The 1,153,433-nt window shown below is 38.1% G+C and overlaps 2 protein-coding genes and 1 pseudogene across 4 annotated transcripts; 2 read left to right on the top strand and 1 right to left on the bottom strand.

Moving 5' to 3' along the window:
- Positions 1 to 519,953: 519,953 nt before the first annotated feature.
- On the bottom strand, positions 519,954 to 520,543 carry LOC139005130 (thymosin beta-4). The gene has a single exon (XM_070407501.1). The coding sequence runs from the start codon at positions 520,478 to 520,480 to the stop codon at positions 520,346 to 520,348; it is 135 nt and encodes a 44-aa protein (XP_070263602.1). The 5' UTR covers positions 520,481 to 520,543; the 3' UTR covers positions 519,954 to 520,345.
- Positions 520,544 to 572,724: 52,181 nt separating this feature from the next.
- DCLK1 (doublecortin like kinase 1) lies at positions 572,725 to 1,112,147 on the top strand. 3 transcript variants are annotated; one of them, XM_070409185.1, is made up of 18 exons: positions 572,725 to 572,943; positions 578,250 to 578,644; positions 594,870 to 595,216; positions 857,180 to 857,279; positions 977,935 to 978,051; positions 997,149 to 997,243; positions 1,015,602 to 1,015,689; positions 1,019,371 to 1,019,479; positions 1,026,980 to 1,027,037; positions 1,027,549 to 1,027,668; positions 1,040,082 to 1,040,228; positions 1,065,211 to 1,065,344; positions 1,073,125 to 1,073,202; positions 1,073,549 to 1,073,645; positions 1,076,282 to 1,076,362; positions 1,091,412 to 1,091,525; positions 1,096,716 to 1,096,789; positions 1,108,875 to 1,109,027. In XM_070409185.1, the coding sequence occupies exons 2-18, from the start codon at positions 578,269 to 578,271 to the stop codon at positions 1,108,930 to 1,108,932; spliced, it is 2,193 nt and encodes a 730-aa protein (XP_070265286.1). In that variant the 5' UTR covers positions 572,725 to 572,943; positions 578,250 to 578,268; the 3' UTR covers positions 1,108,933 to 1,109,027. The 3 variants fall into 3 exon arrangements, with proteins under 3 accessions (XP_070265286.1, XP_070265285.1, XP_070265287.1); XM_070409184.1 differs by lacking the exon at positions 1,096,716 to 1,096,789 and having other exon boundaries at positions 1,108,875 to 1,112,147; XM_070409186.1 differs by lacking the exons at positions 572,725 to 572,943; positions 578,250 to 578,644; positions 594,870 to 595,216; ... (1 more) ...; positions 977,935 to 978,051; positions 1,096,716 to 1,096,789 and adding an exon at positions 996,114 to 996,335 and having other exon boundaries at positions 1,108,875 to 1,112,147.
- Positions 1,035,387 to 1,036,821, top strand: LOC139005112 (large ribosomal subunit protein eL42-like; annotated as a pseudogene).
- Positions 1,112,148 to 1,153,433: the final 41,286 nt, after the last annotated feature.

Here is a 1,153,433-nt window from a genome sequence, read left to right as displayed (position 1 = left end):
ATTAATCTGAATTCTAAGAATTCTAAGCTCCTTCACATAGTGTTCTGAGCTGTGAAAGTTTGAATTATTTGAGAAAATAGCTACTTTTATTTAGAAAAGCCATCTAATTGAACTCGAATTAAAAATGTAAACAGTATATTCATTTCACAGCTGTTTGATCCTGTTTTCAATGTATTTATGCTGCCCGTTTTATATTAAGGTTCTATTTTCTTGTAATTCAACTGTTCCATAACTGATCCCGGGCAATTCCAGTATCTATTACTCTGAATTCTATGAGTATTATCCACATTCACATAGTGTTCTGAGCTGTATAAGTTTGAAATCTTAAGGATTATAGCAACTGTAGTTTAGAAAAGCCATCTTATGGAACTGGAAATACAACTGTAAACAGTATACTGGTTATTTCACAGCAGTATTAACCTATTTTCAGTTATTTAAGCTGGCCGTTTTATATGAAGGTTCTGTTTACTTGTAATTCAATTGTTCCATAACCGAACCCGGGCAATTCCAGTATCTATTACTGTGAATTCTAAGAGTACTCACCACATTCACATAGTGTTCAGAGCTGTATAAGTTTGAATTCTTAAGGATCACAACTACTGTAGTTTAGAAAAGCCATCTTATTGAACTCGATTAAAAAATGTAAACAGTATACTGGTCATTTCACATCTGTGTGAACCTCTTTTCAGTGTATTTACGCTGCCCGTTTTTTATGAAGTTTCCATTTTCTTCTAATTCAACCGTTCCATAACCGATCTCGGGCAATTCCAGTATCTACTACTGCGAATTCTAAAGTTCTAACCTCATTCACATAGTGTTCTCAGCTCTATCAGTTTGAATTCTGACAGAATATAGCTACCTTCATTTAGAAAAGCCATCTTATTGAATCGGAATTTAAAATATAAAGAGTATACTCGTCATTTCACAGCTGTGTGACCCTCCTTTCAGTGTATTTAAGCTACCCGTTTTATATTAAGGCTCTATTTACTTGTAATTCATCTGTTCCTTAACCGTTCCCCGGGATTTCCAGTATCGATTACTGTGAATTCTAAGACGATTAACCACATTCACATAGTGTTCTGAGCTGTAAAAGTGTGAATTCTTAAGGATTATAACTAGAGTAGTTTAGAAAAGCCATCTTATTGAACCTGAATTAAAAATGTAAAGAGTATAGTCGTCATTTCACAGCTGTGTGAACCTCTTTTCAGTGTATTTACGATGTCAGTTTTATATTAAGGTTCAATTTACTTGTAATTCAACTGTTCCATAACCATTTCCGGGTAATTCCAGTGTCTAATACTGTGAATTTTAAGAGTACAAACCACATTCACATAGTGTTCTAAGCTGTATAAGGTTGGATTCCCAGGGAATATAGGTACATTCTTTTAGAAAAGCCGTCTTATTGAACCGGAATTAAGAATGGAAACAGTGTAGGCGTCTTTTCACAGCTGTGTGAACCTCTTTTCAGTGTGTTTAAGCTGCCTGTTTGATATTAAGCTTCTACTTACTTGTAATTCAACTGTATGATAACCTTTTCCGGGCAATTCCAGTGTGAATTATTTACAAGTCCTGGAGTTTTACCAAAATTCACATAGGGTTCTGAACTCCATAAGTTTGCATTTTAAAGGATTATAACTATGTTCCTTTAGAAAAGCCATCTAATTCATTGGAATTAAAAACATAAACAGTATACTCGTCATTTCACAGCTGTGTGAACCTCTTTTGAGTGAATTTACTCTGCCCGTTTTATATTAAGTTTCTATTTTCTTGTAATTCAACAGTTCCATAACGTCTCTCGGGCAATTCCAGTATCTATTACTGTGAATTCTAAGAGTACTAACCACATTCACATAGTGTTCAGAGCTGTGAAAGTTTGAAATCTTAAGGATTATAACTAGAGTAGTTTAGAAAAGCCATCTTATTGAACTGCAATTACAAATGGAAACAGTATATTGGTCATTTCGCAGCATTGTGAACCTCTTTTCAGTGTATCTAAGCTACCCGTATATTATTAAGGTTCTACTTTCTTGTAATTCAGCGGTTCCCTAACTGATCCCGGGCAATTCCAGTATCTATTAATCTGAATTCTAAGAATTCTAAGCTCCTTCACATAGTGTTCTGAGCTGTGAAAGTTTGAATTATTTGAGAAAATAGCTACTTTTATTTAGAAAAGCCATCTAATTGAACTCGAATTAAAAATGTAAACAGTATATTCATTTCACAGCTGTTTGATCCTGTTTTCAATGTATTTATGCTGCCCGTTTTATATTAAGGTTCTATTTTCTTGTAATTCAACTGTTCCATAACTGATCCCGGGCAATTCCAGTATCTATTACTCTGAATTCTATGAGTATTATCCACATTCACATAGTGTTCTGAGCTGTATAAGTTTGAAATCTTAAGGATTATAGCAACTGTAGTTTAGAAAAGCCATCTTATGGAACTGGAAATACAACTGTAAACAGTATACTGGTTATTTCACAGCAGTATTAACCTATTTTCAGTTATTTAAGCTGGCCGTTTTATATGAAGGTTCTGTTTACTTGTAATTCAATTGTTCCATAACCGAACCCGGGCAATTCCAGTATCTATTACTGTGAATTCTAAGAGTACTCACCACATTCACATAGTGTTCAGAGCTGTATAAGTTTGAATTCTTAAGGATCACAACTACTGTAGTTTAGAAAAGCCATCTTATTGAACTCGATTAAAAAATGTAAACAGTATACTGGTCATTTCACATCTGTGTGAACCTCTTTTCAGTGTATTTACGCTGCCCGTTTTTTATGAAGTTTCCATTTTCTTCTAATTCAACCGTTCCATAACCGATCTCGGGCAATTCCAGTATCTACTACTGCGAATTCTAAAATTCTAACCTCATTCACATAGTGTTCTCAGCTCTATCAGTTTGAATTCTGACAGAATATAGCTACCTTCATTTAGAAAAGCCATCTTATTGAATCGGAATTTAAAATATAAAGAGTATACTCGTCATTTCACAGCTGTGTGACCCTCCTTTCAGTGTATTTAAGCTACCCGTTTTATATTAAGGCTCTATTTACTTGTAATTCATCTGTTCCTTAACCGTTCCCCGGGATTTCCAGTATCGATTACTGTGAATTCTAAGACGATTAACCACATTCACATAGTGTTCTGAGCTGTAAAAGTGTGAATTCTTAAGGATTATAACTAGAGTAGTTTAGAAAAGCCATCTTATTGAACCTGAATTAAAAATGTAAAGAGTATAGTCGTCATTTCACAGCTGTGTGAACCTCTTTTCAGTGTATTTACGATGTCAGTTTTATATTAAGGTTCAATTTACTTGTAATTCAACTGTTCCATAACCATTTCCGGGTAATTCCAGTGTCTAATACTGTGAATTTTAAGAGTACAAACCACATTCACATAGTGTTCTAAGCTGTATAAGGTTGGATTCCCAGGGAATATAGGTACATTCGTTTAGAAAAGCCATCTTATTGAACCGGAATTAAGAATGGAAACAGTGTAGGCGTCTTTTCACAGCTGTGTGAACCTCTTTTCAGTGTGTTTAAGCTGCCTGTTTGATATTAAGCTTCTACTTACTTGTAATTCAACTGTATGATAACCTTTTCCGGGCAATTCCAGTGTGAATTATTTACAAGTCCTGGAGTTTTACCAAAATTCACATAGGGTTCTGAACTCCATAAGTTTGCATTTTAAAGGATTATAACTATGTTCCTTTAGAAAAGCCATCTAATTCATTGGAATTAAAAACATAAACAGTATACTCGTCATTTCACAGCTGTGTGAACCTCTTTTGAGTGAATTTACTCTGCCCGTTTTATATTAAGTTTCTATTTTCTTGTAATTCAACAGTTCCATAACGTCTCTCGGGCAATTCCAGTATCTATTACTGTGAATTCTAAGAGTACTAACCACATTCACATAGTGTTCAGAGCTGTGAAAGTTTGAAATCTTAAGGATTATAACTAGAGTAGTTTAGAAAAGCCATCTTATTGAACTGCAATTACAAATGGAAACAGTATATTGGTCATTTCGCAGCATTGTGAACCTCTTTTCAGTGTATCTAAGCTACCCGTATATTATTAAGGTTCTACTTTCTTGTAATTCAGCGGTTCCCTAACTGATCCCGGGCAATTCCAGTATCTATTAATCTGAATTCTAAGAATTCTAAGCTCCTTCACATAGTGTTCTGAGCTGTGAAAGTTTGAATTATTTGAGAAAATAGCTACTTTTATTTAGAAAAGCCATCTAATTGAACTCGAATTAAAAATGTAAACAGTATATTCATTTCACAGCTGTTTGATCCTGTTTTCAATGTATTTATGCTGCCCGTTTTATATTAAGGTTCTATTTTCTTGTAATTCAACTGTTCCATAACTGATCCCGGGCAATTCCAGTATCTATTACTCTGAATTCTATGAGTATTATCCACATTCACATAGTGTTCTGAGCTGTATAAGTTTGAAATCTTAAGGATTATAGCAACTGTAGTTTAGAAAAGCCATCTTATGGAACTGGAAATACAACTGTAAACAGTATACTGGTTATTTCACAGCAGTATTAACCTATTTTCAGTTATTTAAGCTGGCCATTTTATATGAAGGTTCTGTTTACTTGTAATTCAATTGTTCCATGACCGAATCCGGGCAATTCCAGTATCTATTACTGTGAATTCTAAGAGTACTCACCACATTCACATAGTGTTCAGAGCTGTATAAGTTTGAATTCTTAAGGATCATAACTACTGTAGTTTAGAAAAGCCATCTTATTGAACTCGATTAAAAAATGTAAACAGTTTACTGGTCATTTCACATCTGTGTGAACCTCTTTTCAGTGTATTTACGCTGCCCGTTTTATATGAAGTTTCTATTTTCTTCTAATTCAACCGTTCCATAACCGATCTCGGGCAATTCCAGTATCTACTACTGCGAATTCTAAAGTGTTCACATAGTGTTCTCATTCACATAGTGTTCTCAGCTCTATCAGTTTGAATTCTGACAGAATATAGCTACCTTCATTTAGAAAAGCCATCTTATTGAATCGGAATTTAAAATATAAAGAGTATACTCGTCATTTCACAGCTGTGTGACCCTCCTTTCAGTGTATTTAAGCTACCCGTTTTATATTAAGGCTCTATTTACTTGTAATTCATCTATTCCTTAACCGTTCCCCGGGATTTCCAGTATCGATTACTGTGAATTCTAAGACGATTAACCACATTCACATAGTGTTCTGAGCTGTAAAAGTGTGAATTCTTAAGGATTATAACTAGAGTAGTTTAGAAAAGCCATCTTATTGAACCTGAATTAAAAATGTAAAGAGTATAGTCGTCATTTCACAGCTGTGTGAACCTCTTTTCAGTGTATTTACGATGTCAGTTTTATATTAAGGTTCAATTTACTTGTAATTCAACTGTTCCATAACCATTTCCGGGTAATTCCAGTGTCTACTACTGTGAATTTTAAGAGTACAAAGCACATTCACATAGTGTTCTAAGCTGTATAAGGTTGGATTCCCAGGGAATATAGGTACATTCGTTTAGAAAAGCCGTCTTATTGAACCGGAATTAAGAATGGAAACAGTGTAGGCGTCTTTTCACAGCTGTGTGAACCTCTTTTCAGTGTGTTTAAGCTGCCTGTTTGATATTAAGCTTCTACTTACTTGTAATTCAACTGTATGATAACCTTTTCCGGGCAATTCCAGTGTGAATTATTTACAAGTCCTGGAGTTTTACCAAAATTCACATAGGGTTCTGAACTCCATAAGTTTGCATTTTAAAGGATTATAACTATGTTCCTTTAGAAAAGCCATCTAATTCATTGGAATTAAAAACATAAACAGTATACTCGTCATTTCACAGCTGTGTGAACCTCTTTTGAGTGAATTTACTCTGCCCGTTTTATATTAAGTTTCTATTTTCTTGTAATTCAACAGTTCCATAACGTCTCTCGGGCAATTCCAGTATCTATTACTGTGAATTCTAAGAGTACTAACCACATTCACATAGTGTTCAGAGCTGTGAAAGTTTGAAATCTTAAGGATTATAACTAGAGTAGTTTAGAAAAGCCATCTTATTGAACTGCAATTACAAATGGAAACAGTATATTGGTCATTTCGCAGCATTGTGAACCTCTTTTCAGTGTATCTAAGCTACCCGTATATTATTAAGGTTCTATTTTCTTGTAATTCAGCGGTTCCCTAACCGATCCCGGGCAATTCCAGTATCTATTAATCTGAATTCTAAGAATTCTAAGCTCCTTCACATAGTGTTCTGAGCTGTGAAAGTTTGAATTATTTGAGAAAATAGCTACTTTTATTTAGAAAAGCCATCTAATTGAACTCGAATTAAAAATGTAAACAGTATATTCATTTCACAGCTGTTTGATCCTGTTTTCAATGTATTTATGCTGCCCGTTTTATATTAAGGTTCTATTTTCTTGTAATTCAACTGTTCCATAACTGATCCCGGGCAATTCCAGTATCTATTACTCTGAATTCTATGAGTATTATCCACATTCACATAGTGTTCTGAGCTGTATAAGTTTGAAATCTTAAGGATTATAGCAACTGTAGTTTAGAAAAGCCATCTTATGGAACTGGAAATACAACTGTAAACAGTATACTGGTTATTTCACAGCAGTATTAACCTATTTTCAGTTATTTAAGCTGGCCGTTTTATATGAAGGTTCTGTTTACTTGTAATTCAATTGTTCCATAACCGAACCCGGGCAATTCCAGTATCTATTACTGTGAATTCTAAGAGTACTCACCACATTCACATAGTGTTCAGAGCTGTATAAGTTTGAATTCTTAAGGATCACAACTACTGTAGTTTAGAAAAGCCATCTTATTGAACTCGATTAAAAAATGTAAACAGTATACTGGTCATTTCACATCTGTGTGAACCTCTTTTCAGTGTATTTACGCTGCCCGTTTTTTATGAAGTTTCCATTTTCTTCTAATTCAACCGTTCCATAACCGATCTCGGGCAATTCCAGTATCTACTACTGCGAATTCTAAAGTTCTAACCTCATTCACATAGTGTTCTCAGCTCTATCAGTTTGAATTCTGACAGAATATAGCTACCTTCATTTAGAAAAGCCATCTTATTGAATCGGAATTTAAAATATAAAGAGTATACTCGTCATTTCACAGCTGTGTGACCCTCCTTTCAGTGTATTTAAGCTACCCGTTTTATATTAAGGCTCTATTTACTTGTAATTCATCTGTTCCTTAACCGTTCCCCGGGATTTCCAGTATCGATTACTGTGAATTCTAAGACGATTAACCACATTCACATAGTGTTCTGAGCTGTAAAAGTGTGAATTCTTAAGGATTATAACTAGAGTAGTTTAGAAAAGCCATCTTATTGAACCTGAATTAAAAATGTAAAGAGTATAGTCGTCATTTCACAGCTGTGTGAACCTCTTTTCAGTGTATTTATGATGTCAGTTTTATATTAAGGTTCAATTTACTTGTAATTCAACTGTTCCATAACCATTTCCGGGTAATTCCAGTGTCTAATACTGTGAATTTTAAGAGTACAAACCACATTCACATAGTGTTCTAAGCTGTATAAGGTTGGATTCCCAGGGAATATAGGTACATTCTTTTAGAAAAGCCGTCTTATTGAACCGGAATTAAGAATGGAAACAGTGTAGGCGTCTTTTCACAGCTGTGTGAACCTCTTTTCAGTGTTTTTAAGCTGCCTGTTTGATATTAAGCTTCTACTTACTTGTAATTCAACTGTATGATAACCTTTTCCGGGCAATTCCAGTGTGAATTATTTACAAGTCCTGGAGTTTTACCAAAATTCACATAGGGTTCTGAACTCCATAAGTTTGCATTTTAAAGGATTATAACTATGTTCCTTTAGAAAAGCCATCTAATTCATTGGAATTAAAAACATAAACAGTATACTCGTCATTTCACAGCTGTGTGAACCTCTTTTGAGTGAATTTACTCTGCCCGTTTTATATTAAGTTTCTATTTTCTTGTAATTCAACAGTTCCATAACGTCTCTCGGGCAATTCCAGTATCTATTACTGTGAATTCTAAGAGTACTAACCACATTCACATAGTGTTCAGAGCTGTGAAAGTTTGAAATCTTAAGGATTATAACTAGAGTAGTTTAGAAAAGCCATCTTATTGAACTGCAATTACAAATGGAAACAGTATATTGGTCATTTCGCAGCATTGTGAACCTCTTTTCAGTGTATCTAAGCTACCCGTATATTATTAAGGTTCTATTTTCTTGTAATTCAGCGGTTCCCTAACCGATCCCGGGCAATTCCAGTATCTATTAATCTGAATTCTAAGAATTCTAAGCTCCTTCACATAGTGTTCTGAGCTGTGAAAGTTTGAATTATTTGAGAAAATAGCTACTTTTATTTAGAAAAGCCATCTAATTGAACTCGAATTAAAAATGTAAACAGTATATTCATTTCACAGCTGTTTGATCCTGTTTTCAATGTATTTATGCTGCCCGTTTTATATTAAGGTTCTATTTTCTTGTAATTCAACTGTTCCATAACTGATCCCGGGCAATTCCAGTATCTATTACTCTGAATTCTATGAGTATTATCCACATTCACATAGTGTTCTGAGCTGTATAAGTTTGAAATCTTAAGGATTATAGCAACTGTAGTTTAGAAAAGCCATCTTATGGAACTGGAAATACAACTGTAAACAGTATACTGGTTATTTCACAGCAGTATTAACCTATTTTCAGTTATTTAAGCTGGCCGTTTTATATGAAGGTTCTGTTTACTTGTAATTCAATTGTTCCATAACCGAACCCGGGCAATTCCAGTATCTATTACTGTGAATTCTAAGAGTACTCACCACATTCACATAGTGTTCAGAGCTGTATAAGTTTGAATTCTTAAGGATCACAACTACTGTAGTTTAGAAAAGCCATCTTATTGAACTCGATTAAAAAATGTAAACAGTATACTGGTCATTTCACATCTGTGTGAACCTCTTTTCAGTGTATTTACGCTGCCCGTTTTTTATGAAGTTTCCATTTTCTTCTAATTCAACCGTTCCATAACCGATCTCGGGCAATTCCAGTATCTACTACTGCGAATTCTAAAGTTCTAACCTCATTCACATAGTGTTCTCAGCTCTATCAGTTTGAATTCTGACAGAATATAGCTACCTTCATTTAGAAAAGCCATCTTATTGAATCGGAATTTAAAATATAAAGAGTATACTCGTCATTTCACAGCTGTGTGACCCTCCTTTCAGTGTATTTAAGCTACCCGTTTTATATTAAGGCTCTATTTACTTGTAATTCATCTGTTCCTTAACCGTTCCCCGGGATTTCCAGTATCGATTACTGTGAATTCTAAGACGATTAACCACATTCACATAGTGTTCTGAGCTGTAAAAGTGTGAATTCTTAAGGATTATAACTAGAGTAGTTTAGAAAAGCCATCTTATTGAACCTGAATTAAAAATGTAAAGAGTATAGTCGTCATTTCACAGCTGTGTGAACCTCTTTTCAGTGTATTTACGATGTCAGTTTTATATTAAGGTTCAATTTACTTGTAATTCAACTGTTCCATAACCATTTCCGGGTAATTCCAGTGTCTAATACTGTGAATTTTAAGAGTACAAACCACATTCACATAGTGTTCTAAGCTGTATAAGGTTGGATTCCCAGGGAATATAGGTACATTCTTTTAGAAAAGCCGTCTTATTGAACCGGAATTAAGAATGGAAACAGTGTAGGCGTCTTTTCACAGCTGTGTGAACCTCTTTTCAGTGTGTTTAAGCTGCCTGTTTGATATTAAGCTTCTACTTACTTGTAATTCAACTGTATGATAACCTTTTCCGGGCAATTCCAGTGTGAATTATTTACAAGTCCTGGAGTTTTACCAAAATTCACATAGGGTTCTGAACTCCATAAGTTTGCATTTTAAAGGATTATAACTATGTTCCTTTAGAAAAGCCATCTAATTCATTGGAATTAAAAACATAAACAGTATACTCGTCATTTCACAGCTGTGTGAACCTCTTTTGAGTGAATTTACTCTGCCCGTTTTATATTAAGTTTCTATTTTCTTGTAATTCAACAGTTCCATAACGTCTCTCGGGCAATTCCAGTATCTATTACTGTGAATTCTAAGAGTACTAACCACATTCACATAGTGTTCAGAGCTGTGAAAGTTTGAAATCTTAAGGATTATAACTAGAGTAGTTTAGAAAAGCCATCTTATTGAACTGCAATTACAAATGGAAACAGTATATTGGTCATTTCGCAGCATTGTGAACCTCTTTTCAGTGTATCTAAGCTACCCGTATATTATTAAGGTTCTACTTTCTTGTAATTCAGCGGTTCCCTAACTGATCCCGGGCAATTCCAGTATCTATTAATCTGAATTCTAAGAATTCTAAGCTCCTTCACATAGTGTTCTGAGCTGTGAAAGTTTGAATTATTTGAGAAAATAGCTACTTTTATTTAGAAAAGCCTTCTAATTGAACTCGAATTAAAAATGTAAACAGTATATTCATTTCACAGCTGTTTGATCCTGTTTTCAATGTATTTATGCTGCCCGTTTTATATTAAGGTTCTATTTTCTTGTAATTCAACTGTTCCATAACTGATCCCGGGCAATTCCAGTATCTATTACTCTGAATTCTATGAGTATTATCCACATTCACATAGTGTTCTGAGCTGTATAAGTTTGAAATCTTAAGGATTATAGCAACTGTAGTTTAGAAAAGCCATCTTATGGAACTGGAAATACAACTGTAAACAGTATACTGGTTATTTCACAGCAGTATTAACCTATTTTCAGTTATTTAAGCTGGCCGTTTTATATGAAGGTTCTGTTTACTTGTAATTCAATTGTTCCATAACCGAACCCGGGCAATTCCAGTATCTATTACTGTGAATTCTAAGAGTACTCACCACATTCACATAGTGTTCAGAGCTGTATAAGTTTGAATTCTTAAGGATCACAACTACTGTAGTTTAGAAAAGCCATCTTATTGAACTCGATTAAAAAATGTAAACAGTATACTGGTCATTTCACATCTGTGTGAACCTCTTTTCAGTGTATTTACGCTGCCCGTTTTTTATGAAGTTTCCATTTTCTTCTAATTCAACCGTTCCATAACCGATCTCGGGCAATTCCAGTATCTACTACTGCGAATTCTAAAGTTCTAACCTCATTCACATAGTGTTCTCAGCTCTATCAGTTTGAATTCTGACAGAATATAGCTACCTTCATTTAGAAAAGCCATCTTATTGAATCGGAATTTAAAATATAAAGAGTATACTCGTCATTTCACAGCTGTGTGACCCTCCTTTCAGTGTATTTAAGCTACCCGTTTTATATTAAGGCTCTATTTACTTGTAATTCATCTGTTCCTTAACCGTTCCCCGGGATTTCCAGTATCGATTACTGTGAATTCTAAGACGATTAACCACATTCACATAGTGTTCTGAGCTGTAAAAGTGTGAATTCTTAAGGATTATAACTAGAGTAGTTTAGAAAAGCCATCTTATTGAACCTGAATTAAAAATGTAAAGAGTATAGTCGTCATTTCACAGCTGTGTGAACCTCTTTTCAGTGTATTTACGATGTCAGTTTTATATTAAGGTTCAATTTACTTGTAATTCAACTGTTCCATAACCATTTCAGGGTAATTCCAGTGTCTAATACTGTGAATTTTAAGAGTACAAACCACATTCACATAGTGTTCTAAGCTGTATAAGGTTGGATTCCCAGGGAATATAGGTACATTCGTTTAGAAAAGCCGTCTTATTGAACCGGAATTAAGAATGGAAACAGTGTAGGCGTCTTTTCACAGCTGTGTGAACCTCTTTTCAGTGTGTTTAAGCTGCCTCTTTGATATTAAGCTTCTACTTACTTGTAATTCAACTGTATGATAACCTTTTCCGGGCAATTCCAGTGTGAATTATTTACAAGTCCTGGAGTTTTACCAAAATTCACATAGGGTTCTGAACTCCATAAGTTTGCATTTTAAAGGATTATAACTATGTTCCTTTAGAAAAGCCATCTAATTCATTGGAATTAAAAACATAAACAGTATACTCGTCATTTCACAGCTGTGTGAACCTCTTTTGAGTGAATTTACTCTGCCCGTTTTATATTAAGTTTCTATTTTCTTGTAATTCAACAGTTCCATAACGTCTCTCGGGCAATTCCAGTATCTATTACTGTGAATTCTAAGAGTACTAACCACATTCACATAGTGTTCAGAGCTGTGAAAGTTTGAAATCTTAAGGATTATAACTAGAGTAGTTTAGAAAAGCCATCTTATTGAACTGCAATTACAAATGGAAACAGTATATTGGTCATTTCGCAGCATTGTGAACCTCTTTTCAGTGTATCTAAGCTACCCGTATATTATTAAGGTTCTACTTTCTTGTAATTCAGCGGTTCCCTAACTGATCCCGGGCAATTCCAGTATCTATTAATCTGAATTCTAAGAATTCTAAGCTCCTTCACATAGTGTTCTGAGCTGTGAAAGTTTGAATTATTTGAGAAAATAGCTACTTTTATTTAGAAAAGCCATCTAATTGAACTCGAATTAAAAATGTAAACAGTATATTCATTTCACAGCTGTTTGATCCTGTTTTCAATGTATTTATGCTGCCCGTTTTATATTAAGGTTCTATTTTCTTGTAATTCAACTGTTCCATAACTGATCCCGGGCAATTCCAGTATCTATTACTCTGAATTCTATGAGTATTATCCACATTCACATAGTGTTCTGAGCTGTATAAGTTTGAAATCTTAAGGATTATAGCAACTGTAGTTTAGAAAAGCCATCTTATGGAACTGGAAATACAACTGTAAACAGTATACTGGTTATTTCACAGCAGTATTAACCTATTTTCAGTTATTTAAGCTGGCCGTTTTATATGAAGGTTCTGTTTACTTGTAATTCAATTGTTCCATAACCGAACCCGGGCAATTCCAGTATCTATTACTGTGAATTCTAAGAGTACTCACCACATTCACATAGTGTTCAGAGCTGTATAAGTTTGAATTCTTAAGGATCACAACTACTGTAGTTTAGAAAAGCCATCTTATTGAACTCGATTAAAAAATGTAAACAGTATACTGGTCATTTCACATCTGTGTGAACCTCTTTTCAGTGTATTTACGCTGCCCGTTTTTTATGAAGTTTCCATTTTCTTCTAATTCAACCGTTCCATAACCGATCTCGGGCAATTCCAGTATCTACTACTGCGAATTCTAAAATTCTAACCTCATTCACATAGTGTTCTCAGCTCTATCAGTTTGAATTCTGACAGAATATAGCTACCTTCATTTAGAAAAGCCATCTTATTGAATCGGAATTTAAAATATAAAGAGTATACTCGTCATTTCACAGCTGTGTGACCCTCCTTTCAGTGTATTTAAGCTACCCGTTTTATATTAAGGCTCTATTTACTTGTAATTCATCTGTTCCTTAACCGTTCCCCGGGATTTCCAGTATCGATTACTGTGAATTCTAAGACGATTAACCACATTCACATAGTGTTCTGAGCTGTAAAAGTGTGAATTCTTAAGGATTATAACTAGAGTAGTTTAGAAAAGCCATCTTATTGAACCTGAATTAAAAATGTAAAGAGTATAGTCGTCATTTCACAGCTGTGTGAACCTCTTTTCAGTGTATTTACGATGTCAGTTTTATATTAAGGTTCAATTTACTTGTAATTCAACTGTTCCATAACCATTTCCGGGTAATTCCAGTGTCTAATACTGTGAATTTTAAGAGTACAAACCACATTCACATAGTGTTCTAAGCTGTATAAGGTTGGATTCCCAGGGAATATAGGTACATTCGTTTAGAAAAGCCATCTTATTGAACCGGAATTAAGAATGGAAACAGTGTAGGCGTCTTTTCACAGCTGTGTGAACCTCTTTTCAGTGTGTTTAAGCTGCCTGTTTGATATTAAGCTTCTACTTACTTGTAATTCAACTGTATGATAACCTTTTCCGGGCAATTCCAGTGTGAATTATTTACAAGTCCTGGAGTTTTACCAAAATTCACATAGGGTTCTGAACTCCATAAGTTTGCATTTTAAAGGATTATAACTATGTTCCTTTAGAAAAGCCATCTAATTCATTGGAATTAAAAACATAAACAGTATACTCGTCATTTCACAGCTGTGTGAACCTCTTTTGAGTGAATTTACTCTGCCCGTTTTATATTAAGTTTCTATTTTCTTGTAATTCAACAGTTCCATAACGTCTCTCGGGCAATTCCAGTATCTATTACTGTGAATTCTAAGAGTACTAACCACATTCACATAGTGTTCAGAGCTGTGAAAGTTTGAAATCTTAAGGATTATAACTAGAGTAGTTTAGAAAAGCCATCTTATTGAACTGCAATTACAAATGGAAACAGTATATTGGTCATTTCGCAGCATTGTGAACCTCTTTTCAGTGTATCTAAGCTACCCGTATATTATTAAGGTTCTACTTTCTTGTAATTCAGCGGTTCCCTAACTGATCCCGGGCAATTCCAGTATCTATTAATCTGAATTCTAAGAATTCTAAGCTCCTTCACATAGTGTTCTGAGCTGTGAAAGTTTGAATTATTTGAGAAAATAGCTACTTTTATTTAGAAAAGCCATCTAATTGAACTCGAATTAAAAATGTAAACAGTATATTCATTTCACAGCTGTTTGATCCTGTTTTCAATGTATTTATGCTGCCCGTTTTATATTAAGGTTCTATTTTCTTGTAATTCAACTGTTCCATAACTGATCCCGGGCAATTCCAGTATCTATTACTCTGAATTCTATGAGTATTATCCACATTCACATAGTGTTCTGAGCTGTATAAGTTTGAAATCTTAAGGATTATAGCAACTGTAGTTTAGAAAAGCCATCTTATGGAACTGGAAATACAACTGTAAACAGTATACTGGTTATTTCACAGCAGTATTAACCTATTTTCAGTTATTTAAGCTGGCCATTTTATATGAAGGTTCTGTTTACTTGTAATTCAATTGTTCCATGACCGAATCCGGGCAATTCCAGTATCTATTACTGTGAATTCTAAGAGTACTCACCACATTCACATAGTGTTCAGAGCTGTATAAGTTTGAATTCTTAAGGATCATAACTACTGTAGTTTAGAAAAGCCATCTTATTGAACTCGATTAAAAAATGTAAACAGTTTACTGGTCATTTCACATCTGTGTGAACCTCTTTTCAGTGTATTTACGCTGCCCGTTTTATATGAAGTTTCTATTTTCTTCTAATTCAACCGTTCCATAACCGATCTCGGGCAATTCCAGTATCTACTACTGCGAATTCTAAAGTGTTCACATAGTGTTCTCATTCACATAGTGTTCTCAGCTCTATCAGTTTGAATTCTGACAGAATATAGCTACCTTCATTTAGAAAAGCCATCTTATTGAATCGGAATTTAAAATATAAAGAGTATACTCGTCATTTCACAGCTGTGTGACCCTCCTTTCAGTGTATTTAAGCTACCCGTTTTATATTAAGGCTCTATTTACTTGTAATTCATCTATTCCTTAACCGTTCCCCGGGATTTCCAGTATCGATTACTGTGAATTCTAAGACGATTAACCACATTCACATAGTGTTCTGAGCTGTAAAAGTGTGAATTCTTAAGGATTATAACTAGAGTAGTTTAGAAAAGCCATCTTATTGAACCTGAATTAAAAATGTAAAGAGTATAGTCGTCATTTCACAGCTGTGTGAACCTCTTTTCAGTGTATTTACGATGTCAGTTTTATATTAAGGTTCAATTTACTTGTAATTCAACTGTTCCATAACCATTTCCGGGTAATTCCAGTGTCTACTACTGTGAATTTTAAGAGTACAAAGCACATTCACATAGTGTTCTAAGCTGTATAAGGTTGGATTCCCAGGGAATATAGGTACATTCGTTTAGAAAAGCCGTCTTATTGAACCGGAATTAAGAATGGAAACAGTGTAGGCGTCTTTTCACAGCTGTGTGAACCTCTTTTCCGTGTGTTTAAGCTGCCTGTTTGATATTAAGCTTCTACTTACTTGTAATTCAACTGTATGATAACCTTTTCCGGGCAATTCCAGTGTGAATTATTTACAAGTCCTGGAGTTTTACCAAAATTCACATAGGGTTCTGAACTCCATAAGTTTGCATTTTAAAGGATTATAACTATGTTCCTTTAGAAAAGCCATCTAATTCATTGGAATTAAAAACATAAACAGTATACTCGTCATTTCACAGCTGTGTGAACCTCTTTTGAGTGAATTTACTCTGCCCGTTTTATATTAAGTTTCTATTTTCTTGTAATTCAACAGTTCCATAACGTCTCTCGGGCAATTCCAGTATCTATTACTGTGAATTCTAAGAGTACTAACCACATTCACATAGTGTTCAGAGCTGTGAAAGTTTGAAATCTTAAGGATTATAACTAGAGTAGTTTAGAAAAGCCATCTTATTGAACTGCAATTACAAATGGAAACAGTATATTGGTCATTTCGCAGCATTGTGAACCTCTTTTCAGTGTATCTAAGCTACCCGTATATTATTAAGGTTCTATTTTCTTGTAATTCAGCGGTTCCCTAACCGATCCCGGGCAATTCCAGTATCTATTAATCTGAATTCTAAGAATTCTAAGCTCCTTCACATAGTGTTCTGAGCTGTGAAAGTTTGAATTATTTGAGAAAATAGCTACTTTTATTTAGAAAAGCCATCTAATTGAACTCGAATTAAAAATGTAAACAGTATATTCATTTCACAGCTGTTTGATCCTGTTTTCAATGTATTTATGCTGCCCGTTTTATATTAAGGTTCTATTTTCTTGTAATTCAACTGTTCCATAACTGATCCCGGGCAATTCCAGTATCTATTACTCTGAATTCTATGAGTATTATCCACATTCACATAGTGTTCTGAGCTGTATAAGTTTGAAATCTTAAGGATTATAGCAACTGTAGTTTAGAAAAGCCATCTTATGGAACTGGAAATACAACTGTAAACAGTATACTGGTTATTTCACAGCAGTATTAACCTATTTTCAGTTATTTAAGCTGGCCGTTTTATATGAAGGTTCTGTTTACTTGTAATTCAATTGTTCCATAACCGAACCCGGGCAATTCCAGTATCTATTACTGTGAATTCTAAGAGTACTCACCACATTCACATAGTGTTCAGAGCTGTATAAGTTTGAATTCTTAAGGATCACAACTACTGTAGTTTAGAAAAGCCATCTTATTGAACTCGATTAAAAAATGTAAACAGTATACTGGTCATTTCACATCTGTGTGAACCTCTTTTCAGTGTATTTACGCTGCCCGTTTTTTATGAAGTTTCCATTTTCTTCTAATTCAACCGTTCCATAACCGATCTCGGGCAATTCCAGTATCTACTACTGCGAATTCTAAAGTTCTAACCTCATTCACATAGTGTTCTCAGCTCTATCAGTTTGAATTCTGACAGAATATAGCTACCTTCATTTAGAAAAGCCATCTTATTGAATCGGAATTTAAAATATAAAGAGTATACTCGTCATTTCACAGCTGTGTGACCCTCCTTTCAGTGTATTTAAGCTACCCGTTTTATATTAAGGCTCTATTTACTTGTAATTCATCTGTTCCTTAACCGTTCCCCGGGATTTCCAGTATCGATTACTGTGAATTCTAAGACGATTAACCACATTCACATAGTGTTCTGAGCTGTAAAAGTGTGAATTCTTAAGGATTATAACTAGAGTAGTTTAGAAAAGCCATCTTATTGAACCTGAATTAAAAATGTAAAGAGTATAGTCGTCATTTCACAGCTGTGTGAACCTCTTTTCAGTGTATTTACGATGTCAGTTTTATATTAAGGTTCAATTTACTTGTAATTCAACTGTTCCATAACCATTTCCGGGTAATTCCAGTGTCTAATACTGTGAATTTTAAGAGTACAAACCACATTCACATAGTGTTCTAAGCTGTATAAGGTTGGATTCCCAGGGAATATAGGTACATTCTTTTAGAAAAGCCGTCTTATTGAACCGGAATTAAGAATGGAAACAGTGTAGGCGTCTTTTCACAGCTGTGTGAACCTCTTTTCAGTGTTTTTAAGCTGCCTGTTTGATATTAAGCTTCTACTTACTTGTAATTCAACTGTATGATAACCTTTTCCGGGCAATTCCAGTGTGAATTATTTACAAGTCCTGGAGTTTTACCAAAATTCACATAGGGTTCTGAACTCCATAAGTTTGCATTTTAAAGGATTATAACTATGTTCCTTTAGAAAAGCCATCTAATTCATTGGAATTAAAAACATAAACAGTATACTCGTCATTTCACAGCTGTGTGAACCTCTTTTGAGTGAATTTACTCTGCCCGTTTTATATTAAGTTTCTATTTTCTTGTAATTCAACAGTTCCATAACGTCTCTCGGGCAATTCCAGTATCTATTACTGTGAATTCTAAGAGTACTAACCACATTCACATAGTGTTCAGAGCTGTGAAAGTTTGAAATCTTAAGGATTATAACTAGAGTAGTTTAGAAAAGCCATCTTATTGAACTGCAATTACAAATGGAAACAGTATATTGGTCATTTCGCAGCATTGTGAACCTCTTTTCAGTGTATCTAAGCTACCCGTATATTATTAAGGTTCTATTTTCTTGTAATTCAGCGGTTCCCTAACCGATCCCGGGCAATTCCAGTATCTATTAATCTGAATTCTAAGAATTCTAAGCTCCTTCACATAGTGTTCTGAGCTGTGAAAGTTTGAATTATTTGAGAAAATAGCTACTTTTATTTAGAAAAGCCATCTAATTGAACTCGAATTAAAAATGTAAACAGTATATTCATTTCACAGCTGTTTGATCCTGTTTTCAATGTATTTATGCTGCCCGTTTTATATTAAGGTTCTATTTTCTTGTAATTCAACTGTTCCATAACTGATCCCGGGCAATTCCAGTATCTATTACTCTGAATTCTATGAGTATTATCCACATTCACATAGTGTTCTGAGCTGTATAAGTTTGAAATCTTAAGGATTATAGCAACTGTAGTTTAGAAAAGCCATCTTATGGAACTGGAAATACAACTGTAAACAGTATACTGGTTATTTCACAGCAGTATTAACCTATTTTCAGTTATTTAAGCTGGCCGTTTTATATGAAGGTTCTGTTTACTTGTAATTCAATTGTTCCATAACCGAACCCGGGCAATTCCAGTATCTATTACTGTGAATTCTAAGAGTACTCACCACATTCACATAGTGTTCAGAGCTGTATAAGTTTGAATTCTTAAGGATCACAACTACTGTAGTTTAGAAAAGCCATCTTATTGAACTCGATTAAAAAATGTAAACAGTATACTGGTCATTTCACATCTGTGTGAACCTCTTTTCAGTGTATTTACGCTGCCCGTTTTTTATGAAGTTTCCATTTTCTTCTAATTCAACCGTTCCATAACCGATCTCGGGCAATTCCAGTATCTACTACTGCGAATTCTAAAGTTCTAACCTCATTCACATAGTGTTCTCAGCTCTATCAGTTTGAATTCTGACAGAATATAGCTACCTTCATTTAGAAAAGCCATCTTATTGAATCGGAATTTAAAATATAAAGAGTATACTCGTCATTTCACAGCTGTGTGACCCTCCTTTCAGTGTATTTAAGCTACCCGTTTTATATTAAGGCTCTATTTACTTGTAATTCATCTGTTCCTTAACCGTTCCCCGGGATTTCCAGTATCGATTACTGTGAATTCTAAGACGATTAACCACATTCACATAGTGTTCTGAGCTGTAAAAGTGTGAATTCTTAAGGATTATAACTAGAGTAGTTTAGAAAAGCCATCTTATTGAACCTGAATTAAAAATGTAAAGAGTATAGTCGTCATTTCACAGCTGTGTGAACCTCTTTTCAGTGTATTTACGATGTCAGTTTTATATTAAGGTTCAATTTACTTGTAATTCAACTGTTCCATAACCATTTCCGGGTAATTCCAGTGTCTAATACTGTGAATTTTAAGAGTACAAACCACATTCACATAGTGTTCTAAGCTGTATAAGGTTGGATTCCCAGGGAATATAGGTACATTCTTTTAGAAAAGCCGTCTTATTGAACCGGAATTAAGAATGGAAACAGTGTAGGCGTCTTTTCACAGCTGTGTGAACCTCTTTTCAGTGTTTTTAAGCTGCCTGTTTGATATTAAGCTTCTACTTACTTGTAATTCAACTGTATGATAACCTTTTCCGGGCAATTCCAGTGTGAATTATTTACAAGTCCTGGAGTTTTACCAAAATTCACATAGGGTTCTGAACTCCATAAGTTTGCATTTTAAAGGATTATAACTATGTTCCTTTAGAAAAGCCATCTAATTCATTGGAATTAAAAACATAAACAGTATACTCGTCATTTCACAGCTGTGTGAACCTCTTTTGAGTGAATTTACTCTGCCCGTTTTATATTAAGTTTCTATTTTCTTGTAATTCAACAGTTCCATAACGTCTCTCGGGCAATTCCAGTATCTATTACTGTGAATTCTAAGAGTACTAACCACATTCACATAGTGTTCAGAGCTGTGAAAGTTTGAAATCTTAAGGATTATAACTAGAGTAGTTTAGAAAAGCCATCTTATTGAACTGCAATTACAAATGGAAACAGTATATTGGTCATTTCGCAGCATTGTGAACCTCTTTTCAGTGTATCTAAGCTACCCGTATATTATTAAGGTTCTATTTTCTTGTAATTCAGCGGTTCCCTAACCGATCCCGGGCAATTCCAGTATCTATTAATCTGAATTCTAAGAATTCTAAGCTCCTTCACATAGTGTTCTGAGCTGTGAAAGTTTGAATTATTTGAGAAAATAGCTACTTTTATTTAGAAAAGCCATCTAATTGAACTCGAATTAAAAATGTAAACAGTATATTCATTTCACAGCTGTTTGATCCTGTTTTCAATGTATTTATGCTGCCCGTTTTATATTAAGGTTCTATTTTCTTGTAATTCAACTGTTCCATAACTGATCCCGGGCAATTCCAGTATCTATTACTCTGAATTCTATGAGTATTATCCACATTCACATAGTGTTCTGAGCTGTATAAGTTTGAAATCTTAAGGATTATAGCAACTGTAGTTTAGAAAAGCCATCTTATGGAACTGGAAATACAACTGTAAACAGTATACTGGTTATTTCACAGCAGTATTAACCTATTTTCAGTTATTTAAGCTGGCCGTTTTATATGAAGGTTCTGTTTACTTGTAATTCAATTGTTCCATAACCGAACCCGGGCAATTCCAGTATCTATTACTGTGAATTCTAAGAGTACTCACCACATTCACATAGTGTTCAGAGCTGTATAAGTTTGAATTCTTAAGGATCACAACTACTGTAGTTTAGAAAAGCCATCTTATTGAACTCGATTAAAAAATGTAAACAGTATACTGGTCATTTCACATCTGTGTGAACCTCTTTTCAGTGTATTTACGCTGCCCGTTTTTTATGAAGTTTCCATTTTCTTCTAATTCAACCGTTCCATAACCGATCTCGGGCAATTCCAGTATCTACTACTGCGAATTCTAAAGTTCTAACCTCATTCACATAGTGTTCTCAGCTCTATCAGTTTGAATTCTGACAGAATATAGCTACCTTCATTTAGAAAAGCCATCTTATTGAATCGGAATTTAAAATATAAAGAGTATACTCGTCATTTCACAGCTGTGTGACCCTCCTTTCAGTGTATTTAAGCTACCCGTTTTATATTAAGGCTCTATTTACTTGTAATTCATCTGTTCCTTAACCGTTCCCCGGGATTTCCAGTATCGATTACTGTGAATTCTAAGACGATTAACCACATTCACATAGTGTTCTGAGCTGTAAAAGTGTGAATTCTTAAGGATTATAACTAGAGTAGTTTAGAAAAGCCATCTTATTGAACCTGAATTAAAAATGTAAAGAGTATAGTCGTCATTTCACAGCTGTGTGAACCTCTTTTCAGTGTATTTACGATGTCAGTTTTATATTAAGGTTCAATTTACTTGTAATTCAACTGTTCCATAACCATTTCCGGGTAATTCCAGTGTCTACTACTGTGAATTTTAAGAGTACAAACCACATTCACATAGTGTTCTAAGCTGTATAAGGTTGGATTCCCAGGGAATATAGGTACATTCTTTTAGAAAAGCCGTCTTATTGAACCGGAATTAAGAATGGAAACAGTGTAGGCGTCTTTTCACAGCTGTGTGAACCTCTTTTCAGTGTGTTTAAGCTGCCTGTTTGATATTAAGCTTCTACTTACTTGTAATTCAACTGTATGATAACCTTTTCCGGGCAATTCCAGTGTGAATTATTTACAAGTCCTGGAGTTTTACCAAAATTCACATAGGGTTCTGAACTCCATAAGTTTGCATTTTAAAGGATTATAACTATGTTCCTTTAGAAAAGCCATCTAATTCATTGGAATTAAAAACATAAACAGTATACTCGTCATTTCACAGCTGTGTGAACCTCTTTTGAGTGAATTTACTCTGCCCGTTTTATATTAAGTTTCTATTTTCTTGTAATTCAACAGTTCCATAACGTCTCTCGGGCAATTCCAGTATCTATTACTGTGAATTCTAAGAGTACTAACCACATTCACATAGTGTTCAGAGCTGTGAAAGTTTGAAATCTTAAGGATTATAACTAGAGTAGTTTAGAAAAGCCATCTTATTGAACTGCAATTACAAATGGAAACAGTATATTGGTCATTTCGCAGCATTGTGAACCTCTTTTCAGTGTATCTAAGCTACCCGTATATTATTAAGGTTCTATTTTCTTGTAATTCAGCGGTTCCCTAACTGATCCCGGGCAATTCCAGTATCTATTACTCTGAATTCTATGAGTATTATCCACATTCACATAGTGTTCTGAGCTGTATAAGTTTGAAATCTTAAGGATTATAGCAACTGTAGTTTAGAAAAGCCATCTTATGGAACTGGAAATACAACTGTAACCAGTATACTGGTTATTTCACAGCAGTATTAACCTATTTTCAGTTATTTAAGCTGGCCGTTTTATATGAAGGTTCTGTTTACTTGTAATTCAATTGTTCCATAACCGAACCCGGGCAATTCCAGTATCTATTACTGTGAATTCTAAGAGTACTCACCACATTCACATAGTGTTCAGAGCTGTATAAGTTTGAATTCTTAAGGATCATAACTACTGTAGTTTAGAAAAGCCATCTTATTGAACTCGATTAAAAAATGTAAACAGTATACTGGTCATTTCACATCTGTGTGAACCTCTTTTCAGTGTATTTACGCTGCCCGTTTTATATGAAGTTTCCATTTTCTTCTAATTCAACCGTTCCATAACCGATCTCGGGCAATTCCAGTATCTACTACTGCGAATTCTAAAGTTCTAACCTCATTCACATAGTGTTCTCAGCTCTATCAGTTTGAATTCTGACAGAATATTGCTACCTTCATTTAGAAAAGCCATCTTATTGAATCGGAATTTAAAATATAAAGAGTATACTCGTCATTTCACAGCTGTGTGACCCTCCTTTCAGTGTATTTAAGCTACCCGTTTTATATTAAGGCTCTATTTACTTGTAATTCATCTGTTCCTTAACCGTTCCCCGGGATTTCCAGTATCGATTACTGTGAATTCTAAGATGAATAACCACATTCACATAGTGTTCTGAGCTGTAAAAGTGTGAATTCTTAAGGATTATAACTAGAGTAGTTTAGAAAAGCCATCTTATTGAACCTGAATTAAAAATGTAAAGAGTATAGTCGTCATTTCACAGCTGTGTGAACCTCTTTTCAGTGTATTTACGATGTCAGTTTTATATTAAGGTTCAATTTACTTGTAATTCAACTGTTCCATAACCATTTCCGGGTAATTCCAGTGTCTACTACTGTGAATTTTAAGAGTACAAACCACATTCACATAGTGTTCTAAGCTGTATAAGGTTGGATTCCCAGGGAATATAGGTACATTCGTTTAGAAAAGCCGTCTTATTGAACCGGAATTAAGAATGGAAACAGTGTAGGCGTCTTTTCACACCTGTGTGAACCTCTTTTCAGTGTGTTTAAGCTGCCTGTTTGATATTAAGCTTCTACTTACTTGTAATTCAACTGTATGATAACCTTTTCCGGGCAATTCCAGTGTGAATTATTTACAAGTCCTGGAGTTTTACCAAAATTCACATAGGGTTCTGAACTCCATAAGTTTGCATTTTAAAGGATTATAACTATGTTCCTTTAGAAAAGCCATCTAATTCATTGGAATTAAAAACATAAACAGTATACTCGTCATTTCACAGCTGTGTGAACCTCTTTTGAGTGAATTTACTCTGCCCGTTTTATATTAAGTTTCTATTTTCTTGTAATTCAACAGTTCCATAACGTCTCTCGGGCAATTCCAGTATCTATTACTGTGAATTCTAAGAGTACTAACCACATTCACATAGTGTTCAGAGCTGTGAAAGTTTGAAATCTTAAGGATTATAACTAGAGTAGTTTAGAAAAGCCATCTTATTGAACTGCAATTACAAATGGAAACAGTATATTGGTCATTTCGCAGCATTGTGAACCTCTTTTCAGTGTATCTAAGCTACCCGTATATTATTAAGGTTCTACTTTCTTGTAATTCAGCGGTTCCCTAACTGATCCCGGGCAATTCCAGTATCTATTAATCTGAATTCTAAGAATTCTAAGCTCCTTCACATAGTGTTCTGAGCTGTGAAAGTTTGAATTATTTGAGAAAATAGCTACTTTTATTTAGAAAAGCCATCTAATTGAACTCGAATTAAAAATGTAAACAGTATATTCATTTCACAGCTGTTTGATCCTGTTTTCAATGTATTTATGCTGCCCGTTTTATATTAAGGTTCTATTTTCTTGTAATTCAACTGTTCCATAACTGATCCCGGGCAATTCCAGTATCTATTACTCTGAATTCTATGAGTATTATCCACATTCACATAGTGTTCTGAGCTGTATAAGTTTGAAATCTTAAGGATTATAGCAACTGTAGTTTAGAAAAGCCATCTTATGGAACTGGAAATACAACTGTAAACAGTATACTGGTTATTTCACAGCAGTATTAACCTATTTTCAGTTATTTAAGCTGGCCGTTTTATATGAAGGTTCTGTTTACTTGTAATTCAATTGTTCCATAACCGAACCCGGGCAATTCCAGTATCTATTACTGTGAATTCTAAGAGTACTCACCACATTCACATAGTGTTCAGAGCTGTATAAGTTTGAATTCTTAAGGATCACAACTACTGTAGTTTAGAAAAGCCATCTTATTGAACTCGATTAAAAAATGTAAACAGTATACTGGTCATTTCACATCTGTGTGAACCTCTTTTCAGTGTATTTACGCTGCCCGTTTTTTATGAAGTTTCCATTTTCTTCTAATTCAACCGTTCCATAACCGATCTCTGGCAATTCCAGTATCTACTACTGCGAATTCTAAAGTTCTAACCTCATTCACATAGTGTTCTCAGCTCTATCAGTTTGAATTCTGACAGAATATAGCTACCTTCATTTAGAAAAGCCATCTTATTGAATCGGAATTTAAAATATAAAGAGTATACTCGTCATTTCACAGCTGTGTGACCCTCCTTTCAGTGTATTTAAGCTACCCGTTTTATATTAAGGCTCTATTTACTTGTAATTCATCTGTTCCTTAACCGTTCCCCGGGATTTCCAGTATCGATTACTGTGAATTCTAAGACGATTAACCACATTCACATAGTGTTCTGAGCTGTAAAAGTGTGAATTCTTAAGGATTATAACTAGAGTAGTTTAGAAAAGCCATCTTATTGAACCTGAATTAAAAATGTAAAGAGTATAGTCGTCATTTCACAGCTGTGTGAACCTCTTTTCAGTGTATTTACGATGTCAGTTTTATATTAAGGTTCAATTTACTTGTAATTCAACTGTTCCATAACCATTTCCGGGTAATTCCAGTGTCTACTACTGTGAATTTTAAGAGTACAAACCACATTCACATAGTGTTCTAAGCTGTATAAGGTTGGATTCCCAGGGAATATAGGTACATTCGTTTAGAAAAGCCGTCTTATTGAACCGGAATTAAGAATGGAAACAGTGTAGGCGTCTTTTCACAGCTGTGTGAACCTCTTTTCAGTGTGTTTAAGCTGCCTGTTTGATATTAAGCTTCTACTTACTTGTAATTCAACTGTATGATAACCTTTTCCGGGCAATTCCAGTGTGAATTATTTACAAGTCCTGGAGTTTTACCAAAATTCACATAGGGTTCTGAACTCCATAAGTTTGCATTTTAAAGGATTATAACTATGTTCCTTTAGAAAAGCCATCTAATTCATTGGAATTAAAAACATAAACAGTATACTCGTCATTTCACAGCTGTGTGAACCTCTTTTGAGTGAATTTACTCTGCCCGTTTTATATTAAGTTTCTATTTTCTTGTAATTCAACAGTTCCATAACGTCTCTCGGGCAATTCCAGTATCTATTACTGTGAATTCTAAGAGTACTAACCACATTCACATAGTGTTCAGAGCTGTGAAAGTTTGAAATCTTAAGGATTATAACTAGAGTAGTTTAGAAAAGCCATCTTATTGAACTGCAATTACAAATGGAAACAGTATATTGGTCATTTCGCAGCATTGTGAACCTCTTTTCAGTGTATCTAAGCTACCCGTATATTATGAAGGTTCTACTTTCTTGTAATTCAGCGGTTCCCTAACTGATCCCGGGCAATTCCAGTATCTATTAATCTGAATTCTAAGAATTCTAAGCTCCTTCACATAGTGTTCTGAGCTGTGAAAGTTTGAATTATTTGAGAAAATAGCTACTTTTATTTAGAAAAGCCATCTAATTGAACTCGAATTAAAAATGTAAACAGTATATTCATTTCACAGCTGTTTGATCCTGTTTTCAATGTATTTATGCTGCCCGTTTTATATTAAGGTTCTATTTTCTTGTAATTCAACTGTTCCATAACTGATCCCGGGCAATTCCAGTATCTATTACTCTGAATTCTATGAGTATTATCCACATTCACATAGTGTTCTGAGCTGTATAAGTTTGAAATCTTAAGGATTATAGCAACTGTAGTTTAGAAAAGCCATCTTATGGAACTGGAAATACAACTGTAAACAGTATACTGGTTATTTCACAGCAGTATTAACCTATTTTCAGTTATTTAAGCTGGCCGTTTTATATGAAGGTTCTGTTTACTTGTAATTCAATTGTTCCATAACCGAACCCGGGCAATTCCAGTATCTATTACTGTGAATTCTAAGAGTACTCACCACATTCACATAGTGTTCAGAGCTGTATAAGTTTGAATTCTTAAGGATCACAACTACTGTAGTTTAGAAAAGCCATCTTATTGAACTCGATTAAAAAATGTAAACAGTATACTGGTCATTTCACATCTGTGTGAACCTCTTTTCAGTGTATTTACGCTGCCCGTTTTTTATGAAGTTTCCATTTTCTTCTAATTCAACCGTTCCATAACCGATCTCGGGCAATTCCAGTATCTACTACTGCGAATTCTAAAGTTCTAACCTCATTCACATAGTGTTCTCAGCTCTATCAGTTTGAATTCTGACAGAATATAGCTACCTTCATTTAGAAAAGCCATCTTATTGAATCGGAATTTAAAATATAAAGAGTATACTCGTCATTTCACAGCTGTGTGACCCTCCTTTCAGTGTATTTAAGCTACCCGTTTTATATTAAGGCTCTATTTACTTGTAATTCATCTGTTCCTTAACCGTTCCCCGGGATTTCCAGTATCGATTACTGTGAATTCTAAGACGATTAACCACATTCACATAGTGTTCTGAGCTGTAAAAGTGTGAATTCTTAAGGATTATAACTAGAGTAGTTTAGAAAAGCCATCTTATTGAACCTGAATTAAAAATGTAAAGAGTATAGTCGTCATTTCACAGCTGTGTGAACCTCTTTTCAGTGTATTTACGATGTCAGTTTTATATTAAGGTTCAATTTACTTGTAATTCAACTGTTCCATAACCATTTCAGGGTAATTCCAGTGTCTAATACTGTGAATTTAAAGAGTACAAACCACATTCACATAGTGTTCTAAGCTGTATAAGGTTGGATTCCCAGGGAATATAGGTACATTCGTTTAGAAAAGCCGTCTTATTGAACCGGAATTAAGAATGGAAACAGTGTAGGCGTCTTTTCACAGCTGTGTGAACCTCTTTTCAGTGTGTTTAAGCTGCCTCTTTGATATTAAGCTTCTACTTACTTGTAATTCAACTGTATGATAACCTTTTCCGGGCAATTCCAGTGTGAATTATTTACAAGTCCTGGAGTTTTACCAAAATTCACATAGGGTTCTGAACTCCATAAGTTTGCATTTTAAAGGATTATAACTATGTTCCTTTAGAAAAGCCATCTAATTCATTGGAATTAAAAACATAAACAGTATACTCGTCATTTCACAGCTGTGTGAACCTCTTTTGAGTGAATTTACTCTGCCCGTTTTATATTAAGTTTCTATTTTCTTGTAATTCAACAGTTCCATAACGTCTCTCGGGCAATTCCAGTATCTATTACTGTGAATTCTAAGAGTACTAACCACATTCACATAGTGTTCAGAGCTGTGAAAGTTTGAAATCTTAAGGATTATAACTAGAGTAGTTTAGAAAAGCCATCTTATTGAACTGCAATTACAAATGGAAACAGTATATTGGTCATTTCGCAGCATTGTGAACCTCTTTTCAGTGTATCTAAGCTACCCGTATATTATTAAGGTTCTACTTTCTTGTAATTCAGCGGTTCCCTAACTGATCCCGGGCAATTCCAGTATCTATTAATCTGAATTCTAAGAATTCTAAGCTCCTTCACATAGTGTTCTGAGCTGTGAAAGTTTGAATTATTTGAGAAAATAGCTACTTTTATTTAGAAAAGCCATCTAATTGAACTCGAATTAAAAATGTAAACAGTATATTCATTTCACAGCTGTTTGATCCTGTTTTCAATGTATTTATGCTGCCCGTTTTATATTAAGGTTCTATTTTCTTGTAATTCAACTGTTCCATAACTGATCCCGGGCAATTCCAGTATCTATTACTCTGAATTCTATGAGTATTATCCACATTCACATAGTGTTCTGAGCTGTATAAGTTTGAAATCTTAAGGATTATAGCAACTGTAGTTTAGAAAAGCCATCTTATGGAACTGGAAATACAACTGTAAACAGTATACTGGTTATTTCACAGCAGTATTAACCTATTTTCAGTTATTTAAGCTGGCCGTTTTATATGAAGGTTCTGTTTACTTGTAATTCAATTGTTCCATAACCGAACCCGGGCAATTCCAGTATCTATTACTGTGAATTCTAAGAGTACTCACCACATTCACATAGTGTTCAGAGCTGTATAAGTTTGAATTCTTAAGGATCACAACTACTGTAGTTTAGAAAAGCCATCTTATTGAACTCGATTAAAAAATGTAAACAGTATACTGGTCATTTCACATCTGTGTGAACCTCTTTTCAGTGTATTTACGCTGCCCGTTTTTTATGAAGTTTCCATTTTCTTCTAATTCAACCGTTCCATAACCGATCTCGGGCAATTCCAGTATCTACTACTGCGAATTCTAAAGTTCTAACCTCATTCACATAGTGTTCTCAGCTCTATCAGTTTGAATTCTGACAGAATATAGCTACCTTCATTTAGAAAAGCCATCTTATTGAATCGGAATTTAAAATATAAAGAGTATACTCGTCATTTCACAGCTGTGTGACCCTCCTTTCAGTGTATTTAAGCTACCCGTTTTATATTAAGGCTCTATTTACTTGTAATTCATCTGTTCCTTAACCGTTCCCCGGGATTTCCAGTATCGATTACTGTGAATTCTAAGACGATTAACCACATTCACATAGTGTTCTGAGCTGTAAAAGTGTGAATTCTTAAGGATTATAACTAGAGTAGTTTAGAAAAGCCATCTTATTGAACCTGAATTAAAAATGTAAAGAGTATAGTCGTCATTTCACAGCTGTGTGAACCTCTTTTCAGTGTATTTACGATGTCAGTTTTATATTAAGGTTCAATTTACTTGTAATTCAACTGTTCCATAACCATTTCCGGGTAATTCCAGTGTCTAATACTGTGAATTTTAAGAGTACAAACCACATTCACATAGTGTTCTAAGCTGTATAAGGTTGGATTCCCAGGGAATATAGGTACATTCTTTTAGAAAAGCCGTCTTATTGAACCGGAATTAAGAATGGAAACAGTGTAGGCGTCTTTTCACAGCTGTGTGAACCTCTTTTCAGTGTTTTTAAGCTGCCTGTTTGATATTAAGCTTCTACTTACTTGTAATTCAACTGTATGATAACCTTTTCCGGGCAATTCCAGTGTGAATTATTTACAAGTCCTGGAGTTTTACCAAAATTCACATAGGGTTCTGAACTCCATAAGTTTGCATTTTAAAGGATTATAACTATGTTCCTTTAGAAAAGCCATCTAATTCATTGGAATTAAAAACATAAACAGTATACTCGTCATTTCACAGCTGTGTGAACCTCTTTTGAGTGAATTTACTCTGCCCGTTTTATATTAAGTTTCTATTTTCTTGTAATTCAACAGTTCCATAACGTCTCTCGGGCAATTCCAGTATCTATTACTGTGAATTCTAAGAGTACTAACCACATTCACATAGTGTTCAGAGCTGTGAAAGTTTGAAATCTTAAGGATTATAACTAGAGTAGTTTAGAAAAGCCATCTTATTGAACTGCAATTACAAATGGAAACAGTATATTGGTCATTTCGCAGCATTGTGAACCTCTTTTCAGTGTATCTAAGCTACCCGTATATTATTAAGGTTCTACTTTCTTGTAATTCAGCGGTTCCCTAACTGATCCCGGGCAATTCCAGTATCTATTAATCTGAATTCTAAGAATTCTAAGCTCCTTCACATAGTGTTCTGAGCTGTGAAAGTTTGAATTATTTGAGAAAATAGCTACTTTTATTTAGAAAAGCCATCTAATTGAACTCGAATTAAAAATGTAAACAGTATATTCATTTCACAGCTGTTTGATCCTGTTTTCAATGTATTTATGCTGCCCGTTTTATATTAAGGTTCTATTTTCTTGTAATTCAACTGTTCCATAACTGATCCCGGGCAATTCCAGTATCTATTACTCTGAATTCTATGAGTATTATCCACATTCACATAGTGTTCTGAGCTGTATAAGTTTGAAATCTTAAGGATTATAGCAACTGTAGTTTAGAAAAGCCATCTTATGGAACTGGAAATACAACTGTAAACAGTATACTGGTTATTTCACAGCAGTATTAACCTATTTTCAGTTATTTAAGCTGGCCGTTTTATATGAAGGTTCTGTTTACTTGTAATTCAATTGTTCCATAACCGAACCCGGGCAATTCCAGTATCTATTACTGTGAATTCTAAGAGTACTCACCACATTCACATAGTGTTCAGAGCTGTATAAGTTTGAATTCTTAAGGATCACAACTACTGTAGTTTAGAAAAGCCATCTTATTGAACTCGATTAAAAAATGTAAACAGTATACTGGTCATTTCACATCTGTGTGAACCTCTTTTCAGTGTATTTACGCTGCCCGTTTTATATGAAGTTTCCATTTTCTTCTAATTCAACCGTTCCATAACCGATCTCGGGCAATTCCAGTATCTACTACTGCGAATTCTAAAGTTCTAACCTCATTCACATAGTGTTCTCAGCTCTATCAGTTTGAATTCTGACAGAATATAGCTACCTTCATTTAGAAAAGCCATCTTATTGAATCGGAATTTAAAATATAAAGAGTATACTCGTCATTTCACAGCTGTGTGACCCTCCTTTCAGTGTATTTAAGCTACCCGTTTTATATTAAGGCTCTATTTACTTGTAATTCATCTGTTCCTTAACCGTTCCCCGGGATTTCCAGTATCGATTACTGTGAATTCTAAGACGATTAACCACATTCACATAGTGTTCTGAGCTGTAAAAGTGTGAATTCTTAAGGATTATAACTAGAGTAGTTTAGAAAAGCCATCTTATTGAACCTGAATTAAAAATGTAAAGAGTATAGTCGTCATTTCACAGCTGTGTGAACCTCTTTTCAGTGTATTTACGATGTCAGTTTTATATTAAGGTTCAATTTACTTGTAATTCAACTGTTCCATAACCATTTCCGGGTAATTCCAGTGTCTAATACTGTGAATTTTAAGAGTACAAACCACATTCACATAGTGTTCTAAGCTGTATAAGGTTGGATTCCCAGGGAATATAGGTACATTCTTTTAGAAAAGCCGTCTTATTGAACCGGAATTAAGAATGGAAACAGTGTAGGCGTCTTTTCACAGCTGTGTGAACCTCTTTTCAGTGTTTTTAAGCTGCCTGTTTGATATTAAGCTTCTACTTACTTGTAATTCAACTGTATGATAACCTTTTCCGGGCAATTCCAGTGTGAATTATTTACAAGTCCTGGAGTTTTACCAAAATTCACATAGGGTTCTGAACTCCATAAGTTTGCATTTTAAAGGATTATAACTATGTTCCTTTAGAAAAGCCATCTAATTCATTGGAATTAAAAACATAAACAGTATACTCGTCATTTCACAGCTGTGTGAACCTCTTTTGAGTGAATTTACTCTGCCCGTTTTATATTAAGTTTCTATTTTCTTGTAATTCAACAGTTCCATAACGTCTCTCGGGCAATTCCAGTATCTATTACTGTGAATTCTAAGAGTACTAACCACATTCACATAGTGTTCAGAGCTGTGAAAGTTTGAAATCTTAAGGATTATAACTAGAGTAGTTTAGAAAAGCCATCTTATTGAACTGCAATTACAAATGGAAACAGTATATTGGTCATTTCGCAGCATTGTGAACCTCTTTTCAGTGTATCTAAGCTACCCGTATATTATTAAGGTTCTATTTTCTTGTAATTCAGCGGTTCCCTAACTGATCCCGGGCAATTCCAGTATCTATTACTCTGAATTCTATGAGTATTATCCACATTCACATAGTGTTCTGAGCTGTATAAGTTTGAAATCTTAAGGATTATAGCAACTGTAGTTTAGAAAAGCCATCTTATGGAACTGGAAATACAACTGTAACCAGTATACTGGTTATTTCACAGCAGTATTAACCTATTTTCAGTTATTTAAGCTGGCCGTTTTATATGAAGGTTCTGTTTACTTGTAATTCAATTGTTCCATAACCGAACCCGGGCAATTCCAGTATCTATTACTGTGAATTCTAAGAGTACTCACCACATTCACATAGTGTTCAGAGCTGTATAAGTTTGAATTCTTAAGGATCATAACTACTGTAGTTTAGAAAAGCCATCTTATTGAACTCGATTAAAAAATGTAAACAGTATACTGGTCATTTCACATCTGTGTGAACCTCTTTTCAGTGTATTTACGCTGCCCGTTTTTTATGAAGTTTCCATTTTCTTCTAATTCAACCGTTCCATAACCGATCTCAGGCAATTCCAGTATCTACTACTGCGAATTCTAAAGTTCTAACCTCATTCACATAGTGTTCTCAGCTCTATCAGTTTGAATTCTGACAGAATATTGCTACCTTCATTTAGAAAAGCCATCTTATTGAATCGGAATTTAAAATATAAAGAGTATACTCGTCATTTCACAGCTGTGTGACCCTCCTTTCAGTGTATTTAAGCTACCCGTTTTATATTAAGGCTCTATTTACTTGTAATTCATCTGTTCCTTAACCGTTCCCCGGGATTTCCAGTATCGATTACTGTGAATTCTAAGACGATTAACCACATTCACATAGTGTTCTGAGCTGTAAAAGTGTGAATTCTTAAGGATTATAACTAGAGTAGTTTAGAAAAGCCATCTTATTGAACCTGAATTAAAAATGTAAAGAGTATAGTCGTCATTTCACAGCTGTGTGAACCTCTTTTCAGTGTATTTACGATGTCAGTTTTATATTAAGGTTCAATTTACTTGTAATTCAACTGTTCCATAACCATTTCCGGGTAATTCCAGTGTCTACTACTGTGAATTTTAAGAGTACAAACCACATTCACATAGTGTTCTAAGCTGTATAAGGTTGGATTCCCAGGGAATATAGGTACATTCGTTTAGAAAAGCCGTCTTATTGAACCGGAATTAAGAATGGAAACAGTGTAGGCGTCTTTTCACAGCTGTGTGAACCTCTTTTCAGTGTGTTTAAGCTGCCTGTTTGATATTAAGCTTCTACTTACTTGTAATTCAACTGTATGATAACCTTTTCCGGGCAATTCCAGTGTGAATTATTTACAAGTCCTGGAGTTTTACCAAAATTCACATAGGGTTCTGAACTCCATAAGTTTGCATTTTAAAGGATTATAACTATGTTCCTTTAGAAAAGCCATCTAATTCATTGGAATTAAAAACATAAACAGTATACTCGTCATTTCACAGCTGTGTGAACCTCTTTTGAGTGAATTTACTCTGCCCGTTTTATATTAAGTTTCTATTTTCTTGTAATTCAACAGTTCCATAACGTCTCTCGGGCAATTCCAGTATCTATTACTGTGAATTCTAAGAGTACTAACCACATTCACATAGTGTTCAGAGCTGTGAAAGTTTGAAATCTTAAGGATTATAACTAGAGTAGTTTAGAAAAGCCATCTTATTGAACTGCAATTACAAATGGAAACAGTATATTGGTCATTTCGCAGCATTGTGAACCTCTTTTCAGTGTATCTAAGCTACCCGTATATTATTAAGGTTCTACTTTCTTGTAATTCAGCGGTTCCCTAACCGATCCCGGGCAATTCCAGTATCTATTAATCTGAATTCTAAGAATTCTAAGCTCCTTCACATAGTGTTCTGAGCTGTGAAAGTTTGAATTATTTGAGAAAATAGCTACTTTTATTTAGAAAAGCCATCTAATTGAACTCGAATTAAAAATGTAAACAGTATATTCATTTCACAGCTGTTTGATCCTGTTTTCAATGTATTTATGCTGCCCGTTTTATATTAAGGTTCTATTTTCTTGTAATTCAACTGTTCCATAACTGATCCCGGGCAATTCCAGTATCTATTACTCTGAATTCTATGAGTATTATCCACATTCACATAGTGTTCTGAGCTGTATAAGTTTGAAATCTTAAGGATTATAGCAACTGTAGTTTAGAAAAGCCATCTTATGGAACTGGAAATACAACTGTAAACAGTATACTGGTTATTTCACAGCAGTATTAACCTATTTTCAGTTATTTAAGCTGGCCGTTTTATATGAAGGTTCTGTTTACTTGTAATTCAATTGTTCCATAACCGAACCCGGGCAATTCCAGTATCTATTACTGTGAATTCTAAGAGTACTCACCACATTCACATAGTGTTCAGAGCTGTATAAGTTTGAATTCTTAAGGATCACAACTACTGTAGTTTAGAAAAGCCATCTTATTGAACTCGATTAAAAAATGTAAACAGTATACTGGTCATTTCACATCTGTGTGAACCTCTTTTCAGTGTATTTACGCTGCCCGTTTTTTATGAAGTTTCCATTTTCTTCTAATTCAACCGTTCCATAACCGATCTCGGGCAATTCCAGTATCTACTACTGCGAATTCTAAAGTTCTAACCTCATTCACATAGTGTTCTCAGCTCTATCAGTTTGAATTCTGACAGAATATTGCTACCTTCATTTAGAAAAGCCATCTTATTGAATCGGAATTTAAAATATAAAGAGTATACTCGTCATTTCACAGCTGTGTGACCCTCCTTTCAGTGTATTTAAGCTACCCGTTTTATATTAAGGCTCTATTTACTTGTAATTCATCTGTTCCTTAACCGTTCCCCGGGATTTCCAGTATCGATTACTGTGAATTCTAAGACGATTAACCACATTCACATAGTGTTCTGAGCTGTAAAAGTGTGAATTCTTAAGGATTATAACTAGAGTAGTTTAGAAAAGCCATCTTATTGAACCTGAATTAAAAATGTAAAGAGTATAGTCGTCATTTCACAGCTGTGTGAACCTCTTTTCAGTGTATTTACGATGTCAGTTTTATATTAAGGTTCAATTTACTTGTAATTCAACTGTTCCATAACCATTTCCGGGTAATTCCAGTGTCTACTACTGTGAATTTTAAGAGTACAAACCACATTCACATAGTGTTCTAAGCTGTATAAGGTTGGATTCCCAGGGAATATAGGTACATTCGTTTAGAAAAGCCGTCTTATTGAACCGGAATTAAGAATGGAAACAGTGTAGGCGTCTTTTCACAGCTGTGTGAACCTCTTTTCAGTGTGTTTAAGCTGCCTCTTTGATATTAAGCTTCTACTTACTTGTAATTCAACTGTATGATAACCTTTTCCGGGCAATTCCAGTGTGAATTATTTACAAGTCCTGGAGTTTTACCAAAATTCACATAGGGTTCTGAACTCCATAAGTTTGCATTTTAAAGGATTATAACTATGTTCCTTTAGAAAAGCCATCTAATTCATTGGAATTAAAAACATAAACAGTATACTCGTCATTTCACAGCTGTGTGAACCTCTTTTGAGTGAATTTACTCTGCCCGTTTTATATTAAGTTTCTATTTTCTTGTAATTCAACAGTTCCATAACGTCTCTCGGGCAATTCCAGTATCTATTACTGTGAATTCTAAGAGTACTAACCACATTCACATAGTGTTCAGAGCTGTGAAAGTTTGAAATCTTAAGGATTATAACTAGAGTAGTTTAGAAAAGCCATCTTATTGAACTGCAATTACAAATGGAAACAGTATATTGGTCATTTCGCAGCATTGTGAACCTCTTTTCAGTGTATCTAAGCTACCCGTATATTATTAAGGTTCTACTTCCTTGTAATTCAGCGGTTCCCTAACCGATCCCGGGCAATTCCAGTATCTATTAATCTGAATTCTAAGAATTCTAAGCTCCTTCACATAGTGTTCTGAGCTGTGAAAGTTTGAATTATTTGAGAAAATAGCTACTTTTATTTAGAAAAGCCATCTAATTGAACTCGAATTAAAAATGTAAACAGTATATTCATTTCACAGCTGTTTGATCCTGTTTTCAATGTATTTATGCTGCCCGTTTTATATTAAGGTTCTATTTTCTTGTAATTCAACTGTTCCATAACTGATCCCGGGCAATTCCAGTATCTATTACTCTGAATTCTATGAGTATTATCCACATTCACATAGTGTTCTGAGCTGTATAAGTTTGAAATCTTAAGGATTATAGCAACTGTAGTTTAGAAAAGCCATCTTATGGAACTGGAAATACAACTGTAAACAGTATACTGGTTATTTCACAGCAGTATTAACCTATTTTCAGTTATTTAAGCTGGCCGTTTTATATGAAGGTTCTGTTTACTTGTAATTCAATTGTTCCATAACCGAACCCGGGCAATTCCAGTATCTATTACTGTGAATTCTAAGAGTACTCACCACATTCACATAGTGTTCAGAGCTGTATAAGTTTGAATTCTTAAGGATCACAACTACTGTAGTTTAGAAAAGCCATCTTATTGAACTCGATTAAAAAATGTAAACAGTATACTGGTCATTTCACATCTGTGTGAACCTCTTTTCAGTGTATTTACGCTGCCCGTTTTTTATGAAGTTTCCATTTTCTTCTAATTCAACCGTTCCATAACCGATCTCGGGCAATTCCAGTATCTACTACTGCGAATTCTAAAGTTCTAACCTCATTCACATAGTGTTCTCAGCTCTATCAGTTTGAATTCTGACAGAATATAGCTACCTTCATTTAGAAAAGCCATCTTATTGAATCGGAATTTAAAATATAAAGAGTATACTCGTCATTTCACAGCTGTGTGACCCTCCTTTCAGTGTATTTAAGCTACCCGTTTTATATTAAGGCTCTATTTACTTGTAATTCATCTGTTCCTTAACCGTTCCCCGGGATTTCCAGTATCGATTACTGTGAATTCTAAGACGATTAACCACATTCACATAGTGTTCTGAGCTGTAAAAGTGTGAATTCTTAAGGATTATAACTAGAGTAGTTTAGAAAAGCCATCTTATTGAACCTGAATTAAAAATGTAAAGAGTATAGTCGTCATTTCACAGCTGTGTGAACCTCTTTTCAGTGTATTTACGATGTCAGTTTTATATTAAGGTTCAATTTACTTGTAATTCAACTGTTCCATAACCATTTCCGGGTAATTCCAGTGTCTACTACTGTGAATTTTAAGAGTACAAACCACATTCACATAGTGTTCTAAGCTGTATAAGGTTGGATTCCCAGGGAATATAGGTACATTCGTTTAGAAAAGCCGTCTTATTGAACCGGAATTAAGAATGGAAACAGTGTAGGCGTCTTTTCACAGCTGTGTGAACCTCTTTTCAGTGTGTTTAAGCTGCCTGTTTGATATTAAGCTTCTACTTACTTGTAATTCAACTGTATGATAACCTTTTCCGGGCAATTCCAGTGTGAATTATTTACAAGTCCTGGAGTTTTACCAAAATTCACATAGGGTTCTGAACTCCATAAGTTTGCATTTTAAAGGATTATAACTATGTTCCTTTAGAAAAGCCATCTAATTCATTGGAATTAAAAACATAAACAGTATACTCGTCATTTCACAGCTGTGTGAACCTCTTTTGAGTGAATTTACTCTGCCCGTTTTATATTAAGTTTCTATTTTCTTGTAATTCAACAGTTCCATAACGTCTCTCGGGCAATTCCAGTATCTATTACTGTGAATTCTAAGAGTACTAACCACATTCACATAGTGTTCAGAGCTGTGAAAGTTTGAAATCTTAAGGATTATAACTAGAGTAGTTTAGAAAAGCCATCTTATTGAACTGCAATTACAAATGGAAACAGTATATTGGTCATTTCGCAGCATTGTGAACCTCTTTTCAGTGTATCTAAGCTACCCGTATATTATTAAGGTTCTACTTTCTTGTAATTCAGCGGTTCCCTAACTGATCCCGGGCAATTCCAGTATCTATTAATCTGAATTCTAAGAATTCTAAGCTCCTTCACATAGTGTTCTGAGCTGTGAAAGTTTGAATTATTTGAGAAAATAGCTACTTTTATTTAGAAAAGCCATCTAATTGAACTCGAATTAAAAATGTAAACAGTATATTCATTTCACAGCTGTTTGATCCTGTTTTCAATGTATTTATGCTGCCCGTTTTATATTAAGGTTCTATTTTCTTGTAATTCAACTGTTCCATAACTGATCCCGGGCAATTCCAGTATCTATTACTCTGAATTCTATGAGTATTATCCACATTCACATAGTGTTCTGAGCTGTATAAGTTTGAAATCTTAAGGATTATAGCAACTGTAGTTTAGAAAAGCCATCTTATGGAACTGGAAATACAACTGTAAACAGTATACTGGTTATTTCACAGCAGTATTAACCTATTTTCAGTTATTTAAGCTGGCCGTTTTATATGAAGGTTCTGTTTACTTGTAATTCAATTGTTCCATAACCGAACCCGGGCAATTCCAGTATCTATTACTGTGAATTCTAAGAGTACTCACCACATTCACATAGTGTTCAGAGCTGTATAAGTTTGAATTCTTAAGGATCACAACTACTGTAGTTTAGAAAAGCCATCTTATTGAACTCGATTAAAAAATGTAAACAGTATACTGGTCATTTCACATCTGTGTGAACCTCTTTTCAGTGTATTTACGCTGCCCGTTTTATATGAAGTTTCCATTTTCTTCTAATTCAACCGTTCCATAACCGATCTCGGGCAATTCCAGTATCTACTACTGCGAATTCTAAAGTTCTAACCTCATTCACATAGTGTTCTCAGCTCTATCAGTTTGAATTCTGACAGAATATAGCTACCTTCATTTAGAAAAGCCATCTTATTGAATCGGAATTTAAAATATAAAGAGTATACTCGTCATTTCACAGCTGTGTGACCCTCCTTTCAGTGTATTTAAGCTACCCGTTTTATATTAAGGCTCTATTTACTTGTAATTCATCTGTTCCTTAACCGTTCCCCGGGATTTCCAGTATCGATTACTGTGAATTCTAAGACGATTAACCACATTCACATAGTGTTCTGAGCTGTAAAAGTGTGAATTCTTAAGGATTATAACTAGAGTAGTTTAGAAAAGCCATCTTATTGAACCTGAATTAAAAATGTAAAGAGTATAGTCGTCATTTCACAGCTGTGTGAACCTCTTTTCAGTGTATTTACGATGTCAGTTTTATATTAAGGTTCAATTTACTTGTAATTCAACTGTTCCATAACCATTTCCGGGTAATTCCAGTGTCTAATACTGTGAATTTTAAGAGTACAAACCACATTCACATAGTGTTCTAAGCTGTATAAGGTTGGATTCCCAGGGAATATAGGTACATTCTTTTAGAAAAGCCGTCTTATTGAACCGGAATTAAGAATGGAAACAGTGTAGGCGTCTTTTCACAGCTGTGTGAACCTCTTTTCAGTGTTTTTAAGCTGCCTGTTTGATATTAAGCTTCTACTTACTTGTAATTCAACTGTATGATAACCTTTTCCGGGCAATTCCAGTGTGAATTATTTACAAGTCCTGGAGTTTTACCAAAATTCACATAGGGTTCTGAACTCCATAAGTTTGCATTTTAAAGGATTATAACTATGTTCCTTTAGAAAAGCCATCTAATTCATTGGAATTAAAAACATAAACAGTATACTCGTCATTTCACAGCTGTGTGAACCTCTTTTGAGTGAATTTACTCTGCCCGTTTTATATTAAGTTTCTATTTTCTTGTAATTCAACAGTTCCATAACGTCTCTCGGGCAATTCCAGTATCTATTACTGTGAATTCTAAGAGTACTAACCACATTCACATAGTGTTCAGAGCTGTGAAAGTTTGAAATCTTAAGGATTATAACTAGAGTAGTTTAGAAAAGCCATCTTATTGAACTGCAATTACAAATGGAAACAGTATATTGGTCATTTCGCAGCATTGTGAACCTCTTTTCAGTGTATCTAAGCTACCCGTATATTATTAAGGTTCTACTTTCTTGTAATTCAGCGGTTCCCTAACTGATCCCGGGCAATTCCAGTATCTATTAATCTGAATTCTAAGAATTCTAAGCTCCTTCACATAGTGTTCTGAGCTGTGAAAGTTTGAATTATTTGAGAAAATAGCTACTTTTATTTAGAAAAGCCATCTAATTGAACTCGAATTAAAAATGTAAACAGTATATTCATTTCACAGCTGTTTGATCCTGTTTTCAATGTATTTATGCTGCCCGTTTTATATTAAGGTTCTATTTTCTTGTAATTCAACTGTTCCATAACTGATCCCGGGCAATTCCAGTATCTATTACTCTGAATTCTATGAGTATTATCCACATTCACATAGTGTTCTGAGCTGTATAAGTTTGAAATCTTAAGGATTATAGCAACTGTAGTTTAGAAAAGCCATCTTATGGAACTGGAAATACAACTGTAAACAGTATACTGGTTATTTCACAGCAGTATTAACCTATTTTCAGTTATTTAAGCTGGCCGTTTTATATGAAGGTTCTGTTTACTTGTAATTCAATTGTTCCATAACCGAACCCGGGCAATTCCAGTATCTATTACTGTGAATTCTAAGAGTACTCACCACATTCACATAGTGTTCAGAGCTGTATAAGTTTGAATTCTTAAGGATCACAACTACTGTAGTTTAGAAAAGCCATCTTATTGAACTCGATTAAAAAATGTAAACAGTATACTGGTCATTTCACATCTGTGTGAACCTCTTTTCAGTGTATTTACGCTGCCCGTTTTTTATGAAGTTTCCATTTTCTTCTAATTCAACCGTTCCATAACCGATCTCGGGCAATTCCAGTATCTACTACTGCGAATTCTAAAGTTCTAACCTCATTCACATAGTGTTCTCAGCTCTATCAGTTTGAATTCTGACAGAATATAGCTACCTTCATTTAGAAAAGCCATCTTATTGAATCGGAATTTAAAATATAAAGAGTATACTCGTCATTTCACAGCTGTGTGACCCTCCTTTCAGTGTATTTAAGCTACCCGTTTTATATTAAGGCTCTATTTACTTGTAATTCATCTGTTCCTTAACCGTTCCCCGGGATTTCCAGTATCGATTACTGTGAATTCTAAGACGATTAACCACATTCACATAGTGTTCTGAGCTGTAAAAGTGTGAATTCTTAAGGATTATAACTAGAGTAGTTTAGAAAAGCCATCTTATTGAACCTGAATTAAAAATGTAAAGAGTATAGTCGTCATTTCACAGCTGTGTGAACCTCTTTTCAGTGTATTTACGATGTCAGTTTTATATTAAGGTTCAATTTACTTGTAATTCAACTGTTCCATAACCATTTCCGGGTAATTCCAGTGTCTACTACTGTGAATTTTAAGAGTACAAACCACATTCACATAGTGTTCTAAGCTGTATAAGGTTGGATTCCCAGGGAATATAGGTACATTCGTTTAGAAAAGCCGTCTTATTGAACCGGAATTAAGAATGGAAACAGTGTAGGCGTCTTTTCACAGCTGTGTGAACCTCTTTTCAGTGTGTTTAAGCTGCCTGTTTGATATTAAGCTTCTACTTACTTGTAATTCAACTGTATGATAACCTTTTCCGGGCAATTCCAGTGTGAATTATTTACAAGTCCTGGAGTTTTACCAAAATTCACATAGGGTTCTGAACTCCATAAGTTTGCATTTTAAAGGATTATAACTATGTTCCTTTAGAAAAGCCATCTAATTCATTGGAATTAAAAACATAAACAGTATACTCGTCATTTCACAGCTGTGTGAACCTCTTTTGAGTGAATTTACTCTGCCCGTTTTATATTAAGTTTCTATTTTCTTGTAATTCAACAGTTCCATAACGTCTCTCGGGCAATTCCAGTATCTATTACTGTGAATTCTAAGAGTACTAACCACATTCACATAGTGTTCAGAGCTGTGAAAGTTTGAAATCTTAAGGATTATAACTAGAGTAGTTTAGAAAAGCCATCTTATTGAACTGCAATTACAAATGGAAACAGTATATTGGTCATTTCGCAGCATTGTGAACCTCTTTTCAGTGTATCTAAGCTACCCGTATATTATTAAGGTTCTACTTTCTTGTAATTCAGCGGTTCCCTAACTGATCCCGGGCAATTCCAGTATCTATTAATCTGAATTCTAAGAATTCTAAGCTCCTTCACATAGTGTTCTGAGCTGTGAAAGTTTGAATTATTTGAGAAAATAGCTACTTTTATTTAGAAAAGCCATCTAATTGAACTCGAATTAAAAATGTAAACAGTATATTCATTTCACAGCTGTTTGATCCTGTTTTCAATGTATTTATGCTGCCCGTTTTATATTAAGGTTCTATTTTCTTGTAATTCAACTGTTCCATAACTGATCCCGGGCAATTCCAGTATCTATTACTCTGAATTCTATGAGTATTATCCACATTCACATAGTGTTCTGAGCTGTATAAGTTTGAAATCTTAAGGATTATAGCAACTGTAGTTTAGAAAAGCCATCTTATGGAACTGGAAATACAACTCTAAACAGTATACTGGTTATTTCACAGCAGTATTAACCTATTTTCAGTTATTTAAGCTGGCCGTTTTATATGAAGGTTCTGTTTACTTGTAATTCAATTGTTCCATAACCGAACCCGGGCAATTCCAGTATCTATTACTGTGAATTCTAAGAGTACTCACCACATTCACATAGTGTTCAGAGCTGTATAAGTTTGAATTCTTAAGGATCACAACTACTGTAGTTTAGAAAAGCCATCTTATTGAACTCGATTAAAAAATGTAAACAGTATACTGGTCATTTCACATCTGTGTGAACCTCTTTTCAGTGTATTTACGCTGCCCGTTTTATATGAAGTTTCCATTTTCTTCTAATTCAACCGTTCCATAACCGATCTCGGGCAATTCCAGTATCTACTACTGCGAATTCTAAAGTTCTAAACTCATTCACATAGTGTTCTCAGCTCTATCAGTTTGAATTCTGACAGAATATAGCTACCTTCATTTAGAAAAGCCATCTTATTGAATCGGAATTTAAAATATAAAGAGTATACTCGTCATTTCACAGCTGTGTAACCCTCCTTTCAGTGTATTTAAGCTACCCGTTTTATATTAAGGCTCTATTTACTTGTAATTCATCTGTTCCTTAACCGTTCCCCGGGATTTCCAGTATCGATTACTGTGAATTCTAAGACGATTAACCACATTCACATAGTGTTCTGAGCTGTAAAAGTGTGAATTCTTAAGGATTATAACTAGAGTAGTTTAGAAAAGCCATCTTATTGAACCTGAATTAAAAATGTAAAGAGTATAGTCGTCATTGGACAGCTGTGTGAACCTCTTTTCAGTGTATTTACGATGTCAGTTTTATATTAAGGTTCAATTTACTTGTAATTCAACTGTTCCATAACCATATCCGGGTAATTCCAGTGTCTACTACTGTGAATTTAAAGAGTACAAACCACATTCACATAGTGTTCTAAGCTGTATAAGGTTGGATTCCCAGGGAATATAGGTACATTCTTTTAGAAAAGCCGTCTTATTGAACCGGAATTAAGAATGGAAACAGTGTAGGCGTCTTTTCACAGCTGTGTGAACCTCTTTTCAGTGTTTTTAAGCTGCCTGTTTGATATTAAGCTTCTACTTACTTGTAATTCAACTGTATGATAACCTTTTCCGGGCAATTCCAGTGTGAATTATTTACAAGTCCTGGAGTTTTACCAAATTTCACATAGGGTTCTGAACTCCATAAGTTTGCATTTTAAAGGATTATAACTATGTTCCTATAGAAAAGCCATCTAATTCATTGGAATTAAAAACATAAACAGTATACTCGTCATTTCACAGCTGTGTGAACCTCTTTTGGGTGAATTTACTCTGCCCGTTTTATATTAAGTTTCTATTTTCTTGTAATTCAACAGTTCCATAACGTCTCTCGGGCAATTCCAGTATCTATTACTGTGAATTCTAAGAGTACTAACCACATTCACATAGTGTTCAGAGCTGTGAAAGTTTGAAATCTTAAGGATTATAACTAGAGTAGTTTAGAAAAGCCATCTTATTGAACTGCAATTACAAATGGAAACAGTATATTGGTCATTTCGCAGCATTGTGAACCTCTTTTCAGTGTATCTAAGCTACCCGTATATTATTAAGGTTCTACTTTCTTGTAATTCAGCGGTTCCCTAACTGATCCCGGGCAATTCCAGTATCTATTAATCTGAATTCTAAGAATTCTAAGCTCCTTCACATAGTGTTCTGAGCTGTGAAAGTTTGAATTATTTGAGAAAATAGCTACTTTTATTTAGAAAAGCCATCTAATTGAACTCGAATTAAAAATGTAAACAGTATATTCATTTCACAGCTGTTTGATCCTGTTTTCAATGTATTTATGCTGCCCGTTTTATATTAAGGTTCTATTTTCTTGTAATTCAACTGTTCCATAACTGATCCCGGGCAATTCCAGTATCTATTACTCTGAATTCTATGAGTATTATCCACATTCACATAGTGTTCTGAGCTGTATAAGTTTGAAATCTTAAGGATTATAGCAACTGTAGTTTAGAAAAGCCATCTTATGGAACTGGAAATACAACTGTAAACAGTATACTGGTTATTTCACAGCAGTATTAACCTATTTTCAGTTATTTAAGCTGGCCGTTTTATATGAAGGTTCTGTTTACTTGTAATTCAATTGTTCCATAACCGAACCCGGGCAATTCCAGTATCTATTACTGTGAATTCTAAGAGTACTCACCACATTCACATAGTGTTCAGAGCTGTATAAGTTTGAATTCTTAAGGATCACAACTACTGTAGTTTAGAAAAGCCATCTTATTGAACTCGATTAAAAAATGTAAACAGTATACTGGTCATTTCACATCTGTGTGAACCTCTTTTCAGTGTATTTACGCTGCCCGTTTTATATGAAGTTTCCATTTTCTTCTAATTCAACCGTTCCATAACCGATCTCGGGCAATTCCAGTATCTACTACTGCGAATTCTAAAGTTCTAACCTCATTCACATAGTGTTCTCAGCTCTATCAGTTTGAATTCTGACAGAATATAGCTACCTTCATTTAGAAAAGCCATCTTATTGAATCGGAATTTAAAATATAAAGAGTATACTCGTCATTTCACAGCTGTGTGACCCTCCTTTCAGTGTATTTAAGCTACCCGTTTTATATTAAGGCTCTATTTACTTGTAATTCATCTGTTCCTTAACCGTTCCCCGGGATTTCCAGTATCGATTACTGTGAATTCTAAGACGATTAACCACATTCACATAGTGTTCTGAGCTGTAAAAGTGTGAATTCTTAAGGATTATAACTAGAGTAGTTTAGAAAAGCCATCTTATTGAACCTGAATTAAAAATGTAAAGAGTATAGTCGTCATTTCACAGCTGTGTGAACCTCTTTTCAGTGTATTTACGATGTCAGTTTTATATTAAGGTTCAATTTACTTGTAATTCAACTGTTCCATAACCATTTCCGGGTAATTCCAGTGTCTAATACTGTGAATTTTAAGAGTACAAACCACATTCACATAGTGTTCTAAGCTGTATAAGGTTGGATTCCCAGGGAATATAGGTACATTCGTTTAGAAAAGCCGTCTTATTGAACCGGAATTAAGAATGGAAACAGTGTAGGCGTCTTTTCACAGCTGTGTGAACCTCTTTTCAGTGTGTTTAAGCTGCCTCTTTGATATTAAGCTTCTACTTACTTGTAATTCAACTGTATGATAACCTTTTCCGGGCAATTCCAGTGTGAATTATTTACAAGTCCTGGAGTTTTACCAAAATTCACATAGGGTTCTGAACTCCATAAGTTTGCATTTTAAAGGATTATAACTATGTTCCTTTAGAAAAGCCATCTAATTCATTGGAATTAAAAACATAAACAGTATACTCGTCATTTCACAGCTGTGTGAACCTCTTTTGAGTGAATTTACTCTGCCCGTTTTATATTAAGTTTCTATTTTCTTGTAATTCAACAGTTCCATAACGTCTCTCGGGCAATTCCAGTATCTATTACTGTGAATTCTAAGAGTACTAACCACATTCACATAGTGTTCAGAGCTGTGAAAGTTTGAAATCTTAAGGATTATAACTAGAGTAGTTTAGAAAAGCCATCTTATTGAACTGCAATTACAAATGGAAACAGTATATTGGTCATTTCGCAGCATTGTGAACCTCTTTTCAGTGTATCTAAGCTACCCGTATATTATTAAGGTTTTATTTTCTTGTAATTCAGCGGTTCCCTAACTGATCCCGGGCAATTCCAGTATCTATTAATCTGAATTCTAAGAATTCTAAGCTCCTTCACATAGTGTTCTGAGCTGTGAAAGTTTGAATTATTTGAGAAAATAGCTACTTTTATTTAGAAAAGCCATCTAATTGAACTCGAATTAAAAATGTAAACAGTATATTCATTTCACAGCTGTTTGATCCTGTTTTCAATGTATTTATGCTGCCCGTTTTATATTAAGGTTCTATTTTCTTGTAATTCAACTGTTCCATAACTGATCCCGGGCAATTCCAGTATCTATTACTCTGAATTCTATGAGTATTATCCACATTCACATAGTGTTCTGAGCTGTATAAGTTTGAAATCTTAAGGATTATAGCAACTGTAGTTTAGAAAAGCCATCTTATGGAACTGGAAATACAACTGTAAACAGTATACTGGTTATTTCACAGCAGTATTAACCTATTTTCAGTTATTTAAGCTGGCCGTTTTATATGAAGGTTCTGTTTACTTGTAATTCAATTGTTCCATAACCGAACCCGGGCAATTCCAGTATCTATTACTGTGAATTCTAAGAGTACTCACCACATTCACATAGTGTTCAGAGCTGTATAAGTTTGAATTCTTAAGGATCACAACTACTGTAGTTTAGAAAAGCCATCTTATTGAACTCGATTAAAAAATGTAAACAGTATACTGGTCATTTCACATCTGTGTGAACCTCTTTTCAGTGTATTTACGCTGCCCGTTTTATATGAAGTTTCCATTTTCTTCTAATTCAACCGTTCCATAACCGATCTCGGGCAATTCCAGTATCTACTACTGCAAATTCTAAAGTTCTAACCTCATTCACATAGTGTTCTCAGCTCTATCAGTTTGAATTCTGACAGAATATAGCTACCTTCATTTAGAAAAGCCATCTTATTGAATCGGAATTTAAAATATAAAGAGTATACTCGTCATTTCACAGCTGTGTGACCCTCCTTTCAGTGTATTTAAGCTACCCGTTTTATATTAAGGCTCTATTTACTTGTAATTCATCTGTTCCTTAACCGTTCCCCGGGATTTCCAGTATCGATTACTGTGAATTCTAAGACGATTAACCACATTCACATAGTGTTCTGAGCTGTAAAAGTGTGAATTCTTAAGGATTATAACTAGAGTAGTTTAGAAAAGCCATCTTATTGAACCTGAATTAAAAATGTAAAGAGTATAGTCGTCATTTCACAGCTGTGTGAACCTCTTTTCAGTGTATTTACGATGTCAGTTTTATATTAAGGTTCAATTTACTTGTAATTCAACTGTTCCATAACCATTTCCGGGTAATTCCAGTGTCTAATACTGTGAATTTTAAGAGTACAAACCACATTCACATAGTGTTCTAAGCTGTATAAGGTTGGATTCCCAGGGAATATAGGTACATTCTTTTAGAAAAGCCGTCTTATTGAACCGGAATTAAGAATGGAAACAGTGTAGGCGTCTTTTCACAGCTGTGTGAACCTCTTTTCAGTGTGTTTAAGCTGCCTGTTTGATATTAAGCTTCTACTTACTTGTAATTCAACTGTATGATAACCTTTTCCGGGCAATTCCAGTGTGAATTATTTACAAGTCCTGGAGTTTTACCAAAATTCACATAGGGTTCTGAACTCCATAAGTTTGCATTTTAAAGGATTATAACTATGTTCCTTTAGAAAAGCCATCTAATTCATTGGAATTAAAAACATAAACAGTATACTCGTCATTTCACAGCTGTGTGAACCTCTTTTGAGTGAATTTACTCTGCCCGTTTTATATTAAGTTTCTATTTTCTTGTAATTCAACAGTTCCATAACGTCTCTCGGGCAATTCCAGTATCTATTACTGTGAATTCTAAGAGTACTAACCACATTCACATAGTGTTCAGAGCTGTGAAAGTTTGAAATCTTAAGGATTATAACTAGAGTAGTTTAGAAAAGCCATCTTATTGAACTGCAATTACAAATGGAAACAGTATATTGGTCATTTCGCAGCATTGTGAACCTCTTTTCAGTGTATCTAAGCTACCCGTATATTATTAAGGTTCTACTTTCTTGTAATTCAGCGGTTCCCTAACTGATCCCGGGCAATTCCAGTATCTATTAATCTGAATTCTAAGAATTCTAAGCTCCTTCACATAGTGTTCTGAGCTGTGAAAGTTTGAATTATTTGAGAAAATAGCTACTTTTATTTAGAAAAGCCATCTAATTGAACTCGAATTAAAAATGTAAACAGTATATTCATTTCACAGCTGTTTGATCCTGTTTTCAATGTATTTATGCTGCCCGTTTTATATTAAGGTTCTATTTTCTTGTAATTCAACTGTTCCATAACTGATCCCGGGCAATTCCAGTATCTATTACTCTGAATTCTATGAGTATTATCCACATTCACATAGTGTTCTGAGCTGTATAAGTTTGAAATCTTAAGGATTATAGCAACTGTAGTTTAGAAAAGCCATCTTATGGAACTGGAAATACAACTGTAAACAGTATACTGGTTATTTCACAGCAGTATTAACCTATTTTCAGTTATTTAAGCTGGCCGTTTTATATGAAGGTTCTGTTTACTTGTAATTCAATTGTTCCATAACCGAACCCGGGCAATTCCAGTATCTATTACTGTGAATTCTAAGAGTACTCACCACATTCACATAGTGTTCAGAGCTGTATAAGTTTGAATTCTTAAGGATCACAACTACTGTAGTTTAGAAAAGCCATCTTATTGAACTCGATTAAAAAATGTAAACAGTATACTGGTCATTTCACATCTGTGTGAACCTCTTTTCAGTGTATTTACGCTGCCCGTTTTATATGAAGTTTCCATTTTCTTCTAATTCAACCGTTCCATAACCGATCTCGGGCAATTCCAGTATCTACTACTGCGAATTCTAAAGTTCTAACCTCATTCACATAGTGTTCTCAGCTCTATCAGTTTGAATTCTGACAGAATATAGCTACCTTCATTTAGAAAAGCCATCTTATTGAATCGGAATTTAAAATATAAAGAGTATACTCGTCATTTCACAGCTGTGTGACCCTCCTTTCAGTGTATTTAAGCTACCCGTTTTATATTAAGGCTCTATTTACTTGTAATTCATCTGTTCCTTAACCGTTCCCCGGGATTTCCAGTATCGATTACTGTGAATTCTAAGACGATTAACCACATTCACATAGTGTTCTGAGCTGTAAAAGTGTGAATTCTTAAGGATTATAACTAGAGTAGTTTAGAAAAGCCATCTTATTGAACCTGAATTAAAAATGTAAAGAGTATAGTCGTCATTTCACAGCTGTGTGAACCTCTTTTCAGTGTATTTACGATGTCAGTTTTATATTAAGGTTCAATTTACTTGTAATTCAACTGTTCCATAACCATTTCCGGGTAATTCCAGTGTCTAATACTGTGAATTTTAAGAGTACAAACCACATTCACATAGTGTTCTAAGCTGTATAAGGTTGGATTCCCAGGGAATATAGGTACATTCGTTTAGAAAAGCCGTCTTATTGAACCGGAATTAAGAATGGAAACAGTGTAGGCGTCTTTTCACAGCTGTGTGAACCTCTTTTCAGTGTGTTTAAGCTGCCTCTTTGATATTAAGCTTCTACTTACTTGTAATTCAACTGTATGATAACCTTTTCCGGGCAATTCCAGTGTGAATTATTTACAAGTCCTGGAGTTTTACCAAAATTCACATAGGGTTCTGAACTCCATAAGTTTGCATTTTAAAGGATTATAACTATGTTCCTTTAGAAAAGCCATCTAATTCATTGGAATTAAAAACATAAACAGTATACTCGTCATTTCACAGCTGTGTGAACCTCTTTTGAGTGAATTTACTCTGCCCGTTTTATATTAAGTTTCTATTTTCTTGTAATTCAACAGTTCCATAACGTCTCTCGGGCAATTCCAGTATCTATTACTGTGAATTCTAAGAGTACTAACCACATTCACATAGTGTTCAGAGCTGTGAAAGTTTGAAATCTTAAGGATTATAACTAGAGTAGTTTAGAAAAGCCATCTTATTGAACTGCAATTACAAATGGAAACAGTATATTGGTCATTTCGCAGCATTGTGAACCTCTTTTCAGTGTATCTAAGCTACCCGTATATTATTAAGGTTTTATTTTCTTGTAATTCAGCGGTTCCCTAACTGATCCCGGGCAATTCCAGTATCTATTAATCTGAATTCTAAGAATTCTAAGCTCCTTCACATAGTGTTCTGAGCTGTGAAAGTTTGAATTATTTGAGAAAATAGCTACTTTTATTTAGAAAAGCCATCTAATTGAACTCGAATTAAAAATGTAAACAGTATATTCATTTCACAGCTGTTTGATCCTGTTTTCAATGTATTTATGCTGCCCGTTTTATATTAAGGTTCTATTTTCTTGTAATTCAACTGTTCCATAACTGATCCCGGGCAATTCCAGTATCTATTACTCTGAATTCTATGAGTATTATCCACATTCACATAGTGTTCTGAGCTGTATAAGTTTGAAATCTTAAGGATTATAGCAACTGTAGTTTAGAAAAGCCATCTTATGGAACTGGAAATACAACTGTAAACAGTATACTGGTTATTTCACAGCAGTATTAACCTATTTTCAGTTATTTAAGCTGGCCGTTTTATATGAAGGTTCTGTTTACTTGTAATTCAATTGTTCCATAACCGAACCCGGGCAATTCCAGTATCTATTACTGTGAATTCTAAGAGTACTCACCACATTCACATAGTGTTCAGAGCTGTATAAGTTTGAATTCTTAAGGATCACAACTACTGTAGTTTAGAAAAGCCATCTTATTGAACTCGATTAAAAAATGTAAACAGTATACTGGTCATTTCACATCTGTGTGAACCTCTTTTCAGTGTATTTACGCTGCCCGTTTTATATGAAGTTTCCATTTTCTTCTAATTCAACCGTTCCATAACCGATCTCGGGCAATTCCAGTATCTACTACTGCAAATTCTAAAGTTCTAACCTCATTCACATAGTGTTCTCAGCTCTATCAGTTTGAATTCTGACAGAATATAGCTACCTTCATTTAGAAAAGCCATCTTATTGAATCGGAATTTAAAATATAAAGAGTATACTCGTCATTTCACAGCTGTGTGACCCTCCTTTCAGTGTATTTAAGCTACCCGTTTTATATTAAGGCTCTATTTACTTGTAATTCATCTGTTCCTTAACCGTTCCCCGGGATTTCCAGTATCGATTACTGTGAATTCTAAGACGATTAACCACATTCACATAGTGTTCTGAGCTGTAAAAGTGTGAATTCTTAAGGATTATAACTAGAGTAGTTTAGAAAAGCCATCTTATTGAACCTGAATTAAAAATGTAAAGAGTATAGTCGTCATTTCACAGCTGTGTGAACCTCTTTTCAGTGTATTTACGATGTCAGTTTTATATTAAGGTTCAATTTACTTGTAATTCAACTGTTCCATAACCATTTCCGGGTAATTCCAGTGTCTAATACTGTGAATTTTAAGAGTACAAACCACATTCACATAGTGTTCTAAGCTGTATAAGGTTGGATTCCCAGGGAATATAGGTACATTCTTTTAGAAAAGCCGTCTTATTGAACCGGAATTAAGAATGGAAACAGTGTAGGCGTCTTTTCACAGCTGTGTGAACCTCTTTTCAGTGTGTTTAAGCTGCCTGTTTGATATTAAGCTTCTACTTACTTGTAATTCAACTGTATGATAACCTTTTCCGGGCAATTCCAGTGTGAATTATTTACAAGTCCTGGAGTTTTACCAAAATTCACATAGGGTTCTGAACTCCATAAGTTTGCATTTTAAAGGATTATAACTATGTTCCTTTAGAAAAGCCATCTAATTCATTGGAATTAAAAACATAAACAGTATACTCGTCATTTCACAGCTGTGTGAACCTCTTTTGAGTGAATTTACTCTGCCCGTTTTATATTAAGTTTCTATTTTCTTGTAATTCAACAGTTCCATAACGTCTCTCGGGCAATTCCAGTATCTATTACTGTGAATTCTAAGAGTACTAACCACATTCACATAGTGTTCAGAGCTGTGAAAGTTTGAAATCTTAAGGATTATAACTAGAGTAGTTTAGAAAAGCCATCTTATTGAACTGCAATTACAAATGGAAACAGTATATTGGTCATTTCGCAGCATTGTGAACCTCTTTTCAGTGTATCTAAGCTACCCGTATATTATTAAGGTTCTACTTTCTTGTAATTCAGCGGTTCCCTAACTGATCCCGGGCAATTCCAGTATCTATTAATCTGAATTCTAAGAATTCTAAGCTCCTTCACATAGTGTTCTGAGCTGTGAAAGTTTGAATTATTTGAGAAAATAGCTACTTTTATTTAGAAAAGCCATCTAATTGAACTCGAATTAAAAATGTAAACAGTATATTCATTTCACAGCTGTTTGATCCTGTTTTCAATGTATTTATGCTGCCCGTTTTATATTAAGGTTCTATTTTCTTGTAATTCAACTGTTCCATAACTGATCCCGGGCAATTCCAGTATCTATTACTCTGAATTCTATGAGTATTATCCACATTCACATAGTGTTCTGAGCTGTATAAGTTTGAAATCTTAAGGATTATAGCAACTGTAGTTTAGAAAAGCCATCTTATGGAACTGGAAATACAACTGTAAACAGTATACTGGTTATTTCACAGCAGTATTAACCTATTTTCAGTTATTTAAGCTGGCCGTTTTATATGAAGGTTCTGTTTACTTGTAATTCAATTGTTCCATAACCGAACCCGGGCAATTCCAGTATCTATTACTGTGAATTCTAAGAGTACTCACCACATTCACATAGTGTTCAGAGCTGTATAAGTTTGAATTCTTAAGGATCACAACTACTGTAGTTTAGAAAAGCCATCTTATTGAACTCGATTAAAAAATGTAAACAGTATACTGGTCATTTCACATCTGTGTGAACCTCTTTTCAGTGTATTTACGCTGCCCGTTTTATATGAAGTTTCCATTTTCTTCTAATTCAACCGTTCCATAACCGATCTCGGGCAATTCCAGTATCTACTACTGCGAATTCTAAAGTTCTAACCTCATTCACATAGTGTTCTCAGCTCTATCAGTTTGAATTCTGACAGAATATAGCTACCTTCATTTAGAAAAGCCATCTTATTGAATCGGAATTTAAAATATAAAGAGTATACTCGTCATTTCACAGCTGTGTGACCCTCCTTTCAGTGTATTTAAGCTACCCGTTTTATATTAAGGCTCTATTTACTTGTAATTCATCTGTTCCTTAACCGTTCCCCGGGATTTCCAGTATCGATTACTGTGAATTCTAAGACGATTAACCACATTCACATAGTGTTCTGAGCTGTAAAAGTGTGAATTCTTAAGGATTATAACTAGAGTAGTTTAGAAAAGCCATCTTATTGAACCTGAATTAAAAATGTAAAGAGTATAGTCGTCATTTCACAGCTGTGTGAACCTCTTTTCAGTGTATTTACGATGTCAGTTTTATATTAAGGTTCAATTTACTTGTAATTCAACTGTTCCATAACCATTTCCGGGTAATTCCAGTGTCTAATACTGTGAATTTTAAGAGTACAAACCACATTCACATAGTGTTCTAAGCTGTATAAGGTTGGATTCCCAGGGAATATAGGTACATTCGTTTAGAAAAGCCGTCTTATTGAACCGGAATTAAGAATGGAAACAGTGTAGGCGTCTTTTCACAGCTGTGTGAACCTCTTTTCAGTGTGTTTAAGCTGCCTCTTTGATATTAAGCTTCTACTTACTTGTAATTCAACTGTATGATAACCTTTTCCGGGCAATTCCAGTGTGAATTATTTACAAGTCCTGGAGTTTTACCAAAATTCACATAGGGTTCTGAACTCCATAAGTTTGCATTTTAAAGGATTATAACTATGTTCCTTTAGAAAAGCCATCTAATTCATTGGAATTAAAAACATAAACAGTATACTCGTCATTTCACAGCTGTGTGAACCTCTTTTGAGTGAATTTACTCTGCCCGTTTTATATTAAGTTTCTATTTTCTTGTAATTCAACAGTTCCATAACGTCTCTCGGGCAATTCCAGTATCTATTACTGTGAATTCTAAGAGTACTAACCACATTCACATAGTGTTCAGAGCTGTGAAAGTTTGAAATCTTAAGGATTATAACTAGAGTAGTTTAGAAAAGCCATCTTATTGAACTGCAATTACAAATGGAAACAGTATATTGGTCATTTCGCAGCATTGTGAACCTCTTTTCAGTGTATCTAAGCTACCCGTATATTATTAAGGTTCTACTTTCTTGTAATTCAGCGGTTCCCTAACTGATCCCGGGCAATTCCAGTATCTATTAATCTGAATTCTAAGAATTCTAAGCTCCTTCACATAGTGTTCTGAGCTGTGAAAGTTTGAATTATTTGAGAAAATAGCTACTTTTATTTAGAAAAGCCATCTAATTGAACTCGAATTAAAAATGTAAACAGTATATTCATTTCACAGCTGTTTGATCCTGTTTTCAATGTATTTATGCTGCCCGTTTTATATTAAGGTTCTATTTTCTTGTAATTCAACTGTTCCATAACTGATCCCGGGCAATTCCAGTATCTATTACTCTGAATTCTATGAGTATTATCCACATTCACATAGTGTTCTGAGCTGTATAAGTTTGAAATCTTAAGGATTATAGCAACTGTAGTTTAGAAAAGCCATCTTATGGAACTGGAAATACAACTGTAAACAGTATACTGGTTATTTCACAGCAGTATTAACCTATTTTCAGTTATTTAAGCTGGCCGTTTTATATGAAGGTTCTGTTTACTTGTAATTCAATTGTTCCATAACCGAACCCGGGCAATTCCAGTATCTATTACTGTGAATTCTAAGAGTACTCACCACATTCACATAGTGTTCAGAGCTGTATAAGTTTGAATTCTTAAGGATCACAACTACTGTAGTTTAGAAAAGCCATCTTATTGAACTCGATTAAAAAATGTAAACAGTATACTGGTCATTTCACATCTGTGTGAACCTCTTTTCAGTGTATTTACGCTGCCCGTTTTATATGAAGTTTCCATTTTCTTCTAATTCAACCGTTCCATAACCGATCTCGGGCAATTCCAGTATCTACTACTGCGAATTCTAAAGTTCTAACCTCATTCACATAGTGTTCTCAGCTCTATCAGTTTGAATTCTGACAGAATATAGCTACCTTCATTTAGAAAAGCCATCTTATTGAATCGGAATTTAAAATATAAAGAGTATACTCGTCATTTCACAGCTGTGTGACCCTCCTTTCAGTGTATTTAAGCTACCCGTTTTATATTAAGGCTCTATTTACTTGTAATTCATCTGTTCCTTAACCGTTCCCCGGGATTTCCAGTATCGATTACTGTGAATTCTAAGACGATTAACCACATTCACATAGTGTTCTGAGCTGTAAAAGTGTGAATTCTTAAGGATTATAACTAGAGTAGTTTAGAAAAGCCATCTTATTGAACCTGAATTAAAAATGTAAAGAGTATAGTCGTCATTTCACAGCTGTGTGAACCTCTTTTCAGTGTATTTACGATGTCAGTTTTATATTAAGGTTCAATTTACTTGTAATTCAACTGTTCCATAACCATTTCCGGGTAATTCCAGTGTCTACTACTGTGAATTTTAAGAGTACAAACCACATTCACATAGTGTTCTAAGCTGTATAAGGTTGGATTCCCAGGGAATATAGGTACATTCGTTTAGAAAAGCCGTCTTATTGAACCGGAATTAAGAATGGAAACAGTGTAGGCGTCTTTTCACAGCTGTGTGAACCTCTTTTCAGTGTGTTTAAGCTGCCTGTTTGATATTAAGCTTCTACTTACTTGTAATTCAACTGTATGATAACCTTTTCCGGGCAATTCCAGTGTGAATTATTTACAAGTCCTGGAGTTTTACCAAAATTCACATAGGGTTCTGAACTCCATAAGTTTGCATTTTAAAGGATTATAACTATGTTCCTTTAGAAAAGCCATCTAATTCATTGGAATTAAAAACATAAACAGTATACTCGTCATTTCACAGCTGTGTGAACCTCTTTTGAGTGAATTTACTCTGCCCGTTTTATATTAAGTTTCTATTTTCTTGTAATTCAACAGTTCCATAACGTCTCTCGGGCAATTCCAGTATCTATTACTGTGAATTCTAAGAGTACTAACCACATTCACATAGTGTTCAGAGCTGTGAAAGTTTGAAATCTTAAGGATTATAACTAGAGTAGTTTAGAAAAGCCATCTTATTGAACTGCAATTACAAATGGAAACAGTATATTGGTCATTTCGCAGCATTGTGAACCTCTTTTCAGTGTATCTAAGCTACCCGTATATTATTAAGGTTCTACTTTCTTGTAATTCAGCGGTTCCCTAACTGATCCCGGGCAATTCCAGTATCTATTAATCTGAATTCTAAGAATTCTAAGCTCCTTCACATAGTGTTCTGAGCTGTGAAAGTTTGAATTATTTGAGAAAATAGCTACTTTTATTTAGAAAAGCCATCTAATTGAACTCGAATTAAAAATGTAAACAGTATATTCATTTCACAGCTGTTTGATCCTGTTTTCAATGTATTTATGCTGCCCGTTTTATATTAAGGTTCTATTTTCTTGTAATTCAACTGTTCCATAACTGATCCCGGGCAATTCCAGTATCTATTACTCTGAATTCTATGAGTATTATCCACATTCACATAGTGTTCTGAGCTGTATAAGTTTGAAATCTTAAGGATTATAGCAACTGTAGTTTAGAAAAGCCATCTTATGGAACTGGAAATACAACTCTAAACAGTATACTGGTTATTTCACAGCAGTATTAACCTATTTTCAGTTATTTAAGCTGGCCGTTTTATATGAAGGTTCTGTTTACTTGTAATTCAATTGTTCCATAACCGAACCCGGGCAATTCCAGTATCTATTACTGTGAATTCTAAGAGTACTCACCACATTCACATAGTGTTCAGAGCTGTATAAGTTTGAATTCTTAAGGATCACAACTACTGTAGTTTAGAAAAGCCATCTTATTGAACTCGATTAAAAAATGTAAACAGTATACTGGTCATTTCACATCTGTGTGAACCTCTTTTCAGTGTATTTACGCTGCCCGTTTTATATGAAGTTTCCATTTTCTTCTAATTCAACCGTTCCATAACCGATCTCGGGCAATTCCAGTATCTACTACTGCGAATTCTAAAGTTCTAACCTCATTCACATAGTGTTCTCAGCTCTATCAGTTTGAATTCTGACAGAATATAGCTACCTTCATTTAGAAAAGCCATCTTATTGAATCGGAATTTAAAATATAAAGAGTATACTCGTCATTTCACAGCTGTGTGACCCTCCTTTCAGTGTATTTAAGCTACCCGTTTTATATTAAGGCTCTATTTACTTGTAATTCATCTGTTCCTTAACCGTTCCCCGGGATTTCCAGTATCGATTACTGTGAATTCTAAGACGATTAACCACATTCACATAGTGTTCTGAGCTGTAAAAGTGTGAATTCTTAAGGATTATAACTAGAGTAGTTTAGAAAAGCCATCTTATTGAACCTGAATTAAAAATGTAAAGAGTATAGTCGTCATTTCACAGCTGTGTGAACCTCTTTTCAGTGTATTTACGATGTCAGTTTTATATTAAGGTTCAATTTACTTGTAATTCAACTGTTCCATAACCATTTCCGGGTAATTCCAGTGTCTAATACTGTGAATTTTAAGAGTACAAACCACATTCACATAGTGTTCTAAGCTGTATAAGGTTGGATTCCCAGGGAATATAGGTACATTCGTTTAGAAAAGCCGTCTTATTGAACCGGAATTAAGAATGGAAACAGTGTAGGCGTCTTTTCACAGCTGTGTGAACCTCTTTTCAGTGTGTTTAAGCTGCCTCTTTGATATTAAGCTTCTACTTACTTGTAATTCAACTGTATGATAACCTTTTCCGGGCAATTCCAGTGTGAATTATTTACAAGTCCTGGAGTTTTACCAAAATTCACATAGGGTTCTGAACTCCATAAGTTTGCATTTTAAAGGATTATAACTATGTTCCTTTAGAAAAGCCATCTAATTCATTGGAATTAAAAACATAAACAGTATACTCGTCATTTCACAGCTGTGTGAACCTCTTTTGAGTGAATTTACTCTGCCCGTTTTATATTAAGTTTCTATTTTCTTGTAATTCAACAGTTCCATAACGTCTCTCGGGCAATTCCAGTATCTATTACTGTGAATTCTAAGAGTACTAACCACATTCACATAGTGTTCAGAGCTGTGAAAGTTTGAAATCTTAAGGATTATAACTAGAGTAGTTTAGAAAAGCCATCTTATTGAACTGCAATTACAAATGGAAACAGTATATTGGTCATTTCGCAGCATTGTGAACCTCTTTTCAGTGTATCTAAGCTACCCGTATATTATTAAGGTTTTATTTTCTTGTAATTCAGCGGTTCCCTAACTGATCCCGGGCAATTCCAGTATCTATTAATCTGAATTCTAAGAATTCTAAGCTCCTTCACATAGTGTTCTGAGCTGTGAAAGTTTGAATTATTTGAGAAAATAGCTACTTTTATTTAGAAAAGCCATCTAATTGAACTCGAATTAAAAATGTAAACAGTATATTCATTTCACAGCTGTTTGATCCTGTTTTCAATGTATTTATGCTGCCCGTTTTATATTAAGGTTCTATTTTCTTGTAATTCAACTGTTCCATAACTGATCCCGGGCAATTCCAGTATCTATTACTCTGAATTCTATGAGTATTATCCACATTCACATAGTGTTCTGAGCTGTATAAGTTTGAAATCTTAAGGATTATAGCAACTGTAGTTTAGAAAAGCCATCTTATGGAACTGGAAATACAACTGTAAACAGTATACTGGTTATTTCACAGCAGTATTAACCTATTTTCAGTTATTTAAGCTGGCCGTTTTATATGAAGGTTCTGTTTACTTGTAATTCAATTGTTCCATAACCGAACCCGGGCAATTCCAGTATCTATTACTGTGAATTCTAAGAGTACTCACCACATTCACATAGTGTTCAGAGCTGTATAAGTTTGAATTCTTAAGGATCACAACTACTGTAGTTTAGAAAAGCCATCTTATTGAACTCGATTAAAAAATGTAAACAGTATACTGGTCATTTCACATCTGTGTGAACCTCTTTTCAGTGTATTTACGCTGCCCGTTTTATATGAAGTTTCCATTTTCTTCTAATTCAACCGTTCCATAACCGATCTCGGGCAATTCCAGTATCTACTACTGCGAATTCTAAAGTTCTAACCTCATTCACATAGTGTTCTCAGCTCTATCAGTTTGAATTCTGACAGAATATAGCTACCTTCATTTAGAAAAGCCATCTTATTGAATCGGAATTTAAAATATAAAGAGTATACTCGTCATTTCACAGCTGTGTGACCCTCCTTTCAGTGTATTTAAGCTACCCGTTTTATATTAAGGCTCTATTTACTTGTAATTCATCTGTTCCTTAACCGTTCCCCGGGATTTCCAGTATCGATTACTGTGAATTCTAAGACGATTAACCACATTCACATAGTGTTCTGAGCTGTAAAAGTGTGAATTCTTAAGGATTATAACTAGAGTAGTTTAGAAAAGCCATCTTATTGAACCTGAATTAAAAATGTAAAGAGTATAGTCGTCATTTCACAGCTGTGTGAACCTCTTTTCAGTGTATTTACGATGTCAGTTTTATATTAAGGTTCAATTTACTTGTAATTCAACTGTTCCATAACCATTTCCGGGTAATTCCAGTGTCTACTACTGTGAATTTTAAGAGTACAAACCACATTCACATAGTGTTCTAAGCTGTATAAGGTTGGATTCCCAGGGAATATAGGTACATTCGTTTAGAAAAGCCGTCTTATTGAACCGGAATTAAGAATGGAAACAGTGTAGGCGTCTTTTCACAGCTGTGTGAACCTCTTTTCAGTGTGTTTAAGCTGCCTGTTTGATATTAAGCTTCTACTTACTTGTAATTCAACTGTATGATAACCTTTTCCGGGCAATTCCAGTGTGAATTATTTACAAGTCCTGGAGTTTTACCAAAATTCACATAGGGTTCTGAACTCCATAAGTTTGCATTTTAAAGGATTATAACTATGTTCCTTTAGAAAAGCCATCTAATTCATTGGAATTAAAAACATAAACAGTATACTCGTCATTTCACAGCTGTGTGAACCTCTTTTGAGTGAATTTACTCTGCCCGTTTTATATTAAGTTTCTATTTTCTTGTAATTCAACAGTTCCATAACGTCTCTCGGGCAATTCCAGTATCTATTACTGTGAATTCTAAGAGTACTAACCACATTCACATAGTGTTCAGAGCTGTGAAAGTTTGAAATCTTAAGGATTATAACTAGAGTAGTTTAGAAAAGCCATCTTATTGAACTGCAATTACAAATGGAAACAGTATATTGGTCATTTCGCAGCATTGTGAACCTCTTTTCAGTGTATCTAAGCTACCCGTATATTATTAAGGTTCTACTTTCTTGTAATTCAGCGGTTCCCTAACTGATCCCGGGCAATTCCAGTATCTATTAATCTGAATTCTAAGAATTCTAAGCTCCTTCACATAGTGTTCTGAGCTGTGAAAGTTTGAATTATTTGAGAAAATAGCTACTTTTATTTAGAAAAGCCATCTAATTGAACTCGAATTAAAAATGTAAACAGTATATTCATTTCACAGCTGTTTGATCCTGTTTTCAATGTATTTATGCTGCCCGTTTTATATTAAGGTTCTATTTTCTTGTAATTCAACTGTTCCATAACTGATCCCGGGCAATTCCAGTATCTATTACTCTGAATTCTATGAGTATTATCCACATTCACATAGTGTTCTGAGCTGTATAAGTTTGAAATCTTAAGGATTATAGCAACTGTAGTTTAGAAAAGCCATCTTATGGAACTGGAAATACAACTCTAAACAGTATACTGGTTATTTCACAGCAGTATTAACCTATTTTCAGTTATTTAAGCTGGCCGTTTTATATGAAGGTTCTGTTTACTTGTAATTCAATTGTTCCATAACCGAACCCGGGCAATTCCAGTATCTATTACTGTGAATTCTAAGAGTACTCACCACATTCACATAGTGTTCAGAGCTGTATAAGTTTGAATTCTTAAGGATCACAACTACTGTAGTTTAGAAAAGCCATCTTATTGAACTCGATTAAAAAATGTAAACAGTATACTGGTCATTTCACATCTGTGTGAACCTCTTTTCAGTGTATTTACGCTGCCCGTTTTATATGAAGTTTCCATTTTCTTCTAATTCAACCGTTCCATAACCGATCTCGGGCAATTCCAGTATCTACTACTGCGAATTCTAAAGTTCTAACCTCATTCACATAGTGTTCTCAGCTCTATCAGTTTGAATTCTGACAGAATATAGCTACCTTCATTTAGAAAAGCCATCTTATTGAATCGGAATTTAAAATATAAAGAGTATACTCGTCATTTCACAGCTGTGTGACCCTCCTTTCAGTGTATTTAAGCTACCCGTTTTATATTAAGGCTCTATTTACTTGTAATTCATCTGTTCCTTAACCGTTCCCCGGGATTTCCAGTATCGATTACTGTGAATTCTAAGACGATTAACCACATTCACATAGTGTTCTGAGCTGTAAAAGTGTGAATTCTTAAGGATTATAACTAGAGTAGTTTAGAAAAGCCATCTTATTGAACCTGAATTAAAAATGTAAAGAGTATAGTCGTCATTTCACAGCTGTGTGAACCTCTTTTCAGTGTATTTACGATGTCAGTTTTATATTAAGGTTCAATTTACTTGTAATTCAACTGTTCCATAACCATTTCCGGGTAATTCCAGTGTCTAATACTGTGAATTTTAAGAGTACAAACCACATTCACATAGTGTTCTAAGCTGTATAAGGTTGGATTCCCAGGGAATATAGGTACATTCGTTTAGAAAAGCCGTCTTATTGAACCGGAATTAAGAATGGAAACAGTGTAGGCGTCTTTTCACAGCTGTGTGAACCTCTTTTCAGTGTGTTTAAGCTGCCTCTTTGATATTAAGCTTCTACTTACTTGTAATTCAACTGTATGATAACCTTTTCCGGGCAATTCCAGTGTGAATTATTTACAAGTCCTGGAGTTTTACCAAAATTCACATAGGGTTCTGAACTCCATAAGTTTGCATTTTAAAGGATTATAACTATGTTCCTTTAGAAAAGCCATCTAATTCATTGGAATTAAAAACATAAACAGTATACTCGTCATTTCACAGCTGTGTGAACATCTTTTGAGTGAATTTACTCTGCCCGTTTTATATTAAGTTTCTATTTTCTTGTAATTCAACAGTTCCATAACGTCTCTCGGGCAATTCCAGTATCTATTACTGTGAATTCTAAGAGTACTAACCACATTCACATAGTGTTCAGAGCTGTGAAAGTTTGAAATCTTAAGGATTATAACTAGAGTAGTTTAGAAAAGCCATCTTATTGAACTGCAATTACAAATGGAAACAGTATATTGGTCATTTCGCAGCATTGTGAACCTCTTTTCAGTGTATCTAAGCTACCCGTATATTATTAAGGTTTTATTTTCTTGTAATTCAGCGGTTCCCTAACTGATCCCGGGCAATTCCAGTATCTATTAATCTGAATTCTAAGAATTCTAAGCTCCTTCACATAGTGTTCTGAGCTGTGAAAGTTTGAATTATTTGAGAAAATAGCTACTTTTATTTAGAAAAGCCATCTAATTGAACTCGAATTAAAAATGTAAACAGTATATTCATTTCACAGCTGTTTGATCCTGTTTTCAATGTATTTATGCTGCCCGTTTTATATTAAGGTTCTATTTTCTTGTAATTCAACTGTTCCATAACTGATCCCGGGCAATTCCAGTATCTATTACTCTGAATTCTATGAGTATTATCCACATTCACATAGTGTTCTGAGCTGTATAAGTTTGAAATCTTAAGGATTATAGCAACTGTAGTTTAGAAAAGCCATCTTATGGAACTGGAAATACAACTGTAAACAGTATACTGGTTATTTCACAGCAGTATTAACCTATTTTCAGTTATTTAAGCTGGCCGTTTTATATGAAGGTTCTGTTTACTTGTAATTCAATTGTTCCATAACCGAACCCGGGCAATTCCAGTATCTATTACTGTGAATTCTAAGAGTACTCACCACATTCACATAGTGTTCAGAGCTGTATAAGTTTGAATTCTTAAGGATCACAACTACTGTAGTTTAGAAAAGCCATCTTATTGAACTCGATTAAAAAATGTAAACAGTATACTGGTCATTTCACATCTGTGTGAACCTCTTTTCAGTGTATTTACGCTGCCCGTTTTATATGAAGTTTCCATTTTCTTCTAATTCAACCGTTCCATAACCGATCTCGGGCAATTCCAGTATCTACTACTGCGAATTCTAAAGTTCTAACCTCATTCACATAGTGTTCTCAGCTCTATCAGTTTGAATTCTGACAGAATATAGCTACCTTCATTTAGAAAAGCCATCTTATTGAATCGGAATTTAAAATATAAAGAGTATACTCGTCATTTCACAGCTGTGTGACCCTCCTTTCAGTGTATTTAAGCTACCCGTTTTATATTAAGGCTCTATTTACTTGTAATTCATCTGTTCCTTAACCGTTCCCCGGGATTTCCAGTATCGATTACTGTGAATTCTAAGACGATTAACCACATTCACATAGTGTTCTGAGCTGTAAAAGTGTGAATTCTTAAGGATTATAACTAGAGTAGTTTAGAAAAGCCATCTTATTGAACCTGAATTAAAAATGTAAAGAGTATAGTCGTCATTTCACAGCTGTGTGAACCTCTTTTCAGTGTATTTACGATGTCAGTTTTATATTAAGGTTCAATTTACTTGTAATTCAACTGTTCCATAACCATTTCCGGGTAATTCCAGTGTCTACTACTGTGAATTTTAAGAGTACAAACCACATTCACATAGTGTTCTAAGCTGTATAAGGTTGGATTCCCAGGGAATATAGGTACATTCGTTTAGAAAAGCCGTCTTATTGAACCGGAATTAAGAATGGAAACAGTGTAGGCGTCTTTTCACAGCTGTGTGAACCTCTTTTCAGTGTGTTTAAGCTGCCTGTTTGATATTAAGCTTCTACTTACTTGTAATTCAACTGTATGATAACCTTTTCCGGGCAATTCCAGTGTGAATTATTTACAAGTCCTGGAGTTTTACCAAAATTCACATAGGGTTCTGAACTCCATAAGTTTGCATTTTAAAGGATTATAACTATGTTCCTTTAGAAAAGCCATCTAATTCATTGGAATTAAAAACATAAACAGTATACTCGTCATTTCACAGCTGTGTGAACCTCTTTTGAGTGAATTTACTCTGCCCGTTTTATATTAAGTTTCTATTTTCTTGTAATTCAACAGTTCCATAACGTCTCTCGGGCAATTCCAGTATCTATTACTGTGAATTCTAAGAGTACTAACCACATTCACATAGTGTTCAGAGCTGTGAAAGTTTGAAATCTTAAGGATTATAACTAGAGTAGTTTAGAAAAGCCATCTTATTGAACTGCAATTACAAATGGAAACAGTATATTGGTCATTTCGCAGCATTGTGAACCTCTTTTCAGTGTATCTAAGCTACCCGTATATTATTAAGGTTTTATTTTCTTGTAATTCAGCGGTTCCCTAACTGATCCCGGGCAATTCCAGTATCTATTAATCTGAATTCTAAGAATTCTAAGCTCCTTCACATAGTGTTCTGAGCTGTGAAAGTTTGAATTATTTGAGAAAATAGCTACTTTTATTTAGAAAAGCCATCTAATTGAACTCGAATTAAAAATGTAAACAGTATATTCATTTCACAGCTGTTTGATCCTGTTTTCAATGTATTTATGCTGCCCGTTTTATATTAAGGTTCTATTTTCTTGTAATTCAACTGTTCCATAACTGATCCCGGGCAATTCCAGTATCTATTACTCTGAATTCTATGAGTATTATCCACATTCACATAGTGTTCTGAGCTGTATAAGTTTGAAATCTTAAGGATTATAGCAACTGTAGTTTAGAAAAGCCATCTTATGGAACTGGAAATACAACTCTAAACAGTATACTGGTTATTTCACAGCAGTATTAACCTATTTTCAGTTATTTAAGCTGGCCGTTTTATATGAAGGTTCTGTTTACTTGTAATTCAATTGTTCCATAACCGAACCCGGGCAATTCCAGTATCTATTACTGTGAATTCTAAGAGTACTCACCACATTCACATAGTGTTCAGAGCTGTATAAGTTTGAATTCTTAAGGATCACAACTACTGTAGTTTAGAAAAGCCATCTTATTGAACTCGATTAAAAAATGTAAACAGTATACTGGTCATTTCACATCTGTGTGAACCTCTTTTCAGTGTATTTACGCTGCCCGTTTTATATGAAGTTTCCATTTTCTTCTAATTCAACCGTTCCATAACCGATCTCGGGCAATTCCAGTATCTACTACTGCGAATTCTAAAGTTCTAACCTCATTCACATAGTGTTCTCAGCTCTATCAGTTTGAATTCTGACAGAATATAGCTACCTTCATTTAGAAAAGCCATCTTATTGAATCGGAATTTAAAATATAAAGAGTATACTCGTCATTTCACAGCTGTGTGACCCTCCTTTCAGTGTATTTAAGCTACCCGTTTTATATTAAGGCTCTATTTACTTGTAATTCATCTGTTCCTTAACCGTTCCCCGGGATTTCCAGTATCGATTACTGTGAATTCTAAGACGATTAACCACATTCACATAGTGTTCTGAGCTGTAAAAGTGTGAATTCTTAAGGATTATAACTAGAGTAGTTTAGAAAAGCCATCTTATTGAACCTGAATTAAAAATGTAAAGAGTATAGTCGTCATTTCACAGCTGTGTGAACCTCTTTTCAGTGTATTTACGATGTCAGTTTTATATTAAGGTTCAATTTACTTGTAATTCAACTGTTCCATAACCATTTCCGGGTAATTCCAGTGTCTAATACTGTGAATTTTAAGAGTACAAACCACATTCACATAGTGTTCTAAGCTGTATAAGGTTGGATTCCCAGGGAATATAGGTACATTCGTTTAGAAAAGCCGTCTTATTGAACCGGAATTAAGAATGGAAACAGTGTAGGCGTCTTTTCACAGCTGTGTGAACCTCTTTTCAGTGTGTTTAAGCTGCCTCTTTGATATTAAGCTTCTACTTACTTGTAATTCAACTGTATGATAACCTTTTCCGGGCAATTCCAGTGTGAATTATTTACAAGTCCTGGAGTTTTACCAAAATTCACATAGGGTTCTGAACTCCATAAGTTTGCATTTTAAAGGATTATAACTATGTTCCTTTAGAAAAGCCATCTAATTCATTGGAATTAAAAACATAAACAGTATACTCGTCATTTCACAGCTGTGTGAACCTCTTTTGAGTGAATTTACTCTGCCCGTTTTATATTAAGTTTCTATTTTCTTGTAATTCAACAGTTCCATAACGTCTCTCGGGCAATTCCAGTATCTATTACTGTGAATTCTAAGAGTACTAACCACATTCACATAGTGTTCAGAGCTGTGAAAGTTTGAAATCTTAAGGATTATAACTAGAGTAGTTTAGAAAAGCCATCTTATTGAACTGCAATTACAAATGGAAACAGTATATTGGTCATTTCGCAGCATTGTGAACCTCTTTTCAGTGTATCTAAGCTACCCGTATATTATTAAGGTTTTATTTTCTTGTAATTCAGCGGTTCCCTAACTGATCCCGGGCAATTCCAGTATCTATTAATCTGAATTCTAAGAATTCTAAGCTCCTTCACATAGTGTTCTGAGCTGTGAAAGTTTGAATTATTTGAGAAAATAGCTACTTTTATTTAGAAAAGCCATCTAATTGAACTCGAATTAAAAATGTAAACAGTATATTCATTTCACAGCTGTTTGATCCTGTTTTCAATGTATTTATGCTGCCCGTTTTATATTAAGGTTCTATTTTCTTGTAATTCAACTGTTCCATAACTGATCCCGGGCAATTCCAGTATCTATTACTCTGAATTCTATGAGTATTATCCACATTCACATAGTGTTCTGAGCTGTATAAGTTTGAAATCTTAAGGATTATAGCAACTGTAGTTTAGAAAAGCCATCTTATGGAACTGGAAATACAACTCTAAACAGTATACTGGTTATTTCACAGCAGTATTAACCTATTTTCAGTTATTTAAGCTGGCCGTTTTATATGAAGGTTCTGTTTACTTGTAATTCAATTGTTCCATAACCGAACCCGGGCAATTCCAGTATCTATTACTGTGAATTCTAAGAGTACTCACCACATTCACATAGTGTTCAGAGCTGTATAAGTTTGAATTCTTAAGGATCACAACTACTGTAGTTTAGAAAAGCCATCTTATTGAACTCGATTAAAAAATGTAAACAGTATACTGGTCATTTCACATCTGTGTGAACCTCTTTTCAGTGTATTTACGCTGCCCGTTTTTTATGAAGTTTCCATTTTCTTCTAATTCAACCGTTCCATAACCGATCTCGGGCAATTCCAGTATCTACTACTGCGAATTCTAAAGTTCTAACCTCATTCACATAGTGTTCTCAGCTCTATCAGTTTGAATTCTGACAGAATATAGCTACCTTCATTTAGAAAAGCCATCTTATTGAATCGGAATTTAAAATATAAAGAGTATACTCGTCATTTCACAGCTGTGTGACCCTCCTTTCAGTGTATTTAAGCTACCCGTTTTATATTAAGGCTCTATTTACTTGTAATTCATCTGTTCCTTAACCGTTCCCCGGGATTTCCAGTATCGATTACTGTGAATTCTAAGACGATTAACCACATTCACATAGTGTTCTGAGCTGTAAAAGTGTGAATTCTTAAGGATTATAACTAGAGTAGTTTAGAAAAGCCATCTTATTGAACCTGAATTAAAAATGTAAAGAGTATAGTCGTCATTTCACAGCTGTGTGAACCTCTTTTCAGTGTATTTACGATGTCAGTTTTATATTAAGGTTCAATTTACTTGTAATTCAACTGTTCCATAACCATTTCCGGGTAATTCCAGTGTCTACTACTGTGAATTTTAAGAGTACAAACCACATTCACATAGTGTTCTAAGCTGTATAAGGTTGGATTCCCAGGGAATATAGGTACATTCTTTTAGAAAAGCCGTCTTATTGAACCGGAATTAAGAATGGAAACAGTGTAGGCGTCTTTTCACAGCTGTGTGAACCTCTTTTCAGTGTTTTTAAGCTGCCTGTTTGATATTAAGCTTCTACTTACTTGTAATTCAACTGTATGATAACCTTTTCCGGGCAATTCCAGTGTGAATTATTTACAAGTCCTGGAGTTTTACCAAAATTCACATAGGGTTCTGAACTCCATAAGTTTGCATTTTAAAGGATTATAACTATGTTCCTTTAGAAAAGCCATCTAATTCATTGGAATTAAAAACATAAACAGTATACTCGTCATTTCACAGCTGTGTGAACCTCTTTTGAGTGAATTTACTCTGCCCGTTTTATATTAAGTTTCTATTTTCTTGTAATTCAACAGTTCCATAACGTCTCTCGGGCAATTCCAGTATCTATTACTGTGAATTCTAAGAGTACTAACCACATTCACATAGTGTTCAGAGCTGTGAAAGTTTGAAATCTTAAGGATTATAACTAGAGTAGTTTAGAAAAGCCATCTTATTGAACTGCAATTACAAATGGAAACAGTATATTGGTCATTTCGCAGCATTGTGAACCTCTTTTCAGTGTATCTAAGCTACCCGTATATTATTAAGGTTTTATTTTCTTGTAATTCAGCGGTTCCCTAACTGATCCCGGGCAATTCCAGTATCTATTAATCTGAATTCTAAGAATTCTAAGCTCCTTCACATAGTGTTCTGAGCTGTGAAAGTTTGAATTATTTGAGAAAATAGCTACTTTTATTTAGAAAAGCCATCTAATTGAACTCGAATTAAAAATGTAAACAGTATATTCATTTCACAGCTGTTTGATCCTGTTTTCAATGTATTTATGCTGCCCGTTTTATATTAAGGTTCTATTTTCTTGTAATTCAACTGTTCCATAACTGATCCCGGGCAATTCCAGTATCTATTACTCTGAATTCTATGAGTATTATCCACATTCACATAGTGTTCTGAGCTGTATAAGTTTGAAATCTTAAGGATTATAGCAACTGTAGTTTAGAAAAGCCATCTTATGGAACTGGAAATACAACTGTAAACAGTATACTGGTTATTTCACAGCAGTATTAACCTATTTTCAGTTATTTAAGCTGGCCGTTTTATATGAAGGTTCTGTTTACTTGTAATTCAATTGTTCCATAACCGAACCCGGGCAATTCCAGTATCTATTACTGTGAATTCTAAGAGTACTCACCACATTCACATAGTGTTCAGAGCTGTATAAGTTTGAATTCTTAAGGATCACAACTACTGTAGTTTAGAAAAGCCATCTTATTGAACTCGATTAAAAAATGTAAACAGTATACTGGTCATTTCACATCTGTGTGAACCTCTTTTCAGTGTATTTACGCTGCCCGTTTTTTATGAAGTTTCCATTTTCTTCTAATTCAACCGTTCCATAACCGATCTCGGGCAATTCCAGTATCTACTACTGCGAATTCTAAAGTTCTAACCTCATTCACATAGTGTTCTCAGCTCTATCAGTTTGAATTCTGACAGAATATAGCTACCTTCATTTAGAAAAGCCATCTTATTGAATCGGAATTTAAAATATAAAGAGTATACTCGTCATTTCACAGCTGTGTGACCCTCCTTTCAGTGTATTTAAGCTACCCGTTTTATATTAAGGCTCTATTTACTTGTAATTCATCTGTTCCTTAACCGTTCCCCGGGATTTCCAGTATCGATTACTGTGAATTCTAAGACGATTAACCACATTCACATAGTGTTCTGAGCTGTAAAAGTGTGAATTCTTAAGGATTATAACTAGAGTAGTTTAGAAAAGCCATCTTATTGAACCTGAATTAAAAATGTAAAGAGTATAGTCGTCATTTCACAGCTGTGTGAACCTCTTTTCAGTGTATTTACGATGTCAGTTTTATATTAAGGTTCAATTTACTTGTAATTCAACTGTTCCATAACCATTTCCGGGTAATTCCAGTGTCTACTACTGTGAATTTTAAGAGTACAAACCACATTCACATAGTGTTCTAAGCTGTATAAGGTTGGATTCCCAGGGAATATAGGTACATTCTTTTAGAAAAGCCGTCTTATTGAACCGGAATTAAGAATGGAAACAGTGTAGGCGTCTTTTCACAGCTGTGTGAACCTCTTTTCAGTGTTTTTAAGCTGCCTGTTTGATATTAAGCTTCTACTTACTTGTAATTCAACTGTATGATAACCTTTTCCGGGCAATTCCAGTGTGAATTATTTACAAGTCCTGGAGTTTTACCAAAATTCACATAGGGTTCTGAACTCCATAAGTTTGCATTTTAAAGGATTATAACTATGTTCCTTTAGAAAAGCCATCTAATTCATTGGAATTAAAAACATAAACAGTATACTCGTCATTTCACAGCTGTGTGAACCTCTTTTGAGTGAATTTACTCTGCCCGTTTTATATTAAGTTTCTATTTTCTTGTAATTCAACAGTTCCATAACGTCTCTCGGGCAATTCCAGTATCTATTACTGTGAATTCTAAGAGTACTAACCACATTCACATAGTGTTCAGAGCTGTGAAAGTTTGAAATCTTAAGGATTATAACTAGAGTAGTTTAGAAAAGCCATCTTATTGAACTGCAATTACAAATGGAAACAGTATATTGGTCATTTCGCAGCATTGTGAACCTCTTTTCAGTGTATCTAAGCTACCCGTATATTATTAAGGTTCTACTTTCTTGTAATTCAGCGGTTCCCTAACTGATCCCGGGCAATTCCAGTATCTATTAATCTGAATTCTAAGAATTCTAAGCTCCTTCACATAGTGTTCTGAGCTGTGAAAGTTTGAATTATTTGAGAAAATAGCTACTTTTATTTAGAAAAGCCATCTAATTGAACTCGAATTAAAAATGTAAACAGTATATTCATTTCACAGCTGTTTGATCCTGTTTTCAATGTATTTATGCTGCCCGTTTTATATTAAGGTTCTATTTTCTTGTAATTCAACTGTTCCATAACTGATCCCGGGCAATTCCAGTATCTATTACTCTGAATTCTATGAGTATTATCCACATTCACATAGTGTTCTGAGCTGTATAAGTTTGAAATCTTAAGGATTATAGCAACTGTAGTTTAGAAAAGCCATCTTATGGAACTGGAAATACAACTGTAAACAGTATACTGGTTATTTCACAGCAGTATTAACCTATTTTCAGTTATTTAAGCTGGCCGTTTTATATGAAGGTTCTGTTTACTTGTAATTCAATTGTTCCATAACCGAACCCGGGCAATTCCAGTATCTATTACTGTGAATTCTAAGAGTACTCACCACATTCACATAGTGTTCAGAGCTGTATAAGTTTGAATTCTTAAGGATCACAACTACTGTAGTTTAGAAAAGCCATCTTATTGAACTCGATTAAAAAATGTAAACAGTATACTGGTCATTTCACATCTGTGTGAACCTCTTTTCAGTGTATTTACGCTGCCCGTTTTTTATGAAGTTTCCATTTTCTTCTAATTCAACCGTTCCATAACCGATCTCGGGCAATTCCAGTATCTACTACTGCGAATTCTAAAGTTCTAACCTCATTCACATAGTGTTCTCAGCTCTATCAGTTTGAATTCTGACAGAATATAGCTACCTTCATTTAGAAAAGCCATCTTATTGAATCGGAATTTAAAATATAAAGAGTATACTCGTCATTTCACAGCTGTGTGACCCTCCTTTCAGTGTATTTAAGCTACCCGTTTTATATTAAGGCTCTATTTACTTGTAATTCATCTGTTCCTTAACCGTTCCCCGGGATTTCCAGTATCGATTACTGTGAATTCTAAGACGATTAACCACATTCACATAGTGTTCTGAGCTGTAAAAGTGTGAATTCTTAAGGATTATAACTAGAGTAGTTTAGAAAAGCCATCTTATTGAACCTGAATTAAAAATGTAAAGAGTATAGTCGTCATTTCACAGCTGTGTGAACCTCTTTTCAGTGTATTTACGATGTCAGTTTTATATTAAGGTTCAATTTACTTGTAATTCAACTGTTCCATAACCATTTCCGGGTAATTCCAGTGTCTACTACTGTGAATTTTAAGAGTACAAACCACATTCACATAGTGTTCTAAGCTGTATAAGGTTGGATTCCCAGGGAATATAGGTACATTCTTTTAGAAAAGCCGTCTTATTGAACCGGAATTAAGAATGGAAACAGTGTAGGCGTCTTTTCACAGCTGTGTGAACCTCTTTTCAGTGTTTTTAAGCTGCCTGTTTGATATTAAGCTTCTACTTACTTGTAATTCAACTGTATGATAACCTTTTCCGGGCAATTCCAGTGTGAATTATTTACAAGTCCTGGAGTTTTACCAAAATTCACATAGGGTTCTGAACTCCATAAGTTTGCATTTTAAAGGATTATAACTATGTTCCTTTAGAAAAGCCATCTAATTCATTGGAATTAAAAACATAAACAGTATACTCGTCATTTCACAGCTGTGTGAACCTCTTTTGAGTGAATTTACTCTGCCCGTTTTATATTAAGTTTCTATTTTCTTGTAATTCAACAGTTCCATAACGTCTCTCGGGCAATTCCAGTATCTATTACTGTGAATTCTAAGAGTACTAACCACATTCACATAGTGTTCAGAGCTGTGAAAGTTTGAAATCTTAAGGATTATAACTAGAGTAGTTTAGAAAAGCCATCTTATTGAACTGCAATTACAAATGGAAACAGTATATTGGTCATTTCGCAGCATTGTGAACCTCTTTTCAGTGTATCTAAGCTACCCGTATATTATTAAGGTTCTATTTTCTTGTAATTCAGCGGTTCCCTAACTGATCCCGGGCAATTCCAGTATCTATTAATCTGAATTCTAAGAATTCTAAGCTCCTTCACATAGTGTTCTGAGCTGTGAAAGTTTGAATTATTTGAGAAAATAGCTACTTTTATTTAGAAAAGCCATCTAATTGAACTCGAATTAAAAATGTAAACAGTATATTCATTTCACAGCTGTTTGATCCTGTTTTCAATGTATTTATGCTGCCCGTTTTATATTAAGGTTCTATTTTCTTGTAATTCAACTGTTCCATAACTGATCCCGGGCAATTCCAGTATCTATTACTCTGAATTCTATGAGTATTATCCACATTCACATAGTGTTCTGAGCTGTATAAGTTTGAAATCTTAAGGATTATAGCAACTGTAGTTTAGAAAAGCCATCTTATGGAACTGGAAATACAACTGTAAACAGTATACTGGTTATTTCACAGCAGTATTAACCTATTTTCAGTTATTTAAGCTGGCCGTTTTATATGAAGGTTCTGTTTACTTGTAATTCAATTGTTCCATAACCGAACCCGGGCAATTCCAGTATCTATTACTGTGAATTCTAAGAGTACTCACCACATTCACATAGTGTTCAGAGCTGTATAAGTTTGAATTCTTAAGGATCACAACTACTGTAGTTTAGAAAAGCCATCTTATTGAACTCGATTAAAAAATGTAAACAGTTTACTGGTCATTTCACATCTGTGTGAACCTCTTTTCAGTGTATTTACGCTGCCCGTTTTATATGAAGTTTCCATTTTCTTCTAATTCAACCGTTCCATAACCGATCTCGGGCAATTCCAGTATCTACTACTGCGAATTCTAAAGTTCTAACCTCATTCACATAGCGTTCTCAGCTCTATCAGTTTGAATTCTGACAGAATATAGCTACCTTCATTTAGAAAAGCCATCTTATTGAATTGGAATTTAAAATATAAAGAGTATACTCGGCATTTCACAGCTGTGTGACCCTCCTTTCAGTGTATTTAAGCTACCCGTTTTATATTAAGGCTCTATTTACTTGTAATTCATCTGTTCCTTAACCGTTCCCCGGGATTTCCAGTATCGATTACTGTGAATTCTAAGACGATTAACCACATTCACATAGTGTTCTGAGCTGTAAAAGTGTGAATTCTTAAGGATTATAACTAGGGTAGTTTAGAAAAGCCATCTTATTGAACCTGAATTAAAAATGTAAAGAGTATAGTCGTCATTTCACAGCTGTGTGAACCTCCTTTCAGTGTATTTACGATGTCAGTTTTATATTAAGGTTCAATTTACTTGTAATTCAACTGTTCCATAACCATTTCCGGGTAATTCCAGTGTCTAATACTGTGAATTTTAAGAGTACAAACCACATTCACATAGTGTTCTAAGCTGTATAAGGTTGGATTCCCAGGGAATATAGGTACATTCGTTTAGAAAAGCCGTCTTATTGAACCGGAATTAAGAATGGAAACAGTGTAGGCGTCTTTTCACAGCTGTGTGAACCTCTTTTCAGTGTTTTTAAGATGCCTGTTTGATATTAAGCTTCTACTTACTTGTAATTCAACTGTATGTTAACCTTTTCCGGGCAATTCCAGTGTGTATTATTTACAAGTCCTGGAGTTTTTCCAAAATTCACATAGGGTTCTGAACTCCATAAGTTTGCATTTTAAAGGATTATAACTATGTTCCTTTAGAAAAGCCATCTAATTCATTGGAATTAAAAACATAAACAGTATACTCGTCATTTCACAGCTGTGTGAACCTCTTTTGAGTGAATTTACTCTGCCCGTTTTATATTAAGTTTCTATTTTCTTGTAATTCAACAGTTCCATAACGTCTCTCGGGCAATTCCAGTATCTATTACTGTGAATTCTAAGAGTACTAACCACATTCACATAGTGTTCAGAGCTGTGAAAGTTTGAAATCTTAAGGATTATAACTAGAGTAGTTTAGAAAAGCCATCTTATTGAACTGCAATTACAAATGGAAACAGTATATTGGTCATTTCGCAGCATTGTGAACCTCTTTTCAGTGTATCTAAGCTACCCGTATATTATTAAGGTTCTATTTTCTTGTAATTCAGCGGTTCCCTAACTGATCCCGGGCAATTCCAGTATCTATTAATCTGAATTCTAAGAATTCTAAGCTCCTTCACATAGTGTTCTGAGCTGTGAAAGTTTGAATTATTTGAGAAAATAGCTACTTTTATTTAGAAAAGCCATCTAATTGAACTCGAATTAAAAATGTAAACAGTATATTCATTTCACAGCTGTTTGATCCTGTTTTCAATGTATTTATGCTGCCCGTTTTATATTAAGGTTCTATTTTCTTGTAATTCAACTGTTCCATAACTGATCCCGGGCAATTCCAGTATCTATTACTCTGAATTCTATGAGTATTATCCACATTCACATAGTGTTCTGAGCTGTATAAGTTTGAAATCTTAAGGATTATAGCAACTGTAGTTTAGAAAAGCCATCTTATGGAACTGGAAATACAACTGTAAACAGTATACTGGTTATTTCACAGCAGTATTAACCTATTTTCAGTTATTTAAGCTGGCCGTTTTATATGAAGGTTCTGTTTACTTGTAATTCAATTGTTCCATAACCGAACCCGGGCAATTCCAGTATCTATTACTGTGAATTCTAAGAGTACTCACCACATTCACATAGTGTTCAGAGCTGTATAAGTTTGAATTCTTAAGGATCACAACTACTGTAGTTTAGAAAAGCCATCTTATTGAACTCGATTAAAAAATGTAAACAGTATACTGGTCATTTCACATCTGTGTGAACCTCTTTTCAGTGTATTTACGCTGCCCGTTTTATATGAAGTTTCCATTTTCTTCTAATTCAACCGTTCCATAACCGATCTCGGGCAATTCCAGTATCTACTACTGCGAATTCTAAAGTTCTAACCTCATTCACATAGTGTTCTCAGCTCTATCAGTTTGAATTCTGACAGAATATAGCTACCTTCATTTAGAAAAGCCATCTTATTGAATCGGAATTTAAAATATAAAGAGTATACTCGTCATTTCACAGCTGTGTGACCCTCCTTTCAGTGTATTTAAGCTACCCGTTTTATATTAAGGCTCTATTTACTTGTAATTCATCTGTTCCTTAACCGTTCCCCGGGATTTCCAGTATCGATTACTGTGAATTCTAAGACGATTAACCACATTCACATAGTGTTCTGAGCTGTAAAAGTGTGAATTCTTAAGGATTATAACTAGAGTAGTTTAGAAAAGCCATCTTATTGAACCTGAATTAAAAATGTAAAGAGTATAGTCGTCATTTCACAGCTGTGTGAACCTCTTTTCAGTGTATTTACGATGTCAGTTTTATATTAAGGTTCAATTTACTTGTAATTCAACTGTTCCATAACCATTTCCGGGTAATTCCAGTGTCTAATACTGTGAATTTTAAGAGTACAAACCACATTCACATAGTGTTCTAAGCTGTATAAGGTTGGATTCCCAGGGAATATAGGTACATTCGTTTAGAAAAGCCGTCTTATTGAACCGGAATTAAGAATGGAAACAGTGTAGGCGTCTTTTCACAGCTGTGTGAACCTCTTTTCAGTGTGTTTAAGCTGCCTCTTTGATATTAAGCTTCTACTTACTTGTAATTCAACTGTATGATAACCTTTTCCGGGCAATTCCAGTGTGAATTATTTACAAGTCCTGGAGTTTTACCAAAATTCACATAGGGTTCTGAACTCCATAAGTTTGCATTTTAAAGGATTATAACTATGTTCCTTTAGAAAAGCCATCTAATTCATTGGAATTAAAAACATAAACAGTATACTCGTCATTTCACAGCTGTGTGAACCTCTTTTGAGTGAATTTACTCTGCCCGTTTTATATTAAGTTTCTATTTTCTTGTAATTCAACAGTTCCATAACGTCTCTCGGGCAATTCCAGTATCTATTACTGTGAATTCTAAGAGTACTAACCACATTCACATAGTGTTCAGAGCTGTGAAAGTTTGAAATCTTAAGGATTATAACTAGAGTAGTTTAGAAAAGCCATCTTATTGAACTGCAATTACAAATGGAAACAGTATATTGGTCATTTCGCAGCATTGTGAACCTCTTTTCAGTGTATCTAAGCTACCCGTATATTATTAAGGTTCTATTTTCTTGTAATTCAGCGGTTCCCTAACTGATCCCGGGCAATTCCAGTATCTATTAATCTGAATTCTAAGAATTCTAAGCTCCTTCACATAGTGTTCTGAGCTGTGAAAGTTTGAATTATTTGAGGAAATAGCTACTTTTATTTAGAAAAGCCATCTAATTGAACTCGAATTAAAAATGTAAACAGTATATTCATTTCACAGCTGTTTGATCCTGTTTTCAATGTATTTATGCTGCCCGTTTTATATTAAGGTTCTATTTTCTTGTAATTCAACTGTTCCATAACTGATCCCGGGCAATTCCAGTATCTATTACTCTGAATTCTATGAGTATTATCCACATTCACATAGTGTTCTGAGCTGTATAAGTTTGAAATCTTAAGGATTATAGCAACTGTAGTTTAGAAAAGCCATCTTATGGAACTGGAAATACAACTGTAAACAGTATACTGGTTATTTCACAGCAGTATTAACCTATTTTCAGTTATTTAAGCTGGCCGTTTTATATGAAGGTTCTGTTTACTTGTAATTCAATTGTTCCATAACCGAACCCGGGCAATTCCAGTATCTATTACTGTGAATTCTAAGAGTACTCACCACATTCACATAGTGTTCAGAGCTGTATAAGTTTGAATTCTTAAGGATCACAACTACTGTAGTTTAGAAAAGCCATCTTATTGAACTCGATTAAAAAATGTAAACAGTATACTGGTCATTTCACATCTGTGTGAACCTCTTTTCAGTGTATTTACGCTGCCCGTTTTATATGAAGTTTCCATTTTCTTCTAATTCAACCGTTCCATAACCGATCTCGGGCAATTCCAGTATCTACTACTGCGAATTCTAAAGTTCTAACCTCATTCACATAGTGTTCTCAGCTCTATCAGTTTGAATTCTGACAGAATATAGCTACCTTCATTTAGAAAAGCCATCTTATTGAATCGGAATTTAAAATATAAAGAGTATACTCGTCATTTCACAGCTGTGTGACCCTCCTTTCAGTGTATTTAAGCTACCCGTTTTATATTAAGGCTCTATTTACTTGTAATTCATCTGTTCCTTAACCGTTCCCCGGGATTTCCAGTATCGATTACTGTGAATTCTAAGACGATTAACCACATTCACATAGTGTTCTGAGCTGTAAAAGTGTGAATTCTTAAGGATTATAACTAGAGTAGTTTAGAAAAGCCATCTTATTGAACCTGAATTAAAAATGTAAAGAGTATAGTCGTCATTTCACAGCTGTGTGAACCTCTTTTCAGTGTATTTACGATGTCAGTTTTATATTAAGGTTCAATTTACTTGTAATTCAACTGTTCCATAACCATTTCCGGGTAATTCCAGTGTCTAATACTGTGAATTTTAAGAGTACAAACCACATTCACATAGTGTTCTAAGCTGTATAAGGTTGGATTCCCAGGGAATATAGGTACATTCGTTTAGAAAAGCCGTCTTATTGAACCGGAATTAAGAATGGAAACAGTGTAGGCGTCTTTTCACAGCTGTGTGAACCTCTTTTCAGTGTGTTTAAGCTGCCTGTTTGATATTAAGCTTCTACTTACTTGTAATTCAACTGTATGATAACCTTTTCCGGGCAATTCCAGTGTGAATTATTTACAAGTCCTGGAGTTTTACCAAAATTCACATAGGGTTCTGAACTCCATAAGTTTGCATTTTAAAGTATTATAACTATGTTCCTTTAGAAAAGCCATCTAATTCATTGGAATTAAAAACATAAACAGTATACTCGTCATTTCACAGCTGTGTGAACCTCTTTTGAGTGAATTTACTCTGCCCGTTTTATATTAAGTTTCTATTTTCTTGTAATTCAACAGTTCCATAACGTCTCTCGGGCAATTCCAGTATCTATTACTGTGAATTCTAAGAGTACTAACCACATTCACATAGTGTTCAGAGCTGTGAAAGTTTGAAATCTTAAGGATTATAACTAGAGTAGTTTAGAAAAGCCATCTTATTGAACTGCAATTACAAATGGAAACAGTATATTGGTCATTTCGCAGCATTGTGAACCTCTTTTCAGTGTATCTAAGCTACCCGTATATTATTAAGGTTCTATTTTCTTGTAATTCAGCGGTTCCCTAACTGATCCCGGGCAATTCCAGTATCTATTAATCTGAATTCTAAGAATTCTAAGCTCCTTCACATAGTGTTCTGAGCTGTGAAAGTTTGAATTATTTGAGGAAATAGCTACTTTTATTTAGAAAAGCCATCTAATTGAACTCGAATTAAAAATGTAAACAGTATATTCATTTCACAGCTGTTTGATCCTGTTTTCAATGTATTTATGCTGCCCGTTTTATATTAAGGTTCTATTTTCTTGTAATTCAACTGTTCCATAACTGATCCCGGGCAATTCCAGTATCTATTACTCTGAATTCTATGAGTATTATCCACATTCACATAGTGTTCTGAGCTGTATAAGTTTGAAATCTTAAGGATTATAGCAACTGTAGTTTAGAAAAGCCATCTTATGGAACTGGAAATACAACTGTAAACAGTATACTGGTTATTTCACAGCAGTATTAACCTATTTTCAGTTATTTAAGCTGGCCGTTTTATATGAAGGTTCTGTTTACTTGTAATTCAATTGTTCCATAACCGAACCCGGGCAATTCCAGTATCTATTACTGTGAATTCTAAGAGTACTCACCACATTCACATAGTGTTCAGAGCTGTATAAGTTTGAATTCTTAAGGATCACAACTACTGTAGTTTAGAAAAGCCATCTTATTGAACTCGATTAAAAAATGTAAACAGTTTACTGGTCATTTCACATCTGTGTGAACCTCTTTTCAGTGTATTTACGCTGCCCGTTTTATATGAAGTTTCCATTTTCTTCTAATTCAACCGTTCCATAACCGATCTCGGGCAATTCCAGTATCTACTACTGCGAATTCTAAAGTTCTAACCTCATTCACATAGCGTTCTCAGCTCTATCAGTTTGAATTCTGACAGAATATAGCTACCTTCATTTAGAAAAGCCATCTTATTGAATCGGAATTTAAAATATAAAGAGTATACTCGGCATTTCACAGCTGTGTGACCCTCCTTTCAGTGTATTTAAGCTACCCGTTTTATATTAAGGCTCTATTTACTTGTAATTCATCTGTTCCTTAACCGTTCCCCGGGATTTCCAGTATCGATTACTGTGAATTCTAAGACGATTAACCACATTCACATAGTGTTCTGAGCTGTAAAAGTGTGAATTCTTAAGGATTATAACTAGGGTAGTTTAGAAAAGCCATCTTATTGAACCTGAATTAAAAATGTAAAGAGTATAGTCGTCATTTCACAGCTGTGTGAACCTCCTTTCAGTGTATTTACGATGTCAGTTTTATATTAAGGTTCAATTTACTTGTAATTCAACTGTTCCATAACCATTTCCGGGTAATTCCAGTGTCTAATACTGTGAATTTTAAGAGTACAAACCACATTCACATAGTGTTCTAAGCTGTATAAGGTTGGATTCCCAGGGAATATAGGTACATTCGTTTAGAAAAGCCGTCTTATTGAACCGGAATTAAGAATGGAAACAGTGTAGGCGTCTTTTCACAGCTGTGTGAACCTCTTTTCAGTGTTTTTAAGATGCCTGTTTGATATTAAGCTTCTACTTACTTGTAATTCAACTGTATGTTAACCTTTTCCGGGCAATTCCAGTGTGAATTATTTACAAGTCCTGGAGTTTTTCCAAAATTCACATAGGGTTCTGAACTCCATAAGTTTGCATTTTAAAGGATTATAACTATGTTCCTTTAGAAAAGCCATCTAATTCATTGGAATTAAAAACATAAACAGTATACTCGTCATTTCACAGCTGTGTGAACCTCTTTTGAGTGAATTTACTCTGCCCGTTTTATATTAAGTTTCTATTTTCTTGTAATTCAACAGTTCCATAACGTCTCTCGGGCAATTCCAGTATCTATTACTGTGAATTCTAAGAGTACTAACCACATTCACATAGTGTTCAGAGCTGTGAAAGTTTGAAATCTTAAGGATTATAACTAGAGTAGTTTAGAAAAGCCATCTTATTGAACTGCAATTACAAATGGAAACAGTATATTGGTCATTTCGCAGCATTGTGAACCTCTTTTCAGTGTATCTAAGCTACCCGTATATTATTAAGGTTCTATTTTCTTGTAATTCAGCGGTTCCCTAACTGATCCCGGGCAATTCCAGTATCTATTAATCTGAATTCTAAGAATTCTAAGCTCCTTCACATAGTGTTCTGAGCTGTGAAAGTTTGAATTATTTGAGAAAATAGCTACTTTTATTTAGAAAAGCCATCTAATTGAACTCGAATTAAAAATGTAAACAGTATATTCATTTCACAGCTGTTTGATCCTGTTTTCAATGTATTTATGCTGCCCGTTTTATATTAAGGTTCTATTTTCTTGTAATTCAACTGTTCCATAACTGATCCCGGGCAATTCCAGTATCTATTACTCTGAATTCTATGAGTATTATCCACATTCACATAGTGTTCTGAGCTGTATAAGTTTGAAATCTTAAGGATTATAGCAACTGTAGTTTAGAAAAGCCATCTTATGGAACTGGAAATACAACTGTAAACAGTATACTGGTTATTTCACAGCAGTATTAACCTATTTTCAGTTATTTAAGCTGGCCGTTTTATATGAAGGTTCTGTTTACTTGTAATTCAATTGTTCCATAACCGAACCCGGGCAATTCCAGTATCTATTACTGTGAATTCTAAGAGTACTCACCACATTCACATAGTGTTCAGAGCTGTATAAGTTTGAATTCTTAAGGATCACAACTACTGTAGTTTAGAAAAGCCATCTTATTGAACTCGATTAAAAAATGTAAACAGTATACTGGTCATTTCACATCTGTGTGAACCTCTTTTCAGTGTATTTACGCTGCCCGTTTTATATGAAGTTTCCATTTTCTTCTAATTCAACCGTTCCATAACCGATCTCGGGCAATTCCAGTATCTACTACTGCGAATTCTAAAGTTCTAACCTCATTCACATAGTGTTCTCAGCTCTATCAGTTTGAATTCTGACAGAATATAGCTACCTTCATTTAGAAAAGCCATCTTATTGAATCGGAATTTAAAATATAAAGAGTATACTCGTCATTTCACAGCTGTGTGACCCTCCTTTCAGTGTATTTAAGCTACCCGTTTTATATTAAGGCTCTATTTACTTGTAATTCATCTGTTCCTTAACCGTTCCCCGGGATTTCCAGTATCGATTACTGTGAATTCTAAGACGATTAACCACATTCACATAGTGTTCTGAGCTGTAAAAGTGTGAATTCTTAAGGATTATAACTAGAGTAGTTTAGAAAAGCCATCTTATTGAACCTGAATTAAAAATGTAAAGAGTATAGTCGTCATTTCACAGCTGTGTGAACCTCTTTTCAGTGTATTTACGATGTCAGTTTTATATTAAGGTTCAATTTACTTGTAATTCAACTGTTCCATAACCATTTCCGGGTAATTCCAGTGTCTAATACTGTGAATTTTAAGAGTACAAACCACATTCACATAGTGTTCTAAGCTGTATAAGGTTGGATTCCCAGGGAATATAGGTACATTCGTTTAGAAAAGCCGTCTTATTGAACCGGAATTAAGAATGGAAACAGTGTAGGCGTCTTTTCACAGCTGTGTGAACCTCTTTTCAGTGTGTTTAAGCTGCCTGTTTGATATTAAGCTTCTACTTACTTGTAATTCAACTGTATGATAACCTTTTCCGGGCAATTCCAGTGTGAATTATTTACAAGTCCTGGAGTTTTACCAAAATTCACATAGGGTTCTGAACTCCATAAGTTTGCATTTTAAAGGATTATAACTATGTTCCTTTAGAAAAGCCATCTAATTCATTGGAATTAAAAACATAAACAGTATACTCGTCATTTCACAGCTGTGTGAACCTCTTTTGAGTGAATTTACTCTGCCCGTTTTATATTAAGTTTCTATTTTCTTGTAATTCAACAGTTCCATAACGTCTCTCGGGCAATTCCAGTATCTATTACTGTGAATTCTAAGAGTACTAACCACATTCACATAGTGTTCAGAGCTGTGAAAGTTTGAAATCTTAAGGATTATAACTAGAGTAGTTTAGAAAAGCCATCTTATTGAACTGCAATTACAAATGGAAACAGTATATTGGTCATTTCGCAGCATTGTGAACCTCTTTTCAGTGTATCTAAGCTACCCGTATATTATTAAGGTTCTATTTTCTTGTAATTCAGCGGTTCCCTAACTGATCCCGGGCAATTCCAGTATCTATTAATCTGAATTCTAAGAATTCTAAGCTCCTTCACATAGTGTTCTGAGCTGTGAAAGTTTGAATTATTTGAGGAAATAGCTACTTTTATTTAGAAAAGCCATCTAATTGAACTCGAATTAAAAATGTAAACAGTATATTCATTTCACAGCTGTTTGATCCTGTTTTCAATGTATTTATGCTGCCCGTTTTATATTAAGGTTCTATTTTCTTGTAATTCAACTGTTCCATAACTGATCCCGGGCAATTCCAGTATCTATTACTCTGAATTCTATGAGTATTATCCACATTCACATAGTGTTCTGAGCTGTATAAGTTTGAAATCTTAAGGATTATAGCAACTGTAGTTTAGAAAAGCCATCTTAGGGAACTGGAAATACAACTGTAAACAGTATACTGGTTATTTCACAGCAGTATTAACCTATTTTCAGTTATTTAAGCTGGCCGTTTTATATGAAGGTTCTGTTTACTTGTAATTCAATTGTTCCATAACCGAACCCGGGCAATTCCAGTATCTATTACTGTGAATTCTAAGAGTACTCACCACATTCACATAGTGTTCAGAGCTGTATAAGTTTGAATTCTTAAGGATCATAACTACTGTAGTTTAGAAAAGCCATCTTATTGAACTCGATTAAAAAATGTAAACAGTTTACTGGTCATTTCACATCTGTGTGAACCTCTTTTCAGTGTATTTACGCTGCCCGTTTTATATGAAGTTTCCATTTTCTTCTAATTCAACCGTTCCATAACCGATCTCGGGCAATTCCAGTATCTACTACTGCGAATTCTAAAGTTCTAACCTCATTCACATAGCGTTCTCAGCTCTATCAGTTTGAATTCTGACAGAATATAGCTACCTTCATTTAGAAAAGCCATCTTATTGAATCGGAATTTAAAATATAAAGAGTATACTCGTCATTTCACAGCTGTGTGACCCTCCTTTCAGTGTATTTAAGCTACCCGTTTTATATTAAGGTTCTATTTACTTGTAATTCATCTGTTCCTTAACCGTTCCCCGGGATTTCCAGTATCGATTACTGTGAATTCTAAGACGATTAACCACATTCACATAGTGTTCTGAGCTGTAAAAGTGTGAATTCTTAAGGATTATAACTAGAGTAGTTTAGAAAAGCCATCTTATTGAACCTGAATTAAAAATGTAAAGAGTATAGTCGTCATTTCACAGCTGTGTGAACCTCTTTTCAGTGTATTTACGATGTCAGTTTTATATTAAGGTTCAATTTACTTGTAATTCAACTGTTCCATAACCATTTCCGGGTAATTCCAGTGTCTAATACTGTGAATTTTAAGAGTACAAACCACATTCACATAGTGTTCTAAGCTGTATAAGGTTGGATTCCCAGGGAATATAGGTACATTCGTTTAGAAAAGCCGTCTTATTGAACCGGAATTAAGAATGGAAACAGTGTAGGCGTCTTTTCACAGCTGTGTGAACCTCTTTTCAGTGTGTTTAAGCTGCCTCTTTGATATTAAGCTTCTACTTACTTGTAATTCAACTGTATGATAACCTTTTCCGGGCAATTCCAGTGTGAATTATTTACAAGTCCTGGAGTTTTACCAAAATTCACATAGGGTTCTGAACTCCATAAGTTTGCATTTTAAAGGATTATAACTATGTTCCTTTAGAAAAGCCATCTAATTCATTGGAATTAAAAACATAAACAGTATACTCGTCATTTCACAGCTGTGTGAACCTCTTTTGAGTGAATTTACTCTGCCCGTTTTATATTAAGTTTCTATTTTCTTGTAATTCAACAGTTCCATAACGTCTCTCGGGCAATTCCAGTATCGATTACTGTGAATTCTAAGAGTACTAACCACATTCACATAGTGTTCAGAGCTGTGAAAGTTTGAAATCTTAAGGATTATAACTAGAGTAGTTTAGAAAAGCCATCTTATTGAACTGCAATTACAAATGGAAACAGTATATTGGTCATTTCGCAGCATTGTGAACCTCTTTTCAGTGTATCTAAGCTACCCGTATATTATTAAGGTCCTATTTTCTTGTAATTCAACGGTTCCCTAACTGATCCCGGGCAATTCCAGTATCTATTAATCTGAATTCTAAGAATTCTAAGCTCCTTCACATAGTGTTCTGAGCTGTGAAAGTTTGAATTATTTGAGGAAATAGCTACTTTTATTTAGAAAAGCCATCTAATTGCACTCGAATTAAAAATGTAAACAGTATATTCATTTCACAGCTGTTTGATCCTGTTTTCAATGTATTTATGCTGCCCGTTTTATATTAAGGTTCTATTTTCTTGTAATTCAACTGTTCCATAACTGATCCCGGGCAATTCCAGTATCTATTACTCTGAATTCTATGAGTATTATCCACATTCACATAGTGTTCTGAGCTGTATAAGTTTGAAATCTTAAGGATTATAGCAACTGTAGTTTAGAAAAGCCATCTTATGGAACTGGAAATACAACTGTAAACAGTATACTGGTTATTTCACAGCAGTATTAACCTATTTTCAGTTATTTAAGCTGGCCGTTTTATATGAAGGTTCTGTTTACTTGTAATTCAATTGTTCCATAACCGAACCCGGGCAATTCCAGTATCTATTACTGTGAATTCTAAGAGTACTCACCACATTCACATAGTGTTCAGAGCTGTATAAGTTTGAATTCTTAAGGATCATAACTACTGTAGTTTAGAAAAGCCATCTTATTGAACTCGATTAAAAAATGTAAACAGTTTACTGGTCATTTCACATCTGTGTGAACCTCTTTTCAGTGTATTTACGCTGCCCGTTTTATATGAAGTTTCCATTTTCTTCTAATTCAACCGTTCCATAACCGATCTCGGGCAATTCCAGTATCTACTACTGCGAATTCTAAAGTTCTAACCTCATTCACATAGCGTTCTCAGCTCTATCAGTTTGAATTCTGACAGAATATAGCTACCTTCATTTAGAAAAGCCATCTTATTGAATCGGAATTTAAAATATAAAGAGTATACTCGTCATTTCACAGCTGTGTGACCCTCCTTTCAGTGTATTTAAGCTACCCGTTTTATATTAAGGCTCTATTTACTTGTAATTCATCTGTTCCTTAACCGTTCCCCGGGATTTCCAGTATCGATTACTGTGAATTCTAAGACGATTAACCACATTCACATAGTGTTCTGAGCTGTAAATGTGTGAATTCTTAAGGATTATAACTAGGGTAGTTTAGAAAAGCCATCTTATTGAACCTGAATTAAAAATGTAAAGAGTATAGTCGTCATTTCACAGCTGTGTGAACCTCTTTTCAGTGTATTTATGATGTCAGTTTTATATTAAGGTTCAATTTACTTGTAATTCAACTGTTCCATAACCATTTCCGGGTAATTCCAGGGTCTAATACTGTGAATTTTAAGAGTACAAACCACATTCACATAGTGTTCTAAGCTGTATAAGGTTGGATTCCCAGGGAATATAGGTACATTCGTTTAGAAAAGCCGTCTTATTGAACCGGAATTAAGAATGGAAACAGTGTAGGCGTCTTTTCACAGCTGTGTGAACCTCTTTTCAGTGTTTTTAAGATGCCTGTTTGATATTAAGCTTCTACTTACTTGTAATTCAACTGTATGTTAACCTTTTCCGGGCAATTCCAGTGTGAATTATTTACAAGTCCTGGAGTTTTTCCAAAATTCACATAGGGTTCTGAACTCCATAAGTTTGCATTTTAAAGGATTATAACTATGTTCCTTTAGAAAAGCCATCTAATTCATTGGAATTAAAAACATAAACAGTATACTCGTCATTTCACAGCTGTGTGAACCTCTTTTGAGTGAATTTACTCTGCCCGTTTTATATTAAGTTTCTATTTTCTTGTAATTCAACAGTTCCATAACGTCTCTCGGGCAATTCCAGTATCTATTACTGTGAATTCTAAGAGTACTAACCACATTCACATAGTGTTCAGAGCTGTGAAAGTTTGAAATCTTAAGGATTATAACTAGAGTAGTTTAGAAAAGCCATTTTATTGAACTGCAATTACAAATGGAAACAGTATATTGGTCATTTCGCAGCATTGTGAACCTCTTTTCAGTGTATCTAAGCTACCCGTATATTATTAAGGTTCTATTTTCTTGTAATTCAGCGGTTCCCTAACTGATCCCGGGCAATTCCAGTATCTATTAATCTGAATTCTAAGAATTCTAAGCTCCTTCACATAGTGTTCTGAGCTGTGAAAGTTTGAATTATTTGAGAAAATAGCTACTTTTATTTAGAAAAGCCATCTAATTGAACTTGAATTAAAAATGTAAACAGTATATTCATTTCACAGCTGTTTGATCCTGTTTTCAATGTATTTATGCTGCCCGTTTTATATTAAGGTTCTATTTTCTTGTAATTCAACTGTTCCATAACTGATCCCGGGCAATTCCAGTATCTATTACTCTGAATTCTATGAGTATTATCCACATTCACATAGTGTTCTGAGCTGTATAAGTTTGAAATCTTAAGGATTATAGCAACTGTAGTTTAGAAAAGCCATCTTAGGGAACTGGAAATACAACTGTAAACAGTATACTGGTTATTTCACAGCAGTATTAACCTATTTTCAGTTATTTAAGCTGGCCGTTTTATATGAAGGTTCTGTTTACTTGTAATTCAATTGTTCCATAACCGAACCCGGGCAATTCCAGTATCTATTACTGTGAATTCTAAGAGTACTCACCACATTCACATAGTGTTCAGAGCTGTATAAGTTTGAATTCTTAAGGATCATAACTACTGTAGTTTAGAAAAGCCATCTTATTGAACTCGATTAAAAAATGTAAACAGTTTACTGGTCATTTCACATCTGTGTGAACCTCTTTTCAGTGTATTTACGCTGCCCGTTTTATATGAAGTTTCCATTTTCTTCTAATTCAACCGTTCCATAACCGATCTCGGGCAATTCCAGTATCTACTACTGCGAATTCTAAAGTTCTAACCTCATTCACATAGCGTTCTCAGCTCTATCAGTTTGAATTCTGACAGAATATAGCTACCTTCATTTAGAAAAGCCATCTTATTGAATCGGAATTTAAAATATAAAGAGTATACTCGTCATTTCACAGCTGTGTGACCCTCCTTTCAGTGTATTTAAGCTACCCGTTTTATATTAAGTTTCTATTTACTTGTAATTCATCTGTTCCTTAACCGTTCCCCGGGATTTCCAGTATCGATTACTGTGAATTCTAAGACGATTAACCACATTCACATAGTGTTCTGAGCTGTAAAAGTTTGAATTCTTAAGGATTATAACTAGAGTAGTTTAGAAAAGCCATCTTATTGAACCTGAATTAAAAATGTAAAGAGTATAGTCGTCATTTCACAGCTGTGTGAACCTCTTTTCAGTGTATTTACGATGTCAGTTTTATATTAAGGTTCAATTTACTTGTAATTCAACTGTTCCATAACCATTTCCGGGTAATTCCAGTGTCTAATACTGTGAATTTTAAGAGTACAAACCACATTCACATAGTGTTCTAAGCTGTATAAGGTTGGATTCCCAGGGAATATAGGTACATTCGTTTAGAAAAGCCGTCTTATTGAACCGGAATTAAGAATGGAAACAGTGTAGGCGTCTTTTCACAGCTGTGTGAACCTCTTTTCAGTGTTTTTAAGCTGCCTGTTTGATATTAAGCTTCTACTTACTTGTAATTCAACTGTATGATAACCTTTTCCGGGCAATTCCAGTGTGAATTATTTACAAGTCCTGGAGTTTTACCAAAATTCACATAGGGTTCTGAACTCCATAAGTTTGCATTTTAAAGGATTATAACTATGTTCCTTTAGAAAAGCCATCTAATTCATTGGAATTAAAAACATAAACAGTATACTCGTCATTTCACAGCTGTGTGAACCTCTTTTGAGTGAATTTACTCTGCCCGTTTTATATTAAGTTTCTATTTTCTTGTAATTCAACAGTTCCATAACGTCTCTCGGGCAATTCCAGTATCTATTACTGTGAATTCTAAGAGTACTAACCACATTCACATAGTGTTCAGAGCTGTGAAAGTTTGAAATCTTAAGGATTATAACTAGAGTAGTTAGGAAAGCCATCTTATTGAACTGCAATTACAAATGGAAACAGTATATTGGTCATTTCGCAGCATTGTGAACCTCTTTTCAGTGTATCTAAGCTACCCGTATATTATTAAGGTTCTATTTTCTTGTAATTCAGCGGTTCCCTAACTGATCCCGGGCAATTCCAGTATCTATTAATCTGAATTCTAAGAATTCTAAGCTCCTTCACATAGTGTTCTGAGCTGTGAAAGTTTGAATTATTTGAGAAAATAGCTACTTTTATTTAGAAAAGCCATCTAATTGAACTCGAATTAAAAATGTAAACAGTATATTCATTTCACAGCTGTTTGATCCTGTTTTCAATGTATTTTGCTGCCCGTTTTATATTAAGGTTCTATTTTCTTGTAATTCAACTGTTCCATAACTGATCCCGGGCAATTCCAGTATCTATTACTCTGAATTCTATGAGTATTATCCACATTCACATAGTGTTCTGAGCTGTATAAGTTTGAAATCTTAAGGATTATAGCAACTGTAGTTTAGAAAAGCCATCTTATGGAACTGGAAATACAACTGTAAACAGTATACTGGTTATTTCACAGCAGTATTAACCTATTTTCAGTTATTTAAGCTGGCCGTTTTATATGAAGGTTCTGTTTACTTGTAATTCAATTGTTCCATAACCGAACCCGGGCAATTCCAGTATCTATTACTGTGAATTCTAAGAGTACTCACCACATTCACATAGTGTTCAGAGCTGTATAAGTTTGAATTCTTAAGGATCATAACTACTGTAGTTTAGAAAAGCCATCTTATTGAACTCGATTAAAAAATGTAAACAGTTTACTGGTCATTTCACATCTGTGTGAACCTCTTTTCAGTGTATTTACGCTGCCCGTTTTATATGAAGTTTCCATTTTCTTCTAATTCAACCGTTCCATAACCGATCTCGGGCAATTCCAGTATCTACTACTGCGAATTCTAAAGTTCTAACCTCATTCACATATGGTTCTCAGCTCTATCAGTTTGAATTCTGACAGAATATAGCTACCTTCATTTAGAAAAGCCATCTTATTGAATCGGAATTTAAAATATAAAGAGTATACTCGTCATTTCACAGCTGTGTGACCCTCCTTTCAGTGTATTTAAGCTACCCGTTTTATATTAAGGCTCTATTTACTTGTAATTCATCTGTTCCTTAACCGTTCCCCGGGATTTCCAGTATCGATTACTGTGAATTCTAAGACGATTAACCACATTCACATAGTGTTCTGAGCTGTAAAAGTGTGAATTCTTAAGGATTATAACTAGAGTAGTTTAGAAAAGCCATCTTATTGAACCTGAATTAAAAATGTAAAGAGTATAGTCGTCATTTCACAGCTGTGTGAACCTCTTTTCAGTGTATTTACGATGTCAGTTTTATATTAAGGTTCAATTTACTTGTAATTCAACTGTTCCATAACCATTTCCGGGTAATTCCAGTGTCTAATACTGTGAATTTTAAGAGTACAAACCACATTCACATAGTGTTCTAAGCTGTATAAGGTTGGATTCCCAGGGAATATAGGTACATTCGTTTAGAAAAGCCGTCTTATTGAACCGGAATTAAGAATGGAAACAGTGTAGGCGTCTTTTCACAGCTGTGTGAACCTCTTTTCAGTGTGTTTAAGCTGCCTGTTTGATATTAAGCTTCTACTTACTTGTAATTCAACTGTATGATAACCTTTTCCGGGCAATTCCAGTGTGAATTATTTACAAGTCCTGGAGTTTTACCAAAATTCACATAGGGTTCTGAACTCCATAAGTTTGCATTTTAAAGGATTATAACTATGTTCCTTTAGAAAAGCCATCTAATTCATTGGAATTAAAAACATAAACAGTATACTCGTCATTTCACAGCTGTGTGAACCTCTTTTGAGTGAATTTACTCTGCCCGTTTTATATTAAGTTTCTATTTTCTTGTAATTCAACAGTTCCATAACGTCTCTCGGGCAATTCCAGAATCTATTACTGTGAATTCTAAGAGTACTAACCACATTCACATAGTGTTCAGAGCTGTGAAAGTTTGAAATCTTAAGGATTATAACTAGAGTAGTTTAGAAAAGCCATCTTATTGAACTCGATTAAAAAATGTAAACAGTATACTGGTCATTTCACATCTGTGTGAACCTCTTTTCAGTGTATTTACGCTGCCCGTTTTATATGAAGTTTCTATTTTCTTCTAATTCAACCGTTCCATAACCGATCTCGGGCAATTCCAGTATCTACTACTGCGAATTCTAAAGTTCTAACCTCATTCACATAGTGTTCTCAGCTCTATCAGTTTGAATTCTGACAGAATATAGCTACCTTCATTTAGAAAAGCCATCTTATTGAATCGGAATTTAAAATATAAAGAGTATACTCGTCATTTCACAGCTGTGTGACCCTCCTTTCAGTGTATTTAAGCTACCCGTTTTATATTAAGGCTCTATTTACTTGTAATTCATCTGTTCCTTAACCGTTCCCCGGGATTTCCAGTATCGATTACTGTGAATTCTAAGACGATTAACCACATTCACATAGTGTTCTGAGCTGTAAAAGTGTGAATTCTTAAGGATTATAACTAGAGTAGTTTAGAAAAGCCATCTTATTGAACCTGAATTAAAAATGTAAAGAGTATAGTCGTCATTTCACAGCTGTGTGAACCTCTTTTCAGTGTATTTACGATGTCAGTTTTATATTAAGGTTCAATTTACTTGTAATTCAACTGTTCCATAACCATTTCCGGGTAATTCCAGTGTCTAATACTGTGAATTTTAAGAGTACAAACCACATTCACATTGTGTTCTAAGCTGTATAAGGTTGGATTCCCAGGGAATATAGGTACATTCGTTTAGAAAAGCCGTCTTATTGAACCGGAATTAAGAATGGAAACAGTGTAGGCGTCTTTTCACAGCTGTGTGAACCTCTTTTCAGTGTGTTTAAGCTGCCTGTTTGATATTAAGCTTCTACTTACTTGTAATTCAACTGTATGATAACCTTTTCCGGGCAATTCCAGTGTGAATTATTTACAAGTCCTGGAGTTTTACCAAAATTCACATAGGGTTCTGAACTCCATAAATTTGCATTTTAAAGGATTATAACTATGTTCCTTTAGAAAAGCCATCTAATTCATTGGAATTAAAAACATAAACAGTATACTCGTCATTTCACAGCTGTGTGAACCTCTTTTGAGTGAATTTACTCTGCCCGTTTTATATTAAGTTTCTATTTTCTTGTAATTCAACAGTTCCATAACGTCTCTCGGGCAATTCCAGTATCTATTACTGTGAATTCTAAGAGTACTAACCACATTCACATAGTGTTCAGAGCTGTGAAAGTTTGAAATCTTAAGGATTATAACTAGAGTAGTTTAGAAAAGCCATCTTATTGAACTGCAATTACAAATGGAAACAGTATATTGGTCATTTCGCAGCATTGTGAACCTCTTTTCAGTGTATCTAAGCTACCCGTATATTATTAAGGTTCTATTTTCTTGTAATTCAGCGGTTCCCTAACTGATCCCGGGCAATTCCAGTATCTATTAATCTGAATTCTAAGAATTCTAAGCTCCTTCACATAGTGTTCTGAGCTGTGAAAGTTTGAATTATTTGAGAAAATAGCTACTTTTATTTAGAAAAGCCATCTAATTGAACTCGAATTAAAAATGTAAACAGTATATTCATTTCACAGCTGTTTGATCCTGTTTTCAATGTATTTATGCTGCCCGTTTTATATTAAGGTTCTATTTTCTTGTAATTCAACTGTTCCATAACTGATCCCGGGCAATTCCAGTATCTATTACTCTGAATTCTATGAGTATTATCCACATTCACATAGTGTTCTGAGCTGTATAAGTTTGAAATCTTAAGGATTATAGCAACTGTAGTTTAGAAAAGCCATCTTATGGAACTGGAAATACAACTGTAAACAGTATACTGGTTACTTCACAGCAGTATTAACCTATTTTCAGTTATTTAAGCTGGCCGTTTTATATGAAGGTTCTGTTTACTTGTAATTCAATTGTTCCATAACCGAACCCGGGCAATTCCAGTATCTATTACTGTGAATTCTAAGAGTACTCACCACATTCACATAGTGTTCAGAGCTGTATAAGTTTGAATTCTTAAGGATCATAACTACTGTAGTTTAGAAAAGCCATCTTATTGAACTCGATTAAAAAATGTAAACAGTTTACTGGTCATTTCACATCTGTGTGAACCTCTTTTCAGTGTATTTACGCTGCCCGTTTTATATGAAGTTTCCATTTTCTTCTAATTCAACCGTTCCATAACCGATCTCGGGCAATTCCAGTATCTACTACTGCGAATTCTAAAGTTCTAACCTCATTCACATAGCGTTCTCAGCTCTATCAGTTTGAATTCTGACAGAATATAGCTACCTTCATTTAGAAAAGCCATCTTATTGAATCGGAATTTAAAATATAAAGAGTATACTCGTCATTTCACAGCTGTGTGACCCTCCTTTCAGTGTATTTAAGCTACCCGTTTTATATTAAGGCTCTATTTACTTGTAATTCATCTGTTCCTTAACCGTTCCCCGGGATTTCCAGTATCGATTACTGTGAATTCTAAGACGATTAACCACATTCACATAGTGTTCTGAGCTGTAAAAGTGTGAATTCTTAAGGATTATAACTAGAGTAGTTTAGAAAAGCCATCTTATTGAACCTGAATTAAAAATGTAAAGAGTATAGTCGTCATTTCACAGCTGTGTGAACCTCTTTTCAGTGTATTTACGATGTCAGTTTTATATTAAGGTTCAATTTACTTGTAATTCAACTGTTCCATAACCATTTCCGGGTAATTCCAGGGTCTAATACTGTGAATTTTAAGAGTACAAACCACATTCACATAGTGTTCTAAGCTGTATAAGGTTGGATTCCCAGGGAATATAGGTACATTCGTTTAGAAAAGCCGTCTTATTGAACCGGAATTAAGAATGGAAACAGTGTAGGCGTCTTTTCACAGCTGTGTGAACCTCTTTTCAGTGTGTTTAAGCTGCCTGTTTGATATTAAGCTTCTACTTACTTGTAATTCAACTGTATGATAACCTTTTCCGGGCAATTCCAGTGTGAATTATTTACAAGTCCTGGAGTTTTACCAAAATTCACATAGGGTTCTGAACTCCATAAGTTTGCATTTTAAAGGATTATAACTATGTTCCTTTAGAAAAGCCATCTAATTCATTGGAATTAAAAACATAAACAGTATACTCGTCATTTCACAGCTGTGTGAACCTCTTTTGAGTGAATTTACTCTGCCCGTTTTATATTAAGTTTCTATTTTCTTGTAATTCAACAGTTCCATAACGTCTCTCGGGCAATTCCAGTATGTATTACTGTGAATTCTAAGAGTACTAACCACATTCACATAGTGTTCAGAGCTGTGAAAGTTTGAAATCTTAAGGATTATAACTAGAGTAGTTTAGAAAAGCCATCTTATTGAACTGCAATTACAAATGGAAACAGTATATTGGTCATTTCGCAGCATTGTGAACCTCTTTTCAGTGTATCTAAGCTACCCGTATATTATTAAGGTTCTATTTTCTTGTAATTCAACGGTTCCCTAACTGATCCCGGGCAATTCCAGTATCTATTAATCTGAATTCTAAGAATTCTAAGCTCCTTCACATAGTGTTCTGAGCTGTGAACGTTTGAATTATTTGAGGAAATAGCTACTTTTATTTAGAAAAGCCATCTAATTGAACTCGAATTAAAAATGTAAACAGTATATTCATTTCACAGCTGTTTGATCCTGTTTCCAATGTATTTATGCTGCCCGTTTTATATTAAGGTTCTATTTTCTTGTAATTCAACTGTTCCATAACTGATCCCGGGCAATTCCAGTATCTATTACTCTGAATTCTATGAGTATTATCCACATTCACATAGTGTTCTGAGCTGTATAAGTTTGAAATCTTAAGGATTATAGCAACTGTAGTTTAGAAAAGCCATCTTATGGAACTGGAAATACAACTGTAAACAGTATACTGGTCATTTCACAGCAGTATTAACCTATTTTCAGTTATTTAAGCTGGCCGTTTTATATGAAGGTTCTGTTTACTTGTAATTCAATTGTTCCATAACCGAACCCGGGCAATTCCAGTATCTATTACTGTGAATTCTAAGAGTACTAACCACATTCACATAGTGTTCAGAGCTGTGAAAGTTTGAAATCTTAAGGATTATAACTAGAGTAGTTTAGAAAAGCCATCTTATTGAACTGCAATTACAAATGGAAACAGTATATTGGTCATTTCGCAGCATTGTGAACCTCTTTTCAGTGTATCTAAGCTACCCGTATATTATTAAGGTTCTATTTTCTTGTAATTCAACGGTTCCCTAACTGATCCCGGGCAATTCCAGTATCTATTAATCTGAATTCTAAGAATTCTAAGCTCCTTCACATAGTGTTCTGAGCTGTGAAAGTTTGAATTATTTGAGAAAATAGCTACTTTTATTTAGAAAAGCCATCTAATTGCACTCGAATTAAAAATGTAAACAGTATATTCATTTCACAGCTGTTTGATCCTGTTTTCAATGTATTTATGCTGCCCGTTTTATGTTAAGGTTCTATTTTCTTGTAATTCAACTGTTCCATAACTGATCCCGGGCAATTCCAGTATCTATTACTCTGAATTCTATGAGTATTATCCACATTCACATAGTGTTCTGAGCTGTATAAGTTTGAAATCTTAAGGATTATAGCAACTGTAGTTTAGAAAAGCCATCTTATGGAACTGGAAATACAACTGTAAACAGTATACTGGTTATTTCACAGCAGTATTAACCTATTTTCAGTTATTTAAGCTGGCCGTTTTATATGAAGGTTCTGTTTACTTGTAATTCAATTGTTCCATAACCGAACCCGGGCAATTCCAGTATCTATTACTGTGAATTCTAAGAGTACTAACCACATTCACATAGTGTTCAGAGCTGTATAAGTTTGAATTCTTAAGGATCATAACTACTGTAGTTTAGAAAAGCCATCTTATTGAACTCGATTAAAAAATGTAAACAGTTTACTGGTCATTTCACATCTGTGTGAACCTCTTTTCAGTGTATTTACGCTGCCCGTTTTATATGAAGTTTCCATTTTCTTCTAATTCAACCGTTCCATAACCGATCTCGGGCAATTCCAGTATCTACTACTGCGAATTCTAAAGTTCTAACCTCATTCACATAGCGTTCTCAGCTCTATCAGTTTGAATTCTGACAGAATATAGCTACCTTCATTTAGAAAAGCCATCTTATTGAATCGGAATTTAAAATATAAAGAGTATACTCGTCATTTCACAGCTGTGTGACCCTCCTTTCAGTGTATTTAAGCTACCCGTTTTATATTAAGGCTCTATTTACTTGTAATTCATCTGTTCCTTAACCGTTCCCCGGGATTTCCAGTATCGATTACTGTGAATTCTAAGACGATTAACCACATTCACATAGTGTTCTGAGCTGTAAAAGTGTGAATTCTTAAGGATTATAACTAGAGTAGTTTAGAAAAGCCATCTTATTGAACCTGAATTAAAAATGTAAAGAGTATAGTCGTCATTTCACAGCTGTGTGAACCTCTTTTCAGTGTATTTACGATGTCAGTTTTATATTAAGGTTCAATTTACTTGTAATTCAACTGTTCCATAACCATTTCCGGGTAATTCCAGGGTCTAATACTGTGAATTTTAAGAGTACAAACCACATTCACATAGTGTTCTAAGCTGTATAAGGTTGGATTCCCAGGGAATATAGGTACATTCGTTTAGAAAAGCCGTCTTATTGAACCGGAATTAAGAATGGAAACAGTGTAGGCGTCTTTTCACAGCTGTGTGAACCTCTTTTCAGTGTGTTTAAGCTGCCTGTTTGATATTAAGCTTCTACTTACTTGTAATTCAACTGTATGATAACCTTTTCCGGGCAATTCCAGTGTGAATTATTTACAAGTCCTGGAGTTTTACCAAAATTCACATAGGGTTCTGAACTCCATAAGTTTGCATTTTAAAGGATTATAACTATGTTCCTTTAGAAAAGCCATCTAATTCATTGGAATTAAAAACATAAACAGTATACTCGTCATTTCACAGCTGTGTGAACCTCTTTTGAGTGAATTTACTCTGCCCGTTTTATATTAAGTTTCTATTTTCTTGTAATTCAACAGTTCCATAACGTCTCTCGGGCAATTCCAGTATGTATTACTGTGAATTCTAAGAGTACTAACCACATTCACATAGTGTTCAGAGCTGTGAAAGTTTGAAATCTTAAGGATTATAACTAGAGTAGTTTAGAAAAGCCATCTTATTGAACTGCAATTACAAATGGAAACAGTATATTGGTCATTTCGCAGCATTGTGAACCTCTTTTCAGTGTATCTAAGCTACCCGTATATTATTAAGGTTCTATTTTCTTGTAATTCAACGGTTCCCTAACTGATCCCGGGCAATTCCAGTATCTATTAATCTGAATTCTAAGAATTCTAAGCTCCTTCACATAGTGTTCTGAGCTTTGAACGTTTGAATTATTTGAGGAAATAGCTACTTTTATTTAGAAAAGCCATCTAATTGAACTCGAATTAAAAATGTAAACAGTATATTCATTTCACAGCTGTTTGATCCTGTTTCCAATGTATTTATGCTGCCCGTTTTATATTAAGGTTCTATTTTCTTGTAATTCAACTGTTCCATAACTGATCCCGGGCAATTCCAGTATCTATTACTCTGAATTCTATGAGTATTATCCACATTCACATAGTGTTCTGAGCTGTATAAGTTTGAAATCTTAAGGATTATAGCAACTGTAGTTTAGAAAAGCCATCTTAGGGAACTGGAAATACAACTGTAAACAGTATACTGGTTATTTCACAGCAGTATTAACCTATTTTCAGTTATTTAAGCTGGCCGTTTTATATGAAGGTTCTGTTTACTTGTAATTCAATTGTTCCATAACCGAACCCGGGCAATTCCAGTATCTATTACTGTGAATTCTAAGAGTACTAACCACATTCACATAGTGTTCAGAGCTGTGAAAGTTTGAAATCTTAAGGATTATAACTAGAGTAGTTTAGAAAAGCCATCTTATTGAACTGCAATTACAAATGGAAACAGTATATTGGTCATTTCGCAGCATTGTGAACCTCTTTTCAGTGTATCTAAGCTACCCGTATATTATTAAGGTTCTATTTTCTTGTAATTCAACGGTTCCCTAACTGATCCCGGGCAATTCCAGTATCTATTAATCTGAATTCTAAGAATTCTAAGCTCCTTCACATAGTGTTCTGAGCTGTGAAAGTTTGAATTATTTGAGAAAATAGCTACTTTTATTTAGAAAAGCCATCTAATTGCACTCGAATTAAAAATGTAAACAGTATATTCATTTCACAGCTGTTTGATCCTGTTTTCAATGTATTTATGCTGCCCGTTTTATGTTAAGGTTCTATTTTCTTGTAATTCAACTGTTCCATAACTGATCCCGGGCAATTCCAGTATCTATTACTCTGAATTCTATGAGTATTATCCACATTCACATAGTGTTCTGAGCTGTATAAGTTTGAAATCTTAAGGATTATAGCAACTGTAGTTTAGAAAAGCCATCTTATGGAACTGGAAATACAACTGTAAACAGTATACTGGTTATTTCACAGCAGTATTAACCTATTTTCAGTTATTTAAGCTGGCCGTTTTATATGAAGGTTCTGTTTACTTGTAATTCAATTGTTCCATAACCGAACCCGGGCAATTCCAGTATCTATTACTGTGAATTCTAAGAGTACTAACCACATTCACATAGTGTTCAGAGCTGTATAAGTTTGAATTCTTAAGGATCATAACTACTGTAGTTTAGAAAAGCCATCTTATTGAACTCGATTAAAAAATGTAAACAGTATACTGGTAATTTCACATCTGTGTGAACCTCTTTTCAGTGTATTTACGCTGCCCGTTTTATATGAATTTTCTATTTTCTTCTAATTCAACCGTTCCATAACCGATCTCGGGCAATTCCAGTATCTACTACTGCGAATTCTAAAGTTCTAACCTCATTCACATAGTGTTCTCAGCTCTATCAGTTTGAATTCTGACAGAATATAGCTACCTTCATTTAGAAAAGCCATCTTATTGAATCGGAATTTAAAATATAAAGAGTATACTCGTCATTTCACAGCTGTGTGACCCTCCTTTCAGTGTATTTAAGCTACCCGTTTTATATTAAGGTTCTATTTACTTGTAATTCATCTGTTCCTTAACCGTTCCCCGGGATTTCCAGTATCGATTACTGTGAATTCTAAGACGATTAACCACATTCACATAGTGTTCTGAGCTGTAAAAGTGTGAATTCTTAAGGATTATAACTAGGGTAGTTTAGAAAAGCCATCTTATTGAACCTGAATTAAAAATGTAAAGAGTATAGTCGTCATTTCACAGCTGTGTGAACCTCTTTTCAGTGTATTTACGATGTCAGTTTTATATTAAGGTTCAATTTACTTGTAATTCAACTGTTCCATAACCATTTCCGGGTAATTCCAGGGTCTAATACTGTGAATTTTAAGAGTACAAACCACATTCACATAGTGTTCTAAGCTGTATAAGGTTGGATTCCCAGGGAATATAGGTACATTCGTTTAGAAAAGCCGTCTTATTGAACCGGAATTAAGAATGGAAACAGTGTAGGCGTCTTTTCACAGCTGTGTGAACCTCTTTTCAGTGTGTTTAAGCTGCCTGTTTGATATTAAGCTTCTACTTACTTGTAATTCAACTGTATGATAACCTTTTCCGGGCAATTCCAGTGTGAATTATTTACAAGTCCTGGAGTTTTACCAAAATTCACATAGGGTTCTGAACTCCATAAGTTTGCATTTTAAAGGATTATAACTATGTTCCTTTAGAAAAGCCATCTAATTCATTGGAATTAAAAACATAAACAGTATACTCGTCATTTCACAGCTGTGTGAACCTCTTTTGAGTGAATTTACTCTGCCCGTTTTATATTAAGTTTCTATTTTCTTGTAATTCAACAGTTCCATAACGTCTCTCGGGCAATTCCAGTATCTATTACTGTGAATTCTAAGAGTACTAACCACATTCACATAGTGTTCAGAGCTGTGAAAGTTTGAAATCTTAAGGATTATAACTAGAGTAGTTTAGAAAAGCCATCTTATTGAACTGCAATTACAAATGGAAACAGTATATTGGTCATTTCGCAGCATTGTGAACCTCTTTTCAGTGTATCTAAGCTACCCGTATATTATTAAGGTTCTATTTTCTTGTAATTCAACGGTTCCCTAACTGATCCCGGGCAATTCCAGTATCTATTAATCTGAATTCTAAGAATTCTAAGCTCCTTCACATAGTGTTCTGAGCTGTGAACGTTTGAATTATTTGAGGAAATAGCTACTTTTATTTAGAAAAGCCATCTAATTGAACTCGAATTAAAAATGTAAACAGTATATTCATTTCACAGCAGTTTGATCCTGTTTCCAATGTATTTATGCTGCCCGTTTTATAGTAAGGTTCTATTTTCTTGTAATTCAACTGTTCCATAACTGATCCCGGGCAATTCCAGTATCTATTACTCTGAATTCTATGAGTATTATCCACATTCACATAGTGTTCTGAGCTGTATAAGTTTGAAATCTTAAGGATTATAGCAACTGTAGTTTAGAAAAGCCATCTTATGGAACTGGAAATACAACTGTAAACAGTATACTGGTTATTTCACAGCAGTATTAACCTATTTTCAGTTATTTAAGCTAGCCGTTTTATATTAAGGTTCTGTTTACTTGTAATTCAATTGTTCCATAACCGAACCCGGGCAATTCCAGTATCTATTACTGTGAATTCTAAGAGTACTCACCACATTCACATAGTGTTCAGAGCTGTATAAGTTTGAATTCTTAAGGATCATAACTACTGTAGTTTAGAAAAGCCATCTTATTGAACTCGATTAAAAAATGTAAACAGTATACTGGTCATTTCACATCTGTGTGAACCTCTTTTCAGTGTATTTACGCTGCCCGTTTTATATGAAGTTTCTATTTTCTTCTAATTCAACCGTTCCATAACCGATCTCGGGCAATTCTAGTATCTACTACTGCGAATTCTAAAGTTCTAACCTCATTCACATAGTGTTCTCAGCTCTATCAGTTTGAATTCTGACAGAATATAGCTACCTTCATTTAGAAAAGCCATCTTATTGAATCGGAATTTAAAATATAAAGAGTATACTCGTCATTTCACAGCTGTGTGACCCTCCTTTCAGTGTATTTAAGCTACCCGTTTTATATTAAGGTTCTATTTACTTGTAATTCATCTGTTCCTTAACCGTTCACCGGGATTTCCAGTATCGTTTACTGTGAATTCTAAGACGATTAACCACATTCACATAGTGTTCTGAGCTGTAAAAGTTTGAATTCTTAAGGATTATAACTAGAGTAGTTTAGAAAAGCCATCTTATTGAACCTGAATTAAAAATGTAAAGAGTATAGTCGTCATTTCACAGCTGTGTGAACCTCTTTTCAGTGTATTTACGATGTCAGTTTTATATTAAGGTTCAATTTACTTGTAATTCAACTGTTCCATAACCATTTCCGGGTAATTCCAGTGTCTAATACTGTGAATTTTAAGAGTACAAACCACATTCACATAGTGTTCTAAGCTGTATAAGGTTGGATTCCAGGGAATATAGGTACATTCGTTTAGAAAAGCCGTCTTATTGAACCGGAATTAAGAATGGAAACAGTGTAGGCGTCTTTTCACAGCTGTGTGAACCTCTTTTCAGTGTGTTTAAGCTGCCTCTTTGATATTAAGCTTCTACTTACTTGTAATTCAACTGTATGATAACCTTTTCCGGGCAATTCCAGTGTGAATTATTTACAAGTCCTGGAGTTTTACCAAAATTCACATAGGGTTCTGAACTCCATAAGTTTGCATTTTAAAGGATTATAACTATGTTCCTTTAGAAAAGCCATCTAATTCATTGGAATTAAAAACATAAACAGTATACTCGTCATTTCACAGCTGTGTGAACCTCTTTTGAGTGAATTTACTCTGCCCGTTTTATATTAAGTTTCTATTTTCTTGTAATTCAACAGTTCCATAACGTCTCTCGGGCAATTCCTGTATCTATTACTGTGAATTCTAAGAGTACTAACCACATTCACATAGTGTTCAGAGCTGTGAAAGTTTGAAATCTTAAGGATTATAACTAGAGTAGTTTAGAAAAGCCATCTTATTGAACTGCAATTACAAATGGAAACAGTATATTGGTCATTTCGCAGCATTGTGAACCTCTTTTCAGTGTATCTAAGCTACCCGTATATTATTAAGGTTCTATTTTCTTGTAATTCAACGGTTCCCTAACTGATCCCGGGCAATTCCAGTATCTATTAATCTGAATTCTAAGAATTCTAAGCTCCTTCACATAGTGTTCTGAGCTGTGAACGTTTGAATTATTTGAGGAAATAGCTACTTTTATTTAGAAAAGCCATCTAATTGAACTCGAATTAAAAATGTAAACAGTATATTCATTTCACAGCAGTTTGATCCTGTTTCCAATGTATTTATGCTGCCCGTTTTATAGTAAGGTTCTATTTTCTTGTAATTCAACTGTTCCATAACTGATCCCGGGCAATTCCAGTATCTATTACTCTGAATTCTATGAGTATTATCCACATTCACATAGTGTTCTGAGCTGTATAAGTTTGAAATCTTAAGGATTATAGCAACTGTAGTTTAGAAAAGCCATCTTATGGAACTGGAAATACAACTGTAAACAGTATACTGGTTATTTCACAGCAGTATTAACCTATTTTCAGTTATTTAAGCTGGCCGTTTTATATGAAGGTTCTGTTTACTTGTAATTCAATTGCTCCATAACCGAACCCGGGCAATTCCAGTATCTATTACTGTGAATTCTAAGAGTACTCACCACATTCACATAGTGTTCAGAGCTGTATAAGTTTGAATTCTTAAGGATCATAACTACTGTAGTTTAGAAAAGCCATCTTATTGAACTCGATTAAAAAATGTAAACAGTATACTGGTCATTTCACATCTGTGTGAACCTCTTTTCAGTGTATTTACGCTGCCCGTTTTATATGAAGTTTCTATTTTCTTCTAATTCAACCGTTCCATAACCGATCTCGGGCAATTCCAGTATCTACTACTGCGAATTCTAAAGTTCTAACCTCATTCACATAGTGTTCTCAGCTCTATCAGTTTGAATTCTGACAGAATATAGCTACCTTCATTTAGAAAAGCCATCTTATTGAATCGGAATTTAAAATATAAAGAGTATACTCCTCATTTCACAGCTGTGTGACCCTCCTTTCAGTGTATTTAAGCTACCCGTTTTATATTAAGGTTCTATTTACTTGTAATTCATCTGTTCCTTAACCGTTCCCCGGGATTTCCAGTATCGTTTACTGTGAATTCTAAGACGATTAACCACATTCACATAGTGTTCTGAGCTGTAAAAGTTTGAATTCTTAAGGATTATAACTAGAGTAGTTTAGAAAAGCCATCTTATTGAACCTGAATTAAAAATGTAAAGAGTATAGTCGTCATTTCACAGCTGTGTGAACCTCTTTTCAGTGTATTTACGATGTCAGTTTTATATTAAGGTTCAATTTACTTGTAATTCAACTGTTCCATAACCATTTCCGGGTAATTCCAGTGTCTAATACTGTGAATTTTAAGAGTACAAACCACATTCACATAGTGTTCTAAGCTGTATAAGGTTGGATTCCAGGGAATATAGGTACATTCGTTTAGAAAAGCCGTCTTATTGAACCGGAATTAAGAATGGAAACAGTGTAGGCGTCTTTTCACAGCTGTGTGAACCTCTTTTCAGTGTGTTTAAGCTGCCTCTTTGATATTAAGCTTCTACTTACTTGTAATTCAACTGTATGATAACCTTTTCCGGGCAATTCCAGTGTGAATTATTTACAAGTCCTGGAGTTTTACCAAAATTCACATAGGGTTCTGAACTCCATAAGTTTGCATTTTAAAGGATTATAACTATGTTCCTTTAGAAAAGCCATCTAATTCATTGGAATTAAAAACATAAACAGTATACTCGTCATTTCACAGCTGTGTGAACCTCTTTTGAGTGAATTTACTCTGCCCGTTTTATATTAAGTTTCTATTTTCTTGTAATTCAACAGTTCCATAACGTCTCTCGGGCAATTCCTGTATCTATTACTGTGAATTCTAAGAGTACTAACCACATTCACATAGTGTTCAGAGCTGTGAAAGTTTGAAATCTTAAGGATTATAACTAGAGTAGTTTAGAAAAGCCATCTTATTGAACTGCAATTACAAATGGAAACAGTATATTGGTCATTTCGCAGCATTGTGAACCTCTTTTCAGTGTATCTAAGCTACCCGTATATTATTAAGGTTCTATTTTCTTGTAATTCAACGGTTCCCTAACTGATCCCGGGCAATTCCAGTATCTATTAATCTGAATTCTAAGAATTCTAAGCTCCTTCACATAGTGTTCTGAGCTGTGAACGTTTGAATTATTTGAGGAAATAGCTACTTTTATTTAGAAAAGCCATCTAATTGAACTCGAATTAAAAATGTAAACAGTATATTCATTTCACAGCAGTTTGATCCTGTTTCCAATGTATTTATGCTGCCCGTTTTATAGTAAGGTTCTATTTTCTTGTAATTCAACTGTTCCATAACTGATCCCGGGCAATTCCAGTATCTATTACTCTGAATTCTATGAGTATTATCCACATTCACATAGTGTTCTGAGCTGTATAAGTTTGAAATCTTAAGGATTATAGCAACTGTAGTTTAGAAAAGCCATCTTATGGAACTGGAAATACAACTGTAAACAGTATACTGGTTATTTCACAGCAGTATTAACCTATTTTCAGTTATTTAAGCTGGCCGTTTTATATGAAGGTTCTGTTTACTTGTAATTCAATTGCTCCATAACCGAACCCGGGCAATTCCAGTATCTATTACTGTGAATTCTAAGAGTACTCACCACATTCACATAGTGTTCAGAGCTGTATAAGTTTGAATTCTTAAGGATCATAACTACTGTAGTTTAGAAAAGCCATCTTATTGAACTCGATTAAAAAATGTAAACAGTATACTGGTCATTTCACATCTGTGTGAACCTCTTTTCAGTGTATTTACGCTGCCCGTTTTATATGAAGTTTCTATTTTCTTCTAATTCAACCGTTCCATAACCGATCTCGGGCAATTCCAGTATCTACTACTGCGAATTCTAAAGTTCTAACCTCATTCACATAGTGTTCTCAGCTCTATCAGTTTGAATTCTGACAGAATATAGCTACCTTCATTTAGAAAAGCCATCTTATTGAATCGGAATTTAAAATATAAAGAGTATACTCGTCATTTCACAGCTGTGTGACCCTCCTTTCAGTGTATTTAAGCTACCCGTTTTATATTAAGGTTCTATTTACTTGTAATTCATCTGTTCCTTAACCGTTCCCCGGGATTTCCAGTATCGATTACTGTGAATTCTAAGACGATTAACCACATTCACATAGTGTTCTGAGCTGTAAAAGTTTGAATTCTTAAGGATTATAACTAGAGTAGTTTAGAAAAGCCATGTTATTGAAACTGAATTAAAAATGTAAAGAGTATAGTCGTCATTTCACAGCTGTGTGAACCTCTTTTCAGTGTATTTACGATGTCAGTTTTATATTAAGGTTCAATTTACTTGTAATTCAACTGTTCCATAACCATTTCCGGGTAATTCCAGTGTCTAATACTGTGAATTTTAAGAGTACAAACCACATTCACATAGTGTTCTAAGCTGTATAAGGTTGGATTCCCAGGGAATATAGGTACATTCGTTTAGAAAAGCCGTCTTATTGAACCGGAATTAAGAATGGAAACAGTGTAGGCGTCTTTTCACAGCTGTGTGAACCTCTTTTCAGTGTGTTTAAGCTGCCTCTTTGATATTAAGCTTCTACTTACTTGTAATTCAACTGTATGATAACCTTTTCCGGGCAATTCCAGTGTAATTATTTACAAGTCCTGGAGTTTTACCAAATTTCACATAGGGTTCTGAACTCCATAAGTTTGCATTTTAAAGGATTATAACTATGTTCCTTTAGAAAAGCCATCTAATTCATTGGAATTAAAAACATAAACAGTATACTCGTCATTTCACAGCTGTGTGAACCTCTTTTGAGTGAATTTACTCTGCCCGTTTTATATTAAGTTTCTATTTTCTTGTAATTCAACAGTTCCATAACGTCTCTCGGGCAATTCCTGTATCTATTACTGTGAATTCTAAGAGTACTAACCACATTCACATAGTGTTCAGAGCTGTGAAAGTTTGAAATCTTAAGGATTATAACTAGAGTAGTTTAGAAAAGCCATCTTATTGAACTGCAATTACAAATGGAAACAGTATATTGGTCATTTCGCAGCATTGTGAACCTCTTTTCAGTGTATCTAAGCTACCCGTATATTATTAAGGTTCTATTTTCTTGTAATTCAACGGTTCCCTAACTGATCCCGGGCAATTCCAGTATCTATTAATCTGAATTCTAAGAATTCTATCTCCTTCACATAGTGTTCTGAGCTGTGAACGTTTGAATTATTTGAGGAAATAGCTACTTTTATTTAGAAAAGCCATCTAATTGAACTCGAATTAAAAATGTAAACAGTATATTCATTTCACAGCAGTTTGATCCTGTTTCCAATGTATTTATGCTGCCCGTTTTATAGTAAGGTTCTATTTTCTTGTAATTCAACTGTTCCATAACTGATCCCGGGCAATTCCAGTATCTATTACTCTGAATTCTATGAGTATTATCCACATTCACATAGTGTTCTGAGCTGTATAAGTTTGAAATCTTAAGGATTATAGCAACTGTAGTTTAGAAAAGCCATCTTATGGAACTGGAAATACAACTGTAAACAGTATACTGGTTATTTCACAGCAGTATTAACCTATTTTCAGTTATTTAAGCTAGCCGTTTTATATTAAGGTTCGGTTTACTTGTAATTCAATTGTTCCATAACCGAACCCGGGCAATTCCAGTATCTATTACTGTGAATTCTAAGAGTACTAACCCCATTCACATAGTGTTCAGAGCTGTATAAGTTTGAATTCTTAAGGATCATAACTACTGTAGTTTAGAAAAGCCATCTTATTGAACTCGATTAAAAAATGTAAACAGTATACTGGTCATTTCACATCTGTGTGAACCTCTTTTCAGTGTATTTACGCTGCCCGTTTTATATGAAGTTTCTATTTTCTTCTAATTGAACCGTTCCATAACCGATCTCGGGCAATTCTAGTATCTACTACTGCGAATTCTAAAGTTCTAACCTCATTCACATAGTGTTCTCAGCTCTATCAGTTTGAATTCTGACAGAATATAGCTACCTTCATTTAGAAAAGCCATCTTATTTAATCGGAATTTAAAATATAAAGAGTATACTCGTCATTTCACAGCTGTGTGACCCTCCTTTCAGTGTAAGCTACCCGTTTTATATTAAGGTTCTATTTACTTGTAATTCATCTGTTCCTTAACCGTTCCCCGGGATTTCCAGTATCGATTACTGTGAATTCTAAGACGATTAACCACATTCACATAGTGTTCTGAGCTGTAAAAGTGTGAATTCTTAAGGATTATAACTAGAATAGTTTAGAAAAGCCATGTTATTGAACCTGAATTAAAAATGTAAAGAGTATAGTCGTCATTTCACAGCTGTGTGAACCTCTTTTCAGTGTATTTACGATGTCAGTTTTATATTAAGGTTCAATTTACTTGTAATTCAACTGTTCCATAACCATTTCCGGGTAATTCCAGTGTCTAATACTGTGAATTTTAAGAGTACAAACCACATTCACATAGTGTTCTAAGCTGTATAAGGTTGGATTCCCAGGGAATATAGTTACATTCGTTTAGAAAAGCCGTCTTTTTGTACCGGAATTAAGAATGGAAACAGTGTAGGCTTCTTTTCACAGCTGTGTGAACCTCTTTTCAGTGTGTTTAAGCTGCCTGTTTCATATTAAGCTTCTACTACTTGTAATTCAACTGTATGATAACCTTTTCCGGGCAATTCCAGTGTGAATTATTTACAAGTCCTGGAGTTTTACCAAATTTCACATAGGGTTCTGAACTCCATAAGTTTGCATTTTAAAGGATTATAACTATGTTCCTTTAGAAAAGCCATCTAATTCATTGGAATTAAAAACATAAACAGTATACTCGTCATTTCACAGCTGTGTGAACCTCTTTTGAGTGAATTTACTCTGCCCGTTTTATATTAAGTTTCTATTTTCTTGTAATTCAACAGTTCCATAACGTCTCTCGGGCAATTCCTGTATCTATTACTGTGAATTCTAAGAGTACTAACCACATTCACATAGTGTTCAGAGCTGTGAAAGTTTGAAATCTTAAGGATTATAACTAGAGTAGTTTAGAAAAGCCATCTTATTGAACTGCAATTACAAATGGAAACAGTATATTGGTCATTTCGCAGCATTGTGAACCTCTTTTCAGTGTATCTAAGCTACCCGTATATTATTAAGGTTCTATTTTCTTGTAATTCAACGGTTCCCTAACTGATCCTGGGTAATTCCAGTATCTATTAATCTGAATTCTAAGAATTCTAAGCTCCTTCACATAGTGTTCTGAGCTGTGAAAGTTTGAATTATTTGAGAAAATAGCTACTTTTATTTAGAAAAGCCATCTAATTGAACTCGAATTAAAAATGTAAACAGTATATTCATTTCACAGCTGTTTGATCCTGTTTTCAATGTATTTATGCTGCCCGTTTTATATTAAGGTTCTATTTTCTTGTAATTCAACTGTTTCATAACTGATCCCGGGCAATTCCAGTATCTATTACTCTGAATTCTATGAGTATTATCCACATTCACATAGTGTTCTGAGCTGTATAAGTTTGAAATCTTAAGGATTATAGCAACTGTAGTTTAGAAAAGCGATCTTATGGAACTGGAAATACAACTGTAAACAGTATACTGGTTATTTCACAGCAGTATTAACGTATTTTCAGTTATTTAAGCTGGCCGTTTTATATGAAGGTTCTGTTTACTTGTAATTCAATTGTTCCATAACCGAACACGGGCAATTCCAGTATCTATTACTGTGAATTCTAAGAGTACTAACCACATTCACATAGTGTTCAGAGCTGTGAAAGTTTGAAATCTTAAGGATTATAACTAGAGTAGTTTAGAAAAGCCATCTTATTGAACTGCAATTACAAATGGAAACAGTATATTGGTCATTTCGCAGCATTGTGAACCTCTTTTCAGTGTATCTAAGCTACCCGTATATTATTAAGGTTCTATTTTCTTGTAATTCAACGGTTCCCTAACTGATCCCGGGCAATTCCAGTATCTATTAATCTGAATTCTAAGAATTCTAAGCTCCTTCACATAGTGTTCTGAGCTGTGAACGTTTGAATTATTTGAGGAAATAGCTACTTTTATTTAGAAAAGCCATCTAATTGAACTCGAATTAAAAATGTAAACAGTATATTCATTTCACAGCTGTTTGATCCTGTTTCCAATGTATTTATGCTGCCCGTTTTATATTAAGGTTCTATTTTCTTGTAATTCAACTGTTCCATAACTGATCCCGGGCAATTCCAGTATCTATTACTCTGAATTCTATGAGTATTATCCACATTCACATAGTGTTCTGAGCTGTATAAGTTTGAAATCTTAAGGATTATAGCAACTGTAGTTTAGAAAAGCCATCTTATGGAACTGGAAATACAACTGTAAACAGTATACTGGTTATTTCACAGCAGTATTAACCTATTTTCAGTTATTTAAGCTGGCCGTTTTATATGAAGGTTCTGTTTACTTGTAATTCAATTGTTCAATAACCGAACCCGGGCAATTCCAGTATCTATTACTGTGAATTCTAAGAGTACTAACCACATTCACATAGTGTTCAGAGCTGTATAAGTTTGAATTCTTAAGGATCATAACTACTGTAGTTTAGAAAAGCCATCTTATTGAACTCGATTAAAAAATGTAAACAGTATACTGGTCATTTCACATCTGTGTGAACCTCTTTTCAGTGTATTTACGCTGCCCGTTTTATATGAAGTTTCTATTTTCTTCTAATTCAACCGTTCCATAACCGATCTCGGGCAATTCCAGTATCTACTACTGCGAATTCTAAAGTTCTAACCTCATTCACATAGTGTTCTCAGCTCTATCCGTTTGAATTCTGACAGAATATAGCTACCTCCATTTAGAAAAGCCATCTTATTGAATCGGAATTTAAAATATAAAGAGTATACTCGTCATTTCACAGCTGTGTGACCCTCCTTTCAGTGTATTTAAGCTACCCGTTTTATATTAAGGTTCTATTTACTTGTAATTCATCTGTTCCTTAACCGTTCCCCGGGATTTCCAGTATCGATTACTGTGAATTCTAAGACGATTAACCACATTCACATAGTGTTCTGAGCTGTAAAAGTTTGAATTCTTAAGGATTATAACTAGAGTAGTTTAGAAAAGCCATCTTATTGAACCTGAATTAAAAATGTAAAGAGTATAGTCGTCATTTCACAGCTGTGTGAACCTCTTTTCAGTGTATTTACGATGTCAGTTTTATATTAAGGTTCAATTTACTTGTAATTCAACTGTTCCATAACCATTTCCGGGTAATTCCAGTGTCTAATACTGTGAATTTTAAGAGTACAAACCACATTCACATAGTGTTCTAAGCTGTATAAGGTTGGATTCCCAGGGAATATAGGTACATTCGTTTAGAAAAGCCGTCTTATTGAACCGGAATTAAGAATGGAAACAGTGTAGGCGTTTTTTCACAGCTGTGTGAACCTCTTTTCAGTGTGTTTAAGCTGCCTGTTTGATATTAAGCTTCTACTTACTTGTAATTCAACTGTATGATAACCTTTTCCGGGCAATTCCAGTGTGAATTATTTACAAGTCCTGGAGTTTTACCAAATTTCACATAGGGTTCTGAACTCCATAAGTTTGCATTTTAAAGGATTATAACTATGTTCCTTTAGAAAAGCCATCTAATTCATTGGAATTAAAAACATAAACAGTATACTCGTCATTTCACAGCTGTGTGAACCTCTTTTGAGTGAATTTACTCTGCCCGTTTTATATTAAGTTTCTATTTTCTTGTAATTCAACAGTTCCATAACGTCTCTCGGGCAATTCCAGTATCTATTACTGTGAATTCTAAGAGTACTAACCACATTCACATAGTGTTCAGAGCTGTGAAAGTTTGAAATCTTAAGGATTATAACTAGAGTAGTTTAGAAAAGCCATCTTATTGAACTGCAATTACAAATGGAAACAGTATATTGGTCATTTCGCAGCATTGTGAACCTCTTTTCAGTGTATCTAAGCTACCCGTATATTATTAAGGTTCTATTTTCTTGTAATTCAACGGTTCCCTAACTGATCCCGGGCAATTCCAGTATCTATTAATCTGAATTCTAAGAATTCTAAGCTCCTTCACATAGTGTTCTGAGCTGTGAACGTTTGAATTATTTGAGGAAATAGCTACTTTTATTTAGAAAAGCCATCTAATTGAACTCGAATTAAAAATGTAAACAGTATATTCATTTCACAGCTGTTTGATCCTGTTTCCAATGTATTTATGCTGCCCGTTTTATATTAAGGTTCTATTTTCTTGTAATTCAACTGTTCCATAACTGATCCCGGGCAATTCCAGTATCTATTACTCTGAATTCTATGAGTATTATCCACATTCACATAGTGTTCTGAGCTGTATAAGTTTGAAATCTTAAGGATTATAGCAACTGTAGTTTAGAAAAGCCATCTTATGGAACTGGAAATACAACTGTAAACAGTATACTGGTTATTTCACAGCAGTATTAACCTATTTTCAGTTATTTAAGCTGGCCGTTTTATATGAAGGTTCTGTTTACTTGTAATTCAATTGTTCCATAACCGAACCCGGGCAATTCCAGTATCTATTACTGTGAATTCTAAGAGTACTCACCACATTCACATAGTGTTCAGAGCTGTATAAGTTTGAATTCTTAAGGATCATAACTACTGTAGTTTAGAAAAGCCATCTTATTGAACTCGATTAAAAAATGTAAACAGTATACTGGTCATTTCACATCTGTGTGAACCTCTTTTCAGTGTATTTACGCTGCCCGTTTTATATGAAGTTTCTATTTTCTTCTAATTCAACCGTTCCATAACCGATCTCGGGCAATTCCAGTATCCACTACTGCGAATTCTAAAGTTCTAACCTCATTCACATAGTGTTCTCAGCTCTATCAGTTTGAATTCTGACAGAATATAGCTACCTTCATTTAGAAAAGCCATCTTATTGAATCGGAATTTAAAATATAAAGAGTATACTCGTCATTTCACAGCTGTGTGACCCTCCTTTCAGTGTATTTAAGCTACCCGTTTTATATTAAGGTTCTATTTACTTGTAATTCATCTGTTCCTTAACCGTTCCCCGGGATTTCCAGTATCGATTACTGTGAATTCTAAGACGATTAACCACATTCACATAGTGTTCTGAGCTGTAAAAGTGTGAATTCTTAAGGATTATAACTAGAGTAGTTTAGAAAAGCCATCTTATTGAACCTGAATTAAAAATGTAAAGAGTATAGTCGTCATTTCACAGCTGTGTGAACCTCTTTTCAGTGTATTTACGATGTCAGTTTTATATTAAGGTTCAATTTACTTGTAATTCAACTGTTCCATAACCATTTCCGGGTAATTCCAGTGTCTAATACTGTGAATTTTAAGAGTACAAACCACATTCACATAGTGTTCTAAGCTGTATAAGGTTGGATTCCCAGGGAATATAGGTACATTCATTTAGAAAAGCCGTCTTATTGAACCGGAATTAAGAATGGAAACAGTGTAGGCGTCTTTTCACAGCTGTGTGAACCTCTTTTCAGTGTTTTTAAGCTGCCTGTTTGATATTAAGCTTCTACTTACTTGTAATTCAACTGTATGATAACCTTTTCCGGGCAATTCCAGTGTGAATTATTTACAAGTCCTGGAGTTTTACCAAATTTCACATAAGGTTCTGAACTCCATAAGTTTGCATTTTAAAGGATTATAACTATGTTCCTTTAGAAAAGCCATCTAATTCATTGGAATTAAAAACATAAACAGTATACTCGTCATTTCACAGCTGTGTGAACCTCTTTTGAGTGAATTTACTCTGCCCGTTTTATATTAAGATTCTATTTTCTGGTAATTCAACAGTTCCATAACGTCTCTCGGGCAATTCCAGTATCTATTACTGTGAATTCTAAGAGTACTAACCACATTCACATAGTGTTCAGAGCTGTGAAAGTTTGAAATCTTAAGGATTATAACTAGAGTAGTTTAGAAAAGCCATCTTATTGAACTGCAATTACAAATGGAAACAGTATATTGGTCATTTCGCAGCATTGTGAACCTATTTTCAGTGTATCTAAGCTACCCATATATTATTAAGGTTCTATTTTCTTGTAATTCAACGGTTCCCTAACTGATCCTGGGCAATTCCAGTATCTATTAATCTGAATTCTAAGAATTCTAAGCTCCTTCACATAGTGTTCTGAGCTGTGAAAGTTTGAATTATTTGAGAAAATAGCTACTTTTATTTAGAAAAGCCATCTAATTGAACTCGAATTTAAAATGTAAACAGTATATTCATTTCACAGCTGTTTGATCCTGTTTTCAATGTATTTATGCTGCCCGTTTTATATTAAGGTTCTATTTTCTTGTAATTCAACTGTTCCATAACTGATCCCGGGCAATTCCAGTATCTATTACTCTGAATTCTATGAGTATTATCCACATTCACATAGTGTTCTGAGCTGTATAAGTTTGAAATCTTAAGGATTATAGCAACTGTAGTTTAGAAAAGCCATCTTATGGAACTGGAAATACAACTGTAAACAGTATACTGGTTATTTCACAGCAGTATTAACCTATTTTCAGTTATTTAAGCTGGCCGTTTTATATGAAGGTTCTGTTTACTTGTAATTCAATTGTTCCATAACCGAACCCGGGCAATTCCAGTATCTATTACTGTGAATTCTAAGAGTACTCACCACATTCACATAGTGTTCAGAGCTGTATAGGTTTGAATTCTTAAGGATCATAACTACTGTAGTTTAGAAAAGCCATCTTATTGAACTCGATTAAAAAATGTAAACAGTATACTGGTCATTTCACATCTGTGTGAACCTCTTTTCAGTGTATTTACGCTGCCCGTTTTATATGAAGTTTCTATTTTCTTCTAATTCAACCGTTCCATAACCGATCTCGGGCAATTCCAGTATCTACTACTGCGAATTCTAAAGTTCTAACCTCATTCACATAGTGTTCTCAGCGCTATCAGTTTGAATTCTGACAGAATATAGCTACCTTCATTTAGAAAAGCCATCTTATTGAATCGGAATTTAAAATATAAAGAGTATACTCGTCATTTCACAGCTGTGTGACCCTCCTTTCAGTGTATTTAAGCTACCCGTTTTATATTAAGGTTCTATTTACTTGTAATTCATCTGTTCCTTAACCGTTCCCCGGGATTTCCAGTATCGATTACTGTGAATTCTAAGACGATTAACCACATTCACATAGTGTTCTGAGCTGTAAAAGTGTGAATTCTTAAGGATTATAACTAGAGTAGTTTAGAAAAGCCATCTTATTGAACCTGAATTAAAAATGTAAAGAGTATAGTCGTCATTTCACAGCTGTGTGAACCTCTTTTCAGTGTATTTACGATGTCAGTTTTATATTAAGGTTCAATTTACTTGTAATTCAACTGTTCCATAACCATTTCCGGGTAATTCCAGTGTCTAATACTGTGAATTTTAAGAGTACAAACCACATTCACATAGTGTTCTAAGCTGTATAAGGTTGGATTCCCAGGGAATATAGGTACATTCGTTTAGAAAAGCCGTCTTATTGAACCGGAATTAAGAATGGAAACAGTGTAGGCGTCTTTTCACAGCTGTGTGAACCTCTTTTCAGTGTTTTTAAGCTGCCTGTTTGATATTAAGCTTCTACTTACTTTTAATTCAACTGTATGATAACCTTTTCCGGGCAATTCCAGTGTGAATTATTTACAAGTCCTGGAGTTTTACCAAATTTCACATAGGGTTCTGAACTCCATAAGTTTGCATTTTAAAGGATTATAACTATGTTCCTTTAGAAAAGCCATCTAATTCATTGGAATTAAAAACATAAACAGTAGCCCTGACCGGTTTGGCTCAGTGGATGGAGCGTCGGCCTGCGGACTGAAGGGTCGCATGTTCGATTCCGGCCAAGGGCATGTACCGTGGTTGCGGGCACATCCCCAGTGGGAGGTGTGCGAGAGGCGGCTGATCGATGTTTCTCTCTCATCGATGTTTCTAACTCTCTATCCCTCTCTCTTCCTCTCTGTGAAAAATCAATAAAATATATTTAAAAAAAAAAAAAAAAAAAAAAAACATAAACAGTATACTCGTCATTTCACAGCTGTGTGAACCTCTTTTGAGTGAATTTACTCTGCCCGTTTTATATTAAGTTTCTATTTTCTTGTAATTCAACAGTTCCATAACGTCTCTCGGGCAATTCCAGTATCTATTACTGTGAATTCTAAGAGTACTAACCACATTCACATAGTGTTCAGAGCTGTGAAAGTTTGAAATCTTAAGGATTATAACTAGAGTAGTTTAGAAAAGCCATCTTATTGAACTGCAATTACAAATGGAAACAGTATATTGGTCATTTCGCAGCATTGTGAACCTCTTTTCAGTGTATCTAAGCTACCCGTATATTATTAAGGTTCTATTTTCTTGTAATTCAACGGTTCCCTAACTGATCCCGGGCAATTCCAGTATCTATTAATCTGAATTCTAAGAATTCTAAGCTCCTTCACATAGTGTTCTGAGCTGTGAACGTTTGAATTATTTGAGGAAATAGCTACTTTTATTTAGAAAAGCCATCTAATTGAACTCGAATTAAAAATGTAAACAGTATATTCATTTCACAGCTGTTTGATCCTGTTTCCAATGTATTTATGCTGCCCGTTTTATATTAAGGTTCTATTTTCTTGTAATTCAACTGTTCCATAACTGATCCCGGGCAATTCCAGTATCTATTACTCTGAATTCTATGAGTATTATCCACATTCACATAGTGTTCTGAGCTGTATAAGTTTGAAATCTTAAGGATTATAGCAACTGTAGTTTAGAAAAGCCATCTTATGGAACTGGAAATACAACTGTAAACAGTATACTGGTTATTTCACAGCAGTATTAACCTATTTTCAGTTATTTAAGCTGGCCGTTTTATATGAAGGTTCTGTTTACTTGTAATTCAATTGTTCCATAACCGAACCCGGGCAATTCCAGTATCTATTACTGTGAATTCTAAGAGTACTCACCACATTCACATAGTGTTCAGAGCTGTATAAGTTTGAATTCTTAAGGATCATAACTACTGTAGTTTAGAAAAGCCATCTTATTGAACTCGATTAAAAAATGTAAACAGTATACTGGTCATTTCACATCTGTGTGAACCTCTTTTCAGTGTATTTACGCTGCCCGTTTTATATGAAGTTTCTATTTTCTTCTAATTCAACCGTTCCATAACCGATCTCGGGCAATTCCAGTATCCACTACTGCGAATTCTAAAGTTCTAACCTCATTCACATAGTGTTCTCAGCTCTATCAGTTTGAATTCTGACAGAATATAGCTACCTTCATTTAGAAAAGCCATCTTATTGAATCGGAATTTAAAATATAAAGAGTATACTCGTCATTTCACAGCTGTGTGACCCTCCTTTCAGTGTAGGCTACCCGTTTTATATTAAGGTTCTATTTACTTGTAATTCATCTGTTCCTTAACCGTTCCCCGGGATTTCCAGTATCGATTACTGTGAATTCTAAGACGATTAACCACATTCACATAGTGTTCTGAGCTGTAAAAGTGTGAATTCTTAAGGATTATAACTAGAGTAGTTTAGAAAAGCCATCTTATTGAACCTGAATTAAAAATGTAAAGAGTATAGTCGTCATTTCACAGCTGTGTGAACCTCTTTTCAGTGTATTTACGATGTCAGTTTTATATTAAGGTTCAATTTACTTGTAATTCAACTGTTCCATAACCATTTCCGGGTAATTCCAGTGTCTAATACTGTGAATTTTAAGAGTACAAACCACATTCACATAGTGTTCTAAGCTGTATAAGGTTGGATTCCCAGGGAATATAGTTACATTCGTTTAGAAAAGCCGTCTTTTTGTACCGGAATTAAGAATGGAAACAGTGTAGGCTTCTTTTCACAGCTGTGTGAACCTCTTTTCAGTGTGTTTAAGCTGCCTGTTTCATATTAAGCTTCTACTACTTGTAATTCAACTGTATGATAACCTTTTCCGGGCAATTCCAGTGTGAATTATTTACAAGTCCTGGAGTTTTACCAAATTTCACATAGGGTTCTGAACTCCATAAGTTTGCATTTTAAAGGATTATAACTATGTTCCTTTAGAAAAGCCATCTAATTCATTGGAATTAAAAACATAAACAGTATACTCGTCATTTCACAGCTGTGTGAACCTCTTTTGAGTGAATTTACTCTGCCCGTTTTATATTAAGTTTCTATTTTCTTGTAATTCAACAGTTCCATAACGTCTCTCGGGCAATTCCTGTATCTATTACTGTGAATTCTAAGAGTACTAACCACATTCACATAGTGTTCAGAGCTGTGAAAGTTTGAAATCTTAAGGATTATAACTAGAGTAGTTTAGAAAAGCCATCTTATTGAACTGCAATTACAAATGGAAACAGTATATTGGTCATTTCGCAGCATTGTGAACCTCTTTTCAGTGTATCTAAGCTACCCGTATATTATTAAGGTTCTATTTTCTTGTAATTCAACGGTTCCCTAACTGATCCTGGGTAATTCCAGTATCTATTAATCTGAATTCTAAGAATTCTAAGCTCCTTCACATAGTGTTCTGAGCTGTGAAAGTTTGAATTATTTGAGAAAATAGCTACTTTTATTTAGAAAAGCCATCTAATTGAACTCGAATTAAAAATGTAAACAGTATATTCATTTCACAGCTGTTTGATCCTGTTTTCAATGTATTTATGCTGCCCGTTTTATATTAAGGTTCTATTTTCTTGTAATTCAACTGTTTCATAACTGATCCCGGGCAATTCCAGTATCTATTACTCTGAATTCTATGAGTATTATCCACATTCACATAGTGTTCTGAGCTGTATAAGTTTGAAATCTTAAGGATTATAGCAACTGTAGTTTAGAAAAGCGATCTTATGGAACTGGAAATACAACTGTAAACAGTATACTGGTTATTTCACAGCAGTATTAACGTATTTTCAGTTATTTAAGCTGGCCGTTTTATATGAAGGTTCTGTTTACTTGTAATTCAATTGTTCCATAACCGAACACGGGCAATTCCAGTATCTATTACTGTGAATTCTAAGAGTACTAACCACATTCACATAGTGTTCAGAGCTGTGAAAGTTTGAAATCTTAAGGATTATAACTAGAGTAGTTTAGAAAAGCCATCTTATTGAACTGCAATTACAAATGGAAACAGTATATTGGTCATTTCGCAGCATTGTGAACCTCTTTTCAGTGTATCTAAGCTACCCGTATATTATTAAGGTTCTATTTTCTTGTAATTCAACGGTTCCCTAACTGATCCCGGGCAATTCCAGTATCTATTAATCTGAATTCTAAGAATTCTAAGCTCCTTCACATAGTGTTCTGAGCTGTGAACGTTTGAATTATTTGAGGAAATAGCTACTTTTATTTAGAAAAGCCATCTAATTGAACTCGAATTAAAAATGTAAACAGTATATTCATTTCACAGCTGTTTGATCCTGTTTCCAATGTATTTATGCTGCCCGTTTTATATTAAGGTTCTATTTTCTTGTAATTCAACTGTTCCATAACTGATCCCGGGCAATTCCAGTATCTATTACTCTGAATTCTATGAGTATTATCCACATTCACATAGTGTTCTGAGCTGTATAAGTTTGAAATCTTAAGGATTATAGCAACTGTAGTTTAGAAAAGCCATCTTATGGAACTGGAAATACAACTGTAAACAGTATACTGGTTATTTCACAGCAGTATTAACCTATTTTCAGTTATTTAAGCTGGCCGTTTTATATGAAGGTTCTGTTTACTTGTAATTCAATTGTTCAATAACCGAACCCGGGCAATTCCAGTATCTATTACTGTGAATTCTAAGAGTACTAACCACATTCACATAGTGTTCAGAGCTGTATAAGTTTGAATTCTTAAGGATCATAACTACTGTAGTTTAGAAAAGCCATCTTATTGAACTCGATTAAAAAATGTAAACAGTATACTGGTCATTTCACATCTGTGTGAACCTCTTTTCAGTGTATTTACGCTGCCCGTTTTATATGAAGTTTCTATTTTCTTCTAATTCAACCGTTCCATAACCGATCTCGGGCAATTCCAGTATCTACTACTGCGAATTCTAAAGTTCTAACCTCATTCACATAGTGTTCTCAGCTCTATCCGTTTGAATTCTGACAGAATATAGCTACCTCCATTTAGAAAAGCCATCTTATTGAATCGGAATTTAAAATATAAAGAGTATACTCGTCATTTCACAGCTGTGTGACCCTCCTTTCAGTGTATTTAAGCTACCCGTTTTATATTAAGGTTCTATTTACTTGTAATTCATCTGTTCCTTAACCGTTCCCCGGGATTTCCAGTATCGATTACTGTGAATTCTAAGACGATTAACCACATTCACATAGTGTTCTGAGCTGTAAAAGTTTGAATTCTTAAGGATTATAACTAGAGTAGTTTAGAAAAGCCATCTTATTGAACCTGAATTAAAAATGTAAAGAGTATAGTCGTCATTTCACAGCTGTGTGAACCTCTTTTCAGTGTATTTACGATGTCAGTTTTATATTAAGGTTCAATTTACTTGTAATTCAACTGTTCCATAACCATTTCCGGGTAATTCCAGTGTCTAATACTGTGAATTTTAAGAGTACAAACCACATTCACATAGTGTTCTAAGCTGTATAAGGTTGGATTCCCAGGGAATATAGGTACATTCGTTTAGAAAAGCCGTCTTATTGAACCGGAATTAAGAATGGAAACAGTGTAGGCGTTTTTTCACAGCTGTGTGAACCTCTTTTCAGTGTGTTTAAGCTGCCTGTTTGATATTAAGCTTCTACTTACTTGTAATTCAACTGTATGATAACCTTTTCCGGGCAATTCCAGTGTGAATTATTTACAAGTCCTGGAGTTTTACCAAATTTCACATAGGGTTCTGAACTCCATAAGTTTGCATTTTAAAGGATTATAACTATGTTCCTTTAGAAAAGCCATCTAATTCATTGGAATTAAAAACATAAACAGTATACTCGTCATTTCACAGCTGTGTGAACCTCTTTTGAGTGAATTTACTCTGCCCGTTTTATATTAAGTTTCTATTTTCTTGTAATTCAACAGTTCCATAACGTCTCTCGGGCAATTCCAGTATCTATTACTGTGAATTCTAAGAGTACTAACCACATTCACATAGTGTTCAGAGCTGTGAAAGTTTGAAATCTTAAGGATTATAACTAGAGTAGTTTAGAAAAGCCATCTTATTGAACTGCAATTACAAATGGAAACAGTATATTGGTCATTTCGCAGCATTGTGAACCTCTTTTCAGTGTATCTAAGCTACCCGTATATTATTAAGGTTCTATTTTCTTGTAATTCAACGGTTCCCTAACTGATCCCGGGCAATTCCAGTATCTATTAATCTGAATTCTAAGAATTCTAAGCTCCTTCACATAGTGTTCTGAGCTGTGAACGTTTGAATTATTTGAGGAAATAGCTACTTTTATTTAGAAAAGCCATCTAATTGAACTCGAATTAAAAATGTAAACAGTATATTCATTTCACAGCTGTTTGATCCTGTTTCCAATGTATTTATGCTGCCCGTTTTATATTAAGGTTCTATTTTCTTGTAATTCAACTGTTCCATAACTGATCCCGGGCAATTCCAGTATCTATTACTCTGAATTCTATGAGTATTATCCACATTCACATAGTGTTCTGAGCTGTATAAGTTTGAAATCTTAAGGATTATAGCAACTGTAGTTTAGAAAAGCCATCTTATGGAACTGGAAATACAACTGTAAACAGTATACTGGTTATTTCACAGCAGTATTAACCTATTTTCAGTTATTTAAGCTGGCCGTTTTATATGAAGGTTCTGTTTACTTGTAATTCAATTGTTCCATAACCGAACCCGGGCAATTCCAGTATCTATTACTGTGAATTCTAAGAGTACTCACCACATTCACATAGTGTTCAGAGCTGTATAAGTTTGAATTCTTAAGGATCATAACTACTGTAGTTTAGAAAAGCCATCTTATTGAACTCGATTAAAAAATGTAAACAGTATACTGGTCATTTCACATCTGTGTGAACCTCTTTTCAGTGTATTTACGCTGCCCGTTTTATATGAAGTTTCTATTTTCTTCTAATTCAACCGTTCCATAACCGATCTCGGGCAATTCCAGTATCCACTACTGCGAATTCTAAAGTTCTAACCTCATTCACATAGTGTTCTCAGCTCTATCAGTTTGAATTCTGACAGAATATAGCTACCTTCATTTAGAAAAGCCATCTTATTGAATCGGAATTTAAAATATAAAGAGTATACTCGTCATTTCACAGCTGTGTGACCCTCCTTTCAGTGTATTTAAGCTACCCGTTTTATATTAAGGTTCTATTTACTTGTAATTCATCTGTTCCTTAACCGTTCCCCGGGATTTCCAGTATCGATTACTGTGAATTCTAAGACGATTAACCACATTCACATAGTGTTCTGAGCTGTAAAAGTGTGAATTCTTAAGGATTATAACTAGAGTAGTTTAGAAAAGCCATCTTATTGAACCTGAATTAAAAATGTAAAGAGTATAGTCGTCATTTCACAGCTGTGTGAACCTCTTTTCAGTGTATTTACGATGTCAGTTTTATATTAAGGTTCAATTTACTTGTAATTCAACTGTTCCATAACCATTTCCGGGTAATTCCAGTGTCTAATACTGTGAATTTTAAGAGTACAAACCACATTCACATAGTGTTCTAAGCTGTATAAGGTTGGATTCCCAGGGAATATAGGTACATTCATTTAGAAAAGCCGTCTTATTGAACCGGAATTAAGAATGGAAACAGTGTAGGCGTCTTTTCACAGCTGTGTGAACCTCTTTTCAGTGTTTTTAAGCTGCCTGTTTGATATTAAGCTTCTACTTACTTGTAATTCAACTGTATGATAACCTTTTCCGGGCAATTCCAGTGTGAATTATTTACAAGTCCTGGAGTTTTACCAAATTTCACATAAGGTTCTGAACTCCATAAGTTTGCATTTTAAAGGATTATAACTATGTTCCTTTAGAAAAGCCATCTAATTCATTGGAATTAAAAACATAAACAGTATACTCGTCATTTCACAGCTGTGTGAACCTCTTTTGAGTGAATTTACTCTGCCCGTTTTATATTAAGATTCTATTTTCTGGTAATTCAACAGTTCCATAACGTCTCTCGGGCAATTCCAGTATCTATTACTGTGAATTCTAAGAGTACTAACCACATTCACATAGTGTTCAGAGCTGTGAAAGTTTGAAATCTTAAGGATTATAACTAGAGTAGTTTAGAAAAGCCATCTTATTGAACTGCAATTACAAATGGAAACAGTATATTGGTCATTTCGCAGCATTGTGAACCTATTTTCAGTGTATCTAAGCTACCCATATATTATTAAGGTTCTATTTTCTTGTAATTCAACGGTTCCCTAACTGATCCTGGGCAATTCCAGTATCTATTAATCTGAATTCTAAGAATTCTAAGCTCCTTCACATAGTGTTCTGAGCTGTGAAAGTTTGAATTATTTGAGAAAATAGCTACTTTTATTTAGAAAAGCCATCTAATTGAACTCGAATTTAAAATGTAAACAGTATATTCATTTCACAGCTGTTTGATCCTGTTTTCAATGTATTTATGCTGCCCGTTTTATATTAAGGTTCTATTTTCTTGTAATTCAACTGTTCCATAACTGATCCCGGGCAATTCCAGTATCTATTACTCTGAATTCTATGAGTATTATCCACATTCACATAGTGTTCTGAGCTGTATAAGTTTGAAATCTTAAGGATTATAGCAACTGTAGTTTAGAAAAGCCATCTTATGGAACTGGAAATACAACTGTAAACAGTATACTGGTTATTTCACAGCAGTATTAACCTATTTTCAGTTATTTAAGCTGGCCGTTTTATATGAAGGTTCTGTTTACTTGTAATTCAATTGTTCCATAACCGAACCCGGGCAATTCCAGTATCTATTACTGTGAATTCTAAGAGTACTCACCACATTCACATAGTGTTCAGAGCTGTATAGGTTTGAATTCTTAAGGATCATAACTACTGTAGTTTAGAAAAGCCATCTTATTGAACTCGATTAAAAAATGTAAACAGTATACTGGTCATTTCACATCTGTGTGAACCTCTTTTCAGTGTATTTACGCTGCCCGTTTTATATGAAGTTTCTATTTTCTTCTAATTCAACCGTTCCATAACCGATCTCGGGCAATTCCAGTATCTACTACTGCGAATTCTAAAGTTCTAACCTCATTCACATAGTGTTCTCAGCGCTATCAGTTTGAATTCTGACAGAATATAGCTACCTTCATTTAGAAAAGCCATCTTATTGAATCGGAATTTAAAATATAAAGAGTATACTCGTCATTTCACAGCTGTGTGACCCTCCTTTCAGTGTATTTAAGCTACCCGTTTTATATTAAGGTTCTATTTACTTGTAATTCATCTGTTCCTTAACCGTTCCCCGGGATTTCCAGTATCGATTACTGTGAATTCTAAGACGATTAACCACATTCACATAGTGTTCTGAGCTGTAAAAGTGTGAATTCTTAAGGATTATAACTAGAGTAGTTTAGAAAAGCCATCTTATTGAACCTGAATTAAAAATGTAAAGAGTATAGTCGTCATTTCACAGCTGTGTGAACCTCTTTTCAGTGTATTTACGATGTCAGTTTTATATTAAGGTTCAATTTACTTGTAATTCAACTGTTCCATAACCATTTCCGGGTAATTCCAGTGTCTAATACTGTGAATTTTAAGAGTACAAACCACATTCACATAGTGTTCTAAGCTGTATAAGGTTGGATTCCCAGGGAATATAGGTACATTCGTTTAGAAAAGCCGTCTTATTGAACCGGAATTAAGAATGGAAACAGTGTAGGCGTCTTTTCACAGCTGTGTGAACCTCTTTTCAGTGTTTTTAAGCTGCCTGTTTGATATTAAGCTTCTACTTACTTTTAATTCAACTGTATGATAACCTTTTCCGGGCAATTCCAGTGTGAATTATTTACAAGTCCTGGAGTTTTACCAAATTTCACATAGGGTTCTGAACTCCATAAGTTTGCATTTTAAAGGATTATAACTATGTTCCTTTAGAAAAGCCATCTAATTCATTGGAATTAAAAACATAAACAGTAGCCCTGACCGGTTTGGCTCAGTGGATGGAGCGTCGGCCTGCGGACTGAAGGGTCGCATGTTCGATTCCGGCCAAGGGCATGTACCGTGGTTGCGGGCACATCCCCAGTGGGAGGTGTGCGAGAGGCGGCTGATCGATGTTTCTCTCTCATCGATGTTTCTAACTCTCTATCCCTCTCTCTTCCTCTCTGTGAAAAATCAATAAAATATATTTAAAAAAAAAAAAAAAAAAAAAAAAAAAAACATAAACAGTATACTCGTCATTTCACAGCTGTGTGAACCTCTTTTGAGTGAATTTACTCTGCCCGTTTTATATTAAGTTTCTATTTTCTTGTAATTCAACAGTTCCATAACGTCTCTCGGGCAATTCCAGTATCTATTACTGTGAATTCTAAGAGTACTAACCACATTCACATAGTGTTCAGAGCTGTGAAAGTTTGAAATCTTAAGGATTATAACTAGAGTAGTTTAGAAAAGCCATCTTATTGAACTGCAATTACAAATGGAAACAGTATATTGGTCATTTCGCAGCATTGTGAACCTCTTTTCAGTGTATCTAAGCTACCCGTATATTATTAAGGTTCTATTTTCTTGTAATTCAACGGTTCCCTAACTGATCCCGGGCAATTCCAGTATCTATTAATCTGAATTCTAAGAATTCTAAGCTCCTTCACATAGTGTTCTGAGCTGTGAACGTTTGAATTATTTGAGGAAATAGCTACTTTTATTTAGAAAAGCCATCTAATTGAACTCGAATTAAAAATGTAAACAGTATATTCATTTCACAGCTGTTTGATCCTGTTTCCAATGTATTTATGCTGCCCGTTTTATATTAAGGTTCTATTTTCTTGTAATTCAACTGTTCCATAACTGATCCCGGGCAATTCCAGTATCTATTACTCTGAATTCTATGAGTATTATCCACATTCACATAGTGTTCTGAGCTGTATAAGTTTGAAATCTTAAGGATTATAGCAACTGTAGTTTAGAAAAGCCATCTTATGGAACTGGAAATACAACTGTAAACAGTATACTGGTTATTTCACAGCAGTATTAACCTATTTTCAGTTATTTAAGCTGGCCGTTTTATATGAAGGTTCTGTTTACTTGTAATTCAATTGTTCCATAACCGAACCCGGGCAATTCCAGTATCTATTACTGTGAATTCTAAGAGTACTCACCACATTCACATAGTGTTCAGAGCTGTATAAGTTTGAATTCTTAAGGATCATAACTACTGTAGTTTAGAAAAGCCATCTTATTGAACTCGATTAAAAAATGTAAACAGTATACTGGTCATTTCACATCTGTGTGAACCTCTTTTCAGTGTATTTACGCTGCCCGTTTTATATGAAGTTTCTATTTTCTTCTAATTCAACCGTTCCATAACCGATCTCGGGCAATTCCAGTATCCACTACTGCGAATTCTAAAGTTCTAACCTCATTCACATAGTGTTCTCAGCTCTATCAGTTTGAATTCTGACAGAATATAGCTACCTTCATTTAGAAAAGCCATCTTATTGAATCGGAATTTAAAATATAAAGAGTATACTCGTCATTTCACAGCTGTGTGACCCTCCTTTCAGTGTAGGCTACCCGTTTTATATTAAGGTTCTATTTACTTGTAATTCATCTGTTCCTTAACCGTTCCCCGGGATTTCCAGTATCGATTACTGTGAATTCTAAGACGATTAACCACATTCACATAGTGTTCTGAGCTGTAAAAGTGTGAATTCTTAAGGATTATAACTAGAGTAGTTTAGAAAAGCCATCTTATTGAACCTGAATTAAAAATGTAAAGAGTATAGTCGTCATTTCACAGCTGTGTGAACCTCTTTTCAGTGTATTTACGATGTCAGTTTTATATTAAGGTTCAATTTACTTGTAATTCAACTGTTCCATAACCATTTCCGGGTAATTCCAGTGTCTAATACTGTGAATTTTAAGAGTACAAACCACATTCACATAGTGTTCTAAGCTGTATAAGGTTGGATTCCCAGGGAATATAGGTACATTCGTTTAGAAAAGCCGTCTTATTGTACCGGAATTAAGAATGGAAACAGTGTAGGCTTCTTTTCACAGCTGTGTGAACCTCTTTTCAGTGTGTTTAAGCTGCCTGTTTCATATTAAGCTTCTACTACATGTAATTCAACTGTATGATAACCTTTTCCGGGCAATTCCAGTGTGAATTATTTACAAGTCCTGGAGTTTTACCAAATTTCACATAGGGTTCTGAACTCCATAAGTTTGCATTTTAAAGGATTATAACTATGTTCCTTTAGAAAAGCCATCTAATTCATTGGAATTAAAAACATAAACAGTATACTCGTCATTTCACAGCTGTGTGAACCTCTTTTGAGTGAATTTACTCTGCCCGTTTTATATTAAGTTTCTATTTTCTTGTAATTCAACAGTTCCATAACGTCTCTCGGGCAATTCCTGTATCTATTACTGTGAATTCTAAGAGTACTAACCACATTCACATAGTGTTCAGAGCTGTGAAAGTTTGAAATCTTAAGGATTATAACTAGAGTAGTTTAGAAAAGCCATCTTATTGAACTGCAATTACAAATGGAAACAGTATATTGGTCATTTCGCAGCATTGTGAACCTCTTTTCAGTGTATCTAAGCTACCCGTATATTATTAAGGTTCTATTTTCTTGTAATTCAACGGTTCCCTAACTGATCCTGGGTAATTCCAGTATCTATTAATCTGAATTCTAAGAATTCTAAGCTCCTTCACATAGTGTTCTGAGCTGTGAAAGTTTGAATTATTTGAGAAAATAGCTACTTTTATTTAGAAAAGCCATCTAATTGAACTCGAATTAAAAATGTAAACAGTATATTCATTTCACAGCTGTTTGATCCTGTTTTCAATGTATTTATGCTGCCCGTTTTATATTAAGGTTCTATTTTCTTGTAATTCAACTGTTTCATAACTGATCCCGGGCAATTCCAGTATCTATTACTCTGAATTCTATGAGTATTATCCACATTCACATAGTGTTCTGAGCTGTATAAGTTTGAAATCTTAAGGATTATAGCAACTGTAGTTTAGAAAAGCCATCTTATGGAACTGGAAATACAACTGTAAACAGTATACTGGTTATTTCACAGCAGTATTAACCTATTTTCAGTTATTTAAGCTGGCCGTTTTATATGAAGGTTCTGTTTACTTGTAATTCAATTGTTCCATAACCGAACACGGGCAATTCCAGTATCTATTACTGTGAATTCTAAGAGTACTAACCACATTCACATAGTGTTCAGAGCTGTGAAAGTTTGAAATCTTAAGGATTATAACTAGAGTAGTTTAGAAAAGCCATCTTATTGAACTGCAATTACAAATGGAAACAGTATATTGGTCATTTCGCAGCATTGTGAACCTCTTTTCAGTGTATCTAAGCTACCCGTATATTATTAAGGTTCTATTTTCTTGTAATTCAACGGTTCCCTAACTGATCCCGGGCAATTCCAGTATCTATTAATCTGAATTCTAAGAATTCTAAGCTCCTTCACATAGTGTTCTGAGCTGTGAACGTTTGAATTATTTGAGGAAATAGCTACTTTTATTTAGAAAAGCCATCTAATTGAACTCGAATTAAAAATGTAAACAGTATATTCATTTCACAGCTGTTTGATCCTGTTTCCAATGTATTTATGCTGCCCGTTTTATATTAAGGTTCTATTTTCTTGTAATTCAACTGTTCCATAACTGATCCCGGGCAATTCCAGTATCTATTACTCTGAATTCTATGAGTATTATCCACATTCACATAGTGTTCTGAGCTGTATAAGTTTGAAATCTTAAGGATTATAGCAACTGTAGTTTAGAAAAGCCATCTTATGGAACTGGAAATACAACTGTAAACAGTATACTGGTTATTTCACAGCAGTATTAACCTATTTTCAGTTATTTAAGCTGGCCGTTTTATATGAAGGTTCTGTTTACTTGTAATTCAATTGTTCAATAACCGAACCCGGGCAATTCCAGTATCTATTACTGTGAATTCTAAGAGTACTAACCACATTCACATAGTGTTCAGAGCTGTATAAGTTTGAATTCTTAAGGATCATAACTACTGTAGTTTAGAAAAGCCATCTTATTGAACTCGATTAAAAAATGTAAACAGTATACTGGTCATTTCACATCTGTGTGAACCTCTTTTCAGTGTATTTACGCTGCCCGTTTTATATGAAGTTTCTATTTTCTTCTAATTCAACCGTTCCATAACCGATCTCGGGCAATTCCAGTATCTACTACTGCGAATTCTAAAGTTCTAACCTCATTCACATAGTGTTCTCAGCTCTATCCGTTTGAATTCTGACAGAATATAGCTACCTTCATTTAGAAAAGCCATCTTATTGAATCGGAATTTAAAATATAAAGAGTATACTCGTCATTTCACAGCTGTGTGACCCTCCTTTCAGTGTATTTAAGCTACCCGTTTTATATTAAGGTTCTATTTACTTGTAATTCATCTGTTCCTTAACCGTTCCCCGGGATTTCCAGTATCGATTACTGTGAATTCTAAGACGATTAACCACATTCACATAGTGTTCTGAGCTGTAAAAGTTTGAATTCTTAAGGATTATAACTAGAGTAGTTTAGAAAAGCCATCTTATTGAACCTGAATTAAAAATGTAAAGAGTATAGTCGTCATTTCACAGCTGTGTGAACCTCTTTTCAGTGTATTTACGATGTCAGTTTTATATTAAGGTTCAATTTACTTGTAATTCAACTGTTCCATAACCATTTCCGGGTAATTCCAGTGTCTAATACTGTGAATTTTAAGAGTACAAACCACATTCACATAGTGTTCTAAGCTGTATAAGGTTGGATTCCCAGGGAATATAGGTACATTCGTTTAGAAAAGCCGTCTTATTGAACCGGAATTAAGAATGGAAACAGTGTAGGCGTTTTTTCACAGCTGTGTGAACCTCTTTTCAGTGTGTTTAAGCTGCCTGTTTGATATTAAGCTTCTACTTACTTGTAATTCAACTGTATGATAACCTTTTCCGGGCAATTCCAGTGTGAATTATTTACAAGTCCTGGAGTTTTACCAAATTTCACATAGGGTTCTGAACTCCATAAGTTTGCATTTTAAAGGATTATAACTATGTTCCTTTAGAAAAGCCATCTAATTCATTGGAATTAAAAACATAAACAGTATACTCGTCATTTCACAGCTGTGTGAACCTCTTTTGAGTGAATTTACTCTGCCCGTTTTATATTAAGTTTCTATTTTCTTGTAATTCAACAGTTCCATAACGTCTCTCGGGCAATTCCAGTATCTATTACTGTGAATTCTAAGAGTACTAACCACATTCACATAGTGTTCAGAGCTGTGAAAGTTTGAAATCTTAAGGATTATAACTAGAGTAGTTTAGAAAAGCCATCTTATTGAACTGCAATTACAAATGGAAACAGTATATTGGTCATTTCGCAGCATTGTGAACCTCTTTTCAGTGTATCTAAGCTACCCGTATATTATTAAGGTTCTATTTTCTTGTAATTCAACGGTTCCCTAACTGATCCCGGGCAATTCCAGTATCTATTAATCTGAATTCTAAGAATTCTAAGCTCCTTCACATAGTGTTCTGAGCTGTGAACGTTTGAATTATTTGAGGAAATAGCTACTTTTATTTAGAAAAGCCATCTAATTGAACTCGAATTAAAAATGTAAACAGTATATTCATTTCACAGCTGTTTGATCCTGTTTCCAATGTATTTATGCTGCCCGTTTTATATTAAGGTTCTATTTTCTTGTAATTCAACTGTTCCATAACTGATCCCGGGCAATTCCAGTATCTATTACTCTGAATTCTATGAGTATTATCCACATTCACATAGTGTTCTGAGCTGTATAAGTTTGAAATCTTAAGGATTATAGCAACTGTAGTTTAGAAAAGCCATCTTATGGAACTGGAAATACAACTGTAAACAGTATACTGGTTATTTCACAGCAGTATTAACCTATTTTCAGTTATTTAAGCTGGCCGTTTTATATGAAGGTTCTGTTTACTTGTAATTCAATTGTTCCATAACCGAACCCGGGCAATTCCAGTATCTATTACTGTGAATTCTAAGAGTACTAACCACATTCACATAGTGTTCAGAGCTGTATACGTTTGAATTCTTAAGGATCATAACTACTGTAGTTTAGAAAAGCCATCTTATTGAACTCGATTAAAAAATGTAAACAGTATACTGGTCATTTCACATCTGTGTGAACCTCTTTTCAGTGTATTTACGCTGCCCGTTTTATATGAAGTTTCTATTTTCTTCTAATTCAACCGTTCCATAACCGATCTCGGGCAATTCTAGTATCTACTACTGCGAATTCTAAAGTTCTAACCTCATTCACATAGTGTTCTCAGCTCTATCAGTTTGAATTCTGACAGAATATAGCTACCTTCATTTAGAAAAGCCATCTTATTGAATCGGAATTTAAAATATAAAGAGTATACTCGTCATTTCACAGCTGTGTGACCCTCCTTTCAGTGTATTTAAGCTACCCGTTTTATATTAAGGTTCTATTTACTTGTAATTCATCTGTTCCTTAACCGTTCCCCGGGATTTCCAGTATCGATTACTGTGAATTCTAAGACGATTAACCACATTCACATAGTGTTCTGAGCTGTAAAAGTTTGAATTCTTAAGGATTATAACTAGAGTAGTTTAGAAAAGCCATGTTATTGAACCTGAATTAAAAATGTAAAGAGTATAGTCGTCATTTCACAGCTGTGTGAACCTCTTTTCAGTGTATTTACGATGTCAGTTTTATATTAAGGTTCAATTTACTTGTAATTCAACTGTTCCATAACCATTTCCGGGTAATTCCAGTGTCTAATACTGTGAATATTAAGAGTACAAACCACATTCACATAGTGTTCTAAGCTGTATAAGGTTGGATTCCCAAGGAATATAGGTACATTCGTTTAGAAAAGCCGTCTTATTGAACCGGAATTAAGAATGGAAACAGTGTAGGCGTCTTTTCACAGCTGTGTGAACCTCTTTTCAGTGTGTTTAAGCTGCCTGTTTGATATTAAGCTTCTACTTACTTGTAATTCAACTGTATGATAACCTTTTCCGGGCAATTCCAGTGTGAATTATTTACAAGTCCTGGAGTTTTACCAAATTTCACATAGGGTTCTGAACTCCATAAGTTTGAATTTTAAAGGATTATAACTATGTTCCTTTAGAAAAGCCATCTAATTCATTGGAATTAAAAACATAAACAGTATACTCGTCATTTCACAGCTGTGTGAACCTCTTTTGAGTGAATTTACTCTGCCCGTTTTATATTAAGTTTCTATTTTCTTGTAATTCAACAGTTCCATAACGTCTCTCGGGCAATTCCAGTATCTATTACTGTGAATTCTAAGAGTACTAACCACATTCACATAGTGTTCAGAGCTGTGAAAGTTTGAAATCTTAAGGATTATAACTAGAGTAGTTTAGAAAAGCCATCTTATTGAACTGCAATTACAAATGGAAACAGTATATTGGTCATTTCGCAGCATTGTGAACCTCTTTTCAGTGTATCTAAGCTACCCGTATATTATTAAGGTTCTATTTTCTTGTAATTCAACGGTTCCCTAACTGATCCCGGGCAATTCCAGTATCTATTAATCTGAATTCTAAGAATTCTAAGCTCCTTCACATAGTGTTCTGAGCTGTGAACGTTTGAATTATTTGAGGAAATAGCTACTTTTATTTAGAAAAGCCATCTAATTGAACTCGAATTAAAAATGTAAACAGTATATTCATTTCACAGCTGTTTGATCCTGTTTCCAATGTATTTATGCTGCCCGTTTTATATTAAGGTTCTATTTTCTTGTAATTCAACTGTTCCATAACTGATCCCGGGCAATTCCAGTATCTATTACTCTGAATTCTATGAGTATTATCCACATTCACATAGTGTTCTGAGCTGTATAAGTTTGAAATCTTAAGGATTATAGCAACTGTAGTTTAGAAAAGCCATCTTATGGAACTGGAAATACAACTGTAAACAGTATACTGGTTATTTCACAGCAGTATTAACCTATTTTCAGTTATTTAAGCTGGCCGTTTTATATGAAGGTTCTGTTTACTTGTAATTCAATTGTTCCATAACCGAACCCGGGCAATTCCAGTATCTATTACTGTGAATTCTAAGAGTACTCACCACATTCACATAGTGTTCAGAGCTGTATAAGTTTGAATTCTTAAGGATCATAACTACTGTAGTTTAGAAAAGCCATCTTATTGAACTCGATTAAAAAATGTAAACAGTATACTGGTCATTTCACATCTGTGTGAACCTCTTTTCAGTGTATTTACGCTGCCCGTTTTATATGAAGTTTCTATTTTCTTCTAATTCAACCATTCCATAACCGATCTCGGGCAATTCCAGTATCTACTACTGCGAATTCTAAAGTTCTAACCTCATTCACATAGTGTTCTCAGCTCTATCAGTTTGAATTCTGACAGAATATAGCTACCTTCATTTAGAAAAGCCATCTTATTGAATCGGAATTTAAAATATAAAGAGTATACTCGTCATTTCACAGCTGTGTGACCCTCCTTTCAGTGTATTTAAGCTACCCGTTTTATATTAAGGCTCTATTTACTTGTAATTCATCTGTTCCTTAACCGTTCCCCGGGATTTCCAGTATCGATTACTGTGAATTCTAAGACGATTAACCACATTCACATAGTGTTCTGAGCTGTAAAAGTGTGAATTCTTAAGGATTATAACTAGAGTAGTTTAGAAAAGCCATCTTATTGAACCTGAATTAAAAATGTAAAGAGTATAGTCGTCATTTCACAGCTGTGTGAACCTCTTTTCAGTGTATTTACGATGTCAGTTTTATATTAAGGTTCAATTTACTTGTAATTCAACTGTTCCATAACCATTTCCGGGTAATTCCAGTGTCTAATACTGTGAATTTTAAGAGTACAAACCACATTCACATAGTGTTCTAAGCTGTATAAGGTTGGATTCCCAGGGAATATAGGTACATTCATTTAGAAAAGCCGTCTTATTGAACCGGAATTAAGAATGGAAACAGTGTAGGCGTCTTTTCACAGCTGTGTGAACCTCTTTTCAGTGTTTTTAAGCTGCCTGTTTGATATTAAGCTTCTACTTACTTGTAATTCAACTGTATGATAACCTATTCCGGGCAATTCCAGTGTGAATTATTTACAAGTCCTGGAGTTTTACCAAATTTCACATAAGGTTCTGAACTCCATAAGTTTGCATTTTAAAGGATTATAACTATGTTCCTTTAGAAAAGCCATCTAATTCATTGGAATTAAAAACATAAACAGTATACTCGTCATTTCACAGCTGTGTGAACCTCTTTTGAGTGAATTTACTCTGCCCGTTTTATATTAAGATTCTATTTTCTGGTAATTCAACAGTTCCATAACGTCTCTCGGGCAATTCCAGTATCTATTACTGTGAATTCTAAGAGTACTAACCACATTCACATAGTGTTCAGAGCTGTGAAAGTTTGAAATCTTAAGGATTATAACTAGAGTAGTTTAGAAAAGCCATCTTATTGAACTGCAATTACAAATGGAAACAGTATATTGGTCATTTCGCAGCATTGTGAACCTATTTTCAGTGTATCTAAGCTACCCATATATTATTAAGGTTCTATTTTCTTGTAATTCAACGGTTCCCTAACTGATCCTGGGCAATTCCAGTATCTATTAATCTGAATTCTAAGAATTCTAAGCTCCTTCACATAGTGTTCTGAGCTGTGAAAGTTTGAATTATTTGAGAAAATAGCTACTTTTATTTAGAAAAGCCATCTAATTGAACTCGAATTTAAAATGTAAACAGTATATTCATTTCACAGCTGTTTGATCCTGTTTTCAATGTATTTATGCTGCCCGTTTTATATTAAGGTTCTATTTTCTTGTAATTCAACTGTTCCATAACTGATCCCGGGCAATTCCAGTATCTATTACTCTGAATTCTATGAGTATTATCCACATTCACATAGTGTTCTGAGCTGTATAAGTTTGAAATCTTAAGGATTATAGCAACTGTAGTTTAGAAAAGCCATCTTATGGAACTGGAAATACAACTGTAAACAGTATACTGGTTATTTCACAGCAGTATTAACCTATTTTCAGTTATTTAAGCTGGCCGTTTTATATTAAGGTTCTGTTTACTTGTAATTCAATTGTTCCATAACCGAACCCGGGCAATTCCAGTATCTATTACTGTGAATTCTAAGAGTACTAACCACATTCACATAGTGTTCAGAGCTGTGAAAGTTTGAAATCTTAAGGATTATAACTAGAGTAGTTTAGAAAAGCCATCTTATTGAACTGCAATTACAAATGGAAACAGTATATTGGTCATTTCGCAGCATTGTGAACCTCTTTTCAGTGTATCTAAGCTACCCGTATATTATTAAGGTTCTATTTTCTTGTAATTCAACGGTTCCCTAACTGATCCCGGGCAATTCCAGTATCTATTAATCTGAACTCTAAGAATTCTAAGCTCCTTCACATAGTGTTCTGAGCTGTGAAAGTTTGAATTATTTGAGAAAATAGCTACTTTTATTTAGAAAAGCCATCTAATTGCACTCGAATTAAAAATGTAAACAGTATATTCATTTCACAGCTGTTTGATCCTGTTTTCAATGTATTTATGCTGCCCGTTTTATATTAAGGTTCTATTTTCTTGTAATTCAACTGTTCCATAACTGATCCCGGGCAATTCCATTATCTATTACTCTGAATTCTATGAGTATTATCCACATTCACATAGTGTTCTGAGCTGTATAAGTTTGAAATCTTAAGGATTATAGCAACTGTAGTTTAGAAAAGCCATCTTATGGAACTGGAAATACAACTGTAAACAGTATACTGGTTATTTCACAGCAGTATTAACCTATTTTCAGTTATTTAAGCTGGCCGTTTTATATGAAGGTTCTGTTTACTTGTAATTCAATTGTTCCATAACCGAACCCGGGCAATTCCAGTATCTATTACTGTGAATTCTAAGAGTACTCACCACATTCACATAGTGTTCAGAGCTGTATAAGTTTGAATTCTTAAGGATCATAACTACTGTAGTTTAGAAAAGCCATCTTATTGAACTCGATTAAAAAATGTAAACAGTATACTGGTCATTTCACATCTGTGTGAACCTCTTTTCAGTGTATTTACGCTGCCCGTTTTATATGAAGTTTCTATTTTCTTCTAATTCAACCGTTCCATAACCGATCTCGGGCAATTCCAGTATCTACTACTGCGAATTCTAAAGTTCTAACCTCATTCACATAGTGTTCTCAGCTCTATCAGTTTGAATTCTGACAGAATATAGCTACCTTCATTTAGAAAAGCCATCTTATTGAATCGGAATTTAAAATATAAAGAGTATACTCGTCATTTCACAGCTGTGTGACCCTCCTTTCAGTGTATTTAAGCTACCCGTTTTATATTAAGGTTCTATTTACTTGTAATTCATCTGTTCCTTAACCGTTCCCCGGGATTTCCAGTATCGATTACTGTGAATTCTAAGACGATTAACCACATTCACATAGTGTTCTGAGCTGTAAAAGTGTGAATTCTTAAGGATTATAACTAGAGTAGTTTAGAAAAGCCATCTTATTGAACCTGAATTAAAAATGTAAAGAGTATAGTCGTCATTTCACAGCTGTGTGAACCTCTTTTCAGTGTATTTACGATGTCAGTTTTATATTAAGGTTCAATTTACTTGTAATTCAACTGTTCCATAACCATTTCCGGGTAATTCCAGTGTCTAATACTGTGAATTTTAAGAGTACAAACCACATTCACATAGTGTTCTAAGCTGTATAAGGTTGGATTCCCAGGGAATATAGGTACATTCGTTTAGAAAAGCCGTCTTATTGAACCGGAATTAAGAATGGAAACAGTGTAGGCGTCTTTTCACAGCTGTGTGAACCTCTTTTCAGTGTTTTTAAGCTGCCTGTTTGATATTAAGCTTCTACTTACTTTTAATTCAACTGTATGATAACCTTTTCCGGGCAATTCCAGTGTGAATTATTTACAAGTCCTGGAGTTTTACCAAATTTCACATAGGGTTCTGAACTCCATAAGTTTGCATTTTAAAGGATTATAACTATGTTCCTTTAGAAAAGCCATCTAATTCATTGGAATTAAAAACATAAACAGTATACTCGTCATTTCACAGCTGTGTGAACCTCTTTTGAGTGAATTTACTCTGCCCGTTTTATATTAAGTTTCTATTTTCTTGTAATTCAACAGTTCCATAACGTCTCTCGGGCAATTCCAGTATCTATTACTGTGAATTCTAAGAGTACTAACCACATTCACATAGTGTTCAGAGCTGTGAAAGTTTGAAATCTTAAGGATTATAACTAGAGTAGTTTAGAAAAGCCATCTTATTGAACTGCAATTACAAATGGAAACAGTATATTGGTCATTTCGCAGCATTGTGAACCTCTTTTCAGTGTATCTAAGCTACCCGTATATTATTAAGGTTCTACTTTCTTGTAATTCAGCGGTTCCCTAACTGATCCCGGGCAATTCCAGTATCTATTAATCTGAATTCTAAGAATTCTAAGCTCCTTCACATAGTGTTCTGAGCTGTGAAAGTTTGAATTATTTGAGAAAATAGCTACTTTTATTTAGAAAAGCCATCTAATTGAACTCGAATTAAAAATGTAAACAGTATATTCATTTCACAGCTGTTTGATCCTGTTTTCAATGTATTTATGCTGCCCGTTTTATATTAAGGTTCTATTTTCTTGTAATTCAACTGTTCCATAACTGATCCCGGGCAATTCCAGTATCTATTACTCTGAATTCTATGAGTATTATCCACATTCACATAGTGTTCTGAGCTGTATAAGTTTGAAATCTTAAGGATTATAGCAACTGTAGTTTAGAAAAGCCATCTTATGGAACTGGAAATACAACTGTAAACAGTATACTGGTTATTTCACAGCAGTATTAACCTATTTTCAGTTATTTAAGCTGGCCGTTTTATATGAAGGTTCTGTTTACTTGTAATTCAATTGTTCCATAACCGAACCCGGGCAATTCCAGTATCTATTACTGTGAATTCTAAGAGTACTAACCACATTCACATAGTGTTCAGAGCTGTGAAAGTTTGAAATCTTAAGGATTATAACTAGAGTAGTTTAGAAAAGCCATCTATTGAACTGCAATTACAAATGGAAACAGTATATTGGTCATTTCGCAGCATTGTGAACCTCTTTTCAGTGTATCTAAGCTACCCGTATATTATTAAGGTTCTATTTTCTTGTAATTCAACGGTTCCCTAACTGATCCCGGGCAATTCCAGTATCTATTAATCTGAACTCTAAGAATTCTAAGCTCCTTCACATAGTGTTCTGAGCTGTGAAAGTTTGAATTATTTGAGAAAATAGCTACTTTTATTTAGAAAAGCCATCTAATTGCACTCGAATTAAAAATGTAAACAGTATATTCATTTCACAGCTGTTTGATCCTGTTTTCAATGTATTTATGCTGCCCGTTTTATATTAAGGTTCTATTTTCTTGTAATTCAACTGTTCCATAACTGATCCCGGGCAATTCCAGTATCTATTACTCTGAATTCTATGAGTATTATCCACATTCACATAGTGTTCTGAGCTGTATAAGTTTGAAATCTTAAGGATTATAGCAACTGTAGTTTAGAAAAGCCATCTTATGGAACTGGAAATACAACTGTAAACAGTATACTGGTTATTTCACAGCAGTATTAACCTATTTTCAGTTATTTAAGCTGGCCGTTTTATATGAAGGTTCTGTTTACTTGTAATTCAATTGTTCCATAACCGAACCCGGGCAATTCCAGTATCTATTACTGTGAATTCTAAGAGTACTCACCACATTCACATAGTGTTCAGAGCTGTATAAGTTTGAATTCTTAAGGATCATAACTACTGTAGTTTAGAAAAGCCATCTTATTGAACTCGATTAAAAAATGTAAACAGTATACTGGTCATTTCACATCTGTGTGAACCTCTTTTCAGTGTATTTACGCTGCCCGTTTTATATGAAGTTTCTATTTTCTTCTAATTCAACCGTTCCATAACCGATCTCGGGCAATTCCAGTATCTACTACTGCGAATTCTAAAGTTCTAACCTCATTCACATAGTGTTCTCAGCTCTATCAGTTTGAATTCTGGCAGAATATAGCTACCTTCATTTAGAAAAGCCATCTTATTGAATCGGAATTTAAAATATAAAGAGTATACTCGTCATTTCACAGCTGTGTGACCCTCCTTTCAGTGTATTTAAGCTACCCGTTTTATATTAAGGTTCTATTTACTTGTAATTCATCTGTTCCTTAACCGTTCCCCGGGATTTCCAGTATCGATTACTGTGAATTCTAAGACGATTAACCACATTCACATAGTGTTCTGAGCTGTAAAAGTGTGAATTCTTAAGGATTATAACTAGAGTAGTTTAGAAAAGCCATCTTATTGAACCTGAATGAAAAATGTAAAGAGTATAGTCGTCATTTCACAGCTGTGTGAACCTCTTTTCAGTGTATTTACGATGTCAGTTTTATATTAAGGTTCAGTTTACTTGTAATTCAACTGTTCCATAACCATTTCCGGGTAATTCCAGTGTCTAATACTGTGAATTTTAAGAGTACAAACCACATTCACATAGTGTTCTAAGCTGTATAAGGTTGGATTCCCAGGGAATATAGGTACATTCGTTTAGAAAAGCCGTCTTATTGAACCGGAATTAAGAATGGAAACAGTGTAGGCGTCTTTTCACAGCTGTGTGAACCTCTTTTCAGTGTTTTTAAGCTGCCTGTTTGATATTAAGCTTCTACTTACTTTTAATTCAACTGTATGATAACCTTTTCCGGGCAATTCCAGTGTGAATTATTTACAAGTCCTGGAGTTTTACCAAATTTCACATAGGGTTCTGAACTCCATAAGTTTGCATTTTAAAGGATTATAACTATGTTCCTTTAGAAAAGCCATCTAATTCATTGGAATTAAAAACATAAACAGTATACTCGTCATTTCACAGCTGTGTGAACCTCTTTTGAGTGAATTTACTCTGCCCGTTTTATATTAAGTTTCTATTTTCTTGTAATTCAACAGTTCCATAACGTCTCTCGGGCAATTCCAGTATCTATTACTGTGAATTCTAAGAGTACTAACCACATTCACATAGTGTTCAGAGCTGTGAAAGTTTGAAATCTTAAGGATTATAACTAGAGTAGTTTAGAAAAGCCATCTTATTGAACTGCAATTACAAATGGAAACAGTATATTGGTCATTTCGCAGCATTGTGAACCTCTTTTCAGTGTATCTAAGCTACCCGTATATTATTAAGGTTCTACTTTCTTGTAATTCAGCGGTTCCCTAACTGATCCCGGGCAATTCCGGTATCTATTAATCTGAATTCTAAGAATTCTAAGCTCCTTCACATAGTGTTCTGAGCTGTGAAAGTTTGAATTATTTGAGAAAATAGCTACTTTTATTTAGAAAAGCCATCTAATTGAACTCGAATTAAAAATGTAAACAGTATATTCATTTCACAGCTGTTTGATCCTGTTTTCAATGTATTTATGCTGCCCGTTTTATATTAAGGTTCTATTTTCTTGTAATTCAACTGTTCCATAACTGATCCCGGGCAATTCCAGTATCTATTACTCTGAATTCTATGAGTATTATCCACATTCACATAGTGTTCTGAGCTGTATAAGTTTGAAATCTTAAGGATTATAGCAACTGTAGTTTAGAAAAGCCATCTTATGGAACTGGAAATACAACTGTAAACAGTATACTGGTTATTTCACAGCAGTATTAACCTATTTTCAGTTATTTAAGCTGGCCGTTTTATATTAAGGTTCTGTTTACTTGTAATTCAATTGTTCCATAACCGAACCCGGGCAATTCCAGTATCTATTACTGTGAATTCTAAGAGTACTCACCACATTCACATAGTGTTCAGAGCTGTATAAGTTTGAATTCTTAAGGATCATAACTACTGTAGTTAAGAAAAGCCATCTTATTGAACTCGATTAAAAAATGTAAACAGTATACTGGTCATTTCACATCTGTGTGAACCTCTTTTCAGTGTATTTACGCTGCCCGTTTTATATGAAGTTTCTATTTTCTTCTAATTCAACCGTTCCATAACCGATCTCGGGCAATTCCAGTATCTACTACTGCGAATTCTAAAGTTCTAACCTCATTCACATAGTGTTCTCAGCTCTATCAGTTTGAATTCTGACAGAATATAGCTACCTTCATTTAGAAAAGCCATCTTATTGAATCGGAATTTAAAATATAAAGAGTATACTCGTCATTTCACAGCTGTGTGACCCTCCTTTCAGTGTATTTAAGCTACCCGTTTTATATTAAGGTTCTATTTACTTGTAATTCATCTGTTCCTTAACCGTTCCCCGGGATTTCCAGTATCGATTACTGTGAATTCTAAGACGATTAACCACATTCACATAGTGTTCTGAGCTGTAAAAGTGTGAATTCTTAAGGATTATAACTAGAGTAGTTTAGAAAAGCCATCTTATTGAACCTGAATTAAAAATGTAAAGAGTATAGTCGTCATTTCACAGCTGTGTGAACCTCTTTTCAGTGTATTTACGATGTCAGTTTTATATTAAGGTTCAATTTACTTGTAATTCAACTGTTCCATAACCATTTCCGGGTAATTCCAGTGTCTAATACTGTGAATTTTAAGAGTACAAACCACATTCACATAGTGTTCTAAGCTGTATAAGGTTGGATTCCCAGGGAATATAGGTACATTCGTTTAGAAAAGCCGTCTTATTGAACCGGAATTAAGAATGGAAACAGTGTAGGCGTCTTTTCACAGCTGTGTGAACCTCTTTTCAGTGTGTTTAAGCTGCCTCTTTGATATTAAGCTTCTACTTACTTGTAATTCAACTGTATGATAACCTTTTCCCGGCAATTCCAGTGTGAATTATTTACAAGTCCTGGAGTTTTACCAAATTTCACATAGGGTTCTGAACTCCATAAGTTTGCATTTTAAAGGATTATAACTATGTTCCTTTAGAAAAGCCATCTAATTCATTGGAATTAAAAACATAAACAGTATACTCGTCATTTCACAGCTGTGTGAACCTCTTTTGAGTGAATTTACTCTGCCCGTTTTATATTAAGTTTCTATTTTCTTGTAATTCAACAGTTCCATTACGTCTCTCGGGCAATTCCAGTATCTATTACTGTGAATTCTAAGAGTACTAACCACATTCACATAGTGTTCAGAGCTGTGAAAGTTTGAAATCTTAAGGATTATAACTAGAGTAGTTTAGAAAAGCCATCTTATTGAACTGCAATTACAAATGGAAACAGTATATTGGTCATTTCGCAGCATTGTGAACCTCTTTTCAGTGTATCTAAGCTACCCGTATATTATTAAGGTTCTATTTTCTTGTAATTCAACGGTTCCCTAACTGATCCCGGGCAATTCCAGTATCTATTAATCTGAATTCTAAGAATTCTAAGCTCCTTCACATAGTGTTCTGAGCTGTGAACGTTTGAATTATTTGAGGAAATAGCTACTTTTATTTAGAAAAGCCATCTAATTGAACTCGAATTAAAAATGTAAACAGTATATTCATTTCACAGCTGTTTGATCCTGTTTCCAATGTATTTATGCTGCCCGTTTTATATTAAGGTTCTATTTTCTTGTAATTCAACTGTTCCATAACTGATCCCGGGCAATTCCAGTATCTATTACTCTGAATTCTATGAGTATTATCCACATTCACATAGTGTTCTGAGCTGTATAAGTTTGAAATCTTAAGGATTATAGCAACTGTAGTTTAGAAAAGCCATCTTAGGGAACTGGAAATACAACTCTAAACAGTATACTGGTTATTTCACAGCAGTATTAACCTATTTTCAGTGATTTAAGCTGGCCGTTTTATATTAAGGTTCTGTTTACTTGTAATTCAATTGTTCCGTAACCGAACCTGGGCAATTCCAGTATCTATTACTGTGAATTCTAAGAGTACTAACCACATTCACATAGTGTTCAGAGCTGTATAAGTTTGAATTCTTAAGGATCATAACTACTGTAGTTTAGAAAAGCCATCTTATTGAACTCGATTAAAAAATGTAAACAGTATACTGGTCATTTCACATCTGTGTGAACCTCTTTTCAGTGTATTTACGCTGCCCGTTTTATATGAAGTTTCTATTTTCTTCTAATTCAACCGTTCCATAACCGATCTCGGGCAATTCCAGTATCTACTACTGCGAATTCTAAAGTTCTAACCTCATTCACATAGTGTTCTCAGCTCTATCAGTTTGAATTCTGACAGAATATAGCTACCTTCATTTAGAAAAGCCATCTTATTGAATCGGAATTTAAAATATAAAGAGTATACTCGTCATTTCACAGCTGTGTGACCCTCCTTTCAGTGTATTTAAGCTACCCGTTTTATATTAAGGTTCTATTTACTTGTAATTCATCTGTTCCTTAACCGTTCCCCGGGATTTCCAGTATCGATTACTGTGAATTCTAAGACGATTAACCACATTCACATAGGGTTCTGAGCTGTAAAAGTTTGAATTCTTAAGGATTATGACTAGAGTAGTTTAGAAAAGCCATGTTATTGAACCTGAATTAAAAATGTAAAGAGTATAGTCGTCATTTCACAGCTGTGTGAACCTCTTTTCAGTGTATTTACGATGTCAGTTTTATATTAAGGTTCAATTTACTTGTAATTCAACTGTTCCATAACCATTTCCGGGTAATTCCAGTGTCTAATACTGTGAATTTTAAGAGTACAAACCACATTCACATAGTGTTCTAAGCTGTATAAGGTTGGATTCCCAGGGAATATAGGTACATTCGTTTAGAAAAGCCGTCTTATTGAACCGGAATTAAGAATGGAAACAGTGTAGGCGTCTTTTCACAGCTGTGTGAACCTCTTTTCAGTGTGTTTAAGCTGCCTCTTTGATATTAAGCTTCTACTTACTTGTAATTCAACTGTATGATAACCTTTTCCGGGCAATTCCAGTGTGAATTATTTACAAGTCCTGGAGTTTTACCAAATTTCACATAGGGTTCTGAACTCCATAAGTTTGCATTTTAAAGGATTATAACTATGTTCCTTTGGAATTAAAAACATAAACAGTTAACTCGTCATTTCACAGCTGTGTGAACCTCTTTTGAGTGAATTTACTCTGCCCCGTTTTATATTAAGTTTCTATTTTCTTGTAATCAACAGTTCCATAACGTCTCTCGGGCAATTCCAGTATCTATTACTGTGAATTCTAAGAGTACTAACCACATTCACATAGTGTTCAGAGCTGTGAAAGTTTGAAATCTTAAGGATTATAACTAGAGTAGTTTAGAAAAGCCATCTTATTGAACTGCAATTACAAATGGAAACAGTATATTGGTCATTTCGCAGCATTGTGAACCTCTTTTCAGTGTATCTAAAGCTACCCGTATTATTATTAAGGTTCTATTTTCTTGTAATTCAACGGTTCCCTAACTGATCCCGGGCAATTCCAGTATCTATTAATCTGAATTCTAAGAATTCTAAGCTCCTTCACATAGTGTTCTGAGCTGTGAACGTTTGAATTATTTGAGGAAAATAGCTACTTTTATTTAGAAAAGCCATCTAATTGAACTCGAATTAAAAATGTAAACAGTATATTCATTTCACAGCTGTTTGATCCTGTTTCCAATGTATTTATGCTGCCCGTTTTATATTAAGGTTCTATTTTCTTGTAATTCAACTGTTCCATAACTGATCCCCGGGCAATTCCAGTATCTATTACTCTGAATTCTATGAGTATTATCCACATTCACATAGTGTTCTGAGCTGTATAAGTTTGAAATCTTAAGGATTATAGCAACTGTAGTTTAGAAAAGCCATCTTAGGGAACTGGAAATACAACTGTAAACAGTATACTGGTTATTTCACAGCAGTATTAACCTATTTTCAGTGATTTAAGCTGGCCGTTTTATATTAAGGTTCTGGTTTACTTGTAATTCAATTTTCCGTAACCGAACCTGGGCAATTCCAGTATCTATTACTGTGAATTCTAAGAGTACTAACCACATTCACATAGTGTTCAGAGCTGTATAAGTTTGAATTCTTAAGGATCATAACTACTGTAGTTTAGAAAAGCCATCTTATTGAACTCGATTAAAAAATGTAAACAGTATACTGGTCATTTCACATCTGTGTGAACCTCTTTTCAGTGTATTTACGGCTGCCCGTTTTATATGAAGTTTCTATTTTCTTCTTCTAATTCAACCGTTCCATAACCGATCTCGGGCAATTCCAGTATCTACTACTGCGAATTCTAAAGTTCTAACCTCAGTCACATAGTGTTCTCAGCTCTATCAGTTTGAATTCTGACAGAATATAGGTACCTTCATTTAGAAAAGCCATCTTATTGAATCGGAATTTAAAATATAAAGAGTATACTCGTCATTTCACAGCTGTGTGACCCTCCTTTCAGTGTATTTAAGCTACCCGTTTTATATTAAGGTTCTATTTACTTGTAATTCATCTGTTCCTTAACCGTTCCCCCGGGATTTCCAGTATCGATTACTGTGAATTCTAAGACGATTAACCACATTCACATAGTGTTCTGAGCTGTAAAAGTTTGAATTCTTAAGGATTATAACTAAGGGTAGTTTAGAAAAAGCCTCTTATTGAACCTGAATTAAAAATGTAAAGAGTATAGTCGTCATTTCACAGCTGTGTGAACCTCTTTTCAGTGTATTTACGATGTCAGTTTTATATTAAGGTTCAATTTACTTGTAATTCAACTGTTCCATAACCATTTCCGGGTAATTCCAGTGTCCTAATACTGTGAATTTTAAGAGTACAAACCACATTCACATAGTGTTCTAAGCTGTATAAGGTTGGATTCCCAGGGAATATAGGTACATTCGTTTAGAAAAGCCGTCTTATTGAACCGGAATTAAGAATGGAAACAGTGTAGGCGTCTTTCACAGCTGTGTGAACCTCTTTTCAGTGTTTTTAAGCTGCCTGTTTCATATTAAGCTTCTACTTACCTGTAATTCAACTGTATGATAACCTTTTCCGGGCAATTCCAGTGTGAATTATTTACAAGTCCTGGAGTTTTTACCAAAATTCACATAGGGTTCTGAACTCCATAAGTTTGCATTTTAAAGGATTATAACTATGTTCCTTTAGAAAAGCCATCTAATTCATTGGAATTAAAAACATAAACAGTATACTCGTCATTTCACAGCTGTGTGAACCTCTTTTGAGTGAATTTACTCTGCCCATTTTATATAAAGTTTCTATTTTCTTGTAATTCAACAGTTCCATAACGTCTCTCGGGCAATTCCAGTAACTATTACTGTGAACTCTAAGAGTACTAACCACATTCACATAGTGTTCAGAGCTGTGGAAAGTTTGAAATCTTAAGGATTATAACTAGAGTAGTTTAGAAAAGCCATCTTATTGAACTGCAATTACAAACGGAAACAGTATATTGGTCATTTCGCAGCATTGTGAAACCTCTTTTCAGTGTATCTAAGCTACCCGTCTATTATTAAGGTTCTATTTTCTTGTAATTCAACGGTTCCCTAACTGATCCCGGGCAATTCCAGTATCTATTAATCTGAATTCTAAGAATTCTAAGCTCCTTCACATAGTGTTCTGAGCTGTGAAGTTTGAATTATTTGAGAAAATAGCTACTTTTATTTAGAAAAGCCATCTAATTGAACTCGAATTAAAAATGTAAACAGTATATTCATTTCACAGCGTTTGATCCTCTTTTCAATGTATTTATGCTGCCCGTTTTATATTAAGGTTCTATTTTCTTGTAATTCAACTGTTCCATAACTGATCCCGGGCAATTCCAGTATCTATTACTCTGAATTCTATGAGTATTATCCACATTCACTTAGTGTTCTGAGCTGTATAAGTTTGAAATCTTAAGGATTATAGCAACTGTAGTTTAGAAATGCCATCTTATGGAACTGGAAATACAACTGTAAACAGGATACTGGTTATTTCACAGCAGTATTAACCTATTTTCAGTTATTTAAGCTGGCCGTTTTATATGAAGGTTCTGTTTATCTTGTAATTCAATTGTTCCATAACCGAACCCGGGCAATTCCAGTATCTAGTACTGTGAATTCTAAGAGTACTCACCACATTCACATAGTGTTCAGAGCTGTATAAGTTTGAATTCTTAAGGATCATAACTACTGTAGTTTAGAAAAGCCATCTTATTGAACTCGATTAAAAAATGTAAACAGTATACTGGTCATTTCACATCTGTGTGAACCTCTTTTCAGTGTATTTACGCTGCCGCGTTTTATATGAAGTTTCTATTTTCTTCTAATTCAACCGTTCCATAACCGATCTCGGGCAATTCCAGTACTACTACCTACTACTGCGAATTCTAAAGTTCTACCCTCATTCACATAGTGTTCTCAGCTCTATCAGTTTGAATTCTGACAGAATATAGCTAACCTTCATTTAGAAAAGCCATCTTATTGAATCGGAATTTAAAATATAAAGAGTATACTCGTCATTTCACAGCTGTGTGACCCTCCTTTCAGTGTATTTAAGCTACCCGTTTTATATTAAGGTTCTATTTACTTGTAATTCATCTGTTCCTTAACCGTTCCCCGGGATTTCCAGTATCGATTACTGTGAATTCTAAGACCATTAACCACATTCACGTAGTGTTCTGAGCTGTAAAAGTTTGAATTCTTAAGGATTATAACTAGGGTAGTTTAGAAAAGCCATCTTATTGAACCTGAATTAAAAATGTAAAGAGTATATTCGTCATTTCACAGCTGTGTGAACCTCTTTTCAGTGTATTTACGATGTCAGTTTTATATTAAGGTTCAATTTACTTGTAATTCAACTGTTCCATAACCATTTCCGGGTAATTCCAGTGTCTAATACTGTGAATTTTAAGAGTACAAACCACATTCACATAGTGTTCTAAGCTGTATAAGGTTGGATTCCCAGGGAATATAGGTACATTCGTTTAGAAAAGCCGTCTTATTGAACCGGAATTAAGAATGGAAACAGTGTAGGCGTCTTTTCACAGCTGTGTGAACCTCTTTTCAGTGTGTTTAAGCTGCCTGTTTGATATTAAGCTTCTACTTACCTGTAATTCAACTGTATGATAACCTTTTCCGGGCAATTCCAGTGTGAATTATTTACAAGTCCTGGAGTTTTACCAAAATTCACATAGGGTTCTGAACTCCATAAGTTTGCATTTTAAAGGATTATAACTATGTTCCTTTAGAAAAGCCATCTAATTCATTGGAATTAAAAACATAAACAGTATACTCGTCATTTCACAGCTGTGTGAACCTCTTTTGAGTGAATTTACTCTGCCCGTTTTATATTAAGTTTCTATTTTCTTGTAATTCAACAGTTCCATAACGTCTCTCGGGCAATTCCAGTATCTATTACTGTGAACTCTAAGAGTACTAACCACATTCACATAGTGTTCAGAGCTGTGAAAGTTTGAAATCTTAAGGATTATAACTAGAGTAGTTTAGAAAAGCCATCTTATTGAACTGCAATTACAAACGGAAACAGTATATTGGTCATTTCGCAGCATTGTGAACCTCTTTTCAGTGTATCTAAGCTACCCGTATATTATTAAGGTTCTATTTTCTTGTAATTCAACGGTTCCCTAACTGATCCCGGGCAATTCCAGTATCTATTAATCTGAATTCTAAGAATTCTAAGCTCCTTCACATAGTGTTCTGAGCTGTGAAAGTTTGAATTATTGGAGAAAATAGCTACTTTTATTTAGAAAAGCCATCTAATTGAACTCGAATTAAAAATGTAAACAGTATATTCATTTCACAGCTGTTTGATCCTGTTTTCAATGTATTTATGCTGCCCGTTTTATATTAAGGTTCTATTTTCTTGTAATTCAACTGTTCCATAACTGATCCCGGGCAATTCCAGTATCTATTACTCTGAATTCTATGAGTATTATCCACATTCACATAGTGTTCTGAGCTGTATAAGTTTGAAATCTTAAGGATTATAGCAACTGTAGTTTAGAAAAGCCATCTTATGGAACTGGAAATACAACTGTAAACAGTATACTGGTTATTTCACAGCAGTATTAACCTATTTTCAGTTATTTAAGCTGGCCGTTTTATATGAAGGTTCTGTTTACTTGTAATTCAATTGTTCCATAACCGAACCCGGGCAATTCCAGTATCTATTACTGTGAATTCTAAGAGTACTCACCACATTCACATAGTGTTCAGAGCTGTATAAGTTTGAATTCTTAAGGATCATAACTACTGTAGTTTAGAAAAGCCATCTTATTGAACTCGATTAAAAAATGTAAACAGTATACTGGTCATTTCACATCTGTGTGAACCTCTTTTCAGTGTATTTACGCTGCCCGTTTTATATGAAGTTTCTATTTTCTTCTAATTCAACCGTTCCATAACCGATCTCGGGCAATTCCAGTATCTACTACTGCGAATTCTAAAGTTCTAACCTCATTCACATAGTGTTCTCAGCTCTATCAGTTTGAATTCTGACAGAATATAGCTACCTTCATTTAGAAAAGCCATCTTATTGAATCGGAATTTAAAATATAAAGAGTATACTCGTCATTTCACAGCTGTGTGACCCTCCTTTCAGTGTATTTAAGCTACCCGTTTTATATTAAGGTTCTATTTACTTGTAATTCATCTGTTCCTTAACCGTTCCCCGGGATTTCCAGTATCGATTACTGTGAATTCTAAGACGATTAACCACATTCACATAGTGTTCTGAGCTGTAAAAGTTTGAATTCTTAAGGATTATAACTAGGGTAGTTTAGAAAAGCCATCTTATTGAACCTGAATTAAAAATGTAAAGAGTATAGTCGTCATTTCACAGCTGTGTGAACCTCTTTTCAGTGTATTTACGATGTCAGTTTTATATTAAGGTTCAATTTACTTGTAATTCAACTGTTCCATAACCATTTCCGGGTAATTCCAGTGTCTAATACTGTGAATTTTAAGAGTACAAACCACATTCACATAGTGTTCTAAGCTGTATAAGGTTGGATTCCCAGGGAATATAGGTACATTCGTTTAGAAAAGCCGTCTTATTGAACCGGAATTAAGAATGGAAACAGTGTAGGCGTCTTTCACAGCTGTGTGAACCTCTTTTCAGTGTTTTTAAGCTGCCTGTTTCATATTAAGCTTCTACTTACCTGTAATTCAACTGTATGATAACCTTTTCCGGGCAATTCCAGTGTGAATTATTTACAAGTCCTGGAGTTTTACCAAAATTCACATAGGGTTCTGAACTCCATAAGTTTGCATTTTAAAGGATTATAACTATGTTCCTTTAGAAAAGCCATCTAATTCATTGGAATTAAAAACATAAACAGTATACTCGTCATTTCACAGCTGTGTGAACCTCTTTTGAGTGAATTTACTCTGCCCGTTTTATATTAAGTTTCTATTTTCTTGTAATTCAACAGTTCCATAACGTCTCTCGGGCAATTCCAGTATCTATTACTGTGAACTCTAAGAGTACTAACCACATTCACATAGTGTTCAGAGCTGTGAAAGTTTGAAATCTTAAGGATTATAACTAGAGTAGTTTAGAAAAGCCATCTTATTGAACTGCAATTACAAACGGAAACAGTATATTGGTCATTTCGCAGCATTGTGAACCTCTTTTCAGTGTATCTAAGCTACCCGTATATTATTAAGGTTCTATTTTCTTGTAATTCAACGGTTCCCTAACTGATCCCGGGCAATTCCAGTATCTATTAATCTGAATTCTAAGAATTCTAAGCTCCTTCACATAGTGTTCTGAGCTGTGAAAGTTTGAATTATTGGAGAAAATAGCTACTTTTATTTAGAAAAGCCATCTAATTGAACTCGAATTAAAAATGTAAACAGTATATTCATTTCACAGCTGTTTGATCCTGTTTTCAATGTATTTATGCTGCCCGTTTTATATTAAGGTTCTATTTTCTTGTAATTCAACTGTTCCATAACTGATCCCGGGCAATTCCAGTATCTATTACTCTGAATTCTATGAGTATTATCCACATTCACATAGTGTTCTGAGCTGTATAAGTTTGAAATCTTAAGGATTATAGCAACTGTAGTTTAGAAAAGCCATCTTATGGAACTGGAAATACAACTGTAAACAGTATACTGGTTATTTCACAGCAGTATTAACCTATTTTCAGTTATTTAAGCTGGCCGTTTTATATGAAGGTTCTGTTTACTTGTAATTCAATTGTTCCATAACCGAACCCGGGCAATTCCAGTATCTATTACTGTGAATTCTAAGAGTACTCACCACATTCACATAGTGTTCAGAGCTGTATAAGTTTGAATTCTTAAGGATCATAACTACTGTAGTTTAGAAAAGCCATCTTATTGAACTCGATTAAAAAATGTAAACAGTATACTGGTCATTTCACATCTGTGTGAACCTCTTTTCAGTGTATTTACGCTGCCCGTTTTATATGAAGTTTCTATTTTCTTCTAATTCAACCGTTCCATAACCGATCTCGGGCAATTCCAGTATCTACTACTGCGAATTCTAAAGTTCTAACCTCATTCACATAGTGTTCTCAGCTCTATCAGTTTGAATTCTGACAGAATATAGCTACCTTCATTTAGAAAAGCCATCTTATTGAATCGGAATTTAAAATATAAAGAGTATACTCGTCATTTCACAGCTGTGTGACCCTCCTTTCAGTGTATTTAAGCTACCCGTTTTATATTAAGGTTCTATTTACTTGTAATTCATCTGTTCCTTAACCGTTCCCCGGGATTTCCAGTATCGATTACTGTGAATTCTAAGACGATTAACCACATTCACATAGTGTTCTGAGCTGTAAAAGTTTGAATTCTTAAGGATTATAACTAGGGTAGTTTAGAAAAGCCATCTTATTGAACCTGAATTAAAAATGTAAAGAGTATAGTCGTCATTTCACAGCTGTGTGAACCTCTTTTCAGTGTATTTACGATGTCAGTTTTATATTAAGGTTCAATTTACTTGTAATTCAACTGTTCCATAACCATTTCCGGGTAATTCCAGTGTCTAATACTGTGAATTTTAAGAGTACAAACCACATTCACATAGTGTTCTAAGCTGTATAAGGTTGGATTCCCAGGGAATATAGGTACATTCGTTTAGAAAAGCCGTCTTATTGAACCGGAATTAAGAATGGAAACAGTGTAGGCGTCTTTCACAGCTGTGTGAACCTCTTTTCAGTGTTTTTAAGCTGCCTGTTTCATATTAAGCTTCTACTTACCTGTAATTCAACTGTATGATAACCTTTTCCGGGCAATTCCAGTGTGAATTATTTACAAGTCCTGGAGTTTTACCAAAATTCACATAGGGTTCTGAACTCCATAAGTTTGCATTTTAAAGGATTATAACTATGTTCCTTTAGAAAAGCCATCTAATTCATTGGAATTAAAAACATAAACAGTATACTCGTCATTTCACAGCTGTGTGAACCTCTTTTGAGTGAATTTACTCTGCCCGTTTTATATTAAGTTTCTATTTTCTTGTAATTCAACAGTTCCATAACGTCTCTCGGGCAATTCCAGTATCTATTACTGTGAACTCTAAGAGTACTAACCACATTCACATAGTGTTCAGAGCTGTGAAAGTTTGAAATCTTAAGGATTATAACTAGAGTAGTTTAGAAAAGCCATCTTATTGAACTGCAATTACAAACGGAAACAGTATATTGGTCATTTCGCAGCATTGTGAACCTCTTTTCAGTGTATCTAAGCTACCCGTATATTATTAAGGTTCTATTTTCTTGTAATTCAACGGTTCCCTAACTGATCCCGGGCAATTCCAGTATCTATTAATCTGAATTCTAAGAATTCTAAGCTCCTTCACATAGTGTTCTGAGCTGTGAAAGTTTGAATTATTTGAGAAAATAGCTACTTTTATTTAGAAAAGCCATCTAATTGAACTCGAATTAAAAATGTAAACAGTATATTCATTTCACAGCTGTTTGATCCTGTTTTCAATGTATTTATGCTGCCCGTTTTATATTAAGGTTCTATTTTCTTGTAATTCAACTGTTCCATAACTGATCCCGGGCAATTCCAGTATCTATTACTCTGAATTCTATGAGTATTATCCACATTCACATAGTGTTCTGAGCTGTATAAGTTTGAAATCTTAAGGATTATAGCAACTGTAGTTTAGAAAAGCCATCTTATGGAACTGGAAATACAACTGTAAACAGTATACTGGTTATTTCACAGCAGTATTAACCTATTTTCAGTTATTTAAGCTGGCCGTTTTATATGAAGGTTCTGTTTACTTGTAAATCAATTGTTCCATAACCGAACCCGGGCAATTCCAGTATCTATTACTGTGAATTCTAAGAGTACTCACCACATTCACATAGTGTTCAGAGCTGTATAAGTTTGAATTCTTAAGGATCATAACTACTGTAGTTTAGAAAAGCCATCTTATTGAACTCGATTAAAAAATGTAAACAGTATACTGGTCATTTCACATCTGTGTGAACCTCTTTTCAGTGTATTTACGCTGCCCGTTTTATATGAAGTTTCTATTTTCTTCTAATTCAACCGTTCCATAACCGATCTCGGGCAATTCCAGTATCTACTACTGCGAATTCTAAAGTTCTAACCTCATTCACATAGTGTTCTCAGCTCTATCAGTTTGAATTCTGACAGAATATAGCTACCTTCATTTAGAAAAGCCATCTTATTGAATCGGAATTTAAAATATAAAGAGTATACTCGTCATTTCACAGCTGTGTGACCCTCCTTTCAGTGTATTTAAGCTACCCGTTTTATATTAAGGTTCTATTTACTTGTAATTCATCTGTTCCTTAACCGTTCCCCGGGATTTCCAGTATCGATTACTGTGAATTCTAAGACGATTAACCACATTCACATAGTGTTCTGAGCTGTAAAAGTTTGAATTCTTAAGGATTATAACTAGGGTAGTTTAGAAAAGCCATCTTATTGAACCTGAATTAAAAATGTAAAGAGTATAGTCGTCATTTCACAGCTGTGTGAACCTCTTTTCAGTGTATTTACGATGTCAGTTTTATATTAAGGTTCAATTTACTTGTAATTCAACTGTTCCATAACCATTTCCGGGTAATTCCAGTGTCTAATACTGTGAATTTTAAGAGTACAAACCACATTCACATAGTGTTCTAAGCTGTATAAGGTTGGATTCCCAGGGAATATAGGTACATTCGTTTAGAAAAGCCGTCTTATTGAACCGGAATTAAGAATGGAAACAGTGTAGGCGTCTTTCACAGCTGTGTGAACCTCTTTTCAGTGTTTTTAAGCTGCCTGTTTCATATTAAGCTTCTACTTACCTGTAATTCAACTGTATGATAACCTTTTCCGGGCAATTCCAGTGTGAATTATTTACAAGTCCTGGAGTTTTACCAAAATTCACATAGGGTTCTGAACTCCATAAGTTTGCATTTTAAAGGATTATAACTATGTTCCTTTAGAAAAGCCATCTAATTCATTGGAATTAAAAACATAAACAGTATTCTCGTCATTTCACAGCTGTGTGAACCTCTTTTGAGTGAATTTACTCTGCCCGTTTTATATTAAGTTTCTATTTTCTTGTAACTCAACAGTTCCATAACGTCTCTCGGGCAATTCCAGTATCTATTACTGTGAATTCTAAGAGTACTAACCACATTCACATAGTGTTCAGAGCTGTGAAAGTTTGAAATCTTAAGGATTATAACTAGAGTAGTTTAGAAAAGCCATCTTATTGAACTGCAATTACAAATGGAAACAGTATATTGGTCATTTCGCAGCATTGTGAACCTCTTTTCAGTGTACCTAAGCTACCCGTATATTATTAAGGTTCTATTTTCTTGTAATTCAACGGTTCCCTAACTGATCCCGGGCAATTCCAGTATCTATTAATCTGAATTCTAAGAATTCTAAGCTCCTTCACATAGTGTTCTGAGCTGTGAAAGTTTGAATTATTGGAGAAAATAGCTACTTTTATTTAGAAAAGCCATCTAATTGAACTCGAATTAAAAATGTAAACAGTATATTCATTTCACAGCTGTTTGATCCTGTTTTCAATGTATTTATGCTGCCCGTTTTATATTAAGGTTCTATTTTCTTGTAATTCAACTGTTCCATAACAGATCCCGGGCAATTCCAGTATCTATTACTCTGAATTCTATGAGTATTATCCACATTCACATAGTGTTCTGAGCTGTATAAGTTTGAAATCTTAAGGATTATAGCAACTGTAGTTTAGAAAAGCCATCTTATGGAACTGGAAATACAACTGTAAACAGTATACTGGTTATTTCACAGCAGTATTAACCCATTTTCAGTTATTTAAGCTGGCCGTTTTATATGAAGGTTCTGTTTACTTGTAATTCAATTGTTCCATAACCGAACCCGGGCAATTCCAGTATCTATTACTGTGAATTCTAAGAGTACTCACCACATTCACATAGTGTTCAGAGCTGTATAAGTTTGAATTCTTAAGGATCATAACTACTGTAGTTTAGAAAAGCCATCTTATTGAACTCGATTAAAAAATGTAAACAGTATACTGGTCATTTCACATCTGTGTGAACCTCTTTTCAGTGTATTTACGCTGCCCGTTTTATATGAAGTTTCTATTTTCTTCTAATTCAACCGTTCCATAACCGATCTCGGGCAATTCCAGTATCTACTACTGCGAATTCTAAAGTTCTAACCTCATTCACATAGTGTTCTCAGCTCTATCAGTTTGAATTCTGACAGAATATAGCTACCTTCATTTAGAAAAGCCATCTTATTGAATCGGAATTTAAAATATAAAGAGTATACTCGTCATTTCACAGCTGTGTGACCCTCCTTTCAGTGTATTTAAGCTACCCGTTTTATATTAAGGTTCTATTTACTTGTAATTCATCTGTTCCTTAACCGTTCCCCGGGATTTCCAGTATCGATTACTGTGAATTCTAAGACGATTAACCACATTCACATAGTGTTCTGAGCTGTAAAAGTTTGAATTCTTAAGGATTATAACTAGGGTAGTTTAGAAAAGCCATCTTATTGAACCTGAATTAAAAATGTAAAGAGTATAGTCGTCATTTCACAGCTGTGTGAACCTCTTTTCAGTGTATTTACGATGTCAGTTTTATATTAAGGTTCAATTTACTTGTAATTCAACTGTTCCATAACCATTTCCGGGTAATTCCAGTGTCTAATACTGTGAATTTTAAGAGTACAAACCACATTCACATAGTGTTCTAAGCTGTATAAGGTTGGATTCCCAGGGAATATAGGTACATTCGTTTAGAAAAGCCGTCTTATTGAACCGGAATTAAGAATGGAAACAGTGTAGGCGTCTTTCACAGCTGTGTGAACCTCTTTTCAGTGTTTTTAAGCTGCCTGTTTCATATTAAGCTTCTACTTACCTGTAATTCAACTGTATGATAACCTTTTCCGGGCAATTCCAGTGTGAATTATTTACAAGTCCTGGAGTTTTACCAAAATTCACATAGGGTTCTGAACTCCATAAGTTTGCATTTTAAAGGATTATAACTATGTTCCTTTAGAAAAGCCATCTAATTCATTGGAATTAAAAACATAAACAGTATACTCGTCATTTCACAGCTGTGTGAACCTCTTTTGAGTGAATTTACTCTGCCCGTTTTATATTAAGTTTCTATTTTCTTGTAATTCAACAGTTCCATAACGTCTCTCGGGCAATTCCAGTATCTATTACTGTGAATTCTAAGAGTACTAACCACATTCACATAGTGTTCAGAGCTGTGAAAGTTTGAAATCTTAAGGATTATAACTAGAGTAGTTTAGAAAAGCCATCTTATTGAACTGCAATTACAAACGGAAACAGTATATTGGTCATTTCGCAGCATTGTGAACCTCTTTTCAGTGTATCTAAGCTACCCGTATATTATTAAGGTTCTATTTTCTTGTAATTCAAGGGTTCCCTAACTCATCCCGGGCAATTCCAGTATCTATTAATCTGAATTCTAAGAATTCTAAGCTCCTTCACATAGTGTTCTGAGCTGTGAAAGTTTGAATTATTGGAGAAAATAGCTACTTTTATTTAGAAAAGCCATCTAATTGAACTCGAATTAAAAATGTAAACAGTATATTCATTTCACAGCTGTTTGATCCTGTTTTCAATGTATTTATGCTGCCCGTTTTATATTAAGGTTCTATTTTCTTGTAATTCAACTGTTCCATAACAGATCCCGGGCAATTCCAGTATCTATTACTCTGAATTCTATGAGTATTATCCACATTCACATAGTGTTCTGAGCTGTATAAGTTTGAAATCTTAAGGATTATAGCAACTGTAGTTTAGAAAAGCCATCTTATGGAACTGGAAATACAACTGTAAACAGTATACTGGTTATTTCACAGCAGTATTAACCTATTTTCAGTTATTTAAGCTGGCCGTTTTATATGAAGGTTCTGTTTACTTGTAATTCAATTGTTCCATAACCGAACCCGGGCAATTCCAGTATCTATTACTGTGAATTCTAAGAGTACTCACCACATTCACATAGTGTTCAGAGCTGTATAAGTTTGAATTCTTAAGGATCATAACTACTGTAGTTTAGAAAAGCCATCTTATTGAACTCGATTAAAAAATGTAAACAGTATACTGGTCATTTCACATCTGTGTGAACCTCTTTTCAGTGTATTTACGCTGCCCGTTTTATATGAAGTTTCTATTTTCTTCTAATTCAACCGTTCCATAACCGATCTCGGGCAATTCCAGTATCTACTACTGCGAATTCTAAAGTTCTAACCTCATTCACATAGTGTTCTCAGCTCTATCAGTTTGAATTCTGACAGAATATAGCTACCTTCATTTAGAAAAGCCATCTTATTGAATCGGAATTTAAAATATAAAGAGTATACTCGTCATTTCACAGCTGTGTGACCTTCCTTTTAGTGTATTTAAGCTACCCGTTTTATATTAAGGTTCTATTTACTTGTAATTCATCTGTTCCTTAACCGTTCCCCGGGATTTCCAGTATCGATTACTGTGAATTCTAAGACGATTAACCACATTCACATAGAGTTCTGAGCTGTAAAAGTTTGAATTCTTAAGGATTATAACTAGGGTAGTTTAGAAAAGCCATCTTATTGAACCTGAATTAAAAATGTAAAGAGTATAGTCGTCATTTCACAGCTGTGTGAACCTCTTTTCAGTGTATTTACGATGTCAGTTTTATATTAAGGTTCAATTTACTTGTAATTCAACTGTTCCATAACCATTTCCGGGTAATTCCAGTGTCTAATACTGTGAATTTTAAGAGTACAAACCACATTCACATAGTGTTCTAAGCTGTATAAGGTTGGATTCCCAGGGAATATAGGTACATTCGTTTAGAAAAGCCGTCTTATTGAACCGGAATTAAGAATGGAAACAGTGTAGGCGTCTTTCACAGCTGTGTGAACCTCTTTTCAGTGTTTTTAAGCTGCCTGTTTCATATTAAGCTTCTACTTACCTGTAATTCAACTGTATGATAACCTTTTCCGGGCAATTCCAGTGTGAATTATTTACAAGTCCTGGAGTTTTACCAAAATTCACATAGGGTTCTGAACTCCATAAGTTTGCATTTTAAAGGATTATAACTATGTTCCTTTAGAAAAGCCATCTAATTCATTGGAATTAAAAACATAAACAGTATTCTCGTCATTTCACAGCTGTGTGAACCTCTTTTGAGTGAATTTACTCTGCCCGTTTTATATTAAGTTTCTATTTTCTTGTAATTCAACAGTTCCATAACGTCTCTCGGGCAATTCCAGTATCTATTACTGTGAATTCTAGAGTACTAACCACATTCACATAGTGTTCAGAGCTGTGAAAGTTTGAAATCTTAAGGATTATAACTAGAGTAGTTTAGAAAAGCCATCTTATTGAACTGCAATTACAAACGGAAACAGTATATTGGTCATTTCGCAGCATTGTGAACCTCTTTTCAGTGTATCTAAGCTACCCGTATATTATTAAGGTTCTATTTTCTTGTAATTCAACGGTTCCCTAACTGATCCCGGGCAATTCCAGTATCTATTAATCTGAATTCTAAGAATTCTAAGCTCCTTCACATAGTGTTCTGAGCTGTGAAAGTTTGAATTATTGGAGAAAATAGCTACTTTTATTTAGAAAAGCCATCTAATTGAACTCGAATTAAAAATGTAAACAGTATATTCATTTCACAGCTGTTTGATCCTGTTTTCAATGTATTTATGCTGCCCGTTTTATATTAAGGTTCTATTTTCTTGTAATTCAACTGTTCCATAACAGATCCCGGGCAATTCCAGTATCTATTACTCTGAATTCTATGAGTATTATCCACATTCACATAGTGTTCTGAGCTGTATAAGTTTGAAATCTTAAGGATTATAGCAACTGTAGTTTAGAAAAGCCATCTTATGGAACTGGAAATACAACTGTAAACAGTATACTGGTTATTTCACAGCAGTATTAACCTATTTTCAGTTATTTAAGCTGGCCGTTTTATATGAAGGTTCTGTTTACTTGTAATTCAATTGTTCCATAACCGAACCCGGGCAATTCCAGTATCTATTACTGTGAATTCTAAGAGTACTCACCACATTCACATAGTGTTCAGAGCTGTATAAGTTTGAATTCTTAAGGATCATAACTACTGTAGTTTAGAAAAGCCATCTTATTGAACTCGATTAAAAAATGTAAACAGTATACTGGTCATTTCACATCTGTGTGAACCTCTTTTCAGTGTATTTACGCTGCCCGTTTTATATGAAGTTTCCATTTTCTTCAAATTCAACCGTTCCATAACCGATCTCGGGCAATTCCAGTATCTACTACTGCGAATTCTAAAGTTCTAACCTCATTCACATAGTGTTCTCAGCTCTATCAGTTTGAATTCTGACAGAATATAGCTACCTTCATTTAGAAAAGCCATCTTATTGAATCGGAATTTAAAATATAAAGAGTATACTCGTCATTTCACAGCTGTGTGACCCTCCTTTTAGTGTATTTAAGCTACCCGTTTTATATTAAGGTTCTATTTACTTGTAATTCATCTGTTCCTTAACCGTTCCCCGGGATTTCCAGTATCGATTACTGTGAATTCTAATACGATTAACCACATTCACATAGTGTTCTGAGCTGTAAAAGTTTGAATTCTTAAGGATTATAACTAGAGTAGTTTAGAAAAGCCATCTTATTGAACCTGAATTAAAAATGTAAAGAGTATAGTCGTCATTTCACAGCTATGTGAACCTCTTTTCAGTGTATTTACGATGTCAGTTTTATATTAAGGTTCAATTTACTTGTAATTCAACTGTTCCATAACCATTTCCGGGTAATTCCAGTGTCTAATACTGTGAATTTTAAGAGTACAAACCACATTCACATAGTGTTCTAAGCTGTATAAGGTTGGATTCCCAGGGAATATAGGTACATTCGTTTAGAAAAGCCGTCTTATTGAACCGGAATTAAGAATGGAAACAGTGTAGGCGTCTTTCACAGCTGTGTGAACCTCTTTTCAGTGTTTTTAAGCTGCCTGTTTGATATTAAGCTTCTACTTACCTGTAATTCAACTGTATGATAACCTTTTCCGGGCAATTCCAGTGTGAATTATTTACAAGTCCTGGAGTTTTACCAAAATTCACATAGGGTTCTGAACTCCATAAGTTTGCATTTTAAAGGATTATAACTATGTTCCTTTAGAAAAGCCATCTAATTCATTGGAATTAAAAACATAAACAGTATACTCGTCATTTCACAGCTGTGTGAACCTCTTTTGAGTGAATTTACTCTGCCCGTTTTATATTAAGTTTCTATTTTCTTGTAATTCAACAGTTCCATAACGTCTCTCGGGCAATTCCAGTATCTATTACTGTGAATTCTAAGAGTACTAACCACATTCACATAGTGTTCAGAGCTGTGAAAGTTTGAAATCTTAAGGATTATAACTAGAGTAGTTTAGAAAAGCCATCTTATTGAACTGCAATTACAAACGGAAACAGTATATTGGTCATTTCGCAGCATTGTGAACCTCTTTTCAGTGTATCTAAGCTACCCGTATATTATTAAGGTTCTATTTTCTTGTAATTCAACGGTTCCCTAACTGATCCCGGGCAATTCCAGTATCTATTAATCTGAATTCTAAGAATTCTAAGCTCCTTCACATAGTGTTCTGAGCTGTGAAAGTTTGAATTATTTGAGAAAATAGCTACTTTTATTTAGAAAAGCCATCTAATTGAACTCGAATTAAAAATGTAAACAGTATATTCATTTCACAGCTGTTTGATCCTGTTTTCAATGTATTTATGCTGCCCGTTTTATATTAAGGTTCTATTTTCTTGTAATTCAACTGTTCCATAACTGATCCCGGGCAATTCCAGTATCTATTACTCTGAATTCTATGAGTATTATCCACATTCACATAGTGTTCTGAGCTGTATAAGTTTGAAATCTTAAGGATTATAGCAACTGTAGTTTAGAAAAGCCATCTTATGGAACTGGAAATACAACTGTAAACAGTATACTGGTTATTTCACAGCAGTATTAACCTATTTTCAGTTATTTAAGCTGGCCGTTTTATATGAAGGTTCTGTTTACTTGTAATTCAATTGTTCCATAACCGAACCCGGGCAATTCCAGTATCTATTACTGTGAATTCTAAGAGTACTCACCACATTCACATAGTGTTCAGAGCTGTATAAGTTTGAATTCTTAAGGATCATAACTACTGTAGTTTAGAAAAGCCATCTTATTGAACTCGATTAAAAAATGTAAACAGTATACTGGTCATTTCACATCTGTGTGAACCTCTTTTCAGTGTATTTACGCTGCCCGTTTTATATGAAGTTTCTATTTTCTTCTAATTCAACCGTTCCATAACCGATCTCGGGCAATTCCAGTATCTACTACTGCGAATTCTAAAGTTCTAACCTCATTCACATAGTGTTCTCAGCTCTATCAGTTTGAATTCTGACAGAATATAGCTACCTTCATTTAGAAAAGCCATCTTATTGAATCGGAATTTAAAATATAAAGAGTATACTCGTCATTTCACAGCTGTGTGACCCTCCTTTCAGTGTATTTAAGCTACCCGTTTTATATTAAGGTTCTATTTACTTGTAATTCATCTGTTCCTTAACCGTTCCCCGGGATTTCCAGTATCGATTACTGTGAATTCTAAGACGATTAACCACATTCACATAGTGTTCTGAGCTGTAAAAGTTTGAATTCTTAAGGATTATAACTAGGGTAGTTTAGAAAAGCCATCTTATTGAACCTGAATTAAAAATGTAAAGAGTATAGTCGTCATTTCACAGCTGTGTGAACCTCTTTTCAGTGTATTTACGATGTCAGTTTTATATTAAGGTTCAGTTTACTTGTAATTCAACTGTTCCATAACCATTTCCGGGTAATTCCAGTGTCTAATACTGTGAATTTTAAGAGTACAAACCACATTCACATAGTGTTCTAAGCTGTATAAGGTTGGATTCCCAGGGAATATAGGTACATTCGTTTAGAAAAGCCGTCTTATTGAACCGGAATTAAGAATGGAAACAGTGTAGGCGTCTTTTCACAGCTGTGTGAACCTCTTTTCAGTGTTTTTAAGCTGCCTGTTTGATATTAAGCTTCTACTTACTTTTAATTCAACTGTATGATAACCTTTTCCGGGCAATTCCAGTGTGAATTATTTACAAGTCCTGGAGTTTTACCAAATTTCACATAGGGTTCTGAACTCCATAAGTTTGCATTTTAAAGGATTATAACTATGTTCCTTTAGAAAAGCCATCTAATTCATTGGAATTAAAAACATAAACAGTATACTCGTCATTTCACAGCTGTGTGAACCTCTTTTGAGTGAATTTACTCTGCCCGTTTTATATTAAGTTTCTATTTTCTTGTAATTCAACAGTTCCATAACGTCTCTCGGGCAATTCCAGTATCTATTACTGTGAATTCTAAGAGTACTAACCACATTCACATAGTGTTCAGAGCTGTGAAAGTTTGAAATCTTAAGGATTATAACTAGAGTAGTTTAGAAAAGCCATCTTATTGAACTGCAATTACAAATGGAAACAGTATATTGGTCATTTCGCAGCATTGTGAACCTCTTTTCAGTGTATCTAAGCTACCCGTATATTATTAAGGTTCTACTTTCTTGTAATTCAGCGGTTCCCTAACTGATCCCGGGCAATTCCGGTATCTATTAATCTGAATTCTAAGAATTCTAAGCTCCTTCACATAGTGTTCTGAGCTGTGAAAGTTTGAATTATTTGAGAAAATAGCTACTTTTATTTAGAAAAGCCATCTAATTGAACTCGAATTAAAAATGTAAACAGTATATTCATTTCACAGCTGTTTGATCCTGTTTTCAATGTATTTATGCTGCCCGTTTTATATTAAGGTTCTATTTTCTTGTAATTCAACTGTTCCATAACTGATCCCGGGCAATTCCAGTATCTATTACTCTGAATTCTATGAGTATTATCCACATTCACATAGTGTTCTGAGCTGTATAAGTTTGAAATCTTAAGGATTATAGCAACTGTAGTTTAGAAAAGCCATCTTATGGAACTGGAAATACAACTGTAAACAGTATACTGGTTATTTCACAGCAGTATTAACCTATTTTCAGTTATTTAAGCTGGCCGTTTTATATTAAGGTTCTGTTTACTTGTAATTCAATTGTTCCATAACCGAACCCGGGCAATTCCAGTATCTATTACTGTGAATTCTAAGAGTACTCACCACATTCACATAGTGTTCAGAGCTGTATAAGTTTGAATTCTTAAGGATCATAACTACTGTAGTTAAGAAAAGCCATCTTATTGAACTCGATTAAAAAATGTAAACAGTATACTGGTCATTTCACATCTGTGTGAACCTCTTTTCAGTGTATTTACGCTGCCCGTTTTATATGAAGTTTCTATTTTCTTCTAATTCAACCGTTCCATAACCGATCTCGGGCAATTCCAGTATCTACTACTGCGAATTCTAAAGTTCTAACCTCATTCACATAGTGTTCTCAGCTCTATCAGTTTGAATTCTGACAGAATATAGCTACCTTCATTTAGAAAAGCCATCTTATTGAATCGGAATTTAAAATATAAAGAGTATACTCGTCATTTCACAGCTGTGTGACCCTCCTTTCAGTGTATTTAAGCTACCCGTTTTATATTAAGGTTCTATTTACTTGTAATTCATCTGTTCCTTAACCGTTCCCCGGGATTTCCAGTATCGATTACTGTGAATTCTAAGACGATTAACCACATTCACATAGTGTTCTGAGCTGTAAAAGTGTGAATTCTTAAGGATTATAACTAGAGTAGTTTAGAAAAGCCATCTTATTGAACCTGAATTAAAAATGTAAAGAGTATAGTCGTCATTTCACAGCTGTGTGAACCTCTTTTCAGTGTATTTACGATGTCAGTTTTATATTAAGGTTCAATTTACTTGTAATTCAACTGTTCCATAACCATTTCCGGGTAATTCCAGTGTCTAATACTGTGAATTTTAAGAGTACAAACCACATTCACATAGTGTTCTAAGCTGTATAAGGTTGGATTCCCAGGGAATATAGGTACATTCGTTTAGAAAAGCCGTCTTATTGAACCGGAATTAAGAATGGAAACAGTGTAGGCGTCTTTTCACAGCTGTGTGAACCTCTTTTCAGTGTGTTTAAGCTGCCTCTTTGATATTAAGCTTCTACTTACTTGTAATTCAACTGTATGATAACCTTTTCCCGGCAATTCCAGTGTGAATTATTTACAAGTCCTGGAGTTTTACCAAATTTCACATAGGGTTCTGAACTCCATAAGTTTGCATTTTAAAGGATTATAACTATGTTCCTTTAGAAAAGCCATCTAATTCATTGGAATTAAAAACATAAACAGTATACTCGTCATTTCACAGCTGTGTGAACCTCTTTTGAGTGAATTTACTCTGCCCGTTTTATATTAAGTTTCTATTTTCTTGTAATTCAACAGTTCCATTACGTCTCTCGGGCAATTCCAGTATCTATTACTGTGAATTCTAAGAGTACTAACCACATTCACATAGTGTTCAGAGCTGTGAAAGTTTGAAATCTTAAGGATTATAACTAGAGTAGTTTAGAAAAGCCATCTTATTGAACTGCAATTACAAATGGAAACAGTATATTGGTCATTTCGCAGCATTGTGAACCTCTTTTCAGTGTATCTAAGCTACCCGTATATTATTAAGGTTCTATTTTCTTGTAATTCAACGGTTCCCTAACTGATCCCGGGCAATTCCAGTATCTATTAATCTGAATTCTAAGAATTCTAAGCTCCTTCACATAGTGTTCTGAGCTGTGAACGTTTGAATTATTTGAGGAAATAGCTACTTTTATTTAGAAAAGCCATCTAATTGAACTCGAATTAAAAATGTAAACAGTATATTCATTTCACAGCTGTTTGATCCTGTTTCCAATGTATTTATGCTGCCCGTTTTATATTAAGGTTCTATTTTCTTGTAATTCAACTGTTCCATAACTGATCCCGGGCAATTCCAGTATCTATTACTCTGAATTCTATGAGTATTATCCACATTCACATAGTGTTCTGAGCTGTATAAGTTTGAAATCTTAAGGATTATAGCAACTGTAGTTTAGAAAAGCCATCTTAGGGAACTGGAAATACAACTCTAAACAGTATACTGGTTATTTCACAGCAGTATTAACCTATTTTCAGTGATTTAAGCTGGCCGTTTTATATTAAGGTTCTGTTTACTTGTAATTCAATTGTTCCGTAACCGAACCTGGGCAATTCCAGTATCTATTACTGTGAATTCTAAGAGTACTAACCACATTCACATAGTGTTCAGAGCTGTATAAGTTTGAATTCTTAAGGATCATAACTACTGTAGTTTAGAAAAGCCATCTTATTGAACTCGATTAAAAAATGTAAACAGTATACTGGTCATTTCACATCTGTGTGAACCTCTTTTCAGTGTATTTACGCTGCCCGTTTTATATGAAGTTTCTATTTTCTTCTAATTCAACCGTTCCATAACCGATCTCGGGCAATTCCAGTATCTACTACTGCGAATTCTAAAGTTCTAACCTCATTCACATAGTGTTCTCAGCTCTATCAGTTTGAATTCTGACAGAATATAGCTACCTTCATTTAGAAAAGCCATCTTATTGAATCGGAATTTAAAATATAAAGAGTATACTCGTCATTTCACAGCTGTGTGACCCTCCTTTCAGTGTATTTAAGCTACCCGTTTTATATTAAGGTTCTATTTACTTGTAATTCATCTGTTCCTTAACCGTTCCCCGGGATTTCCAGTATCGATTACTGTGAATTCTAAGACGATTAACCACATTCACATAGGGTTCTGAGCTGTAAAAGTTTGAATTCTTAAGGATTATGACTAGAGTAGTTTAGAAAAGCCATGTTATTGAACCTGAATTAAAAATGTAAAGAGTATAGTCGTCATTTCACAGCTGTGTGAACCTCTTTTCAGTGTATTTACGATGTCAGTTTTATATTAAGGTTCAATTTACTTGTAATTCAACTGTTCCATAACCATTTCCGGGTAATTCCAGTGTCTAATACTGTGAATTTTAAGAGTACAAACCACATTCACATAGTGTTCTAAGCTGTATAAGGTTGGATTCCCAGGGAATATAGGTACATTCGTTTAGAAAAGCCGTCTTATTGAACCGGAATTAAGAATGGAAACAGTGTAGGCGTCTTTTCACAGCTGTGTGAACCTCTTTTCAGTGTGTTTAAGCTGCCTCTTTGATATTAAGCTTCTACTTACTTGTAATTCAACTGTATGATAACCTTTTCCGGGCAATTCCAGTGTGAATTATTTACAAGTCCTGGAGTTTTACCAAATTTCACATAGGGTTCTGAACTCCATAAGTTTGCATTTTAAAGGATTATAACTATGTTCCTTTAGAAAAGCCATCTAATTCATTGGAATTAAAAACATAAACAGTATACTCGTCATTTCACAGCTGTGTGAACCTCTTTTGAGTGAATTTACTCTGCCCGTTTTATATTAAGTTTCTATTTTCTTGTAATTCAACAGTTCCATAACGTCTCTCGGGCAATTCCAGTATCTATTACTGTGAATTCTAAGAGTACTAACCACATTCACATAGTGTTCAGAGCTGTGAAAGTTTGAAATCTTAAGGATTATAACTAGAGTAGTTTAGAAAAGCCATCTTATTGAACTGCAATTACAAATGGAAACAGTATATTGGTCATTTCGCAGCATTGTGAACCTCTTTTCAGTGTATCTAAGCTACCCGTATATTATTAAGGTTCTATTTTCTTGTAATTCAACGGTTCCCTAACTGATCCCGGGCAATTCCAGTATCTATTAATCTGAATTCTAAGAATTCTAAGCTCCTTCACATAGTGTTCTGAGCTGTGAACGTTTGAATTATTTGAGGAAATAGCTACTTTTATTTAGAAAAGCCATCTAATTGAACTCGAATTAAAAATGTAAACAGTATATTCATTTCACAGCTGTTTGATCCTGTTTCCAATGTATTTATGCTGCCCGTTTTATATTAAGGTTCTATTTTCTTGTAATTCAACTGTTCCATAACTGATCCCGGGCAATTCCAGTATCTATTACTCTGAATTCTATGAGTATTATCCACATTCACATAGTGTTCTGAGCTGTATAAGTTTGAAATCTTAAGGATTATAGCAACTGTAGTTTAGAAAAGCCATCTTAGGGAACTGGAAATACAACTGTAAACAGTATACTGGTTATTTCACAGCAGTATTAACCTATTTTCAGTGATTTAAGCTGGCCGTTTTATATTAAGGTTCTGTTTACTTGTAATTCAATTGTTCCGTAACCGAACCTGGGCAATTCCAGTATCTATTACTGTGAATTCTAAGAGTACTAACCACATTCACATAGTGTTCAGAGCTGTATAAGTTTGAATTCTTAAGGATCATAACTACTGTAGTTTAGAAAAGCCATCTTATTGAACTCGATTAAAAAATGTAAACAGTATACTGGTCATTTCACATCTGTGTGAACCTCTTTTCAGTGTATTTACGCTGCCCGTTTTATATGAAGTTTCTATTTTCTTCTAATTCAACCGTTCCATAACCGATCTCGGGCAATTCCAGTATCTACTACTGCGAATTCTAAAGTTCTAACCTCATTCACATAGTGTTCTCAGCTCTATCAGTTTGAATTCTGACAGAATATAGGTACCTTCATTTAGAAAAGCCATCTTATTGAATCGGAATTTAAAATATAAAGAGTATACTCGTCATTTCACAGCTGTGTGACCCTCCTTTCAGTGTATTTAAGCTACCCGTTTTATATTAAGGTTCTATTTACTTGTAATTCATCTGTTCCTTAACCGTTCCCCGGGATTTCCAGTATCGATTACTGTGAATTCTAAGACGATTAACCACATTCACATAGTGTTCTGAGCTGTAAAAGTTTGAATTCTTAAGGATTATAACTAGGGTAGTTTAGAAAAGCCATCTTATTGAACCTGAATTAAAAATGTAAAGAGTATAGTCGTCATTTCACAGCTGTGTGAACCTCTTTTCAGTGTATTTACGATGTCAGTTTTATATTAAGGTTCAATTTACTTGTAATTCAACTGTTCCATAACCATTTCCGGGTAATTCCAGTGTCTAATACTGTGAATTTTAAGAGTACAAACCACATTCACATAGTGTTCTAAGCTGTATAAGGTTGGATTCCCAGGGAATATAGGTACATTCGTTTAGAAAAGCCGTCTTATTGAACCGGAATTAAGAATGGAAACAGTGTAGGCGTCTTTCACAGCTGTGTGAACCTCTTTTCAGTGTTTTTAAGCTGCCTGTTTCATATTAAGCTTCTACTTACCTGTAATTCAACTGTATGATAACCTTTTCCGGGCAATTCCAGTGTGAATTATTTACAAGTCCTGGAGTTTTACCAAAATTCACATAGGGTTCTGAACTCCATAAGTTTGCATTTTAAAGGATTATAACTATGTTCCTTTAGAAAAGCCATCTAATTCATTGGAATTAAAAACATAAACAGTATACTCGTCATTTCACAGCTGTGTGAACCTCTTTTGAGTGAATTTACTCTGCCCGTTTTATATTAAGTTTCTATTTTCTTGTAATTCAACAGTTCCATAACGTCTCTCGGGCAATTCCAGTATCTATTACTGTGAACTCTAAGAGTACTAACCACATTCACATAGTGTTCAGAGCTGTGAAAGTTTGAAATCTTAAGGATTATAACTAGAGTAGTTTAGAAAAGCCATCTTATTGAACTGCAATTACAAACGGAAACAGTATATTGGTCATTTCGCAGCATTGTGAACCTCTTTTCAGTGTATCTAAGCTACCCGTATATTATTAAGGTTCTATTTTCTTGTAATTCAACGGTTCCCTAACTGATCCCGGGCAATTCCAGTATCTATTAATCTGAATTCTAAGAATTCTAAGCTCCTTCACATAGTGTTCTGAGCTGTGAAAGTTTGAATTATTTGAGAAAATAGCTACTTTTATTTAGAAAAGCCATCTAATTGAACTCGAATTAAAAATGTAAACAGTATATTCATTTCACAGCTGTTTGATCCTCTTTTCAATGTATTTATGCTGCCCGTTTTATATTAAGGTTCTATTTTCTTGTAATTCAACTGTTCCATAACTGATCCCGGGCAATTCCAGTATCTATTACTCTGAATTCTATGAGTATTATCCACATTCACATAGTGTTCTGAGCTGTATAAGTTTGAAATCTTAAGGATTATAGCAACTGTAGTTTAGAAATGCCATCTTATGGAACTGGAAATACAACTGTAAACAGTATACTGGTTATTTCACAGCAGTATTAACCTATTTTCAGTTATTTAAGCTGGCCGTTTTATATGAAGGTTCTGTTTACTTGTAATTCAATTGTTCCATAACCGAACCCGGGCAATTCCAGTATCTATTACTGTGAATTCTAAGAGTACTCACCACATTCACATAGTGTTCAGAGCTGTATAAGTTTGAATTCTTAAGGATCATAACTACTGTAGTTTAGAAAAGCCATCTTATTGAACTCGATTAAAAAATGTAAACAGTATACTGGTCATTTCACATCTGTGTGAACCTCTTTTCAGTGTATTTACGCTGCCCGTTTTATATGAAGTTTCTATTTTCTTCTAATTCAACCGTTCCATAACCGATCTCGGGCAATTCCAGTATCTACTACTGCGAATTCTAAAGTTCTAACCTCATTCACATAGTGTTCTCAGCTCTATCAGTTTGAATTCTGACAGAATATAGCTACCTTCATTTAGAAAAGCCATCTTATTGAATCGGAATTTAAAATATAAAGAGTATACTCGTCATTTCACAGCTGTGTGACCCTCCTTTCAGTGTATTTAAGCTACCCGTTTTATATTAAGGTTCTATTTACTTGTAATTCATCTGTTCCTTAACCGTTCCCCGGGATTTCCAGTATCGATTACTGTGAATTCTAAGACCATTAACCACATTCACGTAGTGTTCTGAGCTGTAAAAGTTTGAATTCTTAAGGATTATAACTAGGGTAGTTTAGAAAAGCCATCTTATTGAACCTGAATTAAAAATGTAAAGAGTATATTCGTCATTTCACAGCTGTGTGAACCTCTTTTCAGTGTATTTACGATGTCAGTTTTATATTAAGGTTCAATTTACTTGTAATTCAACTGTTCCATAACCATTTCCGGGTAATTCCAGTGTCTAATACTGTGAATTTTAAGAGTACAAACCACATTCACATAGTGTTCTAAGCTGTATAAGGTTGGATTCCCAGGGAATATAGGTACATTCGTTTAGAAAAGCCGTCTTATTGAACCGGAATTAAGAATGGAAACAGTGTAGGCGTCTTTTCACAGCTGTGTGAACCTCTTTTCAGTGTGTTTAAGCTGCCTGTTTGATATTAAGCTTCTACTTACCTGTAATTCAACTGTATGATAACCTTTTCCGGGCAATTCCAGTGTGAATTATTTACAAGTCCTGGAGTTTTACCAAAATTCACATAGGGTTCTGAACTCCATAAGTTTGCATTTTAAAGGATTATAACTATGTTCCTTTAGAAAAGCCATCTAATTCATTGGAATTAAAAACATAAACAGTATACTCGTCATTTCACAGCTGTGTGAACCTCTTTTGAGTGAATTTACTCTGCCCGTTTTATATTAAGTTTCTATTTTCTTGTAATTCAACAGTTCCATAACGTCTCTCGGGCAATTCCAGTATCTATTACTGTGAACTCTAAGAGTACTAACCACATTCACATAGTGTTCAGAGCTGTGAAAGTTTGAAATCTTAAGGATTATAACTAGAGTAGTTTAGAAAAGCCATCTTATTGAACTGCAATTACAAACGGAAACAGTATATTGGTCATTTCGCAGCATTGTGAACCTCTTTTCAGTGTATCTAAGCTACCCGTATATTATTAAGGTTCTATTTTCTTGTAATTCAACGGTTCCCTAACTGATCCCGGGCAATTCCAGTATCTATTAATCTGAATTCTAAGAATTCTAAGCTCCTTCACATAGTGTTCTGAGCTGTGAAAGTTTGAATTATTGGAGAAAATAGCTACTTTTATTTAGAAAAGCCATCTAATTGAACTCGAATTAAAAATGTAAACAGTATATTCATTTCACAGCTGTTTGATCCTGTTTTCAATGTATTTATGCTGCCCGTTTTATATTAAGGTTCTATTTTCTTGTAATTCAACTGTTCCATAACTGATCCCGGGCAATTCCAGTATCTATTACTCTGAATTCTATGAGTATTATCCACATTCACATAGTGTTCTGAGCTGTATAAGTTTGAAATCTTAAGGATTATAGCAACTGTAGTTTAGAAAAGCCATCTTATGGAACTGGAAATACAACTGTAAACAGTATACTGGTTATTTCACAGCAGTATTAACCTATTTTCAGTTATTTAAGCTGGCCGTTTTATATGAAGGTTCTGTTTACTTGTAATTCAATTGTTCCATAACCGAACCCGGGCAATTCCAGTATCTATTACTGTGAATTCTAAGAGTACTCACCACATTCACATAGTGTTCAGAGCTGTATAAGTTTGAATTCTTAAGGATCATAACTACTGTAGTTTAGAAAAGCCATCTTATTGAACTCGATTAAAAAATGTAAACAGTATACTGGTCATTTCACATCTGTGTGAACCTCTTTTCAGTGTATTTACGCTGCCCGTTTTATATGAAGTTTCTATTTTCTTCTAATTCAACCGTTCCATAACCGATCTCGGGCAATTCCAGTATCTACTACTGCGAATTCTAAAGTTCTAACCTCATTCACATAGTGTTCTCAGCTCTATCAGTTTGAATTCTGACAGAATATAGCTACCTTCATTTAGAAAAGCCATCTTATTGAATCGGAATTTAAAATATAAAGAGTATACTCGTCATTTCACAGCTGTGTGACCCTCCTTTCAGTGTATTTAAGCTACCCGTTTTATATTAAGGTTCTATTTACTTGTAATTCATCTGTTCCTTAACCGTTCCCCGGGATTTCCAGTATCGATTACTGTGAATTCTAAGACGATTAACCACATTCACATAGTGTTCTGAGCTGTAAAAGTTTGAATTCTTAAGGATTATAACTAGGGTAGTTTAGAAAAGCCATCTTATTGAACCTGAATTAAAAATGTAAAGAGTATAGTCGTCATTTCACAGCTGTGTGAACCTCTTTTCAGTGTATTTACGATGTCAGTTTTATATTAAGGTTCAATTTACTTGTAATTCAACTGTTCCATAACCATTTCCGGGTAATTCCAGTGTCTAATACTGTGAATTTTAAGAGTACAAACCACATTCACATAGTGTTCTAAGCTGTATAAGGTTGGATTCCCAGGGAATATAGGTACATTCGTTTAGAAAAGCCGTCTTATTGAACCGGAATTAAGAATGGAAACAGTGTAGGCGTCTTTCACAGCTGTGTGAACCTCTTTTCAGTGTTTTTAAGCTGCCTGTTTCATATTAAGCTTCTACTTACCTGTAATTCAACTGTATGATAACCTTTTCCGGGCAATTCCAGTGTGAATTATTTACAAGTCCTGGAGTTTTACCAAAATTCACATAGGGTTCTGAACTCCATAAGTTTGCATTTTAAAGGATTATAACTATGTTCCTTTAGAAAAGCCATCTAATTCATTGGAATTAAAAACATAAACAGTATACTCGTCATTTCACAGCTGTGTGAACCTCTTTTGAGTGAATTTACTCTGCCCGTTTTATATTAAGTTTCTATTTTCTTGTAATTCAACAGTTCCATAACGTCTCTCGGGCAATTCCAGTATCTATTACTGTGAACTCTAAGAGTACTAACCACATTCACATAGTGTTCAGAGCTGTGAAAGTTTGAAATCTTAAGGATTATAACTAGAGTAGTTTAGAAAAGCCATCTTATTGAACTGCAATTACAAACGGAAACAGTATATTGGTCATTTCGCAGCATTGTGAACCTCTTTTCAGTGTATCTAAGCTACCCGTATATTATTAAGGTTCTATTTTCTTGTAATTCAACGGTTCCCTAACTGATCCCGGGCAATTCCAGTATCTATTAATCTGAATTCTAAGAATTCTAAGCTCCTTCACATAGTGTTCTGAGCTGTGAAAGTTTGAATTATTGGAGAAAATAGCTACTTTTATTTAGAAAAGCCATCTAATTGAACTCGAATTAAAAATGTAAACAGTATATTCATTTCACAGCTGTTTGATCCTGTTTTCAATGTATTTATGCTGCCCGTTTTATATTAAGGTTCTATTTTCTTGTAATTCAACTGTTCCATAACAGATCCCGGGCAATTCCAGTATCTATTACTCTGAATTCTATGAGTATTATCCACATTCACATAGTGTTCTGAGCTGTATAAGTTTGAAATCTTAAGGATTATAGCAACTGTAGTTTAGAAAAGCCATCTTATGGAACTGGAAATACAACTGTAAACAGTATACTGGTTATTTCACAGCAGTATTAACCTATTTTCAGTTATTTAAGCTGGCCGTTTTATATGAAGGTTCTGTTTACTTGTAATTCAATTGTTCCATAACCGAACCCGGGCAATTCCAGTATCTATTACTGTGAATTCTAAGAGTACTCACCACATTCACATAGTGTTCAGAGCTGTATAAGTTTGAATTCTTAAGGATCATAACTACTGTAGTTTAGAAAAGCCATCTTATTGAACTCGATTAAAAAATGTAAACAGTATACTGGTCATTTCACATCTGTGTGAACCTCTTTTCAGTGTATTTACGCTGCCCGTTTTATATGAAGTTTCTATTTTCTTCTAATTCAACCGTTCCATAACCGATCTCGGGCAATTCCAGTATCTACTACTGCGAATTCTAAAGTTCTAACCTCATTCACATAGTGTTCTCAGCTCTATCAGTTTGAATTCTGACAGAATATAGCTACCTTCATTTAGAAAAGCCATCTTATTGAATCGGAATTTAAAATATAAAGAGTATACTCGTCATTTCACAGCTGTGTGACCCTCCTTTCAGTGTATTTAAGCTACCCGTTTTATATTAAGGTTCTATTTACTTGTAATTCATCTGTTCCTTAACCGTTCCCCGGGATTTCCAGTATCGATTACTGTGAATTCTAAGACGATTAACCACATTCACATAGTGTTCTGAGCTGTAAAAGTTTGAATTCTTAAGGATTATAACTAGGGTAGTTTAGAAAAGCCATCTTATTGAACCTGAATTAAAAATGTAAAGAGTATAGTCGTCATTTCACAGCTGTGTGAACCTCTTTTCAGTGTATTTACGATGTCAGTTTTATATTAAGGTTCAATTTACTTGTAATTCAACTGTTCCATAACCATTTCCGGGTAATTCCAGTGTCTAATACTGTGAATTTTAAGAGTACAAACCACATTCACATAGTGTTCTAAGCTGTATAAGGTTGGATTCCCAGGGAATATAGGTACATTCGTTTAGAAAAGCCGTCTTATTGAACCGGAATTAAGAATGGAAACAGTGTAGGCGTCTTTCACAGCTGTGTGAACCTCTTTTCAGTGTTTTTAAGCTGCCTGTTTCATATTAAGCTTCTACTTACCTGTAATTCAACTGTATGATAACCTTTTCCGGGCAATTCCAGTGTGAATTATTTACAAGTCCTGGAGTTTTACCAAAATTCACATAGGGTTCTGAACTCCATAAGTTTGCATTTTAAAGGATTATAACTATGTTCCTTTAGAAAAGCCATCTAATTCATTGGAATTAAAAACATAAACAGTATACTCGTCATTTCACAGCTGTGTGAACCTCTTTTGAGTGAATTTACTCTGCCCGTTTTATATTAAGTTTCTATTTTCTTGTAATTCAACAGTTCCATAACGTCTCTCGGGCAATTCCAGTATCTATTACTGTGAACTCTAAGAGTACTAACCACATTCACATAGTGTTCAGAGCTGTGAAAGTTTGAAATCTTAAGGATTATAACTAGAGTAGTTTAGAAAAGCCATCTTATTGAACTGCAATTACAAACGGAAACAGTATATTGGTCATTTCGCAGCATTGTGAACCTCTTTTCAGTGTATCTAAGCTACCCGTATATTATTAAGGTTCTATTTTCTTGTAATTCAACGGTTCCCTAACTGATCCCGGGCAATTCCAGTATCTATTAATCTGAATTCTAAGAATTCTAAGCTCCTTCACATAGTGTTCTGAGCTGTGAAAGTTTGAATTATTTGAGAAAATAGCTACTTTTATTTAGAAAAGCCATCTAATTGAACTCGAATTAAAAATGTAAACAGTATATTCATTTCACAGCTGTTTGATCCTGTTTTCAATGTATTTATGCTGCCCGTTTTATATTAAGGTTCTATTTTCTTGTAATTCAACTGTTCCATAACTGATCCCGGGCAATTCCAGTATCTATTACTCTGAATTCTATGAGTATTATCCACATTCACATAGTGTTCTGAGCTGTATAAGTTTGAAATCTTAAGGATTATAGCAACTGTAGTTTAGAAAAGCCATCTTATGGAACTGGAAATACAACTGTAAACAGTATACTGGTTATTTCACAGCAGTATTAACCTATTTTCAGTTATTTAAGCTGGCCGTTTTATATGAAGGTTCTGTTTACTTGTAAATCAATTGTTCCATAACCGAACCCGGGCAATTCCAGTATCTATTACTGTGAATTCTAAGAGTACTCACCACATTCACATAGTGTTCAGAGCTGTATAAGTTTGAATTCTTAAGGATCATAACTACTGTAGTTTAGAAAAGCCATCTTATTGAACTCGATTAAAAAATGTAAACAGTATACTGGTCATTTCACATCTGTGTGAACCTCTTTTCAGTGTATTTACGCTGCCCGTTTTATATGAAGTTTCTATTTTCTTCTAATTCAACCGTTCCATAACCGATCTCGGGCAATTCCAGTATCTACTACTGCGAATTCTAAAGTTCTAACCTCATTCACATAGTGTTCTCAGCTCTATCAGTTTGAATTCTGACAGAATATAGCTACCTTCATTTAGAAAAGCCATCTTATTGAATCGGAATTTAAAATATAAAGAGTATACTCGTCATTTCACAGCTGTGTGACCCTCCTTTCAGTGTATTTAAGCTACCCGTTTTATATTAAGGTTCTATTTACTTGTAATTCATCTGTTCCTTAACCGTTCCCCGGGATTTCCAGTATCGATTACTGTGAATTCTAAGACGATTAACCACATTCACATAGTGTTCTGAGCTGTAAAAGTTTGAATTCTTAAGGATTATAACTAGGGTAGTTTAGAAAAGCCATCTTATTGAACCTGAATTAAAAATGTAAAGAGTATAGTCGTCATTTCACAGCTGTGTGAACCTCTTTTCAGTGTATTTACGATGTCAGTTTTATATTAAGGTTCAATTTACTTGTAATTCAACTGTTCCATAACCATTTCCGGGTAATTCCAGTGTCTAATACTGTGAATTTTAAGAGTACAAACCACATTCACATAGTGTTCTAAGCTGTATAAGGTTGGATTCCCAGGGAATATAGGTACATTCGTTTAGAAAAGCCGTCTTATTGAACCGGAATTAAGAATGGAAACAGTGTAGGCGTCTTTCACAGCTGTGTGAACCTCTTTTCAGTGTTTTTAAGCTGCCTGTTTCATATTAAGCTTCTACTTACCTGTAATTCAACTGTATGATAACCTTTTCCGGGCAATTCCAGTGTGAATTATTTACAAGTCCTGGAGTTTTACCAAAATTCACATAGGGTTCTGAACTCCATAAGTTTGCATTTTAAAGGATTATAACTATGTTCCTTTAGAAAAGCCATCTAATTCATTGGAATTAAAAACATAAACAGTATTCTCGTCATTTCACAGCTGTGTGAACCTCTTTTGAGTGAATTTACTCTGCCCGTTTTATATTAAGTTTCTATTTTCTTGTAACTCAACAGTTCCATAACGTCTCTCGGGCAATTCCAGTATCTATTACTGTGAATTCTAAGAGTACTAACCACATTCACATAGTGTTCAGAGCTGTGAAAGTTTGAAATCTTAAGGATTATAACTAGAGTAGTTTAGAAAAGCCATCTTATTGAACTGCAATTACAAATGGAAACAGTATATTGGTCATTTCGCAGCATTGTGAACCTCTTTTCAGTGTACCTAAGCTACCCGTATATTATTAAGGTTCTATTTTCTTGTAATTCAACGGTTCCCTAACTGATCCCGGGCAATTCCAGTATCTATTAATCTGAATTCTAAGAATTCTAAGCTCCTTCACATAGTGTTCTGAGCTGTGAAAGTTTGAATTATTGGAGAAAATAGCTACTTTTATTTAGAAAAGCCATCTAATTGAACTCGAATTAAAAATGTAAACAGTATATTCATTTCACAGCTGTTTGATCCTGTTTTCAATGTATTTATGCTGCCCGTTTTATATTAAGGTTCTATTTTCTTGTAATTCAACTGTTCCATAACAGATCCCGGGCAATTCCAGTATCTATTACTCTGAATTCTATGAGTATTATCCACATTCACATAGTGTTCTGAGCTGTATAAGTTTGAAATCTTAAGGATTATAGCAACTGTAGTTTAGAAAAGCCATCTTATGGAACTGGAAATACAACTGTAAACAGTATACTGGTTATTTCACAGCAGTATTAACCCATTTTCAGTTATTTAAGCTGGCCGTTTTATATGAAGGTTCTGTTTACTTGTAATTCAATTGTTCCATAACCGAACCCGGGCAATTCCAGTATCTATTACTGTGAATTCTAAGAGTACTCACCACATTCACATAGTGTTCAGAGCTGTATAAGTTTGAATTCTTAAGGATCATAACTACTGTAGTTTAGAAAAGCCATCTTATTGAACTCGATTAAAAAATGTAAACAGTATACTGGTCATTTCACATCTGTGTGAACCTCTTTTCAGTGTATTTACGCTGCCCGTTTTATATGAAGTTTCTATTTTCTTCTAATTCAACCGTTCCATAACCGATCTCGGGCAATTCCAGTATCTACTACTGCGAATTCTAAAGTTCTAACCTCATTCACATAGTGTTCTCAGCTCTATCAGTTTGAATTCTGACAGAATATAGCTACCTTCATTTAGAAAAGCCATCTTATTGAATCGGAATTTAAAATATAAAGAGTATACTCGTCATTTCACAGCTGTGTGACCCTCCTTTCAGTGTATTTAAGCTACCCGTTTTATATTAAGGTTCTATTTACTTGTAATTCATCTGTTCCTTAACCGTTCCCCGGGATTTCCAGTATCGATTACTGTGAATTCTAAGACGATTAACCACATTCACATAGTGTTCTGAGCTGTAAAAGTTTGAATTCTTAAGGATTATAACTAGGGTAGTTTAGAAAAGCCATCTTATTGAACCTGAATTAAAAATGTAAAGAGTATAGTCGTCATTTCACAGCTGTGTGAACCTCTTTTCAGTGTATTTACGATGTCAGTTTTATATTAAGGTTCAATTTACTTGTAATTCAACTGTTCCATAACCATTTCCGGGTAATTCCAGTGTCTAATACTGTGAATTTTAAGAGTACAAACCACATTCACATAGTGTTCTAAGCTGTATAAGGTTGGATTCCCAGGGAATATAGGTACATTCGTTTAGAAAAGCCGTCTTATTGAACCGGAATTAAGAATGGAAACAGTGTAGGCGTCTTTCACAGCTGTGTGAACCTCTTTTCAGTGTTTTTAAGCTGCCTGTTTCATATTAAGCTTCTACTTACCTGTAATTCAACTGTATGATAACCTTTTCCGGGCAATTCCAGTGTGAATTATTTACAAGTCCTGGAGTTTTACCAAAATTCACATAGGGTTCTGAACTCCATAAGTTTGCATTTTAAAGGATTATAACTATGTTCCTTTAGAAAAGCCATCTAATTCATTGTAATTAAAAACATAAACAGTATACTCGTCATTTCACAGCTGTGTGAACCTCTTTTGAGTGAATTTACTCTGCCCGTTTTATATTAAGTTTCTATTTTCTTGTAATTCAACAGTTCCATAACGTCTCTCGGGCAATTCCAGTATCTATTACTGTGAATTCTAAGAGTACTAACCACATTCACATAGTGTTCAGAGCTGTGAAAGTTTGAAATCTTAAGGATTATAACTAGAGTAGTTTAGAAAAGCCATCTTATTGAACTGCAATTACAAACGGAAACAGTATATTGGTCATTTCGCAGCATTGTGAACCTCTTTTCAGTGTATCTAAGCTACCCGTATATTATTAAGGTTCTATTTTCTTGTAATTCAAGGGTTCCCTAACTCATCCCGGGCAATTCCAGTATCTATTAATCTGAATTCTAAGAATTCTAAGCTCCTTCACATAGTGTTCTGAGCTGTGAAAGTTTGAATTATTGGAGAAAATAGCTACTTTTATTTAGAAAAGCCATCTAATTGAACTCGAATTAAAAATGTAAACAGTATATTCATTTCACAGCTGTTTGATCCTGTTTTCAATGTATTTATGCTGCCCGTTTTATATTAAGGTTCTATTTTCTTGTAATTCAACTGTTCCATAACAGATCCCGGGCAATTCCAGTATCTATTACTCTGAATTCTATGAGTATTATCCACATTCACATAGTGTTCTGAGCTGTATAAGTTTGAAATCTTAAGGATTATAGCAACTGTAGTTTAGAAAAGCCATCTTATGGAACTGGAAATACAACTGTAAACAGTATACTGGTTATTTCACAGCAGTATTAACCTATTTTCAGTTATTTAAGCTGGCCGTTTTATATGAAGGTTCTGTTTACTTGTAATTCAATTGTTCCATAACCGAACCCGGGCAATTCCAGTATCTATTACTGTGAATTCTAAGAGTACTCACCACATTCACATAGTGTTCAGAGCTGTATAAGTTTGAATTCTTAAGGATCATAACTACTGTAGTTTAGAAAAGCCATCTTATTGAACTCGATTAAAAAATGTAAACAGTATACTGGTCATTTCACATCTGTGTGAACCTCTTTTCAGTGTATTTACGCTGCCCGTTTTATATGAAGTTTCTATTTTCTTCTAATTCAACCGTTCCATAACCGATCTCGGGCAATTCCAGTATCTACTACTGCGAATTCTAAAGTTCTAACCTCATTCACATAGTGTTCTCAGCTCTATCAGTTTGAATTCTGACAGAATATAGCTACCTTCATTTAGAAAAGCCATCTTATTGAATCGGAATTTAAAATATAAAGAGTATACTCGTCATTTCACAGCTGTGTGACCTTCCTTTTAGTGTATTTAAGCTACCCGTTTTATATTAAGGTTCTATTTACTTGTAATTCATCTGTTCCTTAACCGTTCCCCGGGATTTCCAGTATCGATTACTGTGAATTCTAAGACGATTAACCACATTCACATAGAGTTCTGAGCTGTAAAAGTTTGAATTCTTAAGGATTATAACTAGGGTAGTTTAGAAAAGCCATCTTATTGAACCTGAATTAAAAATGTAAAGAGTATAGTCGTCATTTCACAGCTGTGTGAACCTCTTTTCAGTGTATTTACGATGTCAGTTTTATATTAAGGTTCAATTTACTTGTAATTCAACTGTTCCATAACCATTTCCGGGTAATTCCAGTGTCTAATACTGTGAATTTTAAGAGTACAAACCACATTCACATAGTGTTCTAAGCTGTATAAGGTTGGATTCCCAGGGAATATAGGTACATTCGTTTAGAAAAGCCGTCTTATTGAACCGGAATTAAGAATGGAAACAGTGTAGGCGTCTTTCACAGCTGTGTGAACCTCTTTTCAGTGTTTTTAAGCTGCCTGTTTCATATTAAGCTTCTACTTACCTGTAATTCAACTGTATGATAACCTTTTCCGGGCAATTCCAGTGTGAATTATTTACAAGTCCTGGAGTTTTACCAAAATTCACATAGGGTTCTGAACTCCATAAGTTTGCATTTTAAAGGATTATAACTATGTTCCTTTAGAAAAGCCATCTAATTCATTGGAATTAAAAACATAAACAGTATTCTCGTCATTTCACAGCTGTGTGAACCTCTTTTGAGTGAATTTACTCTGCCCGTTTTATATTAAGTTTCTATTTTCTTGTAATTCAACAGTTCCATAACGTCTCTCGGGCAATTCCAGTATCTATTACTGTGAATTCTAGAGTACTAACCACATTCACATAGTGTTCAGAGCTGTGAAAGTTTGAAATCTTAAGGATTATAACTAGAGTAGTTTAGAAAAGCCATCTTATTGAACTGCAATTACAAACGGAAACAGTATATTGGTCATTTCGCAGCATTGTGAACCTCTTTTCAGTGTATCTAAGCTACCCGTATATTATTAAGGTTCTATTTTCTTGTAATTCAACGGTTCCCTAACTGATCCCGGGCAATTCCAGTATCTATTAATCTGAATTCTAAGAATTCTAAGCTCCTTCACATAGTGTTCTGAGCTGTGAAAGTTTGAATTATTGGAGAAAATAGCTACTTTTATTTAGAAAAGCCATCTAATTGAACTCGAATTAAAAATGTAAACAGTATATTCATTTCACAGCTGTTTGATCCTGTTTTCAATGTATTTATGCTGCCCGTTTTATATTAAGGTTCTATTTTCTTGTAATTCAACTGTTCCATAACAGATCCCGGGCAATTCCAGTATCTATTACTCTGAATTCTATGAGTATTATCCACATTCACATAGTGTTCTGAGCTGTATAAGTTTGAAATCTTAAGGATTATAGCAACTGTAGTTTAGAAAAGCCATCTTATGGAACTGGAAATACAACTGTAAACAGTATACTGGTTATTTCACAGCAGTATTAACCTATTTTCAGTTATTTAAGCTGGCCGTTTTATATGAAGGTTCTGTTTACTTGTAATTCAATTGTTCCATAACCGAACCCGGGCAATTCCAGTATCTATTACTGTGAATTCTAAGAGTACTCACCACATTCACATAGTGTTCAGAGCTGTATAAGTTTGAATTCTTAAGGATCATAACTACTGTAGTTTAGAAAAGCCATCTTATTGAACTCGATTAAAAAATGTAAACAGTATACTGGTCATTTCACATCTGTGTGAACCTCTTTTCAGTGTATTTACGCTGCCCGTTTTATATGAAGTTTCCATTTTCTTCAAATTCAACCGTTCCATAACCGATCTCGGGCAATTCCAGTATCTACTACTGCGAATTCTAAAGTTCTAACCTCATTCACATAGTGTTCTCAGCTCTATCAGTTTGAATTCTGACAGAATATAGCTACCTTCATTTAGAAAAGCCATCTTATTGAATCGGAATTTAAAATATAAAGAGTATACTCGTCATTTCACAGCTGTGTGACCCTCCTTTTAGTGTATTTAAGCTACCCGTTTTATATTAAGGTTCTATTTACTTGTAATTCATCTGTTCCTTAACCGTTCCCCGGGATTTCCAGTATCGATTACTGTGAATTCTAATACGATTAACCACATTCACATAGTGTTCTGAGCTGTAAAAGTTTGAATTCTTAAGGATTATAACTAGAGTAGTTTAGAAAAGCCATCTTATTGAACCTGAATTAAAAATGTAAAGAGTATAGTCGTCATTTCACAGCTATGTGAACCTCTTTTCAGTGTATTTACGATGTCAGTTTTATATTAAGGTTCAATTTACTTGTAATTCAACTGTTCCATAACCATTTCCGGGTAATTCCAGTGTCTAATACTGTGAATTTTAAGAGTACAAACCACATTCACATAGTGTTCTAAGCTGTATAAGGTTGGATTCCCAGGGAATATAGGTACATTCGTTTAGAAAAGCCGTCTTATTGAACCGGAATTAAGAATGGAAACAGTGTAGGCGTCTTTCACAGCTGTGTGAACCTCTTTTCAGTGTTTTTAAGCTGCCTGTTTGATATTAAGCTTCTACTTACCTGTAATTCAACTGTATGATAACCTTTTCCGGGCAATTCCAGTGTGAATTATTTACAAGTCCTGGAGTTTTACCAAAATTCACATAGGGTTCTGAACTCCATAAGTTTGCATTTTAAAGGATTATAACTATGTTCCTTTAGAAAAGCCATCTAATTCATTGGAATTAAAAACATAAACAGTATACTCGTCATTTCACAGCTGTGTGAACCTCTTTTGAGTGAATTTACTCTGCCCGTTTTATATTAAGTTTCTATTTTCTTGTAATTCAACAGTTCCATAACGTCTCTCGGGCAATTCCAGTATCTATTACTGTGAATTCTAAGAGTACTAACCACATTCACATAGTGTTCAGAGCTGTGAAAGTTTGAAATCTTAAGGATTATAACTAGAGTAGTTTAGAAAAGCCATCTTATTGAACTGCAATTACAAACGGAAACAGTATATTGGTCATTTCGCAGCATTGTGAACCTCTTTTCAGTGTATCTAAGCTACCCGTATATTATTAAGGTTCTATTTTCTTGTAATTCAACGGTTCCCTAACTGATCCCGGGCAATTCCAGTATCTATTAATCTGAATTCTAAGAATTCTAAGCTCCTTCACATAGTGTTCTGAGCTGTGAAAGTTTGAATTATTTGAGAAAATAGCTACTTTTATTTAGAAAAGCCATCTAATTGAACTCGAATTAAAAATGTAAACAGTATATTCATTTCACAGCTGTTTGATCCTGTTTTCAATGTATTTATGCTGCCCGTTTTATATTAAGGTTCTATTTTCTTGTAATTCAACTGTTCCATAACTGATCCCGGGCAATTCCAGTATCTATTACTCTGAATTCTATGAGTATTATCCACATTCACATAGTGTTCTGAGCTGTATAAGTTTGAAATCTTAAGGATTATAGCAACTGTAGTTTAGAAAAGCCATCTTATGGAACTGGAAATACAACTGTAAACAGTATACTGGTTATTTCACAGCAGTATTAACCTATTTTCAGTTATTTAAGCTGGCCGTTTTATATGAAGGTTCTGTTTACTTGTAATTCAATTGTTCCATAACCGAACCCGGGCAATTCCAGTATCTATTACTGTGAATTCTAAGAGTACTCACCACATTCACATAGTGTTCAGAGCTGTATAAGTTTGAATTCTTAAGGATCATAACTACTGTAGTTTAGAAAAGCCATCTTATTGAACTCGATTAAAAAATGTAAACAGTATACTGGTCATTTCACATCTGTGTGAACCTCTTTTCAGTGTATTTACGCTGCCCGTTTTATATGAAGTTTCTATTTTCTTCTAATTCAACCGTTCCATAACCGATCTCGGGCAATTCCAGTATCTACTACTGCGAATTCTAAAGTTCTAACCTCATTCACATAGTGTTCTCAGCTCTATCAGTTTGAATTCTGACAGAATATAGCTACCTTCATTTAGAAAAGCCATCTTATTGAATCGGAATTTAAAATATAAAGAGTATACTCGTCATTTCACAGCTGTGTGACCCTCCTTTCAGTGTATTTAAGCTACCCGTTTTATATTAAGGTTCTATTTACTTGTAATTCATCTGTTCCTTAACCGTTCCCCGGGATTTCCAGTATCGATTACTGTGAATTCTAAGACGATTAACCACATTCACATAGTGTTCTGAGCTGTAAAAGTTTGAATTCTTAAGGATTATAACTAGGGTAGTTTAGAAAAGCCATCTTATTGAACCTGAATTAAAAATGTAAAGAGTATAGTCGTCATTTCACAGCTGTGTGAACCTCTTTTCAGTGTATTTACGATGTCAGTTTTATATTAAGGTTCAATTTACTTGTAATTCAACTGTTCCATAACCATTTCCGGGTAATTCCAGTGTCTAATACTGTGAATTTTAAGAGTACAAACCACATTCACATAGTGTTCTAAGCTGTATAAGGTTGGATTCCCAGGGAATATAGGTACATTCGTTTAGAAAAGCCGTCTTATTGAACCGGAATTAAGAATGGAAACAGTGTAGGCGTCTTTCACAGCTGTGTGAACCTCTTTTCAGTGTTTTTAAGCTGCCTGTTTCATATTAAGCTTCTACTTACCTGTAATTCAACTGTATGATAACCTTTTCCGGGCAATTCCAGTGTGAATTATTTACAAGTCCTGGAGTTTTACCAAAATTCACATAGGGTTCTGAACTCCATAAGTTTGCATTTTAAAGGATTATAACTATGTTCCTTTAGAAAAGCCATCTAATTCATTGGAATTAAAAACATAAACAGTATTCTCGTCATTTCACAGCTGTGTGAACCTCTTTTGAGTGAATTTACTCTGCCCGTTTTATATTAAGTTTCTATTTTCTTGTAACTCAACAGTTCCATAACGTCTCTCGGGCAATTCCAGTATCTATTACTGTGAATTCTAAGAGTACTAACCACATTCACATAGTGTTCAGAGCTGTGAAAGTTTGAAATCTTAAGGATTATAACTAGAGTAGTTTAGAAAAGCCATCTTATTGAACTGCAATTACAAACGGAAACAGTATATTGGTCATTTCGCAGCATTGTGAACCTCTTTTCAGTGTATCTAAGCTACCCGTATATTATTAAGGTTCTATTTTCTTGTAATTCAACGGTTCCCTAACTGATCCCGGGCAATTCCAGTATCTATTAATCTGAATTCTAAGAATTCTAAGCTCCTTCACATAGTGTTCTGAGCTGTGAAAGTTTGAATTATTGGAGAAAATAGCTACTTTTATTTAGAAAAGCCATCTAATTGAACTCGAATTAAAAATGTAAACAGTATATTCATTTCACAGCTGTTTGATCCTGTTTTCAATGTATTTATGCTGCCCGTTTTATATTAAGGTTCTATTTTCTTGTAATTCAACTGTTCCATAACAGATCCCGGGCAATTCCAGTATCTATTACTCTGAATTCTATGAGTATTATCCACATTCACATAGTGTTCTGAGCTGTATAAGTTTGAAATCTTAAGGATTATAGCAACTGTAGTTTAGAAAAGCCATCTTATGGAACTGGAAATACAACTGTAAACAGTATACTGGTTATTTCACAGCAGTATTAACCTATTTTCAGTTATTTAAGCTGGCCGTTTTATATGAAGGTTCTGTTTACTTGTAATTCAATTGTTCCATAACCGAACCCGGGCAATTCCAGTATCTATTACTGTGAATTCTAAGAGTACTCACCACATTCACATAGTGTTCAGAGCTGTATAAGTTTGAATTCTTAAGGATCATAACTACTGTAGTTTAGAAAAGCCATCTTATTGAACTCGATTAAAAAATGTAAACAGTATACTGGTCATTTCACATCTGTGTGAACCTCTTTTCAGTGTATTTACGCTGCCCGTTTTATATGAAGTTTCCATTTTCTTCAAATTCAACCGTTCCATAACCGATCTCGGGCAATTCCAGTATCTACTACTGCGAATTCTAAAGTTCTAACCTCATTCACATAGTGTTCTCAGCTCTATCAGTTTGAATTCTGACAGAATATAGCTACCTTCATTTAGAAAAGCCATCTTATTGAATCGGAATTTAAAATATAAAGAGTATACTCGTCATTTCACAGCTGTGTGACCCTCCTTTTAGTGTATTTAAGCTACCCGTTTTATATTAAGGTTCTATTTACTTGTAATTCATCTGTTCCTTAACCGTTCCCCGGGATTTCCAGTATCGATTACTGTGAATTCTAATACGATTAACCACATTCACATAGTGTTCTGAGCTGTAAAAGTTTGAATTCTTAAGGATTATAACTAGAGTAGTTTAGAAAAGCCATCTTATTGAACCTGAATTAAAAATGTAAAGAGTATAGTCGTCATTTCACAGCTATGTGAACCTCTTTTCAGTGTATTTACGATGTCAGTTTTATATTAAGGTTCAATTTACTTGTAATTCAACTGTTCCATAACCATTTCCGGGTAATTCCAGTGTCTAATACTGTGAATTTTAAGAGTACAAACCACATTCACATAGTGTTCTAAGCTGTATAAGGTTGGATTCCCAGGGAATATAGGTACATTCGTTTAGAAAAGCCGTCTTATTGAACCGGAATTAAGAATGGAAACAGTGTAGGCGTCTTTCACAGCTGTGTGAACCTCTTTTCAGTGTTTTTAAGCTGCCTGTTTGATATTAAGCTTCTACTTACCTGTAATTCAACTGTATGATAACCTTTTCCGGGCAATTCCAGTGTGAATTATTTACAAGTCCTGGAGTTTTACCAAAATTCACATAGGGTTCTGAACTCCATAAGTTTGCATTTTAAAGGATTATAACTATGTTCCTTTAGAAAAGCCATCTAATTCATTGGAATTAAAAACATAAACAGTATACTCGTCATTTCACAGCTGTGTGAACCTCTTTTGAGTGAATTTACTCTGCCCGTTTTATATTAAGTTTCTATTTTCTTGTAATTCAACAGTTCCATAACGTCTCTCGGGCAATTCCAGTATCTATTACTGTGAATTCTAAGAGTACTAACCACATTCACATAGTGTTCAGAGCTGTGAAAGTTTGAAATCTTAAGGATTATAACTAGAGTAGTTTAGAAAAGCCATCTTATTGAACTGCAATTACAAACGGAAACAGTATATTGGTCATTTCGCAGCATTGTGAACCTCTTTTCAGTGTATCTAAGCTACCCGTATATTATTAAGGTTCTATTTTCTTGTAATTCAACGGTTCCCTAACTGATCCCGGGCAATTCCAGTATCTATTAATCTGAATTCTAAGAATTCTAAGCTCCTTCACATAGTGTTCTGAGCTGTGAAAGTTTGAATTATTTGAGAAAATAGCTACTTTTATTTAGAAAAGCCATCTAATTGAACTCGAATTAAAAATGTAAACAGTATATTCATTTCACAGCTGTTTGATCCTGTTTTCAATGTATTTATGCTGCCCGTTTTATATTAAGGTTCTATTTTCTTGTAATTCAACTGTTCCATAACTGATCCCGGGCAATTCCAGTATCTATTACTCTGAATTCTATGAGTATTATCCACATTCACATAGTGTTCTGAGCTGTATAAGTTTGAAATCTTAAGGATTATAGCAACTGTAGTTTAGAAAAGCCATCTTATGGAACTGGAAATACAACTGTAAACAGTATACTGGTTATTTCACAGCAGTATTAACCTATTTTCAGTTATTTAAGCTGGCCGTTTTATATGAAGGTTCTGTTTACTTGTAATTCAATTGTTCCATAACCGAACCCGGGCAATTCCAGTATCTATTACTGTGAATTCTAAGAGTACTCACCACATTCACATAGTGTTCAGAGCTGTATAAGTTTGAATTCTTAAGGATCATAACTACTGTAGTTTAGAAAAGCCATCTTATTGAACTCGATTAAAAAATGTAAACAGTATACTGGTCATTTCACATCTGTGTGAACCTCTTTTCAGTGTATTTACGCTGCCCGTTTTATATGAAGTTTCTATTTTCTTCTAATTCAACCGTTCCATAACCGATCTCGGGCAATTCCAGTATCTACTACTGCGAATTCTAAAGTTCTAACCTCATTCACATAGTGTTCTCAGCTCTATCAGTTTGAATTCTGACAGAATATAGCTACCTTCATTTAGAAAAGCCATCTTATTGAATCGGAATTTAAAATATAAAGAGTATACTCGTCATTTCACAGCTGTGTGACCCTCCTTTCAGTGTATTTAAGCTACCCGTTTTATATTAAGGTTCTATTTACTTGTAATTCATCTGTTCCTTAACCGTTCCCCGGGATTTCCAGTATCGATTACTGTGAATTCTAAGACGATTAACCACATTCACATAGTGTTCTGAGCTGTAAAAGTTTGAATTCTTAAGGATTATAACTAGGGTAGTTTAGAAAAGCCATCTTATTGAACCTGAATTAAAAATGTAAAGAGTATAGTCGTCATTTCACAGCTGTGTGAACCTCTTTTCAGTGTATTTACGATGTCAGTTTTATATTAAGGTTCAATTTACTTGTAATTCAACTGTTCCATAACCATTTCCGGGTAATTCCAGTGTCTAATACTGTGAATTTTAAGAGTACAAACCACATTCACATAGTGTTCTAAGCTGTATAAGGTTGGATTCCCAGGGAATATAGGTACATTCGTTTAGAAAAGCCGTCTTATTGAACCGGAATTAAGAATGGAAACAGTGTAGGCGTCTTTCACAGCTGTGTGAACCTCTTTTCAGTGTTTTTAAGCTGCCTGTTTCATATTAAGCTTCTACTTACCTGTAATTCAACTGTATGATAACCTTTTCCGGGCAATTCCAGTGTGAATTATTTACAAGTCCTGGAGTTTTACCAAAATTCACATAGGGTTCTGAACTCCATAAGTTTGCATTTTAAAGGATTATAACTATGTTCCTTTAGAAAAGCCATCTAATTCATTGGAATTAAAAACATAAACAGTATTCTCGTCATTTCACAGCTGTGTGAACCTCTTTTGAGTGAATTTACTCTGCCCGTTTTATATTAAGTTTCTATTTTCTTGTAACTCAACAGTTCCATAACGTCTCTCGGGCAATTCCAGTATCTATTACTGTGAATTCTAAGAGTACTAACCACATTCACATAGTGTTCAGAGCTGTGAAAGTTTGAAATCTTAAGGATTATAACTAGAGTAGTTTAGAAAAGCCATCTTATTGAACTGCAATTACAAACGGAAACAGTATATTGGTCATTTCGCAGCATTGTGAACCTCTTTTCAGTGTATCTAAGCTACCCGTATATTATTAAGGTTCTATTTTCTTGTAATTCAACGGTTCCCTAACTGATCCCGGGCAATTCCAGTATCTATTAATCTGAATTCTAAGAATTCTAAGCTCCTTCACATAGTGTTCTGAGCTGTGAAAGTTTGAATTATTGGAGAAAATAGCTACTTTTATTTAGAAAAGCCATCTAATTGAACTCGAATTAAAAATGTAAACAGTATATTCATTTCACAGCTGTTTGATCCTGTTTTCAATGTATTTATGCTGCCCGTTTTATATTAAGGTTCTATTTTCTTGTAATTCAACTGTTCCATAACAGATCCCGGGCAATTCCAGTATCTATTACTCTGAATTCTATGAGTATTATCCACATTCACATAGTGTTCTGAGCTGTATAAGTTTGAAATCTTAAGGATTATAGCAACTGTAGTTTAGAAAAGCCATCTTATGGAACTGGAAATACAACTGTAAACAGTATACTGGTTATTTCACAGCAGTATTAACCTATTTTCAGTTATTTAAGCTGGCCGTTTTATATGAAGGTTCTGTTTACTTGTAATTCAATTGTTCCATAACCGAACCCGGGCAATTCCAGTATCTATTACTGTGAATTCTAAGAGTACTCACCACATTCACATAGTGTTCAGAGCTGTATAAGTTTGAATTCTTAAGGATCATAACTACTGTAGTTTAGAAAAGCCATCTTATTGAACTCGATTAAAAAATGTAAACAGTATACTGGTCATTTCACATCTGTGTGAACCTCTTTTCAGTGTATTTACGCTGCCCGTTTTATATGAAGTTTCTATTTTCTTCTAATTCAACCGTTCCATAACCGATCTCGGGCAATTCCAGTATCTACTACTGCGAATTCTAAAGTTCTAACCTCATTCACATAGTGTTCTCAGCTCTATCAGTTTGAATTCTGACAGAATATAGCTACCTTCATTTAGAAAAGCCATCTTATTGAATCGGAATTTAAAATATAAAGAGTATACTCGTCATTTCACAGCTGTGTGACCCTCCTTTCAGTGTATTTAAGCTACCCGTTTTATATTAAGGTTCTATTTACTTGTAATTCATCTGTTCCTTAACCGTTCCCCGGGATTTCCAGTATCGATTACTGTGAATTCTAAGACGATTAACCACATTCACATAGTGTTCTGAGCTGTAAAAGTTTGAATTCTTAAGGATTATAACTAGGGTAGTTTAGAAAAGCCATCTTATTGAACCTGAATTAAAAATGTAAAGAGTATAGTCGTCATTTCACAGCTGTGTGAACCTCTTTTCAGTGTATTTACGATGTCAGTTTTATATTAAGGTTCAATTTACTTGTAATTCAACTGTTCCATAACCATTTCCGGGTAATTCCAGTGTCTAATACTGTGAATTTTAAGAGTACAAACCACATTCACATAGTGTTCTAAGCTGTATAAGGTTGGATTCCCAGGGAATATAGGTACATTCGTTTAGAAAAGCCGTCTTATTGAACCGGAATTAAGAATGGAAACAGTGTAGGCGTCTTTCACAGCTGTGTGAACCTCTTTTCAGTGTTTTTAAGCTGCCTGTTTCATATTAAGCTTCTACTTACCTGTAATTCAACTGTATGATAACCTTTTCCGGGCAATTCCAGTGTGAATTATTTACAAGTCCTGGAGTTTTACCAAAATTCACATAGGGTTCTGAACTCCATAAGTTTGCATTTTAAAGGATTATAACTATGTTCCTTTAGAAAAGCCATCTAATTCATTGGAATTAAAAACATAAACAGTATACTCGTCATTTCACAGCTGTGTGAACCTCTTTTGAGTGAATTTACTCTGCCCGTTTTATATTAAGTTTCTATTTTCTTGTAATTCAACAGTTCCATAACGTCTCTCGGGCAATTCCAGTATCTATTACTGTGAATTCTAAGAGTACTAACCACATTCACATAGTGTTCAGAGCTGTGAAAGTTTGAAATCTTAAGGATTATAACTAGAGTAGTTTAGAAAAGCCATCTTATTGAACTGCAATTACAAACGGAAACAGTATATTGGTCATTTCGCAGCATTGTGAACCTCTTTTCAGTGTATCTAAGCTACCCGTATATTATTAAGGTTCTATTTTCTTGTAATTCAACGGTTCCCTAACTGATCCCGGGCAATTCCAGTATCTATTAATCTGAATTCTAAGAATTCTAAGCTCCTTCACATAGTGTTCTGAGCTGTGAAAGTTTGAATTATTGGAGAAAATAGCTACTTTTATTTAGAAAAGCCATCTAATTGAACTCGAATTAAAAATGTAAACAGTATATTCATTTCACAGCTGTTTGATCCTGTTTTCAATGTATTTATGCTGCCCGTTTTATATTAAGGTTCTATTTTCTTGTAATTCAACTGTTCCATAACAGATCCCGGGCAATTCCAGTATCTATTACTCTGAATTCTATGAGTATTATCCACATTCACATAGTGTTCTGAGCTGTATAAGTTTGAAATCTTAAGGATTATAGCAACTGTAGTTTAGAAAAGCCATCTTATGGAACTGGAAATACAACTGTAAACAGTATACTGGTTATTTCACAGCAGTATTAACCTATTTTCAGTTATTTAAGCTGGCCGTTTTATATGAAGGTTCTGTTTACTTGTAATTCAATTGTTCCATAACCGAACCCGGGCAATTCCAGTATCTATTACTGTGAATTCTAAGAGTACTCACCACATTCACATAGTGTTCAGAGCTGTATAAGTTTGAATTCTTAAGGATCATAACTACTGTAGTTTAGAAAAGCCATCTTATTGAACTCGATTAAAAAATGTAAACAGTATACTGGTCATTTCACATCTGTGTGAACCTCTTTTCAGTGTATTTACGCTGCCCGTTTTATATGAAGTTTCTATTTTCTTCTAATTCAACCGTTCCATAACCGATCTCGGGCAATTCCAGTATCTACTACTGCGAATTCTAAAGTTCTAACCTCATTCACATAGTGTTCTCAGCTCTATCAGTTTGAATTCTGACAGAATATAGCTACCTTCATTTAGAAAAGCCATCTTATTGAATCGGAATTTAAAATATAAAGAGTATACTCGTCATTTCACAGCTGTGTGACCTTCCTTTTAGTGTATTTAAGCTACCCGTTTTATATTAAGGTTCTATTTACTTGTAATTCATCTGTTCCTTAACCGTTCCCCGGGATTTCCAGTATCGATTACTGTGAATTCTAATACGATTAACCACATTCACATAGTGTTCTGAGCTGTAAAAGTTTGAATTCTTAAGGATTATAACTAGAGTAGTTTAGAAAAGCCATCTTATTGAACCTGAATTAAAAATGTAAAGAGTATAGTCGTCATTTCACAGCTATGTGAACCTCTTTTCAGTGTATTTACGATGTCAGTTTTATATTAAGGTTCAATTTACTTGTAATTCAACTGTTCCATAACCATTTCCGGGTAATTCCAGTGTCTAATACTGTGAATTTTAAGAGTACAAACCACATTCACATAGTGTTCTAAGCTGTATAAGGTTGGATTCCCAGGGAATATAGGTACATTCGTTTAGAAAAGCCGTCTTATTGAACCGGAATTAAGAATGGAAACAGTGTAGGCGTCTTTCACAGCTGTGTGAACCTCTTTTCAGTGTTTTTAAGCTGCCTGTTTGATATTAAGCTTCTACTTACCTGTAATTCAACTGTATGATAACCTTTTCCGGGCAATTCCAGTGTGAATTATTTACAAGTCCTGGAGTTTTACCAAAATTCACATAGGGTTCTGAACTCCATAAGTTTGCATTTTAAAGGATTATAACTATGTTCCTTTAGAAAAGCCATCTAATTCATTGGAATTAAAAACATAAACAGTATACTCGTCATTTCACAGCTGTGTGAACCTCTTTTGAGTGAATTTACTCTGCCCGTTTTATATTAAGTTTCTATTTTCTTGTAATTCAACAGTTCCATAACGTCTCTCGGGCAATTCCAGTATCTATTACTGTGAATTCTAAGAGTACTAACCACATTCACATAGTGTTCAGAGCTGTGAAAGTTTGAAATCTTAAGGATTATAACTAGAGTAGTTTAGAAAAGCCATCTTATTGAACTGCAATTACAAACGGAAACAGTATATTGGTCATTTCGCAGCATTGTGAACCTCTTTTCAGTGTATCTAAGCTACCCGTATATTATTAAGGTTCTATTTTCTTGTAATTCAACGGTTCCCTAACTGATCCCGGGCAATTCCAGTATCTATTAATCTGAATTCTAAGAATTCTAAGCTCCTTCACATAGTGTTCTGAGCTGTGAAAGTTTGAATTATTGGAGAAAATAGCTACTTTTATTTAGAAAAGCCATCTAATTGAACTCGAATTAAAAATGTAAACAGTATATTCATTTCACAGCTGTTTGATCCTGTTTTCAATGTATTTATGCTGCCCGTTTTATATTAAGGTTCTATTTTCTTGTAATTCAACTGTTCCATAACTGATCCCGGGCAATTCCAGTATCTATTACTCTGAATTCTATGAGTATTATCCACATTCACATAGTGTTCTGAGCTGTATAAGTTTGAAATCTTAAGGATTATAGCAACTGTAGTTTAGAAAAGCCATCTTATGGAACTGGAAATACAACTGTAAACAGTATACTGGTTATTTCACAGCAGTATTAACCTATTTTCAGTTATTTAAGCTGGCCGTTTTATATGAAGGTTCTGTTTACTTGTAATTCAATTGTTCCATAACCGAACCCGGGCAATTCCAGTATCTATTACTGTGAATTCTAAGAGTACTCACCACATTCACATAGTGTTCAGAGCTGTATAAGTTTGAATTCTTAAGGATCATAACTACTGTAGTTTAGAAAAGCCATCTTATTGAACTCGATTAAAAAATGTAAACAGTATACTGGTCATTTCACATCTGTGTGAACCTCTTTTCAGTGTATTTACGCTGCCCGTTTTATATGAAGTTTCTATTTTCTTCTAATTCAACCGTTCCATAACCGATCTCGGGCAATTCCAGTATCTACTACTGCGAATTCTAAAGTTCTAACCTCATTCACATAGTGTTCTCAGCTCTATCAGTTTGAATTCTGACAGAATATAGCTACCTTCATTTAGAAAAGCCATCTTATTGAATCGGAATTTAAAATATAAAGAGTATACTCGTCATTTCACAGCTGTGTGACCCTCCTTTCAGTGTATTTAAGCTACCCGTTTTATATTAAGGTTCTATTTACTTGTAATTCATCTGTTCCTTAACCGTTCCCCGGGATTTCCAGTATCGATTACTGTGAATTCTAAGACGATTAACCACATTCACATAGTGTTCTGAGCTGTAAAAGTTTGAATTCTTAAGGATTATAACTAGGGTAGTTTAGAAAAGCCATCTTATTGAACCTGAATTAAAAATGTAAAGAGTATAGTCGTCATTTCACAGCTGTGTGAACCTCTTTTCAGTGTATTTACGATGTCAGTTTTATATTAAGGTTCAATTTACTTGTAATTCAACTGTTCCATAACCATTTCCGGGTAATTCCAGTGTCTAATACTGTGAATTTTAAGAGTACAAACCACATTCACATAGTGTTCTAAGCTGTATAAGGTTGGATTCCCAGGGAATATAGGTACATTCGTTTAGAAAAGCCGTCTTATTGAACCGGAATTAAGAATGGAAACAGTGTAGGCGTCTTTCACAGCTGTGTGAACCTCTTTTCAGTGTTTTTAAGCTGCCTGTTTCATATTAAGCTTCTACTTACCTGTAATTCAACTGTATGATAACCTTTTCCGGGCAATTCCAGTGTGAATTATTTACAAGTCCTGGAGTTTTACCAAAATTCACATAGGGTTCTGAACTCCATAAGTTTGCATTTTAAAGGATTATAACTATGTTCCTTTAGAAAAGCCATCTAATTCATTGGAATTAAAAACATAAACAGTATTCTCGTCATTTCACAGCTGTGTGAACCTCTTTTGAGTGAATTTACTCTGCCCGTTTTATATTAAGTTTCTATTTTCTTGTAATTCAACAGTTCCATAACGTCTCTCGGGCAATTCCAGTATCTATTACTGTGAATTCTAAGAGTACTAACCACATTCACATAGTGTTCAGAGCTGTGAAAGTTTGAAATCTTAAGGATTATAACTAGAGTAGTTTAGAAAAGCCATCTTATTGAACTGCAATTACAAACGGAAACAGTATATTGGTCATTTCGCAGCATTGTGAACCTCTTTTCAGTGTATCTAAGCTACCCGTATATTATTAAGGTTCTATTTTCTTGTAATTCAACGGTTCCCTAACTGATCCCGGGCAATTCCAGTATCTATTAATCTGAATTCTAAGAATTCTAAGCTCCTTCACATAGTGTTCTGAGCTGTGAAAGTTTGAATTATTGGAGAAAATAGCTACTTTTATTTAGAAAAGCCATCTAATTGAACTCGAATTAAAAATGTAAACAGTATATTCATTTCACAGCTGTTTGATCCTGTTTTCAATGTATTTATGCTGCCCGTTTTATATTAAGGTTCTATTTTCTTGTAATTCAACTGTTCCATAACAGATCCCGGGCAATTCCAGTATCTATTACTCTGAATTCTATGAGTATTATCCACATTCACATAGTGTTCTGAGCTGTATAAGTTTGAAATCTTAAGGATTATAGCAACTGTAGTTTAGAAAAGCCATCTTATGGAACTGGAAATACAACTGTAAACAGTATACTGGTTATTTCACAGCAGTATTAACCTATTTTCAGTTATTTAAGCTGGCCGTTTTATATGAAGGTTCTGTTTACTTGTAATTCAATTGTTCCATAACCGAACCCGGGCAATTCCAGTATCTATTACTGTGAATTCTAAGAGTACTCACCACATTCACATAGTGTTCAGAGCTGTATAAGTTTGAATTCTTAAGGATCATAACTACTGTAGTTTAGAAAAGCCATCTTATTGAACTCGATTAAAAAATGTAAACAGTATACTGGTCATTTCACATCTGTGTGAACCTCTTTTCAGTGTATTTACGCTGCCCGTTTTATATGAAGTTTCTATTTTCTTCTAATTCAACCGTTCCATAACCGATCTCGGGCAATTCCAGTATCTACTACTGCGAATTCTAAAGTTCTAACCTCATTCACATAGTGTTCTCAGCTCTATCAGTTTGAATTCTGACAGAATATAGCTACCTTCATTTAGAAAAGCCATCTTATTGAATCGGAATTTAAAATATAAAGAGTATACTCGTCATTTCACAGCTGTGTGACCCTCCTTTCAGTGTATTTAAGCTACCCGTTTTATATTAAGGTTCTATTTACTTGTAATTCATCTGTTCCTTAACCGTTCCCCGGGATTTCCAGTATCGATTACTGTGAATTCTAAGACGATTAACCACATTCACATAGTGTTCTGAGCTGTAAAAGTTTGAATTCTTAAGGATTATAACTAGGGTAGTTTAGAAAAGCCATCTTATTGAACCTGAATTAAAAATGTAAAGAGTATAGTCGTCATTTCACAGCTGTGTGAACCTCTTTTCAGTGTATTTACGATGTCAGTTTTATATTAAGGTTCAATTTACTTGTAATTCAACTGTTCCATAACCATTTCCGGGTAATTCCAGTGTCTAATACTGTGAATTTTAAGAGTACAAACCACATTCACATAGTGTTCTAAGCTGTATAAGGTTGGATTCCCAGGGAATATAGGTACATTCCTTTAGAAAAGCCGTCTTATTGAACCGGAATTAAGAATGGAAACAGTGTAGGCGTCTTTCACAGCTGTGTGAACCTCTTTTCAGTGTTTTTAAGCTGCCTGTTTCATATTAAGCTTCTACTTACCTGTAATTCAACTGTATGATAACCTTTTCCGGGCAATTCCAGTGTGAATTATTTACAAGTCCTGGAGTTTTACCAAAATTCACATAGGGTTCTGAACTCCATAAGTTTGCATTTTAAAGGATTATAACTATGTTCCTTTAGAAAAGCCATCTAATTCATTGGAATTAAAAACATAAACAGTATTCTCGTCATTTCACAGCTGTGTGAACCTCTTTTGAGTGAATTTACTCTGCCCGTTTTATATTAAGTTTCTATTTTCTTGTAATTCAACAGTTCCATAACGTCTCTCGGGCAATTCCAGTATCTATTACTGTGAATTCTAGAGTACTAACCACATTCACATAGTGTTCAGAGCTGTGAAAGTTTGAAATCTTAAGGATTATAACTAGAGTAGTTTAGAAAAGCCATCTTATTGAACTGCAATTACAAACGGAAACAGTATATTGGTCATTTCGCAGCATTGTGAACCTCTTTTCAGTGTATCTAAGCTACCCGTATATTATTAAGGTTCTATTTTCTTGTAATTCAACGGTTCCCTAACTGATCCCGGGCAATTCCAGTATCTATTAATCTGAATTCTAAGAATTCTAAGCTCCTTCACATAGTGTTCTGAGCTGTGAAAGTTTGAATTATTGGAGAAAATAGCTACTTTTATTTAGAAAAGCCATCTAATTGAACTCGAATTAAAAATGTAAACAGTATATTCATTTCACAGCTGTTTGATCCTGTTTTCAATGTATTTATGCTGCCCGTTTTATATTAAGGTTCTATTTTCTTGTAATTCAACTGTTCCATAACAGATCCCGGGCAATTCCAGTATCTATTACTCTGAATTCTATGAGTATTATCCACATTCACATAGTGTTCTGAGCTGTATAAGTTTGAAATCTTAAGGATTATAGCAACTGTAGTTTAGAAAAGCCATCTTATGGAACTGGAAATACAACTGTAAACAGTATACTGGTTATTTCACAGCAGTATTAACCTATTTTCAGTTATTTAAGCTGGCCGTTTTATATGAAGGTTCTGTTTACTTGTAATTCAATTGTTCCATAACCGAACCCGGGCAATTCCAGTATCTATTACTGTGAATTCTAAGAGTACTCACCACATTCACATAGTGTTCAGAGCTGTATAAGTTTGAATTCTTAAGGATCATAACTACTGTAGTTTAGAAAAGCCATCTTATTGAACTCGATTAAAAAATGTAAACAGTATACTGGTCATTTCACATCTGTGTGAACCTCTTTTCAGTGTATTTACGCTGCCCGTTTTATATGAAGTTTCTATTTTCTTCTAATTCAACCGTTCCATAACCGATCTCGGGCAATTCCAGTATCTACTACTGCGAATTCAAAAGTTCTAACCTCATTCACATAGTGTTCTCAGCTCTATCAGTTTGAATTCTGACAGAATATAGCTACCTTCATTTAGAAAAGCCATCTTATTGAATCGGAATTTAAAATATAAAGAGTATACTCGTCATTTCACAGCTGTGTGACCCTCCTTTCAGTGTATTTAAGCTACCCGTTTTATATTAAGGTTCTATTTACTTGTAATTCATCTGTTCCTTAACCGTTCCCCGGGATTTCCAGTATCGATTACTGTGAATTCTAATACGATTAACCACATTCACATAGTGTTCTGAGCTGTAAAAGTGTGAATTCTTAAGGATTATAACTAGAGTAGTTTAGAAAAGCCATCTTATTGAACCTGAATTAAAAATGTAAAGAGTATAGTCGTCATTTCACAGCTATGTGAACCTCTTTTCAGTGTATTTACGATGTCAGTTTTATATTAAGGTTCAATTTACTTGTAATTCAACTGTTCCATAACCATTTCCGGGTAATTCCAGTGTCTAATACTGTGAATTTTAAGAGTACAAACCACATTCACATAGTGTTCTAAGCTGTATAAGGTTGGATTCCCAGGGAATATAGGTACATTCGTTTAGAAAAGCCGTCTTATTGAACCGGAATTAAGAATGGAAACAGTGTAGGCGTCTTTTCACAGCTGTGTGAACCTCCTTTCAGTGTTTTTAAGCTGCCTGTTTGATATTAAGCTTCTACTTACCTGTAATTCAACTGTATGATAACCTTTTCCGGGCAATTCCAGTGTGAATTATTTACAAGTCCTGGAGTTTTACCAAAATTCACATAGGGTTCTGAACTCCATAAGTTTGCATTTTAAAGGATTATAACTATGTTCCTTTAGAAAAGCCATCTAATTCATTGGAATTAAAAACATAAACAGTATACTCGTCATTTCACAGCTGTGTGAACCTCTTTTGAGTGAATTTACTCTGCCCGTTTTATATTAAGTTTCTATTTTCTTGTAATTCAACAGTTCCATAACGTCTCTCGGGCAATTCCAGTATCTATTACTGTGAACTCTAAGAGTACTAACCACATTCACATAGTGTTCAGAGCTGTGAAAGTTTGAAATCTTAAGGATTATAACTAGAGTAGTTTAGAAAAGCCATCTTATTGAACTGCAATTACAAACGGAAACAGTATATTGGTCATTTCACAGCATTGTGAACCTCTTTTCAGTGTATCTAAGCTACCCGTATATTATTAAGGTTCTATTTTCTTGTAATTCAACGGTTCCCTAACTGATCCCGGGCAATTCCAGTATCTATTAATCTGAATTCTAAGAATTCTAAGCTCCTTCACATAGTGTTCTGAGCTGTGAAAGTTTGAATTATTTGAGAAAATAGCTACTTTTATTTAGAAAAGCCATCTAATTGAACTCGAATTAAAAATGTAAACAGTATATTCATTTCACAGCTGTTTGATCCTGTTTTCAATGTATTTATGCTGCCCGTTTTATATTAAGGTTCTATTTTCTTGTAATTCAACTATTCCATAACTGATCCCGGGCAATTCCAGTATCTATTACTCTGAATTCTATGAGTATTATCCACATTCACATAGTGTTCTGAGCTGTATAAGTTTGAAATCTTAAGGATTATAGCAACTGTAGTTTAGAAAAGCCATCTTATGGAACTGGAAATACAACTGTAAACAGTATACTGGTTATTTCACAGCAGTATTAACCTATTTTCAGTTATTTAAGCTGGCCGTTTTATATGAAGGTTCTGTTTACTTGTAATTCAATTGTTCCATAACCGAACCCGGGCAATTCCAGTATCTATTACTGTGAATTCTAAGAGTACTCACCACATTCACATAGTGTTCAGAGCTGTATAAGTTTGAATTCTTAAGGATCATAACTACTGTAGTTTAGAAAAGCCATCTTATTGAACTCGATTAAAAAATGTAAACAGTATACTGGTCATTTCACATCTGTGTGAACCTCTTTTCAGTGTATTTACGCTGCCCGTTTTATATGAAGTTTCTATTTTCTTCTAATTCAACCGTTCCATAACCGATCTCGGGCAATTCCAGTATCTACTACTGCGAATTCTAAAGTTCTAACCTCATTCACATAGTGTTCTCAGCTCTATCAGTTTGAATTCTGACAGAATATAGCTACCTTCATTTAGAAAAGCCATCTTACTGAATCGGAATTTAAAATATAAAGAGTATACTCGTCATTTCACAGCTGTGTGACCCTCCTTTCAGTATATTTAAGCTACCCGTTTTATATTAAGGCTCTATTTACTTGTAATTCATCTGTTCCTTAACCGTTCCCCGGGATTTCCAGTATCGATTACTGTGAATTCTAATACGATTAACCACATTCACATAGTGTTCTGAGCTGTAAAAGTTTGAATTCTTAAGGATTATAACTAGAGTAGTTTAGAAAAGCCATCTTATTGAACCTGAATTAAAAATGTAAAGAGTATAGTCGTCATTTCACAGCTATGTGAACCTCTTTTCAGTGTATTTACGATGTCAGTTTTATATTAAGGTTCAATTTACTTGTAATTCAACTGTTCCATAACCATTTCCGGGTAATTCCAGTGTCTAATACTGTGAATTTTAAGAGTACAAACCACATTCACATAGTGTTCTAAGCTGTATAAGGTTGGATTCCCAGGGAATATAGGTACATTCGTTTAGAAAAGCCGTCTTATTGAACCGGAATTAAGAATGGAAACAGTGTAGGCGTCTTTTCACAGCTGTGTGAACCTCTTTTCAGTGTTTTTAAGCTGCCTGTTTGATATTAAGCTTCTACTTACCTGTAATTCAACTGTATGATAACCTTTTCCTGGCAATTCCAGTGTGAATTATTTACAAGTCCTGGAGTTTTACCAAAATTCACATAGGGTTCTGAACTCCATAAGTTTGCATTTTAAAGGATTATAACTATGTTCCTTTAGAAAAGCCATCTAATTCATTGGAATTAAAAACATAAACAGTATACTCGTCATTTCACAGCTGTGTGAACCTCTTTTGAGTGAATTTACTCTGCCCGTTTTATATTAAGTTTCTATTTCCTTGTAATTCAACAGTTCCATAACGTCTCTCGGGCAATTCCAGTATCTATTACTGTGAACTCTAAGAGTACTAACCACATTCACATAGTGTTCAGAGCTGTGAAAGTTTGAAATCTTAAGGATTATAACTAGAGTAGTTTAGAAAAGCCATCTTATTGAACTGCAATTACAAACGGAAACAGTATATTGGTCATTTCGCAGCATTGTGAACCTCTTTTCAGTGTATCTAAGCTACCCGTATATTATTAAGGTTCTATTTTCTTGTAATTCAACGGTTCCCTAACTGATCCCGGGCAATTCCAGTATCTATTAATCTGAATTCTAAGAATTCTAAGCTCCTTCACATAGTGTTCTGAGCTGTGAAAGTTTGAATTATTGGAGAAAATAGCTACTTTTATTTAGAAAAGCCATCTAATTGAACTCGAATTAAAAATGTAAACAGTATATTCATTTCACAGCTGTTTGATCCTGTTTTCAATGTATTTATGCTGCCCGTTTTATATTAAGGTTCTATTTTCTTGTAATTCAACTGTTCCATAACAGATCCCGGGCAATTCCAGTATCTATTACTCTGAATTCTATGAGTATTATCCACATTCACATAGTGTTCTGAGCTGTATAAGTTTGAAATCTTAAGGATTATAGCAACTGTAGTTTAGAAAAGCCATCTTATGGAACTGGAAATACAACTGTAAACAGTATACTGGTTATTTCACAGCAGTATTAACCTATTTTCAGTTATTTAAGCTGGCCGTTTTATATGAAGGTTCTGTTTACTTGTAATTCAATTGTTCCATAACCGAACCCGGGCAATTCCAGTATCTATTACTGTGAATTCTAAGAGTACTCACCACATTCACATAGTGTTCAGAGCTGTATAAGTTTGAATTCTTAAGGATCATAACTACTGTAGTTTAGAAAAGCCATCTTATTGAACTCGATTAAAAAATGTAAACAGTATACTGGTCATTTCACATCTGTGTGAACCTCTTTTCAGTGTATTTACGCTGCCCGTTTTATATGAAGTTTCTATTTTCTTCTAATTCAACCGTTCCATAACCGATCTCGGGCAATTCCAGTATCTACTACTGCGAATTCTAAAGTTCTAACCTCATTCACATAGTGTTCTCAGCTCTATCAGTTTGAATTCTGACAGAATATAGCTACCTTCATTTAGAAAAGCCATCTTATTGAATCGGAATTTAAAATATAAAGAGTATACTCGTCATTTCACAGCTGTGTGACCCTCCTTTCAGTGTATTTAAGCTACCCGTTTTATATTAAGGTTCTATTTACTTGTAATTCATCTGTTCCTTAACCGTTCCCCGGGATTTCCAGTATCGATTACTGTGAATTCTAAGACGATTAACCACATTCACATAGTGTTCTGAGCTGTAAAAGTTTGAATTCTTAAGGATTATAACTAGAGTAGTTTAGAAAAGCCATCTTATTGAACCTGAATTAAAAATGTAAAGAGTATAGTCGTCATTTCACAGCTATGTGAACCTCTTTTCAGTGTATTTACGATGTCAGTTTTATATTAAGGTTCAATTTACTTGTAATTCAACTGTTCCATAACCATTTCCGGGTAATTCCAGTGTCTAATACTGTGAATTTTAAGAGTACAAACCACATTCACATAGTGTTCTAAGCTGTATAAGGTTGGATTCCCAGGGAATATAGGTACATTCGTTTAGAAAAGCCGTCTTATTGAACCGGAATTAAGAATGGAAACAGTGTAGGCGTCTTTTCACAGCTGTGTGAACCTCCTTTCAGTGTTTTTAAGCTGCCTGTTTGATATTAAGCTTCTACTAACCTGTAATTCAACTGTATGATAACCTTTTCCGGGCAATTCCAGTGTGAATTATTTACAAGTCCTGGAGTTTTACCAAAATTCACATAGGGTTCTGAACTCCATAAGTTTGCATTTTAAAGGATTATAACTATGTTCCTTTAGAAAAGCCATCTAATTCATTGGAATTAAAAACATAAACAGTATACTCGTCATTTCACAGCTGTGTGAACCTCTTTTGAGTGAATTTACTCTGCCCGTTTTATATTAAGTTTCTATTTTCTTGTAATTCAACAGTTCCATAACGTCTCTCGGGCAATTCCAGTATCTATTACTGTGAACTCTAAGAGTACTAACCACATTCACATAGTGTTCAGAGCTGTGAAAGTTTGAAATCTTAAGGATTATAACTAGAGTAGTTTAGAAAAGCCATCTTATTGAACTGCAATTACAAACGGAAACAGTATATTGGTCATTTCACAGCATTGTGAACCTCTTTTCAGTGTATCTAAGCTACCCGTATATTATTAAGGTTCTATTTTCTTGTAATTCAACGGTTCCCTAACTGATCCCGGGCAATTCCAGTATCTATTAATCTGAATTCTAAGAATTCTAAGCTCCTTCACATAGTGTTCTGAGCTGTGAAAGTTTGAATTATTTGAGAAAATAGCTACTTTTATTTAGAAAAGCCATCTAATTGAACTCGAATTAAAAATGTAAACAGTATATTCATTTCACAGCTGTTTGATCCTGTTTTCAATGTATTTATGCTGCCCGTTTTATATTAAGGTTCTATTTTCTTGTAATTCAACTATTCCATAACTGATCCCGGGCAATTCCAGTATCTATTACTCTGAATTCTATGAGTATTATCCACATTCACATAGTGTTCTGAGCTGTATAAGTTTGAAATCTTAAGGATTATAGCAACTGTAGTTTAGAAAAGCCATCTTATGGAACTGGAAATACAACTGTAAACAGTATACTGGTTATTTCACAGCAGTATTAACCTATTTTCAGTTATTTAAGCTGGCCGTTTTATATGAAGTTTCTGTTTACTTGTAATTCAATTGTTCCATAACCGAACCCGGGCAATTCCAGTATCTATTACTGTGAATTCTAAGAGTACTCACCACATTCACATAGTGTTCAGAGCTGTATAAGTTTGAATTCTTAAGGATCATAACTACTGTAGTTTAGAAAAGCCATCTTATTGAACTCGATTAAAAAATGTAAACAGTATACTGGTCATTTCACATCTGTGTGAACCTCTTTTCAGTGTATTTACGCTGCCCGTTTTATATGAAGTTTCTATTTTCTTCTAATTCAACCGTTCCATAACCGATCTCGGGCAATTCCAGTATCTACTACTGTGAATTCTAAAGTTCTAACCTCATTCACATAGTGTTCTCAGCTCTATCAGTTTGAATTCTGACAGAATATAGCTACCTTCATTTAGAAAAGCCATCTTACTGAATCGGAATTTAAAATATAAAGAGTATACTCGTCATTTCACAGCTGTGTGACCCTCCTTTCAGTATATTTAAGCTACCCGTTTTATATTAAGGCTCTATTTACTTGTAATTCATCTGTTCCTTAACCGTTCCCCGGGATTTCCAGTATCGATTACTGTGAATTCTAAGACGATTAACCACATTCACATAGTGTTCTGAGCTGTAAAAGTTTGAATTCTTAAGGATTATAACTAGGGTAGTTTAGAAAAGCCATCTTATTGAACCTGAATTAAAAATGTAAAGAGTATAGTCGTCATTTCACAGCTGTGTGAACCTCTTTTCAGTGTATTTACGATGTCAGTTTTATATTAAGGTTCAATTTACTTGTAATTCAACTGTTCCATAACCATTTCCGGGTAATTCCAGTGTCTAATACTGTGAATTTTAAGAGTACAAACCACATTCACATAGTGTTCTAAGCTGTATAAGGTTGGATTCCCAGGGAATATAGGTACATTCGTTTAGAAAAGCCGTCTTATTGAACCGGAATTAAGAATGGAAACAGTGTAGGCGTCTTTCACAGCTGTGTGAACCTCTTTTCAGTGTTTTTAAGCTGCCTGTTTCATATTAAGCTTCTACTTACCTGTAATTCAACTGTATGATAACCTTTTCCGGGCAATTCCAGTGTGAATTATTTACAAGTCCTGGAGTTTTACCAAAATTCACATAGGGTTCTGAACTCCATAAGTTTGCATTTTAAAGGATTATAACTATGTTCCTTTAGAAAAGCCATCTAATTCATTGGAATTAAAAACATAAACAGTATTCTCGTCATTTCACAGCTGTGTGAACCTCTTTTGAGTGAATTTACTCTGCCCGTTTTATATTAAGTTTCTATTTTCTTGTAATTCAACAGTTCCATAACGTCTCTCGGGCAATTCCAGTATCTATTACTGTGAATTCTAAGAGTACTAACCACATTCACATAGTGTTCAGAGCTGTGAAAGTTTGAAATCTTAAGGATTATAACTAGAGTAGTTTAGAAAAGCCATCTTATTGAACTGCAATTACAAACGGAAACAGTATATTGGTCATTTCGCAGCATTGTGAACCTCTTTTCAGTGTATCTAAGCTACCCGTATATTATTAAGGTTCTATTTTCTTGTAATTCAACGGTTCCCTAACTGATCCCGGGCAATTCCAGTATCTATTAATCTGAATTCTAAGAATTCTAAGCTCCTTCACATAGTGTTCTGAGCTGTGAAAGTTTGAATTATTGGAGAAAATAGCTACTTTTATTTAGAAAAGCCATCTAATTGAACTCGAATTAAAAATGTAAACAGTATATTCATTTCACAGCTGTTTGATCCTGTTTTCAATGTATTTATGCTGCCCGTTTTATATTAAGGTTCTATTTTCTTGTAATTCAACTGTTCCATAACAGATCCCGGGCAATTCCAGTATCTATTACTCTGAATTCTATGAGTATTATCCACATTCACATAGTGTTCTGAGCTGTATAAGTTTGAAATCTTAAGGATTATAGCAACTGTAGTTTAGAAAAGCCATCTTATGGAACTGGAAATACAACTGTAAACAGTATACTGGTTATTTCACAGCAGTATTAACCTATTTTCAGTTATTTAAGCTGGCCGTTTTATATGAAGGTTCTGTTTACTTGTAATTCAATTGTTCCATAACCGAACCCGGGCAATTCCAGTATCTATTACTGTGAATTCTAAGAGTACTCACCACATTCACATAGTGTTCAGAGCTGTATAAGTTTGAATTCTTAAGGATCATAACTACTGTAGTTTAGAAAAGCCATCTTATTGAACTCGATTAAAAAATGTAAACAGTATACTGGTCATTTCACATCTGTGTGAACCTCTTTTCAGTGTATTTACGCTGCCCGTTTTATATGAAGTTTCTATTTTCTTCTAATTCAACCGTTCCATAACCGATCTCGGGCAATTCCAGTATCTACTACTGCGAATTCTAAAGTTCTAACCTCATTCACATAGTGTTCTCAGCTCTATCAGTTTGAATTCTGACAGAATATAGCTACCTTCATTTAGAAAAGCCATCTTATTGAATCGGAATTTAAAATATAAAGAGTATACTCGTCATTTCACAGCTGTGTGACCCTCCTTTCAGTGTATTTAAGCTACCCGTTTTATATTAAGGTTCTATTTACTTGTAATTCATCTGTTCCTTAACCGTTCCCCGGGATTTCCAGTATCGATTACTGTGAATTCTAAGACGATTAACCACATTCACATAGTGTTCTGAGCTGTAAAAGTTTGAATTCTTAAGGATTATAACTAGGGTAGTTTAGAAAAGCCATCTTATTGAACCTGAATTAAAAATGTAAAGAGTATAGTCGTCATTTCACAGCTGTGTGAACCTCTTTTCAGTGTATTTACGGTGTCAGTTTTATATTAAGGTTCAATTTACTTGTAATTCAACTGTTCCATAACCATTTCCGGGTAATTCCAGTGTCTAATACTGTGAATTTTAAGAGTACAAACCACATTCACATAGTGTTCTAAGCTGTATAAGGTTGGATTCCCAGGGAATATAGGTACATTCGTTTAGAAAAGCCGTCTTATTGAACCGGAATTAAGAATGGAAACAGTGTAGGCGTCTTTCACAGCTGTGTGAACCTCTTTTCAGTGTTTTTAAGCTGCCTGTTTCATATTAAGCTTCTACTTACCTGTAATTCAACTGTATGATAACGTTTTCCGGGCAATTCCAGTGTGAATTATTTACAAGTCCTGGAGTTTTACCAAAATTCACATAGGGTTCTGAACTCCATAAGTTTGCATTTTAAAGGATTATAACTATGTTCCTTTAGAAAAGCCATCTAATTCATTGGAATTAAAAACATAAACAGTATTCTCGTCATTTCACAGCTGTGTGAACCTCTTTTGAGTGAATTTACTCTGCCCGTTTTATATTAAGTTTCTATTTTCTTGTAATTCAACAGTTCCATAACGTCTCTCGGGCAATTCCAGTATCTATTACTGTGAATTCTAAGAGTACTAACCACATTCACATAGTGTTCAGAGCTGTGAAAGTTTGAAATCTTAAGGATTATAACTAGAGTAGTTTAGAAAAGCCATCTTATTGAACTGCAATTACAAACGGAAACAGTATATTGGTCATTTCGCAGCATTGTGAACCTCTTTTCAGTGTATCTAAGCTACCCGTATATTATTAAGGTTCTATTTTCTTGTAATTCAACGGTTCCCTAACTGATCCCGGGCAATTCCAGTATCTATTAATCTGAATTCTAAGAATTCTAAGCTCCTTCACATAGTGTTCTGAGCTGTGAAAGTTTGAATTATTGGAGAAAATAGCTACTTTTATTTAGAAAAGCCATCTAATTGAACTCGAATTAAAAATGTAAACAGTATATTCATTTCACAGCTGTTTGATCCTGTTTTCAATGTATTTATGCTGCCCGTTTTATATTAAGGTTCTATTTTCTTGTAATTCAACTGTTCCATAACAGATCCCGGGCAATTCCAGTATCTATTACTCTGAATTCTATGAGTATTATCCACATTCACATAGTGTTCTGAGCTGTATAAGTTTGAAATCTTAAGGATTATAGCAACTGTAGTTTAGAAAAGCCATCTTATGGAACTGGAAATACAACTGTAAACAGTATACTGGTTATTTCACAGCAGTATTAACCTATTTTCAGTTATTTAAGCTGGCCGTTTTATATGAAGGTTCTGTTTACTTGTAATTCAATTGTTCCATAACCGAACCCGGGCAATTCCAGTATCTATTACTGTGAATTCTAAGAGTACTCACCACATTCACATAGTGTTCAGAGCTGTATAAGTTTGAATTCTTAAGGATCATAACTACTGTAGTTTAGAAAAGCCATCTTATTGAACTCGATTAAAAAATGTAAACAGTATACTGGTCATTTCACATCTGTGTGAACCTCTTTTCAGTGTATTTACGCTGCCCGTTTTATATGAAGTTTCTATTTTCTTCTAATTCAACCGTTCCATAACCGATCTCGGGCAATTCCAGTATCTACTACTGCGAATTCTAAAGTTCTAACCTCATTCACATAGTGTTCTCAGCTCTATCAGTTTGAATTCTGACAGAATATAGCTACCTTCATTTAGAAAAGCCATCTTATTGAATCGGAATTTAAAATATAAAGAGTATACTCGTCATTTCACAGCTGTGTGACCCTCCTTTCAGTGTATTTAAGCTACCCGTTTTATATTAAGGTTCTATTTACTTGTAATTCATCTGTTCCTTAACCGTTCCCCGGGATTTCCAGTATCGATTACTGTGAATTCTAAGACGATTAACCACATTCACATAGTGTTCTGAGCTGTAAAAGTTTGAATTCTTAAGGATTATAACTAGAGTAGTTTAGAAAAGCCATCTTATTGAACCTGAATTAAAAATGTAAAGAGTATAGTCGTCATTTCACAGCTATGTGAACCTCTTTTCAGTGTATTTACGATGTCAGTTTTATATTAAGGTTCAATTTACTTGTAATTCAACTGTTCCATAACCATTTCCGGGTAATTCCAGTGTCTAATACTGTGAATTTTAAGAGTACAAACCACATTCACATAGTGTTCTAAGCTGTATAAGGTTGGATTCCCAGGGAATATAGGTACATTCGTTTAGAAAAGCCGTCTTATTGAACCGGAATTAAGAATGGAAACAGTGTAGGCGTCTTTTCACAGCTGTGTGAACCTCCTTTCAGTGTTTTTAAGCTGCCTGTTTGATATTAAGCTTCTACTAACCTGTAATTCAACTGTATGATAACCTTTTCCGGGCAATTCCAGTGTGAATTATTTACAAGTCCTGGAGTTTTACCAAAATTCACATAGGGTTCTGAACTCCATAAGTTTGCATTTTAAAGGATTATAACTATGTTCCTTTAGAAAAGCCATCTAATTCATTGGAATTAAAAACATAAACAGTATACTCGTCATTTCACAGCTGTGTGAACCTCTTTTGAGTGAATTTACTCTGCCCGTTTTATATTAAGTTTCTATTTTCTTGTAATTCAACAGTTCCATAACGTCTCTCGGGCAATTCCAGTATCTATTACTGTGAACTCTAAGAGTACTAACCACATTCACATAGTGTTCAGAGCTGTGAAAGTTTGAAATCTTAAGGATTATAACTAGAGTAGTTTAGAAAAGCCATCTTATTGAACTGCAATTACAAACGGAAACAGTATATTGGTCATTTCACAGCATTGTGAACCTCTTTTCAGTGTATCTAAGCTACCCGTATATTATTAAGGTTCTATTTTCTTGTAATTCAACGGTTCCCTAACTGATCCCGGGCAATTCCAGTATCTATTAATCTGAATTCTAAGAATTCTAAGCTCCTTCACATAGTGTTCTGAGCTGTGAAAGTTTGAATTATTTGAGAAAATAGCTACTTTTATTTAGAAAAGCCATCTAATTGAACTCGAATTAAAAATGTAAACAGTATATTCATTTCACAGCTGTTTGATCCTGTTTTCAATGTATTTATGCTGCCCGTTTTATATTAAGGTTCTATTTTCTTGTAATTCAACTATTCCATAACTGATCCCGGGCAATTCCAGTATCTATTACTCTGAATTCTATGAGTATTATCCACATTCACATAGTGTTCTGAGCTGTATAAGTTTGAAATCTTAAGGATTATAGCAACTGTAGTTTAGAAAAGCCATCTTATGGAACTGGAAATACAACTGTAAACAGTATACTGGTTATTTCACAGCAGTATTAACCTATTTTCAGTTATTTAAGCTGGCCGTTTTATATGAAGTTTCTGTTTACTTGTAATTCAATTGTTCCATAACCGAACCCGGGCAATTCCAGTATCTATTACTGTGAATTCTAAGAGTACTCACCACATTCACATAGTGTTCAGAGCTGTATAAGTTTGAATTCTTAAGGATCATAACTACTGTAGTTTAGAAAAGCCATCTTATTGAACTCGATTAAAAAATGTAAACAGTATACTGGTCATTTCACATCTGTGTGAACCTCTTTTCAGTGTATTTACGCTGCCCGTTTTATATGAAGTTTCTATTTTCTTCTAATTCAACCGTTCCATAACCGATCTCGGGCAATTCCAGTATCTACTACTGTGAATTCTAAAGTTCTAACCTCATTCACATAGTGTTCTCAGCTCTATCAGTTTGAATTCTGACAGAATATAGCTACCTTCATTTAGAAAAGCCATCTTACTGAATCGGAATTTAAAATATAAAGAGTATACTCGTCATTTCACAGCTGTGTGACCCTCCTTTCAGTATATTTAAGCTACCCGTTTTATATTAAGGCTCTATTTACTTGTAATTCATCTGTTCCTTAACCGTTCCCCGGGATTTCCAGTATCGATTACTGTGAATTCTAAGACGATTAACCACATTCACATAGTGTTCTGAGCTGTAAAAGTTTGAATTCTTAAGGATTATAACTAGGGTAGTTTAGAAAAGCCATCTTATTGAACCTGAATTAAAAATGTAAAGAGTATAGTCGTCATTTCACAGCTGTGTGAACCTCTTTTCAGTGTATTTACGATGTCAGTTTTATATTAAGGTTCAATTTACTTGTAATTCAACTGTTCCATAACCATTTCCGGGTAATTCCAGTGTCTAATACTGTGAATTTTAAGAGTACAAACCACATTCACATAGTGTTCTAAGCTGTATAAGGTTGGATTCCCAGGGAATATAGGTACATTCGTTTAGAAAAGCCGTCTTATTGAACCGGAATTAAGAATGGAAACAGTGTAGGCGTCTTTCACAGCTGTGTGAACCTCTTTTCAGTGTTTTTAAGCTGCCTGTTTCATATTAAGCTTCTACTTACCTGTAATTCAACTGTATGATAACCTTTTCCGGGCAATTCCAGTGTGAATTATTTACAAGTCCTGGAGTTTTACCAAAATTCACATAGGGTTCTGAACTCCATAAGTTTGCATTTTAAAGGATTATAACTATGTTCCTTTAGAAAAGCCATCTAATTCATTGGAATTAAAAACATAAACAGTATTCTCGTCATTTCACAGCTGTGTGAACCTCTTTTGAGTGAATTTACTCTGCCCGTTTTATATTAAGTTTCTATTTTCTTGTAATTCAACAGTTCCATAACGTCTCTCGGGCAATTCCAGTATCTATTACTGTGAATTCTAAGAGTACTAACCACATTCACATAGTGTTCAGAGCTGTGAAAGTTTGAAATCTTAAGGATTATAACTAGAGTAGTTTAGAAAAGCCATCTTATTGAACTGCAATTACAAACGGAAACAGTATATTGGTCATTTCGCAGCATTGTGAACCTCTTTTCAGTGTATCTAAGCTACCCGTATATTATTAAGGTTCTATTTTCTTGTAATTCAACGGTTCCCTAACTGATCCCGGGCAATTCCAGTATCTATTAATCTGAATTCTAAGAATTCTAAGCTCCTTCACATAGTGTTCTGAGCTGTGAAAGTTTGAATTATTGGAGAAAATAGCTACTTTTATTTAGAAAAGCCATCTAATTGAACTCGAATTAAAAATGTAAACAGTATATTCATTTCACAGCTGTTTGATCCTGTTTTCAATGTATTTATGCTGCCCGTTTTATATTAAGGTTCTATTTTCTTGTAATTCAACTGTTCCATAACAGATCCCGGGCAATTCCAGTATCTATTACTCTGAATTCTATGAGTATTATCCACATTCACATAGTGTTCTGAGCTGTATAAGTTTGAAATCTTAAGGATTATAGCAACTGTAGTTTAGAAAAGCCATCTTATGGAACTGGAAATACAACTGTAAACAGTATACTGGTTATTTCACAGCAGTATTAACCTATTTTCAGTTATTTAAGCTGGCCGTTTTATATGAAGGTTCTGTTTACTTGTAATTCAATTGTTCCATAACCGAACCCGGGCAATTCCAGTATCTATTACTGTGAATTCTAAGAGTACTCACCACATTCACATAGTGTTCAGAGCTGTATAAGTTTGAATTCTTAAGGATCATAACTACTGTAGTTTAGAAAAGCCATCTTATTGAACTCGATTAAAAAATGTAAACAGTATACTGGTCATTTCACATCTGTGTGAACCTCTTTTCAGTGTATTTACGCTGCCCGTTTTATATGAAGTTTCTATTTTCTTCTAATTCAACCGTTCCATAACCGATCTCGGGCAATTCCAGTATCTACTACTGCGAATTCTAAAGTTCTAACCTCATTCACATAGTGTTCTCAGCTCTATCAGTTTGAATTCTGACAGAATATAGCTACCTTCATTTAGAAAAGCCATCTTATTGAATCGGAATTTAAAATATAAAGAGTATACTCGTCATTTCACAGCTGTGTGACCCTCCTTTCAGTGTATTTAAGCTACCCGTTTTATATTAAGGTTCTATTTACTTGTAATTCATCTGTTCCTTAACCGTTCCCCGGGATTTCCAGTATCGATTACTGTGAATTCTAAGACGATTAACCACATTCACATAGTGTTCTGAGCTGTAAAAGTTTGAATTCTTAAGGATTATAACTAGGGTAGTTTAGAAAAGCCATCTTATTGAACCTGAATTAAAAATGTAAAGAGTATAGTCGTCATTTCACAGCTGTGTGAACCTCTTTTCAGTGTATTTACGGTGTCAGTTTTATATTAAGGTTCAATTTACTTGTAATTCAACTGTTCCATAACCATTTCCGGGTAATTCCAGTGTCTAATACTGTGAATTTTAAGAGTACAAACCACATTCACATAGTGTTCTAAGCTGTATAAGGTTGGATTCCCAGGGAATATAGGTACATTCGTTTAGAAAAGCCGTCTTATTGAACCGGAATTAAGAATGGAAACAGTGTAGGCGTCTTTCACAGCTGTGTGAACCTCTTTTCAGTGTTTTTAAGCTGCCTGTTTCATATTAAGCTTCTACTTACCTGTAATTCAACTGTATGATAACGTTTTCCGGGCAATTCCAGTGTGAATTATTTACAAGTCCTGGAGTTTTACCAAAATTCACATAGGGTTCTGAACTCCATAAGTTTGCATTTTAAAGGATTATAACTATGTTCCTTTAGAAAAGCCATCTAATTCATTGGAATTAAAAACATAAACAGTATTCTCGTCATTTCACAGCTGTGTGAACCTCTTTTGAGTGAATTTACTCTGCCCGTTTTATATTAAGTTTCTATTTTCTTGTAATTCAACAGTTCCATAACGTCTCTCGGGCAATTCCAGTATCTATTACTGTGAATTCTAAGAGTACTAACCACATTCACATAGTGTTCAGAGCTGTGAAAGTTTGAAATCTTAAGGATTATAACTAGAGTAGTTTAGAAAAGCCATCTTATTGAACTGCAATTACAAACGGAAACAGTATATTGGTCATTTCGCAGCATTGTGAACCTCTTTTCAGTGTATCTAAGCTACCCGTATATTATTAAGGTTCTATTTTCTTGTAATTCAACGGTTCCCTAACTGATCCCGGGCAATTCCAGTATCTATTAATCTGAATTCTAAGAATTCTAAGCTCCTTCACATAGTGTTCTGAGCTGTGAAAGTTTGAATTATTGGAGAAAATAGCTACTTTTATTTAGAAAAGCCATCTAATTGAACTCGAATTAAAAATGTAAACAGTATATTCATTTCACAGCTGTTTGATCCTGTTTTCAATGTATTTATGCTGCCCGTTTTATATTAAGGTTCTATTTTCTTGTAATTCAACTGTTCCATAACAGATCCCGGGCAATTCCAGTATCTATTACTCTGAATTCTATGAGTATTATCCACATTCACATAGTGTTCTGAGCTGTATAAGTTTGAAATCTTAAGGATTATAGCAACTGTAGTTTAGAAAAGCCATCTTATGGAACTGGAAATACAACTGTAAACAGTATACTGGTTATTTCACAGCAGTATTAACCTATTTTCAGTTATTTAAGCTGGCCGTTTTATATGAAGGTTCTGTTTACTTGTAATTCAATTGTTCCATAACCGAACCCGGGCAATTCCAGTATCTATTACTGTGAATTCTAAGAGTACTCACCACATTCACATAGTGTTCAGAGCTGTATAAGTTTGAATTCTTAAGGATCATAACTACTGTAGTTTAGAAAAGCCATCTTATTGAACTCGATTAAAAAATGTAAACAGTATACTGGTCATTTCACATCTGTGTGAACCTCTTTTCAGTGTATTTACGCTGCCCGTTTTATATGAAGTTTCTATTTTCTTCTAATTCAACCGTTCCATAACCGATCTCGGGCAATTCCAGTATCTACTACTGCGAATTCTAAAGTTCTAACCTCATTCACATAGTGTTCTCAGCTCTATCAGTTTGAATTCTGACAGAATATAGCTACCTTCATTTAGAAAAGCCATCTTATTGAATCGGAATTTAAAATATAAAGAGTATACTCGTCATTTCACAGCTGTGTGACCCTCCTTTCAGTGTATTTAAGCTACCCGTTTTATATTAAGGTTCTATTTACTTGTAATTCATCTGTTCCTTAACCGTTCCCCGGGATTTCCAGTATCGATTACTGTGAATTCTAAGACGATTAACCACATTCACATAGTGTTCTGAGCTGTAAAAGTTTGAATTCTTAAGGATTATAACTAGGGTAGTTTAGAAAAGCCATCTTATTGAACCTGAATTAAAAATGTAAAGAGTATAGTCGTCATTTCACAGCTGTGTGAACCTCTTTTCAGTGTATTTACGATGTCAGTTTTATATTAAGGTTCAATTTACTTGTAATTCAACTGTTCCATAACCATTTCCGGGTAATTCCAGTGTCTAATACTGTGAATTTTAAGAGTACAAACCACATTCACATAGTGTTCTAAGCTGTATAAGGTTGGATTCCCAGGGAATATAGGTACATTCGTTTAGAAAAGCCGTCTTATTGAACCGGAATTAAGAATGGAAACAGTGTAGGCGTCTTTCACAGCTGTGTGAACCTCTTTTCAGTGTTTTTAAGCTGCCTGTTTCATATTAAGCTTCTACTTACCTGTAATTCAACTGTATGATAACCTTTTCCGGGCAATTCCAGTGTGAATTATTTACAAGTCCTGGAGTTTTACCAAAATTCACATAGGGTTCTGAACTCCATAAGTTTGCATTTTAAAGGATTATAACTATGTTCCTTTAGAAAAGCCATCTAATTCATTGGAATTAAAAACATAAACAGTATTCTCGTCATTTCACAGCTGTGTGAACCTCTTTTGAGTGAATTTACTCTGCCCGTTTTATATTAAGTTTCTATTTTCTTGTAATTCAACAGTTCCATAACGTCTCTCGGGCAATTCCAGTATCTATTACTGTGAATTCTAAGAGTACTAACCACATTCACATAGTGTTCAGAGCTGTGAAAGTTTGAAATCTTAAGGATTATAACTAGAGTAGTTTAGAAAAGCCATCTTATTGAACTGCAATTACAAACGGAAACAGTATATTGGTCATTTCGCAGCATTGTGAACCTCTTTTCAGTGTATCTAAGCTACCCGTATATTATTAAGGTTCTATTTTCTTGTAATTCAACGGTTCCCTAACTGATCCCGGGCAATTCCAGTATCTATTAATCTGAATTCTAAGAATTCTAAGCTCCTTCACATAGTGTTCTGAGCTGTGAAAGTTTGAATTATTGGAGAAAATAGCTACTTTTATTTAGAAAAGCCATCTAATTGAACTCGAATTAAAAATGTAAACAGTATATTCATTTCACAGCTGTTTGATCCTGTTTTCAATGTATTTATGCTGCCCGTTTTATATTAAGGTTCTATTTTCTTGTAATTCAACTGTTCCATAACAGATCCCGGGCAATTCCAGTATCTATTACTCTGAATTCTATGAGTATTATCCACATTCACATAGTGTTCTGAGCTGTATAAGTTTGAAATCTTAAGGATTATAGCAACTGTAGTTTAGAAAAGCCATCTTATGGAACTGGAAATACAACTGTAAACAGTATACTGGTTATTTCACAGCAGTATTAACCTATTTTCAGTTATTTAAGCTGGCCGTTTTATATGAAGGTTCTGTTTACTTGTAATTCAATTGTTCCATAACCGAACCCGGGCAATTCCAGTATCTATTACTGTGAATTCTAAGAGTACTCACCACATTCACATAGTGTTCAGAGCTGTATAAGTTTGAATTCTTAAGGATCATAACTACTGTAGTTTAGAAAAGCCATCTTATTGAACTCGATTAAAAAATGTAAACAGTATACTGGTCATTTCACATCTGTGTGAACCTCTTTTCAGTGTATTTACGCTGCCCGTTTTATATGAAGTTTCTATTTTCTTCTAATTCAACCGTTCCATAACCGATCTCGGGCAATTCCAGTATCTACTACTGCGAATTCTAAAGTTCTAACCTCATTCACATAGTGTTCTCAGCTCTATCAGTTTGAATTCTGACAGAATATAGCTACCTTCATTTAGAAAAGCCATCTTATTGAATCGGAATTTAAAATATAAAGAGTATACTCGTCATTTCACAGCTGTGTGACCCTCCTTTCAGTGTATTTAAGCTACCCGTTTTATATTAAGGTTCTATTTACTTGTAATTCATCTGTTCCTTAACCGTTCCCCGGGATTTCCAGTATCGATTACTGTGAATTCTAAGACGATTAACCACATTCACATAGTGTTCTGAGCTGTAAAAGTTTGAATTCTTAAGGATTATAACTAGGGTAGTTTAGAAAAGCCATCTTATTGAACCTGAATTAAAAATGTAAAGAGTATAGTCGTCATTTCACAGCTGTGTGAACCTCTTTTCAGTGTATTTACGATGTCAGTTTTATATTAAGGTTCAATTTACTTGTAATTCAACTGTTCCATAACCATTTCCGGGTAATTCCAGTGTCTAATACTGTGAATTTTAAGAGTACAAACCACATTCACATAGTGTTCTAAGCTGTATAAGGTTGGATTCCCAGGGAATATAGGTACATTCGTTTAGAAAAGCCGTCTTATTGAACCGGAATTAAGAATGGAAACAGTGTAGGCGTCTTTCACAGCTGTGTGAACCTCTTTTCAGTGTTTTTAAGCTGCCTGTTTCATATTAAGCTTCTACTTACCTGTAATTCAACTGTATGATAACCTTTTCCGGGCAATTCCAGTGTGAATTATTTACAAGTCCTGGAGTTTTACCAAAATTCACATAGGGTTCTGAACTCCATAAGTTTGCATTTTAAAGGATTATAACTATGTTCCTTTAGAAAAGCCATCTAATTCATTGGAATTAAAAACATAAACAGTATTCTCGTCATTTCACAGCTGTGTGAACCTCTTTTGAGTGAATTTACTCTGCCCGTTTTATATTAAGTTTCTATTTTCTTGTAATTCAACAGTTCCATAACGTCTCTCGGGCAATTCCAGTATCTATTACTGTGAATTCTAAGAGTACTAACCACATTCACATAGTGTTCAGAGCTGTGAAAGTTTGAAATCTTAAGGATTATAACTAGAGTAGTTTAGAAAAGCCATCTTATTGAACTGCAATTACAAACGGAAACAGTATATTGGTCATTTCGCAGCATTGTGAACCTCTTTTCAGTGTATCTAAGCTACCCGTATATTATTAAGGTTCTATTTTCTTGTAATTCAACGGTTCCCTAACTGATCCCGGGCAATTCCAGTATCTATTAATCTGAATTCTAAGAATTCTAAGCTCCTTCACATAGTGTTCTGAGCTGTGAAAGTTTGAATTATTGGAGAAAATAGCTACTTTTATTTAGAAAAGCCATCTAATTGAACTCGAATTAAAAATGTAAACAGTATATTCATTTCACAGCTGTTTGATCCTGTTTTCAATGTATTTATGCTGCCCGTTTTATATTAAGGTTCTATTTTCTTGTAATTCAACTGTTCCATAACAGATCCCGGGCAATTCCAGTATCTATTACTCTGAATTCTATGAGTATTATCCACATTCACATAGTGTTCTGAGCTGTATAAGTTTGAAATCTTAAGGATTATAGCAACTGTAGTTTAGAAAAGCCATCTTATGGAACTGGAAATACAACTGTAAACAGTATACTGGTTATTTCACAGCAGTATTAATCTATTTTCAGTTATTTAAGCTGGCCGTTTTATATGAAGGTTCTGTTTACTTGTAATTCAATTGTTCCATAACCGAACCCGGGCAATTCCAGTATCTATTACTGTGAATTCTAAGAGTACTCACCACATTCACATAGTGTTCAGAGCTGTATAAGTTTGAATTCTTAAGGATCATAACTACTGTAGTTTAGAAAAGCCATCTTATTGAACTCGATTAAAAAATGTAAACAGTATACTGGTCATTTCACATCTGTGTGAACCTCTTTTCAGTGTATTTACGCTGCCCGTTTTATATGAAGTTTCTATTTTCTTCTAATTCAACCGTTCCATAACCGATCTCGGGCAATTCCAGTATCTACTACTGCGAATTCTAAAGTTCTAACCTCATTCACATAGTGTTCTCAGCTCTATCAGTTTGAATTCTGACAGAATATAGCTACCTTCATTTAGAAAAGCCATCTTATTGAATCGGAATTTAAAATATAAAGAGTATACTCGTCATTTCACAGCTGTGTGACCCTCCTTTCAGTGTATTTAAGCTACCCGTTTTATATTAAGGTTCTATTTACTTGTAATTCATCTGTTCCTTAACCGTTCCCCGGGATTTCCAGTATCGATTACTGTGAATTCTAAGACGATTAACCACATTCACATAGTGTTCTGAGCTGTAAAAGTTTGAATTCTTAAGGATTATAACTAGAGTAGTTTAGAAAAGCCATCTTATTGAACCTGAATTAAAAATGTAAAGAGTATAGTCGTCATTTCACAGCTATGTGAACCTCTTTTCAGTGTATTTACGATGTCAGTTTTATATTAAGGTTCAATTTACTTGTAATTCAACTGTTCCATAACCATTTCCGGGTAATTCCAGTGTCTAATACTGTGAATTTTAAGAGTACAAACCACATTCACATAGTGTTCTAAGCTGTATAAGGTTGGATTCCCAGGGAATATAGGTACATTCGTTTAGAAAAGCCGTCTTATTGAACCGGAATTAAGAATGGAAACAGTGTAGGCGTCTTTTCACAGCTGTGTGAACCTCTTTTCAGTGTTTTTAAGCTGCCTGTTTGATATTAAGCTTCTACTTACCTGTAATTCAACTGTATGATAACCTTTTCCGGGCAATTCCAGTGTGAATTATTTACAAGTCCTGGAGTTTTACCAAATTTCACATAGGGTTCTGAACTCCATAAGTTTGCATTTTAAAGGATTATAACTATGTTCCTTTAGAAAAGCCATCTAATTCATTGGAATTAAAAACATAAACAGTATACTCGTCATTTCACAGCTGTGTGAACCTCTTTTGAGTGAATTTACTCTGCCCGTTTTATATTAAGTTTCTATTTTCTTGTAATTCAACAGTTCCATAACGTCTCTCGGGCAATTCCAGTATCTATTACTGTGAACTCTAAGAGTACTAACCACATTCACATAGTGTTCAGAGCTGTGAAAGTTTGAAATCTTAAGGATTATAACTAGAGTAGTTTAGAAAAGCCATCTTATTGAACTGCAATTACAAATGGAAACAGTATATTGGTCATTTCGCAGCATTGTGAACCTCTTTTCAGTGTATCTAAGCTACCCGTATATATTAAGGTTCTATTTTCTTGTAATTCAACGGTTCCCTAACTGATCCCGGGCAATTCCAGTATCTATTAATCTGAATTCTAAGAATTCTAATCTCCTTCACATAGTGTTCTGAGCTGTGAAAGTTTGAATTATTGGAGAAAATAGCTACTTTTATTTAGAAAAGCCATCTAATTGAACTCGAATTAAAAATGTAAACAGTATATTCATTTCACAGCTGTTTGATCCTGTTTTCAATGTATTTATGCTGCCCGTTTTATATTAAGGTTCTATTTTCTTGTAATTCAACTGTTCCATAACTGATCCCGGGCAATTCCAGTATCTATTACTCTGAATTCTATGAGTATTATCCACATTCACATAGTGTTCTGAGCTGTATAAGTTTGAAATCTTAAGGATTATAGCAACTGTAGTTTAGAAAAGCCATCTTATGGAACTGGAAATACAACTGTAAACAGTATACTGGTTATTTCACAGCAGTATTAACCTATTTTCAGTTATTTAAGCTGGCCGTTTTATATGAAGGTTCTGTTTACTTGTAATTCAATTGTTCCATAACCGAACCCGGGCAATTCCAGTATCTATTACTGTGAATTCTAAGAGTACTCACCACATTCACATAGTGTTCAGAGCTGTATAAGTTTGAATTCTTAAGGATCATAACTACTGTAGTTTAGAAAAGCCATCTTATTGAACTCGATTAAAAAATGTAAACAGTATACTGGTCATTTCACATCTGTGTGAACCTCTTTTCAGTGTATTTACGCTGCCCGTTTTATATGAAGTTTCTATTTTCTTCTAATTCAACCGTTCCATAACCGATCTCGGGCAATTCCAGTATCTACTACTGCGAATTCTAAAGTTCTAACCTCATTCACATAGTGTTCTCAGCTCTATCAGTTTGAATTCTGACAGAATATAGCTACCTTCATTTAGAAAAGGCATCTTATTGAATCGGAATTTAAAATATAAAGAGTATACTCGTCATTTCACAGCTGTGTGACCCTCCTTTTAGTGTATTTAAGCTACCCGTTTTATATTAAGGTTCTATTTACTTGTAATTCATCTGTTCCTTAACCGTTCCCCGGGATTTCCAGTATCGATTACTGTGAATTCTAAGACGATTAACCACATTCACATAGAGTTCTGAGCTGTAAAAGTTTGAATTCTTAAGGATTATAACTAGGGTAGTTTAGAAAAGCCATCTTATTGAACCTGAATTAAAAATGTAAAGAGTATAGTCGTCATTTCACAGCTGTGTGAACCTCTTTTCAGTGTATTTACGATGTCAGTTTTATATTAAGGTTCAATTTACTTGTAATTCAACTGTTCCATAACCATTTCCGGGTAATTCCAGTGTCTAATACTGTGAATTTTAAGAGTACAAACCACATTCACATAGTGTTCTAAGCTGTATAAGGTTGGATTCCCAGGGAATATAGGTACATTCGTTTAGAAAAGCCGTCTTATTGAACCGGAATTAAGAATGGAAACAGTGTAGGCGTCTTTCACAGCTGTGTGAACCTCTTTTCAGTGTTTTTAAGCTGCCTGTTTCATATTAAGCTTCTACTTACCTGTAATTCAACTGTATGATAACCTTTTCCGGGCAATTCCAGTGTGAATTATTTACAAGTCCTGGAGTTTTACCAAAATTCACATAGGGTTCTGAACTCCATAAGTTTGCATTTTAAAGGATTATAACTATGTTCCTTTAGAAAAGCCATCTAATTCATTGGAATTAAAAACATAAACAGTATTCTCGTCATTTCACAGCTGTGTGAACCTCTTTTGAGTGAATTTACTCTGCCCGTTTTATATTAAGTTTCTATTTTCTTGTAATTCAACAGTTCCATAACGTCTCTCGGGCAATTCCAGTATCTATTACTGTGAATTCTAGAGTACTAACCACATTCACATAGTGTTCAGAGCTGTGAAAGTTTGAAATCTTAAGGATTATAACTAGAGTAGTTTAGAAAAGCCATCTTATTGAACTGCAATTACAAACGGAAACAGTATATTGGTCATTTCGCAGCATTGTGAACCTCTTTTCAGTTTATCTAAGCTACCCGTATATTATTAAGGTTCTATTTTCTTGTAATTCAACAGTTCCCTAACTGATACCGGGCAATTCCAGTATCTATTAATCTTAATTCTAAGAATTCTAAGCTCCTTCACATAGTGTTCTGAGCTGTGAAAGTTTGAATTATTGGAGAAAATAGCTACTTTTATTTAGAAAAGCCATCTAATTGAACTCGAATTAAAAATGTAAACAGTATATTCATTTCACAGCTGTTTGATCCTGTTTTCAATGTATTTATGCTGCCCGTTTTATATTAAGGTTCTATTTTCTTGTAATTCAACTGTTCCATAACAGATCCCCGGCAATTCCAGTATCTATTACTCTGAATTCTATGAGTATTATCCACATTCACATAGTGTTCTGAGCTGTATAAGTTTGAAATCTTAAGGATTATAGCAACTGTAGTTTAGAAAAGCCATCTTATGGAACTGGAAATACAACTGTAAACAGTATACTGGTTATTTCACAGCAGTATTAACCTATTTTCAGTTATTTAAGCTGGCCGTTTTATATGAAGGTTCTGTTTACTTGTAATTCAATTGTTCCATAACCGAACCCGGGCAATTCCAGTATCTATTACTGTGAATTCTAAGAGTACTCAACACATTCACATAGTGTTCAGAGCTGTATAAGTTTGAATTCTTAAGGATCATAACTACTGTAGTTTAGAAAAGCCATCTTATTGAACTCGATTAAAAAATGTAAACAGTATACTGGTCATTTCACATCTGTGTGAACCTCTTTTCAGTGTATTTACGCTGCCCGTTTTATATGAAGTTTCTATTTTCTTCTAATTCAACCGTTCCATAACCGATCTCGGGCAATTCCAGTATCTACTACTGCGAATTCTAAAGTTCTAACCTCATTCACATAGTGTTCTCAGCTCTATCAGTTTGAATTCTGACAGAATATAGCTACCTTCATTTAGAAAAGCCATCTTACTGAATCGGAATTTAAAATATAAAGAGTATACTCGTCATTTCACAGCTGTGTGACCCTCCTTTTAGTGTATTTAAGCTACCCGTTTTATATTAAGGTTCTATTTACTTGTAATTCATCTGTTCCTTAACCGTTCCCCGGGATTTCCAGTATCGATTACTGTGAATTCTAATACGATTAACCACATTCACATAGTGTTCTGAGCTGTAAAAGTTTGAATTCTTAAGGATTATAACTAGAGTAGTTTAGAAAAGCCATCTTATTGAACCTGAATTAAAAATGTAAAGAGTATAGTCGTCATTTCACAGCTATGTGAACCTCTTTTCAGTGTATTTACGATGTCAGTTTTATATTAAGGTTCAATTTACTTGTAATTCAACTGTTCCATAACCATTTCCGGGTAATTCCAGTGTCTAATACTGTGAATTTTAAGAGTACAAACCACATTCACATAGTGTTCTAAGCTGTATAAGGTTGGATTCCCAGGGAATATAGGTACATTCGTTTAGAAAAGCCGTCTTATTGAACCGGAATTAAGAATGGAAACAGTGTAGGCGTCTTTCACAGCTGTGTGAACCTCTTTTCAGTGTTTTTAAGCTGCCTGTTTGATATTAAGCTTCTACTTACCTGTAATTCAACTGTATGATAACCTTTTCCGGGCAATTCCAGTGTGAATTATTTACAAGTCCTGGAGTTTTACCAAAATTCACATAGGGTTCTGAACTCCATAAGTTTGCATTTTAAAGGATTATAACTATGTTCCTTTAGAAAAGCCATCTAATTCATTGGAATTAAAAACATAAACAGTATACTCGTCATTTCACAGCTGTGTGAACCTCTTTTGAGTGAATTTACTCTGCCCGTTTTATATTAAGTTTCTATTTTCTTGTAATTCAACAGTTCCATAACGTCTCTCGGGCAATTCCAGTATCTATTACTGTGAATTCTAAGAGTACTAACCACGTTCACATAGTGTTCAGAGCTGTGAAAGTTTGAAATCTTAAGGATTATAACTAGAGTAGTTTAGAAAAGCCATCTTCTTGAACTGCAATTACAAACGGAAACAGTATATTGGTCATTTCGCAGCATTGTGAACCTCTTTTCAGTGTATCTAAGCTACCCGTATATTATTAAGGTTCTATTTTCTTGTAATTCAACGGTTCCCTAACTGATCCCGGGCAATTCCAGTATCTATTAATCTGAATTCTAAGAATTCTAAGCTCCTTCACATAGTGTTCTGAGCTGTGAAAGTTTGAATTATTTGAGAAAATAGCTACTTTTATTTAGAAAAGCCATCTAATTGAACTCGAATTAAAAATGTAAACAGTATATTCATTTCACAGCTGTTTGATCCTGTTTTCAATGTATTTATGCTGCCCGTTTTATATTAAGGTTCTATTTTCTTGTAATTCAACTGTTCCATAACTGATCCCGGGCAATTCCAGTATCTATTACTCTGAATTCTATGAGTATTATCCACATTCACATAGTGTTCTGAGCTGTATAAGTTTGAAATCTTAAGGATTATAGCAACTGTAGTTTAGAAAAGCCATCTTATGGAACTGGAAATACAACTGTAAACAGTATACTGGTTATTTCACAGCAGTATTAACCTATTTTCAGTTATTTAAGCTGGCCGTTTTATATGAAGGTTCTGTTTACTTGTAATTCAATTGTTCCATAACCGAACCCGGGCAATTCCAGTATCTATTACTGTGAATTCTAAGAGTACTCAACACATTCACATAGTGTTCAGAGCTGTATAAGTTTGAATTCTTAAGGATCATAACTACTGTAGTTTAGAAAAGCCATCTTATTGAACTCGATTAAAAAATGTAAACAGTATACTGGTCATTTCACATCTGTGTGAACCTCTTTTCAGTGTATTTACGCTGCCCGTTTTATATGAAGTTTCTATTTTCTTCTAATTCAACCGTTCCATAACCGATCTCGGGCAATTCCAGTATCTACTACTGCGAATTCTAAAGTTCTAACCTCATTCACATAGTGTTCTCAGCTCTATCAGTTTGAATTCTGACAGAATATAGCTACCTTCATTTAGAAAAGCCATCTTATTGAATCGGAATTTAAAATATAAAGAGTATACTCGTCATTTCACAGCTGTGTGACCCTCCTTTCAGTGTATTTAAGCTACCCGTTTTATATTAAGGTTCTATTTACTTGTAATTCATCTGTTCCTTAACCATTCCCCGGGATTTCCAGTATCGATTACTGTGAATTCTAAGACGATTAACCACATTCACATAGTGTTCTGAGCTGTAAAAGTTTGAATTCTTAAGGATTATAACTAGGGTAGTTTAGAAAAGCCATCTTATTGAACCTGAATTAAAAATGTAAAGAGTATAGTCGTCATTTCACAGCTGTGTGAACCTCTTTTCAGTGTATTTACGATGTCAGTTTTATATTAAGGTTCAATTTACTTGTAATTCAACTGTTCCATAACCATTTCCGGGTAATTCCAGTGTCTAATACTGTGAATTTTAAGAGTACAAACCACATTCACATAGTGTTCTAAGCTGTATAAGGTTGGATTCCCAGGGAATATAGGTACATTCGTTTAGAAAAGCCGTCTTATTGAACCGGAATTAAGAATGGAAACAGTGTAGGCGTCTTTCACAGCTGTGTGAACCTCTTTTCAGTGTTTTTAAGCTGCCTGTTTCATATTAAGCTTCTACTTACCTGTAATTCAACTGTATGATAACCTTTTCCGGGCAATTCCAGTGTGAATTATTTACAAGTCCTGGAGTTTTACCAAAATTCACATAGGGTTCTGAACTCCATAAGTTTGCATTTTAAAGGATTATAACTATGTTCCTTTAGAAAAGCCATCTAATTCATTGGAATTAAAAACATAAACAGTATTCTCGTCATTTCACAGCTGTGTGAACCTCTTTTGAGTGAATTTACTCTGCCCGTTTTATATTAAGTTTCTATTTTCTTGTAATTCAACAGTTCCATAACGTCTCTCGGGCAATTCCAGTATCTATTACTGTGAATTCTAAGAGTACTAACCACATTCACATAGTGTTCAGAGCTGTGAAAGTTTGAAATCTTAAGGATTATAACTAGAGTAGTTTAGAAAAGCCATCTTATTGAACTGCAATTACAAACGGAAACAGTATATTGGTCATTTCGCAGCATTGTGAACCTCTTTTCAGTGTATCTAAGCTACCCGTATATTATTAAGGTTCTATTTTCTTGTAATTCAACGGTTCCCTAACTGATCCCGGGCAATTCCAGTATCTATTAATCTGAATTCTAAGAATTCTAAGCTCCTTCACATAGTGTTCTGAGCTGTGAAAGTTTGAATTATTGGAGAAAATAGCTACTTTTATTTAGAAAAGCCATCTAATTGAACTCGAATTAAAAATGTAAACAGTATATTCATTTCACAGCTGTTTGATCCTGTTTTCAATGTATTTATGCTGCCCGTTTTATATTAAGGTTCTATTTTCTTGTAATTCAACTGTTCCATAACAGATCCCGGGCAATTCCAGTATCTATTACTCTGAATTCTATGAGTATTATCCACATTCACATAGTGTTCTGAGCTGTATAAGTTTGAAATCTTAAGGATTATAGGAACTGTAGTTTAGAAAAGCCATCTTATGGAACTGGAAATACAACTGTAATCAGTATACTGGTTATTTCACAGCAGTATTAACCTATTTTCAGTTATTTAAGCTGGCCGTTTTATATGAAGGTTCTGTTTACTTGTAATTCAATTGTTCCATAACCGAACCCGGGCAATTCCAGTATCTATTACTGTGAATTCTAAGAGTACTCACCACATTCACATAGTGTTCAGAGCTGTATAAGTTTGAATTCTTAAGGATCATAACTACTGTAGTTTAGAAAAGCCATCTTATTGAACTCGATTAAAAAATGTAAACAGTATACTGGTCATTTCACATCTGTGTGAACCTCTTTTCAGTGTATTTACGCTGCCCGTTTTATATGAAGTTTCTATTTTCTTCTAATTCAACCGTTCCATAACCGATCTCGGGCAATTCCAGTATCTACTACTGCGAATTCTAAAGTTCTAACCTCATTCACATAGTGTTCTCAGCTCTATCAGTTTGAATTCTGACAGAATATAGCTACCTTCATTTAGAAAAGCCATCTTATTGAATCGGAATTTAAAATATAAAGAGTATACTCGTCATTTCACAGCTGTGTGACCCTCCTTTCAGTGTATTTAAGCTACCCGTTTTATATTAAGGTTCTATTTACTTGTAATTCATCTGTTCCTTAACCGTTCCCCGGGATTTCCAGTATCGATTACTGTGAATTCTAAGACGATTAACCACATTCACATAGTGTTCTGAGCTGTAAAAGTTTGAATTCTTAAGGATTATAACTAGGGTAGTTTAGAAAAGCCATCTTATTGAACCTGAATTCAAAATGTAAAGAGTATAGTCGTCATTTCACAGCTGTGTGAACCTCTTTTCAGTGTATTTACGATGTCAGTTTTATATTAAGGTTCAATTTACTTGTAATTCAACTGTTCCATAACCATTTCCGGGTAATTCCAGTGTCTAATACTGTGAATTTTAAGAGTACAAACCACATTCACATAGTGTTCTAAGCTGTATAAGGTTGGATTCCCAGGGAATATAGGTACATTCTTTTAGAAAAGCCGTCTTATTGAACCGGAATTAAGAATGGAAACAGTGTAGGCGTCTTTCACAGCTGTGTGAACCTCTTTTCAGTGTTTTTAAGCTGCCTGTTTCATATTAAGCTTCTACTTACCTGTAATTCAACTGTATGATAACCTTTTCCGGGCAATTCCAGTGTGAATTATTTACAAGTCCTGGAGTTTTACCAAATTTCACATAGGGTTCTGAACTCCATAAGTTTGCATTTTAAAGGATTATAACTATGTTCCTTTAGAAAAGCCATCTAATTCATTGGAATTAAAAACATAAACAGTATACTCGTCATTTCACAGCTGTGTGAACCTCTTTTGAGTGAATTTACTCTGCCCGTTTTATATTAAGTTTCTATTTTCTTGTAATTCAACAGTTCCATAACGTCTCTCGGGCAATTCCAGTATCTATTACTGTGAACTCTAAGAGTACTAACCACATTCACATAGTGTTCAGAGCTGTGAAAGTTTGAAATCTTAAGGATTATAACTAGAGTAGTTTAGAAAAGCCATCTTATTGAACTGCAATTACAAATGGAAACAGTATATTGGTCATTTCGCAGCATTGTGAACCTCTTTTCAGTGTATCTAAGCTACCCGTATATATTAAGGTTCTATTTTCTTGTAATTCAACGGTTCCCTAACTGATCCCGGGCAATTCCAGTATCTATTAATCTGAATTCTAAGAATTCTAATCTCCTTCACATAGTGTTCTGAGCTGTGAAAGTTTGAATTATTGGAGAAAATAGCTACTTTTATTTAGAAAAGCCATCTAATTGAACTCGAATTAAAAATGTAAACAGTATATTCATTTCACAGCTGTTTGATCCTGTTTTCAATGTATTTATGCTGCCCGTTTTATATTAAGGTTCTATTTTCTTGTAATTCAACTGTTCCATAACAGATCCCGGGCAATTCCAGTATCTATTACTCTGAATTCTATGAGTATTATCCACATTCACATAGTGTTCTGAGCTGTATAAGTTTGAAATCTTAAGGATTATAGCAACTGTAGTTTAGAAAAGCCATCTTATGGAACTGGAAATACAACTGTAAACAGTATACTGGTTATTTCACAGCAGTATTAACCTATTTTCAGTTATTTAAGCTGGCCGTTTTATATGAAGGTTCTGTTTACTTGTAATTCAATTGTTCCATAACCGAACCCGGGCAATTCCAGTATCTATTACTGTGAATTCTAAGAGTACTCACCACATTCACATAGTGTTCAGAGCTGTATAAGTTTGAATTCTTAAGGATCATAACTACTGTAGTTTAGAAAAGCCATCTTATTGAACTCGATTAAAAAATGTAAACAGTATACTGGTCATTTCACATCTGTGTGAACCTCTTTTCAGTGTATTTACGCTGCCCGTTTTATATGAAGTTTCTATTTTCTTCTAATTCAACCGTTCCATAACCGATCTCGGGCAATTCCAGTATCTACTACTGCGAATTCTAAAGTTCTAACCTCATTCACATAGTGTTCTCAGCTCTATCAGTTTGAATTCTGACAGAATATAGCTACCTTCATTTAGAAAAGCCATCTTATTGAATCGGAATTTAAAATATAAAGAGTATACTCGTCATTTCACAGCTGTGTGACCCTCCTTTCAGTGTATTTAAGCTACCCGTTTTATATTAAGGTTCTATTTACTTGTAATTCATCTGTTCCTTAACCGTTCCCCGGGATTTCCAGTATCGATTACTGTGAATTCTAATACGATTAACCACATTCACATAGTGTTCTGAGCTGTAAAAGTTTGAATTCTTAAGGATTATAACTAGAGTAGTTTAGAAAAGCCATCTTATTGAACCTGAATTAAAAATGTAAAGAGTATAGTCGTCATTTCACAGCTATGTGAACCTCTTTTCAGTGTATTTACGATGTCAGTTTTATATTAAGGTTCAATTTACTTGTAATTCAACTGTTCCATAACCATTTCCGGGTAATTCCAGTGTCTAATACTGTGAATTTTAAGAGTACAAACCACATTCACATAGTGTTCTAAGCTGTATAAGGTTGGATTCCCAGGGAATATAGGTACATTCGTTTAGAAAAGCCGTCTTATTGAACCGGAATTAAGAATGGAAACAGTGTAGGCGTCTTTTCACAGCTGTGTGAACCTCTTTTCAGTGTTTTTAAGCTGCCTGTTTGATATTAAGCTTCTACTTACCTGTAATTCAACTGTATGATAACCTTTTCCGGGCAATTCCAGTGTGAATTATTTACAAGTCCTGGAGTTTTACCAAAATTCACATAGGGTTCTGAACTCCATAAGTTTGCATTTTAAAGGATTATAACTATGTTCCTTTAGAAAAGCCATCTAATTCATTGGAATTAAAAACATAAACAGTATACTCGTCATTTCACAGCTGTGTGAACCTCTTTTGAGTGAATTTACTCTGCCCGTTTTATATTAAGTTTCTATTTTCTTGTAATTCAACAGTTCCATAACGTCTCTCGGGCAATTCCAGTATCTATTACTGTGAACTCTAAGAGTACTAACCACATTCACATAGTGTTCAGAGCTGTGAAAGTTTGAAATCTTAAGGATTATAACTAGAGTAGTTTAGAAAAGCCATCTTATTGAACTGCAATTACAAACGGAAACAGTATATTGGTCATTTCGCAGCATTGTGAACCTCTTTTCAGTGTATCTAAGCTACCCGTATATTATTAAGGTTCTATTTTCTTGTAATTCAACGGTTCCCTAACTGATCCCGGGCAATTCCAGTATCTATTAATCTGAATTCTAAGAATTCTAAGCTCCTTCACATAGTGTTCTGAGCTGTGAAAGTTTGAATTATTGGAGAAAATAGCTACTTTTATTTAGAAAAGCCATCTAATTGAACTCGAATTAAAAATGTAAACAGTATATTCATTTCACAGCTGTTTGATCCTGTTTTCAATGTATTTATGCTGCCCGTTTTATATTAAGGTTCTATTTTCTTGTAATTCAACTGTTCCATAACAGATCCCGGGCAATTCCAGTATCTATTACTCTGAATTCTATGAGTATTATCCACATTCACATAGTGTTCTGAGCTGTATAAGTTTGAAATCTTAAGGATTATAGCAACTGTAGTTTAGAAAAGCCATCTTATGGAACTGGAAATACAACTGTAAACAGTATACTGGTTATTTCACAGCAGTATTAACCTATTTTCAGTTATTTAAGCTGGCCGTTTTATATGAAGGTTCTGTTTACTTGTAATTCAATTGTTCCATAACCGAACCCGGGCAATTCCAGTATCTATTACTGTGAATTCTAAGAGTACTCACCACATTCACATAGTGTTCAGAGCTGTATAAGTTTGAATTCTTAAGGATCATAACTACTGTAGTTTAGAAAAGCCATCTTATTGAACTCGATTAAAAAATGTAAACAGTATACTGGTCATTTCACATCTGTGTGAACCTCTTTTCAGTGTATTTACGCTGCCCGTTTTATATGAAGTTTCTATTTTCTTCTAATTCAACCGTTCCATAACCGATCTCGGGCAATTCCAGTATCTACTACTGCGAATTCTAAAGTTCTAACCTCATTCACATAGTGTTCTCAGCTCTATCAGTTTGAATTCTGACAGAATATAGCTACCTTCATTTAGAAAAGCCATCTTATTGAATCGGAATTTAAAATATAAAGAGTATACTCGTCATTTCACAGCTGTGTGACCCTCCTTTCAGTGTATTTAAGCTACCCGTTTTATATTAAGGTTCTATTTACTTGTAATTCATCTGTTCCTTAACCGTTCCCCGGGATTTCCAGTATCGATTACTGTGAATTCTAATACGATTAACCACATTCACATAGTGTTCTGAGCTGTAAAAGTGTGAATTCTTAAGGATTATAACTAGAGTAGTTTAGAAAAGCCATCTTATTGAACCTGAATTAAAAATGTAAAGAGTATAGTCGTCATTTCACAGCTATGTGAACCTCTTTTCAGTGTATTTACGATGTCAGTTTTATATTAAGGTTCAATTTACTTGTAATTCAACTGTTCCATAACCATTTCCGGGTAATTCCAGTGTCTAATACTGTGAATTTTAAGAGTACAAACCACATTCACATGGTGTTCTAAGCTGTATAAGGTTGGATTCCCAGGGAATATAGGTACATTCGTTTAGAAAAGCCGTCTTATTGAACCGGAATTAAGAATGGAAACAGTGTAGGCGTCTTTTCACAGCTGTGTGAACCTCTTTTCAGTGTTTTTAAGCTGCCTGTTTGATATTAAGCTTCTACTTACCTGTAATTCAACTGTATGATAACCTTTTCCTGGCAATTCCAGTGTGAATTATTTACAAGTCCTGGAGTTTTACCAAAATTCACATAGGGTTCTGAACTCCATAAGTTTGCATTTTAAAGGATTATAACTATGTTCCTTTAGAAAAGCCATCTAATTCATTGGAATTAAAAACATAAACAGTATACTCGTCATTTCACAGCTGTGTGAACCTCTTTTGAGTGAATTTACTCTGCCCGTTTTATATTAAGTTTCTATTTTCTTGTAATTCAACAGTTCCATAACGTCTCTCGGGCAATTCCAGTATCTATTACTGTGAACTCTAAGAGTACTAACCACATTCACATAGTGTTCAGAGCTGTGAAAGTTTGAAATCTTAAGGATTATAACTAGAGTAGTTTAGAAAAGCCATCTTATTGAACTGCAATTACAAATGGAAACAGTATATTGGTCATTTCGCAGCATTGTGAACCTCTTTTCAGTGTATCTAAGCTACCCGTATATATTAAGGTTCTATTTTCTTGTAATTCAACGGTTCCCTAACTGATCCCGGGCAATTCCAGTATCTATTAATCTGAATTCTAAGAATTCTAAGCTCCTTCACATAGTGTTCTGAGCTGTGAAAGTTTGAATTATTGGAGAAAATAGCTACTTTTATTTAGAAAAGCCATCTAATTGAACTCGAATTAAAAATGTAAACAGTATATTCATTTCACAGCTGTTTGATCCTGTTTTCAATGTATTTATGCTGCCCGTTTTATATTAAGGTTCTATTTTCTTGTAATTCAACTGTTCCATAACAGATCCCGGGCAATTCCAGTATCTATTACTCTGAATTCTATGAGTATTATCCACATTCACATAGTGTTCTGAGCTGTATAAGTTTGAAATCTTAAGGATTATAGCAACTGTAGTTTAGAAAAGCCATCTTATGGAACTGGAAATACAACTGTAAACAGTATACTGGTTATTTCACAGCAGTATTAACCTATTTTCAGTTATTTAAGCTGGCCGTTTTATATGAAGGTTCTGTTTACTTGTAATTCAATTGTTCCATAACCGAACCCGGGCAATTCCAGTATCTATTACTGTGAATTCTAAGAGTACTCACCACATTCACATAGTGTTCAGAGCTGTATAAGTTTGAATTCTTAAGGATCATAACTACTGTAGTTTAGAAAAGCCATCTTATTGAACTCGATTAAAAAATGTAAACAGTATACTGGTCATTTCACATCTGTGTGAACCTCTTTTCAGTGTATTTACGCTGCCCGTTTTATATGAAGTTTCTATTTTCTTCTAATTCAACCGTTCCATAACCGATCTCGGGCAATTCCAGTATCTACTACTGCGAATTCTAAAGTTCTAACCTCATTCACATAGTGTTCTCAGCTCTATCAGTTTGAATTCTGACAGAATATAGCTACCTTCATTTAGAAAAGCCATCTTATTGAATCGGAATTTAAAATATAAAGAGTATACCCGTCATTTCACAGCTGTGTGACCCTCCTTTCAGTGTATTTAAGCTACCCGTTTATATTAAGGTTCTATTTACTTGTAATTCATCTGTTCCTTAACCGTTCCCCGGGATTTCCAGTATCGATTACTGTGAATTCTAAGACGATTAACCACATTCACATAGTGTTCTGAGCTGTAAAAGTTTGAATTCTTAAGGATTATAACTAGGGTAGTTTAGAAAAGCCATCTTATTGAACCTGAATTAAAAATGTAAAGAGTATAGTCGTCATTTCACAGCTGTGTGAACCTCTTTTCAGTGTATTTACGATGTCAGTTTTATATTAAGGTTCAATTTACTTGTAATTCAACTGTTCCATAACCATTTCCGGGTAATTCCAGTGTCTAATACTGTGAATTTTAAGAGTACAAACCACATTCACATAGTGTTCTAAGCTGTATAAGGTTGGATTCCCAGGGAATATAGGTACATTCTTTTAGAAAAGCCGTCTTATTGAACCGGAATTAAGAATGGAAACAGTGTAGGCGTCTTTCACAGCTGTGTGAACCTCTTTTCAGTGTTTTTAAGCTGCCTGTTTCATATTAAGCTTCTACTTACCTGTAATTCAACTGTATGATAACCTTTTCCGGGCAATTCCAGTGTGAATTATTTACAAGTCCTGGAGTTTTACCAAAATTCACATAGGGTTCTGAACTCCATAAGTTTGCATTTTAAAGGATTATAACTATGTTCCTTTAGAAAAGCCATCTAATTCATTGGAATTAAAAACATAAACAGTATTCTCGTCATTTCACAGCTGTGTGAACCTCTTTTGAGTGAATTTACTCTGCCCGTTTTATATTAAGTTTCTATTTTCTTGTAATTCAACAGTTCAATAACGTCTCTCGGGCAATTCCAGTATCTATTACTGTGAATTCTAAGAGTACTAACCACATTCACATAGTGTTCAGAGCTGTGAAAGTTTGAAATCTTAAGGATTATAACTAGAGTAGTTTAGAAAAGCCATCTTATTGAACTGCAATTACAAATGGAAACAGTATATTGGTCATTTCGCAGCATTGTGAACCTCTTTTCAGTGTATCTAAGCTACCCGTATATTATTAAGGTTCTATTTTCTTGTAATTCAACGGTTCCCTAACTGATCCCGGGCAATTCCAGTATCTATTAATCTGAATTCTAAGAATTCTAAGCTCCTTCACATAGTGTTCTGAGCTGTGAAAGTTTGAATTATTGGAGAAAATAGCTACTTTTATTTAGAAAAGCCATCTAATTGAACTCGAATTAAAAATGTAAACAGTATATTCATTTCACAGCTGTTTGATCCTGTTTTCAATGTATTTATGCTGCCGGTTTTATATTAAGGTTCTATTTTCTTGTAATTGAACTGTTCCATAACAGATCCCGGGCAATTCCAGTATCTATTACTCTGAATTCTATGAGTATTATCCACATTCACATAGTGTTCTGAGCTGTATAAGTTTGAAATCTTAAGGATTATAGCAACTGTAGTTTAGAAAAGCCATCTTATGGAACTGGAAATACAACTGTAAACAGTATACTGGTTATTTCACAGCAGTATTAACCTATTTTCAGTTATTTAAGCTGGCCGTTTTATATGAAGGTTCTGTTTACTTGTAATTCAATTGTTCCATAACCGAACCCGGGCAATTCCAGTATCTATTACTGTGAATTCTAAGAGTACTCACCACATTCACATAGTGTTCAGAGCTGTATAAGTTTGAATTCTTAAGGATCATAACTACTGTAGTTTAGAAAAGCCATCTTATTGAACTCGATTAAAAAATGTAAACAGTATACTGGTCATTTCACATCTGTGTGAACCTCTTTTCAGTGTATTTACGCTGCCCGTTTTATATGAAGTTTCTATTTTCTTCTAATTCAACCGTTCCATAACCGATCTCGGGCAATTCCAGTATCTACTACTGCGAATTCTAAAGTTCTAACCTCATTCACATAGTGTTCTCAGCTCTATCAGTTTGAATTCTGACAGAATATAGCTACCTTCATTTAGAAAAGCCATCTTATTGAATCGGAATTTAAAATATAAAGAGTATACTCGTCATTTCACAGCTGTGTGACCCTCCTTTCAGTGTATTTAAGCTACCCGTTTTATATTAAGGTTCTATTTACTTGTAATTCATCTGTTCCTTAACCGTTCCCCGGGATTTCCAGTATCGATTACTGTGAATTCTAAGACGATTAACCACATTCACATAGTGTTCTGAGCTGTAAAAGTGTGAATTCTTAAGGATTATAACTAGAGTAGTTTAGAAAAGCCATCTTATTGAACCTGAATTAAAAATGTAAAGAGTATAGTCGTCATTTCACAGCTGTGTGAACCTCTTTTCAGTGTATTTACGATGTCAGTTTTATATTAAGGTTCAATTTACTTGTAATTCAACTGTTCCATAACCATTTCCAGGTAATTCCAGTGTCTAATACTGTGAATTTTAAGAGTACAAACCACATTCACATAGTGTTCTAAGCTGTATAAGGTTGGATTCCCAGGGAATATAGGTACATTCGTTTAGAAAAGCCGTCTTATTGAACCGGAATTAAGAATGGAAACAGTGTAGGTGTCTTTCACAGCTGTGTGAACCTCTTTTCAGTGTTTTTAAGCTGCCTGTTTCATATTAAGCTTCTACTTACCTGTAATTCAACTGTATGATAACCTTTTCCGGGCAATTCCAGTGTGAATTATTTACAAGTCCTGGAGTTTTACCAAAATTCACATAGGGTTCTGAACTCCATAAGTTTGCATTTTAAAGGATTATAACTATGTTCCTTTAGAAAAGCCATCTAATTCATTGGAATTAAAAACATAAACAGTATTCTCGTCATTTCACAGCTGTGTGAACCTCTTTTGAGTGAATTTACTCTGCCCGTTTTATATTAAGTTTCTATTTTCTTGTAATTCAACAGTTCCATAACGTCTCTCGGGCAATTCCAGTATTTATTACTGTGAATTCTAAGAGTACTAACCACATTCACATAGTGTTCAGAGCTGTGAAAGTTTGAAATCTTAAGGATTATAACTAGAGTAGTTTAGAAAAGCCATCTTATTGAACTGCAATTACAAACGGAAACAGTATATTGGTCATTTCGCAGCATTGTGAACCTCTTTTCAGTGTATCTAAGCTACCCGTATATTATTAAGGTTCTATTTTCTTGTAATTCAACGGTTCCCTAACTGATCCCGGGCAATTCCAGTATCTATTAATCTGAATTCTAAGAATTCTAAGCTCCTTCACATAGTGTTCTGAGCTGTGAAAGTTTGAATTATTGGAGAAAATAGCTACTTTTATTTAGAAAAGCCATCTAATTGAACTCGAATTAAAAATGTAAACAGTATATTCATTTCACAGCTGTTTGATCCTGTTTTCAATGTATTTATGCTGCCCGTTTTATATTAAGGTTCTATTTTCTTGTAATTCAACTGTTCCATAACAGATCCCGGGCAATTCCAGTATCTATTACTCTGAATTCTATGAGTATTATCCACATTCACATAGTGTTCTGAGCTGTATAAGTTTGAAATCTTAAGGATTATAGCAACTGTAGTTTAGAAAAGCCATCTTATGGAACTGGAAATACAACTGTAAACAGTATACTGGTTATTTCACAGCAGTATTAACCTATTTTCAGTTATTTAAGCTGGCCGTTTTATATGAAGGTTCTGTTTACTTGTAATTCAATTGTTCCATAACCGAACCCGGGCAATTCCAGTATCTATTACTGTGAATTCTAAGAGTACTCACCACATTCACATAGTGTTCAGAGCTGTATAAGTTTGAATTCTTAAGGATCATAACTACTGTAGTTTAGAAAAGCCATCTTATTGAACTCGATTAAAAAATGTAAACAGTATACTGGTCATTTCACATCTGTGTGAACCTCTTTTCAGTGTATTTACGCTGCCCGTTTTATATGAAGTTTCTATTTTCTTCCAATTCAACCGTTCCATAACCGATCTCGGGCAATTCCAGTATCTACTACTGCGAATTCTAAAGTTCTAACCTCATTCACATAGTGTTCTCAGCTCTATCAGTTTGAATTCTGACAGAATATAGCTACCTTCATTTAGAAAAGCCATCTTATTGAATCGGAATTTAAAATATAAAGAGTATACTCGTCATTTCACAGCTGTGTGACCCTCCTTTTAGTGTATTTAAGCTACCCGTTTTATATTAAGGTTCTATTTACTTGTAATTCATCTGTTCCTTAACCGTTCCCCGGGATTTCCAGTATCGATTACTGTGAATTCTAAGACGATTAACCACATTCACATAGTGTTCTGAGCTGTAAAAGTTTGAATTCTTAAGGATTATAACTAGGGTAGTTTAGAAAAGCCATCTTATTGAACCTGAATTAAAAATGTAAAGAGTATAGTCGTCATTTCACAGCTGTGTGAACCTCTTTTCAGTGTATTTACGATGTCAGTTTTATATTAAGGTTCAATTTACTTGTAATTCAACTGTTCCATAACCATTTCCGGGTAATTCCAGTGTCTAATACTGTGAATTTTAAGAGTACAAACCACATTCACATAGTGTTCTAAGCTGTATGAGGTTGGATTCCCAGGGAATATAGGTACATTCGTTTAGAAAAGCCGTCTTATTGAACCGGAATTAAGAATGGAAACAGTGTAGGCGTCTTTCACAGCTGTGTGAACCTCTTTTCAGTGTTTTTAAGCTGCCTGTTTCATATTAAGCTTCTACTTACCTGTAATTCAACTGTATGATAACCTTTTCCGGGCAATTCCAGTGTGAATTATTTACAAGTCCTGGAGTTTTACCAAAATTCACATAGGGTTCTGAACTCCATAAGTTTGCATTTTAAAGGATTATAACTATGTTCCTTTAGAAAAGCCATCTAATTCATTGGAATTAAAAACATAAACAGTATACTCGTCATTTCACAGCTGTGTGAACCTCTTTTGAGTGAATTTACTCTGCCCGTTTTATATTAAGTTTCTATTTTCTTGTAATTCAACAGTTCCATAACGTCTCTCGGGCAATTCCAGTATCTATTACTGTGAACTCTAAGAGTACTAACCACATTCACATAGTGTTCAGAGCTGTGAAAGTTTGAAATCTTAAGGATTATAACTAGAGTAGTTTAGAAAAGCCATCTTATTGAACTGCAATTACAAACGGAAACAGTGTATTGGTCATTTCGCAGCATTGTGAACCTCTTTTCAGTGTATCTAAGCTACCCGTATATTATTAAGGTTCTATTTTCTTGTAATTCAACGGTTCCCTAACTGATCCCGGGCAATTCCAGTATCTATTAATCTGAATTCTAAGAATTCTAAGCTCCTTCACATAGTGTTCTGAGCTGTGAAAGTTTGAATTATTGGAGAAAATAGCTACTTTTATTTAGAAAAGCCATCTAATTGAACTCGAATTAAAAATGTAAACAGTATATTCATTTCACAGCTGTTTGATCCTGTTTTCAATGTATTTATGCTGCCGGTTTTATATTAAGGTTCTATTTTCTTGTAATTCAACTGTTCCATAACAGATCCCGGGCAATTCCAGTATCTATTACTCTGAATTCTATGAGTATTATCCACATTCACATAGTGTTCTGAGCTGTATAAGTTTGAAATCTTAAGGATTATAGCAACTGTAGTTTAGAAAAGCCATCTTATGGAACTGGAAATACAACTGTAAACAGTATACTGGTTATTTCACAGCAGTATTAACCTATTTTCAGTTATTTAAGCTGGCCGTTTTATATGAAGGTTCTGTTTACTTGTAATTCAATTGTTCCATAACCGAACCCGGGCAATTCCAGTATCTATTACTGTGAATTCTAAGAGTACTCACCACATTCACATAGTGTTCAGAGCTGTATAAGTTTGAATTCTTAAGGATCATAACTACTGTAGTTTAGAAAAGCCATCTTATTGAACTCGATTAAAAAATGTAAACAGTATACTGGTCATTTCACATCTGTGTGAACCTCTTTTCAGTGTATTTACGCTGCCCGTTTTATATGAAGTTTCTATTTTCTTCTAATTCAACCGTTCCATAACCGATCTCGGGCAATTCCAGTATCTACTACTGCGAATTCTAAAGTTCTAACCTCATTCACATAGTGTTCTCAGCTCTATCAGTTTGAATTCTGACAGAATATAGCTACCTTCATTTAGAAAAGCCATCTTATTGAATCGGAATTTAAAATATAAAGAGTATACCCGTCATTTCACAGCTGTGTGACCCTCCTTTCAGTGTATTTAAGCTACCCGTTTTATATTAAGGTTCTATTTACTTGTAATTCATCTGTTCCTTAACCGTTCCCCGGGATTTCCAGTATCGATTACTGTGAATTCTAAGACGATTAACCACATTCACATAGTGTTCTGAGCTGTAAAAGTTTGAATTCTTAAGGATTATAACTAGGGTAGTTTAGAAAAGCCATCTTATTGAACCTGAATTAAAAATGTAAAGAGTATAGTCGTCATTTCACAGCTGTGTGAACCTCTTTTCAGTGTATTTACGATGTCAGTTTTATATTAAGGTTCAATTTACTTGTAATTCAACTGTTCCATAACCATTTCCGGGTAATTCCAGTGTCTAATACTGTGAATTTTAAGAGTACAAACCACATTCACATAGTGTTCTAAGCTGTATAAGGTTGGATTCCCAGGGAATATAGGTACATTCGTTTAGAAAAGCCGTCTTATTGAACCGGAATTAAGAATGGAAACAGTGTAGGCGTCTTTCACAGCTGTGTGAACCTCTTTTCAGTGTTTTTAAGCTGCCTGTTTCATATTAAGCTTCTACTTACCTGTAATTCAACTGTATGATAACCTTTTCCGGGCAATTCCAGTGTGAATTATTTACAAGTCCTGGAGTTTTACCAAAATTCACATAGGGTTCTGAACTCCATAAGTTTGCATTTTAAAGGATTATAACTATGTTCCTTTAGAAAAGCCATCTAATTCATTGGAATTAAAAACATAAACAGTATTCTCGTCATTTCACAGCTGTGTGAACCTCTTTTGAGTGAATTTACTCTGCCCGTTTTATATTAAGTTTCTATTTTCTTGTAATTCAACAGTTCAATAACGTCTCTCGGGCAATTCCAGTATCTATTACTGTGAATTCTAAGAGTACTAACCACATTCACATAGTGTTCAGAGCTGTGAAAGTTTGAAATCTTAAGGATTATAACTAGAGTAGTTTAGAAAAGCCATCTTATTGAACTGCAATTACAAATGGAAACAGTATATTGGTCATTTCGCAGCATTGTGAACCTCTTTTCAGTGTATCTAAGCTACCCGTATATTATTAAGGTTCTATTTTCTTGTAATTCAATGGTTCCCTAACTGATCCCGGGCAATTCCAGTATCTATTAATCTGAATTCTAAGAATTCTAAGCTCCTTCACATAGTGTTCTGAGCTGTGAAAGTTTGAATTATTGGAGAAAATAGCTACTTTTATTTAGAAAAGCCATCTAATTGAACTCGAATTAAAAATGTAAACAGTATATTCATTTCACAGCTGTTTGATCCTGTTTTCAATGTATTTATGCTGCCGGTTTTATATTAAGGTTCTATTTTCTTGTAATTCAACTGTTCCATAACAGATCCCGGGCAATTCCAGTATCTATTACTCTGAATTCTATGAGTATTATCCACATTCACATAGTGTTCTGAGCTGTATAAGTTTGAAATCTTAAGGATTATAGCAACTGTAGTTTAGAAAAGCCATCTTATGGAACTGGAAATACAACTGTAAACAGTATACTGGTTATTTCACAGCAGTATTAACCTATTTTCAGTTATTTAAGCTGGCCGTTTTATATGAAGGTTCTGTTTACTTGTAATTCAATTGTTCCATAACCGAACCCGGGCAATTCCAGTATCTATTACTGTGAATTCTAAGAGTACTCACCACATTCACATAGTGTTCAGAGCTGTATAAGTTTGAATTCTTAAGGATCATAACTACTGTAGTTTAGAAAAGCCATCTTATTGAACTCGATTAAAAAATGTAAACAGTATACTGGTCATTTCACATCTGTGTGAACCTCTTTTCAGTGTATTTACGCTGCCCGTTTTATATGAAGTTTCTATTTTCTTCTAATTCAACCGTTCCATAACCGATCTCGGGCAATTCCAGTATCTACTACTGCGAATTCTAAAGTTCTAACCTCATTCACATAGTGTTCTCAGCTCTATCAGTTTGAATTCTGACAGAATATAGCTACCTTCATTTAGAAAAGCCATCTTATTGAATCGGAATTTAAAATATAAAGAGTATACTCGTCATTTCACAGCTGTGTGACCCTCCTTTCAGTGTATTTAAGCTACCCGTTTTATATTAAGGTTCTATTTACTTGTAATTCATCTGTTCCTTAACCGTTCCCCGGGATTTCCAGTATCGATTACTGTGAATTCTAAGACGATTAACCACATTCACATAGTGTTCTGAGCTGTAAAAGTGTGAATTCTTAAGGATTATAACTAGAGTAGTTTAGAAAAGCCATCTTATTGAACCTGAATTAAAAATGTAAAGAGTATAGTCGTCATTTCACAGCTGTGTGAACCTCTTTTCAGTGTATTTACGATGTCAGTTTTATATTAAGGTTCAATTTACTTGTAATTCAACTGTTCCATAACCATTTCCGGGTAATTCCAGTGTCTAATACTGTGAATTTTAAGAGTACAAACCACATTCACATAGTGTTCTAAGCTGTATAAGGTTGGATTCCCAGGGAATATAGGTACATTCGTTTAGAAAAGCCGTCTTATTGAACCGGAATTAAGAATGGAAACAGTGTAGGCGTCTTTTCACAGCTGTGTGAACCTCTTTTCAGTGTTTTTAAGCTGCCTGTTTGATATTAAGCTTCTACTTACCTGTAATTCAACTGTATGATAACCTTTTCCTGGCAATTCCAGTGTGAATTATTTACAAGTCCTGGAGTTTTACCAAAATTCACATAGGGTTCTGAACTCCATAAGTTTGCATTTTAAAGGATTATAACTATGTTCCTTTAGAAAAGCCATCTAATTCATTGGAATTAAAAACATAAACAGTATACTCGTCATTTCACAGCTGTGTGAACCTCTTTTGAGTGAATTTACTCTGCCCGTTTTATATTAAGTTTCTATTTTCTTGTAATTCAACAGTTCCATAACGTCTCTCGGGCAATTCCAGTATCTATTACTGTGAACTCTAAGAGTACTAACCACATTCACATAGTGTTCAGAGCTGTGAAAGTTTGAAATCTTAAGGATTATAACTAGAGTAGTTTAGAAAAGCCATCTTATTGAACTGCAATTACAAATGGAAACAGTATATTGGTCATTTCGCAGCATTGTGAACCTCTTTTCAGTGTATCTAAGCTACCCGTATATATTAAGGTTCTATTTTCTTGTAATTCAACGGTTCCCTAACTGATCCCGGGCAATTCCAGTATCTATTAATCTGAATTCTAAGAATTCTAAGCTCCTTCACATAGTGTTCTGAGCTGTGAAAGTTTGAATTATTGGAGAAAATAGCTACTTTTATTTAGAAAAGCCATCTAATTGAACTCGAATTAAAAATGTAAACAGTATATTCATTTCACAGCTGTTTGATCCTGTTTTCAATGTATTTATGCTGCCCGTTTTATATTAAGGTTCTATTTTCTTGTAATTCAACTGTTCCATAACAGATCCCGGGCAATTCCAGTATCTATTACTCTGAATTCTATGAGTATTATCCACATTCACATAGTGTTCTGAGCTGTATAAGTTTGAAATCTTAAGGATTATAGCAACTGTAGTTTAGAAAAGCCATCTTATGGAACTGGAAATACAACTGTAAACAGTATACTGGTTATTTCACAGCAGTATTAACCTATTTTCAGTTATTTAAGCTGGCCGTTTTATATGAAGGTTCTGTTTACTTGTAATTCAATTGTTCCATAACCGAACCCGGGCAATTCCAGTATCTATTACTGTGAATTCTAAGAGTACTCACCACATTCACATAGTGTTCAGAGCTGTATAAGTTTGAATTCTTAAGGATCATAACTACTGTAGTTTAGAAAAGCCATCTTATTGAACTCGATTAAAAAATGTAAACAGTATACTGGTCATTTCACATCTGTGTGAACCTCTTTTCAGTGTATTTACGCTGCCCGTTTTATATGAAGTTTCTATTTTCTTCTAATTCAACCGTTCCATAACCGATCTCGGGCAATTCCAGTATCTACTACTGCGAATTCTAAAGTTCTAACCTCATTCACATAGTGTTCTCAGCTCTATCAGTTTGAATTCTGACAGAATATAGCTACCTTCATTTAGAAAAGCCATCTTATTGAATCGGAATTTAAAATATAAAGAGTATACCCGTCATTTCACAGCTGTGTGACCCTCCTTTCAGTGTATTTAAGCTACCCGTTTTATATTAAGGTTCTATTTACTTGTAATTCATCTGTTCCTTAACCGTTCCCCGGGATTTCCAGTATCGATTACTGTGAATTCTAAGACGATTAACCACATTCACATAGTGTTCTGAGCTGTAAAAGTTTGAATTCTTAAGGATTATAACTAGGGTAGTTTAGAAAAGCCATCTTATTGAACCTGAATTAAAAATGTAAAGAGTATAGTCGTCATTTCACAGCTGTGTGAACCTCTTTTCAGTGTATTTACGATGTCAGTTTTATATTAAGGTTCAATTTACTTGTAATTCAACTGTTCCATAACCATTTCCGGGTAATTCCAGTGTCTAATACTGTGAATTTTAAGAGTACAAACCACATTCACATAGTGTTCTAAGCTGTATAAGGTTGGATTCCCAGGGAATATAGGTACATTCGTTTAGAAAAGCCGTCTTATTGAACCGGAATTAAGAATGGAAACAGTGTAGGCGTCTTTCACAGCTGTGTGAACCTCTTTTCAGTGTTTTTAAGCTGCCTGTTTCATATTAAGCTTCTACTTACCTGTAATTCAACTGTATGATAACCTTTTCCGGGCAATTCCAGTGTGAATTATTTACAAGTCCTGGAGTTTTACCAAAATTCACATAGGGTTCTGAACTCCATAAGTTTGCATTTTAAAGGATTATAACTATGTTCCTTTAGAAAAGCCATCTAATTCATTGGAATTAAAAACATAAACAGTATTCTCGTCATTTCACAGCTGTGTGAACCTCTTTTGAGTGAATTTACTCTGCCCGTTTTATATTAAGTTTCTATTTTCTTGTAATTCAACAGTTCCATAACGTCTCTCGGGCAATTCCAGTATTTATTACTGTGAATTCTAAGAGTACTAACCACATTCACATAGTGTTCAGAGCTGTGAAAGTTTGAAATCTTAAGGATTATAACTAGAGTAGTTTAGAAAAGCCATCTTATTGAACTGCAATTACAAACGGAAACAGTATATTGGTCATTTCGCAGCATTGTGAACCTCTTTTCAGTGTATCTAAGCTACCCGTATATTATTAAGGTTCTATTTTCTTGTAATTCAACGGTTCCCTAACTGATCCCGGGCAATTCCAGTATCTATTAATCTGAATTCTAAGAATTCTAAGCTCCTTCACATAGTGTTCTGAGCTGTGAAAGTTTGAATTATTGGAGAAAATAGCTACTTTTATTTAGAAAAGCCATCTAATTGAACTCGAATTAAAAATGTAAACAGTATATTCATTTCACAGCTGTTTGATCCTGTTTTCAATGTATTTATGCTGCCCGTTTTATATTAAGGTTCTATTTTCTTGTAATTCAACTGTTCCATAACAGATCCCGGGCAATTCCAGTATCTATTACTCTGAATTCTATGAGTATTATCCACATTCACATAGTGTTCTGAGCTGTATAAGTTTGAAATCTTAAGGATTATAGCAACTGTAGTTTAGAAAAGCCATCTTATGGAACTGGAAATACAACTGTAAACAGTATACTGGTTATTTCACAGCAGTATTAACCTATTTTCAGTTATTTAAGCTGGCCGTTTTATATGAAGGTTCTGTTTACTTGTAATTCAATTGTTCCATAACCGAACCCGGGCAATTCCAGTATCTATTACTGTGAATTCTAAGAGTACTCACCACATTCACATAGTGTTCAGAGCTGTATAAGTTTGAATTCTTAAGGATCATAACTACTGTAGTTTAGAAAAGCCATCTTATTGAACTCGATTAAAAAATGTAAACAGTATACTGGTCATTTCACATCTGTGTGAACCTCTTTTCAGTGTATTTACGCTGCCCGTTTTATATGAAGTTTCTATTTTCTTCCAATTCAACCGTTCCATAACCGATCTCGGGCAATTCCAGTATCTACTACTGCGAATTCTAAAGTTCTAACCTCATTCACATAGTGTTCTCAGCTCTATCAGTTTGAATTCTGACAGAATATAGCTACCTTCATTTAGAAAAGCCATCTTATTGAATCGGAATTTAAAATATAAAGAGTATACTCGTCATTTCACAGCTGTGTGACCCTCCTTTTAGTGTATTTAAGCTACCCGTTTTATATTAAGGTTCTATTTACTTGTAATTCATCTGTTCCTTAACCGTTCCCCGGGATTTCCAGTATCGATTACTGTGAATTCTAAGACGATTAACCACATTCACATAGTGTTCTGAGCTGTAAAAGTTTGAATTCTTAAGGATTATAACTAGGGTAGTTTAGAAAAGCCATCTTATTGAACCTGAATTAAAAATGTAAAGAGTATAGTCGTCATTTCACAGCTGTGTGAACCTCTTTTCAGTGTATTTACGATGTCAGTTTTATATTAAGGTTCAATTTACTTGTAATTCAACTGTTCCATAACCATTTCCGGGTAATTCCAGTGTCTAATACTGTGAATTTTAAGACTACAAACCACATTCACATAGTGTTCTAAGCTGTATAAGGTTGGATTCCCAGGGAATATAGGTACATTCGTTTAGAAAAGCCGTCTTATTGAACCGGAATTAAGAATGGAAACAGTGTAGGCGTCTTTTCACAGCTGTGTGAACCTCTTTTCAGTGTGTTTAAGCTGCCTGTTTGATATTAAGCTTCTACTTACTTGTAATTCAACTGTATGATAACCTTTTCCGGGCAATTCCAGTGTGAATTATTTACAAGTCCTGGAGTTTTACCAAATTTCACATAGGGTTCTGAACTCCATAAGTTTGCATTTTAAAGGATTATAACTATGTTCCTTTAGAAAAGCCATCTAATTCATTGGAATTAAAAACATAAACAGTATACTCGTCATTTCACAGCTGTGTGAACCTCTTTTGAGTGAATTTACTCTGCCCGTTTTATATTAAGTTTCTATTTTCTTGTAATTCAACAGTTCCATAACGTCTCTCGGGCAATTCCAGTATCTATTACTGTGAATTCTAAGAGTACTAACCACATTCACATAGTGTTCAGAGCTGTGAAAGTTTGAAATCTTAAGGATTATAACTAGAGTAGTTTAGAAAAGCCATCTTATTGAACTGCAATTACAAATGGAAACAGTATATTGGTCATTTCGCAGCATTGTGAACCTCTTTTCAGTGTATCTAAGCTACCCGTATATTATTAAGGTTCTATTTTCTTGTAATTCAACGGTTCCCTAACTGATCCCGGGCAATTCCAGTATCTATTAATCTGAATTCTAAGAATTCTAAGCTCCTTCACATAGTGTTCTGAGCTGTGAACGTTTGAATTATTTGAGGAAATAGCTACTTTTATTTAGAAAAGCCATCTAATTGAACTTGAATTAAAAATGTAAACAGTATATTCATTTCACAGCTGTTTGATCCTGTTTCCAATGTATTTATGCTGCCCGTTTTATATTAAGGTTCTATTTTCTTGTAATTCAACTGTTCCATAACTGATCCCGGGCAGTTCCAGTATCTATTACTCTGAATTCTATGAGTATTATCCACATTCACATAGTGTTCTGAGCTGTATAAGTTTGAAATCTTAAGGATTATAGCAACTGTAGTTTAGAAAATCCATCTTATGGAACTGGAAATACAACTGTAAACAGTATACTGGTTATTTCACAGCAGTATTAACCTATTTTCAGTTATTTAAGCTAGCCGTTTTATATTAAGGTTCTGTTTACTTGTAATTCAATTGTTCCATAACCGAACCCGGGCAATTCCAGTATCTATTACTGTGAATTCTAAGAGTACTAACCACATTCACATAGTGTTCAGAGCTGTATAAGTTTGAATTCTTAAGGATCATAACTACTGTAGTTTAGAAAAGCCATCTTATTGAACTCGATTAAAAAATGTAAACAGTATACTGGTCATTTCACATTTGTGTGAACCTCTTTTCAGTGTATTTACGCTGCCCGTTTTATATGAAGTTTCTATTTTCTTCTAATTCAACCGTTCCATAACCGATCTCGGGCAATTCCAGTATCTACTACTGCGAATTCTAAAGTTCTAACCTCATTCACATAGTGTTCTCAGCTCTATCAGTTTGAATTCTGACAGAATATAGCTACCTTCATTTAGAAAAGCCATCTTATTGAATCGGAATTTAAAATATAAAGAGTATACTCGTCATTTCACAGCTGTGTGACCCTCCTTTCAGTGTATTTAAGCTACCCGTTTTATATTAAGGTTCTATTTACTTGTAATTCATCTGTTCCTTAACCGTTCCCCGGGATTTCCAGTATCGATTACTGTGAATTCTAAGACGATTAACCACATTCACATAGTGTTCTGAGCTGTAAAAGTTTGAATTCTTAAGGATTATAACTAGAGTAGTTTAGAAAAGCCATGTTATTGAACCTGAATTAAAAATGTAAAGAGTATAGTCGTCATTTCACAGCTGTGTGAACCTCTTTTCAGTGTATTTACGATGTCAGTTTTATATTAAGGTTCAATTTACTTGTAATTCAACTGTTCCATAACCATTTCCGGGTAATTCCAGTGTCTAATACTGTGATTTTTAAGACTACAAACCACATTCACATAGTGTTCTAAGCTGTATAAGGTTGGATTCCCAGGGAATATAGGTACATTCGTTTAGAAAAGCCGTCTTATTGAACCGGAATTAAGAATGGAAACAGTGTAGGCGTCTTTTCACAGCTGTGTGAACCTCTTTTCAGTGTGTTTAAGCTGCCTCTTTGATATTAAGCTTCTACTTACTTGTAATTCAACTGTATGATAACCTTTTCCGGGCAATTCCAGTGTGAATTATTTACAAGTCCTGGAGTTTTACCAAAATTCACATAGGATTCTGAACTCCATAAGTTTGCATTTTAAAGGATTATAACTATGTTCCTTTAGAAAAGCCATCTAATTCATTGGAATTAAAAACATAAACAGTATACTCGTCATTTCACAGCTGTGTGAACCTCTTTTGAGTGAATTTACTCTGCCCGTTTTATATTAAGTTTCTATTTTCTTGTAATTCAACAGTTCCATAACGTCTCTCGGGCAATTCCAGTATCTATTACTGTGAATTCTAAGAGTACTAACCACATTCACATAGTGTTCAGAGCTGTGAAAGTTTGAAATCTTAAGGATTATAACTAGAGTAGTTTAGAAAAGCCATCTTATTGAACTGCAATTACTAATGGAAACAGTATATTGGTCATTTCGCAGCATTGTGAACCTCTTTTCAGTGTATCTAAGCTACCCGTATATTATTAAGGTTCTATTTTCTTGTAATTCAACGGTTCCCTAACTGATCCCGGGCAATTCCAGTATCTATTAATCTGAATTCTAAGAATTCTAAGCTCCTTCACATAGTGTTCTGAGCTGTGAACGTTTGAATTATTTGAGGAAATAGCTACTTTTATTTAGAAAAGCCATCTAATTGAACTCGAATTAAAAATGTAAACAGTATATTCATTTCACAGCTGTTTGATCCTGTTTCCAATGTATTTATGCTGCCCGTTTTATATTAAGGTTCTATTTTCTTGTAATTCAACTGTTCCATAACTGATCCCGGGCAGTTCCAGTATCTATTACTCTGAATTCTATGAGTATTATCCACATTCACATAGTGTTCTGAGCTGTATAAGTTTGAAATCTTAAGGATTATAGCAACTGTAGTTTAGAAAATCCATCTTATGGAACTGGAAATACAACTGTAAACAGTATACTGGTTATTTCACAGCAGTATTAACCTATTTTCAGTTATTTAAGCTAGCCGTTTTATATTAAGGTTCTGTTTACTTGTAATTCAATTGTTCCATAACCGAACCCGGGCAATTCCAGTATCTATTACTGTGAATTCTAAGAGTACTAACCACATTCACATAGTGTTCAGAGCTGTATAAGTTTGAATTCTTAAGGATCATAACTACTGTAGTTTAGAAAAGCCATCTTATTGAACTCGATTAAAAAATGTAAACAGTATACTGGTCATTTCACATCTGTGTGAACCTCTTTTCAGTGTATTTACGCTGCCCGTTTTATATGAAGTTTCTATTTTCTTCTAATTCAACCGTTCCATAACCGATCTCGTGCAATTCTAGTATCTACTACTGCGAATTCTAAAGTTCTAACCTCATTCACGTAGTGTTCTCAGCTCTATCAGTTTGAATTCTGACAGAATATAGCTACCTTCATTTAGAAAAGCCATCTTATTGAATCGGAATTTAAAATATAAAGAGTATACTCGTCATTTCACAGCTGTGTGACCCTCCTTTCAGTGTATTTAAGCTACCCGTTTTATATTAAGGTTCTATTTACTTGTAATTCATCTGTTCCTTAACCGTTCCCCGGGATTTCCAGTATCGATTACTGTGAATTCTAAGACGATTAACCACATTCACATAGTGTTCTGAGCTGTAAAAGTTTGAATTCTTAAGGATTATAACTAGAGTAGTTTAGAAAAGCCATGTTATTGAACCTGAATTAAAAATGTAAAGAGTATAGTCGTCATTTCACAGCTGTGTGAACCTCTTTTCAGTGTATTTACAATGTCAGTTTTATATTAAGGTTCAATTTACTTGTAATTCAACTGTTCCATAACCATTTCCGGGTAATTCCAGTGTCTAATACTGTGAATTTTAAGACTACAAACCACATTCACATAGTGTTCTAAGCTGTATAAGGTTGGATTCCCAGGGAATATAGGTACATTCGTTTAGAAAAGCCGTCTTATTGAACCGGAATTAAGAATGGAAACAGTGTAGGCGTCTTTTCACAGCTGTGTGAACCTCTTTTCAGTGTGTTTAAGCTGCCTCTTTGATATTAAGCTTCTACTTACTTGTAATTCAACTGTATGATAACGTTTTCCGGGCAATTCCAGTGTGAATTATTTACAAGTCCTGGAGTTTTACCAAATTTCACATAGGGTTCTGAACTCCATAAGTTTGCATTTTAAAGGATTATAACTATGTTCCTTTAGAAAAGCCATCTAATTCATTGGAATTAAAAACATAAACAGTATACTCGTCATTTCACAGCTGTGTGAACCTCTTTTGAGTGAATTTACTCTGCCCGTTTTATATTAAGTTTCTATTTTCTTGTAATTCAACAGTTCCATAACGTCTCTCGGGCAATTCCAGTATCTATTACTGTGAATTCTAAGAGTACTAACCACATTCACATAGTGTTCAGAGCTGTGAAAGTTTGAAATCTTAAGGATTATAACTAGAGTAGTTTAGAAAAGCCATCTTATTGAACTGCAATTACAAATGGAAACAGTATATTGGTCATTTCGCAGCATTGTGAACCTCTTTTCAGTGTATCTAAGCTACCCGTATATATTAAGGTTCTATTTTCTTGTAATTCAACGGTTCCCTAACTGATCCCGGGCAATTCCAGTATCTATTAATCTGAATTCTAAGAATTCTAAGCTCCTTCACATAGTGTTCTGAGCTGTGAAAGTTTGAATTATTGGAGAAAATAGCTACTTTTATTTAGAAAAGCCATCTAATTGAACTCGAATTAAAAATGTAAACAGTATATTCATTTCACAGCTGTTTGATCCTGTTTTCAATGTATTTATGCTGCCCGTTTTATATTAAGGTTCTATTTTCTTGTAATTCAACTGTTCCATAACAGATCCCGGGCAATTCCAGTATCTATTACTCTGAATTCTATGAGTATTATCCACATTCACATAGTGTTCTGAGCTGTATAAGTTTGAAATCTTAAGGATTATAGCAACTGTAGTTTAGAAAAGCCATCTTATGGAACTGGAAATACAACTGTAAACAGTATACTGGTTATTTCACAGCAGTATTAACCTATTTTCAGTTATTTAAGCTGGCCGTTTTATATGAAGGTTCTGTTTACTTGTAATTCAATTGTTCCATAACCGAACCCGGGCAATTCCAGTATCTATTACTGTGAATTCTAAGAGTACTCACCACATTCACATAGTGTTCAGAGCTGTATAAGTTTGAATTCTTAAGGATCATAACTACTGTAGTTTAGAAAAGCCATCTTATTGAACTCGATTAAAAAATGTAAACAGTATACTGGTCATTTCACATCTGTGTGAACCTCTTTTCAGTGTATTTACGCTGCCCGTTTTATATGAAGTTTCTATTTTCTTCTAATTCAACCGTTCCATAACCGATCTCGGGCAATTCCAGTATCTACTACTGCGAATTCTAAAGTTCTAACCTCATTCACATAGTGTTCTCAGCTCTATCAGTTTGAATTCTGACAGAATATAGCTACCTTCATTTAGAAAAGCCATCTTATTGAATCGGAATTTAAAATATAAAGAGTATACCCGTCATTTCACAGCTGTGTGACCCTCCTTTCAGTGTATTTAAGCTACCCGTTTTATATTAAGGTTCTATTTACTTGTAATTCATCTGTTCCTTAACCGTTCCCCGGGATTTCCAGTATCGATTACTGTGAATTCTAAGACGATTAACCACATTCACATAGTGTTCTGAGCTGTAAAAGTTTGAATTCTTAAGGATTATAACTAGGGTAGTTTAGAAAAGCCATCTTATTGAACCTGAATTAAAAATGTAAAGAGTATAGTCGTCATTTCACAGCTGTGTGAACCTCTTTTCAGTGTATTTACGATGTCAGTTTTATATTAAGGTTCAATTTACTTGTAATTCAACTGTTCCATAACCATTTCCGGGTAATTCCAGTGTCTAATACTGTGAATTTTAAGAGTACAAACCACATTCACATAGTGTTCTAAGCTGTATAAGGTTGGATTCCCAGGGAATATAGGTACATTCGTTTAGAAAAGCCGTCTTATTGAACCGGAATTAAGAATGGAAACAGTGTAGGCGTCTTTCACAGCTGTGTGAACCTCTTTTCAGTGTTTTTAAGCTGCCTGTTTCATATTAAGCTTCTACTTACCTGTAATTCAACTGTATGATAACCTTTTCCGGGCAATTCCAGTGTGAATTATTTACAAGTCCTGGAGTTTTACCAAAATTCACATAGGGTTCTGAACTCCATAAGTTTGCATTTTAAAGGATTATAACTATGTTCCTTTAGAAAAGCCATCTAATTCATTGGAATTAAAAACATAAACAGTATTCTCGTCATTTCACAGCTGTGTGAACCTCTTTTGAGTGAATTTACTCTGCCCGTTTTATATTAAGTTTCTATTTTCTTGTAATTCAACAGTTCCATAACGTCTCTCGGGCAATTCCAGTATCTATTACTGTGAATTCTAAGAGTACTAACCACATTCACATAGTGTTCAGAGCTGTGAAAGTTTGAAATCTTAAGGATTATAACTAGAGTAGTTTAGAAAAGCCATCTTATTGAACTGCAATTACAAACGGAAACAGTATATTGGTCATTTCGCAGCATTGTGAACCTCTTTTCAGTGTATCTAAGCTACCCGTATATTATTAAGGTTCTATTTTCTTGTAATTCAACGGTTCCCTAACTGATCCCGGGCAATTCCAGTATCTATTAATCTGAATTCTAAGAATTCTAAGCTCCTTCACATAGTGTTCTGAGCTGTGAAAGTTTGAATTATTGGAGAAAATAGCTACTTTTATTTAGAAAAGCCATCTAATTGAACTCGAATTAAAAATGTAAACAGTATATTCATTTCACAGCTGTTTGATCCTGTTTTCAATGTATTTATGCTGCCCGTTTTATATTAAGGTTCTATTTTCTTGTAATTCAACTGTTCCATAACAGATCCCGGGCAATTCCAGTATCTATTACTCTGAATTCTATGAGTATTATCCACATTCACATAGTGTTCTGAGCTGTATAAGTTTGAAATCTTAAGGATTATAGCAACTGTAGTTTAGAAAAGCCATCTTATGGAACTGGAAATACAACTGTAAACAGTATACTGGTTATTTCACAGCAGTATTAACCTATTTTCAGTTATTTAAGCTGGCCGTTTTATATGAAGGTTCTGTTTACTTGTAATTCAATTGTTCCATAACCGAACCCGGGCAATTCCAGTATCTATTACTGTGAATTCTAAGAGTACTCACCACATTCACATAGTGTTCAGAGCTGTATAAGTTTGAATTCTTAAGGATCATAACTACTGTAGTTTAGAAAAGCCATCTTATTGAACTCGATTAAAAAATGTAAACAGTATACTGGTCATTTCACATCTGTGTGAACCTCTTTTCAGTGTATTTACGCTGCCCGTTTTATATGAAGTTTCTATTTTCTTCCAATTCAACCGTTCCATAACCGATCTCGGGCAATTCCAGTATCTACTACTGCGAATTCTAAAGTTCTAACCTCATTCACATAGTGTTCTCAGCTCTATCAGTTTGAATTCTGACAGAATATAGCTACCTTCATTTAGAAAAGCCATCTTATTGAATCGGAATTTAAAATATAAAGAGTATACTCGTCATTTCACAGCTGTGTGACCCTCCTTTTAGTGTATTTAAGCTACCCGTTTTATATTAAGGTTCTATTTACTTGTAATTCATCTGTTCCTTAACCGTTCCCCGGGATTTCCAGTATCGATTACTGTGAATTCTAAGACGATTAACCACATTCACATAGTGTTCTGAGCTGTAAAAGTTTGAATTCTTAAGGATTATAACTAGAGTAGTTTAGAAAAGCCATCTTATTGAACCTGAATTAAAAATGTAAAGAGTATAGTCGTCATTTCACAGCTGTGTGAACCTCTTTTCAGTGTATTTACGATGTCAGTTTTATATTAAGGTTCAATTTACTTGTAATTCAACTGTTCCATAACCATTTCCGGGTAATTCCAGTGTCTAATACTGTGAATTTTAAGACTACAAACCACATTCACATAGTGTTCTAAGCTGTATAAGGTTGGATTCCCAGGGAATATAGGTACATTCGTTTAGAAAAGCCGTCTTATTGAACCGGAATTAAGAATGGAAACAGTGTAGGCGTCTTTTCACAGCTGTGTGAACCTCTTTTCAGTGTGTTTAAGCTGCCTGTTTGATATTAAGCTTCTACTTACTTGTAATTCAACTGTATGATAACCTTTTCCGGGCAATTCCAGTGTGAATTATTTACAAGTCCTGGAGTTTTACCAAATTTCACATAGGGTTCTGAACTCCATAAGTTTGCATTTTAAAGGATTATAACTATGTTCCTTTAGAAAAGCCATCTAATTCATTGGAATTAAAAACATAAACAGTATACTCGTCATTTCACAGCTGTGTGAACCTCTTTTGAGTGAATTTACTCTGCCCGTTTTATATTAAGTTTCTATTTTCTTGTAATTCAACAGTTCCATAACGTCTCTCGGGCAATTCCAGTATCTATTACTGTGAATTCTAAGAGTACTAACCACATTCACATAGTGTTCAGAGCTGTGAAAGTTTGAAATCTTAAGGATTATAACTAGAGTAGTTTAGAAAAGCCATCTTATTGAACTGCAATTACAAATGGAAACAGTATATTGGTCATTTCGCAGCATTGTGAACCTCTTTTCAGTGTATCTAAGCTACCGATATATTATTAAGGTTCTATTTTCTTGTAATTCAACGGTTCCCTAACTGATCCCGGGCAATTCCAGTATCTATTAATCTGAATTCTAAGAATTCTAAGCTCCTTCACATAGTGTTCTGAGCTGTGAACGTTTGAATTATTTGAGGAAATAGCTACTTTTATTTAGAAAAGCCATCTAATTGAACTCGAATTAAAAATGTAAACAGTATATTCATTTCACAGCTGTTTGATCCTGTTTCCAATGTATTTATGCTGCCCGTTTTATATTAAGGTTCTATTTTCTTGTAATTCAACTGTTCCATAACTGATCCCGGGCAGTTCCAGTATCTATTACTCTGAATTCTATGAGTATTATCCACATTCACATAGTGTTCTGAGCTGTATAAGTTTGAAATCTTAAGGATTATAGCAACTGTAGTTTAGAAAATCCATCTTATGGAACTGGAAATACAACTGTAAACAGTATACTGGTTATTTCACAGCAGTATTAACCTATTTTCAGTTATTTAAGCTAGCCGTTTTATATTAAGGTTCTGTTTACTTGTAATTCAATTGTTCCATAACCGAACCCGGGCAATTCCAGTATCTATTACTGTGAATTCTAAGAGTACTAACCACATTCACATAGTGTTCAGAGCTGTATAAGTTTGAATTCTTAAGGATCATAACTACTGTAGTTTAGAAAAGCCATCTTATTGAACTCGATTAAAAAATGTAAACAGTATACTGGTCATTTCACATCTGTGTGAACCTCTTTTCAGTGTATTTACGCTGCCCGTTTTATATGAAGTTTCTATTTTCTTCTAATTCAACCGTTCCATAACCGATCTCGTGCAATTCCAGTATCTACTACTGCGAATTCTAAAGTTCTAACCTCATTCACGTAGTGTTCTCAGCTCTATCAGTTTGAATTCTGACAGAATATAGCTACCTTCATTTAGAAAAGCCATCTTATTGAATCGGAATTTAAAATATAAAGAGTATACTCGTCATTTCACAGCTGTGTGACCCTCCTTTCAGTGTATTTAAGCTACCCGTTTTATATTAAGGTTCTATTTACTTGTAATTCATCTGTTCCTTAACTGTTCCCCGGGATTTCCAGTATCGATTACTGTGAATTCTAAGACGATTAACCACATTCACATAGTGTTCTGAGCTGTAAAAGTGTGAATTCTTAAGGATTATAACTAGAGTAGTTTAGAAAAGCCATCTTATTGAACCTGAATTAAAAATGTAAAGAGTATAGTCGTCATTTCACAGCTGTGTGAACCTCTTTTCAGTGTATTTACGATGTCAGTTTTATATTAAGGTTCAATTTACTTGTAATTCAACTGTTCCATAACCATTTCCGGGTAATTCCAGTGTCTAATACTGTGAATTTTAAGAGTACAAACCACATTCACATAGTGTTCTAAGCTGTATAAGGTTGGATTCCCAGGGAATATAGGTACATTCCTTTAGAAAAGCCGTCTTATTGAACCGGAATTAAGAATGGAAACAGTGTAGGCGTCTTTTCACAGCTGTGTGAACCTCTTTTCAGTGTTTTTAAGCTGCCTGTTTGATATTAAGCTTCTACTTACTTGTAATTCAACTGTATGATAACCTTTTCCGGGCAATTCCAGTGTGAATTATTTACAAGTCCTGGAGTTTTACCAAATTACACATAGGGTTCTGAACTCCATAAGTTTGCATTTTAAAGGATTATAACTATGTTCCTTTAGAAAAGCCATCTAATTCATTGGAATTAAAAACATAAACAGTATACTCGTCATTTCACAGCTGTGTGAACCTCTTTTGAGTGAATTTACTCTGCCCGTTTTATATTAAGTTTCTATTTTCTTGTAATTCAACAGTTCCATAACGTCTCTCGGGCAATTCCAGTATCTATTACTGTGAATTCTAAGAGTACTAACCACATTCACATAGTGTTCAGAGCTGTGAAAGTTTGAAATCTTAAGGATTATAACTAGAGTAGTTTAGAAAAGCCATCTTATTGAACTGCAATTACAAATGGAAACAGTATATTGGTCATTTCGCAGCATTGTGAACCTCTTTTCAGTGTATCTAAGCTACCCGTATATTATTAAGGTTCTATTTTCTTGTAATTCAACGGTTCCCTAACTGATCCCGGGCAATTCCAGTATCTATTAATCTGAATTCTAAGAATTCTAAGCTCCTTCACATAGTGTTCTGAGCTGTGAAAGTTTGAATTATTTGAGAAAATAGCTACTTTTATTTAGAAAAGCCATCTAATTGAACTCGAATTAAAAATGTAAACAGTATATTCATTTCACAGCTGTTTGATCCTGTTTTCAATGTATTTATGCTGCCCGTTTTATATTAAGGTTCTATTTTCTTGTAATTCAACTGTTCCATAACTGATCCCGGGCAATTCCAGTATCTATTACTCTGAATTCTATGAGTATTATCCACATTCACATAGTGTTCTGAGCTGTATAAGTTTGAAATCTTAAGGATTATAGCAACTGTAGTTTAGAAAAGCCATCTTATGGAACTGGAAATACAACTGTAAACAGTATACTGGTTATTTCACAGCAGTATTAACCTATTTTCAGTTATTTAAGCTGGCCGTTTTATATTAAGGTTCTGTTTACTTGTAATTCAATTGTTCCATAACCGAACCCGGGCAATTCCAGTATCTATTACTGTGAATTCTAAGAGTACTCACCACATTCACATAGTGTTCAGAGCTGTATAAGTTTGAATTCTTAAGGATCATAACTACTGTAGTTTAGAAAAGCCATCTTATTGAACTCGATTAAAAAATGTAAACAGTATACTGGTCATTTCACATCTGTGTGAACCTCTTTTCAGTGTATTTACGCTGCCCGTTTTATATGAAGTTTCTATTTTCTTCTAATTCAACCGTTCCATAACCGATCTCGTGCAATTCTAGTATCTACTACTGCGAATTCTAAAGTTCTAACCTCATTCACATAGTGTTCTCAGCTCTATCAGTTTGAATTCTGACAGAATATAGCTACCTTCATTTAGAAAAGCCATCTTATTGAATCGGAATTTAAAATATAAAGAGTATACTCGTCATTTCACAGCTGTGTGACCCTCCTTTCAGTGTATTTAAGCTACCCGTTTTATATTAAGGTTCTATTTACTTGTAATTCATCTGTTCCTTAACCGTTCCCCGGGATTTCCAGTATTGATTACTGTGAATTCTAAGACGATTAACCACATTCACATAGTGTTCTAAGCTGTAAAAGTTTGAATTCTTAAGGATTATAACTAGAGTAGTTTAGAAAAGCCAACTTATTGAACCTGAATTAAAAATGTAAAGAGTATAGTCGTCATTTCACAGCTGTGTGAACCTCTTTTCAGTGTATTTACGATGTCAGTTTTATATTAAGGTTCAATTTACTTGTAATTCAACTGTTCCATAACCATTTCCGGGTAATTCCAGTGTCTAATACTGTGAATTTTAAGAGTACAAACCACATTCACATAGTGTTCTAAGCTGTATAAGGTTGGATTCCCAGGGAATATAGGTACATTCGTTTAGAAAAGCCGTCTTATTGAACCGGAATTAAGAATGGAAACAGTGTAGGCGTCTTTTCACAGCTGTGTGAACCTCTTTTCAGTGTGTTTAAGCTGCCTCTTTGATATTAAGCTTCTACTTACTTGTAATTCAACTGTATGATAACCTTTTCCGGGCAATTCCAGTGTGAATTATTTACAAGTCCTGGAGTTTTACCAAATTTCACATAGGGTTCTGAACTCCATAAGTTTGCATTTTAAAGGATTATAACTATGTTCCTTTAGAAAAGCCATCTAATTCATTGGAATTAAAAACATAAACAGTATACTCGTCATTTCACAGCTGTGTGAACCTCTTTTGAGTGAATTTACTCTGCCCGTTTTATATTAAGTTTCTATTTTCTTGTAATTCAACAGTTCCATAACGTCTCTCGGGCAATTCCAGTATCTATTACTGTGAATTCTAAGAGTACTAACCACATTCACATAGTGTTCAGAGCTGTGAAAGTTTGAAATCTTAAGGATTATAACTAGAGTAGTTTAGAAAAGCCATCTTATTGAACTGCAATTACAAATGGAAACAGTATATTGGTCATTTCGCAGCATTGTGAACCTCTTTTCAGTGTATCTAAGCTACCCGTATATTATTAAGGTTCTATTTTCTTGTAATTCAACGGTTCCCTAACTGATCCCGGGCAATTCCAGTATCTATTAATCTGAATTCTAAGAATTCTAAGCTCCTTCACATAGTGTTCTGAGCTGTGAACGTTTGAATTATTTGAGGAAATAGCTACTTTTATTTAGAAAAGCCATCTAATTGAACTCGAATTAAAAATGTAAACAGTATATTCATTTCACAGCTGTTTGATCCTGTTTCCAATGTATTTATGCTGCCCGTTTTATATTAAGGTTCTATTTTCTTGTAATTCAACTGTTCCATAACTGATCCCGGGCAGTTCCAGTATCTATTACTCTGAATTCTATGAGTATTATCCACATTCACATAGTGTTCTGAGCTGTATAAGTTTGAAATCTTAAGGATTATAGCAACTGTAGTTTAGAAAATCCATCTTATGGAACTGGAAATACAACTGTAAACAGTATACTGGTTATTTCACAGCAGTATTAACCTATTTTCAGTTATTTAAGCTAGCCGTTTTATATTAAGGTTCTGTTTACTTGTAATTCAATTGTTCCATAACCGAACCCGGGCAATTCCAGTATCTATTACTGTGAATTCTAAGAGTACTAACCACATTCACATAGTGTTCAGAGCTGTATAAGTTTGAATTCTTAAGGATCATAACTACTGTAGTTTAGAAAAGCCATCTTATTGAACTCGATTAAAAATGTAAACAGTATACTGGTCATTTCACATTTGTGTGAACCTCTTTTCAGTGTATTTACGCTGCCCGTTTTATATGAAGTTTCTATTTTCTTCTAATTCAACCGTTCCATAACCGATCTCGGGCAATTCCAGTATCTACTACTGCGAATTCTAAAGTTCTAACCTCATTCACATAGTGTTCTCAGCTCTATCAGTTTGAATTCTGACAGAATATAGCTACCTTCATTTAGAAAAGCCATCTTATTGAATCGGAATTTAAAATATAAAGAGTATACTCGTCATTTCACAGCTGTGTGACCCTCCTTTCAGTGTATTTAAGCTACCCGTTTTATATTAAGGTTCTATTTACTTGTAATTCATCTGTTCCTTAACCGTTCCCCGGGATTTCCAGTATCCCGATTACTGTGAATTCTAAGACGATTAACCACATTCACATAGTGTTCTGAGCTGTAAAAGTTTGAATTCTTAAGGATTATAACTAGGGGTAGTTTAGAAAAGCCATGTTATTGAACCTGAATTAAAAATGTAAAGAGTATAGTCGTCATTTCACAGCTGTGTGAACCTCTTTTCAGTGTATTTTACGATGTCAGTTTTATATTAAGGTTCTATTTACTTGTAATTCAACTGTTCCATAACCATTTCCGGGTAATTCCAGTGTCTAATACTGTGATTTTTAAGACTACAAACCACATTCACATAGTGTTTCTAAGCTGTATAAGGTTGGATTCCCAGGGAATATAGGTACATTCGTTTAGAAAAGCCGTCTTATTGAACCGGAATTAAGAATGGAAACAGTGTAGGCGTCTTTTCACAGCTGTGTGAACCTCTTTTCAGTGTGTTTAAGCTGCCTCTTTGATATTAAGCTTCTACTTACTTGTAATTCAACTGTATGATAACCTTTTCCGGGCAATTCCAGTGTGAATTATTTACAAGTCCTGGAGTTTTACCAAAATTCACATAGGATTCTGAACTCCATAAGTTTGCATTTTAAAGGATTATAACTATGTTCCTTTAGAAAAGCCATCTAATTCATTGGAATTAAAAACATAAACAGTATACATCGTCATTTCACAGCTGTGTGAACCTCTTTTGAGTGAATTTACTCTGCCCGTTTTATATTAAGTTTCTATTTTCTTGTAATTCAACAGTTCCATAACGTCTCTCGGGCAATTCCAGTATCTATTACTGTGAATTCTAAGAGTACTAACCACATTCACATAGTGTTCAGAGCTGTGAAAGTTTGAAATCTTAAGGATTATAACTAGAGTAGTTTAGAAAAGCCATCTTATTGAACTGCAATTACAAATGGAAACAGTATATTGGTCATTTCGCAGCATTGTGAAACCTCTTTTCAGTGTATCTAAGCTACCCGTATATTATTAAGGTTCTATTTTTCTTGTATTCAACGGTTCCCTAACTGATCCCGGGCAATTCCAGTATCTATTAATCTGAATTCTAAGAATTCTAAGCTCCTTCACATAGTGTTCTGAGCTGTGAAAGTTTGAATTATTTGAGAAAATAGCTTACTTTTATTTAGAAAAGCCATCTAATTGAACTCGAATTAAAAATGTAAACAGTATATTCATTTCACAGCTGTTTGATCCCTGTTTTCAATGTATTTATGCTGCCCGTTTTATATTAAGGTTCTATTTTCTTGTAATTCAACTGTTCCATAACTGATCCCGGGCAATTCCAGTATCTATTACTCTGAATTCTATGAGTATTATCCACATTCACATAGTGTTCTGAGCTGTATAAGTTTGAAATCTTAAGGATTATAGCAACTGTAGTTTAGAAAAGCCATCTTATGGAACTGGAAATACAACTGTAAACAGTATACTGGTTATTTCACAGCAGTATTAACCTATTTTCAGTTATTTAAGCTGGCCGTTTTATATGAAGGTTCTGTTTACTTGTAATTCAATTGTTCCATAACCGAACCCGGGCAATTCCAGTATCTATTACTGTGAATTCTAAGAGTACTCACCACATTCACATAGTGTTCAGAGCTGTATAAGTTTGAATTCTTAAGGATCATAACTACTGTAGTTTAGAAAAGCCATCTTATTGAACTCGATTAAAAAATGTAAACAGTATACTGGTCATTTCACATCTGTGTGAACCTCTTTTCAGTGTATTTACGCTGCCCGTTTTATATGAAGTTTCTATTTTCTTCTAATTCAACCGTTCCATAACCGATCTCGGGCAATTCCAGTATCTACTACTGCGAATTCTAAAGTTCTAACCTCATTCACATGTTCTCAGCTCTATCAGTTTGAATTCTGACAGAATATAGCTACCTTCATTTAGAAAAGCCATCTTATTGAATCGGAATTTAAAATATAAAGAGTATACTCGTCATTTCACAGCTGTGTGACCCTCCTTTCAGTGTATTTAAGCTACCCGTTTTATATTAAGGTTCTATTTACTTGTAATTCATCTGTTCCTTAACCGTTCCCCGGGATTTCCAGTATCGATTACTGTGAATTCTAAGACGATTAACCACATTCACATAGTGTTCTGAGCTGTAAAAGTTTGAATTCTTAAGGATTATAACTAGAGTAGTTTAGAAAAGCCATCTTATTGAACCTGAATTAAAAATGTAAAGAGTATAGTCGTCATTTCACAGCTGTGTGAACCTCTTTTCAGTGTATTTACGATGTCAGTTTTATATTAAGGTTCAATTTACTTGTAATTCAACTGTTCCATAACCATTTCCGGGTAATTCCAGTGTCTAATACTGTGAATTTTAAGAGTACAAACCACAGTCACATAGTGTTCTAAGCTGTATAAGGTTGGATTCCCAGGGAATATTGGTACATTCGTTTAGAAAAGCCGTCTTATTGAACCGGAATTAAGAATGGAAACAGTGTAGGCGTCTTTTCACAGCTGTGTGAACCTCTTTTCAGTGTTTTTAAGCTGCCTGTTTGATATTAAGCTTCTACTTACTTGTAATTCAACTGTATGATAACGTTTTCCGGGCAATTCCAGTGTGAATTATTTACAAGTCCTGGAGTTTTACCAAATTTCACATAGGGTTCTGAACTCCATAAGTTTGCATTTTAAAGGATTATAACTATGTTCCTTTAGAAAAGCCATCTAATTCATTGGAATTAAAAACATAAACACTATACTCGTCATTTCACAGCTGTGTGAACCTCTTTTGAGTGAATTTACTCTGCCCGTTTTATATTAAGTTTCTATTTTCTTGTAATTCAACAGTTCCATAACGTCTCTCGGGCAATTCCAGTATCTATTACTGTGAATTCTAAGAGTACTAACCACATTCACATAGTGTTCAGAGCTGTGAAAATTTGAAATCTTAAGGATTATAACTAGAGTAGTTTAGAAAAGCCATCTTATTGAACTGCAATTACAAATGGAAACAGTATATTGGTCATTTCGCAGCATTGTGAACCTCTTTTCAGTGTATCTAAGCTACCCGTATATTATTAAGGTTCTATTTTCTTGTAATTCAACGGTTCCCTAACTGATCCCGGGCAATTCCAGTATCTATTAATCTGAATTCTAAGAATTCTAAGCTCCTTCACATAGTGTTCTGAGCTGTGAACGTTTGAATTATTTGAGGAAATAGCTACTTTTATTTAGAAAAGCCATCTAATTGAACTCGAATTAAAAATGTAAACAGTATATTCATTTCACAGCTGTTTGATCCTGTTTCCAATGGATTTATGCTGCCCGTTTTATATTAAGGTTCTATTTTCTTGTAATTCAACTGTTCCATAACTGATCCCGGGCAATTCCAGTATCTATTACTCTGAATTCTATGAGTATTATCCACATTCACATAGTGTTCTGAGCTGTATAAGTTTGAAATCTTAAGGATTATAGCAACTGTAGTTTAGAAAAGCCATCTTATGGAACTGGAAATACAACTGTAAACAGTATACTGGTTATTTCACAGCAGTATTAACCTATTTTCAGTTATTTAAGCTGGCCGTTTTATATTAAGGTTCTGTTTACTTGTAATTCAATTGTTCCATAACCGAACCCGGGCAATTCCAGTATCTATTACTGTGAATTCTAAGAGTACTCATCACATTCACATAGTGTTCAGAGCTGTATAAGTTTGAATTCTTAAGGATCATAACTACTGTAGTTTAGAAAAGCCATCTTATTGAACTCGATTAAAAAATGTAAACAGTATACTGGTCATTTCACATCTGTGTGAACCTCTTTTCAGTGTATTTACGCTGCCCGTTTTATATGAAGTTTCTATTTTCTTCTAATTCAACCGTTCCATAACCGATCTCGGGCAATTCCAGTATCTACTACTGCGAATTCTAAAGTTCTAACCTCATTCACATAGTGTTCTCAGCTCTATCCGTTTGAATTCTGACAGAATATAGCTACCTTCATTTAGAAAAGCCATCTTATTGAATCGGAATTTAAAATATAAAGAGTATACTCGTCATTTCACAGCTGTGTGACCCTCCTTTCAGTGTATTTAAGCTACCCGTTTTATATTAAGGTTCTATTTACTTGTAATTCATCTGTTCCTTAACCGTTCCCCGGGATTTCCAGTATCGATTACTGTGAATTCTAAGACGATTAACCACATTCACATAGTGTTCTGAGCTGTAAAAGTGTGAATTCTTAAGGATTATAACTAGAGTAGTTTAGAAAAGCCATCTTATTGAACCTGAATTAAAAATGTAAAGAGTATAGTCGTCATTTCACAGCTGTGTGAACCTCTTTTCAGTGTATTTACGATGTCAGTTTTATATTAAGGTTCAATTTACTTGTAATTCAACTGTTCCATAACCATTTCCGGGTAATTCCAGTGTCTAATACTGTGAATTTTAAGAGTACAAACCACATTCACATAGTGTTCTAAGCTGTATAAGGTTGGATTCCCAGGGAATATAGGTACATTCGTTTAGAAAAGCCGTCTTATTGAACCGGAATTAAGAATGGAAACAGTGTAGGCGTCTTTTCACAGCTGTGTGAACCTCTTTTCAGTGTTTTTAAGCTGCCTGTTTGATATTAAGCTTCTACTTACTTTTAATTCAACTGTATGATAACCTTTTCCGGGCAATTCCAGTGTGAATTATTTACAAGTCCTGGAGTTTTACCAAATTTCACATAGGGTTCTGAACTCCATAAGTTTGCATTTTAAAGGATTATAACTATGTTCCTTTAGAAAAGCCATCTAATTCATTGGAATTAAAAACATAAACAGTATACTCGTCATTTCACAGCTGTGTGAACCTCTTTTGAGTGAATTTACTCTGCCCGTTTTATATTAAGTTTCTATTTTCTTGTAATTCAACAGTTCCATAACGTCTCTCGGGCAATTCCAGTATCTATTACTGTGAATTCTAAGAGTACTAACCACATTCACATAGTGTTCAGAGCTGTGAAAGTTTGAAATCTTAAGGATTATAACTAGAGTAGTTTAGAAAAGCCATCTTATTGAACTGCAATTACAAATGGAAACAGTATATTGGTCATTTCGCAGCATTGTGAACCTCTTTTCAGTGTATCTAAGCTACCCATATATTATTAAGGTTCTATTTTCTTCTAATTCAACGGTTCCCTAACTGATCCTGGGCAATTCCAGTATCTATTAATCTGAATTCTAAGAATTCTAAGCTCCTTCACATAGTGTTCTGAGCTGTGAAAGTTTGAATTATTTGAGAAAATAGCTACTTTTATTTAGAAAAGCCATCTAATTGAACTCGAATTTAAAATGTAAACAGTATATTCATTTCACAGCTGTTTGATCCTGTTTTCAATGTATTTATGCTGCCCGTTTTATATTAAGGTTCTATTTTCTTGTAATTCAACTGTTCCATAACTGATCCCGGGCAATTCCAGTATCTATTACTCTGAATTCTATGAGTATTATCCACATTCACATAGTGTTCTGAGATGTATAAGTTTGAAATCTTAAGGATTATGGCAACTGTAGTTTAGAAAAGCCATCTTATGGAACTGGAAATACAACTGTAAACAGTATACTGGTTATTTCACAGCAGTATTAACCTATTTTCAGTTATTTAAGCTGGCCGTTTTATATGAAGGTTCTGTTTACTTGTAATTCAATTGTTCCATAACCGAACCCGGGCAATTCCAGTATCTATTACTGTGAATTCTAAGAGTACTAACCACATTCACATAGTGTTCAGAGCTGTGAAAGTTTGAAATCTTAAGGATTATAACTAGAGTAGTTTAGAAAAGCCATCTTATTGAACTGCAATTACAAATGGAAACAGTATATTGGTCATTTCGCAGCATTGTGAACCTCTTTTCAGTGTATCTAAGCTACCCGTATATTATTAAGGTTCTATTTTCTTGTAATTCAAAGGTTCCCTAACTGATCCCGGGCAATTCCAGTATCTATTAATCTGAACTCTAAGAATTCTAAGCTCCTTCACATAGTGTTCTGAGCTGTGAAAGTTTGAATTATTTGAGAAAATAGCTACTTTTATTTAGAAAAGCCATCTAATTGCACTCGAATTAAAAATGTAAACAGTATATTCATTTCACAGCTGTTTGATCCTGTTTTCAATGTAATTATGCTGCCCGTTTTATATTAAGGTTCTATTTTCTTGTAATTCAACTGTTCCATAACTGATCCCGGGCAATTCCAGTATCTATTACTCTGAATTCTATGAGTATTATCCACATTCACATAGTGTTCTGAGCTGTATAAGTTTGAAATCTTAAGGATTATAGCAACTGTAGTTTAGAAAAGCCATCTTATGGAACTGGAAATACAACTGTAAACAGTATACTGGTTATTTCACAGCAGTATTAACCTATTTTCAGTTATTTAAGCTGGCCGTTTTATATGAAGGTTCTGTTTACTTGTAATTCAATTGTTCCATAACCGAACCCGGGCAATTCCAGTATCTATTACTGTGAATTCTAAGAGTACTCACCACATTCACATAGTGTTCAGAGCTGTATAAGTTTGAATTCTTAAGGATCATAACTACTGTAGTTTAGAAAAGCCATCTTATTGAACTCGATTAAAAAATGTAAACAGTATACTGGTCATTTCACATCTGTGTGAACCTCTTTTCAGTGTATTTACGCTGCCCGTTTTATATGAAGTTTCTATTTTCTTCTAATTCAACCGTTCCATAACCGATCTCGGGCAATTCCAGTATCTACTACTGCGAATTCTAAAGTTCTAACCTCATTCACATAGTGTTCTCAGCTCTATCAGTTTGAATTCTGACAGAATATAGCTACCTTCATTTAGAAAAGCCATCTTATTGAATCGGAATTTAAAATATAAAGAGTATACTCGTCATTTCACAGCTGTGTGACCCTCCTTTCAGTGTATTTAAGCTACCCGTTTTATATTAAGGTTCTATTTACTTGTAATTCATCTGTTCCTTAACCGTTCCCCGGGATTTCCAGTATCGATTACTGTGAATTCTAAGACGATTAACCACATTCACATAGTGTTCTGAGCTGTAAAAGTTTGAATTCTTAAGGATTATAACTAGAGTAGTTTAGAAAAGCCATCTTATTGAACCTGAATTAAAAATGTAAAGAGTATAGTCGTCATTTCACAGCTGTGTGAACCTCTTTTCAGTGTATTTACGATGTCAGTTTTATATTAAGGTTCAATTTACTTGTAATTCAACTGTTCCATAACCATTTCCGGGTAATTCCAGTGTCTAATACTGTGAATTTTAAGAGTACAAACCACATTCACATAGTGTTCTAAGCTGTATAAGGTTGGATTCCCAGGGAATATAGGTACATTCGTTTAGAAAAGCCGTCTTATTGAACCGGAATTAAGAATGGAAACAGTGTAGGCGTCTTTTCACAGCTGTGTGAACCTCTTTTCAGTGTTTTTAAGCTGCCTGTTTGATATTAAGCTTCTATTTACTTTTAATTCAACTGTATGATAACCTTTTCCGGGCAATTCCAGTGTGAATTATTTACAAGTCCTGGAGTTTTACCAAATTTCACATAGGGTTCTGAACTCCATAAGTTTGCATTTTAAAGGATTATAACTATGTTCCTTTAGAAAAGCCATCTAATTCATTGGAATTAAAAACATAAACAGTATACTCGTCATTTCACAGCTGTGTGAACCTCTTTTGAGTGAATTTACTCTGCCCGTTTTATATTAAGTTTCTATTTTCTTGTAATTCAACAGTTCCATAACGTCTCTCGGGCAATTCCAGTATCTATTACTGTGAATTCTAAGAGTACTAACCACATTCACATAGTGTTCAGAGCTGTGAAAGTTTGAAATCTTAAAGATTATAACTAGAGTAGTTTAGAAAAGCCATCTTATTGAACTGCAATTACAAATGGAAACAGTATATTGGTCATTTCGCAGCATTGTGAACCTCTTTTCAGTGTATCTAAGCTACCGATATATTATTAAGGTTCTATTTTCTTGTAATTCAACGGTTCCCTAACTGATCCTGGGCAATTCCAGTATCTATTAATCTGAATTCTAAGAATTCTAAGCTCCTTCACATAGTGTTCTGAGCTGTGAAAGTTTGAATTATTTGAGAAAATAGCTACTTTTATTTAGAAAAGCCATCTAATTGAACTCGAATTTAAAATGTAAACAGTATATTCATTTCACAGCTGTTTGATCCTGTTTTCAATGTATTTATGCTGCCCGTTTTATATTAAGGTTCTATTTTCTTGTAATTCAACTGTTCCATAACTGATCCCGGGCAATTCCAGTATCTATTACTCTGAATTCTATGAGTATTATCCACATTCAGATAGTGTTCTGAGCTGTATAAGTTTGAAATCTTAAGGATTATAGCAACTGTAGTTTAGAAAAGCCATCTTATGGAACTGGAAGTACAACTGTAAACAGTATACTGGTTATTTCACAGCAGTATTAACCTATTTTCAGTTATTTAAGCTGGCCGTTTTATATGAAGGTTCTGTTTACTTGTAATTCAATTGTTCCATAACCGAACCCGGGCAATTCCAGTATCTATTACTGTGAATTCTAAGAGTACTAACCACATTCACATAGTGTTCAGAGCTGTGAAAGTTTGAAATCTTAAGGATTATAACTAGAGTAGTTTAGAAAAGCCATCTTATTGAACTGCAATTACAAATGGAAACAGTATATTGGTCATTTCGCAGCATTGTGAACCTCTTTTCAGTGTATCTAAGCTACCCGTATATTATTAAGGTTCTATTTTCTTGTAATTCAACGGTTCCCTAACTGATCCCGGGCAATTCCAGTATCTATTAATCTGAACTCTAAGAATTCTAAGCTCCTTCACATAGTGTTCTGAGCTGTGAAAGTTTGAATTATTTGAGAAAATAGCTACTTTTATTTAGAAAAGCCATCTAATTGCACTCGAATTAAAAATGTAAACAGTATATTCATTTCACAGCTGTTTGATCCTGTTTTCAATGTAATTATGCTGCCCGTTTTATATTAAGGTTCTATTTTCTTGTAATTCAACTGTTCCATAACTGATCCCGGGCAATTCCAGTATCTATTACTCTGAATTCTATGAGTATTATCCACATTCACATAGTGTTCTGAGCTGTATAAGTTTGAAATCTTAAGGATTATAGCAACTGTAGTTTAGAAAAGCCATCTTATGGAACTGGAAATACAACTGTAAACAGTATACTGGTTATTTCACAGCAGTATTAACCTATTTTCAGTTATTTAAGCTGGCCGTTTTATATTAAGGTTCTGTTTACTTGTAATTCAATTGTTCCATAACCGAACCCGGGCAATTCCAGTATCTATTACTGTGAATTCTAAGAGTACTCACCACATTCACATAGTGTTCAGAGCTGTATAAGTTTGAATTCTTAAGGATCATAACTACTGTAGTTTAGAAAAGCCATCTTATTGAACTCGATTAAAAAATGTAAACAGTATACTGGTCATTTCACATCTGTGTGAACCTCTTTTCAGTGTATTTACGCTGCCCGTTTTATATGAAGTTTCTATTTTCTTCTAATTCAACCGTTCCATAACCGATCTCGGGCAATTCCAGTATCTACTACTGCGAATTCTAAAGTTCTAACCTCATTCACATAGTGTTCTCAGCTCTATCAGTTTGAATTCTGACAGAATATAGCTACCTTCATTTAGAAAAGCCATCTTATTGAATCGGAATTTAAAATATAAAGAGTATACTCGTCATTTCACAGCTGTGTGACCCTCCTTTCAGTGTATTTAAGCTACCCGTTTTATATTAAGGTTCTATTTACTTGTAATTCATCTGTTCCTTAACCGTTCCCCGGGATTTCCAGTATCGATTACTGTGAATTCTAAGACGATTAACCACATTCACATAGTGTTCTGAGCTGTAAAAGTTTGAATTCTTAAGGATTATAACTAGAGTAGTTTAGAAAAGCCATCTTATTGAACCTGAATTAAAAATGTAAAGAGTATAGTCGTCATTTCACAGCTGTGTGAACTTCTTTTCAGTGTATTTACGATGTCAGTTTTATATTAAGGTTCAATTTACTTGTAATTCAACTGTTCCATAACCATTTCCGGGTAATTCCAGTGTCTAATACTGTGAATTTTAAGAGTACAAACCACATTCACATAGTGTTCTAAGCTGTATAAGGTTGGATTCCCAGGGAATATAGGTACATTCGTTTAGAAAAGCCGTCTTATTGAACCGGAATTAAGAATGGAAACAGTGTAGGCGTCTTTTCACAGCTGTGTGAACCTCTTTTCAGTGTTTTTAAGCTGCCTGTTTGATATTAAGCTTCTACTTACTTTTAATTCAACTGTATGATAACCTTTTCCGGGCAATTCCAGTGTGAATTATTTACAAGTCCTGGAGTTTTACCAAATTTCACATAGGGTTCTGAACTCCAAAAGTTTGCATTTTAAAGGATTATAACTATGTTCCTTTAGAAAAGCCATCTAATTCATTGGAATTAAAAACATAAACAGTATACTCGTCATTTCACAGCTGTGTGAACCTCTTTTGAGTGAATTTACTCTGCCCGTTTTATATTAAGTTTCTATTTTCTTGTAATTCAACAGTTCCATAAAGTCTCTCGGGCAATTCCAGTATCTATTACTGTGAATTCTAAGAGTACTAACCACATTCACATAGTGTTCAGAGCTGTGAAAGTTTGAAATCTTAAGGATTATAACTAGAGTAGTTTAGAAAAGCCATCTTATTGAACTGCAATTACAAATGGAAACAGTATATTGGTCATTTCGCAGCATTGTGAACCTCTTTTCAGTGTATCTAAGCTACCGATATATTATTAAGGTTCTATTTTCTTGTAATTCAACGGTTCCCTAACTGATCCTGGGCAATTCCAGTATCTATTAATCTGAATTCTAAGAATTCTAAGCTCCTTCACATAGTGTTCTGAGCTGTGAAAGTTTGAATTATTTGAGAAAATAGCTACTTTTATTTAGAAAAGCCATCTAATTGAACTCGAATTTAAAATGTAAACAGTATATTCATTTCACAGCTGTTTGATCCTGTTTTCAATGTATTTATGCTGCCCGTTTTATATTAAGGTTCTATTTTCTTGTAATTCAACTGTTCCATAACTGATCCCGGGCAATTCCAGTATCTATTACTCTGAATTCTATGAGTATTATCCACATTCACATAGTGTTCTGAGCTGTATAAGTTTGAAATCTTAAGGATTATAGCAACTGTAGTTTAGAAAAGCCATCTTATGGAACTGGAAGTACAACTGTAAACAGTATACTGGTTATTTCACAGCAGTATTAACCTATTTTCAGTTATTTAAGCTGGCCGTTTTATATGAAGGTTCTGTTTACTTGTAATTCAATTGTTCCATAACCGAACCCGGGCAATTCCAGTATCTATTACTGTGAATTCTAAGAGTACTAACCACATTCACATAGTGTTCAGAGCTGTGAAAGTTTGAAATCTTAAGGATTATAACTAGAGTAGTTTAGAAAAGCCATCTATTGAACTGCAATTACAAATGGAAACAGTATATTGGTCATTTCGCAGCATTGTGAACCTCTTTTCAGTGTATCTAAGCTACCCGTATATTATTAAGGTTCTATTTTCTTGTAATTCAACGGTTCCCTAACTGATCCCGGGCAATTCCAGTATCTATTAATCTGAACTCTAAGAATTCTAAGCTCCTTCACATAGTGTTCTGAGCTGTGAAAGTTTGAATTCTTTGAGAAAATAGCTACTTTTATTTAGAAAAGCCATCTAATTGCACTCGAATTAAAAATGTAAACAGTATATTCATTTCACAGCTGTTTGATCCTGTTTTCAATGTATTTATGCTGCCCGTTTTATATTAAGGTTCTATTTTCTTGTAATTCAACTGTTCCATAACTGATCCCGGGCAATTCCAGTATCTATTACTCTGAATTCTATGAGTATTATCCACATTCACATAGTGTTCTGAGCTGTATAAGTTTGAAATCTTAAGGATTATAGCAACTGTAGTTTAGAAAAGCCATCTTATGGAACTGGAAATACAACTGTAAACAGTATACTGGTTATTTCACAGCAGTATTAACCTATTTTCAGTTATTTAAGCTGGCCGTTTTATATGAAGGTTCTGTTTACTTGTAATTCAATTGTTCCATAACCGAACCCGGGCAATTCCAGTATCTATTACTGTGAATTCTAAGAGTACTCACCACATTCACATAGTGTTCAGAGCTGTATAAGTTTGAATTCTTAAGGATCATAACTACTGTAGTTTAGAAAAGCCATCTTATTGAACTCGATTAAAAAATGTAAACAGTATACTGGTCATTTCACATCTGTGTGAACCTCTTTTCAGTGTATTTACGCTGCCCGTTTTATATGAAGTTTCTATTTTCTTCTAATTCAACCGTTCCATAACCGATCTCGGGCAATTCCAGTATCTACTACTGCGAATTCTAAAGTTCTAACCTCATTCACATAGTGTTCTCAGCTCTATCAGTTTGAATTCTGACAGAATATAGCTACCTTCATTTAGAAAAGCCATCTTATTGAATCGGAATTTAAAATATAAAGAGTATACTCGTCATTTCACAGCTGTGTGACCCTCCTTTCAGTGTATTTAAGCTACCCGTTTTATATTAAGGTTCTATTTACTTGTAATTCATCTGTTCCTTAACCGTTCCCCGGGATTTCCAGTATCGATTACTGTGAATTCTAAGACGATTAACCACATTCACATAGTGTTCTGAGCTGTAAAAGTGTGAATTCTTAAGGATTATAACTAGAGTAGTTTAGAAAAGCCATCTTATTGAACCTGAATTAAAAATGTAAAGAGTATAGTCGTCATTTCACAGCTGTGTGAACCTCTTTTCAGTGTATTTACGATGTCAGTTTTATATTAAGGTTCAATTTACTTGTAATTCAACTGTTCCATAACCATTTCCGGGTAATTCCAGTGTCTAATACTGTGAATTTTAAGAGTACAAACCACATTCACATAGTGTTCTAAGCTGTATAAGGTTGGATTCCCAGGGAATATAGGTACATTCGTTTAGAAAAGCCGTCTTATTGAACCGGAATTAAGAATGGAAACAGTGTAGGCGTCTTTTCACAGCTGTGTGAACCTCTTTTCAGTGTGTTTAAGCTGCCTGTTTGATATTAAGCTTCTACTTACTTTTAATTCAACTGTATGATAACCTTTTCCGGGCAATTCCAGTGTGAATTATTTACAAGTCCTGGAGTTTTACCAAATTTCACATAGGGTTCTGAACTCCAAAAGTTTGCATTTTAAAGGATTATAACTATGTTCCTTTAGAAAAGCCATCTAATTCATTGGAATTAAAAACATAAACAGTATACTCGTCATTTCACAGCTGTGTGAACCTCTTTTGAGTGAATTTACTCTGCCCGTTTTATATTAAGTTTCTATTTTCTTGTAATTCAACAGTTCCATAACGTCTCTCGGGCAATTCCAGTATCTATTACTGTGAATTCTAAGAGTACTAACCACATTCACATAGTGTTCAGAGCTGTGAAAGTTTGAAATCTTAAGGATTATAACTAGAGTAGTTTAGAAAAGCCATCTTATTGAACTGCAATTACAAATGGAAACAGTATATTGGTCATTTCGCAGCATTGTGAACCTCTTTTCAGTGTATCTAAGCTACCGATATATTATTAAGGTTCTATTTTCTTGTAATTCAACGGTTCCCTAACTGATCCTGGGCAATTCCAGTATCTATTAATCTGAATTCTAAGAATTCTAAGCTCCTTCACATAGTGTTCTGAGCTGTGAAAGTTTGAATTATTTGAGAAAATAGCTACTTTTATTTAGAAAAGCCATCTAATTGAACTCGAATTTAAAATGTAAACAGTATATTCATTTCACAGCTGTTTGATCCTGTTTTCAATGTATTTATGCTGCCCGTTTTATATTAAGGTTCTATTTTCTTGTAATTCAACTGTTCCATAACTGATCCCGGGCAATTCCAGTATCTATTACTCTGAATTCTATGAGTATTATCCACATTCACATAGTGTTCTGAGCTGTATAAGTTTGAAATCTTAAGGATTATAGCAACTGTAGTTTAGAAAAGCCATCTTATGGAACTGGAAGTACAACTGTAAACAGTATACTGGTTATTTCACAGCAGTATTAACCTATTTTCAGTTATTTAAGCTGGCCGTTTTATATGAAGGTTCTGTTTACTTGTAATTCAATTGTTCCATAACCGAACCCGGGCAATTCCAGTATCTATTACTGTGAATTCTAAGAGTACTAACCACATTCACATAGTGTTCAGAGCTGTGAAAGTTTGAAATCTTAAGGATTATAACTAGAGTAGTTTAGAAAAGCCATCTATTGAACTGCAATTACAAATGGAAACAGTATATTGGTCATTTCGCAGCATTGTGAACCTCTTTTCAGTGTATCTAAGCTACCCGTATATTATTAAGGTTCTATTTTCTTGTAATTCAACGGTTCCCTAACTGATCCCGGGCAATTCCAGTATCTATTAATCTGAACTCTAAGAATTCTAAGCTCCTTCACATAGTGTTCTGAGCTGTGAAAGTTTGAATTATTTGAGAAAATAGCTACTTTTATTTAGAAAAGCCATCTAATTGCACTCGAATTAAAAATGTAAACAGTATATTCATTTCACAGCTGTTTGATCCTGTTTTCAATGTATTTATGCTGCCCGTTTTATATTAAGGTTCTATTTTCTTGTAATTCAACTGTTCCATAACTGATCCCGGGCAATTCCAGTATCTATTACTCTGAATTCTATGAGTATTATCCACATTCACATAGTGTTCTGAGCTGTATAAGTTTGAAATCTTAAGGATTATAGCAACTGTAGTTTAGAAAAGCCATCTTATGGAACTGGAAATACAACTGTAAACAGTATACTGGTTATTTCACAGCAGTATTAACCTATTTTCAGTTATTTAAGCTGGCCGTTTTATATGAAGGTTCTGTTTACTTGTAATTCAATTGTTCCATAACCGAACCCGGGCAATTCCAGTATCTATTACTGTGAATTCTAAGAGTACTCACCACATTCACATAGTGTTCAGAGCTGTATAAGTTTGAATTCTTAAGGATCATAACTACTGTAGTTTAGAAAAGCCATCTTATTGAACTCGATTAAAAAATGTAAACAGTATACTGGTCATTTCACATCTGTGTGAACCTCTTTTCAGTGTATTTACGCTGCCCGTTTTATATGAAGTTTCTATTTTCTTCTAATTCAACCGTTCCATAACCGATCTCGGGCAATTCCAGTATCTACTACTGCGAATTCTAAAGTTCTAACCTCATTCACATAGTGTTCTCAGCTCTATCAGTTTGAATTCTGACAGAATATAGCTACCTTCATTTAGAAAAGCCATCTTATTGAATCGGAATTTAAAATATAAAGAGTATACTCGTCATTTCACAGCTGTGTGACCCTCCTTTCAGTGTATTTAAGCTACCCGTTTTATATTAAGGTTCTATTTACTTGTAATTCATCTGTTCCTTAACCGTTCCACGGGATTTCCAGTATCGATTACTGTGAATTCTAAGACGATTAACCACATTCACATAGTGTTCTGAGCTGTAAAAGTGTGAATTCTTAAGGATTATAACTAGAGTAGTTTAGAAAAGCCATCTTATTGAACCTGAATTAAAAATGTAAAGAGTATAGTCGTCATTTCACAGCTGTGTGAACCTCTTTTCAGTGTATTTACGATGTCAGTTTTATATTAAGGTTCAATTTACTTGTAATTCAACTGTTCCATAACCATTTCCGGGTAATTCCAGTGTCTAATACTGTGAATTTTAAGAGTACAAACCACATTCACATAGTGTTCTAAGCTGTATAAGGTTGGATTCCCAGGGAATATAGGTACATTCGTTTAGAAAAGCCGTCTTATTGAACCGGAATTAAGAATGGAAACAGTGTAGGCGTCTTTTCACAGCTGTGTGAACCTCTTTTCAGTGTGTTTAAGCTGCCTGTTTGATATTAAGCTTCTACTTACTTTTAATTCAACTGTATGATAACCTTTTCCGGGCAATTCCAGTGTGAATTATTTACAAGTCCTGGAGTTTTACCAAATTTCACATAGGGTTCTGAACTCCATAAGTTTGCATTTTAAAGGATTATAACTATGTTCCTTTAGAAAAGCCATCTAATTCATTGGAATTAAAAACATAAACAGTATACTCGTCATTTCACAGCTGTGTGAACCTCTTTTGAGTGAATTTACTCTGCCCGTTTTATATTAAGTTTCTATTTTCTTGTAATTCAACAGTTCCATAACGTCTCTCGGGCAATTCCAGTATCTATTACTGTGAATTCTAAGAGTACTAACCACATTCACATAGTGTTCAGAGCTGTGAAAGTTTGAAATCTTAAGGATTATAACTAGAGTAGTTTAGAAAAGCCATCTTATTGAACTGCAATTACAAATGGAAACAGTATATTGGTCATTTCGCAGCATTGTGAACCTCTTTTCAGTGTATCTAAGCTACCGATATATTATTAAGGTTCTATTTTCTTGTAATTCAACGGTTCCCTAACTGATCCTGGGCAATTCCAGTATCTATTAATCTGAATTCTAAGAATTCTAAGCTCCTTCACATAGTGTTCTGAGCTGTGAAAGTTTGAATTATTTGAGAAAATAGCTACTTTTATTTAGAAAAGCCATCTAATTGAACTCGAATTTAAAATGTAAACAGTATATTCATTTCACAGCTGTTTGATCCTGTTTTCAATGTATTTATGCTCTCCGTTTTATATTAAGGTTCTATTTTCTTGTAATTCAACTGTTCCATAACTGATCCCGGGCAATTCCAGTATCTATTACTCTGAATTCTATGAGTATTATCCACATTCACATAGTGTTCTGAGCTGTATAAGTTTGAAATCTTAAGGATTATAGCAACTGTAGTTTAGAAAAGCCATCTTATGGAACTGGAAGTACAACTGTAAACAGTATACTGGTTATTTCACAGCAGTATTAACCTATTTTCAGTTATTTAAGCTGGCCGTTTTATATGAAGGTTCTGTTTACTTGTAATTCAATTGTTCCATAACCGAACCCGGGCAATTCCAGTATCTATTACTGTGAATTCTAAGAGTACTAACCACATTCACATAGTGTTCAGAGCTGTGAAAGTTTGAAATCTTAAGGATTATAACTAGAGTAGTTTAGAAAAGCCATCTATTGAACTGCAATTACAAATGGAAACAGTATATTGGTCATTTCGCAGCATTGTGAACCTCTTTTCAGTGTATCTAAGCTACCCGTATATTATTAAGGTTCTATTTTCTTGTAATTCAACGGTTCCCTAACTGATCCCGGGCAATTCCAGTATCTATTAATCTGAACTCTAAGAATTCTAAGCTCCTTCACATAGTGTTCTGAGCTGTGAAAGTTTGAATTATTTGAGAAAATAGCTACTTTTATTTAGAAAAGCCATCTAATTGCACTCGAATTAAAAATGTAAACAGTATATTCATTTCACAGCTGTTTGATCCTGTTTTCAATGTATTTATGCTGCCCGTTTTATATTAAGGTTCTATTTTCTTGTAATTCAACTGTTCCATAACTGATCCCGGGCAATTCCAGTATCTATTACTCTGAATTCTATGAGTATTATCCACATTCACATAGTGTTCTGAGCTGTATAAGTTTGAAATCTTAAGGATTATAGCAACTGTAGTTTAGAAAAGCCATCTTATGGAACTGGAAATACAACTGTAAACAGTATACTGGTTATTTCACAGCAGTATTAACCTATTTTCAGTTATTTAAGCTGGCCGTTTTATATGAAGGTTCTGTATACTTGTAATTCAATTGTTCCATAACCGAACCCGGGGAATTCCAGTATCTATTACTGTGAATTCTAAGAGTACTAACCACATTCACATAGTGTTCAGAGCTGTATAAGTTTGAATTCTTAAGGATCATAACTACTGTAGTTTAGAAAAGCCATCTTATTGAACTCGATTAAAAAATGTAAACAGTATACTGGTCATTTCACATCTGTGTGAACCTCTTTTCAGTGTATTTACGCTGCCCGTTTTATATGAAGTTTCTATTTTCTTCTAATTCAACCGTTCCATAACCGATCTCGGGCAATTCCAGTATCTACTACTGCGAATTCTAAAGTTCTAACCTCATTCACATAGTGTTCTCAGCTCTATCAGTTTGAATTCTGGCAGAATATAGCTACCTTCATTTAGAAAAGCCATCTTATTGAATCGGAATTTAAAATATAAAGAGTATACTCGTCATTTCACAGCTGTGTGACCCTCCTTTCAGTGTATTTAAGCTACCCGTTTTATATTAAGGTTCTATTTACTTGTAATTCATCTGTTCCTTAACCGTTCCCCGGGATTTCCAGTATCGATTACTGTGAATTCTAAGACGATTAACCACATTCACATAGTGTTCTGAGCTGTAAAAGTGTGAATTCTTAAGGATTATAACTAGAGTAGTTTAGAAAAGCCATCTTATTGAACCTGAATTAAAAATGTAAAGAGTATAGTCGTCATTTCACAGCTGTGTGAACCTCTTTTCAGTGTATTTACGATGTCAGTTTTATATTAAGGTTCAATTTACTTGTAATTCAACTGTTCCATAACCATTTCCGGGTAATTCCAGTGTCTAATACTGTGAATTTTAAGAGTACAAACCACATTCACATAGTGTTCTAAGCTGTATAAGGTTGGATTCCCAGGGAATATAGGTACATTCGTTTAGAAAAGCCGTCTTATTGAACCGGAATTAAGAATGGAAACAGTGTAGGCGTCTTTTCACAGCTGTGTGAACCTCTTTTCAGTGTTTTTAAGCTGCCTGTTTGATATTAAGCTTCTACTTACTTTTAATTCAACTGTATGATAACCTTTTCCGGGCAATTCCAGTGTGAATTATTTACAAGTCCTGGAGTTTTACCAAATTTCACATAGGGTTCTGAACTCCATAAGTTTGCATTTTAAAGGATTATAACTATGTTCCTTTAGAAAAGCCATCTAATTCATTGGAATTAAAAACATAAACAGTATACTTGTCAAATCACAGCTGTGTGAACCTCTTTTGAGTGAATTTACTCTGCCCGTTTTATATTAAGTTTCTATTTTCTTGTAATTCAACAGTTCCATAACGTCTCTCGGGCAATTCCAGTATCTATTACTGTGAATTCTAAGAGTACTAACCACATTCACATAGTGTTCAGAGCTGTGAAAGTTTGAAATCTTAAGGATTATAACTAGAGTAGTTTAGAAAAGCCATCTTATTGAACTGCAATTACAAATGGAAACAGTATATTGGTCATTTCGCAGCATTGTGAACCTCTTTTCAGTGTATCTAAGCTACCCGTATATTATTAAGGTTCTATTTTCTTGTAATTCAACGGTTCCCTAACTGATCCTGGGCAATTCCAGTATCTATTAATCTGAATTCTAAGAATTCTAAGCTCCTTCACATAGTGTTCTGAGCTGTGAAAGTTTGAATTATTTGAGAAAATAGCTACTTTTATTTAGAAAAGCCATCTAATTGAACTCGAATTAAAAATGTAAACAGTATATTCATTTCACAGCTGTTTGATCCTGTTTTCAATGTATTTATGCTGCCCGTTTTATATTAAGGTTCTATTTTCTTGTAATTCAACTGTTCCATAACTGATCCCGGGCAATTCCAGTATCTATTACTCTGAATTCTATGAGTATTATCCACATTCACATAGTGTTCAGAGCTGTATAAGTTTAAAATCTTAAGGATTATAGCAACTGTAGTTTAGAAAAGCCATCTTATGGAACTGGAAGTACAACTGTAAACAGTATACTGGTCATTTCACAGCAGTATTAACCTATTTTCAGTTATTTAAGCTGGCCGTTTTATATGAAGGTTCTGTTTACTTGTAATTCAATTGTTCCATAACCGAACCCGGGCAATTCCAGTATCTATTACTGTGTATTCTAAGAGTACTAACCACATTCACATAGTGTTCAGAGCTGTGAAAGTTTGAAATCTTAAGGATTATAACTAGAGTAGTTTAGAAAAGCCATCTTATTGAACTGCAATTACAAATGGAAACAGTATATTGGTCATTTCGCAGCATTGTGAACCTCTTTTCAGTGTATCTAAGCTACCCGTATATTATTAAGATTCTATTTTCTTGTAATTCAACGGTTCCCTAACTGATCCCGGGCAATTCCAGTATCTATTAATCTGAACTCTAAGAATTCTAAGCTCCTTCACATAGTGTTCTGAGCTGTGAAAGTTTGAATTATTTGAGAAAATAGCTACTTTTATTTAGAAAAGCCATCTAATTGCACTCGAATTAAAAATGTAAACAGTATATTCATTTCACAGCTGTTTGATCCTGTTTTCAATGTATTTATGCTGCCCGTTTTATATTAAGGTTCTATTTTCTTGTAATTCAACTGTTCCATAACTGATCCCGGGCAATTCCAGTATCTATTACTCTGAATTCTATGAGTATTATCCACATTCACATAGTGTTCTGAGCTGTATAAGTTTGAAATCTTAAGGATTATAGCAACTGTAGTTTAGAAAAGCCATCTTATGGAACTGGAAGTACAACTGTAAACAGTATACTGGTCATTTCACAGCAGTATTAACCTATTTTCAGTTATTTAAGCTGGCCGTTTTATATGAAGGTTCTGTTTACTTGTAATTCAATTGTTCCATAACCGAACCCGGGCAATTCCAGTATCTATTACTGTGAATTCTAAGAGTACTAACCACATTCACATAGTGTTCAGAGCTGTGAAAGTTTGAAATCTTAAGGATTATAACTAGAGTAGTTTAGAAAAGCCATCTTATTGAACTGCAATTACAAATGGAAACAGTATATTGGTCATTTCGCAGCATTGTGAACCTCTTTTCAGTGTATCTAAGCTACCCGTATATTATTAAGATTCTATTTTCTTGTAATTCAACGGTTCCCTAACTGATCCCGGGCAATTCCAGTATCTATTAATCTGAACTCTAAGAATTCTAAGCTCCTTCACATAGTGTTCTGAGCTGTGAAAGTTTGAATTATTTGAGAAAATAGCTACTTTTATTTAGAAAAGCCATCTAATTGCACTCGAATTAAAAATGTAAACTGTATATTCATTTCACAGCTGTTTGATCCTGTTTTCAATGTATTTATGCTGCCCGTTTTATATTAAGGTTCTATTTTCTTGTAATTCAACTGTTTCATAACTGATCCCGGGCAATTCCAGTATCTATTACTATGAATTCTATGAGTATTATCCACATTCACATAGTGTTCTGAGCTGTATAAGTTTGAAATCTTAAGGATTATAGCAACTGTAGTTTAGAAAAGCCATCTTATGGAACTGGAAATACAACTGTAAACAGTATACTGGTTATTTCACAGCAATATTAACCTATTTTCAGTTATTTAAGCTGGCCGTTTTATATGAAGGTTCTGTTTACTTGTAATTCAATTGTTCCATAACCGAACCCGGGCAATTCCAGTATCTATTACTGTGAATTCTAAGAGTACTAACCACATTCACATAGTGTTCAGAGCTGTGAAAGTTTGAAATCTTAAGGATTATAACTAGAGTAGTTTAGAAAAGCCATCTATTGAACTGCAATTACAAATGGAAACAGTATATTGGTCATTTCGCAGCATTGTGAACCTCTTTTCAGTGTATCTAAGCTACCCGTATATTATTAAGGTTCTATTTTCTTGTAATTCAACGGTTCCCTAACTGATCCCGGGCAATTCCAGTATCTATTAATCTGAACTCTAAGAATTCTAAGCTCCTTCACATAGTGTTCTGAGCTGTGAAAGTTTGAATTATTTGAGAAAATAGCTACTTTTATTTAGAAAAGCCATCTAATTGCACTCGAATTAAAAATGTAAACAGTATATTCATTTCACAGCTGTTTGATCCTGTTTTCAATGTATTTATGCTGCCCGTTTTATATAAAGGTTCTATTTTCTTGTAATTCAACTGTTCCATAACTGATCCCGGGCAATTCCAGTATCTATTACTCTGAATTCTATGAGTATTATCCACATTCACATAGTGTTCTGAGCTGTATAAGTTTGAAATCTTAAGGATTATAGCAACTGTAGTTTAGAAAAGCCATCTTATGGAACTGGAAATACAACTGTAAACAGTATACTGGTTATTTCACAGCAGTATTAACCTATTTTCAGTTATTTAAGCTGGCCGTTTTATATGAAGGTTCTGTTTACTTGTAATTCAATTGTTCCATAACCGAACCCGGGCAATTCCAGTATCTATTACTGTGAATTCTAAGAGTACTCACCACATTCACATAGTGTTCAGAGCTGTATAAGTTTGAATTCTTAAGGATCATAACTACTGTAGTTTAGAAAAGCCATCTTATTGAACTCGATTAAAAAATGTAAACAGTATACTGGTCATTTCACATCTGTGTGAACCTCTTTTCAGTGTATTTACGCTGCCCGTTTTATATGAAGTTTCTATTTTCTTCTAATTCAACCGTTCCATAACCGATCTCGGGCAATTCCAGTATCTACTACTGCGAATTCTAAAGTTCTAACCTCATTCACATAGTGTTCTCAGCTCTATCAGTTTGAATTCTGACAGAATATAGCTACCTTCATTTAGAAAAGCCATCTTATTGAATCGGAATTTAAAATATAAAGAGTATACTCGTCATTTCACAGCTGTGTGACCCTCCTTTCAGTGTATTTAAGCTACCCGTTTTATATTAAGGTTCTATTTACTTGTAATTCATCTGTTCCTTAACCGTTCCACGGGATTTCCAGTATCGATTACTGTGAATTCTAAGACGATTAACCACATTCACATAGTGTTCTGAGCTGTAAAAGTGTGAATTCTTAAGGATTATAACTAGAGTAGTTTAGAAAAGCCATCTTATTGAACCTGAATTAAAAATGTAAAGAGTATAGTCGTCATTTCACAGCTGTGTGAACCTCTTTTCAGTGTATTTACGATGTCAGTTTTATATTAAGGTTCAATTTACTTGTAATTCAACTGTTCCATAACCATTTCCGGGTAATTCCAGTGTCTAATACTGTGAATTTTAAGAGTACAAACCACATTCACATAGTGTTCTAAGCTGTATAAGGTTGGATTCCCAGGGAATATAGGTACATTCGTTTAGAAAAGCCGTCTTATTGAACCGGAATTAAGAATGGAAACAGTGTAGGCGTCTTTTCACAGCTGTGTGAACCTCTTTTCAGTGTGTTTAAGCTGCCTGTTTGATATTAAGCTTCTACTTACTTTTAATTCAACTGTATGATAACCTTTTCCGGGCAATTCCAGTGTGAATTATTTACAAGTCCTGGAGTTTTACCAAATTTCACATAGGGTTCTGAACTCCATAAGTTTGCATTTTAAAGGATTATAACTATGTTCCTTTAGAAAAGCCATCTAATTCATTGGAATTAAAAACATAAACAGTATACTCGTCATTTCACAGCTGTGTGAACCTCTTTTGAGTGAATTTACTCTGCCCGTTTTATATTAAGTTTCTATTTTCTTGTAATTCAACAGTTCCATAACGTCTCTCGGGCAATTCCAGTATCTATTACTGTGAATTCTAAGAGTACTAACCACATTCACATAGTGTTCAGAGCTGTGAAAGTTTGAAATCTTAAGGATTATAACTAGAGTAGTTTAGAAAAGCCATCTTATTGAACTGCAATTACAAATGGAAACAGTATATTGGTCATTTCGCAGCATTGTGAACCTCTTTTCAGTGTATCTAAGCTACCGATATATTATTAAGGTTCTATTTTCTTGTAATTCAACGGTTCCCTAACTGATCCTGGGCAATTCCAGTATCTATTAATCTGAATTCTAAGAATTCTAAGCTCCTTCACATAGTGTTCTGAGCTGTGAAAGTTTGAATTATTTGAGAAAATAGCTACTTTTATTTAGAAAAGCCATCTAATTGAACTCGAATTTAAAATGTAAACAGTATATTCATTTCACAGCTGTTTGATCCTGTTTTCAATGTATTTATGCTCTCCGTTTTATATTAAGGTTCTATTTTCTTGTAATTCAACTGTTCCATAACTGATCCCGGGCAATTCCAGTATCTATTACTCTGAATTCTATGAGTATTATCCACATTCACATAGTGTTCTGAGCTGTATAAGTTTGAAATCTTAAGGATTATAGCAACTGTAGTTTAGAAAAGCCATCTTATGGAACTGGAAGTACAACTGTAAACAGTATACTGGTTATTTCACAGCAGTATTAACCTATTTTCAGTTATTTAAGCTGGCCGTTTTATATGAAGGTTCTGTTTACTTGTAATTCAATTGTTCCATAACCGAACCCGGGCAATTCCAGTATCTATTACTGTGAATTCTAAGAGTACTAACCACATTCACATAGTGTTCAGAGCTGTGAAAGTTTGAAATCTTAAGGATTATAACTAGAGTAGTTTAGAAAAGCCATCTATTGAACTGCAATTACAAATGGAAACAGTATATTGGTCATTTCGCAGCATTGTGAACCTCTTTTCAGTGTATCTAAGCTACCCGTATATTATTAAGGTTCTATTTTCTTGTAATTCAACGGTTCCCTAACTGATCCCGGGCAATTCCAGTATCTATTAATCTGAACTCTAAGAATTCTAAGCTCCTTCACATAGTGTTCTGAGCTGTGAAAGTTTGAATTATTTGAGAAAATAGCTACTTTTATTTAGAAAAGCCATCTAATTGCACTCGAATTAAAAATGTAAACAGTATATTCATTTCACAGCTGTTTGATCCTGTTTTCAATGTATTTATGCTGCCCGTTTTATATTAAGGTTCTATTTTCTTGTAATTCAACTGTTCCATAACTGATCCCGGGCAATTCCAGTATCTATTACTCTGAATTCTATGAGTATTATCCACATTCACATAGTGTTCTGAGCTGTATAAGTTTGAAATCTTAAGGATTATAGCAACTGTAGTTTAGAAAAGCCATCTTATGGAACTGGAAATACAACTGTAAACAGTATACTGGTTATTTCACAGCAGTATTAACCTATTTTCAGTTATTTAAGCTGGCCGTTTTATATGAAGGTTCTGTATACTTGTAATTCAATTGTTCCATAACCGAACCCGGGCAATTCCAGTATCTATTACTGTGAATTCTAAGAGTACTAACCACATTCACATAGTGTTCAGAGCTGTATAAGTTTGAATTCTTAAGGATCATAACTACTGTAGTTTAGAAAAGCCATCTTATTGAACTCGATTAAAAAATGTAAACAGTATACTGGTCATTTCACATCTGTGTGAACCTCTTTTCAGTGTATTTACGCTGCCCGTTTTATATGAAGTTTCTATTTTCTTCTAATTCAACCGTTCCATAACCGATCTCGGGCAATTCCAGTATCTACTACTGCGAATTCTAAAGTTCTAACCTCATTCACATAGTGTTCTCAGCTCTATCAGTTTGAATTCTGGCAGAATATAGCTACCTTCATTTAGAAAAGCCATCTTATTGAATCGGAATTTAAAATATAAAGAGTATACTCGTCATTTCACAGCTGTGTGACCCTCCTTTCAGTGTATTTAAGCTACCCGTTTTATATTAAGGTTCTATTTACTTGTAATTCATCTGTTCCTTAACCGTTCCCCGGGATTTCCAGTATCGATTACTGTGAATTCTAAGACGATTAACCACATTCACATAGTGTTCTGAGCTGTAAAAGTGTGAATTCTTAAGGATTATAACTAGAGTAGTTTAGAAAAGCCATCTTATTGAACCTGAATTAAAAATGTAAAGAGTATAGTCGTCATTTCACAGCTGTGTGAACCTCTTTTCAGTGTATTTACGATGTCAGTTTTATATTAAGGTTCAATTTACTTGTAATTCAACTGTTCCATAACCATTTCCGGGTAATTCCAGTGTCTAATACTGTGAATTTTAAGAGTACAAACCACATTCACATAGTGTTCTAAGCTGTATAAGGTTGGATTCCCAGGGAATATAGGTACATTCGTTTAGAAAAGCCGTCTTATTGAACCGGAATTAAGAATGGAAACAGTGTAGGCGTCTTTTCACAGCTGTGTGAACCTCTTTTCAGTGTTTTTAAGCTGCCTGTTTGATATTAAGCTTCTACTTACTTTTAATTCAACTGTATGATAACCTTTTCCGGGCAATTCCAGTGTGAATTATTTACAAGTCCTGGAGTTTTACCAAATTTCACATAGGGTTCTGAACTCCATAAGTTTGCATTTTAAAGGATTATAACTATGTTCCTTTAGAAAAGCCATCTAATTCATTGGAATTAAAAACATAAACAGTATACTTGTCAAATCACAGCTGTGTGAACCTCTTTTGAGTGAATTTACTCTGCCCGTTTTATATTAAGTTTCTATTTTCTTGTAATTCAACAGTTCCATAACGTCTCTCGGGCAATTCCAGTATCTATTACTGTGAATTCTAAGAGTACTAACCACATTCACATAGTGTTCAGAGCTGTGAAAGTTTGAAATCTTAAGGATTATAACTAGAGTAGTTTAGAAAAGCCATCTTATTGAACTGCAATTACAAATGGAAACAGTATATTGGTCATTTCGCAGCATTGTGAACCTCTTTTCAGTGTATCTAAGCTACCCGTATATTATTAAGGTTCTATTTTCTTGTAATTCAACGGTTCCCTAACTGATCCTGGGCAATTCCAGTATCTATTAATCTGAATTCTAAGAATTCTAAGCTCCTTCACATAGTGTTCTGAGCTGTGAAAGTTTGAATTATTTGAGAAAATAGCTACTTTTATTTAGAAAAGCCATCTAATTGAACTCGAATTAAAAATGTAAACAGTATATTCATTTCACAGCTGTTTGATCCTGTTTTCAATGTATTTATGCTGCCCGTTTTATATTAAGGTTCTATTTTCTTGTAATTCAACTGTTCCATAACTGATCCCGGGCAATTCCAGTATCTATTACTCTGAATTCTATGAGTATTATCCACATTCACATAGTGTTCAGAGCTGTATAAGTTTAAAATCTTAAGGATTATAGCAACTGTAGTTTAGAAAAGCCATCTTATGGAACTGGAAGTACAACTGTAAACAGTATACTGGTCATTTCACAGCAGTATTAACCTATTTTCAGTTATTTAAGCTGGCCGTTTTATATGAAGGTTCTGTTTACTTGTAATTCAATTGTTCCATAACCGAACCCGGGCAATTCCAGTATCTATTACTGTGTATTCTAAGAGTACTAACCACATTCACATAGTGTTCAGAGCTGTGAAAGTTTGAAATCTTAAGGATTATAACTAGAGTAGTTTAGAAAAGCCATCTTATTGAACTGCAATTACAAATGGAAACAGTATATTGGTCATTTCGCAGCATTGTGAACCTCTTTTCAGTGTATCTAAGCTACCCGTATATTATTAAGATTCTATTTTCTTGTAATTCAACGGTTCCCTAACTGATCCCGGGCAATTCCAGTATCTATTAATCTGAACTCTAAGAATTCTAAGCTCCTTCACATAGTGTTCTGAGCTGTGAAAGTTTGAATTATTTGAGAAAATAGCTACTTTTATTTAGAAAAGCCATCTAATTGCACTCGAATTAAAAATGTAAACAGTATATTCATTTCACAGCTGTTTGATCCTGTTTTCAATGTATTTATGCTGCCCGTTTTATATTAAGGTTCTATTTTCTTGTAATTCAACTGTTCCATAACTGATCCCGGGCAATTCCAGTATCTATTACTCTGAATTCTATGAGTATTATCCACATTCACATAGTGTTCTGAGCTGTATAAGTTTGAAATCTTAAGGATTATAGCAACTGTAGTTTAGAAAAGCCATCTTATGGAACTGGAAGTACAACTGTAAACAGTATACTGGTCATTTCACAGCAGTATTAACCTATTTTCAGTTATTTAAGCTGGCCGTTTTATATGAAGGTTCTGTTTACTTGTAATTCAATTGTTCCATAACCGAACCCGGGCAATTCCAGTATCTATTACTGTGAATTCTAAGAGTACTAACCACATTCACATAGTGTTCAGAGCTGTGAAAGTTTGAAATCTTAAGGATTATAACTAGAGTAGTTTAGAAAAGCCATCTTATTGAACTGCAATTACAAATGGAAACAGTATATTGGTCATTTCGCAGCATTGTGAACCTCTTTTCAGTGTATCTAAGCTACCCGTATATTATTAAGATTCTATTTTCTTGTAATTCAACGGTTCCCTAACTGATCCCGGGCAATTCCAGTATCTATTAATCTGAACTCTAAGAATTCTAAGCTCCTTCACATAGTGTTCTGAGCTGTGAAAGTTTGAATTATTTGAGAAAATAGCTACTTTTATTTAGAAAAGCCATCTAATTGCACTCGAATTAAAAATGTAAACTGTATATTCATTTCACAGCTGTTTGATCCTGTTTTCAATGTATTTATGCTGCCCGTTTTATATTAAGGTTCTATTTTCTTGTAATTCAACTGTTTCATAACTGATCCCGGGCAATTCCAGTATCTATTACTATGAATTCTATGAGTATTATCCACATTCACATAGTGTTCTGAGCTGTATAAGTTTGAAATCTTAAGGATTATAGCAACTGTAGTTTAGAAAAGCCATCTTATGGAACTGGAAATACAACTGTAAACAGTATACTGGTTATTTCACAGCAGTATTAACCTATTTTCAGTTATTTAAGCTGGCCGTTTTATATGAAGGTTCTGTTTACTTGTAATTCAATTGTTCCATAACCGAACCCGGGCAATTCCAGTATCTATTACTGTGAATTCTAAGAGTACAAACCACATTCACATAGTGTTCAGAGCTGTATAAGTTTGAATTCTTAAGGATCATAACTACTGTAGTTTAGAAAAGCCATCTTATTGAACTCGATTAAAAAATGTAAACAGTATACTGGTCATTTCACATCTGTGTGAACCTCTTTTCAGTGTATTTACGCTGCCCGTTTTATATGAAGTTTCTATTTTCTTCTAATTCAACCGTTCCATAACCGATCTCGGGCAATTCCAGTATCTACTACTGCGAATTCTAAAGTTCTAACCTCATTCACATAGTGTTCTCAGCTCTATCCGTTTGAATTCTGGCAGAATATAGCTACCTTCATTTAGAAAAGCCATCTTATTGAATCGGAATTTAAAATATAAAGAGTATACTCGTCATTTCACAGCTGTGTGACCCTCCTTTCAGTGTATTTAAGCTACCCGTTTTATATTAAGGTTCTATTTACTTGTAATTCATCTGTTCCTTAACCGTTCCCCGGGATTTCCAGTATCGATTACTGTGAATTCTAAGACGATTAACCACATTCACATAGTGTTCTGAGCTGTAAAAGTGTGAATTCTTAAGGATTATAACTAGAGTAGTTTAGAAAAGCCATCTTATTGAACCTGAATTAAAAATGTAAAGAGTATAGTCGTCATTTCACAGCTGTGTGAACCTCTTTTCAGTGTATTTACGATGTCAGTTTTATATTAAGGTTCAATTTACTTGTAATTCAACTGTTCCATAACCATTTCCGGGTAATTCCAGTGTCTAATACTGTGAATTTTAAGAGTACAAACCACATTCACATAGTGTTCTAAGCTGTATAAGGTTGGATTCCCAGGGAATATAGGTACATTCGTTTAGAAAAGCCGTCTTATTGAACCGGAATTAAGAATGGAAACAGTGTAGGCGTCTTTTCACAGCTGTGTGAACCTCTTTTCAGTGTGTTTAAGCTGCCTGTTTCATATTAAGCTTCTACTACTTGTAATTCAACTGTATGATAACCTTTTCCGGGCAATTCCAGTGTGAATTATTTACAAGTCCTGGAGTTTTACCAAATTTCACATAGGGTTCTGAACTCCATAAGTTTGCATTTTAAAGGATTATAACTATGTTCCTTTAGAAAAGCCATCTAATTCATTGGAATTAAAAACATAAACAGTATACTCGTCATTTCACAGCTGTGTGAACCTCTTTTGAGTGAATTTACTCTGCCCGTTTTATATTAAGTTTCTATTTTCTTGTAATTAAACAGTTCCATAACGTCTCTCGGGCAATTCCTGTATCTATTACTGTGAATTCTAAGAGTACTAACCACATTCACATAGTGTTCAGAGCTGTGAAAGTTTGAAATCTTAAGGATTATAACTAGAGTAGTTTAGAAAAGCCATCTTATTGAACTGCAATTACAAATGGAAACAGTATATTGGTCATTTCGCAGCATTGTGAACCTCTTTTCAGTGTATCTAAGCTACCCGTATATTATTAAGGTTCTATTTTCTTGTAATTCAACGGTTCCCTAACTGATCCCGGGCAATTCCAGTATCTATTAATCTGAATTCTAAGAATTCTAAGCTCCTTCACATAGTGTTCTGAGCTGTGAACGTTTGAATTATTTGAGGAAATAGCTACTTTTATTTAGAAAAGCCATCTAATTGAACTCGAATTAAAAATGTAAACAGTATATTCATTTCACAGCAGTTTGATCCTGTTTCCAATGTATTTATGCTGCCCGTTTTATAGTAAGGTTCTATTTTCTTGTAATTCAACTGTTCCATAACTGATCCCGGGCAATTCCAGTATCTATTACTCTGAATTCTATGAGTATTATCCACATTCACATAGTGTTCTGAGCTGTATAAGTTTGAAATCTTAAGGATTATAGCAACTGTAGTTTAGAAAAGCCATCTTATGGAACTGGAAATACAACTGTAAACAGTATACTGGTTATTTCACAGCAGTATTAACCTATTTTCAGTTATTTAAGCTGGCCGTTTTATATTAAGGTTCTGTTTACTTGTAATTCAATTGTTCCATAACCGAACCCGGGCAATTCCAGTATCTATTACTGTGAATTCTAAGAGTACTAACCACATTCACATAGTGTTCAGAGCTGTATAAGTTTGAATTCTTAAGGATCATAACTACTGTAGTTTAGAAAAGCCATCTTATTGAACTCGATTAAAAAATGTAAACAGTATACTGGTCATTTCACATCTGTGTGAACCTCTTTTCAGTGTATTTACGCTGCCCGTTTTATATGAAGTTTCTATTTTCTTCTAATTCAACCGTTCCATAACCGATCTCGGGCAATTCCAGTATCTACTACTGCGAATTCTAAAGTTCTAACCTCATTCACATAGTGTTCTCAACTCTATCCGTTTGAATTCTGACAGAATATAGCTACCTTCATTTAGAAAAGCCATCTTATTGAATCGGAATTTAAAATATAAAGAGTATACTCGTCATTTCACAGCTGTGTGACCCTCCTTTCAGTGTATTTAAGCTACCCGTTTTATATTAAGGTTCTATTTACTTGTAATTCATCTGTTCCTTAACCGTTCCCCGGGATTTCCAGTATCGATTACTGTGAATTCTAAGACGATTAACCACATTCACATAGTGTTCTGAGCTGTAAAAGTTTGAATTCTTAAGGATTATAACTAGAGTAGTTTAGAAAAGCCATCTTATTGAACCTGAATTAAAAATGTAAAGAGTATAGTCGTCATTTCACAGCTGTGTGAACCTCTTTTCAGTGTATTTACGATGTCAGTTTTATATTAAGGTTCAATTTACTTGTAATTCAACTGTTCCATAACCATTTCCGGGTAATTCCAGTGTCTAATACTGTGAATATTAAGAGTACAAACCACATTCACATAGTGTTCTAAGCTGTATAAGGTTGGATTCCCAGGGAATATAGGTACATTCGTTTAGAAAAGCCGTCTTATTGAACCGGAATTAAGAATGGAAACAGTGTAGGCGTCTTTTCACAGCTGTGTGAACCTCTTTTCAGTGTGTTTAAGCTGCCTGTTTGATATTAAGCTTCTACTTACTTGTAATTCAACTGTATGATAACCTTTTCCGGGCAATTCCAGTGTGAATTATTTACAAGTCCTGGAGTTTTACCAAAATTCACATAGGGTTCTGAACTCCATAAGTTTGCATTTTAAAGGATTATAACTATGTTCCTTTAGAAAAGCCATCTAATTCATTGGAATTAAAAACATAAACAGTATACTCGTCATTTCACAGCTGTGTGAACCTCTTTTGAGTGAATTTACTCTGCCCGTTTTATATTAAGTTTCTATTTTCTTGTAATTCAACAGTTCCATAACGTCTCTCGGGCAATTCCAGTATCTATTACTGTGAATTCTAAGAGTACTAACCACATTCACATAGTGTTCAGAGCTGTGAAAGTTTGAAATCTTAAGGATTATAACTAGAGTAGTTTAGAAAAGCCATCTTATTGAACTGCAATTACAAATGGAAACAGTATATTGGTCATTTCGCAGCATTGTGAACCTCTTTTCAGTGTATCTAAGCTACCCGTATATTATTAAGGTTCTATTTTCTTGTAATTCAACGGTTCCCTAACTGATCCCGGGCAATTCCAGTATCTATTAATCTGAATTCTAAGAATTCTAAGCTCCTTCACATAGTGTTCTGAGCCGTGAACGTTTGAATTATTTGAGGAAATAGCTACTTTTATTTAGAAAAGCCACCTAATTGAACTCGAATTAAAAATGTAAACAGTATATTCATTTCACAGCTGTTTGATCCTGTTTCCAATGTATTTATGCTGCCCTTTTTATATTAAGGTTCTATTTTCTTGTAATTCAACTGTTCCATAACTGATCCCGGGCAATTCCAGTATCTATTACTCTGAATTCTATGAGTATTATCCACATTCACATAGTGTTCAGAGCTGTATAAGTTTGAATTCTTAAGGATCATAACTGCTGTAGTTTAGAAAAGCCATCTTATTGAACTCGATTAAGAAATGTAAACAGTATACTGGTCATTTCACATCTGTGTGAACCTCTTTTCAGTGTATTTACGCTGCCCGTTTTATATGAAGTTTCTATTTTCTTCTAATTCAACCGTTCCATAACCGATCTCGGGCAATTCCAGTATCTACTACTGCGAATTCTAAAGTTCTAACCTCATTCACATAGTGTTCTCAGCTCTATCAGTTTGAATTCTGACAGAATATAGCTACCTTCATTTAGAAAAGCCATCTTATTGAATCGGAATTTAAAATATAAAGAGTATACTCGTCATTTCACAGCTGTGTGACCCTCCTTTCAGTGTATTTAAGCTACCCGTTTTATATTAAGGTTCTATTTACTTGTAATTCATCTGTTCCTTAACCGTTCCCCGGGATTTCCAGTATCGATTACTGTGAATTCTAAGACGATTAACCACATTCACATAGTGTTCTGAGCTGTAAAAGTTTGAATTCTTAAGGATTATAACTAGAGTAGTTTAGAAAAGCCATGTTATTGAACCTGAATTAAAAATGTAAAGAGTATAGTCGTCATTTCACAGCTGTGTGAACCTCTTTTCAGTGTATTTACGATGTCAGTTTTATATTAAGGTTCAATTTACTTGTAATTCAACTGTTCCATAACCATTTCCGGGTAATTCCAGTGTCTAATACTGTGAATTTTAAGAGTACAAACCACATTCACATAGTGTTCTAAGCTGTATAAGGTTGGATTCCCAGGGAATATAGGTACATTCGTTTAGAAAAGCCGTCTTATTGAACCGGAATTAAGAATGGAAACAGTGTAGGCGTCTTTTCACAGCTGTGTGAACCTCTTTTCAGTGTGTTTAAGCTGCCTGTTTGATATTAAGCTTCTACTTACTTGTAATTCAACTGTATGATAACCTTTTCCGGGCAATTCCAGTGTGAATTATTTACAAGTCCTGGAGTTTTACCAAAATTCACATAGGGTTCTGAACTCCATAAGTTTGCATTTTAAAGGATTATAACTATGTTCCTTTAGAAAAGCCATCTAATTCATTGGAATTAAAAACATAAACAGTATACTCGTCATTTCACAGCTGTGTGAACCTCTTTTGAGTGAATTTACTCTGCCCGTTTTATATTAAGTTTCTATTTTCTTGTAATTCAACAGTTCCATAACGTCTCTCGGGCAATTCCAGTATCTATTACTGTGAATTCTAAGAGTACTAACCACATTCACATAGTGTTCTGAGCTGTATAAGTTTGAAATCTTAAGGATTATAGCAACTGTAGTTTAGAAAAGCCATCTTATGGAACTGGAAATACAACTGTAAACAGTATACTGGTTATTTCACAGCAGTATTAACCTATTTTCAGTTATTTAAGCTGGCCGTTTTATATGAAGGTTCTGTTTACTTGTAATTCAATTGTTCCATAACCGAACCCGGGCAATTCCAGTATCTATTACTGTGAATTCTAAGAGTACTAACCACATTCACATAGTGTTCAGAGCTGTATAAGTTTGAATTCTTAAGGATCATAACTACTGTAGTTTAGAAAAGCCATCTTATTGAACTCGATTAAAAAATGTAAACAGTATACTGGTCATTTCACATCTGTGTGAACCTCTTTTCAGTGTATTTACGCTGCCCGTTTTATATGAAGTTTCTATTTTCTTCTAATTCAACCGTTCCATAACCGATCTCGGGCAATTCCAGTATCTACTACTGCGAATTCTAAAGTTCTAACCTCATTCACATAGTGTTCTCAGCTCTATCCGTTTGAATTCTGACAGAATGTAGCTACCTTCATTTAGAAAAGCCATCTTATTGAATCGGAATTTAAAATATAAAGAGTATACTCGTCATTTCACAGCTGTGTGACCCTCCTTTCAGTGTATTTAAGCTACCCGTTTTATATTAAGGTTCTATTTACTTGTAATTCATCTGTTCCTTAACCGTCCCCCGGGATTTCCAGTATCGATTACTGTGAATTCTAAGACGATTAACCACATTCACATAGTGTTCTGAGCTGTAAAAGTTTGAATTCTTAAGGATTATAACTAGAGTAGTTTAGAAAAGCCAACTTATTGAACCTGAATTAAAAATGTAAAGAGTATAGTCGTCATTTCACAGCTGTGTGAACCTCTTTTCAGTGTATTTACGATGTCAGTTTTATATTAAGGTTCAATTTACTTGTAATTCAACTGTTCCATAACCATTTCCGGGTAATTCCAGTGTCTAATACTGTGAATTTTAAGAGTACAAACCACATTCACATAGTGTTCTAAGCTGTATAAGGTTGGATTCCCAGGGAATATAGGTACATTCGTTTAGAAAAGCCGTCTTATTGAACCGGAATTAAGAATGGAAACAGTGTAGGCGTCTTTTCACAGCTGTGTGAACCTCTTTTCAGTGTGTTTAAGCTGCCTGTTTGATATTAAGCTTCTACTTACTTGTAATTCAACTGTATGATAACCTTTTCCGGGCAATTCCAGTGTGAATTATTTACAAGTCCTGGAGTTTTACCAAAATTCACATAGGGTTCTGAACTCCATAAGTTTGCATTTTAAAGGATTATAACTATGTTCCTTTAGAAAAGCCATCTAATTCATTGGAATTAAAAACATAAACAGTATACTCGTCATTTCACAGCTGTGTGAACCTCTTTTGAGTGAATTTACTCTGCCCGTTTTATATTAAGTTTCTATTTTCTTGTAATTCAACAGTTCCATAACGTCTCTCGGGCAATTCCAGTATCTATTACTGTGAATTCTAAGAGTACTAACCACATTCACATAGTGTTCAGAGCTGTGAAAGTTTGAAATCTTAAGGATTATAACTAGAGTAGTTTAGAAAAGCCATCTTATTGAACTGCAATTACAAATGGAAACAGTATATTGGTCATTTCGCAGCATTGTGAACCTCTTTTCAGTGTATCTAAGCTACCCGTATATTATTAAGGTTCTATTTTCTTGTAATTCAACGGTTCCCTAACTGATCCCGGGCAATTCCAGTATCTATTAATCTGAATTCTAAGAATTCTAAGCTCCTTCACATAGTGTTCTGAGCCGTGAACGTTTGAATTATTTGAGGAAATAGCTACTTTTATTTAGAAAAGCCACCTAATTGAACTCGAATTAAAAATGTAAACAGTATATTCATTTCACAGCTGTTTGATCCTGTTTCCAATGTATTTATGCTGCCCTTTTTATATTAAGGTTCTATTTTCTTGTAATTCAACTGTTCCATAACTGATCCCGGGCAATTCCAGTATCTATTACTCTGAATTCTATGAGTATTATCCACATTCACATAGTGTTCAGAGCTGTATAAGTTTGAATTCTTAAGGATCATAACTGCTGTAGTTTAGAAAAGCCATCTTATTGAACTCGATTAAAAAATGTAAACAGTATACTGGTCATTTCACATCTGTGTGAACCTCTTTTCAGTGTATTTACGCTGCCCGTTTTATATGAAGTTTCTATTTTCTTCTAATTCAACCGTTCCATAACCGATCTCGGGCAATTCCAGTATCTACTACTGCGAATTCTAAAGTTCTAACCTCATTCACATAGTGTTCTCAGCTCTATCAGTTTGAATTCTGACAGAATATAGCTACCTTCATTTAGAAAAGCCATCTTATTGAATCGGAATTTAAAATATAAAGAGTATACTCGTCATTTCACAGCTGTGTGACCCTCCTTTCAGTGTATTTAAGCTACCCGTTTTATATTAAGGTTCTATTTACTTGTAATTCATCTGTTCCTTAACCGTTCCCCGGGATTTCCAGTATCGATTACTGTGAATTCTAAGACGATTAACCACATTCACATAGTGTTCTGAGCTGTAAAAGTTTGAATTCTTAAGGATTATAACTAGAGTAGTTTAGAAAAGCCATGTTATTGAACCTGAATTAAAAATGTAAAGAGTATAGTCGTCATTTCACAGCTGTGTGAACCTCTTTTCAGTGTATTTACGATGTCAGTTTTATATTAAGGTTCAATTTACTTGTAATTCAACTGTTCCATAACCATTTCCGGGTAATTCCAGTGTCTAATATTGTGAATTTTAAGAGTACAAACCACATTCACATAGTGTTCTAAGCTGTATAAGGTTGGATTCCCAGGGAATATAGGTACATTCGTTTAGAAAAGCCGTCTTATTGAACCGGAATTAAGAATGGAAACAGTGTAGGCGTCTTTTCACAGCTGTGTGAACCTCTTTTCAGTGTGTTTAAGCTGCCTGTTTGATATTAAGCTTCTACTTACTTGTAATTCAACTGTATGATAACCTTTTCCGGGCAATTCCAGTGTGAATTATTTACAAGTCCTGGAGTTTTACCAAAATTCACATAGGGTTCTGAACTCCATAAGTTTGCATTTTAAAGGATTATAACTATGTTCCTTTAGAAAAGCCATCTAATTCATTGGAATTAAAAACATAAACAGTATACTCGTCATTTCACAGCTGTGTGAACCTCTTTTGAGTGAATTTACTCTGCCCGTTTTATATTAAGTTTCTATTTTCTTGTAATTCAACAGTTCCATAACGTCTCTCGGGCAATTCCAGTATCTATTACTGTGAATTCTAAGAGTACTAACCACATTCACATAGTGTTCTGAGCTGTATAAGTTTGAAATCTTAAGGATTATAGCAACTGTAGTTTAGAAAAGCCATCTTATGGAACTGGAAATACAACTGTAAACAGTATACTGGTTATTTCACAGCAGTATTAACCTATTTTCAGTTATTTAAGCTGGCCGTTTTATATTAAGGTTCTGTTTACTTGTAATTCAATTGTTCCATAACCGAACCCGGGCAATTCCAGTATCTATTACTGTGAATTCTAAGAGTACTAACCACATTCACATAGTGTTCAGAGCTGTATAAGTTTGAATTCTTAAGGATCATAACTACTGTAGTTTAGAAAAACCATCTTATTGAACTCGATTAAAAAATGTAAACAGTATACTGGTCATTTCACATCTGTGTGAACCTCTTTTCAGTGTATTTACGCTGCCCGTTTTATATGAAGTTTCTATTTTCTTCTAATTCAACCGTTCCATAACCGATCTCGGGCAATTCCAGTATCTACTACTGTGAATTCTAAAGTTCTAACCTCATTCACATAGTGTTCTCAGCTCTATCCGTTTGAATTCTGACAGAATATAGCTACCTTCATTTAGAAAAGCCATCTTATTGAATCAGAATTTAAAATATAAAGAGTATACTCGTCATTTCACAGCTGTGTGACCCTCCTTTCAGTGTATTTAAGCTACCCGTTTTATATTAAGGTTCTATTTACTTGTAATTCATCTGTTCCTTAACCGTTCCCCGGGATTTCCAGTATCGATTACTGTGAATTCTAAGACGATTAACCACATTCACATAGTGTTCTGAGCTCTAAAAGTTTGAATTCTTAAGGATTATAACTAGAGTAGTTTAGAAAAGCCATGTTATTGAACCTGAATTAAAAATGTAAAGAGTATAGTCGTCATTTCACAGCTGTGTGAACCTCTTTTCAGTGTATTTACGATGTCAGTTTTATATTAAGGTTCAATTTACTTGTAATTCAACTGTTCCATAACCATTTCCGGGTAATTCCAGTGTCTAATACTGTGAATTTTAAGAGTACAAACCACATTCACATAGTGTTCTAAGCTGTATAAGGTTGGATTCCCAGGGAATATAGGTACATTCGTTTAGAAAAGCCGTCTTATTGAACCGGAATTAAGAATGGAAACAGTGTAGGAGTCTTTTCACAGCTGTGTGAACCTCTTTTCAGTGTGTTTAAGCTGCCTGTTTGATATTAAGCTTCTACTTACTTGTAATTCAACTGTATGATAACCTTTTCCGGGCAATTCCAGTGTGAATTACTTACAAGTCCTGGAGTTTTACCAAAATTCACATAGGGTTCTGAACTCCATAAGTTTGCATTTTAAAGGATTATAACTATGTTCCTTTAGAAAAGCCATCTAATTCATTGGAATTAAAAACATAAACAGTATACTCGTCATTTCACAGCTGTGTGAACCTCTTTTGAGTGAATTTACTCTGCCCGTTTTATATTAAGTTTCTATTTTCTTGTAATTCAACAGTTCCATAACGTCTCTCGGGCAGTTCCAGTATCTATTACTGTGAATTCTAAGAGTACTAACCACATTCACATAGTGTTCAGAGCTGTGAAAGTTTGAAATCTTAAGGATTATAACTAGAGTAGTTTAGAAAAGCCATCTTATTGAACTGCAATTACAAATGGAAACAGTATATTGGTCATTTCGCAGCATTGTGAACCTCTTTTCAGTGTATCTAAGCTACCCGTATATTATTAAGGTTCTATTTTCTTGTAATTCAACGGTTCCCTAACTGATCCCGGGCAATTCCAGTATCTATTAATCTGAATTCTAAGAATTCTAAGCTCCTTCACATAGTGTTCTGAGCTGTGAACGTTTGAATTATTTGAGGAAATAGCTACTTTTATTTAGAAAAGCCATCTAATTGAACTCGAATTAAAAATGTAAACAGTATATTCATTTCACAGCTGTTTGATCCTGTTTCCAATGTATTTATGCTGCCCGTTTTATATTAAGGTTCTATTTTCTTGTAATTCAACTGTTCCATAACTGATCCCGGGCAATTCCAGTATCTATTACTCTGAATTCTATGAGTATTATCCACATTCACATAGTGTTCAGAGCTGTATAAGTTTGAATTCTTAAGGATCATAACTACTGTAGTTTAGAAAAGCCATCTTATTGAACTCGATTAAAAAATGTAAACAGTATACTGGTCATTTCACATCTGTGTGAACCTCTTTTCAGTGTATTTACGCTGCCCGTTTTATATGAAGTTTCTATTTTCTTCTAATTCAACCATTCCATAACAGATCTCGGGCAATTCCAGTATCTACTACTGTGAATTCTAAAGTTCTAACCTCATTCACATAGTGTTCTCAGCTCTATCAGTTTGAATTCTGACAGAATATAGCTACCTTCATTTAGAAAAGCCATCTTATTGAATCGGAATTTAAAATATAAAGAGTATACTCGTCATTTCACAGCTGTGTGACCCTCCTTTCAGTGTATTTAAGCTACCCGTTTTATATTAAGGTTCTATTTACTTGTAATTCATCTGTTCCTTAACCGTTCCCCGGGATTTCCAGTATCGATTACTGTGAATTCTAAGACGATTAACCACATTCACATAGTGTTCTGAGCTGTAAAAGTTTGAATTCTTAAGGATTATAACTAGAGTAGTTTAGAAAAGCCAACTTATTGAACCTGAATTAAAAATGTAAAGAGTATAGTCGTCATTTCACAGCTGTGTGAACCTCTTTTCAGTGTATTTACGATGTCAGTTTTATATTAAGGTTCAATTTACTTGTAATTCAACTGTTCCATAACCATTTCCGGGTAATTCCAGTGTCTAATACTGTGAATTTTAAGAGTACAAACCACATTCACATAGTGTTCTAAGCTGTATAAGGTTGGATTCCCAGGGAATATAGGTACATTCGTTTAGAAAAGCCGTCTTATTGAACCGGAATTAAGAATGGAAACAGTGTAGGCGTCTTTTCACAGCTGTGTGAACCTCTTTTCAGTGTGTTTAAGCTGCCTGTTTGATATTAAGCTTCTACTTACTTGTAATTCAACTGTATGATAACCTTTTCCGGGCAATTCCAGTGTGAATTATTTACAAGTCCTGGAGTTTTACCAAAATTCACATAGGGTTCTGAACTCCATAAGTTTGCATTTTAAAGGATTATAACTATGTTCCTTTAGAAAAGCCATCTAATTCATTGGAATTAAAAACATAAACAGTATACTCGTCATTTCACAGCTGTGTGAACCTCTTTTGAGTGAATTTACTCTGCCCGTTTTATATTAAGTTTCTATTTTCTTGTAATTCAACAGTTCCATAACGTCTCTCGGGCAATTCCAGTATCTATTACTGTGAATTCTAAGAGTACTAACCACATTCACATAGTGTTCAGAGCTGTGAAAGTTTGAAATCTTAAGGATTATAACTAGAGTAGTTTAGAAAAGCCATCTTATTGAACTGCAATTACAAATGGAAACAGTATATTGGTCATTTCGCAGCATTGTGAACCTCTTTTCAGTGTATCTAAGCTACCCGTATATTATTAAGGTTCTATTTTCTTGTAATTCAACGGTTCCCTAACTGATCCCGGGCAATTCCAGTATCTATTAATCTGAATTCTAAGAATTCTAAGGTCCTTCACATAGTGTTCTGAGCCGTGAACGTTTGAATTATTTGAGGAAATAGCTACTTTTATTTAGAAAAGCCACCTAATTGAACTCGAATTAAAAATGTAAACAGTATATTCATTTCACAGCTGTTTGATCCTGTTTCCAATGTATTTATGCTGCCTGTTTTATATTAAGGTTCTATTTTCTTGTAATTCAACTGTTCCATAACTGATCCCGGGCAATTCCAGTATCTATTACTCTGAATTCTATGAGTATTATCCACATTCACATAGTGTTCAGAGCTGTATAAGTTTGAATTCTTAAGGATCATAACTGCTGTAGTTTAGAAAAGCCATCTTATTGAACTCGATTAAAAAATGTAAACAGTATACTGGTCATTTCACATCTGTGTGAACCTCTTTTCAGTGTATTTACGCTGCCCGTTTTATATGAAGTTTCTATTTTCTTCTAATTCAACCGTTCCATAACCGATCTCGGGCAATTCCAGTATCTACTACTGCGAATTCTAAAGTTCTAACCTCATTCACATAGTGTTCTCAGCTCTATCAGTTTGAATTCTGACAGAATATAGCTACCTTCATTTAGAAAAGCCATCTTATTGAATCGGAATTTAAAATATAAAGAGTATACTCGTCATTTCAGAGCTGTGTGACCCTCCTTTCAGTGTATTTAAGCTACCCGTTTTATATTAAGGTTCTATTTACTTGTAATTCATCTGTTCCTTAACCGTTCCCCGGGATTTCCAGTATCGATTACTGTGAATTCTAAGACGATTAACCACCTTCACATAGTGTTCTGAGCTGTAAAAGTTTGAATTCTTAAGGATTATAACTAGAGTAGTTTAGAAAAGCCATGTTATTGAACCTGAATTAAAAATGTAAAGAGTATAGTCGTCATTTCACAGCTGTGTGAACCTCTTTTCAGTGTATTTACGATGTCAGTTTTATATTAAGGTTCAATTTACTTGTAATTCAACTGTTCCATAACCATTTCCGGGTAATTCCAGTGTCTAATACTGTGAATTTTAAGAGTACAAACCACATTCACATAGTGTTCTAAGCTGTATAAGGTTGGATTCCCAGGGAATATAGGTACATTCGTTTAGAAAAGCCGTCTTATTGAACCGGAATTAAGAATGGAAACAGTGTAGGCGTCTTTTCACAGCTGTGTGAACCTCTTTTCAGTGTGTTTAAGCTGCCTGTTTGATATTAAGCTTCTACTTACTTGTAATTCAACTGTATGATAACCTTTTCCGGGCAATTCCAGTGTGAATTATTTACAAGTCCTGGAGTTTTACCAAAATTCACATAGGGTTCTGAACTCCATAAGTTTGCATTTTAAAGGATTATAACTATGTTCCTTTAGAAAAGCCATCTAATTCATTGGAATTAAAAACATAAACAGTATACTCGTCATTTCACAGCTGTGTGAACCTCTTTTGAGTGAATTTACTCTGCCCGTTTTATATTAAGTTTCTATTTTCTTGTAATTCAACAGTTCCATAACGTCTCTCGGGCAATTCCAGTATCTATTACTGTGAATTCTAAGAGTACTAACCACATTCACATAGTGTTCTGAGCTGTATAAGTTTGAAATCTTAAGGATTATAGCAACTGTAGTTTAGAAAAGCCATCTTATGGAACTGGAAATACAACTGTAAACAGTATACTGGTTATTTCACAGCAGTATTAACCTATTTTCAGTTATTTAAGCTGGCCGTTTTATATTAAGGTTCTGTTTACTTGTAATTCAATTGTTCCATAACCGAACCCGGGCAATTCCAGTATCTATTACTGTGAATTCTAAGAGTACTAACCACATTCACATAGTGTTCAGAGCTGTATAAGTTTGAATTCTTAAGGATCATAACTACTGTAGTTTAGAAAAGCCATCTTATTGAACTCGATTAAAAAATGTAAACAGTATACTGGTCATTTCACATCTGTGTGAACCTCTTTTCAGTGTATTTACGCTGCCCGTTTTATATGAAGTTTCTATTTTCTTCTAATTCAACCGTTCCATAACCGATCTCGGGCAATTCCAGTATCTACTACTGTGAATTCTAAAGTTCTAACCTCATTCACATAGTGTTCTCAGCTCTATCCGTTTGAATTCTGACAGAATATAGCTACCTTCATTTAGAAAAGCCATCTTATTGAATCAGAATTTAAAATATAAAGAGTATACTCGTCATTTCACAGCTGTGTGACCCTCCTTTCAGTGTATTTAAGCTACCCGTTTTATATTAAGGTTCTATTTACTTGTAATTCATCTGTTCCTTAACCGTTCCCCGGGATTTCCAGTATCGATTACTGTGAATTCTAAGACGATTAACCACATTCACATAGTGTTCTGAGCTCTAAAAGTTTGAATTCTTAAGGATTATAACTAGAGTAGTTTAGAAAAGCCATGTTATTGAACCTGAATTAAAAATGTAAAGAGTATAGTCGTCATTTCACAGCTGTGTGAACCTCTTTTCAGTGTATTTACGATGTCAGTTTTATATTAAGGTTCAATTTACTTGTAATTCAACTGTTCCATAACCATTTCCGGGTAATTCCAGTGTCTAATACTGTGAATTTTAAGAGTACAAACCACATTCACATAGTGTTCTAAGCTGTATAAGGTTGGATTCCCAGGGAATATAGGTACATTCGTTTAGAAAAGCCGTCTTATTGAACCGGAATTAAGAATGGAAACAGTGTAGGAGTCTTTTCACAGCTGTGTGAACCTCTTTTCAGTGTGTTTAAGCTGCCTGTTTGATATTAAGCTTCTACTTACTTGTAATTCAACTGTATGATAACCTTTTCCGGGCAATTCCAGTGTGAATTACTTACAAGTCCTGGAGTTTTACCAAAATTCACATAGGGTTCTGAACTCCATAAGTTTGCATTTTAAAGGATTATAACTATGTTCCTTTAGAAAAGCCATCTAATTCATTGGAATTAAAAACATAAACAGTATACTCGTCATTTCACAGCTGTGTGAACCTCTTTTGAGTGAATTTACTCTGCCCGTTTTATATTAAGTTTCTATTTTCTTGTAATTCAACAGTTCCATAACGTCTCTCGGGCAATTCCAGTATCTATTACTGTGAATTCTAAGAGTACTAACCACATTCACATAGTGTTCAGAGCTGTGAAAGTTTGAAATCTTAAGGATTATAACTAGAGTAGTTTAGAAAAGCCATCTTATTGAACTGCAATTACAAATGGAAACAGTATATTGGTCATTTCGCAGCATTGTGAACCTCTTTTCAGTGTATCTAAGCTACCCGTATATTATTAAGGTTCTATTTTCTTGTAATTCAACGGTTCCCTAACTGATCCCGGGCAATTCCAGTATCTATTAATCTGAATTCTAAGAATTCTAAGCTCCTTCACATAGTGTTCTGAGCTGTGAACGTTTGAATTATTTGAGGAAATAGCTACTTTTATTTAGAAAAGCCATCTAATTGAACTCGAATTAAAAATGTAAACAGTATATTCATTTCACAGCTGTTTGATCCTGTTTCCAATGTATTTATGCTGCCCGTTTTATATTAAGGTTCTATTTTCTTGTAATTCAACTGTTCCATAACTGATCCCGGGCAATTCCAGTATCTATTACTCTGAATTCTATGAGTATTATCCACATTCACATAGTGTTCAGAGCTGTATAAGTTTGAATTCTTAAGGATCATAACTACTGTAGTTTAGAAAAGCCATCTTATTGAACTCGATTAAAAAATGTAAACAGTATACTGGTCATTTCACATCTGTGTGAACCTCTTTTCAGTGTATTTACGCTGCCCGTTTTATATGAAGTTTCTATTTTCTTCTAATTCAACCATTCCATAACAGATGTCGGGCAATTCCAGTATCTACTACTGTGAATTCTAAAGTTCTAACCTCATTCACATAGTGTTCTCAGCTCTATCCGTTTGAATTCTGACAGAATATAGCTACCTTCATTTAGAAAAGCCATCTTATTGAATCGGAATTTAAAATATAAAGAGTATACTCGTCATTTCACAGCTGTGTGACCCTCCTTTCAGTGTATTTAAGCTACCCGTTTTATATTAAGGTTCTATTTACTTGTAATTCATCTGTTCCTTAACCGTTCCCCGGGATTTCCAGTATCGATTACTGTGAATTCTAAGACGATTAACCACATTCACATAGTGTTCTGAGCTGTAAAATCTGAATTCTTAAGGATTATAACTAGAGTAGTTTAGAAAAGCGAACTTATTGAACCTGAATTAAAAATGTAAAGAGTATAGTCGTCATTTCACAGCTGTGTGAACCTCTTTTCAGTGTATTTACGATGTCAGTTTTATATTAAGGTTCAATTTACTTGTAATTCAACTGTTCCATAACCATTTCCGGGTAATTCCAGTGTCTAATACTGTGAATTTTAAGAGTACAAACCACATTCACATAGTGTTCTAAGCTGTATAAGGTTGGATTCCCAGGGAATATAGGTACATTCGTTTAGAAAAGCCGTCTTATTGAACCGGAATTAAGAATGGAAACAGTGTATGCGTCTTTTCACAGCTGTGTGAACCTCTTTTCAGTGTGTTTAAGCTGCCTGTTTGATATTAAGCTTCTACTTACTTGTAATTCAACTGTATGATAACCTTTTCCGGGCAATTCCAGTGTGAATTATTTACAAGTCCTGGAGTTTTACCAAAATTCACATAGGGTTCTGAACTCCATAAGTTTGCATTTTAAAGGATTATAACTATGTTCCTTTAGAAAAGCCATCTAATTCATTGGAATTAAAAACATAAACAGTATACTCGTCATTTCACAGCTGTGTGAACCTCTTTTGAGTGAATTTACTCTGCCCGTTTTATATTAAGTTTCTATTTTCTTGTAATTCAACAGTTCCATAACGTCTCTCGGGCAATTCCAGTATCTATTACTGTGAATTCTAAGAGTACTAACCACATTCACATAGTGTTCAGAGCTGTGAAAGTTTGAAATCTTAAGGATTATAACTAGAGTAGTTTAGAAAAGCCATCTTATTGAACTGCAATTACAAATGGAAACAGTATATTGGTCATTTCGCAGCATTGTGAACCTCTTTTCAGTGTATCTAAGCTACCCGTATATTATTAAGGTTCTATTTTCTTGTAATTCAACGGTTCCCTAACTGATCCCGGGCAATTCCAGTATCTATTAATCTGAATTCTAAGAATTCTAAGCTCCTTCACATAGTGTTCTGAGCTGTGAACGTTTGAATTATTTGAGGAAATAGCTACTTTTATTTAGAAAAGCCATCTAATTGAACTCGAATTAAAAATGTAAACAGTATATTCATTTCACAGCTGTTTGATCCTGTTTCCAATGTATTTATGCTGCCCGTTTTATATTAAGGTTCTATTTTCTTGTAATTCAACTGTTCCATAACTGATCCCGGGCAATTCCAGTATCTATTACTCTGAATTCTATGAGTATTGTCCACATTCACATAGTGTTCAGAGCTGTATAAGTTTGAATTCTTAAGGATCATAACTACTGTAGTTTAGAAAAGCCATCTTATTGAACTCGATTAAAAAATGTAAACAGTATACTGGTCATTTCACATCTGTGTGAACCTCTTTTCAGTGTATTTACGCTGCCCGTTTTATATGAAGTTTCTATTTTCTTCTAATTCAACCGTTCCATAACCGATCTCGGGCAATTCCAGTATCTACTACTGCGAATTCTAAAGTTCTAACCTCATTCACATAGTGTTCTCAGCTCTATCCGTTTGAATTCTGACAGAATATAGCTACCTTCATTTAGAAAAGCCATCTTATTGAATCGGAATTTAAAATATAAAGAGTATACTCGTCATTTCACAGCTGTGTGACCCTCCTTTCAGTGTATTTAAGCTACCCGTTTTATATTAAGGTTCTATTTACTTGTAATTCATCTGTTCCTTAACCGTTCCCCGGGATTTCCAGTATCGATTACTGTGAATTCTAAGACGATTAACCACATTCACATAGTGTTCTGAGCTGTAAAAGTTTGAATTCTTAAGGATTATAACTAGAGTAGTTTAGAAAAGACATCTTATTGAACCTGAATTAAAAATGTAAAGAGTATAGTCGTCATTTCACAGCTGTGTGAACCTCTTTTCAGTGTATTTACGATGTCAGTTTTATATTAAGGTTCAATTTACTTGTAATTCAACTGTTCCATAACCATTTCCGGGTAATTCCAGTGTCTAATACTGTGAATTTTAAGAGTACAAACCACATTCACATAGTGTTCTAAGCTGTATAAGGTTGGATTCCCAGGGAATATAGGTACATTCGTTTAGAAAAGCCGTCTTATTGAACCGGAATTAAGAATGGAAACAGTGTAGGCGTCTTTTCACAGCTGTGTGAACCTCTTTTCAGTGTGTTTAAGCTGCCTGTTTGATATTAAGCTTCTACTTACTTGTAATTCAACTGTATGATAACCTTTTCCGGGCAATTCCAGTGTGAATTATTTACAAGTCCTGGAGTTTTACCAAAATTCACATAGGGTTCTGAACTCCATAAGTTTGCATTTTAAAGGATTATAACTATGTTCCTTTAGAAAAGCCATCTAATTCATTGGAATTAAAAACATAAACAGTATACTCGTCATTTCACAGCTGTGTGAACCTCTTTTGAGTGAATTTACTCTGCCCGTTTTATATTAAGTTTCTATTTTCTTGTAATTCAACAGTTCCATAACGTCTCTCGGGCAATTCCAGTATCTATTACTGTGAATTCTAAGAGTACTAACCACATTCACATAGTGTTCAGAGCTGTGAAAGTTTGAAATCTTAAGGATTATAACTAGAGTAGTTTAGAAAAGCCATCTTATTGAACTGCAATTACAAATGGAAACAGTATATTGGTCATTTCGCAGCATTGTGAACCTCTTTTCAGTGTATCTAAGCTACCCGTATATTATTAAGGTTCTATTTTCTTGTAATTCAACGGTTCCCTAACTGATCCCGGGCAATTCCAGTATCTATTAATCTGAATTCTAAGAATTCTAAGCTCCTTCACATAGTGTTCTGAGCCGTGAACGTTTGAATTATTTGAGGAAAGAGCTACTTTTATTTAGAAAAGCCACCTAATTGAACTCGAATTAAAAATGTAAACAGTATATTCATTTCACAGCTGTTTGATCCTGTTTCCAATGTATTTATGCTGCCCGTTTTATATTAAGGTTCTATTTTCTTGTAATTCAACTGTTCCATAACTGATCCCGGGCAATTCCAGTATCTATTACTCTGAATTCTATGAGTATTATCCACATTCACATAGTGTTCTGAGCTGTATAAGTTTGAAATCTTAAGGATTATAGCAACTGTAGTTTAGAAAAGCCATCTTATGGAACTGGAAATACAACTGTAAACAGTATACTGGTTATTTCACAGCAGTATTAACCTATTTTCAGTTATTTAAGCTGGCCGTTTTATATTAAGGTTCTGTTTACTTGTAATTCAATTGTTCCATAACCGAACCCGGGCAATTCCAGTATCTATTACTGTGAATTCTAAGAGTACTAACCCCATTCACATAGTGTTCAGAGCTGTATAAGTTTGAATTCTTAAGGATCATAACTACTGTAGTTTAGAAAAGCCATCTTATTGAACTCTATTAAAAAATGTAAACAGTATACTGGTCATTTCACATCTGTGTGAACCTCTTTTCAGTGTATTTACGCTGCCCGTTTTATATGAAGTTTCAATTTTCTTCTAATTCAACCGTTCCATAACCGATCTCGGGCAATCCTAGTATCTACTACTGCGAATTCTAAAGTTCTAACCTCATTCACATAGTGTTCTCAGCTCTATCAGTTTTAATTCTGACAGAATATAGCTACCTTCATTTAGAAAAGCCATCTTATTGAATCAGAATTTAAAATATAAAGAGTATACTCGTCATTTCACAGCTGTGTGACCCTCCTTTCAGTGTATTTAAGCTACCCGTTTTATATTAAGGTTCTATTTACTTGTAATTCATCTGTTCCTTAACCGTTCCCCGGGATTTCCAGTATCGATTACTGTGAATTCTAAGACGATTAACCACATTCACATAGTGTTCTGAGCTGTAAAAGTGTGAATTCTTAAGGATTATAACTAGAGTAGTTTAGAAAAGCCATCTTATTGAACCTGAATTAAAAATGTAAAGAGAATAGTCGTCATTTCACAGCTGTGTGAACCTCTTTTGAGTGAATTTACTCTGCCCGTTTTATATTAAGTTTCTATTTTCTTGTAATTCAACAGTTCCATAACGTCTCTCGGGCAATTCCAGTATCTATTACTGTGAATTCTAAGAGTACTAACCACATTCACATAGTGTTCAGAGCTGTGAAAGTTTGAAATCTTAAGGATTATAACTAGAGTAGTTTAGAAAAGCCATCTTATTGAACTGCAATTACAAATGGAAACAGTATATTGGTCATTTCGCAGCATTGTGAACCTCTTTTCAGTGTATCTAAGCTACCCGTATATTATTAAGGTTCTATTTTCTTGTAATTCAACGGTTCCCTAACTGATCCCGGGCAATTCCAGTATCTATTAATCTGAATTCTAAGAATTCTAAGCTCCTTCACATAGTGTTCTGAGCTGTGAACGTTTGAATTATTTGAGGAAATAGCTACTTTTATTTAGAAAAGCCATCTAATTGAACTCGAATTAAAAATGTAAACAGTATATTCATTTCACAGCTGTTTGATCCTGTTTCCAATGTATTTATGCTGCCCGTTTTATATTAAGGTTCTATTTTCTTGTAATTCAACTGTTCCATAACTGATCCCGGGCAATTCCAGTATCTATTACTCTGAATTCTATGAGTATTGTCCACATTCACATAGTGTTCAGAGCTGTATAAGTTTGAATTCTTAAGGATCATAACTACTGTAGTTTAGAAAAGCCATCTTATTGAACTCGATTAAAAAATGTAAACAGTATACTGGTCATTTCACATCTGTGTGAACCTCTTTTCAGTGTATTTACGCTGCCCGTTTTATATGAAGTTTCTATTTTCTTCTAATTCAACCGTTCCATAACCGATCTCGGGCAATTCCAGTATCTACTACTGCGAATTCTAAAGTTCTAACCTCATTCACATAGTGTTCTCAGCTCTATCAGTTTGAATTCTGACAGAATATAGCTACCTTCATTTAGAAAAGCCATCTTATTGAATCGGAATTTAAAATATAAAGAGTATACTCGTCATTTCACAGCTGTGTGACCCTCCTTTCAGTGTATTTAAGCTACCCGTTTTATATTAAGGTTCTATTTACTTGTAATTCATCTGTTCCTTAACCGTTCCCCGGGATTTCCAGTATCGATTACTGTGAATTCTAAGACGATTAACCACATACACATAGTGTTCTGAGCTGTAAAAGTTTGAATTCTTAAGGATTATAACTAGAGTAGTTTAGAAAAGCCATGTTATTGAACCTGAATTAAAAATGTAAAGAGTATAGTCGTCATTTCACAGCTGTGTGAACCTCTTTTCAGTGTATTTACGATGTCAGTTTTATATTAAGGTTCAATTTACTTGTAATTCAACTGTTCCATAACCATTTCCGGGTAATTCCAGTGTCTAATACTGTGAATTTTAAGAGTACAAACCACATTCACATAGTGTTCTAAGCTGTATAAGGTTGGATTCCCAGGGAATATAGGTACATTCGTTTAGAAAAGCCGTCTTATTGAACCGGAATTAAGAATGGAAACAGTGTAGGCGTCTTTTCACAGCTGTGTGAACCTCTTTTCAGTGTGTTTAAGCTGCCTGTTTGATATTAAGCTTCTACTTACTTGTAATTCAACTGTATGATAACCTTTTCCGGGCAATTCCAGTGTGAATTATTTACAAGTCCTGGAGTTTTACCAAAATTCACATAGGGTTCTGAACTCCATAAGTTTGCATTTTAAAGGATTATAACTATGTTCCTTTAGAAAAGCCATCTAATTCATTGGAATTAAAAACATAAACAGTATACTCGTCATTTCACAGCTGTGTGTACCTCTTTTGAGTGAATTTACTCTGCCCGTTTTATATTAAGTTTCTATTTTCTTGTAATTCAACAGTTCCATAACGTCTCTCGGGCAATTCCAGTATCTATTACTGTGAATTCTAAGAGTACTAACCACATTCACATAGTGTTCTGAGCTGTATAAGTTTGAAATCTTAAGGATTATAGCAACTGTAGTTTAGAAAAGCCATCTTATGGAACTGCAATTACAAATGGAAACAGTATATTGGTCATTTCGCAGCATTGTGAACCTCTTTTCAGTGTATCTAAGCTACCCGTATATTCTTAAGGTTCTATTTTCTTGTAATTCAACGGTTCCCTAACTGATCCCGGGCAATTCCAGTATCTATTAATCTGAATTCTAAGAATTCTAAGCTCCTTCACATAGTGTTCTGAGCTGTGAACGTTTGAATTATTTGAGGAAATAGCTACTTTTATTTAGAAAAGCCATCTAATTGAACTCGAATTAAAAATGTAAACAGTATATTCATTTCACAGCAGTTTGATCCTGTTTCCAATGTATTTATGCTGCCCGTTTTATAGTAAGGTTCTATTTTCTTGTAATTCAACTGTTCCATAACTGATCCCGGGCAATTCCAGTATCTATTACTCTGAATTCTATGAGTATTATCCACATTAACATAGTGTTCTGAGCTGTATAAGTTTGAAATCTTAAGGATTATAGCAACTGTAGTTTAGAAAAGCCATCTTATGGAACTGGAAATACAACTGTAAACAGTATACTGGTTATTTCACAGCAGTATTAACCTATTTTCAGTTATTTAAGCTAGCCGTTTTATATTAAGGTTCTGTTTACTTGTAATTCAATTGTTCCATGACCGAACCCGGGCAATTCCAGTATCTATTACTGTGAATTCTAAGAGTACTAACCACATTCACATAGTGTTCAGAGCTGTATAAGTTTGAATTCTTAAGGATCATAACTACTGTAGTTTAGAAAAGCCATCTTATTGAACTCGATTAAAAAATGTAAACAGTATACTGGTCATTTCACATCTGTGTGAACCTCTTTTCAGTGTATTTACGCTGCCCGTTTTATATGAAGTTTCTATTTTCTTCTAATTCAACCGTTCCATAACCGATCTCGGGCAATTCTAGTATCTACTACTGCGAATTCTAAAGTTCTAACCTCATTCACATAGTGTTCTCAGCTCTATCAGTTTGAATTCTGACAGAATATAGCTACCTTCATTTAGAAAAGCCATCTTATTGAATCGGAATTTAAAATATAAAGAGTATACTCGTCATTTCACAGCTGTGTGACCCTCCTTTCAGTGTATTTAAGCTACCCGTTTTATATTAAGGTTCTATTTACTTGTAATTCATCTGTTCCTTAACCGTTCCCCGGGATTTCCAGTATCGATTACTGTGAATTCTAAGACGATTAACCACATTCACATAGTGTTCTGAGCTGTAAAAGTTTGAATTCTTAAGGATTATAACTAGAGTAGTTTAGAAAAGCCATCTTATTGAACCTGAATTAAAAATGTAAAGAGTATAGTCGTCATTTCACAGCTGTGTGAACCTCTTTTCAGTGTATTTACGATGTCAGTTTTATATTAAGGTTCAATTTACTTGTAATTCAACTGTTCCATAACCATTTCCGGGTAATTCCAGTGTCTAATACTGTGAATTTTAAGAGTACAAACCACATTCACATAGTGTTCTAAGCTGTATAAGGTTGGATTCCAGGGAATATAGGTACATTCGTTTAGAAAAGCCGTCTTATTGAACCGGAATTAAGAATGGAAACAGTGTAGGCGTCTTTTCACAGCTCTGTGAACCTCTTTTCAGTGTGTTTAAGCTGCCTCTTTGATATTAAGCTTCTACTTACTTGTAATTCAACTGTATGATAACCTTTTCCGGGCAATTCCAGTGTGAATTATTTACAAGTCCTGGAGTTTTACCAAAATTCACATAGGGTTCTGAACTCCATAAGTTTGCATTTTAAAGGATTATAACTATGTTCCTTTAGAAAAGCCATCTAATTCACTGGAATTAAAAACATAAACAGTATACTCGTCATTTCACAGCTGTGTGAACCTCTTTTGAGTGAATTTACTCTGCCCGTTTTATATTAAGTTTCTATTTTCTTGTAATTCAACAGTTCCATAACGTCTCTCGGGCAATTCCAGTATCAATTACGGTGAATTCTAAGAGTACTAACCACATTCACATAGTGTTCAGAGCTGTGAAAGTTTGAAATCTTAAGGATTATAACTAGAGTAGTTTAGAAAAGCCATCTTATTGAACTGCAATTACAAATGGAAACAGTATATTGGTCATTTCGCAGCATTGTGAACCTCTTTTCAGTGTATCTAAGCTACCCGTATATTATTAAGGTTCTATTTTCTTGTAATTCAACGGTTCCTTAACTGATCCTGGGCAATTCCAGTATCTATTAATCTGAATTCTAAGAATTCTAAGCTCCTTCACATAGTGTTCTGAGCTGTGAAAGTTTGAATTATTTGAGAAAATAGCTACTTTTATTTAGAAAAGCCATCTAATTGAACTCGAATTAAAAATGTAAACAGTATATTCATTTCACAGCTGTTTGATCCTGTTTTCAATGTATTTATGCTGCCCGTTTTATATTAAGGTTCTATTTTCTTGTAATTCAACTGTTCCATAACTGATCCCGGGCAATTCCAGTATCTATTACTCTGAATTCTATGAGTATTATCCACATTCACATAGTGTTCTGAGCTGTATAAGTTTGAAATCTTAAGGATTATAGCAACTGTAGTTTAGAAAAGCCATCTTATGGAACTGGAAATACAACTGTAAACAGTATACTGGCTATTTCACAGCAGTATTAACCTATTTTCAGTTATTTAAGCTGGCCGTTTTATATTAAGGTTCTGTTTACTTGTAATTCAATTGTTCCATAACCGAACCCGGGCAATTCCAGTATCTATTACTGTGAATTCTAAGAGTACTAACCACATTCACATAGTGTTCAGAGCTGTATAAGTTTGAATTCTTAAGGATCATAACTACTGTATTTTAGAAAAGCCATCTTATTGAACTCGATTAAAAAATGTAAACAGTATACTGGTCATTTCACATCTGTGTGAACCTCTTTTCAGTGTATTTACGCTGCCCGTTTTATATGAAGTTTCTATTTTCTTCTAATTCAACCGTTCCATAACCGATCTCGGGCAATTCCAGTATCTACTACTGCGAATTCTAAAGTTCTAACCTCATTCACATAGTGTTCTCAGCTCTATCCGTTTGAATTCTGACAGAATATAGCTACCTTCATTTAGAAAAGCCATCTTATTGAATCGGAATTTAAAATATAAAGAGTATACTCGTCATTTCACAGCTGTGTGACCCTCCTTTCAGTGTATTTAAGCTACCCGTTTTATATTAAGGTTCTATTTACTTGTAATTCATCTGTTCCTTAACCGTTCCCCGGGATTTCCAGTATCGATTACTGTGAATTCTAAGACGATTAACCACATTCACATAGTGTTCTGAGCTGTAAAAGTTTGAATTCTTAAGGATTATAACTAGAGTAGTTTAGAAAAGCCATCTTATTGAACCTGAATTAAAAATGTAAAGAGTATAGTCGTCATTTCACAGCTGTGTGAACCTCTTTTCAGTGTATTTACGATGTCAGTTTTATATTAAGGTTCAATTTACTTGTAATTCAACTGTTCCATAACCATTTCCGGGTAATTCCAGTGTCTAATACTGTGAATTTTAAGAGTACAAACCACATTCACATAGTGTTCTAAGCTGTATAAGGTTGGATTCCAGGGAATATAGGTACATTCGTTTAGAAAAGCCGTCTTATTGAACCGGAATTAAGAATGGAAACAGTGTAGGCGTCTTTTCACAGCTGTGTGAACCTCTTTTCAGTGTGTTTAAGCTGCCTCTTTGATATTAAGCTTCTACTTACTTGTAATTCAACTGTATGATAACCTTTTCCGGGCAATTCCAGTGTGAATTATTTACAAGTCCTGGAGTTTTACCAAAATTCACATAGGGTTCTGAACTCCATAAGTTTGCATTTTAAAGGATTATAACTATGTTCCTTTAGAAAAGCCATCTAATTCATTGGAATTAAAAACATAAACAGTATACTCGTCATTTCACAGCTGTGTGAACCTCTTTTGAGTGAATTTACTCTGCCCGTTTTATATTAAGTTTCTATTTTCTTGTAATTCAACAGTTCCATAACGTCTCTCGGGCAATTCCTGTATCTATTACGGTGAATTCTAAGAGTACTAACCACATTCACATAGTGTTCAGAGCTGTGAAAGTTTGAAATCTTAAGGATTATAACTAGAGTAGTTTAGAAAAGCCATCTTATTGAACTGCAATTACAAATGGAAACAGTATATTGGTCATTTCGCAGCATTGTGAACCTCTTTTCAGTGTATCTAAGCTACCCGTATATTATTAAGGTTCTATTTTCTTGTAATTCAACGGTTCCTTAACTGATCCTGGGCAATTCCAGTATCTATTAATCTGAATTCTAAGAATTCTAAGCTCCTTCACATAGTGTTCTGAGCTGTGAAAGTTTGAATTATTTGAGAAAATATCTACTTTTATTTAGAAAAGCCATCTAATTGAACTCGAATTAAAAATGTAAACAGTATATTCATTTCACAGCTGTTTGATCCTGTTTTCAATGTATTTATGCTGCCCGTTTTATATTAAGGTTCTATTTTCTTGTAATTCAACTGTTCCATAACTGATCCCGGGCAATTCCAGTATCTATTACTCTGAATTCTATGAGTATTATCCACATTCACATAGTGTTCTGAGCTGTATAAGTTTGAAATCTTAAGGATTATAGCAACTGTAGTTTAGAAAAGCCATCTTATGGAACTGGAAATACAACTGTAAACAGTATACTGGTTATTTCACAGCAGTATTAACCTATTTTCAGTTATTTAAGCTGGCCGTTTTATATTAAGGTTCTGTTTACTTGTAATTCAATTGTTCCATAACCGAACCCGGGCAATTCCAGTATCTATTACTGTGAATTCTAAGAGTACTAACCACATTCACATAGTGTTCAGAGCTGTATAAGTTTGAATTCTTAAGGATCATAACTACTGTAGTTTAGAAAAGCCATCTTATTGAACTCGATTAAAAAATGTAAACAGTATACTGGTCATTTCACATCTGTGTGAACCTCTTTTCAGTGTATTTACGCTGCCCGTTTTATATGAAGTTTCTATTTTCTTCTAATTCAACCGTTCCATAACCGATCTCGGGCAATTCCAGTATCTACTACTGCGAATTCTAAAGTTCTAACCTCATTCACATAGTGTTCTCAGCTCTATCCGTTTGAATTCTGACAGAATATAGCTACCTTCATTTAGAAAAGCCATCTTATTGAATCGGAATTTAAAATATAAAGAGTATACTCGTCATTTCACAGCTGTGTGACCCTCCTTTCAGTGTATTTAAGCTACCCGTTTTATATTAAGGTTCTATTTACTTGTAATTCATCTGTTCCTTAACCGTTCCCCGGGATTTCCAGTATCGATTACTGTGAATTCTAAGACGATTAACCACATTCACATAGTGTTCTGAGCTGTAAAAGTTTGAATTCTTAAGGATTATAACTAGAGTAGTTTAGAAAAGCCATCTTATTGAACCTGAATTAAAAATGTAAAGAGTATAGTCGTCATTTCACAGCTGTGTGAACCTCTTTTCAGTGTATTTACGATGTCAGTTTTATATTAAGGTTCAATTTACTTGTAATTCAACTGTTCCATAACCATTTCCGGGTAATTCCAGTGTCTAATACTGTGAATTTTAAGAGTACAAACCACATTCACATAGTGTTCTAAGCTGTATAAGGTTGGATTCCCAGGGAATATAGGTACATTCGTTTAGAAAAGCCGTCTTATTGAACCGGAATTAAGAATGGAAACAGTGTAGGCGTCTTTTCACAGCTGTGTGAACCTCTTTTCAGTGTGTTTAAGCTGCCTGTTTGATATTAAGCGTCTACTTACTTGTAATTCAACTGTATGATAACCTTTTCCGGGCAATTCCAGTGTGAATTATTTACAAGTCCTGGAGTTTTACCAAAATTCACATAGGGTTCTGAACTCCATAAGTTTGCATTTTAAAGGATTATAACTATGTTCCTTTAGAAAAGCCATCTAATTCATTGGAATTAAAAACATAAACAGTATACTCGTCATTTCACAGCTGTGTGAACCTCTTTTGAGTGAATTTACTCTGCCCGTTTTATATTAAGTTTTTATTTTCTTGTAATTCAACAGTTCCATAACGTCTCTCGGGCAATTCCAGTATCTATTACTGTGAATTCTAAGAGTACTAACCACATTCACATAGTGTTCTGAGCTGTATAAGTTTGAAATCTTAAGGATTATAGCAACTGTAGTTTAGAAAAGCCATCTTATGGAACTGCAATTACAAATGGAAACAGTATATTGGTCATTTCGCAGCATTGTGAACCTCTTTTCAGTGTATCTAAGCTACCCGTATATTATTAAGGTTCTATTTTCTTGTAATTCAACGGTTCCCTAACTGATCCCGGGCAATTCCAGTATCTATTAATCTGAATTCTAAGAATTCTAAGCTCCTTCACATAGTGTTCTGAGCTGTGAACGTTTGAATTATTTGAGGAAATAGCTACTTTTATTTAGAAAAGCCATCTAATTGAACTCGAATTAAAAATGTAAACAGTATATTCATTTCACAGCAGTTTGATCCTGTTTCCAATGTATTTATGCTGCCCGTTTTATAGTAAGGTTCTATTTTCTTGTAATTCAACTGTTCCATAACTGATCCCGGGCAATTCCAGTATCTATTACTCTGAATTCTATGAGTATTGTCCACATCCACATAGTGTTCTGAGCTGTATAAGTTTGAAATCTTAAGGATTATAGCAACTGTAGTTTAGAAAAGCCATCTTATGGAACTGGAAATACAACTGTAAACAGTATACTGGTTATTTCACAGCAGTATTAACCTATTTTCAGTTATTTAAGCTAGCCGTTTTATATTAAGGTTCTGTTTACTTGTAATTCAATTGTTCCATAACCGAACCCGGACAATTCCAGTATCTATTACTGTGAATTCTAAGAGTACTAACCACATTCACATAGTGTTCAGAGCTGTATAAGTTTGAATTCTTAAGGATCATAACTACTGTAGTTTAGAAAAGCCATCTTATTGAACTCGATTAAAAAATGTAAACAGTATACTGGTCATTTCACATCTGTGTGAACCTCTTTTCAGTGTATTTACGCTGCCCGTTTTATATGAAGTTTCTATTTTCTTCTAATTCAACCGTTCCATAACCGATCTCGGGCAATTCTAGTATCTACTACTGCGAATTCTAAAGTTCTAACCTCATTCACATAGTGTTCTCAGCTCTATCAGTTTGAATTCTGACAGAATATAGCTACCTTCATTTAGAAAAGCCATCTTATTGAATCGGAATTTAAAATATAAAGAGTATACTCGTCATTTCACAGCTGTGTGACCCTCCTTTCAGTGTATTTAAGCTACCCGTTTTATATTAAGGTTCTATTTACTTGTAATTCATCTGTTCCTTAACCGTTCCCCGGGATTTCCAGTATCGATTACTGTGAATTCTAAGACGATTAACCACATTCACATAGTGTTCTGAGCTGTAAAAGTTTGAATTCTTAAGGATTATAACTAGAGTAGTTTAGAAAAGCCATCTTATTGAACCTGAATTAAAAATGTAAAGAGTATAGTCGTCATTTCACAGCTGTGTGAACCTCTTTTCAGTGTATTTACGATGTCAGTTTTATATTAAGGTTCAATTTACTTGTAATTCAACTGTTCCATAACCATTTCCGGGTAATTCCAGTGTCTAATACTGTGAATTTTAAGAGTACAAACCACATTCACATAGTGTTCTAAGCTGTATAAGGTTGGATTCCAGGGAATATAGGTACATTCGTTTAGAAAAGCCGTCTTATTGAACCGGAATTAAGAATGGAAACAGTGTAGGCGTCTTTTCACAGCTGTGTGAACCTCTTTTCAGTGTGTTTAAGCTGCCTCTTTGATATTAAGCTTCTACTTACTTGTAATTCAACTGTATGATAACCTTTTCCGGGCAATTCCAGTGTGAATTATTTACAAGTCCTGGAGTTTTACCAAAATTCACATAGGGTTCTGAACTCCATAAGTTTGCATTTTAAAGGATTATAACTATGTTCCTTTAGAAAAGCCATCTAATTCATTGGAATTAAAAACATAAACAGTATACTCGTCATTTCACAGCTGTGTGAACCTCTTTTGAGTGAATTTACTCTGCCCGTTTTATATTAAGTTTCTATTTTCTTGTAATTCAACAGTTCCATAACGTCTCTCGGGCAATTCCTGTATCTATTACGGTGAATTCTAAGAGTACTAACCACATTCACATAGTGTTCAGAGCTGTGAAAGTTTGAAATCTTAAGGATTATAACTAGAGTAGTTTAGAAAAGCCATCTTATTGAACTGCAATTACAAATGGAAACAGTATATTGGTCATTTCGCAGCATTGTGAACCTCTTTTCAGTGTATCTAAGCTACCCGTATATTATTAAGGTTCTATTTTCTTGTAATTCAACGGTTCCCTAACTGATCCTGGGCAATTCCAGTATCTATTAATCTGAATTCTAAGAATTCTAAGCTCCTTCACATAGTGTTCTGAGCTGTGAAAGTTTGAATTATTTGAGAAAATAGCTACTTTTATTTAGAAAAGCCATCTAATTGAACTCGAATTAAAAATGTAAACAGTATATTCATTTCACAGCTGTTTGATCCTGTTTTCAATGTATTTATGCTGCCCGTTTTATAGTAAGGTTCTATTTTCTTGTAATTCAACTGTTCCATAACTGATCCCGGGCAATTCCAGTATCTATTACTCTGAATTCTATGAGTATTATCCACATTCACATAGTGTTCTGAGTTGTATAAGTTTGAAATCTTAAGGATTATAGCAACTGTAGTTTAGAAAAGCCATCTTATGGAACTGGAAATACAACTGTAAACAGTATACTGGTTATTTCACAGCAGTATTAACCTATTTTCAGTTATTTAAGCTGGCCGTTTTATATTAAGGTTCTGTTTACTTGTAATTCAATTGTTCCATAACCGAACCCGGGCAATTCCAGTATCTATTACTGTGAATTCTAAGAGTACTAACCACATTCACATAGTGTTCAGAGCTGTATAAGTTTGAATTCTTAAGGATCATAACTACTGTAGTTTAGAAAAGCCATCTTATTGAACTCGATTAAAAAATGTAAACAGTATACTGGTCATTTCACATCTGTGTGAACCTCTTTTCAGTGTATTTACGCTGCCCGTTTTATATGAAGTTTCTATTTTCTTCTAATTCAACCGTTCCATAACCGATCTCGGGCAATTCCAGTATCTACTACTGCGAATTCTAAAGTTCTAACCTCATTCACATAGTGTTCTCAGCTCTATCAGTTTGAATTCTGACAGAATATAGCTACCTTCATTTAGAAAAGCCATCTTATTGAATCGGAATTTAAAATATAAAGAGTATACTCGTCATTTCACAGCTGTGTGACCCTCCTTTCAGTGTATTTAAGCTACCCGTTTTATATTAAGGTTCTATTTACTTGTAATTCATCTGTTCCTTAACCGTTCCCCGGGATTTCCAGTATCGATTACTGTGAATTCTAAGACGATTAACCACATACACATAGTGTTCTGAGCTGTAAAAGTTTGAATTCTTAAGGATTATAACTAGAGTAGTTTAGAAAAGCCATCTTATTGAACCTGAATTAAAAATGTAAAGAGTATAGTCGTCATTTCACAGCTGTGTGAACCTCTTTTCAGTGTATTTACGATGTCAGTTTTATATTAAGGTTCAATTTACTTGTAATTCAACTGTTCCATAACCATTTCCGGGTAATTCCAGTGTCTAATACTGTGAATTTTAAGAGTACAAACCACATTCACATAGTGTTCTAAGCTGTATAAGGTTGGATTCCCAGGGAATATAGGTACATTCGTTTAGAAAAGCCGTCTTATTGAACCGGAATTAAGAATGGAAACAGTGTAGGCGTCTTTTCACAGCTGTGTGAACCTCTTTTCAGTGTTTTTAAGCTGCCTGTTTGATATTAAGCTTCTACTTACTTGTAATTCAACTGTATGATAACCTTTTCCGGGCAATTCCAGTGTGAATTATTTACAAGTCCTGGAGTTTTACCAAATTTCACATAGGGTTCTGAACTCCATAAGTTTGCATTTTAAAGGATTATAACTATGTTCCTTTAGAAAAGCCATCTAATTCATTGGAATTAAAAACATAAACAGTATACTCGTCATTTCACAGCTGTGTGAACCTCTTTTGAGTGAATTTACTCTGCCCGTTTTATATTAAGTTTCTATTTTCTTGTAATTCAACAGTTCCATAACGTCTCTCGGGCAATTCCAGTATCTATTACTGTGAATTCTAAGAGTACTAACCACATTCACATAGTGTTCAGAGCTGTGAAAGTTTGAAATCTTAAGGATTATAACTAGAGTAGTTTAGAAAAGCCATCTTATTGAACTGCAATTACAAATGGAAACAGTATATTGGTCATTTCGCAGCATTGTGAACCTCTTTTCAGTGTATCTAAGCTACCCGTATATTATTAAGGTTCTATTTTCTTGTAATTCAACGGTTCCCTAACTGATCCCGGGCAATTCCAGTATCTATTAATCTGAATTCTAAGAATTCTAAGCTCCTTCACATAGTGTTCTGAGCCGTGAACGTTTGAATTATTTGAGGAAATAGCTACTTTTATTTAGAAAAGCCACCTAATTGAACTCGAATTAAAAATGTAAACAGTATATTCATTTCACAGCTGTTTGATCCTGTTTCCAATGTATTTATGCTGCCCGTTTTATATTAAGGTTCTATTTTCTTGTAATTCAACTGTTCCATAACTGATCCCGGGCAATTCCAGTATCTATTACTCTGAATTCTATGAGTATTATCCACATTCACATAGTGTTCAGAGCTGTATAAGTTTGAATTCTTAAGGATCATAACTACTGTAGTTTAGAAAAGCCATCTTATTGAACTCGATTAAAAAATGTAAACAGTATACTGGTCATTTCACATCTGTGTGAACCTCTTTTCAGTGTATTTACGCTGCCCGTTTTATATGAAGTTTCTATTTTCTTCTAATTCAACCGTTCCATAACCGATCTCGGGAAATTCCAGTATCTATTACTGCGAATTCTAAAGTTCTAACCTCATTCACATAGTGTTCTCAGCTCTATCAGTTTGAATTCTGACAGAATATAGCTACCTTCATTTAGAAAAGCCATCTTATTGAATCGGAATTTAAAATATAAAGAGTATACTCGTCATTTCACAGCTGTGTGACCCTCCTTTCAGTGTATTTAAGCTACCCGTTTTATATTAAGGTTCTATTTACTTGTAATTCATCTGTTCCTTAACCGTTCCCCGGGATTTCCAGTATCGATTACTGTGAATTCTAAGACGATTAACCACATTCACATAGTGTTCTGAGCTGTAAAAGTGTGAATTCTTAAGGATTATAACTAGAGTAGTTTAGAAAAGCCATCTTATTGAACCTGAATTAAAAATGTGAAGAGTATAGTCGTCATTTCACAGCTGTGTGAACCTCTTTTCAGTGTATTTACGATGTCAGTTTTATATTAAGGTTCAATTTACTTGTAATTCAACTGTTCCATAACCATTTCCGGGTAATTCCAGTGTCTAATACTGTGAATTTTAAGAGTACAAACCACATTCACATAGTGTTCTAAGCTGTATAAGGTTGGATTCCAGGGAATATAGGTACATTCGTTTAGAAAAGCCGTCTTATTGAACCGGAATTAAGAATGGAAACAGTGTAGGCGTCTTTTCACAGCTGTGTGAACCTCTTTTCAGTGTTTTTAAGCTGCCTGTTTGATATTAAGCTTCTACTTACTTGTAATTCAACTGTATGATAACCTTTTCCGGGCAATTCCAGTGTGAATTATTTACAAGTCCTGGAGTTTTACCAAAATTCACATAGGGTTCTGAACTCCATAAGTTTGCATTTTAAAGGATTATAACTATGTTCCTTTAGAAAAGCCATCTATTTCATTGGAATTAAAAACATAAACAGTATACTCGTCATTTCACAGCTGTGTGAACCTCTTTTGAGTGAATTTACTCTGCCCGTTTTATATTAAGTTTCTATTTTCTTGTAATTCAACAGTTCCATAACGTCTCTCGGGCAATTCCAGTATCTATTACGGTGAATTCTAAGAGTACTAACCACATTCACATAGTGTTCAGAGCTGTGAAAGTTTGAAATCTTAAGGATTATAATTAGAGTAGTTTAGAAAAGCCATCTTATTGAACTGCAATTACAAATGGAAACAGTATATTGGTCATTTCGCAGCATTGTGAACCTCTTTTCAGTGTATCTAAGCTACCCGTATATTATTAAGGTTCTATTTTCTTGTAATTCAACGGTTCCCTAACTGATCCTGGGCAATTCCAGTATCTATTAATCTGAATTCTAAGAATTCTAAGCTCCTTCACATAGTGTTCTGAGCTGTGAAAGTTTGAATTATTTGAGAAAATAGCTACTTTTATTTAGAAAAGCCATCTAATTGAACTCGAATTAAAAATGTAAACAGTATATTCATTTCACAGCTGTTTGATCCTGTTTTCAATGTATTTATGCTGCCCGTTTTATATTAAGGTTCTATTTTCTTGTAATTCAACTGTTCCATAACTGATCCCGGGCAATTCCAGTATCTATTACTCTGAATTCTATGAGTATTATCCACATTCACATAGTGTTCTGAGCTGTATAAGTTTGAAATCTTAAGGATTATAGCAACTGTAGTTTAGAAAAGCCATCTTATGGAACTGGAAATACAACTGTAAACAGTATACTGGTTATTTCACAGCAGTATTAACCTATTTTCAGTTATTTAAGCTGGCCGTTTTATATGAAGGTTCTGTTTACTTGTAATTCAATTGTTCCATAACGGAACCCGGGCAATTCCAGTATCTATTACTGTGAATTCTAAGAGTACTCACCACATTCACATAGTGTTCAGAGCTGTATAAGTTTGAATTCTTAAGGATCATAACTACTGTAGTTTAGAAAAGCCATCTTATTGAACTCGATTAAAAAATGTAAACAGTATACTGGTCATTTCACATCTGTGTGAACCTCTTTTCAGTGTATTTACGCTGCCCGTTTTATATGAAGTTTCTATTTTCTTCTAATTCAACCATTCCATAACCGATCTCGGGCAATTCCAGTATCTACTACTGCGAATTCTAAAGTTCTAACCTCATTCACATAGTGTTCTCAGCTCTATCAGTTTGAATTCTGACAGAATATAGCTACCTTCATTTAGAAAAGCCATCTTATTGAATCGGAATTTAAAATATAAAGAGTATACTCGTCATTTCACAGCTGTGTGACCCTCCTTTCAGTGTATTTAAGCTACCCGTTTTATATTAAGGTTCTATTTACTTGTAATTCATCTGTTCCTTAACCGTTCCCCGGGATTTCCAGTATCGATTACTGTGAATTCTAAGACGATTAACCACATACACATAGTGTTCTGAGCTGTAAAAGTTTGAATTCTTAAGGATTATAACTAGAGTAGTTTAGAAAAGCCATCTTATTGAACCTGAATTAAAAATGTAAAGAGTATAGTCGTCATTTCACAGCTGTGTGAACCTCTTTTCAGTGTATTTACGATGTCAGTTTTATATTAAGGTTCAATTTACTTGTAATTCAACTGTTCCATAACCATTTCCGGGTAATTCCAGTGTCTAATACTGTGAATTTTAAGAGTACAAACCACATTCACATAGTGTTCTAAGCTGTATAAGGTTGGATTCCAGGGAATATAGGTACATTCGTTTAGAAAAGCCGTCTTATTGAACCGGAATTAAGAATGGAAACTGTGTAGGCGTCTTTTCACAGCTGTGTGAACCTCTTTTCAGAGTGTTTAAGCTGCCTCTTTGATATTAAGCTTCTACTTACTTGTAATTCAACTGTATGATAACCTTTTCCGGGCAATTCCAGTGTGAATTATTTACAAGTCCTGGAGTTTTACCAAAATTCACATAGGGTTCTGAACTCCATAAGTTTGCATTTTAAAGGATTATAACTATGTTCCTTTAGAAAAGCCATCTATTTCATTGGAATTAAAAACATAAACAGTATACTCGTCATTTCACAGCTGTGTGAACCTCTTTTGAGTGAATTTACTCTGCCCGTTTTATATTAAGTTTCTATTTTCTTGTAATTCAACAGTTCCATAACGTCTCTCGGGCAATTCCAGTATCTATTACGGTGAATTCTAAGAGTACTAACCACATTCACATAGTGTTCAGAGCTGTGAAAGTTTGAAATCTTAAGGATTATAACTAGAGTAGTTTAGAAAAGCCATCTTATTGAACTGCAATTACAAATGGAAACAGTATATTGGTCATTTCGCAGCATTGTGAACCTCTTTTCAGTGTATCTAAGCTACCCGTATATTATTAAGGTTCTATTTTCTTGTAATTCAACGGTTCCCTAACTGATCCTGGGCAATTCCAGTATCTATTAATCTGAATTCTAAGAATTCTAAGCTCCTTCACATAGTGTTCTGAGCTGTGAATGTTTGAATTATTTGAGAAAATAGCTACTTTTATTTAGAAAAGCCATCTAATTGAACTCGAATTAAAAATGTAAACAGTATATTCATTTCACAGCTGTTTGATCCTGTTTTCAATGTATTTATGCTGCCCGTTTTATATTAAGGTTCTATTTTCTTGTAATTCAACTGTTCCATAACTGATCCCGGGCAATTCCAGTATCTATTACTCTGAATTCTATGAGTATTATCCACATTCACATAGTGTTCTGAGCTGTATAAGTTTGAAATCTTAAGGATTATAGCAACTGTAGTTTAGAAAAGCCATCTTATGGAACTGGAAATACAACTGTAAACATTATACTGGTTATTTCACAGCAGTATTAACCTATTTTCAGTTATTTAAGCTGGCCGTTTTATATTAAGGTTCTGTTTACTTGTAATTCAATTGTTCCATAACCGAACCTGGGCAATTCCAGTATCTATTACTGTGAATTCTAAGAGTACTCACCACATTCACATAGTGTTCAGAGCTGTATAAGTTTGAATTCTTAAGGATCATAACTACTGTAGTTTAGAAAAGCCATCTTATTGAACTCGATTAAAAAATGTAAACAGTATACTGGTCATTTCACATCTGTGTGAACCTCTTTTCAGTGTATTTACGCTGCCCGTTTTATATGAAGTTTCTATTTTCTTCTAATTCAACCGTTCCATAACCGATCTCGGGCAATTCCAGTATCTACTACTGCGAATTCTAAAGTTCTAACCTCATTCACATAGTGTTCTCAGCTCTATCAGTTTGAATTCTGACAGAATATAGCTACCTTCATTTAGAAAAGCCATCTTATTGAATCGGAATTTAAAATATAAAGAGTATACTCGTCATTTCACAGCTGTGTGACCCTCCTTTCAGTGTATTTAAGCTACCCGTTTTATATTAAGGTTCTATTTACTTGTAATTCATCTGTTCCTTAACCGTTCCCCGGGATTTCCAGTATCGATTACTGTGAATTCTAAGACGATTAACCACATTCACATAGTGTTCTGAGCTGTAAAAGTGTGAATTCTTAAGGATTATAACTAGAGTAGTTTAGAAAAGCCATCTTATTGAACCTGAATTAAAAATGTAAAGAGTATAGTCGTCATTTCACAGCTGTGTGAACCTCTTTTCAGTGTATTTACGATGTCAGTTTTATATTAAGGTTCAATTTACTTGTAATTCAACTGTTCCATAACCATTTCCGGGTAATTCCAGTGTCTAATACTGTGAATTTTAAGAGTACAAACCACATTCACATAGTGTTCTAAGCTGTATAAGGTTGGATTCCAGGGAATATAGGTACATTCGTTTAGAAAAGCCGTCTTATTGAACCGGAATTAAGAATGGAAACTGTGTAGGCGTCTTTTCACAGCTGTGTGAACCTCTTTTCAGTGTGTTTAAGCTGCCTCTTTGATATTAAGCTTCTACTTACTTGTAATTCAACTGTATGATAACCTTTTCCAGGCAATTCCAGTGTGAATTATTTACAAGTCCTGGAGTTTTACCAAAATTCACATAGGGTTCTGAACTCCATAAGTTTGCATTTTAAAGGATTATAACTATGTTCCTTTAGAAAAGCCATCTATTTCATTGGAATTAAAAACATAAACAGTATACTCGTCATTTCACAGCTGTGTGAACCTCTTTTGAGTGAATTTACTCTGCCCGTTTTATATTAAGTTTCTATTTTCTTGTAATTCAACAGTTCCATAACGTCTCTCGGGCAATTCCAGTATCTATTACGGTGAATTCTAAGAGTACTAACCACATTCACATAGTGTTCAGAGCTGTGAAAGTTTGAAATCTTAAGGATTATAACTAGAGTAGTTTAGAAAAGCCATCTTATTGAACTGCAATTACAAATGGAAACAGTATATTGGTCATTTCGCAGCATTGTGAACCTCTTTTCAGTGTATCTAAGCTACCCGTATATTATTAAGGTTCTATTTTCTTGTAATTCAACGGTTCCCTAACTGATCCTGGGCAATTCCAGTATCTATTAATCTGAATTCTAAGAATTCTAAGCTCCTTCACATAGTGTTCTGAGCTGTGAAAGTTTGAATTATTTGAGAAAATAGCTACTTTTATTTAGAAAAGCCATCTAATTGAACTCGAATTAAAAATGTAAACAGTATATTCATTTCACAGCTGTTTGATCCTGTTTTCAATGTATTTATGCTGCCCGTTTTATATTAAGGTTCTATTTTCTTGTAATTCAACTGTTCCATAACTGATCCCGGGCAATTCCAGTATCTATTACTCTGAATTCTATGAGTATTATCCACATTCACATAGTGTTCTGAGCTGTATAAGTTTGAAATCTTAAGGATTATAGCAACTGTAGTTTAGAAAAGCCATCTTATGGAACTGGAAATACAACTGTAAACAGTATACTGGTTATTTCACAGCAGTATTAACCTATTTTCAGTTATTTAAGCTGGCCGTTTTATATTAAGGTTCTGTTTACTTGTAATTCAATTGTTCCATAACCGAACCTGGGCAATTCCAGTATCTATTACTGTGAATTCTAAGAGTACTCACCACATTCACATAGTGTTCAGAGCTGTATAAGTTTGAATTCTTAAGGATCATAACTACTGTAGTTTAGAAAAGCCATCTTATTGAACTCGATTAAAAAATGTAAACAGTATACTGGTCATTTCACATCTGTGTGAACCTCTTTTCAGTGTATTTACGCTGCCCGTTTTATATGAAGTTTCTATTTTCTTCTAATTCAACCGTTCCATAACCGATCTCGGGCAATTCCAGTATCTACTACTGCGAATTCTAAAGTTCTAACCTCATTCACATAGTGTTCTCAGCTCTATCAGTTTGAATTCTGACAGAATATAGCTACCTTCATTTAGAAAAGCCATCTTATTGAATCGGAATTTAAAATATAAAGAGTATACTCGTCATTTCACAGCTGTGTGACCCTCCTTTCAGTGTATTTAAGCTACCCGTTTTATATTAAGGTTCTATTTACTTGTAATTCATCTGTTCCTTAACCGTTCCCCGGGATTTCCAGTATCGATTACTGTGAATTCTAAGACGATTAACCACATACACATAGTGTTCTGAGCTGTAAAAGTTTGAATTCTTAAGGATTATAACTAGAGTAGTTTAGAAAAGCCATCTTATTGAACCTGAATTAAAAATGTAAAGAGTATAGTCGTCATTTCACAGCTGTGTGAACCTCTTTTCAGTGTATTTACGATGTCAGTTTTATATTAAGGTTCAATTTACTTGTAATTCAACTGTTCCATAACCATTTCCGGGTAATTCCAGTGTCTAATACTGTGAATTTTAAGAGTACAAACCACATTCACATAGTGTTCTAAGCTGTATAAGGTTGGATTCCCAGGGAATATAGGTACATTCGTTTAGAAAAGCCGTCTTATTGAAACGGAATTAAGAATGGAAACAGTGTAGGCGTCTTTTCACAGCTGTGTGAACCTCTTTTCAGTGTGTTTAAGCTGCCTGTTTGATATTAAGCTTCTACTTACTTGTAATTCAACTGTATGATAACCTTTTCCGGGCAATTCCAGTGTGAATTATTTACAAGTCCTGGAGTTTTACCAAAATTCACATAGGGTTCTGAACTCCATAAGTTTGCATTTTAAAGGATTATAACTATGTTCCTTTAGAAAAGCCATCTAATTCATTGGAATTAAAAACATAAACAGTATACTCGTCATTTCACAGCTGTGTGAACCTCTTTTGAGTGAATTTACTCTGCCCGTTTTATATTAAGTTTCTATTTTCTTGTAATTCAACAGTTCCATAACGTCTCTCGGGCAATTCCAGTATCTATTACTGTGAATTCTAAGAGTACTAACCACATTCACATAGTGTTCTGAGCTGTATAAGTTTGAAATCTTAAGGATTATAGCAACTGTAGTTTAGAAAAGCCATCTTATGGAACTGGAAATACAACTGTAAACAGTATACTGGTTATTTCACAGCAGTATTAACCTATTTTCAGTTATTTAAGCTGGCCGTTTTATATTAAGGTTCTGTTTACTTGTAATTCAATTGTTCCGTAACCGAACCCGGGCAATTCCAGTATCTATTACTGTGAATTCTAAGAGTACTAACCACATTCACATAGTGTTCAGAGCTGTATAAGTTTGAATTCTTAAGGATCATAACTACTGTAGTTTAGAAAAGCCATCTTATTGAACTCGATTAAAAAATGTAAACAGTATACTGGTCATTTCACATCTGTGTGAACCTCTTTTCAGTGTATTTACGCTGCCCGTTTTATATGAAGTTTCTATTTTCTTCTAATTCAACCATTCCATAACCGATCTCGGGCAATTCCAGTATCTACTACTGCGAATTCTAAAGTTCTAACCTCATTCACATAGTGTTCTCAGCTCTATCCGTTTGAATTCTGACAGAATATAGCTACCTTCATTTAGAAACGCCATCTTATTGAATCGGAATTTAAAATATAAAGAGTATACTCGTCATTTCACAGCTGTGTGACCCTCCTTTCAGTGTATTTAAGCTACCCGTTTTATATTAAGGTTCTATTTACTTGTAATTCATCTGTTCCTTAACCGTTCCCCGGGATTTCCAGTATCGATTACTGTGAATTCTAAGACGATTAACCACATTCACATAGTGTTCTGAGCTGTAAAAGTTTGAATTCTTAAGGATTATAACTAGAGTAGTTTAGAAAAGCCATCTTATTGAACCTGAATTAAAAATGTAAAGAGTATAGTCGTCATTTCACAGCTGTGTGAACCTCTTTTCAGTGTATTTACGATGTCAGTTTTATATTAAGGTTCAATTTACTTGTAATTCAACTGTTCCATAACCATTTCCGGGTAATTCCAGTGTCTAATACTGTGAATTTTAAGAGTACAAACCACATTCACATAGTGTTCTAAGCTGTATAAGGTTGGATTCCCAGGGAATATAGGTACATTCGTTTAGAAAAGCCGTCTTATTGAACCGGAATTAAGAATGGAAACAGTGTAGGCGTCTTTTCACAGCTGTGTGAACCTCTTTTCAGTGTTTTTAAGCTGCCTGTTTGATATTAAGCTTCTACTTACTTGTAATTCAACTGTATGATAACCTTTTCCGGGCAATTCCAGTGTGAATTATTTACAAGTCCTGGAGTTTTACCAAAATTCACATAGGGTTCTGAACTCCATAAGTTTGCATTTTAAAGGATTATAACTATGTTCCTTTAGAAAAGCCATCTAATTCATTGGAATTAAAAACATAAACAGTATACTCGTCATTTCACAGCTGTGTGAACCTCTTTTGAGTGAATTTACTCTGCCCGTTTTATATTAAGTTTCTATTTTCTTGTAATTCAACAGTTCCATAACGTCTCTCGGGCAATTCCAGTATCTATTACTGTGAATTCTAAGAGTACTAACCACATTCACATAGTGTTCAGAGCTGTGAAAGTTTGAAATCTTAAGGATTATAACTAGAGTAGTTTAGAAAAGCCATCTTATTGAACTGCAATTACAAATGGAAACAGTATATTGGTCATTTCGCAGCATTGTGAACCTCTTTTCAGTGTATCTAAGCTACCCGTATATTATTAAGGTTCTATTTTCTTGTAATTCAACGGTTCCCTAACTGATCCCGGGCAATTCCAGTATCTATTAATCTGAATTCTAAGAATTCTAAGCTCCTTCACATAGTGTTCTGAGCCGTGAACGTTTGAATTATTTGAGGAAATAGCTACTTTTATTTAGAAAAGCCACCTAATTGAACTCGAATTAAAAATGTAAACAGTATATTCATTTCACAGCTGTTTGATCCTGTTTCCAATGTATTTATGCTGCCCGTTTTATATTAAGGTTCTATTTTCTTGTAATTCAACTGTTCCATAACTGATCCCGGGCAATTCCAGTATCTATTACTCTGAATTCTATGAGTATTATCCACATTCACATAGTGTTCAGAGCTGTATAAGTTTGAATTCTTAAGGATCATAACTACTGTAGTTTAGAAAAGCCATCTTATTGAACTCGATTAAAAAATGTAAACAGTATACTGGTCATTTCACATCTGTGTGAACCTCTTTTCAGTGTATTTACGCTGCCCGTTTTATATGAAGTTTCTATTTTCTTCTAATTCAACCGTTCCATAACCGATCTCGGGCAATTCCAGTATCTACTACTGCGAATTCTAAAGTTCTAACCTCATTCACATAGTGTTCTCAGCTCTATCAGTTTGAATTCTGACAGAATATAGCTACCTTCATTTAGAAAAGCCATCTTATTGAATCGGAATTTAAAATATAAAGAGTATACTCGTCATTTCACAGCTGTGTGACCCTCCTTTCAGTGTATTTAAGCTACCCGTTTTATATTAAGGTTCTATTTACTTGTAATTCATCTGTTCCTTAACCGTTCCCCGGGATTTCCAGTATCGATTACTGTGAATTCTAAGACGATTAACCACATACACATAGTGTTCTGAGCTGTAAAAGTTTGAATTCTTAAGGATTATAACTAGAGTAGTTTAGAAAAGCCATCTTATTGAACCTGAATTAAAAATGTAAAGAGTATAGTCGTCATTTCACAGCTGTGTGAACCTCTTTTCAGTGTATTTACGATGTCAGTTTTATATTAAGGTTCAATTTACTTGTAATTCAACTGTTCCATAACCATTTCCGGGTAATTCCAGTGTCTAATACTGTGAATTTTAAAAGTACAAACCACATTCACATAGTGTTCTAAGCTGTATAAGGTTGGATTCCCAGGGAATATAGGTACATTCGTTTAGAAAAGCCGTCTTATTGAACCGGAATTAAGAATGGAAACAGTGTAGGCGTCTTTTCACAGCTGTGTGAACCTCTTTTCAGTGTTTTTAAGCTGCCTGTTTGATATTAAGCTTCTACTTACTTGTAATTCAACTGTATGATAACCTTTTCCGGGCAATTCCAGTGTGAATTATTTACAAGTCCTGGAGTTTTACCAAAATTCACATAGGGTTCTGAACTCCATAAGTTTGCATTTTAAAGGATTATAACTATGTTCCTTTAGAAAAGCCATCTAATTCATTGGAATTAAAAACATAAACAGTATACTCGTCATTTCACAGCTGTGTGAACCTCTTTTGAGTGAATTTACTCTGCCCGTTTTATATTAAGTTTCTATTTTCTTGTAATTCAACAGTTCCATAACGTCTCTCGGGCAATTCCAGTATCTATTACTGTGAATTCTAAGAGTACTAACCACATTCACATAGTGTTCTGAGCTGTATAAGTTTGAAATCTTAAGGATTATAGCAACTGTAGTTTAGAAAAGCCATCTTATGGAACTGGAAATACAACTGTAAACATTATACTGGTTATTTCACAGCAGTATTAACCTATTTTCAGTTATTTAAGCTGGCCGTTTTATATTAAGGTTCTGTTTACTTGTAATTCAATTGTTCCATAACCGAACCCGGGCAATTCCAGTATCTATTACTGTGAATTCTAAGAGTACTAACCACATTCACATAGTGTTCAGAGCTGTATAAGTTTGAATTCTTAAGGATCATAACTACTGTAGTTTAGAAAAGCCATCTTATTGAACTCGATTAAAAAATGTAAACAGTATACTGGTCATTTCACATCTGTGTGAACCTCTTTTCAGTGTATTTACGCTGCCCGTTTTATATGAAGTTTCTATTTTCTTCTAATTCAACCGTTCCATAACCGATCTAGGGCAATTCCAGTATCTACTACTGCGAATTCTAAAGTTCTAACCTCATTCACATAGTGTTCTCAGCTCTATCCGTTTGAATTCTGACAGAATATAGCTACCTTCATTTAGAAAAGCCAACTTATTGAATCGGAATTTAAAATATAAAGAGTATACTCGTCATTTCACAGCTGTGTGACCCTCCTTTCAGTGTATTTAAGCTACCCGTTTTATATTAAGGTTCTATTTACTTGTAATTCATCTGTTCCTTAACCGTTCCCCGGGATTTCCAGTATCGATTACTGTGAATTCTAAGACGATTAACCACATTCACATAGTGTTCTGAGCTGTAAAAGTTTGAATTCTTAAGGATTATAACTAGAGTAGTTTAGAAAAGCCATCTTATTGAACCTGAATTAAAAATGTAAAGAGTATAGTCGTCATTTCACAGCTGTGTGAACCTCTTTTCAGTGTATTTACGATGTCAGTTTTATATTAAGGTTCAATTTACTTGTAATTCAACTGTTCCATAACCATTTCCGGGTAATTCCAGTGTCTAATACTGTGAATTTTAAGAGTACAAACCACATTCACATAGTGTTCTAAGCTGTATAAGGTTGGATTCCCAGGGAATATAGGTACATTCGTTTAGAAAAGCCGTCTTATTGAACCGGAATTAAGAATGGAAACAGTGTAGGCGTCTTTTCACAGCTGTGTGAACCTCTTTTCAGTGTTTTTAAGCTGCCTGTTTGATATTAAGCTTCTACTTACTTGTAATTCAACTGTATGATAACCTTTTCCGGGCAATTCCAGTGTGAATTATTTACAAGTCCTGGAGTTTTACCAAAATTCACATAGGGTTCTGAACTCCATAAGTTTGCATTTTAAAGGATTATAACTATGTTCCTTTAGAAAAGCCATCTAATTCATTGGAATTAAAAACATAAACAGTATACTCGTCATTTCACAGCTGTGTGAACCTCTTTTGAGTGAATTTACTCTGCCCGTTTTATATTAAGTTTCTATTTTCTTGTAATTCAACAGTTCCATAACGTCTCTCGGGCAATTCCAGTATCTATTACTGTGAATTCTAAGAGTACTAACCACATTCACATAGTGTTCAGAGCTGTGAAAGTTTGAAATCTTAAGGATTATAACTAGAGTAGTTTAGAAAAGCCATCTTATTGAACTGCAATTACAAATGGAAACAGTATATTGGTCATTTCGCAGCATTGTGAACCTCTTTTCAGTGTATCTAAGCTACCCGTATATTATTAAGGTTCTATTTTCTTGTAATTCAACGGTTCCCTAACTGATCCCGGGCAATTCCAGTATCTATTAATCTGAATTCTAAGAATTCTAAGCTCCTTCACATAGTGTTCTGAGCTGTGAACGTTTGAATTATTTGAGGAAATAGCTACTTTTATTTAGAAAAGCCACCTAATTGAACTCGAATTAAAAATGTAAACAGTATATTCATTTCACAGCTGTTTGATCCTGTTTCTAATGTATTTATGCTGCCCGTTTTATATTAAGGTTCTATTTTCTTGTAATTCAACTGTTCCATAACTGATCCCGGGCAATTCCAGTATCTATTACTCTGAATTCTATGAGTATTATCCACATTCACATAGTGTTCAGAGCTGTATAAGTTTGAATTCTTAAGGATCATAACTACTGTAGTTTAGAAAAGCCATCTTATTGAACTCGATTAAAAAATGTAAACAGTATACTGGTCATTTCACATCTGTGTGAACCTCTTTTCAGTGTATTTACGCTGCCCGTTTTATATGAAGTTTCTATTTTCTTCTAATTCAACCGTTCCATAACCGATCTCGGGCAATTCCAGTATCTACTACTGCGAATTCTAAAGTTCTAACCTCATTCACATAGTGTTCTCAGCTCTATCCGTTTGAATTCTGACAGAATATAGCTACCTTCATTTAGAAAAGCCATCTTATTGAATCGGAATTTAAAATATAAAGAGTATACTCGTCATTTCATAGCTGTGTGACCCTCCTTTCAGTGTATTTAAGCTACCCGTTTTATATTAAGGTTCTATTTACTTGTAATTCATCTGTTCCTTAACCGTTCCCCGGGATTTCCAGTATCGATTACTGTGAATTCTAAGACGATTAACCACATACACATAGTGTTCTGAGCTGTAAAAGTTTGAATTCTTAAGGATTATAACTAGAGTAGTTTAGAAAAGCCATCTTATTGAACCTGAATTAAAAATGTAAAGAGTATAGTCGTCATTTCACAGCTGTGTGAACCTCTTTTCAGTGTATTTACGATGTCAGTTTTATATTAAGGTTCAATTTACTTGTAATTCAACTGTTCCATAACCATTTCCGGGTAATTCCAGTGTCTAATACTGTGAATTTTAAAAGTACAAACCACATTCACATAGTGTTCTAAGCTGTATAAGGTTGGATTCCCAGGGAATATAGGTACATTCGTTTAGAAAAGCCGTCTTATTGAACCGGAATTAAGAATGGAAACAGTGTAGGCGTCTTTTCACAGCTGTGTGAACCTCTTTTCAGTGTTTTTAAGCTGCCTGTTTGATATTAAGCTTCTACTTACTTGTAATTCAACTGTATGATAACCTTTTCCGGGCAATTCCAGTGTGAATTATTTACAAGTCCTGGAGTTTTACCAAAATTCACATAGGGTTCTGAACTCCATAAGTTTGCATTTTAAAGGATTATAACTATGTTCCTTTAGAAAAGCCATCTAATTCATTGGAATTAAAAACATAAACAGTATACTCGTCATTTCACAGCTGTGTGAACCTCTTTTGAGTGAATTTACTCTGCCCGTTTTATATTAAGTTTCTATTTTCTTGTAATTCAACAGTTCCATAACGTCTCTCGGGCAATTCCAGTATCTATTACTGTGAATTCTAAGAGTACTAACCACATTCACATAGTGTTCTGAGCTGTATAAGTTTGAAATCTTAAGGATTATAGCAACTGTAGTTTAGAAAAGCCATCTTATGGAACTGGAAATACAACTGTAAACAGTATACTGGTTATTTCACAGCAGTATTAACCTATTTTCAGTTATTTAAGCTGGCCGTTTTATATTAAGGTTCTGTTTACTTGTAATTCAATTGTTCCATAACCGAACCCGGGCAATTCCAGTATCTATTACTGTGAATTCTAAGAGTACTAACCACATTCACATAGTGTTCAGAGCTGTATAAGTTTGAATTCTTAAGGATCATAACTACTGTAGTTTAGAAAAGCCATCTTATTGAACTCGATTAAAAAATGTAAACAGTATACTGGTCATTTCACATCTGTGTGAACCTCTTTTCAGTGTATTTACGCTGCCCGTTTTATATGAAGTTTCTATTTTCTTCTAATTCAACCGTTCCATAACCGATCTCGGGCAATTCCAGTATCTACTACTGCGAATTCTAAAGTTCTAACCTCATTCACATAGTGTTCTCAGCTCTATCCGTTTGAATTCTGACAGAATATAGCTACCTTCATTTAGAAAAGCCAACTTATTGAATCGGAATTTAAAATATAAAGAGTATACTCGTCATTTCACAGCTGTGTGACCCTCCTTTCAGTGTATTTAAGCTACCCGTTTTATATTAAGGTTCTATTTACTTGTAATTCATCTGTTCCTTAACCGTTCCCCGGGATTTCCAGTATCGATTACTGTGAATTCTAAGACGATTAACCACATTCACATAGTGTTCTGAGCTGTAAAAGTTTGAATTCTTAAGGATTATAACTAGAGTAGTTTAGAAAAGCCATCTTATTGAACCTGAATTAAAAATGTAAAGAGTATAGTCGTCATTTCACAGCTGTGTGAACCTCTTTTCAGTGTATTTACGATGTCAGTTTTATATTAAGGTTCAATTTACTTGTAATTCAACTGTTCCATAACCATTTCCGGGTAATTCCAGTGTCTAATACTGTGAATTTTAAAAGTACAAACCACATTCACATAGTGTTCTAAGCTGTATAAGGTTGGATTCCCAGGGAATATAGGTACATTCGTTTAGAAAAGCCGTCTTATTGAACCGGAATTAAGAATGGAAACAGTGTAGGCGTCTTTTCACAGCTGTGTGAACCTCTTTTCAGTGTTTTTAAGCTGCCTGTTTGATATTAAGCTTCTACTTACTTGTAATTCAACTGTATGATAACCTTTTCCGGGCAATTCCAGTGTGAATTATTTACAAGTCCTGGAGTTTTACCAAAATTCACATAGGGTTCTGAACTCCATAAGTTTGCATTTTAAAGGATTATAACTATGTTCCTTTAGAAAAGCCATCTAATTCATTGGAATTAAAAACATAAACAGTATACTCGTCATTTCACAGCTGTGTGAACCTCTTTTGAGTGAATTTACTCTGCCCGTTTTATATTAAGTTTCTATTTTCTTGTAATTCAACAGTTCCATAACATCTCTCGGGCAATTCCAGTATCTATTACTGTGAATTCTAAGAGTACTAACCACATTCACATAGTGTTCAGAGCTGTGAAAGTTTGAAATCTTAAGGATTATAACTAGAGTAGTTTAGAAAAGCCATCTTATTGAACTGCAATTACAAATGGAAACAGTATATTGGTCATTTCGCAGCATTGTGAACCTCTTTTCAGTGTATCTAAGCTACCCGTATATTATTAAGGTTCTATTTTCTTGTAATTCAACGGTTCCCTAACTGATCCCGGGCAATTCCAGTATCTATTAATCTGAATTCTAAGAATTCTAAGCTCCTTCACATAGTGTTCTGAGCCGTGAACGTTTGAATTATTTGAGGAAATAGCTACTTTTATTTAGAAAAGCCACCTAATTGAACTCGAATTAAAAATGTAAACAGTATATTCATTTCACAGCTGTTTGATCCTGTTTCTAATGTATTTATGCTGCCCGTTTTATATTAAGGTTCTATTTTCTTGTAATTCAACTGTTCCATAACTGATCCCGGGCAATTCCAGTATCTATTACTCTGAATTCTATGAGTATTATCCACATTCACATAGTGTTCAGAGCTGTATAAGTTTGAATTCTTAAGGATCATAACTACTGTAGTTTAGAAAAGCCATCTTATTGAACTCGATTAAAAAATGTAAACAGTATACTGGTCATTTCACATCTGTGTGAACCTCTTTTCAGTGTATTTACGCTGCCCGTTTTATATGAAGTTTCTATTTTCTTCTAATTCAACCGTTCCATAACCGATCTCGGGCAATTCCAGTATCTACTACTGCGAATTCTAAAGTTCTAACCTCATTCACATAGTGTTCTCAGCTCTATCCGTTTGAATTCTGACAGAATATAGCTACCTTCATTTAGAAAAGCCATCTTATTGAATCGGAATTTAAAATATAAAGAGTATACTCGTCATTTCATAGCTGTGTGACCCTCCTTTCAGTGTATTTAAGCTACCCGTTTTATATTAAGGTTCTATTTACTTGTAATTCATCTGTTCCTTAACCGTTCCCCGGGATTTCCAGTATCGATTACTGTGAATTCTAAGACGATTAACCACATTCACATAGTGTTCTGAGCTGTAAAAGTTTGAATTCTTAAGGATTATAACTAGGGTAGTTTAGAAAAGCCATCTTATTGAACCTGAATTAAAAATGTAAAGAGTATAGTCGTCATTTCACAGCTGTGTGAACCTCTTTTCAGTGTATTTACGATGTCAGTTTTATATTAAGGTTCAATTTACTTGTAATTCAACTGTTCCATAACCATTTCCGGGTAATTCCAGTGTCTAATACTGTGAATTTTAAGAGTACAAACCACATTCACATAGTGTTCTAAGCTGTATAAGGTTGGATTCCCAGGGAATATAGGTACATTCGTTTAGAAAAGCCGTCTTATTGAACCGGAATTAAGAATGGAAACAGTGTAGGCGTCTTTTCACAGCTGTGTGAACCTCTTTTCAGTGTTTTTAAGCTGCCTGTTTGATATTAAGCTTCTACTTACTTGTAATTCAACTGTATGATAACCTTTTCCGGGCAATTCCAGTGTGAATTATTTACAAGTCCTGGAGTTTTACCAAAATTCACATAGGGTTCTGAACTCCATAAGTTTGCATTTTAAAGGATTATAACTATGTTCCTTTAGAAAAGCCATCTAATTCATTGGAATTAAAAACATAAACAGTATACTCGTCATTTCACAGCTGTGTGAACCTCTTTTGAGTGAATTTACTCTGCCCGTTTTATATTAAGTTTCTATTTTCTTGTAATTCAACAGTTCCATAATGTCTCTCGGGCAATTCCAGTATCTATTACTGTGAATTCTAAGAGTACTAACCACATTCACATAGTGTTCTGAGCTGTATAAGTTTGAAATCTTAAGGATTATAGCAACTGTAGTTTAGAAAAGCCATCTTATGGAACTGGAAATACAACTGTAAACAGTATACTGGTTATTTCACAGCAGTATTAACCTATTTTCAGTTATTTAAGCTGGCCGTTTTATATTAAGGTTCTGTTTACTTGTAATTCAATTGTTCCATAACCGAACCCGGGCAATTCCAGTATCTATTACTGTGAATTCTAAGAGTACTAACCACATTCACATAGTGTTCAGAGCTGTATAAGTTTGAATTCTTAAGGATCATAACTACTGTAGTTTAGAAAAGCCATCTTATTGAACTCGATTAAAAAATGTAAACAGTATACTGGTCATTTCACATCTGTGTGAACCTCTTTTCAGTGTATTTACGCTGCCCGTTTTATATGAAGTTTCTATTTTCTTCTAATTCAACCGTTCCATAACCGATCTCGGGCAATTCCAGTATCTACTACTGCGAATTCTAAAGTTCTAACCTCATTCACATAGTGTTCTCAGCTCTATCAGTTTGAATTCTGACAGAATATAGCTACCTTCATTTAGAAAAGCCATCTTATTGAATCGGAATTTAAAATATAAAGAGTATACTCGTCATTTCACAGCTGTGTGACCCTCCTTTCAGTGTATTTAAGCTACCCGTTTTATATTAAGGTTCTATTTACTTGTAATTCATCTGTTCCTTAACCGTTCCCCGGGATTTCCAGTATCGATTACTGTGAATTCTAAGACGATTAACCACATTCACATAGTGTTCTGAGCTGTAAAAGTTTGAATTCTTAAGGATTATAACTAGAGTAGTTTAGAAAAGCCATGTTATTGAACCTGAATTAAAAATGTAAAGAGTATAGTCGTCATTTCACAGCTGTGTGAACCTCTTTTCAGTGTATTTACGATGTCAGTTTTATATTAAGGTTCAATTTACTTGTAATTCAACTGTTCCATAACCATTTCCGGGTAATTCCAGTGTCTAATACTGTGAATTTTAAGAGTACAAACCACATTCACATAGTGTTCTAAGCTGTATAAGGTTGGATTCCCAGGGAATATAGGTACATTCGTTTAGAAAAGCCGTCTTATTGAACCGGAATTAAGAATGGAAACAGTGTAGGCGTCTTTTCACAGCTGTGTGAACCTCTTTTCAGTGTGTTTAAGCTGCCTGTTTGATATTAAGCTTCTACTTACTTGTAATTCAACTGTATGATAACCTTTTCCGGGCAATTCCAGTGTGAATTATTTACAAGTCCTGGAGTTTTACCAAATTTCACATAGGGTTCTGAACTCCATAAGTTTGCATTTTAAAGGATTATAACTATGTTCCTTTAGAAAAGCCATCTAATTCATTGGAATTAAAAACATAAACAGTATACTCGTCATTTCACAGCTGTGTGAACCTCTTTTGAGTGAATTTACTCTGCCTGTTTTATATTAAGTTTCTATTTTCTTGTAATTCAACAGTTCCATAACGTCTCTCGGGCAATTCCAGTATCTATTACTGTGAATTCTAAGAGTACTAACCACATTCACATAGTGTTCTGAGCTGTATAAGTTTGAAATCTTAAGGATTATAGCAACTGTAGTTTAGAAAAGCCATCTTATGGAACTGGAAATACAACTGTAAACAGTATACTGGTTATTTCACAGCAGTATTAACCTATTTTCAGTTATTTAAGCTGGCCGTTTTATATTAAGGTTCTGTTTACTTGTAATTCAATTGTTCCATAACCGAACCCGGGCAATTCCAGTATCTATTACTGTGAATTCTAAGAGTACTAACCACATTCACATAGTGTTCAGAGCTGTATAAGTTTGAATTCTTAAGGATCATAACTACTGTAGTTTAGAAAAGCCATCTTATTGAACTCGATTAAAAAATGTAAACAGTATACTGGTCATTTCACATCTGTGTGAACCTCTTTTCAGTGTATTTACGCTGCCCGTTTTATATGAAGTTTCTATTTTCTTCTAATTCAACCGTTCCATAACCGATCTCGGGCAATTCCAGTATCTACTACTGCGAATTCTAAAGTTCTAACCTCATTCACATAGTGTTCTCAGCTCTATCAGTTTGAATTCTGACAGAATATAGCTACCTTCATTTAGAAAAGCCATCTTATTGAATCGGAATTTAAAATATAAAGAGTATACTCGTCATTTCACAGCTGTGTGACCCTCCTTTCAGTGTATTTAAGCTACCCGTTTTATATTAAGGTTCTATTTACTTGTAATTCATCTGTTCCTTAACCGTTCCCCGGGATTTCCAGTATCGATTACTGTGAATTCTAAGACGATTAACCACATTCACATAGTGTTCTGAGCTGTAAAAGTTTGAATTCTTAAGGATTATAACTAGAGTAGTTTAGAAAAGCCATGTTATTGAACCTGAATTAAAAATGTAAAGAGTATAGTCGTCATTTCACAGCTGTGTGAACCTCTTTTCAGTGTATTTACGATGTCAGTTTTATATTAAGGTTCAATTTACTTGTAATTCAACTGTTCCATAACCATTTCCGGGTAATTCCAGTGTCTAATACTGTGAATTTTAAGAGTACAAACCACATTCACATAGTGTTCTAAGCTGTATAAGGTTGGATTCCCAGGGAATATAGGTACATTCGTTTAGAAAAGCCGTCTTATTGAACCGGAATTAAGAATGGAAACAGTGTAGGCGTCTTTTCACAGCTGTGTGAACCTCTTTTCAGTGTGTTTAAGCTGCCTGTTTGATATTAAGCTTCTACTTACTTGTAATTCAACTGTATGATAACCTTTTCCGGGCAATTCCAGTGTGAATTATTTACAAGTCCTGGAGTTTTACCAAATTTCACATAGGGTTCTGAACTCCATAAGTTTGCATTTTAAAGGATTATAACTATGTTCCTTTAGAAAAGCCATCTAATTCATTGGAATTAAAAACATAAACAGTATACTCGTCATTTCACAGCTGTGTGAACCTCTTTTGAGTGAATTTACTCTGCCTGTTTTATATTAAGTTTCTATTTTCTTGTAATTCAACAGTTCCATAACGTCTCTCGGGCAATTCCAGTATCTATTACTGTGAATTCTAAGAGTACTAACCACATTCACATAGTGTTCTGAGCTGTATAAGTTTGAAATCTTAAGGATTATAGCAACTGTAGTTTAGAAAAGCCATCTTATGGAACTGGAAATACAACTGTAAACAGTATACTGGTTATTTCACAGCAGTTTTAACCTATTTTCAGTTATTTAAGCTGGCCGTTTTATATTAAGGTTCTGTTTACTTGTAATTCAATTGTTCCATAACCGAACCCGGGCAATTCCAGTATCTATTACTGTGAATTCTAAGAGTACTAACCACATTCACATAGTGTTCAGAGCTGTATAAGTTTGAATTCTTAAGGATCATAACTACTGTAGTTTAGAAAAGCCATCTTATTGAACTCGATTAAAAAATGTAAACAGTATACTGGTCATTTCACATCTGTGTGAACCTCTTTTCAGTGTATTTACGCTGCCCGTTTTATATGAAGTTTCTATTTTCTTCTAATTCAACCGTTCCATAACCGATCTCGGGCAATTCCAGTATCTACTACTGCGAATTCTAAAGTTCTAACCTCATTCACATAGTGTTCTCAGCTCTATCCGTTTGAATTCTGACAGAATATAGCTACCTTCATTTAGAAAAGCCATCTTATTGAATCGGAATTTAAAATATAAAGAGTATACTCGTCATTTCACAGCTGTGTGACCCTCCTTTCAGTGTATTTAAGCTACCCGTTTTATATTAAGGTTCTATTTACTTGTAATTCATCTGTTCCTTAACCGTTCCCCGGGATTTCCAGTATCGATTACTGTGAATTCTAAGACGATTAACCACATTCACATAGTATTCTGAACTGTAAAAGTTTGAATTCTTAAGGATTATAACTAGAGTAGTTTAGAAAAGCCATGTTATTGAACCTGAATTAAAAATGTAAAGAGTATAGTCGTCATTTCACAGCTGTGTGAACCTCTTTTCAGTGTATTTACGATGTCAGTTTTATATTAAGGTTCAATTTACTTGTAATTCAACTGTTCCATAACCATTTCCGGGTAATTCCAGTGTCTAATACTGTGAATTTTAAGAGTACAAACCACATTCACATAGTGTTCTAAGCTGTATAAGCTTGGATTCCATGGAATATAGGTACATTCGTTTAGAAAAGCCGTCTTATTGAACCGGAATTAAGAATGGAAACAGTGTAGGCGTCTTTTCACAGCTGTGTGAACCTCTTTTCAGTGTTTTTAAGCTGCCTGTTTGATATTAAGCTTCTACTTACTTGTAATTCAAAAGTATGATAACATTTTCCGGGCAATTCCAGTGTGAATTATTTACAAGTCCTGGAGTTTTACCAAAATTCACATAGGATTCTGAACTCCATAAGTTTGCATTTTAAAGGATTATAACTATGTTCCTTTAGAAAAGCCATCTAATTCATTGGAATTAAAAACATAAACAATATACTCGTCATTTCACAGCTGTGTGAACCTCTTTTGAGTGAATTTACTCTGCCCGTTTTATATTAAGTTTCTATGTTCTTGTAATTCAACAGTTCCATAACGTCTCTCGGGCAATTCCAGTATCTATTACTGTGAATTCTAAGAGTACTAACCACATTCACATAGTGTTCAGAGCTGTGAAAGTTTGAAATCTTAAGGATTATAACTAGAGTAGTTTAGAAAAGCCATCTTATTGAACTGCAATTACAAATGGAAACAGTATATTGGTCATTTCGCAGCATTGTGAACCTCTTTTCAGTGTATCTAAGCTACCCGTATATTATTAAGGTTCTATTTTCTTGTAATTCAACGGTTCCCTAACTGATCCCGGGCAATTCCAGTATCTATTAATCTGAATTCTAAGAATTCTAAGCTCCTTCACATAGTGTTCTGAGCTGTGAAATTTGAATTATTTGAGAAAATAGCTACTTTTATTTAGAAAAGCCATCTAATTGAACTCGAATTAAAAATGTAAACAGTATATTCATTTCACAGCTGTTTGATCCTGTTTTCAATGTATTTATGCTGCCCGTTTTATATTAAGGTTCTATTTTCTTGTAATTGAACTGTTCCATAACTGATCCCGGGCAATTCCAGTATCTATTACTCTGAATTCTATGAGTATTATCCACATTCACATAGTGTTCTGAGCTGTATAAGTTTGAAATCTTAAGGATTATAGCAACTGTAGTTTAGAAAAGCCATCTTATGGAACTGGAAATACAACTGTAAACAGTATACTGGTTATTTCACAGCAGTATTAACCTATTTTCAGTTATTTAAGCTGGCCGTTTTATATGAAGGTTCTGTTTACTTGTAATTCAATTGTTCCATAACCGAACCCGGGCAATTCCAGTATCTATTACTGTGAATTCTAAGAGTACTCACCACATTCACATAGTGTTCAGAGCTGTATAAGTTTGAATTCTTAAGGATCATAACTACTGTAGTTTAGAAAAGCCATCTTATTGAACTCGATTAAAAAATGTAAATAGTATACTGGTCATTTCACATCTGTGTGAACCTCTTTTCAGTGTAGTTACGCTGCCCGTTTTATATGAAGTTTCTATTTTCTTCTAATTCAACCGTTCCATAACCGATCTCGGGCAATTCCAGTATCTACTACTGCGAATTCTAAAGTTCTAACCTCATTCACATAGTGTTCTCAGCTCTATCAGTTTGAATTCTGACAGAATATAGATACCTTCATTTAGAAAAGCCATCTTATTGAATCGGAATTTAAAATATAAAGAGTATACTCGTCATTTCACAGCTGTGTGACCCTCCTTTCAGTGTATTTAAGCTACCCGTTTTATATTAAGGCTCTATTTACTTGTAATTCATCTGTTCCTTAACCGTTCCCCGGGATTTCCAGTATCGATTACTGTGAATTCTAATACGATTAACCACATTCACATAGTGTTCTGAGCTGTAAAAGTTTGAATTCTTAAGGATTATAACTAGAGTAGTTTAGAAAAGCCATCTTATTGAACCTGAATTAAAAATGTAAAGAGTATAGTCGTCATTTCACAGCTGTGTGAACCTCTTTTCAGTGTATTTACGATGTCAGTTTTATATTAAGGTTCAATTTACTTGTAATTCAACTGTTCCATAACCATTTCCGGGTAATTCCAGTGTCTAATACTGTGAATTTTAAGAGTACAAACCACATTCACATAGTGTTCTAAGCTGTATAAGGTTGGATTCCCAGGGAATATAGGTACATTCGTTTAGAAAAGCCGTCTTATTGAACCGGAATTAAGAATGGAAACAGTGTAGGCGTCTTTTCACAGCTGTGTGAACCTCTTTTCAGTGTTTTTAAGCTGCCTGTTTGATATTAAGCTTCTACTTACTTGTAATTCAACTGTATGATAACCTTTTCCGGGCAATTCCAGTGTGAATTATTTACAAGTCCTGGAGTTTTACCAAATTTCACATAGGGTTCTGAACTCCATAAGTTTGCATTTTAAAGGATTATAACTATGTTCCTTTAGAAAAGCCATCTAATTCATTGGAATTAAAAACATAAACAGTATACTCCTCATTTCACAGCTGTGTGAACCTCTTTTGAGTGAATTTACTCTGCCCGTTTTATATTAAGTTTCTATTTTCTTGTAATTCAACAGTTCCATAACGTCTCTCGGGCAATTCCAGTATCTATTACTGTGAATTCTAAGAGTACTAACCACATTCACATAGTGTTCAGAGCTGTGAAAGTTTGAAATCTTAAGGATTATAACTAGAGTAGTTTAGAAAAGCCATCTTATTGAACTGCAATTACAAATGGAAACAGTATATTGGTCATTTCGCAGCATTGTGAACCTCTTTTCAGTGTATCTAAGCTACCCGTATATTATTAAGGTTCTATTTTCTTGTAATTCAACGGTTCCCTAACTGATCCCGGGCAATTCCAGTATCTATTAATCTGAATTCTAAGAATTCTAAGCTCCTTAACATAGTGTCCTGAGCTGTGAAAGTTTGAATTATTTGAGAAAATAGCTACTTTTATTTAGAAAAGCCATCTAATTGAACTCGAATTAAAAATGTAAACAGTATATTCATTTCACAGCTGTTTGATCCTGTTTTCAATGTATTTATGCTGCCCGTTTTATATTAAGGTTCTATTTTCTTGTAATTCAACTGTTCCATAACTGATCCCGGGCAATTCCAGTATCTATTACTCTGAATTCTATGAGTATTATCCACATTCACATAGTGTTCTGAGCTGTATAAGTTTGAAATCTTAAGGATTAAAGCAACTGTAGTTTAGAAAAGCCATCTTATGGAACTGGAAATACAACTGTAAACAGTATACTGGTTATTTCACAGCAGTATTAACCTATTTTCAGTTATTTAAGCTGGCCGTTTTATATGAAGGTTCCGTTTACTTGTAATTCAATTGTTCCATAACCGAACCCGGGCAATTCCAGTATCTATTACTGTGAATTCTAAGAGTACTCACCACATTCACATAGTGTTCAGAGCTGTATAAGTTTGAATTCTTAAGGATCATAACTACTGTAGTTTAGAAAAGCCATCTTATTGAACTCGATTAAAAAATGTAAACAGTATACTGGTCATTTCACATCTGTGTGAACCTCTTTTCAGTGTATTTACGCTGCCCGTTTTATATGAAGTTTCTATTTTCTTCTAATTCAACCGTTCCATAACCGATCTCGGGCAATTCCAGTATCTACTACTGCGAATTCTAAAGTTCTAACCTCATTCACATAGTGTTCTCAGCTCTATCAGTTTGAATTCTGACAGAATATAGCTACCTTCATTTAGAAAAGCCATCTTATTGAATCGGAATTTAAAATATAAAGAGTATACTCGTCATTTCACAGCTGTGTGACCCTCCTTTCAGTGTATTTAAGCTACCCGTTTTATATTAAGGCTCTATTTACTTGTAATTCATCTGTTCCTTAACCGTTCCCCGGGATTTCCAGTATCGATTACTGTGAATTCTAAGACGATTAACCACATTCACATAGTGTTCTGAGCTGTAAAAGTTTGAATTCTTAAGGATTATAACTAGGGTAGTTTAGAAAAGCCATCTTATTGAACCTGAATTAAAAATGTAAAGAGTATAGTCGTCATTTCACAGCTGTGTGAACCTCTTTTCAGTGTATTTACGATGTCAGTTTTATATTAAGGTTCAATTTACTTGTAATTCAACTGTTCCATAACCATTTCCGGGTAATTCCAGTGTCTAATACTGTGAATTTTAAGAGTACAAACCACATTCACATAGTGTTCTAAGCTGTATAAGGTTGGATTCCCAGGGAATATAGGTACATTCGTTTAGAAAAGCCGTCTTATTGAACCGGAATTAAGAATGGAAACAGTGTAAGCGTCTTTCACAGCTGTGTGAACCTCTTTTCAGTGTTTTTAAGCTGCCTGTTTCATATTAAGCTTCTACTTACCTGTAATTCAACTGTATGATAACCTTTTCCGGGCAATTCCAGTGTGAATTATTTACAAGTCCTGGAGTTTTACCATAATTCACATAGGCTTCTGAACTCCATAAGTTTGCATTTAAAAGGATTATAACTATGTTCCTTTAGAAAAGCCATCTAATTCATTGGAATTAAAAACATAAACAGTATACTCGTCATTTCACAGCTGTGTGAACCTCTTTTGAGTGAATTTACTCTGCCCGTTTTATATTAAGTTTCTATTTTCTTGTAATTCAACAGTTCCATAACGTCTCTCGGGCAATTCCAGTATCTATTACTGTGAACTCTAAGAGTACTAACCACATTCACATAGTGTTCAGAGCTGTGAAAGTTTGAAATCTTAAGGATTATAACTAGAGTAGTTTAGAAAAGCCATCTTATTGAACTGCAATTACAAATGGAAACAGTATATTGGTCATTTTGCAGCATTGTGATCGTCTTTTCAGTGTATCTAAGCTACCCGTATATTATTAAGGTTCTATTTTCTTGTAATTCAACGGTTCCCTAACTGATCCCGGGCAATTCCAGTATCTATTAATCTGAATTCTAAGAATTCTAAGCTCCTTCACATAGTGTTCTGAGCTGTGGAAGTTTGAATTATTTGAGAAAATAGCTACTTTTATTTAGAAAAGCCATCTAATTGAACTCGAATTAAAAATGTAAACAGTTTATTCATTTCACAGCTGTTTGATCCTGTTTTCAATGTATTTATGCTGCCCGTTTTATATTAAGGTTCTATTTTCTTGTAATTCAACTGTTCCATAACTGATCCCGGGCAATTCCAGTATCCATTACTCTGAATTCTATGAGTATTATCCACATTCACATAGTGTTCTGAGCTGTATAAGTTTGAAATCTTAAGGATTATAGCAACTGTAGTTTAGAAAAGCCATCTTATGGAACTGGAAATACAACTGTAAAAAGTATACTGGGTATTTCACAGCAGTATTAACCTATTTTCAGTTATTTAAGCTGGCCGTTTTATATGAAGGTTCTGTTTACTTGTAATTCAATTGTTCCATAACCGAACCCGGGCAATTCCAGTATCTATTACTGTGAATTCTAAGAGTACTCACCACATTCACATAGTGTTCAGAGCTGTATAAGTTTGAATTCTTAAGGATCATAACTACTGTAGTTTAGAAAAGCCATCTTATTGAACTCGATTAAAAAATGTAAACAGTATACTGGTCATTTCACATCTGTGTGAACCTCTTTTCAGTGTATTTACGCTGCCCGTTTTATATGAAGTTTCTATTTTCTTCTAATTCAACCGTTCCATAACCGATCTCGGGAAATTCCAGTATCTATTACTGCGAATTCTAAAGTTCTAACCTCATTCACATAGTGTTCTCAGCTCTATCAGTTTGAATTCTGACAGAATATAGCTACCTTCATTTAGAAAAGCCATCTTTTTGAATCGGAATTTAAAATATAAAGAGTATACTCGTCATTTCACAGCTGTGTGACCCTCCTTTCAGTGTATTTAAGCTACCCGTTTTATATTAAGGTTCTATTTACTTGTAATTCATCTGTTCCTTAACCGTTCCCCGGGATTTCCAGTATCGATTACTGTGAATTCTAAGACGATTAACCACATTCACATAGTGTTCTGAGCTGTAAAAGTGTGAATTCTTAAGGATTATAACTAGAGTAGTTTAGAAAAGCCATCTTATTGAACCTGAATTAAAAATGTAAAGAGTATAGTCGTCATTTCACAGCTGTGTGAACCTCTTTTCAGTGTATTTACGATGTCAGTTTTATATTAAGGTTCAATTTACTTGTAATTCAACTGTTCCATAACCATTTCCGGGTAATTCCAGTGTCTAATACTGTGAATTTTAAGAGTACAAACCACATTCACATAGTGTTCTAAGCTCTATAAGGTTGGATTCCCAGGGAATATAGGTACATTCGTTTAGAAAAGCCGTCTTATTGAACCGGAATTAAGAATGGAAACAGTGTAGGCGTCTATTCACAGCTGTGTGAACCTCTTTTCAGTGTGTTTAAGCTGCCTGTTTGATATTAAGCTTCTACCTACTTGTAATTCAACTGTATGATAACCTTTTCCAGGCAATTCCAGTGTGAATTATTTACAAGTCCTGGAGTTTTACCAAAATTCACATAGGGTTCTGAACTCCATAAGTTTGCATTTTAAAGGATTATAACTATGTTCCTTTAGAAAAGCCATCTAATTCATTGGAATTAAAAACATAAACAGTATACTCGTCATTTCACAGCTGTGTGAAACTCTTTTCAGTGTATTTAAGCTGCCCGTTTAATATTAAGGTTCTATTTCCTTGTAGTTCAACTGTTCCATGACCGTTCCAGGCAATTCCAGTATCGATTACTGTGCATTCTAAAAGTACTCACCACATTCACATAGGGTTCTGACCCGTAAAAGTTTGAATTCTTAAGGATTATAGCAACTGTAGTTTAGAAAAGCCATCGTATTGAACCTGAATTTAAAATGTAAATAGTATACTGTCATATTAAGGTTCTATTTTCTTGTAATTCAACAGTTCCAAAACCTCTCTCGCGCCTGTATAAGTTTATATTCTTAAAGATTGTAACTACTACGGTTTAGAAAAACCAACTTATTAAACAGGAATTAAAAATATACACAATATACTCGTCATTTCACAGCTGTGTGAACCTCTTTTCAGTGTATTTACCGTGCCCTTTTCATATTAAGGTTCTAGTTACTTGTAGTTCAACTGTACCATAACGGTTCAGGGCATTTACAGTATCGATTACTGTGAACTCTAAGAGTACTAACCACATTCACATAGTGTTCTGAGCTGTAAAGTTTGAATTCTTTAGGACTATAACTACTGTAGGTTAGAAAAGCCATCTTATAGAACCTGAATTAAAAATGTAAACAGTATACTTGTCATTTCACAGCTGTGTGATCCTCTTATCAGTGTATTTATGCTGCCCATTTTATATTAAGGAACTATTTACCTGTCATTCAACTGTTCCATAACTGATCCCGGGCAATTCCAGTATCTATTACTGTGAATTTTAAAAGTTCTAACCTCATTTACATAGTGTTCTCAGCTCTGTAAAGTTTGAATTCTGAGAGCATATAGCTGCTTTCCTTTAGAAAAGCCATCTCATTGCATCGGAATTAAAAATATAAACAGTATACTCGTCATTTCACAGCTGTGTGAACCTCTTTTGAGTGAATTTGCTCTGCCCGTTTTATACTAAGTTTCTATTTTCTTGAAATTCAACAGTTCCATAACGTCTCTCGGGCAATTCCAGTATCTATTACTGTGAATTCTAAGAGTACTAACCACATTCACATAGTGTTCAGAGCTGTGAAAGTTTGAAATCTTAAGGATTATAACTAGAGTAGTTTAGAAAAGCCATCTTATTGAACTGCAATTACAAATGGAAACAGTATATTGGTCATTTCGCAGCATTGTGAACCTCTTTTCAGGGTATCTAAGCTACCCGTATATTATTAAGGTTCTATTTTCTTGTAATTCAATGGTTCCCTAACTGATCCCGGGCAATTCCAGTATCTATTATTCTGAATTCTAAGAATTCTAAGCTCCTTCACATAGTGTTCTGAGCTGTGAAAGTTTGAATTATTTGAGGAAATAGCTACTTTTATTTAGAAAAGCCATCTAATTGAACTCGAATTAAAAATGTAAACAGTATATTCATTTCACTGCTGTTTGATCCTGTTTCCAATGTATTTATGCTGCCCGTTTTATATTAAGGTTCTATTTTCTTGTAATTCAACTGTTCCATAACTGATCCCGGGCAATTCCAGTATCTATTACTCTGAATTCTATGAGTATTATCCACATTCACATAGTGTTCTGAGCTGTATAAGTTTGAAATCTTAAGGATTATAGCAACTGTAGTTTAGAAAAGCCATCTTATGGAACTGGAAATACAACTGTAAACAGTATACTGGTTATTTCACAGCAGTATTAACCTATTTTCAGTTATTTAAGCTGGCCGTTTTATATTAAGGTTCTATTTACTTCTAATTCAATTGTTCCATAACCGAACCCGGGCAATTCCTGTATCTCTTACTGTGAATTCTAAGAGTACTCACCACATTCACATAGTGTTCAGAGCTGTATAAGTTTGAATTCTTAAGGATCATAACTACTGTAGTTTAGAAAAGCCATCTTATTGAACTCGATTAAAAAATGTAAACAGTATACTGGTCATTTCACATCTGTGTGCACCTCTTTTCAGTGTATTTACGCTGCCCGTTTTATATGAAGTTTCTATTTTCTTCTAATTCAACCGTTCCATAACCGATCTCGGGCAATTCCAGTATCTACTACTGCGAATTCTAAAGTTCTAACCTCATTCACACAGTGTTCTCAGCTCTATCAGTTTGAATTCTGACAGAATATAGCTACCTTCATTTAGAAAAGCCATCTTATTGAATCGGAATTTAAAATATAAAGAGTATACTCGTCATTTCACAGCTGTGTGACCCTCCTTTCAGTGTATTTAAGCTACCCGTTTTATATTAAGGTTCTATTTACTTGTAATTCATTTGTTCCTTAACCGTTGCCCGGGATTTCTAGTATCGATTACTGTGAATTCTAAGACGATTAACCACATTCACATAGTGTTCTGAGCTGTAAAAGTTTGAATTCTTAAGGATTATAACTAGAGTAGTTTAGAAAAGCCATCTTATTGAACCTGAATTAAAAATGTAAAGAGTATAGTCGTCATTTCACAGCTGTGTGAACCTCTTTTCAGTGTATTTACGATGTCAGTTTTATATTAAGGTTCAATTTACTTGTAATTCAACTGTTCCATAACCATTTCCGGGTAATTCCAGTGTCTAATACTGTGAATTTTAAGAGTACAAACCACATTCACATAGTGTTATAAGCTGTATAAGGTTGGATTCCCAGGGAATATAGGTACATTCGTTTAGAAAAGCCGTCTTATTGAACCGGAATTAAGAATGGAAACAGTGTAGGCGTCTTTTCACAGCTGTGTGAACCTCTTTTCAGTGTTTTTAAGCTGCCTGTTTGATATTAAGCTTCTACCTACTTGTAATTCAACTGTATGATAACCTTTTCCGGGCAATTCCAGTGTGAATTATTTACAAGTCCTGGAGTTTTACCAAAATTCACATAGGGTTCTGAACTCCATAAGTTTGCATTTTAAAGGATTATAACTATGTTCCTTTAGAAAAGCCATCTAATTCATTGGAATTAAAAACATAAACAGTATACTCATCATTTCACAGCTGTGTGAAACTCTTTTCAGTGTATTTAAGCTGCCCGTTTAATATTAAGGTTCTATTTACTTGTAGTTCAACTGTTCCAAGACCGTTCCAGGCAATTCCAGTATCGATTACTGTGCATTCTAAAAGTACTCACCACATTCACATAGGGTTCTGACCCGTAAAAGTTTGAATTCTTAAGGATTATAGCTACTGTAGTTTAGAAAAGCCATCGTATTGAACCTGAATTTATAATGTAAACAGTATACTGTCATATTAAGGTTCTATTTTCTTGTAATTCAACAGTTCCAAAACCTCTCTCGCGCCTGTATAAGTTTATATTCTTAAAGATTGTAACTACTACGGTTTAGAAAAACCAACTTATTAAACAGGAATTAAAAATATACACAGTATACTCGTCATTTCACAGCTGTGTGAACCTCTTTTCAGTGTATTTACCGTGCCCTTTTCATATTAAGGTTCTAGTTACTTGTAGTTCAACTGTACCATAACGGTTCAGGGCATTTACAGTATCGATTACTGTGAACTCTAAGAGTACTAACCACATTCACATAGTGTTCTGAGCTGTAAAGTTTGAATTCTTTAGGACTATAACTACTGTAGGTTAGAAAAGCCATCTTATAGAACCTGAATTAAAAATGTAAACAGTATACTTGTCATTTCACAGCTGTGTGATCCTCTTTTCAGTGTATTTATGCTGCCCATTTTATATTAAGGAACTATTTACCTGTCATTCAACTGTTCCATAACTGATCCCGGGCAATTCCAGTATCTATTACTGTGAATTTTAAAAGTTCTAACCTCATTTACATAGTGTTCTCAGCTCTGTAAAGTTTGAATTCTGAGAGCATATAGCTGCTTTCCTTTAGAAAAGCCATCTCATTGCATCGGAATTAAAAATATAAACAGTATACTCGTCATTTCACAGCTGTGTGAACCTCTTTTGAGTGAATTTGCTCTGCCCGTTTTATACTAAGTTTCTATTTTCTTGAAATTCAACAGTTCCATAACGTCTCTCGGGCAATTCCAGTATCTATTACTGTGAATTCTAAGAGTACTAACCACATTCACATAGTGTTCAGAGCTGTGAAAGTTTGAAATCTTAAGGATTATAACTAGAGTAGTTTAGAAAAGCCATCTTATTGAACTGCAATTACAAACGGAAACAGTATATTGGTCATTTCGCAGCAGTGTGAACCTCTTTTCAGTGTATCTAAGCTACACGTATATTATTAAGGTTCTATATTCTTGTAATTCAACTGTTCCCTAACGGATCCCGGGCAATTCCAGTATCTATTAATCTGAATTCTAAGAATTCTAAGCTCCTTCACATAGTGTTCTGAGCTGTGAAAGTTTGAATTATTTGAGAAAATAGCTACTTTTATTTAGAAAAGCCATCTAATTGAACTCGAATTAAAAATGTAAACAGTATATTCATTTCACAGCTGTTTGATCCTGTTTCCAATGTATTTATGCTGCCCGTTTTATATTAAGGTTCTATTTTCTTGTAATTCAACTGTTCCATAACTGATCCCGGGCAATTCCAGTATCTATTACTCTGAATTCTATGAGTATTATCCACATTGACATAGTGTTCTGAGCTGTATAAGTTTGAAATCTTAAGGTTTATAGCAACTGTAGTTTAGAAAAGCCATCTTATGGAACTGGAAATACAACTGTAAACAGTATACTGGTTATTTCACAGCAGGATTAACCTATTTTCAGTTATTTAAGCTGGCCGTTTTATATGAAGGTTCTGTTTACTTGTAATTCAATTGTTCCATAACCGAACCCGGGCAATTCCAGTATCTATTACTGTGAATTCTAAGAGTACTAACCACATTCACATAGTGTTCAGAGCTGTATAAGTTTGAATTCTTAAGGATCATAACTACTGTAGTTTAGAAAAGCCATCTTATTGAACTCGATTAAAAAATGTAAACAGTATACTGGTCATTTCACATCTGTGTGAACCTCTTTTCTGTGTATTTACGCTGCCCGTTTTATATGAAGTTTCTATTTTCTTCTAATTCAACCGTTCCATAACCAATCTCGGGCAATTGCAGTATCTATTACTGCGAATTCTAAAGTTCTAAGCTCATTCACATAGTGTTCTCAGCTCTATCAGTTTGAATTCTGACAGAATATAGCTACCATCATTTAGAAAAGCCATCTTATTGAATCGGAATTTAAAATATAAAGAGTATACTCGTCATTTCACAGCTGTGTGACCCTCCTTTCAGTGTATTTAAGCTACCCGTTTTATATTAAGGTTCTATTTACTTGTAATTCATCTGTTCCTTAACCGTTCCCCGGGATTTCCAGTATCGATTACTGTGAATTCTAAGACGATTAACCACATTCACATAGTGTTCTGAGCTGTAAAAGTTTGAATTCTTAAGGATTATAACTAGAGTAGTTTAGAAAAGCCATCTTATTGAACCTGAATTAAAAATGTAAAGAGTATAGTCGTCATTTCACAGCTGTGTGAACCTCTTTTCAGTGTATTTACGATGTCAGTTTTATATTAAGGTTCAATTTACTTGTAATTCAACTGTTCCATAACCATTTCCGGGTAATTCCAGTGTCTAATACTGTGAATTTTAAGAGTACAAACCACATTCACATAGTGTTCTAAGCTGTATAAGGTTGGATTCCCAGGGAATATAGGTACATTCGTTTAGAAAAGCCGTCTTATTGAACCGGAATTAAGAATGGAAACAGTGTAGGCGTCTATTCACAGCTGTGTGAACCTCTTTTCAGTGTGTTTAAGCTGCCTGTTTGATATTAAGCTTCTACCTACTTGTATTTCAACTGTATGATAACCTTTTCCAGGCAATTCCAGTGTGAATTATTTACAAGTCCTGGAGTTTTACCAAAATTCACATAGGGTTCTGAACTCCATAAGTTTGCATTTTAAAGGATTATAACTATGTTCCTTTAGAAAAGCCATCTAATTCATTGGAATTAAAAACATAAACAGTATACTCGTCATTTCACAGCTGTGTGAACCTCTTTTGAGTGAATTTACTCTGCCCGTTTTATATTAAGTTTCTATTTTCTTGTAATTCAACAGTTCCATAACGTCTCTCGGGCAATTCCAGTATCTATTACTGTGAAATCTAAGAGTACTAACCACATTCACATAGTGTTCAGAGCTGTGAAAGTTTGAAATCTTAAGGATTATAACTAGAGTAGTTTAGAAAAGCCATCTTATTGAACTGCAATTACAAATGGAAACAGTATATTGGTCTTTTCGCAGCAGTGTGAACCTCTTTTCAGTGTATCTAAGCTACCCGTATATTATTAAGGTTCTATTTTCTTGTAATTCAACTGTTCCCTAACGGATCCCGGGCAATTCCAGTATCTATTAATCTGAATTCTAAGAATTCTAAGCTCCTTCACATAGTGTTCTGAGCTGTGAAAGTTTGAATTATTTGAGAAAATAGCTACTTTTATTTAGAAAAGCCATCTAATTGAACTCGATTTAAAAATGTAAACAGTATATTCATTTCACAGCTGTTTGATCCTGTTTTCAATGTATTTATGCTGCCCGTTTTATATTAAGGTTCTATTTTCTTGTAATTCAACTGTTCCATAACTGATCCCGGGCAATTCCAGTATCTATTACTGTGAATTTTAAAAGTTCTAACCTCATTTACATAGAGTTCTCAGCTCTGTAAAGTTTGAATTCTGAGAGCATATAGCTGCTTTCCTTTAGAAAAGCCATCTCATTGCACCGGAATTAAAAATATAAACAGTATACTCGTCATTTCACAGCTGTGTGAACCTCTTTTGAGTGAATTTACTCTGCCGGTTTTATATTAAGTTTCTATTTTCTTGAAATTCAACAGTTCCATAACGTCTCTCGGGCAATTCCAGTATCTATTACTGTGAATTCTAAGAGTACTCACCACATTCGCATAATGTTCAGAGCTGTGAAAGTTTGAAATCTTAAGGATTATAACTAGAGTAGTTTAGAAAAGCCATCTTATTGAACTGCAATTACAAATGGAAACAGTATATTGGTCATTTCGCAGCAGTGTGAACCTCTTTTCAGTGTATCTAAGCTACCCGTATATTATTAAGGTTCTATTTTCTTGTAATTCAACTGTTCCCTAACTGATCCCGGGCAATTCCAGTATCTATTAATCTGAATTATAAGAATTCTAAGCTCCTTCACATAGTGTTCTGAGCTGTGAAAGTTTGAATTATTTGAGAAAATAGCTACTTTTATTTAGAAAAGCCATCTAATTGAACTCGAATTAAAAATGTAAACAGTATATTCATTTCACAGCTGTTTGATCCTGTTTCCAATGTATTTATGCTGCCTGTTTTATATTAAGGTTCTATTTTCTTGTAATTCAACTGTTCCCTAACTGATCCCGGGCAATTCCAGTAACTATTACTCTGAATTCTATGAGTATTATCCACATCCACATAGTGTTCTGAGCTGTATAAGTTTGAAATCTTAAGGATTATGGCAACTGTAGTTTAGAAAAGCCATCTTATGGAACTGGAAATACAACTGTAAACAGTATACTGGTTATTTCACAGCAGTATTAACCTATTTTCAGTTATTTAAGCTGGCCGTTTTATATTATGTTTCTGTTTACTTGTAATTCAATTGTTCCATAACCGAACCCGGGCAATTCCAGTATCTATTACTGTGAATTCTAAGAGTACTAACCACATTCACATAGTGTTCAGAGCTGTATAAGTTTGAATTCTTAAGGATCATAACTACTGTAGTTTAGAAAAGCCATCTTATTGAACTCGATTAAAAAATGTAAACAGTATACTGGTCATTTCACATCTGTGTGAACCTCTTTTCAGTGTATTTACGCTGCCCGTTTTATATGAAGTTTCTATTTTCTTCTAATTCAACCGTTCCATAACCGATCTCGGGAAATTCCAGTATCTATTACTGCGAATTCTAAAGTTCTAACCTCATTCACATAGTGTTCTCAGCTCTATCAGTTTGAATTCTGACAGAATATAGCTACCTTCATTTAGAAAAGCCATCTTATTGAATCGGAATTTAAAATATAAAGAGTATACTCGTCATTTCACAGCTGTGTGACCCTCCTTTCAGTGTATTTAAGCTACCCGTTTTATATTAAGGTTCTATTTACTTGTAATTCATCTGTTCCTTAACCGTTGCCCGGGATTTCCAGTATCGATTACTGTGAATTCTAAGACGATTAACCACATTCACATAGTGTTCTGAGCTGTAAAAGTTTGAATTCTTAAGGATTATAACTAGAGTAGTTTAGAAAAGCCATCTTATTGAACCTGAATTAAAAATGTAAAGAGTATAGTCGTCATTTCACAGCTGTGTGAACCTCTTTTCAGTGTATTTACGATGTCAGTTTTATATTAAGGTTCAATTTACTTGTAATTCAACTGTTCCATAACCATTTCCGGGTAATTCCAGTGTCTAATACTGTGAATTTTAAGAGTACAAACCACATTCACATAGTGTTCTAAGCTGTATAAGGTTGGATTCCCAGGGAATATAGGTACATTCGTTTAGAAAAGCCGTCTCATTGAACCGGAATTAAGAATGGAAACAGTGTAGGCGTCTTTTCACAGCTGTGTGAACCTCTTTTCAGTGTTTTTAAGCTGCCTGTTTTATATTAAGCTTCTACTTACTTGTAATTCAACTGTATGATAACCTTTTCCGGGCAATTCCAGTGTGAATTATTTACAAGTCCTGGAGTTTTACCAAAATTCACATATGGTTCTGAACTCCATAAGTTTGCATTTTAAAGGATTATAAGTATGTTCCTTTAGAAAAGCCATCTAATTCATTGGAATTAAAAACATAAACAGTATACTCGTCATTTCACAGCTGTGTGAAACTCTTTTCAGTGTATTTAAGCTGCCCGTTTAATATTAAGGTTCTATTTACTTGTAATTCAACTGTTCCATGACCGTTCCAGGCAATTCCAGTATCGATTACTGTGCATTCTAAAAGTACTCACCACATTCACATAGGGTTCTGACCCGTAAAAGTTTGAATTCTTAAGGATTATAGCTACTGTAGTTTAGAAAAGCCATCGTATTGAACCTGAATTTAAAATGTAAACAGTATACTGTCATATTAAGGTTCTATTTTCTTGTAATTCAACAGTTCCAAAACCTCTCTCGGGCCTGTATAAGTTTATATTCTTAAAGATTGTAACTACTACGGTTTAGAAAAACCAACTTATTAAACAGGAATTAAAAATATACACAGTATACTCGTCATTTCACAGCTGTGTGAACCTCGTTTCAGTGTATTTACCGTGCCCTTTTCATATTAAGGTTCTAGTTACTTGTAGTTCAACTGTACCATAACGGTTCAGGGCATTTACAGTATCGATTACTGTGAACTCTAAGAGTACTAACCACATTCACATAGTGTTCTGAGCTGTAAAGTTTGAATTCTTTAGGACTATAACTACTATAGGTTAGAAAAGCCATCTTATAGAACCTGAATTAAAAATGTAAACAGTATATTGTCATTTCACAGCTGTGTGATCCTCTTTTCAGTGTATTTATGCTGCCCATGTTATATTAAGGAACTATTTACCTGTCATTCAACTGTTCCATAACTGATCCCGGGCAATTCCAGCATCTATTACTGTGAATTTTAAAAGTTCTAACCTCATTTACATAGAGTTCTCAGCTCTGTAAAGTTTTAATTCTGAGAGCATATAGCTGCTTTCCTTTAGAAAAGCCATCTCATTGCACCGGAATTAAAAATATAAACAGTATACTCGTCATTTCACAGCTGTGTGAACCTCTTTTGAGTGAATTTACTCTGCCCGTTTTATATTAAGTTTCTATTTTCTTGTAATTCAACAGTTCCATAACGTCTCTCGGGCAATTCCAGTATCTTTTACTGTGAATTCTAAGAGTACTAACCACATTCACATAGTGTCCAGAGCTGTGAAAGTTTGAAATCTTAAGGATTATAACTAGAGTAGTTTAGAAAAGCCATCTTATTGAACTGCAATTACAAATGGAAACAGTATATTGGTCATTTCGCAGCAGTGTGAACCTCTTTTCAGTGTATCTAAGCTACCCGTATATTATTAAGGTTCTATTTTCTTGTAATTCAACTGTTCCCTAACTGATCCCGGGCAATTCCAGTAACTATTACTCTGAATTCTATGAGTATTATCCACATCCACATAGTGTTCTGAGCTGTATAAGTTTGAAATCTTAAGGATTATGGCAACTGTAGTTTAGAAAAGCCATCTTATGGAACTGGAAATACAACTGTAAACAGTATACTGGTTATTTCACAGCAGTATTAACCTATTTTCAGTTATTTAAGCTGGCCGTTTTATATTAAGGTTCTCTTTACTTGTAATTCAATTGTTCCATAACCGAACCCGGGCAATTCCAGTATCTATTACTGTGAATTCTAAGAGTACTAACCACATTCACATAGTGTTCAGAGCTGTATAAGTTTAAATTCTTAAGGATCATAACTACTGTAGTTTAGAAAAGCCATCTTATTGAACTCGATTAAAAAATGTAAACAGTATACTGGTCATTTCACATCTGTGTGAACCTCTTTTCAGTGTATTTACGCTGCCCGTTTTATATGAAGTTTCTATTTTCTTCTAATTCAACCGTTCCATAACCGATCTCGGGAAATTCCAGTATCTATTACTGCGAATTCTAAAGTTCTAACCTCATTCACATAGTGTTCTCAGCTCTATCAGTTTGAATTCTGACAGAATATAGCTACCTTCATTTAGAAAAGCCATCTTATTGAATCGGAATTTAAAATATAAAGAGTATACTCGTCATTTCACAGCTGTGTGACCCTCCTTTCAGTGTATTTAAGCTACCCGTTTTATATTAAGGTTCTATTTACTTGTAATTCATCTGTTCCTTAACCGTTCCCCGGGATTTCCAGTATCGATTACTGTGAATTCTAAGACGATTAACCACATTCACATAGTGTTCTGAGCTGTAAAAGTTTGAATTCTTAAGGATTATAACTAGAGTAGTTTAGAAAAGCCATCTTATTGAACCTGAATTAAAAATGTAAAGAGTATAGTCGTCATTTCACAGCTGTGTGAACCTCTTTTCAGTGTATTTACGATGTCAGTTTTATATTAAGGTTCAATTTACTTGTAATTCAACTGTTCCATAACCATTTCCGGGTAATTCCAGTGTCTAATACTGTGAATTTTAAAAGTACAAACCACATTCACATAGTGTTCTAAGCTGTATAAGGTTGGATTCCCAGGGAATATAGGTACATTCGTTTAGAAAAGCCGTCTTATTGAACCGAAATTAAGAATGGAAACAGTGTAGGCATCTTTTCACAGCTGTGTGAACCTCTTTTCAGTGTTTTTAAGCTGCTTGTTTGATATTAAGCTTCTACCTACTTGTAATTCAACTGTATGATAACCTTTTCCAGGCAATTCCAGTGTGAATTATTTACAAGTCCTGGAGTTTTACCAAAATTCACATAGGGTTCTGAACTCCATAAGTTTGCATTTTAAAGGATTATAACTATGTTCCTTTAGAAAAGCCATCTAATTCATTGGAATTAAAAACATAAACAGTATACTCGTCATTTCACAGCTGTGTGAAACTCTTTTCAGTGTATTTAAGCTGCCCGTTTAATATTAAGGTTCTATTTACTGCTGGTTCAACTGTTCCATGACCGTTCCAGGCAATTCCAGTATCGATTACTGTGCATTCTAAAACTACTCACCACATTCACATAGGGTTCTGACCCGTAAAAGTTTGAATTCTTAAGGATTATAGCTACTGTAGTTTAGAAAAGCCATCGTATTGAACCTGAATTTAAAATGTAAACAGTATACTGTCATATTAAGGTTCTATTTTCTTGTAATTCAACAGTTCCAAAACCTCTCTCGGGCCTGTATAAGTTTATATTCTTAAAGATTGTAACTACTACGGTTTAGAAAAACCAACTTATTAAACAGGAATTAAAAATATACACAGTATACTCGTCATTTCACAGCTGTGTGAACCTCGTTTCAGTGTATTTACCGTGCCCTTTTCATATTAAGGTTCTAGTTACTTGTAGTTCAACTGTACCATAACGGTTCAGGGCATTTACAGTATCGATTACTGTGAACTCTAAGAGTACTAACCACATTCACATAGTGTTCTGAGCTGTAAAGTTTGAATTCTTTAGGACTATAACTACTATAGGTTAGAAAAGCCATCTTATAGAACCTGAATTAAAAATGTAAACAGTATATTGTCATTTCACAGCTGTGTGATCCTCTTTTCAGTGTATTTATGCTGCCCATGTTATATTAAGGAACTATTTACCTGTCATTCAACTGTTCCATAACTGATCCCGGGCAATTCCAGCATCTATTACTGTGAATTTTAAAAGTTCTAACCTCATTTACATAGAGTTCTCAGCTCTGTAAAGTTTTAATTCTGAGAGCATATAGCTGCTTTCCTTTAGAAAAGCCATCTCATTGCACCGGAATTAAAAATATAAACAGTATACTCGTCATTTCACAGCTGTGTGAACCTCTTTTGAGTGAATTTACTCTGCCCGTTTTATATTAAGTTTCTATTTTCTTGTAATTCAACAGTTCCATAACGTCTCTCGGGCAATTCCAGTATCTTTTACTGTGAATTCTAAGAGTACTAACCACATTCACATAGTGTCCAGAGCTGTGAAAGTTTGAAATCTTAAGGATTATAACTAGAGTAGTTTAGAAAAGCCATCTTATTGAACTGCAATTACAAATGGAAACAGTATATTGGTCATTTCGCAGCAGTGTGAACCTCTTTTCAGTGTATCTAAGCTACCCGTATATTATTAAGGTTCTATTTTCTTGTAATTCAACTGTTCCCTAACTGATCCCGGGCAATTCCAGTAACTATTACTCTGAATTCTATGAGTATTATCCACATCCACATAGTGTTCTGAGCTGTATAAGTTTGAAATCTTAAGGATTATGGCAACTGTAGTTTAGAAAAGCCATCTTATGGAACTGGAAATACAACTGTAAACAGTATACTGGTTATTTCACAGCAGTATTAACCTATTTTCAGTTATTTAAGCTGGCCGTTTTATATTAAGGTTCTCTTTACTTGTAATTCAATTGTTCCATAACCGAACCCGGGCAATTCCAGTATCTATTACTGTGAATTCTAAGAGTACTAACCACATTCACATAGTGTTCAGAGCTGTATAAGTTTAAATTCTTAAGGATCATAACTACTGTAGTTTAGAAAAGCCATCTTATTGAACTCGATTAAAAAATGTAAACAGTATACTGGTCATTTCACATCTGTGTGAACCTCTTTTCAGTGTATTTACGCTGCCCGTTTTATATGAAGTTTCTATTTTCTTCTAATTCAACCGTTCCATAACCGATCTCGGGAAATTCCAGTATCTATTACTGCGAATTCTAAAGTTCTAACCTCATTCACATAGTGTTCTCAGCTCTATCAGTTTGAATTCTGACAGAATATAGCTACCTTCATTTAGAAAAGCCATCTTATTGAATCGGAATTTAAAATATAAAGAGTATACTCGTCATTTCACAGCTGTGTGACCCTCCTTTCAGTGTATTTAAGCTACCCGTTTTATATTAAGGTTCTATTTACTTGTAATTCATCTGTTCCTTAACCGTTCCCCGGGATTTCCAGTATCGATTACTGTGAATTCTAAGACGATTAACCACATTCACATAGTGTTCTGAGCTGTAAAAGTTTGAATTCTTAAGGATTATAACTAGAGTAGTTTAGAAAAGCCATCTTATTGAACCTGAATTAAAATGTAAAGAGTATAGTCGTCATTTCACAGCTGTGTGAACCTCTTTTCAGTGTATTTATGATGTCAGTTTTATATTAAGGTTCAATTTACTTGTAATTCAACTGTTCCATAACCATTTCCGGGTAATTCCAGTGTCTAATACTGTGAATTTTAAAAGTACAAACCACATTCACATAGTGTTCTAAGCTGTATAAGGTTGGATTCCCAGGGAATATAGGTAGATTCGTTTAGAAAAGCCGTCTTATTGAACCGAAATTAAGAATGGAAACAGTGTAGGCATCTTTTCACAGCTGTGTGAACCTCTTTTCAGTGTTTTTAAGCTGCTTGTTTGATATTAAGCTTCTACCTACTTGTAATTCAACTGTATGATAACCTTTTCCAGGCAATTCCAGTGTGAATTATTTACAAGTCCTGGAGTTTTACCAAAATTCACATAGGGTTCTGAACTCCATAAGTTTGCATTTTAAAGGATTATAACTATGTTCCTTTAGAAAAGCCATCTAATTCATTGGAATTAAAAACATAAACAGTATACTCGTCATTTCACAGCTGTGTGAAACTCTTTTCAGTGTATTTAAGCTGCCCGTTTAATATTAAGGTTCTATTTACTGCTGGTTCAACTGTTCCATGACCGTTCCAGGCAATTCCAGTATCGATTACTGTGCATTCTAAAAGTACTCACCACATTCACATAGGGTTCTGACCCGTAAAAGTTTGAATTCTTAAGGATTATAGCTACTGTAGTTTAGAAAAGCCATCGTATTGAACCTGAATTTAAAATGTAAATAGTATACTGTCATATTAAGGTTCTATTTTCTTGTAATTCAACAGTTCCAAAACCTCTCTCGCGCCTGTATAAGTTTATATTCTTAAAGATTGTAACTACTACGGTTTAGAAAAACCAACTTATTAAACAGGAATTAAAAATATACACAGTATACTCGTCATTTCACAGCTGTGTGAACCTCGTTTCAGTGTATTTACCGTGCCCTTTTCATATTAAGGTTCTAGTTACTTGTAGTTCAACTGTACCATAACGGTTCAGGGCATTTACAGTATCGATTACTGTGAACTCTAAGAGTACTAACCACATTCACATAGTGTTCTGAGCTGTAAAGTTTGAATTCTTTAGGACTATAACTACTATAGGTTAGAAAAGCCATCTTATAGAACCTGAATTAAAAATGTAAACAGTATATTGTCATTTCACAGCTGTGTGATCCTCTTTTCAGTGTATTTATGCTGCCCATGTTATATTAAGGAACTATTTACCTGTCATTCAACTGTTCCATAACTGATCCCGGGCAATTCCAGCATCTATTACTGTGAATTTTAAAAGTTCTAACCTCATTTACATAGAGTTCTCAGCTCTGTAAAGTTTTAATTCTGAGAGCATATAGCTGCTTTCCTTTAGAAAAGCCATCTCATTGCACCGGAATTAAAAATATAAACAGTATACTCGTCATTTCACAGCTGTGTGAACCTCTTTTGAGTGAATTTACTCTGCCCGTTTTATATTAAGTTTCTATTTTCTTGTAATTCAACAGTTCCATAACGTCTCTCGGGCAATTCCAGTATCTTTTACTGTGAATTCTAAGAGTACTAACCACATTCACATAGTGTCCAGAGCTGTGAAAGTTTGAAATCTTAAGGATTATAACTAGAGTAGTTTAGAAAAGCCATCTTATTGAACTGCAATTACAAATGGAAACAGTATATTGGTCATTTCGCAGCAGTGTGAACCTCTTTTCAGTGTATCTAAGCTACCCGTATATTATTAAGGTTCTATTTTCTTGTAATTCAACTGTTCCCTAACTGATCCCGGGCAATTCCAGTAACTATTACTCTGAATTCTATGAGTATTATCCACATCCACATAGTGTTCTGAGCTGTATAAGTTTGAAATCTTAAGGATTATGGCAACTGTAGTTTAGAAAAGCCATCTTATGGAACTGGAAATACAACTGTAAACAGTATACTGGTTATTTCACTGCAGTATTAACCTATTTTCAGTTATTTAAGCTGGCCGTTTTATATTAAGGTTCTCTTTACTTGTAATTCAATTGTTCCATAACCGAACCCGGGCAATTCCAGTATCTATTACTGTGAATTCTAAGAGTACTAACCACATTCACATAGTGTTCAGAGCTGTATAAGTTTAAATTCTTAAGGATCATAACTACTGTAGTTTAGAAAAGCCATCTTATTGAACTCGATTAAAAAATGTAAACAGTATACTGGTCATTTCACATCTGTGTGAACCTCTTTTCAGTGTATTTACGCTGCCCGTTTTATATGAAGTTTCTATTTTCTTCTAATTCAACCGTTCCATAACCGATCTCGGGAAATTCCAGTATCTATTACTTCGAATTCTAAAGTTCTAACCTCATTCACATAGTGTTCTCAGCTCTATCAGTTTGAATTCTGACAGAATATAGCTACCTTCATTTAGAAAAGCCATCTTATTGAATCGGAATTTAAAATATAAAGAGTATACTCGTCATTTCACAGCTGTGTGACCCTCCTTTCAGTGTATTTAAGCTACCCGTTTTATATTAAGGTTCTATTTACTTGTAATTCATCTGTTCCTTAACCGTTCCCCGGGATTTCCAGTATCGATTACTGTGAATTCTAAGACGATTAACCACATTCACATAGTGTTCTGAGCTGTAAAAGTTTGAATTCTTAAGGATTATAACTAGAGTAGTTTAGAAAAGCCATCTTATTGAACCTGAATTAAAATGTAAAGAGTATAGTCGTCATTTCACAGCTGTGTGAACCTCTTTTCAGTGTATTTATGATGTCAGTTTTATATTAAGGTTCAATTTACTTGTAATTCAACTGTTCCATAACCATTTCCGGGTAATTCCAGTGTCTAATACTGTGAATTTTAAAAGTACAAACCACATTCACATAGTGTTCTAAGCTGTATAAGGTTGGATTCCCAGGGAATATAGGTAGATTCGTTTAGAAAAGCCGTCTTATTGAACCGAAATTAAGAATGGAAACAGTGTAGGCATCTTTTCACAGCTGTGTGAACCTCTTTTCAGTGTTTTTAAGCTGCTTGTTTGATATTAAGCTTCTACCTACTTGTAATTCAACTGTATGATAACCTTTTCCAGGCAATTCCAGTGTGAATTATTTACAAGTCCTGGAGTTTTACCAAAATTCACATAGGGTTCTGAACTCCATAAGTTTGCATTTTAAAGGATTATAACTATGTTCCTTTAGAAAAGCCATCTAATTCATTGGAATTAAAAACATAAACAGTATACTCGTCATTTCACAGCTGTGTGAAACTCTTTTCAGTGTATTTAAGCTGCCCGTTTAATATTAAGGTTCTATTTACTGCTGGTTCAACTGTTCCATGACCGTTCCAGGCAATTCCAGTATTGATTACTGTGCATTCTAAAAGTACTCACCACATTCACATAGGGTTCTGACCCGTAAAAGTTTGAATTCTTAAGGATTATAGCTACTGTAGTTTAGAAAAGCCATCGTATTGAACCTGAATTTAAAATGTAAATAGTATACTGTCATATTAAGGTTCTATTTTCTTGTAATTCAACAGTTCCAAAACCTCTCTCGCGCCTGTATAAGTTTATATTCTTAAAGATTGTAACTACTACGGTTTAGAAAAACCAACTTATTAAACAGGAATTAAAAATATACACAGTATACTCGTCATTTCACAGCTGTGTGAACCTCGTTTCAGTGTATTTACCGTGCCCTTTTCATATTAAGGTTCTAGTTACTTGTAGTTCAACTGTACCATAACGGTTCAGGGCATTTACAGTATCGATTACTGTGAACTCTAAGAGTACTAACCACATTCACATAGTGTTCTGAGCTGTAAAGTTTGAATTCTTTAGGACTATAACTACTATAGGTTAGAAAAGCCATCTTATAGAACCTGAATTAAAAATGTAAACAGTATATTGTCATTTCACAGCTGTGTGATCCTCTTTTCAGTGTATTTATGCTGCCCATGTTATATTAAGGAACTATTTACCTGTCATTCAACTGTTCCATAACTGATCCCGGGCAATTCCAGCATCTATTACTGTGAATTTTAAAAGTTCTAACCTCATTTACATAGAGTTCTCAGCTCTGTAAAGTTTTAATTCTCAGAGCATATAGCTGCTTTCCTTTAGAAAAGCCATCTCATTGCACCGGAATTAAAAATATAAACAGTATACTCGTCATTTCACAGCTGTGTGAACCTCTTTTGAGTGAATTTACTCTGCCCGTTTTATATTAAGTTTCTATTTTCTTGTAATTCAACAGTTCCATAACGTCTCTCGGGCAATTCCAGTATCTTTTACTGTGAATTCTAAGAGTACTAACCACATTCACATAGTGTCCAGAGCTGTGAAAGTTTGAAATCTTAAGGATTATAACTAGAGTAGTTTAGAAAAGCCATCTTATTGAACTGCAATTACAAATGGAAACAGTATATTGGTCATTTCGCAGCAGTGTGAACCTCTTTTCAGTGTATCTAAGCTACCCGTATATTATTAAGGTTCTATTTTCTTGTAATTCAACTGTTCCCTAACTGATCCCGGGCAATTCCAGTAACTATTACTCTGAATTCTATGAGTATTATCCACATCCACATAGTGTTCTGAGCTGTATAAGTTTGAAATCTTAAGGATTATGGCAACTGTAGTTTAGAAAAGCCATCTTATGGAACTGGAAATACAACTGTAAACAGTATACTGGTTATTTCACAGCAGTATTAACCTATTTTCAGTTATTTAAGCTGGCCGTTTTATATTAAGGTTCTCTTTACTTGTAATTCAATTGTTCCATAACCGAACCCGGGCAATTCCAGTATCTATTACTGTGAATTCTAAGAGTACTAACCACATTCACATAGTGTTCAGAGCTGTATAAGTTTAAATTCTTAAGGATCATAACTACTGTAGTTTAGAAAAGCCATCTTATTGAACTCGATTAAAAAATGTAAACAGTATACTGGTCATTTCACATCTGTGTGAACCTCTTTTCAGTGTATTTACGCTGCCCGTTTTATATGAAGTTTCTATTTTCTTCTAATTCAACCGTTCCATAACCGATCTCGGGAAATTCCAGTATCTATTACTGCGAATTCTAAAGTTCTAACCTCATTCACATAGTGTTCTCAGCTCTATCAGTTTGAATTCTGACAGAATATAGCTACCTTCATTTAGAAAAGCCATCTTATTGAATCGGAATTTAAAATATAAAGAGTATACTCGTCATTTCACAGCTGTGAGACCCTCCTTTCAGTGTATTTAAGCTACCCGTTTTATATTAAGGTTCTATTTACTTGTAATTCATCTGTTCCTTAACCGTTCCCCGGGATTTCCAGTATCGATTACTGTGAATTCTAAGACGATTAACCACATTCACATAGTGTTCTGAGCTGTAAAAGTTTGAATTCTTAAGGATTATAACTAGAGTAGTTTAGAAAAGCCATCTTATTGAACCTGAATTAAAAATGTAAAGAGTATAGTCGTCATTTCACAGCTGTGTGAACCTCTTTTCAGTGTATTTACGATGTCAGTTTTATATTAAGGTTCAATTTACTTGTAATTCAACTGTTCCATAACCATTTCCGGGTAATTCCAGTGTCTAATACTGTGAATTTTAAAAGTACAAACCACATTCACATAGTGTTCTAAGCTGTATAAGGTTGGATTCCCAGGGAATATAGGTACATTCGTTTAGAAAAGCCGTCTTATTGAACCGAAATTAAGAATGGAAACAGTGTAGGCATCTTTTCACAGCTGTGTGAACCTCTTTTCAGTGTTTTTAAGCTGCTTGTTTGATATTAAGCTTCTACCTACTTGTAATTCAACTGTATGATAACCTTTTCCAGGCAATTCCAGTGTGAATTATTTACAAGTCCTGGAGTTTTACCAAAATTCACATAGGGTTCTGAACTCCATAAGTTTGCATTTTAAAGGATTATAACTATGTTCCTTTAGAAAAGCCATCTAATTCATTGGAATTAAAAACATAAACAGTATACTCGTCATTTCACAGCTGTGTGAAACTCTTTTCAGTGTATTTAAGCTGCCCGTTTAATATTAAGGTTCTATTTACTGCTGGTTCAACTGTTCCATGACCGTTCCAGGCAATTCCAGTATCGATTACTGTGCATTCTAAAAGTACTCACCACATTCACATAGGGTTCTGACCCGTAAAAGTTTGAATTCTTAAGGATTATAGCTACTGTAGTTTAGAAAAGCCATCGTATTGAACCTGAATTTAAAATGTAAATAGTATACTGTCATATTAAGGTTCTATTTTCTTGTAATTCAACAGTTCCAAAACCTCTCTCGCGCCTGTATAAGTTTATATTCTTAAAGATTGTAACTACTACGGTTTAGAAAAACCAACTTATTAAACAGGAATTAAAAATATACACAGTATACTCGTCATTTCACAGCTGTGTGAACCTCTTTTCAGTGTATTTACCGTGCCCTTTTCATATTAAGGTTCTAGTTACTTGTAGTTCAACTGTACCATAACGGTTCAGGGCATTTACAGTATCGATTACTGTGAACTCTAAGAGTACTAACCACATTCACATAGTGTTCTGAGCTGTAAAGTTTGAATTCTTTAGGACTATAACTACTGTAGGTTAGAAAAGCCATCTTATAGAACCTGAATTAAAAATGTAAACAGTATACTTGTCATTTCACAGCTGTGTGATCCTCTTTTCAGTGTATTTATGCTGCCCATTTTATATTAAGGAACTATTTACCTGTCATTCAACTGTTCCATAACTGATCCCGGGCAATTCCAGTATCTATTACTGTGAATTTTAAAAGTTCTAACCTCATTTACATAGTGTTCTCAGCTCTGTAAAGTTTGAATTCTGAGAGCATATAGCTGCTTTCCTTTAGAAAAGCCATCTCATTGCATCGGAATTAAAAATATAAACAGTATACTCGTCATTTCACAGCTGTGTGAACCTCTTTTGAGTGAATTTGCTCTGCCCGTTTTATACTAAGTTTCTATTTTCTTGAAATTCAACAGTTCCATAACGTCTCTCGGGCAATTCCAGTATCTATTACTGTGAATTCTAAGAGTACTAACCACATTCACATAGTGTTCAGAGCTGTGAAAGTTTGAAATCTTAAGGATTATAACTAGAGTAGTTTAGAAAAGCCATCTTATTGAACTGCAATTACAAATGGAAACAGTATATTGGTCATTTCGCAGCATTGTGAACCTCTTTTCAGTGTATCTAAGCTACCCGTATATTATTAAGGTTCTATTTTCTTGTAATTCAACTGTTCCCTAACTGATCCCGGGCAATTCCAGTATGTATTAATCTGAATTATAAGAATTCTAAGCTCCTTCACATAGTGTTCTGAGCTGTGAAAGTTTGAATTATTTGAGAAAATAGCTACTTTTATTTAGAAAAGCCATCTAATTGAACTCGAATTAAAAATGTAAACAGTATATTCATTTCACAGCTGTTTGATCCTGTTTCCAATGTATTTATGCTGCCTGTTTTATATTAAGGTTCTATTTTCTTGTAATTCAACTGTTCCCTAACTGATCCCGGGCAATTCCAGTAACTATTACTCTGAATTCTATGAGTATTATCCACATCCACATAGTGTTCTGAGCTGTATAAGTTTGAAATCTTAAGGATTATGGCAACTGTAGTTTAGAAAAGCCATCTTATGGAACTGGAAATACAACTGTAAACAGTATACTGGTTATTTCACAGCAGTATTAACCTATTTTCAGTTATTTAAGCTGGCCGTTTTATATTAAGTTTCTGTTTACTTGTAATTCAATTGTTCCATAACCGAACCCGGGCAATTCCAGTATCTATTACTGTGAATTCTAAGAGTACTAACCACATTCACATAGTGTTCAGAGCTGTATAAGTTTGAATTCTTAAGGATCATAACTACTGTAGTTTAGAAAAGCCATCTTATTGAACTCGATTAAAAAATGTAAACAGTATACTGGTCATTTCACATCTGTGTGAACCTCTTTTCAGTGTATTTACGCTGCCCGTTTTATATGAAGTTTCTATTTTCTTCTAATTCAACCGTTCCATAACCGATCTCGGGAAATTCCAGTATCTATTACTGCGAATTCTAAAGTTCTAACCTCATTCACATAGTGTTCTCAGCTCTATCAGTTTGAATTCTGACAGAATATAGCTACCTTCATTTAGAAAAGCCATCTTATTGAATCGGAATTTAAAATATAAAGAGTATACTCGTCATTTCACAGCTGTATGACCCTCCTTTCAGTGTATTTAAGCTACCCGTTTTATATTAAGGTTCTATTTACTTGTAATTCATCTGTTCCTTAACCGTTCCCCGGGATTTCCAGTATCGATTACTGTGAATTCTAAGACGATTAACCACATTCACATAGTGTTCTGAGCTGTAAAAGTTTGAATTCTTAAGGATTATAACTAGAGTAGTTTAGAAAAGCCATCTTATTGAACCTGAATTAAAAATGTAAAGAGTATAGTCGTCATTTCACAGCTGTGTGAACCTCTTTTCAGTGTATTTACGATGTCAGTTTTATATTAAGGTTCAATTTACTTGTAATTCAACTGTTCCATAACCATTTCCGGGTAATTCCAGTGTCTAATACTGTGAATTTTAAGAGTACAAACCACATTCACATAGTGTTCTAAGCTGTATAAGGTTGGATTCCCAGGGAATATAGGTACATTCGTTTAGAAAAGCCGTCTCATTGAACCGGAATTAAGAATGGAAACAGTGTAGGCGTCTTTTCACAGCTGTGTGAACCTCTTTTCAGTGTTTTTAAGCTGCCTGTTTTATATTAAGCTTCTACTTACTTGTAATTCAACTGTATGATAACCTTTTCCGGGCAATTCCAGTGTGAATTATTTACAAGTCCTGGAGTTTTACCAAAATTCACATAGGGTTCTGAACTCCATAAGTTTGCATTTTAAAGGATTATAAGTATGTTCCTTTAGAAAAGCCATCTAATTCATTGGAATTAAAAACATAAACAGTATACTCGTCATTTCACAGCTGTGTGAAACTCTTTTCAGTGTATTTAAGCTGCCCGTTTAATATTAAGGTTCTATTTACTTGTAATTCAACTGTTCCATGACCGTTCCAGGCAATTCCAGTATCGATTACTGTGCATTCTAAAAGTACTCACCACATTCACATAGGGTTCTGACCCGTAAAAGTTTGAATTCTTAAGGATTATAGCTACTGTAGTTTAGAAAAGCCATCGTATTGAACCTGAATTTAAAATGTAAACAGTATACTGTCATATTAAGGTTCTATTTTCTTGTAATTCAACAGTTCCAAAACCTCTCTCGGGCCTGTATAAGTTTATATTCTTAAAATTGTAACTACTACGGTTTAGAAAAACCAACTTATTAAACAGGAATTAAAAATATACACAGTATACTCGTCATTTCACAGCTGTGTGAACCTCGTTTCAGTGTATTTACCGTGCCCTTTTCATATTAAGGTTCTAGTTACTTGTAGTTCAACTGTACCATAACGGTTCAGGGCATTTACAGTATCGATTACTGTGAACTCTAAGAGTACTAACCACATTCACATAGTGTTCTGAGCTGTAAAGTTTGAATTCTTTAGGACTATAACTACTATAGGTTAGAAAAGCCATCTTATAGAACCTGAATTAAAAATGTAAACAGTATATTGTCATTTCACAGCTGTGTGATCCTCTTTTCAGTGTATTTATGCTGCCCATGTTATATTAAGGAACTATTTACCTGTCATTCAACTGTTCCATAACTGATCCCGGGCAATTCCAGCATCTATTACTGTGAATTTTAAAAGTTCTAACCTCATTTACATAGAGTTCTCAGCTCTGTAAAGTTTTAATTCTCAGAGCATATAGCTGCTTTCCTTTAGAAAAGCCATCTCATTGCACCGGAATTAAAAATATAAACAGTATACTCGTCATTTCACAGCTGTGTGAACCTCTTTTGAGTGAATTTACTCTGCCCGTTTTATATTAAGTTTCTATTTTCTTGTAATTCAACAGTTCCATAACGTCTCTCGGGCAATTCCAGTTTCTTTTACTGTGAATTCTAAGAGTACTAACCACATTCACATAGTGTCCAGAGCTGTGAAAGTTTGAAATCTTAAGGATTATAACTAGAGTAGTTTAGAAAAGCCATCTTATTGAACTGCAATTACAAATGGAAACAGTATATTGGTCATTTCGCAGCAGTGTGAACCTCTTTTCAGTGTATCTAAGCTACCCGTATATTATTAAGGTTCTATTTTCTTGTAATTCAACTGTTCCCTAACTGATCCCGGGCAATTCCAGTAACTATTACTCTGAATTCTATGAGTATTATCCACATCCACATAGTGTTCTGAGCTGTATAAGTTTGAAATCTTAAGGATTATGGCAACTGTAGTTTAGAAAAGCCATCTTATGGAACTGGAAATACAACTGTAAACAGTATACTGGTTATTTCACAGCAGTATTAACCTATTTTCAGTTATTTAAGCTGGCCGTTTTATATTAAGGTTCTCTTTACTTGTAATTCAATTGTTCCATAACCGAACCCGGGCAATTCCAGTATCTATTACTGTGAATTCTAAGAGTACTAACCACATTCACATAGTGTTCAGAGCTGTATAAGTTTAAATTCTTAAGGATCATAACTACTGTAGTTTAGAAAAGCCATCTTATTGAACTCGATTAAAAAATGTAAACAGTATACTGGTCATTTCACATCTGTGTGAACCTCTTTTCAGTGTATTTACGCTGCCCGTTTTATATGAAGTTTCTATTTTCTTCTAATTCAACCGTTCCATAACCGATCTCGGGAAATTCCAGTATCTATTACTGCGAATTCTAAAGTTCTAACCTCATTCACATAGTGTTCTCAGCTCTATCAGTTTGAATTCTGACAGAATATAGCTACCTTCATTTAGAAAAGCCATCTTATTGAATCGGAATTTAAAATATAAAGAGTATACTCGTCATTTCACAGCTGTGTGACCCTCCTTTCAGTGTATTTAAGCTACCCGTTTTATATTAAGGTTCTATTTACTTGTAATTCATCTGTTCCTTAACCGTTCCCCGGGATTTCCAGTATCGATTACTGTGAATTCTAAGACGATTAACCACATTCACATAGTGTTCTGAGCTGTAAAAGTTTGAATTCTTAAGGATTATAACTAGAGTAGTTTAGAAAAGCCATCTTATTGAACCTGAATTAAAAATGTAAAGAGTATAGTCGTCATTTCACAGCTGTGTGAACCTCTTTTCAGTGTATTTACGATGTCAGTTTTATATTAAGGTTCAATTTACTTGTAATTCAACTGTTCCATAACCATTTCCGGGTAATTCCAGTGTCTAATACTGTGAATTTTAAGAGTACAAACCACATTCACATAGTGTTCTAAGCTGTATAAGGTTGGATTCCCAGGGAATATAGGTACATTCGTTTAGAAAAGCCGTCTCATTGAACCGGAATTAAGAATGGAAACAGTGTAGGCGTCTTTTCACAGCTGTGTGAACCTCTTTTCAGTGTTTTTAAGCTGCCTGTTTTATATTAAGCTTCTACTTACTTGTAATTCAACTGTATGATAACCTTTTCCGGGCAATTCCAGTGTGAATTATTTACAAGTCCTGGAGTTTTACCAAAATTCACATAGGGTTCTGAACTCCATAAGTTTGCATTTTAAAGGATTATAAGTATGTTCCTTTAGAAAAGCCATCTAATTCATTGGAATTAAAAACATAAACAGTATACTCGTCATTTCACAGCTGTGTGAAACTCTTTTCAGTGTATTTAAGCTGCCCGTTTAATATTAAGGTTCTATTTACTTGTAATTCAACTGTTCCATGACCGTTCCAGGCAATTCCAGTATCGATTACTGTGCATTCTAAAAGTACTCACCACATTCACATAGGGTTCTGACCCGTAAAAGTTTGAATTCTTAAGGATTATAGCTACTGTAGTTTAGAAAAGCCATCGTATTGAACCTGAATTTAAAATGTAAACAGTATACTGTCATATTAAGGTTCTATTTTCTTGTAATTCAACAGTTCCAAAACCTCTCTCGGGCCTGTATAAGTTTATATTCTTAAAATTGTAACTACTACGGTTTAGAAAAACCAACTTATTAAACAGGAATTAAAAATATACACAGTATACTCGTCATTTCACAGCTGTGTGAACCTCGTTTCAGTGTATTTACCGTGCCCTTTTCATATTAAGGTTCTAGTTACTTGTAGTTCAACTGTACCATAACGGTTCAGGGCATTTACAGTATCGATTACTGTGAACTCTAAGAGTACTAACCACATTCACATAGTGTTCTGAGCTGTAAAGTTTGAATTCTTTAGGACTATAACTACTATAGGTTAGAAAAGCCATCTTATAGAACCTGAATTAAAAATGTAAACAGTATATTGTCATTTCACAGCTGTGTGATCCTCTTTTCAGTGTATTTATGCTGCCCATGTTATATTAAGGAACTATTTACCTGTCATTCAACTGTTCCATAACTGATCCCGGGCAATTCCAGCATCTATTACTGTGAATTTTAAAAGTTCTAACCTCATTTACATAGAGTTCTCAGCTCTGTAAAGTTTTAATTCTGAGAGCATATAGCTGCTTTCCTTTAGAAAAGCCATCTCATTGCACCGGAATTAAAAATATAAACAGTATACTCGTCATTTCACAGCTGTGTGAACCTCTTTTGAGTGAATTTACTCTGCCCTTTTTATATTAAGTTTCTATTTTCTTGTAATTCAACAGTTCCATAACGTCTCTCGGGCAATTCCAGTATCTTTTACTGTGAATTCTAAGAGTACTAACCACATTCACATAGTGTCCAGAGCTGTGAAAGTTTGAAATCTTAAGGATTATAACTAGAGTAGTTTAGAAAAGCCATCATATTGAACTGCAATTACAAATGGAAACAGTATATTGGTCATTTCGCAGCAGTGTGAACCTCTTTTCAGTGTATCTAAGCTACCCGTATATTATTAAGGTTCTATTTTCTTGTAATTCAACTGTTCCCTAACTGATCCCGGGCAATTCCAGTAACTATTACTCTGAATTCTATGAGTATTATCCACATCCACATAGTGTTCTGAGCTGTATAAGTTTGAAATCTTAAGGATTATGGCAACTGTAGTTTAGAAAAGCCATCTTATGGAACTGGAAATACAACTGTAAACAGTATACTGGTTATTTCACAGCAGTATTAACCTATTTTCAGTTATTTAAGCTGGCCGTTTTATATTAAGGTTCTCTTTACTTGTAATTCAATTGTTCCATAACCGAACCCGGGCAATTCCAGTATCTATTACTGTGAATTCTAAGAGTACTAACCACATTCACATAGTGTTCAGAGCTGTATAAGTTTAAATTCTTAAGGATCATAACTACTGTAGTTTAGAAAAGCCATCTTATTGAACTCGATTAAAAAATGTAAACAGTATACTGGTCATTTCACATCTGTGTGAACCTCTTTTCAGTGTATTTACGCTGCCCGTTTTATATGAAGTTTCTATTTTCTTCTAATATAACCGTTCCATAACCGATCTCGGGCAATTCCAGTATCTACTACTGCGAATTCTAAAGTTCTAACCTCATTCACATAGTGTTCTCAGCTCTATCAGTTTGAATTCTGACAGAATATAGCTACCATCATTTAGAAAAGCCATCTTATTGAATCGGAATTTAAAATATAAAGAGTATACTCGTCATTTCACAGCTGTGTGACCCTCCTTTCAGTGTATTTAAGCTACCCGTTTTATATTAAGGTTCTATTTACTTGTAATTCATCTGTTCCTTAACCGTTCCCCGGGATTTCCAGTATCGATTACTGTGAATTCTAAGACGATTAACCACATTCACATAGTGTTCTGAGCTGTAAAAGTTTGAATTCTTAAGGATTATAACTAGAGTAGTTTAGAAAAGCCATCTTATTGAACCTGAATTAAAAATGTAAAGAGTATAGTCGTCATTTCACAGCTGTGTGAACCTCTTTTCAGTGTATTTACGATGTCAGTTTTATATTAAGGTTCAATTTACTTGTAATTCAACTGTTCCATAACCATTTCCGGGTAATTCCAGTGTCTAATACTGTGAATTTTAAGAGTACAAACCACATTCACATAGTGTTCTAAGCTGTATAAGGTTGGATTCCCAGGGAATATAGGTACATTCGTTTAGAAAAGCCGTCTTATTGAACCGGAATTAAGAATGGAAACAGTGTAGGCGTCTTTTCACAGCTGTGTGAACCTCTTTTCAGTGTTTTTAAGCTGCCTGTTTGATATTAAGCTTCTACCTACTTGTAATTCAACTGTATGATAACCTTTTCCAGGCAATTCCAGTGTGAATTATTTACAAGTCCTGGAGTTTTACCAAAATTCACATAGGGTTCTGAACTCCATAAGTTTGCATTTTAAAGGATTATAACTATGTTTCTTTAGAAAAGCCATCTAATTCATTGGAATTAAAAACATAAACAGTATACTCGTCATTTCACAGCTGTGTGAAACTCTTTTCAGTGTATTTAAGCTGCCCGTTTAATATTAAGGTTCTATTTACTTGTAGTTCAACTGTTCCATGACCGTTCCAGGCAATTCCAGTATCGATTACTGTGCATTCTAAAAGTACTCACCATATTCACATAGGGTTCTGACCCGTAAAAGTTTGAATTCTTAAGGATTATAGCTACTGTAGTTTAGAAAAGCCATCGTATTGAACCTGAATTTAAAATGTAAATAGTATACTGTCATATTAAGGTTCTATTTTCTTGTAATTCAACAGTTCCAAAACCTCTCTCGCGCCTGTATAAGTTTATATTCTTAAAGATTGTAACTACTACGGTTTAGAAAAACCAACTTATTAAACAGGAATTAAAAATATACACAGTATACTCGTCATTTCACAGCTGTGTGAACCTCTTTTCAGTGTATTTACCGTGCCCTTTTCATATTAAGGTTCTAGTTACTTGTAGTTCAACTGTACCATAACGGTTCAGGGCATTTACAGTATCGATTACTGTGAACTCTAAGAGTACTAACCACATTCACATAGTGTTCTGAGCTGTAAAGTTTGAATTCTTTAGGACTATAACTACTGTAGGTTAGAAAAGCCATCTTATAGAACCTGAATTAAAAATGTAAACAGTATACTTGTCATTTCACAGCTGTGTGATCCTCTTTTCAGTGTATTTATGCTGCCCATTTTATATTAAGGAACTATTTACCTGTCATTCAACTGTTCCATAACTGATCCCGGGCAATTCCAGTATCTATTACTGTGAATTTTAAAAGTTCTAACCTCATTTACATAGTGTTCTCAGCTCTGTAAAGTTTGAATTCTGAGAGCATATAGCTGCTTTCCTTTAGAAAAGCCATCTCATTGCATCGGAATTAAAAATATAAACAGTATACTCGTCATTTCACAGCTGTGTGAACCTCTTTTGAGTGAATTTGCTCTGCCCATTTTATACTAAGTTTCTATTTTCTTGAAATTCAACAGTTCCATAACGTCTCTCGGGCAATTCCAGTATCTATTACTGTGAATTCTAAGAGTACTAACCACATTCACATAGTGTTCAGAGCTGTGAAAGTTTGAAATCTTAAGGATTATAACTAGAGTAGTTTAGAAAAGCCATCTTATTGAACTGCAATTACAAATGGAAACAGTATATTGGTCATTTCGCAGCAGTGTGAACCTCTTTTCAGTGTATCTAAGCTACCCGTATATTATTAAGGTTCTATATTCTTGTAATTCAACTGTTCCCTAACGGATCCCGGGCAATTCCAGTATCTATTAATCTGAATTCTAAGAATTCTAAGCTCCTTCACATAGTGTTCTGAGCTGTGAAAGTTTGAATTATTTGAGAAAATAGCTACTTTTATTTAGAAAAGCCATCTAATTGAACTCGAATTAAAAATGTAAACAGTATATTCATTTCACAGCTGTTTGATCCTGTTTCCAATGTATTTATGCTGCCCGTTTTATATTAAGGTTCTATTTTCTTGTAATTCAACTGTTCCATAACTGATCCCGGGCAATTCCAGTATCTATTACTCTGAATTCTATGAGTATAATCCACATTCACATAGTGTTCTGAGCTGTATAAGTTTGAAATCTTAAGGATTATAGCAACTGTAGTTTAGAAAAGCCATCTTATGGAACTGGAAATACAACTGTAAACAGTATACTGGTTATTTCACAGCAGTATTAACCTATTTTCAGTTATTTAAGCTGGCCGTTTTATATGAAGGTTCTGTTTACTTGTAATTCAATTGTTCCATAACCGAACCCGGGCAATTCCAGTATCTATTACTGTGAATTCTAAGAGTACTAACCACATTCACATAGTGTTCAGAGCTGTATAAGTTTGAATTCTTAAGGATCATAACTACTGTAGTTTAGAAAAGCCATCTTATTGAACTCGATTAAAAAATGTAAACAGTATACTGGTCATTTCACATCTGTGTGAACCTCTTTTCAGTGTATTTACGCTGCCCGTTTTATATGAAGTTTCTATTTTCTTCTAATTCAACCGTTCCATAACCGATCTCGGGCAATTCCAGTATCTATTACTGCGAATTCTAAAGTTCTAACCTCATTCACATAGTGTTCTCAGCTCTATCAGTTTGAATTCTGACAGAATATAGCTACCATCATTTAGAAAAGCCATCTTATTGAATCGGAATTTAAAATATAAAGAGTATACTCGTCATTTCACAGCTGTGTGACCCTCCTTTCAGTGTATTTAAGCTACCCGTTTTATATTAAGGTTCTATTTACTTGTAATTCATCTGTTCCTTAACCGTTCCCCGGGATTTCCAGTATCGATTACTGTGAATTCTAAGACGATTAACCACATTCACATAGTGTTCTGAGCTGTAAAAGTTTGAATTCTTAAGGATTATAACTAGAGTAGTTTAGAAAAGCCATCTTATTGAACCTGAATTAAAAATGTAAAGAGTATAGTCGTCATTTCACAGCTGTGTGAACCTCTTTTCAGTGTATTTACGATGTCAGTTTTATATTAAGGTTCAATTTACTTGTAATTCAACTGTTCCATAACCATTTCCGGGTAATTCCAGTGTCTAATACTGTGAATTTTAAGAGTACAAACCACATTCACATAGTGTTCTAAGCTGTATAAGGTTGGATTCCCAGGGAATATAGGTACATTCGTTTAGAAAAGCCGTCTTATTGAACGGGAATTAAGAATGGAAACAGTGTAGGCGTCTTTTCACAGCTGTGTGAACCTCTTTTCAGTGTTTTTAAGCTGCCTGTTTGATATTAAGCTTCTACCTACTTGTAATTCAACTGTATGATAACCTTTTCCAGGCAATTCCAGTGTGAATTATTTACAAGTCCTGGAGTTTTACCAAAATTCACATAGGGTTCTGAACTCCATAAGTTTGCATTTTAAAGGATTATAAGTATGTTCCTTTAGAAAAGCCATCTAATTCATTGGAATTAAAAACATAAACAGTATACTCGTCATTTCACAGCTGTGTGAAACTCTTTTCAGTGTATTTAAGCTGCCCGTTTAATATTAAGGTTCTATTTACTTGTAATTCAACTGTTCCATGACCGTTGCAGGCAATTCCAGTATCGATTACTGTGCATTCTAAAAGTACTCACCACATTCACATAGGGTTCTGACCCGTAAAAGTTTGAATTCTTAAGGATTATAGCTACTGTAGTTTAGAAAAGCCATCGTATTGAACCTGAATTTAAAATGTAAACAGTATACTGTCATATTAAGGTTCTATTTTCTTGTAATTCAACAGTTCCAAAACCTCTCTCGCGCCTGTATAAGTTTATATTCTTAAAGATTGTAACTACTACGGTTTAGAAAAACCAACTTATTAAACAGGAATTAAAAATATACACAGTATACTCGTCATTTCACAGCTGTGTGAACCTCTTTTCAGTGTATTTACCGTGCCCTTTTCATATTAAGGTTCTAGTTACTTGTAGTTCAACTGTACCATAACGGTTCAGGGCATTTACAGTATCGATTACTGTGAACTCTAAGAGTACTAACCACATTCACATAGTGTTCTCAGCTGTAAAGTTTGAATTCTTTAGGACTATAACTACTGTAGGTTAGAAAAGCCATCTTATAGAACCTGAATTAAAAATGTAAACAGTATACTTGTCATTTCACAGCTGTGTGATCCTCTTTTCAGTGTATTTATGCTGCCCATTTATATTAAGGAACTATTTACCTGTCATTCAACTGTTCCATAACTGATCCCGGGCAATTCCAGTATCTATTACTGTGAATTTTAAAAGTTCTAACCTCATTTACATAGTGTTCTCAGCTCTGTAAAGTTTGAATTCTGAGAGCATATAGCTGCTTTCCTTTAGAAAAGCCATCTCATTGCACCGGAATTAAAAATATAAACAGTATACTCGTCATTTCACAGCTGTGTGAACCTCTTTTGAGTGAATTTACTCTGCCCGTTTTATACTAAGTTTCTATTTTCTTGAAATTCAACAGTTCCATAACGTCTCTCGGGCAATTCCAGTATCTATTACTGTGAATTCTAAGAGTACTAACCACATTCACATAGTGTTCAGAGCTGTGAAAGTTTGAAATCTTAAGGATTATAACTAGAGTAGTTTAGAAAAGCCATCTTATTGAACTGCAATTACAAATGGAAACAGTATATTGGTCATTTCGCAGCAGTGTGAACCTCTTTTCAGTGTATCTAAGCTACCCGTATATTATTAAGGTTCTATTTTCTTGTGATTCAACTGTTCCCTAACTGATCCCGGGCAATTCCAGTATCTATTAATCTGAATTCTAAGAATTCTAAGCTCCTTCACATAGTGTTCTGAGCTGTGAAAGTTTGAATTATTTGAGAAAATAGCTACTTTTATTTAGAAAAGCCATATAATTGAACTCGAATTAAAAATGTAAAGAGTATATTCATTTCACAGCTGTTTGATCCTGTTTCCAATGTATTTATGCTGCCCGTTTTATATTAAGGTTCTATTTTCTTGTAATTCAACTGTTCCATAACTGATCCCGGGCAATTCCAGTATCTATTACTCTGAATTCTATGAGTATTATCCACATTCACATAGTGTTCTGAGCTGTATAAGTTTGAAATCTTAAGGATTATAGCAACTGTAGTTTAGAAAAGCCATCTTATGGAACTGGAAATACAACTGTAAAAAGTATACTGGTTATTTCACAGCAGTATTAACCTATTTTCAGTTATTTAAGCTGGCCGTTTTATATTAAGGTTCTGTTTACTTGTAATTCAATTGTTCCATAACCGAACCCGGGCAATTCCAGTATCTATTACTGTGAATTCTAAGAGTACTAACCACATTCACATAGTGTTCAGAGCTGTATAAGTTTGAATTCTTAAGGATCATAACTACTGTAGTTTAGAAAAGCCATCTTATTGAACTCGATTAAAAAATGTAAACAGTATACTGGTCATTTCACATCTGTGTGAACCTCTTTTCAGTCTATTTACGCTGCCCGTTTTATATGAAGTTTCTATTTTCTTCTAATTCAACCGTTCCATAACCGATCTCGGGAAATTCCAGTATCTATTACTGCGAATTCTAAAGTTCTAACCTCATTCACATAGTGTTCTCAGCTCTATCAGTTTGAATTCTGACAGAATATAGCTACCTTCATTTAGAAAAGCCATCTTATTGAATCGGAATTTAAAATATAAAGAGTATACTCGTCATTTCACAGCTGTGTGACCCTCCTTTCAGTGTATTTAAGCTACCCGTTTTATATTAAGGTTCTATTTACTTGTAATTCATCTGTTCCTTAACCGTTGCCCGGGATTTCCAGTATCGATTAGTGTGAATTCTAAGACGATTAACCACATTCACATAGTGTTCTGAGCTGTAAAAGTTTGAATTCTTAAGGATTATAACTAGAGTAGTTTAGAAAAGCCATCTTATTGAACCTGAATTAAAAATGTAAAGAGTATAGTCGTCATTTCACAGCTGTGTGAACCTCTTTTCAGTGTATTTACGATGTCAGTTTTATATTAAGGTTCAATTTACTTGTAATTCAACTGTTCCATAACCATTTCCGGGTAATTCCAGTGTCTAATACTGTGAATTTTAAGAGTACAAACCACATTCACATAGTGTTCTAAGCTGTATAAGGTTGGATTCCCAGGGAATATAGGTACATTCGTTTAGAAAAGCCGTCTCATTGAACCGGAATTAAGAATGGAAACAGTGTAGGCGTCTTTTCACAGCTGTGTGAACCTCTTTTCAGTGTTTTTAAGCTGCCTGTTTTATATTAAGCTTCTACTTACTTGTAATTCAACTGTATGATAACCTTTTCCGGGCAATTCCAGTGTGAATTATTTACAAGTCCTGGAGTTTTACCAAAATTCACATAGGGTTCTGAACTCCATAAGTTTGCATTTTAAAGGATTATAACTATGTTCCTTTAGAAAAGCCATCTAATTCATTGGAATTAAAAACATAAACAGTATACTCGTCATTTCACAGCTGTGTGAAACTCTTTTCAGTGTATTTAAGCTGCCCGTTTAATATTAAGGTTCTATTTACTTGTAATTCAACTGTTCCATGACCGTTGCAGGCAATTCCAGTATCGATTACTGTGCATTCTAAAAGTACTCACCACATTCACATAGGGTTCTGACCCGTAAAAGTTTGAATTCTTAAGGATTATAGCTACTGTAGTTTAGAAAAGCCATCGTATTGAACCTGAATTTAAAATGTAAACAGTATACTGTCATATTAAGGTTCTATTTTCTTGTAATTCAACAGTTCCAAAACCTCTCTCGGGCCTGTATAAGTTTATATTCTGAAAGATTGTAACTACTACGGTTTAGAAAAACCAACTTATTAAACAGGAATTAAAAATATACACAGTATACTCGTCATTTCACAGCTGTGTGAACCTCTTTTCAGTGTATTTACCGTGCCCTTTTCATATTAAGGTTCTAGTTACTTGTAGTTCAACTGTACCATAACGGTTCAGGGCATTTACAGTATCGATTACTGTGAACTCTAAGAGTACTAACCACATTCACATAGTGTTCTGAGCTGTAAAGTTTGAATTCTTTAGGACTATAACTACTATAGGTTAGAAAAGCCATCTTATAGAACCTGAATTAAAAATGTAAACAGTATACTTGTCATTTCACAGCTGTGTGATCCTCTTTTCAGTGTATTTATGCTGCCCATTTTATATTAAGGAACTATTTACCTGTCATTCAACTGTTCCATAACTGATCCCGGGCAATTCCAGTATCTATTACTGTGAATTTTAAAAGTTCTAACCTCATTTACATAGAGTTCTCAGCTCTGTAAAGTTTGAATTCTGAGAGCATATAGCTGCTTTCCTTTAGAAAAGCCATCTCATTGCACCGGAATTAAAAATATAAACAGTATACTCGTCATTTCACAGCTGTGTGAACCTCTTTTGAGTGAATTTACTCTGCCAGTTTTATATTAAGTTTCTATTTTCTTGTAATTCAACAGTTCCATAACGTCTCTCGGGCAATTCCAGTATCTATTACTGTGAATTCTAAGAGTACTAACCACATTCACATAGTGTCCAGAGCTGTGAAAGTTTGAAATCTTAAGGATTATAACTAGAGTAGTTTAGAAAAGCCATCTTATTGAACTGCAATTACAAATGGAAACAGTATATTGGTCATTTCGCAGCAGTGTGAACCTCTTTTCAGTGTATCTAAGCTACCCGTATATTATTAAGGTTCTATTTTCTTGTAATTCAACTGTTCCCTAACTGATCCCGGGCAATTCCAGTAAGTATTACTCTGAATTCTATGAGTATTATCCACATCCACATAGTGTTCTGAGCTGTATAAGTTTGAAATCTTAAGGATTATGGCAACTGTAGTTTAGAAAAGCCATCTTATGGAACTGGAAATACAACTGTAAACAGTATACTGGTTATTTCACAGCAGTATTAACCTATTTTCAGTTATTTAAGCTGGCCGTTTTATATTAAGGTTCTGTTTACTTGTAATTCAATTGTTCCATAACCGAACCCGGGCAATTCCAGTATCTATTACTGTGAATTCTAAGAGTACTAACCACATTCACATAGTGTTCAGAGCTGTATAAGTTTGAATTCTTAAGGATCATAACTACTGTAGTTTAGAAAAGCCATCTTATTGAACTCGATTAAAAAATGTAAACAGTATACTGGTCATTTCACATCTGTGTGAACCTCTTTTCAGTGTATTTACGCTGCCCGTTTTATATGAAGTTTCTATTTTCTTCTAATTCAACCGTTCCATAACCGATCTCGGGCAATTCCAGTATCTATTACTGCGAATTCTAAAGTTCTAACCTCATTCACATAGTGTTCTCAGCTCTATCAGTTTGAATTCTGACAGAATATAGCTACCTTCATTTAGAAAAGCCATCTTATTGAATCGGAATTTAAAATATAAAGAGTATACTCGTCATTTCACAGCTGTGTGACCCTCCTTTCAGTGTATTTAAGCTACCCGTTTTATATTAAGGTTCTATTTACTTGTAATTCATCTGTTCCTTAACCGTTGCCCGGGATTTCCAGTATCGATTAGTGTGAATTCTAAGACGATTAACCACATTCACATAGTGTTCTGAGCTGTAAAAGTTTGAATTCTTAAGGATTATAACTAGAGTAGTTTAGAAAAGCCATCTTATTGAACCTGAATTAAAAATGTAAAGAGTATAGTCGTCATTTCACAGCTGTGTGAACCTCTTTTCAGTGTATTTACGATGTCAGTTTTATATTAAGGTTCAATTTACTTGTAATTCAACTGTTCCATAACCATTTCCGGGTAATTCCAGTGTCTAATACTGTGAATTTTAAGAGTACAAACCACATTCACATAGTGTTCTAAGCTGTATAAGGTTGGATTCCCAGGGAATATAGGTACATTCGTTTAGAAAAGCCGTCTCATTGAACCGGAATTAAGAATGGAAACAGTGTAGGCGTCTTTTCACAGCTGTGTGAACCTCTTTTCAGTGTTTTTAAGCTGCCTGTTTTATATTTAGCTTCTACTTACTTGTAATTCAACTGTATGATAACCTTTTCCGGGCAATTCCAGTGTGAATTATTTACAAGTCCTGGAGTTTTACCAAAATTCACATAGGGTTCTGAACTCCATAAGTTTGCATTTTAAAGGATTATAACTATGTTCCTTTAGAAAAGCCATCTAATTCATTGGAATTAAAAACATAAACAGTATACTCGTCATTTCACAGCTGTGTGAAACTCTTTTCAGTGTATTTAAGCTGCCCGTTTAATATTAAGGTTCTATTTACTTGTAATTCAACTGTTCCATGACCGTTGCAGGCAATTCCAGTATCGATTACTGTGCATTCTAAAAGTACTCACCACATTCACATAGGGTTCTGACCCGTAAAAGTTTGAATTCTTAAGGATTATAGCTACTGTAGTTTAGAAAAGCCATCGTATTGAACCTGAATTTAAAATGTAAACAGTATACTGTCATATTAAGGTTCTATTTTCTTGTAATTCAACAGTTCCAAAACCTCTCTCGGGCCTGTATAAGTTTATATTCTTAAAGATTGTAACTACTACGGTTTAGAAAAACCAACTTATTAAACAGGAATTAAAAATATACACAGTATACTCGTCATTTCACAGCTGTGTGAACCTCTTTTCAGTGTATTTACCGTGCCCTTTTCATATTAAGGTTCTAGTTACTTGTAGTTCAACTGTACCATAACGGTTCAGGGCATTTACAGTATCGATTACTGTGAACTCTAAGAGTACTAACCACATTCACATAGTGTTCTGAGCTGTAAAGTTTGAATTCTTTAGGACTATAACTACTGTAGGTTAGAAAAGCCATCTTATAGAACCTGAATTAAAAATGTAAACAGTATACTTGTCATTTCACAGCTGTGTGATCCTCTTTTCAGTGTATTTATGCTGCCCATTTTATATTAAGGAACTATTTACCTGTCATTCAACTGTTCCATAACTGATCCCGGGCAATTCCAGTATCTATTACTGTGAATTTTAAAAGTTCTAACCTCATTTACATAGTGTTCTCAGCTCTGTAAAGTTTGAATTCTGCGAGCATATAGCTGCTTTCCTTTAGAAAAGCCATCTCATTGCACCGGAATTAAAAATATAAACAGTATACTCGTCATTTCACAGCTGTGTGAACCTCTTTTGAGTGAATTTACTCTGCCCGTTTTATACTAAGTTTCTATTTTCTTGAAATTCAACAGTTCCATAACGTCTCTCGGGCAATTCCAGTATCTATTACTGTGAATTCTAAGAGTACTAACCACATTCACATAGTGTTCAGAGCTGTGAAAGTTTGAAATCTTAAGGATTATAACTAGAGTAGTTTAGAAAAGCCATCTTATTGAACTGCAATTACAAATGGAAACAGTATATTGGTCATTTCCCAGCAGTGTGAACCTCTTTTCAGTGTATCTAAGCTACCCGTATATTATTAAGGTTCTATTTTCTTGTGATTCAACTGTTCCCTAACTGATCCCGGGCAATTCCAGTATCTATTAATCTGAATTCTAAGAATTCTAAGCTCCTTCACATAGTGTTCTGAGCTGTGAAAGTTTGAATTATTTGAGAAAATAGCTACTTTTATTTAGAAAAGCCATCTAATTGAACTCGAATTAAAAATGTAAACAGTATACTCATTTCACAGCTGTTTGATCCTGTTTTCAATGTATTTATTCTGCCCGTTTTATATTAAGGTTCTATTTTCTTGTCATTCAACTGTTCCATAACTGATCCCGGGCAATTCCAGTATCTATTACTCTGAATTCTAAGAGTATTAACCACATTCACATAGTGTTCTGAGCTGTATAAGTTTGAAATCTTAAGGATTATAGCAACTGTAGTTTAGAAAAGCCATCTTATGGAACTGGAAATACAAATGTAAACAGTATACTGGTTATTTCACAGCAGTATAAACCTATTTTCAGTTATTTAAGCTGGCCGTTTTATATTAAGGTTCTGTTTACTTGTAATTCAATTGTTCCATAACCGAACCCGGGCAATTCCAGTATCTATTACTGTGAATTCTAAGAGTACTCACCACATTCACATAGTGTTCAGAGCGGTATAAGTTTGAATTCTTAAGGATCATAACTACTGTAGTTTAGAAAAGCCATCTTATTGAACTCGATTAAAAAATGTAAACAGTATACTGGTCATTTCACATCTGTGTGAACCTCTTTTCAGTGTATTTACGCTGCCCGTTTTATATGAAGTTTCTATTTTCTTCTAATTCAACCGTTCCATAACCGATCTCGGGCAATTCCAGTATCTATTACTGCGAATTCTAAAGTTCTAACCTCATTCACATAGTGTTCTCAGCTCTATCAGTTTGAATTCTGACAGAATATAGCTACCTTCATTTAGAAAAGCCATCTTATTGAATCGGAATTTAAAATATAAAGAGTATACTCGTCATTTCACAGCTGTGTGACCCTCCTTTCAGTGTATTTAAGCTACCCGTTTTATATTAAGGTTCTATTTACTTGTAATTCATCTGTTCCTTAACCGTTGCCCGGGATTTCCAGTATCGATTAGTGTGAATTCTAAGACGATTAACCACATTCACATAGTGTTCTTAGCTGTAAAAGTTTGAATTCTTAAGGATTATAACTAGAGTAGTTTAGAAAAGCCATCTTATTGAACCTGAATTAAAAATGTAAAGAGTATAGTCGTCATTTCACAGCTGTGTGAACCTCTTTTCAGTGTATTTACGATGTCAGTTTTATATTAAGGTTCAATTTACTTGTAATTCAACTGTTCCATAACCATTTCCGGGTAATTCCAGTGTCTAATACTGTGAATTTTAAGAGTACAAACCACATTCACATAGTGTTCTAAGCTGTATAAGGTTGGATTCCCAGGGAATATAGGTACATTCGTTTAGAAAAGCCGTCTCATTGAACCGGAATTAAGAATGGAAACAGTGTAGGCGTCTTTTCACAGCTGTGTGAACCTCTTTTCAGTGTTTTTAAGCTGCCTGTTTTATATTAAGCTTCTACTTACTTGTAATTCAACTGTATGATAACCTTTTCCGGGCAATTCCAGTGTGAATTATTTACAAGTCCTGGAGTTTTACCAAAATTCACATAGGGTTCTGAACTCCATAAGTTTGCATTTTAAAGGATTATAACTATGTTCCTTTAGAAAAGCCATCTAATTCATTGGAATTAAAAACATAAACAGTATACTCGTCATTTCACAGCTGTGTGAAACTCTTTTCAGTGTATTTAAGCTGCCCGTTTAATATTAAGGTTCTATTTACTTGTAATTCAACTGTTCCATGACCGTTGCAGGCAATTCCAGTATCGATTACTGTGCATTCTAAAAGTACTCACCACATTCACATAGGGTTCTGACCCGTAAAAGTTTGAATTCTTAAGGATTATAGCTACTGTAGTTTAGAAAAGCCATCGTATTGAACCTGAATTTAAAATGTAAACAGTATACTGTCATATTAAGGTTCTATTTTCTTGTAATTCAACAGTTCCAAAACCTCTCTCGGGCCTGTATAAGTTTATATTCTTAAAGATTGTAACTACTACGGTTTAGAAAAACCAACTTATTAAACAGGAATTAAAAATATACACAGTATACTCGTCATTTCACAGCTGTGTGAACCTCTTTTCAGTGTATTTACCGTGCCCTTTTCATATTAAGGTTCTAGTTACTTGTAGTTCAACTGTACCATAACGGTTCAGGGCATTTACAGTATCGATTACTGTGAACTCTAAGAGTACTAACCACATTCACATAGTGTTCTGAGCTGTAAAGTTTGAATTCTTTAGGACTATAACTACTGTAGGTTAGAAAAGCCATCTTATAGAACCTGAATTAAAAATGTAAACAGTATACTTGTCATTTCACAGCTGTGTGATCCTCTTTTCAGTGTATTTATGCTGCCCATTTTATATTAAGGAACTATTTACCTGTCATTCAACTGTTCCATATCTGATCCCGGGCAATTCCAGTATCTATTACTGTGAATTTTAAAAGTTCTAACCTCATTTACATAGTGTTCTCAGCTCTGTAAAGTTTGAATTCTGAGAGCATATAGCTGCTTTCCTTTAGAAAAGCCATCTCATTGCACCGGAATTAAAAATATAAACAGTATACTCGTCATTTCACAGCTGTGTGAACCTCTTTTGAGTGAATTTACTCTGCCCGTTTTATACTAAGTTTCTATTTTCTTGAAATTCAACAGTTCCATAACGTCTCTCGGGCAATTCCAGTATCTATTACTGTGAATTCTAAGAGTACTAACCACATTCACATAGTGTTCAGAGCTGTGAAAGTTTGAAATCTTAAGGATTATAACTAGAGTAGTTTAGAAAAGCCATCTTATTGAACTGCAATTACAAATGGAAACAGTATATTGGTCATTTCCCAGCAGTGTGAACCTCTTTTCAGTGTATCTAAGCTACCCGTATATTATTAAGGTTCTATTTTCTTGTGATTCAACTGTTCCCTAACTGATCCCGGGCAATTCCAGTATCTATTAATCTGAATTCTAAGAATTCTAAGCTCCTTCACATAGTGTTCTGAGCTGTGAAAGTTTGAATTATTTGAGAAAATAGCTACTTTTATTTAGAAAAGCCATCTAATTGAACTCGAATTAAAAATGTAAACAGTATACTCATTTCACAGCTGTTTGATCCTGTTTTCAATGTATTTATTCTGCCCGTTTTATATTAAGGTTCTATTTTCTTGTCATTCAACTGTTCCATAACTGATCCCGGGCAATTCCAGTATCTATTACTCTGAATTCTAAGAGTATTAACCACATTCACATAGTGTTCTGAGCTGTATAAGTTTGAAATCTTAAGGATTATAGCAACTGTACTTTAGAAAAGCCATCTTATGGAACTGGAAATACAAATGTAAACAGTATACTGGTTATTTCACAGCAGTATAAACCTATTTTCAGTTATTTAAGCTGGCCGTTTTATATTAAGGTTCTGTTTACTTGTAATTCAATTGTTCCATAACCGAACCCGGGCAATTCCAGTATCTATTACTGTGAATTCTAAGAGTACTCACCACATTCACATAGTGTTCAGAGCGGTATAAGTTTGAATTCTTAAGGATCATAACTACTGTAGTTTAGAAAAGCCATCTTATTGAACTCGATTAAAAAATGTAAACAGTATACTGGTCATTTCATATCTGTGTGAACCTCTTTTCAGTGTATTTACGCTGCCCGTTTTATATGAAGGTTCTATTTTCTTGTAATTCAACTGTTCCATAACCGATCTCGGGCAATTCCAGTGTCTATTACTGGGAATTCTAAAGTTCTAACCTCATTCACATAGTGTTCTCAGCTCTATCAGTTTGAATTCTGAGAGAATATAGCTACCTTCATTTAGAAAAGCCATCTAATTGAATCGGAATTAAAAATTTAAACAGTATACTCGTCATTTCACAGCTGTGTGACCCTCATTTCAGTGTATTTAAGCTACCCGTTTTATATTAAGGTTCTATTTACTTGTAATTCATCTGTTCCTTAACCGTTCCACGGGATTTCGAGTATTGATTAATGTGAACACTTGGAGTGCTGGAAAGGAGTTAAGTCGGCTCGCGTGAATTGTGCGTACTCCGCGGGAGCCGTCCTAACTCGGTTCATATAGATTTGCGGTGGAGTGTGGGAAACGTGTAAACTCGGGCCGATTGTAACTGTGTATTACCAAATATTTGTTTGTTTGCCGTTCACAAAGATACCTACCTGGGTATGCGAACCGTTTCATACCTATTGGGGTAATAGGTATCATAAAAATCCCTTGTAAGTAGAGAACACTTTATGGCGCTGGTCGAGTACAATACTGTTAGGGTACCAATGTATTGTTTTCTCATTTTATAACCGATATCCCTGGATATCTCACCATGCAAAGAGAATAGTTATTGAGAAATACTTCTTGTGTCCGGACGTCTTTAGTTTTGAGTTTTGTGAATATTATTACGTGTTTAAATATTTAAATATATTGTGATAAAGACATTCATATAGAATTTTTTAACCAAATAAAATAAAATCGTTCCGCAAAGTGTTCGCATAATAATTATTTTTTTATATCAGATATCTATCGGAGTACCACTATTTTCAGTTAGTATTATTTTTATTTGCTTTAACCTAGAATGTCGCAGCATTCAGACTATAGTGATGATGAGTTTTGTGCAGACAAGTTGTCCAATTATTCTTGTGATAGCAATCTTGAAAATGCGAGTACAAGTGATGAAGATTCTAGTGATGATGAAGTAATGGTGCGTCCCAGGACATTGAGGCGACGAAGAATTTCGAGCTCCAGCTCTGACTCAGAGTCAGATATAGAAGGCGGGAGAGTAGAATGGTCGCATGTTGATAATCCACCGGTCTTAGAAGATTTTTTAGGGCAGCAAGGATTAAACACAGATGCTGTTATAAATAATATAGAAGATGCCGTGAAATTATTTATCGGAGATGATTTTTTTGAATTTCTTGTAGAGGAGTCAAACAGGTATTATAATCAAAATAGGAATAATTTCAAACTTTCCAAAAAAAGCCTAAAGTGGAAAGATATAACCCCTCAAGAGATGAAGAAGTTTTTAGGGTTAATTGTTCTCATGGGACAGGTGCGCAAAGATAGAAGAGATGACTATTGGACCACGGAGCCATGGACGGAGACGCCATATTTTGGTAAAACGATGACGAGAGACAGGTTCCGACAGATATGGAAAGCTTGGCACTTCAATAATAATGCGGATATCGTAAATGAATCAGATAGACTTTGCAAAGTGAGACCAGTACTAGATTATTTTGTGCCTAAATTTATAAATATTTACAAACCTCATCAGCAATTATCACTAGATGAAGGGATCGTACCTTGGAGGGGAAGATTATTCTTTAGGGTATATAATGCTGGCAAGATCGTTAAATATGGAATATTGGTTCGTTTGTTGTGCGAAAGTGATACAGGATATATCTGTAACATGGAAATTTATTGCGGCGAAGGAAAGCGATTATTGGAAACGATACAAACAGTAGTGTCTCCATACACTGATTCGTGGTACCATATATATATGGACAATTATTATAATAGCGTCGCAAATTGTGAAGCACTTATGAAAAACAAATTCAGAATATGTGGAACAATCCGGAAAAATCGAGGTATACCTAAAGATTTTCAAACAATTTCTTTGAAAAAAGGTGAAACAAAATTTATAAGGAAAAATGATATATTGTTACAAGTGTGGCAATCAAAAAAGCCTGTATACCTGATTTCTTCGATTCATTCTGCGGAGATGGAAGAAAGTCAGAATATTGACAGAACATCAAAAAAGAAAATTGTCAAACCGAATGCACTCATTGACTACAATAAACATATGAAAGGTGTTGACCGGGATGACCAATACCTTTCATATTATTCGATATTGCGGAGGACGGTCAAATGGACAAAAAGGTTGGCAATGTATATGATAAATTGCGCATTATTTAATTCTTATGCAGTTTACAAATCAGTGAGGCAAAGAAAAATGGGTTTTAAAATGTTTTTGAAACAAACAGCTATCCACTGGTTGACGGATGATATTCCAGAGGACATGGACATTGTTCCAGACCTTCAACCAGTACCGTCTACTTCTGGAATGCGGGCTAAACCACCTACATCTGATCCACCATGCAGGCTATCGATGGACATGAGAAAGCATACGTTACAGGCAATTGTCGGAAGTGGAAAAAAGAAAAACATTTTGAGAAGGTGTCGCGTATGTTCCGTTCATAAATTGCGCAGTGAGACACGCTACATGTGCAAATTTTGCAATATACCTCTACATAAAGGGGCGTGTTTTGAAAAATATCATACGCTAAAAATCTATTAATTTCTATTTGTTTTGATTTATTATGAAAATTTTATTTTAAACTTTAAAAATATGTGTATATTTTTAGGTAATAAGTATTTTTTGGGTTTTTCGTATTTAGTTTATATATATCGAATTATTTATGTACTGAATAGATAAAAAAAATGTCTGTGATTGAATAAATTTTCATTTTTTACACAAGAAACTGAAAATTTCATTTCAATCGAACCCATACTTCAAAAGATATAAGCATTTTAAACTAACTCTGATTTTGCGTGGGAAACCTAAATAATTGCCCGAGCCATCTTATATTTTGGCGGGAAATTCACCCGACACCGTAGTGTGAATTCTAAGAGGATTAACCACATTCACATAGTGTTCTGAGCTGTAAAAGTTTGAATTCTTAAGGATTATAACTAGAGTAGTTTAGAAAAGCCATCTTATTGAACATGAGTTCAAAATGTAAAGAGTATACTCGTCATTTCACAGCTGTGTGAACCTCTTTTCAGTGTATTTACGATGTCAGTTTTATATTAAGGTTCAATTTACTTGTAATTCAACTGTTCCATAACCATTTCTGGGTAATTCCAGTGTCTAATACTGTGAATTTTAAGAGTACAAACCTCATTCACTTAGTGTTCTAAGCTGTATAAGGTTGGATTCCCAGAGAATATAGGTACATTCGTTTAGAAAAGCCATCTTATTGAACCGGAATTAAGAATGTAAACAGTATAGGAGTCTTTTCACACCTGTGTGAACCTCTTTTCAGTGTTTTTAAGCTCCCTGTTTTATATTAAGCTTCTACTTACTTGTAATTCAACTGTATGATAACCTTTTCCGGGCAATTCCAGTGTGTATTATTTAGAAGTCCTAGAGTTCTAACGAAATTCACATAGGGTTCTGAACTCCATAAGTTTGAATTTTAAAGGATTATAACTATGTTCCTTTAGAAAAGCCATCTAATTCATTGGAATTAAAAACATAAACAGTATACTCGTCATTTCACAGCTGTGTGAAACTCTTTTCAGTGTATTTACGATGCCCGTTTTTAATAAAGTTTCTATTTACTTGTAATACAACCGTTCCCTAACCATTTCCGGGTAATTCCAGTGTCTAATACTGTGAATTATAAGAGTACAATGCACATTCCCATAGTGTTCTGAGCTCTATAAATTTGAATTCGTAAGGATTAGAACTCCTTTCATTTACAAAAGCTATCTAATTGAACTGGAATTAAAAATATAAACAGTATACTCATCATTTCACAGCTGTTTGAACCTGTTTTCAGTGTATTTAGGCTGCCTCTTTCCTATTAAAGTTCTATTTACTAGTATTTCAAGTATTCCATAACCATTTCCTGACAATTCTAGTGTTTATTATTTTGAATTCTAAGCTTAGTGGGTACATTCACATAGTGTTCTTAGCTGTATAACTTTGAATTCCTTGGGAACATAGGTACTTTCCTTTAGAAAAGCCATCTATTTGACCGGAATTAAAAATGTCAACAGTATACTCGTCATTTCACAGCTGTTTGAATCTATTTTCAGAGCATTTACACAGCCCATTTTATATTTAGTTTCTATTTACTAGTATTTAAAGTGTTCTAAAACCATTGCCTGACAATTCCAATGTCTACTATTTAGAATTCTAAGAGTAATAACCATGTTCACATAAGGTTCTGTACTACATAAGTTTGAATTCATAAGGATTATAACTATTTTCCTTTAGAAAACCATATAATTGACCGGAAGTCAAAACGTAAACAGTATGCTCGTCATTTCACCACTGATTGAACCTGTTTTCAGTGTATTTACTCTGCCCGTTTTATATTAAGTTTCTATTTACCTGTAATTCAACTGTTCCATAACCATTTCTGGGTAATTCCAATGTCTAATACTGTAAATTATAAGAGTACAAACCACATTCACATAGTGTTCTGAGCTGTATAAGTTTGAATTCCTAGGGAATATAGGTACTTTCGTTTAGAAAAGCCATTGAATTGACCGGAATTAAAAATGCAAATAGGATACTCCTCATTTCATAGCTGTTTGAACCTGTTTTTTGTGTTTATAAGCTGCCTGTTTTTAATTAAGCTTCTATTTACTTGTTTTTCAACTGTTCCATAACCTTTTCCGGGCAATTCCCATGTCTATTATTTAGAAGTCCTAGAGTTCTAACCAAATTCACATAGGGTTCTGACCTCCATAAGTTTGAATTTTTTAAAAAAAATATATTTTATTGATTTTTTACAGAGAGGAAGGGTGAGAGATAGAGAGTTAGACACATGGATGAGAGAGTAACATCGATCAGCTGCCTCCTGCACATCTCCCACTGGTGATGTGCCCGCAACCCAGGTACATGTCCCTGACCAGAATCGAACCTGCGACCTTTCAGTCCGCAGGCCGACGCTCTATCCACTGAGCCAAACCGGCTTTGGCCATAAGTTTGAATTTTAAAGGATTATAACTATGTTCCTTTAGAAAAGCGATCTAATTCACCGGAATTAAAAACATCAACATTATACTTGTCATTTTACAGCTGTGTGAACCTCCTTTCAGTGTATTTATGCTGCCCATTTTATGTTAAGGTTCTATTTACTTGTAATTGAACTGCTCCCTAACCATTTCTGGGTAATTCCAGTGTCTAATACTGTGAATTATAAGAGTACAAACCACATTCACATAGTTTCTGAGCTCCATAAGTTTGAATTCTTAAGGATTATAACTATTTTCCTTTAGAAAAGCCATTTAATTGTCTGGAATTTTAAATGTAAAGAGTATACTCGTCATTTCACAGCTGTTTGAACCTGTTTTCAGTATATTTATGGTGCCTCTTTTATATGAAACCTATTTACTAGTATTTCAAGTGTTCTATAACCATTTCTTTACAATTCTAGTTTCTATTATTGAGAATTCTAAGAGTACTAAGCTCATTCACATAGTGTTCTGAGCTGTATAAATTTGAATTCTTAGGGAATATAGGTACTTTTGTTTAGAAAAGCCATCTAATTGACCGGAATTTAAATTGTAAACAGCATACTCGACATTTCACAGGTTTTTTAACGTATTTTCAATTTATTTACTCAGTCCATTTATATTAAGATTCTATTTACTAGTATTTAAAGTGTTCTACAACCATATCCTCACAATTCCAATGTCTATTATTGAGAATTCTAAGAGTCCTAACCACATTCACATAGTGTTCTGACCTCTATAAGTTTGAATTCTTAAGGATTATAACTATTTTCATTTAGATAAGCCATCTAATTGAACTGAAGATAAAAATGTAAAGAGTATATTCATCATTTCACAGTTTTTTTTAAACATATTTTCATTTTATTTACGCTGCATGTTGTATATTAAGTTTCTACTTACTAGTATTTAAAGTGTTCCACAACCATTTCCTGCCAATTCCAGTGTCTATTATTGAGAATTCTAAGAGTCCTAACCACACCCACATAGTGTTCTGACCTTTATAAGTTTGAATTCCTATGGGATTTAGCTACTTTTGTTTAGAAAAGCCATCTAATTGACCAGAAATAAAAATGTAAACGGTATACTTGTCATTTCACAGCAGTGTGAACCTCTTTTCGGTGTATTTACACTGCCTGTTTTATATTAAGGTTCAATTTACTTGTAAGTCAACTGTTTAACAACCATTTCTGGGTAATTCCAGTGTCTAATTCTGTGACTTCTGAGAGTACTATCCCCATTCACCTAGTGTTCTGAGCTTTATAAGCTTGAATTCTTAAGTATTACAACTATTTTCCTTTAGAAAAGCCATCTAATTTACAGGAATTAAAAATGTAACCGGTATACTCGTCATTTCACAGCTGTTTGAACCTGTGTTCAGTGTATTGACGCTGTCCATTTATATTAAGGATCTATTATTAGTAATTCAATTTGCACATAACCATTTTGTCACAATTCTAGTGTTTATTATTGAGAATTCTAAGAGTACTAACCATATTCACATAAGGTTCTGAGCTCCATAAGTTTGAATTCTGAAGGATTATAACTATTTTCCATTAGAAAAGCCATGTAATAGACCGGAATTAAAAATGTAAACAGTATACTCATCATTTCACAGCCGTTTGTACCTCTTTTCTGTTTATTTACACTGCCAGTTTTATATTAAGGTTCTATTTACTTGTAATTCAACTCTTCCATAACCATTCTTGGGAAATTCCAGTGTCTATTTATGTGAATTCTAGGAGTACTAACCACATTCACATAGTGTTCTGAGCTCTAAAAGTTTGAATTCTTAAGTATTATAAGTACTTTTCTTTAGAAAAACCATCTTTTTGAACCGGAATTAAAAATGTAAACAGTATACTCACCTTTTCACAGCTTTTTAAACATATTTTCAGTTTATTTACGCTGCCCGTTTTATATTCCGTTTCTATTTACTAGGATTTAAAGTGTTCCAAAACCATTTCCTGACAATTCCAGTGTCTGTTATAGAGAATTCAATAGTCCTAACCACATTCACATAGGGTTTTGAACTCCATAAGTTTGAATTCTTAAGGAATTTTACTATTTTCCTTTAAAAAATCCATCTAATTTTCCGGAATTAAAAATGTAAACAGTATACTAGTCATTTCACAGCTGTGTGAACCTCTTCCCAGTGTATTTAAGCCGCCCGTTTTATATTGTTTCTATTTACTGGTATTTAAAGTGTTCCACAACCATTTCCTGACAATTCCAGTGTCTATTATTGAGAATTCTAATAGTCCTAACCACATTCACAAAGGGTTTGAACTCCATAAGTTTGCATTCTTAAGGATTATAACTATTTTCCTTTAAAAAAGCCATGTAATTGACCGGAATTAAAAATACAAACAGTATACTCGGCATTTCACAGCCTTTTTTTATCTGTCTTAAGTGTATTTACGCTGCAGATTTTATATTAAGGTTCTATTTACTTGTAATTCAACTGTTCCATAAGCATTCTCGGGCAATTCCAGTGTCTATTACTGTGAATTCTAAGAGTACTAACCATATTCACATAGTGTTCTGAGCTCTATAAGTTTGAATTCTTAAGTATTATAACTATTTTTGTTTAGAAAAGCCATCTTATTGAACCGGAATTAAAAATGTAAACAATATACTCGTCATTTCACAGCTTTTTTAATGTATTTTCAGTTTATTTACTCTGCCCCTTTATATTACGTTTCTGTTTACTAGTATTTAAAGAGTTCCACATCCAATTCCTGACAATTCCAGTGTCTATTGTTTAGAATTCTAAGAGTTCTAAACATTCAAATAGCGTTCTAAACTCCATAAGTTTGAATTGCTAGGGTATATAGGTACTTTTGTTTAGAAAAGCCTTTTAATTGACCAGAATTAAAAAGCCATTTAATTGACCAGAATTAAAATGTAAACAGTATCCTCGTCTCTTCACAGCTGTTTGTACCTGTTTTCAGTGTATTTACGCTGTACGTTTTATATTAATGTTCTATTTACTTATAATTCAACTGTTCCATAACCATTCTCAGGCAATTCCAGTGTCTATTACTGTGAATTCTAAGAGTACTAAACGCATTCACAGAGTGTTCTGACCTGTATACATTTAAATTCTAAAGGATTATAACTATTTTCCTTTAAAAAATCCATCTAATTTACCGGAATTACAAATGTAAACAGTATACTATTCATTTCACAGCTGTTTGAACCTGTTTTCAGTGTATTTACGCTGCCTGGTTTATACTAAAGTTCTATTTGCTAATATTTCAAGTGTTTCATAACCATTTCCTGACAATTCTAGGGTCTATTTTTGAGAATTCTAAGAGTATTAAACACATTCACATAGTGTTCTGAGTTGTATAATTTTGAATTCCTAGGGAATATAGGTACTTTCAGTTAGAAAATCCATCTTTTTGACCGGAATTAAAAATGTAAACTGTATCCTCATCATTTCACAGCTTTTTTCAAAGTATTTTCAGTTTATTTACCTAGCCCGTTTTATATTAAGGTTCTATTTACTAATATTTAAAGTGTCCCATAACCATTTCCTGACAAATCTATTGCCTATTATTGAGAATTCTAAGAGTACTTACCACATTTCAATAGTGATCTGAGCTCTATAAGTTTGAATTCCTAGAGAATATAGTTACTTTCATTTAGAAAAGCCATTTAATTGATCGGAATTAAAATGTAAAAAGTATACTCGTCATTTAACAGCTGTTTGTTCCTGTTTTCAGTGTTTTTACCCTACATGTTTTATATTAAGGTTCTATTTACTTGTAATTCAACTGTTCCATAACCATTCTCAGGCAATTCCAGTGTCTATTACTGTGAATTCTACGAGGACTACCCACAATCACATAATGTTCTGAGCTCTATGAGTTTGAATTCTTAAGGATTATAACTATGTTTCTTAAAAAAAAAAAAACAAACATCTAATTGCCCGCATTTAAAAATGTAAACAGTATACTCGTCATTTCACAGCTGTTTCAACCTGTGTTCAGTGTATTTACGCTGCCCAATTATATGAAGGTTCTATTATTAGAATTTCAAGTGTTCCATAACCATTTCCTTACAATTCTAGTGTCTATTATTGAGAATTCTAAGAGTATTAACCACATTCACAGAGTGTTCTCCGCTCTATAAGTTTGAATTCTTTTTTTTTTTTTTTTTTTTTTTTTTTTTTTTTTTTTTTTTATAAGTTTGAATTCTTAAGAATTATAACTATTTTCCTTTAGTAAAGCTATCTAATTGACAGGAATTAATAATATAAACAGTATTCTCGTCATTTCACAGCCGGGGGTACCTGTTTTCATTGTATTTAAGCTGCAGGTCTTATATTAAGGTTATATTTACTTGTAATTCAACTGTTCCATAATCATTCTTGGGCAATTCCAGTGTGTATTACTGTGAATTCGAAGAGTACTAACCACATTCACATAGTGTTCTGAGCTCCAAAATTTGAATTCTTAAGGATTGTATCTACTTTAGTTTAGAAAAGCCATCTTGTTGAAATGGAATTACAAATGTAAAGAGTATACTCGACATTTCACAGCTTTTTCAATGTATTTTCAGTTTATTTATGCTGCCCGTTTTATATTAAGTTTCTATTTACTAATATTTAAAGTGTTCCACCACAATTTCCTGACAATTCCAGTTTCCATTATTGAGAATTCTAAGAGGTATAACTACAATCACATAGGGTTCTGAACTCCATAAGTTTGAATTCTTAGGGATTTTAACTACTTTCCTTTAGAACAGCCATCTAATTGAGCGGAAATAAAAATATAAACAGTATACTCGTCATTTCACAGCTGTTTGAACTTGTTTTCAGTGTACTTACGCTGCCAGTTTCATATTAAAGTTCTATTTACTTGTAATTCAACTGTTCCATAACCATTTCGGGGCAACTCCAGTGTCAATTACTGTGAATTCTAAGAGTACTAACCACATTAACATCGTGTTCTGAGCTCTATAAATTTGAATACTTAAGGATTGTAACTACTTTAGTTTAGAAAAGCCATCTAATTGAACCGGAATTAAAAATGAAAACTGTATACTCATCATTTCACAGCTTTTAAACATAATTTAATTTTATTTATGCTGCCCGTTTTATATTAATTTTCTATTTACTAGTATTGAAAGTGTTCCACAACAATTTCCTGATAATTCCAGTGTCTATTATTGAGAATTTGTAGAGTTCTAACCACATTCACAAGGGTTTGGAACTCCACAAGTTTGAATTCTTAAGGATTATAACTATTTTCCTTTAGAAAAGCCATCTAATTGACCGGAATTAAAAATGTAAACTGCATACTCGTCTTTTCAAAGCTGTTTGAGCCGGTTTTCAGTGTATTTATGCTGCCCATTTTATATTAAGGTTCTATTTAATAATATTTCAAGTGTTCCGTAACCATTTCTTGACAATTCCAGTGTCTATTATTGAGAATTCTTAGAGTACTAACCACATTCACATAGTGATCTCAGCTCTATAAGAATGAATTCTTAATGATTAGAACTACTTTGATTTAGAAAAGCCATCTAAATGAACTGCAATTTAAAATGTAAACAGTATACTAGTCATTTCATAGCTTTTTGTTCCTGTTTTCAGTGTTTTTACACTGCATGTTTTATATATAGATTCTATTTACTTGTAATTCAACTGTTCCATAACCATTCTCAGGCAAATCCAGTGTCTATTACTGTGAATTCTAAGAGGACTACACACAATCACATAGTGTTCTGAGCTCTATGAGTTTGAATTCTTAAGGATTATAACTATTTTGCTTTAAAAAGCCATCTAATTGAACTGGAATTAGAAATGTAAACAGTATACTCGATATTTCACAGCTGTTTGAACCAGTTTTCAATGTATTTATGCTGTCCATTTTATATTAAATTTCTATTTACTAGTATTTAAAGTGTTCCACAACCATTACCTGACAATTCCAGTGTCTATTATTGAGAATTCTAAAAGTTCTAACCACATTCACATAGGGTTCTGAATTCCATAAGTTTGAATTCTTTTTTTTTTTAATTTTTAGCTAAAAGTAAATCAAAGGGTATTACATAAGTGTCCTCCCCCCCCCCCCCCCGCGCCCTTGACAAACCCCTAACCTCCCTTACACCCCAGTGTCTTATGTTCATTAGTTATGCTTATAAGGATGCATACAAGTCCTTCGGTTGATCTCTTACTCCCCTCCCTCCTGTCCCCCAACCCTCCCTGGCCTTCCCACTGCAGTTTGACAATCAGTTTGAGGCAGCTCTGCCTCTGTATCTATTATTGTTCAAAAGTTTTTAATGGTCTTTATTATCCATGAATGGGTGAGATCATGTGGTATTTTTCCTTCATTGACTGGCTTGTTTCACTTAGCATAATGCTCTCCAGTTCCATCCATGCTGTTGCAAATGGTAAGAGTTCCTTCTTTTTTACAGCAGCATAGTATTCCATTGTGTAGATGTACCACAGTTTTCTAATCCATTCATCTACGATGGGCACTTAGGCTGTTTCCAGATCTTAGCTATGGTGAATTGTGCTGCTATGAACATAGGGGTGCATATATCCTTTCTGATTGGTGTTTCTGGTTTCTTGGGATATATTCTTAGAAGTGGGATCACAGGGTCAAATGGGAGTTCCATTTCTAATTTTTTGAGGAAACTCCATACTGTCTTCCATAGTGGCTGCACCAGTCTGCATTCCCACCAGCAGTGCACAAGTGTTCCTTTTTCTCCACATCCTCTCCAGCACTTGTCGTTTGTTGATTTGTTGATGATGGCCATTCTGACAGGTGTGAGATGGTACCTCATTGTTGTTTTGATTTGCATCTCTCGGATGATTAGTGACTTTGAGCATGTTTTCATATGTCTCTTGGCTTTCTGAATGTCCTCTTTTGAAAGGTGTCTATTTAGATCCTTTGCCCATTTTTTGATTGGATTGTTTATCTTCTTTTTGTTAAGTTGTATGAGTTCCCTATAAATTTGGGAGATTAAGCCCTTATCAGATATGACGTTGGCAAATATGTTTTCCCATGCAGTGGGTTTTCTTGTTGCTTTGTTGATGGTTTCTTTTGCTGTGCAGAAGCTTTTTATTTTGAGGTAGTCCCATTAGTTCATTTTCTCTTTAGTTTCAACTGCCCTAGGAGCTGTATCAGTGAAGAAATTGCTTTGGCATATGTCTGAGATTTTGTTGCCTTTGTATTCTTCTAGAATTTTTATGGTTTCCTGTCATACATTTAAGTCCTTTATCCATTTTGAGTTTATTCTTGTGTATGGTGTAAGTTGGTGGTCTAGTTTCATTTTCTTGCATATATCTGTCCAATTTTCCCAACAGCATTTATTGAAGAGACTATCTTGGCTCCATTGTATGTTCATGCCTCCTTTGTCAAAAATTCATTGAGCATATTGGTTAGGGCCAATTTCTGGACTCTCTATTCTATTCCACTGATCTATATTTCTGTTCTTGTGCCAGTACCAGGCAGTTTTGAGAACAGTGGCTTTGTAATACAGCTTAATATCTGGCATTGAGATCCCACCTACTTTGTTTTTTCTCAGGATCGCTGCAGCTATTCGGGGTCTTTTTTTATTCCAGATGAATTTTTTTGGAGAGTTCGTTCTAGAACTTTGAAGAAGGCCAATGGTATTTTAATGGGAAGTGCGTTGAATTTATAGATTGCTTTGGGTAGTATGGACATTTTAATGATGTTGATTCTACCAACCCAAGAACATGGTATGTTCTTCCATCTGTTTATGTCTTCCTCTATCTCTTTTTTCAACGTCCTGTAGTTTTCTGAGTAGAGGTCTTTAACCTCTTTAGTTAAGTTTATTCCTAGGTATCTTAATTTTTTTGGTGCGATGGTAAATGGGATTGTTTTTATAATCTCTCTTTCTGCAAGTTCACTATTGGTGTAAAGAAATGCCTCAGATTTCTTGGGGTTAATTTTGTATCCTGCTACATTGCCAAATTCATGTATTAAGTCTAGTAGTTTTTTGATGGAGTCTCTAGGGTTTTGTATGTATAATATCATGTCGTCTGCAAATAAGGACAGTTTTACTTCCTCTTTTCCAATTTGGATGCCTTTTATTTCTTCTTCTTGTCTAATTGCAATGGCTAATACTTCCAGGACTATGTTAACACTCCGGTATGGGGTGAATTTCCAGCCAAAATATAAGATGGCGCGGGCAATTATTTAGGTTTCCCGCTCAAAATCAGGGATTTTTATGATACCTATTACCCCAATGGGTATGAAACGGTTCGCATACGCAGGTAGGTATCTTTGTGAACGGCAAACAAACAAATATTTGGTAATACACAGTTACAATCGGCCCGAGTTTACACGTTTCCCGCACTCCACCGCAAATCTATATGAACCGAGTTAAGACGGCTCCCTCGGAGTACGCGCAATTCACGCGACCCGACTTAACTCGTTTCCCCCACTCCAAGTGTTAAATAGGAGTGGTGAATGTGGGCATCCCTGTCTTGTTCCTGTTCTTAGGGGAAATGGTGTTAGTTTTTGACCATTGAGTATGATGTTGGCTGTGGGCCTGTCATATATGGCTTTTATTATGTTGAGGTATGATCCTTCTATTCCCACCTTGCTGAGAGTTTTTATCAAAAATGGGTGTTGGATTTTGTTGAATGCTTTTTCTGCATCAATTGATATGACCATGTGGTTTTTTTCTTTCAATTTGTTTATGTAATGTATTACGTTTATTGATTTACGGATGTTGTACCATCCTTGCATCCCTGGGATAAATCCTACTTGGTCATGGTGTATGATCCTTCAGATGTACTGCTGGATCCGATTTGCTAAGATTTTGTTGAGGATTTTGGCATCTATGTTCATGAGGGATATTGGCCTGTAATTCTCTTTCATTGTGTTGTCTTTACCTGGTTTTGGTATTAGGGTGATGCTAGCTTCATAGAATGTGTTTGGAAATGTTCCATCCTCTTGAACTTTTTGTAGTAATCTGAGGAGGATAGGTTTTAGTTCTTCCTTGAAAGTTTGGTAAAACTCCCCTGAGAAGCCGTCTGGTCCTGGGCTTTTGTTTGCTGGAAGCTTTTTGATAACTGCTTCAATTTCTTCCATAGTTATTGGCCTATTGAGATTTTTAGATTCTTCCTGATTGAGTTTTGGAATGTTGTATTTTTCTAGGAATTTGTCCATTTCCTCCAGGTTGTCTAGTTTGTTGGAGTAGAGTTGTCTGTAGTATTGTTTAACAATCATTTGTATTTCTCTGGGGTCTGTTGTTATTTCACCTCTATCATTTCTGATTTGGTTTATTTGGGACCTCTCTCTTTGCTTCTTGGTGAGCCTGGCTAGGGGTTTGTCTATCTTGTTTATCCTTTCAAAGAACCAGCTCTTGGTTTCATTGATTTTCTGTATAGTTTTTTTGGTCTCTATTTCATTGATTTCTGCTCTAATCTTTATTATCTCCTTCCTTCTGCTCACTCTGGGGTTTTCTTGTGACTCTCTTTCTAATTCTTTGAGTTGTAGATTGATAATCTGATGGGGGATCCTTTGTAGGTAACTCTCTGTTTCTCTCTTGCAGCCTTTAAGATTCTCTCTTTGTCTTGTACATTTGCCATCGTTATTATGACGTGTCTTGGTGTTGGTCTTTTGGGGTTCATCTTGCCTGGGACTCTCTGTACTTGTGTAACTTTTTTCTTCCCCATATCTGGGAAGTTTTCTGTCATTATTTCTTCAAATAGATTTTCTAATCCTTGCTGCTCTTGTTGTCCTTCTTGCAGCCCTATTATGCATATGTTACTTCGTTTCATGTTTTCTCGAAGCTCCCTTAGGCTCTCCTCCTGTTTTTTAATTTTTTTCTCCAGTTGCTGTTCAGATTGAGCTTGTTTCTCTGCCTTATCTTCTAACTCACTAATTCGGTCTTCTGCTTCTTCTAGTCTGCTGTTGAAACTTTCCATGGTGTTTTTGATTGTAGCTATATCTCTTTTCATTTCTTCCTGATTCTTGCATAGGTTGTTGATTTTCTCATCCATCTGGTGAATGAATTGTACAACCATTATTCTGAATTCTTTTTCTGTCATGTTGCATGCTTCAACATCATTAATTTCCTTTCTTGGCGACTCCTCATGTTCTTTCCTCTGGGTGTTGTGTCGTCTCTTCATTCTCCTGATGGTTCAAAGGTCGAGTTGCGTGGGCCTGGGCTGTGTGCAGTGGGAGGCTCCCACCACCCTAGTGTCACTGAAGAGCTCTGACACTAAGATGTGAGGTTGTTGTTGGTTGGTGGGAATCAGGCTCTCTCTGTGTCAGTGTTGCCAACACTCAATGTGGCCTCGCACGTGCCCTTAGAATTAGGGACCCTGCCTGCACTGTGCTGAAATAGAGGCCCCCCTGGAGCGTGTTGAAAACCAGAGCAGAGCCCCCTAGCTTGCGCCAGGAGTCATAGTTCCCCAAAAGTCCAGTATCAGAGTCTCTGTTGCTTCGCGCGACCTCACCTTGAGAATCAGGGTCCCTGTGTGCCCTTGCACCAGGAATTGGATTCACTGGCTCTTAGTATGTTTGCACAGGGAATCAGGATCTCAGGCGCAGGTGATAAGAAACACAGTCAAGTCACTGGTGCTTGGTGCTGCCTCCTGCCCTGAGAAACAGGGTCCCTGGGCCTGTGCTAGGCGGACAAACTCCCGTTCGCGCGATTGCTCCCAGCCCAGGGCTCCAATGCCAGCAGTGCGCGCAGGATTAGTTCCTGGTGCTGTGGGCGCTTTTGCTCCCAGCCCAGGGCTCCAAAGCCCAGTGCGTGTAGGATCAGTTCCTGGTGGTGTGCGCCCTTATGCTCCCAGCCCAGGGCTCCAAAGCCAGCAGTGCACGCAGGATTAGTTCCTGGTGCTGTGCGCGCTTATGCTCCCAGCCCAGGGCTCCAATGCCAGCAGTGCAGGCAGGATTAGTTCCTGGTGTTGTGTGCGCTTATGCTCCCAGCCCAGGGCTCCGAAGCCTGCAGTGCGAGTAGGATCAGTTCCAAGGTGCTCGCGCACTTCCAGGCCAAAGTTCCTGCAGCACTGAGGCCCCAGCAAGGGATAGGTCTATCAGTTAGTTACTCTGGCACTGCCCGCGAGCCTGGGGGATGGGGGGATGGGCTCTGGTACTCACGGATCTGCCGCAGGGATTTCTGAACTTTTGGTGTCCGAAGGTCTGTAGCTGTGGTCGCAGGTCTCTGTCCCAGTAGTTGCAGGGTCCTGGTATGCTTCTGAGATCAGACTGGGTGGTGCTGAGGCCAGGATCCTAGTCTCAAGCAGCTCTGTTTTCCAAGATGGCGTGGTCGCTGTGCCTTTGCTGGCCGCCCAGAAGTGTCTGTGCCAGGAGCGGGACTCCACCGCCTAAGATTGCCGGGTTTAGCAGCCCCTTAGAAGACCTGCAGAGTCTAACTGTCCCTAGCTCATAAACACTCACCACACACGTCTACACACGCCTCTATCACTTCCTTGCACTCTCACACTCTCTCCCTCCCTACCTTCCTGCTGGTCGCCATTTTAAAGAGTCCCATAAGTTTGAATTCTTCAGGATTATAAATATTTTTTTTTTTTAGAAAAGCCACCTAATTGACCAGAATTAATAATGTAAACAGCTCTTTCATTAAGTTTATTCCTAGCTTGCTTAATTTTTTTGATGCGATGGTAAATGGGATTGTTATTTTAGTCTTTCTTTCTACAAGTTCACTATCGTTGTATAGGAATGCTATAGATTTCTTGGCGTAATTTTGTATCTTGCTACATTGCAAAATTCTTTTATTAAGTCTAACAGTTTTTTGATGGAGTCCTTAGGGTTTTTTATGTATAATATCATGTCATCTGCAGATAAGGACAATTTTACTTCTTCTTTTACAATTTGGATGCCTTTTATTTCTTCTTCTTCTCTAATTGCAATGGCTAATACTTCCAGTACTATGTCAAACAGGAGTGGTGAGAGTGGGCATCCCAGTCTTGTTCCTGTTCTTAGGGGAAATGGTGTTAGTTTTTGTCCATTGAGTATGATGTTGGCTGTGGGTTTGTCATATATGGCTTTTATTATGTTGAGGTATGATTCTTCTATTCCCACCTTGATGAGAGTTTTTATCAAAAATTGGTGTTGAATTTTGTCAAATGCTTTTTCTGCATAAAGCATATGACTATGTGGTTTTTTTCTTTCAGTTTGTTTATGTAATGTATCACGTTTATTGATTTGCGGATATTGTACCATCCTTGCATCCCTGGGATAAATTCTACTTGGTCATGGTGTATGATCTTTTTGATGTACTGCTGGATACGATTTGCTAAGATTTTATTGAGGATTTTGGCATCTATGTTCATGAGGGATATTGGCCTGTAATTCTCTTTCATTGTGTTGTCTTTACCTGGTTTTGGTATTAGGGTGATCCTGGCTTCATAGAATGACCTTGGAAGTGTTCCTTCCTCTTGAATTTTTTGTAGTAGTCTGAGGAGGGTAGGTTTTAATTCTTCCTTGAAAGTTTGGTAAAACTCCCCTGTGAAGCCGTCTGGTCCTGGGCTTTTGTTTGCTGGAAGCTTTTTGATGACTGCTTCAATTTCTTCCATAGTTATTGGCCTATTGAGATTTTTAGATTCTTCCTGATTGAGTTTTGGAATGTTGTATTTTTCTAGGAATTTGTCCGTTTCCTCCAGGTTGTCTAGTTTGTTGGAGTAGAGCTGTCCATAGTATTTTTTTAACAATCATTTGTATTTCTCTGGGGTCTGTTGTTATTTCGCCTCTATCATTTCTGATTTGTTTATTTGGGTCCTCTCTCTTTGCTTCTTGGTGAGCCTGGCTAGAGGTTTGTCAATCTTGTTTATCCTTTCAAAGAACCAGCTCTTGGTTTCATTGATTTTCTGTATTGTTTTTTTGATCTCTATTTCATTGATTTCTGCTCTAATCTTTATTATCTCCTTCCTTCTGCTCACTCTGGGCTTTTCTTGTTGCTCTCTTTCTAATTATTTGACTTGTAGAGTTACATGATTTACTACCATTTTTTCTTGTTTTTTGAGATAGGCCTGTAGAGCTATAAACTTGCCTCTCAGGACAGCTTTCATTGCGTCCCATAGGTTTTGGATTGTTGTGTTTTCATTGTCATTAGTTTCCAGGATGTTTTTAATTTCTTCTTTGATCTCATTGGTAACCCAATCAATATTTAATAACATGCTATTCAGCTTCCAAGTGTTAGAGTATTTTCGGTTGTTTTTATTGTAGTTTATTTCTAATATTATGCCATCATGGTCTGAGAAGATGCTTTTTATGATTTCAATCTTCTTGAATTCGTGGAGACTTTCCTGGTGACCCAATATGTGGTCTATTTTTGAATCTATCCAATGAGCACTTGAGTGGAATGTATATTCCGTGGCTCTGGGTTGAAGTGTTCTGAAGATGTCAATTAAGTCCATCTGATCTAGGGAGTCATTTAGGATTGCTATTTCTTTGCTCATTGCTTGTCTAGAGGATTTATCCAGTGATGTCAGTGGTGTATTAAAGTCCCCTACTATGATTGTATTGTTGTCGATCTCTCCTTTGATATCTTCCAGGAGTTTCTTTATGTATTTGTGTGCTCCTGCATTGGGTGCATATATGTTTACCAGGGTTATATCTTCTTGTTGTATCGATCCCTGTAGTATTATGAATTGGCCTTCCTTATCTCTTGTTATGGCCTTCACTTTGATGTGTATTTTGTCTGATATAAGTATTGCTACCCCAGCTTTCTTTTCCTTTCCATTTGCCTGGAAGATACTTTTCCATCCCTTCACTTTCAGTCTGTGTGAGTCCCTTCTAATGAGGTGGGTCTCTTATAGACAGAAAATGTATGGGTCATTGTTTTTTATCCATTCAGCCACTCGATGTCTTTTGGTTGGAGCATTTAGTCCATTTACATTTAAAGTTATTATTGGAAGGTACTTGTTTGTAGCCATTTCTTTTTTTGTGTGGCTGTTTTCTTTCTGAGCTTTTTATTTCTTCTTTTTACACCAGTCCCTTTAGCATTTCTTGCATTGCTGGCTTGGTGGTGGTAAACTCCCTTAGCCTTTTTTTGTCTGTGAAGCTTCTTATTTCCCCTTCAATTTTGAATGATAGCCTTGCTGGGTAGAGTATTCTTGGATTCAGTCCTTTGCTTTGCATCACTTTGTAAATTTCTGTCCATTCTTTTCTGGCCTGGTGTGTTTCTGTTGAGAAATCATTTGATAATCTGATGGGGGATCCTTTGTAGGTAACTCTCTGTTTCTCTCCTGCAGCCTTTAAGATTCTCTCTTTGTCTTGTACATTTGCCATCGTTATCATGATGTGTCTTGGTGTGGGTCTTTTGGTGGTCATCTTGCTTGGGACTCTCTGTAGTTGTGTAACTTTTTTTCTTCCCCATATCTGGAAAGTTTTCTGTCATTATTTCTTCAAATAGATTTTCTAATCCTTGCTGCTCTTGTCCTTCTTGCAGCCCTATTATGCATATGTTACTTCGTTTCATGTTGTCCCAAAGCTCCCTTAGGCTCTCCTCCTGTTTTTTAATTTTTTTCTCCAGTTGCTGTTCAGATTGAGCTTGTTTCTCTGCCTTATCTTCTAACTCACTAATTCGGTCTTCTGCTTCTTTTAGCCTGCTGTTGAAACTTTCCATGGTGTTTTTGATTGTAGCTATATCACTTTTCTTTTCTTCCTGACTCTTGCATAGGTTGTTGATTTTCTCATCCATCTGGAGAATGAATTTTATAACCATTATTCTGAATTCTTTTTCTGTCATGTTGCATACTTCAACTTCATTAATTTCCTTTCTTGGCGACTCCTCATTGTCTTTCCTCTGGGTGTTGTGTCATCTCTTCATTCTGATTATCTCCCGATGATTCAAACGTCGAGTTGCATGGGCTTGGGCCGAGTGCAGTGGTAGCCTCCCACCACCCTAGTGTCACTGAAGAGCTCTCACACTAAGATGTGTGGTTGTTGTGGGTTGGTTTGAACCAGGCTCACTCAGAGTCAGTGTTGCCAGCGCTCAATGTGGCCTTGTGCACGCCCTTAGAATCAGGGACCCTACCTGCACCGTGCTGGAACAGAGACCCCCCTGGAGGGTGTTGAAAATCAGAGCCCCTAGCTTGCGCCAGGAGTCAGAGGTCCCCAGGAATCCAGTATCAGAGTCTCTGTTGCTTCGTGCTACCTCGCCTTGAGAATCAGGGTCTCTGTGTGCCTTTGCACCAGGAATTGGGGTCACTGGCTCTTAGTATGAATGCACAGGGAATTGTTAGGGATTATAACTACTTTGGTTTACAAAAGCCATCTAATTGAACTGGAATAAAGAATGTAAACAGTATACTCATCCTTTCACAGTTTTTTTAATGTATTTTCACTGTATTCTAGTGTCTATTATTGAGAATTCTAAGAGAACTAACCACTGTCACATAGTGCTCTGATCTGTAAAATTTGAATTCTTAAGGATTATAATTATTTTCCTTTGGAAAAGCCATCTAATTGAACGGAGTTAAAAATGTAAACAGTATATTTGGCATTTACAGCTGTTTGAACCTTTTTTCCTGCGTATTTATGCTGCCAGTTTTATATTAATGTTCTATTACTAGTATTTCAAGTGTTCCATGATGATATCCTGACAATTCTAGTGTCTATTATTGAGAATTCTAAGAGAACTAACCACATTCACATAGTGTTCTGAGCTGCATAAGTTTGAATTCTTAAGGTTTATAACTATTTTCCTTTAGAAAAGAAATCTAATTGACCGGAATTAAAAATGTAAACAGTATACTCGACATTTCGAAGCTGCTTGAACCTGTTCTCAGTGTATTTACGCTGCCCGTTTTATATTAAGGTTCTCTCTACTAGTATTTAAAGTGTTCCACAACCATTTCGTGACAATTCTGATGTTAATTATTGAGAATTCTAAGAGTACTAACCACATTCACATAAGGTTCTGAAATCCATAAGTTTGAATTCTTAAGGATTATAACTATTTTCCTTTGAAAAGCCATCTAATTGACCGGAATTAAAAATGTAAAACAGTATACTCGACATTTCACAGCTGTTTGAACCTGTTTTCTGCGTCTTTACGCTGCCCGTTTTATATTAAGGTTCTATTTACTTGAACTTCAACTGTTCCATAACTATTTCCAGGCAATTCCAGTGTCTATTACTGTGAATTCTAAGAGTACTAACCACATTCACATAGTGTTCTTAGCTCTATAAGTTTGAATTCTTAGGGATTATAACTATTTTGGTTTAGAAAAGTCATCTAATTGAACTGAAATTAAAAATGTAAACAGTATGCTCGTCATTTCACATTTTTAATGTATTTTTGGTGTTTTTATGCTGTCCGTTTCATATTAGCTCTCTAAGTTTGAATTCTTAGGGTTTATAACTACTTTGGTTTACAAAAGCCATCTTATTGAACTGGAATTAAAAATGTAAACAGTATACTCATTAATTCACTATTTTTAGAATGTATTTTCACTGTATTTACTCTGCCTGTTTTATATTAAGGTAATATTTACTAGTATTTCAAGTGTTCCATAACGATATCCTGACAATTCTAGTGTCTGTTATTGAGAATTCTAAGAGAACTAACCACATTCACATAGTGTTCTGAGCTGTATAGGTTTAAATTTTTAAGGATTATAACTATTTTCCTTTAGAAAAGCCATCTAGTTGACTGGAATTAAAAATGTAAACAACATACTAGTCTTTTCACAGCAGTTTGAACCTGTTTTCGGTGTATTTATGCTGCCCGTTATATTTTAAGGTTCTCTTTACTAGTGTTTAAATTGTTCCATAACCATTTCCTGACAATTCTGCTGTCTATACTTGAGAATTCTAAGAGTACTAACCACATTCACATAGGGTTCTGGACTCCATAATTTTGAATTCTTAAGTATTATAACTGTTTTCCTTTGAAAAGCCATCTAAGTGACCGGAATTAAAAACGTAAACAGTAAACTCTTTATTTCACAGCTGTTTGAACCTTTTTTCTGTGTATTTACACTGCCCATTTTATATTAAGTTTCTATTTACTTCAAATTCAACTGTTCCATAATGATTTCCGGGCAATGCCAGTATCTATTACTGTGAATTCTAAGAGTACTAACCACATTCACATAGTGTTCTCAGCTCTCTAAGTTTGAATTCTTAGGGTTTATAACTACTTTGGTTTACAAAAGCCATCTTATTGAACTGGAATTAAAAATGTAAACAGTATACTCAGTAATTCACTATTTTTTGAATGTATTTTCATTGTATTTACTCTGCCCTTTTTATATTAAGGTTATATTTACTAGTATTTCATGTGTTCTATAATGATATCCTGACAATTCTAGTGTCTGTTATTGAGAATTCTAAGAGTACTAACCACATTCACATAGTGTTCTGAGCTGTATAAGTTTGAATTCTTAAGGATTATAACTACTTTAGTTTAGAAAAGCCATCTAATTGAACTGGAATTAATAACGTAAACAGTATACTCGTCATTTCACAGCTGTTTGAACCAGTTTTCAGTGTATTTACGCTGCCTCTTTTATATTAACGTTCTATTTACTAGTATTTCAAGTGTTCCCTAACCATTTCCTGCAATTCTATTGTCTGTTATTGAGAATTCTAAGAGAACTAACCACATTCACATAGTGTTCTGAGCTGTATAAGTTTGAATTCTTAAAGATTATAACTATTTTCCTTCTGAAAAGCCATCTAATTGACCACAAGTAAAAATGTAAACAATATACTCATCATTTCAGTGTATGAGCTAGGGACAGTTAGATTCTGCAGTTAGATTCTGCAGGTCTTCTGCTGCTAAACTGGGCAGTCTTAGACGGCTGAGTCCTGCTCCAGGCGCGGACACTCCTGGGCAGACAGCACAGGCACAGTGACCAAGCTATCTTGGGAAACAGAGCTGCTTGAGACTAGGATCCTGGCCTCAGCACCACCCAGTCTGATCTCAGACACATAGCAGGACCCTGCAGCCACTGGGAACAGAGACCTGTGTCCACAGCTACAGACCTGCGGACACCAAAAGTTCAGAGATCCCTGCGGCAGATCTGTGAGTAACAGAGCCCATCCCCCCTCCCCGCAGGCTGGTGGGCAGCGCCAGAGTAACTACCTGATAGACCCACCCCTTGCCGGGGCCTCAGCACTGCAGGAACTTTGGCTGGAAGTGCACGAGCACCTTGGAACTGATCCTTCGAGCACTGCTAGCTTTGGAGCCCTGGGCTGGGAGCAAACCAAATGCACAAGCACTGGTAACTGATCCTACATGCACTGTGGGCTTCGAAGCCCTGCACTGGGAGCAAACTCGAGAAAGGGAATTTGTCCCCGTAGCACAGGCCCAGGGACCCCGTTTCACCGGGCAGGAGGCAACACCAAGCACCAGTGACTTGACTGTGTTTCTTACCACCTGCACCTGAGATCCTGATTCCCTGTGCATTCATACTAAGAGCCAGTGAATCCAATTCCTGGTGCAAGGGCACACAGGGACTCGGATTCTCAAGGTGAGGTCGCGCGAAGCAGCAGAGACTCTGATACTGGTCTCTTGGGGAACTCTGACACATGCTAGGGGGCTCTGGTTTTCAACGTGGTGCAGGCAGGGTCCCTGATTCTAAGGACACGTACGAGGCCACATTGAGCGCTGGCAACACTGACTCAGAGCGAGCCTGGTTCACACCAACCAACAACAACCACACATCTTAGTGTCAGAGCTCTTCAGTGACACTATGGTGGTGGGAGGCTCCCACTGCACACAGCCCACACCCAGGCAACTCCATGTTTGAACCATCTGGATATAATCAGAATGAAGAGACGACACAACACCCAGAGGAAAGAACATGAGGAGTCGCCAAGAAAGGAAATTAATGATGTTGAAGCATGCAACATGACAGAAAAAGAATTCAGAATAATGGTTATAAAATTCATTCTCCAGATGGATGAGAAAATCAACAACCTATGCAAGAATCAGGAAGAAATGAAAAGAGATATAGCTACAATCAAAAACACCATGGAAAGTTTCAACAGCAGGCTAAAAGAAGCAGAAGACCGAATTAGTGAGTTAGAAGATAAGGCAGAGAAACAAGCTCAATCTGAACAGCAACTGGAGAAAAAAAATTAAAAAACAGGAGGAGAGCCTAAGGGAGCTTTGGGACAACATGAAACGAAGTAACATACGCATAATAGGGCTGCAAGAAGGACAAGAGCAGCAAGGATTAGAAAATCTATTTGAAGAAATAATGACAGAAAACTTTCCAGATATGGGGAAGAAAAAAGTTACACAACTACAGAGAGTCCCAGGCAAGATGAACCGCAAAAGACCCACACCAAGACAGGTCATAATAATGATGGCAAATGTACAAGACAAAGAGAGAATCTTAAAGGCTGCAAGAGAGAAACAGAGAGTTACCTACAAAGGATCCCCCATCAGGTTATGAAATGATTTCTCAAGAGAAACACATCAGGCCAAAAAAGAATGGACAGATATTTACAAAGTGATGCAAAGCAAAGGACTGAATGCAAGAATACTCTATCCAGCAAGGCTATCATTCAAAATTGAAGGGGAAATAAGAAGCTTCACAGACAAAAAAAAAAAAGGCTAAGGGAGTTTATCACCACCAAGCCAGCAATGCAAGAAATGCTAAAGGGACTGGTGTAAAAAGAAGAAATAAAAAGCCCTGAACAAAAACCGCCACAAAAAAATAGAAATGGCTACAAACAAGTACCTTCCAATAATAATTTTAAATGTAAATGGACTAAATGCTCCAACCAAAAGACATCGAGTGGCTGAATGGATAAAAAAACATGACCCATACATTTTCTGTCTACAAGAGACCCACCTCATTAGAAGGGACTCACACAGACTGAAAGTGAAGGGATGGAAAAATATCTTTCAAGCAAATGGAAATGAAAAAAAAAGGTGGGATAGCAATACTTATATCTGACAAAATAGACCTCAAAATGAAGGCCATAACAAGAGATAAGGAAGGCCACTTCATAATACTAAATGGATCAATACAACAAGAGGATATAACCCTGATAAACATATATGCACCCAATGCAGGAGCACCCACATACATAAGAAAACTTCTGGAAGATATCAGGGGAGAGATCAACAACAATACAATCATAGTAGGGGAATTTTATACACCACTGACATCACTGGATAAATCCGCTAGACAAAAAATCAGCAAAGAAACAGCAATCCTAAATGACTCACTAGACCAGATGGACTTAATTGACATCTTCAGAACACTTCACCCCAAAGCCACAAAATATACGTTCTTCTCAAGTTCTCATGGGACATATTCAAAAATAGACCACATATTGGGTCACAAACAAAGTCTCCCCAAATTCAAGAAGATTGAAATCATACCAAGCATCTTCTCAGACCACGATGGCATAATGTTAGAAATAAACTTCAATAGAAACAACTCAAAATACTTAAACACTTGGAAGCTGAATAGCATGTTATTAAATATTGATTGGGTTACCAATGAGATCAAAGAATAAATTAAAAACATCATGGACACTAATGACAATGAAAACACAACAATCCAAATACTTTGGCACAAAATGAAAGCAGTCCTGAGAGGGAAGTTTATAGCTGTACAGACCTACCTCAACAAACAAGAAAAAATGGTAGTAAATCATCTAAATCCGCAGCTCAAAGAATTAGAAAGAGAGCAACAAGAAAACCCCAGAGTGAGAAGAAGGAAGGAGATAGTAAAGATTAGAGCAGAAATAAATGACATAGAGACCAAAAAAACAATACAGAAAATCAATGAAACCAAGAGCTGGTTCTTTGAAAGGAAAATCAAGATTGACAAACCTCTAACCGGGCTCACCAAGAAGCAAAGAGAGAGGACCCAAATAAACCAAATCAGAAACGATAGAGGCGAAATAACAACAGACCCCACAGAAATACAAATGATAGCTAAAAAATATTATGGACAGCTCTACTCCAACAAACTAGACAACCTGGAGGAAATGGACATATTTCTAGAAAAATACAACATTCCAAAACTTAATCAGGACTAATCTAAAAATCTCAATAGGCCAATAACTATGGAAGAAATTGAAGCAGTCATCAAAAAGGTTCCAGCAAACAAAAGCCTAGGACCAGACGGCTTCACAGGGGAGTTTTACCAAACATTCAAAGAAGAGGGGGGAGAAAAAATGGCGGAGGCTTAGACGGACGTGTTGGTGCTTTGTCCCGGAGCAGATAGGGGCAAGGAGCTGAAACGGGTAACAATCAGCCAGATCAAGCTGGGGAGGTTCAGCTGAGAGACAGTCTGCAGCCAGGAAAGACAGAGAACTCCTAAAAAATGCGGATGGTTAGAGATTGAGGCTGCAACCTCCCCCTGGGCGCCAGCTCAGCGGCGAGACCACGCCATCTTGGGTAGCGGTTACTGGCATCCAGAGATCGGCTACTAACCCGGCGGCTACTAACCCGGAGGCAAAGACTCGCAAGCAGCGCGACTGCAAGAGCCCAGAGGAGACCTGCACCCCTCCACAGAAAGGTTAGACTTAGCCCAAAGGTGCGGTTTGCAGTTCAGGTTGGAGCGAGGAACGCACGCACGGGCGCAGGGGGAAATCTGCCCCCTCCAAAATCCGCGCCCATAGAGGCCAGCGTGACTCGCAAGTGGGGAGGGCTCCCGCAGGGCTGCTGCCAGAGGGTAACACTATAAATGAGCCCATAGTTGGACTGGATGCAAAAGGGCTGCCTCAGGGTTTCCCTGATAGCCGGCTACTTGTTGCCAGGGGCTTGAGCGTGCGCAGACACTCCGCGCAGACACTCTGCGCAGTTGTGGAGGGTGGAACCCTGTGAGTTCGAACAGCTTCCCAGGATCTTGTTTGCACACTTCCTCTTACTTCTGTGAGTTTGATTGTTGACCCCAGTACATGTGATTGCCCAGTTGGGGTCACTAGCAGAGCTTGTAGGGGAAGATTGTTTTTGGGGAGCCTGGGAAACAGAGCTGGGAGTGGCGCCTGGGGAACCAGCTCTGGGCGGAGCTGGTTCAGGTACAATAGAGAGCTCCTGGTCAGAGAGAACTTATAGCCTCGGAGGTCAATCCAGACACACTGCCACCCAGAGGCAGAGCCACGAACTGACTCTTCTGTAAATACAGATAAGGCAATAAGGGGATTTTACGGCCGGCCTTAAAATCAGGACTGTGGCGTACAACACGGAGGAACAGTGTATCAGAGGGAAATTCAACATTCTCCTGAATTCCGGGCGTGCCAATAAGAAGAGTAGAAGATCTGAAGCACCTGCATTACTGCACATTTTTATGTTTATTTTTTTAAATTACTTTTTCTCCTTTTAACTAAGAAAACATTTTTTTTCTTTTTTTTCTTTTTTCTTTTTCTCCATCACCTGATTTTGCCCTTTCAGCTACTACATTTTTATTTTTAACTAGTATTATTACCGCTACCATTTTACCATTTTTTAAAGTGTCATTTTATTTTGTCTTTATTTTATTTTGGGACTAATGTTCTCCATTCTATTTTCATCATTCCTTTAGCAACATTTTTCTCTACCTCAATTTGCCTCTGTTCTAAACAATCTTCCCCACTTTTTCCCTTTTGCTGTCCTGTTCTCTTACCCTACTCCAGCTTTTGATTTTCCCTATTCTTTTTACCCCTTGTCAAAATTTAACCCTGCTTATATATCCTACGTCCAATCCCCTGTTCTAAATCCTTATACACCTTTCCCTTATCTTCCTTCACTATCCAATCTTTTTTTTCTCTTCTTCTTCTTTTCTCTCTCTATTGTTTTATTGTTCTTTGCTTGATTGATGAGTATATTGGGTTTTTTTTTTTTGGATTGTTTTTGAGGTTAGACTGCTTATTCTCTTTATTTTCCTGCCCCTCCCTCTCCCCTCCACCCCCCAGTTATTTCTGTCCTTCTGTTTCCCCTTGCATCGCTTGATATTATTGGTTGTTTGTAGTTTTTATTCATCTCCAGGAATCTGTTGCTGTAATTTGTTGGTATGAGTGGCAGACCTATAGGAGTTTTCTCCTCATATAAATAGTCTCTTCCCCTTTTATACTTCATTCTCTTTTCTCTCTTACTTTTTTTTTCCTCCTCTTTTTCCCCTCCCTTTTTCCAATTTCATTTTTGCACTCCTTTTTTTCTTTCTTTCGTTTTTCTCTTCTACCTTTTTCTCTTCTTTCCCCCTTATCTCCCAACTCTCTTAGCTCTGGTGGCCACCTTTATTTGGGGTTAGTAATATCGGAAATACAATAGTGTTCAGTGCCTGGTACGTTGTGCCTTGTTGTGTTGTATTTTGTGCCTTTAAATCAACGCAGCATATTCAAGCAACAGCGGCCTCCTGATCACCACACGCCCTGCCTGGGGAACAGTTGCTGTGTGTGAAGCCTCCCTCCACCAGCCAGAAGAGCCACCACAACTGTGAACAGCACCCACCAGAGGCTCTGCTATCAACAGAGGAGCCGCTGCTACCACAACCGCCCAAGGAGCAACCACAGCCTGAGGAGCCACTGCCACCCAGGGAGCAGCCACAGCCACGCAGGGTCCAGCCACTGAACGACTCAACAACTAGTCATGTCAGTGAGATCAAACATGGGTAGACAAAGAAACCCCCAAAGGAAAGAAAAGGAGGACTCGCCAGAAAAGCAACTAAGTGAGACAGAGATATGCAACATGACAGAAAAAGAATTCAGAATAAGGTTCCTAGAGTACATGCACCGGATGTTCAAGAAGCAAGAAGAAACAGATGAAAAACTCAACTACTTATGCAAGAAGCTAGAAGAAACAGATGAAAAAATAAACAACTTAAGTAAGTCCCAAGAAGAAATGAAGAGCGACATAGCTGCAATAAAAAACACAATTGAAAGTATCAACAGTAGACTGGGAGAAGCGGAGGACCGAATTAGTGAATTAGAAGACAAGGAAGCAAAACACACTCAAACTGTACTGCAAATGGAGAAAAAAATTAAAAGACAGGAGGAGAGCAGAAGGGAACTTTGGGACAACATGAAACGAAACAACATACGAATAATAGGGGTGCCAGAACAACAGAAAGATGAACATGGATTAGAAAACCTATTCGAAGAAATAATATCAGAAAACTTCCCTGAGGTGGGGAAGAAAAAAGTCACACAAGCCCAGAGAGTCCCAAACACGGTGAACCAGAAAAGACCCACACCAAGACACATCATAATTACCATGGCAAATGTTCAGGATAAAGAGAGAATCTTACAGGCTGCAAGAGAGAGACGGAAAGTAACATACAAGGGATTTCCCATTAGATTATCAAATGATTTCTCAAGAGAAACACATCAGGCCAGAAAAGAATGGACGGAAATCTACAAAGTGATGCGAAGCAAAGGACTGAATCCAAGAATACTCTATCCAGCAAGGCTATCATTCAAAATTGAAGGGGAAATAAGAAGCTTCACAGACAAAAAAGGGCTAAGGGAGTTTATCACCACCAAGCCAGCCATGCAAGAAATGCTAAAGGGACTGGTGTAAAAAGAAGAAATATCAAGCTCAGAAAGAAAACAGCCACACACACACAAAAAAAGAAATGGATACAAACAAGTACCTTTCAATAATAACTTTAAATGTAAACGGACTGAATGCTCCAACCAAAAGACATCGATTGGCTGAATGGATAAAAAAACATGACCCATACATCTGCTGTCTACAAGAGACCCACCTCATTAGAAGGGACTCACACAGACTGAAAGTGAAGGGATGGAAAAATATCTTTCACGCAAATGGAAAGGAAAAGAAAGCTGGGGTAGCAATACTTATATCTGACAAAATACATCTCAAAGTGAAGGCCATAACCAGAGATAAGGAAGGCCACTTCATAATACTAAAGGGATCAATACAACAAGAAGATATAACCCTGGTAAACATATATGCACCCAATGCAGGAGCACCCACATACATAAGAAAACTTCTGGAAGATATCAGGGGAGAGATCAACAACAATACAATCATAGTAGGGGACTTTAATACACCACTGACATCACTGGATAAATCCGCTAGACAAAAACTCAGCAAAGAAACAGCAATCCTAAATGACTCACTAGATCAGATGGACTTAATTGACATCTTCAGAACACTTCACCCCACAGCTGCGGAATATACATTCCTCTCAGGTGCTCATGGCACATATTCAAAAATAGACCACATATTGGGTCACAAGCAAAGTCTCCACAAATTCAAGAAGATTGAAATCATAAAAAGCATCTTCTCAGACCACGATGGTATAATGTTAGAAATAAACTACAATAAAAACAACCCAAAATACTCAAACACTTGGAAGCTGAATAGCATGTTATTAAATATTGACTGGGTTACCAATGACATCAAAGAAGAAATTAAAAACATCCTGGACACTAATGACAATGAAAACACAACAATCCAAAACCTCTGGGACACAATGAAAGCAGTCCTAAGAAGGAAGTTTATAGCTCTACAGGCCTATCTCAAAAAAACAATAAAAATGGTAGTTAATCATCTAACTCTACAACTCAAAGAATTGGAAAGAGAGCAACAAGAAAACCCCAGAGTGAGCAGAAGGAAGGAGATAATAAAGATTAGAGCAGAAATCAATGAAATAGAGACCAAAAAAACTATACAGAAAATCAATGAAACCAAGAGCTGGTTCTTTGAAAGGATAAACAAGATAGACAAACCCCTAGCCAGGCTCACCAAGAAGCAAAGAGAGAGGTCCCAAATAAACCAAATCAGAAATGATAGAGGCGAAATAACAACAAACCCCACAGAAATACAAATGATTGCTAAACACTATTACGGGCAACTCTACTCCAACAAACTAGACAACCTGGAGGAAATGGACAAATTCCTAGAAAAATACAACATTCCAAAACTCAATCAGGAAGAATCTAAAATGTCAATAGGCCAATAACTATGGAAGAAATTGAAACAGTCATCAGAAAGCTTCCAGCAAACAAAAGCCCAGGGCCAGACGGCTTCAGAGGGGAGTTCTACCAAACATTCAAGGAAGAACTAAAACCTACCCTCCACAGACTACTACAAAAAATTCAAGAGGAAGGAACACATCCAAGCTCATTCTATGAAGCCAGCATCACCCTAATACCAAAACCAGGTAAAGACATCACAATGAAAGAGAATTACAGGCCAATATCCCTCATGAACATAGATGCCAAAATCCTCAACAAAATCTTAGCAAATCGTATCCAGCAGTACATCAGAAGGATCATACACCATGACCAAGTAGGATTTATCCCAGAGATGCAAGGATGGTACAACATCCGTAAATCAATAAACGTAATACATTACATAAACAAATTGAAAGAAAAAAAACCACATGGTCATATCAATTGATGCAGAAAAAGCATTCAAAAAAATCCAACACCGATTTTTGATAAAAACTCTCAGAAAGGTGGGAATAGAAGGATCATACCTCAACATAATAAAAGCCATATATGACAGGCCCACAGCCAACATCATACTCAATGGTCAAAAACTAACACCATTTCCCCTAAGAACAGGAACAAGACAGGGATGCCCACTCTCACCACTCCTGTTCAACATAGTCCTGGAAGTATTAGCCATTGCAATTAGGCAAGAAGAAGAAATAAAAGGCATCCAAATTGGAAAAGAGGAAGTAAAACTGTCCTTATTTGCAGATGACATGATATTATACTTAAAAAACCCTAGAGACTCCATCAAAAAGCTACTAGACTTAATACATGAATTTGTCAATGTAGCAGGATACAAAATTAACCCCAAGAAATCTGAGGCATTTCTATACACCAATAGTGAACTTGAAGAAAGAAAGACTAAAAAAGCAATCCCATTTACCATCGCACCAAAAAAATTAAGATACCTAGGAATAAACTTAACTAAAGAGGTTAAAGACCTCTACTCAGAAAACTACAGGACGTTAAAAAAAGAGATAGAGGAAGACATAAACAGATGGAAGAACATACCATGTTCTTGGATTGGTAGAATCAACATCATTAAAATGTCCATACTACCCAAAGCAATCTATAAATTCAACGCACTTCCCATTAAAATACCAATGGCCTTCTTCAAAGATCTAGAACGAACTCTCCAAAAATTCATCTGGAATAAAAATGACCCCGAATAGCTTCAACGATCCTGAGAAAGAACAAAGTAGGTGGGATCTCAATGCCAGATATCAAGCTGTATTACGAAGCCACTGTTCTCAAAACTGCCTGGTACTGGCACAAGAACAGAAATATAGATCAGTGGAATAGAATAGAGAGTCCAGAAATTAGCCCGAACCAATATGCTCAATTAATTTTTGACCAAGGAGGAATGAACATACAATGGAGCCAACATAGTCTTTTCAATAAATGGTGTTGGGAAAATTGGACAGACATATGCAAGAAAATGAAAATAGACCACCAACTTACACCATACACAAGAATAAACTCAAAATGGATAAAGGACTTAAATGTATGACAGGAAACCATAAAAATTCTAGAAGAATACAAAGGCAACAAAATCTCAGACATATGCCAAAACAATTTCTTCACTGATACAGCTCCTAGGGCAGTTGAAACTAAAGAGAAACTGAACAAATGGGACTACCTCAAAATAAAAAGCTTCTGCACAGCAAAAGAAACCATCAACAAAGCAACAAGAAAACCCACTGCATGGGAAAACTTATTTGCCAACGTCATATCTAATAAGGGCTTAATCTCCAAAATTTATAGGGAACTCATATAACTTAACAAAAAGAAGATAAACAATCCAATCAAAAAATGGGCAAAGGATCTAAATAGACACCTTTCAAAAGAGGACATTCAGAAAGCCAAGAGACATATGAAAACATGCTCAAAGTCACTAATCATCCGAGAGATGCAAATCAAAACAACAATGAGGTACCATCTCACACCTGTCAGAATGGCCATCATCAACAAATCAACAAACGACAAGTGCTGGAGAGGATGTGGAGAAAAAGGAACACTTGTGCACTGCTGGTGGGAATGCAGACTGGTGCAGCCACTATGGAAGGCAGTGTGGAGGTTCCTCAAAAAATTGGAAATGGAACTCCCATTTGACCCTGTGATCCCACTTCTAGGAATATATCCCAAGAAACCAGAAACACCAATCAGAAAGGATATATGTACCCAGATGTTCATAGCAGCACAATTCACCATAGCTAAGATCTGGAAACAGCCTAAGTGCCCATCAGTAGATGAATGGATTAGAAAACTGTGGTACATCTACACAATGGAATACTATGCTGCTGTTAAAAAGATGGAACTCCTACCATTTGCAACAGCATGGATGGAACTGGAGAGCATTATGCTAAGTGAAACAAGCCAGTCAATGAAGGAAAAATACCACATGATCTCACTCTTTCATGGATAATTAATACCATTAAAAACTTTTGAACAATAATAAATACAGTGGCAGAGCTGCCTCAAACTGATTGTCGGACTGCAGTGGGAAGGCCAGGTAGGGTTGGGGGACAGGAGGGAGGGGAGTAAGAGATCAACCGAAGGCCTTGTATGCACCCATATAACCATAACTAATAAACATAAGACACTGGGGGGTAAGAGAGGGCAGGGGATTGTGAAGGGCCGGGGGGGGGGGGGGGGGGAAGGACACTTATGTAATACCCTTTGTAAAACTTTAAGTGAAAAAAAAACAAAAACAAAAAAAAAACAAAGAAGAACTAAAACCTATACTCCTCATATTACTACAAAAAGTTCAAGAGGATGGAACACTTCCAAGCTCATTCTATGAAGCCAGCATCACCCTAATACCAAAACCAGGTAAAGACAACACAATAAAAGAGAATTACAGGCCAATATCCCTCATGAACATAGATGCCAAAATCCTCAACAATATCTTAGCAAATTGGATCCAGCAGTACATCAGAATGATCATACACCATGACCAAGTAGGATTTATCCCAGGAATGCCAGGATGGTACAATATCCGCAAATCAATAAACGTGATATATTACATAAACAAATTGAAGGAAAAAAACCACTTAGTCATATCAATTGATGCAGAAAAAGGATTTGAACAAATTCAACACACATTTTTGATAAAAACTCTCAGCAAGGTGGGAGTAGAAGGATCATACCTCAACATAAGAAAAGCCATATATGACAAACCCACAGCCAACATCATACTCAATGGACATAAACTAACACCATTTCCCCTAAGAACAAGAACAATACTGGGATGCCCACTCTCACCACGCCTGTTCGACATAGTACTGGAAGTATTAGCCATTGCAATTAAAGAAGAAATAAAAGGCATCCAAATTGTAAAAGAAGAAGTAAAACTGTCCTTATTTGCAGATGACATGATATTATACTTAAAAAATCCTAAAGACTCCATCAAAAAACTATTAGACTTAATAAAAAAATTCGGGAATGTAGCAGGATACAGAATTAATGCCAAGAAATCTATGGCATTTCTATACACCAATAGTGAACTTGAAGAAAGAAAGACTAAAAAAGCAATCCCATTTACCATCGCACCAAAAAAATTAAGCTACCTAAGAATAAACTTAACTAAAGAGGTAATACCCTTTAGTTATACCCTTTGTAATACCCTTTGTAAAACTTTAAGTGAAAAACTACAGGACATTGAAAAAAGAGATAGAGGAAGACATAAACAGATGGAAGAACATACCGTGTTTATGGATTGGTAGAGTCAACATCATTAAAATGTCCATACTACACAAAGCAATCTATAAATTCAACGCACTTCCCATTAAAATACCAATGGCATACTTCACAGATCTGGAACGAACTCTCCAAAAATTCATCTGGAATAAAAAAAAGACCCAGAATAGCTGCAGCAATCCTGAGAAAGAACAAAGTAGGTGGGATCTCAATACCAGATATCAAGCTGTATTACGAAGCCACTGTTCTCAAAACTGCCTGGTACTGGCACAAGAACAGAAATATAGATCAGTGGAATAGAATAGAGAGTCCAGAAATTAGCCCGAACCAATATGCTCAATTAATTTTTGACCAAGGAGGAATGAACATACAATGGAGCCAAGATAGTCTTTTCAATAAATGGTGTTGGGAAAATTGGACAGACATATGCAAGAAAATGAAAATAGACCACCAACTTACACCATACACAAGAATAAACTCAAAATGGATAAAGGACTTAAATGTATGACAGGAAACCATAAAAATTCTAGAAGAATACAAAGGCAACAAAATCTCAGACATATGCCAAAACAATTTCTTCACTGATACAGCTCCTAGGGCAGTTGAAACTAAAGAGAAACTGAACAAATGGGACTACCTCAAAATAAAAAGCTTCTGCACAGCAAAAGAAACCATCAACAAAGCAACAAGAAAACCCACTGCATGGGAAAACTTATTTGCCAACGTCATATCTAATAAGGGCTTAATCTCCAAAATTTATAGGGAACTCATATAACTTAACAAAAAGAAGATAAAAAATCCAATCAAAAAATGGGCAAAGGATCTAAATAGACACCTTTCAAAAGAGGACATTCAGAAAGCCAAGAGACATATGAAAACATGCTCAAAGTCACTAATCATCCGAGAGATGCAAATCAAAACAACAATGAGGTACCATCTCACACCTGTCAGAATGGCCATCATCAACAAATCAACAAACGACAAGTGCTGGAGAGGATGTGGAGAAAAAGGAACACTTGTGCACTGCTGGTGGGAATGCAGACTGGTGCAGCCACTATGGAAGGCAGTGTGGAGGTTCCTCAAAAAATTGGAAATGGAACTCCCATTTGACCCTGTGATCCCACTTCTAGGAATATATCCCAAGAAACCAGAAACACCAATCAGAAAGGATATATGTACCCAGATGTTCATAGCAGCACAATTCACCATAGCTAAGATCTGGAAACAGCCTAAGTGCCCATCAGTAGATGAATGGATTAGAAAACTGTGGTACATCTACACAATGGAATACTATGCTGCTGTTAAAAAGATGGAACTCCTACCATTTGCAACAGCATGGATGGAACTGGAGAGCATTATGCTAAGTGAAACAAGCCAGTCAATGAAGGAAAAATACCACATGATCTCACTCTTTCATGGATAATTAATACCATTAAAAACTTTTGAACAATAATAAATACAGTGGCAGAGCTGCCTCAAACTGATTGTCGGACTGCAGTGGGAAGGCCAGGTAGGGTTGGGGGACAGGAGGGAGGGGAGTAAGAGATCAACCGAAGGCCTTGTATGCACCCATATAACCATAACTAATAAACATAAGACACTGGGGGGTAAGAGAGGGCAGGGGATTGTGAAGGGCCGGGGGGGGGGGGGGGGGGAAGGACACTTATGTAATACCCTTTGTAAAACTTTAAGTGAAAAAAAAACAAAAACAAAAAAAAAACAAAGAAGAACTAAAACCTATACTCCTCATATTACTACAAAAAGTTCAAGAGGATGGAACACTTCCAAGCTCATTCTATGAAGCCAGCATCACCCTAATACCAAAACCAGGTAAAGACAACACAATAAAAGAGAATTACAGGCCAATATCCCTCATGAACATAGATGCCAAAATCCTCAACAATATCTTAGCAAATTGGATCCAGCAGTACATCAGAATGATCATACACCATGACCAAGTAGGATTTATCCCAGGAATGCCAGGATGGTACAATATCCGCAAATCAATAAACGTGATATATTACATAAACAAATTGAAGGAAAAAAACCACTTAGTCATATCAATTGATGCAGAAAAAGGATTTGAACAAATTCAACACACATTTTTGATAAAAACTCTCAGCAAGGTGGGAGTAGAAGGATCATACCTCAACATAAGAAAAGCCATATATGACAAACCCACAGCCAACATCATACTCAATGGACATAAACTAACACCATTTCCCCTAAGAACAAGAACAATACTGGGATGCCCACTCTCACCACGCCTGTTCGACATAGTACTGGAAGTATTAGCCATTGCAATTAAAGAAGAAATAAAAGGCATCCAAATTGTAAAAGAAGAAGTAAAACTGTCCTTATTTGCAGATGACATGATATTATACTTAAAAAATCCTAAAGACTCCATCAAAAAACTATTAGACTTAATAAAAAAATTCGGGAATGTAGCAGGATACAGAATTAATGCCAAGAAATCTATGGCATTTCTATACACCAATAGTGAACTTGAAGAAAGAAAGACTAAAAAAGCAATCCCATTTACCATCGCACCAAAAAAATTAAGCTACCTAAGAATAAACTTAACTAAAGAGGTAATACCCTTTAGTTATACCCTTTGTAATACCCTTTGTAAAACTTTAAGTGAAAAACTACAGGACATTGAAAAAAGAGATAGAGGAAGACATAAACAGATGGAAGAACATACCGTGTTTATGGATTGGTAGAGTCAACATCATTAAAATGTCCATACTACCCAAAGCAATCTATAAATTCAACGCACTTCCCATTAAAATACCAATGGCATACTTCACAGATCTGGAACGAACTCTCCAAAAATTCATCTGGAATAAAAAAAAGACCCAGAATAGCTGCAGCAATCCTGAGAAAGAACAAAGTAGGTGGGATCTCAATACCAGATATCAAGCTGTATTACAAAGCCACTGTTCTCAAAACTGCCTGGTACTGGCACAAGAACAGACATAGATCAATGGAATAGAATAGAGAGCCCAGAAATTGGCCCGAACCAATATGCTCAATTAATATTTGACAAAGGAGGCAAGAACATACAATGGAGTCAGGATAGTCTCTTCAATAAATGGTGTTGGGAAAACTGGACAGATATATGCAAGAAAATGAAACTAGACCACCAAATTACACCATACACAAAAATAAACTAAAAATGAATAAAGGACTTAAATGTATGACAGGAAACCATAAAAATTCTAGAAGAATCCAAAGAAACAAAATATCAAACATATGCGGAAGCAATTTCTTCTCTGATACAACTCCTAGGGCAGTTGAAACTAAAGAGAAAATGAACAAATGGGACTACATCAAAATAAAAAGCTTCTGCACAGCAAAAGAAACCATCAACAAAACAACAAGAAAACCCACCTCGTGGGAAAACATATTTGCCAACGTCATATCTGATAAGGGCCTAATCTCCAACATTTATTGGAAACTCATACAACTTAACAAAAAGAAGATAAACAATCCCATCAAAAAATGGGCAAAGCATCTACATAGACACCTTTCAAAAGAGGACATTCAGAAAGCCAAGAGACATATGAAAACATGCTCAAAGTCACTAATCATCCGAGAGATGCAAATCAAAACAACAATGAGGTACCATCTCACACCTGTCAGACTGGCTATCATCAACAAATCAACAAAGGACAAGTGCTGGAGAGGATGTGGAGAAAAAGGAACACTTGTGCACTGCTGGTGGGAATGCAGACTGGTGCAGCCACTATGGAAGACATTATGGAGTATCCTCAAAAAGCTGGAAATAGAACAACCACTTGACCCTGTGATCCCACTTCTAGGAATATATCCCAAGAAAACAGAAACACCAATCAGAAAGGATATATGCACCCCTATGTTCAAAGCAGCACAATTCACCATAGCTAAGATCTGGAAACAGCCTAAGTGCCCATCAGTAGATGAATGGATTAGAAAACTGTGGTAAACCTACATGATGGAATATTATGCTGCTGTAAAAAAGAAGGAACTCTTACCATTTGCAACAGCATGGATGGAGCTGGAGAGCATTATGCTAAGTGAAATAAGCCAGTCAATGAAGGAAAAATACCACATGATCTCACTCATTCATGGATAATAGAGACCATTATAAATTTTTGAACAATAATAGATACAGAGGCAGAGTTGCCTCAAACAGACTGTTAAACTACAGCAGGAAGGCCGGAGGGAGGCGGGGGGAGGAGGTGGGGTAAGAGATTAACCAAAGGACTTGTATGAATGCATATGAGAATAACAAATGGACATAAGACACTTGGGGGTAGGGGAGGCCAAGGAATTGTCAAGGGCTGGGAAAAAAGGAGAAATATGTAATAATCTTTGTAATAATTTAAGCAATAAAAAATTCTTTAAAAAAATATATACTCGTCATTTCACAGCAGTTTGAACCATTTGTCTGCGTATTTACGCTGCCCATTTTATATTAAGGTTCCATTTTCGTGGAATTCAACTGTTCCATAACGATTTCCGGGCAATTCCAGTGTCTATTCCTGTGAATTCTAAGAGTACAAACCACATTCACATAGTGTTCTTAGCTGTATAAGTTTAAATTCTTAGGGATTATAACTACTTTGTTTTAGAAAAGCCATCTAATTAAACTGGAATTAAAAATGTAAACAGTATACTCGTCATTTCACAGTTTTTGTAAGTAATTTTCACTGTATTTATGCTGCCCATTTTATATTAAGGTTCTATTTACTAGAATTTCAAGTGTTCCATAACGATATCCTGACAATTCTAGTGTCTGTTATTGAGAATTCTAAGAGAACTAACCACATTCACATAGTGTTCTGAGCTTTATAAGTTTGAATTCTTAAGGATTATAACTATTTTCCTCTAGAAAATAAATCTAATTGATCGAAATTAAAAATATAAACAATATACTCGTCATTTAGCAGCAGTTTGAACCAGTTTTCAGTGTATTTACCCTGCCCGTTTTATTTTAAGGTTCTCTTTACTACTATTTATAGTGTTCCATAACCATTTCGTTACATTTCTGCTGTCTATACTTGACAATTCTAAGAGTACAAACCACATTCACATAGGTTTCTGGACTCCATATGTTTGAATTCTTAAGGATTATAACTATTTTTTTTTGAAAAGCCATCTAATTGACCAGAATTAAAAATGAAAACAGTATACTTGTCAATTCACAACAGTTTGAACCTTTTTTCTGCTTATTTACGCTGCTCGTTTTATATTGAGATTCTATTTTCTTGGAATTCAAATGTTCCATAATGATTTCCGGGCAATTCCAATGTCTATTACTGTGAATTCTAAGTGTACTAACCACATTCACATAGTGTTCTTACCTGTATAAGTTTAAATTCTTAGGGATTATAACTACTTTGTTTTATAAAAGCCATCTTATTGAACTGGAAATAAAAATGTAAACAGTATACTCGTCTTTTCACAGTTTTTTAAAGTTATTTTCATTGTATTTAGGCTGTCTCTTTTATATTAAGGTTCTATTTACTAGTATTTCATATGTTCCATAACGATATCATGGTAATTCAAGTGTCTGTTATTGAGAATTCTAAGAGAACTAACCACATTCACATAGTGTTCTGAGCTGTATAAGTTTGAATTCTTAAGGATTATAATTATTTTCCTTTAGAAAAGCCATAGAATTGACAGGAATTAATAATGTAAACAGTGTACTCATCATTTCACAGCTGTTTGAACCTGTTTTCAGTGTATTTAGGAAGCCCGTTTTATATTAATGTTCTATTTTCTTGGAATTCAACTGTTCCATAATGATTTCCGTGCAATTCCAGTGTCTATTACTGTGAATTCTAAGAGTACTAACCACATTCACATAGTGTTCTCAGCTCTCTAAGTTTGAATTCTTAGGGATTATAACTACTTTGTTTTACAAAAGCCATCTAATTGAACTTGAATTAAAAATGTAAAGAGTATACTCGTCATTTCACAATATTTCAATGTATTTTCACTGTATTTACGCTGCCCGTTTTATATTAAGCTTCTATTTACTAGTATTTCAAGTGTTCCATAACGATATCCTGACAATTCTAGTCTTTATTATTCAGAATTCTAAGAGAACTAACCACATTCACATAGTGTTCTGAGCTGTATAAGTTTGAATTCTTAAGGATTATAACTATTTTCCTTTAGAAAAGCCATCTAATTGATCTGAATTAATAATGTAAACAGTGTACTCATCATTTCACAGCTGTTTGAACCTGTTTTCATTGTATTTATGAAGCCCGTTTTATATTAATGTTCTATTTACTTGGAATTCAACTCTTCCTTAACGATATCCAGGCAATTCATGTGTCTATTACTGTCAATTCTAAGAGTAATAACCACATTCACATAGGGATCTGGACTCCATTAAGTTTGAATTCTTAAGAACTATAACTGTTTTTCTTTAAAAAGCCATTTAATTGACTGGAATTAAAAATGTAAACAGTATACTCATCATTTCACAGTATTTTTAAGTTATTTTCACTGTATTTAGGCTGCCCGTTTTATATTAACCTTCTCTTTCCTAGTATTTCAAGTGTTCCATAAAGATATCCTGACAATTCTAGTGTCTGTTATTGAGAATTCTAAGAGAACTAACCACATTCACATCGTGTTCTGAGCTGTATACGTTTGAATTATTAAGGATTATAAATATATTCCTTTAGAAAAGCCATGGAATTGACCGGAATTAATAATGTAAACTGCCGGGAGCCGGTCCATCCTTGCTGCTTGACACAGTCGCTGCAGAGAAGAAACATCTGCCCAGCATGTGTTTCAAGGGACCTGGCATATATAGCATATTGTTCTTAATATGTTTGCTCTTCTTAGTGCCATGTGTTTTAACCAAGGTCACCTCTCTGAGAAAGGTTGTTTCCCCAGGTAGGGATTTTTCCCTGAGGTTAGGGAGGGGATACAACCCCTTAATTAAGTTTCAGGCGGGTAGTTAAGCCACATAATCTTTACTCCCTAGAATTGAGATAAGAAACGCCCTAACCTTTGTAATAGAAATTGACAGGATTAAAATCGGCTGGTATAAATACGGATGTAACAAGACAATAATCATCAGATCCTCATCAGATCCTAACCAGAACCTAGTCAGAGAACATGGCAAAAGATCCTGGACAGAACCTGGCTACAGAACTTCACTGGAGAACCTAGACAGAACATGGCAAAAGAACCTGGATAGAACCTGGCTAAAGAACCTGGTGACTGAACCTGGCTGGAGAACCTGGAGAACCTGGCTGGAGAACCTAGCGAGAGAATATGGCACCAGAACTTGGTTGGAGATCCAAACCAGAACTTGGTTGGAGTTCCTAACCAGAACTTCGCTGGAGATCCTGGAGGGAGAACCTCGCTATGCTGATGAACTGAAACCAGTTTCCAAGTCATTCATTCTTCGCCGACTCCGTCCACACCTTTGGGAATCCCTGGACCCGTTGGGGTTGGACCCCAACAGTAAACAGTGTACTCATCATTTCACAGCTGTTTGAACTTGTTTTAAGTGTATTTACAAAGCCCGTTTTATTTTAAGGTTCTCCTTACTAGTATTTAAAGTGTTCCATAACCATTTTGTGACAATTCTGCTGTCTATACTTGAGAATTCTAAAAGTACTACCACATTCTCAGAGTTTCTTAGCTGTATAAGTTTAAATTCTTAGGGATTATAACTACTTTGGTTTACAAAAGTCATTTAATTGTACTTGAATTAAAAATTTAAACAGTATACTCGTCATTTCACAGTATGTTTAAGTTGTTTTCACTCTATTTCACTGCCTGTTTTATATTAAGCTTCTCTTTACTAGTATTGCAAGTGTTCCATAACGATATCCTGTCAATTCTAGTGTCTGTTGTTGAGAATTCTAAGAGAACTAACCATATTCACATAGTGTTCTGAGCTGTATACATTTGAATTCCTAAGGATTATAAATGTTTTCCTTTAGAAAAGCCATCTAATTGACCGAAATTATAAATGTAAACAGTGTACTCATCATTTCACAGATGTTTGAACCTGTTTTCAGTGTATTTACGCTGCCCGTTTTATTTAACGTTCTCCTTACTAGTATTTAAAGTGTTCCATAACCATTTCCTGACAATTCTGCTGTCTATACATGAGAATTCTAAGAGTACTAACCACATTCACATAGGGTTCTGGACTCCATCAGTTTGAATTCTTAAGGATTATAACTGTTTTCCTTTGAAAAGCCATCTAATTGACAGGAATTAAAAATGTAAACAGTAAACTCTTCATTTCACAGCTGTTTGAACCTTTTTTTGGGAATTTATGCTGCCCATTTTATATTAAGTTTCTATTTACTTGGAATTCAACTGTTCCATAATGATTTCCGTGCAACTCCTGTGTCTATTATTGTGAATTCTAAGAGTACTAACCACATTCACATAGTGTTCTCAGCTCTCTAAGTTTGAATTCTTAGGGATTATAACTACTTTGGTTTACAAAAGCCATCTAATTGAACTTGAATTAAAAATGTAAACAGTATACTCGTCATTTCACAGTATTTCAATGTATTTTCACTGTATTTACGCTGCCCGTTTTATATTAAGCTTCTATTTACTAGTATTCAAGTGTTCCAAGACGATATCCTGACAATTCTAGTCGTTATTATTCAGAATTCTAAGAGAACTAACGACATTCACATAGTGTTCTGAGTGTATAAGTTTGAATTCTTAAGGATTATAACTATTTTCCTTTAGAAAACCATCTAATTGACCTGAATTAATAATGTAAACAGTGTACTCATCATTTCACAGCTGTTTGAACCTGTTTTCATTGTATTTATGAAGCCCGTTTGATATTAATGTTCTATTTACTTGGAATTCAACTCTTCCATAACGATATCCAGGCAATTCCTGTGTCTATTACTGTCAATTCTAAGAGTAATAACCACATTCCCATAGGGATCTGGACTCCATAAGTTTGAATTCTTTAGAATTATAACTGTTTTTCTTTAAAAAGCCATCTAATTGACTGGAATTAAAAATGTAAACAGTAAACTCGTTATTGCACAGCAGTTTGAACCTTTTTTCTGGGAATTTATGCTGCCCATTTTATTTTAAGTTTCTATTTACTTGGAATTCAACTGTTCCATAATGATTTCCGTGCAATTCCAGTGTCTATTACTGTGAATTCTAAGAGTACTAACCACATTCACATAGTGTTCTCAGCTCTCTAAGTTTGAATTCTTAGGGATTATAACTACTTTGGTTTACAAAAGCCATCTAATTGAACTGGAAATAAAAATGTAAACAGTATACTCGTCATTTCACAGTTTTTGTAGGTTTTTTTCACTGTATTTACACTGCCCGTTTTATATTAAGTTTCTCCTTACTAGTATTTCAAGTGTTCCATAACCATTTCGTTACAATTCTGCTGTATATACTTGAGAATTCTAAGAGTACTAACCACATTCACATAGTGTTCTGGACTCCATAAGTTTGAATTCTTAAGGATTATAACTATTTTCCTTTGAAAAGCCATCTAATTCACCAGAATTAAAAATGTAAATGGTATACTCATCATTTCACAGCAGTTTGAACCTTTTTTCTGCTTATTTACGCTGCCCGTTTTATATTGAGTTTCTATTTACTTGGAATTCAACTGTTCCATAATGATTTCCGGTCAATTCCAGTGTCTATTACTGTGAATTCTAAGAGTACTAACCACATTCACATAGTGTTCTGAGCTCTCCAAGTTTGAATTCTTAAGGATTATAAATACTTTGGTTTACAAAAGCCATCTAATTGATCTTGAATTAAAAATGTAAACAGTATACTCGTCATTTCACAGTTTTTGTGAGTTTTTTTCACTGTATTTACACTGCCCGTTTTATATTAAGTTTCTCCTTACTAGTATTTCAAGTGTTCCATAACCATTTCGTTACAATTCTGCTGTATATACTTGAGAATTCTAAGAGTACTAACCACATTCACATAGTGTTCTGGACTCCATAAGTTTGAATTCTTAAGGATTATAACCATTTTCCTTTGAAAAGCCATCTAATTCACCAGAATTAAAAATGTAAACAGTATACTCATCATTTCACAGCAGTTTGAACCTTTTTTCTGCTTATTTATGCTGCCCGTTTTATATTGAGTTTCTATTTACTTGGAATTCAACTGTTCCATAATGATTTCCGTGCAATTCCAGTGTCTATTACTGTGAATTCTAAGAGTACTAACCACATTCACATAGTGTTCTCAGCTCTCTAAGTTTGAATTCTTAGGGATTATAACTACTTTGGTTTACAAAAGCCATCTAATTGAACTTGAATTAAAAATGTAAACAGTATACTCGTCATTTCACAGTATTTCAATGTATTTTCACTGTATTTACGCTGCCCATTTTATATTAAGCTTCTATTTACTAGTATTTCAAGTGTTCCATAACGATATCCTGACAATTCTAGTCGTTATTATTCAGAATTCTAAGAGAACTAACCACATTCACATAGTGTTCTGAGTGTATAAGTTTGAATTCTTAAGGATTATAACTATTTTCCTTTAGAAAACCATCTAATTGACCTGAATTAATAATGTAAACAGTGTACTCATCACTTCACAGCTGTTTGAACCTGTTTTCATTGTATTTATGAAGCCCGTTTTATATTAATGTTCTATTTACTTGGATTTCAACTCTTCCATAACGATATCCAGGCAATTCCTGTGTCTATTACTGTCAATTCTAAGAGTCTAACCACATTCACATAGGGATCTGGACTCCATAAGTTTGAATTCTTAAGAATTATAACTGTTTTTCTTTAAAAAGCCATTTAATTGACTGGAATTAAAAATGTAAACAGTAAACTCGTTATTGCACAGCAGTTTGAACCTTTTTTCTGGGAATTTATGCTGCCCATTTTATATTAAGTTTCTATTTACTTGGAATTCAACTGTTCCATAATGATTTCCGTGCAATTCCAGTGTCTATTACTGTGAATTCTAAGAGTACTAACCACATTCACATAGTGTTCTGAGCTCTCCAAGTTTGAATTCTTAAGGATTATAACTACTTTGGTTTACAAAAGCCATCTAACTGATCTTGAATTAAAAATGTAAACAGTATACTCGTCATTTCACAGTTTTTGTAGGTTTTTTTCACTGTATTTACACTGCCCGTTTTATATTAAGTTTCTCCTTACTAGTATTTCAAGTGTTCCATAACCATTTCGTTACAATTCTGCTGTATATACTTGAGAATTCTAAGAGTACTAACCACATTCACATAGTGTTCTGGACTCCATAAGTTTGAATTCTTAAGGATTATAACCATTTTCCTTTGAAAAGCCATCTAATTCACCAGAATTAACAATGTAAACAGTATACTCATGATTTCACAGTAGTTTGAACCTTTTTTCTGCTTATTTATGTTGCCCGTTTTATATTGAGTTTCTATTTACTTGGAATTCAACTGTTCCATAACGATTTCCTGGCAATTCCCATGTCTATTACTGCGAATTCTAGGAGAACTAACCACATTCACATCGTGTTCTTAGTGGTATAAGTTTAAATTCTTAGGGATTATAACTACTTTTGGTTACAAAAGCCATCTAATTGTACTGGAATTAAAAATGTAAACAGTATTCTCATCATTTCACAGTATTTTTAAGTTATTTTCACTGTATTTATGCTGCCCGTTTTATATTAAGCTTCTATTTACTAGTATTTCAAGTGTTCCATAACGATATCCTGACAATTCTCGTGTCTGTTATTGAGAATTCTAAGAGAACTAACCACATTCACATCGTGTTCTGAGCTGTATACGTTTGAATTCTTAAGGATTATAAATATATTCCTTTAGAAAAGCCATGGAATTGACCAGAATTAATAATGTAAACAGTGTACTCATCATTTCACATCTGTTTAAACTTGTTTTAAGTGTATTTACAAAGCCCGTTTTATTTTAAGGTTCTCCTTACTAGTATATAAAGTGTTCCATAACCATTTTGTGACAATTCTGCTGTCTATACTTGAGAATTCTAAAAGTACTACTACATTCTCATAGTTTCTTAGCTGTATAAGTTTAAATTCTTAGGGATTATAACTACTTTGGTTTACAAAACTCATTTAATCGTACTTGAATTAAAAATTTATACAGTATACTCGTCATTTCACAGTATTTTTTAGTTGTTTTCACTCTATTTCACTGCCCGTTTTATATTAAGCTTCTATTTACTAGTATTGCAAGTGTTCCATAACGATATCATGACAATTCTAGTGTCTGTTATTGAGAATTCTAAGAGAACTAACCACATTCACATAGTGTTCTGAGATGTATACGTTTCAATTCTTAAGGATTATAAACATTTTCCTTTAGAAAAGCCATCTAATTGACCGAAATTAAAAATGTAAACAGTTTACTCATCAATTCACAGAATTTCAATGTATTTTAACTGTATTTACGCTGCCCGTTTTATATTAAGCTTCTATTTACTAGTATTTCAAGTGTTCCATAACGATATCCTGTGAATTCTAGTCTTTATTATTCAGAATTCTAAGAGAACTAACCACAATCACATCGTGTTCTGAGCTGTATAAGTTTGAATTCTTAAGGATTATAAGTATATTCCTTTAGAAAAGCCATGGAATTGACCAGAATTAATAATGTAAACAGTGTACTCATCATTTCACATCTGTTTGAACTTGTTTTCAGTGTATTTACGCTGCCCGTTTTATTTTAAGGTTCTCCTTACTAGTATTTAAAGTGTTCCATAACGATTTCCTGACAATTCTGCGGTCTATACTTGATTATTCTAAGAGTACTAACCACATTCACATAGGGTTCTGGACTCCATCAGTTTGAATTCTTAAGGATTATTACTGTTTTCCTTTGAAAAGGCATCGAATTGACCAGAATTAAAAATGTAAACAGTGAACTCTTCATTTCACAGCTGTTTGAACCTTTTTCTGCATATTTACGATGCTCATTTTATATTAAGTTTTTATTTACTTGGAATTCAACTATTCCATAATGATTTCCGGGCAAATCCAGTGTCTATTACTGTGAATTCTAAGAGTACTAACCACATTCACATAGTGTTCTCAGATCTGTAAGTTTGCATTCTTAGGGATTATAACTACTTTGGTTTACAAAAGCCATCTAATTGAACTGGAATTAAAAATGTAAACAGTTTACTCATCATTTCACAGTTTTTGTAAGTTTTTTTCACTCTGTTTAAGCTGCCCGTTTTATATTAAGTTTCTTTCTATGAGTATTTAAAGTGTTCCATAACCATTTCCTTACAATTCTGCTGTATATACTTGAGAATTCTAAGAGTACTAACCACATTCACATAGTGTTCTGGACTCCATAAGTTTGAATTCTTAAGGATTATAACCATTTTCCTTTGAAAAGCCATCTAATTCACCAAAATTAAAAATGTAAACAGTATACACATCATTTCACAGCAGTTTGAACCTTTTTTCTACTTATTTACGCTGCCCGTTTTATATTGAGTTTCTATTTTCTTGGAATTCAACTGTTCCATAATGATTTCCGTGCAATTCCAGTGTCTATTACTGCGAATTCTAAGAGTACTAACCACATTCACATAGTGTTCTGGACTCCATAAATTTGAATTCTTAAGGATTATAACTATTTTCCTTTGAAAAGCCATCTAATTCACCAGAATTAAAAATGTAAACAGTATACTCATCATTTCACAGCAGTTTGAACCTTTTTTCTGCTTATTTACGCTGCCCGTTTTATATTGAGTTTCTATTTACTTGGAATTCAACTGTTCCATAACGATTTCCTGGCAATTCCCATATCTATTACTGCGAATTCTAGGAGTACTAACCACATTCACATAGTGTTCTTAGCTGTATAAGTTTAAATTCTTAGGGATTATAACTACTTTTGGTTACAAAAGCCATCTAATTGTACTGGAATTAAAAATGTAAACAGTATACTCATCATTTCACAGTATTTTTAAGTTATTTTCACTGTATTTCTGCTGCCCGTTTTATGTTAAGCTTCTATTTACTAGTATTTCAAGTGTTCCATAACGATATCCTGACAATTCTCTTGTCTGTTATTGAGAATTCTAAGAGAACTAAGCACATTCACATCGTGTTCTGAGCTGTATACGTTTGAATTCTTAAGAATGATAAATATATTCCTTCAGAAAAGCCATGGGATTATCCAGAATTAATAATGTAAACAGTGTACTCATCATTTCACAGCTGTTTGAACTTGTTTTAAGTGTATTTACAAAGCCCGTTTCATTTTAAGGTTCTCCTTACTAGTATTTAAAGTGTTCCATAACCATTTTGTGACAATTCTGCTCTCTATACTTGAGAATTCTAAAAGTACTACCACATTCACAGAGTTTCTTAGCTGTATAAGTTTAAATTTTTAGGGATTATAACTACTTTGGTTTACAAAAGTCATTTAATTGTACTTGAATTAAAAATTTATACGGTATACTCATCATTTCACAGTATTTTTAAGTTGTTTTCACTCTATCTCACTGCCCTTTTTATATTAAGCTTCTATTTACTAGTATTGCAAGTGTTCCATAACGATATCATGACAATTCTAGTGTCTGTTATTGAGAATTCTAAGAGAACTAACCACATTCACATCGTGTTCTGAGCTGTATACGTTTGAATTCTTAAGGATTATAAATATTTTCCTTTAGAAAAGCCATCTAATGGACCGAAATTATAAATGTAAACAGTGTACTCATCATTTCACAGATGTTTGAATGTGTTTTCAGTGTATTTACGCTGCCCATTTATTTTAAGGTTCTCCTTACTAGTATTTAAAGTGTTCCATAACCATTTCCTGACAATTCTGCTGTCTATACTTGAGAATTCTAAGAGTACTAACCACATTCACATAGGGTTCTGGACCCCATCAGTTTGAATTCTTAAGGATTATAACTGTTTTCCTTTGAAAAGCCATATAATTGACCGGAATTAAAAATGTAAAAAGTAAACACTTCATTTCACAGGTGATTGAACCTTTTTCTACATATTTACGATGCCCATTTTATATTAAGTTTTTATTTACTTGGAATTCAACTGTTCCATAATGATATCCAGGCAATTCCAGTGTCTATTACTGTCAGTTCTAAGAGTACTAACCACATTCACATAGTGTTCTCAGCTCTAGAAGTTTGAATTCTTAAGGATTATAACTATTTTCCTTTAGAAAAGCCATCTAATTGACCTGAATTAATAATGTAAACAGTGTACTCATCATTTCACAGCTGTTTGAACCTGTTTTCATTGTATTTATGAAGCCCGTTTTATATTAATGTTCTATTTACTTGGAATTCAACTCTTCCATAACGATATCCAGGCAATTCCAGTGTCTATTACTGTCAATTCTAAGAGTACTAACCACATTCACATAGTGTTCTCAGCTCTAGAAGTTTGAATTCTTAAAGATTATAAGTATTTTCCTTTAGAAAAGCCATCTAATTGAACTTGAATTAAAAATGTAAACAGTATACTCGTCATTTCACAGTTTTTGTAAGTTTTTTTCACTGTATTTACACCGCCTGTTTTATATTAAGTTTCTCCATACTAGTATTTCAAGTATTCCATAACCTTTTTGTTACAATTCTGCTATATATACTTGAGAATTCTAAGAGTACTAACCACATTCACATAGTGTTCTGGACTCCATAAGTTTGAATTCTTAAGGATTATAACCATTTTCCTTTGAAAAGCCATCTAATTCACCAGAATTAAAAATGTAAACAGTATACTCATCATTTCACAGCAGTTTGAACCTTTTTTCTGCTTATTTACGCTGCCCGTTTTATATTGTTTCTACTTACTTGGAATTCAACTGTTCCATAACGATTTCCTGGCAATTCCAATGTCTATTACTGCGAATTCTAGGAGTACTAACCACATTCACATCGTGTTCTTAGCGGTATAAGTTTAAATTCTTAGGGATTATAACTACTTTTGGTTACAAAAGCTATCTAATTGTACTGGAATTAAAAATGTAAACAGTATACTCATCATTTCACAGTATTTTTAAGTTATTTTCACTGTATTTATGCTGGCCGTTTTATATTAAGCTTCTATTTACTAGTATTTCAAGTGTTCCATAAAGATATCCTGACAATTCTAGTGTCTGTAATTGAGAATTCTAAGAGAACTAAGCACATTCACATCGTGTTCTGAGCTGTATACGTTTGAATTCTTAAGGATTATAAATATATTCCTTTAGAAAAGCCATGGAATTGACCGGAATTAATAATGTAAACAGTGTACTAATCATTTCACAGCTGTTTGAACTTGTTTTAGGTGTATTTACAAAGCCCGTTTTATTTTAAGGTTCTCCTTACTAGTATTTAAAGTGTTCCATAACCATTTCCTGACAATTCTGCTGTCTATACTTGAGAATTCTAAAAGTACTACCACATTTTCATAGTTTCCTAGCTGTATAAGTTTAAATTCTTAGGGATTATAACTACTTTGGTTTACAAAAGTCATTTAATTGTACTTGAATTAAAAATTTATACAGTATACTCGTCATTTCACAGTATTTTTAAGTTGTTTTCACTCTATTTCACTGCCCGTTTTATATTAAGCTTCTATTTACTAGTATTGCAAGTGTTCCATAACAATATCATGACAATTCTAGTGTCTGTTATTGAGAATTCTAAGAGAACTAACCACATTCACATTGTGTTCTGAGCTGTATACGTTTGAATTCTTAAGGATTATAAATATTTTCCTTTAGAAAAGCCATCTAATGGACCGAAATTATAAATGTAAACAGTGTACTCATCATTTCACAGATGTTTGAACCTGTTTTCAGTGTATTTACGCTGCCCATTTATTTTAAGGTTCTCCTTACTAGTATTTAAAGTGTTCCATAACCATTTCCTGACAATTCTGCTGTCTATACTTGAGAATTCTAAGAGTACTAACCACATTCACATAGGGTTCTGGACCCCATCAGTTTGAATTCTTAAGGATTATAACTGTTTTCCTTTGAAAAGCCATATAATTGACCGGAATTAAAAATGTAAACAGTAAACACTTCATTTCACAGGTGATTGAACCTTTTTCTGCATATTTACGATGCCCATTTTATATTAAGTTTTTATTTACTTGGAATTCAACTATTCCATAATGATTTCCGGGCAATTCCAGTGTCTATTACTGTGAATTCTAAGAGTACTAACCACATTCACATAGTGTTCTCATCTCTAAATTTGCATTCTTAGGGTTTATAACTACTTTGGTTTACAAAAGCCATCTTATAGAACTGGAATTAAAAATGTAAACAGTTTACTAATCAATTCACAGTATTTCAATGTATTTTCACTGTATTTACGCTGCCCGTTTTATATTAAGCTTCTATTTACTAGTATTTCAAGTGTTCCATAAGGATATCCTGTCAATTCTAGTCTTTATTATTCAGAATTCTAAGAGAACTAACCACATTCACATAGTGTTCTGAGCTGTATAAGTTTGAATTCTTAAGGATTATAAACATTTTCCTTTAGAAAAGCCATCTAATTGACCTGAATTTATAATGTAAATAGTGTACTCATCATTTCACAGCTGTTTGAACCTGTTTTCATTGTATTTATGAAGCCCGTTTTATATTAATGTTCTATTTACTTGGAATTCAACTCTTCCATAACGATATCCAGGCAATTCCAGTGTCTATTACTGTCAATTCTAAGAGTACTAACCACATTCACATAGTGTTCTCAGCTCTCTAAATTTGAATTCTTAGGGATTATAACTACTTTGGTTTACAAAAGCCATCTAATTGACCTGAATTAATAATGTAAACAGTGTACTCATCATTTCACAGCTGTTTGAACCTGTTTTCATTGTATTTATGAAGCCCGTTTTATATTAATGTTCTATTTACTTGGAATTCAACTCTTCCATAACGATATCCAGGCAATTCCAGTGTCTATTACTGTCAATTCTAAGAGTACTAACCACATTCACATAGTGTTCTCAGCTCTAGAAGTTTGAATTCTTAAAGATTATAAGTATTTTCCTTTAGAAAAGCCATCTAATTGAACTTGAATTAAAAATGTAAACAGTATACTCGTCATTTCACAGTTTTTGTAAGTTTTTTTCACTGTATTTACACCGCCCGTTTTATATTAAGTTTCTCCATACTAGTATTTCAAGTATTCCATAACCTTTTTGTTACAATTCTGCTATATATACTTGAGAATTCTAAGAGTACTAACCACATTCACATAGTGTTCTGGACTCCATAAGTTTGAATTCTTAAGGATTATAACCATTTTCCTTTGAAAAGCCATCTAATTCACCAGAATTAAAAATGTAAACAGTATACTCATCATTTCACAGCAGTTTAAACCTTTTTTCTGCTTATTTACGCTGCCCGTTTTATATTGTTTCTACTTACTTGGAATTCAACTGTTCCATAACGATTTCCTGGCAATTCCAATGTCTATTACTGCGAATTCTAGGAGTACTAACCACATTCACATCGTGTTCTTAGCGGTATAAGTTTAAATTCTTAGGGATTATAACTACTTTTGGTTACAAAAGCTATCTAATTGTACTGGAATTAAAAATGTAAACAGTATACTCATCATTTCACAGTATTTTTAAGTTATTTTCACTGTATTTATGCTGGCCGTTTTATATTAAGCTTCTATTTACTAGTATTTCAAGTGTTCCATAAAGATATCCTGACAATTCTAGTGTCTGTAATTGAGAATTCTAAGAGAACTAAGCACATTCACATCGTGTTCTGAGCTGTATACGTTTGAATTCTTAAGGATTATAAATATATTCCTTTAGAAAAGCCATGGAATTGACCGGAATTAATAATGTAAACAGTGTACTAATCATTTCACAGCTGTTTGAACTTGTTTTAGGTGTATTTACAAAGCCCGTTTTATTTTAAGGTTCTCCTTACTAGTATTTAAAGTGTTCCATAACCATTTCCTGACAATTCTGCTGTCTATACTTGAGAATTCTAAAAGTACTACCACATTTTCATAGTTTCCTAGCTGTATAAGTTTAAATTCTTAGGGATTATAACTACTTTGGTTTACAAAAGTCATTTAATTGTACTTGAATTAAAAATTTATACAGTATACTCGTCATTTCACAGTGTTTTTAAGTTGTTTTCACTCTATTTCACTGCCCGTTTTATATTAAGCTTCTATTTACTAGTATTGCAAGTGTTCCATAACAATATCATGACAATTCTAGTGTCTGTTATTGAGAATTCTAAGAGAACTAACCACATTCACATTGTGTTCTGAGCTGTATACGTTTGAATTCTTAAGGATTATAAATATTTTCCTTTAGAAAAGCCATCTAATGGACCGAAATTATAAATGTAAACAGTGTACTCATCATTTCACAGATGTTTGAACCTGTTTTCAGTGTATTTACGCTGCCCATTTATTTTAAGGTTCTCCTTACTAGTATTTAAAGTGTTCCATAACCATTTCCTGACAATTCTGCTGTCTATACTTGAGAATTCTAAGAGTACTAATCACATTCACATAGGGTTCTGGACCCCATCAGTTTGAATTCTTAAGGATTTTAACTGTTTTCCTTTGAAAAGCCATATAATTGACCGGAATTAAAAATGTAAACAGTAAACACTTCATTTCACAGGTGATTGAACCTTTTTCTGCATATTTACGATGCCCATTTTATATTAAGTTTTTATTTACTTGGAATTCAACTATTCCATAATGATTTCCGGGCAATTCCAGTGTCTATTACTGTGAATTCTAAGAGTACTAACCACATTCACATAGTGTTCTCATCTCTAAATTTGCATTCTTAGGGTTTATAACTACTTTGGTTTACAAAAGCCATCTTATAGAACTGGAATTAAAAATGTAAACAGTTTACTAATCAATTCACAGTATTTCAATGTATTTTCACTGTATTTACGCTGCCCGTTTTATATTAAGCTTCTATTTACTAGTATTTCAAGTGTTCCATAAGGATATCCTGTCAATTCTAGTCTTTATTATTCAGAATTCTAAGAGAACTAACCACATTCACATAGTGTTCTGAGCTGTATAAGTTTGAATTCTTAAGGATTATAAACATTTTCCTTTAGAAAAGCCATCTAATTGACCTGAATTTATAATGTAAATAGTGTACTCATCATTTCACAGCTGTTTGAACCTGTTTTCATTGTATTTATGAAGCCCGTTTTATATTAATGTTCTATTTACTTGGAATTCAACTCTTCCATAACGATATCCAGGCAATTCCAGTGTCTATTACTGTCAATTCTAAGAGTACTAACCACATTCACATAGTGTTCTCAGCTCTCTAAATTTGAATTCTTAGGGATTATAACTACTTTGGTTTACAAAAGCCATCTAATTGAACTTGAATTAAAAATGTAAAGAGTATACTCGTCATTTCACAGTTTTGTAAGTTTTTTTCACTGTATTTACAGCGCCCGTTTTATATTAAGTTTCTCCTTACTAGTATTTCAAGTGTTCCATAACCATTTCCTGACAATTCTGCTGTATATACTTGAGTATTCTAAGAGTACTAACCACATTCACATAGTGTTCCGGACTCCATAAGTTTGAATTCTTAAGGATTATAACCGTTTTCCTTTGAAAAGCCATCTAATTCACCAGAATTAAAAATGTTAACAGTATACTCATCATTTCACAGCAGTTTGAACCTTTTTTCTGCTTATTTACGCTGCCCTTTTTATATTGTTTCTACTTACTTGGAATTCAACTTTTCCATAACGATTTCCTGGCAATTCCCATGTCTATTACCGCGAATTCTAGGAGTACTAACCAGATTCACATAGTGTTCTTAGCTGTACAATTTTAAATTCTTAGAGATTATAACTACTTTTGGTTACAAAAGCCATCTAATTGTACTGGAATTAAAAATGTAAACAGTATACTCATCATTTCACAGTATTTTTAAGTTATTTTCAGTGTATTTATGCTGCCTGTTTTACATAAAGCTTCTATTTACTAGTATTTCAAGGGTTCCATAAAGATATCCTGACAATTCTCGTGTCTGTTATTGAGAATTCTAAGAGAACTAAGCACATTCACATCGTGTTCTGAGCTGTATACGTTTGAATTCTTAAGGATTATAAATATATTCCTTTAGAAAAGCCATGGAATTGACCGGATTAATAATGTAAACAGTGTACTCATCATTTCACAGCTGTTTGAACTTGTTTTAAGTGTATTTACAAAGCCCGTTTTATTTTAAGGTTCTCCTTACTAGTATTTAAAGTGTTCTATAACCATTTTGTGACAATTCTGCTGTCTATACTTGAAAATTCTAAAAGTACTACCACATTCTCAGAGTTTCTTAGCTGTATAAGTTTAAATTCTTAGGGATTATAACTACTTTGGTTTTCAAAAGTCATTTAATTGTACTTGAATTAAAAATTTTAACAGTATACTCGTCATTTCACAGTGTTTTTAAGTTGTTTTCACTCTATTTCACTGCCCGTTTTATATTAAGCTTCTATTTACTAGTATTGCAAGTGTTCCATAACGATATCCTGTCAATTCTACTGTCTGTTGTTGAGAATTCTAAGAGAACTAACCATATTCACATAGTGTTCTGAGCTGTATACGTTTGAATTCTTAAGGATTATAAATATTTTCCTTTAGAAAAGCCATCTAATTGACTGAAATTATAAATGTAAACAGTGCACTCATCATTTCACAGATGTTTGAACCTGTTTTCAGTGTATTTACGCTGCCCGTTTATTTTAAGGTTCTCCTTACTAGTATTTAAAGTGTTCCATAACCATTTACTGACAATTCTGCTGTCTATTCTTGAGAATTCTAAGAGTACTAACCACATTCACATAGGGTTCTGGACTCCATCAGTTTGAATTCTTAAGGATTATAACTGTTTTCCTTTGAAAAGCCATCTAATTGCCCAAAATTAAAAATGTAAACAGTAAACTCGTTATTGCACAGCAGTTTGAACCTTTTTTCCGGGATTTTATGCTGCCCATTTTATATTAAGTTTCTATTTACTTGGAATTCAACTGTTCTATAATGATTTCCGTGCAATTCCAGTGTCTATTACTGTGAATTCTAAGAGTACTAACCACATTCACATAGTGTTTTCAGCTCTCCAAGTTTGAATTCTTAGGGATTATAACTACTTTGGTTTACAAAAGCCATCTAGTTGAACTTGAATTAAAAATGTAAACAGTATACTCGTCATTTCACAGTTTTTGTAACCATTTCCTGACAATTCTGCTGTCTATACTTGAGAATTCTAAGAGTACTAACCACATTCACATAGGGTTCTGGACTCCATCAGTTTGAATTCTTAAGGATTATAACTGTTTTCCTTTGAAAAGCCATCTAATTGACCGGAATTAAAAATGTAAACAGTAAACTCTTCATTTCACAGCTGTTTGAACCTTTTTCTGCATATTTACTATGCCCATTTTATATTAAGTTTTTATTTACTTGGAATTCAACTATTCCATAATGATTTCTGGGCAATTCCAGTGTCTATTACTGTGAATTCTAAGAGTACTAACCATATTCACATAGTGTTCTCAGCTCTCTAAGTTTGCATTCTTAGGGATTATAACTACTTTGGTTTACAAAAGCCATCTAATTGAACTGGAAATAAAAATGTAAACAGTTTACTCATCATTTCACAGTTTTTGTAAGTTTTTTTCACTGTATTTACACTGCTTGTTTTATATTAAGGTTCTGTCTACTAGTATTTAAAGTGTTCCATAACCATTTTGTTACAATTCTGCTGTATATACTTGAGAATTCTAAGAGTACTAACCACATTCATATAGTGTTCTGGACTCCATAAGTTTGAACTCTTAAGGATTATAACCATTTTCCTTTGAAAAGCCATCTAATTCACCAGAATTAAAAATGTAAACAGTATACTCATCATTTCACAGCAGTTTGAACCTTTTTTTTTTTTTTTTTTTTTTTTTTTATTTTTTTTTATTTTCCTCTTAAAGTATTACAAAGGGTATTACATAAGTATCCTTTTTCCCCCCCCCGCCCTTGACAAACCACTACCCTCCCTTACCCCCCAGTGTCTTATGTCCATTAGTTATGCTTATATGCATGCATACAAGTCCTTCGGTTGATCTCTTACTCCCCTCCCTCCTGCCCCCCAACTCTCTCTGGCCTTCCCACTGCAGTTTGACAATCAGTTTGAGGCAGCTCTGCCTCTGTATCTATTATTGTTCAAAAGTTTGTAATGGTCTTTATTATCCATGAATGAGTGAGATCATGTGGTATTTTTCCTTCATTGACTGGCTTGTTTCACTTAGCATAATGCTCTCCAGTTCCATCCATGATGTTGCAAATGGTAGGAGTTCCTTCTTTTTAACAGCAGCATAGTATTCCATCGTGTAGATGTACCACAGCTTTCTAATCCATTCATCTACTGATGGGCACTTAGGCTGTTTCCAGATCTTAGCTATGGTGAATTGTGCTGCTATGAACATCTGGGTGCATATATCCTTTCTGATAGGTGTTTCTGGTTTCTTGGGATATATTCCTAGTAGTGGGATCACAGGGTCAAATGGGAGTTCCATTTCCAATTTTTTGAGGAACCTCCATACTGCCTTCCATAGTGGCTGCACCAGTCTGCATTCCCACCAGCAGTGCACAAGTGTTCCTTTTTCTCCACATCCTCTCCAGCACTTGTCGTTTGTTGATTTGTTGATGATGGCCATTCTGACAGGTGTGAGATGGTACCTCATTGTTGTTTTGATTTGCATCTCTCGGATGATTAGTGACTTTGAGCATGTTTTCATATGTCTCTTGGCTTTCTGAATGTCCTCTTTTGAAAGGTGTCTATTTAGATCCTTTGCCCATTTTTTGATTGGATTGTTTATCTTCTTTTTGTTAAGTTGTATGAGTTCCCTATAAATTTTGGAGATTAAGCCCTTATCCGATATGACGTTGGCAAATATGTTTTCCCACGAGGTGGGTTTTCTTGTTGTTTTGTTGATGGTTTCTTTTGCTGTGCAGTTTGAACCTTTTTTCTGCTTATTTACGCTGCCCGTTTTATATTGAGTTTCTATTTACTTGGAATTCAACTGTTCCATAACGATTTCCTGGCAATTCCCATGTCTATTACTGCGAATTCTAGGAGTACTAACCACATTCACATAGTGTTCTCAGCTCTAGAAGTTAGAATTCTTAAGGATTATAACTATTTTCCTTTAGAAAAGCCATCTAATTGAACTGGAATTAAAAATATAAACAGTATACTTGTCATTTCACAGTTTTTTAAATGTGTTTTCACTGTATTTACTCTGCCCGTTTTATATTATGCATATATTTACTAGTATTTCAAGTATTCCATAACGATATACTGACAATTCTAGTGTCTGTTATTGAGAATTCTAAGAGAACTATCCACATTCACATAGTGTTCTGAGCTGTATAACTTTGAATTCTTAAGGATTATAACTATTTTCCTTTAGAAAAGCCATCTAATTGAACGGAATTAAAAATGTAAACAGTTTACTCGTCATTTCACAGCTGTTTGAACCTGTTTTCAGTGTATTTGCCCTGCCAGTTTTATATTAAGTTTCTCCTTACTAGTATTTAAAGTGTTCCATAACCATTTCGTGACAATTCTGCTGTTTATACTTGAGAATTCTAAGAGTACTAACCACATTCACATAGGGTTCTGTACTCAATTAGTTTGTATTCTTAAGGATTATAACTGTTTTCCTTTGAAAAGCCATCTAATTGACCGGAATTGTAAATGTATACAGTATACTCATCATTTCACAGCTGTTTGAAGCTCTTTTCAGAGTATTTACGCTGCCCGTTTTATATTAAGTTTCTATTTACTAGTATTTAAAGTGTTCCACAAGAATTGCCTTACAATTCCAATGTCTATTATTGAGAATTCTAAGAGTAATAACTACATTCACATAAGGTTATCAACTCCATAAGTTAGAATTCTTAAGGATTATAACTATTTTCCTTTAGAAAACCATCTAATTGACCGGAATTACATATGTAAACAGAATACTCGTCATTTCTCAGCTGTTTGAACCTGTTTTCAGTATATTTCCGCTGCCATTTTTATATTAATGTTCTCTTTACTAGTATTTAAAGTGTTCCATAACTATTTCCTGATAATTCTGCAGTCTATTATTGAAAATTCTAAGAGTACTAACCACATTCACATAGTGTTCTCAGCTCTAGAAGTTTGAATTCTTAAGGATTATAACTATTTTGCTTTCGAAAAGTCATCTAATTGACCGGAATTAAAACTGTAAACAGTATACTCTTTGTTTCAGATCTTTTTAAATGTATTTTTATTTTATTTACTCTGGCCGTTTTATATTAAGGTTCTATATACTAGTATTTCTAGTATTCCATAACCATTTCCTGACAATTCTTGTGTCTATTTTTGAGAATTTTAAATGTACTATGCACATTCACATAGTATTCTCAGCTCTATAAGTCTGAATTCTTAGGGAATGTAGCTACTATTGTTTCTAAAAGCCATCTAATTGACTGGAATTAAAAATGTAAACAGTATACTCGGCATTTCACAGCTGTTTGAACCTGCTTTGAGTTTATTTAAGCTGCCTTTTTTATATTAAGGTTCTATTTACTTGTAATTCAACTGTTCCATAACCATTCCCGGGCAATTCCAGTGTCTATTACTGTGAATTTTTAGAAAACTAACCACATTCGCATAGTGTTCTGAGCTCTACAAGTTTCAATTCTTAAGGATTATTACTATTTTCCTTTAGAAAATCAATCAAATAGACCAGAATTTAAAATGTTAATAGTATACTCATCATTTCTCAGCTGTTTCAACCTGTTTAGTGTGTTTTTCGCTGCTCGTTTTATATTGAGCTTCTATTTACTTGTAATTCAACTGTTCCATAACCTTTTCCGGACAATTCCAGTGTCTATCCCTGTTATTTCTCAAAGTACTAATCACATTCACATAGTGTTCTGAGCTCTAGAAGTTTGAATTCTTAAGGATTAAAACTACTTTCTTTTAGAAAAGCTATCTAATTGAACTGGAATTGGAGATAGAAAATAGCGGAGGTATAAACAGATGTGTCTTTTGCCTTTTCCTGGAACAGATTAGGGTGAGCAGCTGAAACGGGTAACATACAGCCAGTATAGGGAGAGGATATTCAGCTGAGAGTCTGTCTGCAGCTGGGAAAGACAGAGAAATCCTGGCAAAAAAGGATGGTTGGAGACTTCAATTGGAACCTCTCCTTGTGCGCTGGCTCAGCAGTGGAGACTGTGCCATCTTGTGTGGCTGTTACTGGCATCCAGAGATCAACTACTAACCTGGAAACAAGGGATCTCAAGCAGCTTGACTGCTTAAACTCAGAGGAGCACTGCTTCTTCTCACGGAAAGGTTAGACTTCCCCTAAAGGTGCGGTTTGCAATTCAGGTTGGAGAGAGGACCGCATGCGCCGGGCAAAATCTGCTCCCCACAGAGTCCGTGGTCATTGGGACCAGTGTGACCTGTGAGTGGGGAAGGAGTCCCACAGGGTTGCTGGCAGAAGGGAATGCTAAAAATAAGCTCATAGCTGGACTGGATGCAAAAAAGCAGCCTCGGATTTTGCCAGTCTGCCGGATGCTTGGTGCCAGGGGCGAGTGCGTGCCTGGAAACTGAGCGCAGACCTGGAAGGTGGAGGCTTGCGAATTAGCACAACGTATCAGGCTCTTGTTGTTACAGTTCCCCTTAGATCCCTACGTTTGATTATTAAACCCAGTGCATGAGATTCCCCATTTGGGGTCATTCGCAGAGCCTGTAGGGGAAAGTTCTTTTTGGGAAGCCTGGGAAACAGAGCCGGGAGTAACGATTAAAGAACCAGCTCTGGGCAGTGGACTTTCCCAAACCAGTTTCAAGTACCATAGAGAAAATAAACCCTCCTGATAGAGAGGACTTATAGCCTCGGAGGTCAATCCAGACACACTGCCTCCCAGAGGCAGAGCCACGAACTGACTCTTCTGTAAACACAAATAAAGGAAGTCTGGTAAACAAATACAACCTGCCTTAAAATCAGAACTGTGGTTTACAGCATGGAGAGACAGTGTATCGCAGAGAAATTCAACACTCTCCTGAATGCCTGGCTGGACTAAGGCGTGCCAAAAAGAAGAGTAGAAGATCTGAAGCACCTTCACTAGTGCAAATTTTTGTGTTTTTTTTTTAATTCTTTTTTCACCATTTAATTAAGAACCTATTTTAATATTATTTTTTTTCATCACCTGATTTTACCTTTCTAATTACTACATTTTTTTAACCAGTATTATTGCTATCATTTTACCATTTTTTCAAGTGTCATTTTATTTTTTTCTTTATTTTATTTTGGGATTAGTGTTCTACACTCTATTTTCATCATTCCTTTAGCACCATTTGTCTCTATCTTACCTTTACCCTTAAGCCAAAACTCTCTTCCTCACTTGTCCCCTTTTGTTGTCCTGTTTCTCTTACCCTATTCCTGCTTTAGATTTTCCCTATTCCTTCTTTTTACCCACTGTCTAAATTTCCCCCTACATATATATCTAATTTCCACAGCTGTTTGAACCTGTTTTCAGCGGATTTATGCTGCCTGTTTTATATTAAGGTTCTATTTACTTTTAATTCAACTGCTCCATAATGATTTCCGGGCAATACCAGTGTCTACTACTGTGAATCTAAGAGTACTAAGCACATTCACATAGTGTTCTCAGCTCTATAAGTTTGAATTCTAAAGGATTATAACTTCTTTCGTTTAGAAAACCCTTCTTATTGAACTGGAGTTAAAATGTATACAGTATACTCGTCATTTCACAGCTGTTTGAACATATTTTCAGTTTACTTATGCTGCCCATTTTATATTAAGGTTCTATTGATTAGTATTTCAAATGTTCCATAACCATTTCTTGACAATTCTAGTGTCTATTCTTGAGAATTCTAAGAGTACTAACAACATTCATATAGTGTTCTGATCTCTCTGAGATGAATTCTTAAGGATTATAACTATTTTCCTTTAGAAAAGCCATCTAATGGACCAGAATTAAAAATGTAAACAGTATATTAGTCATTTCACAGCTTTTTGAACCTGTTTTCATTGTTTTGACGCTGCCCATTTTATATTAATCTTCTATACACTTGTAATTCAACTATACCATAACCTTTTCTCGGCAATTCCAGTGTTTATTACTTTAAATTCTAAGAGTACTAACCACATTCACATTGTGTTCTCAGCTCTATAAGTTTGAATTCTTAGGGAATATAAATACTTTCATTTAGAAAAGCCATCTAATTGACCGGAATTAAAAATATAAACAGTATACTCATCATTTCACAGCTGTTTGAACCTGTTTTCAGTGTATTTACACTGCCTGTTTTATATTATGGTTATATTTACTTGTAAATCAACTGTTTCGTAACCATATTCAGGCAATTCCAGTGTCTAATACTGTGAATTCTAAGAGTACTAACCATAATCACGTAGTGTTCTGATCTCTATAAGTTTGAATTCTTAAGGGTTAAAACTATTTTCCTTTAGAGAAGCCATCTAATAGGCCGGAATTAAAAATGTAAACAGTATACTCATCATTTCACAGCTGTTTGAACCTGTTTTCAGCATATTTATGCTGACCGTTTTATATTACGGTTCTATTTACTGGGAATTCAACTGTTCCATAACCATTTCCGGGCAATTCCAGTGTCTATTACTGTGAATACTAAGAGTACTAACCACATTCACATAGTGTACTCAGCTCTAAAAGTTTGAATTCTTAAGGATTATAGCTATTTTTCTTTAGAAAATCCATCTAGTTGACGGGAATTAAAAATGTAAACAGTATAGTCGTCTCTTCACAACTGTTTGAACCTGTTTTCAGTGTATTTACGCAGACCGTTTTATACTACGGTTCTATTTACTAGTATTTCTAGTGTTCCCTAACCATTTCCTGACAATTCTAGTGTCTAAAATTGAGAGTTCTAAGATTACTAAGCACATTCACATAGTGTACTCAGCCCTATAAGTTTGAATTCTTAGGGAGTATATCTACTTTCGTTTAGAAAAGCTATCTAATTGACTGGAATTAAAATGTAAACAGTATACTCATCATTTCCCAGCTGTTTCCACATATTCTCAGTTTATTTCTGCTTCCCGTTTTATATTAAGGTTATTTTTACTTGTTTTTCAAGTGGTCCATACCCATTTCCTGACAGTTCCAGTGTCTGTGAATTCTAAAAGTACTAACCACAATCACATAGTGTTCTCAGCTCTATAAGCTTGAATTCTTAAAGAGGTTAACTAGTTTCCTTTAGAAAAGCCATGCAATTGTCTGGAATTATAACTGTAATCATTGCACTCGTCATTTCATAGCTGTTTGAACCAGATTTCAGTGTATTTACTTTCCCTTTTTATATTAAGATTCTCTTTTCTTGCAATTCAAGTGTTCCATATACATTTCCAGACAATTCCATTGTCTATTATTGCTAATTCTAAGAGTACTATCCACATTCACATAATGTTCTGAGCTCTATAAGCTTAAATTATTAAGGAGGTTAACAAGTTCCCTTTAGAAAAGCCATGTGATTGACCAGAATTAAAACTACAAACAGAATACTCATCATTTCACAACTGTTTGAACCTGTTTTGAGTTCATTTATGCTGTCCGTTTTAAATTAAGGTTCTATTTACTTGTAATTCAACTATTCCATAACCATTTCTGGGCAATTCCATTGTCTATTATTGTGAAATCTAAAAGTAGTAACCACATCACATAGTGTTCTGAACTGTATAAGCTTGTATTCTTCAGGATTTTAGGTAGTTTCTTTAAAATCTACATGTAATTAAACTGGAATTGAATCTGTAAACAGTATACTCATAATTTCACAGCTTTTTGAACAAGTTTTCAGAGTATTTACTCTGTTCGTTTTATATAATGATTCTATATACTTGTATTTCAAATGTTCCATAACCATTTCCGGACAATTCCAGTGTCTATTACTGTGAATTCTAAGAGTACTAACCACTTTCACATAGTGTTCTGAGCTCTATTAGCTGGAATTCTTAAGGATTTTAACTAGTTTCCTTTAGAAAAGCCATCTAACTCAACTGGAATTAAAATGTAAACAGTGTACTTGTCATTTCACAGCTGTTTAAACATATTTTCTGTTTACTTATGCTGCCCATTTTATATTAAGGTTCTATTTACTTGCAATTCAAGTGTTCCATATAAAATTCTGGACACTTCCTTTAACTATTATTGTGAATTCTAAGAGTACCAACCACATTCAAATAGTGTTCTGATCTCTATAAGTATGTATTCTTAAGGATTTTAAGTAGTTTCTTTAGAAACTACTTAATTAAACAGGAATTAAAACTGTAAAGAGTATACTCATCATTTCACAGCAGTTTGAATCTGTTTACATTGTATTTATGCTGACAGTTTTATATTAAAGTTCTGTTTACTTGTAATTCAAGTGTTCCTATACATTTCCGGAAAATTCCAGTTTCTAAAATTGAGAATTCTAAGAGTAATAACAACATTCACATAGTGTTCTGAGCTCTATAATTTTGAATACATAAGGATTTTCACTTGTTTCCTGTATATAAGCCATCTAATTGAACTGGAATTAAAAATGTAAACTGTATACTCATCATTTCACAGCTGTATGAACCTGTTTTCAGTGTATTTACACTGCCTGTTTTATATATGATTCTATTTACTTGTAAATCAACTGTTCCATAACCATTTCACGGCAATTCCAGTGTCTATTACTGTGAATTCTAAAAGTGGTAACCGCATTCACGTAGTGTTCTGAGCTTTGTAGGTTTGAATTCTTAAGGATTCTAACTAGTGTCCTTTAGAAAAGCCATCTAATTGAACTGGAATTAAAACTGTATACAGTGTACTCATCATTTCACATCTCTTTGAACCCATTTTCAGTGTATTTATGCTGGCCGTTTTTTATTAAGGTTCTATGTACTTGTAATTAAAGTGTTACATAACTATTTACAGACAATTCCAGTGTCTATCATTGTGAATTCTAAGACTACTAACCACATTCACATAGTATTCTGAGCTCTATAATCTGGTATTCTTAAGGATTTTACATACTTTCTTTAGAAAAGCCATTTCATTAAACTGGAATTGTAACTGTAAACAGTATAGTCATCATTTCACAGCTGTTTGAACCTGTTTTCAGTGTATTTACCCTGCCCGTTTTATATTAAGGTTCTACTTACTTGTAATTCACCTGTTCCATAACCATTTCCATGAAATTACAGTGTCTATTACTGTGAATTCTAAGAGTACTAACCACATTCACATAGTGTTCCGAGCTCTATATGTTTGAATTTTTAAGGGTTATTACTAGTTTTCTTTAGAAAAGCCATCTAATTTAACTGGAAATAAAAATGTAAACTGTATACTATTCATTTCACAGCTGTTTGAACTTATTTTCAGAGTATTTAGGGGGCCATTTTATATTAAGGTTCTCTTTACTTTTAATTTTACTGTTCCATATCCATTTCTGGACAATTCCTAGTGTCTATTATTGTGAATTCTAAGATTACTTACCACATTCACATAAAGTTCTGAGATCTATAAGCTTGAATTCCTAAACAGTTTAACTAGTTTTCTTTATGTATTCCATCTAATTAAACCAGAATTAAAACTGTAGACACTATACTCATCATTTCACTGCTGTTTGAACTGATTCTCAGTGTATTTTCGCTGGCCATTTTATATTAAGATTCTGTTTACATGTAATTCTACTGTTCCATAACCATTTCCGAATAATTCCAGAAGCTCTTACCGTGAATTTTAAGAATATTATACACATTCACATAGTGTTTTGAGATTTCTAACCTTGAATTCTTAAGAATTTTAACTAGTTTCCTTTAGAAATTTGATCTAATTAAACCGGAATTAAAACTGTAGACAGTATACTTGTCATTTCACAGCAGTTTTAACATGTTTTCAGTGTATTTACCCTGCCGCTTTTATTTTATTTTTATTTTTTCCTCTTTTCTTTTTTTCTAACTATATTTGTAAAATGTTAAGATTTTTAATCTATGATTCAAGATATTATAATCAACTAACCACAGGTTTCCAACCACCACAAGTTTCTACACTTGATCTTTTAAAACCCATGAACTTTTTTTTTAAACATAAACTATTATCATCCTTATTTAAATTTTTGCATCTAACATATTACTTATAAGAGCTAATAAGCTGCTTAATATATATTCTGTTTAATACATATTTAACAGAGGAATACATTTTGTTAGAAAACCATTTTGTTTTCTTTTATTAATTATTCTTTTTTTAATTGTTTTATTGCTTAAAGTATTACAAGAGTATTACATATGTCTCCTTTTTTTTCACTCCCTTAACAATCCCCTGGCCTCCCCTACACCCCAGTGTCTTATGTCCATTGTTTATGGTTATATGCATGCATAGAAGTCTTTCGGTTGATCTCTTACCCCTCCTGCCACCCACCCCTCCCCGGTCTTCCCGCTGTAATTTGACAGTCTGTTCGAGGTTGCTCTGCCTCTGTATCTACTTTTGTTCATAAGTTTATAATGGTCTTTATTATCTATAAATGAGTGAGATCATGTGGTATTTTTCCTTCATTGACTGGCTTATTTCAGTTAGCATAATGTTCTCCAGTTCCATCCATGCTGTTGCAAATTGTAAGAATTCCTTCTTTTTTACAGCAGCATAGTATTCCAACGTGTATATGTACCACAGTTTTCTAATCCATTCATCTAATGATGGGCACTTAGGCTGTTTCCAGATCTCAGCTATGGTGAATTGTGCTGCTATGAACATAGGGGTGCATATATCCTTTCTGATTGGTGTTTCTGTTTTCTTGGGATATATTCCTAGAAGTGTGATCACTGGGTCAAATGGGAGTTCCATTTTTAGTTTTTTGAGGAAACTCCATACTGTCTTCCATAGTGGCTGCACCAGTCTGCATTCCCACCAGCAGTGAATGAGGGTTCCTTTTTCTCCACATCCTCTCCAGCACTTTTTGTTTGTTGATTTGTTGATGATAGCCATTCTCACAGGTGTGAGATGGTACCTCATTGTTGTTTTGATTTGCATCTCTCGTATAATTAGTGACTTGGAGCACGTTTTCATATGTCTCTTGGCTTTCGGAATGTCCTCTTTTGAAGAGTGTCTATTTAGGTCCTTTGCCCATTTTTTTGATTGGATTGTTTATCTTCTTTTTCTTAAGTTGTATGAGTTCCCTGTAATGTTGGAGATAAACCCTTATCAGTGATAACATTGGCAAATATGTTCTCTCATGCAGTGGGCTTTCTTGTTGTTTTCTAGATGGTTTCTTTTGCTGTGCAGAAGCTTTTTATTTTGATATAGTCCCATTTTTTTTATTTTCTATTTAGTTTCCAATGCCCTAGGAGCTGTATCAGTGAAGAAATTGCTTCGGCATATGTCTGAGATTTTGTTGCCTTTGGATTCTTCTAGTAATTTTATGGTTTCCTGTCGTACATTTAAGTCCTTTATCCATTTTGAGTTTATTTTTGTGTATGGTGTAAGTTGGTCTAGTTTCATTTTTTTGCATGTATCTGTCCAATTTCCCCAACACCATTTATTGAAGAGACTATCTTGGCTCCGTTGTATGTTCTTGCCTCCTTTGTCAAATATTAATTGAGCATATTGGTTTTGGTAGATTTCTGGGCTCTCTATTCTATTCCATTGATCTATATGTCTGTTCTTGTACCAGTATCAGGCAGTTTTGAGAACAGTGGCTTTGTAATACAGCTTGATATCTGGTATTGAGATCCCACCTTCTTTGTTCTTTCTCAGGATCATTGCAGCTATTCGGGGTCTTTTTTTTATTCCAGATGAATTTTTGGAGAGTTTGTTCTAGGTCTGTGAAATATGTCATTGGTATTTTAATGGAAGTGTGTTGAATTTATAGATTGCTTTGGGTAATATGGACATTTTAATTATGTTGATTCTACCAATCCAAAAAAATGGTATGTTCTTCCATCTGTTTATGTCTTCCTCTATCTCTTTTTTCAATGTCCTGTAGTTTTCTGAGTAGAGGTCTTTTACCTCTTTCGTTGTTTATTCCGAGGTATCTTAATTTTTTTGTGTGTGATGGTAAATGTGATTTTTTTAAAGTCTCTCTTTCTGTAAGTTCACTATTGGTGTACAGAAATGTCGTAGATTTCTTGGCATTAATTTTGTATCCCACTACATTGCCAAATTCATGTATTAACTCTAACAGTTTTTTGATGGAGTCTTAGGGTTTTTATGTATAATATCATGTCATCTGCAAATAAGGACAGTTTTACTTCTTCTTTTCCAATCTGGATGCCTTTTATTTCTTCTTCTTGTCTAATTGCAATGGCTAGTACTTCCAGAACAATGTTGAACAGGAGTGGTGAGAGTGGGGATCCCTGTCTTGTTCCTGTTCTTAAGGGAAATGGTTTAATTTTTTGCACACTGAGTATGATGTTGGCTGTGGGTTTTTCATATATGGCTTTTATTATGTTGAGATATGATCCTTCTATTCTCACCTTGCTGCGAGTTTTTATCAAAAATGGGTGTTGGATTTTGTCAAATGCTTTTTCTGCATCAATTGATATGACTATGTGGTTTTTTTTCCTTCAATTTGTTTATGTGATGTATCACATTTATTGATTTGCGGATATTGTACCATCCTGGAATCCCTGGGATAAATCCTACTTGGTCCTGGTGTATGATCTTTCTGATGTACTGTGGATCCGATTTGCTAAGGTTTTGTTGAGGATTTTGGCATCTATGTTCATGAGGGATATTGGCCTGTAATTCTCTTTCATTGTGTTGTCTTTACCTGGTTTTGGTATTAGGGTGATGCTGGCTTCATAGAATGAGCTTGGAAGTGTTCCTACCTCTTGAATTTTTTGGAATAGTCTGAAGAGGATAGATTTTATTTCTTCCTTGAATGTTTGGTAAAACTATCCTGTGAAGCCGTCTGGCCCTGGGCTTTTGTTTGCTGGAAGCTTATTGATAACTGCTTCAATTTTTTTCCATAGTTATTGGCCTATTGTGATTTTTAGATTCTTCCTGAATGAGTTTTGGAAGGTTGTATTTTTCTAGGAATATGTCCATTTCCTCCAGGTTGTCTAGTGTGTTGGAGTAGAGTTGTTCATATTTTTTTTAAAAATAATTTGTATTTCTGTGGGGTCTGTTGTTATTTCACCTCTATAATTTCTGATTTTGTTTATTTGTGTCGTCTCTCTTTGCTTCTTGGTGAGCCTGGTTAGAGGTTCATCAATCTTCTTTATCTTTTCAAAGAACCAGCTCTTGGTTTCCTTGATCTTATGCATTGTTTTTTGGTCTCTATGTCGTTTATCTCCACTCTGATCTTTACTATCTCCTTCCTTCTGCTCACTCTGGGCTTTTCTTGTTGCTCTCTTTTTAATTCTTTTAGATGTAGAGTTATATGACTTACTACCATTTCTTCTTGTTTTTTGAGGTAGGCCTGTAGAGCTATAAACTTCCATCTCAGGACTGCTTTCATTGTGTACCATAGGTTTTGGATTGTTGTGTTTTCATAGTCATTAGTTTCCAAGATGTTTTTAATTTCTTCTTTGATCTCATTGGTAACCCAATAAATATTTAGTAACCTGCTCTTCAGCTTCCAAGTGTTTGAGTGTTTTGGATTGTTTTTATTGTAGTTTATTTCTAATATTATGCCATTGTGGTCTGAGAAGATGCTTGGTATGATTTCAATCTTCTTGAATTTGGGGAGACTTTGCTGTGACCCAGTATGTGTTCTATTTTTGAAAATGTCCCATGTGCACTTGAGAAGAACATATATTCTGTGGCTTTGGGGTGAAATGTTCTGAAGATGTCAGTTAAGTCCATCTGATCTAGTGAGTCATTTAGGATTGCTGTTTCTTAGCTGATTTTTTGTCTAGCGGATTTATCCAGTGATGTCAGTGGTGTATTAAAGTCCCCTACTATGATTGTATTGTTGTCGATCTCTCCTTTGATATCTTCCAGGAGTTTTTTTTAATGTATTTGGGTGCTCCTACATTGGATGCATATATGTTTATCAGGGTTATATCCTCGTGTTTTATCGATGCCTTTAGTATAATGAAGTGGCCTTCTTTATCTCTTGTTATGGCCTTCACTTTGAGGTCTATTTAGTGAGATATAAGTATTGCTACTCCAGCTTTTTTTTTTTCATTTCCATTTGCCTGAGTGATATTTTTCTATCCCTTCACTTTCAGTCTGTGTGAGTTCCTTCTTCTGAGGTTGGTATCTTGTAGACAGCAAATGTTTGGGTCATGTTTTTTTTATCTATTCAGCCACTAAATGTCTTTTTATTGGAGCATTTCATCCATTTATGTTTAAAGTTATTATTGAAAGGTACTTGTTTGTAGCCATTTTTATTTTTGTGCCTGTTTTCTTTCTTAGCTTTTTATTTCTTCTTTTACACCAGTTCCTTTAGCATTTCTTGCATTGCTGGCTTGGTGGTGATAAACTCCCTTAGCCTTTTTTTGTCTGTGAAGCTTCTTAATTCCCCTTTAATTTTGAATGATAGCCTTGCTGGATAGAGCATTCTTGGATTCAATCCCTTGCTTTGCATCACTTTGTCATTCCATCCATTCTTTTATGGCCTGATGTGTTTTTGTTGAGAAATCATTTGATAATCTAATGGGAGATCCCTTGTATGTAACTTTCTGTCTCTCTCTTACAGCCTTTAAGATTCTCTCTTTGTCCTGAACATTTACCATGGTAATTATGATGTGTCTTGGTTTGGGTCTTTTCAGCTTCATCTTGCTTGTGTGACTTTGATCTTTCTCACCACAGGAAAGTTTTCTGACATAATTTCTTCAAATAGGTTTTCTAATCCCTGTTCCTCTTCCTGTTGTTCTGGCATCCCTATTATTCTTATGTTGCTTTGTTTCATTTTGTCCCATAGCTCCCTTAGGCTCTCCTCCTGTCTTTTAATTTTTTTCTCCACTTGCAGTTCTGTTTGGGTGTGTTTTGCTTTCCTGTTCTCTAATTCGCTATTTCGGTCCTCCGCTTCTCCTAGTCTACTGTTGAAACTTGGCATGGTGTTTTTTATTGCAGCCATATCACTCTTCATTTCTTCTTGATTCTTACCTAAGTTATTGATTTTTTCATCTATTTCTTCTTGATTCTTACATAAGTTGTTGATTTTTTCCTCCATCAGGTTTATGAACTGTATTACCCTTATTCTGAATTCTTTTTCTGTCATGTTGCATGCCTCTGTTTCACTTAGCCACTTTTCTGGTGATTTGTTATTTTCTTTCCTTTGGGGGTTTCTTTGTCTACCCATTTTTGGTCTAACCGATGGATCTAGATTTTGAGTCGTTCAGGGGCTGCTCCTTGGGTGGCTGTCCTTCCTCAGACTTCAGTTGCTCAAGTGGTTGCAGTAGTGGCTTCTCCTCAGTTGGCAGTGGCTCCTCTTGTGGGTGCTGTTTGCAGCAGTGGTGTCTCCTCTGGCTGGTAGGTGAGGCTGCTTGCACAGCTGCTGTTCCTTGGACAGGGGTGGGTTGATCACGAGGCTGCTGCTCTTCAGGTGGGGGCAGGCTGTGCACGGCTGCTGCTCCTTGGACAGTAGCGGGCTGTTCATGTGGTTTCCTCTCCTCGGATGGGCGTGGACTGCTCATGTGGCTGCTGCTCCTTGCATCGGGGCTGGCTTCAGTTCCTCCGATGGGGTGGGCTGCTTGTGAGGCTGCCGCTCTTTGACATGCGCAGTTTGCTTACAGGGCTACTGCTCCTCATATGGGTGCAGGCTGCTCGAGCACCTGCTGCTCCTCAGATGGGGGACGGGCTGCTTCCGTGGCAGGGGTGAGCTGCACATGTGGCTGCTGCTCCTCAGATGGGGGCGGGATGCTCACCCAGCTGCTGCTCGTCGGACAGGTGCAGACTGCGTGTGGCTGCTGCTCCTTGGACCATTGTGGGCTGCGCAGGGCTGCTGCTCTTCAGATGTGGTCAGTCTGTCTGTTCATGTGGCTGCTACTCCTCAGACAGGGGCGAGCTGCTCAGGCGGCTGCTGTTCCTCGGACAGGTGATGGGCTGTTTGTGTGGCTGCTTCTGTTAGGGTGGGTGCGAGCTGCATGTGTGTCTGCTGCTCCTCAGTTGGGGGCCGGATATTCACCCAGCTGCTGCTCGTTGGACAGGTGCAGGCTGCATGTGTCTGCTGCTCCTCAGACCAGTGTGGACTGCTCGTGGCTGCCGCTCCTCAGATCTGGGTGGTCTGCTTGTTTGGCTGCTGCTTCTCGGACTGGGGGAAGCTGCTCGGGTTGCTACTGCTCCTTGAATGGGAGCGGGCTGCTTGTGGCAATGCTGTTCCTCGTATGGGTATGGGCTGCTCACATCGCTGCTGCTCCTTGTATGGGGGCAGGCTGCGTAGGGCTGCTGCTCCTCAGATGGGTCAGGCTGCTCACATGGTTGCTGCTCCTCAGATGAGGGAGCGGGCCACTCACACTGCTTACAGATGCTGCTCCTTTGACAGGGGCAGGCCACATGAGGCTTCTGCTCTTAGGCCTGGGGCAGGCTGCTCTTGGGGCTGCTGCTCCTTGGACAGGAGTGGGCTGCTCACATTTCTGCAGCTTGCGTGGTTGCAGTGCCTCGGGCTAAGGCATTGGGCCAGTCAGGGGGGAGCACACTTCAGAACTCACAGGAACCTGCGCCCAGGATCACTGGAGACTGGTTGACCATGGGACCCCAGCAGAGGTAACAGGTCCCTGGCAGGGGTGTCTGTAGAGTCCCAGGTGTTATCTGAGGGCACCCTGGGTGAGGGTAAGGCCTGGTTCCCAGTTACAGCAGCTCTCCCCTTAAAAACACCAGACTTCTGAGGAAAAGCCAGCCTCCTGGAACTGCTTACATGGTAGCAGAGGCTGCCTAGTTAGGCGAGCCCATTTAGCCTGAACCCGAAGGCCCTGAGGTATCTATCTGTGCCTCACTCACATACACACACACACATACACATCCCACATGACCACACACTCCTCTTTTGGTTTCTCACTGATTCATGCTCTCTTCCTCACTGCTGCCTTCTTCCTGCCTCTGTAGTTGGGACTGGGGTGTTATTTACCCATTTGTGGATGGAGTTTCCTCTCCAGGTGTCTGGTTATGAGGCTCACTATCTAGCACCTGGCCAGACAGGATAAAATTCACCTCGACAAGACACAACACAAAGGGACCAAAGCACGAATGTACTCACTACAATAATAACCCTACTATAAGTGACCACCTGAGAAGAGAAAATTAAGGGTGAGAAAAGAGAGCATAAATGATATCAAGAGAGTGAAAAAGATTGGAGAGAAAAGAAGAAGGAAGAAAAAGAGAATATATATATATATATATATATATATATATATATATATGAGGCCCGGTGCACAAAAATTTGTGCACTTGGTGGTAGGGGGGTCCCTCAGCCCAGCCTGTGCCCTCTTGCAGTCTGGGACCCCTCGGGGGTGACCAGTTTCTGGCTTAGGCCTGCTCCCCAGGGGATTGGGCCTAAGATGGCAATCAGACATCCTTCTGGCAGCCCGGCAGCCCTCAGGGGATGTCCATTTGCCAGCGGGGAGCAGACCTAAGCTGTAGTCAGACATCCTTAGCGCTGCTGAGGAGGCAGGAGAGGCTCCCACCATCACCGCTGGACTGGCAGCCATCAGCCTGGCTTGTGGCTAAGCAGAGCTCCCCCCTGTGAGAGCGCACTGACCACCAGGGGGCAGCTCCTGCAGTGAGCATCTGCCCCCTGGTGGTCAGCGTGTGTCATAGTGACCAGTCATTCCCAGTCTTTCTGCTGTTAGGGTCAGTTTGCATATTACCTTTTTACTATATAGGATAGAGGCCTGGTGCATGGGTGGGGGCTGGCTGGTTTGCCCTGAAGTGTGATCCGGATCAGGGTGGGGGTCCCGCTTGAGTGCCTCGCCAACCTGGATGACGGACTGATGGCTGTTTGCAGCTGGTCACACCCCCTTCAGGGTGGGGGTCCCCACTGGGGTGCCTGGCCAGTGTGGGTGAGGGGCTGAGGGCCGTTTTCAGGCTGATGGGTGTCTGAAGCTCCCAGAGTCTTTTTTTTATTATAGGATTTATTTACCTTCCATAGCTGTCACTTGAGCTGAGAGCCGGCTCCAGCTCTGAGGCTGTGGCTGGCTAAAAGCAGGTATCGAGGGTTTGTTTGACTTCTATAATTGAAATATTGTTGCTGTCCTGTTCACTCCAGCTCTGAGGCTGCGGCTGGCTGAAAGCAGGTATCTGGGGTTTGTTTGGCTTCTATAATTGAAACATTGTTGCTTGCAGAGCTCAGAGCTGGGCCGTGGCAAGCGAGGAACCTTGGCTTCCTCCATCACTGGAGCAAGCATGTCTCATGTTCGCTTCACACCCCTATGGAAGAGAATGAAGCCTCTTGTCTACACACTGTTCAAGGCTGTTGTTATTTCCCAGAATAATGATTTTTCTGAAAACATAAAAAGGAAGGCACACACACAATTACATTACATATAATGTTGTATTTTACTCATCAGACTCTAGTATTCTTTGGTTTTGCTCAAAGCAAAGATTTCAAGAAGCCAGATTACAAGCTAGGTGGGCTGGAACACTGCTGAGAGAAACTTCAGGGAAATCGACATCTAAAATAAACAGGTAAACCTATTTTGAAAAGAGATCTGCCATATTGTGTATCCCAGGAAATCTCTTCAAACAGATATTCCTTTTCATTGATTTCTTCCCTAAATAGCCAAGGTTATGCAAAGGTATGGGAGTAGTGTATTCTCCAAAAGACTAAATTCCTGTTTCTAACATTTTGTCTCAGGCTATGTTCTTGTGTCCTTTAAAATAATAGCCAAATTTTAAAAAATCTCTGGCTTAGGACTTAGGAGATTCCATGCCCTTTTTAACCCCCAACACCTCAGTAACAGGTCTCAACATTGAAAGCACTGAAAATTATGCACTGTATTTCCACCATAGATCTAACGGTCATCTCCATTTTGAACTAGAAACTATAGAAAAATACAATGTATTTCTCATAGCCATGTATATATTAGGGTAGGAGTATAAAAACAAGAATAGCCAGGACATACAGACCTGATACATCTGACCTAGTGCCCCTTGACAATTGTCCCCACAGCCTTGATGTGAAAACTGTCCCTGCCATTCTGACACAATGTCACCGGATGCACAAACTTGTCACCACCACCAAGTGCACCTAACCTGGTGCCCCTGGACAACCGCCCTTGCCTCCACAACTTAACCTGCCACCACTGCCTCCATGACCCAGCATATTCAGACCAGCTGCCAGGACACAACACCTCAGAAGGCATGGACCTGCTGTCTCAACCAGGTACACCTGACCCAGTGCCCCTGGAAGACCAGATCCATTAAAATGGGGCGACAAAGTAACAAACACCAAATAAAAGAAAAGGAAGAAACCATAAATAAGAATTAATTGGAAACGAAGAATGACACAGTTGAAATAAAGAATACCCCAGAAGAAATCAACAGTTGATTAGAAGAAGCTGAGGACTGAAGCAGTGAATTAGAATACAAGGTAGAGGTTCCAAAATGGTGGTGGGGTAACTGGAAGCTACACTGACACTCTCCCAGGACCAAACTGGAATTACAGCTAAAATTTAGAAAAACCATCCTGAATAATCAACTAAAGACAAGCTGGAGAGAATCCTGATAATCAAGGACAAAAAGTGGAGACTTCATAGAGACTTATAGGAAGTGTGGAGATGTGAAAGGGCTGGTGGGGCTCCCACAGACTACAGCTGAAGTTGCAGAGAGATATCTCAGAAGTGGGAGTTCCCATTGAGAACTCTGGTGTCTAAACCCAAAGCTGGGCTCCACAGCTCAGAGCACCAGCACTGAGAAAGGGGCCCACATAACATCTGGCTATAAAAAAAAGCCAGGGCAGCTGTCTGCTAGGTAGAAATAGTTGGAAATGCAGGCACCTTCTTAAACAGCCAACACACAAACTTTTATGTGCAGCCACTCATCTTGGGCTCCGGCAGAGTGGACAACAGCTGTGTGAGCAGGATCCAGAGTTGGAGGCCCTGGAGTTAGAGCTCAGAAGGCAGCCATTCTTGTTTACTGTGCTGAGTCATTCCTTCATACTGCAGAGATCTTTCTTCAGCAGACCATTACCATCCAGGCAGTTTTTGCCTGGGGTGGAAACAATTGCCTCACCCTGTTGGAAAAACTCTCCCAGCACAGTGTGGTTGATAGCCTAATTAAGACTGAAACAATCAGACTGCAGGCAAGACTGCATCTCTCTGGAGACTTTGAGCCTTTGCCTTATCTCCTTCTGGGGTAGGGGCTAGGAAAAGCAGACATTGGTGAACATTTTAGTCCTTTCCAAAGGCACTCAGCCCTAGCAGAGGGAGCAAAAAACTGTGGATTGCTGATAGCTCCAAACTGGATACTCAGGGCCAGTTAAAAACAACATCTGATTTTTGTCTTGCACTAGAGATGGGGAATCATATCAGATCTACTTAATACATAGACACAAACCCAACAGTCAGCAAAATAGGAACACACACACACACACACACACACACACACACACACAGCCCAAATGAAATAACAAGAAAATTCTCCAGAAAAAGAGCTAAATGAAATGGAGATAAGAAATTTATCAGTTATAAAGTTCAGAATAATGATGGTAAGGATGCTCAACAGCATGAGAAAAGATAGTTACTATGCAAAAAGACCAGTCAAAAATAAAGATATAGCACTAATAAAGAATACATTGGAAGGAATACACAGCACATTAGGGGAAGCCAAGGATCAGATCAGTGCATTAGAAGACAGGGCAGGGAAAAAAATCACTCAATCAGAGAACCAAAAAACCCATAACAAATAACAGGAGGACAGCTTAAGGGAGCTGTGGGACAACATGAAACTTAACAATATTAGCATCACAGGAGTACCAGAAGGTGAAAAAAGAGAACAAGGGATAGAGAAATTCTTTAAAGAAACAATGGCAGACAACTTCCCTAATCTGGTGAAGGAAAAAGTCACACAGGTTCAAGAGGCACAGAGCAAAAAGAACAAAACAGGCCCACACCCAGACACATCATAATTAAAATGCCAAAAATTAAAGAAAAGAGAACTTTAAAGGCAGCAAGAGCAAGCAATGTGTTACCTACAAAGGATCTCCCATAAGGCTGTCAGCTGAGTTTTCATCAGAAACTCTCCAGGCCAAAACGAAATGACATAAAGTATTCAAGGTAATAAAAACCAAGGACCTGAAAATAAGATTAATATATCCAGTAAAGCTATTATTCAAAATAGATGGTGAAATAACAAGCTTTCCAGCCAAAAGAAAAGGCTAAAGGAGTTTATCACCCCAAACCAAAACTGCAAGAAATACTAAAGGGACTGCTGTAATGAGAAGAAATAGAGAGAAAAAGATAAGCATAAAGAATTAAAGTGGTACTAAATAAATATCTATCAATAATAACCTTAAATGTAAACACTAAATGCTCCAAGCAAAATATATAAGGTATCGGTATATGAAAACATGACCAAATATATGCTGTCTACAAGAGACCCACCTTAGAACAAAAGACTCGCACAGAATGAGAGTGAAGAAATGGAAAAAAAGTTTTTCATGCAAATTGAAACAAACATAAAGCTGGGTAGCAATACTCATATCTGATAAAATAGACTTCAAAATGAAGGCCATAATAGAAACAATAAAAGTCACTACATAATACTAAAGGGATTGATAAAACAAGAGGATCTAATCATAGTGAACATATATGCAGCCAATTTAGGAACATACTTATATATATAAAGAGCCAGAGCAGTCACATCCGAAACAACCGAATGGACGACCAAACAGGCTGAGTGGGGTGACAAGGCTGGCGGGGGGGTTAGTGAGGGACAACCAAACGACTGAGCAGCAGGCTGCATGGGGTGATCAGGCCGGTGGGGGAGAAGGTGAGGGCAACCATGCCAGCAGAGAGGGGCAATTGGGCGTGATAAGGCCGGCATGGGGGGCAGTAAGGGGCGACCAGGCTGGTGGGGGGGGGCAGTTAGGGGTGACCAAGCTGGCACAGAGGGGCTGTTGGGGGCGAGCAGGCCAGTTGGGGGGGGGGCAGTTACGGGCAATCAGGTTGGCAGGCAGAGGCAGTTAGGGGTGATCAGGCTGGCAGGGGGGCCAGTTAGGGGCAATCAGGCAGGCAGGCAGGTGAGCAGTTAGGAGCCAGCAGTCCTGGATTGTGAGAGGAATGTCTGATGCCAGTTTAGGCCCAATCCTGAGGTGTCCCGGATTGGAGAGGGTGCAGGCTGGGCTGAGAGCCCCCCCCCCCCGCCCCATGCATGAATTTTGTGCACAGGGCCTCTAGTCTACACTAATAAAAGAGAAACATGCAAATTAACCATCACCCTGCCACTCCCACAAGCCACGCCCACCAGCCAATCAGGGCAAGTATGCAAATTAACCCAACTAAAATGGTGGCGGCCATGGAACTACAACGAGCAGGAGGTTTGGGTTGTCCCTGGCAATGGAGGAAGCCAAGCTTCCCACCTGCCCTGGACAGTCCTGAGCTCTGCTCAAGGCTACGAAGTTTCAATTATAGAAGATAAATAAATCCCAGATACCTGCTTCTAGCCCACGCTGGCCTCTGCTCAAGGTGGTGCTGGAAAAAAAAGAAAAAAAAAGAGGCTGGGAGCTTGCATCACCGGAGGGTGTGGCCAGCCTAAAAACAGCCATCAGCCCCTCACCCAGGCTGGCCAGGCACCCCAGCGGGACCCCCCCTACCCTGAAGGGGCTGTGGGAAGCCTGAAAATGGCCCTGAGTCCCTCCCCCAAGCTGGCCACACCCCCATGGGGTGAGGGTCCCCACTTGGGGGCTTGGCCAGCCTGCAAACAGCCATCAGCCCCTCACCAAGGCTGGCCAGGCACCCCAGCGGGACTCCCACCCTGATCCAGGACACCCTTCTGGGCAAACCAGCCGGCCCCCACCTGTGCACCAGGCCTCTATCCTATATAATAAAAGCGTAATATGCAAATTGACCCTAACAGCAGAATGACTGGTCACTATGACACACACTGACCACCAGGGGGCAGGCGCTCAATGTAGGAACTGCCCCCTGGTGGTCAGTGTGCTCCCACATGAGGAGCTCTGCTCAGCCACAAGCCAGGCTGATGGCTGCCAGCACAGCGGTGGTGGTGGGAGCCTCTCCCGCCTCCTCAGCAGTGCTAAGGATGTCCGACTGCAGCTTAGGCCTGCTCCCTGCTGGCAAGTGGACATCCCCCTAGGGCTCCCGGGTTGCCAAAAGGATGTCTGACTGCCAGCTTTGGCCTGATCCCCCTGGGACCGGGCCTAAGCCAGCAGGTGAACATCCCCCAAGGGGTCCCAGACTATGATAGGGCACAGGCCGGGCTGAGGAACCCCCCAAGTGCACAAATTTTTGTGCACCAGGCCTCTAATAAATATATAAAAATCTTTCTGGAGAATTTTAATGGAGAGATTGACAGCAATACAGTCATAGTAGGGGACTTTAACACCCTGCTGATTTCACTGGATAGATCATCCAGACAAAAAAATTAACAAGGAAACAGTGACACTAAATGACACACTGGGTCAGATGGATTTAATTGACTTTTATAGAACAATTCAACCCAATCTGCAGAATATATATTCTTTTCAAGTGCAAATGGGTCATTCTCAAAGACCACATATTAGGATACAAAACAAGTTTCTACAAGAAGATTGAAGTCATATCAAGCATCCTCTTGGATCACAATGGTAAGAAATTAGAAATCAACTACAGTACACTAAAAAACATTCAAACACATGGGGGCTAAATGGCATGTCATTAAACAATGAATGGGTTACCAATGAGATTAAGAAATAAATACAAAAAACTTCCTGAAAACTAATAAAAATGAACACAAAACAACACAAAATCTCTGGGACACTGCAAAACCAGTCCTGAAAGCAAAGTTCATAGCACTACAGGCATACCTAAAACAAAACAACAACATCAACAAAAACAAAAATAATAAAACAAGAAAAAGTAATATTAAACAAGTTAACCCAATAACTTAAAGAATTAGAAAGAGAACAAGAAAAGCCCAGAATAAGTAGAAGAAAGGAAATAATAAAGATTACAGCAGAAATAAATGACAGAGACTAAGAAAAACCAATACAAAAAAATCAATTAAACCAAGAGCTTGTTCTTTGAAAAGATAAACAAGATTGATGAACCTTTAGCCAGAGTCAAAATATAAAGAGAAAGGACTCAAATAAATAATATCAAAAATGAAAGCAGTGAAGGAACAACTGACAACCCAGAAATACAAAGAATTGTAAGAAAATACTATGAACAACTATATGCCAACAAGCTCGACAAAGTGGATGAAATCGACAAATTTCTAGAAAAATACAATCTTCAAAAACTGAATCAGGAAGAATTAGAAAACCTGCATAGATCAATAACAACTGATGAAATTGAAGCCATAATCAAAAACTCCCAGAAAACAAAATCCCAGGTCTGGATGACTTCAGAGGAGAGTTTTACCAAATATTCAAAGACAAGCTAACACCTATACTATGCAAATTATTTCAAAAAAATCCAAGAGGAAGGAACACTCTAAGCTCTTCTTATGAAGCCAGAATTATCCTAATTCCAAAACCAAATAGTGACACTACAAAGAAAGAAAATTGCAGGGCAATATCCTTAATAAACATAGATGCTAAAATTCCTCAACAATATATGAACAACTTGGATACAGAACTATATTTAAAAAATCATACACCATGACCAAGTTTAATTTCTTCCAGTGATGAAAGGCTGGTACAATATTTGCAAACTAATAAACTTGATATGTCACATAAATAATTTGAAAGACAAAAAAACACAGGGTCATATCAGTAGACTCAGAAAAATCATTAGTCAAAATCCAACATTCATTTTTGATAACAACTCTCAGCAATGTGTGAATAAAGGGATCATACCTCAAAATAACAAAGGCCATATATGACAAACCTACAGCCAACATCGGACTCAATGGACAAAAACTACAATCATTACCTCTAAGAACAGGGACTAGACAGGAATGTCTGATTTCACCACTCTTATTAACATAGTACTGGAGTCCTAGCCACAGTGATCATACAAGAAGAAAACATGAAAGGTATCCAAACTGGAAAGATGTAAAACTCTCATTATTCCCAGATGACATGACAATGTATATAAAAAAGCCCAAAGTCTCCACCATGAAACTACTGGATTTAATAAATGAATTCACAATGTAGCAGGATACAAAATTAACACTCAGAATTCTATGGCATTTTTATACACCAATAATGAAAACTCAGAAAGAGGAACTAAAAATGAACAAACAAAAAAGCATGCATTTAACAACAACAACAAAATAAAATACTTAGGAATAAACTTAACCAAGGAGGTAAAAGATTTGTGCTTAGAAAACTACTGGAGATTGAAAAAAGAAATGAAGATGTAAACAAGTGAAATAATATACTGTGTTCATGGATTGGTAGAATAAACATAAAAATGTTCATACTACCCAAAGAAATCTATAGATTCAATGCAATCAATGTTAAAATACCAATAGTGTATTTCACAGATTTAGAACAAATACTCCAAAAATTTATATGGAACCATAATAAACCCTGAAGAGCTGCAGCAATCTTGAGAAAGAACAAAGTTAGAGGACCACAATACCAGATATCCAGTTATATTACAAAGCCACTGTTCTGAAAACAGCCTGGTACTGTATCAGATATCCAGTTATATTACAATACCAGATATCCATTATATTACAAAGGGACCACAATACCAGATATCCATTTATATTGCAAAGCCACTGTTATGAAAACAGCCTGGTACTGTACAAGAACAGCCATATAGACCAATGGGACAGAACAGAGACCCCAGAAATTGATCCAAGCCATTGTGCTCAATTATTATTTGACAAAGGAGGCAAGAGCATACAATTGTTTAAAGACAGTCTCTCCAACAAATGGTGTTGGGAAAACTTGGTAGATACATGCAAAAAAAAAAAAAAAAAAAAAAAAAGAAAGAAAGAAAGAAAAGAAAAAGAAACTAGCCCATCAACTTACACCATACACAAGAATAAGCTCAAAATGGATAAAAAAAACTTAAATGTAAGTTACAAGACCATAAAAATCCTAGAGAAAACATAGGTAGTAAAATCTCAGACATCATATATTACAGTATTTTCACTGATACATCTCCTAAGGCAAGAGAATCAAAGGAAATCATAAACAAATGGGGTGACATCAATCTAAAAGTTTGTGCACAGAAAAAGAGACCATCAACAAAATGAAAAAATAGCCCACTGTGTGGGAAAATATATTTGGCCATGATATTTCTGATGAAGGGTTAATATCTAAAATATATAAGGACAACTTAACAAAAGGGAGGCAAACAATCCAACTAAAAAATGGGCAAAGGACTTAAATAGATACTTCTCCAAAGTATATTGGACATACAGATGGCCAACAGACATATGAAAAAATGCTCAAAGTCACTGATCATCAGAGAGATGCAAATTAAAGTGACAATGAGGTATCATCTCACACCTGTCAGAATATCTACTATCAACAAATCAAAAAATGACAAGTGCTGGCAACAATGTGGAGAAAAGGGAACCCTGGTATACTTCTGGTGAGAATGGAGACTGGTGCAGCCATTATGGAAAACAGTATGTAGTTTCCTCAAAAAATTAAAAATGGAACAGCCATTTGACTCAGTGATCCCACTTCTGGGAATATATTCTAAGAAACCTGAAACACCAATCAGGAAGAATGTATTCATCCCTATGTTCATAGCAGTAAATTTACACTAGCTAAGATCTGCTAATAGCCCATGTGTCCAACAGTAGATGAGTGGATAAAAATTCTGTGGTTCATAGTATACACCATGGAATACTATGCAGCAATAAAAAAAGGGACCTCTTACCCTTTGAAACATCATGGAGGGCCCTGGAGAGTATTATGCTAAGCAAAATAAGCCAGTCAGAGAAAGACAAGTATCACAGGATCTCACTCATGTGTAATTTCATGAAAAAAATAAGTTGATGAACAAAATAGAACCAGAGACATGGACTAGGAATAATCTTAGCCAAGGAGGTAAAAGACTACTGAATCTTAGAGGGAAGGAGAAAGTGGGTGGGAAGTGATCAATCAAAGAACTTGTATGCATATATGCATAAGCCATGGACACTGACAATATGGTGGTGAAGGCCTGGGGCAGGGGATGAGAGCAGGTTAGAATGTCAATGGGGAAAAAACAGGGACATATGCAATACTTTCAACTAAAGATTAAAAATAAAATGAAATAAAAGGCCCTAAATGGGCAGAGGAGGAGGAGGAGGAGGAGGAGGAGGAGGAGGAGGAGAAGGAGGAGGAGGAAGAGGAGGACGAGGACGAGGGAGAAGAGAAGGAGGAGGAGGAGGGGGAAGAGGAGGAGAAGGAGTAGAAGAAGGAGAAGAAGAAGACATGGTAGAACAAAACACCCAATCAGAGCAGCAACTAAAGAAAAAAATTAAAAAGCAGGAGAGTTTAGGAAAGCTTTGGGGCACATGAGATATAACAACATCCGCATCATAGGGCTATCAGAAGGAGAAGAGTCTGAACAAGGAATAGAGAACCTGTTTGAAGAAATAATGACAGCATGCTTCCTTTACCTGCTGAAGGAAAAATTCGCTCAAGTTCAGGAAACAGAGAGTTCAAATCAAGATGAGAGCAAACAACCAGATACATAATAATTAAAATGGCAAATGTTAAAGACAAAGAAAAATTCTTAAAAGCATCAAGAGAGAGACAGAAAATCATCTAAAAGTGAGCTCCCATTAGGCTTTCAGTTGATTTCTCAAAAGAAACACTTTAGGCCAGAATGGAGGACCATGAAATATAGAAAGTAATGAAAAGAAAGGGAGTGAATTGAAAACTACTTTATCCAGCAAGACTATCATTCAAAATTGAAGGAGAAATAAAAGCTTCACAGACAAAAAAAAAAAAAAAAAAAAAAAAAAAAAGCCAAAGAGACTGGTGTAAGAAAAAGAAGAAATAAATAGAAATACAGGGAGACAGGCATAAAGGGGAAAAAAGCAATAAATAAGTACCTATCAGTTATAACTTTAAATGTAAATGGTTTACATGCTCCAATCATAAGACAGGGTAGAGGTTCCAGTCAAAATGGTGGTGTAGACAAATGTGGTACTCACTGGCTCCAACAACTTCATGAAAATTACAACTAAAATACAGAACAACCATCTTTCAGAATGATCTGAAATCTAGCTGAACAGAAGTCTATGACTAGGAAATTAAAGAAGCAGCACATCAACGCTGATGGGAGGGGTGGAGACATGGGGTGGATTCATGGAACTAGCTGGTCCCAAACCCACATGTAGCAGTGTAAAATTGGGAGGGATATCTTGGCTGTTGAGGATTCCCTGAGGAGCAAGGGACCAAAGCCCCACACCAAGTCCCCCAGCCCAAGGTGCCAGTATGGGGAAAAGAAGTCCCCACAACTTCTGGCTGTAAATACCAGTGGGGGTAGTAACTGAGTGACACGGTGGTTGCTGGTCCCAGACAGTTTCTCTTAAAGAGACTGCACATGGATATACTTGGATTCACTCCCTGTGAGCTCCAATACTGGGGCAGCAGCTTGAAAGAAATTTGGGAAATTCAGGGAGGAAATAACTTGTCTGGCAGCTTTCCTCCAGACAGAAGTACTGGCATTGGCCAGTTTTCCTTTACTGGGTCCTTTCTTCCACAGAACAGGCAGGCAGGGCAAAGTAACTGAATCCCCATCAACCTGGCTCACACATTTTTCCCCACCCTGGTAATTCCTTGAGACTCTGCCCTTCCAATTTGTAGGGTCACCCAAGCCATTTCCAGTGACTTTTCCGTATAACTTTGGACTTTCCTAAAATCTCTCAAACAAGCAACAGCTGGCCTCAGTGATCCCCATACCTCTTGATAACTGGCCCCAGGATGAGCATTAGTGGCAGCCTACCTTGCTTCATAGCTTGGCCTCTCTTGGGAACCTCCAAGCAAAACAAAAGTGGTAGCCATCTGCAGATTTTTTTTCATAGCTTATGCTGGGTGGCCCCAGACAGTGACTGACTTTACCTCCCAGAAAGCTCTGAGCCAGTGAACCTGATGGTCAGCTTCAACCACACTGGATTACAACCCTACCTCCTACATGAGTGACATGCTCAAGGGATGACTTGGTGACATCAAAGCCTTGATAAAGCAAGTCCTGCTTCATTCTCTTGCACAGCAGCTGTTCAGCTGTAGTCGCAGCCAATCTTCACAATTGATTGGCTTGGGGTCAATTCCTCCCAATGAAGCCAACATCAACAAAGGCTCAACTACAATAGGACAGTGCACACAGATCACACAGGGGTGTACTTGGAATATTCAGTTTAGGTAACAGGGGAGGCTGAGCCACTGGGACCAACAGGATACCTACTACACAATTCCAGGCTACTCTACCAATTCCAGGAGACATAGAAGCTCTATCTAATACATGGGGGGAAAAAAACAGGGAAAGAACCAAAATGCAGAGACAAAGAAACATGTCACAAATGAAAGAAGAGAAAAAACCTCAAGAAAAAGAACGAAATGAAATGGAAGCAAGCAAACTACTAGACACAGAGTTCAAAACAATGGTTATGAGGATGCTTAAGGAACTTACTGAGAACTACTTCAAGGAACTTAGTGAGAACATCAACAACATGAAAAAGGACCTGTTAGAAATAAAGGTTACATTAACTGAAATAAAGAATAATTTATGGGGAATCAACAGTAGAGTAGAGGACAGCAAGAATCGAATAAAGAATTTGGAATATGAATAAGCAAAAAGTACAAATCAGAACAGCAAAAAGGAAAAAAAATCCAAAGATATGAAAATAGTGTAAAGAGACTCTGGGACAACTTCAAGCATACCAACATTTGCATCATTGGGGTGCCAGAGGAGAGGAGAAAGAGCAAAAAATTGAAAGCCTATCTATACTAATAAAAGAGAAAGATGCAAATTGACCATTCCTTCATGACACCCACCAGCCAATCAGGAGTATGCAAATTAACTCAACAAAGATGGTGGGTTAATTTGCATACACAGGTGCCAAATGGCCAGGGGCAGGGCGGGATGCTTGCACCGTCACCATGGCAACGACGCAGGCGTTCTGCACTGCCCCCGGCCACTCCGGGCCTCTGAGCAGCATGGGAAGGCGGAAAGGCAGCTCCAGCCAGAGCGAAGGTGGTGCCAGCAGCCAGGGGAAGGAAGGCCCATTCTAGCATGAATCTTAGTGCAATGGGCCTCTAGTTTAAAAAATAATGACAGGAAATTTTCCTTAAACTGATGAAAGAAATAGACATACAAGTCCAGGAAGCACAGAGTCCCTAACAAGATGAAATCAAAGATGCCTACACCAAGATACATCATAATTCAAATGCCAATGGTTAAAGACAAAGAAAAAAATCTTAAAAGCCAGAAGAGAAAAGCAGTTAGTTACCTACAAGGGAGTTCCCAAAAGGCTGTCAACTGATTTCTCAAAAGAAACGTTGCAGGCCAGAAAGTAGTGGCAAGAAAAATATCAAAGTGATGAAAAGCAATGACCTACAACCAAGATTACTCTACCCAGCAAAGCTGTCATTTAGAATTGAAGGTCAGATAAAGACCTTCCCAAACAAGAAAAAGCAAAAGGTGTTCCTCACCACCAAACCAGTATTACAGGAAATGGTATATGGTCTTTAGGAAGAAGAAGAAAAAAACTAAAAAATATGTACAATAAAATGGCAATTAGTATACATCTACCAATGATTAAATCTAAAAATCAAAATAAATGAACAGGCAGAACAGAAAGAGACTCATAGATAAACAGAACATTTTGAAAGTTTCCAGATGGGAGGGTGGTTGGAGCAATGGACAAAAAGATGAAGGGACTTATAAGTATAAATTAAGCATAGCCCATGGACACAAAATAGACATATGGAGGATTGGGATTCAGTGGGAGATGGGAGGAGGTGGCCAAAGGGGTAAATGGGGGACATCTGTAATACTCTCAACAATAAAATAAATTTTTAAAGAAAAATATAGGGTAGTTGAATGGATAAGAAAACATGAACTATATATAGAGACCAACCTCAAAATAAAAGACTCACTCATCCTGTGTGAAGGATGGGAAAAAAAATTTGCCATGCAAATGGGAATAAAAAACAAACTCGGGTAGCAATACTCATATCTAAAAAATAGACTTCAAAATAAAGGCCATGACAACAGACATATGAAGGTCGGTACACTATTTTAAAGGGGTTGATATAACAAGAGTATATAACCCTGGTAAACATATATGCACCAATATAGGAGCAACTAAATATATAACAAAAATTATGGAAAATTTTAAAGGAGAGATCAACAGCAATACAATAATTGTAGAGGACTTTAACACCCCTATACTTCACTGGATAAATCTTTCAGACAAAATATTTACAAGGAAAAAGAGACTCTAAGTGACACACTGGATCAGATGGATTTAATTGATATTTATAGAACATTTCACCTCAAAGCTGCAGAATATAGATTCTTCTCAAGTGAACACAGGTCAATATCAAAGATAGATCATAAGTTAGGATACAAACCAAGTCGCTATTACAAGTACAAGAAGATTGAAATCATATCAAGTAATTTCTTGTATCCCAAATGGCATGAAACTAGAAATCAACTACAATAAAAACACTAAAAATATTTAAACACACGGAAGCTAAACAGCATGCTACTAAATAATGAATAGGTTACCAAGGAGATCAAGAAAGAGAAAAAACTTCATGGAAACAAATGAAAATGAATAAATAACAGCCCAAAATCTATGGGACACAGCAAAAGCAGTCCTGAATTGGAAGTTCATGGCACTATAGGCTTATATCAAAAAACAAGAAAAATTAATAAACTGCTTAACCCTACAATATATAGAATTAGAAAGAGAACAACAGAAAAAGCCCAGAATAAGTAGAGGGAAGGTAATAATAAAAATCAGAGTGGAAAAGTGACATAGAGACTAAAAAATAAAACAGTGCAAAAGATCAATGAAGCAAAAAGCTAGTTCTTTAAAAAGATAAACAAGCCTGATGAACTTTTAGCAGACTCATGAAGAAATAATGAGATAGGGCCCAAATAAATAAAATCAGAAACAAAAGAAGTGAAGTAACAACTGACCCCACAGAAATACAAAGAATTGCAAGAAAATACAATGAAAAACTATATCCCAACAAGCTGGACAACCTGGACAAAATGGACATACTCCTAGAAAAATCTTCCAAAACTGAATCAGGAATAATCATAAAACTTGAATAAGCCAATAACAACTGATAAAATTGAAGCAATAATAATAATAATAACAACAACAACAACAATAATAATAAACTCTGAGCAAACAAAAAACCTGGTCTGCAAGGCTTCATAGGGGAGTTTTACCAAACATTCAGAGAAGAACTAACACCTAGCCTCCTCAAACTTTTCCAAAAAATCCAAGAGGAAGGAACACTTCCAAGTTCTTAATATAAGCCAGTATTATTCTAATCCCTAAACCAGATAAAGATACTACAATGAAAGAGAATTACAGGCCAATGTCCCTGATGAATATAGATGCTAAAATACTCAATAAAATATATTGGCAAATTGGATCTGGCAATATATTTTTAAAAACCATACAACATGACCAAGTGGGATTTATTCCAGGGATGCAAGGTTGGTACAACAATCGCAAATCAATAAATGTGATATGTCACATAAACCACATGAACAAGTTGAAAGACAAAAATCACATGATCATATCAATAGATGCAGAAAAAGCATTTGACAAAATCCTATGCTCATTTTTTTAAAAAAATATTTTTATTAATTTCAGAGAGGAAGGGAGAGGGAAAGAGAGAGAGACACATCAATGATGAGAGAGAATCATTAATCAGCTGCCTCCTGCGTGCCCCACACTGCATGCACCACAACCTGGGCATGTGCCCTGACCAGGAATCGAACCGTGACCTCCTGATTCATAGGTCTACGCTTAACCACTGAGCAATGCCGGCTGGGCCCTATGCCCATCTTTCATAAAAGCTCTCAGCAATGTGGGTATAGAGGGATCATGCCTCAACATAATAAAGGCCATATATGATAAACCTATGAACAACATTATATACAAATGGCAAAAACTAAAAGCATTTCCCTAAAACCAGGAACAAGACAGGGATATCTACTTTCACCACTCTTATTCAACATAGTACTTGAAGTCCTAGCCACAGTGATCAGACCAGAAGAAAAAAACTCAAAGACATCCAAATTGGAAAGGAGGAAGTAAAACTGTCATTATTCACAGATGACATGATAGAAAACACCAAAATCTCCACCAGAAAATGACTCGATTTAATAAATGAATTCAGCAATATAGAAGGATGCAAAATTAACATCCAGATATCTATGGCATTTTTATACACCAATAATGTACTCTCAGAAAAAAGAAACTAAAAAAAAATCCCATTTACCATTGCAACAAAATTTTAAGATAGCCTATATAATAAAAAACTAATATGCAAATTGACTGAACGGCAGAACAACTGGTCGCTATGATGCTCACTGACCACCAGGGGGCAGACGCTCAGCGCAGGAGCTGCCCCCTGGTGGTCAGTGAGCTCCCACAGGGGAAGTGCCACTCAGCCAGAAGCTGGGCTCACGGCTGGCAAGCACAGTGATGATGGTGGGAGCCTCTCCTGCCTCCATGACAGCACTAAGGACGGACATCCCCCAAGGGCTCCCTAACTGCAAGAGGGTGCAGGCCAGGCTGAGGGCCCCCCCTCCCCAAGTGCACTAATTTTGTGCACTGGAACTCTAGTTTAGTAATAAACTTACTTAACCAAGGAGGTGAGAGACCTATGCCCAGAAAACTACAAGATGTTGAAAAAAGAAATAGAAGATTTAAACAAGAATATTCTGTGCTCAGGGATTGGTAGAATCAACATCATTAAAATGTCCATATTACCTTAGGTGATCTACAGATTGAATGCAATCCCTATTGATATACCAACAGCATATTTCACAGATCTAAAACAAATAATCTAAAAATTTATATGGAACCAAAAATATCCAAAATAGCTATAGCAATCTGGAGAAAGAAGAACAAAGTTGGAGAAATCAAATACCAGATATCAAGTTATACTACAAAGCCACTGTAATCAAAATAGCCTGGTACTGGCATAAGAACAGGCATATAGAGCAATGAAACAGAACTGAGACCCCCTGAGACCCCAGAAATCAACCCAAGCCATTATGCTCAATTAATATTTAACTAAGGAGGCAAGAGCATACAATGGAGTCAAGACAGTCTCTTTAATAAATGGTGTTGGGAAAACTGGACAGATACATGAAAAAAAATAAATAAAACTAGTCCACCAACTTACATCATACACAAAAATAAACTCAAAATGGATAAAAAACTTAAATGTAAGTCAAGAAACCATAGAAATCCTAGAAAAAAAACAGGCAGCAAAATCTCAGACATCTCTCATAGCAATATGTTTATGGATACATCTCCTAGGGCAGTGGTGGGCAAACTGCGGCTCGCGAGCCACATGTGGCTCTTTGGCCCCTTGACTGTGGCTCTTCCACAAAATACCACGTGCGGGCGAGCACATACAGTGAGATTGAAACTTAGTGGCCCATGCACAGAAGTCGGTTTTCGGCCTGGGCAAGTCTATTTTGAAGAAGTGGCATTAGAAGAAGTGGCGGGTGTTGGTTGGTCGGACGACAGAAGACGCGGCTCAAGCGGGCCTGGGGATATGCAGCATGGGGGAGGCGCACACGATTCATGCACAAGTTAAGTGAGCCAGTCAGTCAGCAGTCTCACTGTGCAGTGGTTAGTGTTAGTTGCGTCCGCAAATCCCCCGCAGGTGACAAAAGTAAAGTTTATTAAGTTAATTTTAGGGAATGTTTTGGAGTGAAAGAAGATGTAGTGTCGAGGATTGAGAAAGGTATGTTGAGATGATTTGGACATATAGAGAGGATGAACGAAAGGAGATAGACGAAACAAGTATACAAGACAAGTGTGTATGGGAGAGTTGGAAGGAGTCGACCTCAGCGAATGTACCTCAATCAGATTGAGGACGTTTTTAGCAAAGGCCAGCTTAGGAGTACCCTAATTAAGTTAATAACAATGTACCTACCTATATAGTTTAAGTTTAAAAAATTTGGCTCTCAAAAGAAATTTCAATTGTTGTACTGTTGATATTTGGCTCTGTTGACTAATGAGTTTGCTGACCACTGTTCTAGGGCAAAGGAAACTATGGAGAAAATAAATGAATGGAACTACATCAAAATAACAAGCTTCGGCATAGAAAAAGAAACCATCAACAAAACGTAAAGGGATCCCACTGTCAGGGAGAACATACTTGGCAATGATACATCTGATAAAGTGTTAATATCCAAAATATATAATGAAGTAATACAACTTAACAAAAGGAAGACAAACAATCCAATTAAAAAATGGGCAAAAGACCTAAATAGATACTTCTCCAAAGTGAACATAAAGATGGCCAACAGACATATGAAAAAATGCTCAAAGTCACTGATCATCTGAGAGATGCAAATTAAAATGACAATGAAGTATCACCTCACACCTGCCAGAATGGCTACCATCAACAAGTTAACAAATGACAAGTGCTGGCAAGGATGTGGAGAAAAGGGAACCCTAGTACACTGCTGGTGGGAATGGAGACTGGTGCAGCCATTATGGAAAATAGTATGGAGTTTCCTCAAAAAATTAAATATGAAACTGCCATTTGACCTAGTGATCCCACTTCTAGGAATATATCCTAAGAAACCTGAAACACCAATCAGAAAGAATATATGCACCTCTATGTTCATAGCGGCACACTTTACAATAGTTGAGATCTGGAAACAGCCCAAATGCTCTTCAGGAGATGAGTGGATAAAAAAGCTGTGATATATTTATACCTTGGAATATTATGCAGCAGTAAAAAAGAGGTATCTCTTACCCTTTGAGACAGCATGTAAGGACCTGAGAGTATCATGCTAAGAGCAATAATAAGTCAGTCAGGGAAAGACAAGTATCACATTATCTCACTCATATATGGAATCTAATTAACAAAGTAAACTGATGGACGGAGTGGATCCAGAGACATGGAAGCATGGAGCAGAGTGGGAAATCTTGGAGGAAAGGTGGGGGAGGGTGGAGGAGTGGGAGATAATTCACCAAAGACCTTGTATGCATATATGCATAACCCATGGATGCAGATAGTGAGGTGATGAGGGTTTGGGGTGGGGGGGTTGGGCTGGAAGGGGTTGATGGGGGGGGGGAAGGGGACTTATGTAATACTTTCAACAATAAAGATTGAAAAAAAAGAACCTAAAAAAACAAAGAAGAAAATATATAAAATGTTGCACATGGCTTATTAGAAGTGTGCGCTGAACACTGGGAATAGATAATAAACTCCCAATGTCTGAAGTGCCACTGCTGGACACCCCAACAGGCAACCATTACTTTTGATTTGCCCAGTGTCACTGACAGGACACCTGCCTCCCCATGGGAGCTCCCTGTTTGAACTGGACTTTGAATCTTTGTAAGTTCCTCCCTCAGGCAGGCTGATATCTTTAGATCATCCACTTTAATAAAAATATATGTATATAAGTAGAAGTTATTATTATATTTTTATTTGCAAAGCTTTCAATGTTATTTTGAACATAATAAACTAGAGGCCCGGTGCACAAAAATTTGTGCACTCGGGAGGGCAGGGGGGTCCCCCAGCCTGTCCTGTGCCCTCTCACAGTCTGGGACCCCTCAGGAGATAACGACCTGCTGGCTTAGGCCTGCTCCCGGGTGGCAGAGGGCACGCCCAATCCCTAAGTGCAGCCCCTGGTCATGCACAGAGCAGGGTGGATCGGGAGGTTGCGATGCCACCCTCAGTCACGCTCAGGGTAGGGTCAATTGGGGGGTTGGGGCACCGCCCCCTGTCACACTCAAGGCAGGGTCGATGGGGAGGTTGCGGCGCCACCCCCTGTCACTCACAGAGCAGGGCCCATCAGGGGGGTTGGAGCTCCGTACCCTGTCACACACAGAGCAGGGTCAATCAGGGGGTTGGGGAGCTCCCCCCTGTCATCCACAGAGCAGGGCCCATCAGGGGGTTGAGGAGCTCCCCCCTGTCACTCACAAAGCAGGGCCCATCAGGGGGGTTGGGGCTCCGTACCCTGTCACACACAGAGCAGGGTCAATCAGGGGGTTGGGGAGCTCCCCCCTGTCATGCACAGAGCAGGGCCAATCAGGGGGTTGAGGAGCTCCCCCCTGTCACTCACAGAGCAGGGCCGATCAGGGGGTTGGGGCGCCGCCACTGTCAAACTCAGGGCAGAGCCGATGGAGAGGTTATGGCTCTACCCTGTCACACACAGAGCAGGGCCGATCAGGGGGTTGGTGCACTGCACCCTGTCAAACACAGAGCCGCAGGGCAATCAGGGGATTGGGGAGCTCCCCCCTATCAGGCACAGAGCAGGGCTGATCAGGGGGTTGGGGCGCCTTCCCCTGTCATGAACAGAGCAGGGCGGATAGGGAGGTTGTGGCCCCGCCCCCTGTCACACACAGAGCTCCAGGGCGATCAGGGGGTTTGGGCGCTGCCCCCTGTCACGCTGATCCCGGTGCCGGGAGCCTCGCTGCTCCGCTGATCCCGGTGCCGGGAGGCATATTACCCTTTTACTATATAGAATAGAGGCCTGGTGCATGGGTAGGGGCTGGCTGGTTTGCCCTGAAGGGTGTCCTGGATCAGGGTGGGGGTCCCCACTGGGGTGCCTGGCCAGTCTGGGTGAGGGGCAGAGGGCTGTTTTCTGGCTGGCGAGTGACTGAAGTTTCCAACCACTCCTTGTTTTCTTTTCTTTTCTTTTTTTTTATTCTGGGCCAGCTTTAGCTCTGAGGCCTCGCTGCTGAAAACATCGATACAATGTTGCGGTCCGGCTGGCTTTCAGTCCGGCTGGTTTCTGGGGTTTTGTTTAGCTTCTTATTTGCAACATAGTACATAGTTGCTTAGAGTTGCAGCTGAGAGGCCGGCAACTCAGGCGGGGAACGTTGGCGTCCACAGTCACTGGAGCAAGCAAGCCTCCCTGCTCGCTTCAGTGCATGGCTGCTGGCCATCATCTTGGCTGACAGTTAATTTGCATAAGGATATGCTGATTAGCCAATGGGAAGGGTAGCGGTTGTACTCTAATTACCATGTTTCTCTTTTATTAGTGTAGACTAGAGGCCCGGTGCACAAAAATTTGTGCACTCAGGAGGGCAGGGGGGTCCTCCAGCCCAGCCTGTGCCCTCTCGCAGTCTCGGACCCCTCGGGAGATAACGACCTGCTGGCTTAGGCCTGCTCCCGGGTGGCAGAGGGCATGCCCAATCCCTAGGTGCAGCCCCTGGTGGGGCTCAGAGCAGGGCCGATTGGGGAGTTGGGGCACCGCCCCCCGTCATGCACAGAGCAGGGTGGATCGGGAGGTTGCGATGCCACCCTCAGTCACGCTCAGGGTAGGGTCAATTGGGGGGTTGGGGCACCGCCCCCTGTCACACTCAAGGCAGGGTTGATGGGGACGTTGTGGCGCCACCCCCTGTCACGCACAGAGCAGGGCCAATCAGGGGGTTGGGGAGCTCCCCCCTGTCACGCACAGAGCAGGGCCAATCAGGGGGTTGAGGAGCTCCCCCCTGTCATGCACAGAGCAGGGCCGATCAGGGGAGTTGGGGCACCACCCCCTGTCACACACAGAGCAGGGCAGATCAGGAGGTTGGGGCGCTGCACCCTGTCACACTCAGGGCAGGGCCAATGGGGAGGTTATGGCTCTACCCTGTCACACACAGAGCAAGGCCCGTGGAGGGGGGTTGGGGCACCACCCTCTATCACCCACAGAGCAGGGCCGATCAGGGGGTTGGGGCGCCGCACCCTGTCAAACACAGAGCCACAGGACGATCAGGGGGTTTGGGCGCTGCCCCCGTCACGCTGATCCCGGTGCCGGGAGGCATATTAACCTTTTACTATATAAGATAGAGGCCTGGGGGCCGGCTGGTTTGCCCTGAAGAGTGTCCTGGATCAGGGTGAGGGTCCCCACTGGGGTGCCTGGCTGGGTGAGGGGCTGAGGGCCGTTTTCCAGCTGGCGGGTGACTAAAGCTCCCAACTGCTCCTTTTTTTCTTCTTTTTTTTTTTAATTCTGGGCCAGCTTTAGCTCTGAGGCCTAGGCTGCTGTAAGCCGGTTTCTGGCCTTTGTTTTTCCTTCTGTATTTGATACAATGTTGCGGTCCGGCTGGCTGAACCTGGCTGACTAATGCAGGTTTCTGGGGTTTTGTTTAGCTTCTATATTTGTAACATAGTTGCTTAGAGTTGCAGCTGAGAGGCCGGCAAGTGAGGCGGGGAACGTTGGAGTCCGCTAGTCACTGGAGCAAGCAAGCCTCCCTGTTCGCTTCAGTGCATGGCTGCTGGCCGCCATCTTGGCTGACAGTTAATTTGCATAAGGATATGCTGATTAGCCAATGGGAAGGGTGGCGGTCATACGCTAATTACCATGTTTCTCTTTTATTAGTGTAGATAGGCCTAATTGGTTTTAAAATGTTTCGTTTATAAGGAGGTATCTAGGTCCCACTGACATAACTCAAAAAGTCATATCTGGGTTACAAAAGTCTCTTAAAATTTAAACTTTGGGAAGTTTTACAAGTTTAAATAAAAGGTTAGACATGAATTTTGTAAACCTGGGTAAAATAAATATATTTTATGGTGATAATTTCAAAAGTCATCAATCAAACTTAAAAAGTTTTTTTTAGTTCTATAACAGCATCTTTTAAACATTTGTTTTTGAGACCACTGCATAAGCAAAGAGAAACTAAGCAGCTTATTTATTTATTTATTTATTTTAAAATCTTTATTGTTGAAAGTATTACATATGTGACCTTTCTCCTCCCATTGACATTACTGATTTTTGCTGAGAAAACACAAGACATATTTTTTACTTGCCCTTGATAATTCTTAAGAATACTGGGAAGGGGGGAAGGGGACTAATTACCAAGCAAGAAGACTTTTAATAAAAGCCTCTTAAGCTGTGAATGAGCAGTGCAAATGAAGTCTTGGCTCCAATCTAAGGAATTAAGCAACAGGAGAGAGCCAGCTGGTTGATAAACTTAAAACTTTCACAAACTTTTATCGCCTTCACAACTTTTACAAACCATTCTACAACTTTCACAAATCTTCTTACCCATTCGGAAATAACTATCCTTAGAACAACAGCTCACATTCTTTCTTTAACTCCCCCACCCCCAAACAAATCTCCATACCCCATGCCTTCTATTACCAAAACTACAAAATTTGGCCCAATTTAATTAGAATTTCTTACTTTTAGAAACCTCAATTTCCAATAATAACCAAAAAGTGGGCAACCAGAATTTCCTAGATTGACTTTTATGAACACATTTCAAAACCGTTGAAAACATAGGTTCCTCTATTGTCAAATACATTTTCAATAAACACACCTTTCACAAAGCATTAGACATTTATTAACAACTCAGACAATAAGGTAATGAAGGCTGGGGGGTTGGTGGGGAGGCAGTTTAGAAGAGGTCAATGTGGGGGAAAAGGAGACATATATAATACTTGCAACAATAAAGATTTAAAAAACTATTTTAACAACTCTAAATGCACTCCACAGTCTCTTCGCACTAAAAACCAAAATTAGGTGAACACAAGACTTGTCTAGCAATCAATATTTCAGTATTTCATATTACTTTCAAATATTTAGATAACTTTTTTCTAAGTTATTTTTTTTCATTTTTAGATATATTTTTATTATTGATATTATTACAAATATCTCCCATTTCCCCCCTCCCCTTCCTCTATTACTTTTAGAAAGGAATAGCTGAAATAAGTTCAATTGATTTGCTTAGATGGCTAAAAATATTTTTTTCCTTTTGATAAGGTTTACTTCCCACATATTTGCATTTTAAAAGATGGTCCAGCCCAACCAGGCATGGTTCAGTAGTTGAGTGTCTATTTATGAACCAGGAATGCTGAAAAAGGTGCTACATAAATCTATTACTGAGAAACATTGGCAGTCTCAGGAAAAGCTGATAATCAGGTATGTGGATTTGGAACCACAGGATGTCTGGGAATAACTAGCTTATTTATAACTCTGAAATTTTGAACCATTTCCATCTTTTTTCATTTTGTTTCTTTACTGGAAGGATAGAAGAATTACATGGCCTCAAACATGGAATTATAAGACCTCCTCCTTTTTATGAAAATTTCAATTTTCTCTTAAACTATTGATAAGAAGGGGGAACTCTTCTCATATTCCTCAGAGCAGCCCTATGTTTGTTTCTGTTTCTGTTTTGTTTTTCTAAGTCCCATTTGTTTCCCATAATCCTTAAAGTGGATAGTCTTCTTTATAGGAGTTTTCCTGTCAACCTTCTTTAGTAATTCTGCTGCTTTTGCTTCCAGAAACCAGTAGGTATATTAATTGGAATAGGTTAGAATAGCCAGGATTTCATGTTCAAACACAGGTGTGGGGAACCTTTTTTTTTTCTACCAAGGGCCATTTTGATATTTATAATATTATTTGCTTAATATAATTCTTTGAATATAAATTTATGGTGCTATGTAAAAAGCTTCCATATTTATTGAATTTTGAGTCCTGCCTGTGGTTGCCTTGGCAGGGCCAGAGCAAAGGATTTTGTGGGCCTTATGTAGCCCACAGGCCAGACATTCCCCACACCTAAACAGTTCAGTTTGAGAACCCATCAGGGTCTCCAGTAAAATCAGGAACAATTGTTGGTTTCTTTCTGTCTGAGGCCAGCTTTTCTCCAAAGGGACCTGCTGTAATTCCTATTCTCATTTACCCTTGTTAATTTTAGAGCCAGCATTTTTCTATTTTTTGCATGCAAAAGATTAATTCAGGCACCCAAAGACATCATTTCTAGTTAAATCTTCCCATTTCTGTAATTCACTTGCAAGTAAAGGCTTTCTGTCTGTCAATAGTATTAATGAAGGCTGGTGTCTGGGAGTTCCCAGCCTTGGAGGCACAACTTCCCATGTTAATTTTAGGGGGTGTGTTTTATTATATCTGTAGAGTCTGAGCAAATTTTCTAGGGATGTTATGTGGTGGGTCAAAATGGTTGAGCTCCATAGGCTCTCACCCCTAGAGTCACATTTAACTCTCCTCCTACCTTCATTTCTTTCCTGGCTGTCTAAGATAATCAGAAGGGCTCATGGCGCTAGGTGAGTAACCCACAGGGGTGCTCCCCTGGGGGAGTTGGTCAGTTTAATTAGTTAAGTTGTAATTTCCCTATGGGAAATTTCCTGCATGTCCTGAGGAATGACCTCTGAAACCTTCCCAAAGATTCTTAGTTGCTAAGGAGCCCACTTCTGGGCTGGTAGTGTCCAGATCCAGGGTTTCTTTTCTATCATTACACCTCAGCCTTAAGGGCTCCCATGTGAGAGGCAGCATGGTAGATTTGAACCTCAGCTCCATTGCTCTGGTCTTTACTCGGGGCTTGAGAGAAATCTGTTTCTCTGAGCCTCATATTCTCATCTGTAGAGCTAATATCTAATTTGCAAGTTTGTTCTGAGGATTAGAGAAAATTCAAGTAACATGTATTAACATAAGAAACATTCAAACCTGTAAAGAATTTGTAAGTTTATTTGAGTCAAACTGTCTACAATTGCAGGGAAGCAGACTCTCAATGGATTGAGATAATGCTCTGGAGAATGGCAGTTTTTCAGCTAGTTTTAAAAATTACCATCAAAGGAGGAGATGAAAATGGGCTACTTGAAATCCACTGGTAATAGACTAGGGAGGTGGGAGAAAGCAAAGCAGGAAAGCCTCTGGAATTGGATAAAAAGTGAAATGATAGACACACACTTCTTTTATGTAGGTGGGTACAGGATAGTTAATAGTCAATAATTAACATGATAACAATAATGAGAGGATTTATGATCTCTACCCCATGCATTGGTTGTACCCTCAGGGGTCTGGAAAAAGGGGAGGTACCCGGACATTCCAAAGGTATGTTAGTGTAGATGCAAAAAGGCAATAAGCTCAGTAAGATCAAAGTTGATCTTTGTCAGGGAAGATACTGGCCTATAAACTGCTTTTTAATTTAAAAAGTTTTAATTTCAGACCATCCTTTGTGGTTACTTTGGGATTACATAGCCTTCCCTGAGTTAGTCAGATTAGCATGTGGTCCCTTTTGTCTACACATGTCATTAAATGACAGTACCTTTCTCATAGTAGGGGCTCTAAATATAATGCTCATTAACTTGCTTCCTCATTTTTGCATAAAGTTTGCTCTCTCTCTTTGCTGAAAGCACAAAGCATCCCACTCTTCATTTCCCCCATAACTTCTGCTTTTCTGCCTCTCTTACTCAGACCCATGGATACAATCAGCAAAGAACATTAATCTTTGGTATCATTTTTATCTATTGAAAGATATTTTAATTTGTGTTATAAAAATTATATGGGTTGAAACGGCCCCGAAGGCAGTCCAGCAGCGAGGCCTCACGGCCCCGTCATCAGCGAAGCCTGATGGAAGCCCTGTGTGTTTATGCACCCTGGGTGGGGGTGCAGAGGTCCCATCCTAGGCAGAGGCCGATGGCGCAACTTCCGACTCCGAGAAGCGGCCTGGGGGCTGAAAGGCGGCTCCTCTGACCTCAGTGCTGGAGTCCCGCCGCTCCACCAGGAGAGGAGCAGAGAAAGGCTGGAGCCTTCCTCAAGGTGACCCGAAATCCCCACCCACACCAGGCAGGCTGCTGGGCCTGTGCGCAGAGGACTCACCTCCAAGCCCAGCCGGTGGCCCTGCCGCAACCATGGCACTCCTGGGTGGAGGCCCCAGCGGGACGCAGGGTGGCGGCGGGGGCGCCTTGAGTCCTGGGCTCCTTGCCTACCTTCCTCGGCTTCCTCCTGCTTCAGGACCTTGCCCTCCGTGGCCTCCTCCTCCCCAGCCCCCAGAGCAGTGGACCCACTTGAGGGCGCTCCCCGCTGGCCGAGGGGGTGACTGGAGCTCAGGGACTCCCGGGTGAAGGGTCACCCTGGGGAGGAGTCCCGACACCTCCACGCCCCGAAAAAAAAAATTATATGGGTTTATAACATTAAAACAAAACACAATTGTATAAAGTGAAGTAAATAAACCTTTCTTCTCCTGAATTCCCACCCTTTGGAGTGGTGTTCTTCTGTTGTGGGCAGTTAGACAGACATGAGCAGAGCAAGGAAAATGAGCCAGGTACAGAAGGTCACCAGGATGGGAAGCCCAGGTGCCTAATAATGGACAATCAATTGTAGGGTGGGACCTTGCCTCCAAGGTGACTTTTTTTCCCTTAGCATATACTGGTCAGGCAGTTTGGACCCCCTGACTTTTCCTCCCTAGAGATAACATCTATGCCTCAGTTGTATTTCAGCTCCAGGCCCAGATAAGCAACAATATCAGCCACAGCTGATCTCAGGACCAGCAGCACTGAATAATGACCCCCTGCCCCGTGGGTGCCCACCAATCAATCAGTGGAGACCACACCCTGAAAGGACACACCTGGAAAGCTGCTGAATATTCTATTAAGATCTTTCCCTGGGACCTAAAATCTCCGCCCTTAAAACCCTTAGGACTGAGGACTCAGTGCACTCTCCCTCTGGGGAGCACACCCTCACCTTTCCTTTTCTACTTCCCTGTCTTCTTCCCCTCCCTCCAGGTGCATTACCACTAGCTTCCTCATGCCCAAACTCCAAGGACCCTTCTTTTACCTCCATAACTTTTTCCTAAGCCCATTTCTTCTAGGAATTACATTTTCTACCTTTGTAATTTACCCAATAAATATTCTATTACAGTTTGGGTCTTGCTCTGAATTCTTTCCTAGCCAGAACCCAAGTACCAAGGTAGCTGAACCCAGGTTTGGTCTGACACCCCTGGTCAGACACCTGGTACTGTTCCTGCTGCCTACAATACTTACTCCTAGATTTTATTTTATGCATATAAAAACATATATTATCTATAATCATAAAAGCATAATATGCTAATTAGACTGGATATCCTTCCAGATGTCCTTCCTTCAGGACAAAGTCACAGCAGGCTGGGGCCACAGTGGAGGCGGCTGCGGTGGTGGTGGGCAGGAGACAGGGCCAAGGCCCTTGAATGAATTTCGTACATCGGGCCTCTAGTGCAAATATAAAAACATTTAGATTCATTACAAAATTTAAAATAATATTGTATTGCTCTGCACTCATTTTCCCCCCACTTAACTCATTTGTGAACATTTTCCATACCAGAATGTCAAAATGCAACAAACAGACAAAGAAGCATCAAATAGACTGTCAAACTACAGTGGAGAGGAAGGGGAGGGTTTGGGGGAGAGTAAGAGGTCAATCAGAGGTATGAGCATGACCAATGGACATGACCAATGTCAAGACTTCACTCTCTTTAATAACTGACATTGTGTTCTATTTTAAGACTATCTTAAAAAATATATTTAACTAGTTTTCAAATGTCAAATATTTAGGGTTTTTTCACTCTTATTTTTACAAACAATATTACCATGAAATATATCTGTGTGATACATTTAGCAAACACAATTTTTTTATTGTTTAAGTATTACAAATAGTACATATGTCTCCTTTTTCCCCCATTGACCTCCCCCGACCCCAGCATCCCCTACCCCCAAATCATGCCCTCAACACCCCCTCCCCCAATGTCTGTGTCCATTGGTCATGCTCATACCTCTGATTGACCTCTTACTCTCCCCCAAACCCTCCCCTTCCTCCCCATTGTAGTTTGACAGTCTATTTGATGCTTCTTTGTCTGTTTGTTGCATTTTTAATTTTTTGAGGAAACGCCATACTGTTCTCCACAGTGGCTTCACCAGTCTGCATTCCCACCAGTAGTGCAAGAGAGTTCCTTTTTCTCCGAATCCTCTCTAGCATTTGTCTTTTTTTTTAACTTTAATTTCTTTAAAAAAAAAATTTGTTGGTTTATTGATTAAGGTATTACATATGTGTCCCCCCACCCCCACTCATGCCCTCACCCCTCGGTGTCTGTGTCCATTGGTTAGGCTTATATTCATGCATACAAGTCCTTTGGTTGATCTCTCCCCCTTACCCCCACCCTCCCCTACCTTCCCTCTGAGGTTTGTCAGTCTTATCACTGCTTCTTTGTCTCTGGATCTGTTTTTGTTCATCAGTTTATGTTGTTCATTATATTCCTCAAATGAGTGAGATCATGTGGTATTTATCTTTCTCTGACTGGCTTATTTCACTTAGCATAATGCTCTCCAGTTTCATAAATGCTGTTGCAAATGGTAAGAATTCCTTCTTTTTACCACAGCGTCTTATTCCATTGTGTAGATGTACCACAGCTTTTTAATCCACTCATCTGCTGATGGGCACATAGGCTGTTTCCGAATCTTAGCTATGGTAAATTGTGCTGCTATGAGCATAGGGGTGCAGATATCCTTTCTGATTGGTATTTCTGGTTTCTTGGGATATAGTCCTAGAAGTGGGATTACTGGGTCAAATGGAAGTTCCATTTTTAGTTTTTTGAGGAAACTCCATACTGTTCTCCACAGTGGCTGCACCAGTCTGCATTCCCACCAGCAGTGAATGAGGGTTCCTTTTTCTCCACATCATGGCCAGCATGTCATTTGTTGATTTGTTGATGATAGCCATTCTGACAGGTGTGAGTTGGTATCTCATTGTCCTTTTGATTTGCATCTCTCAGATGATTAGTGACTTTGAGCATGTTTTCATATGTCTCTTGGCCTTCCTTATGTCCTCTTTTGAAAAGTATCTATTTAGGTCCATTGCCCATTTTTTAAAAAAATATATTTTATTGATTTTTTACAGAGAGGAAGGGAGAGAGATAGAGAGTTAGAAACATCGATGAGAGAGAAACATCAATCAGCTGCCTCCTGCACACTCCCTACTGGAGATGTGCCCGCAACCCAGGTACATTCCCTTGACTGGAATCGAACCCGGGACCTTTCAGTCCTCAGGCTGACGCTCTGTCCACTGAGCCAAACCGGTTACGGCCATTGCCCATTTTTTGATGGGGTTGTTTATCTTCCTTTTGTTAAGTTTTATGAGTTCCCTATAAATGTTGGAGATTAAACCCTTATTGGTGATAACATTGGCAAATATGTTCTCCCATGTAGTGGGGCTTTCTTGTTGTATTGTTGATGGTTTCTTTTGCTATGCAAAAGCTTTTTATTTTGATATAGTCCCATTTGTTTATTTTCTCTTTAGTTTCCATTTCCCTAGGAGCTATATTGGTGAAGAAATTGCTTCAGCATATGGCTGAGATTTTGCTGCCTGTAGATTCCTCTAATATTTTTATGGTTTCCTGTCTTATGTTTTAAGTCCTTTATCCATTTTGAGTTTATTTTTGTGTGTGGTGTAAGTTGGTGGTCTAGTTTGTTTTCTTTTTGCATGTATCTGTCCAATTTTCCCAACACCATTTATTGAAGAGACTTTCTTGACTCCATTGTATGTTCTTGCCTCCTTTATCAAATATTAATTGAGCATAGTGGTTTGGGTCGATTTCTGGTTCTCTATTCTGTTCCATTGATCTATGTCTGTTCTTGTGCAGTTTTGAGAATAGTGGATTTGTAATACAGCTTGATATCTGGTATTAAGATCCCTCCTACTTTGTTATTCTTTCTCAGGATTGCTGCAGCTATTCAGGGTCTTTTTTTATTCCAGATGAATTTTTGGAGAGTTCGTTCTAGGTCTGTGAAATATGCCGTTGGTATTTTAATGGGGAGCAGCACTTGTCTTTTGTTGATTTGTTAATGATAGTCTTTCTGACAGGTGTGAGATGTTACCTCATTGTTGTTTTGATTTGCATCTCTTGGATGATTAATGACTTTGAGCATGTTTTCATATGTCCTCTTTTGAAAAGTGTCTATTTAGGTCCTTTGCCCATTTTTTGATTGGATTGTTTATCTTCCTTTTGTTAAGTTGTATTGTTGTGGCAGAATGCACAGGAGAACGATCAGCTAGCACTCTGAGGGAGGAAAGTTTAACCTTTATTTTGCATATCTGCTAGTCCAGGGGAATTCCAGATCCAAAGCCTGAACTGAACTCATGGGGAGGCTCTGACCTATATATCTCCTCCTGTGGTGGGCCCCTGAGAGTCCCTGAAGCTCTGCCCAAGTCAGTCTTGGTGAGACCTTGGGGCTATGCTCCGCAGCTCTGCCCAAGTCAGCTGTGGAAGGGCCCTGGGGTTAGGCTCTGCAGCTCCGCCCAAGTCAGTCAGAATGGGGAAGTAAGACTACAGTTTTAACCAGATACTGAACTAGGTTGTAAGCACCCCCCCACCCCCATTTTCCTTTTCAGTATGAGTTCCCTATAAATTTTGGAGATTAAACCCTTATTGGAGATAACATTGGGAAATATGTTCTCCCATGCAGTGGGCTTTCTTGTTTTGTTGATGGTTTCTTTTGCTGTGCAGAAGCTCTTTATTTTGATGTAGTCCCATTTGTTTATTTTCTTCTTCATTTCTATTGCCCTAGGAGTTGTGTCAGTAAAGATATTGCTATGACAAATGTCTGCTGTTTTGCTGCCTATGGCTTCTTCTAAGATTTTTATGGTTTCCCATCTTATGTTTAAGTCCTTTATCCATTTTGAGTTTATTTTTGTGTACGGTGTAAGTTGGTGATCTAGTTTCATTCTTTTGCATTTATCTCTCCAATTTTCCCAAAGCCATTTATTGAAGAGACTGTCTGGACTCCATTGTATGCTCTTGCCTCCTTTGTCAAATATTAATTAAGCATAATGGCTTGTGTTGATTTCTGGGTTCTCTGTTCTGTTCCACTGGTCTATATGTCTGTTCTTGTACCAGTACCAGGTAGTTTTGAGAATAGCAAACACAAATTTATTGAGTATCCTCTATGGAAAAGACACTATCTAGCAAACTCCCTATCTTCCAGAAACTTGAATAAATAAATATAAAATGCCATGTCAGAGTCATGAGTTGTGGTAAATACCTTAAGGAAGGAAGGAAGAAGGAGCAGTGTACAGCTGGGCTATTCTTTTAGACAGGGAGGTCAGGGGTGATTCTTTGAGAAGTTAGCATTCAGAAAAAACTTGACTAAAATGAAAGAGCAAGCCATTTGGTGATCTGGGAGGAGAGCATTCCTGGTAAAAGGTCTAAGAACTGCAAAGGCTCTGAGGTGAGAATGAACTTGGTGTATTTGAGGAGCAACAAGAGGGCCAGTGAGGCTGCAGTGGAATGAAGGAGGAGAGAATGGGGTGCAATATGATATAGATCCTCAGAAGCCACTGTGAAGACTTTGGTTTCTTACTAGATGGAAGCCAGTATAACATAGAGCAGAGGAGGCATATGATCTGATGAACATTGTAAAAGGACCAGTCTGACAGCCTCGCAGAACTTAGACTATAGGGAACAATAGCAAAAGCAGAGAGATCAGTTAGTACACTCAGTAATCTAGGCAACTAGATTGGGCTTTAATTGCAAGTAGTGAAAAGTACTTATTGAGAATAATGGTTTGGGTAGCCTGGTGAGGATACAAGCCTGATTGTCGAGGTCCAAGAAAGAATAGAAGATGTAGAGACAGCAAGAATCAACAGTCATCAGAGTTTTGCTATGAACAGGAGTAAGAAATGGGGTGGTTGCTGGGGTCACGTGGAGTTAGAATAGGGTATTTTTTGGATTGGAGAAATGTATGCATGTGTGTATGCTGGTAGATACTATCCTATACAGAAAGATTTGTTATGCAAAGAGGTAAGTAGAGTTACTAGAGCAATGTCCTTGAGTAGGCCAGAGGGCTGTGGAGATGAATGAGCAGGTAATAGGAAGGAAGGTAGCACACATGGGCTCAGATGCAAGAGATGACAGATGAAATGGTGGGAGATAGGAAAGTTTGGAGAAGAAAGGAGAAATTTTGAAAAAATTTTCTATGGGTGGGAGAGTGAATAAATTATGGCAATGTAGGGTTGTTATGTAACATGGAGATGGTTTATCAGCACATGACTTCTTGCCAGGGAAAATGAAGCATGTGGTCATGAATCTAAAGTGAGACCAGTCCAAACATGTTTGTGTATTTTCCTTCAACCAGATTCTGCTGCTTAGATGCTAATATTGAATAGACAGAGATTTAACTGAGGTTTCACTGCTCACTTTGTCAGAGAAGATAGGGAGTTGAGGAATGTGCAAGAGTCACAATAATGGAGAACCAGGAAATCTTGGCTAGGTAAAGAGGGTGGAAAGGCATTGTCAAGGGAATCAGTGGATGGAGATCTCAGTCCTGTGAGGTTGAAAAATTGTTAGAATAAAAGTACTAGATAGAGGGATGAGATGTAAGGATGAGATAGAGAAAGATCAGATGTAGAGGTCAGAGAGTGGGATACTCAGCATTGGTGATATGAGGGTACTACCATTGGTATAATCTTGCAAGTGTTCTTTCTTGTTTGTGGAAATGTGAAGTGTGATCATACAAGGTTACTGAGAGATCACATAAACTGACAACTACAACAAGATCTCCTTTATCCAGCATTGTTAGCAACTGAGAATCCCATTCATGTGAACATTTCAGAAAACAAACACCTAAAGTGCATATATATATATATATTTTTTTTTAAATAAATCTTTATTGTTGAAGTATTACATATGTTCCCTTTTTCCCCCCTTTCAACCCCTTTTAGCCCACCCATGCCCCCTGCCCCAGGCCTATTGACTGTGTCCATGGGTTATGCATATATGAATACAAATCCTTTGGTTGATCTTTTCCGACCCGCTCACCCACCTCCCTCCCCACCTTCCCTCTGAGATTCAACAGTTTGTTCCAATAAAGCATGTATTTTAATGATTTTAATAAAATTCTTTCTAATGGCCCATTAACTGAATAACTTCAATCATATTGCTAAGAAAGATTGTCCTTGAATAGAATGTATATATAGAGAAAGAGCACAAGAGAGTGAGAATGTGTGAGAACTTCATGAAATAAATATACACCATCAGTCAATATGTTCAAAGATCAATCATTCCCAGTGAGTTAACAAAGTAGTTATAGGGTAATAAATTTCTATTTTTATAGCAGATGTAGGAAGGGGGCTCTAATAATTTGCTGATGACTTATTTATTTTCAGTCAATAGCAATAAATAGGAAATTAATGTGTTAAATACACAGAAACACAGTGAAAGATTCTGATAAATGTAACCCCAGAAACAGAGTTCAGAACTATGGTGTAAGTGCCAAGTATTCAGTGTGCTGAGGAGGAAGAAGTCCTTAGATTGATAGAATGTGACTGGATCCAGATGAGCCCTCTTCTTGAGTCAAATAGTAAGTACTTTTAAAACTGGGAGAGATAAAGTTAGCATTACAAGCAGATTATTCCAGAAACCACTGCTGGCCATTTGGAAGAAAAAAAAATTGAAGCAGTAAAGTTTCATTCCTACCTCACATAACAAAAGTAATTCCTGATATATTAAAGATTTTGGAATTAAAAATATACACTAATCATCAAAGAAAACCAAAGTAGCCTGGCTGATTTGGCTTAGTGGTTGAGTGTGGATCCTGAACCATGAAGTCATGGTTCGATTCCTGGTCAGGGCACATACCCGGGTTGCAAGTTCAATCTCCAGTAGGGGGAGTGCAGGAGGCAGCTGATCAATGATTCTCTCCAATCATTGATGTTTCTATCTCTCACTCTCTCTCTCTTCTTCTCTCTGAAATCAATAATAATAAAAAAAGAAAACCAAAGTATATTTTTGTAAACTTGAAATGATTAAATTTTTAAAAGAATGTCAGTGAAACACACACACACACACACACACACACCCTATATTTTCAATTTATGACTGGCTAATGGCTTTTTTTCTTTGTATACAAAGAGCTCTTTATATTAATAAGGAAAAGACAAGCAGAGAGAAAAATGGGAAAAGGTCATGAATAGCATTTCATAAACATGTAAAGATGTTTATAATAATCATTAGTAAAACAAATGAAAATAATTAGCTATTTTACCCCTATTAGCTTTGGCAAAATTTATAAACTTTAGCACAGTATTCGCAAGTGAGTAGATAAAAACTATGATAAAAAAGATGGCGGCTGGCAGGACAGAGGTGAGGGATAGGAAGTGAGTGAGTGAGGGGATGAAAGGAGAGTGTGTGGATGTGTGTGGTGTGTGTGTGAGTGAGTGAGGGATAGTTAAATCTGGCAGGAGCAGCAGAGGCTGGCAGACCAGGCTCTCTGGGACAGGGAGAGACTACCACCGCTGTGGACCTCCCCGGTCTGCTGGACTCGGGCACGGAGCCCCCGCCATCTTAAAGGGGAGAGCAGCCTCTTCTAGGAACTCATCAGCACCACCACCTAGACAGGCCTTGGACACTGCCCATGACCCGGCGGCCACTCCAGCCAAAATCCTGCTGCCCCACCCACAGACTCGCAGACCCTGGGATCTCCACCTCCAAAGGAGCACTGCTCCCACTGCAGTAAGTACAACCTTCCCCCTCCCCAGTGGCAGACCTCCGACATCGCATTCACGTGTCTCCAGCGCGCAGGTCTCTGCGCAGGTCTCCGAGGCACACCACTTCATAGACTTCTCTTAGGAGTCACTGTGAGCCCCAACTGGGTGTGATTTTGTACAGACACAGGCACGCTGCCCCCCAGAAGAAATTCTGAATTCCTTCTGCCTGAATTACTGCCCACACACACCCAGCTGCGCAATTTCCGCTCCAAGGCCCTTCAGCGCCAGGGCTGCTCAGAGTGTGTCAGAGCTCAGTGCCAGCGAACTGCATTGCCACAGTTGCTCACTCCCCCTGAGAGATATCCACAGGGGACTTTCGGAAGCCACAGTGAGCCTCTGCTGGATCCGATATTGGACTAATAGGGACGCACTCCCCTGGGCAGTAGAAATTCTGAATTCACCCATCCTGGATACCTGCCCAAAGACGCCTCGACTAAGCATTCCAGGGCCCTTCAGAGCACTTCAGTGTGCCTGCGCTAGCAAACTCACTGTGGGTACTCCTGTATACCACCACTGGGAACGCAGGCCTATCCACCACAGGTGCATCAGCAAAAACTGAGGTTCCCCACCCCACAGCTACAGAACTCTGGACACTACAGTTGCATGCTTTTCCAGCGTGCAGGTGTCCCAAGACCACCACTCCACAGGCAGCCCTAGGGCGCCACTGTGAGCCCCACTAGACACGGCTTAAACAAACAGGGGTGCACTGCTGGGCTGTAGAAATGCTGAATTCCCTCTTCTGGGATACCTGCCCACAGACACTGCAATCCAGTGGCTTCAGTGCCAGGGCTCTTCAGAGTGTGTCAGTACACCCTGCTGGCAAACACACTACAGGTGCCCCTGTGAACTGCCGCTGGGATCGCATGTATCCAACCACAGAGACAGCAGCAAAAGCTGTCTGCCCACTCCACAACTACAGAACTCTGGACACCACAGTCACGGTTTTCCAGAATGCAGGCCTCTGGACCCCCACCACCCCAACAGATGGTTCCTGGGTGCCATTGTGAGTCCCCACTGGGCACGTGTGATTTCAACCAAGGGCATAAGACAGCAAAAATTAAGACACCCCCTCCACGGCTGCTGACTTCTAGACACCTCAGTTGTGCCTTTCCAGCTCGCAGGTCTACATCAAGAGAACCCAAATAGCTCAAGTAGGGAGCTACACTAGACTACCAAGCCCAGGAGACCTGAGAGGTCACACCAGTAGCACCATACCCAAAAGAAACTGGGTAGCAAAGCAATCAGAGCTACAATTAAAACATTACAACAAAACATGGGAAGACAAAAAAGCAATCCACAAAGGAAAGAAAAAGAGGAATCACCAGAAAAGTAGTTAAATGAAATTGAGGCTACTAACTTATCAGAGAAAGAATTCAGAGTAATGGTTATAAGGATGCTCAAATGGCTGGGTGACAAATACACACAACTCATTGAGAAATATAAGGAACTGAATGAGAGTATCACCAACATGAAAAGGAACCAGGAGGAAATGAAGAATGACAAAGCTGCAATAAAGAACATAATGGAAGGCTTAAACAGCAGACTAGAAGAGGCTGAGGACCACATCAGTGAATTAGAAGACAAGGTAGGAAAAAACACACAAACACAGGAGCAACTTAAAAAAAAAAAACTTGAAAAGCAAGGTGAGAGCCTAAGGGAGCTTTGGGACAATGCAAAATGAAATAACATTCGCTGAATAGGGGTACCAGAAGGAGAGGAGGAGAAGCAAGGAATATAAAACCTGTTTGAAGAAATAATGACAGAAAACTTCCCTGATACTGGCAAGAAAAAAACTACACAAGTCCAAGAAGCACATAGAGTCCCAAACAAGATGAACCCCAAAAGACCAACACCAAGACACATCATAATTAAATTGGCAAACACCAACGACAAAGTAAGAATCTTAAGGGCTGCCAGAGAGAGACAGAAAGTTACCTACAAGGGATCTCCTATTAGAATATCAGCTGATTTCTCAACAGAAACACACCAGGCAGGAAGGGAATAGAATGAAATATACAAAGTGATGCAAAGCAAGGTAATGAATCCAAGAATACTATACCCAACAAGGCTATCATTAAAAATTGAAGGTGGAATCAGGAGCTTCACAGACAAAAAAGGGTTAAGAGAGTTTATTACCACCAAGCCAGCAATGAAAGAAATGCTAAAGGGACTGCTGTAAAAAGAAGAAACAGAAGGACAAGAAGAAACACAAACATTAAGAATAAAAATGACCACAAACAAGTACTTTTCAATAATAACATTAAATGTAAATGGATTAAATGCTCCAATCAAAAGACACAGTGTAGATGAATGGATAAAAAAACATGACCCATATATTTGTTGTCTGCAAGAGACCCACCTCAGAACAAAGGATTCACACAGACTGAGAGTGAAGGGATGGAAAAAAAATTTTTCAGGCAAATGAAAATAAGAAAAAAGCTGGGGTTTCAATACTTATATCTGACAAAATAGATCTCAAAGTAAAGGCCATAACAAGAGATAAGGAAGGCCACTACATAATACTAAAGGGAGCAATTCAACAAGAAGATATAGATAGATATATGAACATATATGCACCCTATACAGGAGCACCCAAATACATAAAACAACTTCTGGAAGATATCAAGGGAGAGATCGATAGCAATACAGTCATAGTAGGGGACTTTAATACCCCACTGACACCACTGGATAAATCCTTTAAACAAAAAATCAGCAGAGAAACAGCAATCCTAAATGACTCACTAGATCAGATGGACTTAATTGACATCTTCAGAATATTTCATCCCAAAGCTACAGAATATACATTCTTCTCCAGTGCACATGGGGCATTTTCAAAGATAGACCATATATTAGGATACAAGCAAAGTCTCTTCAAATTCAAGAGAATAGAAATCATAACAAGCATCTTCTCAGATCACAATGGTATATAACCAGAAATCAACTACAATAAAAACATTGAAAAAAAATCAAACACTTGGAGGCTAAATAGCATGCTCTTAAACAATGACTGGGTTACCAGAGAGATCAAAGAAGAAATAAAAAGCATCCTGGAAACAAATGACAATGAAAACACAACAATCCAAAATCTATGGGACACAATGAAAGCAGTCCTGAGAGGGAAGTTCATAGCCCTACAGGCCTATCTCAAAAAACAAGAAAAACTAATAATAAATTATCTAACCACACAAATCAAAGAGTTAGAAAGAGAGCAACAAGAAAAGCCCACAGTATCCAGAAGGAGGGAAATAATAAAGATCAGAGCAGAAATAAATGACATAGAGACCAAAAAAACAATACAAAAGATCAATGAAACCAATAGCTGGTTCTTTGAAAGGATTAACAAGATTGATGAACCTCTTTACAGGCTCACCAAGAAACAAAGAGAGAGGACCCAAATAAACAAAATCAGAAATGAAAGAGATGAAGTAACAACTGACCCTACAGATATACAAAGATTGTCAAAAAATACTACGAACAACTCTACTCCCACAAACTGGACAACCTCAATGAAATGTACACATTCCTAGAAAAATACAAGCTTCCAAAACTCAACCAGGAAGAATAAAAAAAACCTGAATAGGCCAATAACTACTGATGAAATTGAAACAGTTATCAAAAAGCTTCCAGCAAACAAAAGCCCTGGACTGGATGGCTTCACAGGGGAGTTTTACCAAACATTCAAAGAACTAAAGCCAATCTTTCTCAGACTATTCCTAAAAATTCAAGAGGAAGGCACACTTCCAAGCTCTTTTTATGAAGCCAGCATTACCTTAATCCCAAAACCAGATAAAGACACCACAAAGAAAGAGAATTACAGGCCAATATCCCTGATGAACAGAGATGCTAAAATCCTCAACAAAATTCTAGCAAACCGGATCCAGCATTACGTTAGAAAGATCATACAACGTGACCAAGTGGGATTTATTCCAGGAATGCAAGGCTGGTACAATATCTGCAAATCAATAAATGTTATACATCACATAAACAAATTGAGAGACAAAAATCACATAATCATATCAATTGATGCAGAAAAGGCATTTGGCAAAGTCCAAAACCCTTTTCTGATGAAAATGCTCAGCACAGTGGGAATAGAGGGATCATACCTCAAGATAATAAAAACCTTATATGACAAACCTACAGCCAACATCATACTCAATGGGCAAAAACTAAAGCCATTTCCCTTAAGAACAGGAACAAGACAGGGATGCCCACTTTCACCACTCCTGTTCGACATAGTAGTGTAAGTGCTAGCCAAAGTGATCAGACAAGAAGAAGAAATAAAAGGCATCCAAATTAGCCGAAACCGGTTTGGCTCAGTGGATAGAGCATCGGCCTGTGGACTGAAGGGTCCCAGGTTCAATTCCGGTCAAGGGCATGTACCTGGGTTGTTGGCACATCCCCACTGGGAGATGTGCAGGAGGCAGCTGATCGATGTTTCTAACTCTCTATCTCTCTCCCTTCTTCTCTGTAAAAAATCAATAAAATATATTTAAAAAAAAAAAAGGCATCCAAATTGGAAAAGAAGAATTAAACTTGTCATTATTCGCAAATGACATGATACTGTATTTAGAAAACCCTAAAGACTCCATCAAAAAATTATTAGACCTAATAAATGAACTTGGCAATGTAGCAGGATACAAAATTATCCCCAAGAAATCCATGGCATTTTTATATGCCAATAGTGAACTTACAGAAAGAGAAATTAAAAAAAACAAATCCATTTACCATTGCACCAAAAAAATTAAGATACCTAGGAATAAACGTAACTAAGGAGTTAAAAGACCTCTACCCAGGAAACTATAGGACATTGAAAAAAAGATAGAGAAAGCCATAAACAGATGGAAGAACATACCTTGTTCATGGATTGGTAGAATCAACATCATCAAAATGACCATACTATTCAAAGCAATCTATATATTCAATGTACTCCCCATTAAAATACCAATAGCATATTTCATAGATCTAGAAAGAACTCTCCAAAAATTCATCTGGAATTAAAAAAAAAAAAAAAATCCCGAATAGCTGCTGCGATCCTGAGAAAGAAAAACAAAGTAGGAGGGATCTCAGACTGTATTACAAAGCCACTGTTCTCAAAACTGCCTGGTACTGGCACAAGAACAGACATATAGACCAATGGCATAGAAGAGAGAACCCAGAAATCGACCCAAACCACTATGCTCAATTAATATTTGACTAAGGAGGCAAGAACATACAATGGAGTCAAGATAGTCTTTTCCATAAATGGTGCTGGGAAATTTGGTCAGACACATGCAAAAAAATGAAACTAAACCACCAACTTACACCATTCACAAAAATAAACTCAAAATGGATAAAGGACTTAAACGTAAGACGGGAAACCATAAAAATATTAGAGGAATCAACAGGTAGCAAAATCTCAGATATATGCCGAAGGAATTTCTTCACTGACACAGTCCCTAGGCCTAGGGCAATGGAAACTAAAGGGAAAATAAACAAATGGGACTATATCAAAATAAAAAGCTTCTGCACTACAAAAGAAACCATCAACAAAACAACAAGAAAATCCACTGCATGGGAGCACATATTTGCAAATGATATCTCTGATAAAGGTTTAATCTCCAACATTTACAGGGAACTCATATAACTTAACAAAAGGAAGATAAACAACCCAATCAAAAAATGGGCAACGGACCTAAATAGACACTTTTTGAAAGAGGACATACATAAGGCTGAGAGACATGAAAACATGCTCAAAGTCACTAATCATCCAAGAGATGCAAAACAAAACAACAATGAGGTACCACCTCACACCTGTCAGAATGGCTATCATCAACAAATCAACAAATGACATGCTGGCGAGGATGTGGAGAAAAAGGAACCCTCATTCACTGCCGGTGGGAATGCAGACTGGTGCAGCCACTGTGGAGAACAGTATGGAGTTTCCTCAAAAAACTAAAAATGGAACTTCCATTTGACCCAGTGATCCCACTTCTAGGACTGTATCCCAAGAAACCAGAAACACCAATCAGAAAGGATGTATGCATCCCTATGTTCATAGCAGCACAATTTATACAAGCTAAGATTTGGAATCAGCCTAAGTGCCCATCAGCAGATGAGTGGATTTTTTTTTTTTTTTTTTACATCAGGTTATTTATTCACTTGATTCTTAGATTCATTTGTTGATAGATGCATATTTGTTGTTCCTAATTTGTATCTTTACCTTTTTCTTCTTCTTCCTCTTCTTAAAGGATACCTTTCAGCATTTCATATAATACTGGTTTGGCGGTGATGAACTCCTTTAGTTTTTCCTTATCTGTGAAGCTCTTTATCTGACCTTCAATTCTGAATGATAGCTTTGCTGGATAAAGTAATCTTGGTTGTAGGTTCTTGGTATTCAGCACTTTGAATATTTCTTGCCATTCCCTTCTGGCCTGCAAAGTTTCTGTTGAGAAATCAGCTGACAGTCGTATGGGTATTCCCTTGTAGGTAATTGAGCCTCTTTCTCTTGCTGCTTTTAAGATTTTCTCTTTGTCTTTTGCTCTTGGCATTTTAATGATGATGTGTCTTGGTGTGGTCCTCTTTGGATTCCTTTTGTTTGGGGTTCTCTGCGCTTCTTGGACCTGTAAGTCCATTTCTTTCTCCAGGTGGGGGAAGTTTTCTGCCATTATTTCTTGAAATAGGTTTTCAATATCTTGCTGTCTCTCATCTTCTGGCACTCCAATGACTCTGATATTAGTCCGCTTAAAGCTGTCCCAGAGGCTCCTTACACTATCTTCACACTTTCGGATTCTTTTTTCATTTTGCTTTTCCAATTGGGTGTTTTTTGTCGAATCTTTGGTTTGATTCTTGTGCTCCTCTGGTCTGCTATTGGGTATAATATTCTTTATTTCAGTCAGTGTATGCTTACTTTCTAATTTCTTTATCGTAGCATCGAGGGTCTCATTAGTTTTCGTGAGGCTCTGCACAAATTTATGGCAAGCCCTCAAAATTGCGATTCTTAGCTCCATATCCTCCATTTCTGTCATGTTTTTTTGTCTCCGCATCTTTTATGCTTTCTTGGTGCACCCCCTTGTGGTCTCTGTGCGCAGTCTTGTTCTAGCCAAGCCTTAATTGTTGTAGTTAACACTAGAGGGATTTGACCACCAGGCCGACTGGCGGTGGAAATCAGCTGTGGGAAAACTTCAGTCCTCAGGGGAGGCGCTAGTCCAGCCCTTGCCTGAGGCGATCGGCAAATGGCTGTGCGCAGGGTTTGGGCGGGGCGGGCTCAACAGGGCAGGGGGAGGGAGCAGCTATGGCTGCTCTCAGTCTGTCCCCAGGGGTTCTGCCTCTCTGTCCCAGCAATCGCTGCAAACCTCGGAGGGGCCGTAGCCAGACAGTTCCGCTTCTCCCGTTTGAGTCTGGGTCCCTAGAGACTCGCCCGGATCTGTAGCCCAGAGTCTGAGACTCGCTCCTGATTGAAAACGACAATCTCGCCCTCAGCCGCCAGCCCGCTTTGCGCGCGCACCCTCACCACCGCACCGCCGTACCTTTAAATTTTCCACACTGCGCCTCCGCTGAGCGTCGGAATGCTGTTGTTTTTGCTTCTAGTTGAAGAGACTCTCCTCAGCCAGCCTTCCCGTGGTTCTGGTTGATGTCCGCTCCGACTTTTAGTTGTATTTTTGAAGTGGTTGTCCACGGCGGCAGTCTCCGGTGTTTACCTATCAGATGAGTGGATTTAAAAGCTTTGGTGCCTGGATGGTTTGGCTCACTGGATAGAGCTTCGGCCTGGGGACTGAAGGGTCCCAGGTTCGATTCCGGTCAAGGGCATGTACCTTGGTTGCGGGCACACCCCCAGTAGGGGATGTGCAGGAGGCATTTGATCAATGCTTCTCTCTCATCGATGTTTCTAACTCTCTATCCCTCTCCCTTCCTCTCTGTAAAAAATCAATAAAATATATTTTTTAAAAAGCTGTGGCACATCTACACAATGGAATACTATGCTGCTATAAAAAGGAAGGAATTCCTACCATTTGAAACAGCATGGATAGAGCTGGAGAGCATTATGCTAAGTGAAATAAGTCAGTCAGAGAAAGATAAATATCACATGCTCTCACTCATTTGTGGATTATAATGAACAACATAAACCGATGAACAAAAACAGATGTAGAGACAGAAAAGCATTGATCAGATGCTCAAAATTCAGAGGGAAGATAGGGGAGGGTGGGGGTGAGGGGGAGAGATCAACCAAAGGACTTGTATGCATGCATATAAGCATAAGCGATGGATGTGGACAACAGGGGGTGAGGGTGAGGGCAGGATTGGGGGGATGAGGGGACATTGGGATGATAAGGACACATTTGTAATATCTTAATCGATAAAGGGAAAAAAATTAAAAAAAATGAAATAAATAAAAATAAAGTCACTATATTGTTCTTAGGAAAAAAAAAAAACACCCAAAAAAGCAAGCAAACAAACAAAAAAACTTTGATATATGTGGATAGGAGTTTAAATTTGTGCCACCTCTTTGGCAACATTCATCAAGCTTTTAAATGTACATCATTTTAATTCCACAATTCCATATCTAGAAATTCCTGATAAATTCAAGACTTCCCCCTTGTTTAGACGTAACATAAGAGCCATAAAGAGAGCCATTGTCTTTTCTTCCCCCTATCACAACACAATCAGCCTCACCACTATAAGTTGAAACTAATCCCCAAAGAGGCTGTAATGAGAAATTATTGCCCAATTTCCCCTAAAAGGCCACAGGGACTAACCAGTCCCATCACTATTTTCATGCCTGTTTAATTCAGTTGCTGCCAGAAGTCTAAGCTTCTCATGTCAATCTTCCACCATTTATAGCTGTTGACATCTTCTACTCAGTCTCTCACCCCACTCTCAACCCAGACTCTTCTGGAATTCAGTCATCATCAGCAAAATACTTTAAGCCATGCTCCTGTCTGGGCCTACCCCTCCACTCCCATCCTGGGTCTCATCCCCACTTAACTACTCAAGGACATTTCTCTAACAATTGTCTCCTTTCCTCTTGAATATTGAATAGTCCCTTTATACAGGACAGAGCCCATATCACAATAAACTTTAATATCTCCCATTAAAAACAAACAAACAGCTCTTTCCAGTTACCATTTCATTTCTCAATTCTCCTTTAGAGTAAATCTCCTTGAAAGAGTTGTTATATGTTTGCCTTCTTGCTTACCTCCCATTCTCTCTGGCAAGCATTTTTACTGAAATATAGCTAACCTACTGGAAGATGCACAAGTAATAGGTATATAACTCACAATAAATTATCACAAATACCATGTGCCTACACCCAGGTCAAGAAATAGAACACTGTCTACACCCCAGAAACTTTGTTTCCTCTTCTACTTACTACACTCCCTCCTCCCCTAAAATAACTACTAACACTACTTTTAGTACAACACATTATTCTGCTTATTTTTTTAAAAAAATTGCTCTAGAATAATACCATATGTATTTTTTGTGCACATTTTCTTTTGCCCAATATTATGTTTGTTAGATTTGTTCAAGTTGTGGTGTGTAGCAGGGGCTAGCTAGATCACATAGGAACTAATAGGAACTAAGGATTTTTTTTCTGAGTAAAATAAGGCCCTTGGAAAATTTTAACAGAGGAAGATATGCTTTTTGCATCAAAAGGCTCATTTTGGCTGCTACCTTGAGAACAAACTCTGGGTTAGAATATGTGGATGAACATGAAGGCAAAGACAATGGCTAGAAAGCTCTTGCAACAATCCAATAACACTATTAAATTCTCCAGCATTAAAAAGAAAAGGCATTTTAGGTCAATCTCTCAGTAAAGCTAAACAAAGCGATAAATCAAGCTCAGTGTTGGACCTGCAGTAATTAGGCCAACTGTCACAATTGAGGCCCAGAAAGTAACAACTTCACAACAAAAATAGCCATTAGAAGCAACTGTAATTTTAAAAATTAAAATAGAATACTTTATGGCTGAAAATAAATAGAAGCTTCAAAATTTTGAAACTTTGGGTCTTATAAGTACTAGTTCATCAAACAGGAAAAGCGTATGCTAGGCTAGAAAACCAAACCAATTTCAGCTTGAAGGGGAAAGATAAAATGGTGATGACTCATCAAAAGTTGGTTGATAGGAAGTGTTAAATTTATGGATTATCTGGATATGCATATTGGAGATAGAGTAACATACTATCCAGCTGTAAGGTTTTGCATTATATTTACTTTTATCCTTGTTTGTTGGTTTTTAAACACATTACAAATATTTTTTTCCTTTATAACAAGTGTTTTTAAATGACTCAGTAAAAACTAAGGTTTACATGTGGTTTGATTTCATCTATTTTTTTTTCTTGGTCCTGAGAGTTCTCAACTTTTGAAATGGAAGTTTTAACATTTTTACTCAGATCCAAATATTTGGTTTTGTGTTAATTTTCCTAGCACTCTGAGCAGGAAATGAGACTAGATCTTGGTAGACTTAAATCTAGAAATATGATGGACATCTACCTTGCATCACACACAAAAATCAATTCAAGCCCTAACTGGTTTGGCTCAGTGGATAGAGCATCGGCCTGCGGACTGAAAGGTCCCAGGTTCGATTCTGGTCAAGGGCATGTACCTTGGTTGTGGGCACATCCCCAGTAGGGAGTGTGAAGGAAGCAGCTGGTCGATGTTTCTCTCTCATCGATGTTTCTAACTCTCTATCTCTCTCCCTTCCTCTCTGTAAAAAATCAATAAAATATATTTTTAAAAAATCAATTCAAAATGGACTAAGATTTGAACCTAAGACCTGAAACCATAAAAATCCTAGAAGAAAACATAGGAAGTAAGGTCCTTGATATCAATCTTGGTATTGATTTTTTAAAAATCTGATACATAAAGCAAAGGCTTAAAAAGCAAAAATAAATAAATGGTACATCAAATTTAAAAGCTTTTACACAGCAAAGGAAACCATCAACAAAATAAAAAGGCAACACATGAGAAAACATTTGCAAGCCACATATATGGTAAGGAGCTACAATCCAAAATGTACAAGGAACAGATACAACACAACAGCAAAAAACCCACACAAATAACCCAATTAATTATGCTAAGCAAAATAAGCCAGTCAGAGAAAGACAAGTAATATATGATCTCACTTATATGTGGAATCTAATGAACAAAATAAATGGACAAAATAGATACAGAGACATGGAAGCATGAAAACAAACTGATGAATCTCAGAGGGAAGTGAGGGGTGGATAGGTGGGAAGAAATTAACCAAATAACTTATAATGCATACATGTATAGCCCATGGACACAGACAATAGTGTGGTAGGCCTGGGGGTGGTGGGGTGGAGGGGGTCAATGGGGGAAAAAGGGGGGGACATCTGTAATACTTTCAATAATAAAGATAAATTTTCAACAATGGGCAAAGAATATGAATTGATATTTTCCAAAGAAGTCATACAAATGGCCAAGAATTACATGAAAAAGGGTTCAATATCACTACTCATCAAGGAAAAGCAAATAAAAACTATAATGAACTATCACCTCACACCTATTATCCTATATAATAAAGAGGGAATATGCAAATTGACTATCACACCATAACAAATGGCTGTGCCCACAGTGGAGGCAGGGATCCTGTAACACAAGATGGCTGTGCCCACAGCAGAGGCCGAGTTCCCACAATGAGCCTTAATGAGCAATCAGCAGGGACCTGAGGCTATGTGGTGGTGGGCTGGGGAAGGGGACCTAAGGCTGCACCCCCTGCCTGCTGGGGCTTGACAGGGGACCTTAGGCCACATCCCCCACGCTGGTGCCAGGCTGGGGGACCTCAGGCAGCACCCCCCGCCCGGCAGGGCTTGATGAGGGACCTGAGGCCATGCCCCCCACCCAGTGGGGCTTGATGGGGACCTCAAGGCATGCCTCCTGTCCCGGCCCAGGCTGGGGGAACTCAAGCAGTGCCCCTTGGCCCGGGCCAGGTGACCTGAGGCTGCGCCCCTCACCTGGTGGGGTTTGATGGGGCTGGGGCTGGTCGGGTCTGGATCTAGCCCAATGGGAGTGGTCTGTGTCTCGTGCAATTTCGAGGCACACGTGAGTGGGTGGGGACTTGACTCTGGTTCCCATGGCGCTCCCCAGACTCTGACAGGAGGAAGATTTTCATATACATTTTACTAATTTTCTTTCATCTCTGACACTTTAATTATAGAGAAAGGGCAAATAGCAATATTAAAATATTTCATCTAATTAATTCCCTTTTAATGTGCAAGAATTTCGTGCACCGGGTCACTAGTAATGGTCATAAAAAATAAAGAAATAAAGACTAGTGAGGATGTGGAGAAAAGGGAACCTTTATGCACTCTTGGTGGAAATGTAAAATGGTTCAGCCACTATGGAAAACATCCATAAACATCAATATGGAGACTCATCAATAAATTCAAAATATAACTAACATATGATTCAACAATTCCACTTCTGGGAATACATCAAAAGAAAGCAAACCATTATCTCAAAGAGATTTCTGCACTCCCAAGTTCATTGCAACATTATTCACTATGGCCAAGATATAGAAACAACTGAAGTGTTTGTCCACATATGAATAAATTTTAAAAAGTGATATGTGGCCCTGGCCAGTTTGGCTCAGTGGATAAAGCATTGGCCTTCGGACTGAAGGGTCCTGGCTTCAATTCCGGTCAAGGGCATGTACCTTGGTTGTGGGCACATCCCCAGTAGAGAGTGTGCAGGAGGCAGCTGATCGATGTTTCTCTCTCATCAATGTTTCTAACTCTCTATCCCTCTCCCTTCCTCTCTGTAAAAAAATCAATAAAAAATATATTTAAAAAAAGTGATATGTGTAGATATTTAGATATACATAGGAGTGGATAAAAGTAGGTTTATTGATGACAATAAAGGATTCTGTGCCAAAGTCTGCTTCAGTATAGCAAGTAGACTACAAAAATGTGTTAATAATGAAAGCTGGCAATTTGTCCTGTGCCACTGTAACATTCTTTTGAGTTAATAAAGCTATTGTAATAATCATAACCCGCATGTCTTTTTCCATAGGAACAACTGTAAACCTGCTTTTGCCCACCCCTGTATATGTGTATTATATATATATATATATATATATATATATATATATATATTTTAAAAAGAAAGAAATTCTGCTATTTGCAACAGCATTGATGAAACTGGAGGGCAAAGTGAAATAAGCCAGACAGAAATGGACAAATACTGCATGGTATCACATATGTGGAATCTTAAAAAAAAAAATTTTATAATCTTATAGAAACAGACTACAAAAGTGGTGGCCACAGACTGTGGGATGGGGTAAATGGGGAGAGGTTGGTAAAAGGATACAATCTTTCAGTTATAAGATGAATAAGGTCTGAGGTTATAATATAGGATTGTTATTATAATTGACTAGTGGCCCGGTGCACGGAATTCGTGCACAGGGGAGGGTATGTTCCTCAGCCTGGCCTGCACCCTCTCCAATTTGGGATACCTCGAAGGATGTCCTACTGCCAGTTTACAGGGATCGGGCCTAAACCGGCAATCGGACATCCCTCTCGCAATCCAGGACTGCTGGCTCCTAACCACTCACCTGCCTGCCTGCCTGCCTGCCTGATTGCCTCTAACCACTCTGCCTGCCAGTCTGCTTGCTCCCAACTGCCACCCACCCCCACTGCCGGCCTGCTTACCCACAAATGCCCCCCTGCCAGCCTGATCACCCCGAACTGCCCCTGCTGCCGGCCTGCTTGCCCCCAAATGCCCCCCTGCCAGCCTGATCACCCCAAACTGCGCTCCCTGCTGGCCTGCTCGCCCTTACCTTCCCTCCCCACTGGCCTGCTCATCCCCACTGTCCCCCTGCTGGCCTGCTCACTCCAAACTGCACCCCCCTGTCCTGATCACCTCCAACTGACCCCCACTGATGGCCTGCTTGTCCCCAACTGGCCCCCCTGCTGGTCTGCTTACCCCCAACGGCCCTGCCCCCCACCAGCCTGATCACCCACAACTGCCCTCCCCTCTTGGCCTCTAACCGCCTCTTCCTCGGCCCCACCACCATGGCTTTGTCCAGAAGAACATCTGGAAGGTCTCCCAGTCTAATTAGCATATTACCCTTTTATTAGTATAGATGAATTATTTTCTAGAATGGGCATTTTATTACAGATGGTTTCCCATGGCATTTTTTCTAAAGAAGTAAAAATTACTTTAAAAAATGTTTCAGGAAGACTTTGAGAAATTTACAGTATCTGCTTTTCTTCCAAGAAAGTTGTCACTTTTATGCCAGAGTGAGAATTATTTGTATGCTTTGTATGTCAGCACTGGGCCTCTGTGACTGGGGGGCACTTAGCTTGACTTGAGAGTAATTATCTTGCTCACTGGCTGGGAGGGAGGGTGTGTGGCAGAGGAGATAAATACTCGGTTCTGGATTATTCATAGATTGCTGACTTTCTGGATTGATTGTGCAAGCCCCTCCTTTTATTGATGTCCACCTTCTATTGACAGACATTAACCCTGGTAGAGAAATGAGATGAAACTCTCTTTCTTTTCATTGTAAAAAGCATTTGAATTCCTAAGGTGTGATAAGGCCTCCCAGCCATCCACAGTCAAGGTACACATTTTCATGGAGGATGTTTCCACTCTTGAATAAATCAAAACAATTTTTTCTTTTAATTTAAACTTTATTCTATAACTGTTTTCTTGTTACTTAAATCCTAGTTTTTTTGAAACTACTTCCAAAGCTTTTCAAGCTGTATATGTCCTTGGAATGAATTTATAAATTAGAATTGAGCCTGGCCAGTGTGACTCAGTGGTTTAGCATCAACCTATGAACCAGGAAGTCACACTTTGATTCCAGGTCAGGCCACATGCCCGGGTTGTGGGCTTGATCCCCAGTACGGGGCGTGTAGGAGGCAGCCGATCAATGATTCTCTCTCATCATTGATGTTTCTTTCTTTTTTAAAAAAAATATATTTTATTGTTTTTTTTACAGAGAGGAAGGGAGAGAGATAGAGAGTTAGAAACATCGATGAGAGAGAAACATCGATCAGCTGCCTCCTGCACGCCTCCTACTGGGGATATGCCCGCAACCAAGGTACATGCCCTTGACCGGAATCGAACCTGGGACCCTTCAGTCCACAGGCCGATGCTCCATCCACTGAGCCAAACCGGCCAGGGCTCATCATTGATGTTTCTATCTCTCTCCCTCTCCCTTCCTCTCTGAATCAGTAAGAATATATTTTAGAGAGAGAGAGAGAGAGAGAGAGAGGAATATATATGTTTGTAAATAACAAAACATGTATTTGATGCTCTTAGAAAGTCTTATTTTCTTTCATTAAAACTTGTGCAGTATAGGGAACTCCATAGATTCTCTTAATTTGAAGAAAGTTAGAGGGAAAGGTACTAATTCAGAGTTCCTTGGGAAAATGTGTCACATATATTTTTTATGTTTATTTTTTTAAATCAAAAACTGAAATACTTTCTGTTCAGAAAATATATTTGGATCTAAATATCTTCTATAATTTTAACCCTAAAATATCAATTTAAATATTTTAAAAATGGTTGGGATGTTTGTTTTTTTTGTTTTTGTTTTTTTTTTTCCAGGTTTTAAAACTTTTTATTTGCATATTAAAAAAATTGTGCATTCCAATAATTAAAATCATTTGAACAAAAAAAAAAATGGCACTCTGATTAAACTGCATTTTACAGCCCGCAGGACCCCTTGGACCAGCTTGGTTTTAACTCTAGATTTCACCCTCGTCCCACCCAGCTCCTTCCTTCACCAACATGCAAGTTGTCCCCCTTCCCTGCCAGCCAGGCAGATGGGAGCGGCAGGTGCAGCCTTCGTTGTCAGTAGTTCTGATGTGAAAAGGGGCAGCACAGTCACTTAAACTGATCCAACCTCTTTGCATCTTACAAAGTTAAACAGCTAAAAGAAGTAAAATAAGAAGGCAATGCTTGTGGAATGTACAGTGCATATTGGCGTCGCTTGCCTCATTATGATTCGCCTGCTTGCTTCTCCTGTTCAATCGTTTCTTTTGAAGGCAGTGGATTTTTCTCTTGCGTTTCTGTCTTCTTCAGTTTCGACTTATCGAATTTCTCAATCTCAGCCATATCGGGTTTATCAGACATGGTTGCAGAGGAAGCCGAGCGAGGTGCGCGAACGAGAGAAGTCGATCTGCTCACAGACAGCCGCCGAGTCTGTTTGTTTGTTTTTAAATAAGTTAGGTTACTGAAGTTCTACATGTTGCTGGATCACCTGGGGTAATTTTCTGATTGGAAAATTAAGAATTATAGTCAGAGGGGAGGACATGAGAATTTTTAAAGAACATATTCAATTTACTTTAGAAGCCGAACCTCTCTTATCATGTGACTTGTTTTGTATGTTTGTTAAACTATATTATCACATAAGCATTGCTGCTATTGGAACAAACAGTGACAGTTGATTCGGGTCATTTGAATGTCCACTGTCTGTTTTAATTTGTATGTCCGTTTTGACTGTCATATGCTCAAACTTCAGTGGAAGTCATGAGAACCTATTATTTTTGCCTGCTCCCTCCTTTATGTTGGAAATACTCTTTTTTACTCAGAGGGACCTTAACTTTAATGTAAGGGATTGTTTCCCTTGCCAACTTTGTTCTTCCTTGCCAAGTAAGAGAGTTGTTGTGAACTCTTTAGTGATGCCTTCCCCAGGATATTTGCAGATGTGGTTGGGAAAAGTCATTTCATCCCTGACCTTTGCATGTCAGGTGCTGGGGTGCCCAGGGTGCTGCCATGCCTGCTGCCCAGCCCCTCCCTTCGTGATCGCAGATCAGATGGCCACCGGCAGGCTGCACCCTGGGCCTGCACCCGGTTCCCAGGATGCTGCCATGCCTGCTACCCAGCCCCTCCCTTCTCGATTGCAGATCCGGGGCTGCAGGCATGGCTGCACCAGATGCCCAGGGTGCCACGGTGCCTGTGGCCCCGCCCCTCACTTCCCGATCTCAGATCAGGGGACCACAGGCACCTAAGCACCTGGTGCCCTGGGTGCTGCCATGCCTGTGGCCCCACCCCTCCCTTCCCATTGCAGATCAGAGGGCCGCAGGCACAGCTGCACCCTGGGGCTGCATCAGGTGCCCAGGGTGCTGCCATGCCTGCTGCCCCGCCCCTCCCTTCACCATTGCAGATCAGAGGGCTGCAGTCCAGCCGGCACCCCTAGCCCCGGGGGTCCTGCACCCCAGCTCTCTCTTCCTCTGATCTCCATGGCGATCACCGGCACCCCCGGCCGGGGGGTGTCGCCTGGCCTGCTGCCAGGCTTTCCGATGGCAATCACCGGCTGGGGGGCGGGCCTGCCCCCCAGCTCTTGCCTGCCACTGTTCTTCCGTCTTTCCCCTTTTGCCTCCCATCATTGCGCCTATGTATGCAAATTAGCCACCATCTTTGTTGGCAGTTAACCGCCATCTTTGTTGGCAGTTAATTTGCATATCACTCTGATTAGCCAATGGGAAGGGTATCAAAGTTATGTTTAATTACCATGTTTGTCTATTATTAGATAGGATAGCACTGTATTGTATAATTAAAATTTGCTAAGAGAGTAGAACTTAGATGTTTAACCAAATTGTCAGACACACCTAAATTGAAGTGCACCATCAATCATTTATTAGTGGGTGACTATGAACAGGTTACCTTACCCCTCTGTGCCTTCGTTTCTTCATCTGTGGAATGAGGAGTTAATAGAACCAGCTTCTCCAGGTTGCGGTAAAATTAAATGAGGATGATTCTGGCACACAGTACCATTCCTTATGTTGTAACTGCTGTTATTATTGTTGTCAACGATGATGTCATTGTTCCCATGAGAGACCAGTGGAGACAAATAAGTTTTGTGCCTACAAATCCTACTGGGGAAGCAGCTGCCTCTGCTTCTTTATGGAACTGCTTTGTTAGACTTCCTGCCTTTGGCCCTGATCAATAATTTTGATGATAGCTGCTGCTCCTGTGTGAGGCAAGGCAGGCGAGGGAAATGATAAGAGAGGTGAGTGATCGCTGAAAAAGCAATGGCAGGTCTATAAACCCAGCACTCCATGGATGTAGGAAATGCTAGCATTAAATTGTTTCTTTTCATCTGAAGTCACTAATAAAATTTTAAGCTTTGCAAAGACAGAGAGGTGTCCTCCATTTCTTCTGAGTCCCAGCACACTGCTGTCCTTAGGAAGCTAAGTCAGCAGCCCTCAATCTTTTTTCTGTGATTCACATAATGACTGCCATTCACATGAATGTTGACTCTCAGGGGGCTGCTTAAGATTCTGTGACATTCCCAACACAGGAGCTAGCTATAATTCCACCCTATTCTCTCTAGAAAGCAAGCGAGAGCTGTATTAATATAGGAATACATTTTAGTTTGTTCCAATTCACTTTTCAAAAAAATTATTTGCAAGCTTATATTTATTGTTAGTAATAAGTTAATTTAACACTTGCCACTGATAATTTTCACCATGTTAGCAAGCAACTCTCATGGGTGACATGATTAAACAGAGAATCTGGGAGCTGCAAGGAGATAGGATGAAGAGAGCATGAGGATACTTATCTGTGTTTCCCAGCAACTGTTACAGGGCTTTTCTTTTCAGCTTAACCCTCCTGCAGGACCAGAACATCTCTCACCAAAAGGGTTTTGAGGTTTCTTTCTTTCTCCTTAGCAGATCAGAACCTGCATAGAAAACAAGAATTAATTGCTCAGGTGAGAGCAATGTTTCTCAATGGCTGGTGCCAAAATAAAAGGATAATCCCAATATTTTTGTGATAACAACTTCTGAAAATAATATTTGGTAAATATTTCCTGCATAATGGGAATATGAAGATGCAGAATAATCATGAAAGAAGGAGGGAGCTTTATCAGGAGAAGATGGCCAAGGGTGTTGGGGGCCAAGTAACATACTGTGTGAAGACACTGGGTTAAAGAGAGGACTATGGACTAAAGCAGAACAAAAGCTCAAGTCTTGATTACTTGTACCGCTATCATTCTTCTTTCCTCTTAGTAAGTGACAAATCTATTCCTCACCAACCAGAAAATTCTGTCACCCTTGGCTCCTTTCTTTCTCTACATTTGATTGATGAGAAATCCTCTTTGTTCAAGTTTCAGAATGTAACTAGAACATGAACACTTCCCCCAGCTCCACTGTACCCATCCTGGTCCATGCCACAAGTATTTTCTAGCTGGATTATTGCAACAGCCTCCTAACTAGTGTCCCTGCTTCTACCCTTGCCTCTCAATAATCTGTGTTGTGTGTGTGTTTTTCCTCACACAGTAGCCAAAGTGATCTTTTAAATATTTAAATCAAATATCATTCCTTTGAAAACCTGCAGTGGCCTTTCATTTCATTCAGTGAAAACCAAAGGCTTTATCATCAGTCTGAGACCTTGTTTGACTTTGATTCTTGCAACCTTTCCCATACCATCTCTAAGTCCCTTCCTCACTCTGCTCTAATCTCTATGATCACCTGGGTGTTCTTAAATAGCCTACCTCAGGGACTTTGCATTTGTAGTTCTTTCTGTATGAGTATTTCTTCCAGAAATTTGCTTAGTTAACTTATTTCATTCAGGTCACTGCTTAAAGGCTTCATTACTGATGAGGCCGTTCCCTTCTTTATGGGCACCTTGAGCAGTCAATCCCTGTAAGCAAAAGGACAATGCTGAGCTCTGCAAATTGTCTAAAGGTTTTCTTTTTAAGGATCTAAAGTGGAAAGCCTATGTCTCAGATTAGTTAAGGTCAAATTTCTGTTCATCATATCATATTCAGCACATTGTTGCTTTTCCATTATAAACTTCTTATTCACTTGTTTTAAAGAATGGTAATTTGGGGAATTTTGGAACTTAAATCCACTTTTTAACATGGGTTATAACTATTGTTTTTCACACTGGCACTTAGTTCATACTCTTCCTTCCAGAGACTGAAACTTAAGTACATTAAAGTACCCAGAGAAGCACAGATGAAGCCAATTGTATTAATGAGAAGGAATATAACAAATTAATAAACCAAATTATGTGGAGTCTAAGATATTCATGAAGGGCTTTTCTCCCCACTTCTTCAAAACATAGGTAGATGTAGATGTAATGTTATGTGGAGTCAGGAAAGTCATAACTCATTTTGACAAATAAAACCCTCAAAGCTATTTATTTATAAGTCTTTGGGTATTTTGTAGTCACCTAATTCAATCATATGCTGAAAATTATGCCTGGGTGTGAATTAGTCCATGGAAATCTGCATCCCCATATTGTGTTCACACAGACCTTTGCATCTCAAGGGAGGTGAGCAGCTGCTGTGGAGTCTGATGAGCCCTATTCTGAGTGAAAAGGAGCCCTGAAAAGGCCCTGGTGCAGTTGATTGGAGGGAGAGCACGGAGGTGATTTCCATTTGGGGAGCTTGTGGGAAAGTGCAGCACACAGTCATTACAGTGCACCCCACCAGTGGCCAGGTGGCCAGGCTGTTGATTTCTCACCAGCCTGCCCTCTCCTGCCCTGGGGAGACTTTATCATGACCTCTGCCCTTGGCCTGACAGCTGGGTGCCTAGTCCCCTCTCCCGCCACGCCCCCATGCTTCTGCTTTCACTCCTAGGTGGCCAGTGATTAATAATCAGCTCCATCATACACAGGAAAGGTGCATGACCGAAGTTTACAAGCAGCTTGTGAGCCAATGCTTGGAAATTCCCTTCTCAGACTGTTTTGCAACTAGAAGCTTTCTAGAAATTAAAGTAATATGTTCAACTCTTTCCCCTGGGACTGCAGAGTGTGTTATATAGTTCAGTAAATCACTGCTTCCAGGAAGAGTTTTCTGTTTCTGTCACCTGGCTGTAGTGTTATTCTCTCAGTTCCTTTTGTTTTCCTGAGGGATTCAATGACAGAAGTACAAAAATAGGGCTGAGTATAGCCAAACTGGGAGATCTCTACACTAGTTACGACTAACACAATAAATTCCTTGGTCAGTAATCCTCAGCTTCCTCAATTATAAAATAAAACATTTAAGCTCTGGCCTGGTAGCTCAGTTGGTTAGAGCATTTTCTGGAAATGCCAGGATTACTGGTTCCATCCCTGGTCAGGGCACATACAAGAATAAATTAATGAATGCATAAATAAATGGAACAACAAATAGATGTTTCTGGAGTGAAGATTGGAGGATGGTGGCAGGCCTGGTGTGGGGGTGTATGTGCATGTGAGAGAGTGTGTGTATGGGCAAGTGTGCATAGGAGTGTGTGTGAATGTTCTGTGTGGGGACCGGGGCAATGGTTCAGGTTCCCCGCTCCCACTGCAGCCACTGTCCCTGGGGCCCAGTGCTTCTCCCCCAGGTTTTGAGTGCACATCATTGGATCTGCGGAGTCTTCCTGAGGAGGAGATCACTAAGGTCACAGCAACTCAGCACCCAGCCTCACCACCACAGCTGCTGCTCTCTGGGCCCAGACAGGCAGTGCGACCCAGCAGCAGAAGTTGTGGTCCCAGAGCTGCTGTGCTGGCCACAGAGGTGCAGTTGCCTCCCCAGCCCTGAGCATCACTGAAACTGCAGCCTGGACAGAAAATGAGTAAACTATGGCTAGGCCACAGAGAGGGGAGCACTGGGTACAGAGGGAAGTGACCAGGACAGCTCTGGTTGCTGGGGTGTGTTGAGAGCACCGAGGCAGGAGTCCCTGATGAGCGCACCACCATCGTTCCACCTAGGAAGTTAGCCCCATCTGAATCAGTAGGAAGGAGCCATATAGGGGAGCTCAGGCCTAGCAAGGGTGTCTGGCAGGCACGTCCGCCAATGATCATGAGGGACTCTTCACTTTCTAGTGGATTTTTTCATGGAGAGCTGCATGGAGACTGAACAGTGGGGCCTGGGAAGAAGGTCTGACTACTTTGAGAGCAGAGGAGGCCCACTTGCACAACACATGGAATGGCTGCTTCTGCCTTGCCCTGCAGATACCTGAGGCAAGGGGAAAAGGCTATGGACTAGAAAATCAGTGCCCCTGTGGCTGGGTCTGACAGCCTGAGGGATTTGGATATTTGGCCTGGTCAGAACCTGGGAGGAAGCCCGACCTGGTGGAGGCCAGCAGCACTGACAGATTGGAGTGCCAGCGGGGTTGATTTGTTTTTATTTTTTAGTGTTTTAATACCTCCTGCTTAAGGTGGCTGTGAGGGGGTGTCAGCAAGCCAAGCAGAGCTGAAGCATTGGAAGGAGAGGAAGTGCCCACCCCCACCCACAAACTACAGGATCTACCCCCAACCTGAGTCTGTTTAAACCATCCAGGCAAAGACTAGTATTCCCTCTATAGAGCCAAATTCCCTAGGGAAAGGGAAAGCAGCTCAGAAGAGGGACATTCAAGGAGTGATACCTGAAGCTGACCCAGCATCTGGGCTACAGAGGCCCTGCTCATGGGACTTCTTTGGACTCTGCCCTGCTGGACTTCGGTTAGGTTGTCCAGGGATAGGCAGGTACAGTGACACAAGTGACCTACACCAGGGAACCTCCCAGGACTGACATACCAGAGGGCCAGATACAACCTCAGAAAAAAATCCAGCAAATTGCACAAATAGCAGATGCAAAGGTTTTTTCTTTTTTCTTCCTTTTCTTTCTTCTCTTTTTTCTTCCATATCCCAGATTTCTCTCTCTCCTTTTATTCTATTTATTTTTTCTGTTGCTGGCTTTTTTTCTTTTTCCTTTGTTTTCCCCTAATTTTTTTGGTCTCATGTCTTGTAGTATTTTTTCTTCTTTTCTTTCCCCTTTTCAGCCTTTCTTGTTGTTGGTGGAGATTTTGTTGTGGTTTTGTTTAGGTGTGCTTGCAGGGGGGGGGGGGGGGGGGGGGGAGGTGTTGTTGTTTTGGTTCAGTCTTGTTTTGTCTTGTTTTGTTCTGCCGGCACCTGAATAAGGGTTGGTATGATGTGGTTAGGGTTGAGACCTAAAGTACAACAAAATCAAGACCTAAAATACAACAAAAGGGCCCATGTAACCCACAAATTGACATTATTAGAGCACCCAGCTCAGAAGATCAAGGAGACTATACCACTAGGTCCCATAAGAAGGCCACTTCTTCAAGACTAGGAGGCATAACAGACTTATCCAATACAAAGAAACAAACACAAAGAAACAACAAAAATGGGAAAACAAAGAAAGAGACTCCAAATGAAAGAACAGAAGGAATCTCCAGAAAGAGAGCTAAATGAATTGGAGACAAGCAATTTATCAGAATCAGAGTGTAAAATAATGGTTTTTACAATGCTCAGCAGCATGAATAAGAACATATAAAGGATGAAAGATCAACCAGTCACAAATAAGAATGACATAGCCAAAATAAAGAATATACTGGAAGGAATCAACAATAAGTTAGAAGAAGCAGAGGATCAAATAAGCAAAATAGAAGACAAGGCAGTAAAATTCACTCATTCAGAGCAGCAAAAAAAAAAAAAAAAAAAAAAAAAATGCAAGAGGACAGGTTAAGGGAACTTTGGGACAACATGAAATGGAACAACATCTGTATCATAAAGGGTACCAGAGGGAGGAGAAAGTGAGCAAGAGATAGAGAACCTGTTGGAAGAAATAATAGCATAAAACTTCCCTAACCCAGTGAAGGAAAAAGTCACACAAGTTCAAGAGGCATAGAGAGTCCCAGTCAAGATGACCCCAAAGAGAAGCACAGCAAGCCACATAATTAAAATGGGAGATGTTAAAGAGAAAGAGAGAATCTTAATGGCAGCAAGGTAGAGACAGTCAGATACCTAAAGGGAGATCCCATAGGCTAATAGTTGATTTCTCAATAGAAACACTACAGGCCAGAAGGGACTGGCATGAAGTATTCAAAGCAATGAAAAACAAGGAACTGAAACCAAGACTACTCTATCCAGCAAGACTATCATTCAAAATTGAAGGTTAAATAAGAGCTTCACAGACCAAAAAAAAAAAGGCTGAAGGAGTTTATTACCAACAAACCAGCATTACAAGAAATGATGTTAAAAAGACTGCTGTAAGAAGTGAAAGAGAGAGATAGAGAGAGACAGAGAGAAGAACATAGGCATAAAGAAGAATAAAATGGCAATAATTAAGTATCTATCAACAATAATCTTAAATGTAAATGGAGTAAATTCTCCAATGAAAAGACATAGGGTAGCTGAATGGATAAGAAAACATGACCCATGTGTATGCTGTCTACAAGAGACCCACCTCACTACAAAAAACTCACACAGGATGAAAATGAAAGGACGGAAAAAAATTTTCCATGCAAATGGACAAAAAGCAGGGGTAGCAATGTCTTAGAAATTGAACTTCAGCCGAAACCGGTTTGGCTCAGTGGATAGAGTGTCAGCCTGCGGACTCAAGGGTCCCGGGTTCGATTCTGGTCAAGGGCATGTACCTGGGTTGCGGGCACGTCCCCGATGGGGGATGTGCAGGAGGCAGCTGGTCGATGTTTCTCTCTCATCGATGTTTCTGGCTCTCTGTCTCTCTCCCTTCCTCTCTGTAAAAAATCAATAAAATATATTAAAAAAAAAAAGAAATTGAACTTCAAAACAAAGGCCATAAAAAGAGACAGAGAAGGAGAGGGGGGCAAGATAGCTGCAGTCTAAAGAAGTTCTGTCTGCTTGCTCTCAGCACTGGAATGGACTTGAGGCTCAGCTGCAGAACATTTGACTTAAAAAACAGCTGAAAAAATAGCTGCACTGAAATACTGTGAACAGTGAGCATGGAAAAGGGACAGGAGAAGACATTGGAGTGGGTGAGCCAATTCATACAGCTGCTCATTGTGGCTGGGAAGCCAGAGGGAAGGTGCCACAGAGCAGCTCCTGCCCCTAGGGAGCATAGGGTTTCAGCCCCACACAGGAATCCCCAAACCAGAGCAACAGAAAAGAGAAGGGGAGCCCACTGACCATCAGATAGTGGGGATCAATGGTGATTCAGTCTTCCGAGGGGACTCATGGCATAGTATCCCAGGCAAAAAGCAAGTGCTTGGTTATAACACCAGCCTGGGAAGCTTGCCCTCATTGGTCTCTGCAGGAGGTGACAGTAGAACTCTGGACTCGTGGAAGGGTCTGAGCAGACATCCAGCAGTGAATCTAATGAGCCAATTATTCTCTGAAAGAGTTTTAAGCAGAGAGCAGGATGGGGGTCAGTCAGAGTGCCCTGGGAAAGAGGTGTGGTCTTCCTCACCTTGGGCAAAGAGGAGGCTCTCCTTTCCCAAACAGTGGAACAGCTCTGTGCTAGAAATCTGTGCCCATGCAGTTGAGCTTGGTGGTGTGGGGGACTCAGGTATTTGGCCTGGTGGGAGCCTGGGCAGAAGCCCGGCCCAGTGAGAGCTGGCCCTGCTGAAGCAGGGCTGGAATTTTTTAAAATTAATTAATTTTTAAAAATCACCTCCTGCATGGGGTAGCAACAAGAGGTTGACAGTTTCCCAGGCACAGCAGATGCATTGCCTTTCCTAAAAGCTATGGACACCACCCACAATGCTAATCAGTTGAAACCACACTGACATCACCAGATACACTTGCAGAGCCCAGTTCTGTGTGAGGGAGGGGAATAAGCGCACAAGTACATTAAAGGGACTAGTCCTGAAGTAGACCCAATCTCTGGGAAACAGAGGCTCCGCCCACCAGACTACTTGGAGATCCACTCTGCAGGGCTTCAGCCAGTTGCCCAGATAGGGGCTAGGACATAGGCTCAGAGAGAACTGCAGTAGAGAACAGTCTGGGAGGCCTGGACCCACATAACAGGGGTCAGACCCAATAACATTGAAGCAAAATCCAGCGAACTCCACGAATAGCAGATCAAAAGTCCAAAGCTGTTTTGCTGTTGTGTTTGTTTGTTTGTTTTTGTGTGGTTTGGCCTTTCTTTCACTTTCTATATTTTCCTGTTGCTATCTTTCAGTTTAGTGAATTTTTCCTCATTCTCTTTACTTTTTAAAATTTTTATTTTTAATTCTATTTTTCTTTCCCCATTTTTCTTTTCCTATAATGCATTTTATTTTATTCATTATTATTATTTTTTAATCATTATTTCATTCATTTTTTTTCTATCTTGTATTTTGTATACTTACCACATTTCTGGTTTCTTTGTTTTTGGCTTTCAAATTCCTTCTCTCTCTTTTAAAAAAATTTCTCCCCTCTAATTCTTTTGGTCTTTTTTCTTCTAGTAGTCACTTTTTTTTTTTTTTAATGGCAGTGGGGAGGGGTGTTGTTTTGTTGTTTTTTTTTGTTTTGTTTTTTTTAGTCTTTTTGGTTGTGACTGTTATTTTCATTATTGTTTTGTTTTTTAGTGTTGTTTTTGGTTTGGTCTGTTATTGCCTTGTTTTGTGCTGTCAGCAACTGCATAACAGTTGGCATGACATGGTGGGGGGGTTGAGACTTGCAGTCAAAAAGCATAAGGGCTGAGCCCACCCACATATGGGACAACAGCAATCAAGACCCAAATTCAACAGAAGAACCCACATAACACACACAAGGTATTTCCCAACCCAGAAAATCAAGGAGACTACATGACTGGGTCCCACAACAAGTCCACCCCACCAAGACTGGGAAATACAGTAGTATTAGCCGATGCACAAAAACAAGCCAAAGAAACAGCAAAAAATGGGGAAACAAAGAAAAAGGTCCCAAATGAAAGAATAGGAAGAATCTTCATAAAGAGAGCTAAATGAAATTGAGGAAAGCAATTTATGATATATAGATTTCAAAGTAATGGTTACAAGGATGCTCAAACAACTAAGTGAGAACTACTAGCAACTTAATGAGAACTAAAAGGAACCTGGTAGGTACTACATTGACATGAAAACAGCTACAGAAACCATGAATAAGAACCAATCAGAAAGGAAAAATGACAAAACTGACATAAAAATTACTCTAGAGCTCTGGCAGGTGGGGCTCAGTGGTAGAGTGTTTGTCTGCACACTAAAGAGTCATGGGTTTGATTCTCAATTAAGGCCATGTACCTGAGTTGAAGGTTAGATCCCCAGCCAAGTGGAACACAACAAATTGATGTGTCTCTTTCACATCAATGTTTCCCCACCCTATCTCTCTTCATCACTCCCTTTCACTGTCTCTGAAAATCAATGAAAAAAAAATATCCTCAAGTAATGATTAACAAAAAATAAAAAGAATACCCTGGCAGGAATTAACGATAGATTAGAAGAAGCTGAGGATTGAATCTGTGAATTAGAAGACAAGGTAGAAAAAAAAATCAATTAGAGCAGCAAAGAGAAAAAAAAAAACACTTAAAAAGCATGAGGACAGTATAAGGGAATTGTGGAACAAAATGAAATGGAGCAGTATCCATATTACAGAGGTGGCAGAGAGAAAAGACAGTAAGGGAAAGAGAATCCATTTAAAGAAATATTGACAGAAAACTTCCCTAACCTGATGAAGGAAAAAGTCACACAAGTTCAAGAAGCACAGAGAGTCCGGATTTAAATGAAAACAAAGAGAACCACAGCAAGACACATCATAATTAAAATGGGAAACATTAAAGACAAAGAAAGAATTTGAAGGGCAGCAAAAGAGAGTAAGTTACCAACAGGCAGCTCCAATAAAGCTGTCAGCTGATTTCTCAACAGAAAAGCTACAGGCCAGAAGGGAATGGCATGAGTTATTCAAAGTAATGAAAAGTAAGGACCTGAAACCATGTTCAGCAAGGCTATCATTCAAAATAGATGGTGAAATAAAGAGCTTTTCCCAGGCAAAAAAAAAAAAAGGCTAAAGGAGTTTATCACCACCTAACCAGCACTGCAAGACATTCTAAAGGACTGTTATAATGAGAAGAAGAAATATAAAGAGAAAATAGGTATAGAGAATTAAAATGGTAATAAATAAGCACCTATCAATAACATTAAATATAAAATAGGTTAAAAGCTCCAATTAAAATACATACAGTAGGTCAATGGAAAAGAAAACATAACCCATGTAAATGCTGTCTAAAAGAGACCCAACTCAGAACAAAATATTCAAAGAGGATGAAAATTAAGGGATGGGAAAAAAATTTCCATGCAAATAGAAACACAAAAAAGAGCAGGGGTTGCAAAACTCATGTCTGAAAACATAGACTTCAAAATGAAGGTCATCACAAGAGACAATGAAGGACAATAAATAATACTAAAGGGATCAATCCCACAAGAGGGTATAACTCTGGTAAACATATATACACCTAATATTGGAGCAGTTAAGTATGTAAAAAATCTTCTGGAGGACATTAAGGGAAAGATCAACAGCAATACAATCCAAACAGGGGATTTTAACACCCCACTGACACCATTGGATAGATCTTCCTCACAAAAAATCATTACAAAAATAGCAATCCTAAGTAACACACTAGAACAGATGGAATTAATTGATATTTACAGAACATTTCAGCTAAAAGCTGCCAAATATATACTCTTCTCAAGTGCACAAGGGACATTCTCAATGATAAGACAACATGTTAGGACACAAACAAATCTTGGTAAGTTAAAGAAGATTGAAATTTTATCAAGCATCTTTTTGGATCATAATGGCATAAAATTAGAAATAACTACAATAAAAACACTCATAAGCATTCAAACACATGGAGGCTAAAGAGCATGTCATAAAACAATGAATGGGTTACCAATGAGATCAAGAAAGAAATAAAAAACTTCCTGGAAACAAATGAAAATGAACACACAACAACACAAAAGTTATGGGACACAGTGAAAAGCAGTCTTGATAGGGAAGTCCATAGCACTTACAGGCCTACATCAAAAAAACAAGAAAAAATTTTTAATAAATTATTCAACCCTACAACTTAAAGAATTAGAAAGAGAACATGGAGAAAAGCCCAGAGTAAGTAGAAGGAAGGAAATAATAATGATCAGAGTGAAAATAAATGACTTAGAGACAAAAACAAAAAATCAAAGAAACCAAGAATTGGTTCTTTAAAAAGATAAAAAATATTAATGAACTTTTAGCCAGACTCATCAAGAAACAAAGAGAGAGGACCCAAATAAATAAAATAAGAAAATAAAGGGATGAAGTAACTTCTGACACCACAAAAATACAAAGGGTTGTAAGAAAATACAGTAAGTTGGACAACCTTGGAGAAATGGACAAATTCCTAGAAATGTACAATCTTCCAAAACTCCATCAGGAAGATTCAAAAGTAGACCAATAGAACAATAATAACTTATGAAATTGAAGTAATAATCAATAAAATATCAGCAAACAAAAGCCCAGGCCCAGACAGCTTCACAGGCAATTTTTACCAAACATTCACAGAAGAGATAATACTATCCTCTTGAAACTATTCACAAAATCAAGAGGAGGGAAGCCTTCCAAGCAATTTTTACAAGACCAGAGTATTCTCAATTTTAAAACCAGGTAAGGACACTACAAAGGAAGAGAATTACAGGCCAATATTACCTGATGAACATACTGCTAAAATCCTCAACAAAATATTAGCAAATTGAATTCAGCAATATATTAAAATGATCATACAACATAACCAAGTGGGACTTATTCCAGGGATGCAAGAATGGTACAATATTCTGAAATCAATTATTGTAATATATCACATAAACAAATTGGAGAAAAAAATCACATGATCATATTAATAGATGCAGCAAAAACATTCAACAAAATCTAACACTGATTGTTGATAAAATCTCTCAGCAAAGTGGGAATAGAAGGATCATACCTCGACATAATAAAACTACAGCCACCATACTCGTGGGCAAAAAATAAAAGCATTTTTACTAGGAATAGAAACAAGGCAGGGATGTCCACTTTCACCATTCTTAGTTCACAGAGTACTACAAGTCCTACCTACATCAATCAAAGAAGAAGAAAAAATAAAAGGCATCCAAATTGTAAAGGAAAAAGTAAAACTCTCATTATTTGCAGATGACATGATATCTTGCATAGAAAACTCTGAAGACTCCACCACAATAATACTAGGTTTAATAAATGAATTCATGAAAGTAGCAGGATAAAAAATTAATAAGCAGAAATCAATGGCATTTTTGTACACCAATAATGAACTTTCAGAAATAGAAATAAGAAAACAATATCATTTACTATTGTAAAAAATTAAGATACATGGAAATAAACTAAACCTGTAATTGGAAAACAACAAGATGTCAAAAAAAGAGATAAAGGAGGATGTAAACAAGTGGAAGGATATACCTTGTTCATAGATTGTAAGAATTAACATCATTAAAGTGTCTATCCTACTCAAAGCAAGCTATAAATTTAATGCAATCCCTATAAAATTCTAACAGTATATTTCACAGATTTAGAACAAATACTCCAAAAATTTAGATGGAACTAAAAAGACCCCAAATAGCCATACCAATCTTAGGAAAGAAGAACAAAGTTGGAGGGATCACAATACCGGATATCAAGTTATACTACAAAGCCATTATAATTAAAATAGCCTGGCACTGTCACAGGAACAGGCATACAGATCAATGGAACAGAACAGAGAACCGAGAAGTTGACCCAAGCCATTATGCTCAATTAATATTTGACAAAGGAGGCAAGAACATACAATGGAGTAAAGAAAGTCTATAGATGGTGTTGTAAAAAATGGACAGGTAAATACAAAAATATGAAATTAGTCCACCAACTTACACCATATAAAAGAATAAACTCAAAATAGATAATAGACTTAAATGTAAGCCATGAAACCATAGAAATCCTAGTGGAATATGTAGACAACAAGATCTCAAACATCTCACATAGCAGAATTTCCACTGATACCAAACCTAGGGCAAGAGAAACAAAGGAAAAAAATAAACAAATAAATAAGATTACATTAAAGTAGAAAGCTTCTGCACAACAAAAGAAAACCTCAACAAAATGAAAAGGGAGCCCATTGTATTGAAGAGCATATTCACCATGACACATCTGATAAGGGGTTAATTTCCAAAGTATATAAAGAACTCATACAACTCTACAAAAGGAAGAAAAACAATCCAATTAAAAATGGGCAAAGACCTAAATAGATACTTCTCCAAAGTGGACATACAGAAGGCCAAGAGACATATGAAAAAATGCTCAAAGCCACTGACCATTAGAGAGATGCAAATTAAAATGACAATGAGGTATCACCTCACACCTGTCAGAATGGCTATCATCAACAAATCAACAAAAGACAACTGTTGGTGAGGATGTGGAGAAAAGGGAACCCTAGTACACTGCTAGTGAGAATGCAGACTGGTGCAGCCACTGTGGGAAACAGTATGGAATTTTCTCAAAAAATGGACCTCCCATTTAACCCAGTGATCTCACATCTAGGAATATATCCTAATAAGCCGAAATGCCAATCAGAATGAATATATGCACTCCTATGTACATAGCTGCGCAATTTACAACAGCAAAGATTTGGAGACAGCCTAAGTGCCCATCAGCAGATGAGTGGATTAAAAAGCTGTGATACATTTACACAATGGAATGCTATGGAGCAGTAAAATAGAAGAAATTCTTACCATTTACAACAGCATGGATGGACCTGGAGAGTTTTATGCTAGGCGAAATAAGTCAGTCAGAGAAAGACAGGTATCACATGATCTCACTCATATGTGGAAACTAAAGGACAAAATAAACTGATGAATAAAATATATCCATAGACTTATTGGTGCAGACTGATGAATTTTAGAGGGGAGGAGGGGATAGGGAGAGAATAACTGGGAACTTATATGCATACATGCTTAGCCCATGGACAGACAATAGTGTGGCGAAGACTTGGGAGGGGTGGATGCAGGAGGAGGGGGTCAATGTGAAAGAAAAACAAACAAACAAAAAAACAAACAACAAAAAAAAACCTCAAAGGGGACATCTGTAATACTTTGCAATAATGATAAAATTTTTAAAAATGGGCAGAGGACCTGTATAGACACTTCCCCAAAGAGGATATGCAAATTGACAAGAGACATATGAAAAAATACTCCAAGTCACTAATTATCAGAGAGATGAAAATTAAAACTGCATGTATCACCTCCCACCTGACAGAATGGCTGCCATCAAAAGTCAATAAACAACAAGTGCTGGCAATGTTGTGGAGAAAAGGGAATGCTAATACATTGCTGGTAGGAATATTGGTGTAGCTTCCTCAAAAATTAAAAGTGGGCCCTGCCGGTGTTGTTCAGTGGTTGAGCATTGATCCATGAAGAAGGAGGTCATGGTTCCATTTCTGGCCAGGGCATATGCCTTGGTTTCCAGCTTGATCCAAAATAGGGGCTGTACAGGAGACAGCTGATGGATGATTCTCTTTCATCATTCATTGATGTTTCTATCTCTCTCCATCTCCCTTCCTCTCTCTGAAATAAATAAAAACATATTAAAAAATTACAAATACAACTGCTATTTGACCCAGTGATCCCACTTATGGGAATATATCTTAGGAATCACAAAACACCAGTCTGAAAGAATATATGCATCCCTATGTTCATAGCAGTGCTATTTACAATAGCTAAGATCTGCAAATGGCTGGCCCAAGTACGTATCAGTAGATGAGTGGATTAAAAAATGCTGTGGTGAATTTACACATGGAATATCATGTGGCTGTTGAAAAGAAGGATCTCTTGCTCTTTGCAATAGCATGGATGGATCTGGAGACTATTATGCTAAGAGAAATAAGCCTGTCAGAGAAAGACAAATATCACATTATCTCACTTATATGTAGAATGTAATGAACAAAATAAACTGGCAAGCAAAATAGATCTAGAGGCATGGATGCATGGAACAGAGTGACAGATTTTAGAGGGGAGGGGAATGTCTGGGGATGGGAAGAGATTAACCAAAGAACTTATATGCATATACTGTAAGCATTGCCCAAAGACACAGACAATAGTGTGGTGAAGGCTTGGGATGCAGTGAGGGCTGGGTCGAGGGGAAATGTTGGGGAGGGGGATATAAGGGCCATCGGTAATAATGTCAACAATAAAAAATAAACTTACTCAAAAAAAGATGTGGTACATTTACACAATGTAATACTATACAACTATACAAAAGCATGGAGGGACTTGGAGACTATTATGCTAAGTGAAATAAGCCAATCTGTGAAAGACAAATATCACATGGTCTCACTTATATGTGGAATGTAATGAACAAAATAAACTAACAAACAAAATGGGTGTAGAAACACAGAAGCATGGAACAGACTGAGGAGTCTCAGAGGGAAGAAGGGAGAAGGGGCAGGAAGAGGTTAACCAAAAAACTCATATGCATATATGCATAACTCATGGACACAGGCAATAGTTCAGTGAAGGCCTGGGGTGGGGCAGGAGCCTGGTGGAAGCGGTAATGGGGGGAAAATAGAGATATTGTAATACTCTCAACAATAAAAATACATTTTTAAAAATAGATGTTTCTCTATTTCTCTAAAAATCAATAAATAATTAAAAAAATAAAATATAATATAACATTTAAATAAGTTGTTTAAATTTGAGTTGCTTTTTGAACATCCAGCAGACTTCAAAAATTGAGGCAACTTCAGTCTAAAATGAATAATAATTCCATCTGCTATTTCCACAATTGTGATCAATTTTCTCCATATCAATTTTGGTAAAATTTTTAGCATCTTTTGTCTGTTCGTTTTGATTTATTGAAGTATAATTGACAAATAAAATGATTTATTATTTTAAAGAAACTTCTTATTGTTGATAGTATTACAGATATCTCCCCTTAATGCCCTTTTTACCCCCATTCTTCCAGCCCTACTTCTCCCCCCACCCCCACCATATTTCACTATCCTATTGCCCATTTCATGGGCTATTCCTGTAAGTATATAAACTCTTTGGTTTATCTCTTCTCATCCCCCCCAACCCCACATTGAGGTATGTCAGTCTGTTCCATGCCTCCATGCTTCAGGTCTTATTTTGTTGGTCTATTCATTCTGCTCATTAGATCCCACAAATAAGTGAGACCATGTTGTATTTGTCTTTCTCAGATTGGCTTATTTCCCCAGGTCCATCCATGCTGTCCCAAAGGGTAAGAGTTCCCTCTTTTTTATAGCTGCATAGTAAATGTTGTGTAAATGTCCCACAGCTTTTTTATCCATTCATCTACTGATGGGCACTTAGACTGTTTCCAAATCTTAGCTACAGTAAATAACACTGCTATAAACATAGGGGTGCATATATTCTTCGATTGGTGTTTTGGGGGTTATTAGGATATATTCCCAGAAGTTGCATCTCTAGGTCAGATGGAAGTTCCATTCTTAATTTTCTCCATACTGTTTTCCACATTGGCTGCACCAGTCTGCATTTCCACCAGCAGTGAACTAGTATTCCCTTTTCTCCACATCCTCACCAGCATTTGTTGTTTGTTGACTTTTTGATGATAGCCATCCTGACAAGTGTGAGAGGATATCTCATTGTGTTTTTAATTTGCATTTCTCAAATGATTAGTGACTTTGAGCATTTTTTCATGTCTCTTGGTCATTTATATATCCTCTTTGAAGAAATGTCTATTCAGTTCTTCCCATTTAAAAATATATTTTTATTGATTTCAGAAAGGAGGGAAGAGGAAGAGAGAGATAGAAACATCAATAATGAGAGAAAAAATCATTGATAGGCTGCCTCCTGCATGTCCCCAACTGGGGATTGGGCCTGCAATCCAGGCATTTGCCCTGACTGGGAATTGAACCAGTGACCTCTTGTTTCATAGGTCGATGCTCAACCACTGAACCATGCAGGCCGGACTGCCTATTTTTTTTTTTTTTATTGGATTGTTTGTCTTCCTTTTGTTGAGTTGTATGAGTACTTTATATATTTTGGATATTAACAGCAAATATGTTCTCCTATACATTGGGTTCCCTTTTCATTATGATGGTGATTTCTTTTGCTGTGGAGAAGCTTTATTTTGATGTAGTCCCCTTTGTTTATTTTCTCCTTAGTTTCCTTTGCCGTAGGACAGTGGTTCTCAACCTTGGCTGCACATTAGAAACACCTGGGAATCTTTTTAAAATCCTGATTTCTGGGCCTCATCCTCCGGAAATTCTGTTTCTTTGTTACTAATGTTGTGGCCCCACCCCACAACAAAGAAACAGAATTTCCGGAGGATGAGGCCCAGAAATCAGGATTTTAAAAAGTTTCACAGGTGATTCTAATGTGCAGCCAAGGTTGAGAACCACTGCCCTAGAAGATATATCTGACAAAATATTAGCAAATCAGATCCAGCAATATATTAAAAAGGTCATATACCAATCAAGTGGGATTTATTCTGGGGATGCAAGGCTGGCTCGATATTCTCAAATCAACAAATGTGATACATGACATAAATAAATTGAAAGATAGAAACCACATGCTCATATCAATAGATGCAGAAAAAGCATTCAACAAAGTCCAGCACAATTTTTTGATAAAAACTCTCAGTAAAGTAGGAAGAGAGGGATCATACTTCAACATAATAAAGGCCATACATGACAAATCTACAGCGAACACCATACTCAATGGGCAAATACTAAAAGCATTTCCCTTAAGAACAGGAAAAAGACAAGAATGTCTGCTTTCACCACTCTTATTCAAGTTTGTACTGGAAGTCCTAGCCACACCAATCAGACAAGAAGAAGAGATAAAAGGCATCCAAATTGGAAAGGAAGAAGTAAAATTCTCATTATTTGCAGATGACATGATATTGTACATAGAAAAACCTAAATACTCCACCAGGAAATTACTAGAATTAATAAATCAATTTGGAAAAGTAGCAGGATACAAAATCAACATCCAGAAATTGATGACATTTTTATACACCAATAATGAACTCTCAGAAAGAGAAACTAAAAACCAATCCCATTTACCATGGCAACAACAACAAAAAATAAGATACCTGGGAAAAAACTAAACCAAGGAGGAAAAAGATCTGTATTTGGAAAACTATAGGACATTGAAAAAAGAAATAGAGTAAGATACAAGCAAATGGAAATGTATACCATGTTCATGGATTAGAAGAATTACCATCATTAAAATGTCTATACTACCCAAAGCAATCTGTAGATTCAATGCAATCCCTATTAAAATACCCCAAACGCATACTTCACAGAGCTAGAACAAACACTCCAGAAATTTATATGGAACCATAAAAGACCCCCAAATAGCTGCAGCAATCTGGAGAAAGAAGAATGAAGTAGGAGAGATCACAATACCAGATATCAAACTATACTACAAAGCCGTTGTAACCAAAACAACCTGGTACTGGCACAAGAACAGGCATATAGACCAATGGATCAGAACAGAGACCCCCAAAATTGCCCCATGGAATTATGGTCAATTAATATTTGACAAAGGAGACAAGAACATACAATGGAGTAAAGACAGCCTCTTCAACAAATGGTATTGTGAAAACTGGACAGACACATGCAAAAAGATGAAACTAGACCACCAACTTACACCATACACAAGAATAAACTCAAGATGGATCAAAGACTTAAATGTAAGGCATCCTATATAATAAAAGGATAATATGTAAATTGTCCCCTCGACCGGGAGTTTGACCAGGGGTCGGGGCCAGCCGGTCAACCATCTGTGGCCCCCCTGCCCGGCTGGCTCCACCCATGATCAACCCCCATCCCAATCCCAACTGCCCATATCCCCTCCCCACAGCCAGCCCAGCCCAATCGGCACCTATTGAGGAGGTCTGGCTAGACACCACCCATGCACGAATTCATGCACCAGGCCTCTAGTGAAACCATAAAAATCTTAGAGGAGAACATAGGCAGTAAAATCTCAGACATCTTCCATAGCAATATGTTTATCAATACATCTCCTAGGGCAAAGGAAACTAAGGAGAAAATAAACAAGTGGGACTATATCATAATATATTTAAAGTATACAACATGATGATTTGATATATATGTACAGTCTGAATGTCTTCCCACAATCAAATGAACACATCACCTAACATACCTACTTCACTTTGTGTGGCAGAGAACACTTTTCTACTATCATAACAAATTTCAGTTATAAAATACAGTGTTTTAAACTATAGTTACCATGTTATATATTTGATCCTCAGATTTATTCTTATTCATCTTAAAACTGAAAGTTTGTTTTCTTTTACCAACCTTTCTCTATCTTCCCCCACCATCTACCCCTGCACAGAGCCTCTACTCTCTGTTTCTCTGTTTCTAGAGTTTGACATTTTTTTTTTATTTGATTCCACATGTGATACCATGAAGTATTTGTATTTTTCTGTCTGGTTTATTTCACTTTCTATAATGTCTCCAGCTTTATCCATGTTATTGAGAATGGCAGGAATCCCCCCGCCAAAAAAGGAATAAAATTCTATTATATACCTCTCTTTATTCATTCATCTGCCAACAGACACTTAGGTTGTTTCCATACCTTGGCTAGCACAAATAATACTGTAAATAACATGGAAGTATAGTTGTTTCTTCAACAGAATAGTTTCATTTCATTTGTATGTATACCCAGAAGTGGGATTGCTGGATCTTATGGTAGTTCTATTTTTTATTTTTGAGGAGCCTCCACACTGTTTTTCACAGTGCCTAAAACAGTTTACATTTTTCACCAACAGTGTACAAGAGTTCCCTTTTCTCCATATCTTTGCCAGCATTTGTTATCTCATTTTAATAACAGATATCCTAACAAATGTGAGGTGATATCTCATTGTGGTGTTGATTTGCTTTTCCATGATGATTAGTGATACTGAGAATCTTTTCATATACCTTCTAGGGCCCGGTGCATGAAATTCGTGCACTGCGGGGGGGGGGGGGGGGGGAGGTGTCCCTCAGCCTAGCCTGCACCCTCTCCAATCTGGAACCCCTTGGGGGATGTCCAACTGCCAGTTTAAGCCCAATCGGGTCTAATTCAAGGTTGTACTGAAAGTCCCGATTGGGCCTAAAACTGGCAATTGGACATCCCTCCCACAATCCGGGACTGCTGGCTCCCAACCGCTCGTCTGCCTGCCTGCCTGATTGTCCCTAACCGCTTCTGCCTGCCAGCCTGATCACCCCCTAATCACTCCCCTGTTGCCCTGATTGCCCACAACTGCCCTCCCCTGCCAGCCATCTTGTGGTGGCCATCTTTGACCACATGGGGGCAGCCATCTTGTGTGAAGGTGTGATGTCAATTTGCATATTAACTCTTTATTAAATAAGATTGGCCACTAATATATTCTTTGGAAAATGTCTATTCAGATTATTTGTCCATTTTAAAAATTGGGTTACTTATTTATGTTGAGTTGTATGAGTTCCTCATATATTTTGGAGATTAACCCTTATCAGCTATGTGGTTTGCAAATATTTTCTCATATTCCATAGGTTACCTTTTCATTTTTTTGATGCTTTCCTTTGCTATACAGAATCACTTTGGTTTGATGTAGTCCTACTTGAGGTTTTTGGCTTTTTAAAAAAAATATTTATTGTTCAGATTATTACAGTTGTTCCTCTTTTTTCCTCCCATAGCTCCCCTTCACACTGATTCCCACCCCACCCTCTGCTCTTACCCCCCCTCACATCCACAGGTGTACGATTTTTGTCCAGTCTCTTCCTGCACCCCCCAACATCCTTTCCCCCGAGAATTGTCAGTCCACTCCCTTTCTATGCTCCTGATTCTATTATATTCACCAGTTTATTCTGATCATCAGATTTTTTTATTCACTTGATTTTTAGATTCACTTGTTGATAGATATGTATTTGTTGTTTATAATTTTTATCTTTACCTTTTTCTTCTTCTTCCTCTTCTTAAAGGATACCTTTCAGCATTTCATATAATACTGGTTTGGTGGTGATGAACTCTTTTAGCTTTTTCTTATCTGTGAAGCTCTTTATCTGACCTTCAATTCTGAATGATAGCTTTGCTGGATAAAGTAATCTTGGTGGTAGGTTCTTGCTATTCATCACTTTGAATATTTCTTGCCACTCCCTTCTGGCCTGCATAGTTTCTGTTGAGAAATCAGCTGACAGTCATATGGGTACTCCCTTGTAGGTAACTGACTGTTTTTCTCTTGCTGCTTTTAAGATTCTCTCTTTGTCTTTTGCTCTTAGCATTTTAATTATGATGTGTCTTGGTGTGGTCCTCTTTGGATTCCTTTTATTTGGGGTTCTCTGCACTTCCTGGACTCGTAAGTCTATTTCTTTCACCAGGTAGGGGAAGTTTTCTATCATTATTTCTTCAAATAGGTTTTCAATATCTTGCTCTCTCTTCTTCTGCACCCCATAATTGGGATGTTGGTATGCTTGAAGTTGTCCCAGAGGCTCCTTACACTATCTTCATATTTTTGGAGTCTTTTTTTCTTTTTCCTTTTCTGGTTGGGTGTTTTTTGCTTCTTCGTATTTCAAATCTTTGACTTGATTCTTGGGATCCTCTAGTCTGCTGTTGGATCTCTGTATATTATTCTTTATTTCAGTCAGTGTATGCTTAATTTCCAGTTGGTCCTTTTTCATATTCTTGAGGGTCTCACTAGATTTATGGAGGGTCTCACTAAATTTATCTGCTGTTTCTAGAAAATTCTTGAAACACCTTATAAGTTTGGTTTTGAACTCTATATCCAGTAGTTTGCTTTCCTCCATTTCTGTCATTTGTAACCTGTTTCTTTGTCTCCGCATTTTGGCTGCTTGCCTGTGTTGATAGAGTGGCTTTCTGGGCTAGGTGTCTTACAGGGCCCAGTGGCTCAGCCTCCCCAATTACCTGAGGTGGACAGTCTTGGTGCACCCCTTTGTGGGCTTTGTGCACAGTCTTGTTGTAGTTAAGCCTTGATTGTTGTTGGTATCACTGGGAGGAATTGACCTCCAGGCCAATTGGCTGTGAGAATCAGCTGTGTGTACGATGGGAGAACTTCTTTTCTGGAGACACCCTTATGGGGCAAGACTTGCTTCAGTGGGGCTTTGGTGCTCACTGAGTCTGCTCTCTGAGTGTGTCCCTTATGGATCTGAGGAGTTGTAATCTGGATGGTCCCACTCTGACACTGGATACACTGGCTCTTGGATCTCTAAGGAAGTGCTAATTTAGCCTCTTTCTGAGGCTACCCAGCAGGAGCTATGGGGATATCTGCAGATTCCTCTTCTTTGTTTGGGATTTGAAGGTGCCCAGATGAGGCCCAGTTGTGAAGCAATGCAAGCTGCTGTGGGGCCTTGGGCCTTCTTTTGGATGTTCTGGGTCTCTCTGACCCAGCTGCAGTTTGTTAGGTAATTTTAGATGGCAAAGGGCCAGGCCATTCATATGCAAAAGCATCTGCGTGCAGCTTGGGTGAGGCAGGGTCTCAGGGAATCAACAGGGCGGAGCAAACAGCTATGGCTGATCCTCAGCCCTGCCCTAAGAGGCCCCGAGTCTCAGTGTCCCACAGTAATCCCTGCAAGCACCTCTGAGAGAAAGCCGCCCTCGAGTTCTGCCTGCTGCCAGACAGTCCAGTTTCTCCCCGTATGAGTCCGAGTCCCCAGAGACTCGCCAGGAACTGGAGTTCAGAGCCATCGGGAGCTTGGTTTTCCCTCCGGATTGAAAAAGACAACGGCATCCTCAGTTGCCAGCCCTTTCTGAGTGTGCCTCCATACCTCTACACTTTACTTCCGCACCTCCTCTGAGTCTCAGTGTGCTTTTCTCTTTCCTTCTAGTTGTAGAATTCCCACTCAGCCAGCCTTCCTGTGGTTCTAGATGATGTCCATTTTGTCTTTTAGTTGTATTTTTGAAGTGGTTGTGCGAGGCAGCAATTTCAGGTGTTTACCTATGCTGCCATCTTGGTTTCCCTCCCATAATTTTGTTTTTACCTGCTATTGACAGTGGTATGGTAGATTGAATCAAGTTTTTTGCTTTTGTTGCCTTTATTTTTGGTATAAAAAACATTGCCAAGACTGCTATCAAGGAGCTTACTCCATATGTTTTTTCCTAGGTGGTTCACAGTTTTGGGTCTTAAGTTCAAGTCTTTAGTGCATTTTGAGTTGATTTTTGCATATCATGTAAGATATGCATCCAGTTTAATTTGCAGGTGGATATCCAGTTTTCCCAGCACCATTTGAAGAGATCACCCTTTCATCATAGTATATTCTTGGCATCTTTGTTGAAAATTAATTTATCTTATATGCATGGGTTTATTTCTGGGCTCTTTGTTGTGTCCTATTTAATCTATATATCTGTTTTATGCTATTATCATCTTGTTTTGATTATTATTCTTGTAATACAGCTTGAAATCAGGAAGTATGATGCCCCCAGCTTTGTTTTTCTTTCTCCAGATTGCTCTGGCAATTCTGGATCTTTTGCATTTCCGTACAAATTTTAAGATTGTCCTATTTCTGTGAAAAATGCCATTGGAATTTTGATAGAGATTACACTGAATCTGCAGATCACTTCATTCATTCATTTATTTTTTATAAATATTCATTGTTGAAAGTATTACATATGTCTCCTTTTTTCCCCATTGCCCTCTCCACCTCTCTCCCCCAAGCTTTCGCCACCCTATTGTCTGTGTCCATGGGATATGCACATATGCACATGTGTTCATTGATTGATCTCTCCCTCCCTCCACTCTCCCCTGACTTTCCTCCAAGGTTTGACAGTCTGTTTGATGTTTCTGTGTCTCTGGGCCTATTTTTGTTCATCAGTTTATGTTGTTCATTATATTCACATATGAGTGAGATCATGTGATACTTATCTTCTTTGACTGGCTTTTTTCGCTTAGCATAATGCTCTCTAGTTCCTTCAAATTAAAACAACAATAAGGTATCACCTCACATTTGTTAGAATGGCTACCATTAACAAATCAATAAATGACATGTGAGGTGATACCTTATTGTTGTTTTAATTTGGATGATTAGTGAGTTTAAGCATTTTTTCATATGCCTTTTGGCCTTCTGTATGTCCATTTTGGAGAAGTGTCTATTTAGGTCCTTTGCCCATTTTTAAATTGGGTTGTTTATCTTTCCTTTGTTAAGTTGTATGAGCTCCCTGTAAATTTTAGAGGTTAACCCCTTATCAGATAAATCATTGGCTAATATGTTCTCCCATGTTATTTTGTTTGATGGTTTCTTTTGCTGTACAGAAGCTTGTTATTTTTATGTAGTCGCATTTTTTATTTTCTCGTTAGGTTCCATTGTCCTAGGAGATATATCCATAATGATATTGCTATGAGCGATGTCTGAGATTTTGCTGTCAATGGCTTCTTCTAGAATTTTTATAGTTTCACATATTACATTTAAGTATTTTATCCAATTTGAGTTTTTTTTTTATATGGTGTAATTTAGTGGTCTAATTTCATTTTTTTGCATATATCTGTCCAATTTTCCCAACACCATTTATTAAAGAGACTGTCTTGACTCCATTGTATGCTCTTGCCTCCTTTGTCAAATATTAATTGAGTATAATGACATGGGTCAATTTATGGGTTCTCTGTTCTGTTCCATTGGTCTATATGCCTATTCTTATGCCAGTACCAGGCTCTTTTGAGTACAGTGGCTTTGTAGTATAATTTGATATCAGGTATTATAATCCCTCCAACTTTGTTCTTCTTTCTCAAGATTGCTGCAGCTATTTGGGGCCTTTTTGATTCCATATACATTTTTTGAATATTTGATCTAGGTCTGTGAAATAAGCCATTGATAATTTGATATGGATTGCATTGAATCTATAGATTGCATTGAATCTATAGATTTAGGTAGTATGGCCATTTTAATGATGTTGATTGTACCAACCCATGAACACGGTATATTCTTCCACTTGTGTATATCTTCCTCTTCCTCTATCTTTTTTTTTTTTTTAATGTCCTGTAGTGTTACAAGTACAAGTCTGTTACCTCCTTGGTTAAGTTTTTTCCTAAGTATCTAAACTTTTTTGCTGCAATAGTTAATGGGGTTGTTTCTTTGGTTTTCTTTTCTGAGAGTTCATTATTGTTGTGTAAAAATGCCATAGATTTCTAGGTATTAACTTTATATTTTGCTATGTTGCTAAATTCATTTATTAAATCTAGTAGTTTTTTGACGAATTCTTTAGGGTTTTCTTTGTACAGTATCATGTTGTCTGTGAAAGTGACAGTTTTACTTCCTCCTTTCCAATTTGAATGCCTGCTATTTCTTCTTCTTATCTGATCACTATGGCTAGCAACCTAGTACTATGTGGAACAGGAGTGATGAAAATGGACATGTTGTCTTATTCCTGTTCTTATAGGTTTTAGCTTTTGTCCATTGAGTCTGATGTTGGCTGTAGGTTTGTCATATAAGGCTTTTATTATGTTGAGGTATGATCTCTCTATTCTCACTTTGTTGAACGTTTTTATCAAAAAATGTTATTTGATTTTGTTGAATGATTTTGCTGCATCTATTGAAATGATCCTGTGGTTTTTATTTTTCAATTTGTTTATGTGATATATGACTTTATTGATTTGTGTATATTGTACCAGCCTTACATGCCTGGAATAAATCCCACTTGGCCATGATGTGTGATCTTTCTAATGTATTGTTGGATCTGATTTGCTAGAATGTTGCTGAGAATTATTGCACCTATGTTCATCAGGGATATTGGTCTGTAATTCTCTTTCTGTATAGTGTCTTTATCTGGTTTTGGGATTAGGGTAATGCTGGACCCATAGAAAGAGCTTGGAAGTGTTCCTTCTTTCTGAAATTTTTCAAATAGCTTGAGGAAGGTAGGTGTTAGTTCTTTGAATGTTTGATAAAACTCTCCTGTGAAGCTGCCCAAACCAGGGCTTTTGTTTGCTGGGAGTTTTTATTATTATTATTATTACAGTTTTGATTCCTTGGATAGTTATTGGTCTATTCAGGTTTTCTAATTCTTCCTGATTGAGTTTTAGAAGATTGTATTTTTCTAGGAATATGTGCATTTGGTCAAGATTTTCTAATTTATTTGAGTAGAGTTGTTCATAGTATTTTTACGATCCTTTGTATCTCGGTGGGGTCAGTTGTTACTTCTCTATTGTTTGTGTTCTTGTTTATTTGGGTCCTCTCTCTTTGTTTCTTGGTGAGTCTTGCAAGAGGGTCATCAATCTTGTTTATCCTATCAAAGAACCAGCTCTTGGATTTATTGATTTTTTGTATTGTTTTTGTTTTTGGTCTCTATGTCATTTATTTCTGCTCTGAGCTTTATTATTTCCTTCCTTCTACTTATTCTGGGTTTTTATTGTTGCTCCCTTTCTAATTCTTCAAGTTGTAGGGTTAGATAATTTACTACATGTTTTTGTGGTTTTTTGAGGTAAGCCTGTAGTGCTATGAACTTCCCTCTCAGGATTGCTTTCACTGTGGCCCATAGACTTTGGGTTGATGTGCTTTCATTGTTATTTGTTTCCAGTATGTTTTTTTCTTCTTTGGTCTGTTTTGTTACCCATTTGTTGTTTAATAGCATGTTATTTAGCCTCTATATGTTTGATTGTTTATGATTGTTTTTATTGTAGTTGATTTCTAATTTCATGCCATTGTGATCTGAGAAGATGCTTGATATGATTTCTATCTTCTTGAATTTGTAGAGACTTAGCCTATGTCCTAACATATGGTCTAGCTTTGAAAATGTCCCATGTGCACTTGAGAAGAATGTATATTCTGTAGCTTTGGGGTGAAATGTTCTGAAGATGTCAATAAGTTCCACCTGACTTAGTGAGTCATTTAAGATTGTTGTTTCCTTGTTGATTTTTTGTCTAGAGGATTTATTAAGTGATCTCAGTGGTGTGTTTAAATCCCCTACTACGATTGTATTGTTGTTGATCTCTCCCTTGATATCTTCCAGGAGTTGTTTTTTTTTTTTTTTTTTATGTATTTGGGTGCTTCTGCATTGGGTGCATATATGTTTATCAGGGTTATATCCTCTTGTTGTATCGATCCCTTTAGTATTATAAAGTGGCCTTCTTTCTCTCTTGTTATGGCCTTCACTTTGAGGTCTATTTTGTCCAATATAAGTATTGCTACCCCAGCTTTTTTTTTCATTTCCATTTGCCTGAAAGATATTTTTCCATCCCTTCACTTTCAGTCTGTGTGAGTCCCTTGTTCTGAGGTGGGTCTCTTGTAGTCACATATATATGGGCCATGTCTTTTTATCCATTCAGCCACTCAATGTCTTTTGATTGGAGCATTTAGTCCATTTACATACATTTAAAGTTATTATTGAAAGGTGTTTGTTTGTAGTCATTTCTATTTTTGTGCCTGTGTTCTTTCTTACCTTTTTCTTTTTTCTTTTTACAGCATTCCCTTTAGCATTTCTTGCATTGCTGGTTTGGGAGTGATAAACTCCCTTAGCCTTTTTTTGTCTGTGAAGCTCCTGATTTCCCCTTCAATTTTTTTTTAAAAAATATATGTTATTGATTTTTTGCAGAGAGAAAGGGAGAGGGATAGAGAGTTAGAAACATCGATGAGAGAGAAACATTGATCAGCTGACTCCTGCACACTCCCTATTGGGTATGTGCCCACAACCAAGGTACATACCCTTGACTGGAATAGAACCCGGGACCTTTCAGTCCTCAGGCCGATGCTCTATCCACTGAGCCAAACTAGTTAGGGCTCCCCTTTAATTTTGATTGATAGTCTTGCTAGATAGAGTATTCTTGGATTTAGTCCTTTGCTTTGCAACACTTTGTATACCTCCTTCCATTCCCTTCTAGTTTGATGTGTTTCTGTTGGGAAACCATTTGATAATCTGATGGAGGATCCTTTGTAGGTAACTCTGTCTCTCTCTTGCAGCCTTTAAGATTCTCTCTTTGTCGTGAACATTTGCCATTGTAATTATGACATGTCTGGGTGTGGGTCTTTTGGGATTCTTCTTGCTTGGGACTCTCTGTACTTGTGTAACTTTTTTCTTCCCCATATCTGGGAAGTTTTCTGTCATTATTTCTTCAAATAGATTTTCTAATCCTTGCGGCTCTTCTTGTCTTTCTGGAAGCCCTATTATGCATATCTTACTTTGTTTCATTTTGTCCCAAAGCTCTCTGAGGCTCTCCTCCTGCTTTTAAATTTTTTTCTCCAGTTGCTGTTCAGATTGAGCTTGTTTCTCTACCTTATCTTCTAACTCACTAATTCGGTCCTCTGCTTCTTCTAGTCTGTTGAAACCTTCCATGGTGTTTTTGATTATAGCTATATCACTTTTCATTTCTTCCTGATTCTTGCATAGTTTGTTGATTTTCTCATCCATCTGGTGAATGAATTGTACAACCATTACTCTGAATTCTTTTTCTGTCCTGTTGCATGCTTCAATTTCACTAATTTCCTTTCTTGGTGACTCCTCATTTTCTTTCCTCTGTGGATTGTTTCATCTCCCCATTCTGACTATCAACAGAAGGTTCAAATGTCAAGTTGCGTGGGCCTGGGCCATGTGCAGTGGGAGCTTCACACCACTCTAGTGTCACTGAATAGCTCCTACACTAAGATGTGTGGCTGCCGTGGGTTGGTGGGAACCATGCTCGCCCAGAGTCAGTGTTACCAGTGCTCAGTGTGGCCTCATGTGGGCACCTAGAATCAGGGACCCTGCCTGCACCACGCTGAAACAGAGACCCCCTGGCGTGTGTCAAAAATCAGAGTCCCCTATTGTGTGCCAGGAGTCAGAGTTCCACAAGAATCCAGTGTCAGAGTTTCTGTTGCTTTGAGCAGCCTCGTGCTGAGAATCAGGGTCCCTGTGTGCACATGCACCAAGAATTGGAGTCACTGGCTCTTAGTGTGAATGAACTGGGAGTCAGGGATCCCACGCTCAAGTTGAGTCACTGGTGCTTAGTGCTGCCTCCCGCCTGGAGAATCGGGGTCCCGGTCAGCTTGGGGGACTGGGTTGCACAGTAGCACTGTGTTGGCAGGAGGTTCACTCCTGTGCTGAAGAAAGCAGACTTCAGTGTGTGCTTGCCCAGAATTGGAGTCAGGTGGCGCTGCCACCCTGCATAGGCTTTGGATTTCGTCACCCAATTGCGTTGCGGGGAACAGATTCCCAGTGTCTGCGAGCTCCCAGGCTCAAATTCCTGTAGCTGCACTGCACCCCATATGAGGGGCGAGTCTATCAGTTACTGCAGGGAGGGAGATGGGCTCTGTTACTCACAGAAATCTGCGGCCAGGATGTCTGGATTCTTGGTGTCTGTGGGTCTGCAGCTGTGGTCGCAGGTCTCTGTCCCCAGTGGCTGCAGGATCCTGGTTTGCATCTGAGACCAGACTGGGTGGTACTGAGGCCAAGATCCTTGTCTCAAGCAGCTCTGTTTCTCAAGATGGCATGGTCTCTGTGCCTGCGCTGGCCACCCAGGAGTGTCCACGTTGGGAGTGGGGCTCCATCGTCTAAGACTGCCCAGTTTGGCAGCCCCTAGGAAGACCTGCAGAATCTAACTGTCCCTAGTTCATACACACACACACCACACATGTCCACACATTCCTCTATCCTAAATGGTTTTTTATTAATTTCTCTTTCTGATAGTTATTACTGTATAGTAATGTAACTGTTTTTTTTATATTGATTTTGTATCCTAAAGTTTACTGATTTTTGTTTTTACTTCTAACAGTTTTATGTTGGAGTCTGTAGGTTTTTCTATCATTTCATCTGGAAATAGAGACCATTTTACATCTATTTAGTTACCTTGAACCTTTCCCAAGTGAGCTCACGGAGGTCATGTGCTTTGTCTTGATTTTCACTCTGGCTGTATCTCCTGTTCTTGGTACTTAATCAGCCCAGGGCCCAGGGAAATAGTGCTTAGGGATGGGGTCTAAACCTTAGCAGTATTCTAAACCTTAGCCTTTTCCTCTGTAAAATGGGATTAATAAGAGTTTTACAAGGAACAAATAATGTAATATATGACAAAGGATTATGTAGACTTTAAAGCATTATAAAATGGTTTTTATTTTTGTTTGTGTGTGTGTATGAGTTGTTAGTTTGTTTTAATGTGATGGAGTGTGGTGACTAGGAGCACAACCTTTTAGAGTCAGACTTCTGTTTAAAGCCAGGCTTCACTGTTTACTGACTTTGCTTGAACAGGTGATTTTAAGTGCTTTTTACCCAAGATTCATCAAATATAAAATGTAGATAACAATATCTATATTTTAGAATCATTAAAATATTAAGTAAGATCATGTTTGTTAAGCACTTAATGTAGTTTTTGATGTATCATAATAAACAGTGGGGCTTTTCTTATTATGATGGTTATTTTGCTTTCGTTATAAGAACACTAGAGGCCTGATGCATGAAATTCGTGCAAGATTGGTCTTCTTCCCCTGATTGCTGGCACCAGCTTCCCTCTGGCACCCGGTACCTGGGCTGCCCTCGCAGCCCCAGTTTCGTCTAGAAGGTCATCTGGAAGGATGCCTGGTATAATTAGCATATTATGCTTTTATTATTATAGACTTGGGGCCCAGTGCATGAATTTGTGCACTTTGAAAGAAACTGGCTTAAAATCAGGACTGTGGCTTACAACACGGAGGAACAGTGTATCAGAGGGAAATTCAACATTCTCCTGAATTCCGGGCGTGCCAATAAGAAGAGTAGAAGATCTGAAGCACCTGCATTACTGCACATTTTTATTTTTATTTTTTTAAATTACTTTTTCACCTTTTAACTAAGAAAACATTGTTTTTTCTTTTTTCTTTTTCTCCATCACCTGATTTTCCCCTTTCAGCTACTACATTTTTATTTTTAACTAGTATTATTACCACTACCATTTTACCATTTTTTAAAGTGTCATTTTATTTTGTCTTTATTTTATTTTGGGACTAATGTTCTCCATTCTATTTTCATCGTCCCTTTAGCAACATTTTACTCTACCTCAATTTGCCTCTGTGCTAAACAATCTTCCCCACTTTTTCCCTTTTGCTGTCCTGTTTCTCTTACCCTACTCCAGCTTTAGATTTTCCCTATTCTTTTTACCCCCTGTCAAAATTTCACCCTACTTATATATCCTACGTCCAATCCCCTGCTCTAAATCCTTATACACCTTTCCCTTATCTTCCTTCACTATCCAATTTTTTATTTTTTATTTATTTATTTTTTTTATTTTTATTTTTCTTTTTCTTCTTCTTCTTTTCTCTCGCTATTGTTTTATTGTTGTTTGCTTGATTGACGAGTATATTGGGGTTTTTTTTTTTAGGATTGTTTGTGAGGTTAGACTGCTTATTCTTTTTATTTTCCTACCCATCCCCCCCCCCCCCCCCCCCCCGGTTATTTCTGTGCTTCTGTTTTCCCTTGCGTCGCTTGATATTATTAGTTGTTTGTAGTTTGTATTCATCTCCAGGAATCGGTTGCTGTAATTTGTTGGTATTAGTGGCGGATCTATAGGAGTTTTCTCCTCATATAAATAGTCTCTTCCCCTTTTATACTTCATTCTCTTTTCTCTCTTACTTTTTTTCTTTTTTCTTCCTCCTCTTTTTTCCCCTCCCTTTTTCCAATTTCATTTTTGCATTCCTTTTTTTCTTTCTTTCTTTTTTCTCTTCTACCTTTTTCTCTTCATTCCCCCTTATCTCCTAACTCTCTTAGCTCGGGTGGCCACCTTTATTTGTGGTTAGTAATATCGTAAATACAATAGTGTTCAGTGCCTGGTACGTTGTGCCTTGTTGTGTTGTATTTTGTGCCTTTAAATCAACGCAGCAGATTCAAGCAACAGCGGCCTCCTGATCACACGCTCTGCCTGGGGAACAGTTGCTGTGTGTGAAGCCTCCCTCCACCAGCCAGAAGAGCCACCACAGCTGTGAACAGCACCCACCAGAGGCTCTGCTATCAACAGAGGAGCCACTGCTACCACAACCACCCAAGGAGCAACCACAGCCCGAGGAGCCACTGCCACCCAGGGAGCAGCCACTGCCACCCAGGGTCCAGCCACTGAACGACTCAACAACTAGTCATGTCAGTGAGATCAAACATGGGTAGACAAAGAAACCCCCAAAGGAAAGAAAAGGAGAACTCGCCAGAAAAGCAGCTAAGTGAGACAGAGATATGCAACATGAAGGAAAAAGAATTCAGAATAAGGTTCCTAGAGTACATGCACCGGATGTTCAAGAAGCAAGAAGAAACAGATGAAAAACTCAACTACTTATGCAAGAAGCTAGAAGAAACAGATGAAAAAATCAACAACTTAAGTAAGTCCCAAGAAGAAATGAAGAGCGACATAGCTGCAATAAAAAACACCATTGAAAGTATCAACAGTAGACTGGGAGAAGCGGAGGACCGAATTAGTGAGTTAGAAGACAAGGAAGCAAAACACACTCAAACTGTACTGAAAATGGAGAAAAAAATTAAAAGACAGGAGGAGAGCCTAAGGGAGCTTTGGGACAACATGAAACGAAACAACATACGAATAATAGGGGTGCCAGAACAACAGAAAGATGAACATGGATTAGAAAACCTATTCGAAGAAATAATATCAGAAAACTTCCCTGAGGTGGGGAAGAAAAAAGTCACACAAGCCCAGAGAGTCCCAAACAAGGTGAACCTGAAAAGACCCACACCAAGACACATCATAATTACCATGGCAAATGTTCAGGACAAAGAGAGAATCTTACAGGCTGCAAGAGAGAGACGGAAAGTTACATACAAGGGATCTCCCATTAGATTATCAAATGATTTCTCAACAGAAACACATCAGGCCAGAAAAGAATGGTCGGAAATCTACAAAGTGATGCAAAGCAAAGGACTGAATCCAAGAATACTCTATCCAGCAAGGCTATCATTCAAAATTGAAGGGGAAATAAGAAGCTTCACAGACAAAAAAAACGCTAAGGGAGTTTATCACCACCAAGCCAGCCATGCAAGAAATGCTAAAGGGACTGGTGTAAAAAGAAGAAATATCAAGCTCAAAAAGAAAACAGCCACACACACAAAAAAGAAATGGCTACAAACAAGTACCTTTCAATAATAACTTTAAATGTAAATGGACTAAATGCTCCAACCAAAAGACATCGAGTGGCTGAATGGATAAAAAAACATGACCCATATATCTGCTGTCTACAAGAGACCCACCTCATTAGAAGGGACTCACACAGACTGAAAGTGAAGGGATGGAAAAATATCTTTCACGCAAATGGAAAGGAAAAGAAAGCTGGGGTAGCAATACTTATATCTGACAAAATACATCTCAAAGTGAAGGCCATAACCAGAGATAAGGAAGGCCACTTCATAATACTAAAGGGATCAATACAACAAGAAGATATAACCCTGGTAAACATATATGCACCCAATGCAGGAGCACCCACATACATAAGAAAACTTCTGGAAGATATCAGGGGAGAGATCAACAACAATACAATCATAGTAGGGGACTTTAATACACCACTGACATCACTGGATAAATCCGCTAGACAAAAACTCAGCAAACAAACAGCAATCCTAAATGACTCACTAGATCAGATGGACTTAATTGACATCTTCAGAACACTTCACCCCAAAGACATGGAATATACATTCCTCTCAGGTGCTCATGGGACATATTCAAAAATAGACCACATATTGGGTCACAAGCAAAGTCTCCACAAATTCAAGAAGATTGAAATCATAAAAAGCATCTTCTCAGACCACGATGGCATAATGTTAGAAATAAACTACAATAAAAACAACCCAAAATACTCAAACACTTGGAAGCTGAATAGCATGTTATTAAATATTGATTGGGTTACCAATGACATCAAAGAAGAAATTAAAAACATCCTGGACACTAATGACAATGAAAACACAACAATCCAAAACCTCTGGGACACAATAAAAGCAGTCCTGAGAGGGTAGTTTATAGCTCTACAGGCCTATCTCAAAAAACAAGAAAAAATGGTAGTTAATCATCTAACTCTACAACTCAAAGAATTAGAAAGAGATCAACAAGAAAACCCCAGAGTGAGCAGAAGGAAGGAGATAATAAAGATTAGAGCAGAAATCAATGAAATAGAGACCAAAAAAACAATACAGAAAATCAATGAAACCAAGAGCTGGTTCTTTGAAAGGATAAACAAGATTGACAAACCTCTAGCCAGGCTCACCAAGAAGCAAAGAGAGAGGTCCCAAATAAACCAAATCAGAAATGATAGAAGTGAAATAACAACAGACCCCACAGAAATACAAATGATTGTTAAACAATACTACGGACAACTCTACTCCAACAAACTAGACAACCTGGAGGAAATGGACAAATTCCTAGAAAAATACAACATTCCAAAACTCAATCAGGAAGAATCTAAAAATCTCAATAGGCCAATAACTATGGAAAAAATTGAAGCATTCATCAGAAAGCTTCCAGCAAACAATAGCCCAGGGCCAGACGGCTTCACAGGGGAGTTTTACCAAACATTCAAGGAAGAACTAAAACCTACCCTCCTCAGACTACTACAAAAAATTCAAGAGGAAGGAACACTTCCAAGCTCATTCTATGAAGCCAGCATCACCCTACTACCAAAACCAGGTAAAGACAACACAATGAAAGAGAATTACAGGCCAATATCCCTCATGAACATAGATGCCAAAATCCTCAACAAAATCTTAGCAAATCGGATCCAGCAGTACATCAGAAGGATCATACACCGTGACCAAGTAGGATTTATCCCAGGGATGCAAGGATGGTACAACATCCGTAAATCAATAAACGTGATACATCACATAAACAAATTGAAAGAAAAAAACCACATGGTCATATCAATTGATGCAGAAAAAGCATTCGACAAAATCCAACACCCATGTTTGATAAAAACTCTCAGCAAGGTGGGAATAGAAGGATCATACCTCAACATAATAAAAGCCATATAGGACAGGCCCACAGCCAACATCATACTCAATGGACAAAAACTAACACCATTTCTCCTAAGAACAGGAACAAGACAGGGATGCCCACTCTCACCACTCCTGTTCAACATAGCACTGGAAGTATTAGCCATTGCAATTAGGCAAGAAGAAGAAATAAAAGGCATCCAAATTGGAAAAGAGGAAGTAAAACTGTCCTTATTTGCAGATGACATGATATTATACATACAAAACCCTAGAGACTCCATGAAAAAGCTACTAGACTTAATACATGAATTTGGCAATGTAGCAGGATACAAAATTAACCCCAAGAAATCTGAGGCATTTCTTTACACCAATAGTGAACTTGCAGAAAGAGAGATTATAAAAACAATCCCATTTACCATCGCACCAAAAAAATTAAGATACCTAGGAATAAACTTAACTAAAGAGGTTAAAGACCTCTACTCAGAAAACTACAGGACGTTGAAAAAAGAGATAGAGGAAGACATAAAGAGATGGAAGAACATACCATGTTCTTGGATTGGTAGAATCAACATCATTAAAATGTCCATACTACCCAAAGCAATCTATAAATTCAACGCACTTCCCATTAAAATACCAATGGCCTTCTTCAAAGATCTAGAACGAACTCTCCAAAAATTCATCTGGAATAAAAAAAGACCCCGAATAGCTGCAGCGATCCTGAGAAAGAACAAAGTAGGTGGGATCTCAATGCCAGATATCAAGCTGTATTACAAAGTCACTGTTCTCAAAACTGCCTGGTACTGGCACAAGAAGAGACATATAGATCAGTGGAATAGAATAGAGAGTCCAGAAATTAGCCCGAACCAATATGCTCAATTAATTTTTGACAAAGGAGGCATGAACATACAATGGAGCCAAGATAGTCTCTTCAATAAATGGTGTTGGGAAAATTGGACAGATATATGCAAGAAAATGAAACTAGACCACCAACTTACACCATACACAAGAATAAACTCAAAATGGATAAAGGACTTAAATGTACGACAGGAAACCATAAAAATTCTAGAAGAATCCAAAGGCAACAAAATCTCAGACATATGCCAAAACAATTTCTTCACTGATACAGCTCCTAGGGCAGTTGAAACTAAAGAGAAACTGAACAAATGGGACTACATCAAAATAAAAAGCTTCTGCACAGCAAAAGAAACCATCAACAAAACAACAAGAAAACCCACTGGGTGGGAAAAAATATTTGCCAACGTCATATCTGATAAGGGCTTAATCTCCAAAATTTATAGGGAACTCACACAACTTAACAAAAAGAAGATAAACAATCCAATCAAAAAATGGGCAAAGGATCTAAATAGACACCTTTCAAAAGAGGACATTCAGAAAGCCAAGAGACATATGAAAACATGCTCAAAGTCACTAATCATCCGAGAGATGCAAATCAAAACAATAATGAGGTACCATGTCACACCTGTCAGAATGGCCATCATCAACAAATCAACAAACGACAAGTGCTGGAGAGGTTGTGGAGAAAAAGGAACACTTGTGCACTGCTGGTGGGAATGCAGACTGGTGCAGCCACTATGGAAGGCAGTATGGAGGTTCCTCCAAAAATTGGAAATGGAACTCCCATTTGACCCTGTGATCCCACTCCTAGGAATATATCCCAAGAAACCAGAAACACCAATCAGAAAGGATATATGCACTCCGATGTTCATAGCAGCACAATTCACCATAGCTAAGATCTGGAAACAGCCTAAGTGCCCATCAGTAGATGAATGGATTAGAAAACTGTGGTACATCTACACGATGGAATACTATGCTGCTGTTAAACAGAAGGAACTCTTACCATTTGCAACAGCATGGATGGAACTGGAGAGCATTATGCTAAGTGAAACAAGCCAGTCAATGAAGGAAAAATACCACATGATCTCACTCTTTCATGGATAATAAAGACCATTACAAACTTTTGAACAATAATAGATACAGAGGCAGAACTGCCTCAAACTGATTGTCGGACTGCAGTGGGAAGACCAGGGAGGGTTAGGGGACTGGAGGGAGGGGTAAGAGATCAACCGAAGGACTTGTATGCATCCATATAACCATAACTAATGGACATAAGACACTGGGGGGTAAGGGAGGGCAGGGGCTTGTTAAGGGCAGGGGGGAAAACGGACACTTATGTAATACCCTTTGTAATACTTTTAGCGAAAAATAAAAATTAAAAAAATAAAATAAAATAAAATAAAAAAAGAAGAAAGAAACTGTGGGCAGCGAGACTGCGGTGGGGACAGGGGCGGGTCTAGACCCATCCTCTGGGCTGCCGTCAGGCCCCTCCCACCACGGCCCCCAGTCTCCTGTATGCAGCCAGCCCTTCTCCCGCTGCCGCTGCCACTCCCATGCACTGACAGCACCAGCCCCGCTCGCACCTGCTGATGGCGTGGAGCAATTGGGGCTGGCGCCAGCAGCAGGTACAAGCAGGACCAGTGCCATCAGCAGGTGCGAGTGGTGGCTGCCAGCCCCAATTGCCCATCAAGAGCAGGGAGAGGTGGAGAAGCCCTGAGGGGCGACTAGGGCTGGCAGCTGCCACTCACACCCACTGATGGAGCCGAGAGATTGGGGCCGGCGCTGGGCACCAGCAGCAAGTGCGAGCGGGGCTGGCACCAGCAGCAGGTGTGAGTGCCAGGCGGGACCGTGGCATGCGGGAGCAAAGAATTTTCAGTAACTACCAGAGGCTTGCCTCAATGAGAGCAATCAGCACCCTGCCTTGGTCTGGCACCCCCGCTCACCTGCTCCACCATCTCACCATGGCCCACGCCCACCATGTTCTGCGCTCTGCTGCCTGCTGCCTACGCCTGCCATGTTCCACGCGTGCCCCCTGGTGGTTAGTGCATGCCATAGCGACCAGTTGTTTGGTTTTTCGGTTGTTCAGTTGTTGAGCGGTTGTCTATTTGCATATTAGGGATATATATATATATATATATATATATATATATATATATATATATTACTGATCCAGAGGATGTTGTTGTCCTCAAAAATAGGCTATTTAGACTTTTTTAAAAAAAATATATTTTATTGATTTTTTACAGAGAGGAAGGGAGAGAGATAGAGAGTCAGAAACATCGATGAGAGAGAAACATAGATGAGCCACCTCCTGCACATCTCCTACTGGGGATGTGCCCGCAACCCAGGTACATGCCCTTGACCGGAATCGAACCTGGGACCTTTGAGTCCACAGGCCGACGCTCTATCCACTGAGCCAAACCGGTTTCGGCGGCTATTTAGACTTTTAATTTATCTGCTTTGTCATTCACATCAGAATTTTCATCTTTAGTAATAAATGGATATAAAATTATCTTACTTTAGTGTTTAGAACTATTTTTAATAGTTTGAAAATTCATAAAAACCTAGAGTACCAGCTTCTTATATCAGCAGCTGAAAATATTTCATTTGAACATTAATTCTTGAATTCAACCAAGAATTTCCCAGGAAAATCATGGGAGAATCAGTCCCAGAGACTATTCCAAAGCTTTTCTTGTGGCACAACAGACAAAGTATTTTGAGAAAACTTAAGAGCTTTTGCAGATAAAACAAAAGGCTTCCAAATAGTCTCCTGATATGATTGTCACAGTCATTCAGGGGACTGTTTGGGAGATATAGCCCTACATTAGAGTGGGAACTCCAGGAGATACCATCATGGCTGTGTCTTTTACGTCCACACGTGGCCCTTCTGAAAACAATGCGATTTCTGAACATAGAAAACTATTTCTTCTGTGATAGAAAAGTAACTATAGTTACTTTTGCTCATGCATCCATAATCAGCTGCTAGGTTGCTGGGAACTGGCTGCTCTTGGATCATCTCAACTGGGAAAATCATTCTCTGCAACATGTGGCTTCTTTTATTAGGCAGGGTTGTTTCATGACAGTTCCAGGAAGCAAGAGATCAAGTGGAAGAGTGCACTTTTTCTTGAGGTCTTGGTTTCAAAGTAACATGATGCTTCTTCTGCTGCATTCTGTTGGTAAAATAGAAAGGAAATCCTGCTTAGATAGAAGAAAAGAGGAAATAACTCCACATCTTGATGAGAGTACCTGCAAAATCACATTGCAAAGAGAGAAATAATTGATCACAGCCATTTTTGCAATCCACCATGTATGTTATAACTGGTAAATAAGCTGTAGTAATTTATTTCCCTTCTTACAGTATGTGAGAATTTCTGTTTCCTTACATTCTTGCCAACACCTGAAAAAACATAGTCAATTTTTAAATCAATCTAATAATAAAAGGTACTGGTATCACATTGAGTTTTAATTTTTATGTCCTTATTGTTGCTGTGGTTTAACATGTTTATACATTTAATAGAAATTTGTGTTTCTTCTAAAAATTTCCAGCTTATATCTTCCTAATTTTTAAATAGGAATGTTTGATTTTGGTTTTTTAAAAAGCCCAGCACCCAGCACTAGAATCAGCCTGCCTTGCTTCATAGCTTGGCCTCACCTGAGCACTTCCAAGCCCAATACAAATAGCAGCCATCTGCAGATTACTCGGTAGCTTCTACTGGGTGGCCCCAGGCAGTGGCTGACTGCACCTTCTAGGAGACCCCAGAGCCAGTGCACGCAATGGACAGCTTCAGACCTACCAGATTATAACTCTACACATCCACAAGTGATACACTCAACGGGAACATTCAGTGAGTACCAAAGCCCCACTGAAGCAAGTGCTGTTCCATAGGGGTGTCTCTCTTTATTTTTTTTTTGTTTACAATCTAGTAAAAAAAATTTAATGCAGTAACATAAAAGCACACCCATACCCTACAAACCAAATAGTCTAGTTTTGTTCATGAGACACTGGAAGAAAACACATTTTTCCTCAGGCCCAACATAAGCCTTTATTTCATAAGCCTTCCCTATATAGCACCGAATATTAAGCTTAATGTAAGTTTTGAAGTTGCTGGGAGAGGAGAGAGAAACCCTCTGACTTTTCTGTAAAAGAATGCTATTTTCTGGCAGTCACATAGTACACAGACCTCCAAGAAGCATATTTAAATATTTATTCACAGACCCATTGTGTTAAATATTTATTTATGAACTGTCCAGAGACAGTTTTGGTCTTCCTCAGACTCTTGAAAATTTTAAATGATTCAGACAACTCCTGTGAAGATCAAGTTTTCAAATTCTTCACCAAGGGCATCCATAGGTCACTTGTGCTCCCAGGTAGTATTCACATAGCAGCAGTCTATGTTTCATGCAACCATCTTTCCCCTGCCCAGCCCGCGATACTCATTCGACTTCCACCGGGTTTTGCACCTGGACCTGGTATCAGGCCCTAAACCTTAACTGGCTCTTCTACGCTGACTGATTCCCCGCGTGACATGGGTGGGCTTACGTGAGGCTGTTCCCTTTCACAAAAGCTCCTCGCTTATACTAAAAACTCCCGGTATCCAGTCCATGACCAATAAACTCAAATGCACTCCAACCCATCTCCCCATTTCCCGGCGGGGGATGCAGACCGAGGTCCGCTTCAGGGCCTCCTGGGGTGCAACGTGGCTGAACTCAGGCCCAGGCACAGCTGTCCAATAATTCGGGGCCTGGACCCGGCCGGGCCTCTGGGGGCGCGACAGCGGGCTCAGGGACCCGGCCGGACTCCGCCCGGCAGACAGAGGTCATGCAGCCACACACACCCCACACACACTGAGCCCCCGCCTTGCAGGAAGCGCAGGCCCAGCCTAACACCACCCCGAGCGCAGAGACCAGAAAGCAGGGTGTCTCTTGCACCGCAGCTCTCCCCCTATAGTTGCACCTGGTCCTTACAGCCAATTGATCTGGAGGTCAATCCTCCCAGTGACACCAACAGCAATGAAGGCTCAACTATAATAAGATTGTTAACACAGCCTATACAGGGTTGCACCTAGAGTACTCAGATCAGGTGACTGAGGAGGCTGAGCCACTGGTCCCTATAGGACACCTACTACACAAGGCCGCTCTACCAATCACAGGAGACATAGCAGTTCTACCAAATATATAAAAACAAACACAAGGAAGCAGACAAAGAAACATGTCACAAATGAAAGAATGGAAGAAATCTCCAGAAAGAGAAATGAATAAAATGGAAGCAAGCAAAATACTGGATACAGAGTTCAAAACAATGGTTATAAGGTTGCTAAAGTATTTTAATGAGAGCTTCAAAGGGCTCAAAGAGAGTCTAGAACAGCCGTGGGCAAACTACGGCCCATGGGCCGGATCCAGCCCGTTTGAAATGAATAAAACTATAAAAAAAAAAAGACCGTACCCTTTTATGTAATGATGTTTACTTTGAATTTATATTAGTTCACACAAACACTCCATCCATGCTTTTGTTCCGGTCCTCCAGTCCAGTTTAAGAACCCATTGTGGCCCTCGAGTCAAAAAGTTTGCCCACCCTGGTCTAGAACAACACCTAAGTGAAGGAAATAGTGGGGCAACATTTTCAAGAAACTTAAGGAAGTGTGAGCCAAGGATTTTTTCTTTAGCTTGCTGAAATGTTCTTCAAATATCAAGACTATGTATAAAAAACAATAACAGTTTCTAATATGCAACAACTCAAAGAATACTGTACACACAAGTATTTTCTGAGAGATCTACTAAAGGTGAGCTTATCCAATCAACAAATAACTCAGGAAACTTGGCAAAAGATGATGAGGATTTAATATATTCAAGTGTAAAGCTGATAGTATAAAAGCAGAGGTGGGGGCATTGGTGTGGGGAACCGATGTAGGGTTGAACCTCGGACTGACCTGCTGGCAAAGTCACAAACAAGTCCCAGCTTAGAGGGCTCAGTCCTCTTAGCATAATTAGGCTTGACCTTATAACACTCCCTGGATCTTATCTGGGAGGCTAATGGGCTGAGGGGAGTGCAGGAAGTGTAACTATGATCAGAACAGGTGAAATTCACAAGAACTGTGTAACTATGGGGACCACTGCCTTGTTTACCTCTGACTAAAAAGGTTGGTATGGCCTGAGCACCAGTGGAAGTCCTTCCTCTTGAGTTGGACTTACCTGCCTGGCCCCCAATATTCCCAAATTATCTCTTGTCTTTTCTCTTTCATTTGTGTGCTGCTCCTCTTCCAGATCCTGAACCCTGAACCACTCGGGACGTGGAGGGAAACATTTACAACATCTGGCGCCCGACGGGAACTCTGGAAGTGAAGGCTTTGCCTAGAGCGAAAAAATGAAGTTTCACCGTAAAGGTGGGGAAAAATCAATTCACCGTAAAGGTGGGGAGATATTTCAAAGCCCACGATCAGCTGCAGAAGTCGAGATCTGTAAGTAGGGTGGGAACGTTTTCTTCAGCCAGACTAATGGGGCAGGATTTGGCTTTTAAAAAGTAAGAAACTTCATTATAGACTTTTGATTTGCATGCTTAAGGAGTTAAAGTTTCAGAAGGTAATATCTTATAATTTTTGCTTGATGTTATAGAACATAACCCTTGTTTTCTTGAAGAAGGTACATTAGATCTTGAATGTTTGCCAAAAAGTTTTTCAGAACTTGAGAATAAAAGGTCAGCAGCAGGAAAAAAAACTTGCCTCCAAAAACTGTTTTCCCTTGTGAAACATGGTATTTCATTTGCTAGAGCCTTTAAGAGAGGCCAAGGAGGATAAATCTCCTCCCCTTGCACCCTCCACTCTTTAAGAGGAGCAGAAAGAAAAGAAAAAATAGGAGGAATGGCCTTCATGGCTCCCTCCACCTCCATGTCCTAATCCTGAAATGTTTAATTCTCTGTTAATAGAATCACCTGTGCAAAAAGGCCAAATTATAAAGAAATTGGAATATTAACAGGTACTCTTTTAAATCAGGCTGAAAAAAAAAGAGTGCCATGGCCATCTTAATGTGGTTTCTTGTTCAAATTAAAATCTTAATTTATATTTGGAATCTAAAATCTGTAATAAGAAATGAAACCCCACTGCCGAATACGCCTCAGGTGCGGAGAGATTCAAAGGTGGCAGGAGAGGGCAGAGCTATCAGCTGGCCCACAAAAAGACTAGCTTTATTTAAAAATTACCGGAGAACATCTTATGATAACCAAATTTTGGCTAAGATAACCTTGGGTGCTAGCTATGACTTTGGAAAGTGAAATAGGAAAAAAATTAAAATGTCTTTTTCTATTAAGCATGACTTTGGAAGAAAAAAAAATAAGCCATCTGAGTCATTTGCTGAAACTTCCCCCAAAGCATGTGGGGAAGAGAAGAAGGGAGCACATGGCAATCGAATATGGATGCCCCCTCCCCAAGTATTCTAATTTAAAGTCCTCGTAATTGAAAATTTTTACAAAATTTAAAAATGCGTCTGGGATTTTTGTGCACGTGTAAAGAGAAAAGCTGGCTTAAAACTAATGCACGCAACTGTCCTGTTTTTGGACATTTAGATAGAGTTTTGAGCTGGAATCTCTTTGCAAATGTACAAAATAAAACCCAAGACTGATTATTTCCTAAGAAAAATGATGAATTTGACTCAGGGAAAAAATGCAGGCTGGTTCTAGCAACAAGATTGGTATTTTTCCGTAATAAAGTGATTTTTGAAATGTTAATGAAGCCTGTTCCACAGTTAATCTTAAAGCCTCAAAGAAATTCAGTAAAATTGTCTGTTACAGAAAATTTGCCAAAGTAAATGCCTTAAAATAATAAATGGATTTGAATCTCAAGAATTATTGAAATATATTAATTATGAAGGTCCAGTAGACCAGGGAGAAACTAGCTTAGCTCTTTGACATTTAAATGGACCAGGTTAGACCAAACTTGTTTCGCCAGCTGAAAACAGTTTTCCCGCGGCTGCAATCTCATGGCCAATTTTGAAATTTCTCGCCGGCAAGCAACCGGCAGGAAACAATGTAGCTACAAGTTTGCTTCTTGACTTTCCCCAGAAAAAATTATGGTCGTTTTAAAGTCAAGGGCTGGGCCAGGCCTTTTTGTCAGCCTCAAGCGTGGTTTTCTAGAGCTGCTGGGAACTTGGGACCTTGAAGTTTATGGAATCAAATGATGAAAACTTATACCTGGGTATTTCGAAGTGAAATAATGCTGAAATATTGATCTGAATGTGCCTCGTACTAAATTTAGAGGACAGAATTGAATATAATATTTAAATCTTATATATACATATGGTCTTTCAAGTTGGATTTCAAAACTATAATCAAGGAATGACTTTGGGACATTTCATGGGCCCTGAAATGTTTTCAAAAGTTTATTCTCTCTTTTTAAAGGATTTTTTAATTCAACCAAATTTAATGACTTTGACTTGAAATACATGACCTTGCAGCACTATCAGTCAACATCCAAGAAGTAACCCTGTAGGTTACTTGGTTTAAAAGAAAAAGATTTTTCTTTTTTAAATTGAAATTCTCCATGTGTAACCCAGCTGTGAGAGGACGAGGATACTGATTAGAAATTACTCTGCAATAAAATAATAGAAAGAGGTTTTTCCTTCAAACATCTGGAGGACTGTAATTAAATGTACTAGGTTTAACATAGAAAGGTAAATAATTTGGGTTTTTGCCTTCCTGAATATAGCTAGTGTAAAGTTACTGAAAGACTAATTGAAGAAATTTAATTAATGTCATTTCCAGTTTAAAACTGAATTGCCATGGCCTAGAGCAAATAATATCCTTACATGATATTATTCTACAATGTCATTAATAATTTTTGATATTTTACAACAGCATACTGTGCATTTATCCCAAACAAACTTACAAACTAATTATTTGAATGTTTGGCAGCAATTTAATAAGGACATGAAAGGATTTAATCCCTTCCACTGTGTGGAAGGCCCCCTGGGAAGGCACTTGAGTATTCTGTATTGACCTCTCTTGCCCTTTTTGCCAAGAGGGTCCCTCTTCTTACAATCCAATTGCCCACAGCTGTTGCCTGAGCTCTCTGTTCATGCTGAGGTTGAAGCCTCATGGTGGCTGGTACCATGGATCTGTCTCTCACCCAATGGCATGAGCTGGGCCCTCCCTGGAGAAGAAACCTGGGTTCCCCAAGATATGTGATCAATGCTGGGGCCCCGCCAGCAGGTGAGGGGATCCCAAGGCAGGTGCTGGGCGTGGAGGCCACAGGGGCATAGGCTACCAAGGAGACAGAACTGAACCTCACATCACCCTGCTTGGCCCCGGAGGATGGTTGGTTAGCCAGAGAAGGGTAAGATTCCTCAGGGAAGGAACAACCTAAGACAAGCACAGTCGCAGAGGGGCCATCAGGAGAGAACTTGGGGGTCAACAGAGGTGGGGCACAGATCCTCACCCCCCCCCAACTATGCAGGGGCTTGAACACTCGCCCCTTCTGAGGGAAGTCTCCTGCCCCCATGGCTGCTTCCTGCTTCCCATGCCCAGCTCAGATCGGGACCCAGATAACAGAAAGAGACTTGGCCCAGCTGAGATCAGTACCCAGAAAACAGAGACTTGGCTGACAGCAGCTACCCTATATCTAAATCCAGCTTAACACCAGGAATGCTCAGGGCCTTCTCAAGGATGCAAAATAATCCTTTCCATTAATATTTACAGTGTAAACTAAGATTGTTGTTAGAGTATTAAATTTGACAGTAACGAGTTTAATTGAAATAAGTATTATTAACTAAAATTTTCATTTCATGGTAAAATTGCTTAACATGCAATGAGCCTAAAGCCGTCATATTTTTGTGCAAAAAAATTAAAATTTAAAGTTATCTAGACTGCATTATAAAAATTTTCCAAAATCCTCCTAATAATTAAATCAAAAAAGGGGGGATAGTGGAGGAATACCATGTAAGGAAAAATATCCTGTAACTAATTTACATCTAGAAAAATTTTTTCATTTGTAATGCTAACAGCAAGACACCCATGAAAAACATACATGGTGTCAAAATAAGCCAAAGGAAAATCATTTTGGCAACTATAAAAAGGATCCCAAGTAAAATTTCCTTTATTAACTTTTGGTCGAGAATATGTTTGTATATTTTCAGAAAACAACTTCAAGACCATGTGGATTCCTGCAACAGAGAGGAATTATCAGGAATGCTCCAGCGATGAAGACAAGAGGAAAAACAATCCAGAGATGGAAGACGCTGACGACGCTTTGCCATGCTAGCAGTCAGCAGCTGTGCGTCGCTGCAGGTTGCCGAAGGATCAAACTAGAGAGGGTCGGACCTGCATTTCCACCATTTGTCCACCATCCAGAACTGAAATATCATTGCTGACATATACACATAAGGAACTGCTGGACATTGAAACTTGGACTCAGAACTGCAGGACATCGAAATTGGGACTTAAACATTTTTGTTCTTGATGCTTAAGTTTTACTTTTATTATGGTAGCTTTCTGTTCTTGATGTTTAAGTTTTATTTTCATTGTAGTAGCTTAATAATAAAAAAAGGGGGGGAGATGTGGGGAACTGATATAGGTTTGAACCTCGGACTGACCTGCTGGCAAAGTCACAAACAAGTCCCAGCTTAGAGGGCTCAGTCCTCTTAGCATAATTAGGCTTGACCTTATAACACTCCCTGAATCTTATCTGGGAGGCTAATGGGCTGAGGGGAGTGCAGGAAGTGTAACTATGGTCAAAACAGGTGAAACTCACAAGAACTGTGTAACTATGGGGACCACTGCCTTGTTTACCTCTGACTAAAAAGGTTGGTATGGCTTGAGCACCAGTGGAAGTCCTTCCTCTTGAGTTGGACTTACCTGCCTGGCCCCCAATATTCCCAAATTATCTCTTGTCTTTTCTCTTTCATTTGTGTGCTGCTCCTCTTCCAGATCCTGAACCCTGAACCACGCGGGATGTGGAGGGAAACATTTACAACACATTGGTAAAGAATAATAGCAAAAGCAATATGTCCCACAGATTAGAAAGAACATAGCTGAAAATGAGAGGAAAGAGAAAGTAATAAAATCATTGACTTGCTTACAGTTTGGTATGAAATGGTAACATTTTAAACTGACAGGCAAAACAATAAAAAGTTAAATAAGGAAAAGGGAGCAATGACAGTATAAATGATAAAAATTTATCATTTTTAATGACAGCATAAATGCTAAAATATGGAATACCCACTAGAACAAAAATATAATTCTTCCTAAACACCAAAACAAATATTTTAAAGAACAATAGAGACACACCAACTAAATAAAATAGCAAAGTAAATATAAAATAATACACACAAAATAATATGACAGATTTGAGATGAAACAAATTAGTTTTATGACTAAATGTGAATGGGTTTAACTAACCTATTAAAGAAAATCAATTTTCAAATTGGTCCCTAAATCAAAACTCAACTCTGTTACTTACAAAAAAGCATAGCTGAAGCACCTTTGTTTCAAGCCAGAAATATGTGTCAATGAATGTTGTGGGCAGAGAATATTTGTAATTCTATCTTATGGCTATAGTGTTCCCACCTAGCACAGTGCTTAGCACATTGAAAACATTAAAAAATTATTGGATAAATGGATGAATGAATGAAAACTTTGTAGTCTATAAAATACTCATTACCTCAAAATAGCATCAAAGTCAAGGATATAATCTTAGATATAAAAATGTGAATTTTAATTATTATTGGATTTCTAGATATTTACTTATTGTAGAGAACACATTAATTTCTGTAATTACCCAAGTACATTGAGAGAGTCATTTGCCATCAACTGTCAACCTAGAGATAGAGTCTGGGCAGTGAGCTGTTGGAGCTTGCTGTGACCATGTTCCTGTTGAAAGTTTTTATCAACAACTGAGATGAAGATGTTGATGCAGTGGTAATAATCATCAGATTGACAGGAAGCTGGAGGGATCACTCTTATATAAGGTGACAATGTGTCCAAAAGGATCTCACTCAACAGGTTAGAAGGTTGGATCAAATAACAATACACAATTAAATAAGGAAAATAGAAAGTACTGGACTTAGGTCCCCCAAATATAATTAGACAATATGAACAGAATGAGGGTCCAGAATGATCAAAACATGTGAAACACTTACAGTAAGTGTTCCATAATTAGGGGCAATTATGAAACAATGTGGAAAATGCCATAAAGAGCCTTTACCATATGGAAAGAAATACAAAAGAAAGTTCGAATGATGTTCCTCATAATTGTGGTGGGCACTAAATATGCTTGGTACTCCAACCCAGGAGTACTGCATGCCCATGGACCCAGAGGAGGACTGAAGAGAGATTATGAATGGGATTGAATAAATTTCCCCTCCTAGAGGGAAAACAACAACAACAATAACAACAACAACAGGAAGTGCATCTATTCCTGCTTATGCCCTTTATTCGGTAATTCTCTTAGAATCTAAATGATTAAGCATATTTTCTATGAAGAAGTCAAAGTTACCTGAAAAGAGATACATGGTCAACTAAAAATTCTTCTTCTTTAGATTAGATTGTCCATCAACTTTGTGTCAGAGAGTGAAGTGCAAAAGTTCTCATAAAAATTTTAGCTTAGGGTAGACACATTTGATGGTTTCCATCACTATAGGAAGCAGTGTTCACAACAGAGTTGTCTTCTCTCTGTTATGAAATAATATATTCATTGATTAAAAGACTGCATTTTCATAAAGAGATTAAACTTCACACCAGAATTTGATATTGCTTTATGAGCATATTGCCATAGAATTGAAAAGCTGACTTGAATTTTAAAACATCAGGAAAATTTAAAAATTGTGTCAGGTTCTACATTTATTAACTGTGTGACTATGGGCAAATGAAGTAAGCTTCCTGTGCCTAAGTTTCTTCATTTGTTAGATGAAGATAATAATGCCTACCTTGCATGGTTCTTGTGGGAATAAAATAAGAAAATATATAAAAGCCCCCAGTGCAGCAGAAAGCTAGCACAGTTAATAAGAGCCACTGACAAAACTGTGACCAAGCCAATTGTCATCTTGCAGGATGGAGAGCTGTGGCTGCTCGGAATTGGGGTCCATGGCTTAAATAGCACTAGCTTTGCGAAGTTTGAATGACATCTAACTTGGTTTTCATGAGAAAAGTATGCATTAATTCCAGTCACTTCTTTAATTAATATCCTGGTGATGTAAAGGAAGTGACATCAGTTTTTAAAAATTACTTGAATTAGAATTTCCAGGTAATTTTCATTTTAAGTAAGAACCATTATTGAATAGTACTTAGGTTTGCTAAAGGCTACCCTGGAAGTATCTTTGGCATTTCTGTAGTTACTTGTGTCAGGACACTGAATACCATTTAGTATCAGCTTATTGTCCTGCCTAAATGATATGATCATAGTGCAATGTGCCCATCTACTTAATTATTACTTATCTAATTATTAGGTGTTCTGAAGGGTTAATGATGTCCAACTATCTGAAATCAAACTCAGAGGTGTTTCTTTGAATATACTAACTGCATGTCCAGGTAGAAGAGCTAGGAGAGAGTAAAATATGGTTGAGTTACCTAAAGTGCTTAATAAATGACCCTAATAGAATATCCACAGGGGTTAGAAGATGGAATTTATTTTCTGGGTTAGCATTTGGCAGAAATTGCTTAGCATTTGTCACTGAAATGGTAAACAGAAGCTCTGATTTCTGTTCTCAAGAAAATACACTTGGCTCCATATGTTCTCTACTAGTATACTTACCCCTTGGCATTCATTTTGCATTAGAATGTGAAGGAATAGGCTCAGAACTTTGCATTTAGTTTATTTGGTAAGTTCATTGTACTCTCATCCCTGGGCTAGTCAATAGTTCAAAAATAAACATTGCAGCACTTGTTAAATATGTAACATTCAGCTCAAGCTGTGTTTATAACAAATGACTATTATTTAGTATTTACATATTACTTTGAAAGTATTTCAGAATAGTTCTTATTCATAATAAGTAGTCAAATACATAGCTGGGCTCAATGGTTAAAAGAAAAATAAAATTCTGATTTTCTATCGAAAGGTGCAAGCTCAGGAAGAGAGAAAAATATTGATGTGTTTTTGTATTGAAAAACAATGCAATGGGACAAATACACATCTCAAAAGACATGATCAAAAGTTAATAGATTAACTGGACCAAAATTCAGCCTGCCCCCCTGAAGCAGGCTAAGGTTCACAGAAGTCTACCACCTGCTCTCACTCCCTGAATTTTTGTGCAAAAAAAAAATGGAGAAAGCCTGGTCTCTGAGAACATTTCTGCCTCCAGTAAAGAGCGAAGGCTTGTGTGAGCTCATGGGGCTTTCCAGGTCTGACCACCAGCCATGAGGGATTTCAGAATGAAACCTGTCTCTTTAGTTAGCAAGGGTCTATTGTAACATATTTGGCTCTAAGCAGGGGTCATTTGAATTTCAAGGGTGACTCAAGTCTTGAGGTCCAGTGGAGATGAAGGGTGGGATCCATGGGTAGATCTGCCCCTTCCCTATTAGGGGGACAGAGGGTGACACTACAGTGCATAGGTTGGGAAGGTCTGGGTTGGTCCTCTCAGGAGGTACTACATGAATGTATCTTGGCTTTCAAAATCTTGACAAAGGTGTAAAACTATGAAGTCACATCAGAGCTTGTGTGCGGTGGTGGGAGGAACTGTTTATGACTGAGCCACACCTCACCTCTCAGCCTTGCACTTTGCCTGGCTCAGACCTAGCCCCATCAACGGTCTCTTGGGTCCACCATCTGATCCATCCCTATCTCCAGACAACCACTGCTGGGGACTGGGGAGGTTTAGGGATTTGCTCAAGCCAGATGCAAAGAGGTAGCCGCATCCTCAGCGGGTATAGGAAGGGCTCCGGGCGCAGCCTTGGCGGGTGCTCCCTGCCAAGAAGGGCGGGGCGCGGGGCGCGCACGCGGAGAAGGAGAGAGCGGGAGGGCCTGTGAGCGCAAGAGCTACATGAAAAGGGAGCGCGCCCGCTGCCACCTCCCTCCTCCGGAGAGAAGCTGTAGTGAGGCTGTGCGAAGCACCGCATTTCAGAGGACCGGCCAAGGCGCATCCCTGCACCAGCAGCGGAAGCTCAGACGCCCGCGCTTCCTCAGCTGCTGCAAGCCAACCCCGAGCCCGCCACTGCCCCGCAGCCAGACCGCGCCCAGCCCGGAAAGGACAGCACCAGGAGGCGGCCCTGCTCAAGGCCACAGAGACCCCCCGGCAGCGTCTCTCAGCAGACGGGTATGTGGTTTGTCGGCGTTGGGGAAGGGAGCCGTGGGGCTCCTGAGATTGCGGGGCGCTGAGGTCAGGGCGGACGCCTGGCTTGGTCGGCCGCCGCCCTGTCCGCTGTTCCTAGAAAGGCGCTTCCAGTCTGGCAGCCCGGCCCGGCCCGGGGCGGTGTGCGGGAGGCCCCCAGGCTGCTGGCACCTGCCTCTTTTGTCTGGTGCCACCGGGCTAAAAACGGGGAGTCGGACGAGCATGCTCTCACCCCCGCCTCAGCTTTCGCTGTGTTGTTAGTGGAGAAGGCGAGCCAAGGCGGAGGAGCTGGGCTAGGTGTTTGTCATTGTCATAACTCGCCACGAATGAAGAGCAAGTCTGCCCCTAGAAGGAGTGACCCGGCCAGGCCTCTTATTGTGTGCTCTCCTGCCGCCCGGAAGGGTGGTGTGTGCTGGAAGATAGAGCGATCTGTGCTGCAGTGTGGGTGTTGCAAGCACATTTGCAGGGCCTCAAGTTCTTTCGGGGACAGTGAGGCTGCTTATATACAAATTAGTACCTGCAGTGCTAAAAGCACGCGGAGAGGAACCGGCAATTTCCTCCTAGAGGGAGCACAAGCACAGCCCGGCATTGCCCCACAAAATGCATGGCCCATGGATATGGACAATAGGGTGGTGAAAGGGGGTGGGGGGAGATGAGTAGGGGTTGGGCGGAGGCTGGTAAAGGTGTGTGTGTGGGGGGGAGGGGGGGAGAATGGGAGACATCTGTAATACTGTCAACAATAAAAAATAATAACAATAAAAAAAAAAGAGGCTGGCCCTAACTGGTTTGGCTCAGTGGATAGAACGTCGGCCTGCGGACTCAAGGGTCCCAGGTTCGGTTCCGGTCAGGGGCATGTGCCTTGGTTGCGGGCACATACCCAATAGGGAGTGTGCAGGAGGCGGCTGATTGATGTTTCTCTCTCATCGATGTTTCTAGCTCTTTATCCCTTCCCTTCCTCTCTGTAAAAAAAAAATCAATAAAATATATTATATAAAAAAAAAGAGGCTGCATTTGCAAACCAGTTGTGCTAGGAATCCCTGCTGGATTTGGCAAGGAGATGCTGGTAGGAGATGGAGCAGGTGAAAGGTTTCATTCAAACCGGCTCCTTCTCTCCACACCTGTGAATGCATGTTCACATTATGGTGCACACTGCAGACTGTTTCCAGAATACATTTTATGAATGTTCCCAAATAAATCGCCTTTGAAAGGAAAAGGAAAGTAGGCCAGCGTTTTAACTATGAAATGTCAATGGATGTGGGCTGGGAGGGATTTTAAGAGACGTTATACATAGGAACATTATGAAGGATCCACATGCATCCTGTGATGTTTTCGTCCAGGGTGGTGCCTGCATTCTGAAGGTGTGTGTGGCCTCTAATTCTAGCCTGTCCATCCACCTGCACTCTAATCTACTGGCAGGAATATGCCTTGAGACTTCCAGGTGCAGCATCAATTTAGATGTGGTAGGATTTATGACAAATTGTGTCTTGGTGTGTGTGTGTGTGTGTGTGTGTGTGCGCGCGCGCGTGCACGCTAGATGAGGGGGAATCTTGGAAACAAACTTATGAGCTCATCTAGAGGATGAACACAGGTTCCTCAAAATGGTGAGAAGTCCCACAGAATAATGGAGGATGCTGATTTGTTGGCCTGGAAAAGTTTATAAGAAAATCTGGATAAGATCCATGATCCCCTTCTTCCCCACCCACATGTGTGATCTTTGTGGCTAAGGCAGTATAGATACTTTCTTGGCACCACAAATGTGTGGCTTAGGCCTTAGCTACCTATGGTCTGCAAACACGTGACTGTGTGCTTTATCCAGCTCCCTGTGCAGAAAGTGGGAGATTGTAGAGGCCCAGCGAATCTTCTTGGTTCAAATATATGACTAAGCCCATGGAGAGCTGAGCCAGCCATGGCAAGGGAAACACACCTATTTTGATGCCTACGGGTAGCTGTAATCTTGAAAACGATTTCAGTTTGAGTGTGGCTTTTCTTTGTCACCAACATCAGTGCCTACTTTTGGGCAGCCTCAGTGAAGGACAGTAGAAGATATGTATGGTCTCTGCCCTGATTGAACGTGTAGTCCAGTTTGAGGATATGTGCAAATAAAACAAAATCAACTTTTTTTTCTATTTATTTACCGTTTTTTTCATTTGCTGTGGTATTCTTGGCTTTAAAAGCCTGTTCCTTTAAGGAATTCCAGTAATTGCTACAATTTTTGGTCTTTGCAAATTGCGACTCAACAAGAGCCCTTTAAAACTAGATTTGCACTCTCTGGTAGTACATCTCTGCCATCCTTTGCTAGGGTCCTACTTGTTTTCTTTGGGTTCATATAGATTTGGGGGAAAATCCTAGGGTTGGAGGGATGATTGCTGGCTTTAAAAAGAAAATATTCAAAAGCCAATCTCGCCTTTATGATTTACAAAGTTTGATGAGTTTAGTGAATTGGCATGAGTAATGGCAGTATCATCTTCCCAACCTCATTTTAGAAAACAAAGAACTCCTTTTAAAAACAAATTTATTTTAAAAAGTAGGAGTATTTATGATACCATGGGCAAAATATTGGTTCTGTTATTAAATTAATAGCTGCCAGAAGGATGGGATAATTGTTTTGTAATGATATAACTTCAAAATCAATGAAACCAATTCATATCTACCTATATATGCTATAACTTTTCCTGGAAAATACAAATGAAGAGGCATGAGGTAGTTTTCATATTTGGAAGAAAAAAATTACACTCCAGATTTAAATCACACTCCACTGTCTCCTCTCCCACCCAGTTGGGGTCAGCAATAGACTAATGAGCAGGTGAAGGAAGACATTAGAGGCCTGCTGATGATCACTGTCTCCTCTTCAGAGGTCTTCAGCAGTTAAGTAACCTGCCCAAGGTCACAAAGCTAGTTAGGAGTGAGGGCTTAAAAAAGTCCCTACTTTACATGCCTGAAGGGTCTAATCTCAGGGGGTCTAGGCCTCTAGGACAAGAGAGTATGGGGCAGCAAGGAATGAGTGCCAGTTTCAGAGTCATTCAGAGAAAACCTGGGTTTAAATCACAACTCCCTCAATTATGACTTTGGGACCCTGGGTATATCCCATATTCACCCTCAGTCACAATATTACCTACCTCATTGGATCATCATGAGATTTAGAAGAGAATATTTAGCATATTACACAACTGATTGCTGAGTAATAGTGTCGGGCACATAGTAGACATTCAATAAATATTACCTTTTCCCACTTCATTCATTTCAGAGGGCACATGCTTTTGAGCATAAATTTTTAGCCAATGGATCAGAGGTCATGGAAAGGCCAGGGAGGCTTGGCAGAGATTTTGGTTAGTTTGGACTGATCTTGGGAAAGGGGACATCATCCCTGTGGTGGGATTTCGGGAGCACTCATAGGTTGTTGCCCTAAATTTTCCATTTCCTGTATATTTTATTTCAAAATTCCTGAAATTTTGTCTTTAGAACTTCTTTTGTTTGAATTCAGAGGTTTTTCCCTCTTTTCTAGATTGACCTGATAAAACATGGATCCCCCAAAGGGGCAACACCAAAAGCCTTTATCAATTAAACCCTTAGCAAGGATGAACTGATTCCAGGGGCAGCTTGCTGATAACAAAGACTCTACAGAAAGTAAAATGGGGACCATAGAGTGCAAGCATATCTTTCAGAAGGTCATGAGTGGAAATCAGGAGGACTCACCAGGAGCCTTCCTTACCAGAAGGCAGAGATTCTATTCCCACTAGTTCTTTCTTTTGACAGAGTCAGGAACAGAAATACAAATATTAATACTTATCACATACTAGATACTATCTTAAGTGCTTCATGATTAATATTAACTCTGAAGTAGGTACGATTATCATTTCCATACTTGGTTAAGGAAATTGAGGCTTGAAGATGTTGACCAATTTGCATAGCTAGTACCAGGTCAAGTCTGGATCCACATCTTGATTGCCTCAAAGACAGAGAGAGCCTGAGTGGAAGGAAAAGCAAAGCCCTTTGATCCTTTCTTCTTCTTGTTGTTTTCCTTGATCTTCTCTCACTTCTCTTTCTCTTCCTCCTTTTTCTTGTTTTCTAATCCAATTTGTCTGAAGCACTAAATGTAAGTAAATGAGTTATGGTGAATTCAGGTTTTAAAATAATTTCTATTGAATATGTGAATATGTTGGAAAATCTTAAGTTGGTAAAATTTACGGATTGATTTCATTTGCTCTCCATCTGGCCTTGAGGACCATAAACACTAAGTAATGTAGACAATCTGATTATGAAATGCTGCCCACTGTCTTTTTCTCCTGGCCCACCACCTCTCTTTAGCTCAGTGGTTCCCAACCTTTTTTTTTAGCCATGCCCCATCTAAGCATCTCTAAAATCCTGATGCTCCCTCCCTCCCCCGTAACATATAATTGTTATTATTCAAAATGTGAACTCCTATTCACATGGAGGAAGTCTGAAAGCCCATTGGTCTAAAAAACTTCCAAAAACATGGCATCCATGAAAGAGAAAAATAAAAGAACAAAAGGATGGTTGAAGTACTGAGGAAGAAATCATTAAGAAATTGTGAAAAAAATAATAGTAATATGAAATGATATGAAAAAATAGCAAATAAAGTTTCAAAACATAGTAGAGAACTGAAATGCATAAATATGTCACAATATATATTTATAAACTGTATATGAGACCCCTAGAACCACAAAAAATGCAAAAAATTCACTGTTAATGACTCATTCTCAAATTGCCCCCCTTAAAAATCAAATTGCCCCCCCTGTGGGGTGAGTGCCCCACGTTGGGAACCACTGCTTTAGCTGAATGGTGGTGTGAAAGCTGACTTCCTGCCTGCCACCAGGATTAGCACACTGCCCTGCAGGCAGCCTGGAGCTTCGGAGTCAGGCAAACCTGGGTCAGTGTTCTTGGTTCAAGCATTTCTCATCTGGCTTACCTTGGTAAATTTAGGAGATTTTTTCCTCTGTTTTGGTTTCTTCATCCGTAGATAGGAATCATAATACTTTGAAAGGTTTGCTATGACTATTGGAAATAATAGCTGTTCAAAGCCTAATATGTTGTTAGATGGTCAGTACAGAGGAGCTGTTTCTAATAAAACTAAAGTTGATTAATAAGCTATTCACACTGGGCCTGCCTCTTCTTTTTCTTTGCCATCTTCTTTCTCTCCCAACTTGATAATTCATATGAAATATATCATCATTTCTAGCACTGTTTCCACCAGCTTCTCTCAAGTTGAGTCTCTCAAATCATGATCTTAAATAACATAAGTATGTGTCTGTTTTTGTTGCTGTGCCTCATAGATTCAACTTGAACTGCGTCATGTCCTTTGGCAGAGACATGGAGCTGGAGCACTTTGATGAGCGGGATAAGGCGCAGAGATACAGCAGAGGGTCACGGGTGAACGGGCTGCCCAGCCCCACACATAGTGCCCACTGCAGCTTTTACAGAACCCGCACGCTGCAGACGCTCAGCTCCGAGAAGAAGGCCAAGAAAGTTCGTTTCTATCGAAATGGAGATCGGTACTTTAAAGGGATTGTGTATGCCATCTCCCCAGACCGGTTCCGATCTTTTGATGCCCTGCTGGCTGATTTGACCCGAACTCTGTCGGATAATGTGAATTTGCCCCAGGGAGTGAGAACAATCTACACCATTGATGGGCTCAAGAAGATTTCCAGTCTGGACCAACTGGTGGAAGGTGAGCATTATGAGATAGCTCCCCAGTGACCTTGAAGAACAGTTCTCACATTTCCACATTGCTCGAGCCAGCTCCCACTTGATCTTTAAGAGCAGCACTCTGCCTTGTGGTGCTGATTCTTATTGTTTCACACACTTGCGAGTTCACATTGCTGTACTTACCATAGTGTAAAAAGAAAAGAAAAAAAACCTAATGGTATTAGGTCAGCTAGCTCATGGTAATGAGCTGAGGGAGTAAGTGTCTTAATTCTACAGCATACTATATTTTTTTTTTCTCACACCTATGGTACATTAATTTTAAGAGTCCATTTTTATTTCTTTAATCATATAGCTCATATTCATTTCAAGATAAAAATTGAGCTCTTGCTATCACATCAGAAAGTGCTTGAACTAAAAATAATGAATTGATCATGAAATTTTAGAGTTGAAAGGAATCTTAAATAGGTACCAAACCCATTAATTTTATCACGGGAGACTGAGGTCCAGAACATTCAAGTGACATGTCTGTGGTTAAATACTGGTTAGTGGTGATGTTGGATCAAAAATTAGTTTTTCTGGCAACTCTTTTCAATATGATGCTTCGTTTAAAGTTTTAAAGGCTTGTTATCTTTCTGTGGTGTTTGAGGATATAAAGGAATTGATCTTTCCAGTTTATTTTTTAAGTACAATTTAGGTTAACAGTAATTATCTGTTTAGATGTGAAACTAGGATTCTGGGTCCACTGGTGAGGCTTGGTGTCTTGTGCAAGCAGAGTATGTTTCCTATTTTGAGCTACTCACTCCCAGCCTGTTGGAGCAGAGCATAAAACCTCTAATCACCTTAGAAATTTTAAGCAAAGGAAAATGGCTTAGAAAGAAATAACTGGCATTAAATTCAAGCTAAGGTGTAAAACAAGATAGCTGATCCTCTTTGGAGAGTAGGTTTTTCTAAGATTGAGGTCTCAAGGTCCTGGTGAAGTAATACACAGCACAAAAGAATGTGGAAAGGAAGTTTGAAGATTGGAAGTGCTTGATTTCACCTTTACTCCCAATATATTTGCCCAGGCTCTGTTGTCTTATTGGATCCCAGAGGAATCCCTTGAAAGTACTGATCTCTCTCTCTGGTGCAGATAACAGGAAGCATCTTTTTCATCCTTGCCTACCTCTCTTCCCCCTCATGTAGTTTTGGATTGCTCTGCCCTGACCACACACAGGCAAGCCCTCTTGTCCTCCTTTGGAGGCAGAGTTTGTATGTGATTCAAGTATGAGGGCTTCTGTGTCTTTCTCCCATTTTCCTTCCCTTTATCCTTTGGCAGTCATGCCAGTGCAGTCACAGTATGACTGGACTTGTGAGGGTGTGGAGGAGCCTGGCTTTGGTGTGTTTATTTTGTGGGAATTCATATCCTTTTTTGATAATTTGTCATCCTGCCAAGATGCCTGCAGACTTGGCGTTTTTCCTTCTATTCAGATGTTGGAACTTCCAGTAAATTAAAGGGGAAGAATGAACATGAAATCTTTCTGTATCAGTGTTGTCCTTTTCATGACCTTGGAAAATACAAGGATAAAGAAAGCATTTGATGAGATATTCCAAGGGATATGGATAAAGATCAAATGCAAAGTCAGGTGCATGGCTAGTCACCAGACTATCCCTTTGAGGGCTGATGGTATTGTAGGGAAAATATGCCAAGATCTCAAAGCACATAAGCACATGCTAAGAAAGCCAGGACTGATTTCTCACTCTGTGCTAGAATCACATGTGCAATATCTCTGATGGGAGGGGCACTTCAATCAGACCCTCCCTTTCCCCACCCCCAAGACTCATCTTTATTGAGAAGTGGCCAGAGATATTCCCAGGATTCCTATCTATTAAGAAGAGGGTGTGGGAGATGGGAAATGACAACAGTACTTTACACAAAGTCATGGCTTGCTTCCCACAACTCTGTCAGTTTTTTAACACAAAAGAATGCCTGCTCTGAGAGACTGCTGTCCTGACTGAAAATAATAATGATAACTCACCGTTATTGAGCATGTGTCTTGCATACATGAACACGCTTAATTCTCACAGTGATTATAGGAGGTGCTGTTATCACCCTAATGTTAAGATATGAAAAGTGAGGCACAGTGTGATTAAGTGATCTGCTCAAAGTCACACAGCAAGAAATGATAGGGTTAGAGTCTCAACCCAGGAAAGCTGGTGCCAGAGCTTGAGCTCATAACCGCCACTAATAGGATACTGAATGAGGTAGTCATAATGGCTTTTAAATTAAATTTTATTGTATTAGCTTCTTGAAAACAAATGTTTTAAACCTTGACTTCATTTCAGGAATGACAGATACTGTTCAAGAAACACTTTAATATTTTCATTTGCCTCCAGATATTTTTCTTTCCAATCAATGTGAAGTAACTGCAGAAGGAATATTCTGATGTTAAATAAATTTCTTTTGGAAAAAATACCTTTTATCTGATTGAATGGATGCTAACTTCAGTACAGTATGTTCATATATTGGCTGCATTTTCAAACAAATTCAGTTTAAATTTTTTTTTTTCTCTTGTAAAACATTGACAATCAACATGCAGTTGTACTTAGTGTTAAAATAGCTGGAAATTAATTTAGATTTGCCTCTTTACCAATTACATTTTTGCTTAGCCTGTTAAACTGCAAACAGTTACTTCATATTCATCATTATGTTCATATATCTTACTTTACATACTAATTTTGTGTAAACCTCAATGCATGTTATTAGCTTCTCATTTCCCCTTCAAAATATGATGACGTTTGAGTTTTAAATTAAATCTGTTTAGTAGGTGTAGTGACAAATGTATTTAACTTGTAATTTTTCTAAAGTTTATTCTTTCTCACTTATCTCAAACAAAAATTCTGAATTACAATGACACGTGAGGTTCTTTGTCTATAACAGTTTTGTGGTCACTATTACTGTTTTAGTATTATTATACATAGATTATTATGCCTAAATTTGTTTCAGTGTATTGAGAGAGCTGCTATTTACCTGAAGTATGCATGTGAGAGAGTGTATATGTGTTTGTGTATGCATGATTGTATGTGTGTCTATCTATGCATATATGTGTACATATACACATGCACACATATACTCTTTAGAGTAAACAGTGGATGACATTCATAGTTGTTTGCTTTCTAAATGGACTTATATGTTTTAAAAAACATGGTGCTCAATAAGGAAAACTGAATTGCAGGCTTATTTCTGCAAGTGATTAACCTTGAAACTTAGCCACATTTCCCCAATATTGCCTCTCTTTCCTCAATTTTGACACTATTTATACTCCACTGTAAGTATGTAAATGTTGTGAAGCAAGGCCGTTTGTCTAGTGACTTTGTTTATTGTGTTTTTTGCCATGCAGATTTACAAAATTTTATATAATCATATGTGTTGGAGTTTTTATTTATGGCTTGATTTTTCATGCCTCTTGGGTCCTCTGTATGCTGAGATTAGAAAATTGTTTCCCTCATTTTTTCTAGTGTTTTTATGTTTTCATTTAAAGATTATTTATTGATTGACTGATTTTAGAGGAAGAGAGAGAGAGAGAGAGCGAGCTTTGTTGTTCCACTTATTTGTACATCTATTGGTTGATTCTTATATGTGCCTTGACCAAGGATCGAACCCACAACCTTGGCATATCGGAACAATGCTGTAACCAACTGAGCTACCAGACCAGAGCTTTTATGCTTTTATTTTTTTTAAATATTCTAATGGAAGTCATATTAGTACAACATCTGAGGTAGAGATTCAATTATTTTTTTCTAGGCTACCTGCCTCATTTTTTATTTTAATTTTGGAATTAATTTGGACTAATAGAAGTGTCACAAAGAGAGGGAGTTCCCATATGCCTTTCACCCAGCTTCCCATAATGGAACATCTTACACAACCATGGTATAATTATCAAAAGTAAAAATTAACTTTGGAACAATGCTAGTAACTAAACTACAGGCGTTATGTAGCTTTCATCAGTTTTTCCATTATTGCCCTTTTTTTAGGGTTCCAGAATCACACATTGCAAGTAGGACCCATGTATCCTTCATCTTTTCCAAGAGTGACAATTATTCAGTCTTTCCTTGTCTTTAATGACTTAAAGTTTTTGAAGAGTACTGGTCAGTTACTTTGTAGAATGTCCCTCAATTTGGGTTTATCTGATGACTAAGTTGAAGTTATGAGTTTGTAGCAAGAAATCCACAGAAGTGATGCTGTGTCCTTTTCAGTGCATCAATTTCCAGGGTACATGATATTGCTGTGTCTCATTAATGGTAAGATTAACCACGATCAGTTAGTTAGGGTGGTATCTGCCAGTTATCTTCACTCTGAAATAACTATTTTCCCCTTTACAATAGATAAATATTGTGAGGAGAAACTTTGAAGCTATGTAAATATCTTGTTTCCTTCAACTTTTGCCCACTTTGGCATTTATTGGTAGATTTTTGCCTGTAGCAATTATTATTGTGGTGTTTCAATGTAACTTTCTGATTCCCTCTTTTCTTGCCTCACCTTTAAACACTTTTTTGTCTTTGGGTCATCTACTAATGATGTCATCGAGTATCATTATTTTAATCATTCTTTTAAGGCCAATTACTTCCAAATCAGACCTTTCTTCTGCATACCAAACATCTGGATATATTTAACGGGTACTCTAATCCTTAACCCTTTAAAAGTTAACATGATAAATGTGAACTCATTCTTTTCCATTATCTAGGATTTATTCCTCTTCTCGGGTTCTGAATCTCATTAAATGGGGTCACCATCTAACTTAACATCACCCTTGATTTTTCCTTCCATGCCTTCCTCAAATCTAAGCTGTCATCAAATTCTTTTGATTCTGCTTAAGACATTTCTTCAATTTGTTCAGTCTTCTCCACCACCATTATTATAGTTTTCAAGTCCTTATTACTGTTTTAACAATCTTATTATATATATATATAGTAAGGACAACACTGATACAGAGAGGAAGGGAGAGGGAGAGATAGAAACATCAGTGATGAAACAGGATATTGATTGGCTGCCTCCTGCATGCCTCACATTGGGAATTGCAACCCGGGCATATGCCCTGACCATAATCGAACCATGACCTCCTGGTTCGTAGGTCAACACTGAACCACTGAGCCATGCTAGTTGGGCAGTGTTATTTTTTTGAGTGAAGAAGTGATACTTTTTTTTCTACAGTGCCCAATGTAGAAAATTTTGAAAGATGAAAAAAAGAAAAAAAAGAAATATCTCCTCATATTCCTACCATTGGACTCTTGTTGTCTCTCCCCTATAGTATTAGAATAGGCTCCTAAGGTAGTTTTTCTTTTCTTTATGGAATCTGTATTTAACCTTGCTCTTCCATCCCCATTAGAGCCTCTCTTAGATCAGGCCCTTTAGGACACACATGTCCCAAACAGCAATCTTCAAACAAGTTTTCCCGCCTATAAACCAAGCCGTAGACAAACCACTTTATGTCATATCTTTGCTTCATAATGGCTTTCCTGCTTACATATAAAATAGACAACACCCTCAATTTCTAATGTGCTTCTCAGTGAATCCTCTCCTGCCCCTTCTTCCTATCTTGGCCTTATCTCCTATTACTTGTTAATACACTCTGAACTGAACTCAGCCTCAGTTGCTCTTTTTCCTTGTGCTTTCCCAGTCTGGACTTCCCTCTCCATAAGGAGGGTGAGATGGGTGCCCTCTGGAGGGTGCATGGCCTCATAGTTAAGTCAGGCTCTGGAGTTAGACCACCTACATTTGAATCCTGACTCCACCTTTGCTAGCCTTGTGACCTTGACCATGCTGTCTAACTCTTTGTCCCTCATTGTGCCCAGTGATAAGTGTTGTGTTTATTCTTAGCTCATAGGATTGTGGTGAGGATTAGAATAGGATCTGCTACATGGCAGATATTAAGATAACCTGTTCTGCCAGTGGCAAAGATCTTCATTCTCATCACCTCAGCCTTGCCTTAATCTTGCTGACCTCTCAAACCCAGAGCTCTTCCATGAGAACATCATCATTTGCTGTCTCTACTTCCTCAACTTCCAATCATACGTCAAGCCCTTGATTAGCACCATTACATTGTAATGTACTTATTTACTTTATATCAAAGTCTCTAGAAGTCAGGGAACCATTGAAGTCCTCACTGCCTAACATGGTGTTTGAAACTACTCAATAAATATCATTGGAAGAAAAAGGAATAGATGGATAAATTAATGAATGAAAGCAATCTGGCATCACTATCCAATTGGCCATTATAGGACCATATGTGGCCCCCTAAAAGCCAGGGATCTCTTAGGGATCCTTATCTTCACTTGCTCTTCCTGGAGCATTGAATGCTGATGTCTGGATTTATCCCAGCCACGTACTTTCCACCCCTTGATTTCCATGGCTCTAGGCACCTGATTTCTCTCAGTTCCCTTCAGTAGCTCCTCCATCTCAGGCACTCTTTAAAAACTGGAGTTACCCTGGATTTCCTCTTGTCTATCTGGGTGTGGTCTCAGTGGGCATTTTCTTTAATCCCTGTAGCTGTGGCTGCCACATTCATCTCCCTCCCAAACTCCAAACCTATATTTCCACTGCTTGCTAGAAATCTCCAGCTGGTTGGCTCCTAGGATCTTCAAATTCAATATGTGCACAACCACATTAATTTCCTTTCTTACCATCTAATCTAAACTTGTTCCCTTTCGTATTTGATCTATTGTGGTATATGAAAAGTTGGCCAAAATAGAATTTTCAGTGTCATCTTTTCAATGTTGTAGACTCACATTCCCGTGGGCCCCACATCCAATTAATTGCCAATTCTGGCTCATTCTGTCTACTAAGTACTTCTTATAGCATCCACTCCTCTCTGTCCCTAGTGCAGGTATATAAAGTTCTCTATCTCTTTGTCTTCCATTGACTTCTGTCTTCCATTGAGTCATTCCTCCACATTGCAGCCAATGTGATCTTTCTAATACGTGGTTGTGATGCATATAAATTTGACCTTACTGCCTACTGCAGTCTTACTCTGTCTGTCCATGGAATTATTTTTATTTTATTTTTTGAGAAAGATATATTAATATCTCACCATCCCGTTATTGTACTGTGCAATAGAAACTATTATTATTATTATTATTATTATTATTATTATTTAAATCTGGAATGCTTTCCTTTTTCTTTCCTGCCAATGAAAATCTTATCCTTGCTTCACTTTCCAGGCCAGCATGAATTCTATTTCCCCTTTATTGATTGATCAGTGGGGAGTGGGAAGTGATTTTTTTTCTCCATTGAATTAAAATTGCATGGACCACTTATTTAGCAATTATCATTTATTGCCTTGTAGTGGAATCTTTTATATAACACATCTTGCCTCTAAGCTCTTTGAAGACAAACTCATGACTTAGAATTCTTTTCACTTCCCAGAGTGACTAATTTAGGTCTTGTACCTATTATTGAGGATTTAAGAGGTTGTTTTAAATTTTTATGTTTCATGGTCAATGTTGCATATACTTGTTTCAGTTTTGTTATTTGTTGTTCTGTTATTTGTTTGGAGAAATTTTTAGCCAAGAAAATGAACATTTTCATGGCTTCCAATACAGTTTACCATGGTGCTTTCCAAAAGGGTTGTTATCAATTTATAATGTCTCTAGTGGTGTTTTATATTTATATTTTTTTCCTTTGTCGTATATCTTAGTACCTTGTATTTTAGTAAACTATATTTGCACATTAACCTATTGTTGTATTATAGGTCCTCAATATGTTTCCCTCTTTTTATTTTAGTTTCCTTAATTTTTAATTATATCAGGTTTAAATTTTAAATAGTTGGACCTCCCCATTTTTCCTTTTATGTTCTTTTTCTGTTGCTTTGAATGGAGAAGTCAACATTTTCGACAGGTCTGACAAACAGATTTAAATTTTATTTTCTATAATCTTATTTTTATATACTCTTCTATTATGAAAGACTTCGAGGAAACAATGACTCATAAGTGCCTTTGGGAATCTTTTTCCTTGCTTTTAATAGCACTCTCAAAATCATGTTCTTAAACCATCGCCTTCCAGGTAGATTATGAAATGTTACTGTGTATATCTGATATAGTCTCATAATATATAATATCCAGAAGGCACTTTATGATATTTTATTCTACAGGTAGTGTCTTTCATATAATTTAACTCAGTTCAGTTTCAGAGGGTTCAATATATATTTGAGCTTTCCCAGATTTTACTGTAACTCACAATAGTAAACTTTTTTTTTTTTTAAACTCTGGTTTAAGCGAACATCAAGGTCTGCTTTTTTTTAAAAATATTTTATTGAGTTTTTACAGAGAAGAAGAGAGGGATAGAGAGTTAGAAACATCGATGAGAGAGATTGATCAGCTGCCTCCTGCACAGCCCCCAGTAGGGATGTGCCCACAACCCAGGTACATGCCCTTGACTGGAATCGAACCTGGGACCCTTGAGTCCGCAGGCTGACGCTCTATCCACTGAGCCAAACCGGTTCGGCAGTAAACTTTAATTTGCAGAGTTTTCAATGAGAAGTTTTATACACTGGAAAAATGAAATATATTATGGATATCCCTCACTTAAGATACTGTTGAACATGCCACATATAGAACTTAAAGGAATCTAGAGGTGGTAGAAGCCAGCTTTAGTAATGTGAAGCATACTATACAGATTAGGTCATCTTCATTCAGACTGAGGTCAAGTGATATCACAGCTGCAATTTACAAGTCACAACTCTTAGCTATTGAAAACACTCGAGCAGTAATAGGAAACAGGGCAATGTTCTGTGGCATCTTGTGAAGGAGCACATTCCTGGTTGACTCACCATAGTCCAGGTCAATCAAGGAGCTGGTACCATATTAACAGAAGTTTTCTTTTTTTTTTTTTAAGTTGGAAATCCTGTAATTTCATAATGGGAGTCTATGGCCAAGTAGAATTACCTTTGCAGATTTTTAAATAATAAACTTTGTTAGGTAGGAAATTTTATTTTCATACTTTGAAGACTAATGACAAATATAATAATTTTAAAAAAGTATATGTGATTTTTTAAAAACAAAACAAAACACACACTCTTCTTTACCTTAAAAATTATCTAATATGCTTACACAGAAAGTATTCCATTCTCCAAAGTCCTGAAAAATACTTAACCCTTTCCAGGAAGAACTTATTATGCTCTGATATTTTAGGAGATGGTATCAGAATACAACTTCATGCTTTATTTCCTCACATTTTGTTGTTGTTGTTAACTTTCATTTCTTTACCTTTGCCTTTGCTTAAAAGCAAATATTAGTTTTCTGTTTTTTGTAAATGCCACAGCAATTCAGGCAGGTGCTGCTTCTGTAGTTCCTGATATTTGTTGGGATATCTTGGACACACTCAGAGTATTAAATTTCAATTTGAAAATCAGTTTTAACACAAAGACTTTCACTTGACTAAACTGGAACAAAACTGGCAGTATCATAACCAACTAGCAAGTCATTATGTGTAGTAATTTGTGCACCAGGCCTCTAGTAGTAAATAATCCAAAAATTTTAAAGCAAAGTTTGAGCCATAAAATTTTAATGTTTTGGGGCTTCCCCCCACACACATCCAAGCAATTATCTGTGACACCAGCTGGATGTCCTACAATTCAATTCAATTCTGATACTTTCTTTTCTGTAATAGCATCAGATACCACAAGTTAAGGGCTCACTCCTATAAGACTGTCCCTACCCCACCCCACCCCCTCAGATGTCAGTTATAAGTACAAATTGTTAGATGTACTTCTAATGGATTGGCCAATAGTTAGGAGGTCCTATGACCCCCCTCCTTTGGTTCTATTAATCTGCTAGAGTGGCTCACAGAACTTAGGGAAATATTTTACATACTGATTTACCAGTTTATTTTAAAATTATATAACTCATGAACAACCAGATGGAAGAGTTTCATAGGGCAAGGTATGGGGAAAGGGCTTGGAGCTTATATGCCTTCTCTGAGCATGATACTCTCACTGCATTTCCACATGTCCACCAAGCAGAAGCTTTCCAAACCCTGTCCTTTGGGTTTTTATGGAGGCCTTAATAAATATTTAATAAAAAATGTAATAGATAGGCATGATTGATTAACTCATTGGCCATTGGTGATTAATTCAACCTCTACCTCCTTTTCCCTGTCCCAGGTCAGTGGGGTGGGAATGAAAGTTCCTATCCTCTAATTGCATGGTTGGTTCCGCTGGCATACAGTCCACATCCTAAGGTGCTTCCAAAAGTCACTTCATTAACAAAAACTCAGGTGTGGTAGAGAGGAGTTTGTTTTGAATATTAAGACACCTTTATTGCTCTTACCACTTAGCAAATTCTAAGAATTTCTGGAGCTCTGTGCCAGAAATGTCATGAAGACCAAATATATATATTTCTACTTTTAAATCACAATATGAAGGCTGTTTTTCTCAAATATATCTTGGGTTAGATAGATTAACTTTCATTTTGCTGTTGTAGTATGAATTGCACCATAAAACTTTAGGATGGCTTTGAGTACATAAAAAGAAGTATGTGATTATATGTTTTATAGTATCAGTTATAAGTTTTTATAATTATAAGTTTTACTTGTTTTGTTATTTTTCAATAACCATTGATATACACACCTCATGCTAAGAGTTGAATAGAATCTATTGATGATTTTCTATTCAAGATTATAACATATCTCTTAACTCATGGCCCCAATAAGAAAGAAGTTAAATACTGGATATCCAGAGCTATTGGACCAAATCAAAACTATGTATTCTTCCCAAAGTAAGTACAATTTGTTAGTATACAATTATCAGAGATATTATAACATTTTTAAAAAGCTATTTTTTTTACAAAATCATAATTTAACTGAGTTTAAATAGAGGTAGGGTCTATAGTGGCAGGGAGAAGTTCAGAATTATAATTAAACTAGAGGCCTGGTGCACAAAATTTGTGCACAGGGGTGGGGGGAGAATGTCCCTCAGCCCAACCTGCACCCTCTCCAATCTGGGACCCCTCGGGGGATGTCTGACTTCCCATTTAGGCCCGATCCCAGCGGGCCTAAACGGGCAGTCAGACATCCCTCTCACAATCCAGGACTGCTGGCTCCCCACCACTTGCCTGCCTGCCTGCCTGATTGCCCCTAACTGCTTCTGTCTGCCAGCCTGATCACCCCCTAACCACTCCCCTGTCGGCCCGATTGCCCCTAATTGCCCTCCCCTGCTGGCCTTGTCACCCCTAACTGCCCTCCCCTGCCAGCCTGGTTGCCCCCAACTGCCCTCCCCTGCAGGCCCAGTCACCCCTATCTTCCCTCCCTTGCCAGCCTGGTTGCCCCTAACTGCCCTCCGCTGCTGGCCCAATTGCCCCTAACTGTCCTCCCCTGCTGGCCTGGTTCCCCCTAACTGCCCTCACCTGCAGGCCTGCTCACCCCAACTGCCCTCCCCTGCAGGGCTGGTCCCCCCCAACTGCCCTCCCCTGTAGGGCTGGTTCCCCCCAACTACCCTCCCCTGCAGGCCTGGTCCCCTACAACTGTCCTCCCCTGCAGGTCTGGTCACCCCTAACTGCCCTCCCCTGCTGGCCTGATCGCCCACAGCTGCCCTCCCCTGCTGGCTATCTTGTGTTCACATGGGGGTGGCCATCTTTGACCACATGGGGGCGGCCATCTTGTGTGTTGGGGTGATGGTCAATTTGCATATTATTCTTTTATTAGATAGGATAAATATATCTAAAATTTGGGGTTAAATATGTTTTTTTTATTGTCTAAAGTTTTACATATGTCTCCTTTTCCCCCAATTGGCCCCCCTCCCCAGCCATTCCCAACCTGGGCAAACCCCCACCACCGCAGTGTCTGTGTCCATTGGTTATGCTAATATGCATGCATACAAGTCCTTTGATTGCTCACTAACCACCTCCCTCCCCTGCCATTTGTCTCTGGATCTATAGTTCATTAAATTATGTTGATCATTATATCCCACATATGAGTGAGATCATGTGATATTTATCTTTCTCCAACTGGCTTTTTTCTCTTAGTATAATGCTCTCCAGTTCCATCCATGCTGTTGCAAATAGTAAAAGTTCCTTCTTTTTTATAGTGGCATAGTATTCCATTGTGTAGATGTACCACAGGTTTTTAATCCACTCATCTGCTGATGGGCACTTAGGCTGTTTCCAAATCTTACCTATTACAAATTGTGCTGCTATGAACATAGGGGTGCATATATCCTTTCTGATTGGTGTTTCTGGTTTCTTGGGATATAGTCCTAGAAGTGGGATTACTGATTCAAATGGGAGTTCATTTTTAACTTTTTGAGGAAACTCCATACTGTCTTCCACAGTGGCTGCACCAGTCTGCACCAGTCCACCAGCAGTGCAAGAGGGTTCCTTTTTCTCCACATCCTCGCCAGCACTTGTCATTTGTTGATTTGTTGATGATAGCTATTCTGACAGGTGTGAGATGGTATCTCATTTTTGTTTTGATTTGCATATTTGCATCTCTCAGATGATTAGTGACTTTAAGCATGTTTTCACATGTCTCTGGGCCTTCTGTATGTCCTCTTTCAAAAAGTATCTATTTAGATCCTTTGCCCTTTTTTGGTTGGATTGTTTATCTTCCTTTTGTTAAGTTGTATCAGTTCTCTGTAAATTTTGGAGATTAAACCCTTATTGGAAATATCATTGGCAAATATGTTCTTACATGCAGTGGGCTTTCTTGTTGTTTTGTTGATGGTTTCTTTTGCTGTGCAGAAGCTTTTTATTTTGATGTAGTCACATTTGTTTATTTTCTCCTTAGTCTCCATTGCCCTAGAAGCTGTATCTGTAAAGATATTGCTTCGACATATGTCTGCTATTTTGCTGCCTATGGAGTCTTGTAGGATTTTTATGGTTTCCCATCTTACATTTAAGTCCTTTAGTCATTTTGAGTTTGTTTTTGTGTATGGTGTAAGTTGGTGATCTAGTTTCATTTTTTTGCATGTCTGACCAAATTTCCCAGCACCATTTATTGAAGAGACTGTCTTGACTCCATTGTATGCTCTTGCCTCCTTTGTCAAATATAAATATGTTTAATGTAAATATATTTGCACAATTAAATGGAAGCTTATTAACGTAAGGAAACCTATCTTGACTTTTCCTGTATTTCTGAATAATGTAGTAGATTTTAAATGACAGAGCTGCATGGTGTGTGATGTTGGGTTTGCTGATCAGCTCCTTCCTTTCCCTTTAGCTGTCACTTTCCTCCTTGCACAATATCATTCTTTACTGGACTCTCACACCCTTCTCCAAGGTTTCATTCTAGTCTTTAAATTTGATAAACCAGGCAGAGGGTCCTCAAAGTGACAGAATAAGTTAAGTACAAATTTCATCTCATTGTTGTTACTTGAAACAAACCAGTTTTGCTTTTAAGAATTTTCAGTATGCTTTATCTAAGAAGATGTGAAAAATAAGTGTTTTTTCCTCTTTCAACAAACCCATTCCATATTGTTATGTAAGTACTTTAAAATTCTTCCTTTTTCTAATTATTTTATTTTTTAAAGTTAAAAAGTTTCCTTTGTTGAGGTGTAAACCACTCCATGCTTTTGTTTTAATTAGTAGCTTAACAAATAGTATATAAACTTAACAAATAATTAGACAATTGTGTATCTCTGAATAGCACAGAATTCTGACAGACCAGTTTCACCAAAGTCTTCTCGGGGAATGTTTGGGGTATTCTCACAATAAGGTGGAGCCAAAGTGATTTTACTGGTAACTACGTAGCTAGAAACAATGAACACCTTATAATATAAAACCTGCTTACTGATTTCTAGTAATTTCATTTTTTAATTTTCCTTTCAGGCTTACTGAAGCCTCAGATGTTTTTCATTTGTGTAGCAATTTTGTATTTGAGATCACTTTGACCCTTACTATCTTATTTGATCTGTATTAAAACCTGGTGAAATAAAAGTGACCACTGGGATAGCCTTCACTGATAGAAAAATAAACTACCCTCAAGAAGACAAGGGGACTTGCCCACAGTCACATTTGTGGAGAGGCCAAGTATTGAGCCCAGACTTCCAGTTCTCTCTTCCCTCTGTTACATGCACACTGTCTCTCCACAGAGCCTTCAGAAACATACAGTTCTTGCAGTCCCTGAATGTTTGTTTTAAAATATGTTTTTATTGAAGAAGGGAGAGAGAGAAAAATATTGATGTGAAAGAAATATTGATTGGTTGTCTCGCGCATGAGACCTGACCAGGGATGGATACCAAAACTTGGGCATGTGCCCTGACCTGGCATCGAACCAGTGACTTTTTGGTGCATGGGATGATGTTCAACCAACTGAGCCACAAAGATCAGGGAGCCCATGTATATGTGTTTGATATCTGCATAAATAGTGAGAACAGCATAGTTGGGACCTGTCATGATCTGGTAGGTGGATGGAAAGGCGGATTGCTAAATTGGTAATATTTGTACCACTCCATAATGTGTAAACACACATTGGAGTATATTTTATAAACATTTGCAAAGTAAATATCTGATAACCTCTATAATTGTACTTTTCTATTTTTGAAATCCTAGTTCAGTTCTTTTTATGTGAATACTTATCCTGTCTCCTTGGATGCTTGCACTATTAATTTAAAAATAGGAAAAGGCTTTAGATAAAAGTAAATGGACTGTGTAGGATTAATCCTAGGTCACTTTACCTGCAATTATGAATGCTTCATTTTTAACTACTTTCAGTTACAAAGACATATTAACACAGAAAAAAGCCATTATAAAATCTTTAATTTCAAAATGCTTTGACTAAATTTATGAAATATGTATATTTAAGGTCAATCATTTTATAATTTGTCATTGCTTGGAATGTGTATTAGTTTTTTTGTGAGTGATCCACATCTACTTAATAGTCTGAGTAATGTTCTCTTTGAATAATTCTCTACTAAGGAGTATTTTTTAATAAAAAATATTTATTTTTTTAGCTTTATCAGGGTATAATTGACAAATAAAATTGTAAAATATTTAAATTGCACATTTTAAAAGGATTCCTCCTATTTTATCACTTCACATATTTTATCCTTTTTTTGTGTGAGAACATTTAAGTCCTATTCTCTTAGAAAGAACTCTCTTTTATACTATACAGTATTATCAACTATAGTCACCATACCATTAGTTCCTCCATTCTTATTCATCTTATATATTTGTTTTAGATTGAGTTTATGAAGCTGCAGTTTGTAAGTTGACCATTCTCAAAACCTTTTATTTATAAACAGTTGTGAATTGGCTTCCTATTGTGTGTGGATCATTATGCTTGCTCTGTGTAGGTGGGAGAAGAGGGAGGATGATTATTCTGCTTGCTTTTGGAATTCTACTTGATTTTACAAAATGTTTAACAAACATTTCCATCAAACTTATAAATTACATAGCTATGTAAAAAACATATTTTTGTTGATTTCAGAGAGGAAGGGAGAGGGACAGAGAGATAGAAACATCAATGGTGAGAGATAATCATTGATTGTATGCCTTTTACACACCTCTATTGGGGATCAAGCCTGCAACCCAGGCGTGTGCCCTTCACCGGAATCGAACCCAGCACCCTTCAGTCTGCAGGCTGAAGCTCTATCCACTGAGCCAAATTGGCTAGGGCAATTACATAGCTATTTTAAGAAGTGGGGGTTTTTTGTTTTGTTTTTTTACCCAGTTTTAGATTTTACATTATTTCAGGTGGCAAATATAGGTACCTCTGATTTTGAAGTTTTCTGCAAATATAAATATTTCTAAATTTCAAAGAATACTTCCTATTATGAATAACAATATTTCTATCACCAATCTGAAGATGAAGAAAGGGAGGAGTGGTGATGTTTCCCTCTCAGGATACCAGTCTGTTGCTGACAGAGCCAAATTAGAAGTAAAAAAATCTTTCTTTTTCACTAACTATTAATCATGCTTGCATTGTTTAAAAAGTCATGAGTAGCCCTAGCCAGTTTGGCTCACTGGATAGAGCGTCGGCCTGGGGACTGAGGGGTCCCAGGTTCGATTCAGGTCAAGGGCGTGTACCTTGGTTGAAGGCACATCCTCAGTAGGGGGTGTGCAGGAGGCAGCTGGTCGATGCTTCTCTCTCATTGATGTTTCTAACTCTCTATCCCTCTCCCTTCCTCTCTGTAAAAAATTAATAAAATATATATTTTAAAAGAATTAAAAAAAAGTCATGAGTAACTCTCATCCCTAAGTAGAAAAGGAAAAAAATGAAAGACTATGAAAAAGGGAGTGAGTTTACCTTAGAGTAAATTTAAATGTATTTCTCTCTTCCTTAGGAGAGAGTTATGTGTGTGGCTCAATAGAGCCTTTCAAGAAACTGGAGTACACCAAGAACGTGAACCCCAACTGGTCTGTGAATGTCAAAACCACCTCAGCATCCCGGGCAGTGTCATCACTGGCTACTGCCAAAGGGAGCCCTTCAGAGGTGCGGGAGAATAAGGATTTCATTCGGCCCAAACTTGTCACCATCATCAGAAGTGGGGTGAAGCCACGGAAAGCTGTCCGGATTCTGCTGAACAAGAAAACTGCTCATTCCTTTGAGCAGGTTCTTACTGATATAACTGATGCCATCAAGCTGGACTCAGGAGTGGTGAAACGCCTGTACACCCTGGATGGTAAACAGGTAAGAGAAGTATTGTGATATGACCTTGACTGTATAGGCAAGAACCAGGGAAGTGAGGAATTTATGTGGCATGTGGTGGGAATCTGAAACATACATTTACTGACGTTTAGAGAGTTGGGTCATTTAATCAACAAATACATAGGTGCTGGTCTCAAACCAGTCCAAGGATAGTGTTAAGACAGGATTAACCATAGGACTAAAGTAAAAATGCCCATTTCTCTAGCTTAAATGATTACTCAGAGATTTCTACTTTTTCAGTTATGAATTGCTTAACATAATGGTGCTTTTTAGCCATCTATTTTCAATTTTGTCATATAGTAATCTCTTATAGCCTTGAGCATGTCTGAGATTTGGAGATAAGCTCTGACCAGTAGAGAAAAATCTAAATTCTATCTTTGGCCTACATAATATTTTATAAAATTTACTGTATTAGTAATGTTTACTAGTGAGATTTATTTAAATTTTATAGATTTTGAGTGCATATCTAAGGAATAAAGTTCCCTATAAATGTTGGAGATTAAACCCTTATCGGTGATAACATTGGCAAATATGTTCTCCCATGCAGTGGGCTTTCTTGTTGTTTTGTTGATGGTTTCTTTTGCTGTGCAGAAGCTTTTTATTTTGATGTAGTCCCATTTGTTTATTTTCTCTTTAGTTTCCAATGCCTTAGGAGCTGTATCGGTGAAGAAATTGCTTCGGCATATGTCTGAGATTTTGTTGCCTTTGGATTCCTCTAATATTTTTATGGTTTCCCGTCTTACATTTAAGTCCTTTATGCATTTTGAGTTTATTTTTGTGTATGGTGTAAGTTGGTGGTCTAGTTTATTTTCTTTTTGCATGTATCTGTCCAATTTTCCCAACACCATTTATTGAAGAGACTGTCTTGACTCCATTGTATGATCATGCCAGATGAGTGGATATTTTAATGTGAGGTGCTCAGATGAATTTAAAGAAAGTGTTATGTGGACTTTTGTAAAGGTTTGACACACCCTGATGGTGTGTTGAATAAAAAAACACTGACATAGGTACAGTGAGATTTGCTAGTCTATGAGAGTTTGCCAGTATCTTTTTGGTTAAGATCATAGCTTTTAGCATACTATTTTTGCTTGAAATTAGTTTTTAATGTGGATCTGTCCAAATGATTTTAAAAAATTATTTTGAAGGATAATTTGAATGATTTGTATATAAAGTATTAAAAATAAAAACTAGATTCATAAATTAAAAGGTTGTACTTATTAAATAGAATAATATAAGTTCTTGAAGGTTAACACATTCAAACTATGAATAGAAATAGATGCAAATACTAGAAAGAATGTTAGTTGTGAAAGAATTCTTCCCCTAAGGATCCATTCAAATGCTCTAAATTATAAAATTTATTAGGAAAAAAGGAATAACTGCCAGTTATTCATTTATACTCGCCAATCCTCTGCTTGTCTCCTAAAACTTCCCCCAAGTTTCTTGTGGATAAGGATTCTGTGGAATGCAACACCCATTTTCTAGTTCTAAGAGGGTAATAGCCTGAATGTCACCAATATATCAGTAATCAAAAAGTCCACTACTGCCTGGTCAGTTAGAGCAACAATAAAATGGTAAGGTTTCGTATTTAAACATTTAAGGTTCCCTCTATAATGCGTGACTCAACCATTTTGTAGTTCTGCATTTTTGTGTATTGAATTTTCTCAGAACGGGAGTTTAACTGTTTTCATAAAAAGTAAAATTTACAGCAAAGATTACATATTGATAAATCTTCTCCCTCCCTATTCACTTCAGAATTTTGTAGGTTTCAAATTGCTACACACTGATTTTAAAAGTCAGCTTTAGCTATTTTAGTAAACTCTTACATTAACTGATCATTCGTGTGTTTAAGAATGAGTTTCTAAAATAGATATTTTGATGTTCTTAATAGTTTTATTCTTTTTAGGAATTTATATGTAGTGTATGGCTGGTTTTGCTATGGTTTAATAATCCAATGTAATGGGGGGAAAATCAAGGTTTAATGTTAAAATACTAAGATTCAAACTTTGATTCAGCCACAGATTATTTATGTTTTTAGCAAATGACCCTAATTGAGTCTCATTATACTCATCAGTAAAATACGGCTAAAATGATCATCTCCATTTCATAGGATCCTTGAGGGATCAACTATGATAATACATATAAAAACAATTTTGAACTATAATAATAATATGATAGCTTTATTGAACATTATTCTATCTTTTTAATATGTTTTTATTGATTTTTAGAGAGAGAGAAATGGAGAGGGAAAAAGATAAATGATGTGAGAGGAAAACATTCATTGGTTGCCTCCTGTACACACTCTGACCAGGGACTGAACCTGCAACCTGCGCATGTGCCCTGACCTGGAATTGAACTGGCAACCTTGTGGTTCAGGGGATAATGTTCAACCAATTGAGACACATTGGCCAGGGCTTGAACATTATTCTAAATGCTTTCTATGTGTTAGCATGTCTAATCTTCACAGCTTGATTTTTATCCCTACTTAACAGAACAAGATACTAAGGCACAGAATTTGTAAAAAACAACAACAAAAATACACATGCTAAAAAAAAACTAACATATCTAAGACCACATAGATATAAATGGCGGAGTTGGCATTTGAACCAGTCTCTCTTCAGAGCTTGTGCTCATAACCACTGTACCATAGCAGATTATATTAAAGAACCAAACAGAAGTAAAGGTATTAAGAAGACTTTTCAAGTGGATAATGTGTCCAAAAAAATCATCTGAAAGATTTTCTCTATTTTTCTCCTGCAGTCATTCTACTGACAGTTGTATTCAACTATTATTGTTAGTATTTTATATTTATCTTTATTGTTGAAAGTATTACAGATGTTCCCTTTTTCCCTATTGACCCCCTCCACCTCTCGTCGTCCCTCAAGCCTTCACCACACCATTGTGTCCATGAGTTATGCATCTCCTATATAATAAAATAGAAACATGCAAATTAACCATCCCTCAGCTATGCTCAAGCCACGCCCACCAGCCAATTAAGAGTGAATATGCAAATTAACCCAACTAAGATGGCAGTGGCCACAGAGCTGGAGCGAGCAGGAGGCTTGGGTTGCCCCTGGTGATGGAGGAAGCCATGCTTCCCACCTGCCCTGGGCTCTGCTCAAGGCTACAAAGTTTCAATTATAGAAGATAAATAAATCCCAGAAAAAAGAAAAAGAAAAAAAGGAGAGGCTGGGAGCTTGGGTCGCTGGGGGGTGTGGCCAGACTGAAAATGGCCATCAGCCCCTCACCAAGGCTGGCCAGGCACCCCAGCAGGACTTCCCCACCCTGAAGGGGGTTGGCCAGCCTGAAAACAGCCCTTAGCCCCTCACCCAGGCTGGTCAGGCACCCCAGTGGAACCCTCCCCATCCTGAAGGGGCTGTGGCCAGCCTGCAAACAGCCATCAGCCCCTCACCTAGGCTGGCCAGACACCCCAGCAGGGATCTCCACCCTGAAGGGGGGGTGGCCAGCCTGAAAACAGCCCTCAGCCCCTCACCCAGGCTGGCCAGGCACCCCAGTGGGACCCCCCACCCTGATCCGGGACACCCTTCAGGGAAAACCAGTCAGCCCCCATCCATGCACCAGGCCTCTATCTACACTAATAAAAGAGGAACGTGCAAGTTGGTGTCACTCTGCTACGCCCACCAGCCAATCGGATGAGTATGCAGGTGCAGAGTGAAGCCTGAAGCTCTGGCTGGACTGAAGACTGAAGACTGAAGACTTAAGAAGACTGAAGCCAAGCCTCGCTGTGACTGGACCAAAGGCCTGGGTCCCGAGTGCCAGAGGAAAACCGGTGCTGGCAGCCAGGGGAAGGAAGGCTTATTGCACGAATCTTTGTGCAGTGGGCTTCTAGTAAACATATAAGTTCTTTAGCTAATATCCCTTCACCCTCCTCCCCCAACCACGCCTTTCCTCTGAGATTTCAACTGTTTTTTTTTTTTTTGTTTGTGTTTTTTTTTTTTTAGTTGAGCATTCAGTTTGCTGTTGTGGTGAAGTTTCCTCCATTGTGGCATGTTCTCTTTCTGATCATTCTTGTATATGAATATGAAGCAAGAATAGCGGAAAGCTGCAGAGGAATTGGATGATAAAGTGGAAAGAATATAAAACATTTTGCCTGGGTTCCCAGGAGGAACAAAGATGCTTCCTCATGTACCCCAGGAGTTTTTAGAATTGTTTCTCTTCAGAAGAGAAAATCTGCCTCCATGAGCAGTTAGGATTCATTGACATCCTTGCAGAAACCAAGGCCTGATAATTCTCTTAGAAAAAACCCAGGGCTTCCTGTGTCATGATGCTCTGCCGTAGGCAGGATGATACATGCTGCTGCCACCACCTTACATTGCCCATTGTGGCATAGGGGTCCATATGCCACAATGGGCATAGGACATCACCTTTAAGATTGCTTGTTCTATCTCTTTCTTTTTTTAATAGTGTAACTGAATCCTTGTATCAACTCCATAAATGACATGGGAAATCCAGTGCCCAGTAGTTTTAAAGGCGATTTTTTTTTTTGGATTGAGAAAATAAAATTGTTTTTTAAAAATCAATAGCTTCAGTGCTTTGTGTAAATGAGTAGAGAGGAAGCTATGCAAGCTTTTCATATTATCTTCATGCAGCCTATAGTTGTATCCATCAGTGATGCAAGGGTTCCTGGCAATGGCACTGTGAGAGCCGTGCCTGCTGGTAATATGCTATGCCGAGATGGCACTGGAGGGTACAGACCCCGTGCCATTCTCATTCATTCCTGCTCCATTCAGCCTCTTGGGTTTGCTTTAAGCCCTAATCTAATAGTTAATTACATAGCACTGTTTTGTGTTTTTTGGCTGAGATAAGGAATCCTTGTATTGAAAATGCTGCACCACTTAGAAGACATTTTGCAGGGAACTGCAGTTTCCGCACAGGACCCTGGTGACTCATGAGTGGCCTATTTGTGAGGAAATTCTAATAATTTCAACTTCATTTTCTTATTAGGCCATTGAAGCTTCAATGAAAGGTTGCTGCCCCTTTACCCCCTCCTCACATCCTTCAGGGGGCTTCTGTTCACCATGTGATCAGGAACTTTTGTTGGCCTGGCTGGGAGATCAAATAAATATTTGGTGTGTCTTGATTTTAGTGATGTATTGCTTATCTGGGCCTTGACTAAGGGCCCCCAAAGAAGGAAAGAGGTCATTTTCCAGCTGAAGGTTACAATTCCAACCCCTTTCTCCACAGCTGAGGGGAGGCTTTGTAGGGTGTGATAATCATTCCCTCTTGTCACATCCAGGCAATGGATGTTGGGATTGTCTATGGGTCATTCACTCACTCTGCCAGGCAGCTATTCCCAGAGATCATTTAGAGTGTGACTATTTTTGTAAGTGATTAAAATAATCTCAAAAGATATAAGATTTGCAGCAAAGATATACCTGCATATCTGCTAACTTCCTTTTTGGGAACAACTAATATGGCTACCTTGAGCTGTTAAGTCTTCTAAATCTGTGATTCCTGAATCCTTGCTTAGAAACATAAACCGCAGCAGGTCTTCAAACAGCTAGTGCCTAAGTAGGCAACTTATACTGTGAAGATCAAAGAAAAGGCACTTCCCAAAGATTCCCCCTTCTTCACTGAAATATAGTAAGAATTCAAAATAGTATCGAGGCAGGCTGGCGTGGCTCAGTGGCTAAGCGTTGACCTGTGAACTAGGAGGTAACGGTTTGATTCCAGGTCAGGGCATATCCCCTGGTTGCGGACTCAATCCCCAGTGTGAGGTGTGCAGGAGGCAACCGACCAATGATTCTCTCTCATCATTGATGTTTCTCTTGCTCTCTCCTTCTCCTTTCTTCTCTGAAATTAATAAAAATATATTTAAAAAATATGTATCAAAATAGAATCGAAATCATATATCAGTATTGATAAACTAGATTGCTCTTCAAGTGGAAAATGCATGCACATTCCCATCTTATCTACTCATCAACATTGAAGATCTGTACAAAATAACATCATATTTTAGTAGCAGAGGAAAAACTCACTCAAGGCTGATATATTTTTATCTTATAGGCATTTCACATGTCATGAACTTTGTAAAACCCACCACTGCTAACATCCTAGACTGAGCAAACAATTTATTGCCTTCCTAATATGGAAAACACTGGGAATCACTCAGCCAAAGTAAAGATACCCATAAACTGATTTAGATGGTAAACTGTGACAACAGGCATCATAGATACTGTCTTAGTCCATTCGGGCTGCTATAGCAGATACCAAGACTGGGTGGCTTATGTATAACAGAAATTTATTTGTCACAGTTCTGGACTCTGGAAGTGCAATATCAAGGTGCTAGCAGATTTGGCCTGGTGAGAATCCACTTTCTGGTTCATAGAAAGCCACTTTTTTGTAGTATTTTCTCATGGCAGGAAAGGCTAGGGAGCTCTGGGGCATTTTTAGTAAGGGTACTAATCCTGTTCACTCACATGACCTAATCACCCCTCAAAGGCCCTGTCTCCTATGTTGGGAATTATGTTTCAATATATGAATTTTTGGAGACACAAACATTCAGCCCATAGCAGCTGCCAAGTAAAGGAAGTCCCAGTAGTTTTCAATAAATTAATTTTTTACTATGCCTTCTCTCTATGTTTTGATTATTAAATCCCTTTCCCTTTTATAAACATAAAGCTCAAAAGATGCTTGTAAATGAGTCATAATTGCACTTATTTATTTTAGGTAGCTAGTATATGAGTTTGGTCATGATGATCAATAGGAATCTATCAATCAGATTTCACAAAATGATCTTTGCTTTTCCTTTGGTTTTTACTACCTAATTCTAATCTGAAGTAAAAATAATTTGGCTCACATTTGAGTTTAGAGAGTTCAGGATATTTCTTCCCCTTACAAGTTAAAAAAGTGGTACAAATTACTGCTATAGCTGGTGTTGGCTATGGCAATTAATGAGCATAGAAAATGTGAAAAACAGAGGTTTCCAAATGAAAAGGAAGGAATTTAGGATGTGATATGATTTGGTTGGACTGGAAAAGGAGATTTTCTGTAACTGTTGGTAGTAGTGGCTATTTTAACAATAAAATAGTTTTAATTAACCTTTTTCCTTTAAGTATATTTAAACCCTTTATTCTTGGTATACAGATTTTTTTAGTGTTATCTATGTTGTGAGTGAATGTGACACCTTTTAGTTTTGTTTGCAATTGATGTTAAAAAAAAACACACAGTTGATACAAATAATTTAGCTTACATTTTAAAATGCCAAATTAAAAAGTCCTACAAAAGCTTAGAGCATATGTTAAACTATTCTCAAGATTTGCTAGAGCTCTGAATTTATGGAAAATCTTACTTGTTTTCAAAGAAAAAGGAGCTGAAGAATAATTATGATACTTTGCTTAGGGAGTTAATGTGTCCAGAATAGAATGTGCCATTTTCTGTTACATACCTTTGGTTGATTTTCATGACTTATAAGCAATACCTGTCCTTATGTAGATATTAATTCCCTCAAATTGGGAAGAGTTAAGTCTTTTTCTAACAGTCTGAGCTTCTCTGACAAAGCAATAAATTATGGGCACCTACAGTGTTTTATATTTTTAAGGCTCAGATTAGTTTCAGCAAAAGTGAATTTTATGTAAACTGAATTCTAATTTATTTTAAAATGAATTCTAGAGTGTCCCACTGTAGAACTGAAGATGTGTTCCCCAAAGCACCCCCACTATATGCTTCAGGCAGTTTGGCCACTTTTATAAGACTGAGGGCTTTGGGATCAACTTCTTGTGGTGACTTCTGCTTTTGCAAAGGCTGAGAGCCCCAATTTACCCTGTAAGCCTCCTCTTCCCTCAGGGAGCATGTTTGAGTGAGTAAAAGAACTTGGACTTTCAAGCCAGTTGGGCCTGTGCTCAGATTTCAGTCTGAACAATCTAGCTGGATTGAGTTTGTCATTCAGGCCTGGAAACTTAAGTTAGTTCCCCCCCTAACTGATTATTTAAGTTTCAAAATCCTATATATTGACTATGCTTAGATATGCTGTAATTTTAGCATAGATATATGTATAGCATAATGTAGAGGGAAAACACTAGTTTTTATAGACTAGGTTCAAACATAGTTTTAAGATTGATAGACTTAAGTTGAAGTCTGTCCTCTACCCCTAGCCATAGTGTAGTCCATTCTCCCATTGGGAAGAGTTAATTCTTGGTTACGTCTCAGTTTTCTCATCTGTATAATAGGAATAATGATAATGCCTGCTTTATAAGTTGTCATGATGATTTAATGAAACAATCCATGTGACAAACTCATACATCCCATTGCATCATCACCACAGCTCTGCAAAGCCAGGACCTTCTCATTTCTCAAGACTCAGCTCAAGGGTGGCCTCATCTATGAAACAATTTCTGACTTCCCCATGTGGAACTCACAGTTCCATCTCCTGGGGCTCTGCTAACTGTCCATTGTAGGTAGGCCCACAATTCTTGATTATGCTGCCTGTTGACTATTGACATGCCTGTCTCTCTCATCAGCATTCATAGGATAAGGCTGGGACAGTGTTCTATTTGCTTCTGTATCTCTAGGACCTGACCTGGTAAATGTTTGTTTAATTGAATGTCTAAATGACTGGACGATTGACTAGTTTGCCATGGGCTACACCTTTAGTGCAGTGCTTCCAAAGTACTAACAGGCCCTGGCCATTTAGGAGCTGACTGATCACCCTGGTGGTACTCTCTGCCATGGTATGTGAGGTGCTCATCATAGTATTTCTTTTCTAGCTTAGACTCCTGCTTCATTAATGACTCTAGGATAACTTAAAAACACACACCAAAAACACATCAAACTTTAGAGCATTTTCTTTGTAGAAAGAACTTGTATCCCACAGGGAAATAATAGACAGTCTGTTAGAAAATATTCACCATCTGAGTCAAGAGAATTGTTCTAAATCTTCCTGGCATTGTTTTAGCCATCCAGCTAATTAATATACTCTATGAATTTAAAAACTGGTGAGAGGTCAATAAGAGATTCGCATGAATAGCATTTGGCCCAGTGATTTGAGATACACAAACCTGCAGTGTCTGGGAGTTTGTGCTGCTAGAGTACAACATATTACAGCAGACTTTTCTGATAAGTTTAAATCCTTGAAATTAAATTAAATGAAAGAGGAAGGTTCAGAAATTAAATGGAACTTAAAAAATCCAATTTTAAATCTGAACCATGTTGTAAGCAACATTCCATAGAAAGAAAAGGACAAATGGAAGATTTTGGTTTTAATTAGCTTTTTTCATTGTAAGATTAATATATGATCATTGTAAAGAATTTTGAAGCAAATGAGTAAATATTAAGATAAATTAAATTGATTTATAGTATCATTGACAAGATGGCTCTTGTTAATATTTTGGCTTATTTCCTTTGCTTTTTTCTTTATAAATTTATATCTTACTCTGTATACAATTTAATTTCTTACTTATAATTTCATAAGATACTATGTACATTCATGTGAGAAATGTCTTAAAATTATTAAGCCATCTCCTCTTTAACTTTGTTTTATTGTCCAGATTAAGATCCTCGGAAGGTAAGTTGTCCAGTTTGCTTTCCTCTCTAGTAATTATTCTGCAGAACTTCTCTTATGTGCTCTTCCTTATGGCTGGAGTATGATTTTTGAGATGTTGTTCAATGTAACCAGTTATTGGAAGCTAAACATATCTCAGAATTTAGAACCCTCTTGGAAAAAAGTATAGACATATTTCAAAAGGTGTCTGATGAAATAAGTCTAGCATTACTCATAAATACTAGGTAGCATAGGCTTTTTTGGTCAACAAGAGCCTAATTACGATTGTCCATTAGGAGTTTCTCCTTGAGGGAAAAAACACAAGATAATTCTCTTTCCATGCTTAGTCACTTCTGCTTTGTGTTATAACAATTTGTGCACTTATGTAAGACCAAAACATCTTGGAGAAAGAAGACAATACTTTATTGACTTTTATATTCTTTTTAATATGGAATTTATTGATATGTGTATATTTATATAAAACATTTTAAAATATTGAAATATTGAAAACAAAAATGACATTAAAAATGGTAATGTATATCACAGGTACATGAATGCTTCTCATAGCTATTGCTACTCCTTCTTAATTATCCTGATTTTCCCTCTAGAAAACCTGCTTAACTGATGTTTTGCTTTATTTCATGACTTCTGTATTCTTGACTGCCCTTATTAGATGTTTAGTATTTATTAAGTGACATTTATTGATTTAACTTGTGGTTCAGATTCTGATCAGTAGAACCACAGAATGATAGGGCTAGGAGTGTCCTTTGGATAAATATTTCCAATCTTTCTTTTTCTATACTTGGAATACCATGAACTAAACATACTTTGGCAGGTAGTAAACTAAAATCAATATTTTATTTTTAAAATATCTCATAGGAAGAAAATAATTCAAAGCAAGCATTATCTTTTTTAAAAAGTAGATTTTTATTTTTGATGCTTTTTCAGAGTAATAGTTTGGGAGCTGGTAATTAGTTATACAACAGAAAAAAGTCATAAGAAGTTCTACTATATGCTCAGGTATATGCTCTACCCATTTTCTTAAAAACTTTGCTACCAAGAGTGGTTTGAGGGCAGCAGTGGTAATGCCACCAGCGCGATTGTAGAAAAACAGACTCTCAGGCCCCCCTAGGCCACTAAATTAGAATCTGCATTTTAACAAGCTCCTCATGTGATTCATATTTACATTGAAGTTGGGGAATCACTGTTTAGGTGACTGAACACTGTGAATGGATCATAAAAAATCCAAAGACCTAAAGATGGTAAAGCTGTGGCTGTTACATGGTAGATGGAATTAACATTAATTTTAGCTAATGTAGCAGTTTCATTAACATCCTCTCAATGTCAATATTAACATCAGATGGTAAGATATGATTGCCATCAACGATATTCTGGAAAACAGCCAGTTCATTAGTATGAAATGTATGCCCACTGTAGTCTAACCTCAATGGGTTGCCTGTAAGTGTGGAGGTTGGAGAATTTCCTGCATGGAGAATAAATGAAAGTTAAGATGCAGAGAATGAACTGTGGAAATGCTGACCTGATGAAGAGATTAAGTATATGATTTCCGAAATAGGCTGCACAGATTTAATCTTTTCCTCATGTTCTGGATAGCTTTCATGGGATGACTGTAAGTAATTGAAACTGTTTTGTGAGCTGATTTGAGATATCCAACACTGTCAGGCAGAACCCTTATGCAAGAGAAAATTCACAGCATGGAGGAACATAGCATAGTTTTTAATATATACAGGAAATGGAGGGGTAAATTTTGAAAATAATTTCCAGGTATCATGCCTAGAGATTTAGTGGCAAAGAGTCTTAAATCCTTGGCTGTTGAGAACAATAATGGATAAGGTAAACTGCTGTGAAGTAATCAGAATTGGGGTGGTTTACTTACAGTACAGCCTAGGAGACTAAGAGACGGAAGAGATGTCACATATTTAATTCAACAGCAGCTGGCAGTGACTCCACTCCACTTAGGCAGTTGTGGCCTTGCAAACAACCACACAATGCCCAGTGACCCCACCAACAGGGACTTTTGAAATGAGAAGGTCAACTCTATCTCTGAGGTTAAATCTCCAAATTCGGGGGAAATAATAAGCTCTAAAAATAAGTGGGGTTTCTATATGGAGAAGCAGTAGAAGGTTCATTTCTGTCATTGGTTGATGCAATGGTCCTTGAGAAAATAAAATTACATATTTCTCAGGACTTTTCTGGGATTGGTGTCCTGTGAAAAGATTTGTACAGATATGTTGGCCATTTTGTTTCTTAATAACATCATTGTTTTCTTCTATAGCAAAAATTCCTTTTTTCCTTTATCTACATTTCATGTCACATTGGTAGATTCAGCCAATGTGTATTTAAAAAAAAACACACAACCATTTATTGAACTCTTGTTGTCATTGGCAACAGTTATTAACCTTATAGGAAAAGAGAAGATCTCAGAATATCATATGATGATGCCTCTGGGATACTTTTAGGGGAGGAAATCTAATCTCACACATTATTATTATTGTGCAGTGCCCATTGATTATAGTGGCCATAGAAACAAAGGCCTACAAGGTCTGTGAAGTGAACAGACTATTCCCAGAGTCATCTTTAATTTTGCCAAATTGGTTCAAGTTTCATCTGGGTTCTACGAAGATCGTCTTGTTTTAACACTTCAAGTGTTTTTAATATTGAGAATGTATATATTCTTGTTAATTGTTATATTAGTAGACATCTACTGAGCATCAGCTCTGTGCCAGGTGTTGGGTAGTTAGAAGACTTGGACCAGTTCCTCTGGAGGGTCGTAAGGGGAATCAAAATCCTTTATGGATTTCCTGAATTCACTAGTAGAGAACTTATATTTTCATGTTCAAATGTCTAGGAGATGATTGAAAAGTTCATTTTATTTATGTCCTTGCATTGTTTGCAGATGTGACTGTCAAAACACTCTTAAGCAATATTACCTTCATATTTTAAATAATTAAAATACATGTTCTATTTTATAGTTTAATTAATAACACTTCAGCACATTTAGAATCAGAGTAATGGTAAAAGCCTACTTTTGTGTATCAAGTTGCTAGTAAACAGCCTTAAATTTAAATTAGTCCCTGTCCTCAAAGTGCATGGCATAATTTAGAAGCTTTGTTGTTTTTTGTTTGTTTGTTTTTATATATTTTCATTGATTTCAGAGAGGAAGGTAGAGGGAGAGAGAGATAGAAACATCAATGATGAGAGAGAATCATTGACCGGCTGCCTCTTGCACACCACCTACTAGGGATCAAGCCTGCAATCCGGACATGTGCCCTGACTGGGAACTGAACCATGACCTCCTTTATGGGTTGACATGAAAACACTGAGCCACACTGGCCAGGCTAGAAGCTTTGATAATACTAACTATACTGGCCCTCAACTTTACTAGCCTACACTATCCCAATGAGGTGTGCTATCAGTCAGATCTGTAAAATTACGATTCATTTTCTTGCATCAGTCAAAGTGAAAGGAAAGTTATTTTCAAGACTTTACAAGATTATAAAAAAGTATGAGAGAGAACCAAGATGGCGGTGTAGGTAAATGCCTGTACTCACCACCTCCAACAACCACATAAAAATTGCAACTAAAACACGGAATAACCATCATTCAGAACCACCTGAAAGCTGGCTGAATGGAAGTCCTACAATTAGAGAAGTAAAGAGGAAAGCACACTGAGACTGGTAGGAGGGGCAGAGGCGCGGAATAGGCTGTATCAGTACCCATGTGTGCCGTTTTTTTTAATTGGGAGGGAGAACATCCCTGCAGAGGCCTCCTGTGAGGAGCAAGGGGCCCCAGCCCTGCACCAGCCCCCCAACCCATGGTTCAGACTTGGGAAGAGAAGTCCCCATAACTATGGGCTATAAAAACCAGTGGAGATAATGGCTCAGTGATACAGAGGTTGCTGGAGACCCAGGTGTTCCTTTTAAAGGGCTGGTGCATGAACTAAACTTACAAGGTCCTGCTTTCTCTGAGCTCTAGTGCCAGGGCGAGGCTCTGGGGGACCCAGACACATATGAGGAGGAATAGGATTGTCTGGAATTGGGGCAGGAAATTGGGGGCAGCTTTCTCCCAGATGGAGGTGCTCACAGGGTTTATTGTTCCTGTGCTGGGACCGCCCTGATGGCAGGGCTGGCTGGCAGCCATATTTGTTTGCTCCGCCCTGGAGATTCCCTGGGACCCTGCCCCATTCAATATGCAGCCCCACCCAACCTGTTTGCAGCAGCTTTTGCATATGAATGGCCTATCCTTGCCCAGGCTTCAGACTTTGCTAAAATCTCTCAAACAAGCTGGAACTGGGTCAGCATGCCCCAAACCTATCAGTACAAGGTCCAAGACCCTGCACTAGCATGAGCCTGCCTTGCATCACAGTTGGGCCTCACCTGGGCACCTCCAAGCCCAATACACATAGCTCCTGCTGGATGGCCCCAGGCAGTGGCTGACTTTGCACCTCCTTGGAGGCCCTAGAGCCAGTGCACCTGGTGGACAGCACCAGACCATACCAAATTACAATTCTACATATCCACAAGCAACACACTTAAGGGGCAGACTCAGTGAGCATCAAAGCCCCACTAGAGCAAGTACTGCTCCATAGGGGTGTTTCCTTCACAGCAGCTCTCCAACTGTAGCCACAGCTGGTTCTCACAGCCAATTGGCCTTGAGATCAATTCCTCCCAGTGAGCAATCAGGGCTCAACTAGAAGACTACATAGTCCACACAGGGACACACCTAGATTGCCCAGGGGAGGCTGAGCCACTGGACCCTACAGGACAGTTACTACACAAGGCCACTCTACCAATTCCAGGAGACATAGCAGCTCTACCAAATACATAGAAACAAACACAGGAAGCAACCAAAATGAGGAGACTAAGAAACATCACAGATGAAAGAAATGGAAGAAAGCAAACTTTTGGATATAGAGTTCAAAACCATGGTTATACGGTTATTCAAGGATCTTTATGAGACTTTCAAGTATCTTAGTGAGAATTTAAAAGACATGAAAAGGGGCCAGCCAGAAATTAAGCATACACTCACTGAAATAAAGAATAATTTACAGAAATTCAACAGTAGAGTAGAGGAATCTGAGAATAAAATCAACAATGCAGAATATGAGGAAGCAAAAAGCACCCAATTAGGAGAGCAAAAAGAAAAAAGAATCCAAAAATATGAGGACAGTGTAAGGAGCCTCTGGGAAAACTTAAGGTGTACCAATATTCGCATCATGGGGTGCCAGAAAGAGAAGAGAGAGAGAAAGATATTAAAAACCTATTTGAATAAATAATGACAGAAAACTTCCCCTACCTGGTGAAAGAAACAGACTTACAAGTCTAGGAAGCACAGAGAGTCCCAAATAAGAGGAACCCAAAGAGGACCACACAAAGACACATTATAATAACAATGCCAAGGGTTAAAGACAATGAGAAAATCTTAAAAGCAGCAAGAGAAAAGCAGTTAGCTATCTACAAGGGAACACCCATATAACTGTCAGCTGATTTCTTAACAGAAACTTTTCAGGCCAGAAGGGATTAGCAGGAAATATTCAAAGTGATGAATAGCAAGGACCTGCAAATAAGATTGCTCTACCCAGCAAAGCTCTCATTGAGAATTCAAGGTCAGATTAGGAGCATCACAAACAAGAAAAAGCTAAAGGAGTTTATCACCACCAAACCAGTATTACATGGAATGTTGAAGGGCATTCTTTAAGCAGAAGCAGAAGCAGGAGCATGAGGAGAAGAGGGAGAAATTAAAAATATGAACAATAAAATGGAAACAAATACATATCTATCAACAATTGAATCTAAAAATCAAAATAAACAACTCCAATGCACAAAATAAACTGATGAACAAAATAGAATCAGAGGCATGGAAGCATGGAACAGACTGATGAATCTCAGAGGGAAGTGGTGATGGAGGGCAGGAAGAGACTAACCAAAGATCTTACTTATGGACACAGACAGTAGGGGGATGAAGGCCTGGAGTGGGTTGGGAATTGAGTGGAGGGGCAATGGGAGGAAAAGCGGAGGCATCTGAAATACTCTTAACAATAAATATTTTTAAAGTAAATAGATAAATAATGAATAAATAAGTTAATTAAAAAGTATGGAAGCATGACTTTGGGGATTTCTACCTTATACATACATACATTTTGAGACACAAGAGAATGAAGGGAAGACCAAGAGGAAATTATATGTTTTGATGGTCAGCAACTCTAATAACACTGTTTTCAAGTTGTTAAAATTATTTTTTGGAAGGGAGAAATAATTACCCTATGTATTTAAATTACGGCATATCTCTATGTCTTATGCTTTTCTCATCTGGAACATACTTACTGTAAATGGTCCCATTGTAAATGGGTTCTGTTCCTCTGACTTTTCCTATGTCCTATTTGCCTTATAATTTGATTTACCACCAGCTGAGGAAAGTATATCAGACCAGTTAGTTCTGAGATGGAGCATCAGCTTTGTGCCAGCAGATGAGCAATAACACATTGTGTAATGAATCAAAAGTTGCAAGATCTTTTCGGTTACAACAGCTGGAAGCAGTTGGCATGGACATTGCTGAGCAATTGGTTATACAGGAAAATAAAGGACTGGAGTGGTTCCTGGATATGAGACTCTGTAGAAAAGAAAAACAAAGTCATCTTGTATATTGAGCCCAACCCTGGGATAATAACATCAGCAAGAATGAAACAGCAGCTAGCATGTCTTACCTGCTTATATACAAGTATCAGATACTGATGAAAAATTTCCCTTTTACCATTTCAACAGTTTTATGCCACAGATACTATTTTCATCTCTATTTACAGATGCAGAAACAAGGGAAAAGTAATTGGCTCACCCAAGTATGTGTGATGAAGGTGGACTGACATTCTTAACCATAATGCCACACTTGATTTTATGCGTTTTGAAAATGATTTGAGTAAAGAAAATTGACTTGCATCTTTTTTAGTAAGAATATTTTGAGTCATTGTGATGTTTTATCTACTTTACCCACTAGAGTTTAAAAATACTTCTGAAATTATCAAATTCTGGTGACTTGTCAATACTAAAGTTTGAGTGGGTTGCCAAAAGAGTAGTAAATGTTAAGAAAGCTACTGAAATGTCTTGATTCAATTTCTTTGGTTTTTCTTGCTATTTTGGTTTTTAGTTATAAAATTAATTCATTTAAACTAATTTTAAAAAGAGCACCTGATTTTTAAAATTATCATAACAATTTTCATTCTAGCAGTGGAAAAAGAACATACTTAATGTAACTCATCACCCAGAAATACAGCCATTTTAGAGAAAAGGAATACTCTTGCATTTTAAAACATGTTAACTTTAAATTTTAAAAAAATATATATTCAATTGATTTTTTTACAGAGAGGAAGGAAGATATATTTGAATCTAAAAATCAAAATAAACAACTCCAATGAACAAAATAAACTGATGAACAAAATAGAATCAGAGGCATTGAAGCATGGAACAGACTGATGAATCTCAGAGGGAAGTGGTGATGGAGGGCAGGAAGAGACTAACCAAAGATCTTACTTATGGACACAGACAGTAGGGGGATGAAGGCCTGGAGTGGGTTGGGAATCGAGTGGAGAGGCAATGGGGGACACTGTTTTCTCCATGCTCCATTTGGGGACACTTTTTCTTTATAGTCCAAAATATTATTTTTTTTAAATCTTTACTGTTGAAAATATTGCATATTTTCCCCTCTTTACCTCCATTGACCCTTCTAGCATGCCCCTGCCCCAGACCCTCACCACCCTATTGTCTGTGATATATCAATATATCAATATATATTCTATTTATTTTTTACAGAGAGTTAGAAACATCGATGAGAGAGAAACATCGATCAGCTGCCTCTTGCACACCCCCTACTGGGGATGTGCCCGCAACCAAGGTATATGCCCTTGACTGGAATCAGACCTGGGACCCTTCAGTCCGCAGGTCGGCGCTCTATCCACTGAGCCAACCCGGTTAGGGCTAACTTTAAATTTTTAAATAAATGTTTATAACTTTAATAAAGTATAGTTTACATACCATAACATTTACTCATTTTAAGTGTCCTATTCAATGATTTCAATAAAAGTGCAGAGTTGTGCACCTATCACCACAACCCAGCGTTAGGACACTTTCACTACAAAGTACCCTCGTGTCTATTTACAGTCATTCCCCACACCTGCTCTCAGCCTGGCAACCACTGATCTGCTTTTGAATTGCATTAATTATTTTATTTTTTAAATTTATCTTTATTGTTGAAAGTATTACAGAATTGCATTAACTTTTAAGTGTTGCTCACAACTTTCTGTGTACATTTATGGACAAGAGTCTTTTCTATGTCTGAAGTCATATGTATAATTACTAAGTATCTCATTCTTTAACCTTTAATGTGATCGTCATCCTCTCCTGCTCAGTGTGAATATCACTGGGTTTCACTGAAGTTTCATAAGTAATTTAGAGCAGAGAATGTTATGCAGCCAGTTTTAGCACAGTGAACATATTACTATCTTTGTACTCTTTGCACATATGGTATTTCTGAATTTATTCCAAACTTAGGCAACAAAGAGGAAAAAATTTACTGCTCATTCAGAATGGAATAATAACTGTTGTCCTCTAATGCCCTAGGGCTGCTCATCAGATGCTTATCTGTCACTCCTGCTTTCTCCATGCTCCATTTGGGGACACTTTTTCTTTATAGTCCAAAATATTATTTTTTAAAAATCTTTACTGTTGAAAATATTGCATATTTTCCCTTCTTTACCCCCATTGACCCTTCTAGCATGCCCCTGCCCCAGACCCTCACCACCCTATTGTCTGTGCCCTTGGGTTATGCATATATGCATACAAGTTCTTTGGTTGGTCTCTTCTCTTCCACCCACCAACCCTCCAGTCTATTCCATGCTTCTATGACTCTGGATCTATTTTGTTGATCAATTTATTTTGCTCATTAGATTTCCATATGAGTGAGATCATGTGAGACTTGTCTTTCTCTGATTGGCTTATTTCTACTAGCATAGTACTCTCCAGGTCCCTCCATGCTGTCTCAAAGGGTAAGAGATTCTTATTTTTTAAAGCTGCATAGTATTCCATGGTGTAAATGTACCACAGCTTTTTTTATCCACTCATATACTGATGAGCACTTGGGCTGTTTCCAGATCTTAGCTATGAACAGAGGGATACATACATTCTTTCTGATGTGTTTCGGTTTTCTTGGGATATATTCCTAGAATTGGGATCACGGGGTCAAATGGCAGTTCCATATGTAATTTTTGAGGAAACTCCATAGTGTTTCCCATAATGGCTGCACCAGTCTGCATTCCCACCAGCAGTGTGCTAGAGTTCCCTTTCTCCATATCTTCGCCAGCACTTGTCTTTGTTGGTTTGTTGAAGGTAGCCATTCTGAGAGGTGTGAGGTGATACCTCATTGTCATTTTAATTTGCATCTCCCTGATAATAACTGACTTTGAGCATTTTTTTCATGTCTCTTGACCATCTGTATGTCCCCTTTGGAGAACTGTCTATTTATGCCATTTGCCCATTTTTTTAATTGGGTTGTTTGTCTTCCTTTTCTTAAGTTGTAGGAGTTCCCTATATTTTTTAGATATTAATGCTTTATCAGTTCTAACATTGTCAAATATGTTCTGCCATAAGTGGGCCCTTTTTCATTTTGTTGATGGTTTCTTTTGCTGTGAAGAAGCTTTTTATTTTGATGTAGTCCCATTTGTTTAGTTTCCTTTGCCCCAGGAGATCTATTGGTAAACATATTGTTATGAGAGATGTCTGAGATTTTTCTGCCTAACGGTTTCTTCTAGGATTTTTATGGATTCCCTGTTTACATTTAATTCTTTTATTCATTTTCAGTTTATTCTTGTGTATGATGTAAATTGGTGGTCTAGTTTCACTTTTTTTGCATGTGTCTATCCAATTTTCCCAACACCATTTATTGAAGAGACTGTTTTGACTCCTTTTTGATAAATACTAATTGAGTATAATGGCTTGGGTTAATTTCTGAGGACCCTGTTCTGTTCCATTGATGTGTATGTCTGTTCTTATGCCAGTAGCAGACTGTTTTGATTATAGTGGTTTTGTGGTATTACTTGATATCTGGTATTGTGATCCCTCCAACTTTGTTCTTCTTCAAGATTGCTGCTGCAATTCAAGGTCTTTTTTGGTTCCATATACATTTTTGGAGTATTTTTCTATATCTGTGAAATATGCTATTGGTAATTTAATAGGTATTGCATTGAATGTAATGAAGTGAAACCATCAACACCAATCTTTCAGAAAATTGATTTTTGGATTATAAAAATGCCATTGATTTCGGGGTGTTAATTTTGTAATCTGGTACATTGCCGAAATTATTTATTAGATCTAGTATAGTTTTTTGGTGGAGTCTTTTGGGTTTTCATGTACAATATTATGTGATCTATGAATAATGAAAGATTTATTACTTCCTCCCTTCTAATTTTGATGCCTTTTATGTTTTATTCTTGTCTAATTGCTGTGACTAGCACTACCAGTACTATGTTAAATAAGAGTGGTGAAAGTGGATATCCCTGTCTTGTTCCTGTTCATAGGGGAAATGGTTTTAGTTTTTGCCCATTGAGTTTGATGTTGGCTGTAAGTTTGTCAAAAGTGGCTTTTATTATGTTGAGATATGAACCCTTTAATCCCACTTTGGTGAGAGTTTTTATTATTATTATTATTTGATTGTTTAAAGTATTGCATATGTCTCCTTTCCTCCGACTGACCCCACCACACCATTTTCACACCCCTGGGACAAACCCCGCAGAACCCCAGTGTCTGTATCCGTTGGTTATGCTATACATGCATACAAGTCCTTTGGTTGATCTCTTACTCCCTGCCCCTGCCTTCTCTCTGAGGTTGGACAGTCTGATCAGTGTTTCTTAGTCTCCAGATCTATATTTGTTCATCAGTTTATGTTGTTAATTATATCCCACATATGAGTGAGATCATGTGATATTTATCTTTCTCTGACTGGCTTATTTTTCTTTGCACAATGCTCTCCAGGTCCATCCATGCTGTTGCAGATGGTAAAAGTTCCTTCATTTTTATAGTGGCATGGTATTCCATTGTGTAGATGTACCACAGTTTTTAATCCACTCATCTACTGATGGGCACTTAGGCTGCTTCCAAATCATAGCTTGTATAAATTGTGCTGCTATGAACATAGGGGTGCATATATCCTTTCTGATTGGTGTTTCTGGTTTCTTGGGATATATTCCCAGAAGTGGGATCACTGGGTCGAATGGGAGTTCCATTTTTAATTTTTTGAGGAATCTCCATACTATTCTCCACAGCGGCTGCACCAGTCTGCATTCCCACCAGCAGTGCAAGAGGGTTTCTTTTTCTCTGCATCCTTGCCAGCACTTGTCATTTGTTGATTTGTTAATGATAGCCATTCTGACAGGTGTGAGATGGTACCGCATTGTCATTTTGGTTTGCATCTTTCGGATTATTAGTGACTTTGAGCATGTTTTCATATGCCTCTTGGCCTCTGTATGTTCTCTTTTGAAAAGTGTCTACTTAAGTCCTCTGCCCACTTTTTGATTAGAATGTTTATCTACCTTTTGTCAAATAGTATGAGTTCCCTGTAAATTTTAGAGATTAAACCCTTATCTGAGATAGCATTGGCAAGTATGTTCTCCCATGCAGTGGGCTTTCTTATTGTTTTGTTGATGGTTTCTTTTTCTGTGCAGAAACTTTTTATTTTGATGTAGTCCCATTTGTTTATTTTCTCCTTAGTTTTCATTGCCCTAGGAGCTGTATCGGTAAAGATATTGCTACGACATATTAGTATGTCTGATATTTTGCTGCCTATGGAGTCTTCTAAGATTTTTATGGTTTCCCATCTTACATTTAAATCCTTTAACCATTTTGAGTTTATTTTTGTATATAGTGTAAGTTGGTGATCTAGTTTCATTTTTTTGCAAGTATCTGACCAATTTTCCCAGCACCATGTATTGAAGAGACTGTATTGACTCCATTGTATGCTCTTGACTCCTTTGTCAAATATTAATTGAGCATAATGGCTTGGGTCGACTTCTGGGTTCTCTGTTCTTTTCCATTGGTCTATATATCTGTTCTTGTGCCAGTACCAGGCAGTTTTGAGAACAGTGACTTTGTAATATAGCCTGATATCTGGTATTGTGATCCCTCCAACTTTGTTCTTCTTTCTCAGGATTGCTGTGGCTATTTGGAGTCTTTTTTTATTCCAGATGAATTTTTGGAGAGTTTGTTCTAGGTCTGTGAAATATGCCGTTGGTATTTGAATGGGGATTGCATTGAATCTATAAATTGCTTTGGGTAGTATGGACATTTTAATGATGTTGATTCTACCAATCCATGAACACGGTATGTTCTTCCATTTGTTTGTCTTCCTCTATCTCTTTTTTCAACATCCTGTAGTTTTCCGAGTACAGGTCTTTTGCCTCCTTAGTTAAGTTTATTCCTAGGTATCTTAATTTTTTTGGTGCAGTGGTAAACGGGATTGTTTTTTTAGTTTCTCTTTCTGTTAGTTCATTATCCTAATATATAAAAAGTCAGGGGCCGTCATGACCTAAATGACAGGATAGACAACTGAACAGCAGGCTCCATTGATCAGGGGATGTCTAACGGGGGAACCAGGGTCCCTCAGGCTCTAATGAATCTGTGGCAGCATCAACTGGTGAGCAGGAGAGCGGAAGGCAGACCACTTGGTTCCTCCCCTGGCCTGCAGGCTCCCACTAGTCAGGGGATAGCTAACAGGGAAACCGGAGGCCCTCAGGCTCTGATGACTCCATGACAGCAGCAACTGGTGAGTGGCGGGCAGAAGGCAGACTGTTTGGTCCCTCCCCCTACCCGCAGGCTCCCATTGATCAGGGGATGGCTAAGTGGGGAACCAGGGTCCCTCAGGCTCTGATGAATCCATGGCAGCAGCCACTGGTGAGCGGGCAGGCGGAAGGCAGAGTGCTTGGTCCTTCCTCCCGGCCCTCTGACTCCAATCAATCAGTGGTGGAGGCAGGGTGGAACTGGGGACTGGCTCCCTTAGTAGTCCTGCAGGTTCAATCTCCAGAGGACAGGCCAGGCACCAATGGACCACCACTGCCGGCACAATCCCGACAGCACTGCAGGCCTCCTGGAACTTAGCCTTAGGCACTGCGGCTGCTTCTTCTCCATAGACACTCCACAAGGAGGAAAGGATACTACCAGCAGCACCAGGGGCGACCAGCAGTGACTGCTCTCCCCGTGCTTCCTCCAGGTCACTCGAGCCAGGCCCCCGCCCTCCCTGGTCCAGAAGAAGTGTTAGCACTGCACACAGAAGGAATGTAGTAAAAAAACAAAAACTGATGACCAAGAGAATGCTGCAGTCAATGTCCGGAGTCTGGCTCAGGAGAACGGAGAGAAGGGAGAATTACATAAGTTGGCCGATGCCAAGATATTTCTGAGTCACTGCCTGGCGTGTGACAGTTGTGTGACCGCAGAGGAAGGAGTCCAAGTTTCTCAACAGAACACCAAGGACTTCTTCCATGTTCTGAACCTTAATAAGAAATGTGATACCTCACAGGACAAGGTCCTGGCAGTGTCTGTGTGTCCTCAATCTCTGCCTTATTTTGTTGCTAAATTCAGCTTCAGTGTCACTGATGCATCCAGAAGGCTCTGCAGCTTCCTCAAAAGCCTTGAGGCGCACTGTCTTTGATATGAAGATAGCTGCAGACTCAGCATCCTCGAGAGTCAGAAGGAATTTGTGCATTGGTACTGCCAGCACCGTGAGGAAGAGCCCTGGCTACCCATGCTGACCTCCACCTGCCCCGGCTGGGTCCGATATGCAGAGCGCGTGCTGGGTCATCCCATCAGGCACCCCACCCCCCCGGCAACTTCTGCACAGCCAAGTCTCCCCAGCAGATCATGAGCTCTCTGGTGAAGGATTACTTCACCAAATGGCAGAATCTGTCCCCAGACAAGATTTTCCACATCATTGTGGCCCGTGTTATGACAAGAAACCGGAGGCCCTTTGAGAAGATGTTCCCACAGCTTTGCATGTTCCCAGGGTGCTGACTGCGTGTTAACCTCAGGTGAAATTGTCCAGATAATGGAGCAAAGTGACCTTGCCTCGAACAACGCCGCCCTGGACACTCTGGAGACGTGAAGGAAAAGGAGGTGAGCCTCCACAAGGATGCCAGCTCTGACAGGTACCTGACACACATCTTTAGGCATATGGCCAAGGAGCTGTTCAAGAAGGACGTGGGGGTGCTCACCTACTGCACCCTGAGGAACAAAGAATTCCAGGAGGTCACCCTTGAAAGGGATGTAGAGGTTCTGCTACGCTTTAAGGCTGTTTACGGCTTTCAGAACATCCAGAAGTGGTCCTGAAGCTGTAGAGGGGCAAGTTCCCCTGCCACTTCGTGGAGGTCCTGGCCTGCACCATGGATGCCTAAGCTGCAGGGGTCAGGCCCAGGTGAGGACGGGCGTGCAGACACGACACTGCTGCTGCAGATGGAAGGCATCTACGCTGCCATCCCGGTGTGGCCCGCGAAGACCAGCGCCCATGTGCAGGAGCTGTACCAGGAGTGGCTGGGGGCGACTCCCCCCAGGCCCAGGTGACCCTGCACACTGCCTAGCAGGGCCCAGGGCAGCCTGCCAGGACATCAAGTGGTAAAGGTCCAGCAGACGCCTGGTCTGCAGGCCGCCTGAGGAGGGATGTCAGACATGTGAAGGAAAGGCTTAGCATCTCTGTCATTGCTTTGGTTTTCAGAATTTCCTGCTCCCCATCTGTTGGCTCCCTCCCTCTGAGGGGTGCTGTCAACGTCACATGGGTGCAACTGGAATATTGTATCTTGAGAGGATTGCCCTAATGTACATATCCTTTTATCCGAGGATGAAAATATCCCAAAGAACAAGAATGGAGACAGACTACTGTCCTTTAGACTTAATAAAACCCCAGAAGTGTCCTGTGAAGAGCTGAGATTTGGTTCTGTCCAAGCACCTCAGAGAGATTGGATGAGGAAATGGCCTGGCTTGGCCCTTATTTTACCCACTTATGTTACTCTTGAAGGTGTCTTTGACACAATGTGAATAAACTGCCACTTTTTGGAATAGGGTCTCATATGAAAGTCTGCATTCCCAACTTTTCTTGAAACAGATCTGTGTTCTGCAGCTGTGGCCATCGTCCTAAGATCAGGTCCTGTCGCTGGGAATCAGGGGGCACTGGAGTGGAGGCCCCCCCCCCCCGTGCCCTTTTACATTCAGGGATTGAGCTGAACTCACTTTGGGGGAGGCCTGGCAAGGATGACAGGTGTCACAGATGGAAGGATGGAGAATGGAGAGGCGGACACCTTGCTCAGTCCCTCCTTGGGTGGGGTCAGGCAGATGAAAGCTGGCCAGCCCGCCCCACAATTCGGTGAGATAGCGTCCCATGGGGAACGGGCCTAAGCCGGCAGGCGGACATCCCCTGAGGGGTCCTGGACTGCGAGAGGGTGCAGGCTGGGCTGAGTGACCCCCCTGCCCCCAGTGCATGAATTTTGTGCACCAGGCCTCTAGTTGGTGTATAAAAAAGCCATAGATTTCTGGGTGTTAAATTGCTACATTGCCAAATTCATTTATTAAGTCTAATAGTTTATTGGTGGAATCTTTAAGGTTTTCTATGTGCAGTATCATGTCATCTGTGAATAATGACAGTTTTATTTCTTCTTTTTCAATTTGGATGCCTTTTATTTCTTCTTCTTGTCTGATCGCTGTGGCTAGCACTTCCAGTTCTATGTTGAACAGGAGTGGTGAGAGTGGGCATCCCTGTGTTGTTCCTGTTCTTAGGGGAAATGGTTTTAGTTTTTGCCCATTGAGTATGATGTTGGCTGTAGGTTTGTCATACAGGCCTTTTATTATGTTGAGGTATTATCCCTCTATTCCCAATTTGCTAAGAGTTTTTATCAAGAAAGGGTTTTGGATTTTGTCAGATGCTTTTTCTTCATCGATTGATATGGTTATGTGATTTTTGTCTCTCAATTTGTGTGTGTGATGTATCACATTTATGGATTTGCAGATATTGTACCATCCTTGCATCCCTGGAATAAATCCCACTTGGTCATGGTGTATATCTTTCTACTGTAATGCTGGATCCAATTTGCTAGAATTTTGTTGAGGATTTTACATTCTATGCTCATCAGGGATATTGGCCTGTAGTTCTCTTTCTTTGTGGCGTCTTTGTCTGGTTTTGTTATTAGGGTAATGCTGGCTTCATAGAAAGAGATTGGAAGTGTTCCTTCCTCTTGAATCTCTTAAATTTTTTGGAATAGTCTATGAGGAGTATAGGTTTTAGTGTTTCTTTGAATGTTTGGTAGAACTCCCCTTTAAATCTGTCTGGACAAGGGCTTTTGTTTGCTGGAAGATTTTTGATTACTGCTTCAGTTTCATCATAGTTATTGGCCTATTCAGGTTTTTTTATTTTTTTATTTTTCCTGATTGAGTTTTGGAAGCTTGTATTTTTCTAAGAATATGTCCATTTTGTGTAGGTTGTCCAGTTTGTTGGAGAAGAGTTGTTTGTAGTATTTTTTTTTTTAACTATCCTTGTATTTCTGTGGGGTCTGTTGTTACTTCACCTCTTTCATTTCTGATTTTGCTTACCTGGGTCCTCTCTCTTTGTTTCTTGGTGAGCCTGGCTAGAGGTTCATCAATCTTGTTTATCCTTTCAAAGAACCAGCTCTTGGTTTTATTGGTCTTTTGTATTTTTTTTGTCTCTATGTCATTTGTTTCCACTCTGATCTTTATTATTTCCTTCCTTCTGCTTACTCCAGGCTTTTCTTGCTGCTATCTTTCTAATTCTTTAAATTGTAGGGTTAGATAATTTATTACCAGTTATTCTTGTTTTTTTGAAGTAGGCCTGTAGAGCTATGAACTTCCCTCTCAGGACTGCTTTCACTGTGTCCCATAGATTTTGGATTGTTGTGTTTTCATTGTCATTCATTTCCAGGATGTTTTTAATTTCTTCTTTGATCTCTTTGGTAACCCAATTATTGTCTAATAGCATGCTATTCAGCCTTCAAGTGTTTGATTTTTTTTCATTGCTTTTATTATAGTTGATTTTGAAGTTAATGCCATTGTGATCTGAGAGGATGCTTGATATGATTTCTATCTTCTTGAATTTGAAGAGACTTTTCCTGTATCCCAATATGTGGTTTATCTTTTAAAATGTCCCATGTGCACTTGAGAAGAATGTATATTTTGTAGCTTTGGGGTGAAATGTTCTAAAGATTTCTATTAATTCCATCTGATCTAGTGAGTCATTTAGAATTGATGTTCCTTTGCTGGTTTTTTGTTTAGAGGATTTGTCCAGTGGTGTCAATGGGGTATTAAAGTCCCGTACTATGACTGTATTTCTATTGATCTCTCCCTTGATATCTTCCAGTAGTTTTTTTTATGTATTTAGGTGCTCCTGTATTTGGTGCATATATGTTTACCAGAGTTATATCCTCTTGTTGAATTTCTCCCTTTAGTATTATGAAGTGGCCTTCATTATCTCTAGTTACTGCCTTCACTTTGAGGTTTATTTTGTCAGATATATGTATTGCTACCCCAGCTTTTTTTTTTTCATTTCCATTCACCTGAAAAATTTTTTCCCATCCCTTTACTACCAGTCTGTGTGAGTCCTTTGTTCTGAGGTGGGTCTCTTATAGGCAGAAGATATATGGGTCATGTTTTCTTATCCATTCAGCTACCCTATGTCTTTTGGTTGGAGCATTCAATCCATTCACGTTTAAGGCTATTATTGGTAGGTACTTGTTTGTCAACATTTTTATTTTTTTTGCCTTTGTTCCTTCCTCCCTTCTTATTTCTTCTTTTTACAACAGTCCCCTTAGTGTTTCTTGCATTTGTGGCTTGGTGGTAATAAACTTCCCATGGCCTTTTTTGTTTATGAAGCTCCTTATTTCACCTTCAATTTTGAATGATATTTTTGCTGGATATAGTATTCTTGGATTCAGTCCCTTGCTTTGCATGACTTTGTATATTTCATTCCATTCCCTTCTGGCCTGATGTGTTTCTGTTGAGAAATCAGTTGATAGTCTAATGGGAGATCTCTTATAGGTAACTTTCTGTCTCTCTCTTGCAGCCTTTAAGATTCTTACTTTGTCGTTGGTGTTTGCCAATTTAATTATGATGAGTCTTGGTGTCGGTCTCTTTTGGGTTCATCTTGTTTGAGACTCTGTGTGCTTCTTGAGCTATTGTGAGTTTTTTCTTCCCAATATTAGGAAGTTTTCTGTCATTATTTCTTCAAACAGGTTCTCTATTCCATGCTCCACTTCCTCTCCTTCTGGAACCCCTGTTATGCAGATGTTGTTTCATTTCATGTTGTCCCAAAGGTCCCTTAGGCTCTCCTCCTGTATTTTAAGTTTTTTGTTTTTTGAGTTGCTGCTCTGCTTGGGTGTTTTTTTCCCACCTTGTCTTCTAGCTCACTGATGTATACCTCAGCTTTTTCTAGTCTACTGTTGATGCTTTGTATTGTGTTCTTTATTGTAGCTATGTCATTCTTCATTTCTCCTTGGTTCTTCATTTCCTCTTGGTTCTTACACATATTGTTGAATTTGTCTTCCATCCTTTTCAGCACTTTATGGCCATTGCTCTGAATTCTTTCTCTGACAAATTGCTTGCCTCTATTTCGTTTACTTCCTTTTCTGGTGATCCCTACTTTTCTTTCATATGGGGGCTGTTTCTTTGTCTTCACATTTTTGCTCCTCTCAGAGTGTCTGGTTATGTGGCTCACTCTCTACCACATTGACCAAAAGGCACAAAATACAACTCAACAAGACACGACACAGAGGGAACAAATCACTAATATATTAACGACACCAATGACCCCAATAAAGATGACCGCCAGAGAAAAGAGAATTAGGGGAGAGAAAAGAGTGCAAAAATGATATTGAGAAAAGGAAATAAAAAAGGTAAGATAGAAAAGAAGAAGAGAAAAAAAGAAGGGGAAAATATATATGGGGAGAAAACTCCACAAAACAAACAAATTAACCACAAAATGCAAACAACAAACACCCAGAAAAAAAGGGAGGAACTGAATCTGAAGAGGCAGAGCTTATTTCCAGAAGGTAAGTTAAAGTAATTTAATGAATGGGGGAATGGCCATGGTTCAGTATAGAGGAGATAGAAAGAGAATGATTGGGTAAGAAGAAAAGTGAAAAAAAACCCATAAAAAAACTATAAAGTAAAAAATAAATGATGAAAAAAGTTCCCCTTTCTTTTATATATATATATATATATATATTCATCTATTTTTGGAAAAGGAGAATAGAGGGAAAATAAGCTTGTGTTTGGTGACTGAAACTATTTAAGCAATTAGGAGAAGAAGAGAGCAAGTGAAGAGATGAAAAACAAAAGTGTAAAAAAATTGTCTAGTGAAGAAAGAGAAAAGAGAAGGGTGCATGGACTTGGAGCAGGGGAGAGGATATTAGATATACAAGTAAGCCAAAAGAGACTGCTATAACAGTAACGTGTCAGTAAAGCAGATAAAGAAGTTCAATTTTTAACAATGGGTAAAAAGAAAGGAGAGAGAAAAACTAAAGCAGGAATAGGAGAAGAGAAACAGGATGAAAAACAGAGAAGTAAGGAAGAAAAGGTTGGCCAAAAAAGAAAAAAAAAGAGATAAAATAAAATAATGATACAAAATAAAAATAGAATGAAGAATACTAATCCCAAAAAAATAAAGGTTAAAAAATAAAATTAGCCCTAACCGGTTTGGCTCATTGGATAGAGCATCAACCTGCAGATTGAAAGGTCCCAGGTTCAATTCCGGTCAAGGGCATTTACCTTGGTTGCGGGCACATCCCCAGTAGGGAGTGTGCAGGAGGCAACTGATCAATGTTTCTCTCTCATCGATGTTTCTAACTCTCTATCCCTCTCCCTTCCTCTCTGTAAAAAATTAATAAAATATATTTAAAAAAATAAAATTAAATAAAGAAAAATTTTTCCCTTTTCTTTAAGTAAAATATAAAAAATAAAAAACTGAAGTAGTGAAGTGTCATTCATGTCAACTGAGTTTTAATGTCCCATGGGGGTCGGTTTAAAACCCCTCTCTATTGCTTTGTCTGCCACTTCTCAATTTCCTGTTAGGTAGTCAGCACCGTGTTGAAGTTCCCAGCAATCTACCACTCTTCTGTGTCTGTCTCCACAGCCTTGGTTTCAGGCAGGTGGGACCAATTTGCCCACTTTGTTTGTCTGCCTGCTTTCAGTTGTATTTACCCAAGCATCTATTTCTGACACAGGCTCTAGGTGGGGGTGTTGCTGTATTAGTTTCCGGGACCAAATGGCCCCTCAACCCAGTCCCGGAGGGCTCCCTTGGGGTATTCAGATTCCTTGTTTCCCTGCAGAGCTTGAGTCTGGGTGCAGCTGTTCTGTTGCCCTGTGGGTGCTGCTAGGAGGAGTTAGCTCTTCAGGAGAAAAATGGCTGTTCAGGTTTGGAGGGACCAGAATGTCCCAGAGCTGGAGTCCTGGTTGCCTCTCCCTGCTTTGCTCCCCAGCCTCCACAAAATCACCTCCACCTGCATTGCAGCCTCGGTGAGTGATTGTAATTGAAAGATCCTATCTACTGGTTTAGCAAGGAAAATACAAAGACAGAGCAACTACGCCGCTGTGCATCTCTCTTTCCCCTGGCACTGCGTGGCCAGTGCAGAACTTCAGGCTGCCTTTCTGGGCGCAACCTCCCACGGCTGTGGACTTACATCTAGAGTCTCCTGCTGCCAGCAGCCCTGTGGACTCCCTTCCACAGTCGAGTGTTATATGTGTCCCCACGGGATATGGACTTAGTATAGCACAGTTTCCTTCTGACCCTCTAGTCCCGGTTGTGTGCGTCTCTCTCTCCAGCCCAGTTCCCCGATCCTACTGTTCTCCAGGCATCCTCTGTCCTTTCCAGCCACAGATTGTCTCACCAGCTGGGTTTAATTCACCAATTGTGGGTGGATGTTATTCAATTTACTTGTTTCTGCATCTCCTTCATGAGAAGGCGCAGGACACGTCTGCCTATTTGGCTGCCATTTTGTCTCCCCCCAGACAAACTTTATAGGTGCCCATGGCCAGGGAGGCTGGAGTCTCGGTGTTTATGGGTTTCCACCTGAGGCAGCAGGTCCCTGGCTGGTGTGGCTGTAGGTTCCCGGGTGATGTCCGAGGTCTCCCTGGGTGGAGGTGAGGCTGGGATACCATTCACAGCCACTCTCCCCTTCAAGATGGCACAGTCTCTGTGGCAGAACCAGCCTCCCCAGGAGAGATTGCAGCAGGAGCAAAGGCCACTTGGCTAGTGGAGCCTGGTCCGCCAGCCCCCAAAAGTCCTGTGGAATGTAACTGTCCCTCACCCACAGACACATATGCCCACATGGCCACACAATCCCCTTTTGCTCCCTCACTCACACTCTCTACCTCACTGCCATCCTGTTGTCTGCCATCTTGGATTCCTCATCTAGTGCTTCTATATACAGGGAGACAAACCTATGGTCCTTCTCTATACTGCTTCCTTTTATCTTTTCCTTTCTGCTGTTTTTGAGCTTTTTTCCCCTTAATTTGCGCTTTTGATTTGTGTGAGATAATTTTACTTTTCTTGTTATCTAATTTTTTTAACTTATAAGAAATTATATTCCTGACTTTTACTTGTGCTTTCTTCTACAATAGGTATTCTCCAGGATTCTTCATTTTGTCCTGGCAATACATTTTCAAACTAGTGAAGTGTTTCCCACCTGATGGTTCTGGAGTCCATGCATGAATTCCAGTAATGACATTTTTAAAATATGTTTTAGAAACTACAGTTATATTACAGTTTTGAAGCACTGTTATTATTTATGTCCCTTATTCAATAAGGCTTAATTATCAATCTACACTAATAAAAGATAAACATGCAAATTGACCGAACCTTTGCTACACCTTAAGCCACACCCATCAGCCAATCAGAGCAACTATATGCAAATTAACACAACCAAGATGGCGGCCGGCAGCCACAGAGCTGGAGCGAGCAGGCGGCTTGGGTTGCCTCTGGTGATGGAGGAAGCCAAGCTTCCCGCCAGCCCTGGCCGGCTCTGAGCTCCACTCAAGGCTACAAAGTTTCAATCATAGAAGGTAAATAAATCTCAGAATTAAAAAAAAAAGAAAAAAAAGGAGAGGCTGGGAGCTTCTCTTGCTGGGGGGCTTGGCCAGCCTGAAAACGGCCCTCAGCCCCTCACCCAGACTGGCCAGGAACCCCAGTGGAGACCCCCCACCCTAAAGGGGGTGTGGCCAGCCTGAAAACAGCCATAAGCCCCTCACCCAGGCTGGCCAAACCTCCATGGCGTGAGAGTCCCCACTGGGGGGAGCTTGACCAGCCTGCAAACAGCCATCAGCCCCTCACCCAGGCTGGCCAGGCACCCCAGTGGGGACCCCCACCATGAAGGGGGTGCAGGCAGCCTGAAAACAGCCCTCAGCCCCTCATCCAGGATGGCCAGGCACCCAAGCGGGACCCCCACTCTGATTCAGACACCCTTCAGGGCAAACCAGCCGGCCCCCACCCGTGCACCAGGCCTTTATCCTATATAATAAAAGGGTAATATGCAAATTGACCCTAACAGCAGAATAACTGGGAATGACTGGTCACTATGACACACACTGACCACCAGGGGGCAGACTCTCAATGCAGGAGCTGTCCCCTGGTGGTCAGTGCGCTCCCATAGAGGGAGCTCTGCTCAGCCACAAGCCAGGCTGATGGCTGCCAGCGCAGCGGTGGTGGGGGGAGCCTCTCCCGCCTCCTCAGCAGCACTAAGGATGTCCAACTGCAGCTTAGGTCTGCTCCCTGCTGGTAAGTGGACATCCCCTGAGGGCTGCCAGGCTGCCAGAGGGATGTCTGACTGCCAGCTTGGGCCCGATCCCCCAGGGAGTGGGCCTAAGCCAGCAGGTGGACATCCTCCGAGGGGTCCCAGACTGCAAGAGGTCATAGGCCGGGCTGAGGGACCTCCCTGAGTGCACAAATTTTTGTGCACCGGGCCTCTAGTGATGTTAATAATACCTTTCTACCTAAAGCCACTCTTTTTCTTGAATTTTCTTATTTTCAAGATCTCTTTTATTCAGTTCATGCTAATTTTTGTGGCCTGGACTATTGATGAATCTGCATGGAATATTTAGAAGACAGAATTTATAGAATTTAGTATTTGATTGGATGTGGGGAAGGAGACAGAAAACTGAAGAAAACCAAAAGTAAAGAAAAGGCATCTCAGATGAATGAGCATATGCCTAGTGCACTATGCGGAAAGTGGTGATATTAAAAAGTAAACAATATACTATAACAACTGCTAACATGTATTCAGTAATTTTCTTTGTGCTAGGAGCTATGTTAAGCACTTCATATGCACTATAAAATTGTATCCTAACACCAGCCCTATATGGAAAGTTCCATATTTTCTCTTTTACAGATGAGGAAATGTAGAGGGATTATATATGTTCATTATAAATGTAAATAATTCAGAAGCCAGAACTCTTAAATATTATTGCTTTCCAGTGGGAAATTGAAGCAGTTTTGGAGTTGTGTATAGTCAACAGGATTCATACTGCTAAATAATTAAACAAAATACAGACTGACTGTAGAGTATTGGAAAGTAGGAAAGATAGTGGGATGGTGAAAGGACATTCTAGACTAAAGGATCAACATAGAATAGTGACCTTGGGTAAGAAAGCATATGGATTGGTCTAAAATGACAATAGGTATATATGAGAGGGGTAGTGTCCAGGACATAAGAAATAGAAAGATTGAAAAGTATGGAAAAGTAGGTGGAAAATGATGCCAGTAGTAGGGGGAATGGATAGATATTGGTGAGACTGGAAGGGAGGATACACGTTATTAAGACATAGCAATCTTCTTAATGTCAACTTTGACTACTTTATCATAAGAATCATATCACCCTGGAAGTGGTGGCTACTTTCTTTATCTCATATATTGACTCATATATTATATATATATATTACACACACACACACACACACACACACACACACACACACCCCTCTGGGGTACTGTGGTTGAAAGAAATTTTCTAGACTAACTTTATAAACATATAGAGAAGCAAACATGTTTTTTTCTGAAAGTTGGGTTGTCATTTTCTATTTTTATGGCCAAATGTAGATTGAAAGTTGAAGGTCAGGCAGTTGTTACATACTAAGACATTATGTGCCAGTGCACTAGGCACTGAGAATGCAAACCTGAGTTAAGCATACCTCCTGTCCTGAGACACTCATAGTACAGGACAGGAGACAGAAGATTCAACAAATGATTTCAATGCCATGTGCTAAGTACTGTGACAGCAAGACAAAAAGAGGGACTGGCTACTGGTGTGGGGTGGAGTAGAGCCTGGAAAGTAAAGCCAATAAGACCATTATTGAGCTCTGCTGCTGTTTTGCTAAGTTGCTCACCAGAAACCTGAGCATCATTCTATCATCTTTCTTTTCCCTGCAATGCCCCCTTATCCAGTGAATCCCTCTGTGACTCAACCAATCAGCCTCAGAGTTGCTTTGGGAATCCAGTTCCCCTTCTCTGTGGGTGTGCTCCATATCCTAAACTAGAGCAGACGTTCCTCAGCTGGTCCCTTTGTTTTCTTTCTCTTTGCCCTTAAACCCATCCTCCGTGCTGCCTCCAGAGGACTCTAAGACACAGAACTAATTAGGTTACCATCCCTCATTTCATCCCAGAATGGCATATAAAACCCTCCAAGATGTGGACTCTTCTTCCTTTTCATTCTCAATTCTTGCCTTCATTTCCCCTAGGGTGTGCCTAAATCCCAGTTCTTCAATGGCTGTTTCTAACCCCAAGTGTCTTTGTGGCTCTATTCTCTCTGCCTGAAATGCCCACACCCTCACCCCCAAGCCATCTTCTTGAGGACTCCTCTTCCAAGACTTGACTCCCTGGAGTATTTAGACAACTGCCTTGTAAATAGAGGAACAGGCAGCTCATAGGCCCAACGTCTCACACAGTGAGACTTTTTATCCTGAAAACCTTGAATGTCCAGACCTAAAGACAACTATTTTCTTTTTTGTCTTTATCCTTCATCAGACCAATGAATGGTAAATATTTTTCCTTATCATAGCAGTAAACCTACAACTGTATGTCACCCCCTTTTGAAGTAAAGCTTGCCTTATAGTTCATTGTAGGGTATCGCACAGCTTATTAGGTAAAGTGAATTAAATTTTAAAAATAGTAATAGGTTGTCAACATGATGCTCATCTCCACAAAGCACATAGCACATAGCACATTTAGGGATTGTAGTAATTGAAAACACACAATCTGAGTTATGAACACTTGTTAATTCTCTCAAGTTGACGTCAGTAATGATTAGTCATCAGCAGAGTGAAAAGCTTTGGCTCCCTCATGCAGCCAAGTGGAGATCAAAGTGTCATCCATCTTTACCACTAGCTATTGTCAGAGTCACTCATATTCCAGACAAAACAAGATTTTGTTTTGTATTTGAAATGTTGAAGAGAAAAAAATCTAATATGGCTAGATGTTATTGGAGGCAAGAGTCAGTGCCTCAGAAACAAAAAAGGAGTTAGAGGCATTAAATTTCCAGAATATCCTGTTGTATGTTTCTTTGTACAGGGAAAAGAAAGAAAAAAGCAGGTGTTTTTGCCAGAGAATTGAGGTAGAAAGAGGAAAGTGATGGGAAACTGGAAACAAACAGGAACATTTGAGAAATGGACAGGCTAGTATCCATTCGATGAGGGCATAGGAAAACACGTATACAAATTGACTTGGAACAAGATTTTGTTTCCAAAAGTAATTAGAGTTATGTTAACTGCATAAAGCACACCAGGGAACACCTGTGTTTCTATGTAGCTGAAACATTAGCCCATTTCTCTTGGGTCACCCAACTATTTATAATGTAGAGGTTTTCTGGTCAAGCAGGGACAAGTTTACTTATCTATTCATCAATATATGAGATTACACAGAAAAGGAGTATTTTGAAATAGGCCAGAAATTAGACCTATTGGAGATATTAGAAAAATATATTAAAACCTACTCCTGAATCATATTAATGATTCTGGTAAATGAAAGGGCAAGGGCTACACCCTCCCCCTTGCCCCAGGGTAAGGGCTACTACCTTGGCCACGTGCTTGGCAAGAAGGTTCTTCCCGGAAGTCTAAGACTCTGCTAGCCACACCCAGGAACAAGACATCGACTTGCGCCTGGCCAATCGGCAGAGCACAGTCCTTTCTCCTCCCCTTACTCCAACCCCCCCCCCTTTAAAACCCGTCTCTAGGTGGGGTTCAGTCTCTCAGCCACTTGGTTTGCCGTTGTGTCGGTGAGTCTGGTGGACGGGAGCCGAGCTAGCTTGAAATACAGATTCTTATGCTTTTGCATCGGATTGGCTGGCTCCCTGATGTGGTTTCTTGGGAATCTTGAAATCTGGGCATAACAGTAAAAGCTATTTTAAACTAATGTCAGACTTTTTAAATTCCAAACTTGCATAAACAAGTAGCACCAATGATGGTAAGTAGATTGATAATGTTTTTTAATACAAAATGCAATTTATTTCTTCTACTGGTTATTGATATTTTATGTATTTTTTAAAAAGTATTCAGCCCTGACCAGTTTGGCTCAGTGGATAGAGCACTGGCCTGTGGACTGAAGGGTCCTGGGTTCGATTCCAGTCAAGGGCATGTACCTTGGTTGTGGGCACATCTCCAATAGGGGGTGTGTAGGAGGCAGCTGTTTCTCTCATTGATGTTTCTAACTCTCTATCCTTCTCCCTTCCTCTCTGTAAAAAATCAATAAAATATATATTTAAAAAAGTATTCATAAAAATGTAGAATCCATGGGGACATTTTGAAATAGAGATTAGAGGTGAGAGGGAATAGAATGTGCTGAGGACATGATTGCCCTAGTAAGCTAGGCTAAGACTAATAAGCATTCTCAAGTTATTATGAGCTAAGATTTAAATGGAAATTGTCGAGTAACACTCCCTCCACGTTCTGCGTGGAGTAGGGTTAGGTACCTGAAAGAGGAGCAGCACAGCAAATGAGAGAAAAAGACACGAGATAATTTTGCAATATTGGAGGACCAGGTGGGCAAGTCCAACTCAAGGAGAGGAACTTCCACCCATGCTCAGGCTGCTCCAATCTTTTATTGATCTGGAGTAGCCCTTAGGGTAAGGAAGTTTCAATGACACACAGATCAGCAGACAATTTCCAGGAGTAGACAAAAGTATCTGATTAACTATCTGATTAGCTCATCAATAGATTTCCGGGAGTATCTGATTAACAATAATCAACAAGGATCTACATAAGTATCTAAGGAATTAAGGGAACTAAGGTGGGGATGCTTCAACTATTATTACCTAAATTAACTGAGTAGTTCCTAGATTAACTGGGTGGTGCACAGCCCTGACCTTTACTAGGACTTTCAAGCCCTGACCTTTACTAGGACTTTCAATGGCTACTAGCTTTTGGGGGGGTCTCTGTCTAAACTCAGCTAGTGAAGACAATGAATGGACTCCGGCAGGAAATGTAGTTGTCATGGGGCTTATTAGCAATAGAATAAAGTTTTGGTGTTGTTTTTTATACATTTTTATTGATTTCAGAGAGGAAGGGAGAGGGAGAGAGAGATAAAAACATCAATGATGAGAGAGAATAATTAATCGGCTGCCTCCTGCATGCCCCACAGTAGGAACCGAGCCTGGAACCCCGGCATGTGCCCTTGACTGGAATTGAACCTGGGAACTTCAGTCTGCAGGCTGATGCTCTACCCACTGAGCCAAACCAGCTAAGGTATAGAATAAAATTTTTAGGTTTGTCAAGAGCTACAGATCTTTTTTTCCTGCACTTATGTTAAGGTTCTGCTTCCTCAGAATCTCCAGGTGCCTCTGGGAACTCTTGCCTGTCCCTCAGACTCACCTGGCCAGTTCTCCTCCTCTCAGTTCGTCTTCTGGGACACAGTCTGCCCTGCCTTCTTGCAGGGCACATTTTGCCATCTTACATTTTGCCTTCCAATGCTTGTTCTTCTCTAATGTGGAAAGGAGTCAGTCCTTTTATTCCCCCCTTCAGGGGGCTGCTCCTAAAATTTGGAGCCAAGTGCCTCAGGCTGTGCGGCAGTGCCCACTCACCTGCCCACAATGGAGCTGTCCTTCATCTGGTATGCTCATTCCTCCCTGGACATAGGCCCGAAACCTCAGACCCTCATCTCTAAGTAAAAGGAAGTTTCCTAAAAGCAAACACTGTCGGCAGAGCTGCGCCCCATCTAAAACACCGTTTAGTTACTGTGCAGGGCAGCTCATACATCGTAATAATGAATCCCCATTCCTGAGCAGATCATTTGCTTTACTTCTCAATAACCACAGGGTCCTTAAAAAGTGTTTTCCACCATATGTCAGTGATCAGTCTGCAAAGGTGAATTTGTGTCTTTAATTCTGAAGAAATGGGAAAACCATGTGTAACTTCACCATTTTCCCACATCACATTACAAATATATGTATTGTTCAGACCCAGCCAAAGCATTCTTTCCACATGGCACCCTGGTATTACACAAGGACCACCCTAAAATTTTTGCTGAAAACAAGAACCACAGATTTTGTGTGTTTTGCTCACTGGTCTCTGACCACCTTCACTGTCCTCTCCTGGTTTCCCAGGGGAGCTTTGTCATCATCCCAAATGGAGCTGGGAGAAGGGTGTGTTCTCAGCATTATAGGTGTTTCTGGTATTAAGGATTCAGTTTGTCCTTGCCTACCCCAAACTAAGACCCTCCTATGTCGGAAAAGAGTAAGGAGGAGAGAAGCATCAATGTTGGCCTACAGAAAGCTTCTCAGTTGGAAAAAGGAATCAATATCATTAGAGAACCTCCTGTGTGCAGCAGTCCATGTGGCCTTGCCTTCTAGTTACATCTTTGCATGTCTGTATCAGTCCTTAGGCTCCAAATGTCTTACAGTCAGAGGATAGTCTTTCTTTCCATGTTTCTGTGCCCACCAATGATTGCCTCTAGAAGATGCTCAGAAATTGATTATCAACTGAATGCCTAATACCATCACCAGCTCCTTTAATTGCATCATGGGCTAAGGGATCAGAGTTCCTTTACCAGGGCTTATTTTCCTTGTAGGGACACCTTTGCTGAAAGATCAATTCCCTGTTTTGTGACAAATTTAGACAGAAATGCACATAGTTCCTATCACTTAGAGTGTCTTAAAAGCTGTCAAGGAAACAATGCATTTCCAGCTTGAAGTGGAAGGCATCAAGGTCATCTTCTGTAGACTTCTCTGGGGACTGATACTTTCTCCTCATGTGCTTTATCCCAGGGGATCCAGGTTGTACAGTTTGGACTCAAGAGGGCTGGTGCAAGTAGTATTTTAAGTCACAGGAACAGCTCCTGACAATAACTTGGTTTGTTGAGGGAACTAATTAAATAATGCTAATAACTGGCAAATAGTGATAGCAGATGGCGAAAGTTACCCTGGCTGCAGAGTTGAATGGGAAAGAAGAAAACAGGGGAAGAGGATCTAACTATAGCTGATGAAGGGTGATCATTGTATATCTCATGTGGATAATAATAATTTTAATGAAAAGTGTTGAACCTGAGTGGCATAAGATTTGGTTTGTGATGAGATTTTTCTTTACCTATTTCTTCACAAAATTAATATATTTTATTCCTTGGTAACTATTTGAGGATAAACAATATGCACATGAAATGGTCTATGTTGAGTTCTTGTCTGTCTATTCAAAGTTAGCAAAACACCAACAAAATAGGACTCCAAAGAAAGAATGAAGGGACATCTTCAGGAGTTAGTGCCATAGCACTCTTGAGATGCCCATTGTGCTGATCTCACCTGGACCTTTTTGATGCTTCTGTAGCAGCAGCCAGCTTACCATGCTTACTGGCAGATTGTAGCTTTCTTGGTTTACCTAAACTGTAACTTCATTTGGTAACATTTAGGATATTGGTAGTTGCTTCCTCAGTTACAAAGAAGAGTGTGCAGTAACTTAGGGGCTTGATGTCTGGTTGACAGTTGGTAGGATAAATTATGGCAAACCTGAGCAGTCATGGGTTGAAGCTTTAAAGTTTATTTTTTGACTTTTATCTCTTTGGGGTCAGTTGTACAGATCTGGCTTCTGACCTTTGTTTATCATTAGTAAGTTTCACCTTTACTGAAGCATTTTCAGAATATGTGCAGTATGGTTTTTTTCATAGTGAAAAAACTCTTTCTATCCATTATATAAATTATGGAAAAAGGTTTAGAAAACACCACAAAATTGACAAGAGATGTTACCTCTGAGAAAGAAAATGGGATTGAAGTCTATAAAGGGTTCATTTGCTTTATATAATACTAGAGGCCCGGTGCACAAAAATTTGTGCACTCGAGGGGGTCCCTCAGCCCGGACTGTGCCCTCTCACAGTCTGGGACCCCTCAGGGGATGGCCACCTGATGGCTTAGGCCCGATCCCTGGGGAATTGGGCCTAAGCTGGCAGTCAGACATCCCTCTGGCAGCCCGGCAGCCCTCGGAAGATGTCCACTTGCCAGCGGGGAGCAGGCCTAAGCTGCAGTTGGACATCCTTAGTGCTGCTGAGGAGGCGGGAGAGCCTCCCACCACCACCGCTGTACTGGCAGCCATCAGCCTGGCTTGTGGCTGAGCAGAGTTCCCCTGTGGGAGCGCACTGAACACCAGGGGGCAGCTCGTGCATTGAGCATCTGCTCCCTGGTGGTCAGTGTGTGTCATAGAGACCAGTCATTCCCAGTCTTTCTGCTGTTAGGGTCAGTTTGCATATTACCCTTTTATTATATAGGAGTGCCTGGCCAGCCTGGGTGAGTGGCTGATGGCTATTTGCAGGCTGGCCACAGCCCCTTCAGGTGGGGATCCCCGCTGGGGTGCCTGGCCATCCTGGGTGAAGGGCTGAGGGCCGTTTGCAGGCTGGCCACAGCCCCTTCAGGGTGGGGGGTCCTGTTGGGGTGCCTGGCCAGCCTGGATGAGGGGCTGTTGGCTGTTTGCAGGCTGGCCACAACCCCCAGCCACCCATACTTCCAGTGGAGGCTGGCTGGAAGCAGGTATCTGGGATTTATTTGTCTTCTATAATTGAAACTTTGTTGCCATGGGCGGAGGCCACAGCCAGCTCAGGGCAGGCGGGAAGCTTGGCTTCCTCCATAGCCCGGGCAACCAAGCCTCCTGCTTACTCCAGGTCTGTGGTTGCCAGCCGCCATCTTGGTTGGGTTAATTTGCATATAGTCACTCCGATTGGCTGATGGGCATGGCTTAGGGCATAGCAAAGGTATGGTCAATTAGCATGTTTGTCTTTTATTAATGTAGATTCCTTGTTTTTACAATATAAATGTATTTTTAGTGTAAAGGTAAAATGTAAAAGTGTCCAAAGACAACTTTTAGAGCGCATAGGCTTTTGTTTCAAATTTCTCCTACGGGGGAAAAAAAAAACAGTCAGTGTTTTTATTTATATAATTGTGAGATAAAAATCATTATTTAAAAATATTGATAAAAATAATACTTTGGGCCGAAACTGGTTTGGCTCAGTGGATAGAGCGTCGGCTTGCGGACTGAAAAGTCCCAGGTTCGATTCCGGTCAAGGGCATATACCTTGGTTTCGGGCACATCCCCAGTAGGAGATGTGCAGGAGGCAGCTGATCGATGTTTCTCTCTCATCGATGTTTCTAACTCTCTATCTCTCTCCCTTCCTCTCTGTAAAAAATCAATAAAATATATTTAAAAAAAAAATAATAATACTTTGGGAGTCCTCAGGCATATTTATAGTATCTAAGTTTATCTCAAAGTGGGAACTTAAAGAAAGCATCAATTATTACTAATTTATCTTTGACAATTGCTTTTTTCAGCAGATACAAACAAATTTGCAGGGTAGTTTTGTTTTCAATGTCGCAAAATGTAAAGGGAGCCCATTGTAGGGGAGAACATATTTGGCAACTGATACAACTGATAAAGGGTTAATATCCAAGATATTTAAGGAACTCATACAACTTAACAAAAGGAAGACAAACAATCTAATTAAAAAATGGGCAAAGGATCTAAATAGACACTTCTCCAAAGGGGACATATAGATGCCCAAGAGACATATGAAAAAAATGCTCAAAATCACTGATCATTAGAGAGATGCAAATTAAAATGACAACAAGGTATCATCTTACACCTGTCAGAATGACTACCATCAACAAATGAAATGAGAAGTGCTGGCAAGGATGTGGAGAAAGGGGAATCTTAGTACACTGACAAATTGTTATCAGAGAAAAGTGTGGATTTCTTTCTTCATTGCTAGTGGGAATGGGGTTCTTGGGGTACTTTTGGAATAAGCATTTCTGGAGGCCCACATGGGAGGATGAGATGTGATAGAAAACTTTATGTTTGTGGAATTACATCTCTTGGTTTCTAAAATCCCATTTCTCTTAATCCAGCCCTGGAAATTGTGCAGTTGGGGTTTCAATAGAGCTGGAAGCAAAGCCAGCATCCAAAATTTCTGTTCCATTGTGGAGCTGGGTCCAGTATATCATTAAGCTAGTTGTGGTCCATTAGTCCATTGTGTAGGATCCACATGGCCATGAGCCATGTGGGCATATGCAGGAGCTTGAGAGCCTTGTAGGCCAGGAGTCAACCAAGAGGAACCAGGAGCTCAAGAGAGCAAGAGCACAAGAAGAACAAACTCCTTTGTTTAGGAGATTAAATATCTCAAATCTTCCTGTGCTCTCAGTGGCCATGCCTACTCTGTCCAGGAACCTGTTCCCAGGTGTGACTGACAAACAAGTACCTTCCCTATGTCTCCCAGACTTTACTGGGCATGCATGTATTCTCTCATGTCTAGTCCTTTCCCCCAGCAATCAGTGGGGAATGGGCGTGTGGCTACCTGGAGAATGTCAAACTACAGCTTCCTGACAAAGCTGCACAAAAGGCATGCCTATACTATTTGGCCTTCCTCTTGCTTCTTTCTAGTTATTCATAACTAGATTAATTACAATGGTATCAAAATGACACGTCTAAGTAATTGCCAAAAGAGTAGTGCTGGAGATAAGATTATCTAGAGGAGGCAGATTGCAAGCCTCTCCACCCTCATTAGCTAATGTTTATCCAGTGCATGCTGTTGATAGGATGCTACCAGTTCTCTTCAAATCACTTTGGACTGATAGTATCTTTGTTCTTTGCTCCCGTATACTAAAGCAAATGGAATGTTAAGTTTTTCTTCATAGAATCCTATCTAATAATAGACAAACATGGCAATTAACCATACCTCCGCTATGCTTCCCATTGGCTAATCAGGGTGATATGCAAATTAATTGCCAATCAAGATGGCGGCCGGCAGCCACACAGCTGAAGTGAACATGAGGCTTGGTTGCCCCGGTGATGGAGGAAGCCAAGGTTCCTTGCCTGCTGCTGCCTGGCTCTGAGCCTGAAAGCAACAGCTCCGAAATGCAACTATGTTTCAATTATAGAAGCTAAACAAACCCCAGAAACCTGCTTTCAGCCAGCCGGCCTCAGAGCTGGAGCCACAACAAAGTTTCAATTACAGAAGGTAAATAAATCCCAGAATAAAAAAAGAAAAAAGAAAAAAAAGAGACTGGGAGCTTCAGTTGCAGGCTTGGCCTGCCTGAAAAAGCCCTCAGCCCCTCATCCAGGCTGGCCAGGCACCCCAGTGGGGACCCCCAACCTGAAAGGGGTGCTGGCAGCCTGAAAACAGCCCTCAGCCCCTCATTCAGGCTGGCCAGTGGGGACCCCCACCCTGAAGGGGGTGAGGGCAGCCTGAAAACAGCCCTCAGCTCCTCATCCAGGCTGGCCAGGCACCCCAGTGGGGACGCCCACTCAGAAGGGGGTGTGGCCAGCTTGAAAACAGCCCTCAGCCCCTCATTCAGGCTGGCCAGGCACCCCAGTGGGGACCCCCATCATGAAGGGGGTGCGAGCAGCCTGAAAACAGCCCTCAACCCCTCATCCAGGATGGCCAGGCACCCAAGCGGGACCCCCACCCAATCCGGGACACCCTTCAGGGCAAACCAGCTGACCCCACCCGTGCACCAAGCCTCTATTCTATATAGTAAAAGGGTAATATGCAAACTGACCCTAACAGCTGAACCACTGGGAATGACTGGTCACTATGACACACACTGACCAGAAGGGGGCAGATGCTCAATGCACGAGCTGCCCTCTGGTGGTCAGTGAGCTCCCACATGGAGGAGCTCTACTCAGCCACAAGCCAGGCTGATGGCTGCCAGTCCAGCGGTGGTGGTGGGAGCCTCTCCTGCCTTCTCAGCAGTGCTAAGGATGTCTGACTGCAGTTTAGGTCTGCTCCCCGCTGGCAAGTGGACATCCCCCGTGGGCTGCTGGGCTGCCAGAGGAATGTCTGACTGCCAGCTTAGGCCCAATCCCCTGGGGAGCAGGCCTCAGCCAGCAGATGGTCATTCCCCGAGGGGTCCCAGACTGTGAGAGGGTACAGGCCGGGCTGAGGGACCCCACCCGAGTGCACAAATTTTTGGTGTGTGAGGTCCCTCTGGCTTGTACTCACTGCGCATGGTCTGTGAGCCCACAGGGTGCCATGTGTCTCACTGCGAGAGCACACCCAGGGTCCCTTGTAAGCTATGGCTGGCGAGGGGGTTTGGGGTGGTGTCCAAGGCCAGTCTGGGTGTTGGGGTGGCTGCGCTCCTTGCCCTTACTGCTTGTCCCTTCAAGATAGCATTGTGTCTGTGCCAGAGCTGTGCCCAGCCTGGGAAGTGCCTATGGTAGTAGCACTCCATAGGAAGTGCCTATGGAGAGCCTGACCCACCAGTCCCTGAGACCCCTGTGAGATTGATCTCTCTCTCTCTCTCACACCCCACACATCCACACACTCCCCTCTTATTCCTTTACTCATTCACATTCTCTCCCTCATTGCTGTCCTGTTGGCCACTATGTTGGGATCCTGTAGTATATTTTTTAATTGAGAAATTATTGACTCAAAACATTGTCCTAGTTTTAGGTGTACAGCATAATGATTTGATAAATGTATATATTGCAAAATGATTAACACAGTAAGTTCAGTTAACATTATCACACATAGTTACAATTTTTTTTCTTATGAGAACTTTTATGATCTCTCAGCAACTTTCAAATACATAATACAGTATCATTAACTTTAGTCACCATGCTGTACATTATATCCCCAGGACTTAATTTTATAACTGCAAGTTTTATCTTTTGACTCCCTTCATACCCCTCTCCCCCATTAATGATCTCTTAACTGATTTCTTTTTGTATATCTCTAGCCATTAATGGAGCATCCCTTCAATGCTTGGAAGAATTTGTTTAAAATTGTGGCAGTTTTAAACTAAATATTCCTGATGGTGTTTTTGGTACTGTGTACTCCATTTCTGAAAACTTAGATTGTTTTCACAACTTCTTTTCTCTACTTATCCTGCCTGTTAAATTCCTAAGGTTTTCTAGAGCCTCATGAACAGCTTCTTTTCATTTTTATTATCACTATCAGTGAATTTAGTCTTGAGCTGCTGCTCAACCTCTATTTGCACATGGCTGTCATACCCTTTCCTGTATCAAGGACCTATTGCTATTATCTATTGGGGTTACTGGCTGGGACCTAGGTTCTTCTCATTGCTGCAAAGATTTTAAGGTCAACGAAACTGAAAGTAAAGCAAAATGAGATTTATTGAAGATACACTCCAGTTGAGAGAGACAATGGCCCTGAACTCCTTGGGTTATATTTTTTAAATGAGAGATTTTCTGGGTGGAGACTTTCATTTGCATTCAGGGCTGATTGACAGAAAAGGCTTATATAACTATATTTCTTCTGCACATGCCCTTACCCATAATGCATACAGAAAAACCCACGGGTGTGTGTGTCAAATCCTATATAATAAAAGAGTAATATGCAAATTGACCTAATGGTGGAATGACTAGTCGCTATGATGTGCATTGACCACCAGGGGGCAGACGCTCAATGCAGGAGCTGCCCCCTGGTGGTCAGTGCACTCCCACAGGGGGAGCACTGCTCAGCCAGAAGCCAGGCTCACGGCTGGCGAGCCCAGGGGCAGTGGCGGAAGCCTCTCCCACATCCGCTGCAGGCAGGCGGTAAGGAGCAAGGGGTCCTGGACTGCAAGAGGGCACGGGCTGGGCTGAGGGACCTTCCTTCCCCCCCCAGTGCACGAATCTCATGCACTGGGCCTCTAGTTTTATTATTATTAGTACAGGACTGTAATGTTAACGTAAGAAACATTTAAACCTATAAAGAATTTTTGTGAGTTTATTTGAGCTAAACTGTTGACAATTTCTGGGAAGCAGAATCTCAACAAATTAAGATAATGCTCTGGAGAATGGCAGTTTTTCATCTTGTTTTATAAATTACAATCAAAGGAGGAAGCATAAGTGGGTTTTATGAAATTCATTGGTAGTATATTAGGGAGGTGGGAGAAAGCAAATGGGGAGACCTCTGGGATTGGATAAAAAGTAAAAGGATAGCCCTAGCTGGTTTGGCTCAGTGAATAGAACATTGGCCTGCAGACTGAAGGGTTCTGGGTTCAATTCCGGTCAAGGACGCATGCTCTATCCCCAGTACATGCAGGGGGCAAACAAACAGCGATTTTCTCTCATTATTGATGTTTCTATCTCTCTCTCCTTCTCCCTTCCTCTCTGAAAATCAATAAAAATATATTTAAAATAATATATAAAAAATAAAAGGATAGACGCTTCTTTTATATAGGCGGGTACAGGATAGTTAACAGTCAACAATTAACACTATAACAATAATAATGAAGGAGTTTGCGGTCTCCACCCTGGTACATTGGTTGTGCCCTGAGGGGTCTGGAAAAAGGGAAGTTACAAGTTACCCTGACATTCCAAAGAGTATGTTATCATGGATGCAAAAAGACAATAGTCTCAGTTATGATAGAAGTTGATCTTTGTCAAGGAAGATAGGGGCCTAGGACATGACTACCCACTATAAACTGTTCTTTAATTTAAAGTTATAATTTCAGACCATCCTTTTTGGTTACTTTTGGTCTCTGAGTATGCAAGGCCACCACACAGGCCTTCCCTGGTTTAAGTTAGCATGTGGCTCTTTTTCATTCACACTAATAAGGTCGCTTGAGGTCATGTTGTTTTCCTCTGAGCTTATACCAAGAACTGTCTGGTTCTTCACCTGCCGGCTGGTAGTCTGCTGGCTGCTGGACAATCCATAGAGAGGTGGTCTGAAATTAATGTCAGTCTGACCCCTGTTCAGGACCCCACCCCAACCCCTCATGTTTAACTTCCTACCAAACATTACAACTTCAAGAGTAACATTCTAGGATTTTCCACAACCACCCTCACTTGGCCTCATCTCTAGCCATGTAGCACATAGGCTTTTCTGCTCTAGCAAAACTCACAGGCCCTTTATGTCATGTGTTTTGATGACACGTCCTGTTCCTTTATTTAGTTTCTCTCCCTGATTGAAGTGCCCCTTTTCTCAAAATTAGTGTTCATGATGCCCTGCATTTTCGTCTTCTCCAAACAGCCTTCTCTTGTGGGGTGGGTCTCATTCTATAGGAAAGATCCCTTCCTAAAAACCTAGTCAAAATGCAAAATTCACAAAATTCAAGCCTAAATTTTTCCCTAAGAAATGATTCATGTTCTATAATATTACGTAATAGTGTGACAACTTTTATTAATATTTTATATCACAGTATTTTAAGTTCATATACTATAAGGCCATTTTGGAACTCGATCAAAAGTTAATCTGACTTTGCATTTCCATCAACACTTTCTGCAGTTGTGGTGTCTTACGGTTCTCTTGCTCCAGTACACAGATTCTTCATTTATAGATAACTCATCTCTCCAAATACCCTGAAAATTTTTCAGTATCCAACTTGTAGGCCACTGTGATATTGTAATTTCTCATGTATATTTTATTTTAGTCTGTTCACAATTTCTGGGTCATAGCTCCTGAAACCCTTGGAATTTCCTAAGTGATGAAAGCCATAAAGATATCTCTTGTTATATTAATGAGATGAGTTTTAGAAAGCACCTAATAATGGGGGCTGAATGCCAATGAAGCCAATCGAGTGATTATAGGGTTGGAACTTTTAGTCCCACTCCTCTTTCTGGGAGGGGAGAGGGGCTGAAGGTTGAATCAATTGCCACAGCCAATGATTTAATCCATCATGCCTATGTAAAGATGTCTCAATGAAAATTCCAAAAGACAGGATCCTGATAGCTTCTGGTGGTCAGTGACACAGGGAGACTTGGGAGAGTGGTGTCCCTGGAGAGGTAACTGAGCTTCCCATCTTTTCCCACAAATTTCATAATATGCACCTCTTCCATTTCCCTGTTCCTGAGTTATACACTTTTATAATGAAGTGATGATCTAGTAAGTAAAATGCTTCTCTGAGTTCTGTGAGCTACTCTAGCATGTTAATTTAATATGAGGAGGGGGTCATGGGAACCTCTGATTTGTAGCCAGTCATTCAGAAATATAGGTAACAGCATTATGGTTTCAACTGGTATCTGAAAAATCATGTAGGACTGAACCTTTAATCTGTGGAATCTGATGCTATTACTGCCTGGCAGAGAGTGTCAGAATTGGTTTGAATTCTTGGGCACCCTGCTGATGTTTGAGAATTATTTGCTTGTGTGGAGAACCTCCCTCCTCACCCAACCACATATTGGAATTGGGTCCAGGAACCTTATTTAACCACTGTTAATAATAATTTGATAAAATATGGTATTCTTGAGATTGAGACGAAAGACTCGTGGGAGATTTCTACCTGGTTAAAGAGCTCTAGCCAACAGTTCATTACTTGAAGGGCTTCACCCCAGGCAAGATCCTGTGAGCATTGTTTAGAGCCACAACTTGGTCTGTGGGTAGTAAGAAGACATAGGTGGTATGCTTTATTGTGTTAGTCAGGTTGGGCTGCTATAACAAAATACTACTAACTAGGTAGCTTAAATAGTGATTATTTTCTGAAGGCTGGAAAGTCCAAGATCAAGGATCCAAAAGATTTGGTGTCTGGTAAGAGCCCACTTCCCAATTTGCAAGCAGCTGCCTTGGCAGAGAGAGAGAGAGAAAGAGAGAGAGAGAGAGAGAGAGAGCGCTAGTGTTTCTCCTTGAAGGGCACTTGTCTCATCATGGCAAGTCCACCCTCACGACCTCTTCTAAACCCAGTTATTTCTCAACGGCTTCACCTTCAAATATCATCACATTTGGATTAGGGCTTCAACATATGAATTTTGGGGAGACACATTCAGTCCATAGTATTTATCTTAGTAATGTACTGGTTAGTGAGAATCAGATGATTATGACACTAAAATGATGTGTCCGAGCTCAAAATTTCATATTAATATTTGTGACATTGCAAGTTCTCCATTTATGTCCCCAATATCCTATCTAATAAAAGAGAAACATGGTAATTAGCCATACCTCTGCTACCCTTCCCATTGGCTAATCAGGGCGATATGCAAATTAACTGCCAATCAAGATGGCGGCCGGCAGCCAGGCAGCTTGAAGTTAACAGGAAGGCTTGCTTGCTCCAGTGATGGAGGAAGCCAAGCTTCCCCGCCTGCCTTGCCGGCCTCGGAGCTGCAACTCTAAGAAACATTGTAACAAATATAGAAGCTAAACCAAACTCCAGAAACCTGCTTTAGTCAGCCAGGCTTCAGCCAGCAGGACCGCAACATTGTTTCAAATACAGAAGGTAAACAAAGGCCAGAAACCTCCTTTCAGCAGCCGAGGCCTCAGACCTGAAGCCAGCCTCAGAGCTAAAGCTGGCCCAGAATAAGAAAAAAAGAAAAAAAGGAGCGGTTGGGAGCTTCAGTAGCCCGCCAGCCTGAAAACGGTTCTCAGCCCCTCACCCAGACTGGCCAGGCACCCCAGTGGGGACTCCCACCCTGAAGTGGGTGTGACCAGCTGCAAACAGCCATCATCCCCTCATCCAGGCTGGCCAGGCACCACAGTGGGGACCCCCACCCTGATCCAGGACACCCTTCAGGGCAAACAAGCCGGCCCCCAGGCCTCTATCCTATATAGTAAAAGGGTAATATGCCTCCCGGCACCGGGATCAGTGGAGCAGCGAGGCCTCCCGGCACCAGGATCAGCGGAGCAGCGAGGCCTCCCGGCACCGGGATCAGCGTGATGGGGGCAGTGCCCAAACCCCCTGATCGCCCTGCGGCTCTGTGTGTGACAGGGTACGGGGCCACAACCTCCCTATTCGCCCTGCTCTCTTCCTGATGGGGGAAGGTGCCCCAACCCCCTGATCAGCCCTGCTCTGTGCCTGATAGGGGGGAGCTCCCCAACCCCCTGATCGCCCTGCGGCTCTGTGTGTGACAGGGTGCGGCGCCCCAACTCCCCCCCCACCACGGGCCCTGCTCTGTGTGTGACGGGGTAGAGCCATAACCTCCCCATCGGCCCTGCCCTGAGTGTGAAAGTGGCAGTGCCCCAACCCCCTGATCGGCCCTGCTCTGTGTGTGATGGGGGGCGGTGCCCCAACTCCCCTATCAGCCCTACTCTGTGAGTGACAGGGTGCAGCTCCTCAACCCCCTGATGGGCCCTGCTCTGTGCGTGACAGGGGGGAGCTCCCCAACCCCCTGATGGGCCCTGCTTTGTGCGTGACGGGGGGAGCTCCTCAACCCCCTGATCGGCCCTGCTCTGTGTGTGATAGGGTACGGAGCCCCGACCCCCCTGATGGGCCCTGCTCTGTGCGTGACAGGGGGTGGCGCTGCAACTTCCCTATGGACCCTGCCTTGAGTGTGACAGGGGGCGGTGCCCCAACCCCCCAATCGGCCATACCCTGAGCATGACTAGGGGTGGCATCGCAACCTTCCGATCCGCCTTGCTCTGTGCATGACAGGGGGCTGCACCTAGGGATTGGGCCTGCACTCTGCCACCCAGGAGCGGGCCTAAGCCAGCAGGTCATTATCTCCCAAGGGGTCCCAGACTGTGAGAGGGCACAGGACGGGCTGAGGAACCCCCTCTCCCCCCCGAGTGCACAAATTTTTGTGCACCGGGCCTCTAGTCAGTTATATAAGTATTGGCTAGGGCAGTAGCTTGGCATGATTAATTCATGGAAAAATAACATAAATTTTGTTAAATAAAATGAACCAATGATGTCTTAGGACATGCTAAGGTAAACACAGACCCAGACTGGGGACACATGCAGGTGTATGGCCTCAAGGGGGTGACGGGTTCACTGCTTCCTCCAAGTAATCTGTCTGTGTTTGCATTGTCAACTGAATTTGGCCTTCCTTTCCTTTTTTTCTATTGTACTTTGTTCATGCCTTTAGCATAGCAATTTTCTTTCTATCATTTTTCCCGTATTTACATGTCTTTTGCTTTAATAGACTTTTACCTGCCTGTGGACTGTCATTTCATCTCCATTCTTTCCAATGCCAGGAGACTGGTTGGTGGATAATTCCTTCTTAGTAGACAGTTTTTGAATTGTCTCAGTGACTCATTTCCAGGAGAACGTTGGCAAGCCAGTGTGCATCCAAAGAGGGGCAAGAAGATTGCTGAGAATTCTTGAATGTAAATTACATTAAAAGTAGTTCATGATCTGGGATTGTTTAAGCTGGAAAATAATTATATTTATATAATATACATTATAATTTGGGGAACAAAGAGCATGAGATAAAGAAAGGAGGTAAAGTACATAGTACTTAAGAATTAATAGGAATGTGACCTTGGGCAAGTCTGGGTGTGTCTGTTTGTAAAATGTGGCAGAACAAAGTGAGTTGAGACACAGTTAGCACTTGGAGAGGTGCTGGTACCAAGCATTCAGTAAGTGGTACCACTTTCTCTACTTCTCTTCCCAATTTTCCCCCTTTTCTTCTTTATCTCCACTTCTTCCTTCTCTCCAGTTCTCTGAAGAAGGGTTATTATTACTATTTTATAGACAAGGAAGATAAGGTTAGAGGGGTTAAGTGATTTGTTTGAGCTTTTTTTATTTTATGAAGATGTAAAAGAAGGAACAACAATCTAGATGTTGGCGCATTCTTTCTTGGACAGGATGACCATTTTCAAACATTTGAAAGAGTACCATGTATAAGATGGAGGTATCTTGAAGTATGTTGATTCAAAGGTCAGAGCCAGGACTAATGAGTAGACATTACCCATGTGAAATATAGAGCACAGGTGCAATCTGAACTTCTGTTCATGCAGAAGCTGGGCAAACAGAATGATAGCCCACAAGGCTGGACAGGGGATTTCCCCACTGGGAGAGAGAATTGTATTAAGTGCCTCTAAGTCCCTTCTAAATTTAAACTTCCATTATTCTTGGGTCTTCCTCCTTTCCTAGCATCTGGAATGGCACTGTGCAGATCACAAGGACTCTAGAAATCATTAAATTATATCTAATTTCACTACTGATACAAGAACTGGGGTCTTTTTACATTCTGCCAAGGAGAGCCAGGTTTGAAAAGTTGTCTTCTGTTAAAATACTAGTATGCAGAAGAATTCTCAGGACTACATAATCCAAATGGCACATAATAGCAGAGATGGAAACAGAACTCAAGTACAATCAGAGCTTTTTCAAGATGTCAACAAATTACTACTTGCTTTAATTCTCATTGTTTTTGACAATTGAACTATTAGCAATTTTCAGTAACTGGTTTTACTCAATAAGGAAGACTACGGGAAGTAAAGATTGTGTTGAAAAATAGGGTATATGACAGTTGTGAATGTGCCCAAAACTACTACTGTAAATTCTACCTATTCCAAAGAGACAGGAGAAATATGACATCTACTACATTATTAATGTACTGAATTTGTAAACTTATCTCACTCAGCATTTCTTTGCATAAATTGTGAAACATAATTTTCTCTTTGTTAAACATTTTGTTTTTCCATACAACAATTCCTATTCACTCTATTTATTCTTAAGAAAAAGAAACTAGTCATGGATTTTTTTAAAAAAAAAGTGTGATGAGGATAAGAAATACAAGATATATTGCAAGGATGGGGGTCAATAAAACTACAGTAGCATTTATTAAGTGTCTACATACACTGTGCTATGGCTGTTATTCACTCAATATAATTTAATTTTTATTAATTCTGTACACATTATGGATAAGATTTGAAGTACATTGGTTAGGTAACTCACGCATTGCACTGCAGTAAACAAGTGGTGATCTATCTTAAGAGGCAAACAATAGAAATTTTTCATAGAAATGATTCAGTTACTTGCCTTTATAAAATTATTTGGGAGTTCTAAGTTATAAGATAGTTGGTGGCTTATGAAATGTATTTGATTTCCCAATATAGTCAAAGGAGCTTATATGTAAGAACTATTTTTATTGGTTTCATTGTCATTCATATTTTTCCCTCCTTCTCTGCTGCCATCTATTTCCTTCTATATGAGAAAACTTTGTTATTCAGGAAGCCATAGTGATGGTATATAAGGACTAATGGAAATGAAACTGGAAGGTATATCTACTTGTTTTACACAGAAATGAAGTCAATTGAATTCTGCTTATAATCTGGAAGCAGAATTTATATTTTGCAGAGGATTCTAAAATGTCCTTCAGCTTCAAGAACAATATATTTAAAAAATTAATTGTTGATGCTATTCCTCATTTGAATCCTAAAAATATATTTGCTACTATTTTTCAGAAAGATGCAGAGGACAGGGGGTGATATGGTATACTTAAAATTAGTTTTTATCTTTAAAAATTTAAAAATAAAATATTTATATAACTTTACTGGCAGGAATTCAGTAGCAATGATGACAACAGAGTTACTTCTGTGTCTAAGATTGCCTTTACAGTTTCTTTGTTTCATAGTTATATAAATTGGGCTTCCTGGTTTCTTTGGAAACCCAATTGTCAACATTGGTTGCTAAGGAGCAGCCTTTGCTGCACAAAGCATAGGAACTGCGAGTCTGATACTGAGTGACTTCATTCTTGGCAGTGACAGGCAGTGGGAATCTAAGCCCTTGTTCAAGTGAAGTCTCTATCTTGATTTTGACTGAAGGATTCCGATGGATTTTCCTGACCTTTATTATCTAACTAGTGCCCTGGTGCACGGATTCATGCACACTGAAAGGAAATTAATTAGAAGGTGGCCGGTGGGCGGGACTGGGTGAGACCAGCCAGACATGCCTTGGAGCCAACTTCCCGCAGTCCCTTCCCTGCTGGCTGCACCTGGGGCAGTGCTGCAGCTCGAAGGGTGTCTGTGGAGTGAGCGTGGTCCCTCTACCAGGTGGGCTTCCCTGGCTAGGCCTGCAGGGATCGGGCCAAAACAGACTCTCTGACATCCCCTGAGGGGTCCTGGATTATGAGAGGGTCATTCTTTGGTAATGCACCCCAGAATTGGGCCTCCTCCTCTCTGGTTCTGGGGTGCGTCACCTGAGAACCGCTGCTGCCAAGTCACTGCAGCTTGGTAGCTCCTGCATGAGTGTCTGCCCCCTGGTGGTCAGTACACATCATACCTACCGGCTTAGCCTTTTATATATATAGATAGTTACGCTTAGCTATAGGCCCTTATAGGAACTGACAATTTTGTAGTGTTTCAGAGCATCTAAATTCTTATCTCTTATTTCATCAATCACTTGATGTCAATGACTTATTAAACAAAGAGAATCTATCATTGCAATTACAAGATACTAAATAAGCTGTATTATCTTCTTTGTTAAATTTAGCAGTGGACAGTTACAGAAGGATGCAAAAGTGTGGTAGCATGACACTGATGTCAGATTGTGTCTAATCTACATTTGCTAATGTTCCGTTGGAAGTACTAGTGATTAGAGCACATGAATTTGTACCATAACTAAATAATCATTAAAAATATAATCCTCAGCCAGCTGGTGCGGTTCAGTGGATTGATAGTTGTCCTGTGCACTAAGAAGTCACCAGTTTGATTCCTGGTTAGGGCACAGGCCCGGGTTGTGGACTCGATACCCAGGAGGCAGCCAATCAATGTTTCTCTCACAGTGTTTCTCTTTCCCTCTACCTTCCTCTCTCTCTAAAATTCAATGAAAAAAAAATGTATATATCCCTTAAACCAGTGGTTCTCATCCTGTGGTTTTCGACACCTTTGGGGGTCAAATGACCCTTTCATAGGGGTTGCCTAAGACCAGGGGTCCTCAAACTACAGCCCACGGGCCACATGTGGCCCGCCAAAACATTTGTTTTTTTTACTTCAAAATAAGATATGTGCAGTGTGCATAGGAATTTGTTCATAGTTTTTTTTTAAACTATAGTCCGGCCCTCCAACGGTCTGAGGGACAGTACACTGGCCCCCTGTTTAAAAGGTTTAAGGACCCTTGCCTAAGACCATCGGAAAACACATATATAATTACATATTGTTTTTGTGATTAATCACTATGCTTTAATTATGTTCAATTTGTAACAATGAAATTGGGGGTCACCACAACATGAGGAACTGTATTAAAGGGTCGCGGCATTAGGAAGGTTGAGAAACATTGCCTTAAACTGTAACCAACCTTTTCTGTATTGACATGCAACAGATATTATATTTCTTATAGAAATACACTAGAGGCCCAGTGCACAAAAATTTGTGCACTCGGGGGGGTCTCTCAGCCTGGCCTGTGCCCTCTCGCAGTCTGGGACCCCTTGGGGGATGACCACCTGCTGGTTTAGGCCTGCTCCCTGGGGAATTGGGCCTAAGCTGGTAGTCACACATCAGTCTGGCAGCCCAGCAGCCCTCGGGGGATGTCCACTTATCAGCGGGGAACAGGCCTAAGCTGCAGTCGGATGTCCTTAGTGCTGCTGAGGAGGCAGGAGAGGCTCCCCCCACCACTGCTGTACTGGCAGCCATCAGCCTGGCTTGTGGCTGAGCAGAGCTCCTCCTGTGGGAGCGCACTGACCACCAGAGGGCAGCTTGTGCATTGAGCGTCTGCCCCCTGGTGGTCAGTGTGTGTCATAGTGACCAGTCATTCCCAGTCTTTCTGCTGTTAGGGTCAGTTTGCATATGACCCTTTTACTTCATAGGATAGAGGCCTGGTGCACAGGTGGGGGCCAGCTGGTTTGCTCTGAAGGGTGTCCCGGATCAGGGTGGGGGTCCCTCTTGGGTGCCTGGCCAGCCTGGGTGAGGGGCTGATGGCTGTTTTCAGGCTGGTCACACCCCCTTTAGGGTGAGGGGTCTCCACTGGGGTTCCTGGCCAGTCTGGGTGAGGGGCTTAGGGCCGTTTTCAGGCTGGCCAAGCCCCTGGCGATGGAAGCTCCCAGCCTCTCATTTTTTTCTTTCTTTTTTTTATTCTGGGATTTTTTTACCTTCTATAATTGAAACTTTGTTGCTTTCTGTGGAGCTCAGAGCTGGCTCCTGCTCGCTCCAGCTCCCTGGCCACGGCTGGCTGAAAGCAGGTATCTGGGTTTTATTTATCTTCTATAGTTGAAACTTTATTGCTTTGAGTGGAGCTCAGAGCCAGCTGGGAAGCTTGGCTTCCTCCATCACTGGAGAAACCAAGCCTCCTGCTTGCTTCAGCTCCGTGGCTGCCAGCCGCCATCTTGGTTGGGTTAATTTGCATATAGTCACTCTGATTGGTTGGTGGGCGTGGCTTAAGGTGTAGTGAAGGTTTGGTCAATTTGCATGTTTGTCTTTTATTAGATTAGATTCTTAGTTTAGCTTATACAGATTTTTGACCATTAATTTATAAGCTGTTTGAGGCATAGTAATTCAGGTACAGATCTGTTTATGTGGTCCACATGACTGTATTTCATGTGTGTGTGTTGCACATGTTTGTCAGTGATGAACAATTCTTTGAGCCAGAGGTAGCAAGGTCCTTATTTTCAAAGTAGGTGCTAAGGACAAGTGCAAGTTCCATTTCCATAGCTCAGGAGTGAGCCAACTGGAGTCATTCTCCTCAGCTATCAGAACTGGGGGGTTAATTTGGGCTATAGAGGGTTGGTGGTTGTAGTGATGGAATTAAATCCTGGCTGAGCACCATTTACCCTTTTTGCTTGGTTTTGGATTATAGCATTTTGTAAAATTATCTTATTACATTAATTACCTAGTGGAGATCTTAAAATACAGGCAGTTAATAGTTATAGGTCCAAATAATTGAAACTATTGTTCTTCTTTAAACAGGTTAATTACTCTTTTGAACCTCAGATTCATTATGTATAGAATTGGGTAAATAATATTTCATATGGTTGTTGTAGAACTGAGATAACATATGTGAAATATTAAGTATCTGGGCCATAATAAAACCTTAAAAATAATGTCTGTTTTCCAAAGACAGCAAATCTACAAAGATATAGTAGATTAGTGGTTGTCTGGGCCTGGAAGTAAAAGCATAGAGTACTTGTAAACTGGCATGAGGAATCTTTCTGAGGTGATGAAAGTTTTAAAACTGGATTGTGGTGATATTTGCTCATAGTGTGTGTGTGTGTGTGTGTGTGTGTGTGTAGTGACTAAAGTCATTGTACATAAAATGGGTGAATTTTATGATTAAAAATCATTGAACTATACATTTAAAATGAGTGAATTTTATGATATGTAAATTATACCTAAAAAAAGCTGTTTAAAGAAGTAGTAGTTACAGGTAATAGCAGACATTGCCTTTTCTAATCAAATTATTGTTGCTTAATTTGAAACTATTTTATTATAATTTAAATGGAGATGGCATGTTCATTAATTTCTGAATGAATTTTAATGTGCACACATAAAAATGAATATGAGTATATTTGTATTTCTCCAAATATGTTAATCATGTAACAAGAATGATGGACACATTTAAGTTGACCTAATACTTATTAAGTTTTAAAGTAAATCACCTTGATAGGGCAAAATACTTTCTGATGTGAATACATTAAGAGATGTGTGTGAGAATGATATCCTCACAGAGTGGGAAATCTTCACTGTTCCATAATTGAAACATTGTTTCTCATGGGCTGTCTTTGATGTACTAGTAATATTTTAGAGGATGCTGTTTAAACCAGGCTAATCCCAGAATACATGTAATGATGAGCATGAATTATAATGAAATCTTATTATATGTATATATTATGATACAAGAGAATATAATTACTCTTTGTGAATATCTTATACAATTTCCAATAACATAGAAACCTTGAATTTTAATGACTGTGAGGGTAGAAAAATAATATGTTTTTATAATTAACTTAGACCAAACCCTTTTAAGGAAGTTAGACCTGCAAGTTGTGGAGTATGTCACTGTGATTATGCTTTAGAGACTCATTTTTATCTGACTGGGCTGTATCTATTTATTCAATTCACTCATTTCATTGAGCACCTAGTTTATATGGGCAATTTTCTAGATGTGGGGGGTAGAGCCTTGAAGAAGATAGGAGTTCAGTTTTAAATGTGCTAAGTTTGAGATCTCTGTTTGTCACACATATGGAGATGTCTAATAGGCAGTTGATTCAAGCCTAGGGTTAGGAGAGATATCTTGGCTGTATATATAAATTAGACAGATATTACTATATAGATACTATTTAAAGTCATGAAATTGGATGAGCTCACCAAGGAAATTAGTGTCATTAGAGAAGAGAATTCCAAGAATCAACCTTAATTTTAGAGTACTCCTAAATAAAGAGATTAGGGAAAAGGTAAGTCTCTAGAGGGCCCAGGAGTGACTGGCTAGATGGGGAAAGTCAGCCATGTGGGGCATCCTGGAAGGCAGGCCCAGGCAGTGACAACTGGCATGCTGCTCATGGCTAAGGCAAAAAGAGCCCTGAGATCTGACAATTGACGATTGTCCAGCTCAGTGGCAATCTTGATAAGAACAGTTTTGTGGAGCCCTAACCGGTTTGGCTCAGTGGATAGAGCATTGGCCTGTAGACTGAAAGGTCCCAGGTTTGATTCCGGTTGGGGGCATGTACCTTGGTTGTGGGCACATCCCCAGTAGGAGGTGTGCAAGAGGCAGCTAATTGATGTTTCTCTCTCATCGATGTTTCTAACTCTCTATCCTTCTCCCTTCCTCTCTGTAAGAAATCAATAAAATATATATATTTTTAAAAAAGAACAAGTTTGTGGAAAGATGGGGTTAAAGCCTGATGTAGATGGTGGCTTCAGGAAAAAATGACAGGAGGTAAATTAGAATAAGCATCGACAACTCTTTAGGGAAGCAATGGGGATAACAAGGATGGCTTTAATCAGATATTTGAATTTATAAATATTGAGCATTTGGTCTGTATGGAATGATTTAAATTTTACTTTGTCATGCCTACCTTGAAAACACATAATCATTAGTGTTTTTTGAGTTTTTAATTGTAGTTCCTACAGTAAAATTTAAGTTATCCTGTTGTATGTGGATTAATTAATGTAAATATTTCCTCACAACCAAAAAACACTATGTCTTGTGCTTCAGACCATGAACTTCATGTCATTTACATTGGAATCTGAGTCTCTGTTCTGCTCCTTCTCAGCTGTGTGAGCTGGGACTAAGGTTTGGTTTCCTCATTTGTAAAATTGAGATGGCAGCAATTCTTACCTTGTAGAGTTATTGTGAGACTTCAATGAAATAACACACTTAAAGTGCTAGGGTAGCACTAACACCTGTATAAACTTCCCAGTAAATCTCAGTTATTATTATAGTTACTAATTTATATTTTCATACAAAAATTGCATAATGTAATAAAAATAATATGGGGTTTGAAATTGGCAATAGTTGGGTTTCTAGTCCATTCCATCATTCACTATCGGTGCATGGTACTCATCATTGCTGAATTTATTTCTTTACATTTGAAATAATATTAATAATAATAATACATATTCTTAAATTCTTTTAAAAAAATATATTTTATTGATTTTTTACAGAGAGGAAGGGAGAGGGATAGAGAGTTAGAAACATCGATGAGAGAGAAATATCGATCAGCTGCCTCCTGCACACTCTCCACTGGGGATGTGCCCACAACCAAAGTACATGCCCTTGACCAGAATCGAACCTGGGACCCTTGAGTCGCAGGCCAACGCTCTATACACTGAGCCAAACCGGCCAGGGCAATTCTTAAATTCTTTATTGTTTAAAGTATTACATATGTCTTACCCCCTCCCCCCATTGACCTCTCCCTGGCCGTTCCCACCCCCCAGCACATGCCCTCATGCCCCTACTGTCTGTGTCCATGGGTTATGCTTATATGCATGTATACAAGTCCTTTGGTTGGTCTCTTCCCCCCTCTTGCCCTGCCTTCCCTCTGAGGTTAGATTGTCTGTTTGATGCTTCTATGTCTCTGGATCTATTTTTGTTCATCAGTTTATGTTGTTCATTATATTCCACAAATGAGTGAGATCATGTGATATTTATCTTTCTCCAACTGGCTTATTTCCCTTAGTATAATGCTCTCCAGATCCATCCATGATGTTGCAAATGGTAAGAGTTTCTTCTTTTTTACAGCAGCGTAGTATTCCACTGTGTAGATGTACCACAGCTTTTTAATCCACTGATCTGCTGATGGGCACTTAGGCTGTTTCCAAATCTTAGCTATTACAAATTGTGCTGCTATGAACATAGGGGTGCATATGTACTTTCTGGTTGGTGTTTCTGATTTCTTGGGATATAGTCCTAGAAGTGGGACTACTGGGTCAAATGGGAATTCCATTTTTAATTTTTTGAGGAAACTCCATACTGTTTTCCACAGTGGCTAAACCAGTCTGCATTCCCAGTGCATGAGGGTTCCTTTTCCCCTATATCCTCAGCAGCACTTGTCATTTGCCGATTTGTTGATGATAGCCATTCTGACAGGTGTGAGATGGTACCTCAGTGTTGTTTTGATTTGCATCTCTCAGATGATCAGTGACTGAGCATGTTTTCATATGACTCTTGGCCTTCTGTATGTCTTCTTTTGAAAGTGTCTATTTAGGTCCTTTTGCCCATTTTTTGATTGGATTGTTCATCTTCCTTTTGTTAAGTTGTATGAGTTCCCTATAAATGTTGGAGATTAAACCCTTATTGGAAATAACATTAGCAAATATGTTTTCTCATGCAGTGGACTCTCTTACTGATTTGTTGATGGTTTCTTTTGCTGTGCAGAAGCTTTTTATTTTGATGTAGTCCCATTTGTTTATTTTCTCTTTAGTTTCCATTGTCCTAGGAGCTGTATCAGTAAAGATATTGCTATGACATATGTCTGCTCTTTTGCTGTCTATGGATTCTTCTAAGATGGTTTCCCATCTTATGTTTAAGTCCTTTATGTATTTTAAGTTTATTTTTGTGTATGGTGTAATTTGGTGTCTAGTTTCATTCTTTTTTTTAATGTATCTGTCTAATTTTCCCAAAACCATTTATTGAAGAAGCTGTCTTGACTCCATTGTATGCTTTTGTCTCCTTTGTCAAATATTAATTGAGCATAATGTCTTGGGTCAATTTTTGGGTTCTCTATTCTGTTCCATTGGTCTATATGTCTATTCTTGTGCCAGTACCAGGCAGTTTTGAGAACAGTGACTTTGTAATATAGCTTGATATCTGGTATTGTGATCCCTCTAACTTTGTCCTTCTTCCTCAAGATTGCTGTGGCTATTTGGGGTCTTTTAAAATTCCATATGAATTTTTGGAGAGTTTGTTCTAGGTTTGTGAAATATGCTGTTGGTATTTTAATGGGGATTGCATTGTATCTATAGATTGCTTTGGGTAGCATGGACATTTTAATGATGTTGATTCTACCAATCCATGAACATGGTATATTCTTCCACTTGTTTATGTCTTCCTCTATGTCTTTTTTTTTCGACATCCTGTAGTTTTCCGAGTACAGGTCTTTTACCTCCTTTATTTAAGTTTATTCCTTGGTATATTAATTTTTTTTGGTTGTAATGGTAAATGGGATTGTGTTTATAGTTTCTCTTTCTGTGAGTTCATTATTGGCGTATAAAAAAGCCATAGATTTCTGGGTGAATTGTTTCTTTTTAGAAATTAGCTGACATTTTAATAGATACTCTCTTGTAGTTAACTTACTGTCTTTTTCCTGTTGCTTTAAGATTTTCTATTTGACTTTAATGTTTGTAATTTTGATTATGATGTGTATTGGACTGGGTATCTTTTGGTTTATCTTGATTGGAATTTTTGTGCTTCCTGAACTTGTGTTACTTTTTCCTTCATAAGCTTAGAGAAGTTTTCTGTCATTATTTCTTTAAACAGTTTTTCTATTCCTTGTTCACTTTCTTCTCCTTCTTTTACTCCAATGATGCAAATTTTGTTACATTTCATCTTGTACCCAAATTCTCTAAAACTATCCTCCTGCTTTTTTTTATTATTTTTTCTTTTTGAAGCTCTAATTTCGTGTTTATGCTACCTTGTCTTCCAGCTCACTGATTCGATCTTCTGCCCATTTAGTCTACTTTTGATTCTTTCCAGTGTATTCTTAATGTCAGATATGTTATTCTTCAGTTCCAACTGATTCTTATTTATGGTTTCTATATCTTGTTTCATGCTGTTGTAGTTCCAACTAAGTTTCTTTTAAATTCTCACTGAGTTCCTGGATCATCCTTAAAACCATTACTTTGACTCAGTATCTAATAAATTGCTTGCCTCCCTGTCATTTTGCTTTCTGGAGTTCCCTTCTCTTCTTTCATTTGGGGTTTGTTTCTTTGTTTCCCCTTTTTTTCTGTCCCTTTGTATTTTTTTCTATGTATCAGATCAAATTCCTATGCCTCCCAGTCTTTGTGAATTTGTCTTATGTAGTAAGTGCTTTGTGGGACCCAGTGGTGCATCCTCTTAGATCTCCTGAACTAGGAATGTCCCTACTGTGAGGTATTTGGGCTCTCCTGTTGTAATTGGGTCTTGAATATTGTCCATTTTATGGGAGGAATCTCCTCTCAGTGTGGCTGATTGTGAGACTCTTCATGAACCATGTCATACAAGCTGTTGGGTAGATGCTGACAGAACAAAACAAAACACAATAAAACATAACAAGGACCAAAATTATTTACAGTACCCGTACAACAACAACAAAAGTAATCACAAAAGAAGAGAGAATTAGGAAGGAGAAAAGGGAACACTAATAGACAAAAAGAAAAAAAATAGGGAAAAAAGGGGGGAGAAAAATATGAAAAGGCATAGATGAAAGCAAGAAAATAAGAACAAAGAACTAGGAAAGAAAAGTATTATAAAATAATAACAAAATAAGTATGAAAAGGAAAATAGAGAACAAAAGCAAATAGACAAAAATAAAAAGAAAAATAAAGAGAATGAAGAAGAAAGAAAAAATATGGTAAGAAAAAGGCAGGGAAAATTAGATTTATGAAAGAAAGAAAGAAAGAAAGAAAGAGTTTAAAATAATTACAGATCAATAGAGCAGAAAGATAAAGATGATAAAAATAGAAAGATTTCCAAAATGGAATTGGAGGAAGTAGAAGGAAGCTACACTGACATGTTCCCAGGACCAAACTGGAATTACAACTAAATTTCAGAAAAATAATCCTGAATAACCAACTGAAGACAGGCTAGAGAAACCCTTATAATCAAGGAAGGAATATGGAGACGCAAAGAGACTGCTAGGAAGTGAGGAGGTGTGAAAGGGGGCTAGGAAAATCAGACTTTGGTGCACATCTTTGTCCTTTTCAAAGGCACCCAGCCACAGCGGAAGAAGCCACAAACTGTGTATTTCTGATAGCTGCAATCAGAGTACTCAGGGCCAGTCACAAACAACATCTGCATTGTTCCTGCACTAGAGATTGGGAATCATATCAAATCTACCTGATACATAGACACATGCCCCAAAAGGCAGCCAAAATGGGGAGACAAAAAAACAAGCCCCAAATGAAAGAACAAGAGGATTCTCCAGAAGAAGAGCTAACTGAAATGAAGATAATATATCAGATATAGAGTTCAGAATAATGAATGCAAGGATGCTCAACAACATGAAAAAAGACACAGTAATCATCGAAAAAGACCGATCGGAAATAAAGAATGGCAGAACACTTTTAAAAAACACATTGGAAGGAACAGCAGATTAGGGGAAACAGAAGCTGAGATTAGGGTCAGTGAATAAGAAGATAGGATAGAGAAAAATCACTCAATCAGAAAACCAAAACAAACAAACAAACAAACAATAAGAAAAAAACAATAAGAAAAGGACAGCTTAAGGGAGCCATGGACAAAATGAAATGTATCAACATTTGCATCATAGGAGTACCAGAAGATGATGAAATTGAGCAAGGGATAGAGAATGTGTTTGAAGAAATAATGGCAGAAAACTTCCCTAACCTGGTGAAGTCACACAAGTTCAGGAGGCACAGAGAGTCCCAAGCAAGAAGAACCCAAACAGGCCCATGCCAAGACACATCATAATTAAAATACCAAAAATTAAAGGCAAAGAGATAATCTTAAAGGCAGCAAGAGAAAAGCAAACTGTTATTTACAAAGGAGCTCCATAAGGCTGTCAGCTGATTTCTCATAAACTCAACAGGCCAGAAGTTAATGACATGAATTATTCAAAGTAATGAAAAGCAAGGATCTTAATCCAAGATTACTGAGCAAGGCTATCATTCAAAAATAGATTGGGAAATAAAAGAGTTTTCCAAATAAAAATATAGGTAAAGGAGTTTATCACCACAGAATCAGCACTGCAAGAAATGATAAAAGGGTTGCTATAATGAGAAGAAGAAACAGAGAGAAAGAGAAACATAGGCATAAGGAATTTAAATGACAATAAGTGAGTACCTATCAATAATAACCTTAAATCTAAATGGATGAAATGCTCCAAGCAAAAGACATAGGTTAGTTGAATGGATATGAAAACATAACCCAAATATAGGCTGTCTTTAAGAGACCCACCTCAGAACAAAAGACTCACATAGGATGAGAATGTTTTCCCTTTTCCTGAGCTGTAGTTTGTGGATGGGGCCAGTGCCTCTCAGAAAAAAGATGGCCATTTTGATTTGGGGGTGTGTGACCAAATGCAGCTCTCCCCTCAATGCTTCCTACCTCAGCCTCTCCTTAAGCACCTCGAGAGTCCCAAGCAAGAAGAACCACATCAACCTCGAGTTCACATCATCCTCTCTCCACTAAATCCTCAGGTGAGTAGCTGCAAATGAAAATCCTGTGTGTTCTGTTTTATTGTTTGTTTAAATATAACAACACAACAACCAGAAACCCCACAAAAAACCCTTGGGGCTTTAATTCCAATCAACTCCAGACTCCCTGGCAGCCAGAAACCCTACAGCTGAATATTATGTGGGCCTCTGTTCTCTGCTCTGGTGCTCCAGGCTGTGGAGCTCAGCCTCATTTCTGAGCCTCATCTTCTCAGTAAAAAGGACCTCCCACAGCCAGGAAATCCCTCCACACTCTTGGCTTGCTGCCCATGGAAGCTGGATCAGCCCCTCCAGTGACCTCGCCCTTCCTACCAGGTGTTGTATGTCCTTCCTTGATATAAGTTTCCTCCTCAGCTGGACCTCAGTTGGTAATTCAGTGCGAATGTTCCCCAGTTTAGTTTTATTTCCAGTCTGGCCCTGGGAGGAGATGCAAGAAAGTCTGCCTATTCAGCCATCATCTTCTACCTTCTACAAGAGGATTATGTTTTAAAAGAAATAAGATCCCTGAAGCTGTTTTTCTTCATTTCAATACAGTTCAAAATAATATTTTCCAAGCATTATTTTCTGAACTCTACTTTTCAACAAAACTTTGTTCTTGGTTTCTTTCTCCATCAGTGCTCAATTCTGAAAGTACCTCAGCTTCTTCTTCAGACAAATTGGAAATTAATACTAAGTATCTCATGTGATTATTATGAAGATTAAATTGCTATGGTGTAATGTGAAAACTGTGTACACTGAAAGATACTTTAGTCTGCCTAAAGTGACAGTATCTTGTTAAATGTTAGGCTCTATTACTTTTGTCTGACTGCTATATTTGACTATATTATATTGCCCTAAAGTAATATTATATTATTAAATGTAATTGCTATACATGGTAATAGAAACATAAAATTTATTATTTTTTCCTTTTGTCTGGCTTATCTTTACAATATTCTGGAGTTTTCTGTGCATCTAAACTAGTTTAGTGGTTTTGAAGGACCATGTACTTCCTAGTATTCATCACTCACTCTCTTGGATAGAGGGTTTGAAATGCTCTGTTTTGAAAATAGTGAAATGAATTATGGATTCTCCCCGCCCCAATCTGCATTTTTTAAAAAGCATTCCAGAAAGTTATTGTGGGGAGCACATTTAATTTAAGTTGTGTCTTAGGACCTCTCATAAAAATTTTTTACCTTTCTTTGTTAATTAAGTTAAGTAGTTATTAAATATTGGAGATTTCTGTGTAAAATAATTGTGAAAATTTTTGAAAAAGACTACATCCTACCAAGATTCAGATGCAGAGAAAGATTAAGAACAGAATAAAAAAAAAAACAAAAAACAAAACTAAGCATGTAATTTTTGGCCCACAAAAACTGTATTATACAAGTTTTATGTAGAAGTCATTCCAAGCTGAGTTTAAGATTTATTCAGAGAAGCTTATATTCACTGAATACCAAGCAGTTCTTTTTATTGTGGCTTTGTTGAAAGAGTTTAGGATTGATTTATATGACTCCTTATATATAACCTGAGACCAAGACAGTGTAGCCAGCCAAACTGATGTGTAGTGTCAAAAGCATTTGAACTAGGCACAGAGAAACATCTTTCTCCAGCGTGAAACTAGCCAGATGGGTCATCTGCCAAAATGATAGCAACAGTATGTTTTTACAGACCTATTAAATTTAGCTCTGTTTTTGTAATCATAAATCTTTTTTAAAAAATATATTTTTAATTGATTTTTGCAGGGAGGAAAGGGAGAGGGATAGAGAGCTAGAAACATCGATGAGAGAGAAACATCTATCAGCCGCCTCCTGCACACCCCTCACTGGGGATGTGACCACAACCAAGGTACATGCCCCGGACCGGAATCGAACCTGGGACCCTTCAGTCGGCAGGCCGACACTCTATCCGCTGAGCCAAACCGGTTAGGGCTATAACCATAAATCTTAAAGAATGACAATATAAAATGCTGGAATTCAAAGATAGTATTGTGGATTTTATATTTTTAAATTTTTTTATTTTCACCATTGCCATTTGTTTTTGTTATTTCTTAGCTTTGAAACACATTCTTTATGATATACTTGGTTTCTTAGTTCAGCAATCTCCTCCCCACAGACAGTTGTTTGTTTATTTTTTATTGAATTTATCAGGGAGACATTGGTTCACAAAACCATATAGAATTCAAGTGTACACCTCAATAAAACATAATCTGCACACTGTGTCGGGTGCCCATCACCCCAAGCAAAGTCTCTTTTCATCCCCATTTTCTGCCCTTTGCCTACCTCCACCTACCCCTAACCCCTTTCCCTCTGGCTACCATCACACTGTTGTCCTTGTCTATGTGCTATTTATATTTGTTATGTGGCTAATCCCTTTACCTTCTTTCATCCAGTCCCCACATACCCCTCCCCTCTGACAGCTGTCAATCTGTTCCATATCTCCATGCTTTTGTTTCTATTATGTTTATCAGTTTATTTTGTTCATTAAATTCACCATCTAAGTGAGATAATATGGTATTTGTCTTTCTCTGACTGGCTTATTTCACTTAGTATAATAATCTCCAGGTCCATCAATGTAGTTGCAAAAGGTAAAATCTTTTCTTTTTTTAATAGCTGCATGGTATTCCATGGTGTAAATGTATGGCAGATTTTTTATCCACTCATCTACTGATGGGCACCTGGGCTGCTTCCAAATCTTGGCTATTGTAAATAATGCTGCAAAGAATATAGGGGTGCATATATTCTTTTGGATTAGTGTTTGGCATTTCTTTAGATGTATTCCCAGAATTGGTTGGAATCAATTCCAACCAGCAGTGCACAAGGGTTCCTTTTTCTCCACATCCTAACCAGCTCTTGATGTTTGTTGATTTATTGATGGTAGCCATTCTGGCAGGTGTAAGGTAGTACCTTATTTTAGTTTTAATTTGCATCTTTCTGATAATTAGTGGCATTGAACATCCTTTCATATGTCTATTGGCTATTTGTAGGTACTCTTGGAGGTCATTTTTTAAAAAATATGTGTTTATTATTAATTACAGAGAGAGGAAGGGAGAGGGAGAGAGATAGAAACACTGATGAGAAATAAACATCCATTGGCTGCCTCCTACTGGGGATCAAGCCTGCAAACTGGGCATGTGCCCTGACCAGGAACTGAACTGGCAATCTCCTGCTGCATGGGATGATGCTCAACCAAGTGAGCCACACTAGCCGAGGCCTTTGCCCATTTTTAATTGGATTGTTTGTCTTCTGGTGTTGAGTTGTATAAGTACTTTATATATTTGGAAATTAACTCATCAGTTGTATTATTGGCAAATATATTCTCCCATACAGTGGGTTCCCTTTTCATTTTGATGCTGGTTTCTTTTGCTGTGCAGAAGCTTTTTAGTTTGATGTAGTCCCATTTATTTACCTTTTCCTTTGTTTCTCTTGCCCTAGGCAATGTATCAGTGAAAATTCTGCTGTGTGAGATGTCTGAGATTTTTCTGTATATGTATTCTTCTAGGATTTTTATGGTTTCACAACTTACATTTAAGTCTTTTATCCATTTTGAGTTCATTCTTGCGTATGGTGTATACTTTGGTGGTCAAGTTTCATTTTTTTTGCATATACTTGTCCAATTTTCTCAACACTATTTATTGAAAAGACTGTCTTTACATCAATGTATGTCCTTGCCTCCTTTGTCAAATATTAATTGACCACAAATTAGTGGGTTTATTTCTGGGCTCTCTATTCTGTTCCATTGATTGATATGCCTGTTCTTATGCCAATACCATGCTGTTTTGATTACTATAGACTTATAGTATAATTTGATATCAGTAAGTGTGGTACCTCCAACTTTGTTCTTCTTTCTGAAAATTGCTGAGGTTTTTTAGGGTCTTTTGTGGTTCCACATACATTTTTGGAATATATGTTCTACATCTATGAGATATGGTATTGGTAGTTCAATAAGAATTGCGTTGAATCTATAGATTTCTTTGGATAATATGAACATGATATATGTTTCTATTTATTTGTATCTTTCTCAGTTTCTTTCTTCAGTATCTTATAAATTTTTGAGTACAGGTATTTCACCTCCTTGGTTAAATTTATTCATAGGGATTTTGTTTTTTTTCTGTTGCAATAGTAAATGGGATTGTTTTCTTAATTCCTCTTTCTGAAAGTTCATCATTGGTGTATAATATACCACCAATTTTTGAATATTAATTTTGTATCCTGCTACTTTGCAGAATTCATTTATTAGATTTAGTAGATTTTTGATGGAGTCTTTAGGGTTTCCTGTGTACAATATCATGTCATCTGCAAATAATGACAATTTTGCTTCCTCCTTTCCAATTTGTACGCCTTTTATTTTTTCTTCTTTATCTGATTATTGTGGCTAGTATTTTCTGTGCTATGTTGAATAAGTGTGCTGAAAGCAGATATCCTGTCTTATTCCTGATCTTAAAGGGGGGAAAAAAAAACTTCTCGATTTTGTCAATTGAGTGTGATGTTGACTGTGGGTTTGTTATATATGACCTTTATTATATTGAGGGTGCTGATTTTTCTGCGCCTATTGATATGATCATGTGATTTTTGTCCTTTATCTTGTTTATATGATATATCACGTTTATTGATTTATGAATATTGTACCAGCCATGCATCCCCTGAATAAATCGCAGTGGATCATGGTGTATGACCTTTGTAATATGTTGCTGGATCTCACTGGCTAATACTTTGTTGAGGATTTTAGCATCTATGTTCATCAGGGATATTGTCTTATAATTTTCTTTCTTTGTGGTTTCTTTGTCTGGTTTTGGAATTAGGATAATGTTGGCTTTAGGGCTTGGAAGTCTTCCCTTCTCTTGAATTATTTGGAATAGTTTGAGTAGGATAGGTGTTAGTTCTTTGAATGTTTGGTTAAATTTACTGTGGAGAGGGGCTACAGCCTTTGGAGAGGTTCAAGCCTCAGACTGATGAGAGGGCATGGTCCTTTTGTGGCAAAGCCCCATGCAAGTCTCTGCTTTGAGGGCAAAGCCCTCCCAACACAATTATAGCCAATTGTATGTAAGCTTGACCTATGGTCCGACCTTGTAGTCCTAGGTAGCTGAGGGATGTGAGCTGCGGGAGGTGCAGCAAGTGCTGCCAAAACAAAGCTTGATAGAGTTCAGAGAATGGCAACAACAGGAAAGAAGTAGATTTGAAACTCGCAAGAACATTGTAAACATCTTGACCACTCCCTTGTTTTGCTTTGTGTGATCTGACTATTCAGCTTGCAGGCTGTGTCACTGTGTCCTCATCCAGGCTCAGTGATCCACCTGGCCCCAACTATATTCTCTTGTTTGTTTTCTCTAATCCTTCACCGCCCCTCCTCAGGTTCACCACTGGCCGTGCTGGATGCTGTTCAATTTACCTCTGTAACCATCCAGTCCAGGACTGTTGTTTGCTGGGAATTTTTTGCTTAATGCTTCAATTTCATTAATTGTAGTCAGTCTATTCAGGTTTTCTGAATCTTCCTGGTAGAGTTTTGGAAGATTTTATGTTCCTAGCAATTTGTCCATTTCCCCCAGGTTGTCCAAGTATTGTATTTTCTTACAACCCTTTGTATTTCTGTGGTGTAAGAAATTACTTCACCTCTTTCATTTATTATGTTATTTATTTGGTTCCTCTATCTTTGTTTCTTAATGAGTCTAGCAAGCGGTTCATCAATCTTATTTATCTTCAAAGAACTAGCTCTTGGTTTCATTGACATTTTTATTGTTTTTAGTCTCTATGTCATTTATTTCTATTATGACCATTATTTCCTTCCTTCTACTTACTCTGGGCTTTGTTTGTTGTTCTTTTTCTAGTTCTTTTAGATGCAGAGTTAGATTGTTTGAGTTTTTCTTACTTTTTGAGGTAGGCCTGTAATGCAATGAACTTTCTTCTCAGGACTGGGTTTGCTGTGACCCATAGATCCTGGGTTATTATGTGTTCATTTTCATTTGTCTCCAGGTAATTTTTTATTTCTTCTTTGATCGCATTGTTAACCCAATCATTATTTCATAACATGCTAATTAGCCTCCATGTGTTTGAATGTTTTTGAGTGTTTTTATTGTAATCAACTTCTACGTTCATGCCATTGTGATCCAAGATGATGCTTGATATGATTTCAGTTCTCTTGAACTTGTAGAGATGTATTTTGTGTCCTAACATGTGGTCTATCTTTGAGAATATCCCATGCACACTTGAGAAAAATTTTTATTCTGCAGCTTTGGGGTAAAATCTTCTGTAAGTGTTAATTCAATCCATCTGATCTAGTGTGTATTTAAGGTCTCTGTTCCTTTGTTGAATTTTTGTCTTGAAGATTTATCCAGTGATGTCAGTGGGATGGTAAAGTCCCAAACTATGACTATATTGCTGTCATTCTCTCTCTTAACGTCCTCCAAGAGCTTTTTAAAAAATATATTTAGGTGCTCCTATATTGGGTGCATATAACTTTACCAGGGTTATATCCTTTTGTTTTATTGGTCCTTTAGTATTATGAAGTGGACATTTTTGTATTTTGTTTTAGCTTTTGCTTTGAAGTCTCTTTTGTGAGCTGTAAGTATTGCTACTGCTGCTTTTTTTTTTTTTCATTTCCACTTGCATGGATTATTTATTCCATACCTCCACTTTCATCTTGTGTAAGTTTTTCATTCTGAGGTGGGTCTCTTGAAAACAGCATATATAATGGTTATGTTTTTTTCCCATTCAATTACCCTACATCTTTTTATTGGAGCATTTAATCCATTTATATTTGTTATTATTGATAGGTACTTATTTACTGCCATTTTTATTCTTTATGCCTATGTTTCTTCTCTATATAATGCATATTATAACAGCAGTCCCTTCAACATTTCTTGCAATGCTGGTTTTGTGGTAATATACCCCTTCAGCCTTTTTTTTTTTTTGTCTGGGAAGCTCTTTAATTTACCATCTATTTTGAATGATATCCTTGCTACATAGAGACGTGTTGCTTTCAGATCCTTGCTTTTCATTACTTTCGCCATTCTTTTCTGGCCTGTAGTGTTTCTGCTGAGAAATCAGCTGACAGCCTTAGGGGAGCTCCCTTGAAGTTCACTGACCGTCTCTCTCTTTCAGTTCTTCAGATTCTCTTTGTCCCTTATGGAAGCTACTTGTAAAGTAACTAATTGCTTTCCTATTGCTGCTTCTAAGATTTTCTCCTTATCTTTAAGTTTTGTCATTTTAATTATGATGTGTCTTGATGTGGGTCTTTTGGGGTTCATTTTGATTGGGACTCTGTTCTTACTGAACTCATGTGACTTTTGCCTTAAACAGGCTAGATTATATTTTAGCCATTATATTTTTAAACATGTTCCCTCTCTCTCTTTCTCTCTTTCTTAACCTCCTGGTACCTCTATGATGCAGAAGTTGTTATGTTTGATGTTGTCCACAGATCCCTTAGACTTTCCTTATTTTTAAAAGTCTCTTTTCTTCTCAAGTGGTCAGAGTGACTCAGTTGTTTGAGCATCATTCTGTGCACCAAAAGGTTGCCAATTCAATTCCAGGTCAGGGCACATACTGAAGGCAAATCATTACTATTTCTCTTTGAAATAAGTCTCTCTCTCTCTCTCTTTCTCTCTCTCTCTCTCTCTCTCTCTCTCTCTCTCTCTCTTTCTCTCTCTCTCTATGTCCTTTGGTGATAAATAAATAAATAAATTCTCTTTTCTTTTTGATGCTCTGTTTGTGCGCTTACTGTTTTCTTGTCCTCTAAATTGCTGTTTCGATCCCCTGGCTAACCTGCTATTGATTCCTTCTAGTCTATTTTTCATTTCAGATATTGTATTCTTCATTTCTGAATAGGTTTTTTTTTATGCGATTTTTAAAAATGTTCTTTTAATGCTTGCTATGTCTTTGTTTAAGTTGTCACTGAGATCACCTATTCTTCCCCTAAGGCCCCTGTAAATTCTTATAATCATTGTTTTAAACTCTGCATCTTATATTTTAATTGCTTCCAGTTTATGTAATTCTTTTCCTGGGGATTTCTCTTGTTCTTTCATTTAGGGTATATTTTCTTTGTCTCCCCATTTTCTCTCTCTGTGTATTAGATAGTTCTGCTATGATTTCTAAACTTGTTATGATGGCTTTTTAATGAAAGTGTCTTCTTGAGCTTAATGGCATAATCTTCCAGATACCTGAGCTCCATGTTCCCAGAATGTTTCTTGTTGGTTAGGTGCATCCTCCAGTTGTAGTTGAGTCTTGAATGATGTTGGACCTTTTGTGGGTGTAATTAACCCATAAGACTGGTTGAGTATAAGGGTAAGCCTTGATCACTGTGTATGAGGGGCTGTGCAGGGGCTGCCTGCCAAGGTGGAATTGTTCCCAGCAGAGTCTGGTGCTTGCTGGAATCCCCCTTTGGGTGTGCTGCTTGTATGGCTAGTGGGTTTGAGCCCTGGTGTGGTCTGAAGCCCACCATCAGTTGTGTTGGTTCTGGGTTTACTAAACCAGGGTTCATGTATAGGGTGATGTGAAATGTTGTGTGTAACTGGCCTTGGGCTACCTGTCTGCAGCTACCACACTGCTCATTGTGGCTGTGTCTCCTGGGACTGGGTATGTATTGGCGGGGGGGGTGGGGGGGGGGAACCTGTATATAAGGGTCAATTTCCTCCAGTTTAGAGCTGGGGGGCATATCTGTAAAAGGAATGAGGCTCCCTGAGGTCCACTTCTACCTGTCAGCTACTCCACCTCCCACTGAGGTTGCTTGGTCTTCCTCCAGAGCCTTCCAAAGAAAGACTGTAAAATGGGCCTAAAGCTGGCTATGAACCACAGCTCCTTCCACAGGTTGTGAGCTTGGCAGAGTCAGACAACCAGGGTCATGAGGACAGGGCTAGTGGGTCCTCTACTAGGGGAACTTGTGGTCAGCCACTCCCTGAGGGGAACATGTCCCCTATTCCAGAACCAAACCACTCAGTCTCTGCCAGTATCTTCAATTCTAGTTCTCCCAGGAATGGCACACAGCAGGTTCAGGTTGGGTACAGCCAACCATCCCCTCTTCAGGAGCAAGCTCAGCCACCCCAGGCACAGGGGGAGCAGATGAAAAAGTCTCTTAGCCCTGGCCAGGTTGCTCAGTTGGTTGGAATGCTCTCCTGAGCACCAAAAATATTGTGGGTTCGATTCCAAGTCAAGGCACATACCTAGGTAGTGTGTTTGATCTCCATTCAGGGCGTGTACAGGAAGCAACCGATTGATGTTTCTTTCTCACATCGATATTTCTCTCTCTCCCTTCCTCTCTCTCCAAAGTCAATAAAAACATAAGCTCATGTGAGGATTAAAAATAAAAGAGTCTCCCATTGGGTATGATGTCAGCCCAGCCTGCAGGAGGAGGCTAAGAACTTTTTCCCAGTCTCAGACAATAGCCAACAATTAAATAACTATTTAAATTATATTATAAAATGGAAAATATTAACAGTAATAGTAAAGGTCTGAGGTGTTTTATTATTTCCTCTTTGTACCAAATGCTGTATTTATATAAGAAAAAAACACAATAAAAAATGTACGTCCCAGATATCACAATAACAACTACATCACTTCTAATTTGAACAGCATTTTATAATTTGCCAAGAGTTACCATATATACTGTGTCAGCTACACCTCAAATAACCTCATGAAGTGTGTTAAACACTTACACTTCTGTAAGACCAGGCACCTTCTGAAGGTTAGAAAGGTTGGGTCATTTCCACAGTAATGCAAGTGAGTAGGAGAGAGGTCTGAGGTCAACCTAGGGCTTTCCCACCCAGGTTATAGTTCTTCCCATGAGGGCCTTCTGGTCCAGACTGCACCTGAAATATGAGAGTCCATGGCTATAGCTGCCTTGTTAGTCACTGGGAAAAAACCCCACTACTTTCCCAGGCTGTAAAATGAGTCTAAAGAACACCACTCAACATGGCCCAAATTTTAAAAGGATGTATCAAATTATCCAGATGAATCTTTGCCTAATTGTCTTAAGTGTTACAGATAGGTTCTTAGAAACTGAAGCGTCTTGAGTCTCCACATCAGTCACTGAAAAGTTGTCTTCCCAAATCATTCTTTTTTTCCTGTTTTCCTTTTACCCTTATATAGGAAGAACAATACAAATTCCACATCATAGGAATGCTAACCAACTTTGCTGAATGCTTAACACATAATACCTGTTTAATCATCACAGCAACCCTAAGATATGTGGTGCTACAATAGGTGTTGTCACATTTTATAGATGAATAAACATAGAGGTTAAGAAACATAGTAAGTGAATGGTGAAGCTGGGCTCTAAACATAGGCCATTTCTATGGGAAGTCTTAGGCATTACATGATACAAGTTGCTGAGAAATATTTCATTAACCTGTCATAATCTGTGTATTGTGTTTGGCTATTACATACTTACAATTTATCTAAAGTCAACATTTCCAGAGAAAGAAATGAGTGTTTGGAGAACATTTCAGGTGTTGTTAAGGCAGCTGGATGAATCATTAGTACCACTGCCTAATAAGGGTAGGAAATTAAAGAGAAGGTAATGAACTCAAAGTAATGGCATTGCAATCTGTTTTTACCTGAGAATATACTTCTGATGACAGGAGATAGGCAGCATTATTATGGAATAAATAGGAAGATTTAACAGAATTTTCATGTTTCATTACTTTCATTGTTGTCTTTTTTATATTTATTGATTTTTTTACAGAGAGGAAGGGAGAGGGATAGAGAATTAGAAACATCAATGAGAGAGAAACATCGATCAGCTGCCTCCTGTACACTCCCTACTGGGTATGTGCCCGTAACCAAGGTACATGCCCTTGACCGGAATCGAACCTGGGACCCTTGAGTCTGCAGGCCAAGGCTCTATCCACTGAGCCAAACCGGTTAGGGCTGTTGTTGTTTTTTAAATATGTCTTTATTTATTTTAGAGAGTGAGGGAGAGGGATAGAGAGAGAGAAACATTGATCTGCTGCCTCCTGCATGACCCTCAACGGGGATCTAGCCTGCAATCGGGCATGTGCCTTGACCAGGAATCGAACTGGTGATCTCCTGGTTCACGGGTCGATGCTCAACCACTGAGCCACACTGGCTAGGCACTTTCATTATTTTTGTGCAATAGACTCTATTATTCCTTGTAAAGAGAAAAGATGGGGATTTTGGGAAGATGGCGGCATAGGTAAACACCGGAGACTGCCGCCGTGGACAACCACTTCAAAAATACAACTAAAAGTCGGAGCGGACATCAACCAGAACCACGGGAAGGCTGGCTGAGGAGAGTCTCTTCAACTAGAAGCAAAAACAACAGCATTCCGACGCTCAGCGGAGGCGCAGTGTAGAAAATTTAAAGGTACGGCGGTGCGGTGGTGAGGGTGCGCGCGCAAAGCGGGCTGGCGGCTGAGGGCGCGATTGTTGTTTTCAATCAGGAGCGAGTCTCAGACTCTGGGCTACAGATCCGGGCGAGTCTCTAGGGACCCAGACTCAAACGGGAGAAGCGGGACTGTCTGGCTACGGCCCCTCCGAGGTTTGCAGCGGTTGCTGGGACAGAGAGGCAGAGCCCCTGGGGACGGTCTGAGAGCAGCCATAGCTGCTCCCTCCCCCCGCCCTGTTGAGCCCGCCCCGCCCAGGCCCTGCGCACAACCATTTGCCGACCACCTCAGGCAAAGGCTGGAATAACGCCTCCCCAGAAGACAGACGTTTTCCACAGCTAATTCCTACAGCCAGTCACCCTGGTGGTCAAATCCCTCTAGTGTTAACTACAACAATTAAGGCTTGGCTAGAACAAGACTGCGCACAGAGACCACAAGGGGGGTCACCAAGAAAGCATATAAGATGCGGAGACAAAAAAAACATGACAGAAATGGAAGATATGGAGCTAAGAATCGCAGTTTTGAGGGCTTGCCATAAATTTGTGCAGAGCCTCACGAAAACTAATGAGACCCTCGATGCTACGATAAAGAAATTAGAAAGTAAGCATACACGGACTGAAATAAAGAATATTATACCCAATAGCAGACCAGAGGAGCACAAGAATCAAACCAAAGATTCGACAAAAAACACCCAATTGGAAAAGCAAAATGAAAAAAGAATCCGAAAGTGTGAAGATAGTGTAAGGAGCCTCTGGGACAGCTTTAAGCGGTCTAATATCAGAATTATTGGAGTGCCAGAAGATGAGAGACAGCAAGATATTGAAAACCTATTTCAAGAAATAATGGCAGAAAACTTCCCCCACCTGGAGAAAGAAATGGACTTACAGGTCCAAGAAGCGCAGAGAACCCCAAACAAAAGGAATCCAAAGAGGACCACACCAAGACACATCATCATTAAAATGCCAAGAGCAAAAGACAAAGAGAAAATCTTAAAAGCAGCAAGAGAAAGAGGCTCAATTACCTACAAGGGAATACCCATACGACTGTCAGCTGATTTCTCAACAGAAACTTTGCAGGCCAGAAGGGAATGGCAAGAAATTTTCAAAGTGCTGAATACCAAGAACCTACAACCAAGATTACTTTATCCAGCAAAGCTATCATTCAGAATTGAAGGTCAGATAAAGAGCTTCACAGATAAGGAAAAACTAAAGGAGTTCATCACCGCCAAACCAGTATTATATGAAATGCTGAAAGGTATCCTTTAAGAAGAGGAAGAAGAAGAAAAAGGTAAAGATACAAATTAGGAACAACAAATATGCATCTATCAACAAATGAATCTAAGAATCAAGTGAATAAATAACCTGATGTACAGAATGAACTGGTGATTATAATGAATCAGGGACATAGAAAGGGAATGGACTGACTATTCTTAGGGGAAAAGGGGTGTGGGAGATGCGGGAAGTGACTGGACAAAAATCATGCACCTATGGATGAACTCAGCGGGTGGGGAGTGAGGGTGGAGGGTGGGGTGGGAGCTGGAAGGAGGGGAGTTATGGGGGGAAAAAAGAGGAACAAATGTAATAATCTGAACAATAAAGATTTAAAAAAAAAAAGAACACACACACAAAAAAAAGAAAAGATGAAGTTACCCCTTTTTTCATTGTTTCCTACCTTCTTATAAACTAAAGTTTAGAGGACCTTTGTCTTATCTGCAACTAAGTGGCATTAGTGTTGAGCAAGTTTACAATGAACAATTTGCTGTACATACTCCTTTCTGGCCATTTGTTCTACTGCAATATACTTAATGGTGCTTAAAGCTTTGTAGGTTTTTTAATTACTGGGCACCTCAATTTACTTTATTTGTGAAATCCAGTGAATGCCTGTATCAGTCTTGTTCATAGCAGGAAAACAGTTCATGGATAGTATTCATCAAATCCTGTAGGACTCTTCCCAATGTCCTCTGACCTTTTTTGTGAGAGCTGTTTTGCATACCTTTATTGCTTTTCATTTTACGTGATTATACAGATTAAATATAGCTGTCAACATGTCGAAACCTACCCTGTAAGTCATGCTTTAAAGTGTAATAATCTGTTTCATGGATTTAGGAAACTATTTGTAGAGATTTCTTGTAACAACACCAACTCATCATTTCATTTATTCATGCAGTAATTTATTGCCTGTGGTTTTTAAAAAATTATTTTATTGTTTAAAGTATTACAAATAGTAGTACATATGTCTTCTTTTTTCCCCACTGACCTCCCCCTGGCCTTTCTTACACCCTGGCACATGCCGTCCCCCCTCCCCCCAGGGTCTTGTGTCCATTGGTTATGTTTATTATTGCCTGTGTTTTATGTGCCAAGGTGAGCATCAGCAACTGAGCATTTGTTAATGAATAAACCTATAATTTGAAAATTTAAAAAAATGGTTGAATTCTTCCCTGACCGGTTTGGCTCAGTGGATAGAGCATCAGCCTGCGGACTCAAGGGTCCCAGGTTCGATTCCGGTCAAGGGCATGTACCTTGATTGCGGGCACATCCCCAGTGGGGAGTGTGCAGGAGGCAGCTGATCGATGTTTCTCTCTCATCGATGTTTCTAACTCTCTATCCCTCTCCCTTCCTCTCTGTACAAAATCAATAAAATATATATATTTTTTAAAAATGGTTGAATTCCTAACTAGATTCTCTGAAATATACACAGATATTATTGTCCAATATGTAAACAGTTCTATTCAGCTCTTTTCATGTTTTTTTTCCCCAAAAGGGATACCAACTGCCCTCCCTCTTAAGGTGAAAAGGAACAAATTCCCTTATACTGACTTTTCCCCTAATTTCCATCTATCAAAGGGTGGGCACTCTGAAATTTTGGACATACCTGTACTATTCTTAGGCCTTCTTACCCCTTTCGCCAGTATCTGATGTCAAACCTTCTTCAAAAACAAGAGTTTCAGGGCATTGAAGTTGCTGGGAATCAGAGTAACTGAGCATATTTTTTTTCATATAGTTTGAAATAGAGTCTAACTGAAGCCATGATTCAGTGATATGACTAAAGTTATTTGAACTTCATTCAAAGAAGATACGAATCCTCTCTGGTTTTTCCTTCCTTTACTCTTTGTAACATCCCTAGGATGTCTGGGTTCATTGAACTTGAGGTGTCATGAACCTTCCAAGATATCTAGGAGTCAAATCCAAAGGCACTTTGCATTATCCTGATGACATTGGAGGACCTTTCTATTAAAAGTTAATAATTTTTATCATTAGCTTAGGTGATGATAATCATGATCATTATCAAAATCACTTTGTTGCCACATGCACGTGGTGCTGTATTGGCTAGAAGAAAATCAAATTAAACAAACACGGGTCCTGTTCTCATGAGGTCACTGGCAACATTGTTAAAAACAGGCAACCAAAGGACATCAGATGTAGACATCAGAAAACAAGTCCATGAAGACCTTCCATGACCTATGGTCATCTGAGGAAATATACTCATTAAATTTTCAGATAACAATTGGGTGAGTGTTATTGATCTTTTGACATTAAGAGATGTTGTAGTTACCTGAACATATTATGAAATTGGAATATCACATTTGAATGGTGGTTTGTATCTTCAACATTTATTTAAGGTAGATCAAGTCTAGTCCCAAAGAAGTTTCCACATTGACTCCTGTCTGTGGTCAGTTCTTTTCTCTGTTGCTTTCTAATCTGCACCATCAGAGTTTGCATTTGCCACTAATTGTTATCCACAACCTCATCCTCATAGTTATTATTTGTGTGTCTTTGGGTGTCAGGAAGGCACTTTACATAATTATCTCTAATGCTCACAGAAGCTTTGGTGCAAGTTGTTATTTCCACTTTAAGAATCAACCAACAGGTTTGACTTTGAAAGGGGTATATTAAGTAATAGTTGAGATTCACCTCTCTGGACCCAGCACCCAGGTCACTCTCACTCCAGCATAGATTGGACTTCCTCATACTCCCCTGTATTGTTCTCCACTTGTTTTGTGTTTGGTTGTGAACCTTGGTTGTTCCATTGGGAGTTTAAAGATGATCTATTTATTCAGTCATTTAGCAGCAATTTATTGGGCACTGTTTTCAGGATTGTCAACACAGCAATGACCAAAACAGAAAGTCCCTTGCCCCATAGTGGTTGTGCACATTCCAGTGGATACCAGTGAACATGCAGTTAGCCATAGGAAGGCTTGGGCAAGGGCACATGATTAAGGGTTGTCTAAATCTTTTTATATACATCATTGATGAATGAGGTTCAAAAACATTTCTATAGTCTCTGAGCTTCCCAGAATTAAATTCAGTGTTTCTTAAACATAAAATCACTATATAAATACATGTGGGTGGAAGAACTGGAGTGTTCACTGACAAGAATGACATTTTAAAATGATAGGGAACTCAATTGAAGTGTGATTCACAATCTCGACTGGAACAAAATTGTACCTGACAGAAGCATTCCAAATTTAGATGGAGTTCTCAGAAGGCTGCTTAATAGATGAAAAGTCTGAAAAATAGGACATTTGGGTTGCCAAGGCATTGTGGGGACTTAAATGGTATTTTATGGAAGATGACACATTGGTGGTGAATACTGAAATTTACTATGATTTAGTGCCAGAAAATCTCTGGCTGCTAGAGGTAGATTTTGAGTAGATGCTAGGTTACTGTATTAAATATTTGCTCATTTGGAATATTTAATTGTTGGACTCTTTGTAAAGCACTAAACTGAGCCAAATTACATTCATACATTGTCCCTTCACTTAAAAGAGTGTTGTAGTATTTAAATTAGAAACCATTTCTGCCAGTTTTTCCAGATATAATATTATTTTTATTAATCCTACAGATTAGTATACCCTACTAGAATTATTTGTGAGTTGTTCTTTAGGTGAAAGGATAGACAGAAGTGAGAAAAAAAAAGAATCTAAGTAGAAATTTGCAGAGTCAGGACTTGAAAATGTTTTGGTTATAGTTTTAGTGCTCTCCCAGTCATCAGAAGTGAGTCCATGTGTATGGTGTAAACAACTACTATCTAATTTCAGAAAATAGAGTAAGCATTTGTCTTTAGGTGGCTCTTTACTTATAATAAAAAATGTGTAACAGGGTACATATTTTTTAATGTGTAGGGACTTATTTCAAGGATGGATAATGTATCTGGCTATTGATGAAAAGAAATTTCAGTACTCAGTTTAAGAAATTAAGGAAAGGACTAGTTAGTTTTTCATTGCTTTGAATTTGCTGTTGTTGTGAGCTGATGACCTCAGTTTTAATAATTTTATCCAGCCTCATTGCTTTACTCCCTTCCATCAACACCATAGCCATTACTAGCCCCACACACTTTTTCAAGGTCTTCTGAAAGATTTCTTATCTGAGATCTTAGTTGTGTTATGATTAATCCCATATGCTTCCTCTCCTGTGTGGCCTTGTACAGTTTTCCACTTGTCATTCCTAAGCAAGTGTTGCATTCACCACAACTGACGTAATTATTGCCTCCTGCTCTAGACTATGGACCATTTCTGCCAGTTCCTACAGTCACTGCATCCTGGTGTTTGGGGGACCTAGAATACATGCTATATGTATCTTCCTACCTGCATTCTTGGTTGTCTGAGTTTAGGCTAAAGCTACTTAGTTCTTGGTTGACATCTTATTTTTATCAGTTTACTAGAGACCTGGTGCACGAAATTTGTGCACTTGTGGTGGGGGAGGTCCCTCAGCCCAGCCTGTGCCCTCTCACAGTTTGGGAGCCCTCGGGGGATGTCTAACTGCCGGCTTAGGCCCACTCCCCACAGTGAGTGGGCCTAAGCTGGCAGTCGGACATCCTTAGTGCTGGCACGGAGGTGGGAGAGGCTCCCGCCAGCGCTGCTGCATTTGCCAGCTGTGAGCGCAGCTCAGGGCTTCTGGCTGAGTGTCACTCCCCATGTGGGAGTGCACTGACCACCAGGGGGCAGCTCCTGTGTTGAGCTTCTGCCCCCTGGTGGTCAGTGCACATCATTGCGACCGGTTGTTCCGCTGTTTGGTCAATTTGCATATTAGCCTTTTATTATATAGGATGTTACAAATTTTTTTGGGGGGGGAATGTTTGTTGCAATCTAGTTTTTAAACATATCTTTTAAATTATATCATTATTAACTGTTCGTTATTTTGTTTCATGCATTGAGTGCAAACTTAAGTATAAGTTTGAAGGATTTTTAGAAATCTGTGTCAATCAACTTTCTCTGTCCCCACCCTTCACACACACACTATAGTAGCATATAATTAAAAATTAATGATTACATATTTATCAGCCAAAATATGGAGTATTCATGTTTGATGAACATCGTAATATCGTGATGTCTGTATTTGCATAGTCAAGGAGGGCTCAATGGCGAATTGTTCTGATCCTGAGACTGAGAGAACAGGAAAAGTGTACTTTCTGGTCATTATACCACTGAAAGTAGGAAGATGGTATTTAAAAGGCAAACAATCAACTATGGGCAATGACAGATAAACCTGGCACAGAGTGAATAATAAATGGCTGAATGAATTGCTGATTAATCACCAGAAACACATGTTAATGTATATATACTGCATGTGAATTGAATATTGATATTCTACCTCTAGAGATAATTTTTAAGTTTTTAAGTCCTCTTAATTATGGAAAACATTATGTACTATTTGTGGAGTACTTCTTCAGGTCATTCCATGTTCTGAAAATCAGAAGGTCTAGAACAGTAGAAGCAAGATAGTTTCCCCCATATTCCAACTACATGCAGTCCATCTATTTAACCACTAGCAATAGTGAGTGGAGTTAAGGATTTTATTGGTAAACCTGTCAGAACTCCCTTTCATTTCTTCTCCCCTCTTCTGTTGTCCAAGCTCTCTATATTCTAGAGTAAATCCCTCAAATAAAGATGAGTGGGGATCTTTTGTATTTAGATTTGTTGTCCCTGCAGCTGACAGTTGGCAGCTGGCCACTGGAGTCTAGTGGAGAAAACAGTTTGCTGGAGGGATGAAGACCTTGATTTTATTTCCCAGCCTACTGTGATGACTTGTGGACTGCTTTCGGCTTCTTGGGAGAAAGGTATTATTTAATGCCAATTTCTAACATTAAGCTTTCTCTGTGCAATGATAAAGTGTATGCTTCTTTTGCCATGTGTAGGGGAAACAGATGAGAGAGTGAAGCAGTGCTATAAGGAATAGGAAGAAGAGAGGGGTCCCAGTTTTCAATCTTCATCTGACTTAAAGGATATTTCTATACACATAACCCCAAGCATACAATGGCATCATCCTGGGGTATAGCCCCTACTTGTATGGTATTTGGTTGATCATTAGCAAGAAGCAGTATGGCCATACCACCATGATGGATGAAGTCTTATGATGGGTTTTGCAAAATGTGATTTTCCATCTAATTTGGATTGATTGTTCCAATACTTCTAAATCCAAAGGGTTATCTTCCTATGAAGCAGAATTCTGGGTGTGGAAAATTTTTTAGAAAAGTCATGGAATCAGTCAAATATTTCCTTAATTCTAATGGTTGCTAATTAAGAAATTTAATAGATTTCCTAATCATTAATAACCTATTCCTGAGAAAAATAAGGGACATTGGACCTCATTCCTGAACTGCTCAGGGAATTCCAGCCCTATATCTTTGATTGACCAAATTAAATTTTGGCCTGGAAGTCTCATTCAACATAAGCAAAATTAAGTGCTCAATCAAGTTCTCTCAGTGGTCTTCCCTATCAATGAAGTCTTTATACTTCTAAACCTCGAGTCCTTGAAATGATTCTTCTTTTGCTCCAAATTTCCACACAAGTATCAAACTCTTGATCTAATTTTATATTTTCCTTAAGTCTTTCCTGAAAGTCATAATGCCATTTTAAGCATTTCTCATACTTGTAGCCCTCTAATATCCTTACCTTATTCACAGCCTATGTCTAGAATTGCTTCACCCTTCCTCAATTAATGCTTCACTCCAGATAAATTTTAGATGTTAACTTCACTTTGCTTAATTTGCCTTCTGATTGTATCACCCTCTCCACCATGAGTTTTGATACTGCCTTTGGCATTGATCTCTGGTCATCTTCTACTAAAATTCATTTTTCTACTTTTTTCTACTTCTTTTGTTAGTCCTCACCCTAGGGTATTTTTTCCATTGCCTTTTAGAGAGAGAAGGAGGGAGGATGGGAGGGAGGGAGAGAGGGAGGGAGGGAGTGGGGGGGAGAGAGAGAGAGAGAGAGAGAGAGAGAAATGTGAGAGAGACACGTCGATTGGTTGCCTGATGCATGTGCCCCGACTGGGGCCAGCGATCAAACCTGCATCGTGCCCTTGACTGGAATAGGACCTGTGACTTTTAGGTGCATGGGCCGAGGCTGTAACCACTGAGAACACTGTCCAGGGCTAAAATTTTTCTTGCTTTTCACACAATTCTGCCCTTGATTACTCTGGGGAAAATTTCCTCTCTCAGTCTTCCAGGCTGAACTTGTCCTGCCTTAGACATTTGTGGTCAGTGTTACAAGGAGTTTGGCCCTGTTCACTGAATGGGAACTGGACTCTCTTCCTCTCCACAGAGATACCTCTACCCCATGTGAGTTTGTCTGTTTTCCACTCTTCTTCAAAAGCCTGTTTTAAATTTCATCTACTCCATTTAATTTCTCAGTACCACCAGCCCACAAATTTCTTCTCTCCCTGAATGCTTTCTAGAGCACTTACGAACTGTCCTATTCTCTTGATATTTACTGCTATTGTTTTGGATATGTCTAGGCACAAGAATAAAATAAAGTGATTATTTATATATAGCTTGTCTTATCTCCCCCTACCCCAAATCTGTAAGTATTTGGATGGCAGGAGCCATATTATGCATCTTCACATTCTATACTGCCTTTATCATAGGACTGTACATTTAACAGGCAGATATTTATGACTGGCTAACTCTCTGAACCCTTCTCAAAGCCAAGTGGTCATAGGAAGAAAGATAAGCTCAGCCTGAATGCAGAGCCTTGAAATCCCACTTCCTCTTATTCTTTATTCTGCGAACTACAAGCCCATGCTAACTTTAGTCCATTCCATGAATTTAATATCCTTAATCTAGTCCTCATCTGAATGCTGCATGGGCTAAAAGTACAAATAATTTTGCACAGGTGCCTTGGAGTGAAGATTTAAATCTCTTTAAAGCAGAAAATATCTCAGTTCATGTTCCCTATCCCAGGGGCTTTACAATGGAATTTGTATTCCTTACTTACCAGTCTTATTGAATAATTGGTGTCTGCCTTAAATATTGTTTATTCCCAATGTGTATTATATACATACATTTAAGTATGTAATTGCTAATATTGTCAGGATTTAGAGCTCTTCATCTGGTGGGCAATGGAGAGATCACATTCTACTCTGGAGCTCCTTTAATCTTACCTATGTCTGCACTTCTTTTAAAAATCAGTTTTATTGATTTTTTTTTAGAGAGAGAGAGAGAGGAAGGAAGAGTGAGAGATAGAAACCTTGACCGGTAGCCTCCTGTACACACCCCAACCAGGGATCAAACCTGCAACCTGGGTGTGTGCCCTTGTTGGGAATTGAACTGGCAACCTATTGGTGCACAGGAGGATGCTCAATCAACTAACCACACTGGCCAGAGCTGTCTGTAAGTTTTTAGAAAAGGAAAGTAGAGATTGTGATGAAATTACTCATTTGAAAAAATAAGTCCCTTTAAAGGATAGGAAAAGGGGTGGGAAGAGTCGTGTTGCTCTCCGTGTTTCTGATTTATGATACTACAAGACAAGTCAGATTTATTTGGTAAACACATCACTGATTGTAGTTTACAGAGTGATAATTATGATGATGATCATGATGATGATGTTAATGATGATGATGATGATAAAAGATAACAAGAAAGAACTACTTTAAAACAATATTAAAATTTTAAATATTGACCATATTTCATCTGTGTATATTTGTCTGTGTGTGTGTGTGTGTGTGTTTGTGTGTATGCCTTCCTAGGAGTGAGTACATAGAAGTGGGTCTACAGTAGTATATTTTGATCCTCAAGGTTTGAATGATATGCTGCCATTTAGGTAAAAAGGAGAAAATATACACACTTATGCATACATACATATATATACGTATATATATAAACATATAAGATGTTACGAGTTTATTACCTGTTTAACATTTAATTTTAAAAAGTTTATATCTTCTTATGTTTTTAATATTTCTTATTTAAAAAATTTTTGCAATAATTAGAACTGTTTTAAAATAGAAATAACAGATCTCTTACCTGACCATAATCCTAGTGTGCTTTGGCAAACTATAAAGAGGTTAGAATACCGTTAGGTATTATACAGTTGACACGAAGGGATAAAATATGACATGGATTTATGACAGTGTGGTGTCTGAATTTGTTATAGCTAATATAAATAGGAAAATAAATCTAGCACCCAGTATATTGATGTTCTTTAGGAACTCATGAAAAGAACCACTGGGAAAATTATGAGTTGCCTCCCCCTTATTATTCAGTTCCAATGGGATAGAAAAATGTAAAATTTATTGAGAAGAATTAGACACTGAGTTCACACCTCACTTCATTGAAAGAAAGGGAGTCAGCTGATTAGAAACAACCAGCATGGGACACGTAATTTTTTCCTGCTGGTTTCTAATTGGGTCCAGTGGCTGGGACACAACTAAAATTTAAAAATCACAAACGTAACAGTTGGGGGTAGAGAAGCAAAGTCCATGATATCTCAATTCTGAAATAAAGTTTCAAAGCCTCCTTGGCTAATGCATCAATCTTAGTACTGAATGTCAGAACCCAAATTATTATTTCTCCATTTACCCAGCCTATCCTCCTTGAATCCATTTCTGGTAATAACTGTTCTCCTGGCCATACTAGCTCAAAGGCTTCCATTCTTCTCCTTTTCTGTGCCTTTCAAGTGAATCTAGTGGCCAGTTTTGTGAAATCTGTCTCATCATATTTCATATCTGTATTTCTCATAACCCCTCCCATATTCCCATGGTTCTGGCCCTTGTTACTCCTTAGAGAGATGAGGAGCCTTTCACTTGGTCCCCACACATGATATACAGGGAGTATAGTGTGGCAGCAAGAATGCTGGGGCTACAATCAGATTTCTGGGTTTATATTCCCACTCCACTACTTGTTAGTAAGGATGAAACCTCAATAAAACAATTTCTCTTAGTTTTAGTGTCTTCAGCTCTTAAATATACATAAAAGTAGAAGTTACCTTATTCTTGTTCGGGTCTTGGCTCATATTTACCTCTTTAGGGAGGTTTCCACTGACTACCCTATGTAAAATAGCATCCCCACCATGCTGTCACTTTGCTTTGTTTTTCTAAATGATCACCTAACATTTTATCAACTCTTTGGTTGGTTGGTTGTCTCTCTGTATTCCTATCTAGAATGTGAGTTCCACACAGGAATCTTGCTTGTGATTTTGTTCATGGTTGCATCTCAATGACTGAAGATAGTAGGTACTCAATAATTACATATTCAATGAATGAATAAATAAACTAGTACAGTTTATTGTGAGCATTAAGTGATATTATCTATCAAAGTGCCTGTCCAGAAAGTATATGTTTTCAATACCCCATTACCATTTTCTTCTCTAATTGATTTCAAGTCACCCCAGATAATTTAATTTTACCAAACATTGCTTTGCTTAAAACAAATCACTGACTTCCTATTGCCCTTTCCCAAGCTGAATGAAAGTTCTCAGCTCCGTGTTTGGCCTCAATATAATAAAAATCCAGCTATGCTGTGAAAGTTGAGATTTTATCCTACTTACAACCTAACATGTTTGCCTGCTGGCTGAAGACACAAGTCTTCCAGGTCAGAGGCAGGGACGTTATTTCTCCCAGCACACTGGAAAGGTAGAATTGCCACCCCAACTCTACTTTTCTGTATTTATGTCCCATGAATCTTATACTTATCCCATATCCCACCAGCAGGCAACACATGTAATTTTTCTTTATATCATGCGGTTTCCTTAGTCTGTGCCTCAGTGTATGTTTTTCCTTCTAAGCTCTTCTAGTCTCATCTTTAAGATCCATCTTTTCCCCTAGATATTTGCAGAGCCTACCCATTTCCTTCATTAAGGTCTGATCAGTGCTAAGACCCGTATCAGTTAGGCCTTTCTCTTACCTAAGATAGAAGCTTGTCCCACCCCACAACACTACCCTCTTTATCATTATCACTCATTATCACTCTGTGACATGTATTTACATGTTTATGGTCTACCTTCCACTTCTAGAATCTAAGCTCCTTGAAGGAAAGATTTTTGAATGTTTGATAGTCTTCTCTAACCTCAGAACCCCAACTAAGATCTGGCACATAGTAGGTGATAAATAATTATTGGTGATTCTGTGAGTTACTTTGTATTTCACTTTTTTCATGACTCCTTCCAGGTTTCCTAAGTAGAATGTGATCTCTCTATCTGCTAAACCTTAATTATACTTTACTTGTTCTTCTCCATTAGACTGATTTTGTTGAGAACAAAGCCTTTCTCTTATTGTCATAGCTTCTTAGGACCTTCCACAGTCTCTTTAATATCGTATAAACTCCATAAATGTACCTCATATTTTCACTATAAGGATAGAGACCAAGTAGGCTGAAATATAGTAATCCTTAGGATGCTGGTTTACTCAGCTATGCATCTTGGATAATTGCAATTCACTTTACCAGAATTTAAAGGAAAAAACTGATGCCATTTGGTAGAAGCTAAGGGAAAAGAGGTTTCAACTAAATAAAATGGAAAACCAATAGAATTTTCCAAAGGTAGGGACTGCCTCAAAGGTGGTAAGAACCCCATCCTCAAAGAGCTCAATCACAGAACTCAAGCCAGGGTAACCTACTTAGCAAAAGGTTTGCAGCAGATTCAAATACAGAACTAAGTTGGGGAATGTGGTTGTGGTTCAAAGAGGTTCCTTCCACTACTTAGATCCTATGACTACTCTATGAATATATACCCTGATTTATACTACCATCACATAAACATATGGAGCAGCACATTCTGAACCTGGAGGTACAGTTTCCTTTCCATCCATTAGGCTGGGCCTTTGATTCTTTTGTCTTTCAAATCACACAATATTTTTCATATATCTCTTATACTTCTCTCCTTTTATTTTCATACTAGAGGCCCAATGCACGAAGATTCGTGTAAGAATAGGCCTTCCTTCCCCCAGCTGCCGGCACCGGCTTCCCTCCAGCACCCAGGACCTGGGCTGCTTCGCTCCTGCCGCTGCCAGGCACCGGGGACCCAGGCTGGTTTGCTCTGGCCCCCGCCAGGCACCTGGGACCAGGGCTGCTTTGGTCCAGCCTCTGCCGCCACCCACCAGGACCTGGCTACTTTGCTCCTGCTGCTGCCAGGCACCCAGGACCCAGGCTGTTTTGCTCCAGCCTCTGCTGCCACCCACTGGACTGGGCTGAGGTGATTAACGCCACCTCATGGCGACTGGTTGCTTGGTCGTTTTGATCGTGATGCCTCTTGGCCTTTTATTTTGATGATTTGTTTATATGTTTGACTTTTTAGAAACTGTGTGCTGCTTAAGGATAAAAACCATGTCTTATTTAACTTCCTGTTCCCAGTGTCTTGCCTAGAGTCTCAGTTGGAGGTTATTGGATTTTCATAGAATAAATGAACACATAATCTGAGGTTGGCCTTTTCTACATCATTGACACTCAGATTTTGTTTTTTAATCTGGACTTGCTGAGCAACTCAGAAATATTGCTTTTATTTCCCAAATGATATCCCCACTTGTTCTAAAACAAATTCATCCTTGTATCTCCATAGGATGCTGAGGATGTTTTGTTGCTGCTTATAGCAATGCATTTTGAAGAGGACAGTCCTATTGTTAAAGCAAGCAAGGAAGTTAAAAAAAAAAAAGGAAGCATCTGAAAAGACTATGAATGACTGTGGAATATTTTTAAAAAACTAAGTAGAAGATCCACTGGCTATGTTTAAAGTGATAAGAATGAGCAAGTGGAATTGAATTCCAAATCACCTAGCAGGCTCAGGCTTCTGAGAATGTCAACCTTTAATCCTAAGGAGATAATGGAACTTCACTAAAGGTCTTTTATCTCTTACATAGGATAGGGACTCTTTTTGAACCTTTTGAGGTTCTTCTTTTTTCTTTACACCACCCGCCTGTCCCTGCCTTCCTTCTGAAGTTTGACAGTCTGTTCGATGCTTCTCTATCTCTGGATCTATTTTTGTTCATCAGTTCATGTTGTTCATTATGTTCCACAAATGAGTGAGATCATGTGATATTTGTCTTCCTCTGACTGGCTTATTTCACTTAGCATAATGCTCTCCAATTACATCCATGCTGTTGTGAATGGTAAGAGTTCTTTCTTTTTTACAGCAACCTAATATTCCATTGTGTAGATGTGCCACAGATTTTTAATCCATTCATCTGCTGATGGGCACTTAGGTTGTTTCCAAATCTTCACTATTGTAAATTGTGCTGCTATGAACATAGGGGTGCATATATCCTTTCTGATTGGTGTTTCTGATTTCTTGGGATATAGTCCTAGAAGTGGGATTGCTGGGTCAAATGGAAGCTACATTTTTAATTTTTTGAGGAAACGTCATACTATTTTCCACAGTGGCTGCACCAGTCTGTATTCCCACCAGCAGTGCACAAGAGTTCCTTTTCTCTACATCGTCGCCAACATTTGTCATGTGTTGATTTGTTGATGATAGCCATTCTGACAGGTGTGAGATGGTATCTCATTGTCGTTTTGATTTGCATCGCTCGGATGATTAGTGACTTTGAGCATGTTTTCATATGCCTTTTGGCCTTCTGTACATCCACTTTCAAAAAGTGTCTATTTAGGTCCTTTGCCTATTTTGTGATTGGATTGTTTACCTTCCTTTTGTTAAGTTGTATGAGTTCCCTATAAATTTTGGAGATTAGGCCCTTATCAGATATGACGTTGGCAAATATGTTTTCCCACGCAGTGGGTTTTCTTGTTGTTTTGTTGATGGTTTCTTTTGCTGTGCAGAAGCTTTTTATTTTGATGTAGTCCCATTTGTTTATTTTCTCCTTAGTTTCCATTGCCCTAGGAGCTGTATCAGTAAAGATATTGCTATGACATAAGTCTGATATTTTGCTGCCTATGCGTTCTTCTAAGATTAAATGGTTTCCCCTTTCACGTTTAAGTCCTTTATCCATTTTGAGTTTATTTTTGTGTTTGGTGTAAGTTGTTGGTCTAGTTTCATTTTTTTGCATGTATCTGTCCAATTTTCCCAACATCATTTATTGAAGAGACTGTCTTGACTCCATTGTATGCCCGTGTGAGGTTCTTTTTTTATTAATCAGTAAACACAGACTTCTTAATGGCTATCATTATAATAAGGATAGTATTGAAATTCAGAAAATCACTATTTTTTATTTTTTTTATTTTTTTTTTATTTTTCGCTAAAAGTATTACAAAGTGTATTACATAAGTGTCCTTTTTTCCCCCCCGCCCTTGACAGACCCCTGCCCTCCCTTACCCCCCAGTGTCTTATGTCCATTAGTTATGGTTATATGGATGCATACCAGTCCTTCGGTTGATCTCTTAATCCCCTCCCTCCTCCCCCCCAACCCTCCCTGGCCTTCCCACTGCAGTTTGACAATCAGTTTGAGGCAGCTCTGCCTCTGTATCTATTATTGTTCAAAAGTTTGTAATGGTCTTTATTATCCATGAATGAGTGAGATCATGTGGTATTTTTCCTTCATTGACTGGCTTATTTCACTTAGCATAATGCTCTCCAGTTCCATCCATGCTGTTGCAAATGGTAAGAATTCCTTCTTTTTTACAGCAGCATAGTATTCCATCGTGTAGATGTACCACAGTTTTCTAATCCATTCATCTACTGATGGGCACTTAGGCTGTTTCCAGATCTTAGCTATGGTGAATTGTGCTGCTATGAACATCGGGGTGCATATATCCTTTCTGATTGGTGTTTCTGGTTTCTTGGGATATATTCCTAGAAGTGGGATCACAGGGTCAAATGGGAGTTCCATTTCCAATTTTTTGAGGAACCTCCATACTGCCTTCCATAGTGGCTGCACCAGTCTGCATTCCCACCAGCAGTGCACAAGTGTTCCTTTTTCTCCACATCCTCTCCAGCACTTGTCGTTTGTTGATTTGTTGATGATGGCCATTCTGACAGGTGTGAGATGGTACCTCATTGTTGTTTTGATTTGCATCTCTCGGATGATTAGTGACTTTGAGCATGTTTTCATATGTCTCTTGGCTTTCTGAATGTCCTCTTTTGAAAGGTGTCTATTTAGATCCTTGGCCCATTTTTTGATTGGATTGTTTATCTTCTTTTTGTTAAGTTGTATGAGTTCCCTATAAATTTTGGAGATTAAGCCCTTATCAGATATGACGTTGGCAAATATGTTTTCCCACGAGGTGGGTTTTCTTGTTGTTTTGTTGATGGTTTCTTTTGCTGTGCAGAAGCTTTTTATTTTGATGTAGTCCCATTTGTTCAGTTTCTCTTTAGTTTCAACTGCCCTAGGAGCTGTATCAGTGAAGAAATTGTTTTGGCATATGTCTGAGATTTTGCTGCCTTTGTATTCTTCTAGAATTTTTATGGTTTCCTGTCGTACATTTAAGTCCTTTATCTATTTTGAGTTTATTCTTGTGTATGGTGTAAGTTGGTGGTCTAGTTTCATTTTCTTGCATATATCTGTCCAATTTTCCCAACACCATTTATTGAAGAGACTATCTTGGCTCCATTGTTTGTTCATGCCTCCTTTGTCAAAAATTAATTGAGCATATTGGTTCGGGCTAATTTCTGGACTCTCTATTCTATTCCACTGATCTATATGTCTGTTCTTGTGCCAGTACCAGGCAGTTTTGAGAACAGTGGCTTTGTAATACAGCTTGATATCTGGCATTGAGATCCCACCTACTTTGTTTTTTCTCAGGATCGCTGCAGCTATTCGGGGTCTTTTTTTATTCCAGATGAATTTTTGGAGAGTTCATTCTAGATCCTTGAAGAAGGCCATTGGTATTTTAATGGGAAGTGCGTTGAATGTATAGATTGCTTTGGGTAATATGGACATTTTAATGATGTTGATTCTACCAATCCAAGAACATGGTATGTTCTTCCATCTGTTTATGTCTTCCTCTATCTCTTTTTTCAACGTCCTATAGTTTTCTGAGTAGAGGTCTTTTACCTCTTTAGTTAAGTTTATTCCTAGGTATCTTAATTTTTGGGGTGCGATGGTAAATGGGATTGTTTTTATAATCTCTCTTTCTGAAAGTTCACTATTGGTATATAGAAATGCCTCGGATTTCTTGGGGTTAATTTTGTATCCTGCTACATTGCCAAATTCATGTATTAAGTCTAGTAGTTTTTTGATGGAGTCTCTAGGGTTCTGTATGTATAATATCATGTCATCTGCAAATAAGGACAGTTTTACTTCCTCTTTTCCAATTTGGATGCCTTTTATTTCTTCTTCTTGTCTAATTGCAATGGCTAATACTTCCAGGACTATGTTGAACAGGAGTGGAGAGAGTGGACATCCCTGTCTTGTTCCTGTTCTTAGGGGAAATGGTGTTAGTTTTTGTCCATTGAGTATGATGTTGGCTGTGGGCCTGTCATATATGGCTTTTATTATGTTGAGGTATGATCCTTCTATTCCCACCTTGCTGAGAGTTTTTATCAAAAATGGGTGTTGGATTTTGTCAAATGCTTTTTCTGCATCAATTGATATGACCATGTGGTTTTTTTCTTTCAATTTGTTTATGTGATGTATCACGTTTATTGATTTACGGATGTTGTACCATCCTTGCATCCCTGGGATAAATCCTACTTGGTCACGGTGTATGATCCTTCTGATGTACTGCTGGATCCGATTTGCTAAGATTTTGTTGAGGATTTTGGCATCTATGTTCATGAGGGATATTGGCCTGTAATTCTCTTTCATTGTGTTGTCTTTACCTGGTTTTGGTATTAGGGTGATGCTAGCTTCATAAAATGTGTTTGGAAGTGTTCCATCCTCTTGGACTTTTTGTAGTAATCTGAGGAGGATAGGTTTCAGTTCTTCCTTAAAAGTTTGGTAAAACTCCCCTGAGAAGCCGTCTGGTCCTGGGCTTTTGTTTGCTGGAAGCTTTTTGATGACTGCTTCAATTTCTTCCATCGTTACTGGCCTATTGAGATTTTTAGATTCTTCCTGATTGAGTTTTGGAATGTTGTATTTTTCTAGGAATTTGTCCATTTCCTCCAGGTTGTCTAGTTTGTTGGAGTAGAGTTGTCCGTAGTATTGTTTAACAATCATTTGTATTTCTTTGGGGTCTGTTGTTATTTCGCCTCTATCATTTCTGATTTGGTTTATTTGGGACCTCTCTCTTTGCTTCTTGGTGAGCCTGGCTAGGGGTTTGTCAATCTTGTTTATCCTTTCAAAGAACCAGCTCTTGGTTTCATTGATTTTCTGTATTGTTTTTTTGGTCTCTATTTCATTGATTTCTGCTCTAATCTTTATTATCTCCTTCCTTCTGCTCACTCTGGGCTTTTCTTGTTGCTCTCTTTCTAATTCTTTGAGTTGTAGAGTTAGATGATTAACTACCATTTTTTCTTGTTTTTTGAAGTAGGCCTGTAGAGCTATAAACTTCCCTCTCAGGACTGCTTTCATTGTGTCCCAGAGGTTTTGGATTGTTGTGTTTTCATTGTCATTAGTGTCCAGGATGTTTTTAATTTCTTCTTTGATGTCATCGGTAACCCAATCAATATTTAATAACATGCTATTCAGCTTCCAAGTGTTTGAGTATTTTGGGTTGTTTTTATTGTGGTTTATTTCTAACATTATGCCATCGTGGTCTGAGAAGATGCTTTTTATGATTTCAATCTTCTTGAATTTGTGGAGACTTTGCTTGTGACCCAATATGTGGTCTATTTTTGAATATGTCCCATGAGCACCTGAGAGGAATGTATATTCCGCAGCTGTGGGGTGAAGTGTTCTGAAGATGTCAATTAAGTCCATCTGATCTAGTGAGTCATTTAGGATTGCTGTTTCTTTGCTGAGTTTTTGTCTAGCGGATTTATCCAGTGATGTTAGTGGTGTATTAAAGTCCCCTACTATGATTGTATTGTTGTCGATCTCTCCCCTGATACCTTCCAGGAGTTTTCTTATGTATGTGGGTGCTCCTGCATTGGGTGCATATATGTTTATCAGGGTTATATCCTCTTGTTGTATTGATCCCTTTAGTATTATGAAGTGGCCTTCCTTATCTCTGGTTATGGCCTTCACTTTGAGGTCTATTTTGTCGGATATAAGTATTGCTACCCCAGCTTTTTTTTCATTTCCATTTGCCTGAAAGATATTTTTCCATCCCTTCACTTTCAGTCTGTGTGAGTCCCTTCTAATGAGGTGGGTCTCTTGTAGACAGCAAATGTATGGGTCATGTTTTTTTATCCATTCAGCCACTCGATATCTTTTGATTGGACCATTTAGTCCATTTACATTTAAAGTTATTATTGAAAGGTACTTGTTTGTAGCCATTTCTATTTTTTTGTGGCTGCTTTCTTTCTGGGCTTTTTATTTCTTCTTTTTACACCAGTCCCTTTAGCATTTCTTGCATTGCTGGCTTGGTGGTGATGAACTCCCTTAGCCTTTTTTTGTCTGTGAAGCTTCTTATTTCCCCTTCAATTTTGAATGATAGCCTTGCTGGATAGAGTATTCTTGGATTCAGTCCTTTGCTTTGCATCACTTTGTAGATTTCCGTCCATTCTTTTCTGGCCTGATGTGTTTCTGTTGAGAAATCGTTTGATAATCTGATGGGGGACACTTTGTAGGTAACTCTCTGTTTCTCTCTTGAAGCCTTTAAGATTCTCTCTTTGTCTTGTACATTTGCCATCGTTATTATGACGTGTCTTGGTGTCGGTATTTTGGGGTTCATCTTGCCTGGGACTCTCTGTATTTGTGTAACTTTTTTCTTCCCCATATCTGGGAAGTTTTCTGTCATTATTTCTTCAAATAGATTTTCTAATCCTTGCTGCTCTTCTTGTCCTTCTTGCAGCCCTATTATGCGTATGTTACTTCGTTTCATGTTGTCCTGAAGCTCCCTTAGGCTCTCCTCCTGTTTTTTAATTCTTTTCTCCAGTTGCTGTTCAGATTGAGCTTGTTTCTCTGCCTTATCTTCTAACTCACTAATTCGGTCTTCTGCTTCTTCTAGTCTGCTGTTGAAACTTTCCATGGTGTTTTTGATTGTAGCTATATCACTTTTCATTTCTTCCTGATTCTTGCATAGGTTGTTGATTTTCTCATCCATCCGGTGAATGAATTGTACAACCATCATTCTGAATTCTTTTTCTGTCATGTTGCACGCTTCAGCTTCATTAATTTCCTTTCTTGGTGATTCTTCATTGTCTTTCCTCTGGGTATTGTGTCGTCTCTTCATTCTGATTATCTCCTGATGGTTCAAAGGTTGAGTTGCGTGGGCCTGGGCCGTGTGCAGTGGGAGGCTCCCACCACCCTAGTGTCACTGAAGAGCTCTGACACTAAGATGTGTGGTTGTTGTTGGTTGGTGGGAACCAGGCTCGCTCTGTGTCAGTGTTGCCAACACTCAATGTGGCCTCGCGCGTGCCCTTAGAATTAGGGACCCTGCCTGCACTGTGCTGAAATAGAGGCCCCCCTGACGCGTGTTTAGCACCAGGGCAGAGCCCCCTAGCTTGCGCCAGGAGTCAGAGTTCCTCAAGAGTTCAGTATCAGAGTCTCTGTTGCTTCGCGCAACCTCACCTTGAGAATCAGGGTCCCTGTGTGCCCTTGCACCAGGAATTGGATTCACTGGCTCTTAGTATGAATGCACAGGAAATCAGGATCTCAGGCGCAGGTGATAAGAAACACAGTCAAGTCACTGGTGCTTGGTGCTGCCTCCTGCCCTGAGAAACGGGGTTTCTGGGCCTGTGCTAGGCGGACAAACTCCCGTTCGCGCGATTGCTCCCAGCCCAGGGCTCTGATGCCAGCAGTGCGCGCAGGATTAGTTCCTGGTGCTGTGCGCGTTTTTGCTCCCAGCCCAGGGCTCTGATGCCAGCAGTGCGCACAGGATTAGTTCCTGGTGCTGTGCGCGTTTTTGCTCCCAGCCCAGGGCTCTGATGCCAGCAGTGCGCACAGGATTAGTTCCTGGTGCTGTGCGCGTTTTTGCTCCCAGCCCAGGGCTCTGATGCCAGCAGTGCGCACAGGATTAGTTCCTGGTGCTGTGCGCGTTTTTGCTCCCAGCCCAGGGCTCTGAAGCCCGAAGTGCGCATAGGATCAGTTCTAAGGTGCTCGCGCACTTTCAGGCCAAAGTTTCTGCAGCGCTGAGGCCCCGGCAAGGAGTAGGTCTATCAGTTAGTTACTCTGGCACTGCCCGCGATCCTGGGGGAAGGGGGGATGGGCTCTGCTACTCACGGATCTGCAGCAGGGATCTCCGAACTTTCCGTGTCTGCAGGTCTGTAGCTGTGGTCACAAGTCTCTGTCCCCAGTGGCTGCAGGGTCCTGGTATGCGTCTGAGATCAGACTGGGTGGTGCTGAGGCCAGGATCCTAGTCTCAAGCAGCTCTGTTTCCCAAGATGGCGTGGTCGCTGTGCCTCTGCTGGCCGCCCAGGAGTGTCCGCCCCTCCGTGGAGGGGCGCAGGCCTCCTCTGGGCTCCCGCAGTCGCGCCGCCCGCAAGTCGCCGCCTCCGGGTTAGTAGCCGCTGGGTTAGTAGCCGATCTCTGGATGCCGGTAGGTAACCGCTTCCCAAGATGGCGTGGTCTCGCCGCTGCGCTGGCGCCCAGGGGGAAGTTTCAGCCTCAATCTCTAACCATCCGCATTTTTCAGGAGTTCTCTGTCTTTCCTGGCTGCAGACTGTCTCTCAACTGAACCTCCCCAGCTTGATCGGGCTGGTTGTTACCCGTTTCAGCTGCTCGCCCCTATCTGCTCCGGGACGAAGGACCAACACGTCCGTCTAAGCCTCCGCCATTTTCTGCTATCCAGAAAATCACTATTGAGGAAAAATAGGGGCATTGTACTTTTCTAGTCTAAGAAGGTGAAGGTGAACAGTACTCTAGTGTTCATTCTCAATATTACTTTGGTTTTTCACTACTATAAAGCAAGCTAGCTTGCTTCTGTTTAAATTTGGGTAATTTCAGAGGAAAATTCAGTACCATATACTAGATGAGATTCAATGAATGAGTGAACAGAATGAAACGAAGAGATAATTTCAAAAAATTGTCAAGATTATTAACAAATTGGTAGTGCACATGAGATTGAGGATGAAGATAAGTAGACTATGACCTAAACTGGAAAGAATCAAGTGAGACAAATGTACATATATGCGGTTAAAGAAAAAAACTTCCTTGTTCACACAGGTATAATTCTTTGCTACCTGAAGATGTAATTATGGTTGAGTAGTGAGGTGATATGAGTTAGTTACTCAAGTGGGATTCTTGTTGAGGTTTGACAGTTGATGAATCATTGGTGCTCTCATTCTGATGTGTTGATGTACCATAGATTCTCTGGAGACCTTGATGACCAGACAGACAAAAATGAATCCTTAAAGATTTTACTAATGTGAGCTGGAAGGATTAGTGTCTAAGGATACTATCTTTGCCCTGTTTTCTAAATTTCTTAAATATATATCTATTTTATAGTAAACTAGAGGCCCGGTGCATGAAATTCATGCACTGAGGGGGTGTCCCTCAGCCCAGCCTGCACCCTCTTCAATCTGGGACCCCTTGGGGGATGTCTGGCTGCCGGTTTAGGCCCGATCACTGTGAGATCGGGCCTAAACTGGCAGCCAGACATCCCTCTCACAATCCAGGACTGCTGGCTCCCAACCACTTGCCTGCCTGCCTGCCTGATTGCCCCTAACTGCTTCTGCCTGCCAGCCTGATCACCCCTAACCACTCCCCTGACAGCCTGATCAATACCTAACTGCTCCCCTGCTGACCCAATTGCCCCAAACTGCCCTCCCCTGCCAGCCTGGTCCCCCCCAACTGCCCTCCCCTGCAGGCCTGGTCACCCCCAACTGTCCTCCCCTGCAGGCTTGGTCGCCCCCCAACTGCCCTTCACTGCTGGCCTGGTCATCCCTAACTGCCCTCCCCTGCTGGCCAGATCACCCAAAACTGCCCTCCCGGGCCAGCCATCTTGTGGTGGCCATCTTTTGACCACATGGAAGTGGCCATCTTTGACCTCATGGGGGCAGCCATCTTGTGCGAGAGCATGATGGTCAATTTGCATATTATCTCTTTATTAATAGGACTAGAAGCCTGGTGCATGAAATTTGTGCACGGGTGGTCCCTAGGCCTGTCTGGCGAACAGGGCTGGCCAGGGCCTTCATTCCATTGGCTGCTGACTGCCAGCCGGGTCCTTTCTTCCCCTGGTTGCTGGCCGGCGCCTTCCTTCATTCCACGCTGCCCCCTGGTGGTCAGCACACATTTTAGCAAGTGGTCGAACTCTCAGTTGGTCGAACTCCCGAGGGGACAATTTGCGTATTAGCCTTTCATTATGTAGGATAATATGAGAGGAAACAGGTTGTACTTTCCATTAAACAAATTTAGTGTTTTGGGGGAGTTAGATATGTTTCTGCCTTTGTAGCATCATCCCATGCTGACCGAAGTATTCTTGTTTGATGACCTGTGAAAAGTCATGGAGCTCACAGAGGCCAAGTCTGGAAGTTTACCTTTTTATATATATTTTTTTGTTTTTTTTTATATGATCCCACTGGCACTCCTCACTTTGACTAACTCTTGCCTGGTTCACAGGTTATCTGTCTTCCAGCATCATTGAATCTTCAGGGCTTGACCTGGCTCCTGACAGGCAAGAGACACTCAGTAAATGTAGAATTGAACTGAATTGGATTAATCACAAGGGACAGTGGTCAAGATGGTGAACACCAGTGCAAATCATATCATGTGAAGGAAAACTAAAACCTCATGGATAATGGAGGAAGGGATTAATTTAATCCTTGGATACAGAGGGAAAGCATATTTAAAAAACAAATGAAATAATGTGGTCTACCCCTCACATGTCAAGACTGCCTGAATGGGTAGATTTTATAGCAGATAAAAGAAATGGCATTGGGATTCTTTAAGGTTTCAAATCAAATTATGATTTTGTTATCTTCTGAGTTTTGTTAGAAGCAATGTTAAAATTAAAATCAATTTTTCCTGATTCTCACTGTTGCTTTTAATTTCTGCTACATTATTGTTGCTATTCAAGTTCACTAAGAATTTAATATCAGTAAACATCAGATTTGTATGCTATGCCAATGTTGAGACTTCTATTTACTGATGTGCTTATTTAACTAATGTCTGCTTGATGTGCTTATTTAACTAATGTCTGCTCTCAAGTAGCTTTTCAGTATTTCAAGATATTTGAGGTTGACTAAGAAATCCTAATTTTCTCTCCTGAATAGATTTAATTATTTAAAAGTTATTATTAAAGAGTCGTCTACTAATGAGCCAAAAGATTCTAATGATAACACCAGATATGTGGTAAATTTTTAATCCTATATAATAGAAGCCCAGTGACCTAATGGTGGAACAAGCAGAACGACCAGGCGACTGGTTGCTATGACACGCACTGACCACCAGGGGGTAGAAGCTCAACACAGGAGCTGCCCCCTGGTGGTCAGTGTGCGCCCACAGTGGGAGTGCTGCTCAGCTGACTGGGATGAGCGGTGGTCCCACAGTGGGAGCAGCCACTCAGAGGGGAGGTCCACAACCACTTGGCTAACCAGGATGAGCAGCGGTGCTCCCACAGTGGAGCAGCTGCTCAGCTGACTGGGATGAGCGGTGCTCCCAGAGTGGGCCGATCCCTGCAGGACACAACCCCCACCAGTGCACGAATCCCATGCACAGGGCCTCTAGTTAATTATAAAGTGAAAGTTTAACTGTGCTGTAAACACAGTACTCAGCAATTATGTGTTGGAGTTAGCTTATACCAAGCAGCTTGCTAGAGCTGATTATTAAAATTTCAAGAAATTTCTGCAGCAGTTGTTAAACAGCAGCTTTGAAATTGGCCATAGATTTCATAGTGGGAATATTTACACCATGGAAATAAGCAGTGGCTACAAATCAACTCCCCAGACTCTATCCTTGTACCCCCACCCAGAAAGCCAGTTGAAAAATGTTTATCAACTCTCCACTGGTAGTAGGTCCTATTTTTATTAAATTATTTTTAAATTGAGCATAATATGTTAGAGCATTTATTTTTTATGTTATGAAAGTTCTACCATTATTGCCACTTTTGCTATCTTTCCATAACCAATTTTTTATTTAATTTTTTAATTTATTGATTAAGGTATTACATATGTGTCCTTATTTCCCCCATTCCCCCCCCCGCCCACACTCATGCCCTCACCCCCTCGTGTCTGTGTCCATTGGTTAGGCTTATATGCATGCATACAAGTTCTTTGGGTGACCTCTACTCCTTACCCCTACTCTCCCCTACCTTCCCCCTGAGATTTGATGGTCTGATCGATGCTTCTCTGTCTTTGGATCTGTTTTTGTTCATCAGTTTATGTTGTTCATTATATTCCATAAATGAGTGAGATCATGCGATATTTATCTTTCTCTGACTAACTTATTTTGCTTAGCATACCAATTTCTAACCAATTTCTTAAGGTTAATGATTATACATTAAAAAATATCAACCACAAATATGATTTTAGCGAAAATTAAATAAATTATAAAACTGAATAATTTATCAGATTTTTGGGGTGTCAGCTTTAACTTAGGATAACATTGTAAAGAGATGAAATCGGATACACAAAAAAAGAATATAAAAGGCTAATAGATCATTAAGGTAAGAGAGCATGAATTTTCATTTAAGTTTTCAATGTAATTGGCAAAGAATTCTGTGACATCACATGGGACAGCCTGACAACTGGCTGGGTTAGAGAAGTTCGAGCATGAGAAAGTAGAATGATCAGAGAATTGGGAAGTTTATTTTAGAAAATAATACTTTAATGGAATAGACCTAGCAACAACCAGATTCTCAGAGTGCATTAAATGTCTCCTGAAAGTTTGCTAGATGCTTTCAGATATTCACCTGCTCTTTCAGGTCATTAGGGTTTGGCAGATCTTAGAATGTAATCAGAATATGCTCATGTTTCTTAAGCAACAACACTTGCCTGAAATGGTCAGGCACAATACAAAACAATCTAAAATACTACAGTCTCTTCAACCCAGCATCTTACAATCAGTCCAGACAACAATGGCTTTTTTTTTCTGCAGTGTTTTGTTACATTTTCTTGGGCTTACCGTTGTCTTTGGAAAGTGGTGTGCAGGAGGATAAGACAGAAAGTGCATAGAAGTTATGAGATAGAGTTTAAAGGAAGAGGGAGGAAGAGGGTAGGTACAGAATGGGGTAAGAGGAAGAGATAGAGTAAATAACTATGAGTAGAAAATTAAACATGAAACCTCTCCTGGCCCCCTTCCACTTTCATCCCCACAACCCAACTGAATAGATTTACAAAGCCAGGGCTGTTTCCAGAGCCAAAGGAGGCAGGGAATCAAGTCCTAAGAACTCCGAAGTGATTGTCTGTAAGTGCTGTGATCCCTGGCTTACAAATGCTGAAAAGTAAGTCATAAACTTGAACACCATGAGTGCTCTTGAGCATTATAGACAAGGAAAGAAAGAAATTGACTTTCTTGAGAGCTCACAACACAGCTCATTACTAATAAAGCTGAGATTAAAGTATCTTATTTTCGAATTTAGTGCTGTTTTTAGTATCTTATGCTTGTACGTCACTGCATTTAATTTACAGTCTCATTTTTTTCTATAAATACCCTGGAAATTATTATTAAACTGGAGTCCTGGTGTACGAATTTGTGCACAGATGGGGTCCCTTGGCCTGGCTGGCGATTGGGTCCAATCTGGGCCGTCTTGCCCAGTCCTGATCAGAGCCTATCAGGGCGGCCGAGTAGGGGAAGAGACTGTGGTAGGTTGGCCAGCTGGTAGAGGGACCCGTGGGAGGTTGGCCGGTCGGCTGTGGGGAAGGACTGCAAAGGGATGGCCAACCAGGGGGAGGGAACTCAGGAGGTTGGCCAGCCATGGGAGGTTGGCTGTGGGAGTGCACTGACCACGAGGGGGCAGCTCCTATGGTGAGCGTCTGTCCCCTGGTGGTCAGTGCGCGTTATAGCGACCTGTTGTTTGGTCATTTGGTTGCTTAGGCTTTTATATATATATAGATTGAGTGAGACATTGTTTTGGGGTAAGAACCTCACTACTGTGAGAAAAACACAAGACTGAAATATACAGTCTATTACCACAGGGGAATATTCTGAGATCAGAAAGTCAAAATGTAATCTATATTCCAAATATATGCAAAGGAAAATATAAACATAAGTACTCCATGTAAAGTAAAATAATACTTTATTCAAGTATTATTAAGATATATAATAATTGCTGATTCCCTAAGCAATATATAAAAATACTAGAGGCTCAGTGCATGAAAATTCATGCACTGAAGGGGGGGGCTCCCTCAGCCCGGCCTGCCCCCTCTCACAGTCTGGGAGCCCTCAGGGGCTGGAGGCGACCCAGTGATCAGGGAAAGGCAATGGCCCCATCACACCTCTGCTGCTGCTACTGCTGGCAGAGCAAGCCTTAGCTGACCCTGCCTGTGCCTCAGGCTGGCCCTGGGTGGCTGGGCAGCCACCATCCGAGGCTTGCCTGCACCTCGGGCCAGCCCTGGGTGGCTGGGGGGATGAGGGGACTGGGAGACTCTGGAGGCAGGTGTGCAGAGCAGCCCGGCCTGCCACATGCCTGCCGCCCCGATGGGGCTGAAGGGACTGGGCGTCGCCATCTTGTGGCTGTGGGCACCACCATCTTTGAGGGCGTGACAGTCAATTAGCATATTCCCTCCTTATTGGCTGTGGGCGCTGCCATCTTTGAGGGTGGGGCAATCAATTAGCATATTCCTTCCTTATTGGCTGTGGGTTCTGCCATCTTTGAGGGAGGGGCAGTCAATTAGCATATTCCCTCTTTATTACATAGGATACTATTTTCAGTTGTTTATTTATTGTGCTAACATGTAAAATATTCTCAAGAATTTTACCAATAAAAGCATTTCCCTGGTTAAAAGTTTCTGGTTTTAGCCCATATCCAGTGCTAAATCTATAGGATGGCTCCTCTTAGGCTACCATGGAACATTTAGCCAGAGAAAGGCATGAGCTTAGCAATGGGGCATGGAGTTGAGTTGCTCATTCAAAAATATCCATGGATCTGGCAGCCTCTCCATGGGTGGATGCCCTGTCTTCTCATTTGACAGCTGATTTCCATGCATGTGAACCTGGATCTTGTTTTAATCACTATACAGCCACTACTGGATTTTTTGTCAACTTTCAAATGGTGTCTATATATACATTTTGAAGATTAGGCCCTTATATCTCTCTCTATCTCTCTCTCACTATATATATATATATATATAAAGAGCCACTGTTCGTAACATCCAAAATGACCAAAGGCTCGACCGAACGCCAGGCTGCATGCGCAGCAGGCTTTGGTGGTTGGGGACTGGTGAGCAGACTGAACTGCTGTCCTGGGTTCTGGCCACCTGTGGTGGAAGTCCGTCCTGGGTCCTGGAGCAGTGGTGAGGCGAGGGCAATTTTGCTGAGCTTGGTGGGGTGGGAGGAGCCTCTCGGAGCAGTGGTGGGGTGGGGGGGATTTTGCAGAGCATGGTGGGGCGGGAAGAGCCTGTCGGAGCAGTGGCAGGGCAGGGGGAATTTCACGGAGCATGGCAGGACAGGAGGAGCCTCTAGGAGCAGTGGAGTGGCAGGGGGAGCCTCACAGGCAGTCGAGGGGCCGCGAGCATCGCAGAGCATCCCGGGATGGGGAGCTTCACGTAGGATTGCAGGGTGACAGAGGCCATGTGACAGAGGCCAGGCTAGGCCTAGGGACCCTACCCTCACATGATTTTGGGCACGCTGGGCCCTCTAGTTGGATATAACATTGGCAAATATGTTCTCCCATGCAGTGGGCTTTCTTGTTGTTTTGTTGATGGTTTCTTTTGCTGTGCAGAAGCTTTTTATTTTGATACAGTCCCATTTGTTTATTTTCTCCTTAGTTTCCATTGCCCTAGGAGCTGTATCAGTAAAGATATTGCTATGACATATGTCTGATATTTTGCTGCCTATGCATTCTTCTAAGACTAAATCCTTTCCCCCTATATGTTTAAGTCTTTTGTACATTTTGAGTTTATTTTTGTGTATGGTGTAAGTTGGTGTTCTAGTTTCATTTTTTTTTTTTGCAGGTATCTGTCCAATTTTCTCAACACCATTTATTGAAGAGACTGTCTGGATTTCATTGTATGCTCTTGCCTCCTTTGTCAAATATTAATTGAGCATAATGGCTTGAGTCAATTTCTGGGTTCTCTGTTCTGTTCCTTTAGTCTCTATGTCTGTTCTTGTGCCAGTACCAGGCACTTTTGAGATCAGTGGCTTTGTAATATAGCTTGATATCTGGTATTGCGATCCCTCCAACTTTGTTCTTCTTTCTCAGGATTGCTGTGGCTATTTGGGGTCTTATTTTATTCCAGATGAATTTTTGTAGAGTTTGTTTTAGGTCTGTGAAATATGCCATTGGTGTCTTAATGGGAATTGTATTAAGTAGTATGGACATTTTAATAATGTTGATTAACCAATCCATGACCATGGGTATGTTCTTCAATTTGTTTATGTCTTCCTTTTTTTTTTTTTTTAAAACATGTTTTATTGATTTTTTTACAGAGAGAAAGGGAGAGAGACAGAGAGTCAGAAACATCGATGAGAGAGAAACACATCCCCCACTGGGTACATGCCCTTGACTGTAATCGAACCCGGGACCCTTCAGTCCGCAGGCTGACGCTCCATCCACTGAGCCAAACCGGTTTCAGCTGTTTATGTCTTCCTTTATCTCTTTTTTCAATGTCCTGTAGCTTTCTGAGTACAGGTATTTTACCTCCTTTATTTAAGTTTATTCCTAGGTATCATAATTTTTTTTTGGTGCAATGATTTTTTAATTTTTATTTTTGGTTCTCTTTCTGTGAGTTCATTATTGCTGTATACGAAATCCATAGATTTCTGGGTGTTAATTTTGTATCCTGGTACATTGCTGAATTCATTTATTAAGTCCAGTAGTTTTTTGGTGGAGACTTTAGGGTTTTCTATGTACAATATCCTGTCATCTGCGAATAATTACAGTTTTACTTCTTTTTCAATTTGGATGCCTTTTATATCTTCTTGTCTGATGGCTATGACTAGCACTTCCAGTCCTCTGGCGAACAGGAGTGACGAGAGTGGGCATCCCTGTCTTGTTCCTGTTCTTAGGGGAAATGGTTTTAGTTTTTGCCCATTGAGTATGATGTTGGCTGTAGGTTTGTCATATATGGCTTTTATTATGTTGAGGTATGATCCCTCTATTCCCATCTTGCTGATAGTTTTCTTCAAGAAAGGGTGTTGGATATTGTTAAATGCTTTTTCTGCATCAATTGATATGACTATATGGTTTTTATCTCTCAATTTGTTTATGTGATGTATCATGTTTATTGATTTGCAGATATTGTACCATCCTTGCATACCCAGAATAAATCCCACTTGGTCATGGTGTATGATCTTTCTAATGTTATGCTGGATCCAATTTGCTAGGATTTTGTTGAGGATTTTAGCATCTATGTTCATTAGGGATATTAGCCTGTAATTCTTTTTCTTTGTAGTGTCTTTATTTGGTATTGTTATTAGGGTAATGCTGGCTTCATAAAAAGAGCTTGGAAGTGTTCCTTCCTCTTGAATTTTTTGGAATAGTCCGAAGAGGATTGGTTTTAGTTCTCCTTTGAATATTTGGTAAAACTCCCCCTGAGAAGCCATCTGGTCCAGGGCTTTTGTTTGCTGGAATTTTTTGATTACTGCTTCAATTTCCTCAATAGTTATCAGCCTATTCATTTTTTTTATTCTTCCTGTATGAGTTTTGGAAGATCGTATTTTTCTAGGAATATGTCCATTTCTTCTAGGTTGACCAATTTGTTGGAATAGTGTTGTTCATAGTATTTTTTTCTTTTTTTTTTTATAATCCTTTGTATTTCTGTGGGGTCTGTTGTTACCCTACCTCTTTCATTTCTGATTTTGTTTATTTGGGTCCTCTCTCTTTGCTTCTAGGTGAGCTTGGCTAGAGGCTCATCAATCTTTTTTTTTTTTTTAAATATATTTTATTGATTCTTCACAGAGAGGAAGGGAGAGAGACAGAGAGTCAGAAACATCGATGAGAGAGAAACATCGATCAGCTGCCTCCTGCACATCCCCAACTGGGGAAGTGTCATCAATCTTGTTTATCCTTTCAAAGAACCAGCTCTTGGTTTCATTGATCTTTTCCATTGTTTTTTTTTTTTTTTTTTTGTCTCAATTTCATTTATTTCCACTCTGATCTTTATTATTTTCTTCCTTCTGCTTACTCCAGGCTTTTCTTTTTGCTCTCTTTCTAATTCTTTAAGTTGTAGAGTTAGATAATTTATTGTAAGTTTTTCCTTTTTTTTTTTTTTTTTTTTTTAGTAGACCTGTACTGTTATGAACTTCCCTCTCAGGATTGCTTTCACTGTGTCCCATAGAGTTGTGATTGTTGTGTTTTCATTGTCATTTGTTTCCAGTATATTTTTTATTTCTTCTTTGATCTCTTTGGTAACCCAACAATCATTGTTTAATAGCAGGCTATTTAGCCTCCAAGTGTTTGAATTTTTGTGATTGTTTTTATTGTAGTTTATTTTTAATATTATGCCATTGTGACCTGAGAAGATACTTGATATGATTTCAGTCTTCTTGAATTTGGTGGGACTTTGCCAATGTCCCTATATGTGGTATGTCTTTGAAAATTTCTCATGTGCACTTGAGAAGAATGTATATTCTGTAACTTTGGGGTCAAATATTATGAAGATGTCAATAAGTCTATCTTATCCAGTGAGTCATTTAGGCTTGTTGTTTCTTTGCTGATTTTTTGTCTAGATGATTTATCCTGTGATGTCAATGGGGTATTCAAGTCCCCTACTATGATTGTATTGCTGTTGATTTCTCCCTTGATATCTTCCGGAAGTTGTTTTTTTTTGTTTTTTTGTTTTGTTTTTCTGTGTGTGTGTGTGTGTGTGTGGTTTTTTTTTTGGGTGTTCCTGCAATGGGTGCATATATATTTAACAGAGTTATATCCTCTTGTGCTATGGATCCCTTTAGTATTATGAAGTGGCCTTCCTTGTCTCTTGTATGTCCTTCCCTTTGAGGTCCATTTTATCAGATATAAGTATTGCTACCCCAGCTTTATTAAAAATTTCCATTTGCCTAAAAAATATTTTTCCATCCCTTCACTTTCTGTCTGTGTGAGTCCCTTGTTCTGAGGTGATTCTCTTGTAGACAGCATATATATGGGTCATGTTTTCTTATCCATTCAACCACTCTATGTCTTTTGATTGGAGCATTTAATGCATGTATGTTTAAAGTTATTATTGATAGGTACTTGTTTGTAGCCATTTGCATTCTTTATGCCCGTGTTCCTTCTTTCCTTTCTACTTTTTCTTTTTACAACAGTCCCTTTAGCATTTCTCGCATTGCTGGCTTGGATGTGATAAATTCCCTTAGCCCTTTTTTGTCTCCAAAGCTCCTGATTTCTCCTTCAATTTTGAATGATAGCCTTGCTGGGTATAGTATTCTTAGATTAAGTCCCTTGCTTTGTATCACTTTGTATACCTCATTCCATTCCCTTCTGGCCTGATGTATTTCTGTTGAGAATTTATTTGATCGTCTAATGGGAGATAATTTGTAGGTAACTCTTTGTCTCTCTCTTGCAGCCTGTAAGATTCTCTCTTTGTTATTAACATTTGCTATTGTAGTTACGACATGCCTGTGGTGAGGATGGCTGGAGTCTTGGTGTCTGTGGGTCTGCAGCTATGGTAGCAGGTCTTTGGCCAGAGTGGCTGTAGGGTAACGGTTTGCATCTGAGGCCAGTCTGGGTTATGGTGAGGCTGGGCTCCAAGTGACAGTAGCTCTGCCCTTTAAGATGGCATAGTTTCTGTGCCATCACTGGCCACCTGGGTGTGTTTGCAGTGGTAGCACGGGCCCACTGTCTAAGAGAGCCCGGTATGCCAGCTCCCAAAAATCCTGCAGGATCTTACTGTCCCTCACTCACACACACACAAACCACACACATCCATATAATCCCCTTTTCTCCCCCACCCTCTCACACTTTCCCTCACTGCTGTCCTTCTGGCCGCCATCTTGCTCCCTCCTTGACCTCATATATTGTTTTGTGAAAATTTTCATTTACTGAAAAATTTTCTTAAAAATTTAATTAACTTGAAAGGAATGGGGAAATCCAGTTCTGAGGCTTGGATTTCTCTGTAACAGATTTGATGCAGCCGCTTCAAAATTAAGTAGGATATCCCACTTAAATTTCTTTGTTATTTCCTATCTTTCATGTGCTGTATACTGACAGCCATCAGAATTTTTGAGCAAAGGATTAATAAAATTTTATACTACTGATTTACTTGTTGTCTTTTGTAAGGGTGTGATTTATGGATCTGGGCATTGTCACAAAGTCATGGAAGTATTTTAAGGAATATGCTAGATTTAGCACTGTCTGTTAAACTACAGGCATAAAATTATCTCTGTTCAGGCACTCTTTGGCTGAGCATGTTATAAATTTGCATTAATTTAGATACTTTTTGAATGATTAAATAACCATAAAAAGATCCCATTAAGATTTTTCAGCAATGTGCATTGTGACATTCAAGTTTGTCACATGTTTCTAACATGTTTCTAAATGTTAGGCCAGAAAAATAAGTTTGGTACTGCAAGCTTCTTAGGCAAAGCGGGAAATCCCTATTAATTTGATTGATATTTTATTTCTTTAAAAATTTTTCTAAAACATTTATATATGTATATGTTGAAGTATTTAGGGGGAAGTGTATACTGATGCCTGCAATTCACTTTGAAATGCATAAAAAAGAAGATGTATTTTTGATGGATAGAGCAATGGGTAGATGGATAGGTATTCATGAGACTAGTAAATGTCAGTGGCAGAATCTGGGTGTTGACTATACAGCTCTTCACTATAAAAATTCTTTCAACTTTACTCAGAGTGTTTGAAAATTTTCACAATACAATTTTGGAAGAAAATTATTAATACACCTACTCAATTTCAGAAATATATTGTTCCTGCCTGAAGCCGGTATAATTTTACTATAAGGAATATATTAATTCTTATTTGTAACAAAGTGACAAATATATGTACTTAGAAATCAAATAGTTCTAAAAGATTGATTATAAAAGAGAGGATTTTCTGTCCCACTTTTCCATGCAAGTTATGTTCCCCAGACTTTGATTTTCTTAAAAACTATTTTGTGTGTTTACCTCCATATTTCTTTAAAAATATGCTATTCTTCTATTTCTTGATTTATCATTTTGATATTATTTTCAACTTTTTTGATATGTGAGGATTTATTTTTCTTATATTTTCCTTAGTTTATCTTCTCACACCGAGTCATTCATATCACAAATGTTGATTAAGTAAATGGGTAGCATTTACATTTTATTGCTGAGTCAGGTAGTATATTGTTGCTGTTTCATTTGTTACACAATTGACTGTTTTTGCTTTGACTGTTAAATTCCTTTTTATTATTTGCTTAATTTTCTATGTACCTATCAAAATGTTTCTGAGATATGTTAAAAAGTAATCAAATGATTTTTCATATGCTTAGATGAATCAGAGTATCTTATAATTACGCTGGAGGCCCAGGGCACGAAGTTGTGCATGGGTAGGGTCCCTAGGCCTAGCCTGTGATCAGGGCCATCTTCTGCCCACTCACCAGTCCCCAGTCCCACCCCGTCACAACCCACCCTGGTTCCCTGTGGTTCCCCGTTTGCCATGCAATGATCAGAGCCTGTGGCCCAGAGGAAGAGACCAAGAGATCTGCTTCTGCCCACTCGCCAGTCCCCAGTCCCACCCCGCCGCCACCCACCCCAGTTCCCCATGGTTTTCTGTTTGCCATGATCGGAGTCTGCGGTCCGGGGAGAGGTCTGCCTTCTGCCTGCTGGCCAGTCCTCAGTCCTGCCCTGCTGCCACCCACCCTGGTTCCCCGTGATTCCCCATTGGCCATCCGGGGATCAGAGCCTGTGGTCTGGGGAGGGACCGAGAGGTCATCAATGCACCTCATAGCGACTGGTCGATAGGTCGTTATGGTCACTACACTGTCATGGTCGCTGGCCTTTTATTATATAGGACTAGAAGCCCAGGGTGCAAAATCACATGAGACCCAGAGTCCCACCACCACTGCAGGACCCAGAGTCCCTCCCACTGCCACCATGGGACCCATCAATGCACATTCTGGTGACTGGTCATTTGATTGTTCCGGCATTATGGCGTTACAACCACTGGCTTTTTGTAATATAGATTCTTTTGGAAACCTTTCTTGGAAACTCCTATTTTATTATTCAATAGATGGTGTTGAAATATTGGCCTTTTAAATGACCATTATTTGCTTTATCATTTTCTTGTGACCCTCCCCTTGACATTTAAAAAAATTATTTATTTATTGTTGACAGCATTAAAGCTGTCCTCCATTTTCACCTCATTGGACCCCACCACCCAGACCCCGCCCCACCCGAGGTCTCTAACACATGATTGATTGCCTGGGTCCGTGGGTTATGCATTTATGCATATATGTTCTTTGGTTAATCTCTTCCTGTCTCCTCCATCTGCCATCTCTCTGAGATCATTCTGTTCCAGACATCCATGTTTCTGGACCTACGATGTTCATCAGTTTATTTTATTTATTGATTTCAAATATTAGTGAGATCATGACATATTTGTCTTTCTATACATGGCTTACTTTGTTTGTCATAATAATCTCCAGGTCCATGCATGCTGTTGCAAAGGGTAACAGTTCCTTCTTTTTTACAGATTCATAGTATTCCATGGTGTATTCCACTGGGTCAAATGGCAGTTCCATATTTAATTTTTTAAGGAAACTCCATATTTTTTTTTAATAATGGCTGCACCAGTCTGCATTTCTACCACCAATGTATTGGGTTTCCATGTTCTCCACATCCTCACCAGCACTTGTCATTTGTTGATTTGTTAATGGTAGCCATTCTGACAGATGTGAGGTGATACCTCATTGTCATTTTAATTCACATCATCTGATGATCAATGACATTGAGCATTTTTTCATGTCTCTTGGCCATCTTTGCACTTTGTTTCTTTATTTTTTTTATTTCAAGAAAAACTATTTAAAATATAATGTTACATGCAATAAACATTAATACTTCAAGAAAAATGATTTTAAATATGATAATGTTACATGCAATAAGGACCAATTATTCAAGAAAAATGATCTTACATATATTACATGCAATAAACATTAATATTTCAAGAGTAAAAGGACTTTAAGTATGATAATAATACCAAAACTGTACTAACATAGTATGGTATCACAAAAGTTGTAGGAAATATTAAAAATCTGCAAATAACAGTATTAATTCTATTATATTCTAGTATATTTTTCCCCCATGGCCCTATTTTTTATCATCAGTTTATGTTGTTCATTATATTCCACAAATGAGTGAGATCATATGATATTTATCTTTCTCTGACTGGCTTATTTCACTTAGCATTCTGCTCTCCGGTTCCATCCATGCTGTTGCAAATGGTAAGAGTTCCTTCTTTTTTATAGCAGCATAGTATTCCATTGTGTAGATGTACCACAGTTTTCTAATCTACTCATCTGCTGATGAGCACTTAGGCTGTTTCCAAGTCTTAGCTATTGTAAATTGTGCTGCTATGAACATAGAGGCGCATATATCCTTTCTGATGGGTGTTTCTGATTTCTTGAGATATAATCCTAGAAGTGGGATTGTTGGGTCAAATGGGAGGTCTGGGTACTCATTCCCTTCCCCTGGCTGCCTGCTGCCACCGGCCACTAGGAACCCTACCAGTGCACGAATTTCGTGCACTGGGCCTCTAGTGTTCTTTAAATGTCTATTAAATCCATCGGATCCAGTGTGTCCTTTAGAGTATCTGTTTCCTTGTTACGTTTTTGTCTGGAAGATCTGTCCAGGGAAATCAGAGGGATGTTAAAGTCCTGTACTATAACTGTATTGTTGTCAATCTCTCTGTTAAAGTCCTCTAGAAGTTTTTTTTAATATATTTAGCTGCACCTATATTGGATGCATAAATGTTTACCAGGGTTATATCCTCTTGGTGGATTGATCCCTTTAGTCTTATGTAATGACTTGTTTTCTCTTGTGATGGTCTTAATTTTAAAGTCTCTTTTGTTGGATATGAGTATTGTTTCTCAAGCATTTTTTTTTCTTTTCTATTTGCATGAAAAATTTTTTCCATCCCTTCACCGTCATGCTGTGTGTTTCTTTTGATATAAGGTGGGTCTCTTGTAGACAGCATATAGTTGGGTCATGTTTTTGTATCCATTCAGCTACCATACATGCCTTTTGATTGGAGCATTTAATCCATTTACATTTAGAGTTATTACTGAGAGGTACTTATTTATAGCCACTTTAATTCTGTATGGCTAGGTTTCTCTCTCTGTTTCTTCTTCTCAGCAATCCCTTGCAGTAATCCCTTTAACATTTCTTGTAATGCTGGCTTGGTGGTGATGAACTCCTTTAGCCTTTTTTTTTTTGTCTGGGAAGCTCTTTATTTGACCATCTATTTTGAATGATAGCCTTGTGGGTATAGTAATCTTGATCTGAGATCCGTACTTTCCATTACCTTGAATAGTTTATGGCATTGCCTTCTGGCCTGTAGAGTTTCTGATGAGAAATCTGGTGTCAGCCTTATGGCAACTCCTTTGCAAGTAACAGTTTTCTTTTCTCTTGCTGCCTTTAAGATTCTTTATCTTTAATTTTTGGCATTTTAATTATGATGTATCTGGGTGTGGGTTTGTTTGGTTTCTTCTTGTTTGGGGTTCTCTGTGCCTCCTGAACTTGTGTGAATTTTCCCTTTACCAAGTTAGGGAAGTTTTCTACCATTATTTCTTCAAACACCTTCTCTATTCCTTTCTCCCTTTCTGCCTCTTCTGGCACACTTACTATTCTAATATTGTTACGTTTCACATTGTCCCACAGCTCCCTTAAGCTGTCCTCTTTTTTTATTTGTTTTTTCTTTTTGGTTCTCTAACTGAGTGATTTTTTTCTCAACCTTGTCTTCTAATTTACTGATTAGATCCTCAGCTTCCCCTAATCTGCTGTGTATTCCTTCCAATGTGTTCTTTATTTGTATTATGTCAATCTGTATCTCAGACTGTTCTTTTTTCATAGTTACTATATCTTTTTTCATACTGTTGAGCATTTTTACCATCATTACTCTGAACTCTGTTTCAGATAAATTTTTTATTTCTGCTTCATTTATCTCTTCTTCTGGAGAATTCTCTAGTTCTTTCATTTGGGGGTTGTTTCTTTTTTTTCTCATTTTGGTTGTGTTTGGGTTTGTTACTATGTATTAGGTCACACCTCTCAATCTCTAGTGCAGAAGAATGGTAAAGGCTGTTTCTGACCAGTTGGATGAGGCAAAATCTCAAAGCCTCTAGAGACTGCCTCTGTCTACAGATTAAGGATTCCGACTTTAATTGCTCCTAGGCAATCATCCTCAGGTGTGGTGAGAGTTTTTTTCAACAGGGTGGGGCAGTTGCTTCTGCCTGGAGGCTAATTGTTACTTATAATATCTTAAGTGGCCTCAGAGAAAGGTGTTTTCCAATAGGGTGTGTCAACTGTCTTCCCCCACATCCTTCCCCAGCAAGGCAGATGTCTATGTGGGAAAGATGTCCTCTGTTGTGTGAGGGAATGACTCAGCCCAGGAAACTTGGGGTGTCTGCTTTCTGAGCTCTATCCCCCAAGTTTCCGGTTCTGGTTTCTGCTCTCACAGCTCCAGTTCACTTTACCCTCCCTCTGACAGAGCATGAGGTTGGTGGCTCCACAGGGAATTTTTGTGTGTTGGCCATTCAAGAGTGTGCCCGAATTTCACTCCCTGGCAGACAGCACCCCACTGGTTTTCACAACTAAATGTTATGTGGGTACCCTCCTCAGTTTTGGTGCTCTCTGCTGGGAAGCCCAGATTAGGGATTAGATCCCAGAGTTCTCAGTGCTCCCCCCACCCCGCCCCCACAGCTGAGATATCTCTCTGGGACTTCAGTTGCTGTCTGTGGGTGCCCAGCCTGCCCTTTCATGCCTCTGCCCCTCCTACCAGTCTCTATGTGGTCTCCACCTTCATTTCTTGGGTATCAGGGTTCTCTCCTGTGAGTTTTCTGTTGATTACTTAGGAAGCCTTCCCATATGTCAGTTGTAATTCCAGCTTGTTCCTGGGAGCATGTCTATACAGCATCCTCCTACTCTGCCGCGATTTTTAATCCTGTGTATGCACTTTGGACAATTGTCTATTTAGGTCCTTTGCACATTTTTTAATTAAATTGTTTGTCTTCCTTTTGTTAAGTTCTATGAGTTCCTTATATACTTTGGATATTAACCCCTTTTCAGATTTATCATTGAAAAATATGTTCTCCCATTCAGTGGGCCCTCTTTTCATTTTATTGATGGATTATTTGCACTGCAGAAGCTTTTTATTTTTATGTAGTCCCATTTGTTTATTTTCTCCTTAGTTTCCATCATCCTAGGGCCATGGTTGGCAAACCGCGGCTCGCGAGCCACATGCGGCTCTTTGGCCCCTTGACTGTGGCTCTTCCACAAAATACCATGTGCAGGCGTGCACGTACAGTGCAATTGAAACTTCATGGCCCATGCGCAGAAGTCAGTATTTTGTGGAAGAGCTGGTATTTTGTGGAAGAGCCACACTCAAGGGGCCAAAAAGCCACATGTGGCTCTTGAGCCGCGCTTTGCTGACCACTGTCCTAGGGGATGTATTGGTAAATATATTGCTACGAGAGATGTCTGAGATTTTACTGCCCATGGTTTCTTCTAGGATCCTTATGGTTTCAAAACTTACATTTAAGTCTATCCATTTTGAGCTTATTCTTGTGTATCATATAAGTTGGTGGTCTAGTTTCCTTTTTTGCATGTATCTGTCCAATTTTCCCAAGACCATTTATTGAAGATACTGCCATGAATCCATTGTATGTTCTTGACTCTTTTGTCAAATATTAATTGACAATAATGGCTTGGATAGATTTCTGGGATTTCTGTTCTGTTCCATTGACCACTATACCTATTCTTGTGCCAGTACCAGGCTGTTTTGATTACATTGGCTTTGTAGTATAACTTGATATCCAGTATTGTGATACTCCAACTTTGCTCTTCTTTCTCAAGATGGATGTGGTTATTCGGGGCCTTTTTTGGTTCCATATAAATTTTTTGAATATTTGTTCTAGATCTGTGAAATATGCTGTTGGTATTTTAATAAGGATTGCATTGAATCTGTGAATTTCTTTGTTTAGTATGGACATTTTAATTATGTTAATTCTACCAATCCATGAACACAGTATATTCTTCCATTTGTTTATATCTTTCTCTATTTATTTTTGCAACATCCTGTAGTTTTTCGAGTTAAGCCTTTTACCTCCTTGGTTAAGTTTATTCCTAGTATCTTGATTGTTTTGTTGCAATGGTAAATGAGAATGTTTGCTTAGTTCCTCTTTCTGAGACTTTATTAGTGGTGTATAAAAATGCCATGGATTTCTGGGTATTAATTTGTATCCTTCTGTAATGCTGAATTCATTTATTAAAGTTAATCACTTTTTGAGCTGTTGGAGTCTTTAGGGGTTTTTATGCATAATATCATGTCATCTGAAAATAATAAGAGTTTTACTTCCTCCTTTTCAATTTGGATGACTTTTGTTTTTTCTTCTTTTCTAATCATTGTGGCTATGACTTCCAGTACTATGTTGTATGAGAGTGGTGAAAGGTACCTCCCTGTCTTGTTCCTATTTTTTTTTAATTTAAAATATATTTTTATTGATTTTTCACAGAGAGGAAGGGAGAGGGATAGAGAGTTAGAAACAGCGATGAGAGAGAAACATCGATCAGCTGCCTCCTGCACACTCCCCACTGGGTATGTGCCCGAAACCAAGGTACATGCTCTTGGCCGGAATCGAACCCGGGACCCTAAGTCCGCAGGCTGGCGCTCTATCCACTGAGCCAAACCGGTCAGGGCTTGTTCCTATTTTTAAGAGAAATGGTTTTAGTTTTTGCCCATTGAATATGATGTTGGCTGTAGGTTTGTCAGACATGGACTTTATTATGTTGAGATATGATCCCTCTATTCTCACTTTGAGAGTTTTTATCAAAATTATGTCAAAAACTATTTCTATCTATTTGATAATGTGACTTTTGTATTTCAATTTGTTTATGTGATGTATAATGTTTATTGATTTGCTAATATTGTACCAGGAAATAATAAAGATCAGAGTGGAAATAAATGACTTAGAGACTAAAAAATAATACCAAAGATCAATGAACCAGACTTGCATCCCTGGAATAAATCCCACTTGGTCATGGTGTATGATCTTTTTAATACATTGCTGGACCCGATTTGCTAATATTTTGTTGAAGATTTTAGCATCTATGTTCATCAGGGATATTGGCCTGTAATTCTCCTTCTTTGTAGTGTCTTTAGCTGGTTTTGCAATTAGAATAATGCTGACTTCATAGAAAGAGCTTGGAAGTGTTTACTCCTCTTGGATTTTTTGTAGTATTTTGAGGAGGATAGGTGTTCTTTGAAAGTTTGGTAAAACTCCCCTGTGAAGCTATCCGGATCAGGGCTTTTGTTTGCTGGGGATTTTTTTTATTATTATTACTGCTTCAATTTCATCAGTTGTTATTGGTCTATGCAGGTTTTCTGATTCTTCCTGATTGAGTTTTGGAAGATTGTATTTTTTAGGCATTTATCCATTTCATCCACTTTGGCCAGCTTGTTGGCATATAGTTGTTCATAGTATTTTCCTTTACAATTCTCTGTATTTCCATTATGTCAGCTGTTATTTTTCCTTTTTCATTTAGGAGTTTGTTTATCTGGGTCCTCTCTATTTCTTGATGAGTATGGCTAAATGATCATCAATCTTGTTTATCATTTCAAAGAAATTGCTCTTGGTTTCATTGATCTTTCGTATTATTTTTTAGTCTCTAAGTCATTTATTTCCACTCTGATCTTTATTATTTCCTTCCTTATACTTACTCTGGGCTTTTCTTATTGTTCTCTTTCTAATTTTTTAGTTGTAGGAATAGACTATTTATTTGAACTTTTTCTTGGTTATTGAGGTTGGCCTATAGAGCTATGAAGTTTCCTCTCAGGACTGCATTCACTGTATCCCATACATTTGGGTTTGTTGTATGTTCATTCCAGGAAGTTTTTGATTTCTTCCTTGACCTTGTTATTAACCCATTTATTGTTTAATCACATACTAATTAGCCTTCATGTGTTTGAAATTTTTTATTTGTTTTATTGTAGTTGATTTCTGGTTTCATGTTGTTGTAACCTACATAGATGTTTAGTAAGATTTCAGTCTTTCTGAATATGTTTAGACTTATATTGTGTCCTAAAATATGGTGTATCTTTGAGAATGGTTCATGACCAAAGAGAATTTGAGAAGAATGTAAATTTTGCTGTTTTGCGATGAAATTTTCTGTAAATATCAATTAAATCCCTCTGATATACTGTGTCATTTAAGTCACTGTTCCCTTGATTTTTTGTCTAGAACAGTGGTTCTCAACCTTCCTAATTCCACAACCCTTTAATACAGTTCGTCATGTTGTGGTGACCCCCAACCATAAAATTATTTTTGTTGCTACTTCATAACTGTAATTTTTCTACTGTTATGAATCGTAATGTAAATATCTGATATGCAGGATGTATTTTCATTATGTTCACAAATTGAACATAATTAAAGCATAGTGATTAATCGCAAAAACAATATGTAATTATATATGTGTTTTCTGATGGTCTTAGGCGACCCCTGTGAAAGGGTCATTCGACCCCCAAAGGGATTGCGACCCACAGATTGAGAACCGCTGGTCTAGAAGATCCATCCAGTGTTGTCACTGGTTTGTTGAAGTCCATTATTATGACTTTATTGCTGCAATCTTCCCCTTAATGTCCACCAAGAATTTTTTTATATATATATATATTTAGATGCTCTAAAACTGGGTTATTATATGCTTACAAGGGTTACATTTTCTTGTTGGGTCATTCCCTTTAGTATTATGTATTGATATTCTTTGTGTCTTTTATGGCCTTTTTTTGAAGAGTACTTTTTCAGATATGAGTATTGCTCTTCCAGCTTTTTGTTTGTTTGTTTGTTTCCTTTTGCATGAAACATTTTTTCCGTACCTTCACTTTCAATATGTGTGAATGTTTTGTTCTGAGATGGTTCTCTTCTGGGAAGCATATATATGGATCATATTTTCTTATCTATTCAGCTACCCTACCTATTTTGATTGGAGCATTTAATCTACTTACACTTAAGGTTATTAGTTAGAGGTACTTATATATTGCCATTTTTTCTTTATACCTATATTGTTCTCTTCCTCAATTTCTTCTTTACTTTAAACCAGTCCCCTTGTAATTTCTTGCAATGCTGGTTTGATGGTAATGAACTCCTCTAAGCCTTTCTTGTCTGAGAAGCTCTTTATTTCCCCTTCAAATTTTAAATGATAGCCTTGCTGTATAAAGTAGTCTTGGATTCACATCCTGGTTTTTCATGATTTTCAATGCTTCATTCCAGTCCCTTGGCCTGTAATGTTTCTGTTGTGGAATCAGCTGACAATCTTATGAGAAATGCTTTCTAAGTAACAGTCTTCCTTAAGATTCTTTGTCTTTAATGTTTTTTATTTTAATTATGATATGTCTTGCTGTGGGGTCTCTGTGATTGCAACTCTCTGTGTTTCCTGAACTTGTATGACTTTTCCTTCACCAGGTTGGGATGTTTTCTGTCATTATTTCTTTAAACAAGTTTTCTATTCCTTGCTATCTTTCTTCTCCTTCTGGTATCCCTATATTGTGGATGTTGTTACATTTCATGTTGTTCCAAAGTTCCCTTAAACTATCCTCTTGCTTTTTAATTATTTTTCATTCTGCTGCTCTAATTGGGTGTTTCTTTTCTATCTTGTCTTTCAAATCACTGAATTCATCCTGTTCTCCATTCAATCTACTATTCATTCTTTGATATCAGATATAGTATTCTTCATTTTCAACTGGTTCTTGTTCATAGTTTCTATTTTCCTTTTCATGCTGTTGTATTTCCCACTACGTTCCTTGTAAATTTCACTGATATCCTGGAGCATCCTATAACCATTACTTTTATATATATCTGATAAATTGCTTGCCTTCATTTCACTTAACTCTTGGAGCTTCCTCGTTTTTTCATTTGGGGATTGTTTCTTTGTCTCCCCATTTTTGTTGTCCCTTCATGTTTGCTTTGGTGTATTAGATAGAACTGCTATTCATCCTTGTCTTCTTGGAAGGACCCTATAAAGTAGGTGTCCGGTGGACCCAATGGTGGAGTCTCTTAGATTTCTTGAGCAGGATGCTCTAGGAATGTCTCTTGTATGGGTTAATTGGGCTCTTCTACTATAGTTGGGCCTTGATAGCTGTTGTCCGTTTGACTCCTTTGACTGACTGACTGTGAGGCACAATCCCAACCATGTCATGTGAACTGTTGTGCAGGTGCTGACAGGACAAAAGTAAATAAGAGACCAAACAGAAACATACAAAAGAACCATACAACAATAACAAAACAAAGCACAAAAGAGAATTAGGAAAGAGAAAAGAGAATAAGAATTATAAAAAAAGGAAAAGAATGGAAGAGAAAATATGATATAAAAGGGAGGAGAAAAGAATATGAAAGGAATGAAGGGAGAGAATAAAATAATAATAATAAAGAATAGGAAATTGAAGGTGGTATAAAAGAAAAGAGGAAGGAAAGAATTATGAATAGGTGAAAAGAGAAGAAAGAAAGACAAAAAATAAAAGAAGGAAAAAAGAAGAGAGAGGAGAAAGAAAAAATAGAGTTAGAAAAGGAAAGAGAAAAATATGAGATATGAAAGAAAAAAGGGAGAAAATATAATAACAAAACTCCCTTTGGATCCTGCTTTTATATTAACTGAGGCTGACTTTTTTTTTTTTTTTTTTAGAAGCTGACTTTTATATGCCATTTCTGGGCCTCTTGGGAGGTAGTTTAGTGCTAGCCACTATCAGAAGGTGTCCACATTTGGCTCTAGCAACTGGTTTGAAGCTTCAAGCAATGTATAATTTGTGGCTGCCTCCACAAACTTGACTGCATGGGAGGGTCCAAGGTACACTGTTGGACTAGCTTATTAAGCAGCACAGGGCCCATGGGTGGGTCAGCAAATGTCCCAGGCACCTCAGGGTCCTGCTCCACCTGCCTCCTCCTGCTGGCCAGCTGCCTGATTTAGTCACTGAAAAGGCTGTTTCTGAAATTGCTTTTGTCCAAATCAGGAGGATGAGACCTCTGGGTATCCAGTGAGGAGGAAGTGCTATTCAGATTTCAGGGAAGATGGTGGGTGTTGGGTGTGTTCCCCCATTCCAGAGCATGCCTCTAAGTCTGTCCCAGAATATTTCTCTGACCACTGCAGGGAGGAGCTCCTGTATACAGTCAGGTGGGTTCTACTGGAGGCTTGGAGATTCTATTAGCTCTCTCGTGAAGGGGAAACACCCTTGAAAGTGGGAAGATTGCCCCACCTCAAATCAAGTCACTGATGTGGCCCTGAGACTGTACAGACCCACTGATTTGGCTCTGCTGATTCCTCCTCAGCAGAGATTAAGATGCAGAGTAGGGTGAGTAGGATTTCTGGGGGGTAGTAAAGGTATATACCTGAGGTTGGGACTTTTGCCTTTCCCCAGGCTGTTGCTGCTATGGGCAGGGAGATAACTGAGCTCAGGTCTCTTATCTGCCATTCCTCCTAATACCTTCCACCCCAGATTCTCTGCAGGCGACTTCAGTCTGCAGTACCCTCCCTCCACCCATGCCTAGGGTGAGTGGCTGTAAACAAAAATCCTATACTCTGGGTTTTTATTTGTTTTTGTTTTTAAATTGCTTTATATATGACAGACTGCCTTTTTCCATGGCAGATATAAGGCCTGCTGCCTTACACTGCTGGATATTTTGTGGGTTGCTGTTGTGGGCTCTGGTGATCTGGGCTGGGGAGCTCAGCATGGGGTACCCACCTCTCTGCTCTCAGGAAACCCCCCAACCCCAGCTGAAATATCCCTCTTCACCCTTGGCCTGCTGTCAGTGGCTGCTGGGCCTACCCCTCTTGCCACCCCATCTTTCCTACCAGTCTCAAGGTGGTTTCTGCCTTTCCTTGTTAAAAGTGCCCTCTTCAGCTAGTCTTCAGTTGGTAATTGAGAATAAATGTTCCCCAATTTTGTTTTATTTTCTGGGAGGAGGTGCAAGTAGGATCTGCCTACTCTGCTGCCACGTGGGAAAAAAATACACACCCTCCTCTTGAATTTTAACCTATCTATAATGAAATGGATATAAAAGAAACTTAGCCACCTAAATATTAAAAGTGGTGATGTTATTCTATCTGACTTTTAAATTGACCAAAGATTTAATTGAGTTAACAAACATATGCTTTTATGGAAGAAAATGAATAAATAAATCAATAATTGAACATTAAAATACATTACATTTTTTGGAAGTTTTCTCTCTAGAACGTGGAGAAAAAGCTAATGAAAATGTAATAGAATGACTGAAAATTTTCTTTTGATTTCATTTAAAATGAATGACTTTGAGTTTCATTATGGTCCTCTTTGTCTCCTCAAGATGCAGAATAAATGAGGCACAACTTACATAAGTGGCCCCATTAGATTTCTACTCGAGTTCCTTAATGATGGAATTCACTAAAAGCTTCTGGCTTGGAAGTGTTGTCTTTAATATTTAGTTGTGTTTTATGTCCTTGTGACTATTTGTGCCCTTTAGTAAGCCCTGAATACAACATTGTTATTTGAACATTCTCTCTGTTCAGTGTTTTAGAGAAGTGCAGAGAGTCACCGAATTGTCAGTTCTTGTCAAAGGTAAGTGGATCCAGAGAAGCAGTGGATAGTTTTTTGGATGGGAGGTAGAGTGTCATCTCTAAAGGTGGATAATTGTAATTTTCTAAGAGTAGGTGGCGATTAGAAATCTGGGACTAGTTTCTCAGCCAAGTTAGTAAGCAAATTTCTCTTACTTAAATGAGGTTATAATGAAAAAGAAAATAAATATTAAAATTGTATAATTTTACCCATACTTTATTTTGTGAGACATAGATAGACAGATGTAATTTCACATCCATGTTTGAAAAATTTGGGGTATTCTTAGATACTAGAGGCCCGGTGCACAAAATTCAAGCACTGGGGAGGGGGTGTCCCTCAGCCCAGCCTGCACGCTTCAATCTGGGACCCCTCGGAGGATGTTCGACTGCCGGTTTAGGTCCGATCCCTAAACCAGCAGTCAGACATCCCTCTCACAATCCAGGACTGCTGGCTCCTAACTACTCGCCTGCCTGCCTGCCTGATTGCCCCTAACTGCATCTGCCTGCCAGCCTGATCACCCCTTAACACTCCCCTGCCAGACTGATTGACACCTAACTGCTCCCCTGCCTGCCCAATAGCCCCCAACTGACCTCCCTTGCTAGCCCAATCACCCCCAACTGCCATCCCCTGCTGGCCCGGTCCCCCAACTGCCCTCCCCTGCAGGCCTGGTAGCCTCCAACTACCCTCCCCTATTGGCCTTCTTGTGACATCGTGGGGAGTGGCCATCTTGTGGCAGCCATCTTGTGATGATGTGGGGGCAGCCATCTTTTGATGACGTGGGGGTGGCCATCCTGTGACAATGTGGAGGTGGCCATCTTGTGATGACATGTGGGCAGCTATCTTGTGATGACATTGGCAGCCATCTTGTGATGACGCTAGAGTGTGAGAGTTAAGACAACATGGGGGCGGCCATCTTGTGATGATGCGAGGGCATGAAGGTCAATTTGCATATTACCTCTTTATTATATAGGATGGCTTGTGACACAGTCACATAATAACTATCCTATATAATAAAAGGGTAAAATGCAAATTGACCCTAACAGTAGAATGCCTGGGAATGACTGGTCATTATGACACACACTGACCACCAGGAGGCAGACACTCAATGCAGGATCTGCCCCCTGGTGGTCAGTGTGCTCCCACGGGGGGAGCTCTGCTCAGCCACAAGCCAGGCTGACGGCTGCCAGCACAGCAGTGGTGGCGGGAGCCTCTCCTGACTGCTCAGCAGCACTAAGGATGTCCAACTGAAGCTTAGGCCTGCTCCCCACTGGCAAGTGGACATCCCCCGAGGGCTCCCGGGCTGCGAGAGGGATGTCTGACTGCCAGCTTAGGCCCCATCCCCCGGGGAGCGTGCCTATGCCAGCAGGTGGACATCCCTTGAGGGGTCCCAGACTGCGAGAGGGCACAGGCCGGGCTGAGGGACTCCCCCCCCCGCCCCGAGTGCACACATTTTTGTGCACTGAGCCTCTAGTGTCCAATAAGTATGTAAAACTGGACAAAATGTCAAATGTGGCATCATGTCTGACCCATGCTTCTGTTGCATATCACCATTCCTTTTGGGAGTGAAGAACAAAGTTACTGAAGCAAAGCTATGACTTACACTTTGTTCATTGTCCCTATCAGTTTGAATTGCTCTAGTCATGAAAAGGGCAGAATAGCCAATACATTGTTTCTCTAATTTTTATCTTTAAAAATGAGGAAAGATGAAGAGATAACATAATTAAAATCTTTATAGATGGAGTCATCTCTGAGAACATTATATTATATTCTTATATTCTTTTTAATACACAATTCTTAAAGATACAGTGTATCTTACTAGAAGCTAGAACAGTGATGGCGAACCTATGACACGCGTGTCAAAGGTGACATGCGAACTCATTTTTTTGGTTGATTTTTCTTTGTTAAATGGCATTTAAATATATAAAATAAATATCAAATATATGTCTTTGTTTTACTATGGTTGCAAATATCAAAAAATTTCTATATGTGACACGGCACCAGAGTTAAGTTAGGGTTTTTGAAAGATTGAAAAGGACTGTACATTAACACTGTCCTGTAGTTGATAAAGTTGTTTCCGAGAGGGGGGTATGGTTAGCAATTCTGATACAGCTATTACATATATACTAGAATTGAACAATTATGTAAACAGATGGCAAATGATGAGAGCCAGGTTTTTCACTGTTGAGGTGGAATTTTATAGATAAGCAAGGGAGGAGACTAAATATGGATTAGAGTTGGAGACACCATTATAACTCATGTGGAGCTTAATATAAACACAGGTAGTCACATATAGAAATGTTTATAGATATGTGTATATACATGAATTAGTATACACCTATATATTTCCTTGCTCTAGCATCTGAGAAGGCCTAGAAGCAACAACACCCCAGCAGTAAAGGCTACCATATATCTAGTGCTCAGATCTTGTTTTTAATATCATTCTCCAATAAATGGAACCAAGAATCCTTGGAGAAATGGCTGATTCCAAGATTGGAACAGGAAATAATACAAGATAACTTTAGAGCATCTTGTAGTGCCAGAAAGTAAGGAAGTCCTCAAACACAACAAAAAGCAAAACAGACAAACCCACAATGATGGAAATAAGTCAGTGGAACACAAGAGCTGACTGAAAGAGCTCCCAATGGCCATGTTGGAACAATTTGAGCCACACATTAAATAAAGTAGTATTGGATTATAACCTAAAGTATAAAATAAATATTGATGAGTCCATACTGATATAAATTATTGATTGAATAAATAGGGGAGAAGAGAGAAATCTTCCATGCAAAAGAATATTAAAAACAATTATGTAGATATTCTGCCCTCAAGGAAATGGAGCATAACTCCCTACTCCTAAAGTGTGGGTTGCTCATAGTGACTTCCTTCTAAAGAGGACAACATGGGAAGGTGAATAAAAGATTAACTCTACTGTTAAGGTATCTAGCAAACACTGCTTCAGCAAGGTGATCAAGGTCAACATCAATAGTGACAAATCATGTTGATCGTATGCACTTGATATAATGTGATAAGAATGATACTTTACCTGTGTGGTCTCCCTCCCCAAAAACCCATAGCCCCAGTTTAATTATGAGAAAAACATCAGACAAATCCCAATTGAGGGAAAGTCTACAAATATCTGTCCAATATGCCTCAAAACTGTCAAGGTTATAAAAAACAAGGAAAGTCTAATAAACTACCATTGCCAAGAGAAGCATACAGTAAGGAGATATGACAACTAAATATAATGTGTCATGGGTGAGGTCTTGGGAGACAAAAAGTAGATAAGGTAAAAATGTAGGGAATTGGGAGAGTATTATGCTAAGTGAAATAAGCCAGTCAGAGAAGAACAAGTACCATATGATTTCACTCATATGTGGAATTCAATGAACAAACTAAACTAACAAGCAAAATGGAGATAGAGTCATAGAGAGCAAGCAGATAGCTCTGATAGGAGGGGTGCAGGAGGGGGTAGAGGGATTGAGCAAAAAAGAAAAAAAAAAGACAAAGAACTCATGGACACGGATAACAGTGTGGTGATTGTGGGAAAGAGGGGGGTAGAGATGGTAGAAGGTATGGGGGGATAAGTAGTGATGGGAAAAATAAAATAAAATAAAATAAAGAAAAAAACTAAGGAAATCTGACTAAAGTATATGGACTTTAGTTTAAAATATTGGCTCAATCATTGTAATATCAATGCAAGACATAATACTAATACTAGTAGAATAGATTAATAATAGGGAACTGGTAGTGAGTTATATAGGAACTGCATTGTATCTTTAAATTATTTTCTGTATATATAAAACTGTTCTAAAAATGATTTTTTTTAAAAGGTAGGTGACTGGACATTAATAGCAAAAATCAAACTAATAAACAACAGATGTATATGCTTAGTTTACATGCTTAGTTTCTTATTTTATCATTTAAAATAAGAAAAAGATGTTAAAGTATATTGGAGAAATATCATCTAGAAAATTCCATAGATTGCAATAGATGGAAATCCCTTGTATATATTAAGTTTTCCTAAGATACTATTGGTACAATAAATGAAGTAATTTGAATATTGTCAATTTGCAATACCAAGGGGGCTAGAGTATTATGAAATTAACTTCAGTACCTAATAAGATAAAGTTAAAGAAGAATTACTATGTTATACAAATGTCTGCTACTTAGGAGAGCCATCTCAATTTTAAATTTAGGGCAAATAATATATGATTTATTAGGTACTGGGTTTAGAGGCATTTTGCAGCAAATGCTTTACTTTATATAGCAATATATTTATGGCTCAGTCAGACCTTTAGGGTTATGTGATAAAAGTAGGCCTTTGTTTAGCGGAGTCAAAGATTATTTTTTGGCATGGTAGCTTGTTTTAAAGCTAGAAGGGCAGTACATGTGTATATACATGTGTGTGTACATGCCTACATGCTAACCTTAACTATGCAACACTGCAAACCAAGAAAAATAACTTAAATTTAAATTAAAAAGGAATTTTTAAAACACACTGTTTTAGCTTTAGAAGAAAGCAGTGCTGAAAAAATCATTGATGTTTGCACATTTTGAATTTCATTCACCAATTGCTTTTTATACCAGAAGCCAGCTGCTGCCTTTTGAAAGAGTGAAACTTTTTAACCAGAATTACCTGCTGCTTAGTATAGCTCTAATGGCAGAAGAAATTTTACCATATTATGTCCTTTGATTTTCACAGATTTTGTTCAGAAAAGCTGGCAGTGGGTTGGAATTTCACACTTCAGAAATACGTGGCTGGCCAAGAGTTATTTCTGGAGTTTTCTTTTAAAGACTTATCTGTTTTTTAGATTATCTGTGTTCCTAAATCAAATTTCTTAGCCATTCCTTACATGAATTGAGATATTTATATCTTTTTAAACTAAGACACTTTTAAAGTTAAAAGCTTCATTTTTTAGAATATCAAAAGATCAGAGTTAGTTGAATATCTGAAAGGGTACTCTGTTGGTAGGCTCCTTGACTAATGACTGCTACATCATCTAAGTCATCTTCTTTCTTCATGGAACATGGTGATGTGAATCATAAAATGTTAGACAGGAATTCTGCCCACAGGGGATTCCTTTCTAAAACAGGTGACTGAGGTGCTTGGCTCTGGAGTCAGAAAAACTTCAAGTCAGGAACTGGCCTGACTATGTGAACTTGGGCAAGTTCTATTTCAACTGTCTATAGCTCAGTATAGGATGAAAGGAAGAATAGTGTCTAACTCACGGAACTCTTTTTTGTATTGATGAGATAGTTTGTACTGTGCTTTCAGAGCACGTAGTAAAATTAACTAAATGTCAGCTGTTTTCATCAGCATACTGTCATTTATGAAAAACATGCCAGGACCTACCTGAATAGTGTCATCAAGTATAAGGCTTCTAAAAGATCAGTTGGGCCTCATTTACTGAGGAGGCATACTAAAAAAACCTCTGAGATTATGTGTTTATTAAATAAAAAAGAATGCATTTGCCAAACAATGCCAGTGCTTCTTTGGATCTTCACTTAAGAGAAAGCTTTGTCCCATAGACTCTCAGTATTCTATTTCTTGCTTCTCTTCCCCAACCAGAAAAAGGCTCTAGAGCTCTTGCCACTGTGTTTGGATTTTGAGAGTCTATGCTTTATGCCTGGGAGACCCTTATTCCTTTAAGCACTTAGCAAAAATTTTGGAAGACTCAACCATCCCGTGGCCCTGGAACCAGCCTCGGAGGCAGGGGTGGACCCGTGGCACACTGCCCACCTCCTTAGCACTTGCTCCTTCAGGCATGGAGGCCCCTCTTCATCTCTGGGCCCAGCTGAGCAAGGTGACTATGAGTAAGCCACTAAGGTTTTTCTGGCTTCCTCCTCTATAAGATGAGAAAACTGCAAAAGGTGAGGTAGATGGTCACATGCCTCTCCATCATTCTCTCAGATTCAATAAATTGTTAGACATACTAAGTAAAAATGACAGTCAATTGCCCCTAAGAGGCTTGCTTTCTCCATGAAAGCTCACTTGCTCTGCCTCCTCAGGCTTTAGGTTGCTCTCTCTTAAAACTCTTAATGTATCTATCAGTATTATTATGATACACAATTTTGTAGTTTCAGTGTATATTTCAGTTCTTCAGTCCTTTCATAAGTATAAATCATATTTCCTCAGCAACACTGGAAGCTCTTTAAAGAAGGGATTTTACCTCCCTAAGGAGCCTTACCAAAAATGACATTCAGAATGAGCTTATAATTAGAATACTATCTATATATATAAAAAGCCAGCAACTGTAACGGCCATAACGACTATAATGACTGGTCGCTATGACGCCCACTGTGGCCAGCGAACTGGCCCAGTTGGGGTGGGGCTGGCTGGCCAACCTCACGGCCCCTCCCCGCTGCCTGCCCACCCCTGATCAGACTCTCCCACCCTAAACAAGAGTGGGCCTACGGCCAAACGCGCCCTCCCTTTCCCCAGGCCAGCCCCATCCCTGATCAGTCAGCCCCACCACAATAGGCCCGCAGCCCCTCCCCTCAGCTGGCCCTCCCCTGATCATCCCCCCACCCCAATAGGGGGTGGGGCTGGCTGGTCAACCTCCTGCAGCCCCTCCCTCCAGCTGGCCATGCCCCTGATGGACCCCCCACCACCCTGATCAGCCCCTCCCATCAGGCCGGCTTCACCCCTGATCTCTCCCCCACCCCAATAGGGGGAGGGGCTGGCTCGCCAACCTCCTGCAGCCCCTCCCTCCACCTGGCCCCACTCCAGATTGGCCCCCCCACCACATCAGGGCCAGGGCCAGCTGGCCAACCACCCATGGCCCTTCCCCCAAGCTGCTGGCCCCCTGATTGGCACCCTTACTTCATTCGGGGGTGGGACCAGCTGGCCCACCACCCACAGCCCCTCCCCATGGCCGGCCCAGCCCCCAATTGGCCCCCCAACCCCATCGGGGTGGCCCCTTCCCCCAGCTGGCCCAGCCCTGATCGGGTCCTGATCAGGGCGGGCCAGCTGGCCAACCTCCTACCATCTCTTCCTCCCAACAGGCCCAGCCCCAATTCGCCCTGATTGGGGCCAGGCCGGCCAGACCCCACCTGTGCATGAATTTGTGCACTGGGCCTCTAGTAACTTATAATTTATATGTATATAATTTATACTTATAATTATCTCTGTAGAACATAGCATTTAACATATATGAAATCTGATAGATTGACATGTAAATGCAATATGATTCTATACACATACATACACAAACATGCTTTTTTTGTTCTAAAGCACGTAAAAACACAAGGAGTCATTGTTATTAAAATCTACAGCAGATGGTACCCCTGGCTGGTGTTTCTCAGTGGTTAGAGCATCCCCAAAGGGTCCTGGTTCAATTCCTGGTCAAGGGCACATACCTGGGTTGCAGGTTCACTCCAGGCCCCTGGTGGAATTTGGGGTGTGTGTAGGAGGCTACCAGTCGATGTGTCTCTCTCACATCGATGTTTCTCTCTCTGTATCTCCCCCCACCCCCCACTCCCTCCCTCCTTTCCAAAAGTGATGGAAAAAATAATCTCAAGTGAGGATTAACAACAACAAAAAATCTGTAGCAGATGGTAGTATGGTGTTATGTAGAAAATCAAGGTATTACTAGGTTTGTCATTCAAATATTTCAAGAAACAACATATCATAGCCATGGAAATACTATGTACTTGGATAATATTATCTTTAATAAGAGTGTCAGCATGTGTCCAAGGAGAATGATGATCCTTGTTCTCACTACACCACTTTTATGTGGTGCTTAACTCAAATTGTCCTAAAATCCATATTGAGTATAATTGAACACTTCTAGGAATGAAAATGATACATTAAAATAGTCAGTGGCATAAATAACAACCTGATTTCCTTTTGCAACAGAATGATAAAAGTACAGACTGAATATTAAACAATTGGATTCAAGCTTTAAATTATTTGGAGCCCCTAAGACTGCTAGTTATATCAATGAAAAATACTGAGAGACACAAAACAGGATATTTAAAAATAAACTACTTATCAAGTGTTTCATGTGTGGTTACAGTGTGGGTAACACGAGTTAGGCTACTGGGTACACCTTTGGATGCTCGGCAGCAGTGTGCATGTGTTCCTTCCCAGGCTCACTGGCTCAGGGTTTTCAAGATGGTGGCAGAGTAGGTAGCCAGAGCTACCATCTGTTACAGATTTTAATAACATCCTCCCAGAACCAGTCTGGAAATAGAACTAAAATGAGGAACATTCACCCTGAATTAACAACTGAAGACTAGCTGAAGAGGAGACTTTTAACAAGGAAGGGCAGAAACCACCTTAAAACTGGTAGGAAGGGTGGGGTCACAAGAGGGGCTGGCCTGGCTCCCTGGGAAGCAGGCTGAAGATGAGGAGGAATATCTCTTGTGAGGGGGGGTTCCCTGAGAAGAACAAGGCCCATACCCCATACTGGACTCCCCAGACTGGAGCACCAAAGCCAATAACAGCAGCCCACATACAATCTTATCTAATAAAGAGGGAATATGCAGATTGACCATCACACCACAACGGTCAAGATGGCTGCACCCACAGTGGAGGCAGGGATTCCATAACACAAGATGGCTATGCCCACAGCAAAGGCCAAGTTCCCATAACAAGCCTTATCGAGCAATCAGCAGAGACCTGACGGCGAACCTCAGGCCGTGCCCCCCCGCCCAGCCAGAGGACCTGATGCCACTCTCCCCTCCATGCAGGACTTGAAGGGGGACCTCAGGTTGTGCCCTTGCCCGGCAGGGCTTGACGGGGGACCTCAGGCCACACACCACGTCCAGCGGGGGACCTCTGGCCACGTCACCCGCCCTGGCATTGGCCAGGGGACCTGAGGGTGCGCTGGGGGACCTTAGGCTGCACCCCCCGCCTGGCGTGTGCCAGGGGACCTGAGGCTGTGCCCCCTTCCAGGTGCCAGGCTGGAGGACATGAGGATGCACCCCCTGCCAAGCGGGGCTTGATTGGGGACCTGAGGCTGCGTCCCCAACCCTGCAAGGCTTGACAGGGGCCCTGAGGCTGTGCCCCCTGCCTGGCAGGGCTTGACAAGGGTGGGGTTGGCCGGGTCTGGATCTCGCCCAGTGGGGATGGGGCTAGCTGGTTCTGGGTCTTGCATGATTTTGAGGTGCTGCGGGTGGGCGGGGACTTGACTCTGGGTCCCGCAGTGTGCCCCAGACTCTGACAGGAGAAAAATTTTCATATACATTTTACTAATTTTTTTCATCTCTGACACTTTTATTATAGAGAAAGGGCAAATAGCAATATTAAAATATTTTCTCTAATTAATCCCCTTTTACTGTGCATGAATTTGTGCACTGGGCCACTAGTCTAGCCATAAAAGGCAATGGGGCTTCTATCCACCAGGGTGAGTAAGAGCCTATTGGAGATAAAGCTAATTAAAAAACAAACAAACAAACAAACAAACAAACAAAAACACAGCACAGAATTTTTGTTTGCAGCTGCTTACCTAAGGCTTCAGTGGAGGGAGTGTGGTGCAGATTGAAGTTGCTGAGAAGAGGGTGGGGGAGGGAGGCATTGGGGGAAGACATGGAAAAATGGAGGCTTGGAGACCTGTTATCGATCACCCCTTCTCCCCCTAGTATACATTTTAGTATACATTTTAGTATACATTTTCCTTAGAGGCATAAGTCTCTTGCAGCAGCAACTGCCACAGAAAAGGCAAATACCCTACTCTCGGAGATTCAGCTCACCCCACCATCAGGAAATCCACTTCCCCATCCTCAAGAATCCTGCCCACTACACCCTATATCTCTATCCCTACTGGGGAGACAGCAGCAGAGGCCAAGCCAGGGTCTGGAGAGTCTCAGGGGGTGTCAGTGACTGGCTTTGGGGTGGGGCCATCACCCCATTATCACAGGAACCTGTGTGGTGCTTCCCCCTCAACAAGAGCTGATAGAAACTCCTGGCCTTCAACAGACCCCACCAAACTGTACACGAGGGGCTCCTCTCTACCAAGGTCAGAGAAATATTCTGGGGCAGACCCAGATATTTTCTCTGGATGGGGGGTTCCACCCAACACTTGTTGGTTGTGTTACACCCAACACTTACAATTTTTCCTGAAATGTGAACAACACCTCCCTCTCATGGGATACCTATAGATCTCATCCTCCTGATTTCAGAGACAGCCTTTTCAGTGACCAAGTAAGGCAGCTGGCTGGTGGGCACAGACAGGTGGAGGAGGACACAGGAGTGCCTTGGGATGTTTGCTGACCCACCCCTGGACCCTATGCTTCAAACAAGCTAGCCTTAGAGCACACCTTGGACCCTCCTGCATGCAGCCAAACCCTATGGAGCCAGCCACAAACTGTGGATAGTTTGAAGCTTGAACAGGTTGCTGAGAAGTAAATGTGGACAGCTTCTAGCAGTGGTTAGTGCGAAAGTAACTTCCAGGAGACCCAGAAATGGCACACAAAATGGTCAACCTTAATTAACATAAGAGCAGGATCTTAAGGGAGCTCATAGGAAGTACTAAACTCTGCCAAGATGAACTCTATTTAGCTTTCTTCTTTTTTTGCACCATTTTTTATTGCTTTGTTATTGTTTCTGTCTCTTTTTTTTCTTTCATATCTCTTTTCTTATTCTATTTTTTGTCTTTTTTATTTTTAAATGTCTTTTTTCCTTTTCATATTTTTTCTTTTCTATTTTCTTTTATACTGGTTTACTTTTCCAAATATATTTTAAATTAATTTCAGAGAGGAAAGGAGAGGGAGAGAGAGATAGAAACATCAATGATGAGAGAGAATCACAGATCAGCTGCTTATTGCATGACTCATACTGGGGATTGAGCCTAAAAATCAGGCAAGTGCCTTGGCCTAGAATTGAACCATGACCTCCTGGTTCATGGGCAGATGCTGAACCATGGAGCCACATTGGCCAGGCTCCTTTCCTATTCTTTATTCTTATTTTTTTCTTCTCTCCCTTCTTTCCTTGCATATTCTTTTTTTCTTCCCCTCTTTTCTTCTTGTATGTTTCTTCTCTTATTATTCTTGTTCTCTTTTCTAGTTTTCTTTTATTTTGTGTTTATTATTGTTGCAGGAATCTTTTACATGTTTTTGTTCTGTTTCTTATTTTATTTTGTTCTGTCAACACCTCCACCACAATTTGCATGTTGTGGTCAGGATTTAGCCTCAGAGTCAGACAGACTTTGGGGAGATACCAAGCACTAAAAGGGCAACAGAAATCAAGACCCAATTACAGGAGGAGAGCCCCAATAACGTACACAAATGACATTCCTGGAGCATCCAACTCAGGAAATTCAAAAGGCTGCACCACAGGGTCCCACAGGACACTTACTACATAAGACCATCACATGAAGACTGGCAAGCATAGCAATTTTATCTAATACATAGAAACAAACACAAAGGGAAAGAAAAAATGAGAAGATAAACAACCCCAAAATGAAAGAAAAGGATAATGCTACAAAAAAGGAGCCAAGTGAAATGGAGGCAAGCAATTTATGAAGTATAGTGTTCAAAGTAATAGTTAAACGCATGCTCTTAGTGAGAACTTTAAGAAACTTAGTGGAGATTACAATATAATGAAAACAGGAAAAAGAAACCATGAACAAGAACCAGTCAGAAATGAAGAATACTATATCTCATATCAAGGATACACTGGAAGGAATGAATAGTAAATGGAATGAAGCAAATGATTGAATCAGTGACTTGGAAAACAAGGCAGAAAAGAAACATCTAATTAGAGCAGCAAAAATAATTAAAAAGCAGGAGAATACTTTAAGGGACCTTTGGGACAATATGAAGCATAACAACATTTGCATAATAGGGGAATGAAAAGGAGAAGAAAGTGAGTGATATATATATAGAATATGTTTGGAGATAATAGAAAATGTTCTGAACAGTGTGAAGGAAAAAGTTACACAAATTCAGGAAGCACAGAGAGTCCCAATCAAGATGAACCCAAAGAGACCCACATCAAGAAACATCATAATTAAAATGTTAAAGACAAAGAAAGAATCTTAAAAGCAGCAAGAGAGAGATAGACAGTTACGTACAAGTGAGTTCCCATTAGACTGTCAGCTTATTTCTCAACGGAAGCACTACAGACCAGAAGCGATTGGCATGAAGTATTCAAAGTAATGAAAAGCAAGTATCTGGATCCAAGAGTACTCTATCCAGCAAGGCTATCATTTAAAATTGAAGGTGAAATAAAGAGCTTCCCAGACAGAAAAAGCCTAAAGGTGTACACTACCACCAAACTAGCATTGCAAGAAATGTTAAAGGGACTGCTGTAAGAAGAAGAAATTGAGAGAGAAGAGAACATAGGTATAAAGAAAAAATGCTAACAAATAAGTACCTCTCGACAATAACCTTAAATATAAATGTACTAAATGCTTCAATCAAAATACATAGGGTAGCTAAATGGATAAGAAAACATAATCCATACTTCATGCCAATGCTGTCTAGAAGAGACCCACCTCAGTACATATGAATTATACAGGATGACAGTGAAGAGATGAAAAAAATATTCCATGTAAATGGAAACAAAAAATGCTGGGGCAGCAATACTTTTATCTGACAAAAAAAGACTTCAAAACAAAGGCTATATAAGAGACAAAAAAAGTCATGACAGAATACTGAAGAAAATGATTCACCAAGAAAATATAACCATTGTAAACATACACACACCCAACATAGTATCACCTATATATATTTAAAAATCTCTTAGTGGACTTTAAGGGAGATCTCAATAGCAATACAGTCATAGTAGGGCACTTTAACACCCCACTGACATCACTGGGTAGATCTTCCAGAAAATAAATTAATAAGAACACAGTGACCTTAAAGAACACACTAGCTCAGATGAATTTAATTGATATTACAGACCATTTAATCTCACAGCAGCAGAATATGCATTCTTTTCACTTACACAAGGAACATTCTCAAAGATAGAACACATGTTAAGATGCAAAATTAGTCTTAAGGAATTAAAGAAGATTGAAATCATATCAAATATCTTGGATCACAATGGCCTGAAACTAGAAATCAACTATAATAAAAAACTTAAAAACATTCAAATATGTGGAGGCTAATTAGTATGTTATTAAACAATGAATGGATTGCCAACAAGATTAAGGAAGAAATCAAAACATCCTATAAACAAACAAAAATGAACACACCACAACTCCAAATCTATGGGATACAGTGAAAGCAGTCCTAAGAGGAAAGTTCATAGCACTGTAGGCCTACTTCAAGAAATAAGAAAAAAAATCTCTAATAAAGTATCTAACCCTACAACTAAAAGCATTAAAAAATGAAAAACAAGAAAAGCCTAGAGTAAGTAGAAGGAAGGAAATAATAAAGATCAGAACAGAAATAAATTACATAGAGACTATAAAAACAATACAAAAGGTCAATGAAACCACATGCTGGTTCTTTGCAAGATAAACAAGACTGATGAATCCTTAGCCAGATTTATCAAGAAACAAGGAGAAAAAACACACACATATGAATAAAATCAGAAATGAAAGAGGCAAAGTAACAAATGACATTACAGAAATTTAAAAAAGAATTGTATGAAATTATGAACAAATAAATATATGCCACCAAACCAGGCAAGGTGGGCAAAATGGACAAAGGCCTAGAAACATACAATCTTCCAAACTCAATCAAGAAGAATCAGAAAACCTGAATAAGCAGATAATAACTAATGAAATTGAAGCAATAACAACAGCAACAAAATTCCAACAAACTAATGTGCTGGACCACATTGACTTAACAGGTGAGTTCTACCAAACATTCAAAGAAGAAATAACACTTATCCTCCGCAAACTATTCTAAAAAATGCAAGAGGAGGGGAGACTTCCAAACCCTTTGTACAAGGCCTGTATTACCTTAATTCCAAAACCACATAAAGACACTACAAAGAAAGAGAATTATAGGCCAATATCTCTGATGAATTTAGATGCTAAAATCCTCAACAAAATATTAGCAAATTGGATACAGCAATACATTAAAAATAGTTGGATTTATTCCAGGGATGCAAGGCTGGTACCATATTTGCAAATCAATAAATGTGATAAATTACATTGACAAAATGAAGGATGAAATCACACTATCATATCAATAGATGCAGAAAAGGCATTCGATAAAATCCAGCACCCATTTATGGTAAAAACTAAGCAAAATGGAAATAGAGGGAAAACACCATAACATAAAAAGGGGGTGTATGTGACAAACCTATAGCCAATATCATGCTCAATGGGCAAAACTGAAAGCATTTCCGTTAAGATCAGGAACAAGACAGGGATGTCCTCTTATTCAACATAGTACTGGAAGTTCTAGCCACAGCAATAAGACAAGAAGAAAAAATAAAAGGCAAATATCCCTAGCTGGTTTGGCTCAATGGATAGAGTGTCAACCTGTGGACTCCTGGGTTCAATTCTAGTCAAGGGCACATGCTTGGGTTGTGGGCTCGATCCCCAGTGTGGGGTGTGCAGGAGGCAGCTGATCAATAATTCTCTCTCACCGTTGATGTTTCTACCTCTATCTCCCTTCCTCTCTGAAATCAAAAATATATATAGGTATATTATTACATATTAATTATATATTAAGAGAGTTGCAAATTAAAACTATTATGAGGTGTCACTTCATACTGCCTGAATGGCTATCATCAGTAATCAACAAACAACAAGTGCTGGTGAGCATATGGAGAAAAGGGAACCCTAGTATACTGCTGGTGGGAATGTAGAGTTGTGCAGCCACTGTGGAAACAAGTATTGAATTTCCTTAAAAAAATTAAAAATGGAACTGCTATTTGACCCAGTCATCCTACTTCTGGGTATATATCCTAAGAATCCTGAAATACCAATCAGAAAAAATATATGCACCCCTGTGTTCATCGCAGTGTTATTTACAATAGCTATGACCTGGAAACAGCCCAAGTGCCCATCAGTAGATGAGTGGATAAAAAATATGTGGTACATTTATACAGTGGAATACTATGTATAATAATAAAAGCATAATATGCTAATTAGACTGGACAGCGAACGACCTTCCTAACGTCATTCTGGACATCCTTCTGGATGAAGCTGCGGTGGTGGGGGCCAAGGCAGAGGCGGTTAGGGGTGATCAGGAAGGCAGGCGAGCAGTTAGGGGTGATGAGGCAGGCAGGCAGAGTGCTTAGGGGCGATGAGGCAGGCAGGCAGAGTGGTTAGGGGTGATGAGGCAGGCAGGCAGAGTGCTTAGTGGTGATCAGGTAGGCAGGCAGGTGAGTGGTTAGGAGCCAGCAGTCCCGGATTGCAAGAGAGATCCTGGATTATGAGAGGGTGCAGGCCGGGCTGAGGGATGCCCCCCCGCACAATGCACAAATTTTGTGCACTGGGCCTCTAGTCCTATCTAGTAAAAGAGTAATATGCAAATTAACCATCAGTCCGTGACAAAGATGGCGGCGCCCATAGCCACAAGATTGGGATGCCCAGTCCTCTCAGCCCCACTGGAGTCCCTCAGTCCCTGGGAAGGCAGCTGCTAAGAGTGGGCAGTGTGAGCAGCCTGGCAGAATGCTGCCCAGAGGCCCTCCTGACCCTTTATAAAAAACAAAAACAAATTCACTCTCCACAGAGTGATTCCCCCCACACACACACCTGCAGCTTCAGGGTCTTAGCCTTGGAAGCGCCTTCACCCCCATGGAGTGATCCCCTCCCAGTGGCAGCCTCAGGGTCTCAGCCTACCTTGCACATCCTCATGGAGTGATCCCTCCCCCCGCCCTCCACACACACCTATAGCCTCAGGGTCTCAGCCTCAGAAGCGCCCGTGACCGGGGGTGAGTGATCCTGCCCCACTGGCAACCTCAGGGAGTCCACCTCGGAACTTCCCTTGCCCCCAGCCCAGTGATTGGAGGGAGGCGGGGCGGGTGGGGTATCTGGGCTGCGCTGCCCAGCAAACCTCTCCCATTGGGTGGAAACTTCTGACTGGGTTAGGGAGGTAAATGGGTTTTGTTTCAAATCTTTACAAACCGAAAAGGAAATGTCTGAGGTAGGGTTTCACATCGGAAGTAACTTACAACTAATTTCTGAAGGCAAACTGCGACATTACAGTTACATTACTGCAGAGTACCCCGTGGTCCGGAGGTTGGGATCTGCAGCGGCAGTGGCGGGCGCTCCCCGCCTGGTTCTTAAGCACCTCGGGAGGGCTTGAGCCCACCCAGGAAGGCTTTTTCCCCTACAGTTTTCACCGAGGCAGGGAGGTTTTGTAGACATTAATAAGAAGTGCCCATGCACAAGTCCTGAAGATGCTGGGCTGGCAGAAATGACAAGCCGGGAAAAGAGCAAAACCAGAAACACCACCGATCCCAACATAGATCATCTTTTTCTTCAGATGACGGTGTGTTTCCCTCTTCTTCGTCTTCTGGAAGCGAGACAGATTCAAGTACTGATGATTCTACCAACAGAAAAGTTAAGAGAAAGAGAGGACAGAAAAGGAATAAAAGGAAAAAAGAAAGAAAGGACAAAAGATGAAACATCAAGAAAAAGAAAGAGAAAGAAAAAAAGGAGGAAACAACCACATGATATCACCTTTCCAAGATCTCATGAAATTCCTGTTTAAGGAGTTTATTTTATGACACTTTTAGTTTGGGTTTACATTTTTACAGGTTTGTCAAGACCATGGCAGGTACACTGTCCAATATGTTTTTTAAAAAAATATATTTTATTGATTTTTTACAGAGAGGAAGGGAGAGGGATAGAGAGCTGGAAACATCAATCAGCTGCCTCCTGCACACTCTCCACTGGGTATGTGCCTGCAACCAAGATACATGCCCTTGACCGGAATCAAACCTGGGACCCTTGAGTCCGCAGGCCGATGCTCCATCCACTGAGCCAAACTGGTTAGGGCTGTCCAATATGTTAAAGAAAACACCCTATCTAATAAAGAGAGAATATGCAGGGGAGACCAGGTGGGGGCGACCGGGCTGGCAGGGGAGCAGTTAGGTGTCAATCAGGCTGGCAGGGGGAGTGGTTAGGGGGTGATCAGGCTCGCAGGCAAAAGCGGTTAGGGGCAATCAGGCAGGCAGGCAGGTGAACAGTTGGGAGCCAGCAGTCCTGGATTGTGAGAGGGAAGTCCGACTGCCGGTTTAGGCCTGATCCCATTGGGCCTATAAAAAAGAAGGAGACAGCATGGGTGGACCTGAGTAAAATAAACCAGTTAGAGAAAGACCAATATCACATTATCTCACTTATATGTGGAATTTAATGAACAAAATAAACTGATGAATAAAATATGTCCAGAGGCATGTATTCATGGAACCAAAAGACAGAACCCAGAGGGAATAGGTGGTGGAGGAGACTGGAAGGGATTAACCAAAGAACATGTATGCATACATGCATAACCCTTTGTAACAGAAAATAGGGTGGGGAAGGATTAGGGTGGGGTGGGGCTGGGTAGAGAGGGATAAAGGGTTGAAAATGGGGGACAGCTACAATACTGTCAACAATAAATAAATAAAGTGAAGAGAAAGTTAGACTTCTGCTTGAAGTTCTTTTCAGGTCTGTCTTGAGTAGCCAAGACAAACTTGAAAAGATGACTCACAATATGACTATAAACATTGTCAAATACATGTTTTAGAAAAGTGACGGGGGCTGAGATATGGGGATATGTGGGTAGAAAGAGAGAGAGAGAAAGGTAGAGAAGGACAGAAAACAAGGGAGGGGAGGGAAAGGAGCAAAGACAGACAGATGTATGGGGAAAGAGCAAAAAGAGACAGTAATGGACAGAGGCAAAGATGGGGCAGCTTGCTTTGTTGGGCAGAATGGTTGAAGATGGCAGGGTCTTGCTCTGCCCCTTGAATTTTGGTTAATATTTCTGTGGTCAAAAAGAGGGGGTTTCAGCAAAAGATGAAAATGCGATGATTTTATGCCCAGCAAAATAATAATAATAATAATAAATATATATATATATATATATATATATATATATATATATACTGCAGGTGAGATGTTTCTCACATATCTGGGCTTTTTGCTTTTATAACTGGCTCATTCTCTGTCTCCCTCTTCATAACCTTTCAGGTTACTATCTAAAACCTTTTATATCAAAAAGTAAGTGGCAGTAGTGTGTTGGAACTCACTCTCCTGGCTTGTGGTAAATATATAGAGATTTTTTTTGAGGTGGTTGTTAACTGTTGGTAGCTTGAAATCAGCCATGGTGGGAGTATTTACACTTTGGTCATTGACAAAGGAGAGCTTCCTCTACCAAGCCAGTTTACCAACATACCAATGAGATAGGACTTGGCTGGATAAAATTGCATGAAACTAATTTTGTTTCCTTGCTCATTCTTATGTGTGATTGATGTCCTGACTTACATCTTTGACAATGAAGGACATAAAATTGATCATTGGGCCAATTTTACAATTTAAAACAACATGCAAATCCAAGGTCCATACTTACCTGCATTTAGTATTAAAATTAAATCCCTACTTCCAAGAGCTCATCTCAAGGAAAACAAGATAAATTGAGGAGAACTGACTTCTTTTATTTTAGAAATAAAAACAGAGGTACAGGAAAAGTATATTGCACAAGGATTATTAATATTTATTTGGTGTAGTACCTTGGTTGTAGTAATGGTATCACAGGTGTATGCATGTCCACATTCACCAAGATGTATACATTAAAATTGTGCAACTTTTTGTATATCAATCATACCTCAATAAAGCTAAGAAGAGACCTTTTCAAACTAATTCAAACTCCAAATTTTAATAGGCAGTAACTTAAACATTCTGATTTAATTATTGTTGATTCTATTTTGGGTGAAAACAATCAAGACATTTCTGTTATCTTTGTTTCCAGTTGTTTCTTTTCAGTGTTACAATTGCATTAATATACATGGTACTTCTTTTTATTCTAGAGTTTAATTTGTTTTAAATTTTTTATATTCATGACTTCAGTGACAAAATTTTGAATTGGATTTAAACTAAGTCTCTTGTTCACTGGTGGTCATTCCTGGACCAAAACCATCACCTTCTGATTCTGCTTTTTCCATGATGTCTCACATAGATTTAAAAGATCATCAGTTGCACATTTATTTATTAAGCTTATATTATCTTCAGGAGATGTTCAAATTACTTTATATTTTGAACACTAATAGTTATTGGGTGCCAACTCTAACAGGCTCTGGCTGGCACTCTATGTACTTGGTTTTTCTAAAACTTCATGGCAGTGCCATTAGAGTAGACCTTATTACTTCTACTGTCACCTCACCTCCACCAAAAACTTACTTGCTCAGAGTCACACCAATAATATGTGGCTTACTAAGTGGTCTAAAGTGTTTTATTCCAAAGATTAAAGTATTTACATTATACCAGGCTAGCCCCCATTTTAATCTTCCTGTTACCTTGTGAAGAATGCAGAGTAGGTAGTATCACTGCTTTGCAGATTGTTTTTTTTTTTTTTTTTTGAAAGGCTTAGAGGCGGTAGGTTAACATCAGATGGTTAGAAAGGTCTTCTGACATTTCTTCTAGAGCTCCTCCTCAGATGGACAAAATTATGAAAGCAATAACAAAATTAAAATGAGGTTATTATATCTAACTTTATGTGAAACTTTAGTAAGACATTATTTCAATCTCATAAAATCTTCTTCTGGATTAAATACACACTGTGTACAAATGTCTTAAGTGGCTCACATTTCAAAAGTGAGAGCAAAGGCTGAAAAAGAATCCTTCCATTGCTGTTTGTGCCTGCTTCCATCCAGAATATGCTTGGCGCAGTGTGTTGTATCCATCCACCTTGCTGTTTATGTGAAATCCCCAGTTCTCACCATCCATGCTCTGCTGTTACTGGGCCCCAATTACTGCCCTAGGAAAAAGTTGCTGCTTCATTTTTGTTTCTTGGGGTTCTTTTGTTACAAGGAATTCTTCCTAGCAACTTGAAAATAATTTTCTGTCACCCAAGGAACCTTTAGTCACTCAGGTTTACACCTTGTTTTTGCAATCAAGGATAAGTAAGAAAGTGGAGAAAAGATAAAATGAAAAAGACATCAAAAGAGTGTTTGCTGAGAGTGTATGACCCAGAGGGGCAGAACTGAGAGAGGCCCACCCCTCTCTCCTTTCTGGTGTGCTTCAGGGGATCACTGGAAAAAGGGTCTGTCCCTCCCTTGGAGCGTGACTAGGCCAAGTTGAAGTCCATTTGGCTTGTATCCTTCCAAACTGCCCAGCCAATAGAGGGTTTTGGTGAGAAAAGCAGTTATGAGAGCCACACTGTATGTCATAGTACGTACTTCAAATTTACTTCTTTCTGATTATAAAAGCAGTAGTAGATGTTTAGACTTAAAAGAACTGGTATTTAGAATCATAGTACCTAATTTCCATTTGACAACCCACTATGGAATTCGAAACCTCCAAAGCAGATTAATTAGTGGTTTTAGTGGTTTCAAAGAGGGCTGCCCCTACAGGCCTGCCCCTTTCTTTTGTTCTCTACCACTATTGCCTATTATTTCTGGCTGTTCATGCAACCCAATCCTCAGCTTTCGATCCCTCAGATCTAACAGGTGGGCCCAGCAGGGAGCTAAGGGGCTGTTCTGACTGCGCAGAAGACATGTGCAAAGCTGTTCCTCACACCAGGCAAGATGACAGCCACAAATTTTAGCAACAACAAGATTGCAGGGGAAACCCAAAGACCATGCTGTGTGGTTTCACACTATCCAGTTGACAGCACCTGCCATTAAATGATCATCTACTTATGTCACCATAAACAACACAATTTCATATTATTTTTATTTGAGATACAGGCAGTATCCCAATTATCTCAAAGAACCTGATTTTAAGACACAACCATAGCAAAAGGGGAAGCATAGAAGAGTCAGATTGAGAAAGAGCTATTAGGAAGCACTCCTCTATTTGGGGCCACTATATTTTGGTTATAAGTTCATCTTCATTGTATATTGGAAACCAAGAGAGGGGGAAAAGAGTTGCTAAATAAAATTTGCATTTCAAATAATGTTTTTAGGCATTCATGTGTTTAGTGATAGCTGTGCTTGATTTCCTTATTGGGGAAATACTGCTTGAGCTCCTCCTTCATGCCAGGCATTGTCATGTGTTTACACAAATTGTTAACATTCCTGTTATCCCCACATAACCTGGGGGACAAAAATAATTAGCCTAGTTTTATAGATGTGGTTCAGAAAGGATAAGCAACTTGCCCAAGATAACACAGCTAGCACTCCATTAAACTAAGGCATTGGCCCAGATCTATAAATATAGAGGCAGGAATGTTTTCATTGAGTTATAGGTGCTTGGAAATGAAATACATGCAGATGAGGGTTCCCTATTCAAAATCTTACTAATGTTGACTGAAGCAGAGTGTGAATCAATTGCCAGATTTTTCATAATTTAGCATCTCATCCAGATTAAAAGAATATATTTGTCTGAACCATACTGTCACACTATACGAGTTCCAATTCAAATATTTAAAAGGTATTAGGTAACCAAAAGTCTTTTTCCTGTTTCTTTCAAACAAACTGAATTAAGTTAGTACTTAATCATCAGGGAACTGGTATCTTACTTTGTTTGCATTTAGGGGAGGTACCTGTCTAGAAGTAAATATTCAACTCCAATGCTACCCTTTTCATCAGAAAAAAGCTTCCCTTTTTACCACTCCAAAGCTTTTTCATTCCTCTGCCTTTGAGTTTCTGCTGAAACACAAGTGACAATGGCTGACTTCCTTTCTCTAACAAATCCAGAATAAATTGTCTTTCTTTTCTCATTTGATTGATTTTCATTTAGTTCCACACCAGGCTCTGCAGCCATGACATCAGCAATTGTTTGGGGAAAACAGACATCACTGAATAGCACACAAATAAATGCATTACTGTTATTGTAACTGGTGTTATGAAGAAAACATTCCTGAGCCAAGGGAACAGCATGTGTATAGGCTGAAAACCTCAAGGCAAACAGAAGGAGAAGTTATCACTGTGGGTAAAGCTGGGTGAGCAGGCAGCTGCACAGGTAGCTGGAGAAGTCACAGAGGTCTGGCAGTAGGGGCCCTGTGAAGGAGCAAAGGGAAACCATTGAGCATTTAAGCCCAGAGTGATGGGGTTAAAGCAGCATTTCAGAAGATCAACCTGGAGTCTCCAGGAGGACTTTCTGGAGAATCATAACCAAGTCCCTGTATTAAACTTAACAACATTTCATCATTCAGTGTGATTTTAGAAATGTCAAATCTGAATTCATTAGAAATAGCTACTAAGCTTTTTTTCAATAGTCAGTAGGTAAGTTCACAAGAAAATCAAATTATATCATAATAATTTAAGAAAACTTGGAAAATTGAAAAGTCTTTAAAAAGCATCAACTTAACTAACTTAAAAATCAAATATGAACACATATCACCACAACCATCAATAGAAAATAGGTAGTTAATTGCCCCAGCCAATGAATTAGGTAAAGAGATATATATGTCACATATAGAAATTTGTGACACTTTAAATACTTAACTCACCTGCTCTATGTGGACCCCAGAGCAACAGTCATTATCTTGGGGGGTTAGCAGTTGACACATTCATCACAATAGGCACTTGTTGAAGCAATAACATTTATTTACTTATCCAAAGCTCCATAATATTTCCCATGTCATGTTTAACAATATATGTCCAATTTCATTGAATTTAATGTTATCACACAAAAGAATGCTGCAGTGAAAATCTCACTATGTGAAAATAATTAGATACCTCAGATATTAGCCACATTATTTTAGCTAGTATTTGAAATTGGAAAAGCAATAAAAACAATTCTTTTTAAAGTTTTAAAATTTGATTTGATTTTGCAGTCCCAAGAATAGGTAGGTCTCTATATAGATATACCTTATTTGTGGTCAATGAAGGAAGCTAAAATATTTTCTAATATTATGTTAATACTAGTGACCTGATGCACAGATTTGTACACATTGAAAGGAAATTAATTAGAAGAAATATTTTAATATCGCTATTCTCCCTTTCTCTATAATAGAAGTGTCAACCAAATTCACAATTGACAATTACAGATCAAAACACATGCACACGATTGGCGCCAGTGAGAACTTTGTATGTATCGCACATGTGCGAGTCAACTTAGCGTTTTATATATATAAAATAAACTTGCTTAATTAGACCTGCTTTCTGATTTAGCTAAACTTTTTCCAGCCCAGTGAAGCACCTCAGGTAATTGTTAGCAACACAACAGTAAATATCAACACGAAGCAGATTATTATTATAGATCACGCAGGGAGAACAAAGGGTGAAATATTTAACTGTAGCAGTGTTTGACTATATTCTGTGCAGTGAGAAAACCTGAAGTCATTTTCAAGTTCCACCATTTCTTACTTCTTTTTAGTCAGGTCAAGTTTCTAAACTTTCCAAATCTCTGTTTTCCGCTAAGGAAAAGAAAATAGGATTCTATCAAGTCTCCTATCTACCTATCTCCAGGACTTCTGTGAGGGTCAAATGAGATGAGGCATGTGAAAACGCTTCACAGGCATGTGGTGAAACTGTAAAATGTTTGCACCTAGTTATAAAGCAAGTCATGTTTCTGGGCTGAAGAAACTCCAAGGAGGCTAGTCACTAGGGAGAGGAAGCGGGGGCATTGCTAAGTGACATCATTACCTGGCTCCCACACTGACCATTTCCAGGCTGGGCTAGGCCGTGGGCCACATTTTGTGTGCCATGGGGTCTTGGCAGCATTGGCTGCGATTTGGTGGGGTGTCGCTCTGGGGTGGTGGCAGGGCCTGTGTCCCACTTAGGGGAAGCCGAGTGTTGGTTTGTGGGTGCCAGGTTGTGGTGCTGTTTCTTTTTAAATGGCCATTGCTTGTCATGGCAGCTCCTATGTTGAGCACCTGCCCCCTGGTGGTCAGTGTGCATCATAGTTACTGGTTGGATGGTTGGATGGACACTTAGCCTTTTATATATAGATACTATAAGCTAATATATTATTTCTAAAAATCAAGTCAATTATCTTAGTTCATTATAATTATAGCTGAAAAATGTTGACTAAAGATATCACTGCTCCAAATGAATTTTGAGCAGTTTTATTTCCAAGGAAACTGGTTAATTGTCAGCAAATGATGTTCCCAAAGCAGTGCAAAAAAACTTTGCCAAAAGTACTAGTAATTGAATCTCATTATAAAGTGGTAATTGAAGTGTTTTTCTTTTTTTAAAAAAAAATCTTTATTGTGGAGAGTATTACAGATGTCCCACTTTTTTCTCCCCATTGTCTCCTTCCACCCAGTTCCTGCCCCGACCCAGGCTTTCACCACCCTAATGTCTGTGTCCATATATAATGCAAATATGCATATAAGTACTTTGGTTAGTCTCTCCCTGCCCCCCCTTCCCTCTGAGATCCATCAATCTGTTCCATGTTTCCGTGCCTTTGGTTCTATTTTATTCATCACTTTATTTTGTTCATTAGATTCCTCATTCGTTTATTTTGATTTTTAGATTCAATTGTTGAAAGATGTTTTTATTGCTCATATTATTTATCTCTTCTCCTCCTCCTTCTCCTCTTTTCTCTTCCTGTTCTCCTTCCCTTTCCTCCTCTTCTTCTTCTTCCCCTTCTTCTCCTCCTCCTCTTCCTCCTCCTCCTCCTCCTCCTCCTCCTTCTCCTTCTCCTTCTCCTTCTTTCTCCTTCTCCTCCTCCTCCTCCTCCTCCTCTCCTCCTTCTCCTTCAGAATACCCTTCAAAACTTCATATAATACTAGTTTGGTGGTGATAAACTCTTTTAGCTTTTTCTTGTCTGTGAATCTCTTTATCTGACCTTCAATTCTAAATGAAATCTTTGCTGGGTAGAGTAATCTTGGTTGTAGGTCCTTGCTATTCATCACTTTGAATATTTATTGCTAATCCCTTCTGGCCTATAAAGTTTCTGTGGAAAAATCAGCTGACAGTCATATGGGCCCTCCCTTGTAGGTAACTAATTGCTTTTCTCTTGCTGCTTTTAAGATTCTCTCTTTGTCTTTAATCCTTGGCATTTTAATTATGATGTGTCTTGATGCAGGCCTCTTTTGGTTCCTCTTGTTTGGGACTCTGGGCTTCCTGGATTTATATACCTATATTTTTCACCAGGAAGGGGAAGTTTTCTGTCATTATGTATTCAAATAGGTTTTCAATATCTTACTCTTTCTCTTTCCTCCTTCTGGCACCCCTGATAACACAAATATTGATATGCTTGAAGTTGTCTCAGGGGCTCCTTACACTATGTTCATATTTTTGGATTCTTTTTTCTTTTTGTTCTTCTGATTGGGTGTTTTTTGCTTCCTCATATTCCAAATCATTGATGTTATTCTCAGCATCCTCTACTGTGAGTCCCTGTAAATTATTCTTTATTTCAGTTAGTGTATGCTTAATTTCTTCCTGGTCCTTTTTCATGTCGTTGACATTCTCAGTAAGTTCCTTGAAATTATCATTAAGTCCATTCAAGTTCTCATCAAGGTCCTTGAGCAACCTTATAACCATTGTTTTGAACTCTGTATCCAGTAGTTTGTTTATTTCCATCTCATTTAGTTCATTGTTTGGAGATTTCTTCTGTTCTTTCATTTGTGACATGTTTCTTTGTCTCCGCATTTTGGCTGCTTCTCTGTGTTTGTTTCTATGTATTAGGTAGAGCTGCTCTATCTCCTGGAATTGGAAGAGTGGTCTTGTGTAGTAGATGTTCTGTAGGGCTCAGTGACTCAGCCTCCCCAGTCACCTGAGCTGTGCACTCTAGGTGTGCCCCTGTGTGGGCTGTGTTAACCATCTTATTATATTTGAGCCTTGATTGCTGTTGGCATCACTGTGAGAAGTTTTCCTCCAGGCCAATTGGCTGTGAGGACCAGCTGTGACTACAGTGGAAGAGCTGCTGTGTAGGAAGAGTTGCTGTGCAGTGGAAGAGCTGCTGTGCAGGACTTGCTTCACTGGGGCTTTGGTGTTCACTGAGTCTGCCCCTTGAGTGTGTTGCTTGTGAATGTGTTGAATTGTAATCTGGCATGGTCTGAAGCTGTCCACTGGGTGCACTGGCTCTGGGGCCCCCTGGGAAGTACAAAGTCAGCCACCTAGGGCTACCTGGCAGGAGATACAGAGCAATCTGCAAATGGCTTCTACTTGTGTTGCATTTGGAAATGCCCAGGAGAGGCCAACTTGTGAAGCAAGGCAAGCTGCTGCTAGTGCCATGTCATGCTGACATCAGCTGCTGCTTGTTTGAGAGATTTTAGGAAAGTCTGAAGCCTGTGCCAGGACAGACAATTCATATGGAAAAGCCATTGCAAATAGCTTGAATGAGGCTGCAAATTGGATGGGGCTGAGTCTTAGGGAGTCACCAGAGTGGAGCAAACAGTGTGAGCCAGGTTGATGGAAACTCAGATATGGCTGCCTGTCAGCTCTGCAATGAGGGAGGTTTCAGCATAGGAACAATGACTCCTGTGAGCATTATTATCTAGGAGAAAGCTGCCCTCTAGTTCTTGTTCCGATGCCAGATAATCAAGTTTCTCCCCATACATCCTTGGATCCCCCAACCTGCTGCCACAGTGCTGGAGTTCAGAGGGACCCTGTAAATTTGTGTGCTGGCCCTTTAAGAGGAACTGCCTGGGAATCCAGCAGTCTCCATGTTACTTAGGCACAATCCCTGCAGGTTTTTACAGCCCATAGTTATGGGGGCTTCTCTTCCCAGCTCTTCAACCAAGAGCTGGGGGTGTGTTGTGGGGCAGGAACCCCTTGCTCTTCATGAGGGACCTCTGCAGCCAAGGTATCCCTCCCAATTGAAAAACACCACACTGAGTGCAGGACCAGCCCATCTGTGCCTCCATCCCTCCTACCAGTCTCAATTTGCTTTCTTTTCTTACTTCTCTAATTATAGGACTTCCATTCAGCCAGATTTTAGGCAGTTTTGAATGATTGTTGTTCTATATTTTAGTTGTAATTTTGATATGGCGGTGGGTGTTTACTTATGCCACCATCTTGGTTCTCTCTTTTTATTTTTTTATTTAATAAAAAAAATTTAATGGTGGTATTATTGCAGGTGTCCCCTTCTTCCCCTCCATTGCCCATCTCCATCCATCCCATCAACCCCCTCCATTAGCCTTACCCAAACTGTTGTCCATGTCCATGAGGTATGCATATATGTTTTTTAGCCAATCCCTCAACTTCTTTATATAGTCACCCATTCCCTCTCCCCTGGGGAACTGGCCAGTCTGTTCCATGTATTCATGCTTCTGGATTCATCTTGTTTATCAGTTTATTTTGTTCATCAGATTCCATATATTAGTGAGATCATATAGTATTTGTCTTTCTGTAACTGGATTATTTGGTTTCCCATAATACTCTCCAGGTCAATTCATGCTGTCTCAATGAGTAAGAAATCTACCTTTTTTACAGCCATGTAGTATTCCATTGTGTAAATGCACTGCAGCTTTTTTATCCACTGAGCTACTGATTGGCAGTTGGGCTGTTTCCAGATCTTAGTTATTGTAAATAATGCTGCTATGAACATTGGGGTGCATCTATTTTTCTGATTGGTGTTTCAGAATTCTTACGATATGTTCCCAGAAGTGGAGATCACTGTGTCAAAACAGTTCCATCATTAAATTTTTGAGGACACTTAATACTGATTTCCAGAGTGGCTCCACCAGCAGTGTACTACTGTTTTTTTTTCTCCAATCTTTGCCAGCACTTGCGTTTTGTTGATGGTAGCCATTCTGACAAGTGTGAGGTGATACATCATTGGAGTTTTAGTTTGCATCTCTCTGATGATTAGTGACTTTGAACATTTTTTTCATGTTTCTTGGCCATCTGTTTGTCCACTTTGGAGAAGTTCTAGGTGCTTTGACTATTTTAAATTGGATTATTTGTCCTCCTTTTGTTAAGTTGTATGAGTTCCTCATATTTTTTTTATTAACCTCTTACCAGATGTATCATTGGCAAATATATTCTCCCATATAGTGGCCTCTGTTTTCATTTGGTTGATGGTTTCTTTTGCTATGCAGAAGCTTTGTATTTTGATGTAGTCTTATTTGTTAATTTTCTTCTTTGTTTCCCGTGCCCTAGGAGATGTATCCATAAACATATTGCTATGAGAGATGTCTGAGATTTTGTTGCCTATATTTTTAATAGGATTTTTATGGTTTCACAATCTACATTTAATTCTTTTATCCATTTTGAGTTTATTTTTGTGTATGGTGTAAGTTGGTGGTCTAGTGTCATTTTCTTGCATGTACCTACCCAATTTTCCTAACACCATTTATTGAAGAGACTGTCTTGACTCCATTGTGTGCTCTTGCTTCTTTTGTCAAATATTTATTAATTGAGCGTAATGGCTTGGGTCAATTTCTGGGTTCTCTGTTCTGTTGTATTTATCTATATGCCTGTTCTTGTGCCAGTTCCAGGCTGATTTGATTACAGTGGCTTTGTAGTATAACTTGATATCTGGTATTGTGATCCCTTGAACTTTGTTCTTCTTTCTCAAGATTTCTTCAACCATTCAGGGTCTTTTTGGTTCCATATGAATTTTTGGAGTATTTTTTCTAGATCTGTGAAATGTGCCATTGATATTTTAACAAGGATTGCATTGAATCTATAGATGCTTTGGTTAATGTGGACATTTTAATGATGTTGATTCTACCAATGCATGAATATGGTATATTATTTGACTTGTTTATATCTTCTTCTATCTCTTTTTTCAACATCCTGTGGTTTTCTGAGTACAGGTATTTTACCTCCTTGGTTATGTTTATTCCTAAGTCTCTTAATGTTTTTGTTGCAATGGTAAATGGGACTATTTTTGTTTCTCTTTCTCAGAGATCATTATTGTAGAATAGAAATTCCATCAATTTCTGAGTGTTAATTTTGTAACCTGCTACATTGTCAAATTCATTTATTAAATGTAGTTGGTTTTTGTGGAGTCTTTATGGTTTCCATGTACAATATTATGTCATCTACAAATAATGACTGTTTTACTTCCTCCTTTCCAATTTGGATGCCTTTTATACTTTCTGCTGTCTCATCGCTGTGGCTGAGACTTCCAGTACTATGTTGAATAAGAGTGGTGAAAACTGACATCCTGGTCTTATTCCTGTTCTTAGGGGGAATGTTTGAGTTTTTGCCCATTGAGTATGATGTTGACTGTAGGTTTGTCATATATGGCCTTTATTATGCTGAGGTATGATCCCTCTATTCCCACTTTTCTGAGTGTTTTTATAAAAAAAAATAGATGTTGGATTTTGTCAAGTGCTTTTTTGCATGAATTGATATGATCATGCGGGTTTTGTCTTTCAATTTGTTTATGTGACATATCACATTTATTGATTTACAAATATTGTACTAGCCTTCCATCCCTGGTGTATGATCATGGTGTTTGATCTTTTGGTCATGGTGTATGATCTTTTAGTATATTGCTGTATCCAATTTTTAAATATTTTTTGAGGATTATATAATCTATGTATATCAGGAATATTGGCTTGTATTTCTCTTTCTTTGTATTGTCTTTATCTGGTTTTGGGAGTAGGATAATGTTGGCCTTATTAGAAGAGCTTGGAATTGATCCTTTCTCTTGGTGTTCTTGGAATCATTTAAAGAGGATAGGTGTTAGGGTGTTTTTTTTTAATGTTTTTAAATCTCCCTGTGAAGTCATCCAGATCCAGGATTGTGTTGGCTAGTTTTATTTTATGTTATTACTGCTTCAATTTCATCAGTTGTTATTGGCCTATTCAGATTTTCTAGTTCTTCTGATTCAGATTTGAAAGATTGTATTTTCTAGGAATTTGTCCATTTTGTCCAGGTAGTTCTGCTTGTTGACATATAGTGGTTCATAGCATTTTCTCACAATCCTTTGTATTTCTGTAGTGTCAGTTGTTACCTTACCTCTTTCATTTATGATATTTTTTATTTGGGTCCTCTTTCTTTGTTTCTTTATGACTCTGGCAAATGGTTCATCCATTTTGTTTATCTTTACCAGTATCCAGTCTTGGATTCATTGATCTTTTTTATTGTTTCTTTTAGTCTTCATGTGATTTATTTCTTCTCTTTGTTATTTTGTGTCTTCTACTTACTTTGGTCTTTTAATGTTGTTCTCTTTATAATTACTTTATTTGTAGTGTTAGTTTATTAGAGCTTTTATGTTTGTTTGTTTTCTTGAGGTACACCTGTAATGTTATGAACTGCTTTTGCTGTGTCCCACAGATTTAAGTTGCTGTTTGTTCTTTTTCATTTGTTTCCAGGAAGTTTTTTATTTCTTCTTTGATTTAATTGTTAACCCACTCATTGTTTAATAACATACTATTTAGCTCCCATGTGTTTGAATATTTCTGAGTGTTTTTTATTGTGGTTGATTTCTAGTTTCACACCATTGTGATACAAGATGATTTTTTACTTGATATGTTTTCAATTCTCTAGAACTTTTAGAGACATATTTTGTGTCTTATCATGTGGTCTATCTTTTAGAACGTCCTGTGTACACTCGAGAAGAATATATATTCTGCAGCTTTGAGGGGAATGTTCTGTAAATATCAGCTAAATCCATCTGACCTAGTGTGTCACCTAAGGTCTCTGTTCCCTTATTGAATTTTTGTCTGGAAGATCTATCCAGTGATGGCAGATGTTTCTTGTAATTCTCACTAAGTTCCTTGATCATTTTTATAACCATTATTCTGAAATCTATGTTGGATAACTTGCTTGCCACCATCTCACGTAGGTGTTTTTCTGGTTATTCCTCCTTTTTTTTTTTTAATTTGGGGGTTGTTTCTTTGTCTCCCCATTTTAATTGTCTCTTTGTGTTTGTATTTTTGTATTAAGTATATTTGCTGTGACTCCCAGTCTTGTGGGGTGGGCTTTATAGTGAACTAGAGGTCTGGTGCACAAAATTCATGCCTGGCCTGCACCCTCTCGCAGTCTGGGACCTCTCAGGGAATGTCCACCTGCCAGCTTAGGCCTGGATCGGGCCTAAGCTGGCAGTCAGTCATCCCTCTTGCAGTCCGGGGTTCTCGCAGTCCATGGCCCCTTGCTCCTTACTGCCCGCCTGTAGTGGAGGCGGGAGAGGCTCCTGCCACTGCGCTCACCAGACATGAGCCCAGCTTCTGGCTGAGCGGCACTCCCCCTGTGGCAGCATACTGACCACCAGGGGGCAGCTCCTGCATTGAGCGTCTTCCCACTGGTAGTCAGTGTGCATCATAGCAACTGGTCTTTCCACCAGTCGTTCTACTGTTCAGTCGATTTGCATATTAGGGTTTTATTATATAGGATGTCCTGTAAGACCTAGAGGTGTATTTTACTTGTACTTCTGAGCTATATACTCTATGTGTGTCCCTTTTGTGGTTTATTTGGACTTTTCTGTTGTGATTTGGTCTAGATTGTTGTTGTCCTGTTCAGGGGAGGACTCTCCTTTCAGACTGGCTAATAGTAAGGCTTAGCCTCTACCACATCTTGTGAGCTGTTGCATAGGTGTTGACAGGGTAAAATAAAACAAAACAAAACTGGCAGGACACAAACTGGAACATACAAAATATCCTAAAAACCACAATGAAAATAACCCAAGAGAAAAGAGAATAAAGAAAGAGAAGTGAGAACACAAATACTAAGGCAAAAGAAAATAAAGAAAAGAATATCATCACTAATAGTAAAATAATAATAATAATAATAATAATAGCCGAAACCGGTTTGGCTCAGTGGATAGAGCATCGGCCTGCGGACTGAAGGGTCCAGGGTTTGATTCCTGTCAAGGGCATGTACCTGGGTTGCCGGCACATCCCCAGTGGGAGATGTGCAGGAGGCAGCTGATCGATGTTTCTCTCTCATCGATGTTTCTAACTCTCTATCTCTATCACTTCCTCTCTGTAAAAAATCAATAAAATATATTTAAAAAAAAAATAATAATAAAGCTACTGGGAGATAAAATGGGCAGACAAAACATTTTGAAAGTAAGAAAGGGAGACCAAAAGATAAGAGTAGAGAGTAGTAATAGGACAATGGTAAAAGACAAGAAGACAGAGAAAGAAAAAATGTAGTGGTATCAAGAAAAGAGAAAAAGGTAAAGCAAAAGAAAGAATAAAAAAGAAAAAAAGGGGAAAAAGAGAAAAAAAAACGGATAGAGTAAGGAACGAGGCCAATAAGAGATATGGAAGAAACAAGAGACAAAAGCAATAACCTTAATAATAATAATAATAATAATAATAATATTAAAACGATAAAGCAGAAAATATCATTAAATTTTTGAAAATAGAACAAAAAACAACAAAAACAAGTAAAGAAAAACAAAACACCCCCCCAAAGAAAGAAAAACAAACAAACAAACAAAAAACCAGAACAACAACAAAAACTCCAGCCAATTGAAGTTTGGGCAGTTCATGATGTCTGAGGTTCACTGTTTTACATGCTTATTTCAGGCCTCCTTAGATATACTTTTGTGTCAGCTAATGTCAGGAGGTGACCAGGTTTGGCTCTCAGTGTCCTTTTGTAACTGGCTGGTCTGAAGTTCTCTCTGGACCACCTCCAACTGTCAGCTATTCTGCCTCCCCCATGTGGTTGTCTGGACTTTCTCTATTGTCTTCCAAGGAGAGTCTTTAGGGCAGATGCAGGCTAGTGTAGCTAGGACTAGTGGGCCCTTTACTTAGAGATTTGGCCATCAGGCACTCACTGAGGGAAATTAATCTCTGCTTTAAAGCCAACTCTGCAGTCTCTACCATATCCTCCAACTCTAGTTCTCCCTAAAATGGCCTGATGCAGGTTCAGATTGGATAGTTGTTGACAGGGTACTGCCTTTTCTGTATGAGCAGTTTCACCTGGCCTGGGCTCAGTGGAATTGATCAAAAGAGTCTCCTGTGAGGACATTGCCTACCACCTGGTCCCAAATAATAGTCCCTGAGAGTCTTACTCTTGGAAAGTCCTCTTCTGAGCTGCTCTCCTTTCCCCCACCGAACTGTGCCCAGTGGGAGTATCCTGAGCTTCAGAGAGCTGATCCAAGCCCTTTCCAGTTGGTGGCAGTGCTCCTAGCCTGCAAGAGAGGTAAATGTGCTCCACCTCTCCTTTCCCATTTATGGCTGATTGAACTCACAGGGTGCTCAGGTTAGCCTCTCCACGTTGAAGGCACAAAGCCTAGCTCTTGTTGGTCTGTCTCCCCAATATAAGCCTTCCCTGTGGATGCCTTCAGGTGTTGTCCAAAAATTAAATATATGTGTGTGTGTATATATATATATATATTATATATATAGAGAGAGAGAGAGAGAGAGACATGAACTAGCAGAAAACCTGCTTTGTAAGAACCTGGAGTCCTTACATCTCCAGTCCAAGCAGGAGAGATTACAAAGTCAGCCACTTATGTCTCCCACACAGTTGATCTCAGTGTAGCTGGGGCCGAGATTCCCCACTCTGCTGGAAATCCCAGCTCTCCCATTGCAGATCACAAATCCTGCTGTTCCCTGTAGGCAGCTCCAGTTTCTCTCTGGCCACCAGAGGACACTCTTTCCCTTCCCCATGCCCCAGTTTAGATGCTTTCTGGGGCTCTGTACAATGCCATACAGGAAATCAGAAGTTCCCTTTAGGTCACTGCTGGGTGCAACCCATAGGCCCCATATAGCCTTTCTGGCAGTCAGTGCCTGTAGTGTATCTCTCCTACTGGATCTGCTGCCATTTAGTGTGTTCTTTCACTGGGAAGGTATGGACCCTACCTCACAGGCAAACTGTTCCCCTGGATCCCTCTGCCCAATACTACTCTCCTTTCTGTCTCCACTACTGAGGGTTTGAGATCCATGCATTTGGATGCCAGGCTATACTCTCAAAGGGAGGGAGCTTTATAGCCACTATCCCTCTGGCCTCTCAGCAGAGCACCAGCTCCTGGGAGCTTCCCCTTTCCATAACTCCTCCTCTCTTACCAATCTCTACATTGCTTCTTCAGTGCTCCTTAGTCAAAATATGTCTAATAAGCTATGATTCTCTTGTTTTTCCAAGCTGACTGCTCTGTATTTTAGCTGTAAATCCAGTCTGTGGCTGGGAGAAAGGACACTCAGTCTCCTGTTAGAGTGCAGCCATCTTTGCTCTCTTAGGCCATGGCTGTCAGTGACAAATTCTCTCAATTTTTATTTATCTCTTTGTGGGTTTTTAGTGGATAGTTTTGCTGGATAGAGAATACTTAGTTGACAGTTTTTTCCAGCACTTTGAATATGTCATCCCACTGCCTTCTAGTCTCAATTGTTTCTGATGAGAAGTCAGATGTTGATCTTAAATAATATTTAAAAGGTCACTCTTCTCTTGCTCCTTAAGAGTCTCTGTGTTAGACTTTTGACATGTGTTAGACTTTTAGATGTATCTGGATAATGAATGGATTTTATACTAGTTGGGGTTTATTGAGTTTCAAGTTTTTAAAAAATCAACTTTGGAAAGTTTTAAGCCATATTTCTTCAAATATTATTTCTGCCTCATGTCTCTCTTTGCTCCTTTTCAGATTCCTATTAAGTGTATGTTGGTATGCTTGCTGTGTCTCACAGGTCACTGAGACTCTGTTAATTTTTCTTCATTCTTTTCCTTTTCTATTTCTCAGACTAGATAATCTTAGTTGACCTGGGGAGAAATAGATGGAAATAGGGCAGGAAAAATACCATGAAGCATTTTATCAGTTCATATGATAACTAAAAGAACACAATCTATGAAGGTAAAAAAGCAGCTTAATTAAAATTTTTGGAGGGAAAAGGACAGAAAGAAATTAAATTTGAGAGTATTTTTGACATTAATCATGGAAAAAATGCAGCTTCTTTTGATGGATTTTTTAGAAAAAATTTTTTAAATGCAAACAAAAAGAAAAATTATTTAAAATTGCATACAAATTTGATAAGAAGAGACCACACAGACCTCAAGACACATTTAAAATCCACAAACAAGCAATTGAATATTCTATAGCACATCCATTTGGATATGTGCTATTTGCATTTTTAGGGAAAGGAAATGAATTCAATAAAGGGCCATACAGAAAGTGCTATCTAATCTAATAATAGACAAACATGGTAATTGACCATACTTTCGCTACACTTCCCATTGGCTAATCAGGGCTATATGCAAATTAACTGCCAACTAAGATGGCGGTTAACCGCCAATAAAGATGGTGGCTAATTTGCATACTGCAGGCAGGGTAGGACAGTGCAAGTTGCCATCCAGGCCCCCGTGTGCGATTGGGGATGGGCGGGGGCTGGGGCGAAGGCAAGCGGTGCAGGTCGCCTCGCCGGAGCCCTCTCCCGCCCACCAGAGACAGGGCGCCCACTCCTGTGTGCGACCCGGGGTTAGGCGGGGGATCATCAGCAGCATCACTTGCCTTAGCATGAGCCCCACCTGCCCTGGAAGGCGGGACGCGACCCTGAAGCGCTGGAGCCACCAGGGCTCTCCCAGCTGTCCGGGCTTCATGAATGGCAAGTTTCCGTGGAGGCTGCAGCTGCAGGACTCAGAGCGGGAGACAGGGGAGCGGGCTGAGCGCGGCTCGGGCTCGGGCTTGAAGGAGGGCACTGGGGTGGAGGAGATCTCCCCAGGAGGCAGCGGCTCCCCCTGCCTCTGGGGAGATCTCCTCTGCGCTGGTGCCCTCTGTGGAGCCCAAGCCGCGCTCGGCCTGCTCCCGTCTCCCGCTCTGAGTCCTGCAGCTGCTGCCTCCACAGAAACTTGCAATTCATGAAGCCCAGGTGGTGGGGAAGAGGAGGCACCTAAGAAGTCCCCGGCTGCTGGCCTGGGAGCTGGGAACTTTGTGCGGGGGTGCTCCCAGCGGGGCCAGTGGCAGAGGGGAGCTGGGACTCTGGCCACTGCCACCACCGCCGCCGCCCCCCAGCTGGCTCCGGGCTGCACTGGCTACTGCTGCTGCTTTGGTTGCTGGAAGCTCCGCTGCTGCTTGGGGTCCAGGCGCAGGAGGCTGGCCAAGGGCCTGGGCCAGGTCAGCAGCCCCCGCTGCCGCCTCAGCAGCAACAGAGCGGGCAGCAATACAATGGTGAGCGGGGCCTGAGCCCCGCCCACTCGCTGGGGACACGGGCCCTCTGAGAGAGAGAGAGAGAGAGAGAGAGAGAGAGAGAGAGAGAGGAGAGAGAGCGGTGGAATTTGGCACCCCACATCCCTCCCTGATTGACCACTGCGATTCCAAGACAGCTAGGGCTGCCTTCAGGCCACAGCTCCAGGTCCCTCACCCCGCCCCCCCAGGCCCGAGAGCACAGAGCTGGCCAGGGGCACTCAGGGGTTCGGGAATGCAGCACAAGGGGCTGGCACGAGGTGGGGGGGGTGCTGTGTTTACACCGCCAAGTTCCCCACTTCTGCCCTGGCCTGCATCCCTCCTCCTTCCCCTCAGAGGCCTAGCTCCTGCCTACATGCTTGCTGGGCAGGCCCAACTGCACCAGGGAGTGAGCCATGGCGATCAGGATGGCCACTTCCTGGGATGGGATGGCCAGACCACGGGGATTCATGAGGGTGATGAGGCCTGTGGGGCATGCACAGCCCTCCGGCAGTGGGGGTGGCTGGCCAAACCGAGTCTGGCTTCAGTGAGGCCAGTGGGAGCCCAAGGCCACCCCAACCCCCACAGGTCCTGGGTAGACAGTGGCTTAGTGGAGAGCAGTATCGCCATGCATGGTGCCCAGGGGCGGCTATGAGCTGCTGCAACCCAGCCCCATGCTTCAGGGAGGGGGAGAAGGCTCGCAGCCACCAACACCCTAGGCTGCACCGCCTGGCCTGCACCTCAGCCTGCCAGGTTGGCAGGGTCCAGAGCAGGTGAGCTGTTCCCTTCCCCCAGTGGTAGAACAGGGAGGAGAGCACTGGGTGCAGGGAGGGGACCTCAGCTGGGATCCTCCTGGTGTGGGGAAGGGGCCCAGCCTGGGCCAGGTGTGGAGCTTAGGAAGTCTGGCTAAGCAGGCACTGGTTCATACCAACTCTTACTCTGCCATCTTCCTCCAGCTCTTCAAGCTAGCCCCTCTGCCCCACCTGTCCGGGGGAACGGGCTCTGAGTGACCTACCTGAGCTCAGAGTGTGGACCCAGAGACCTCAAGGAAGAGTGTCCGGCTGGGCCTGGACAGGGGCCGGTGCAGAACTACCAGGGCAGAGTTGCTTTGGTGTTTTGGTGAAGTTTCCAACTGACCCAAGGAGGAAACCTGAGAGGGGAAAGGCCAAGAGGCATGAATTGCCAGCACTTTAGCCACTTGAAAACAGCTCCACTTGGAATGTGAGGCGGTTGTGTGTTCAGCTGAGAAGTGAGGGGGCTGAACTCTGCCATCGCTGGGCTCCTGTCAGTCCAAGGCCCAAGCATCCACCATGACAAGGAAAGAACAGAGTGAGGGGCCCAGAGGAAGGGAGAACAATTGAAGAAAATTGTGTCTAGACTTTCCCCAGCCCTCTCCTTCTTTCTGCTGCCTACAAGAGCCCCAGGCCCGGCCACAGTTCTGTCTCCACCTTCTAGTCCCCTATTCTCCAACCACAAAGGAAAGAAATAAGGAAGGAGTCTGTGCTGCCTTCAGAAAGTATCTATATACCTGATCGGCCAGTTGCCTTCCACAGAGGGAGGCCAGACTGCGGCTTAGGCCTGCTTCCCACAGGGACATCAGTAGGACATCCTGTGAGGGCTCCCAGACTGTTAGAGGGGCAGGCTGGGCTGAGGGATGCCCCCGGAGTGCACAGATTTTGTGCACCGGGCCTCTAGCCAACAATATTCTAAGTACTAAGCTGAACTTGGAAAACATTGCTCAAATTCACTTGTAATTTATATGACAGCAAATTAACCATGAATAAAAAAAGAAACATTTTGATGGAAAAGGATAAAACTTATTAAAGTTTTGTACAATATTTTATAATTGTTGATAGCTTATTTTTTCTTTAAAAGTCATATTTTCTCATATGTGAAAATAGTCCATGAAAGTATCTGCAGTAAATTAGCATACTTGAAATCAAAATTTAAATGATCTGGTTGTGTATAAATGGAAATTATAAATATTGATTCATGAAATTTGTTGAATTGAGCAACCATGAATAAAAATCTATAATAATAAAGGTGTAATATGCTAATTAGACCAGACAGCCGAACGACCTTCCCGACATCCTTTCTGAGGAAGCCATGGTGGTGGGGGCTGAGGCAGAGGCAGTTAGGGGCGATCAGGCAGGCAGGCGAGTGATTAGGGGCAACCAGGCAGGCAAGCAGAGGAGTTTAGGGGTGATCGGGCAGGCAGGTGAGTGGTTAGGGGTGATCAGGCAGGCAGGCAAGTGGTTAGAGGCAATCAGACAGGCAGTTGAGCAGTTAGGGGCGACCAGACAGGCAGGTGAGTAGTTAGGGGCAATCAGGCAGGCAGACGAGCCATTAGGGGCAATGAGACAGGCAGGTGGAGTGGTTAGGGGCAATCAGGCAGGCAGGCAGGTGGTTAGGAGCAATCAGGCAGGAAGGCAAGTGGTTAAGAGTGATGAGGCAGGCAGGCAGAGGAGGTTAGGTGTGATGAGGCAGGCAGGCGAGCCAGTAGGGGCGATCAGACAGGCAGGCAGATGAGTGGTTAAGAGCCAGAGATCCTGGACTGCCACAGGGATCAGGCATAAACCAGCAGTCAGACATCCCCTAAAGGGTCCCGGATTGCTAGAGGGTGCAGATCAGGCTGAGGGACCCCCCCTCCATGCACAAATTTCATGCACCGGGCCTCTAGTTATTACATAAGTCAACTCTGGTTGGTTTTGTCCAGTGGTGAGAATGTCGACTGTGGACCCAAAAGGCCACGGGTTTGATTCCCAGTCAAGGGCATATACCTGGCTTGCAAGTTTGATCCCAGGCCACAGTTGCTGCAACCCATTATTGTTTCTCACATTGATGTTTCTCTCTCTCTTCCACTCTCCCTCACCCCTCCCTTCCACTCTCTCTCAGAATCAATGGGGAAGAAAATTCTCACATGATGATTAACAACAAAACAATACTAATAATTACATAAATCTTTGACAAACTCAATTCGAGATGACTAAAATATAATTTTTACAGTCATAGGAAATATTTTAAACTGACTTCTTAAGAATGCTTAAAATAATAGTTAAAGTTATAAACTCTACAAGAAAATGAATTAAACTTAAAATCATGAGTCAAATTCATTCCATTAAGAAAGATTTTATATATATTTAATTAAAGGAAAATAATACAGAATCAACAGAAAGATTATGTACAACATGTGATTTACATGTGGGGGACATGTGTGTGCACAATCCGTAGGGCATACATGACAATTAGTTCTGATTTTATAATCATAATCATATAGTGTAGGTACATCAATGGAATGGGAGAGTTGCTCTAAAACATTAGAGTCCTTGTTCAAATATAAGAGATTCTCCTGTTGAATAACAAACTTTCAAAATTTTTGAGTGGCAGGAGACATGGTAAAGGTTATCTGGCAATGGCAGAAGTAACGACCAAAGACAAATTGTGTACTTCCATTATCAGTGGCAAATACAATAAAAATTGCTAATATCCTACAGTTGAGCTAGTATACCTGGGAAACTGAATCTTTTAGTAACAAATGGCTCCCATAAATAAAAATGGTGCTAGCAAGGGTTAATGTTTAAAGTCTTTTCTATGACAAAAATTTTTAACTGTGTGTATAAATATATGATGGGTGCTTTGAGTGGTGCAGTATAAGAAATAAAATGCAGCAGCTTTTTAAACAGAAAGCAGACAGCAGAGTAAACAGTAAATTTTGGTGCCTGGCATAATAGGTAAGGAGTTCTAGCAATCCTATTTTGTATTTAGTGAAATATTCCCATAAATAGACCACACCAATGACCAGTTTCAGAGATTGAAAATAATTAAATATCTGGCATCAAATGTCAGTGAATGGCAGTTAAGTTTTTAATGATTCTGGAGTCATATTTTGCTCATATAATACCCCAGAGTAGTCACTACAACATTAGTTACTCAGTTATATGTTTTTATAGATGGACTAGAGGCCTGGTGCATAAAATTCTGCATGGGTAGTGTCCCTAGGCCTGGCCAGCGATCAAGGCCAATCTGGGGGATGACCAGTGGGGTGATTGGGGGGGCCCCGCTGGCAGCCACCTTGGAGGCAACCAGTGGGACAATCAGCGGGCCCCCACTGGCACCTGCCTTGGGTGGCCTGAGGCCTGTAGGCTGACGGCAGCTCCTGCATTGAGTGTCTGCCCCCTGGTGGTCAGTGTGCATCATAGAGACTGGTCATTCCACTGGTTGTTCCGCCATTGGTCAATTTGCATATTAGGCTTTTATTATATAAGATTGGTTTTTGAGAATGCTTGATATCAAACTCTATACTGCACTGGATTTCATTTAATTCCAAACTTTGTGGACTTTCCTGATTGTGTTATAGTCTATTTTCATCAGTCAGAGTGACAATTATATATATACTAGAGGCCCGATGCACAAAAATTCGTGCAAGAGTAGGCCTTCCTTCCCCCGGTTGTTGGCACCGGCTTCCCTCCAGCACCCGGGACCGGGGTTTCCCTCCAGCCACCGGCAGGCACCTGGGATCCGGGCTTTCCTTGTCTGGATGCCAGCAGGCACCTGAGACCCAAGCGGCTTCGCTCTGGCTCTGGCTTCGTCCGGAAGGACGTCTGGTCTAATTAGCATATTACCCTTTTATTATTATAGATTGATTTCAGAGAAGAAGGGAGAGGGAGAGAGATATAAGAACATCAATGATAAGAGAGAATCATTGATTGGCTGCCTCCTGCACACCGCACACTGAGGATCAAGCGCAACCCAAGCATATGGCATGACCTGGAATCGAACTGTGACTCCCTGCTTCATAGGTTGATGCCCAACCCCTGAGCCATGCCAGCCTGGCCAGGGGTGTTTTTATTTAGAATTGCTCTGTCTAATGTGATAACCACTATCTACATGTGGCTGTCTAACCAGACATCAAAGGCTTCAGACAGAAGAAAAGGAAATAAAATGTTTTAATAATTTTTATATTGATTATATGTTATAATTATAAAAATGTAAATATATTGGGTTAAATAAAATACATGATCAAAACTGATTTCATCAATTTCTGTTTACTTTTTAAATGTGGCTACTAGAAAATCTACAATCACATATGTAACTTGCATTGTTTCTGATGAATAGCTCTGATTTATAGGATAAATAAAATATATTCAGGTTATTGGGGGAACTGTGAGAAAACACATGAACTTGCCTTCTTAATGCCAGGCATTTCCACTGGCAGGCGTCTTTGGTGAGACAAATCATAACGAAGAGGAGGTCCTGATAAAAGCAAGTTACTAGTTTGCTAATTACTGGTCATGTCTTTCTTTTCTACTGTAATGTGTTCACTGAGCCTGATTTGCTTTGTTTATAATCACTCTGTTGGGAAAACTGCTTGATAGAGGAGGGAATGGAATCACTGGGTTCATTAGGGCTACTTTTAAAGATGACCTTTTAACTCTTTAATCATTACTAGTTAACTCATATGAATCAGGGAAGCATGATGGCAAAAGAGGAATATTGAAGGTTAGCATTAAAATATGGCGAAATCAAATACAAAATATGCTACATTTTAATTTACTAGAGGTTTAATTTAGTTTCAGCATCTATGAGGCTGGGAGTATATTTATGAAACAGTAGTTCAACCAGATAAGTAAGTTAGCCATTTTACTATGAATTTTACCCATAATTGATCTGGTTGTTTATATTAGTATCTGTTGGCAAGGCATCTGAAAGAAGTAAATTGCTCATGCTCTAGTCCAATGGTTGCTATTCAGAGAGTACCAAAATAAATATATGAAAAGTATTTAGTGTCCTGACTACTGAGTGATTTGCTGGTTAACTGAACATTTTGATTTCCAAACCCATTTATACTTAGATTTTCAGATGTGACAGAATTTTCAGTGTGACAGAATTTATATGTTCATGAGAGACAGACTTCTAATCAACTGATATTTTTCATCTCTAGTCTGAATATATATATAATGAAGGCCTGAGTTAGTTCATGAGGAAGATGGAAAAGGTAGTTGGATTAAAAAAAAAACCAAAAACACTTAGAAATTTAGTCAGTCACTTTTGGGAATGTTGAGCTGTGGGTGAGTGAGAGAAAGGAGTAAATGCCAGATAAGTCCCAGACTGGTAGCATGAGTGAAACTGTGGGTGCTGGTGCTTTCTACCGTGAGAGCTACTTTCAGGGCAGCAGGGTTAGGAAAGATCTGTGACAGGTTCAGTGTTAGCCATATGTAGAGTATCTATATATATAAAAGCCCAGCGACCAGAATGGTGGAACGACCAGAATGACCGGTGGCTATGACATGCACTGCGGCAGCCAACCAGCCTGATTTGGGCCCTGATCAGCCCCCAACATCCCAATCCAGGGCGGAGCTGGCCAGCCAAATACCATGGCCCCTCCCCCTGGCCAACCCTGCCCCCAGTTCCCCCCTCCACCCTGATTGAGGGCAGGGTGGGTCAGCCAACTGCCTGAGGCCCCTCCCCCATGCTGGCCCGGCCCGATGGGCCCCCATCAGGGTGGGCCAGATGGACCCCACCTGTGCATGAATTTGTGTACCGGGCCTCTAGTAAAGTCATTGAAGCCCTGGTTTGGAAGAATACTTAAAGTTCATCTAGTCCAGTGGTCGGCAAACTGCGGCTTGCGAGCCACATGCGGCTCTTTGGCTCCTTGAGTGTGGCTCTTCGACAAAATACCACGTGTGGGCACGCACGTACAGTGTGATTGAAACTTTGTGGCCCATGCACAGAAGTCGGTATTTTGTGGAAGAGCCACACTCAAGGGGCCAAAGAGCTGCATTTGGCTCGCAAGCCGCAGTTTGCTGACCACTGATCTAGTCCAATAACTTAGGGCCATATGAGTAGTTTAACATAATAAATATTAAATGCTTTCTGTTTCCAAAGCTCTATGCTAGGCATTGAAAGACACCATTTGGAAAAAAATTTAAAAAATTTAAGGGTTTCATTCAGTAAAGTGCTGTTTATTAAAGCTTCATTGTAAAGCAACTTTGGATGACTCCTCTTTCCTTCCTTCAGCACTGAGACTTGTCAGTAAGAAAGGAGTCTTTCATGGGGAATTATTAACCCTCCAGCTAAACCAGAAAACTTCAGAAAACACAGGCTTCAAATGCACTGCAGATGAGAGGTGGCACTTCACACTTCCAAAGAGATTTGGAAGATGTTAGCATAATTAATTTTCATTAATGTATTGAGTATCTATTAATGCCAAGGGCTGTGGTGAATGAAACAGACATAATCAATGTCCCATAGATCAGCAGACACAATCAAATAAACTGTGTGCATGAGAGAGAGAAAGAGAGAGAGAGAGAGAGAGAGAGAGAGAGAGAGAGAATATGAATAAATGAGAATGAAGAGTGAATAATTGGACATTAGATTGTGGTAAGAAGTGATGTTTTGAGGTAAGATCTTTCATTAAGGATGAAAAGGAATCATGTGTGGAACATTCTTCTGTTGGTAACTGTAAAGGGATAAGGGTGAAAATATATGAGTTTTATGTAAAATTGCCTTTCTGGTGAGTCTGCAGTTTAAATTGGAACACCTTTGCTTTTAAAAGAATCTAAATGTGCTATTATAATGAAAAATTTAATTATTTTCTCAATAATACTTGTTCATATTGGAAGACTATTTTTTCTGCAGGATTGTAAAAAGATTGAGAATTATGATCAATTTATACATGATTTATGTGTTGCCCCCCCCCCCCAACAATTCTGAGAGATTGCATGGGCTTTGATAACTTTCGTTTAGATAAATTTTTTTTTATTATTCTTTTTAAAAAAATATTATAATAAGTGTTACAAAGGGTATTACATATCTGTCCTTCCCCCATCCCCCTCCCTTGACAATCCCCTGCCCTCCCTTACCCCCCAGTGTCTTATGTCCATTAGTTATGCTTATATGCATGCATACAAGTCCTTCGGTTGATCTCTTACCCCCCTCTCTTCTGCCCCCCAACCCTCTCTGGCCTTTCCACTGCAGTTTGACAATCAGTTTGAGACAGCTCTGCCTCTGTATCTATTGTTGTTCAAAAGTTTGTAATGGTCTTTATTATCCATGAATGAGTGAGATCATGTGGTATTTTTCCTTCATTGACTGGCTTATTTCACTTAGCATAATGCTCTCCAGTTCCATCCATGCTGTTGCAAATGGTAAGAGTTCCTTCCTTTTTACAGCAGCATAGTATTCCATCGTGTAGATGTACCACAGTTTTCTAATCCATTCATCTGCTGATGGGCACTTAGGCTGTTTCCAGATCTTAGCTATGGTGAATTGTGCTGCTATGAATATATGGGTGCACATATCCTTTCTGATTGGTGTTTCTGGTTTCTTGGGATATATTCCTAGAAGTGGGATCACAGGGTCAAATGGGAGTTGCATTTCCAATTTTTTTAGGAAACTCCATACTGTCTTCCATAGTGGCTGCACCAGTCTGCATTCCCACCAGCAGTGCACAAGTGTTCCTTTTTCTCCACATCCTCTCCAGCACTTGTCGTTTGTTGATTTGTTGATGATGGCCATTCTGACAGGTGTGAGATGGTACCTCATTGTTGTTTTGATTTGCATCTCTCGGATGATTAGTGACTTTGAGCATGTTTTCATATGTCTCTTGGCTTTCTGAATGTCCTCTTTTGAAAGGTGTCTATTTAGATCTTTTGCCCATTTTTTGATTGGATTGTTTATCTTCTTTTTGTTAAGTTGTATGAGTTCCCTATAAATTTTGGAGATTAGGCCCTTATCAGATATGACGTTGGCAAATATGTTTTCCCACGCAGTGGGTTTTCTTGTTGTTTTGTTGATGGTTTCTTTTGCTGTGCAGAAGCTTTTTATTTTGATGTAGTCCCATTTGTTGATTTTCTCTTTAGTTTCAACTGCCCTAGGAGTTGTATCAGTGAAGAAATTGCTTTGGCATATGTCTGAGATTTTGTTGCCTTTGGATTCTTCTAGAATTTTTATGGTTTCCTGTCGTACATTTAAGTCCTTTATCCATTTTGAGTTTATTCTTGTGTATGGTGTAAGTTGGTGGTCTAGTTTCATTTTCTTCCATGTATCTATCCAATTTTCATAACACCATTTATTGAAGAGACTATCTTGGCTCCATTGTATGTTCTTGCCTCCTTGGTCAAATATTAATTGAGCATATTGGGTTGGGCTAATTTCTGGACTCTCTATTCTATTCCATTAATCTATATGTCTCTTCTTGTGCCAGTACCAGGCAGTTTTGAGAACAGTGGCTTTGTAATACAGCTTGATACCTGGCATTGAGATCCCACCTACTTTGTTCTTTCTCAGGATCACCGCAGCTATTCAGGGTCTTTTTTTATTCCAGATGAACTTTTGGAGAGTTCGTTCTAGATCTTTGAAGTAGGCCATTGGTATTTTAATGGGAAGTGCGTTGAATTTATAGATTGCTTTGGGTAGTATGGACATTTTAATGATGTTGATTCTACCAATCCAAGAACATGTTATGTTCTTCCATCTCTTTATGTCTTCCTCTATCTCTTTTTTTAACGTCCTGTAGTTTTCTGAGTAGAGGTCTTTTACCTCTTTAGTTAAGTTTATTCTTAGGTATCTTAATTTTTTTGGTGCGATGGTAAATGGGATTGTTTTTATAATCTCTCTTTCTGCAAGTTCACTATTGGTGTATAGAAATGCCACAGATTTGTTGGGTTAATTTTGTATCCTGCTACATTGCCAAATTCATGTATTAAGTCTAGTAGTTTTTTGATGGAGTCTCTAGGGTTTTGTATGTATAATATCATGTTGTCTGCAAATAAGGACAGTTTTACTTCCTCTTTTCCAATTTGGATGCCTTTTATTTCTTCTTCTTGTCTAATTGCAATGGCTAATACTTCCAGGACTATGTTGAACAGGAGTGGTGAGAGTGAGCATCCCTGTCTTGTTCCTGTTCTTAGGGGAAATGGTGTTAGTTTTTGTCCATTGAGTATAATGTTGGCTGTGGGCCTGTTATATATGGCTTTTATTATGTTGAGGTATGATCCTTCTATTCCCACCTTGCTGAGAGTTTTTATCAAACATGGGTGTTGGATTTTGTCGAATGCTTTTTCTGCATCAATTGATATGACCATGTGGTTTTTTTCTTTCAATTTGTTTATGTGATGTATCACGTTTATTGATTTACGGATGTTTACCATCCTTGCATTCCTGGGATAAATCCTACTTGGTCATGGTGTATGATCCTTCTGATGTACTGTTGGATCCGATTTGCTAAGATTTTGTTGAGGATTTTGGCATCTATGTTCATGAGGGATATTGGCCTGTAATTCTCTTTCATTGTGTTGTCTTTACCTGGTTTTGGTATTAGGGTGATGCTGGCTTCATAGAATGAGCTTGGAAGTGTTCCTTCCTCTTGGATTTTTTGTAGTAGTCTGAGGAGGATAGGTTTTAGTTCTTCCTTGAAAGTTTGGTAAAACTCCCCTTTGAAGCCATCTGGTCCTGGGCTTTTGTTTGCTGGGAGCTTTTTGATGACTGCTTCAATTTCTTCCGTAGTTATTGGCCTATTGAGATTTTTAGATTCTTCCTGATTGAGTTTTGGAATGTTGTATTTTTCTAGGAATTTGTCCATTTCCTCCGGGTTGTCTAGTTTGTTGGAGTAGAGTTGTCCGTAGTATTGTTTAACAATCATTGGTATTTCTGTGGGGTCTGTTGTTATTTCGCCTCTATCATTTCTGATTTGTTTATTTGGGACCTCTCTCTTTGCTTCTTGGTGAGCCTGGCTAAACATTTGTCAATCTTGTTTATCCTTTCAAAGAACCAGCTCTTGGTTTCATTGTTTTTCTGTATTGTTTTTTTGGTCTCTATGTCATTTATTTCTGCTCTAATCTTTATTATCTCCTTCCTTCTGCTCACTCTGGGGTTTTCTTGTTACTCTCTTTCTAATTCTTTGAGCTGAAGAGTTAGATGATTTACTACGATTTTTTCTTGTTTTTTGAGATAGGCCTGCAGAGCTATAAACTTCCCTCTCAGGACTGCTTTCATTGTGTCCCATAGGTTTTGGATTGTTGTGTTTTCATTGTCATTAGTTTCCAGGATGTTTTTAATTTCTTCTTTGATGTCATTGGTAACCCAATCAATATTTAATAACATGCTATTCAGCTTCCAAGTGTTTGAGTTTTTTGGGTTGTTTTTATTGTAGTTTATTTCTAACATTATGCCATCATGGTCTGAGAAGAAGCTTTTATGATTTCAATCTTCTTGAATTTGTGGAGACTTTGCTTGTGACCCAATATGTGGTCTATTTTTGAATATGTCCCATGAGCACCTGAGAGGAATGTATATTCCGCAGCTTTGGGGTTAAGTGTTCTGAAGATGTCAATTAAATCCATCTGATCTAGTGAGTCATTTAGGATTGCTGTTTCTTTGCTGATTGTTTGTTTAGCGGACTTATCCAGTGATGTCAGTGGTGTATTAAAGTCCCCTACTATGATTATATTGTTGTCAATCTCTCCTTTGATATCTTCCAGGAGTTTTTTTATGAATTTGGGTACTCCTGCATTGGGTGCATATATGTTTACCAGGGTTATATCTTCTTGTTGTATTGATCCCTTTAATATTATGAAGTGGCCTTCCTTATCTTTTGTTATGGCCTTCACTTTGAGATGTATTTTGTCCGATATAAGTATTGCTACCCCAGCTTTCTTTTCCTTTCCATTTGCGTGAAAGATATTTTTCCATCCCTTCACTTTCAGTCTGTGTGAGTCCCACCCAATGAGGTGGGTCTCTTGTAGACAGCAGATGTATGGGTCATGTTTTTTTATCCATTCAGCCAATCGATGTCTTTTGGTTGGAGCATTCAGTCCGTTTACATTTAAAGTTATTATTGAAAGGTACTTGTTTGTAGCCATTTCTTTTTGTGTGTGTGGCCGTTTTCTTTCTGAGCTTGTTATTTCTTCTTTTTATACCAGTCCCTTTAGCATTTCTTGCATGGCTGGCTTGGTGGTGATAAACTCCCTTAGCGTTTTTTTTTGTCTGTGAAGCTTCTTATTTCCCCTTCAATTTTGAATGATAGCCTTGCTGGATAGAGTATTCTTGGATTCAGTCCTTTGCTTTGCATCACTTTGTAGATTTCCGTCCATTCTTTTCTGGCCTGATGTGTTTCTGTTGAGAAATCATTTGATAATCTAATGGGAGATCCCTTGTATGTAACTTTCCTTCTCTCTCTTGCAGCCTGTAAGATTCTCTCTTTGTCCTGAACATTTGCCATGGTAATTATGATGTGTCTTGGTGTGGGTCTTTTCGGGTTCACCTTGTTTGGGACTCTCTGGGCTTGTGTGACTTTTTTCTTCCCCACCTCAGGGAAGTTTTCTGATATTATTTCTTCAAATAGGTTTTCTAATCCATGTTCATCTTTCTGTTGTTCTGGCACCCCTATTATTCGTATGTTGTTTCGTTTCATGTTGTCCCATAGCTCCCTTAGGCTCTCCTCTTGTTTTTTAATTTTTTTCTCCAATTGCAGTACAGGTTGAGTGTGTTTTGCTTCCTTGTCTTCTAATTCACTAATTCGGTCCTCCGCTTCTCCCAGTCTACTGTTGATACTTTCAATGGTGTTTTTTATTGCAGCTATGTCGCTCTTCATTTCTTCTTGGGACTTACTTAAGTTGTTGATTTTTTCATCTGTTTCTTCTAGCTTCTTGCATAAGTAGTTGATTTTTTCATCTGTTTCTTCTTGCTTCTTGCACATCCGGTGCATGTACTCTAGGACCCTTATTCTGAATTCTTTTCCGTCATGTTGCATATCTCTGTCTCACTTAGCTGCTTTTCTGGCAAGTCCTCCTTTTCTTTCTTTTGGGGGTTTCTTTGTCTACCCATGTTTGATATCACTGACATATCTAGTTGTTGAGACGTTCTGTGGCTGCTCCCTGGGTGGCAGTGGTTGCTCCCTGGGTGGCAGTGGCTCCTCAGGCTGTGGTTGCTCCTTGGGCGGTTGTGGTAGCAGCGGCTCCTCCGTTGATAGCAGGGCCTCTGGTGGGTGCTTTTCACAGCTGTGGTGGCTCTTCTGCTTGGTGGAGGGAGGCTTCACACACAGCAACTGTTCCCCAGACAGAGCGTGTGGTGATCAGGAGGACGCTGTTGCTTGAATCTGCTGCGTTGATTTAAAGGCACAAAATACAACACAACAAGGCACAACGTACCAGGCACTGAACACGAATGTATTTACAATATTGCTAACCCCAAATAAAGGTGGCCTCCTGAGCTAAGAGAGTTAGGAGATAAGGAGTAAAGAAGAGAAAAAGGTAGAAGAGAAAAAAGAAAGAAAGAAAAAAAGAATAAAAAAGGAGTCCAAAAATGAAATTGGAAAAAGGGAGGGGAAAAAAGAGGAGGAAAAAAAAAGTAAGAGAGAAAAGAGAATGAAGTATAAAAGGGAAAGAGACTATTTATATGAGGAGAAAACTCCTATAGATCCGCCACTAATACCAACAAATTACAGCAACAAATTCCTGGAGATGAATACAAACTACAAACAACCAATAATATCAAGTGACGCAAGGGAAAACAGAAGCACAGAAATAACCGGGGGGCTGGGGGGGGGGGCAGGAAAATAAAAAGAATAAGCAGACTAACCTCACAAATAATCCTAAAAAAAAAACCCCAATATACTCGTCAATCAAGCAAACAACAATAAAACAATAGAGAGAGAAAAGAAGAAGAAAAAAAAATTGGATAGTGAAGGAAGATAAGGGAAAGGTGTATAAGGATTTAGAGCAGGGGATTGGACGTAGGATATATAAGTAAGGTGAAATTTTGACGGGGGGTAAAAAGAATAGGGAAAATCTAAAGCTGGAGTAGGGTAAGAGACACAGGACAACAAAAGGGAAAAAGTGGGGAAGAGGGTTTAGCACAGAGCAAATTGAGGTAGAGAAAAATGTTGCTAAAGGAACGATGAAAATAGATTGGAGAACATTAGTCCCAAAATAAAATAAAGACAAAATAAAATGACACTTTAAAAAAATGGTACAATGGTAGCGGTAATAATACTAGTTAAAAATAAAAATGTAGTAGTTGAAAGGGTAAAATCAGGTGATGGGGAAAAAAAAAAGAAAAGAAAAAAAATGTTTTCTTAGTTAAAAGGTGAAAAAGTAATTTAAAAAAATAAAAATAAAAATGTGCAGTAATGCAGGTGCTTCAGATCTTCTACTATTCTTTTTGGCACGCCCGGAATTCAAGAGAATGTTGAATTTCCCTCTGATACACTGTTTCTCCGTGTTGTAAGCCACAGTCCTGATTTTAAGGCAGACTGTATTGGTTCCCCTTACTGCCTTATCTGTATTTACAGAAGAGTCAATTCGTGGCTCTGCCTCTGGGTGGCAGTGTGTCTGGATTGACCTCCGAGGCTATAAGTTCTCTCTGACCAGGAGTTCTCTATTGTACCTGAACCAGCTCCGCCCAGAGCTGGTTCCCCAGGTGCCACTCCCAGCTCTGTTTCCCAGGCTCCCCAAAAACAGTCTTGCCCTACAAGCTCCGCTAGCGACCCCAACTGGGCAATCACATGCACTGGGATCAACAATCAAACTCACAGATTTAAGAGGAAGTGTGTAAAGGAGAGGCTGGGAAGCTGTGGGAACTCGCAGGGCTCCACCTTCCAGAACTGCGCGGAGTCTCTGTGCGCTCTGGCCCCTGGCACCAAGTAGCCAGCCACCTAGGAGAATCTGAGGTTGCCTCTTTGCATCCAGTCCAACTATGGGCTTATTTATAGTGTTACCTTCTGCCAGCAGCCGTGCGGGAGCCCTCCCCACTTGCGGGTCACGCTGGCCTCTATGGGCACGGATTTTGGGGGGCGCAGATTTCCCCCCATGCACACGCGCATTCCTCGCTCCAACCTGAATTGCAAACCGCACCTTTGGGGGAAGTCTAACCTTTCCGTGGAGGAAAGCAGGTCTCCTCTGAGTTCATGTAGTCACGCTGCTTGAGAGCCGTTGCCTCCGGGTTAGTAGCCGATCTCTAGATGCGGATAACAGCTACTCAAGATGGCGCGGTCTCGCCTCGCCGCTGAGCTGGCGCCCAGTGGGAGGTTTCAGCCTCAATCTCTAACCATCCCCATTTTCTAGGAGTTCTCTGTCTTTCCTGGCTGCAGACTGTCTCTCAGCTGAATCTCCTCTGCTTTTTCGGGCTGTTTGTTACCCGTTTCAGCTGCTTGCCCTTATCTGCTCTGGGACAAAGCACCAACACATCCTTCTAAGCCTCCACCATTTTTCTCTCTCCTCGTTTAGATAAATTTACTGAAAATAGTAATCAGGATTGGCCTTTTATCTCTATTAAGTTAATTAGTTATTTACAGGGTAATAACTTACAACTCTAGTTTGCTGGCATTTCAGGTGTGACAAAATAAGGTAAACAGCTTATCAGCTGTAATTTAAAATTGTACATGCAGCAAAATAGTTGCTCTCTGGAATATCAACTCTGATCAAGTCTTTGGAATGGCAAAAATTAAACCTGTTCATTCTTTTAAAGTTGCATTTTATTTATGCAAACTTTAGTTCTCTACGAAATATTAGGGAGACAGTTGTTGTTAAAAATAGTATCCTGTTAGTAGTAAGGTGATTGAAAATGATCAAAATTGCAAGTAGGAGTAATTGGAAATATTTTTAGTTCATAAACAGAAACCTAAATATACTTGGCGATTTTCACAAAATAGTAATTTTATTAATTAGTCATGAGAGATTGCCTTTATAGTTTAGATTGGATGATTTTATAAATGACACTCAAAATAATCATTCTTAACTTCTTGGAAGTCAAAGACAAACACATACAGTGAATATGACACAGTTAATTATTTTATTACATTTTTTTCACATGGCAAAAGTCATTGGATATACATGCTATTTAGAACAAATTTGTTTCATTAGTTCTTTGAATGTAGTCATTGTTTATTGTTTTGCTTCAATGGTGTGTTTTTGTTTCTTTTGTCTTTCTCTAAGAGTTTCTTTCCCCATGAATAGTATGGATTTGGAAAGTATTCTAAAGGAAATATTATTTTAGAGAATAGGGTATATTTGATACCCTTCCAATATAGAATATATTCCAGGTCCCTTTACGTAGCTCATCTGCCTTCGTTTGCTGCTCTTTTTTAAGACTATTTAGATTCTTCCAATATGGAATGTTCATGTCTACTTACAACCCCATGGCATTCTGAGGAGGATTCATTACAGGAATATGGCTGGGATTTTGCTGTGAACATAGAGGACAAAGATTTTGCAAGTTCATGATCTGATGTTTCTCCCTTTAAGTGTGTGTTAATACAGCCTGGGAGCTCACAAATAATACTCAAGAACACTCAAACTGAATTTGCTGTCTGAATTAATAAAAATTTCCCTAACCTTTATTGATAAGAAGGCACACATTGCATTCACATGAATTTGATATTTATGATTTTAGGTGTTTGAGCCTGTTCCCAAGGGTCCATGATATATAGTAATTTGAAATTTCTTCAAGATGCAACTGGAGTGGTGAGCAGTCAGTCCATGATTTTTCTAGGCTCATACCCAACACACAGTTGACAAATGGGCCTTTCTGGATATCAGGCATCATTCTGTTCTCAGGCATTCTTACTTTCCCTAAGTTTTTCCCACTTCATCAAGTGTGATAAAAATCATTATGAGATCTGGAAAGAATTATGTTATGAATCTAAGCATAGGAAACAGCAATTCAGACATTTCCATATTTACAAATATTTAAATTAAAAAGGTACTGAAACATGTTCTTTTAAATATACACAATCTTAACAGATTCTCATAATATTATCATTATTCTATTTTACAGATTGAGAAATGTAAGCTAAGAGACTTTAAATTACTTGACTGGGGTCAGTTAGCTTTGTGCACCAGACCCAGGTTTCCTGGCTACAAATCCCTACTCTTTTATCTTCCACAATTGTTCCTGACCCAGGTCACATCAGATAGAAGGTTCTTTGCTCAAGAGGTTGCAAGTCAATTTCTCTGACAATGAAACAAAGCAATTTTTCTCCTCTAAAGCATCTACTTTTAGGGCTACAGGCTTTCCTTTGTCCTCTTCTGGGGGAACCTGACCTCCTATGTCTCTTTCAACTGGAAAGCTGTAAATTGGTTTTTGCACAACAGGCAAAAAGTTTCACGAGAGGGCCATGAATTGTAAAATATAAATGTAAACATATATACAAATTAGATAATGTCTTGGTACTCTGTGTCATGTTTCTTGTTTTATTTTATAGATTTTCACATGTAGATCTGGCTTTTGTGATCGTTTTGTGTCCCAGTTTAAACTAGAAGTTACCATAGAATTTGTCTAAACTGTGTTCCTCTACCTTGCCATTCATGCCTGTCCCCTACCCCTCGCCTTTACTGGACTCTTTGGAAAACGTGCCTGCCTTTGAGCTTTCTTCTGTTTTCTTTATCAGTGTTTTTTCTAAAAGTTTCTGTGCAATCCAAACTTCATTTTCCTCATCCAGCAACACAAGTGTGCTGCTGTGCTATAGATTCTGTCTGCACTTTGCTGGAACTTAGCCTGGAGCAGTTACAGCTTTTGCCATTGAATAGCGTATTTTCTTGCATCCTTTTATATGGTTTTCAAAAGGTACCTACAAAGTGTTAGCAGATATCCTTATAAAAAGCACTTCACCATCTTTTTAGAGTTTTATTATTTTGTCTTTGATCTTAAAAAAGAAGTTAATAATAGTTTGACACATGCTTTTGTGATGCAAGATTATGTATTGAATTTTCCTTGTATGTGATCATCATTATCTCACAGTTTCCTGGCCTCTGAAATAAAAGGGATAATGTGTGATAACTGTTTTTTGTAACTTCTTTTCTTTTTGCACATACATTTATATTTGTTATTCTTTACATTCAGAATAGACCTTTTTTTATCGGAGTATTCAGTTACCCCTCCACATACTTAGTCCTAGCCAATACTTTAAATATATATATATTGATTTCAGAGAGGAAGGGAGAGGGAAAGAGAGATAGAAACATCAATGATGAGAGAGAATAATTGATTGGCTGCCTCTTGCACGTCCCCTACTGGGGATCAAGCCTGCAACCCAGGCATGTGCCCTTGATGGAATCAAACCTGGAACCCTTCAGTTCGCAGGCTGACACTCTATCCACTGAGCCAAACCAGCTAGGGCCAGGCCAATACTTTTAAATTATAATCATCTATTAAAATCAGCTGACATTCAAACTCCTTGCTTAAGGTTTTATGACACATTTGAAAGTTACCTTATTTAGAATATCTAAGTAAATGTAACTTTTGAAATTTATATTCTGTTTATCTACTGCATCACATATATTGGTATTTCACTTAAGCTCCATTGAGTTTTCTCGGTCTCTTTTTGATACTTCTATGCTGGTTTTCAATATTCCAGTGCCACAGTTTTCTATATCGGTAAAGACATTAATACTTAACAGAGTTGTTATGACTTTTAAATTAGGAAAAGTAAACCAGCAACTGGTATATAGTAGATAATAAATGGTAGCTATTATTACTATTTTAAAATTTACAAGTGATTTTGTTCCTTCTGACAGTACTCTATGTTCTCTTTAAGAAAGCATGAAATTTATTTGTTTTCTTGGCATATCTCTTTTTCATCTCCTATTTCTCCTCCTCACCACACTTTATCCCTTCATTTATTCAACAAATATTTATTTATTTATTTATTTATTTATTTTAAATATATTTTATTGATTTTTTACAGAGAGGAAGGGAGAGGGATAGAGAGTTAGAAACATCGATGAGAGAGACATCGATCAGCTGCCTCCTGCACATCTCCCACCAGGAATGTGCCCGCAACCAAGGTACGTGCCCTTGACCGGAATCGAACCTGGGACCCTTCAGTCCGCAGGCCGACGCTCTATCCACTGAGCCAAACCGGTTTCGGCACAACAACAAATATTTATTGAGCCGCTTCTATGAGCCAGGTCCTGTTTGAGGCTCTGGAGATTCAGCCATGAACAATGAAAGCTCCTGCTTTCATAGAGCTGATTTTCAAGAACAGTGTGTGCAACTTTTTTGTCTGTAATTTAAAAAATATATATTTGTTTAATGCACTATATTGTTAGGTAGTCTGTGGAAACCCAAAGATAATGGAATAATTTTGTGGCCATATGTTAAATTATTATAACCAGTTCAGAAAATAATTTTGCTTTTTAAAAGATCAGGTAACTCTGACTCACTTGCAGTATTCATGGAAGGACTCATATTAAGGCAGAACAAATAATATTTGTTTTGTTATTGTTTATTACATGATTTTTCACAGTTAAACCTTGTTTTTTCTTTTGCTTCTTTTTAGAACCATTAATATCATTTAAAACTTTATTAAGTAATAATTGGGAACTAATATTGCTTTTAGAACAAACAAAACTTTATAATAAAGTTAACAAAGGCATTAAATTTGATTGCATATTTTAATAAAAGATCTTTGATTTTTAATTGCAAAAGCAACATGTACTCATTATTAGAAAAAATAGAAACATTAGAAAATGTAGATAATTAAATTTTGAAAATAATATCTACTTACATAAATTCTCTATTATATATTTCAAACATTTCAGTGAATCCATTTATCTTTTTTAAAAAAAATGGAATCATAGTTTGCATATTGTTTTTTAAGTTTTCACTTCTCAATGTGTTGTACAGTTTTTCATGCTAACGATCAATATTCTTCAATAATTTTGATAGGCTTTATATTTTTGATAGGATTCTAATTCAATTTAGTTTGTTAATACCCTATTGTTACCTATTTACAGTCTTTATAGTCTTATAAGCAATCTTGCCATGATTTTTAGTTTTATAGGAAGTATTTTGTATATCCTCAGATATTTCTTTCTGATAAATTATTAGTAGTTAAATTGAATAAACTTTTATAGTTTTTGTTAAAATTACTTTCCACAGAGATTTTTAACATTTACATTTTTCCAACAATGTATGAGACTATGTTTTTCCAAATTCTTAAGAATTTGGGATATGGCAAATATATATTTACACACAGAGAATTGGAAATGCAGTCCTCATCATACTCTCTCTAGTCCTGTGATCTTTCTTCATAGCAGTCTGTGACAGAATGACAGTTTTCAAGGTAATTTCTCCTCCCTGGTCTCCAAGGTCAAGCATCTGGAACAGTCAGAGTTTGGAAAATGTAGCTCATACTTGCTAAAGTCACAAGAGATTGATTGGAATCAGTTTGGCAGCAGAATGTTCTTTTAATAGTTTATACAGCTGTTTTTTTTCAAATATCAGATGAGATTGGACTGTTGAGAAAAGCTGGGCAGATAGCTGTGAAGAGGACACAGGGCTAGCCTGGAAGTGCTCCCTGAACTAGAGAGAGGGTGAAGGAGCAGAGGCCAGAGCAGGGGTCTGTCATGGTGAAGCTTCCTATACCCCTCAGGATGCAGCTAAAGCTTTCCTTAGAGTTTGATTTGTTCCTTTTTGATTTCTTAAGAATTGTGGATGTTTGAGAATTTAAAATTTATTTGTTTAATTTTCCATAGAATTTAAAACAATAGATAATGCAAGCATGTACTTAGTTGCCATTAACATGGTAGATGATAGGATGATGTAGTGTTGAGAGAAGCAGCAATGCTAGAAGAACACATATGGGTGCACATTTGCAAATGAGCCAAAATATGGCATTTTCTACTGGCCTCAATATTTATTTTGTGATTCTTGACTTTTAGCAAGTATAATTTTTCCTGTGTGCCCTAATATAAAACTACACTTGAATTTTTCTTATTTGTTTATGTTACGGTCTCCAAAGGAGGAATGCACTAGGCTGAAAGGGGTAAAGAATTATAAATTTGTTACATCTGCTAGCAGAAGGGCTGAGACCAAAATGGCATCGGCAGGGCAGAGTAGGGGGAGCAGGATATTCATGTATCTTGTAAAGGTCAGTAAACTGGTCCACTGGAAACTGGCTGAAGCGGTTTACTGGAAACTGAAGGCCATCAATCATTAAACCTATAATGACAGTGACAGGAAAATTGCTGGGAGGGGCAAGAGCCCCAAGCGGGGCATAATGGAGTGCAAGAATGTGCCTAACAGTTTATTGCTTAAAATGCTTCACTAGAAAAACAAATTTTAATGTAGCATTAGCATCTCAATAAGTTTTTAGATCTCAAAAAAAGATTGCTATCTCTTCAAAAGAATATGTTGATACTTAACTTTGATGAATAAGCTCAGTTCTATGGATCATTTTAATGAATTTCAAACTCGTTTTATTCTCTAGCACATATTATACTAGCAAATATTTGACTTACATTGGATGATACAAAATTAAAATGAAAAACAATTTAAAAAATTTAAAAGTCGTCAGTGTCTTTGTCTGTATTATACTTGTTTTGGAAAAAAATTGTCACCTCACTTGCTAAAGAAAGGACAGATCTTGAAAAGACCAAAAAGCCTATGCTTACATATTTTGGTTCTTGCCTAAACTAAGTCTTGAGTTGGCCAGTGCCAAGAATAAAAATTGGATATTTTTCTTCATACATTATACCTGGCCACGTGAGTAGAGCTATTGTCTTTAAAGAGTGTTTTTTCCCCCTCCAATCTCATCATACTTCTAAAAGGAGATAAGGTGGATAATCAAAGCTAAACAGTTCTTTGTACGACAACAAAAAGGCAAGAGTGCATCCAAGCTTCATCTAGCTAATATGAAAAGAAACCAAAAAAGCTTCCAATTAGCCTGACCTGTGCAATAATATGCTTTCTTTCCTAGTTAATGAAGAGGGATTCAGTAAGATCCAGATCATAAGTTCTGACCTTTCATCTTCCATGAGAAAAAAGTTTAGCCTAAATAAACTAAAGTGAAAGCTTTGTTTAGCAAGTCTCCAGAGTGATAAATCTTATATTTTTTATCTTTTCTCAAACAAATCCTGTGTCTCATAATTTGGCATTTGTAGAGTACACACACAGCATATGCCATGCCACACATCTTTTCCAATTAAAGCCCAGAGTCAATAAGATGTCTTCTAGCAAACAAGGAATGTGTCATTAGTGTTCCATGCTGAAGAAGGCATACAGTCTTAGAATGTCAGACATGGAGAACACCTGAGAGGCCACCTGGTCCTAGGGCTTTATTTTACAGATGAGGAGACTGAGGCCCAGGGAAGTGAAATGACCCGCACAATATCCGATAAACCAAGATAGTCCTGGAATCTGATCTTATTCATAAAACAGCCAGTTATTTTCACTAAAGTCTATTGCTTTGATGATGCTAAATTATTGTCTGTTCACAAAAGTAATGCTATTCTTTTTTTTTTTAAATATATTTTTATTGATTTTTTACAGAGAGGAAGGGAGAGAGACAGAGAGTTAGAAACATCGATGAGAGAGAAACATCGATCAGCTGCCTCCTGCACACCCCCCACTGGGGATGTGCCCGCAACCAAGATACATGCCCTTGACAGGAATTGAACCTGGGACCCTTGAGTCCGCAGGCCGACGCTCTATCCACTGAGCCAAACCGGTCAGGGCATATTCTTTACTATTAGATATTTCAACAATTTTTTACTGGGACACAGATATCAATTATATATTCCTTTACTTTTATAGCAATGTGTAGGGTACATATTTAATGTATTGAAAATATGGATTATGTGAATAAACTTCATATTTGTGCATTCAATTAACTAACATATATTGAATGTCAATTGTGTGTTGGCAATATCAAATCAAATAATAGAGGAAAAACATATCCAGGGATTTCTTTTTTTTACAAAAAATATGGTTAACATCATATGGTCGTTCTAGTGACTTCCTTTTATTTATGATGTCTAAATTCCTCAATATATTTCAAATAACCTTTCAAATACTTTGGAGTTAGGTAACTTCCAATACTTTTATTAATGGTATATGATGGTATATAAATGGAGTATAATGCTAATTTATATAATGATATTTAAAAATGAGTTCTTTTTAAGATATAAAAATATGGCACCCTGCTCTTAATGCTGCTTTGAAAATGAGAGTTCTCACAGATCAAACAGCCATCAGGTTATAGAGCTTGTCTCATGCAGTGCCTGGTAGCTGCCAATGTATGGCTTAGTCAGACCCACCCAGCCTGGAGGCCTGGCTTCTTCCAGCCTTACCTTAGGACTGCCATCAACTGGGACATGTTGGAGCCTTTTTTAGGAGTTTGGGATCCAAAGAAAGATGACTCACTTCTGCCTTCAAGATGATACTCTAGGGTTCTCAGCAAAAATAAAAATGACAGAGAGTAAGTGCCCAATGAGGGCTATTGGAAGAGAAAGTCATCACTAGAAGGTGGTGGAGGGGTCATTAATATGGTGTATTGGAGCATGTGGTGTTTAAGATTCATCTTGAGGATTAAATGGAAGAGAATAGGGAGGGCCAGACCCTTAGAATGGAGGGATGGTGGTGAAGGATAGGAGTCAAGTGGGAAAGACATTGCTTGAGGCTAAAAATCACCTAGTTTCCTTCCCACTTTTGCCACATCAAATACAGATGACCTTGACGGGTTTGAACTGCACAAGTCCACTTATATGAAAATTTTTTTCAATAAACACTACAGGTATTTTCTCTCTCTTATAGTTTTCTTAACTTTTTCTTTTCTCTAGATTACTTTATTATAATAATAAAATATATAGTACATATAACATACAAAATATGTGTTGAATGTTTCTATTATCAGTAAAACTTCCAGTCAGTAGTAGGCTGTTAGTAGTTAAGTTTTTGGGTAATTAAAAGTTATATGTGGATTTTCAGCTGCATAGGAGGTCCGTGTCCCTAACCCCCACATTGTTCAAGGGTCAAAGGTAATTAGCTACTCTTCTCAGCATCACTGTCCCAGACACAAAGCTTTGCTCCTGAGCGTTTAAGAAATTTGGGGGTAGATTGGGAGATTTCAGCAATTATTATTTTTGTATCTCACTGGTTCTGTAAACAACAGTCCAAGCTTAAGTCTGAATGGAGTCCCCAGATTCCCAAGCATCATCATTCCAGACCACCTACCAAGAGGTCTTCTTTTACCTATTTCCTCACAGAAGAGTTTGCTACAAGAGCATAATAAGACATTTAGGTATCAATAACAAGGAGAACGGATTAATTTATTTTAATATACTGGTTTCAAATTTCAGCCTTATAATGACTCTCTGTTTATGACCAAAAACAAAACAAAACAAAACAAAAAAACCAGATCTGGAAAGAAGGAAAGTCAGCGGCCTGAGGATAAAGGTTTGTCTTCCTGACAGCAGAAGGGAGGCCTTGCTCGGTCAGGTGGAAGAGGCAGCTTTGTGCTGGACCTGAGATTAAAGGGGAGTGTTTTTCTATTTCAAATGTATTTGAAAGGAGAGAGACAAAAAGGTTGAGGTCACCAATACCACCACTGACTTTCATCTCAAGATAGAGTGTTGGCAACTTTTGGGAAACTTATGAGATTTGGGTTCAGCCCACCATAGCTTTGGGCCATAACAAGCCTCCTAGTTAGGCTGAGTAAATGTAATATCCTTGTACACATTTAATTTTGATACCAGAAATTTATTAGGGGAATATAAAAGCATGCCTGAAAAATCAAAATCTTTATCACCATTAAAATCAGTACTCATCTTGTATGCATATATTTTGGATTTCCTACCTAGAAACCAGTACATGTTCAATACATTTTAGTAGCAAAACCTTTAATAACTCCAACTGTGTTTACTGCAGCTGTTTCTGCCCTGCACATTTTCACTCCATCTAGAAGTATTTTTAAAAAGGTAAGGATACTTTTTCTTTTAAAGCAAAACCACAACACCATATCTTACGTAAAAGTTTAATAGTAATCTTTCAATCATGCACTGTACCTTTAATAAAAATTTTAATGATTTTTTAAAACCCTTATGAGAGATTTTCTTCTAAAGCAAGCTTGATATGTTATTCACACAACAATCAATCATTGAGTACAGGCTCTGTTGGACCCTGTTCTGTATATCTGGGTGTGGGGAGAAAACCTTCACTGTATAGTCACAGAGTCATGATGGAGGACACTAAATTTCTTACACCTAATTTGATTTTTTTAAAAGCCCCACAAGATACTTAACATAAGAAAAATATACTTATGTTCATGTTCGTTTAGCAGCAATTTACTGAATGTCTACCATGTGCATGGCACCAAGCCAGTTTCTGTGGAGGAAAAATGATAAGCTAAAGGATAAAGGAAAGAGGGAAAATTTTTTTGGTCACCTAGGAAAGGAAGAGAGGGAAGGAGGTAAAATACCCCTTTCTTGATCCTCAAATGTTCAGTAAAATCTCTAATTATCACAAAATGCTTGGTGAGAAACTAGTAGAGTAGCAAACACAATTCCCTGCAAGCTTCAAGAATGCCAAGTAGAAGCCTAGGGGAAGATGTGGGAAGATATGGAGCAAGGAGCACTTTAAATTGTCACCTGTCACCTGGTTGGGAATTGGGTTCAGGCAAATTAAACTAGATCATTGACATAAGGCTCTTAACTGATGAGGGTGAAGGAGAAAATGGTACCAAAGGAAGCCAGATTTTCAAAGGTTGAGAAGGAGGACGTGAGTGAGTGGAATACAAGGGCTTGGTGATAAAACCAAAGTGAGCTTGAGGGGCAAGACAGGTTGAGGAAGAGTTTTTCTGGGAATAAGAGCGATGTAAGTAAGTTCACTGTCTGAGGAAGAATAAGAAAAGAGAAAGGACTCCTGATGAGTAAAAAGATACATATAAGGCACACATTAAAGAAGGTGAGGGTCATGTCACCTTCCAAAATCATAAGGAAGGAGAATAAGATAAATAGCAATTCAAGGAAACTTTAGAAGGAGAAAAGGCAAGTTTGTGAAGATTAAGCTGAATCTTTACAATGGTATGGTAGGTAGATAACAGCTGCTGAAAGCGATTCATTGTCAACCAGAAGTGAAGAACATGGGGCCCCAGCTGAGATGCAGTTTGGTTCATGGCTCCAATTTTTGTTTTTTCAGTAAAACATTTTTCCAGCCCCAAATTCTTGGCATTTGTCTAGAGCTAAAGATTATGAAAAAGGGCTAAGTAGGTGAGGGATTCTCTGATTGCTACATAAAATATGATTAAAGTAGACGTTCATGGGGTCCAGACAGAAGCCATGATGAAGTCATGATAAGGATGAAGGACCAGTGGGCAGACTTAAGAAGATGGTGGGTGGAATTATAGAAACTTGTGGTCAGAGAGGATTTCAGAATTTGGTATCTAAGAAGTATGGTGATTCTGAGTAGATGAAATGAGTGAAAGAAGAGGACATGTGGAGGTGGAAGACCCATCCATGTGGATGTGAGGTGGTCTGCAGTCCCATCTACTTACTAAAGGGCCCCTTTTTTAAGATGTTAAAATCAGTCTGCTCAAAAGCATTCCACTTTAATAATTATTTATCAAAGTGTTTGGTATTTTATGATGGTAGGAGTATATCCTATATAATAAAAGGCTAATATGCAAATTGTCCCCTCGGGAGTTCAACCGACTGGGAGTTTGACTGCTTGCTATGACATGTGCTGACCACCAGGGGATGGTGTGGAATGAAGGAAGGCCCCGATCAGTCCTGGTCGCCGGTCAGGCCTAGGGGACCTTACCTGTAACTAACCGGGCCTCTAGTTATATTATATTTTTTCTACATGATCTTAAGGACATTTTTAGTCAGTTTTTTCCTAAGACTGCTACAATTTCATAAAATTTAAAATGTTTCACTTTTTAAAAAATCCTCACCTGAGAATATTTTTCCATTGATTTTTTAAAAATATTTTTTTTAATTGATTTCAGAGAGAGAAAGAAACATCAGTGATGAGAGAGAATCATCCACCCACTGCCTCCTGCATGCTCCTTACTGGGGATCAAGCCTGCAACCTGGGCATGTGCCCTGATTGGGAATCTAACCGTGACCTCCTGGCCCATGGGTCAACATTCAACCACTGAGCAACACTGGCCAGGCATTTCCATTGTTTTTTAGAGAGAGTGGAAGGGAGGGAGGAGGAAGAAAGAGAGAGAGAAGCATCAATGTGAGAGAGAGACATCGACTGGTTGCCTCTGGCACAATCCCTGAATCCAGGCGGTGAGCAAGCCTGAAACCCAGGTACATGTCCTTGATTGGGAATTGAATTTCTAACCCTTTGGTCCACTGGCCAATGCTTTAACCACTGAACACACTGGGCAGGGCTTACTTATTTTTTCAACTTTAGGGCACTTCACAAAAATGCTCAAAAAGAGGATCAGTAACTGAAGTCACTGAGGAAGGTGAAGATGAGAGGTCAGTATGTCAAAATAATTTATTAAGTAATGCTACCAAAGCAATGGTCTAAGTCAGTGACTAGAACAAGAGAAATTGTTAACCATACTTAGCAGAAAAATAGGCTGGTTGTATTTTGGATAAATTTTCATTAATAAAGCTTGAAGGCAAAAAGGTTAAACTTCAGACTGTACCAAGCTAACCAGAATACCTCAGATCTGTGCATTTGATTTTTTAGGTATTTCTGCATAATGAAACACAGCAATTGACAGAAGTGTACTTTGTTTTTATTTTGTTTTGTTTGTTCTGCCTTTAAAAATTCCCATTAAAAGACTATTTCATTGCAAGTCTTGTGACTTATAACCTTATTTGAAACTTTCTGGATGAAAAAGGATGTTTTCAATTATAAACCAGTCATTTCCAATCTAGTTAAAGAACCTAAAGACCAACACCACCTCATGACCATTGGCATTAAAAAGCTATTGATAGATGTAATCATATGATTGGCTGTTGAACTGTTTTCTTTGTCAGAATGAAATCAGTCTTTGAAATTAGAGCATGTTTGCTCCATTCACTCTGGAAAAAGCCAAGAACGTGAAAATGCCCTTTGCCCCCAAAACAAGTTTTCAACCTTCTGCTCTATCATGATTTTCTCCCTCTTAAAATGAGAGATGAGAGAACGGATTAGAGATATCATATCTGCTAGATTTGGATTGCATTGGGGCCTGTCTTCATCGATAATTTTTCTCATATTTCTTTATTATTAAAAGCAACTTTATTGAAACAATGTTTTTCATAATCAGTGGAGAGGATCAGGAGATCATCTAAAATAGGCTATCCTTAGCTTTACATTTGTATGTGGATGAGTCTCATCTTGGAATTAATTTCAAATCACAGATGTGGCCCCAGGAGAGAGAAGCCACTCTGAAAACTGATTAGCTTTTATCATCCTACCTTTTACTAAAAGCTTCAGTATCCTTTCCTAGCTCAGAGAAGACTATTTCCCTTCATGCTTAAGGGGCTTTAAAGGACTTAACTGCATACAACATATAATAGCACAGGAATCAGAGTAGTTTTTTTTAAAGGTCTGAGTAAATAGCTATATAACTTTGTGGCCAAGAAAGTGAATGCTAACTCTCAGAATTAAGTGTGCAAACATAAAATTATGTTATTCATATAGATCAGAGATTTTCAATAGGGTACTGCAAGAATTTTAAAAACAGATTGAACTCGGGGACACCAGTTCTGGCCAGTCTATGCCAGCCGAGCGTGCCCACCAGCAACCATGTCGAAGGGACCTGCAGTTGGCATTGATCTTGGCATCACCTACTCTTGTGTGGGTGTATTCCAGCATGGAAAAGTGGAAATAATTGTCAATGATCAGGGAAACCGAACCACCCCGAGTTATGTTGCCTTTACTGATACTGAACGATTGATTGGTGATGCTGCAAAGAATCAAGTAGCAATGAATCCTACCAACACAGTCTTTGATGCCAAGTGCTTGATTGGACATAGATTTGATGATGCTGTTGTTCAGTCTGACAAGAAGCATTGGCCTTTCATGGTGGTGAATGATGCTGGCAGGCCCAAGGTCCAAGTAGAATATAAGGGAGAGACAAAAAGCTTTTATCCAGAAGAGGTGTCATCCATGGTTTTGACAAAGATGAAGGAAATCACAGAAGCCTACCTTGGGAAGACTGTTACCAATGACAGTACCTGCTTACTGCAATGACTCTCAGCATCAGGCCACCAACGATGCTGGAACTATTGCTGGTCTCAATGTACTTAGAATCATCAATGAGCCAATTGCTGCTGCTATTGCTTACAATTTAGACAAAAAGGTTGGAGCTGAAAGAAATGTGCTGATCTTTGACTTGGGAGGTGGCACTTCCGATGGCTCAATCCTTACAATTTAAGATAGAATCTTTGAGGTCAAATCTATAGCTGGGGACACCCACTTAGGTGGAGAAGACTTCGACAACTGAATGGTCAACCATTTCATTGCATAGTTCAAACACAAGCATAAGAAGGATATCAGTGAGAACAAGAGGGCTGTCTGTCGCCTTCGTACTGGTTGTGAATGTACTAAGCATACTCTCTCTTCCAGCACCCAGGCCAGTATTGAGATTGATTCACTCTATGAAGGAATCGACTTCTATACCTCTATCACCCATGCCTGATTTGAATAATTGAATGCTGACTTTTTCTGTGGCACCCTGGACCCTGTAGAGAAAGCCCTTTGGGATGCCAAGCTTGACAAGTCCCAGATCCATGATATTGTCCTGGTGGGTGGCTCTACTCGTATCTCCAAGATTCAGAAACTCCTACAGGACTTCTTCAATGGAAAATTGTTGAATAAGAGCATCAACCCTGATGAGGCTGTCACTTATGGTGCAGCTGTCCAGGCAGCTGTTCTCTCTGGAGACAAATCTGAAAATGTCCAAGATCTGCTGCTGCTGGATGTCACACCTGTTTCCCTTGGTATTGAGATGGCTGGCGGCATCATGACTGTCCTGATCAAGCACAACACCACCATCCCCACCAAGCAGATGCAGACCTTCACCACCTACTCTGACAACCAGCCCGGGCTGCTCATCCAGGTTTACGAAGGTGAGTGTGCTATGACCAAGGATAACAACCTGCTTGGCAAGTTTGAACTCACAGGCATACATCCTGCAACTTGTGGTGTTCCTCAGATTGAAGTTACTTTTGATATTGATGCCAATGGCATCCTCAATGTCTCTGCTGTGGATAAGAGGACTGGAAAAGAGAACAAGATTACCATCACTAATGACAAGAGTCATCAGAGCAAGGAAGACATTAAGCGCATGGTCCAAGAAGCTGAGAAGCACAAAGCCAAAGATGAGAAACAGTGGGACAAGGTGTCTTCCAAGAATTTATTTGAATCCTATGCATTCAACATGAAAGCAACTATTGAAGATGAAAAATTTCAAGGAAAGATCAATGATGAGGACAAACAGAAGATTCTTGACAAGTACAATTAAATCATCAACGGGCTTGGTAAGAACCACACTTCAGAAAAGGAAGAATTTGAACATCAGCAGAAAGAGTTGGAAAAAGTCTGCAACCCCATCATTAACAAACTGTACCAGAGTGCAGGAGGCATGCCAGGAGGAATGCCTGGGGGCTTCCCTGGTGGTGAGCTCCTCCATATGGCGGTGCCTCCTCTGGGCCCACCATTGAAGAAATTGATTAAGCCAGCTTTGAGCATAGATCTAGCATTGTACCACACAAAATATTGAAGGACCCAAATCTGTAGCAAATTCCATGGCAGTTTTAAAAGTTGAGCTGCTGTATAGTAAATAACTGGGCATTCTTGATACTTGAATGTGGACTGTGCACAGGGAAAGGAAATATAATGCACTTTATAACTGTATTGTAAAGAGGAAAATGCAGTATCTTAAACCTATTTAAAATTGGCACAAAAAATAATTTTAAAAACATGCAATACCTTATATGCATAACCCATGGACATAGGCAATAGGGTAGTGAAGGCCTGGGGCAGGGGGTAGGGGTGGGCTGGAGAGGATCAATGGGGGAAAAAGTGGACATATGTAATACTTTCAATAATAAAGATTTAAAAAGTACAATAAAGAGGAATGAACACACACACACACACACACACACACACACACAAACCAAACCAAACCAAACCAAACCAAACAAAAACATGCAATACCTGACTACTTAGTCAGAGGCACTGACCTCTTTTCCCTTAGATTGTCAAATTTAAAAAAGTGACAACAATAGCCAACACAACAATAGCCACGCAGTGTGAATAAATCAAAATTATATCTATTTTTTGTCAGAATTATTTTATGCGTGTCATGAGATGGAAAAGATTGAAAATGGCTGATGTAGATGAAAGCAAGATGTGTACAGAGGATGTAGAGTGGATAACTATTCAGATAATTGCTGTATTAGACAGGGTTTTCTAGAGATGGGTAAACATAGAAGGAGATTTATTTTAAAGAATAGTCTCAGTTGATTATGAAGGCTGTTAAGTTTAAAATCTTCAGAATGGGTCAGCAGACTGGAGACCCAGGGAAGAGCCAGTGCGGCACTTAAAGTCTGAAGGTTGTCTGCTGGCAGAATTCTCTCTTGCTCAGGAGGAGGTCAGTCTTTTGTTCTATTGGGGTCTCTAGCTGATTGGATAAGGCCCACTGGCATTATGGAGGGCAATCCGTTTTACTCAAAGTTACCAATTTAAATGTTAATCTCATCCAAAAACACCCTCACAGAAACTTACAGAACAGTGTTTGACTACATATGTGCACCAGGACCCAGCCACATTGAAACATAAAATTATCAATTACAAGTGGGAATGAGTGGCATTGCAAATGTGCTATTTGCAATACTGGCACAACAGAGTGAATTCCAAGGAAGAGAAGTCTTTATCTGTTTCTCATACTTTGAGAACTGATGACTTTACTTAAAATTAAAGTAGGTCAAACATACTGTTTCCCTTAAGAAAAGTCTAATTTAGAAGATATTTTAGACAAACTATTTTAATTTGATTGCTCAGGTTTGAAACATTTCTGCTAAGTTTGTATTTACAATATCAGCAAAACAAAGACTTATGGAAATATAGTCTCCTATACCTGTATTAATTCATATTCTTCCATGTTGTCTATCACAGCTTGCCACTTAAAAATAAGCAATCTTCTATTATTTGATTACCTTGGATTTAGTAAGAAAAGCCTTTGTATTCTGTCTGTTTGAGGAAGAGGGAAAATTTTTATTCTGAATGTTAATTTCCTATTAATCATTGATGAACTTGAAGAGTCTTCCAGATTGTTTCTTAACATTTGAATTGGTCTAAGTAAAGATAAAGGAATATATATATATATATATATATATATATATATATATATATGAATATCTTTTTCATTCTGATTTTACTAGTAGAGTTACAAAATTGGTTTCCTTCTCTTTGTTCCCTGAATTCTTTTTATCCCTTTTATTGTATTTTGGTGTGTGTCTCATTAAAAAGATTGTTCCATATTAACCAAGACATTGAAAATGTATAACATTAGATTTAGCAATAATATAAATAATACAACATTTCACTTAAAAATTAAACACATTCTCCATTGAAATTTTTTAGACACAGGTACGTATATTTTATGTTTCCAATATTATATTGGACAAATGGAAATATTGGTGATTTGATGTAAAAAGCAAAACCCTAATAATAGTTTTGTTTATTTTCTTGATCTTATTCTACTGAAGCAGACGTTTAAAAAGAAAAGGAAGAAACCTTATAACTAACAAGTTACCATTGAAAACACTTGGGAATAAATTGCTCAGAGCATATGCTATTTGATGAAAATTCAAAATTACTCTTCATAGCTTTCTAAATTTGTGGCATCTCTCTCTCTCTCTCATTTGTTTTCAAATTAAATGAGCTATAGTAACAACCTGTATGCTTTTGAATGGATCTGAATGATGAGCCATTTCTTACTGCCCTGGTCTGTGCTGATTTATGTCAATTTCCCTTAACAATGTCATCACAGGGCCATCACAATTGCTGAATGATGCAATTGCTTGAAAAATTTAAAGCCCATAAAAGCTTTAGATCAGGTTCAGAAGTTCATGTACAGTGCCAGATATTTGAGGACTGAATCAGGGCCTTAAGTCTGCCAAAATAATGCCACATTTGTCAAACCTGGTCTTGGGCAAAAGCTGCTGGAAGCCTCTCATTTATCTAAGCCAACCATTGACAATGAAGCTTAAAGGAACATGAAATGTATTTTCTAAAGGAACAGGCAATTTTGCCAGTTGGCTGCCTTCACTTATTTTTAGTGTAATTACCAGGGGCAAGCAGTCTTGCAAAATTGGTACCTTAGAGTCTGTCTTCTTGTGAGCTGATACAAGGATGTTCTATTAGTTAAGAATATGTGGCTTGAGGTCAATTGAGTTTTATTCTTTCAAGATTTGTCTTGTGGGACATAATATGATTGATGATTCTGTGGTGTGGGAAACTTACAGAAAGAAAGCAGCTTCAGAAGAACCACTTCCCTGCTTTCACGCTTGCATTTTACCTGATTAAGTCACTTGACGCTTCCCACAAACATCTGTCAAAGCACAGGAGCAGCTTGAGCAAAGGTGGTTAGGTGAACACCAACAAGCTAATTTTTGGCCTCACGTGTCATGTAAGAAAGCAATTGGAAACAAGACCTGAAAAACAGCATGAGGGCCAGACTGAGAAAGATCCTGAATGCCCGAATTTGCACTTAATCCATTAAACAATAAGAAAATGTTGAGGGTTTTAAAGCAGCAAATCCATGTGTATAATTGATTAAAGATTAGAGATCACAGACAGGGTATGTTATATTAGTGCAGAAATGTCATTTAGGATTTTATTTGACATTTTTGTGGCCCTGCAGCAGAAGATGCACAGAGGGACCCTCCAGGCAGAGCAGAGAGCAGGTGCCAAGGAGCCAAATGTGATTGATGTTCAAGGGCACTGAAGAGTGACCCCTCTGTTCCAGATGTGTTTCAAGGTCCCAGGACATATGAGGCTTTTTGCAGGAGGCTGGCAGCAGTCTCAGCTTTGGCAAGTGTAAAAAGTGCCTTCTCTCTTGGTTAGAAGAGGTCCATTTATTTTCTACCTGTTGCCAAATTCTTCCTGCTGTCTTTCAGTAGGTTGCTGAAGTTTAAGCCCCTTTGCTACTCAGAAATGTTCTCTGGCCTTAATGTATTGACACAGCTGCTGAGCTCTGGAAAATCTTGTGCTGCCTTTAAAAGTCATGCAGCCGTAGCACTCTCAGGACAGAATGTGGGAAGGACTGTGTCAAATATGAATACTGGTGATTGTGACGCCCCAATGCTTCAAAATATAAGTAATGAATAAGTACCATACTTTTAAGTGTAGTATTACTTACACTCAAATATTAGGTTCTTAATATTTTGTGGCTCTGGCAAGATAACACACCTCATTTGGTTGGAGTATCGTCCTGATGCACCAAGGTTTCAGGTTCGATCCCCAGTCAGGACACATACAAAAATCAACCAATGAATGCATAAATATGTGAAAAAACAATCGGTGTTTTTCTTTCTCTCTCTCTCTCTCTCTCTCTCTCTCAAATCAATCAAAAAATTGTAATTTGGTATTTAGTATTAGTACATATTTTACTCTGATAGTGACTTTTATGTCCCTGAGGGACAATTAATGCATGGTTTTAAGAGAAAGAGATTGGTGGGAACTAGGACCTGGGACCATGAATGTATTTTCCTGTGCTTATTATGGTCTCTTTACACATGTACTGCCTTTGGACAAAATTTTCATATTTTTACTAGAGGCCCAGTGCACGAAATTTGTGCACTGGTAGGGTCCCTGGCATCTTCCAGCTGCCAGCTGGGTACTCCCACCCTTCCCCTGGCCACCTGCCTGCTGCAGCCACTGGCCAGGGCCTCCCTCCGTTCCCCCAGCTGGCCCCGCCCCCACTCCCTGGTCGAACTCCCAGAAGAACTCCAGTCAAGGGGACAATTTGCATACTACACTTTTATTATATAGGTTTAGACATATGTAACAGAAGTAATTAAGCCTGACGACCCCTGAGGTGTGCCTTCTTTAAGGAAAAAAAATATATGGTATTTATTCATATGGCATTCCCTTTTCCTAGTTCAATGATCATATCTGGCACCTATCAACTCAGTTTATCACATACAAGTTATTTTTAAAGATTAAAGATTATTTTCTTCAAAGGTGAAAAATGTTTACAAGTCTCTTTAAGGTTATCTTTTGAAACTCCAAAGTGTGTATCTTTTATAAAAATTAAAGTCACCTAAACTTTTGTGTGCACAGGTATTATAGGGAGTGGGGGGGGGGGGGTTCTGCTCAGATGAGAACAGCGCTCAGACATGCTGATGGGGGTCTTCTGGAGTGTCCTGGGCTGCAACCATTTCCTTACTCCTGATGCATAGAATGAATGAGCTGTGGGTTAAAGCTAATGGTTCAAGGTAAAATCAGAAGCCCACTGCAACATGAATAATGTTTCTTTATCATCTCCATGGAAACTACTATTTATCAAGAGACACCAGTACTTCAGAAGACAGGGAGGAGTAAGCAGTTTCTGTAACTTTGGGGTCAGCTGTGAAAAACAGACTTTGAACCACAGATTGAGAGAATGAGTAATGAGAAAGCCATCTGTGTGCTGTGAAAAAGCCCTGTTAGGCCATTCTTTTGGATTTTCATAAATGGCAAAATAAATATCAAGCTGTAAGATGTGATTCAAACAATGAGTTAATACTTTTCCCCAAAACAACTATGCCTTGCATCTGGGTGGGCCACTTAGTGAATGAGTGCTCAGATATCTTCCAGGTGGATTTCCTGGGATGTCAGGGGGAGAGTTGGCACTAGTTTTAGGAATGCTGAGAGCAGCTGGCTGTACAGCCTTGGTACAAAATGACCCCCAACCTCATGCATGAATCACAGCATTGCCTACAGTTGAGTATGTTGTCCCCACTGTGGGCACTGATGTCAGCATGCTACTCTCATGCTGCATCTCAGCCAGCTCTGGAAAATCTTGACCTGCCTTTAAAAGCTATGCAGCCCTAGCTGCTGAGTCCTGAGGACCATGGTGCCCCAGTTTCTGATAGATGAAGGGAGGAAATACAGGTGTCGACTGAGCTGGGAGATGCCAGGAGAAAGAGGAGAAGTGGTGAGAAAGGGCAAGGAAAACCCAAAAGTAGGGCCCAGAAGTAGGTTCAGTGGGAGGCTAGACCTGCCATCACTAGCACAGCATGCAGCCAAGCTGCCCCTACCCCTCAGGATGGGGAGGCTCCTTGGACCTAGTGAAAAAGAAGTGGGAAACAGTGAGGCGATTATGTGAGAAAAGCTCTAGAAAAGTTCAGAATGAGTGATATATTAGAAAAGTAATTCTTCACCCTGTACGCTTTTGGCCTTCAAAGCATATATTATGATTGAGTCACCTAAAATTGGAGGGAAATAGAACAGGTTTTATAGACATGGGTTCCATCTTGGCTTCCCAGTTATGGTCTCAGCACTCAGGGCGGGTTAAGTATCTTTTCTCTCAGCCTCTGTAAAAAGTCTGGGCAGCCATCCAACTCAGGGTCATTTTAAATATGAAATGAGACCATGTATATGAAAAGATTAAGTATCTTACTGGTATGGGTAAAAATAAAAAGCATTTCTGTAGGCCAACACAGTCTGCAAAAATGGGGTGGCAGGGATAAAACCTCATGTTGCTGCAGGAATTCATCGCGGAGGGAAGGAGATGTGTGGCACTCTGGCAGGCTGTTCAGTGACTCACCAGAATCCTTGTGGGGCCCTAGCCCAGCTGCCTGGGGAGGGGCAGGCATCTGGAGCTTGTGTCTTCTATGGTGTGTGAGAGGTTGCTGGTTGGCCATCTGCATTGTATATCGTCACCACCTTCACCGAGAAGTCACCACCAATATTCATTTTGAGTCCCTCTCTAGCTCTAACCTGGCACATTTCCCATCCTTCTCTGCTTGTGTATTCAGAGCACAAGGAAGGGCAAGTAATCTTAACATTTTTCTTCACAAAATAGCTTTAAAAATTGAGCTTTCGTGAAAATATTAAACTTTCTCAGTGCAAACATAATTGACTTTTTAAAAATTATTATCCAGACTTCCTGAGGTAACAAGTTATCTTCCTCCTTGTTCCTCCTGACTCTGTAGTCGGCAAACTCATTAGTCAACAGAGCCAAATATCAACAGTACAACGATTGAAATTTCTTTTGAGAGCCAAATTTTTTAAACTTAAACTATATAGGTAGGTACATTGTTATTAACTTAATTAGGATACTCCTAAGGCTTAGGAAGAGCCACACTCAAGGGGCCAAAGAGCCGCAGTTTGCCGACCACAGCCCTAGGAGATGTATCTGGAAACATATTGCTAGGAGAGATGTCTGAGATTTTGCTGCCTATGGATTCTTCTTGTATTTTGGGGGTTTCACAACTGACATTTAAGTTTTTTTATCCATTTTGAGTTTATTTTTGTGTATGGTGTAAGTTGGTGGGCTAGTTTCATTTTTCTTTTTTTTGTATGTACCTGTTCAATTTTCCCAAGACCATTTATTGAAGAGATTGTCTTTAGTCCATTGTATGCTCTTGCCTCCTTTATCAAATATTAATTGAACATAATGGCTTGGATAGATTTCTGGGATCTATATTCTGTTCCACTGATCTATATGCCTGTCCTTGTGCCAGTACCAGGCTGTTTTTATTACAATGGCTTTGTATTATAACTTGATATCTGGTATTGTGATCCCTTGAGCTTTGTTCTTCTTTCTCAAGATTGCTGTGGCTATTTGGCATTTTGTTCCATGTAAATTTTTGGAGTATTTGTTTGAGATCTGTGAACTATACCATTGCTATTTTAGTAGGTATTGCATTGAATCTATAGATTGCTTTGGGTAGTATAGACATTTTGATTATTCATTTATTCCAATCCATGAACACAGTATATTTTTCCATTATTTTGTATCTTCCTCTATTAGTTTTTTAATGTCATGTAGTTTTCTGAATACAGGTCTTTTGCCTCCTTGGTGAAGTTTATTCCAAGGTACTTATTTTCTTTGTTGCAATGGTAAATGGGATTGTGTTTTTAGTTTCTCTTTCTGAGAATTCATTATCCTATATAATAAAAGGCTAATATGCAAATCAATTGAAAGGTGGAACAACTGCACTGACTACAAGGGGGCAGATGCTCAACACAGGAGCTGCCCCCTGGTGGTCAGTGTGCTCCCACAGGGGGAGCACCACTCAGCCAGAAGCCCTGAGCTGGGCTCATTGCTGGTGAGCGCAACGGTGGTGGTGGGAGCCTTTCCTATCTCCGTGGCAGTGCTAAGGATGTCCAACTGCCAGCTTAGGCCCATTCCCCATGGGGAGCGGGCCTAAGCCATCAGTTGGACATACCCCAAGGGATCCCAGACTGTGAGAGGGTGCAGGCTGGGCTGAGGGAACCCCCTGAGTGCATGAATTTCGTGCACCGGGCCTCTAGTTGTTGTATAAAAATGCTATTGATTTCTAGATGTTCATTTTGTACCCTGCTACTTTGCTGAATTCATTTATTAAATCCAGTAGTTTCTGGTGGAGTCTTTAGCATTTTCTATGTATAATATAATGTCATCTGCAAATAATGACAGTTTTGCTTCCTCCTTTTCAGTTTGGATGCCTTTTATTTTTACTTTCTTTTTTAAAGCTTTATTGTTGAAAGTATTATATATGTCTCCCTTCCCTCCTCTCTTGTTGTCTCACTCCATCCCAATCTGGTCCTCTCCCCAGGCCTTCCCAACACTATTTATTGTCCATGAGTTATGCATATAAGTTATTTGTTTAATCTCTTCCCATTCCCCCACCCCTTCTGAAATAAATCAGTCTGTTGCATGGCTCAATGTCTCTGGATCTGTTTTGTTCATCAGTTTATTTTCTTCATTAAATTGCCATATGAGTGAGATCATGTGATACTTGTCTTTCTCTGACTGGCTATTGCACTTAGTATAAAAATCTTCAGGTCCATCCATGTAGTTGCAAAGGGTAAGAGCTCCTTTTTTTAAAGCCACGCTATTTAGGCCTGTGGGATCGGGCCTAAACTGGCAGTCGGACATCCCCCTTGCAATCTGGGACTGCTGGCTCCAAACCGCTCACCTGCTTGCCTGCCTGATGACCCCTAACCCCTCTGCCTGCCGTCCTGATCACCCTTACCTTGGCCCCCAGCCGGCATGATTGCTCCTACCTTGCCCCCTTTCCGGTCTGATCACTCCTAACTGCCTCTGCCTGGCCCCTAGTCTGGCCTCCCTCTGCAGGAGTCTATCTGGCAGATCAAGGGAAGGCACCACCCCCATTACCTCACTGCTGCTGCCACTGCTGGCCTGAGCCTCAGCCCTTTGCAGCCACCCATGGCTGCCTGAGCCTTTGCCCTTGTAGCCGATGTGGCTTTGTCTGGAACGACGTCCACTCTAATTAGCATATTACTCTTTTATTAGTATAGATTTGGGGACCATTACAACCATGCAGAACTTAAAGAAAACACATGGCCCTGGCCAGTTTGGCTTAATGGAGAGAGCATCGGCCTGTGGACTGAAGAGTCCCAGGTTTGATTCTGGTCAGGAGTACATGCCTGGGTTGCAGGCTCGATCCCCAGTAGGGGGCCTAAATTCTTATCATTGATGTTTCTATCTCTCTCTCTCCCTCTCCCTTTCTCTCAGCTCCCTAGCCTGCTGTTCGGTCCTCCGTCCAGTCATTTTGGTCATTATGGCCCCTGGCTTTTTCTATATTAGGACTAGAGGCCCAGTGCACAAAAATTTGCCTGCCTGATGCAATTGATGCCCTGTGCCCTCTCCCAGTCTGGGACCTCTCAGGGGATGTCCACCTGCTGACTTAGGACTGCTCCAGGGGGATCGGGCCTAAGCTGGCAGTCAGACATCCCTCTGGAAGCTTGGGAGCCCTCGGGCGATGTCCAATTGCCAGCGGGGAGCAGGCCTAAGCTGCAGTCGGATATCCTTAGCGCTGCTGAGGAGGCAGGAGAGGCTCTCGCCACCACTGCTGTGCTGGCAGCTGTCAGCCTGGCTTGTGGCTGAGCAGAGCTCCCCATGTGGGAGCACACTGACCACCAAGGGGCAGCTCCTGCATTAAGCGTCTGCCCCCTGGTGGTCAGTGTGTGTCATAGTGACCAGTCATTCCCAGGCGTTCTGCTGTTAGGGTCAATTTGGATATTATCCTTTCATTATATAGGATAGAGGCCTGGTGCATGGGTGGGGGCCAGCTGGTTTGCCCTGAAGGGTATCCCAGATCAGGGTGGAGGTCCCCTCTAAGGTGCCTGGCCAGCCTGGGTGAGGAGCTGATGGCCGTTTTCAACCTGGCCACGCCTCCTGGAGACCCAAGCTCCCAGCTTCTCCTTTTTTTTCTGGGCTTTATTTATCTTCTATAATTGAAACTTTGTAGCCTTGAGCGGACCCCAGGCCAGGCTGGATCCCCAGCACCTCCTTGAGCGGAGGTCACGGCCGGCTGGAAGCAGGTATCGGGATTTATTTATCTTCTATAATTGAAACTTTGTAGCCTTGAGCGGAGCTGAGGGCCAGCCAGGGCAGGCGGGAAGCTTGGCTTCCTCCATTGCCGGGGGCAACCCAAGCCTGCTTGTTCCAGCTCCGTGGCCGCTGCCATCTTAGTTGGGTTAATTTGCATACTCGCTCCTGATTAGGCTGGTGGGCATGGCTTTTGGGTGTAGTGGAGTGGCAGAGTGATGGAATGATGATTAATTTGCATCTTTCTCTTTTATTAGTGTAGATAGTATTTCATGGTATAAATGTACCACAGATTTTTTACCCACTCATCTACTTATGGGCACTTGGGCTGTTTCCAGATCTTAGCTAGCTAGCTATATATATATGCTTAATATGTTAATATGCAAATTGTCCCCTCGGAAGTTTGGGAGAGTGGAAATTCGATCGCTTGCTATGACATGTGCTGACCACAAGGGATGAAGGAAGGCCCTGGACAGCAGCTGGGGAAGGGAAGCCTTGGCTGGCAGCTAGAAGGCCTCAATTGGCCCTGATCGCTGGCCAGGCCAAGGGACCATACCTGTGCAGGAATTTCATGCACCGGGCCTCTAGTTGTAAATAATGCTGCTATGAACATAGGGGTGCATATATTTTTTCTGACTGGTGTTTCAGGCTTCTTAGGCTATACCCCTCGTAGTAAGATAACTGGGTCAATTGCAGTTCCATATTTGATATTTTAATACATATTTTTTATTGAATTCAGAGAGGTAGGGAGAGGGAGAGAGAGATAAAAACATTGATCATGAGAGAGAATCACCCACTGGCTGCTCCCACACACCCCCTAGTGGGAATTGATCCCGCAACCTGAACATATGCCCTGACCAGGATCGAACCCTGACCTTTTTGTTCACAGGACGATGTTCACCACTGAACCACACCAGCCAGGTAAATATGAACTTTGGATATAATCCTAGAAGCTCTAATAAAACATATATTGCTCAGGTGGCACTAATTTTTAAGGGAACTTCACATTGTTTTCCATAGTAGTTGTACCAGTCTGCATTCCCACCAGCAATATACTAGGGTTCCCTTTCTCCACATCCTACCCAAGTACTTGTTGTTTGTTGGTTTATTGATGGTAGTCATTCTGGCAGGTGTGGGATGGTACCTTATTGTCATTTTGATTTGCATCTCTCTGATAATTAGTGATGTTGAACATTTCTTCATGTACCTTGGCCTTTTGTATGTTCTCTTTGTCTATATAGGTCATCTGCCCATTTTAAAAAATATATATTTTATTGATTTTTCAGAGAGAGGAAGGGAGAGGGATAGAGAGTTAGAAACACTGATCAGCTGCCTCCTGCACACTCCCTACTGGGGATGTGCCTGCAACCAAGGTATATGCCCTTGACCGGAATCGAACCTAGGACCCTTGAGTCCGCAGGCCGACGCTCTATCCACTGAGCCAAACTGGTTAGGGCATCTGCCCATTTTTAATTGGATTTTTGTCTTCCTTTTGTTGAGTTATATGAGTACTTTATATATTTTGGAGATTATCAGATGTATCATTGGCAAAAATGTTCTCCCATGCAGTAGGTTACCTTTTCAATATGATGCTGGTTTGTTTTGCTGTGCAGAAGCTTTTTAGTTTGATGTAGTACCATTTGTTGTTCTTTTTTTCCTTTGTTTCTTTTGCCATAGGAGATGTATCTGTGAAAATTCTGCTATGCAAGTGTCTGATATTTTGATGCCTATATTTTCTCCTAGGATTTTTATGGTTTCAGGACTTACATTTAAGTATTTTATCTATTTTGATTTTATTCTTGTATATGGTGTAAGTTGGTAGTCTAGTTTCATTCTTTTGCATGTACCTGTCCAATTATCCCAACACTATTTATTGAAGAAAATCTCTTTACTCCATTTTATGTTATTGCCTCCTTTATCAAATATTAATTAAGCATAATTGTTTGGGTCAATTCCTGGGTTCTCTGTCCTGATCCATTGATCTATATGCCTGTTCTTGCACCAATACCAGACTGTTTTGATTACAGTGTCTTTGTAGTATAATTTGATATCTGGTATTGTGATCCCTTCAATGTTGTTCTTCTTTCACAGGATTAATGTGGCTATTTGGGGTCTTTTTTTGGTTCTATATGCATTTTTGGATTATTTGTCCTTGATCTGTGAAATATGCCATTGGTATTTTAATAGAGATTGCATTGAATCTATATTGTTTTGGGTAATAAGGCTATTTTAATGATTTAATTCCACTATGAACACCATATAGTCTTCCACTGTTTATATTTTCTTCTACCTTTTTTTCAATTTCCTCTAGTTATCTGAGTACAGGTCTTTTACCTCCTTGGTTAGGTTTATTCCTCAGAATCTTAATTTCTTTGTTGCAATGGTAAATAGGATTTTTGTCTGTTTCACTTTCTGAGCGATCATTATCTACACTAATAAAAGAGAAACATGGTAATTAGCATACGACCGCTACCCTTCCCATTGGCTAATCAGCATATCCTTATGCAAATTAACTGTCAGCCAAGATGGTGGCCGGCAGCCATGCACTGAAGCGAGCAGAGAAGCTTGCTTGTTCCAGTGATGGCAAACTCCAACGTTCCCAGCCTGACTTGCCGGCCTCTCAGCTGCAACTCTAAGCAACTATGTTGCAAATATAGAAGCTAAACAAAACCCTAGAAACCGGCTTTCAGCCAGCCGGACCGCAACATTGTATCAAATAAAGAAGGTAAAGGCCAGAAACCTGCTTTCAGCAGCAAGGCCTCAGAGCTAAAGCTGGCCCAGAATAGGAAAAAAAAAAAAGAAAAAAAGGAGCACTTGGGAGCTTCAGTCATCCGCCAGCCTGAAAACGGCCCTCAGCCCCTCAGCCAGACTGGCCAGGCACCCCAGTGGGGACCCCCACCCTGATCCAGGACACCCTTCAGGGCAAACCAGCCGACCCCCACCCATGCACAGGCCTCTATTCTATATAGTAAGAGGGTAATATGCCTCCCGGCACCGGGATCAGCGTGACAGGATGCGGCGCCCCAACCCCCTGATCACCCTGCGGCTCTATGTGTGACAGGGGGGAGCTCCCCAACCCCCTGATCGCCCTGCGGCTCTGTGTGACAGGGGGCGGGGCCACAACCTCCCTATCTGCCCTGCTCTGTTCGTGACAGGGGAAGGCGCCCCAACCCCCTGATCAGCCCTGCTCTGTGCCTGATGGGGGGAGCTCCCCAATTCCCTGATCGCCCTGCAGCTCTGTGTTTGACAGGGTGCAGGGCACCAACCCCCTGATCGGCCCTGCTCTGTGTGTGACAGGTTGCGGCGCCCCAACACCCCCCCCCCCCCACGGGCCCTGCTTTGTGTGTGACGGGGTAGAGCCATAACCTCCCCATTGGCCCTACCCTGAGTGTGAGCAGTGCCTCAACCCCCTGATCTGCCCTGCTCTGTGTGTGACAGGGGGCAGTGCCCTAACTCCCCTATCGGCCCTACTCTGTGAGTGACAGGGGGGAGCTCCTCAACACCCTGATCGGCCCTGCTCTGTGCATGACAGGGGGGAGCTCCTCAACCCCCTGATGGGCCCTGCTCTGTGCATGACAGGGGGGAGCTCCCCAACCCCCTGATCGACCCTGCTCTGTGTGTGACAGGGTACAGGGCCCCAACCCCCCTGATGGGCCCTGCTCTGTGAGTGACAGGGGGCAGCGCCCCAACCCCCTGATGGGCCCTGCTCTGTGAGTGACAGGGGGCAGCGCTCCAACCCCCTGATCGGCCCTGCTCTGTGAGTGACGGGGTGGCGCTGCAACCTCCCCATCGACCCTGCCTTGAGTGTGACAGGGGGCGGTGCCCCAACCCCCCAATCGGCCCTACCCTGAGCGTGACTGAGGGTGGCATCACAACCTCCCGATCCGCCCTGCTCTGTGCATGACAGGTGGCGGTGCCCCAACTCCCCAGTCGGCCCTGCTCTGAGCCTGACCAGGGGCTGCACCTAGGGATTGGGCGTGCCCTCTGCCACCTGGGAGCAGGCCTAAGCCAGCAGGTCGTTATCTCCCGAGGGGTCTCAGACTGTGAGAGGGCACAGGCCGGGCTGGGGGACCCCCCCCCCCCCCGCTGAGTGCACAAATTTTTGTGCACCTGGCCTCTAGTCCCATATAATAAAAGGGTAATATGCAAATCGATTGAACAACAGAATGACTGGTTGCTATGACACTCACTAACCACCAGAGGCAGATGCTGAATGAAGGAGCTGCCCCCTGGTGGTCAGTGTGCTCCAACAGGGGGAGCGCCATTCAGCCACAAGCTGAATTGACGGCTGGCAAGCACAGCGGTGGTGGTGGGATGTCTGACTATGGCTTAGGCCTACTCCCCGAGGAGCGGGCTTAAGCCATCAGTTGAACATACCCTGAGGGCTCCCAACTGCTAAAGGGTGCAGGCCGGGCTGAGGGACCCTCCCCTCCCAGTGCATGAATGTTGTGGACTGGGCCTCTAGTTAGTGTATAAAATTGCCATCAATTATGGGTGTTAATTTTGTAACCTGCTATATTGCCAAATTCATTTATGAAATCTAATAGTTTTTGTTGGAGTCTTAAGGGTTTCTATGCACACTATCATGTCATCTGCAAATAATGATAATTTTACTTTCTCCTTTCCAATGTGGATGCCTTCTAATTTTTTTTCTTGTCTGATCACTGTGGCTAGGACTTGCAGTACCATGTTGAACACGAGTGGTAAAAGTGGGCATCCCTGTCTGTTCCTGTTCTTAAAGGAAACATTTTTGGGTTTTGCCATTGAGTATGATGTTGGCTGTTGGTTTTTCATTTATGGCCTCTATTATGTTATGATATTATCCTGCTATTCTCACTTTGCTGAGAGTTTTTAGCAAAAACATTTGCTGAATTTTGTCAAATGCTTTTTCTGCATCTATTGATATAATCATATGATTTTTACTTTTAAGTTTGTTTATGTGATGTAGCACATTTATTGGTTTGTTAGTATTGTACCAGCCTTGCATCACTGGGATAAATCCAACTTGGTCATTGTGAATATTCTTTTTAATATATTGCTGGGTCCAATTTGTTAATATTTTTTTGAGGATTTTGGCATCTATGTTTATCAGGGTTATTGGCTTATAATTCGTTTTCTTTGTAGTGTCTTTATATGGTTTTGGAATAAGGATAATGCTGCCCTTGTAAAAAGAGCTTGGAAGCATTCTTTTGTCTTAGATTTTTTCTAAAAGTTTGAGGAGAATAGGTGTTCTTTGAATATTTGGTAAACTGCTATGAAGTCATCCGGTCCAGGACTTTTCTTTGCTGAGAGTTTTTGTTTTCTGTTTGTTTTTTATTACTGCTTTAATTTCATTAGTTGTTTTTTATGTATTCAGATTTTCTGATTCTTCCTGATTCAGTTTTGGGAAATTGTATGTTTGAGGAATTTGTCCATTTCTCCCAGGTTGTCAAATTAGTTGGCATATAGTTGTTTGTAATGTTTTTTTACAATGCTTTGTATTTCTGTGGTGTCAGTTGTTACTTCACCTCTTTTATTTCTGATGTTAGTTACTTGTAGCCTCTCTCTGTGTTTTTTGTTTGTTTGTTTGTTTTTTATGAGTCTGACTACTGATTCATTAATCTTGTTTATAGTTTCAAAGAACCAGCTCTTGGTTTCATTAATCTTTTGTATTATTTTTTTTTAGTCTCTATTGCAGTTATTTCTGGCTGATCTTTATTATTTTCTTCCTTCTACTTACTCTGGGATTTTCTTGTTTTTCCTTTTTTAATTCTTTTACTTGTAGGGTTAGATAGTTTATTAGAGGTTTTTCTCATTTCTTGAAATAGGCTGCTGTGTTATGAATTTCCCTCTCAGGATTGCTTTTGCCATGTCCCATAGATATTGGGTTGTTATTTGTTAAGTTTCTTTTATTACCAGGAATTTTTAATTTCTTCTTTGATCTCATTGGTAACTTATTCATTGTTTAATAACATGCTATTTAGCCTCCATGTGTTTGAATGGCTTTTAGTGTTTTTATTATAGTTGATTTCTAGTTTTATGCCATTGTGATCCAAGAAGATGCTTGATGTGATTTCAGTCCTCTTGAACTGGTAGAGACTTGTTTTGTGTCCTAACATGTGGTCTATCTTTGAGAATGTCCCATGCACACTTGAGAAAAATGTATATTCTGCAGCTTTGGGGTGAAGTGTTCTATAAATCTCCATTAAGTTCATTTGATTTAATGTGTCACTTAGAGTAACTATTTCCTTCTTGATGTTTGTCTGGAACATCTATCCAGTGAAGTCAGTGCGGTTTTGACATCCCCTACTATTACTGCATTGTTGTTGATCTCTCCCTTAACATCCTCCAGAAATTTTTTTTATATGTTTAGATGCTCCTATATTGAGTCCATATGTGTTTATCAGGTTTATATACTCTTGTTAGATCAATCCCTTTAGCATTATGTAGTGATCTTCATTGTCCTTTGTTGTGGCCTTCATTTTGAAGTTGGTTGTGTCATATATGAGTATTGCTATCCCAACTTTGTTTCCATTTGCATGGAAATTTTTCCCCCATCTCTTCAGTTTAATCCTGTGTGAGTTTTTTGTTCTGATGTGGGTCTCTTGCAGACAGCATATATATGGGTCATGTTTTCTTATCCATTCTATTATCCTATGTCTTCTCATTGGAACATAAAACTGTTGACATTTAAGGTTAATATTGATATATACCTATTTATTGTCATTTTTATTCTTTATGCTTATGTTTATCTTTATCTCTATTTGTTCTTATTATTACAGCAGTTCCTTTAACGTTTCTTGAAATGATGGTTTGGTGGTGATAAACTCCTTTAGCCTTTTTATTCTCTGGAAAGCTCTTTATTTCACAATCTATTTTTTTTTTAATATATTTTATTGATTCTTTACAGAGAGGAAGGGAGAGAGATAGAGAGTTAGAAACATCGATGAGAGAGAAACATCGATCAGCTGCCTCCTGCACATCTCCTACTGGGGATGTGCCCGCAACCCAGGTACATGCCCTTGACCGGAATAGAGCCTGGGACCTTTCAGTCCGCAGGCCGACGCTCTATCCACTGAGCCAAACCGGTTTCGGCCACAATCTATTTTTAATGATAACATTGCTGGATAGAATAGTCTTGATTTCAGATCTTGGTTTTCTTGGCCTTCAATACTTCATGCCATTCCCTTATGGTCTGTAGAGTTTCTGGTGAGAAATCTGACAGCCTTATAGGAACTCCTTTGTAGGTAACAAATTGCTTTTCTCTTGTTGCCTTTATGATTATCTCTTTGTCTTTAATTTTTGGTATTTTAATTATGATGTGTCTGGGTGTTGGCCTGTTTAGATTCTTCTTGCTTGGGTTCTCTGTGCCTCCTGAACTTATGTGACTTTTTCCTTCACCAAGTTAGGGAAGTTTTCTGCCATTATTTCTTCAAATAGGTTCTCTATACCTTGCTCACTTTCTTCATCTTCTAGCACTCCTATAATGCAGATATTGCTTCATTTCATGTCCCACAGCTCCTTTAAATTGTCTCCCGTTTTAATTTTTTTTTCTTTTTGGTTCTCTGAGTGATTTTTTTCTACCCTATCTTCTAACTTGCTGATCTGATAATTGGCTTCCTCTAATGTGTTCTTTATTTCTTCCAGTATATTCTTTATTTCCACTGAGTTATTCTTCATTTCCAAGTGGTAATTTTTCATAGTTTCTATATCTTTTTTCATGCTGTTGATCATCTTTATAATTATTACTCTGAACACTATATCTGAAATTTCTTATCTCCATTTCCATTAGCTTTATTTTGGAGAATTCTCTTGTTCTTTCATGTTGGCTTTTTCCCCTCCCTCTCATTTTGGCTGCCTCTTTGGATTTGTTTCTATGTATTATTAGATCTGTTATGACTCCCATTATATTTTGGACAGTCTCTGGTGCAGGCTTATGTCAGACACTATTTGTAACTGGCCCTATTTGGAGTTATCAGCAATCCACAGCTTGTGCCTCCCTCTGCTATGGCTAGGTGCATTTGTAAAGGACCAGGATGTGCACCAAGGTCTGCTTTTCCTAGCTCCGGGTTCAGCAACAGATAGGGCAAACATTCAAAGCACCCTAAGGTCTGATTGTGCCTGCGGGCTGATTGTTATTCTAAGTCACTTAATGAACCTCAAGCTTTAGACCACAGTAGGGTGTAAACTCCACAGGGTGGGGTCAGAGATTTTATAATGGGTTTGGCAATTGTCTCCCCATCAGGCTAACACTGCCTGGATGCCAAAGGGCTGCCTGAGAAAAATATCCTCTGCAGTATGGGGAAATAACTCAGCACTGGGATCCATGCAGCTGTCTTCTCATCAATATCCCCAGGGCCACCAATCCAGGATTCTCCTTACATAAATCTAGTCCACTCTGCTCTGTTTCTGCTGGAACCCAAGATGAGTGGCTGCACACAAATTTTGTGCACTGGCCCTTTAAGAGAGTTCCTGCATTTCCTGACATCTCCCAATGGCAGACAAAAACACTGCTGCCTTTCACGTCCAGGTATTACATGGGCACTGTCCCCAGTTCTGGTGTTCTAAGATGGGGAGTCAGATTTGAGGTTTATATCCCAGACTTAGCAGGGGTAAACCCCCCACAGCTGAGATAGCCCTTTAGAATTTCAGCTGCTGCCTGTGGGAGCCTGACCAGCTCTCTTGCACCTCTGTATCTCCTACCAGTCTCTATACAGTTGATCTTTATGTCCTTGATCACAAGGTTTCTCTAAAGCCAGTCTTCAGTTGGTTATTCAGGATGATTTTTCTATATTTTATTTGTAATTCTAAGTTGGTTCTTTGAGAATGAGAGTGTAGCTTCCACTTAATCCACCACCATCTTGGAATCTTAGACCTTATTAATTCTTGATTATCTTCTTCAGCTTTCTTATTATGAGAATTTGGGTTTTTTACTTCTCCCTAAATCTTGGGATAAAGAGGCATAGTAATACTTCTGTGCTGAGCACGTGAATTCTTTCCTGACATAACATATATTTCTTGCATTATAATAAATTTCTATTTGTTACAAGTATAAATTTAGAGTGAATCTTTAATATTCTGGTAATTATCCTTACCACCAGAGAGGAGGAAGATTCCAGAAAGAGTAGAGGGCCTGAGGAGGCAAACATCATAGCTTCTCCCTAAGCCCAAAGGGTCTAAGGCTGCCAAGGCTGTCCCCTTGCAGTAACCAAAAGAAGGAAATAAGGAGAAACCACTTATCAGTGCTGGCTGGTACCTGGAGAGCTGTCAGTTACCTGGAGTCACTTATCTACCTTTCTAATTGCAAAATAAATAGCCCCTGCAGCCTGCTTTTTCTTTTTTTTATAACCTTATCTACTTTTCTGGTATTTATATTTTAGCTGCTTTTGAATTTTATTTTACTTTTTATTTTCTGAACACTGTCTCTTCTCTCCTTATATATTTTAAGTGTCCCGTTTTTTTAAAGCAGGGATCAATATCATTTTCTAAAGGAACTGCCAATGCCACACCTGCTATTGTTAACCTTCATGCCCTAAAAATCCCGAAGGATGCCACATTTTCTTTGCAGGAGGCATTGTTTCCAGTGAGAACCTGTTTATTGGCTTTCTATACCTCTGTTAGAGTCATGGTAGAGAAAGAGGATATGAAAGGGAAGTCAGCTGGGAGCACATTCTTTTTTTTATTTTTTTTTATTTTTTGCTAAAAGTATTACAAAGGGTATTGCATAAGTGTCCTTCCCCCCCCCCCACCCTTGACAAACCCTTGCCCTTCCTTACCCCCCAGTGTCTTATGTCCATTAGTTATGCTTATATGGATGCATACAAGTCCTTCGGTTGATCTCTTACTCCCCTCCCTCCTGTCCCCCAACCCTCCCTGGCCTTCCCACTGCAGTTTGACAATCAGTTTGAGGCAGCTCTGCCTCTGTATCTATTATTGTTCAAAAGTTTGTAATGGTCTTTATTATCCATGAATGAGTGAGATCATGTGGTATTTTTCCTTCATCGACTGGCTTGTTTCACTTAGCATAATGCTCTCCAGCTCCATCCATGCTGTTGCAAATGGTAAGAGTTCCTTCTTTTTTACAGCAGCATAGTATTCCATCATGTAGATGTACCACAGTTTTCTAATCCATTCATCTGCTGATGGGCACTTAGGCTGTTTCCAGATCTTAGCTATGGTGAATTGTGCTGCTATGAACATAGGGGTGCATATATCCTTTCTGATTGGTGTTTCTGGTTTCTTGGGATATATTCCTAGAAGTGGGATCACAGGGTCAAATGGGAGTTCCATTTCCAATTTTTTGAGGAAACTCCATACTGTCTTCCATAGTGGCTGCACCAGTCTGCATTCCCACCAGCAGTGCACAAGTGTTCCTTTTTCTCCACAACCTCTCCAGCACTTGTCGTTTGTTGATTTGTTGATGATGGCCATTCTGACAGGTGTGAGATGGTACCTCATTGTTGTTTTGATTTGCATGTCTCGGATGATTAGTGACTTTGAGCATGTTTTCATATGTCTCTTGGCTTTCTGAATGTCCTCTTTTGAAAGGTGTCTATTTAGATCTTTTGCCCATTTTTTGATTGGATTGTTTATCTTCTTTTTGTTAAGTTGTATGAGTTCCCTATAAATTTTGGAGATTAAGCCCTTATCAGATATGACGTTGGCAAATATGTTTTCCCACTCAGTGGGTTTTCTTGTTGTTTTGTTGATGGTTTCTTTTGCTGTGCAGAAGCTTTTTATTTTGATGTAGTCCCATTTGTTCAGTTTCTCTTTAGTTTCAACTGCCCTAGGAGCTGTATCAGTGAAGAAATTGCTTTGGCATATGTCTGAGATTTTGTTGCCTTTGTATTCTTCTAGAATTTTTATGGTTTCCTGTCGTACATTTAAGTCCTTTATCCATTTTGAGTTTATTCTTGTGTATGGTGTAAGTTGGTGGTCTAGTTTCATTTTCTTGCTTGTATCTGTCCAATTTTCCCAACACCATTTATTGAAGAGACTATCTTGACTCCATTATATGTTCATGCCTCCTTTGTCAAAAATTATTGAGCATATTGGTTCGGGCTAATTTCTGGACTCTCTATTCTATTCCACTGATCTATATGTCTGTTCTTGTGCCAGTACCAGGCAGTTTTGAGAACAGTGGCTTTGTAATACAGCTTGATATCTGGCATTGAGATCCCACCTACTTTGTTCTTTCTCAGGATCGCTGCAGCTATTCAGGGTCTTTTTTTATTCCAGATGAATTTTTGGAGAGTTCGTTCTAGATCTTTGAAGAAGGCCATTGGTATTTTAATGGGAAGTGCATTGAATTTATAGATTGCTTTGGGTAGTATGGACATTTTAATGATGTTGATTCTACCAATCCAAGAACATGGTATGTTCTTCCATCTGTTTATGTCTTCCTCTATCTCTTTTTTCAACGTCCTGTAGTTTTCTGAGTAGAGGTCTTTTACCTCTTTAGTTAAGTTTATTCTTAGGTAGCTTAATTTTTTTGGTGCGATGGTAAATGGGATTGTTTTTATAATCTCTCTTTCTGAAAGTTCACTATTGGTGTATGGAAATGCCTCAGATTTCTTGGGTTAATTTTGTATCCTGCTACATTGCCAAATTCATGTATTAAGTCTAGTAGTTTTTTGATGGAGTCTCTAGGGTTTTGTATGTATAATATCATGTTGTCTGCAAATAAGGACAGTTTTACTTCCTCTTTTCCAATTTGGATGCCTTTTATTTCTTCTTCTTGTCTAATTGCAATGGCTTATACTTCCAGGACTATGTTGAACAGGAGTGGTGAGAGTGGGCATCCCTGTCTTGTTCCTGTTCTTAGGGGAAATGGTGTTAGTTTTTGTCCATTGAGTATGATGTTGGCTGTGGGCCTGTCATATATGGCTTTTATTATGTTGAGGTATGATCCTTCTATTCCCACCTTGCTGAGAGTTTTTATCAAACATGGGTGTTGGATTTTGTGGAATGCTTTTTCTGCATCAATTGATATGACCATGTGGTTTTTTTCTTTCAATTTGTTTATGTGATGTATCACGTTTATTGATTTACGGATGTTGTACCATCCTTGCATCCCTGGGATAAATCCTACTTGGTCATGGTGTATGATCCTTCTGATGTACTGCTGGATCCGATTTGCTAAGATTTTGTTGAGGATTTTGGCATCTATGTTCATGAGGGATATTGGCCTGTAATTCTCTTTCATTGTGTTGTCTTTACCTGGTTTTGGTATTAGGGTGATGCTAGCTTCATAGAATGTGCTTGGAAGTGTTCCTTCCTCTTGAACTTTTTGTAGTAGTCTGAGGAGGATAGGTTTTAGTTCTTCCTTGAAAGTTTGGTAAAACTCCCCTGAGAAGCCGTCTGGTCCTGGGCTTTTGTTTGCTGGAAGCTTTTTGATGACTGCTTCAATTTCTTCCGTAGTTATTGGCCTATTGAGATTTTTAGATTCTTCCTGATTGAGTTTTGGAATGTTGTATTTTTCTAGGAATTTTTCCATTTCCTCCAGGTTGTCTAGTTTGTTGGAGTAGAGTTGTCCGTAGTATTGTTTAACAATCATTTGTATTTCTGTGGGGTCTGTTGTTATTTCGCCTCTATCGTTTCTGATTTGTTTTATTTGGGACCTCTCTCTTTGCTTCTTGGTGAGCCTGACTAGGGGTTTGTCAATCTTGTTTATCCTTTCAAAGAACCAGCTCTTGGTTTTATTGATTTTCTGTATTGTTTTTTTGGTCTCTGTTTCATTGATTTCTGCTCTAATCTTTATTATCTCCTTCTTTCTGCTCACTCTGGGGTTTCCTTGTTGCTCTCTTTCTAATTCTTTGAGTTGTAGAGTTAGATGATTAACTACCATTTTTTCTTGTTTTTTGAGATAGGCCTGTAAAGCTATAAACTTCCCTCTCAGGACTGCTTTCATTGTGTCCCATAGGTTTTGGATTGTTGTGTTTTCATTGTCATTAGTTTCCAGGATGTTTTTAATTTCTTCTTTGATGTCATTGGTAACCCAATCAATATTTAATAACATGCTATTCAGCTTCCAAGTGTTTGAGTGTTTTGGGTTGTTTTTATTGTAGTTTATTTCTAACATTATGCCATCGTGGTCTGAGAAGATGCTTTTTATGATTTCAATCTTCTTGAATTTGTGGAGACTTTGTTTGTGACCCAATATGTGGTCTATTTTTGAATATGTCCCATGAGCACCTGAAAGGAATGTAAATTCCATGGCTTTTGGGTGGAGTGTTCTGAAGATGTCAATTAAGTCCATCTGATCTAGTGAGTCATTTAGGATTGCTGTTTCTTTGCTGATTGTTTGTTTAGCGGACTTATCCAGTGATGTCAGTGGTGTATTAAAGTCCCCTACTATGATTGTATTGTTGTCGATCTCTCCCCTGATATCTTCCAGAAGTTTTCTTATGTATGTGGGTTCTCCTGCATTGGGTGCATATATGTTTATCAGGGTTATATCCTCTTGTTGTATTGATCCCTTTAGTATTATGAAGTGGCCTTCCTTATCTTTTGTTATGGCCTTCACTTTGAGATGTATTTTGTCCGATATAAGTATTGCTACCCCAGCTTTCTTTTCCTTTCCATTTGCCTGAAGGATATTCTTCCATCCCTTCACTTTCAGTCTGTGTGAGTCTCTTCTAATGATGTGGGTCTCTTGTAGACAGCAGATGTATGGGTCATGTTTTTTTTATCCATTCAGCCAATCGATGTCTTTTGGTTGGAGCATTTAGTCCGTTTACATTTAAAGTTATTATTGAAAGGTATTTGTTTGTAGCCATTTCTTTTTGTGTGTGTGGCTGTTTTCTTTCTGAGCTCGTTATTTCTTCTTTTTACACCAGTCCCTTTAGCATTTCTTGCATGGCTGGCTTGGTGGTGATAAACTCCGTTAGCGTTTTTTTGTCTGTGAAGCTTCTTATTTCCCCTTCAATTTTGAATGATAGCCTTGCTGGATAGAGTATTCTTAGATTCAGTCCTTTGCTTTGCATCACTTTGTAGATTTCCATCCATTCTTTTCTGGCCTGATGTGTTTCTGTTGAGAAATCATTTGATAATCTAATGGGAGATCCCTTGTATGTAACTTTCCTTCTCTCTCTTGCAGCCTGTAAGATTCTTTCTTTGTCCTGAACATTTGCCATGGTAATTATGATGTGTCTTGGTGTGGGTCTTTTCGGGTTCACCTTGTTTGGGACTCTCTGGGCTTATGTGACTTTTTCCTTCCCCACCTCAGGGAAGTTTTCTGATATTATTTGTTCAAATAGGTTTTCTAATCCATGTTCATCTTTCTGTTGTTCTGGCACCCCTATTATTCGTATGTTGTTTTGTTCCATGTTTTCCCAAAGCTCCCTTAGGCTCTCCTCCTGTCTTTTAATTTTTTTCTCCATTTGCAGTACAGTTTGGGTGTGTTTTGCTTCCTTGTCTTCTAATTCACTAATTCGGTCCTCCGCTTCTCCCAGTCTACTGTTGATACTTTCAATGGTGTTTTTTATTGCAGCTATGTCGCTCTTCATTTCTTCTTGGGACTTACTTAAGTTGTTGATTTTTTCATCTGTTTCTTCTAGCTTCTTGCATAAGTAGTTGATTTTTTCATCTGTTTCTTCTTGCTTCTTGCACATCCGGTGCATGTACTCTAGGACCCTTATTCTGAATTCTTTTTCCGTCATGTTGCATAACTCTATCTCACTTAGCTGCTTTTCTGGCAAGTCCTCCTTCTCTTTCCTTTGGGGGTTTCTTTGTCTACCCATGTTTGATCTCACTGACATATCTAGTTGTTGAGTCGTTCAGTGGCTGCTCCCTGGGTGGCAGTGGTTGCTCCCTGGGTGGCAGTGGCTCCTCGGGCTGTGGTTGCTCCTTGGGCGTTTGTGTTAGCAGTGGCTCCTCCGTTGATAGCAGGGCCTCTGGTGGGTGCTGTTCACAGCTGTGGTGGCTCTTCTGCTTGGTGGAGGGAGGCTTCACACAAAGCAACTGTTCCCCAGACAGAGCGTGTGGTTATCAGGAGGCTGCTGTTGCTTGAATCTGCTGCATTGATTTAAAGGCACAAAATACAACACACAAAGGCACAACGTACCAGGCACTGAACACGAATGTATTTACAATATTGCTAACCCCAAATAAAGGTGGCCTCCCGAGCTAAGAGAGTTAGGAGATAAGGAGGAAAGAGGAGAAGAAGGTAGAAGAGAAAAAAGAAAGAAATAAAAAAAGAAAGAAAAAGGAGTACAAAAATGAAATTGGAAAAAGGGAGGGAAAAAAAAGAGAAAGAAAGAAAGAAAATAAAAGTAATAGAGAAAAGAGAATGAAGTGTGAAAGGGGAGGAGACTATTTATATGAGGAGAAAACTCCTATAGATCTACCACTAATACCAACAAATTACAGCAACAAATTCCTGGAGATGAATACAAACTACAAACCACCAATAATATCAAGCGACACAAGGGAAAACAGAAGCACAGAAATAACCGGGGTGGGGGGAAGGGCAGGAAAATAAAAAGAATAAACAGACTAACCTCACAAACAATCCTAAAAAAAAACCCCAATATACTCGTCAATCAAGCAGACAACACTAGAACAATTGAGAGAGAGAAGAAGAAGAAGAAAAAAAAATTTGGATAGTGAAGGAAGATAGGGGAAAGGTGTATAAGGATTTAGAGGAGGGGATTGGACATAGGATATATAAGTAGGGTGAAATTTTGACAGGGGGTAAAAAGAATAGGGAAAATCTAAAGCTGGAGTAGGGTAAAAGAAACAGGACAACAAAAGGGAAAAAGTGGGGAAGAGGGTTTTAGCACAGAGGCAAAATTGAGGTAGAGAGAAATGTTGCTAAAGGGACGATGAAAATAGAATGGAGAACAATAGTCCCAAAATAAAATAAGGACAAAATAAAATGATACTTTAAAAAATGGTAAAATGGTAGCGGTAATAATACTAGTTAAAAATAAAAATGTAGTAATTGAAAGGGTAAAATCAGGTGATGGGGAAAAAAAAGAAGAAAAAAAAAGAAAAAGAAAAGGAAAAAAAAAACCTTTTCTTAGTTAAAAAGTGAAAAAGTAATTAAAAAAATAAATATAAAAATGTGCGGTAATGCAGGTGCTTCAGATCTTCTACTCTTCTTTTTGGCACGCCTGGAATTCAGGAAAATGTTGAATTTCCCTCTGATACACTGTTCCTTCGTGTTGTAAGCCACAGTCCTGATTTTAAGGCAGGCTGTATTGGTCCCCCATACTGCCTTATCTGTATTTACAGAAGAGGCAATTCGTGGCTCTGCCTCTGGGTGGCAGTGTGTCTGGATTGACCTCCAAGGCTATATGTCCTCTCTGACCAGGAGTTCTCTATTGTACCTGAACCAGCTCTGCCCAGAGCTGGCTCCCCAGGCGCCACTCCCAGCTCTGTTTCCCAGGCTCCCCCAAAACAATCTTCCCCTACAGGCTCTGCTAGCGACCCCAACTGGGCAATCCCATGCACTGGGCTCAACAATCAAACTCACGGATTTAAGTGGAAGTGTGTAAACAAGAGCCTGGGAAGCTGTGGCAGCACATTCTTTCTGAATCCATATTCGGAAAGATTTCCAGATTTCCCTAATTGCTGTTTTTATTCATAGAAATTTTATTTCAAGGACACATGCTCACATGTGGATTGACAGGCACTAGCCCCAGTAATGGCTGCGCGGTCTGTAGTGCCTACAGAGGCTTGTTTCCATGGTGATAGAAGGCTCTGAAGAGACAGGATTATGGGACTGCTGGGACAAGGGCACTGACACACAAAGGCCCTTCTCTAGTGTGTGTGTGTGTGTGTGTGTGTGTGTGTGTGTGTGTGGTGTGTTGGAGTATGTAGAGTGTCAAGATTGGAAGGGGATTGGTAGGTGGGAAATGAGGGTAGGAGTGTTAACTGGCAGAAAAGCCTGGGGAAATGAAGAAAGGTAATATTGATAGCATTGTAAGTAACTTGGTTATTAATTAACATGGAAGGAGCAAAAAAAGAGAAGGCAAATATTATAGGCATGCCCAGTCTGGGTAATGTAGGGAAAGTAGTTGTCAGTCACATTTGGGAACATGTCATTAGCCAGAGTAGGAGTGGCTACTGCAAGCATGGGAAAATTTGAGATACATAAGCTCCTAAACAAATGAGTTCTCTCTTTTGCTCTCTCTCATGTGTTGGGCTCCTGCCTCTCTTGTTGAAAGGGGCATGTACTCCTGCACTCACCTATATGGCTCACAGACTCCACACAATTGACTAATGGACTGCAACTAGCCTGATGCTAAACTGGACCCAGCTTCACTATGTAATGGAAACTTTGGACACTGGCTTTGCCCTAGCTCCGCTGAATCCAATGGTGCACCTCTTAGAAGACTGGTTCAAGGGAAATAGAACTTTAGAAGCCAAGGGATGTAACTCCATGAAATAAAAATCACTTGTTCTCCCATACAAGTCTTAGGAAATTCTTTTTTTTCAAGGTATCATAAGGACCTGAACCCCAGCACTCAGTGGGAAAAGGGATTCCTCACTTCCATTGGTGGACACCCCACTTCCACCAAAAACAATACCTGGATCAGAATTCTAGAAAATTGAAGAAGGAAGCAAATTTAAATGAAAAAAAGGAAAAGGGAAAATGAAGAATTTCTCTTTCTTCAGAGCATTCTCCTCTCTTTTGAAAGGTTTATGGTGGCAGAATTATTCCACATAAAGATGGAGAGGAGATTCAAGTTTAGCCAGCAGAAGCAGATGGTGCAATTATTTGAGTCAGTGTAAGTGGCACTCCAACATTGCTGGCTTACTGTTCTGGCCCCACAGTGAGTCAGGGAGAGAAGAGGAACTGACATCCCCTGCCATGGCAGGGTTTGTGGAACACATGAAGCCACTACTTCCCCACCCCATCACGTGAGGCAGGTGATGGCTTCATCTAGTCTTACAGAAGGCACTGCTGTTTATCAGAGACTTTGAAAAGATATCCAAAGAATTCCATTCTATTATCATTTACTTCTTGAACATGGACTGAAAGCTTTACCCTCAGCCAAAAGGCAGTCACCCACTCTAGGGGTCAGTGGCAAAAAGGGAACTTTCTGGAATTATTCTGCTTGTCTCTGGTCCTAAAACATCAATGATTTTTTTAAAAAAATTATTAACCACCTACTGTGTGCCAGCAGTTTTCACATGCTAATCAGCACCATTGGTGCTAAGGGGTATCTGTCCCATTTTGCAGTTGAGAATATGAGGTTCAAAGAGGCTGAGTGGTTCGCCCATAGTCAAGGATGCAAGTCAAGTCCAGATTTCCAGATTGCAGCTCCATGCTGCTTCCTTTATTTGCTGTCCCTCTTTTCTGCAAATTCTTAACTTCCTGATGGAAGGATTCAGGCTCTGAATCTGCACTGAACTATCCTCTGGTCATGAGTATGGCAGTGGAAGGACTGAGAGGCCTAGCATGCACTGACCGTGCTCGGTTCCTTTGAAGGTACTTTCCAGAGGTTAACTCTCAACCAACCCTAGAAAAGAAGCTTGATACACAAACAGACAAAAAAGCCATTCACCTAATGAGTAGATTCTTGAAACCAAGCTTTCCCAAATCATGTGTGTATCTCCCCCAAGTATGTGATTTGTGATTCAGTTTTAGTGTTTAATAAAATCATATTGTGAATCTGAAAACTGATGGAAAAGCATTCATTTATTGAGTTAGTTGTAGTACTTTTAATTTGGATTTCTTAATATTCACATTGTACTCTCATTGTGGGTCCATTCAGGGTTTAGAAATTAGTGGTACCCCATCAATTCTGACTTAACCGAATTAAAATTTACTTAAATTGGTTGCCCTCACACAGGTGGTTGGCCAGATTCCTGATCCCTTCTTTTCTCTTGTGCAAAATCTATAGGGTGCTGGGACTCCACCTCAAGGCTCCTCCATTCTGATGCAGCATCCTTCCAGGTAGTACAGTGGAACCTGGAGGCAGGAAATGATTTCCATCTTAAATGTGTGATGAATTTCTATAACCATTAAGTACTCCTGAAATGTTTTATAATTAGAACTTTTTCATAGAATTTTAGCCTTTGAGAGAGTTTTAAAAATTACACAGCCATGAGATGGCTACTATAAAAAACCAAAAGCCACCTCACACACATGAGGATGGCTACTAAAAATAAAACAAAACAAAAACCAACAACAAATGTTGGTGAAAATATGAATAAATTGGAACTCTTCTTCACTGTTAGTGGGAAGGTAAAGTGGTGCAACCACTATGGAAAACTGTATAGCAATATGCAAAAAATTAAACATAGGTTTACCATTTGATTCAGCAAGTCTACTTCTGGGTGTATTCCCCAAAATATTTAAAGCAGGGTCTCAAAGAGATATTTGCACACCCATGTTCATAGCAGCATTATTCATAATAGCCAAAAGGTGGAACAACTCAAGTGTCCATCAACAAATGAATGAACAAAGAAAATGTAATATATACATACAATGGAATATCATTCAGCTTTAAAAAGAAAGGAAATTCTGACATATGCTGCAACATGGAACCTTGAGGACATTATGCTAAGTGAAATAAGTCAGTTACAAAATGAAAAATACTGTTTTTCCACTCATAAGAGGTACCTAGAGTAGTCAAATTCCTACAGCCACAAAGTAGAATAGTGATTGCCAGGTCTGTCTGGAGGGGGAGATTGGGAAGAAGTTGTTTTTTTGGGTACAGAATTTCAGTTTTGCAAGATGAAAAGAGTTCTGGGGATGGATGGTAGTGACAGTTGCACAGCAGTGTGAACTATACATCCACTTGAAAAAGGTTAAGATGGTAAATGTTATGTGTATTTTACCAGAAATTTAAAAAATACATGAAGGGGTTTCTCCTATTAGTCCCAAGTATATGAGATTTCATTATATTTCCAGTAGCAAACTTGAGGTTGTGATGTAGTTTATCCAGTATGACAAAAGAACTGGTGTTTTCTGATCCAGCTGGCTTGATGCCAGAGTTACTCAGAGAATCTTTCATGTCTCCTGGAGGAGGGACTGACCAACTGCATGTGGTTGTCTCTGTGGAGACAAAGGTCATTTTCAGCCCTACTGCAAGGTAACACATTGCAAAAACTCACTGTTCTCCAGCTGTTAAGATTTGAATGAGGTAAGTGACCATAACTGACCTTTCACCACCAGGATTTGTTTTCAATGAAACATTATAATTTGACTGAGTAGCCAGCTCAGCATCTTTTGAAATGAAAAAGAAAACCCAGTACATTCTCTTTTAACTCAAAATGCTGAGTCAATACTTTGGCATTGGGAGTGGAAAGCAGTGAGAAATGGGTGGGCTTTAAGGAATCTGACAGGAAAGGAAATATCTGGGAACAATAACACTTATGGATTGACTGTTATCTGCCAGGCAAGGACAGTGGCTATTTACAAGCTTTGTGCCCCTCATTCACTTGCACATTCTCTTTCTGATAGTTTTAGTTCTGAATCTCCTACTGTCCTTTGTCTTCCAGGAAGCCTTAATGATTAGCTTTACATGTCCTGGGTCATAGGCTATATTATCTGGCATTTAACAGTCACTGGACAGCACTTGCACTTAGTTTCCAACTTTGGAATGCTTCCTTTTCATGGGTGAGTTCTGTCTTCTAGCTGGACTTTAGTCCTCCTAGACAAAGATCTGGTCTCCCCCTTTTTGTAGCCTCATTGCTTAGCAGAGATTGGGCATTAGGGACAGCTTGATAAATTACTAAATTCTGGGGAAGTCAGAATCCTCATTATTTTTTAATATATTTTATTCATTTTTTACAGAGAGGAAGGGAGAGGGATAGAGAATTAGAAATATCGATGAGAGAGAAATATCATAAGAGAGAAACATCAATCAGCTTCCTCCTGCACACCCCCTACTGGGGATGTGCCCGAAACCAAGGTACATGCCCTTGACTGGACTCCAACCTAGGACCCTTCTGTCCACAGGCCGATGCTCTATCCACTAAGCCAAACTGGTTAGGGCCAGAATCCTCATTTTAAAAACAAATAGCTATAACTTCTATTCAAAGAAGACAGTGTTATAAGGCTTGGGTAAAACAAATATGTAAAGCATTTAGCATTCAATAAATGGTAGTTATTACTCTTTTTACTAGTATTATATGTCATAGGTATGCATGGTGTTTTAGAGTTAACCTTAGTTTATAATCCTTTTGAAAGATAATTCTACTAGGCTGATAATTCATGGCATTCTCTTTTTGTAATATTTTTTGCATGAGATGGGGACATTTAAAGAAAAAAAGATTTTGAAATCTGACATAATCTCATAGTCCAAGAGTGTTGGACGTTCCTGGAGTTCTGGTGACACCATGTGGAAAAATATGTTATTACATGTTGACTGTTTTAAAGAGTTCAAATTCTATTGCATTGTTAAAATGGTAAATTATTCTGCTATGTATAAATTCTGAGTTCCCCCCTCCAATTCCCCCCCCCCAACACACTTAATTATAATATTGTTTTAAGGACTAAAGTTAAAGAATGGAAAGCTGCCCTGGCCAGTCTGTTCAGTGGATAGAACACCAGCCCGTGGACTGAAGGGTGCCCAGTTCGATTCTGGTCAAGGGCATGTACTGGTTGCAGCTTGGTCCCCAGCTCTGGCCTGGGCATATATGAGAGGCAACTAATCGATGTGTCTCTCTCACATTGATGTTTCTCTCTGTGTATCTCCCTTTCCACTCTCTCTGAAAATCAATGGAAGAATATCCTCGGGTGAGGATTAACAATGACAAAAGAATGGAAAGCTGATTCTAAACTAGTGCATGTAAACTTATTGAATAGAGAAAAAGAACATTGAATTTCACAGAATATGATCAATTCTTTTTAAGTGGGGAAGTGTTTTCTTTATATTATGTCAATACCATGACATATTTGAAAGCGACACCAATTTACGACTCAGTAGTAACCAGCCAGTAAAATTTAATTCAGAATTTCTATCATTCTACTTTGTGTTACCTACCCCAGTCTGTAATGGGGTTGGCATTTAAATACTCACGGAATTGTTGCCAGTGCAACTGGACCACGGTGGAGAGCAGGATAGTCTTGTTCCTAGAGTTGTTTCCAAACTCTTTCTGCCCATCTTGACTTTCCTCATGGGAAATAAATAAATACCTCTTCACTATTTTCTACATTGCTGGGAGTGGAGTTACTCCTTGAGCCTGGAACTGTACTCATGGGTTTATTATTACCTTGGTTACAGAAATGGGAGTTTTCTAAACTCAAACATTTGTTCTTCTCAGCCTTTCTCTCCTTGTCACTGCCAACACCCGTCTCTAGCTTTGTCAACCTCATAGGTATTTCCTCACTCTTATTGTTCAAGGTATCCTGAGGAATAAGAGACATAGATAATCAGAACACACCTGGTTATTGGTAGTAAATACATTTATATACTTTAGTCAGCAAATATTTTAGTTAGGGCAATTTATGAACAATATGCTCAAGTCATAAGGGCTTTACAACATTCATCCATCTGTCAAAGTGTAGTTCATCAGAAAGAAGTCCTTGTACTCATGAGGACTTTGCATGTTCTCAAGTAACTTATTTGGGGTGGTCTGTGTGGCTCACATACTTTCCCTACTGCCAGTACCATGAAGGACTACAGAAATGGTGCAGGGAAATGTGCTTTCATCTGCTCACACACTTCCAAGGGGGAACAAAATCAACCATCCTTTCTGAAGAACATAGTTTTGCATCCAGTTTACTGATACATGCAGTAACATATATTTGGAACAGCTAAGGCAATTTAAATTCATATATATTTATGAGATACAGCATCCTATTTTTGTCATTTTTTTAACATCTGGAGATTGTGAGTTTCACAAATGAAGCTCTTTAAGTAGTATTGATGCAATTCCTTAAACAGTGATGTCCAGATCTATTAAGGCTTAAACTCTCCAGGTTCCTCCTAAGGCTTTGCTAATTATTTTAGGACATTGTACTGCTGATTATTAATGTCCTGTTCTACTTGGTGGAGTTGACTGAAAGAGTCATTTACTACAGTTTCCAACAAAGCCTCATTTAAAAACTATGAGAAGTTGAAGTGCTGGGATAACCTTTCTAATTATCTCACAGAATTTTGCCTCAAACTCCTGGCAAAAGGATTATCCATAACAGTGTACAGAAGTGTCTGAGGTTTTGAGGGAATGGAGGTGAGCTGTGTGCCAGCTTTGGCAAGCTTCTGGGTTGGAGACAGGTCTGAGGGCTTTCCATGGAATCCTTTCATACCCAGCCAGGCTTCTCCTGTCATCCTCAGACTGACTAGAGTTAGTCAGGACAGAGTTCCTCCCTTCCCATCCCCTGACTCCAGACCTACTACTACCTATGCTGCTCTGAAAAAGAAACTTTTCCATGTCTCATCCTTTAGAGACCTAGCTTAGAACCTCTAGGGAACAATTAGCTTAATTGGGTGAACAATTCATGCCATAGGATGCTAAAGGGTTTGCTGGAAGACTGTCTCAACTCTGTGTCATTGACAAGGCAGTGTCCAGGTAAGGCACAGGTGCTACTCTGGTTGGGGAAACTCGGGCTGGAGAGTGTGGTCCCCTCACGTGTTGCAGGAAGGTGCACTTGCATTTGAGGCTGCTGGTCCATTGTAAAAGTTTCCAAATCACATCAAGTAAACAGCCTCTGACTTTACAAGTGGACAGATTACCCACTAGACTAGAGAGCAAGCATGTCAAACTCACGGCCCACAATGAATTTTTTTTTTTTAATTTTTCGCTAAAAGTATTACAAAGGGTATTACATAAGTGTCCTTCCCCCCCGCCCCCCGCCCTTGACAAACCGCTGCCCTCCCTTACCCCCCAGTGTCTTATGTCCATTAGTTATGCTTATATAGATGCATACAAGTCCTTCGGTTGATCTCTTACTCCCCTCCCTCCTGTCCCCCAACCCTCCCTGGCCTTCCCACTGCAGTTTGACAATCAGTTTGAGGCAGCTCTGCCTCTGTATCTATTATTGTTCAAAAGTTGTAATGGTCCTTATTATCCATGAATGAGTGAGATCATGTGGTATTTTTCCTTCATTGACTGGCTTATTTCACTTAGCATAATGCTCTCCAGCTCCATCCATGCTGTTGCAAATGGTAAGAGTTCCTTCTTTTTTACAGCAGCATAGTATTCCATCGTGTAGATGTACCACAGTTTTCTAATCCATTCATCTACTGATGGGCACTTAGGCTGTTTCCAGATCTTAGCTATGGTGAATTGTGCTGCTATGAACATCTGGGTGCATATATCCTTTCTGATTGGTGTTTCTGGTTTCTTGGGATATATTCCTAGAAGTGGGATCACAGGGTCAAATGGGAGTTCCATTTCCAATTTTTTGAGGAAACTCCATACTGTCTTCCATAGTGGCTGCACCAGTCTGCATTCCCACCAGCAGTGCACAAGTGTTCCTTTTTCTCCACATCCTCTCCAGCACTTGTCGTTTGTTGATTTGTTGATGATGGCCATTCTGACAGGTGTGAGATGGTACCTCGTTGTTTTGATTTGCATGTCTCGGATGATTAGTGACTTTGAGCATGTTTTCATATGTCTCTTGGCTTTCTGAATGTCACAATGAATATTTTTGCTGCCCAGCCCATATATCTGTATGTAAGAAACGTGTATTTTTGTTGTTGCTTTTTAAAATTTCTTTATTGATTAAGGTATTACATATGTGTCCTTATCCCTTTATTACTCCCCCAAACCCCCCACTCATGCCCTCATCCCCCTGTTGTCTGTGTCCATTGGTTAGGTTTATATGCATGCATACAAGTCCTTTGGTTGATTTCTCCCCCTTACCCCCACCCTCCCCTACCTTCCCTCTGAGGTTTGATGGTCTGATCGATGCTTCTCTGACTCTGGATCTGTTTTTGTTCATCAGTTTTAATAAAAATTTTGTAACTTAATTTTTACAATATTCAGTTATATATAACTAGAGGCCTGATGCACGAAATTCATGCAAGGGGCTCAGACCCTGAAGCCACAGTGGCCTTGTCAGCATAGCCTCCGCTGCCTCGTCTTCATCCCGAAGGTCATCTGGAAGGACAATCAGTCTAATTAGCATATTATGCTTTTATTATTATAAATTATTGATAACGAACTACTACATTCGCTAATGACTGATTATTATAATCGTGTTGCATTCATTTCTCTTACGCGTAGGTGCACCATTTCTCTCCACTAATACTAGCAGTGAATATTTTATTTAATTTTTTTTCAATCTTTAATTTCTTTATTGATTAAGGTATTACATATGTGACCTCATTCCTCCCATAAGCCTACTACACTCATGTCCTCGCCCCCCTGTTGTCTGTGTCCATTGGTTGGGCTTATATGCATGTATACAAGTCCTTTGGTTGATCTCTCCCCCTTACCCCCACCCTCCCCTACTTTCCCTCTGAGGTTTGACAATCTTATCGCTGCTTCTCTGTCTCTGGGTCTATCTCTTTTCATCAGCCTATGTTGTTCACTATATTCCACAAATGAGTGAGATCATGTGGTATTTATCTTTCTCTGACTGGCTTATTTCACTTAGCATAATGCTCTCTAGTTCCATCCATGCTGTTGCAAATGGTAAGAGTTCCTTCTTTTTTACTGCAGCGTAGTATTCCATTGTGTAGATGTACCACATTTTTTTAATCCACTCATCTGCTGATGGGCACTTAGGCTGTTTCCTAATCTTAGCTTTGGTGAATTGTGCTGCTATGAATATAGGGGTGCATATATCTTTTCTGATTGGTGTTTCTAGCTTCTTGGGATATATTCCTAGAAGTGGGATCACTGGGTCAAATGGGAGTTCCATTTTTAGTTTTTTGAGGAAACTCCATACTGTTCTCCAAAGTGGCTGTACCAGTCTGCATTCCCACCAGCAATGCAAAAGGGTTCCTTTTTCTCCACATCCTCTCCAACACTTGTTGTTTGTTGATTTGTTGATGATAGCCATTCTGACAGGTGTGAGGTGATACCGCATTGTCGTTTTGATTTGCATCTCTCGTATAATTAGTGACTTTGAGCATGTTTTCATATGTCTTTCAGCCTTCTGTATGTCCTCTTTTGAAAAGTGTCTATGTAGGTCTGTTGCCCATTTTTTGAGTGGATTGTTTATCTTCCTTTTGTTGTATGAGTTCCCTGTAAATGCTGGAGATTAAACCCTTATTGGTGATAACATTAGCAAATATGTTCTCCCATGCAGTGGGCTTTCTTGTTGTTTTGTTGATGGTTTCTTTTGCTGGGCAGAAGCTTTTTATTTTGATACAGTCCCATTTGTTTATTTTCTCCTTAGTTTCCATTGCCCTAGGAGCAGTATCAGTGAAGAAATTCCTTTGGCATATGTCTGCGATTTCACTGCCTATGGATTCCTCTAGTATTTTTATGGTTTCCAATCTTACGTATAAGTCCTTTATCTATTTTGAATTTATTTTTGTGTATGGTGTAAGTTGGTGGTCTAGTTTCATCTTTTTGCATGTATCTGTCCAATTTTCCCAACACCATTTATTGAAGAGTCTTGACTCCATTGTGTGCTCTTGCCTCATTTGTTGAATATTAAGTGGGCATAGTGGTTTGGGTCGATTTCTGGGTTTTCTATTCTATTCCATTGATCTATATGTCTGTTCTTGTGCCAGTACCAAGCTGTTTTAAGAACAGTGTGTTTGTAATACAGCTTGATATCTGGTATTGAAATCCCACCTACTTTGTTCTTCTTTCTCAGGATTGCTGCAGCTATTCGAGGTCTTTTTTTATTCCAGATGAATTTTTGGAGAGTTTGTTCTAGGCCCGTGAAATATGCAGTTGGTATTTTAATAGGAATTGCATTGAATCTATAGATTGCTTTGGGTAGTGTGGACATTTTGATGATGTTGATTCTACCAATCCATGAACACGGTATGTTCTTTCATCTGTTTATGTCTTCCTCTACATCTTTTTTCAGTGTCCTATAGTTTTTCGCATATAAGTCTTTTACCTCCTTAGTTAAGTTTATTTCTAGGCATCTTAATTTTTTTGGTGTGATGGTAAATGGGATTGCTTTTTTAGTCTCTCTTTCTGTAAGTTCACTATTGGTGTGAAGAAATGCCATATATTTCTTGGCATTAATTTTGTATCCTGCTACATTGCCAAATTCGTTTATTAAGTCTAATAATTTTTTGATGGAGTCTTTAGGGTTTTCTATGTACAGTTTCATGTCATCTGCAAATAAGGACAGTTTTACTTCTTCTTTTCCAATTTGGATGCCTTTTATTTCTTCTTCTTCTCTGATCACAGTGGCTAGTACTTCCAGTACTATGTCAAACAGGAGTGGTGAGAGTGGGCATCCCTGTCTTGTTCCTGTTCTTAGGGGAAATGGTTTTAGTTTTTGACCATTGAGTATGATGTTGGCTGTGGGTTTGTCATATATGGCTTTTATTATGTTGATGTATGATCCTTCTATTCCCACCTTGCTGAAAGTTTTTATCAAGAAAGGGTGTTGGATTCTGTCAAATGCTTTTTCTGCATCAATTGATATAACTATGTGATTTTTATCTTTCAATTTGTTTATGTGATGTATCACGTTTATTGATTTGCAGATATTGTACCATTCTTGCATCCCTGGGATAAATCCTACTTGGTCATGGTGTATGATCTTTCTGATGTATTGCTGGATCCGATTTGCTAGAATTTTGTTGAGGATTTTGGCATCTATGTTCATGAGGGATATTGGCCTATAATTCTCTTTCATTGTGTTGTCTTTATCTGGTTTTGGTATTAGGGTGATATTGGCTTCATAGAAAGAGCTTGGAAGTGTTCCTTACTCTTGAATTTTTTGGAATAGTCTGAGGAGGATAGGTTTTAGTTCTTCCTTGAATGTTTGGTAAAACTCCCCTGTGAAGCTGCCTGGCCCCAGGCTTTTGTTTGCTGGAAGTTTTTTTATTACTGCTTCAATTTCTTTTATAGTTATTGGCCTATTGAGATTTTTAGAATCTTCCTGATTGAATTTTGGAAGGTTTTATTTTTCTAGGAATATGTCCATTTCCTCCAGGTTGTCTAGTTTGTTGGGGTAGAGTTGTTCATAGTATTTTTTAACAATCCTTTGAATTTCTGTGGTGTCTGTTTTTATTTTGCCTTTTTCATTTGTGATTTTGTTTATTTGGGTCCTCTCTCTTTGCTTCTTGGTGAGTGTGGGTAGAGGTTCATAAATCTTATTTATCGTTTCTAAAAACCAGATCTTGGTTTCATTGATCTTTTGTATTTTTTTTTTTTGACTCTATGTCATTTATTTCTGCTCTGATCTTTATTATCTCTTTCTTTATGCTCACTCTGGGCTTTTCTTGTTGCTCTCTTTCTAATTCTTTGAGTTGTAGAGTTAGATGATTTACTATCATTTTTTCTTGTTTTTTGAGGTAGGCCTGTCTCAGGACTGCTTTCATTATGTCCCATAAATTTTGGATAGTTGTGTTTTTATTGTCATTAGTTTCCAGCATATTTTTAATTTCTTCTTTGATCTCATTGGTAACCCAATCATTATTTAATAGCATGCTATTCAGCTTCCAAGTGTTTGAGTTTTTTGGATTGTTTTTATTGTAATTTATTTCTAATATTATGCCATTGTGGTCTGAGAAGATGGTTGGTATGATTTCAATCTTCTTGAATTTGGGGAGACTTTGCTTGTGACCCAATATGTGGTCTATTTTTGAAAATTTCCCATGTACACTTGAGAGGAACGTATATTCTGTGGTTTTGGGGTGAAATGTTCTGAAGATGTCAATTAAGTCCATCTGATCTAGTGAGTCATTTAGGATTGCTGTTTCTTTGCTGATTTTTTGTCTAGAGGATTTATCCAATGATGTCAGTGGTGTGTTTAAGTCCCCATACTATGATTGTATTGTTGTCAATCTCTCCCTTGATATCTTCCTGGAGTTTTTTTATGTATTTGGGTGCTCCTGCATTAGGTGCATATATGTTTATCAGGGTTATATCCTATTGTTGTATCGATCCCTTTAGTATTATGAAGTGGCCTTCCTTATCTCTTGTTATGGCCTTCACTTTGAGGCCTATTTTGTCAGATATAAGTATTGCTACCCCAGATTTTTTTTCATTTCCATTTGCCTGAAAGACATTTTTCCATCCCTTCACTTTCAGTCTGTTTGAGTCCTTTGTTCTGAGGTGGGTCTCTTGTAGACAGCATATATATATGGGTCATGTCTTTTTATCCATTCAGCCATTCAATGCTTTTTGATTGAAGCATTTAGTCCATTTACATTTAAAGTTTTTATTGAAAGGTACTTGTTTGTAGTCATTTCAGCAGCAAATATTTTAGCAGCTGATTGCTGTGTCATTAGTCTTGTACTGACTTGTTTGTTGTGCGCAACAGGAAATATTTCGCTTTTGGAGAACAGGAAAAATAGGTTTATTTGCGTTATGCTTATTAATTTGTGCAGTTATTCAGTTTCTGGTAAGATAATGTTCAAGAAAGAATATTAATTTTTATTAAAATGTTCTTTTATTTTATGTTAATGATTACTCATTTATTTCAGCCCTTTGTATTCAACATGTCTCTATTGAAATAAACCTATGTTTCTATGAAAATTGAAGCTTTTATTTTTATTTATTTATTTATTTTTGCGGCCCACATAAACTTAAACCTTGTTTATTTGGTCCATGTTAGCCTTTGAGTTTGACATACTTGCACTAGAAAGTTGGTACAAGAAGCTGAGAGTAGTTGACCCAAATGGCATTAGACATCAGGTTTTCCTGGAGCCCTTGTGTGAAGTCTGTAATGTGACGTCATATGAGTGAGGATGGAGCAATGGAGGCATCAAGAGAAGAAAACGCGAGCAAATCTATGATACATGAAGTCAAGATTTCAAAAAGCAAAGTCAAAGTGTCCTCTTGCTCAGGGGATACAGACCCTCCCAACCCTTGCTTTTCAGTTTTAAATACATTTTAAGAGACAGTATCAGAACTCTGTTAGAAAACAGGGTAGGGGTACCCAGTTGAGGAGGTGTAATGGCTTCACCTTTGAGGCTGCTGACAAAGAAGGCACCCTAACAACCCTTCATATACTAAATGGAGCACAATTTGTCCAGAAAGTCAGAGTGGACCTCTTGATGTTGTCTACCTGTACCTCTGTGCCCTTGTTCCTGGTGTGGAACACTGTGAGGAGCTGGATGGCATCATCCAGCTCAGTCTTCAGCCCCATGCAGTTCAGAGTCCCTCTTCCTATTCTCAGTCACCTTAGTTCTCCACTGTGGCACATAGGTCTTCTTCCTTCATTCCCAATTAAACTTAAAGTTCAGTTGTTTTTACATTCTGGACATCTTTTGAATCTGCCTTCTTATTTCTGTCTTCCTCACTATAGTATTCCCTATTATTTATTTCCCAATCTGTTTCAGTGGTTCCCCAGGATCCCTTATTTTTTTAAAATATATTTTATTGATTTTTTTGCAGAGAGGAAGGGAGAGGGATAGAGAGTTAGAAATGTCGATGAGCGAGAAACATTGATCAGCTGCCTCCTGAGTCCACAGGCCGACGCTCTATCCACTGAGCCAAACTGGTTAGGGCAGGATCCCTTTTTTAAATGCTACCTGCTACTGGTCAATTCTCTGTATTTGGTAACGTGCAGTGATTCCACCATATCAAGGCAGAATGCCTCTGTGGGCTTTCAAGAACCTTTGTAATCTGAATCCCTCCTCATTTTGGTTTTGGAATTTCATTAAGAAACTAGAGGCCCGGTGCACAAAAATTTGTGCACTCGCGGGGGGGGGGGGGGGGCGTCCCTCAGCCTGGCCTGTGCCCTCTGGTAGTCTGGGATCCCTCAGGGGATGACCACCTGCTGGCTTAGGCCCACTCCCCAGGGGATTGGGCTTAAGCTGGCAATCAGACATCCCTCTGGCAGCCCGGGAGCCCTCGGGGATGTCCACTTGCCAGCGGGAAGGAGGCCTAAGCTGCAGTCTGACATCCTTAGTGCTGCTGAGGAGGCAGGAGAGGCTCCCACCACCATCGCTGTACTGGCAGCCATCAGCCTGGCTTGTGGCTGAGCAGAGCTCCCCCTGTCGGAGCTTACTGACCACCAGGGGGCAGCTCCTGCATTGAGCATCTGCCCCCTGGTGGTCAGTGTGTGTCATAGTGACCAGTCATTCCCAGTCTTTCTGCTGTTAAAGTCAGTTTGCATATTACCCTTTTATTATATAGGATAGAGGCCTGGTGCACAGGTGGGGGCTGGCTGGTTTGCCCTTCAGGGTGGGGGGCCCCACTGGGGTGCAACTGGGGTGCCTGGCCAGCCTGGGTGAGGGGCTGATGGCTGTTTGTAGCTGGTCACACCCCTTCAGGGTGGGGTTCCCCACTGGGGTGCCTGGCTAGCCTGCATGAGAGGCTGATAGCTGTTTGCAGGCTGGTCAAGCTCCCCACCCAATGGGGACCCTCACCCCATGGAGGTTTGGCCAGCCTGGTTGAGGGGCTGATGGCTTTTTTCAGGCTGGCTACACCCCCTTTAGGGTGGGGGTCCCCACTGGGTGCCTGGCCAGTCTGGGTGAGGGGCTGAGGGCCATTTTCAGGTTGGCCAAGCCTCCCCGGTGACAGAAGCTCCCAGCCCCTCCTTTTTTTCTTTCTTTTTCTGGGATTTATTTACCTTCTATAATTGAAACTTTGTAACCTGGAGTGGAGCTCAGAGCCAGCCAGGGCTTGGCTTCCTCCATCGTCAGGGGCAACCCAAGGCTCCAGCTCCATGGCCACAGCCAGCTGAAAGCAGGTATCTGGGGATTATTTACCTTTTATAATTGAAACTTTGTTGCTTTCAGTGTAGCTTAGAGCTGGGCCATGGCAGGCGGGGAACCTTGGCTTTCTCCATCACTGGAGCAAGCAAGCCTCCTGCTCGCTGCAGCTCCATGGCTGCCGGCCGCCATCTTTGTTGGTGGTTAATTTGCATATCTCACTGATTAGCCAATGGGAGGGGTAACGAAGGTATGGTCAATTACCATGTTTGTCTATTATTAGGTAAGATATTTATTGAGTAACTATGTATGGAGCTCTCAGAATAGGGAGTTTCTTTCCTTCCGTCCCTCCCTTCCTCCCTGTCTCTTTATTACTACTATTACTACTACTACTACTACTACTGCTACTACTATACACACACACACACAAACACACACACACACAAACACACACACACGTGAGCTGAGCACTTAGTAGGCAGTCCATACCATATGTCCAGTGGTTGATAGATTTGCATAATTGAGAACCCACATGGGGGAAGAATTTGCAAAAATATTTTTGGGAGGCACATAAGTTCAGAAGAAAAAGAAAGAGGATAGGAATGTGGTAATATGGTGGACAGGATTGGATTGGCTTAGAAGTGTGCTGGTGCTGAAACAAATGGAGAGCAAGGTGTAGAAATAACTGACAGTGAGAAGAAGATAGACATCAAAATCTGTAGCCAGCAGTCCATGGACTAGAACTTTAATTTTTTAAAAAAAGCACACTGAGACTCCGAGGAGGTTCGGTGTGGAAGTAAATTGCAGAGGTATGGAGGCGCAAGCGGAAAGTGCTGGCAACTGAGGACGCGGCTGTCTTTTTCAATTGGGAGGGACACACAAGCTCCCAACTGCTCTGAACGCCAGTGCTGGGTGAGTCTCTGGGGACCCAGACTCATACGGGGAGAAACTGGACTGTCTGGCATCGGGCGGAACTTGAGGATGGCTTTCTCTCAGAGGTGCTTGCAGCGATTACCGTGGAACAGTGAGAACTGGGACCTCTTAAGGCAGGACTGAGGCTCAGCCATAGCTGTGTGCTCCGCCCATTTGATTCCCTGAAACCCCACCCCACCCAAGCTGTGCACAGAGGCTTTTGCATATGAATGCCCTGGCCCTTTGCAATCTAAAATTACCTAACTAACTGCAGCTGGGTCAGAGAGACCCAGAACATCCAAAAGAAGGCCCAAGGCCCCACAGCAGCTTGCATTACTTCACAGCTGAGCCTCATCTGGGCACCTCCAAACCTCAAACAAGGAAAAGGAATCTGCATATCTCTCCATAGCTCCTGCTGGCTATGGCTAAATTAGCACCTCCTTAGAGATCCAAGAGCCAGTGTACCCAGTGGTCAGAGTGGGACCATCCAGATTACAACTCCTCAGATCCATAAGGGACACACTCAGGGGGCAGACTCAGTGAGCATCAAAGCCCCACTGAAGCAAGTCTTGCCCCAGAAGGGTGTCTCCAGCACAGAAGTTCTCCCACTGCAGACACAGCTGATTCTCATAGCCAATTGGCCTGGAGGTCAATTCCTCCCAGTGATACCTACAACAATCAAGGCTTAACTACAACAAGACTGTGCACAAAGCCCACAAAGGAGTGCACCAAGAGTGTCCACCTCAGGTAATTGGGGAGGCTGAGCCACTGGGTCTATAGGACACCTAGCACAGAAAGCCACTCTATCACCACAATGAAGCATAAAAAATGCGGAGACAAAGAAACAGGTCACAAATGACAGAAATGGAGGAAAGCAAACTACTGGCTATAGAGTTCAAAACCACGGTTATAAGGTTTTTCAAGAATTTTTTAGAAACCGCCGATAAATTTAGTGTGAGACCTTCGAGGATATGAAAAAGGACCAACTAGAAATTAAGCATATACTGACTGAAATAAAAAATATTATACAGAGACCCAACAGCAGACTAGAGGATTGCAAGAATCAAGTCAAAGATTTGAAATACGAAGAAGCAAAAAACGCCCAACCAGAAGAACAAAAAGAAAAAAAGAATCCAAAAATATGAAGATAGAGTAAGGAGCCTCTGGGACAACTTCAAGCGTACCAACATCCGAATTATAGGGGTGCCAGAAGAAGAGAGAGGGCAAGATATTGAAAACCTATTTGAAGAAATAATGACAGAAAACTTCCCCTACCTGGTGAAAGAAATAGACTTACAAGCCCAGGAAGCGCAGAGAACCCCAAACAAAAGGAATCCAAAGAGGACCACACCAAGACACATCATAATTAAGATGCCAAGTGCAAAAGACAAAGAGAGAATCTTAAAAGCAGCAAGAGAAAAACAGTTAGTTACCTACAAGGGAGTACCCATACGACTGTCAGCTGATTTCTCAATAGAAACTATGCAGGCCAGAAGGGAGTGGCAAGAAATATTCAAATTGATGAATAGCAAGAACCTACAACCAAGATTACTTTATCCAGCAAAGCTATCATTCAGAATTGAAGGTCAGATAAAGAACTTCACAGATAAGAAAAAGCTAAAGGAGTTCATCACCACCAAACCAGTATTATATGAAATGCTGAAAGGTATCCTTTAAGAAGAGGAAGAAGAAGAAAAAGGTAAAGATAAAAATTATGAACAACAAATACATATCTATCAACAAGTGAATCTAAAAATCAAGTGGATAAATAATTTGATGAACAGAATAAACTGGTGTATATAATAGAATCAGGGGCATAGAAAGGGAGTGGACTGACAGTTCTCAGGGGGTAAGGGGTGTGGGGGTGAGGGAAGAGACTGGATAAAAATAATACACCTATGGATGAGGACAGTGGGGGGCGGGTAAGGGCAGAGGGTGGGGTGGGAACGGGGTGGAGGGGAGCTATGGGGGAAAAAAGAGGAACAACTGTAATAATCTGAACAATAAAAATTTAATTAAAATAACTGTTCAGTGTTTCTACATCTCTGGATCTATTTTTGTTCATCAGTTTATGTTAGAGGTCCTCAAACTTTTTAAACAGGGGGCCAGTTCACTGTCCCTCAGACATTCCACACATGCGCACTGTGGGCCCAGGATGAGTAGGCTACTAAGCAGGACAGGCAGCAGTGGCAAAAACACCTGGCTGGCCGGATAAATGTTTCCGGTGGGCCGCATGTGGCCCGCGGGCCGTAGTTTGAGGACCGCTGGTTTCTGTTGTTCATTATGTTCCACAAATGAGTGAAATCATGTGATATTTTTCTTTCTCTGACTGGCTTATTTTGCTTAGCATAATGCTCTCCAGGTCCATCCATGATGTTGCAAATGGTAAGAGTTCTTTCTTTTTTACAGCAGAATAGTATTCCATGTGTAGATGTACCATGGTTTTTTAATCCACTGATCTGCTGATGGGCATTGCAGCTATTTCCAAATCTTAGCTATTGTAAATTGTGTTGCTATGAAGATAGGGTTGCATATATTATTTCTAATTTCTTGGGATATAATCCTAGAAGTGGGAACACTGGGTCAAATGGGAGTTCCATTTTCAATTTTTTGAGGAAACTCTATACTGTTTTCCACAGTGATTGCACCAGTAGCCATTCCCACCAGCAGTGCACGAGGGTTCCTTTTACTCCACATCCTCACCAGCACTTGTTGTTTGTTGATTTATTGATGATAGCCATTCTGATAGGTGTGAGATGGTATCTCATTGTCATTTTGATTTGTATCTCTCAGATGATTAGTGACTTTGAGCATGTTTTCATATGTCTCTTGGCTTCCTATGTCCTTCTTTGAAAAGTGTCTATTTAGATCCTTTGCCCATTTTTTGATTGGATTATTTATTTACCTTCTGTTAAGTTGTGAGTTCCCCATAAATTTTAGATATGAGGCCCTTATTGGATATGTATAATATCTACACTAATAAAAGAGAAACATGGTAATTGGCGTACGACCGCTACCCTTCCCATTGGCTAATCAGTGAATATATACAAAGTAACTGTCAGCCAAGATGGCGGCCGGCAGCCAGGCAGCTGATGCGAACAGGGAGGCTTGCTTCCTTCAGTGACAGAGAACTCCAACGTTCCCCGCAGGCCTCTGAGCTTCAGTTGGAAACATAGTAACATTTATAGAAGATAAACAAAAGCCCAGAAAGCTCCTGCCAGTCAGCCGGGATCTCAGAGCTGGAGTCGCAACATTGTTTCGAATACAGAAAACAAAGGCCAGAAACCTGCTTTCAGCGGAGCCTCAGAGAGAAAGCCGGCTCTCAGCTCCAGTGACAGCCATAGAAGGTAAATAAATGCCAGAATAAAAAGAAAGAAAAAAAGGAGAGGTTTGGAGCTCCAGTCGCCCACCAGCCTGAAAACGGCCCTCAGCCCCTCACCCAGACTGGCCAGGCACCCCAGTGGGGACCCCCACCCTGAGGCAACAAGATGGCGGCTAATTTGCATACTGAAGGCAGGCGGCAGCAGGCAAGGCTGTCTGCGGTCTGGGACCCGGATCTGTGACCCTGCCGGGCGGGATCAGCGGAGCCGCGAGGCCTCCTGGCACCGGGATCAGCGTGACAAGGGGCAACGCCCCAATCCCCTGATTGCCCTGCGGCTCTGTGTGTGACAGGGGGCAGCGCCCCAACCCCCTGATTGCCCTGCAGCTCTGTGTGTGACAGGGGGCAGCGCCCCAACCCTGATCAGCCCTGCTCTGTGGGTGATAGAGGGCGGCGCCCCAACCCCTTGATTGCCCTGTGGCTCTGTGTGTGACAGGGGGCAGAGCCCCAACCCCCCCCCCCCCCCCCCACGGGCCCTGCTCTATGTGAGATGGGGTAGAGCCATACCTCCCCATCGGCCCTGCCCTGAGTGTGACAGGGTGTGGCGCCCCAACTGCCCCCCCCCCCACGGACCCTGCTCTGTGTGTGACAGGGGGTGGTGCCCCAACTCCCCTATTGGCCCTGCTCTGTGTGTAACAGGGGGGAGCTCCTCAACCCCCTGATCGGCCCTGCTCTGTGCGTGACAGGGAGGAGCTCCCCAAACCCCTGATGGGCCCTGCTCTGTGTGTGACAGGGGGCAGCGCCCCAACCCCCTGATCGGCCCTGCTCTTTGCGTGGCAGGGTGTGGCGCCACAACCTCCCCATCAACCCTGCCTTGAGTGTGACGGGGCAGTGCCCCAACCCCCCAATCGGCCCTACCCTGAACATGACTAGGGGTGGCATCGCAACCTCCCCATCCACCCTACTCTGTGCATGACGGGGCGGCGCCCCAACTCCCCAATCAGCCCTGCTCTGAGCCCGACCAGGCGCTGCACCTAGGGATTGGGCCTGCCCTCTGCCACCCGGGAGCAGGCCTAAGCCAGCAGGTCATTATCTCCCGAGGGGTCCCAGACTGCGAGAGGGCACAGGCCAGGCTGAGGGACCCGCCCCCCCCCCCCAGTGCACAAATTTTTGTGCACCGGGCCTCTAGTAGTATTATAAAATTAAAATACAAAATATTTTAATATTGCTATTTGCTTTTTCTCTGTAATAGAAGTGTCAGAGATGAAAGAAAATTAGTAAAATGTATATGAAAATAATATATATATATATATTGATTAATAAATAAACAATATTCTGTCGATGATGTCACTTTCTTTCAGCTTCAGAGGTGTGTTGTGCCAATAGCTGGTCTTCAGATACATTCTGGCATTGTGTGCGATTGTCACCAGTGAGACCTTTATATGTATCATGCATGCCCAAGTCAACGTTTATTTTTAAATTGCCAGTGCGAGTCATAGGTACCAGCTGGTTGGTCAGTCTTACTGTCAGATGAATGTATGGTTGGTCACTTAGCCTTTTATATATATACCAGAGGCCCAGTGCACAAAAATTTGTGCACTCGGGGGGGAGGGGGGTCCCTCAGCATGGCCTGTGCCCTCTAGCAGTCTAGGACGCCTCGGGGAATGTCCACCTGCTGGCTTAGGCCCACTCCCTGGGAGATGGGGCCTAAGCTGGCAGTCAGACATCCCTCTGGCAGCCCAGCAGCCCTCTGGGGATGTCCACTTGCCAGCAGGGAGCAGGCCTAAACTGCAGTCGGACATCCTTAGTGCTGCTGAGGAGGCAGGAGAGGCTCCCACCACCACCGCTGTACTGGCAGCCATCAGCCTGGCTTGTGGCTGAGCAGAGCTCCTCCCATGTGAGAGGGCCCTGATCACCAGAGGGCAGCTCCTGCATTGAGCGTCTTCCCCCTGGTGGTCAGTGTGTGTCATAGTGACCAGTCATTCCCAGTCCTTCTGCTGTTAGGGTCAGTTTGCATATTACCCTTTTACTATATAGGATAGAGGCCTGGTGCACGGGTGGGGGCCCACTGGTTTGCTCTGAAGGGTTTCCTGGATCAGGGTGGGGGTCCCCACTGGAGTGCCTGGCCAGCCTGGGTGAGGGGCTGAGGGCCGTTTTCAGGCTGGTGGGTGACTGAAGCTCCCAACATCTCCTTTTTTTTTTTTTATTCTGGGATTTATTTACCTTTTATGGCTGTCACTGGAACTGAGAGCCGGCTTGAGCTCTGAGGCTCCGCTCCAGCTCTGAGACCTCGGCTGCTGAAAGCAGGTATCTGGATTTGTTTGCCTTCTATAAATGAAACACTGTTGCAGCTCCAGCTCTGAGGCCCGGCTGACTGAAAGCAAGTTTCTGGGGTTTGTTTAGCTTCTATAATTGCAACATTGTTTCTTAGAGTGCAGCTCAGAGGCTGGCAGCAGCAGGCAGGGAACCTTGGCTTCCTCCATCACTGGAGCAAGCAAACCTCCTGTTCGCTTCAGCTGCCTGGCTGCCGGTGCCATCTTGGTTGGCAGTTAATTTGCCTATCGCCCTGATTAGCCAATGGGAAGCGTGTCGGAGGTATGGTTAAATTACCATGTTTGTCTATTATTAGATAGGACTAGAGGCCTGATGCACAAAGATTCGTGTAAGAATGGGCCTTCCTGCTGAACCATTTTGGCTCAGTGGCTAGAGCATCGGCCTGTGGACTGAAGGGTCCCAGGTTCGATTCCGGTCAAGGGCATGTACCTTGGTTGCGGGCACATCCCCACTGGGGGGCGTACAGGAGGCAGCTGATCGATCTCTCTCATCGATGTTTCTAACTCTCTGTCCCTCTCCCTTCTCTGTAAAAAATGAATAAAATATATTTAAAAAAAAAAAAAAGAATGGGCCTTCCTTCCCCTGGCTGCCTGCACTGCCTTCGTTCTGGCCAGAGCCGCCTTTTTGCCTTCCCCCCGACCCCACCCCAGCCACGCAATGCCTGTGTATGCAAATTAACCTTCCATCTTTGAGTTAATTTGCCTACTCATGCCTGATTGGCTGGTGGGCGTCACAAAGGTAAGGTCAATTTCCATCTTTCTCTTTTATTAGTGTAGATAGGTAACATTAGCAAATATGTTCTCCCAGGCAGTTCTTGTTGTTTTGTTGATGATTTTATTTGTTGTGCAGAAGCTTTTTATTTTGATATAGTCCCATTTGTTTATTTTCTCCTTAGCTTCCATTGCCCTAGGAGCTGTGTCGGTAAAGAATTGCTACGACATATCTCTGTTATTTTGCTGCCTATGGATTCTTGTAAGATTTTTATGGTTCCCATCTTATGTTTAAGTCCTTTATTTTTTTTGTGTTTATTTTTGTGTATGGTTTAAGTTGCTGTTCTAGTTTCATTTTTTGAATGTATCTGACAAATATTCCCCACACTGTCTTGAGTCCGGGGTAAGCTCTTGCCTCCTTTGTCAAATATTAATTGAGCATAATGGCTTGGGTCAATTTCTGGATACTCTGCTCTGTTCCATTGGTCTGTATGTCTGTTCTTGTGCCAGTACCAGGCAGTTTTGAGAACAGTGGCTTTGTAGTATAGCTTAATATCTGGTATTGAGATCCCCCATCTTTGTTTTTCTTCCTCAAGGTTGCTGCAGCTATTTGTGGTCTTTTTTTATTCCAGACGAATTTTTGGAGAGTTTCTTCTAGGTCTGTAAAATAGGCTGTTGATGTTTTAATGGGGATTGCATTGAATCTATAGATTGCTTTGGGTAGTATGGACATTTTAATTATGTTGATTCTACCAATCCATGACCATGGTATATTCTTTCATTTGTTTATGTCTTCCTCTATCTCTTTTTTCAATATCCAGTAGTTTTCTGAGTACAGGTCTTTTACCTCCTTAGTTAAGTTTTTTCCTAGGTATCTTTTTTTGTTGTTGCAATAGTAAATAGAATTTTTTGTTTGTTTGTTTGTATCTCTTTCTGTGAGTTCATTATTGGTGTATAAAAAAAGCCATAGGTTTCTGGGTGTTAATTTTGCATCCTGCTACATTGCTGAATTCATTTATTAAATATAGTAGTTTTTTTTTATGGAGTCTTTAGGGTTTTTTACATGCAATATCATGTCATCTCCAAATAATGACAGTTTTACTTCTTCTTTGCCAATTTGGATGCCTTTTATTTCTTCTTCTTGTCTGATCACTATGGCTAGAACTTCTGGTACTATTTCAAACAGGTGTGTGAGAGTGGGTATCCCTGTCTTATTCCTGTTCTTAGGGGAAATGGTTTTAGTTTTTGCCCACTGAGTATGATGTTGGCTGTAGATTTGTCATATAAGGCTTTTATTATGTTGAGGTATGATCCCTCTATTCTTACTTTGCTGAGTTTTTATCAAGAAAGGGTGTTGGACTTTTTCAAAAGATTTTTCTGCATCAATTGATAAGATTATGCAATTTTTACCTCTCAATTTGTTTATATGATGTATCATGTTTATTGATTTGTGGATATTGTACCATCCTTGCATCACCAGAATAAATCCCACTTGATCATGGTGTATGATCTCTCTAATGTAATGGTGGGTCCAATTTGCTAGGATTTTCTTGAAGAGTTTAGCATCTATGTTCTTCAGAGATATTGGCCTGTAATTCTCTTACTTTGTAGTGTCTTTATCTGGTTTTGGGATTATGGTAATGCTGGCTTCATAAAAACAGCTTGGAAGTGTTCCTTCCTCTTGAAATTCTTGGAATAGTCTGAGGAGGATAGATTTTAATTCTTCTTTGAATATTTGGCAAAACTGCCATGTGAAGCCATCTTGTCCAGGCCTTTTGTTTGCTTGAAGTTTTTTGATTATTGCTTCAATTTCCTCTATAGTTATCAGCCTATTCAGATTTTTTTTATTTTTCCTGATTTAGTTTTGAGAGGTTGTATTTTTCTCAGAATATGTCCATTTCTTCTAAGTTGACCAGTTTGTTGGAATAGAGTTGTTCATAGTATTTTTTTACAATTCTTTGTATTTCTGTGTTGTCTGTTGTTATTTCACCTCTTTCATTTTTTATTTTATTTATTTGGGTCCTCTCTCTTTGCTTCTTGGTGAGCCTGGCTATAGGTTCATCAGACTTGTTTATCATTTCAAAGAACCCACTCTTGATTTTATTGATCTTTTGTATTGTTTTTTTTATCTCTATGTCATTTATTTCCGCTCTGATCTTTATTATTATTTCCTTCCTTCTGCTTACTCTGTGCTTTTCCTGTTGCTCTCTTTCTAATTCTTTAAGTTGTAGGTTTATATAATTTATTACCAGTTTTTCCTTTTTTTGAAGGTGGCCTGTAATGCTTCCCTCTCAGGACTGTTTTCACCTTGTCCCATAGATTTTGGATTGTTGTGTTTTCATTGTCATTTGTTTACAGGCTGCTTTTTATTTCTTCTTTGATCTCTTTGGTAACAAAATCATTGTTTAATAGCATGCTATTTAGCCTCCAAGTTTTGAATGTTTATTATTGTTTTTTTTTATTTTATTTTTTATTGCTTAAAGCATTACAAAAGGTATTACATATGTGTCCTTTTTTTCCCCGCCCTTGACAATACCCCGGCTTCCCCTACCCCCCAGTGTCTTATGTCCATTGGTTATGCTCATATGCATGCATACAAGTCCTTCGGTTGATCTCTTACCCCCCTCCCTCCTGCCCCCAACCCTCCCCGGCCTTCCCACTGCAGTTTGACAATCTGTGTGAGGCTGATAAGGGCCTATTATTGTTTTTATTGTAGTTTATTTATAATATTATGCCATTGTGGTCTGAGAAGACGCTTGGTATGATTTCAATCTTCTTGAACTTGAAGAGACTTTGCCGGTGTCCATTATGTGGTCTATCTTTTTAAATATCCCATGGGCACTTAAGAATAATGTACATTCTGTCTCTTAGGGGTGAAATGTTCTGAAGATATTAAGTCCATCTGATCCAGTGAGTCATTTAGGATTGCTGTTTCTTTGCTGATTTTTTGTCTAGAGGATTTTTCCAGTGATGTCAATGGGGTATTAAAATTTCCTGCTATGATTGTATTGTTGTGATCTCTCTCTAGATATCTATCAGGAGGTTTTTTTATGTACTTGGGTGCTCTTGCATTGGGTGCATATATGTTTACCAGAGTTATATCCTCTTGTGCTATCCTTTTAGTATTTTGAAGTGGCCTTCCTTATCTCTTGTTATGGCCTTCACTTTGAGGTCTATTTTGCCAGATATAAGCATTGCTACCCCACTTTTTTTTTCATTTCCATTTGCCTGAAAAATATTTTTCCATGCCTTCAATTTCAGTCTGTGTGACTCCCTTGTTCTGAGGTGGGTCTCTTGTAGACAGCATAAATATGTGTCATGTTTTCTTATCCATTCAGCCACTCTATGTCTTATGATTGGAGCATTTAGTCCATTTATGCTTAAGGTTATTATTCATTGGTACTTGTTGTAGCCATTTTTATTCTTTATGCCTGTGTTCCTTTCTCCCTTTCTGTTTCTTCTTTTTACAACAGTCCCTTTAGCATTTCCTGCATTGCTGTCTTGGCCCTTAGCATTTTTTTTCTTTTTTTGTCTGCGAAGCTCCTGATTTCCCCTTCAATTTTGAGTGATAGCCCTGCTGGATAGAGTATTCTTGGATTCAGTCCCTTGCTTTGCATCACTTTGTATACTTCCTTCCATTCCCTTCTGGCCTGATGTGTTTCTGTTGAGAAATCATTTGATAATCTAATGGGAGATTCTTTGTAGGTAGCTGTCTCTGTCTTGCAGCCTTTAAGATTCTGTCTTTGTCGTTAACATTGCCATTGTAATTATGATGTGTCTCATTGTGGGTTTTTTTGTTTTTGTTTTTGTTGTTGATATTGTTTGGGACTCTGTGCTTGTATGACTTTTTTCTTCCCCAAATCAGGGAAGTTTTCTGTCATTATTTCTTCAAATAGGTTTTATAATCCTTGCTCCTCTTCTTGTCATTCTAGCCCCTCTATTATATGTATGTTACTTTGTTTCATGTCCCAAAGCTCTCTTAGGTTCTCCTCCTGCTTTCTAATTTTTTTCTCAAATTGCTGTTGAGATTGTGTGTGTTTTTCTGCCCTATCTTTTAACTCACTAATTCAGTCCTCTGCTTCTTCTAGTGTACTGTTGGAGTCTTACATCATGTTTTTTATTGTAGCTATATCATTTTTATTTACTTTTGATTTTTACATAAATTGTTGATTTTCTCATCCATCTGGTTTACAAACTGTGTGAACCTTATTCTGAATTCTCTTTTCTGACATATTGCATGCCTCTATTTCATTTAGTTCTTTTCTGACGATGCCTCTTTTTCTTTCCTTGGGGGGTTGTTTGCTTGTCTCCCCATTTTTGCTGCCTCTTTCTGGTCCTGGACTCCTGCTTGGGGTTTGAGAGGTTGAATACCCTATCAAGGCAATGGTCTGGAAATCATTAGCCCAGAGGCTGGGTCTGCTTTGAGTCTCATGCCTTTATCATCTCTGTTCTGAGCTGTATCCCCTTCTCCAATGGACCTGGTTCTTTAGTTGTCTGCTTCAGATGCCCACGGTGGTGGGAGCATGTGCACAGTTCCTCTGATGTGTGACTCCCTGTGAGGACCCATAGCCCTCTTGCATGAAATTACTGTGCATCCCCAGAACGCAGGGTATGTTGGGTCACAGTCCTGTGGCCCCTGGCTTGGCACAATGGCTTACTTTGGGTCACCCCAGCAGTGCTTTCCTATGGCGTGGAGTGAGGCATGTGCTGGGTTGCTCTTGGTCGCACAGTCAGAGCTACCCTGTGGCCTAAGTGGGGCACACACTGGGTTACTAGTAGGTTTCCCTGTCAGCAAGATCCTGGCCTCGAGTGGAGTGGGCGTGAGTTGCTTTGGGTCACACAGTCCTCCTTTCTTGTAGCCTAGAGTGGGATATGCACTTGGTTGTTCCAGTTCACCTTTCCTCAGTGTGGAGCAGGGCAGTTGCCCTGGGTGGCTCAGTCTGTGCTCCCCTGTCACCCAGGGTGAGGTGTGCATTGGGTTGCTCCAGATGGCTCCAGCAGTACTGTCCTGGGGGCAGGATGGAGGGGGTGTAGATTGCTCTGGGTCACACAGTTAGAGATCCCCTTTGGCCTGGACTGGGGCATGCTCTGGGTTGCTTCAGGTTGCCCAGACAGCTGGTCCCTGGGCTGGGGGTGGATTGGGTATCGAGTGGCTCTGAGTCAGGCTATTAGCATGGTTCTGGGACCCAGGGTGGGGGTGGGGCACAGGGTTTCCCCTTCTCTTGCACTCACTGCAGGGTCTTGGAACCATATCCTAGGTCTCTGGGTCCTAGCAGGCTGGTGAGGAAGCCTGGTGCGAGAGCTCTGGTGGCACACACTCCCTGCAGACATCTTGGAGCCTGCCAAGAGGTACTGCACCATTCACTGCCGGGGCATGGTAGTGGTTCCACATGGGTTATGGCTAGCAAGCAGTGTTCTCTGCATCCTCTGCCCTTCCTTATTGAAAATTGTATCCTCAGCTGTGTCTAATTTGTTAATTCAGGGTGGATGTTCTCTGATGTAGTTGCTTTTCTGGCCTGGCCCTAGGAGGAGGTGCATGACACTGCTGCCTATTTGGCCACCATTGTCTATTTCAGCTCTTTTTAAAAAAACAAAAAAACAAAAAAACAAACAAAAAAAACTTCAATGTTTTATGAGGGGTTCCTATGGTGGTAATGGTGGTGGCGGCAAGGATAGTGATGGAGTGGCAATAGCAGTGATGCTAATGGTTGTATCAGTGGTGGTACAGTGGTAACAGTCATTTTCGAGATAGCTTTATGGTAATGTCATTGTTTAAAAAAATAATTTATTTGAGAAGACTAATTTAAATTGTATACAAATCTCTTTTAATATAAAACTATAAATTTCAACACATAGATTACAAATAGAAATTTTTAAAGCAACCTACTCCATACTTTAATGTCAAATCATATTTACAAATATTCTAGACAGAAGCATACTTCCATGGCTTTGGTAATATCATGTTTTTACGTGCAACCTCAAGTGACAAGTCAGTGCATGAGAACATAAAAGGCAAAGTTATTCCCTTTATGTTTTTATCTTGCAAATATATATTATTTCTTTGGATTGTGAGTTTCTTCCAAAACTTTTAAAAATGCAGGATTACTGAAAGGTTCATGGGAGGAATTAATGCAATGATTGATTCCTTGGGGCCTGGCACATAGTAGGCCTTTACACTGGTCTTGGGCTCTTTGAAAACATCAGGATGGAGATTCATAGCACCAGGATGGTCCTGTTGTGCATGTTAAGAGTTAGTAAGAGTTAACAAAACTGAGTGAGACCAATTAGTTGCTTTAAAAACATTTTGAACTCTTGACCCAGATAAACTATATCTGCAGGTGTCTCCTTGCATCGACTTTATGGGTTGAGTTTGTTTCTCTGGATTTGAAGCCCAACCTTTGAGATGCACGATTCCTAACTTTACACACAAGCCAAGAAACAACCCACTGCAGTGCTGTACCCTAGCTTTTTAGTGACTCTTTTACTCTGTTCTAAATTTAGTTTGCTTCAAACCTGTCTTATCTGTGGTGTTTTCAAGGTTGATGAATGTTAGAGGAGCCTCTCAGAATGTCACTTACTTATCTTTCATTTTGGAATTCATGAGTAATGACCCTGACACAAGAACAGAAAATATACATTTATAAATGAATAAATTTTTCTCAATCTTTTTGAAGGCATAGTTATTTTTAGGAAGCTTTATGTGGATGTTTCTGAATCCAGGCCAGAGAAGCCTTTTGTATGGTTTATATGGTATTGTGGATATTTTTTAAATTGGGGGATATTAAATTTAACAATTCTTATTTTTAAAAATAAAATAATAAAGTAGCACAGGAGGGCACAGTGCCTGGTACTGCTCACTTTAGACATGACTTTTATTGTCCAGTTTGCCATGGTCACTACTAATAGTTATTTTCCCATCTATATTTCTGCCTGGCACCAGGTAGTCATGCATTTGTGACACCCACTGTGGACAACTACAACACTTGGCACTGGTAATGAGAGCTTGAAGTGTGTCTCAGAGTTATGTGAAGGTAGCATTATATCCAACATCACTGTTCAAACATTAAACAGATAACTATGTATTATCTCTCAGCACCTTATTTTCTCATTGGGGCTTTCCTTTCCTGGTGTGTTCTTAAAGGCTCTGGAGTCAATGGCTTGATAAGTCTCAAAATAGTTTTATTTCTACTTTTTCCAAAGTGTTTCTGCCTAATTGGAAACCAAGCCACAATCTCAGCTACTTATTTACATGGATATTTTAGAAGATCCCCTAAGCAATAGCATATATTATTAACTCTTCACTTTGAAAACAATGGCTTTAATCAGGGTAGTCCAATAAGCCAGTTCTTGGGTTTGCCTACCCTTCATCTTGAACACCCATGTGTATCTTGGTCCACAGGGCTGCTATAACAAAATACTGTAGACTGGGTGGATTATAAACTATAGAAATTTATTTTTCATGTTGTAGATCCTGGGAAGTCCAAAAACAAGGCACCTGCAGATTCACTGTCTGAGCCTGCTTCCTAGATGGCCATCTTTTTGTCATAACCTCACATAGCCAAAGGGCAAAAGAACTTCTCAAGCTTCTTTTATGAGGACACTAATCCCATGACCTAATCACCTCCCACAGGCCCTGCTTCCCAGTACTATTGCACTGAAGATTAGGATTTCATAATATAAATTTGAGGGACTCAACCATTCAGATCATAGCACCCACATTTGCTTCTGAGCTCAGATCACAGATTATTTGTATAGTTTCCAAAAAGATGACTGTGTGACAGTTTCCACTTTCTTGGACTATTATTTAATTGCTGAAGTGAGTGGAGTAAGCTATTTTAGATATGTGGTAAACAACAGTAGCTATGTCTTACTTGGTGAAACCAAGCACAGGAATGGGATTGAGGTTGTGTTAAATTGGTAAGAGATCAGAATTATTGGAGGCCTCTGAAGTAAACTCTACTTTTTCCATGTATTCCAAGGGTTTTTAGTATTCTATTCTTAAATAATAGCCCCAGATTTCTGAGAATGATGCCTGACCCAGTGACATACTGTGCCTCACTAATGCCAGTTCTAGTAGTAGCTGCCACTTATCTTTTTGTGCACCCTCTGTGGCCAGGCATGGTGCTGAGCACTTTACATTAACTCACTGAATCCTCAAGGAAGTCTACAAATAAGCATTGGTAACCCAATTTACATATAAGAAATCTGAGGCTTGAAGATATTATATAGCTGTCCAAGGTCACACACCTATTAAGTGGCAGACCCAAGGTGTCTGTTCAGTATTTGGTACTAGAAGGTTGCTTTACACCTGAAGAAGAAAGAGAAGGAGGAGGAGGAGGAGGAGGAGGAGGAGGAGGAGGAGGAGGAGGAGGAGAAGGGGAAGGGGAAGGGGAAGGGGAAGGGGAAGGGGAAGGGGAAGGGGAAGGGGAAGGGGAAGGAGAAATAATGTTAGTATTTAAAAAAATCATCCTGAATAACCAACTGCATACTAGCTGAAGAGAAATCTTATAATCAAGGATTTACAGAAGAAGCCACATCGAGACTGGTAGGAAGGATGGAGACATGAAATGGACTGGCTTTGCTCCCATAGCTGGCAGCTGAAGTTCCTGTGAAGAAGTGTTGGGTCTAAACCCCAGACTAGAGTGCAGAGCTGTGAGAAGGTGCCAACATAACATCTGGCTGTAAAAACATTGGGGTTTCTGTCTGTCAGGGAAAATGGGTACCCACTAGAGACACAGGTGCCTTCTTAAATGCCCTACACACAAAATATCCTTTGCAGTCACTCACCCTGGGCTCCAGTGGAGGGAGAGCAGAGCAGACTAGACTCATGTGAGGAGAGGCTGGGTTTGTGGTTCTGGGTAGAAGGCTGAAGTTACAGCCACCAAGACCTCTGTGATGAGTAATTTCCATCCCCCCCTCCCCCCACAGACACTATCTTTTTTAGGTAGAGCACTCACCTCTCTGTGGTATCAGCTCCACTCTCTGCACTCCCTTTTGCCTCACTCTGTAGAGCTTATTCCCTGCTGAAGAGTCAGCTGCCTTGGCCAGGATGTAGATGTCTGGGCAAACTCAGGGGATGACTGAGTTGAGTGGCTTTGGGGTGGGGACCATAGCCCCAACTTTTCCTTGAAGCTGACCTACGCTTTCCCCTCAAAGGAGATCACCTAGAACCATCCTGCAGGCTTTTGGCACACCCACCATCTGAGCTCCAGAGGCCAGAAACTCCTAGTGACTCCACTAGACTCCTAGTGAAATCAACATCAATTGGCTGCCTCCTGCATGGCCCCTACTGGGGATTGAGCCTGAAACCAGGGCATATGCCCTAACCAGGAATTGAACCGGTGACCTCTTGTTGCATGGGTCAATTTGAGCCACATCAACCAGGCTAAAGGGTCTTCTTTAAGAAGAAGGAAAGAAAAAAACAAACAGAAGAACATAGTTAAAAGAGTAAAATGGCAATAAATACTTATCTATCAATAATCATTTTAAATGTAAATGGCTAAAATGCTCAAATCAAAAGATATAGGCTAGCTAAATAGATAAGAAAACAAGACCCACATATATGCTCTCTACAAAAGACCCACCTAGAATGAGAGATACACACAGACTAAAAGTAAAGGGATGGAAAAAGATATTTCATGCAAGTGGAAATGCATAAAAGATGTGGTAGCAATACTTATATCTGATGAAATAGACTTTAAAACAAAGGCTATAGTAAGAAACAAAGAAGGACACTACATAATGATAAAGGGAGAAATCTAACAAGGGGATATAACCCTTGTGAACATTTATGTATCCAACATAGGACTACCTAAATATATAAAGCAAATCTTGATGGACATAAAGGAAGAGATTGACAGCAATACAGTCAGAGTAAGGAATTTCAACACTGCATTGACATCAATGGATATATCTTTCAGACAAGAAAGTAGCAGCCTTAAATGTGATCAGATGGATTTATTGATATCTTCAGAGCATTTCACCCCAAAGTAACAGAATATACATTCTTTTCAAGTACATATGGAAATTTTCTAGGCTAGACAATCTCTTAAGAAACAAAACAAGTTTCAACAAATTTAAGAAGATTGAAATCATATCAACTATCTTCTCTGACCATAATGGCATGAAACTAGAAATCAATCACAAGAAAAAAACTGAAAAACACACAGTGAGACCAGAGAAAATATCAAAGGTACTTTGAAACAAATGAAAATGAGGACACAACAACCCCAAATCTATGGGACAGAGCAAAGGCAGTCCTAAGAGGGAAATTTATAGTATTACAGGCCTATCTCAAGAAACAAGAAAAAGCTCAAATAAACATCAACCTTACACTTAAAGGAGCTTTAAAAGAAACAGCAAAAGAAGCCCAAAGTGATTAGAAGGAAGGAAATGATAAAGATCAGAGCAGAAATAAATAAAATCGGATACATAAGAGCAATACAAAAGATCAATGGAACCAAGGGCTGGTTCTTTGAAAAGATAAACAAGATTGACAAAGCTTTAAGGAAACTCATCAAGAAAAAAAGAGAGAGTACCCAAATAAATAAAATCATAAATGAAAGAGAAATAACAACTGACACCAAAGAAATACAAAGGATTGTAAGAAAATATTATGAACAATTATATGCAAACAAAATGGATATCTGGAAGAAATGGATAAATTCCTGGAAACATTTCAAAACTAAATCAGGAAGAATCAGAAAATCTGAATAGACAAATTACAACTAGTGAAATTGAAGCAGTAATCAAAACACTCCCAACAAACAAAAGCCCAGAATCGGATGGCTTCACAGGTGGATTTTACCAAAGATTCAAAGAAGAACTAACACCTATTCTTCTCAAACTATCCTAAATAATTCAAGGGGAGGGAAGATTCCTGGGCTCAATTTACCTGGCCAGAATTATCCTAAATCCAAAACCAGATAAAGAAAAATTTTCCGCTAATATCTCTAATGAAAATAGATGCTAAAGTCCTCAGCAAAATATTAGCAAACCCAATCCAGTGATACATTTAAAAGATAATACTCCATGATCAAGTAGTATTTATTGAAGAAAGAAATTGAGAAAGATAAAAATAGTGGAAGCATACACGATGTTCATGAATAGAAATAATTAACACCATTAAAATGTCCATACTATCCAAAGCAGTCTATAGATTCAATGCAATTCCTATCAAAATTCCAATGGTGTATTTCACAGAACTAGAATAAATATTCCAAAAATGTATATGGAAACACAAAAAACCCTGACTAGCAACAGCATTCTTGAGAAAGAAGAACAAAATTGGAGGAATCACTCTACCTGTTATCAAACTATACCACAAGGCTATAGTAATAAAAATAGCATAATAGAGGCATAAAAACAGACTTATAGATCAATGGAACAGAATAGAGAGTCCAAAAATAAACCCATACCTTTATAATCAGTTAATATTTGACAAAGAAGGCTAAAACATAAAATGGGGGTAACAATAGTCTATTCTATAAATGGTGTTGGGAAAAGTGGACAGACACTTGCAAAACTATAAAACTAGACCATCAACAAGAATAAACTCAAAATGGATAAATATACACCACATACAAGAATAAACTAAAAGTAGATAAAAGACTTAAGTGTTAGACTCAAAATCATAAAAATCCTAGAAATAAATCTAGGCAATAAAATCTTGGACCTTGTAGCAATATTTTTTTCTGATAAATAGCCTTGAGCGAGGGAAGGAAAAAAAAATAAACAAATGGTTCATCTCAAACTAAAAGTTCTTTGCACAGCGCAGGAAACCATCCACAAAATGGAAAGAAAACCCACTGAGTGGGAGAACATATTCACCAATTATACATCTGATAAAAGGTTAATATCTAAAATTTATAAAGGACTTACACAACTCATTACCAAAAAACCCCCAAGAAATTCAATTAAAAAAATGGTTAAAGGACCTGAATAAACAGCTTTCCAAAGTAGACATACAGATGGCCAATTGATATATGAAAAGATGCTCAACATTAGTAGTTATCAGACAAAGGCAACTTAAAACCACAATGAGATATCACCTTACACCTGTCAGAATGGCCATCATCAATAAATTAAGAAATCATCAATATAGCAAGAAACAACAAGTGTTGGTGAGGAGAAAAGGGAGTGGAGAAAAGGGAACCCTCGTGTGGGAATACAGTTGCTGCAGCCTCTGTGGAAAGGAGTGCAGAGTTACCAAAAAAATAAATAAATAAAATAAAAACTGTAACTTCCTGCCTGGCCGGCACGGCTCAGTGGTTGAGTGTCGACCTATGAACCAGGAGGTCATGGTTACATTCCCAGTCAGGGCATATACCTGGATTGTGGGCTCGATCCCCAGTAGGGGGCGTGCAGTAGGCATCCTATCATTCTCTCTCATCATTGATATTTCTATCTCTCCCTCTCCCTTCCTCTCTGAAATCAATAAAATATATATTAAAAAAAAATAAATATAATAAAAAAAACAGAGTTTTTTTAAAGACTTTTTTTTTATCAGAAATGTCTATCTAGAAAAAGGGTTGTAAATGTTATCATTTGCATAAGTTTATCATCAGCGAAATAAAAGGTAATAAAGGAACATTGGGTAATGAATTTTTATGACAACATAATATATTCCTAATATTTGGCTATAAGTATTCCTATATAATAAAACCCTAATATGCAAATTGGCCGAACGGCGGAATGACCAATTGCTATGATGTACACTGACCACCAGGAGGCAGACGCTCAATGCAGGAGCTGTCCCCTGGTGGTCAGTGCACTCCCACAGGGGGAGCACTGCTCAGCCAGAGCTGGGCTCACTGCTGACTAGTGCAGCGATGGTGGTGGGAGCCTCTCCCTCCCCTGTGGCAGCACTAAGGACCCCTTGGGGGATGTCCAACTGCTGGCTTAGGCCCGCTCCCCACCTAAGTGGGGGCATCCCCTGAGGGGTCCCAGATTGAAGGAGGCCACAAGCCGGGCTGAGGGACCCCCCATCCCCAGTGCATGAATGTCATGCACCAGGCCTCTAGTGTTAATATATTTTAGAACCAGGAATGTATGGGATTATGTGCTCATAGAACAGAAAAATTATTGACATATTATCTATTGGCATAACAATGCTCAATGCTGAGTGGAGAAAAGAAACCAAGTATGGAATGAAATTGGAAGAGAAACCTCAAAATGAAGTTTGGCAGGATGAGGTGACCCATGTGTGCCAAGTTTTTACTGAAAACTAATTATAATGGTCTTATTACAAATTGTGCAGAAAGAAGAAAGTTGATTTCTGGTGCCTTAAAAACACAGGTGACTGGATTTTTTTAAACCAGTGGTTCTCAACCTTGGCTGCACATTAGAATCACCTGGGAATCTTTTTAAAATCCTGATTTCTGGGCCTCATCCTCCGGAAATTCTGTTTCTTTGTTATGAGGTGGGGCGAGAGCATTAGTAACAAAGAAACAGAATTTCCGGAGGATGAGGCCCAGAAATCAGGATTTTAAAAAGATTCCCAGGTGATTCTAATGTGCAGCCAAGGTTGAGAGCCACTGTTTTAAACAAAGATACAATCATTTCTTTTTGGTAAAAAGTATCTCGTTAATGTGTGGATAACAGAACATTTAAGCCTTTTTTATTTTAAGAATGAGAAATTATAAAGATTTTTAAAAGAAAATTAAAATTGAAAAGATATGTCATACTCGAGAATTCCACTATTCCAATAAGTGGACTGAATTTCTTGGCTTTTATTTTTGCAATTGTTTGTTTAAAAAGATAATAGTAAAATATTTTATTTTCTAAACATCTTGAGAGACACCTGATGAAGTCATAATGACTGTGGCTCGGAACAAAAGAGGACCTGACTGCAAAGATATCCCGTGTTTTGTTGGTAGAGGGCGCTCTTGTAAAGAAAATATTGCCCTGTGGGCACTGCTGAAATCTTGCCCAGCTCCCTGACATCAGCGTCACCATGGAGATCTCATTACAATGAGAGGGAATGGATTCCACAGTCCTGCTTCAGAAATAGCAGATGCTATTATTGCTTTTGTTTGAATCTCTGCCCTTGCAGAGCAACGCAAACCGGAAGTCAGAGGAGAGGAAGTCCATATTTGTCTCTGTGTTTTTATTTCTTCCTGTAAGCAACTTAGTCTCCCAGGAGGAGTGTGTGTAATGACAAGTTAAATGGAAAATATGTAAATTCAGATTTCAAGTAAGGAGAGTCAGAACACTGAATATGGTGTGTTTTATTTTGGTTTTGAGTCAAAGAATTAAATTTTCATTAAAAAATTTATTAAACATTTTTTACTATAAACTATTACAATGGTTTCATTAACTGAAATTTATAATACACAAACATAAGTTTCTATGTATTTGAATAGACTTGTTTTTCTGCAGCTTAATAATTAAGAATCTGAATTTAAATTCTAACTGGCTTGGTTTCAAATTCCTACTGACCTCTGTTTATTCTGGGTAAATTTTTTAATCTGTAAAATAGGGATAGTAATTACATCAAACTATTGCCAAATAGAGTCTGTCTTCTTCGTAGCAGAGAGGATTAGATGTAGTGATGTATATTACTATTTTTATTGCTATATCACACCATAAGAATTTTCATCTTTCCTTTATATCTTCATCATATAATTATTGTGGTAAAACATATGAGAACTAATACAGAAATTATCACTAACAGAAATTAAGTAACATAAGTATTACAATGATTATGGAAAATCTAGGTTCAGAACCCAGGTATTTTGATCTCCTTTCAAGGGCTTTTTTCATCACATCTGGCAATTCTAATCAACCCTGTTTTTTGAGATACAGTGGGTATGGCATTATGCTAAGCACTATCAGACATAAACTCTGATGCAGTAAATGGGATGTTTTTATATGGAGTTAGATTTCCTATAATAATCATAGCAGCAGTTAGAATTGAAAATTGATAGATTATTAAGCATTGCAGGCCATAAACTGATTACCTCCTTTATGAAATACATATAATATGTATAATTTTTTTTTTCTAATGTAGGAGCATTTTGACAGAAGACAGTTTTCTTAGAGGAATACAAATCTCTGGGTTCCAAAAAAACTAAAAGTTGGTGACAAATCCCAAGAGGCCCTGAGTAAAGTCAATGGTTCATAGGACTCTATATACCTGTGGGAGCAGGTGAACCTACTTGCAAATGATTTTCACAGCATCCTTTTGGTGGAAGCCTAATAAAAATCAGAAGCATGACCAGCTTCATGTTAGTAACTTCTTCCAGCTTTGCACCAATTCCCTGATACTAATTCAAAGTATGTTTTTCACCAAAATAATATATACTAATAAAATCCCTCTTCCCAAAGTGAGAAGGGTCACCCATAGACTACATTCTCTCCACATCTACTTAGGAAAGAAGCCTTTGGTACAGTGCCTAGGAACTACATACTATGTTTTTTAAATTTTTTGTTTATAGAGGCATACCTCATTTTATTGTGCTTAATAGGGGTTGTGTTTTTTACAAATTGAAGGCAAGATCCTCCACCAGCAAAAAGGTTGCAACTCGCTTTATTGCGGTGGTCTAGAACTGAATCCGCAATGTTTCCAAGGTGTGCCTGTGTTAGGTATGCATTTGATTTATATTGATTTTGAAGTAAAAATACATTTGGGCTAATAAAAAATAGCTAAAATTTATTGAGGACTTATTATCTTCTGACTCCTGGTCTTAACTCATCTAATCTTTAAAACAGTTGATATGATACACTGAGGAACAAATCAATTAACATCTAAGTGGTCAAATTGGCTTAATTAAGAACCTAGTCTTTGGCAACAAGGCTGTGCTCTTGTGAAATGGTGCCAGATAAGATGTCTCTGTTTTGTGTAAGAACCATACCCAATAGGAGACACTGTCTCTGCCTGTACTAAATTTAGGATCTTTTTAAAAAATATGACATGTTTCAAGATCGCTGACTGGGGCTTCCTGACTTGCCCAATTCAGTGGTGGTGGCAGAGAAAGGGCTGCAACTCATCCAACTGCTTTCAAGCTTGTGACAAAACCACTGGAAGCTAATACATAGTACTCTGCTGTATTACTAATTCACAGCCGTATGATAGGAATTCTTTGGAGTGTGAGTCTGTACACATATACACTAGAAAAAAATAGGTTAAGGATAAGGGCAGTTGTATTTTCAAGGCCTAGCACAGTGGCTGGCAAATAATAGGTGTTCAATAAACATTTATTGAATGATCACTAAGGGTTCACAGCAAAGGTGAGTCACTTTGTATTAGAGTGGATAGAGAAGATAAGGCTTGAATCTTCAAGTGAGCTTTGAGTTAGAGCAAGAATTTCAATAGGCAAAGAGTTAGGTAGGAGAGGACACCTAATGGGGAAAAAAATCATACCAAAAACCACACTAGTAGGAAAGAACAGCCTTTTTTTTTTCTGAAAAGAATAAGTATAAGTCTAGAAGATAAGTTGGAGTTCTCTCTTTTCTCAAACTTGATATCTGTGTCTTTGCAAATTTTGATGGATGCTTCCAACATGTGTGCAGAGATTTAATAAAAGAATAGGTTAACTGTCACTATCTCCTTGTAGCAAGAAGCATGTTTGTGTTTTTTCTTAAATGTTTATATTGATTTTATAGAGAGGGAAAAGGAGAGGGAGAGTGAGAGAAAGGGAACATTGATGGGCTGCCTCCTGCATGATCCCTACTGTGGATTGAGCCTGAAAGCTGGGCATGTGCCCTGACCTGGAATCAAACCAGCAACCTCTCGGTGCATGGGACAGTGCTCAACCAACTGAGCCATACTGGCCAGGGAAGAGCATGTTTTTTCTTTATCCATAAGTGGAACTTTTTTGAAAGCTGGTTATCATATTTAATTCTGAGAATCTGAAATTTAAAAGGAATAACACTGCATAGATAAGTAAAAATCAGATCATTATTCAAAACACTGTTTTACATTTCTCTACCTTTTCTAATCCTTTGATATCAGAAAGTACAGTAATGCCTAAGGCAGTGGTTCTCAACCTTCCTAATGCCGCAGCCCTTTAATACAGTTCCTCATGTTGTGGTGACCCCTAACCATAAAATTATTTTCGTTGCTACTCCATAACTGTAATTTTGCTACTGTTATGAATCGTAATGTAAATATCTGATATGCAGGTTGTATTTTCATTGTCCGCGACCCACAGGTTGAGGACCGCTGGTAAGGGAAAATTCACAAATTATAATTGGCCTAGGACAGTGATTTTTAACCTTTTCATCTCATGGCACACATAAACTAATTACTAAAATTCTGCAGTACACCAAAAAATGTATATCGTTTGCCAATCTGATACACAATAATAGGTATATTTTAATCCTCACCTGAAGATATGTTTTTTTAAAAAAATATCTTTATTGTTGAGAGTATTGCAGATGTTCCCTCCTTTGACCTCCTCCCCTTGACCTCTTCCACCCAGATCCCACGCCACCCCAGGCCTTCACCCTATTGTTTGTGTCCATGTGTAATAGACATAAGCATACAAGTTCTTTGGTTAACCTCTTCCTGACTCCTTCTCCACTTCCCTCTGAGATTCATCAGTCTGTTCCATGTTTCCGTACCTTGGGTTCTGTTTTATTCATCAGGGTTTTTTTTGTTCATTAGATTCCTTGTTCATTTATTTTGATATTCAATTGTTGATAGATATCTATTCATTGCCATTTTATTGTTCATAATTTTTATCTTTTTTATCTTTTTCTTCTTAAAGAATACCCTTCAACATTTCATGTAATACTGGTTAGATAGATAGTGATGAACTCCATTAGCTTTTTCTTGTCTGTGAAGCTCTTTATTTGACTTAAATTCTAAATGATAGCTTTGCTGGATAGAGTAATCTTGGTTATATGTCCTTGCTTTTCATCACTTTCAATATTTCTTGCCACTCTCTTCTGTACTGCAAAGTTTCTGTTGAGAAATCAGCTGCCAGTTGTATGGGTGCTCCCTCGTAGCTGACTAACTGCTTTTCTCTTGCTGCTTTTAAGATTCTCTCTTTGTCTTTAACCTTTGGCATTTTAATTATGATGTGTCTTGGTGCAGGCCTCTTTGGGTTCCTCATGTTGGGGACTCTCTGGGTTTCCTGGACTTGTATGTCTATTTCTTTCACCAGTTGGGGAAGTTTTCTGTCATTATTTCTTCAAATAGGGTTTCAATATCTTGCTCTCTTTCTTCTCCTTCCTGCACCCCCATGATACAAATGCTGGTACACTTGAAGTTGTCCCGAGGCTCCTTACACTATGTTCATATTTTTGAATTCTATTTTATTTTTGCTCTTCTGATTGGGTGTTTTTTGGCTTCCTCATATTCCAAATTACTGATTTGATTCTTGGCATCCTCTACTCCACTGTTGATTCCCTGTAAACTGTTCTTCATTTCAATTAGTGTATTCTTCATTTCTGACTAGTCCTTTTTCATGTCTTTGATGTTCTCACTAATTTTCTTGAAATTGTCACAAAGTACCTTAACATTCTCACTAAGTTCCTTGAAGCTCTCATTAAGATCCTTGAGCATCCTTATAACCATAGTTTTGCACTCTATAGCTAGCACTTTGTTTGCTTCCATTTCATTTAGTTTTTTTGTGTGTGTGTGTGTTTTGTTTGTTTGTTTTTAGATTTCTTCTGTCTTTCATTTGTGACATGTTTCTTTGTCTCTGCATTTTGACTGCTTCCCTGTGTTTGTTTCTATGTATTAGGTAGAGCTGATATGTCTCCTGAAATTGGTAGAGTGGCTTTGTGTAGTAAGTGTCCTATAGGGTCCAGTGACTCAACCTCCCCAGTCACCTGAGCTTGGCACTCTAGCTGCACCCCTGTGTGGGCTGTGTGCACTGTCCTGTTGTAGTTGAGCCTTGATTGCTGTTGTTGTCACTGGGAGGAATTGACCTCCATGCCAACTGGCTGTGAGGACCAGTTGCCACTACAGTGGAAGAGTTGCTGTGCAGAAGACACCCCCATAGAGCAGGACTTGCTTCAGTGGGGCTTTGGTGTTCACTGAGTCCACCCCTTGAGTGTGTTGTTCATGGATACAGTAGAGTTGTAATCTAGTGTTGGTCTGAAGCTGTCCACCAGGTGTACTGGCTCTAGGGCCTCTTGGGAGGTGCAAAGTCAGCCACTGCCTGTGCTCTGCCTGGGACCACCTGGCATGAGCTACAGAGCACTCTACAGATGACTGCAACCTGTGTTGGGCTTAAAGATGCCCAAGAGAGTCCAAGCTGTGAATCTTGGCAAGCTGCTGCTAGTGCCAGGCCTGGGACCACTTATAGAGAGGTAGGAGACACATGCGTCTAGCTGCTGCTTGTTTGAGAGATTTTAGGAAAGTCTGAAGCCTGAGCCAGCACAGGCCATTCATATGTAAAAGACACTGCAAACAACTTGGGTGGAGCTGAAAATTGGGGGGATGGGATCTCAGGGAATCACTAGGGTGGGAAGAACTGTGTGGGCCAGGTTGATGGGGACTCAGTCATCTCTTTTTGGCTAGGAGAAAGTTGCTCTAAAGTCCTTGCCTTGATACCAGAAAATTTAGTTCCTTCCCACATGTCCCTGGATTCTTTCAAGCTGCTGACACAGTGCTGGAGCCCAGAAGGAGTGAGTCCAAGTAGGTCCATATGCTGGATATTTAAGAGAAACTTCCTGGGACTCCAGTAGTCTCTGTGTCACTCAGCCACAATCACCACTGGTTTTTATAGCTCAAAGTTATGGGAACTTCTCTTCCTGGCTCAGGAACAGTGGGTTGAGGGGTCTGGTGTAGGGCTGGGACCCTTTCCTCCTCCCTGGAGGCCTCCTTAACTAAGATATCCCTCCTGATTAAAAACACACCACAAGTGGGTGTAAGACCAGCCATTCCACACCTCCACCCTTCCTTCCAGTCTCAATGTGCTTCTTTACTTCTCTAGTTTCAGGATTTCCATTCAGCCAGATTTTTGGCGGTTCTACATGATAGTTGTTTTGTATTTTAGTTGTAATTTTGATGTGGTTGTGGGAGAATCCGAGTACCAGCATTAACCTATGCTGACATCTTGGTTCCCCGACTGAGGATATGTTTATTATTGATTTTAAAGAGGAAGGGAGAGAGAAAAGGAGAGAAACATCAATGTGAGAGAGAAACATCTATCAGTTGCCTCCAGTATGTGCCCCAACCAGGGACTGAACCCACAACCTACCAAGGTATGTGCCTTGACCAGGAATCAAACCCTAAACCTTTGGTGTACAGGACGATGCTCCAACCAACTGAGCAACACGGCCAGGGCAAAATAGGTATAATTTTTATTCATTCACATGATGGCTATTGTGTTGGCTATTGTCATTTTTTTTTTTTTGACAGTCTAAGGGAAAAGAAGTCAGTGCCCTGACTAAATAGTCAGGTATTGCATGTTTTAAAAATCCTTGCAGCACACCAGTGTGCTGGAGAAAATGGTTGTAAGTGCTTCTCTGTGATTCTTTTTTGTTACACTATAGCTACCTTTAGTGTATAGTGAATATAGTATAGCTACCTTTAGATCAATGACAGAGTGAGTATAGATAACTGAAGTGCACAGGTTATTCTAAATCCTTCTTTATTGTAAACTTGTGTTGAAGGCACTTCTGCTATCAAGTCTTTTACCAAGGCTTCTAACAAGAAGGAGTTTTATAAATTTGAATTTCATCTACTGACCATACCCACTTTCTCTAGTGGGAGGTTGTGAGCAGAGAAATTGCTAAATGATACCAGAGCAGAGAACACAGAAAACATCACAGTTTCTGATAGTTCAACAAATTCTTTGATTTCAGTCACTGAACATTGAGAGGTAAATGAATACATGTTGCTTGAGACTGAAATGACTTTTCCTTATTGTTTTGTACTGGGTGATGACAGTTACTTTTCCTTAGCAATCACCACATTTCTTTTATGTTCTTGGAATCCAGGATTTGGAAGCAACATCAGAAGTTCATTATGTTTCATTTCCCACTTTCCAACAGAATTATAACTAAACTGTCCAAGCTGGATGGTTGTCTATTCTGTTCTTTGTTTGGAGGATGGTCATTGGTACATGTTGGAAAGCAGTTGGCTGACAACCTGCTTATGTGAGTTATAGTCTTGATAATACAAGGTGGGGCAAAAGTAGGCTTACAATTTTTTGTATGGAAAATAATCCTATATAATAAAAGGCTAATATGCAAATCAACCGAACGGTGGAATGACCAGTTGCTATGATGTGCACTGACCACCAGGGGGTAGATGCTCAATGCAGGAGCTGAACCATGGTGGTCAGTACACTCCCACAGCAGGGAGCACCTCTCAACCAGAAGCTGGGCTCATGGCTGGCAAGTGCAGTGGTGGTGGCGGGAGCTTCTCCCACCTCCACAGCAGTGCTAAGGATGTCTGTCTGCTGGTTTAGGCAGTTGGACCTCCTCCGAGGGTTCCCAGACTGCAAGAGGGCTCAGGCCGGGCTGAGCCCTCCCCAAGTGCATGAATTTTGTGCACCGGGCCTCTAGTATAATCTATAATAATAAAAGTGTAATATGCTAATTAGACTGGACATCCTTCCAGACGTCCTTCCAGATGACCTTCCAGACCAAGCTGGGGCTGCAAGGGAAGCCTGGATCCCGGGTGCCGGAAGGAAGCCTTGGTCCCAGGTGCCAGAGGGAAGCCGGTGCCGGCAGCCGGGGAAGGAAGGCCTATTCTTACATGAATTTTATGCATCAGGCCTCAGTAATAATACAAGAATAAACTCTGTTTTGTGTACTCACAACTAAAAATCTACTTTTTTGTTGTTGGTAATCCCCCGAGGATATTTTTCCACTGATTTTTAGAGAGAGTGGAAAGGACTCTCTCTAACATCAATGTGAGAGAGAAACATTTATCTGAGTCACATCAATTGGTTGCCACCCACATACGCTCTGACCAGGGCTAGGGATCGAGCCGGCAAATGAGGTACGTGCCCTTGACAAGAATTGAACCTGGGACAGTTTAGTCTATTGACCAACATTCTATCCACTTAGCCAAACTGGCTAGGGCTGTAAATCTACTTTTGATCCACCCTGTATTATTTGTTCACTTAGCAGTAGCATAGAACATGCACACATATATGAATGCAATCTGCTTAGCAATCTGATGTTCTAAAATGCAAGTGATGAGAATACATAGAAAGAAAGGACAATTTCCTTTTGAAAACAATACTTTTCATCTATCAGAAATTTGTCATCAAATGTTTGGCACAGAGCCTGGCACAGAGTAGGCCCATTATAAATGTTTGCATTAGTAAAAACAACACAAAAAAACAAACAGCTAGAGAAATAATGCTGCCTACAAGGAGAGTGGGTAACTGTTCTTTGCTTTGTGTATTCCCAGAGTTCTTTTCACCTATGGTTGCTGTATGAGAAAAGAGTTCTGAAATCAAATAATTTTGGAAAATACTGGATCTTTCTATCTCTTTTTTGGAGTTGTGATGTACATTAGCACATTAAGCGTTTTCAGAAGTCACCTGTCTATATCTGATAAACTCAGTATTTCCCAAGTCTATTTGCACAGAAACTATTAACAACCCACACTTTAGGAAATATGCTCTTTAGGGTTAATTGTTCACAGTTTTTTGCCTGAGGGAATGACTATGTCTTACTCATTTTCTATGTACATTCTATATGCTAACTAGTATATACAGGGACAATACAGATTATGCAGGTAGAATGAAAATGGCCTGTATGAGGTTGGATAAGATGACACCAACACTGACCAAGAAAGCTGGGTAGGGGAGCTGTGTCTTGAATGTAAAGATGAACAGGGTCATGGTTGGAATCAGAATGAAATAGAGTGGTAAAATAGACAGTAAGTTCTGAATGCAAAGAACATGTTTTTAACCTGAGCATAAGATTGGAGCTTCTGACACTGCTATTGAAGACCCTCAGTCCATCTTCCTTCATAATTACAATGTCCCTCTTAAGTCACCTATGTTGTCAAGCCTTACAGACAGAGTAAGCACTGACGACCAAGGTAGTACCTCATTCATACTTAATGCTTATTATCAAATTGTTATAGAAATTTCATTCTTAAAACTACAGCCAAGTGATTATTTGGAAATAAGAGATTAATTGGAAAAACTATCTGGAACCTACACATATTTGCATTTAGGGACTTTAAATAATGTTTTGTTCTCCCACCTTACTACTGTAAGTCTTATAGCTCCTGGATGTGTCAGGGTAGTGTCACCAAGGATTGACAAAGAGTGGAACCCCAGAGAGACCCTGCAAATGAAACTACAAACAAGGGAGGACCTAATAGTAAACACAGGCCAAAAACTCTAACACCCCAGGAAGGTTTGACTATGGTTCTCAGATATCCAAGGGAAATGCTATTAGAAAGTCTGTTTCCTACAGGTCTGAATGTGTGCCTCTCATTGGCTGCTTTAGGATTTGCTGCAAATGGTCACAGGAAATTGAAATGAGATAGAAATCAGCAGTGTTTACAGTGCCTTGTGTTGGCATTATACACATTGTGAACAAAATAGTACATCGCATATCCAAAGACAGAGATCAATATGCTTGAAATTATTCATTTTGACCACATTTACTTGAAAAATGGCATTTAGCTCTCAAAGTTATTGAAGAATTGTAGGTTGAATAACTATCAAAAGGTTGTTTAAAAACTTTCCTTTTACATGACTATGAGAAGTTGGACGACATGAGCATTTTAAAGTAGAGCATAGCTTGAGTAATGGTCATATAGTTATCTTCGTCTGCATATCTAAATCTCAGTAATAACTGTCTTTTTTCTATTATTTTTCTATTATTATGAAGGGTTATATTTTTGTCTCAACTAGATGTAGAAGGGGTCTAAAGGATATAATTATATTCATGTTATGATACAGCTATTTTTCTTCTGTTGTCACCCCAGTGAACATCATGTACATATTATGACATCAGTTACTAAAAAACATATTTGTTGCTGAAATCATATGCTGACTTTTATTGCTATCAAGGAATATTATATTCAGAAGGAAAAAAAGGGTGCTCCTTTTCCACATGTTGCTGCATTCTCTCTATTATAAAAATAAAGGGATATTACCTCTGAGCCTATTGATACATCAAGTAATAAATGTGACAGTTAATAGTTCTATTTTCCTTACCCCATCTTCCTGCACAACTGCAACATAACATGTTTCTTACTAGTAACAGATGCTGGAGACCTTCCTTTGAAATTCCTGTGGAGAAGCTGCCCTGTTGATTGCATTAGACAGGAAATGGTTTCATGCAGATGTTGACTTGCTGGTGCATTGTAGTAATTGCTGTTCTGCTGACCCCTTGCTGAGTGCAATGCTTTTCTCTTGTAGGTGATGTGCCTTCAGGACTTTTTTGGTGACGATGACATTTTTATTGCATGTGGACCAGAGAAGTTCCGTTACCAGGATGATTTCTTGCTAGATGAAAGTGGTAAGGAAAAAAAAAGTTCAAAACCAGGGGAAATTTGAGGCAGCTTTCCAAAATGAGCTGCACCAGGCCAAGATCATGTCAACTCTAAAGCTACCAAATCAGTTTCAGATCCTCATCCAGTATGTCTTTTCCATATCTTGAATTTCTTTGATTTTTTATATAGAAAACAGATGAAATGATAATTGGAAAGGTTACATAATTTAGAAGGGTCAATGATGAATGGCTAATTTATAACCACTTAATAACTAAAAGGATGTTCTATAAAAATCATGGTGTGGATTTCTACATTTTAACTGTATATTTTCCTCAAAATTTATATTTGAGATATTTATAATCATAAAATTATTGAGTATGTTTCTAGGCTTGTCTTTCAGGTGACTTCCTTTAGTTCCTAACTAGGAAAGTGACTTGGTGCCCCCCCTTTTTTTTTAACATTTCAGAAGTTTATGTCATCACCATCTGCGAGGGTTAAAAAAAAAAGAGTAGTGTGGCTTACTTCCATTAAAAATGAAATGTAAAAAAGGGACCGTTAATAAACAGGGAAAGACACATCTTAGGAAATGAATATCCAAGGTTGTGACTCAAGAATGATGTTTTGTTTAGTATTATAAATCATCTCAGAACCTTAACAGCATCATGGGAAAAGTTATTAAAGAGGCCTTTCCATGATAATATTACTTCTAACTTAATTAGGGAAATATTACATACTTATTGACAATTCAAATTCTAGCTAGTTGGAAATGATTTTTGAAGTGAATGAATTTTTTGCCTAGATAAATTCAATTAAACAAATTAGTAAGCTTTTAGCAAAATGGATGGGAAATACATGAGCACCAACATAATATGATGAGTGATGTAATATTTCTGCTCTAACACTGCTGATGTGTATTCACATAGAGTATCTATATTATATGCATATATACATATCAGTTACATGCATTTAAACATATGTAATTATTTCATCATTTAAAAGTGATGTAGAATGTGTAGGGAGGGATAAGGATAAGAAAGGTTACCTCTTTATTGTGAAAATTTCAAATGCCCAATAAAAGTATATATAGAGGTGACATTTGAAAGATTGAAGTTATTTTGGTTCAAATTTTTTAGCTGGAAGAGTGGTTTGGTACCTCTTTTCTTATAAATAAGTTTTCTTTGCTAAATATGTTCTGTCATTATCTCTAATAGGCATGCCCTTTGGGGGCAAAGATTTGGGGAGAGACCTCTACCCATCCCATCCCTTCTTCAGGCAGCTTTGCCATTGTGTGGAACAAATGAATGTTAGGGGTCAGGCAGAAGAGCTGACAGCATAGTTTTGAAAAAAAAATAAACTGTCTTGACTTTCAATTTAAAGAAAATAGCTGCTTCTAATAGAATGGTCTGAGAGACCAGATGCATTCTGAAATGAAAGTTTCATTTGTTGCTTTGATATAGAAAACAACCTATCAGACTGGAACTGGAATACAGCTCAGTTTCACATCAGCAGAGTTGGCCTGGGGTTCCCAAGCCCCCAGTCTCGTTCTACCCCATGTTAGAATCCTTTCTCATTAAAAAGGATTCATACAGATCTCTCCCTATCTCTATTTGTGTATCTATGTCTGTCTGTCTATCTATCTCTATCTATCTATCTATCTATCTATCTATCTATCTATCTATCTATCTATCTGTCTGTCTGTCTGTCTGTCTATCTATCTATCTATCTATTTATCTATCATCTATTCGTCTATCTTATCTATCTACCTATCTATCTAAGTATTTATCTATCTCTCTATCGGCACAGCAGTGCACATCACACATGCATCAGGACAACTTGCCCATAATTTGTGGTTTGGCCCTTTGCAGGCCCACTTCAAACTGTTTGAGAGAGAAAGTGAGAACTTCACATCCTTTCTCCTGATGAATATACCCTATTTCTTGATGTGAAATATATTTGCTGAGTAACTGTGTTCTCCCCCATCCTAAAAGAAGCATGTGGATTGGGGAGGGGGAGAGAATCTAAATTAAAATTTTATTTTCTTGGATGAATTTAACCCTGAAACTAAAATCACATGTTGACAACTGCAATTTCCCTGTTGCTTGTACGGCATGTTTTAATGCTAATATATTAAAATTTGAATCTTCTAGAAAGTGCTCTGAGCATAATTTAGCCTAGCTTATATGTACTTGCTAAATGGCATTTGCACATTGAGGCTTCATTTGGCCTGTTCCGAGTAGCTTCCTGTACCGCTGCTGATACTGACATCTTCAGAATTAATACTTACCCAGTACTGTGCTTGATCTAATGGTGCCAAGAAGTGGCCTTTTGCTGTAAGGCAGTACTTTTATTTTATCTTTCAAAATTAACCCGGCTCCCAGTGTGTTCAGGATTAGCAACATTACATCCCCCTAATTACTGCTGGAAAAGTTCCTGGAAGCTGCTCTTAAGGTCTAACCAGTGAGAAGTTTACCATTAGATACTTGTATTTCATGGGGCTATACTAGAGCCAGAGCAATATTAGAAACTGTAAGGAGCCTCCTTCCTCCCCTAAGTTTTCACCTGGAAAAAAAACAAAAACAAAACAAAACAAAAAACAAACAACCCACAAAAACACCTTCCTGCTTCCAGCTCAAAATATAACTGTTTTAGCGATATCATCATCAATGAGTGGAGTCTCAGCACCTTCAAAAATGGTGGATACAGTTCTATATAGAAAGACAGATAGGCCAACAGATCCTTCTCCAGCATGGCTTGCTGTCTAATTTAGAATGATGAAATATCATCCAGGAAAATGCCAAATTGGAGACAAGAAGCTTAACCTGGTTGTGCCTATATATTGATGATAAGTTGACAAATTTTTTATTTGTTGCCATTAAAAAGTGGTAAGATTTTGTTGAGAAATGCTTGCCTCACACCTGGGTGGGACAATTAACTCCTTGGTGATGAGTCTGTCACAGGATGTCAACTTTTGTCGACCCAACCCCCAGCCTCAACACTGATGTCCCCAAATTTGCTTGGCCAATTTCTTCACCCACTCACCTCAACCCTACCAGGCCTAAATAACTGTCATCCTCTTTTGTTTTAACTAATTTATTAGTGCTCTTGATTCTGATGTTAATAGGCATTGATTTAAATATACATATTTTTGCTTAAATGTTTAAGTTTCCTAGGGCTGGTGTAACAAAGTTCCACAAACTGAGGGCTTAAAACAATAGAAATTGATTCTGGAACAATTCTGGAGGCCAAAAGTTAAAAATCAAAGTATGGGAAACACTATGCCTCCACAGAGTATGGTTTCTGGTGGTTGCCAGCAATCCTTGGCATCCCTGGGTTTGTCCCAGCATCACTCTGATCTCTGCCTCCATTTTCATGTGGCCTCTCTCTGTGTACAAAATTGCTTCTTCTTTTTTATTAAATTTTTATTGTTCGGATTACATTTGTTCTTCTTCCCCCCCCCCCATAACTCCCCTCCTTCCAGTTCCCGCCCCACCCTCCGCCCTCACTCCCCACCCACTGTCCTCATCCATAGGTGCACGATTTTTGTCCAGTCTCTTCCCGAATCTCCCATTCCCCTTTCCCCCGCAAGAATAGTCAGTCCATTCCCTTTCTATGTCCCTGGTTCATTATAAGCACCAGTTTATTCTGTACATCAGATTATTTATTCACTTGATTCTTAGATTCACTTGTTGATAGATGCATATTTGTTGTTGTCAATTTGTATCTTTACCTTTTTCTTCTTCCTCTTCTTAAAGGATACCTTTCAGTATTTCGTGTAATACTGGTTTAGTGGTGATGAACTCCTTTAGCTTTTCCTTGTCTGTGAAGCTCTTTATCTGACCTTCAATTCTGAATGATAGCTTTGCTGGATAAAGTAATCTTGGTTGTAGGTTCTTGGTATTCAGCACTTTGAATATTTCTTGCCATTCCCTTCTGGCCTGCAAAGTTTCTGTTGAGAAATCAGCTGACAGTCGTATGGGTATTCCCTTGTAGGTAATTGAGTCTCTTTCTCTTGCTGCTTTTAAGATTCTCTCTTTGTCTTTTGCTCTTGGCATTTTAATTATGATGTGTCTTGGTGTGGTCCTCTTTGGATTCCTTTTGTTTGGGGTTCTCTGGGCTTCTTGGACCTGTAAGTCCATTTCTTTCACCAGGTGGGGGAAGTTTTCTGCCATTATTTCTTGAAATAGTTTTTCAATATCTTGCTGTCTCTCATCTTCTGGCACCCCAATTATTCTGATATTAGTCCGCTTGAAACTGTCCCAGAGGCTCCTTACACTATCTTCACACTTTTGGATTCTTTTTTCATTTTGCTTTTCCAGTTGGGTGTTTTTTGTCAAATCTTTGGTTTGATTCTTGTGCTCCTCTGGTCTGCTATTGGGTATAATATTCTTTATTTCAGTCCGTGTATGCTTACTTTCTAATTTCTTTATCGTAGCATCGAGGGTCTCATTAGTTTTCGTGAGGCTCTGCTCAAGTTTATAGCAAGCCCTCAAAATTGCGATTTTTAGCTCCATATCCTCCATTTCTGTCATGTTTTTTTGTCTCCGCATCTTTTATGCTTTCTTGGTGCACCCCCTTGTGGTCTTTGTGCACAGTCTTGTTCTAGCCAAGCCTTAATTGTTGTAGTTAACACTAGAGGGATTTGACCACCAGGCCGACTGGCTGTAGGAATCAGCTGTGTGGAAAACTTCAGTCCTCTGGGGAGGCGCTAATCCAGCCTTTGCCTGAGGTGATCGGCAAATGGCTCTGCGCAGGGCTTGGGCGGGGCGGGCTCAACAGGGCAGGGGGAGGGAGCAGCTATGGCTGCTCTCAGTCCGTCCCCAGGGACTCTGCCTCTCTGTCGCCGCAACCGCTGCAAACCTCTGAGGGACCGTAGCCAGACAGTCCCGCTTCTCCCGTTTGAGTCTGGGTCCCTAGAGACTCGCCCGGATCTGTAGCCCAGAGTCTGAGACTCCCTCCTGATTGAAAACGACAACCGCGCCCTCAGCCACCAGCCCGCTTTGCGCGCACACCGCCGCACCACCGTAACTTTAAATTTTCCACACTGCGCCTCCTCTGAGCCTCGGTTTGCTGTTGTTTTTCCTTCTAGTTGAAGAGTCTCTCCTCAGCCAGCCTTCCTGTGGTTCTGGTTGATGTCCGTTCCGTCTTTTAGTTGTATTTTTGAAGTGGTTGTTTACGGCGGCATAGCCGGTGTTTACCTATGCCGCCATCTTCGATTCTCCCCTTCGAAAGTGGTTCCAAAATTGCTTCTTCTTATAAGGACACCAGTTATTGAATTAGGGTCCACCCTAATCCAGCCTGACCTCATTATAACATGATAACATCTACAAAGACCCTATTTCTAAGTAAGGTCACATGTATAGGCCTCAACATAACTTTGGGAAAGACACAATTTATTCCACCACAAATGTTGTTTGAACTTGTCCAAACTTTATTTGAACTTGAGTTACAAGTAAAATAATTTCTATTTGTTTGCTTTGACCTGTCTTTAGATTTGCAAAGCTATAGCTTTATATTCATTAGTAGAATACATAAACAACAGATCTGTGACAAGGTTGCCTCTCATCTGACCTTTTATAGGTAGTATCACCTGATGGATCAGAGGAATGAATGCTGTGGGCAGTCTGAGCCCCTTTGACTAAGATGAAAATATATGGTCTGAATGCTAGAGGTGGTTGTATTTTTAATTGAGTTGCCTTGTCCAAAAGGTACTGATTTCCAGGTCTTTGTCAAATGTGCTGGAGGAGACCTCTGTTAGAATTGGCTCTTAATGTCTCTGAAGGGAGTGGTTGTTTGTTTGATGAGAGTCATAGCACAGAGTTCTGGTTTGGGTTCTGTATCATTCAGCATTGTTAGAAATGCCCACTCGAAAAGTTGATGGTGTGTGGATGAAGTCATATGGGAGGGAAGCTAATGCAGCAGAAGATAAGATGAGAATTCACAAGGATTTTTATAGGAGGTAGTTTCTAAGAAGATAAAACTGAATTGGTACAAACAAAAAGTAATGCTCTGGGGATTTTTATTTTTTAAAAAAGCCAGTTCTACAAGCTTGGTTAACATCAATGTAGTTTTAACAGTAGCACATATGACAATTAACTTTAGTTCACTGCAGGCTTATTATGGCTCATTTACTGTATGTAGTATAAGTATATTATCCTATATAATAAAAGGCTAATATGCAAATCGACTGAATGGCAGAATGGCAGAATGACACACTGACCACCAGGGGACAGATGCTCAATGCAGAAACTGCCCCCTGGTGGTCAGTGCGCTCCCACAGGGGGAGTACCGCTCAGCCAGAAACCGGGCTCATGGCTGGCAAGCACAGCAGCAGTAGTGGGAGCCTCTCCCGCCTCCAAGGCAGCGCTACAGATGTTCAAATGCTGGCTTAGGCCCACTCCCCATGGGGACATCCCCTGAGGGCTCCTGGACTGTGAGAAGGTGCAGGCTGGGCTGAGGGACCCTCCCTCCACCAGCCAGTGCATGAATTTCGTGAATGTCAATAAAAATTCACAAAACTGGTATAGAAGTATAGAAGAAATTTAAATAATTGAACTCTCACATGATGTTTTTTTGTAAGTTTGTGACATTTATGCTTCTGAAATTATGAAAGTTTAAAACTGTTCTAAGACTTTTTGGCTACTCTATGTGTCCACGTGTGTGTGTGTGTGTGTGTGTGTGTCCACGTGTGTGTGTGTGCATAGTGTCTCTGCAGAATGCCAATCCAGTTTCTCTCTGCACCAGATAGACCAGCCGTGGGCAAACTACGGCCCGCTTGAAATGAATAAAACTAAAAAAAATAAGACTGTACCCTTTTATGTAATGATGTTTACTTTGAATTTATATTAGTTCACACAAACACTCCATCCATGCTTTTGTTCCGGCCCTCCGGTCCAGTTTAAGAACCCATTGTGGCCCTCGAGTCAAAAAGTTTGCCCACCCCTGAGATAGACCCATCTGAGTACAGGTTCTTCCTGGGTATGTGATTCTAAAGGAACATTTCCTCAGCTGCTCTTATGGACCCCCATGGAGTTGGGTTCCCAGAATCTGCTTGGTAAATGTTTCTAGAAATGTTTCATTCTGACCACTTTCCAGAGACTCATGTCCTGAAAGAGATGAGACAAGTGGCCTCAGGCATCACTCACCACAGGATCCTAATTGCTCTCCCCAATTCTGGGTGAAAGGAAAACAGGGTTAGAAGCTGAAACAGTAGAAACAGTATTGGATTAAGGTTAGAAGACACAGGTCTGGTCCAAGCTCTATGTCCTACTTGCTGTGTGGTCTCTAAATCTCCACACCTGCTTTCTATTCTGTAAAACACCATTTTTTTCCTGAGTTGTAATGGACCTCAAATAAGATAATAAATGTAAAAGCACATTCAAAACTGTGTTCCTTATTACTTAGTGACTGATGTTAGTGAGTGACACCTCAGCTGAAATATATCTCCTAGTGGATTGCAGCTGCACTCCATCACTTAGATTCATTTGCAAGGCTTAATTGGAGGCAGATGTCACCAAGGTTTGCTTTTGGTACTCTTGGGAACAAAAAGTGATTATCTGTTGCTTTCTTCTCACTCTCACTTTTATTCCTGTGGTGGAGTGAAGAGGAATTTAGGACCTTTGAAGATATTCACCCTGCTCTGGAGGGAATCTCTGGAAGATTAACCAAATCGCATTTAGAACCAGTCAGACTTCTACAACTGACAATGTTCAGGAGTCCCAGCCCTTATGTCCTTGTTAATTTGGGTCCAAGAGATTTTTTAAAAATATATATATATACATTTTTATTGATTTCAGAGAAAAAGGTAGAGGGAGAGAGAGACAGAAACATCAATGATGAGAGAATCATTGATTGGCTGCCTCCTGCATACTCCACACTGGGGATTGAGCCTGCAACCCAGGCATGTGTCCTGACCTGGAATCGAACCATGACTGTCTGGTTCATAGGTCAACACTCAACCACTGAGCAATACCAGCCGGCAGGTCCAAGGGATTTTTGACAGCTGCACTGATCTGTCCTGGAGCAACTGATGCTAGGAAACCACAGGTCACTGGGAACACTGGAAAGATGTTCAGAATCTGGGTAAAGACCAGGCCTCCTCACAAAGTGGTTTTTGAGCACTACTAACAAAGTTCATTCTTTTATGCATCCATTTATTATTCAATAAGCTAAGCTAACTTACCATGAGCCAGGCAATGTGCTGGACACAAATAATTGTAGCAGTAATGCTTACATGAAATGTGACTTTTAATATTGTTTATGTTTAAAGATGTCAAAGGACAGTATGGATGGACCTACATGGTATTATGCTAAGTGAAATAAGTCAATAAGAGAAAGATAAATATCATATGATTTTACTTATATAGAGAATTTAAAGAACAAAATAATCAAACAAAAAATTAAAACAGACTCATAGATACAGAGAATGGGGGTTGGGGGACTGGGCAAAAAAGGTGAAGGGATCAAGAACTACACATTTGTAGTCAAATTGATAGTCACAAAATAGTCACAGGGATGTAAACTACAGCATAGGGAATATAGTCAATATTGGTGCAATTACTATGTACAGTGTCAGGTGGCTACTTGAAATATCGGGGGGGACACTTTGTAAAATATATGATTGTTTAACCACTGTGCTATACACATGAAACTAATACAAAATAATGTTGACTGTAAACTGTAATTGGAAAATAAATATTTTTAAAGTTAAAACCAAAATAAATAAATAGATGAATAAAGATGCCAAGTGATCTTATATACTGAATTTGGATTCAGAATGCAAAAATGTTTCATTTTTGCTCTTGTGTATTTTATCTCTTTGGAAAAAATATTGCAGTAAAATGCCTAATGAATCACAAGAGACTGGAAATTCTTTATAGATTTAAAATTTTAACTGGATTATATGACCAGTTTAAATTGAATTTATGTGCAGATTTCTTTAAAATGTGTGGTAGTTTATGCTGAAAAATTTTGTTGTTTCAGTATGTTAATTCTAGAAATGTACAGTTCTTATAAAAAACACATTAGAGCTGTCTTATTGAATAATTGCCAAGTTTCTGTGACATTTAAGTATTGTACAGAAAATCTAGTATAATCAGTCCTTATTGCATTGATTATGGAATGAAGCCTGATGTTTGAAATAGAGGGTTTTGTTTCAAATGGAGAACACACTGGCTAATGTGCTTTGCTCTTATTAGCAAGTTCTCATTTGCCTCTTAGGAGTGGAAAAACCACAGGGGTTCTGGAGACTTTCTCCATCTTAGCTACATTTTAGCTCATGCATAAATATAAAATTTCCCAGAACACAGTGATAATTTTAGTTTTAGTCCACTGCCAAGCTATGGAGACATATAGAATATTGTACTTTGGAGACAGAATCTAACTCAAGGACAAGCTAGTTCCTTTGCTACATAGATGATTTTCTACTTTGGAAATCATGATATTATATAACATATGTAATCTTTTCTTTATACTTTCTCTTCTGGTCCTCATGAGTTTCTTTTTATTGTATTCAGTATCAGTAAACCCTGAATTACTGATATAGACAAATCCTACAAAATATAACATTGAAAATGAATCCTGTACATTAAGAGTCTTGGAGATCATCAGCTCACCCTCCCTTCCAATACACAAGTCCTCCCCACAGCATTGCAACCATTGTTCTTTTATCTTCAACTAGAGCCCCCTGTTTCTGGAAGCTTACAACTTATTAAAAGGCCAATTCCACTGCCCACTAGTGCTAATTTTTAATAAGTTCTTTTTTATATTGAGCCCTAATTAATATCTCTCTAGCTTGTACACAGTGGTCCAAATTCTTCCCTCCAGAATAATAAATACCACCTACTGCCTTCAATCTTAGAAGATGAGCTTTCCCCTAGTCCTTGGGATGATCAAAGTCATTCACTATCAACTATTTTATTTTTCTTTCCCTCTAGATCAGGGGTGGGGAATGTCCAGCCTAAGGGAAGTATAAGGCTGACAAAACCATTTAGTCTGGCCCTGCCAAGGCATTATTGTAACTCATCTTCTCCTCCCTTTTGTTCTCTCACCTTTCAAGAAAGAAGAGTCTTTTCCTTCATAAAAGCAATGAGAGTGTTTTTGATTTTGTGTTCACTCTTCTTTGTGACTTGCCTCATCAGCTCTCCTTTCCTATCATTTTTGTGGATTCCTTGTTTTATCCTATCTTTATTGCCTCTTTCTCCTCAACCTGTGGCCATGTCTACATTTCTCTTATCCTAAAAGAGCCTTCAGTCATCTCTATCATCTTATCGAACTGCAATGCCCTTTCTGTCTCTGCAAACAGCTTTTTATTTTTTTATTTAAATTCTTTATTGTTGAAAGTATTATATATGTCTCCCTTTCCCCCCATTACCAACAGTTTTTTTTTAAAGTTACAGTCCTAGAGGCTCACTTCTTATATCTTTGGGTAAATGATACTTTGAAAACACAAGAATTATGAGGGGTTTTTCATGTAAACAATATCTTCCACTATCCTTTTAAATTTATACAGTGGCAGAGGTTCTTCTTTTGCCAATGGATACTTGGACAATCTCAAGACTTTTCTGCTTCCTCCTAAGAGAGTAAAAAGTATTATGGACTTTTTTAGCTACAAATCACCATGTTAATTCATAACTGAAACTATCCAGTCCTAGGCAATATCATTCAAAATTGAAGTTCTTTTTCCATATCTATCTAAGGCTCGATGTAGTAAAAGGAAAATGGTCAGGTTGATGCCTTCTCTCTTTTTCACTCACCTCCTCCCTGTGGTTTTTTATCCTTTCAGGATTAGAATAGGTAAAGTAGGAGTTGAGTGGATGATGAGGAAGGGGGAGGTAGAAGGTCCATACCTGACTGTACTGTTGTAAGATGGCTTCAGGCTCTCTTGGACAGCAGATGTTACATAAAGCCAGCTTCTCTTATGGGTGTTTTCAGGGACTCTCACTGGGAACTTTCCAATATTCTTTTTTTGATGCCATCAATTCTGTTTCTTCCAGCTTTGGATGTTTCTCTTTCTATTGTTTTCAAAAGCTCTCCCTGTTGGCTTCAGATGATCTTCTAGGGGATAATTTAAATTAGATTCATGCCAACTCCATCAGATTAATCAAAGCATTCATATGTCCTTTACACCAGCCCATGCACTCAATGCACCCAAGTTGCCTTCATGCGGCTGCCAGAGTTTTGAGGATGAGAGCCAAACATTCAAACACCAGTCGCCTGTATCCCTCTACCCATACACAACAATGACTAAGCTCTTCAAATCTCCTAGTGAAGCACCAACTGAACCAAAAGGAAGCAACTCCCATCTTTTAGAATAAGGGAATTCACAGCGCAGCTCTCTCTAAAGAAAACCTTATCAATCTTCTTTCTCTGTAATAACGTAAGCCTTTTATACCTTTGAGGTGGGTAAGAAAACTAAGGCATGTAATTTTTTGCTTATATCTACTTTGAAATTTACATCTCACAATTTACTTTAGTATCTAATTTACATCCCATTGGAGTTTGGGTAAAAGTATCAATTTGAAATCCTATTACATTTGCCTCCTACTCCTACCACATATAAAATAGTTCAATTAAACAAAGATAATCTTCTAATTACTATATCCAATATTTTCATTTTTTCCCTTCTTCCACCTCAACTTTTTTGTAGCATTTGACATTTTTTAAAATATATTTTATTGCTTTCTTACAGAGAGGAAGGGAGAGGGATAGAGAGTTAGAAACATCGATGAGAGAGAAACATCGATCAGCTGCCTCCTGCACACTCCTTACTGGGGATGTGCCTGCAACCAAGGTACATGCCCTTGACCTGAATCGAACCTGGGACCCTTGAGTCCATAGGCTGACGCTCTATCCACTGAGCCAAACCGGTTAGGGCACATTTGACATTTTTAATGATTCCGTCCTTGAAATTCTCTCCCCTTTGTTCTTCATGGTGTTTTGCTGTCCTGGTCTTATGTCCACCTCCTTGACTATTCCTGATCTTTTTTTTCAGTTGTGTTCTTGTTCCATATAGGCCTTAATAATTGTTCCCTAAGATTCATTCCCCAATCTTTTTTTTCTACTTAATTACTCTATTCCTAGCCAAGTTCATCTACCTTAATGGTTTCAGCAATGATAGTGATGGTAGACAGTGATGGTGACAAATGGCAACCAGATGGTATGCAATAAGCAAAGCCTTTGAAGTATGTATAATTTTCCCAATTTTACAATTAAGGAAATTAAGGCTTTGATGATAAATTTGTCCAAGACCACACAGCTAGTTAGTGTTGAAGGCAGAGTTCAAAGCCAAGTTTGTTTATATTTGACAACACACTCAGTCTCTAAGTATACCTCCTCTTAAATATGTATCTCTAACGCTGACTCTTCTCATGAGCTCCAGAACCATATTTCCAATGTTCTATTATGAACTTTCTTACGATTATTTCACAGCACCTGAAATGTAACACATCCCACAGCTGAACTCCTCTTCTTATTCATTTACTTATTTTTATTAAATTTATTGGGGTGACATTGGTCAACATGAACATATAGGTTTCAGGTATGTATTTCTATGTTACAATATCTGTATATTGCACCATGTGTCCACCACACAAAGTCAAATCTTCTCCTGTCACCATATATTAGAACCCCCTTCTCCCCCCACCTCCTTCTCTCTGGCAATCACCACACTGCTGTTTGTGTTCATAAGTTTCAGTTTTATATTCCACAGATGAGTGAAATTATATGGTTCTTACCTTTTTATGATTGACTTATTTCACTTAGCATAATGGCTTCAAGATCCATCCATGTTGTTGCAAATGGCGCTATTTCATCCTTTCTTATGGCTGAGTAGTATTCCATTGTGTATATGTACGGCATCTTCTTTATACAGTCATCCATCACAGGACACTTTGGTTGTTTCCATGTCTTGGCCACAGTGAATAATGCTTTAATAAACATAGGGTGCATATATCATTGTGAATACATGATTTTGAGTTATTTGGGTATATACTCAGGAGAGGGATTGCTGGGTGATATGGTAGATCTATTCTTATTTTTTTGAGGAATCACCAGACTGCTTTCCATAATGATTGTACCAGTCTGCATTCCCACTAGCAGTGAATTAGGGTTTCCTTTTACCCACAAACTGTCCAAAATTTGTTGTTTGTCTTGTTAATAATGGCCACTCTAATAGGTTTGAGATTGCATCTCATTGTAGTTTTTTAAAAATATATTTATTGATTTTAGAGAGAGGAAGGGAGAGGAATAGAGATACAGAAACATCATGAGAGAAAAACATTGATTGGCTGCCTCCTACTGGGGATCCAACCCACGACACGGCATGTGCACTGACTGGCAATTAAATAGTGACCTCCTGGTTCATGGATGGATACTCAACCACTAAGCAACACTGTCCAGGCTAATTGTAGTTTTTATTTGCATTTCCCTAATTGCCAGTGAACATCATTTTATATATCTATTGACTGGTTGTAGATCTTCTTGGGAGAGGTGTCTATTCAGGTTCTCTGCCCACTTTTTGATTTGACTATTTGTTTGTTTGGTGTTGAGTTTTATGAGTTCTTTATATATTTTGAAAATTAAACCTTTGTCAGAGCTACTATTTGCAAATATCCTCTTCCATCTGGTTAGCTGCCTCTTTGTTCTGTTGTCAGTTTCTTTTGCTTTGCAGAAGCTTTTTAGTTTTATATAGTCCCATTCATTTATTTTTGCCTTTAATTCCCTTGCCTTTGGGGTCAAGTTCAAAAAATTTTCTCTATGGCAAGGTCCATACATTTGATACCTATATTTTCTTCTATGTAACTTATTGTTTCAGGTCATATATTTAGATCTTTGATCCATTTTGAATAAATTTTTGTACATGGGGACAAACTCTAATCCAGTTTAGTTAATTTGTGTGTGGCTTTCCAGTTTTCCCAGCACTATTTATTGAAGAGATAATCTTTTCTTTTAATTTAAATTCTTTATTGTTTAAAGTATTACATAAGTCTTCCTTCTCCCCTAGCACATGCCCTCCAGAACCCCCATACTGTCTGTGTCTATTGGTTATGCTCATATTCATGCATATAAGTCCCTTGGTTGGTCTCTAACACCCTCACCCCCTCCCTGCCTTCCCTTTTAGGTTGGACCGTCTGTTTGATGCTTCTGTCTTTATGTTTGTTCATCAGTTTATGTTGTTCATTATATTGAGTGAGATCATGTGACATTTATCTTTCTCTGACTGGCTTATTTAGCTTAGCATAATACTCTCCAGGTCCATCCATGCTGTTGCAAATGGTAAGAATTCCTTCTTTTTTACCGCAGCATAGTATTCCATTGTATAGATGTATCACAGTTTTCAAATCTACTTAATCTGCTGATGAGCACTTAGGCTGGTTCCAAATCTTAGCTATGGTAAATTGTGCTGCTATGAACATATGGGTGCAATATATTATCTGATTGATGTTTCTGATTACTTGGGATATATTCCTAGAAGTGGGATTACTGGGTCAAATGGGAGTTCCATTTTTAATTTTTTGAGGAAGCTCTAAACTGTTTTCACAGTGGCTGCACCAGTCTCCATTCCCACCAACAGTGCATGAGGGTTTCGTTTACTCTGCATCCTCCCCAGCACTTGTCCTTTGTTGATTTGTTGATGATAGCCATTCTGATAGGTGTGAGATGGTACCTCATAGTTGTTTTGTTTTGCATCTTTTGGATGATTAGTGACTTTGAGCATGTTTTCATATGTCTCTTGGCCTTCTGTATGTCCTCTTTCAAAAAGTGTCTATTTAGGTCTTTGCCCATTTTTTGATGGGATTGTTTATCTTCCTTTTATTAAGTTGTATGAGTTCCCTATAAATTTTGGAGATTAAACCCTTATCAGAGATAACATTGGTAAATATGTTCTCCCATGCAGTGGGATTTCTTGTTGTTTTGTTGATGGTTTCTTTTGCTATGCAGAAGCTTTTTATTTTGATGTAGTCCCATTTGTTTATTTTCTCCTTAGTTTCATTGTCCTAGGAGCTGTATTGGTAAAGATATTGCCACGTCTGATATTTTGTTGCCTATGGATTCTTGTAAGATTTTTATGATTTCTCATCTTATGTTTAAATCCTTTATCTATTTTGAATTTATTTTTGTGTATGGTGTAAGTTGGTGGTCTAGTTTCATTTTTTAGCATGTATCTGTCCAATTTTTGCAACATCATTTATTGAAGAGTCTGTCTTGACTCCATTGTATGCTCTTGCCTCCTTTGTCAAATATTAATTGACCATAATGGCTTGGGTTGATTTGTCGGTTTTCTGTTTTGTTCCATTGGTCTATATGTCTCTTCTTCAGCCTGTACCAAGCAGTTTTGAGCAAAGTGGCTTTGTAATATAGCTTAATATCTGGTATTTGATCTCTCCAACTTTGTTCTTCTTTCTCAGGATTGCTGTGGCTATTCAGAGTCTTTTTTGTATTCCATATGAAATTTTGGAGAGTTTGTTCTAGGTCTGTGAAATATACCATTGGTATTTTAATGGGGATTGCATTGAATCTATAGATTGTTTTGGGTAGTATGGACATTTTAATTATGTTGATTCTACCAATCCATGAACATAGTATATTCTTCAAATTTTTTTATGTCTTCCTCTATCTCTTTTTTCAATGGCCTGTAGTTTTCTGAGTACAGGTCTTTTACTTCCTCAGTTAAGTTTATTCCTAGATATCTTAATTTTTTTAGTGCAATGGTAAATGGGATTGTTTTATTAGTTTCTCTTTCTGTGTGTTCATTATTGGTGTATAAAATAGCCATATATTTCTGGATGTTTGTTTTGTATCCTGTCATATTGCCAAATTTATTTATTAAGTCTAGTAGTTTTTTTATGGAGTCTTTAGTATTTTCTATGTACAATATCATGTCATCTGTGAATAATGACAGTTTTACTTTTTTTTTTCTTCCATTTTGGATGCCTTTTATTTCTTTTTATTGTCAGATTGCTATGGCTAGCACTTCCAGTACTATGTCAAACAGGATTGGTGAAAGTGGTCATCCTTGTCTTGTTCCTGTTCTTAGGGGAAATGGTTTTAGTTTTTGCCCATTGAGTATGATGTTGGCTGTAGGTTTGCTATATAAGGCTTTTATTATGTTGAGATATGTTCCCTCTATTCCCACTTTGTTGGGAGTTTTTATCAAGAAAGGGTGTTGGATTTTGTCAAATGCTTTTTCTGCACCAATTGATATGATTATGTGATTTTTGTCTCTCAGTTTGTTTATGTGATGTATCACATTTCTTGGTTTGCAGATATTGTACCAGCCTTGCATCCCAAGAATAAATCCCACTTGGTCATGGTGTATGATCTTTTTAATGTAATGCTGAATCTGACTTGCTAGAATTTCGTTGAGGATTTTAGCATCTATGTTCATCTGGGATATTGGCCTGTAATTCTCTTTCTTTGCAATGTCTTTATCTGGTTTGGGGATTAGGGTAATGCTAGCTTTATAAAAAGAACTTGGAAGTGTGCCTTCATCTTAAATTTTTTTGAATAGCCTGAGAAAGATAGGTTTTAGTTCTTTTAATGTTTGCTAAAAATCCCCTGTGAAGACATTCGGACCAGGGCTTTTGTTTGCTGGAATTTTTTTGATTACTGCTTCAATTTCATCAGTGGTTATTGGCCTATTCAGGTTTTTTGATCTTTCTGATTTAGTTTTGGAAGATTTTATTTTTCTAGGAATATGTCCATTTCATCTAGATTGTCATATATATATATATTCCTTTGTATGTCTGTGGTGTTGGTTGTTACTTCACCTTTTTCTCTTTCATTTCTAATTTTGTTTATTTGGGTACTCTCTGTTTCTTGGTGAACCTGACTAGAGGTTCATCCATTTTATTTATCTTTTAAAAGAACCAGCTCTTTTTCTTTTTTATTGATCTTTTGTATTGTTTTTGTTTTGTTTTGTTTTGTTGTTTTTGTGTCTCTATTTCATTTATTCCCACTCTGATCTTTTTTATTTCCTTTTTCTGCTTACTCTGGGCTTTTCTTGTTGCACTCTTTCTAATTCTTTAAGTTGTAGGGTTAGATAATTTATTACCATTTTTTTCTTGTTTGTTTGTTTGCTTGCTTTTTTTTGGGTGTGGGTTGGCCTGTAGAGTTATGAACTTTCCTCTCAGAACTGCTTTTACTGTGTCCCATAGATTTTGGATTGATGTGTTTTCAATGTCATTTGTTTCCAGGATGCTTTTATTTCTTCTTTGATCTCTTTGGTAGCCCATCATTGTTTAATAGCATGCTATTTATCCTCCAAGTGTTTGATTTTTTTATTGTAGTTGATTTCTAATTTTATGCCATTGTGATGTTAGAAGATGCTTGTTATGATTTCTATCCTCTTGAGTTTGGAGAGACTTTGCCTGTGTCCTAATATGTGGTCTATCTTTGAAAATGTCCCATGTGCACTTGAGAAGAATGTGTGTTCTGTAGCTTTGGAGTGAAATGTTCTGGAGATGTCAAATAATTCCACCTGATCTAGTGAGTCATTTAGGTTTGCTGTTTCTTTGCTGATTTTTTGTTTAGAGGATTTATTCAGTGGTGTCTATGAGTTATTAAAGTCCCCTACTATGATTGTATTGCTGTCAATCTCTCCCTTGATATCTTCCAGAAGTTTTTTTAATGTATTTGGATGTTCTTCTATTGGGTGCATATATGTTTACCAGAATTATATCCTCTTGTTGAATTGCTCCCTGTAGTATTATGAAATGGCCCTCCTTATCTTTGTTATGGCCTTCACTTTGAGGCCTATTTTGTCATATATAAGTTGACATGTATTGCTACCCCACTTTTTTTTTTCATTTTCATTTGCCTGAATTTTTTTCCCATCCCTTCACTATCAGTCTGTGTGAGTTCTTTGTTCTGAGGTGGGTCTCAGACAGCAAATATATGGGTCATGTTTTCTTATCCATTCAGCTACCCTATGTCTTTTAAGTGGAGAATTTAATCCATTTACATTGAAGGTATTATGGATAGGTACTTGTTTGTTGCCATTTTTATTCTTTATGGCTGTCTTCCTTCTTCTCTTTCTATTTATTCTTTTTAGCCGTCCCTTTAGTATTTCTTGCATTGCTGGCTTGGTGGTAATAAAGTCTCTTACTCTTTTTTTTGTCTGTGAATCTCCTGATTTCACCTTCAACTGGAATGATAGCCTTGCTGGCTATAGTATTCTGGGAGTCAGTCTCTTGCTTTGCATCACTTTGTACATTTCATTCCATACCCTTCGGACCTGATGTGTTTCTGTTGAGAAATCAGCTGACAGTCTAATGGGAGATGACTTATAAGGCACTTCTTGTCTCTCTTCTGCAGCTTTTAAGATTCTTTCTTTGTCGTTGATGTTTGCCAATTTAATTATGATGTGTCTTGGTATCAGTCTTTTTGGGTTCATCTTATTTGGGAGTCTGTGTGCTTCTTGGACTTTTGTGGCTTTTTTTTCTTCCCCAAACTAGGAAGTTTTCTGTCATTATTTCTTCAAACATGTTCTCTATTTCTTGATCCACTTCCTCTCCTTCTGGCACTCCTATTATGCAGATGTTGTTTTGTGTTGTCCCAGAGCTCCCTTAAACTCTCCTCTTAATTTTTATTTATTTTTTTCCAGTTTTGGCTCTTCTTGGCTGTTTTTTTTCTACCTTATCTTCTAACTTGCTGATGGGGTCTTCAGTTTCTTCTAGTCTACTGTTGAAACTCTCCATTGTTTTCTTTATTGTAGCTATGTCCTTCTTCATTTCTCATGATTTTCTTTATTTTCTCTTGATTCTTACACATGTTGTTGAACTTGTCTTATGTTTGTTTCAGTGTCCTCATAACCATTGCTCTGAATACTTTCTATGACAAATTGTTTGCCTCCATTTCATTTATTTACTTTCTGGTGATTCTTCCTTTCTTTCTTATGGGGTTTGTTTCCTTGTTTCCCCATTTTTGCTATTTCTTTGTTATTGTTTCTATGTATTAGGTCAAACTGCTGTGCCACCCAGATTTTTTGAGTTTGTCTTATATAGTATATGTTTTGTGGGCCCCATGGTGCAATCCCTGCTGTCTCCTGGGCTGGGTATTCTAGGGAAGCCCCCTACTTGGGATATTTGCATCTTGATGTTGTTGTCCTATTCATGGATGGAGTCTCCTCTTGTTATGGGTTGGCTCAACGAGATAGACCACCGACTCAGAATTTAAATTTGAAAGCCTTTTTATTAAGCTGGCCAGCTGACCACAGCCCGTACCTTCCCTCTCTGGGAAGCCTCGCGGCATGTGGCAAAGAGCAAGTGTGCATTATGATTTTTATAGCAAAACAGTGTTATCTTAGGAGCAAAACAGTGTTACCTTAGAAGCTCACAGAAAGTTCATAAGCACAAAGGAGGGGTAAACAGAGTCACACCTGACTGGTCTAAGACAATCTAGCAATTTTTCTTCCATGGTTCCTAACCCTGCAACCCCCCTCCATACGTCAGTCCCTCCTCCCAGCACATACACAATCCTTCTTCATATCCTGGCAACACAATCCTTCTCCATACGTCAGTCCCCCCCTCCCAGCACATTCTGTAACATTCTGTAACCCTTCCATGGCACAGTCCCTCACCCTAGCACATTCCCTACTGGTCTTATGCCCGAATCAAATCTTTGATTCAGTATCCTCCTCTACGATATGAAATTGAGGAGGCATTTGGCAATGTAGGGGTCAAGCCACCAGGGAAGAGTCTGGCATTTGATGGTGAAGAATTGGCCAGGGTCTCGGCCACTGACATAGAGTCTTAGTTCCCATGTCTTTCTCCTTCCCATTGGTCAGTTCACCAGGCGAGAGGCATGAGGAGGACGGGGTTACAATTTCTAGTGCCTCTTTCCTGCGACTTTGATGGCGGCTGGAGTGCTCAGCACCACCTGGTAGGGTCCATCCCATCTAGGTTCCAAGCCGCTAGGGTCGTGGTGCTTCACCCAGACGAGATCACCCAGAGAGAAGGCAGGCTGTGTTGGACTGGATCTCAGCACGTCCTCCTCCTGTACAGCTCTCACCACCCGTTGTGCTGACGTGGCGCTGCTCTGCAAAGCCTGTAAGGACTTAAGCAAATTTCGGGTAGAGAGACGGGCGACTTCCTCCTCCCCCAACCTGGGCACCAATGGGAGCGGTTGCCCAAACATTATCTCAAAAAGGAGTTAGCCCTTGGATGTATGGGGTGTACCTAGCTCTGAGGAGAGCAAAAGGAAGGAGACTTACCCAGTTTTCGCCAGTCTCTAATTTTAACTTAGTTAATGTTTCCTTTAAGATCCAATTTATCCTCTCTACCTGTCCAGAACTCTGTGGTCTATAAACACAATGCAATTTTCAAGTAACTCTTAGGGCCTTAACTATGGATTGTAACTTTGGCGATAAACGCCAGGCCATCGTCGGACCCCATGTATAGTGGCAGGCTAAACCGGGGGACAATTTCAGTGAGGAGTTTTCTAATTACTACCTGTGCTGTCTCTGCCTTGGTTGGGTATGCCTCAGGCCAGCCAGAGAAGGTATCAATGAAAACCAGCAGGTACTTATACCCTCCTTGTCCTCCTGGTATCTCGGTGAAGTTCACTTCCCAGTGTTTTTCGGGGTTCTGACCTTGGAATAGCTGTCCCTGCGCGGCCACAACAGGGGGCCCTTGATTCACCCGGGCACACACTTGGCACCTTCTAGCCAACTCTTAAGATATTTTCTGGCGCCCTGGGATGTAAAATTCTCTTCCCAGTAGTTCTGATAGCTTCATTACCCTAGGTGGGTGCTCTGGTGGGTCTGGGAAGCGATGGTCTGCCCGAGGGCTTCTGGCATTATAGGCCTCCCATCTGGCAGAATTAGCCATCCAGCCTCTCCTTCCTGGGCCCTTAGTTTCTCATCTAGCCTCTGCTCCTCTGGCAGATGAGTAGGCTTCTCTGGGAACCTTAGTGCTGGCAGGGCTACGAGAACTTCTAGGGGCCCTACTGGTCTTTTAGTCAATTCCTTGGCCCCTATATGGCTGCCAGGTGGTTAAGTATCTCAGGAGCTTTTTCCTTTCCTCCTGAGGTCAGGAGACTTCTTTAAGGTGGCTCCCATGTCCTCCTGTAAGGGCAGTGTGAGGAGATATATCCCTGTAGTCCCTGGGTAGGTCTGGCAGGGCCAGTGCCGGGGCACTTACCAGGGCTTCTTAGATCTCCCCTGGCTCCTCCTCATGTGCCCCCGCTACGGGGTACCTTCCTCTACGAAGCTGCTCCCGTCGTCCGTGTAGAGGGTCTCATCCGGATTCTGCAGGGCTGGTCCACAAGGTCCTCACGGAGGGAAGTGAGGGTAGTCAGTGTCTCCTCACAGTCAGGCAAAGGGGCCTCTGCCTTCTCGTCAGGGAGGAGTGTGGCAGGGCTCAAGGCAGCTGTTTTCAGGAAGCTGAAATGTTTACTCTTTTTCCCTTTCCCTACCAGAGGGCCTGAGTGAGTGCTGTGAGTTCCACAAGGAAGTCCACCTTTTGGCCCCCCACTGTCAGGGTTATTCTGGGCTCCTAGGGGCCAGCTAAGCCCCAATCCACCTCCTCCACCAGCATGGGAGGGAGTCGGTTCCCCCGCACATTCAGGGCACTCCCTTTTCCAATGTCCTTCCTTTCTGCAAAATGCACATTGATTTTTCCCAAGCCTGGGTTGGACTCCTTTTCTCCTGCGAGGCTTTTCTTGGCCCTTATTGTCTCTCTGGCCCCTTGGGCCTTTTTCCTCGTTTAAGGCCAGGAGGATCTTCACCATTTGGGTGTTTAAATCTGCCGTCGGGTCCTCCCAATTGTTAAAAACCTTCTGGGCCACCTCAACCAACTTAGAGATTGATTTCCCCTCAAAGCCTTCTAACTTTTGTCATTTTTTCCTAATATTTGGGGCTGACTGGGAAACAAATGCAACATTGACAGCCCTCCGACTTTCCAGGGCATCAGGGCTAGGCCCCTGGACTGTCTCTGTCACCTTAGAGAGGTTTGTGGGTCTCCAAGCAGCAGCTCGGATGCCCCCTAATAGAGTCTGGCGATACCGATCGAGAGCCTCCTTTCCCCTGTCACTATAGGGGTTCCAGTTGGGTTGCCTGGAGGGAAACACAGCCTTCAGTCTGTCTTTTATTTGTTCTTTCAGAATGGACTAAAGGAGCTTTATTTCCCTACAGGGTCTTATATGTCACAGGACCTCACAGGGTCTGTAATTCCTGTAACAGAGGGCTAGTATTCACCACTTTATTAACCCCCTCTGTTCTAGACAGACCTTCCCCAGTTTCCTACAGTTGAGGTTTTGTGCCACCCCTGACATGGGCATGGTCACACAGGCCTGTAAGACAGTATACAGGTTGCTAACTGTCAACTGTCTCTCAATAGAGACCAAAATTTAATGGGTATTCTTCTTTGCCCACCTGGGCAACTGCCCTCTCGGCAGCTAGACACCCTTTACTTTTTGGGTTCATTCCACATAGCCTTTTTCCAGGACAGTTTACACATAGGCCAGTTCTTTCTAGCCACAAATACAGTTTGTCCAATTTCCTTAAAATGTATTCTGGCACAGGAGAAAGTTGTTTTGCTGTACATAGGTAGCTTAATCCCTATACAACTGGGCTTGGACCTCTGCCTAGCAAATTGCAGTCTATAAGCTCAATATGCAGCCTCCGGTCCTCCTACCCCAACGAGGTTTAGGCTAGTCTCTGAGTCAGACTTCTCCTCTCTTGGAGAATTTCAAAGTCCTGATGGCTCCCAAGTCCAGGGAGAGTGCCCTTTTCTTAACTCTGTTTATTAGGTACAGGGCCCTGCTTTCCTTGTCTTCCCACCAGTCCCCTTTATGGCAGAACAGCGACCAGGCCTCTTTGAAGGGAGTGTCCTGGAAGGGGATATCAGCCCCTCCTCTTCCAGCAGCAACAGGTACTAAACCCTTTCAGTACATTTGCAAGCAGGGAGCTTGTACTAACTCTATCTGCAGCTTTCATAGATCTCAGGCTTGCTGCTCTATTCCTGGGGCTGTAGGAAGGCTAGTACCAGTCACTGGCTTCTGGCTTAACTGCTGTAGCCTGCAAGCCAAAGGCCTAAGTCTTGTACTGCTTGTTGTAAAACACTCATTTCTCACTGGGCAGCAGCATCGAGGCAGCTCTAGTGTCAGGTAAATTTCTGCTGTTCTCTATTTTTTCGCTGCTGCTGCTGCTTCTTTTTTCAGGGCCACTGCAGGCAGCTCAGGCATCCAGCCCCCCTTCTTTGTTCATTCACTCCCCAATCTGGTCTGGAGCTGGGAATAGCGCCTCGGTCTGCCTTGCTTCCCCAGAGGGCTGCTTGTTTGGCCCCAGATCTATAGAGGGCCTGCCTGCCATAGTGGCAACATAGGAACTGCAGGACTGGTGGATGTCGCAAGGTCCTGCAGGTTCTCCACCCCCCCTTCCCCATAAGCTGTCCCTGTCTAGTATGGGACGGACTGAAGGGGTTGAAGGACGACAAAGCCCCTCCCGTCGATGGGTCCAGAGGGAAGACAATTGGCATTGGGGGAGGCAGGGGCTCCGGGTCAAGAGCTGGTGCCGTGGCCTGGGCTTGAGGCCGGGGCTCACCCAGATCTGGCGCCAGGGGACCTTAAGGGGTGGCCGGGTATTGGGTTCTTCCTGCTCTCCCTGAAGGACCGGGGGAGCTTTTCCCTTCTGGGGCCCGGCCAAAAGAATTGTCTGTCTCTGTCCCAATTTTTCCTCGGGAGGCAAGCCCTCATTTACCGGGGTTTCTTGGACAATATGTCAACCCAAACCTGAATATAAGAAATTTGATTAGGATGCCCTGGGCGGCCGTGTATGACGTAATGGACCTGGTAGGCAGTGGTCAGATCAAAAGACCCTGCATCCGGCCACCCTTCCTGGAAAGTGGGCCACTCCCATTCACAGAATCGCTGTAAATCAAAAGCATTAACATTATAACCTTTAAATTTACCCTAGAACTTCAGTTTAATACAGTAAATTACAACCTAGATAAGAGCAGCTGATAGACAGAAATCTTTATTAACTAAGTGGGCTGATTCTCCTTAACAGTGAGCAAAAGACTGAGAAAAATAATTCTCGCAGCTGCCGAGAGACTTTGCAGACTGCCAAGGGGCCAGCCCAAACGTTCAGCCAAGCGTATCAACAGAAAGCAGAATAAATCAAAGTAGCTCTTACTTTACACAGACCAGTAATGATTTACACTTTCTTAATAGACCAGCCCAGGCTGGAGCTGTATCCAGTCTCTCTTCTCTGTAGTAATTTGGCCAGTCCCACACAAACAAACTTTGTCCCGACCCCATGATGATCGGTGGCGAGAGACAGACAAGGGAAGGGGTGACCTGTTTTCACAGATCCTCATTCAGATGCCCGCCTGGCCGTGTCCCTTGGGAGCTTAGATTCATCGTAGCTAAGGTGCACCCGTATAAACCCCGGGCCTGGTCACCTCCACATGTGGGTGAGTCACCGTTATGCCATATGACGAATCGCAGAACCGCAGGTTGGGGCCCACTCGGACTCCGTAACCGAAGTCGTGGAGCCACATAAAGGAGAGGAGAGGGCAGGCCCCCTCCCTCCACACTCACACACTTTCACCAGACATTCACTCAGAGTTTAAACAATCCACCCAATTCCTAACGATTTCCTAATTCCTGAGGGAGCTCTATAGCTTCCTGGGAGGTGATCAAGCTCCCCTTCCACTCACCCGGAGTGGGCCTGACTGATAGGGGGTCAACGAAGATGACTGACCCTATCCCATTTGACAAAGACAAAGACAACAAAGAACAAAGACAAGATAAATCAGCCAAATGCAACCTAAGGTTGCCCGGAACCTGCAGCTTGCTCCTTGAAGTCCTGAAAATTTTCAAAAAACATTGCAGCAGGGTGTACACAGAAGCAGACAACTTTTTGACAACAAATACCAAGACAAACAAATACCAGACAGACAAACCCAGTGCAGCCTACAGCCGCACGAACCAGGGACCCCGGCCACCGTCGTGGCCGCGGGTCAGGACCAGGAGTACCGCTGCGTCCAGCCCTCCGTATAGGTCCTTCCGTGGGACGTCCCAATTCCTGTTTAAGGACCGGTCCCTTACCTCTCTCGAGAGTCCAGGTGGCTCGGTTTCCGAATTGAAAGTTTTGGGTGGACTGGAGGCCTCCTTGGTAGTCATTCTCCACAGGTGAGGGGTATCTCGCTGAGTGCCCGGCGACAAGTGGGGGAGAGCCTCCTGCCTTGAATAGGGAGTCCCTCTCCTCCCTTCCGGGGGAGAGCCTCCTGCCCTAAACAAGGGGTCCCTCTCACCCCTGCCAGGTATCTCGCTGCGGGCCTCCAAATGTTATGGGTTGGCTCAACGAGATAGACCACCGACTCAGAATTTAAATTTGAAAGCCTTTTTATTAAGCTGGCCAGCTGACCACAGCCCGTACCTTCCCCCTCTGGGAAGCCTCGCGGCATGTGGCAAAGAGCAAGTGTGCATTATGATTTTTATAGCAAAACAGTGTTACCTTAGGAGCAAAACAGTGTTACCTTAGAAGCTCACAGAAAGTTCATAAGCACAAAGGAGGGGTAAACAGAGTCACACCTGACTGGTCTAAGACAATCTAGCAATTTTTCTTCCATGGTTCCTAACCCTGCAACCCCCCTCCATACGTCAGTCCCTCCTCCCAGCACATACACAATCCTTCTTCATATCCTGGCAACACAATCCTTCTCCATACGTCAGTCCCCGCTCCCAGCACATTCTGTAACATTCTGTAACCCTTCCATGGCACAGTCCCTCACCCTAGCACACTCTCAAGGTGTCTGGTTATGTGACTCGCTCTCTACCATGTTGACCAAACAAACAACACAAAATACAACTCAACAAGACATCACACAAAGGGAACAAAATCTGAATGTACTCATGACACCGATAACCCCAATAAAAGTGACCACCAGAGAAAAGAGAATTAGGAGAGAGGAAAGAGAGCAAAGATGATATTGAGGAAAGAAAAAAAAAAAGGTAAGAGAGAAAGAAAAAGAAGAAAGAAAAGAAGAAAAAAAAAGAATATGGGGAGAAAACAATGCAAACCAAACAGATATACCAAAAAGTGCAAAAAACAAACACCCAGAAAAAGGGGGGTACAGAATCTGTAGAGGCAGAGCTTCTATATAGAATGTAAGGCTAAGAAATTGTATGAATAGAGGAAGGACCACACTTCAGTATAGAGGAGGTAGAAAGAGAATGAGTGGATAAGAAGAAAAGAAAAAGAAAATAATAATAATAAAAAGTAAAAATATAAAACATATATATGTAAATTTATCTTTCATTTATTCATCCAGTTTTGGAAAGGGAGAATAGAGGAGAGAGCAGGTAGGCTTGAGTTTATTGAATGAGACTAATTAAACAATTGAGAGAAGAAGAGAGCAAGAAAGGAGAGGAACAACAAGAATAAAAAAAATTGACTAGTGAAGAAAGAGAAAGGAGAAGCGTGCATGAACTTGGAGTAGGGGAGAGGAAATTGGATCTATGAGTAAGCGAACAGAGATTACAATAATAATAACATATCAATAAAGAGGATAAATAAGATCAATTTTTAACAAAGGGTAAAAAGAAAGGAAAGAAAAGAACTAAAGCAGGGACAGGAGAGGGGAAAATAGGATGAAAGAGGGAGAAGAGGGGAAGAAAAGGGTGTAAAATAAAATAACAATAAAAAATAGAATGAAGAAAAAAATAATACAAAAAAAATAGAAAAAATAAAGAAAAAATTTTTAAATAAAAGATAAAAAAGTGAAATGTCATTAACTTCAGCCAAGTTTTTATGCCCCATGGGGGCTGGTTTAAGACCCCACTCTTCTGTTCTGTTTCCACTTCTCAGTTTCCTGTTAGGTAGTCAGAAATGCTAGGAGGGGTTGGCTCTTCAGGAGAAAAATGGCTGCTTAAATCCGGAGGGTCAGGAATGAATCAGTGCCGGATTCCTGGTCACCTCTCTCCTCCACAGCCTCTCCCCAGATTCCACAAATCCACACCACTACCTGCACTGCAGCCATGGATTAGTGTTTGTATTTGAAAGGTCTTATGGACTGGGTTTAGTGAATAAAAGCAAAGACAAAACAGAGGCAAAACAACTGTCCATCTGTATTTTCCTCACCCCCTAGCACTGTGAGGTTTGGGCAGCTCTTCAGGCTGCTCTTCTGGAATCAGCCTCTTGCAGCTGTGAGCTTAGATCTAGATTCCCCAGCCACAGCAGCCCTGTGGATTTCCCTTCCACAGTTGGATGTTATGCCTGTCCCCAAGGGATGTAGACTTAGTACAGCGCAGCTTCCTTCTGACTCTCGGGTCCTGGTGGTTCTGCGTCTCTCTCTCTCCAGCCCAGATCCCCAATCCTACTGTTCTCCAGGTGTCCTCTGCCCTTTCTGGCTGTGAATTGTCTCACCAGCTGTGTCTACTTCGCCAATTCCAGATGGATGTTATTTGATTTAGGTGCTCCTTCTATCTACTCTCGGATAAGGCTCACTACAAGTCTGCCTATTTGGCTGCCATTTTTCCCGATATTCTGAAGAGACTATCTTTTCTCCATTGTCTATTTCTGGCCCCTTTGTCAAAAATTATCTGTCCATATACATATGGTTTTATAGCTGAGCTGGCTCTCTATTCTGTTTCATTTATCTGTTTCATATGTATCTGTTTCTCTGCCAATACCATGCTGTTTTGATTACTGTAGCTCTGTAGTATAATTTGAAGTCAGGTAGCATGATTTCTCCAGTTTTGTTCATTTTCTCAGGATTGCTTTGGTTATTCCTGGTCTTTTATGGTTCCATACAAATCTGATGATTTCTCATTTTGCCTTTTTAAAAAATGACATTGGGATTTTGTTGGGGATTGCATTAAATCTGTATATTGTTTTGGGTAATATGATCATTTTAACTATGTTGATTCCTACAATCCATGAGCATGAGATATTTTTCCATTTTGTTGTGTCCCTTTCAATCTCCTTTAATAATGCTGCATAATTTTCAGTATATAGATCTTTCATGTGCTTTGGTAAGATTATTCCTAGGTATTTTATTCTTTTGGTTGCAATTGCAAAATGAATGGTTGTTTTTTGTTTGTTTGTTTTGGGTTTTTTTTTCATTTCTTTTTCTGAAGTTTTGTTAGTATACAGGAAGGCAACAGATTTTTGACCATTGATTTTGTATACTAAATAAATAAATAAATAAAATTATTACTCTTCAAATCCAATAACTTCTTCAAATGTTTATCTTTCCTAATTTCATTTTGCTTTAAAGATCCACTTCCACTCTTTACCTTGCTTTGTACAATATTTTAAAATATTATATTTCAATTCTAAAACTTATTAACATATTTTAATATGTGTGAAAAACAGTGCTTCGCTAAATCAATATCATAAAATGCTTATTAGCTTCTTTTTAGCCTCGTTAATTATTAAGTCATTCTTAAGCCCCTGTAATGAACTCAACTTGATCGTGATGTATTATTATTTTTGTATTGTTATTTTGATGTACTTTGTATTTGATTTGCTAGTATTTTGTTTGGGAATTTTGCATGTGTATTCATCAGAGATATTGGTCTGTAGTTTTCTTTTTGTGTGTGTAATCTTTGCCAGGTTTTGGTGTCAGGGTTATATTGGCTTCATAAAATGTGTTAGGAATTATTGCCTCTTCTTCAATTTTTTGGGAGAGTTTGAGGACAGGTTTTAAATCTTCTTTGAACATTTGGTAGAATTCACTGGTGAAGCCATCTGGTCCTGGACTTTTGTTTTTTGGAGGTTTTTGATGGTTGTTTCAATTTCCTCACTGCTGATTGGTTTATTTAGATTTTCCAATTCTTCATATTTAGTCTAGGAAGATTATATGTTTCTAGGAAATTATCCATTTATTCTAGGTTATTGAATTTGGTGGCATATAGTTTTTCATAATATTCTCGTATGATCCTTTGTATATCTGTGATCTCTTTGGTGACTTCTCATCTCTCATTTCTGATTTTGTTTATATGGGTCTTTTCCATTTTTTTCCTTAGTGAGTCTAGCCAGAGGTTTGTCAATTTTATTAATCTTTTCAAAGAACCAGTTCTTTGTTTTATTGTTTTGTTGTTGTTGTTGTTTTGACTAGTCTTTTTGTTCTCTATTTCATTCAATTCTGCTCTAATTTTTATTATTTCCATTCTTTTCCTGACTTTGGGGTTGCTTTTGTTCTTCCTCTTCTAGTTCTTTAAGATGTGATGTTAGGTGTTTACTTGAGATTTCTTTTGTTTCTTGAGATAGGTCTGAAATGTTATAAACTTCCCTCTTATTACTGGTTTCACTGCATTCCCGAAGTTTTGATATGTTGTACTGTCATTCTCCTTTGTCTCTTATATAACATTTTTTTAATATAATTCTCACCCGAGGATATTTTTTCATTGATATTTAGAGAGAGTGGAAGGGAGAGGGAGAGACAAAGAGAAACACTGATGTTAGAGAGACACATTGATTGGTTGCCTCCCACACGCCAGGAACCTGCAATGGAGGTACATGCCCTTTATCCAAATCAAACTCAAGACCCTTCAGTTCCCAAGCTGATGCTCTTTCCACTTAGCCAAACTAGCTAGGGCTCTATATAACTTTTAAAATATATATTTTTATTGATTTCAAAGAGGAATGGAGAGGAAGAGAAAGCTAGAAACATCAATGATGAGAGAGAATCATTGATCAGCTGCCCCCCTGCACATCCCCTACTGGGTATTGAGCCTGCAACCCAGGCATGTGCCCTTGACCAGAATCAAACCTGGACCCTTCAGTCCACAGGCCAATGCTCTATCCACTGAGGCAAACCAGTTAGGATGGCTCTATATAACTTTTGGTGTCACCTTTTTTTAAAATATATTTTATTGATTTTTTTTTTTAACAGAGAGGAAGGGAGAGGGATAGAGTTAGAAACATCAATGGGAGAGAAACATCTATCAGCTGCCCTCTGCACTCCTCCTACTGGGGATGTACCCTCAACCAAGGTACATGCCCTTGACTGGAATCGAACCTGGGACCTTTTAGTCCGCAGGCCGATGCTCTATCCACTGAGCCAAACCAGTTAGGGCTTGATGTCATCTTTTATTTCTTCTTTGACCCAGTCATTTTTTTAGCAGTATGTTGTTTAATCTCCACATATTTGTGGATTTCTTTTCTTCCTTTTTGCAGTTTTCTAATTTCAAGGCAGCATAGTCAGACAATATGCTTGGTATAAATTCAATTTTTTAAAATTGGTTGATGCTAGTTTTGTTACCCAACATATGGTCTATTCTTGAGAATGTTCCATGTGCACAGGAGAAGAATATGTATAATCTAATGTTCTGGGATGAAAGATTCTATACATGTCAATAATGTCCATTTGATCTAATGTATCATGTAAGCCCGATATTTCTTTATTGATTTACTATTTGATTCATCTGTCTAGGGCTGTCAATGGATTACTAAGGTCCCCAACTATGTTTGTGTTTTGATGTGCTTCTCTCTTTAGTTCTGTAACTATTTTATATATTTTGGTGCTCCTTGCTTGGGTGCATATATTTTAAGAAGTGTTATGTTTTCTTGATGTAGTGACCCCTTTACATTATAAAGAGTCCATCTTTTCCCCTTTGTTGTCTTGAAATCTATTTTGTCAGATATACTAGTAAGTATGGCTACATCTGCTTTTCTGTGGATGTTATTTGCTTGGAGAATCATTTTCCACACTTTTACTTTAAATTTACCTTTGTCTTTGCAGTTTAGATGTGTCTCTTGTAGGCAGCATATGACTGGGTTTTGTTTTTTTATCCATTCTGCTACTCCATGCCTCGTTATTCATGAATTCAGGCCATTTACATTTAGAGTAGTTATTGATGTGTGAGGATTTCCTATAGCCATTTTATCTTTTTTTTTTTCTTGGTAGTTCTGTGCCTCCATTGGTTTGTTTCCTTTGTGTTTCTGTCTGTTGTTTTTGTTTGGTGGTATTCCATACTTTTTTCCTCTGTGTCCTCTTTTTCGAAGCTATGCATCCAGGTTTGGGGATTTTTGTGAGTGGTTACCATTAGGTTCATAAAAATTAAACTTACACATATACCATAGTTTTTTCTTTCTTTTGAGTGCTTCTTATCTTCATCCTCCTTTGCCAGTTCAGACCTTTCCCCCTCCCTTTTTAAGGTTTTGTTGTCATAAATTATCTCTGTTTATACTCTAAGTTTTTTGTTGATCTTACTTGTAGTGTTGTGACTTTATTATCTTTATTACAGGTAGAAAAACTCCTTTGAGTATTTCCTACATAATTGAGGTTTTCTGGTGATAAAATTCCTCCTCTTCTTTATGTCTGAGGATGTATTTATTTCTCCTTCATATTTAAAGGACAATTTTACTGCATATATTTTTTGTGGCTGGCATTTTCTTTTTTTCAGACATTTGAATATTTGGTTCCACTCTCTTTTGGCTTGTAAAGTTTCTGCTGAGAGGTCGGTTGAAATTTTGATGAGTTTTCCTTTGTAGGTCACTTCCTTCTTTTCCCTGGCAATTTGAGAATTTTTTCTCTGTCATTAATTTTTGACATTTTTAATACCAAGTGCCTTAGAGAGGGCCTCTTTGGATTGAGGTAACTTGGTATTCCATTTCCTTCTTGGATTTATGGATCTAGCTCTTCCCATAGGTTTGGGAAGTTCTCATCAGTTAATTGTTTAAATGAGCTCTCTGTTCCCTGTTTCCTCTCTTGCTCTTCTGAAATAACTATTATTCTAATATTGCTTTTTCTGATGGAGTCAGATAGTTCTTAGAGGGCTCACTCAGTTTCTCTATGCACAGGTTTCTCTCTTCTTCCCTCTACATCTTTTCTAGATTTCTATCTTTGATGTAACTAATTCTTTTCTTTATCTGGTTGGCTCTGTTTTCTATGCTCAATAGTTTGCTCTTTTTTAAAAAAATATTTTTTATTGATTTCAGAGGGGAAGGGAGAGGGAGAGAGAGAGAGATAGAAACATCAATGATGACAGAGCATCATTGATTGGCTGCCTCCTGCACACCCCCATTGGGGATCAATCCCGAAACCTCGGCATGTCCCCTTGACCAGAATCAAATCAGGGACCCTTCAGTCTGCAGGCCGATGCTTTATTCACTGAGAAAAACCAGATAGGGCAAGTAGTTTACTCTTGCATGCTTCATTTCTAGATTTTTAGATTGGTTCTTTTTAAAAGTTTCAACCTCTTTGGTAAAGTGTTTGTTTTATTCATTGATTTGTTTTCTGAGTGCATTGAGTTGCCTGTGTATATTTTCTCACATCTTATTGAATGTTTTCAGAACTGCAATCTTTAAATCTCTGTCATTTATAACACATATTTCTATGTGCTACAGCTTGCTTTCTAGGGATCTTTAATTTTCTTTCTCATCATTACTCATTACTGTGGTTATTCATGGTATTGGCTATTCTCCTTTGCTACTCATTTTTCTCCCTATATGTATGGCTGATAGAAGCTTTGTCTGGAGAGGTCTTTCTACTATTTTCCAGTAGATGGCTCTGAACTGCAAGTTTTGTTTTGTTTTTAATCTCTGTGATCTCCCAGTCTTGAACCTCCAAGACAATACAGCTGTGCTAGTTGGGTGTGGGCTTTGCCTTCACTGTAATGGTAACCCCTGTCCTCCTTGGGGTCCCCCCCCAAACATCTGACCTGGGAATCAGTCACAGAGGGAAACTGCAACAGCTCTTGGTTTATAGATAATATGCTCTTGGAACTGACTCCAAGCAAGTTCTGGTGTTCCAAGCTATGGCAGGGCTCTGTGGTTTTGTTTCTTTGAAACATCGCTGCCTGGCCCACGATGAAGAGGTGAATGGGAGAAACCGGTGCTCTGTCAGGCATCTGCTGACTCAGACTCTGTTTGCTCCCTCCCCACTCACCCTACTGGGATGTCCCCCTGCCACACTCTATTCCTTCTGGCTGAAGGAAGCACCTGCTAACTCTGGCTTTTTCCCTCTCTAGGCCAAGCATTGAGCTCCAGCTGCAGTGCTGCATCTGCGGGCTGTCTATGCTTTCCACCCTTCTCGTCTCCCCAGTTATTCTTGGTTGCCCACATTTAGATGTTTCAATTTGCAGATCTTTTGGGCATGCATCTGTGTTGAGCGGGATTTCTTTGTTGAATTATAGTTAAAATTTCAGGGGGAGAGGACAAGGTGTGCTCTCATGCCACCATTCCTCTGATGTCATTCCTCATTGTCTTTTGGTCAATTCCATCCTTCCATTGTGCTTCCTGTGTTAGTTCATGGAATCAGCATTCTCCCTGACACCAACTTTACAAAACATGAAGTTATATTTTACTTGCACTTCACCTTCATTGTTCCTTAGCAATATCTACCCCCCGCCCCTCCTCCCCCGCCCCCCCCCCCCCCCCCCCCCCCCCGCTTGTCAATGCCACTGCCATTATCTTAAATGAGTTCCTCATGATCACTTGCTCAGACTTTTTTAATGGCTCTTTAAGTTGCTTTCTTGGTGTCAGTCTTTTATTTTTCCACTCTGGGTCTGCACAGAGATTGAGAATCTTAAATTAATTTGACCAGCCCCTCCACTATCCAGAGACTCTTTGGTAATCTGTTTAAGGGCAGTCAAAAGTCAGCTCTGTTGTACCTTTGCAGCTGTTATCATTGCTTTATTCCTCCTCTGCACTCCAGCCACAGTATTATTTTCTGGTCTCCCCAAAGCCATTTATTTTCATATCTACATCTTTCCTCACACTGTCCCATCAATCTGGAGTGCTCTTTCTTTCCCCCATCACCACCCAACCAAGTCTCTCTTGCCCTTTTAGTTTTAATTATAAAGTTGCCTTCCTTGTACTGCCTTCCTTCATCTACTTGGTTTCAATCAATTACTGATTTTTAAATAAATATGTTTCTCATATAATTCTCAGAAAAAAACTCTGTGGTATTGTTTTACAAATAAAGAATTCTGAGTTAGCCCTGACCAGTTTTGCTCAGTGGATAGAGCGTCGGCCTGTGGACTGAAAGGTCCCAGGTTCGATTCTGGTCAAGGGCATGAACCTGGGTTGCGGGCACATCCCCAGTTGGGGTTTTGCAGGAGGCAGCTGATCAATGTTTCTCTCTCATCAATGTTTCTAACTGAATCCCTCTCCCTTCCTCTCTGTAAAATATCAATAAAATATATTTTTTAAAAAAGAATTCTGAGTTAAGAGAAGTTTAAAAACTGCTCAAGGTCACATACCCAGTGGGCCACAGAGCTGGGATGAAAACCAGAGATCCCAGACTCCTTGTTTTCATCTTACTTAATTACAAGTGCCCTGAGATTGGTCCTATATATTACTAATCTCTACATCTCACAGCTCCTAGCACAGTGCTTTTAGTGTAGTAAGGACCTTGAAATGTTATCTAAATCAGTAGATGCAGGTAGAATATACTCCACTTGTCAACTCTTCAGATGCTTGAGGCCTGAGGCTTGATATTTCCCAGAAGATGATTTTCCAGGTTTTTTAGACAAAGTTCCTGCAACTGTTTCTCTTAAGACCAGTCTACTATCCTAGTTACATTTCTGAAGATATTTTGTGGTCAACAATATCCTCCTTAAATAAACCAGAACTAAACACTGGTTTAGTTATCTTTGGGGGTTTCAAATAGCACAGGGAATATAAACTTATTTAATAGAGAAGACAAACTTGTTCAAATGCAGCCTAAGAGTGATTATGGTTTCTTTAAGCAGTTGCCATGCAATGCAGGCCCATGGTTAACTTCTGACCAGCTGAACATTCTAAAGCCTTCTGGTGATATATCAAGCCAGGCTCTGTTTCTTAATTGCATATTTAAAACCTCCATCCAGTACTTTAGTTGTATTCATGCCAGGTAGCATCTTATTAATTTTAGTCATTAATTCTGGTCATGTAAGAGCCTTAAGCATCCAAATTGTGCCTGCGGATAAATAATGGCAGAGGATGGAATTGAAATAAGGTATTTTTGATTTCCAGACCCCTGCTTTTCCCAATGAATGTAAGCTTCCAGGGATATGTTTAGCCAAAGACCAGTAGCATAGCTGCCTGAAAGCTCTCAGGAAAAAAAAAAAAGAAATTAAAAGCTACAACATATGTTTTCTCATGGGTGGAAATGGCAGGGCAGTCCAAGGTCTGATGTCCACCTTTGGCTGGTTCATTCCCCTCCTATAGCTGACTAAGAGTCCCACAGGAAAGGACAACAGGTTTTCTTGTCTACTCCCCTGACTTGCAGTGCTCCTGAGTACAGGAGAGAACAGGTAAGACTTTCCTCTTAATGTGGTTCTTCAGGGCATGTGCACTTAGGAAAATTACTGTAGAAAAAAATACTTACTGTGAAAGTAATTCTAGAATCTAGTTTCAAAATTGGGCAATAATTTGATATGTATGTAGTTGTCGTTATAGATATGTATTGCAAGTGTTCTGAGTAAATAAAATATAATAAGATAATGATATTTAATGACTCTTTGCTGAATAAAGCTAGATTTTACCTGTAAATGGATGGGAAATAAAAAATGGATAATGCTTTTAGTCTAACCTGGCCAGTGTGGCTCAATTGGTTAGAGTATCATACCCTGCACAGACATGATACTGATTTAAGTGGGGTTCTTAGGCTATCTCAATGAAGAATTTCTGAAAGCTCCCACAGAAGGATGAGGTATCTTAGAAGGCTTTATTTCTGTGGAATTAAATCCCTGAGCTTACAAAGTCCCATTTGCCTTTGCCCAGTCACAAAATAAGTGTAGCTGGGGCTTTAGCAGAGCTAAAATCAGAGCCAGTGTCCAAAGTTTCCATTCCATGACTGCACAGTCCAATACAGCAGCAGGCTGGCTTAATTTGTGTTTCCCACTGCAGCTCATCAGTCCATTGCATGTGGGGTCCTCAGAGCCACATGGCTATAGAGGAAACACAGGAGAATGCAAGGAAGTAGGACCAGCAGAGCCCCATGAGCCAAGAGCCAAGTGAGAGAACTCCTTTGTTTAGGAGATTATGTATTCCCAAATTTTCACATGCTTGCAGTGGCCATGGCCCTGTGGCCAACGATTTCTGTTTCCAGGTGTGACTGACAGGAAAGTACTTTCCCTATGTCACCCCAACATCATTGAGCATGTGTCTATCTTCCCTGTGTTATATCTATTCCCCCATTGTTTTTCAGGAAATAGGCCAGTGGTTCTCTGGGAAGTGCAAAGTCACAGCTTCCTGGTGAAGCTGTCTAAATGACATGTCTATAATGTCTGGCTCCCCTGTTTTCTCCTTTCCTATTATTAATAACTAGAGGCCCGTTGCACAAAGAGATTCATGCAATAGGCCTTCCCTTACCCTGGCTGCCGGCACCAGTTTTCCTCCGGCACCCGGGACACAGGCCTTTGCTGCTTGGGCCGGAGCCTTCAGTCTTCGCTGCTCTGGCCAAAGCCTTCAGTCTTTGCTCCGCCGCTTCGCGCCTATGTATGCAAATTAACCACCATCTTTGTTGTGTTAATTTGCACACTCTCCTAATTGGCTGGTGAGCGTAGCAGAGGAACGGTCAATTTACATGTTTGTCTATTTTTAGGTAAGACTAGCTACTTACTATGGTATCAGTCCCCCCTTTGGAGAAATGAAGCCTTATAATCTTACAAGGGTAAATGGGTAAAGGTCTGTATCTTCTTGTAACTATTTCATGCTATAAAGGGGTGTCAGCCTGGTTATCCCAAGGCTCCAAGGTTCTCCCCTATTTGACAGAGAAAAGAGGAGCAAAATGGAAGGGGAGTCTTCATGCAGGGAAGAGGGATTCTGCAAAGTCTAGGTAAGTCTGGTGTCCCAGCATAGGTGATGTCCAGAGGATGACACATTGGACAAGCTGCCATCCTTGTTGTACTCTAGAAATGACAAGTTGACATGAAGGCTAAAAGGTATAATTCAAAAGTGAGGGGACTTATAGCAACTAAAGGTTTGATGAGAGGTAAAAAATCCATCTGATAAAGGAAATACCAACTTTGTAGTGTCCTAGTTGACATTGGAGGATTGGCTTCCTTTTAGGCAGGCATGTCATACCTGTCTGAAACCCTTCTCTTCACCATATTTAACTGAAATTAAGCTAAGGGAAATATTCTAAGATTTCTCCCATGAGAAACTTTGGGTCTTTTCTGTCTGAAGCATTTGGGCAGAAAAGAAAAAGCAGTTTCAAGCAAAGCCAATAGACCATCCATACTTCATTTACTCAATCATAACACCAAACCATTGAGTCTCATATCAGGAGAGGGTGGTATAGATGGCTTCTAAAGTGAGGTTTATATTGTGTAAATAAGCAATCAGGTAAATAAGAACATAGGTACACATTCTACAAAAACAGAAGAATACAAAGCACAAAGGTTAATATACATAACAAATCATGAACCAGTTAGAAGACTTCCAGATGCCATGCTTTTGCTGGAATGAAACCAAGCAGTGACAATCTGATAGATTTCTTGCAGTTAGAACATCTCTGGTGATATTATCAGGTGCTGAGGTCTATATGGCATACACAGACACATCCTTAAAAACAAAAGTTTGAACACAGTTCACTGTAATGGTGTCCAATATCCATAATTGGACATTGTGGTTTTCAATTAAGCACAGTTTTTCTCCCCAAAATTGCCCTTATTTTTAAAGAGACTGTATTAAGTCCAGTGTAGTTTGGTCTGATTATTTGCAGAAACACAAGAATAGTAACTGATTAAATAGATTATACAGGCTTTTTTCACATTTGCTTTGCTGAAATTTTTCATAATGAATCTTTAGATTGAGCTACATTCACCCCACAAAGAAGCCAAGCCATAGTTGCCATCAGGCTTTGCCTGCAATACCTGTAGGTTTGGGTCAAGTCCTCAAGTCCTTGAGGTTCCTAAAGATGTCTTGAGGTTCCTTTCTTGCCATCTGTCAGGAAAAAAGCCTTCATTCCTTACCTGAAAAGACTTTCATGATCTGTGTGACCAAACAAGGTATAAGGCCATTTTTGTAGTGGGTTTCATTGGCTTTGGAAGTCATTCTTAATTTTTAAGACTTTCTAGTGACAGCTAGAGTCCAGGCATGTCTCTCTTAGACATGGCATTCCAGTCAAATACGTGGTTAATAAGACCACACAGTTTAATCTGGTCTTATTGAATTTATGCAAAGAACCATATTTCCATGTCTCGCTCATTAAGAATGGCCACATTTTGGAGAGATAAGGTAGGGAGAAAAAACTAAATGTAAGCAATTAGCCCTTTCAAGATTGGCAAACACATTTTATAACTTCTGGAAACATAGATTCTTTTTTTGTCAAACATACTTATACTTTAAGAGACATACTTCCATGGAAACAGGTATCATAGCAAAAATTAATGATTTAGCAAATCACAAGTGAAATAAGTTAAATTGATTGGCTCAAATAACTTAGGCTCAATAAGATCTATTTCAGAATCTGCATTGCAACAAATGGCTCAGATAAGAGTTCTTTTAGAGACTAGGTATTAGCACTTTAAAGGCAGACAGTCCTTTCTTTGACAAATCTAGAATAAATTTCTTGCCAGAGTATGCATTTTCAAGGCATGGAGATTGTATTATTTGTTGACTCCAGGGAGAATATATATATACCTTTCATCCTCTGGATTAGAGGGAGATTTGATAGTTGAGGTAGGCATGAATGTCTTCTATGTTCTCTAGTTTCCTGTCACAGACCAGAATTTGGAGTGGCTTATGACCCCTTACCAGTCATGGCATTTGCCCACAGCCTGAAGCCTCTTCCCATACCTAGGACAGAGACCCTTTCCGAAATAGTAATACAATTGTCCAGATTGTGATGTCCTCTGATCTTACTGGAGGTCCCTCCCCCCTCCCTGCCCTTAGGTCTGTTTACACAAGGGATGTCTATTGTCTCCACTGTCTGAGGTAGAAAAAGTCTATTTGTTTTTTTTTAACTTGTCTCTAATAGCTGGGCTAGCAATGTTGCTATCTTTTATATTTCTAACAGCCAAGTCCATTAAGAGGCTTGGAAGCATGAAGCAGCTTCCCTCCCCTAAGAGAGGGGGTAGTATTCTCTGTTAATCTGGCTGGACAGAGATTTAATACCCAGGCCCTGTGGTTAAATTCCATTTGTAGTCAATTTCCAAGATTGGGTAACAGAAATCTTTCATTTCTGTATTTGTACATTGGAGGCTTTTTTTCCTACTGGGTAGTTATATCAGTAGATGAAGCATTAATGACTTTGGAAGTAGCAATATTTGCATGGGCCATAAATGTATAGCAGTTACATTTGTAATGGAAACACAGTATCAGTAGCAAGTATCAAGTGAAAAGAGCTGCAGCTTTTTAGTCCCATTGCCTTAACAATGAGCAGCAGCCAGGGAAACTCGTCCTGGGACCCAGCAGGTAATTCCACCCCCCAGTGCAGAGCCCTGAGGTCTGATCCATACTGCAAAGCCTGCGGGGCTGGGGGTGGGGGGGGGGGGTGGGGGGTGGGGGGGGGGGGGGGAGGATTGTGCCTGCATGGCTGCTGAAGGGGAAATTATCACAGGGAGAGGAGACAGGGGGACAGAACTGTATGCCCACAGCTCCCCCCCCCCCCGGGGGGGGGGGGGCACCACAGCCTGAGACTCCTCCTGCATACTGCAGGGATGGGGGTGAAGCAGCTGGGCACATTGCAAACTGTTGGGCTGTAAGCCATGCCCTAAATCCCCTCCAGGGCCTGGGGATAAGCACCACTGCTATGTGGGTCAGGAATCCATGGTGATTAAGCTGCCTACATGGAGGTGAGAATCTGCCAAAGGAGAGTGAATCTGTGTGCCCAGGCCACTTCTAAGAGCCTGGCTGAGTGTGCAGCCACTGTGAATAGGGAAAAGAGTTTGGGATGCATCCAAAGCCTCCTATGCCAGGTACAGAATTCACAAAACTGGCATCCAGTGAGCACACACTTTTCTTTCACCCTGTGGGGGCCCATAGCCCCACCTTCTGTGGCAGTGGTGCTAAGGAAGTGCTAGCACCAGCCCCACTGTTTTTGCCTGGCAGTTGTGGCTGCACCCTTGGCCACAGCCCTAGCCAGGGTCATAGCTGGATGCCCCACTCCCATGAAACCAGTCCTGGGTCTGTGTCTGAAATGGCATTTTCCAAGGTGGTGGATGGCAGAAAAAGGAACCAAGCTACCCATAGAGAAAGAGAGATGGAGGGAGGGAGGGAGAGAGAAAGAGAGAGAGAGAGAGAGAGAGAGAGAGAGAGAGAGAGAGAGAGAGAGAGAGAAAGTAGACCAAGTTATTCTTCTCCTACTGTTTTTCCCTCTGAGTGCACATTTGGGCACTGTGACTGAGCTTTCTGATAATTTCAGGGACACAATTTCCATGTGTCTTTAGTACTCCCGGTGTCTGTCCCTTCTGGGTTGCCATCTGTTATTGGTGGAAGTAGTGTTGTTGGGGTAGAATTGTGATATTGTAGAAGGCTTTATTCCTGTGGAATTAAATCCCTGAGTTTCCAAAATCCCATTTCCCTTTGTCCCACCAAATAGTTGAAACATGGCTGGGACTTTAATAGAGCAATGTCCAGAGTTTCCATTCCATGTCTGCACAGTCCAATCCAGCATCAGGTTGGCTTAATTTGTGTTTCCCACTGCAGTCCATCAGTCCATTGCATGTGGGATCTGTAGGTCCACATGGCTTTGGAAAAACACAGGAGAATGCAAGGAAGTAGGACCAAAGAGCCTCATGAGCCAAGAGCCAAGTGAGAGAACTCCTTTGTTTAGGAGATTATGTATTCCCAAATTTTCACATGCTTGCAGTGGCCATGGCCACTGTGGCCAATGATCTTTGTTCCCAGGTGTGACTGACAGGAAAGTACTTTCCCTATGTCACCCCAACATCATTGGGCATGTGTTTATCTTCCCTTTGTTGTATCCCTTCCCCCAATGTTTTGCAGTGAATAGGCCAGTCATTCCCTGGGGAATGCAAAGTTGAAGCTTCCTGGTGAAGCTGCCTAAATGCATGCATGTAGTGTCTGGCTTCCCACTTTCTTCCTTTTCTATTATTAACTAGAGACCCGGTGCACAAAAATTTGTGCACTGGGTGCAGGAGGGGGGGGTGTCCCTCAACCCAGCCTGCTCCCTCTCACAGTCTGGAAGCCCTCAGGGGATGTCCTACTGATGGCTCCCTCTCTGGGAGGAGACTGGGTCAATCAAGGGAGGGCACCACCTCCATCACCCCGCTGCTGCTGCTACTACTGGCTGCCGAGGCTGCCTGCCCTCCTCAGCCCTCACAGTTGCTGCAGCTTTGTCCGGAAGGACATCCGGAAGACGTCCCGTCTATCCGGTCTAATTAGCATATTACCTTTTTATTAGTATAAATAACTAGCTAGTCACAACAGTATCAGAAGGGTCACAGATTCGATTCCCTGCCTGAGCTTGTGAAGGAGGCAACAGATCAATGTTTCTCTCTCTTTCCCTCTCCCTTCCTCTGTCTCTAGAATCAATGAAAAACATATCCTTTGCTGAGGATTAAAGGAAAAAAAAAAGTGATAACCTGATTGATTTATCTGCATGCTTCAATAGGCAGAATCACTGTGAAATCACGAGTCTCACTTTCCTTGGAGACCATAAGCAGAACTGAAGAAGAGTTTCTCTATACTCATATAACTCTTAATCAAGTAATCAGAACAAAGGCAAGGAAAAGCAGCAGCTTTGTCAAGCAATGCCAGCAATGGAACTGTATGAATCCATACCTATAAGTACAGAGGAGTGAATTGAGTAAGGGCTAGTCATTGTCAGAAGGTCATTTCTATCAAAGACAAAATCAATCTCTACATTTAGTTTAGTTGTTAAACTAGGTCCAGCTGATTCATTTATTATCTTTTGTTCACTTGTGGTGCTTCCCACCAATATGACAGCTGGAACATCTCCCTGCCAACCACTGAGAACTGAGGCTATAAAGATTTTTAGTTTATTAGCTCTGGAGAAAACAAAATTTCTTCTTTTATAGCTCTACCCCTCAACCTTAGTGTCATCTTAGGTAAATTTATGTTGTAATATTTTTTTTTTGTTCAGTGAGAATGCCATTAGAAATCAGAAGATTAATTTACACTATGATTAGTATTCAATACCTATGGAAAAATGAGTACTGTTCCCCTTCCCCCCTCAGGTGAGATATAAAATGTTACCATATGCAATGGGCTTTCCAAATATGAAAATGAGGATTCCTAATGCACTAAGTAAGTAAAGGGTTTGTAGGCAATTAATGTAAATTCAATTTATTATATTATAAGAGCCTGATCTTATAATATGTGTGTGTATATGCATACACTCAAATTGTCTAATATTTTAGTGAATTTCTACTATGTGCCAGGCACTGCTCTGAGCACTGGGCACATAACAGTGAGCTAAGAAGTGAAACTTTCTTGCCCACATGAAGCTTATATTCTAGGTGTGGAGGATTTTTAATAAGAAAAATCATAAGAAAATTATATAGTGCATCAAAAATATATAGTTTGAAGAAGAATAAAGTAGGGAAGGGAAGAAAGGAAGTGGACAGGGAAGGATGTGTAGGCTGTGAGTGGAGTGCAATTGGACATAATGTTTTGGAGAAGACTTCAGTAAGAAGGTGACATCTGAGTAAAGACTTGAAGGAGGTGATGGAACCAGCTATGAAGATCTCATGGGAAGAAAGCTCCAGACGAAGAGAGCAGTTAGTCCAAAGAGTGTGAGGCAGGCATGTGCCTGATGGACCTACACACAGAACGCTGTGGTGGCAGGTGAGCTGTAAGAGTGCTCTGCCATTATGAAACTGACTACCTAGAGTTAGCACAGATATCAGAGGTTAAGCTTACAATTCCCAGCATGACCACTCTAATTGCAGACACCTGTAACCAATTCAGAGGTCCTCATGCCACCCACACTTCTGATCAACTGGCTACAAAGTCAGGGGTTCCCACAATCCCCCTAGGTTCAGTAGTTTGGTAGAACAACTGCTCAGGAAGGTGCAATACTTAAGATTACAATTCTATTTTAAATTACACAAATCCGGACCAGCCCAATGAAGAGGCACACAGGGTGAGGTCTGAGAGGGCCCTGAGTCTGTGCTCTTTCCTTGTGGAACAGGACACATCATGGCCCAGGCACACTGATGTGTTCACCAACCAGGAAGTTCCAATGAACTCAATATACAGAGCTTTTATCAGAGTTTCATTATATAGAACTGACCACATGACTGAACTCAGTTTGTAGCTCCCCTACTGCCAAGAAGTCAGCCTTAAAGCATCACCCTCAAATCACATGGTTGTTCTTTTTGGCATGACCAGCCTCCATCTTGAGTCATCTCATCAGCATAAACTCAGATGTGACTCAAGGGGCCTTCCACGAATGACATGGATACTCCTATCACTTGGGAAATTGTAAGGATTTCAAACCTCCCTGCCAAGATCCCAGGAAGAAGACCAGACACATTTTTTTAAAATCATACGAGCCCTATCAAGAGCTGGGGATGTGTCTATGTTAATTCTGTAACAATAACAATGCCAACCACTTGTAATAAGGAGAAAACAAGCAGAGTAACAAAAACATGACTCATCAAAGACGGGATCTTTGCAGATAAAGACAAAATAATTAGCTCCCACATCAAGAGATCAGGCTGACACGCCTATCTCAAGTTTGATTTCTGTGTAAGGGTCATAGAAATACTTTAATAATTATGTAGACAGTCAGCTATTAGTGAGCTGTGCTAATTGAGAAGGACTTGTGGCATGAATCATCTGAAAATGTGTAAATGCAAAATCCCTTTTATCTGCTTGTTGAGTGCACTTTACATTTCACACTACATATATTTCTTTCAAATAGATCATTTGTGAACAGAATTACTTTTGATCAATAAGATTTCTAACTGTTGGAATTGAAAGAACTTTAGGCAATTTCTAGTTTGATTCTTCCATTTCATATGTCAGACAACCAAACTCTGGGAGAAGGGAAGGTTAGGTTGCTTGCCCAGGATCAGGCAGTATGCTGGTATTAGAGCTGAGGCTTAAAGACAGGCTGCTGGTGTATAGTCCAATATGTGAAGTTACGTAAGTCAGTTAGTCAGCCAGCGCATCAGCATCAGCCCAAAATGCACCCTCAGAAGAGCACTAACTTTGAAGGTAAGATTCATGGGTAAGACCATTTCCTGCCCTTATCACCTATATGAACCTGTATAACCTCTCTGAGCCAGTGTCTTCTGGTAAAATGGAGATAAAAGTAGTTCCAATCACAAAACATTGCCATGAGGATTAAATGTAATGATGTGGGTGAAATCACGTTTGCAAAGCTGTAATATAACAGACAAATGTTACATTTGATATTATTACTATTATTTGGGGCTTAGAAATCCTCATCTCTTGATTAAAGTGGAACCGATTTTAGATCTTTATTTGGAATCTTGTAACATTTATCTAGACAATACTGTATGTTAGTGAATATGGGAGATACTAATTTATGATAAAAAATTTTGCCATGACTTACAGAAAGAGGCCATTCATTCTGTACAGACAATATGCAAACACGTGAGCATAGCTGAGTTCCAATAAACCTCTATCTATATATATAAAGAGCCAGGGGCTGTCACATCAGAAACAAACAAAAGGATGACTGGCCATTCTAGGCTGCAGATTAACTCAAATCAGAGAGCAGTATCAGGGCTGCGTGGCAACCCAAAGAGGAAGGCTCAGAAGTTCAAAGCCTCTGATGATACTCTGTGTGGATTAAGACTCCTGAGGGCCCTTGACATTAAGATTAAATCTGCAGATATTTATTCCCTCTGGCCAATTGTTATTGTGTATCAGTTTCTTTCCTAGTTTTACATACAAACTGAAAGGTTAGGTAAAGCATACAGTTCTGGAGGTTTCAAGCATGGAGACACATAGAATAAGCAGTATAGCTTGAGGTTCATGTGTAGTTCTATTTGCTATAGTGTTTATTTGTTTTGCTCATATACATAAACTGTCAGAAAATAGATTAGAATGATGAGAGCTATCCAAAACAACAACAAAAATACATAGAAAAATAAATATTGGCTTAAAGATAAAATGAATATGCTGTTAATAAAAATGCATTAAAATGGAAATATGCAATTTAAAACATTAAAATTGAGTAATACTTTTTTTAACCCATTTTTGTAGCCAAAGAAAACTATTCTATCAAACTGACTGATATCATTTTTTTAAAAATACCTGTAGGATGTTCCTCATTATTTGTACTGATCTTTAGGCTAGTTAATAAATGGCATCATTTCTGCAACTTTGCTTTAATATGGTGAAAGCATTAGCATATTTTATATAGTCTTTTAAATGTGCTGCAGATAATTATATAATTTCTCATCTTTGGGTTGTAGCCATCAGCAGGACTCTGTTTGAATTATTTAGAGTGATGATAATTATCTTGCTTAACTATCTCTTCTCTAGCAGTTTGCAAAGGAAGCTTGGCCCAGGATGTCTATGACAGGGCCACCTAGGAAGAATTCTAGCTGATCACCTTCCTGGCCACTCCCCTGTCCAGTATATTTCCACAGAGAAGAGGAGGAGAGTCAGTCTATGTATAGTACATAACAAATCTATGAAATTGCCAATTAGAGTAGGGAAACTTTGATTATAAAATTATTTGCTCACTTTTGGATTTTGATGGTGAATTATTAGCAAGCAACTGCTCAAGTGTAGTGGGTGGTTCTAAAAAATATTGTCTAAATTAGGGGCCAGCACCTTTTTCTGTAAAGAGCCAGATAATAAATATTTCAGGCTTAACAAACCATACAATTTTTGTTGCAACCTCTCATCTCTACTGTTATAGTGTGAAAGCAGGCACAGACAATATGCAAACATGTGAGCATAGCTGAGTTCCAATAAACCTCTATCTATATATATAAAGAGCCAGGGGCTGTCACATCCGAAACAAACAAAAGGATGACTGAATAGGATGAGTGGGGCAACAAGGTCAGCAGGGGGTTTAGTGAGGGACGACCAAACAAGTGAGCAGCAGGCTGCGTGGGGCAACCAGGCCAGCAGGGGGGCGCAGTGAGGGGTGACCAGGCCAGCAGGGGGCTCAGTTGAAGGCAACCAGGCCGGCAGGGGGGGCAGTTAGGGGCAACCAGGCTGGCAGGGGGGACCAGTGAGAGGTGACCAGGCCAGCAGGAGGTGCAGTAAGGGGTGACTAGGCTGGTGGGGGGGCTGTTAGGGGCAACCAGGCCAGTGTGGGGGGGGGTGGTTGGGGGTGACCAGGCTGGCAGGGGGGGCAGTTAGGGGCAATCAGGTCAGCAGGCAGAGGCAGTTAGGGGCAATCAGGCAGACAGGCAGGTGAGCAGTTAGGAGCCAGCAGTCCTGGATTGTAAGAGGGATGTCCCCCGAGGGGTCCTGGATTGGAGAGGGTGCAGGCTGGGCTGAGGGGACCATCCTCCCCCATGCACGAATTTCATGCACCAGGCCTCTAGTTTATAAGAATAAGCTTTGGACTGAATTTGGCTTGCAGGCTGTAGTTTGCTAAACTCTAGTCTGAAGCATTGATTTTGAGTCTTTTGTGGAATATGCTCCTTCATGAGAACTTAATGAGAGATACTCCATAAAAATAAACACTTTCATGCATAGGTGTATACATGAACACACAATTCATACACACAAGCCATCATGGATCCAGTCAAGAACTCTTTTTTTTTCTGCTCCTTTGTTCAAGAACTCTTGGTTTAAGTGGAATGTTCCTGACACAGAGCCTTTGTAAGGCTCAAGGCTTTAGTCAGACTCTACAGTTTATATGGAGGCAGAAGTCTTGCACTAGGGACAGTGTCACACATCAAATGGTTTCAAGAGGATGAAGCCCTGGACATGAAAACACAGAGGAGAAACATGGGGATTGGAGGCAGCTCACTCTTGACGCTTAAGTAAACAGTGGTTGACTTGGGTACAGGCTTGTTATTTTAAATATGGATGCAACACCCACATCTTTATGACCCCTCCTGGACTGTTCTGGATCACACTGTCTCCTCTTTTTGAGTAGACATCTACATCTAATTCCTACATTTGTTCTGCTTTTTATTTTTCTTTCATTGTCTCACAGGTGTTAGGGTCAAGATTCCCCAAATTTATTGTGATAAACTTGAAGGCAAGAACATAATATTTTATATATACTTTTAGCTCCCCAGTGCACCTCATTATTATCTTGGCTCTTCGCCTCCCCTGCCTCAGGCTCCTCTCTACACCCAACTTCCCAGAGTTGGTGTAGAGAGCCACTTCTGTAGGTGAGTCCCATACACTTGCCCATGTGGGTTCACTCTGCTCCTCCTTCCACTCTTTAAGAGCCACGGCAGTGTCACCACTTCTGAGGAATCTCCAAGAACATCCCCAACCCCAAGGTGGAACTCATGGCTGACTCTTGTGTTACTATGACACTTTGTGCTTCAAGTGTGAGACCTGATAATATTGGATTACAATTGTTTGCATCCCTATTGGTCCACTTTAGGAGGCTGTGAGCAGTAACACAGCCCAGGCACTGTTGGTAGAATAAATGGCTTGACAGAAAAATGGTGGATATTCAGTAGGCAAGAACTTTATTGGGTGAGGGTAACTATAAGATGAAAGGGAAAATTAAAAACACACACACACACAAAAACACAACAACACAAAACCTTTAAGAGAAGGGAATTGATGTTTCACGTATATTTAATTTGTAAGATTGTCCCATCAACATTTCTCCATATATATATATATATATATATATATATATATATAATTAGCGGTAATTATAAAGAAAAAAATGTGCTTAACCCAGTAGCATGGAAGTGAGGCTGAACTTCCCCTGGGGCAATACTGCACTCCTTTCCATAGATACTCCCCACATAAGGGCTCCAATGTCCTGCCCATCTGGTGATGCAGTCCCTTATAGACCAAACTGGTACAGCTCCCTGAAGGAGATAGGAGGGAAGATTGAGAAGTCAGTATTCTAGAAGTAATGATGATGGGGTGGTGGTTGTGTGCACTTCCCATGGGAAGTGGCACAAACTCTGGCAAGATGACTACTAGGGTTAGGAACTGAACCCAGGACCAGCTAGAATGATGTTCTAGCATGAAAATTACCTGACTACCACCAGGACAAATGTATTCAACGTCCTAAGAGCTTATTTCCCTTCTGTTACCTAGTGCCAGTGTTGTAACCAGGTAAGCTTGAGTGTTTATTTTCATACTGTCATCTTTCTCTCTGGTCAAAAGCTAGTGGTAGAATAGTGCAGTGGCTAAGTGCATGGGGTCTGGATTGCCTGGTTTAAATCTTAGCTCTAACCCATACTGGCTTTGAGATTTCATTGTTTAGTACCTCAGCTTTCCTCTGTAAGTTGCAGCTAACAATAGTTTGTACTTCTTAGGTTTATTAAATAAATAGACTGTATAGACAATAGTGCCAAGTCAAAGTAATACTCAATAAATGTTTCATTATTACTAATGTATATATGTATATATGAAACATCTACTTCTTAGCAGGACACTACGAAAGTAAATGGAGTGGGCAGAGGGTGTACTCCAGCTGTAACCACCTGGCTATTTAATCTAGGAGGAGTTGAACCCTAGACACACTGAAACCTTTCTGAACATGAAGCAGTAGTAGACACCCTAGGTCTCCTTTGCCCTTCAAGAGCATTCTTCCTAGAATTGGCTCATGTATGGCACAGGTATGGGAGACTTATATCTAACACATTGATGCCTGCAATCCAGCCATTGCAACATATAGAAATATATAGCATTGAAATATTGTTGCTACCACTCCTACTAATAATAAAATAGCTGTTGTCCTTTATTGACTGAAAATTTGCTAGGCAGTATGCATTTATTTATCTGAGATATTTCTAATTTTCTCAAGAAGAATAGGAATGAGGAGTCAAGGGTCAGAGAGAAAATGAAAACCTCCCCAAGATTGCAAAGTTAGTATATGGCAGAACTGGAACATGAACCCAGATCTGCCTGCTCCCCTACCCTCAACACATTATCTTTGCATTCAGGCCATATCTTATTGGGACCGATTATAGCTCTCAGTGATTTAGGAATTGCTCAAAATATTGCATGGATCTAATTCATATAAATGTTTAGCCTCTATTTAATTACTGTTGGTGGTGATTGTTCTTTTTGCTTCTGATGATAAAAGAGAACACAAAGACCTTCTGAAAGTATACTTCACTATCCTTTTCCAAAACACAATTAAAGACTGTACTTTCTGGTGGCAGGCTTTGACTCACTGGTGAATCAGGGGCTGAGCAAGCCTGTGCCCTTTATGTTCAGTGCCACCAGCTTTATCATTCCTACTGTAGACTCTCTGCCCCCACCATCCCTGCTCCACGCCTCCCTCATAAGCCTCCCAACTCCCAGAGAATCGATTGTCTCTTCCTTCATGTTGTTTCTTAGGCCCAGGGCAGTTCACCAAGTCCTAGTCTTCTTCCAGGTGACTCAGATGCACTTCAAACAGCTCCAGGGAGGGAACTGTGGTGAAATAGTGAAGCTGGGGCATCTTGGACTGGGATACAGAGCCCGGTTAGGAGTCTGGGGTCTTTTCAGAACCAGACTAGTGTGAGCTCCCACAGGTCACTTGAGACACTGGTTTCTCAAGTCTGTTGTTTTTCCTCATCTGTTCACACTTTTTTTTTTTAATCTGGATGTAGAACTTTGAAGATCTTCCAAGCTGCCTTCTCTTCTTGAGTGCTTTTCCAGTTTTTCACTGGTTAATTTACTGGCTGATTGACTTGGTGATTTTCCTTATGTTCCTGATTCATGGCAGTTACTCCAGTTCTTTCAGGTGCCCATGTAGAAACCAAGTCATTTTCAGGAACAAAGGAAAGGTGACCAGGCTTTCTATTTCCAGGTATACGGTTTTCAAGCCCTGCTTCTGTGCTTCTCTTTGGACCTCTGCTTCTTCAGGTCAAAAGCAAACAGTGCACTAAGACAAGTTTTGAGGTGCCCTGAGATGACAATGGGATTTGGGCCACTTGAGTCTGTGTAACTTTGGGGAAATATCTAACAGCTCAGCGCCTGTTTCATCATAGGGTTTTTGTGAGGATTTAAAAAGATAACACATGCCAGGTGTTTGGCATAGTGCTTACTTGACCTGGATTGGTGCCTACTATATGTCAATTTTTTCGATCTCCCTCCATTCTCTTCCAATGTTAAAATTCCAAGCTGTATTAATAATAATGGAAATCATGCAGCTTTATGTTCTTTACAACTTGCAACGTGCTTTTTATGTGTGCTATTTTCTGCAGCTCTCATGACAGCCTTGTATTTATATAGAGGTGTTTGGTTACATTGTATAGCCTATGAAGTAAATTCAGAACCCAGATCTGACTTTGAGTCAATGAATATTTATTGATCATCTGCTGCTTGCTCACCTCTGAGCTTGATGTTGTGCAGTGTTGGAGGATGTGATCCTCTATCAATGAGATCATGGTTGATGGGGTGGGGGGTGATAGGCAGAAGATACCTAAACAAGCTGCCATCACACCAAATATTTATTGGACACCAACTGTGTGCAAGGCTGTGAAATTACAGTACCTATTTACTTTTTAAAATGTGATTCATTTTTTAAGTCACTTTTCCCATAATTATCTTAAGAGAAACAGAGTTTGAAAGTGAGGCTTGAAAGTGAGGCTTAATTCAGTGCAAGTCATATTTTGGAAAAAAACAAAAAACCTAGCCATGTATTTCAAGGTCAGGGCAGGGTTTCTAGCCTTGAAAATTTATTTGTTGGACAGAGTTCATCTTCACCAACAAGGACATATAGCACATTCAGGATGGTGAGCACAGTATTCCTCTATTCATTTTTACCTCTGAATCAATATATTAAATTCCAAAAATCAGTTTCTAGTCCAGACATCTGGCTCTATCATTGATAACATTTTCTCACAGCTCCTGAGGTGACAACTTTATCCCTGCTTTGTCTTCTGGTCTTCTCTCTACTTCACCAGCCCCTTCCCACAGTCATCAACAGCTTTATCCATGTATCTTCCCAAATGTCTCCAAATCTTTGTTTTATACTCTGAGTCTCTGCAAGAGCCTCTTAAGTGATCTTCATTCTTCTCTTCATTCATTCAACAAACATTTATTGAGCACTCATTTTGGCCAGGCACTGTTCTAGGTGCTGCTACCATCCTATATAATAAAAGGATAATATGCAAATCAACCAAACAGTGGAACGACTGGTCGCTATGACACACACTGACCACCAGGGGGCAGACACTCAATGCAGGAGCTGCCCTCTGGTGGTCAGTGCGCTCCCACAGGAGAGCACAGCTCAACCAGAAGCCCTGAGCTGGGCTCACAGCTGGTGAGCTCAGTGACAGTGCTAAGGATGTCCAAATGTGGCTTGGGACATTACCTGAGGGCTCCTGGACTGCTAAAGGGCAAAGGTCAGCTAAGGGGACCCTCCCCCCGTGCACAAATGTTATGCACTAGGCCTCTAGTGTTACATAAAACAGACTAGTCTTGCCTGGTGGAACTTAAAGTCTAGTGAGAGGTACAGTCATTAAATGAGTAATTATAAGTATGATCTGCATTATGACAAAGAAAGTATGGGGGCTGTGAAACCTTGCATGTGGACCTAATATTTGGGCTTAAGAAAGGCTTCTCTGAGGATGTGGAATTTAAGTTGAGGCCTTAAGGATTAATAAGTATCTGCCAGGCCACCAAGGCAGATACCTCAGTTGTGAAGTGGAGTTGTGGTGGGTGTGGGTGGGGTCACAGAAGCTGTTCAGGTACAGAGAAAGCATGGTTCAATACCAGAATTAAGTAACTGCAAGAAATACAACAAGGCTGGAGTGGAGGGAGGGAGAGAAAAAGCATCAGGAAATGAGATTTGGGCCAGGCTATGGTGAATCTTCTAAAACCATTTTTAAGGATTTGGGACATCCTGGGAACAATAAGAACCAGGGTGTGACATGATTCAATTTAATTTTTTAAAAGATATCTTTGCAAGCATAGTTCAGAATGGAATGCAGAATGACCAGTTAGATAACAACTAGGATAGTCACTGTAAAGGTGTTGGTCACCTTTTTGGGGTTGTTGGCAGTGGAGAAAGAGAACAGTAAACAAATTTAAGAAACATGTAAAAGAAGAGGTGAGCAGTCATGGTGAGTGGGGAAGAGATGGGTTCAGGGAAACTGGTAGCTTCTTTGCTTGAGGTCTCTTAGGATGGTGGTGCTATTCACTGCTACAGGCACAAGCATGTCAAACTCAAAGGCTAACATGGGCCAAATAAACAAGGTTTAAGTTTATGTGGGCTGCAAAAAACCCCCAAAATTTCAATTTTCATAGAAACATAGCTTTATTTTGATAGAACACAAAGGGCTGCAATAAATGAATAATAGTTAACATAAAATAATAGAACATTTTAATAAAAATTAACATTTTTTCTTGAACATTAACTCACTAGACACTGAATAACTGCACAAATAAATAAGCATAACACACATAAACCTATTTTTCTTGTTCCCCCAAAGTGAAATATTTCCGGTTGCACACACCAAACAAGTCAGTACAAGACTAATGACATGGCAACTGGCTGCTAAAATATTTGCTGCTGGTATTAGTGGAGAGAAATGGTGCACCTGTGCGTAAGGCACGTAAGGGAAATGAATGCAACACAATTATAGTAATCAGTCATTATCGAATGTTGTAGTTCTTTATTAATAATATAATATAATAAAAGAGAAACATGAAAATTGACCACACCTCCGCTATGCCCCAAGCCATGCCCACCAGCCAATCAGAGCAACTATATGCTAATTAACCCAACCAAGATGGTGGCCAGCGGCCAGCAGCCACAGAGCTGGAGCAAGCAGGAGGCTTGGTTACCCCGGTGATGGAGGAAGCCAAGCTTCCCACCTGCCCTAGCCAGCTGTGCCTCCACTCAAGGCAACAAAGTTTCAATTATAGAAGATAAATAAATCCCAAATACCTGCTTTCAGCCAGCCTCCACTGGGAGCTTGGGTGGCTGGGGACCATGGCCAGCCTGCAAACAGCCATCAGCCCCTCACCCAGGATGGCCACACACTCATGGGGTGAGGGTCCAAGCTGGGGGGCTTGGCCAGCCTGTAAACAGCCATCAGCCCCTCACCCAGACTGGCCAGGCACCCCAGCAGGACCCCCCATGCTGAAGGGGGTGTGGCAAGCCTGAAAACAGCCATCAGCCCCTCACCCAGGCTGGCCAGGCACCCCAGCAGGGATCCCCTCCCTGAAGGGGCTGTGGCCAGCCTTCAAACAGCCATCAGCCTCTCAGGCTGGCCAGGCACCCCAGCAGGACCCCCCACCCTGATCCAGGACACCCTTCATGGCAAACCAGCCAGCCCCCACCAATGCACCAGGCCTCTATCCTATATAATAAAAGGCTAATATGCAAATCAACCGAACGGTGGAACAACCAGTTGCTATGATGCACACTGACCACCAGGGGGCAGATGCTCAATGCAGGAGCTGCCCCCTGATGGCCAGTGCGATCCCACAAGGGGTGCACCGCTCAGCCAGAAGCTGGGCTCATGGCTGGCGAGCACAGCAGTGGTGGCAGGAGCTTCTCCCGCCTCCGCAGCAGCGCTAAGAATATCCAACTAATGGGGAGTAGGCCTAAGCCATCAGTTGGACATCCCCAGAGGGCTCCTGGACTGCGAGAGGACGCAGGCCGGGCTGAGGGACCCCCCCCCCCCCAAGTGCATGAATTTCATGCACCGGGTCTCTAGTCCTATATAATAAAAGGATAATATGCAAATTGACCCAAACAGCTGAATGACTGAGAATGACTGGTCACTATGACACAAACTGACCACCAGGGGGCAGACACTCAATGCAAGAGCTGCCCTCTGGTGGTCAGTGTGCTCCCACAGGGGGAACTCTGCTCAGTCACAAGCCAGGCTGACGGCTGCCAGTACAGCAGTGGTGGTGGGAGCCTCTCCCGCCTCCTCAGCAGCACTAAGGATGTCCGACTGCAGCTTAGGCCTGCTTCCTGCTGGCAAGTGGACATCCCCCGAGGGCTCCCAGCCTGCCAGAGGGATGTCTGACTGCCAGCTTAGGCCCCATCTCCCAGGGAGCGGGCCTAAGCCAGCAGGTGGACATTCCCCGAGGTGTCCCAGACTGCGAGAGGGCACAGGCCGGGCTGAGGGACCCACCCGCCCCCGAGTGCACAAATTTTTGTGAACCGGGCCTCTAGTTATGTATAACAGGATATTGTAAAAACTAAGTTACAAAATTTTTATTAAAATGTTTCTTATATACTGTTATATTGGCTGGGCTGCAAAAATATTTGTTGTGGGCCGCATGTGGCCCATGGGCTGTGAGTTTGACGTGTGTGATATAGGAGAGACAGGTAGGAGGAAGATATGCTCATCTCTTTGGGAAGAGATGCCTCAGAGCAGGTGTTCCTCCTCCTATCACTTCTCACCCCGGTTCCTTCTATACACGCCTGGTTCCTTCAGTGGCCCTCTAACTTAGTTTTAACCACATTTTCTCACTTTTAGGAAGCATCCAATTAACCTATTTTCTTTAAGCTTTTGTTCTTGCTATTCATTTTGGAACACACTACCTAACACTTCCGTTATTTATTTATTTTTTTAATGTTTCCTGCCTCTCTGATAATGAGTTTATCTTATCTGCCATGCTCTGTGCCTAGTTCTTTACGTGGATGAATTTATCTAATTCTCACAAGCATCCTCTGAGAGTGTTATTGTCAGCATCCCCATTTTATAGAGCAGAAGTATCTGGTCAGAGAAGGTAAACTATTCATTGGAGGAACCAACATGCAAGCCCAGCCTGCTTAACTTGAGAATTCATCTTCTTAACCATTATGCTTTAGTGTCTTCTGGAAGAAGAGGAAAAATGGAGGGGTCCATATGAGTGCCAGGAATAGACAGTGATTTTCAAATGGATTCAGAATCCGTAAGGTTCCAGGAAGAGCCTCAGAGTCCACAGCCAAGAAGGCAAGCACCCCCTTCAGCCAGAGGGCATCTGGCTAAACATTCTGGCTCTAAGGAAGATTCCAAAGAAACAATATCCTCTTAAAAATACTCTTTGAAAGTACTGGATTCAAGGATTTTAGTTGTTTTACTTGTCGAAGGTGCCATAGAACTGCTAGGCACTGCCATAGATACCATAAGCCTGGAGAAGTCTTCCTGAGACAAAGGAAGGGCTATTTATTATTCCTAAAGAAATGAATTTGCTAGCTCTAGATTAGGGGAGGGAAGCACTTTTTAAAAACTTAAATCAGCAGCAAACTTGTTTACTTGTTTTTGAAACTCCTGGGGATGAAAATTTCTTTCTGTTTTTTTCAACAAATTATGTCAACTTATTAAATTGGAGAACTTACTTTGTTATCGACTTTGCCATTTTCAGAATGCTCTCATAAAGTTATTTATTTGAACCTTACAACTACCTGGGAGGTAGGTAAAGACCAGCCTTTGGTACCTGTTTTACTATGCCAGTAAAAGGCTGAGCGATATGCTCAAGGTTGCTGCCTGTCTCATTCACTGTTCGATGTCCATTGCACAACATGTAGTAGCTGCTCAATTACTGTTGAACTAATTGAATGACTGAACATAGATAGTAAGTGGTAGAGTTGCAATTCAAGCCCTTTAAATTGGGACTAGTTTTATTATCCCACTCTGCCTAAAATACGGCAGGAGTTCATCCATGGCAAGTCACCACTGTAACCAAGTATGAATGCAACATTGGAAATCAATTAACTTCTTGTGGTTTTTATCTATCATTTTAATATTTAGACTACTCTCGTCTGTCACATAAGCTTGAAAAATCTCCCCCACAGTTCATAACTCTCTCACATTTCAGGATTGCATCTATGTGATCTCCTAGGTATTAGCTATTATTGCTATTATATAACAATGATATGTTCCTTTGGTTACAATCTTTGATGCAATTTATAGAGCAAATTGTATCTTGGTTTTTGTGAAGGAGTGTAATTATTCCAAATCTATTCAATGCATTTTTAGAAAGAAAAAGAAAAATGTTTTATATGAGTTATATGAGGATATAGAATAGGTCCATTCTTTTTTGCTTGTCACTTGAAGTGATCACATCTTAGCATGCCTATTAAGAATGAGCATAACATTTGACTGTAAGAACATTTACAGAAGAGAATAGAGATCTATGACAGGGTTCGGATATGGTTTCTATTGGTTTTCTGGTCTGTCTGGCTTAAAGGGGCGTGAGCCAGCAGGCTCCAGAAGGCTCTCTACATTTACCTCAACTTCTGGAAATCTCAAATTCTGAAATGAGTGTCAAGCCAATTGTTCAGGGTCCAGCCAGCTAGAGAACTTCCCACAGGAAATACTATACTAATCTCTGCTGAAAATATTCCCAGGATAACTGATTACTTTAACAATGACACTTTGCTGTGGTAATTGAAACGTGTAGGTGGAAGGTCATGCAAATTAATTTGGGATTCAATCTGAGGCATTTCTATACACCAATAGTGAACTTTCAGAAAGAGAGATTAGAAAAACAATCCCATTTACCATCGCACCAAAAAAATTAAGATACCTAGGAATAAACTTAACTAAAGAGGTTAAAGACCTCTACTCAGAAAACTACAGGACGTTGAAAAAAGAGATAGAGGAAGACATAAACAGATGGAAGAACATACCATGTTCTTGGATTGGTAGAATCAACATCATTAAAATGTCCATACTACCCAAAGCAATCTATACATTCAACGCACTTCCCATTAAAATACCAATGGCCTTCTTCAAAGATCTAGAACGAACTCTCCAAAAATTCATCTGGAATAAAAAAAGACCCCGAATAGCTGCAACGATCCTGAGAAAGAACAAAGTAGGTGGGATCTCAATGCCAGGTATCAAGCTGTATTACAAAGCCACTGTTCTCAAAACTGCCTGGTACTGGCACAAGAACAGACATATAGATCAGTGGAATAGAATAGAGAGTCCAGAAATTAGCCCGAACCAATATGCTCAATTAATTTTTGACAAAGGAGGCATGAACATACAATGGAGCCAAGATGGTCTCTTCAATAAATGGTGTTGGGAAAATTGGACAGACATATGCAAGAAAATGAAACTAGATCACCAACTTACACCATACACAAGAATAAACTCAAAATGGATAAAGGACTTAAATGTACGACAGGAAACCATAAAAATTCTAGAAGAATACAAAGGCAACAAAATCTCAGACATATGCCAAAACAATTTCTTCACTGATACAGCTCCTAGGGCAGTTGAAACTAAAGAGAAAATCAACAAATGGGACTACATCAAAATAAAAAGCTTCTGCACAGCAAAAGAAACCATCAACAAAACAACAAGAAAACCCACTGAGTGGGAAAACATATTTGCCAACGTCATATCTGATAAGGGCTTAATCTCCAAAATTTATAGGGAACTCATACAACTTAACAAAAAGAAGATAAACAATCCAATCAAAAAATGGGCAAAGGATCTAAATAGACACCTTTCAAAAGAGGACATTCAGAAAGCCAAGAGACATATGAAAACATGCTCAAAGTCACTAATCATCCGAGACATGCAAATCAAAACAACAATGAGGTACCATCTCACACCTGTCAGAATGGCCATCATCAACAAATCAACAAACGACAAGTGCTGGAGAGGATGTGGAGAAAAAGGAACACTTGTGCACTGCTGGTGGGAATGCAGACTGGTGCAGCCACTATGGAAGGCAGTATGGAGGTTCCTCAAAAAATTGGAAATGGAACTCCCATTTGACCCTGTGATCCCACTTCTAGGAATATATCCCAAGAAACCAGAAACACCAATCAGAAAGGATATATGCACCCAGATGTTCATAGCAGCACAATTCACCATAGCTAAGATCTGGAAACAGCCTAAGTGCCCATCAGTAGATGAATGGATTAGAAAACTGTGGTACATCTACACGATGGAATACTATGCTGCTGTTAAAAAGAAGGAACTCTTACCATTTGCAACAGCATGGATGGAACTGGAGAGCATTATGCTAAGTGAAACAAGCCAGTCAATGAAGGAAAAATACCACATGATCTCATTCTTTCATGGATAATTAAGACCATTACAAACTTTTGAACAATAATAAATACAGTGGCAGAGCTGCCTCAAACCGATTGTTGGACTTCAGTGGTAAGGCCAGGGAGGGTTGGGGGACAGGAGGGAGGGGAGTAAGAGATCAACCGAAGGACTTGTATGCATCTATATAACCATAGCTAATGGACATAAGACACTGGGGGGTAAGGGAGGGCAGGGGCTTGTCAAGGGTGGGGGGGAAAAAGGACACATATGTAATACCCTTTGTAATGCTTTAAGCAATAAAAAAAATAAATAAATAAATAAAAATTAATTTGGGATTCAAATTAAGTCTCCAGATTATAAACTTTCATTTCTTTGTTTTCTGTTTGCATTTAATTTGAACCATGAGAAAACAATTGGAAGCATGAAAACAAGACTTGGCTTGCTTTCTCTTTGCTTTCCTCCTCCTAGTAGCTTAGCCTTCTACCTTCTAAATTCCTGCAGGTGTTCTGGTTAGAGATAGGACAGGTTGTTTGAAATCTTCCACAGGTCGGATACTGGGCGTGAAGTATCTCCTGTGAAGCACCATTTGAGGCAGGATAGTAAGAGGCCGCAGTAACACGCTGACCACAGGAAACGTGAGCTGAGGGCCACAACCACACAAAGGAAACCAAGCAAAACCCATGCTTCAATCCAAGTGTAACTGCTTTAGTTATATGAAATCCAATCATTATGATTTATTTTTAATTTATTTTATTTTTTAATTGAATTTATTGGGGTGACATTGGTTTGCAAATCCACACAGGTTTCAGGTGTATAACATCATCTGCACACTGAAATGTATATCCATTGCCGCAAGCAAATTCTCATTCCATCCCCATTTCCCGCCCCCACCCCCCCCCCACCCCCGCTTTTGCCAACCCCACCTACCCCCACCCCCTTTCCCTCTGGCTATCATCACACTGTTGTCTGTGTCTATGTGCTATATATATATATTTTTTTCTTAATCCCTTCACCTTCTTTAATCCAGTCCCCCAAACCCCCCTCCCCTTTGACAGCTATCAGTCTGTTCCATGCATCTATGCCTCTGTTTCTATTTTGCTTATCAGTTTATTTTGTTCATCAGATTCCACATGTAAGTGAGATAATATATTATTTGTCTTTCTCTGACTGACTTATTTCACTTAGTATAAATTGATTTTATAATTGAGCTATTATGGAAAGGATATCTAGAAGGACAGAGAGAAAAAGATGAAAGCATAATTGAAAAAGAGATTAAAGAAATAGAAGAAAAAGAGGAGGGCAGGATTAGAGGATGACGGCTAAAAGTTATGGGGCATCACTCTGTGCTATTTGTTCAAGGCAGGCTGGGCATCTCACAGGCAGAGGAAGGCAGAAGGAAACCAGGACTCAAGGATAGAGAGACAAGCTTAGCCAGTGGGAAATGGGAGAGTCTTGAGAGGAGCAGAGAGCTGCCTGGAGAACCTGAGTCAGTTCCTGGAAGTTCCAACTCTTTATCTATTGTGTGTAGCAGGGCTCTGGGTAGTAGAGTTACTGGAGTTCAGAGAACTCTTTCAAGTGCTCATTAGCTCTTTCTATGCTGGAAAAAAAGTTGATAGATTTTTGTTAAAATGCAAAGGTTATGCATAGTGTGTATCTTATGGATGTTTTGTTTGTTTTAGCCCATGGGAGTCTTAGGAGGTTGTTCCCTGTGTTATCAGAGAAAAGTGTGGATGATCTTTCTCAATTGCTAGTGGGAGTAGGGTTCTTGGGGAACCACTGGAATAAGCATTTCCAGAGGCCTCCATGGGAGGATGAGATGTGGTAGAAAGCTTTATTTTCATTGAATTACATCCTTGGGTTTCCAAAATCTCATTTACCTTAATCCAGTCCTAGAAAATGTGCAGCTGGGGATTCAGTAGAGCTAGAAGCAAAGCTAGCATCCACAGTTTCCTTTCCATGGTGGAGTTGCAGCATCAGGCTAGTTGCAGTCCATTAGTCCATTGTGTGGGGTACACATGGCCGTGAGCCATGTGAGCCACTGCTGGAGCATGAGAGTCCTTGAAAGCCAGGAGCCAAGAGAGCAAGAGAGCAAACTTTTTTTTTTGTTTGTTTAGGAGATTAAATATTTCAAATCTTCCTGTTCTTACAGTGGCCATGCCTACTCTGGCCAATGACATATTCCCAGGTGTGACTGACAGACATGTACCTTCCCTATTTCAACCAGACTGGGCATGGATCTATTTTCCCCACTAATGATTTGTGGGGAATAGACTGGTGGTTAAACTGCAGCTTCCTGGCAATGCTACACAAATGTCTATAATATCTGGCCTTCCATTTGCTCCTTTCCTGTTAATAACTGGGTTAATTACAATGTATCATTCATCCCTGAGAACAAAGGAACCTCTTGTAATCTTACAAAAGAAAAATGGACTAAGGTCTCTGCCTTCTGTAGCTGTTTCCTGATATCAGAGGAAAGTAGATCTGCCTATTCCAAGGCTTGAAGGTGCTCCCTATCTGACAGAGGAAGGCAGAAGCAAAAAGGAAAACAAGTCTGTCTGTAGGGAAGAGGTATTCTGCAAAGTCCAGGTCAATCTGGGTCCCTGGGAGGTGAGATGGGCAATGTCCAGGAAGATGACAGGTTGGCAAGCTGGCATCCTTATTGTATTTTGAAAATGACAAACTTGTCAAGAAGGTTAAAAGACATAATTCAAAAGTGAGGAGACAGAACAAGTAAAGGTCTAGTGAGAGGTAAAAACCCAAGGGAAAGATTTATTTACAATGTTCCCAGTTAGGTTGGAGGAATGGCTTACCTAGAAGCAGGTGTGCCACACCTGTCTGAAGTCCTTTTGTCCACTATACTTAATCTAAATTAAGCTGAGGGAAATATTCTAAGATTTTTCTCATGAGAAACTGCGGGCGTTTTCTTTCTGACCCATTTGCTTGAAAGCCGATAGACCACCCATGACTCATTGACTCAACCATAAGTTCAAACCATTGAGTCTCATTTCAGGAGACTGTGATGCAGATGGCTTCTAGAGTGAGGCCTATATTGTGTGAGCAATCAACCAGGTAAACAAGTACATAGGCATACATTTTATGAAAACAGAAGCAAACAAAGCACAAAGGTTAATGCACACAGCAAATCATAAGATTTCCAAATGCAAGAATTTTGCTGGAAAGCTTGTAGTGAAAATCTGATAGAGTCAATGTCTGCAGTTAGAATATCTCTGGTAATGTTATTAGGTGCTGAGGTCTATATGACATACACAGACACAGCCTTAAAAACAAAACTCTGAAGATAGTTAACTACATTGGAGTTCAATACCTACAACTGGGCATTGTAGTTTCCATTAAAACACATTTTTTTCCTCCTTAAGAGTACCCTCATGTTCAAAGACACTGTATTAAGTCCAGTTTTAGTTTTTGCTTGGTTATTTGCATAAACACAAGAGTAGCAAGTGATCAAATTGATCCTACAGGCTTTCTCAAATTTGCTTTGCTAGAATTTCATTCACAAGGAATCTTCAGATTGAGCTTTAGTGAGCAGTGAGCCTCTCAGGGTGGAGAAGCCAAGGCCACAGTTGCCATCAGGCTATGCCTGAAATACCTGTATGTTTAGGTCATTTCTCAAATTCTTGAGGTTTCCAAGGTGTTTTGAGCTTTCTTTCTTGCCATCTTTCAGGGAAGCAACCTTTGTTCCTTCCCTGTAAAGACTGCCATGAATCACGTGACCAAGCAAGGTATTAGGCCATTTCTTCAAGTGGCTTTTGATTGGCTTCGAGAGTCCATCTCAATTCCTTAAGGCTTTCTGGTGGCATCCAGAGTCCAGGTATGGCATTCCAGTCAAAGTTTTGGTTAATAAGACCACATAGTTTGGAACTGGCCTTATTGGATTTATGCAAATAAATGTATTGCCATTAAGAATTGCCAAATTTTGGAGGGATAAGGTAGGGAGAAAAAGCTAAAAGTGAGCAATTAGCATTTCCTAGATTGGCAAACACATTCCATAACTTTTAGCAACATAGGCTTCTTTGCTAGAAAACACACTGACGTTTTAAGAGACATGTTTCCATGGAAACAGGTATACATAAAATTCACTTAGCAAACCACAGGTAAACTGAATTAAACTGATTGGCTTAGAATGCCTAGTCTCAGATAAGATTTATTTAGCAGAATCTGCATTCCAACAGATGGTTCGAACAAGATTTCTTAGACACCAGGTATTAATTAACATTTCAAAGGCAGAAAGGTCCTTTTGACAAACCCAGAATAAAATTCCATGCCAGAGTGGGCACTCTTGAGGAATGAAAATTGTATTATTATTGACTTGGGGGAAAGAAAAATTCTCCTCCTGGGGGAAGGAGATTGGATAGCTGAGGAAAAGTATGAGCATCCTCACTTTTCCTAGCTTCCTGTCTTATCACCAGGGCCTAGGATTTGCACACAACCCCCACTCCCAGTCTCTGCCTTCCCGAGCTGAGACAGAGACCTTCCCAAAATGGCAGTACAGTTTTTCCCAGGTGTGGAGGTTTACCAACATCAGTGTTGATCAGGCACCTTTCAGTTGGGTTTATTTAACTCCACTTGGGTGATTCTGTGGCCTCAGACCTCACTGGAGGCCTTCACTCCTGCGTCTGTCTATACAAGGAAGGTCTATTGTCTCTGCTCTCTGAGGTTGAAACTGTAGTCTTTTTAACTGGCTCCTAATAGTCGGGCTAGTAACTGTCATCTCATATTTTTCTAACAGCCTCAGTCCCTTAGGAGGCTTGGTAGAGTAGACAGCTTCTCTTAAGGAAGAGACGAGCATTCCCTGTTAATTTGACTGAAGAGAATTTAATGTCCTATGGTCTGGTTTTAGATTCTATTTCTGGCTAGTTTCCAAAATCGGGTAACAAATATCTGTTATTTCTCTCAGGACCTGTACTTTTAAGGCTTTTCGCTATTGGCTTTGTCTGTGGAAGAAGCATTAGTTGACAGGCAGTAACATTTGTACGAATAATGCCCCAAGCTCGATGGCTGCGAAAGTGGCTTCAATAGCAACCTCTGCCCTTAAGAAAAATGGCCACTGAAGCCAAATAGCAGCCCTGAGCCTCCTGCTCCTCAGCAAGGAGCTGGGAGTATGGGGCCATTGCAGAGAGCAGAATTGGCTTGCCAGGGGCGGGCCTCTGCAGCAGCATTTTCTCTGCTGGCCAGGAAATTCATCTTCAGTGGAACTTCTAATCAGCATCCTCTGGGCCTCCCCAGCACACAGCCAGGAGGTCTAGGGTGAGCGCCCTAAGCCTGTCAGGGCAGAGACAGAGGGGAGCCAGGAAGCAGAGGGAATCAAAAGTCTGAGGGAGCCCTTGGCCTGGTGCTGCATTGGGATGTGGGCACCCAAGTCCCAAATTAGGGGTGAGGAGTTGCTGGCAGGGGGGTTCAAAGAAATGTAGGGGGGGCGGTTTGGTGGGGAGCTGTCCTTAAGTTCCCCTTCAAAATGTTTGCAAAATTATCTCCCTGGCCTTCCCCTCCCAGCCCAGGCTTTTGGATTCTGTGCACTTTTACTGTGATATCACCAGTTGTTCTTGGAATGTAGTGTAGGCTTCCCTGTAAGTATCAGTTTACTAAGACCTGAAAGTCCTTTTGGCGGTCAAAAGACACTCCATCCCTCAGAGCCTGAAGGTCAGATTTGGAACATTGAACTGTGACTCCAATCCTTAAAATCAAATTCCCTGGATTTGCTTGCTTGGTCCATTGTTTTAAAATACTTAATCTTCCTTGCAAATGTTTATGTCACACATAGATCTGAGGGTTGGATTTAGCTTTGAGTAAAAGCTACCCTCACTGTTCATTTGGTTGTGGCCTAGGAAGGTCAGTGCTAAAACATAAATAAAACAATAATTAAAACATTTCCATGAATGCATAGGTTCCTTTCCTTTGAATTGCTCCTTACCCTTTAAAAAAAATTTAAACTTTCAGAATTTATCTTTGAATGGCTAATCCTAGGAGTCCAAAAGTAGAAAGTAATGATTAGGAATGTGCTGCCTTTGTGACTGATATAATTAAAAATGCTATGGTTTAAAGGAACCTCCTCATTGCAACATTTACTGTACAAGTTACTTCCTTCAGTATGGTTTTTATTGTTGACCTAAAACTATTGAAATTCTGTGACTTTGGAGAAAAAAAAGATCTTTCTATTTTTTCAGTCAGCAAAATAGTGATATGTTCTAAGGCTTAATGAATTAATTGCTTTAAATTTCTAATATGATACTATTGTACTCAGGATTAACTTATTTTTATGTTTTTTCATTCACTGAATAGAGCACTTAACTTCCTCATGGGAAATTTTGGGTATAATTAGTAGAGATTCCAAAGCATAATGCAACAGTAAGTGTTTCTTTTAACTATTAATTTTCTACTTATGTGATAGGCAGTTAGACAGACATGATCAGAACAAAGGACAATGGGTCAGGTACAGAAAGTAACCAGAGCAGAAAGTCCCAGGGACCTAGCAATGGACAAAACTAGGAGAACAAGGATCTTGCTCCCAGGGTGACCTTTTCTCCCCTAGCATATTGCTGGTCATGCAGTTTAAACCCCCTGACCTTTCCTCCCTGGCATGTTGCTAGTTATGCAGATTAGATCCCCTTAGAGAAGGAATGAACAAGGTGGCCACAGAATAGCCCCTAAGCATTTAGCCCCTAAGAGAAGGAGGTTCTAACCCACATCAAATATATCCAGGCCTCAGTTGTGCTTTCAGCTCCAGGTCCAGAAAAGCAGCAAAATCAGACAAATGATGCTGTGGCTGTCTCAGGACCAGCTGCATTGACTTTCTGCCCTGGTTCTGACCATTCAGTAGAGATCACAACTCTGAAAGGACACACCTGTAAAGCTGATAAGTTTATTTTGTTGAGATCCTCTTCTAAAATCCTCACCTTTCAAAGCATTAGGATGGAGAACCTAGGGCACTCTCCCTCCAGAGGAGCATGCCCATGCCTTTTCCCTCTCTCATTCCTCTCCTCTACTAGGCACATTACCTACTGAGCCCATTTCTTCTACTACTCACTTCTTCTACTTCTATGACTTTCTAAATAAACTTTCTCTTATAGTTTGAGTCTTGGATCTGAATTCTTTCCTAGCCAAAACCAATGTTGTTGAACCAAGATCCTGTCTGACACCACCAATCTAACACCTGGTGCCATTTTCATCCTTGCTGCTGCCAGCACTTAGTGCCTCCTAAAACAATTTCTGCGATCATTGGCGCTCTTCAGTTATCTTATTTTCATCTCTTAAGTAATCTCCATCCAATTCACATTGATTGAATTATGAGATTTTACTATTTTCCAAGGACTAAACTGGTTGCTGGAAATATAGTGATGAATAAGCTATGATCCTTGCCCTCAGAGAATTACTTTTTGCTTTTCTTTTGTGAGATGATTCATAATTAACTCAGAGGTTGGCAGTCTCAGAAAATATTAAGTTAATACATTCATTAACAATAATTTTGTTAATATATCTTTCTGTTCTCTAAAATTTTCTTCCTTTTTCTTATACTAACATTACCAACTTGGAATAGAAAATAATCCAGACTAGGACAAAGTTCAAGCCAGCATAGTCTTTTATTGTGCTTTCTTTCTGCAACTTTACTCTCCTACTAACATGAGGCTTAACTTTTTAAACATTTCTGACATTTTCACATGCCCCGTACCACAGTGTTTGCTAGGTAAAACCACTTAGCAACAATTTATAACAAGAAATATTTATCCTGTTTTCTACTTCAATAGTGAGGAGAGTCTGGGATGTCACAGTTTTTAAATGAAATTGAAAAGTAGTGGTTTAGTGGGAAAATTAAAACTATGATAGCCAAGAATATATGTGTAACTCCATTAAAAATAATTTATTTGAGAAGATAAATATGATAATGGAGGGGAGAGGGCCTCATCCCAACCAGGAGCTCATGGAGTGGAATTCTTGTGATATACCAAGAAAAAGAATTTTCTGAGACTCACACAGGGGGGATGAGATATGGTAGAAAGCCTTATTTTCATGGAATTAAATTCCTGAGTTTCCAAAGTCCCACTTCCCTTTGTCCTGCCATAAAAGAAGTGTAGCTAGGGCTGCAGTAGAGCTAAAGTCAGAACCAGTGTCTTCTTTCCATGTCTGCACAGTCCAATCTTGCATCAGGCTGGCTTAATTTGTGTTTCCCTGCTGTAGTCCATTAGTCCATTGCATGTGGGGTCCACAGGGTCACGTGGCTATGGAGGAAACATGGGCAGTAGCAAAACAGGAGAGCAACAAGAGAGATAACTTTCTCATGAGCCAAGAGAAACCAAGAGTGGTGAGCAACAAGAGAGATAATTTCTTTGTTTAGGGAATTATGTATTTCACAGGCTTGTAATGGCCATGCCCATTCTGGCCAACCATCTCTGTCACCAGGTTTGACTGACAAACACCTTCCCTAGTCACCCCAACTTTACTGGGCATGTGTGTATCTTTCCTTTCTTGGATCCCTTCCTGGAATGTTTTGAGGGGACTAGGCCAGTGGTTCCTAGGAGAGTGCAAAATTGCAGCTTCCTGGTGAATCTGCCCAATGACATGCCTATAATGTCTGGCCTTCCCTTGCACCTTTCCTATTACTAATAACTAGCTAATTACAATGGTATCATTTAGGAAGAAAAGTGAAAAAATATTTTAAAATCCCTTACCAAACAAAAGTATAAAAGAAGTGCCAAGTGATAAAGTGTTAGAGCATTCGTGGTTAGACACAGTTTCAGGAAAATGTTCATTAAGATGTGAAGACAAGAAGAAATAATTTAACATATGAATACTGTATACTAAGGGAAATATTTTCATACTAGAGGCCTGGTGCACAAAATTCGTGCATGGGGGTGGGGGGGTCCCTCAGCCCAGCCTGCACCTTCTCCAATCAGGGACCTCTCAGGGGATGTCTGACTGCTGGTGTAGGCCTGATCCTGCAACCGGCAGTCAGACATCCCTCTTGCAATCCGGGACCACTGGCTCCTAAACGCTCGCCTACCTGCCTGCCTGATCACCCCTAACCACCTCTGCCTTCCAAGCTGATCACCCCCTAACTGCTCCCCTGCCAGCCTAATTGCCCCTAACTGCCTCTGCCTGCCAGCCTGATCATCTCCTAACTGCTCTCCCATGCCGGCCTGATCACTCCCTAACTGCTCTCTCCTCCCGGCCTGATCGCTCCCTAACTGCTCTCCCATGCCAGCCTGATTGCCCCCAACTGCTCTACCCTGCTGGCCTGATCACGCCTAACTGCATCTGCTTCAACCCCAGCCACTATGGCTTTGTCCAGAAGGATGTCCTGAAGATGTCCAGTCTAATTAGCATATTACCTACCCTTTTATTAGTATAGATAGGGTCTTGTGAAAGAATATACAGTCTTCTTTTCCCTTGTCTTCTTTCTTTCTGCATTTTTCCCTTCTATCCAAGTATCCAGGCAAATATTATGGGACCTGGCTTGATGCTTTTTGGCAGTTCATTTGGGTTATATTTTCAGCTGAATCTGATATAACACAAGGCCTTTTGGGCAGATGTTAATGAAAGCCACATGGCTGTGGCCCATGACAGTTTCAGAACTCCTTGTACAGGGCACTTCCCTGATATAGTTCACCCACCTTCACAGCCCTTCACAGTCAGCCCAGCATTTTCTGACAGTTCCTCCCTGTCAGCTCTATCTATGCTTAGGACTGTGAGGAGGATGCCAAGAAGAGAAGGAACACTTTAGGAAGCAAAGGGTAAGATTGATAAAGCTTACCACATGAAATATATTTCATTGAATTTAAAAACACTCTGGACACAGGTGATTCTCATTGCCCATGTGGAATTGTGTTGGCAAGGAGAGGATCCCATGTCCCTGAGGGCCGGGCAAGACTCATGAGTGTGCCATTAACTCCCATACCATACCGTTCTTCCAAGAGTGAAACTCTCAGTCCTGTGCAGGGGCTAGATACTCTTTCACCCAATTAGTTATCTGGATCCCCTTGTCGGTCAAACTGTGTGGGAACTCTGAGATGATTGACCTGTACAGCCCTAAAACATTTCCTGTCTGATCAACCTCTGCACAAGAAACTGTGCACATCCTTATCCTGGTAGCAGCTCTGCTTCCCAACATACAGGCCAACTTAAATCAAGAAACTAATTTTCTGACTGGCAGAGGCATTAATCCCAGAAGTCCCCCAGCATGTACTTCTGGAACAAATACTGCATTAGCAGGGCCATACTAGAGTTACATCCACAGAGGTTGACTCCACTAGTCTGAGAGTCACCTGTCTGATGCTCAGGCTCCAGGGGAATCCTCACAGAATTTTACCATCTTCTCTCAAAGATCACATCTGCCATTGTGGTGTGGGCATGGCAGACATCCCTGGAAAGGCCACCTTCCTTTTCTCTAAGTACAGGCATTTATCTCAGAAAAAGTGGCCATTGCTGGCAAAATGTAGCAGTCTTTATAGACCTATGTCCTGAGGTTTGAATTCACTGAAGATTTTCCAAGAAGTTATATTTGAAATTTTCTATTTATTCTCACATCCCTCTGTTAGTAGATGATGAATCAGTGTTTTTATTAATTTCTAAAAATGATTAATTATACAAGAAACAGAGATAGCATTTTTGAGTGAACAATACTCTTTTTTTTTTTTTCTGCCTCCCCTAACTTTCTCCTCTTTCACTCCAGCAATTTCTGGCCTATTCCCTAGAGCAGTGGTTCTCAACCTTCCTAATGCCACAACCTTTTAATACAGTTTCTCATGTTGTGGTGATCCCCAATTTCATTGTTACAAATTGAACATAATTAAAGCATAGTGATTAATCACAAAAACAATAAGTAATTATATATGTGTTTTCCGATGGTCTTAGGTGACCCCTGTGAAAGGGTTGTTCGACCCCCAAAGGCGTCACGACCCACAGGTTGAGAACCGCTACCCTAGAGGATGCTTATTGCCACATTAGGTTCTTCACTGTTCCTCTGTGCCAAGAGGGTGCTGCCACAGTGGCCCCAGAAGGTCAGCACAATCTTAGTTTTCTCTGTAGATCGGGCCAAGAGAGACCAATGAGAGTGGAAAGGGATTGTTCCTTCAAGGAATAATCTGTTTTAAGGAAGGGTTGTCAACCTTTCTTATTTTCAGTATGGAAGGAAAGAGGAGAAAGAAGGAAAGAAATATTTAAATTACTTTAGGAGTACTCTCTCATTTCTATTAGACACAAAATTGATACTTCCCTTTCAAATGGTTACTGACTAGACAAAAATATTGCATATACTCAGGCTGAGTGTTATCTCTGTGTGTTTTTTCCCCAAATTCTTTTTTCTTCTCTCTTTTATTCATCTCCTATAAAGTGTCAGACAACAGGTTGATTTTAAAAGATGTAACAGTGTTTCCTCAATCTTTGCAGAGTAATACAGAATTTTATTATTTATTGGCTATTGATGCATTTCTTTTTATTACTGCAGACTTCAATAGCATGTAATTTTCACCTGAAAATAGGTTGCAGACAGGTAAGAGAGTCACAGGTAGCCTGTCCTATTTTGTCGCCATGGAGAGCCATGCTTTGTTAGAGGAGCTTGGGAAAGGGGACTGAGTGCCAGGTCCTTTTCTTTTCTTTGCACATTAAAATAGCTGGAGTTATATGATATTGAAAATGTGTGTAGTATAGTGTGACACAATACTGACATAGAGTGCTCATGACAACTCAGGAGCCCCAGTCTCTGCTTGCTGAAATATGCAAACTTCTGGAAATATGTTTTCTTTATTTCTATTGTTTTGTAGAAAAACATAACTTTTTTATTGCAAAGCTCTATGGTTTCTTGTTCAAGAAAATCTGTGCATCTCAATACTATCTCCCTGCACAAAATTGTAAGGAAAAAACAATATTTTTTCCTTAATCAACAATAGTTAATTGTTTACAGCATGCCCCCACAACTTATACCACCACAGAAAGGCCAAATTGAGGCGCCTCATTGTCTAATCTAGTTAAAGTTAGCATAATACATCTTCCTTTCCTTTGTCTATAGTCCAAGATTTTCTCCTTCTTGATTTGAATAACAAAATGGCCTATCCTCTTTGGATAATACAAAAATTTTCATCTTTTGTTGAGAAATGACAAGTGGTATTGGCAGAGATGTCCTATTTTCTATGCCTTATTAAAAATGTCTTAGCTCTTTTATAGTAATACCTGTAAAACATTTTATTTCCTTCCATAACTTACATTCTGTATTATCCATCTCCTACTAATTCAAACCTCATCAGGAAAGAAAAAAGCAAGCTTACCCAACCATTATTCCTTCTTAAGTTGTATTATTATGTCAGTGCAATCTTATTTTAAGGCTAGAGGCCCAGTGCACAAAAATTTGTGCACTCAGGGGGGTTCCTCAGCCCGGCCTGTGCCCTCTCGTAGTCTGGGACCCCTCAGGGGATGTCCACCGCTGTGCTGGTAGCCGTCAGCTTGGCTGTGGCTGAGCAGAGCACCCCCTGTGGGAGTGCACTTACCACCAGGGGGCAGCTCCTACATTGAGCATCTGCCTCCTGGTGGTCAGTGTGTGTCATAGTGACCAGTCATTCCCAGTCGTTCTGCTGTTAGGGTCAATTTGCATATCACCCTTTTAATATATAGCATAGAGGCCTGGTGCACAGGTGGGGGCCCGCTGGTTTGCCTTGAAGGGTGTCCCGGATCAGGGTGGGGGTCTTGCTGGAGTGCCTGGCCAGCCTGGGTGAGGGGCTGAGGGCTGTTTTCAGACTAGCCATGCCTCCGGCGACCCAAGCTCCCAGCCTCTCCTTTTTTTCTTTTTCTTTTTTTCTGGGATTAATTTATCTTCTATAATTGAAACTTTGTAGCCTTGAGCATAGCCCAGGGACGGCCAGGGCAGGTGGGAAGCTTGGCTTCCTCCATTGCTGGGGGATACCCAAGCTTCCTGCTCACTCCAGCTCCATGGCCACCGCCATCTTAGTTGGGTTAATTTGCATGCTCGCTCCTGATTGGCTGGTTGGTGTGGCTTGTGGGCATGTCTTAAGTGTAGCAGAAAGACAGTTAATTTGCATGTTTCTCTTTTATTATATAAGATTCTAAGATCAAAAGCTAATTTTTAAGGTGGTGAATCTGTTTAGACTAAAGTTTCAATGTGGCCCTAGAATATAGAGAAAAAATGTAATGATCTTAGAGGTGTTATTATTAAACATAAAAGATAATTTATATACTATACCTATTATCAATTATTAAAGCTTCTACCAATAAATAGGTAATCTCCAAAATGTTGGTCTTGATCTATTCTTTTGATAATAAAAAAGATGGTTTTCCATGGAAATGACATTAAAGATGATGGTGAGAGTCCTAGACTAACTATTTTACTTTCATTGAGACTGACTTCCAGGCTTCCCTGATCCCTGGCCTGGTGAGAGTGTGGGACAAAAGCCTTGCTGGTATCCACAAAACCTCCAACCCACCCTGGTTTAGGTCTCTGTGATTTCTCCCCTTGACCATCTTCACGCTACTGCCAAATTAATTTGTCCTATAACCCAAACCCATAATTATGCCACCATCTTTCTAAAACGAAACAAAACAAAACAAAACCCACAAAAATAAAAAAAATAAAAAAACTTCAATAAATTCCCAGAGACAATTGAATTGAGACTGGACTTCAGTGTCCTGCACAAAGGCTTTCAACCCACATTTCTAGACTCTATCAATAGTTTCCTCCCTCAATTAGCACATGCTCTGTGTTTATACCCACTTTACCAGGCATAATTCAAGGTTTCATTCTCTCCCTTCATTTCTGCCCTTCAGAATCCAGCAACAAATCCAACATCTGTGAAGTCTTTCCAAACATTCAAGTCAGAAGTAATCATTTGCTCTTTAGAAATCTCAGAGCTCTTTAAATACATTTTTCATGCATTGCCTTTTTCCCCAGTTTTTTATTCATTCAACAAGTACACAGACTTTGCTATAGTTCTGTTGTTCCTTGATTTTAAATAGTGGGATATTTGAGCAATTAATACAGTGAACTTAGAAAACATCTACTTCCTAAATTTATCCCAGAGAACTTATTTCTTTATGAATCCCACTTATAAAAACAAAGACAGAGGAATGAGTGCTGTGTGATTGCAGTGCAAATTCTATTTCCCTCTCTGGATCCTTAGGTCATTAAGATGGGGTCTAGTCACTGGGCCTAGAAACTAGCAATGATGTCATTTAAGGGAGGAAAAGGACAATGAAACAGTCTGTATCTGTTTCAAGTTTTGTATGTTTTTGTTTTTTTTAATTTTTTTTTTGTTACTCTTCAACTGAGGATATTTTTTCCATTGATTGTAGAGAGAGTGGAAGGGAGGAAGGGAGGACCAGAGAGAGAGAGAGAGAGAGAGAGAGAGAGAGAGAGGGAGAGAGAGAGAAACATGGATTTGAGAGAAATAAATCCATGGTTCCCTCCTACACGTGCCCTAACTGGCCGGGGTTGGAATCTGAAACCCGGGTACATGCCCTTGACCTGAATCAAACCCACAACCCTTCAGTGCATGGGCTGATGCTCTATCCACTGAGAGACACTGCGCGGGGCACAGTTGCTTCAATTTTTGAATAAAAAATACTCTGTGGTGGGGGGTTAAACCTCACCTATACAGTGCTGTAAATGATACCTTGCAGGGATCTACAATGGGAATTAGACCTTCTGACTGGGATAGGTACCAGTTAGTAAATCCCATCTCTGACAGGCTTAAAGCCCTCAGAGTAGATTTGAGCCATAAATCACATATTGTAACTTGGTTTCTTTGAAAAGCTCTTCACTTTGTCATTCTCTGTGTGCCAAATTTTTACCTTCTGGGCGTGAGATTGCTACCCAGAGCTGTTAGGGCTACACATTTTCCTGTGGAGGAAAGGGGAGGGGAAACCTCCACTTTCCCCAACATTGGAACAAAATGCATGCGCTTCTCTCTGATTGTACCAAATTATATCGCATATCTACCTCTAACTTCCAGGAGAAGACTGTGATTGGCTTCTGCCACTCAGACTTGTCTCTGAAGCAGGAAGTGGTATTGATTTTACCCAAATAGCATGAGCATTGTTGTGGCGAACATAGTGTCCACCCAGGGCCAGGTTGGAGGGTTGGACTTATGGGGAGACATTGACAAACCAGAGGGCAACAGGAGGTCATTGTGCCTGTAAGTTGGGGAGAAGAGACAGGGAGTAGGCAAGGGTTTTTTGTTTTAATATTTTTATTGATTTTTAGACAAAGAGGAAGGAAGAGAAAGAGAGAAAAACATCGATCTGAGTATGAAACATCAATTGGCTGTCTCCTGCTTGCTTTCTATCAGAAATCGAACCCACAAACCAGGCATGTGCCCTGACCAGGAAATGAACCCATGACCTTTCAATGCACAAGATGATGCCCAACCAACTGAGCCACACCAGCCAGGGTGGCAAAGCAAGGGGATCCTTTGTCTTTCTGCAGCCTATCATTGAGTACTGCTATGTCTAGGTGTTGCAAGGTGAACAACACAGACCAGGTCACTGGGGAAGACAAACAAAAAATTAAGTAAATGCCCAGCTTGCATGGCTCAGTGGTTCACGGTTCGATTCCTAGTCAGGGCACATGCTGGGGTTGTGGGCTCGATCCCCAGTGTGGGGCGGCAGGAGGCAGCTGACCAATAATTATCTCTCATCATTGATGTTTCTATCTCTATTTCCCTCTCCCTTTCTCTCTGAGATCAATAAAAATATATTTAAAAGAAATTAAGTAAAAAAGATAATTTCAGATTGTAACAAGTGCTATGAAGAAAATGGCAGAATGACTTTCAGAGATGAGGGTAAGGTATTTTAGAAAGCATGACTATACTTCAGAAAGAAAAAGAGGAGGGGGTGGGCTGCCCCTTTGCAGTTTTGCTGAAGACCATAGCTGACTTTCTGTCCAAGGGATGATGTCAGCTCCAGAGCAGAGGTGCCCTGACCAATCTGGAAAGTCACTTCCCCAAATTCAGCCAGCTCTTGACAATCCCTGTTAATCCATATCAACTTCCTTGGCTGTTCCAGTGTCTCCCCTTCTTTCTGAAACACAGAAGGGAAGGAGGCAGAGTAGCAGAGGATCTGAAACCATGAGCCCTTGTCCAGCTAGCACCCACCTCCTTCCCATCTTCTTTTTCTCTGATCAAAGCATCAAGTCCAATGTTCAACAGAGGTCCCCACTGAGCAAGGCCTTTAGAAGAGTTCCGGACTAAAAATGCTGCTTGCTGAAATTTCCTTACTATTGGAAATGTCCTATGATAATTTGAGCTGCTTGAAATGCTGTGTCAGTATTATTTGGGTAGAATAACCAATTAAATCAAATCAAACTGAACTAGTATGTATTAACCCGTTGCACTCCGAACCATTCTGGACATTGGCTACCAGCTACTCGACACTACTTTGCGACGGAAAAGTGCATTTACAGACCCTCGTATTATTTAGTATAATTTTGGAACCAAGTAACGTATTATAATGATATTGGACTTATATGAATTGGGTGACATCGAGGAATGTATATCTGCAAAAAAAACAATATTTTATTGTTTATAATTTTGTACAGTATGATAAGTTTTGTAACACTCCCCAATATGCATTGCAGGCTGATTAGTGCATGTTTGACAGTAATAAGTGGTTTGACGCCTGCCACCAGGTGTTTTCCTGTTAGAACACACAATGCAGTCCCGTTTTCTTTGTCCCACATCGGGAATATGTAGTTTATTGTTTAATCTATTGTCCTCAGAAGATGTGGATGGATGCGTTCTCGATACACGAAAATCGTCTTTTAAGTGGTCAACGAGTGTCTTGACAAACTTGTGGTGTGTCATTGGCGTTTCATTACTTGTTTGTTTTTCGATGCGATACATTATGTATGAGTTTATCACACACATTTCCAACCCCCCAAAAAATAACTTCCTCCATCATTTGAGCGATTTACGGAGGAAACAATACGTCGAAGCGTATTGATCCGCACGATCCGTACCACCCATATTTGCCGTATATTCTAACACCATTTCAGGCTTACTGACTGTTACGATATGTCCACCGCGTAATGTTCTCTGGGTAGATTGTAGGTTTGTGTTATAATAATTGGTGAGCATGGTAATAATTCTTTTATCTTTCCACGCAAGAAGCGTAGTATTATTCTTTCTGTATGCAACTGTTTCTTTCCAATTTCTTCTTTGGCATAATTGTTTGTCTCTTTTATTATGCTGTCTACTAATTCTTCAGTAAAATATAATGTGAAATAGTCTATGGGCTCTTTTATGTTACTCGGGACTTCTGGTCCGGCTATTTCTTCGTGTAAATCAAAATTTATCGTGGCTGGAGGAACGTCTGATTCGGTAACATCTTCCCACTCTTCACTTGACGATACGTTGTCATGTTGTCGTGTGTTTTCTTCCATACTACTATTATCGCTTTCGCTATCTATGCGAACAATTCGTCGCCTTCTAGGTTGAACGATATCACTATCACTGCTGTCGTTTTGTTCTACAGTTAGTCTTTCTAACGTGTCTGTATAGAGGTCTATCTGGAGCTCATCTTCACTACTACTTGTGTCATGAGACTCACTCGTGGTTGGACGCTTTGCCATTGTTTTAATAAAAAATATGAATAAATGCATGGGTTGAAAATTTCTAATTGTTATTACTAACTGACAAGATGATATTTACCAAAATAGCTTTCACCAAACAATTTATTCACTAAGAAAAGAATCACTTTTCCGATTTTCTCCTCCTTAGATCTATGTGCACTGACCGAAGCTTCAAACCAAAATGAGCTCAGCTTTGAAAATCTTTTCCTCCAGATGTAGACTTGTTTATTTGTAATTACGTATCTCACTATACAGTGCGCGCTATGTTCGAAAACCGACCTTTCTTCTACAAACTCCCCTTATCGCTCTTTTCAGGTGGCGTCGCGAAGTGCTCGGACCATCGTGAGCACGCATCTCACGTTCTCGTCCGACACAAAACCCGCTGACATTTCTTGTATATATCTTAGTAATTTTACGATATTTTGATTTAATTTCTTGTGCCATTTCAAGATAAAACTTCAGGGAAACATGCATGTCTCAAAAAGTTGCGTTGAAATAACTCAAGTCCCCGTAATCACTAATAAACTGCAATGTCCCCTGAGAGGGGACAGCAGAGTGCAAAGGGTTAAATATTTCCTGTGCAAAAAAACCAAGATGGCGGCATAGGTAAACACTGGAAATTGCTGCCTCCCACAACAAATTCAAAAATACAACTAAAAGACAAAACGGACATCATCCAGAACCACAGGAAGGCTGGCCGAGTGGAAATTCTACAACTAGAAGGAAAGAGAAAAGCACACTGAGACTCAGAGGAGGTGCGGAAGTGCAGAGGTACGGAGGTGCATGCGGCAAGGGCTGGCAACTGAGGACGCGGCTGTCTTTTTGAATCGGGAGGGAGTCACAAGCCCCCGAGTGCTCTTAACTCCAGTTCCGGGTGAGTCTCTGGGGATCTAGACTCATACGGGGAGAAACTGGACTGTCTAGCAGTGGGCAAAACTCGGAACTCGAGGGCGGCTTTCTCTCAAAGGTGCTTGCAGCGATTACCAGGACACTGAGACTCGGGGCCCCTTAGGGCAGGGCTGGGGATCAGCCATAGCTGCTTGCTCCGCCCTGTTGATTCCTGGAGACCCCACCCCACCCAAGCTGCACGCAGAGGCTTTTGCATATGAATACCCTGGCCCTTTGCAATCTGAAAATTACTTAACAAATTGCAGCTGGGCCAGACAGACCCAGAACTTTCAAGAGAAAGCCCAAGGCCCCACAGCAGCTTGCATTGCTTCACAGCTGGGCCTCATTTGGACACCTCCAAACCACAAACAAGGAAGGGGAATCTGCAGAACTCTTCGTAGCTCCTGCTGGGTAGCCTCAGGCAGAGGCTAAATTAGCACCTCCTTAGATCCAAGAGCCAGTGTACCCAGTGGTCAGAGTGGGACCATCCAATTACAACTCCTCAGATCCATAAGGGACACACTCAGGGGGCAGACTCAGTGAGCACCAAAGCTCCACTGAAGCAAGTCTTGCCTCATAAGGGTTCTTCAGCACAGAAGTTCTCCCACCGTAGACACAGCTGATTCTCACAGCCAATTGGTCTGGAGGTCAATTCCTCCCAGTGATACCTACAACAATCAAGACTTAACTACAACAAGACTGTGCACAAAGCCCACAAAGGGGTGCACCAAGAGTGTCCACCTCAGATAATTGGGGAGGCTGAACCACTGGGCCCTATAGGACACCTAGCACACAAAGCTACTCTACCAACACAGGGAAGCATAAAAAATGCAGAGACAAAGAAACAGGTCACAAATGACAAAAATGGAGGAAAGCAAACTACTGGATATAGAGTTCAAAACCACACTTTTAAGGTTTTTCAAGAACTTTCTAGAAACCGCCGATAAATTTAGTAAGGCCCTCAAAAAGACTGGTGAGACCGCCAATAAATGTAGTGAGACCCTCAAGAAATCTAGTGAGACCCTCGAGGTTATGAAAAAGGATCAACTAGAAATTAAGCATACACTGACTGAAATAAAGGATATTATGCAGAGTTCCAACAGCAGACTAGAGGATTGCAAGAATCAAGTCAAAGATTTGAAATACGAAGAAGCAAAAAACACCCAACCGGAAAAGCAAAATGAAAAAAGAATCCAAAAATACGAAGATAGTGTAAGGACCCTCTGGGGCAGCTTCAAGCATACCAACATCCGAATTATAGGGGTGCCAGAAGAAGAGAGAGAACAAGATATTGAAAACCTATTTGAAGAAATAATGACAGAAAACTTCCCCTACCTGGTGAAAGTAATAGACTTACAAGTCCAGGAAGTGCAGAGAACCACAAACAAAAGGAATCCAAAGAGGACCACACCAAGACACATCATAATTAAAGTGCCAAGAGCAAAAGATAAAGAGAGAATCCTAAAAGCAGCAAGAGAAAGACAGTCAGTTACCTACAAGGGAAATACATTTTTATAATCTGCTATGTTTACTGTTCACGTCCTCTGTTTTTAATTTTATAAGCAGGAGAGAACATTTCCTTATTTCTTGTTTCACACTCCTATGACTGTCAGCTGATTTCTCAACAGAAACTTTGCAGGCCAGAAGGGAGTGGCAAGAAATATTCAAAGTGATGAATGCCAAGAACCTACAACCAAGATTACTTTATCCAGCAAAGCTATCATTCAGAAGTGAAGGTCAGATAAAGAGCTTCACAGATAAGGAAAAGCTAAAGGAGTTCACCACTACCAAACCAGTATTATATGAAATGCTGAAAGGTATCCTTTAAGAAGAGGAAGAAGAAGAAAAAGGTAAAGATACAAATTACGAACAACAAATACACATCTATCAACAAGTGAATCTAAAAATCAAGTGAATAAATAATCTGATGAACAGAATAAACTGGTGATTATAATAGAATCAGGGGCATAGAAAGGGAGTGGACTGACTATTCTCAGGGGGGCAAGGGGTGTGGGGGATGCGGGAAGAGACTGGACAAAAATCGTGCACCTATGGATGAGGACAGTGGGGGGCGGGGTGTGAGGGTGGAGGGTGGGGTGGGAACTGGGTGGAGGGGAGCTATTGGAGGGGAAAAAAGAGGAACAACTGTAATAATCTGAACAATAAAGATTTAATTAAAAAAATATTTCCTGTGCATAAAGAAAATCTAAATTCTTGTTTATTGTTATAAAAAACAAATAATGAATATTATCCCTCAAAGTATTATACAAAAGGCAAATGGTTTTATTATGTTCAGTTTCTTCTGCCAACACCCACACTTAGGCTTTTGTTACCTTTCTCCTGAACATGTAGCTTCCTCAGTATTTTCTACACAAATGCTCCCTCAAAAAATAATTGTTCTGTATACTAAAGCTAGGCATTGATCATCTCAGTCCTCAATTTCCAAGCCTTCTGTGACAGTCATTATTCCTTTCTTGGCAGTGATTCTCCCTTGATTTTTAGTCTCTTATCCCAACATCCTCCTTCACAGGTATGGTGAGCAGCTGGTCAAGCCTGAGGAGAAATGTTGACTCAGGGTCTAAGAGGAGAGGGCTGAGAAAAAGTAGAGATACTTTGTTTTGCCTCATTACCATCCTCACTGCCAGCCCATCTCCACCATCTTATCTATTCTGTCGTTTCCTATTTATGTCTCCTCTGTTTTATCTTTGTTTTCATTTCCATATTTAAACCATAATATGGAACTGAAATACATTTTTATAATCTGCTATGTTTACTGTTCATGTCCTCTGTTTTTAATTTTATAAGCAGGAGAGAACATTTCCTTATTTCTTGTTTCTTTCTCATTCTCTTAACACCTACCTCAACAAAATAATAAAACACACTTTGTTGAGTTTTTCCTTTTGCTGGGTTTAATTTTTTCCTGTGGCTGGAGAATTCTTATCAAATAAAAGTTCCCTATTCTTGTTTAAAATGGTGAACTTGGCTAGTGCATTTATATTATAATTACATTAACAGAAATTTTCATTTTTGCACATCTTTCCACATTCTATAAAGCAGTAGTTCTCAAAGGGGGCAGTTCTGCCACCCAACTGACATTTGGCAATGTGTGGAGACATTTTTGCTTGTCACAATTAGGATAAGAGGTATTGCTACTGGCACTTAGTGGGTAGAGGTCAGAGTTGCTGCTACATATCCTATAATGCAGAGGACAGCCCCCACAATAAAGAAACACCTGGCCCAACATACCAATAGTGCCAAGGTAAAAAAAAACCACAAAAACAAACAAACAAACAAAGAAAAACTGTGATAAATTAGGGTAAGTCTCTACAGTGTTCCTACAGAAAACTAGATGAATAATTTCTATAAAATGTTTTTTTTATTTGAACCTAAAATCTCCTAAAGCTAAAAATATTGGCTTATGCTTTCTCCTATAACCACACTTCTTTAGTGATATATTGTACTACCCAAAATATCTAGATATATCCATTGCTAGTATTCAGTGATTTCTTCTTTCTTACTTATTTTAGCATTACTTCATTTTAATTCTTGTGACATATTTTTCCATGATGATGTGTTCTCGTTAACGAATAAAAAATAGTAAATGTATTTAATATAATTCATTATAGAATAGGTATGATTTCAGAGAGAGCTAGGGGGATTTTTGATGATTTTTAAAATTATATTTACAAAAATACCTATCTAATGTTCTCAGGAATTTGATTACAAAATTTGCTAGATATTGATTCCAATGTTCATTTTTCCAAAACTCTCAACAGATCTAAGATAAATTTCATGTAGAAATATCCTGTGTTATAGGACAGTGAGTATATCTTTTACCAGTCGTTATCTTTTGTCCTTATTTATAATTTTTTAAAATTATTACTTTAAATGTTCATTTGATTCCTTCCTCACCTTGTCATTTTTTATAAGCTTCCAACATTTTTAAGTTATGGGCCAATGACCATACTAGAGGATTGATAAATTGTGAAGACAAACTATACCTTAACAGAGTTCAATAGGGTAGCTAAAATATGCACAAGCTGATTCCATACATATGCAATGATTTACATATTTATCAGTGTGATACCTGGTAATTAGGCATGTAGTAACCAGTTCAAAGAAATTATTGTAATTAGAATTCCTTCTCTTTTTTTTTGCTACTGTAAAATTTTAATATCTATATACTACATATTATATGTATATTCACACAAAACACACATACATACACACATATACAGAACTCTTATTTAAAATTATTATGTAGGAGAATTGAAAGACTAATTTATTCTTTTTCTAATTTTTATTTATTATTATTATTATTATTATTATTATTTATTGTTTAAAGTATTACATATGTCTCCCTTTTCCCCCGTTGACCTCCTCCCTTCCACCCCTATCCCCAGCACATGGTCTCACCTCCCTAGTGTCTGTGTCCATTGGTTATGCTTATAGGCATGCATACAAGTTCTTTGGTTGATCTCTTACCACCACCACCACCACCGCCTTCCTACTGAAGTTTGACAGTCTGTTTGATGCTTCTCTGACTCTGTATCTACTTTTGTTCATCAGTTTATGTTGTTCATTATATTCCATAAATGAGTGAGATCATGTGATATTTATCTTTCTCTGATTGGCTTATTTTGCTTAGCATAATGGTCTCCAGGTCCATCCACGTGGTTGCAAATGGTAAGAGTTCTTTCTTTTTTCAGCAGTGTAGTATTCCATTGTGTAGATGTACCACAGTTTTTAATCTACTCATCTGCTGATGGCACTTAGGCTGTTTCTAGCTATTGTAAATTGTGCTGCTATGAACATAGGGATGCATATGTCCTTTCTGATTAATGTTTCTGGTTTCTTGGAAAATGAATTGTGTTATGTCACAGCTGAGTTCATGCACTATCATGTTTTAACATATTTTAGTTACATCTCATACTTCTGAGATATCAGGGATTTTCCATTTATCTTTCCAGCCAAGAACAGTTTTTTTACCTTATGCTAAAATCACCAAATGAACAGATAAAAATCCTGAGGTGTTTAGCAAGAGGAGCTACCAAACAATGTCACATGTGTGAAACAGGAAATGAGATGTGGTTGAAGCAGAAACAGCCCCTGTTAGTAGATAGTTGACTGTCCCGTTACCATTGAAGAGCACCTTTATATGGCAAAGGTGGGCTAACGCTCTTCATGGATGATGAACTCCTTGAGGACAAAAACTGTATCCTGGAACCTTTGTGGTGTCCTCCAGAATACTTGATAAAATTTGTTAATTGTCTGATCACTTTCTATTAGGTACTAACTGATATCTAACTTTTTCCTAAGTTTAAGGCACAGAAACACCTCACACAAATATATTACTAAATGGAACTGAAAAAACTTGACAGTGGTTCACCAGTTATGAATGCTAAGGATGATTCCACTGAATTAAATTAGTTTTAGGTTTTTTCTCATCACTGACTCATTCCATATTGGTGCAAAGTGAGAAAGGTGGTTTGCCTTGATTTTGACTCATACTGTGGAGATTAAGAATTAGTGATGAAGGTTACAGTCATCAGAAGCTGCTGGAAATAGTGTAATAATGCCTATAGTTTTATTCTTTTTATTGTGTTTGAATGAAAAATCTTAAAAAATAGGAATGCAAAAATGTCTGGATAATCATTGTAGGTATTGTGATTGAACAGCATATTGTGTCACATTCCCCTTAGTAAGATGAGGGTACATTAGAGCATTAAAGTCTCTTAAGGTATGTCCCGGCTGGTACCAGGAAAGGCTATTAAGATATGGTTTTGACTCATCCAAGGCTATTATTTACCTTTGGCTAAAATCCACACTGTAATGTGTTGTTACAGAGCATTTATATTAAAGTAAAGTGATGTAATTCCAGGGATCAGAATAACAAAAACATAGGAGAGGTTAGAAAATCTTCATTTACCCTGCCCCCTACCCTAATCAAGAGAATCTGAAAAGGGGAAGAGGGCAGATGAGAATAAACAAAAACGGAAAAGGATCTGCAAAGATGAGCCCACTGAAAATGTGATTCTTAATGAAGCCTTTTCCTAGTGGCTACAGAGATGCTAAGGACAATCCAGTGACAGACCACAGTAATTTATTTTGCACTCAGCTCTACTCAAAACTCACCACAATCTCAAATTTTAACTTTTTTAGCAGCTTTATTGAGATATGCTTTACAAACCATAAAATTCATGCATTTAAAATGTGTGTATGACTCAATGGTTTTCATTATATTCACAGAATTGTGCAATTTCACTGCGATGAAGTTTAGAAATTTTTTTATCAACCCCAAAATAAACGCATACCCATTAGCGGTCCCACAGTTCATTTGTATTCAAACAGAAAGAGAAAAATCCTATATGTATTTATAAACTTAGATTTATAATGCAGTCATTTTGTTTTACCAAAGTAATGTTATAATTTGGGATAAAACTACTGTGATTGTTATAGCTCTTACAAGGAAATGATAACTTTAAAGTTGGAAAGTTTAAAATAGAATCCAGGGAAGAATAACCAAGATGGCAGCATAGGTAAATGCAGTACTCACTGCCTCCTACAACCACATCAAAATTACAACTAAAATACAGAGCAACCATCATTCAGAGCCACCTGAAAACTGGCTGAATGGAAGTCCTACAACTAGAGAAATAAAAAAGAAAGCACATTGAGACTAGTAGGAGGGATGGAAGGGTAGAATGGGTTGGTCTGACACCCACATACTAATATACTGATTTTTTAGTCAGGAGGGATATCTCCAGGGCCTCCCATGAGAAGCAGGAGGTCCCAGTGGCACACCAGCCCCCCCCCCCAGCCCAGGGTTACAGAGCTGAGAAGAGAAGTTTCCATGACTTTGGGCTGTAAAAACCAGCAGGGATTGTGGCTGAGTGACACAGAGGCTGCTAGCGTTCCCAGTGTTCCTCTTAAAGGGCTGGTGCACAAACTTACACAGTCCTGTTTCCTCTGAGCTCCAGTTCCTGGCAGCGGCTTTGTGAGAATCCAGGGATATATGGGAACTGCACTGTCTGGCATGAGGGCAGGAACTCTGGGACACTTTCTTCCAGACAGGGGTGCTCACAGGGGTCATTGTGCTGGGACCTCCCCCATTGCAGAGCTGACTGGCAGCCATATCTGAGTTTCCATCAGCGTGGCTCACACTGTTTGCTCTACCCTGGTGATTCCCTGAGACACTACCCCATCCAATTTGCAGATGCTTTCCCATATGAATGGCCTGTACTGGCTCAGGTTTCAGACTTTGTGAAATCTCTTAAACAAGCAGCAGCTGGTGTCAGCATGCCCCAAACCTATTAATAGGCCCAAGACCCAACACTAGCACCAACCTGCCTTGCTTCACAGTTGGCTCTTGCCTGAGCACTTCTTAGCCCAATTCAAGTAGTAGCCATATCTCTCTGTAGCTCCTGCTGGGTGACCCCAGACAGTGGTTGACTTTGCACCTCCCAAGAGGCCCCAGAGCCAGTGCACCCAGTGGACAGCTTCAGATCCTATCATATTATAACTCTACACATCCACAAGTGACACACTCAAGAACAGACTCATTCATTGAGCAGCAAAGCCCTACTGAAACAAGTCTTGCTGCATAGGGTGACTCCTACACAGCAGTTATTCCATTGTAGATGCAGATCATCCTCTTAGCCAATTGGCCTAGAGGCCAGTTCCTCCCAGTGACAACATCAATCAAGGCTTAACTATAAGACTGTGCACACAGCCTACACTCAGGGGCATACTTAGACTTGGGATCCTGAGCCACTGGGACCTATAGGACACTTATTACACAAAGCCACTCTACCAATTCCAGGAGACATAGCAGCTCTATCTAATACAAAGAAAGAAACACAGGTAAAGTGCCAAAATGGGAGGTAAAGAAACGTGTTACAAATGAAAGAAATGAAAGCAAGCAAATTACTGGATACAGAGTTCAAAACAATGCTTATAAGGTTATTCAAGGGTCTTAATGAGAGTTTCACGGGACTTAATGAGAGATTTAAGGTATTTGGTAATACTTTTAAGGATCTTAGTGAGAATGACAAAGACATAAAAAAAGACCAATCAGAAATTAAGAATACAATAACTTAATAAAGAAAAATTTACAGGGATTTAACAATAGGGTAGAGGATTCTGAGAATCAAATCAATGATTTGGAATATGAGGAAGCAAAAAAAACCCCAAAAACAAACAAACAAACAAAACACCCGATCAGAAGATCAAAAAGAAAAAAAGAATAAAAAAATAAAGATAATGTAAGGGGCGTCTGGGACAACTTCAAGCATGCCAGCATTCGCATTATGGGGGTACCATGAAGAGAAGAGAGAGAGTAAGATACTGAAAACCTATTTGAAGAAATAATGACAGAAAACTTCCCCTGCCTGGTGAAAGAAATAGACATACAAGTCCAGGAAGCACAGAGACTCCCAAACAAGAGGACCCCAAAAAGATCTGCACTAAGACACATCATAATTAAAATGCCAAAGGTGAAAGACAAAGAGAGAATCTTAAAAGCAGCAAGAGAAAAGCAGTTAGTTACTTACAAGAGAGCACCCATTCTACTGTAAGCTGATTTCTCAACAGAAACTTTGCAGGCCAAAGGGAGTGGCAAGAAATATTCAAAGTGATGAATAGCAAGGACCTATAACCAAGATCACTCTACCCAGCAAAGCTATCATTTAGAATTTAAGGTCAGATAAAGAACTTCACAAACGAGAAAAACTAAAAGGGTTTATTACCACAAAACCAGAATTACATGAAATGTTAAAGAGTATTCTTAAAGAAGAGGAAGGAGGAGGAGAAGGAGGAGGAGGAGGATGAGGAGGGGGGGAGGAGGAAAAGGAGGAAGAGGAGAAAAAATACAAACAATAAAATTGCAATAAATATATATCTGTTGCCGAAACCGGTTTGGCTCAGTGGATAGAGCATCGGCCTGCGGACCGAAAGGTCCCAGGTTCGATTCCGGTCAGGGGCATGTACCTGGGTTGCGGGCACATCCCCAGTGGGAGATGTGCAGGAGGCAGCTGATCGCTGTTTCTCTCTCATCGATGTTTCTAACTCTCTATCTCTCTCCCTTCCTCTCTGTGAAAAATCAATAAAATATATTAAAAAAATATATATATATATCTGTCAACAATTGAATCTAAAAATCAAAATAAATGAACAAGAAATCTAATAAACAAAATAAACTGATGAATAAAATAGAATCAGAGGCATAGGAACATGGAACAGACTGATGAATTTCAGAGGAAAATGGGGTGGGGGTGGGAAGAGATTAAACAAAGATTTTATATGCATATATGCTTTACCTATGGACACAGACAATAGGGTGGTGAAGGCCTGGGGTAGAGTGGGAACCAGATGGAGGGGGGCAAAAGGAGGGACATCTGTTATACTCTCAACAATAAAATTTTTTAAAAAATAAAATAAAATAGAATCCAGTTTAGCTCTTTGTAAACATTGTTATGATTCTTTAAAATGTTTATAAAATTTAACATTTTGTGCTACTTCCTTAATACATGACTCAACTATACAGTCATGTGCATTATTGGTCATTTCCAGAACCTACAATGTCACCCACCTAATGAGAACATTCTTTGAAAACACTTTGTAGCCTTTTATTTAAACATCATATTGGATGGGTTTCTTATAATAATTAATTCCCAGAACATATAAAAGAAAATATTTGCCAATCAGAATGCAAAACAGTTAATTCTGAATGGCAAAACATTATAAAACTTAAAATCAGGAGAAAAAAATAAATATACTCTGTTTGTAAAACATATGTCCTAAAAACTGTTAAATTTCATAATATACAAAGAATATTTACCATCCAATAAAGAAAAGGATAAATGACAGAGAAATGGATGAACAAAATGGACAAGCAGTTCATGAGAAAATCCCAATGACTTATAAATATATGGGAAAAAAGTTTTCAATTCTCTAGTAACAAAATTTATATTAACATAACAGTAAGATACCATTTTCACTGAACAGGCAAAGAATGTGTTATGAAAACATGAAAAAACACATTCTCGTACAAAGTTGATAAGAATAGGGATACTGTCAAATGGCACCAATGTGTAAAAATTTTAAAGGCACATCTGCCTTTGATCATTGATCCATCAACTGTGTCTCTAGAAATGTTTTGTACAAGTGTACAAAAGTATATTATAAAGCTTATTGCAGTTTATTTGTCATAAAATAAAAAGTAAAAGCTATCAATTGAGATCTGGCTAAATAAATTATGATATATCCATTTAATGGAATACTATACTGCCACTAATAAGAACTAAATCAACCCTAACTGGTTTGGCTCACTGGATAGAGCATTGGCCTGTAGACTGAAAGGTCCCAGGTTCGATTCCGATCAAGGGCATGTACCTTGGTTGCGGGCACATCCCCAGAAGGAGGTGTGCAGGAGGCAGGTGATCTATGTTTCTTTCTCATTGATGTTTCTAACTCTACCCCTCTCCCTTCCTCTCTGTAACAAATCAATAAAATATATTTTTTTAAAAAAATAACTAGGTCAACCTATATGGGCCAATATGGTAAGTTGTCCATTATGAATTGTTAGGCAGGAAAAAAAAAATCCAAGTGTCAACATTATGTATTACTAGAGGCCCGGTGCATAAAATTCATGCATGGGGGGGTGTCCCTCAACACAGCCTGCACCCTCTCCAATTTGGGACCCCTGGCTCTTAACAGCTAGCCTGCCTGCCTGCCTGATTGCCCCTAACTGCTTCTGCCTGCCAGCCTGATCGCCCCCTAACCACTCCCCTGCTGGCCTGATAGCTCCCAACTGCTCTTCCCTGCCAGCCCGATCACTGCCAACTGCCCTCCCCTGCTGGCCCAATCACCCCCAACTGCCCTCCCCTGCTGGCTCGGTTGCCCCCAACTGCCCTCCCCTGCCGTGACCTGCCTCCTCCGCTAGGACCCGCCTCCTCCACTCAAAGTGGCGGAGACACTGGGACCGGCCTCCTCTGTGCCTTGTAAAGCCACGGGACCCCCAGGCCTCACAGTGAAGAGCGGTCACTGGACCCTGCCTCCACTGTGCACTCAGCCATCTTGTGGTGGCCATCTTGTGGCAACATCATGCGAGGGTATCGCATGAGGGCGTGACGCCATTAGGCTTTTATTATATAGGGCTAGAGGCCTGGTGCACGAAATTTCTGCATGGGGGGTGGGGGTCCCTTAGCCTGGCCTGGATCCTCTCCAATCAGGGATCCCTCTTGCAATCCGGAACCACTGGCTCCTAACTGCTCACCTGCCTGCCTGCCTGATGCCCCTAACTGCCCCCCTGCCAGCCTGATGGTCCTAACTACTCTCCCCTGCCAGTGTGATCCCCCTAACTGCTCTCCCCTTCTGGCCTGATCCTTCTAACTGCTTATCTGCTCTCCCCTCCTGGCCTGATCACCCTAACTGCCTATCTGCTCTTCCCTCCTGGCCTGATCCCCCTAACTGCTTATCTGCTCTCCCCTCCTGGCCTGATTGCCCTAACTGCTTATCTGCACTCCTCTCCTGGCCTGATACCCTTAACTGCCTATCTGCTCTCCCCTCCTGGCCTGATTGCCCTAACTGCTTATCTGCACTCCCCTCCTGGCCTGATACCCTTAACTGCCTATCTGCTCTCCCTTCCCCTCTGTGCCCTTCTGACCCCTGGCACAGGCATGCAGAGAGCTCTCCACCATGGCCCCACCCCCACCCCCATCCTGATTGGTCGTTACGTGACTGTGTCCCAGCCAATTTGCATATTACTCTATTATTAGTATAGATATTCAATTTTAATACAAAAGAATGCATACATACATACATGCATAATATACATACATATATTCATATTTGTGCTTGTTTTGATAAGCACTGACATTTTATGAAATACCAAAGAAATCATCAGTGGTTACCTTTGGGGTGCTGAACTGAGAGTCAAAGGAAGTGGAAGAGAGACATTTTTAAATTTATGTCCTTCTTTAATATTTAAATTCATTCTAAACAATTTTTAATTTTATAAAATTTAGGAACACTTTTCCCATTTAAAAAGAAACATTTATATAATACAGAAAATTGGAAATGCAGAAAAAAATTATGTGCAGTCTTTTGACCTAGAGAAAAAAATTTCTGTTAAAACTTATTTAAAAATATCCCTTTAAAACATTTATTTGCATAACTGTCCACACTATACTCTGTTTTATAATGTACTTTTTTCACTCATAAACATTCCATATTATTAAATACTGGAGGCCCAGTGCACGCAATTTATGCAATGGGGGGTGTCCCTCAGCCCAGACTGCACCCTCTTCAATCTGGGACTCCTTGGGGGATGTCTGACTGCCAGTTTAGGCCTGATCCCTGTGGGCAGTCAGACACCCCTCTCACAATCTGGGACTGCTGGCTCCCAACCATTCACCTGCCTGCCTGCCTGATCGCCCCCAACCACTTCTGCTTGCCAGCCTGATCACCCCCTAACCACTTCCCTGGCAGCCTGATCAATGCCTAACTGATCTCCTGCCAGCCCGATTGCCCCCAGCTACCCTCCCCTGCTGGCCCGGTTGCCCCCAACTGCCCTACTCTGCTTGTACAATTGCCCACAACTGCCTTCCCTTGCCGGCCATCTTGTGGTGACCATCTTGTAATGACATGGGCATAGCCATCTTGTGACCACATGGGGGTGGCCATCTTGTGACCACATGGAGGCAGTCATCTTATGACCACATGAGGGCAGCCATCTTGTGCGAGGTCATGATGGTCAATTTGCATATCATCTCTTTATTATATAGGACTAGAGGCCTGGTGCACGAATTTGTGCACAAGTGGGGTTCTTCTGGGTGGCCTGCAGGGATCGGGCCAAAACCCACAGTCCAACACCACTTGCAGCTCCTCCCTGCTGCTCCTGCTCATTCCAGCCCCACTGTGCCTGCCACGGACTCGTGCCCAATCAGTCCCAATCGAGAGAGGCTCATGCTGCCACAGCAATGCTCACCAGCCATGAGCCCTGCATCTGGTGCCCTCCCAAGGGGAGTGGCTTGCGGGATCGACATCCCCTGAGGGGTCCTGGATTGCGAGAGGGTGCAGGCCAGGCTGAGGGACCCCACAGGTGCACAATCGGGCCGGGGAGGGACCGCGGGAGGGCTCCAGGGTGTGTCTGGCCCATCTCGCTCAATCCCCATCAGCCAGACCCCAACAGCAAGCTAACCTACTGATCAGAGCATCTGACCCCTGGTGGTCAGTGCATGTCATAGCAACTGTTCGACCAGTTGACTTCTGCCATATGGTGGTTGGTGAACATAATAGCGAGCAGTTGAGCAGCCTTAGCATATCATTAGCATATTACGTTTTGATTGGTTGTTCAGTTGTTCTGCCATTTGATCTATTTGCATATTACCTTTTTATTATATAGCACATTAAAAATATTTTTTTAAATATTTTTTATATCACATTAAAAATATTTTTTCTTTATTGTTGAGAATATTACAGATATCCGCTTTTCCCCCCATCCCCACCTGGTTCCTGTCCTCCCCAAGACTTTCACCACCTTATTGTCTATGTCCATGGGCTATACATATATTCATATATGTTCTTTGGTTAATCTCTTCCTGCCCTCCCTCCCCCTTCCCTCTTAGATTTCTCAGTCTGTTCCTTGTGTCCATGTTTCTGGTTCTATTTTATTTGTCACTTTACTTTGTTCATTAGATTCCACATATAAGTGAGATCATGTGATTGATATCTGTCTTTCTCTTATTGGTTATTACAGTACTTTTAAATAAATGTATCATTATTAATTGCATGGCTATAATAGGCTGTTAGTGCATTTTGTCTTCATTTCCCTTCATAAATTGAAAGGGAAAGGCTTGAGAGAAAGCAATAATCAAAATAAAACTGTTATAAAAATAAAACTGTTATAGATGAGAATTAGATGGTGAATCAGGGAATCAAAAGCCAAGTTTCTTCTTAAGAAATAATATTATCACCTAGTATTAAAAAAGTGATGAGGGAATGAATCTGAATTACACAATATCTTCCATTATATACCTAGCAAAATTAACAAAATGTAACATAAATAATTTTAAAAAATCAAGAAATCACAAACTGTTTTCAAACAAAAAGGAACAAATTTAGTAAATAAACTTTAAAAAGTGGTTGCAAAAGAAAAACACAGGAAATTCTAGTGTGGCACAGCATGGCATAGCTTTTAACTCTCAATTTGAAATGATTTATTGCTTTAATTTAACTTTTTTGCACTGTTTGAATTTTTATTATGGGTATGTCAATGTAATAAGCATTCAAACCTGCGAAGAATTTCTCTGAGTTTATTTGAGCCAAACAGTTGATAATTGCTGGGAAGCAAAATCTCAATGGATTTAGATGATGCTCTAGAGCAGTGGTTCTCAACCTTCCTAATGCCGCGACCCTTTAATACAGTTCTTCATGTTGTGGTGACCCCCGATTTCATTGTTACAAATTGAACATAATTAAAGCATAGTGATTAATCACAAAAACAATATGTAATTATATATGTGTTTTCCGATGGTCTTAGGCAACCCCTGTGAAAGGGTCGTTCGATCCCCAAAGGGGTCACGACCCACAGGTTGAGAACTGCTGCTCTAGAGAATTACAGTGTTGCACCTTATTTTATACATTACAATCAGATGAGGGGACATGAAATCCATTGGTTCTAGCATAGGGAGACTGGAGAAAGCAATGTGGGGGAACCTCTGGGATTAGATAAAAAATAAAATGATAAAAAAATGATAGACACATACTTCTTTTACATAGGTGGGTACAGGATTGTTACAGCCAACAACTAACTCAATAACAATGAGGGGGTTTGTGGTGTCCACAGAACAGTGCCTGTGCTTTGAAGGATATGGAAAAAAGAAAATTACTGTAACATTCCAAAGATTTGTTATCTTAAATGCAAAAAGACAATAGACAGGCTCAGTTAGGATAAAGATTGACCTTAGTCAGGGAAGATGCCAGCCTAGGACATTGACTACCCACCATAAATTGCTTTTGGTTAAAAACTTTTAATTTTAGACCATCCTTTGTGGTTATTTTAGGCCTCTGAGTTTATAAGGCCACCATGCAGGTCTTCTCTCAGCTAGTCAGATTAGCATGTGGCCACTCTTTGTCCACAGATATATGTCATTTTTGTAAACATAAATCCATTATAAAGCATTGTGATAGATTAATTTGAAAGAAAAAGTGAAAATTATGCAGTAAATATTTTGCGAGTATAAACATGTTTTTTTAAGTGGGGCCCAATAGACCTCACTAGAATTCTGTAGTTGCTAAAGCACCATTGTGTTCAATGTCTTCTCTCTTAGCTTAAATGACATTTGGGTTTCTTTTTTTTTTTTTTAAATATATTTTATTGATTTTTTACAGAGAGGAAGGGAGAGAGATAGAGAGAGTTAGAAACATCAATGAGAGAGAAACATCGATCAGCTGCCTCTTGCACATTTCTCACTGGGGATGTGCCTGCAACCCAGGTACATGCCTTTGACCGGAATCGAACCTGGGACCTTTCAGTCTGCAGGCTGATGCTCTATCCACTGAGCCAAACCGGTTTCGGCACATTTTGGGTTTCTTTAATGTTTATCAGGTACATGATGTTCCGGGAAGGATGAGGAGAACAAGATTAGATGTCTGTTTTTTAACAAGAATCCTATCTAATAAAAGAGAAACATGGTAATTAGCCGTACCTCCGCTACCCTTCCCATTGGCTAATCAGGGCGATATGCAAATTAACTGCCAGCCAAGATGGCGGCCGGCAGCCAGGCAGCTTGAAGCTAACAGGAGGCTTGCTTGCTTCAGTGATGGAGGAAGCCAACGTTCCCTGCCTGCTGCTGCTGGCCTCTGAGCTTGCAGTTTGAAACATTGTTACAAATATAGAAGCTAAACAAATCCCCAGTAACCTGCTTTCAGCCAGCCGGGATCTCAGAGCTGGAGTGAGCAGGACCGCAACAGTGTTTTGATTATAGAACCCAAACAAACCAGATACCTGCTTTCAGCAGCTGAGGCCTCAGAGCTGGAGCCAAGCCTCAGAGCTAAAGCTGTCCCAGAATAAAAAAAAAAAAAAAAAAAAAAAAAGGAGCAGTTGGGAGCTTCAGTTACCTGCCAGCCTGAAAACGGCCCTCAGCCCCTCACCCAGACTGACCAGGCACCCCAGTGGGGACCCCCACCCTGAAGGGGGTATGACCAGCTGCAAACAGCCATCATCCCCTCATCCAGGCTGGCCAAGCACCCTAGTGGGGACCCCCACCCTCATCCAGGACACCCTTCAGGGCAAACCAGCCAGCCCCCACCTGTGCACCAGGCCTCTATCCTATATAATAAAAGGGTAATATGCCTCCCAGCACCAGGATCAGCGGAGCCGTGAGGCCTCCCAGCACCGGGATCAGCGTGACAGGGGGCAGCGCTCAAACCCCCTGATCGCCCTGCGGTTCTGTGAGTAACAGGGTGCGGGGCCACAACCTCCCTATCCGCCCTGCTCTGTTCGTGACAGGGGAAGGCGCCACAACCCCCTGATCAACTCTGCTCTGTGCCTGATAGGGGGGAGCTCCCCAACCCCCTGATTGGCCCTGCTCTGTGGGTGATAGAGGGCGGCATCCCAACCCCCTCCCCCCCACGGGCCCTGCTCTGTGTGTGACGGGGTAGAGCCATAACCTCCCTATCAGCCCTGCCCTGAGTGTGACAGGGTGCGGCGTCCCAATCCCCTGATCTGCCCTGCTCTGTGTGTGACAGGGGGTGGTGCCCCAATTCCCCTATCGGCCCTACTCTGAGTGACAGGGAGGAGCTCCTCAACCCCCTGATCGGCCCTGCTTTGTGCGTGACAGGGGGTGGCGCCGCAACCTCCTCATCGACCCTGCCTTGAGTGTGACAGGGGGCTGTGCCCCAACCCCCCCAATCGGCCCTACCCTGAGTGTGACTAGGGGTGGCATCGCAACCTCCTGATCTGCCCTGCTCTGTGCATGACAGGGGGTGGTGCCCCAACTCCCCAGTGGGCCCTGCTCTGAGCCCAACCAGGGGCTGCACCTAGGGACTGGGCCTGCCTTCTGCCACCCGGGAGCAGGCCTAAGCCAGCAGGTTGTTATCTCCCGAGGGGTCCCAGACTGCGAGAGGGCACAGGCCGGGCTGAGGGACCCCCTCTCCCCGCCGAGTGCACAAATTTTTGTGCACTGGGCCTCTAGTCCTATCTAATAAAAGGGTAATATGCAAATTAACCATCATTCTGACACAAAGATAGTGGCGCCCAGTCCCCTCAGGTCCTGCTGGAGTCCCCAGTCCTTTCAGCCCGAATGTCTACTATGGCAAGTGGACTGAGAAGGTTTTCAGCAAGAGTGAGAAGCAAGCCTTGGTGGGATCAAGGGAGAACCAGTTGGCTCAGAGCCGATGCCCCCCAGGGAGGCCCTTGGAGTATGGTTCTGAAACCGCAGGGACCCGCTCCAGCAGGGGTTGGGGAGGAAGCACTGCTGCCGCCCACCCACCGCCAGGTCCCTGGTTAAGGAAGCAAGTCCAAGTCATAGCCACTAGGCCTGGTGGGGTTGTCTCACCCCGGACCATGTGGCGGGGGCAGCGAGCACCTCTGGGATTACTGTCTTCCCTTGGGCCGCCTGTGGACACTGGTGGGGAGGGTGCAGGTTGAACATTTTAACGAAAATGGGACGCCTGCACCCCTGTCCCACCGTGCCCAGATCTCAGCCAGGAGAGGGCAGCGGGGTCGGAGGTGCAGCCTCAGGACCCTGTTCGGAGGCACCGGGGCTCAGGAGGGGCTGGGAGCAACCTGCAGGCACGCTAGGAGGAAGAGGTGCTGAAGCGCCAGGACGCCGAGGACCGGCTGCTGGAGGCTCACAAAGGTGCAGACGAGGCGGCTCTTGCCGGAACTGAGCTCGAAAAGCACATTGACAGCCTGATGGACGAAATCGCCTTTCTGAAGAAGGTGCATGAAGAGGAGATCTCCCAGCTGCAGGCACAGATCCGTAAGCTCAGATCTCTGTGAAGATGGACGTGTTTTCCAAGCCCGACCTCTCCGCGGAGCTCAAAGACATCCGCGCCCAGTACGAGAAACTGGCTGCCAAGAACTTGCAGAATGCCGAAGAATGGTTCAAGAGCCGCTTCACCGTGCTGACCGAGAGCGCTGCCAAGAACACCGAAGTGGTGTGCGCATTGCCAAGGATGAGGTGTCCGAGAGCCGCCGCCTGCTCAAGGCCAAGACCCTGGAGATGGAAGCATGCCGGGACATGAACGAAGCGCTGGAAAAGCAGCTGCAGGAGCTGGAGGATAAGCAGAACACCGACATTAGTGCTATGCAGGACACAATCAACAAATTAGAAAATGAGTTGAGAACTGCAAAGAGTGAAATGGCACAATATTTAAAAGAATACCAGGACCTCCTCAATGTGAAGATGGCTTTGGACATTGACATTGCAGCTTACAGGAAACTCTTGGAAGGTGAGGAGACCGGCTCAGTTTCACCAGCGTGGGAAGCATAGCCAGCAGCTACTCCCAGAGTTCCCAGGTCTTTGGCCCATCTGCCTACGGTGGTTTACAGACCAGCTCCTATTTAATGTCCGCTTGCTCCTTCCCTTCTTAATACACCAGCCACGTCCAGGAGGAGCAGATCGAGGTGGAGGAGACCATTGAAGCTGCAAAAGCCAAGGAAGCTAAGGATGAACCCTCCTCTGAAGGAGAAGCTGAAGAGGAGGAGAAGAAGGAAGAGGCTGAGGAAGAGGAAGGAGAGGTAGAGGAAGAAGGTGCCAAGGAAGAATTTGAGGACTCAAAGGAGGAAGAAGGAGAAGATGCCCAAGAAGCTGAAAACGAGAAGAAAGATGAAGGTGCTGGGGAGGAGCAAGCAACCAAGAAGAAAGATTGAGCCCCCCTTTCCTTAATTATTTCAGGAATAATCCTCCTGAAACCAGGTCAACCCGGTCACCAACCAAGCAGTTGAGTTCCCGATACTATATGAATTAAGAAGTCAATTTATGTAACATTCTGAGGTGACTCAGGTTGGACATTAAATGTTGTGCTATGACTTTTCTCCTTATGCAGAGTATCTGTTTGCTTGCAGAGTGGCTTCCTGGCTTGCTGCCAGCCTGTGCATGGTCCATGCTTATGAGTTCAGGATCTATGGCAATGTGAATAATTCAAACGTTTACAATAAAAACACATGAATACATGAATTCACTAATGTTAATGTCAAACTTCACGGAAAAAAATAGTCCTTTGAATCTTTGGTGGTTAGAAATTAAAGACCTCAAATTATGTGCAATAAACAGTAAATAAAGTTACACTGAATGATGAAAAAAAAATATATCAGGGGCCAGGAAATGTTCAAAGAACTGGGGAACCATTCCCAAGTCAGGAAGGGAAGTCACAGGGTATATTTTATTGCTACGAATACAGTATTTCCTACTACTTACAACATATACAATGTAATGTATTAAATGCCTTCCTATCGCATGAAGTATGTATTCTCATAGAGTAATACTGGTGGATATGTTATAGTTAAGGCAGTATGTCATATCCTATCTATACTAATAAAAGGGTAATATGCTAATTAGACAGTGAGACCTTCTGGACAAAGCCATGGTGGCAGGGCCAAGGCAGAGTCGGTTAGGGGTGATCAGGCCAGGAGGGGAGGTCAGTTTGGGGTGATCAGGTCGGCAGAGGAGACCAGTTTGGGGTGAGCAGGCCGGCAGGGGGTGAAGTTGAAGTTGAGCAGGTTGGCAGGCAGAGTGGTTAGGGGCAATCAATCAGACAGTCAGGTGAGTGGTTAGGAGCCAGCAGTTCCGGATTGCGAGAGAGGGTTGTCTGACTGCCGGTTTAGGTCCTATTAGATCAGGCCTAAACCGGCAGTCAGACATCCCCCGAGGGGTCCCAGATTGGAGAGGGTGCAGGCCGGGCTGAGGGGCACCCCTCCACCCCCCTGTGCAAGAATTTAATGCACTGGACCACTAGTAGATTTATAAAAAAATATTTAAATACATTTCTGCTAATATTTTTGGAAAGGAAAAAAATCTCTTTGTAATTGAATGTCTTTAAACATGGTTTGTCACTTTCCTCTTTGTTTTGGAAATAGTGGGCCAAATTGATGATAAAAATACAAGTTTATCTTAGCTTAACATTGCAATTTCTTGGGTAAATATTTGAAGATGACAAGTGTAGCCACAAAAAGCAAGTAATCTACTGAAATCATTTAGTGAATTACTTTACCAGGGATAACTACTTTGTGGATTGCAGTAATGACTTGTTTGTTTGATGGCAGAGGACCAAATGGAAATTGAATATCATTATTTCAGGCAGCTTCCCCACAAGTCAACCATAACATCTCCCTTCTAGCTGGATCCTTGCATTGAAAAACCACAATCACTCTCAAATCCTGTATACTGTCATATTAGATGGCTGCCTTCATATGACTCCAATATTTATTAGCTTTGAAATACTTTAACCCAGGGACTTACATAAGTACTGCACAGGGAATTCATTTTAAGCTACATTTGACCCCTTGTTTTAAAGGTGATCTTCAAACAGGGTTAAGGGAAATAAATCAAGTTTTCAACCCACTGTTTGCTTTTTCCTAATAAAAAGGAAACACAAAGAGGCTTTAAATGCTTCTAACCTTTTTCTTCTTTTCTGCACTTTGGAACAAATGATTAATTACATCCACCCAGAGATGTAATTTAATGTCTGCCATTTGGACTAGAAAAGAAAATAGATAAATGGCTCATGAAGAGAATACTTTAAAATTAAACTATACAACCAATGATTTTATTAGGCAGTTGATGTGAAGGATATTTCTCATTAAAAGGAAAGTCAAGTAAGAAGGAAACATGAGAAATAGGATAATAAATATTACACTTTTTTGGCAAACATGAGGAAAGGAAATCTTAAGTTTTCAGAGTAAGATATAAAGAATTACCCACAAATATCAACTCACCTTAAAATGTCTCCCTTACATTTCATGAATGTGAAAGAACTTAGAAAGCTGAATTTGTACAGAAATTTGTTTGCCCAGCCGGTGTAGCTCATCTGTTGAGTGTTGACTTATGAACAAGGTGGTCATGGTTTGATTCCCAATCAGGGCATATGCCCGGGTTGCAAGCTTGATCCCCAGTAGGGGGTGTACAGGAGGCAGCCAATAGATGATTTTCTCTCATCATTGATGTTTCTTTCTCTCTCTCCCTCTCCCTTCCTGTCTGAAATCAATAATAATATATTTTTAAAAAAGAAATTTGTTTGATCCAGGAGATCTTTGTCATTCATAATTTCACATTCCCTATATATGTGGACATACTCTAAAAGCTTCTATCTGTAATGATACTAGAGGCCCGGTGCACAAAATTTGTGCATGGGTGGGGTCCCTAGGTCTGGTTGGCGATCAGGGCCTCTTGGGGCCCTCTCGCCCAGTCCCAATTGGGGGCAGAGCCAGCCGGGGGTAGGGGACATGAGAGGTTGGCCGGCTGGCCCTGCCCCTGATCAATCAGGGTGGGGGGTGGCCGATCAGGGTCCTGATTGGGCTGATTGGCCACCGCAGTGCTGGTTGTTCTGGTCATTTCGTCATTCTGGTTGCTTGGCTTTTATATATATATAAATAATTCTTCCCTTAACAAATAATATTGGTATAAGACACACATGATCAAATTATGCTCATGAGATCAGTTCCTAGATAATAATCTTCCTCAGGTTTTCAGAGATTAAGAAACTTGGAATTTTGTTTTAAAAATGATAATAATGGCCTGTCCCCAAATTCGCATTTCTTTATTATTCTTCCTCACACAGTCTTTCCTCCTAAAAATTGACTTATTTGAAGCAAAGTGAAGTGAGAGGGTTGAGAAGGCTAATACAGCATTGTTGGCCCTAAACAAATAGCCAAATATTTATCCAACAAAATGTTTTTTGGGTAACAACAAAGGACTGCAAATAGGGGTATGTGGTCTAATCTCAAGAACCACATGCAAGTCCAGAAAAACAAAGGGAGGAACTTTCTTTTATGGACTTGGGAAGGAACTGTTCCAAATGAAGTATTCATTGGAGAAAACTGAGAGTTTGAACTAAAGTGATTTTCATTGGCTGAGTTACTGCAGTCTGCCATTGACAAAGCTGTTACTGGGCAAGGAGGAATCTTTCTTCCTCTCCCTGAGGTAGTAAAGTAGTATCACTTCCTGTCTGAGATGCAAGGTGTTGTCTCTTACTGTTGGGGTCAGTAGTGTGCTCTGAGTGACACCTGAATGAGAGTTCTCTATTTTAGCTTCCTGAATCCATTTTATTCATTCATTCATTCATTCATTCATTCACTTATTTAATTAAATTTATTGTGGTGACATTGCTTAATAAAATTACATAGGTTTCAAGTATACAATTCTACAATACATCATTTGTATACTCTTTTGTGTGTTTATTACCCCAAGTCAAGTCTCTTTCCATCACCGTTTATTGTCCCCTTTACCCTCGTCTACTTCCCCCCATCTCCTTTCCCTCTGGTAATCACCATACCGTTGTCTGTGTCCTAGTTTTATTTTGTTTTTCTTTGCTTAATTCCTTTGCCATCTCACCCAGTTCCCAACCTCCTCCCCTGTGACAATTGTCAGTCTGTTCTCTTTATCCCTGAGTCTGTCTCAACTTTGTTGGTTTATTTTGTTCATTAGATCCCACATATAAGTGAAATCACATGGTCTTTCTCTGTCTGGCTTATTTCACTTAGAAAAATACTCTCCAGGTCCATTCATGCTGTCACAAAAGGTAAGATTTCCCTCTCTTTTATGGCTGAGTAGTATTCCATTGTACAAATGTACCACAGCTTTTTTGTCCACTCATCTGCTGATAGACATGTGGGTTACTTCCAAATCTTGGCTATTGTAAATAACACTGCTATGAACATAGGGGTGCATATCCGACTCCATTTCTTTTTTTTCTTTTTTTTTAAATTTCACTTTCTTTTTTTTTTCTACTTTTACTTTTATTAGCATTTATTTTATGCTGAATTTACTCCCTGGCCATAGTTTTTGTTTCTTCAGTTTCTTCTGGGATATCTTTTTCTTTCATGTAACTTCCTCTTCTGGTTTAAGAACAATTTGCTCTTTTTTTTTTTAATATATTTTATTGATTTTTTTACAGAGAGGAAGGGAGAGGGATAGAGAGCCAGAAACATCAATGAGAGAGAAACATCGATCAGCTGCCTCCTGCACCCTCCCCACTGGGGATGTGCCCTCAACCAAGGTACATGCCCTTGACCGGAATCGAACCCGGGACCCTTGAGTCCGCAGGCCGACGCTCTATCCACTGAGCCAAACCGGTTCTGGCCTGACTCCATTTCAAATGAGGTTTTTGCTTATTCATTTTCATAGCTACCTTTATGATTTATGAGCAGCTTAGATAATCAGTCGGAAATCCAGTGACCACAACAAGTTACAGAAATAAAGGCAAATATTTTGTCTGGTTTTCTTTTGACTATTTTACCCTGAACTCAAATACCCATCTGAGCTACTTAAGAGTGCCCATCCACCAGGGACATTCACCAGGAATGCTCGTTTCAAATTGTTTCAGTCATTTACAAGTTTTGCCTGATCTTCTTGCCCACTCGAAGTCACCTGTGACACTTGAGAAACCTGTAATTTCCCTCAAGCCTTTGACATGTGGCATCACTAGCTGTGTTTGACAAGTCTGTCACATAAGTGTTTGCAAACTGCAGATAGCAGGACTTAACTAATGAGATGAGCACTCATTTTGTCAAAATATATGCAACTCAAAACATTTCTTTTCAATTTCATTGCAAGCTAATGTTTAGAAAAGTTGCCATCCAGCTGAAAGCACAATTGCCTTCTCAGCAAAGATTGCAGGAGGACTGACAGGGGAGTGACCCAGGATCCTATCTAATAAAGAGGGAATATGCAAATTGAACATCATGCCATAACAAGATGGCTGTGCCCACAGAGGAGGCCAAGTTCCCGTAACAAGCCTTAATGAGCAATCAGCAGGGACCTGAGCCTGCTTGGCGCTGGGCCGGGGCAGGGGAACTGAGGCTGAGCCCCCCACCTGGTGGAGCTTGACAGAGGAACACAGGCTGCGCCCCCTTCCCCAGCACCGGGCCAGGGGACCTGAGGCTATACCCCACACCCTGGCACCGAGCTGTGGGACCTGAGGCCATGCCTCCTGGCTGGCAGGGCTTGATGGGGGACCTCAGGCCACGTCTGTTGCTCCAGCACCAGGCTGGGGGACCTGAGGCTGCGCCCCCCACCATGGGGGATTTTACGGGGGACCTCAAAGTATGCCACCCACCCCGACCTGGGCCGGGGGACCTGAGGTCGCGCCCAGCCCCCCCCCACCCAGCGGGGCTTGACAGGAACCTCAAGGTGTGCCCCCTGCCCTGGCCTGGGCCAGGGGACCTCAGGCCACACCCCCCTGCCCTGGCAGGACTTGATTGGGGTGGGGCCAGCCGGGTCTGGATCTAGCCCAATGGGGGTGGGGCCAGCCGGGTCTGGGTCTTGTGCGATTTCGAGGTTCACGTGGGTGGGCAGGGGCTTGACTCTGGTTCCCAGGGCATGCCCCAGACTCTGACAGGAGGAAGATTTTCATATACATTTTACTAATTTTCTTTAGTCTCTGACACTTCTATTATAGAAAGAGGGCAAATAGCAATATTAAAATATTTCCTCTAATTAATTCCCTTTTAATGTGCATGAATTTCGTGCACCGGGTCACTAGTAACTTCATAATGTATTACTAATTCTGGAAAGTTTAATGTCTAGAAATGTATCTCTTACTTATATCAAATGTGAAACTTTGTGTCTGAGTTATAATTTTTTTTACCCTAGTAATATTTAAATGAAATAACCTCACTTGTGCTTTTCTCTGTTGCAGTGGAACAGTCTCCAAAACTATTGACAGACTATAAAAACAGTCCTAATGTGAGAATTTTGGGGTTCATGTCCTGAGTTATTTTGAAAAAGGAAATAATTTATTTCATCTCTGTTTCATGTGTTCTCTCATGCTCCAGAAAACTCATTTATATGCAGCACTTAATTTTCCAGTGTATCACCCTGATAGTACTCCCCAGGATGCTTTTATCAAAGAAGGATTGATGTATGGCACCAATGGGGAACTTTTGCTAACATCTTTTGTTTCTTCAGGACAGGTACTTGCATTATATCCAAGTCATTATGTAAACTATTGCAGTAAAACATGATTGGCTGCCATACTTTTGAGATCTCTGTGGAAGGAAATAAAACCTTTCTTTAGAATCTCATTCCTCCTTTATTATCTAGCAGCTATCCCTATGTGTAAGGGAACTTCCATTACAATTTTAATTCCTCCTTTAGGTGGTGTTATTATTTTATGTACCAGTACGTAACACATTTTACTGTCTCCATAATAATTATTTAAGATGGAAAAAAATCATAAAATATTTCCAAAGTTTCATTTATTCAGACCATAGAATCATTACATTAGCATTTAAGGCTCTGATTATTTTATTTTATTAAAATATATTTTTATTGATTTCAGAGAGGAAGGGAGAGGGAAAGAGAAATAGGAACATCAATGATGAGAGAGAACCATCGATTGGCTGCCTCCCGAACACCCCCCACCAGGGACTGAGCCTGCAACCTGGGCATGTGCCCTTGACTGAAATCAAACCCAGACCCCCCAGTTCACAGGCCAGCGGTCTATCCACTGAGCAAAACTGGCTAGGGCAAGGCTCTGATTATTTTAATTTTGAGGTTATGGGGTGAAAAACCAGCAGTCTGCATTGTATATAAAAATATGAATTTGAAGGTAGGGAATGTTTAACTTAATTCCTGATTTCCCTTTTTTCTTTCTTTTGCTCTGCAATACACACACAATGGTGTGAAACAGCTGAGTTTTATTAACCCCTGTGATTGTCCCTATTCCTCAAAGGTAAAACCTCTAAATTAAACTTTATCCCATTGAGACTTTGCTCAGAAGTAGGTTCATATAATTATTCTTAAGTAACACTTTACCCCTTTGTTGCCCATGGAAATCAGATTCTTCCACAGGATCAGAGGAAAGCATTCCAAGGAAATACACAATCAATTGAGAGATTATGGTGTAGTAAGATTTATTCCAATGGAAGCTGACCCCTGGGCCCCAATTTTGTCAGTTCAGCCATAGAAATGTCCAATCTTGTTTTCATCAAGGCCAAAACAAAGGCCAGTGTCCAGAGTTTCTACTTCATACTAAATCAGCGGTTCTCAACCTGTGGGTCGCGACCCCTTTGGGTGTTGAACGACCCTTTCACAGGGGTCGCCTAAGACCATCAGAAAACACATATATAATTACATATTTTTTTGTGATTAATCACTATGCTTTAATTATGTTCAATTTGTAACAATGAAAATACATCCTGCATATTAGATATTTACATTACGATTCATAACAGTAGCAAAATTATAGTTATGAAGTAGCAACGAAAATTATTTTATGGTTGGGGGTCACCACAACATGAGGAACTGTATTAAAGGGTCGTGGCATTAGGAAGGTTGAGAAACACTGTACTAAAGCTTAGTCCTTTGGAGCTCATGTGGTCTGCTGTGGGCCCCCATGGCTGGCTGCTAGACCCCCATGGCTGCCACAGAGAGAAAATGAAAAGGAAGAGGATGAACAGAGGTCACAGAGTGAGAGAGTGCATGAAGGAATGGGAGGGAGAGGGAGAGGGAGAGGGAGAGGGAGAGGGAGAGGGAGAGGGAGAGGGAGAGGGAGAGGGGAGGGAGAGGGAGGTCTTCTTTGTTCTTCTATGACCAGATACCTTTTCAAAATACCCAACCAACTTTCCAAGCTTTTGCAGGTCCACTCCAACCTATCCATTGTTTCCCCAGGCCCACTGACTGATGTCTGTGGTCAAGCACCTCCGTCTGCACCATTTTTACTTCTGTTGCATATGTACTTACCTCCCCCTGCTCCCTTACATCAGTACCTGAGGGCAGGAAGTGTTCCTGGGGATATTTCCTGTGTAGTCTAGGGGTTAAGTCCCCTCTGCAGCAGTCCTCCAGAGTGTGTGTGAAGCTTTAGATTCCTGGTGAGGCAAACAGGCTCAGTGTCCGATTCAGCTCCCCATCCCATTAGGCTCACAATGTCCGATTCCCTTTGCTTCCTTCCTTTAATATCTAGCTATCTACAGTAACACCTTTCTAACCATGTAACTTCAGCTTGTCATTTATCATGACATTCTGATTACTTTCTTCTGCACTGGAGTCTAAATGTTTATTCCTGGTCTTATTGTTAGGATTTTTTTCCCACTTAGTTACCTATCAAATTATTATTTTTTCCTCCTTGAGATGAAAGTGCAGGCTCAAAGATAACTTTGTTTGGAGAATTATCTTCCAAAGTTGTGCCTTTATCTCAAGACAAGAAAGCAGTGACCACAAAGTCTCATTTACCCAGTGTGGACTCGGTTCCTTTCTCAGGATGAGACTCAGCTGACTTGATTTCCAACACAGGTATCCCCTCCTGGTGAACAATCCTTGTTTCCAATCAGGCTTCATGTCCACTTCACAGAACATCTGGATAAGGGCATGTGACTTTCTGAAAATTTATTTTGTACATGATCCCCTTCCTCCAACAAGAACCTGGTTTTTCTGCTTTAACTGACCAGGTGATGAGCTGGCCCACCTTGCGCAATGCCGTTTTTAACTGTACCGTGGATGATTTTTTTTTTTGAGCTGTGTGCCTTCCAGTAAAACAGTTCTCCTAAACCTCTCTAATTATAAGAACCACCAGGGTACTTATGTAACTATATATATTACCAGACCCACAGCATTAAAACACTACACAAGCATTAGGGAAATTGAATGTTTGACAATAACACTCAAGTGAATCTTATGATCAGAAGAGTCTAGAAACACTACCATAAAATATTTCTCTCTAAATCAGATGCCAGACTATCCTATATAATAGAGGTAATATGCAAATTGACCATCACACCCTTGTACAAGATGGCCACCCCCATGTGGGCACAAGATTACTGCCATAAGATGGCCGGCAGGGGAGGGCAGTTCGAGGTGACTGGGCTGGCAGGGGAGGGCAGTTGTGGGGGACCAGGCCTGCAGGGGAGGGCAGTTGGGGGTGACCAGGCCAGTAGGGGAGGGCAGTTGGGGGAGATTGGGCTGGCAGGGGAGCAGTTAGGTGTCAATCAGGCTGGCAGCGGAGTGGTTAGAGGGTGATCAGGCTGGCAGGTAGAAGCGGTTAGGGGCAATCAGGCAGGCAGGCAGGCGAGCGGTTGGGAGCCAGCAGTCCCGGATTGTGAGGGATGTCCGACTGCCTAGATTGGAGAGGGTGAAGGCTGGGCTGAGGTACACCTCCCCCCCAGTGCACAAATTTTGTGCATTGGGCCTCTAGTGTTACATAATCCTTTTTAGAGTGACTAGTTTCTTTTTATTTACTTGCTATTACCCTGTTTCTTAAATTATCCTTTGAGTGTGAGAATCATAATTAGGTGAGGTGCTTGTCTGAGATGCAGATGCCAGGCCTATGGAAGTAGACTCTTTGAACCAAGGAATCTGCATTTTTCACATGCTCCTTTAGATAAAATCACTGATCTAACAATGTCCCTTCATTGTTCTAGAGCATTTCTTCCATTCTACAGCTTTAATGTGACTATAAACCAGGAATTTGGTTAAATGCACCAAATTTAGTATGCACCTGATTTAGTATGTCCATCTGGGTGAGGCCTGCAGTTCTGCAGGTGATGCTAAGGCTGCTGGTCTGTAAACCATATCAGCATAGGGTTCTCCCAAATTTCCAGAGCAAAATGACCCAAACTATTGGACATCACAGAACCTGTAGTTTTCTTTTAATGGGAGAAGAGTGGACTCCATTGTCATCTAAACTCTGACTAGTCATAATCGCATTAATGGGACACAGGAAAGTTCAGAACAAAACCTTCCTGTTTCTGAAGGAAACACTCAGCCTTCTCAACTGTCATGATTGTGTGCTTGCTGCCCAGAAACCCACACCTTCACCTTTCTTAGTGAGCCCTCTTCCAGACCACCTGAGCCCGAACCACCAATTCCTGGGCTAGACCCAATGGACCAAAGATGTTCACTTATCCTTGTTTCCACATAAGTGGGATAAAGTCAGGCATAAATAGCCTTACACAAGGAGAGCATTGTCAATTTTTATTTCAGGTCACATTTCTATGCTCTTTTTTATTGGTTTATTTATTTCCTTTTGTTTTCTCTAGGAGAAATCCATACCCATTTTCTAGGTTTCAGTTCTTGGGTAATTTCTTATTTCTTACCTAATCTTTCAGATCCTTTCCATCTTGTAGCTAATGAAAACCATGTGGTCATGCGTTGTTAATAAATGTGAACTCTCATTCTTCTTCCAGAGTTTGCTTTCAGGTGGATCTCAGCATGATAGTTTGTTATTTTTGAATATTTGAGTTGGGACCAAATCTAAGTAGTACAGTTATTTGTTGCTTTTTTTAAAGAGTGATTGTCTTGCTAATTTATCTCCTCACACTGTTAGTTTAATCCTTCATTCCAAATTCTACACTGCACAATTATTTCAAACTCTGAGGCTCTGGATTTCCTTCAGTAATTTTCTTAACTGTATATCAGAGAATGGCAAAAGGTTTCTGGTCTGTAGGCCCACATCATCAGTATCACATGGGGATTTTTTAATGCCCTAGTCCCTACTTCCAGTGATTTTTAAAGAGCAGGAGCCCAGGCCAGGAAGCTCAGTTGACTAGAGCACCATCCTGATACTCCAAGGTTGTAGGTTTGATCCCTGGTCAGGACACATACAAGAAGCAGCCAATGAATAAGTGGAACAACAAGTCAATGTTTCTCTCTCTCTCTCTCTGTCTCTCTCTCTGTCTCTCTCTCTCTCTCAAATCAATCGATAAAAATAAAAATTAGAAAATAAAAAGAAGACCATAGGCTTTGGTAAACTCTTGGTCTCTCTTGCCTTCAACATATGAAGCATTGTGCAGACCACTCAGCAGGACTCAGAAGTACACCTGACAAGTATCATGTAAGCTAGGATAGTCCTGTCCACTTCCAACTCCATCCATTTCATCCTTAAGCTTTGTAGACTCTATCTACACATCATATCCTAAGTCATTCTCTCCTGTCAATATCTGCTCCTCTTTCTTATTTCATTTGAAGTCATTATTTTAGTTTCTTACATGAGCTAAGTATCCTCCTGCTCTGGGCATTAGAAGATGAATTTTCCTGTATAAGGAGCAATTCCTTCCCACCTACTACCACTTCACCAGTTTACCTTCTGCTCATACTTTCCTGCTCAGCTTAAATTCATTCACTTTGGAAATATTTGCCAAAATCCCTGATGTTTAGTTGCTAGGATACTGCAATAAATAAATCAGAAGACAGGGCACCTGCTCTCATAGAGTATATACTCTAGTAGAGGAAATGAGTCTTAAAAAATAAAAACAAGAACAAGAGTTAATTTTATAAGTGCTTTGCCCAAAATTAAAAGGATAATGTGACAGTGAGTGGCTGAATGACTGATATCTCTATATTGTTGGTCACAGAAGATCTCTTGGAGTAGAGGTCATTGAAATGAGGTCTGAACATAAGAAGGAGCCAGCCATGGGTAGATTAGAGGAAAGAGAGATACAGGGGCAAGGTTAAGTCAAGATTGAGAAGACCAAGTGAGGGGTTTAGATTTTGTCTAAGCAAGATGGAAAGTTATAGAAGGGGTTTAAGCCAAGTCCTTGGATATAATATGATTTATGAGTCTAAAAGACTCTGGCTGTTGTGTGGATGAAAGATTTCAGAATGGTGAACCTAGGTGATAAAGGGTGATGCTTGGACAAGGGTGGAGGTAACAGATATTGAACTGTGACCCTGAACACCTTAATATCAGACTTCTGGCTTCTAGAACTGTGGGTGAATAAATTTGGTCATTTTAAGTCACCAAGTTTGTAGTTATTTGTTTTGGAAATCACAGGAAATTAATATACCACTTTGGAAAAAAAGAGAGAGAAAGAAATAAAAATTTAGATGTTGTGCACTGTCATGCCTATGATTCCCCGCACTGAGCATAGGCCCAAAATGTGATACTGGGGATGTTGTCATAACTCTAGTTGATAAAGATAAACCTATTTCCTACAACATGTTAGGTGTGCCCTGATTGTTGGCATGGGGATGCAGGAGGTGGGCTAACTATGTGGCCGGTTAGGGTTAATATTTGATTTTCTCTGGTTGGTCCTAAGTTAAAAATAGGGACAAAAATTATGGACATTGTCAATTATTAATCAAGTCTTGGCCATTTGAGGCTGATTGTTATAGGGGTTATTCTTTAGCTTCCTGGATAGTTACTAGAGATAATAGTCTGGTTTCCAGAAAGTCTCTCCTAGAGCAGGCTGGATTCCTGGCTGGTCATTTGTAGAAAAGGTGTTGGCTTTGGGGAAGTTTGGGAAGCTTGTTGCAGTATAGGACAGAGTTCCATTTTTCTACATGATCCGGTCATTGTCCATTTGTATATTCAGTCTGTTGGCCTCGTTGGACTTTGGTGAAGACTGAGAAGGCATCATCTTTGGGCTGGATGATGTGGTACACACATGCACCTATCAACAGTGACACAATTAAGAGAAAGGCCCTCAGCATGTATGATTTGTTCAAACCTCCCACTGAAGACACAAAGGTTTTTGATGAGAAGATGTTCAGAGCCAACCAAAGGGAGTTTCACCATTTTATTAACTGCTTCGCTTTGAAAAAGTTGAAGGTTGTTGGTGAAGTTGCCTCAGCCGATGAAGTGGTAGCAGATCCTGAGCAAACAGCTAAGGACAATCACAGCAGGAAAAAAAGGCTCCCCTCAGGGATAAGTTTTAATTCTGGGGAGGTTAGGCTTTTATGTGGAAAACAAGCTTACCAACTACAATTATATTTTAGACTTTCAGAAAGACAAGATACTGACTTCAATGCAGCTAAAGGATACATGATTGCATTATTTTGAAGCAGTGCCACCAGGCTTAATAAATAGGGTTGTAAACTCCCAGTCTCAATTGGTAAGAACAGAAATATCCTGCCTGGTTACTTGCATTCAATTAAACCAGTGGTAGGCAAACTCATTAGTCAACAGAGCCAAATATCAACAGTACTTCTTCAAAATAGACTCGCCCAGGCTGAAAACCGACTTCTGCGCATGGGCCACAAAGTTTCAATCGCACTGTATGCACGCCCTCATGTGGTATTTTGTGGAAGAGCCACACTCAAGGGGCCAAAGAGCCGCATGTGGCTCACGAGCCGCAGTTTGCCGACCAATGAACTACACTGTGTTGGCTAGCCTTATTGCAGAGGTCAAGTGGTACCTGATTACAGACAATGTTCCTGGCCTTTTTGCAACACTCAGATTTGCACAGCATAACTTGAAAGTCCTCTTTCTCTATACCAGTGATGGTGAACCTTTTGAGCTTGGCGTGTCAGCATTTTGAAAAACCCTAACTTAACTCTGGTGCCGTGTCACATATAGAAATTTTTTGATATTTGCAACCATAGTAAAACAAAGATTTATATTTTTGATATTTATTTTATATATTTAAATGCCATTTAACAAAGAAAAATCAACCAAAAAAATGAGTTCTCGTGTCACCTCTAACACGCGTGTCATAGGTTCGCCATCACTGCTCTATACCATGCCCTCATGCCCTCCTCCATCCTGCAGATTCTTGAAATCACCAGCATTTCAAGGCCTCATGTTCCCATGTTCTCAGAGTTGGGTAAAACAATGAATGTTAATCTGCTTTTAACAGGCATTTGGATGACCTTCCACATTGCCAGTCACAGCATCCACACTGCAATGGATGGTTAAACCCCAAACTATCAATTCATATTGGCCAAACCTACAGAAAGAATGTTCAAAATGCATTGGTGATGGCTCATTAACACCTTCAAGGAAGAATTTAAAAATTGAACCAGGCCAGTTTGGCTCAGGTGGTTGAGCACTGTCCCGTGTACATGCCTGGGTTTCAGGCTTGAACCCCAGTAGGGAGCATGCAGGGAGCAGATAATCAATGTTTCTCTCTTATAGATATTCTCTGTCTCTCCATCTCCCTTACTCTCTCTGAAGTCAATAAAAACATATAAAAAAGAATTAATTGAGGACCCTCTGGAAACATTGAGGGTGTAACAAAGAGATCCAGTGTGATTCTCAATCAGGGGCAACATGTCTCCCTGGGGACTTTGGCAATGTGTGGAGACATTTTTGGTCATCACATTAAGGGGGTGCTACTGGCATCTAGTGGGTAGAGAGAGACCAGGGGTATAACTAGCAACTGGCATTAATCAAAGCAATTAACATGTGGGAAGAAGGAAAGACCAAAATCAGTTTCAGGAAATGAAGATCTTGTAGAACAAGGCACAAAGCATCTTTTCTTGCCCAGTGTCTAGAGGCCTTCCTATTTTTCTCCTTTCTCTCAGGACTGAAACTCTGAGACTACACCAGGGAACCTGGGCATATAGATGTGAACAAAACCAACTCCATCTCTGTGTCCCAACCTCACTGTCCTTATGGAGCATATCTAAGTTTTCTAGTTGATGACTGCCTGTTTTCCTTAAAATGTGGCCATAAATAATTTTTATAGTGATGGCTGGGATGTCATGACAACCAAGATAAATATAAAACTGATGATAATACTGAATATAAACAATCATGGTATGGCCCCTGGTGCTACTGTGTTCTTTGCCCCTTTATCTTGTCAATTATTAGTATTTGAGTTATAAAAGACAAAGTGCTATAATAATAGTCTATTAGTAGAAAATAATCTGTCCAGAATTGCTGGGTCATCTATTTGCTCTGACCCAATCTTCCTGTAAGCAAATTACTGTATAATAAATTGTTATATTCTGCAGAGTTGCCTGCTTCATTTGTCAGTCTTAAGATACCTTCTTGTTATGGTGGTCGTTACACCTTTGCCCCACCATCAGACACTGGGTTCCAGGTAATCTCCTAGAGCAAAGCCACCCAACTACACTGGACCCCTATAACTCTTAACTGTTAATGTAGGGGGAACTTAACATTTAATTGACTATTAGGAAAAAGGGAAGTACTTGGAGAAGAAAATCAGTCATGCTATCAAAACAGTAGATCTGAGGGGTGACCATTGAGAGGTTAGTGCAGAAAATCCCAGTGCCATAAAGACATCTGAAGATGTTATGTAAAGGTTTGACTTTGCGCCTCCAGAGTTGGTTTGTGCTAGTTTCACAGTGAGCAGCATGCCAAGTGGGAACACGTGCACCATCTGGAGCACTCAGCTGGGTGTTCTGAAAGTTGTGGTGGGACAGTCTAGGTGCTGTGTTTAGACACATGTGGCTATATTTTTAGAAAGTTTTTAAAAAATCTCAGTTTCTGGGACTTTACTCTTTGCTAAGCCCTCCAAAGGATGCATTTGTTTTCAGTCAGTCTACTACATACTTCATTTTATTTTAAAACTATGGTTTGAGTTTTTGAGCTGACTGCTTTTATTCCAGACACGCTGCATATGCAACTTAGGGAAGTGACACTGATTTTAAACCTCACAGCCAATAGGGATGATAATTTCACTGTGGTGTCAGGAGTGACTTTGGATCCAGGTGGCACAGACATGAGAGGACTGACCTCAGTCCTTACTGGAGCATGCAGCTGGGGAGATGCAGACTGACCCTCCCTGCAAGGAGCCTACATTTGAGTTTCCCTTTAATGCTGCCATGAAGTGTGGAAATCATTATGTTTCTATAGGAAGTAAAATCTAGTCATCACTCATACTAGGAATGCTCTGTTTAGCTCACCCACACTGACAAGTGGAGGCTAATCAGGATGTTTGAAGCTTTAAAACCATAAGACAGAAGGTGGTGAAACCCAACAACTACTCAAGGGAAAGCTGAACAGACACTTAAGGAAACAGGAAAAGAGGATATTCATGAATCAAGGCGAGAGTTGATTTGGTAACCATTGATAACCTTGATATTCTCAGAGGGTTCCTTCCAAGTCAGAGTATGTAAGAGCCACTTGGAGAGGGAGAGAGCCAGAATTGCAAGTTTTCTCTTTTGGCTATTGACCTTGTGCCATATGTGGAAAGTCTTTAACACTGAATGTGCTTTCTGACTGTTTTTTTTTTTTTTGGCATATAGCCACAGAGAATAGGGTTCCCTTTGGAGGCTTTGTACCTTTGTCAAGGTAAGAGGAAGCTTGTCTTTCAAATCAGGTTAGGGAAGAAGCCACAGAACATCTACTGTTTATAATGGATTCTTCTAGATGAACTTGCCATCTCCTTAACAGTTCAGAACAACTGAATTTAAAGTAGAGATTAGTTGAGAGGCCTCTGCCTGAGAATGTTTTTATTCTGACTGGTTTTAAAAAGAGTTTAAAGGAGAAAACATTCTTTGTTTAAAGAATATTCCCTAGCCAGCAAGCAGTGTGTCACTAAGGCTATCTAGACACTTATGGGAGTTCACCTGTGCCTTGTTCAAGATTCTCCAAAGGTACAAGTGGGCCCCTTTGAATGCATGAATGTTCCTGTTGTGTGAGTTCAGGTGAGCTGTTGGTGCCTGCGTGGAATTCTGTAATCATTTCTATTTGTTAGCACCATTCATAACACTTCAGCCTCCCTACCAGCTATTCTTGAGTGGGGGAAATCTACATAAGTGAAAGTTCTCATGCCACTGGGAACCAGTCTCCTGTCTATACATCTGCATCTGGGTTGTCTCTCTAAATCTGTATATTGAAGAACACTAGTGTCTAAAGTTTGGGTCCTTAATGAAGGTGGGAACTACTTTAAGTTCTTTTTAACCAAAACCAAAGAACATTTGTAAAGCTGATCTTATAGACCATATGGAGAATGATACTTCTGCTCTTACAAAACTGAGAATATAGGGACTTTCTGAATCAGAGATCAAACCAAACCTTGCTTGCTTGGTATGGGAGAATCAGTCACCAGAGACCTAATTAATATGTTTGATCTGATTTTCTATACTTTTGGTAGGCTGCAATCTTTAATAGCAAGAGAAATTACTATCCTGCAGCTCCCTCCAAGTGGCTTACCTCACAGTCCTTCAATATCCTCTTTCTTAAGGAGTGTTTACATTGTCCAGTGTCTCTGAAGCCAAAGGAAATGGAGCCCTTTTAGAGAGCACAAGGGTACTAAAGTATCAGAATGCAGAATGGAGTGATTATCCCCCAAAGGCAAATACCCTCATAAGAGAGGGAGAATGGAGGTGGCTGCTTTCTTCCTTGCTGGGAGGTTGTGAAAATGTGCTTTGTGAGAACACATAAAGTTTTCTACTTTACTGGCCATTTATAGACTACTAGAGGCCCGGTGCACAAAAATTTGTGCACTGGAGGGGAGGGTCCCTCAGCCCAGCTTGCCCCCTATCACATACTGGGAGCCCTCAGGGGATGTCCTACTCCCTGCTCCCTGCTCCCCTTGGGGAGCGGGCCTAAGCCATAGTCTGGCCTCCTTTTGTGGGAGGCGACCGGACTGATCAGGGGAAGGCACCAGCCCCATCACCCCACTGCTGCAGCCACTGCCAGTCACCGCAGCCACCAAGGTGTTTTCATCAACACGGACTCCAGTCCCTTTAAAATGAAAAAAATGACAACTTTCTTTAGGCATTTTCAAGATGTGTCTTTCATAAGATATGACATTTCTTTCTTTCTTTTTTACCCTCACCTGAGGATATGTTTCCATTGATTTTAGAGAATGTGGAAGAGAAAGGGAAAGACAGAGAGAAACATCAAAGTGAGAGGAACACTTTGATTGGTTGCCTCCTGCATGAGCCCTGACCTGGGCCCAGGCCAGGGAGAAGCCTGCAACCTAGGTACATGCCCTTAGTCAGAACTGAACCCAGACCCGGCAGTGGGCAGGCCGAGGCATTATCCACTGAGCAAAACCAGCTAGGACAGGATATGACATTTCTTAACCCTCCAGCAGCAGACCTTCCTTTTTTTCTCCAGGAGTGTGGTAAAAAACCCTAGATCACCTATTTGGATTCTTATTACCCAAGTTACTAAGAATATTACCAGTGGCATACAGGGAGCTAAGCCAATGAGCAGTCAGAAAAGGTGTTTCCTCTGTAGTTCACACCAATTGCCGGCTTGACCCCTGCCCAGGCCTAACACCTCTGGCCAAGTCATTAGCCCTGGTCAGGGGACCTCCAACTCCCTGAACCGTAGGCTCAGCTTCTGCTCCCCATCATCACTGGCTCTGCCCCTGCACAGGCCTAATGCCTCTGGCCAAGGCCTTAGGCCTGAGCAGGGGACCCCCAGCTCCCCATGATCACCAACTCGGCCCCTGCTCCCTGCGATTGACAGCTCCACCCCTGCCCAGGCCTAATGCCATAGGCAGGGGACCCCCAGCTCCCACAATGGCAGGGGACCCCCAGCTCACCGCAATCGCGGGCTTCACTCCTGCTCCCTACCATCGCTGGCTCCCCCCCTGCTCCCCACCATCCTGGCTCCGCCCATGCCCAGGCCTAACGCTTCTGACTGAGGCGTCAGGCCTGGGCAGGGGACCTCTCAGATCTGATTGCAGGCTCTGATAGCCGATAGCTGCTGGGCACCTATATATCCAAATTAACCGCCATCTTTGTTGGCTATTAATTTGCATATTGTGCTGATTAGCCAATGGGAGGTGTAGTGAAGGTACGGTCAATTACCATGTTTGTCTATTATTAGATAGGATTAGTCACCATGTTTCTAAAATGTGGTTTTAAGCTCACAAAGATTTTGGCATTCTCTAAAGTAATTCAGCATTTGTCCTTTACTGCATTAGAAAATACCATTCCCACTTAAATTAATTAAAATAGTTAAAATCTAAACTTTAATGGGAAAGATGATTGGAGACTTTTGTTTTCTTTTCTAATTTATGGCTTGGTGCTGCCCTTTTCTTCAATTGTTTTTATTTTAATCCTGGGGATGGGGGATGAGGGGAACAGTTACTATAATTGTTTTATTTCTGATTCTATTATGCAACCTTTAAGAATTATTCTAATCCCCAATTTAACTCATGAAGTTTCACTCTTATGTTGAAGGCAAGTGGTATAAGATCTGTAATTTTTAAAATATATTTTTATTGATTTCAGAGAGGAAGGGAGAGTGAGAGAGAGATAGAAACATCAATGATGAGAGAGAATCATTGATTGGCTGCTTCCTGCATGCCCCACATTGGGGATAGAGCCTGCAATCCGGGCATGTGCTCTAATCAGGAATTGAACCATCACTTCCTGGTTCATAGGTCAACATTCAACCACTGAACCATGCCAGCTGGGCTAAATATGTTTTATTGATTTTCTCAGAGAGAGAGGAAGGGAGAGATAGAAACATCAATGAGAGAGAAACATTGATCGGCTGCCTCCTGCAAACCCCTTAACGGGGGTCAAGCCTGCAACCCTGGCATATGTACTAACCAGGAATCCAACCAGAGATCTCTAGGTGCATAGGATGATGCTCAACCATCCAAGCCACACCAGTCAGGCAAGATTTGTATTATTTTTAATTATCTTTCAGACTCCATGATCCCTCAAGCTATACTTTACTATAACTTCACTTTTGAGAGTTCATTGTTTCTTTTCTTCTGATGCAATAGACATCTTGATAAAATTGTAGCATTAGTATTTTACAAATTTAATTTAATGTTGATAAGAGAACTGGTTATTTGTCATCTTTCTCACTATTCACCCACTTGTCTGTTTTCCCATGACATTGGACATTGACAGAAACTTTCCAGACTTTAGTCACAATGGAATAGCTTGCTTATGCCACAATATCAGATACTGGGAGGGTAAGGGAGTCACCAATCCAAGAGACCTAGGGTCTGATGCAAGTTATTTGTTCTTTATGAAACTTAGTTTCCTCATCAGTAAAATGAGACTTTGGATTAGTTCAGTGAATAGCAAGAGTTCACACAAATAGTTACAGGATCAATAGCAATTCAGGTCAATATTTATTGAGCAGCTATTACATGTTTGTTTTGTCTTTTTAATATGCCATTGGAGCATAAATTGAGAAAGCAGACCAGTAAGTGAGTAATTTTCATAGATTAATAATATCTTGAGAACTAAATTCAAGAGCAGCAAGAAAAGCTATAAAAGAATGGCTTGAGCCCACAAGTTTTTTTCAGTTCTTCAAAAATCAAATGAAATGCTTACATTTGCTCTAAGACTGACTAAATAACTAAAATACCTAGTTTCTTTCTGGTAGCTGGAAAAATTTAAACTTCGTTTGGCAAGATTGGTTCTATTATGCTGATCCAGAGCCCTGGTTGGTAGCTGGAGCCATAAGTAACAATTCCAGCACCTGTGGCATGTGACATTCCTGTATGTGCCCTGACTTGGGATCAAACCCACAACCTTGGCACATGGGATGATGCTCTAATCAACTGAGCTATCCAGCCAGGCTAAAATTAACTTTTAAATTCATGTTGTAGCTCATAGATGGGTGTTATTACCAATGTACACCATCTGGTAACTTTCTATTTTAACTATGCATTCTTGCTAACTAGATTCTGAGATTTTAAAATCACTATTTTAAATTTATGTGACTAAACATTCATGACCTGTGGAAAAAAGTCTTGGTCATTCTGCCCTCATTAGAGTCCTAAATTTTATTTATAATAAAAGAACATATTATCAGTTAAAGGAATTTGTTTCACAAACCAACATTTTCAAATGTGAAGTCTATGAAATAAAAAGCAAAAGAGAGCCCTTAGTGGTTAAAAGACTCCATGCTCCACTACCAGGTGGTAAGTGTTTTAAGTTCCAAAACTTTGTCTGTTCTTCATGTGTCTGCAGTGCTCAGTGCTTGGCACATAGTGGGCACTTGGAAGCGCGCCAATGGACCAGAAACATTACAGCAATCCTATATGGTTGCTAATGCCCTTCAAAAAGCTAGGCCTAGGCCAATCTCCAAAGGCTTGGACAACTCCAGAATGTGTTGTGTGGACAAACCCTTGAGCTAATTGGATGCCCTCTTCACATGTTTTGTGAATTAAAACCTCTGCAGACACACCCTTGGGCACTATCACCTCATGTGAGTGGTCCGTGTGGTTTTGATCTTTTCTTCTGGTGTAATATTTCTTGCTTACCTCTACCTTTTAATTTTTGCTATGTCCATTTGTGTAGATTTTTTTTCTTTTTTCTTTTTTAAAACAATTGAAATCTCTTGCAGGGGCACATGGGCAGGCCAAAACAGCCAACATCAGCCCTAAGTAACTATTGTGGAGGCCTGGGCATGCTCAGTAATGCCCTGATTCATTTTCCCCTCTGCTTTTGGCTATAAAGCCACAAATATTATAACTCAAGGCAGAATTTTCTCCTCCTCCTCCCTCTCCCTTTTCTTCTCCCTTTCCTCCTTCTCCTTCTCCTCTTCTTTCTTTTTAAATCTGTTCTCTTCTTTTTGCCCCTAAGAGTTCAATTTACAAGGTTGTTCAAGAAACATTCTCCTATTTATAGTCCTGCAACTTTTATATTTCATGTACACATATATTCCTTCTTTACTAAATGCTATCAACTACTTTGTTGGTTTGAGGAAATAGGCAAATATCTTATATAATAAAAGAGAAACATGCATATCAACCATCCCTCTGCTATGCTCAAGCCATGCCCACAAGCCACACCCACCAGTCAATCAGGAGTGAGTATGCAAATTAACCCAACTAAGATGGCAGTGGCCACGGAGCTGTAGCGAGCAGGATGCTTGGGTTGCCCCTGGTGATGGAGGAAGCCAAGCTTCCCGCCTGCCCTGGCTGGCCCTGGGCTCCACTCAAGGCTACAAAGTTTCAAGTATAGAAGATAAATAAATCCCAGATACCTGCTTCCAGCCAGCCATGGCCTCTGCTCAAGGAGGGGCTGGGAGCCTGGGTTGCCTTTGGCTTCCAGCCGGACCTGGGCTCTGTTCAAGGCTACAAAGTTTCAATTATAGAAGATAAATAAATCCCCCCCCCCCCCAAAAAAAAAGAAAAAATGGAGAGGCTAGGAGCTTTGGTTGCTGGGAGGTGTGGCCAGCCTGAAAATGGCCATCAGCCCCTCACCCAGGCTGGCCAGGCACCCTAACAGGACTCTCCCACCCTGAAGGGGCTTGGCCAGCCTGCAAGCAGTCATCAGACCCTCACACAGGCTGGCCAGGCACCCCAGTGGGGACCCCCACCCTGATCTGGGACACCCTTCAGGGCAAACCAGCCAGCCCCCACCCGTGTACCAGGTCTCTATCCTATATAATAAAAAGGTAATATGCAAATTGACCCTGACAGCAGAGCAACTGGGAATGACTGGTCACTATGACACACACTGACCACCAGAGGGCAGATGCTCAATGCAGGAGCTGCCCCCTAGTGGTCAGTGCGCTCCCACAGTGGGAGCTCTGCTCAGCCACAAGCCAGGCTGATGGCTGCCAGCACAGCGGTGGTGTCAGGAGCCTCTCCCACCTCCTCAGCAGTGCTAAGGATGTCCGACTGCAGCTTAGGCCTGTTCCCTGCTGGCAAGTGGACATCCCCCGAGGGCTCCCAGGCTGCCAGAGGGATGTCTAACTGCTAGCTTAGGCCCGATCCGCCGGGGAGTGGGCCTAAGCCAGCAGGTGGACATCCCCCGAGGGGTCCCAGACTGCGAGAGGGCACAGGTCGGGCTGAGGGAATTCCCCCCCCCCCCCATGAGTGCACAAATTTTCGTGCACCGGGCCTCTAGTGTTTATATAAAACCATTCAGAATATAAAAGGGAAAGAAGATGTTTTGAGCTTAGAAAATTGGAATTACATATATAGGGAAGATAATTTTCAGTTAAAGTCAGGCATTAGAATTAGATCTGGAATTATTATGAATCCTTTGTTACTAAAGTATAAAATGGTTTAAAATGCATAATGAAAAAGTTAATAGATTAGACTATAATTTTAAACTACTGTGCTTTAAAAGAAAACCAAAGAGCTTATATGCATATATGAATAACCCATGGACACAGACAATAAGGTGGTGAAGGCCTGGGGTGTAGGGAAGGTGGTGAGGTGGAGGGGATCAATGGGAAACAAAAAAGGATATCTGAAATACTTTCAACAATAAATATAAATGGAAAACAAAGAAATGCATAAACTATATAAAAACTACATTTAAAAAGTTATCATATTTCAGCAACTGCCTATAAAGATAAATATTTATGGTGTGATAAACAAGGTAGAAGACTTTAATATAGAATGCATCCTTACAAACCAATAAGAAAAAGACCATCCCAATTGCAAAAGCCAAAAGAAGGATAAGCATTTGGGGGAGATATACAACTTTATTGGCAATCAAACCAATTCATGTATAAAGCAATGAAATTCAATATTTGTTTTGAAATTAGCAGAGTTTTTAAAAAGATAAGTGAAGGGTCAGGCAAATGACCATTCTTATATTTTAATGAAAGTACAGTTTGGGTCAGCCTGCTTGGAGGGCAATTTGTCAAAAGCTATTAAAAGCACTTGTCTTTAGATCTACCAATCCCACTTAATAATTTATTCAGAAAATATTTTGAGCAACTATGATGCACCTCATGATTTCTAGTTATTATAAATTAAATTTCAAATACCAAGGACTAAATCTATCCTAAGGAAATAATCAGATAATAGCACATTCATTTTATAAAGATGTTATTAATAATAGTAAAATATTGAATGTGAGTTAAATGTCCAACATGAGGAAGTTAGCTAAGCAAATTATAGCACATCCATGCAGTGAAATGCACTGTAACCATTACAAGGAAAAGTGAAAGTGCTCACAGTATATTGTGGTGTGAAAAGGGCTAGTAACAGATGGATATGTGCAGAATAATCCCACTATATAAATGAGTAGAAAAAATGCTAGATTTGTACACCACTCTCCAAATAAAAACTATCACTCAATGGGTGGGTTTTAAAATATTCTTTATATTTTCTATCCACAGTGAATATTGATTATCATTACAATAATAAAAATATTTTTATTTATTAAAAATGGTTCCTCAAGAATAAGATATGTAAATTTGAACATCATAATTGGTCACATTTACTAAGAGGGAAATAAAAAGCTCTTTACTAATTAAAATGTTTATTGTTGGACTTAATGAACACAAACACCAAGGATTTAAATCTAATAAAACCAAAGTTGTTTCTCAGCCTCAGGCCAAAAGTCATTTTGCAGACACCACCTTGTGGTTGCAGAGACTCATATGGTGCTCTTATAAACAGGGTAAAGTCACCTCTTCTCTGATTTTACCTCTTCTGAGAAAATTCTGTCATTTCCCACACATGGTGAAGATCCACAGCTATTCCTGCAAGGATTCACAAGAAAGTAAACTTGGCATAGGTGGAATCTTTTCTAATGGTGAAATAATCCATCACTTCCTATCTAGGTTTAAGAGGTTGACCTTTGTCTAACATTTTTCTTGGAAGAAAGAATACTTTAACCCAAAAGAGAGACATATACACAAATAACTCAAAGATGGGTGAAGAGAAACCCAACAAAATCACTTCTTTACCAGCCTATTACTCTCAATGTATCCAAAATATTATTGCAAAGAAGGTTAACTACTAGAATTGGGGAATTACTTACTTTATAAAAATTTTTATTGATTAATCTTATAGAAAAGAGGAAGGGAGATTATCTGTATATATAAAAGCCTAAGCGACTGGCCAATCAGCTGACCAGATGACTGACTGACCAGCTGACCGACTGACTGGCCACACACTGACCACCAGGGGGCAGACACTCAATGCAGGAGGGGAAACCACAGACATGGAAACATGGAACAAACTGATGAATCTCAGAGGGAAGGGGGTGGGGGGAGGGTATGAAGAGATTAACCAAAGATCTTATATGCATACTAGAGACCTGGTGCATGGATTCTGCACTGGCGAGGTCCCTCAGCCTGGCCTGTGCCCTCTAGCAATCCGGGACCGCTCGGGAGGTCGGAGAGTTGATTTCAGCCCGATCCCCACAGACCAGGCTGAGGGACCCCACCAGTCCATGAATGAGAGAGAGAAAGAGGGAGAGAGAGAGGGAGAGAGAGAGAGAGAAAGAGAGAGAGAGAGAGAGACATTGATTTGTTGTTCCACTTATTTATTCATTTTGGTTGCTTCTTATATGTGCCCTGACAGGAGATCCAACCCTGATTCTAACCAACTGAGCTCTTCTCAGCTTGGCCAGGGTATTGTTTATTTTGATGTGGAAGACACCTACTGTGCCTTTTCTTCTTTTTTTCTTGATTTATCTGCTATAGATGAACATTGGGCTGACAAGAAATAGGTGTGACTGAGGATGGTCATATATTTATATTTCCAGTTTGTTGTGCATTTTAAATGGTGTTTGCCATGATCCTATAATGATATGTGGTTGTTCTTTCCCCAGAATGTCGAGTTGTGAAGTCCACTTCTTACACCAAAATAGCTTCATCATCCCGCAGGACTACCAACAAGAGCCCAGGACCTTCCAGGCGCAGCAAGTCACCAGCATCAACCAGCTCAGGTAAAGCAACAAAGGAGACTTTGAAGAAAGTGCCTTGTTTATGACCCATAACAAGCAGGGGGTGTGTGAAGTCCAGAGTGTGAGGGTTTAAGATAGTGTAAATTCCAGTTTATAATTTTAGAACATGTCAGAGTGGTGGAGCAGATTTTCCTGGGTCTAACATGTTGGCTGTAAGACAAAACATTGATCTTGGGAACACTAACTTAGGTGAAATCAGAAAACCCAGATTTGCCCACAAATAGAAGCGTACTACTGACTTGCATAATTTCTATCACAAAAATTAATTTTTCAGGCTAAAGGCCACTAACTCTATAAGTCTCTGTTAAAGCATTTATTCCACTTGGGACTCGCTTATGAAGAGTTTCCAATTTGTATTTGTTAAATTTTAGTTTACCATTGGCCCCCAGTGAGGCTGTGGAGCTAATGGCAGTGGGAATGAGAGCCTGGTGCAGTGATAGCTGCAGTAACTTGGCCTGTGTCCTGTCTCCTGGGTTCTAGTACTGGTATTTGAGCAAGAAGTGTACTCATAAGATGACTATGTCAGTGCTGCCTTTTCTTTCCTTGGTCTTAAAACTGATATGAGTAAGTTAGGCTGTTTTTGTTTCTGACTTTGTGACCTTTTTTTAAAACTTAGGTGTAAGATCTATTTCATTATTAATTATTTATTAAAGATATAAACTGTGGAAGGGAATTATTAAATGATACATATATGAAAGTGATTGTCACCTGATTTCATAAAGATGGTGAAGTTCTTAGGAACAAAGGCCGTTAGGGCCTATTCAGAGGCTTTCTTGTACTCAATAGCATGGGCCCAGAGTGATGTGAATAGTTCTCTAGGCTGGGGCTACAAGGCCTGCCTCTGGCACCACTCACCAGCTGTTGTACTACTATGTAAGTTATAACCTCCATATTTAAAAATGGAGGTGCTACAATCTGTTTTTCCTAATAATAAGTAAAACTGAAATCTCCAAAGTAAGTCTTGGAAGCAGGAACTCTCAGCAAGCTGGATAGTTAGAGCACCAAGCCCAACTTGGTTCTCTAGGAGTCACCTTCTTCTTAGGGCTTTACTGATTCCCTAGATATTCTCCAAAGACCTTACTGTTCTTTGACACTCGAAGAGTAGCAACAATGTTCTACCACTGTTCCCTTCACATAGCATGATCTACATTGTAATCAGCCAGGGAATAAGTCTCAAAACATGGCTGGCACTTGAGATGCAGCTTGTTTAACCCTCCTAGTTTAAGAGTGGGCTGAGAATTCCTCCCTGAGTATGACAGAGCTCACCAAGATTGGATGAATACTGAAATGAGACTTTGCTAAAGGTTAAGGTAGTGAGACTCAATGTTTAGAGAATGAATGTCACTTGGTAACTTGGTAAAGTTTATCATCCTGATCCCTGCCCCCTTTTAGCAAATATTCCAGATTATTCAAATCATATCATCTATAAGCCTTTAGTTAGAGAAAAAGTTGTTAAGGAAATGGTTCCCAAAGTGTGGTTCCCTGGACCAGTAGGATCATCATCACCTGACTTGTTGGAAAAGCAAGTCTTAAGCCCCTTCCCAGATCCTCTGAATCAAAAACTTTGGAGTTGGAGCCCAGCAACCTGGGTTTTCCAAGCTCTCCAGGTGATGCTGATGCCTACTGTGCTATAGATACAAAAGGGAAGTAGAGGAAGTCATTTGACTCTGAGTAATCTGGGGTGAAAATAGAGCTTGCTTATCTTCATTTATTGGCATGACAAACATGATTTTCTTTTCTACCTCCCTGTTTGCTTCTGAGTGGCAATGCTCATTTGTAACCCTTGCAACCCAAAGGTTGCAGACCTGTAGATTCCTTGAAGTATAAATCTGAAGTGTTGGTCAAGATAACAATGAGCAAAAGAGAAGCCAACTATCTTTTCTACCTCCTTACCATGGCCAACCTTCAGAGCAGGGATAATTTCTGTCTGAAGATTATCCCTCCCTTGAAAAACTGATACTGGGGAAAGTTTCTCCCTTCAAGAGAGACACCATCTTCACACAGAAATGTGGACCACCACAAAATGACAGTAATGTTGGAATTGCTACATGTAAAACTCCCCTAGGAGACCTTAGCTTGTTCATTAACCAACTGACAGGTTAAAACTGTGCTCTTTGGAGGATATTTAGCCTTGATCAAAGAATATTCCTCATTTTCTCTGAGCAAACCTAAACTATAGGATGAACTCCCATGGGGCAATAAGAGAGAAAAAGATCATGGGCCCAGTCAGCCTGTTGCCCCTAAGATCTTGGCTATTTCGTACAATCACAAAAGGATGTGAAGGAGCAAGAAGCTCCACATTAACTGACACATTATCAATACTACTAAAAAACATCAATAGTAAAAAGCAGAATTAGTTCCTAATCCAAACTAACTCCGACATTGACAAATTTTACGGAACCTTTATTTTCCTTTTTGTCTTAGAATATATCATGAATTTTAAAATATCAGGTATAGTTAGGGTGAAACATCTACTAATGAGTGTTTAAGCCAAATTCTTATTGCTTTTACAATATAAATATTTCAAGAAACTCAGTATAGCTATTAATTTTTATCATTGTTTTGAACAGGTTTTGTTTTTAAGAGCTATAGGCAGTTCCTAGGTTTGGGTGGAAGTCTCTTTTCTCTTTTTCATTTTGTCCCCATAAGTCAAGGAAGGGAAGAGGATGCTCAGATTACTGTGCACATGTCAGAGAATGGAATCCTGAGACCTGGAACACCTACTGTCTGTTGCTAAGGTTGCCACCACAGATGCAAGAAAAGTGACCCTGCACTTTCAGTCTATCTGTGGCAGCCAATATTGAATAAGGGAATACAGGAGGAAAACTTGGAGACAGAATTTTTACAACTCAAGTTTTACTTTGTGAATAGTAGAGAGCCTGTTTTACTTAAAAAAAAATCTAAAATTTGAGTTAAATTAAAAGAATCATGAATCTAATCTTTAAAAGATTAAAAATGAATTCATTAAAAATGAATACAGAAAATTATTTCACTTTAAAATTAACTGGTCACTGTTCAGCATCTCTAAGATTATATAAATCTCATAAATATGATACATTTAATTATAATCTTATAAATATAGATGAATGTATCATTTACCAAAGTAATTTCAGAAACTCAAAAAAGCAGATAAGCAAATGTATTAAATGTATTTGTATTTGTTACTGCCAACATTTGGAACTATTATTGCTTTTATAAGTTTAAAATGATAGGTTACATTACCTTAGATTGCTTCAAACAAGCATTTATGCTTTCTATTGTTTTCTCAAAATCATCTTTTCAACTATGGTTGAATTTAACTAACCTAATTGATTTGATCAGCATTAACTTGAAATTTGTGATAGGGCCATGCCAGGTAATCATCTCCATAAAGAAATGAAATCCAAATTCATCCTAAAATCAATGTGTTCTTGAAAAATTAACACTTCATTCAAGGTTTCTTTAACTGCTAGATCAAAATTAATCCAATGGCACTGTTCATGTTTTGTTTAATGTGAGTCTTTTTATGCATATAAATCTTTACACTTGCATTTTGCCCTAAAAGATATGCCAGACAATCATTTCCTGGTTATATAACTGCTTATAATATGTATTACTGTCTCTTAATTCTGACTTGCTACCAAATCTTACTACCTTGCTCTAATTTAGAGAGGGTTTATAGAACAGCAGTTTCCGGTCACAAATACGTGGATTATGCCAGTGACCCCAAGACCATTTTCTTTCCTTGGGACTTAAGCCCAGGGTTTAGGAATCCAGTGTTATTTACATTTATTTTTTTATTTTTATTTTTTATTGGTTATTACATAAGTGTCCTTATCCCCATGTTATCCCCTATCCCCTCCACTCATGCCCTCACCCCCCTGTTGTCTGTGTCCATTGGTTAGGCCTATATGCTTGCATATAAGTCCTTTGGTTGATCTTTCCCCCTTACCCCCACCATCCCCTACCTTCCCTCTGAGGTTTGACGGTCTTATTGATGCTTTTCTGGGCCAGTGTAGCTGCTTGATGCCAGGGGGAGCCCCTGCCTCGGCCCTCCACTGAGCTAGTCTACGACTCCTGTCTGCACTCAGGTATGGCTCTTATAACAAGTGGAAAGGAGCAGTGACCTATCTCTATTTTGATTGCATCAACATTTTAAAAAATAGCCTGTTCAGTGTTTTTCATAAGTCATAAACACTGGAATGTGAATAATTTTACTTTTATACCAGTTACATTTTAATCATTGATGTTGCCCCAAACCTTAATCACCACTATGGAACCTGACTTTTTAACAACAACAAATCTTTGGTTTTCCTCCTAATCTATTAACTTAAAGTTTAAAATAATTTCTACTTCTGTTTTTCAATTTCTACTTCCAGTATCATCTTTCTACATTATACTAAGATTAGAGCATAGTATAAAGTTAAAATTTGCTTCAATTTTCATGCCATGCTACTGTTCATGATAATATTGTTACCAATGAAACATCATAGTTTGTATGCATTGTTATCTTTGATCTTTTTTGATTCTCCCAATGATCTCCCAACAACAAACAACATGACATGATTATTGATTATTTATTGTATAATAAGGAGGAAACAGAGGCAGGGCTGGGGAAACTGGTTGGTCCAGAGTTACAGAGTTGGTAGTGGCAGCTCAGGGCTGGGACCTGGGGCTTCCAGTGTTCCATACACAGCAGGCTGGCAATGCTTAATAGCTTTTCTTCACCTCTGCTTATTAAAGTTTTGATCCCCAGGAAATAAGTAATACAGTATCTGGTTTAAGATTGCAATTTATAGCATCATAACACTTTGCAATGGAAGCCTAAGTATCAGTCCTGGACATCAGCATTTCAGGAAGTAAAATGATTCACCCCAAGTTCATGATTTATGTCAGTGGTTGACAGAAAGTTACCTTTGTAAGTCAATATTAGAATAAGAATGAGAATCTTCTATAAATTTTATCTTTGTCCTATATCTATTCCTCTTCTTGGGACTAAAAGCAGTTAGAGGTGATTTATTTTACTTTATTATTTTGTTTTAGGATATTTTTTAAGTTTGCACATTTTTTATTTTATTATTATTATTTTGGTTAATTTTTTAGAGAGAGAGGAAGGGAGAGAGAGAGAAACATCAATGTGAGAGCAATACATTGATCTGCTGCCTCCCTCACACACCCTACTGAAGATCAAGCCCAAAACCAGGAATCCAACCAGCTGCTTTTCGTTGCCCAGTAAGATGCCCAGCAAAATGAGCCACACCAGCCAGGGATAAAGGTGATTTATTAATGTAAGAAGTTCATTTCCACATTCAGGAATATCAAGCACAGACAGGTTTGCCAGTGTTAGACGCTAACAATGCAGAGATGAAAGATACAGCCTCTACTCTCAAGTAACATACAAGTCAACCCTCTAAATAATTGATAGATTACATAATTCACATACCTGTTCAATTATTATTAGTCTACATAGCAGAGAGAGTGTAAAGTAGGCAATTAGCACAAGAAAAAAGAAAGAAAGAAAGAAAAGCCAGAAGCCTAATAACACACAAGAAGAATAATGAGCCCCCAGACATTGAATGTGGTATCACTAAGAAAGGGAAAAGTTGTTTTAGTTGCTTCTTAAGAGAAACAAAAATATATAAGAATATCATAAAGTGTTTAATATGGGTTGAATATTTATGTGTGTTTTTCTTTGAAACATAGATGTCTCATAAGATGTGTAATTTAAAAGTGAAATTCTTTTAAACAAATTGTTTTATTTGTACAAGCAATTTATAATTCAACATCTCTAAAGTAAGAGTGTAATATGCATTAATTTGATTTAAATAAGGACAGATAAAGTTTAGTTTGCTTTATACTCTGTTCTTAATATTAAAAGTATAAGAAAACCACACTTAACTATCTTGAATTTTCATTGCTGCAGTCCTCCTTAAAACATACAGATTTTCAGAATTTTGACCTCTTTTTGGAGGTCACATAGAACAACTTTGGGTTTTTTGTTTGTTTGTTTTAGAGTTTTTATTCCCACTTAGATAGATGGCCAACTTTTTCTCATGGAATGACACCCTCTATTTAGAATCTTTCTCTGTAGAAGCCATGGCAAACATAACTGAGCTTTATTTCCATCAATTCAAGCATGAGATTATGGACTTTCTTGCCTTCCAGAAGCTTACAGTCCAAGGTAGAAATGCTCCTGGCAACAACCATTCACTCATTCAATATGCATTGACAACCCACCATGGACTAGCAATGCTGGGTGCTGGAGATGCAAGGGTGAACATTTACAGAGGAAAAAGCTGGGTGCCGTAGTTAATGAACTTCTACCATGATTGAAGCACCATCCCAACTTCTCCAGGCTTAAAATGTACTTGTATATGACTCTGAAAATCCTGAAGCCTTTTTATTTAAAACACTCAAACACTACTTTTTTTACATAAAAATATTTTATACAACATATGCAGATAGCACAAGAATCAAAGTTGGGGAAACAAAGATAATTTTAATCAGCTAACTCGTTCAATTTGTCAACTCTTTAATTTTTTCAAACACCATCAAAGGCAGATTGTTAGATATTAATTTTTAGCTCAGTCTTTTCCTTTAGTATAGATATTTCAGCCTTATACATTTTATGGAGGATTTTTTCTGCTCTGGGGTTCCAAAGAAATGATTGAAAACAAAATGCACCAAGAAAGTCAAGAGGGCTAATGATTCATGACTTTGTTTTTAGAATTTTTTTACTGAACATAAAACTCAATCCTCCTTCCATTCTCTTTTCATGAACTCATCAACTCCTCTTAATGCTCACCCTCAGAAGTTGAGTATCTCCAAAGATATTCTTCAAAACCTTGAACCATTATTTTGACCCACTGTCTATATGGGGGCAGCAGCCTACCCCAACTACTTTTATAAACTCTTTACTGTTAATGCCTCATGTTATTAAAGAAATATTTCCTGAATGTCTATTGTATTTCAGTCATATATTGGTTCTCAAAGATACAAAGACAATTTATACCGTAGCTCTTGATTTCAAATTGGGAAGGCAAACATCTATATCATTTTTAATAAATAATTTTGTGTTATGACAACCCGGAGGAAGAAGGGGTTAAATCTCATTAGTGAGGTAAGAGAAAGCTTCCAAGAGAAAAGGACTTATAAACTGGAATCTGAAGGATCTTGTGAGAATATGAAGAGCCAGGAGGGCATACCACCTGACTATACTATGTGAATTAAGGCACAAAGGCATGAAGGTATATTTAAGGAACAGTTGCTAGTTCAATATAAATAAATGCTAGGATAGGAAAGGGTTGAAGAAGATGTTGATAACTCAGTTGTGGTCAGAAGACATATTTTTGTGTAGGTATTGGCAGAGATGTGAAAAAGAATTTGTAGCAAGACCATGTTTGATATTTATTTGAATTTTAGAAACTGATGCAGTGGAAGAGAGGATGGCTCAAAGGTCTGGGAGACTCCATGAGGCCACTGCAGTCATTCTGGAAATAAATTGATAGGACAGAATTTAAGTAGCAATGTTGGGAATTGGGGAGGTGTCTAAAGGGAAATGAAACCAGAAATTTAAGTGGATATGAGGCTAGAGGAAGAGAGGAATCAGAGATCAGAAGCAGATCTGTCAACTGAGGAGGAGAGGTAGGGAATGTGTTCCATTTAAGACATATGGAGTGACATCTATTTGTACATGGCTGCCGACAGGACAGCAGGGAGAAGGTAGTGTGATAGAGTGAAAGGGGAATGTGTGGACATGTGTGGTGTGTGTGTGTAAGGGACAGTTAGATATCACAGTAGTCCCAGAGACTGGCAGATAGGGCTCTCCTAGACAGGGAGCCCCCACTGCCACTGTAGGCACTCCCAGGGTGGCTCGACTTTGGCTTGGGACCCATGCCATCTTGTAGAGGGGAGCAACAGAGGCCAGGAGTGCTGCCACACCAACATCCAGACTGACCTCAGACATCACATTGGGACCTGTGCAGGGAGCCGCTTGCCAGCCATAACCCATGTGTAACCACTACTATGCCCCGGCAGTGAGCAGCACAGTACCGCAACTGGGGTCCTAGACATCTACAGTAAGTGCATGTCAGACAGACCTCCTGAGCTGTGCCTCCTCACTGGAGCCCAAACCCAGCGCTTCAGGACCCTGCGCTGTGAGTGCAAGCCAGAGGTATCCCCCACCCCACTCCATCCCTGGTCCCAGTACAGAGCCACAACCCAGTGTGCACTACACCCCAAACCAGACAGAGCCCTCGTATGGCATTCGCCTCGCCCTGGCACAGGCAGCTGCAGCCTGGTGGGCACTGCATCCCCAGCAGAGACAGAATTGTCCGGTGTGCTCTCTGGACCCAGCCCAAACAGAGCCTCTGGCCAGTGCGTGCCCCGCTCCCAGCACAGACAGAGCAGTCAACTAGCACACACCCTATCCCCAGCCCAGGTCAGAGCTGCTGGTGCAACCTCGTGTGCCTAGCCACAGGTCACAGGACCACACTACAAGTGCACTGCCAGAAGGACCTAGGGCACCATCCCGCCTTGGGTGTTGGGGCCACACAGTGAATTGCATGCCAGAGGGCTCTGGGCACTCACAGGGAGTCACACACCAGAGGAACTGGGCACATGCCCTAACCAACCCTGAGAAATGGACAACTGAGGGACCAGAACCATGGAAGAAGGGGGTACAACTCAGAGCAGAGACAATAAAGGTGTGAAACTCAAGGCATACCCAGCCCCCGGGCTAGCGAATCCCTGACCATTGGACTGCTAAGGGCTTCAACCCCTCTTACCCCAAGCAGAAAGTCCAGGGCCATAAATAGACACCAAAAATGGGGTACAAAGAAAAAAAAGTAAAGGAGGAATTGCCAGAAAAGGAACTAAATAAAGTGGAGGCAATCAATATGTCAGAGAAACAATTCAGAGTAAGGGTCATACAGTTCCTAAAACAGCTGGATGAGAAAATCAACAACATATGTAAGAAGCAAGAGGAAATGAAGAATGATATAGCTACAATAAGGAACACAATGGAGGGTTTCAACACTAGACTAGAAGAAGCAAAGGACCAAATCAGTGAGTTAGAAGACAGGGTTGTAAAAAACACCCAATCAGAACAGCAATTGGAGAAAAAATATTAGAAAGCAGGAGGAGAGCTTAAGGGAGCTTTAGGACAACATGAAATGAAGCAACATCCGTATAATAGGTGTCCCAGAAGGACAAGAAGAGGAGAAAGGATTAGTAAATCTTTTTGAAGAAATAATGACAGAAAACTTCTTGGATTTTGGGAAGAAAAAGTCACACAAGCACAGAGTCCCAAACAAGATGAACCCTAAAAGATCCACACCAAGATACATTGCAATTACAATGGCAAACATTAATGACAAAGAGAGAATCTTAAGGGCTTCAAGAGAGAGACAGAATGTTACCTACAAGGTATCTCCCATTAGATTATCAAATGACTTCTCAACAGAAACACATCAGACCAGAGGGAATAGAATGAAATATAAAAAGTGATGCAAAGCAAGGGACTGAATCCAAGAATACTCTATCCAGTAAGGCTATCATTCAAAATTGAAGGGGAAATCAGGAGCTTCGCAAACAAAAACAGACTAAGGGAGTGTAAAACTACCAAGCCAGCGATGCAAGAAATGCTAAAGGGACTGTGGTAAAAAGAAGAAATAGAAAGGGAAAAAAAGAACACAGACATAAAGAATAAAAATGCTACAAACAAGTACTTATCAATAATAACCTTAAACATAAATGGATTAAATGCTCCAATTAAAAGACATTGGGTGGCTGAATTGATAAGAAAACATGATCCATATATCTGCTGTCTACAAGAGACCCACCTCAGAACACAGGACTCACAAAGACAGAAAGTGAAAGGCTGGAAATTAATAAAAAACTGTGGGAGCAATACTTATATCTGACAAAATAGGCCTCAAAGTGAAGGCCATAACTAGAGATAAGTAAGGCCACTTCATAATATTAAAGGGATTGATACAACAGGATATAACTCTGGTAAACATATATGCACCCAACACAGGAGCAACCAAATACATAAAACAAAACAAAACAAAACAAAACAAAACAAAAAACAAACAAACAAAAAAAACTTCTGGAAGATATCAAGGGAGAGATAGACAGCAATACAATCATAATAAGGGTCTATAATACCTCATTGACATCACTGGATAAATCTTCTAGGCAAAAAATCAACAAAGAAACAGCAATCCTAAATGACTCACTAGATCAGATGGAACTATTTGACATCTTCAGAACATTTCACTCCAAAGCTACAGAATATATATTCTTCTCAATTGCTCACAAGACATTTTCAAAGATAGACCACATATTGGGACACAGGCAAAGTCTCTTCAAATTCACAAAGACTGAAATGGTATAAAATTAGAAAACAACTACAATAAAAACAATTAAAAAATCAAATACTTGGAAGCTAAATAGCATGCTATTAAACAATGATTGGGTTACTGAAGAGTTAAAGAAGAAATAAAAACAGCCTGGAAACAAATGACAATGAAAACATAACAATGCAAAATCTATGGGACACAGTGAAAGCAGTCCTGAGAGAAAAGTTCGTAGCACTACAGGCTACCTAAGAAAACAAACAAACAACAGAAAAACTGGAAATAAACTATCTAACCCTATAATTTAAAGAATTAGAAAGAGAGCAACAAGAAAAGTCCAGAGTAAGCAGAAGGAAGGAAATAATAAAGATCAGAGTGAAAATAAATGACATGGAGACCAAAAAAACAGTACAAAAGGTCAATAAAACCAAGAGCTGGTTCTTTGAAAGGATAAACAAGATTGATGAACCTCTAGTCAGGATCACCAAGAAGTAAAGAGAGAGGACCCAAACAAACAAAATCAGATATGAAAGAGGTGAAGTAACAACTGACCCCACAGAAACACAATGGATTGTGAAAAAAATGCTATGAAAAACTCTAGTCCAACAAACTGGACAATCTAGACAAAACGAACATATTTACACAAAAAATACAATCTTCCAAAACTAAATCAGGAAAAATTAAAAAATCTGAATAAGCCAATAACTATGGAGGAAATTGAAGCAGTGATCAAAAACTTCCAGCAAACCAAAGGTCTGGTCCTATGGCTTCATAAAGGAGTTTTACTAAACATTCAAAGAACTAAAACCTATCCTCCTCAGACAATTCCAAAAAATTCAAGAGGAAGGAACACTTCTAAGCTCTTTCTATGAAACCACCATTGCGCTAATCCTAAAACCAGATAAAGACACTACAAAGAAAGAGAATTACAGGCTAATATCCCCGATGAACATGGCAGCTAAAAATCTCAACAAATTCTAGCAAATCAGATCCAGCATTACATTAGAAAGATCATACTAGTACACCATGATGAAGTGGGATTTATTCCGGGGATACAAGGCTAGTACAATATGCGAAAATCAATAAATGTGAAACATTACATAAACAAATTGAGAGACAAAAATCACATAATCATATCAATCAATGCAGAAAAAGCATTTGACAAAATTCAACACCCTTTCTTGATAAAAACTCTCAGCAAAGTGGGAATAGAGGGATCATACTTCAACATAATAAAAGCCTTACATGACAAACCTACAGCCAACATCATACTCAATGGGCAAAAACTAAAACCATTTCCCCTAAGAACAGGACCAAGCCAGGGATGCCCACTTTCACCACTCCTGTTTGACATAGTACTGGAAGTGCTAGCCATGGGGATCAGACAAGAAATAAAATATATCCGAATTGGAAAAGAAATAAAACTGTCATTATTCACAGATGACAGGATATTGTACATAGAAAACCCTAAAGTCTCCACCAAAAAAACTAATTGATTTAATAAATGAATTTGGCAAGGTAACAGGATACAAAATTAACACCCAGAAATCTATGGCCTTTTTATACACCAAAAATGAACTCACAGAAAGAGAAACTAAAAAACAATCCCATTGACCATTGCACCAAAAATATTAAGATACCTAGGAATAAAGTTGACTAAGGATATAAAAGTCCTATACTCTGAAAACTACAGGAAATTGAAAAAAGAGATAGAGGAAGACATAAACAAGTGGAAGGATATACCATGTTCATGGATTAGTAGAATCATCATTATCAAAATGTACATACCACCCAGAACAATCTATAGATTCAATGCAATCCCTATTAAAATAACAATGCCTAGAACAGACACTCCAAAAGTATATATATCATAAAAAATGACCCCGAATAAGCACAGCAATCTTGAGGGAAAAAAAAGATCAAAGTTGGAGGGATCACAATAACAGACACCCAGTTATAATACAAAGCCACTGTTCTCAAAACAGCATGGTTACTGGTGCAAAAACAGACATATGGACCAATTGAAGAGGATAGAGAATCAGGCAGTCACCCCAAACCAGTTCACTCCATTGATATTTGACAAAGGAGGCAAGAGCATACAATACAGTCAAGACAGTCTCTTCAATAAATGGTGTTGGGTAAATTGGACAGGGACATGCCAAAAAAAAAAATGAAAGTAGACCACCAACTTAAACCATACACAAAAATAAATTCAAAATGGATAAAGGACTTAAATGTAAGAAGGGAAACCATTTAACCTTAAAAGAATCCATAGGCAGCAAAATATCAGACAAATGTTGTAACAATGTCTTTACTGATACAGCTCCTAGGGCAATGGAAACTAAGGAGAAAATAAACAAATGGGACTACATCAAAATAAAAAGCTTCTGCACAGCAAAAGAAACCATCAGCAAAACAACAAGAAAACCCACTGCATGGGAGAACATATTTACCAATGCTATCTCAGATAAGGGTTTAATCTCCAAAATTTACAGAGAACTCATACAACTTAACAAAAGGAAGATAAACAATCCAATCAAAAAATGGGCAAAGGACCTAAATAGACACTTTTTAAAAGAGGACATACAGAAGGTGAAGAGACATATAAAAACGTGTTCAATGTCACTAATCATCCTAGAGATGCAAATCAAAATGACAATGAGGTACCATTTCACACCTGTCAGAATGGCCATCATCAACAAATTGACAAATGACAAGTGCTGACGAGGATGTGGAGAAAAAGGAACCCTTTTGCATTGCTGGTGGGAATGCAGACTGGTGCAGCCACTCTGGAAAACAGTATGGATTTCCTCAAAAAATTAAAAAATGAAACTTCCATTTAACCCAGTAATCGCACTTCTAGGACTATATCCCAAGAAATCAGAAATATCCATCAGAAAGGACATATGCACTGCTATGTTCATAGCAGCACAATTTTTAATTGCTAAGGTTTGGAAACAGCCTAAGTGCCCATCAGCAGATGACTGGATTAAAAAACTGTGGCACATCTACACAATGGAATACTATGCTGCTGTAAGAAAGTGAGAACTCTTATGATTCACAACAGCATGGATGGACATGGAGAGCATTATGCTAAGTGAAATAAGCCAGTCAGAGAAAGATAAATATCACATGACCTCACTTATTTGTAGAATATAATGAACAACATAAACTGATGAACAAAAAAAGATCCAGAGTCTGAGAAGCATTGAACAAACTGTCAAACTTCAGAAGGCAGGGGATGGGGGGAAGTTAATAGATCACACATGCATATAAGCATAACCAATGGACACAGACACTAGGGGTTTTGGGTATGTGCTGGGAGGTGGAGGTGGCCGGGGAGAGGTCAATGGGGGGAAATGGAGACATATAATACTATATGTAATATTTTAAACAATAAATAATTTAACACAAAAATAAATAAAACGTTGAATTTTAAGTTATTTATTATAAATAAATAAATAAATAAATAACTGTGGTACATCTACACAATGGAATACTATACTGCTGTAAAAAAGTAAGAACTCTTACAATTTGCAACAGCATGGATGGAACTGGAGAGCATTATGCTAAGCAAAATAAGTCAGTCAGAGAAAGATAAATATCACATGATATCATTCATTTATGAAATATAATGAACAACATAAACTGATGAACAAAAACAGATCCAGAGACAGAGAAGCATTGATCAGACCATCAAACCTCAGAGGGAAGGTAGGGGAGGCTGGGGGTAAGGGAGAGATATCAACCAAAGGGCTTGTATGCATGCATATAAGCGTAATCAATGTACACAGACACCAATGGGGTGAGGGCATGAGTGGGGGGGGGGGGGCAATGGGAGGATAAGGACTCATATGTAATACCTTAACCAATAAAGAAAAAAAAATAAAAAAGAAATATAAAAGAAAAGTAGTCTTATGTTTTCTTGATGTAGTGTCCCCTTTATCATTATAAAGTGTCCATCTTTTTTTCTTGTTATCTTCATTGTCTTGAAATCTATTCTGTCAGGTATAAATATGGCTACACCTGCTTTTCTGTGGATGTTATTTGCTTGGAAAATAATTTGCCACCTTTTTATTTTGAATCTACTTTTGTCTTTGCAGCTTAGATGTATCATATAGGTAGGGTTTTTTCTTTTCCACTCTGGTATGCTGTGCCTCTTTATTGGTGAATTCAGGCCATTTAAATTAAGGGTAATTATTGATGCATGAGGATTTCTTATAGCCATTTTATTTATTTATTTTTTCCTTGTAGATCTGTGCCTCCATTGGTTCTTTTCCTTTGTGTTTCTGTCTGTTGTTTTTGTTTGGTGGTATTCCATACTTCTTTCCTCTTTTTTAAAGTTATGTGTCCATGTTTGGGGATTATTGTGGTTACCATTAGGTTTATGTAAAATAAACTTGCATATATACCATAGTTTTTTTTTTTCTTTTGAGTGTTTCTTATCTTCATCCTCCTTTGCCAGTTCAGACCTTTCCACCCTCCCCTCTTAGGTTTTTGTTGTTACAAATTATCCCTGTTTATGCTGTAAGTTTTTGTTGATCTTACTTGTGTAGTGCTGTGACTTTATTATCTTTGTTTTATTTTTTATTTTTTAAAATATATTTTATTGACTTTTTACAGAAAGGAAGGGAGAGGGATAGAGAGTTAGAAACATCGATGAGAGAGAAACATGGATCAGCTGCCTCCTGCACACCCCCTACTGGGGATGTGCCTGCAACCAAGGTATATGCCCCTGACCAAAATTGAACCTGGGACCTTTCAGTCCTCAGGCCAACGCTCTATCCACTGAGACAAACAGGTTAGGGCTATTATCTTTGTTTTAGGTAGAATGACACCTGTGAGTATTTCCTGCAATGGAAGTTTTTTTGGTGATAAAATTCCTGAGCTTCTGTATGTCTGGGGATATCTTTATTCTCCTCCATCTTTAAAGGATAATTTTACTGGATATATTATTCATGCTGGTAATTTCTTTCTTTCAGATGTTTGAATATTTGGTTCCACTCTCTTTTGGCTTGTAGAGTTTCTGCTGAGAGGTCAGTTGAAATTCTGATGGGTTTTCCTTTGTAGGTCACATTCTTCTTTCCCTGGCTGCTTTGAGAATTTTTTCTCTGTCATTAATTTTTGACATTTTTAATACCAAGTGCCTTGGACAGGGCCTCTTTGGATTGAGGTGACTAGGTGTTCTGTTTCCTTCTTGAATTCATGGATCTAGTTCTTCCCATAGGTTTGGGACATTCTCCTTAGCTATTTGTTTGAATGGGCTCTCTTTTCCTTATTTCCTCTCTTGCTCTTCTGGAATAACTATTATTCTAATATAGCTTTTTCTGATGGAGTCAGATAGTTCTCATAGGGCGCATTCATTTTATCTATGCTGAGGTCTCTCTCTTCCCTTTGCATCATTTCTAGATTCCTATCATTGTTATCACTAATTCTTTCCTCCATCTGGTTTGCTCTGTTTTCTATGCTCAATAGTTTACTGTTAATCTACTTAACTGCATGCTTCATTTCCAGATTTTCATATTGGTTCTTTTTAAAAGTTTCAATCTCTTTGGTAAAATACTTATTTTGTTCATTGATTTTTTTTTCTGAGTGCATTGAGTTGCCTGTGTATGTTTTCTCACATCTCATTGAGTATTTTCAGAACTGCAATCTTGAAATCTCTGTCATTTATATCATATATTTCCATGCGTTCCTGCCTATTTTCTGGGGATTTTTCATTTTCTTTTGGATCATTCTCACTACTGTGGTTATTCATGGTATTTGCTATTCTCTTTTGCCTAGGCATTTATATCTGTATATTAGTGACTCAAAGCAGCTTCCTCTGAAAAGGTCTTTCTACTATTTTATAGTAGATGGCACTGAATTATAGTATGTTTTACCTCTGTGATCTCCCAGTCTTTACCTTCAGTGCTCCCATAAGTACAGCCTTGATTCTTGGGGGTGCAGTTTGTTTTGCCCTCATGGTAATGGTGACCCCTGAATTCTGTGGAGTACTGCCCAAGCACCCAACTTGGGGATCAGTCACAAAGGGAAACAGTGGTTTTACTGCAATAGCTCTTGGTTACAGGTAATATGCTCCTCAACCCAACTCCAAGGCCAAAGGGAGTCGAGTTTTGGGAGTCCAACTGGTTGCAGGGCTCTGTGGTTATGTTTTTTTGTCTGAAACACCAGTGCCCCAACTGACAGTAGAGAGCTGCAGGGCAGAACCCTGTGCTCTATCAGGCCTCTGCTGGCTCAGTCACTGTTTGCTCAGCTCACTGCTCACCCTGCTGGACTACTCCCTGCAGCTCTCTGTCCTCCCAGCTGAAAAAGTACCTTCTACTACTGGCTTCCTCCCCTTTCCAGGCCAAGCCTCAAGCTTCCAGCTGCAGGGCTGTGTCTGCTGACCATCTGTGCTTTCCTCTCTCTTTGTCTCTCCGTTTGTTCATGGTTGCCCATCTGTAGATGTTTCAGTGCCAGAGTCTCTCAGGCATGCCTCTGTGTTGAGCAAGGAATTCTTTGCTGAATTATAGTTGATGAACTTGTTGAAATTTCAGGAGGAGAGGCCAGGGCCTCTCTCACTGCCATTCATCTGAACACTCCATGTATCACTTTATACCTCAGTTTCCTCATCTGTAAAATGATACTACCTGTCTCACAAAGTTATTGTGAGAGTGAAATGAGATCACATATATGCATATATATTTGTGTATCTGTATGTATGTGTGTTTATATACACATGCATGTATATATATATATATATATAAACATTTAAATTATATATATGTATATAATTTTAATGTTCCATTGAAAATAAGTTCTTCAATAAACTGAGGTGAAAGTTTTTTATTGTTTTCTTTTTCTTTTTTAAACAATGTATTCCTAAGGCTGATTTCCTAAGAATCCACTCCCCCTTCCCTAATTGGCTTTATAAGATTAGGGTCTCAAAATTTAATATGTCAATACTATGTTTGCTTCCCCATTTGCTCATTTTTCCCCCAATCTGTTTAGCCTTTTGGTACAACAAAAAGGCATAAAGTGGAGAAGCGGGCAAAGAAAATATTACATTCATAAAACATGTTTTTCCATCAACTCCTAGGGATATTTCGCTTACTGGTTTATTAGTTGCCCACAGCTCTTTAGTTCTTGCCTCTTTAGGAGCCCTTCCCATAGACGCTGGGAAAAGAGGCCTGAGCATCAAGCTCAGTAAGGATGGACTGTAGAAAGCAAGCAAATTAAAGCATGCTCAGTGCTCTCTACTTTAAGCTGCCAAAAAAAGAAAAAGAAGTTGTATTTTTTAAATCACCAAATGCATTTCAAAGGCAAAACAAATTAGTGCAATGTAGGCTATATGACATTTTTTAAAGGTCTTTGGAGAAGACAAACAACCTCCCACTTTCATGGACCCAAAGATTTTGTGCAAACATTGTGTATGAAAAATCAATAAACATCATACCTCTAAATTTTTAAGGATATACTTAGTACTGGGTAGTCAACAGGCTTTAGAAGAGTTGCTGTCATTTTGATTTTCAGATGAGTCACTGGGTCTCTTGCTTCCCTGGAGGCACTTTATTATGATTCAGTGCAAAGTACTGAAAAAGGGCTCCAGCTTCCGGCCTTCAGGGAGTTAGTGGTGTCTGGGAGGATGTTGCAATGGCTCCCGAGTTGGCATGAGGCTTAATTGACACCTTTGATACAGCCTGAGACAGAACCTGCACCTCCCACTGCTGCTTGGAAGACGTCAGCCTTATGCAGAAAAGGCATCTGCTGATGAATCCTGCATCTCATTCCATCTGCTCTGGGAGCAGCAGCCTTAGCCATCCTTAACTAACCCAACTGCCTCACATTTCTGCGGGTACTTGGCTTAGTGCTGAGAAGGGACTTTGCCTCTTACTATTGTCAGGTCAAACAGTAAGACTGTGTCCATGTTAGAACTCATAGAAGGTAAGTTAAATGCATCATTGCTCTCCCTTTTAGAAAATGTTTGTTATGCAGTCTTAAGAATGTGTGTGTCTCGTTGCTACTTCTACTTCCCTGCCTGTGGATGTGATACATGTAAAAATGTTGTCCTTATATATCTTTGTAAAGTAATATTTTTAAGTGTTTTGTAATGTTACTTAGAGAAAAATAATTGTTAACTTGAGTTCTGTGGCTTTGGTTCCGTTTAGTGATAATGTTGCATGAAAGTCTTAATAATCAGGTAAAATTCCAGTGATTTAAATCTACTAGAAATCAGCTTTTATTTTTCAACAGTGGTAAAGACAATCAGTGAGGAGTTCTCAAGTGTCTGTGCCAATTACTTTGTTTTGTTTAAAAGCAGGTCCTTCAAGTGTTTAGGTGAGGGAGATGTGCAGGGCAGAAATGGATGCAGGAACTGAATTGTTAGCTATAAAAATATAGTGATTTAGTTTAACAAGTACTGTGAATATCACCTGAGAGCTGTGCGAATATTTACTCCTACTGGAAGCTAACGAATTAAGGATGAATCCCATTAAAAATGCCCCAGGGCTTTAATCACATTCCCCAAATCTCTATCTGCACAAAGACATCATTAATAAATTCATCAGGAAAGGTGTGAAAAAACATTTAAAAAATTTTATGTAACCTACTGCTGAAGCTTTTTCTCAGGACCACAGATAAAAAGGTATCTGGAATTTTAGCAAATGTTCCTCTATAATTATTTCTCAGAGAAGTTTATTTTGTCATGAAACTTTTTTAACATGCCATTTTCCCATCTGTGATTCTTTGTACTTCTAGTTAATGGGACCCCGGGTAGTCAACTCTCCACTCCACGGTCTGGCAAGTCACCAAGTCCATCACCCACCAGCCCAGGAAGCCTGCGGAAGCAGAGGGTAAGGAAATAAGCAAGCTCCTTGCTTCAAATCTGTATGCACCTTGGTGCAGAACAGCACAGGTGCCAGCAAATAGATCTCTCATAATAGCACTCTTTTTTCTAAGTAATAACCAGGCGGAGGTAGAACAGGAGGTGAGCAATGGCGGGTTAGTTGTTATGGCTATAGTTTCTCTTAGGTAGAACTCAGGGCTTTTACTTTCTCTATGAACCTGTTTAAACCTTATCTCTGAGAAGAATAAACAGTTGCTGCTTCACTTTTTAATTCCTTACTTTTTTGTCCTGAATTACAAAGACCTTACCTGCACTGACTTGTAAGCTTCCTGAGTTTAACAAGCTTTATTAGACATCATCATTGATCATCAACCTTCCATTGGAAGGAGAAGGAAAAGTGCCATTGTTGGAGGGGTGGCCCATTGTCGGGAGTTGCTTTACAGCATAGAATGGTGTTCCAGAGTGGATTAGGGTCCATGGAAAAGGACATGGGTCCATATGAGACATGCTTTTGTGAATGAAACTCACATGGAGCACCTTGTTTTTCATCACTACCTGACTTTAATTTTTAGCTTCCTGTGTAATGATGGAGAAGATGACCAAGTTTGGAGATCAAAATTAAAAAGTTACTAAAAACAGTGTTAGCTTCTCCATGCTAAGGAAGGGGAATGGAAGAACTACTGTTTTTATCCCTTTACAACCTGTAATGTTTGTCTTTTCTAGAAAAACTAAGGCAAGACTAAAAGGAGTGAGAAGGGGAGGAGGGGGAAGATACAGTGGAGGAAATGGAAGGCCTTTCATTGTTTGATTTCACAAGCAAGGTGGGGAGGAATACAGGCGCTTAGGAGGTTTTATTATTGTTCTCACTGAATATTTTAATAAGCAAAGGCTTCTTGGAGCCTTTGGACATCCAATACTAGACTCTTGAATTTGGCTTCTTTTATTAAGTGTTTTAAAATGAGACTTCCAAGTTCCATAAGTTTAAACTGTAACCAACATGGAAGCTCCTCTGTTCAAGCTTCCTCCCAGGTTGTGTTCACACAGCACTGTCTAAAGTGGGGGCTGTGGAATCAGTCCCTAGTCCCTTTGGAGCCTGTCTCACCATTTTCAGGTTGTATTGTCATTCTCCACTGATGCCTTTGGCATCGGGTTTGGCTTATTTGAATTATTTGATGAGGCCCGGGGTTTGGCACCAGCTCCTTCATTAAGTAGCTGTGTTATCTTAGATTAGTCTGTTATCCTTTCTGGACTTTGGAAAAATGAAAGAAAATAAAGAGGCTCTTTCCAGATAGAAAACCCAATAATTTTATTTCAGTTCTGTTCAAGTGTTTTCAGTATGGTTTTCTTCTTGGCCACAGTCTAATTTGACATTTTAAAGTACAGTGGTTATTAGTAAACTACTAAAAAGAATTGGCCAAATTAATTTAATCTGCTAAATGTCTATGTTTGAGTGGAGGGAGTAGTAGGGTGATTGTGTGTGTGTGTGTGTGTGTGTGTGTGTGTGTGTGTGTGTAAATATTACCTAGCTAGGTCCCCATTTGTAGGAACAACCACTGGATATAGCACAGAAAGGGCCCTGTTTCATAGAACATTCTTCCTTTTGAAGTATATACTTTGAAGAGTATACCTGGTATAGAAATTTCTCTTTATCCTTTGAATTTATTAAACTCAGATTTAGAATTTTGTTCATGCTTAGTGGTTGAGATTAAATTAGAATGGTTGAGAAGCCCTGCCATATCTGATTTTCTCTCCAGGTTGCTTATTGGGGACATAAAGCTCCTTGCTTAACCCTTTGTTTGAAGAATGAGGCTGGAATTTACTTCTGCTCTCTATATTTTCTATTTCACTATTATTTTGTCCAACTGAGGAAGAAAATTTCCATGCAGTTGCTAGCAGCTGTGTGGCCAACAGTTTATATAATTAACATTGTCATGTGGAAACTGATTGTAAGGGTTGGTTGTCTTATACATTCTTCGTTTTGTCATTTAAATTAACAATGCAAGCATCATTCCTGAGAGGGGAAAACAATCCCACTTGTTTTAGAGAGATACAGGGTTTATCATCATCTGAAAACATTTATTACGCACATGTTATGTGCGGAGAACTGGATGAATCAGAGATGGCTCAGTTTCCAGGCTTTTGAATTCAGGCCATAAATGAACATTCTCCATTCATGTACCGTGTCAGTGGATGGGCACATTTCCAGCTGCTCTAGCAAGAGAAGCTTTCATCTGGGTGTGGAGTCAACTACATCAAATAACCTCTCCAGGTTAAAATGGGCCTCTAATATCACTAAAAACTGATCTTGTTTCAAATTTGGTTAATGTTCTTCTCAAATGTTTGGCTGTACTCATATGCAGGAAATACTGAAATAAGTGAAAGATGGCAAGTGCTAAAAGAAGATATTTCAATGAATAAATTAAATTTTTTATTGCAAACTGGAAAGCAGTAGCTACTTCTATTTTCCCTCTCTGTTACCTAGCAACGTGGCCAGGAAAATTTGGCTGTCCCCCCAAACACACACATAGACACACACTCACACTTCCTACCTGAACATAAATTTTTGTTTTTTAAAGAAATAGTGAGATGTTTGACTAATTTCTTCACAAACAAGAAAATCTATATTTTCATTCATATTAATTATGATAATCCAATCAGTTTTTTAACTTCCCTTAAAATCATATTTTTATGTTATCTCTCTTGGTTTCAGAATAGTTATATACAACAAGAGTCTACATGCCAGATATTTTTCTTTATAAAAGTACTGTTGGTAAGGTACCAAGCAACCTCTCTGTTTTTACAAAATAGTTATTTAAATTGCTGTCTAGAAGCATTTGACTGGTCACAGATGAACATCTTGGAGGATCTTTTCCATCCACGAACTTTCTTGGGTCCCATTTTTTAATCAAAAAGAAAAGTGTTATGTGGGTTGAATGAAGCTCCCCACTATCCTCCCACATTGCTGACTTTTTGTAGGTTATCTGATCATTCAGATGATGTGCCGAGTGGGTGGTACAAAATAGGAAAGAAGCCAAGATTCTAGACACTGCAGATCTAAGCTGGTTGCCTGGCTAATAGAGAGAGATCTCTTGGCAATAAGGGTGAAGGGGAGAAAAAGAGAGGTGCTAGGTGAGTGGTTGCGGAACTGGGGAAGAATATTAGAAAGAGGTGTGAGTCAAGTTTGAATTCTTTCTTTCAAACATAAAATTTGAAAAGGCACTGTTTATTGGGTTTATGTGATGTGCAAATACAGCACTTAGGTTGCTGCTCTGGGACTTGAATTTGCTGAATGGCAGCTGGGGCTTCTAATAAATTATTTTGTGAAGTAAGCATATTCCTCTTCTACCCCAAATGGGAAGGAGGTGTTCAAGGAAGAATTGTCTAGATACATACAAGCAGGGATGGCATTGACAGACCTCAGGGGCTGTAAAACTTAACTGGACACAAAGGAAGGTAAAAGTTCCTGAGGAGATCAAATCAATAAGGCAAAATAAGGACTATTTTGTCTATTTAGATGGTTTCTCAATTATTTTTCCTCTTATATGAATTTGGTCACTAATAGGTCTAATGACATTAGACACTACTTGTGCTCATTCAGTGTTGCTCCACTCCTGGGAGCCATAGAGCACCTATGAGGGCCAAGTAAACAATTTATACTGCCCTTCCTCTTACAGGACCTGTACTGCCCCCTCTCTTCAGATGATTTGGATTCAATGGGAGACTCGGTGTAAAAGAGACAATGGTGCAATGTATATGGTTTGTGATTAGGTGAAGGTTAAACATTTTCTAAGCAAAAGTCTAACAGTAAAATACACACAAAAAATTTGCATACTTTGAAATTGCGAAGCCCAAATTACATAAAAGTAAATATACAGGCATTTTATATTTATGATGTTAATCCTGGAGTTTTTCTTTCTATGTCTCCTACATTATTTGATTGGGGGATCTTGAACACAAACTCAGTTGCTGAGGTTTTATGCAAGGCTTGGCTCCAGATGAATTTCAAAAATGGACCCAATATTGAGTATAAGAATATGCTAATGATGCGGCAATACAGAGTTATAATTTCTGTATCTGGGGTTTTCATTTTAATCACAGTAGACATGTAGATACAATTTTTCTGTATTTTTGGTCAAGCAGATTAAAATGACACTAAAACACATTTTTTTCTTAAAATTAAATTCTTTTTAAAATTTGGATCGATAATATTTAAAGGTACTTTTATAGCAAAATAATAAAAATATACAGGTAGATTTTTTTTTTCCTTTCTAGTCAGTAGAGAAAGCTACTTGTCATTTTGTGGATTAATATAATTGAAGAAAAATACCCATATCAAGGATACATCTCATGAAGATTTTAACATTAAACATTAGACAATTTCCTTATTTTTCTTGAGCAGATTTAAACTTTTTAAATTATTTTTTACTTCAAACAGTTTAAAAATAGCTGAAGCTAAACACTAACATGAAGAACTATAAATTATATAATTCCTCTCACAACTATATATGTAATTTTTCAAATGTGTAAAGTTTGTAGCTAGGGAACTTTTTTTTTATACACAGAACTAAAAAAATAATTGTATCTAGACTTCTTCGGAAAAATCAACTGGAAAAGCTAAATTCTTTTAGATGGTACTGTATAAAGAAAGCCCCAAATATCTAAATCTCCATTCCAATAAATCCTAGATCTTGGTAGTGTTTTGGAAATTTTCATATGCAAAACTCCTTTTTTGTTAAACCAAATAAGTCTATGTTTATAACCCATTGTTAACATTAACCTATTCTGCTCTTCTGGTCTTCTCTTTAAAAATTATGGTCAGCTTTTCTTAAACACAAAAGAATTATTTTACAATCTGAATGTCAAATTAATTTAATGTGTATGGTCTATTGTATTTAAGCCATATCCTACTGATCATCTAGTTTTGCTAAACACTAACAATTTAAGACTTGTGAAGCATGGTTTTCATACTATACAGGCTTGACATATCTCAGTAGGTGATAAATTAAAAATGTATGATGCTATTTGGAGACTTTTACTTGCGTTTTCTTTCCAAATTTTACTTGAAAATGGATTTTAAAACAAAATGTTTGATTCAAGATGGAGAGAAATTCAGTTGTCATATACTATTTAAAATGTTAGCAATTTAACTCCTTGATAAATTACTCAACTATTAAATTTTACCATCTGGCTTATAGTTACATATGTTACCATTTCACTTTCCAAGTGAATAAAATACTTCAACCAAAAGAAGATTTTTAAAAAGTCCAGGCAATCTAACAGCATTTGAAAACTTAGCCTTATAATAATTAGTGCCTCATTATCCTGTCTGTTGGAGAGAAAGACACTTCTCTGGCAGGTTATTCGAGAACCGCAAACTGAACCATTCCATCTTGAAAGAGCAGTTCATAATAATACCTGTTCCAGACTTCATGTTTTAAAACTGTTTCCAATAGAAACGAACAAAGACTCCTGCTGAGATCAAAAGGCTGCTTTGTTTTATCTGAAATAGTAAACATCTGGGAAGTTGCCTATGCTGGTGTCTGTTCTAGTTATGTCTTTGTAAAATGCATTACTTAATACCGTTGAGTCGTAATACATAAAAGATTGGTATGTATTTGACTGAACTGTCCAAAATGCAAAGAAAGCAGTGGAACAGTTAACTAAATCTGGTGGGATTAGATGGTCCAGAACAAAAATAAATTCCAATAATTTTTACTTCCCTACACTGTCAATCTTATGGAGAACTACTGCTTAGAGAGGTTCAATAAATGATATTTATTCTGGATAAGTGGCAGATTTTACCAACTAATATGAAGTCTATGATTTTCTTTAGACACAGAAAAAAAAAAAACACCCTGAACTTGTACTAATTGACGATATCATGGCCAACTTTCCATTCAAGCAGTTCCAACAGAAATGCTATTCCATGGCATTTAATCTTTTCAACATATGACTTTTATTAAAGGACTGTTCAGGGGCAATGTTTATAATTTACTTTTTGAAACTGAAGTCCTTCAGAGATTGAAACAGCACACCGTTTATAGACTTTGAGATATCTTTCTATGCAGAGTGTACATTAGACTACAGCAGAAATAGATAAAAATATTCTTAGCAATAAACCAGAAGTTTTCAGTTCATTAGTGGAACCAAACTGATGATTTATAGGCAGTTAAGATTTATTTGCATATGGAATTATTTTTTTTTAAATATAGACACTGAATTTTAAAATTGTTCTACTAAGCAGGAAAGAACTCCAGCAGAAACATGCATTTTTGTCCTTATTGGTAAACCTTAAATGTGCTGAAGGCACTGTGCTCTAGTTAAGTTTGATAGTTTTAATTTGTACTCACTATTTTTCTTAAACATCATTGAAAATGATATAATAAATATTTCCCTGCTTTCATCATTTTAGAAATGCAAAACCCAATCATTTATCAAGTGTGAAGTTCAGTGTAAATTCAAAGGACTGCTTTTGAAAGCCATGTGGTTAGTTTCTTCTTTGTCTTGCTTAATCAGTTAAGTGGAGGGAGGGGAGTGGTAAGCCACAATGTCTGTACTGTCATAGGCTTTTAAAAAGTGTCAGGTCCACCCATCTGTACACATACCTGTATTTATATATTGGCTCTATTGGCTCATCTAAATATTAAAAAAGTCAAATGAGATTTTCTAAAAATATTTTGAACCACCATTATGTACTATATGTGCTCCCTCCCTATGTTACCCAGGAAGGGTATTTTTTGCATCCACTGTAGATCTATACATGATTGGGCTCTTTTAAAAAAACTTAAAACATGAAGTTTAGAAACCACATTTCTTAATATAAATGAGTGAAAATATAGAATAATATTATTGAAAAATAATTCCATATATTTTAGCCATTGGACTGTTAAATTTTTCATAGTGGCCATATATCTATACATGTATGTGTGTGTTAATGTAAATGCACAGAGCTCAGTGTTTATATGGATGTGCTTATATAAGTATTTGTGTATGTATATAGGCCATAAGTAGTATAGTATTTGTGACACAGCCTTCTAAGTTACTGGCTCTTGTGGAATTATATATAAAACCTTCATGTCATACATTGTTACATATGGCATATTAGTTAGGGCATGTTTAAGTTCAAAAGTAGTTTGCTAAACTTGTATGGCAAAACAGTTCTAAATAGTCAGATGTACTGATTTTTTTATAATTGAAATCCAGATACACACAAAAATAATTGAAATTTAGAAAAATCCAATTTGTGTTAAATGTTAAATATAAGCACACATTAATATTTATATGGTTATGTCTTGATATTCAATTATTAAAATAAATACTATCATAGATATTTCTCTAATGTGTACATATTGATGACATGTAATTATTGCCAATCAATATTCACTAAAAATGAAATATTGTTTTATAGATCTGTGAGTAGTTGAGTATTATATTGAAACAGAAATAGAAGAGAGTCCAAACTGTATTTAATTTGAAGTAAGTTTAATAACACACTCAGATTACCTATAAGGCAATTTTTTATGTTCTTTCAAAACACTAAACTGTTGACATATTTTCAGTAGTAACCTTACTATACTTACAAAAAAAAACACAACACCAACTTGCTATATGTGTGTATACTAGTATATCTATATAAATATATACACATGTAAAAATGTTAATTGAATGAATTTACTATTATATGCATATATTTGCCTACTTATACATATTTGTACTAGCCTTACTAGCATTTCTAATTGTGCATGTTTGTGACAACTGTATTTGACTGAGATATCCCATAGAAGAATAGTGTGAAAATTAGAGATGTATTTAATTCAGTATACCAATTGCTTGATGCATTTGTTACACTGTCAGCTAAAAAAATATTTGTAATTTTGTTTGTGTAATACATGTGGAAAACATAGGAAATCTGAAGCCCTAATTATAATTTTTAAGGGTGCATGATAAAAAGTGTCCTTAAAATGTGGTTCATTTTAGTAAAGATGATGAATAAATTCCAAGATAGTATACATGATGCATGTAATATATGAGTGTTTGTATTATATATGACCACAAAGCGTCTTTGAAGCCAGGATAGTAGATATCTGAAATGTCATAGGCAAAGCACTATGGAAGTCAAAATTTTTGTGATCTGTTTTTTGAGTTCATATTCATCAACAACAAGGAACTGAATTTATTTCTTCTAAGGAAATTTTATTTCAAAATATACCATGAATGTTGTAAATTTGGGTAGAATTTTTATAAAATGGTTGACATACTTTCTGCTTACAGTTTGACTTGCTTGGATATTTATTATCTTAAAAAGAACATTTGCTGTTAAAATGTTTTAAAAACTGAGGCCATCAGCAGAGTTTGATAGAGCTACATAATGAAATGTTTCATTGAACTACCCAATTTTGAAAGTTTCATCACTTTGTGCTGTGGCTTCCTTGTAAAATGTTGTTCCTGTGTTTCACACTGGATCATGTTATTCCTCTCAAAGTTAAATTTGTGACATCACCTTAGAGTAACTATACAATAAACAGGAAAAAATACCTAATGTTGTTCAGTGAGTTTCTTTCAGAAAATTTGATAAGTAGACATTGAAATTGAAATAACGGTGTGGGGAAATGGTTACATTCATAATCATATTTGTGATGTTCTTGTAATATAATTAGCATCAGCAAGTGATAATTGAGATATTGCAGAATGGCATCATATAACATCTGAAGTGTATAATACTGACAATAACAAAAAAAGAAGAAGACTATCTGATGAAGAATTTTATTTCAGTTGTTTAAATTTAAGTCATTAGTACACTTTCCTCTCTGAGTTGCCTTAAAGGTGAATTTGCCAGACATTGGCAACTGGTTGAAAAAGAGAAATTAACTACATTTTTGAAGTGTATTAGCTGTCTGCTGGGCTTGAAAGTATTTATCCAAGGTCATCTAATTTGCAGGGGGGAAAATGTGCTTGTGTATGTATGTACATGTGCATATGCAAGTTATTTTAAAGGCACTGAATAAATAAATATATAAAATAAATAAATACATAAGAATATCAATGATAATAATAATAATAATAATAATAATAAAATATTGGATTACCCAACTTAAATTTAGAACCAAAGTCCATAATATGTGTCATTCATAATATGGTGTAAGGGAGAAAATAAAATTCTACTAATCTAGTTAGAAAAAAATATTTTACATTAAAATGATTATAGAAGTTCAGAATTCTGGTTTTACATCTAATATTTTTACCAGGGTCATTTTAACCTTAAAATTACAGTTTACTTTAATTGGTTCTCTTTATTATCTCCTTGATAACCTAAATGTAATCAATGCCCAAAGCAATAATGATACCACTGGAAGGAATGTTCACAAGTTTACAATTCCCAATTGTGTAATACAGTTTAAAATAAAAGGTAGCAGATGCCTGGAAGAGTAGTGTGCTCCCTTCATCACAGGTTGGAAATCCCATTTAAGGAGGAAATTATGGAGGAAATCATTTTACTTACTGAGAGGAGATAAACTAGATTATTACTTAGCCCCCTTCCAAACTATTATCAAATTAAGAGGAGACTTTGTTGTCCACCCCTACTACCACTACCATGACTGTCTCTTTAAGACAATTGGTTCAGATTTTGAATTTACAGATCTTGGCCTGATAATAGAAGTGAAAATTGACTTAATGAAACAACAAAGTTGTAACTAAATATATTTAGTTTTGAAATATTGGCTCCCAGGATTTCACTAAAACAGATTTAATGCCAATATTCCCATTTTAATTTTAATTTTCTCTAAGTAACCTAATTTCATAAATAACAGTTCTTCGGTCTTTTAAAACTTTGAGCAAATCTTTATGATAACATTTTACATTTTTCAGTATTTATTCTTAGTTTTATACATGATTGCCTATATCATAAACTTTATTTAGGTTAAACACACCATGAAGAATACAGACAAAGGAATTTGGAAAAAGGAGTTCCCTTTGTGCCTTGTTTCAAATAATGAATCCTATTAGTTATTGCAGGTTGATGTCATCAACTTATTGTTCTATACCAACTTGAAAAGTTAATGTATGGTTTTTCTATATGCACATAGAATTCCATGGATTTTAAGCTTCTACATGAAAATTATAATTTTATTTTGTTATATGAGGTCATCTTTAGAGATTTTGTAGACCTTGAATCAAGAAAAAATCACCAAGACAATTGCTTGAATCTGTTAAACATTTCTTAGTTGTGTTTCTCTTATAAAGTTCATCCAGTTGATTTCAAAATTATTTTTTTACTGGTGGCCTGGTGCACGAAATTCATGCACTCAGGAGGGGTGTGGGGGGGCCTTCCCCAGCCTGGTCTGTGCCCTCTCACAGTGTGGGAGCCCCGCGATCAATCTCCCCAAAGAGGTAGGCCCTGCCTACCCATCTGGGGCTCCTCGATGGATTGCCCTAAAGAGGTAGGCCGGAGCCGTCGGGACCGCCTCCATGCTGCACACGCAACATCAAGTCCCTGCCCACCCATGCGTGCGTTGCTGTGCACGCAGCCTCTTAGTGATGGATTGTTACTGCGTGAGGGCATCGTGGCTTGAGGTCATCATGGCGTGAGGATTTGATGACCACATAGGCTTTTATTAGTATAGATAATTTTTTAAATTAATATTTACAAAGTAATAAATGTATACCAATGATTTTCAACCAGTAAGCCACAAGAATTTTTAAAACAAGCAATACCTGGCTGCTTAGTCAGGGGCATTGCCCTCTTTTCCTTTAGATCGTCAAATAAAAAAATGACAGCAGCCAACACAATAGCCATCCAATATGAATGAATCAAAATTGCACTTATTTTTTCAGATTGGCAAAAAATATATATTTTTTGGTATGCCATAGAATTTTAGTAGTTAGTTTATGTGTGGTATGAGATTAAAAAGGTTGAAAATCACTGTTGTATACCAAGACAAAATTCAAAGTGGAAATAATACAATTATCCAGGGAAAGCTAAAGCTATCTGGTGACATTTTTCTACATTGATTAGATCAATTGGATCAATCAGGTATTTTTGAAATCTTTATTCAGCATGGACCCAAGATGAGTGACACCATTCAAACAAATGGCAGGAGAATTACACAATTTTTATTTAGAATGAATTGCTTTTTACTACATATTTATCAGCTACATCTTGGTAAAATGTGGTTAGAGTTATTATGTCAGTTTTCTCACTTCAAAAAGTGTGATATATTCTCCATCTGTTATATGATCTCAAGTTAAATAGCTACATTTAGGATGTGTTCTTACTTAGGGTAGTGCTTTCATGAAGGTGTGCCATAAAAGCATCCAGGTGCCAGCAGCTTGTCCATCTGGTTCCCATTAGATATGCTTGGAGGTGATGACATTTTAAATGTCACAGTATCTCATAGAGCAGCTAATTGCATTGAATTCTAAAGTAACTGTATATTTTGTACTGTATATCCAAATGTGTTGGAATTAATAAGCTGATTGAAGCAAACAAAATCTTATCATCACGTATACTATAAAATCCTTTGTCTGCTCAGAAAAATCAAACAAGTAAATTAATTTCATTTATAAGCATGCAAAAATAAAAGCTGACTTTCTGGTTTCTGTTGGTCATAAATAAAGATTGATTAATTTCACTGGGTAAATTCTAAAGAACAAGAGTGTAAACATCTTTCCTTTGCTGGTTTTCAAAATCCTTCAATTAGATTTATGAACAATAATCAAAATGTTCCAATACTAAGTTAGTATATTTAAGAATTAATCACAAGAATATACAGAGCCATGCTCATTAAAAATTACTTCAAATGGGAGAGAGAGCAAAAATGCTAGGTGACAAAAATCAGAATCCAAAAACTAATAGGCTGTAAAGATTAGGAATGTAATATAGATGACATTTAACATGAATAAATGAGAAGTCTTAGACTTGATTCGAAACACCAAATACAGAACAGGGAGACCTGACACAACTGTGAGCTCATTGTAAGGCTACCAAATTATGCTAAATAAACCAGTCAATGAAAGAAAAATACCACATGATCTCACTCATTTATGGATAATAAAGACCATTATAAACTTATGAACAAAAATAGTTACAGAGGCAGAGCAGCACTGAACAGACTGTCAAACCACAGTGGGAAGCCCTGGGGAGAGTTGGGGGGCAGGAGGGGTGGGGTAAGAGATCAACCGAAGGACTTATATGCATGCATATAAGCATAACCAATGGACATAAGACACTGGGGGGTAGAGGATTCCGAGGGAATGTCAAGGAGGGGGGAAGGAGACATATGTAATACTCTTTGTAATACTTTAAGCAATAAAACAAAATTTTAAAAAAAGTCAATATGACTTTAAAGTATATTAATATTATACTCACCAAAAAGAAAGCTGTATCTTTCTCTGCTCTGTGATGGTCAGGTTATACCTAGAATATTGAATTTATTTTGACCGCCAGCTTTAACAAGATATATTGACAACTGGAGTGTGTCCACAGGAAGGAGAAGGGGTCACAGAGTCCTGTCACATGATGAACAAAAAAAAAACAACAACCCTGGGAATATTCAAATTGAAAAAGAGAAGACAAGAAGGGGCCAGTAGCCTTTTCCAAATACCTGAAGTGCTGTCATAGAGAAATGGATTAGGACTGCACTGGGTGGCTTCAGAGGTGAGAGCTAAGACCAATAAATTAAAAATGTAGAGGAACATCATTTCAACATAACCTAAGGAAGAACTTTCTTTGTCTCATATTAACCATTAAGGGGCTGCCTCAGGAAGTAATGTGTTCAATGCTGGTGGTTTCTAGACAGAAGCCATTTGACTATATAGTTAGAATTTTTGTAGTGGAAATTTGGTTTCTGGGTGAAAGTAGGATGGGAATAGGTAACGTTTAAGGTTCATTCCAATCCCTGTAATTCTTTGAATCCATGAATGGTCATTGTCTTTAAAAAGTATATAATGTTAACTACCTTACTCATTTGGGGAAAAGAAAAAAATAACACCATTAGAAATCTAATACATTTATTTTACTCTATTTGTGCATAAGTAAAATCAGGACTTTCAATTTTCAGAGTACACTATTTATAATTAAATACATTTTTTTCTCTTAAAACTGTCATTCATCTGTCAACATTAGACAGCATGAAATGTAAAATGACTTGGGGTACATTTTCAAAAACACAAACCTAAAGTTCAAAATAAGCAATTTTAGTGACTTTGAATATTTTTTCATGTGTCTCTTGGCCATCTGTATGTCTTCTTTGGATTTTTGTCTATTTAGGTCCTCTGCCCATTATTTAATTGGATTGTTTGTCTTCCTTTTGGTAAGTTGTGTGAGTTCTTTATATATTTTGGAACTTAACCCCTTATTAGCTGTATCATTGGCTAATATGTTCTCCCATATAGTGAGCTCCCTTTTCATTTTGTTGATGGTTTCTTTGCTGTTCAGAAGCTTTTTATTTAGAAATAGTCCCATTTGTTTAATTTTTCCTTTCTTTCCCTGCCCCTAGGAGATCTATAAGCAAACATATTGCTGTCTGAGATTTTGCTGCCTATAGTTTCTTCTAGGATTTTTATGGTTTCATGACTTCCATTTAAATCTTTCATCCATTTTGAGGGTTTTTAAAAAAAAAATATTTATTGTTGAAAGTATTACATAGGTCCTTCCTTTTCTCCCATTAAGTTCTTCCAGCCAGCTCCCATCCACACCCCCCCCAAGACCTCACAACTGCATTGTCTGTGTCCACAGGTTATACATTTATGCATACAAGTTCATTGATTGATCTCTTTCCACCCACCCTCCCCCGCCTTCCCTCTGAGGTTCAACAGTCTGTTCATGCTTCTATGTCTCTGGGTCTATTTTTGACCATCAGTTTATTTGGTTTATTAGATTCCACATATGAATGAGATCATGTGATACTTATCTTTTTCTGACTGGCTTATTTGGCTCAGCATAATGCTCTCTAGGTCCATCCATGCTGTTGCAAATGGTAAGAGTTCTTTTGTTTTTATTGCCACGTACTATTCCATTGTGTAAATGTACCAGTTTTTTATCCGCTCATCTGCTGATGGGCATGTAGGCTATTCCCAAATCTTAGCTATTGTAAATTACAGTGCTATGAACATAGGGCTACATATATTCTTTCTGATGAGTGTTTCGGGGTTCTTAGCATATATTCCTAGAAGTGGGATCACAGGGTCAAATGGGAGTTGCATTTTTAATTTTTTGAGGAACTCCATACTGTTTTCCACAGTGGCTGCACCAGTCTGCATTCCCACCAGCAGTGTACTAGGGTTCCCTTTTCTTCACAACCTCACCAACACTTGTCTTTTGTTGATTTGTTCATGATAGCCATTCTGATAAGTGTGAGGTGATATCTCATGGTCATTTTGATCTGCATCTCTTGGATGATTAGTGACTGAACATTTTTTCATATGTCTCTTGGCTTTCTGTATGTTCACTTTGGAAAAGTTTCTATTTAGGTCATTTGCCCATTTTCTAATTGGATTGTTTGTCTTCCTTTTGTTAAGTTGTATGAGTTCCCTATATATTTTGGAAATTAACCCCTTATTGGATGTATCATTGGAAAATATGTTCTCCCATGTAGTGGGCTCTCTTGTTATTTTGTTGATGGTTTCTTTTGCAGTGCAGAAGCTTTTATTTTAATGTAGTCCCATTTATTTATTTTCTCCTTAGTTTCCATCATTCTAGGGGATGTATTGGTAAACATATTGCTACGAGAGATGTCTGAGCTTTTGGTGTCTATAGTTTCTTCTAAGATTTTTATGGTTTCTCATCTTACATTTAAGTCTTTTATCCATTTTGAGTTTATTATTTTGTATGGTATAAGTTGGTGGTCTAGTTTCATTTTTTTTGCATGTACCTGTCCAATTTTCCCAACACCATTTATTGAAGAGACTGACTCTACTCCAATGTATGCTCTTGCCTGCTTTGTCAAATATTAATTGAGCATAGTGGCTTGGGTCGATTTCTGGGTTCTCTATTCTGTTCCATTGACCTAATATGCCTGTTCTTGTGACTGTTTTGAGCATAGTGGATTTGCAGTATAACTTGATATCTGGTATTGTGATTCCTTCAATTTGTTCTTCTTTTGCAAGATTGCTGCAGCTGTTCAGGGTCTTTTTTGGTTTTATATAAATTTTTGGAATGTTTGTTCTAGGTCTGTGAAAAATGCCATTGGTATTTTAATAGGGATTGCATTGAATCTGTAGATTGCTTTGGGTAGTATGGACATTTTAATGATGTTGAGTCTACCAATCCATGGACATGATATATTCTTCCACTTGTTTATATCTTCCTTTACCTCTTTTTTCAGGGTCCTGTAGTTTTCGGAGTACAGGTCTTTTATCTCTTTGGTTAAGTTTATTGCTAAGTATCTTAATTTTTTGTTGCAACGGTAAATGGGATTGTTTTTTTTTTTTTTAGTTTCTCTCTCTGAGAGTTTACTATTGGTACATAAAAATGCTATGAATTTTTGAGTGTTAATTTTGTATCCTGCTATGTTTCTGAATTTACTTATTAAATCTAGTAGTTTTGATGTAGTCTTTAGAGTTTTTGTTGTACAATATCATGTCATCTGTGAATAAAGAGACTTTTACTTCTTCTTTTCCATTTTGGGTGCCTTTTATTTTTTCTTCTTGTCTGATTGTTATGGTCAGGACTTCCAGTTCTATGTTGAGAAAGAGTGGTGAAAGTGGTCATCCCTGTATTATTCCTGTTCTTAGGGGAAATAGTTTTAGTTTTTGCCCATTGAGTATGATGTGGGCTGTAGGTTTGTCATGCATGGCCTTTATTATGTTGAGGTATGTTCTCTCTATTCCCACTTTGCTGAGAATGTTTATCAAAAAAGGTTGTTGGATTTTGTCGAATGCTTTTTCTGTATCAATTGTTATGATCATGTGATTTTTGTCTTGCAATCTGTTTATGTGCTGTATCACATTTATTTATTTGTGAATATTGTACCAGCCTTGCATCCCCAGAAAAATCCCAGTTGGTCATGCATGATGTACGATCTTTTTAATGTATTGCTAGATCAAATTTGCTAAAATTTTGTTGAGGATTTTAGCATCTATGCTCATCAGGGGTATTGGCCTGTTATTTGTCATATCTTTATCTGGTTTTGGAATTAGGGTAATTCTGGACTCATAAGAAGAGATTGGAAGTGTTCCTTCCTCTTGAATTTTTTGAAATAGTTTGAGGAGAATAGATGTTGGTGCTTCTTTGAATATTTGGTAGAACTCCCCTGTGAACTGAGTACATAAATTAAGGGACATCTTTGGTAGGAAACACACTACTAGCTTATTAATTCTGGTGCTTGATAAAAGAATGTGTCTTTGTATTCTAAAATTTAAAACACAATATGACAAGACAGCACCTGCCACCCCAAATCACAATGTGTCTACATTAATAAACACCATTTGTGATGCTGCTGGAAGAAGTTCAAGAAATATTAAATCCCAGAAGAAGAAGAGGTTTACATTTTAGAAATGATCCTACAGCTTTTCTGCTCAGAAGACCATTATGTCTTCAGCAAAGGCAATGACACTGAAGATAAATGATCTCACTGTTGTGGAAAACACATATCTTCCCTTCAAATGTGGTAATTTTAATGTTTATTTTTTCTAGACAACTACATAATAAATCTGTCTTGTTTCCGTCTCATATTCCAGTATTATAAATATGACGTTTTCCCAAATAGACATTCATAAAAGTCAGCAAAGCATTGCTTAGAAATTCATACATTTACAATACCTGCGACCAGTTGTGACTACATAGTGTCGCACCAAGAAAAACTCTGTTTCAAAGTTATAATCTGAATCCCTTTTTATAGCCTGACACAGTACAAATGTATGCTGCTGGTCACAAAGGGAGGCTAGATGAGAGAGAATGAAAAAATATCTCAAGTAACCAGGCTGATTAAGAGGGAATTCTAATGATATTAGAAAATAAAGGGCACACCACACAAACTATGTGACATTCAGAGGTTTACTAGAGTAACTATAAAACTTCTTGAATGTCCTATAAGGAAGCAGGAGCATTTACTGCTGTGAATTTAGCTTTTTAAAAAAGTGTAACTTTTATCCCAATTGTACTCATCCAATGGAATTTGTTCATCTTAACTGCATCCTGGATATGTTCATGGCAGTTGACTCAAATGGCCCTTCAGGGATTTAAGTAGAATTTCACCAATTACATTAATCTTTGGTGAAAATGAAAATATTTGCATTTTCTATGCAAGATACAGTAGTTCTTGGTGAAATTATATAAAACTTCTCTTCCTTCCTACCTTGTTAAGACTGGTTTGAATGGGGGGAGGTTGAAGGGAGACAGGTAAGCAGAAGAAAACTAGGTAAACTTTGCTTCTCACCACATCTTCATTATTAATTCAACTACAGATGCTGTTTCCCTCCTCTCTATTCCACAGACAGCCAGCACCATGAGCCAATGCCACCCCCTCACCGCCTCCTGCTCCCATCAGGCCAACCAAGTGAATAAACCCAGGGAAACAGAAGGAAGGTCTTTTAGGACAAGCTGCATTCACTATCTAGAAGTAGCATTGAAATGTGCAAATTGTTTTCTCAAGGAATAGATGCAGAGAGGAAACCTTCATTGTTAAAATTCTGCCCCATTGCTGATCAGAGTATTAAATATGGTATTGTTGCATCCTTTAAGCTTTCTACTATAGTTGTTACCCTGTCTGCTCTCATGGATCTTGGGTCAAAATACACCAAAAATACAATAAATCACCAGGCATAGCTGTTTATTCCTGTCTATGCCTCATACTTATTGTGTAACATTTAATATATCGATAACCTGCTGAGTGCTTGTGTCTTCATCTCAAAGTGCAATTAACAAGTCCACCCTTTTACCTTTCTCCAAGGATGTGATAAGGCTGAATACTTTTCCTAAGCTATTTCATAAAACAAATTGAAGAGAAAAAATTTCTGAGGTAAGAGTAAGAAAATACTCAATGAAATCAGAATGGTGATGTATTTGAGGCTTGTATGCAGATAGCCTGTGGAAAAGTAAGGTGAGATGCCTCAAATCTGCCAAATTGAAACAGTAAGTTAAAGAATGTTAATTCTTAGTAAAAGGAATAAAAAGCCATGAAACATCCAATTTGATGATGATTAGCCTAACGGAGTCTATTATTGGTTAACAGGGTAGGGAGAAGATGTAGTCCTAGTTGAATAGTCTGACGTCCTCCCTTTTGAATGTTCAGACTGAGTCCTCCGTAGGTGTGAGTGGAGCTACTTCCAGGGACTCTGGGCTGGGTACAGCCCCTGGGGACCTGGCACAGCCCTTGGGCACTCTGCACTCTGACCGCAGTTTTCCTTCTGTGTCTGTTCCCTGGCAGAGCTCTCAGCATGGCGGTTCCTCTACTTCACTTGCATCCACCAAAGTATGCAGCTCGATGGATGAGAATGATGGATCCGGAGAATGTGGTGAGCTTGGGACTTGGTGTCTGAGGAAAAGGCTCAGCTTGGACAGGGGGTGGAGGATAGGTTGGCTAAATTTACTCCAGAAACTGTAACTTCTCAAGCATAATGAAATGGGCAAGCCTGAAGCAGCTCATAAGGGTCAATAGCAAGGGGATAGAATTGAGTATGACTCCCACTCGGGATCATATCTACTCTGTGGGAACAAGAAGAGGAAGTCAACCTAATTTGGAATGTTTCATGTCCTCTGAGTCTGTAAGTATCCTAAGAAGGCCAGCTTTGGAAATAAATGGGGGTAAATTTTTGCTTTTGTTTTTCTGAATTCTTTTCAATTTTAGTATACTCTCTCTTTGTTAAAAATTTATATTTATTGTTGAAAGTATTACAGATGTCCCCTTTTAGATCCCATTGACCCCCTCCACCCACCACTCTCCCCCCCAACCAGGTCTACTATACTATTGTCTATGTCCATGGGCTATGCATATATGCATAATAAGTTATTTGGTTAACCTCTTCCCACCCCTCACCCCGGCCCCTCTTCTCTTTGAGATTCATCAGTCTATTCCATGTTTCCATGCCTCTGGATCTATTTTGTTTGTCAGGTTATGGTGTTCATTAGATTCCACAGCCCCTGGGGACTAGGCACTTGGCACTCACTTATCATATAAGTGAGATTGTATGATACTTGTCTTCCTCTGACTGGCTTATTTCACTTAACATAATATTATTCAGGTCCCTCCATTTTGTCTCAAAGGGTAAGAGATCCTTCTTTTTTTACAGTATACTCTCTTGATTGACTGTTATAGTGCTGCTTACAAAAAGAATTAATTGATGATAATTGCAAAAATACTCTTTGTGCCTTGACCTAATTCACTTTAGAATTTTTCTGTGATGTGGTCAAATGACCTGGATCCAGAACTGACTTTTTCACCAATTCACTGGATTGTTTTGGGTAAGCTTTTTTAACTATCCATATCTTAGTTCCTCCTCTGTAAAATAAAGATTATAATACACTCCTGTTTCCTTCCTTGGGTTAACAGGTTCAAATCAATTATGAGAAGGTATTCAGAAAAGTATGAAACTGATATGATCAAATTACTGTTAAAGAATAAACCCCCTTTATTTGTTTATTTGTATTTTTATTTATTTGTTACATGTATATATTTTTTATTATTATTTTTTACTGGGAATATATTCTAAGAATCCTGAAATGCCAATTAGGAAGAATATATGCACTCTTATGTTCATAACAACAGTGTTTACAATAGCTAAGATCTGGAAACAGCCCAAGTGCCCATCATGAGTGGATTAAAAGAGCTCTTGTACATTTACACAATGGAATACTATGCAACTGTAAAAGAGAAGGATCTATTACTCTTTGAGAGAGCATGGAGGAACCTGGAGAGTATTATGCTAAGTGAAATAACCTGGTAAGAGAAAGACAAGTATCACATAATCTCACTTACATGTGAAATCTAATGAACAAAATAAACTGATGAATAAAATAGAACCAGAGGAATTGAAACATGGAACAGACTGACAAATCTCAGGGGGAAGGAAATTAGGGGGAGGGAGAGCAGGAAGAAATTAACCAAAGAACTTATATGCATATAAGCATTGTCCATGGACACAGATAATAGGGTGGTGAAGGTCTGGGGTGGGGCAGGAGCCAGGTGGAGGGAGGCTAAAGGAGGAAAATAAGGGATATCTCTAATATTTTAAACAATAAAAATAAACTTAAAATAAAATTCATGAACTCTTATTTGTTTTAAATTATATTACTTAATTTTCCCAAAAGAGTACCTTTGGGCAGTAGGGGGTGGGAGCACTTTAATTATATTAAGTGAGATAGCAGGTTTACACAAGAATTATTTCTCAACTACCATGAAATATCAGATGTTTTTCCCCAGAAGTATGAAATTTAGCCATTCAGAAGTCTCTTTTGTTCCAATGTGTTATATTTACTTAAAGGTCCTTGACTAAGCCTTTGGCTAAGTCTTCTTAGCCAAAAGACTAACATATACCTTTTGCCAATAGTCAGGGGAAAAATATCCCAAACTTTGTGCTCCAGATGGGTGCCTAAGTGATGCTTCCACTAAGGGAAGGACAGAAGTACCTTGGATTCCCCATCCAACAGCCAAAGATATTTACTTTTATTACTCGTGTAGTAAAGAGCCTTAAAACCATGTCATCTGAGGGATGTTTTGTAAATTAAGATACTTTGTAGTGGATTTGAAACTTCTCCAACCATCTCCTCTAATTCCTATGGAGTAGATTAAAAACAAAACAAAGCAAAGCAAAACAAAAACAAACAAACAAACACCAACACCCAGGCTGAGTCTTTTAAACAAAGACAAAATTGTTGACTTCTTTGTGGGTGATATGATAGGTGTGAGGGGTTTAACTGGCTCTGGCTTTCACTTTATTCTAGAAGCCACTGTGATAGCTTCTAGTGGATTGAGTAAAATGTCACTTATAAAGAGGTGAAGAGACTGCAGAAATAAATGCACAGGATAGAAGTAGTAGAAGCACATGTCCTCCATTTGTACAACATTCTCCAGAAATTCCATCTACCCTAGAATCCAGGGTAGTGCAGATTGAGTTTACCACAAAACCAGAATAAAGGTCTAATAATTTTGAGTTTCCATTTGTTGTTCCCTAACATTACAGATTAAGTGAGAACATAAAACTCAAGAAAGCCCATTTACCACCTAATGTTTTAATTTTATTTTAAGAAGAAATGTTTAGCCTCAGTTTAAATAGGAGCACATTTAGAAAGCACACTAGGCTTCCATCACATTTTGTATTCAGGTTGCCTGAGGGGAGCTTGGATTTATAACTTTAAAGCATGTAAATTTTAGAGCCCAGTTATAAAAGACTTTTTACACCCCTAAGATGTTAAAGGTTATCCAGCATATTTATGTGACCTAAGTGTGGCTTATTTAGTTTTATGGCCTTAGATATTTAAAGCATTATTAGGCATTTGTAAAATATTTAAAAATACATTTTAAGAGGGAAAATGTGTTGTGTTAGTGGCACTAACATAATTGAAACTACAAAACTTTTCTGTTCACAGATGTAATAGGTATTGCGATTTTAACTCAACATCTGCTATGCAGGTTGCTGGTGAGAACTATGTCTAAAATCTGCTCACTGATATGGTGGAGGGGTGGCAATCAGGGCTGAGTTCATATGGAATTTTACGGAGATTTCCACTTCAGGATGTAGTAATGATAAGTGTGCACATAGAAGGCATTTTCATGTACAATGTCAGGCAGCCCAGAGTCCCTTATGATCTAACTGCATTTTCCTCTTCAGCCATACTTAGAAAGGTAATTTCTCTGCACACAGTGGGTATGCAGTCAATGCTATTGATCAAATTGACATAAAATAAAAAGAGTAAAATTTCCTCTTCAGAAGCCCAACTGCAGCAGAAAGCATAAGTTGCTCTTACATATGTGGGAGTGGACCGCATACATTTATGTTTCCTTTTTGTTTACCATTTGTAAACTTAGTAAAACTGTTGACTATACAATGTCAGCAGAGGGGGCTGCCCTCACAGTCCAAAAAATGACCTATTGATTCTGAATCAGTTTCAGTCTATTAGATGATACTTCTAAATGTCTCCTTTGTGCAACATCTGTGTTCTCTTTTCTACCAATAAAAACATACTAATGATTCTTTCAGAAGTGTCGGAGGAAGGCTTCCAGATTCCAGCCACAATAACGGAACGATATAAAGTTGGAAGGACAATAGGAGATGGAAATTTTGCTGTTGTCAAGGAATGTGTAGAAAGGTGAGGAAGAGATAATTTGCATCCAACTTTAAAGGAAACATTTGGCATTGTATTTTCCAAAATTGTGCCTTTATTTGCAGTCTGTGGCACATATGGACTTGGTTAATGCTTCAACTTCAGATGTAAAAAAAAAAATTAAAGAAAGCCCATCTAACAACAGATTTGAGAAGTGTGATTCCTGGAGATAATCTATAAATTAAGGACTTTTCTTTTTCTTTTTAATATACTCAGCAAAACTTTGCCAGTTTTTTCAGGTAAGTCCTGAAAATATATTAAATATATATACACATTGAATAGTTTTTCTACACTTTTTTAAATCCTCACCTGAGGATATGCCTTATGACTTTTTAGAGAGATAGGAAGGGAGAAAATTCAAGAGAGAGAAAGAAACATCAACGTGAGAGAGAAATATCCATCAGTTGCCTCCTGTACATACCCCTAAAGGAAATCGAACCCACAACCTTTTGGTATATGGGATGACACTCCAACCAACTGAGCCACCTGGCCAGGGTTACATTTTTTTTTGGAGATATTTTATAGAGGTCAGTTGTTCTTGTAAGTATATTGTACAATCATAAGATTAAATATAATCTTGTAAAGCTTTAAAATGTATATGTACTGATCCCAGCAAAATGGTATTTAGTAAATTAAAATGTTTTATAGCGAATGAGCCAGGTACTCTTGTGAGCAAAGGGAAAAGTTTAGGGTGAAAGATTTATCTGTGGGATCTCAATACCTAATCAAGGACAGTAGTTGGTGGCTACTAGATGGGGAAGTGACAACTAATAAAGCTATAGCCCAATTAAGGTGGCCTCAAACTCTAAGCTCAGCATGAGATTGGAATTTGTTGCTTACTTGAAGCCAGCAGCTTCTTTTCAGAGCTGGGTGAGTTGAGTGTTGAAATGTCAGGGGGAATTGCCTTATTCCTAGAGACAGCAAGTCCGTTGGCTTCTTTGGGCTCACCTGGGTGTGCAGGCTTCCCCTGTTATTCATCTCTCCCCCTCTCTCCTCCCCCGCCCCTTGGGGCTGGACACCCAACTAGTTCTTCAGCACTGTGTGAGAACAATGCTCCTTCATGCTGCATTCCCTTTCAGAGAGAACGCCTTGGACTAGAAGCTTTAGCCTATAAGAGCCAGAACTTGATCTTCTTCCAAGGGCTCTGACTTAGAAGCACATTAAAGCTGGAAGTCTACGCAGGGCCTCACACACCAGCAGCATCCTTAATTTGAGCAATAGCCACTGGTTTTATCTGTGAACCCTTAGCTATTCTTTGGAAAATGCTTCTTTGACTAAGCCAGTGGTGCCCTCATGAAGCTACCCTCCAACAGTGGATCTTAAACTTTGCTCCACTCTACACACCAACTGGGCCAAGATTTTTCCAACAGTTACAGTATACACTAGAGCAGCCACTCTTTGTGAGGGAGGACATGAATAATAATTAGTAGCTTAGAAAATCCCTGAGTTGCTACTGCAAGGTCACTTTTTCTCCTTTTTTTCTCTCATTCTCCCATCCTCAACATAAAGCCATTGTTGGGTTTCTGCCAAATATAGAAAATGTCCCATTGCTTTCCTGGGCCCCACACATTAAAAAAAAAAAAAACAGGAGTAACCATTGTTTATTGAATAAAAACCATGTACAAGGCCCTTAACTTATGATATTTCATTTAATTATCATAATTTCACAGTATCAGTATTGTTTCTATTTTATACAAAGAAAGCCTGGAGAAGTTATATGCCCAAGATCACTTATCTAGTAAGTACTTAGCAAGGCATAAATCTGAACCCAGCTCTGAAACCCCTACTTTTGACCACTCTACTCCACTGCTTCCATCCAGGGGGCTCCCACAAGAATATGGTTTAGCTGAGCCAAAGTCATACATACTACATTTGTCCTATGCAAAAAGGACAGAATTCAAATCTGGTGAGCCATTCGTAAGGTAATGGATGGATGTCTGTGTCATTAATAACTTCATGTATACTTTTACTAATTATAAAAATCTTATTTCCACTGTAGCAGAAAATCCCATTGTTAGCAGATTGCCATACCCTTCAACTATGGAGTGTCTGGTTATTTGCCAGGGTTCATCATTTGTTGTGGCCATGTGTTTTTTGTCCTAGATGGTATATGGATCAGGATGGCATCTTAGTTTAACAGTACTGGTCTTCCCACAGTAGAAATTTCTCATTTTTCCATCTAGAATTCATTTATTTCTTTTTAGTTTGAATTGTTTATTTTGCATAAGTTCACATCTTGGGTCTCATTGTGTGAACCTTCAAAGTCTAAACACCAGATTACCCCAAAAAGTGTTAGTATTCCTCTCCAGTGAATGAGGACATGTAGCATGTGCCCTCTCTCCCCAGATGTATCATGAAACATTTTTAAAAATACTTCCCAAAGGTCTAAGAAAATAAAAGCAAGCTAAGGCACAGATTGCTTGCGGGTACATTCTGCCATATTGTATTAACAAGAACCAGTATGTCTCTATTCTTTTAATAATATGTGGTCACAGGGAAGATTTTCCTACAACAATGGATGCAATAACAGTGCCACACTGTCCTTTATTTCCACAATCCCATGCCAGCATGTCTTTTGATAGTGCCTGCCAGGTCCACCTAGGTTCCTGCCTATTCTCCAGTAGCAGTTTCTCCAAGTGACCGCAGGACATGCTAAAAGAGTTGGTGGATTGAGAAGTGCTTTATTCTGAAGCTGTTTTCTGAAACATTTTGAAGCCCCAGAGAAAAGTCAAAGAGCTGAAAAGCACTACAAGAGGTCAGAGCACAGGTAGAGGGCTCACAATGAGTTGTCCTCCCCTCTGGCTCTCCTGGCCCTGTGTGGACTAATTACCACACAAGTGATGCAGTCATGAGCAGTGATGGTGTCTCAGGTGGCTCTTGGGCCTCTTCCTCACCTGCACTGCATGGATTTTAGTAATGTAGGCCTCAGAACTCTATTAAAATTCTAGCTGCTCATGATTCCTTCTCTTTCCTCTTCACCTATAAGCCTGAAGAACTGCACAACAAAACTATTGGCTTTAGAATGAATGTGGGCAGGCTCAAACCCACCCAAAAGAACTGAGACTGGAGTTTCACCAAAATGGGTTGCATCTACCTCAAAAATCTTCAGAATGCTCAAGAACTCAAGAACTATATACCTATAATTTGAAGGCATTTCCTGATGAAGTGGGATGGATTGGGAAAATGATTCAGGGTGAAGAAGCTTATAGTGTTCTTCTTTCTTTCCTGAGGATGCTCTGGCACCCATGTTCACATTCAAAATAAAACTCCACTCTGGAGATTTTAGATCCGGGATGCCTCAGCTCTCTGATCTTGACAGCACCCCCCCCCCCCGCCCCCCGCCCAAACACACACACACACTTATTAAGGAGACTGAGATGTAGCTTTATTATGATTACCTGATAAACAAAGTGTGATGTTTACTAACCCTCTTTGCTAATGGGTCTTCCTGTCATTGTCCTCACTGCCACCATCCTCTGGAGTTTCCACAACTTGATTAACATATCTGGAGCTATTAATTCAGGCCTGTGTTGGGCATTTCTAGGCTCCAAAGAGAGACAAGACAGCCCCTCTCCAGAAGAACCTCCCCCAAAACAAAAACTTACTATGCAATTCAATAAATGCTGGGGTAGAAAAATGATTAAGAAGCTGTTATTAATTTTCCACATATTTTTAAAAACTTTCAAAACACAGCAAACAACAACAAAAAACACATTAGAGCAGGGCAGGCCCATCCTTGTCAGCCCATTCTCCTTTCCTAAGCATTCTTCTGCCCTCTGGGTGAGGAAGGGGGATGGGAGTAGACTGGCTGGAGTTGAGAATCACTAAGTTAAACAAGACAGCTTTCTCCAAGCCATTTTTTAGCACAAACATTAAAAATTAGATTTAGTTCAAGTTGGCAAAATTTGGAAATTTCTTTCCAGTAGTTCAGGCTCTAACCTTTGGTCAAACTAAATAGGAAGGGGACCTTTAAATTGAGTTTCCACAGACCCAGAGGAAAACAAAGTCTGTGCTGAGGCAGGTGCTGCTTTTGCTGTGGCATTCAAGGGTTCTATAATTCCAGAAAAGGTCAAGCATATAATTTCAGGAACAAGCAAGAAAATGGCCTGCATTTTCATCAGAAATGCGGGTATTTAGTATTTTCAATATACCAAACTATAGACTCCTTGGGGACAAGGACCAGGTCTCACTCATCTCTGTAGCCACCAAAGCATCATGCTTACAATTGCTTGCTGAATAATTACATAGGGACATCCTCAGAGTTTAGTACAGGGGTCCTCAAACTTTTTAAACAGGGGGCCAGTTCACTGTCCCTCAGACCGTTGGAGGGCCGGACTATAGTTTAAAAAAAACTATGAAAAAATTCCTATGCACACTGCACATATCTTATTTTGAAGTAAAAAAAACAAAACAAAACGGGAACAAATACAATATTTGTGTTTGCATGTGGCCCGCGGGCCATAGTTTGAGGACCCTTGGTTTAGTATATGTGGGAAGGCAGATACTTTATTTAAAGTTTTATGTCTTTGCAAGTGTTTTCACTTACCAACTTAAAGCAAGCAGTTAAATTTTTATGGTATACATTTAGTCCTAACACCTTTTTTAGACTCGTTTTCCAGTCTCAGGTACTCTCCTCTAAACATGTACTTTCAGTAATAAGGATTTTACTATGACTTTATAGTTCTTCCCTCAAGGAATCAAGAGAAAAATTTGAAGCTCATTGTCTGATATAAAATACTAGAAGCCCGGTGCATGAGATTCGTGCACTCTCAGGGTCCCTCAGCATGGCCTGCGGCCTCTCGGAGTCCAGGAGCCCTCGAGGGATGTCCAACTAAAGTTGGCAGTTGGACATCCTTAGTGCTGCCACCGAGGAGGTGGGAGTGGCTCCTGCTACTGAGCTCGCCAGCCGTCAGCCTGGCTTCTGGCTGAGCAGTGCTCCCCCTGTGGGAGCGCACTGTCCACTAGGGGGCAGCTCCTGCATTGAGCGTCTGCCTCCTGGTGGTCAGTGGGCATCATAGCGACCAGTCGTTCTGCTGTTCAGTTGATCATTTCCCACACAGCTGTAGGCTCAGACATAACTGGAGTGCTTGGAGTCCTGGGAGGGAATACACCAGCTTCCTCCCTGGGGATCCTGCTCTTTGCATTTCTGGCGATAGAAGAGATTCAGTCTTCCTGGATCCCATACCAGCCCTTTGCTTTGAGAACTTTAATGTTCCTCATTCCAGGAAAATAGAGGATGAAATGGCAAAGATAGTGAAATCCCCCCTCCTCACCAGCACTGTTCTGTCCATCCATCCACTTTGTAGAGGCACTGAATGGGAATGGAAGTGTCAGTTCCAGTCTCCCTCTCTTGGACTGCTGGCTTTTATTAAAGCAGTCAGTTCCAAGAGTCCAGACTTGTCTGCCATCAAATGGAACCTTTTAAACCAGATAAGAAATTGCTCATGGATTCTAATCTCAGATTTGTGTTATCATATTTTTTTAGTGACTCATGAAAAGCAGAATCCAGCAGTACTTCAGCTTTTAGTTTTCCTCTTGATTCCTTTTTCTTAAATTTGCAAACAAAGTCTCCAGAAGCATTGTAAGAGGAGGCTACCTAAAGGGCCCATGATTCTCCTACGATGTGAGGAATCCCTTTGTGTGTGAATCATTTCTTTTTCTCATTTATTGTTTGACCACACATTTGAAATTTCTAACAATAAATCTTTCATTTTCCCTTTTACTGACTGAGGTGCTTTTTCTCCACCCCTACACCATAACCTTGCTGATGTTCTGGTGTTTGTTTGGGGACATTGAACACCTAAGCCCAGTATTTAGCCAAGGCCAGCTCATGCTTTCTCCATATGGCCCCTCTGTCCAGCTGTGGGCCTGAAGAATCAAGAAAGATTGACTCAACATTGACTTTGGGCCTCTTAATCCTTTTATTCATGAGGCTGGAGCAATTTGATTTCCTCTGGACACCCCACATCTCTGCAGAAGAGCCTCCCTGAGGCAGAGGGGTTTAGCTTCTCACATCTGAACTGAAAAGCCCTCTAGTGGAGAAAATGGGCTTCAAAGTGATTATTTTATTCTGGTTTTATTCACCAGATATAATTACAACAATTTGGTCAATATTTGTTGTTTTCTGTAAGTCAGCATTATGCAGGGGACTGGAAGTGGAGTGGAAGTAGCATTTTTAGAAGCAAATGACGAGATTGGTTTCTAAAATGCCCTTGAAACACATTTTTAATGTCTGGCCTCTTAATCTGGTTATAGAAAATCACTCTCTTGCTCTAATCATATAACTGGGAACCCTCCTCTTCCTCCTCCCCACCCCCCGCATCTTTCATTTTCTGTAATGAAGATTTTAAAACCCTATTTTAAAAGTTTGTTCTTTATCAATCTCACTCACTTGGCTTTTATCTGAATAGGAAAGGCTAGGCTGTCTTGGTTTCCCACCAGAAATGAAATGGCATTGCTTGTGAAGTAGTGGTTTATTATGGATTATTAACTATGCATTGTGTCCTTTGACAATAAATATGTGTTGTTTTGCACTACAGTATCTTAGAAATGTTAACACAAGTTAGGAAGCTATTTAAAGGTATGGCTAAACCCTCCCTCCCAATCCCATCATGGAACAGGGGCAGTATTTGGTTGGGATATATGTGAAGCAGAGACCCCAAAAGCTCAGAGTCCTGCTTTTAACACTGCAGTGTAGCTTTGGGAAAGTGAGTTGAACTTCATTTTATTTCTGGAAAATGAGGCAGCCATAAAAGGCCCAGAAGGTTACAGAAAGCTCAGATAACAGTTGTATCCCTTTCTACACCTTGAACATGTTATCCATGAATTCTCTAGCAAACCTTATAGGCTTGTACCCTGAACCAAAGTCTAAAGAGTGTGAACTGCTTCTTTATAGAGTTTTCAGTGTGATCATATGAGCCATACTTCATAGAAAGATAATCTCAAGGGAAACTGAAAAGAGGAAAGGCAGAAACTCACATCTGTTTTACATTCTAATCACATCACTTCAGAGGACTGGGCAGGAGCAGGAGTTATGCAAGCCAGTAGTGATAGTAGTGGTTTCATTACAGGTATGGCCACATGAACAGCTCACAATGTTTCTGTGCTAGCATATTTGTTGTCTTTATGCTCAATCCCTGAAAGTTTAAATATTTCTTTTAAATCTCAGAGGGAAGGTAAGGACAGGTGGGTGGGTGGGAAAAGAACCAAAGAACTTATATGCATATATGCTTAACCCATGGTCACAGACAATATGCGTGTGGGCTAGAAGGGGTCAGTGGTGGGGTGGGGGGGAGAGAAATTTGTAATACTTTCAACAATAAAGATAAAATTTTAAAAAGTAAAATAAATAAAAAAGGAAAAGAGTCATTCACAAAATATTTATACCATGATTCAAGCTGGATGGGATAAGATATAAATCCTTAACAAGATGATTTAATATATCTGAAATTAAGTTTATTTTTTTAAAAATCTCTCTCTTTGCAGGTCAACTGCTAGGGAGTATGCTCTGAAAATTATCAAGAAAAGCAAATGTCGAGGCAAAGTATGTATAAAGTTTATTCTTATGAAAATACAGGTATTCAGGGTATAGAAAGGAACAAAGCTCAGCTCCTAAATAAACATAAATTCACCCCCATTTGTTGCATTTTGGTGGAATAGAAAGTTATATACTAATTAGATTATAACTTTATTTTATAAATAGTCCTGGAATAAAAGTTAGCTAAAATGGTTTGATGTTATTTTTTTTTCTTATCTTTATTTGCTTATTTGTTTACTTTTTCCCATTACTTTTGTGATCTTAATTTCCTTTCTTTCCTTCTACATGAACTTATAGTTATTGTGATGGGTTCTGAAATTACAAGCATCATCTAAAAACCTTCAATATCTTTTGACAATTCTAGGCTATCTGTGTATCAGAATCTAAGATATACTCATTATATTTGACCAAAATACATGTCCCTTGAACTTCACATAGTAGAGTTTTTCTCATGTTGAGTTAGCTTCTCCCATGTTTGGATGTGAGTATTGATTAAGATCACTTCTCCTTTGGACAGGAGCACATGATCCAGAGCGAGGTGTCTATCTTAAGAAGAGTGAAGCATCCCAATATTGTTCTTCTGATTGAAGAGATGGATGTGCCAACTGAACTGTATCTTGTTATGGAATTGGTAAAGGTATGTATTTTGGGAAAAGAAATAAACCTGTTTAAGCAATCACACTTTTCTCTATCATACAGTTCTTTATTTCCTCTCCTCAATATTCAGCCTCTCATTTCAATACATTAGCATCATGGTTAAGATTATTAATTAGAATTATACCACAAAAGTTCAAATCCCAGCCTTTACCTAAATAGTTCCCTGACCTTGGGATACCTCTCTGTGTTTCAGTTCCCTTATATGGAAAATAGTAGTACTTACCTAGGAGTGATATTGTGGAGATAAGAGGAATGGCTCCCACAAGTTTGTGTGACACAGAAAGTAATAGATACCAATATGATCATTGTTGTTATTGTTATAGTAGAAATTGTTCACTTTTCATGAACTACATCCAAATGTGTTACCCATTTCTATAAAAACAAGCTTTAAGCTTTAGTCACCAACATAATGGAAAAATAGCACAGTCCTAACAATAATGTGAATAGTCTACCACTTTTCAGTGAATGTTGCCATCTCATCCTGTCACATAACTATATTTTTATTCTATTAAATCATAGGATATAGAAATGGCTAAATATTGATAATGATTGCATGTAAATGAAAGATGACTTGCCTATTTCCTCTACTTCCATATGTGAAATTTTTAGTAATTAGACTAAATATTGAATGTTTAGTTTTCATGTAGTTATATTTTTTCTCAAGTTGTATTTTTCTCAAGTCTTTTGTATTGTGTTAACCTAATTGGTGGTGTAAGTAATTTCTACTTTAGTTGTGAAGTGTCGTAAGTTAGTCGCACCACCTTCTGCATCAACTGTGTGCACCATTAGAGAGAGTCTAGAATCACACACTGAGCTGGTAGCAGAGATCAGCACTGTGGTATATGGGATTTTCTTTTGTAAAGATTTAAGACAAATAAAGCATTTAATAAACTAACCTGTTAGTATATAAGAAAATGTTCATTCTAGAACCTTTAAATTTTCATTGTTCAAAGTTGCTTTATTTTAGATATATTGGTATTTTTTCAACTTAATAGTTATTTATATTTATAGATGGAGCCTATTTTTTCTATTTCAGGTTAAGATTTGTTTCTTACAGAGGGCTTGTTTGCATTAACACAAGATTATTGTCACATTTGAGGCTGAGGGAGATAAAAATATTAAATGGTTATTCCAACAACTAAAGGTTGATTTCATTTAGCCAGAAGAATTTGTATTGGCACTGTATAGCCAAATAAAGTTTGGTGGTTACCAACATTGGAAATTATACTTTTTCGAGCACCAGGGAATAGTATTTTTATAATGATGTTACTTCTGAGATAAAAAAAAAAAACTTCACATAATTCCTGTTGCCCCCCTGTGTGCTATTAAAAATTGATCAGCCTGACACTCTCAGGGGCCCCTGTGATCAGCACTGGTGGGGCGTGTGGTGGTGGAGGGTGGCCCAAGTTTGGGGGCTCAAAAGCTCCAAAAACTGTTACTGCATTGCTTCCTGCTCTTCCTTGACCCCAGGACCTTGCTTCTCCCTCTAGGAGTCTAAGGAACCCTTCTGGCCTCCAGCCACTATCTGTCCATCAGGTCCGCATGGGTCCCTGATAACAGCTTCCTGGTCTTCTTTCCCTGTCCACCCAGGGCTTGAGCTTGAGTAGGGGAGGGGATATTTAATTTTATTAACTTCCCTTTCCTTATCCCTGCTTTTCAACCTTCATATCAGTTCCCAGGCTGGACGATTTGGGCAAGACTCATGACTACCCCCACTGCAATTCTATTTTCTTTTCTTTTTTTTAATATATTTATTTTATTGCTTAAATTATTACAAAGAGTATTACATATTTCTCCTTTTTTCCCCCGCCCTTGACAGGGGGCCTCCCCTACGCCCCAGTGTCTTATGTCCATTGGTTATTCTTATATGCATGCATACAAGTCCTTTGGTTGATCTCTTACAACCCCCCCTACCCCCCCACCCTCCCCTGCCTTCCTGCTGTAGTTTGACAGTGTGTTCGAGGCAACTCTGCCTCTGTATCTATTATTGTTCAAAAGTTTATAATGGTCTCTATTATCCATGAATGAGTGAGATCATGTGGTATTTTTCCTTCATTGACTGGCTTATTTCACTTAGCATAATGCTCTCCAGTTCCATCCATGCTGTTGCAAATGGTAAGAATTCCTTCTTTTTTACAGCAGCATAGTATTCCATCGTGAAGATGTACCACAGTTTTCTAATCCATTCATCTGCTGATGGGCACTTAGGCTGTTTCCAAATCTTAGCTATGGTGAATTGTGCTGCTATGAACATAGGGGTGCATATATCCTTTCTGATTGGTGTTTTTGGTTTCTTGGGATATATTCCTAGAAGTGGGATCACAGGGTCAAATGGGAGTTCCATTTCCAGTTTTTGAGGAAACTCCATACTGTCTTCCATAGTGGCTGCACCAGTTGGCATTCCCACCAGCAGTGCACAAGTGTTCCTTTTTCTCCACATCCTCTCCAGCACTTGTCGTTTGTTGATTTGTTGATGATGGCCATTCTGACAGGTGTGAGATGGTACCTCATTGTTGTTTTGATTTGCATCTCTCAGATGATTAGTGACTTTGAGCATGTTTTCATATGTCTCTTGGCTTTCTGAATGTCCTCTTTTAAAAGGTGTCTATTTAGGTCCTTTGCCCATTTTTTGATTGGATTGTTTATCTTCCTTTTGTTAAGTTGTATGAGTTCCCTATAAATGTTGGAGATTAGGCCCTTATCAGATTAATGTTGGCAAATATGTTCTCCCATGTAGTGGGCTTTCTTGTTGTTTTGTTGATGGTTTCTTTTGCTGTGCGGAAACTTTTTATTTTGATGTAGTCCCATTTGTTTATTTTCTCTTTAGTTACCAATGCCCTAGGATCTGTATCGGTGAAGAAATTGCTTCGGCATATGTCTGAGATTTTGTTGCCTTTGGATTCTTCTAGTATTTTTATGGTTTCCTGTCGTACATTTAAGTCCTTTATCCATTTTGAGTTTATTTTTGTGTATGGTGTAAGTTGGTGGTCTAGTTTCATTTTCTTGCATGTATCTGTCCAATTTTCCCAACACCATTTATTGAAGAGACTGTCTTGACTCCATGGTATGTTCTTGCCTCCTTTGTCAAATATTAATTGAGCGTATTGGTTGGGGCTGATTTCTGGGCTCTCTATTCTATTCCATTGATCTATATGTCTGTTCTTGTGCCAGTACCAGGCAGTTTTGAGAAAAGTGGCTTTGTAATACAGCTTGATATCTGGTATTGAGATCCCACCTACTTTGTTCTTTCTCAGGATCGCTGCAGCTATTCGGGGTCATTTTTTATTCCAGATGAATTTTTGGAGAGTTCGTTCTAGGTCTGTGAAATATGCCGTTGGTATTTTAATGGGAAGTGCGTTGAATTTATAGATTGCTTTGGGTAGTATGAACATTTCAATGATGTTGATTCTACCAATCCAAGAACATGGTATGTTCTTCCATCTCTTTATGTCTTCCTCTATCTCTTTTTTCAACGTCCTGTAGTTTTCTGAGTAGAGGTCTTTCACCTCTTTAGTTAAGTTTATTCCTAGGTAGCTTAATTTTTTTGGTGCGATGGTAAAATGGGATTGCTTTTTCAGTCTCTCTTTCTGCAAGTTCACTATTGGTGTATAGAAATGCCATGGATTTCTTGGCGTTAATTCTGTATCCAGCTACATTGCCAAATTCTTTTATTAAGTCTAATAGTTTTTTGATGGAGTCTTTAGGGTTTTCTATGTAAAGTATCATGTCATCTGCAAATAAGGACAGTTTTACTTCTTCTTTTCCAATTTGGATGCCTTTTATTTCTTCTTCTTGTCTAATTGCAATGGCTAATACTTCCAAGACTATGTCAAACAGGAGTGGTGAGAGTGGGCATCCCTGTATTGTTCCTGTTCTTAGGGGAAATGGTTTTAGTTTTTGTCCATTGAGTATGATTTTGGCTGTGGGTTTGTCATATATGGCTTTTATTATGTTGAGGTATGATCCTTCTATTCCCACCTTGCTGAGAGTTTTTATCAAAAATGGGTGTTGAATTTTGTCAAATGCTTTTTCTGCATCAATTGATATGACTATGTGGTTTTTTTCCTTCAATTTGTTTATGTGATGTACCACGTTTATTGATTTGCGGATATTGTACCATCCTTGCATCCCTGGGATAAATCCTACTTGGTCATGGTTATGATCTTTCTGATGTACTGCTGGATCCAATTTGCTAAGATTTTGTTGAGGATTTTGGCATCTATGTTCATGAGGGATATTGGCCTGTAATTCTCTTTCATTGTGTTGTCTTTACCTGGTTTTGGTATTAGGGTGATGCTGGCTTCATAGAATGAGCTTGGAAGTGTTCCTTTCTCTTGGATTTTTTGTAGTAGTCTGAGGAGGATAGGTTTTAGTTCTTCCTTGAATGTTTGGTAAAACTCCCTTGTGAAGCCGTCCGGTCCTGGGCTTTTGTTTGCTGGAAGCTTTTTGATGACTGCTTCAATTTCTTCCATAGTTATTGGCCTGTTGAGATTTTTAGATTCTTCCTGATTAAGTTTTGGAATGTTGTATTTTTCTAGAAATATGTCCATTTCCTCCAGGTTGTCTAGTTTGTTGGAGTAAAGTTGTTCATAGTATTTTTTAACAATTATTTGTATTTCTGTGGGGTCTGTTGTTATTTTGCCTCTATCATTTCTGATTTTGTTTATTTGGGTCCTCTCTCTTTGCTTCTTGGTGAGCCTGGCTAGAGGTTTGTCAATCTTGTTTATCCTTTCATAGAACCAGCTCTTGGTTTCATTGATTTTCTGTATTGTTTTTTTGGTCTCTATGTCATTTATTTCTGCTCTAATCTTTATTATCTCCTTCCTTCTGCTCACTCTGGGCTTTTCTTGTTGCTCTCTTTCTAATTCTTTGAGCTGTAGAGTTAGATGATTTACTACCATTTTTTCTTATTTGTAGAGGTAGGCCTGTAGAGCTATAAACTTCCCTCTCAGGACTGCTTTCACTGTGTCCCAAAGGTTTTTGATTGTTGTGTTTTCATTGTCATTAGTTTCCAGGATGTTTTCAATTTCTTCTTTGATGTCATTGGTAACCCAATCAATATTTAATAACATGCTATTCAGCTTCCAAGTGTTTGAGTATTTTGGGTTGTTTTTATTGTAGTTTATTTCTAATATTATGCCCTTGTGGTCTGAGAAGATGCTTGGTATGATTTCAATCTTCTTGAATTTGGGGAGACTTTGTTTGTGACCCAATATGTGGTCTATTTTTGAAGATGTCCCGTGAGCACTTGAGAAGAACGTATAATTTGTGGCTTTGAGGTGCAGTGTTCCAAAGATGTCAATTAAGTCCATCTGATCTAGTGAGTCATTTAGGATTGCTGTTTCTTTGCTGAGTTTTTGTCTAGCGGATTTATCCAGTGATGTCAGTGGTGTATTAACACTCCGGTGTGGGGTGAATTTCCCGCCAAAATATAAGATGGCGCGGGCAATTATTTAGGTTTCCCGCGCAAAATCAGGGATTTTTATGATACCTATTACCCCAATGGGTATGAAACGGTTCGCATACGCAGGTAGGTATCTTTGTGAATGGCAAACAAACAAATATTTGGTAATACGCAGTTACAATCGGCCCGAGTTTACACGTTTCCCGCACTCCACCGCAAATCTCTATGAACCGAGTTAAGACGGCTCCCGCGGAGTACGCGCAATTCACGCGAACCGACTTAACTCGTTTCCCCCACTCCAAGTGTTAAAGTCCCCTACTATGATTGTATTGTTGTCGATCTCTCCCCTGATATCTTCCAGGAGTTTTCTTATGTATGTGGGTGCTCCTGCATTGGGTGCATATATGTTTACCAGGGTTATATCCTCTTGTTGTATTGATCCCTTTAGTATTATGAAGTGGCCTTCCTTATCTCTGGTTATGGCCTTCACTTTGAGGTCTATTTTGTCGGATATAAGTATTGCTACCCCAGCTTTTTTTTCCTTTCCATTTGCCTGAAAGATATTTTTCCATCCCTTCACTTTCAGTCTGTGTGAGTCCCTTTTAATGAGGTGGGTCTCTTGTAGACACAAATGCATGGGTCATGTTTTTTTATCCATTCAGCCACTCGATGTCTTTTGATTGGACCATTTAGTCCATTTACATTTAAATTTATTATTGAAAGGTACTTGTTTGTAGCCATTTCTATTTTTTTGTGGCTGTTTTCTTTCTGGGCTTTTTATTTCTTCTTTTTACACCAGTCCCTTTAGCATTTCTTGCATTGCTGGCTTGGTGGTGATGAACTCCCTTAGCCTTTTTTTATCAGTGAAGCTTCTTATTTCCCCTTCAATTTTGAATGATAGCCTTGCTGGATAGAGTATTCTTGGATTCAGTCCTTTGCTTTGCATCACTTTGTAAATTTCCATCCATTCTTTTCTGGCCTGATGTGTTTCTGTTGAGAAATCGTTTGATAATCTGATGGGGGATCCTTTGTAGGTAACTCTCTGTTTCTCTCTTGCAGCCTTTAAGATTCTCTCTTTGTCTTGTACATTTTCCATCGTTATTATGACGTGTCTTGGTGTCGGTCTTTTGGGGTTCATCTTGCCTGGGACTCTCTGTACTTGTATAACTTTTTTCTTCCCCATATCCCGGAAGTTTTCTGTCATTATTTCTTCAAATAGATTTTCTAATCCTTGCTGCTCTTCTTGTCTTTCTTGCAGCCCTATTATGCGTATGTTACTAAGTTTCATGTTGTCCCGAATCTCCCTTAGGCTCTCCTCCTGTTTTTTAATTTTTTTCTCCAGTTTCTGTTTTGATTGAGCTTGTTTCTCTGCCTTATCTTCTAACTCACTAATTCGGTCCTCTGCTTCTTCTAGTCTGCTGTTGAAACTTTCCATGGTGTTTTTGATTGTAGCTATATCACTTTTCATTTCTTCCTGATACTTGCATAGGTTGTTGATTTTCTCATCCATCCGGTGAATGAATTGTACAACCATTATTCTGAATTCTTTTTCTGTCATGTTGCACGCTTCAACTTCATTAATTTCCTTTCTTGGTGATTCCTCATTGTCTTTCCTCTGGGTGTTGTGTCGTCTCTTCATTCTGATTATCTCCTGATGGTTCAAAGGTCGAGTTGCGTGGGCCTCGGCCGTGTGCAGTGGGAGGCTCCCACCACCCTAGTGTCACTGAAGAGCTCTGACACTAAGATGTGTGGTTGTTGTTGGTTGGTTGGAACCAGGCTCGCTCTGTGTCAGTGTTGCCAGCACTCAATGTGGCCTCGCACGTGCCCTTAGAATTAGGGACCCTGCCTGCACTGTGCTGAAATAGAGGCCCCCCTGGAGCATGTTGAAAACCAGAGCCCCCTAGCTTGCGCCAGGAGTCAGAGTTCCCCAAGAGTCCAGTATCGGAATCTCTGTTGCTTCGCGCCACCTCACCTTGAGAATCAGGGTCCCTGTGTGCCCTTGCAGCAGGAATTGGATTCACTGACTCTTAGTATGAATGCACAGGGAATCAGGATCTCAGGCGCAGGTCATAAGAAACACAGTCAAGTCACTGGTGCTTGGTGCTGCCTCCTGCCCTGAGAAACAGGGTCCCTGGGCCTGTGCTAGGCGGATAAATTCCTGTTTGCGCGATTGCTCCCAGCCCAGGGCTCAGATGCCAGCAGTGCGAGCAGGATTAGTTCCTGGTGCTGTGCATGCTTTTGCTCCTAGCCCAGGGCTCCAAAGCCAGCAGTGCGCGCAGGATTAGTTCCCGATGATGTGCGCGCTTTTGCTCCCAGCCCAGGGCTCCTATGCCAGCAGTGCGCATAGGATCAGTTCCAAGGTGCTTGTGCACTTCCAGGCCAAAGTTCCTGCAGCGCTGAGGCCCCGGCAAGGGGTAGGTCTATCAGTTAGTTACTCTGGCACTGCCCGCGAGCCTGGGGGAAGGGGGGATGGGCTCTGTTACTCACAGATCTGCCGCAGGGATTTCTGAACTTTTGGTGTCTGAAGGTCTGTAGCTGTGGTCTCAGGTCTCTGTCCCCAGTGGCTGCAGGGTCCTGGTATGCGTCTGAGATCAGACTGGGTGGTGCTGAGGCCAGGATCCTAGTCTCAAGCAGCTCTGTTTCCCAAGATGGCGTGGTCTCTGTGCCTTTGCTGGCCGCCCAGGAGTGTCCGCGCCAGGAGCGGGACTCTGCCGCCTAAGACTGCCGGGTTTAGCAGCCCCTTAGAAGACCTGCAGAGTCTAACTGTCCCTAGCCCATACACACTCACCACACACATCCACACACTCCTCTATCACTTCCTTGCACTCTCACACTCTCTCCCTCCCTACCTTCCTGCTGGTCGCCATTTTAGAAGTTCCCATTTCTATTTTCTGATGCAAGTTTTAGCTAAGGGATTTAGAAGCTTTTTGAGGGGAGGCAGGCTGGCAAAAAGTATAGCTGAGACATGGTAGGACTTTGGGGTCGGGGCAGAGAAACATCCAGTTTAATCTTCTCTCCCCCCAGCAAAGGTTCCACCCCGGGGTGAACGTTCCTAAAACCCGCCGAACTTTCTGTAAGAAGTGTGGCAGGCATCAACCCCACAAAGTAACACAGTACAAGAAGGGCAAGGATTCTCTGTGTGCGCAGGGAAAGCGGCGTTATGACAGGAAGCAAAGTGGCTATGGTGGGCAGACTAAGCCGATTTTCCGAAAAAAAGGCTAAAACTACAAAGAAGATTGTGCTGAGGCTAGAATGCGTTGAGTCTAACTGCAGATCTAAGAGAATGCTGGCTATTAAGAGATGCAAGCATTTTGAATTGGGAGGAGATAAGAAGAGAAAGGGCCAAGTGATCCAGTTCTAAGCTTCATATTTTGTTTGATTATATGACAATAAAATCATGGAAGGAGCTCTGTGATATGACAAGCAGGATTACAGGCCACTCCTTGACCCAGGGAAGCAAGACTGATGGTGTAAGAACGAGGTCCACCAATCTCCTGCAGGTTTACCACAGCCACCGCCCAGGCTAACTTCGAGAGAGGGCGTTCCCATACCTCAATGTTGTCTTCCTGAAAAGCAAGCCAAGAAAATAGGTGTGATAGCTTGGTAACTAGCAGTAAGCTGCCTTGTAGCATTCAGTCTTATTGTCAGAACTACCATACACTTCTAGGAAAAATTAAAGTTATCTTGTAGCATGTTTGGGAACTAAAGTAATGATTATAGCAAAAAAGCTTCATCACTGATTATATTGAGATTAAAAAAATATATTCTCAAAAAAAAAAAAGTATAGCTGTATAATAAAAAACCATCAAGTTTCCTGGGAAGGAGGGATTCTAAACTTTCTTCTAACCCCAGTTTCTACCTCCATAGACTAGCCAGGATTTAGCTTCAATAAGAGATCTGGAATGGTCGACATGATTGAAACTACATACCATTACAACCCCCAATAAATTATTTCTCACCCTTTTTTTCCAGCACTTAATTTAGGAGCAAATTTCACTCTACCTTTTCAACTGCCAAGCTCCTTTCCCCTTTGTTCAGTGGAGTTCCTTTTGTCAGTTTCCATCCTCTCTTCATGTCTTTGGTTCTATTTGATGAGCCCTGATGGGAGCAGGATTTGGGTCCCCAGGAGGAGAGCCTTGGGTATCATCTATTTTTCTAGTAATCCTTTGCCTTCTGTCATTTATCAGTCTTTGTCCTGTGCTTTGATGGCCCAGGTTAATTTACGTTCCTGGGGCAAAGGGAAGTTGTGTTGTGTTGTGTTGTGGAAATAAAAAGTTTTATTTTAAAAAATACACAAAAACTCATTGACCTAGTTTTAGGCAACTACAACTAAGTTAAATTTGAAGATGAGACATAAAAGAGGCAAAAGCTTAAGAGCTTAGAACACATTTTATGGGGAAACTTGTTATGTCAATTATATAGTCTGGTGACTATAACTAAGGAGGTCCTCGTGTCCTTAACAGACTTTGTGAACTTTCTCTTGGTGTCCAAGACAGCCTGACAAAGCCAGAGAGTGTCTGTAGAGTGCCATTAGGTCAGACCCTTACATTTGACCTGACCCAGAACTTCTGTGAGGCCAGGTCTGGAAGTTAAGGCCAATCCCAGGCTCGACCCCTGAGAAATTTCACTGGGGCCATGCTTCTCAAACTGTAAGAGTCCAGTGGTATGCTAAAGAGTGATGCAGATATAGGAAAAACCAGGTCTGAATTGCAGAATACAGTGAAATAACAATTATTAAAAGTCAAATTCAGCCCTTGCTGGCTACGGCTCAGTTGGTTGGAGCATTGTCCTATATATCAAAGGTCACGGGCTCAATTCCCAGTCAAAACCTGATGTTTCTCTCTCTCTCTCTCTCTCTCTCCCTCTCTCTCTCCTTAACTCTTTCTCTAAAATCAATAAAAAAGCATGCATTTTCTAAATCCTTCGGTGAGGATTAAAAAAAATTAAATTAAATTCCCTAATTATTAACAACAGGACTTTACACCATTACCTGTAGCAGTGTGCATGAGCAAACTGCCTATGTGCCCAAAGGAAGGCAAGCCTTGTGGGGAAAGGTGGCCCTGTGGCCAGGCCCTAAGAATTCAACAGGAGTTAAAAAGACAAAGGGAGGCCGGCCTCATGGCTCAGTGGTTGAGCTTCAACGTATGAACCAGGAGGTCATGGTTGGATTCCTGATTGAGGCACAAATCAGGGTTGTGGGCTCAATCCCCAGTGGGGGCCATGCAGGAGAGCACTGATCAATAATTCTCTCTCATCATTGATGTTTCTGTCTCTTTCTCCCTCTCCCTTCCTCTCTCTGAAATCAATAAAAAATATATTTATAAAAGAAAAAAAAAAGACAAAGGGAGTACAGGGGACATTCTAGGAAGGGAGTTCTAATGAGGACAGTTTTGGAGTACAGAGTGATCTGGGCTTGTTTTGGTGACCAGGGATCATGAATGTCTCTAGGTAGTGACAGGAGATGAGTTTAGATAAGTTAGAATGAAGGTCGGGGCAGTACATGGAGAGCTATGGGAAAGGAATGCTGATTCCTTGAAGAGAGAAAGAAAATCCATATCAATAATCATCTGGGAAGGTGGCAGTTAGTGCACAGGGTTCTTTGGGTACAGAGCCCATGGAGGCAGTGCAGGTTACCTGGCCACATCACAACAACCCAGGGATGAAAAACATTCATTCAGAAGGATGTGAACTAGGCATGCCTTAAAGGAAGGGTTGGTTGGCTTTATTGACTGCTTTGTTGAGGATGAAGAGGAAATGAGATTACAGGATGCCTGGAGCCTGGATAATTAAGAAAAGGGTAGAGTGATTGTGGGCCACCATATACAGCCTCACACATAGACAGCAGTGGAAACCCCGCCTCCTGGAGTGGCATGGAAACAACTTGCAAACCCATTTATAGTAGGCTTGCCTAGAGAGAAACAGGAAGTCCAGAAAGAAAGTGTTCATTTTGAAAAAAAAAATGCATGTGTGGGTACTTTTGAGGCTGACTGGACAGTGAGAGCCTCTTGAGTAGAGATTGTACAGGGCAACAACATAAGGCCAGGTCGTACAGAGAGATTTGAAAACTGTTAGGCTATGAGTGCTATATCCTGCTTTTGCTATTTAAAAACAAAAATTAAGTCCCAACCATGCCAGGTAACAGATGAGCACAGTTGGAGACTATGCTCAGCTGTTTGGTGCATTGTATGATGCAAGAAGGATGAAAACACTGCTAGTAAATCAGTTCCACTTTTTCTGACCCGGTTCAAATAAATGGAACTAAAATTGGAGCCTAAAATCATTGTTTTACCAAATAACAATAAATTAACAGGGAACAAGGGAAACAAAAGTTCAGGTGAGTAATGGTCTTAGCAAACTTTCTTTGAAATTTCTCCACCCTCTTTCTTTCTCATTTTTGGGATGACAGTTTCTGGTCCTTTTCTCTGTTTCTTACAACAAAGGACACCATTAAAAAAGAAAACACTACTCCCACCCCAAGAGAGCTAAATCTAGAGTGAAAGGAATTATGTGTGTGTGTGTGTGTGTGTGTGTGTGTAATTTTCACAGGGTAGAGGGTGTGGTTTGCAGTATTACCTGTTTCTCATTTGGGGTGGTAGGATTATGAATTTGAACTTCTGCTGGGAGTTGGTATAAGGCAAGTACCACACACCACAAGGACACCCAGATGTCACAAAGCCTCTGCCCTGGAGACCCTGCATTGCCCCTCCATGCTGGCTGAGGCCCATGAAAAGATTGCAATTACACAGGGTTGGACAAGAGTCCTCACCCTGCTTCTTACTTTGAGCTCTGGAGGAAATGGCTTTTGCAATGGAGAGAGAAATCACCATAAAGTCTCTGGGCTTTTGAAAGGAAAGTGGCAGGGAAAGCCCTGGGAACCCAAAGGTCCTGCATGCGTTCATCACGTTCTTTATAATGTATCAGTCCCTCTTCAGGGCAGCTCCATTGGACCATCTGCTAATGTGCTGCTCTGCCTGCTGCTCTCTTCTCAGGGAGGAGACCTCTTTGATGCCATTACTTCCACAAACAAATACACTGAGCGAGACGCCAGTGGGATGCTGTACAACCTGGCCAGTGCCATCAAATACCTGCATAGCCTGAACATCGTCCACCGTGATATCAAGCCCGAGAACCTGCTGGTAAGAGAAATGCAATTTCAGGGCATCTTGAGTTTCAAGCCCTTTTTTTTTATATTTTCTTTTCTCTCTTAAAAAAATACCGTAAAGGCTAGTATTCAGCTGGTCTTCAGTAACTATTAGGAAACTAATCTTTTATGTTGATCTATAGTGATTAATGTGCCATTAGGAGCACTCACTATTTGCAAATGAAAACCTGAGGCAGGAGGATGGGAACAGAACTCAGGGAGTCTAGGGACGTGGGCTAGTCTAGGATAGTGAGAGGAGCATTTACATTTATATAATTTATCTACAGCACTTTTATGTTAGAAAGATTTATTTGGAAAAAAAGGAAGCACTTTAGAGTTTCTCTTAGTTTCCCAGATTTACATTCCAATTATACAAGGGTGGGCAAAAGTAGCCTTACAATTGTCCGTATAGGAAATAATACAGCCTGCCAGCATGCTTCAGTGGTTGAGCATTGACCTATGAACCAGGAGGTCACAGTTTGATTCCCAGGCAGGGCACATGCCCAGGTTGCTGTCTCAGTCCCTGGTGTGGGATGTGCAGGAGGCAGCCAATCAATGATTCTCTCTCATCATTGATGTTTTTATTTCTCTCTCTCCCTCCTCCTTTCTCTTTGAAATCAATAATAATACAATAATTAATTCTGTGTTTCACATACAAACAACTGTAAACCTACTTTTCCCCACCCCTGTATGGTCTAAAAGCTAACGGAATAAATCATCTGAGTTTTTAAAAACACGAGCCCCTCAGCATAAAAGTAATCATGATAAAGACTGATTTAAAAAATCAGAGACATTCTAACCCCCCTTACAACTATTTGGTTTGTTTTTCATGAACCACCCCACCCCCTACATCTCTGGGAAGATAGAGAGTTCCCCATGAAAGCAAATGAGCACTCTTTCAGGGTCTGTTGTTAAGGGAAAGTGTTGGAAAGAATTGAGAAGACAGACTGGACATCAGAGAGCTGCCTCTGGTGAATATGGGAATAACAAAATTTGTGGGCTATTCAGGCTGGAATTTTAATGAATCCATTTAATCCTCCCCTCCCCCAAGATGGTAGTTTTTCCTCTACTTCCATTATCCAACCCTGAGAGTCAAAGTATTGTGTGACTGCTAGAGGCCCGGTGTACAAAATTCGTGCACGGGTGGTGGGGTTTGTCCCCTCAGCCCAGCCTGCACCCTCTCCAAACCAGGACCCCTTAGGGGATGTCCGACTGCCGGTTTAGGCCCGATCCCGGGGATTGGGCCTAAACCAGCAGTCGGACATCCCTCTCACAATCCTGGACCGCTGGTTCCTAATTGCTCACCTGCCTGCCTGCCTGGTTGCCCCTAAATGCCACCCCCTGCCATACTGATTGTCCCTCATTCCCTCTGCGTGCTGGCCTGATCACCCCTAACTGCCCCCCCTGCCAGCCTGGTCACCCCTTACTGCCCCCCCTGCTGGCCTGATTACCCCCAACTGCCCCCCTCTGCCAGCCTAATCACCCCCAGCTTCCCCCCCTGCTGGCCTGGTCACCCCCCACCTGCCCCCCGCCAACATGGTCACTTCTTACTGCCCCCCCCTGCTGGCCTGGTTGCCCCACGCAGCCTGTTGTTCAGTCGTTTGGTCGTCCCTCACTCACCCCCTGCCAGCCTGGTCGTAGGCAGCCATCTTGTGAGGGAATGAGGGTTGATTTGCATATTACCTCTTTATTATATAGGATTAGCTTGCCCATCTCTTTAGAAATCTGGAAATTGAGGATTCTCTTTCTAAAACAGTGCTTCTCCAAGGGTGGTCTAAAGACCCCTACATCAGAATTACTCCCAGGTGCCTGTTAAAAATGCACATTTTTGTCCTGGTCGGTTTGGCTTAGTGGTTAGTTGGCTCACAGACCTAAGGGTCTCAGGTTCAATTCCCTATCAAGGGCACATACCTCGGTTGCAGGTTCAACCCCCGACCCCTGGCCAGGGGTGCGAGTAGGAGGCAACCAAACAATGTGTCACTCTCATGTCACTGTCTCTCTCTCTCTCTCTCTCTCTCTCTCTTTATCTCTCTCTTTCTCTCCCTCTCTATCCCTCTTCCCCACTCCCTTCCACTCTCAAGTGAGGGTTAAAAACAAACAAACAAACAAAAAAACAAATAAAGCAAATTTCTGAGCCTTCTTGCAACCCTATCAAATCAGAATATGGTTACTGATAACAGGGTGCAGATGTGCCTTGCAGTAGGCTCTCCCAGATGATTAATATCAACAAAATTTAAAAGCAGATGAGCACCCCAACACTTGCTATACAATAAAGTCTGATAAGATCTGCTGTGGTTGAGAACTATCTATGTGTACATCTTGTGCTAAGGGCTTTATATTCATTATTTCATTGAATTCTCTCAAGAACCATATGGGGGTAAATTCTATTACTATCCCATTTCACAAGTAAGGAAGCTGAGTGCCTAAGAGTTTAAAGACTGCCCAAGACCATAACAACTCATAAGTGGAGTGCCAGTATCTTAACCTGGTTCTGCCCTTTCTAAAGCCCAAGCTTTAACTGCTAGACTACATAAAGCTAGGAATGGACAGAGTGGTTTATGTCAGGCTAGCTATGTGCTCGGTTTTGTGTCAGGGAAGACGGGCATATGCCTTCATGGAGGTGACATCCAATTAGGAAAAATTCAAAAAATAAATACACAAGCCAATAGTTCATTGCAATTATGTTAGCAATCTTGTAGCCACTGACTAATAAAGGCAGCTGAGATCAAATGATGCAGATCTGACTTAGTTGCACCTCAGATTCCACATGGCTGCAGTGGCTTAAACATTCTCCTCTGCATAACTGCCTCTGTAAACTGCAGCAACTTTCTTCCCATCTGCATTAATTATTCCTGAATTATGTGGGATGGTCCCAAGGGAATAGACTTAAAACCGGGCCTTTGTTTAAAAACTTCTCTAAGCTCTGAAAAGTCAGTGATTGAAAATTAAAGCTTCAATTAATTGACCCCCTTTTGCAGGTCAATTTTGCTTTTCACCAGAGTGTTATCTGTTTCTTAAATGCCATAAATGATTATATAGAAGTGTTCTTTTACTAAAATTAAAATTTACAGAAGAGTTGTTAAATATTGTGCTCATTCCAATATATTTTAAATTACTCAAAAAGGAAAAAGGTTCTCTCCATTTTTGTTTCCTAATTTAAGAATGTAAAATATATATGTACATGTGTGCATGTATACCAGGTATACATATATATACACACACTCACACCATTGTAGTGATTCATAATCTAGGTTTAAAATACATATGTATGAGAAACTAAAGCAATTCCGCTTCTACACAATAATATTTCTTACTATAGGAGAGTGTTAAGGGTTGGTGAGGTTTGCAGTGATAAATCTATTATGGGATAAAATAGATAGAAATATAGAATAAGTTTAACAAAATTAGGATGACATCACTAATTGCACTTGAGACTTCTATTAATTTCACATTTGTTTACCTTTATGTGGAAAAGAGAACCATTATGGGAGGCACACATTCACATACTCAGGATTTATAGTCAGATGGAAAAAAGTTCAAAACCAAATGCATCACTCTTCCTCTGGCTTGTCTGATGACCTTGAACAAGTTACTTAACTCCTTTGCGCTCCCTTCAAGGGGATTTTATTAAAATAAAGAGATAACACATAACTAACTATAAGTTCCCTTTCTTTTTATTCTCCTTTTATTTGTAGTAAAAGTAAATTACCCTTAAAAATAAAATTTTAACAATAAAATTGTATAGTGTAAACATTATATTTTATCTTTATTGACATTGTTTTAAAAATTTCAGTATTTACCAAGCATGGATTTGCTATTTCATGGCAAAATGTAGAGCTAAAGACTATTTTTGAAAAATGCTATAATAACTTTAATGTAAAGATTTTAAATCCATTTTCTTATTACAGGGAAATTTACCAAGTAAGTAAAAAGGTCTCACTGCATACTTTTTCTAAAATTTTTATTTTTGCATACTTTTCATTGCTGTTTTATTCAGAGACCTAAAAAAACTTCCAAATTTTTAGACTACTAACAAGATTTTTGCTATTTAAGTGCTTGTTATAACTAGCAAATTGTTATTTATAAATGTTAATTCAGTTATAGATTTCATTTTATGTAGTATCATTGTATAGACAGAAATTTAGAATTTTTTATTTTTTATTCTTATAGAACAATTTAAAAATGTTGTAGCTTGGCCTTAAGAATCTATTGTGCTCATATAAATGATTTGTTCAAGTCTAAGTATTTGGTTAGCTAAAATCATTTTAATGAGAACATATGATTTGATTTGTAGTGATGTTTCCAGCCACATTTTTTAAAAATATATTTTATTGATTTCAGAGAGGAAGAAAGAGAGAGAGAGAGAGAGAGAGAGAGAGAGAGAGAGAGAGAGAGAGAAACATCAGTGATGAGAGAGAATCATTGATCGGCTGCTTCCTGCACACCCCCCACTGGGGATGGAGCCCCCAACTTTGGCATGTGCCCTTGACTGGAATTGAATCCAGGACCCTTCAGTCTGTAGGCCAATGCTCTATCCATTGAGCCAAACCAGCTAGGCATTTCCAGCCACATTACAGGCGAAAATTGGTAACTGAAGCAATATACACTAATAAAAGAAAAACATGCTAATTGACCGTACCTTCTCTATGCCCCCAAGCCATGCCCACCAGCCAATCAGAGCGACTATATGCGAATTAACCCAACCAAGATGGCAGCCGGCAGCCACGGAGCTGGAGCAAGCAGGAGGCTTGGTTGCCCGGGCAATGGAGGAAGCCAAGCTTCCCACCTGCCCTGAGCCGGCTATGGCCTCCGCTCATGGCAACAAAGTTTCAATTATAGAAGACAAATAAATCCCAGATACCTGCTTCCAGCCAGTCTCCACTGGGAGCTTGGGGGGCTGGGGGCCGTGGCCAGCCTGCACACAGCCACCAGCTCCTCACCCAGGCTGACCACACCCTCATGGGGTGAGGGTGCCTGCTGGGGGGCTTAGCCAGCCTGAAAATGGACCTCAGCCCCTCACCCAGACTGGCCAGGCACCCCAGCAGGGACCCCCACCCTGAAGGGGCTGTGGCCAGCCTGAAAACAGCCATCAGCCACTCACCTAGGCTGGCCACACCCTCTTGGGGAGAGGGTCCCTGCTTGGGGGCTTGGCCAGCCTTCAAACAGCCATCAGCCACTCACCCAGACTGGCCAGGCACCCCAGCAGGACTCCCCCACTTTGAAGGGGGTATGGCCAGGCTGCAAACAGCCATCAGCCCCTCACCCATGCTGGCCAGGCACCCCAGTGGGGACACCCACACTGAAGGTGCTGTGGCCAGCCTGAAAACAGCCATCAGCCCCTCACCCAGGCTGGCCAGGCACTCCTATATAATAAAAGGGTAATATGCAAATTGACCCTAACAGCATAACGACTGGGAATGACTGGTCACTATGACACACACTGACCACCAGGGGGCAGATGCTCAATGCAGGAGCTCCCCCCTGGTGGTCAGTGCATTCCCATAGGGGGAGCTCTGCTCAGCCACAAGCCAGGCTGATGGCTGCCAGTACAGCGGTGGTGGTGGGAGCCTCTCCTGCCTCCTCAGCAGCGCTAAGGATGTCCGACTACAGCTTAGGCCTGCTCCCCGGTGGCAAGTGGACATCCCCTGAGGGCTCCCGGGCTGCCAGAGGGATGTCTGACTGCCAACTTAGGCCCAATCCCCCAGGGAGCGGGCTTAAGCCAGCAGGTGGTCATCCCCCGAGGGGTCCCAGACTGTGAGAGGGCACAGGCCGGGCTGAGGGATCCCCCCAAGTGCAAATTTTGTGCACTGGGCCTCTAGTATCAATATATTTAACAATTTTATTGTATCATTATTAAGGTTTTTTTTGTTATCCTTACCTAAGGACATGCTCATTAGTGAGAGAGAGAGAGAGAGAGAGAGAGAGAGAGAGAGAGAGACTGCCCCTGCATACACCCTGACCAGGGATGGAACCCACAACCTAGGTATGCACCCTGACCTGGAATCGAACCTGCAAACTTTTGGTGTACAGGATGACACCCCAACTAACTGAGCCTCTTGGCCAGGGCACTAAGTTTTTTTATACATTTTTTTTTTATGTCAAACATTGTATGTGGTTCATTTTGCATTGTCAGGCCTGATGCTTAATAATTGTATGGATGAGTAACGAGTGGATGAGAGAGTGGATGAGATTAGACAAGAGAGTGAATCAGGGATACTTCTCTCAGAATAGAGGACAGACCCAACATGACACATCCAAGTCATTTCTCAACTCATCTTACATTGAAGACTCACATTGGCTTCCATCTAAACCTCACTGAGGGGGAAGAGAAAGAGCATTATTTCTCCAGCTTCACTTAAGCATGGGATCATGGTGTGTGTATGTGTGTTCGTGTGTGTATGTGTGTGTGCATGCAATGGTAATTTATGGCTATAAGGAATCTTTTGCTTCTTTCAAAACAAACAATAAAGAAATAAACTATCTTACTAATATCAACTGCCTTAATTTTACATGAGTCACCACTAGATGGCAAGCTTGTAGCCTTGGCAGCAAAAATCATCAGTTGCAGCTTGTATTTCTCCCTGGGAGCTGGGGTCTTTTTCAAATGTATATGCAGATACCACTTCCTCAGGAAAATTAAAGTCTTTACTGTCAAAAATATAACTTATATAACTAGTTTTTGTTAGGTTTCAGAAATACACAGTGATTTTCTTGAAATCTAAATGTTTATGTTCAGAAGCCTTCTCTTGGTCAGAAATTTTCTTTTAAAAATTCTATGCCTGCTCCTAGTTGCTCATCAAAAATAGCATGCATAGTTCATGACCCTCATTTTTACTAAATTGATTGTACTCTGTTTTCCACAAGTGATGACCATAGCTTGTGCTCCAGCTCTTAATTTCCAGTTCAAGCCAATGCTGCGCTCACAAAACAGTCAATTTCCTTCTGTATTAATCCCATCTCATAATCCCAAATAAATCCATTTTGGGATAGGATAGCTAACTACACTGGTAAAAAGGCAAGTGCCACGACTGTGTCTAGAGGCCATATACAAAAACATAGTTGAGTAGATTTGTAGTCAGTCCACTATACTATGAACTTGAGTCACCAGAGTTGATTAATGGATTAGGTATTACTCAAAAGAAGGGGGTCATGGGTATCACAGGAGTCTGTCACTAGCCCTGCCCTAATCAGCATTACCAGTGATCTGAAGTGAAGGTGTAATGTATATTACATCAAATGACAGTATTAAGATCCAAAAATATATTTATTTCTGTAAATGTCCAAAATCAGCAAGATAAAATTTAACAAGAAATAAACATAAACCTGTATGGACTAATAGCTTAAGTGTAGTTGTTTTAATTATCATTGCAGAAAAACAGTAGTGATAAAACTTGACCTGAGGTCAAAGGTTAGTGGTTGAACATAAGTTCTGTGTGAATCTCAGTGTGACGTGGCTACTAAAGATATTAATGTGCCCTTACACTCTTTTCACCAAAGGAGTGTCGCCATCAAGAGATTTCACTGCCTGCTCACACCATATTACCTCTCTAGTGAGGGAACTGAACACATCAAATCAGGGGCCTGGAGTTTAGCTCAGAAAAGGGATGGAGAAAGTAGAGCATGGTGATGCTCATCAAATACATGAAAGACTGCCAAATGGAAGATGGGAAACTTTTTTGTGCTGTATTTGAGAGCACTGACCTCAAACTAAAGAGAAGACATTCATGGGTGAGAGATTTGAGGTTGAAGTAAGGAAAACTTTCTAACAAGTACACTGCTTAAAAATTAAGTGTCCTTTATTACAGGTAGCTTACAGTCATTGGAAATGTCAAAGCAGAAACTGAATGATCGTTTTTCATAAGTATTTAGAAAAAAATTCTGCTATCTGAATGTGGTTAGAAGTTGAGGAAATAAAGAAGAAACAATATTTCCCCAAAAATTATTTAGTACAATAATGTGTAAGTTACTTTGCTCAACATATACTGAAGGCCCTTCTCCAAGGTTCTATAATTCCATCAGGGAGAAGACAAGAAGTATAAGTGTAGTGTATTGCCTTGGCTGGTCTGCATCCATCTGTTCCACTAATCATTCCTTCTCTCATTAAGGACTTAATATCATTCATTTCATGTTATTCACTTTTTTGGTGTATAGTACTATGATTTTTTTTTCTTTATTTTATTTTTTTTCATCACCATTTATTCCCCCGTACCCTTTTCTACCTCCACCCACCCTCCTCCCCCCTGAAATCACTAAACTGTTGTCCCTGTCCATGAATTCTTTCTCTTTTGTTTCCTTTTTGCTCAATCCCACCTAACACTCCACCACCACCACCACTAGAGCTGTCTGCCTTCTCTGTATCTATGAGTCTGTCTATATTTTGCTTGGTAGTTCAGTTTGTTCATTAAATTCAACATATGAGTAAGATCATGTGGTATTTGTCTTTCTCTGACTGACTTATTTCACTTAACATAATGTTCTCCAGGTCCACCCATGCTATTGCAAAGGGTAAAATTTTCTTCCTTTTAAGGCTGAGTAGTATTCTATTGTGTAAATGTACCACAGCTTTTTTATACACCCATCTAATGATGGATACTTGGGCTGCTTCTAAATCTTGGTTATTTTAAATAATGCTGCAATGAGCATAGGGATGCAGAAACTCTTTCAAATTAATGTTTTGGGTTTCTTTGGATATTTTTCCAGAAGTGGAATCCCGGGGTCATAGGCAGTTTCATTTTTAATTTTTTCAGATAACTCCATACTGCTTTTCACAGTGGCTAGACCAATCTATATTCCCACCAACAGTGCACAAGGCTTCCCTTTTCTCCACATCCTTGGCAACACTTGTTTTTTGTATTTACTGATGATAGCCATTCTGACAGTGTGAGGCAATATCTCATTGTGGTTTTAAGTTGCATTTCTCTGATGACTATTGCTAAATTGAGCATCTTTTCTTATATCGATTGACCATCTGTATGTCATCTTTGGAGAAGTGTCTATTCAGTTTCTTTGCCCATTTTTAAATCGGATTGTTTGTTTGTTTTTTGGTGTTGAGTTGCTTAACTTCTTTATAAATTTCAGAGATAGCCCTTTTTTAGAGGTGTCATTGGGGAATATGTCCGTCCATTTAGTGGGTTGTCTTTTCATTTGGTTGATAGTTTCCTTTGCTGGGAAAAATCTTTTTAGTTTGATGTGGTCCCATTTGTTTATTTTTTCTTTTGTTTCCCTTACCCAAGAAGAAATATCAGAGAAAATATTGCTAAGAGAAATGTCTGAGAATTTACCGCCTATGCTCTCTTCTAGGATTTTTATGGTTTTGAGTCAACGTTAAAGACTTTAATCCATTTTTATTTTATTTTTGTGTGCAGTATAAGAAGGTGGTTTAGTTTCATTTTGCATGTATCTGTCTAATTTTCACAACACTATTTGTTGAATAGACTATCTTTAACCCATTGTATGCTTTTTGCTTTATTTGTTGAATATTAATTGAATATAAAAACATGGGTTTATTTCTCTGATTTCTGTTCTGTTCCATTAATCTATATGTCTGTTTTTAGGCCAGTATCATGCTCTTTTGATTACTATGGCCTTGTAGTATAGTTTGATATTAAGTAACATGATTCCTCCAAATTTTTCTTCTTTCTCAAGATCACTGTTGCTATTTGGGGTCTTTTGTGATTCCATATAAATTTTGGTATATTTGTTCTAGTTCTGTGAAATACACCATTGGTATCTTGATAGAAATTGTGTTGAATCTGTAGATTTCTTTGGGTAGAATGGACATTTTATTGATGTTATTTTTTTCTACCCATGAATGTGGTATATGCTTCCACTTATTTATATCTTGGTCAATTTCTTTCTTCAGTATTTTATAATTTCCTGAGTATAGGACTTTTACATTCCTGGTTAGCTCTATTCCTAGGTATTTTATTCTAATTTTTGAAGCAATTTTGAATGGGAATATTTTCTTAGTTTTTCTTTCTGATAGTTCATTATTGGTGTATAAAAATGCAACTGATTTCTGGATATTTATTTTGTATTCTGCTAGTTTCCTGAATTCATTTATCAGTTCTAGTAGGTTTTTGATGGAATATTTAGGGTTCTCTATATACAGTATTATATCATCTGCAAGTAATGACAGTTTTACTTCTTCCTTTACAATTTGGATGTCTCTTATTTCTTCTTCTTATCTGATTGCTGTGGCTAGGATTCCAGTGCTATGTTGAATAAGAGTGGTGAATGCTGACATCACTGTCTCATTCCCAATATTAAGGAGAACACTTGTATTTTTGCCTACTGAATATGATGTTGACTATGGGTTTTTCATATATGGACTTTATTATGTTGAGGTATGTTCCCTCTGTTCCCACTTTGCTGAGAATGATCATGAATAGGTGCTGAATTTTATCAAATGCTTTTTCTGCATCTATTGATATGATCATGTGGTTTTTATCCTTTGTTTTATTTATGGAATGCATCACATTTATTATTTTGCAGATATTGAACCAACTTGCGTCCTCAGAATAAATCCCACTTGATCATAGTGTATGATCTTTTTTTTTTTTGATTGATTAAGGTATTACATATGTGTCCTTATCCCCCCATTCCCCCTTTCAACCTTCCCACTCATGCCCTCACCCCCCTGGTGTCTGTGTCCATTGGTTAGGCTCATATGCATGCATATAAGTCCTTTGGTTGATCTCTTCCCCTTACCCCCACCCTCCCCTACCTTCCCTCTGAGGTTTTAAGGTATGATAGATGTGTCTCTGTCTCTGGATCTGTTTTTGTTCATCAATTTATGTTGTTCATTATATTCCACAAATAAGTGAGATCATGTGATATTTATCTTTCTCTGACTGGCTTATTTTGCTTAGCATAATGCTCTCCAGTTCCATCTATGCTGTTGCAAATGGTAAGAATTCCTTCTTTTTTCACTGCAGCATAGTATTCCATTGTGTAGATGTACTTTTTAATGTATTGTTGGATTCAGTTTGCTAATATTTTGTTGAGAGTTTTAGTATCTATGTTCATCAGGGATATTGGCTTATAATTTATCTTTCTTTGTTATGTCTTTATCTAGTTTTGGAATTAGAATAATATCTGGCCTCATAAAATAAGCTTGGGAATCTTCCCTCTTCTTGAATTTTTTGGAATAGGTTGAGAAGGATAGGTGTTAGTTCTTCCTTGAGTGTTAGGTGAAATTCACCTGTAAAGCCATTGGGTCCAGGGCTTTTTTTTGTTGGGAGGTTTTTAAAATTACTGCTTCAATTTCACTAGTTGCAATCTATCTATTCAGATTCTCTCATTCTTCCTGATTGAGTTTTGGAAAATTGTATGTTTCTAGGAATGTATCCACTTTGTCCAGATTTACAAATTTATTAGTATATAGTTGTTTGTAATATTTTTTATATTCCTTTACATTTCTTTGGTGTCAGTTGTTACTTCTCTTTCATTTCTGATTTTATTTATTTGGGTCCTCTCTCTTTTTTTCTTGATGAGTCTGGTCAAATGTTTGTCAATCTTATTTATCTTTTCAATGCTCATTGATCTTTTGTATTACTTTATTAAACTCTATTTTATTTATTTCTGCTCTGATTTTTATTATTTTCTGTCTACTCACTCTGGACTTTGTTTGTTGTTGCTTTCAAGTTCCCTTAACTGTAAACTTAGATGTTTATTTGAGCTCTTTCTTGTTTCTTGAGATAGACCTGTAATGCTATTAATTTCCCTCTTAAGATTGCTTTCCCTGTGTCCCAGGGATTTGGGGTTATTGTTTCTCATTTTCATTTGTTTCAAAGTATCTTTTGATTTCTTTCTTGATCTTATTAACCCATTCATTTAGTAAGATGCTATTTAGCCTCCATATCTTTGTGTGTTTTTCAGTTTTCTTCTTGTGATTGATATTAAGTTTCATAGCATTATGGTCAGAGAAGATTCTGGATATGATTTCAATCTTTTTGATATGATTTCAATCTTCTTAAATTTATTGGGACTTGTTTTGTGTCCTAACATGTGTTCTATCCTAGAAAACATTCCATGGGTACTTGAAAACAATGTATATGCTTCTGCTTTGGGATGGAATGCTCTAAGATATCAATTTAATCCTTTTGATCTAGTGTGTCATTTAAAGCTGCTGTCTACTTATTGATTTTCTGTCTGGAAGATCTATCTATCCATTGATGTCAATTGGGTGTTAAAATCCCCTACTGTAACTGTATTACTGTCAATCTCTCCCTTATATCCATCAAGATATGCTTGGCATATTTAGATGATCTTGTATTGTGTACATAAATGTTTATAAGAGTTATGTCCCTTTGTTGGGTTGCTTCCTTTATTATTATGTAATGTCTTTCTTTGTCTCTTACTATATTCTTTGTTTTAAAGTCTATTTTGTCAGATATAAGTATTGCTACTCCAGCCCTTTCTCCTTTCCATTTGCATGAAATATCTTTTTCCATACGTTCATTTTTACTCTGTGTGCATCTTTCATTGTGAGGTGGGTCTCTTAAGACAGCAAATATATGGGTCTTGTTTTCTTTTTTTAAATATGTTTTTATTGACTTTAGAGAGAGAGAGGAAGGGAGAGGGAGAGAGAGAGAAACATCAATCAGCCGCCTCTCCAGGCCCCCACAGGGAACCTAGCCCACAACCCCGGGGAATGTGCTCCAACCGGGAATTGAACCAGTGACCTCTCAGTGTATGGGACATCACTCCACCAATTGAGTCACACTGGCCACGGTGGGCCTTGTTTTCTTATCCATTCAGCTACCTTATGTCTTTTGATTGGAGAATTTAAGTTGCTTACATTTAAAATGATTATTGATACGTATTTATTTCCATTTTATTTTTGAAACAATGTTCTTCTGTTTTGTTTCCTCCCTCTTCCTCTTCTCCTCCTTCATTTTCTCTTCTTTTTTTTTTTCTGTTAATCCTCACCCGCGGATATTTTTCCATTGATTTTCAGAGAGTGGAAGGAAGTGGGAGAGACAGAGAAAGAAACAGTGACGTCTCACATCTGTTGGTTGCTTACCACTTGCTGGTATCAAGCCTTCAAAAGACTTTGCATCTCCGACCGAAATCAAACCCGGGACCCTTTAGTCTGAGAGCCGATGCTCTATCCTCTGAGCCAAACTGGCTAAGGCTGCTTCTTCTTTTTCTTAAAGCAAGCCCTTTAACATTTCTTGTAAAACTGGTTGGTGGTAACAAATTCCTATATCTTTTTCTTCACTGGGGAGCACTTTATTTCTTTTTTTTTAACCAGTTAACTGCCAGGCGACCAAAACGGAAGCCAATAAAAGATGTCACCTTCTTCTTCTTGTGAGGTGCTTGGTTTGAATATTTCTTCATCTGATGCCATTTATGGGGATTGAATTTTATTTGCCCAATATAATATATTACAATGATAAATTCAATAGTAAAATAATGATGATTTTCAATTCTACGGAAATATAAAAAAAGTGAGTGCGAAAATAAAAATAAATGATTGACATGAAAAGCCTCAAAAACACTAAATTTTGTTGATGCTCCAAAGATGAAATCTGTAAAAAAATAATTAAGAATGCACACCATGTTTACCATTTTAGGTGTGAAATTCATGATAACACAAGCAAATATCAAGTGTCACAATGAATAAAAAAATCTCAAGTGTTGCAGTGTTTATCTCTTGTGTGTCTGAATGGCAGCCCTATATATCGATATTGGAATTTCTTCCATATGCGCTGGAATATTTACAAATTTAAGTTACCATAATTTTCTTTACAGAACCAGAGATGTTACTAACAAGTCTGATTTTAAAATTGGGCGACCAGAGTTGATATGTGAGGTTTGTGGCTATTGATGCCCATGGTATGTGGGGAAGGTCCACCACTTGTGTCTATGGACTCTTATGGCATACAAAGGGTTAAAGGATAGCTTTTCTGGGTAAAGTAGGTTTGGTTGTAGGTCCTCACTTTTCATCACTTTGAATATTTCATGCCAATCCCTTCTGGCTCTAAATGTTTCTTTTGAGAAGTCAGCCTTATGGGAACACCCTTGTAGGTAACTGACTGCCTTTCTCTTATGGCATTTAAGACTATCTCTTTGTCTTTAACTTCTGCCATTTTAATAATGATGTGTCATGTTGTGGCCTCTTTGAATTCATCTTATTTTTCACTCTCTGCTCTTCTTGGACTTGTATGTCTTTTTCCTTCACTAATTTAGGGAAGTTTTCAGTAATTATTTCTTCAAATATGTTCTTGATCTTTTGCTCTCTCTTTTCTCCTTCTGGTACCCCTATGGCACAGATGTTATTATGCTTCATGTTGTCCCAAAGGTACCTTAAACCAGCCTCATTTTTTTTTTTCTTTTGCTACTCTGATTGGATGTGTTTTTTCTACCTTGTCTTCCAAATTGCTGATTTGATCCCCTGCTTCATGAGCTTACTATTTATTCTTTCCTGTGTGTTCTTTATTTCAGATAAGGCATTCTTCATTTCTGACTGGTCCTTTTTCATGGCTTCTATGTCATTTTTCATACTGTTGAGCAACCTTATAATCATTACTCTGAACTCTATATCTGATAAATCGCTTACCTTCATTTCACTTAGCTGTTTTTCTGAAGAATTCTCTTGTTCCATTTGTGGCCTGTTTGTTTGTCTTGCCATTTTGGCTGCCTTTTTGTTTTGTATGTGTTGAGTAGATTGTTATGACTCCCAATCTTGGTAGGATGGCCTTATAGAGTAGGTGATCTGTGGGACCAGTGGCACAATCTCCCTGATCACTGGAGCTGGGTACTCTAGGAAGTCCCTTGTATGCATTATATAGGCCTGTTTGTTGTAATTGAATCTTGATTTGCTATTGGCCCATTTGTGCATTGGTTCAACCCTCAGGCTGGCTGAGAGTGAGGCTCAACCCCCAACACAGTATGCAGGCTGTTGTGCAGGTGCTAATCACACAAAGTGAAATTTGCCTCAGCAGGGTTTGATGCCTGCAGAGATCTCCTTGTGAATATGCTGCTAGTGAAGCTTATTGAATCCTGCTTTGTTGCTGTCTGAAGCTGGCCACTGTGTCTATTGGTTCTGGGACCCTTCAGAGAGACTCTGGTGCAGGCCAATGTCACACGTTGTCTGTAACTGACTCTGGGCAACCTGATTAAAGCTGTCAGTGGTCCTCAACTTTGGCTCACTCTGCTGGGCCTGGATGCATGTGGAAAATACCAAGGCGTGCACCAAAGTCTGCTTTTATTAGTGCCAGGTCCTGGGCAGGTCAGCAAAAGTCTCAAAACACTCAGATATCTGCCTCTGCCTGCAGGCTCTCTGTTAGGCTCATTCACTTAAAAAGCCTCAAGAGTGGGGTGAGAGGGACTCAAATGAGTGGTGCCATTGCTTCTCCCCAGTCTGATGCTTCATGAATGGGAATGCTCTCCCTGAGAAAGATGGCTTCTACTAGTACACTATGGGGAAATGACTCATCTTGGTATCCTTGGCTGACCTCTCAGCTCTCTCTACAGAGCCACTGACTCCAGAATCTACTCACACAGCTCTGGTCTGCTCTGCCCCCACTTCTGCTGGAGCCAAGGGTGTGTGGCTGCAAATGGAATTTTGTGTGTTGGCCCTTTAAAAGGGTGCCTGCATTTTAGCCATTTCTCCTTGTCAGACAGAAACCCTGTTGCTTTTCACAGCCGGATGTTATACGGGCGCTTTTCCCAGTTCTGTTGCTCTAGGCTAGGGAGCTCAGTTTAGTGTTTAGACCCCAGACTCCTCAGGGGAATCCCTGAAATACTTCAGAAATTCAGCTGCCACCCATGGGAGCCCAGCCTGCCCTCTCATGCCTCTGCACTTCCTACCAGGCTCAATGTGGCCTCCTCTGTAAGTCTCTCCAGCTGCCCTTCAGTTGATTATTCAGGATGATTTTTCTATACTTTTGTTGTAGTTCCAGGGTCCTGGAGGGAGGTGAGTGTAGCTTTCACCTAATCTACCACCATCTTCCAACTCTCAACACTTCAAATTGTTGATGAAAGAAATATTCAAATCTATGAGCTAAGACATGGCTCCTCCATCTCCCCAGTGACAGTGGCGGGTGCAACCCACCTGCCTGTCTGCTTTGAGCCACCTCTGATTCATTTCATTTTAAAATGTCATGGCCTTATTGGACTAGCAATGATTAATAATATACAGTGTGGGCAAAGTCATAAGGATATCAATCATATCATATGTTGGTATAAGAGTAACTTGATATAGTCTTTCTGAAAGGTAATTTGGTAATATATAATCAAAGCATTAAATAATATGTGAACTGTAATTCTACTACTAGAAATGCAACTTAAAAGAAAAATCATATATATATATATATATATATATATATATATATATTTTACCTCAGTATTTTTAATATAGAAAAAATATAGAAACAACTTATATTAGGCACTGATCAGTAAAATAAAGGCATGATATGGAGACAGGAGGACATACTAGTTAGATCATGGACTCAGACATACCTGAGCTTAAGTTATGGCTCTGCCGTTTGTTAGCTGAATAACATTGGATTGAGTAATTACTTAACATCTCGGAGCCTATTTTTCATATGTAAAATATCAGTAAGATTACTTAATAAGGTTCTTGTGAAAATCAAATGGGACAATGAATGTGAAGTTCTTAACAGGATGGCTGGCATATCCCGTGTACTCACTAAATGGCAGTGGGGTTAGTGTTGGTATTATTATTGTGGTGCATCCATATAATGGAATATCCAGCAGCCACTAAAAGTCATGATGTTGACATGTACTTATTCACTTGGGAAACTCCAGAATATATTATCCGCTGAAAACAGAAGAGCAAGAAAGAGAAAGAAAACTCTGGAAGTCCATACTTAAAAATGTTAAGAATAGCCGAGACCGGTTTGGCTCAGTGGATAGAGCGTCGGCCTGCGGACTGAAAGGTCCCAGGTTCGATTCCGGTCAGGGGCATGTACCTGGGTTGCGGGCACATCTCCAGTCGGAGATGTGCAGGAGGCAGCTGATCGATGTTTCTCTCTCATCGATGTTTCTGACTCTCTATCTCTCTCCCTTCCTCTCTGTAAAAAATCAATAAAATATATTTAAAAAAAAAAAAAAAAAAAAATGTTAAGAATAGTTAATTCTAGGTATCAAGATTATGGGTGTAATTCCTTTTCTCTATAGTTTTCTGTCTTTTGTAGTTTTCCTACAATGCTATATTGGATATTACTTGTGTGACAAAAATGTAATATATATTTTTAATTGCAGTAACATTGACTCCCCAAGTTTTAACAAAATCCTAGTATTATACAATTGCTAACAGAATCCAGAATGTGCAGAATGTGCATGTTTTATGTATCTCATTGCACCTGCATAGAACTCTTTTTTAGGTAGTTTAATGACTATTTTAAAGTGAGGGTGAGAATCAGGTTTCTTGAAGTTTCCATTCATTTCTCCATCTTCCAAGAAATCTCTGAAAAACTATTTAATATTATCATACCTCTTCTGACTTACTTCTTTCTAACTTCTATAAAACTTTTATTATTTCATTTAAACTTTTGATTTCATAAAGATTTTACATATGGGTTTTACAAGTGGGTATTTAATGGGTTTGGTGTTTTTAATAATTTATTTTTTCCAGGAAGTTTAATTCTAATGTATGTGAACCATAAAGTAATTTTGCAAAATTATTTCCTTATAAATGTTTTTACTTCTTAAAGATTTAAATTTAATCAATTTTCTTTAGAATCATAAAGGCCATATACTATGGCCAGAGGAAAATCAATGTCTTTTTAAAGGAGTACCATCTTTGTTAAAAAGTAAATTGACATTTTTTATGGCTTTGTCAATTTCATGCTACTTTTCTTCGACTTTACTTGGTGAGATAATTTTTAGTATTTATTGAGCTTGTCTGTGAAAAATAGTTTAGTGGCTACTAGTGATTCATTAGCCATCATTTCAACAGGTTTATCCTTGAATTCACAGCAACATGGAGAATTATGTTTGTTCTGACACGTTTGTTACATTAGTCACCTTTCAGTTTTCTATTATGGAAATTACAGAAACTATTTGACTATGTTCAGCTTATCTGTGAACTTTCATATGATTTTATGGCCACTGGCTGCATTTTATGACTTATATTAACTTAGAAAACATTGTGAAGTTTCCTCAAAAATTAAAAATGGAACTGCCAGAGAGCCCACTTCTAGAAATATAGCCTAAGAAGCCAATTAGAAGGAATATATGCACCCCTTTATTCATAGCACCATTATTTACAATAGCGAAGATCTGGAAACAGCCCAAGTTCCCATCAGTAGATGAATGGATAAGAAAAACAGGTACATTTACACAATGGAATACTATGCAACAGTAAATAAAAGAAGGATCTCATACTCTTTGAGACAGTGTGGCGGGATCTGGAGAGTATTATGATAAGTGAAATAAGCCAGTCAGAGAAAGACAAGTGTCACATGATCTCACTCATGTGTGGAATCTAATGAACACAATAAACTAGCAAACAAAATAGACCCAGAAACATTGAAGTATACAACAGACTGACACATTTCAGAGGGAAGTGGCAGGGTGGGGTGGGGCAGGAGACTGGAAGAGATTAACCATAGAACTTAAATGCATAAATGCATACCCCATGGACATGGACAATAGTGCAGTGAAGGCCTGGGGAGATGGGGATTAGGGTGGAAAGGATCAATGTGGGGACAAAAGGGGACATCTGTAATACTTTCAACACTAAAGATAATTTTTTTGAAAAAGAGACCATTTGACCAAGTTCAGATTTTCTGTGAACTTTCATATTTTATGGCCACTGGCTCCGTTTTATGACTTATATTCACTTTTTTACTTTTTCAAATAACTTTTCCAAATAGTGTCAGTTTCTAATTCATGGGAAATCAGACATATGCCCAAACATCTACTCTTCAGAAAGTTACAGCTCCTGGAAAACCCCACATAAATGAAAAAGAAACAAAAATAAAACTCTTCTTTAAAGAAGAAAAATCTTGTGTAAAATATCAGTATGCCAAGAACCTAATATCTGACCTTTCACTATATCTAGTCTTGGTAGAAGATGCCTTCAGCTTGTAAATGGAACCTTTTTCTTAATTGTTGCCATTTAGCACATTTAGTCTGTCAAATAATGGGATGTCTTGATAGCTATATAATAAGCCATAGAGAACAAATTCTCTGACTGTAGCCATTTGCAATGATCACAAGAGTAGCTTACAAAATACTGACAGTCTGTATGGTAATAGGCTGCATATGGCAGTCCACAATTATGTGTAGCTGCATTCAATTAGTGTTGTACAACTACACAGTTTTATTGCTTCATTTAAACAGTGAAAGCACTACATGCTGGATAATTTGCACTAATCCTCATCTCTTTAATAGCCCCTTGGTGTTTAAAATGTAGGAGAACATCTATAGTATTTAAAGGCCTGGGATGAACATTAAATTATATATTACTAGAGGCCCGGTGCACAAAAATTTGTGCACTGGTCGGGGGGTGTCCCTTAGCCTCACTTGTGCCCTCTCACAGTCTGGGACCCCTCGGGAGATAACGACGTGCTAGCTTAGGCCCGCTCCTGGGTGGCAGAGGGCAGGCCCAATCCCTAGGTGCAGCCCCTGGTCAGGCTCAGAGCAGGGCCGATTGGGGGGTTGGGGCGCCGCCCCCTGTCACACGCAAGGCAGGGTCGATGGGGAGGTTGCCGCGCCACCCCCTGTCACGCACAGAGCATGGGTCGATCAGGGGGTTGGGGCGCTGCCCCCTGTCATGCACAGAGCAGGCCCCATCAGGGGGGTTGGGGCTCCACACCCTGTCACACACAGAGCAGGGCTGATCAAGGGGTTGGGGAGCTCCCCCATGTCACTCACAGAGCAGGGCCGATCAGGGGATTGGAGCGCCTTCCCCTGTCACGAACAGAGCAGGGCCAATAGGGAGGTTGTGGCCCCACCCCCTGTCACACACAGAGCTGCAGGGCGATCAGGGGGTTTGGGCTCTGCCCCCTGTCACGCTGCTCCAGGGGCCAGGAGGCCTCGCAGCTCCACTGATCCCAGTGCTGGGAGGCCTCGTGGCTCCACTGATCCCAGTGCTGGGAAGCCTTGAAGCTCTGCTTGACACAGGGGCAGTGAGGCCTCGCTGCTCCACTGATCCCGGGACTGGGAGGCCTGGCTGGTCCACTGATCACAGTGCCAGGAGGCCTCGCGGCTCTGCTGATCCTGGTGCCAGGAGACTTCGTGGCTCCGCTGATCCCGGAATGTGAGGCCTCATGGCTCTGCTGATCCCGGGTTCGGGAGGCCTTGTGGCTCCGCTGATCCCAGTGCTGGGAGGCATATTACCCTTTTTACTGTATAGGATAGAGGTCTGGTGCATGAGTGGGGGCTGGCTGGTTTGCCCGGAAGGGTGTCCTGGATCAGGGTGGGGGACCCGCTTGGGTACCTGGCCAGCCTGGATGAGGGGATGATGGCTGTTTCCAGCTGGTCACACCCCCTTCAGTGTGGGGGTCTCCACTGGGGTGCCTGGCCAGCCTGGGTGAGGGGATGATGGCTGTTTCCAGCTGATCACACCCCCTTCAGGGTGGGGGTCCCCACTGGGGTGCCTGGCCAGCCTGGGTAAGGGGATGATGACTGTTTCCAGCTGGTCACACCCCCTTCAGGGTGGGGGTCCCCACTGGGGTGCCTGGCCAGCCTGGGTGAGGGGATGATGGCTGTTTGCAGCTGGTCACACCCCCTTCAGGGTGGGGGTCCCCACTGGGGTGCCTAGCCAGTCTGGGTGAGGGGCTGAGGGCGGTTTTCAAGCTGGCGGGCGACTGAAACTTCAAACCTCTCCTTTTTTCTTTTTTCTTTTATTCTGGCATTTATTTACCTTCTATGGCTGTCACTGGAACTGAGAGCCGGCTTTCTCTCTGAGGCTCGGCTCCAGCTCTGAGACCTTGGCTGCTGAAAGCAGGTATCTGGTTTGTTTGTGTTCTATAATTGAAACACTGTTTCAACTCCAGCTCTGAGGCCCGGCTGGCTGAAAGCAGGTTTCTGGGGTTTTGTTTAGCTTCTATATTTGTAACAATGTTTCTTAAACTGCAAGCTCAGAGGCCGGCAGTGGCAGGCAGGGAACGTTGGCTTCCTCCGTCATTGAAGCAAGCAAGCCTCCTGTTAGCTTCAAGCTGCCTGGCTGCCGGCCGCCATCTTGGTTGGCAGTTAATTTGCATATCTCGCTGATTAGCCAATGGGAAGGATACCAAAGTTATGGTTAATTACCATGTTTCTCTATTATTATATAGGATGTTGTGTATACTCTTTGATTGACAGTTAATATACTCCCACTTCACGTGTGAGTCATGTTTTATGAAGTCTTCAAAATACAGTTATAGCAAAAGTTCTTATACTAGAACCCCACTTGTTGAAACAGGCTGTCCAAACCTATGCTTGCAGCCTTTGATGTCCTTTCTGGAAGATGGTCAGGATGAGGAGGCATGAAGAACAAAGTCAGAATCGATTTGGAGAGTGGTATAAGCCAAGGTCTCAGCATTTTAAATGTGAACTTCTTAGAAGCTTTGCTGATTCCTAACTTTTAATTAAAAATGTAGTTTAAAGTGAATTTATAGCTTCCATTTGGGAAAATACTTCCTGGAGATGCTTTTGTGAGTGTGTGTGTGTGTGTGTGTGTGTGTGTGTACATATATGTTTGAAATAGATGTATTTAGCGATCTGTAATTTTAATAGTTTTAGTTTTTAAATGGCCTCACTCATGCCCCTCTGTAATTGGCTTAGGAAGAGACAAAGGTGAGCTTGGCGCTAATAGTGAGTCCCAGTTGTGAGCTGGGCTCCTTATACCACTTAGAAGAGGCACTCTCCCATTGGAGGAGCGGTAACCTAGAATATATTCTTCTAAATCCTTCTCTCAAAGTGTTGACAGAGCAGAGCAATCTTGTTTCCTGCCCTGCCTCACAGTAAGTAAGTTAAACAGAATTCTAACCTAGATGCCTGGACATTTATTGACCTGCAAAAATATTTTTTCCTAAATCATTTCCAATGTACTTGCATCTACATATGTTTTCAATTAAATGCATTAGGCCTTCATTTCTAAGCTCTTACTTCCCTTATAAGCTCCACTGTAATCTCTTTATGTTCATAAAAGTTCTACTATTCAGTTTCCAAAACAAACAAAAAAAGGTGAACATTGTAAAGGTGATTAAAGAGAGGAAAAAAGAACATCAAAGTGATAGATTCTAGGTATTGCATTAAAATTGTATTGTTTACTTAAGAAGTATTGTTACTTTTAGGTAATCCTCATTTTTTATTTTAGGTGAGTTTTTAATGTTTTATATCTTAGTTATTGAAACTTTGAATTTTATTGTTCAGCTATATTAATATAATTGGCATATTGCTATATGTAAGATAGAATTCCTATCAAAATGTAGATGTTCAAAAATAAAACCTAACCTTGCTTCATGTAAGAGAATTACATGGTAACTTAGCCAAATGGCTCAGTTGGCTGGAGCATCATCCTGTACACCAAAAGGTTGCAGGTTTGATTCCCGGTCAGGGCACATATCTAGGTGGCAGGTTCGATCCCTGGTCAGGGAGCATGCAGGAGGCAACTGATCAATGTTTCTCGCATTAATGTTTCTTTTTCTGTGTCTCTTTCTCCCTTTCTTTCTCTCTCAAAATCAATAAAAACATATCCTTGGATGAGGATTAAAAAATAATAATAAAGAGAATTACATAATCATATTCAGAACTAAAATGTAACTTATGACTAGATCTGCCAACATCTGCTTTCCTCCAACTTTTGAATCAAGTTAGGTGATTGTAGATAGTATGTTTAGAAAAAAACACAAGATTCCTGTGTAAATGGTGGTGTGAAAATTGAAATCTGACCTAACAGAACATCAAAGCAAGAGATTACTTTGCCTTTTAGAAATGTTATTGTTAACAAAATGGAATTAAGGAAGTAAAAATGTGGCTCTTTCTGGGAAATAAACCTAATGATCTACTTGATGTTTTCATATTAGATTTCTTTTCATGAAAAACATTTGCTTATCACTGGATAGCAAGAATGGCTAACATGCTAAGACTACAATTTAGGGATTTTTTTTTTTTTTTTTGCTTAAGAGCATTAATTCAGTCTGCAGATGATATTGTACTTTGCAGCTCTGATAGCTTAAAGTTCATAACTCAAACTTGTTTGTGCTGACCAGGGATGGACAGCTGCTTCGTCAAAGTAAGGGAGGATAGTGTCCATCCCTGATAACAACTGGGCAAAGCCACATCTGTTAAGTACATACAGTTGTCCTTATCCTAACAACCCAAGTGCTGGTGAAGTCTCTGGGCACCTGCACAAGGGCAGCTTCCATTTGACCATAGTCATGCCCTTAGGGAGATAACTCCATGTTCCGAGTGTGGAGTGTGGAGAAAAAATAAAATAATATTTTTCTGCCCAGAAAAGATGCAGTCTCTCCAGAGAGGAGGATCTGACTATCTGACTCTGCCAAAACAGTTAGATGCAAATGATTATTGCTGATCATGTAGCTTAACTAGCCAAACATCTGCACTTTCTGCTGCAGTGAAATGAAAAGTTAATCTACTTTTTCCAAAAGGCAGACATGATGTGGGAATGATAACAGCACTTCTGATGTGTGGAGATGTGCCTTGCTGTTGGAGAGGTTCAAACTCCTGGAGCAAGTACACATGATCATAGAGCGATAACAGAAGAACATGTAGACCTCAACTCGCTGGAAGAATTATTTTGATATACAAGGAAAACTTCTCCATGTCCTTGAAGCATCTCCTGCCTTTGCTGGGAATACTAGTCTTTTACTGTTGTTTTCTTTATCTTATTGACTTCAATGTGGGCACTGAATCAGAATTCTGAATGCCTTTTGATATTTTCTTTGAAATAATAGACATTGTTTGGGAGCCTTTTTAAAATATATTTTTATTGATTTCAGAGAGGAAGGGAGAAGGAGAGAGACATAGAAACATCAATGATGAGAGAGAATCATTAATTGGCTGTCTCCTGCACACCCTATACTGAGGATCGAGCCTGCAACCCGGGCATGTGCTCTGACTGGGAATCAAACCCGGAACCCTTCAGTCCTCAGGCCGACACTCTATCCACTGAGCTAAACCAACCAGGGCTGGGAGACATTTTAGAGCAGATCCATTTGGCTTAATCCTGGGCTAGAACTAAATCAGTGTAAATGCTTGCCTATGGTCACATGCACCTTTTTCTTAATTTGTGGAATGAAAATCTGGAGACTTTTACTGCCTTAATAAGGAAACCTGGGCAGAATGCTGACTCCACACTTGATAAATCTTTCCAAATTGCCACAGGTGAAATGAAATATTAATATCCCTTTCAGTTACTTACTTTAAAAAATAAAGTATTTTAGTACACATGTAGAACTTTCTGTTTAATTACTAAAGAATTGCATTTTTAAAGCTTCTTACATTAAAAGAAAGGTAATTATTTTCAGAAATTGGAGATACTTCACTAGAGACTTTCTATATTTCATTGTATTATGCAAATCAGCTTTAATTGTAGAAACATGGGATTCAGATAAGAAAACAAAAACAAAAAAAAGCCAACTCCCATAATTTTACTACCCAGATTCAGACACACCATGGTCTCTCATTTTCCTTTGCCCTTATTTTTTCTTTAATAGACATTTAATGCAAACCAATCTGAAATCTGCTATCCTCACTTCCAAACATAGTTCATTTCAATAAATTTACATCACCGTTTTGTTGGCCGTAGAGCATTTTATTGTACAAATGTGCCATAATTTATTTAACAGATTTCCATTTGCTGGTTATTCAGCATGTTTCTAATTTGGCAGTAATCTAAAGAAAGATATCTTCATATGTATATCCTTGCATAATTATCTGAAGTTTTTATCATAAATACATTCAATTTAAACCACAGTGCTCCTCGTTTCTTCAGGGAAGAGATTCTGAGCTCTTGGTTAAGGGGATTTCACTTTTTACTTTCATGTTAGGTGTATGAACACCAAGATGGCAGCAAATCACTGAAGCTGGGTGACTTTGGACTGGCTACCATTGTGGATGGTCCCCTGTACACAGTCTGTGGCACTCCAACATATGTGGCTCCAGAAATCATTGCAGAGACTGGGTAAGTGCTTCCTGTGGGATATGCTTGCCAAAGAACTAGTCTGCTTCAAGAATAGGAGAAACAGTACTGCTCTGTCCCATCCAGATAAGTAGCTATCAGATTTCTTCACTCTTTTTTACTTGCAAGTAGGAGCCATTTTCTCTTTTTTCCCAATCAAATTGCCAATTACTGTAACTTGTTTAAGGCTTCCATTTGGCCTTTGTTAAAGATAGAACAGCAGTTGTTAACTCCAGAGTAAAAAAATGTTTGGAGTAACAGAAAAACATACAGTGTTGATAATTAACTTACTTTTGGAGATAAAAGAAGCAAACACTGCTGTGTGGTGTGCCATGATTACAATCTCCTTTCATTATTTCATTCAGCTGGCCTTATTCTTCAGCCTTGGTTCCATTTTGGCCCTCTTGGCACCATTGATTATCTGTGAGGTACAAACACTCTTAGGTATCACAGGGTCACTGGGAATTTCCTGGTTTCTATGTACAGCAGTATAAAGAAGAGTGAAAATTTCTAGAAAGGGGGTTGGCCTAATACTTACCAAGGACCTATTCTTTGCCAGGAACTAAGCTCTTTTACTTAATTCTTACTCTTCCAGTAGATGGTATGATTCCTGATTGGCAGATGAATAAATTCAGGCTTGGATAATTGAATATCATGTAAGTTCATGACTAGATAGTAGTGAGTCAGCATTTAACTTAGGTCTGGTAAGTAAAATGCTTTTTTTTTATAAAGATCCCTATTTCTCACCAGCATCATAGGCAGGGTTTTGAAGCACTATACTAGTTGTAAACAGAAGTATTAGGAAAGAGTGGGGCAGTAAGGGAATACAATCCTACTTTTTTTTTTCCTATCAGCAGCGCAAAACCACAGCTAATGGAGTAGGATATATCCACTGTGATTAGTTGGGGATAGTTTTTCTGCTTGTACCATAAACCAGAAAGGCAGAAATACAAAACAGGAATTTCAATAGGGAAACCCCTAACGTGAGATGTGAGGTAATGAGGACTTTTCTATTAATCAAATTTGAGTGAGTTGGAAGAACACATCTGTAGCCATGCCTGATATCCCTCACAGGGTGCTATTTTAGGCATTGCTCTGTTTCTACTGTTAGTATTTTGAGACTTGCTGGAGGGAGTGGTATGGGATAGAGGGAGGATTTGGTAGGTCTCTTGAAGACCTTGGTTAGAGCCCAACTCTGCCATTGCCAGTGTGTGATTTTGAGCAAACCTATTTACCCCTCTGAACCTCAGTTTTCTCTTCTATAAAGTAAGCAATAATACTTATTTTGTAAAACAGATTTGTTGGGAAAACAAAAGATAACTTGTGTCAGTGCTTTATAAATTGGAAAACATCCTATAAGTATTTATTATTTCAGAGAGTTAGATAGTCTTAAGGCTCCACCAATCATTATTTTAAAATTGATATGACTCCCAGTCAAGCCATCTACAAATTCAATGCAATTCCTATCAAGATACCAATGGCGTATTTCACAAAACTAGAACAAATATTCCAAAATTTATATGGAATTACAAAAGACCCCAAATAGCAACCTTGATCTTCAGAAAGAAGAACAACGTTGGAAGAATCACACTACCTGATGTCAACTATACTACCAGGCCATAGTATCAAAACAGCATGGTACTAACATAAAACACAGACATGTAGATCAAGGGAACAGAATAGAGAACCCAGAAATAAATTTACGCCTTTATAGTCAATTAATATTTGACAAAGGAGGCAAAAACATACAATGGAGTAAGATAATATATTCAATAAATGGTGTTGGGAAAAACTGGACGGATATGTGCCAAAAAATGGAACTAGGCCACCTTCCTACTAGTATACTACACACAAGAATAAACTCAAAATAGATTAAAGACTTAAATGTTAGCTTCCCCAAACCATAAAAATCCTAGAAGAAAACAGGCAGTAAATTCTCAGACACTTCTTGTAGCAATATTTTTCCCTTCTCAGGCAAGAAAAACAAAAGAAAAAATAAACAAATGAGACTACATCAAACTAAAGAGTTTTTGCACAGCATAGGAAATCATCAACAAAATGAAAGGACAACCCACTGAATGGGAGAACATATTCACCAATGATACATCTGATAAGGGGTTACTATCCAAAATATATCAATTATTTATACAACTCAACAAAAGAAAGACAAACAACCCTATTTAAAAAAATGGGCAAAAGACCTGAATAGGCACTTCTCCAAAGAGGACATACAGATAACCATGTGAAAAGATACTCAATGTCATTAATCATCAGAGAAATGCAAATTAAAACCATAATGAGATATCACCTCACATTGTCAGAATGGCTATCATCAATAAATCAACAAACAAGTGTTGGTGCGGATGTAGAGAAAAGGGAACCCTTGTGCACTGTTAGTGTGAATGCAGATTGGTGCAGCCACTGTAGAAAGCAGTATGGACTTACCTCAGAAAATTAAAAATGAGACTGCCTATGACCCTGAGATTTCACTTCTGGGAATATATCCAAAGAAACCTGAAATACTATTTTGAAAGAATATATGCACCTCTATGCTCATTGCAACATTATTTACAACTAGAGGCCTGGTGCACAAAATTCATACACTGGGGGTGGGGGGTCCCTCAGCCTCTCCTGTGCCCTCTTGCTCCTTACCGCCTGCCTGCTTGCTGCTCCCTACTGTTCTGCTCGAAGCTCCTTAGTGTTGCCATGGAGGCTCCTGCCACTGCCACTGCGCTCGCCAGCCGTGAGCCCGGCTTCTGGCTGAGCGGCGCTCCCCCTGTGGGAGCGCACTGACCACCAGGGAGCAGCTCCTGCATTGAGTGTCTGCCCCCTGGTGGTCAGTTCATAGTGACCAGTCATTCCACTGTTTGGTTGATTTGCATATTAGGGTTTGATTATATAGGATAAGATATTGAATGTGAACTGTAAATGAAAAATAAAATTTAAAAAAGAACCAAATAAAATTTTAGATGTAAAAATTTTTAAATATATATATATATATATATATATATATATATATACATATATTTCTCACTTGAGGATGTTTTTAAAATTGACTTTTACAGAGAAAAACATCCATGTGACAGAAAAATACCAGTAGGCTTCCTCTGCACCTGCTGACCCACTGGGATCTAACCTAAACCTAAGTATGTGCCCTAACCTAGAATCCAACAAGAAATCCTTTGGTGTACAGGTTGAGATTCCAACCAATTGAGCCACCTGGCCAGGGCGGATCTGAAAAAAAAAATTTTAAATGACCTCCAGGCCCTGGTTGGTGTGGATCAGTAGTTACAATGTCCTCCCAAGCACCGAAAGATCATGGGTTCGATTCCAGGTGAGGGCACATACACAGGTTGTGGGTTCCATCCCTGTCGGATTGCTTGGGCAACTGATCGATATTTCTCTTTCTCTTCCCTTCTCCCTTCCTCTCTCTCTAGAATCAATGAAAAAAACATATCCTTAGAGGAGGATTTAAAAAGAAAAAAAATGCTGGTTTGGTTCAGTGGATAGTGCTTCTGCAGGCAGACTGGGTTGTAGGCTCAATCCGGGACCCTGGTCGGAGATTCAGCAAGAGGCAACCAATTGATGTCTCTCACATTAGTTTCTGTCTTTCTCCCTCCCTTCTATTCTCTATAAGAAAAAAAAAAAACAAACAAACAAAAAAAAAACAATGCAAAAATGTCCTCAGGTGAGGATTAACCAAAACAAACAAACAAACACCCATCCCCAGTGTGATTATTCAAGGAGCATATGAAGTATTTGTTGAATGAACAGGAAGGGATGGGACTTCGCTTTCTAACTAAGTTAGCAACTCTGCAAGCCAGAGGGTTTATTTTTTATTTTAATTTTTATTAATTGATTATTTTAGAGAGAAGAAGGAAGCAAGAGAAACATCAGTGTGTTGTTCCACTTATTATGCACTCTTTGGTTGCTTCTTGTCTGTGCCCTGACCAGGGATCCAACCTGCAACCTTGATGTATCAGGAGGAGGTTCTAACCCGCTGCCCTGTGCGCTGCCTGTCAGGGCCCCTCAACAAAACCCCTCTGGCTGCCCTGGCCCCTGCTGTGGGTCAGAGCTCCTCTGCCACAGCGAAGGTTTGGGTTCCATTCTGTCAGGGCACCTACTTAGGTTTCGGGTTTGATCCCTGGTGGGGGCTGACTGCTGCTCAGGAAGAGACCGAGGACAGTTGAGGTCTTTGTGCTCTAGTCATTAGGCAGGGAGCTGGGGTTTCATTGCTGACCTGGCCGACTCCGATCCCCACTACCCTGGTCCTCCATCCAGGACAACTTCAACTATGGCAGCTGTGTGACCTCCACCAGTGTACACATCCGCATGGGTAGGTCGCCCTCTCGCGGCTCGCCAGGCCCTGCTACTGCACAGTCGCCAGGGAGGCAGATTTCCGGGTTCCCAGGGAGAGCGCCCTCCTGGCCAGACTCCCAGGGAAAGTGGGGTCCTGAAGGAAAAGGACTTCGCTCTGCCTCCCTTCGGGGCTCCCGGCCGGAGCAGAGCGCCAGTCCTGCACAGGGCTCAGAGGGGAGAGTCACCCAGGGAGGCCTCCTAGCTAGGTGCTGAGAAAACGAAACTGGAGCCCTTCCTCCTTGAACCCTGTCATCTTTGGTGTAGAAAGGGATAGACGAAAGCCTCAGCAGCCTTACTGGCACATCTTTAAATGAAGATGTTACTTATTTTTGGTGAAAATAAGTTTATTGTGTAATCAATATTGTATAATCAGTGTGATTACACAATAACCTGCATTGAGCTATCTGCTGAGATGTTTGTGCTTTAGGTCATGTGAACACATTTTATTTTATTTGACACAGCCTCAATGCCCCAGCCTCCAGCGGCAGGCAGCCATGCCCACCCAGACTAATTTGCATATTACCCTTTTATTAGATAGACTAGAGGCCCGGTGCACAAAAATTTGTGCACTCGGTGGGGAGAGAGGGGGTCCCTCAGCCTGGCCTGTGCCCTCTCGCAGTCTGGGACCCCTCGGGAGATAACAACCTGCTGGCTTAGGCCTGCTCCTGGGTGGCAGAGGGTGGGCCCAATCCCTAGGTGCAGCCCCTGGTCGGGCTCAGAGCAGGGCCAATTGGGGAGTTGGGGCGTCGCCCCCTGTCATGCACAGAGCAGGGCGGTTCGGGAGGTTGCAATGCCACCCCTAGTCACGCTCAGGGTAGGGCCGATTGGGGGGTTGGGGCACTGCCCCCTGTCACACTCAAGGCAGGGTCGATGGGGAGATTGCGGCGCCACCCCCTGTTATGCACAGAGCAGGGCCAATCAGGGGGTTGGGGCACTGCCCCCTGTCACTCACAGAGCAGGGCCCATCAGGAAGTTGGGGAGCTCCCCCCTGTTACACACAGAGCAGGGCCAATAGGGGAGTTGGGGCACCGCCCCCTGTCACACACGAGCAGGGCCGACCAGGGGGTTGGGGTGCCACCCTCTATTACCCACAGAGCAGGGCCGATCAGCGGGATGGGGCGCCGCCACTGTCACACTCAGGGCAAGGCCGATGGGGAGGTTATGGCTCTACCCCGTCACACACAGAGCAGGGCCTGTGTGGTGGGGGGAGGGTTGGGGCGCTGCACCCTGTCACACACAGAGCCGCAGGGCGATTAGGGGGTTGGGGAGCTCCCCCCTATCAGGCACAGAGCAGGGCTGATCAGGGGGTTGGGGCGCCTTCCCCTGTCACGAATAGAGCAGGGCGGATAGGGAGGTTGTGGCCCCGCCCCCTGTCACACACAGAGCCGCAGGGCGATCAGGGGGTTTGGGCACTGCCCCCTGTCACGCTGATCCCGGTGCCGGGAGGCATATTACCCTTTTACTATATAGGATAGAGGCCTGGTGCATGGGTAGGGCCTGGCTGGTTTGCCCTGAAGGGTGTCCTGGATCAGGGTGGGGGTCCCCACTGGGGTGCCTGGCCAGTCTGGGTGAGGGGCTGAGGGCTGTTTTCAGGCTGGTGGGTGACTGCACCTCCCAACCGCTCCTTTTTTTCTTTTTTTTTTAATTCTGGGCCAAGGCCTCTGCTGCTGAAAGCACGTATCTGGTTTGTTTCGGTTCTATAATCGAAACACTGTATCATCTCCAGCTCTGAGATCCCGGCCAGCTGAAAGCTGGTTTCTGGGGTTTTGTTTAGCTTCTATATTTGTTACAATGTTTCAAACTGCAAGCTCAGAGGCCGGCAAGGCAGGCGGGGAATGTTGGAGTCCTCCTTCACCGAAGCAAGCAAGCCTCATGTTCGCTTCCAGCTGCCTGGCTGCCGGCCGCCATCTTGGCTGACAGTTAATTTGCATATCGCCCTGATTAGCCAATGGGAAGGGTTGCGGTCGTACGCTAATTACCATGTTTCTCTTTTATTAGATAGGATAGCCAAGATTTGGAAGCAGCCTAAGTGTCCTTTAATACTAGTAGATGAGTGGATAAAAAAGCTGTGGTACATTTACACAATGGAATACTACTCCGCCATAAAAAGGAAGAAAATTTTACCTTTTGCAACAGCATGGATAGATCTGGGGAGCTTCAAGTTGAGTGAAATAAGTCAGTCAGAGAAAGACAAGTATCATGAGATTTCATTCATATGTGGAATTTAATGACAAACTGAACTACCAAGCAAAATAGAAACAGACTCATAGAGACCAGGCAGACAGCTCTGGTGGTAGATGGTGTTGGTGGTAGGGGTAGGGTGGAAGAATTGAACAAAAAAGAAAAAGAGAGACATGTAGAGAACTCAACAGTGTGGTGATTGCTGGGGGAGAGAGCAGTAGAGGTGGAAGAGAGTGTAGAGGGGATAAATGGTGATGGCAAAACAAAACAAAACAAAACACAGATGTCCCAAAAGGGTTGCTTTAGACTGGCAAGTAACTCAAGCCAATTTGTTTTGCTCCATGTGAGCAATTCCACTAAACATTTTGTTAGGGGAAAGATGAAATCTAATTTTTAGGACTCGGCTTGGTTATCATCCATGAGTTTTATTTATACAGGTCTCTATGAAGTGTCTCTATCCAAATATATATCTTGATGAGTATTGGCATATTGTTTGAAATAGGACTTGGAAGATGATTAAAGTAGTAGATGCTGTCAGTGCTCTACCTGTATACCCTTAAGACCACCTATTTCATAATTTCTACCTGATAGCACCTGCAACTCTTTTCTTAGGGGCTCCCTTGGGCTGCTGGAGCTTTCCCTGAATGAGTAGGAAAAAGGCTACAGTGACAAGAAATTAATATCCACCCAGCAGCGATACCAATTACTGTTGGGAATGAGTAGAGTATATAGATACCCAGCCTCCTCACCCTACTGTGGGAAAACTCTGAGGTTCCTGTTCTTCCACAGTCTCTCAGAGCTCCTAGGGAGATTCAGCCCCAGTTGCCCTCATTAGTAACTGATTTGATAACTTCCCTTCCCTTCTCTGTCTCATTTCCCCACTCCTTAGCTGGTGTTTCCTGGGATCACCTCCCAAATAAATTACCTGTGCTTGAACATAAAAGTAAAATTGATATGACTATAATAAACCTTTTTGCTGAAACCCTTCACTTACTGATATCTGGATAGGAACCTAGCCATGCATTACTTTGATTTTTATTCATGTGCCTTAGATAATCTCTTTTTTTATTATTCTTTTCTTGAATTCTGTTTACTTGGTGGGTTTTAATTTGTGTTTGTTGTTGGGTTTTTGTTTTGTCTGGTTCAGTTTTTTTGGTTTAGAATAGGAGAATCACCTATTTTGCCATGCCCCACAATTTGTCCTGGTCTGACTTTGTAATTCTGATGTCACTTACTTTTTCAGATATGGCCTCAAGGTAGACATCTGGGCAGCTGGTGTAATCACGTATATCCTGCTGTGTGGCTTCCCTCCGTTTCGTGGGTATGGGCAGCAATCTTTTATTAGCACCAACAAAGCATTTCTCTATTCTCAGAAAGATCTGATCAGCCTGCAGCACAAAAAGACAATAATAAGAATTTGACTTATAATGGCTATTATTTTTTTCAGGTTGTGCATGGTAATTTACATGCCTTCTATATATCTTCTTCATATAATTTAGAAACTCATTTTATTGCAATTTACCAAAACTGTTCCATATTAACATTTTGAATTACTTAAAACTCATTTTACACATTTAAGGGGAAAGAAAGGGCTCCAATGCTTAAGAATATCCTGAGTTGACATTTTAGTCCTGTTTTTCTCTCACTGTTGTCGTTCATCTAAATAGAAGTGGTGATGACCAGGAGGTGCTTTTTGACCAGATTTTGATGGGACAAGTGGACTTTCCTTCTCCATACTGGGATAATGTTTCTGATTCTGCGAAGGTAGGTTTCTAGTGCTTTCCTCTTCCTTATAGCCTGTGTGTCTTAATGGAATTGTTGATTCTGATTCATTATGTCCAAAGAGACTGAATGATATTGTAAATATGATTTCTGAACACATTTTATTTGTAATTGCTAGTTTTTCTAATATTCAAGTCATCAACTCATCTGTTTATAACCATCTCAACTTCTCAAGTGCCTCTGTTTCCCTGGCTTCATCTCTCCCTGTTATCATTCCCTTTACCCTGCTATAGGCTCTTGCCATGCCCTACCCACACCAGGCTTCAGCCCACCTTAGATTTCTGTGCAGCTTATTGTTTAAACTCTTTTAGGTCTTGACTTAATTTTATCTTCTCAGAGAATCTTTTCCAGAAGCACCCTGTTTTGAGGTACAGTTCTAAAACCCTACCTGACTCATCTTATTTTCCTTGCCTGCTTTATTTGTCTCCATAGCACCTACACCCTTATGTCTATCTTGTATACCATCTAATCACCTTTCTACATAGATATAGATAGGTGCATATGTTTTATTTGTATAATTTATTTTCCCACTAGAATGCAAATTCCATGAAGACAAGGATGTTTTTATTTTGTTCATTACTCTATCATTAGTGCCTAGTCACCAGTACATAACTGGTACTCAATATACATAAATGAATGAGTGAATGAATGAAACAGTTAATCAAAGTAGAGGAAGCTCAACATGGGTTGAAATGATAAAAAAATACATCATGAGGATGCTACAATTTAACTTGGATCTTAAAAGACAACCAGGATTTAGAGGAAGTGGGGAACAAGGAATATGGTTTTCTTCAATTAAAACTAAAAGATCAACCTCTAAGAAAACTAAAAATCTTGAGATAAAAAACACAACAAAATATTTTAGTTGATCTCTTAAACTTATATCTCTAGGCACTGGCTTAAATTTTTGAAAAATTGATCTTAAAAAGTAATTATCTTTTGATTATTCAATCTATATAACTTTTCTTTTGCTGTGTTCTGAGTATGAATTCAATTTAAAATATTATTCCTTAGGCCTGGCCACTTTCCATAGAAAAAATTATGTATATTGGGCCCAAGTTTCTCATATTATCCAACTGTGTAAGAATCTACCTCTAGACCTAAAGAAATTAGGGGAATTGAGAAAGGTGCCAGAGGAAAAGTGAAAAGATGTGGGAAAAATCTGCTGAGGTGGGCATGGAGATGATTTCACCTGTGAACAGGCTTTTTAGAAACCTGTCCAACTCTTTCCATAACATGCCATCACTCCATAAACATAAGAGCTGGAAGTCACTGACAGATAGGACTATTTCTTACACCCCCATGGCACCTGGCAAAGAGCATCACAGACAATAGTTGCTTTAATAAGTCTTGGCCCCAGTTAGGAAGTGAAGGTAGATCTTTGGCAAGATTAATTATCCCCGCCCTGGCCAGTTTGGCTCAGTGATTAGAGCATAGGCCCAAAGACCAAAGGTCTCAGATTGGATTACCAGTGGTTAAGGGAATGTACCTTAGTTGCAGGCCCGGTTGGAGTACAAAGGGGAGGCAACCAATTGATGTGTCTCTCTCACATTAATGTTTCTTTCTCTCTCCCTCCATTCCCCTCCCCTCCATTCTCTCTCTCAAAAAAAAAAAATCAATGGAAAAAATAATAATGAATTATCCCCATCATGGAATGGTAATCAGAGCCTATGAATGTAAGCAATGAAGAAATATATATATAACCATGTTATTACATGGGAACTTCTAATTCAAAGTTGACAAATGTATGACAGACTCATCATTATAACCCAAGCTGTGCTTTTCTGGTCCAGATAAATTTGAACTTAAGGGAAAGTTTTATTTATTTCGGAACCAATAAATCATTTACTGCTTAATAGTTCTATTTTATTTGTGTTGATTGATCTGGAAATTTTTGAAGCAATTTTTCTTAGAATTCTTTGGCTACTAAATATAGTTTTTGTTTTAACAACTAGCTGTTGGCAATTCTGTATGTCTTTTCTTATAACTTTCTTTCATACTTAAATATGCCATCCTGAAGTTGAGGGAAAAAAACACATTTTTACATTCAGCTGCCAAAAGAAAATTTAGCTAGTGTCTTTAAAATTTGATTTTTATATTAAATTAATTTAGAAAATTATTTTTAAAGTGAAAAATCCTAGAAAAATAAATGAATTTTAATTCTTTAACGTGTGTATTTGTTTTTTTCTACTAAAAATACTTTCATTAAATTGATTTTAATATTAATTTCACTTTGTTTTTTCCATCCACTATAAGCTATGTTTTTATAATTCCAAATATTCACCTTTCCTTTAACTTCTAAAGATATTAAGTAATTGTGGATAAGTTGAGTTGACATATTAGTACAGTGTGTCCCAAAAAGATGTATACACACTTTAACAGATGACAGCTTAATTTTGAAAATGAAATGTATTTTAATAAACACTGACTTTATAATTATTCAAAGTGTGTGTATACATTTTTTGGGACACCATATATTTAAGATTTAGAGCTTTTCCAAATAAAATAGAACTTCTGCATTTGAAAACACCCAGTGGGATAAAGGGGAAAAAAGATTTATGGCTGTTATCTTTGACCTTAAAAGTTAGACAAATAGAATTGAATGTTCCTTTCTACAGGAGCTTATCACCATGATGCTGTTGGTCAATGTTGATCAGCGATTTTCAGCCATGCAGGTCCTTGAGCATCCCTGGGTAAATGTAAGTGACTTCCTCTTTTCCATATATTTACAATTGCAGATTTCCTAATAATGTCACCTTCTTATTAAAATGTTTTTGTTACTTCCCCTAAAATATGCCATAGTAGTTGCAGGATTGCACACTTGTTCCACGAGGACCATGACATACCCACACTAATATGCACGCTCATGGTCCCTTACACAAAGCATTTTCTCTGATTCAGATGAGACTGCCTTCTACTGGGGAGGGTCACGTGATCACTACCCCCCACCCCACAATCTACATTCTGTGGCCCAGATAAGGTCTGAATACATCAATAAAATGGAGCAGATTTTCTGAGTTAGTGCTACTTTTGTATCATTTCTGCCAAAAATACAAGTGACCAAATGGTTTCTGCATACACCTTGGAGTCCTCCAAGCACTTCTCAAACTTGCCTCTGCTCACAATTTATCTGGGGATCTCATTAAAATGCAGATTCTGTCATAGTAGATGTGAGGCTCTGAATTTCTAAAAGCCCCCAGATGCTGCTGCCATTATATAAGTACGAGGGTCTAATGATATTTCTTTAGCTATGAAGAAATTTTTCAGTGCAGAGTCATTAGTGTTTGACCCCGTGAGTGACTGAAGAGCTTTGTTTTGAATAATTATGATTAATACTTATCGTGTGCCTAACTTAGAGTCTGCCCAGAATTATTTTAAGTACCTTACATACATTAAGTGATTATGTTCTTCCCAATGACTGTATAACCTAGATATAGATCCCAACTGACATATGGAAGTCCATAATAAGGTTGAATAGTTCTTACTGTCAGAATAGAAGACATATAGAATTGGATGTAGATATGGACATGGACAACTTGTCTATACGGGGACAATTATAAAATTGTTACCTTTCGATATAAATTTTGCTATCTTCCCTATAGCTTTGAATGATTTGGCTATAAGTCAAAGGCAACAAAATATTCTACTTCTCTGAATTATCACCTTGGTAATTAGTTAAGTAATATTTTCCAAAATAACTAATTTTTTATGATAAAGTATTATTGAAAGCATAGAGTTGAGACTGATTACATCTGAGATGACATGACATTGAGATCTTGTTCCTGGCCTGCCACTCGATAGCCTTTGGACTAAGTTCCAGAACTTTACACATCTGAACCTGATTCCTCACACCCCATTGGAAGGTTATAAGTATACTAGAGGCCCGGTGCATAAAAATTTGTGCACTCGGGGGGGAGAGGAGGTCCCTCAGCCCATCCTGTGCCCTCTCGCAGTCTGGGACCCCTCAGGAGATAATGACCTGCTGGCTTAGGCCTGCTCCCGGGTGGCAGAGGGCAGGCCCAATCCCTAGGTGCAGTCCCTGGTCGGGCTTAGAGCAGGGCCGATTGGGGAGTTGGGGCACCGCCCCCTGTCATGCACAGAGCATGGCGGATCGGGAGGTTGCGATGCCACCCCTAGTCACGCTCAGGGTACAGCCGATTGGGGGGTGGGGCACCGCCCCCTGTCACACTCAAGGCAGGGTCGATAAAGAAGTTGCGGCGCCACCCCCTGTCACACACAGAGCAGGGACGATCAGGGGGTTGGGGAGTTGCCCCCTGTCATGCACAGAGCAGGGCCCATCAGGGGGGGTGGGGCTCTGTACCCTGTCACACACAGAGCAGGGCCGATCAGGGGGTTGAAGAGCCCCCCCCTGTCACTCACAGAGTAGGGCTGATAGGGGAGTTGGGGCACCGCCCCCTGTCACACACAGAGCAGGGCGGATCAGGGGGTTGGGGCGCCGCCACTGTCACACTCAGGGCAGGGCCGATGGGGAGGTTATGACTCTACCCCATCACACACAGAGCAGGGCCCATGGAGCGGGGGGGAGTTGGGCCGCCGCACCCTGTCACACACAGAGCAGGGCCGATCAAGGGGTTGGGGCGCTGTACCCTGTCACACACAGAGCAGGGCCGATCAGGGGGTTAGAGTGCTGCACCCTGTCACACACAGAGCAGGGAAGATAGGGAGGTTGTGGCCCCTCCCCCTGTCACACACAGAGCCGCAGGGCGATCAGGGGGTTTGGGCGCTGCCCCCTGTCACACTGATCCTGGTGCCGGGAGGCCTCGCGGCTCCGCTGATCCCGGTGCCAGTGCCGGGAGGCATATTACCCTTTTATTATATAGAATAGAGGCCTGGTGCATGGGTGGGGGCTGGCTGGTTTTCCCTGAAGGGTGTCCTGGATCAGGGTGGGGGTCCCCACTGGGGTGCCTGGCCAGTCTGGCTGAGGGGCTCAGGGCCGTTTTCAGGCTGGTGGGTGACTGAAGCTCCCAACCGCTCCTTTTTTTCTTTTCTTTTTTTAATTCTGGGCCAGCTTTAGCCCTAAGGCCTCCGCTGCTGAAAGCAGGTTTCTGGCCTTTGTTTACCTTCTGTATTTGATACAATGTTGCGGTCTGGCTGGCTGAAGCCCGGCTGACTAAAGCAGGTTTCTGGGGTTTTGTTTAGCTTCTATATCTGCAACATAGTTGCTTAGAGTTGCAGCTGAGAGGCCGGCAAGTCAGGCGGGGAACGTTGGAGTCCGTAGTCACTGGAGCAAGCAAGCCTCCCTGTTCGCTTCAGTGCATGGCTGCCGGCCGCCATCTTGGCTGGCAGTTAATTTGCATATTGCCCTGATTAGCCAATGGGTAGGGTAGCAGATGTACGGCTAATTACCATGTTTCTCTTTTATTAGATAGGACTAGAGGCCCGGTGCACAAAAATTTGTACACTAGGGGGGGAAGGAGGGGTCCCTCACCCCGGCCTGTGCCCTCTCGCAGTCTGGGACCCCTCAGGAGATAACGACCTGCTGGCTTAGGCCTGCTCCTGGGTGGCAGAGGGCAGGCCCAATCCCTAGATGCAGCCCCTGGTCGGGCTCAGAGCAGGGCTGATTGGGGAGTTGGGGAGCTCCCCCCTGTCATGCACAGAGCAGGGCCAATCAGGGGATTGAGGAGCTCCCCCCTGTCACACACAGAGCAGGGCCCATCAGGGGGTTGAGGTGCTCCCCCCTGTCACTCACAGAGTAAGGCCGATAGGGGAGTTAGGGCACCGCCCCCTGTCACACACACAGCAGGGCAGATCGGGGGTTGGGGTGCTGCCACTGTCACACTCAGGGCAGGGCCGATGGGGAGGTTATGGCTCTACCCCGCCACACACAGAGCTGGGCCCGTGGCGGGGAGGGGGAATTGGGGCGCTGCACCCTGTCACACACAGAGCCGCAGGGCGATCAGGGGATTGGGGAGCTCCCCCCTATCAGGCACAGAGCAGGGCTGATCAGGGGGTTAGGGCACCTTCCCTTGTCACAAACAGAGCAGGGCGAATAGGGAGGTTGTGGCCCCGCCCCCTGTCACACACAGAGCCGCAGGGCGATCGGGGTTTTGGCGCTGCCCCCTGTCACACTGATCCCGGTGCCGGAAGGCCTCACAGCTCCGCAGATCCCAGTGCTGGGAGGCATATTACCCTTTTACTATATAGGATAGAGGCCTGGGGGCAGGCTGGTTTGCCCTGAAGGGTGTCCTGGATCAGGGTGGGGGTCCCCACTGGGGTGCCTGGCCAGTCTGGGTGAGGAGCTGAGGGCTGCTTTCAGGCTGAGAGTTGACTGAAGCTCCCAACCTCTCCTTTTTTTTTTTTAATTCCAGGCCAGCTTTAGCTCTGGCTCTAGCTCTGAGGCTTCAGCTGCTGAAAGCAGGTATCTGGTTTGTTTGCGTTCTATAATCGAAACAATGTATAACTCCAGCTCTGAGATCCCGGCCGGCTGAAACCTGGTTTCTGGGGTTTTGTTTAGCTTCTATATTTGTTACAATGTTTCTTAGAGTTGCAGCTCAGAGGCCGGCAAGTCAGGCGGGAAACGTTGGAGTCTGCAGTCGCTGAAGCAAGCAAGCCTTATGTTCGCTTCCAGCTGCCTGGCTGCCGGCCGCCATCTTGGCTGACAGTTAATTTGCATAAGGATATGCTGATTAGCCAATGGGAAGGGTAGCGGTCATACGCTAATTACCATGTTTCTCTTTTATTAGTGTAGATGACAGGAGAATGTATGTGAATATGAGCATGTATAGATATACAGCTAAGGTTTGTTTTAAATATTTTTATATTGCAGAGCTTCTGCATTGGTATACCTTTAAGTAAAGATATTCATTCCCTCAGCCCTTGGAATAGTTAGGCAGGCAACCAGAGTCCAGAGTGGTCACCTCCAGCCTCATAAACTTTCATTTGCTCCAGGGCCCTAAATGAAATTTATTTTTTTTCCATGAAGTGGGAAGAGTTAGGAAGCATCCCATGTAAACCTTGTAATAAGCCTACAAGATAGGCAGGATGGGTATTATTGTACCCACTTTACAGATGTGAAGATTGAGGTTATGGTAGCAGACTTGTCCAAAGTAGCTAAGTTTGTAATTGAGTTAATATTTGCAGCCAGGTACCCACACTCCAAGCCCATTTGCTTTAAACTCCTATGCACCATACTACATCTACCCTCCCTTTGTTGTATATGAAAGCACTGTGAATATTACAAAATACTTCCTATGTACATAGTCATCATTATGTTTGTTCATACAAGTTAGCAACCTATTCAAAGTAACTTACCTAGGTGCCATGCTTAGATGTACAGGGTGGAAGAGGCACAGACAGGCTCTCTCAATGGTAACAGTTGGTTCTGATTTATATACATGCTATTTAAAAACCCATGGTCCACAAGTTGTCCAATTGCCCTAGAAAGACTAACACTTTAACCAGAGAATAAACCAGGGGTCCTCAAACTATGGCCCGCGGGCCACATGCAAATACAAATATTGTATTTGTTCCCGTTTTGTTTTTTTACTTCAAAAGAAGATATGTGCAGTGTGCATAGGAATTTGTTCATAGTTTTTTTTTAAACTATAGTCTGGCCCTCCAACGGTCTGAGGGACAGTGAACTGGCTTCCTGTTTAAAAAGTTTGAGGACCCCTGGAATAAACCGAAAAGCTGAATTTGAAATGTGTCCTTTGCAGGCTTATAAAGAACCCATGGAGGAAAGAGATTCATAGATTGATTTTAGATTTTTAAGCATATTATCATCAGAGGATCACTGCCTATCAGGCCTGCCCTCCAGGAGCTCTGTCTGATACAACCAGATAGTCACAGGGCAATGGGGGAAGGGCTATCCCCACCAGTCTGTGCGGAGGGTGCCATGGAAGGCTTCCTGGAGGAGGAGCCAGAGCTCCATCCTGGAGGAATCTGGTAAAGAAATGTCCTGTGGAACCAGATCCAGCAGGATGTGAATATTCCTCTATAGTAATAAAATGGTAATATGCTAATTAGACTGGACATCTTCCGGACAAAGCCACAGTGGCAGGGGCTGAGGCAGAGGCAGTTAGGGGTGATCAGGCCTGCAGGCAGAGGTGGTTAGGGATGATCAAGCAGAAAAGCAGTTAGGAGCCAGCAGTCCCAGATTGCGAGAGGGATGTTCCCTGAGGGTTCCCAGATTGGAGAGGGTACAGGCTGGGCTGAGGGACACCCCCCCATGCACAAATTTCATGCACCAGACCTATAGTATATAATAAAAGGTTAATATGCAAATTGGCCAAATGGTGAACAACCGGTCACTATGATGCGCACTGACCACCAGGGAACAGATGCTCAATGCAGGAGCTTCCCCTTGGTGGTCAGTGTGCTCCCACAGGGGGAGTGCCACTCAGCCAGAAGCTGGGCTCATGGCTGGCGAGACCAGCGGCGGAGGCGGGAGCCTCTCCCACCTCTGCAGCAGTGCTAAGGATGTCCAACTGATAGCTTAGGCCTGCTTCCCACTGGACATCCCCTGAGGGCTCCTAGACTGTGAGAGGGCACAGACCAGGCTGAAACCCCCCTCCCCCCAAGTGCATGAATTTCTTGCACTGAGTCTCTAGTCTATATATATAAAGAGCCAGGGTCCATAAGGACCTAAGGCTCGACCAAACACCAGAAGTCAGTGCTGGGTTGCTGTGGTGACTGCCAAGGGGGCTGCGGATCAGGCCCGGAGAGAAGCCTGCAGACAGAGAGGCAGGGTCTGATCTGCAGCCTCTGTGACAGCTGTTGATCAGCTGTTGCCTCTCTCTTTCTCTCTGGGCTTCCCCAGCAGCCACACCTCTGTTTCTCTCCAGGCCTCCAAGGGGGCTGGACTCTTTGATCAGGCTCAGAGATAGGCCCGGAGATGCTGACTGGCATAGAAACCAACCAATCAGAACCTAATCTGGGTGAACTGTGAAAGCAGAACCTAAGGTGAGGGCTGAGGAGGGGTTTTAAAATGACCACTTTGGCAGTATAGTGCATATGGCTGGCTGTCAGTCCAGATATAGAGATTATGTATTTTTGTCTGCCAAGAGCAACTCCTCCTGCTGAAAAAGGCTTTTCCCCCCATTTAAGCAATCCTATCCTATATAATCTAACTATACTAATAAAAGGGTAATATGCTAATTAGACCAGGTCAACTGGCTATCTTCCAGATGTCCGACTTCCTTCTGGACAAAGCCATTTTGGTGGGGGCCGAAGCAGAGGCCATTAAGGGTGATCAGGCCATCAGGGGAGGGCACTTGGGGGCAACCAGGCTGGCAGGGGAGGGCCATTGGGGGCAAGATCAGGCTGGCAGGGGAGGGCAGTTGGGGGTGAGATCATGCTGGCAGGGCAGGGAAATTGGGGGCTACCAGGCTGGCAGGGGAGGACACTTGGGGGCAAGATCAGGCCAGCAGGGGAGGGCAGTTGGGGGCAATTGGGCCAGCAGGGGAACAGTTAGGCATCGAGTGGTTTGGGGGTGATCAGGCTGGCAGGCAGAAGCAGTTAGGGGCAATCAGGAAGGCAGGCAGGTGAGCAGTTGGGAGCCAGCAGTCCCAGATTGTGAGAGGGATGTCTGACTGCTGGTTTAGTCCCAATCCCTGTGGACATCCCCCGAGGAGTCCCAGATTGGAGAGGGTGTAAGCTGGGCTGAGGGACGCCCCCCCAGTACACAAATTTCATGCATCGGGCCTCTAGTATACTATACGATAACTTGGTGACTGTGAGCAAAGTTTTCCCTTTATTTGATGGGGCTGTAATGCTCTTAAAAACACATAATTCCTTACCTTGATTCCAAACCATATGACCCTACATCAATAAATCCCAACAGTGGGGTAAAGAAAAAAAAAAGATTCTGGCTATTATCCTTGGAAAACTAAGTTGCTCATTCTTATTCCTAGGCAGTATATACATGTCTTAGCAGGAACTTCTACCTTCTCAACCTGTTTTGTACACATTTTTACACATGGTCCCACTTTGCTGACAATCAGGATCCACAGCTCCCTCTGGAACTTGGACTTCTGCTGTCATTTCAGTTTTCCCTGTTAGATTCCCTCAAAACATTTACTAAAAGCAAGGATAACATTTAAGGAACTATCTAGAAGACTGACAACTGAAAACATACCCTTTGTATAATTCCTATCTTATCCCATGCTATTTTCTGATACTGTACAGTGGTTCTCAACCTTCCTAGTGCCACGACCCTTTAATACAGCTCCTCATGTTGTGGTGACCCCCAATTTCATTGTTACAAATTGAACATAATTAAAGCATAGTGATTAATCACAAAAACAATATGTAATTATATATGTGTTTTCCAATGGTCTTAGGCAACCCCTGTGAAAGTGTCGCGACCCACAGGTTGAGAACCAGTGCTCTAGGATGAAGGTCCATCTCAATGTGTTAATTCTATGAGCTATGTTTTACCTCTAATTATTTTACTAACTAGAGGACCGGTGCACAAAATTCATGCACGGAGGGTGTGTCCCTCAGCCCAGCCTGCACCCTCTCCAATCTGGGACATCCCTCTCACAATCCAGGACTGCTGGCTCCCAACTGCTCACCAACCTTCCTGCCTGATTGTCCTTAACTGCTTCTGTCTGCCAGCCTGATCACCCCTAACCATGCCCCTGCCAGCCTGATTGATGTCTAACTGCTCCCTTGCTGGCCCGATTGTCCCTAACTTCCCTCTCCTGCCAGCCTGGTAGCCCCTAACTGCCCTCCCCAGCCAGTCCGTCACCCCCAACTGCCCTCTTCTGAAGGCCTGGTCACCCCTAACTGCCCTCCCCTGCAGGCCTTGTCCTCCCCCAACTGTCCTCCCCTGCAGGCCTTGTCCCCCACAACTGCCTTCCCCTGCAGGCCTGGTCACACCAAATTGTCCTCCCTTGCTGGCCTGGTTGCCCCTAAATGCCCTCCCCTGCAGGCCTGGTTGCCCCTAACTGCCCTCCCCTGCAGGCCTGGCCACCCCCAACTTCCCTCCCCTGCAGGCCTGGTCACCCACAACTGCCCTCCCCTGCTGGCCTGATCACCCACAACTGCCCTCCCCTGCTGGCCATATTGTGTCCACATGGGGGTGGCCATCTTGTATGTTGGAGTGATGGTCAATTTGCATATCACCTCTTTATTATATAGGATTTTACTAATGAGGAAACTGAAGCTCAAAGAAGTCTCTAGCATTAAGCTCAGTGGAGTCTCTAACATAAGGTCTGTTACCTGGGTTTTGTTCCCAGAGATTTTTATTTAACTGGTCTGCACTGGTATCTGGGTATTGGTAATTTTAGAAGTTCCCAGGTGAATTCCTAGTGGAAAGGACTGATGTAAATAAGTCAAGGGTAGTTATTTAGCCAATTTAAAACTTCCTATCACCTTCCTGGCCTTTCCATTTACTTCCTTTATTTCACCTACCTACTCTTTTGAAAAGATACTACCAAGCTAAAATATATTAAAAGAATGAAGAAAGTGAGGGAAAAAGAACAAAAACAAAACAACAGCCTGAATAATCTACCAAGATGTCTCATGCTAATAAAAATCAGCCCTACACACAAAAATATATACTGTAAACATTCATCTCATGGTGCTGGCAGCATTTGTTAGAAAGTAAAAGAACTCTAGGGATGCTGTAATCCTATATAATACAGAGGTAATATGCAAATGGTCATTACACCATGACGCGTAACGACTGATCAGCAGGAGGGCGGGGCAGCGAGCTACGAGTGGCAGAGAGCTACAGGAGGGCAGGGCAGTGAGCTACATGGGGCAGAGAGCTACAAGCAGTGGTGGACAGTGCGGCCAGCTGAGGCAAGCAGCAGTGAGCTACTAGTGCACAGATTCGTGCGCAGGGCCACTATTAATAAGTAAAACCACTTATCCATATTCATAAATTGTGAATGATGACTTGGAATTCCACTTTCCATTTGGGCATCTTATCCTCTCCTTTCTCCAAGGTAGATCTTAATTTATTTCATATTTTCTCCCCAAGTGCAGTGTGAATTGTATACATAGAGGATGTCTAGGACTCAGCTGAAGGGAGTCAAAAGTCCTGGGGTACCCTCAGTGGTTAAGTGTCAACCTATGAACCAGGAGGTCACGGTTCGATTCCTGGTCAGGGCACATGCCATGGTTGCAAGCTCAATCCCCAATGTGGAGCATGCAGTAGGCAGCTGATCAATGATTCTCTCTTATCACTGATGTTTCTGTCTCCCTCTCCCTCTCCCTTCCTCTCTGAAATCAATAAAAATATATATATTTTTTTAAAAATCCTGGGGTACTGTGCAGTGGGGGATGATTAGCATGAGTCAAGGGGCCACACACTGGGATGTGAAACATGGCTGCTATTGAAGAGTGCTCTAAGGCACTTGGGATTGTTTAAAACTAACTTGGAATATTCTGGGGGTAAAATGCTCATAAATTTACAGATATTAATAATAGGGTCTGCAATGAATAGTCTGAAAACCAGATCCATGATCCAAAAACAAAAATCCATGAGGGAGGAGGATTTTCTGAAGCATGACCCCTAGAATGGTCTCCCTAAGGAGGGAAATTCACTCAACCGAGTGACTTCATGTCCAGGCCTCCACCTCCTCCCCAACATCCGCTCGAGAAATGGAGACCAGGTCTCCTACAGACAGCTGTGAGAGTTCATTTTCCATTTTGCAAACTAATTTTGTTCTTGTCAGTTGCAATGCTCTGTCAAGTGGTGGATGGGAATTTCTAAATCAAAAACCACTAACCTCAAACCACAACCAGCCTGTGTCAAACAAGAAACTACTCCCAGAAACTACATACCAAAACGTATGGTAATAATACTATGACTATTTGTAACATACTTCCAGGTTTGTCACGTTTAGAAAATTCATAGCACATTTTTGGCACATAATCTATTCAGAATAATGGTGATAAAGATGTATATAAAAATGTATGTTTTTAATGGTCCTATTTATTTTATTGATGCAAGACAGTAAATTAACTAAATCTCCATCATCAATCCATATGCCTCAGGTACAGATTAGGTCCCAACAAAACCATCTGTTTATATCTTTTAATTCAATTACGCTCAAAACCTTCAAAATTGATAAGAAACTACAGACTTTTTAGTTACTGTGGTGTGTGTGTGTGTGTGTGTGTGTGTGTGTGTGTGTGTTACCTTCTCTAGCTGAGATACCTTATTTCATTGGGAACAAATTCTGAACGGTTTTAAGATTTTTGAAGTCAAAAGCATCTTTTGAGGGTTGTTTCACTACTTTCATTACGTTGCTTCAGCATGAATTAATAACCAAACAGAAGTTGAAAACTTCACTAGAATTTAAAGCTGGAGGCCTGAGCCCCTAGGATATAATATGTAAAAGAGTCACTAAGCACAAATAGTGTGGTGAAGGCTTGGGAGAGGTGGGTGCGGGGAGGAGGTGGTCAATGGGAAAAAAAGCAAAAAACAAAAAACAAAGGAGACATCTGTAATACTTTCAACAACAAAAAATAAAATTTAAAAATATTAATTAATTAGTTAATTAATTAAAAGAGTTGCTAGAAGTCTTTACAGAGGATTAGGACCAGTGCAGGGCCAGGAAATGATAAGGAAGTCCGTTGTGAGAGTGATGAGAAAACAAACTCTTAATTCAAGAACTGGCAGGGAAAAGAACTCAGGTAAAGGGAAATTTCTGGTAAGGATGCCCAATGGTGGGGAAGTGAGGAGGCAGGACTGAGCAGCAAGGTAAATCTTCCTCAGTAAATTTCATAGGGGCTGCTGCTATGGAATCCCAGCTGTTGTTTTTTTTTTCCCTCTGTATGTGTACCCAGGATATTAAACACAACCTGTGCCAATCACAGGCCCACACTGACCCAATGCTACTTTATGTCATCCATTGTTAGCTGGGGCTTCTAGCACAGCCTGCTCCACATGGGATTTGAGAGCCCCCGCCTTAACAGGTTGCTTTGCCTTATCTCAGATTAGGGAGAACCTAGTCTCTCCTTGACTGCAATTCAATGGGCCTCCTGAAGTGCTCAGTATCACTTTAACTGACCTTCATCCAAAGGCTTCCCAGGCTCCATTCAGGCCTGTCCAAATACAGTATTCCATTTTTTTCTGCTCCTAATCCAACTCTCCCACACCCTCACTATAGTGCCACTTTTATCATGGAAAAGAAGTCATTGAGTTCCTCCATTTAACACTTAGGGAGCCCTTTTGTAGCAGATATTATGCTAATGAATGCACAGAAGTTCTAGACCTAGCTGTGTGACCTTGAGCGAATAACCTTGCTGAGCCTCAGTTTACTTGTCTTTGAAATGGGACTGATAAGGCATATTGTAGAGGATAATCTGAGGACTAAGGAGATCATATATGTAAGTCATTAGCACACACCACAAAGCAATTAACACTTGTGTCATATTCCTCTTTCTGCCTTTCTCTTTTAACTTGCCTCCCCTCCACCTCAAAACAGGCCTCACCCTTTCTCTCCTTAATTCATCTTGCACCAAAGACAAAGAGAAACCTACACCTCCCCAAGGCAGACTGCTTCATTTCCCCCTCTATCCTGTGCCTTTTCCTGTCTTCCAACTCTTCCTTGCCACTAGCTTCTGACCCTGAGACTTCAAATACCCTCAAGGGTTTTTTGTTTGTTTTTGTCTTAAAGAGAAAAACTTTCTTTCCATCTGCTCCTTAAAATATATATATATTTTATTGATTTTTTACAGAGAGGAAGGGAGAGGGATAGAGAGTTAGAAACATCCATCAGCTGCCTCCTGCACACCCCCTACTGGGGATGTGACCACAATCAAGGTACATGCCCTTGACCAGAATCAAACCTGGGACCCTTCAGTCCACAGGCCGACGCTCTACCCACTGAGCCAAACCAATCAGGGCCCATCTGCTTCTTTATAGTCTAAAGCACATACAAATAACTGCCTGACATAGCCTGGAACTCTCCCAAGAGGTGACTTGAATTACATCTGTAATCTTGGGTGTGGGGCAGAACCCCAAACCTTGCCAGATATGTGAGACTAATATTTGCAAAACCTTCAGTAAAGGTACATCATTTCATCCTTTGTCAAATGTTTAAATATTCCCAACATTCTAACTTAGATCCCAAGGGCCTGCTGTTTCATCCACCATTTAAAAAAGTATTTGCACACACCATTGAATTTGTCCTCGTGTTTCACACTTTGATTGGCATAATCCTAATCTTTGCGATTATCACAGGACTTCTCTCCCACTAGGAGAGTTGGGAACTGAAACTGTACTGTAAAACATCTGAGTAAAGGGCAGTAGTCCTCCACACTTGCTACCCCCCTTACTAAAAAACATTGCTTTATTCCTAAATAAGACTTCAGTCTTTGGATCTTTTTGGTATTCATTTGTGTCCTATCTTCTGTTCTGTCTCCTTTGTTTGCCATTACTCTCCCACATGAACTCTTAACCAGAGATAAACTGGTTGACTCATTGTTTGACAAACATGCCCTGTGGCTTCCCACTCACATGCATCTGTACACCAAACCTCACGTTCCCTTCTCTCTACCTGTCAATACGTTCCCCATCATTTAGGACCAGGTCCAGTCCCATAATCCTCATGAAGCCTATGCTGACTGCTTACAAAGGAAAATATGTCCTCTCTCCTCTGAACTCTTTCCATGTTTCTAGCTAAGCCATAAGGCTGTATTGCCTGGGACAGCTCCATCTCATCTTGTTAACCTGTTTTTTGTTTTTGTTTTTTGTTTTAAATATATTTTATTGATCTTTCACAGAGAGGAAGGGAGAGAGATAGAGAGTCAGAAACATCGATGAGAGAGAAACATCGATCAGCTGCCTCCCGCACATCTCCCACGGGGGATGTGCCCACAACCCCGGTACATGCCCTTGACTGGAATCGAACCCGGGACCCCTCAGTGCACAAGCCGACGCTCCATCCACTGAGCCAAACCGGTCACGGCAGTTAACCTGTTTTATTATTTGACAAAGTGTGTCCATATTGTGTCTCCCGAGTAGTTTGCAAGGTTCTCTGGTCGGCAGAGACTGTTCCCCCCTCCCATCCCTAACACAGCAGGCGCTTCATATGTCCCTGTTTCTCTTCCCTCCCTAAGTGTCATTCCACTGCTGCCCTAACTGACTTTCATTTCATTTCTATTTCTTTCCACAATACAGACTTCTAAAATTTTTTTGAATTCACTCTGCATCATTGCAAAACCTCCTTCCTCTAGATTTTTTTTAATTCACTCTGCATCATTGCAAAACCTCCTTTCAGATGTGAGTCAATAAGCATAATAATTGTTTCTTCTTCTAGCCATTAATAAACCAATGCAAAAATATCATAAATTGAGAATCCACTGTGTGTAGAGCACTGAGCCAAGAGCCTCTGTTAAAGATTACAGAAAATGTGGAAGGCATGGTACAAAAGAACAAGAGTTCAGTATATATATATATATGCTTTGTGAGTGTATACATATACTTGTGTGTGTGTGTATATATATATAATAATATGTGTGTGTTATACTTACAAAATCACCTAGCATCAGAAATAATATATAAGTAGGGAGGCAAATATATAGAATAAATGAGCATTAGGAGTTTACAGAAGAACCATTAGAATAAGTTGTGTTCAATAGGGGGAAGTGTTTTGGAACAGGTGATTTGGACCCAAGTTTTGAAGAAAGAGAGCAATGACAGGGTACATGAGAGCAAAGCCCATGCCTATTTTTGCTCACCCTCATTTTCCCACCACTTACTCTAGTGCCTGGTCCACGTCAACATGTTGTTAATATTTGCTGAATAAATGAATAGCCAAATCCTAAAAGAAGGAGTAGATCCCATGTGGAGAGTCCATGTTGTGCAAAAGAGTAAGCATGTCACGTTTGGAAAGATGGAGAGGAAGGGGAGAAGGAAAATGATGAATGGCACTGAAGTCCTGCCAGGAACTTTGGTTTTAAGAGATAGTAACAAACACTTTATTATACATCCATTCATTTATTTTGCAAGTATTTACTAAGCATCTACAATGTGCCAAAGCACTGTGTTAAGACCTGAGGGTTCCACAGTGAACAAAACACAATCTCCGGTCTCCAAAGATTGTGCAGCCTTTTGATCATAATCTAGTAAGTGATGGCACATACTTATGACTTGGGTTATTGTTATTCTAACAGTATTGCTAACAAGGAGAGCAATCTGTCCAGCCTCCATCACAGACAGCTCTGGCAGAGAGCAGAAGCCTTAGTTAAAATGAGCTCCAATGTGAAGTATGTCATAACAGATGATTTGAATGCTGCAAGGAGGATTTAAAACTTAAGGAAGAACTTTCTGCCTGGAAGGTTTTCTGGGGTTATAGAATGGCTGATTGAGTAGCTTGCAGGAGCCCAAGTGTATCAGTCTTCTTGGGTATGGGTCTGAATGATGGGATAAGAGGGTAAAATTCTTGGATCAGAAAATAAAAATGTTTACATTGATGCTTTGTTATTGTTGTTGTCCAGATTAACTTGCTCTTTGACATATGTCTCTGGAGCCATGATTGAAATTATTTTATTAGAAACAACAGAAATAACAATTTTTATTTAGGTAACTCTGAGGGACAGATGACACACCAAATTAATTTTAGGGCAGATGTGGAAATGCATGAGACCTTAGAGCTGTACTTCTAACAACAGTGTTTAATGAGAAGACATTGACCAGTTTATTTCTGAAATCTTATGAATGTTAAGATCACTGCCTGTTACTAGGAGATCTTGGCCTCATATTCCTCATATCTCATTTTTTTCTTTTTCTCCTTCCTTTATTTCTTTCCCACCCTCCCGGCCCAGGATGACGGCCTCCCAGAAAATGAACATCAGCTGTCAGTAGCTGGAAAGATAAAGAAGCATTTCAACACAGGCCCCAAGCCGAATAGCACAGCAGCTGGAGTTTCTGTCATAGCAGTAAGCATCTGAAATATCCACCTATAACTTGTTTTAAAGCAATCCACCTAGGAGACAGGAATTATTCAGGAGATTCCACCCAGAGACAGCAGAATGGGTCATTTCTTTAGACAGCTCGACCGTTTAAAGCACTGAGGGAGCTTGGGGCTAAAATACATCACGTGTTTTTGCTGATGATTTCCCAGGTTGTCACATCATTATCCAACACCTCCAGGGTGTCTTGCAGTTTATATTAATTTCATGATTTATTTTTTAAAGCAGAAAACCTCCCCCACACTGGACTGTGTGCCAATGCAAACTTTTGAGCTCTGAGGAAAGGAGTTCATTGTATTCTTTTGCCAGGACCTTGGAGGGAAGGGAAGCTGAGAAACACGACATTGCAGAGAGAATTGGAACAGTATGATTCTTTGTACGAGACCTAAATGAAAGCCAAAACAGAGCAGAAAGGTTACACAGTAAGATTTTCAGGGAAATTGAATCGCTGTGAACACACAAAGAAATTACAATGTCTTGCTCCTTAGAAATTTCATTTTTAAAGTTGAAAGTCTTTTAACATTTAACATTTTATTGATGTAGCTACACAGATTTTTTTTTTCCCTGTTCTATACATGCAGACACACACTACATGCAATTTGAGAGCAGCTCTAGGCAAAGATTAAATTGGGTAGAAAAATAATGAAACCTCATACTTCCTGGTGTCATATTCTAGAGGATATTCAAGTCCCAGATTACTTGTTTTTAATAATTTCATTTTTTTAACAGCATATTCAATGTGAAATCACTTAAACTGTTTTTCTTTTTAAACAAAGAAATGAGATACTATGTTGTCCAATGGTAAAAAGTATTTATGCTACTAAATAGTACTTCATGCTCAATAGCAATACTAAATATTTAACTATGTTTACAGCATTTTTGTTTTTATTTTTTATTGTGCTGGAGCTCCAGATAATACTAAACATATGTAACTGATATATTTGATATAACCAATCCCAAATCTGGGTTACTAAATATTTGATAGGAGCTTCCAGATTTTGCAGATGGCATGAATACATGCATATACTTTCTTGTACTGCTTGCATTTCATGTTTTTTTTATTGAACCCTTTTGTGAGTAACTGGTTCATGAGTACACTTGACAGTATGTATACCTGAATTTCAGTGCTGCTAAGGATCTAAAATTGCAATCTATTCTTCTTGCCCTCTGTCTTTAGTACTTCTAAGGAAATTCAATGTAGAAGTACATTGTCTTCCATGTCTTCCTAGATTGTCCGCATTCTTTATTATCAGCATTTTCTATCGCAATTTTTAAAAGTAATAATCTCCTGGTGGTTCTCAACTAAACCAGACACTCTATACTCTGTTTTCATCATTCATTCAAGTTATACATCTATACCGAAACTTTTGATTCCACAATTTTATTTTGCAATGGACTGCCAGCACGCTTGTCCATGAAAAGGACTGTTTTTCTGCTCCTGTTGAGAGCTTACAGCTGCTAGAGAGGGTGCTTTCTCTACCACTCTAATTTTTTCCTGTTTTTATTTTTCATTTTAATTTTCTTTGGTTAAATTTGACTGGGTTGCTCCATAATTGTTTGTTCATGGTATTCTGGGAATCTTATAATGACTAAGGACAGGAACTTCAGAACAATTTTCCAATGGACAATGACAGATATGAGGGGAAATCCTACTTTAATCAAACCCGGATAAATTCCAAAACCTAAAACTTTATCTAAGTAGATTTCAAAAAAACTCCAGTTAGTATTTGAAGATCAGATGCTAAATAATTTTTCCCTAAATATCATAATTGGAGCATTTTGAATGCAATTTAATACCAGTTTCTCAGATCATCACTAACATATTCCATGGAAACTGTACAAACTGGTAATAGACTTATAAATTATAAAATGGGCTTTGTGATGCTGAGTTACGCATTAGTTGCATGCTTAATCTTCTTTATCCACTACAAATTTTTAAAAAATAATTACCAACTTAATTAAGACACAAAATAATTAACACTTTGGAGAAGTATCTGAAAAAGAACCTTGTCAACACTAAAGCACAATTTACATGCTGACTATTGGCATTAATATTTCAAGCATGAAAGAGAATATCACTAAATTTCAGAGCTGTTTCTGGAGAAACTGCCTTACCATCATATATGCACTTTCTCCAGAATGCTTTCCCCTCATAAATGTCCAAACTCTCCATGAGAACCTGGGGTGGGAGGGAAGGATGAGAGAGTCACCAACCCCAGGGCAGGGCTGAGAATTAGAAACTGGACAGTTTGGCTGCCTTTGGTATTATCTTTCAGAATGGTACTGGTTAAGTTCATTTACACTCTATAACAGCGTTCCCATTCTTAAAGTGCAAAAGAGGGGTCTCAGAGGACTACCACAAGAAAAAGAAACCTTGGAATTAAGTAATATTCCAACTCAAATTAAAGTATAACTGCAAAGGAACAATATTCTGTTGTGAGGCAGAATCTAAATGGTAGGTAGAAGGAATAGCCTTCATAAAAACCATTTGACAATTAATGATGTAATATAATTATTAATTCACCCACATGATCGAAATTTCTGTAAAGAATATAACACTGTAATGACTTCTAGTTGATGGATATAGAAAAAAACTGATTTCATCATAAACTTTATTCAGACAGAATTTTTTTCCCATGGGCATGTATACTTCTCCCCGGAGGCTATCAAGTACTGTATTTTATTTTTTCTTCTTCTTTTCTTTGTACTTTATTTTAAACATCTTCTATTCTAGGACTGAATTTTTTACACTCTTTCAAATTTTTAAAAATACTATTTAGGATGTAGTATCAATCAGCTTTTGTTTTTTTCCTTTTTTCAGGAAATCAACAATTAAATCATTAGTCTTTAACTGGTATTTCTCTTTCTCTAGAAACCTAACTACCTGCTGGAGATTAATGTTGCTTACAAAAGAATTTGTTACATTTTTTCTTTCTCAGAGGAAAGAAAGAACCAACTATCATAACAGACTCTAGATACAGGTGCAATGTGTTACATGAGCATAATTTAATATGCACTCGTGGTTCTGAATCTTAGTGTTTTTTGCAGATGGTGTCATTTTTTCTTCTCTGCTTCCCACCCCCTACCTTATTGAGGCTGAAGAAAGGACAAATGACAACTTTATATTAAGGTTGCAAGAGGTCCTTGAATAGGCTAGAAGACTAACTATCAGCTAGAGGCTCACAAGGATCATACAGTCCTAAAAGGAAAAAGGTGTTCTTACATTTAGGTCAGGCAATGTGATTAGGTGGAAACCCACTGCTGTCCTTAAAAGTGCAACATTCTATTTCTCAGAAAGACTCCATTTTCCCTCTGCTACCTTTGCCAGTAGTTGGGAAATTAAAAAAAAAAAAACAACAACACAAAAAACCAACAGAACAGAAACAAGGAAACAAAAGGTTATTAAAATGCAATTTATAGACATAAAATGGAATTAGAGATGACATTTTAACGGTGGACTTCTTGATAGCTAAGGGAGGGGAAGGAGGCATTATTAGATTTGCTCAGGTTGATGAAGAACCGATGACTAAGATGTCAGTTTCAATTTATTTTTCCTCATTTAATCCTGTTTATTATTTTAACCAATAATTTTAAAAATTCTTTAAAGTTCTCTTGCATTTTTATCATGCAAATAGAGCATTTCAGACTAATACAACAAATCCATACTAATCAGGGTGAAAATAATTGTGATACTGGGCTAGAGACGTGGTGTTAGGGACACTTGGCCTGTAGATGGCAATAGAGAACTAGGTACTAAGTGGCCATCTTCCCAGACTGAAACCGAAGTTCAGGCCTTCATCCTCTAGCAAAAGCACTAACAGTGCTTCGACTTTTTTTTCTAAAGAAAATGAAATGTACATTGTTTAAAAGATTAAAATCTCACATTGCTGTCCCGTGAACACTGGGAGAGCCTGGTTTATAATCAGAATACCAAATCCTCTGAGGAGTGTTTATTTTAAATGCCTGGTGCTCAGCATCTATTTGAAATGCTTTTTGTGAATTTAGAGGTAGAAGCAGTTGTCAGCATCTCAGTGTCACAGCATCTCCCTGCAGCATGACCACACTTGAAAGCACTCATGAGCCTCCTGATAAAGAACAGGTGCAGCTTGTCCAGTCGAGGGCAGATTGGGGAGTGGAGTGGGTATACAGCATGATTACTGTTTTTCAAATTTGGGACTGAATCTTTTATTCCTAGATAGCCAAAGGCTAACATCCTATTCCAGGATGAACAACTTAGAGAACTTATCCTGTCTCCTATTTATTGCACCTTTTGTTAATCATAAGTACTTAACTGTAATATGCATTTTTAATACGCAATGAAAACTATTTTTAATTTTCTATATTTTTATAGAGAAAATTTACTGCTTTACACTATATATTTTTAGTTCAGAAATGTAATTGATTTTTTAAAAAAGATTATTTACTGATTTTTAGAGAGAGAAGAAGAGAGAAGGAGAAACATCAATGTGAGAGCAGTCGGCTGCCTCCTGCACCCATCCCTAACAGGATCTGGCCGAAACCCGGGCATGTGCCCTGACAGGGAATCAAACTGGAAACCTTTCAGTGCATGGGAAGATACTAAACCGACTGAGCCTCCCAGCCAGGGCTAGAAATGTAATTGATTTTTTAAGCTTAGCTCTGATTTTGAAGATTAACTCTTAACAGAGGAAAACCAATTTGCTATAATTATGGGGATTCAAAACCTGATTCTCTTAATCTTTTATTTCATATTTATGAAGCCCTCAAATTTAAGCCTAATGGGGTAAGATTTTTGGGGTTCCAATCTGCTTTCTCAGAGGTGGCTAAAGATGATGTCAGTATTTTATTTAATTGTAAAGCATTTTCCATTCTGTAGAATATGAAAAGGTATTTATATTTTTTGAAATTGAGAGGGCATTGTTAAATGTGCATTCAAAAACCTGTTTGACAAATTAGATTTTTTTCTAGCAAATAGCCTTTGAGTATTCATGAGAGATTAGTGTCTTTTCTTGTCTTTTTATTTTCAATGTGCAGACTTAGCATATTAGCTAGTCACCCCACTGAAGATGCATTATAACTATATTTCCATGTATAGTCAATGAAGAACAGCTTGGTCTGGAGTCTTAATTCTTTAGCACAATGTCGATCCACTGAGTTGCCCCATTTCTCTCTGCTCAGCTGGACCACGGGTTTACCATCAAGAGATCAGGGTCTTTGGACTACTACCAACAACCAGGAATGTATTGGATAAGGTATGAGATGGTGCAGCTCAACAGTCAGTGTTTCCATGGCAACGTGCTGGCAGTCTCCATTAACCAGTTCCTTCAGTGGATAAACATGCTTTTGATTTGTTATCCAGTCCATATGCTGCTTTATAGTTTCATTTTATTCTTGATTGAGATGCCACACCCCCTCATTCCTTTTTTCACCCATTATTCACACTGACATTTGCCAGCTTTCTTTCCATTGCACATGCTCAGTATGAATTTCCCTTACAGTTAAAAGGACAGTATATTTAGTGTAAATGACAAAGCATTTTCCTGATGTTGCCAATTAAAGAATGACTTCTAGTGCTCTTCTGTCCCTTAACAAATGGAGCAACAATAGTACCTTAGTATATGTTCTATAGAAGTATATACTGTCATTTTAAAGTCATCAAGCCCTACCTTGAACTTACTAGATGAACAAAACAATGCATTTACGCTTTAGTAATAGAAGCTCCTCTAAGTAACAATGAGCTATAGAATGCATTGTATGTGTTGATGAGCTTGTGTTTTCAAATTCTCCACCTTTTTGTTTTCTTTTGTTTTCATTTTATTGTTACCTCTCTCCCCCTGGAAACCCTTTTATGTACTAGCTATTGCATGAATTTATTTTTCAATATTCTGCAACTGTCAGATTACTTAGCTGGCTTATCTGCTCAAGCAAAAGGGACTATGGGAGGTATCGATTTTTTTTTAATGGGGTTAAGAATTCTATCCAATCATTTTTCTATTCCAGCCAACTGCCCTGGCATTTCCTTCAAGGAGCATTGTGTGTGTGTCTCTTTAAGTTATCCACAGGCAGGATGGTTTTTGATGATGTGAGAAATGAACTCTGAGAAGCCCTAGGGAACTTTTCTCCATCTTAACATTTCTGAAATGATCTCTAAGTAAAGCTCCACATCTTAGCATTTGTTAAGAAAAATTCCATTTGGTTTGGCACTTGTTTCTCCCAAATGATGGAGCCTAGCTCAGTAATGTGGTAGCTTCCTGATGTCATTTCATGGATTAGCTTACTAAATTGTAAAGGAAGGAAGGAAGGAAGGAAGGAAGGAAGGAAGGAAGGAAGGAAGGAAGGAATATGTGCTCCACACACATATACATGGTGGGGCAAAAGTAGGTTTACAGTTTTTTATATGAAAATAATACAATAATTAATAAATAATAATACAAGAATAAACTCTCTCTCCTATACTCACAACTGTAAACCTACTTTGCCCCACCCTGTATATACCCTTTTAACTGACAATTATTGCTCCCAGCTTTTTTCTATAATTAGACACTCAAAACAAAGGATTTAAGGAAGTAGAAAAGATCACACTTTGACAAACCATCCAAATATACTATAATCATGATAATTTCTAAGTCTGTTTAAAGCAAAAAAATACCCAAACTCCAACAAAATATTTCAGTCTGTTTTACATTAAAGGGTTGTTTGTATCTTCTAGACAGATATGCATGCAGGAACTGCACATCAACCATTTCATTTACCTGAGTAAAATAGCTTTATAAATGAAGAAAGAGCTCTGTTTTATTTTAACCTTCCCTTCTTTTTTTGGGGGGGGGGCGGGGGGAGGCGGGGATGGGAGGGCGTGGAAATGTTTGGTTAATAATTTGTCCTAATTTGTCTTTGGGAAGATTCTTCTTTTTTATTTTTTATGTGAAGATGATCCATCCATCTTTTACATTTTAATGGAAGATAATATATATTCAGAAGAGCGCATATATCATGAATGAACATCTCAACAAATTTTCACAAATTGTACACGCCCCTATAAGCAGCACCCAGACCAGGCACAGAATATTTCTAGCACCGCCAAACCCCTCTCTGCCTCCAGGGCCCTTCCAGGAAGGTCACATAGCTCCAAGGGTAAACACTGACCTGGACTCTATCTGCATTAATTAGCTTTGCCTGGTTTTGTCCTTTATATAAATTGAATCACATCATGCTCCATCCTTTTTTTATTGTATGCCCCCTAACCTCAGGCATATTAACCAAAAATATATGAGTAAAGTTGATATACAATTAAAAATAGGCATAAAATATGTCTATTTACAGTTGTGCACATTTGTAGAATAAAAATTACACATATAAGTTAATCTAATTAAAAAAAACTTTAGAAAACTATATCACTAAATTTGTGGGATTAAGGATGGGAGCAAAATGCCAAGTAAACACAATAATTAATAAATGTAGCCAGTATAAAAAGGCCATTTGACTAAAATCTTGGTGATGGTCCCATCAGCAGACAAATGACACATCCCTGAATAATGGGCAGGAGCAGATGGGAGATAATGTCTTTTTTCTTTCACCCATAAACTACTCTGTTTTCCAGCTGGGGGCAGTAACAACAATGTTGATAGTTAATGCTGTATGAAACAGCACACCCAGTATGTAAAGCTAAATTGGAGAAATGATGCTAAAATCTCATTGGCATATATACTTAACTAGGAAGTTTTATCATGTGATTTAACCCTGGAACAAACTCACTCTCCTCACTGATTGCAAGTGCTTGCTTTTTATCTCCACAGAAGTGGAAGTATTTGTTGAACCAAACAACAGCAGCAGCCAACTCTCTTACATAAACAATCATTACCCGGGAACATCTTCACTCCCAATCCTTATGTTTACAAGTGCTATGGCTGTTTTCACTACTCTGAGCACAGCACTTGGGAGTACCCCTTACTTTTTGTAAAGCTGCTCACATCAGGGCATAGGCTGGAGAAAGAACCTCTTCCTGGTGCCCAGAATTGTCTGTCCCTCTTAATAGACTTTTTGGTGATAGCAGAGAAAAGGTGGGCATGCATTTTCTTCTTTCTCACTTTCATCCTCCTGCCCATTAACAGAGAGCTGCTTCCTAGTTGTAGCCAGGGGAGCAGCATCCTGCCTGGCTGCTTTTTCAATAAGACCTTGCTCTTGTCAGCCAGAGTCTGGGAGGACACTCTTCCAAGAATGAGCTTCCTGGGACATTCCACTCCCTCATGGCCCTGCTACAAGCCACTGGAAAACATTTTTACCTTGTTACATTTTCCCCTCCTGAAAATGTGTCCTTACCCAAAGAGGATATGGTCACACACATTTCTGCCTTTCTCGAGTGAAGCTGTCTCTGTGGCAGGTGCTATGGCTTACAACACAAGGAAAAGAATTCTTCCATATTTGCAGGCAGAACAAAGCAACCATCAGAATGGAGTAGCCCAATTAAATAAAGCAAATACCAAAACAAGACAAGCTAAAAATGCTAAATGAGATAAAATGAGGTGAGCTAGGACAAAAGGGTATTTGAGTTCCCAGGCATGACCTGACTCCAGTGTGCATATTGGATTGGAGCATCATCCTGAAACAGTGAGTAATGAGGCAGAGCGGTGGAAGTGCGCACAGTCTTTGCAAGGCTATTAAATGCTGTCATGCTCAGTTGTTAAAAGAAATGGGGACAGTTAAATGCATCTTACTCAGCACAGGTTTAAAAAAAGGTTTCTGTGAAGGCAGAGAGGAACTGCAGCCTGGTGTGAGAAGGGCTCCTCAGGGAACCTCAGCCAGCAGCCAGAGATACACAGCAAGCTGCAATACCTTGCAGGTTGCTTTGTGGAAAGCTGCCTTGGCCTTGCTCTGCCCATTGGGAAAGTACTCCCTACTGAGTGCCAGAGCCCTGCAGGAAGGAGGGCAGGTGCTACTGTTCTCAAAAGGGACTGATCACCCTCCCCTGCGCTGTAACAGAAAGTTTAACACAGAAGGCATAGATTTAAACTTAAAAAACACCCGAACTGTGATTACAAAGGAAAGTATCAGGAAACTGTAAGGGGGTTGGTAGCTATACCTTGATGCTAAAAAGTGAATTATTAGACTAACAGGCTCAGAAGATGGGCATATCTAGTATTATAGTTCTACAAATGGTCATTGAAAGAAAAAGAGGAATAGTGAAACGGGTTGCTCACTGTTTGATATTTTATTGGTAGTGCAGAGCATGTAGAGTTTGCTACTTTGCTGCCCAGAAGCCCTGGTTTTGAATCCAGCCTGTCCTGCTTCCTGCAGTGTGACTGTGGCCAAGTTACATATTCTTTCTCTGATTTTCAGTTTCCCCATAGGTACAAATGAGAAGACTATTATTAACCTTCCGAATCTGTGGTGAGGATTAAGTGAGATACCTATACAAAAGTGCCTTCATAGGCCCGGGGGGGGGGGGGGGGGGGGACTCAGGAAAGATGGCTTTTCAGGGTTTCCCTTACTTCCAAGAAAAAATTATCCACACTTGAGACAGATTTTCTTGAGAAAAATGTATCTCTCTCCAGATCAAAGCAATTGTTATTAAAGTAGAACCATGAACTGTTTTGCTGCTCTGATTGGGGTAAACTGCTAATATTAGTCATAAGTATTTGTGGCATTACATTTTACTTAAAGGAGGCTACAGCCAAAAATCCTGATGAGGTTTAAGTTTACAATGTTATCCTCTAAGGCAGGAATTGGCAAACTATAGCCAATCAGCCAAATCTGGCTCATTGCCTGTCTTTGTAAATAAAGTTTATTGGAACACAGGCATACCCATTTATTTCTAAATTGTATATGGCTGCTTTTGCTCTATGCAGCAGAGTTAAGGTAGTGTCAAATAACCATATGGCCTGCAAATCCTAAAATATTAATTATTTGGCCTTTCCAGAAGTTCTTCAAATCTTGTTCTAGGGGGAAAATGTTTCCAAATTAAAAGGCACCACCTGGTAAGCTTGTCAAAAACTGTATCTCCACCACCTCATGGAATGCCTGACACATAGTAGAGCCTTCACAAATATGTGTTAAATTATTTAATAAATAATTCAACTTTCCATTGAAGGAGAAGTTGATATAGAGGATAAATGTGTTTTTGAAGAGTTTGGAATAAATGAAAGTTTGGACAATGAAATTACATGAGATGCTCTAGAATAGCATCTCATTTATAGCAATCTGAGGGTAAGTCTTTTAGCAAAGCAAAATATTGTTTTTGTAATGAAAGGAGTTACCCCCTAACTGACCCGTTTAGTAAGTTCTGAAGTTTATAGATTTATTTTAAGATAAACTACATCTGTGGTTCTTCTCTAGTTTACTAGGATGATGAAGGAAAAACAGCATGGCAGCTCAATTTAGCTTTGACTATGAGAAAATCAGGAGCTGTATGGCAGAGGAAACACATGATCTGTGTCCTATAGGGCTATGATTTTTAAACCTCTAATGAGAGGCCATTGTAGAGGCAGGCCAATTTGGGAATCTATAAAAAAAACACACACAACCAAATCAATAGCAGGAGACTACTATAAGAAATGGTGGAGAATTGTGGGGGCAGCTCTGCCCAGGGAACTAATGATTCACTTTAAGAGAGTTGCACCTAAAAGGTAGCTTAGCAGGCCACTGGTTTTCATTCCCCAAGGCTTCCTTTTGCCATTGTAATGGTCACCTTCACTTTAGGGAAATACCATGTCATATATCTAGATACTTGCACTTCCTGGTGAGACCCCAAAAGGCTATTGAATCAAAACAAAATAATCTAAATAACCCTGTCAGTAAGCCAAATAAAATGAGGAGGGTGGATATTTCAATCGATTTGTCAGTTTAATTTTACTAGCAAGCCAAACATTCCTGAAGTGTCAAGCAAGTCATAACTCAGTCCCTGCAGAGTGAGGGTGAGTGAGAGAAAGGGCTCTGAGATGAATGCTGCAACCTCACCTGTCCCACCTCCCAGGGAGCATGAATAATGGATGGGCTAAAAGGCAGCATGCACAAAATTGTTCTTTTATTAATGAAATTATTAGTAATAAATTAAGAAAAGCAAAAAGGAAAAGCAGTCAATGTGTGCCCATGAAAAATGCAGTTATTTAAATTCAGTCATGACCACCAGGACAGAAAACATTGCCTCACAACTTCAATTAAGTGCATTCTTTGCCAATCCTGCACATGCAGCAGAACAGAAGTGTTTTTGATCCATAGATTGGAAGGCCTATTTTTTGCTAAAAGAAAAGCATCACCCATTAGAGTATTAAGCTTATTCCTAGTATTTTATAGGTGAAAGTTTTCCTAGAGAACTATACCTCCCTTCACGTGGACTGGGAAATTGGTGTTCTGTGGTTAGGAAACATGTCCATTGTCATGTTAGCTGAGCTAGGATAAAAACCTTATTCTTCTGACTTCCCCCTATTGCTGTTTCCAAAGGGGATTAAGCTAAGGCTAGCAGACAAGACAAGCATTACAGAGTGATGGGCAGCACAGACCAGCAAAAACAAAGCTAATGCTCCAGTTCACATTTGCAGTTCATTCCTGACCTTCCTCTCCCATGCTCTATTTTTCCTTTAACATTGCATAGATATTCCAGATGGCTAATGTCTTATGCATTTGTGTTGATTTCCAAATTTAATGTTATAAGTAAGGACTTAAAATATCTGTGTACCATGTGGAGTATATAGTCATTTCATTGTAACAAAGGAGGCCACTGACCCAATTCAATAGATGTATCTATTGGTAGAAAAAATTTCCTTGGTATTAGGCAAACACTGTCTTTCATTTATGCATGCCTAGTCTAATGGCAGGAACCAAAACATAATAGACATTATTCTATCTAAGATTTCCAACTACTGTACTATGCACACAGCTACTGGAGTTGCTAAGGTTATGACATTATTTTACCATTCCTCAGTTTTCACACTTGATCTAGGGGCCTTTAAAGAGACTGTGATAACTAAAGATTTACAGTCTGAGGTAGAGATACACAGTGTTTCTTTTGTGTAGGACAGGTTTATATTAGTCTATATCATTTCATTTGGTCAACTATTTATTCTGTTTACCAGGATCCCCAGTCCACTCTTATTTAGCTATGCCCATTACACAGTATAGCAGTCATTAATAGATACCTATTTTAAGCAACTAGATTAGAGCATCATATTTGGTTATTACTGGTCAACTCCAGAATCTCAAGAGATTTCTTGCTCACCTCTAACCTCTGATAATTAACCCCAAAACTGTGATAATATGGACTTCAGATTATCTTTGAGCTCTTAATGAAGTGGTACATTTCTGAGGAAACATTTGGAAATTCTATTCATGTTGGTTCCAACAAAGCTATAAACCATGAAAAAAATAACTAATAATATAATAAGCCTGTTAGGAAATCTTAAGTTTTAAGGGCATATCAAGGCAATACCTAAGGACAAATTTACCTTTCAAAGATAAGCATTAGGGAGGAGAGACCCTATTTGCTTGATATCTGGGAATTTTCTGTGGTTGATAAAGAGGAAAGCAGCCTTTGAGAAATGTTAGAAAGGGCTCAGAATTTATATTTGTGATGCAACACTTCAGAGAAAATCTTACATTTCAAATGCTTTTATGGGGAAAAATTATATTTAAAAATTATGTAATAGCATATTGCTCTATTTTCTTGCTGAATTCATCTGTCCTGAACTACATATGGGGGCTATAGAATTCAGTTGTAGAGATTTAACCTTCACATAATTTTATAGCCACAGTTAAAATTCTAAAGATTTCATATATTACAGTGCTTACTGTGATAAATAACTGGACTTTAATAAGTGGCTGTGAGTAAATAAGTATATAAGAGAATATTAACTTTATCTATTGTAAGCATTTGATCATATCTGAAATATAAATTGTATTCTTAAATATTGACTCATAATACATTTAACTTCTTACTCTTATTGTTTTGGGTCCTTTTTTGTTATTTAGAAAGTACATAATTATCTAAAATAATTTAATTCTGTATTAATTAAGAAATATTTAATAAGTCCCTAAAAATGTGTGCCACAGTCTGCTAGGCATTCTGAAAATGCAAGAGTTTCAGATTCTACCACAGAGGAGCTTGCATGTTATTTGGGGAATAAGCACAGAAAAGATAATAAGGGTCCTGTGTTCAATAAGTGACCAGAATGTGGTCAAGAATGATTACCTGAGGGATTTGGAAAGAAAAAGGGTGATGTAGGAGGTGAATTTTATTAAATCTTGGGAAATAGATACATTTGAGTAGGCAGGAAGGAGGAATAGTATTTTCAGGTTGGTGAACACCTTGAGCCAAAATGTAGAAGTGAGTGTGATTAAAGTACATTCACAGATATACCCGGTAGGACTGTTTTGATTGCAAATAAGGAAAACCCAAGCCAAACTGGTTTAAGCAAAAAGAAAATGTATTATTTTATAAAATCTGGAAGGTCCAAAGGTTGGCTTTAATGATGGATAGACTCAGCACTCAGTCAGAGTTTGGTTTATTTTCAGCTCTCCACTCTACATCCCGGTGTTGGCTTTAGTTTGGAGCTTCATATAGTACCAGGATGTGGGAAGCAGCTCCAGGCCTACTATCCTCCCCAAGTTGGGATTCATTATAAATATGAAGTCCCAGCAAAAGTCTCCTTATGTCCTGTTAGCTGGATTGGGTGCCCATCCCGCCAATCATGGATACTGAGGAATGCAGTAAGCTCAGGTTTGCTCCTGAGTCACCAAATCACCTGGCCCCATCTCAGAGATGGGCGTAGGATCACCTTCACGGGAACCACAGAGTATGGTAGTGAAGGAAGTCCAAAAAGAAACTGAGGAATGGTTAACCCTAGACAGAGTAAATGATGCTGTGCAAGAAAATCAAATGAGTAACAGTGAGTATGCTGATGTTATGGGATCATTTTGAATAATAAAAGGAACTAGACACTGGAAATTTTTATTGTAGGCATGTTGTGAATGTTAGGACAAAGAAATGGACTTTATGAGGAATTCTAAATAAATCAGACTTAAGGGTAATTGACCTGTCAGCTGTGTATCAGATGGACTGGGGGTTCAGTGCTCAGGAGGCAAATGCTGTGACCTCTGTTGCCCTTTCCTATGTTTCAAAAGCACAGACTTGTAGAGTATCTGCTGTGTGCCATGGACTGTGGAGAGCACAGAGAGGATGCCAAAGACTTGATCTTGCCCTCCAGAGCATCTACAATGTAACCAAAAAGACAGTGAATTAGAGTTAATTATGATCTAGACAAGATGCACAGTGATAACAGTACCAGGTTTCAAGGGAACACATGGAAGAAAGAAGTAATTAAAACCAACCATAGTCCATGGAGCTGGAAGCAGAGTGAGTATGCCTATGGACAATGACATCTTCTGGAGCATCTTTGAGAGCAAGTCAGTTGGGAGCCCTAAACATTAATTATGTGGCTTTTGAGAATATTGCAAGGGCTTGGGGAAGTAGGAAACTGCCTCTCTGTCATCGGACTCAGGGCTCCCTAAGAGTTTACAGGTCCAGGATGGAATTGTATGTACAGTGCATCCTGGCATGCAGACCTTGGCCTGGAAAGGCAAAGCAGTGGACAAAGAATGTTTTATAAATTCTCTTTCAATTCTTTAAGTCTATAAATCCAATAGAAACAGCCATCATATCCTTATTCCATGACATGTGATCATGACATGACATTTTCCAAAAAATAATTGGTAAACTGGCTTATATGCCACCTGAAAGTACAGAGGCATTTAAGCACCAGGTGTCACCTACAAATATGAGCAATTATAAAGCTGCTAACTACAGAAATTGCTAGGAGTGGGGAGAGCTGGCCACTTAAAAGGAACAGGGCAAGGGTTCTCTACGCCGAGGGACAAATAAGGAAGAGAATAGGATTGCCCATATAAAGATGTAGAGAAATGAAAGTAAAACTGAGGGGAAAGGGACTATCCAAGCATGGACTCAACACTGTCACCAACTTCTGCATAAACAACATCATGGTATTTGTAAAGAAATAACCTATTTCAGTGGCTGAAGCCAAGAGTGTGACTTGATGTAACTGAGTAAATTATGGGGAGATGATTTAAATATGGAGAAGGTGCCAGTGAGAGTGGGGAAGGGGAGTACTCTGATATAAGTTCTAATAATTGCATTGACCTGCAGTTACTTAATTTTAAAACAATATATTATACCAAATTGTAAAGAAAGGAAGAAAGAAAGAAAGAAAGAAAGAAAGAAAGAAAGAAAGAAAGAAAGAAAGAAAGAAAGAAAGAAAGGAAGGAAGGAAGGAAGGAAGGAAGGAAGGAAGGAAGGAAGGAAGGAAAGAAGGAAGGAAGGAAGGAAGGAAGGAAGGAAGGAAGGAAGGAAGGAAGGAAGGAAGGAAGGAAGGAAGGAAGGAAACAACCCTTCCATTTCTGGCCATCTTAGCTATGTAGAAAGTGTTTGCACATCTATCTATCTTTACCTACAGCAACTCTGGGAGGGTGGGAAGGGATTAGGTCTGCTCCTCATTTAACTGAGAACAGAGTGAATGATTCACACAGCCAGCAGTGGACAGAGCAGGACTCAAAATCCCTGCCTATAGCCTAGTATGCACTTCTTCCCCAAACTCAAAAGCCTCCATTCACTAGTCAGTATTAAGTCCAATACCAAGGACTTTTTTCTTTCTCAAGAAGGTAGAAATAGAAATATTTTTTATGAGCATGAGAAGAGTTTATATTACTCTTGGATTAACTACAGAATGGTTTTTATGTAAGTCAGACTAAAGACATGTCTGTTTTTTGCAAACATCTCTGCACAAACAGATATTTTTAGTTTGCTTTGAAAGCAAAATACCATGTGCTGTGACTTTACAGTGTTTTAAATAAAGTTAGGAATCTGAGTTTATGATGCTAAAAATAACAAAATCAGTGGGTAAAAATTTGACAAGTAGAAGAATGAAACATAGACATTTCAACAAACCAGTTATTGAATAATTGTATTAACAATCTAGTGAAATGAGAAGTAAATTACTAAACTTTATCTTCCTCATTGAGCCTATAAAACTGTTATTCAGTTTGTGGACAGTTTTAAAGCGGCACAGCTCAACCTAATGAAGCCATTTGCTCTATCGGTTCTACACACTGCCTTTTTTCCCCTCTTTATTAGTTCATTTCAGAACTTTGATTGCCCTACTTTAGATCTAAGATTGCTCTAATGCTATACTGCAGTTGTAAGAGAGGCATAGTTTTCACTTTGTTCTCAGAACCAGGCCAGCTATAAATTTATCTCCATTCTTTGAAGAAGCTAATAGTAAATTTTCAAGAGGAAAAAATAGTAGTATATATCCCTGTAGAGGATAAGTAATCTCTTAAAAGCAGAATAACCTCCAGGCTACATCCTTTTAAAGAGGGACTTTCAAACAAGGATGCCTTCAAGCTTTTATATGTATTCTATATTTTTCATCAGGTCTTGTACCTGCTCTTCTGCTCTCTGTGTAAGGTTTTTCTGTAATGACCCCGTTCCTCCAACACCCATTAAATCTGTAATGAAGTCATGTCTTCCTTTCCCAGTTCTGATGTCATAATAGCTTCCAGAGTTGCAGCTGGATCGCACAGCCTGGCAATCGTCTGAGGTTCCTCAGGAAAATGAGGATTGGAGACCAGGAGCTGGAATACCTACAGAACTGAATCTCAGTTTCATAAATCACCACGTACTATGATGAAAATGAACTTTGTAAAGAAAAATCCTTGGAAAGTTTCCATTTGGTTTAATTACACTCAAAGCAATTTTCAATTTCAAACATTGGTTTCATTAAAATTAAAACAATTCTTCCCAGAGATTCAGCTGTACTCCCTCGTCAGCAGATAATCAGATAATTTAGAAGGAGAAGGTGCTAAAATAATAGGATGAGCTTGTGGCTCTGTTTCCATGTCTGACAACGTCATCACTTTTTATCTTTATTATACAGTTGCCTTGAGCTGAGTGATGATGAATGAGGCACGCCTGGCATCCTCACATGTTAGACACACAGGCCTGGGATGCCCATTTACCAGGGGTCTCTGGCTGGCCAGGGTGCCACCAGAGGTCATGGTTGCGGAGTTAGGGGAAGTCTGGGACGGGCTGGGGAGGAATTGAACCCACAACATCATCCATCCTGCCTGTGCCTGCTGATGTCATGATCAGGTGCTCCTAGCAGCTACAACTTGGAGAGCAGAGAGCTCCCCAACAGTGGTAATTGTTGTCAACAAAAGTAAGCCATAATGGATAGGTTACTTTGGCCAGTATATTTTTCTGACCTCAGAAGTTTCAGAGTTTCTTGTGCACTTTCCTTCAGCCTAATTGTCCTCTTTCTCATTTTATGCCCCTGCTAGACCACCGCTCTTGATAAGGAGAGGCAGGTTTTCCGACGAAGATGCAACCAGGATGTGAGGAGCCGATACAAGGCACAGCCAGCTCCGTCTGAACTCAACTCGGAATCCGAAGACTACTCCCCAAGCTCATCAGAGACTGTTCGCTCCCCAAACTCGCCCTTTTAATAAGACCCTTTTACTCGAAGCCCTAGCCTAACCCTTTGAGACTCTCTGATTTTTTCCCCAAATTATGTAAAACAGTTTCATCTGATCTATCTAGCACTCAGAAACAGAAAGTGTGTTTTCTGGTACCTTTGTAGTAATTTCCCTTTGCTGAATAAGATATGTTGTTTGTAAAGATGGCAACTTGCTGCTAATAGGATCCTCAAAGGGTTAAGTCTACTTTGCAACTTTTTAAAATTTAAAAGCAATGAGTATTTTCATCAGTCAAACTAGGATCTGCAATGTGTAATAAGCACATGTTAACCCTCTGAGTGCATGGCTTTTGGAGACCCCTTGGGGAATTTTCCAGGCCTTTGGATGTATAGACACATTTCTTGATTTTGCTGCAGATCTAGGGGTGTTTTAGATGCCACAATATCCAGAAAAGAAAGGCACCTAGAATGATATCTTGCTTTTCCTTTTCTATAGGTTTAGATCATGGCCGTTTTATAACTTAGGCATAAACACCCCTCTTTCTTCTTCACAGTCCTATTAAGAAAGAGACTTTTCTCATTAGAGGTACGACTTTCAGCTGCCATGAGTTCTGCATCCCAAGTGGAGGAAATTGGTCCTGTGGCAAACAGCCTGACCCACAAAAAAGATGGTACCCCCCTCCCCCCAAATTATCTCCATATGAAGATGTGCTGATATCACTCCAGAAATGCTGCTTCCACATCAGCTGCTGCTAGTGCCAGCGCAGACCCTCAGGAAGGCACACACATACCTTGTCTTGTGCTTGGTGAGTTAGGGTCTGCCTGCTCAGTATGAGCCATCTACAGGACAAAAAAAAAAAAAAAAAAAACTGGTAGAAAAGAGCAATAAATTGCCAGGTGCTCTATAGGACTGGAATTTCAAACAGAAAGAGGAAACAAGATCCTGATCTTTTTTCTCACCTGCTTTTCCATGCACTGCTGTCTTCAGTGTGAAATCCATAGAATATCAAATCCATACACAGGAGTGCTGGGGCACAGGGGACTAGAGGCAAAGTGTTTTTGCAAGGTGACCAAGGAGAAAGCACAGTGAGAAAACAATCTAGAATATTTTTAAAATGGGTTTTAAGGAAATAAAACACTGATAAGATCATTTCCTGTGTACCTTTAGGTTTCCTACATATGATCTCCCAGGAAGAACAGGATAGGAGAACTGGAAGATACCACTGAGGATGAAACTTCCATTCCCTAAGGTGCCCTTTTTATACACCGCTGTCTTTAGCTATCTAGAGGGGCATGTTATTTTTCTATCTATGGGTCAAGTCCTGTCTGACACCTGAATTGTCACTCCTGTGACAAAACCTTGATCCCTAGCCCTGTATCTCCATTGAGTTTCTTCTGGAATGTGTCACATTTCAGAATTGGGGCCTCCTGTGCTTTACTGTGATGCTTAGAGAAAAGGCTAGCCATGGTGTCTTGGAGGCAAGGACCGAACTCAAATGTCCTCCTAAGGTTTGCTCAGTTTTGAGATGCAGGAGACAACCAAAGAGTGAGGTCTCATAAAATTTGCATATGTAAAGCTGAACAGCACTTACTGTCTCTGTTTTGAATATATTTCAATATCTGAAGGTCTTTGACATTTCTTTATTTTCAAATACACATTTGTCTTCAATTGCTGCTTTTACTCTTTAACTCATAAACTATGCCCTATGTTAATATAGATTTTAAGGTCCTACCATGTCATGATTTTTACAAAGTAGTTCCCTCAATTTTTTGCTCTTCTACATTTAGGTTTATTTCTTTAGTCTGTGTTGTCCTGACATGCAAGCTTTTATTAAAAGTTGTCCCCCTTTTAGAGAGTCCTGAAATGATACAATATCACAGAGTAGCACAATTCAGTCAAGGTTGGGGTGAGGGCAGAATACCAGGAAAGGTGTTGGTGTGTAGAAAGATTCCACATAAGTGAAGTACCCAGAACTGTTCAGAAATACTGCTTTGTCTAGAACTATAAAGCAAAGCACTATTCTAAGTAGCACTGGAGTAGCCATATAACTTGGCTTCAACTCTAAATGTGTGACTATGAAGAATCTTATGAGCAGAGACCTACCTACATAAGATTGTGACTTTCCTTTCTTTCTCTGAATTACTGCTTTTCCCGTGGCCATTACATGTATTGGTACAGCATTTAGTGTACAGAACTTATAGTGCATGGCTCAGCCTTTTTCCATCCAAGTCTCGGGAGACTGTGGACCATGTAAAGCTGGGGAGTGTTTCACAACACACCTCAGAGAGCAGCTCGGAAGAATATAGGGCCCATTCAGCATGGAGAGCCCAATGCATTGCTGTCAAATTTGTGATTTATGCTGAGTAAATAGTGTATGTGATATGTCAAGTGGAAATGTTGAGTAATCAGATGGAATGCAATCTTTTCAGCATCAAGCTGTCAAGATCCTGAATATCAGAAATGTACGCAAAGGGTTAACAGACAAGCACAAGGCATGCTGATTACATTGGTATATTCAGACTGTTTTGCTTTTAGCCAATGCTTTCTAATTTTTTTTCATGACATTCTTGGGATAGTTCAAGTTTGAATTCATTAAGTGATAGTGTTCTTTAAGTAATTTCTATAACCAAATTGATCTTTTTTTTCACTTCATCATCAAATAAATATGTACCATTATGGGAGTGTACTTCTATAATTATCATTTTATTCATTGCCATAAGTGTTTCCATATTTTTTCTAAGTATTTAATATAGCTCTTATGGTGTTAGTATGGTGATGGGGACTGTCTTTCCTTTATTAATACATAATCAACTATATGGTATTTTCAAGAAAATTTTAAGATTCAACTTTTCAGTCATTAGTAGACTAGTTAAGAAAGAATACTTCCATTACCTGCATTGTGTAAATCATCTCTGTAGATGAGAACTGTTCATGTTGATGAATACTTTTTTGCAACATTGTAGCAGAAATCACTTTATTCTTCACAATCAATGAATATGTGGTTTTCTCCAAATCGTTAGAAGGAAAAGTAAGATTTCAGTCATTAAAAATGTTTTTACAGTAGCCCTCATCTAACTTACACATGGTGCATATTAAAATAAGCAGAGAAAAAATGCAAATAAACTACTGAAAATGCTTGGTGTTTTGTATTCCATGAGACCTCATGCAACTGTTCAGTACCCCCGTGGGTTGTGGCTAACAGCCCGGTCAGATGTTGTTGGAAGAAAGCAATATATCCATGAAGAAAGGCTAAAATTGCAATCCTTTACCCTTTGAAGCATATTACAGTTGGAAAAAAAGAGGAAGGAAAAATTGACTTAGTTTACAGGGTCACAGAGCTACCAAACTCCATTAAATCATGGTGGTTTGTTGGCCAAGGGCACCCATTCGACAACTCTATCCCCCTGCGGTAGTGCAATTGTGCTTGAGGGAGAGCTTTGTTAATATTATTGTGTTGCCTGCTAGCCCTCTCAGGGTAAAAAATCTCTTGAATTTCTATGATAAACTACTTTCAAACTACTTTTAATTGAACCATAAAAAGGTGCCCTAAGCTGGTTTGCTCTAGAAGGCCTGTGTCAGAGTGAAGGCTCACTTCTTTCTCATCTCTGCCCAATTCTCCTGAGAAAATAACAAGAAAACCTGGTATGTCTTCTCCTTCACTGAGATTTCAGAAGTTTGGAAAGCACCAAGATCCAAGATGGTGGTTTTTATGCATTCATTTGGATGTAGGTTTCAAAAAAATAAATAATGCACCTAACATATATTGTAGATAACATATCTTTTCTATAATTTGTAAATCACTAAATTTTTAAGTCTTACATAATTTTTTTTTCTCAGTCAAACTTTTTTAAAAATTGAATTTAGTCAGTTCAAAGATTAGTTTTTCCTTTGTGTTGTCTGCTACTTGAATTAGGAGTTGGGAAAAATACTCTCAGATGAACCCTTACTTTGCATGCAGTGATAGAGGGTCAGATATATGCTTCTTTGGGAATTATGTGTTTCTTTACTTAATCAACAAGTTTCAGGAAGCCATTCTAGTCTGTTGGAGAAAGTAGTGATTCAAAACACTTCCAAAAATAACATTTTTGTCAATTCAGTTATGATCAGAAGAGTGTCAACTAGCGCATTTTAAACTTTTGTTGTTTAAAAGCAAATAAATCAACAGCACTTGAGGACACACTAAACACTTGACCCTTGCAAATGTGCTTTTAAAATGGCTCACTGGTGCTTATACATGAAGCAGTAGCAAATGGGGTCCCAAGGGCTGTCCTAAGAATCTTTAATTTTTATGTAATTCCTAGGAGCCCAGAGCGCGATTGGAAATCCCACGGTGCTGGCCACTCCCTCTCTGACCCTTAAAGCAGCCATGGCCGCTACTGGTCAGGCCCTCCCCCAGCTCAGGCGCGGTGGAGGCCCCTGCCTCCCCGCCCCCACTGAAGCTGTGCGCGCAACCTCCTCCTGTCCGGTCAGCCCATTATGGCGTACTGGTTAATTAGCATATTTCTCATATATATATATGAGAAATTTCATACACACACACACACACACACACACACACACTTGAGGTGGAGGTGCTTTTAAGCCAGTCTTTTACTTTTTAATATCTCAAATATGCAACCATACATTGAGTAACATTAAAGGTCTTAAACTGGTGAGAAACAGGAAAGTCAATGCAGAGACTTAGAATGCTTCTGGTTGGGTGGGCTTTTCTTCCCCTTGGTTTTGTCCCCTGATCCCCACTCCTATTGCTGCTGCTGCTGCTTCTGTTATTGTTGGGCTTCACACTGAAATTGTAGTGATCATTTCTCAGTGAGGGAGTTTCTATCTGGCAACATTTTGATCATGAGGTTTATGATATCTTGCCCTTGGAGACAAGTGAGAGATCTCGTTTATTTCTTTTTCCCTAAAGGAAAAGCAATCTTTACAACTAAAACAACCTGCAAATTTCCTCAACATTCTTTTTTGGTCAACTGAAGTGAGATCCTTAATGTTGCTTCAATGTAAAATTGTATATTTTTGTCTGTGATACACTTTAATAATTTAAAGTAAATAATAGTTCTATAAGCTTTCACATTTGGTATAAAGAGAAAGTAGGACTTTAAAAGTGATGATAAAAATGCTATAATGTCAATTCATTCCAGTCCAATTCAATGTGGTAAGAAAAGATCTTGAAGTTCTCTAGGGACAATTTTTCACTTGCCATTGACATTAATCTTTGATGTATTCTCAGGAAAAAATGAGAAGAAATTGAAACCAGTCCAAGGTTAGAGTCATAGCTTCTATAACTTTTTTAAATGTTTTATTAGGAAATTAATAATAGCATTTTTCATTCTGATTGAAAGAAAATGATTAAAGAATTAGTTGAGTGTGAAATTAAATAGTATTTTGCTCATGCACACTAAAAAGGTGGGTTAGGAACTTGATAAATTTATACAAGTTTCTGAAAGGTTTCAATTTGGTGCAAGAAAAAAAGTTCAATGTTTCCTTTGAAAATATTGAATTTATCAATTGCTGCATGGATCAGATGGCATAGGTTAATTTTTTATTTTGAGAATCTTAATGAAATAACTTTAAAATGATTTGTATACATGATTAAAGCTGGAATGACATCTAATTTTTTTCCTAATCAGTTTAAGCTAATAAATGTAGGTTAATGTGGAATGAATTCATCTGTGATATATTATCTTCATTTATCAACTGAGCTTTTTTGATGTTGCTTGTTTTTATGTAAAACATGTTCTTAAAGTTAATAAAATAATAGTACTTGGTGTATGAACTACTACGTAATACCCTAGCTTCAGTGTCCACTCTCAGTTCACTTTGTCATGATGGAATAAAATTTCACTTTAGTTCACTTCATAACTGACACATTCAGTCCACAAAGGAATAACCCAGCTGTGTTCTTGGGGAGAATTCTCTCTATGCAAGGCTTTAAAAAATTAGTCATGGGGTCAGAATGTAGTTTTCCCACATGTCCTCCATAGCAGAGTATATATTTCATAAGCATAATTCAAAAACAGTTATTCCAAAAATGTCTCTTTTCATATATTACCTTCCTGCCTGGGCCAGTGACTTGGATAAACACAAAGAAATAAATACAATTCAACCCTACTTTATCCTTCAACCTATATGTACAAGCTCTCCAGAGAAGAGGGTTGTTATATCTACTAACCTACAGTTAGCTACCATTTTTATAGCAATTTCCCATCAGGCATTCCACATGCAATATTGATCTTAGAGAAAATTGCAAAATGGCATAATGGAATAAAATTCTTTTCTCTGTAAGTTTTTCAATGTTAGGAGATTGAAAAGTTGGCCAGCAAAAGTGACTGCTTGTCTCCTGGTGTCCTGTGAAGGTGCCAGAATGTCTCCAGGAGCTTGTAAAATTAGCAGTCACCTTCCCTGCCATCTACATGCTACTGCCACAGTGACTGTTTTTCCTTTTGCTCCTCTGAGGTGAAATCGAATGGTCCTTTCCAGGCTCTTAGGGCAACTGCTGTGAAACAATAGCTAATGTGATTACTTCCTTAAGGCCATTACCTTGTTTTATGAGTCTGGCAGCTCCACCAAAAACCTTCCATCAGAAAAATGGGCCCTGATGCAGAAACCAACCCTAGGATTGAAGATGATAAGAAAATTGAGAAATTCCGGCCACGTGAGGAAATTGGGAAAGGAAGGTGTTCCACAACTCCAGATGGCTGTGGTAGTTAGAATGGTGGGATTTGTTATGAACAAATAAGGAAGCTATGCAAATGGAGGTGAATAGCTAACAAGAAACAATAAAGAAACACCATGGGAAATGTCATATATATCCTTAAACAGAAGAAAAACAGCTTTGTTCAATCTTACAAGGTAGCCTGTTTCCCGGAGCTCTGGGAGGAGCACCAAGGGAAGAGGAGGAACCCCGCCCAGCCAGCTGGACCAGCCAAATCCATGCTGGCCATCAGCACTGTGACAGATGTCCCTGCCAGCTTGCCTACACATTCAAATCAGTCATTCAAACATTTCTTGAGTAAGTGCCAATGACACACAAGGCACTTCATTTTGGCTTAGAAAAGAAAGGAAAACTCAATTGTCCATTTTTGTTTTTATTATGGATCAGAAGACTTTAAAGACAAGAAAATAGATCTCCAGCTGGAAGGTCTGCATTTATTCTGAGACTCCTGGTCTAGAGTTCAGATACATAGACGCCCACCTCCAGGGAGAATGTGTTGACTGGAACATGGACGCTCTCACTTAAGGATGTGCGGCTACCATCTGCTTGATCAATGGTGCACACACCCAGGGTACTCTTGGCTTTTCTCCTGGCCTCTGAAGTAAGAGGCACCCCAGAGTCCTCTCTGCCATCTATAATTAGCACACAATTTTAAACTCTGTTATAGATAGATACTGAACTATATCCATTTATTCAACAAGCATTATCAAGTACCTCCTGTATGTTATGTGCAGTGGAGGCTAAGATGAACAAGACTCAATTCCTATTCTTAAGAATCTGAGATTTAGTGAGAAATCTTCCACGCTGGATGGTCATGGGTTGGGTGCCTGATTTAACACTCACAGATGGCTTGACAGAGTTTGTCCGGGGTATGGCCTTCCTACCAGCCCAACACTAGCCCTCTCAGCATGTATAGACAGAGTGGGTTGTCCACAAGCCAATTATCAGTCACATGCAAACACATTTGTGGCATTTTTGTCACAACAATTCATATGTCACCCATAGAAAAACCCTAGAAGGAGGAAAAGGAAGGGAAGAAAAGAGGAAAGAGAGAGAAAGAGAGGGAAGGAGGAAGGACATAAAAGCTGCCTTAGACTAAAGTTGTCATGGTCTTAAGATCTGGTGTATCATTTGGAGAGTTTAAAAGAAAGGAACAATACTACTGTCTGACAGCGTGTCCCTCAAAACTAGTCCCAGGAGATGTTCTGTGGGAATCATAGAACATTAATTAGTGTGGATTTAACATGACTTTTGGTCTTTTCTATACCCTTCATGCAACTGAGCAGTTTCTCTGTGATAGGCTGAATTATAAGATCCCATCAATAGCACCATCAGTGCATTTCTCTAAGCAGGAGGTGGAACATTTTACAAGAATGTTCCAATGCCCACACTTCACTATCCATTCTTTCCTTGACTTTCAAGATCCCCTCAGAAAACTCATTCCTCACCACTTGGAAGGACATACCCTGAACCTGCACTAATGAAAATTTCAGCCTGGGACACCCTACCCCATCTGCCATCTAGGACAAGTTATCTACTTCCATTTCCAGCAAGTTGCTAACAGGTGCCAGTCCCTCTGCTGGATCCAGGGTCACAAGATAAAAGACGTAAGCACTGCCTTCCCCATGTTCAAGGTCTTGTGTGGGAAACAAATAAATAGAGAGGTATTATCGAGCATGGTTAGGGCTGTGACAGAGAAAGCATGGGACACTTTGGGAGCACGTTGGAAGCTCATCTAACTACAATGAGGGGAGGGGGGACTCAGTGAAGACTTCCTCCAAAAAGTGCCCCAGAAGGATAAGAATGGACTACAACAAGAAGGAGGCAGGTATTCCAAGCCATCTATATATATATATATATATATATATATATATATATATATATATATATATATATATAAAGCCAGGGTCTGTAACATCCAAAACGACCAAAGGCTCGACCAAATGCCAGGCAGGGGGTGGGCGGGGAAAGGTGAGGCGGCCACAGTGAGGTCCTTAGCCTCCAGCCAGGGCAGCCCGCAGCCTCGGTGGTTGACTCCAGCAGGACCTGGGCCCTCCCTTTCTGTGGACCAGAGGCCCTTTTCCTGATACCATGTTCCCAGGATCTCTCAGACCCGTTTGTGGAAGTCAGGCAACACTGAATGTGGTCATCCCACCCTGGGGACTCCCAGGGCTGACAGCAAGGGTGGGCTTCTGTGGGGTCCCCTCTGTTATGCGATCCAGGGTCGCTACATCCTAATGTTGACTCTGGCAGGACTTAGGCCAGTCCTCTATGTATCTGAGGTCCCGCTACCTATACCAAAGCCCCCCGAGTCTCTGAGACCCCGATGTAGAAATTGCCTGTTGTTGTCATCCCACCCTGGGGACTCCCAGGGCTTACACTAGGGGAGTGTCTTAGTGGGGTCCCCTTTGTTGTGGCATCCAGAGTCCCTTTAGTGTTTCCTTGGGGTCCTCACCTTGACTCTGACAAGACTTGGGCCGGGCCTCTGTGTATCTGAGGTCCTGCTCCCTATACCAAAGCCCCCGAGTCTCTGAGACCCCGATGTAGAAATTGCCTGTTGTTGTCATCTGCCCTGGGTGGGATGATTCTGTTCTAGGGTCCAGGGTCCCTTTCTCCTCCCTCATGTTCCTCACCTTGAGCCCTGGCTACCCAAGTTTCCTGAGGAGGTGGGGTGGGGAGAGGTGCAGTTTTCAACATACAAACAGGTAGCCCAACTTTGGGAATTTAAATTCCTGCCTCATTCACCTTATACTGTTAAAACCCAAATCTAGATACTATACCTACTATGATCACCCCCAAGATTTTAAACAAAGCTAAGATAACCAGTTGAGCAACTCTATTCATTAAAGACAGCCTAAAGGCAAAGATTTCAACCTTGAAAACAGAAAGCTGGGGAGAGCCACATGGACAGTGGAAAAAGGGGGGTGAGATGGAAAATTTCTCTGGTAATAGCCAAGAAGTGAATGGTTTTCAAGGTGCATAAGAGCAATCTGTACTAGGGAAGCAGGATGCTTCACATCTCCACAGAGACAGTCACATTACCTTGAAAAGATTTTAGGTAAATCTTATGAAAACTAGCTAATGGTGAAGGATGAGAAAGAACAGTGAACCACTGAAATGGGTGGCCTAGGGAAACGTTTGGAGGAAGCATCATCTCCTACCATGTGACCCATCAGAATTGAACATGGGGTCAATAAGTTTGAGAAGGCTTAGGAGTGCTAAAGAAATGCCCCCTTTCTCTTACATCTTGGCCTCCGCACCCCTCTCCATGGAAATGTCGGGATGGTGCTTTATGATGTCTAAGTTTCTCTCCCAGAGCTACCATTAGCTGGAGGAGAGGCTTCCTGATTAATTAAAGCCTAGGGGGTGTGGCCCCTCATTGTCCTAGAGAAAAGCATATGTTCAGGAACCCTGGGGTAGGGCCCTGGGAAATTTTGACATGGTGAAGATGACCAGGAAACCACAAACTCCTAGCACAGTTGTGTAACAACCAACCACATTCACCAAAAGAAGGTAAAAGAGAAATAAGCCCTGTTAACCCAGGTCCAGTATCCAGGATGAAAGGACCACACCCAAACTTCTCCTCCTCTTCTTTAGTGACATATCCCCAAGACTCCCTGGGCTTGCCTGACAGATTCTATCCTCAGCCCATATTTTTTCTCATTAAGACTTTTTGCCCTTTCATCCCAGCAATCCCAGCCATTTCCCCACAAACCAATGTCCCTCTGTGCTCACTCTGTTGTCCTTCCAGGTACTAAAGACATCCATGGGGGTGAAAAGATGTCTTTAAGGGAGTTCAAGGAAAGGAGCCTTTCCAAAAATTCCTACCCCTTCAAGAAAACCTTTGAAAGCTATAAAACCAACAATATGTGGCTATTATCACAGGCCAAATGAGGAACTGAATAAAAATGATCCAGAAACAGACCAAGACAACGACAACGTAGAAAAATTTACCACTTCGAGTGATAACTTGGGCAGCCAGTAACTTCAGAGCAAGGCCAAAGACCTCAGAACTATCTATGAAGTCTCTGAAGTCTGGCCCCTAAGAAATGCTGACAGTGTGGAAGCCAAATTTTACACTGACAAGGTACACCAATCGTGATGATTAAAATAAAATTGATAAGTGGCTCACTTCCAGTGTAAGCATAATTTGCAGACAATTTTTATTAAATTTATTGGAATAACATCTATACTAATAAAAGAGTAATATGCTAATTAGACCAAGAGACCTTCCGGAGACCTTCTGGACCTCCTTTTAGACAAAGCCATGGTGGCGGGGCAGAGGCAGAGGCGGTTAGGGGCAATCAGGCTGGCAGGCAGAGTGGTTAGGGGCGATTAGGCAGGCAGGCCAGCGGTTAGGAGCCAGTGGTCCCAGATTGCGAGAGGAATGTCCGACTGTGGGATCAGGCCTAGACTAGCAGTCGGACATCCCCTGAGGGGTCCCGGATTGGAGAGAGTGCGGGCCAGGCTGAGGGATTCCCCCCCCTCCCCCCAACCATGCACGAATTTCATGCACCGGGCCTCCAGTGGTAACATATTTGGAGAACATGGAGAAGCTCAGAAGTGGTCAGATGGAAGCTTAAAGTCAGCTCCAATGAGGCCAGGATACAGTCCAGGGAGCAGGGCCTCACAGAGCCTTGGCTGTAACACCAGAATACAGGCATGGGGAAGGTTCTATCACCTCACTATGTGTGCTCAGAATGTGGTGAGTAAACTTAAAAATGAAACAGCGCCAGATGCTGATTCCCTGGGCTGGCTAAGGAGGAAGTGGAGCAGGGTGGATGGCTCTTGAGGGGGCATTAAAGCACTTCCTAAAATAACATGGATCCTTTGGGTCCCTCACAGCAATAGCAGAGGGCAGCCTCCCTGTGCAAACAAAACAGGTCATATATTAAATCTTTCCTGAAAGGAACAGAAGCCTCAACTCACCCAGCTTGTCACTCACAGGGAAAACTCACATTCTTCTCTCCTGTGTTGTTTAACTTGAAAAAGAAGAGAGATGAGAGAGAGAGAGAGAGAGAGAAGAGAGAGAGCCACTGACCCTAAAAAATATCTCTGACTCCTTCTTCCTGGACAAATCTACTTATTATCTTTCTCTGCAGCAGGGTAATAATTAATGTTCCACATGAGAGAGGCTTCGTTATTCCATCAGAATTACCTATTAATTTGCTGGATTCTTCTGGTTAAGGAGTGAACTTGTCATTGCTGGTGTGTTGTTTGGAATGTGAAATAGCCTTTTGTTTTCAACAGGTAAATCAAGGCCCAAAATAACCCAGACCTTTTAAAAACAAACAAACAAATGAATATATATATATATGTTTTTATTGATTTTTTTTGAGAGAGAGAGGAAGGGAGAGGGGGTAGAGAGATAGAAATTTAGATTGGCTGCCTCCCATACGCCCCCTACTGGGGATCCAGCCTCAAACCCAAGCATATGCCCAGACCTGGAATAGAACCGGTGACCTCTTGGTTCATAGGTCAACACTCAACCATTGAACTACACTGGCTGGGCAACGCAGACAGACCTTTTCAATTTCCTCTCTCAACATGGTCCCCTCTGTCTTGCCCTTATGGACATTCCATTCTTTAATAACATTTTCTAAGACCTCTCTCGCCTGTTCAGTAAATCATTTTTGCTTCATCAATAGCTTCTATTGTTTCTACTTACTCTATAGAGGAATGTAAAGGGTTCACATTGGTTTCTGAAATTGGAAAACTGAAAACTTCCTGCTCAAGATGGAAGGGAGGCCTCATTCTAAAACTTGCACCCACTGATTTATCCCAGGTACTTCCCTGCCTGGTACTTTTGTGGGTTCTCTGGAATTTCCCACACCTTGGTATGCTTTTCTGCAAAAGTGCTGTTGGCACATATGTGCACCTTAATCCTGTTACCTATCAACGTGTTTGCTCTAAAAATGTCTGATGAAAATCACTGAGAGCAGCCATGGTGGAGAAGGAGAAAGCAATGTGACCTCAGTAACTGAGTCTCCATGATGCCCAGAGGTGCATTTATAAAGGAGAGTGAGTAACCACCAGCCTGGGTGACTAAGCAACTGGAGGACATCTATTCGCTGAAGAATCTCAGGTCTCTCAAGTGTCAGCTGACCAGAGCCTCTGTGATCCCCTCTTAACCAGAGCCCAATAGATGGCCACCAGTGCCCACAAGAGCAGAGGATGCCCTGGACCTAAGTGATCATTCCTATTAGTCACATTCAAGATCATCCAACTCAGCTCTGTCCCCAGCCTGGCAGCAGGGCTCACTGTAATGGATAGGAAATGTCTAGGTGAGAGAGAGAGACGGTCTCGAGGGGCCAAGTCAGGCTCCTGCCTTCTCCCAGTGCTTAGCTCCACTCCTCTATTTTAGCAAAAATAGCCACATAAACCCAGACATGGTGATATTAAGGCTTTAACCAGCTTTCCTCCCAGAGGCACATCTGCTGCCTGAACGCCATGTGGCCTCTCCACCATAAAAGCCCAGGGTTTCACTTCTCCTTAATGTGATCCTAAATCCAGACTGGCCTCTGGGCAAACTCTGGCCTTGGCCCCCACCACACCTCTCACAGTCTGAATGTTTGGGAGTCATTTCCAGGAAGGTTAACTTTTATAAGAGAGGCCATGTGCCCCTTTGGAGGATCAGAGACCATTTTGAAGAAGTCAAAGCACAGTAGATGGGGAGGCTGTTTGCTGTTTCCTGCTCTGTGGGTCATGACTCCAGCCTAAGAAGTGTCTTGAATACAGTAACTCACTACAAACCTACTTGAGGCAAGGACCTCTGATGTAGAGAGGAGGCTTTTTCATTCTAAAATCCATTGTAACAATATTTAGCTTTAATAGTTCAGACCTGGCTGCTTGTGCACTGCTAGGAGTTAGCATGCTGGTTCCTGACCCTGTGGCATAAGGGGCCTGGGTGCCATGACTGGGTTACCTGTGGAATTATTATCTAGTTACAAGTGTGTGTGTATGTGTGTGTGTGTGTGTGTGTGTGTGTGTAGTGTGTGTGTACATATACATGTGCTATGTGTATGCATGTGTTTATGTGTGTGTATGCCTATAGATTGTGTACCTGTGCTGTGTATGTGTGTGTATATATATATATATATATATATATATATATATATATTTACTAGAGGCCCAGTGCACAAAAATTTGTGCACCGGCGGGGGGGGGGGGGGGGGGTGGGGGGAGGTCCCTCAGCCCGGCCTGTGCCCTCTCACAGTGTGGGACCCCTCGGGGGGTGACCATCTGCTGGCTGAGGCCTGCTCCCCAGAGGATAGGGCCTAAGCTGGCAATCAGACATCCCTCTGGCAGCCCGGCAGCCCTCGGGGGATGTCCACTTGCCAGCGGGGAGCAGACCTAAGCTGCAGTCCGACATCCTTAGCGCTGCTGAGGAGGCAGGAGAGGCTCCCACCACCCCCGCTGTACTGACAGCCATCAGCCTGGCTTGTGGCTGAGCAGAGCTCCTCCATGTGGGAGCTCACTGACCACCAGAGGGCAGCTCCTGCATTGAGCGTCTGCCCCCTGGTGGCCAGTGTGTATCATAGTGACCAGTCATTCCCAGTCTTTCTGCTGTTAGGGTCAGTTTGCATATTACCCTTTTACTATATAGGATAGAGGCCTGGTGCACTGGTGGGGGCTGGTTGGTTTGCCCTGAATGGTGTCCCGGATCAGGGTGGGGGTCCCCACTGGGGTGCCTGGTCAGCCTGAATGAGGGGCTGATGGCTGTTTCCAGGCTGCCCGCACCCTCTTCAGGGTGGGAGTCCCCACTGGGGTGCCTGGCCAGCCCAGATGAGGGGCTGATGGCTGTTTTCAGGCTGCCCGCACCCCCTTCAGGGTGGGGGTCCCCACTGGGATGCCTGGCCAGCCCAGATGAGGGGCTGATGGCTGTTTTCAGACTGCCCGCACCCCCTTCAGGGTGGGGGTCCCCACTGGGGTGCCTGGCCAGCCCAGATGAGGGGCTAATGGCTGTTTTCAGGCTGCCCGCACCCCCTTCAGGGTGGGGGTCCCCACTGGGGTGCCTGGCCAGTCTGGATGAGGGGCTGAGGGCTGTTTTCAGGCTGGCCAAGCCTGCTGGTGACTGAAGCTCCCATTGTCTCCTTTTTTTCTTTTTTTTTTAAATTCTGGGATTTATTTACCTTCTATAATTGAAACATTGTTGCGGCTCGAGCTCGGAGTCCTCGCTGGCTGAAGGCAGGTATCTGGCGCTTGTTTAGCTTCTATAATTGATACATAGTTGCTTTTGGAGCTCAGAGCTGGGCAGGGCAGGTGGGGAAGCTTGGCTTCCTTTATCACTGGAGCAAGCAAGCCTCCTGTTTGCTTCAGCTGTGTGGCTGCCAGCCGCCATCTTTGTTGGCAGTTAATTTGCATATTGCCCTGATTAGCCAATGGGAAGCATAGCGGAGGTATGGTTAATTACCATGTTTGCCTATTATTAGATAGGATGTGGTGTATATGTGTATGCGGTGTGTGCATGTGTGTGCATGTGCTGTGTGTATGTGTGTAGGCATGTGTTTGTGTTTGTGCTATGCCTATGCATGTATGTGTTTGTGTATGTGTGTATGTGTGCAGTGTGTGCCTGTGCTGTATGCATGGTATATGTATGTATATGTGTAGGTTTTTATGTGTGGTGTGCTGTTTTTGTGCATGTGTGCTATGAATATGGGTATATGTATGTATGTGTCTCGGTGTTTATGTGTGGTGTTTTTAAGTGTGCGCTGAATATGTACATGTATGTATGGTTGTGTATGTTTATCTGTGATGTGTGTGTACAGGGGCATGGTGATTAAAATGGGATCCTGCATCATACAGTGCAACAAGCTTCCTGCTGTGGACAGCTTAACTGTTTCTAAGTGTTTTCCATCTTATCCTCCCTCCCTCACGGTGTCAGTCTTGATGGTGGAACCTGGCTCCAGGCCAGAACCAGCCTCTAGAGCTCTCTGACTCTCCCGCTCTGTCTTCCACTTCATCACTTGCCACAAACAAGGGGGCAGCTGAAGTGACTTTAGATTTGAGAAGTCAGTCTCGAAAGTCCTCCTGTAAATCAGGGGGGCACAATCTGGCACTTGGAAAATGAGGTGCTCCCTTCTTCAGTACCAGTTACTATATTTTCAGTTACAGGCAGGAGTTTCTTGTCTCCTTGCCTTCTCCCAAATGCTGATGTTCTTCACAGATATCTAAGGTGAAAGGCTACCTGCTGGCTATTGGTATCTTAAAAATGTTTACATTGAAATCACCAGAACATTATTTTTCTTCCACATTAGGCTCAGCTTTAACAATCAGCCAGTAGCCCTCTATACTGACTTTCTTTCTTCCTTTTGGTTTGGCTGACAGTAAAGTGCTGCTGGGGATGCTCACTACATCTCTGGAGAGCGGAGCCTGCTGTACCCTTACCTGGTGATGGGCTCACAGGAGGGAAATGACCATGTTTGTGAGTACTAGCAGGGACTTGCTTTGTGCAGCAGATGAAAACGTCTGAGGGTGAGAGTTTGAATGCCCCTTCCCCTAAGAAAACATGTATTTTCTTCTGTTTCGCTGTAGCCACACCTCAAAGCCAAGTATAAACTTGGTTTTTCAGGGAAGAATTCTGAAGACCGCAATTCACACAGCTACTTCAGTTCAACATGGTCCTCCTGCCAGGTGGCTACTTGAACAGAGATCTCTTCACAGACATCAAACAGCTTGCCATAAAGGTTCTCACAAGACTCTAAGCTAAGACCAGAGAGCACCAACAAGTTAGAGTATTTCTGGAGCTCTGACACTACTTGGGAATATACTCACATCTTTGTGAAGGCTCAAGGGTCTAAACTGTGGGATGTGTCTGCTTAGATCATCAAGTTCAAAGTCCACATGGCAAGAAATGTAGTTGTTGAAAATATCATGGGGGTCTCCTTTGCCATATTAAACAATAAATACTAAAGGGTTTTAGGCAGGGCTCAGCATGTTGAGATTTGTGCTTTAAAAGGTGTCTCTGCCAGCAAAGTGGAGCATTGTTTGAAAGTGGACACAACCGGCAACTGGAAAACCAGTTAGAGGACTCATGTACTATTTTAGAAAGACATAGTGAAGTCCTAAAGTGAGCTCTGACAATATAAATGGAGAGGAAGAATGCACTAAGGAAATATTTAGAAAGCCAAATAAATCAGCAGAATCTATTTCACTTGGTTGATTTGGGAAGTATGACATGGCTAACAAAGGAGAAAAGAAGAGTGGGAGCAAGCTTAGTGGGGGTGAAGGGGTAGGAGGAGGGGAATGAGTTCAGTTTTGAATATGTTGAGTTTAGGTATTTATGGAGCATTTGTGAGGAGGCAACCAGCAGGAACAAGTCTGGGCTGAACACAGTGATTTGGGAGTGGAGCATAATAGTGATAGCTAAAACTTTAAAGAGTAGATGTCATCACCCAAGTAGAATTATAAATATAAGTAGGATGAGGGCTGAGGAAGGAACCCTGGAAGACTCTGGTAGAAGAGATCTTGAAGGAAGCAAAGATGTCATAGACATGGGAGACTGTGGATCAGAAGTTTAAGGCTTGGAAGCCAAGAGAAGAGGTGATTTCCAGAAGGGAAGGATTGGTAGGGTTAATTGCAGTTGAGCAAATTCCTAAGTTAAAAAGAAAGAGTTGTAGAAATAAAGACCAACCAGATGAAAAAAGCAAAGGTTATATATTCTGCGTTTGTTATATCAAGGGAGTCAGCTACCACCACTTACATTTTGGAACATACTCAAAGGCAAGTAGAGGGGTGGAAAAGATTAGAGTGGAAAAAGGAAGGCTTTGGGTGTGCCTGATTGTGGGCTGTTATCACAGGGAGCTGTGAGTGGACTAGCTAGAACTGAGACATCCTCTGTGATTGCTTAGGGTTCGTATTTGGCTTTCTCTGGTTAGTCCTGTTAGAAGCAGAACAAAAATTGGGAAGCTATCAGTTATCAATCAAATTCTGGTTATTTGGGGCTGATTGTTACAGAAGTTATGTTTAGCTTCCTGAATTATCACTAAAAATAGCAATCTAGCTTCCTGAAAATCTGACTTATAGCAGACTGGTTTCCTGGGTTGTTCATTGTATACAAGGAGATTGGTTTTCTGAACTGGTTGCTGCAAGTTGTGGGCCAAAGGTCTATTTTTACATGTGGTCTGGCATTGCCCATCTGTGTATTCAGTCTCTCCGAGTGCACTTACATGTGGCTTCTGGGAGCCTTATTTAAAGCAGTTTCAGAGATGACAAGGGAGCAGAGAATAGGTAGGCACCTGCAGTAGGAGCCTATGGCCCAACCCTTTCACATACATTTTGTTAAGAAAAGGAGTAAATAAAGCTCTAAGAAGTGTTTTGTCCTTAAATGAATAGGCTGAGAAGAAGCCACTGTAAAAAAGTCTGAAAATAGAAGACTGCATATTGGGCTTCTACCCCTGTATATCATATCTTATGTGGACTTTGAATTCATCTAGTCCCAAACTGGACCTGCTCTCCTTGCTACAAACAAGTTCTGTTTTCTATTAGTTGGTGCACTCCTCTCCAACCAGTCAGTCACCTCAATGAATGGTTATGTTCTATCAATTTTACTTTAAAAACTTCCTCACATACTAGTATACTGTCTGCTCTTAATTCCACTGGTACTGCCTTGGGATGGGTTCTTATCATTTCTCAACTGCATTATTATGACAGGTACAAACTGGTCCTTTCAGCCCCTGCCTATCCTCTCTCAAAGCTATTAACTGAACTTTCTTTTTTTCCTTCATCTGAGGACATGTTTTTATTGATTCTTAGACAGAGATGAAGGAGAGTGAGAGAAAAACATTGATGTGAGAGAGAAGCATCAATCAGTAGACTCTTGTAGGCACCCAGACTGGGGATCAAACCCAAAACCTAGCTATATGCCCTGACTGGAAATTGAACTTCCAAACAACTGAGCCAGAGTCTAAGCTTTCATTTTATTTATTTATTTTTTAAATATATTTTATTGATTTTTTTACAGAGAGGAAGGAAGAGGGATAGAGAGTTAGAAACATCTATGAGAGAGAAACAGCGATCAGCTGCCTCCTGCACACCTCCCACTGGGGATGTGCCCGCAACCAAGGTACATGCCCTTGACTGGAATTGAACCTGGGACCTTCCGGTCCGCAGGCTGACGCTCTATCCACTGAGCCAAACCAGTCAGGGCTAAGCTTTCATTTTAGAAGCCAAATAATCTTAACTTTCTGCTTACATTCTTTCAATGTAAGCCCACAGGATAAATTGTAAACTTAGTATGGCATCTATTCATTCATTCATTCATTACACAAATAGTTATTAAGCATCTATGATGCACTAGTCATCATGCTGTGTACTGAGAATGCAATAACAAATCAAATAAACCAACCCCTGGCTCCTCTGAAATCTGGCCAGTGTGGAAGAATAAGGGCGTGAGACACCTAGGAGATAGGTGGGCTAGATGAATCTTATAGGCAGAACAGTGGTTTATCATTATGCTCAGTGTAATTGATTGGTGTAAACTGGAGGTGGAGATGGTGATGTGACCAGATTTGCATTTCGAAAAGATCATTCTGGCTGCTGTTTGGAGAGTTAAGAGGGTGGGGCTGAGAAGGTACAGGTAGAAAGCAGTAGAGATAAGAACCCAGAGTAAATAAACTCAGGTAGTGATAGTGGAGATGGAGAATATGAATATTTAGGAGCTATTCTTAGCAGGACTTGAACATGCGGGGTTTGAGCAATAGTTGTCAGAGATGATTTTTGGTTCCCCACTTACAGAAGTTGGTAATGATCTCTTCCATTCCCTGAGTTAGGGAACCCTGGAAGAGAAACAGTTGAAGTAGTGGAGGTAGATACTAAACTTGATTTTAGACATGTTCTTTTTGAGGTGACTTTGACATATCCAAGAGACCTCTAGCATTGGAACCAGAGAAGAAATAAATCTGTAAGTCATCTATATATAGGAATTAACTGAATGCCTGAGATGAACTCAACATTTAGTGACTGGGCAGAGGAAGAAAAGCACAGAGAGGAGACAAAGAAGCAGCTGGCAAAGCAGGAAGGACCCAAGAGAGGATTGTATTGTGAAAGCCAAGGGTAGAAAGTACACTGAAGACTTTTTAAAAAATGTCAGTTGGCTTTAGCAATATGTGAACTATTAGTTACCTTGGCAGTGCTTCTCAAACTTTGTCATGGTAGAGTAGAAAATGATATTTGTACATTACCAAGGGAAAATCAGACAAGGCTTCTCAGAGGCAGATGCACTAGCACAGAAGCACTGGCTTCCCAGGACTCACCTGACTGCTCTTAGTGTTGAGGGTGAATTCACTTGGTCCACCTTTAGCCTCTTCTCAGCACACCAGTAAGCAGATGGGAAGCTCTGTCTTCTAGGGAAGATTCAGTTTCCAAAAAGGGATGGATCCTGAAGCCAGCTTTCAAGAGAAGTAAGGAGTGAAGAACAGGGAAACTACTACTGCATTGCTTTGGCGCAGTGGTTGGCAAACTGTGGCTCGCGAGCCACATGCAGCTCTTTGGCCCCTTGAGTGTGGCTCTTCCACAAAATACTGACTTCTGCGCATGGGCCACGAAGTTTCAATCACACTGTATGTGCGCACCCACACGTGGTATTTTGTGGAAGAGCCACACTCAAGGGGCCAAAGAGGCGCATGTGGCTCGCGAGCCGCGGTTTGCCTACCACTGCTCTAGGGAGTAATAATCTCATTGCATTCTAAGTGAATGGTGCCTGTGCAGGGATTAATATGGGGTAAGGGAATAAAGCCAGACAAATATAGCTAATTTTTTAGAGAACTTTGTTTGAGAATGGAAAGCCAGAAATAAGATTATAGATGGGGGAGGGGGTGAGTTCATTGTGTTATCTCTTTTAAAATTGGGAGAAGCATTTGTATATTTAAAAAACTAAGCAAACAGATACATTGAGAGAAAATATCTCTATATATAAAGAGGTAATATGCTAATTGGTCCTAATGGTATCCCAGTCATGACCAGTCAATGGGCTGTGTGCGCACAGGAACTGGTGGGCAGGGACGAAGGTGGGGACTTCCGCCCCCAGTGGAGGCATGCACAGGCCTGCCCAGCGCTAATGTCACACTGCCTCCGAAGCAGAGGCCGCTCCCAACTGAGACATGTGCAGGCAGGAGTTGGTGGGCGGGGACAGAGACAGGGGTGCCTGGCTGAGCTGCCACAGTGAGGCTTGAGCAACCCCTGAGTGGACACAGACAAGCGGTGTGCCTGAGCCACTGCAGCACGGCTGGAGCAGGCCCGGAGCAGACACAGACATTTTTTTTATGGTGAACGGACTGGAGTCTGTGTTCATGAAAACACTTTGGTGGCTGTGGCGGCCAGCAGTGGCAGCAGCAGTGGGGTGATGGGGGTGGCGCCTTCCCCTGATCAGCCCGGTTGCCTCCCGCAGAGGGAGGCTAGACTGTGGCTTAGGTCCGCTCCCCATGGGCTGTCAGTAAGACATCCCCTGAGGGTTGCTGGACTGTGAGAGGCGGCAGGCTGGGCTGAGGAAACCCACACCCCCCCCCCCCCTGCCGTGGACAAATTTCGTGCACCGGGCCCCTAGTAATGAATATAAAATCCAATGAAGATGCAACATCATTATTCATTAGGGCAATGGAAATCAAAACCTTAATGAGGTGCCAATTCATACCCGCTAGAATAGCTAGAATAAAAAAAAGCCAACAATAAGAATGTTGGCAAAGATGTAGAGAAATTAGAACCCTCATACATTGCTGGTGGGATTTTAAAATGGTGCAACCACTTTGAAAAAACAGTTTGGCAGTTCCCAAAAATCTAAAACATATTTACCATAGGATCTAGTAATTCCACCCCTAGGTATATGCCCAAGAGAACTGAAAAACCCATATACAAATGTTCATGGCAGCATCCTATCTAATAAAGAGGGAATATGCTAATTGACCCTCACACTGTCACAAAGATGGTGGCACCCACAGCCACAAGATGGTGACTCCTAGTGCCCTCAGCACTGCCAGGGCAGCAGGAGCACGGCAAGGCCAGGCCTGCCCACATGTGGGCACAGACTTGCCACATGCTTGCCTCCAGAGTCCCCCAGTACCCTCAGCCCCCCAGCCACCCAGGGCCAGCCCGAGGATCAGGTAACCAGGGCCAGCCAAGGCTTGCGCTGCCGGCAGTGGCAGCAGCAGAGGTGTGATGGGGTGTCGCCTTCCCCTGATCGCCAAGTTGCCTCCCACCCCTGAGGGCTCCTGGACTGTAAGAGGGGGCAGGCCAGGCTGAGGGACCACCCCTTCCAGTGCATGAATTTTCATTTAGCAGGCCTCTAGTTATTCATAATAGCCAAAAGTGGAAACAATTTAAATATTTATCAATTGATGAATGGATAAATAAAATGTGATATAACTATAATAAGGGATGAAATGCTGATTCATGCTACAACACTAAAAAGAAGCTAGCTATCAAAAGCCCTATATTGCATGATTCCACTTACATGAAATGTCAAGAATAGGCAAAAATTCTGTCCATAGAGATGAAAAGTAGATTGGTGGTTGTCAGGGCTAGGGCAGAGCTGATAGTGGGGAGTGATTACTAGCAGGTATGGGGTTCTTTGGGAAATGATTAATGTGTTCTAATATGATATAGTGGTAATAGTTGCAGAACTCTGTGACTAGATTAAACTCCTGAATTATGCATTTAAGGTGAAGTGAGATATGTGAAGTGAGATAGCTCTTTGTAGTCCTGCCAAGTGCAGCTGCTGATTTGAGCAGGGGGAGTTCTGTACAGCTGGTAACTGTTCCTCCAAGTCAATGACACCTGAGCCCCACTGATCAGCTGCAAGGGAGTCCCAGAAACAACAGACACCAAAATGCCACTACACTCAGCTAAACATTATATACTAGTAAAGCTGTTATGTTTTTTAAAGTCAAGAATTTTTATGTCTCTGTTTCCACTCTTTAGCCTTATCTGCTGCCTGTCCTTCCCCAATACATCCTCCTTTACCCAAATTCTACACATCTTGCAAGACCCTGCTAGCTCACCTCTGTCTTAGTGGAGCCTTTGCTAACCACTCCCACCCTCCCACCCCCAGTGAGTAAACTGGGTTATTTCTACTTTGTGCACCACTTTACTATTTAGTAATATTTACCATTAAAACCTATCTTGTTATAGGACAATTATGTGTTTAAATGCTTGACTCACCACATTGTTGCTTCTTGAGGGAACTGATCTTCTCTCACCCATGGTTTTCACTGAAGTACTTAGCACTACACCTACAAAAGAAGATGTACAAATGTTTGGAACAAAATGATGGAGAAATGTAAGGAGAAAGAATGCTTTAAACAGTTGGATTGTAAGTGAAGAAGAGAAGGCTTTCAAATGCTATAGGTACTTTAGTCTTTGCATTAAATGCTTAAATAAATAACAATTGTGTCTACACATTGGTTAAACTCACCAATGATGTACATTCACCAATAATGAACAAATAGATTGTGGGTATATTAGCTTCACCATCCTCTTCATCCTAAGGGGTTGTTTACTTAGTATAAATTTGGCTTTCAATAGTTGTATAGAAAGGATTTTCAACAAATAAATGCTAACCCTGAGTGCAAAATATTAAACATAGGCAGTTTCTTGATTCTCCAACTAATAGACACCATTTTTATGTGCCAATAGTTGTAAATAAGAACTGTAGTGATCAGCTAACACTAAGGGGAGGTGTCAAATAAATGTTATCATTCATGGAAATGAAGTAGCAGATCAAGAAAAGTTTTGGGTAACAATTTCAGTAGACCTAAGCCCAAGAAAGTTGTTCAGAGTTGACATTTTCCCCTTGACAGTTAAAATGGTTTTTTATCATTAACTGTAGAAATCTCAGATTCCAGGAACATAAGAATAACTTAAGACCACACACACACCACTCCAGTGAGCAAACAAAAAGGCGGGGCCGGGGGGGGGGGGGGGGGGGGCGGAATCATCTATAATTCCACAACCAGGAGTCAACTGCTATGAAGACTTCAACATATGTCCTTCCAGTATTTAATAAAAATGGATTATCCAATAATTACATACATTCAAGACATTCAACTAATATTTATTGAGCCCTCTAAGTGGAGGAGACGCACATATTAGTAAAACAAGAGATAAAAATTCCTTCCTCATGAAGACTATCTTTTGCTTGAAGGATATATTCTATGAACATAATTTTTTAAAGTATTAATTGTATTTCTTTGAACTTCAGACACCATTAGTTATTTATTACTGCATAATAAAACACATCAAAGTGAAAACCATTTAGGTCACTATTCTGTGGTTCAATAATTTTGTCTGGGCTCAGCCTGGTGGCTCTTCTGTTGTCAGCTGACTATCATCTAGGCAGCTCTGCTTCTGTGGTTTCTGACTGTCAGTTGGGACAATGGAGGTAACTGGGTCATCTGTCTCTCATCATGCAGCAGTCTAGCTTGGGGTTGTTCACCTGGCGGAGGCAAATTTTCAAGAGAAAAAGCTCAGACAAACACAAGGCCTCTCAAGGACCAAGTTCAGAACTGACCCTTCAGTCCTTTCACCATACATTGATCACATAAGTTACAATACCTGGCAACTTTTAAGGGAGGAGCAACATAAACACATTGGAAAGAAGGATGGATACAAAGAATAGCATATGTAGAGGAGCTGCTGCCAACTGAGGAGCAGCTGCTACCACAACTGCCCGAGGAGCAACCGTAGTCCGAGGAGCCACAGCCACCCAAGGAGCAGCCCCTGAGCAACTCAACATCTAGATCTGTTGGTGAGATCAAACATGGGTAGACAAAGAAACCCCCAAAGGAAAGAAGAGGAGGACTTGCCAGAAAAGCAGCTAAGTGAAACAGAGGCAAGAAGCATGTCAGAAAAAGAATTCAAATTAAGGGTCCTAGAGTGCATAAACTGGATGGAGGAAAAAATCAACAACTTATGCAAGAATCAAGAAGAAACAGATGAAAAAATCAACAACTTATGTAAGAATAAAAAAGAAATGGATGAAAAAAAGTCAATAACTTATGTAAGAACCAAGAAGAAATAAAGAGTAATATAGCTGCAATAAAAAACACCATGGCAAGTTTCAACAGTAGACTAGGAGAAGCGGAGGACCAAATTAGCGAATTAGAAGACAGGGAAACAAAACACACCCAAAGTGAACTGCAATTGGAGAAAAATTTTAAAAGACAGGAGGAGAGCCTAAGGGAGCTATGGGACAACATGAAACGAAACAACATACGAATAATAGGGGTGCCAGAACAACAGAAAGAGGAATAAGAGTTAGAAAACCTATTGGAAGAAATAATATCAGAAAACTTCCCTGAGGTGGGGAAGAAAAAAGTCACAAAAGCACAGGGAGTCCCAAACAAGATGAACCTGAAAAGACCCACACCAAGACACATCATAATTACCATGGCAAATGTTCAGGACAAAGAGAGAATCTTAAAGGCTACAAGAGAGAAATGAAAAGTTACATACAAGGGATCTCCCATTAAATTATCAAATGATTTCTCAACAGAAACACATCAGGCTAGAAAAGAATGGACGGAAATTTACAAAGTGATGCAAAGCAAAGGACTGAATCCAAGAATACTCAATCCAGCAAGGCTATCATTCAAAATTGAAGGGGAAATAAGAAGCTTCACAGACAAAAAAAAGGTTAAGGGAGTTTATCACCACCAAGCCAGCAATGCAAGAAATGCTAAAAGGATTGGTGTAAAAAGAAGAAATAAAAAGCTAAGAAAGAAAACAGGCACAAAAAATAGAAATGGCTACAAACAAGTACCTTTCAATAAAAACTTTAAACGTAAATGGACTAAATGCTCCAATGAAAAGACATCGAGTGGCTGAATGGATAAAACAACATGACCCATATATTTGCTGTCTACAAGATATCCACCTCAGAAGAAGGGACTCACACAGACTGAAAGTGAAGGGATGGAAAAATATCTTTCAGGCAAATGCCAATGAAAAAAAAGCTGGGGTAGCAATACTTATATCCGACAAAATGGACATCAAAGTGAAGGCCATAACAAGAGATAAGGAAGGCCACTTCATAATACTAAAGGGATCAATACAATAAGAAGATATAACCCTGATAAACATATATGCACGCAATGCAGGAGAACCCAAATACTTAAAAAAAACTCCTGGAAGATATTAAGGGAAAGATCAACAACAATAAAATCATAGTAGGGGACTTTACTACACCACTGACATCACTGGATAAATCCTCTAGACAAAAAATGAGCAAAGAAACAGAAATCCTAAATGACTCACTAGATCAGATGGACTTAATTGACATCTTCAGAACATTTCACCCCAAAGCCACGGAATATACATTCTTCTCAAGTGCACATGGGACATTTTCAAAAATAGACCACATGTTGGGTCAAGAGCAAAGTCTCTCCACATTCAAGAAGACTGAAATCATACCAAGCATCCTCTCAGATCACATTGGCCTAATATTAGAAATAAACTACAATAAAAATAACCCAAAATACTCAAACACTTGGAAGCTGAATAGCATGTTATTAAATATTGATTGGGTTACCAATGACATCAAAGAAGAAATTAAAAACATCCTGGAAAATAATGACAATGAAAACACAACAATCAAAAACCTATGGGACACAATGAAAGCAGTCCTGAGAGGGAAGTTTATAGCCCTACAGGCCTACCTCAAAAAAAAACAAACAAAAAACAGAAAAAATGGTAGTAAATCATCTAACTCTACATCTCAAAGAATTAGAAAGAGAGCAATAAGAAAAGCCCAGAGTGAGCAGAAGAAAGGAGATAATAAAGATCAGAGCAGAAATAAATGACATAGAGACCAAAAAAAAACAATACATAAAATCAACGAAACCAAGAGCTGGTTCTTTGAAAGGATAAACAAGATTGACAAACCTCTAGCCAGGCTCACCAAGAAGCAAAGAGAGAGGACCCAAATAAACAAAATCAGAAATGATAGAGGCAAAATAACAACAGACCCCACAGAAATACAAATGATTGTTAGAAAATACTATGGACAACTCTCCTCCAAAAAACTAGACAACCTGGAGGAAATGGACATATTCCTAGAAAAATACAACATTCCAAAACTCAATCAGGAAGAATCTAAAAATCTCAATAGGCCAATAACTATGGAAGAAATTGAAGCATTCATCAAAAAGCTTCCAGCAAACAAAAGCCCAGGACCAGACAGCTTCACAGGGGAGTTTTACCAAACATTCAAGGAAGAACTAAAACCTATCCTCCTCACACTACTACAAAAAATCCAAGAGGAAGGAACGCTTCCAAGCTCATTCTATGAAGCCAGCATCACCCTAATCCCAAAACCAGGGACAGACAACACAATGAAAGAGAATTACAGGCCAATATCCCTCATGAACATAGATGCCAAAATCCTCAACAAAATCTTAGCAAATCGGATCCAGCAGTATATCAGAAAGATCATACACCATGACCAAGTAAGATTTATCCCAGGGATGCAAGGATGGTACAATATCCACAAATCAATAAACGTGACACATCACATAAACAAATTGAAAGAAAAAAACCACATGGTCATATCAATTGATGCAGAAAAAGCATTTGACAAAATCCAACACCCATTTCTGATAAAAACTCTCAGCAAGGTGGGAATAGAAGGATCATACCTCAACATAATAAAAGCCATATATGACAAACCCACAGCCAAAATCATACTCAATGGACAAAAACTAAAACCATTTCCCCTAAGAAGAGGAACAAGACAGGAATGCCCACTCTCACCACTCCTGTTTGACATAGTCTTGGAAGTATTAGCCATTGCAATTAGACAAGAAGAAGAAATAAAAGGCATCCAAATTGGAAAAGAAGAAGTAAAACTGTCCTTATTCGCTGATGACATGATATTATACATAAAAAACCCTAAAGACTCCATCAAAAAACTATTAGACTTAATAAATGAATTTGGCAATGTAGCAGGATATAAAATTAATGCCAAGAAATCTATGGCATTTCTATATACCAATAGTGAACTTACAAAAAGAGAGACTAAAAAAGCATTTACCATCGTACCAAAAAAATTAAGATACCTAGGAATAAAAAACCTCTACTCAGAAAACTACAGGATGTTGAAAAAACAGATAGAGGAAGACATAAACATATGGAAGAACATACCATGTTCCTGGATTGGTAGAATCAACATCATCAAAATGTCCATACTACCCAAAGCAATGTATAAATTCAACACACTTCCCATTAAAATACCAATGGCATATTTCACAGATCTAGAACGAACTCTCCAAAAATTCATCTGGAATAAAAAAAGACCCCAAATAGCTGCAGCAATTCTGAGAAAGAACAAAGTAGGTGGGATCTCACTACCAGATATCAAGCTGTATTACAAAGCCACTTTTCTCAAAACTGCCTGGTACTGGCACAAGAACAGACATATAGATCAATGGAATAGAATAGAGAGCCCAGAAATCAACCTGAACCATTATGCTCAATTAATATTTGACAAAGGAGGCAAGAACATACAATGGAGTCAAGACAGTCTCTTTAATAAATGGTGTTGGGAAAAATTGGACTGATACATGCAAAAAAATGAAACTAGACCACCAATTTACACCATACACAAAAATAAACTCAAAATGGATAAAGGACTTAAATGTAAGATGGAAAACCATAAAAATACTAGAAGAATCCAAAGGCAACAAAATCTCAGACATATGCCAAAGCAATTTCTTCACTGATACAGCTCCTAGGGCATTGGAAACTAAAGAGAAAATAAACAAATGGGACTACATCAAAATAAAAAGCTTCTGCACAGCAAAAGAAACCATCAACAAAACAACAAGAAAGCCAACTGTGTGGGAGAACATATTTGCCAACATTATCACCGATAAGGGTTTAATCTCCAACATTTATAGGGAACTCATACAACTTAACAAAAGGAAGATAAACAATCCAATCAAAAAAATGGGCAAAAGACCTAAATAGACACTTTTCGAAAGAGGACATTCAGAAAGCCAAGAGACATATGAAAACATGCTCAAAGTCACTAATCATCCGAGAGATGCAAATCAAAACAACAATGAGGTACCATCTCACACCTGTCAGAATGGCCATCATCAACAAATCAACAAACGACAAGTGCTGGAGAAGATGTGGAGAAAAAGGAACACTCGTGCACTATCGGTGGGAATGCAGACTGGTGCAGCCACTGTGGAAGACAGTATGGAGGTTCCTCAAAAAATTAAAAATGGAACTCCCACTTGACCCTGTGATCCCACTTCTAGGAATATATCCCAAGAAAACAGAAACACCAATCAGAAAATATATATGCACCCCTATGTTCATAGCAGCACAATTCACCATAGCTAAGATCTGGAAACAGCTTAAGTGCCCCTCAGTAGATGAATGGATTAGAAAACTGTGGTACATCTACCAGATGGAATACTATGCTGCTGTAAAAAAGAAGGAATTCTTACCATTTGCAACAGCATGGATGGAACTGGAGAGCATTATGCTAAGTGAAATAAGCCAGTCAATGAAAGAAAAATACCACATGATCTCACTCATTTATGGATAATTGAGACCATTATAAACTGATGAGCAAAAATAGATACAGAGGCAGAGCAACATCAAACAGACTGTCAAACTATAGTGGGAAGGCTAGGGAGGGTTGGGGGATGGGAGGGGGGGTAAGAGATCAACCGAAGGACTTATATGCATGCATATGAGCATAACCAATGGACACAAGACACTGGGGGGCATGGGAGGCTAGGGGAGGGTCAAGGGGAGAAAAAAAGGAGACATATATAATACTCTTTGTAATACTTTAAGCAATAAAACAATAATAAAAAAGAATAGCATATGTACAATCATTTTTTGAAGCAGTGCATCATATTATGAACTGTAAGCTGCACCATAATTCTATGCACCACTATAAAAGAAAAGAAAGCTGCTAATTGGAAGACATAGTGATTATCAGTTGCATCTCAATATTAAAGATGGATAACTATAGAAAATATGCACCATAAATCAATGAAATATGCTAGTTAGAAAATCATAAGTGCTATGGGAAAAACATAAGACCTGGCAGTAGGAAGACAAGGTGCAGTTTTAAATGAGACAGCCTTCAATGGGAGGTCTGAGGAAATACTGGAAGCAGTTAGGGTGTGGTTATGCAGGTATCTGTGATCAGCCACTGGAACAGCCCTTAAGTGAGAGTTGCCTGGTGTGTTCAAGAATTGAGAAGTGTGTCTTGGGTGGACAAAGCTGGAGGGGATCAGGGGCAGCGAGGGGGAGCAGGAAGATATGGAATACAGAAAGTAATGGAGGCAAAGTCTGGAAGGCTTTGTAGGGCATTTTTTTGTGTCTTGGAGTCTGAGTAAAGTGAGAAGCTGTGAGCTAAGGAGTTCCACTTGTACTTCCTTAACAGCACATCACTCTGCTGCTGTGCTGAGAATAACTTGTGAGGCATCACAGCAAGAAGACCAAAGGGAAGTCTATTGGGTTAATCCAGCTTTGAAATGATGGGGGCTTTCACTAGGGCACTAGTGACTCAGGCGAGGCTGAGATTCTCAGTACACTTTGAAGGTAGGGGTCAAAAAATTTCCTGATAGGTTGGATGTGGGCTGTTGCAATCAAAGATGACTCCAAAGTTTTTCCTGAACAATTGGGAAAAAAGTGTTTCCATTTGCTGTGGTAGTGGCTATGTACAGCATGTTTGGTGAATGGACAGAGATCAGGACTTCATATTTTTTAAATAGACAAATAGTGTATTTTTTAAATACACTTGTCTATTAATTATCCAAGTGTATTTTAACCTTCTTATTTAAAATGTCATGAGTATCATGCTTGTCATTCAGTATTACTCTACATCACCTATTTTTTTTTAATCCTCACCTGGGGATATGTTTATTGACTTTTGAGAGAGAGAAAGATAGGGAGAGAGAGAGAGAAAGAGAAAGAGAGAGAGAGAGAGAGAGAGAGAGAGAGAGAGATCTATATGACAAAGAAACAAGGATTGGTTGCCACGTGTACACATCCTGACTGGGAATCAAACCTGCAACCTTTGGCATATGGGATGAATGGGATGACTTCCAACCTGGCCGGGGCTACACCACCTTCTAAAACAGCCATACATTATTCCCTCTATGGATGTGCCATGATCTTTTCAGTAATTTCCTACTGATGAACATTTAGGTGTTTCCAGTGTTTTATGACAAGGTTTCAGTGAATATCCTCATAGCTAAATCTTTGTGCAGACCAACTATTTTCTTAGCATAAATTTCTCAAATTGCAATTTCTGGGACAGAGAGTTTGTATATTTTTAATTGTTTGGCCCATGTGGAAAAGTTGCCCTCTAGAGAAGCTGTACCAATTAATGTTCCTACCACAGTAAATGACTGTTTTCTTGCATCATTGTTTAAGTAAGGGCATTTTTATAATCAGAGAATCAGATTAGAGAAAATATTTCATGATGTGAAAATAATTTTACTCAACACAACAAACATTGATAGAAGGAACACCTTCTATCAATCAGACTTAGGCTCCGTGCCTTCACAAGCATTACCTCATTGGACTCTCACAATTATGCTAAGTAGTTATTGAGGAATGAGCCCAGAATCAAAAGAGCAGTGACAATTCAGGATATAAATTAAAGATCCAATGGTTTGTGTACTGAATAGCAGCCACAAACCTAAATACATTTGGATTCACTAAGAGTCACAGAACACCCTTGGGGCATAGGGCAGGCTAGAACAAAGGTTAGAGACAAACACACAAAATCCACAACAGCTCCATTACTCCTGGGGCAGACAAACCAATAAGCAAAACATCAGAGTGTGAAGAAGAAAAGAATCAAGATACAGGAGAAAGATTCATTTTTGTGAGCACTGACAGGTAAATGCTGTTGAATCAGAAAGAAATTAGCAGTTCAGGGAGCTAAGAAGAAAGCCTGCACATTCCCCTCAAAGAAAATAAACAAGAGTTTAAAGGCACATCCAATGTCTTCCCACAGTTGCAGAGAAGAGAAGAAACAAGACAGCTGACCAGGAAATACACACTATGTAGTGAATGGAAATCACGCTATAATCAAGGCCATGGAAACTAGGCCCACGAGGGCTGGTGATTAAACAGCCAGGGCTGGGAGGAATCGGAGAGGAAGAAAGAGGTGTGTCTATAGATGTGAAAATAAAGCATTACAAGTAAAGTAAAGGCATTTTCAGAAGGCCTTCAAAGGGCAAATGTAACAATGTGATAAGAGCACATTGCCAGGCACTTTCAGGCCTAGAATACATTGTATTTGGGCAAAGGGGGTGGATGAGGCAAGAGTGAAATATGCTATTATATGGTAACAGTTAAGTAAAGAGTAACATTATGAGAGGCAGATAGAGATAGTAAAGAGAGGTATAAATTCTGCTTCATGCCCTGGCCGGGTGGCTCAATTGGTTGGAATGTCATCCTGTACACCAAAAGGTTGTTGTGGGTTCAATTCCAGATCACGACAGATACCTGGCCTGAGGGTTCAGTTGCCAGTCAGGGTATGTACGGGAGGCAACTGATCAATGTTTCTCTCTCACACCCATGTTTCTCTCTCTCCCTTCCTTTCTCTCTAAAAATCAATAAAAACATGCCCTTAGTGAGGATTTTAAAAAATCCGCTTCACCACATCAGACACCTCAGGCTCAACTGGATAAGAACAGGGCTCTTGGTCTAATGGTCTTCTCGGGCCTATGGTTTTAATCTCTCTGCTGTACTTCCTTCAGGTTTGCACACTAGTGTGAACATAAGTTCTTCCTGCCTCCATTCTTACTGGACACCAGGCCTACTGCCATGACACAGCATCTTCTGGCCTTGACCTTGTGATTTCCTTCTTCCTTCCTAGTAATAATCCTCAGCTTTGAATCTTGGGTATTTAAGTGCATCTCAGCCCAGCATCTGGCCCAGTGGCAATTAGCCATTGTAGTTTTAAATTGAAATGACATTCATATAACACAAAATTAACTACTTTGAAGTATACAATTCAGTAGCATTTAGTACATTCGCAATGTTGTACAACCACTACCCCTATCTAGTTCCAAAATGGCAATTAGCTTTTGCTGAGTTTAGTAGCTATAATAGCTATTTGCTATCTTGAGCCCTCACTCTGTTGTTACATGAGTTCATCTATGTAATAAAAGCCTAAGCGACTGTTACTGTGGAACTACCAGAACAACTGGTCACTATGATGTGCACTGACCATCAGGAGGTAGACGCTCAATGCAGGAACTTCCCCCTGGTGGTCAGTGTGCTCTCATAGGCTTAGCGCCGCTCAGCCAGAAGCTGGGCTCAAGGCTGGTGAGCTCAGCGGTGATGGTGGGAGTCTCTCCTGCGTCCAAGGCAGCACCAAGGAGCAGCGAGCTGAGCAGTAAGGAGCAGCGAGCAGGCGGGCAGTAAGGAGCGAGGGGTCCCGGACTGCGAGGGGGCACAGGTCGGGCTGAGGGACACACCCCCTGTCAGTGCACAAATTTTGTGCACCAGGCCTCTGGCATATTAACACAAGTGCACAAGCCTGCACCTAGACTATGTGCCTGGGTCTGTGCTCAGCTCTGTTAAAATTGCACTTGACATTGTTGCTATTATTCCTCAGGTTTAGAATTTGAAGCATGTCCAATGTAGGAGAACAAACCAATGCTATATTTTATTCTTTATTTAAATTTAAAATAAGAGGGAAGACCAATGATTTTATTTTCTAGTGTATTCTAAAACCCCTGAAAGTGGGGACATTTTATTTGTCTTTGTATTCCCAGTACCAGAACAGCATGTTTATCCTGTTAGATAAATTCACAATATATACTGTGTTTCTTCGATATTCCAGGAAAACCACTCTCAAGTGGTTGGTTTGGGTTTTTTATGTTTTTGTTAGGTATTTTTCCCTTAAAAAAATTATGTCTCTTACAAAGATGAGTAGGAAGAAGAAATACTATCAGGGAAAAAGTGGTTTTAAGATCTGGAAAAGACCTGAGAGAAAATTTTTATATGCTTAATTTACATGAGGTTAGAGAGAAGTAAAATCATGTCACCTGGAGAAGAGACAGCACCTGTCCATGTTTGCAGAGCTCACCGCGAAAATCAAAATCCACATCTCCCTTCCTACTTAGCAGGTAAAAAATGAAAGGAATGGAGGTTACTGAGGGCAGCCTTTGGGCAGCAAAGCCTCACCTGAAATGTACCTTCCAACCAGAGGCTCACTTGTTTTGGGTTATAATTAGCAACCTGCCAACACTGCTTTCCCCATGAGAAAGGTGAGGCCAAGACAAGTTGGGGTATTGGATTAGGCCAGTTTCTCTGCACCAGCCCTCCTGCCTACCTGCATCTCTGAGTGGACTTGTCTGCATGGGCTGTTACTGCAATGCCACAGAATGGGTAGCTTAACAACAAAAGTTTATTTTATTAAAATAGAAATAAATCAATAAATTCATTTTTTCAGAAATTAATTTTCTTGACTTTCTGGGAAGTCCAAGATCAAGTTGATGTCTATAAGGGCTTTCCCCTTGGGATGAAGATACCACTTTCTCACTGTGTGGTCACCTGGCCTTCCCTCAGTGCTGCACAGGGTGGGAGAGAAGGGGGAGAGAGAGAGAGAACTTGCTGTCTGGTATCTCTTCTTATAAGGACACTAATCCTGTTGAAACAAGGCCTTACCTTAATGACTTCATTTAACTTTAATTACTGCCTTAAAGCCCCTTCAAATATGGCCACACTGTGAGTTAGGTTACAACATATGAATTTTGGAAGAACACAAATATTGAGTTGATGACACAGGGCATGCAGAGCTTGTGTGGCTCAGAGCAGATACTCTTTATAAAAAGTGAACAAAAAGCCACATTTTAAACCACAAAATGAATATTTTCTAGTCTCACAATTATGTTAGGCATTAGGTGGGCCCATGGCTTTTTGTCCTTATGTGGCAAAAATACAGAGTCAATATCTATTCAAGGTCCTTTCCACCAAATTTGAAGCCAAACTCCAAGCCTTTAGATATCAAGCCCAGGACTGGAAATATCTCAGTGAGACAGCTCTCCGTAGTCCTGCCAAATGCAGCTGCTGATTTGAGTGAGGGGACTTCTGTACAGTTGGTCACTCTTTCTCCTGGCCATGGACATCTGGGGCCCATTGGTCAGCCCCAGGAGAGGCCTGAGACAATGGACCCTTAAATGCTACTGCACTCAGCTAAAACCATTAGGCAGAGGGCTGGTGGCAGGCTTCCAGTTGTCCAAAATAAAATCCTGACCTGACCTTGATTCTGTCCATCTAGCCTGCACCATTCAGTGAGTACTGCCAGTGTCATTACAGGAAGCTTGAACGGTTCTACTTGTTTTGCCAAATAAAATCTTGTAAGAAATAAGAGGAAAAGATGATGTATGTGACAAAACAATAGAGTACTCTAATCTCCCAGCTTTTTTCCAGGTCACCCTCCCACAACTAGAACTAGCAGGAATCCTTAGTTGTCCTAAATGCCTTTGTCTATTAAATATGAAACACTCATTTGGGAAGGAAAGATCATTCCTTCATATCAACAAATAGTAGTTCTTCTGTGGAGTACTCTGAGTTCCTTTCTCAGACACTGGATACATTGCACAAACATTTCTTCGCAAGCCCCTTCCCAGAAGCTGTTTTCACCTCTGGACTCACATTCTGGATTTTGCTCCGTTTTGGTGATGATTTTCAAACAGTTGGATGCCAAATACACTACTGAATTTAGTCTCTCCTTCACCTGTAGGCTTCTCAGCTTTAAAAGGGAAGCAGATTTTTTTCTTAGCCTTTTATGACAATGGTAACATTTTTCCACAATGGTAAATATGGTTCTTATACAGAATAACTTATTCTGATGAAATATGAAAAATGCATAGTGATATCAAGTCACTGACTCAAAGACTAGAAATACTAAACAGGGAATAATTTTACAAAGGACTTTCACATAGGGAAACTAATAAGAACCCACAGACCCTGAAGACATGAGCTAGAATTGAATACAAGTTATGAATATGAACTTTGGAGTCATATGGACCTGGGTTAGAGTCCTAGCTCTGCTACTTACCATCTGTGAGGACTTGGGAAAATTACTTAAATTTTCAACTTTAGATTCCTCTTTGGTGAAAGTAAGATAATAATTCCACCTTACAAGGCTGTTGGGAACTCAATAAAGTCATGTGATAGTTTCCTTAGCCCCCTCTCCATAGAACAATCAGCTGAGAGCTTTAAAAAATACAAGTGCCTAGGTTCCTATAGTGGATTGAATAATGTCCCCCCAAATTTGTGTCCATGTGGAAACTTAGAATGTGACCTTAGTGGAAAAAGGGTCTTTGAAGATATAATTAAGGTAAGGATCAAGATGAGATCATCTCAGATTAGGGTAGATACCAACTAAGTTCAATGAGAATGTCCTTATAAGAAACAGGGAAAAAAGACCCAGAGAAACACAGGAAAGAAGGCCATGTGGAATGGCCGTATGGATTGGAGTGATGTGTCTATAAGGTAAGAAATGCCCAGACATAGAAAGGAAGGTTTATTCCTGTGTCTCTAAAAAGGAACCAACCCTGCTGAGACCATAATCTCGGACTTCTAGTCTCCAGAACTGAGAGAATATATTTCTGTTGTTTTAAGCCACCAAGTTTCTGGCAATTTGTTATGGAAGCCCTGGGAAGCCCAGAGACTGTGATGTAATTATTGTCATTGAATATGTCTAGGGTGCTTGCCAACAATTGTTCTAGATCTGTGATAGCTACAGCACCATAGCCACTAGCCACATGTGGCTATTGAGCACTTGAAATATGAATTGAGATATGTTCTAAGTGTAAAATATACAATGGATTTCAAAGACTGTAAAAAAGAAAAGTAAAATATCATTAATAATTTTATATTGATCACATGTTGAAATAATATTTTAGATATATTGGATTAGTTGATAAAAGTTTGAATATATCCTATCTAATAAAAGAGTAATATGCAAATTAACTGTCACTCCAACACAAAGATGGTGGCAACCATAGCCACAAGATGGTGACGCTCAGTCCTCTCAGCCCCACTGGAGTCTTCAGTCCCGGGGGGCGGCCGCTGAGAGCAGGGCCTACTTGGCCGTTGCCCCGGCAACCTGGAAGCAGCCAAGCAGGCCCGGCAGACAGTGCACAGGAGGGCCCGCTTGGCGGCAACCTGGGAGCAGCCAAGCTGGCCCCACATACAGCAGAGAACCATTGGGAGCGAGCCTAAGCCATCAGTAGGACATCCCCTGAGGGCTCCTGGATTGGAGAGGGTGCAGGTCCTAAGGGTCCCCCACCAGCCCCCCGTGCACAAATTTCATGCACTGGGCCTCTAGTTTTTATATAAATTCACATTAATTTTGCTTTGTTTTTCACTTTTCAAATATAGCTACTAGAATATGTAAATCTACACATGAGACACAAATTATATTTCTCTTGGACACTGCTATTCTAGGCACTGGAAAGATAGTGTTGAACAAAGTTCCTGCCCTCAGGGCCTCGAATTCCAGCACTTTCCCTGGGAGAGGACAGCAGGGAGTGGTCAGAGAAGACCTCCTCATAGGGTATGTGATTCACCTGACAGGGTCTGTGGGACATTTTCTGAGCACCTGTTGCCTTGAGCTCCTAAATTCCCAACTTCAGGAAGCACCATGGGACACCCCTCAGTAGGGACTTTTGCCTCATTAAAGGGTCAATTTCCCATTCACTGGCAAATTGTCAGTAACTGATTCAGATTTCCTTCCTCTTTCCTGCTGGTGGGATGGGTGCCTGGGAAGAGCAGACACACCTGCTGTTATCTCAAAAACTCTGCAGGGACAGCTCCCTTGTCAGTAAAAATTGAGGACAATGATATGCCCATTTGATTTGCTTACCAGTTACATGAAAAGTTTTTTAAAAGGAAAGGAAAGATGGTTTTCATGCTCAAGCATTGTTCTGTCAATTCCATTCTAGAAATTATCTGAAAGATTACTTCAAACATGAGTTGAACCAGAATAAATCATAGCAATGTTCTAAGACAATCATGTCATCTGCAATTATAGGTAGTTTTACTTCTGCCTTTCCATTCTGGGGTGTCTTTTATTTCAACTTTCCTGAAGCACTTACTGAATGCATATTTGTGCCAGGCACTGTGCTAGTGTTTTATTTAAATTACTAGAGGCCCAATGAATGAAATTCGTGCAAGAGTAGGCCTTCCTTCCCCCAGCTGCTGGCACCAGCTTCCCTTTGGCACCTGGGACCTGGGCAGCCCACAGGCACCCAGGACCTGGCCTGGCTCCCCTCTACCCCGGCTTTGTCCAGAAAGACATCCAGAATGATGTCCGGAAGGATGTCTGGTCTAATTAGCATATTACCCTTTTATTATTATAGATTTCATTAAATTCTCCAAAGAACCCTATAAAGTAAGTGGCACTATCACCTACATTTATGGGTAAGTTAACTTGGCCTGAGAGAGGTTTTAAATGGCCCACTGAAGTTATTTAGCTAGTAAGTGACAGAAGTGGGATTTGAACTTATATCTGTCTGATTCCACAGCCCATGGTCTTAAGTTGAACTTTCCAGGTTGCAAACCTAAGCTTCCTCTCAGGTAGGAAGGGAGGAGTTCTCTGGACCTTTCAAATGGGGACAGGGCCAAAGGGCCCCGAATGACTTTCCAGGAAAACTGGAGACCCAAATGGCTGGGTTGCCATGAAGACAGTACTTCAAGCTTGAGGATACTATCCAGCCTTCAATATACCCAACCCACTCCACCCTCTGCAGTCATGTGTAGGGTTATTCCTAAGAACAAAGACTGAGAGGGAGGAAAAGGCAAACTTCAGAAAAGGAGCTGGCTCCCTGATGGTGTCTATGGTAGTAAGACAAAAGGTGGAAGACACACAGTGACTACTCTCTTTCTGGGTGGTGCTGACTGAGTATAATGGCAGAAGACTGTTCTGAAGTGCTTTGTCCCGAAGAGTTATAGAAAAAATATAATAAATGTCCATGTAGCTAAATCCAAATATTCAGAATATTTGTACAGAAGGAAAGAAAACTAATAAGCACTTTGCATCCACTTTAACATCCATCCTCACATATATTAGTAACTTAATCCTTTCAGTTCCCCTGTGAGGGAAGCAGCTATTTTAAAGAAGAGGCAGCTGAGGGTCAGAAAGGGTTATAACTTGCTGAACTCACACAGTTAACAAGTGGCAAACCTAGAGTTTATCTGGTATCTACCTCTCACCTTGCACTGTAAGTCCTTGCAACTGATGCCTATCTATGTATATAAAGCCCTAATACGCAAGTAGACCAAATGGCGGAACAACCAAACAACCGAACAACTGGTCACTATGACATGCACTGACCACCAGGGGGCGCACATGGAACATAGCAGGCGTCAGTGTGGTAGCATGGTGGAGCAGGTGAGTGGGGGCACCAGACCAAGGCAGGGTGGGGCCGGGCGCCAGTCACTGTCATCAGGGCGAGCCTCTGATGGTTACTGAAAATTCTTTGCTCCTGAGCGCCACAGTCCTGCCCTGTGCTTGCACACGCTGCCAGCACCTGGCACTGGTCCCAATCACTCAGCACCGTTAGTGGGTGCGAGCAGCGGCTGCCAGCCCTGATTGCCCCTGAGGGCTTCTCCATCTCCCCCTGCTCCTGAGCGGCAATCAGGGCAGCACCCGCCACTCATACCTGCTGCTGGTGCCAGCCCCACTTTCACCCCCTATTGGCGCCAGCCCCAATTGCTCCACGCTGTCAGTGGGTGCAAGTGGGGCTGGTGCTGTCAGCATGTGGGAGTGGCAGCGGCAGGAGCGGGGCTGCCAGCAGACAGGGGACTGAGGGCCTTGGCGGGATGGGCCAGGCAGGGCACGAAGGATGGGCAGAGACCCGCTCCTGTGCCTGCCGTAACCTTGTGGCCCACAGTTCCTTTCAAGGTGCATGAATTTGTGCTCTGGGTCCCTAATATGTAGATAATTTCAAAAAAATCAATGTCCAGTTTCTCAACTTCCATATATTTTCTCTCCTAAAAATGAATTGGCCTGAGAACAAGCATTTATGTTTTTGCCATCTCCCCTGCTACAATTTTTATCTTCTATTTTTTAAAATTCTTTATTGTTTAAAGTATTACATATGTCTCCTTTTTCCCCCATTGACCTCTCCCTGGCTGTTCCCACCTTCCTAGCACATGCCCTCAACCCCCTACTGTCTGAATCCATGGTTTATGCTTTATATACATGCATACAAGTCCTTTGGTTGATCTCTTACACAGCCCTCCCTTGCTTCTCCTCTGAGGTTGGTTGGTCTGTTTGATGCTTCTATGTCTCTGGATCTATTTTTGTTCATCAATTTATGTTGTTCATTATATTCCACAAATTAGTGAGATCATGCAGTATTTATCTTTCTCCAACTAGCTTTTGTTCTGCTTAGCATAATGCTCTCCAGGTCCATCCATGCTGTTGCAAATGGTAAGAATTTCTTCTTTTTTTACAGCAATGTAGTATTTCATTGCTTAGATGTGCCACAGTTTTTTAACCCACTCATCTGCTGATGGGTACTTGGGCTGTTTCCAGATCTTAGCTATTGTAAATTGTGCTACTATGAAGATAGGGGTGCAATATTCTTTCTGATTGGTGTTTCTGATTTCTTGGGATATATTCCTTGAAGTGTGATTACTGGGTCAAATGGGAGTTCTGCCAGAGGCTAAGACAAACAGTAGTTAACATATTAATGTGATATTCAGCAGGGCTGAAAATCAGCATAATATTGCCCTGCTGTTGGCCAAATGGTTCAGGCAATCCCCTAACCTGATAATCTTTTTACTGTTTACCAATCTTTATCTTTGATATGCCTGTATGCATTCCTAAAGGGAAAATGTGTATTCAAGTGAATAAAAGCAAATGGGACCGAGAAGTCAGAGAGCCTCTCCACTAGAGAAAGGTTTCCGCCTGGCCCCCGATGCCTTCTAAATTCACATTTCTTGTCTAGTGCATTTGTTTGTGCACAGCCCCTGCTCTAGATCCTGAATCTTCACTGCAAAAGGTTGCAGCAAGTTCCATTTTTAATTTTTTGAGGAAACTCCATACTGTTTTCCACAGTGGCTGCACCAGTCTGCAAAAAAACAAACAACAGCCAAACTTTACTATGCTGCATTGTCCCAGGTATTAAAAACCTCCAGCACACAAGAACAAAGGAACAATTCAAGACACTATAAACCCCCTTCCATCTCTTTAACACAGTAAATTTTTTAAAAATTTTATGCTTATAATTATTTTTCAAATTTTGTACAATTTTTAAAAAATATAGATTTTATTGATTTTTTTACAGAGAGAAGGGAGAGGGATAGAGAGTCAGAAACATTGATGAGAGAGAAACATTGATCAGCTACCTCCTGCACACCTCCTACTGGGGATGTGCCCACAACCAAGGTCGGAATCGAACCTGGGACCTTTCAGTCCACAGACCAACGCTCTGGCCAATCCACTGAACCAAACTAGTTAGGGCTTTTGTACAATCTTTATATTGTTATGGTCAATTGTTTATTAATAATTATAATAACACCTCAATGCAGAAGAAAAATTTAATGCTATAAATGTAAATATATGTAAATATATACACATATATATATCTATCCCAGAAACATGTGAAAGAGTGATCATAACAAATATGTGCAAAAATATAATATGATCAGATGGACCCTAAAGAGAACTAGAATAGAAATATATGTCAAAGAGAAGTGTTTGTTCTTATATTTTAAAAAATGAATGGGATGCTGATGAGTATAAAATCATTCAATTGGACACATTTAAAACAGTTAACAACAATTATGTTTTGAGTTGTCAAATTTACCATATTCCAGAAGGAACAGCCTTTGCAATTATGTAAACTTAGGATGAAAAAACTCAGAGGTCAACCAAAAAATATGGGTGGAAGTACAGCATTTTAAAAAATTATTTTAGAGGGTTTATAAGCCAAAACATTTATAAATCATCACTTTATTATGTTCTCATTTCTAAAACTCGACATCTATAAAAGGATTGAACTCTCTGTTACCCATACCCACCCTCCCCTGAGCTATTCTGAAAAGAGTGAGTGGGAAGAGAAGAGTGGAGTGACCTCATCTTTCAGGAGACCACACCAAAATTCCCCACCCAAGGACAAAAAGAGCAGGCTATGGGGCCTCAGCCCCCACTGCGTTGTTCTCTTCCCAGGTAGTTTCGGAGCCTAAGCCCTTCAAACTGGGAATGCAATCATTGTTTGGTGCTTTCTTACCACTGTCAGCCAGCAGGGTCACTCCAGAGAGCACCCTGCAAATAACAATGCCTCACAGGTGTATGTCAATGGATGTACTATTTGCAAAAGTGTTTGAAGGACCCAATACCCTATGAATAAAAAGCATTCTCTTTATTATTCTACTCCATTAGGTGTGTTTTCTTTTGTTCTCTATAGCACAGGACTTTACCTTCTGGGATATTGAATTTCATTGCTTCTTTTCTCCTTCCCCAGCCTACTAAAATTGGTTGCTAGCTTCAACTGCTGGCCCCACCCAAGTTCCTCCCCTGGTAACAGTGGATCTGCAAAAGCCTGGTATCAACCTCAATTACTTTTTAAAATATAAAATAATATTGGTCTTAGCATCAAGGCTTGTCAGAAATGCTCCCCTTTTGCTTTCTCTGAATGAACGAATTGCTCCTAATTACAGACCTCACTTCTGTTGCTTTTTCAGCCCAAGTTCAATCTTGTGTGAACATGTTCTCCTCCGCCTTTCTGGTTCATGTTCTGTATATTATTCAGAATGATCACATGCCTTGTCATTCTTCTTATCAAACTGATGACACTGGAAGTACTTATTTTATTTTAAATTTATTTTTCAATTACAGTTGACATTCAATATTATATTAGTTTCAAGTGTACAGCATAGTGGTTAGACATTTATATAACTTAAGTGATGATCATGCCAGTCAGTCTAGTACGCACCTGACACCATACATAGTTATCACAATATTACCGACTATATTCCTCATACTGTAAAAAAAAAAAAATATTTATTTTAGTAAATCTATTGTCTCCTGCCTTTCATTAGTATATTGTTAGAATGGGGTGGCTGGCCACTTGCCAGTAGATTTCTCCAGAGGATCCCAGCTTTCCTCTGGGCTTGACTAAGGCGCAGCTTCCTTCTCTGGTTGGGAAGGGACCTAGAACTAGGAGTGTGATGCATTATACAAGGCAGGCAGCTGACTGACAAGATGACAGGCTTCATTTGGGTCCTGGGTACTCCACACACCAGCTGTGTGATCTTGAGGCCAGACCTCTCTGAACCTCAACTTCTCTATTTGGGAAATGGGGATAATAACTCCTTCTTCTTGTGGATTAATCAAGATTATGCTGGTAAAGTACCTAATTTAGTGCCTGATATCTGCTAAGTGCCCATTAAATGGTGGCTATTATTATAAGAAGTGTGTCCAACAGAACAGTCAAGATTTAGAATGGTTTCTATTCCATTTAGTGAAAAATATTTTAATGTAATTCCTCAACCAGATGCTGCATACTAATATTTTACTAATATTACTTTTTCTTACATTTAAAATTCTTGACTGGGTGTCTTCTATGTCCCTTTCTTGTTCTGGCATAAAGAATTTCTGTTTCTTCAAACTGTTCTAAGCAAAATCTTTTTCTTTGTTTTTTTTTATTTCTGAAATTTGAGCCTCTGTTTCAAAGGCTAGATTTTGTCAATTCCTCCTGGGGTTTCTTTTCATCAGCCCATTCCCCGGGGCTCCAGCCTTTAGAAATCACAGGATGCCCTGGTCATCGTGTGCATATTTGATTTTCAGAAAGCATCTGAAAAAGCTCAGTGTTAGAGATTGATGGTTCTCAGCTTTCAGCTTTGGTTTCTCTCAGCCTGAGGACCATTTGGATGTGAGCCCAAGAACATAGTCACACAGTGTCAGAGCACTAGTATTAAGTAGGCAATGCCCCTCTTCCTGCCTCCCAGCTTCATTTAGAAAAACAGGAGAAAATTAATCTCCTCACGGTTCCCTGGCGCTGCATCACGGCAGGAATGTTATATGATTTCAAATTACTTATTAGAAATATTCCTATGGGTATCATGTTGAGGATTACTTTTCCAAGGTTATTATAGTGCCTGCATCGTTAGGAAAATGAAGCGTAATTCTACCTGCTATCTCATTCTGAAGGCTTCCTCCACGGTTGGACAAAAACCAACTTCCAAGTCAAGGAGTGGGACATTTATCTTCTGTTTTACTCTCACTTTCTGTCACATTTTGGATGACAAGCTGAGGGTGGGAAAAAAATCACTTTCTCAAAGCATTTACTTCTAATAATAGAGTGGAGGCTTATCTCCTTTTTCAAAGGAGTTGATGTGATGCCCAGAGGCAGCTTAGTAGAAAAGGCCAGTGCCAAGAATGGAACTGTTAAAGTTTTTCACTCGTACTCATTTACGGTCAGAAAAGAAGAAAAATGTTTGTAGACCTAATTCAAGACAATACAATGTAAGTACTAGTGGTCAGAGGTTCTGTGGGAAATAAACCGGATAACTGAATTCCTAAGTTACCTTGAGCAAGTCACTTCTCTATCAAAATATCCTTCCTTGTGTCCATTTGTGTGCATCGGCTAAGTGTGCAATGATCTGCATTTTGCTTTACCTGAGGCTAATCTCTCAAATTCACTAACACTTATCATTTCATTTTTTTTCTTTTTTATTTATTTCAGAGAGAGAGAGAAACACCGATT

The sequence above is a fragment of the Myotis yumanensis genome, unplaced genomic scaffold (genome assembly GCF_028538775.1).
Source record: "Myotis yumanensis isolate MYYU_CA2020_CCGP unplaced genomic scaffold, mMyoYum1.0.hap1 SCAF_3, whole genome shotgun sequence".
Classification (NCBI taxonomy): Eukaryota; Metazoa; Chordata; class Mammalia; order Chiroptera; family Vespertilionidae; genus Myotis; species Myotis yumanensis.
The sequence above is the reverse complement of the archived record's forward strand: the minus strand, read 5'-3'. Positions and strand labels throughout refer to the sequence as shown.

What these genes read in the sequence shown, in the direction of transcription:
- DCLK1 (XM_070409184.1), top strand. Translation starts at nt 578,269, where the DNA reads ATGTCCTTTGGCAGAGACATGGAGCTGGAGCACTTTGATGAGCGGGAT. An exon ending in GAAGCCTGCGGAAGCAGAGG is followed by an intron (nt 997,244 to 1,015,601) that starts GTAAGGAAATAA and finishes GTTCCCTGGCAG; the next exon opens with AGCTCTCAGCATGGCGGTTC. An exon ending in GAAATCATTGCAGAGACTGG is followed by an intron (nt 1,065,345 to 1,073,124) that starts GTAAGTGCTTCC and finishes TTACTTTTTCAG; the next exon opens with ATATGGCCTCAAGGTAGACA.
- LOC139005130 (XM_070407501.1), bottom strand. Translation starts at nt 520,480, where the DNA reads ATGTCTGATAAACCCGATATGGCTGAGATTGAGAAATTCGATAAGTCG.